The sequence below is a fragment of the Lycorma delicatula genome, chromosome 9, assembly GCF_047948215.1.
Source record: "Lycorma delicatula isolate Av1 chromosome 9, ASM4794821v1, whole genome shotgun sequence".
Taxonomy (NCBI): Eukaryota; Metazoa; Arthropoda; class Insecta; order Hemiptera; family Fulgoridae; genus Lycorma; species Lycorma delicatula.
Genome location: NC_134463.1, coordinates 54,450,909 through 55,604,341, shown reverse-complemented (window position 1 = coordinate 55,604,341; position 1,153,433 = coordinate 54,450,909). Strand labels below are relative to the sequence as shown.

The 1,153,433-nt window shown below is 29.6% G+C and overlaps 5 protein-coding genes across 16 annotated transcripts in view; 2 read left to right on the top strand and 3 right to left on the bottom strand.

Moving 5' to 3' along the window:
- Positions 1-596,112: 596,112 nt before the first annotated feature.
- LOC142330468 (G protein-activated inward rectifier potassium channel 3-like) lies at positions 596,113-716,043 on the top strand. Of its 3 annotated transcripts, none has more exons than XM_075375713.1 (8): positions 596,113-596,263; positions 664,799-664,913; positions 673,814-674,048; positions 681,307-681,581; positions 684,518-684,710; positions 687,055-687,279; positions 699,117-699,294; positions 715,906-716,043. In XM_075375713.1, exons 1-7 carry the CDS (start codon positions 596,226-596,228, stop codon positions 699,281-699,283), a joined length of 1,248 nt encoding a protein of 415 aa, XP_075231828.1. In that variant the 5' UTR covers positions 596,113-596,225; the 3' UTR covers positions 699,284-699,294; positions 715,906-716,043. The 3 variants fall into 3 exon arrangements, 2 of the variants coding, with proteins under 2 accessions (XP_075231828.1, XP_075231827.1); XR_012757773.1 differs by lacking the exons at positions 596,113-596,263; positions 715,906-716,043 and adding exons at positions 657,256-657,563; positions 691,520-691,804 and having other exon boundaries at positions 699,117-699,253; XM_075375712.1 differs by lacking the exon at positions 596,113-596,263 and adding an exon at positions 657,256-657,563.
- Positions 716,044-716,521: 478 nt separating this feature from the next.
- On the top strand, positions 716,522-828,285 carry LOC142330467 (G protein-activated inward rectifier potassium channel 3-like). Of its 2 annotated transcripts, XM_075375711.1 has the most exons (8): positions 733,132-733,261; positions 765,914-766,061; positions 793,958-794,078; positions 800,931-801,248; positions 803,458-803,697; positions 808,206-808,562; positions 827,903-828,137; positions 828,238-828,285. In XM_075375711.1, the coding sequence occupies exons 1-7, from the start codon at positions 733,231-733,233 to the stop codon at positions 827,969-827,971; spliced, it is 1,284 nt and encodes a 427-aa protein (XP_075231826.1). In that variant the 5' UTR covers positions 733,132-733,230; the 3' UTR covers positions 827,972-828,137; positions 828,238-828,285. The 2 variants fall into 2 exon arrangements, with proteins under 2 accessions (XP_075231823.1, XP_075231826.1); XM_075375708.1 differs by lacking the exons at positions 733,132-733,261; positions 765,914-766,061; positions 827,903-828,137; positions 828,238-828,285 and adding exons at positions 716,522-717,007; positions 811,622-811,924.
- Positions 828,286-828,623: 338 nt separating this feature from the next.
- LOC142329778 (voltage-dependent calcium channel gamma-1 subunit-like) lies at positions 828,624-1,073,489 on the bottom strand. Of its 7 annotated transcripts, none has more exons than XM_075374560.1 (8): positions 1,073,251-1,073,489; positions 924,637-924,886; positions 879,676-879,818; positions 853,796-853,873; positions 851,090-851,227; positions 845,670-845,858; positions 833,848-833,919; positions 828,624-830,404 (listed from the first exon to the last, which is right to left on the bottom strand). In XM_075374560.1, the coding sequence occupies exons 2-8, from the start codon at positions 924,870-924,872 to the stop codon at positions 830,322-830,324; spliced, it is 939 nt and encodes a 312-aa protein (XP_075230675.1). In that variant the 5' UTR covers positions 924,873-924,886; positions 1,073,251-1,073,489; the 3' UTR covers positions 828,624-830,321. The 7 variants fall into 7 exon arrangements, with proteins under 7 accessions (XP_075230675.1, XP_075230677.1, XP_075230676.1 ...); XM_075374562.1 differs by having other exon boundaries at positions 828,624-830,400; XM_075374561.1 differs by having other exon boundaries at positions 924,637-924,883.
- Positions 1,073,490-1,092,855: 19,366 nt separating this feature from the next.
- Positions 1,092,856-1,112,487, bottom strand: LOC142330459 (uncharacterized). Its single transcript, XM_075375701.1, has 3 exons — positions 1,112,194-1,112,487; positions 1,097,247-1,097,431; positions 1,092,856-1,093,074 (listed from the first exon to the last, which is right to left on the bottom strand). The coding sequence occupies exons 2-3, from the start codon at positions 1,097,325-1,097,327 to the stop codon at positions 1,092,868-1,092,870; spliced, it is 288 nt and encodes a 95-aa protein (XP_075231816.1). The 5' UTR covers positions 1,097,328-1,097,431; positions 1,112,194-1,112,487; the 3' UTR covers positions 1,092,856-1,092,867.
- A 24,541-nt stretch (positions 1,112,488-1,137,028) lies between these two features.
- The window catches only part of LOC142329855 (uncharacterized), a 349,453-nt gene continuing 333,048 nt past the window's right edge, over positions 1,137,029-1,153,433 (bottom strand). For all 3 annotated transcript variants that reach the window (XM_075374727.1, XM_075374726.1, XM_075374725.1), the window contains 3 exons: positions 1,142,675-1,142,892; positions 1,140,363-1,140,499; positions 1,137,029-1,137,294 (listed from right to left, as the gene is read on the bottom strand). In XM_075374727.1, the coding sequence (XP_075230842.1) occupies positions 1,137,189-1,137,294; positions 1,140,363-1,140,499; positions 1,142,675-1,142,892 (461 nt within the window). In that variant the 3' untranslated portion in view covers positions 1,137,029-1,137,188. The remainder of the gene's footprint in view (positions 1,137,295-1,140,362; positions 1,140,500-1,142,674; positions 1,142,893-1,153,433) is intronic.

The following is a 1,153,433-nucleotide window of genomic DNA, read 5'->3' as shown; positions in this document are numbered from 1 at the left end:
TTTAAAAGATACAGGAAATACATTACGTAAAAATATGTAATGGCTTTTAAAAAATGTAATTATTTTTGTTGATTTCAAACAGTAGTACATACACGCGCGCGCACGTTCAGAATTAAATTCTCTACAAGTTTTGTTTAAAAGTTTTATGTGTTCCCCGTTTAACAAAGTATTTAAATCGTAAAAACAGGTTTTTACCCCAATTTATTGGTTTTCACTTAGATTTCTCAAAAACTATTTCTGATGCGGTTTTGAGTCCTATTTTATTCGATTTTTTAGGTCAATAACTATAAGAAATCACTAATTCTACTCCTTAATTAACGTCCTAAACTTTTCAGTACGAACACATTTCACCGGGGTAGCTGAAATCCGAGCGAAATCTTTCACTACCCGTAACTTACCATGTAACTACCGAAACATTTGAGGACATGTTCATATAAACTTTTTCCATTATTTTCACGAGTAGAATAGGTTATGAAAGTCCCGGGAGACTTCGTGATATACCCATATATATATATATAACGAGAAATTTTAGATGGTTTTCCTCTTTTTATAATATTCTTTTTATCTTGTATCTATGATTCTAGGTTCTTGTTTATTTTTTATAATTTAGTCTACCGAACTATGCTGCCAACACACGGGCTGTTTTTACCAAATGAAATTAGACATTTTTTACAATGAATATGCAATTATGATGTAAAAAATTTGTTTCTTTAATTTTTTATTTATTTTTTTATTCTTTAGTTATAACAATTTTATAACTTAAGTATAACAGGAAGCTTAAGTGTTGCTGTTTGTAATGCACCGGTATATAAAAGTTTGTATAATTTTGTTTAATTACATATATATATATATATATATATATATATATATATATATAAATGTAACCTAAAATTTAAAATTGAAACAAATTTAGATTTATTTTTTTATATTTTAGTAAGGAAATATAGAAAAAATATTTTTCACTTCTTAAATTTTATTAATGTAAATTCATCCTAAGTTTTAAATTAGAAAAAAAATTCTGTTTGAGCCTCATAAAAATTGTTTCAATTGGGGGCATCCTAAGGACAAGCATTTCAAGTTAAGGAATAAATAATATTAATAGTTTAAAAAAAAAAGTCTCAAGTTCATTTATTAAGTTTCATTAATTTTCTTGTATCATGCAAAAACCTTTTTTATGAACACTAAAACAAATACGAAAAGAGATAATTTACGAAGACATGAAGCAAAAGCTCTTTTGCTTTGCATTTGGGGAATGCAAAGTTGGCAGGAGTTTATTACACCCTACTTTATCGCAGAACCTGGACAGAGTCCCTTGCTGCTGGATGATTCTAATCGGGCTTGGTTTTTAAAAGGGTTATTTTATATCTCGGATCTAATTTTTCAAGTTTTGTGTGTTATTTTAGTGAATTTAAGACGGATTTAATTGCATTCCAATCCGTTGTTGAACCAGCGTTATCGAACCCATTTCATGGGCCGACCGCGGAAGGCTAGGCTTATAAAGCCTGTCCTCCCGACGTAATTCCCCTTCAGACCGTCCACTGAAGTCCTTTCGGTGCTAACTCTTAATAGGTAGCAGGAATACGCCACAACGGGGCACTAGCTATAAGGAAAGAGCAATGCGTCCCCTTTTCCGGAGGAGTCGCAATTGCTGGGTTATTCGCTTTGCATTTGAAGACAAATATAACATTAAAGTTTATAACTGATCTTAGCAATGATTATTTACAGATGTAGGTTTAATTATATATACGATAATAGGTAGCACCAATTACGAAAAATTACGTCGCTCGGCTACTTAGAAAGAATTACGGTATTATACAATTTCTACATAATTCTTGGTATCTCAAGAAAAAATTTCTTGATTTTAATAACTAATACCGAAACAAAATTAAATCATTTTTCTAAATTTAATTTTTAGGGAACAAGTTGGTTAAGTTATCGAATCAAAATACTACTGTATGAAAAATTAGCTATTAAATAAAAGTTAAAATTTTAAATTTTACTAGTGGCCCAGTGTTGGTGTTATCTCATTAATTTACAAGTAAATCCTTCCTAATTTCAATAAAAAAGAATTCATTCAGATTAGTTTAGTAATAATTAAGTTTTAAGCGTACGTTCGAAAATATTTATATATATATAATAGAAAGATTCAGGCAATGGGAAAAAAACCGTGAAACGATTGTGTTATTGTTATAATTTTTTGAGTCATTTTGTTAATTTTTTTTGAGAGGTTTGTTTTTGGTCTTTTAAGAGATTTTTTTCAGTTTATTCCTAGGTCATTTAAAATAGGCTGATTGTAATTTTCTTATACAAGTATCTTTAGGTCGTGAAGTAATAGTTGTTCATTCAGTAAGTGGTGGTTGAATAGGTCCTATAGAATTATTTAAGAACGGTATTTTTTTCGCAAAATAATGAAAAATACACATACTCACTCAGCACGCGCGCACACAAAGAGAGATTATCATTGTCTATATCAAATATTAAGTTACAAACTGTTGTTTGTAAATAAGCAAATTTTTTATTTATTTTCTAATTTACATAAGATTACAACTAAATGTCCATTTCGATAGTTAAACTATCATGATTAGTAAATATTGAAAAAAAATGTATAAAAAAATAATGTAAATTCATTAACATATAATATGTTTATTATTATCGACTTTCGAAGAAAAGTACGGTTTACTTTCGGACGTATGGTGTAAGTGCGGGGGGAAAATGAATTTCCTTTACGTTATGAGGTACAAGGAGTACGAAAATACCACTCACTTCAACTGGGGTTTCCTTATATATTTATAGGCGTACGTATAAAATTTTGTGGCTCGAAAGTCTTCAAAACTACTTGATCAATTTCATTCAAATTTTGTTATGCTTTATTAGTGTGTATGAAGTTGTGCATATGAAAATTTTATGAAGAATGATTGAGTCGTTCTAGAGTTACGCTCAGTTTAGGGCGCAAATTACGTAGTTCGAAAATCTCCAAAAGCTACCTGATCAATTTTATTGAAATTTTGATCTGTAGAAGTGTATCTGAAGTTGTGCATATGAAAATGTGATGAAGATTGGTTGAGTCATACTTCAGTTACTTTCAATATTTAAGTCGAAAAAATTTGAGCGGGACAAGTTAGACGCTTCTAACTTACCCAGCTCTTTTTAAATATAAAACCGGAATTTTTAGAATATTAAAACCAGATATAATCAACAAAAGATCGGGTTTCTTGCGCAGAACTGAGCAAGATTTTTTTTTTTGTTATGACCATCATTATGAATAATTTTCTTTTGAATGAAACTAATAATTTTCTTATTATAACATCTATCTCCAACCCTTTTCAACATAACGTTTTTTTTTCAAATTAAATATATATTTTTTTTACATTTAAATTAAATATACATTAAGCCGGCCTCCGTGGCGCAAGTGGTAGCGTCTCGGCCTTTCATCCGGAGGTCGGGGTTTGAATCCCGGTCAGGTATGGCATTTTCACACACGCTACAAATCATTCATCTTATCCTCTGAAGCAATACCTAACGGTCGCCCGGAGGTAAAAAAAAATATTCATTAAAAATTATTGTTTTCTTTCCGCTACTGAAATTTTTCAGGACGTTTTGATAAATTTTGTTGCTGAAATTCCATTTATCATTTTTGGTTCTAAAATTGTTCGGAGAATTTTTTTTATTTCCTAATTATTAATCTCGGTTCTTATGAAATTTCTTTTTTAATTTTAAGTTTTAAATTGTTTGTTATTATCCATTAAATTGCAGTTTATTTTCTATAGAATTTATTTTGTTTTAAAATAACTGTAACTGACTTCTCTGAAATCTTATCGTCATCTGTGGCGTAATGGTAGAGTCTCGGCCTTTCATCCGTAGGTCCCAGCTTCAAATCCCGATCAGACATGGTATTTTTTGTACACTACAAAATTTCATTTCCATATTCCCATGTACAAGCTTAAAATTTCTTTGGGGAAGAAAAAAAATACATAGATTTTAACAGCTTATTTAAATGTGATTTTTAAAAAAGTCACCTTCATTTCATGGAATTTAAGTTGTTTTATTTTCATAAACCTTAAAAGACTGTCAATTACAACAATTACAACACCAAGAATAAATCGCGTTTCATTAGCCAGAATACTGTTATATTTGTGTCCCTTGCCAGTGTCCACGCTTCACAGCTATACAGTAACGAAGGTCGGATTATAATTTTGTTACACTTCCGAGTAAATGATTTATTAAAACATTTATAGTTTACAAATGTTTCTCAAAAAAGAATTATAAAAGTATATAATTAATATGTAATAACTGCGTATTAATCCTAAAATATTTCTTTTAAATTTGAAAACCTTTTTATTAATTAATATTACCAGTATATAAGTAGTAATTAGTATTATACAAAAAAGTCTATTGGTTATAGTATTTATTAAATGTAATTCTCGATTATCCTAGATTTTCAGAACCACCTTCAGTTTTGTCAGACAATTAAAGTTTTTTACTTTTACGAAGTCGATAACTTCGTAAAGTTATCTTTTAACCGATATCTTTGGCTGAATGTCAACCTCCATGAGATAGAAGTAATATCTATCATCTTTCGTCCGTTAGGTGGGTTTGAGCCCGATCATGCTTGAACATGTTTCATACGACATAAAATTCATGTAACATCAAGAGAAATACAAAATTTTAGATATCAGGCTGTTTGTGAAGTAAATAAATAAGTGAAATATTATTTACTAAAAAAATGAATAAATAAAAAAAAGTAAAAGTAAATAAAAAAAAAGGTAAAAAGTGAAAATAAATAGTAAAAAAGTAAAATCAGTAAATATTATTTACTGATTAATCCGGTGATTATGCATAATTACCGGTGAATTTGGTTAATAGCCTCCGATGTTTGAGAATAACATATATGATTTGTATATTTTACGTTAATTAGCCGAGGTTAGCAAGCGCAGGTTATGCTGGTTAGATTATGTTGATATAAGTACGATTCGTCAGTTCACGGAATCAACGTAATCTAACCTAACATAACCTACCCTAGCTTGGCTCGCTAACCTCGACTAACAGAAATGTTTTGATGATTTAAATAATAAATTCAGCTGGCCTCCGTGACGCGAGTGGTAACGCCTCAACCTTTCATCCGGAGGTCCCGGGTTCGAATCCCTCGTTCAGGCTTGGCATTTTCACACGCTACCAAAAATTATCGTTCATCTCATCCTCTGAAGAAATACCTAACGGTGGTCCTAAAGGTTGAAAAAAAAGCGCTGATAGTCAGCTGATGTTACCGTAGCATTATTTTTTTTAATCAGGCAGACACATTAAGATTGTGGTCCATAAGTTAGTAAGTGTGTGTGTTGCAAAAGTTAAAATTTTTACATTTTATATCCTTGCCAACCGTGTCATGGAAAAGGAAGTAAAAAAAAATTATTTCTTATATGTAGCATGTATATTAATTTTTAATGAAATAGTTTTTATTTGCAATAAATTGTTATACGATCTGTCAACTGAAGATAATGCTAGCGTTGAAAAAATTGTATTTATCAAGCATTTTTTAAATCTCCTTTTAGTTTTATAAAAAATTAAATATGCTCTTTACGTATTATAATATTTAAATTTTGGAATTATACAATAACATAATGAAAATACCAATGTGAATTGAATCGTATTCGATTCAGGAACTAGACTTGTATAAATCCTATACTACATACATGTTTTTCCCAGTGCGTCACTGAAATTAACCCTTACATACTAACCTCCCTTCTCTTACACATATAATATTCCTGTAAAATACGTAGGGTATGATAAACCGTGATTACCCTTTTCATGATTCAAAATTATTTATTCACAATCTTACTTTAAACACGCAAAAAAGATATACCATAATTAAATATTTAAACTGATTTAAAAAAAAATTAAATGATTTAATTTCTTTTTCCATAAAAAAATTCTTTCGTTTTTTATAATTACTATTATGTTTATTATTTTTTAATTACAAGTTAAATATTTTGTTTATTTTATATTAACTACTTTACTATTTTGAAGCACACAACCTCTTCTCTTTTTCTGTTCTGCATAATGTTTAATCCTTTTACGTAGAATACATTCATCTTGCTTTACGTATTTTATTCTTTGTTATTTTATCTTCTGTTTGTATATCCTACACTCACTTACATTGCAAAATTAAATAGCATTTAATACTTTTAATATATTACCTACCAGTTTAGTTCTGGTTAATATTTTTTCTTGTTTACTGAATTTTCAAAAAAAGTACGATATTACTTTGAGTCGCACGGTGGGATTGGGGGTGAAATTGAATTTTCTTTATCTTTTGAGGTAAGAGACATACGAAAATACAATTCACTTAAAATGTAATTTCCTTTTATATATATTTATAAAATTTGTGGCTCCAAAATCTCCAAAACTGCTCGATCAATTTCATTGAAGTTTAGATATGCTATAATAGTGTATCTGAAGTTGGGCATGTTAGAATTTGATGAAGATTGCTTGAGTCGTTCTTTAGTTACGCTCAATTTAAGATCGACAACAGGCAACATAACCTCAATTTGAGGTTATGCTAACTTGTGTATTTTTCATACGCGCTAGTGCAGTGAATCACAGTGGTGATTGTGTTTAAACTTGGTACTTGTATGTAGGATCTACTCGTTCATTTTTAATTGTTTAATTAAATTATGGTTGTAATAATTTAATTTTTTTAAAAATAGAAAATAATTTTAATATTAAATTTAAAAAAAAGAAATTATATCTTTTTCAGTTTTCTCATTTAATTTGTTATGGACATTTCTTGCGCAAAAAATTATACAAAATAAAATAACGAAAAGTTGGTCTTCTTGTGAAGAACTGCGCAAGAATATTTTTTCATTATTATATAACACATTCAAAAAGTTTCTATGAAGTAAACTGTTAGCCTAGAACGTATCTTTTAAGAGTATAATGCAGTAAAGACCTTATATCTTTCTTAACAACTAACTTTTCTTGAAGTATTTTAATGTGAATCTACTTTATACTAATATACGTTCCACATTTTAATACATATAAATTTTCATTTTCATTTACAATCATTCTTAATCCGTTTTAAATTAAAATGATAAAATTTTGGTATTGTTAAAAGGTATAGTTCGATGTAAAAAAAGGTTTTACTGGGCATCATATAGAAACCGACTATTAGATAAAAAAAAACTTTTTTACGGTAATATAGAGCTGTCTCAGTCGTACCGTAATCCCAACTCCCCATACATTCTGTTTTCCATATTAGACTTGTCGAGTCCTCATGTATTCATTACTTAGCAAACTTCACTTTACCATAACTCTGATGGTCTTCCCTTGTCTCCATTTCCTCTGAGGCACCCAATTCCATTATCTAATGGGACTATCGTTCCTTATTCGTCCATATCATACCCTCGCACGTACTATTTTAACAATTTTTAAATTTTATCTTTTCCTCGTTTACTCTTAACTCTATTTTTAAATATTGATTTTTAAAATATTACTTGAATGAATTTTTGTTATATTAAACGATCTTACTACTGGGGAAAAATAGGTGAAAAAGGAGTATTTTTTATGAAAAAAAATTCCATAATTGTTATAGATTTCTTTAAAATAAATATTTATTGTCGACCTCGGTAGTCGAGTCGGTATCGCCTCGGCATTTTGTGCGGAGGTCCCGGGTTTGATACCCGGTCAAGCATGGCAACTTTTCATATCAATTTCCACCGGACTAATGACTAAAGCTGTTGATGCCCGCTCTTTCATAATAATAAAAAAAATATTTATTTAAACAATTAGTCATAATTACTAATGAAAGATGAATTTCTTACCGTGTGAAAAATTCAAAGCTCGATTAGGATTCGAACCTAGTTATATAATGAAAACAAAACTACAAAAAAAGTACACGGTTAATTGGTTCCATAGAAACTTTGCGTTGTACGAGCTCGCATAGAAAAAAAAGTTATGTTCTGAAGCCTTTTTTTTGTTTTTAATTACAAAAACAAAATAAAAAAAAAGCAATAAGAACATTTTTTTATTTAAATCGTATAATTCATGTAACTTTAGAAAATGTAAAGTTAATATTACAAAAATTAAAAATTGTACTTTAATTTCATGTCACATACATACACTAAGTGAGCTGAAGGTTTGCACCTGTCTTTATCGACCGAACTGTAGACTGGTTTTGGCGGAACGGGTGAGCGGGGTTTGTTGTACTATCTAACCAGATTACATCATCCAGTTATTAAAATATGACATATTTGTATATAAATTACAAACAACCTACTGGTACAATACAATGACTAGTACACTAGACACAGCAATTGGCGAGGGGCAAACTTTCAGCTCGCGTATTGTACTACAGATAGAATAGAAAGCATTTATAATCTTCATCGCTATCTTCTGGAATAAATTTTGTAATTCGTCTTTATTTAGCAGTGGCCAGATGTCTTCGTCACTTGAAATCTCTTAGTCATCATTTGTAGGGTTATTATGACATATTTTGGTTGGTTTACTTATCACGAAATCAATAATAAGACTTTACTTACCGCTTTGCTACAAATATATTTCATAATATGTTGTTAAACAAATATCCAATTGCTTTGTAAATTTTCCAGAGCGTTCTGTTGAGACATCAATTTCTGTAAAAAAAGCTTGCTATTTTTGTTGCTAAACTTGACTTGTTAATTTTTTGCAACAAAAGTTTTTCACCGGCTCATCACACTGAGAATCTTCGGTATTATCACAGTCATTTGTATTTGGACCAGCATCATTTATTAATTGCACCAGTTCTTTCTCATTTAAACAGATTGGTTCATTTTTAATTAAATCAACAATTTCGTCTTCAACCATATCTCAAAGCCCTCTTCATACAAAATATGTATAACATTTATTTTATGATTTAGTTTGTCGTCGATGGGATTTACGAAACTTTGATTAAAAACGGATTAAGGCCGTAACTAAATATTGTATGGCCTATATATTATTGTAACCCGCCGGGTTAGTCTAGTGATTAAACTCGTCATTGCAAAATCAATTGATTTTCCAAGTTGAGAGTTTTAAGATTTGAGTCTTTGTAAATGCATTTGCTTTTATATGAATTTCAAAACTAGACTGTGGATACCGGTGTTTTTTGGTGGTTGGGTTTCAATTAACCGCATTGGGAAGGCAATGACAAACTAGCTGTAAAACCTGCCAGGAAAATTCCAATGGCAAAAACATCAACGCCTATGGAATCGCCAAGTATCGGACACGACTGAACGGCTAAATTTGTTTTTTTATTTTATTGTATTATCTTAATTGTGAGTTAAACTTGATTATTGCTTAAATTTTTGGTCTGTCGGGTCCGAAATGCTTGCGAGTGCAAAGGGTTAATGCTATATAAAAAAAAAGAATATATAAATATATTAACAGGAGTGAGGGGGTGAGAGTGAGAGAGAGGATAAAAATTAAATCTCCTTAAAAATTCGTAGATTTAAAAAAATTTCTACACCGCGTTGAGTACCGCGTTAAACGAGGGATTACTGCACAATATTTATTACAATAGAATATGCAAATTTTTTCATATAGTGGTTCGTAAAGTTTAATTTTTCAAAAATAAGCTTTTCTTATGTTACCCGTATTGTATTTCATAGTTAAGGGGCTTTTTCGAGTGTATTTATGATTATTATTATTTTATTTATTATAACCTTCGTTTATTGTAAGGGTGTGATATTAGGAAAAAATTAAAGAAAATATTTATTTATTTTTTTAATAGTTATCTGTCTATAATTAAATCTTTTTCTTTATGTTGATCCTGTGAAAATAATCGGATATTTTCTTGTGATAAATATCTTATATATATTTGTATAATTTATCTTTTTTCCCCTCCATAAAACAAGGACTTGATTTACGAAGTATAAATGGAATTTATTTTATGATAGTTAAGACCGATAAATAAAAGTTATTTTTATTTTTTAAATATTTAAAATTTATTGATTATTATATTTTCTTTTATAAGGAAGTATATATTTTTTTCAGAATCCACGCTTTGAATTTAAACTTCGAATTTTATATTTATTTATATATATATATATAAATATAAATAATAAAATAAATATATATATATATCATCAGTATAGTAAGGGACTAAGTGGCCAACTACGAGTTTCCTTTTTTTAACTAATCCTTCTCTTGAACATTTATTCTCTTTTAATCACTTCAGTCAGCTTTATTCTTTAAAATTCAAATTATTTAATTAAAAAAAAAAAAAACAACTAGAAGATTTGATCAAAATTTTAAATTATTTCTAAAGAAATTTACAATCTTAGTTTTTAGTTAATAAAATTTGTACAATTTTAAGTTATGAAACGTGAGTAATTTATGGCAAACTAAGTAAAGCTACTTTCATTTTTTATTCAGTTATTTAAATACTAGGATTCAGGAGTTGTTACTGTATTGAGGTTGAAAATGGGTATATTAATATAATTTTATCTGTTTGTAACAGTTTTTCTTATGGCTCTGACGGATGTAAAATACCCGAGGTAAAACAACCCCAATCAAGCTTGATCGAGCTGGCTTCCGTGGCGCGAGTGGTAGCGTCTTGGCCTTTCATCTGGAGGTCCCGGTTCGATCCCGGTCAGGCATGGCATTTTCACACACGCTACAAATCAATCATCTCATCCTCTGATGCAATACTAACGGTAGACCCGGAGGTTAAAAAAAAAAAACTTGATCTTAGAATGTTGATGTTTGCCTTATAAGTCTTTATAATAAACATGATTGATTGTAGATTCCGCAGTACTGAATGTGATATTTGCACTCCTGTTTTGTATTCTAATTTTGAATAATACTCTTATATTCAGCTCAATGAGAAAACGACTCTTTCCATACTCAATTATTTACTTGGCATAACCTTTTTTTTTGTTTTTAAGAAAAATTGAGTTTATGTTATTAGCAAATAGTACGTAGTTTACAGTTTTACTACTGATATTCTTGTTTGATTTAACCGAAGTGGTTTGAAAATAATATGACTTGTGTAAATTTGAAAAATTAATTAGATAATAATTACACATATAGTAATGTCATTTGACTTTGTTTCAGATTCTCCATGCCCAAATTTTCCTTAAATTCTTAACCGAATAATCTAATCTTGATTTTAATGTTATAAATAAGCATATGAGTTGTTATAGAATGACTTTTTAACGACTGCCCAAAAAGGAGTATTATGTAGTTAGGGTGTATGTGTGTATTGTTTGCCACTGTAGCATCTCAATGGCTGAACCAATTTAGATGTATGACCCCCGTTTCGGGAGTGTCATAGGCTCTATGTGTGTGTGTGTGTGTGTGTGTGTGAAAGAAAGAGAGAGAGGTAGATAGCGTGAGACAGCGTTGTAGTAGCAGTAGTGGAGATTTGCCGGTTGAAGCAAAAACTCTAATGAACTGTGAACTGAGTCTCTTATCACTGTGAGTTGGGTTTGAACTGATTGATCTGAATCAATCGAATGAATAATATTAAAAAGTAATTTAATTAAATTTACGTTTAATAAAATAAAATAACATTAAATAAATGGAAAAAAAAATTGTCTAATAATAATGGGCTTCCCGTGGACTGCGTATAATCCCTAGAGTGATGAGGTATGCAAGGACTTTGTGCGGGGCTAGACCAATTATCACTATCAACTGGTACCAAACAAGGTACGCCTGTGGTGCTGTTTTGGGTGGTGTAGTGGGGGTGTTTTTATAATATCTGCAAACAATCGTCCGATTTTCAAAATTCAATCTGAGTATTTGTTAGTAGATTGAAGGCTAATTTTTGCATGCATCAGGTACGCTATCGACCTAACAGATCACGGTTATTCGGAAATGTTATATCTTCGCAACCAATCTTTCGATTTTGAAAATTCAAACAGGGTATTTGCTAGTAAAATTTAAAATCACGATGGAACCAAACCAGAACAAAAATTAACAAATATACTCAGAAATGGATCTTATTATTACACGACTGCCCAAAAAGGAGTACTAAAATATATTTTGGTTGTGTGTATGTATATTTTTTTCTACCGTAGCAGCTCAACGACTGAACTGATTAGATGTATGACCCCGCGACGGAATCCTTATGTTACCGGAAGTGTAATAGGCTATATATATATATATATATATATATATATATATATATATATATATATTTAAAAGGTTTGAAAAAATTATACTGTATACAAAATTGTCACTCTTAAGTGCTCTTTAAATATTCTATATTAGTAATTATTTTGGTTAATACGAGTTTAAATATGTAATATATAATTTTATGCGAAAGTAATTTGTCATCACATTTATCTTTATCAAAAAAAAAAAAAATTGATATCTCAAAACAGTCGAAATTGAGATCAAGTCACATTCTTTACCTACCAGACTTTCATATATCTGTATGTCGGATTTAACAATATTGTTTTTAAATACTTTTTAGCAATTAAAAAAATAAAAAAATAATTAAATCTAGCATATGTTCCTAACTCGAAACTATTTAATTTCGGTATGAGACCGCACTCAAAATACTGAAAGTTTCGGACAGTTTTAAATAGCTTAAAAAAATAAAAGATTTCGGGTTACGACAACGGTAACCAAAATTAAGGCTATTCAGTTAGGTTCAAAAGTGGTCTAACGATGTAAGGTTACCATGATTTGTTTACACTCAGTTTATATATATGGCTATTTAAAGAGGATATATGACAATTTGAAATAAAAAGAACGGAAAAATTACTGTGTAATTCACTGAGATTTAACAAGTGATGAATCAAATAAGAAAAGTTCTTGGGAAAATATGAAAGAAGCTTGTAATATTATTATGTCGACTGATATTTTTATTATGCTTGGAAATAAATAATATGAAGAAATCCAATTTAGTTAAAAGTATACTGTGAACTGCTACATATTTGTGGTGATTAGAAAAGTAAAAAAATAATTTTTTAAATAAAATGTTCCTATTTATCGAATGACTTTCTATTTCTGTTTTTTTCCCGGAATATGGTTAATAAACAAATTAATTTCATTTTTTGCGAAGGTAAAAAAAAAGATTAAAATATGAATTTCGTTTATTTTTCCTTTTTTTTCTTTAAAGAATTAATGGTAATTAGATTTAATCTTATTTTAAATTAAATGTTCGTTTAGTATTTACATTTATTGAATCACTGTCAAATTTTTTCTTAATATTTTAATGATTATTTTCTTAATTTTTAGGTAGATTTCATAAAAAAGCTACCGTTTGTAATGTGTACAATGATTCGACTTCCGGAAAATTTCGACATATCTTCGCATTTCACATATCTCAGACCCCAAAACCACCGTCAGTTCAAAAGTTTATTTATATGTTACGGTAAAACCTCGAATACCGGTAAATCTTAAGTTTTACCAGTAAATTCTAACATTTACCAAGTTACTTGGTAAAAGTCCGAAAAAATCTTGAAAACACATTTAATTCAGACTTTTAACAAATCGTTTTGTTCATTGTTGACAATTACCATATTCGGTTGGTAAAAGTTGACAATTCTGTAACGAAATCACTTCTAAATTGGAAAGAGCATGAATTTAAAAATGCTTTTCTCAATTTCGGGATTTCAGTTCAAAAATTGCATTAAAATTAATCATTTTCAAACGTGAGAATAATCAATTAATAGTTAACTCTTAAATACACAGTCTGGGTCTAACACCCGGATTGTTTTTTAACCCAATTTATTTTCAATTTTTGCTGCGGGAAAAAAGTTTTGAATCCCAACTGAACGTTTTTCATTAAATACAGTCATTTTGTTCGTTCAAACCATTTTAAAACTTAAGGAAACATATAAAAACCTAAAAAAATATAACTAAAAATTCTGTTTTTAAAATATAGCCTTCCAGTTTTCTGTTTTATCGTAAAGTTTGTCTTTCCTTTTACAAAACACCATGATTAAAAAAACATGCTGCTAAGAAAATGTGATTGAATTTTATTTAATATTATTAAGAATAATTTTCACACAAAAAAGTTAATCGATTATTCTTAATGGTAATTGTACTCTACAGGTTTTATCCTTTGAAAAGGATAACAAAATTTTTCATTCAAAAAGTAATTAATATGAGTTTTTTTGTAATTTGTAGTCTCGAAAGGATTCATTTAATTGCAACAACGAACATATTGCTATTTACCATTGTAGAAGTTTGCTGAAAATGATTCATTCCTGAATATTAGTGTATATGAATTAATTACTTGTTAATTTTTTTAAATGTCTTAGTATTATATAGTAAAATAAAGTTTCTTTGTAATCTTTTGAAAGTAATATTGTCTTATTTTTCACCCGCAGTGCACTGAAATTCCGAAATTGGGAAGAGCATTTTTAAATTCATACTTTTGAGTGATTTCATTACAGAATTGTCAACTTTTACAACAGTCTATGGTTAATGTCAATAATGACCAAAAATATTTGGTAAAAGTCCGAAATAAATGTGTTTTCAAGATTTTTCGGACTTTTACCAAGTGGCTTGGTAAATGTTAGAATTACCGGCAAAACTTAAGATTTACCGGTATTCGGGGTTTTACCGTAACATATACATTTATATATATATATATATATATATATTTATATATATATATATATATATTTCACTTTCTTGTGGACACGATAACTGCCATAATTTTGCCCCAATCATTTTCAAATTTATACATAAAATACAACGACCGAAAATCTTGATTGAATTTGTTAATGGGCAAACTCGGATCATGGGGGTGGAAATGGGGGGCTTTTCAAAAAAACAAAATATCGCAAAACTTTCTTATTAAGTAAAATATCGAATTCGTTTAAAGTTCCTACTGTTCTTTGGATATGGGCCTAAAACCTAGTAAAGCTTTTTGATATCGCCAACCATTGGCCCGGGGAGTGGAAAAAATGGGGTTTCGAAGACAAAGAAAAATCATACCTCCCTTAATAGGCACAGAATCGAATCGATTTAAAGTGGTCATTAGTCCTCTAAACATTACATAAAACTTTTGTCTGCAACAATTTTTGATTTGACCAACCCTTACGGCAAGGGATAATTAAAATATTGCTGGAATTGTAAGATGGGGCTTGTATGCTATACATGTGAAAATTTTTCATATACAACCATTATTGTATTGAGTACATTTGAAGTTCTTCTTAACTTTAAGGTGGAAAATTTTTTTATCTCCTACTTAGCACCGGTGAAATCTGCCTTCCGCCGTGCCGAAAGGGATTTTTTTATACCGAGTGTCCGATAAAGAACTCCGGTGTTTCAAGAACGAATATATATTTTATTTTGTAGTACTCATTAGTATTTAATAAGTAGCTTTAAAACGATAAACAATTAATTTTTAGTTCGGTTATACTTCGTCTGATAGCCTGTGCGTTATACTGTTGCGCAAGCCAAACTGTTTTGATCCTGGGCTTCAGTACTTCACAAGCGAAAATGCAGTGCGTGTACCGGTTTCTTGAAACAAAATCAGTGACTGTCGTACAAAGAAATTATACGCGAGTCTATCGTAGAGATTCCCCGAGTGACAAGCATACGTAAATGGTGTGAATACGTAAGAATTTTGAAAGGACACTAATCGCGTAGACCTAAAAAAGTTCCGAAAACATAAAAGAATTCCACTGTCTTTTCAACATTCGAAAACGTTTAGGTCATGGTATTAATCAAACATTTCTAAAAACACTGTCATGATGTTCGCAAGCGATTGAAACTTCGTGTTTAAAATGTCAGCTGATCCGTGAAATTAAATCCAATGGTAAGCAACAAAGAGTTCAATTTATAACGACCATATTAGATTTCATTTTTGTTGTTGAAAACAGCATTGTATTTTTCGTTGAAGCAACATTTCATGTTCATGGAGTGGTGGATCCCCATAATTATTGAGTATGGGGCTCAGAAAATCCATAAAAATCGGTGGAATTCGTCCACAAATGACCGAAAGTAAATGTTTGGTGTAGTATCATATTTAATGCAATTTTGGGCAATTTTTTCCATGAGCAGATTATTAAGGGCATAGTGTACTAAAAAACGTTAGAGAAATTTGTTTCAGCAGATTAAAACTATGGAGGGCCTAATTTTCCAACAGGTTGGAGCTCCTCCACGTCATGCAGAAGTTATGCGGACTGCGCTCAACGACTGGTTCCTAGAAGGCCGGATAGGCACATAAGGTCTCATTGCTTGGGTATCTGAAGTCCTGATTAGATGCCGATGGATTTATTCTTTTGGGGCTACGTATAAGAAGAAATGGTATACCATTAAAAAATCTTATCGTTTGACCACCTGCGACAAAAACTAAATAGTAGTCGTAAAAGTGATTCCTGTAGACATGCTCGCTAAAGTGTGAAACAATGTAGATTATTGATTTGACTTCTGCAGGACTTTAAACGGTGTTCATATTGAGTTACATTAAGAGGTAAAAAAAAAACTTTAGACTTTGTAATTTTATGAAAAAAAAGAAACACCCATTTGTATTTCTAAATAAAGTAAATTTCATTTAAAATCGCAGAATACTTTTTCGAACACCCAGTAATTTTTTATATTGTACAGTAACTACTAATTTATAACTACGTAATTTTTTAAAAGAATTTATTGTAACCTTAATATAAAATTCCATTGTTTCATAAAAAAATTGTTAAAGCCTATCTCTCTTCATCCCAGATGAAATCACTAGTTTAAAATAATTAAAATTACTTGTTTGAAAATGTTTTAAAAACTATTTTGAAATTGATCATATTAAAAAAAGAATCGTGTGTTATAAATTTATTTTTAATTACTAAATATTCGGGTTTTTTACTAATAAGAAGTAAAGGATAAAGGATGAAGTTCGAAGTAAAGGGATATATATATATATATATATATAAAACCTTAATATAACCTGTAACAACCTATAACCTATATATATATATATATATATAAATGGAAGTAATTTATGGATTTTTAATGCTAAATTAATTGAAAAATAATAAAAAAAACGTATTTAAAAATTATACCCCTTGTAACAGAAAGTCAAAAAACAGTTAGATTAAATAAATAGATATAATCGTTCAGAAAATTAACAATTATAAATGAATTAAAGAGCAGCTTATCTGATAATAATTTAGTGCTCGATGTTGGTAGCAAGAGTGACGCTAAAATCATATTTTATCGAATAATTATTTTTTTAGAATTTTCAATAAAGTGTGAACTCTCGTGTTAATCATTTTATTTACTCACGTTAAATAGATTTTCTCCATCACGCCGTTGCAAATTATTGAAAAAAAAAGTAATATTATAAATAAAAATATTAAACGGAAAAATAAATGCTTAATGGTTTATACTAATTTTTTTTTTTAAGAAACTTAAAATAATTTACTAAGAAAATGATTGTACTAAAATATTAAATTTAAAAAAAAAATAATAATTCTTATTTTGTTTCGTTGGCAATCATCAGTAACCAGTAACATGCTACTTCGCTTGGTAACCTCAAACTATTTGAGAACATCTAAATACATATTTTACTAGTATATAAAGATAACCAGAGACCGGATTATATGCAACATAAAAAGCTTGAAATATGCATGAAAAGTGTCAAAATATTCAACTTCAAATAATAAAAAAAAAAGTAATTTTTAGTTCTTTTTTTTATTTCAAAATCAGCATACAATTAGTAAGTACTTAATAACATATCGATAAATTTGATAATTAACAATTATTTAACATTTTGTTACTTTTGTAAACATAAACAATCAGAGGTACTGTTCCGCGGCTGCTAAGTGCGCTCTAAGAGCCGTGCAGCTAATAAGGTTTGGCCGGCTACTACGTAAGATTTCATTTATTAACAAGGTACCGAAAAATATTGTAAATATAGCGAAAATATGCATCATTACTAGATTTTAAGGAAAATATGCAATAACTGGTGAGAATGGGCTTAATATGCAAATGCATATAATCCGGTCTCTAATAATGAATAAGCCAATAAAACAGACGATTTTAAAGATTTTTTATTTATATAGTGTACGTGCATTTAAAAAATATACTACAGCTTGGCGGTATATAATAGCAGTTAACTGTACCTTAAAAAAAACTAACTTCTGAACATTACATCCTTAAGGTGTGAATCGATTAATTTGATAGTTAAGGGTAAGTTATGGTAGATTCTAGTGTTGGAAAAGGCCATACAAAAACTAGTAAGTTATGTAAATACAATGATGGAAATGTATGCCGAGGCATTTGCATCTGTGGCATCCTGACAGAGGCCATACTGATGACTGTTTTATGTTATCAAGTTTAGAGGTTTTAAAAGACGATTTCCGGTAAAGCCCATCAGGGCTAGGAGCGGAAGGGGTGGTGTGACGATCGGGATCGTCACAAGGCGGGTTCTTCCTCTACGGCGGTCAGGATGATCGTTAAAGTGTGACCGCTGTTTCGGTTCATACATTTCTCAATTCGAGGTTTTATATTTTCTGTCCTTACAGCGTAATATGTCAGAAACCACAGTAAATTCGTGATGAAATTCATCTTTGTGTTCTTCAAAGTTTTGCAGGGGTTGATCATTGGAATATTTTACCTTCAAGTTGCTCCACAAAAAAAAAGATGCTTTATGTGAAATCCAGCGTGACTGGAATTAACTAGTCTGGAAACATCGTTATCGGGATTTATTGATCGTAATCGTCCTAAATTATTGAAACCGCATATCCACATTGATTTCCGGTTTCTACGCTATTTGAAGGGATAAAAAATTATTAATCATTTTGATATATTGCTCTGACGTGTGGTCAGAGAAATTTTCTCCGACCATCACCGATTATTCCACAGGTACTATCGCACATCACGCATTGATGTTAGTACTGTACAGTAGTTTTTGATGCGTTTCATTAGGGTTGTTTGTAGATCGATACCGAAAATTTTCATTATTCGTATCAACATAAAGTGGAAATGTGATTGATTCATCATTCATTTTAGCGTTTTGTGAGTAATATTTTCCTTAACGTTTCTAAGATTAAAAGTTCGGCGGAAAAAGTCATACAATTAACTTGACCAAGTCATTTATTGCTTGCACTACTTAAATTTTGTGTGTTTGCATTTTAAATATTTATGTAGAATTCTTCGAACACTACTGTAAGTGAAACGGAATTATGTCAGACCGACCGTTTGTGGGTATGTTACAATACAGCTTCTACGGTGTCTATATTTTAACATTTCTTTGTTTACCTACAAAACTACATTACTTTGTTTAGTTACAATTATTTCACCGCCAGCACAAATGTGACTCCTTCCGGAAAGGGGAGCGCATTGAATCCTCTAAACAGTAGGGCATCAGAAAGGCGCATTCCTGCTAAGTCGGAAGGCTCTAACACCGAAAGGACTTCAGAGGATAGACTGAAGGAAAATCACGCCGGGAGAACAAATTTTCCTTAAATTCTTGATAAAAATTATCTAATCTTGATTTTTAATGATATAAATAAGCATATGAATTGATATAGAATGACTTTTTAACGACTGCCCAAAAAGGAGTATTATGTATTTAGGGTGTATGTATGTTTGTTCCACTGTAACAGCTCATCGGCTGAACCAATCTAGATGTATTACCCCGCGTTTCGGGAGTGTCATAGGCTATATTTATGTGTGTGTGAACACAAACTTTAATGAATTGAATTAATGAACTGCTGTGAGTTGGGTTTAAACTGAATGATTTGAATCAATCGTATGAATAATATTAAATAATAATTTATTTAAATTTACGTTTAATAAAATAAAATAATATTAAATACGCGACTAGCCTCCCAAGGTCAAATCAGGTCAAATAATTTTCTTCCCGGTCTAAAGGTTTGGAACGCAACAAATAATTCCGTTCATAAATAATACAAAATAAATATAACTGCCACTAATTAAATAATAATCCGCCCGTTAAAGTAAAAGATACAGTAGCAAGGGACTTTTGTCCTGGTCTTGCGATTAGTAGAGAGATACATAATAATTATCCCGGTATCCTTGCGTTCCGTTCCGTTCTTTTGTTTATGAGAAGCTTCTTCAAAATCTACATCCAGACATTAGTTGTATGGACTGAATGCACCGCATCACTTCGATGAATATTGACGTGTCTAAAAAAAAGTTATGAAATCGTAAAACTATCGCCATTTTTGTAGAAAAATGACTATTATTTTTAATTGCAAATACATGCTTTTCACCTGTCCAATGTTTTATCGTAACTAAATGTATAATGAAAGAAGGATTTATTACTGAAAAAAAAAACTATGTTTATATAAGCCGTTTGGCTTCACTCATTATAACGTAAATAATTTAAAAATTAAAAGATAATATTGTAAAGTTACAAATTATAAGATATTTTCATGAAAATATCAGACTGTTTTAATTAATCTTGTTTATTCGTGGATATGAATCTTTTAAAAAAAGATTTATTTTCAATTTCCTTTCAGAAAATCAACTTTCTTAATTTTGTTCGAACTAGCAAACTTTAACTTGTAACTAGCAACGCTTTGTTCTCAGGATATGTGGAGGAATATCTATTCTTCACCGTACTTTAAATTTCGTTAAAATATATATATATTGATATTTTCTTCTGAGTAAGAATGGATCTGGCCCTATTCCTTTTATCTGGTGCTTTTCTAAAATGCAATCTATGTTTTGTTCTTCGTGTAGAAGCTATTTGTGGTTTGCTAGAAATCAAGAGGACCTTCGGGCACTCAAAATGTGGAATCGCTATTATGTGTAACGGTAAATATTTATTTAAATAACTTTTTAAATGAAAAATCTAATCATTAAAATAATACTTGCATTAACAGAATATAAAATTAAAAATGACTTAAGTTCCTTTTCTTTTTTCTTCCTTGTACGAAGTAAAAGAAGTATTGTGATCGCGAAAAAATTCGGTTTTCAGATTTCAACGGAAATATCCATTTTTACCGTCCCTAAATCCATTTTGACTAGTTTCGGCGTGACGTCTGTACGTACGTTTGTATCTCGCATAACTCAAAAACGATTAGCCGTGGAATGTTGAAATTTTGGATTTAGGACTGTTGTAACATCTAGTTGCGCACCTCCCCTTTTGATTGAAATCGACTGGACCAAAAGTTTCCAACAAAAGCCCAAAATCCAATTTTTTTGGATTTTGGACTTTTTTTAACTGTAATAACAATCCCTCATTGAGAGCTTTTCAACCATATATCATAAGTGGTACTTAATTTCATTGGTTCCAGAATTATAGCCAAATTAAATTTTAATTAATGAAATATTTGGATCTTACAAGGGGAAGGTGCATCGATTCAAATCCGACTTCACCTCCTTTTTTTTACATTTAAAAAAAAAAATTAATTATATTGATTTATTAATAATTATTTACCTCCGATTGTGTAAAAATTTTTACAATAAATAATAATAACAATAAAAAACATATGAAAAAATATCAGAAGTTATTAATGAAACATAATTTTATGTGCTTTTCATTAAAAAATATATCTGTATGTAATGAAATAGGCGTACAAAGAAGTCATGTGATGTCCACATTACATTTTTTTTTTTTTAAAGTAATCAGACTGGATTTTTTTGTTTTACATATAGAATTAAAATTTAAGTATCGATTCTAATAAAATATTTTAATTGAGTAGTCATTGTCTTCACATAGATTGGTTCGAATCAACCCTGTAAGCTGAGTAGAGGTCGGTAAACTAAGGCTGGACGGCCAGATCCGGCTTGAAGTCTGTTATTGTATGTGCGGCCCGCTAACTAAAGATGGGTTTTAAATTAATTTCGTGACAGAATCATGAAACTGCTGTTTCATTATAATGATAATAATGTTACATAACCTTATCCGTTCGTCTATGTATTATCTGTGACCGCTTTCGATACTCATTTTTAAATAGTTAAATGTGGCGATTGTAGGTTGCTCTTTTATTGTAGTTGTTTTGTAAACGATGTTATACAAATTCATAACTTAAATTCATAGTTTAACTTAAATAATTGAAGTATTTAATTGTTTTATCGCTTTTAGAGGTAATTAATAAAAAGTAGATGAAAGATTACATAAATTATAAATAAATAATACTTAGATAAAATATTGTAAGATTTATGAAATTCCTTTCAGATGTTTATTAAATTTTCTATTAATAGATTAGATTAAGAAAGATATTTATTTGGATTATTTGGCTTTATTGCTGACTAAACATGGATGGTAAGAAAACAGAAATCCAGGGACATTTCAAATAATTCACCGGGTTGGTCTAGTGGTGAACGCGTCTTCCCAAGTCAGCTGATTTGGAAGTCGAGAGTTCCAGCGTTCTAGTTCTTGTAAAGGAAGTTTTATACAGATTTGAATACTAGATTGTGGATACCGGTGTTCTTTGGTGATTGGGGTTCAATTAACCACACATCTTAGGAATAGTCGAACTTCATTTCCACTCCTACATATCATCCTCTGAAGTATTATCTGAACGGTAATTACCGGAGGCTAAGCAGGAAAAAGAAGAAGAAGAAGGGACCTTTGATTGTTACAGGAGGATGTTTAAGATTAGGTGGATTGATAAAATAACGAAATGAAATAGTCTTCGGACAAATTGAATAAGATAAAAAGTATTATAATGATATTCTGTTAGGATACAAAACTATATTGATGGTTCTTATATTAAGATATAAATTTAAGTAATTTAATAATAATAACAATAGAGAAATATGTAGAAAGTAAAAACTGTAGAGAAAACCAATGATTGTAATGAATAAACAGGTATTGTAGGATGGATTTCAGGTGTAATGCAAGGAGAACGAGTCCATGACTATTTTTACAGGTGTCTCGGTAGGTATTTTTTTTTTGTAGAGTTGGGGAATCCATTTTACAGACGCCAAAGCAGTGTCGGGTCGCTAACAGGTCCCGCAAGGTTATAGAAAGAGCGTATGTATACCTGCGCAGTACCGACTAAACCTCCACCATCCCTGGCATAGCTAATAACGCATTCCATCAGGTAGGGGGAGATCGCCCACGCACACACAGTCATACGTGATATCATACTGCAAGTACAGATGTTAAGTTAAAAACACAATATAGATTCTTACATGTGACCACTAAATAGTCACTACAAAACACAATACAAATTGTACATAATGCATGTAATAATACAGCTAACCATATACAACAAACAATGTAATACCTAAAACTAAACATTATGTAAGTACTAGAAGATATAAACAAAAATACAGAGTATGTCTCACCAGAAGCGCTACCCACAGAAGCTGCACACAGATGTTACTCATTTCAGAGATACAGTACCTACCTAAAATACCAAGCCATCCAGGCTCTGCCATCCAACACCTGTGCAAAGTGCCCGCAGCTTCATCGCGCCAAGGCGACCCCCACGCACCCGGGGGGCCCTCTAGGCGCTCGGTCGAGGGCCTGTCCGCCTACGTGTCCTCCTAGTGACACCTAGCTCTTATGCGGTTCTCTCCCAGGTAATTAGGTCCCGCAGGACTGTCCTGGTATAGTCAGCGACAGCCTTCCAGTTCGTCTCCGAATGCAGTAATATATCTTGCACTTCTTCTGGTGTGAACATATCCTCTTTATGTATAACATCTAATAGATATTTTATCTCACGATCGTATCTTACGCACTTAAAAAACTCATGGTAGGCGGTTTCCTCCTCGTGGCAGACAGGACATTCATCGGGATGGTTCAGGCAGAACCTGAACAGGTAGGACCTAAACCCTCCATGCCCCGTCAGGAACTGCGTTAAGTAATAATCTAGGGAGCCGTGGCGTCTGCCGCTCCATCGCTTGATATCACTAATCATCCGATGCGTCCACCGTCCCTTCTCGCACCGGTCTCATCTCCGCTGCCATATGTTGTTCATCTCGACCGTTATGTTATTATTTTGCTTCCTTCTCTCTTCTGGTGAGAGAGCCCTTATCTCCCACATCCTTCTCCGTTGCTCAACCACCAGGTCGATAGGAAGAAGTTCCGCTAGAACCTCTGCAGCCGCTCCTGAGACAGTCCGGTATTCGGATATGACCCGTAGACAGCACCATCTGTGATATGTCGCCAGTATTCCCTTGTATTTGGCGTATACCATGGCTCCCGCCCACACATCTACACCGTACAGTAGTGTGGAGTGGGCCACGCTTACCAGGATTTTTCTTCGGTGTTGCTTTGGTCCGTTGCAGTTAGGCAGCAAGGCAGCAACTAGCCGCATAACCCTGTCCGGTCCCGGTAGGTGTTGAACAAACTTAATGGACTGATTCAGGATATCAAAATAAACAAAAAGATTCTTACGGACAAATGGTCTATCTCGTTACATTTCCCCTCTGTCCGCCTTTTTGTGTTTTCTCAATAAAAAGTTACGTCTCGAACGGATCGAGATATTTTAATGAAATTTGATGTACGTGTACCCAAGAACATTTTTTACAAAATAAATAAGTTTAACAATTTTATCTTTGAAAAAATGGCGGCCATTTAATTTTTTTAATAAGTAAATATAAGTTTTATTTAATTATATTATTAAGCCTTTTATTGTGAACACAATGATAACTTCATTTGTTGAAATTGGTTGATAAAAATTTAGATATAGCTACCATTTTTAAAATAGAAAGATTCCCTTCTTGACCCGGGTTCGAATCCCGGTCAGTTTATACATTTTTTTACGCTTCAAAATTCCTTTTCCATATCATATCCACGCATAAGTTTAAGTGGCGATATCATCAAGCAAAAAAAAAGGAAAAAACATGCAGTTTAAAAGTTTTTGTGCCTGTCTTCACTTCCTTCAATAATTGAATTAATAATTTCTATTATTAATTCTATTATTGGCGGTCAATTTATTGGATAACACGATCAGTGATTTTTCAATACTGCTAAGGAACAATATTCTTGGTTTGCCTTAGCGTTTCAATTGGGTGACTTTATGGTCTGGTTGTACGGAGTGGTGCTCTTCTATTTCATTTCTTTTAGTATTTTAGTATTACGACTTTTAAACCTTATATATTTATTTCTGCAAGAAAGATGAGGTATATGAAATGCCAGAACCTTGGCAGTATTTGTTTCCAAGATTAACTGATATAAAAGCCTGCTTAACCTATAAACCGACTGGCCGGCCTTGGTTTTAACGTAGAAAAACGATAAAGTAAAAATTTCAGATTAGAATAAAATGTATAATAGAAGAAATAGTATAGATTTAAAAAAAACTATCTTTTATCACATTATTGTAATTACCTTTCTTAAGGTAGTACCTTCATATTTTCCCTAATAGCCGCTCCAGTTCTCTCCGGGGACAGAAATACCAATGAATAAAGGGCAGGTCAAGAACAGTAAACGCACCTTATTTTTACAATGCTAAGCTCGTCATAAATGAAGAAAAGAACCGGAAAGAACCGTCATTCATAATACAAAAAGGAAGAAAAACATACAAAAAGGTTTATTTTATTTTATCTCACTAACCAAAACTGCTTACTAAGAAGAAGGGTTGGAAATAAGGCAGACAATATAAAAGTATATACCAGTAAAAACAGTACAATAAAAAAAGAGCTGTTGTAATCCAGGTAACCTAATATCAGTCATCCTCAAGAACTCTTTCCAAATTTTTTCTCATACAGAAAGAAATCGATTCTGTTAAATATCTGTTATTCATCTCAATACACCGTACAATCGATGATTCGAAATGGGTCTCCAAATTAATACATCTGGACATCTTATTCGCTTATAATTATAATAGAAATATAAATTAATTCAATCAGTTATAATGCAATAGATTTTATTAAGCACGGCCCGTTGATATGAATATATATAATTGTAGTTAATATATAAAAAACCGCTTACCAACAGTTGAATTTGAAACGTTCAAGCGCTTTCGGAATTAATTTCCATCCTCAGGAACTCATGTTAATTCGTTAAACGTTTACGTTGACTTAATTTTAAATCTATGACGACCAACTGTTATAATTACATAAATATTAAAAATGAAAAAAAAAATTAACAAGTGAAGTTTTGATTATGGTTACAAATATCAAGAATCACATGAATTTCTGAGGATGGAAATTAATTCCGAAAGCGCTTTTCAAATTCAATTGTTTGTAAGAGGTTTTTTTATATATTAACTATAATTATTATTAAAGTACTTTCTATTTTAAATTTATTATTTTAAGTATAAATAAAATGATATTAAATTAAAACAAAACAATTTTGATATATTTGGCTAATCATGATCTAAAAATAGATGATTTAAAAAAATAATAAAAATTAACATAATAAAGGAACTAAAGTTATTACTACGGATGGTTTGAATTAATTTGTTAACTTATTTATTACTGGTCAAAGTTTCGAAAGCTTAGTTTGACGGGCAAAGTGAGGGATGGTTTGCTGGTCCGGCGACTAGCCTCTTGCTACATACGACATCCTATTGTGGTACTTTATCTCTTCCACTGTACTCGTATTAACAGTATCAAGATTAATCCTCTGGAGATCTCAGGAACTACTGACGCTTAATGCTTTCTAAACTTTGATTGATTAATATTTATGTGTTTTGTTTGCTGAAAATCCATTAATGTTGAAATAATAAAAATAAATATTCATTAATTGTATCATAAAATAGTTATATTATTATCATAAATGATATTTATAATTATTACTAGTTTGTAATACTTATTTACAATAGTTTTAAGTTTTTCTTATTTTTTTTTTTTGGTTAGTTTTTTCAGTTTTGTCATTAACTAGAAACTGTTTTTAATTGGTCAAACTGATGAAATTTGATTATCCGTCAGTTATTTATTTTATTTTTTTTTGTACAAAAAAATTTCAGTATGAAAAATGAAAATATATGATTATATGTACAAATATAAAAAGTAAAGATTTTACTTTTCAAAAAATAATAAATAACATTTTTAAAAGTACCCTGAATAATTTTAAAACATCAAAAATATTTTGTCTTTCAATATGCTTGTAACAATATCAAAGACCAGATTGATACGTATGACTAATATATCAGATACGATTATAATTATAGAGGAGATTGGAACATGATAAATAATTCTAAGACCGACCAATCAAAACCCGTTATAACAAATCATAATACACTTTAATATTCTAGCTAATACCATTAACCCTTCTAGCTAATAAGATTAGAGAAGGAATTAAAATTATTAGGAATGTAACTCATTAATTTTTTTCATCCCAGTAAAAATTTCCGGGAATTCTGACCAATCCAATGTTGAAGTATTTAACCTATTAAAATATACCACATTACAACCGAGCATAATACCACATTTTTTCACACCAATCACAAGATTATATATATATCTGTATCTGTAAAACAAGATGTCCTGACTGACTCATAATAAACTCCCAGTAAAAAATACAGAAGAAAATTGATGAAAATTTATATATGTTCTTATGTTGTAAATGCACACTTAGATAGGATTTTTTGAAATTCCGAGTTTAAAGAGTTAAAATGGGAGTAATATTACATTTTACAATTTTTTTAATTACTCTGTAACAAATGAAGATATATCAGCTTGATTTTTGGTGTGTAATCTTCAAGTGAATATGTGAAAATTAATGTAGATTTTCGAAAATCGACCTTGAAAGGTATGAAGATTTTAAAGAATGATTGCAAATTTTCCCCATTTCCGACTTTACTAAACAAGATATTCACTCGATTTGGGCTTGCAAATACTCTTCAGTTAAATATCTTAAAACTATTTTCGGGTTTATTGAATTTTGATTTTTTAAGGGGAGGACGGTGTTCGGCGCGGCGGTTTAATCAACACAGCCACTGCCACTGTTATTGTATGTGCGACGCGACTGGCTGCACTTGCCTCCAGTTACTTGATTAAAAAACATAAAATTAAAAAAGAAGATAAAAAATGTGACATAAATTACGGTCATTTTCTATTGTTGTTTATCGGGTAACGCTAAGAACCGGGCGAAATTTATTTTTACATTTACGAAGAACGGGTAACCTAGCTTTATTTAACGACTATTTTAAGATGGAGGCAGACTATTTTCAAACCCGGATTCTTAAAATTACTCAAGTTTCGGGCCCTGCACTGACCAACCTGTAGCTATGAACAAATTACAATGCACTGATAGTTTTATAAATTTAAAGACTTTAAACATTATTTATTACTTTTATTTATCATTATTATTCCCTCAAGCATGAGCTTAATGAAAACAGAGAGGTCCCCCTGGCTAGACGGGATGGGCGTAAATGAAGCGAGCCCTGATCGGCTAGTATGTATATATATATATATAATTGTTTTTCTCCAACCAGTTTTCCAGCTACTGCCGGGTCTGGATCTCCCCCCCTCAGTCTCTCTCTCTCTCTCTCTCTCTCTCTCTGTGTGTGTGTGTGTGTGTGTACAGGCAAATAAAAGTACTGCTACCGGCTTGCCAGGCCTGACGTGGTACAATGCAAGTATAAATGTATCTGGAACAGACTCAGGTCTACCACTCCTGAGACGTGAAGTTAATTGAAACCCAACCATCAAAGAACACCGGTATCCACTGTCTAGCATTCAAATTCATATAAAAACAACTGTCATTACAAAGATTCGAATTCGATTTTTACGATGAAAAATATCTTCAATAATTTTAGTACGAGCTTATTTCAACTATGTATTAAAATCCATCACATCTTTTGCTTTCATAATGTAATATTTCACCAATGGGGATTTGCCAGTATCGTTTACGTCTTTATTGCTGCAACGTTCGCATCAGATTAATCAGTAGTCGGTGTTCACGTTAACACAAAGACAGGCGGCATTGTAATCGTCGATAGCAAAGTTAGCATTTATTAATCTTGATGATGTAGCGTCCAACGAATTTTTTACTGCTTTTCGATACGTCTTTATTGCTGCAGTGTCAGATCAGCTTCATCAGTAGTCGGTTTTTACGCAAACACAAAGACAGGCGGCATTATAATCGTTGTTAGCAGAGTTAGCATTTTTTAATCTGGGTGATGTAGCGTCCAACGAATTTTTTACTGCTTTTTGGTACGTCTTTATTGGTTCAACGTTCGGATCAGAATCATCAGTAGTCGGTTTTAATTTAAACAAAGACAGGCGGCATTGCAATCGTTGTTAGCAGAGTCGAATTTATTATTCTTGATGATGTAGCGTCTAACGAATTTTTTACTGCTTTTCTTATTCGGATCAAGGTTCTCTTTCCTTTTATTGTTATTCATCTGTGTTTCTTTATAATTATTTTGACAAATTATAAAAAGCGGAATGAGAGAACAAAAAAGCTTATCTTTAATTAAACAGTCTATTAAAATGAATGCACTACCAATTAACACGTTGGAAGCGACTTATAGAAAGTTATTTATGAAGAGATAGCTTCATAAATCGCGTTATTCATCGGAAAATACTGTTAATACTCCGGTTTCAACTGATTGTTGTCCGGTTGTACGGGTCTAGTGAAGTGACATACATTTACAAACATTATAGTAACATTGCGTTGCATTTTCGAACCTTGTTGTATGTACGCGTCTTTGTATGTACGTTTGTTGTATGTACGATCCTTTGGGGGCTCGGACCAACTTTTCCCGAATTCATTTAAACGTTTATTCATAAACCCTGCCAAATAAAAATAAATATCCAGCCCAAAATCACAACAAACAGCTATATGTTCGCGCCTTCTTCATATAACTTTGATCTAAATAAAGCCAAACTTAATATAATAACTTTATTCTCGATATTAAACTATATCTACTGATGGCTGAAAACAACTTTGCCATGATACCTAATTACAAAAAAAAAAATTAACCCCAAAAAGTTATTACATATCTGAAATCTTAACTCTGACAATCAACTCAGAATCTTTACTATAATGTGGACCATGAAATAATGTAATACAATGAGTTTAGTCTTTATATTTGTCACGAACCGGAAGATGAATCTTTATAAGTAAATTTTAATTTAAAATTTAGCAAATTGATTAATATTTTTCTTTTTATTGCGTTAAGTTTCAACAGTAAAATTTAACTTCGTTTTTTTTTTCTTGTACGTTTGTTGATTGATATTTACATTTTTCCCTTGCTTTTGATAATAATATATAAAGTACATGAGGTTATATATTTTTCTTTTAATTACAAACTTTTATTTATAATGTTCAGATCCATTTATAATTTATTACTACAGTCAATTTAAAAGAATTTACCTTTGAAAGAGTTTAGATTTTATAATGTTCTTTTCTAAAATAAATGTTTTATTTCCAATGTTCTAACTGAAATAAAGACTTATAAAATTAATAACTGTTAATGAAAAAAAAAAGAAAAAAGAGCGTGCAGGTGACAATTTTGTGTGTAGTATAATTTTTTAAATTAATTTAAATATATATGAAACCTGCGATACTCCCGGTAACAAGAATTCCAACGCGGGGTTTTACATCTAAATCGGCCCAGCCGTTGAGCTGATACAATGAAACAAACATACATACACCCTAAATACATTACACTCCTTTCTGGGCAGTTGTGTAGTTAGTGTTGATTAAAATATTGTCATATTTGCTCAGTTAATGTTAGTCTCAGATGGTTAAAATCCCATCTGGGAAACTACCTCATTAGTTTTTAAACGCTCAATCCTATCTTCTGTTTAGCCCCTGGAATCACCGTATTTATTACTTCAACGGATGATTTGTATGAATGTAAATGGAATGTAGTCTTGTTCAGTCGCAGGTCGACCATTGCTAACCCACCGGGTTGGTCTAGTGGTGAACTCGTCATCGCAAATCAGCTAATTGAAATCGAGAATTCTAAGGTTCAAATCCTAGTAAAGGCAGTTACTTTTATATGGATTTGAATAGAAGATCGTGGGTACCGGTGTTCTTCGGTGGTTGGATTTTAATTAACCACAAATTTCAGGAATGGTAAATCCGAAACAGAAAGAAAGAGAGATCGACCATCTTTGAGATGTGTCGTTAGTTGAAACCCAACCACCAAAGAACACCAGTATCCATATTCTAATATTCAAATCTGTGTAATACGATGAAAACCGCATATGCCCAGATTGGTCTGATTACCATACTTTCCCTTCTATAACTATAGCTCTGCTGTACCGCTAGGCGGAAAAGTAAAAGATTTTTTTTTATTATTGTCGTTAAAAAAATAAAGGAGATTTTTTCCCTTTTTTCGTTTTATTATGTTCAATAAGCCCATTCGTATATTGATTTTTAAAGCCCTTTTTTTTATAACCAGCTGTTGATGCTCGCTTTTCATAAAAATCTGATGTGGATATTACATGACTTCCTTCTACGCCTATTAAATTACATATACATATTTTTAAAAGTACATAAAATTTTATTTCATTAATAACTTCTGATATTTTTTCATATATATTTCTTTTTATTGTTATTATTGAATTATTTATCGTAAAAACTTATTAAAATCAGAGGTTAATAATTAATAAAAAATAATGTATTTAAATAAAAAAAATAAAAAATAAAATAAAGATGATTCGAGCCGATGTGCCTTCCCCTTGTAAGATTCAATTATTTAATTAATTAAAATTTTTTTTGGCTGTAACTCTGAAACCAATGCAAATAAGTACTACTTATGATAAATCGTTTAAAATTTATCAATGACAGTTAATAAAAGTCTAAAATCCATATTGTTTTGGATTTTGGGCTTTTTTTGGACACTTTTGGTTCAGCCGATTGCAACCGAAAGGAAACGTGCACAACTAGATATTACAACAGTCCTAAATCCAAAATTTCAACATCCTACGGCTAATCGTTTTTGAGTTATGAAGTCTGTATGTACGAGATATATACGTACATACAGACGTCACGCTGAAACTAGTTAAAATGGATTCAGGGAAGGTAAAAATAGATATTTCCGTTGAAATCTGAAAACAGAAATTTTTCGCGATCGCAATACATCCTTTACCTGCAAGGAAGTAAAAAAAATTATAAAAAAATATTTAAGTTTTAATGTGAATTTCCTTTTATATATATATGATTTCATAAGTGATGTAATTTATAATAAAAAAATCTAACGATATGAATTAAAGAAAGCATCATATTACGAAGATAATAAGGTAAGAAAAAATAATTACCTGAATAAACGTTTGCAAATAAATTGTTGATAAATACTTGGCCGCTTAGATTACGTAATTTTTAATAGTACCATATATGTTAATTCTAAATTACTGTGAAAGGTTGAAGGTGTTTGGAAAGTTCTGTCGCTGTTGTTTCAGCACTATAATGTTGGTTTGAAACTTTGAATACAACTTTATTTCTTAAAGTGAAGTTTTTGAGTTGGAACATAAGTTAGTTATTTCGACTCGGTTAATGGATAAGATATAGAACATTTCTGCTTTTGTTCCCTTTAATTTATTTAGCCTATTTATTCATGTAAATACACTGATGCCGAATTGTATTTCTTATTTAATTTTTTAATTCTTTCGTGATGAATAAGAAATTAATTTTTGTAGCATAATTTTTACTAAGTCGATCTAATAAAAATAAATTAAATTATTTTTTAAAAGTTTATTTCAATATAAATTTTAATTTAAAGAAATAGTTATTATTTATTATTCAAGCAAATAAATTAATAAGCTTACTACAATGTTATACTTTTCTGGCATTGGTTATTTATTCTTATATAATGGAAAAATAATGATACGTGAAAAAGTTTAAAAAATCGATTTTTTCACTTTCTTGCTCCCCTACCTTCTAAATCACCTCCCATTATAATTTGTTTGTTTGTCTACGTTTACTCTGCATAATGGAAGAAAGTAAAAATAATTTCACAAAAAAATGTACAACCGATAAAGAGTTCCTAAAATTTCTTTTTTGGGGATTGGGGGACGAATTATGATAAACTTTTATTGTAATGTTATTATTTTCAAGTTAAATAAACCAAAAACGTTTTAAAAATTCCAAAAATCGATATTTTTAAAATTTGATCCGTTCCTCTACCTCCAATATTGCCCCAAAAGTATTTGGGATCGTTTGCAATTCTACTATGCCTCCCTTTTTTTGTCTGTTTAGCCTCCGGAACTACCGTAAGGTATTACTTCAAAGGATGATATGTATGAATGTAAATGAAGTATAGTCTTGTACAGTCTCAGGTCGACCATTCCTGAGATGTGTGATTAATTAAAATCCGACCACCAAAGAACACCGGTCTATGATCTAGTATATAAATATATCGTCTGCAGTTCTATCGATCATTTTCATACAAAAATGCATCCGAACAACCTTCTTGTCCTCTATAATTTGTTGAACCATGGTTTGTTTGTATGGCTTCAAGTACAATCGTTTACGTAATACGCGCTAAATAGTCGTTTGTAGAATGCCAGTCTCACAGCGCACGTTAAGTTGATTTCTTCAGAATACATGTAAAGCTCTCTCTGAGTTGTTCCTCAGCAGCTTTAGGGACCCGTGGGTGTTTTGTATGTTTAACAGAACAACCTTTTCTTTCCTTTTTCTGTTTAGCCTCTGAAACCACCGTAAGAAGAATGAGAATGATATGTATGAGTATAATGAGGTGTAGTTTTGTACAGTCTCAGGTCGACCACTCCTGAGATGTGTAGTTAATTAAAACCCACCATCAAAAAACACCAGTATCTATGATCTAGTATTAAAATCCATATAAAAGTAACTGCCTTTACTAGGATTTGAACCTTAGAACTTTTGATTTCGAAAATGACGAGAAGGCAAATAAAAAAAAAGATTGATAACGAGTTTACCACTAGACCACTAGGTGGTTGCACTTCTACTATGCTTAGGGAGACATAAAAAAAAATCGGTTAAAAAATATGCAATTGATAAAAAGATAGTTTTTTTCCGATTTTGGTGGAAAGGGGAATATTTGGGAGACTCTTTTTAAACGGTAAGATCAGAATGTACGCATATTATGAGTTTAATGAAAACTATCTACCGCACGCCGTTGAGATATTGACCTCAAAATAGTAGCAACACATTTGCTACTATTTCATCAAAATCAGTTTATCCAGTCAATTGTTATTAAGTTTTAAATACGCCAGCACACGTACGTATGAATATTACTCCCCCCCATTTTTTTTTGGGTCCCTTTATTTGTTCATGAAACGTCGAGAAATGATAAAAACTCATACCCCATTTATTGACTGATTACCGTACTTTTATTCTTCAGCTGTTGAGCTATGATGCCTGGAATATATTATATAAAATCTCTATAGAATAAAATCTTATAGAAAAAAATTGTTCATTAAACATAATTTTTGGATATTATTTTAAAATAAAAATGTTAAAACTGGTAGAGTAAAATAATCTTTACATATTATTATGGTCAGATACGGGAAATATTGTAAAAGATTTAATTAAATAGTGGGACGAGAAGAAATAATGATGGGGTTTATCAGAACGAAGGGAAAAAATGGGGAGAGAATCGCGTGGATTAATGGTCAGCTGTGCAGCAGGCCGAACAACTTCAAAAGAAAAAATAACTTTTTATCTTTATATTTAGAATAAAAATTACTTTTAGAAAAAAAAGAAGAAAATAGATCGCAGATTTCTCTAAGTTTTACATAACAGTATGTGGATTCGACTTTTTTTTAATAACTGATGGTTTAGAAATTTTAAGTCAAAATTAAATTATACTTTCCAATATCGTTTTGAATTTATTCTGCTACGGTTTTGACCTAAGGTAAAAAAAAAATATATGATTTTACTTTTCTCAGAATTAGTATTGCTTTGAAATATTTGCACGATTTAAATTTAGTCGTCTGTGATGTATATTAATATTTGTGTTACACAACTTCTTAATTAGAAACATAAAGCGCCTATCATAAATTAGAAATAACTAAACATATAAAACGGCGTAGTAGAAGACACCAATTAAAGTTACTTTCTCTGAAGTTATAATGTTTAATATTCAGACAGTAGTAAGTAGTACTAGTGATGAACAGAATAAAAATGTTAGGCCTACTTCATTCCTGTGGACTTCTATCTTTTTTCCTGTTTAGCCTCCGGTAACTACCGTTTAGATAATACTTCAAAGGATGAATGAGGATGATATGTATGAGTGTAAATGAAGTGTAGTCTTGTACATTCTCAGTTCGACCAATCCTGAGATGTGTGGTTAATTGAAACCCATCCACCAAAGAACACCGGTATCCACGATCTAGCATTGAAATCCATGTAAAAATAACTGGCTTTAATAGGACTTGAATGCTGGAACTCTCGGCTTCCAAATCAGCTGATTTGGGAAGACGCGTTCAACACTAGACCAACCCGGTGGGTTCATTCCTGTGGACTTGGCACACTGAAACGCAACTATCCATTTGGCTTACTGTAGAAACCAATAGAAAACCACTTCTCATTTTCCTAATAAGCTTGGTATTACATGGTCATGTCTCCTACATGGACGGTTCATTCATTTAATATTCACAATTCAAATGACTAACCTAGTGGTAAACGTCATGAGATGAACGATTTGGTTTTGTTACTATAATTTACAATTCCTAGTGTTAATTAAGTAATTTTTTTAGAGTTTTGGAAACCAGTTCTGGAGGAAATCCTACGTGAAATAAATAAATAAATTATTTCTTATCGATAAGAAATAGAAACACATTTGGTTTCCCTATCAAATTAATTCTCTTATGTGAACTTATTATTTATTATTTTTTTTATTTTTATCTTCTTTGAAGTGATTTATATAACTACAAGAAATGGATATATAATATAATATAGTGATTCACAAATAATGAAACGCACTTTCAGACAAATTTTACTGATGAGAAAATAAAGAAAGAAAGTTCATCTTACCATAGGTTCGGAAACGCTTCGTTTACTAATGTCGGCTATCGAAAGATTTCGCCTTGTTTTCTGCGGCTTCAGTAAAGTTAAGCAAGACATCAATTCTTGGGATCTAAATTAAGGGATAAATTTAGTGATGTTGTACGAAATCTGACCTGAAAAAATAAAATAGGTCCTAGAACTGTATTTTTCGAGAAATCTGCGGTGATGTACAAAAGACTGGCGGTCGAAAAAAAACACTATTTTATGTTTAGCGTAAAATAAATTTGTTAAATTGATAATAAATATAGCATAAAGGTTTTTAACAAAACTTGTAGCTAGTCTGATTCTGATTAAAGTGATATATGAATAAAGTTCACAGAAACAAAAATACACACAAGAATTTCGAAATTTATTAAAAACAAAACATATCAAAATGTAGCAAAATTTTAACTAGGTTTTAAACAAAATAAAATTCAGTATTATAATACAAAATAAGTATTTTAGAAAAATAATAAATATAAACGCAAACAATAAAACCAAATTATAAACAATTGCAACTGCTGAAAATACTTTCCGTCTCACTCGGACACAGTGGATACAGGACTTTGCGGGCGAAAAATGTTTTTGGTAGTGTCCATAACTGCCGCTATTGAGGTAGTTTATGGGGAACATTATGTTTTGCTGGGTAAACATACTCTTTCCAATTTCATTGTCATATTGGAACCGCTGATTACCAATAAATGATATCGTGTACACGAATCTCGTGCGTATAGTTAGTTATTCAAATCCTCAAAAGTGTTGCGATTGATTTTTATTTTATGTTAACAAAACTTGACTGATTCTAAGGCCGTTTGCCCAAGCATAAATGAAGATTACTGTTTTCCGAAATGGTAATTAACCGGTCAAAAGTGTATTTTGGCGTAACCATTTCAATTTTTTTCACTTCTCTTTGGAGCACGTCCACCTGTCCCGCGCACCTGTTCAGATCTAAGCGGATTGTGTAGAATGTCGTGTTCCTGGAAAAACAAAACAGCATCATTTTCATTTGTAATAAGTTCAATTAAACGCGCGAAATGCAATCAGCTGATTTCGAAGTCAAGAGTTCCGACGTTCAAATCTTAGTAAAGGCTTGGACGGATTTGAGTACTAGATCGTAGAGACCGGTGTTTTTTGGTGGTTGAGTTTCAATTAACCACACATCAGAAATGGCAGACCTAAAACTATATAAGCAGAAATGGTTGACCTTAGACTATACAAGACTACACTTCATTTACACTCATACTTATCATCCTCTGAATGAGGATGTATGTGATACCTGACGGAGATTCCCGGAGGCTAAACAGGGAAAACCCACAAAATTCATAATAAACGATAGAAAACATAAATAAGACTGCACGATGTTTTTTAATTGATAATTAACAACCAGCTAGATACGGACCTGTATGAATGCGCGCAGTAAGAACGAATACGAACATGCATGGTATGTATAGATCAACTTTTCTTGATACACCACGGAATAGTACCGAATTTTTATTCCTTGGACAAAAGTTTTATTTATTTTTTTTTAACCTCCGTATTTGTATTTATTATATTTTATTTATTTTCAAATTAAATAAATAAAATTATTTATTTAAAATCTATTTTTTAAGTGATAGTTGAGGTATTCGTTTCAAGGTATTTGAAGTTCTTTTTTAACCAATTATGCAATCGTTCGTTAATGCTGAACTATTAATTAAATAATAAAATTATACGTTATAATAAATAGTATGTATAAATAATAATCATTTAATATAATGACTTTCCACTTAAACAAGATTATCAGTTACCTAAACATATGCTATGAGTATAAATGATTTTGAAGTGTGCATTTGTACGGAATGATGCTCTATTCCTTATAACCGAATGACGTCACATTCTAAATAGTTTCCCTCTGCTTAGTGTGAGCTCCACCGCTATACTACCTATTGCTTAACAGCTGTTACTATTATTTATCCTTACCATGCAGTCTCTACACACCGTACAATGATTTTTGCGTAATAAAACCAAACTTATTATTTTATTTTCTATATTTTTGTATTATTTTATAATTATTCGTATTCTTTATGTAAATCAAAATTTTAATAGTTTTAGTTAGATCCTATTACTTGGTATAGATTTTTGTTCGATCCAAATATTAGATTTATACAATTTCTATAACATATGTTTATAATCAAAGTAAAAATGTATTTTCGATATAACTGTTAAAATTCTTTTTTACAATCTTTATTTCATCTGTATAAATCGTTGAAAAAAGACAGCACTGAAAATTGCATAATATCCCGACTTCACCAATCAAGTTATGCAATTCATTTTTGAAAAAAACTTGCAATTCAATCATTTTAAGTTCTAATTGTTTTCCTGCCTCCGTGGCGCGAGTGGTAGAGTCTCGGTTTTTTATCGGGACGTCCTGGGTTCGAATCCCGATTAGGTTTGGCATTTTCACACGATACAAAAATTGTCATTCCTCTCATCCTCTGAAGTAATACATAACGATGGTCCTGGAGGTTCTAATTGAAATTTTAATTGCATCTTTATGGTAAAATAATTCCTTTTTATTGAAGAACAATAACCAAAATCAAGAATTGTTTTTTATTTTACGTTTTCATATAAAAATATTTATAATATTATAATACATAATTAAATAAATAAATAACGAACGCGGCTTTAGCCGCGTGACGGGGAAAGTCAAGCGTCACCCAGCTAAGGCCACGTTCCGGGAAAGTCCTACAACTGTAGGTTGTTTCTGATGCACAACTTTCACACACATGCACATAACTTAATTTCATTTCATTCAGTGATTCTAACTAAAGCACGCGCGCATACTGTATTTAATTCGCGCGGATGTGGCGGTAACTAGTAGCGATGGTCGGCTCTAACTAAACCAGTATATTTTCACAACTTACATAGAACAAATTCGATTGTATGGTCGGCAGACTGGTGTAACCGCGAGCCTTAACGCACCAGGCACCGAGTCAACCGGGTCCAATTGGAGTTCGAGACCCAGCCAGACCGAGTTTTTTACAATTTAAATATTATTCATTCATTTAATTCTACCGCTCCACCTGTGACGTCACAACATAGCAGAAGACTACAATAGCGTTTTTGGGGTGGAGCGCGATTTTAAAAAAAATCACGCCCACGAGCGAGTAAACTTTGCTCTACAGCCTCACCCCCTTGAGCTTTTAAGTTGAAAATGTAATGACATCAATGCCCCGTATTTAGAAGTAATCTGAACAAGTTTGGTCAAAATAGGTTCAGTAGTTCCGGAGATATAAGGTTATTTAAAGGCCAACACCGAACACATGTACATACGAACATTTAACGTCAGGCAAATTTACCGGTTTTTGGGTTCCTAAGGTGTCAAAATGTTATGATTTGTTGAAAACCACGTATCAAACATCCGGTGAAAACCGCATATCCTTAAATTGGACCGATTACAATCCAGTCTAGATGACGTTATAGTAGAGCTACGACTCTAGAAAGGAAAGTTATCATGATTACATCTGTACTTGTGGTGGACTACTGTCCACTATCTGTTTACTATCTGTAAAGTTAGACTACTGTGTCGTGTTCTTGAAAAAAATCCATTTTGGGGGCTCCCATGCTCAAAGGGAAGCATTCGGATAAAATTAGTTTTTAAGAAAATAATCCCTTAGTGGTGATAATGAGTCTAAAAAAAAAGCTTTCTAAAATTTAAGAAAAAATTCTAAGATACATCTATAAAACTAAATAAAGTTGTAATTTTCTAGGAAGGGGTGAACATTTTTGGCTAATTTTTTTTCCTTAAGAAATACAAAAGAAAAAAGATTTCCAAAAAATTAAGATTTTTATATTTCAAATGTAATATAAAAATCATAATTTTCTAATATCCATCTCTCAAAGAGTAACTTGGGAGATGAATTTAAGTTTTAAAAAATTGTTTAAAAATTTAAAAAAAATTTGTTTGTATCACAGACCATTGAAGTGGGATGAGCAACAGTGTTATAGAGATTTGAAGTGTCCTGTTGATGTAGAAAAATATAGATGTAATAAACTCCTTTACCTCCTTTTCTCAACCAAGATGTAGCTAAAAAATCTGATGTGGACGCCGCACGACTTCCTTGTACGCCTATTAAAATACATATACACATTTTTTTTTAATTGAAAAGTACATACAATTTTATTTCATTAATAACTTCTGATACATTTTCATTTTTTTAATTTTTATTGCCATTATTTAATTATTATTTATCGTAATTTTTTTTACAATCAGAGGTTAATAATTATTAATAAATCAATATATTTAAATTAAAAAAAAAAAAGTTAAAAAAAAGTAGATGAAGTTAACCGATGTGCCCTTCTCCCTGTAAGATCCAAATATTTCATTAATTAAAATTTTATTTGGCTATAATTCTGTAACCAATGAATCCCACTTTATGATATATTGTTGAAAAAGCACTTAATGAGGACTTATTACTGCAGTTAAGAAAAAATCCAAAATCGAATTTTTGGATTTTGAGCTTTTTTTGGACACTTTTGGTCCAGTCAATTGCAATCAAAAGGAGAGGTGCAGAACTAGATGTTACTACAGTCCTAAAACCAAAATTTCAACACCCTACGGCTAATCGTTTTTGAGTTACGCTAGATACAGACGTCACGCCGAAATTAGTCAAAATGGATTCACAGATGGTCAAAATGGATATTTCCGTTGAAATATGAAAACCGAAATTTTTTGCGATCACAATACTTCCTTTACTTCATACAAGGAAATAAAACAGAATAACATATAAAGTCATTTTTTGAGGATCGGGTAGTATTAAATAAAATTTTCTGGTAATTTGTGAACTTGATAAAATAAACTTCGATGTACGAAATATTTTTTGTTACAGTATCGCAATAAAGATGTAAAATTTTATTTGTCAAAATACCCTCACCCCTTTTTTCAATTTTTACAAAAAAAATCAATACATTTCTCTCCTCTCCAAAGTACCTGTCTACCAAGAGAAGAAAATCGATAAACCGGGTCCAGAGTTAAAGGTCAAGTACAAGTCAACACGTATACGATAAAACGTACGACAAAAATAAATTTTCTGGGCTTGGATGTATTGGAATAGCAAATTTTTTGCAGATTATTTACAATTTATTTAAATCTATTTTTAGGTAGTTTTCATAAGAAAGCTACCTATTGTAATGGTAGCATGATTCGACTTACGGAAAATTTCGACATATCTTCGCGTTTTACATTCCCTAGACCCCAAAATCACCGCCAGCTCAAAAGTTTATATTTCACTTTCTTGTGGACACGATAACTGCCGTAATTTTGCGCCTATCACTTTAAAAATAACTTGTCCCGAACTCGGTCGACTTCGTTAACGGCCAAAATCGGACCACGGGGGTTGAAATGGAGGGGCTTTTTCGAAAAAACAAATATTGCTATAACTTTCTTATTAAGTAGAATATCAAATTCGTTTAAAGTTCCTACTATTCTTTTTGATAAGGGCATAAAACTTATGTAAGTAAAGTTTTTTGATATCACCAACTATTAGCCCAGGAAGTGGAAAAAATGAGGTTTTGAATACAAAAAAATCATATCTCTCTTAATAGGCACAGCATCGAATCGGTTTAAAGTGTTCGTTAGACCTTTAAACATTACCTAAAAGTTTTGTCTGAAACAATTTTTTGTATGACCAACCGTTACGGCCAGGGATGACCAAAATGTTGCTGGAATTGTAAGAAGATTTGGTTTGTATGCTAAACATATGAAAACCATTTTTCATATGCAGCCATTGTCGTGTTGAGTAAATTTGAAGTTTTTCTTAACTTTAGGTGGAAATATTTTTTCTCCCCTACTGTGAAATCCCCTGGTGAAATCTACTTCCGCCTTCCGGCATGCCGAAAGGGATTTTTTTTATTTATATATCTTCTTAAAACAGAACTTAAAATAGACCAATTTTTTTAGATGCTGTTGCAGTATACAGCTATACCGCTATAGCCGGGAAAGTAAAAATTAAATTTTGTGATGTTATTTAATCTCAAAAAAATATTTTTTATTATATTTAATGAGTTAAACAATTACTTATATGAATTAAGAAAACGAAATTTACATTGCTGTATACAATACACTTGTCGATTTAAAAAATATAATAATAAAGAAAAATGATTATTAGAAAGCCAGGAAGAAAGGGAATAGGTAGAGATTTAAACTATAATGGGTATAAGTTTTTTTTATGACAAAAAATAGGATTGTGAAGTTGAATATATATATATATATATATATATGTTTAAGATTAATTAAAAAAGATAGGAATATGTTGTGCTAGAATCTTGAAAGAAATAGATTGTTAGTGGGTAATCCACATAATTATTGTTATTATGCATTCAGGTTAGTTATTTTTTCAATAGAACGAAGTATAGATAGCAATTGTGATAATAAAATGTAAACATCAGAATATATAAAGCAGATAATTGAGGATACAGGATTTACTAAATATATGGTTAACATATCTTTTTTTTTCATAAAAAAAAGAATTTGAAAATTTTATGAAATAGTAATTTTGTTTCGTTTTTTTTATGGTGGGGGGGGGGGGAATTTAGATGAAAGATATAGGTATAATGACCGTTTATGTTTTTCTTTTTTTCTTTACATGGAAAAGCAAACATATTTTTTTAATTGTGATGCTGAGCTCTTGTTTTTATTTTAAAAGCAGATTTTGTTATGTATAATAATTTAAGTGAATTTTAGCGTACTAGAATATTCAATTAAAGTAGTTATCTAACCTAACTAAGATTAAGATACATTATCGCAAGGAAGTGGTTTACTCTACGAACATAATGATTTTGTTATTTACATACATGATTTTTTTTTTAGAATGTGTTATTATGAACATGTTTTTTCCATTGAATACAGGATGTATTTAATAAATAATTTATGAAGAATAAATTAACGATTAAACTTATCGCAGTAATTTATTTTTTCCTAAATTTTTTAATTACACAAGTAAAATCCTTGTAGAATCTTAAACTATAAAGTATAACACTGGAAGATAAAAAAAAAAATTGTTCTTTAATTGCAGGAGTAAGGATGGACTGTTGTCCTTGTAAATTGTATTGCATTTGTGTACTAATGAATTGATTATTCATCGCTAAATATGGGTGATTAAAAAAATAACTTTAAGAGAATATAAAAATTTACTGAAATAACTTAGAGATCTGATTGAGGTCTTGTCTCATAGAAAAACACATCAAGTTTGTCACCCAACATTCACTTTGGTTCGATATGGCTTCCATTGTAATGCAATGGAAATTGTAATACATCCTGCCTGAAATCGATTTCATTCCAGATTGTACCCAGCAAATCAGACGTTACTTCTGCAGCTGCGGAGTTAATTCGAAGTCTTATCTCAACAACATCAGCAGACAAAGAAGCTATATAAACCCAATGTTTAATGAAACCCCACAAGAGAAAATCTAGCGGGGTCAAATTTGGAGAGCGAAATGGCAATGCGATTGGGCCTTCACGACCGATCCACCGACCTGGGAATCTAGTATCAAGAAAATCTCAGACCTCTAGGCGGTAGTGAGATGGTGGCCCGTCTTGCTGATAGTAATGCGTCCACCTTGGTCACCATCATATAACTAAGGAATTAGAAAATTTTAAAGCATATCCAGATAAACTATTCCATTTACGCCTGCTCCTTAGAAGAACAGTCAGGCCGTACAGTCTTTGTTTGTTTAGGGCACAAGAAACATTAACCTTAGAGCTATCACGAATGTGCTGCAAAGTTTCATGTGGGTTTTCACTACCCCATATTCGGCAATTATGAGTTTTCACCTTGCCGTTGATGTGAAATATTGACTCATCACAAAAAATTACGTTGTCTAAAAATATATCGTTGTCTACAATTCTATCCATCATTTCCACATTTCCACACAAAAACTGCATCCGTGCAACTTTGTCATCCTCTGTAATCTGTTAAACCATGGTTAGTTGGTATGGTTTCAAGTGGAATCGTTTACGTAATACGAGCCAAATAGTCGTTTGTGGTACGCCAATCTCACGGTAGGTCGAGTTGATTTCTTCAGAATACATGTAACGTTTTTTCAGTTGTTCCACCGCAACTTTAGGGTCTCATGGGTGTTCTGGGGATTTTTTATGTTTAACAGAACAACCTTTTGTTACCTTTTTCCGTTTAGCCTCCGGGACCACCGTAAGGTATTACTTCAGAGGTTGAATGAGGATGATATGTATGATTGTATGATTGTAAATGAAGTATAGTCTTATACAGTTTCAGGTCGACCACTCTTGAGATGTGTGGTTAATTGTAACCCAACCACCAAAGAACACCGGTATCCATAATCTAGTATTCAAACCCGTATACATTTAACTGCCTTTACTAGGATTTGAACCTTACAACTCACGACTTCGAAGTCAGCTGATTTGCGATGACAAGTTCACCACTATACCAACCTGGTTGGTTATAACAGAACAGTCTGTTTCAACGAAGGTTTGGTGCCGTACTATCTACGAAAATTACGTTGAACTGCTGTTTCTGACTGCAAATCGTGAAACCAAAACACAGCGACAACGTTCGCATCAGTAATGTATTTATTTTTAATACTGGTGACAGCGCTGGTGGCCGAATTCGTTACTAATGAACTACTTAGTAAAAACTTGATGTGTTTTGCTATGAAGTGAGACTTCAACCAAATCCATAATAAATTAATATACGCTTTTGTATTTCTGAAGTCCTTTTCGATTCAGCCGAGTATACGATGTAGCCAATCGTGATACTGCGTTGTTTTCCAGGTTATCTGAAATTTGATATTTTTCTTTTATCTTTTGTAATCAACAAATAAGGTATTAATTTTTTGCTCGTAGTATAAGAAAAAAAGGAAACTAAGAGAAGGTTGTAACCGTTTTTCGATTACAAGAACCATAAAAATACAGTAATGAAGAGATTACGTTCAAAACGTTAAATGCACTACAAGGAAGAATGTGTACGGATGGTTTTTATTTTTTTCTTCCTGTTTAGCCTCCGGGAATCACCGTCAGGTATTATTTCAGAGGATGAATGAGAATGAGTGTAAATGAAGTGAAGTCTTGTACAGTCTCAGGTCGACGACCAATCTTGAGATGTGTGGTTAATTAAAACCCAACCACCAAAGAACACCGGTATCCATGTTTTAGTATTCAAATCCGTATTAAAGTAACTGCCTTAACTAGGATTTGAAAGTTGGAACTCTCGACTCTGAAATCAGCTGATTTGCGAAGACGCGTTTACCAATAGACCAAGTAGGTGTACAGATTGATTAATAGAGTAATTGTATCAACATAAAAACAGAAAATTAGCTTCTGTCGCTTAACTTTTCAGACTCGAGGCTCCCGAGAGTTTTTGGCAACCAGTTGGAGATCCCCTGTCTACATATCAAAATATATACAGAATGATTTTCGAAACATTTAACAGATTTTTAAGACATGTTCTACTGGTGAAAATTAAGAAGAAATTTCTTATAAATTTAGGTTCAGAAACAGTTAGTTAACGCGTATCGGTTAGGGAAAGATTTCGCCCTGATTTTTGTGTCTTCGGTAAAATCTGGCCAGATTCCAATTCTTGGAATTCAAATTAAAGTATAATTTTATTGATTTTATATGAAATCTGATCCGAATTTTTGAAAATTTATTGTAAATTAATACAGTATATACCAGAATACGTATTTTTTTAAAAGTAAATTAAAATTATTTTAATTTTTCTAAGTCTAAATTTATTGTACTAAAAATACCTATAGATAACAAATAATTTACAATAAATAATCGAAAATTCCATAATTGACGTCATTGCACTTTTCAACATGTTTCCTTTACAGTTTCTGTCCCCAAACCTAATGATATCTTCGTTCTTTGATGAGGGCAGCAGTATTGAGAATGTGAGCGATCAGTTCATCACGTGTATACTTATGCTTGTACCCCTCGCATTTTATCTATCCCCATAAACATCTCGGAGAATAAAATCCGGTGATTTAGGTGGGAAATTTACCGGGCGTCTATGTCCAATCCATTTATCAGTAAATGTTTCTTCTACGAATTGTTTTACTTCATTCGTGAAGTGTTTTGGTGCTCCATCAAGTTGATAGTATAATCCACCGGCTTGGTCTAGTGGTGAACGCGTCTTCCCAAATCAGCTGATTTGGTAGTCGAGAGTTCCAGCGTTCATGTCCTAGTAAAGTCAGTTATTTTTACACGGATTTGAATACTAGATCGTGGATAGCGGTGTTCTTTGGTGGTTGGGTTTCAATTAACCATACATCTCAGGAGTGATTGAACTGAGACTGTACAAGACTACACTTCATTTACACTCATACATATCATCCTCATTCATCCTCTGAAGTATTATCTAAAGGTAATTACCGAAGGTTAAACAGGAAAAAGAAAAGAAAAAAGTTGATAGTATATTTCGTTTCGCCAATGAGAAAGTTTCAAGCACTGTTTGAAATTCATTGTTTAAAATTTCCAGATTATATCTCACCGTGGCACATTCATTGTTCGAGTATGAAAGGGCCTATTAAATTGCAGCTGTTTTTCATATAGCATTTTATGTTTTTAATTTCTATTTTTTTTTTTTAATAATAAAGTTAATTTTTTTTTGTTTTCATAGATTTTATTATATCAATTTTCTTGGAATTAAATTCTCTTCAAGGTTTGATAATAAAATTAACTTTTCTCATTTATTTATCATTTAACAATGTTACTGTACTTCAAATCTAAAATATCGTGTTTTTCGTCACCGAATTTTCTTTTTTACGTTGGATATCATGAAAACTATGGGATATAAAGTTCTGAACATGTTATATTCGATTTTTGAAATCAAACCATCAAGTTTACCTCTTATATAACGCCTTACAAATTTTATTAGGCCTCATTTAACTGGGCGAAATTTTTTCGCTAATCGTAACTCGATAACAAAGCGTTTTTTTTTTGGACGTAGTTTGTATGAAATTTTTCCAATTTTAAGCTCTAGAATCAGTCTCCAAATTATTTTCCTTTCCACCTGAATCATTTCTGTATATATACTCATACCGGGGGAGGGTGAAAAAGAAAGAGTGAGAGAGAGAGAGAGAGAGAGAGAGAGACTATGTATGTATGTAGTTTTGGATACAGATATTATAGTGTGTTCATAAAGATAAGCTGTCCCGATCTTACTCTAATAAGAAAGAATACAGAGTTATAGAATTTCTTGCGAGGGAGATATTTTGTTGAGGCTGTACTAGACAAGGTCAAAACCCGTAGATCACGTGATTTACCGTCCCTCCGTCTGTGCCAATATTCTGACGTACATTTATTCATCTTGGAGAATCATGGAGATCAAATCAGATTCAGATTTGTATATTAAATATTTTGATATTTTTTCGAAATTTTACTCTAAATATTGCATAATAAGTCATTATTATTTAAAAACTGTGTGGCGTGTTTGAAATAAAAATTTGTGTCTTTTGGTCAGTTTTTTTCTTATAAATCATACATTTCCACTTAAATTACAATTTAAAAAAGTTGTACTAAAAAATCACAATAAATATTTAATTTATAAAAATATTATAATTGATTCAATTTTAAAAGATTTGTTTTATTTCTGTAAGAATGATAGGAATAATATAAAATTGTATTTTATAAATTTATTTTTATTTAATTAGATATGCGGGCATCGACTACTATGATTATTTAGCTGTAATGGAAATTTGTAGCATATGAGAAATACCATGCCTGACCGGGATTCAAACCCAGGACCTTTTCCGGGTGAAAGGCTGGATGCTACGGCTAGCGCCACGGACAGTCTTAAAATATTGTTAAATTAATAATTAAAAAAATGTATTTAACATATAAAAATAACTAAAATTATAGTTTTTACTTCATTGTACGAAGTAAAAGGAAGTATTGTGATAGCAAAAAATTTCGGTTATCAGATTTCAACGGAAATATCCATTTTGACCATCCCTGAATCCATTTTGACTAGTTTCGGCGTGACATCTGTACTTACGTATGCATCTAACTCAAAAACAATTAGTTGTAGGAAGTTGAAATTTTGGATTTAGGACTCTTATAACGTCTAGATGTACACCTCCCCTTTTGATTGCAATCGACTAAACCTAAAGTTTCTAAAAAAGCCCAAAATCCAAAAAATTCGGAATTTAGATCTTTTCTTAACTGCTCTCATTGAGAGCTTTTCAACTATATTTATGTGGTACTTATTTTCATTGGTTCCAGAGTTTTATAGCCAAATAAAATTTTAAGTAATGAAATATTTGGATCTTACAAGAGGAAGGCACATCGGTTCGAATCAGATTTCATCTCCTTTTTTTATTTTTAATTGAAATATATTGATTTATTAATAATTATTAACCTCTGATTGTAAAAAAAATTTACGATAAATAATTTAATAATAACAACATATATATGAAAAAATATCAGAAGTTATTAATGAAATAAAATTTTTTTGTACTTTTCATTTAAAAAAAAATGTGTATATGTAATTAAATAGGCATACAAGGAAGTCACATAGGCATACAAGGAAGTGGTTTCCACATAATTTTTTTTTAATTTTGTCGGCTAGCATTTTTTACTAATATCCGCTGCGTCTGTCTTTCTTCACGATCCCGGATTTGAAATGTAATGTGGATTGACATTTTCATACCCTAGTAAACTTACATACCATATTCCCATTCAAAAGCTGGAAACTTAGTTGGTCGATTTGCCATTAAAAAATTAAAAAAAAAAAAACTATTTTACCCCGTTGTCAAATGGGGGAGTACTTAATTACTTTATAAATCAAAGTAACTAAGTAATGTTTAGTTTACTGAAAAAGAAATAACATTAATTTAATATTTGATGTACTGTCACGTTAAGGAAAAATTGTCTTAAAGAAATTCTTTAAAACAATCCAGATGTAACTGGTGTAGTTTTTAAGGACTCGACGATATTTGCCCTTCAAAACTATATAAAAATTTGGATGTCTTAAGGATTAAGAAGTGTAATATTTCTTGGTGTATCATTTATAAATTTTATCTTCAATGATTTTTAATATAGAGATGCGATTTGTAATGTGCAATTTTAATCTAAACGCTTGAATTATAAATTGGCGTCATTGGAATTTGCCAACACGATTAATTAAAGGCAACTAACTCTACCCAATAGATTTATTAACAAATATTTATAAGCAATTAATAATGTTGGATAATAAACAACTTCATCTATTCTTTAATTCTTTCAACAAAGTGTTATTACTGAACATATTAATACGTAGTTTAATTTATGACAGTTCTTTTTATAAACAGAAAGTAATAAATATTTTTTATTACATTATTAATTCCCTTTGAAGGTTGAAAGTGATCAAATTAATTCAAGATAGAGATTTTATCCGATTGTAAAATGACACAAACCTCAAAAATTACTTATTAGTAAAAATTACTAATAGTAACACGTAATTTGAAGTGTAGTATATTAATCAAAAGGTTGAAAAAAACTTCATTTTATACTTTCCCAACTGTTAAAGAAAATCCGTACTGGATCTCATATGGAAAACAATCGCGTTATAAAAAACCTGACAACAAAGTTGTAATATACTTTCCTGGCATTGGTTATTTATTCTTAATATAGTGAAAAAATAATTACACCTGAAAAAAGGTTACCAAAGATCTCTTTTTTAGGGTGGGAGTAATTTATGATCTATAGTTTTACTGTAAAATTATCATTATATTTAAATAAACCAAACATTTTTTTAAAAATTGGTGTTTTATTATTCTTTCTGCTCCTCCATTTCCAAAAACACCTTCCAAGAAGATCTTTTGATCTTTTGATCTTTCTACCTTTACTGTGTTAAATGGAAGAGACGGTAAAAAAAATTCCACTTTAACAATGTACACAATCAATAAAAAGTCCCTAAGATTTCTTTTTTTGGAGGGTGTGGGTGAATTATGATGAAATTTTATTGTAATATTATTACTAACAGTTTATTATATATACTTTTAATACTATTAAAAGTTTAAATAAACCAAAAAAAAATTTGAAAAACTCAAAAGATCAAACTGAAAAGATATTTTTAAACTGTCCGGCCTCCCCAACCACAAGATAGCTTCCAAAGTATTTTTTTAGGGATCGCTTGCACTACTAGTTTTCCTAGGAAGATATTTTTAAAAAAATTGTTAAAAATTATAAATAAATGAAATACAGCTCCATTTAAGTATACATAAAATATTAAGCTAAATTATTTTAAAATGTATATAAAAAAAAAATGTATGCAATACACACAAAAAACACTGAATAATTTATCTTAATATTTAAAACGAAAAAAAAGTAGTAAAAATTATTTTAGAAAAGGCTTTGGTAAAGTGTACTTTCAGTAAAACTGTGCTATGATCTAGCGTATTTGATTTATAATAAAATGGAACTGTAGTTTTCATGAAAGTATTAGTTTAAGTGCATGATTTAATTAAGTGGTGACAGATCCAAATATAAAAATTAAGTGTGTAGTTGGAAATCTTAAAATAATATTTCTTTTTTAAACAATTTTTTGTTTTGTTCTTATTTAAATATAAAATTCTACAACTAAACATTACGTATCATTTTGGGATCTTCTAAAATTTAACGGAGTTACACATGATCACATACGAGAGAAGCGTCTATAAAATGATAATTTTATGTTTATGTAGTTTATAAATAATTCCTATCGTATCTTTTATACCGTCTTCATCCGATCAAGCTTGTATCGCGATGCTATATTAATACATCGAAAGGAAAAGTCAGATGTCATCGTTAGGTTATTACATACTATTAACGAATAGGTGAAGTTAGGCGCTGATTATTAATAATTAAAGTCATAGGTTGATGTTATTATCAATTTTTTATTATATTTGAAAATACTTTTGAATATTTAATATACTTGAAATATTAAATTAATTATTTATATGTTATTAAATGTTTATTATAATTGAATTATGAACTTAGTCAGTTAATGCGCAAGAATAATGCAGTTGCAATTTGTAGGCGACTGGCTGGAACTGAACAAGAGTAACGACTGAAGAACGAATAATGAATGATTACAAGAATGATGATGGACTTCCTTAAATAATGTTGCTGGAGCCGTGTGGACTTTCTTTTTCTTATTTAGCCTCCGGTAATTACTGTTCAGATAATACTTCAGAGGATGAATGAGGATATGTATGAGTGTAAATGAAGTATAGTCTTGTACAGTCTCAGTTCAACCATTTCTGAGGTGTGTGGTTAATTGAAACCCAACCACCAAAGAACACCAGTATCCACGATCTAGTATTCAAATCCGTGTAAAAATTACTTTACTAGGACGCTGGAACTCTCGACTTCCAAATCAGCTGATTTGGGAAGACGCGTTCACCACTAGACCAACCCGGTGGATTAGCCGTGTGAACTGTCAGGAGCTGAGTTATGGGTTCAGGAGCCGAGTAACGTGTAATGAGCCGCTGAATCGTCAGCAGCCGAATGCATACGACGTGAGCTTAGTGTATTGTAAATATCCGAATGAATCCGACCGAAGCCGAAGATATTTAAATTTAATAATCCTATTAAATACATTAAACTCCAACATTTAAACGATAATAACAGAGTATAAATTTGTAGAGTATTTTAAAATTAAAAAAAATCTAAGTCGGAACACATACTATCTCCGTGTCAGTTATTGAGCCGTATAATTAGTGTGTGACGTCATACATTTCACACTGCCGGAGATCGAAATACTCCGGTTATACTATTAATTTAAAAACCGTTTAGACTTGGTATTATTTCCACCTAAATGTAACTGTGCCTTGTCTTAAGGTATTTAATTCGTTTTTTACAGTTTTTCAAATTACTATGTAGTATGAATTAAACATAAAATATTCTATAGTTTATGTAGTTAAAATTTGTAGACTGTTTATTATGCTTGAAAAATATAAACTTATATCCCTTTCCCCGGAGTATTTAAAAGTTGCTCACAGTAAATCCATGAACGTTTTTTTTTATTTCTTTGCGGCTCATTTTTAACTATACATTCATGTGATAACACACATCAGATTGAATTATTTTTTATTCTTGTGAGAATTCATTTTAAATTAAAATTCGAATAAAAAAATAATTAAAATTTAAAACAATAATGGTAGTTGAAAAAAATATTTTCGTCTTAAATAATAATGAACGGTAGATTACGGCACAAATCAATACATCACCACGCACGCGCTTCAAATAATAAGTAATAAATACTGCCGAATTGCTGATGACTAATATTTTCAGGAAGTGAGGTACGATAAATCATTACCAAGTGTGCGAGTCAACAACATATTTATATTCCCTTACCACAGCTTCGTTAGTACGTATTTCTTGATACAGTTGTAAGTAATTGACAAGTGTTTTAATAAGTTTTGCAACATGGAGGTCATAAATAACGCGATAAGGGTCATATATGTTTATATACACTGATGTGTTTTAAGTATATTTAAGTATTCCAGACTTTAAATTATAAACATCTGTTTCTGCGAGCGTGTTAGTAGGTAAATTGTTTATTTATTTATTACCTTAATACGAGTAAATACAGTAAGTTCGGAAAGTTGCTGTGCACTGGAATTATGAAAGTTTAATGACGAACTTAATTATTACTTGTAATTTTATTTCATTATTTTATAGAAACGGATATTACAACAACTGGAGTAGTTTATAAAGAGTGTTAAAAAAGACCCCTCCTCCAACATCAGTACAATACTACACACGTTTCAATTTCTTTTTAAACACTGTAATCAGCTGAAATATTGGAATTTTTCGTATATATGCCGTTATTGTGGTTTTTAGTTGGTCAATCGTGCGTGATCTGTTGCAGTACACTGCTTGTTTCGCAGCCCTCCATAACAGTAACCTTGGGAGTATCAGACGGGCGATCGGTGTAGGCCACAAACCCCTTGAAATGATTCGTTCATCAAAGACATTTTGTGAAAAAGTCATTGACTTAGTTGTGTGCGCTGTAGCGCCATTTGGTTGGAACCAACTGTGATTGATTTCCACTTATATTAAGTGATGAAGTTTGTTAAAACAGCACATTTAAGATCTCTATTAACTGTATTTTCAAAAAAAGATTGGATCCACAATGCGCGTTCTACTCGCGCAGACCCAGGCTCCAATTTTCACTTCGTGTAAAGATTGTTTGTGTAATTCATGGTGGGGGGGAGGGGTATTTGTCGACCACAAACGTGTATTTTGTGAATTAATATACCCTCTCAGATGAAACCACGCTTCATCTGTAAAAAAAAAAAAAAAAACATAATGTCGAGGACACCTACGGAATTTTGATCAATAAAACGTGTAAACTATTGACAATAATTTAGTCTTTTGGCATGATCTGTAGGTTTCAGTTCTTGAACACAAATTACTTGTTAGGGAAAAGTTTCAGTTCTTTTCTTACAGCTTTATGTGCGGTAGCATGTCCCATATCTTGCTACTGTGCTAACTTACGCATTGACTTTGATGGACTTCCAGCCGTAGTTTCCGAAATATGTAGCAGCTTCTGTTCGTTTAGTTTAGGTGGTCTTCCACTTCGATCAGCGTCTTTAATACAGCTTGTTACTCGTAATTTTTGGATAAGAGTTTGAACTGTATTGCGGTGAGGAACAGAAGTATTTGGAAACTTTTCTGAAGACGTGTGCTTCACTAAATCAGTATACTTGCCTAGGTGAAGGTAGTACCTTCAAGAAAGACGTGTTCAACGTGAAAAATGCGTTCTACCGAAAGAACCATTACGTTTGTCGCAACTATTGATTCTGACAGATGGAACGAAGCATGTTCAATCGCAAGTCAACAACTGAACCCGAGCAACGTCCAACGAACCTACAAGGCAACCAACCTAATGTCTAAAGAATAGAATAAACCATATAATTCTAAAGCATACTGCACAGCGACTATCCGAATGTACTGTAGTACAGTTGGGGTTCGTTAAATATCATACATATATGATTTAAAATTATTAAATAAAAAATAAAATACTATTGTAAGATAAAAGCTCCTATACGCGATTCACTTTAACTTTTCCTTTTTCTTCCTTTTTTTCCTTTTCTTCCTTGTTCCTTTTTTAACTTCTTTTGAACTTCTTCCTTTTTTTCCTTTTTAGCCTCCGGGAATCACCGTCAGGTATTATTTCAGAGGATGAATGAGAATAATATGTATGGGTGTAAGTGAAGTGTAGTCTTGTACACTCCCATTGTACACTTGTCAACCATTTCTGAGATGTGTGGTTAATTGAAACCCAACCACCAAAGAACACCGGTATCCTTGATCTAGTTTTCAAATCCGTATAAAATTAACTACCTTTACTAGAACTTGAACGCTGAAACTCTCGACTTCGAAATCATCTGATTTGCGAAGACGCGTTCACCACTAGACCAACCCGACGGGTTCATTTTAAGAACTATCCTGTTATAAACAAACCGCATGGCACTGTAATAGACTGTCTCGAAAGTTACGCATACAAATTATGTGTTTTAAGGTTTGCTACCGACTGAATCGAATTATATACGAATTAATTACATGGCAACTATATTTAAAGTTATGTCACTGTTTACAAAAACACGATAAACGATAAAATATATAGAAACAGGTAGGACTAATCCAATGATTCCCAAACTGTGCGCCGCGGCTTCTTCTCAGGGGCGCCGCGAATTTTTGTAAAAGCTTCATAATTAATTGAACGAAGACATTTATAATTATTAATTTAATGTTAATAAAATAAAAATTAATGAAAACACGAGTTTTATTTATTTTTATCTCTTACTTACTAGTAGTAAGTAAATTTTTTTCAAAATTCGTTAAGGGGTGGAGGATATCGCGATAAACGAATTTCGATTTCTTCGGAGGAATTTTTAAAGAAAATTTTGTTAAAGTAAATTTGTTATCTACAGTAATGCACTTATAAATAAACCAAAAGTTTTTAAAAAAATCAACTCCCACCTCTTAAAACTGGAATATTTTTTTTTTTTTATTGTTTCTTCTAGCTCACTTCGGTTTAAATATTTTTCAAAACGTTTATACTTCATATAGAGCTACCAAGATATGTTTACAATTCTTTAAAATTACAGACCCTTTTTTTTAAAGAGTTAAGGAATCTATTTTACAGATGCCATATGGTAGTGACGGAGTCGCTAACAGGTTTCACAATATATTTTTAAATGCGTATGTGTACCTGCGCACTACCCCTGGCTACCCGCCCTTCCTGGTTTAAAAAAAAAAAATGAAGTAATTCCTTAAAGAAGCGTTACTTCATGAAAGGGGGAAGTGGTGATGCGTCCATTCGCACATTCATAATCACAATGCAATACATCACCGACCAAACGATACACAGTAACAATATTACGCCAAGAAAACGCATCCAACGAAAGAGAATAGAAATCATGATAAAACAAAACATATATACAACAAATCTAACAAAGAAAAACTCAGACTAGTTCACATCAAACACCACATGACCAAAGAACATAATTGCAGACAGTACATCAACACGTATTAAATCAGCTCCTTTCAGAGGTCATCATTTGTACAAAGTCCCACAATCATCCAGACAGATCACAACAAGGTTCCGGAACAAAGAAAAATAGATAATATAATACATCAAAGTAACATAATACATCAATATTATTGTACATCAACATAAATACATCAAAGAGGCATGTCAATCAGATGAATCATATATACAACAGAGATAGGAAAATTATACAGAAGATATATCAGTCATAAAACAAAGCACAATAAGATCATAAGACCATCGGGGACTTAAAAAAGCACAAAGCTTTTTGAAAATTTTATTTTTTTAAATTTAATCTTTATTGAATGGAGTGTTAAAATTAGAAAAAAACGTTACTTAAACATTTTTTTAAGCTTAATCTGTATATATATAAGTATTTTTAGAAATCATTTTCCTACGATTAATTCCCTAATTCTGTTTTCATTTGTTTTTTTTTTTAGCTCTAACTCTTCTAATTGTTATTAAAATTTATTTTTTTTTTTGTATTTTTCTTTGTAATTTTTTGTAATTTGGCAATTTTGATGCTTAAATTTTATTTTGGTAATTATAATCAATAAAAAAAACAACCTTGGTAAATGGGCTCCTAATTTCTAAAAAAATTGGGAAAAATCTTTCTAGTTTTATCATCTTAAAGTTTATAAAATAATTATTGTGAATATTAGCGTTATTACTGGTAAAAAAGTTTAAAAAGGGAAAAAATTGTGCATGAATAAAAATTCTTTAAGGCTATTTAATTTTATGGTTTCGTAGAATGCTTAACGATTTAATTTTTTTTTTACAATTTTTTTTGAATTATTTACTTTTTTACAGTATTACTTTTTGATCGGCGAAGCCGGGAAAGTCGTTGCAATACTGTACCAGCTTTTTTAACTTACAAATTCACCTTTTATTTCAGATCATACGGAGATTATACGTTTGAAAAAGAAAATGAAATCACTTATTTTGAAAGAACAGGTGTGCTCTGTTATTACAAAAATAATATGTAACTTAGAGGTCTTTCGGCCTCCGTGGCGCGATTGGTAGCTTCTTGGCCTTTCATCCGGAGGTCTCGGGTTCAAATCCTGGTCAGGCATCACATTTTCACACACGCTACAAATAATTCATCTCATCCTCTGAAATATTACCTAACGGTGGACTCGGAGGTTAAAAATGAAATAAATAAATAAAATATTTATATATAGATTTGTGGCATTGAAATGTATAAAAAAATATTTAAGTAATTATTTATGTAACAAAATGATGATTTATTTTTATTGCTAATAAAAGTAAACAAAAAATTTAATGTTTATTTTTAATTATAATATTGTCCTAATGACAAATGTTTATTTATTAAACAGTTATTAATAATAATAAATTTATTATTTAAAATAAAATTTCCTGGAAAACAATCAGTAGTTATAATAGGACACGCTTAGTTTCAATATATATATATATTATACACGCGCGGAGATATACGTGCACGCGCAAAATTATCTTCTAATTTAGAGAGTATACTGTTAACATGTTTGCATATATGCTCATTCATCTATAGATTTCAACATATTTAAATAAATATTTTGATTTATAATCGTTCATTCATTTGTATGTTTGTTTGCTGTTATTATAAATCTGCGTAATAATAGCGTAAGTTATCAAAGTTCATAACATTACGGATTAATATACTACATTCTAGAGTATTTATCAACTGAAAATGATAGTTTGTGTAAAATGATCTAAGTAAAGGTCAATGAATAAAAAAGAGATAATTTAAATTATGTCATGCAGCCTATTCCGTGTAAACAAAAGTATATTCTAAACGGAAATGAATTACTAATAATAACATTTATAAAATTTAGTTATGTAATAATTAATTTTTATTTTTGTTATTAAAATCTCAGTCAAGCCATAAGCATATTTTAACGAGAAAGATGAAATTATAAAATGATAAGTAAAAGTTGACTGTCCCCGGAATCGATTTATAGATTATTTTAAATTATCGATAATGTAGTTTTATTATTAAAAAAAATAAAATCAAATAAAAACTGAGGATAAACTAAAACAATTCTGATATGGACACCACATGACTTCCTTGTACCCCTAGTAAATTACATATACACTTTTTTTTTTTTAAATGAAAAGTATTTAAAATTTTATTTCTTTAATAACTTCTGATGTTTGTCGTATATATATACATATCATAAATTCATAAATTGTTATTTATCATAACATTTTTTTTTACAGAGGTTAATAATTATTAATAAATTAATATATTTAAATTAACAAAAAAAATTGAAGATGAAGTCTAATTCGAACCGATGTGCCTTCCCTTCCCCTTATAAGATTCATTTGGCTATAACTTTGGAATCAATGAAAATAAGTACCACTTATGATGTATCGTTGAAAAGATCTCTATGTGGGCTTATTACTGCAGTTAAGAAAAAGTCCAAAATCCAATTTTTTGGAGATTTTGGACAACAGGTGAAAGAAACAAATTTTCAAGTAACTTTAGTAAAAGAAGTTAACAACAAAACTGGTTCCAAGAAATAAAAAATAGAAAAAAACGACATAAAAGAGGCTGAAATAACAGAAAAAGATGTGCTTCGTAAGAAAATGCGATTATTAGTTTTTATTAACATCAAATATTTATACAAATATTAATTCAAAAATCTTACCTGAAATGTTAGGATAGAGTAAAAGTCCCTTTATTACACTTTAAATAAATGTAAGTCTTATATCTACCTAATACGATGTTTTTTTTAAAAAAAAAAAATTATGATGTAACCATCAACAAAATGAAAATAAAAACGAATAATCGGATGTTTCACCAAATCTGATGTGGACACCACATGACTTACTTGTTCGCCTATTAAATTACATATACACATTTTTTTTTAAAATGAAAAGTACGAAAAATTTTATTTCATTAATAACTTCAGATATTTTTTCTTTTTTTTTATTATTGTAATTTTTTTTACAATCAGAGGTAAATAATTATTAATAAATCAATATATTCAAATAAAAAAAAGGAGATGAACTCTCATTCGAACCGATTTGCCTTCCCACTTATAAGTTCCAAATATTTCATTAATTAAAATTTAACTATAACTTTGGAACCAATGAAAATAAGTACCACTTAAGAAAAAGTCCAAAATTCAAATTTTTTTTGTCATCTTTGGTTCTGTCGATTGCAATCAACAGGGGAGGTGCGCAACTAGATGTTACAACAGTCATAAATCCAAAATTTCAACATCCTACGGCTAATCGTTTTTGAGTTATGTGAGATACATACGTACGTATAGACGTCACGCCGAAACTAGTCAAAATGGATTTAGGGACGGTCAAAATGGATATTTCCGTTGAAATCTGAAAACCGAAATTTTTCGAGATGATAATACTTCTTTTACTTCGTACAAGGAAGTAAAAAGCCGAAAACATATAGTCAGCTTTTTTTGGTATTTTACTTTTTTTTTACCGTGCATCAGAAACAACCCGCAGTTGTTTCTGATGCACGGCTTATACACACACCTTAATTTGAAATATTTATAATTTTATTTAAATATACGTAATATTTTTTCGTTTATTTAATTCAATGATTCTAATTACAGCGTGCGCACATACCGTATTTAATTTGCATGAGTCTGGCGATACTAGCGGTAACTGTAGGCACTAACTAAACTAATTTAATTTATTAAAATACGTACAAAATATTTCACTTGTATGGTCGGCAGCTGGTTTAGCCTCGAGGCTTAACGCACCAAGTACCGAATCAACCTGGCCGGGCAGTCGAGTTCGAGACCCAGCCAGACCGAATTACTTTTTTACACTATAAATATTATTCATTTATTTAATTTTACCGCTCATCTGTGACGTTACAACATAGCAGACGATTACAAAAAACCTACCGGGTTGGTCTAGTGGTGAACGCGTCTTCCCAAAGAAAGTTTGGAAGTCGAGAGTTCCAGTGTTCAAGTCTAGTAAAGTCAGTTATTTTTTACACGCATTTGAAAACTAGATCGTGAATACCGGTGTTCTTTGGTGGTTGGGCTTCAATTAACCACAGATTTCAGGAATGGTCGAACTGCGGCTGTATGAGACTACAGTTCATTTACTTTCATACATATCATCCTCATTCATCCTCTGAAGTATTATCTGAACGGTAATTACCGGAGGCTAAACAGGAAAAAGAAAAGACGACTACAAATAGTAGACGATTACAATTTTGGGGTGGGAGTTTGGAAAAGTTTTTCTTTAGTATGTTAAGCAAAATCACTTTCTAGAGTTTGGCCTCACCTTTAAAGGACACATGTATAATATGTCAGATATGCGCGCATATGTAATGGAGCATTATACATGTAAAACAAATGGGCTTCAAAAAAGGGAGAACTTCCGTGGATGCTGTTTTCACTTTGAAATGGTTAATTAAAAAATAAAATGAATTAAAGCTTGATTCTCATATGGCTTTCGTTGATATTGAAAAAGCGTTTGATGATGTTAATAGATTTAAGATATGGGAGATTTTATGGTTAAAAGTTAATACATTTCATTTTATTAATGTCATTAGAGGATATATAAGATCACAATTGTAAGAATTAGCATGAAAGGTAAATAATTTAATGATATCAAGACAAATAAGAATATGCGATAGGGTTATTTTTTCTCCTATATTATTTAATATGGATGACGTTTTTTATAAATGGAAAGAAAATAATAGTTTAGGAATCAGATTGAATGAAAAGTTATACAGACAACAGAAATGAAATTCCTCCGATCGGTAAAGAGGTGCCATCGATTTGATCGATTCTGAAATAAGGATATTTGAGTAGAGTTGCAGATATTTTTCTCGATGAAAGAATTAAGGAATAAAATAGACGTAAGTGAAGTCAACATCTTAAAAGTATTACAGAAGAATGTTTATTGGTCCTAGTAAGAAAGTGCAGATCGCCAGGGTAAGAAGTGATATTGGAAGGCCAAAGAAGAGAGAGATGGTGTCTTAACAGGTAGTACTGCCTAGAATACTAATTCGTGGATACCGGTGTTGCTTTGGTGGTTAGGTTTCAATTAACCACACATCTTAGGAATCATCGAACTGAGACTGTACAAGACTACATTTCATTTATACTCATACATATCATCCTCATTCATCCTCTGAAGTAATACCTAAATGGTAATTCCCAGAGGCTAAACAGGAAAAAGAAAGAAAAAGAGATAGTACTGCCTAATCCGTGAAGGCAGAAGAATATGTACAGTTCATACTTCTGAATTGTAGCGGTATGTGTTTTAGTAATGTACAGTATGATTTCATAAGTTTATTTTTAATTTTGAAAATAACATAACCTAATTTATCCCGTAGAAGTTCATTTTCTTATATAATTAAAAGTTAAACCTCAATTTTATACAAATCAATAAATATTTATTTATTATTGTTATTCTATTAATTAAAATTTTCATTTTAATTAAAATGTGATTTTAAAAAAATCCGATTTTAATTAAAATGCGATTTTAAAAAAATGTGATTGAAATATTATTATTTTATCTTTTTAGGTCGATCATTGTAAAGGATGCATATCAGTATCCGTGAAACGTGTCATTTTGTTATTATTTACGGGGAGTTTTGTTAATATATACAGAACTACCAATGATTATCTATGTCATATAAATAAAGACCTTCATAAATTAATTCCACAACCAAATTTTCATTTATTTGTATTTTCAGATTATTATTTTACTAAAAGATTTAATATTACTAAAAAAAAAAAAAAAAGTTGGATAATATTTAAGTAAGCACGATTATTTTAATGAAAGAGTGTAAAGATAGTAATTTACTAAATGATTAACATAGGTAATTTTTTTTAATGGTTTTCATAAGCTTTTTAATGCCATGAAATTGTAAATGAGGTTTCTTTTTAATTGACCTCAATTGCATTTAGTTAGTAAAAATTGCATTTCAACCTTGTTATTCCGTGACGTACATTTGAAATTCTTTTAAAAATAGATGTCACAGAAAAGAAAAAAAAGGATATGTGTACTTAGTTAACTTTTTTATGTGACTTAATCCTGGGTTAAATATAAATGAAATTTTAATTTAAAAAAAAAGTGTTTATTTACTTCAGTAATCACATACTAACGTCCAATTATTGTTACGTGATATAAATCTATTTTAATGCACATGAAACGATTTTATGCGTGAATTGGATTTGAATTAAGTGCCTACCGGATGAATGGCTAAAAGTTTGAACTAATACATGAATTTCGTTTGTATTGAGAAAGGTCTTCTTTCAAAGAAGAATCATTAAAAGGAATGTCTTCCTTTTTATGATACTTATTTTTGGCAATTTACCAAAGAAGAAGATGCAGAAAATATTTTAAAATCAGTTTACGCTTTCTACTGGGATTGCCTAAAACAACAAAAGTTGTATTTTAATAATACAATTTTTTAATAAGTGTTATTTATTTTAATAACCTAATAAAAGGTTATTCAGAGTGATGCAGGAGGAAAAGGAAATAATTTGGGACTGGGTCTAAAGCTCACAATAAGGAAAAAGTTCATACAAACATATATCCGAAAACGCTTTGTTATCGAGTTATGGCTAGCGAAAAGTTTGGCTCGGATTTTAGTTATTCCAGTGAAATGAATTCATACTGAAATTTTTAAGGCTTTATACAAGGGGTAAATTTAATGGTTTTTTATATTTTTAAATGTATTAAACGAACAAAATGATGTAATAAGTATATAAAAAAACCAGCTATTATTATTAAAAAAAAAAATGAACTTGTATATGAACTTTTTTCCTTATTTCACACTAGAATCTGTTCCAAATTATTTCCTTTTCCTCCTGAATCACTGTATATATTTTTGAAATATTCATTTTTTTGAACTTAAGTTTATTGTTGACGTAGTGTTTATATAAATTTTATGCCTCTTTAAAGCTGCTGATGTAATCTAAAACTTATAGTTTGCTGTCACAAAAGATTTGTGTTTACGTCGTAATGATGTAAGTTAGGTTAACCGTAAACGTTCTTAAGTAACCTAACTATAATTACTTATTAATAATTTTACTGTGTTAATAACTAAATTTTACAACGTGGACATTGTTAGTAGTTTAAATAATTTTAATCATGATTTATTTTAAATCTAATCTAATTTTTCAAATTTATTTTTATATTAAATATAAGTTTGTTTTTGTACACAACTATTACTTGGGTGAAAATTGAAATTAATAAATTAATTTAAAAAAAAAAATTAATTACTATATTCGGACTGTTTGGTAATCAGAGAATTAATAAAAATTATTCTTAAAATTAGATTCTGATACATAAATTAATTATTTTTTACAATTTTTTAATATTTTCTATCGATTGATTTTGAACATCATAGATTTTCACTTCCTTGTACGAAGTAAAGGAAATATTGTGATATTTAAAGGAAATATTGCGAAGTAAAGGAAAACTTTCGGTTTTCAGATTTCAACGGTAATATCCATTTTGACCATCCCTGAATCCATTTTGACTAGTTTCGGCGTGATGTCTGTACGTACGTATGTACCTATATATCTCTATATAGGTAAATATATACCTATATATTTTTGTTTCCTTGTTCGAAGAAACAAAGTATTGTGATCACGAACAATTTTTGTTTTCACATTTCAACGGAAATATCCATTTTGACCATCCTTGAATCCATTTAGACTACTTTCGGCGTGATATATGTACGTATGTATCTCGCATAACTCAAAAACGATTAGCCGTAGGATATTGACATTTTGCATTTAGGACTGTTATAACATACAGTTTTGCACCACCCCTTTTGATTGGAATCGACTGGACCAAAAGTGTACAAAAAAGCCCATAATTAAAAACGGTTTGGACCTTTGCGTTACTGCATTAATAAACCTTCATTGAGAGCTTTTCAACGATATATCATAAGTGGTACTTATTTTCATTGGTTCCTGAGTTATAGCCGAATAAAATTTTAATTAATGAAATATTTGGATCTTACAAGGCACATCGGTTCGAATCAGACATCTCATTTTTTTTAAAGTTTTTTTTTTAATTTAAATATATATTTGATTTATACATAATTATTAACCTGCGATTGTAAAAAATAAATTACAACAAATAATGATTCAATAGTAACAATAAAAAAAAGGAAGAAAAAAGTTATTTGTGAAATACAGTTTTATGTACTTTTAAAAATGTGTATATGTTATTAAGTAGGTGCACAAGGAAGTCATGTAGTATCCACATCAGATTTTTTTTGTTTGTATGTACTCTTTTATTTTAATGTTATATTTTTTTAAGATCACCTGCAGACCCAGATTAATAATCTTTTTCTGTTTCAAAACTTTGTCATTTTTGTAGTTCAGTTTTTATTTTTTTTCTGTCCTTTGGTTTTTGGATAATTTTCTTTTTTTCTGGAATTTCTTGACATTATTTTAAACTTCTTTATTTGATTTTTATCTTATATATCGCTTTCATTTATATTTTTTAGAACTTCACTAATAAATTGGTTTTCATTTCACTTGTTTAGTTACCTTTTAAAAACTTTATGAATTCCATTCTAACATCTCAACATTGTATTTTATTTACTTTTTCTTATCTAAAGTTTTCGAGAGCTTTTATAAATTTTGATTTAATTATATATATTCTGTGTTTATCATTTTTAATTCTAAAACTAGAAAAAAGTCCGACCTTCGGCCCATCGCGAAAATGTTACATGGTTTATGTTTCATTACACATGATGATTTTGTTAAATGTTTTTGCCAACAACTAAATAATCTGCATGAATTTAGCATGCTAACAACAACAAAAACATTTACAACGAAAATTTCAAAATCCTGAACATTTTTAGTTGTTTCTTGGGTTGTGATTTTTTAACTCTAACATAATTTTAGCTTTAACCCCAATGTTTTCCTTTTTTATCCCCAAAACATAAATATAATTTTCGATAAATCGTTCGAACAAATGAATTGTTCGCGTGCTATGTGCAGCCGCCCGGCACACCACCATTGTTCCGCTCTGCACCAATGGCAGCTAATATAAGAATGTGAGCACATTCAACAAACACACAAACCCATGCATCATCCTTTTTTATGGAGAGTGATTTTAAGGAGAAATCGTCATTGGTTTAAAATTTTTTATTTAAGCTCTTAAGAAATAAATGTACTATGATGCGTGTAAACTTTCCAGTAAAATTACCTTGTATTGTCTTAAGTGCAAATTTTAGGTGTTTTTTTTTAGTTGTATGCTTTTTATCAAAGTCTGTTGGCTGACTCCATTTTCGTTTTTCATGGGATGATTTTTTTGTGCAGGTATTTATTTATCTTTTTAAATTTATGATATATTTCGTAATTTTGTTTCCATCAAGGGGGTCGTTTTTTATATATTTTTTTCAAATTCTATTTTTCTTTCTTCAAAGGATATCTGTTACCATGTTTTCTCGGTAATTTCTTTTTTATTTGTTAACGTAATCCGTTGCCATTTCCAGATTGTTTTGAAGAAAAAATTTCCAAACCGTTGGCGAATGCTAAAACAATTAATTTAGATTATGTTGTTTTTTGTTCCAAATTTAAATGTCTATTATTATTATTATTGGTTTGCATTATTAAAATGTCGTAATTAAGAGTCTGATAAAAAAAAGAATGTTGTACAACCTCAGTGAAAATAAATCGTAATGCCGGAAATTTTGTAATCGAAAAGAATTGCGAAGTAGATTAATAGGTGATAAATTTATGAAAAATTATTAAGACTAAAATTTATTATTGTAATATAATTCAATGAAAATTTATTACTATTTTAATCTTACTGTATGTTATTAAAGTAATTGGTTACAAGAATTAATCAGAAGTTTATATTAAATTAAAGTGATTTATTTGTACGAGATGATTAAAGACAGTGGAATATAGAACTGTTTAATTAATGAAATATAATAACGCGGCTTATAATTCACATTATGAACAGCTTACAGCATCTTATACACAACATTTTAATTGATAATAGAGATTTCATTAAAAATTACTTAATAATTTAGAGCACAGAAGAAAAGTAAGTATTGATAACAAAGATACAATAACATAATCTCTCCAAGCGGAGATGATACTAATTACCAACATCACTAGAAGCGGCTTTTATCTTTTGTTAAAAAAAACTAAAAACTAAAAACTAAAAAAAAAAGTAACAAATAAGTTATAATTTGTACAGAAAATTATCTGAATTTATTTATACTCGTATTTTAAAATTTGTATTCTTTAGGAGTACTGATTTGTAATGAATCTAATAGAAATCTGTAATTTTACAATAATTAATATAACGTAAATATTATATATGATGTAATGAGCCAACTTTAGTTATTAATTACTAGAATAATTTATTTAAAATTAATATTTTCGTCCAATTATAGAAATTATCAACCGTTTGAAAGTACCTTTAATTAAAAATAGAATACGGTAAAAAAAAATTTAAAAAGCTACATGCAGCAAATCTCTTTTAGATACATTTTATAAAAATGAATTGATAAATCGAAGAGCTTTGTACTGAGTTATTTAATGAAAAAAAAAAAAAGAATTAAATTCAGGTTTAAAGAATCTGTTGTTCAAAAATACAATTGTTAAAAAATTAATCAAGAAATAAAAAAAAAAAAAAGAAATGTTAATAAATTTGTACAATTAGGCTAGTATAATTATAAAAACATTATTTCTTATGTTAAGGAAAGTTATTTTAAAAAAGTCAGGTATTGGAAAATTTGTATAGTTTTAGATTTTTAATTTCATGTAATATATTATTTTAACAAGCAATTTCTCCGAGCTCAGATTGTATGGAGTTATGTAAAACTAGAATAAATATTTATTGGTGAAAAAATAACCAATAAAATACAGTCATTAGATTATTACGTTTCATTGAAATCAAGTCTGTTTTACATTTCATTTTTATAAAAATTGGGTAGATGTCTGTAAAGTTGTGTTGTAATATGTAGTCTTTTGAGATATAACAGTTGATGTGGAGGATATAGAATATGTCATGGGGTAATAATCAAATGTCATGTGATTGGAATAGTTTCGATGAAGTTTATTTCATCAAATAATGCATATAGATTTGTGAGGTATTCACTTGTATAATGAATACATTATTTATTAAGAAAAATGAATAGCAAATATTACTTATAAGTTCTCAAAAGACATTATTAGATTTTTTAAAAAGTCTTACTAAAAACTTTAAGCATTTTACTGCAATCTGAATTAAAGTAATATTTGCATCTAAACAAAAGTTTCATTTTCTGTATTTTTGACTTTCAACTACTCTGTCATCCTGCAGATTCACATACAGCACCAGTTCAATATTGATGTTTATATTATCTTTGTCCATTCTCGAATTTTACTTTATCTGAAAAAGGATAATACAATTTTTAAATATATGCGAGTTAAAATTAAATGTTATTAACTTAATTTATCACAAACCTTTTATTTCCATAACAAGTATTTCACATTTTATTATTAAATTAATGTATAATAATAATTATATTAAATGAAATCTAAATATTTATATCTCGGAAACGTACAGTAAATTGTTTATACGAATGCTATCTATCTCTCTCTGACTGCCTGTCTGTTTGTTTCTCTTTTATTTATAAATAAAAAAAGATATTACTCATATTTTGAATGATAGGTATAATCTTTGCTTTCTAACCGATATTGAAAAAGGATTGGACCGATTATATAAGAGGATTAGTTAGACCTATATATATATATATATATATATATATATATATAAGCTCCAACCATCAAATGGAGTCATATCAATATTATTTTATGTTATAGAAATAGATTTTTCTGTTTGTTCCTTTGCAGGTTTTTCATACAATTTCAATGTAATAATTTTCAAACTAAAAATACATTCTATGTCTCTATATCATTGCACTCAAATTTTTTCGCCCACCGCCTACATTGAGAATCAAAATTCTTCTAGCGCCTCACAAAATTTTTAAAGTTACCATCTGTTAAAAATAATAATTTCAATTGCTGTTTTTAAGATGCGTTCTAAAAAAGCATTTGCAGTTATTGTTTTTAAACGTGGCATATCCTATTTCTGAGTTGAAACTTACATTTTAAATGAGAGCAATTAAAACGCATATTTAATCATATTTTGAAGTATTCTTATTAAAATTGCTTTCAAAAAAATTACAATTATATTATATAGTTAAATAACAACAATAGTGATAGCATATTCAATATAACAGTACAATAATTAAAACAAAGCTTTCAATTGAAAAATTACGCTTACATTAATGTGACGGATGAATCTGATGTGCTTTTTCCCTAATTTTGTATGGGTTTTCTACCGCTTTCCTGAAGGCCTCCAGCGCCCGCAAGGAGACATTATCGCCCATTTTGAGAACGAATGGTTTATATAAACGATGTGTAGATTTTTCATCATTATTACTTAGTGTATTTAATTTCGGGCAAATGAAATACATAACTTAATGGCATATAGTATTCTGATATTAAGTTATTTTTATTTGAAAATTCATAAAAAATAAGTATATGTATATATTAATGAGAGAGAGAGAGAGAGAGTGAGAGTGAGTGAGTGAGTTAGAGAGCACACACACACATACATACATTAAAGAACGCTAATTAGCCTTAACTCTCGCTTATTAATAGACTGTTAACTTTTGTTTTTCTACATTTCTACATTTTCTTATTTTTATGAAGACGCAATATCTTCATTTTCCATTTCATGTATAAACGTGTTTCGTTTTTTAGGTAGATTTCATAAGAAATCTACCTACTGCTGCTACGATAACTACCATAATTTTGCGTCAATCATTTTGAAATTGATACATAAAATATAACGTCCCAAAATCTCGGTTGAGTTCGTTAATGGGCAAAATCGGACTATCGGGGTAGAAAAGGGGGGTTTTTCAAAAAAACAATATATCACTATAACTTTTTTTTAAGTAAAATATCGAATTTGTTTAAAGTTCCTACTATTCTTTGGATAAAGACCTAAAAATTTAAAGTTTTTTGATATCACCAACCATTGGCCCAGGGGGTGGAAAAAATCGGGTTTCAAAGACAAAAAAATCACATACCTCCCTTAATAAGCACAGTATCGAATCGGTTTGAAGTGATCGTTAGTCCTTTAAACATTACCTAAAACTTTTGTCTGTAACAAATTTTGATATGACTAACCCTTACGGCAAGCAATGACCAAAATGTTGCTGGAATTGTAAGATGATGGGGCTTGTCGTATATTAAACACATCAGATTTTTTAAGCTTGTTTTTCTATCATGAATATTTTCTTATTATTAATTAAATTGATCTCAATATATTTCTATAAGAATCTCCATTCATTGCGTAATTTGAGTTCTTCATAGAAAATCAGGGGAATAATTAATAAAATAAAATACCTTTTTGTTCTTTAAATAAATTGAAAGTATATAGAACTGAATGTCATCTGTATTCTTTGAGTATCCTTGCCATGGTACTTTTTACTCTTGAAAATTACTATTATTTTTTTGTGTGACTTGTGATTTACGTAATGTCTCATATAATTATTACAGTTATGGCATTTAAAATGAATTACCTTCTAATTATTTTCTATTTAAAATTTGTTTCTTATTAGTTTACACAATTAGTGAATATATATATATATATATAATCTATTTTTAACTCAATGGAAACGATTCGTGAAATATGAGATATTTTAAGTATTATTTAGTAAAAATAATCATTTAGAGTTTCGAGCCAATTAAAATAATGGTATCCATATTTTTGGCACATATAACCATATATTTTCTTTTTTTATTTTGGAAAGAAAGATTGAAATATGTTGAGAAACTAAAAGACAAAAAGAAGAAGAATAAAATCTTGTTTGTGCAACATGAGACGATGGTTTGAGTTAAATTATATACCATTATATACGTTCATTTTGCTCTAGACCAAGTGTATATTATATATATATATATATATATATATATATTCTTGTCACAAACCTGTGTGTGTGTGTGTGTGTGTGTTTGTGTTTGTGAAGGTCAATAACCTTGGATTAGAGAAGGCTTTGGAGATAAACAAGAGTAGAAGAGGGTAATAACAATTTATTTCGTACTTTACAGTCACACTATATATCTTTGTAGCAGCTATTTAAATTAATTAAAAACTACAATTTAAAAAAATTAAAAACTCTGGTTTTGCTGATTTATTAAATTAAGAAAATTAATATAATTACGGGGGAAAATCATGAACCATATTAAATGATATTTATAAATATAAATATCACTAAATATTTCGCGCACATTAACGTCCAAGAAGCTTTTTCTGGGTTTATTATATTACGAGCAGCTGTCAATAATAGCAGCTATTTAAGCAATGTTATTACTTGATTGTTACATCTTCTGCTTTTAAATGTAGAAGTTAATTTTAAACGATATTTTTCAAATTTTACTTCAGAGCATCTATTAATTAACTGTTTTAGATATACAATTTTTTTATCCACCCACATATCAAAACAAACACATTAATATTTTTCTTTATCAGCTATTCGATCGCACAGTGGTAGAGGGGGTAGAAAATTAATTTTCATTACGTTTTGAGGGTTGAGAAGTACGAAAATACCATTCACTTAAATTACGGTTTCCTTATATATATTTATTTCTAAACCTATGTATTAAATTTTCCGACTCGAAAATTTCCAAAACTGCTTGATCAAATTCATAAAAATTTCGATATGCTGTAGCAGTGTATCTGAAGTTGTGTTTGTGAAAATTTGATGAAGATTTGTTGAGTCGTTATTGAGTTACTCTCAATTTAAAGTTGAAAAAATTTGAGTGGGACAAATTAGATTCGTTTAGAGTTTGCTAGTTGGAGTGTTGATGTTTCTTCATTTGCGGTATATACGGTTTGCAATATTAAACCGAATTGAAAAACCTGACAACACAGTTGTAGAACTTTCTACAACTGTGGGTTGTTTATGATGCGTGGCTTATACACACAACTTAATTAAAAATATTTATCATTAAATATAATATTTTTCGTTTACTTAATTCAATGATTCTAACTAAAGTGCGCGCACATACCGTATTTAATTCGCGCGGGTGTGGCGGTACTAGCGGCGACGGTCGGCATTAACTAAACTAATGTAATTTCACAACTTACGTAAAACAAATTTCGCTTGTACGGTCGGCAGACTGGTGTAGCCGCGAGGCTTAACACCAAATACCGAGTCAACCGGGCGATCGAGTTACTTTTTTCACTTAAAATATTATTAATTTATTTAATTTTAACGCTCCCCTATGACGTCACAATATAGTAGATGACTACAACAGCATTTTTTGTGGTGGGGTTGAAATTTTACAAAATGTTTTTGTAGATTGTTATATTTTAATTTTAACAAATGTGCCTAAGAAAAATATGAACTTAATTAGGCAAAATATCGAGATACTGAGGGTGACCTTGTTCTACAGCCTTACCACCTTGCCGTTTTAAGTGGAAAATTTAAAGGCATCAATGTCCTATATATAGATGCAGTCTGACCAAGTTTAATCAAAATCGGTCGATTAGTTCTAGAGATATAAAGTGATTTAGAGGCCAACACCGAACACACATAGACGTACATACGAACATTACATCCGGAAAATTTCCATTCGATTTTTTGGCTTTTTAAGTTCTTCAGTTGTCAAACATCAATATCCGCTGAAAACCGCATATGTCGAAATTGGACCGATTACAATACTTTCCCTTCTAGAGCTATAGTTCTGCTATAGCGCTATCTAGACGGGAAAGTAGATGTTAAAATCAAAATAAGTTTACTAAAAAGTCGCTGAATGCAAAGCTGCACAAGATTTTTGAAATAATCATTTCAATCGTGAATAATTAAAAAAATCATTCACGATTGAAATGATTATTATTTGAATACTGCCCGAATACCGAATAATTTTTTTTTTTTGTTCAAATACACCCATACTTAAACGAGGACAATGAGAAAATATTAATTATTAATAGCATTTAATACTATTTTCAATATTTTTTTCTAACGTGGTTGTATATTTTTGTTAGAAAATAATAAAAGAAGAAAGAGTATTACTTGGATTTTTTCCTTTATTCTTTTTAAAGATTATTTCAATAACGAAATAAAAATTAAATCTTTAACACAAAAAGTGGAATATAAAAAAAGACAACCTTTTTTTATTATGATCTGAGTTATTAAGCTTTAAACTCATCAGCATATATGGAACACGAGTAGTATAAAATCAGATTTTCCTGGATTTATTACGGAAACGTCTACATATTAAATAAATAATACCTATATATTTAAATAACAATGGAATAATTAGAATATCTAGTAAAATTAAACAAAATTACAAAACAACTGTAATAATTTACCGTACTTATATCAGTGAACTAAACATTTAAATATGTATATTATTATATTTGTTCAGAAATCCTTTCACTTAACAAAGTTTATATTTCATCGTAGTAATTTATCCTTTCACTCAAGTTCCGGTGATAAAAATGACTTGTGAAATAATTTTATTTTTAAGCAATGTTTTATTATATAATTTTGTATTGTTTAATATTTTAAAATTTTCTACAATTATGATCAATTAAATTTCTCTTGTCAGTAATAAATATTTATCATAAATTTAAATTACTTGTATAATCTATTTCATTTCCAGATGTCCTGTTCTTACAGGCAAAAAACTCACTTATAAAAATTTGAATTTTGGCAATCATTTTAATCAAATTAGATAAAAAAATATATTGTTTGATTTTTTTTTTTTAATTGGATATCCGAATAATGATAGGGGTTATCAATTTAAAAAGTTTTTTACAAATTAAGGGTTTTTCTTGAAAAAGTATAAAATTCTATTTATATATATAGAGTGTATCACGAAGTTCTCCCGGGATTCTACTCGTGAAAATAATGTAAAAAGTTCATATAAACGTATCACCTAAAATGCTTCGTTTGCGAGTTACGGCTAGTCAAAACTTTCGTTCGGATTTCAGCTACCCCGGTGAAATGAGTTTGTACTGAAATTTTAGGACGTTAATTAAGGGACAATTAATGATTTCTTATGATTTTTGACCTGAAAAATCGAATAAAATAGGTCCCAGAACTGTATCTGTAGTAACGTTTGAGAAATCTGGGGTGAAAACGTATCAACGAAATCTCCAATTAGGAAAACGTATTTCATAATTTACTGCAGCAGTTACCCACACCCAAAATGAATACCAAATCAGTGTATTTCTCTGTTGTAAATAAGTACGGCGGCATTACTTCAATGCCAAACTGATCACATTCAAACAAAAATTCACAGAAAACCATCGCTAACGACAGCACAGTTTACAGTTCCTGATATAGTTAATGTACCTTACAGAATGATTTCATCACTAACATTATTGCGCATTGTTGATCAGCTGTAGTTATATTATTGCCAACTTTGAAATAGTAATTTTTGTATTTTAGTCATTAAAAAAAAGAAGATATTATTAAGTAATTTTTATTTTACAATTGTGTAATTTCGTTAAAAAAAAAATTAACAGTAAATTTTGTTTTTTACAAATTTTTTACATCAAAAAAAGGAATTTGTTTTTTTTTTTACTTTAAGTTTGTACTTTGCTGATAAATGTAGTAATGTACTGTTTCTAAATAAAATTCAAATTTTTCTAACTTCTCTTTGTTTTATTCAACGTATTTTACACCATTTTGTTCAGAATAAAATTTTCTACAAGTTTTTTTAAAAAAATTGTATGTATTTACTACTTATTTATTAGTTATTGTAAGTCAAACATAAAAAACATGTTTTTTACGCCAATTTATTGATTTTCACCCCAGATTGTTCAAAAGTTAAAGCGAAATCGTATACTTGCCTAACTAACAAACGAAACATTTTAGGATATATTTTTATATAAACTTTTTCTATTATTTTCACAAGTAGAATAGATTATGAAAGTTTCGGGGGAACTTAGTGATATATTCTGTATCCAATAAAAGCAAAAAAGTCGGTAAAGAAATAATTAAAAATGTAGGAACGTTTAAAAAAATTTAGGACTCCGAAAATAACTGTTAAGTTAAAAAAAAAGCTGACAACAAAGTTTTAATATCTTTCTGGCATTTAAAAAAAAATAATTACTCATGAAAATAAACCAAAAAATTAAAAAATCGATATTTTTAAACATTGATCGGCTTGTTAAGATACATATCTTAACATGATCAAACATTATAAAATATATAAAACGTACATCCAAAAAAAAAGCAGAATGCTTTATAAAGAATTTTATAATACAAAGAGAATATCAAAGATTTTAAATTTTCGACATTACGCCACAATAGTTCTTTCTTTTTCCTGTTTAGCCTCCGTTAATTACCTTTCAGATAATACTGCAGAGGATGAATGAGGATGATATGTATGAGTGTAGTCTTGTACAATCTCAGTTCGACCATTCCTGAGATTTGTGGTTAATTGAAACCCAACCACCAAAGAACACCGGTATCCACGATCTAGTATTCAAATCCGTGTAAAAATAATTGACTTTACTAGGACTTGAACGCTGGAACCCTTGACTTCCAAATCAGCTGATTTGGGAAGATGCGTTCACCACTCGACCAACCCGGTGGGTTTACGGCACAATAGTTAGGTTGGCGGTGCTGAATGCTACCGTGTGTGAACTCTAAACTGAAATTTTGAACTCTAAAATTTGCTTTTGTTTGTTTAACTCATTTTTTCTCAAAGTGGGTGATAACGCTTCCTTGTGGGCGCTGGAGGCCTTCAGTGGGGGGGGGGGGCGATAGAAGGACCACAGAAATTTGGGGGCGTTCAGCGGTCTAGGAAGGCTATAGCTGATTTAAAAAAAGGCAAAAATTATGTTTTCCTGATATTTCAAATTAGAATTAAATACCTACTACTATTAACTATTACTTACATTAACTATTAATTAACTAGTAATAACAGCAATAATTGCAGTTGCTGTTTTTAGGAGCGCATCTTAAAAACAGCAATTTCTATTATATTTTTAACAGACGGTAAGTTACAAAATTTTAGGGGACGCTAGAAAATGTTTGATTCTCAATGTGGGCGGTGGGCACAAAAGTTTGAGATGCAATGGTTTAACTAATAAAACAAACGTTATTTAAGTTAATTACTCATATATCATTTTATAGTATGATTGGATGGAATCAATTCTATTAATCAATCATTAATGACAGTGTAATTGATTAATTGATATGAAATGTTATTGATACAACGTAACTAGTTTCTCGTCGGTGGGTGGTATCTGCTTAAGAATTTAGTGGGGTGAATGATATCGAAATTTTATTAATTCGTGGAAAAAAGTTTCCTTTTCGAGAAGCAATTGGATGGAAAGTTTATTACTGGTTTCATTTAGAGTTAATTTGAAAAAGTATTGAAAACCAATTGAAACATATCGTGCATTCTTTTCAATATCCTGTACTAAACGCACGATTTTTCAGTTTGTTCTGAATTTTTTAAGATTTTGATATGAATATTGAGTTTATTATTTTAAATATGCTTATTATTTTGAAAGTATAATTCACTTTTCTTATATCTTATTTAACTATGAAATTATGTTTACGTATAGTCTATTTTCTTTAACCTTAGCCTACTTCCTATAAAAAAAGAAAGAAAAAAGCCATTACTGAATTAGAATTTTAAATCTTAGGCTTATAGAGCTCCCGGCGGTTGTTGAGTAGCCAGTTCAACACTGATTACATAATACGAATTATTGTTACATGTGAGCCAGTGCGTGTTAAGGAATTCGGTAATGAAGCCCGTGGTGATATATAATTACGTAGGTACTTGAAAGACAAACATCTATGTAATGTTTATAATGTATCTATGAACTAGTGAAACTGTAGCATGATTCGAAGTGTTATAATTTTACTAACAAAGATGTTTTAAACAGTATACTTAAAATATTTTTGATAATTCTAACATACGCGTAATATCAAAAATTTAAATAAAATAAATGTAATTTAAATTTTATTATTATCTTCGGGATCAGTTAACACGGATTTATAAAAAAAATTATATATGACTCGCTCAAAATGTATGTTTGTATGTACCGATATTTACTTAAAACTCAAGAATTGGTCGGTTGATTTGAATGTTTCTTTTATCAAACGTTTTAAAATGAAATTTTAGAATGGTTTTAGACCGAAATTTATTCAGATAGTTACATACATAATTAATTGATAAGTAAGATTTAAACAGATACCTTATTCTATTTTACAGTATCATTTTCATGTAGTTACAGTGTAATTATTTTATGCCTCTGATTAAATCGAGTTCTGTACAAGATACAAAATGGTTCCAACAACTGATATTAAAAAAAAAAACTGAATTTAAGATTATGTAAACTTTTCTCGAGATATCAGAAATTTAACCGAAAATAATAAAAAATTACGTGACGTATTTTTTTCATTCCAGGTGCTATTTATTAAAGTTACGTCTGTTAACAGTTGGTAAGATGCGTTTTGTTTTGATGTTATATTTGCGTTTCTAACAAAATTACAGTAAGAGGAATTTTTATTTTTACAATTTGATTATTTTCTAGATGTGTATGTTTTTATTGGGATTACTTAAGAACGATATGGTTTGTTTTAACAAAACTTTAAAAAATGAACTTATTTTAATTTAACATCTGTTTATACTAATGAAATCTTAGCAACACGTGTATGATATTTTTACTTTCCCGTCTATATAGCAGCTATAGGGAAGCTATAGCTATATAGAATGGAAAGTATGGTGATCGGTCAAAATTGGGCATACCCGGTTTTCACCGAACCTTGACGAATTGACCGCTAAAGACCCTAGAAAACTGAAATAATGGCATCGAAATTTCCGTGACAAAATGTTCGTACGTAGGTAAATCGCCTTGTACTTCCAAAACTAATTGACCGATTTTCACCAAACTTGGCAATATATTTCTAAAATATTCACAAAAAAATATAAATATTATTATATAATATAATATAAATATAATATGCAAGTGTAAACTTTGCATAATTAAGGTTATATATTTTTTTGTTGATAATTTTGTGATTAATAATAAAGTAAACACTTTTGTAAAAAAAATGTTTTGCTAAATTTCACCCCACTCCTAAAAATGGTTTTACTTTTGAAGAGTACAAGGGGTGATTTTCGTTTCATTTTTAAAAAAAATATTTTTGTGAACAATTAATAAAAAAAAAAATTTTTTTGTAAAACTTTTTTTGCTAAATTGCACCCCCACTTTAAAAAATAGTAATAATTTTGAAATTTTATAGAAGGCAGTACAGTAGGTCTTTTTCGTTGCAGTTTTTCTGTTAGCATCTCGTTGGATCCATAAATTTGTTTCCCATCAAAGTGAGGTCTTAACCCTGCCATCCTCCCTTACCCACTGCACATCCCACTTAGCGGCCGGACTACTGCTGTAGTCGTTTGCATTGTTGTGTCCGTCACATGTGAGCGATATAATTAAATAAATGAATATATTTATTATATTATTATATATTAATAAATATATTGTAAAAATGTATTTAAAGTGGTCGCTAGTATCGCCACACCCGTGCGAATGAAATACGGTATGCGCGCGCGCATTAGTTAGAATCAGAGAATTAAATAAATAAAAAATATATTTATAAAGCTATATAAATAAAAATGTAAATGTTCGTTTGTTCAAAATCTTAAATCTCCGAAAAGTTCTTCACCGATTACTTTGAAATTTTGACACAACGTTGCATTGAAAAGGGGAAGGGAGTATGTATAAATGAAAAAGGGCAATGGGGAAAAGGGAAAGATTAAATTTTGTGAAGTTTGTAATGTTCATTTTGTTTATGTTTTATCAAATTTTCAGTTGTGTTCATCTAATCTATATATATATATATATATACTCAAATCTAGCAGTAGCGAAGCATTGCCGGATCTGCTAGTGATAAATATTTTAAATAAAGTTGTGCATGTATGTGTGTCAGCCCTTCATCAGAAAGGAGCTGCGTGACGGAAAAGTCCTACAACTGTGTTGTCAGCTTTTTTAAGTTGAAATTTATATGGTTGGGTTATTCGATCTTGACGAAAATAAATTTTTGAAATTTAGTTGCTCATGGTTTACGTAAAAAAAAGAAAAATAAATAGCGGGGGAATTAATTGCGTTTTCCGCTTGGTTTTTCTTTTTCTTTACCTGTGCATTTTAGCAAAATATTATAAGCAAAGAACATTAAAACAAATAGTATAGAATACAAATTCGGCAGAAATTTTTTTGAGATTTCAGACGAGGATTTGTTGCCCACAGTTTGTAATATTCTGGAGAGAAAAACTGTTCCTACATTATTTTGTGTAGATTTCAAAAATATGTTTTTAACATAGTGAATAAGTTTTAGTAAAAAAATTTCAGGGCCCAAGAATTAGAATAGCTAAAATAATACTAAAAGAGTTTGTTACGTATAAATCTATGGACGTATTTTGTTTTATAAATAAAAAACGGTTAATAAAAACACAAATTTAGTTTAGTTTAGTTAACAAGCATTTTAATATTTTGGGGAGGGGATAGCAAATTAAGAGGAGGGATTGATTATATTAAATTTTATAAAAATCTGGTATGGTTGGGAAGATATAAAGGGGAGCTAAAATTCAAAGAGATTTAAAATATAAATATTTTACTCGTGTATCTTTTTTTAGTCTGTCAAAAAAATAATATTGAACAACTTTGGAAAAAAATTGTTTATTTACCCTTACCACTAGAATTGAACTTTTATTATTTTTTAAAACTTTTAAACATGTAAATCATATATCTTTAAACATTAATTTCCTCAAAATTGGGCTTTAATAAGGGTTGAATTGATACAGCTGATCTCAAAAAAATATTAATTATTTATTATTGTTTCAATATAGCGCCTTGAAATCTTTATTTATTTATTTATTTATTTTCTAAATGAAAATTACTTGAAATAGTACAGTTCTGAACCTTTTCAAGATACTAGGGGGTGATATTTAAAAAAAAAATGTCAATTTAGGAAGATAAAATACAATATTTTGGGTAAATCACAAAAATATTATTTAAACATAATGAATGAATTTCAAAAAAAAAAAAATTTGGGTCCAAGAATTATTGACTAAAGAAATACTGAAAGAGCTTGGTTACATAATTCTGTAAATATCTATGGATGTATTTATGTTTGATACTTCAGGGAAGTGTACGTTAGCATATTGGGTGAAGTTTGTATCTAAATGTTCCTGATATTAAAATCCGTCTTGAATATTCTTTAAATAATTTTCTTCAGGTAAAATATGAAAAAAAAAACAAGTTAGAAAAGTTTTAGAGGTTAAAAGTAATTTTAAACTTCATACCTGTAGGAGCGGTTAAATTTAAAGAAGTACTCAGATGCACGGAAAGTTCTTTATTCCCGTTTGCTATGATAAAATACTGCGTTAAATAAAAAATATTGCTTTCAACGAATGTAATTTTATCCAGTTTTTTGATTTTGTTATCAATTAAATATGCATTTAAAAAAAAAAAAATCTTAAAATTAAATTAATTTATATGTCATTGATTATTTAATAATGACATATATTTAATAGAATGTTCTGAAAATACAAAAATTCTGATAACCAAATAAAAGGGTAAAAGAAACGCTGGAGACATTTGAAATGTGAACGTGGAGGAGATTGGAAAAGATTAAATATTGTAAACTCTCTACAAGTAAATGGAAGCTAACTCAAAAGTCTATATATATCGTAGAGAAACATTGAATGTGTGTGTGTTAGAAAAATCGTGAAAAGCTGCATATTGAAAGAGTGAATGTAACAACTAAACGATAGAAACAGATGTAGGTTTTAACACCGTATAAAAACAATATATTTTACAAATACTTCTAATATTATGTTCGTTGTCATCTTGAATCCAACTAAGTTTTACGAAAAACACATTACAATCATTTAATGTAAGATTTTCTTGTTACATTTGTCATGAAAAAAACAATGAAATCCGTTTTCAAATAACTATTCTTGTTTTTGAGATGTAGCAACCATAATTTTAAAAATACAAGCATGGGGTAAGAAATGAAGGAGAAAATGTGTACGAATTTTTTTTGTTGCGTTTTGCCCTCATGTTAAATTTCGTAATAATAAAAATTTAAGAGTTATTATTTTTTGAAGAACTTAAACATTATGAAACCTATGCTATATTTTATTAAATAACCTAGCAACAACGTACACAATTATAGTAAAGGGCATGAATCTTTGAAGTTTAGCGCATCCACTGATTCTGTTCCAGCTGACATTCTATTACCCATTTAGCGTAACATATGGTTCGCTACGGAACCGTCTGTATATTACTATATTATATTAATATATTAATGCATATATTATATTACTATATATTATTATTTCTTCTTCTTATATATTATTATTATTATCTTTATTATTTTATTGATGTTAATATTAATCATGTCAAGAATTAATATTAAATAATATTATTATTAATACGGTATTTGTATTTTATAAATGGCATATTTTTAATGGATACGGTATTTGGTTTGCTTGGTATTTCTCCCGCCACCACCCCATTCGGTCGCTCTAAAGCATAAGACCGAATGTCTGCGCCACAAACGGCTACTGAGCCTCGAAACAGTATAGCATGAATACGATATATCTATTTATATTGAAGATCCAACGGAATAATACCTTGCTAGTGACCAAACATAAAGAATTTGCTTGCAGAACGCAAATTAATCCTAGCATTATTTGATTTCAGTCCATTACGCGGGTAGTTAAATCTTGCGATCTAGGCGGTCAAATTCTACGAGAAATTCCTCCAAAAAACTCATCAATTATCATTGTGCTGTTCGCTTTGTGCGCCGTTACATCGTCTTGCTGCAGCCAGCAGTCTCTTTCATCAGTCTCTAACAGTCCCACAAATTGCATAATGATATCCGGTTAACGTTCACTTGTTATTGTTACCGTGAGAAAGATTGGGCCTACAATTCTTTTCCACGAAATCGGACACCAAACTGGAACTTTCTGTGAATGTAATGGGGTTTCATGGAAAATATTAGGTTTTCTGAACTCCAGTATCTGTCATTTTGGCTGTTTGTGTAGCCACTTAGGTGAAACAATACCTCATCAGAGTAGAAAACAGAATCCAACATCCGAACACTGCTACGAATAAAATGCAAAAACCATTGATAGTAATTTAGTCTTTTTCCCGTATCAGGTTCTCGAAGCTCGTGCACAACGTGAATGCGATACGGACCTAGTTTCAGCTTGTTTGTGGCTGTGCGAACACTCTCGTAAGGCATTCCGGTTTGTTGACGCAGTTTTTGTATCGACTTTCTTGGTGAACTGGGATACGTGGATACTTTCCAAGGATGTATTGCTTTTCGGCTCGACCATTTACATTAATCTATACTACCGGTTTTTCTAAAACTAGCGACTTCGCGTAAAATCATTGATTTATTAGGCACCCGCGATTAAGGAAAAGTTACCCTAAAGTCTTCCTGACATTTTAAGAATGACTGCATTTTAAAGTAACTTTGAACAATGAACGTGCGTTGAGCCTGGGAGAAACGCATGTTTGTCGGTTAACAGCTTACTCACCACTGTCATCAAAAATGAGGGAAATTGCTTGGCTATTGTGTGCTATTTTGTACCACAAAATCACCCGTCGCCAAGACACACATTCTATTCCCACAGGCAAAAAACCTAATTTCCTCCAACAATATATTTTCGAATTTAGGGTTGTGTTTGGCTCACACTTTAGGTATTTGGTGTATCTTATTTTTTTTTTACATTGTAGTTGAAAATACGGCTTCAGTAACTGTACTTCAGTTTCAGTTTATCTATATTTTTTTTTACACGTCTCTATATAAGCGTATATATGTTTTGTATTCTATGGATTCTTCTTTTTTTTTTAATATGTTTTTTCCTTTAAATTATTTCGTCCCATTCTTTACTTGTCTATTTTTTTAACCATTCTTTTCTTGTAAATTAGTAGTTTTCATCTTTTGATGAAAACATTTACGAAAAATTTGACATTATTTGAACTGGATTATACTAATGAACAATAATATTCCGATAAATTATACGGATGATAAAGATTTTTTTTTTTTTAACTGGTTGGAAAGTTTTCGGGTTCAGTTTTTCCGGTCGTAATTCTTATTTACTGTTTGTATGAAAATCTTACTTATATCGATTTTTGCGAACGCTAGTTGAATATTTTTAAGGGTCGATTGGAATATTGGAAGGGTCGATTGGACAGATGTCGATTGGAATATGTATTTGCGGAATATATGAGCCTACATTACCACTATAATAGGATACGCGAAAATTGGCGACCCCGGATGCGTTACTCGAAATTGTCCGTCCATTCACTCGCCGAAAATCAAATGTAGACAGAGTAATATACGAATAGTGAATTTTCGGATGAATATCTAATGAAAAAAACGAATTGTTCTTTATTGAGTTCGCTAACCAATCGCTCTATACCTTACTTAACATGCCAAAGAATGGATTAAGAGGGTTCTACAATTTATTCCCATGGTGGAAGGCGTACAAATCCGGAGAATAGGAGGCGATAGGTTTCATGCATGAGTTAGCCAACCACACTTATTTATTTATTCGTTTGGCATACATGCAGAGTGATTCAAGAAATACATTTACAGTACAGACAACGTAAAAACAAAACGAGAAAGATAAGAAGAAATGCAAATAAAAACTAAGGTTTAATATCTAGGTTTCCAATCCATGCGAGCAATGTAGCGTCAGCTTTCATGAAGTCGCTTCAACTACCTTGGAAAGACCTGAGAACGCATTCGCCACTAATACGCCAAATTGTCTGGTTTGGAGCTTCGTAATTACATCCCGATGACTTCGCAATGCCCCATTTGTGTAGTGAATCTGCTCATCAGCCATATCCAGTGCGGATTCCACACACAGAATTTTATATACCCCGATAGCTGAGCACACACGTAGCATATAAAACTTATGGGGATCCATTATATGCCGGAATAAAATAAATACTTGGCACAGCACGGCACCATATTGAATCGTATCTAGCCAAGCTCGTGTTTCTTGCTCAATATTACAAGGATGTATATTTGAAAGCATCATATATTATTACATTGGTGAATTTTCACCTCCTCATGGCACGGTAAGAGAATTTGTACATTTATTTCTGAATTTTTTTGTAGAAAGTTTACGAGTTTGTAAATAAATTTATGTCTAAATTAAGGACGATAAAGTTGTTTTATCAGATTAAATAAACAGTTTCGAGATAATAGTTGTACGTAAGGCATCGTGTCTATTATCTCGTTCGCCCCCTCCCCCTACTGGATTACATTGTCGAATAAAATTTAATTGTTATTCTTAATAGAGTACTAAAACCATTATCTTTAATTACTAATTAATTCGAATAAAAAGAATCACGATTTTCCATTAGTGGTAATGAAATCACGAAAATTATTTTTTTTTTTTACGAGAACAGAGGGGAGAATTGAAATTTGTAAACAAGTATTTTTATTTTTTTTTTTAATTTGTTACGTAATCGTGATGTATGTATTTTTACTTCCTTGTAGAAGTAAAAAGGAAGTGTGCGAAATATTTCGGTTTTCAGACATAACGGAAATATCCATTTTGACCATTCCTGAATCCATTTTTCGGCGTGACGTATGTATCTCGCATAACTCAAAAACGATTAGCCGTCTATTGAAATTTTGGATTTAGGACTGTTGTAACATCTAGTTGTGCACCTCTCCTTTTGATTGCAATCGACTGAACCAAAAGTGCATAAAATCCAAAAAAAAAAATGATTAATGATTTTGGACTTTTTGTTAACTGCAGTAATAAGCCCACTGAGAGGTTTTCAACGTTATATCATATGTGGTATTTATTTTCATTGGTTCCAGAGTTATAGCCAACTAAAATTTTAATTAATGAAATATTTGGATCTTACAAGGAAAAGGTACATGGTTCGAATCAGACCTCCTTTTTTTAATTTTTTTTTCTTTTCTTTAAATATATTGATTTGTTAATAATTATTAACCTCCGATTGTGAAAAAAATTACGATAAATAATAATTCAATAATAACAATAAAAGAAATATAGAAAAAAATATCAGAAGTTATTAATGAAATAAAATCGTTTGTACTTTTAAATATGTGTGTATGTAATTTAATAGGCATACAAGGAAGTCGTATACACATCAAATTTTTTAATAAGTGTTATTGTTTTAAATAAACAGCGATACCTAATCTGTAACAGTACATTGTTTTTATATAATTTCATTATAATGTCGCAAAAATATCTGCAATAGTATTTTTAGTAATTAACTTACTGAATAAAATACGTAATGATGTTTGAGTTGTGTTATAACAACTATTGTTACAAGTAAGTTTTTGAATACTATTTGAACGTAATAGAAAAAATTATCAGATTATTTTTTATTTCTTGTACTAAATTTTTATTGCTGAAACTTTGGTTATTGATATTTTAAAAAAAACTGGATTAGTCATTGAAAAAAGTGATTTTACAATCGTGTTTCATTCAAATATTATATGAAAATTCTTACATTACATAATCAGCTTCCTATTTAAAAAATTAAATTTGGTTAAAAGATGGCAAATACAAATTTAAAACTTTTGTAAATAGTATTTTTATAGCAGTAGACTATACAACTGGATCTCTTTCTATTGCCTGATCACTCATTTTTGTAATGTAAAGTTGTTTCAAAGACTTTTTTAACGTTTTATATATTTTTATCTTTGTATTTTATCTCTATTTAACTATCCAATGGGATTCTGTCTGAACGGTTAATATAGTTTAACAAGATATTTTTGTATACCATTCAATTCAGGGATAAGCGAGAATATTCCTTTGGAATTCTGAGTCTAACCTCTGGTTGCTTTTCACAACTGGAGGAAAACAAATTCATCTGGACTACGCAAAATCTTTGTTTTTTATAACCTTGGAGGAAGTACCCTGTCTCCACCCTTATTGTGGATGAAATGGATGTCTAGTGCGTGGAAGAGGCCTGAGATACTTCTTTGGGCGAGAGATTCCTTTGTTTGTCTAGTTTTTCAGTCTCTGTATGGGTAAGTGGTTTGTTTATAAACTTACAGATCATTTTTTCTGTGCTCTTCTATTAGTTTTTACTAGACGTTTATTAGATCTATAATAAGGATGTGAGGACTTTTTTGAGTTACTGCATACTTATTGTTCGTTAATTTAATGGTAGCATTTCTGTCTACACTTGTCTGGGACTTTACCTTCTATACGTGGTTATCAAAAAGTCCAACCAATGGCTGCAGTTGTTATCAAGTGCTACTAAGTACTAATTTATCCTCTAATAAATACGAGTACAATAAAATTTATCTTCGTTTAATTCTAACGTTTCGTTCTTCCGTACAGTTTTTATAATTTTCTTTGCTACGACATGTTTCTCCAAGAGGAGATCAGAATCGTTTTCTGTTATTGAAAATATTCCCTGTGAAGTTAAAAGGTTTAATTTTTGTAAAGATGATTTAATTCATCACAAAAACTTGAAATAATATGATAACTTTATGTGAGTGATAATGACAGCCCGACTAGAATTTAAACTCGGAAGCTTTCGGATGAAATGTATGTAACCTACCATTCCCATCATCCCTTTATTTTCTTCTCTCGTTATGTCCGCCTAAGGACACGTAACAATTTAATTTTCTTCTTTGTTGTTTCTATTTATTCCTGTGTTCTTTCAGTTTTTCGTTGTACGTTTTTTTACTTCCTTGTACAAAGTAAAGGAAGTATTGTGATCGCGAAAAATGTCATTTTTCAGATTTCAACGGAAATATCCATTTTGACCATCCCTGAATAGATTTTGATTAGTTTCGGCGTGACTTCTGTACTTGGCATAACTCAAAAACGATATGTAGGATGTTGAAAGTTTGAATTCATGACTTTTGTAACATCTAGTTGTTCACCTCCCCTTTTAATTGCAATCGACTGAAGAAAAAGTGCCCAAAAAAGCCCAAAATCCTAAAAAATTTGATTTTTGACTTCTTCTTAACTGTAGTAATAAGCCCTCATTGAAGCTTTTCAGCGATGTATATCTATCATAAGTGGTACTTGTAACTTAATTGCTACTTATAATTGTGTACTTATAACTTATATCATAATTGGCTATAACTTTGGAACCTTATAGCCAAATGAAATTTTAATTAATGAAACATTTGGATCTTATAAGGGGGAAGGCACATCGGTTAGAATCAGACTTCATTTCCCTATTTTTATAACTTTTTTTTATTTAAATTTATTGATTTATTAATAATTATTAACCTCTGATTATAAAAAAAAGTTTTTCAATACATAATAATTTAATAATAACAATAAAAAAAGTTATAAAAAATATCTGAAGTTATTAATGAAATAAAATTTTATGTACTATTCATTTAAAAAAAATGTATATATGTAATTTAATAGGCGTACAAGTAAGTCATGTGGTGTCCACATCAGATTTGGTAAAACATCTGATTATTCGTTTTTATTTTCACTTTGTTGATGGTTACATCATAATAATTTAAAAAAAAAAACATAGTATTAGATGGATATAATAAGACTTGCATTTATTTAAAGTGTAATAAAGGGACTTTTACTCTATCCTAACATTTCAGGTAAGATTGTTGAATTAATAAATGTATAACTATTTGATGTTAATACGAGTAAAAACTAATATTTTAGCAATTGTATAACTGTCTACTTTTTTAGAGAATTGAAGTATCGTATGTCACTTTCAAATGAAATAGTTTTAATAAAAGTGCAGCAAAAACTGTGTGTCTGTAATTTAATAGGCGTACAAGAAGTCATGCAGTGTTCACATCAGATTTTTTTCTTTTCCTTGGACCACTTTGTTCTAGTTCTCTTATCTCTCCTACATTGGAATCCTATTTTTCGCATTTTCTTACGAAACGCATCTTTTTCTATTATTTCATTCTCTTTTATGTTGTTTTTTGTAGATTTTTTTATTTCTTGGAACCAGCTTGTTAACTTGTTTTACCAAAGTTACTTTAAAATCTGTTTTGTTAACCTGTTATCATTCATTCTATATTAGTGTCCAAAGAAAGTAAGTCTTTTTCTCATTGTTTCTCATCCTTTTATTATTATTATTATTATTTATTTATTGTTAATGTTCATCTGAGGAACTAAATATTAAAAATATTCAATTTAGAGGGAGTGGAGTCTTCCTAAAATATTTTAATTAAAATTACAACTTAATTAAAAATTACAATTTTTAACGATGTTATATGTCTAATACAACTCATTCGGCAAATTTTATTAAAATCAAATCATACATTTATAAATTGTATACTAACGGACAGCTTGGAATAATAGGTTAATTTGTTTCACTTCTACAAATAATACAGCTTCCTTCGTAATGGAGTGAAAATGTCTCTACCATTCATCCAAATGATTCCGGGTTTAAATCTAGATCAGGCTTGGAGTTTTTCACCCGCCATAATGTAATATTCACCTGACATAAACTGAATTTGATTTGACATTAGCCTATTGTAACTTAGAGAATAAATAATTACAAAAATAAATCTAAACATTTTTGGAACCATTTTAATCAGGATTCATTGGACCGTAATTCGTATTGAAATGATTATATTGACTAAAAAATTATTCAAAATGTATATTATTTTAAGTAATAAATTAATACAAACATTCGTATATAATCAGCTATCACATGCATGATGAATAATAATCAGTTAATACAACATTTTTAAGTTAAAAGATTAATTTTAAGTTAAATTTGAAATTTTTTGCAATAACGCCCTTAAGTATGTTCGGGCAGTGAGTTAAATGAATTTCCTGAGTTTGTGGTAGTATATTCCTACCCCATAAAATTTTAAATTGAAAATTATGCCAATTTTTAGCTCAAATATAGAAAACGTTACCAAATTTACATTTTTTATATAAGCGGAACTTCAGAATTTTGAGTAATAACTGAAATTCATTACCTTTTTCATACCTTTTAAAATTTTCGTCACATTAAGACTTAAGCGTCGATAATTAACTATTAAATTACAATATAATTAGTGAAATCTGGCTGTGACTGTAATTCCTATTTTCAAAATATTGGAAGAAAGGGATGGTTTCATAAAAACGTATTCTTTCGATGAGGCAATAAATTAAACATGAATAACTATTAAATGACAGTAAAATCAGTAAAAATTAGGTTTGATTGAAATTTGTATATCTGATATATTTAATTAATATAATAATTTTCTTTTGGAAAAAAAGAGTTATTTTTGTAAATATTATTTGTATTTAAAAGGTTATGATAAAAAGGCAACAAAAAATCTTTGGAGAATTTTATCGAGATATGATACCTCCACCTCCCTCTTTCATCACTACCAGGATAGATTAAAAAATATATATATAAAATCAATACCCAATATATGGAACTCATCCTTTCAAATTTAAAGTTTCTACTTCATCCCGTTTCTGAGACATTAAGTCAAATAGAGACCGAACGTATAAATATAATAATAATATTTTTAAGTAAAAAAGCTTATTTGTTGAAGACCATTTATATCTTTATTATTAATTTTTTATTTTGATATTTTTAGGTTTTTTTTATTTTTTGTGAATAAATTTTATTTGGGATTCTTTTTTACATTAATTTATGATTTCTGATGCATTTTTTTGATTATGAGATTAAGATTCATTTGGGATAATAGCATTATAAGTCTGGATAGTTTTTTATTCATAGATTTGGTGAATTAAAAATTGCACACATACTAGGGTTTTTTAATAATTAAATAAGCAAATGACTACAGCGGAAAAATTAATTTATTGAATATATTGGAATTGTTTGACGTTCAAATTGGTACAGTTGACAGGAAATATCAACTTTTCAAAAATAATTTTTCTGTTATTATAACAACATTATTTGTTTATTTCAAAACGTCGTATCCGTTGAAACGTTTGCTGTGGAAGAACAGTTTGCTGTAATAAGATTTTAATTTTTTGTTGGTCTAAAACAGATTGAAATTCAGTCCGGATGTTAAAGTAGTGTGGTATAAGATGTATTAATTATCCAAATTTTTATAAGTGAATTGAACAGTTTAAATCGGACAGAACATGTATTTCACCCTCTGGTGAAATTGTCATCGCAAGTCAGCTGATTTAGAAGTCGGAAGTTCTAAGGTTCAAATCCTAGTAAAGGCACTTACTTTTATACAGTTTTTAATACTAGATTGTGGATACCGGTATTCTTTGGTGGTTGGGTTTCAATTACTATATATCTCAGGAATGGTCGACCTTTCTTTCTTTCTTTTTCCTGTTTAGCCTCCGGTAATTACCTTTCAGAGGTTGGTATGTATGAGTGTAAATATAGTCTTGTACAGTCTCAGTTCGACCATTCCTGAGATGTGTGGTTAATTGAAACGCAACCACCAAACAGCACCGGTATCCACGATCTAGTACTTAAATCCGTGTAAAAATAACTAACTTTACTAGGACTTGAGCGCTGGAACTCTCGTCTTCCAAATCAGTTGATTTGGGAAGACGCATTCACCAGTAGACCAACCCGGAGGGTTAGTAATGGTCGACCTGAGACAGTACAAGACTACACATTTAATTTACATTCATACATATTCTCTGAAGTATTACCACACGATGGTTTCGGAGGCTAAACAGAGAATAAAACATGTTTTACTGATTTTTATCGTAGCGGAAGACTGGTGGAAGTTTCGACTGACGTTTTACAAAATCAAATTGAAGATCTTATTCGAGTGGGTAAAAATTTCGGAAATTGATGAAATTTGTAACGAGAGAACGGAACCATCCATTCCATTATGCATGATAAACTTAATTACCGAAAAACCTACTTAAGATTGATTCCAAGACATTTGACTCAAAATCACAGACAAATTCAAATTTGTTCGGAACGTAAAAAGATGGTTTTAGCGGAAGGTAGTGAAAATTTCTATATACGCATAACTCGTGATGAAAGTTGGATTCATCAGTTTAAGCTGGAATCCGAACGTTAGAGTATGGAATGGAAACTTCCTAGTTCGCCCGGTAGGAAAAAATTAAAAACCTGTGCACCATCCTGAAAAGTGATGCTAATTCTGTTTTAGGGAAAAAATCAGTTTTGGAGGTGTTTGATCCACTTTACAGTCCTTGCCTCGCATCATCAGATTTATTTTTGTCCGCTTAAAGAGATTGTATGTGGCACTGAGATCGGCAAAATGATCAGGACAAGAATGACTTGGACGCCAAAGTGAACAATTCTTTACTACTGGAATAAAAAAACTTGCAGAAAGATGGGACAAATTCCTAAATGTAACCGGATTATTTTAAAAGGTAGCGTTACTTTCTTTGTCATTGAATAATTTTCTCTACAGTTATTTATCTATAATTATTGAACGACCCTCGTGTATGTTCTCTTATTTAAAAAGAAATTAGTTTCAAATTTCAAGTTTAAATTAATTAACTCTTTAATGTAAAAAAAATCTGATTTGATAAAAAAATTAAATCTGACCTTGTATGCCTATTAAATTCTATATACACATTTTTTTTAAATGAAAAGAACATAAAATTTTATTTCATTAATAATTTCTGATACTTTTCCATTTTGTTTTTAACATTGAATATTATTCATCGTAAATTTTGTTTTACAATGAGAGGTTAATAAGTATTAATAAATCAATATATTTAAATTAAAAAAAAGGAGATGAAGGATTCGAACTGATATGCCTTCCCCTAAGATCCAAATATTTAATTTATTAAATTGTTATTTGTCTGTAACTCTGGAACCAATGAAAATAAGTACGACTTATTATATATCGTTGAAAAGCTCTCGATGAGGGTTTATTACTGCAGTTAAGAAAACGTCCAAAATTTACATTTTTGGGGATTTTGACCTTTCTTGGACACTTTTGGTTCAGTCGATTGCAATAAAAAGGGGAGGTGGACAACGAGATGTTTCAACAGTTTTAAATCCAAAATTTCAACATCCTACGGCTAATAATTTATAGTTATTCGAGTTACGTACGTACGTACAGACATCACGCCGAAATTAATCAAAATGATTATTTCCGTTGAAATCTGAAAATCGAAATTTTTCCTGATCACAATACTTCTTTTACTTTATATAAAGAATTTAAAAAAAACTCAACGGGTTCAACAATCGATTAAATTAAAATCTTATACTAATTTATTATAATATTAAATTTATTTTTATCATAATTGTACATAATTAGATTTTTAATTTAAATTTGGTATTTTACGGGATCTCATGAATTCATGGTCCCCCCTCAGTTAGAATATGTAAATAATTGATCATTTTTGACATGTTAAAAACATTTTCCTTCTTATTAAATTGAAGTAAAAATGTAAGACGATTAAAATATAGCTAATTTTTCGAATTTTTGTAGAAAAGTAGGGTATAATTTTTGGTCGTATGGTTGAAGCGGAGATGTAAAATAATTTCCTTTACGTTTTGACTTATGAGGAGTACGAAAATATCATTCATTTAAATTGGGGATCTCTTTATATATATAAAAGAACATTTCCCGATTGACTGATAATCAACGCCGAGCAAAAACTACTGAAGATAAGTTGATAAAAATTTGTATTTATTTTCTTTTTAAGGTGTAAGTGCACACTAAGAAAGGATTTTTAGAAATTCCAAGGTGAAGTGTTAAAATAACGTAAAAATGTAATTTACTATTTTCTTATATCATATGAAGATATCAAACTGATTTTTGTTATGTGTAATGTAAATATCTAAAACCGATTGTAGAATTTCTTTTGAAATTCGACTTTGAAAGGAGTGAAAAAACTTTGAACAATGACTGCAAATTTTCCTCATTTGCGACTATACTAAACGAGATATTCAACAAATTTTGGGTTGCTATTACTCTTCAGATAAATATCTGAAAAAAATTTTCGGGTTTTCTGAATTTTAATATTTTAAGGGGTAAAAGAACATCAAATGTTTTTTTTTTTTTTTAATTTTTGCCGTTTTGTGCTATTGAGTCAATATGGATTTGGTAAAATTGTGATGGTAATTTATGTTTGCAATTCTGATTGTGTTTACTTCACGAGCGAAGCCGCGACAGGAAATTTAAATACCAATTAGTTGGTACTGCACTGACCAAACTGTTGCTAGGAAAAAATTATAATACACTGATTATTTTTACAAATTGAACAGGGATAATTTTTATTTGTTATTATTATTCTCACAAGTATGAATTCCCTGGGTATCCCCTGACGTCAACGGGAAACGCAAGTAACCTTAAACGAGATCGAAGCCGTGACAAGGATGTTAATTTACATGTAGATCTACGTATAAAATTTTGTGGCTCGAAAATCTTCAAAATTATTAATAAATTTAATTGAAATTTAGGTATGCTGTTATAGTTTATCTGAAATTATGAATGTGAAAATTTGATAAAGATTAGTTGAGTCGTTCTTGAGTTACGCTCAATTTAAAGTCGAAAAAATTTAAACGGGCCAAGGTGGAAGCGTGGATCGTTATAATCCTATAGGTTGCAACTTTGATGTACCTTTCGCTGCGGCATTTATTGTTAATATTAAATCAAATTAAAAAAAATAATAAATAAAAAAAACAAATTAAATTACGAATATTCGGCCTTCTCGCGCAGAACTGCGCAAAAGTTGTTTTTCAAATTAATTATATGGTCACAAATAAAGATATATAAATATGCTGAATAAAAATATTATTTACGTTATCTAAAATATTAACATTCACGTAATTTATACATAAGAAACAAATCTATATATGCGTACATTTATAGACGTCGTAAAACGTTTATATTGTAAAATTAAAATAATTAACGTTTAATCCATCGATCATAATAGCAATTTTATTATAATTGTCGATGTTTTGTTTACTGTAATAGGTGGTTGCGTAGATGTATGAGGTAGAAAGCTCTACCTGTTTGAGAGAGGTTAGTCAACGTCGTGCCGTCGATTGGTGTGGGTCGTTAACGAGCGATATGACTGATTGAAATTTATGATAAACTGTATAATCTGTTTTAATGCGTTATTATTATGTTGAATTTACATAAGTATTAATTGTTAATGTGAATAAGCATGATCGTAAAACTGATTTTTTTAAAAAGTGTTATTGGTTTCAATAATGAGTGTGCAATATTCCAGTTAACTTCAACGATAATTTTTAGTTTGAAATATTACTGGTATGTATTAGTTACTATTTACTCTATTTAACTATGATTATTAATTAAGGCACTACAGAAAACAGTGAGTACGTAACTTATTTTTGTAGTTTAAATCACGATTACTTTGAATCGAGAGCGAAATTAAATTTACAGTTTTAATTTCGTGATATTTATCTCATTACTTTATCGTTCCAGATCATAACATAGACCTTGTTATTATAAAATATCTAACTTTGAATAAATAATAGAATTTTAATAAATAGATTATAATTATATTTTTTTTGTAATTCTGCTATAACTAATGAAAGAGTAGATTTCAAAATTTTGTTTCATTATAAAATATGTTTGAAATACGTGCTATCTTAGGGTTAAATTGTAATATAAAGTATTGATTCTCAAACTTTTTTGCCCACGTAGAGAATCAAGAATTTTCTAGTGCCCCCAAAATTTTTAATCTTATCATCTGTTAAAAATGATAATTGCAATTGCTGTTTTTAAACGTGGCATATCGTATTTATGAGTTAAAACTTACATTTTAAATGAGAGCAATTAAAACGCATATTTAATTATATTTGGAAGTATTTTTATTAAAATTACTTTCAAAAAATTACAATTGTATCTATATAGTTATATAACAACAATAGTGAGAGCATATTCAATATAACAATACAATAATTAAAACAAATCTTTCAATTGAAAAATTATACTTTCATTATCAACGTGAAGGATGAATCTGATTTGTTTTTTCTTCAGTTTTCTATGTGCCGTCTACCGCCCCGCTGAAGACCTCCAGCGACCATTAGGGGGCATTATCGCCCACTTTGAGAACGAATGATATAAAGCCTATAATTGAAGAATTAAATTGAGTGAATTGATTAATCTTTGATTGGGAGTTTTGATTCTTGTCGATTTCTTAATTATATGAAGGGTTTTTTTTTGGCTTAATATCATCACATAAGCTTGAAGCTTGTATGTGGGCTATGCAATTTTGTAGCTTATGAAAAATTCCATGCCTGACCGGGATTTCAACCCGGGACCTCCTGATGAATGACCGAGACGCTACCATTCGCCTCGGAGATCGGCATATTTTAATCTTTATTTTTCTGTTTAGCCTCCAGTATCACCGTTCAGATAATACATCAGACGATGATATGTATGAGTATAAATGAAGTGTAATCTTGTGCAGTCTTAGTTCGACCATTCCCGAGACTTGTGGTTAATTTGAAACCCAACTACCAAAGAACACCAGTATCCACGATCTAGTATTCAAATCCGTGTAAAAACAACTGATTTTAGTAGGACTAGGCATATTTTAATTTAAATAAACTAAAGCTTACTTAAACATCCATTGATTTAAAACTGAATTACTTAGTTTTTTCTTGTCTTCCTCATTTTTAATTAGATGTGTTATTTGAAAGTCTAGAATGGTATTGTAATTTTTTTGTGTAATCGCGACAAAATTATTAAAATTTTGTTTGTGTAAGAAGGTTTTTTTAATTTGTATGAATCACAGTCAAAATGGTATTTAATTAATAACAATATTATAATAGAACGTATCGTATGTGGATTATTTTTGTCGTAATAGTAATAATAATAATAATCAATTTATATCATTTTAGAGGATAAAAAAAAAGTTACATACATCGTTATATATTTCTTTATCTATTAAATGTATAAATTAGTTTCTAGGTAAAGAATCTAATTTTGTAATAATTATTTTTAAATGTTTCGCTCTACTTAGAATGAAAAGCAGGGCATGTTTAAAAATATTTACTTATATTAAAATAAAAAATATTATCTACATTCTTTTGTGTAATATTTTTATTTCTCTTATAAAATAATGAAATTATTTTAATTGCGATATTTATTAAAATTTTAGTATTTTGTTTGGTTTCTGTAGTTAGATTAAAATTTGATCGAGTAATATTCAAGCTGATTTCGAAAAAGGAAGAAGTTTTCACAATTCGACCCCAATTATTATTTTTATTTATTTATTAACATAATAATAACAGGCTTACGCCCTCTATCAATTACTAGATGAATGATAAATTCATTCATCTAGTAATTCATTTTTATTTTCTGAATAACTAATATCGTTATTTATATTATTTATTTTTAAATAATAATTCACGCTGGGGTCTCGGTAACAATTGATGACCTCTCCCTGAAATCGTCATACGGAGAAAGTGGCGCCTCTGCTGGCTTATCAGTTGGTGAAGGTTGGGCGAATCCGCATCGGTTAGGTGTCCTGTCAAGTGTCGAAGAGCGATGTTACCGGTGTTGGGGGATAGGGCACCGGGCTAGGTCCTGCAGCGGTCCCGACAAAAGAAGTCATTGCTTTAATTGTAAATCTGAGGGCATCTTTGGCAAGACTGTCAATCTGAGGCTAAATGCTCCTTATGTAAAGTTCGAGGGCATTCAATTGGTGGTTGTGTTTGTAGGACAAGCAATGAGACCCATCCGCCTTTACTTTTGGGAACGACCTAGGGGACAGCTTCGTCCAGGAGGGGTGGGATGCTCAGGTATCCTATTTTTGGTGATTGGACGGGGACCCCCTTTGGAACTTCATGACGGGGTGTAAAGTAAGACCGTAGTCCCCCGGTGCGGGATCCCTCTGGGGTTCCCCATTAGAGGCGTGGCGTCAAGACCGGAGTTCCGGGGGGGACTCTCATGGATCCTCTCATTAGAGGCATGGCGAATGATTAAAGACGGAGTCTCGGCTACCTGGGAGGAGCCATAGTTCCTGCCGAGGTAGTTTGAGGCGATGGCACCCCCCTGGTGCTGTGTACAAGCTTAGTGTTGCGGATCCGGTTCCAGAGGGGGAGGGGGTAAACAAAGGGGAACGATAAAAAAAAGATATTAAAATATAGCGAGCGATATAACCAGATCGCTGGTTACATAAATAACAACAGGCTTACGCCTTATATCAGTTACTAGATGAATGATAAAATAATTTTTTAACATGTGAAAAATGTCATGTCTGCCGGGGATTCGAACCCGGGACCTCCCGATGAAAGGCCTAACGACCTGAACTGCGAGTGCGGTGAGATTCAGGACTCTGAACATCTCCTAAAATGCACCCTCTGCCCAACGAAATGCACGCTAGAAGATCTGTGGCAAGGAAATGCTTCTGGTGTTTCGGTGGCACAATACTGGTCGCAAAGGTTTTAATGTCTCATCGCTCGGACACGAAAAAGTAAAGTAAGTAATTAATCTCACTTATACATTCTAATCTCAAAAGTTTTTACTTTTATATTTTACAGTATTTAAGAGACGGGAGAAAAGGAATGTTTATCATTTTTAGTTTGTATTTAAAATAAAAATATTTTATTTACTTTCTTTGCTAACCTAATTGGGCTCGTATTACTAGAAACTCGAGTTGCTGAGAGTACAGTGTATTTAATTACTGCACGGTAATAACAACAATGAAACATTTTATATTTCATTAAATATAAAAATTTTCCTCCTCGTACTCTATATAACAAGTAACGGCTTTATTTCTGACATTTTAGATCATCTAAACTATTGTGTAGTTTTGTAAAATACACGTTCATTTCATAATGGATTTGACAAATCGTGCTTTGGTGTTGAATACAGAACGGAATTATGATCGACGGTAATTGATTGAGGTAGATTTACCCAATATCAAATCTGTTGAATGATAATTTATTATCTTAATGTCGCAATTAATCTTGAATCTAACAATTTATTTTTAATAAAAAATAGATTTGAAATATTATTATAAATTGTATCCTTCACACTCTGTGATATTCTAAACACCAATCAATTAATCTTTCTTATTACTCAGCATCTTCTAAACAAAGAAGTTGTAAATATATTCTTAACTGATTTAAAAAAAAAAAAAAACATTTTATTTATTTTTCAATAAATAATTTTAAAAAAAATTGAATTGAACCACTTAATTTTGTGTTGGTACACAATATAAGATTAATTGTCACAAAAAATTTTAAGTAAGATTTTAAAAGAAAAATTTGTTTCATTTAAAAGCAAGGAACCTTATTGCAAAATTTCATAAAATTTGGACAAACACGTATAGTCGTAATTGCATCATGAACACAAATAAATAAAGATAAAACAGGATTTCCCTTTTTTGGATCAATGAACTATGTTGATATGTCTATAAATTGTATCTGGAGATAGTTATTTTTTTTCAATTATGCAACTATTTTCAATATCCAAAAGTAAAAATATTGAGAGTTTAAGAGTTTAGACTGAATAATGGTCTTTTCTTTTTCTTTTAACCTTCGGGATCACTGTTAGGTATTACATCAGAGGATGAGATGGATGACAATGCAGCGTATGAAAATGCCATGTCTGACCGGGATTCGAACCTGGGACCTCCAGATGAAAAGCCGAGACGTTACGACTTGCGCCACGGAGGCCGGCAATTTTCTCATAGGTAGGTAGACATAAAATAACGGAAAAAAGATAAACGGTGTTAATAAAATATGGAAACTATTAAATTTCAACCGTTAAAGACGAAAAAATGAAATTTACCAAACGTTTCCTACCTTAAAACTGTCTCATTTCAATGAGATCTAGCATTTATATGAAAGACTTATCCTATCAGGAATGTTCATGAAGTGCAACTAAAAATTTTAAATGGAAGAAATAGGTGTGAGTGGACTGGTGCGACTTATCATTTTAAAGGACATTAAAAAAGATTTAGCTTAATTTCGGACTATCAGAGCCCTAACCAAAATGGGAAGCATTTAATGTTTTTACAGCTAGTATCAAAAACAGTCTACAGTATCTTTTAAATAACTTCACATCAGTGAAGCACTAAAGAAAAAAAATTACCAAGTGTTTCTATCCCATAATGATCTATTATAAAATATAATACCACTGCTTGGGCTTTATTGTAAACCAGTTTTGAAACTAGTTTGAAAGATAATAAATTCTCTCAATTTTGGTTAAGGTTTGCATACCCTGAAAGTATTACGTCAAAATTTATGTTTTTAAATAACCTTTAAAATGATGTATTACAATCTTATCTTTTTCTGTTAACAATTTTTTAGTTGTCCCCCTTGGGGGGGGGGGGATCTGAATGATTGGGGTATAGTGGTCTTAATTTGAAAAATAGATCGTTTCGAAATGGAAACAACATTTGCTAAATCTCATTTTTCTACGTTTAACTGCTGAAAAGTTATTTACGGGTTCCCATACTTTATATATATTTATTTATTATTTTCGATTATTCCCCTTTAGGAGAGCGCGTGAACTTCCTTCCCTTCAATTTTCTTTTCTTCCCAAAACTCTTCATCCGCTCACTATGTTTCTTCTTCCTCTCCTCCGTCCATCTTCCTACCGTTTCTCTTTTTCGCTCTTGTTTAATTTTCTTAATTCTAATTTCATCCCTAAATTTCCTTCTGTCCATGATTTCTTCTACTGTGATGTTCAATCGTTCCAGGTCGTCTTGTGTTGACTTACCGGGTTGGTCTAGTGGTTAACGCGTCTTTCCAAATCAGCTGATTTGGAAGTCGAGAGTTACAGCGTTCAAGTCCTAGTAAAGCCAGATATTTTTACACGGATTTGAATACTAGATCGTGGATACCGGTGTTCTTTGGTGGTTGGGTTTCAATTACCCACACATCTCAGGACTGGTCGAACTGAGGATGTACAAGACTACACTTCATTTACACTCATACATATCATCCTCTGAAGAATTATCTAAACGGTAGTTACCGAAGGCTAAACAAGAAAAAAGAAGAAGAGGAGGTCGTCTTGTGTTTCTTTCATCCAAATAGAAATTAACTTACTTGCCTTGACGATGTTGAAAATTTTCTTAGCGAATATATCTTCACCCATCCTGCATAAGTATATATAGATTCGTAGATTTGTCGGTAATGGATTCTGTATTTTCATATAATTCCTTTGTGGGTCATTTGATCCAGTTTCCGTCTCTTAGGACCGGACCGTGGGTTTTCCTGAAGATTTTCCGTTTTTGCTTCTCAATTTAAAGAATTTTGGTCATTACTGTGCTGTCTGCGGCATACAAGGCTTCCGGCAAGACAACTATGCTGTGATGTTGTAGTTTCACATTGCGAGACGTTGCTTTTTTTTTATAATGATTCCATGTAAGGTTGTATACCTTTTGCAGTTTGAGGCGTATATATATATATATAAAATGTGTTAATAAAATACACTATTATGTGTACAAAATGTATCCACTTTTTTATTACTATTGTATGTGTTAATAAAGTACATACACATAGTTTTATGAATGTGTAACCTTCTTTTTCTATATTTTGTTCTACATTAGAATGATCAGTTTTATATGAATTTAATAGAAGTTAAAAAATACTTTGAGATTTTTTTCTAAAAAAAAATATTATTTAAGAGTTTTCACCAGAAATATAAAAAAAATATATATAGGAGGTCTGTAAATAAAGTAATGAGACTGGTTCAGAAAAATCTTTTATTTACAATCCAGTTATACATGGACTGTATCACTTTCGAAATAGTTCCCTTGGGAAGCTACGCAACGCTTCAAACGGTTTTCCCACTCTTCATAGCAGTGTTGGAATTCAGAAGCCGGAATATCCTTCAGATGGTGGGTTACATTTCTTTCTGTTTTCTACTGTTCCAAAACGGTCTCCTTTGATGTGTTTTTTTAAAGTCAGGAACATGAAAACATTCCAGGTTTCAAGTCAGCTGAATAAGGTGGTTGAGGAACTGTAGGAATGTTTTTCTTTTTTTCAAAAACTCATTAATTGAGATTGCAGTGTGAGCGACATCCCCATACGCCCTTTTTAATTTTGAGAAAGTTTCAGTAGCATTCTCACCGAGTTTAAACAAAACTTGATTGCACAACGTTGCTCATAATTAGTATCACTTATTTTTGTAACGCACAACAAAAACTCGTTTCACGAAACGGTTGTTTACGTTTCACGAGGCAACAATATACTAAAAATAATAATACATAATATAAATCAGCTATTCATATAACCATATGTTTACTAGTACCTTTACAATATTGCCACTTTTGGCTTCCGAAAAAAAAACTAGTTTCATTATTTTATTTGCAGACCTCATATCACGGATGAATGATACTAAAAAAAATAAAATTGCACAGTTCTGCACAAGAAAATCGACTTTTCGTTAATTTACTTTGTTTTAAATATTTTTTTTGAATTAGCATCAATGTTGTTAATAATAGAACAATATAGCAGATAAAAAAACGAAGACGTTCCAACTTGCAGCATCATAATGAACCAAGCTTCTAACTTGCTCCGCTCAAATTTGTTCTACCTTATATTAAGCGTATCTCAAGAACGACTCAACTAACCTTCATTAAATTTTCATATGCACAAATTCAGATGATAACAATATTACAGCATATATAAATTTCAATTAAATTGATGTAGTAGTTTTGGAGATTTTCCAGCCACAACATTTTATACTTTGCCTATATATAAATATATAAGGAAACTGCAGTTTAAGTGAATGATATTTTCTTACTCTTTCTATCTCAAAACGAGAAGAAAATTCATTTTCACCCCAGCACTGACACCATGCGACCGTAATACATTTCTTCGAAAAGTCGGGAAAAAATAAAACTGCTTTATTAAACCAGTATGTAGATGTACAGAATCATAGATATATCATTAAAAAAAATGGTTAACGGATGCTTAGTTTATGAGCAACAATCTAAAATAGCAACCACGAAATCATATTTATTATTTGGTTAAAATATTTCCTTTCTACATTTTTTTTAGATTTCATGAATGTAACAGGTACTTTGAACGGTTTTCTTTGTTTCTTAATATATATATATATATATATATATATATATATATACCTCTTCTTCGTAATATTTGTTATTTTAATTAGCTTACGATGATAATTTTCTTATTCAGTTCATCAAAAGGACAAGTTTCTTCATTTTAGTTCCTTGCACGAAGTAAAGGAAGTACTGTGATCGCGAAAAATTTCCATTTTCAAATTTTAACGGAAATATCCATTTTGACCATCCCTGAATCCATTTTGACCATCCCTGAATCCATTTTGACTAGTTTCGGCTTGACGTCTTTATCTCGCATAACTCAAAAACGATTAGCCGTAGGTTGTTGAAATTTTGTATTTAGGACTGCTAACATGTAGGTGTAACATCTAGTTACACCTACCCTTTTGATTGCAATCGACTGAACCAAAAGTGTCCAAAAAAGCCCAGAATCCAAAAAATGAGATATAAGTGGTACTTATTTTGATTGATTCCATAGTTATAGCCAAATAAGATTCTAATTAATGAAATATTTGTCTCTAACAAGGGGAAGGCACACAGTTCGAATCAGACTTCATCTCTTTTTTTTTTAACTTTTTTAATTTAAATATTGTGATTTATTAATAATTATTAATCGCTGATGTTAAAAAAAATTACGATAAATAATAATTCAAAAATAACAATTGAAAAAGAGAAATAAGAAAAAAATATCAGACGTTATTAATGAAATACAATTTTATGTACTTTTCATTTTAAAAAATGCGTATGTAATTTAATAAGTGTACAAGGAAGTCACGTGCTGTACACATCAGATTTTTTAAGCAATCGTTATTGATTGAAATAGTTATCATTTGAATACTGTACAGTAATCGGGTAATATTTTGTTTTGAAACACTCAAATTTGGTGATTTTATGAAAAAATAATTATTACTCAGTTAACAAGATTTTTTTACACGTGTATAAATTCAGGCTAAGTTACAAAGTAATGTCAAAATTTTACTACAAAAAAAATCAAAGTAATGAAAGTGAAATATCGATTGTTAAAGGAAAAAAAAAAGAATGAGAAATGAATGACTCATTCATTTTTTTACTGTTATTAGAAGTTAATCTTCAAACTCATCGGAAAAGATGTAATATAACTATTATAATTTCATTAATATTAATCCTTAAGGATTATAACTTAAAGGGTAAAAAATAATTCTACGGTGTATTTATTAATAATTTTATAATATTTTTCATCGATTATTGATGTATCCATCATTTTATTTTAAACCAATTGTTCAGGATCCGTTATTGTTGAACATTACGAAGGTAAAAAGAATATAACCCTTGGGCAAATTGGGTGTAATCATAGTTATTTATCAACTTTAATATTACCCTAATATTTAGGTTAGGTTGGATAAGGTTTGAACGATATTGGGTCAATTAGTCTAGGCTGGTTTGAAAATTCGTCAGTGCTTCTAAATGGTGTTCTTTCTAATAAGCTAATAATAATAGTTGAGATGTGATTATAGATTGATGTTCAACTTATTATTTTAACTTCATAAAAAAAAGTATATATAAAAATAATAATAAATTGCTCTATTTCAGTTATTATGTGTATTAGTACACATATTTTTAAATAAATAGTGATTTTATAAAATATTTTGCAGGAAAATAGTTTTGAAAGTTATATTTAAGTTTTCTACTGATAGTGAGATTGTCTGTTGATTGCAATTGAGTTCTTGTTATTATAGTAAAGGAGATGTGGTGGTTCATATATATATATATATATATATATGTTGTCGTGAAACACTGAAATTACAGAATGCCAATATTCTTACTTACCAAATACGTCTGTGAAAGACCGAAATATTTGCTTATTCGGACCTTCGCCGGTTTATGTCTAAAGACATATTCCGGCTCGAACACAGATAAGCTCTGGTGGGGGTCGAAACGATAACTGGAGATTAAAAAAAAATTCCCAAATACCAATCTGTAAGGTAAATAGATTACGAGAAAACCTAGTAAAAATGGAAGTTTAAATTTAAGCCAAACATAACCTATGCTAGCTAACCACGTGTAATTAACGTTAAATGTACAAATCATAAATGTTATTTTGCAACATTGGAGACGATTAATCAAATTGATTACATTTATAAAAAAATTTAATCAAATTTTCAGCGTTTTTTAAATTGAAAGGGCCAATCAGGATATCTGAATAAGCAAATATCTGAGTCTTTTACTGAAATATTTGGTATGTTTCGATATTGAACAGAGAATATTGTTGACATCCTCTAAGTTCGATCTTTCACAGTTACATTTGTATATATATATATATATATATATATATATATATATATATATATATATATATATATAAAGAATAAATAAAAACAAAGTTTTAATACTTTCCTGGCTTTAGTTATGTATTTTTTTAGTGGAAAAATAATTTGTGAAAATGAACGAAAAAGTTAAAAAAATCGATATTTTTAAACTTTGATCAGCTACCTTACCCCTCTCTATTGCTTCCCAAAAGTATTTTTTGGGCCATTTGCACTACTACTCTGCTTAGGAAGACATAACAACATCTTTTAAAAAATATGAAATTCTTAAAAAGATATCTTTTTTCGATTTGTCTGAGAGGGGAAAATTTTGAGGCAAATTTTTTTTTTTCATGGTACGTTAAGTATGCACGGATGTACTGAGCTAATATAAAATGGTGTTATGTTAGGAAAATTTTATGAAAATTGACTCCCAATAAACGTTTTACCCCAACCCCCTGGAGATATTCACCCCAAAAGTTTTTCCAAGAATTCCCCCATATACACCTGTCTGAACAAAATTTTATAAAAATCGGTTAATCTAGTCAAACGTTTATAAACATCAAGACACGTACATACGTTAGTACGTACGAACATTACCCGCCACTCTTCTTTTTTTTTGGGGGGGGGGGATCCCTGGGTCATGATACATTGGGAAATGTTAAGAAACCCATACCCCATTTTTTGACTGATTTCCATACCTTTCTTCTTGCAGAATAGCTCTGGAGCTTTTCAAGTAAAAATACTGTCGTCAAAAATTGATAACTGATTTATTGTGTAACTCGAAATCCTTGTTTTTTAAATTTTAGGCTTAGACATGTCTTAAATTATTTTTACATACATAATCGCTTTTCAAATCAGAAGACATTAGTTTTAAATTCAGCAGAGGAACTTGTCCCCCTCGTTGAAAACTCACATTTTCTTTGAATCAATCGATAACAGCTTGATAGACGACGTCGTCGTTCTGTATACGTTTATCACTCAAATATTCTTTTAATTTCATGCTTAAATTTTAAATTAAATAAATGGACGGGATGAAATAAAACAATAATCATGGATAAATCGGAAATAGAAATAATAATGAAACTAATATAAAGTAAATAATTTAACATTATACATATATTTTACATTCGAAGTAAATTTTGAAAAAGTAATAAAACTTTGATTAGCTTTTCTTATATTTAGTAAGAAGTAAAAATAAAACTGAAAGTAAGAAATGATGAAATAGACCACACAGATAAAATAAATAATTGGTCAATATTTCATGTAATTTACCTCCCATTGAGATGCAGGATAATTCTACTTCATCTCTGTTATATTATAGATATTACTTGAAGACTGTATGAAACAAAGAATACAGACCACAACAGAAAAATTAAATAAATAAAAGAAATAAACTGTTGAATTTATTAATTGCTTTTGTTCAGTTTTTTGCAGCTATCTTTAGATTAAGTTAATACTAAAATAAACATTAAAATTTAGTTAAAGATTTGTTTATTGTATGTTAAATGTTAGATTCGTAGTTTATTTATATTTAATTAATTAAAAAAAAAAAAACTTGAAACTTAACTATTTGTACGTCAAGTGGCCATTTTTCAGTTATTAAAATTGCGTAATCATCTGGATATCTGCCCTGAATATGACCCCTTTGCACTGTGTCCGAAATTTTCATTCCCCCTTCTGTTCCCGGCTAAAATTTCAACGAATTGGTAGTTCCCATTAGCTTTTAAATCGTCTTATCATGTAAATATTTTCTAGCCTCTCTTATCGCACTTTCTACTAATCCTTTCATCACTATTTTAAAATGTTTTCTCTTTTTACGATATTTTGAACTTATTTATTTTTAATAATAAAATTTAAGAATTTATTAGTCTTTTAACAAAGTTATTCTACTTCAAACCTAAAAAAAAACAAAAACAAAATAAATTCTACTTCATTCCTGAAATGTTTGGTCCTCCATCAAGTTGCTAGTACATTTCTATTCGTTTCGCCTGTGATAAATTTTCATAAATAATAATATTTATGTATTTTTTAGTTTTAACAAAGGTATTGTATATCAAACCTAAACGGTGTTTTTTGTCACCGAATTTTTCTGTTTTAAGTTGAATATCATGAGAATTGCGGGAGATAAAGTTCTGGGTTCTGTTTTATTCGATTTTTCAGCTCAAAAGATTTCAGAAAACAAAGTTTGCTCTTTCTATAACGCCTTAAAATTTTCAATATAACTTTATTTATCCGGGGGCATTGAAATCAGAGCGAAATCTTTTGGTAGCTGTGACTTTATAAAAAGCGTTTCGGATATATATTTGGATGAAATTATCTCTTATTTCAAGCTCTGAAATCAGTTCGCAAATTATTTCCCTTTCCTCCTGAATCACCTGTACACACACACACACACACACACACACACACATGTGTGTGTGTGTATATATATATATATATATATATATATATATAGTGTTTCTAAAATGGTGGGCTGGCTATACTTTTTCGGATTCTACTTTTAAACTAAACAAAAAATATCCTTAGGAAAAATGGCAATTTCTCCTTCGTTCTCCACCTGTTCACTATTTCGTTATTTTTTATATAAATATTTATATCTCAAGTTCGCATCGAGGAATCGCATTAATATTTGGTAAGCGACTTGGAAATGAAGTTTTAAAATTAGCCTAAAATCAGGGCTTAAATACCTTCGCAAATTACAAAACGGAGGCCATATTTATTTTTCAATCCGTCTTTCTCCATAAATATTAGTTTTTACAAAATGTATGTTTACTAAAGTATTAAGCCTTTTATATTGAACAAAATGACATTTTATATTTTTAAATCAGTTAACAAATAGTCTAGTTATGGCAGAAAATTGGTGTAATAATTACGTGTCTGTTTTCATGTCCTCCACTTTACGTTCAGTTTGATTAAATATTGTTCTTATTTATTCTTACATTTAGTATTGTAAATTAGTATCAAATTAATAATTTTCTCACACTAATAGACCTAATAATTAAAAAAAATAAATAAAAAAAAATAAAATAAACTTCTTGTGTTAATATTACGTTAATTGTTGTAGAACGTTAGGTATTAACAGTTGTTAAAAGTTACACGAGATATTCAGAGTGTCTACCATTAGATACTATACAGGTCTTCAGTCTTTTTCGGAGTGATTGTCTTAACAGTTCAGAATTCCGGGAGTATTCCTAATTTCTTGAAATCCATTTTGGATCCTTTGTTGAAGATTCTTAATGTTGAGTATTTGAGTTGAATTAACAATATGTTTCAAATGGCCCCACAGGTAGCAGTCAAGAGGGTTTAAGTGAGGTGATCGAGCAGTCCAGGGCGCTGGCCCTCCGCGGCCTATTCATTTTTCATGGAAGATTTCATGCAGAAAATCTGCTACTAACCGACTGAAATATGCTGGAGCTCCATCGTGGTGAAACCACATATTTCCTATTAATTGTAGAGGTAGGTAGATTTCAACAAATATGGAAGATTTTTGGTCAAATGAGCAAGATAATTTTCTTCATTTAAACGATTCGGTAGAATGACAGGACCCAAAAGATAGTCATTAAAAATAACTGTCAATATGTTTCTTTGTTGATGGCTACTTTGGAAGGTACCATGAGGATTCTCGTCGCTCCAGATATGCTGGTTGTGAAAGTTTTGAACACCATTCCTGCTGAAAGAAGCTTCGTCTGTGAACAGAATCCTTGCCGAAAATAAGGATCTGCAATTAATGTTCTTTGAAATCAGTTGCAGAATGCCAATCTACGCGGAAAATCTTCGGAAATACTAATTTAAATATATATGCAGGGTGAGTCACGAGGAGTATAACAAACTTTCAGGATATGTTTTACGGAAAAATTAAGAGAAAAAATTTGGTATAAACCTAGGTTCAGGTATTTTCGTTAGCGATTATCGGTTGGTGAAAGATTTCGCCTTTGGAAAAATTAAGCCAACCTGTAATTCTTGGGACTCAAATTAAGGAGTAAATTTAGTTTATATGAAATTTGACCTTAAGAATTAAAGAAAGAAAAAAGGTCTCAGTGGTGTATTTTTAGTCGTTTTCAAGAAATCTGAGGTGAAAGAAAAAAAATTGGAGTCGAAAACGCACTATTTTAGTGTTTGGCGTAAATTAACTTTGTTAAATGGGTAATAAACACATAAAAATTTTAAATAAAACTTGCAAAGAATTTGATTCCGAGTAAAATAGTATGAATAATGTCCACAGAAACTAAACACAAACGTAAAAAGAACATTCAAGTTTATTTAAAACTAAACTTATCAAAATATAACCTTCCGGGTTGGTCTAGTGGTGAACGCGTCTTCCCAAATCAGCTGATTTGGAAGTCGAGAGTTCCCCAGCGTTCAACTCCTAGTAAAGTCAGTTATTTTCACACGGATTTGAATAGTAGATCGTGGATACCGGTGTTCTTTGGTGGTTGGGTTTCAATTAGCGACACATCTCAGGAATGGTCGAACTGAGAATGTATAATCACTACACTTCATTAAGACGTGTGTACGCGATTTCTAATTGAATTTTAACTAGAAGATTACATTTTTAAATTCCTTTCTCATTGTTTTTATTATTTTCTTTAGAAATCAGTTTAATATTTTATTTATAGTAAAATAATATAATTTTTATTGTATAATTAAGTTTCTTAAAAGTAAATTACGAATAAGTTTAATTTAATGAATTTTGGATTTTTTACGAAAAAATTATTAATTAAAAAATGATTATATGAGAAAAACAGCATTATTTAATGTATAATATTAATTATAATTTTGCTAAACAATTTAGAAAACTGATTTCTCATAAGGTTCTAACATGGAGAAAGTTCTATGGTGAGTTAAAAACATAAATTACTATTTAATTTTTTTAATTTAGGTAACTTATTATATTAATCTTATTTAATAGCAACTGTAAATTTACACTTAATACAAAAGTAGGCTTTATATTATATAACTAACGTGTAACTTAGTCCATAATAACCGTAATATTATGTTCCCATAAAACTAGTAAAAACCACAATGCAATTGAAATAGGCTATCTACAGCCCTCTAAACCATTATTGTTGTTACTGATTGTCCTGTAATTTTGAAATACTGTACCGCTTAGTGAGTTAGTTGTTTTATTTAGGTCAAATTAATTTTCTGGAAATGTGTTTGCTTTGTAAATAAATCTAGGGTGTTTAGATTTATAAACTCTTTTACTGTATATTATTTAACAATCATAATATGAGTTTATGAAAAAATAACTAATCCATTTAAAAAAAAAAACAAAAAAACTACCACTAGCAGCCAGGGTCGGCACTGCGGGGGCGACAGTGGTGTCCACCCCTCGTAGCCTCGGATGCATCTTCCTTTGTGCGCATGCGCACAACAGCCAAACACCACGCCGCTGAAACTGTGAAGTGCACAGTTCCATACAAAGATTTTTGTATGTTTTTCATAAATTGGGGGATGGCTACCGACATTAAGCTTAAGGATTATTTGTTGTACAAGTATAATGAAAGAATTAAAGAAAAAAGTACTCATACTAATTGTTATAGATAATATCAAGTGGAAATAGGGAGGGCTGCAGTTCCGCAGTGCCTGTACGCGAGCCGCCACTGCAGTATGCGTTACAATTGGTAGAAAATAAAATGAAGAGCATATTCTATAATCCTTTTAGAGCTCATGATATAGTGGATATAAATGTGTATTTAAAAAATATATGTTCATAAAAGATCCCGTTACAATATTACAGAAGTAAAATAATAATAATAATTTTTTTTTTTAAAGAGTTACTTGGAAAATGTATAAGTTTTGTTACTTGTGTAAAAAGTATTTCTACTGTAAGCATGAAAATGATTTTCGGTTTCCTCGATAGGTTTATTTCCGGCCGTGATGTCGTAGCAACAACTTCCTTTATCCTTTCACATAAATGGTCTTAATCATAAAGTTTCATACAATAACGATGTTTTTTTATATAAAAAGAAATTCAACTATTTCAGATAGTAACTTAATGTTAAATTGTATATGTGGACCTTTCTTTACTATTATACCGATTAAAATACTTCTCATTGCGCACACTTGTACCTTGAAAATTAAAGTTCAATCCTGAGGGAACTTATATGTTGTACTATCTGTAGATAGTTTTTGGCTGTTCCAGTTTTCTCTACGAAGAAAGTTGGATCTATAACGTTTCTGTAATTGGTGTACACTAAAGTTGTAATAGTACAGATAAATTTAACCATCTCATTGTTTGTTGTGGTATTTTAATTATGTAGAAATGTAGATTCACACAAGTATTGACATAAAAAGTTGCGTTATTTATGAAAATAACACCTTTTAAGAAATTTTTATTATCTGGTTTGCCTCACATGACAGTACCATCGATTTAGGAAAATCAAGCTTCAAATTACTATTTGATTTACATTTTCCTAAACTGTTCATTTTTGAAACCATTAACCGATACGATGTTGTCGATAAATTTCAAATGAGTTAATGAATTTTTACATTATCGATCGCAACTTCCAATCGATATCTTTATTGAAATTCTATTGAAAAATAACATCCGATACATTCGAGAGGTTGTAGATAACTGACAACGTTACAGACAAGTTAACGAAACAAATTTGCATTCTAATGTATCGGTTTTGTTGTTATGGTAATACATAGTAGTTGGGGTTATTGTAACTCAATAGGGAATAGAGTTTATGAAAATTTTACCTTTTTCTTTTCTATTCGTTATGTTTGCCTAAATTTACGCTTAACAGTAAATTTCAGAAAATGTAAAATATTTTCCGGTGATATTTGCATAAACGCAAAGTTACCAATAAATTACATAAATGTTAGCAAAAACGTTATGTAGATTTTATTTCACTATTGTCAACATAACTTGATAATTTCCCTTAATTGTAACTATTTCTTTTATCCATTGATTAGAGACTAGACTGTTGAGTGAGGCTATTATCTTTCAGAAACGCTGTATATAATTTATTAAAAGTATTCATAAAAAAAAAATAATAATAAAGAAAGGAAAATTCAATAATTATTTTGTCTTAAACTGCTAGTTAAATAAACAACTAATTAAATTCATATGCGTCTAGAATTATTCATTGAATATGTCAATGCACTTTAATATTATTATTATTATTATTATTTTATGTGTTTGGATAATAATTACAAAAATAAACTTTTATAAGTATTAATTTCCTACATTAAAGTACATTTTTAAATTAGCATACTTAAACACACACACACATATATATTTATATATATATAAAATCCCAGTTATTAATTTATTTTTTGTCCACGAGAAAATCATGATATTTTACTAATTAACTGTCAGTTAACGTTCTACTATAACAGTTTGTTGTAACATTTTAGGAAATAGAACTTGTTTTCTGGAAAAAAAATGTTTGTGCGCACGCGAGCGTGCGCGTTGTATATTTATTACTTTGTCGATTATCTCTACTTTTTAATTCATTGATGTTAATTAAGTAGAGTGCATTTTTCTCAGCGATTTGCTTTTTCTGGATCAAATAAAAAATTTTTAATTTAATTTTCAACAATTTTAAATATATATATTTTAATATTTTCATAAAATATATATATATATATATATATATATATATATATATATATATATATTGTATATTTTCTGGAATAAGCGATTTCAACCTGTTGCTATTGAATTCTAATGTGTACTATACATTGTTTTTCACTTAAAAATAGAAACGTGTGTTTATTTTTGCTTATGTGATCAGCGAAAATGTTATGTGGTTTATGTTTCATTTCGCATGATGTTTTTTAATGTTTTTGCCAATTGTAACTAAATAAAGTTTATGAATTTAGCGTACTAACAACGAAAAACAAAAAATCCTGAACATTTTTAGCTGTTACTTGAGTTGTGATTTTCTAACCCCAAGTGAAGGACAGCCTCCTGCGGAATCGTCATTCGTCCGCGCTTGCGTGGATGGGCGTCGGCAATGAAACACGGGGACTCTGGAACCCCTGTGCTCGAAGGCAGCTCCCGAGGCTAAGTAATACTTGATTGCGGGTGCGGTCCCGGGAGGGGAGGTGATGAGATAGGAGTTTTAGTCGGTAGGGCGGAGGTACACATACGCACATAAACATCTCTCGGAATCTGTTGCGAATCCGACTCTCTGCCCGTAAATGGGGTACCTCCGACTCACTAAAAAGAGAAAAAAAATGTTTTAACCCCAAAACACAAATATAATTTTAGATAAATCGTTCGTATCAAGTAGTATAAATCGTTCGAACGAATGAATGGTTCGTGTGCTGTGCGCAGCCGCCCGGTGCACCACCATTGATCCGCTGTGCGCCAATAGAGCTAAAATAAAAAAAAATGTGCGAGCATATATTCTCTCTTTTCTGTTTAGTCTTCGGATCCGAAACCACCGCAAGATATTACTTCAGAAGATGAATGAGGATGATGTATATGAATATAAATGAAGTGTAATCTTGTACGGTCTCAGATCGACCATTCCGAGATGTGTAGTTAATTGAAACCCAACGACCAAAGAACACCGGTATCCATTATCTAGTATTTAAATCCGTGTAAAAGTAACTGCCTTTACTAGGATTTGAACCTTAGAGCTCTCAACATCGAAATCAGTTGATTTGCGATGACGAGTTAACCAGTAAATCTGCCCGGTTGCCTACTAGGTAGAGATAAAATAAAAATGTGAGCACATACTACAAAAAAATCCACGCACCTTTTTTATGGGAAAGAAAAGCTAAATGTTCTTGAAAGATTTTTTTTTTAAATTTCTTTCTGTTTGTAACTTGTTGAACTGGTTACCTTGTAGAAATTTAATTTTCTTCCCCACAATTTTGCTTTTTGCATTTAATTTTATAAGTTTCTTTTATATATATATATATATATATATTGTGTGTGTGTGTGTGTGTGTGTGTGTGTGTGTGTGTGTGTGTGTGTGCGCGTGCTAGTGTGTATGTATGTGTAATTAAAAAAATAAAATATTCAACTTTTAAATGAAATAACTCTTCATTTAAAAAAACTATATTCTCTTCAACAAACGAATAGCTCTTTATTGAATTCAATACATACGTGTGATTTTTTATTTGTCTCTGACTTTAATTTCGGATTCTAGTTAAGCATCATTGGCGAATTACAAAAATACACAAATGGGCGCGGTCAACCGTCCTATTTACCTCAGAATGGCCGCCAAAATCGATACTTTGAAATAATTATGCAATAACAGTATAAGCTACCAAGTTGGTTAAAACACATTAATGTAAGGTTTATTAATATACAAAAAATATATAAGTATCAAATTTGTAAATCAAATAACGATTTACAAAATTTGATACTTAATTTACAAATTTAATTTGATACTTGATTTACAGATTTGATACTTAGATTTCCAAAATGGCGGAAAAACTAACTTTTGAAAAAAAATGGTATTAATGCCATAAAACTGTCACAATACGAGATAAATAAAATATATTAACTTAGCGTATGTAGCGTAAGTAGAAGTTTGTGATAATAAATATTAGAAATAAATTAATAATTGAGAGAACAGTAGTAGTAATAATAATAATAACAATAAGAATGTTCGTTTGGGAGTCTTTTACTAAATTTTTCATTGATAACTGGTGATATTTTTAAAAAAATTCTAAAAACGGAAAATAAACACCCTTTTTCGATCGTAGAAAACATACGAAGCAGTAAATTAAAATTTTATATTCTCGATAAATTGTACACAATAAAAAAGTCATATTAATATTTTATGATTATAAAAATTTAAACATAATATCTGGGTTATGGAAATAAATCCATTTAAAGTTATTTATTTAAAAAAATATATTCAAATAATGTTGACTAAATCATGTTTTATGTACTAATAGATTGTAAAAAAAATTCAAAATAAAAGACGAATTTCTAAAAAAAAAAACGATTCGTACATATTGATAATGTTATTTTTTTTTTTGTGTTAATTTTCAGTATGCACCGGAAGTTTCAGATAGTTTTTGGATTTTTTATAAACATATTCCTTTCATCACAAAATAATGAAAAATTTTCATATGATCATAAACGTTTTTTGTTTTCATGTTACAGAGATAGGAAAAAAATCTCAACCAAATTTCTGTGTTAAAAGATCAGATATTGTTATATTAAAACTACGGATACAAATAATTAAGTAAAATAACTGTCTTTATATGGAATACGAGTATTGTATGATAATTTGAAGAATAAAAAATGGGTGCCAAAACGGTATCTCCAATAGTTTTCGAGAAATTATTTGTAAACCCAAAAAATTAAAGTAAAAATCACTCTTTTTTAGTTTTGGCGCACATTTACTTAGTTATAGTACCAATAACAAAATAAAATTAAAAAAAAAAATTGTAGAGAATTTAATACTGAGAAAATTGATCTAAATAAAGTCAATAATAATTGAATAAAATTTTTGAAGTCATTATTTTTAGAGATACGTCTATGGCAAAAACTACCTTAAACACACACACACTCTCTCTCTCTCTCTCTCTCTCTCTGTGTGTGTGTGTGTGTGTGTGTGTGTGTGTGTGTGTGTGTGTGTGTGTGTGAGAGAGAGAGAATGAGGGGGGGGTGTTTTATATGTAAGAGCCATTTTCATAAAAGGTTTAAAAAATATTTTATTTTTTTACACGACATTTCAATTTAAATATACTAATATAAAATACTATATATTATAAATACTGAATACTATACAAATACTAAACTAAATACTATATATACTATTACTATACTGTATATATATATATATATATTACTACTACTGTATACTATATTATAATACTATAAATACTATATGCACTATTTATTTAAATACTAATTTATATACTAAATTTAAATTTGATAAAATGCTAATTTGTTTTTTGTTGTCGCATATTTCAAAACTTGTAAAAAAGTTTCGTAAAATTATTAAAAAGTAAAAAAAGGTGGAAAAGTTTTGTTTTACATTTCGGGCTATTAATAATAAAAATTAAAACTGTTGAGGCAAAAAAAAAAAACAAAAAAAAACAGAATGTATATATTTAGACGTGGGGAACAAATTTTAAGAATTATTTTTCTTAAAATATTCGATTATAGGTTAAGCTAAACAAATTTGCTTAAATAAAGTTTTCTCTATATCTAATACCTCCTTCAATAAAGGCTAAAATAACAAAAAGAATTTTCAAAAACTTATCTGCAATTTAGTTTTGGGGGTCTGTAATTTAAAAACACTCTGCAGACATTTCTTGATACTTCTATATATGAAGTATAAACTTTCAAAAAATGTTTAAAAAATATTTAAATCGAATAAAAATTGTGCAAAAGGACAAAAAACATATTTCAAGTAAGAGGAGGGATTTAAACAAATTTTTTTTATATGCATTGTAGGTAACAAATTTACTTTAATAACATTTTCTCTAAATTGCCTTTGAATAAAATCGAAACTGTTTTTTTCGCGATATACTCCCACTTCCTTAATTGAAAAAAATTAATTTCGTCAATTTTCCATATGTAGAAATATTTGAGCAAATTTGAAGAAAATCGGTTTGGTCAACTGAGATTTAAGGCCAGTAGAAAAAAAATGCGATACACATATGTATATACATACATGTTTTATTTTGGTTTAGATGAGCTGGTTAGTCCCTAAAATGTAACGATTTGCAAAAAACCCGAAAACTCATTTTGACATGATCACTTTCCTCTTTGATATAGCTACTCTATCTATGTAAAGAGGAAAGTAAAAGAATTTAACTAAAAATTTTAAATGTTTCATATTATGTTTGTTGTTTCAGAAATATTTATCACATTGCGAGTTTTTTTTTTACAACTATTAATACATAAAAGAAAAAAAAGAAAAACGAAAGTTACCTTATAGGAAATTCCTTTATTTAATAGTAAAAAGGATTTTTTAAATCAATACTTTTTTCGTTATGAACTTTTTTTTATCGGTTATTATTTAATTATTATTTCAAATGAAAAAGTATTCGTTAACAAAAATTTAAATATTTTTAATACACGAAATAATTTTAATGATAAAGAATTTTATATTATAAAAATCATTTACTTTTAAATCTCTTATTGCTGCTTTTTTTGGGTCAAGAGCAATCTGTCCGTGACCCAAATTTGTTTTGGTTGGTCTAATTTCAACTTTGTAGAGCATCGACTAGTGTCCTTTAACTCGTACGCGGGGACAGAGAGAAAATGACCTGGTAATTATACGTTCGTAATGGCTTACGTCTGGCATGGACTCCAGCTCATCAGCATTTTTGGCATCTGTCCAATACAACTATAATATTTTTTGAGGGTTTAAGATTTGTATCTATTTCTCGGAAGTGTTGGGGAATGATATTTATTATTCATATAAGATAGGCAGTTCTTGAAACAAAAAGGTACTTTTGGAGGAAGCTTCTCTCTACACACACACACACACACACACACACACACACACACACACACACACACACACACACACACACACACACAGAGAGAGAGAGAGAGAGAGAGAGAGAGAGAGAGAGAGAGAGAGAGAGAGAGAGAGAGAGAGAGAGAGAGAGAGAGAGAGTGAGAGGGGGGGGGAGAGAGATTTTTATAAGTATTGTTCAAATAATATCTAGTAAGCAATTAACTAACTTGACTACCTTGTGTAATTTTTACACTCTAGACATGTTCGTCATCAGAAAACCGATAAATAAAAAAAATAACAGTAAAAAAAGAATATTTTTAACACTATTTCGATTGATTATTCCAGATTACTTGCAGTGTGATGAATTGCTTACTGTAATTATTGTGAGACATCTGGTGATACGTAATGTGCTTTGTATGATTTAATTAAATAGAAATAATTATTATTTATTAAAAAGTACTATTTAAAAAATAAATCTGTTGTGGACAACAGATTTATTTTTGTTGTGGATTCTGTTGTGGACAACAGAAGAAAAACACATAACTTCCTAGTACGCCTATTGAATTACATATACAAATTTTTTGCTGCACTTCATTTAAACTTTTCATTTGAAAGTGAGATACAATCCTCCAATTCTATAATAAAGTGGACAGTTACACAATTGCATTGTGATGGACACCACATTGCATCACATTTTTTCTGTGGTGTTCGTATCAGCATTTTATATTACTTCTTATATTAATTTTGTCTCACTTATGTGGTGTAAGTGAGAACGTGTCGGATCCGTAACCATGGACACATCGGTTGGAATCCGACTTCATATACATTTTTTTTTTAATTTAGATATATTGATTTATTAATAATTATTAACCTTTTGAAAATTTTTGAATTAAAATGAAAAGTATATAAAATTTTATTTCTCTAATAACTTCTGATTTTTTTTATTGTTATTATTGAATTACTTTTTATTGTAATTTTTGTTTTACCATCAGAGGATAATAATTGTTAATAAATCAATATATTTAAATTATAAAAAAAAAGTTAAAAAAAATTTATGTATATGATGTCAGATTTGAACCGATGTGCCCTTCCCCTTATAAGATCCAAATATTTCATTAAAAAATTCATTTTCACCCACAATTCCTCCATACAATCGAAACGAAAACCTCAAATTGAGGTTACGTTGTCTATTATCGACTTAAGTTGAGGGTAACTAAGGATCGACTAGACCAATCTAAATCAAATTTCGAAATACATAACTTCAGATACACTATTACACAATATGTAAATTTCAAAGAAATTGATTGGTGATTTTGGAGATTTTCGAATAATAAATTTTATACATAGGTCTATGCATATGCATCCCGTCGCGGCTTAGCTTGAGCGGTGTGGATACTTGCGTCAGGGGATTTTAGCCGGTCAGGGGGCCCCGTGGACTCCCCTGTGTTCATTCAACTCATTCTTCTGAGAATAATAATGATAAATAAAATTTAAAGCCTTTTTAATTTATAAAAAATCTAATGCGGACAACACATGACTTCCTTGTATGCCTATTAAATCACATTTACACATTTAAAAAAAATGAAAATTACATAAAAATTTATTTCATTAAAAACTTTTGATTTTTTTTATTATTGAATTATAATTCATCGTAAACATTGTTAACAATGAGAAGTTAATAATTATTAATAAATCAAAACATTTAAATTAAAAAAAAAAGGAGACGAAGTCTGATATGAACCGATGCGCCTTCCCCTAAGATCCAAATATTTCATTAATTAAAATTTCATTTGGCTATAATTCTGGAATAAATTCAGCACAAGAAGATTATGGACAATCGAAACCTACCAATACATGAGGACATTGAGGATGCCAATCATGGTCGCCTCCGATCTAGAAAGCCACCTATCAAAACGGCAATTGCTGCCACAGAGGAAGGATTTAACCTAACTGACGCCTGGCATCAAGAATGGACCACAAAGCAGAATAACAAAATTCCATGTATTACTCAAAAACCGCCGGTGTTTGACTTGCAATGTAAGACATGGTAAACGTTAAACAGAATACGAACTCACCATGGTAGGTGCGCCTATTTCCTGTATAAATGGGATAAAACACCTACGCCCTTTGCGAGTTTGGTGAATATCAAACTGTTAAACACATCACAGAAATTTGCCCTAGGACAGCTTATGTAGGGATTCCTGAAGATTTCCTGATGGCGACTCCAGAATCAATAGCTTATGTTAATTTGTTAGATGTTTGTTTGTAATTTTTGACTGTAATTGGTGTTGTGTCTTGCTGCCATACGCTAAGAAATAAATAAATTTGGAATCAATGAAAATAAGTACCATTTATGATATATCGTTGAAAAGCTCTCAATGAGGACTTATTACTCCAGTTAAGTCCAAAATTCGAACGTTTTGGATTTTGGGCTTATTTTGGACATTTTGATCAAGTTGATTGCAATCAAATTGGGAGGTTCACAACTAGATTTTAAAACAGTCCTAAATCCAAAATTTCAACATTTTTGAAAAGCCTAAATTTATTGAATTAAAAATAAATTTTTTTAATTTTTACAAATGCGTAACATTTTTCTGTTACTTTTTGTTCCGTTTGTTTTTAATAATAAAAAGTTGATCCCCTCTTTTGCTTTTTTTTTAGACTTTATTACATCAATTTTCTCATAATTAAGTTCTCTAGAAGTTTTTATAATAAAATTTACGCATTTATTAATCATTAACAAAAAAAGTGTTAGGTCATTTACGAATTGAAGTAGTCAATTCTAAAAAAAAAAGTGTTTTCGTTACCAAATTTTTCTATTTTACGTTGGATATCATGTAAACTATGTGTTACAGTTTTTGGACCTTTTACCCTTATAATAATGCCTAAAAAGTTTTAGTATAACCTCATTTCACCGGGGAAACTGAAATCCGGATGAAATTTTTCGCTAGTCGTAGTTCAAATACAAAGCGTTTTCGGGCATATATTTGAATCTATTTTTTTTTTTCGTTTATTTCAAGCTCTAGAATCAATTCTCAAATTATTTTCTTTTCCTCCTCAATCATCCTGTATAATATATTTAGTTGATATTATTTATACTTTTTAAGTTTTCTTTGAAGTAAATTTTAACCAAACCGTAACTTAATATTTCTTTCTCTAACTGTCAAAAGTATGTTATTTTTAATTTTATCCACGAGAATTTCTTTTCCTTTTTTTTAAAGATTTGTATTTTTATGATATTTGTTTAAAAAGTATATTAAGACTTAAAGTATATTTAAGACTTAATCCAGAAATAATATTTTAAAAAGTATTAAAAATAGCATCCAGTATATTAGTAGAAAAAAAAAAAACTAAAGAAATTTTTAGTTATTAATATGCAATTTTAAGCTATTATTAAATTCTGGTATACTTAATGCAACCTTGATCACTTCCAGTTCAAAATTAGTAAAGTGAAATTATATTCTTATTTTATGTTTTTGGGAGTCAGCTCTGTGAATTTCTAAGGTTTTATGAATTTTTTTATCCGATTTTTTTTCGGAAAATATTGTAAAATAATTTTAACGAATAGAAAGAAGTCTTTCTTCTGACTATCTCTATAACCTTATAGGCAGTAATTAGTTTATCAACTCTAACAAAATGTATTGAGTTTATTCTGGAAAAATTTCAGAGGATAGTCTTAGTATAAATGGATGGGAACTCTTTAACCTCGAATGAATCCTGTAAGTTCGATAAGAAGATATTTTTAACATTTTATACGTATTTCCTCTTGATTGATGAATTATTAAATTATAATATTTTTTATTTTTGACTTTCCTTCCATGTTTTTAGGATAAGCAGATGGGATTTAATAGTTGGTGTACGACCAATTTCCTGTAAAATTAAATAATAATAAATAAACAGGATGTTACTTTCTTGTTTAACTTTTCCTAAGTTCAACTTTCGAGAATAGTACACTAGTTTAGTTTATAAATAAATCAATAAAACAAATAAATAATTAATAGTATTATTGGAAATATTTTTATTACACTGTATTTGTAAGCTTGACTTAATTCGATGTGCCTTAGGTTGGGTTTTATTCAGCCAATTGACAGGAGTGCCTAGTCAGGTCAATCCCTTATTAAAGCAGATAAAACTCGCCGGCCTCCGTAGCGCAAATAGTAGCGTCTCGGCTTTCATCCGGAGGTCCTGGGTTCGAATCCCGGTCAGGCACGGCATTTTTCATACGGTACATTTCCATATTCCACGCATAAGCTTCAAGCTTATGTGGCGATATCTTCGAGCAAAAAAAAAAAAAAAATTAAGATGGGTGCAGTAACTTAACAGAGTTTCCAACAATTTTAATAGGAATCCACGGATATCTCACAGAATCACATAAGACAACCGTGTGGAAGGTCTGAATTAAGGATGCGAAAGAAGGACTTGTTTATAAAATGACGATTTACCCATAGAGGAACCTTGTACAAAGACAGGAACCTTGTACGAGACAAACGGCTAAACTTAAACTTCTCCATTTTGTAAGTAAAATCTGTTATGCCCAATTTTTCCTGAAAAGATACGAGGAATTTTTACAGATGATAGGAACTCCAAATTTATTGATGATTAATGATTATTCAGTATATTTTTTTTTTCGAAAATATTGACCTATTTATATAACATCCAGTTTAAATTGATCCTGGAAATAAACTGCTTTTCCTCAAGATACTGAAAGTCTTTTAGGGATTCCGGTTTCTTGTAGGAAATTTTTCATCCATCGCTACACTAATTGACGTGTGGAAGTATCTAACTGAACGGTATAAACTGTTTAATCGTATCTCCATTGGATATTTATTGGAGTTATAACAGTAATCAAATTGAGAAATTTTGTGCTGATGTTGAAAAAGAGAAATTAACTTTGTGAACAGAGAAAAAAGTTGTTATTATTTATTCAGTTTGCTATTTCATTACCTATCGCGTAGTCGGATTATCTCCATGTGATTTTCAGTCGTATTAAACGTTTAGTTAATACGCCAACTTAGTCTTCCTTATTCTACGGAAAATAACTAGTTCTTCTTTCTTTTCACTCGGGCAGTTCACCTTCTACTTTGTGCATTTCTCCTTTTCATAAAAAATTCTCTTCTGGATGACATTATTTATGCTGAGGAATGAAGAAATCAAGACTTAAACAAGCTGTGACATTGACATCACCCGTTACGTTATGTAACGGCTCGTTAATCCTTTCTTGCTCCAGACTTGGAGCTTACTTGGAATTAATATGCTGTTGGATTTTGCTTGTTCCTATATGATTTTTCTTCATGGCATCAGTTAGGTAGCAATATTTTTATTTTGTTGCATATTTTATATGCACTTTTTTTCCTTGTTTAACCGCTGGGACCACCGTTAGGTATTCCTTCTGAGGATGAGACGAATGATTTGTAACGTGTGTGAAAAATGCCATGCCTGACTGGGATTCGAACCCGGGACTTCCGGATGAAAGGCCGGAGGTCCCGGGTTCGAATCCCGGTCAGGCGTGGCATTTTTGTAGGTGAATATTTTATATGCACTTGTACGCATACAAGTATAAGTTCATGGTTATAAACTATTATGAAGTTTAGAAGTGATATTCATTTTAGTTCATTATGTAAAATCACATTCTCCTGGTTCCTTGGTTACATTAAACGTAATTCCAGCTTACGTATAAAATATAATTTTAGGCCATTTAACAAATCACAGGTTAATTATTATTAAGAAATCAATATATTTAAATTAAAAAAAAAGAAATGAAGTCGAATTCGAACCGATGTGCCTTCTCCTTGTAAGATCCAAATATTTCATTAATTGAAATTTCATTTGGCTATAACTATTGAACTAATGAGAACAAGTACCACCTATGATATATCATTGAAAAGCTCCTAATTAGGGCTTATTACTGCAGTTAATAAAAAGTCCAAAATCCATTTTTTTTAAATTTTGGTCTTGACATTTTTGGTCAAATCAAAAGTTTTGCAATCAAAAGGGGAGGTGCACAACTAGTTGTTACAACAGTTCTAAGTCCAAAATTTCAACATCCTATGTCTAATCGGTTTTGAGTTATGAGAGGTGCATACGTACGTACAGACGTCATGTCGAAGCTAGTCAAAATGGATTCAGTTATAGTCTAAATGGATATTTTCGTTGAAATATGAAAACCGAAATTTTTTGCGATCACAATACTCTTTTTACTTCGTACAAGGAAGTAACAATTTATGTTTTTAGCCCTTAAAATATTAAAATTCAAAAAACCCGAAAATTGTTTTTTTTTTAGATATTTATCTGAAGAGTATTTGCAAGCCCAAATCGAGAGAATATCTCATTCAGTATATTCGGAAACTGGGAAAGTTTTCTATAACCGAAGATTTTTATCTTTCTTCACCCCTTTTAAGTCGAATTACAAAAAATCTACAAATTGATTTTTAGATATTCACATGAAGGATTACACACACCAAAGATGAAGTTAATATCTTTATTTGTTTGCGAGAAATTAAAAAAAGTAGTAAATTTCATTTTTACTCCACATTTTAACCCTTTAAATTCGGAATTTCAAATATGACTTCTTAGTATTCATCTATGCTGTAAACAGAACGTGTTTACAATACGTGTTTCATCAATTTATCTTTAGCAGTTTTTTCTGGGGGCATTGATTACAAATTTCTCACATGAGCTTTATATATATATATTTTTTTTTTTCTTTCTTCTAAAGTCAGTACTTTAGAGAGAGACCCATATTCCTCTGCACTTATATTTTTATTCCCCTTGTATTTTTATAATTAAAAACTAACTTGAACAATCCAGGTACAGAATTACAAAGTAAATGAAATGACACATACCTTATTTTTTTTTATTCCAAAACACTCGGGTGCCGTATCATCAGTTGTATATAAGATAAATTTACATATTATTAAATAATTTTAATTTGTTTTTGTATATATGATGGTTATTTTAATCTTTTAATTTCAATTTAAAAATTTTTATGTTTGATATCTAATTTTATATAAATATATCTTACATTCACCTGATGTTGCGGAATCCCGCGAAGGTGCTTTTGGAATAAAAAATAAGGTAAGTGTCATTTCATTTAATTTGTAATTTTGTACTTGGGTTCAAGTTGGTGTTTGGTTATAAAAATACAATATATCTTTATAAATAAAAATGTAATTATTTGTTTGTTCAATATCTTAAATCTCCGAAAGTTTTTCACAGATTGCTTTGAAATTTTGGCACAACGTTGCATTCGAATCAGCGCGTTTTTTATATACCTAATATGGTACACCTATGACAGGTAAAAACATGTTTTTTTTTTTTAAAACAGCACTATGGATTGGACGTAAACACACGCTATACTAAATATTTTACAATTCCATCTCAATGTTTTCGATATGTGTGTCCGCTATAGACTAAAAAACTACTGGACTGAATTACGCCCGTGAAAAAAGTGAGAAAGAGAAAAATCGGAAAAGGGAAGTAGGGAAAAATCGAAAAAGGTAAAAGGGAAGAAGGGACAAAAGAAAAAAGGCGAATACGGGGAAAAGAAAAAACAGGTAAAGGAAATAGAGAGGGGAAAGAGAAATGGGGGAGAAATATGGAGGAAGGGGAAGATTAAATTGGGGAAAAGGAAAGAGAATATCATAGAAAAGAAAATGTGAAAAAGAAAAATGGAGAAAAAGGAAGATTAAATTTTGTGAAGTTTCATAATATCCATTTTGTTAATGTTTTATCAAACTTTCAGTTGTGTTCATTTAATCTATATATACTCAAATTTAGCAATAGCGAAGCGTTGCCGGGTCTGCTAGTATATATATATATATATATATATATATATATATATATATATATTTTTTTTTTATAGAGGGCACAACAAAATGCTCTCTAACATATGGGACTAACAAGATGTAAACACTCCGGGAAAAATAATAAATTGTGAAATTTTCTACGAAATCGGTTAAATAGTTTTTGAGTTACAGCACACACAAAACGAAGATTATCTTTTATTTATGTAGGTTATTATAAAGACACTGTCATCCATTTTACCATATGTAAAGTACATGACGTATGTGATTTGTTGCCGTAGCGATTAGTCCGAAGAAGAAAAAAATAATGGGATGTTAAAATCCCGTATTTTTCAGAGTGGATAGCTAGATTTGTATGGTAGTGAATCTTCTTCATAAGCATTGGTTGTTAATCATAGTAAGAATAGTTAGTAAATAACTAACTACAAGCCGTCTCTCTCTACTACTAAACCTGGGCGCAACATGTCAAATCGGCCCGAACAGGCAATTTTTATTTAACACAGTGTAAGAGCTTGGAAGAGGTCAGACATGCTGCTCTGTTGTATGAGCGAGTGAACGAGGTAATATAGTTTGGCAACTACGTTTTAAGCAAGCTCTTCCTCCCTCTCTCTCTCATCGTTTAACTCTGAAAAATATAGAAGTTTATCTCATTTACTTGTCTTTTCTTTCCATTTTCAATTATTAGTTTTTTTTTACTTAAAAATACGTCTCTTATTTTAGTTTGCTCGTATAATTGTTATAAGAGATGTTTTATGTTTCAGGTACACTATTCATCTGGCTTTTCTAGAAATTATTATGGCTGTTTTGGGTGAGTTCCAATTCAAAATACAGTAGCTAAAATTTATTACGCATGGATTTATACATATTAAATCTTATGAATTTATTTGATTTTATATTATCAAATATATTTTCAATACGATATTGAAATTGAAATTTAAAATAAAACTGTATTTTCACGATCAAAATTATTTATGTGCTCTAAAAATGATTTTTTAGGTAGATATTATATATATATATATGTATATATATATATATATATATATATATATATATATATATATATATATATATATATATATATATATAATGTGTAGTTTCGATATCGTTTGAAATATATATTATTTCTTTTTCATGTAAAAATAATAAAACCTCATTCGTCTAATGGATTGATTTTGAGTATTCGAATTCAAAATGTTCATTTAAATTCGAAGTGGAGGAGGGGTTCAATAACTTTCATATTTGATAACCGTTTAGAATTCAAAATTATATAAATTTTATTAAGTTAACTTTAAATTGTTATTATATAAGTTTGCAACGTTCTTTAATTTTAGAAAATAAATCTCAAGTATTATTCCATAGATTTACATTATGTCAATATGTATTATAATAAATAATTTTTTTTTTTAAATACCAAGAGGATCGAGCAAAAAGGTTTGACAGAACTGTGAGTTATTTTATTTGGTGAGTAGATTTCGCTTACTATGTTATTTTTTTTTAATATTCAATTTTACAGTACTTAGAGTAATAAGATGCGTTATAAAAGTTTGAAAATATAAGTATTATTGAAAAAACAAATTTTAAATACAGAAAAAATTTATTTATTTAAAAAGTTTGTTTACCGAAATGGAAAAATTCTAATGGTCTAATGGAAAGTGATTCGAGCCAATCAATTTTACTGTTGTCAACCCTTTCACTTGTCTTTTTTCTCCTCCAATCGTTAAATATTTATTTTACATTACTGTAAACGTTATATTCAGACATTTAAATTCCTGTATTTCTATCGTTAAGATATATCCCTTCTAATTGTGTATTAATTAGCAAAAAGCCGGTAATTAATAGCGTAACTTTTCCGCTTATGACGGCTAAGTTATGCAATTAATTTTTTAATTTAATACATTTAAATAATTTTAAGCCCTGTCTGTATCTCTACGATAAAATAATTCCGTTTTATTATAAAATAATAAAATTATGATTTTTTTTCCACATTTTTTATATAAAAGTAGTTATTATTAATTTTATGATTTATAGTTAAATAAATAAACACAAAAAGTTATACTTGAGGAGGATTAATGAAAGTTGAACGTTGGGAATATTATTTTGTGTTCTTATTCTTTTCCAAACGTATACAGTATAATAACTATAAGCGAAGCAAGTGAATGCAGAATCAAGAATTCAACAACCAGCTTCAGTTATTTCTTCATCGATGTATCATAAAAATTTTAATGTTATTTTTTTTAAATTTTTTTTATTAATCGTAAAATTACTTTTGCATTATTTATAGACAGTAATTATTTTACTGTCTCATCATCGATAATAGTCATTAGCTACTTAAAACTAAACGATCATAAATAATTAGACAATAAAGATCAAACATTGGATAACAAACAGCAGCATGAATAGCAAATATTGGAACAACACTACTTGAGTATTTTCACTACGCACACACAGTGGTCCGTAAGGAAATTCTTACGTAAGCAGAACCGCTAAATTAAGCTCTGCATCTCACTATCACAAAGAAACCGCAACACTCTTTTGATGTATTTCTTCCGGTTGAGTAAAGCTTTCACATCTGAACCCAGTTTTAATTGTCGTCGAATAGAGTCGAACATTGGGCAATCTACGAAAGGTTATCTCTAAAGTAAAAACAGTTTCATTTAAAAAAAATTTATTCTGAAAACTTTATAAATATTTTTTATTTCTCTTAAACTACATACCTTATACTACTTCCCTATATAATCACCATACCACATGAATTAAGATATTTATCGTAGCGATTCATCAGCTTTTCAATATATCCTCGTCATATTCTTCTGCCGCCAGGCCATTTAACCGCTAATTAATAACAGTTATAAGTTCATTGTCATCCGCGAATTGCTTACCACTAAAAATTCTTTCAATTTCCCAAACAAATTGTAATTAGAAGGAGCTAAGTCAGGACTATATGGTGGGTGATCGCAAATTTCCCACCTAAATGTTCTCAGTAAATCACGTGTCGGACCCGAAAAATGTGGACGTACATTATCGTGCAGCAGGACGACGCCGTCGATCAGCTGCCCACGTCGCCGATTTGAATGGCGCGCCGTAACCTCTGCAGAGTTTCGCTGTAGGCTGCATTTATAGTCGTTCCATGTGGCATGAAATCAATCAGCAGTATGCCAAACCGATCCGAAAGACTTTCTTTCTTTTCCTGTTTAGCCTCCGGTAACTACCGTTTAGATAATACTTCAGAGGATGAATGAGGATGATATGTATGAGTGTGAATGAAGTCTTGTACATTCTCAGTTCGACCATTCCTGAGATGTGTGGTTAATTGAAACCCAACCACCAAAGAACACCGGTATCCACGAACGATCTAGTATTCAAATCCGTGTAAAAATAACTGGCTTTACTAGGACTTTAACGCTGTAACTCTCGACTTCCAAATCAGCAGATTTGGAAAGGCGCGCTAACCACTAGACCAACCCGGTGGGTTTGTCAGGAGTGACCTGTGATTCATAATTATTACGGCTATAAGTTATAGCATTTTATTCATATATATTATATAAAAAATCAGGAACACAAAATATTCAGATTCCAAATAAGTCACCACTAGACCAACCCGGTGGGTTCGATCCAAAAACTGTGGGCATCAGTTTGCGCCCAAATGGCTGTGCTTGACCTTTATCGGTCTGGTTGGTGATTGAGAATCCCGCCGTTTACTTGACGCCGTTTTCTCTCTGGCGTGTAATACGAAATCCATGTTTCATCTTCGGCAACGATTGAATTAAGGAACTCATCATTTTTTTTAGTGTAACGCATCAAAAGTTCCAAAGCAGATCCCATTCGGATTTTTTTATGACGTTCCGTTTAGACGTGCGTCACCCAACGTGCACAAACCTTCTGAAGCCTAAATAGTCATGAACAATGCGACTGATAACAGCTCTTGAAAGATCAGGAAAAAGAAGGGCCAGGTCGGAAATCGTTGAGCTACAATCTTTTCCGATTTCATCATCGACGCGTTTCAACAATTCTTGGTGATTATCGAGGGCCTCCCCGAACGTTATTCATCATGCACATTAATTCTGTTATTTCTAAACCTTTTACATCATTTTCGGACGTTTTTTCATTCATTACATTGTCACCGTACAGCAACCAACTGCTGCTAATTTAAAATAAATTTAAAAATTTGGTTTGTAACCATAGACCACTTTAGGGGGATGGAAAAGAATTTTTATAGTGGTTTGAAGGCCTTTCGATTAGAAAATGTAGATGCAAAAAACTTCCAGTAACTTATTTTCTGTAAGATATAGCTAAAAAAAAAGTATATAGTCATTTTTAGGGGATGGGTAAATATTAAATAAACATTTTTTTAATTTATCTTGATAAAAGAAACTTTAACTTTGTAAGAAAGTGTTTACTATTGCTCCAGTAAAGATTTGAAATTTTATTTCTGTAAAAACACCCACACCCCTTTTGCTAATGTTTGCAAAGAATTAATACATCGTTTCCCTCTTCCTCCGAAAGTTTTTTTTTAGGTGGAGGAACCCCATTTAAGGGCACCGAAGCAGTGTCGGACTCGCTAACAAGTTCGATTAACCACACATCTCAGGAATGGTCGAACTGAGACTGTACAAGACTACACTTCATTTACACTCATACATATGATCCTCATTCATCCTCTGAAGTATTATTTGAAAGATAATTACCGGAGTCTAAACAGGAAAACGAAAGAAAAAAGGTACAAGACGTACCACGCACATTTATACATTCATACAATCAAGCCAACACAACACAAGCGCACAACAATCAAGAAGATATGGCCATAAGACATAACTTATCCACTAAAGCACACTCAACAGTTAATTTCCACAATCTCTCTCCCTCCTCCGAAACTAGAACCTGTCTACCAAGTTTCAAAAGAGTGGGTCAACGGGGTCCAGAATTATAAGATGAAATGTAGGCCAACATACATCCGCACAAATCGTCTGTCTGACAAGAATTTATATTTTGGAACAAAAAATGTTTTTCACAAATTATTTGCAATCTATTGAAATCAATTTTTTTTAAATATCTTCTTAAGATACAAAAGTTAAAAGAAAGACCAATTTTTTAGATTTTTTTTTTTAACTATCTATATACTTATTCGTTATAGCTATAGCAGCATATCACTGTAGACGTAGGATAATGTCTATGAGTGTCATATTGTTTATTTTCGTACTACATGTTTTTTTACTTCCATTTTTTATTATTATTTTATTGATTTTAACTAAATTTATTTGGTTTTTAGTTTTGCTAAGTTTATATTAATCGCTTTGTATCTTTGCCAATTAATTTGAACTTTATTAACTTTCTTTATATTAAAAGAAAAAAATGAGGGATTTCTTTTGTTTTAATTAGCTTTTTATTTTATTCTATTATTGGTTTTTTTGTTTTAAATTTTGTTTAATAAATTCCATTTCATTAGTAAAATTTTAAGTTTAAAAGCAAAAAAATTCTCGTATGTATAACGTTTTAAATGAAGTTAGATACCTTCATTTAACTTTATGTCAATCTCAAAAACGTATACGTTTTTGCAGAAAACCGATTTCCCGATTTTCGTTAATTTAACTTAGAAATGGCTATTTAAAAAAAAAATTAAACAATTTGTGCGTAAATATTTAAGAGAAGATAATTTTATTTGCATTATGTAATAAATACACTATTTGCTGTTATAGATTTCTTTTTAAAATTAATTCAGTTCAATTATACCATCGTGAAATATTAAATCATAGGAAGGCATGCTTTTTAAGTTTTTACAAAAATAATGAAAGAAAAACCTTTTTGGTACAAATCGTTTTATTGTTTCCTAAACTATTCGCCTTTTAAGATTTATTCACTTTTGTATGCGTTCAAACCAATTCTCGAAACACTTTCTCCACTCTGAAGTTGGTACCTCAAACACATAGTTTTGGATGGATTCAACTCCAGCTTCAGCTTCAGCTTCTTTAAATGATGAAAATCGCTGTCCACGCATTTTTTGTTTGACATTCGGGAACAAAAAGAAGTCGTTAGGTGATAAATTAGGTGAATACGGGCAATGAGAGATTAATTCAGAGTATTTCTCCGTTAAGTAATCAATTGCTTGACGTGCCGTGTAATCATTGTCATGATTAAGAATGATACGACGATTTCGGTTGTTTTTCCTGATTTCATTGATGACTTTAGGCAAATAAATTGTTGTCTACCATTCAGTATTAACTGTTCTTCAATCCTCTAAAGCAATGGTTGCTACATGTCCAGTACAATCGAAGAAACAAGCGATCATTTTCTTGGAAGTGCTTCGCGAACGAACCATTTTTATTGGATTCGGTTCATCTTAGAACACCCAAATAGTTGATTGTTGCTTAGTTTCCGACTCGTACGAATATATCAGATTTCGGTCGAATTTTTTGAGCATTTCCTTACACAAATTGACACGAACCTTTTATTGAGCTTCGGTCAAATTATGCGGAATCCATCGGGAACAGATCTTTTTTCACAGCTAAATATTCATGCAAAATCGAATGTACTGCAGTCTTCTGCTGTATATGCCTTTCTTTTTCTGTTTAGCCTCCGGAACCACCGTAAGGTATTACTTCAGAGGATAAATGAGGATGATATATATGAATGTAAATGAAGTGTAGTCTTGTACAATCTCAGGTCGACCGTTCCTGAAATGTGTGGTTAATTGAAACCCAACCCTCAAAGAGCACCGGTATCCACGATCTAGTTAGTATTCAAATCCGCGTAAAAATAACTGCCTTTATTAGGATTGAACCTTAGAACTCAGCTTAGACTTAGACTTAGAACTTAGACTTAGAACTTAGACTTAGACTTAGACTTAGAACTTAGACTTGGAAATCAGCTGATTAGCTATGAAGAGTTAACCACTTGACTAGATGGGCTTGCTGTATATGCCTAAGGATGATTATCTCACGGTAAGTCACATATGATTCTCTTCAATCATGTTGCGCATAACATTGATTGTTTTTTAACCGATTTTGGTCAACCTACACAAAATTAATCGCTGACGTAAACATGACTACGACGAAATTTTGCAAACCAAATGTAAATAGTGTTTTCTGATCATGATTTATTACCAAAAGTTGAACGAAGCGATTGGAGGCATTGATATTGAGTTAGGCTTTTACTAAAATCGTAAAAATTCATCCAACGAAACAAAACCGTACGTAAAATTTCCATTTTTTCACAAAACCGTTTTTTATAAACGTTCACCTTAAACAAAATTCTCGGCCGATTTCTGAGCTGTCACTGATGTAACAATAAAAAAAAAGTCTAATTATGCAACAATAATGTCACATTTTAATAGCACTTTCGGTGTAGTCGTTTGTAAAAACTTAAAAGGCAACCTCCGTATTTCTATATTTAAAATAATTAAATTTATCCTTGAAGTGATGTTAATTTTTTTCGTTAGGTTATAGTTTTACATTTTGTCATTTCACACAGATTTAAGGTAGCACATTTGGATTTTATTCATTTTTCTTAAATAAATGATTTACTCCATTAATTTAAGAAAAACATTAAATAAAACCAATTTTATTAGATCTGGGCTAAATGAATTATTTATTTTGTAATGAGAAAGCGCTAAATTCGTAACCGGTATTCGTAACTGGTTATAAATTTTATTTTTTGTTTAAAGATTTGTTTTGAATGAACAATAAATTTGCCTTTGGTACTGTAAAAGTATTATGTATTTGTTGATTACAAAAAGCTTCTTTGAATCTCTTTTTCGTAATATAGGTTATAAAAAGGTGCCGACTGTATATTCTATGAATGGGATTTATTTGAACATAGAAGAAAAAAATATTGTTTGATAATGAATTAAAAAAATGTTTTTTTTTCTCTTAAGACACTTGAAAATAAATTTATTTCTAATCATCGAGAAAAACTATAAATATTTAATACTATTTTATATTTTATAAATTACATAACTATTGAGTTATGATACACTAAGGAATTTAGGTTAAAATTTATTTATTTTTATTAATATAAAAATTAATAATTAGTCTCCATAAAGTATTGTTTAATTAATAGGCATTATTAAGACTAATAATCTTCTCATCCCACGCTTAATAGACCATATAAGGAATGAATTAATTCTCCATTGAATTCTTTATTTATCCGGTAATATTGTAACTTTTCTGCAAGTCCAGCCCATTGAAATATAGCGAATTTTTAATTCTATAAATTAAATTTTCATTTTTTTTATTTTAGAGATTTTTTATAACTCATAATCATTACTTGTAAAGAAAGTAAATTTAATTTTTGCCTCTTCAGGTGTTTTAGAACTATGAAAACTATAAGAAAAAAGCTGGCAACACAGTTATAGGACTTTCCCATCACACGGCTAAAGCCACGTTCCGGGAAAGTTCTACTACTGTGGGTTGTTTCTGATGCACGGGTTACACACACAACTTAATTTAAAATATTTAACATTTTATTTAAGTATAATATTTTTCCGTTTATTTAATTCAATGATTCTAACTAAAGCGCTCGCACATACCGTATTTAATTCGCGTGGGTGTGGCGGTACTTGCAGCGACGCTCGGTACTATTTAAACTAATGTAAGTTAGAAAAAATTTCGCTTGTACGGTCGATAAACTGGTGTAGCCGCGACACTTAACGTACCAGATGCCGAGTCGACCGGGTGTTCCCGCCTGACCGAGTTACTTTCTTACACTTCTAATATTCATTTATTTAATTCTACCGCCCACCTGTGATGTCACAACATAGCAAACTACTACAACAGAATTTTTTGGGTGGGGTGTTATTTATCAAAAAGGTTTTTTCTTTGCAAATATTGTATATCTTTTAATCGTTAACATTAAAAAATATTTTATTTAATCATTTGTACTGTTAATATTGCTATTTTTTAATATGTCTCTAAGAAAATAAGACCTTAATTAGGTGAAATCTCGAGATACTGAGGGTGACCTTGCTGTACATCCTCTCCCCCTGACCTGTTAAGTTGAAAATTTAAGGGTATCAATGCCTCATATATAGAAGAAATCTGCCCAAGTTTGGTCAAAATCGGTCCAGTAGTTCTGGAAATATAAGATGGTTTAGAGGCCAAAACCGAACACACACGTAGATACGAACATTAACATCTGGAAAATTTCCATATGGTTTGTTTCGATTTCTTAGTTGGCATAACGTCAAGATCCGGTGAAAACCGTTTATGCCCTAATTGGACCGATTTCAATACTTTCCTTCTACAGCTATAGCGTTGTGGTGACGAGAAAGTAAAAGCTAGTGTAATTGTAGTGTTGATTGAAAAATTAATTTTACCTTATATGTTAGGAGACAGTTTGTTATATATATATACATTGCTTCTATTTAGTCGAAAAGAATTTAAAGTTATCTATAAATAAATAAAAATAATTTTATCTGCTAAATCTTTGAACATGCAGTCATATTTTATCGAAATTTATTATTTGTCTGAAAAATTTATATTTACATATTTTAGTAGAAGAAAAATTTGGCAGAAGTTTATTTAGCGATTAGTTTTGGCTTCTTTTTAAAAGATTTTATCTTTTATTTTATTTTTATTTATTTTTTTAATGCACATCCGTATTATCAATCTTTTAATTTATATATTTCATCTGTTTCTTACATAATTTTAAACGTATTTTTCTTACTGGTATAACATTATAACTTAATACATTCCAAAGAATTATATTTTGGCCAACTGTAAATAATTATTATGGTTTAACTCAAGTATTTACTGTATCTTTTTAAAATAGCTTGTCAGTAGGGTACGTGACGATAACCAAGTTATAACTAAGAAATTGAAAAGCTATTTTAATCTAGTGTGCGTGCGTAATTTGAGAGATTAAAAATTTCTATTGGTATTGGGTAGGGGGGTGAAAAACAGTAAATGTTTCATTGATTATGTGTTTCATTAGATTTGTAGCGCGCGCATACACTTAAATATACACAGAAAGAGAGAGTGCATAGAGTCTCTACATTAAAGGTATTTTTTTTTTGGGGGGGGAGGAATAGTTGGTCTCATACGAAGTATGCGGGTGTCTAATTTATAACTGTTTAATATTATCACCAATATTTTTTATACCTTATGTAACTTTTGTTTCGTAATACAAAAATTTTTGTATTATTTGATAATTTAAATTTTTACTTTCTTAGTATCATAGTTCTAGAGCTATGCTGGATTAACGGGTTTTGATGAAATTTTTGTATTGAGACTTGTTGTATGGGGCAATTTGTTAGTAAAATTTTTGGATTAATATCTGGGAGGGGGGAGCTTTTTGGAGTAAATTTCTCAAAGTTTTGCAACCATAATCCCACTTTATATTATTAATATTACTACATGTGTCAATGAACTGCATGGAATGAAATTTCCCCTTTTTTGCATCACAGAGATTTGTTAGTAAGTTAGTAATTTTCATTACTTGTAAAGAAAGTAACTTTAATTTATATTCAGGCGATTTAGAAATACGAAAGCCATATGGCTTACCATAAGCCATAATGAAAAGTGGTAAATTATGGTAAAATGGTAAACCACATCTTAACATTTCTAAAAAACGTTTGTTCTAAAATTTCCCCTTCCCCAAAAAGAAAAAAAAACTATCTTTTGTTTATTATATATTTTTAAGCGAACTTTTTTTTATGTATTCCTAGCCAAAGTAGTAGTGCAAGTGGCCCCAAAAAATATTTTGAGGAATTTTAGGTGGGGGAGCCGATCAAAGTTTAAAAATTTCGATTGTTATTGGGTAGGGGGGGTGAAAAACAGTAAATGTTTCATTGATTATGTGTTTCATTTTTTTAAATATTAATTTGGCGGTTGCACTGAAGCTTATTTTTTTATTTTTAACTATTATATTAATTACGGAATTCCATTGCGTGAAATATCTCTGCATATTTACGTTTAATTATCAGTAGTTGATTGACGAGTCAGTAATTAGGAGAATTATTGATTCGTAGTCTAAAGGCAATATTAGAACGTTGGGTTTGTAGAATAGTAGATTCTTAATACTAACAAACCTTAATTTTATTCTTTGATTCCTTTCTAAAATCCGATAAAGGTTGGATACGATCGTCATTACCAAAGCGGAATTTTTGTCGCCTTCTACCTCCTTTTCGTTATTTATCAATCCTTTCTGTTCTGTATTAATTTCGAAATATTTGTTTCTTTTTACATTTTCAGTTACCTGTTTTATGTATTCAAATCATTGTCGTAAATAAAGTAAATCTGTCTTCATACGATGTCTTAACCCAACTGTCCCGTCAACTAAGTTCGTCATGTAAGATGCTGACAGAACTTTTATATTTTTTTCGATTTACATAAAAACTGCTTCATTTTGATCTTTACAAACCTGTTGTAACAAACCTGACGAGACCTGACTGGTCTCGTCAGTTGAAGTTGAAAGCCTTCTTGGTCGAGAGTCATTTACAATTGACTGACGACCACTTTTAAATCGTGAAAACCATTCGAAGCACTGCATACGTTTTAACGCATCATCTCCATAAGCTTGATTCAAAACTTGAAAACATTCTGTGAAACAATTCCCCAGTTTCATGAAAACTTCTACGTTGTATCGTTGCTTCCGAAAACCGTACATTAAAAAAATCTCTACTAACACTTAAACACGTTGCATTCAAATAACAATAACACGAAAACTAAACGAGATATCAACAATCCATGAACATGTGGTTACAAAGGAGGTTATGCGGAACACACTGCTGCCAACCGTACGTCACTAAATATCTCCGTTGGCGCGTGATTAAAAAAGTTCGGTTATTTTTTGAAAAAAAAAAACTTGTATTGTGTTTCATTACATGAAACCAGTTTTATAATCGGTAGATATATCATATGTAAGATATTATTTTTTATTTAGAAGTAGATATCTTTTTTTTTATTAAGAATAAGTGAAAATTCTTTTGAGCAAAAATTGTACTCGGCTGGATTATTGACTTCGCATTTCATTTTTAATTCTTTGCTGCGTTTAATTTGATTAAAAAATATTACGTTTGTTTAGAATAATATATTACTTGAAGTCAAACAAAATATTGGTAGTAATATTAATAGCATATAATACGTTAAAAAAAATTCGTGGATATAAAAAAAATTGCTGTATTGTAGAAATAAAATTCTACAGAGATAGTAATTCAATTAAGAATTAATATTTGAACTAATAAATTATTATTATATTTAAAAATTTTGTTAATTAAATTTGATTAAAAAAAAATATTTGATCTAATAAATGATATTAGACAATCAATTACTATATAGACAGTAATCTAAAATTGTAAGCAATTCTATTATTGATCTTAAAATAAGCAATTGGAAATTGTGTTTCTATTTATATCTCTACATTGGGTACAATATGGTCTTTATTTGTGTGCAGACTTATTATTGCTCGAGTATCAATTACTTCACTTCCTTTACGATGCTAGTTTCCTGTTAGATTTCGCGGTATTATTAAAAATAATTTTTAACTGTTTTATTTATTGAAACTTTAAATTTTCAATTTTTACACATCTGGTTTGTTTATATGCTTATATGCTTATATAATTAAATTGTAAACTATTTTATCCAATTTTTAACCGATAGTAAATAGTACTTGTCAGATTATTTAGATTTATATTCATTTGTTAAATGTATGTTCAGATACGTAAATTTTCACGAAACCGATTCATTGGATTTTAAGAAAATTTATGATTAGTCACTTCTCTTTTTCAGTTCTTGCGCTGTACTTGGCATGTATTTCCATGTTACCTATCATATCTACGAATTATCTGTTGAGAACAATTGATATAATTGATGGAAACAACTTAAATTTATTGAATGAGTTAACAGCAATAATTTATAAAAATTAAACGCCTGTCGTGAAGTCTGTATTAATTGGAACCGTTGAAAGAGAAAGTCGTTGGACTAACAATTTTTTTTATTTTTTCTTACTGTTGACATTTTATTACTTGCCAAAAAAAAAAAAAAATAAATAACCGGACATTTTGTGAACTAACTTTAAATCCAGTTTTAAATTTCATTTTAATTAGAGAAAATTAAAAATAAGTACAAATCGGAATTGTCAATCGTAACTACAGTGAAACCGTGTTGATCTTCGCAAGACCGAATGTGGCAAATCAGAAATCCGGATAATTGTAAAATTAAAAAAGCTGACAATACAGTTCTAAGATTTTCCCGCCACGCGGCTTTTTTTCTGATTTTAGTTGTGTGTGTAAGCACGGCTTACACACACAACTTAATTAAAAATATTTATAATTTTATTTAAATATAATATGCTTTGTTTATTTAATTCAATGATTCTTAAAGCGCACGCGCATACCGTATTTCATTCGCGCGGGTGTGGCGGTACTAGCGGCCACTTTAAATATTATTCATTTATTTAAATCTACCGCTCACCTGTGGCTAGCTGCCGGAGGCTAAACAGAAAAAGAAAGAAAGACGACTACAACGTATGTACATCAGTACTACACTAGCGCTCCTTGTGGTGATAGGGGTACTAATGACACACTGTACCTACTTAGACACTAGCTTATTAAGAGCATTTTTTGGGGTAGGGTTGCTATTTTGCAAAAACGTTTTTTGGAAATATTATTATTTTTTAATTGTTAACAAATGTGCCTAAGAAAAATAAGACCTTATTTAGGTGAAATCTCGGGATACCGAGAGTGACCTTGCTCTACAGCCTCACTCCGTTGACCTTTTAAGTTGAAAATTTAAGGGCATCAATGCCCCATATATAGAAGTAATCGGACCAATTTTGGTCATAATCGGTTCAATAGTTCTGGAAATATAAGATGGTTTAGAGGCCAAAACAGAACACACACACACACACGTACATACGAACATTAACGTCTGGAAAATTTCCATCCGGTTTGTTTGGGTTTTTTAAGTGGCATAACGTCAAGATCCGGTGAAAACCGCATATGCCCAAATTTGACCGATTTCAATACTTCCCTCCTTTTGCTATAGCTTTTTGGATACTGGAAAGTAAAAGCTATATAAAAAGTATTAAGTGAAAAATTAATTTTACCTTATATGTTAGGAGACAGTGTGTTATGTATACATTGCTTCTATTTAGTCGAAAAGAATTTAAAGTTATCTATAAATAAATAAAAATAATTTTATCTGCTAAATCTTTGAACATGCAATCATATTTTATCGAAATTTATATTTTGTCTGCAAAATTTGTATTTATATATTTTAGTAGAAGAAAAATTTGGCAGAAGTTTATTTAGCGATTAGTTTTGGCTTCTTTTTTAACTAACACACGTACATAAGAATCTTAACATCTCTAAAATTTCCATGCAGTTTTTGGGTTTGGGTTCCTTAGGTGTCAAAACGTAAAGAACCGGTGGAAACCGCATTACCCAAATTGGTTCGATTACCATACTTATCCTTCTATAATTACAGCTCTACTATAGCACTATGCGGGACAATAAAGAGGATTAACATACATCCTGGACTTATCACTCTTATTTTTAATGGGTATTATAATAAAATAGTCGACAAAAAAAATGAATTTCAATAAAATTACTAAGATACTCAGAATATATGTAGCACTATGTAATGAAAAATAGTTACAGTATTACGTTACAAAAAATCCAACGGGTAGAAATTTACTTATAAAAGAATCGGAATATACAAAAATTATTTGGAGAAAAATTAAATTTACTACACTTCTGTTTTATAGAAAATATCATTTAAAAATCGTAAGAAAATTTATCGAATAGCTCAATTTCTGTGTGAAAAAATCGAAAAAATTAGAAAACATTTAATAGAATAAAATTTAGTGTGTCAGTAATCAAAATATACACCATTAAAAAGACTATTTCTTCTTTAAAAAATTTATATTTGCTTTAATGTCGAGCTTTGTTTATGAGCTGCACCATCACGTAATCGTTTAAACAAAGAATGTATAAAATCGCATTCTTTTTGTCACTCCCAACTAATTCATAGCGGTGGACAAGTATTCATGAGCTTTTTCGTGTGACAGCCCCGGATCAATACATTACATTATACCATAGTTTTTACTTGAGCAATCAAAGTTTTTTCATCAATCCTTTTCTTTTCGTGTTTTCATCAAACGTATAGTATAAAATATAGGTAAATTTAGGTCTGTGTTAAATTTATTATAAATTTAACGGAGACTTAAATTTACCTGTTTTATCCTATACGAATTACAAAAGATCTGATGTGGACACCACATGACTTCCTTCTACGCCTATTAAATTACATATACACATATTTAAAAAATGAAAGTACATAAAATTTTATTTCATAATAATTTCTGATACTTTTTCATATTTTTTTTATTTTTTTATTGTTATTGAATTAATATTTATCGTACAAATTATTTTACAATCAGAGTTTAATAATTATTATTAAATCAATATATTTAAAAAAAAAAATTAAAAAAATGGAGATGAAGACTGATTCGAACCAATATGCCTTCCCGTTGTATCCAAATATTTCATCAATTAAAGTTTCATTTAGGTATTACTCTGGAACCAATGAAAATAAATACCACTTATGATATATCGTTGAAAAGCTCTCAATGAGGGCTTATTATGCAGTTAATAAAAAGTTCAAAATCCAATATGTTTGGATTTTGGGTTATTTTTGGGCACTTTTGGTCCAGTCGATTGCAATCAAAAAGAGAGGTGCAGAACTAGATGTTACAGCAGTCCTAAATACAAAATTTCAACTTCCTACAGTTAACCGTTTTTTAGTTATGCATGATACATACGTACGTACGTGCAGACGCCACGCCGAAACTAGTCAAAATTGATTGAGGGATGGCCAAAATTGATATTTAAAAAAAACATTAAAAACATTGATTGATAAAAATCCATTTCGTGTTGATGGAAACCTTTACGTTAAATTTGTTTAAATAGTATAAATTTTTTTAAATTATTATAGTGCGGATGTAAGCAGTCCGGATAGTTGGATATACGGAAAATCGGCCTCTTCATTTTTTTTTTAGATTTAGCCATTGGGAAAAGTAATCTTACTGTATTAACAGTGGAGTAAACACTATTTCCAGAGACACCGGTTTAATCATTGACTGATGGCAGTCAAAAGATATTTCCTCTTTATTAAATTTAAAAATCTTTCTTAACGAAAATATATTCAACAAAGGTAATATTTACAAAGCAATGTGTACTAAGAGCTCCCACGTCAGATGTGTTTTAGCATACATAACGTGCCATATAACTTGGCGGAGAACTTTCCCTGGTTACAAAAAAAATTACATCGCTAGCAAAGAAATTATTTTCTGCAAAAATTGTACAAAAAAACTTGGGTATCATTGTCTGTTTTATTTTTAAAATAAAATAGAAAAAGACAGTTTTTTAGGAGATTTTCCGAAAAGTAAAATCTTGGTAGCTATAAAAAAATAATAACTAACGGTGATAGAAATGTGATATTCTACCACGTCTTTATCTAACCCTTAATTATTACTCGACCGAATATCAGTTTTATTAAACTATTTTTAAAACGCTAGTATTTTTTTTCTAATAGAAAGCACATATAAGATTTGACAGCCGATTTGTGACAAATACGGTGGCGTTGGAATCATCAGTGTATGCGTATGAAAAACTTGTTCGAATATAAAATTTAACAAATTTTATATTTCACTGTCGGTTTTTTAAAACTTGTCTAAATTTTATTTTTCCGACAAACTCCTAAAATATTTTTGTCTTTTTTATTTTTCCGCTAATGAAAAGAAAACAGAAAACGATCAAGTTGTATACAATTTTCATAAAAAGAAAGTTCATTATTTTTATGGTGAAATTAAATTAATTCACTATGTTTTGGACAGCTCAGGAACCAGGCAAAGTCACTGTCTAAGTAGTATATGATGACGCTTAGTGTAATAAAAATGAACCACATTGCAAAAATTCGTGAAAATCTGAAATCGCGTTTGTTCATAACTGTTTGAAATACAAAATGAGACACGATTGTAATGTCAGGAGTTTGCACGGCACGTCAAAAGAATTACACTGCTGCTTCTTGAAGGCGCTCGTCCATGAGATTAGGAGCCACTACAAGAACAGGCGAATACGTTCGTAGTAGCGAGTCTGATCCCAATGCAGACTGCTACGGATTTGCGTTCATTACAAGCGACCTTGAGCGGCGATGCCACAGCTAACAACAAGTGACAGATCCCCTCGGATTCTGATGTCCCTCTCGTAGTCGCTAATACACTACGATTCGTTCAAATTGTTTTTAATCGTTCGCCTGTCGTCATAAAAAAATTTCGCTATTTAAACCATATTATTTTTACGTATTTGACATGGATTTTGGTAGTGAAAAATTGTTCACTGAAGTTTGTGAAAAATCTCCTTTATTGAATATGATAGACACGGGATATACAAGGCAAACTATGGACGGTCACACATTGGCGGGTCAATAACTTTTTCTATACCTTGAAAAAAACTACAATCTAAAAAAACTCCTGCAATATTATTAACTAATATTAGCTAAAGTAACCTAAAAAAATACAGAACCAATACTATAAGTACTGTGTTAGCTTTGTACAAGCGCCAACTAATAGCCGAGCAAATTAGCCTATGATGGACGACCCAAGACTTTCATAGTCGTTCAAATCATAGTCGTCTGTATTCGCTGCCAGTGGATGAGCAGCCTAAATGGCAAATCATTTTTTGAATGTTCTAGTCCAATCTATTGTAGAAAATTTTGTTTTAAAGTTTCACATCCGTTTTACATGTCTCAGCACCGTTTTAGTATCCTCATCATTGCTACGATCTTTTTTCAGTCTGCTAAATAGTTTCTTAGAATCAATATATTCAAATCTTTATATGTGTGATAAATAGACCGCTATAAACATTTCTTGTAGGTGACGTTTTAAGATCGTTATTTCTTGTTTAATTATCTATTAAGCGACGTTTATTGTTACATTCAGAAGTAATACATATTAATTTTAATTGTTTATGTTCGTATGTGTATATGTTTTAAGTTTAAACAATTTATTTGTTTAAAGTTATTATTAAAAAATTATTAATATGATACAACTGCATATTACAATGTGTTAATATTCATTAATTTTTTTCTAAAATATTGTTAATCTATAAATGTATTTTAAGAATAAAAATATGGGTTTTTTTAAAAATAATTTTAGTAGTCTGTAATGCATTAAAAAAAACAACGTAATCGTATACATCCAATAAAAGTGACTGTACTGCTTCTCCAGCACTATGTAACTAAAGCTGAATCTTCATCTGGATAAACATTTCATTCTGTCGAATTGTACTGTATTCTTTTGTAATTTAGTCGTTCTGAATAATTTCTACTTAAAATGTTTTGTAAAATATATATAACATAAATGTATACAGTAAAATTTCTTTACTCGCCCGGGTTAGAGACCGTAAAAATGCCGCAAATATAGAATGGAACTAATACTCATTTAAGGAAGAATGGTGGTTAGGTTCTACGTAAAATTAAAAAAAAAATTATGCGTACTTACTTAGGGCGATGTTATTGATGAATTAAGACAACATTAATTATAAGCATTGGTTTAGTACAGTATATAGGTATACTACTCAAAAAATATTTAATAAAGTAGTGTATATCTCCTAATGTACTCGTAAGCACTTACCGAACTGTTTGATTTAAAAAATCACTATAGTATGTACTGTATTAGAAAACAGTATTACATGTTCAAATCGTACTCGGTAATCGCCTTAAAAAGCAAGAAAACAGTACTACGTACATTCAAACTGTAATTGCTGTAAAGGAAATTTACAAAACTAACCTACAGTATTTTGGATTTCATTTACAAAAATTTGTAATTTTTCCTCGTTTCGCTCTTGTTTTGAAATCCCTGTGAAGTTTCTATGCATTCTTGCATGGCATCTTCAATTTTGGGCTTAATGATTAAGCTTCAGTTCAAAGATGGATCAACATCAATAAAAAACTGGATAAGATGATGGGATAGTTTAATGCCTTCGGTAAGCGTTTTGACATTTAACTCTTTTCCAAGGATCATATTATGGAATTTAAATTTCTACGTAAGAACATTTTTGTTGAAATGCATCTTAAGTGATAATAGTCAGTAAATTTTCAACAATAGAATAAGTTCAGTATAAATAGTAAATGCATTAAAATTTTTTTCCACGTGTTTCAAAATTCAGTATTTTATCTGTCCGTTTTTATATAAATTAATCTATTTATGTTTTTTGTAACTATTTTTTATTTGTCTTATTGTTAATTATTATGCTTAACCGATTTTAATAAAGCTTCAAAAATTATAATTTATATTTCCATTTTGTGATATTTTAATTTAAAATAATTACAGGGGAGAGTGCAATCTATCTTTTGAAGGAAAATTATGATTCCTATTTATAAATTAAGATTCATTTCAACGAAAAAATTCTTAGCGAATGAATTAACTTCCTAAAAAAATAAATATAGGGAATAATTTTTATTTGCGTTCTTCTTACAGTGAAGAAGTGTTTGTGATCTATAAACTTATGATATTTTCCAATACCTTTCGAAGTAAAAATCATCAAAGAATACTTATGGTATAAATTATATTTTTGTCGGAATGATAAAGTAAACAAGATTATCATGCAGTAATGGTTTGGCTGAACAATTTGTGATTTATTATGATACTTCAAAAGGCCACAAAATCACAGGAGATGGATAAATATTTTCTTTATTTTTTTTAAGAACCCCATACATGTTCTTTGGATTTATTTCTGGAGAAGAAAATTATATTTAAAAAAAAATCATCTATGTCCACTCTATTTAACTTTTAAAAATAAAATTAGGTATCTGCCTTGTTTTTTCATTAACAGATTTTTATAGTTTGGGGGGGTGGCGTGGCGGAGAGGAGATTTATACATTTTTAATTAAAGTTAGACTATAGAATCTTTAAAAATCCATAATATGTGAAATAAATTTTGGATGAAACTTCCTTATGCGAAGTAAAGGAAGTATTGTAGACTAAAGAATCTTTAAAAATCCATAATATGTGAAATAAATTTTGGATGAAACTTCCTTATGCGAAGTAAAGGAAGTATTGTGATTGCGAAAACTTTCAGTTTTCAGATTTTAACGGAAATATCCATTATGACCATTCTTGAATCCATTTTGATTAGTTTCGGCGTGACGTATGTATCGCATAACTCAAAAACGATTAGTCGTAGGATATTGAAATCTTGGATTCAGGACTGTTGTAACATATAGTTGTGCACCTCCCCTTTTGATTGCAATCGACTTGACCAAAAATGTCCAAAAAAGCCCAAAATCCGAAAAATTTGGATTTTTGATTTTTTCTTAATTGCAGTAATAAGCCTTCATTGAGAGCATTTCAACGATATATCATAAATGGTACTTATTTTCGTTGGTTCCAGAGTTGTAGCCAAATGAAATTTTAATTAATGAAATACTTGGATCTTGCAAAGGGAAAGGTACATTGGTTCGAATTCGTCTTCATTTCCCTTTTTTTTTCACTTTTTTTAATTTAAATATATTGATTTTTTAATAATTATTAATTAATTTTTGATTGTAAAATAAAAAATTACAATAAATAATAATTCAGTAACAATAAAAAAAATATATGTATATATAAAAAAATCAGAAGTTATTAGTGAAATAAAATTTTATGTACTTTTAAAAATGTGTATATATAATTTAATACGAATAGAAGAAAGTCATGTAGTGTCCACGTCAGATTTTTTTTTGTTTTTTAAATTTTAATCTAAAGTTCAATTTTTGCCTCGAAGAATCTTAATTAGTTTAGCAATAAATAAATAAATAGACTATTAAATAATTAGATTGTTATAACAAACAATAAAAATTAATTTATATTCAACTTTCCTGACTGATTGGTAGTTAAATCTTTTTTATTTTTTTACCTAGAAGATTTCCGGTTTGAATTCCGATTATTTATAGCAATGTTTCACTTCATACCACATCTTTTCTTTAAGTATGTTGATTTGAGGAGAAGAATCCGGTTAAAAAACCTCATCAATCCCTTTTCTCTCGCTTAACTTATATATATAACATTAATTAATTATACTGTTTTACAATGTATATTATTCGTAGGTAAAAACTGTAGTACTGATCATTTGTTAACATTACCTAAATATTAGACTAACAGCCGGATTTACAGCGTTGTATGAGATTCAGCTGAATTAGGTCCACTGGAAAAATTCACTGTACGTTGGTATTTCCATGTACTCGTATGTATATATATATATATATATATATATATGGAAATTACTACTTGCGCTTAATAATAGGGAAGCAGCGTTATCATTATTATTATTATTGATGTCTATTTTATCTAAAATGATTTACATACTAGTCCCTCTGTAATACATGCATAGAGTTCTCGTACATCAAATAATGATGATGTATGATTGCTGTGATGTATTGAATTACGTACATACATACAGAAATTTATATACATAGTTTGAGGGATTGGTATCAGTATTGTAACTTTTAAATTATTTATTTAATTTATTTTTATATTAAGCCGGCAATGAATTCAATATGCATTTTAATTATTTTGGTTACATGTAATATTTTAATTTTGGAAACCAAGATGCTGAAAAAAAACAATAACCAAAGTTTTTGATATGTGTTTAGCATTTCAGTTTCGAAAACTCTGTTTTCGACTTTTTGTAAATGTGTACTCGTACATCAAGTTGGCTTTATTAATGATTAAAATATTTCCTAAAATTGATTTTAAATAGATTAAAATCGTAATTTAAAAAAAGTTTAGATTTTTTGAAAACTTGGTAGCTCCCCCGCTAGGAAAGGGATATTAAGTTATTTTAGTGACGTTATTGTTTAAGTAAATACGTTTTTAGAATTAAAAAATTGAAATTGCGAAGAAGTATTCATTTTGGGGGTTCCCATACTCAAGGAGAAGCATCCAGGTAAATTAATTTTTAAGAAAATAATTTCTAGGTGGGATAATAAATTTAAAAAAAAAACCTTTCTTAATTGATTAAAAAAAACCTTTTTAGTTGTTTAAAAAGTATAAACCTATAGCTACTATTAAAGTTAAAATTTGCTAAGAAGGGGTTAAAGTTCTTAATTAATTTTTTCCCCCCAAGAAATACTAAAGAATAAGGGTATAAAAGAATTAAGATTTTTACTTTTTAAATCCAATGCATAGCTTACGAGATGGATTTAAATTTAGAATCGTTTTTGAAAAATTTTATGTGGACAACACAGGACTTGGTTTGCCTATTAAATTACATTTACACATTTTTTTAAAATGGAAAATATATAAAATTTTATTTCATTAAAAACTTCTAATATCTTTCCATTTTTTTTGTTTTGTTATTATTGAATTATTATTCATCGTAAAACTTTTTTTTCAATGAGGTTAATAATTATTAATAAATCAATATATTAAAAAAAAAGAAGTTATTACCCAATGAAAATAAGTACCACTTCTGATATATCGTTGAAAAGCTCTCAACGAGGGCTTATTACTGCCGTTATGAAAAAGTCCAAAATCCTTATTTTTTTGGATTTTGGGCTTTTTTGGACACTTTTCGTTCAATCGATTGTAATCAAAAGAGAAGGTGCACAACTAGATGTTACAACAGTCCTAAATTCAAAATTTCAACTTTCTACGTTTAATTGATTTTGAGTTATGCTATATACATACATATGTACAGATGTCACGCCGGATGTAGTCAAAATGGATTCAGGGATGGTCAAAATTGATATTTCCTTGAAATCTGGAAACCAGAAATTTTTCGCGATCACAATATTTCCTTTACCTATATTTTCCTTCGTACAAGGAAGTAAAAAATTAATAAAAGTTTTTTGTTCAATTGACCAGGGGAGTGGGATAAGGAATAATTTGTGTAGTGATTTGAAGGCTTAGTTATGTAGAAAATTTTGATGCATAAACTTCCATTAGCTCCTTTCTGAAGCAAGATATAACTTAAAAAATAAAAATATATAAACTCATTTTTGTGCGAGAGTGATTAATATTAAATAAACTTTTCTGGTAATTTATGATTTTTATAACATAAACCTCAACTTTAGTAAGAAAAATGTTTTGGTAAATTTCCCAATAAAGATTTAAGCTTTTTTCGGTCAAAATAACCCTATCCTTTTTCCATTTTTAATAAAAATTGAATATATTATTTCCCCTCGAAGGTTCTGTCTATCAAGTTTGAAAAAATCGGTTATCGGGGTCCAGAGTTATAAGACCGAATACAGTTCAACATACATACGAAATATGCACAAACGTCCGTCTGGCAAAAATAGATTTTTTGGATTTGAGGACATTGGAATAAAATAAAATTGTCACAATTTATTTAAATAATTTTTTTTTGTTATAATACATATATAAATTGCTTACCAACAATTATATACGTAATACGTCCAAGTACTTTCAGAAAGTAATTTCCATCATGTAATAATAAACATATATATATATATAGTTATTGTGTGAAGTTTTATTTTTTATTGGTTACATAATAACTTAGCGTTTTCCTGATGACGGAAATTACATTCTGAAAGCACTTGGACGTGTTACGAATATATAATTGTTTGTTAGCGGTTTATTTATTAATTATAATTCTATATTGTCCCAACGGGCCATAAAATCAAAATTAATTTTTTTTTTTCAAAATGTCTCCTTAAACCACAATCTTAAAAACGATCAATTTTTTACCAGTGAATATAATTTACTTTCCCGTTATAACTACAGTTGTTTTAGCAACATATATTGGTATAGCCGGGAAAGTTAAACTTAATCAATCATAATAAAAAAAAGTTTTTTAATTGTAATTTATTTTGATTTATTGTCTTCCTTCCTAATTATTGGACTGTTATTAGATTAACATTAACCACCAAAGTATGTTCAGGATTAAAGGAGTGGATCTCTAATTTTATTTTTTCAAAGATTTTATTCCTAGATATGAATGAATATAAACAAAGTTTTGATATGGAAAGTGGCAATATATATATATATTTAATACTTTTATTTATAGTCGCATGAACAATTAAATTCATTAGCGACTTAAGTGTAATGTACCGGTAAATTTGTAGTCCTGAACAAACTCAGGTCGACGTGTGGTTAATTGAAACCCAACCACCAACCTTTCTTTTTCCTGTTTAGCCTTCGGTAATTACATTTCAGATAATACTTCAGAGGATAATATGTATGAGTGTAAATGAAGTGTAAGTCTTGTACAGTCTCGGTTCGACCGTTCCTGAGATGTGTGGTTAATTTAAACCCAACCACCAAAGAACACAGGTATCCACGATCTAGTATTCAATTCCGAATAAAAGTTAAGCTTCAAATCTTTATTTGGAATTAAAGCTGAGAACTTCGACTTCGAAATCAGCTGATTTACGATGATGATTTTACTTCTAGACCACCCCGGTGGGTTAGTGGTAATATTAATTTTGGAAAAAATCTCAGTATTTTTATTTAATAAAGTTAATTTATTTTCGGTTTTTACATTGTTAAAATATTAATATTTTATGCTAAAATACGACTTTTTAGACTTTTATGACTATTTCCGTTACTCTATTAATGTTTTGTCCTCTGTTAATTCTATTCTAAACTGTTTATATCAAATCAATTTTTTTAATATTTCTTTCAATTTGAAATAAGAGTAATCTATAACTTTAATAAAAAAAACATACCTTTCAGTATTGTATTTTTCTGAAAAGATTGGGACGTGCTGGCTTTACTATTTTACATATTAGACATGCATTACAACATCAAAAGCGAAATGAAAAACTGTATTTCAAAAAATATTTTACATATAAAGGTTTATGAATAATGAATAAAAAACATTTAATAATGAAATTATTTTATAAAAAAAAAGAAGAAATTTTATATTTAAAAACAAACACTTCTTGTAATTTGTTTTTTAGATTTAAAAAATTAGTTTAATTTAATTTCATTTGCTTTTTAACGGCCAATTTATTTGTAATGATACTTTCATTTTAAGAAGCGGCTGGAAACAACATGTTTTTTTTAATACTATAATAATATTTTTCTTTCATTGAATGCTTTAATAAGAGAGGAGGAATTTTATAAATGGCAAAAAATATCTCGTCCAGACTTCAAGCAATGCCAATAACCGTAGGGTTGCTAGAGGTCAAAGGTCAACCTCTTTAGTAGCTATTAGAAAAGGTTTGTTTAATAGTGTATATGTTGGGGGTGGTCTGGAGTTTACTTGATACAGGTTTCTATATCTTCTGTATCCTTAAAATAGAATTTTAGTCAGGATATGAAGAGTGTGGGGGTAAGCTTTAATGGAAAATAGTGGACAGTACAGTGTTATTCTGTTTGCCAAGATTACTTACTAATTTCTACCCACTTATTTTTACTTCCGTAATGTTCCATGTTGTGAAAATTTTTAAGACTACATCGTAGTGTAATTGTTTCTCATAATTATTACAATTTCTTGATTCTTATGTGAATGAACTTTAAATATTGGTACTTCGCCCGAGCGTGCGTGTGTATATGTGTGTAAAAGAGAGCGAATCGTTCTTATTGATTTGTATATAAGAGTTCAGATAATATTTTGTTTACGAGAAATACATTTCTTCTCAATTAGTTGCCTGTTAAGTTAGCATGCACTTCTTTTATTATATTTGAAAACACAAAGATTATCATTTATAAACAAAAAAGTCTTTAATAATTTTGAATTCTTCTGAAAAGAAAGAGATGTACAACGTAATTTTTTTCATGACCTTAATACATAATATATTAAAAAACCGGGTCTAAAGTCAGTAAAAATTAGCTAAAATTAATTTTCTCAACGATTAAAAAAGAAAAGCGTTCATTATTAAAAACAATAATTAGATAACATAGAATATCCCGGTATCTCAGTTGACGTACTAAAAAAAAATCAGTAAATCTTAAAAGAACTAGCGGATGTTTAAACTCGCTTGATGATAACATTGTGTAGATCAGGCACGTTAAACTTATAGCTTGAGGGCTGCATTCATTCACGTCTCCTCTCTCTGAAGATTTATTTCTTTTATATTTCAAATAATTTTTTATTAGATATTTAAAGAATTTTCTTCATTTTTATACTTTTGAAAAACAAAATTCACATTTTTAAAATTCAAGATAAATCTTCTTGAACGTCTTATTTATCTTCTCGTCTGATTATTCGTACTTTTAATTGTTAAAAAAAATATTTAAAATCATTTCAGCATGAATTAAATTGAAACTCCTGAACGTTGAACATTAACCAATGTTAATGATGTGCATATTAATATTTTTGTAATTTAAAAATGATTAGGAGACTGTCCGTGTGGATATCCATTTTTTGAGCTATCCATTTTAATATTTGGAAAATCAGCCAGTAAGCCGATTTTGTAGCTATCGGGACAGAAAACAGAAACTTAGATTAATGAATATTTTTTCATCTCCCGCTTAATCTCATTAAGATGCAATGGCTACTAAGGCCTCGGAATCTTCAGCATGACAGTCAATATTCAAACAAAAATACAAATGAAATGAACGGTCGATCTGTCCGAAGAGGAACCGCATTATGAGACAAATAACTCTACTAAGAGGAAGCTTCAAGGCCAGCCTCGAGGCCACGGACACTCATTCCGTCCATAATCCCTCAGGTGATCGAATCATTTTTACCTAAATGGGATTAGTACATTACTAATCAACAATTTTGTTTACAATAGCTTTAAAATGCACTTCAGAAAAAAATTAATTTTACCTCAGACAGTACAGAACCAACCGATTATTGAAGTTTCATTCGAGCTGGCATAATTAGTTAATTTTATTTTCAGTTTGTTTAAATTTATTAATAATAATAATTATTATTACCACTTACCAACAACTTTTTTATATGTGTTCAAGTACTTTCGGATACAAAACCCATCTTCAGGAACTCAAACAAATTTATATTATTCTTAAAATAAAAAAATAAAACTCTAAAAATACAAAACTAAAAATAGAAGTTTCCACCGTTATGCAATAACTGTGGAAACCTTTATTGTAACTGGACGCTAAATCGACATAATTTGTTTAAAAACATGAGGACCACTGTTGTACATCTTACATACGATGGATGAGGTGTATTTTTTTTTATATTTTAAGAATAATATAAAAGTTTTTTGAGTTCCTGAAGATAGATTTGGTAACCGAAACTACTTGAACACATATAAAAAAGTTTTTGGTAAGTGGTTTTTATACATTATTGCCAACGGGCTATGTTTGATAAAATTATTAAATTTATTATTTGTAACAGACCTAAAAAAAAGAATGGTTTACAGTATATGATTTTTTGTAATGTTATTTCCAGTGTTACTAGAGGAACCGACTCGATATTATTTTTATTTTGTAAAAGAATTCTTTTTTGCAGTTCCGTTGTAAGTTTTTACTACATAGCTTAATGGGAAATTTTTAAACGATTACATTTTTAAAAAATACAATCATATATTTTTATATGACATTTTTCAAAGGATGATATTTTTCATTGGAAATTTTTCTTAGAAAATGAAGGATATAAATAACGTAAAACGTTGATGACCAACGTTCCATATTCAATAAACCGGTTTCTGTAAATCACCGAATTTAAATAAATTTGAGTGGAAGTTCCACTGCATGTTTTTGCGGTTTATTTCTATGGTCTAATGACCGTAGTAATTAATTAAAAGTTTTTGAAAAAAAAAAGGCAGTTGCGGGATTGGCCGACAGAAGTGAAAACTTCAAATAATGAATACTGATTAATGGTTTATATTTGATTATATTACTATTTCTAGCTTGTGCTAATTTTATTAAAATATATATTATATTTAAATAATTGTATAATGAATTGAAAAATATTAACAACAAAATTTTAATTAAATTTAGATTAAATTTATTTATTAATTATTGATAACAATAACAAAATATTTACATGTTAACAATGATGTGTTTTATAGTTAACAATGATACATTTTATTCTATTTCTGAATTGTTTATGTTATTTGTATCATCATCGTGTTCTAAAAATGAATCAATTGGTTTCTGGTAACTGAAGTATGAAATAAATACTCTCGAATGAAATGTATCCAAATATCTTGTAAATACTCCGTCTATTTTGTGTCATGTCTTGTAAAGTACTACAATCGTTTGACATTGTTATATAATTTGATGTATATATATATATACATATATATATACATACATATACATACCTATATACATACATACATAATACAAATATTATGCCGTATATGCTTTTTGAATGTGTCACGTGCATACGCTAAAATAAAAAAATAGAAAATATAAATAAATATGAAGTACATTTTTGATGTACTCACTTTTTTATCCAGTATTCTTCACAAATATATGTTACACTTATACTGAATTTAAACAATTACTTTTTTTATTATTATGAGTACGTATTGAAATATTTCATATAAACAAACATTTCAATGTATATGGGTATACAAGCACAACCGAGAAACAACGTGGTACGGCTAACTACAATTCACAGTCTATCTTTACCGTATACTAATCTAATTCGTACACGCGTGTATGGGCATGTACCCATCTCCCCATCCTCTGCTACTACATATTATACTATACACTCATATATGCGTATATATATTTTCGCTCTATGCCTTTTTCTCTTTCATATATACATGCTTAGCGTCTTGCGTTACGTTACCGATTTTGATTACGAGTCAGCGTTTTTTTTTGTGCATGTTCCCATGTAATTTGTATGTACAAAAAAATTCTGACAACGCGCCTAAACAAGTTTTCACTTCAAACAAAAAATGGTTTCTCGCGGTTAAGGAATCAAGATTCCTTATTTAACAATATTCTGACAAATTTGGTCACTCTTCTGACTCTTCCAAGATATAAACAGGATTTGATTGATTAATTTGTATGAGATTTCGGAGTCTTCACACATTATTGCATATTTCTTGATTTGTGGTACATCTTCTTGCCTTGATTGTGCACTAGGTGTTCCTATATCGTGTAATACCTCTGACTGGATTGTGTTGTTAATTAGCACCGTGTAGGAGAATGGTAGTCGAGAGATAGTATCAAGGAGCCGTTAATGTTAATATATTTTTAGTTCGGTGTTGAACTGTCTAGCTTCCATACGGAAAAGCAAATGCTATCCTTCTGCGCTTTCTGAGATACAGCAATGAGATAATGGGCGTTTCATTTTAGTTTGATGAAATATTAAAAATTTTTCGTGTAAATTTTTGAAAAATTTTTCTTTAATATAATAAGTACATACCTAAATTGGTGTTAATTAAATCATTTGTAAACAGTTTATAGTACTTTAAGTTTTTCGAAGAGTAGTTTGTGGCTTAAAATATCGAAACATCCCACTATATTCGGAAAACAATCGGAACAAAGTTGGAACTTCTTATGTTACATAATATTGAAATATAAATCTAATAATAATAATTTTACTAACAACAGAAACGATATTTTAAGATCACTAATAGTCGCTGAAGAGATTATTTTTGTCATAGATGAAGAGGTAATTGTAATTTTAGCTTGCAGATTGCCAGATGTTAAGTACCTATTAGATGTAAAACAGATGTTGAAATATTATATTCTATTTTATAAATGAATATTATAATATTTATATTTCTTTCATTTCATCAAATCGTATGTATAAATACAAATATTTTATTTAAAAATTAATAAGAGGAATTTTTCCGGGGTAACATTCTTTTATTAAATGATACAGGAAATTTATCTAAGATTTATTGTATTTTTTTTCGTTAATGTTTAGCTAGAAATACTTTTATGATTCTGGTACATTTAACAAAAACTATCATTAAATTACGTGAAAATAATTCCCAAGTTTTAAAAAAATTTCGAATTTCTGGTTTTTTTTTTTTTTTGTTGTTGACATTTCCATTAATTTAAGTTCCTTTTCTTTGATTGAATTAAAAGACCTGGCTTTATATGATAACCAACTCAGTTGGATATCTTTACGATCATTGGTTAGTAATTTAGATCCCTGCCAGATATTTATATATACCGGATGATTGTTAAATATGGAAACAGCTTTATACTGCATATCTTGAGAGGTATTTGGAGGTAGAAAGAAATGGGGTTCTATATAGTAAAAAAAAACTTGTATTATATTGGGTATTTAATTTTTGTCTGCCAACTTGGATCTGTCGTATTGAATTAAACCTAATTTTTACTTCCTTGTACGAAGTAAAGGAAATATTGCATTCGCGAAAAATTTCGGTTTTCAGATTTCAACGGAATTATCGATTTTGACCATCTCTGAATTCATTTTGACTCGGAAGTTCCGGCATGACGTACATACTTAAGTACGTATGTATCTAGGATAACTCAAAAACGATTAGCCGTAGAATGTTGAAAATTTGAATTTAGGATTGTTGTAACATCTAGTTGTGCACCTCACCTTTTGATTGCAGTCGACTTGATCCAAAACTCCCAAAATCCGAGAAATTTGGAATTTTGAATTTTTCTTAACTGCAGTAATAAGCCTTCATTGAGAGCTTTTCAATGATATATCATAAGTGTTACTTATTTTCATTCATTCCAGAGCTATAGCCGAATAAAAGTTTTATTAATGAAATATTTGGATCTTATAAGAGGAAGGAGCCTAAGAAAATATTTCTCAGATTTTATAAACAAGTAGCTGACCAGGCAATGCTTCGCTATTGCTAGATTAGAATATATAGAGTGTTTCTAAAATGGACGACTGGCTACACTTTTTCGGATTCTACTTGTAAAATTAAACAAAAATATCCGTAGGAAAAATAGTAGCTATTTCTCCTCGTTCTCTCCCTTTCCAACATATTGATATTTTTTTATAAAACTTTATATCAAGTTTGAATAAACGAATCACATTAATATTTGATAAGCGTCTTGGTAATAAAGTTTTAAAATTAGCAAAAAATCGGGGCTTAAATACCTTTGCAAATTACTAAATGGCGGCCATTATTATTTTTCAATCTATTATATCTTCATAAACATTAGTCTTATCAAAATTTATGTTATTTACTAAAACATTATACCTTTTATTTTGAATAAAATGACTATTTATTTTTTTTAAAAATCAGTTAACAAATAACCAAATTATGGCAGGAAACTGATGTAATTTTGCGTCATAATTATTAGGTCTATTATTGTCAGAAAATGATTACTTAATCTGATACTAATTTAAAATACTAAAATTAACAATAAATAAAAATAATTAATCGAATTGAACGTAAAGTGGTGGACATGAAAACATACACAAAATTCAACATCAATTTTCTGCCATAACTAGGCTAATTTGTTAACCGATTAAAAATAATAAAATGTCCTTTTGTTGAAAATAAAAGGGTTAATATTTTATTAAATAATATAACTTCTGATAAAACTAATATTTATGGAAATATAACAGATTGAAAAATAAACATGGCCACCATTTTGTAATTTGCGAACGTATTTAAGCCCTGATTTTTTCCTAATTTTACGACTTTATTAACAAGACGTTCACCAAATATTAATGTAATTCGTCTATCCGAACTTGAGATATAAATTTTTATATAAAAATAACAATAGTGAAAGGGGGAGAACTAAGGAGAAATTGCTATAACTCCTAACGATATTGTTTGTTTAGTTTTACAAGAAGAATCTGAAAAAGTGTAGCCAGTTCACCATTTCAGAAACACTCCGTATATATTTATATCTAGCAATAGCGAAGGATTGTCGGGTCAGCTAGTTGTTTATAAAATCTGAGAAATTTTTTCTTAGGTGTACAAGGTGCCTGCCTCCGTGGCGCGATTGGTAGCTTCTCGGCCTTTCATCCAGAGGTCTCGGGTTCGAATTCCGGTCAGGCGTGGCAATTTCACAGGCCTCAAATCGTTCTTATTCTTTGAAGCAATACATAATGGTTGTCCTGGAGGTGAAAAAACCAACTGATTCAGGACATAAAAAAAACGATTTTTCGTTATTTCATTTTGTTCCTTTTTGTTCCGCTCAAATACATACATAGTAATAATGATGCTCAGAATAGGTATCGCTACCTGAACATGCCGAACAATAGATACCGCAGATAAAGAAAGGTCAGCCTTCCAACTTGCAGCATCATAACTAACTACGCTTCTAACATTCCCCGCTCAAATTTTCCCACCTTAAGATGAGCGTATTTCAAGAACGACTCCACCAATGTTCATCTAATTTTACACGCACAACTTCAGGTACACTACTGTAGCGTATGTAAATTTCAATGAAATTGATGTAATAGTTTTGAAAATTTTCGAGCCACAATATTTTATGCGTAGGCGTATATATATATATATATATAAGGAAACTACATTTTATGTGGATTCCTACTCATACCTCAAAACGTAAAAAGAAATCTTTTTCATCCCCCATTTTCTGTCATGCGACGGTAAGTAATACCATATTTCTTCGAAAATTCGGTAAAATCTGAATAAATTATATTTTGGTGAAAACATTTCCCTAAGGTAAAAGTTTTATGGAAAAATACAAAATGGCTGACAGAGGGAAAATGAAGCGAGTTAAGGGAATATGTTCATATTAAATTTTTTTTTCTTTATTTTGATAAACTGAATCACTGTCTCAAGTTTCATAAACACTCATCACTTTTGGACACTGTATATAATTCATGCGCTTATGTTAGTTTTACCGTAAAATAATACTATAGGTGTGATATCTAATTTTTGTTTGCTTCCATCCATTTTATACGTTATTAAAAAAAAAAAATTACTATATTTGTTTGAATAGTTATAGACTTCCGAAAATTATTATATAATTTGTTTTTTGTTTTTGATGATTTTACTCGTATTTTTTCATGTTTATTTCTTTGAAAAAGTGTAACTTAATCAGATTTGGTCGTTTTAAATGTGTAACACATTTAAAAATCATGGCCTACTATGGTCATTTAAAACTATGGCCTACTCATTGTAGACCATAAATGTTTAATCCATAGTGTGCATATAAAATTTTTTTATCCACCTTGCTTATTGAGTTAAAAAATTGCGTTATTTTTGCATTAAACATAGTTAATTTAGGTAAAGTCATCCTCATAAAATGTATATATATATATATATATACATTATATAGATGGTAATTTACTGCTGCTAACAATAATTACCAGTCGTTTATTTCATATTCGAAGCTCTATTCTAATAGTTATGTTTATTTTTTGTTCCCGTTTAGGAATTAGATTTTTTCGAATTACCAATTGACAATTGTAATAATACATAAATGGAACAATTAATCCAATAAACTATTAAACTACCTTTGAATACCTTAAATTAAGATAACGTTCTTTGAAACAGGCCATAATTTACGTCAAATCCATTAAAATATGATTTTGATGTATATTAGATTCTCTTTCAGCGTTATGTATTTCAGAAAATGAATAGCGATTGATTTTTTGAAAACTGTGTACAAACTTTAAAGATTTTATTATTTTATTTTCATCGGGTCTACCGTTACGTATTACTTCAGAGAATGAGATGAATGATTTGTAGCGTGTATGAAAATGCCATGCCTGACCGGGATTCGAACCTGTAACCTCCGGATGAAGGGCTGAGACCTACCACTCGCGCCACGGAGGCTAGCTATCTATATACATATGTATATAATGCTTAGAAATAAATTATGAAGGAATGGTGTTGGAGTAAATTATTTTACATTGTGAAACATTTCTAATGTACAGAATGTAGACCTTCATTAATTTCTATGTGCTGTATTTATAGATTTTACCTTACGTTAAAATAAAAGTATGAAATCGAATCAAAGGAATTGAAATAAAAATATTACTAAAATTTATTTATTATTTAAAACAGAATTTTACAAAAAAACGAATTATACCATATTCAGTTAGCTTGTAGTACGAAGAATAAACAAACGTTGCGTTTGTTTGCGAGTTCGTCATAATTCTGCTGTCACGTCTCTTGTATCAGTGCCGATTCACAACATGGCCATATCTGTGTACAGCACTATAATCATTATTCATTTATTAGTCACAGTATAATTAATTTGTCTCAGTCAATATAATCAAAAGTTTATATAACTTTATGTCTTCTCAGTTCTATTAAAACCCTTATCTTTTCATGTGATCACTCTTTTGTTCTTGTGTTTAATTTTGTGTTACAATTACTTATTTATTTACTCTAATATTATTTAAAGTTAATATAATGTAATTTTTTTGTTTTTACTGGAACGTGAATGTAGTGTATTCCTAGATTTGTGTCTGTAAGATTTGAATTATACAATTATTTTGACACCATCGATTCAGCTGATAATAGTGCACGATTCATTGATATCCCCTCCGAACCAAAGGCCGCGAAAAAAGCGCTTAAATTTGGGGAAAAACACGTCATTTTTAATGGGTTTACAAAAGCGAATTACAGAATAATTTAACGGCGTTGATCTCGGATGTCGTTAATAAACTGCTAATGTAAGTGGAAGTTCTGCTGCTTCAGTGTACAATGTGATTCGCGAGTATGAATCTGCTAATGAATTACGGTTTTCTAAAAAATAAAATCCCCTCAGGTAAATTGAAGAAAAATGACGTTTTCTATAAAAACACGATTCATAAAGATGTACATGAGTTTTATTTATTGAGAGATGGTTTAGCGATGTGTTACGTCCTCTGGAAGATAATTCGGTTGTTGTGTTAGACAACGCCCCTTGTCCTACATGTAAAAAGGAAAAATTTCAGTCGTGTCTTGGAAAAAAAATTTCAAATTGTGGCTTAGTTCAAAAGGAATGATTTTTGAAAAGGATAAACTTAAGGTCCAATTATTGCAAGGGGCTTAGCGGATTAAATTGTTGTGTATAAAATTGATGGGTTTGTAAGATCCAGTGGAAAAATCGTGCTTCGATTATTTCCCTATCATTTTGTACTCAACCCTGTTGAATAAATCAAAAGTTACGTAGCGTCACAAAATACGTCTTTTACAATATCGGACGTTAAACATTTATGCTTAAATGCCATCCATAAAACAGGCCAACAGCAATGGAAAACCTGTATTAAACACGTAACAGATACTATTGAACTAAATTTTTGAATTGCATAATGTAAAACAAAATTGAGCCTCCCCTTGCATCTTTTAATACGGATTTCTCGCAGTTAGATGACAAAAACTGAATTGAATTTATTATCATTTTATTACATAGAGATTTAATCTAAGATCTTAGTGAAATTTTACTGTTTGTAGACATTTGACAATTTCATAAATTAAAAGTATAATAGCGCGTGGTTACTGGAATATTAACGTCACATAGTTTCTTTTATATGCGTAAGGATTTACAGGAGATACTTGCGAAACGGTCATTTAAAAAATCGTACGCGCAGTCTGTTTACTTAAATTCTGTGTAACTGAATAAGGTAAAGGTTGATTATTAGATAATGTATAGTACTGGCCGGCCTCCGTGGCGCGAATGGTAGCGTCTTGGACTTTCATCTGGAGGTCCCGGGTTCGAATCCCGGTCAGGTATGGCGTTTTCACACGCTACAAAGATTTCATTCATTTCATCCTTTGAAGTAATACCTAACGGTAGTGTCCCGGAGATTAAAAAAAATGTATAGTAGTGGATTTAAGACAGTATTATATTATACCTAGATTAAGTCATCCAGGTTTAGTAGATAATTTTTTTTAATCGAGGGATATGTACGATAGGACTATGAAGGAGGACAAAGGTTGGAATTAATATTGCAGATAAATGAGGATGTCTGCCAACGTTCAAATCCTAATGAAGGTAGTTACTTTTATATGGAATTGAATACTAGATCGTGGATATCGGTATTCTTTAGTATTTGGGTTTCAATTAACCACACATCTTAGGAACAGTCGACCTGAGTCTGTACAAGACTACACTTCACTTGCACTCATACATATCCTCATTCATCCTCTGATGTAATACCTGACGGTAGTTCCCGAAGGCTAAACAGGAAAAAAATTAGGATGTCCGATGTAATTATTGTGATAAGATTAAAATATTAGCACAGAACAAAAAAAAAAAAACGAAAGTAGGAAACATCAAATCAAACATCAAATTGACTGATGTCTCCAAAATGTAAAAAAAATAGTTTAAAAAAGTTTTTGAGAAAAGATCTCTTAAAAATGAAAAAGTGGCAGTTAAGAAAAAAATAGAAAAATTGCAAAAAATATCTGTAAAGTTAAATTAAGACACTATAACACATTGGTAAAACCACAAGCTTTTTGTGTCTCAGAAACATTACTTTTGATGGGATATAAAAGTATATTAGAAGATTTACAAAAAAAAAAAGGAAGAATAAGTCTTAAGGAAAATATTGGGTACAATTATTAAAGAATATGGGAATTACGGGACAAGATAACTTTTTGGCGGTATAACTTACAGGCTGTATAACGTTTTTCTAAAAATAATAACTGATGAGATTAGAAAAAGAGTTACTTTTTATGGTTTTCTTCAGAGAATAGATGAAACAAAAAAATGCATAACTTTTTTGAAAATAGAGAAACTAACCATTGATAAATGTTGAAAAGGATTTAAATAGAAAAAGATCGAGAAGAAATATTAATTAAACAAAATTTAATATTTGACAGAAAAATTACATCAGAAAGTAAATTAAAGCATTTAAAGGTTTCAAAGAAGATTTAAAAAGAATAAATGATTGGAAGAAAGGAAAAGGGTTTCCGAATGTATGAGAAAAATTAAACATAACAAAAACAAATCTTTTCGTGGTCCATAGCTGGCTGGTAACGAAAAAAAATTATTAATTATTAATGTAATATGTTATAACAAAAATCTAACTAGAGCGTATTTTAATTTTAGAAAATTATAATTTATTACAATGCATAAATTTTGAAAACCTGGAAATCTATATAGAGAACTTACTGTATACAAACATTAAAGTTTAAAAATATTACTAGTTGTATATGTTTCAATAAACTTATATGTTGAAATTAGAACGGTATTGGTCTGTTCTGGTCAAACGTGACATTATATTACTTCCTTGTACTTATAGAGTTTAACTTTCAAGAAAATATTTTTTTTCTGGGTCACTTTGTACTTATAAAAAAAAATTGTTTAGTCCCAAATATATTTATTTATACTAACTCTTTTATTTATTGATTGCTTATATTTATGTAGTTTTTCTTTTTTTTTTACATTTATCGCTTTTACAAATCTCTATTTCGTCAAAACGGATGAATATGGAAATTAAAATTAAAAGCAGTAACAAAAAAGAAGTTAAAAAATAAAAACAGATGTTAAAAAGTTTGTAATACGGAGAGATATGTTTATTTTCTCAGTTACTGTGATAAAATAAACTATTCTGCAAGTTGCAGTCGGTTTCAGATAACAGAATTATTGTTTATTACCATAAATTGAATCAAATAAAAGCAATTGTATCAAAAAGAACGACACGATTTCAAATACATATATTTCATAATATAAATGTATTAAAACTACAAGACAGATTAAAACTATTAAAAAATAATTAACATTTCACTTGCCAAGTTATAAGTGTTCTATATGACCATCTGCTGCACGGATAATATCAAGGTAATAACTGAATTCGTCCGCAGCTTATAGACAGTATTCTGTTATCGAAGTTTCTGCAGCTATAATCTTGGTTTTCAGTTAATCCAAATCAGCAGATAATGGTGGGACACAAATACTTTGTTTCACATATATCCGCAAAATTAAAGTCATAAGGTGTAATATCTGGAAAACTTGGATCCCGTACGCTCTATCTAGTGTTGAGGAAATATTTCATTTAGAAACCGACGAACTCGGTCTACGCAGTACCGGAGCTACATCTTGCTGAAAAATGAATTCTTCATAGTAATCATTTAGTCGTGGAAAAAGCCGGCTCTGCAGCATCTCAAAATAATTATGCTCTGTTACGTTTTCCAAAAAAGAAAGTGCCATAAATTTTTGTAACGAAATCGCGCAAAAAACATTACATGAATCTTGTTTCTGCTGTACAATCTCGTGCAGATTCTTAAATCTCCATATGCCAACAACATAATTACGTGAAACTACCGCTTAAATGAAATTTTGCTTCATAACTAAATAAAGTGTCCCAAAATGAACTGACATTTTAATTTTTTAAGAAAGCACATCTTTTATTTGGTGATGATATTTTTGCTTTTTTAGAAAGTAGTGATATGGAGGTTATGTGTGATACAAAATATCTGAAAAATGAGAGCCCCGCCCTTGGCTGCGCATGTTCACTCTTTTGACTAACTTTTCCAAAACAAGTTGATATAATTGCTGGGGAAATGTCGGAAATCTTGTGTCGAATCTCTTTTCTGATGTCCTCAATTGTTTGTAGTTTATTGATTTACACTTTATCCTTTGATAACCCCCGAAGAAAAAAGTCAACGGTGTCAAGCGACATGATCCTGGTGGCCAATTCACATCAGCTCGCTGCGAGATAATACGACCATTAAATTTATCTTGCAATAAATGCTTGGCTTCATTCGCGATGTGATATGTTGCATCGTCTTGTTAAAATCACTTGTCTTCCACATCCATATCATTAATTTTAGGTCATAAAAAGTTTGAAATTTTCTCACGATATCAAACTTTATTGACGGTAACGGCATCTCCATTTTCATTTTCGAAAAGGTAAGCTCCAATCCCCCAGCCCGAAATCCTAACCAAACCGAGACCCGTCGAGGATATATAGGAAATTCTTCAATCTTTTTTTGATTTTTCTCATCCCAACATTCTATAATTTTATTTATTGACAAAACCGGTAAGAAGAAAATGTGCCTCGTCGCTGAAGATGATTTTTTTTCTCGAAAACTCATATTGTTTTTTTCCAGTTTCTACGCGTTGTTCATATTTCTACTTCTTTTTAATTTAACCTCAATGTTTACTGCATATAAAAATCTCTATTTTGGTTTTACTGCGAAAAAAATGGCGGCTAATTTAAAATATCAGTTCATTTTGGGACACCTTTATTAACCACGGTAAGTACTTGTCGTCTTCCATACCAACTAAGAGCATATCACAGAAATCTTTACGTTTTCTTTTCTCACTTACACGAAGAGCTTGTACCATTTGTACTTGATTCGGCCGGAAATTTAAGCCTCGTCTTAACACACGCCAAATTATCATATGAGGGATCGCATGTTCTCGGCTACCACGGTAAGTGAATTTTTTCGGGTTTCGCTGAAAAACCACGGTTGCACATTTTCCCATGAAGTGCAAAATCGTCCTTCCTATTACGTAACACCCTGATTTTCAAAATTGTTTATACCAGCTACGAAATGTTCTTAATCGACGGTGGATCGATTCTGAAACGATGTCGAAGCGGATGCTGAACCGTTATTATAGTTTCTGTATTCCTAAATTCTAGTCTTCTGTTTCATCGACGCTATGTTTACGACTGAGGTTAGCGTACGTGTGAGCGCTATTATTGCAGTCGAAACTCTAGGACGCGCACTTTCAAATCGTGCAAATTTTATTCACTGAGCATGCATGGTTGCATATTGTATATATTTTGAAATCGAGTTTTTTTGATACACGTTGTATTTGTAAATCTAAATTCTAATAATTTAAATTAAATTTACGGTTTTCTTATTCCAGTCATCGTATTAAATGTATACTTTTTCATTAATGTCTATTTTCGTTTTTTATAAGTAATTTACTTTCCCGCCTAGAGCTATAGCTATAGAAAGGAAAGTATGGTAATCGATCCAATTTGGGCATATGCAGTTTTCACCGGATCTTTATGTTTTGATACGTAAGGGACGCATCCAAACCATAAAAACCGGATGGAAATTTTCCAGATGTTCGTATGTGTGTGTGTGTGTGTGTGTGTGTGTGTGTGTGTGTGTGTGTGTTCGGTGTTAGGTACCTTGAATCACTTTATATCTCCAGAACTAGTCAACCGATTTTGAACAATCTTGGGCAGATTTCTTCTGTATATGGAGCATTGATGCTATTAAATTTTTTAATTAAAAGATCAAGGGGCTGAGGCTGTCGAGCAAGGTCCCCTCAGTATCTGGAGATTTCGCCTAATAAAGATCTTATTTCTTAGGCATTTAAAAATTAATATTTCCAAATTTTTTTGCAAAATTGCAACCACACCCCAAAAAAATCTATACCACCTCTTGCTACAAGGAGCCCTAGTGTAGCACTGACGTACAGCTCCTGTAGCCGTCTTCTATGTAGTCACGTCACCGGTGAGCGGTAGAATTAAATAATTGAATAATGTTTAAAGCGTAAAAAAGTACTTAAGTGGTCGGCTAGTACTGCCACACTTATGCGAATGAAATAAATAAATGCGGTATGCCCGCGCGCTTTAATTAGAATCATTGAATTGAATAAACAGAAAATATTATATTTAAATAAAACTAAATAAATATTTTAAATTAAGTTTTTTGCGTATATGTGTGAACTCGTGCATCAGAAAAAAGCCGCGAGGCGGGAAAGTCCTACAATTGTGTTGTCAGCTCTTTTTTTTTGAGTGTAAGGAATATAAATGTTTTGTTTATTTTTAATGTTTGCATGTTATCTATACTTTAATTTGAATGTTTATTATCTCTAATGTGATGAGCATTATTATATTTCTTTTTATTTGTTATAGAATAAATTTATTTCTATTTTACTATATTTATTTACTGTAAATAACCCTGAAAGCGGTTTTCTTTTAATTTCTTGTTTATTATTCCTGTATAGAATTATTTACAATTTATTGTAAATAAAATGTAAATAGAATTGTTTGCAGCTGTGAATAGAATTATTTCCAATATATTGTAAATAATTAAATTTTTTTCTTATTTTTTTTTTCTACTCTATTTTTACATGTTAGTGGGTGGGGGGGTTTAATATAGCTATAATTTATTGGAATATACAGGTGGTGCACGAAAGGATCCAACATTTGGTTTTGTTGAAAAATATTTATTTGAATCGCAGTACAGAAAAGTAAAATACAACGTGTTTATGCCTGGAGATTATGACCACCATCACGTCTAGCAATTTCTTCAACACGAACTCCTATGTTGTTAATAACTCGACGACACATATCCTCGGTTATCTCGTTGCACGCCACAATGATCAGCATTCGCAGTTCCATCACTGTACGAGGATGATTAGGGAAAATCTTTTCCTTTAAAAATCCCCAAGAAAATAATCAAACGGATTTAGAGTTCGGCGGCCAGTTTTGTTCACCCGCCAAACGATTAGGAAATCGGTTTGAAATGATATTTGCGTTAAAAGTTTCATGCAGAAAGTCTAAAACAACATTAGCTGTGTGCCGACTGGCTCCATCCTGCATGAATCACTCGTTTTCTCATTGAAACCTTTTAGTAAGAAGCTGAGGTAAAAAAATTATTACGCATTATGGTTAGTTAACGTTCACTGTTAACTGTCCAAAAGAATTAACCCCATTACTCCATGACTTGAGATAGCGGGCCGTAGTGTAATTCTTGGAGCATGATGTACCTTTTCATGAAGCACGTGTGAATTTTCGGAAGCTCAAAAACGCACATTTTATTTACAAAAATTCTAACTAGGTGAAAATGTGCTTCATGTGAAAACCAAATATTGTTAAACTATACGTCTTCATTCACAGCCCGTTAAGCAAATGCCATTCCTTGATGTTTGTTGTCAATCCTTAACTTAAGCAACACTTATTTTGTATGGATACAAATGCAAATTAATTTTTTTAAATTCCCTACACAGATCGCCTAAAAATCACAAGTTGTGCTACTGTTGTTTTTCTTGTTGATTTGCCCTGGCTCTTCAGCAACTCTGCTCTAACAGCTTTGACATTCTGTGGAGAACGAACATCGGCAGGCAAACGGCTTGCCGATGTTTGATGGTTAAAATACTGAACCATTACTATTAAACTTTTCGTAAAATCTCTACGTATCATTTTAAATGAGGGCCGCCACCACTAAGTTTGAAAATGAGCACGAAACCGTCTTTGTGTAAGCACCACACTTTTCGTTTCATTAAAAAACAACACGGTCTTTACGAGCTGTTCAACATTCAGTCTTCTCCTTAGTCAACCATCTTGGAACGATACACAACAGCCGCACTCGGAAAGAGAAGAAACTAATATTCATGAACTGCTGTTACTTCTGCCAACATAAAACACATTAATAATTATTAACCTAAATAGTTAGTTATTGCCAAAACAAATGTTGGATCATTTCGTCCGCCATTCTGTGAGTTTACATTTATTGTAAATAATGCGATTTTGTGTGTATATTTTTACTTTTGGATTTCTCAATTTTGGATTTTTTTGGACTGTCCCGGCCCTGTTTGTCCTGGGTTTATTTCATCCAGCTTGGATGTCCTGCCAATGGTCTACTTGAATGAAGGATTTTTTTTCCTTTTGACATATATCAGAAGAATATTTATTTCCATTTATGTTATTTTTACGTTTGATTTTATATATAATAATTTGGAAAGTTTGTTATAAATTATTGAAGCAACTTCTTATATTTTTTCTTTTTCTTTCCACCAACTTTTCTCATTTCAGAGAGCACACTAAACTTGTTTGCAGACTGTTGCAGGATTATATTCTTTGCTCTTTTCTTTATCGGTGATTCAATGCTGAGATCAGGACGTCTACATGATTAAATATATAAGCATTTCCCTGTAACGTTAAAAAAAAAAAAAAACTAAAGAAATCATTTATAAACAATTCAATTTTTTTGTAGAGAATATAGAGAAATTTATTTTTAGAGAAAGGCAGTTTTGATAACATATTATATAAATTACCTAAAATCAAAAATTATTAAACTATTATTTGTCGCTTAAAGATTAGTTGAAATTAATTCTTATTGACGAATTGATGAAAATTTCTTTAAAGAAAAAAATTAATCTTATTATGCAATTTGATATGGTTTATTTTTGTTTTCAGTATTGTAGTTAGCAGTTGATTCACTCTTTGATAACATAATTATTGTATTTGTCGTATCGTAATTATTATTACATTAGTTTGTACAGCGGTTTACAGCGATTAATTATCAATTTATACTCAGTTTTACGGTGATTGGACGTACTATATAAAGATGATATTATTTTTTTTTTACTTTCTAGGTTGGTATAACATTTCTATTCAAAAAGCTAGTATTATTATATTAACCTACCGGTTAGTCTAGTGGTGAACGCGTCTTCCCAAATCAGCTGATTTGGAAGTCAAGAGTTCCAGCGTTCAAGTCTCAGTAAACTCAGTTATTTTTCCATGGATTTGAATACTAGATCTGGATATCGTTGTTCTTTGCTAGTTGGGTTTCAATTAACCACACACCTTAGGAATGGTCGAACTAAGACTGTACAAGTCTATAATTCATTTACACTCATACATATCATCCTCATTCATCCTCTGAAGTATTATCTAAACGTTAATTACCGGAGGCTAAATAGGAAAAAGAAAGAAAAGTATTATTATATTATCGGATTTATTGATAATTAATTTATTATAATTTAGTTTAAGTTAGGTTTTTAACATTCATTACCTTAAATGACGTATTGTTGACCTTCAGTGGAACAATATGTATACATTATAATAATACTTATAACGGAAAAGAGAAATTTAATTAAACATATATATAATAATAATAATAATAATAATAATAAGTGATAACTTTTCGGTTAGATGTTAAAATTAATAACAGGAACTCAAAAATATTCAGATCCCAAATAAATCACTACGCAAATAGTAGATATAGATCTAAATACGCAGATAAAGTAATATTTGGATCAGAAATATTCCACTTTATAATTATTCAGCCATTTTACAATATTATGATCAATTAAAATAAAACAAATTCCAAAATAATAATGCAACGTTTCGCCCTCAATAGACAGGCTTTAATTAAGTGGATTATTTAATTAAGTGGAACTTAATCAAACATATGAGGTAATATTTTAATATTGTAAAATGATTGTTTTTACCTGAAGAAATATAATAATATGGTTATCTAAATATTTTACCTGCGTATTTATGTTTATTACTATTATTTGCGTAGTGACTTACTTGAAATCTGAATATTTTGTGTTCCTGTTTTTTTATATAATATATATGAATAAAATGCTATAACTTATAGCCGTAATAATTATGAATCACAGGTCACTCCTGACAAACCCACCGGGTTGGTCTAGTGGCTAACTCGTCTTTCCAAATCAGCTGATTTGGAAGTCGAGAGTTACAGCGTTCAAGTCCTAGTAAAGCCAGTTATTTTTACACGGATTTGAATACTAGATCGTGGATACCGGTGTTCTTTGGTGGTTGGGTTTCAATTAACCACACATCTCAGGAATGGTCGAACTGGGAATGTACAAGACTACACTTCATTTACACTCATACATATCATCCTCTGAAAAATTATCTAAACGGTAGTTACCGGAGGCTAAACAAGAAAAAAGAAAGAAAAGGTCACTCCTGACAATGATACACCCATTTTCAAAAGTAATAACATCCTATTGTTTATTAAGGAGATTGTGGAAACTTTTATTTACAGTGCTAAAATACGGTGTTACTCATCTATGCAAGTGATTACTCCTTCATCCTGTCTACCAGAGTAGTTTAATGATTAGTGAACATTATTACTTTCAAAAAAAGCAACTCTTAACTGATGACAAGACCATAAACAAATGAAGATGTATTAAGGAGAATCGGCGAGAACAGGAAATGCTAAATGTTTTTATTATTGGATGCGATAAAATATTTGGTGAATGAAAGGAAAGGAAGAGGAAAGAAGAGATTTCAAACGATGGGAAAAAAGGAAAATATGCGGAAAGGAAATATGCGAAGAGATTAGGAAATGATAGAAAAAGGTGGCGCAGAGCTGCAGTCGTGACAGGACCTGGCCTAATAGTGTGATTTAATATATAGGTTAACCTTAATAAATTTGCTTAAGTGAAGTTTTATCTAAATCTAACGCTGCCTGCAATAAAGGCCAAAATAGGAAAAGGAAAAATTTCCAAAACGTTTTCTGAATTTTAGATCCCTAGGTGTATAACTTAAAAAAAAAGTTGTAGTTATTTCTTGATAGTTCTATATAAATGTTGGAAAATATTTAAACCTGAGGAAGTTAAAGAAAAAGGACCAAAAACATATATTTCAATTTGAAGTGGAGTGGGTTAGTTTTTTGAAAACTTTTTTGATTATTTATATTTGCATTGGAGGTATAAAATTTGTTTTAATAAATTTCTCTCTAAAATGCCTGCAGAAAATCGAAATTGGAATTTTCGCGATATCCTCCCCTCTCTCTTAACGACGTTTGAAAAAAATTAATGTGTCAATGCCTCAGAAATATTTGAGCGAAATATTAATGAAAATTGGTCTGGTCAATTCTAGATATAAGGCCAATATCAATGCGATTCATACAAATTTTACTTTGGTCTAGATGAACTAGTTGTACCCTAAAATGAAAAGGATTGTAAAAAACCCGATACCCCATTTTTGACACGATCATCATACTTCCAGTTTAATATAACTGTATTAGCTGGGAAGGTGAAAGTGTATGGGCCATTGTTTCAGTTTTTTTGAAATGTAAAACGTACATAGTATTAAACACATCATAGAAATTTGTACAGATTGTATTACAAAATTCTCCCGGGACCTTCATAATCTATTCTACTCGTGAAAATAATGGAAAAAGTTCATTATACATATGATCTAAAATGCTTTGTTTACCAATTACGGGTACTGAAAGATTTAGCTCGGATTTCAGCCACCTCGGTGAAATTAAGTCATACCGAAATTTTTAGGATTATAATTAAGGGCAGAATTATGATTTCTTATGGTTTTTGACTTGAAAAATCGTATAAAATAGAGCTCAGAAGCGTATATCAGTAGCTTTTGAAAAATATGATGTGAAAATCAATAAATTGGGATAAATAACCTTTTCTTTATGTTTGACGTACAGAAACTCTGTTTAAACGGGTAATAATCTCTTATAACTTGAAAAAAGAAACTTGTAGAAAATTTAATTCTGAACAAAATAGTGTTAGATAAGTTGAATAAATCAAGAAAAGTTAAACAAATTTGAATTTCATTTAGAAACTGTACATTACTACTTTCGTCAGAAAACTACGTATTCAAGTACTGTGAATATGAAAGTACCCACTTGTATTTTTTTGATAGCACTTTCAACGAAATATTACGTCATTTTTAACATAAAATATTAAATCGCAGATATCTTGAGAGCAGTTTATGTAATTAAATGAAATATAAAAATTAAGCCTATTTTATAAATTATAATTTTGGAGATGATTTAGCTATCTCGGATATAAACGTGATTTAATGAACGAGTCGAAATATTAATAAAATAAATGACTCCGATAAGATCGTATATTTTTCTTAGTTTAAGCAGTTTTGTTTACCCAGTAATTAATTATTAAGGTGTCTTTTTCTCAGTATAGTTCAATGAAGTTGCCGGCCTCTGTGGCGCGTGTGGTAGCGTCTCGGGCTTTCATCCGGAGGTCTCGGGTTTGAATCCCAATCAGACATGGCATTTTCACGCGGTAAAAAATTATCATTCATCTCATCCTCTGAAGTAATACCCGGAGGTTAATAAAAAAGAAAGGAAAAAATTTTCTTTGAAGTCAGTCCCGAAAGAATCATTCATATCAACTTGCGTCTCTTGAGTTTTAAACGATTACCGTTACAGATATTTAAAGCACAAGATCATTCTAATTTAATATCTGAATATTAATTAAATTTTACTACTCATATTTAATACATCTGATTAATTTAAACAGGAATGAGTAGCTTTTGTATTTGTTTAATCTTGTTGGTAAATATTAATAGATTATAGTAATAATACAAATTTATTTTCCAAACTAGTAATTCACTTTTTAAAACAAACAATACAATATAATTTACTATTTACAACAGAGTTACAAATTAGACCTATCTTATGAATTTTATAAATACTTCTGTTGACCAACAACAGTTTGTAGCCGTAGCTTCTAATTGAACTCTCGTACAACAGTTTCACAAGAGTAACTACAGTAAAATCTCCTTATACGCGATTTCGTTATTTGCGGTGCAATATTTTGCGATGTCTTTTCTATATTCGCGGCTAAAATTTTTCGTATTCGCGTACATTACAGTATGTACTGACATTAAAAAATAATGGCGCTGGTAGAGTATGAACGTGAAGAGGTAGAATTACGATCCTTGGAAAACAGTTACATATCAAAATGCATACCGAAGGCATTAAACTATCCCATGATCTTATCCAGTTTTTTATTGATGCTGATCCATCTTTGAACAGAAGCTTAATCATTAAGCGCAAAATTAAAGATGCCATGCAAGAATGCATAGAACTTCACACGGATTTAAAAACAAGAACGAAACGAGGAAAAATTACAAATTTTTGTAAATGAAATCCAAAATACTGTAGGTTAGTTTTGTAAATTTCCTTTACAGCAATTACAGTTTTAATGTACGTAGTACTGTAGTGCTGATTCTTGTTTTTTTAAGGCGATTACCAAGTACGATTTGAACATGTAATACCGTTTTGTAATACAGTACATACTATAGTGAGTTTTTTTAATCAAATAGTTCGGTAAGCGCTTACGAATAAATTAGGGATTGTACCGTATTTTATTAAATATTTTTTTTGGGTAGTACACCTCTATACTGTACTAAACCAGTGCTTATAATTAATGTTGTCTGTAATTCATCAATAACAACGTCCTAACTAAGTACGCATGATTTTTTATTTATTTTACATAGAATCTAACCATTCTTCCTTAAATGAGTATTAGTTCCGTTCTACATTCGCGGCATTTTTATGGTCTGTAATCCCCGCTAATTCCGGAATTTTACTGTATAGTTTTCTAATTTAAAACTGACAATTTTTGCGATTGAATAATACAAATAATTTTTGTGATTATATAAAATTTCGGAAAATTATGTTATCCTTGTGAATAAGGGGTCCTGGTTTAGGAGTTACTTAGTACAAGAATTCTGTTTTACGATGAATGATTAAAACATTGAATATTAAAGATATATAAATGAGGAAAGAAGTGGTCGAGTAGAAATTTAACAATTACTATAAATTATAGAAATATTAAGGAGAGGGAAAATCATTCAATTTATCATTAGAAGTCAAAAGGTTGTTCATGAAAGCCATAAGCTTTATGCCTCCCTAGGACAACTTGCCAATTTTAGTCACCATTGATTCAGAAAAGAACTCAATGTTTTCATATTGAAAACATATTGTCTTCTTGCTCAGAACTGCGCAAGACTTTTTATATTTAAAATCGGTTTTTATCTGAATTTAAAACAATAATTATTACAATATTTGACAGTGAGATGAACTTAATATTATTTAATTGTAACCTAATATTGTACGAATTTAAGTAGAAACAAATATATTTGGAATATGTCCAAATCATTATATAAATAAATAAAAATAATATAAAACAAGAGACAGTAGCTGGGGATAGATTGATAAAACAGCTGTCACTTTTTTTGTCGTAAATAGGGTAACAAAAAAAAAAAAACGGGAACATATGAATGTTACTGCTTAATTTAACTATATAACAGATTTTATTGTACCTATTAAACGGTTGATTTTCTTAACTAACATAAAAATAAAAAATAATACGTTTAAATGACGTCACGTTATTTGTATATTTTTAAATAAAATGATAATAAAATCATTCATGATATAGAAATAAGGCTAATGGCGTCATCTTGAAACAATATTATACGCTACAATATTTTTCTATTACTATATCTAATTTTATTTACTAATTATATTAGCATATTTATATAAATTGAAAGTATTACATACATAAAATCTTATTTGTTATAATACTAACTCCTATTCGCGGTTTCGCAAGCGTAATTACAAAAATGTAGCTTAGAAGTTTTTTCTATTAAACAAATCTTTCTCGTCACGCGGCTAAAGCCGCTTTCCGGGAAAATCATGCAACGGAGTATATGTGTTTCATCCGGTATTTTTTGTTTTTTTAGTTTTTTCAGGAACTTAAAAAACAAAAAAAAAAAACAGGTGTCAAAACATGAAGATCCGATAAAAACCGCGTATGCCCAAATTGGACCTATTATCTGTAGCTCTACTACACCGCTATCTCGACGGGAAAGTAAAAGAAGAAAGAAAATAAAAGAATATTCATCGAATTTGATAGAGAAGTAATCCCGGAATTTACACGTTTCACAAACCGATTAATTTTTTAAAAATAGCTGATTTTTTTTTCGTAAAACCTATTTTTTTTAGCCTATTTATTTCTCTACCAAAATAAAAGAAAAAATATCGAAATAGGTGCAGTAGTTTTAGCGTGATTAAGAAAAAAAAGCTTTCAGATTTATGTATTACTATGTTGTGATATAACATTATTTTCCAGTATTATTATTTTGCCATTTCTAGTTGGCTTACTGCATTCATTGAAAAATAATTTTAAAAAATCATCGTTTCTATGGTAACGACTTTATTTCCTTGCTATATTTTGGTAAAACTTAATCACAAAATATGAGATAGGTTAGATTTTAAAATGAGCGAGTTAAAAGGGGTGGTTAAGGTACTTTATTTAAAATGAAATGTAGATAACGGTTTCCTCTTGTTTGGAACTGTTAGCGTGCAAAATTTCATCATGATCGTAATAAAACTTTTAGATCTGAATAAAATATAAAAGGACAAAACCATACTTCTTTTATATGATTGGGTTATTTGTGTAACTTTTTCTATCCAAGTCCTTTAAAGATTTAAAAGATGATTCATTATTGCTCTTATTGACTCTTTATGATTCATTATTGCTTTTATTTCAAAGCAGAAATTTACTCTTTCATTATTTACGGTTTATGGATAGAAAAAATAACGTTTACTAATGCCTGGTGGATATACAATGATCATAAAATCCAACGATAAAAAAATAACAATCTCATAAGAAGTTAAAATACTTTCAAATTAAGAGAAAGATAAATAAAATTTCTTATAATTAACAATCTAGCAAAATCTTCAGAGAACAACAAATAGATTCACGGAATAAAATTTACAAAAATTATTTATTTAAGCAATCTCTGTGAAAGAAAAAACTTATCTTTGAAGAGATATTTTAAGATTCATTTTATTGAATAAATTTGTTTTATTAAATCTTATTATCTTTTACTTGAGAGTTTTAATTTAATAAGAAAAAAAATGGGAATAATTTCGTTTATTTTTTTTATGGTTTTTTTTTTGTCAGTGCCGATGCAACAATCAATAAATTATATTAAAATAACGATTATTCTAAATATAATTGTACACCTAAATAAAAGCATCTTTGTCTGGAAGTACTTGTTTTTTAATTATATTTTCACTATAGAAACTAACAGCTGATTTTCAAGTTTCCTTGTTGACAATACAAACATATCCATTGAAACTTTTATTTACTCTTGTTACCAGTGTATGAAAATGGTTTTCTTTACACTTGAAACTCTTTATTGGTTTTTTTTTTTGGTTGAAAATGTATTTTATTGTGGTACTAAATATATAGAATACGTTAAGAAAATGTTTCATAAAAGTTTTCCAGATACAGCTTCTTTGTTCCACATCGTAATGCTGTGCAAAACTTGATCAATAAGTTCCAAGAAATTTTTTTTTATTAACCTCCGGGTCCGCAGTTAAGCAGTTTTTTTCCGCAGAGGATGATATGAATGGTTTGTAGCGTGTGTGAAAAATTCAATGCCTGACTGGGATTCGAACCCAGGACCTCCAAGTGAAAGGCCGAGACGCTACCACTCGCGCCACGAAGACCGGCTAAGTTCCAAGAAACTGGATCTATCAAAGACGCGCTGGAGTTCAGAAGATCATCTATTCTTAGGTAGGAAAAGTTAAATGATATTTCTGATCGTATGTACAAAGTCCAAAACAAATCTATTGGAAAATTGGCACAACAGAAAGAAATGTCAAGGAGTTGTACGTACAGAGCACCAGCTAAATATTTAAAACTATATAAGAATCAGTGGCGGCTCGCGTATAGGCACTGTGGAACTGCAGCACCACCTATTTCCACGTAATATATCGATAACATTTATTATAATGAGTACTTTTTTCTGTAATTCTTTCTTTATACTTGTACAATATATAATGCATAACCTTAATTATTACTGGGGGATGTCAGTAGCCATTCCCCAGTTAATAAAAAAGATACAAAACTCTTTGTATGGAATTGTGCGTTCCACAGTTCCAGCGGCGTGCTGTTTGGCTGTTGTACGGATGTGCACATAGAAAAAGCTGCACGCGAGGCTGCGAGGGAGAGAGAGAACTGTCGCTGTTACAGTGCCGACCCTGGCTTGCTGGTGAAGTAGGTTTTTTTTTACACCGCATGTGTATGGAATGGTCTTTATTCGTTCACTTTTCTAGTGTAGTGGTGGAAGGATATGAAAGCGGTTTAGTTTTTTTTAGTTGTGATCAGAAGATAGTAGAAAGCAAGGGCTCTTTGATTGTTAAATCTGTCCAGTAACACGCTGGAAGGGCGAAAATGAAGGTAATTAATAAAAACTAATTATGTATTTGTTTCTGTGTACATAGAAATTTAAATTAATTTAGTTGTAGAGAAATTAAAAATTGATATGTACATAACTATACGGAAGTGTGAAGAGAGAGAACTGCAGCTGCAAGTGGAATTTCCTGGATTCGATTCAAAGCCTAAGAAAATAAGAAATAGAACTCTTCGATGGAAGGGGCCAGAATGTTTGTTCATCACCCCGAAAAAGAAACGTTCTAAACCAGTTACCGAATTAGATGAGTTTGACAAAAGGGTGTGGTTAGGCGAACTGTGAATGAATTTTACTCAAAGATAGTAGAGCTGCTAACCGTTAATAAATTCTGTAAAAAAATTGAAAATTAAAATTAATTTTAACGGTAGTGAAATTAGTTTAAGAATAATTTTATAAGGATTAAGTTTTAAGTGGTGGAAAACAGAAAACAAAAGAAAAATTGTAGTTGAATAACATGATATTAAGCAGAAAAGGATTTCATATTTGAAGGCAGACTTGAGATTTTAGAAAATGTTACCGGGCGATCGTATACTCAGGTGAACACTATGTTTTATTATCTCATTCAACGGCAAAATCATGGGCTGACGATAGCGGTACAGGACTTCATTTACCAATAAATAAAGGTGAACGCTTAATTATAATTCACGCCGGAGGTGAAATAAGCTTTATTCCTAAAGCAATGTTATTTTAACTTGGAGAGCCAAATCAAAAAATCGCGATTACCATGTTAGCATGAATACTAAAAATTATTTGAAATGAGCTGAAGAAAAATTAATTCCTAATCTTCCTCTTGAGTCTGTAGTAGTTATTGTCAATTCTCCGTATCATAATACCTTTTCTGGAAAACTTACAATGTAATCTAGCAAAAAACACGACATGATTGTTTGGCGATAGAAACATTATATTCCATTTTCACCTCAAATACTTAAACCACAATTGTATGAACTAATTAAGTTGAACAAAAGTAACAGAAAACTACACCAGTTTGACGAATTGTTGGAATGAAGTAAGCATCGAGTTCTGCGGCTTCCATCCTGATTTAAATCCAATCGAAATAGTAAGGTCAGACGTAAAACGTGTTGCGAGCCACAACACAACGTTTAAAATGTCAGTAGTGCAGAAACTGTGTGAAGATAAAATGAATTCCATGAGCGACGAACATTGGAAACCTTACTGTGAAAAGATTTTTAAAAAATCAAGGGTGAATATTGTAACCAAGAATCATTAATAGATTCTCTGACAGAATCTTTCATTGTCTCTTTATGTAATGACAATGATAATAGTGAAAATTACACTGAAGATAGTGATGACAGCGAGGAGAGCGTTCTAGCTGACGAATTAAACGGAATTAATGGATAATTTTCCAGTAAGTAATTAATTTTACAGTAATAACAATCTGTCGCAATATTTACCGTGTAATTAATAATAGATAATATTTTGTCATCCGTTATTACATTTTACAATGTACAGTACAGAATTAGCCGACTGTATTTCATTTCAAAATTGTTGCATTCATTTGTTAAAAACAGAACAGTTATTTGGTAAGTGGGATTACTATGAGGAACATGTTTTTACGCTGGGGAGTAATCGTCGATACTCCAAGCTCGCCATTACTTGGCGGCGACTGTACCTTAAATGTATTTATGAAATGAATTTTTATCTATGGTTAAAAAAAACTTTTTTCCTATTGTCGGTTTCGATGTAGCAGCCATTTTATATAAAGCTGCAAATTTGCGGATTCAGATTAACATTATAAAATGTTATTTTATTGCAGTAAACAAGTAAACATATTCACGGCGGTAGATTCATACAAATATTAACATGTTTATTACGGTATATATATACAAAGTGATAATTTACAATGGAGTGGAAAAAGAAGTTGTAAAGGAAAGAGAAATTTTCATTAAAATATCATGGAAATTCCTTTGATTGTTATGAAAATGTACATTTACGTTAGGTGGGTACTATACTTGTCTCATGAGTTGTTTCATCGTAGAACAAGTATGAGTGACTATTTTTTTCTTAACAGAAAGCTGAGGTACCAGTAATTATAATGGAAATTTTCCTTTTAATTATAACCCCTTTTTTCCATCCCGTTGTTAATTTAAATTAGAAGAGAAAACGAAAATAAAATAAAAAAATTCTATCTTTATTCAAAGGCGAAATAGCATTTAAAAAATGTTAAATATAGAAAAGATTTTTTAAACACAAAAATATTGTATTAATATGTAATACATATGCATTCCATGAATTAAGAATGTTATGAAGGAATGCAATTTTTAAATAAATGTAAATATGACGAAGTTTATTCCGTTTTGTGGGAACAATTAAGTTTAAAATTGTCCTTGTTGAATGCGGTGTTCATTATAAATTTTTCCATATTTAATTTCCTGAAATCTCAAGTATAATATCAGTCATAAGCTATAGAAGTTTAATTATTTCTGTGTTGCAATTAAAAGTACATCGAAAGGTAAATTCAAAAAACAAATATTTAATTTGCCGATCTCCGTGGTGGAGTGGTAGCGTCTCGGCATTTCATCTGGAGGTTCCGGGTTCGAATCCCGGTCAGGTATGGCATTTTTCATACGCTACAAAATGTCCGTTTCATATCTCCAGTCACAAGCTTCAAGCTTATATGTTGAATTCATCATCCAAAAAATAAAAAAAAAATAATTTACGAATGGGAAATCTCACTTAAGTAATTTTGAAGCGACACCTTTTTTTAAACATGTGTGGAATAATTCAATGCATGAACGTGTAACTCAGCGTTTCTCAAACTTTCAGTATTTGTGACCCAATTTTCAATCATAATTTTCATCGCGACTCCGTTCTCATACAATAACAGTGTATTTTGACGCTAAAACTACACTACGACTTTAATTACAAACCTTACAAATTACCAAGAATAAGTAACTTTATTGATATTTGACAACACCGACCGCTGCTTTGACAAAACCAGAATCGATGACTCTATATTGATCTTTGTCTTAGGTCCACCATATCGGACATTCTCGCAGCTTCGCGAGAAATTCCAATTTGTCTCGAACATTCTGGAACGTTTGCGCAAACGTGTTTAAATGCTGCACCTCGTTCAATACCAGCCAGTTTCAGTCGATTCGCTATCAAATCTATTGTGAATGTGTATGATGTAATTTGCGTGTTAATTGCAATTCACGGTATTAAATATTCACGACAGTAGATTCGTAAAACATCATGGATACATTTTTAAGTGAGCGTAAGCGAATATTAGACAAGCGTGATTCTGATTAATCAAGAAAGTAATCTCAAGAATACTTAAATTTTGGGTTTACCAGCACTGAAGCATATGACCCTTTGTGTCATATGCTCCAAATTTTTGGCAGCAGACAGCATGAAACCTAATAAACTTAAACGAAATTCGGAAACGCTTCATAGTGAGTACGTTAACAAACCCCGAGAATTCTACGAATTAAAATTAAAATCGTATGAAAAGCAAACTTCTTTTTAAAACAAAAAAAAAGTGTGAATGAAAAGCTTTATATGCCTCTTACAAAGTTTCATATAAAATAGCCAGATGTAAAATTCTCACACCATTGGTGAAGTGCTTATTTTGCCAGCTGCAATTGAGATTGTAGAAATAATGTTTGGAGATAATTTTGCCAAACAATTGCAGTCTATACCTCTATCAAATGATACTGCTGCCCATTGAATTGGTGATATATCTGAAGATGTACAGCATCAGCTTTTCGGGAAGTTGCGTGAAAAATTGTTTTCAATTCGGCTTGATGAGACAACAGATAACACAATAAAGATGCTCCTCATTTCTTTGTTTATGTTCGATTTTGTGATGGTATATCAGGAGTAAAAGAACTACTTTTCTGAAAACCAATAGGACTCAAAGCAACAGCACTCGTATTATTTGCTATCTTAAATGATTTTATAAACGAGGCAAACGTAAAGTGGTAAAATTGGGTCGGAATATGCACCGATGGTGCTCGTTCAATGTCTGGAAGATTCCAAAGTATACAAGCACTTGCGAAATAAAACTCTTCACAGTGTGAAGATTTACATTGCACGATCCATAGAGAAGCTCTGGCTTCCGAAGAAATGAGTCCTTGTCTGAATATTGTGCTAACGACGGTTGTAACCGTAGTAAATTATATGAAAATGAGACCCCTAAAATCAAGAATCTTTTCTGCACTTTGTAAAGGCAGAAAGACCAATCAGGTTAATGCAAGATGGCCGCTGCCAAACACAGCGACCAATCACAAAGAACCAATATGGCCGTTGCCAATGTAAACAAAATCACAACTTATTAATTAAAATGTTGAATTATATTAAATTCAAATAAACAGGTAAACAATTGTATTTTATCACAGAATATACCAAAAGAATAGAAAAGCTGTTCAGAAGGGTGGTTGAAATAAATTAAACCACCCAACTATGTTATAGCCCAGATAGACAAAAATTCGAATCAACAAATTACACAGAAAATAATATCCCAAAATATGATCAAAGAAAAAATTACACCCTTATTAACAAATAAAGAACAAAATTCACAGCAGTAATATTGATACCGCACAAATAAATATATTCCTTCGGAGCCGACTGAAGGTTATTCATGGTTAATCAAAGAAATTTATGGTTTTTTTTTTAACTTAGTTAAAAGGTGTAACTTTATTAATACCTAACTATTTATATATCTGAGTTTTTAAAAAAACTATTTTTAAAGATCGACCACGTGGAGTTAATTATATTCTTAGCGTCATTAAAAATTCATTAAGTAAGTAAAAAATAAAAATTAATAAATAACCAAGAAATTTTTTGTTTGTTTTATGGATAATTTTTCTTGCTAGATCTATTTTGATAAGTATGTTTATATATTTTTTTTATTAATATTATTTTTTGTCAGTGGGTTGTTGAAGTATGAACCTGACATTGGTTATATCTGAAATCCTTTCGACCAGTAGAATTGGCCTCAGGCCAATTTCTACGGTGGCAATCAATATTGTAAAGCATTATAATCGAAAAAAATGTCGTTTGCTTATTCAAAAATTTTTTGAAGGATTTTAAGAATGTAAACAAAAAAATAAATTTATGACATTTTCTTATTAACTCATATTCGAAATTATATCATTTATATTACAATAATAATTAGTTTTAATCTCTAGAGTTATCGTTGCGAGAAGGAAAGTATGGTAATTAGTCAAAAAATGAGTTATGGGTCGGTTTTTCTTGCATGTTTCGTGATCCAGGGACCTTAAAAAAATAAAAAAAGTGGGGGATAATGTTCGTACGTGTGTACATGTGTTGGCGTGTTTGAAGCTTAATAAATTTTGATTGGGTAAACGTTGGATGAAATTTTGTACATTCGTGTATATGGGGAAATTTATTGATAACATTTTAGGGTCAATATCTGCAGGGAGTGGGGTAAATAGATCTTTGGGTTAAATTTCCTCAAAATTTTGCAAAGATAACCCTACTTTATATTAAGCTCCAGTGGGTGCATGCTTATCTTACTGTTTTTAAAACATTTTGCTCCAAAATTCTCCCTTCTCCCAAAATCGAAAAAACTTTTTTTTTATGGCATATTTTTAATAGATTTTTTTTTGTTTTCATAGGCATAGTGGTAGTGCAAATGACCAAAAAAACTTTCTGGGTGGGGTAGCCGATCAGAGTTTAAAAATACAGATTTTTTTGAATTAAAAGAAAAAATTTTAGTCTGAATAATAAATGATAGTACAATAAAATTTCATCATAATTCACACCCCCCACGACTACCAAAAAAAAAACTTAGGTAAATTTTTATAGGTTTTACATTTTTCAGTTGAATTTTTTTTTGGTTTCTTCCTTTTAACGTAATAAACGTAGAAAAATCAATCAATTTTCTTGGTAGGTGATTTTGGAGGTGTAGGAGCAGAAAAGAATAAAAAATATCTATTTTTTAAATTAAAACAATTTTTTTTTTGTTTATTTAAATATATAATGATAATTTTACAATGAAACTTCATAAATTACACTCACCCCACCAGCCTCCATGGCGTGAGTGGTAGCGTCTTGGCCTTTCATCCGGAGGTCCCGGATTCGGATCCCGGTCAGGCACTGTATTTTCATACACGCTATAAATCATTCATCTTAATTAAAAACAAAAATTAATTTAAAAAAACAAATTACACTCGCCCCAAAAAAATAAATCTTGGGTGACTCTCAACATTTATCGTTATTTTTCCACTACATAGGAATAAAAAAACCAGAAAAGTATTACAATTTTATTGACAGCATTTTTTTTTTTTTAAATTTATTATCGTTGTAAAAGTACTTGATTTTAAACATGAATAAACATATTGAAATTAAGGTTTTATGGTAAGTTCAATTTTTTCAAAGGTAAATAAAAGAGCATAAACTTTCTTTTTTTATCGTTTGTGGACGCAAAGCTCATTTTTTGTACTATCGGCAATTTCACTCAGAGGTGAGAGATAATAAGCCTTTATTTTTTTTCATCAGTTTTTGTTTTGCTTGATTTTTCAAATTGGATCAAGAAATTAAAAAAAAAAAAATTTGTTTGATGATGACTTCTGAATATGGGTCAATCATGTTCTTTAATTTTAGTTAAAATTGGTTAAGAAGTGGGCAGGTACATTCGCTATTGGTCTAATATTGCAGAATTCTATTCATAGAACATTTTTTTACATGATTATTTACTTGCATTCTTTTAATGTTTCTTTTACTTTTTTTCATTATTAGTAGTCTGTCAAGGGCGAATCCTTAATAGACAAGAATTGTATAATTTAACCAGTTTCTCTAGGAAAGTTATGCAACTTTTTGCTAGTTATTTACTTCTTACTTTTTATTTGTTAGGCTTTGAAAAATTTTAACTCTTCTTATTTTTTTTTACCCGACTAAGTTCATAGGAGGAGAGGTATTGTATCTAACTCTAATATCTGTTCATTTGTTTCCTTCTCTAGGTTCACAGATCCATCCCAATTACAACCAATTTTTGGGTTATAACTGGTTTTCGGTCTGGAAGTAACATAGACTATCTTCAGTTATCTTATCTAGAAAGGGGGCGCTACATTGAGGGATAAAATTTAAAAATTTAAGTTTTAAATCAAATTTAATTTGAAAATTAAAAATTATTAAAATAATTAAATTAAAAAAGTTACATGGAAAAATCGTACGAGAGGAAAGAGGAAACAATTAAATATCAAGCTTAGACGGTTGAAATGGTTATTAGGAAGAGGGTCCGTGTTATCCTTAATTAACAAACTCTGATTGTACAAGGCGTTTTTAGCCAATATTGGGCCTACGGGATACAACTTTGGGGTACGGCATCCAATAACAATATCACCCACCATCCAAAAGTTCCAGAACAAAGTACTGAGGAACATTTCGTAGGCGCCATGGTTTGCGAAGAACAAAAAGATCCACGATTACCTGGAATGTCATCTATTCCTGAAGAAATTCACCGGCTAAGTCAAAAGTATGTACTTAATCTTAACGCGCATGTAAATCATTTGGCTGTTAACCTTTTGGATAATGGTGAAGATGTGAAACGTCTGAAGAAGCTGTTGTGTGTTGAATATCATCATTTTATTATTAAAATTTGGCTGATACTATTTGTAAATTATTTTAATTTAATAATATGAATTCTTTTGTTTTTTTTATGAATTGTTTAAGTTTCGTGGTTTTGACTTGGTTTCTTATATGTGACCTGTATTAATTTGTTATGTCTTCTTTTTTACTCATATATGACTTGTGACAATTGTTTACTCAACTGCTTGTTCTGTTATCTTACCAATTAACGTTTTTTGTTCTTAACCGTTAATTTTAGAATTTTTTGTACTGTATTACGCTTAGGTATATTTTTATTCGTTATATTTTTTATTGTACTATTTAGTTTAAATCTTTATATTCTCCACTGGATGCCTCCATTTCATTGATTATTACACTATACAATTTAATTTTAGTTTTACTGTTCAGGAAACTGTTTGTAAATAAAGCAATACAAAAAAAGTAGAAATTTAAACATTCTAATATTGGTATTCAAAACGAAAAAAAGAAACACTTTTGGCCTCTTGTAATTTTTTCGAAAAATTCATTGTGCTTGAGTATTAAGCGAAAAATATGCTCAGCAAAAGGAGGCAGAAATGCATTACTAGCAAAGTTAGCACATACATGCGTTATACTCATGTACATTATCATTAATTAAATTTCAAATTTCTATTTAAAGTAAAATGCCCAACGTAATACAATCAAATTTGAAGAAAAAAGCGGTAAATAAAATAATTATTAAAAAACCAAAAAAAAAACTGACTTTTAAACAAGTCTTTCTTTTCTTACAAGCATTTTTACTTCCTTGTACGAAGTAAGGAAGTATTCTAATCGCGAAAAATTTCAGATTTCAACGGAAATATCCATTTTGACCAACTTGAATCCATTTTGACTAGTTTTGGCTTGACGTCTGTACGTACGTATGTATCTCGCATAAGTAAAAAAACGATTAGCCGTAGGAAGTTGAAATTTTGAATTAGGATTGTTGTAACATCTAGTTGTGCACCTCCCCTTTTGATTACAATCAACTGAACCTCTAAAAAAGCCCAAAATTCAAAAAAATTGGATTTTGGACTTTTTCTTAACTGTAGTAATAAACTCTCATTGAGAGCTTTTCAACAATATATCATAAGTGATATTTATTTTCATTGGTTCCAGAGTTATAGTCAAATAAAATTTTAATTAATGAAATATTTGGATCTTACAATGCGAAGACACATCGGTTGGAATCCGACATCTTATTTTTTTTTAACTTTTTTTAAAATTTAAATATATTGATTTATTAACAATTATTAACCTCTGATGTAAATACAAAAATACAATAAATAGTAATTCAATAATAACAATAAGAATATGAAAAAGGTATCGGAAATTATTAATGAAACATAAAATTAATTAATTAATGTGTAATTAATTGATGAAGTACATAAAATTTTATATACTTTTAATTTAAAAAAAAAAACCTGTAATTAATTTAATAGTCGTACAAGCAAGTCATGTGGTGTCCATATCAGATTTTTTCAGGATACAGTAAGGTAGTGATCGGTATGAAATTTAATATTACTTCTACATTTTATGTTGTATTCGGATGCCTGTTAGTCTTAACAAAGTGAAGGCTGTTAAAATCACCACCTCATGTAGTTTACATTGGCACTTTGCTACAACATAAAATGTCGAAGTAATATTAAATTTCACATCACTGACTAACTTGTGTATCCTTAATAAATGACCGTAAGAAAAGCAAGAAAAATTTAATTATTTTTGGTTTCGTTTTTTATAATTATTCTAGGTAGATGTGTTTAATTAGTCGGTTTTTTAAAAAAAATATTTTATTTAATAGTCAATTAAGATCACAGAAATAGTTTAATTTTAAGCGGTTATAACAAAAAGTTTTGTTTTTAATCTCGCTTCAAACGATGTATTATTATTACAAATTTAATTAGTTATTTTCTTATTAAGAAACTTATCTATTTATTTTAGAACTATATTATTATTACGTTATTCAAGGAACGATTTCTTATTATCGTGGAAAAACATTTGCTTATGATGGTAGCGATCTAATTTTAGATATGCAAATAAAAACAAATATGGAAATGACTGTTGGAGCGCATTAAGATTAGGTGTAAGGGAGAGAAAATTAAATTTTAATTTGGGAAATTTTACAAAAATTTCTAAATTTGTTATGAGTTCAAAAAAGGTACGCAATTGATGCATGCAGTTATTTATTAAAAGTTACATTACAATTATTGAGGAATTTTTTTTAAAATAAACCTTTGGAGATTACATTTATTTTCAGGAATTTAGTGTAAATGTATTTTTAATTACCGTATAATTATTTGTATATAATTACATATAAAAATATACATTAAGTTATTTAAAGAAATGATTATTATACCTGTTATATTATTAGTACCATAAAATTATAAAAAAACGTGTACTATGCATACATGAATCAAGGTGAAACTTAGAAAATGGTAATAATACTAAAGAATACTGTACGTGCAAAGAACAATGATTAGTTTATTATAACAACATAATCTTGTTATATTCTTATTTAAATAATGTATGTAATTAAGTAGAAGAAAAAAATACAGTTTTATTGTCTAATTATTTATCTTATATTTATAAATTGCATTGTGGTTCTAATAATAAAACTGGATTAAAATAATTACAGTTATCTGATTCATAAAAATATTGCAAGTAATAAAGAAAGTTGTTTTTTTTTTTTTTTTTTAATTATATTTAATCATATAACGTGTTGATTTTAAGGAGGTTCCTTGTAATTATTTTCTCTGTTTGAAATTTATCTATCGCTGTTTTATTTATTTCCTGATAACTTTCTTTGTATTTTTTTTTACCGACTTTTCTAAGAAAAGTACGGTATTGTACTTTAAAATTATTAGAAAATTTAAAGTACGGCATTCGGTAGCGCGGTGTAATTTGGGGGGGGGGATGAAATTAAATCTTTACTTTGAGGTATGAGAACTACGAAAATACTATTATTATAAATACTGTAATACCATTCACTTTAAATGTAATTTCCTTTTATATGTAGGCCTTTGTATAAACTTTGTGGCTCGAAAATCTCCAAACTTCTTGATCAATCTCATCGAGATAAAATTATGCTGTACTAGTTAATCTGAAGTTTTGCATGTGAGAATTAGATGATGATTGGTTTAGTCGTTCTTAAGTTATGCTCAGTTTAATGTAGACAGTAGACAACATAATGTCCTAACATAACCTCCTCTAGCATAACCTTCTCAATTTGAGGTTAACTTGACTTTGTGTTTGTGTATTTTTCATATGCACTAATGCAGCGATGAGCGAGTTTTAACTTGTTCCTTGTGTGTAAGGTCTATTCCTTATTTTCGATTATTTAATCGAATTACGGTTACAATAATTTGATTTTCTTATGAACAAAGAATATATATTTAACATTAACATTAAGATTTAACAGAGAACATTTTAACATTAAATAAAAAAAAATTATACCTCTGTTTTTCATTTAATTTATATTTTGTGTAGAACTGGGCAAGAATTTTTTCATTTGTTTATTTATATCATTAATTAGTATTTTAATATTTAATTACGGTTATCTTTAATTTTTTCTTTTGCACTAAATAAGATGTTTACTATAAAAAATCTATGCTTAATCTCTTTGCACATTATCTATGTCTATAGTGAAGAAAGAAAAATAAGGAGACGTTTAGAATCGTTGGTGTTATTTAAGACACTGTTATTTTAACTATTAAATTTTTTCGCGGGAAAGACGGATTAATTAATTAAAAAAATATATGTATTTTTAAAGTTTATTTGTAGTTTTTAGTTGATGATTTCTGTAATATATTTTTTTTAATTTCCTGTCTAGGCAGTGAGGCAAAAAAAAAAAAAAAAACGGCAACCTGCATTAAAATTCTTCCAACTTTAAAGGTAATATCCCCACCACCACGTTAAAAATTATTTTTAAATTTATTGACGTCAGTGTTCCATAGATAAAAGTCGGGTTACCAAATTTTAAGTTTTTATATTTCGGGAATTTTAAGAATTGACCAATAACTAAAAAATTCGTTTGTATTTGTGAAATATCAGATTAAGATTTTTTTTTCTTCCATAAATCATATTTTTTACTGATAATTAATTATTAATTTACTATACAACAAGCGCTCCCTTGCTGCCGCACAGCGTTATTATTACAAAGTAATGTTATATATATTTTAAAAATATATATAAACGGCTAAAAACCTATCCCATTTACAGCACGTTTCAACATCAGCCCCCTTGCTTTTCTCTTTCCTTTCCAACTACAAGAAAAATTCGTGCTCAGTCTATTTTCAATCCGTCCAGACGTTGTGTACTTAACGGATCGGGCATATTTCATTTTTATTCTGTTCCTAATGAACCGTAGTTATGTCATCAAGAGTGACCGACCTTCAAAGTGGTTTTTTCTATGAGTTTTAACCTCCAAAATTTCTTCAGTTGATGAATAAATGAAGATTTTTGAAGTTATCTCGTAGTATATTCTATTTTGGGGTCCGATGACTTTTGATGACATATTTGTGAGTCATTCCGAGCAGAATAAAATAAAATCAGCCTGATCAACCAGTAGAACGTCCACTTGAACTGGAAATAGGTTTCAGCCCAGTTTTTTTAATATATGAGTGAAAAACAGAATTGATTGAAATTCGTGTATTTGAAGTTGGGAGAGGTTCTCTGAAAAATTTCTTTCTTTTTTGCAAATATCGAATAGGTATTTTTGGTAAATAAATAAGGAAAAGAATTTATCTATGACATTTTTATCGGGACGTACGGCAGCGTTTAGCAGTATAAAGCGTCTCATAAATAGTAGTAATTTTACCAAATTTCAAGTATTTACCGTAACAAATTTCGGAGATAAGAAATATTACCGAATTTTATAATCTTCCTTTTAAAAAATCGTCAAATTAGACTTAAACCTATATTATAAATATATGTATTATACATATATTTAACTATTAAATCAAATAGAATTGTGTTAAAAATAAACATAGATTGAAATTTTTATATTTGAAATATTTAAGGAAATATTAATTTAAAATAATTGGTATTTTTTCTATAACATTATTAAGAAGGCTTTTAAAAGTTAAGTAAAAGATTAATTATTGGATTAATTTTAATTGAGATATGACAATCCATCCCTCCATGACGTCTCACCTGTTTAATGATATTCTTGAAAAATTTAATAGAAATATTATTCTCTTTACACAAATCACCTTACCGAATTTCAAGATTCTACGTCAGTGATTCTCACCTTTTTTTAGCTTCACGGTTCCCAAAAAGTAAAAAATATATAATGGGTATTTTCCAACCCCCCAAACCCCAACCCAATGAAACCTAGCTAAAACTATTTAGCTGAATTAATAGCTACGGATATGAACATGCATGTATGAATTGTGTATGAGAAATTTACAGTTTCCAACTTGATTTGTTCTGTGCTCCTTGTAGTTTGGTCTGCTTGCATAATATTCGCTGTGAGAGCGCCATTAACATGGGTATGATACGTTTCAACACTATGTGCTTTCAGCAGTATAAAAGAGGGGTATGGGATTGCCGAATTTCAGTTTAGTTTTGAACGCGAGGCGTGCGTCTGGTGCCTTTATTTAAGTTTTTAAAAGCGTAATTTAATTGAAAATAATAATAATTGACGTTTTGGTTTAAATTTTACGGTCAAACGGTGTAACTGATTTTTTTCTCAATTAGATTATGTAAAATAGATAAATTTGTTGAAAATTCAAGTGAGCCATCTACATCCAGTAAATCGACTGGTAAAAATATAAGATTGTGCAAAAGACAGTTATTTAAATTATGGTTTAACCTCACTGGATAGAAAACTACAGTGCGGTGCTTGTTTTCAAGTTCTCTCAGATGAAAGAATGAAGCCATCAAAATTAATTCAATACTTGGAAACTAAACATCCGGATCATAAAGGAAAAATCTTGGATTTTTTTTATTGAAAATTATATACTTTGAGAAATCAACAATTTTCTACATATAAATCAAAATATACTGATATTAGTACACTAGAAATATCTTATCTCGAAGCATTAAGACTAAGATGCTCAAACCCCGTACAATCGCAGAAAATCTTATATGCCTGCTGCAATTGATATGATCAGCGTTTTAATAGGAAAACGCAAAAAAAAATCCGCTTTCTAACAACAATATCAGCGAATTGATGAGATGGCTGCCGATGTTCAAGATCAGTAATTCATCTAGTGAGTTCAGGATCAGTAATTCAGCTAGTGAGTTCAGGATCAGTAATTCAGCTAGTGAGTTCAAGTGAATTTTTTAGTATTGAATTTCATGAATCAACAAATGTGGCAAACATTTCTCAGCTCTTTTGGTTTGTTAGATATGAATGTGATAGGAACAGATCAATCAAAGAAAATATGTTGTTTTGCAAATCAATACTTGGTCATGCAACAGGACAAGTTATTTTTAATGATTTTTATGAAGCTACTAAAAATTATAACATATATTGGGTAAAATGTATTGCAGTATGTAGTGATGATGCAAAGGCGATAACAGGAAAGAATATATTTCGGAAAAATATTAAAAGATTGCCTTATACCAAGGGCGAAGTGCTTCCATCACAGACATGCTCTTGCCGGAAAATCTTAAACAAATCCTTTGTAAAGCTGTAAAAATGGTCCATTTTATTAACTATTACAGGATAGGCTGTTAGCTAAACTATGCGGCCAAATGGGTGAAAAGAGGAAATCTCTTCTTCTTTTCATACAGAAGTCGGATGGTTATTGCGGGGGAAAATGTTAACCCGAGTATTGGAATTGTAGGATGAATTAATAATATTTTTTCCAGGATAAACAAACGCCTTTCGCAATGATTTTACAGAATAATGAGTATAGTTCGCTTCCTTAGCTGATGTATTTTCGCATTTAAACGACTTGTATGTGAATTTATACCGACGTGATAAATACAGTTTATAAATGAGGAACAAAGTTCATGTTATCATTAAGAACTTCGGTATCCAGATTATTCGTCTTCAAAGCAAAGATTTTGGTATTTTTCCACTCACTTCCGATTATATTGAGAAAAATTTAGATGAAGAAGGAACTATTATTCACCACAGTTTGGATAGTATGAAGATACATTTGCGTAAGCTAAAAATTCAATAGGCGGAATATTTCTCGGAAGATAAAAATGATATATCGAAAAGATGGATACCGAATCCCTTTAGTGATAACTTTTTTTCAGCTGCTAAAGTTACCAGTTGAGATTCACGACCAGTTCATCGAAATTTCTGCCGATAAAACATTATAACTACAATTCACATCTGAAGATTTAGATACAATTTAGCCTGATCGACGAAGTGAATATAGATATTTAATCACAGAAGTATTGAAAATATTAATTCCTCTTCGCTACGTCTTACCTCTGTGAAAAGGGTTTGTCGACTGTGATTTCGCTAAAAACTAAATATAAGGGTCGTCTTTTATAATTTGAAAACAATTTACTTTTGTGTATTTCTAACATAGATCTACGTATGGAGAATCTTTTTAATCAAAAACAAACGCAACCATCTCATTAATTTATTTTTCTTTACGTATGTACTTATAAATGTAACTAAAATGTTTAACAATAAATGATTTTTTTTTTCATAAAATCATTTCATTATTGTGAAATAATGAAATTTACGAGTAAAGCTGTAGGCTAATATTACAATCCCCAGGTTGAGAAATATTGTTCTACGTTAATCCGATTGTGAAGAGATATTGCTTAATGTAGATTCCAACACGCACGCACCTGTATTATACGAGTATATCTATCTGTTTTTCCCTCGGTATGTTTCATGGCCCTCTTTCAAAAAGAATGGTTACTTCTAGCTGTCTGATTGGGTCATTTTTAATTCCTTCCTTCTGTTATATATTAAGATAATCAGGGATGAAAAAATGTAGCAGTTACATATCGGGTATCAAACCAGAACCTTTGATCTATCGATCAAATTGAATCTCTCTTCTATTCTATTGAATCTTTGATCTATCGTTTTATTAAATATGAATTCAATGCAACTCATTCAAAGACGGTTTTATTTCATAATTCTTTTTTGTACGTCCGGAGTGGAATTTATTTTAAAAATTGTAATAAAAAAAAATGTTAACTGAAAAAATGAAAGTGTTGAAAACTTTTTTATCCTTGTAATAGAAAAGATACAAAGTTTTATTTTTGGGAAATGTCTGTTATTTTCTAAGGCTTTTTTTAAATGTTATTCGACTTTTTAAATTAATTACTATATTGACTTAAATTGTCAGTTTTGAATTTATTGCGAATGAAGGAAATTTTTGTTTTACATTTTACTTTGTGGAAATTGATGTTTACATTACATTGTGTTCATTATTTTATTCTTATACGTAGTGTTAAAATGGATTTTGTCGTTTTTTTTTTCTTTTGCAACACTTTGAGTTTGTGTGTTTGTATGCGTATGCTTTTAAATTAAATAATAATTACTACAACATTAGTTTTTTTGCTTCTTCGGTGTAATATTTCAAATAGCTGTCACTGCTTAATGTTTACTTAACGGTTGGGAGTATTTTTAAAAAATCCGACAGTAAATTCCTACTCATGTAATCATATTTTTTTTTAGATTATTATTTCTTTTAGATGAAAAATTCCAATAATATTCTTATTAAAGTAAAAAAAATAAGAAAATTCCGTATGGTGATTTTAAAATTAGAATTTTATTACACTTTCATCTCTTATTCAAGTAACAAAACGGTTGAAATGAAAATATTTGAATTAATATCCATAATTCATTTTAACAGAAACTTTTATTTGTTTGTGTGTGTGGGTGTGTGTAGGAGTAAATTTATAATTTTATGATTTATACGGTTTCTGGAAAAACCTTATTGCAAAACCTATAAACGCAAATCCGATATTATCTATTGGGACCGATTTTAGGCGAGGTCAAAGTGTTACATTTATTTCTTTTTTATAAAGTAGAATTAAACAAAATAAAAAAAAAATTGAATGTCTTTAAAATCATATCTTTTTTATAATGTTTTTAAAATCAAAATATAAATTAAAAAAAAAAAATCTTGCGCAGTTCTTCGCAAGAAAATTGACCATTTGTTAATTTAATTTTGTTTTAATATTTTTTTTTTTTAAATTTGGTTTATTATTGATAACAATAGATATCGCAAATAAAGGAAGTCAACGTTCTAACTGGCAGCATCATAACGAACCACGCTTTAACTTGCCCCGTTCAACTTTTTTCTACCTTAAATTAAAGTAACTTAAGATGGACTCATTCAGGCTTCATCAAATTTTCATAAGCACAACTTTAAATACACTACAACAGCATGATCTAAATTTCAATGTAATTGGTGTAGTAGTTTTGGAGTTTTTGAGCAACAGCATTTTATACATAGGTCTAAAAATATATGTGTATAAATATATAAGGAAACCCTAATTTATGTGAATGGTATTTCGTACTCCTCATACCTCAAAACGAAAAGAAAATCCTTCCCCCCCCCCTTCCCACTCAATCCAATGGAAAGTTATACCGTACTTTTCTTCCAAAAGTTGGTAAAAAAATGATGTAATGGTAGAAATTGGCAAAACATCACAAAAATTTAGCAAAACACAATTTTATATTTTTTGTTATTTAGTCAAGAATTTGATTTTTCACAATGAGATTTACAATGTAGGATATGCATGAAGACTTTTATGCATTTTGCAAATGGTGATATTGTTATTTGTGGGACTGTGATAAAACTTATATTTATAAATATGAACATTCAAGAATTTCCAAATAAAAAAAAATACCTTTCGGCACGCTGGAAGACGGAGGTAGATTTCACCGGTGCTAAGTAGGGGATAAAAAAGATTTCCTCCTTAGAGTTAAGAAAAACTTCAAATTTACTCAATACGACAATGGTTGCATGTGAAAAAAAGTTTCACATGTTTACCATAAGACAAGCTCCATCTTACAATTCCAGCAACATTTTGGTCATCCCTTGTTGTAAGGGTTGGTCATATATAAAATTGTTTCAGACAAACATTTTAGGTAATGTTTAGACTAACCATAATTTAAACTGATTCGATACTGTGCCTATTAAGAGAAGTATGATTTTTTTTTGTCTTGAAAACTCCAGTTTTCCCACCCCCTGGGCCAATGGTTGGTGATATCAAAAACTTTACTTAGATAACTTTTAGGCCCTTGTCCAAAGAATAGTAGGAACTTTAATCGAATTCAATATTTTGCTTAATAGGAAAGTTATAGCAATGTTTTCTTTTTTCGAAAAAGCCTCCCCATTTTCAACATTATGGTCCGGATTTTGCCCATTGACGAACTCGACTGAAATTTTGGATCGTTATATTTCATGTATCAATCTGAAAGTGATTGGCGCAAAATTACGGCAGTAATCGTGTACACAAAAAAGTGAAATATATTTATATATATAAAATTTTTAACTGACGGTAGTTTTGGGGTCTGGTGGATGTGAAACGCGAAGATATTTCGAAATTCTCGGGAAGTCGAATCGTGGTATCCATCACAATAGGTAGTTTTCTTAAGAAATCTCCTAATATATGCTGTAAAAAGTATTCAAGATTGTTAAACAAATTATTATTCTACCTCAAACAGGAAATAAATAAAATTATGTACATTTTTATTCGATTGTTCACAGATATATATGTTTTTGTATGCCGAACGTCATTTTCTGAAAAAAGTCCCCTCTCTGTAACTTCACCTAGTTTTTATATATTTTTTTATTTTAACTTTAGCCCAAAATTTTGTATTTTGTGGCATATTTATTTTATTTCGGCCATTTACACCTGTTAATTGTTATATTTATATCGTCTTTATCGAACTCTTTTGTGTCTACTGCTGGATTCAGGCCACCTACATTTACTATTCCAGGCTTCTCAATTGCAACTTTCTATATCATTCTTTTCGAAGATTTGATTGGTGTCTGATTCTTGACATCATTATTCCCACTGCTTATTCTCATTGTATTTTTTGTAAACGTTATTAACGATGCGCGCCCGCGCGCATACACAAATTTTATTTCATTTTCAATACAACGACTATATTGAAGTATAAGAAAAATATTCTATTTTTGTTGCAGGTTTTGAAACTTAATATTTCGCTTAATGACGTTAAAAATACGGTCATAGTTTAATCCCTTTCTATTGATCCATTTAATTACACTAATGTAATTTTCGAAAAAAATTAAAACTTTTATCTTTTTGACACATTCTGTTTTTTACTGTGTAAAACAATGAAAAAAAAATTACGTAATAAGTAATATTTGTACACATACTCGTATATATTTAAACTAATATATATATATATATATATATATATATATATATATATATATATATATATATATATTAACGAAATTATCGAGAACAATTGAATTATTCAGAACGATTTATACTTAACTAACGATTTATCTAAAATTAAATTTGTGTTTTGGGGTAAAAAAGAAAATCATTGGGGTTACAGTTGTGTTAAAAAATCACAACCAAAAAAACTTATACATATTAATGCAAAAGTTTATCTCTTTGCAATAGCATCACGCGAGAACCACCCTACTGATTTTATTCAAATTTTCAGGACACATTTGTGTTATCCTAGGGAAGGTTTTAAGTCGCAGATCGAGGTCCTAATCCCCTAGGAAGAGAATTTGTGAATTAAAATATTCATTAATGAAAAAAATCTTATCTGGACACCAAATTACTTCCTTGTACGCCTATTAAATTACGTATACAAATTTTTTTTAAATGAAAAGTACGTAAAATTTTATTTCATTAGTAACTTTTGATATTTGTTTTTATTTTTTATTGTTTTTATTGACTTATTATTTATTGTGGATTTATTTTACAACCGGAGGTTAATAATTATTAACAGATCAATATAGTTAAATTAAAAAAAAGAGATGAAGTTGGGTTGAACCGATGTACTTACCCCCGTGTAAGATTCAAATATTTCATTAATTAAAATATCATTTGGTTATAACTTCTCTGGAACCAATGAAAATAAGTACGATTTACGATCTATCGTTGAAAAGCCCTGAATGTGAGTTTATTATTGCAGTTAAGAAAAAGTTCAAAATCAAAATTCTTTTGGATCCAGTCGATTGCAATAAAAAGGGGAGGTGCAGAACTAGATTTTGCAACAGTCTTAAATCCAAAATTTCAACATCCTACAGCTAATCGTTTTTGAGTTATGGGAGATACATACGTACTTATAGACGTCATGCCAAAACTAGTCAAAATGGATTCAGGGATGGTCAAAATGGATACTTACGTTGAAATCTGAAAACCGAATTTTTTTGCTATTACAATACTTATTTTGTACAAGAAAGTAAAAACTATGCTTTTACTTCATTTTTGTATTTCTGTTACCATGGCAACAGAAATATAACGGATTAAAATGATTAATCTTTTTTTATTTAATTAATTTCTGTAAAATATTTAATATTCTGACAACCATGAGGATAACGAATGCGTCGCGATCTAGGGGGCGAAGCCCCATATCTAGACGGTCGGGGAAGCGAAACAAGCCGTGATCGGCTAGTTTTTTTTATTAAAACATTATTTTTTAATAATTTACGTGACAAATTATTAAAAAATGAAGTATTTTTATGCTTTAAGCAAAAAAAGAATTACAACTACAATTCATATCTGAAGATTTAGATACGTTTTGGCTTGCTCGTTATGGAAATTAATCCCTTTAGCCATGTTTTACCTGTTTGATAAAGATTTTTGTCTATGGTTGCTTTAAAAACTAAATATATACAAATTGTCTTTTATCACTGGAAAACAATTTGCTTCTGTGTATTTTTAACATAGATCGACGTATGGTGAAACTTTTAAATGAAAAACAAACGCAACTATCTCATTAATTTATTCTTTTTACATGTGCACTTAAAATTGTTTATAATGAATGATTTTTTCCTGATAAAGTGCTTTTCATTAGAATTTACCTGTAGTTTTAGGATAAATTCGCGACTTCGCTTTCATATCACGGCGATCCCCAGGTTGTTGATCTAGACAAAAAACATGTGTACGGTATTTGTATTTCACTGCATTTGCCCTATATCTCTGGATTGAATAAACCTATTTTCAACAAATTTGACTCAAATATGTCTTTTATATACATTCATTTTTTCTAACATCGTAAAGGGATGGAGGGATAACGTGAAAAAATCAATTTTAATTTTCTAAAGACGAGTTTTAGAAAAAACGTTATGAAAGCAGATTTGTTAGTTACAATGCAAATAAAAATAATCAAAAAACTTTTTTAGCCAAAAATCAACCGTTATTTTTTGTATTTCTAATATTCTCAATATTTCCTTTGCTTAAGATACTTTTTAAAACTATTTTGAAGGTTTATTATTCATTTATACGAGAGGTGGATAGAAAATAAGGTACACCCTGGCGTGTTCTTGAACTGAAAGGGATATATTAATGTCTTGTGATGGCAACACTGGTTGTGTTGTCTTCACGCTCCCCCAGCAGCCATTCTGTACGACATACAGTACGTGTGTAGTATCGTTATCAATATGGCGTGTTCTCTAGAGGTTTCATCCAGCATAGAAGTGCGTTCAATAGTCCGATTTTTGTGGACAAAAGATTAAAATTGTGAAATCATCGCCAAATTGTAGAGTATACGGTTAGAATGCAGTGTCACTCCCATGATCACAAAATGGTGCATTAAAATGAGAGAGATTGCAAGTGAACTTAACATCAGTTATGGTAGTGTGTTTTCGATTATTCACGATCAGCTTGGTTACCGTAAGATGTGTGCCACATCTGTTGACCGATAACTACAAAGACCAACGTTTAGCGTCTGCTCTTTCTTTTCTTCAACTTTATTCCAGGACTGGTTCACAGTTCTTTAAAAAAAAAATCATCACAGAGGATGAGAGATGAATGCTTCATTACATTCTTGAGATTAAACGAGCATCACATGAATAGAGACATAAAAATTTGCTGCTGCTACAAAAAGTGAAAACATCCCCATATGTTCGAAAGGGTTTGCTGACAATCTTTTTCGATTCTGAGGGAGTTGTTTGCAGTGAATTTATGTCCCGAGAAACAACAATCAACGCCGAATCTTACTGTGAGACTTGAAAAATATTGCGTAAAGCCATTAAAGATCGAAGACCCGGTAGATTGAGCGATAAGGTCGTTTTTCTTCACGACAACGCTACTCTTCCGTTCAGCTCACGTGACATAGGAGTTACTGTAAAAATTCAAGTGTGGTCTCATCCGCCTTACAGTTTTAACCTAACACCCTGCGACTACCACCTGTTTGGTCCTCTCAAGCGAGACCTGGGAGGGGAGCGTTTCGCTAATGATGACGAACTGAAGGAAGCGGTCCTTAAATGGTTGAAGGAAATTGGACGAAATTTTTATGAGAGTAAAATAGAAAAACTTATCACAAGGTATGAAAAGTGCTTAGAAAAACGTGGTGATTACGTCGAAAAATCGATAAAAATATGTAGTTTTTTGTTCAATTAAAAAAAATTGTGTTATAAATATATGTTTTTTTTTCATAGAGGGGGTGTAACTTACTTTCTGATCGCCCGTCGTAGAACTATCAAGAAATGTTTACATTTTCTTCTTCTTTTTTTAATTATCGATACCGAACTTAAAATGCAGAAAGGGTTTTGGGAAATTTTCTTTTCCTTATTTTAGCCTTTTTTGAAGTGGATGTTAGATTTAGAGAAAACTTTGCTGAGCAAATTTTTTAAACTTAGTATATATATATATATATATATATATATATATATATATATATATATATACTTTTAGAAAAATGGTTTTTTATATTTCTTCCCCATTTAAAAAAGAAAAAAATTATATTCTATTATTTTTATCTCTTTTAATTTTTATTATATAAATATTTTGTTTGTTTTTTCTTCATTATGTACTGAAATTCATAGTTAATTTAAGGTACCTTTTTAAATCTCGATGCAACTATATTATATTCCGAATCCAAAATGGAAAGCAATTTTTTTCATTTTCATTACTCTCATTAAAGGTTTTACTTTTATGAAGTTATATTTGACTGGCGTAGCCAGGAAAGTCGTGTAATAATTCACCAGCTTGTTTTTAATTTTATGAAACTAGTTCATTAGGCTTTAATTGATTGGCAAAGATATAAGTAGTATATAACGGGATAACAAGTTTTAAAAAGTCACCTTATATTTTACAGTATTTTTAATTTTTGCTAATTAAGTTTATTATTTTTTTCGAAACCAACTTATATTTAAAAAGCGGAATTTAATTTCTATTTTATTTGAAATTCATCAATTAGTTGAAACCTGTTATTTTTGTTTTCATGGATGTATTCGTATGATACGTAATTTGATTATATTGTTTTTTTTTTTTGTTTTTTAAACTTGTTTTATTTATTTATTTTCATAACTCTTTTTTTTATAGTCGCATCAACAATTAAAGTCATTAGCGACTTATCAGTGTAATGTAACTGTACCGGTAAATTTGTAGTCTTGACCAAACTCAGTTCGACTACTCCTGAGACGTGTGTTTAATTGAAACCCAACCACCCAAGAACAGCAGCGAGAGTGGGTGGAAAGAGAAAAGGGCGAGAAGGCTCATACCAAATATCGACCCGTGGATCCGGAGGGGGTTTGGTGAGACCAATTACTATCTCACGTAGCTCCTATCCGGGCACGGGGAGTTCGGATCCTATCTCACCAGGTTCCGTAGAAGGGAAGACCCTAGGTGCCTTTATTGTGATGAAGAAGACACCCCGGAGCATGTCTTCTTTCGCTGCAGACGGTGGGTGGCGATGAGGAGGCTATCCGGGCTGGAGTGATTGACGCCGGATAGCATCATCGGATACATGCTCCGGGGTCGGAGGCAATGGGATTAGGTCTCGGGACTGGCTGCGAGGATCCTCCAAACCAAATAACGGAAGGCTGAGGAACTAGGAGCGGGGTAGGTGGACACCGAGAGCAGCGGCGGTAGAATTAAGAAACATAAATATTAGAATATAGACTGTTTTCATGAATTTATTTACTCTGGATTTGGATTAATTGTTAGGCTAAGTTACTAAATAAGTGTTGCTACAAATAGCAAACGGACATACAGTGTGGAAGGATGGTAAGGTTTTATTGTAATAAGAGTATGTAATAGTTGAGGGCTAATTCATACTCAAGTGGCTATCGGTAGTCGGCATGCTGGCTCCGGAGCAGGGAAGTAAGGGTGGCGCAACCACGTGACCCTAAGGATTTTGTTTATATTGTATATTGTTTATTTTTTGTATTGCTTATGTTTGAATTGATTATGTAGTAAGATATGTTGATTTTTATTTGTGTAATGTGACTATGTATTGTACCTGACTCATGCAGGTATTAGGGCAAGTTTTCAGTGTTGGGGGTCACATATGTGGATGCCACGTCTGGCAACTGGATGGTGGTCAAGACGGGCGGACAGACCGTGAAGAGGAGGACGTACTTATACTAGGGGGAAAAAAAAAAAATTACGAATTGTGGTGACGATTAGGGACAGGCAGGCAGCCATCTTGCCTAAAACAGCCGGGCTCACTAGCACGCAAGAGCAGGAGGGTCGGGCTGCTTCTGATGATGGCATGATGGACCCTGAAGGTATGATAGGGCGTGGGAAGGGAAAGGGCACGCGGAATGCGTGTCCGGACCCTGATTGGTAGCGACGGGGTGGGTAGCTTCCCTGCAGAGAGGCATTGGGACCATCCAGAAGCGGAAGGTTCGGATGTCTCGAGGACGCACGGAAGACCCCGATGTGGCCGAATGATATGGCTAAGCTAGAGTGGGGCAATCTGCTTCCACATCACTACGGGTGTAACTTGAGGTAATGCCGTTAGGTGATGCCAGTTACCCCCGGGTAGTTAATAAGGTTAAAAAAAAAAACACCCAAGAACGGCCTCCGTGGCGCGAGTGGTAAAGTCTCGGCCTTTAATCCGGAGGTCCCGGGTTCGAATCCCGGTTAGTTGTAGCGTTTTCACACGCTACATATCATTCATCTTATCATCTGAAGCAATACCTAACGGTGGTTCCGGAGGTTAAAAAAAACCACCGAAGAACACCGGCATTCGCGATCTGGTTTTCAAATCCTAATAAAAGTTTATCTACCTTCATTACGCTTTAAACGTAACAAATTTACTTCGAAATCAGTTGATTTACGACGAGTTTAGCAGTAGACTAACCCGGTTGGTCTATATTTTGTTGAACGTATGATTAGTTTGTTTTAAACAGATATGTTAATTTTATAACTCGAAGAGAAAATAATAGTGTGCTTTCTTTTCAGTTAAGACATGGTTGGTGAAGTTGGGTATATATTCAAGTAACAGTTACTTTTTTTTGTTTTGTTTTATGTATTGGTTTAATATTATTTTTCTTTCTTAACATGAAGGTTAGGTGTACGTAGTGTATATATATATCTGTATTCTCTCGAACGAATATACAAACATAAACATATGAAAAGAAATCTTTACGTAATCTAACATATGAATATAACGCAGAACGAAATTTATTTTGCGTTAAAGAAGTAATTATTGTTATCGTTATAATTAAAAGATAAACTACTATGAATTCTTATAAGTGTAGCTAAATATATTTATGCACAATTACTTGTCTGTAACAATACACAGGAAACGCTGCATTTGTTATATCTGTTTCATTCTTTTATTTATATTTTTCATGCCGTTGCATACGAATAAACATAATTGTTTAAAATAAACATAAAATTGTTATCGTATCATATATCTTTTTTACATTGATTTAAATTTTCTACATCAATTAAAATAGTTATTTTCATAATTTATTTTATATTCTGTATTATTTGAAATATAATTTTATTACCTTTTTTAAATGTTCAAAGTATACTATTCTAGTTATTATTGCGTTTAATAAATAAAAAAAACTATGTCGGAGTAACTGCGTCAGAAGGGTGGATTCCCAGTTTTTACTTCAGAAAGAAAGGAAATTGCACTTTTGTAATGATTTTTGAAAAGATTATTGCTTTCGGTATTTTAGTTAGTTTTAGGTGTTTTTTTCTTGTAATTCATGCTATGTTAGTATCACGTATTCTTTTTTAATACTGCTAGTTACTGTGTATTATTCCAGTAAATACGTTATATTTGTTTTACTCTTCCTCCTCTTCACAAAGTTGTTGAGTTGTGAAACCACAAATTTTTTCACACTCCTACTTACCAACAACCCACTTTGATACTTTTCCTACAAAAATGATGATTTGTGTGGTTTTAGAGCCATGCTCCCAATAAAAAAAGAAAAAAAAGTTCAGGTTGGCCCAAAATGACCCAAACAATTAAAATCATTTCCGGTAGGTTTTACATTATACTACCAATTTTCATCAAGATCGGATAAAAATTGCGCCCAGTGGAACGAAGAAAGCTGAAGATTTACCCAAAAACATTGTTGTTTTTTTTTTTAGCTCTATTTCTGATTCCTGTGAACCGATACATTAGAAAATGAATAGGGCTCTGTTCTAAATAGATTTACGTCACCCCACCAATTTTTGTTAAATCGATTAAGATTTCCGTCCGGTAGAATGGACAAAAACGTTTTATAAAAATATGTGTATATAAACATTGCAGAATCGTGTTCAGGACATTTCAAAACGTAAAGAAAAGTTGGTCCCCCTCCCTTCAACACCGCCGTAGAAAACATCTGCACCACAAAACTTCCTTGTAAGCTTATTTATATACATGTACACATTTTTTTTTTTTTTTAATGAGAAGTTCATAAAATTTTATTTCATTAATAACTTCTGCTATTTTTTCATATTTTTTATTTTTATTGTTATTATTGAATTATTATTTATTTTAAAAGATTTTTTACACAAGAGGTTAATAATTATTAATAAATCAATATATTTAAATTAAAAAAACATGTTTTAAAAAAGGAGAACTCAGATTTGAACCTATGTGCCTCCTTCCCCTTGTAAAATCCAAATAATTCATTAATTAAAATTTTATTTTACCATAACACTGGAACCAGTGAAAATAAGTACCACTTATGATATATTGTTGAAAAGCCTTCAACGAGGGCTTATTACTGCAGTTAAGAAAAACTCCAGAATCCATTTTGGGGTTTTTTGGACATTTTAGTGTAGTTGATTGCATCAAAAGGGGAGGTGCCCAACTAGACGTTACAATAGTCCTAAATCCTAAATTTCAATATCCTACAGCTAATCGTTTTCAAGTTTAAGATACGTATGTACGTACGTACAGCCATCACGCCGAAAGTAGTCAAAATGGATTCAGGGATGGGCAAAATGGATATTTCCGTTGAAATCTGAAAAATGGAAATTTTTCGCATCACAATACTTCCTTTACTTCGTACAAGGAAGTAAAAATGGCTGGGTGTAGTAGCGATTCCTAAATTTTTATTTAGAAATCCGCTAAAAAATATTACAATAGCATTTAATTAATTCATTTTTCTTTAATTTATTTATGTTTACGTTATTTAACAGATGACCTATTTCAAATGTCAGCCCACCGGGCTGTTCTAGTGTTTAACTTGTCATCGCAAATCAGCTAGTAAAGGGAGTAATCCTAGTAAAGGGAGTTACTTTTATATGGATTTGAATACTAGATCACGGCGGGTACCGGTGTTCTTTGGTGGTTGGGTTTCAATTAACCACAAATATCAGGAATGGTCGACCTGAGACTTTACAAGAGTACACTTCATTTACATTCATACATATCATCCTCATTCATCCTCTGAAGTAATACTTTACGGTGGTTCCTGAGACTGAACAGAAAAATAATTGATTGAGCTTTAAAAAAAAATTCAAAGTTGTCAAAACAAGGATCAAAGTTGTCAAAATAAGGATCGTTAATTAATTAATTAATTTTTTTTTTGCTTGAAATTTGAAGATGGTAGTCTTATCTTATTCTGTCTTATCTAATTTTTTAAGTTCATATTATTTACTTTTATAAAGCCGTATACGATTCTTGATTAAGAAAAACTCACCAACAGTAATCATTTTTTTTCTTGTTCTATTTCTTTAATAATAAATATTTTATTTATTCTTTCATTTAATTTGTTAAACAAAAATAAAAATCGTTGCAACGTACATAATATTTATCCTTAGTCATTTCTAATTTTGTTAATTCAGAGTTTTATTTATTTTTTTATTTTGTTGTAAAAAAAACCAGAAAATTACAGATAAAATTATTTTTTTTATTGTAATTTGTTATAGAAAATTATTCAAGGATTTTAAATATTAACCGGAATTTTGTTTTTAATATTTATTAATAAAAAAAAAAAAAAATAGAAAACATATTATTTCTTTTCTACGTAATCTCTCTGAAGCTTGTGGATCCTTCATAAAAATTTTGTGGACTTGCCAAGGGCCAATTGCGCACAAATGCTACTTCGTTGCAACATTGGATTCAATATCCTACCTGCAGTGACTCCTTCAATGTCCTTAACAAAAAAAAGTAACTGGGGATAAAGCTGAACTGTAAGAGGGATGTTCTTAAGTTTCCCAATAAATTTTTCCAGTTTATCCCTGGTGCTAACAACTTTGTAAGTTCAGGAAAATCACATATCTGATCGGCTGTCGAGCCTTTTATTTCTGTAGGCAGCTTTCACTTTATCTAACAGCTGATAGTAGTACCCAGAATTCACAGTGCGATGTTTTTGGAGAAAAACGATAAGCATTATGCCGTTTCAGTCCCAAAACAGCTGCAGAATTTTCCAGGTGACGAACCCGTTTTCGTCTTTAGAAGACAAAGCTCTCTATTCGTATGCCATTCAAAACTCGCCGATTTCGACTTGCGAATGCAGTGATAGATCCATGTGTCGTCACTATTCGATATAAAAAATTATTTCCTTTTCTTCGAAATCGATTCAGGAGCCTTTGTCAAAGTTCCTGTCAAGCTTGTTTCTGATTTCGTCTTTGAACCTTGCATTTTGTGGAACCCAAAGTGCATTGTAATAATGCAAAGGACATTTTCGTGACTTATGAGTATACCCAGTTTCAAATCGGTTTTATTAACCGTAAGATACCGATAATTGCGATGACGGCACGGATCGATCGAATGATTTCATCCGTCCCCCGGTACTCTTGAATACCAACTTTGATTTATTTTCTACAGCTTCACGCCCTCTTTTAAATTTGTTGGCCCAGTTGCAGATTTTGGTACGGACGGCATCATATTTCAAATTGTGTAAGCAATATAGTCAAAAGTTTGTGAGTTTTACGCCCTTATTTGTGGGAAACCTTTCCATAATGTTGCGTAACCTACGATTTCGCTAATAATTAGAAGCACACGAATACCGATGCGTCTGGAGCGACCATCCCCTACTCGTACCTTCACCGCCAATAACTCTTTGCGCTAGCTCACTTTCGTACGATAGTTCTAAAGACAGTTTTAATTTGATTGATCTTCATACCTAATTTTTGTTCAATTTTTACACTTGTTACTAATATTTTCAAGTAATTTTGTCAGATAACTAATGTTGTAGATGTCATTACGTCGTGAAGATGTACTAATTCTTTTGTACACCTAGCTAATTTTTGCTGATGTAAAAATCTAGCTGAAGTAAAAAATCGTTATAGATGCTTTGAGAGGGAAAGCAATCTGCCTACCTGTAAATTTAGGCTAACTACACGTCTCTGATGTATAAAGTTTTGTATGGATGTTTATCAAAACGAAGTGGCATTTTAAAACATCTTGAACGAACGAACAAATAAGGAACAGAAATGAAATAAGGAAAATTTGAAATTGTTTGAACATTTTAGGATTTATGCGAAATTAAATTTCCGGCCTTCGTGTCGCGGGTAGTAGTGTCTCGGCCATTCATCCAGAGATCCTGGGTTCGAGTTCCGGTCAGGCATAGCATTATTCATACGCTTCATTTTTATATTCCACGCACAAACTTTAAGTTATTGTGCTGATATCAAGAAAAAAAAATGGGAATAAAACAACGAACTTATAGAAGAAGATTTATATTTGGGTTTTTTATTTAGCGTAGTCTCAAGTATGTCGGAGTCTTATTGTACAAGACTTATGTAAATTATATAAAATTCTAGCTATGCATCTAAATTGTATCATATGATATAAAAGTTTTTTTTTTTTGCTTGAAGTGAAACTCACATTCTTATTGCTGCGATTTGTCATATTATTTTCAGAACACGTTCTCCTTTTTTATACGAGCTAAACAAATAAATATAATGACTATTTTCTTTAAGTAAAACTATGCAGTATTCAATCCCTGCAGTCAATTTAATAAAGAAAAAATCAATTTTAATATTTTTATGAGGTGAAATTTTATGATAAATTTATTCTTTTATTAATAGTCGTATTTATTTATTTTATGAATATAAGATGTATTTTGCTATTTTATTTACTCTTCGCTCGTTCTGACGAACATGAAAATTTCTCACGCGAGATAAAATTTTAATTCACAATATCGTATTTATTCAAATAATCAATATTCCCCAAACTGACCTCCATCAAAGTTTGTTATACTTACAAAAATACCATATCCGTTTTCAAGACTAACATGCATCCTATGCTAAACTTATTATGATAGAAGAAAACTGAATTGCTTTAAAGTTATCATCTTTTTTATACTCTACTATTACACCGTCTTTAGTAAACCAAGTTCATTGAAATTCAGGTGTTATTCAGTTCAAAAAACTGACAACTTCGTTTTGTTAACCTTAAGGACTGGTTGAACAGTGAACATCATTACTCTCAGAGAAAACAAATCGTAATTAGTACTTCTGGTGTTTTACTATTTTTTTTTATAGTAATTAAAAAAGTCTGATGTGGACACTACATAACTTCCTTGTACGCCTCTTAAATTACACATATACATTTTTTAAGATGAAAAGTGCATAAAGTTTTATTTCATTAATAACTTATGTTATTTTTTTCTTTTTTTCTTTTATTACTATGAATTATTATTTTTCGTAAAAGTTTTTTACAATCATATCATAATAATAATTAATAAATCAAAAATTTTAATTAAAAAAAAGTTTAAAAAAAGGAGATGAAGTCGGATTCGAACCGATGTGCCTTTTCTTGTAAGATCCAAATATTTCATTAATTACAATTTTATTTCGCTATAATTCAGGAATCAATGAAAATAATTACCATTTATGATATATCGTTGAAAAGCGCTCAATGAGGGCACATTACAACAGTTAAGAAAAGGTCTAAAATCCAAATATTTTGGATTTTGGGGTTTTTTTGGACACTTGGTCTAGTCGATTGCATTCTAAAGGGCTCTTCCATAAGGGGCGTAATTCCCCTTCATAAGTCAAAAACGATTAGTCGTTAAAATCGTTTTAAGATAAAACGTTAATCATTTTTGAGTTATGAGATACATATGTACGTACATGCAGACGTCACGCCGAACCTAGTCAAAATGGATTCAGGGATGGTCAAAATGGATACTTCCCTTGAAATCTGAAAACCGAAGTTTTCTTCGGTTTAACTTAAACGGGTTTTTTACAACCTACATTCTCAATTATCTGTTTCATTTATTAGTTATTTTTACTCTGTACATTTCTTTCTAGGATTCGCTGAAAGTTAAATAACGTATTCGCTTATGTTAAATAACGTAATTATACTCGCATAGTCTACAATATAGTTTCCATTTCAATTGAGTTTCATTTAATAATGATATTTTGTGGTAAAGAGAATACGATACATCTAATGGAGTGTAGTGAAATTATAACTATGAGAACGTACGTAATTTAACTGCAATATTTCAACCGACTTCTATAATCATACGTTTAATAATAGGCATTGACAATAATTTAATAAAGCTGGCAATTATCGATATGCAAAAATTTTTATTTTTAATGTACGGATTTTTTTATTGTATACCGAACTGAGTAATACGGAATATTCCAGCTATACATTCAATTGGAATATTATAACCAAATTATTTGTTGGAATAATGTAAATTATTATTTATAAATTTTAATTATGTTTACTTTCCTGATATCATAGCTCTAGAAATATGCTGCAAAAAGAAAATCATGGTTTTTTTCTCGACTTTTATGATGCAGGACTCCCAAAAAAAAAGAAAGGGAATGGTAATATTCATACGTACTTACATATGTATATACGTGTGTTGGTTTGTTTGAATAACTTTTGACTGGATATACCGATTATCATGAGATTTTGTACATATACTCATATGGGGCAATTTGTTGGTAAAGGTTTGGGGGTCAATATCTTCAAGGAGTAGAGGAAAGGGTCTTTTGGGAGTCAATTTTCTCAAATTCTGCAAAGTTAACCCTCTCTCTCTTTTTCCTGTTTAGCCTCCGGTAATTGCCGTTCAGATAATACTTCAGCGGATGAATAAGGATGATATGTATGAGTGTAAATGAAGTGTAGCCTTGCACAGTCTCAGTTCGACCATTCCTGAGATGTGTGGTTAATTGAAACCTAACCACTAAAGAATCCACGATCTAGTATTCAAATCCGTGTAAAAATAACTGAATTTACTAGGAGTTGAACTCTGGAACTCTGGAATACCACATCATCTAATTTGGGAAGACGCGATCACCACTAGTCCACCACTAGGGTTATGCAAAGTTAACCCTATTTTATATTAAGTTACTCAGTACATGCGTACATTCTTATCTTACCATTTTTACTTCCTTGTACAAAGTAAAGGATGTATTGCGATCGCTAAAAATTTCGGTTTCCAGATTTCAACGGAAATATCCATTTTGACCATCCCTGAATCCATTTTGACTCGTTTCGGCGTGACGTCTGTACGTACGTATGTATCTCGCTTAACTCAAAAACGATTAGTCGTAGGATGTTGAAATTTTGGATTTAGGAATGTTGCAACATCTAGTTGTGTACCTCCCCTTTTGATTACAATCGATTGAACCAAAAGTGTGTAAAAAACCCAAAATTAAAAAAAAATTATTTTTAGACTTTTTCTTTACTGGAGTATAAACTCTCATTGTGAAATTTTCGACAATATATCATAAGTGGTACTTATTTTCATTGGTTCATAGCCAAATAAAATTTTAATTAATGAAATATTTACTTACAAGAGGAGGCATAGCGTTTCAAATCAGTCTTCATCTCTTTTTTTAAATTTAAATGTATTGATTTATTGTATAACCTCTGATTGTAGAAAAATGTTTACGATAAATAATAATTCAATAACAATAAAAAAAAAAAAAATATCAGAAGTTAGTAATGAAACAAAATTTTATGTGGCTTTCATTTAAAAAAAAAATGTGTATATTTAATTTAATAGGCGTACAATGAAGTCATGTGGTGTGCACATCACATTTTTAAAAAGATCTTGCTCCAATATTCCCTCTTCCCCAAAACTCGAAAAAAGCAATCTTCTTAATTATTGCATATTATTTTATCGAATTTTTTTAACGTCATCCTAGGCATAGTAATAGTGCAAGTGACCCAAAATAATACCTTTTGTCTATATTTGCGGTGGGGGAGTCGATTAAAGTTTAAAAATTTCGAATTTTGTTTTTTGAGCTTTTCGAAATATTTTTTGTTTATTTAAACTTTTAATAATAATAATTTTAAATGATGAATTTTTAGTGATAATATTATTACAAAATTTCATCGTAATTCCACCACCAAAAAAAAATAATTAGGTAACTTTTTATTTGTTGCACATTTTTTAGTAGAATATTTTTTACTTTCTTCTATTTAACATAGTAAACGTATAGAAATTAAAAAATGTTTCCTGAAACGTGATTTTGGAGACGGGGGACCAGAAATAAAAAAAAAATACAGATTTTTTTTTTTTTTTTTTAGTTTTAAACCCTTTTTTAGTTTATTTAAACATACAATGATAATTTTAGTTTGAGAATGGTTAAAGCATGAATGAAGCATGAAAAATTAATTCATAAATTTCAATAAAACTTCATAATAAATTACCCCAACACAAAAAAAATCTTTGGTAATTTTTTTTACGTATGAATTCTTTTTTCACTATACAAGAATAAATAACCGAGCAATACGAGGAAAGTATTACAACTTCATTGCCAAATCTTTTTTTTTAATTCAACTGAATAATACGGAATATTCCAGCGATATTTTTAAAATTGGAATATTTTAGCCAATAATTTATTGGGTTATATAAATAATTATTTATAAGTTGTAACTATTTTTAATTGGTTTTCTACACTTAAGAATGGGTACGTCCATTACATGAATAATTACGAAAAAAAGGTTCTTCAAAATGTATTGGTTACCATATGAAACATTCTTCAGGTTTATTTTTTTTTAAGAATGAGCGAGAATTTTACGTATTTCCGGTACTTATTAATTATTATACCCCGAAATTCATTTATAATTACATTTCATGCGTAGAACGTTATGTTACTCGCATTATAAAATCAATAGAAAAACCTTTTATAGTGGCGCCCGTATGATTTATATGACCTGGTTATGTATAATTGGTATTCTTTTATAAAAGAAGTTTTATAATTACTTTATTCGCGATTTGGGTTTTAAAAATGTTAATAGTAAGACTTATACAGCTGAATTATTCCCATTTGTAATATATTTATTATTTTTTTTTAAAATAATGAATTGTAAGTAGTATTACAATATTCTACAGTAGAATTCTACAAATAATATTCTCTCAGTTCGTTTTTTTTTCTTTTAAGACAACATGTTTTGTTTTATTTCAGAATTTTTTTGTTATTTTAGCCATTTTTTTTTTTTTTTTTGTTATTTTGACCGTCTAGCCAGACTGTCAGACGCCCTGGATCAACGAGCTATTCGTTAAACCTCATGGTTGTGAGAAACTGTCGGATTTATATGATCGTTCAACCTCCAGGCGCTAATTTCTTTCCTCTTTGGTTTCTTGTTCTCGTGAAATACGGCTACGCTTAGCGGCACTTGATCGTCCTAGATTCGATCTATTTTTAGAAGGCTTAATGAGAAAAATTGAAAAACTACATGGAAGGAAGAAGAAGAAGAAAAATGAATAGTGAAGAGGACGTTACGTATAAATAAAAAAAGTGAAGAGGAAACGACGAAGAAGAGCAGACTTCACTAAATTACAAAAGACAGAATTTTAGTAACTATAATAGTGTGAATATAAGGGGGGAAATCTACACAAAAAAGTTTTTCTTTAGAACTGGGAATAGGAAATTTATACCTGGTCAGTTTATTTAGCTTATAATGAAGAGTACTTTTATACATTTTCAGATACTTACATTTTCCCAAATCAGCTGATTTGGAAGTCGAGGGTTACAGCGTTCAAGTCCTAGTAAAGCCAGATATTTTTACATGGATTTGAATACTAGATCGTGGATACCGGTGTTCTTTGGTGGTTGGGTTTTCAATTAACCACACATCTCAGGTACGGTCGAACTGAGAATGTACAAGACTACACTTCATTTACACTCATACATATCATCCTCATTCATCCTCTGAAGAATTATCTAAACGGTAGTTACCGGAAGCTAAACAGGAAAAAGAAAGAAAAGAAAGAAAGATACTTACATTCACTACAACCCCTAAAATAGGAGTTGGGGTGAAAAATCAGTTCCTGACAAGATATCTCATTGGTTACTGAAGATAAAAACTTAGGAAAAACCAAAATGAAGAGGAAATAAATGTCTTGTGCCTTGTGTATACACAAAAAAATACATCTTGTCAGGAATTTTTTAAACAAAAAATCATCACCATTTTAATTTCAACCCCCTCTTATAATTTTGTATATACAAGAGGATTATCACTTGCATACACAATCTAGAGAAATATTTTCTGAACAATGTAAAAAAGAAATCATCCAGTTATCTCAATCACAACTAAAGTTATGATTTTTTTTAGGGTTAAAACGGAGAAATTAAAGTTTTGGGAAAAGAGAACTTAAACACTGATACTACTATAACACATGCTGATTGGATCGCGTGGTTTTACCACTGTCGTATGATATTCAAAGTGGCGTAACCTGTTGGTTGAAATGCGAACTAATTTAAATTAAGAACGAAGTTTGAAATAGCGAAATATTCATATTTCTATTATTTTTCATTCGTGAGATACAAGATATTGAATTTCATATTTTACACGGATGAAATATAAACATATTAGCCATGAAATATAACATATAAGCCGTGGAAACAGACTTATATTTTATTTTATTTAAATTTTTCTGTGATCAATAGAGAAAGGAGATAATTACACAGTTAAAAAGAACACATTCCATAGAATAAAAATCAATAAAAAAAAATTCTACAATTTTTTTTTCTGTATCAAGGATGGACTATTCCGTTTTTACAGATCTTCATTAAAAAAATGATTCAGTCATTTTACTTCATTATATATCTGTTGCCATGGTGATAGAAATATAATAGAGTAAATGTGTAATTTTGTTTCTTTAACTTCATCTCCGAGTGGGCTAGGGCCTTGATTTGTAACTTAAAACCTTCCCTGAGGTAACACGAATATATCCTGAAAATATGAAAGCAATCGGTCGGTCGGTTCTTGCGTGATGCTGTTGGAAATAAACAGACAGCCAGACAAAAAACTTTTGCATTTACATATCCGATAATAAGGAAGAAGATTACCCAGTAGTAATTCAATGCTTGAGCGATATTAACTTCAAATAGTGGTATAATATTATTTTACTGAACTTTTTTTTTCCGTTCAGGCCATTTTTTTACCACATTTACATAATTTCGTTTTCTTTCTTTTCTCAAAACTTCCTCATTATCTCTGCTTGTGTTTTTCTTCTTTCTTCGCTCCACTTGAGATTTTTTTTTTCGTTTTATATTTTTTTTCTTGAAAGGTTTTATCAACAAATTTTCTAAATGTATCTCTTTCATAAATAAAATTTTTGTTTATCTAGTTCCTCGAGGTCTTTTTAGATCTGTTTGTAACAATTTTTTTTTTGTCTTTTTTCATTACAAAAATTAAAAATGTTCTTTTTCTGTTTTTATTGTTCACTTTATATAAATGCCAATAGAATTTTATCCTTTTTTTTACCAATAGAATTTTATCCTTTTTCTGATTGTTATTTCATATATTTTCTTTCTTTTGATGTACCTCATTCGCTTTTCGTAGTCAATATATTCCATCCTTATATTTCGGTATATTTTTTCTAAGGATTCTTTTTTCAACTATGCTTGTGTTTTTGATACTGAACGATTGTGTGTTTCTAACCCATATAAGGTCTCTGGAAGGATTTTTTTTTGTTAATATACGAATTTGGCTTTTCTTGATATGAATGTTCTGTGTACAAGTTTTCAATTAAATGATACGCTCTTTCCATTTTCTGTTCTCTATCTAGCTTTCCTTCCTCTTCTTAATCCAACTGGGGGTTATTACTTCATGTAAATATCTGAGTTTATTTATCCTTTTGATTTTTTAATTTTCTAACACTTTAATTTTTTTTGTTTTTAATTTGAATGTTTAATTCTGGTTTTAATGTTAAATGTGAGCATGTCTTATTTTATTTTTCGTGTTTATTTTATTTGCGTGTTTTCTAAGATATATAGTTTTTGTTTTGATTCTTCTTCTTGTTTTGCTAGAAGTACTATATCATTTGCAAAAGTCAAAATATCAATTCCTGTAGATTTTGATCCTAGTTTTACTGATTTTGTAATTTTTCGGGTTTTAATTTCTTTTGTCCATTTCTTTATTTCTTTTTCAAGAGTAAAATTGAATAGTATTGGGGAAAATCCATCGCCTTGTCTTACATAGGTTTTTATTTCAAATGAATCTGATAATTCACCTTGATGTTTGACTTTTGAAATGACTTTTCAATATTTATTAAATTATATTTATTGTTTTATTAACAATTTAAAAATTTTCAAGGACTTTTATGAGGGTCTTTTATACTAGAAATAAGTTTTCAGCCCAATTATTTTAATATTATGTAAGACTGTAGTAATATATTAATAAGAATTATTGTCAAAGTAAAATAAATATTAATTTAACGTCATTTTATATAAATCATTTCTTTCACTAAATTTGTGGATGAAATGTTGGGTGTAATTTACGATTTTTATCTAGTTTTAGATAGTAACAATATGATTCTCATAATTTTCCCTCATGCTGTGTAACACAAGTGAGCTGAATTATAACTGTGTTCATCTTATCGTGCATTGTTATCATGTTATATGTGTATATTTAATGCATTACTGTTTAAATTTCTTTAAACATAATTCATTTTTACTACATTATGTAACATTTATTAGCTTGAATTTTCCTGAATAAAATAAACATATAATTCGAGGTTTTAAATTAGAAATTAAAAAATTATCATCGTGTAAAACTTTTCATAAAATTTATTTATTTATTTATTTTGTGATTGGAAACTCTTTAATTAAAATTAATCCCTCGTTATCATTTCATTAAAAGTTTACAAATTAGTCTAGGATATTTGACAGAGTTATAAATAAACATTAGTATGTACTTTTTGAATACTAAGTTACTAAGTAATATAAAAAATAATTTTTTAAACGTTCTTTTCTTTGAAAAGTCGGTAAAAAAGTAATTATTCTCCTACCAATGACTCTATTGGCTTAAAAAGATTAATTTACCCCGTTGTGTGATTGGCCGGGAGTTGAACCCGGGATTTCACTTAAGATAGTGATGCTACTGACTGAGCCATCGATATAATATTGTTAAAATTCTGTAAAGTAACATTAATTCCTGGTTTTCTGTTTAATTTGGAAACGTGTAATGCATTACGAAGCAGATTAAAGAAATATCCAATTATGAAAAATTTGGTTTATTAATGTATTTTGGGTGAAGAAGAAGAAAATAAATTTTGAAATTATAAATATGATGTGGACATCATATGACTTCCTTGTTCCCCTATTTAATTACACATGCACATTTTTGCTGCAATTCATTTAAACTTACTTCATTTAAATGTAAGATACGATCCTCCAATTCTTTAATAAAAGTGGACAGTTACACAATTGCTAAAATATTAATTTTTATTAATATCAAATATACAATTATTGATTCAATAATCTTACCTGAAATATTAAGTTAGAGCAAAAGTCCCTTTATTACTCTTTAAATAAATGTAAGTATTATGTGTATCTAATACTATGTTTTTTAAATTATTATGATGTAACCATCAACAAAATGAAAACCAAAACGAAACAGGAGAGGTTACTAAATTTTATAGCGATATTTATTATCAGGTTGACTGAAACAGATTCATAAATAAAAATAATACGATTCTAAATTATATTATTAAATTAATGTTAAATAATCCATGTTTCACCAAATCTGATGTGGACACCACATTACTTCCTTGTACGCCTATTAAACTATGTATACACATTTTTAAAAGTACATAAAACTTTAATTCATTAATAACTTCTGATATTTTCTCGTAATTTTTTTTTTGTTGCTATTATTGAATTATTTCTTATACTAATTTTTTTTTTACAATCAGAGGTTATTGATCATTAATAAAATCAATATATTTAAATTTAAAAAAAAAAGTAGATGAAGTTTGATTCGAACCGATGTGTCTTCCCCTTCTAAGATCCAAATATTTCATTAATTAAAATTTCATTTGGTTATAACTCAGGAACGAATGAAAATTAGTACCACTGATGGTTTATGTTGAAAAGCTATTGAAGAGGGCTTATTACTGCAGTAAATCCAAATTTCTTTGGAGCTTTGGTTTTTTTGGAAATTTACAGTCCAGTCGATTGCAATCAAAAGGGGAGGTGCACAACTAGATGTTACAATAGTCCAAATCCGAAATTTCAACATCCTACAGCTAATCGTTTTTTGAGTTATGCGAGATACATACCCTACCCATGTTCATGCGTAAAGACGTCACGCCGAAACTAGTCAAATTGGATATTTCCGTTGAAATTTGAAAACCTAAATTTTTGCGATCACAATACTTCCTCTACTTTGTACAAGGAAGGAAAAATGAGCTTAATATATTTAAATTTGAATGAATGAATTAAAAGGCTACGGAATAGTAAGAAAATTACGCAAATACGTTAACAGATTAATGGGCGAGAGGTTACAATGTTTTCAGTATAAATCTGGGGCCGAAAAATTTTGGGCCGCCTTATGAAGTAGCAAAATAGATTGAGAACATTAATCAAATTTTATGTACAATTTTTATGTTTGTATTTATCATAAGGGGCTAATGTTTAATATTTGCAGAAAACGAAGTAATTTCCTATTGCCAAAATAACACCTTTAAATTTGAAAATGATAAACCCTCAGAAATTATTTAAAATCTAAAACGACGTTAATTTCATATCTTACAACAATCATCATGAACAGATAATGAAAAATTAATTGAAAAACAATTAAACACTAAATAAAAATAAATAATATACCCATTATCTAATTAAATCGCGTTTTAAAATGCACTAAAATAAGGATGTTTCTAGTTAGGTTAATTAAACGTAATAAAAATTAGAATAAATTTTCACTAAAATGTATGAAATATTATTTCAAACGATCCTAGTGAAAAGCGGAAAGTTAACAATGAAAACCATTGAAACCTGCTACTGATTACCTACTATGAGTACTGCCTTTATATAGAATTGGATGAGATAAATTTCCCTATATATTTCCCTATTAGAATAATAGAGATAATATAGCCAACCCATCAAAAAATTTATTAGACATCTTTAAAGCTAATCTTATCTGAATTTCTTTGAAATAATTTATTGTTGGCAATACTAATAGCTGAACCAACAATGAATTTTTCTTGATGCATTGTTAAACATTTAATAAAGTGCTGGTATGTCATTATCCAACAATGCCTTATAAAAGTGTTTTTTTTCCACTCTTGTTTTTTCTCAAAAAATTATTTTTGTCTAGAAAAAACATTCCACTTATGTTTAAATTTAAGTATTATATCTTGAGAAATTGCTGTTTGTACTATTTCACCATTTTAAATGGTACTGAAATAAAAAAGTTTTATTTATTAGTTGTAAGTACAACATATATATATATATTATGCGACTCTTATATATAATAGTATTATACTTGAATATATATGAAATACTATATATATTTTCTCGTAGGATTTCTTAACATGAAATAGAAAAAAAGATCGTTCATTAACATCGCTGGTTGGTTAATCAACATTTTTTTATTGAAATTATTCATTTATCAAAATTTTTAATTTTATTTATAACATTTAAGAAAAAATGAATCATTGAAATGAATAATATATAAAATTTAATTAAATAGTAGATCTGCAGGTTTATGTGCTGTTAAAACTTATTTACGCCAACGTTTATAGCATTGTTTAAATTTTATTAGAGTACAATCATACTTGAAAACAAATAAATATAAATAACGTTAAATTAAATAATTTAACGATATTTATGATAGATAAATTCTGTAGTCGCATGCTCCAAATAATTTCGCGGCTGCTACAGACAGTAATTTTTAGTATTGGATTACGACAGGCGGCTAATTCTGTCAAAACAGCAATAGGTCGTAGGCGACCTTACACGAGACGTAAGACAGATCCGAATATGGAAAACTTAAAACTTGTATTTCTCATGTTATTAATGTAATACATATTATAAACTATTTAAAATAAAATTATTTACGCTCTTTATCTTCTTGTACAAAGTAATGGAAGTATTGTGAACGCGAAAAATTTAGGTTTTCAGATTTCAACGGAAATATCCATTTTGACCATCCCTGAATCCATTTTGAATAGTTTGGGCGTGTACGCACGTATGTGTCTCACGTAACTCAAAAACGATTAGCCGTAGGATGTTGAAATGTTGTATTTAGGACTGGTGTAACATCTAGTTGTTCACCTCCCCTTTTAATTGCAATCAGTTGAATCAAAAGTGTTCAAAAAGCCCAAAATCCAAACAATTTGGATTTTTGAATTTTCTTAAGTGCAGTAAGCCCTCATTGAGAGCTTTTCAGCGATATATCATAAGTGGTAATTATTTTCATTGGTTCCAGATTTGTAGCCAAATAAAATTCTAATTAATGAAATATTTGGATCTTACAAGGGGAAGACACATTTTAAATCGTACTTCATCTTCTCTTTTTCTTTGTAATTTTTTTTAATTTTAAATATATTGATTTATTAAAAATTATTAACCTCTGATTGTAAAAACCTTTTACAATAAATAATAATGCTATAGTAATAATATTAATACTAATAATAATAAAAAAATATATATATAAAAAAATATCAGAAATTAATAATGAAATAAAATTTTATGAACGTTTCATTAAAAAAAAAAAAATTATGTATTTAATAGCGTACATGGAAGTAATGTGGTGTTAACATCAGATTTTTTTATTTAAATTTATTATTAAAAATTTATTTAAAAATAATATTAATGTGGTGACTGTGTTGGTTTAATCATCAAATTATTATTTAACTGGTGAATAAAGGGATTATACCTGACCGAGTTCGCTCACTTGATTTAAACTTTCGTTCCATTTATAAATTTTTGCTTGGATAGCACACGTTTTTCAGTACTGTTTTAACATCGGCGATTGAATTTAAGCCGTTTTAAACTTGCTTAGTAAATAAAAATCTTATTCCAGCACTGTATAGTTCCACCGTACACGTTTTAAGTGGAAACGATTTTATTATACATATATAAAAGATGTTACAAGAATGACAACTTTTTCCGAAAAACTTATGTTTCTATGTCATGGTACCAACTTAAAATTTATACATTACCATTTTTTCTATTAAATAACTTTTTCGCTGTTACTATTTAAGTCTTTAAGTATTGCACAACCCTCGTTGATCTGTATTGTTATTAATATGCCAAAAATAAATATATATAATTTTTAACATTGCTTATTACTTTGATAATATGTAAAGTTTAAGTATTATCAGCAGAAATCTTATACGTGATGGTGGTAAAAGTAGTATTAAATATCTAACCCACCGGATTGGTCTAGTGGTTAACGCGTCTTCCCAAATCAGCTGATTTGGAAGTCGAGAGTTACAGCGTTCAAGTCCTAGTAAAGCCAGATATTTTTACATGGATTTGAATACTAGATCATGGATACCGGTGTTCTTTGGTGGTTGGGTTTCAATTAACCACACATCTCAGGAATGGTCGAACTGAGAATGTACAAGACTACACTTCATTTACACAAAAACGGTACCGGAGGCTAAACAGGAAAAGAAAGAAAGTATTAAAAATCTGATGTGGACCTCCACATCAGATGTGGACATGACCTACTTGTACGCCTAATAAATTACATATACATATAATTTTAAAATGATAAATACATAAAATTTTATTTCACTAATAGCGTCTGATATTTTTCATATTTTTTTTTATTGTTATTGAATTATTATTTATCATAAAAATCTTTTTACAATCGTAGGTTAATTATTATTAATAAATCAATATATTTAAATTAAAAAAAAAAAGTTAAAAAAGTAGATGAAATCTGTTTCGAAATCAGATGAGATCCAAATATTTCATTGATTAAAATTTCATTTGGCTATAAGTCCGGAACCAATGAAAATAAGTACTACTTATGATATATCGTTGAAAGACCTTCAGTGAGCGCTTATTACTGTAGTTAACGAAAAAGTCCTAATTCCAAATTTTTTTGGATTTTTTGGACATTTTTGGTACAGTCTATTGCACAAAAGAGGAGGTGCACAAGTAGATGTTACAACAGTCCTAAATACAAAATTTCAACATTCAACGGCTAATCGTTTTTGAGTTATGCGAGATACAGACGTTTAAACTTCACGCCGGAACTAGTCAAAATGGATCCAGGGATTGTCAAAATGGATATTTCCGTTGAAATCTGAAAATCGAAATTTTTCGCCTCACAATACTTCCTTTACTTCGTACTATAAGGAAGTAAAAAGATGATAAAAATGGGCTATAACAAGATAATCATTTGTTAACGTAATCGAAAATTCCATTAACTAAATAATAAACCATAAATATAAAAAATACGCGTAATTAAAAAATCTTGCGCAGTTCTGTGTAAGAAGAACGACTTTTAGTTTCTGACGTTTTCACTATTTCGCGGTCAGAAACGCACTGATTTTCTGAGTACAACTCTGTACACCACATAATTTTGATTAACCAGTGGACCCTATCATATTCATCAAGTTTCGAATTTATTACCACTGGACTCGTTGCATAATCGCGTATGTAAAATACACCACTACACATTCAACATAATCTCAATTGTTTTTTTGGCTTTAAATTGAGCGTCCCTCCAGAACGATTCAACCAATCTTCATAAAATTTTCACATACAGAAATTCAGATAGACTACTACAGCATACCTAAATTTTAATGAAATTAATCTTGTAGTTTCGAATATTATCGAGCCACAAACCTTTATACATAAATAGTATTTCGTAATCCTCATCCCTCAGAACGTAAAGAAAATTGATTTTCATCGCTCCCTTATTATGACATCATGCGACCTATAAAAATAACTCAGAGGTTATGTTACCCTTGAGGTTATGTTGTCAGTTGTCGACCTTAAATTAAGCGTGTCTTAAGAACCACTCAACCAAATGTGATCAAAGTTTCACATGCACAACTTCTGATACACTACTGATGCATATCTAAATTTCAAAGAAATTTATCTGATCGTTTTGGAGATTTTTGAATCACAAAATATTTATTTATTTATATGAAAATCCCAATTTAAATGAATGATATTTCCATACTTCTTATACCTCAAGAGGTAAAGAAAATTCATTTTCACCCCTCCCAATCACACCATTGGACCTAAAGTAATACCGTATTTTCTTCGAAAAATCATTAAATCTTCATAAATATTACATCATTTTTTATAAATAATTTACAACTATTCTAATTCATTACACGTAACAAATCAAAATACAAAAAAAATTATAAAAAATTAATATATTATGGTGTAGTTAGATACTTTTATCCTTCTCTAAATATATAATTCATTATGGATGAATATTATGACTATAAATTAATATCATTTTTAAAAACTTATACAATTATCTTTTTTTCAAAAGTATTGGCTTTTTAATTAAAGGGAGAGAGACTCGCTGAATTTGCTTTAGACTAGCTGGAATTTGCAAACCTAATTGGTTATTCTCTAGCCAACTCAGTTGTTAATTGCACGTCATCTTCATTGATGAGGTAAGTTAAATGTGAATGGATGGGGGGATGGTAGTGCTCATCACTCCACCCTCACACCCTCTTGTGTATGTGTACCTTTGACTCTGAAATGAGATGGCTATTTCAACCTTAATCTTCAATCCTAGATTTATGTATATTCTTCATATACATTTAGTCTATGAGATATTTTTATCCTTATTTTATTTTCTTATGACCAAAGTTCAAAAATAGTATTAGTATTTCAAATTGTTATTAATATAAAAGCAAAATTTTTTTTTTGTATTTTAAAAACCCAGTTGTTGGTTTTATTTCAATCAAATAAATCACCACTTCATTATGTATTAATAAATCTATCTCGATTTTAGATTATATTAATATAATCTATGTAAATAAAAGACAATTTTCGTTTTGTGTGTACACTAATAACTCAGAAAGTACTTAACCGATTTAACTGAAAATTTCACGATTTATTATAATTTTTTAAAAAAGTATTTAGATGTTATTAGTTCTATATATTTGTTAGCCTGGCATGAGATGTTTGTTATATATAGGAATCACCGAAAACATCGTATATCTCAGAGCATTGCAGTGATTTGATTTATTTAATTAAAATACATGTAATATTGAATTGATATTATACATTTTATGATTTTTGCAATTTAATTTATCAAATATAATACAAAATTTATTTAGTTAGTACACTCAAATTTAGTAGTAGCGAAGCATTGCCAGGTCCACTAGTTTATTATAAAAGATAATTCGAGGAAAAGGATACTTTAAAACAAAAACGTTTTGATTTTAAACATTTTTTCTTTCTTTCTAATCATGTCTATTTCTATACTTATTTATTCCTGCTATACGGAAAGTTCCTTAATTACATTTTTCAGAGATTCTTCTCTTTGAAGTAATGCTTCCGTATTTAATTTGTGATTAATATACAGGATTTTCTCTCCCCCCCCAAAAAAAAAAATAATTTAATTAATTATAGCATATCATCCCCGTAATACCACTACGAACGATCTCGTAACTATCAAAGAAACATTTTTTAATAACATAAAATTTTATCTTCAAGCCTACGATATTTACGTCGCCGTTTCTAGATAAATATTTTGTTATGCGACTATAACAAGCGACTAAGATGACAAAATATCAATGTAAATTATGATAGTAAAAATATATACATAAAATAATTTTTCCTTATTTGTTACTTCTTTGTACGAAGGGAGTATTATAATCTTGAAAAATTTCGGTTTTCAGATTTCAACGGAAATATCATTTTGACCATCCCTCAGTCCATTTTGACTAGATTTGGCGTGACGTCTGTACGTACGTACGTTCCTATGTACATATGTATCTCTGATAACTCAAAAACGATTATCCGTAGAATGTTGAAATTATTGATTTAGGGCTGTTGCAACATCTAGTTGTGCACCTCCTCTTTAGATTGCTATCGACTGGACCTAAAGTGTCCAAAAAAGCCCAAAATCCAAATTTTTTGGATTTTAGACTTTTTCTTAACTGCAGTAATAAGCCCATTGAGAACTTTTTAGCGATATGTCGTAAGTGACACTTATTTTAGTTCCAGAATTACAGCCAAATAGAATTTTAATTAATGAAATATTAGGACCTTACAAGAAGGCACATCGGTTCGAATTAGACTTCATCTCCAGTTCTTTTTTAACTTTCTTTTTTTAATTTAAATATATTGATTTATTAATAATTATTAACCTCTGATTGTAAAAAAAGTTTTACGATGAATAATAATTCAATAATAATAATGATAAAAAATATGTGATGTGGACTAGGCATGGCTTCTTTGTACGCCTATTAAATTACATACTCATTTTTTTAAAACGAAAAGTATATACAGTTTTATTTTACTAATAACTTCTTATTTTTTTTATTGTTAATTTAAATTATTATTTATTGTATATTTTTTTTGCAGTCGGAGGTTAATAATTATTAATAAAACAATCTATTTAAATTAAAAAAAAAAATTAAAAAAAGGAAATGATGTCTGATTCGAACCGATCTGAAAGAGCCTTCTCTTTGTAAGATCAAAATATTTCATTAATTATAATTTGGTTTTCTATACTCTGGAACCAGTGAAAATAAGTACCACTTATGATATATCGTTGAAAAGCTGACAATCAGGGCAAATTACTGCGGTTAACAAAGTCCAAAATCCAAATTTCTTTGGGTTTAGGTCTGTTTTGGACATTTTTGATCAATTTGATTGCAATCAAAAGAGGGGCCCAACTAGATGTTAAAACCGTCGTAAATACAAAATTTCAACATTCTACGGCTAATCGTTTTTAGTTATGCTAGATTCGTTCGTACGCACATACGTACAGATGTCACGCCGTAACTAATCAAAATGGATTCAGGGATGGTCAAAATGAATATTTCTGTTGAAATCTGTAAATCGAAATTTTTCGCGATTACTAGAATTCCTTGTACTCAGTAAAAAAATATGAAAAAAACTATCAGAAGTTATTAATGAAATAAAATTTTATCTACTTTTAAAATTGTGTATTTGTAATTTAAAATTAAACAAGTAAATAGATAATACATAAATAAATGATATCAAATTAAATTAAACGAGTCTAGTCAGTGAATAACACAATTAACATGAAAAATTCAGTAAATAACGTAAATTTTAATAATGATAAACGTTTTTTTTCTTTTTTCATGCAGCTCGAAGATTCCCTATCTAGTGCTAGTCGTTTCATTTCAGTATACCCCCTACATCCTACATCGCTAACAATTTGTTTTACATATTCCAAACGTTTGTCTGCATGCACAATTTTTCCCTTCTACCTGTACCTCCAGTATTAAAGCGACTTTTCCCGGATGTCTTAATATGTGGCCTATAAGTCTATCTTTTCTTTTAATTACATTTTTCAAATTCTTCTTTTTTCATCAATTTACCGTAACACCTCTTCATTTATCACTTTATCCACTCATCAGATTTTTAACATTCTCCTATAGCACCACATTTCAAAAGCTTCCAATATTTTCTTCTCAGGTTCTCCGATCGTCTAAATTTCACTTCCATATAAAGCTATACTCCAAACATATACTTTTCATAAATCTTTTCCTGACGTGATAAACTGTAAAATACATTAAGAAAACTCAATCTCCGATATGCATATCTTCCTCGCTCCTAGTAACCACAACTCGCCACAATCAGATGCCTCCCAGTTAAATGAAGTGAATCATGGAGAAACAGAAGACCATAACTAAGAATAATAACAATAAAAACGATTATTTTATTAGGAGTTCATGTGACGCCATTAAATTAAAATATTAAATAAACTTTGTTTTTCAATTTTTCTTAAACATTTAAATTTATTTAAATCTCTGTGAATAGATTTGATTAGTACATTTTCTTACTTTTCTTAACGTCTGTACTGGATCTTATAAAATTTTACGTTGAGGTATGAATATTGTTGATTTTATTTTAAAGCATTTCGTTAGTAAAATATTTTCAACTATATCTAATAGTACGAGATCAATAATTATTTTAATTTAGCAATAATTTTACAATTATAAATTTATTATTCAACTTTCTATTTATTTCACAAGGTGTAATCATTGTATTTTATTATTTTTTTTTTAAATTGATGTTTTGCGACTGCAAACTTACTTTAACATAAAATTAAATAGTAAAGTTTGTTGTTTTGCCAACTCAGTTATCACCTGTGGGTTGTATTCATGTAACTTTTGCTATAGTATAATTACGTCGGTTACAAAATTTATAACAGTGAGGCTACGACTGCATAGTGTAATCTAATGTCTTTGTTTTTTTTACCAAAATGTTGTTTTTTTATTGAACAGGATTTTGCTAACACTTACCTAACACAAAATTATTTTGTATTTTTAGTTTAAAATATAAAAAAATAGCTTTAATTTCTTTAAATGTATTTTTCCCTTCTCCCCCGGGCCGGACTCACATTTAAGTATAACACAGCTCGGGAGATTGTCCAAAATACTCTAACGAGCCTCCCCGTCTACCGGCTGTACGACAGGACAGGTCGGCTCGCCGGTAGAATCGTGTCTTTTTTTTTGCTCTTCCTCTAACTTCTGGAGCGGAGTTACCAGGCCCGACTATGTTATCCTGTTCCCTCCACTGGGCATGGGATACCATGCAGCCGTGAGGTGTAGCGGCATCTCGACGATGGTTTATTGAGGTGAATTTCACGCGGGACTCTGCGGTGGAGCCGAGTGGGAGTAGGAGGTCTGTCCTCCTCTCCCTAGTGGACCAGACCGGAGTCCATTATTTAACTTAAGTCTGGAGTTTGAACTAAGTGTTAGTTCAGTAAGGGAAACTAGGACTAAATTTCGTTGTTGCAGTCAACATCTTTGGTGGTATGTTGTGTTTAATTTGTTTCAGATTACGAGACATTCACGAAATTGGCTCATAATAAGTAGAACTAGGCGCGGTTCGTGCTTCCGCGAGCTCGGTTGGGTAGTTCAGAGGGCAACGATGTAGGACATTCAAGACGTCCGGACAAGGCCTACAGCGAAGGCAAAAGTTGAGTTTAAAAATCACCGATGTAAATGTCTACCGAGGCATTTACATCGGTGGCATCCAACGAGTCCTGGCTTATTACTATGAGATGTAGGATTACTCATATTACTCTGTCCACGTGATGCACTCTGGATAACGCTAAATGAGCTAGCAGATACTGGCAGTCAGCTAAACCAAGAAGATAGGTTCTCCTGACTACGCAAACACAAGCCTACAGCATTACTATGAAATGTAAAAATTTAGAGGGCGAAAAACGACTCCGTTAAAGCCCATGGGGTAGGAACGGGGTGGGGGTGGCGACCGAAAGCGTCACAAGGCGGATGTATTTCCCTACGGGGATTGGGATGTATCCCCCACTCCAGAACCAGGGAATCAGTCTTTATGCCTTCGCCTCTAGAGGAGACACCCCAGAAGGGGGTGTCCTCACCAATGCTGGGGTCTTTTAGTGCTCTCATAGCCACTGTCCATCCGTTCAAGCACCGGCGAACAGCAGTTCTACAGGTGGCTGCCCGTCACCCTGTCGCTTCCCTCTCTTTTCCCGCATCGTTTTTGTTATGAATCCTGTTAATGTGCCGTACTTCTGTTCTCCTTGAAGCATTTTCTGCTCCACGTTATCAGCGTTGAGCATGCCTACCGCCTCGACGGTCAGTCTCTCATCTCCTGCACTCGGACACTACATGCTCGGGGGTGTCCAGCTCACCGCAGTACGGCCAATCATCGTCTTCAACTCTTCGCATCCTGCAAAGATACACTCAGAATCCACCATGGGCGGTCAGGAACTGGAAAAGCTAAAAATTCAGCTCCCCAAATCCCTTTCCGACCCCACGGTGCAAGTTCCTTAATCAATCTGTCTGTCCACCGCCCTTTATTCGACGCATTCTACTGGGTCTGCCATTTCCCGATCATATCTTCCCACGCAGTGTCCTTCCTGATCCCCTCCATAACTCTTGTGCGATCCATCTCTGTGCCATCCGTCTCTGTACATCCACCAACCAGCGTCTCTTCAATCCAACTTCAAGCTCCGGACACTTTCCACAGACCGGGACACCATACAAGAATACTGATTTTACATCTGCGAACAACCTACGCTTCGAAGAGCGAGGGTACGTTTTATTTGCCAGCAATCTACTTATTTATTTTATTTAGCATATAAAATAACCACTTTTTAAATTGAAGTTTGCTTTATTAATTTTTTTAAGGTGAAACGTGTTTAAGTTTAAAATCACACCGAAACATACGGGTACTAGAACATAAATTTGTAGTGTAACGAAAAGGTCTATATCGTCCTGTCTCAATAACTCCATAATTATTAGTCTCAAAAGCATAAATGCGGTGTCATTTTATAATTTACATGGCTAGCTCGCTGATACAATTTTGTGTTTATATAATAAACAAAAAATTTGTGTTCATTGTTTCTTCTTTTGTAAATATAAAGCAATGTTCGTATGTATGTCCGCTATAGATTAAAAAACTGCTGGACTGATTTACGCGCGGGAAAAAGAGAAAGGTTAAATTTTGTGAAGTTCCATAATGTTCAGTTTTTTAATGTTTTATCAAACTTTCAATTGTTCGTTTAATCTATGTTTGTACTCAAATCTACCAATAGCGAAGCATTGTCGGATCTGCTAGTATATAATAATTATTAAAAAAACAAAAACCTGACTATTAATTGTAAATATCTAGAATAATTATGAGATACGAACAAAAATAGTTGAACAAGTTTACCTTGCTTTTTTTTTTACAGGCATTTCTTCAGGATGCAGTAAGTTAGTTTTGATGTGAAATTTAATATTAATTTTACGTTTTACGTAGTATTCGGATGCCTGTTTTAACAAAGTGGATGCCATTAAAATAACCACTTTATATAGTACATACACATTGGCACTTTACTGCAACATAAAATGTAGAATTAATATTAAATTTCATTTCGCTGACTTACTTAACTGTATCCTGGCAAAATTTCTGTAAGAAAAGGAAGAAAAACTTGTTCAACATTTATTTTTTTTCGTTTTTAATAATTATTCTTGGGAAATGTGTATAATTAGTTTTCGGGTTTTTTTGTTTTTTAATAATTATTTTATTTAGCGCTTTTTTGTTGAAAACGTACTTACTGAATGAATTCAGTAACTTATTACTGATTTTTGAATTTAACTTATGAATTCAGTCTAACTTGACTGAATTACTACTGAATGGTAATTCAGTATGGCTATTCATTTAGTTTTGATACTGATATATATATATATATATAAATATTTTTTTTTAAAACGTTGTGCTATTTGAATTTTAATGAATAAATTCATATACGCAATGCGTTCATGTGTGTAAGAAAGACATTTATTTAATAGCTGTGCAATCCTGCTCCTTTTTTCTGAGCATATTTTTTTCTTATATCTCGAGAACGATGAAATTGTCGAAAAAATCACACGACGAAAAATATTTCTTTTTTATCATTCTATGAAATAACACCATTGAAAGTACTATGAAGTAAATAATGTAATTTTTAAATCTTGTTCCCAGTATAGTGCTTCCCCTTCTGGATAAGACAATTTACACTCAGTTCTAGATAAGAATTTAGATCCAGACTGAAGACATGTTATTACCTAAAAGTTGGTTATAATTGGTTGGTTCTGTGAAGCTACAGAAGGGAACAAACAAAAAATAAATTACGACTAAATACTATATCACTCCTATGTACGAAGTCGCGTAAAAAAATAGTAATTGTGCGAATATTCTAACTTCTAAATTTATTTTTTAAAAACTATTTGAATCCTTAACTTCCAGGACCTAGATTAAAATCCAGTTAAAATTGCTTATCTCCGTGGTAGAGTGGTATTGCATGTGATTTTCATCTGATAGATTCTATGTTCAAATGCCAGTAAGACTTGGCATTATTTTTCATAATGTATATATATATATATATATATATATATATATGCATTATTTTTCATAATGTATATATATTTTAACATCCTATAAGTGTACATCTATTTTTTCACACCAGCAACAACAAATTAACGTCAAAATTACTTCCGGGTTTTATTTTTATGAATTTAATATAAATTTTAAATATGTATATAAGATAAACCAAGAAAATTCCGGATAAAAGACTAATGCTCTTGACATAGATGTCGGAGTACTTTAAATGAACTACTAATGTTAGGTTCAATAAATTGCTCTGTGACAAGTTGAGGTTGAAAAACTATTGACGAATTGTTTTTCAGCTTAGCATTGCAGTGTAGAAGTAATTAGTAAATAGAAAAAGTGTTTTGAACTACGTCTAATTTATTTTGTTCATAAAAGGGTAATTGGGAGGAAATATAGTCCTTTTTAAACAAGTAAAATTCAATATTGTAAATAAACTTAAAGAAAATTGAAAATGAATAAAGCAATATGAAGTTGAAAATAATACGAGTTGATAAAGTTTAAAATAAAGAAGTTTGGAAATTATTTGTTTAAAAAAATAAAGTTTAAAAAGTTAGATTAAATTTGTGGAGCATATTTTAACGTTATATTTAGTTTATTTTCTAATTATTAAGTTGAATAATAAATAAACGTTTTGAGAAAAAAGTAAACTAATTTAAGATTTTTGATAAGTAATTGATATAATGCGTTGAGTGTTAAGATTGGAGTGTAACTGAAAAGATAAAAAAAAATTCTTAAATTAATGCATTAATGAACAAAGAAGAACAAATTAAAAAAATAAGATTACGCTTATAGACGTTTTACAAAAATTTTGCATAAAATCTGAACTCTAAACTTAGACAAAAATTACAGTTGTAAAACAAATATCACGATTAACACTATCAAAAACAATATGTATAAAAAATTAAGTAAATAAATAAATTAAAAAAGAAGAAAAAATGAATTGATAAATGAACAGTACTTACGAAATACTGTTAAACGAGCATTTTTAGAGTAGGTTATAAAAGGGTCCAGGAAATCTCAGTAGAAAGCGGAAATTTAAATTTTAACTCCCCAAATTTCTTAAACCTCCATTCAGATTTCTTATCAAAAATTAATGAACCGCTCTTATTTTAGTTTGATAAAACTTATCTGAAGAAAATTAAAGACAGCATAAACTTTAAACCAATCAAAGCGATATCCCCACCCATTATAAAAAAAAAGGCGGGGTTTAATATCTTAAGCCACGAACAGACTGAACAGTATTCGCCGGTAGCCGGCCTCCGTGATGCGAGTGGTAGCGTCTCGGTCTTTCATCTGAAGGTCCCGGGTTCGAATCCCGTACAGGCATGTCATTTTCACACACGCTACAAATCGTTCATCTCATCCGTTTAAGCAGTACCTAACGGTGGTCCTGGAGGTAAAAAAAAAGTATTCGCCGATAAATGACCGGCCTATTTTCCCCGGTAACATTTTTAGGTTTCGGGGTAAAAGGAGTTAATCGCTTCTGGCCAGGGCGCTCAATGGCAAACGATGTTTCTTGTATCCATATGTCTTTTCACGAGTGGGAAACATTGGACGTTATGGTCGTGTCAGTAAACGAAACTTAAAAAAAAACCGCACACAATTTATCTGTAGGCCTCATGGAGTGTATGTTTTATAATAAATTCAATTCATGTTTAATGTAATGAGATTTAATCCAATTATTTATTATTATTTACATCACATAAATATGTAACTACATTAAACTAATTAAATATACATTTTTAATTATACAGCGGAACCCTGATTTTCCGGATTTTGGCCTTGCAAAGGCCAATATACAAATAACTGGTGAATTAAAGACTTAACTGGACATATCATTCTGATATTTATTAGATCAATCTCACTTAAAAAATGAGAAAATAAAAAATAATTATTTCAGTAAAATTAAAAGGTCCTCAGAGCATACGTGCAATATTGACAAAAAAACAAAAAAAAAAAAAAACAAAAACAAATACAGTTTTAATCTTACAATAAAAAAATTCAATGAGTAAAAATTTGCTAATAAAAGAATCAGAATTTTCAAAAATTATTTGAAAAAAATTAAAATTTACTACCTTAAGTTTAAAAAAATGCTATTGAAAAAAATTATTAAAAAACTCCCAAAAAAAGTTTTGAAGTGAAATTCAGTTTAATTTCTGTTGTAAAAATTTCTTAATAAAATTATTTTAAAAATAAAAAAAATACGTTTAATAGGGACAGCAACAAAAATTTTTGGGGGTTAGTTAACTTAGTAAAAGCCAATAATTAAAGCATATGTTTTAAAATTCTAAAATTGTACTTCACATGCAACCATTGTCGTATTGAATAAATTTGAAGTTTTTCTTAACTTTAAGATGGAAATCTTTTTATCCTCTACTTTTAGCACCGGTGAAGTCTACTTCCGCCTTCCGGAGTGCCGAAAGGGATGTTTTTTTTTGTAATTCGTAAAGCACAAAACATGCATAAATTTAGATCTGTGTTAATGTAATTAAAAAATTAATTCCGTCTACTTGCCTACCATTACAGCTACAGTGGTCGAACCGTAGAAGTGCAAATCAGCAACCGTGTCAGCAGTGAATAGAGAAACGCTTGGACAAATGCTTGTACGTATGCCGTGCATCTCAAGGGGAGCATATTGAGTACTTATGACTATTTGAAAAAAAATTCGTAAATAAACCTTTAATATAAAATTAATCTTAATTTTTTTTTTTTATTCAATATTTTTCAAAATATAAAAAATGAAATTCCGATGTATCTTATTGGAACACGCTGTGTGTAATGTACAGTTCAAAATCTAGTAACTGGCGCAAAACAGTGTTTAGTGACTAATTTCAACACAAACGTATTGAAATCAGTTATATTGCAGTATTTCTGGTCGTTCAGTACTAGAAGTACGTGCTTTATTTCTTTGAACTGCCGGGCGGAAACTGATTTGTTTTTCTGAATTTTTGAGCAACTAGTTCAAGATGTTCTTGGAAATCCTATTTAGTTGTTCATAGTAAAATATAATGAACTTCCTCGTTAATACATATAAATATCCGGGTGCAACGTTATCTCCCACATTATCATTGGAAATATATTTTAAAGAAAGATCTTCAACTGCGAAATTTGCGTTAAATATTTTTAATAATATAAATTTGAATAAGGTTATTCCGGTTGTGAGGAAATTAAAGTATTTAACGCTGTTTGTAGGTCTAATATCTGTTATGCGGCTCTAGTCTGGGCTTATAAAATGAATGGTACATTAGAAAGCGTGCAACGGTTTTTCATTAAGAGAGTATTAGGTCTACCTAATTACACTCCTGAATATAATATGAATATATAATATCTTGATTGTATATTATTAAATAATTAAGGCTCCAAGCGCTTTAATATGATGGACAGGTACTTGCTGGCATTCAGCGACATAGAATTGCTATCTAGACGAAGTAAATTTTAATTTATGGATGTCATATATATTTTAGTAGTTGTCGGGGTGCACCTACCCATTTTAGTAAATATATGTCAAGTGAGCGGTTGGTAGACGTAAGCCGGTGGTGTATGGCAACTCGCTTAGTACACTCACGGTGTTAGGTAAGCTCTAGGAGCTATTTAGGACACTGGTCGCTAAACTGTTTCGAGGCTCAGTGGTCGTTTGTGGCACAGACATTCGGTCTTTTGCTTTAGGGCGACCGAATAGGGTAGTGGTGGGAGAAATGCCAAGCAAACCAACCATACACTCCTTGAATATAGTTTATATCTTGATTCTAAATTACACCCTTTATTTTTGTATACATTAAAACTACACTTGAAGTTTATATTAAATGATGTATTCACTTACCATCAATGAGATACCCTAAAATGTTACAGAATTATTTAATAGAAACATTTATTTGCATAATGAGTAGGAAATTTTGCGTAAAAGTTACGATGTTCCTATTACTTTAATTATGATTGAAGATTTGAAAGTGGACGACATTTTTTTTGATTGCAGTTAAAAGTAAGATTGAATGTAGGTATTCGGAAATGTTATCCGGCAGTCAAAGATTTGTGCTGTACAAGGAGCTGAGGTTCAATTACACATTTAGCGATCGAAAGTCAACTAAAATTAACTGTTTTTTTAAAGCGAGATGTGAATTAATTTATCTGAATAAATATTCGTTCACCAGAAATTCTAAATTGTGTTCATTATGTAATAAGGGCGAAGAGGAAGATGTCTTCCATTTTATTGCTGCGTGTCCAATAATAAAAGAATTTAAGTTGAATTATTTCAAGGAAAGTACTTCGTGAATTAAAGGACTACTTAAATGGTAATAACTGGACACTTGTGTGAAAGTTTATTAATATGCTTGGGCTTATCGTTTCTGTTGGATTCAGGATATTAATTTCTAATATTCTTTTCTTTTTAGTGTCTCTGTTATTAAATTTGATTGTAACTGATTGATTTATATATAAATTATTATTATTAAAAAGTACAAATCCAACTTACCAGGAATTAATTTCTAACCTCTCAAGATCGTTCAGTCCGTAGACCGTCGTCAGGAGATTAAAATGTTATCAGTATACTCAGAGTATACTGATAACTAGCAATCACTCATAACTGTTTAATATTTTAATTTTTTAACTTTATTTTATTATAATACCAGCAGACCAGCAATGCTTCGCTGTTGCTAGATTTTGGTATATATATATATATTAAATGAACACAATTGAAAGTTTGATAAAACATTAACCAAATCAACATTACGGAACTCCACAAAATTTAACCTTTCCCTTTTCCATTTTCCTTTTTCTCCTTTACACATTTTAATTTCCCCCATTTTAGTTTTTCAGTTTCCTTCCCCCATTCCCCCGTTCATATTTTCACCCCCCTTTCCATTCCTTCTACATTTTCCCCTTCCCTCTTTCCCCATTCCCCTTTTTTATTCTTTCACTTTTCCATTACCTTTTCCCGTTCTACTTTTCCCTTTTTTCCATTTTCCCTTTTTCCCTTTCTTCCTTTTTTGCCGTCTTTCCTTTTACCTTTTCCGATTTCTACCTTTTCCCCACGCGTAAATCGGTCCAGTTGTATTTTAGTCTATAGCGGAGACACATATTGGAAACACTGAAATGGAATCGTAAAATATTTGGTATAGCGGGTGTTGCTTTTACGTCCAACAGATAGCGCTGTTTTTCCCAAAAAGCATGTTTTTACCTTTCACAGGTGTGACATCTTAGGTATATAAAAACAAGCGCGTATTCAAATGCAACGTTGTATCAAAATTTCAAAGCGATCTGTGAAGAATTTTCGGAGATTTAAGATTTTGAACAAACGAACATTTACATATTTCTTTATACAGACTTTGATCTCCTGACGATGGTCTAAGACTGAAACATTTTGAGAAGTTCAAAATTAATTACTGGTAAGGGGATGTGTACTTTTTAATAATATTTAATAATTTATTAATATATCAATGGTAACCATTTTGAGAAATTTATATATATATATATATATATATATATATATATATATATATATATTTACTTTTAATTCTGTTTTCTATTTATTTATTTATTTTTTTATTATCATACTATTCGTGTAGTGATATTTTTATTAATGTTTAGTCAACCCCTCAAGACGGTCCAAAGATCATGAGTATTGTCTAATTGCATGTGTAATGTTAATCTGTTTTACTGTAATGCATTTTACTTGTGAGATCAATAAAGACAATTGTTATTATATTATATTATTACGGCAACATAACTTCTCTCATTAAGTTACTGAAATAGTTGGAAATGTTACTGCTGGTGTAGACGCGAAACATCGGTGTTACCGTCTATCTAAATACATGTCGCTTTAACTTTATCAAATAGTGTTAAATTGTGTTAAACGTGGTCCTGATAGTTATCGTTCAGTATATATTGAGATTTATAATTGAAAATTTTCAACAAAAAATTTTATAAATTTCAAAATTCAAGAAAGGTATTAATGACTAATCTACTTTTACTCAAAAATGACGTTTCAGAATAAGAATTGATAAAATAATGTACAAATTATCTGATTCCTGTTTATTTAGTACATTTATCTTTAAATTATTGTTTTTAATATACTTTGTAAGTAATTACAGCTAGGAAATAATTATTTATACATTTTTTCTTCTCTTTTATTTTATTTTATTTTTTATACGTGTTCTTTTTTGGATTATGATCGTATAACAACTGGAATAGTCATGTAGAGTTAGAAAGTAAAATTTTTTAACTGTTTTTGATCGTAATCTAGCTTTTTATTTACAAAAGGAAAACCAAAATTAAAATCAACCCACCACCGGGTTGGTCTAGTTGCAAACTCGTCGTCGTAAATCAGCTGATTTCGAAGTCGAAGTTCTCAGGTTCAAATCCTACTAAAGGTAGTTACTCTTATTTGGATTTAAAAGCTTGGTCGTGGATACCGGTGTTCTTTGGTGGTTGGATTTTCAATTCACACGTCTTAGGAGTAGTCGACCTGAGTTTGTTCAAGACGTTACCGGTACAGTTATATTACACTGAAGTCGTTAATGACTAATTTTTGATGCAACTATAAACTAAAAGCATTAAAAAAAATCACTTATTTATAAAAATATATATATATATTTTTTTAATTGTTTATTTTTTAAAATAAAATATTAAAATTATGTTTTATTTATTGATTTAACCAAATAATCAAGAAATTATTATTTTTTTTTATATAAAAACATAAGTAAGGTTAATTTATAGTAAGATTTTTCAACTTCATTTGTGGCGAGAGTTTAAATAAAGTTTATGTTCGGTTTAAACGTTCGGAATTTTGGCAACATCGTTGTCATGTTTTCTAGAAGTGCTTACATTACAACATATTTGAGTTTCTTATATTTATATTATTTTCAGTCCCGTTTAACATTACTACTTTCATTACTCAAGTTTCTTCTAAGCTCAAATTATTTTTCTAGATAATCTAAGACTGAAATTTGTAAAAAAAATCATCGTCGTACTTTACTGGTATATAATGTTCTGTTATTGCGTTATCTAAAGGTGTGTAATGTAGAAATCATTTCCTTAAAATCTTTTTCTTATGACATTATTTGAATTCACAGATAAAACTATTTGGTTTAAATGAATCATATTAATTAAAAGAAAAAAATCAAATTTCTATCATGTAAACTTCGGAAACAGATGTGATTTTTAATAATGTAAACTACAGATGTCTTCTTTTTACTTTCTGATGTAAAGACTATATATATATATATATATATATATATATATATATATATATATATATATATATATGTGTGTATGTGTATATATATTGTGTCTGTTATATTATGTTATATTGCTTGCTTGCGTGAATGTATGTGCGTTTCTATTTTATATTTATACATGCTCGTCTGCAGTTTGACAGGAAACATTAACACACATAAGTTATTATGATTTTTAACATACAATGTATAGATTTAAATCATGCATTAACTTTGTAAAAAAAAAAAAATAAATACAGATAGAAAGAAAGAAAGGAAAAAAATTCAGAATTGTCAACGATAAAAAAAAACAACAAAACAGTCCGTTGAGATGAGATTGTTGAAGGTTGTTCCTTTTTAAATACACGCACGATTTAATCGTGTAGAACGATTCACTTCTAGTGACGTCATAATAGTTACGGCTTCTTCACTTCCTTTGCCCTCTTTCTTTATTTAAGTCTCTACTATTTATCTATATTTGTTTGTTCTTAGTATCTGAGTCGAATAATTATTTTAATAAAACATTTATTTTTTTTTAATGTTTTGTAAAAATTATTTTAAGCACGTTCTTTTAGATAGTTAATAAAAATTAATTAACTCTTAATATTGTACTTTTTTTTAGTTGTCTTTGAAATAAAGCGATAACATATTTAGCTTAGTAAGAAAAAAAATAGAATACCATGGTATTCTATTTTTTTAAGAATATTAAAAAAAATATTTTTTACCTTAAGTATATTAAAAGCTTAAGTACCGAAATATTAAAAATATAAGTTTTTTCTTCAAAATTATATTTACAGTTATTTTGATATACAAAAAAAAAAAACTATAAGTAAACTGAATGAGAAATTAATCACGTGAAATAGAAAGTTTTTCATTGAAACCTCTCAAAAGAATACATAGCAATTGTATACGTTACTAGATATCACGCATTATCTCCTAGATCCAAGACATGGTATCATTTTAGACCCTAAAATCCTCACTATTATCTAGTAAAGATAATAACCTTGTTTTCACGGTTGTTAAGCCGTAATTTATATTAGAGACTGAATTATTGAATCTTCTCGTGAACGTATGTCAACCCGAGATATTCATGGCTTTCGCTGTTCCTAACAAACCAAGGCTCTTCTTTATGATCTTAATTAATTTATTCTGAAAAAAGTGGATAATTTCATCGATGCTTTTGAATGTTTTTCCCTAAAGCTGGATACCATAGATCCGTACCGGTTTCAGAAGTACTTTGTACAACAACTGTTTGTTAGTCAATGACATCTGAGACCTCCTGCCTAGCAACCAGTACATCTGTTTAAAATTAATGTTTAACTGCTTCCTTTTTTCTCTCAGATGATGTTTGCAAATCAGACGCCGGTCCAGATGTAAATATAGGTACTGTACCGTGGTTAGCATACGGGATAAAATGCTATCCAGGAGGTCTCGTGGGTAGTCCTCTTTCCTCATTGTAAACGTTACATGACTTGATTACGCAGGATTAAATTTTATTTTCCAGCTAGCCAGCAACTCGTTGATTAGATCCAACTCAGATGTAATTTTCCAGAGTTAATGTTGGAAGACGAAAATTGATTATTTTTCCACTTCTTTCCGTTAGAAATTTCTGCAAGTTATATCAGGAGATTTAAAATTGAAAGATTAGGTATATTTATTCGCAATCATTTCGGATAAAAAAAAGTAATAAAATATATTAAAAACTTAAAACTAAAAAAGTTAAAAGTAAAAAAAAGGTGTTGAAGGATAAATTAAAGAGATGAGTGATGAAGGAAAATAAGTTTATAATCCACTGTGGAGTGGGGGGGGGGAATATAAGGAATATCTGCACCGTTAAACAGAAAGAGAAGAAAAACTGAATAAAAAAAGAAGATTTTCAATAATTCTACTTGCTACGTTATAAAAAATTATTTTTCCCTAATCGTTAAAAAAATTCCATTCTCTATCTTATTATCCCTGTTAATCTGCCTACCTTTTTTTTTGTACAGGTTTAATATTTCCTTTTTATTTTGTAATTTATTTTATTAGTAATTTTATTTTTAATTAAATTTCCAGTTATGCTTTTACATTTCTTTTTTTTAAATAAAAGGATAACGTAGACTAGAATAAAATGTTCAGCATTTAATAAAAATTAGGGTTCAAATACAGAGATAGAAAAACAATTGCTAACATGTACAGGAACCAAACAGCAACAGTAACAATTGAAGAACATAAGAAAGAAGCCGTAATAAGAAAGGGAGTCCGACAAGGATGTTCCCTATCTCCGTTACTTTTTAATCTTTACATGGAACTAGCAGTTAATGATATTAAAGAACAATTTAGATTCGGAGTAACAGTACAAGGTGAAAAGATAAAGATGCTACGATTTGCTGATGATATAGTAATTCTAGCCGAGAGTAAAAAGGATTTAAAAGAAACAATGAACGGCATAGATGAAGTCCTACGCAAGAACTATCGCATGAAAATAAACAAGAACAAAACAAAAGTAATGAAATGTAGTAGAAATAACAAAGATGGACCACTGAATGTGAAAATAGGAGGAGAAAAGATTATGGATGTAGAAGAATTTTGTTATTTGGGAAGTAGAATTACTAAAGACGGACGAAGCAGGAGCGATATAAAATGCCGAATAGCACAAGCGAAACGAGCCTTCAGTAAGAAATATCATTTGTTTACATCAAAAAATTTAAATGTCAGGAAAAGATTTTTGAAAGTATATGTTTGGAGTGTCGCTTTATATGGAAGTGAAACTTGGACAATCGGAGTATCTGAGAAGAAAAGATTAGAAGCCTTTGAAATGTGGTGCTATAGGAGAATGTTAAAAATCAGATGGGTGGATAAAGTGACAAATGAAGAGGTATTGCGGCAAATAGATGAAGAAAGAAGCATTTGGAAAAATATAGTTAAAAGAAGAGACAGACTTATAGGCCACGTTTGGAATATGTAAAACAAATTGTTAGGGATGTAGGATGTAGAGGGTATACTGAAATGAGACGACTAGCACTAGATAGGGAATCTTGGAGAGTTGCATCAAACCAGTCAAATGACTGAAGACAAAAAAAAACAATAAAAGGATTTTCAAAAATAAATTATTTGTTTTTTCTTTTTACTAAATGTTCAGATTTTTTTAATTGGTCATCTCTTCACCGCGTGAACAAACGTTTTGTTTTCCTTTAAGGCTTTAATCTTTTGCCATCTGTCATCATATTTCTTAATCTTTTTGTATGTTCTGTGATTTTCTATTGTTGTTTCCTCTTTCCTCTTCATTCACTTTAAATATTTTAAACTCTGTACTTTTTTGTTGAAAATTTCCCCGTCTAAAATCTGATCTTTTATTCCGATCTCTTGCAGACCCTTTTCTTTCTCTAAAAGCTAATCTTTTTAGCGGATTTCCAAAATATTATACAAATTGCTATTGCGCCCAGTCAAATTTTCTAAGTGAATCGGACGGAGGGGGACCAACTTTACGTTATGGGGTCTTTTGAATAAAATTCTGCTATGTTTATTTAAATATGTATGTACGTAGAAGATTCTTTTGTTCGCTCTGCCGGACACAAATCAATTTTGACGAAACTTGGTGGGGTGATGTAAATCTTTTGGACCCTATTGATTTTCAAAAAATCGTTTTTCAGGAACCGGAGTTAGAGCCAAAAAACTAGGTTTTTGGGACGTTTTCAAGGTTTACATCTTGTAACTTAAAGAGTGACGTTAAAAAGTCAAAAATAGATTTTTTCGAGCACCGCCAGGTTCGAGCTAGTTTCTCTACAGTACTTAAGTTTCGCAATAATCCAATATATGATCTGGAATAAAGGAAAGAAGTTGGTGGCAAAAAAATTCAGGTTTGAAGTTATATTCGTTTTGGGTCAATTTCAACCATCTATTTTTTATGAGCACGGCTCCAAAATTGCACTACTGTATGGGTAACAGTAACAAAGTGGGTTGTTGGCCAGTAGCATTGTTAAGCAATTGATGCAGTCACAACTCAACAACTATGTAAAAAGAAGGAACAAGAAAAAATCAAATGTACCAGTATAATGTATTTATCGGAATAATACGCACGCAGCATTATAAAACAAATTCACGATACTAACATAACATGAGATACAAAAAAAAAAAACACCGGAAGAAGTATTAGTTTCAAGGAATCATTACAGCAGTGTAACATCCTTTCTTTATTAACTAAAACCGGTAATCCACCCTCCTGACGCACTTTATTCGACATAGTTTTTACTTTTTTTGAGATTGCCAAAGAAGTTGAAAAACTTTCTTCATTCATTCTCTTTAAATGACCGTTAAATATTCTTCGTTTTTAATTGTCATTTATGTTATGACATTTTCTACAGTTTGATCTTAAAACATTTTTATTATTATCACACTTCGAGCCTAATATATTTCTTAGAATTTTTCTTTCTTTTATTAAATATTCTCTAGCCTTCCTTAATTATATATAAAGTTAAAATTTATACCGCTTAAAGATTTACAGGATTTGTAACCCTGCTGTGTAATGTCTGAATTTCGCATTTTACAATTTTTTATTGTAAAAATCTGTGGTTGATTGGATAGGCATTTCCATTTTTTTTACCTGATTTTCTGAACACGTTTTGTTTAGTCGTTTGTTTTTTTTTTTTGGATTACTTCGCCTTGATACTTATTCCATTTTTTCCGTTTCTCATGGGTGTTCTTTTAGATTTATCATTTTTTATGATTTTTACTTCCTTCCACGAAGTATATGAAATGAAATCGCGAGAAATTTCGGTTTTCTGATTTCAACAGAAATGACTATTTTGATCATCCCTAAATTCATTTTGAATAGATTCGGCGTGACTTCTGTACGTACGTGCGTACGTATATGTATCTCGCATAACCTAAAAACGATTGGCTGTATGATGTTGAAATTTTGGATTTAGGACTGTCGTAAGATCTAGTCGTGCATTTCCCCTTTTGATTGCAATCTACTTGACCAAAAAAGGCCAAAAAGCCCAAAATCCAAAAAAAAAAATTGTATTTTGGATTTTTCTTAATTGCAGCAATAAGCCCTCATTGAGTGAGAGATTTTCAACGATGTAATTAATGAAATATTTGTGTCTTACAAGGGGAAGGCACATCGGTTCGAAATCGACTTATTTACTCATCGCCTTTTTTCTTTTTTAACTTTTTTTTTAAATTTAAATATATTGATTTATTAATAATTATTAACCTTTGATTGTAAAGAGATTTTTACAATAAGTAATAATTCAATAATAACAATAATAAAAAATTAAAAAAAAATCAGAAATTATTCGTGAAATAAAATTTTGTACCTTTAGAAATGGGTATATGTAATTTAATAGGTGTAAAACGAAGTCATGTAGTGTCTACATCAGATTTTATTTTTTAATGAAATTTACAGTCCATTTCTTTCGGGAATTTCCTTAAAAATTTCGAATTGTTTTCTGGTTGTGTTTAACCGAAAACACGAAGATGCTTTTGTAGAACATCTACAAAAGAAAAATTAGCCGTTGCTAATCCTTTGTGTTTTATTCCCATTCATATGATTGAAGTTTAACTTCTTCTTTTGCCTTTCACAAATACTTCATCTAAAATACAGGCAGATAGTAGTGGTGAGATATCAACGCCTTGTCTCATACCGGTTTCAATTTTGAAAGTTTTTGAAATTTCTCTCTTTAATTTTATTTAAGAGAATGTGTTGTTTACAAAAGTTAAGAAGTATTTTCCATAACTATCATTTTATATCATATGACTGATTTTAAACTAAAGATTTTATTATGAGCAAGATCTGCTCTTCCTGAAACCAGCTAAATATTCACAAAGTTATTTATCTGCAAACTCTTTTATTCTGTTTAATAATTTTTGAAAGAATTCTATAAGTTTTATAATTATCTAATTTAATATATAATTATTATTATCTTCGACTATTCCCCTTTAGGAGAGCGCGTAAACTTGAGCCAATCATAGCTTTACTTCCTTCTCTTTTCTTTCCTTTTCTTCCTAAAACCTCTTCATCCGTTCACTATATTTCTTCTTCCACCCCTCCGTTTATCTTCTTCCTATCGCTTCTGTTTTTTGCTCTTGTTGAATTTTCTTATTTTTAAGTCCATCCCTAAATTTCCTTTTGTCCTATTTCTTCTACTGTTATGTTCAGTCGTTTCAGGTCGTCTTGTGTTAACCCACCTGGTTGGTCTAGTGGTGAACGTGTTTTTCCAAATCAGCTGATTTGGAAGTCGAGAGTTCCAGCGTTCAAGTCCTAGTAAAGCCAGCTATTTTTACACGGACTTGAATACTAGATTGTAGATACCGGTGTTCTTTGGTGGTTGGGTTTCAATTAACCACACATTTCAGGAATGGTCGATCTGAGACGGTACAAGACTACACTTCAGTTACACTTATACATATCAGACCTCCTCCTAATCGCATTCCAGACCTCCTACCGAACCCACCGGGTTGGTCTAGTGGTGAACGCGTCTTCCCAAATCAGCTGATTTTGAAGTCGAGAGTTCCAACGTTCAAATCTTAGTAAAGGCAGTTACTGTAATACGGATTTGAATACTAGATCGTGTATACCGATGTTCTTTGGTGGTTGGGTTTCAATTAACCACACACTTCAGAAATGGTCGATCTGAGGCGGTACAATACTACACTTCAGTTACACTTATACATATAATCCTCTGAGGTAATACCTGACGGTGATTCCCGGCGGTTAAACAGGTAAAAAAGAAGCTATTCCATTAAATGAATCCTTTTTCTTGGATGTCAAAGGATATTTTAATAAAATTAGAATTAAAACACGTATTTTAAGAAAAAAATCTGATGTTGACACCACATGACTTCCTTGTACGCCTATTAAATTACATATATACACTTTTAAAAGTATATAAAATTTTATTTCACTAATAATTTCTGTTTCTTTTTTCAATTTTTTTCTTGTTATTAAATTATTATTTATTGTAAAACTTTTTTACAATCAACGGTTAATAATTGTTAATTAATCAATATATTTAAATTAAAAAAAAAAAGTTAAAAATAAAAAAAGGAAATGAAGTCTGATTAGCACCATCTGCCCCCTTCTAACATTCAAATGTTTCATTAAAAAATTTTATTTGGCTCTAACTCTGGAACCAATAATAATAAGTACCAATTATGATATATCGTTAAAAACTCTCAATGAGGGCTTATTATTGCAGTTAAGAAAAAATCCAAAATCCAAACTTTTTTGATTTTCTGCTTTAACTAATTGGGTTTTAGTCTTTTAAATAAATTGGAATTAGACCATAGTCTCTCCTTTTTTGTATGTCAATCATAATCCATGTATTTCAATGATGAGATAATGAATCGTAAAAATAATCAAGTTATTGTTAAGTAAATTAAGCTTAGTTCTGTAGATCCCTTTTTCGATGATTTAGGTCTACTCCGTGTAGGAAGCAGACTTCAACCCTCTTACAATACCATGTTAAATAACCGATTATTTTACACCCAAGTGCGAACATTACGAAACTAATTAATTAATTAATTCTGAACACTTACGACTCTTACATTCTGGTTTGCAATTAAAACATTCTCTCCATCAGAAGTACTGGATAATAAATGCAAAAAGAATCATTTCGCCAAGCATTCATAAATGTTTGTCTTGTTTTAGGTTTAATGCAAAAACTGAATCCCAACAACTTGGTCAGCTTCCATCTGTTAAAGATGGAGTGATTCCTTCTCGAACATTCTCTTCTTGCGCAGTAGATTATAGTGGCCCAATTATGATTCATCATGGCGCACAGAGATCTAAAACATCGTGTAAAGCTTATTTAGCTATCTTTATGTCTAGTTACTAAGAATATTCATTTAGAGTTACTTTCTGATTTGCCTTCACTGTCGTTTACTTCCGCCCTCAAAAGATTCATTTCACGCAAGGGTATACCTGCTCAAATCTTTCCTGACAACAGTGCTAAAATTCATTCTGTTTAAAATATTCTGTTCAACTTGTACCGACTTTTAAATTCAGACAAATTTAAAACAAACATTCAAGGTTTTTCAACTACTCAAGGTATTACTTGGTCATTTATTTCTCCTTCTTTTCCCCATTTTAAAGGTTTATGGGAAAGCGCAATCAAAGGTGTGAAATATCATGTACATCGCGTAATAGGAAAAACATTCCAAAAGTTTGAGCAATTGTATACAGTGTTGACACAAATTGAGGCGTGTCTTAACTCTCGTCCTATTTTTGCTATTTCTATAGACCGATCCACTACCACTTTCACTAGGACACTTTCTTATTGGATGTCCTCTTACGTCTTTGCCTGAACCAAGTTATCAAGAGGTTGAAATTATGCGCTTAGGCCTTTGGCAACTACTCCTACAATTTATACAATTCATTTGGAGACAATGGTTAAAGGACTATCTAAATTATCTACCACAACGCAACTAATGGTGTTTCTCTTCACGTAACCTTTCTGTTGGAACCCACCGGGTTGGTCTAGTGGTGAACGCGTCTTCCCAAATCAGCTGATTTGGAAGTCGAGAGTTCCAGCGTTCAAATCCTAGTAAAGGCAAAATACTTTGATACGGTTTTGAATGTTAGATCGTGGATCCCGGTGTTCTTTGGTGGTTAGGTTTCAATTAACCACACGTCTCAGGAATGGTCGAACTGAGACTGTACAAGACTACACTTCATTTACACTCATACATATTATCCTCATTTATCCTCTGAAGTAATATCTGAACGGTAATTTCCGGAGGCTAAACAGGAGAAAAACGCTTTCTGTTGGAGATTTAGTTCTGATCACCACCGAAAATGCTTCACCCATGCAATGCAAACATGGAGTTGTAAATCAGGTAAAACCGGGTCCTGACAATCTAGTCAGAGTTGTTGATGTACACACTGCTAATGGTTCACTAAACAGACCTGTACATAAATTATGTTTTTTACCGGTTTCTAAAGATTAACATAAATTATATTATTTAAACAAATAATTAGATAATTTAAATGATGATATTTTTTAAAGATATCTTTGATTAATTTTATATTTATTAGTATTGTAATTTTATTTATAATTATAATTAAATTTATCATTTATAATTGTAATCTCATGATATGATTCTTACTCTGTTGAGAATTGTATTATTGTTACAAGCTAAAATGCACGTTAAAGTAATTATTACATCACGTAACAACACTACACTCTAAACGATTTACAGACTAGCTATTATACTACATACATTTACCAACACGCACAACATACATACAGCAGAAACATGTACATATACAACATATACATCGTTTGTCATGTTGCGGATTAGATATTGTAAGCCCGATGTTCACTAAATCTTTATTGGAATGAGATGCTCGCCAATGAATACAACCATAGGTCATAAAGACTCACAAATAACATTTTTAAAGAAATCATAAATCTATATGATTCTATGTACAATAATCAAGCAGTATAGGTTATCCGATTTATTATTAAAGACTATTGTTAATTTATGCATGCACTTACATGTAACAAGAAAATATGGTTGATAAAGCAACTTAATATATATTTGAGCTCTATGATTATTATTTATTAATACTTATTATTATTATTTTAATTCAAACTAGTGTGAATATAATTTGACCTACATATAGATTCAATAATTCAACTATAAGCGGTATGTACACTTGTTTAATATTCACGTTATACTGTATAATATACTCGTATATTTATAATTATATTATAAGTTTATTGAGATTACGAAATAAAGATTCTTTATATTATTTTCATGCTATTAGCTGTAACCTTTGTTTCTTATATATGTTACCATACAACATCATAGATTATATTTATTATAGATTCATCTTTTAATTGTATAATTCATATTTACAATTATTGTTATATAGCCTATTGAGATTATAAAGATTATTTATATTATTTCATGTAATATTTTATTGCAATATTATAAAGGAAAAAATCCTTGGATTTTTTGACGGGTAGTTATGTTCAGTACCATGTTTTGCTTCTTCCTTATTATATGGTGAACAACATAACTGTCTGTCTCTTCTTATCTCATAAAAACATATAAATCTCTTATTTCAGTTGACGAGTTCAACAACTGATTTTTATTATGTATTTACCTTTTTTTATTTGTATTATAGGTTGAAACATCTAACTTCTAAATAAATGTAAATATGTTAATAATGATTTTCATAATAAACACATAATGAATTAACATGTACGCTATTTAAACGTAACATATTCTGATGTAAACGTAAAGGATATCCTATGTAAATAATATAATAATATTTATAATCAATATAAATATGTGTTAAACTATTTAAAAAGTAAACAGATTAACAATGAAATAATAATAATTTATAATTTACAATAATTTATTTAAAAGATATAATTGATCCAGCGACGTAAATTCAGAATAATGAAATGTGCTTTAAGGCATAGTTATTCGTACGTAGGCATAGTTATTCGTTTTATATATATATATATTTTTTTTGTAATTTGGAGATATCGATTTTTAATTTATCTCATTTAGGTTATTTGACTAAAAGACGATCATCTCCAAATTATTACAACAATGTAAATAATGATTTTTTCCCCCTTTTTCAGTCATTAGACTGGTTTGATGCAGATCTCCAAGATTCCCTATCTAGTGCTAGTCGTTCCATTTCGGATACCCCCTACATCTTACCTCCCTAACAATTTATTTTACATATTTCAAACGTTGCCTGCCTGCACAATTTTTTCCTTCTACCTGTCCCTCCAGTATTAAAGCGACTATTCCAGCATGCCTTAATATGTGGTCTATATATCTGTCTCTTCTTTTAACTACATTTTCCAAATGCTTCTTTCTTCATCTGTTTGCCGCAACACCTCTTCATTTGTCACTTTATCCTCCCATCTGATTTTTAACACTCTCCTATAGCACCACATTTCAAAAGCTTCTAATCTTTTCTTTTCAGGTACTCCGATCGTCCAAGTTTCATATAAAACTACGCTCCAAACATATACTTTCAAACATCTTTTTCTGACGTTTAAATTAATTATTTGATGTAAACAAATTATATTTCTGACTGAAGGCTTGTTTCGCTTGTGCTATTCGGCATTTATATTGCTCCTTCTCCGTTCATCTTTAGTAATTCTACTTCCAAAATAACAAAATTCCTCTACTTCCAAAATCTTTTGTCTGCCTATTTTTACATTCAGTGGTATATCTTCGTTATTTCTACTACATTTCATTACTTTCGTTTTATTCTTTATTTTCATGCGGTAGTTCTTGCATAGGACTTCATTCATGCCGTTCATTGTTTCTTCTAGATCTTTTTTTACTCTCAGCTAGAATTACTATATCATCAGCGAATCGTAGCATCTTTATCTTTTGACCTTGTACCGTTACTCCGGATCAAAATTGTTCTTTAACATCATTAATTGCTAGTTCTCTGTAAAGATTAAAAAGTAGCGGCGGTAGGGGGAATATCCTTATCGGACTCCCTTTCTTATTACGGATTCTTTCTTTAAATAATGATTAGAATTACAAATTAAACATTACTTATAATTAAATGTAATTGATTATACAATGAAAGCTGTTGTATTACTAAAGGTTTTGGTAATATTTCGTCCCAATCAATTTTGAGTTGTCATAATGATTGTATGAACTGTTTATGCAAAAATACAGCAGTTCTGTATGAATCTTTAGGACTTATTGACCCTGTTATATTTTTATACAAATAGTTTATGCAGTCATTATGACAACTCAAAATTGATTGGGACGATATCACCAAATTATTACAATACATTGCTTAACAGATTAAGAATAATACCATGAGATTGGTAAATTTTTAATAATAGTATGGTTTTTTTAAAATTACTTAAATGCTTTCTATTATGTATTAAATCGTTAAATAAACTATAATTAGGTTTTTTCTTTTTCCTGTTTAGCCTCCGGTAATTACCTTTCAGATAATACTTCAGAGAATGAATGAGAATATGTATGAGTGTAAATGAAGTGTAATCTTGTACAGTCTCAGTTCGACGACCATTCCTGAAATGTGTGGTTAATTGAAACCCAACCACTTAAGAACACCGGTATCCACGATCTAGCATTCAAATCCGTGTAAAAATAATTTACTTTGCTATGACATGTAAGCTGTAACTCTCGACTTTGAAATCAGCTGATTTGGAAAGACGCGTTCACCATTAGACCAAGCCGGTGGGTTAACTATAATTATGTTGCCAGGCAAGAACATTACCTCTGAAAAATGGTTAATTAATTGCTCGTAGTTCAGTTTGCTTAGTTGCTGTGAATACATTGACTTCTTGAGAAATTGCCGTTTGCTTGGTATTGTCTATCAAACACTGCAACTTGCATTCAAAACTGAATAAATCGTCTTCAACTTGTACACGATCTGAACAAATATCCTCATCATCTTTCATTCAAATTACGTTTGAATGGCATCATATTTTCCTTGTAACTCAAGAAGGTTTCTTAGTTTAATTCGTAAGACATGACTATCAACTTTAGAGACATTTAATTTTTCAGTGAATGTACAAATTCGTGATATAGAGCAGTGGTTTCTAAATTTTTAAGAGTCGCTGCGCCCTTTTTCAATTAAAATTTTTCCATGGCGCCCTACCCGAAGTAAAAGTAGGCCACTTGTTAGTAGGAGATAAAAATAAATAAAATTCGTGTATCTTCATTATTGAACTTTTTTTTTTTTTTTTTTACGTTGTTAACATTAAATTAATAATTACAAATATCTTGGTTCAATTAATTATGAATGAAGCTTTTACAATATTTCACGGCGCCCCTGTGAAGAGGCCGCGCCTTCCCGGGCCGCCACGGCGCACAGTTTGGGAATCTCTGTTATAGAGGATTTAATTGATCTTCTCTGTTCAAAAAATAGTACTAAACAGTTACAACAGTCCTAAATCCAAAATTTAAACATTCTACGGCTAATTGTTTTTGTGCTTGAGATACATACGTACGTATGTATAGACGTCACACTGAAATTAGTCAAAATGGATATTTCCGTTGAAATATGAAAACTGAAATTTTTCGCGATTACAATTCTTTCTTTACTTCGTACAAGGAAGTAAAAAATTATAAGAAGTAATTTTTTTAAATTAAATTTACTAATTCGTATCAAAAGTTTTGTCTACTTACAAAAAATTCCTTTGCAATTTATTTCAGGTAGTCTAATTCATACATTTTTTATATTAAAACTAATATTAGGATTTATTTTATTAATTTAGTTCCTGAAATTCTGATTTTTTTTTTACTAGCATATATTTATGGAATATAAATTTTTCTCCATTATTTTATAGAATCGAAGATAATTCCATAAATTATTTTTCTATGTAAAATTTATCAAAATTATTTGCTATACTTTTAAAATAATAATTGTTAAAAAAAAAAAACAATTGTGTTGTAAAATTAATCTTTTTATACACTGGCATCTGGATGGGATATTTTTATGCAGTTGATTTATAATAGTTACAGGATGTTAAAAATAAACTTTTTGATTACTTTCATATAAAACACTTGATTTTGTTTAATACTCTTTTTTTATTATTATTTTTTAGTAATCACTTCATTAAATTTATTATTGAAACATATCAATTTTCAAAACTGACTACATGAAAGCTTGATTACATTATTAATATGGATAATACCATCATAATGCTTTAATTAGAACATATTCAAATGAAAGTGCACGTGTAGATAATTCAATTAAACATATCGAGTTTATTTACTCCTGATTTATAATTAACATTTACTTAGTTTGATTAATAAATGATTGTTTAAATATACATGTACTATATTTATTTGTATGATTATATGCTACACACGGTAACCGATAATTTTATTACCAAATAAAAATTTTATAATAAGTAATTAAATATTGTAGTTATAATCTTCTTAGCGGTTATATTTTGTATTAATAATAATATTTGTAAAATATATATATATATATAGCAGAAATAAGATGAAATGGCCAGTCGTGACCGTTATAAATTGCCTTCATGGCTCCTCCGCTTTTACAGCGGGATCATTTTATTTTGCACATCATGATACTATACATTATAATTCCTTTATAGACTATAATACAAAGATACTCATATTTGATTTGATTCGAAGAATGTGGTTATCCGCAACTGGTAATATCTTACAAGTGTTGGAAATATTCACCATTTTCCTGAAAGCAGGTCCGAATCCTTCGGACCATATTTTTTGACACCCTTGGTAGGAAATCGGGGCTAAAGGAATTTATCTCTGGATTAATGGTACGCTTTAGGTCTTCTAGGCTACGTGGGTTTGCTCGATATAAACGTCCTTTCACTAGAGAAAGAAGTCTTTTGACGGTAAGTCAGGGAAATGAGCGCGCCGCAGACCTTTTGAGGTCATGGGACCAACTAACAGACTTTTTTTCGAAAAATTCGATGAATTTTTGGATGTATGGCACGTTACTTTGTTTTTTTACCGGTTACAATAGCGTTCACCAGGCTGGAGAAGAGTTGAACTGACCGGTGGGCCGACCTGCCATGCCGGACATACAGCCGGTAGGTGGTAAGGCCCATTTGAGTACAATAGGCACTCTCCTGGGTGGCACAATACCAACCAGTCGGACCGGCCCAGAGGAGGAGAGTAAAAAAAAAATAAAAAATAAAAAGGCTGGAGAAGAGCTACAAATTGCATAATTATATCCTGGTACGTCGGACTTTCAAGAGTTTCGTTAAAAAAAAAATCGTGCCCACTATTCGTCGTAAAGTAATCGAATTCCAGACCTCCTACCGAACGGGTTGGTCTAGTGGTGAACGCGTCTTCCCAAATCAGCTTATTTGGAAGGCGAGAGTTCCAGCGTTCAAGTCCTAGTAAAGCCAGTTATTTTTACACGGATTTGAATACTAGATTGTAGATACCGGTGTTCTTTGGTGGTTGGGTTTCAATTAACCACACATTTCAGGAATGGTCGAACTGAGAATGTACAAGACTACACTTCATTTACACTCATACATATCATCCTCATTCATCCTCTAAAGTATTATCTGAACGGTAGTTACCGGAGGCTGTCAGCCTCCGGTGTGTGCACCGGTGATTCATACAAGATGTGTGGATTTTTTGTTAATATCTGTTGTTCTGATTATTGATGTAACCGTTAAGGTGGAAATGCCCCTTATCACTAAAAAACATGTTATTCAGTATGCCCATCCCATTACTTTCTTCTTGGTTGATAAACCACTGGCAGCTCCTTATTCTTTTAACAGTCTCTATTGGTTTCAGTTCCTATTCGCAATGTATTCGGTATGCTGTAGACCTAATTTCTTTTTGGTTTTTTGTGCACTCCCGTACGTTATTCCTGTCTGCTATAATAATTTACGCAAACGTTTTCTTGGAGACTATTCAAGTAATTCATGTAATGTGCGATAAAATGTTCGCTCTGTTTAATACAAAACAACAGACATCAGGCCAAGAGAAATTATTTAATTTCTGTTTTATTTTATTCAAATGTTACATTCGCAGAATAAATGATACTTATTTTATAAACAATATTTTTTTTGTTTATACGATGTTTTTACTATCAATGATTTATTTAAAATATATTTAAAAATTCTAGGTTTTTCTTAAAAAAAAAAAATTATCATTATTCTTAATGAATGCACATCGATTCCCATAAAATAGCTAAAAAATTTGATTCATCTTCTATCAAAGAAAAAGCCAGACAGGAGGAGCTGAGAACACCTTAGCTCAAATTTAAATTTAAAAAATCAGGATTGATTCTTCATCAGAATTGTTGTGACAATTTAAAAAAAAATTGGTTGTTAAATCCTCTCCCTCCAGCGGTTACAGTACATGAACAGGTAGCTGATTTCTACAGCTATCTGTTGTTTTTTTTTTTTAATGAAACTATTAAACTATTTTATTATTTTAAATAATTAATTTAATACATTACTGCCAGGTTACGTAGCAAACATTAGCCGCAATAATCTTTAATTAAATATTTTGTGAATAATTTTTTTAACGAATTGCAAATATATATTTTTTTAAAGTGAATTAAACGTCATTTGAAAGAAAATGATGTGAAAATGTAAAAAAAAAAAAAAATACTTGCTAGCTCTCAGTCAGCCGCAACCTCCAAGTTGCAAGATGTAAACAGGTATTTTATTGTTAATTATTTACGCTCATCGTGTTTTTCAAAAAAAATTATATACTAATAATTTTTTCTGTACACGATAACACACGGTTGCCTGTAAAGAAATTCACAGTAGTGGTTATCATTACATGAACTAATTACTTTCAGTCTGGATAAATGTGAACGAAAGAGAAGGCATGCGCGTGCTGCTTCATGTTGTAAACAAGAACGCAGCACGACTATCGTGTACAGAAAAAATTAAAATACGATTTTTTTGAAAAACACTATGAGCGTAAATAATTAACAATAACATACCTGTTTAAAATTAATTTAAATGTCAGGAAAAGATTTTTGAAAGTATATGTTTGGAGTGTCGCTTTATATGGAAGTGAAACTTGGACAATCGGAGTATCTGAGAAGTAAAGATTAGAAGCTTTTGAAATGTGGTGCTATAGGAGAATGTTAAAAACCAGATGGGTGGATAAAGTGACAAATGAAGATGTATTGCGGCAAATAGATGAAGAAAGAAGCATTTGGAAAAATATAGTTAAAAGAAGAGACATACTTATAAGCCACATACTAAGGCATCCTGGAATAGTCGCTTTAATATTGGAAGGACAGGTAGAAGGAAAAAATTGTGTAGGCAGGCCACGTTTGGAATATGTAAAACAAATTGTTAGGGATGTAGGATGTAGAGGGTATACTGAAATGAAACGACTAGCACTAGATAGGGAATCTTGGAGAGCTGCATCAAACCAGTCAAATGACTGAAGACAAAAAAAAAAATACCTCTTTACACTTGGCAACTTGGAGGTTGCGGCTGACTGAGAGCTGGCAACCGTTTATTTGTACATTGTTCACATCATTTTCTTTCAAATGATATTTATAATTCACTTTAAAAAAATATAGTTGCAATTCGTTAAAATAAATTAATTACAATATATTTAATAAAACGTATTTGCAGCTAATTCTTGCTAGGCAACCCGGAAATAATGTATTAAATTATCACTAATCAGTCATCTAAATAGAGTTTCATTAAAAACAACGGATGCCTGGAGAAATCAGTAGCCGGATCTTAGACTATTAAGAAAATTCAAAATTGATAAGCACAAATATGGATTAATTTCTTTTTTTTGCTTGATGAATTAATTCACTCCGGAAGCTTACAGAAAAGCTTATTTTATACTGGGAATATGGAAGTGGAATTTTATTGCATTTAAAAAATAAAAACTGCTGTAGCTGATTGGGATTCGAACCGGGAACCCCCGAATGAAAGGCCAAGACCATACCGCTCCGTCATAGAAATTGGCATTAGTTTTCGTTACATTTCTTTCCTCTCGGCAGCAATTAATATAGCATTTAATCAATTTTTTTTTTTACCTTTTTTATACATACATAGGGCCAGACCCCTGACCGCTTCGCTGTCTTTTTAGTTTAGTTAGGTCTTGAGTTATTGCAATTTTCGTGTTTTCAGCATTTTTCTTACCTTTATAATAATGGGCGAAGCAATGTTCGCTCATATCTCGACTCAGTGTTGAGGAAAAATTTTGGGTGAGGCTTTATTAGATGTTATTTGATTCTCCTAGTGTTTTAAGCCATTGTCCGTACCAGTAGATCGATTAGGTATCGAGTTGTAATTGCAATTTTCATATTTTAAGTGCTTTTCTTACCATTTTTTAACATAGGGAGGGATTTTCGTTTTCAGTTTATTGTTAAAATTATCAATTTCTGACAAAAAATTATCATTAAAAAAATGACTGCTGGAAAAATTGTATCTAATAATACCCACATTCAGTAATGATACTATTTAATAAGCAGTTTAAAGAAATCTATTTTTTTATAATTATTTTTTTTTATTTTCCATACAGCGTGTTTAACAATTATGAGTTATTAAAATTAAAATGATATTAAGTAAAGTTAAATTAAAAAGTTGTTAAAAAACCTTTCTTCAATTTTCTAACGAAAAAGTTTAGTAAATTATATGATATTTTCATAGATTGTCAGAAAGGTGTTAGTGAAATAAATACAATCATCATCAATTTTTTTGTTGATTTATTTAATCGAATTATTAAGTTACATACCAGTAAATTTTTTACAAGATTAGTGTATTAAATAAAAAAATAAGAATTGAAGTTCCCTTACTAAACTGTTTTTTTCTTATCAGAAGAAAAATTTTCCAAATCTTCTATTGACACACTAAGTTAGCTGAAGGTTTTCCCCCTGTCATGTCAACGGAACTTTCTACTGGCTTAGACGGGACGGGCGAACGGGGTTTGTTGTACTATCTAACCAGATATTATCCGATTACTAAAAACATGACAAATTTGTGTATAAATGCAAATACAGCAGATTAATACAACACAATGACTAGTACTCTGGACACAACAGTTGGTGAGGGAAAACTTTCAGTTCACGTATTGTATACAAATTAAAAATATCTAAAAAATGTAATACAGTGGATTCCGGTTAATCAGAAGAGATCGGGACCATATAGCCCTATTAAACGGCTGACCCTGTTAAGCGATATTAACAAAAAATGAGGAAATATTCCTAACACAGTATACTAGTTACAGTAATACTAATTATTAAACACGTTTTAACGTCCTTTTATTCAGAATTTTATTTCTAATACAGTATTAATGTCACACAAACATTATTAAATTAAACAAATTATTAAGTTGTTAATTTATTCTTACATCATTAATAAAAATGATCTTAATAAAATTACAGGTACAAGTGTCAAAATAATATATTTTATTGTTGTAAAATCCAAAATTATCTGCTTTAATGTCTCTTATTTGGTTAAACTTCTTGAAAAGATTATTCTGCTCAGCCATCCCTCTCTCAGTACCTTGCGTTCTACAAATTTGACTGAGACTCGCAGTTCTGCTAACAGACCTTTGCTAAAAGTCCATCAATTAATTTTTTTGAATTTTTTATACATGCGTGTTTTAATTTTGGGTTCGTTTTCATCATCTTTAAATTCGTCCAGGTTTAGAGTTAACGTTTTAATTATTTCGTCATCCCTCCCACATAACTTAAAAGAATTACGTATCTGCATACCAGTTCTTAACAAACGTTTCTTCTAGTGGTTAAGGAGTGGTTGCCTCCCTCCCTATATCGTTTAAACAATATTAATAAAATATTGCTATTTTACGAGTAAAATATAGAAACATACGAACTGGTGGATGTTATAAGTGGAATTCAATGTCTTATTGATTTAAAAAATTTTTCAGTTAATTGTAATAATTAAATGGGCCAAACAATTTTTTTTTCGTCTTTAATCTCTCAGCCCTCCGAAGCTGAATCTGCAATTAAAAATGAACTCAGCTCTGAGGGGTACCTTTGACTCAAACTACTTCGGTAGGACGCTAGGCCCCACCCAAGTTGCGGGGACTCAGTGTTGTGTTACTTTCCATGTCTCTTGCGGGGGAAACCTAAGGGATCCTACGTCTGTACTCCGGTGTTGACGCCTAGCCTCTAATGTAGAACCCCCGAAGGGATCCCCCACCGGGACCACGGCCTTCATTTGCCCCCCCCCCCCCCCAATGGCGTGTGCAAGGGAGTCCCTCCCCTATCATTGGTAGTGGGACGCCGGAGCTTCCCACCCTTCCCGGATGAGACTGTCCACTACAGAAAACACAGCTTAGTTGTGCAAACTCCAGCGGATTCATGACGTTTGTTCCTTATATTCACAGGCTTTAGGCGCATGTCCATGCAATTTTCATGTGAGACACTGATGCTCCTGCATACTGTCTTTGAGCCGTCCAATTGATTTAATCGATTTAAACGAGATTAATGAAATTTTTGGTGTAAAAAATTATAAGCGAACTTAATAAAATTCAAACCCTACCATATGGAAATAGTAAATAAACCTAAAATATGGTAATTAAACTTGAAAAAATTGAGAAAACTTTATAAAAAAATATTTTTTTTCCTTCCATCGTTTATTTATAGTTGCATCGACGTTTATAGACATTAACAACTTAAATATACCTACATAATTAAACAATATACACAAACTAGAATAATAAATGGGTAATAAATATTGGAACATCATCACAAGTTTATTTTCACTATGTATACAGTATTCCGTTACGGGATCTCACGTTAGCAAAACCGCTAAATTTAGTTCTTAATTCCACTATCAGAGAGAAACCATAACGGTCTTTTTACGCATTCTTTCTAGTTTAATAAACACTTAACATCTAAATCCAGGTTTCATTATTGTCGAATAGACCCGAACATCGGACAATCTATAAATAAATGGTTTACGGACCATTTTACATTGCACGCCTCACAATTTTGCTGAGGAGAGCCATATAGATGGGCGTGGGTCAGCTTTATGTGTCCAATCCTCAGCCGAGTTAGGATGACTTGGTCTCTTCTATTGTTTGGGATAAAAGGTTTCTCGAACACATTTTCCCAGATGCCATGTAAGACCGTGGGAGCACTTAGCAGCCAGAACTTATTCCACTGAGAACGTAGTTTAACATGAAGTCGTTCTCACATGTTAATTCTAATCGGAGGCCATTTGTTGCCGCTCTTTTGGCAGCCTCATCAACCCGTTCGTTCCCGAGGATGTAATGGCTGGGGACCCATACGAATTTGTTTATTCTTATCCTATTTATTTTTAATTTTTTTTATTTCATAATTAATTTTTAAGTAGAACAGTTAGAATATAATGATCTGTTTTGCTTTACATTATCCCGTCATGGCTGTGACGCAAATAAACATCTTAAGTATAAGACATGATTTTTCAGAGAAATCATGCTCATTTTACAACTGTCCTTTTGTTGAACAAAGTGAAATAATCTCACTTGTACGGACCAACTTTTCTGCATTTTTATTAGACTCGGTATACTGATATACAGCAATTTATTTTGATTCAATGAAAAATTGAAACGGGAAACCACTTCACTCCTCACGTTGATTAATAAAGAGGTTATGATATATTTGTTATTCCTGGTAATAGCTTATGTCAGTTTCTCGAATAGCTTCAATCTTGCATCAGGTTTCCTACGACTGTTTTTCGTTGTGATAATTAACACATCACATTATTTCCATTACTTTCGTTTTCAAATTTTCACCAGATTTTCGAAGCTAATAAAGGATCATTTTGATTGTAATAACGTTAAAATTCGTTTATTATTTTTCGAAAATCGTGAATGGTTTATTTTCAGGGTGGTGCTTCCTTACACACACACGCGCGCGCGCGCGCACTTATAAAATATTTTTCCTTTTTTTTCAAAATTTACTGAAATAGATTGTGAAATATTATAAATAAATCATCTAATCGTGATCACGGGTATTTCATTCGATTAAAGTATTTATTACTCCGTAGGGCATTGAAATAAAAACCATAAAATACATTTGTTGTTAACATAAACTAATAACTCTTTAATAAATAATAAAAAAAAAATTAAAATTTATTAAAGATAGCAGTATAATTCAATTTTTAATTTTTTGCACATAAAAATGTTTATGTATCATATAACATTGTGTTCGTAATCCATAAAATCTGAAAGCATTTTAAAAACCTCTCTGTTATCACACTGTATGTAAACTTCATCCCTTGATCATTTTAGGCTATAAATATATATCCCCAATCTCATAAATCAACAGTAAAAAATACGAATATAATACTAGCTCTAGTGTTTTCATTAAAAAAAGAAAAAAGTATAAAACAATAAAACTTTCACTAATAATAATAAAAACTTTCTTATTTCTAATGAAAAATAATTGTTAACCAATTGTAATAAGTTATTTGTAAAAGATTTCAAGTATTATTTACAACGTAAAGATTAAACATAAACAACAAACGTTTTAGTTAAATTAATACGGTTAGTTTAAAATTGTTGTTAACAAATTTCTTTGTATTAATTTTTTTTTTTTTTCATTTTATTTTTTATACTCTGATGTAATAATCAGGCAATTGATTGCTTTGTACTTAAACAATCTTTCCTCACATATATCTTTATTATCAAATCAAATCATGGTTGTCTTAACTTAATAAACCAGCCAACTTAATCGTTTCTTTAAAAAATTTTGTCAAAAAATTTTCACCTCTTGCATTTATATTAAGATCTTGTCGTTTCAAATTTTATCGTCCATACTAAGTTTTAATATCCTCTTGAAAACATCAAATTTTAAAAACCTTTATATTTTTTTTATTGTTTATTTTTATTAGATACTTCTTCGGAATTTCACATCAAAATTTTTTCATATTTTTTTTTTTCACGAATCATTATACTAATCTTTATGCATATTATTTGGATGTATACAGAGTGAGGCAAAAGTATGGAAACCACCCATCGGCAACTTTAAAACCAGTCCAGATAGAATACTGTAAATTTCAGGATAAGGTATCACTCAACTACTTTGACGAGAAATAGAATTTCAAACCTTCTTCGGTTTGGCTCAGGGGTTGTAACTTAAATATTTTAAATGGTAACATTTTAATATTCAATATTTTAAAAGATCTTTTGATACATGATTTTGAAGGTCTCTTTAAGACAAGAAAAGTTTCATAAAATAAGTCTCTACGATGTCTGTACTCAAAATGGCGGCGGGATAAACTTTGAATTTTGAAAGTTACTAAATCTGATAAGTTCAAATAATAAAATTAAATTAAAAAAAAAATGAAGTAGATTAAATTAACATTTTAAACGTTAAATTTAAATTTAAAAAAAATATATTTTTTAATGCAGAAAATTATTTTTATTCTAAAAATTTAATGAGTAAATAATTAGAAATATTGTTCCCTACTCATACGGATCTGCTGATCATTGATGCTTTCTTTACCATTGTTGCAAAAATGAAGCAATTTCATTACTTTTATTTTATTACACAACGCAATTTATTTCATAAATTTTATTACACAACTTCATTGTTGCGTAATATTCCATTTAGAGTGTTTCATTACTACACTGTTTCCTATGAGAGTTAATTGTGATGGGTTGGCTAACTGAATTTTGTCTACCTTTACCAGTTTTGTAAGCCACTTTTGTTGGTTTTAAACCAGAACATTTGATTTTAACAACAAAATGGTACTCCGTCATTTTGATCTTCAGTTACCTGGAAGATGGATTGGCCGATGGGATCAAATAGAATAAGCAGCGAAATTGCCCGACTTGTCACCATTGGATTATTTTTTATGGGGCCACTTAAAAAGTGCTGTTTATTATAATATGTCCCAAGGTATCGATGATATACTAAATAGAATTTGAAAATCAGCACAAAATATCACTAGGGAATCATTGAAAAATGCAGTATCATCCGTTTACAACCGGGGATTAGATGAGGGAGCGAGGTGGTCACGCAATTGGATCTTCACGGCCAATCCACCGACCTGGGAATCAAGTATCAAGAAAACTTCGAACTTCTAGGCGGTAGTGAGGTGTTGATCTGTTTTCCTGATAGGAATGGCATCCATCATGGTCATCATCGCCAAACTGAAGAGTTTTGAGGCATGTCCAGATAAAAGAAAATAAATAACGATTGTCTCCTGGAAGAAGGACAACCTGTCTCAGCGAAGGTTTGGTGCCAAGAATAAATTGTATGCGTACTTGGACACTCCCTATCGTACAATCTACGAAAGTTACGTTGAACTGCATTTGCTGACTGCAAATCATGAAACCAAAATATACAGTGAGTACGTTTCGCACCAGTGAATGTATCCATTTTAACAAACTGGTCGCCTAATTCGGTAATAATGGACTACGTGAGTCAAAACTTGTGTTTTGCTTTGAAATGACATCTCAACCGAATCTATAAATTTTTATGTGGTTTTGAAATGGGTATTAAATACTTTTTTATTCACCGTATACTTTAAATACAGTATAATTTTTTTATGATAAAGACATAGTTTGATCAAGGGGAACAAATCGGACCCAAATATTTTTTACTAAAGATTTTTTCGAAATTGCACTTTAAATATTGTATAATTAAGTCATTTATATTTAAAAACCCTATTTGAAACTAAAATCTGCTAAATTGTAAAACCAGAAAAGTTGTTTAAATTTTTGGCGGGTATTTAAAAAAAAAAAAAAATCAATTTGTTGATTAGTTTTCAACAATATAAAAATTATTCTCTAACCGTAAAACTAATTAAAATAAATCTGACTATAAATACTGGTATAAAAATAATTTTTTTTTATGGAATAAAAGTTTTTATTATTTATTTTATTTACAGAAATTAGAGTCACTACGATATTAAAAATATGAATCATGATAATATGAGTAAAATGATAATTCTTCATTAGGTATCAAATAAACGACTAGCTAAGGACTTAGCTTTTAATTGATTTACATTCTATTTGATATATTTAATTTACTTAATTATCTATGAGTATTTTTTATTTACATCGTTTTTTTATTTATGATTACATATAATATTCATAATAGATAGAATATTAAAGGAAAATTATTTGTTTATAAATACTACTCACTCTCATAATTCAATCAATCAGAAAATTGAAACAAACTAATGGTCTAATCGTGATTTAAAATGAAGTAACGCATCTCATCGATCAGTTTTGAAATATTTTGACTAATGAAAACAGTTTAGTTAATTCATTTATTTTTGGTTTAATTACGGTACTGCTTTTAGTAAATTATTAGATTTCATTTTAAATTAAGCCGTTGGAAATTACGAGGAAGTAGGTTTTGGGTAATTTACATTACACGGGTACTTATTACTACATAATTTGGTGACGATATCAGTTCGAAATCAAATCCTTCCGGATTCGTTAATGCGTCCGAATATTCTCCGGTAAAATTATATTATTATCAATTACTACACAAAAAAGCTTACGCTTTACTAGTTGTTATCTTTTCATAATCGATGTATATAAACTTTCATTATCTTCTTTCAAAAAATATCGATAGTGGTGATTTTTATTAGAGTGATAGAACTTCGATAGGGTTAACTGTCATTGTTTTGTTTTATCATATCAGATCGTCAGCATTGGCAAATGATAGGAAGACTGCCGCCTCAACAACGTTTACAAATTGTGGAAATGTATTTCCGAAATCAATATTATGTTCGGTAAACTTATTATGTTCGTAATTTTTTGGTGCAGATATTCCTTCATCAGAGCAACTTATTCATCGAACTATTGATAAATGTTGAACAACATTTATTTATTCGATGAAAAACTAACGACAACAAGACAAAAAATTGTACGTACAGAAAAAAATATCGGTGTGTCAGTGACAGTGTTGAAGAAGATATGAGTCGCCGTTCTCAACAATTTGAACTTTGTCCAACTACATGGAAAGGTTTACTTAAAGTAGTTTGTTTACAACCATACAAGATGCAACTGGTGCAAGAACTGAAGCAACAAAGCCATAATAAGTGTTGTTTGTTTGTTTGTTGAATGGTGCCTAAATAAAATTGGAAACTGATCCACTTTTTTATTGAAAAATTATGTTTAGTGACGAAGCTCATTTCTGGTTAAATGGTTATCTCAACAAGCACAATTGCTGTATATGAAGTAAGACCAATCCTCAGGAAATTCACGAAGCTCCATTGCATCCTGAAAAATGCACTGTATGATTTGGGTTACATGCTGAAGGCATCGTCGGTCTTTATTTCTTAAAAAATGAGGTCGGAGCGCTTGTTACTGTCAATGGTGATCGATACAAATCAGTGATTATTTGTTTGAAAATTTGAATGACATCGACCTGCAACAGTTTTTTTTTCAACAAAATGGTGCCAAATCTCATACTGTTACCGAAACAATCGATTTATTGAAAGAACAATGTAGCGACAAAATTTTAGACCATTTCACGAAATGATCTAGTGAACTTGTCTCCAAGATCATGTGACCTAACGTAACTGGATTATTTTCTTTGGGGATCTGTAAATTCTCTTGTTTATACTAATAAACCAGCAACAATTGGCGCTTTGGAAGCTAACATAACTCATGTTATTAACGAAATACGATCCCAATTATTTGAAAAACTGGTTCAAAATTGGACTGATCGAATCCGGTTCATTAAAACTAGTCGTGGTGAACATATGCCCGGAAATTATTTAAAAAAATTAAATGTCAAAGTTATATTTCAAATAAAAACAAAATTAGCTTCAGAATTACTCTTTTCTATGTTTTATTTCAGTTCAAAATACTATCACTAAAAAAAGAACACCTTTAGTTTTAAAAATGTAATACGAAATTTAATTCTAAATATAAGTGAACATGCTATAACAGTATATTAGTAAACTTATGTAATAGTATTTAAACTATAGAAGTTGTTTATTACATCCTCTTAAGAACAAATACGTGATTACCAGTGATGTAAATAAGTTCAGAACAAGCGGTTTTTTTTTTATCGTAGGTTTTCCTAAGTGCTGCTTATTGTGCAATCATTGTTAAAGGATTACTCTTAAGTTAACTCATTGAATTATATCGGTATATACGCATTTTACTCATAACAATTGCTTTTTTTTAGTATTTACTTATTTCTTTAATTTTTTTCATAATATTTTATTCCAAGATCTTCACCAGGGTTTTTTAAAAAAATATTTATGAATTAATCTGACCACATTTTAAATTTCTTTAACATATTGTAATTAGTCCCCCTAACCTAACTTTTCTGGGGTTAGGTGGAGAATTTATGAAGTTCTGTTGTATAGTTATATGTTTAAAAAAAAATCAAAAAAATCTTTAATTATAAAAAATCGATATTTTTTATTTTTTCCTGCTTCCCCATCTCCAAAATTACCTTCCAAGAATTTTTTTTTGATTTTCCATTTAATATATTAAATGGAAGAAAATAAATAAAATTCCACTAAAAAATCTACAACCAAGATAGATTTGTAGCATGTGTGAAAATGCCATCCTTGATTGGGATTCGAACCCGGGACCTCGGATGAAAGGCCAAGACGCTACCACTCGCGCCACGGAGGCTTACAATCTGGAAGGTTTTTTTTACCTTGCCTCTCGGAACCAGACCACCAATTAAGCATGAACACGGTTCCGGGAGGTGCCTTCGCCTATAGTCGCCAGATGAAGGAAACGCCAGGCCCGGTTATGCCGTTTCCGGCCTCCATCACCCAGCAATCGGTCCTTTACGCTTTGCCTCTAACGGGGACAACCCGAAGGGACGGCTCCGCTGGAACTCAGTCTTTTAGCTCAGGGGCTCGAGAGTCATCGCACTTCATCACCACTACCTACCCGTACAAGCACGGGCGAACGGCAGCTCCGTACGGAGCTCTCCCTTAAACCCCTCGCTTCCCGATATTTCATTTGAAGTATTACCGACACAAAACGCGTCATAGCGTCGAAGTCCACCGGACTGCTTAACATCGTTCCAATGATGGTACCTGCCTCGAGATGCCAAGTTACGGTAGCATAGTCGCGGGGTTCCTCGTCCCACCGCGGGCGAGGAATATCACGTGCTCCGGCGTGACTAAGTCCCGACAGTAGGGGCAGAAGGGGTTTTCAGCTTTTTTTCGTCCACAGAAGATTCTAGAAGGTTAGTAGCTAAATAGTTCACGTAGTTGCTTAGCCGCAATTTATATTTTGTACCGAATCACTGTATTTCATCTCGAACATATGGTGAACTAAATCCACGAATATCTGCGGACTTCACCGTTTCTTACGAACCAAGGCGCCTCTGTGATAATCCTGAGTAATTTATTTTGGAATCGCTTTATACTCTCGACGTATAAAACAATGTATGTATTAAAAGTTTATCAAAATCGAGCAAAACAAATTTTAAGAAATCCAAATTTAAAAATTCGTAAAACGGTAGGTAGAACCTTCGTACAAAATTTATTTTCCATTCGACTTAGTATGGTAGTCAAATTTAATTTTTCATGGGTGTAGGAGAGTATTGTAGGATTTTGTGCTAATATAATACACTACTTATGATTTTTTAATCCATTTTTAATTTTAATTTTTTTATTTTAATTCAGCTGTTTAATTATTATCATATCATCCTTATAAAATGTAAAATGTGTAATATATAATTGAAAAATTAAATTTATTTTTGTAACGTTATTTTTTTTTATAATGGCGTATTTCACCATAGAGTACATCAGAATGCAAAACATAGTACCATCATCCTTTATTGTATAGATTACTACACTGAAACTAAATGGATGTCCCTCAAACTACGTAACACCCGTGACCGCAGACACATTCATCATTTAGCCACGCTAACCGTTTGCTATATAGGTATAATATATATCTTCAAATCTGTAGAGTAACAGCCTCCTGTATTCTATTTTATAACCTATTGACCATCCTTTTACCTTCGTATGATGTAAATTCTTTTGCTTCATGTTTAAAAAATAAAATAAAAAATGAAAATAAATATTAATACTGTTGTTCATTTATAAGTAAATAATCAAAAATTAAAAAATAAATGATAATCACATCTTATATTTTATAGATTATTTAAGAAAAAAATTAATTAGTAGTTCCAAAATACATAGGATTGTTTCAATCCTGTAACTGTAACTGTATAAAATATTAATGCATTCACAACCAGGTCGTGAAATAATTTGGAAAATTGCCGGAAAGATTAATATTAATAAATAATGCGACTGTACAGTATTTTTAACTACATGAAGCAACAATTTATTATTTTTTTTCTTATACATTAATCTTTTATTTTTTTACTATTGAAAATAGTTAATAACAAAATAAATAAAAAAAGTGTGAACACTATATGACTTCCTTGTACGCATATAAAATTACATATACAAATTTTTTTTAAAATGAAAAGTACATAAAATTTTATTTAATTAATAACTTCTGATATATTTTTACTTCCTTGTACGAAGTAAAGGAAGTGTTGTGATCGCAAAAAGTATTCAGATTTCAACGGAAGTATCCATTTTGATCAATCCTGAATCCATTTTGACTAGTTTTGGCGTGACGTCTGTACGTACGTATCTTGCATAAAACGATTAGCCGTAGGATGTTGAAATTTTGAATTTAGGATTGTTGTAACATCTAGTTGTACACTACCTCCTTTGATTGCAACCACTTTACCACAAATAATATTCAAAAAAACCTAAAATGCAAAAAATTTGGATTTTTTATTAGTTTCAGAGTTACAGCCAAATAAAATTTAATTAATGAAATATTTTGGCCTTACAAGGGGGCACATCGATTCGAATTCGACTTCATTTCCTATTTTTTTTAGTTTAAATATATATTGATTTATTACTAATTATTAACACGTGATTGTAAAAAAAATTACAATATATAATAATTTATTAATAACTATTAAAAAATAAAAATTGAAAAAAATCAGAAATTATTTGTGAAATAAAATTTTATGTTTTTTACAAATGTGTATATTTAATTTAATAGGCATACAAGGAAGTCATGTGGTGTCCACATCAGATTTTATTTTATTATTATCGAATTATTATTTATTGTAAAATTATTTTAATCAGAGGATAATAATTAAAATCAATATAAGGTTAAAAATAAAGCACTTGAAGTCTGATTCGAACCGATGTGCCTTCCCCTTATAAGATCTAAATATTTCTTTAATTAAAATTTTATTTGGGTATAATTCTAGAACCAATGAAAATAAGTACCACTGATATATCGTTAAAAAGCTATCGATGAGTCTTTATTACTTCAATTAAGAAAAAGCCCAAAATTGAACTGAAAGCGAGAGGACCGTTTGTTACCTGCACATTTGAGTATATCCAGTCTGAATCGATCATTGGCTTTTGAACAAGGTTGCGTAATTGAAGAACGTATATTCATGATGGAAACTTATTTAGAGACGAAATCTCATGTGTATGTGTCGGCGAAAGTTCAGGAGAAATTTGAAAAGAAAGCGCCAATGAATAGTGTTATTCAAAAGTTAGTTAAAAAATTTCGTAAAACAGGCTCCGTGTTAGAAAGTCGGTGTTAGTCATCATAACAAGATGACAAGGCGAACAAGATCAAGCACATGAAGCTTTTTTGACCTCGTAATGTCCTCGCTGTTCACCAGATTCAAAGCGAGATGATTAATATGCTTATCCAATCTGGACACATACCTCGAAACTAGACGTCCAACTTTCTCTCGAACGAATGGAATGTTGGATCTCAGCATTCCTTGCGAATCACAGCGCGAGGGTTATGTTCCGTAGAAGTTTCTTGTGAAACCATTGAAGGACTTCCACGTTGCTGGAGAACTGGCTGTTCTCCAGAGTTCAACCCCGTACGTCCATATCGGTTTCAAGAAAGCCTTGTAGAGTAGAATCTTGTTGGACAAAGAAAGTTGAGATCTCTTATCCAGCACATCTTCTTAAGCTTAATTTCAAGCGGGCAATCTTCCCTCCTCATCGTAAACGTCACATGGCTGGACTTCGCCCAATTAATCTTTATCCATTTTTTTTTTGAAAAAATTATTAGTTTTTACGAGCTTTTCGAAGAAAAGTACGGTACTACGGTCACACGGTGGGATTCGGAGTAAAATTGAATTTTCTTTTATGTTTTGAAGTATGAAGAGTACGAAAATACCTTTCACTTAAAATACAGTTTTTATATATATATATATATACACACACATACAGGCCTATGTATAAAAGTGTTTTTAGCTCGAAAATCTCCAAAACTACTAGATCAGTTTCACTGAAAGTTAGATATGCTATAGTAGTATATAAAGTTTTGTCCATGTGAAAATTTGATGAAATTTCACCGAGTCGTCTTCAGTAACGCTCAATTCAAGGTCGACAAAAGAATTCACGGTCGTTCTGCTCAATTCCAGGGCAAAATAACCTCAATTTGAGGTTATATTTGTATGTGTTTTTCATTCACGCTCGTGCAATGAGTCACAGTGGTGAGTGAGTTGAAACTTGATGCTTGTGACTACTCGTTAATCGAACGTATGCTAGATTAACGATTTCTCTGAAAATCAGAGAGTATCGATTATACGTTGAAAATCAGTGCGTTTCTGATTTTGAAATAGTGAGGGCGTCGGAAACCAAAAGTTTGTCTTCTTGCGCTGTTCTGCGCAAGAGTTTTTCTTGTAATAATGCAGGATCATCTGTTCTAAATGTGGCCATAAAGTTTGAGCCTGCTTTTTCTAATTACATGGTCGGTTTACTTTTTCAAAATTTATGTAAATTTTTTATGATTTCCGTAATTTATAATTATTTTTTTCCAAGTTTTAGGCCGTGGAATTTTTTTTTTAAATTGTTTTTTCCACTTTTACTAGGTTACTCCTTGATAAATTTTGTATGCCTTAACCACTAGATAATGCTTTCCGTAAAAGTACAGTTTTTATAGTGTCTTAATTTTGCGTTTCGCGATAGGAATGTTTTTATTGTAAATGCCTCTTATAAGGTGATAACCACTTCCATTTTTTGTTTTGGTTCTTACTCCTTTTTTTTAAAACTTTCGGAGTAATAAATTCACTTAAATATTTAAACTTTTGAATTCTTTTTATTTATTAAAAAAAAAAGAAGATTAATATCTTCTTTTTTTCATTTATTTATTCCTTTTGTTTAATTATTTTTTTACAAATATTTTTACCACAATATCTAATGATGAAGATAGTTTAATAATCAAAATGGAAATTTAGTTTTAGATTATAAGTAACATTTTTTATAAAGGTTTTCTTGTTCTCCAGTTTATCTCAACAATAGTTATCGTAGTTCTTCATTTCAATTAATTTATAGTTAGATTTTCCCTTCATTTATTTTATACAGATTATTCTAAATTTTTTACTATGCAAAATCTCGGGTGTGGGACTTAGATTATGTTAAGGGGTGAGTCTGTGTGAGTTAATACGATATTTACCCTAATATTTACCTGATAATTGGGAACAGTAAATTATCAAACAAGTTAAATTTCACTCAGTTTTCCCAAGTTAATGATACTAATTTGGTTCGACTTGTTTTGTAAAAGCACAGAAATAGCGTTTACGTAGCAGTGTTCATTAAACATAATTATAATAGCGGTTAGGATAGATTTATTTTATTACGACGCAGCAGCTATTTTAGGACATTCTCGGTACATATGTTACAAAACAAACATAGTCATGTAATAATGAGAAAACATTTTTTCATTAATTTTTATAGTAATTTTGAAAATATGGACTTTTATAAAGTGATCTGAGCTATTTGTAGAGATTACATAAAACAAAGCTCACAACAAATTTTAATTACTTTCATGGTATTAGTAATTATTTTTGTAGAGTGGAAAAATAATTATTCACGAAAAAAGTTACCTGAGATTTCTTTTTTGGGGTGGGAGCAATTTTTGATGAATTCTTATTGTAAAATTATCATTATGTGGTAAAATAAACAAAATAAGTTTAAACATTGAAAGAAATGTGTGATCTAAAGCCCTTTTCAGTCCGTACAGACGTTCTGCTGGACGGGTAGAGCAAATTTTTTTTATTACGCACAGAATGGCCAACAGATATGTCATTAAGCATTGACGGACATTCAACGTGACTTTTCCGTGAGCTATAATCCCGGAAAGTTCCTCAATTAAGGAATAGATCAGGATTTCTCAGAAAAGACTCAAGTTTGGGTGATGCCTTCTGATAACATATCTGTGGGTCATTCTGAGTAGAATAAAAAAAAAAAAAATCAGTCCGATCCTTCATCGAGAACGTCTGGATGGACTGGAAGTAGGTTTAGAGCAAGAAATATGAAAATACTGATTTCTCAAAACAATTCCCTCTGAGAAATCTTCAAAAAATCCTGATTTATTTATTCCTTAATTGATAAAGATTTTGGTGTTATTACTAACAGGAAAGTCACTTTGAAGATCTGTCAATGCTGATGACATATCTCTTATCCAATCCGCGCATAATAAAAAAATCAGCGCGATCCGTCCAACTGAATGCATGTTGCTGGAAATAGCTTTTGAACACGCATTTTACCTGTGGTAGGAAAGGAGAGAGAAAATCAGGTGAGTTGGAGGTGAAACTATTAAGCGGAATTAATTTTAGCCCAATTTTTAAAATGTACACAGTATATCTGAAAAGTTTCCGAACTAAATTAAATAAAGATACAGATATAAAGATAAACAAATTTACTCACATCAGAACTTTTCTCCAGTTATACACTCGTTGTAGTTCTGGTAGAACCCATTAAACGCTCTGGAGAAATAACTTTGTGGGCTCGCCTTCAACTGCTCGGTGCAAGTCCTTTGGATGGCCGGAATTTCGTCGAAAAAGCGGCCTTTCATCTTCAACTTGAGTTTCTGAAACAAAAAATAGTTTGCTGGAGCCAAGTCGGGTGATAAGACGAGTGATATTGCTGGGCGGGTGTGATACGACGTGATTTGATTTGCGACGTAATAACGTGTTAAAACGCTTGACATTTGTGCGGAGGCAAATTCGTGCAAGAGTCCAACTGGTCGGATCCCGGTACTCGGGACGGATTCGATGAATGCGAGCCATCAGGCGTTTAGTTTTTTATATTGTTATTTTTTTTATCGTTAATTTCTTTTACATCCTTAGGGAACTTTATTTCATAATTTTTCTTTTTAAAAAAAATAATTCTCCTTCGCTCTCTCTTTCTATTCTAGTGATTTAAAAAGGACTTCACAAATTAAAAAGCATATAAAAATTTATTGAGTTAACTTATAGATTTGGTTGAGGTCTCATTTCATAGAATAACACATCAAGTTTTGTCACCCAACATTTACTTTTGTTAGATATGGCTTTTATTTGTAATACGACATACATCCCACCTAAAGTTGATTTCATTCCACATTGTAGCCAGCAAGTTGGGCATTAACTTAGCAGCGCAGCATTAATTCAGAATCTTAGCTTAACAAGATCAGCAGGGAAAGGTTGTACATAAACCTGAACTTTAATGAAAGTCTACAAGAAAAAATCTAGCGGGGTCAAATTTTGGAGCAAGGTGGCTGTACAATTGGACCTTCAAAACCAATCCACCGACCTGGGAATCGGGTATCTATGCATCTAGTGGCATACATGTTGGTCATTACCTAACAGAAATTAGAAAATTTTGAAGCATGTTCAGATAAATAATATGATTTACAGTTACCTCCTGGAAGAAGATGGGTTGTTCTTCTGGAAGAAGAATAACTTGTCTCAATGAAGGTTTGTTTCCAGGAGTAAATTGTGTTCCTACTATTTACTCTTTACTAGAATTACATTGAACTGCAGTTGCTGACTGCAAATCGTGAAACCAAAACACACAGCAAGCACATTCTGCACCAGTAAATGTATCTGTTTTTAATAACATGGCTATAGTCTGGAACGAAATCAACTTCAGTTGGGATATATGTTGCATTGCAAATGGAATCCATATCGAACCAAAGTGGATGTTGGCTTACAAACTTGATATGTATTTCTATGAAATGAAACCTCAATCAAATCTGTAATTTATCTCAACAATTTTTTATATGGTTTGTAAGTTGAGAAACGATTTTTGAATCGCCTAGTATATATGTAATTATACATTTAATTATAGTATATGTGTACATTGAAAGATTATAATAGTAATTGATATTAAAATCCGTATTAAAAGTAGTATCATTATGAGATTAGTTTTTTGATCAATATGTTTTATTTTAAAATAAATAGTTTTATTTTAAAAAAATAAAAATTAGTTTTAATCCAGTAATAGTGTTTTTCATGGAAAATATATGGAGGAAATTTATTATGAAACTCTATTTGAGCAAAAAAACCAATTAATCACCAAGACCATTACAAAAACATTTTTATTCCAAATGGACCAAGAAGTAATATTCAAATTTAACATTTACATCTCTATTATACGAAGTTTATAATACTTGGAGTCGCAGAATCTACAGTTTTAAACTATTTTCAAAACAATATATGTATATAAACATAAATTTATTTTGTAAACAATAATTTAACTTTAATTTTCATTCTACAACTTAAATAATAAAATAATTACATTACTCCTACAGAAATTGTGTAACTTATTCTTGAGTCAATACCATTAAATCACTGAGACTAAAAGCTCGAGGCAGCTCCTCTCTCTCTTTCTTTTTCTGTTTAGCCTCCGGAATCACCGTATTTCTTCAGAGGATGAATGAGGATGATATGTATGAATGTAAATGAAGTGTAGTCTTGTAGAGGTAGCTCCTACTGACATTATTACCTCACCACTTTCAGTCATATTTTCAAACAGTGATATGAGTTTACAACGTTCAACTTGTCTTAAAATCCATCCATCTCTTTATCCGTCTGTCTTATATTCTCCATCCTTCTCCATATTCGTATCTCAAAGCCTTAGTCCAATTCCTCTCGCTTTTCCTCATCATCCATGTTTCATTCTCATACAAGACACTCCATATATAGCTCTTGGCTAACAAACACTTTCTTATTTAAGTCCAAACTTTTACTACGTTGTAATTCTCTTGTCTTACTGAAGGCTTCCATTGCCTTCCTTTTACCATTATCCTTCCTCTTATTTCCATTGCCCTCTTCCAATCCTCAGTGTTCATAGTACACAAATATCTGTATTATTTTCTACTTTTTCTATTCTTTCTTTATTTCTCATTACCTCTGAATCCTCCTTGCTTATTTCTATTACTTCAGTTTTTTTTCTACATATATTTTCAGTCCATACTCTTTCATTCCTTCCTCCAGGGTTGTTAACAATCTTTGAAGAGTGTGCATGCTATCAGCTAGAATTATCTTATCAGCAAACCTTACGCAACTTATTTTTCATAATCCTATACTTATTCCGGTTTAGTCTCTGGGAATTACCGTTCAGGTATTACCTTAGAGGATGAATGAAGATGATAAATGTATCAGTGTAAATGAAGTGTATTCTTGTACAGTCTCAGTTTGACCATTCCTGAGATGTGTGGTTATTTGAAACCCTACCACCGAAGAACACCAGTATCCATGATCTAGTATTCAAATCCATATAAAACTAACTGCCTTTTCTAGGCCTGAACACTGGAACTCTCGACTTCTAAATCAGCTGATTTAGGAAGACACATTCATCACTAGACCAACCTGGTGGGTTAGGAAATGGGATACTACTTTTACATTTCCTTACATTTCTTATGTTCAAACACTCTGAATCCTGGTTGCTCTATAATGCCTTGCCTTACTGAGATTTGAAGGGAGGACCTTTCAAATAATAGGTGAGGTACTACTACTTCACCAACAATGTATCTAAATTATACCTCAACATGTTTAAGTGTTTACCCAAGACAGGAACCTTTTTTATACCAATTCAAAAAATGTTTATGTGTATTTATATACGTATTATTTTGAATGTTATTTTGTAAAAACCTTTTTTTTTAAATATTCACCTATTTTTATATTTGTCACTAACTATATGAAATGAAATAATATATTCTTTATGCTATTTTGATTTGCCATAGTGTTATCAGAAATTCCCATGGATGAAATGGGATTTTCTTCAGCCTTTTATTTCTATTTCATCCAGCACTTACTTTTTTTCATGTATTTAAACGGTTGTTGAGGATTTTTTTTTCTTAGAAAAATCTGAGAAACGTCTGTAAGTTTTATTTATCGGATCGAGTAGCAGTGGTAGCTCATAGCTAAAATTAGTGGAAGGTGGTGCTCCAGAAAATTTTCAGCATTTGTTTTAAAATTTTGTAAAAGGAAACAAACATATAAAAATAAAATTGATTCAGAAACTTGATAAAATCCTAAAGGAACAAAATCAAACTATTTTTACTTACTTTAACTTAACTCGTTACAGTTCAAGTTTGAACTATTCATTTAAAATTAAATCCATTCTTCTTCTTCTTTAAAAAAAAAATGAATTAAATAGAATAACTGGAAACAGGATAATAATCTAATTCTACAGTTTATCACAGTAAAGAATATGGTACATGGTTTTTGAGCACAACACATGTGGAGTAAAAAAAAAACTGCTTTCACCATCATGCGACACTATGGAAGAACAGTTCTCTCTCACTCTCTCTCTCTCTCTCTTTTGTGTGCAGCTTCCTATGTGTACATGAGCACAGCAGCCAAACACCATTCTGTTAGAACTGTGAAGTGCACACTTCCATACAATGATTTTTGAATTTTTTTTTAAACTGAGGGATGGTTACTGACATTAAGCTTAAGGATAATATATTGTACAAGTATAAAGAATCAATAAAAGAAAAAAGGACTCGTTATATTAAATGTTATCGATAATATCAAGTGTAAATAAGGGGTGCTGCAGTTCGACAGTGCCTATATGTGAGCCACCACTGCTGCATAGTCTAAATGAAAAATAATTATATGGCTACACATAGTTATACTACACTATATGTATCAGGATGAAGAGAGTCTGTTTGTATAGAGATCAGTTAATACAGGATCTAATCTTTCTTGAACCATTATGCCAAAGATTTTATGATGAAAAACTCATTAGTAGATAATGATCACAGGATTGTATATACGTAGAATTTATCAAAAGATAAAAAAAAGAGAGGATTCTCTTTTTATACTTTTTTTATTTTTAATTTCTCAAATGTTTATATGTATAAAAATATTATTTCATTATATACTCTGTGTGTGTGGGCACGCGTGCATGTGTATAATATATATATATTTATTTATTAATTCTATTTTACATTGTATTTTTAGCGTGTGTATGCAGGCTTATTTATACTTGTTTAACTAAGCAGCCAAGGTTCTTCAACAGCTTTCTGTGTAAAAATCAAACAACATTTTATTTATATTTTGTCAAATTAAAATATATGCATTGTATACTTTTTGTTTTTAATATATTTTTAAGAAAATACACATTTCATTAAATGTATATGTTTATTTGACAAAAAAAGTAATTAAAATGAGATTAAAAAACCCACACGTGATATCTAACATCCAACCATATGTGTGTACACATTGAATTTTTTAGGCAGTTGTGATTTGCTATATTTTTCGAGTTGGGTACGTTGAAAGGAGGAGTTTATGTTTCATTTACCAGATTGAATAGTTATAATGAATGATAATTATAAGGGAGTTATAATGGGCTATATATATATATATATATATATATATATATATATATTATACATAGTTACAATATGCTATATGTACTGTAGTGAGGAGATTCCACTCATAGAGATCAGTTAATACAAGACCTAATCTTTCTTTATTATTTTCTTTACCTTTAATCTGAGAGAAGGTCATCATTTTATCTATTAATCTGCCTTTTCAACTGACTGTTTTTTTTTTTAATTTAATGTTATATTTTAATTATTTGATGAACTGGTTAAATGTTATTTTAAATTATAAATTGCTAAATTATTTGATATTACCGTTAAAAATTACACCACACATAATTTTTTATTTTGACTACTGTACTTTATTTACAGTGGGTTTCTATATACATTGAAACCATAAATAAATGGATTGACAAATAATAATATGACGAAACGTACCCAGAGATACTCCTTATAAAATCTGACACTTACATTACTTTTTTACAATACATAATGAGTATTTACCAACCCAACCTTAATAACAAAACATACAAATTATCACAGTAAATAAAAATAATAAATTACAAGAGGAAACAAATTATTAGAGATTAACAAACAATTGTGTTAAAGCTGTTATAGTCAACACAAAAAAACAGGACAATAGAATGATTTATAATTCAATAATTTCTGACGGGAGTATGACTGAGCGTACCACAATCATTAATTCTCAGTACATCAATAAAGGTCTAAAAGTTTCAATCGGTGGCTGTATTTCCACTCCTGTTAAATACATAAAAGCAATATAAAATTGTAAATCTAATACAACAAACTAGGTTGTCATCAATAATTATTATCCTAGTTATCATTCCAAACAGGGGGGGATCTTAGTTATCAATCCAGTCCTGGAACGTAAAATCTATCATTACATCATAATCCAACACATGTCTCCTTTTTAGGCATGTAGGATCTCCATTATTGTCCACACGGGGTTGGTGGTTCACTTGCTCATTTAATTCAGATACCTATTTCACACTTATACATTGAATTTCCTCACCAGTGTACAGGATCCTTAAATAGTCTCTTATTGCTTCTTACAAACCACAGCTTAAATTCCATGAAGATGCTGAGTACTACTTTTTCCTGGAACTTCTGGATGATCTCAATGTTGCTGTTACATGATGTTTCCCATATCTGTATGCCATTGCACCATGTTGGTTTCATGAATACCTTATATAGTAGTAATTTATTTGATAAAGATAAAGAAGAATTTCCATCCAGCAACCAGTACATTTGCTTAAACTTATTGTCTAATTGATTTTTCTTCTCTCTTATGTGCTCTCCACGTTAAATAATGATGATCCAGGTGCAATCCCAGATGTTGTACATTGTTCGTACCTGTATTGTAAACATTATCTAGTTGGACATGTGGACAATAATCTCTCTTCATTGTAAACAAAAATTTCATTTTATCGCGGTATGTTTATAAGATCCAATAAAGATTGTAGTTTACCTGAGGCCAAAGTTGCATCATCATCAACCGCCATGTCATCCGCAAATAATGTGATTGTTATATAGTTTGGACTGGGAAGGTTTGCATTGTAGATCAGATATAAAATTGGATCCAAAACTGAACCTTGTTGGATACCTAACTGAATATCGAAAAAGTTAGTTAACTCCTGATTATACTAACTAGCGAAAAGAAACCTTCTAGTTAGTACCGAATAAAATGGTTGACATTAACATTAATAAGACTCGATTTTAATTTAGACCATCTAGTCAAACTTTGTCAAAGGCCTATTGGATATCTAGGAAATGCCTGCTGCCATACAAAATTCCTTCCTTTTCAGACATACATAGATAACTAACAATTATATGAATCTGTTCAATAGTTGAATGGCAGCTCCCAAAGCCAAACTGATCTGGAATAATGTCATTGCTTATCAGAATTGGCCAGAGCCTTAATAGGAAGAACCTCTAAAAGACCTTGGAAAGGATAAGTAGCAAATAAACATTGTGCGTAGAATCTCATAAAAATGATGAATTATACAGAGTACTGTCAACAGTGGCAATGTGAATAACATTCTCCATGTGATTAAGTCAAAGTCCAGAACCTTTTTTGAGTTCCTCATTATTTTAAATTTCTCTGATACCTACAGAAAAAGAAAGGTTTCAGTAGAAATACAGTAAAATAGGACTATTTAAGAATCTAATAATTTCTCCCTTGTCACACTCTCTCATCTCATGATATTTAAAAATTTGCATAGGTAAGCAGCAAACAACTCAGCGTTTTGGTTGTCACTACAAGGTCACCCTTTGATGACCTCAGTGGTCGAGATGATAGAAGAGGTCGTTTGAACATTCTTGTGGCTTTCCAGAAGAAATAGTCATCTAACCCTTAAATGTTTCTTTTTTTGTCGATCTCATTAGTAACTTCAATCTGCATGGACCTCGTTCAGAGCCAATTGATCTTTGGGACTCCTGTATTGCCACCACCAAATTCTCCTTTTGTTGGCAATAAGTTCCATCACTACCTCTGTGTCTTCACTTATTTCTCCTTCAGTGTGGTGTCATGGCGCCATGCCTCCTCCTGCATGATCGAAGTCAAATCATTTTCATTGATTGTACAGTTTTATGGAAGAGCCGCCGGTGCTCTATCCTCAATAAAGCTCCAGTAAGAATCCCAGTTGATCCTATTATTGTGAATGTTTGGGGAATTCCTCTTCTTTAGGACCATTGTGCTTGCAGTCGACACTACAGGTAGTGATCGATTGTAGAATCAAAGTTGTGTCCTACCTCAATATAGAAGGAAGAAACTACCATAGTTGTCACATGCATTAGTCGCATCTGAAGGCAAATAACTTTGTTCCAATCCAGAGATAACATTGCGCTGTGGCTTCATGTTACATTCCTTAAAGATCCTATCGCAAGTGGTCATGAGTCTAGAAGCCTGGTCTAGATGTTTCGCATTCCAGTCACTCCCACTAACAATGCGTCAACTTAATGTATGAAGTACTCAGAATATATGTCATCAATGATCGTGTGATGAAGGGACCAATAAATTGCTGAAATATCACAAAAATACTACAGTACAAATTTGCTTTAAATTTTGAGGTCTTAATATGCTTCGTTTACTCTTTAAATGAAATTACTTTAAAACGAAGACTTAGATAATATCGTCATTGTTGTTCATAGAGATAGTTGTGCTGTAGATAAATAGTAAAAGTTTTTTTTTTATAAAATCTTTGATGATCCACTAAATATTCTTTACTACTGATGTTACGAATATTATTAAATTCCTTGTGGATGTTGTGGAGTAAAAATTATATGTAGTTTAAAGAATAAAATATCAGATTTTGGGAGCTTTGATTTACGGATTATTTTTGGCAAACATTTTGAATTTCATACAACAAATGCTTTAAATGATAAATATCTGTTTGTATATTATGTTATTTAGAAGGTAATTTCAAAGGTAGTTACAGTTAATTTAAGAATAAATCAATTAAATTAATTTGTGAGTATATTACATTTGAGAAACATTAATGAAATTTTCAACAAAGTGTATTCATGTATTTAGAAAATGAATAAGATTAAAATAAGCAAAACTGAGTTTACTGTTTTTTACTTCATTCATGAGTTTATATGTGTATTTGTCTGTCTGTTAACTTTCCTCTTTCTGACAATGTGTGTATGTTTTTTTTTTTTTGCTATTTATAATTCATGAATCAGATTTTTATTGGTTTAATACTTTTTTCTTCAGTATTTTTAGATTAAGATTATTCACTTATTTATTTTAACATATTTTTTAATATTTAGTATAACTTTATAGGGAAATATTTATTTCCCTATTCAAATAGATTTTATGTAAACCGTAAACATTTATTTTAGTTAAAATGTGTTATGTAGTTTTATTATTAGTAATAAAAATAGATATTAAGCCGTGTTAAAAAACAAAAATTGGGTGGTTAATGATAAGAATTTTGAACAATGAGGAAAAATTTACTTCCTTTTTTCAGTTATAAGATACAGTGTTTTTCATTCAGAATTTTTAACTTTTCATTGTGGAAATTTTTCTTTCATTTTTAATAATTCCTTTTGATAATTCATGTTTAAGTGTGATAATGAATATATCAAAGTTGGAAACGGACCATAATCATACTTTATGAACCACTGACTTTTATACGTTTATTCTTATCTTTTTTTTGTTTTATAGGAAAAATATTCTATAAAAAAAATAATATATTTATATGTATGAAAATTAAATCCTCCATAAAGAAATTATCTTCAATTTTTTACTTCCTTGTATGAAAAAAAAGGAAGTATTGTGTTCGAAAAATTTTCGGATTTCAGATTTCAACGTTAATATCCATTTTGACCATACCTGAATCCATTTTGACTAGTTTCGGCGTGACATCTATACGTATGTATGTATCTCGTTTCACTTAAAACAAAATTAGTCGTAGGATGTTGAAATTTTGGGTTTAGGACTATTGTAACATGTAGTTTTGGACCTCGCCTTTTGATTGCAATTGACTGAACCAAAAGTGTTCAAAAAAGCCCAAAATAAATAAAAATTGGATTTTGGACTTTTTTTTAACTGCATTAATAAGCCCTCATTGAGAGATTTCATAATAGATATATCATAAGTGGTACTTATTTTCTTTGGTTTCATAGTTATAGTCAAATAAATCTTTAATGAAATATTTGGATCTTAGGGGAAGGTACGTCGGTTTGAATCAAGACTTCATCTCCTTTTCTTTTTGTTATAAATGAAAGAAAATTTTATGTACTATTAGAAATGTGTAAATGGAATTTAATAGGCGTAAAAGGAAGTCATTTGTTGTCCACATCAGATTTTTTCAGGGAGTTATTAAAGGTTCTTATCAGGAAGAGAAATTTTGTACGTATAGAAACGTGAAAAATAACAATTTTCGGGAGAAAGGGCGTTATTATATTACCTTATTTTTAACAGATTACCGTAGAATACAAAAATTCTTCCCTTCAGTTTATTAAAAATAATTAATTATATCTACAGTGTGTCGAACCAAAATACAATGTCGGCTGTGAGAGGCAGGCGCTTGTAATAAAAATTATGCTACACTTGTAACTACACTGTAACATAATACTCGTACATCGACCGTGTGTTTTTCATTAAATTGTTTTTATTAATAAACAAAAATATTTGAATAAATCAAGGAAATTTTTTTTATTCAGCTTTTTATTGTTTCATTAGTGAATAAACAATTTTATCTCAAATTTGTTGTAGTTTTATTTTATTAATATATTTTTACATATTTATTTTGAATAATAGTAATTAAAAGCATTTATTTAAAAAGTTATCGTAACAAATGCAATTAATTCATTAGTGCAGTTTTATAATTTTCTTTAAATATTTTTTGTGTTTACTGGTTTTTATATCTTTAAACTAAAAAATTAATATTATTGTGAGGGTTACGTCCACTCCTTCCTGCTAATACACACTTGGTATCTACATTTATTTGACAGGCAAGCCCCTACATGTGTGTTCCTACTTGTGTATTATTGTATTTTACCATTGAAGTGTAAGTTTTCTACGATACTCGCCCGTCTCGCGACCCTGTGTTCGTGTATACATGGAAACCTGAATGAAAATGAGAAAATGAAATATTGATGAAAAAAAGGAGAAAAAAAAGAAGTAAAATTCCCACCCGTCTTCGTGATCCTAACTTGTTTGTGTTATGTTTCTGGAAGGGAGGTAACCCTCTATAAAATCAACTTAAAATTCATTCCAAAAACAAAATCAGTTGTATGTGTAACATCTGTAACTCCTATTAGAGAAATGAGAATTTATTAAAAACGTTTCTGTAGCAACAAAATTAATGTATTTTTATTGTTCTATTGTTGAGAAATTTTTTAATTACTCTTATTTCTTTGAGTTATATAAGAATTAAAATTTAGTAATTAATCAGTCTTATACGTATGTTCGAGGCATGTTATATCTGGAGGGTCGAAATAGGAGAACAAATTTACCCAAGCATGCGACAAAATGGAAAGGGTTGCTAAAAGTGTGTATATAAACGTATGAAACTCTTTATAAAAATATTCTGTTGCTATTTCTTTTACTTTCCCGCCTAGCGCTATAGCAGAACTACATCTCTAAAAGAGAAAATGTTGTAATCCAATTTGGGCATATGCGGTTTTCACTGGATCTTTACATTTTGACACCTAAGGAACGTAAAATACACAAAAACCGGATGGAAATGTTTGCGTGTACGCGCGCGCGCGCTCGCGTGTGTGTGTGTGTGTGTTCGGTGTTCGGCTTATATCTCCAGAACTAGCCGACCGATTTTGACCAAACTTTGTCAGATTACTTTTATATATGGTGCATTGATGTAATTAAATTTTCAACTTAAAAGGTGAAGGGGATGTAGTTGTACAGCAAGGTCACCCTAAGTATCTCGATATTTTACCTAATTAAGGTATTATTTTTCTTAGACACGTTTGTTAACAATTAAAAAATAATATTTCCAAGAAAGATTTTTTGCAAAATCACATTCCCACCCCTCCAAAAATACTATAAATAAAATTGTGGCTAAGTGGGTATAGTGCGTCATTAGTACCCCCTCTCACCACAAGGAGAGCTATTGTAGCACTGACGTACAACTGCTGTAGACGTCTTTGTTCTTTTTCTGTTTAGCTTCCGGAACCACCGTAAGGTATTACTTCAGAGGATAAGTGAGGATGATAAGTATGAATGTAAATAAAGTGTAGTCTTGTGCAGTCTCAGGTCGACTATTCCTGAGATGTGTGGTTAATTGAAACCCAATCATCAAAGAACACCGGTATCCACGATCTAGTATTCAAACCCGTATAAATGTAATTGCCTTTACTGATGTAGTCGTCTGGTATGTTGTAACGTTAGAAGTGAGCGGTATAATTAAATAAATGAATAATATTTAAAGTGTATAAAAGTAATAAAGGTGACCGCTAGGTACCGCCAAACCCGGGCAAATGAAATACGGTATGCGCGTACGCTTTAGTTAGAATTATTAATTGAAATAAACCGAAAATATTGTATTTAAATAAAATTATTTAAAATTTAAGTTAATTTGTGCGCATCAGAAAAAATCCGTGTGGCGGGAAAGTCCTACAACTCTGTTGTCAACTTTTTTGTTAACAAATTATTGTAAAATAAATAGTTTTTTCAGTTTTCTTTCGGATTTCTTTAATACATCAGTTATTATTTAAAATAAAGAAAAGCTGCTGGTACCTCGGAAAGCTGAGAAAAGTTTAAACAATTTTGCTAGTTAGCATTTTTATCTACGAACAGTAGATTCGGCAGTTTATACGACAGTGAAATTACAATAATGATTTTTACTTCCTTGTACAAAGTAATGGAAATACTGTGACCGCGAAAAATTTCGGTTTTCACATTTCAACGGAAATATCCATTTTGACTATTCCTGAATCCATTTTGACTGGTTTCGACGTGAGGTCTGTTCGTACATACGTACGTATGTATCTCGGATAAATAAAAACCGATTAGGCGTAGGATGTTGAAATTTTGGATTTAGGACTGTTGGAACATCTAATTGTGCACCTCCACTTTTGATTGCAATTGACTGAACCAAAAGTGACCAAAAAACCCCAAATCAAAAAAAAATTGGATTTTGGATTTTTTCTTAACTGCCGTAATAAGCCCTTATCGAGAACTCAGATGTACTTATTTTGATGGGTTCCAGAGTTATAGCCAAATAAAAGTTTAATTACTGTAATATTTGGATCTTAAAGGGGAAGGCACATCGCTTCGAATTAGATGGGGGTGGAAATGGGGGAGCTTTTTCGAAAAAAAAATATATCGCTATAACTTTCTTATCAAGTTAAATAGCGAAATCGTTTAAAGTTCCTACTATTCTGTGGATAACCTAAAACTTATCTAAGTAAATTGTTTTTATATCACTAACCATTGGCCCAGGGGGTTGAAAAAAATGGGGTTTCGAAGACAAAACAGAATCATACTTCCCTTAATAGGCGCAGTATCGAATCTGTTGAAAGTGGTCGTTAGTCCTCTAACCATTTCCTGAAACCTTTGTTTCAGGTACAATTTTTGATATGATTAACCGTTACGGCAAGGGATGACCAAAATGTTGCTGGAATTGTTAGAAGGGGCTTGTCGTATGCTAAACTTGTGAAATGTTTTTCTCATGCAACCATTGTCGTATTGAATAAATTTGAAATTTTTCTTAACTTTAAGGTGGAAATCTCTTTTATCCCCTAATTAGCACCGGTGAAATCTACCTATGCCTTCCGGCGTGTCGAAAGGGTTTTTTTTATATATAGTAATATAATTAATTTAATTCTCTTTAAGAAAATAAAAAGAAATAATCACATAAAAATATGCGCGAGCGCGCGTGTGTGTGTATGATTAATTTGTGTAATTGAAGAAATTTGCGTATTTATTTATTTAAATTTTAAAAGTATTTTTCAAGTAATTTGATTTTAATTATATGTAAAGCAGACATTTAAACTTTAAACGATTTCTCTTTTACGGGTACATAGACGTTTTTTAAATTTTTTAAAAACGTTTTTCTGCATTATTATTATAAATATTTAATTTTTAAAAGTATTTTCAACTAATTTATTTCGGTTTTTTATTAAATGTAAAGCATTACATTTAAACTTTAAACCATTTCTCTTTTACAGATACATAGGTGACATTTAAATTTTAAAAATCAACATTTTTCTCCATTATCATTAAATTTATTTAATGTTTAAAAGTATTTTAAACTGATTTATTTCCGTTTTTCATTATACGTACAGCAATACATATAACATTAAAACATTTCTGTTTTTCAACTAACAAGACATTTTTAGGTTAATGGTACAGAATAAATTTTCATTTCAGAGAATTTAATTGTAAATTTCTGTTTCTGGTTTTCATACACTATACTTGTACATGTATTACTATGTTCTATTATGTTAATTTACAGGTGTTCAAGTTAAAATATTGGTAAACTATTGGGTTTATGAATTAATGTAAGAGAAAAAAAAATCTGATGTGGACACCACATGATTTCCTTGTACGCCTATTACATTACATATATACATTTTTTTTTTTTTTAAATAAAACTGACATAACATTTTATTTTCTTAATAACTTTTGATATATATTCTTTTTTTATTGTTATTTAATTATTATTTATCGTAAAAGTTTTTTTTACAATCGGAGGTTAATAAATTAGTATATTAAAATTAAAAAAACCGAAGATGAAGTTGGATTCGAAGCGATGTGCCTACCCCTTGTAAGATCCAAATATTTCATTAATTACAATTTCATTTGGCTATAACTCTGGAACCAATAAAAATAATTACCACGTATAGTATATCGTTGAAAAGCTCTCAGTGAGGGGTTATTACTGCAGTTAAGAAAATATCCAAATTTTTTTTGGTTTTTAGGCTTTTTTTTGGATACTTTTTGTTCAGTCGATTGCAATCGAAAAGGGAGGTGCACAACTAAATTCTTTTCCGTGCAGAAGTCAGATGGTTATTCCAGCGGAAGTGTTAACCCGGTTACTGGAATTGCGAGATGAATTAATAATATTCTCAATGTTTTTTTTTTTTTTACAGAATAATCAGTATATCTTCCTATTGAATTATTTAGCTAATGTATTTTCGCATTTTTACGATTTGAATGTGAATTTACAAGGACGTGATAAAAACATACGACAGTCCTAAATTCAAAATTTCAACATTCTACGGTTAACCATTTTTGAGTTATGCGAGATACGTAAGTACATACAGACGTCACACCGAGACTAGTCAAAATGGATATTTCCGTTGAAATCTGAAAACCGAAATATTTCGTTATTAGATTACTTCCTTAACTTCGTACAAGGAAGTAAAAACATCAAGTTAAAACAACCCGAATAGAATGGCAACTATTATATATTTTTCATAGCTGTTTCAATACCGGCTTTCAGCACTCCAATTTGCGGTTTTATAGATGTCTTATGTAAAGAACCCATTCCATTTTGTGTACGAACATTTTCTTAATTTTGTTTTCAGTATTTCATTGTTAAGCAGTTATTTAAGAATACTGTATACCTTTTTTTGAAACTACCTATGAAAACGTTAAATGATTGCCATTTTGGTTAGGTCATCAAAACCTTTTACGTCGCAATTTTTTATTTTATTGCCCCTTAAAATGTTTTCACAACCTTGCCGTTTCTATTTAAAAGTTTTGAGTTCCTCCTGTGGGATCTCCTGGGTCACTTAGAAGGTGTGATGATTTCATACAGAATATATAAATCATTTATATCAGGAACTATATATATATAATATTGTGTGTGTCTGTTTAGGTATCTATTAATCCATTAAATTCCATGGGATGTACGTACTCTACATATAAAATAAAATTCTATATATGCTAATTTTTAAGATGTTAGTTAATAACTGCTGAATGAATTTGATTTATTAATTTGTTTGTCACGATCAATGTAATAACTCCACAAGTTACAAATCTATAGCATCTATAATTTTCTCTTAGTAAATTATAAAAATTTGCTTCAGTAATCTTCTTTTAATTGGAATCCTCTTCTTAAACAGCTATAAAATAACGATAGAAATAATCCAAAATAATATTTTGCGTTTTTCCGAATGTTATTTTCATTAGTGGTGAGAAATGAAAGTAGATTTTTCCTTAATGCTTAAGTGTTATGTATCATTTCAATTCAATTACGGATATATTACCTATGTATTAATTTATATGAAACCTAGTTAATTATTAATCATAATTAATATTTGCAATTTTTCGTGAAAAAGATTGAACTTCAGCGAAAACATTTAGGCCCTATTTTATCATTTTGTGCAAATGAGGTTTTTATTGTTTGCAGTAGTAAAAATTCAGTAAAATCAAAATTCGTAGTAAAAACATTTGGGTCTTAGTTGACCCCCCCTTAATCAAATAATATTTTATCATCAAAATTATATTGTATTAAAATTATAACTGCTAAAAAAAATTTCAGTAAAACAATTTGATTCCAATGTGCCAATATAGTTTCTTAAAACTATACTCTAAGTATTGCATAATTAAGTCAGTAATATTTAAATACCCAATGGCGAATATGAAATAAAAATCGGTCAGGGATAAAACCGGTAAAGCTATGCAACTGTCTGCCGGCCCTTTTTTTAAATACAGTGATTAGAAAGGAAGAAAATAGTTGTTAAATCAAAGTTAATGTGAGTCTAGGAATTATAAAAATAAATATAAATTATTACCTGTTTTTGTTTGTATTTTTAGATAATGATGTTCTATATTAATTTTTAAATAAAGTCTTAATATTTTAATCTCATAGCTTTATTACAAATGTAGAATATTATGAGATACTTTGTTAAGTTAAATTCAAAACTTGAACTTCTTAACTCGTACAAGTTAATTCATTAACATCTCTTCCTGTATTGTAAATTAGTTAATAAATTAAATATTAAACTTTTCTAGTTTACAATTTTATTTATTCTTAATAACATATAGTAATATATGATAAATTTTTTTTGTCTGTTACAGGTAACAGAATCAGTTCCAGCTTAATTCATTAAATACCACTTTGGAAATTCTTATCCGATTAATGTTACTCTGATGTTGTTGAAGGTATTTTATTTTAATAAAGCAATTAAATTTAATTTTAAATTTATAATAATATTAAAAATAAATATATTACAATTATGTAAATTAACAGATGGTAGCGTTCTTCCATGCTACATCGAATATTGCAAATTGATTACGGTTAGGTCTGGAAAATTTATCACGAGTCAGTTACTATCTAATCGATAATAATTTTAGTAATTGATGCAAATTTAGAATTACTATTTGTATTGAAATTTATAATATTTACAAAATTTTTATTATACTAATTTTAAATATTACTTTAATATTAAAATAAATATTTAATTTCTTCGTAAACAGAATCACAAAGACAACATAATTTAAAGAAATAGATAAAAAATAGAAAGAAATATATTTCTAAGGATCTGTTTAAAGACAGAGGTAGATTTAGAAAAGTGATTCGAGAATCTAATTCTCCAGACAGAAAGAAAAGCAAGTGTATAAACCTGAATAAATGGACGGAAGAAAGGTGACAACAGCAGAGCAAAAGAAAAATAATTCAACTATGCAAACGTGATCCTAGTGGTCTTTTTCGAAAAGAAATCTTTTACATATTATCGTGTGTTTTTCGTAATAAATATTAGATTATGTTAATTCGATATAGTTGCTCTCCTATTGTCGTTGGCTGTTACATAGAAGCAACATATCACCACGCCCTTCCTAGTGCTTTTCTTTCTTTTCCTGTTTAGCCTCCGGTAACTACCGTTTTTAGGTAATACTTCAGAGGATGAATGAGGATGATATGTATGAGTGTAAATGAAGTGTAGTCTTGTACATTCTCAGTTCGACCACTCCTGAGATGTGTGGTTAATTGAAACCCAACCACCAAAGAACGATCTATCCACGATCTAGTATTTAAATCCGTGTAAAAATAGCTGGATTTACTAGGACTTGAACGCTGGAACGTTCGCCTTACAAATCAGCTGATTTGGGAAGACGCGTTCACCACTAGACCAACCCGGTGGGTTGCCCTTCCTAGTGCTGCATCGCCGGATCGCCACGCAGATATTATTCAAGGCGTGTTAATGTTAAAATGTTTTGCCTCTCTGCATCAATCTTATGAAGGTTGTTTTTTAGAAGGGGTCTATGCCGTGAATGAACTGGTTATTCACCATTGAAGCTTGCCTTCTTTTATCATTTTCGTTCATTCATTCTTCAACAACGAGTATCTATATACTATCAGATTACAGTGCCAAATTTCCTAAAAATTAGTATCGGTCGCAGCTCGCGTATAGGAACTGTGGAACTGCAGCACCCCTTACTTCCACTTGATATTATCAATAACATTTAATATATTGAATCATTTTTTCTTTAATTCTTTCTTTATACTTATACAATATATAATCCTTAAGATTAATGCAGTAGCCATCCCCCAGTTTATGAAAAAGGTACATAAATCTTTGTATGGAACTGTTCGCTTCACAGTTCAGCGGCCTGGTGTTTGGCTGTTGTGCGCATGCATACGCACACAGGAAGCTGCACGCATAGCTGTGAGGGAGAGAGATAGTACTGTCGATCCCGCAGTGCCGACCCTGGCGTACCGATGGAAGGTAGTTTTTTTTACTCTGCGTGTGTATGGAACGTTCCCTGTTCGTTTTCTTTTTTAGTGTAGTAGGTGGAAGGAATATGAAAGTGGTTTATTTGTTTTTTCAGTAGTGATCAGAAAATGGCTGAAAGCAAGTCCTCTTTGATTGTCAAATGTGTCCAGACACGCTGGAAGAGCGAAAGAGAACGTAATTAGTAAAGAAAAATTATGTATTTGTCTCTGTGTACATAGAAATTTAAATTAGGCACCATCAAATTATAGTGATTTTAATGGACATTTTATTAAGTTATCTATTACTAAAAAATATTATCTGTATTGCCATTTTATTATGTATTCGGTTAAACCGAACGACGGTTTTTAAGCACAATGTGCTTAAAAACCGTGTATCATATTTTTGAATGTGATAAAGTGTAGAATTGATTATCATCCTGCTTGCAGCTATTCTATTTGATTCATTTTTTCGGTTCTTTTATTTTACAGAAAATTTTAATCATGGCCTTGAAAAGGCCTAGAGAAAAGTTTTCTGGAGCGGCACCCCCACTAATTTTCGCTACGAGCCGTCACTGATTATTGTTATAATTTTTCACTGAAAATCCGGACTTGAATAATCTGGCAACACTGTCCATAGGAATATTGATATATTTCGAAATCTTCGTTATAGGATACAAATTAATATATAAATATTCTCTAGTTCATAACAAATTTAATGATTTTATAACCTGTTGTATATTCAAGTGCTGAAATAATATGAAAAATAATCTCAGGGGTAATTTAGCTCTACACAACGATATACAAGAGGACTCTTCAGTATGTGCTTTTAGTAGTTAAATATTGATGCGAAATCGTCTTGAATATTAAACATGTACAATATTAAACTCTTCAGTTTTAGAAAATATATCTATAACATATACTCTTATTTATATTAGCTACCAGAAAATTAAATAAACTTGTAATTATGAAGTATATAATAGTTTCTTATCTGCTGTATTGTTAATAATAACTTATTTATTATTTCTGTAGATGATTTAAATTTATAAGAGAATGTAAATCATCCGTCAGTCGTAGTAGTCTATTTTTTTTACAGATTTATTTATTTATTTTACTTTTATTATAAGACATCATAAGGTAAGTAATCGTTTATATACATACACGTCTGTGTATCATACAGAACTTATGTAATTGTATATTATACTTAGCAACTAAAATGACTGATTGATTTTCTTTGAAGTGAAGCCAAACGTTTTGCAATATTTCTGTGAGTGTTGTTAGGTATTTATCTTCACGATGGTGCTGAAAAGTGAAAGAAAAAACAAAATAGAAGTCGTTGAAATTTTTTTGACGTTTAATATTAATATCATATTTCGATCTTTATGTACGTTGTCGATGTTGCAGAAAAAGGTCGTTAGATGCAGGTCGTGTGATATTTTGAATAATGTATGTTCACTGATTTTGATTAAAATTGATTCTTCATTCATTTTAAAAGTTTCATAATGTGACACAAGATTTGTTCAAAATTTTTATATTAGAATTATTATTAATATATATATATATATATATATATATATATATATATATATATATATATATATAATTTTGGTCGCTTTGTTTGTAGTTTTATTGCAATTTTATTCTTGGATAATGGATTTATTCTACTTATTCTTAGATTTTTACATTAAATAACATTCTACTGGCTGACAATATGTGTAGAAATTTGATTGTAGAACAAATTCTAATAATATAACCAAATTAATCAATTTTAATAAATACTTTGTATTTATTAAATACTTTGTATTTATTAAAATTTTGTATAAGCTGTCTATCTATATAAATAAAAGACAATCTTCGTTTTGTGTGTGCCCTAAACTCGAAAATACTTGACTGATTTCGCTGAAAATTTCACAGTTAATTATTATTTGTCCCCCGAGAGTGTTTTAGATGTTATAAGTTCCATTTTATTAGTTTACGTATTTAAATAACAGTGCGTAATGAGGAAGTCGATATTGACGTAGGCAACGATCGATATAGACGACATCTCTCGATATATATACAACGACATTAAATTTAGTAAAATAAGTTTTAAGTTATTTATACGTTTTTAGTTCCTTGTACGAAGTAAGGAATGTATTGTGATCGCAAAAAGTTTTCAATTTTCAACGGATATATCCATTTTCACCATCCCTAAATCCATTTTGACTAGTTTCAGCGGGACGTATCTATACGTACGTACGTATGTATCTCGCATAATTAACAAACAATTAGCCGTAGGATGTTGAAATTTTGGAACTAGGACTCTTGTAACATCTAATTGTGCAGCTCCCCTTTTGATTGTAATCGACTTGACCAAAAAAAATACAAAAAAGCCCAAAATCCACAAAAAATTTGGATTTTGGACTTTTTCTTTACTGCAGTAATAAGCTCTCATTGAGAGCGTTTCAACGATAGTACCACTTACGCGGTGATGTTTAGATCCCAGAGTTATAGCCAAATAAATTTTAATTAATGAAATATTTGCGTCTTAGAGGAAGGCACATCGGTTCGAATCAGACTTCACCTCCTTTTCTTTTTTTAAATTTAAATATCTAAATTTATTAATGTTATTAACCTCTGATTATAAAAAAAAACTTTTACAGTAAATAATAATTTAATAACAATAAAAAAATTAAAAAAATGAAAAGTTATCAGAAGCTAATAACGAAATAAAATTTTACGTACTTTTCATTTTAAAAACCTGTATATATAATTTACTAGGCGTACAAGGAAGTCATGTAGTGTCCACATCAGATTTTTTCTCTTTTTGCTTTTTTTTTTATATTTCCGTTTAAACTCTTTTATTAGTATCACGCTCCCCCCTTTCCTGACAGAACTTTTTAAGTCTCTCCCTGGCTTTTATCATAAATTCTTCTGTTCCTACTTTTTGTTTACTTTGGAGTTTCTTCGTAGAAAATCGTCCTTTTCAAAATTCTTTTGATTAATTAAGTCCTGTCAAATGTAATCTACTTTCATGCATTATCTTGTCATTTTTTAAGTTTCTGATATAATATTTTGTTTAGTGGAACATACACACACACATATATATGTGTATATATATATATATATATATACATAAGCTACAGGTCGTGCCGTAGGCACGCCTCCGTAGCTAGGCCCTCTGGGCGAGTTTGCCCTGGCGGGCGGCGTCTCGGAATGGGTTTATTAAGTGTCCAAAATTGACTATGATGAGATGATCAATTGAGAATGATGAGAATTGATCAAGTAAAAGCGAAGAAAGCGGGAGAAATGCCAACCAAACCAAATATGAATATCAAAAGGAAAAGCGAAAAAATATTAGCAAATCTTCCCAATTAAATTTGGTTTAGATCGGTTTAGGGATTTTTTAAAGATTGCACACTCAACATTTTCATCAAGATCCATAATATCCATATGCAAATTGACTCAATACGAGAGTTGGAAGTTTAAATATAAATTAAATTAATTTAACTATTATCTATACGTTATATTCAGTTTACGAAACTAATTATCATAATACGAAACTAACCTTCGTTGACACACTAAAAAAAGAGAAGTTGGCTTCAAAATCAATAAATCGCTATTATTTTTTCTAATTTATTTAAAACCTTTTTTGTTTATCATTTGATTTCACCCTAGTGTTTTGCTTATATGTGTGTTTAATTGTAACTACAAGGCCAAAAAAGAAATTATATATAGGATTTTAAATGGATAAACGATATATTTTCAGTATCGATTTATTTGTATCGAAAATAGTAGTGTTTTAAGATGTGCAACTATATTGAATTGAATGATGTATGGTAGTAAAATTATTAATTTATTTTATAAAATTTTTTTATTATTACTGTTATTATCTATAGTTTAGAAATATTTAAGAAAAAATCTTATGATTTTTTGACGGGCAGTATGTTCAATCAGGAAAAGATTTTTGAAAGTATATGTTTGGAGTGTCGCTTTATATGGAAGTGAAACTTGGACAATCGGAGTATCTGAGAAGAAAAGATTAGAAGCTTTTGAAATGTGGTGCTATAGGAGAATGTTAAAAATCAGATGGGTAGATAAAGTGACAAATGAAGAGGTATTGCGACAAATAGATGAAGAAAGAAGCATTTGGAAAAATATAGTTAAAAGAAGAGACAGACTTATAGGCCACATACTAAGGCATCCTGGAATAGACGCTTTAATATTGGAAGGACAGGTAGAAGGAAAAAATTGTGTAGGCAGGCCACGATGTAGAGGGTATACTGAAATGAAACGATTAGCACTAGATAGGGAATCTTGGAGAGCTGCATCAAACCAGTCAAATGACTGAAGACAAAAAAAAAAAATGTTCAATCATGTTAGTATGTTCTTTCTTTTGTTCTTATTTGTTGGTGTTGCTTCTCACTTATTGTTTATAAACATTTAAGAAGAAAAAAAATTATTTTTTAACGGGCAGAATGTTCGATGATGTAAGCATGTTCTCAGCCAAGGGGGACGGATAGACACGCACGCACGCACACACGCGCGCGCGCCCTTTGTTCTCCTGGGACTTTCATAACCTATTTTAGTGGTAAAATTAATGGGAAAAAAATTATGTAAACATACTTCTATGTCCTAAAATGATATTCACTATATTTGTGTTTGTAAACTATATATACTTTTAATTCGGTTATTAATGCATACTTTTCAAATAAATATCTAAAAAAACTTTTTCGGTTTTTTTTTAATTTCGATTTTGTAAGGGGTGCAACGATGTATGAAGGGGTGGGACGCCAACGCAGCCACTGTTCCTGTACGTGCGACACGACTGGCTGCACCTGCCTCCAGTTACTTGACTAAAAACATGAAATTAAAAAAAAAACTTCACAGCGACGGGAAACGCAAGTAACCATATACTACGGGCGAAGCCGCGACGGAGATGCTAAATATATATATATATATATATATATATATATATATATATAATACAAATTAATTAATTATCCTTAATAGCTACAAGTATTTTCATTAAAATCCTGTTTTCTTTCCATTAGATTTATTTTAAAAAGGTCCATAATTATTATTGTCGAGTTTTTTTTAGCGTATAACGTTTCTGAACGAATCACCGTATTAAATGTCTTAATTTTGCAATTATAAAATAAATTCTCTGTAGTGCACGTTTTATGTTAGATGGTAGGACGATTCCATTTTTTCGGCCGTTTTTGTTAGGTGTATTTTTTCTTGCCCATTTCATTCTATAGTTTCTCGGAGGTATTTTAACTGTTTTACTATTTCTATTTTTCATACATTAAAAAAATTTATTTATGTGGTGCTTTTTCAAAAGATAATTTGCAGAACTGTTTTTTTTTTTTTTTGCTGTTTCCTGTGATATGTTTATTTGTTTAGTTGCTATTTTCGGATCTTCCGACAAGATAACCAAATCGTTTGCGATGGCGTGACAGTTAATAACCGTACGACATCTTCCTATGCCAATTTCAAAGCGAGCACTGCTCTTCCCTTTTGTTTATTTTAAAGCTATCATTATTATATCATTGATTTTTGAATGAGGAAAATGATTTGTGCATTTAGAATAATTAATTTACAGATTTAATAATTGTGACAATATACATTATATTATTGTAGTTGTCTTCGTTCGTAATGTGTTTGTTTCGATCCTGCTTTGTAATGAAATATTATATTGTATGTATTCTTATTTTATTTACTGGGTGACTGTGGATGCCTGTCGTTGTGGGCGATTTACATAATATATAAACGACTAGAATTATTATTATTATTCATAGATTTCATAATTCTACTTATAGAAACGTTAATCTGCTTACTTTGCTTTGTTTATTATCATAAAAATATATTTCCAATTTAATTAGCTAATGATTTTTTTTTATATTAAAGAAATAAAACGTTTGTAATCAATTCTTTTTACTGACTTTTTTAAAGTCGGTAAAGCCGAAAGTATTACTTTTGGTCGCATGGTGGGAGTGGAGGGGTGAAATTGAATTTTCTCTACATTTCGAATACGAAAATACCATCCTTACGTATACATTTATTTTTTGGTATATGTATAAATGTGTTTGACTTGAAAATCTCAAAAACTACGTGATAAATTTAATTAGAATTGAGGTGTGCTGTAGTACGTTGTCTGAAGTTATGTAGTTAAAAATTTTATGAAGATTGCTTGAGTATTTCTTGAGTTAGGTTCAATTTAAAGTCAAAAAACTTTGAGCGAGGCAAGTTAGAGTTCGTTATGATGCTGCAAGTTGGAACGTTGACATTTCTTTATCTACGGTAATTATTGTTAGCAATATGAAACCAAATTAAAAATATATATATTAAAATATTAAAACCAAATTAAATTAACGAAAAATCAGTCTTCTTACGCAGAACTGCGCAAGATTTTCTTATTATGCTATGAAATTTTTTTTGTATTTAAAAATTATGTTTAACATCGATTTCGTAAGTTAGAAATCATAAGTAAATTTTATCACAATAATCAAGTTATAAAGTAGTTTCCTTTGAAACATCTTAATTACATTCTAGACATAAATAGTAAATCAAAGGTAGCAGAAGCATTGATAAAGTCTAATCATTAATGAACTAGAAATCATACTACTTATTACTACGAATAAAACCGCAAAATATAAAGAAAAAAAATCCCTTTCGGCACGTCGGAAGGCGGAGATAGATTTCACCGGATTTATCCCCTTATTCGCAGGATAAAAAAGATTTCCACCTTAAAGATACTAAAAACTTCAAATTTACTCAATATGATAATGGTTGTATGTGAAAAAAGTTTCACATGTTTAGCATAGGACAAGCCCCATCGTACAATTCCGACAACATTTTGGTCATCCCTTGCGGTAAGGGTTGGTCGTATCAGACGTTAATTCAGACAAAAGTTTTAGATAATGTATAGAAGACTAACGACCATTTTAAACCGATTCGATACTGTGGTTATTAAGGGACGTATGATTATTTTTTTCTTCGAAACCCCATTTTTTTCACCCCTGGGCCAATAGTTGCTGATATGAAAAACTTTACTTATTTAAATTTTAGGCCCTTATCCAAAGAATAATAGGAACTTTAAACGAATTCGATGTTTTACTTAATAAGAACGTTATAGAAATATTTTTCTTTTGTCGAAAAAGCCCCCCATTTCCACTCCCGTAGTCTGATTTTTCCCATTAATGAATTCGAACAAGATTTTTGGTCGTTATATTTTATGTATCAATTTGAAAATGATTTTTGAAAAATTACGACTGCCGTAATTTTGCAAAATGACACGATAACTGCTATCGTGTCCATAAGAAAGTGAAATATATATATATTTTTTTTTTTTTTTTGAACTGACGGTGGTTTTGGGGTCTGGGGGATGTGAAACGCGAAGATATGTCGAAATTTTCCGGAAGTCGAATCATGGTACTCATTACAATAGGTAGCTTTCTTATGAAATCTACCTAATAGTAAGATTATGTTATGATTTAAAAATTATCTTATGTTATTCTATGATGATAATTATTCGTTAGTTTACGAGTATTAAATTTTTAAAATTGTCTATTTCTTTATATTTAACTTGATTACGTAAAATCACTGTATAAAATCTGATAAGTTATATACATTGTAATATTCTTAAGAAAAAACAGGCTTTAAACTAACTTTTTAAAGCCTTTTAGAGTATATTGAGTATTTTTTTGTTTCTGTAGTTTGTGACACCTTTCCTTTTTATAAAATTAATCCCATCTTTTTTTCACCAAGTACTGAGCTTCCTGTATAAAACTATCCTTTACTGTCAGAATCTGTCATTCTGACTTTATCCTTTGAAAGTAATCACTAACTTATTTTTTTGCATTAAAAAAAAAAAAATCACTTGAAAGGAATTTTACAGAGCTTGTAAAGAGTAAGAACGTAGTTGTATGTACGTATAAAAATAAATGAAACTCAAGATACTTGTTTTCCGACTTTTTTTTTAATCTTATTTCTTTAGGATATAGACTATATAACTTTACTTCTTATAAACAGAGGAAAAATCTATTTTAATTCAATTCTGGTGTTGGTGAGATTTAAAAAAAAAATTCTATCCACATTAAATAAAAAAATTCCCCAAATGAATTTGTGTTCCTGGCGTGATAGTTACTTTCTTATACGAAGTAAAGGAAGTATTGCGATCGCGAAAAGTTTCGGTTTCAGATTTCTATTGAAATATTCGTTTTGACCATCCCTGAATCCGTTTTGACTAGTTTAGTCCATGTATCTCGTATAACTCAAAAACGATTAGTCGTATGTTAAAATTTTGGATTTAGGACTGTTGTAACATCCATTTGTGCACCTTCCCTTTTGATTACAATCGACAGGACTAAAAATTTCCAAAAAAGCCCAAAATTAAAAAAAAAATTGGATTTTGGACTTTTTCTTAACTGGAGTAAAACGCCCTCATTGAGAAATTTTTAACGATATATCACAAGTGGTACTTACTTTCATTGATTCCAGAGTTGTAGCCAAATAAAATTTCAATTAATGATATATTTGTATCTTTCAAGGGAAAGGCACATCGGTTCGAATTCGACTTCATCTCCTTTTTTCTTTTTTAACATTTTTTTAAAATGAAATATATTGATTTATTAATAATTCTATAATAAAAAATAAAATTAATAAAAAATGTCAGAAGTTATTAATGAAATAAAATTTTATATACTTTTCATTTAAAAAAAAAATTGTATTTGTAATTTAATAGGAGTACAAGGAACTCATGTGGTATCCACATCAGATTTTTTAAAATTGTTATTTAGAATATTTGAAATTGTAACCAGGTACAGCTATTTTGTTTTTTAATTATTGTACATTAGCGTTTTAAAAGTTGGAATATGAAGGATGAAGTTAGTACTTTTTCGCGTAATGTCGTTAGACATTAGTTGGTAAATATCTAATTATCAGAAGAGATTACGTTGGAAAATTATATCTATATAAATATTCTATGTCAAAAAATTATATTAGAATAAAGGCTTTTGAGGTAAAACTTAACCCGTATTGGAATTTAATAGTTTATTCCACTTTTAGTACCTCGAAGAAATAATTTTATATTTAATTTAAAAAAGAACTTCACCTATCACCTAAACGGAAGAAGGCAGTAAAAAGAATGTGAATTAGTCATTATATAGTTAAAATAAAACAGTTTTTTATGTGATAACAAACCTATTTTTACTTTCCTGCATCATAGATCTAAAGCTATGCTGCAAGAAGGAAAGTATCGTACAGCCGAAAAATGGGCTATGATTTTTTTTTTGTATTTATCGTCGTTTCATATCACAGGGACCCCAAAAAGCAAAAAAAAGAGGTGGGGGTAATGATTATATGTATGTGGGTTAGTGTGTTTGAAACTTAATAACTTTTGACTGGATAAACCGATTTTGATGAAACTTTGCACAGATAAGTTTGTATATGGGGTGATTTGTTGGTAAAATTCTGGGGTTTCTTATCGCTACAGGTGGGATAGTTTTTAGAGTCAATTTTCTCCAAATTTTGAAAACATAACGTTACTTTACATTAAATTCAGTACCACTGTTTTAATTTTCAAAAAGAAATTAAAAAAACTTGCTTTTTTTTATTTAAATGTGTTCCAAAATGTTCCTTTTCTCCAAAAATCGAAAAAGTTATTTTTTTTATTTAAATGCTTATTTTTTAACCAAATTTTTTAAATGTCTTCCTAGGCGTAGTAGTTAGTATTAGTCGTGCAAGTTATACAAAGATTTTTTTGGGTGCAATATTGGGAGTAGGGGAACCGATCAAAGTTTAAAAATATAAATTTTTTTTAATTTTTCAAAACGTTTTTGGGTTTATTTAAGCTTTTAATAAACTTTGGGTTAATAAACTTTTAGTAATAATATTATAAAATTTCATCATAATTTACCCCCACCCGAAAAAATAAATCTTAGGTAATTTTTTATTGGTTGTACATTTTTCATTGGATTATTTTTTTTAGTTTCTTCCTTTTAACATAGTAAGTATAGAAAAATTAAAAAACGTTTCTTCAAAAATGATTTTGGAGGTGGGATGTTTGCGATGCCAGGAATCTCATGTACTTTTAATTTCTAATCATTTAATACGACATTATGGATTTTTGACGATTTCTAAATCAAGCTATTTAGGGAGACCCGATCTTTCATCATCTTCAGTGGATGCACAGCCACATTTAAATGAATCAGCCCACTTTTTTACTGTCATTGGAATTAAATTTAAAAAAAAAACTTTTTAACAGTTTGAATTTCAAAAATAACCATTTTTCAGCAAATATCAAAACTTGTTTGGTATACTCGATCGCTACAAACAAGCAACTAAACCCACGGATCTGAAATTTCACAGCGCTGCATCTAAAGTATCCTTATTTTTTTTCTTGATGATATCGCCACTTATGCTTGAATTTTGTGCGTGGGATATGGAAATGTAACGTATGAAAACATTCCGTACCTGACCGGAATTTGAATTCAGGATCATATTTGAAAAATATTGTTATCCTTTTGTCATACTTGCATCATCTTTTTTCAGGCCGAATACTTTCCGAACGGCCGTAGCATTTCAGGGTAAATAGATCCTATTTATCTAATGATTGATTCTATTTCAGGACAATTAGCATCATATAATGGTGACGAAATTAAGCAAAGTATAATACACAAAATATTCATAAAACTTTTATAAAACATAAAATGTTTTTTTTTTTTTTATGTTATTAGATGTATTTAGAAACAAAACTGTTTATATTTAGGGTGCAGATAGGAGATTCTTTTAAATAAAATAGTATACATACGCAACTTAAGACAAATTTATTTTAAACGCATAACATAAAATAGATTTATGTATTTATTTATGATATTTGTGTCGTTCTAAAATCATGAAAATGGAATTTAGATATTTGTTAGATAATACATTTATTTTGAGGAACATAAAATTTTACCGAGATATATTGAAATAAAAAAAATAAACTGAAGATATTATTTTTTTTATTGTGTTATGCAGTGACACTTTGAAATATTTTGGTTTAGAATCACATTACTTAAAATACGGTATACTAATATATATATATATATATATATATATATATATATATATATATATATATATATATATATATATAATTTTACAATGATGCTTAAATTCTTGAATATTCATTTTAGATTTATTACATTTTTCAAATGTTACAATAAATAATTACAAATTAAACATATTTTAAATGATTTCACCACTGCAATATGATTTTTATTTAAAACAAAAAAAAAATAATTGATTATTAAATCATGCATTCAATATTTAAGTTAATACGGTGGGTGTCGGATGATCTGGCATCCATTGCATAACTGTTAGCAAGAGGGGAAAATGAAAAATAAGACTTGACAAACTGCCAGACAGGTTATTGTGGAGTACTTCTTGACGTCATAGGTCTATTTCTTTCTCTGTTTCTCTTTATACTATTTCTGTCTTTATTTTCTTCTTCTTTCAATATATATATGACAACCGTCGCGGTCGCAAGCGAATCTAAAAGTTGCAGACATAAGGTATTACCCTGAATCATTTGACACAAGAATAGTTACTTACTGTATATTTTTTCAATGTTAAAATTAAAAAAATAAATTGGAATTTACAGAAATGAAAATTAAAATGTTTAAGTGTTGTTATTTATGTATGTTAATTACGTTTATATGTTTCTATTAAAATACCGATTTAAGTTATTACTTCTAATTTTTTTAAATTTAGTGGTTTAAAATAATGATAATAATTTGAAAATTAGTACGTAATTATACATTTATTTTTTTAATTCAAAAAAAGGATTTCAACGAACGAACAGTTCGTTACTGAATTCAATATGTAAGTGTGTATCTGGGATTTTGTCTCGGATTTAGAATTCGGATTTAGGAACATTAGAGTATTACAAAAATACAGGAACTGACGCGATCGGCGGTCTGGTACACCTCAAAATGATTGCCAAAATAAAACTTTTGTAATAATCATTATCCAATAACGGTATACGCTATCAAGTTGGTTCAAACGCACTAATGAAACGTTTATTAAAATGCATAAAATATATAAATATCAATTTTTTAAATCAATTGTAAGTCCCTAAAATGGCGGAAAAACAAACTTTTTAATATTTGAAAAAATATATATACGCCAATAAACCGTCAAAACACGATATAAATAAATTATATTAATTTAGCGTACGTAGAACCCCAATAAAGATTTATTAAAACCATAACAAATTCATTTGCGCCACCTGCAGATTTTTTAAAAAAATTTTAAATTATAAAAATGGGAAACCTTTTAATTGTGGGATATTAAAAAAGATCCAGCATCGTATAAGTCTATAAATTATGATTAACATAATATGTACTAATTTGAACGGCCACCAAATAATAGTCACGTGACTTAAGGAAACTATAAAACATAAAAGTAATCCCTTAAAGACTTATATAATCTTAATATACAATAATTAGCTTATAAAGTATAGAAAATTATTAAGTATAGTGAAAATCCTGTTCAAATATCTTTAATAGCTTAGGAAATATATTACATTTATTTATAATATAAAATTATATTACAACCAAATTCACCCCCCCCCCCCCCTCCTGACAAACACTATTATTATGTTAGTTTTTTATTTTTTTATTTTTTTTTTTTTTGAGGAGGGGGAATACCAGTTATGTACACCCCATACGGGCCGTGTCTGACTCGCCACAGGTTCCGCAAGGTGTTAATTAAAGTTCGTATGTGTTCCTGCGCCTTACTGACTAAACCTTTAAACCCCCCCCCCCCAACAATTACCCCGTCAGAGGCCAGACTGGCATAGAAGCATTACCACGGCCTCGGCGGAAGCCTTCGGAATCAGGGGATTCGGAGTACCCGTACGTCATCACCGTAGCTGATCCACGCAAGCGCGGACCAGCGGACAGCTCAGCAGGGAGCTGTCCCTCACCCCTTCGTCTTCCAGCCGTTCTGTTCTGCGTCTCTCAGAGGACATTTCCCAGAAACTATCATTCCGCTGGCGGCACTGTAGAAATCCTACCGAGTTCCCAGCTCAGCCAGCCAGTATTCCAGTTCTCTGTTCTATTTCCTTTGTACTGAGAATATTTTCTAACATTCTTGATACCAGTTCCCATTGTCTAGAATCTTTTAACATAAATTCTATTACATTTTCTGGTGTCAATCTGGCTAATTCAGGTGAAACCCTAAAAGTATTCCACCTGCCAGAAACAAGGAACACATGTTTTGGAGTATAGTACTCAAATTTATTATACAAACATATATTATGTAATAATCTGAGGTAACTAGAATTTACAAATAATAACTTTGTTGAAAATGAATTAATAAAATTGTGAGTACAGTATTATTAATAATAGTAAGAATGTTCATCTTACTAGACTTTTCATTGATAACTGATTTCAGTTTGAATCATATATAAATGTTTTTAATTTACGGCAAATGGACAGATTTCTTCGATTATTTCTTACAGTATTTTCAAAAGTCACTGTTTATTTCATTTTATACATATACTGATTGATGATCGATTACAAATTGTATTCATTTCAGATTTTAAATTATTAGAACTGAAAAAAAAGTGAAACCTTTATATCTCCTTATATAGATATAAAATTCAGGACAAAATTCGGTTTCTTTTTGGCACATTTTGGAATCCGTTGTATCTGAGGAATGTTTTTGGTTCTAATTAATTTGAATCGCTTAGTCAGTTGACCGAAAAGACAAACCAACGCACATAGAAAAATAAATCTTTCCTATTAGTTACGGCGATATGTGGCGCTAATTTTTAAAAATAAAACTTAACTGAATTTCCTTTTTGTGAATTAATCGATGAATTTAATTACAGATCCATAGTTCAGATCCATATTCCATACTTCTTTCAACTAAAGTTTTATAAATATTATGTTTATTTTTCATTTAGATGTGGTTATTCTACAAAGCCGAATGCAACCGTTTTACAATTAAAAAAATGATGAACTATGATGATGGGCCATGTGTTCGGTGTTCGGATTTAGATAATTTAGTTATAGAGATACCTGTTTTAGGTTAAACATTTTGTGACAAAGTTTGGAACATTTTAAACAGAAACTGTACGATTAATAAAAACATATGAAGTAAACGAATTAGCATTGAAGAAAATGGAATGGAGATTAGCATCAAATCAGTCGATTGATAGCAAAAAAATAAATTAAATTAATAAAAAGACGATATACAGAGTGTATCATAAACTTCTCCCGGGATTTTCATAACCTGTTCTACCCGCGAACATAATGAAAAAGGTTCATGTAAACATATATCCTAAGATGCTTCATTTGAATTTCGAATTATTGTAATTTTTTATTGTTTTATTCAACTTATCTTACACGAGTTTAAACGTTTTGTTTAAACTTCTTTTGTGTTTATTACCCGTTTAACAAAGTTATTGACGTCAGAAATAAAAAACAGATTTTTTCACCCTACATTTTTAAAAGACTACAGCAGATACGGTTCTTAATCCTATTTTATTCGATTTTTTAAATAAAAAATCATAAGAAATCACTAATCCTGCCCCTTAATTAATGTCCAATACATTTCAGTATGATCTATTTCACCAGGCTAGCAAGAAATCTGAGCGAAATCTTTCACTAATCTTAACTCGCAAACGAATTATTTTAGGACATATGTTTATTTTTGAACTTTTTTCCACTATTATTACGAGTAGAGTAAGTAGGTTATGAAAGTCCCAGAAAAACTTTTTGATACATTCTGTATACCCAGAATATACCAAGGTGTTAACCTTGATATTCGAAGAATTTACGCGAAAAACTCATGAATGTTACTTGAAAAGTTAGGTAAACTTAGGGTTAAAAAGTTTTGTTTCATTACTTTCTTACGACTTTTCTATATTATGTTGATTTTACTTTTTTGTAACTGCGAAATTACAAAAAAGTAATTTATAATGAAATTATTATATATTTATTTTATTTATTAAAATTGAAATTTGTTTGAAATTGAAATTTTTTTTTTCTTATAATAAATTGTAACAAATTTTATTATGACATTTTTTTTCAAATTGAATGAATTTATAGATATGCGGATTTTTGTCTTTTAAAATGAATTTATTAATAACGTCAATACAATCTTCATTCAATCTTACCATTACATAAGCGGTTTATTACTGATTTTAAAATTTTAATTGATACGGTATGAAAAATCAGAGAATTTTTTTAATTGTCGGTACGTTTAAGTCTTAATGGATAATTAAGAAATATACTGTTGCCCATTTTTTAATTATCGAATACTTCACTAGCCCACAAGTTAATGAGGTAGCTTTGATTGGAATTCTTTATTTTCAATGTTTATATCGCTTGTTGTTGTAATTGCGTTGACAGACATATTATAATGTTTATTAAAACAAAAAAAAAAACTTAAGGGAGAGGTTAGAAAATAAGTAAAAGGTGTTAGGTTAGAGGTTTAAGAAAGAGGAAATGCTAAGGAGGAAAGTAAGACGGACGGATAGTTAGGAATAAGGAAGTAATCAGGATCAGGATAAAAGAAGAAAACCACTTAGGAAGTAAAAAAAAAGGAATGTTAGGACATGTGGTTAGTGGAAGTTGAATCTTGAGAAATGTGTTGAAGAAGGGTCAGTAGAAGGAAAACTCGAGGAAGAAGGATGAAGTTAATAGATAAGGTGAAGATTGGATACTGGAATGGGATGAAGGGAAAAGCTTGGGACAGAAATGGGTAGAGTCAGTGGTAGAGTAAGAAACCGCCTGCCACGAAACCGTATGATAAAAATCATACCAACTGTCTTCACAATTTAGCTTTAAAAGTTTTTCAAAATTGAATTATATTTATCAGAAAAAAGTGTAAAAATATATTTTACACGAATGCCCAAAAAGGACTGTAATGTATTTGTGTGTGTATGTGATGTTGTATGTGTATGTGTGTTGTTCCATCGTAGCAGCTCAATGGCTGAACCGATTTAGAGAATGACCCCGCATTGAAATCCTTCCGTTATCGGGAGTGTCAGAGGCTATATAAATATGCATGTGTATATGTATATATATATATATATATATATATATATGCAGGTGGTTCAAAAGGAAAGGAAAATAATCTGGAAACTGATTCTAAAACTTTAAATAAGGAAAAAGTTCATACAAACATGTTTGAAAACTCTTTATCAAGTTACGGCTAGCGAAAAATTTGTGCGGATTTCAGTTCCCCCAGTGAGATTTCAGTATATTAGGGGTAAATTTCGGTTTCTAATGTTTTTTGACCCGAAAAATGGAATAAATCAGGTCCCGTAGAACTGTATTTTCCGTAGTTTTCATGATATCCAACGTAAAACAGAAAAATTTTGGTGATAAAACATTTTTTTTAGGTTTGAAGTACAAATAACTTTGTTTAATGACTAATAAATGCGTAAATTTTATTATCAAAACGTGTAGAAAATTTCATTCTGAGAAAATTGATTTAATAAAGTTTATAAAAACAAAAAAAATCAAGTTTTATTAATAACAAACGTAAAAATGAAAAAATCTTATGAATTTGTAAAAATTAAAAACAGCTATTTTTAGTCCAATAAATTTAGACCTATGAAATAATTTAAATTTATTTTTAAAAAAATACTCACTGTGGTTTATACTCTATAATTTATTGCACGACTACCCAAGAAGGAGTGTAATATATTTAGGATGTACATATGTACTGCCGTAGCAGCTCAATATCTGAAAATAAAATCAATTACTTTAGTGACGGGAAAATTATATATATTTTTTTTTAATTTGAAAAATAAAAATTAGTTTTTAAGAAAAAATATTGGTACAAGAAGAAAAATTGAAATATTTAAATAAAAAATAAAATAAAATATTAAAATTAAATATTGAAATAAATATTAAATAATTGAAATTGAATTGATTGTTAATATATCTAATGTAGAGAAGGAATGTAAATTAACATATTTTTGGAATGGATGTGTTATTCTTGAATGCAGATTGCGTAATAAATTTTCTTTTAACTACCATACCGTCTGATCAACTTAATTCACTTTTCTCTTTATAAAACTTTTTAATTTAGGTTAACGAGAATTTCTGAAGAAGAATATTAATTTATGCTATGAAAATAAATAAGTGAAAGCAAAATTATTGTTTTTATTAATTGACACTTTTTTATTTGCGAGTACAAAAATTACTTTTAAGTTTCTGAGGATTTTTATGAAAGTTAAAAAAAAATTACTTATTAATCTTAAATTTCATTTGACAACTATTTTATAATATATCTCGATTGCTTAATATTTTTTTTATTACTATTCTTTCATTTTATTATCTTTTTTTTCCGCGGGAGGAGGAAAATCTGCTGTTAGATACCCAGCAGAACGTACTACTGGGTATGTAAGGTTTTCCACTAAGCGGGGATTCACTAAAAAACCTTCCCCTAAACACAACATAACCCGGTACCAGTCATGAAGGCATTACCCGGACATGCAGATTTCATCACGGGACAGTAATAGACCCATCCCAACCCTGTAGGGGAAGAACCCGCCTTGTGACGCTTCCGGTCACCACTACCCCTCCTCCGATCCTAGCCCTGATGGGCTTTAACGGGAGTTATCTTTCGCCCTCTTACTTTTTACATCTCATAGTAATAAGCCAGGCCTCGTTGGGATGCCACCGATGTAAATGCCTGGGTAGACATTTACATCGGTTGTGGGCCCGCAGAAGGGCCGCCTAGCGCAGATCTTAAGGAGTCCCGCACGCCTCATCACCGAATGAACAACAACTCGCAAGTGCGGACTGCCGCCGGCTCCTCTCCGCGTACGAGCGGTCCACCAACTTGCGTCTCCGACGCCTTGTGACGGATAATTTTGCCCACAAGGCGGGAGATGACGTTTCATGTCCGCTCATCCCCTAACATCCTCGAAATGATGTTCTCAGGCGTCAAGAGGTCGAACTGAGCGTCGTCCCTCCGCACGTCCTCCCATTTATGGCAGTGGAACACCCTACCATAAATGCTCTGTGTTGCTATGTCACACATGCTCTGTATTATCAAGCTCCCCGCAGTATGGACACAATCTGTCGTCCGCTCTTCTGCAGCAAAACAAGTACTGAGCAGAAGAATACGTTCTTCTGCTCATAGTGCATACCCAAAATATCATTAACAATTTTTTTAAACAAGTCGTAAGGTATTCCCAGCTCTTCACCAAACTTCACCAATAGGATTGCTCGATTATTGATCGCAGCGCCATTCAATTTATCGACATTTTCATCGCTTGTTAATGTGTTAGGACAGTATTGGTTTGTTTGGCATTTCTCCCGCTACCCTCTCATTTTTTTCCTACATCCCTGGGCCGGACATCCAGTTAAGTATACCCGGCCCAGTGACGTGTCTTTGACTCTAAGGCGGTCTTCCCACCCGCCGGTTTTACACCCGGTACGGCAGGTCAAATCAGACTTCATCTCCTTTTTTTAATTAAAATTTTTTTTTAAAGTAAAATATATTTATTTAATTATAATTATTAACCTCTAATTGTAAAAAAAAAGTGACGATAAATAATATTCAATAATAACAATAAAAATAAAATGAAAATATATCAGAAGTTATTAATGAAATAAAATTTTATATACTTTTCATTTTAAAAAAATGTGAGTTATGTACTTTAGATTCTCAGATTTTTTTCATTACGTGATTCATAAAACTTTTCAAAGAGAAGTTCTTTCTTCGATGATGTTTATATAGTGTTAAATTTTAAAACTGGTATAATTAGGATTTTATATTTTCTTAAATTAATATTAGTTTAAAAAATTGATAGTCTTTTCCGTTGTATTTATTTTATTTTTTTCTATTACTTAAATAATTATAATTGACAGTACTTTCTTAGGATTTGTTTGCTAGAAATAGTGACAGTGACGACAAATTCAAACTACATCACCTTTGAACATGTAGCCTATATACACTCACTCGTAAATTCTATTTCTATTTGTAGACTATGCAAAATAAAGATCACCGGATATGAGAGGGATAAGGACAGAAAATAAAAGAAGGAAACTGACAATAATTTATTTTTAAATTACAACCTGAAAGTGTTATTTTTTAAGTAAAACAGAAGTTTATTTAAATATTTCTTATGTATATTTTTTTCTAAGAAAACGGACTTAAAAAAATATTACGGGACTTAATGGAATCATGATTTGTCTAGATAAAGAATTCGCTTGTAGAGACGTGCTTATAATACAAGAATATCTGACTGGTTACGAACGTAAAATAATAGAATTTGTAGATTTATTAAGTTTATTAAAAAAAAAAAATTATCAACATTCAATTTATGTTCTCAGATAACGAAAACTAATGTAATAATAAAAGGCCTTTTGAACGAACCATTATTATTCAAAGCCCGTTTCTTGATATATCGTTTTACTCCATACATTCAACATAATTTTATTGTATTGTTCATGACGTCATTGGACAGTATTATATTCATTTTTACTTCCTTTTACGAAGTAAAGGAAGTACTGTGATCGCGTAAAATTTCGGTTTTCAGATTTCAACGGAAATCTCAATTTTCACCATCTCTGAATCCCTTTTGACTAGTTTCGGTGTGACATCTGTCCGAATGTTCGTACATAGTTATGAATCTCGCATAACTCAAAAACGATTAGCCGTAGAATGTTGAAATTTTGGATTTAGGACTGTTGTAACATCTAGTTGTGCACCTCCCTTTTTTTGCCAGGTCGACCCTGGCATGCTGGTGGAAGGTAGTTTTTTTTAATTTCGTGTGTGTATGGGACGTTCCTTGTTCGTTCCCTTTTCTAATTTAGTCAGTGAAAGCAATATGAAAGTGGTTTAGTTGTTTTTTCAATAGTGATCAGAAGATGAAGGAAAGCAAGGGTTTTTTGATTGCCAAATCTGTCCAAAAACACGCTGGAAGGCCGAAAAAGAAGGTAATTTAGTAAAAAATTAATTATGTAATTGTTTCTGTGTACATAGAAATTTAAGTTAAACACCATTGGTCTATAGCGTTTTTAAGCGGACATTATGTTAACTTATTATCTAATAATATTAAAAATATTATCTGTGTTGACATTTTATTATTTATTCGGTTAAACTAAATACGGGTTTTAAGCACAATATGCTTAATGAACATATTCTTGAATGTGATAAGGTGTAGAATTAGATTATTATCCTGCTTCTAGCTACTCTGTTTCATTCATTTATTTTTCGGTTCTTTCCCTTACAAAAAAAACTTTAACCATGGTCTTTAAGAGGCCCAGAAAAAAAATTTGTGGAGTAGCACCCACACTAATTTTAGCTAAGAGCAGCCATTGCACAGAAGCATTGAAAATATTAATCTCTTTCGCCATGTCTTACCTGTGAAAAAGGGGCTTTCTTCTATGTTTCCACTAAAATCTAAATATAGAAATCGTTTTTTATAATTTGAAACAATTTGCTTTTGCGTGTTTCTAACACAGATCCACGTATGGAGAAACTTTTAAATGAAAAACAAAGGAAACAATCTCGTTAAGTTATCTTCTTTACGTGTGTATTTATAAATGTAAGTAAAATATTTATAATAAATGATTTTTTTCTCATAAAATGATTTCACTATTGTTTATTTATAAAGTTGTAAGTAAATTTCGGGACCCTCCTTTTATATCACCGCCATCCCTAGGTTGAGAAACGCTGTATAGACAATAATATATTAGTGTGTAACGTTATAAACTATATTTAAGATGTTATTCGTTTTCCAATGAGTTATAGAATGATTATTCGCTTTACCGTTGCGTTAAAAAATTAAGAATAATATTTTTTCTTTGTAAATGTTCCAATTTATTAAGTAATTTTAAGTATAATACATATAAAATAAATTAAAATCTTGAAAAAAAAACTTTTATGTTTGTTTTATATCTGATTGTTGCCAAGAATTTACTGTTATGATTGTAATTTAAAATTTTTGCTTAAATTTTAACTTCATTACACAACATTAGTGTTGATATAGTTTAACTGATGAGATTTTCTTTCGCAATTTAACTATTATGCCATAAATATTTTTTCTTTATTGTTATTATTACCATTTATTCATCATAAAATCAGAAAATAACATTTTTAAATTCAAAACTGTAAATTTATTATTCACAGTAAAAATACCTCTTTGTTAGATCGCTATACATATTATATTAATTTTCTCACTTTCTGTCGTTTAAAGCGATGAAATCAGTTGTTCTCTTTTGTCTCGTGTAAATATTTGTAGTCAGATATAATTTTTTAGCGAATTTTCTCTTTAAAACTTTTTTTTTAATTTTCGATCATTAAAAAGTTATAATGTTTATTACATTCTTTAAGTAGTATCCAGAATAAATATTTATAATAATTATTGGATATTGTGCCGCTGTCTTCATTTAAAACCCGTAGGTTTTATTAGGTCAAGAGACCTAAGAGAGTCTAGCCAAGAGAGTCTCTTGATTTGTATAATTAATTATAATAACTTTAGTTTATTACATTCGCTGATCGCCAGGCCAAAATGTGTTGTTAAAACTCAACTGTAGAGATATAATTGGTAGCTGAGTATTCGAGGAGTGTTATAACTACCCCACTTTTCTGCATGAAAAGGCTAATTCTATAAGTTAGTTACAACATAGTTTGTTTTATGTAAGGGTATTATATTATTCATTATATAGCCAGTACCTGTAGTAAAAAAAAATAAAAATAAAGTGGGGTTGTCATGGTATTACCCAGTAGTATATTTATAATCTGACTCCGCCTAAAGATTGGAATGAGAAACTAATTTATTTCTAATTGTTCCCAATAAATATGACTAACTTGCTTGTTATTCTTGTAAATGATATCTCACTTTTTATAAGCAATTTTTGCCTTACGTCCTATTGTCTACAACATTTCGATTTTGGAATATAGTTTATTCATAATTTTAAATATTCATATTTTATAAAGTAGGTTGGCAATCCGGAGAATTTCATAGAATTTAACGAGAAAAAATATATTTATATTTATAAATAGTGTTTTCATTTTATATAAAATTGTCATGTCTTTAGTTATCTAATATCATCTGGTTAGATAGTACAACAAACCCCGCTCGCCCGTCCCGCCAATGCCAGCCGACATTTCAGTTGACAAAGGCAGAAACAAACTTTCAGCTTCTTAGTGTATCAATAAGCAAAGTTATTAAGTATAAGAATATATCCGCGTTCACTTCTTGGTTCATAAGAATAAATAATCAATAAAAAAAAAATAAATTTAGAAAAAATACGTACATAAGTAAGCTCAACAAAAGCCGTTAATGAGACGATAGACACATAACAATGTAGACAGTAACAATTTACATACCAGTAAAGAAGTAAATAAAAATAATAATAGTATCGGTGATATTAATTGTAATCTGTCATCTAGTATTCCTCAAGCCTAGCACGTGGAGACATTTCAACCTTCGGACGTCTTCTCTGTTATCAAATAGTTTGATTGCTAGTTCATTTTCGTTCATTTTTCACTACTTGAATAAATAAGTCAACAAATTTATAATTTTCTCTTAATATCTTCAATCCAGGTATGACAATTAAAAATTAACTCGGTGAATTAATAAAATAATATATATTTATAGCCCCAGTGAAGTTATTAAATAGAAAAAGTTATATCAATACTGTTTCATTCAATAATAATTATGTTTCTAAAAATCTTGAGTTTTTGATACAGTTATGCTTAGTAAGCGGCTTTTATATTTTAAAGAAAGTTAAAATTTGAATTTGCTTTGTTGTGACAGTTTCAGATAATAATTTCTATTTTAATACTTGAAAGTAAAAACTTTTAACTTACATATTTTAAAGTAAAAATTAAATAAATTGAAAATCTTTAGTTATACCTCAATTTTACATGAAAATTATTTATTTTCGTTTAGGTACATATTAAAAAATGTGATTGGAACATTACATGGCTTCCTTGTACGCCTATTAAATTACATATATACGTTTTTTTAAACTGAAAAGTACATAAAATTTTATTTCATTAATAACTTCTGATATTTTTTCAAATTTCTTTGTTGTTTATTGAATTAATATTTATCGTTTTTTATTACAATCAGAGGTTAATAATATATATATAAATGAATGTTTGTCTGTCTGTATGTCTCTTATGCCTTCCTAAACCGTTCATCCGATTGCGATGAAACATCGGTAAGTTGTGCGCACGCTCCCGAAGGTTTCCGAGTTAGTTTGGACTCGCTAGGTGGCGCTGTGGTCGAGATATTTAAAAAATTGTATTTAATGTCCGATTTGGGTCATATTTAGAATATATATTAGTTACGTGAAAAGAAATATTTTTACAAAAAATGGACCCGCTAGGTGGCGCTGCAGTTGAGATATTGGAAAAATTGTATTTATCGACCTATCTGGCTCATATTCGTTCGCTCATATTAGTTATGCGAAAAGAGAAATTTTTTCAAAAACTATACCCGCTAGGTGGCGCCGGTGTCGAGATATATATGAAACAAAGAAAGAAATTTACAGACTTTCTTCTTCTATAAATATAAAAGGCAATGTTCGTATGTGAGTCCGCTACAGATTAAAAAACTACTAGACCGATTTACGCTACTGGTCCGATTTAAAATGAAAGAGGAGAAATGGGGAAAAGAAAAAAAGAACAGGGAAAAAGAGAAGAAGGGAAAATGTAAAAAGAGAAGAAAGTAGAAAAGGAAGAAGGGAAATAGGGAAAAAGAGATAAAGTGAAAGGTTAAATTTTATGAAGTTCCGTAATGTTAATCTTTTTAATGTTTTACCAAACTTTCAATTGTATTCATTTAATATATATGTATATACACTCAAATCTAACAATAGCGCAGCGTTGCCGGGTCTGCGTTATTAATAAATCGATATATTTAAGTTAAAAAAAAAAAGGTAAAAAGGAGATGAACTCGGATTCGAACCGATGTTCCTTCCCCTTTTAAGATCCAAATATTTCATTAATTAAAATTTTATTTGGCTATAACTATGGAACCAATGAGAATAAGTACCACTTATGATATAACGTTGAAAAGCTCTCAATGGGGGCTTATTATTGCAGTTAAGAAATAGTCCAAAATCCATTTTTTTTTTTTGATTTTGGGCTCTTTTGGACACTCTTGATCCAGTCGATTGCAATCAAAAGGGGAGGTGTACAAGTAGATGTTACAATAGTCCTAAATCCAAAATTTCAACATTCTTTGCTTAATCGTTTTTGAGTTATGCGAGATACATACGTACGCACAGACGTCACGACGAAACTATCAATATGAATTCAGGGATGGTGAAAATGGATATTTTCGTTGAAATCTGAAAACCGAAATTTTTCGCGATTCCAATATTTCATTTAGTTCGTACAAGGCAGTAAAAATGTTGCATTATTAAAGGCAAGTTCTTGGGCGAACTTTCCGACCTTTTGAAATCAAAACAGGAGTGACGTGGAGTAGGACCTTCCTCAATCTTGTTCAATTGTGCACTGGAAAAAGTGATCAGAGAATGGACCGAAGAACTTGAGAGACTAAACATCGCAAACACTCTATTAGAAACAAAGGAGCTAAAATAAACACACTACTGCTAGCATTTGCAGATTATATTGTCGTGCTCGCTAACAACAATCACGAATCACAAACTAAAATACAAAAAGTAAACGAATGTGCAAATAAAATAGGAGTACAGATCTTCTTTGAAAAACCGCAATGGTTCACAAACTATAAAGAAAAAAATCCAAAATCAAAATAGACGAAAATAAAATTAAAAAAAGTTCCAAAATTTAAATACCTCGGTGAAATCATAACCCCTATCGTTTTATCAAAAAAATCGATGAGAGAAAAATTGAAGAAAATAAATCTCGCCGTTAACTTTACAAGAAACATCTACAATAAAAAATTACTATCTTATAACACTAAATTAAAATATTACAACAGTCATTTTATCTATCCGAAGCCTATGCAGCTGATGCCTCCAAAAATTTTCAGATAAAGAAATTTTCAAAATGGAAAAAAGAATCTTGAGAAACATGTATGGCATAAACTTTAAAAACGGAATCCATTAACTCAAAAGCGAAAACGAAATTTGCATAAACATTGATAAAATCTGCAACACAATAAGAAAAAGAAGTTTACCATTTTACGCCCACTTGTACAGAAAGGATCCACTAAGATTTATAAAACTATAAAACTAAAATTTAAAAAACTAAAAAACTAAATCTAAAATTTAAAAAACTATAAAAATCTTTGATAGATTTAATAGCGCAAACACTAAACTCACATAGTTCTCCCAATTCGATGAAGACATTAAAAAATTAATCATCAATGAAAATACTGTACAAGACCGAGATAAATTTAGAAAACTTATAAAAAACGGTACTCCCAGAGAAAGCCAAAAGACGTGGCATAAAATGGACTGAAGAAAGAAAACGGGAACAAAGGAGCAGAATGAGAGAATACTGAAAGAATAATTTAATTTTTGATTTTATGTGTGCATGGTACCTAGAGGCATAATTGAAAAAAAAAAACTAATCGTTAATATTTATTTTTCAAATTAATGAAAAACTCATAAAATACGAGGGTCAATCAATAAAGAGAAAAATTATTATCGCATTTAAGTGAGCCTTGGCTAGCACGAAGGTTTTGAATTTTCCTGGCGGGTAAATTCGGATATTTCCGTCTATACCCTTACGTTTGGGTTCCACCTCAAAATGATATGTCGAAATATAAATAGTAAAATTCGATGTTCCTTTATTTTAAACTTTTAAACTGTGAGTTTAAAAATCCTTCTTCTTGCACCATAAGAAGAACTTAATTTTCATCAATTTGTCTTTAATAGTTTTTGCTGAGCATTGATTATGAGTCAGCCACGACATCTTGTTTTATAGGTATGAATATATACATCCGGAGGAAGTTTCTGACGTACCTTTGTAAGTGTATTCCTCTCATCTAAATAATAAATGTTGATATAAACATGGAACATGACTTATGTTTAGATGAACCATTCAAATTACATTTTTGGGTTTTTCAACGGTTTTCTACGAAATTATTGCACGTAGAGTTCTGGGACCATTTTTAAAAGATTTTCTTATAATAGCGCAGTGATTTCCAAACTGTGCGCCGCGGCTTCTTCACAGGGGAACCGCCAAATATTGTAAAAGCTTCATAATTAATTGAACCAAGACATTTATAATTATTAATTTAATGTTAATAAATTTTAAAAAAAAGTAAAGTAATGAAAATACACGATTTTTATTTATTTTTATCTCTTACTGAGTAGTCATACATTTACTTAGGGTAGGGCGCCATGGAAAAATTTTAATTGAAAAAGGGTGCCGCGATTTGGAAACGTTTGGGAACCACTGACGTTGCGTACAATTGATTTTACTCAATAATTTGTGTCCGTAGAGTTTTAGTATAATATTATTCGATTTTTAGGGAAGAAATCTAGACGGTAATTTCAGTAGCCGTTATTAAAAAACATAGTGTTTCTAGATTTAAATTTATGTAAAATCTTTTTTTTATCATTTTCATAAAGTCTTTAAAATATGGAAGAAACTTTCTGAAACACTTTGTTTGTAAATTTATAACATAAATATATAAAAAGAAAAAAAGACAAGACTTTTCATGAATATGATATAAAACCCGTCGGGTTTGTCTAGTGGTGAACGCGTCTTCCCAAATCAGCTGATTTGGAAATTGAGACCAGAGATTTGGAAGTCTTTTCCAGCGTTAAAGTCCTAGTAAAAGTCAGTTATTTTTATACGGATTTGAATACCAGATCGTGGATACCAGTGTTCTTTGGTGGTCATCCTCATTCATCCTCTGAAGTTATCTGAACGGTGATTCCCGAAGGCTAAAAAGACAAAAAGGAGTATGTTATAAAACGCTTCGTAAATTCCGATAGCGATAGAGTATATGCTGCCTGAAAAAATTACAAATTTCAAAATATTTTGCGATATTTGTTTAACTCTTCCTTTTCCCCAAGAATTATGGAGTACAAAATTTCGGCATCATAATCTTTATTTTCATTTTCTTTCGTAATGAAAAATAATTCATATACGTTAATTTTACCTTGCGTTGAAATAACATAAAAAACCCTGTTAAATTCATAAAAAAGGTGGTCTTATTATTATTTTTTTTTAATTTTTAGTTTACTCTTTAAAAATTTATCTAAAATTATATTTAATTAAAAATTTTGTTTTAGGTAAGGGTTTCATGTGTTATTTATTCTTGTTTTGTTTTATTTTTGAAATGTATGTAATACGTAAAAATTATTTTGTTAGATAAAATTTTGTTTCTATCTTATATTTTCATACGGAACAGATAGATGTATTTTCAAAATCCAATTTACATATGATGAAAATTGTATAGAATCTGAGATTCTTGGGAAAATAACAGATGGTAAAAAATAAAAATAAATTATACCTCTTATTTAAACCTTTGTGTTCATTCCTTATATTATACGTAAATAATAAAAATAAATAAATAAATGAAAAAATAAGTTTTTTCTTTTTGGAAATATTTTCCTTACATTAAACTTTTTTTTTTCTAATCGTAAGAAAACCGTTTTTCAACATAATATCAGTAAAATTCTATTTAATTCAATGAAAATTTCTATAACTTTATAAATATTTCATTTATAAAACTCTGAGTTTAAGGATTTACTTTTAGTGCTTTACGTTTTGAAAAGAAAACAGTAATAATAATAATAATAATAATAATAATAATAATAATAATAATAATAATAATAGTAATAATAATAATAATAATAATAATAATAATAATAATAATAATAATTTATTGAATCATTTTTAGGACAATAAAAATAATTGTGCAAGACACCTAAAAGGAAATTCTTTAAACACAATATTTTCTTTAAAAATAATTTTTGTTTTCTTTAGGTAGGATTTAAGTAATTTAATCAATAGTTAATTTCTTTTTTTCATTTTTAGCGCCATGATTAATTGTACAATAAACTTCTCCCCGCCTAGTATATTTTGTACTAATACAGACGTGGTATCGGCTTCATTGGCGCGAGTGGTAGCGTCTCTGTCTTTCTTCCGGAGGTCCCGGGTTCGAATCCCGGTCAGGCACGGCTTTTTCACACCCTACAAAAAAATCGCCATTTAATCTCATCCTCGGTGATATCGGAGACTACAGAGACTAAAGGAAAAACAACAGTCGTGCTAACAAATTAACGCATGACTATTGAGTTACTGCTTACTAGTAATGATAGTAAGTTTAGTAATTCCCGTATACGTAATATATATATATATATATATATATATATATATATATATACGTATTGTATTATAAATAAATGTAACTCCTTCAAATTAGGATCATACAAGATCATTACAGGAAAAAAACTAAATTCATTTAAATTAATCACGCCCGAATTCGTGCAGTAGTTATTAATAAATAATATATTAAATATAAACAAATTTATAGTGTACATTGTAATGTATTGCGCATCAAAGTTTGAAAAGCTCAATTTTCGCGCAGACTGGGAATGAATCGAGGTACCGGTGACTAGTTTCACGTTGCTTATTATTTCCTGTCGCGGTACACTATCTGTTCCACTGAATAGCAATCCCAATGCTACAACAGTATTCAGACTTCCCAGGTACCTATGTGTTTACGGTTTCTAAACTTTGACGAGTAATATTAATATTATAATGCATAATTATTTCCTATTTTTAGTTACGTCTTGTATATTTCTATGCATACATGTGATACAGTGACTTTTTTTAATACAAAACAGAGTGTCAATACCTATCTTCAACTGCATCCTAAGCGGTATGGATATATATTTTACATGTATTTGGTCATCGAAGCTTAAGGATACTTACTACCAGTGCAAATAATCCCCCTTAGAATTCAAAATAAGCACTAGTACACTTGAATACACTTCAATACTTGTCAATACACCGCTATAAACGTTTTGGTAAATTATCCAGGGCTATTATTAAGAAATTTTGGGCTGTTGCGTTCAGTATATCACGGATTCTTTTTTCAAGTTCATTAAGAGTTCTTGTATACGCGTCTTGTAAACTTCTTTTTTGGTCCAACCCCACAAGAAAAGTCACAAGGTGACAGGTCAGGGTTTGTAGCAGGTCACTGTTTTTATTCACGATGGCCTTTCATCTTCCTGGAAACTGGATATCCAGCCAATCGCGTACAAAAAAAGCAAAATGTGGATGTCCACTGTCCTGCATAAATATGAGCTCTGCAGTAATATCCCAATGAGTAATGGTAGGCAATACAAAGTTCATAAGCTAATCAAATTGGCGTTCACTAATCATTGTGTTCCATAAAAGATAAGGAACACAGGATTGGTCGATCTCAATCCACGCCGCGTTTTTACTTTTGGACGTGACCGCATTTTTTCTATAGTAGTATTAGCATTACTCAAGTAATGAGAGTTATGCTTATCCACCAAACCACCGAAAATGAAAAATTGCCTCACAGTCTATAAAATGTTATCAGATTGATTAGGATTATCTTCCTTCCACCCTAACCTGATTTCTGAAAATTCCATACGGTGGAAGTAATACATTACCTGGAAGTAATGACTTCCAGGACAGGAAATTAAGATTTTTATTTAAAATAATGTCAATAGTATAGGGTTTACCCGATTTTTGTGGATGCTTGATGGTTGGACTTTTTTAGGGCTTCTTTCAAATGTAGCTTCTACTTGTTTAACATTTTCTTTAGGCTGTGAAGTTGATAGTTGACCAGAAATTACTGGCAAATCCAATACAAAACCGGTTGTCATTAATTTGTAGCGGCAGGTTCTAATGGTTTTTGGATTAAGTATCGCATTTCTACTATTCTCAACTCTCCAGCAACGTTGGACTTTAACCACCGATTTCCATACTTCGTATCTTGCTGCGATTTTTGCTCTTTTTTCTTTGCTAAGAACTGGAGGCATTTTCAGTTAACCTGAAACATAAATGGTACGAAATAAGCTTGCTTTCTGTTTGAAGTTACCCTTAAAATGACGTTCCAATATTAGGTATTATCAATTTAAATACCCTTAAAATGACGTTCCAATATTAGGTATTATCAATTTAAATATAGGTTTTTTGAATTTTCAGTCTTCTATATATGGGTAGAAATTTTGTAATTCATTTTAAATATAAATTACATGGAATTTTTTTATTTTGTCATCGTCAAAATTATCAATCATACTGTCAAACCATGTTCTAATTCATCTAATTTATTACATGATATTCCCGGTGTTGCACTATTATAATTCAGTATTTTATAGTGTTTGTAATATCTTAAAGGCGTGTCCATAGTACTCTATGGCATCCCCCTCCATTACTGTTAACATCATTCTGAGACTTTTCCCACCAGCATCCAAAGTAGTGCATTCCAAAAGTCAGATCATTTAATTTGCACCGTATATAATTATGACAACTGTTATAGTGACGAAATGTGTTTCTGGTAATTTGTTATTACAAATAAAATTTATTTATTTATTTGTTACAATTAAACAGTAACAGTGGCATAATACAAAAGCATACGAAATGAGTTATTTATTTATTATAGGCTATACTGTTATGATTTTCTTTTGACATGGCATAGTTATTTACGAAAATTAATTTAAATAGCATGTACGCTTTACTTTTGTAGCAATCAGTAGCACGTGTTCCCCATGCCGGGGTATAGGAGTCGGGTTGATGAGGCAAGTGGAGGTAACTTATAGGGAGGACTCGCCTTTAGATTTTACATATACTATAGTAAGTTGTAATATCTTCTACATTGTTATCATTGGGTTTAGCAGAATAATAAGTATTACAGCACTAAGAAAAACAGAATAAAATTAATATTTACATTATAATCCATATCGGAAAAAACATATAGATTATCTTGAAAAAATCACAACTATCCGTCATTTTAATTTAATCACCTTTTAATTAATTAAAACTATTGTTCTAACATTTTCATCATAATAAATATACTAATAAAATGTACACCTATTAAATTAATTAAAATGTATATCAACACACTTGATAAATAACAAGAGCCAAAATCTTAAAAGTATTTTTAATACGAAAGGGAATATTTTTGAAATACGCGTGTATATGCAATTCAAAGGAAACTAGTATGCATGTTATCTTGTAAAATGACTGTTCAAATTATTAAGGTTTAAATTTGCTGTTAAATTTTTAAATACTATATTGCAATAGTATTTTGGTTATTTTGCGGTAGATATCAATAAATACGTAACTGAAAAGAGTTAAAATTATACATATTAAATATACTTTTTTTTAGCGTTATATATTCTATTTAAAGAGCAAAAGTAACATTTATTATTGATACTTACGTAATAAATTCAGTGGCAAGAACCGTGATTTTAATATAATATATAAAATAATGTGAAAGATTTATAGAGTGAAAAAGTGTCATTTCAAACAGCACAAAAAAAATAATATTCAGGAAACTCCCTGAGTATGTTAAATATGCTTACGTGACATATTATTAAAAAGTAGTTTGAAAGGGTCGACACTTAGTTTAGTTACCAGAATTTCTCATTTTCAAACAGTATATTTTCTCATTTAAACTCTATACAAGTTAAGTTATATAAATGCAACGCGCAGTGAAGAAATTCTGTTTCCATCTTCATCTTAGAGTCTAGTTTTATTTTTTTATTTAATCTTTACATCGTTTCGTGTAGTACTAGCTAAAATCGTTGCCAAATATCCCTTCTTCACCTTTTTGTATAACATAGTGTTCTATCTCTTTACGACGCTATATATTTTTTTTCTTGTCACAGGTGTCTGGCTAGACATCGACCCTGTTATATTTATTTTTTCACAAAGTTCTTTATTTATACACTATTACGTATTTCGCAATATAAGATGATTTACTATGTTCTATAATACAACGTGTATATTTGTCCATTCGCAATTACTAGCATTTTCTCTATTAAAATGTATTTATACTTTAGCTATGTCAGTGTAGTCTATATTCTCTTTCTCTGAATTGCTTTCATGAGCTAATCTCTAAATCTATACGACAGATTTGTATTTATGATCCACGTGTAATTCTTTTTTCGAATATAATTACTCTTTTTTATATTTTTACGAGTATATTGGGTTATGAAGTCGTTATTTGTCACTAAAATAACCCAGTTTAAAAAAACCAACACATTATTTTAATGAAAGACCTGTAGTCGTGTGTATTTCTCTTTGAATTATTCTATTACCAAGCTCTACTTGTCTGCCAATTCACGCATGCGCAGTTCTTCACTATGTTGCCTTTTCACCCACTCACCATAATTAAGTATTGTCAACTAGTGAGAATCATAAAAATGTTTACTTATGTAAAGTTATGTAGATTAACTGATGATATCATAAAGTAGGAAGAAATGATTGAATGGGGTGGACTACGGAACGGAATAATCCAACCAAATTACACTTAAAAAAGAAAATTATTACCTGGTTTTTTATAAGTGGAAACGGTAAAGGGGCTTACAATAAATGTAAAAAAAAATAAATGCGTGAGCGGAGTTGGTTGAGAGGTGATTTCGGGGGATTGGGGGTTGAAAAAAAATTTCCTTTAAAAAGTTGTAATCATGCAAAAATCTACAAATTTTGTAGAGGTCACTTTTCAACATAAAATCAAAATTTCCGAGTAAAATCTTTTCTTTTTTCGTTTTTCTTTTTCATTTCCACAAAAATAATTTAATTTTGACGAAACTTGGTGAAAGTATACCTTTCTGTGTCTTAACCACAAATTTTTTTGAAGTTAACTTTCGCCGGAAATCGTAATAATACAATTTTTCACCTCTTTTCAACCCCCCAAATCAACCCTCTAACACTCCCGGTTACGCATTCATTTTTTTTTTTTTACGTTTATTATAAGTCCCTTTTACATTTCCACATAAAAGTTCAGGTAACAATTGTTCCCCCCTCTAAATGAGTTATTTCGATCGGTCTAGAACGCAAGGATAGCGGGAGATTTATGTATTTCGCTACTAATCGCAGAGCCGGGACAACAAAAGTCCCTTGCTGCTGCTGTGTCATTTTTTTTTATCGGGCGGGTAGTTGTTTATTTGGCGATTATATTTTTGATTATTTATTTATTTATTGATAGACAGAGTTGTGTATTGCGTTCCGATCCTTTAGACCAGATTGAAAAGATTAACTATGGCTAACCTTGGTAGACTAGCCGCGTACGTACTTCGTTCTCCGGGCGTGATTCCCCTTTTCAGTCCGTCCGCTGAACTCCTTTCGGTGCTAACGCCTTCCGGCTTAGCAAGAATACGCCTCTTGGGGATCCCAGTTGTAAGTTGCAATGCGCTCTCCTTGCCGGAGGGAGTCCCATGTTCTGATAGTAACCTAAATTGTAAGAGTTACTAAAGGAGGATGGTTGATTGACGAAACAAAGTTAGGAAGGTTTTTTCTTCTCGCGCTGTCGTCATCATCCAGCTTCGACCGGATTCAGGCTGGGCTGGGTGGTTGTACGATGTTTTGTCGTTAATAGCTTGCTCTTCAAGGAAGACAAGTGGTAGAGATGAACCGTCTGAGCAATTCAATCAGATTTATCATTAGTTCTTTAATATCGCTAATCTTCTTTGTTGTTTCCTGATATATATATCTTTTCCTCTTCATGATATCTTCAAAAGTTTTTTTTTTTAATAGTCCTTATTCACCAACTTGGCTTACGATTTACTCCTAAAAACCTTTAGTATATCTATATTTCTATTTACTTTTTACTTCATTGTACGAAGTAAAGGAGTTTTATGATTGCGAAAAATTTCGGTTTTCAGATTTCAACGGAAATATCCATTTTGACTAGTTTCGGTGTGACGTCTGTACGTACGTATTTATCTCGCATAACTCAAAAACGGTTAGCTGTAGGATGTTGAAATTTTGTATGTAGGATTGTTGTAACATTTTTAGTTGTGCATCTCCCTTTTTTATTGCAATTGCCATCGACTGAACCAGAAGTGTCCAAAAAAGCCCAAAATCCAAAAAACGGATTTTGGACTTATTTTCATTACTGGTACTTATTTTCATTGGTTCTAGAGTTATACCGAAATAAAATTTTAATTAATAAAATATTTGGATCTTACAAGGGAAGGGCATATCGGTTAGAATCAGATTTCTTATTTTTTTAAATTTAAATATATTAATTTATTAATAATTATTAACCTCTGATTGTAAAAAATATTTGAGATAAATTATAATTCAATAACAATAAAAAAAGTATCACAAGTTATTAATGAAATAAAATTTTATGTATTTTTCATTTAAAAAAAAAGTGTATAGAAATTTAATAGTAGGAGAAGGAACTCATATGGTGTCTACATCAGATTTTTTATAATCATAATAAATATATTGTATTTTTTTGCAATTTATGCGTTCGATTCTTAAGAAAATTAAGAAGTGAAATGATCCCAAAGTTTTATAAATCACTGATGGTATCTATAATAATTTATGCAAGTCAAACTTGTTTATAAGGATATTTTTTGAACCCAAACGTTCTTTCGACTCTCGTTACAGCCTTCTAGCTTAGAAACAAGTTACATTAACTATACTTGTCACAAGATATAATCCTTTATGAGAATTATGTCAGAGGTTATATCTCAGATGGTGATCTGAAAGAAATCCTGTTTTTTTTTAAAATCCTTTTCTATTAAATTATATATTTATTTCATTTGGACCAAACCTACTTTTTTCCTTTATTTTGATCTTTATCTAAAGATTTTACACATTTTTTAACTATTTAATACACGGAATTTATGCTTGGAATATTTTTTTCGTACATACCTGAAAGTGACCTTCAACCTCGCTTTCTGTGACTAATATACATTATTTTTATACATGAATTTTTTTTCTTAATGAACTTTTTTTTTCATATTACTTTGATATGATTTATTAAAATGAATATGTAAGCGTCTTTCTAACTTTAACAGTTTAACTGTGATTTCTTCTGCGGATGTCATTTATTATCTTATTGTGTTATAATAATATTATTGTCAGTGACAGTCATTGTTAAAAATTATACAATCCTATCAAGTGTTCTATGAGAAATAGATCCAAGTCTAAAATTAAGCAACTTTTTCTTTAATTACATCAAAGAGTATCTAATCTCTCTTGTAATCTTCCTCCTAATTTATTTGTTTTACAAAATTTATGTCATAATGACTATTTATGTTTACACTTTTCATTAAAAAAATAAAATCTATACATCTTTAAATTTTGAAAATCATCAAATATACTCTTAATTTTTCCCATAGTAAAATTACAAGTAATATTTTTTGTTTTACTGAATACAATATTAAGTTTTTTCTTTCTTTCTTTTTGTAAAAAAATTGCCTTTCTATGCTTCAAAAATTATTTGGTAGATATTCATTGATAGAATTTCTGTTTCGTCGGCCTCCGTGGCGCGAGTGGTAGCGTCTCGGCTTTCATCCGCAGATCCCGGGTTCGAATCCCGGTCAGGCATGGCATTTTCACAGACGCTACAAATCATTCATCTCATCCTCTGAAGCAATACCTACCGGTGGCCTTGGAGGTTAAAAGAAAAGAAAAGAAAGGATTTCTGTTTCTTCTAAGATCAATATAAATACATGGCCAGTTTTTTTTAATGTTTTAAAAATGAGTAACTTGAATGAAAAACACAATATGTTTTTTTTTTTTTTAGATTAGAAATATCGATATTATTATTGGTCTAAATGTAATTTTTATTTTAGTTCATAATTATTATTTTTATACAAAATGCCGTTAGTATTAACTGTATTAATTTATAAATAAATAATTTTAATAATTAAATATTCGATTATAGTACCAAAATGTAATTAAACTAGAAGTACACGTGACAATTGTACTATAAAAATAAATTATTGCTTTGTTTGCTCACAAAAGCATCTATGGTAGACATTAATAGAATCAGACGCGATTAAAAAAGTAAATTAATGTTGGGGAATTTTTTATGAGTCATTGACTTTGCTAGGATATGTATAAAGAAGTAATTTTATGTTCATTGTAGGCAATATTACATTTAGGCAATGACGTATTCAACTTATTGCAATACATTATTTTTTTAGTATAACAATGTATGCGTATATTATTGTGTGTTTATGTAAGATATTCTACTGGTCAGCATCTCTTCCGTCTAACCGTTATGGCGTTTGTTTCCTTATTTATTTATCTATTATAATTATCGAACATATTCTATACATAATTTATACATTAGACAATTTAAATTTTAATTACTTAAATTTTTTATTAAAATTTTAATAAAATAAAACAACTGTATGTTTATATCAATAAAAAAAATAACTAATTTTTTTTTTCTATATATTACAAAGAATTTTTTTTTATAGTTAGTAGAAGATACGGTTTATATAATTTGTTATCTCTATCACTTTCGTGAAATATTCCAATATTTTTAAAAGCATTAATATCATATTTTTGTAGTTCAACACCACACACTAATCTATAGCAATCACCTCGATACTACGGTTTAGAAGTTGAAAACCAGAAATAATCAGGTACCTAGTGGATATGAGTGTAGTTCTTGTGCCGATCTGCTTCGGAAGTCCTCAATTGCTCATTATTTCCTCTTTAAACACTTTTCTTCTCTCTTGTACCGAAGAATTCACCCACCTGGTTGATCTGGTGGTGAACTCGTCATCCGGAAATCAGCTGATTTCGAAGTCGAGAATTCTAAGGTACAAATGATAGTAAAGTTACTTTTATATGGATTTGAATAATAGATATTGGATACCGGTTTTCTTTGGTGTTTGGGTTTCAATTAACCCCACGTCTAAGGAATGGTCAACCTGAGACTGTACAAGACTACACTTCATGCATATCCTCTTAAGTAATGCCTTAAGGTTATTCCGTAGGCTGAACTGAAAAAGAAAAAACTGATTAATAGAAAGTACAATTATTGTTACTGTGTTTTCAACCCTTAAAATTGATACAAATAATGAAAAATATCATAGTTTTGTTATATATTTCAATTTTTAAGAAGTTGAAACAAGGTTCGTAATAATATTAGATAATTCCAAACGTTTTATCGTTTGGCTGTAAGATCTGCAATCACAGGCCGACCAAAAAAATAAAAATTTTGGTTTTTTGAAATCCAGCCACCAGAGAACACCATAATCCATGATTTAATATTCAAGTTCGTGTAAAAGTAACCGCCTTTACTAGAATTTGAATCTTAGAACTCTCGACTTCGAAATCAGCTGATTTGCGATGACGAGTTCACCACTAGACCAAACCTTGATAGATGGTAGTATCTGTTTTTTTTTCCATCTTTTAACATACAGAGGCAACCAGGAATGGCCGTTAGGCATCTCGTTAGTCGACCCTGCATGTAATGGCAGATGATTACCCCCACCCATCCTGTCTTCGTCCACTGTGGGACTCACCCATTGGGGTCTCCTACATATCTTCGAGATAACCGAACCTCCCATTCGGGAAAGCCCAGATACCCCTCAATGTAGGAGCTGCTCTTCCCGGCCCTATCCTGATGTCCGGAACATCAGGATAGGGCAGCTCCCTATCCTGATGTCGCTAGATGGTAGTATCTAGCGTTAAATAACCCTTCATAACCTTCTCTATAATAGCTGTATAGTTGAAAAATTTCAGTGAAGATTTTGTGTAAACGAGTTTGGTGGTAGGAATATTTAATTTTCAAGATAAATTTAACCGGTCGAGATACTTTCATGCTATTAGTTTTCAATGTATGTGTGTGATTGACTGTAAGATAAAGGAAACGTAACATATTTAGGTAATTATATGAACGCCAATGACTGATTATTGTGGTGCCAACCCGAATATAATCTTTGGTATAAGTAGCAACTCGATGCCTCGATTCGATCCCGGTTCTAAAAAAAAATGACTTCGCGTTTTTCCTGTGAACACCCATTCATTCTGAATTATTCATCTCCAATTATACTTTCTTTTTCCAAATTTTGTCTCATCGATCTCACATATCTCACCGGAGTACCCAATTTTACACTATTTTTCAAATGTCGCTGTGGATGCAAACTTTACATAGATAAAAGTTCAAATACATATACGCCCTATTCTATATATTTAAATCTCTGCACGGAAAATTCTGTCGAGGTGATCTTAACAGGATTCAGAATGTGACAAACGGATTTTTATTTGCGTCGTATGTTGTGGTTTTCAGTCCTATTATTTTTAATTTGTGTACTTGTAAAATTACAATTTTTTTAAAACTTATTACGTCCCGCATTTCTCATAGCCGTTTACTCCATTCAGATAACCGAATTTTGCGAAATTAAATATCCGAATTGTATGCATGGATTCCCAACTGTATCCGTGGAATGTATAAAATTCTCACGGAACTCTATGTGAACGTCATATAGTTCGAGTTATAACTTGATTCGAAATTAGAAATGCTTTAGTTTCGGTTATTCTTGCAAAATCACTTAAAGTAAGCTTTGAATCTCCAGATGCAGAAACAACGGTACATAAACAAAGATGAGTCGACAAAGAATAGAAATTTCAGTTGTACCGGGTGGAGGTCTGATTAGAATGGCCTTGTTGATAATGTACGTACATACTAATAACGGAGAAAAACTGAGTTATTTTTACTTTCCGACCTTGAATTGATAAAGAATATAAATTTTATATCGATTGATAAGAGATATTTTAATTTGAAAAGTATCAGAACTAGGTATTTATAGTATTAATTGTTTATTATTTTTATTGTTTATTTATTAATTGGTTAAATAGTTTTCGAACATTTCATTTAAGGATTGCACTGGGATTTTGATGGTTCAGTCGAGGATCTTTTTGTTATGTTTTATAGTATGTAAGAGATTTTATATCAATAAATTATTATTCAACACGTTTTTAAATAGTTGCTTTTAAAAATACATTGCAATAGACTGTGCTGAATAGAACACAGATTCTTTTTCAATATAAATTAGAATTTCGAATTTATATTGAAAATATAAATTGTATTATAATTAATAAGATTTTTTCGATTGGTAAATTTTTTTTGTTGATAATCTTAACTTTTCGTGTTAATTTTTAAATTGTGGTTACGTTTTCGAATATAAACAATTCAGTTTAGCGCTGTTAAAAACAAGAAAAAATATTGCTGCAGGAAACAAAATAAACATTTTATTTTAAATGCTAAATAAAAAAAAAATCTTATTTTTATATTTTCAGTTATCTGATCTACTATTAGAATGTAAAATTAATATTTATTTTCATATTAAATTTAAGAAATTAGTAAAAGCTTAATTGAATCCTGAATATTTATTAAGGTTTAAGTAGAGCTCGCACTTATAATAAAGGAATTATACGTAGAAAATTTGTATTATCTTTATTGAATAGTAAAATTACCTACTATATTAAAAAAAAATCTATGGTAAAAGTAACCTTACAGGTTATCTAGCAAGACTTGAATAATCAAAAGAAGACGCAGTTTACCTAATTAACAACCGAAAAAAAAACAAACAGAAAAAACAAGCATCCGAATTTCCTTCTCAAAGACAGGTAAACATAAACCGCAAAGATTATTCCCAAAAATCAATAGAGACCGAGTATGGAAAAATAATCATCACAACTCAGTTTAAAAAATTAAATCTCCTAACCAAAGAAATATACAAAAAAATATATATATTATAAACGCAAAATTTTGGTATACATTACTTTTGAACCAGCGATCTATAATTGAAACTGCAGAACTGCGATCTAGAAAATCTCCTCAAAACCAAAATGGAAATTCTACGGAGAATCTATGGCCTCAGAAATTCAAGAAGGGTACAGACTTAAATCAAAAAATCTGTGTGGATACCACATGACTTCCTTGTACGACTACTTAATTATATATACACATTTTTAAAAGTACATAAAGTTTCATTTCATTAATAAATTCTGATCTTTCTTCGTACTTTTTTTTTATTGTTATTGTTCAATTATTTATTGTAATTTTTTTTACAATCAGAGGTTAATAAAATCAAAATTAATAAATATAAATATTTAAGTAAAAGAAATAGAGAAGTCGGATTCGAACCGACCTGCCTTCCTCTTGTAAGATCTAAATATTTCATTAATTAAAATTTCATTTGGCATGTAACTCTGGAACCAATGAAAATAAGTACCACTTATAGTAGTTACATCGTTGAAACGTTCTCAATGAGAGCTTATTACTGCAGTTATGTACAAATTCCAGACTTTTTGGATTTTGGGCTTTTTTGGACACTTTTGAACCAGTCGATTGCAATTAAGAAGGGGAGTTGCGCATCTAGCTGTTACAACAGTGCTGCATCCAAAACTCCAACATCCTACGGCTAATGGTTTTTTATTTATGCGATTTACGTACAGACGTCACGCCGAAACTATTCAGAATGGATTCACGGATGGTCAAAATGGATATTTCCGTTGAAATATGAAAACCGAAATTTTTCGCGATCGCAATTCTTCCTTTACTTCGTACAAAGAAGTAAAAAGGAAATGTATTTAATCTAAGAAGATTTCAAAAACAATTAGAAAAAAATATTAAAATTCCTCTAACACATGATTGAGTAAAAATAAATAAACACTTTTTTTAAGAACTTAGGAAAGTTAAAAAACCAGACAGGATCAGATAAAAGAGGAACTTCAGAATGTAAGAATAAAAAAGGAGGACTGTTTGGATAGAATGGAATTTTGAGATATAATTTATAATGTAAAGGTCCTTGCGGATGAAGAAAGTAATAGGAAAATGGATCGAAGAAGAAAAACGTTTGGATTCGGAAACAAACAAAAGAAAATGAAGGAAATACGGAAAAGAAGAAAAAATAATTACAATGGTTTCTAGTTGGCCACTTCGAAATAAAAACTATACCTGCAATGCATTTTATTTACAGTATTAAAAATTTTTAAATACAGCAAAAGTTTAGAATCAAAACTAAACATTTTGTGCAGAGTTTAAATGTATTTTTAATTCGTCAATATATGTGGTTATTAACCTTTCGAATTATATAAATATATAGATAAATTTCATTATATGATTATAATCAAGAAAATTTAATATATTTTACAATTATATATTTTACCTACATTAGATAATGTCGGTCAAATTAGTCAGTTACCAAAAATAGGTTTTAAATTTCCGTAATATTGTGGAAAAAGTAATTATAAACTCGTTTAAAAGGAAATGAACCGGAGAAAAGGGAAGTTTATGACTTTATAATTTTCTACCCTTTAGACAATCACTTTTAAAATTTGGTACCAGCAAACTAGGAATTACCTATCACATGATTGAACAATTGATTTATTTTATGAAGCGCATAACCGTGATATTACCGTCATCACCAACGCTCGCACAACCACTCGTGTATTCCACGTGGCGTCTTAATAGATAGGGATAATACTCAATCTTTTATTCTTTTACGTATTGTTATACTGTTTAAGATTATTAATTACATAACTGTTATGCTTTAATAATTGAAGTTTTTTCTAATTTTATACTTGTAATCTTTAAACTTCTTAATGATTTATTTCTTCATAAATCTACAATATTTATTTTATTTTTTATTTTTTGTATTTTTTCGGTTTTCCACTTCACTTCGATTATTCTAATATGTTATTACAAAAAAAATACTTTCTTACATGAATATTAACAGTAAAAATATGCTCGTATTCAAAATTATTTGTCGTAAAAATTAATTATAATTTCATACGTTAGTTGGATATTATGCACACTTTTTCCTTTTCATCATTTTCTTAATCTTTTATTATTACCTTCTTGTACTACAAAGGAAGTATTATGATATTATGATCGCGAAAAATTTCGGTTTTCATATTTGAACGGAAAGTTTTGACCACCCTGAATCCAGATTGACCAGTTTCGGCGTGACTTCTTTACGTACGTACGTATGTATCCCGCATAACTCAAAAACGATAAGCCGTAGGATGTTGAAATTTTGTATTTAGGATTGTTGTAACATCTAGTTGTGCACCTCCCCTTTTGATTGCAATCGACTAGACTAAAAATGTTCAAAAAGCCCAAAATCCAAAAAGAATTAGATTTAGAACTCTTTCTTAACTGGAGTAATAAGTCCTCATTGAGAACGATATTACTTAAGCTATATATCTTAAATGGTACTTATTTTCATTGGTTCCAGAGTTATAGCCAAATACAATTTTAATTAATTAAATATTTGCATCTTACAAGGGGAAGGCACATCGGTTGGAATCCGACTTATTTTCTTTCTTTTTTTTTAACTTAAATATATTGATTTATTAATTATTAACCTCTGATGTAAAAAAAAATTTTTTACGATAAGTAATAATACAATAAAAAAAAATCATAATTATTAATAGGTCAATATATTTAAGTTAAAAAAAATAAAAAAATAAGTTAAAAATTATACTACTGTATATGATCTCAGATTCGAACCGAGTATGCATGGTAAGGATCCGACACGTCCTCATTTTCACCACATATCTACTTGAGCGACGTGAAACAAAATTAAATATAATCTTACATAAAATGCTGATATGGACATCACAAAAAATATGATGCAATGTGGTATCCACCACAATGCAGTTGTGTAGCTGTCCACTTTATTAATGAATTGGAGAATCATATCTCACTTTCACATGAAATATGTTGAAATGATGTACAGCAAAATATATGTATATGTAATTTAATAGGTATACAGGAAAGTCATGTGGGTTCCACATCAGATTTTTTTATAACACATGAAATTGTATTATAAACTACATATATCTTTTTTTTACTTTTTAATGCTTAAATATGAAATAATTTTGAAGTCTAAGAATGATATATTTGTATATATATATATATATATATGCATGAATTATACTTAGAAAAATTATACATTCAAAATTAAATTGATTCAATATTGGCTACCTACCATATTAAAAAAAAAAATACCTTGCGGGCGATCTAGCATTTCTCGCTATACATATATATTTATTTGTTTTCTTTTCAACCAGTTTTCCGCCGGGTCTCGACCTGTCTGCACATGTACTCCACGGTACGCCGTAGAATCTGCCCAAGCCGACCCAAGGGCCCACAAAAGCAGATTAGTCGATCTTGCATCACTTGAGGTATGAACCTGCTAATGACCGAGGTCACCTCGCAGTCCCCAACTGCCGAATCAATTACTAAAGCATAGTCGACATCAATATTGTCCCCCCTGGATAGATCACGTGCAGGGGACGGCTTCACAAAAACCATGCCCGCTCGGGCCATGTCTCGAATCCATGGAGTCTTTCGAAACACGGTGAGTGTTGTGATTGTTCTACTCACAACGCCTTGTAGTATTAGTTTCATGTGTTATTTTAAAATCGTCTTTTATATTACATAAATGTACAGAAAAATTTAACTTAATATTTTAACTGCTGTCAGGAATTCGTAGTCTGCAGTTTATTGAATGAATATATTTTTTTTTCTCAAATTTATTTTTTTAAGATTCATATTATATTTATATTTTTTATTCATATTGTATTAGGTGTTCTATTAGAATTTAAATATATATATATATATATATATATATATATATATATATATATATGATATACTAAAAATAAAAATAATGTAACGTTAGGCAGAAAAACGCGGCCTAATGCTGTATTATCCATTGATTTTAAGTTCTATAAGTAACTACTATTAAAGTTTTTATGTATTTCAACTACTCAAATTATTAAAAAAAAATTACTGGAACAGACGTAATGTATGCTAAATTTAACTTAAAAATTTTAAAATGTCTTTTAGATACGGTAATAAATTTTTATTGTTTGTAATTTTTATGAATGTATTTTTACTAAAAAAAATCCTTCAAATTTATTACAAAAATTTATTTTTGTATCACGTTTGACGTATACAACGAAAATTATTTACTTCCATGTCTATATTTCCTAGATATTTATATTATTTCTAACTTGAAAATAATTAGCAAAAGTATGTTTGCTAATAATAAATTAATTTTTATATCTATATTGTTCTATATATATATATATATATTATATTTAAATTCTAATAGAACAGCTTATATATATATATATATATATATATATATGTATGTATGTATACTTCCAGCTTCGAAATATAAAACCATTAGGTATTGATTCTCAACCTTTTTAGCTCCACGACCCCCAAAAAGTAAAAAAAAAATATACAATGAATATTTCGCGACCCCACCCCACTAACACCAACGTATTGAAACCTAGTTAAAACTATTTAGCTGCATTTGTTAGCGGCGGTTAGGAACATACATGTGTCAAATAACAAACTTGAGCAATTTACAGGTTCCAACTTAATGTGTACGTGCTCCTTGTAATTAGATCTATTTGTATAATATTCGCTGTGGGAGCGTCATGTTTGAACATGAATATGATACACGTTTGAACACGTTCTGCAATAAAAAACTAAAAATATTCTCAGTTTCCATTAAACTCCTCAAAGAACTAATTATACATATCTTATACAGTGTACATAAATATATAATAATAACAAAAAAAGTACATACAATGATGAGTCCAAAGAACATTGATAAATTTCAAAGCCCGATTCACAACATCCTAGGCTAGCTGAATCACCTCAAATCTCGGAAAAATTAGATCTAATATAGGAAGTCGCTTTGTGCACCTAACATCCTCGTAGTTATCCAGGAGCAGTGGCGGCTCGTAACTAAAATTAGTGGAGTTGCTGCTCCAGAAATTTTTTTCTTGGCCTTTTCAAGACCATGGTTAAATTTTCCTGTAAAATAAAAGAATCGAAAAATAAATGAATTAAATAGAACAGCTGGAAGCAGGATAATAATCTAATTCTACACTTTATCACATTCAAAAATATGGTACACGCCAAATTTTTTTTCTTTCGTAAAATTTCTTCATTTTGTTTCGCTACTTACTTTTGTTGGGTCTTTGATTTGTATTACTGTTTCTTTGTTTGATTAGTTATTCTTTGTGCGATTGATAAGATTATTTCTTAACGTTTACTTTGCTTTTTATGCTTCGAAATTTATCAATGTTCCTTGGACTCATCATTGTATGTACTTATTTGTGATTATTATATATTTATGTACACTGTATATATATATAGTTCTTTGAGGGTTTCAAAATATGGAATTCAGTTTAAGCGAATAAATAATGAAATGACAATACAGATAATATTTTTTATTATTATTAAATAATAACTTAATAAAATGCCAGCTTATAAACACTATAGTTCAGTAATGCTTAATTTAAAGCACCTAAACTACTTTCGTATTCCTTCCACCACGAAACTAGAAAAAAGAACTAATAAGGAACGTATCGTACACTTTCTGAATAAAAAACAAAACTACCTTCCACCAGCACGCCAGGGTCGGCACTGCGGGAGCGGCAGTGTTGTCTCTCTCTCTCGCAGACTCGCGTGCAGCTTCCCATGTGCGCATGTGCACAACAGCCAAACACCACGCCGCTGGTACTTCAATACAAAGATTTTTGTATCTTTTTAATAAACTGGGGGATGGCTACTGACATTTAACTTAAGGATTATATATTGTAGAAGTATAAAGAAAGAGAAAAGGACTCATTATATTAAATTTTATCGATAATATCATATGGAAATAGGGGGTGCTGCAGTTCCCCTGGATTATACTCGAGCCGCCACTGAGCAGGAGGTTCTCCGCAAGCCAGTGACATGTTTCTCAGTCTCATTTTGTGTCTCGTATCGAATTGCCGTATCTCCTCTCGAACGGTTGACATTAATGAAATTAAAGTAGAGACCAGTATTAAAGTAAAGTTTATTATAAAAATAATTATTTGTCATGTCAAAAAAAAATTGTCAATATATTTCAGTGTAGTGAAATTTTGAAAATTATTTGTGAAGTATATTTTTAGAAAATTAAGATTATATAAATTTTTCTATGTTAAAAGAAAAAAAAACAACAGTTAATTTAACTTGATTTATAAAAAAATAACCTGAAATATTTGGTTAACTGTAACCTAGATTTTAATTTTGAATTCTCGATATCAGTAGCGTTGTTAAAATTATTTACATACTGTACCGTATAGGAAATAGAATAATACGTAAATTTCTTCCTTTTATTACTGTACTCGGGTGGTAAAGGTATATCAGCCTTCAGCTAGAAATTCCATTATCGGAAGATACAACCAAATAAAAAGAATATTAAAAAAAATTCACTCTACTGTGTACCAATAAAATTGCTGAAACAAGAGCGTATTCCTTGCATGTACTTTTAAAAACAAGATTTTCCCGTAGGTATTCCAGAATAAATTAATTATTATGCATAAACTTGGTAATAACTTCTAGTTTATATACTGAAACAAGATTCAATCTTTTTTATTCAATGAAAATTATATTATGGCACGGTGGTGAGTTTTATTTTAATTAGCTTTTGATTTTCTCCTACTAATTTTAATTATTGAGAGAGTACATATTTATATATGTACGGAGTGACTTACGAAGTAGAAATTTTCAGAGCATTTTCTACAATTGAAAATAAAGAAAAAAGTACGTGTAAACACAGGTCCGGAAACGCTTAGTTTTTTAATTGTAGCTTGCTATAAATTTCGCCAAATTTCTACTACGAGGATAAAGTGAAGCCATACTAAAATTCTTGTATTTAAGGGGTAAATTTGATTTTTTAGTAGCTGAAAAATTGAATTAAACTGATACTAAAACTTTATTTCCTGTAATTTTTCAGAAAATTAATATAAAACGCAAAATGAACTGTTATTATTATTATTATTATTACAAGGAACAATTTTTTTAGGTTTTACGTACAGTTACCGCATTAAATTGCCTCTAAGCTATAACATTTTGCAAAATTTGTAGAGATTGTAATTCTAAGAAAATCTATATAAGTAATATTAGTTGAGCATGAAAATTAATTTTAAAAGTTTGACTTTTATAGAACAGACCGAAATATGACAGAAAAATTACTGTATTAAAATTTTAAATCATAAATCTTGTTTCAATATGAGCCTTCTACCTGTGTTGTACTGTTTGTCACTTATGAAACTACTTGTGAAAAATATTAAATGGCTTCTAGTATGAATTAATAAATGAATGAACTATTAAACACAGAAAAATGAAATTTAGATAATGCTTCCTGCAGACTATCAATTTTTTCGATACGAACTCGCCACACACCTCAAGTATTCGGGGATGGCCCATGAGAGGTGATTCAAAAATTAAAAGAACGTAAAAATAATAGTCCATAATATTTCCATAGGTAGGGAATCCTTTATTTAGTGGTTCTGCTTAGGCTTAAGATTATTTTATTCTGTCTATTTGGTCCTTTTCTTTTCTTTATGGAAATATCTTTATGGGAATATATGTGGAAACAAAGAGGTTAGCAGCCATAACAGGACCTGCCCTAATGGCACTATGAAGACTCCACACAGCAGTCTTCCCTTCTTATTAAATGTCTGCTTACTTCATATTCTTGTTTTAATTTTTACCGTACAAGTTAGTTCCATCAGTTATAAAGCTTCCTAAGTACTGAATTTTCTTTTTTCTACCTTTTTTTCTTTCCCTCCGCCGGAGAGGAGCGATACAGGGATTTACGTAGGAAGAGATCTTGGATAAGACCTCCCGTGTCGCAGGACGTGTCGGATTTCTACCGACTAACCCCCCCCCCCCCGTTATACTTTGGGAATTGCCTTTGGGCATAATATCAGGGAGCGCAGGCACCAATACATGACAGAACAAACTCACTCAACAAATTAACACTCAAACAACAAAATAACACACCAACTCACCCGGATAGTGCAACGAACACTCGCCGCACAGCCTCGCCTCACGAGCATGGAATCCCCGTGTCGTGCTATCGCACACGGCACCGTGCCGCGTAATGTCCAACACAGGTTTGCGTCCGCGCGGACGCAAACCTGAGGCCCGAACACGGGGTGACGATGGGGACAGGCGATAAGCAACCTGGAGCAATACTGCGACCACACACACACACACACACACACACTCACACTCACACTCACTCACTCACTCACAGCCACAACTCACGCCACACAACGACAAAACCCCCAAAAACAACCCGAGGTCACAACCACTACACAAAACGATTTTTTTCCTTAAGTTTTTTTTCATGATATTCGTTCACCGCTCGTTATTAAACGGACGACGTTATCTGCCATAATCAGGTCAACCTCCGAGACCAGGCTCCTCCTACTCCTACTCCTAATTTTCCACCTAATACCATACATTTTGTTTTCTTATTGTTTATCCGCACACCCTGACTTTCACAAGCTTCATTTAAGTTATCAAGGATTTCAGTTAGTTTACTTGGACTCTCCGCCATGACCGCCAAAAAAAATATGTTTTATTCTTCCTGTCCCGATCTTTATTCCTCTTTTCTCATTCAAACAGCATTTAATTATTTCTTATATATATATATATATATATATATACTTAACAGTATTGGTGACATGCAGCAACCCTGACTCACTTCCCTTCCAATCTCTATTCTTCGTCTCATTTCGTCTTCTACCCTCAGTTTTATTCTCTAGTTATAATACTTACAATATAATAATTTTACAATATTTATATATTTTACTTATATTTTTACAATATTTTTATTTATTACAATACTTTTATTAATCACCTCTCTTTCCAGTCAGTTCTCTTCTTTTCCTAAATTAGTAGTAATTTATCCCATAAAACTCTGTCAATGCCTTTTCTAGGTCGACAAATGCAACATATACTCTCCGCCTCCTTTCCATGTATCTCATACCTATTACTCTTAGCAGGACTGTAGCGTCCCTTGTTCCAACATCTCTTCTAAACCCATTCTGTTCTTTCTCAATACTGCCACCCAATTTATTGTATATCCTCTCACTTGGAATCTTTAATACTACCTTAGCTACATGTGATATTAGGCTATACTTTTTATGTTCTTCTCACCTCATTTTATTCTTTTCTTTTCTATTGGCACCATTACTGTTCTCTGGTCACTTTCCTTTTTCAAGTATTCCATTGCATAGATCTATCTAGTAATAACAATTCTCCTGTCTCTCCTCGCGCTTTGAACAGTTCAATCGGTATTTAATTTCACCCCTCGGTTTTTCTTTTTCTCATCATTTTAATTGCCTCATTTATTACACTTTTTAATATACTGTACGCTTTTGTTGTTCATGAACTTTGTAGTTTTCTTCCACTCCCATATATATTTCTCTTGGTTTTTCTCCTAATTTATATTAATACGCAATGTATTCTTACCAAGTCCTTTTAATTAAGTGTTTCCTCGTGCTTTGCCTCTATTTGATACATTTTCTTTCCTGTTTTTCTTTAAAATCTATTTTTAATGCTTCTTTATACTTTAGTTCATATCTCCCTTCTTTTTCCAAAATATTCTATCACTGTATATTTTTTCTCGAACCACTTTTCCTTAGCTTTTTCAGTTTCCCTTCTTAATTTATTACTCGCCCTTCTATATTTCCTTCATCACTTTCTCCTTTCATTCATCTTATCTATCTAACATTTCACTTACAACCCATTCTTAAACATTTAAAATATTATTTGAGGGTTCTCATATGAACTTATGAAATTTTATATTTACACGCGCGCGCGCACACACACACACATACATATATACATCATAAAATCATCTCATTTTCATCGTCGAGAAATCTTTCTCGAAAGAGTAGAGACAAAATCAAAACTTTTATCATACGTTCTTTAAATTTAAAAATATTTTTATTTATTATGCGTTCTTGTTTTGTAATTCACTTTTTCTCTGAAAAAATTGAGAACAATTCTGCTGCCTCACTGATAAATGAATGAACTAATCAGAATTTCTCATGATTAGTGTTTAAGTAACCTTTTATATGTTATGCTCTACGAGTTTGTCTCAGAAACCAATTGAAACCGTTTGACAATATCAATAATTAAACATATATTAGTTTAAGGAGTTTTAATCAAAATTAAAAGGTTAATCATACAAACGTTTTGTGTATTCTCAGGATTTCATGATTTTTTTAAATTAAAATAAAAATGAATTATTGCTTGAACATGATTAAATTACACAAAAAACTTTGTGTTTTAAATACGTCATTAGATTTCTGATTTTATTATTTATATAACGTAATTTTATCTCTAATTCCTTAAATATCCTATCGTTTTTTATAAATAAGTACAATGAGAAAATAATGAGTTATTACTAGTATAATAATTTTATCGTAGAATATTAAAGAGAATTAACAATTAAGATTGGTTTATCGTTGTTAAGTAGTTTACTCCTTTGATGTATATTTCTCGTTTGTACGGCCGTATGATATTTCTATGATTGATTTAGAAGGGAGAAGATAAGTGGCTGCAGGAATCACAGCCGGTAAACAATGCATATTGTCAATATCAATCTGTTTCCTTATTTGAACGAACAGATTGAAATTATGAAAACTTCAAAAAAACACATTATAAAACAAATTAAATGAACATTTTTATTATAATCTAAAGAAAATGTGATTATTAAAACTTAACAACCTAGGCTCCGTATGTGCTAAATTGTAATGTAAAATATTCTGAGTATAAATTTTTTTTTCATCTACAATAATGTTACAAACATTTTTCAAAATTTTTAAAAACTTGCTTTATACTTTTTAGTCATACTTAAATCAAATTATTATCATACATTGCATGAGTTTATTAATTGGTAGATTAATTTCAATTTCATGAGATAACATCATATATTGAAATTTCTGATATATTATAAAATACCAAACACATTTTCAGTCAAACATTTACTATACAAACTAGCAAAATAGTGAAGCGTTTACGTAGCGAAGTTTTTATTTCATCTACTTAATAACTGTCACAATTTTTGACACACGTTTTTATGAGTTTTTATAAAAGATTTCTCATTGATGATAATGCATCATTATTGCAAGGTTTTCTTCCTGTGTTAATTTGTAGTAACCGTGCAAATTTTATAAATCGGCAATGTTAGGAAGTATGTTAAACTAAGGATGCAAGATTTGAGGACACACATGAAACCACCAGGAGCTGTGTGAATCATACGGAGCCGAGTGAACCGCCAGAAGCTGTATGCGGTACGGAGCCGAGTGAATCGTCAGGAGCTATGTGAATCATACTGAGCCAAGCGAACCGCCAAGAACTGTATGAATGGTACGGAGCCAAGTGAATTATGCGGAGTCGAGTGAATCGGCAGGAGCTGTGTCCCAACATACTGCACATCAAAAATCATCTGTATATATAAGAATGATGACGAATTGTTGTTAAATTCGAAACTATAAAAACTCCAGTACTAGGTTTTTGTAATTTTTTTTTGTATCAGACGGCTATCGGATTTGTCATCTGCGATCTCATAAACCCCGTATAGTAGTTTTGCAATTTTTACACCCGCAGCCTTAATTTATCCCGTACGGGAGGATTTTTGCAAAAGTAATGGTGGAATATTGTTTTGTCACCCGACGTTAGTAACTGTGCAAAATTTCATTAATAGCCAATGTTAGGAAGTATGTTAAAGATGCAAGACAAATCTTGCATCTTGTTTGTCCTCAAAAGGACAAACATGAAAAAAACATTGTGAGTTAAAGAAAAGACATTAATAATTTAGTTTCCTTCATCATATCCAAAATTTTAGAAAGTACATATCGCTTTTCAATATTGTTTTAATTATTTTAATGGGAAGGATTATTTAAAATAAAACTTGGTCTGGAGCATTGTAAAAATGCAAGCTGTATAATTTCAATTCACTTTTTATTAATTTAACGAATTTATTATTAATACACTTATCTGTAATTGTAAACCCATCTTTGGATTAATAACTAAATGAATTTTCTGTTGTAAATGAATAAATCTTTTTTGAGAGAGAGAAAGAGGTATTATACAGTTTTTTAAAATGAAGTTAATTTAAATCAATGAAAGTAGATATATATATATGATGGGGTTTTTTTTCACTGATAAAACTTTTTAGTTAACTTTTTTTTTGTTATTAAATGAATACATCTGTCATTTTCAGAGTGCAGTTAAAATTGTCTGCCACGTGGTTGATTAATTTGAAGTTAAAATATGTTTTATTGTGTTTGTAAAAATCATTTAAAATAGCATTTCCTCTATAACACGTGAAAATAGGAACAAAAACATTTATTTTGATATCTATTATTTCTGAAGATTTTAAGCTGACTTAAAACAATTATTACTATTTATATCACAGGATAAGTAAGAAGCTTACAGTAGTATATGAAGATGGAAAACCTGAAAATAACATATTCCATCTATGTTTACAAATCGTATTACGTGTTATGTTAATAATTTTTACTTTATATTACTATTTTTCTGCTTTTATTTTACATTTTTTAATTTATTTTTGAGTAAAATTTGATTTTTAAATGGTTATCTAAGTTAAATAAATTAACATTTTTTTTTTTTATAAATGTAAGTCACTTGAAATATTTTTATTTAGGACTGTACAAATATTAATGAAATACGAAGAAAAACTAATTTTATTAAATAATTTAGGCTCCAAAAGATAAATACACAATTATAAAATGACGACAATGAAATTGAATGTACATTTAAATCCATTTTGATTAAATTTTAATTTTTAAACCCAAGATGGTCAACAAAATAAAGTAGCAACAAATACTTTTAATATTAGCATCACAATTTTGGAAAAATATTTTTTTGACTTATTCCCTCCAGATAAAGGAGCCGTTCCTTCTGTACCTGCCTTCACACTCCAGCAGATGCTTCAGCAGAGCACCAGGCCTAACAGCAGGCGACTCATAAAGATAAAGAGCTTCCACTCCCATGTCGTGAGCTTCCATATGCACCTAAAACACGTAGCTACCATGCATGCCATCGACATCTCTAGAGCCACAACGATCATGTAGGTCGTGCTCCCTACATCGATCTCGTTATCACAAAAAACACTTCTAGTCCCGTAACTGTCGAGCAATAGTTGACCACTCTTTAGTTGATTCATATCAGCCAGCCTCCTGGCACTCGGGGCCAACCTGTGTGCCCTGTTCCTGGATCCACGGTCAGCAATCCCCAGATCAAGCACCTGTATCACAGCTCTATTATCCTTCTCGGGAAAAGGACCGTCCACCACACACACCATCTTAAAAACATCCTCAGCTCAATGAGTAGTGACCAATGATCTCCTCATCAGTCATGCCCTCATCCAACTTTTTTTTCAACTTCGCTGTCTCCACCTGACTGGGAGTTGGGTGTAGCCACAGAAATATCTATTGCAGGTCCAGCACCACACACGCTGTAAACCGTTGTAAACGCCGGCACCCTAGCCGGCATTTCCGACCCCATTGACTGCCCCGGCAGCCCCATGCTCAACGGGTCCACTTTAAGTTTGACCATCTCAGTCACCAGTTTGACCATATCCTGTTGAAGATGTTTTAAGTTCCGCTTGGTATTTCTATCTACGGTGTTGCTAAATCTACCGCTTATACCTTAGAGCTATTCATTCTTCTGGACCTTCTCTTCATCACACGGAGTTCTTTTCCCGCCTAAAAATGTATAGATTTGTATTATATAGTTATATTTTTACAGAGATTATCTTTATAAGATTTTTATAGATATATTTGTATAGATTTGTAAAAATGTGTCGATTTTTTAATAAGACACAATGCTGTACATTAATTATCCTCTGTTCAAGGGAGGCAAACATCTGAATATTATGTGAGTGTGATTAGATTTCGAAAATTTACTTCATTAAAAATATAAATCGAAAAAGTTATTTATAAAATTATTCGTAATAATAAATATATTAACAATATCTGAAATATTTAAAATATTTCTTTCTTATCAGTCGCACTTATAATTTGTTTATTTAATATGGTTTTTATTTTTACGTTAGGGGAGACATAGATAATAAATATTTTAGCACCACGAGACTGTTCTTTACCGAACAACATTAATTGGGTGATTATTAGTAATTATAATTCATGATACAACAGTAATAGAATATGTCAAATATTCTAGTATGTGATACTATAGCCTGATTAATAGTAATTAGAATATGTATTATAACTGGAATTACGATTGCTTTCCCATTCTAGGGAGGTAGATGTTCGAAGGCAGACCTAATTAGTTATTGAGGGTCTTAATAAAAGGATGGTGGGGTTTTGAACATGGATTAAATGAAAACAAAAATACTTACAGTTGTTTATTTATCTAATTTGTCATCTCAAACACGTTTTTTCTACAACTAATGAACTTCAATATGTCCACCATTAGACGCTCGGTAAATGTCCAATCGATAATCCGTTTCTGCCTATATCCTAATTAACATATCTTCTGTTATGGTTACAATTTCTTCATTAATCCTTTTCTTTAAGGAACGTAGGTCGCGTATTTTTACTAATAAACGTTTTTTTATATACCTCTTCAAGAAAAAAATCTTAAGATGTTAGGACTGGACTGGTGGCCAAGGTATAGGTCCTTCCCGGTCTAATCCATCTACGTTCAAATTTTTCGTTCAAAGCGTGGCTGACGAATGTATTAAAATGCGGGTATGCGCCACTTTGCTGGAAATGAATTCGTTGTATATTTTCGAGTTCATCCAGTTGAGGAAAACAGTAATTGTTTAAGATATCGAGATAAATATTTCTATTAATAGTATTTTCAGAGAAGAAAAAAGGCCCGATTACACGATTTTTTTTATCACAACACACCAAACTTTGGCGTGTCGCGTCGTTTCTCAAAAATTACCTGTTGGTTTTCAGATTTCCATATTCGTGAATTGTGTCTGTTAACACACCCATTAATATGGAATGTAGCTTCACCGTAAAAATTATATCGTCTAAAAGGATTCGTTTTTATTAATTCTGTGGAAAATTTCAACAGCGAAATTGAAACGTTTTTCTCTATCATCAGGTTTCAGTTTCTGCAGTAGTTGGAATTTTTTGTGTAAAACTTTGTGAATTGTTTTCAGAATATCTAACTTGAGGCTTCGACGAGAGATGGATTTGTTAGGACTTCTGACTGCAGATTGTCTAATTCGTTCAACAATTTCGTCTGATACTCGTGATCTGCCAGTTGATTTTTCCTTGAGAACAAATAAGCTTCTTCGAATTGTTTGTATCATCCTAATCCTCATAGGGGAAGACACCTTCTGACAACCCTTCCGTTCCGAGCCCTTATGGGCATTACCGGAGGTCATCTTCGAAACCTCGGCTTTTGACATATTCCAGCCCGCTTTGGCCAGAATCCCACCGATGCGAGTGCCACGATGTCATTCCCATTGGTGTAGTGTACTACTATTTAATAAACTGAAAAGAAAACACATCTCATCGAGTCTTAAGTAAGACTGAAAGGACCTAACTAAAGAAAGGAATTGAACTGCCTAACCGTAGAAGGTAAAAGTGAGTTCAATATACAATACGAAACATAAAAATATTACACGGAACAATAACAACACAGTAAAACTGGAAAAAAACAAAACAAAGGACAAGAACAACAACAAAAACATAATTTATAAAACAAAACATCAACAAAAACAGAATACAAGGGAAATCCAAGCAGAGCTCTAGATCCCTTTAGCAATCCTTTCCTTTGCTAAGCACACTATAAAACTCTCCATTATTGCCCCTCGACTGTTTTAATCACCGTCGTATATGATTTTCATGTGGTGGATTTTTTCCATATTAACGTCGAAATGCAGGTTGAACTAAAATTATTGACTTTAATTGAGCCTGCCACAAAACATACTTTGCTTTTTCTTGAACAGTGAACGTAGTAACAAACTAAGCACACCTCAGCAACAATACCAAAAATTGGTGTGGTGGTTTGAATTGCTGTTACACTAACTTTTGGGTTAGGGGCTATCAGGGCTACCAATATAACTTCTCAAAATTTCCCTACTGCCTTATCTGAATTGCAGAAACCCCACTATTATTTTATGAAAACTATGTGTTTCAGTGCTAATAACTTATTTTATACGATACATCATTTTTTAAATTTCTTTATAATAAACAATCCTGGCGATTAAGAGATGTAACAATTTACAGGTTCGCTTTTTTATAATTTAAAAAAGAAATGATATCCTCATAACGCTTACTGAGTAGAATTCTCCAAACATATTTAATAATTTCATCCATCGATAGTAAAATTCCAAAAAAATCATATTTTTTGTTTCTAGTTCTTTATCCGAAATTCTTATCCAGTCTTTGCTTTATTTAATTGAATGGTTTTTTATCCTGTGTGGGTTATTGATCGTATGCTATTGATGAGTTGTTTTCTAAGAACATAGGAACATAAACAAGAGCTTGTTTATCAAAGATCCACCTAAGCCCGCAACCAACAAATCTGTTCTTTGACTTATTTTTCCGCCGAGATTAATTGCCCAGACTTCCACTAGGTTTTTCGCTTAGTAGAGGTATTCCTTATTGTAGAATTGTTAGAATTATGAGTGATATAGGCAGGATAAATTATTTTGAATGAATTCTTGTATTATTGGTGAAAATATCAAGCATCATAACATATAACTTTCATTAATTAGAGCTGAATCTACCTCCATGGCCAATAGATAAACTCACTATACAAAAAGAGACATAAAAATCTACGGATTCCGAATAAATAAAATCGCATGAATAATAAAAATCTTATGATATATCTTACGAATTAATCAGATTACTTAGTTGTGGTGGAAATTTGTAACTTCACTGTTCATTTATATATCTTCACCTGAATACTTCCCCTGCTGAATGATACTATCTAATTCAAAAGTTCTGGTTTAATCTGTTGTATTTGTTGAAAGCGAATTGAAACACAGGCTTATTGCAATGCGCCCGCCTAATTAGAAAATGAAATGTATGTGCATTATTGCTTATAATTATAAATGTAATCTAACTAAACCTACTCTACGCTCGCTAACATAACTACCGAGCGAAACGAGGATAGGTTAAGTTTGGTTAGATTATACTTATGATTTCCAATTAGCCGGGCGCATTGCAATAAATTTGATTTTTAAATTCGCCTACGAGATATGTTAAAAATCGAAGAATTTTTTAAAGAATTTATTAAGTATACTTTGTAAAATACAGTGCTTTTTAACTCGACCCACCGGGTTGGTCTAGTGGTGAACGCGTCTTCCCAAATCAGCTGATTTGGAAGTCGAGAGTTCCAGCGTTGAAGTCCTAGTAAAGCCAGTTATTTTTACATGGATTTGAATGCTAGATCGTGGATACCGGTGTTCTTTGGTGGTTGGGTTTCAATTAACCACACATCTCAGGTATGGTCGAACTGAGAATGTACAAGACTACACTTCATTCACTCATACATATCATCCTCTGAAGTATTATCTAAACGGTAGTTACCGGAGGTTAAACAGGAAAAAGAAAGAAAAGTGCTTTCTAACTCAAGCTGACTGAAGTTGATAAAAATTTTACTTCGAATTATGAAGGAAGTGAAAGTGGTATAACATAAAACAATGAAATTGCAAAAAAAAATTCTAAAGCTATAAATTTAAAGAAATTAATTTTAATTCATCCAGCATGTTTATCCATATATGTTTTACATCAGATATTTTATGAAAGAAGCAATATTTTTGCTCCTGTAAAATATCTCAAGACCTGGTAAGGTTACTGTGGGGTAAAATTAAATTGATTCTCGGTTATCACTTTTTAATAGTTTTCAAGAGAAAGAAAAAATTTGTTTACGTAATTCTGCGCGAGAAGACTGACTTCTCGTTATTTTATTTTATATAATATTTTTTGTAAATTTTTTTACGTAAGAAATATAAAAAACAAATTAAATGAGAAACCAAAAGAGGTATATTTAAAAAAAAATAATAAAAAAATATATTTTCTGTTTATAAGAAAATTAAATTATTATAACCGTAATTTGACGAAATAATTAAAAATTATGAGTTGACCCTACACACAAGCATCAAATAAATTTAAACTCGCTCACCACTGTGACTGACTGCATAAGCAGGCATGAAAAATAGACTAAGTGAATATAAATTTAAACTGAATTTATGTTGTCTGTTGCCGAACTTTTTTTGAGCGTAACTGAAGAACGACTCAACAAGCTTCATATAAATTTTTCCATGCACTACTTCAGGTACACTACTACAGCATATATAAATTTAAATGAAATTAGTCGTAATTTTGCAGAATTCCGAGCCCAAAAAGTTTTTACATAAATCGTATTTCCGTAATTCTCATCCCTCAAAACGTAAAGAAAATTCATTTTCACCCCCTAAATCCCACCAAACGACTGAAAAAATACCTCAAATTGAGGTTATGTTGTCAGTTTTGTTTTCCTTTTAAACCTCCGGGACCATCGTTAGTTATTGCTTCAGAGGATGAGATGAATGACAAGTAGCGTGTGAAAATGCCATGCCTGACTGGGATTCGAACCTGGGACCACAGGTGAAAGGCCGATACGCTACCACTCGCGCCACGGATGTTGTCTGTTTTCCGAACCTAAACTGAGCGTAATTCTGGAACGACTCAATCAATTTTCACATGTACAACTTCAGAAAAACTACTATAACATAATCTAAATTTTCATAAAATTGATCGAGTAGTTTCTGAAATTTTCGAGCCATAGATTTTATTCATAGGCCTATATACAAAGAAAATTATATCTTAAGTGAATGATATTTTCGTACTTTTTATTTTAAAAATGTAAAGGAAATTCAAATTCTTCCCGCATCCCAACCGAGCAACCAAAAGTAATACTGTACTTTTTTTCGGAAAGTCAGTAAAAAGAATTGTTATTTATGTTAAAAATCCTTGGGGTCGGGACAATAGTTAAGAAATACGTTATTAATTAAATTATAAATAAAATTTTTTATTAAAAATTAAGGATTTATGTGATAATTTCTAAAAGATCAAATATATCTTCTTTTAATATATTTAAAAAACTAATGAATTTCATTTCCATAAGTACAATATTATATACATATTTGTATATTTTATTTAATACGGTGATATTTTAATATTTACACCAGAATATAATAAAAATATCTGCTGGTATATGTATACCAGCAGATGCGTATAAAATATAAAAACTAAACGTTTGAAAAAAAAACTTTCTACAGCTTTTAAAAGTATCTTCAATAAAAGAACTTTACTACAGTTGAAGGTCATTAGAAGAAATGAAAATTATTAAGTATTCTGTTTTATGATTTTTAAATAAGAAATTTTCGCTTTTCCATGTTAAAACTTTATAATTTTGAAATGATTGATTTATGAAACTTAGTTCTGATCAATATTTCGACATAAATTTTGAAATGAATATTAGACTATACATCGTTTTGTGGTTACCATGAGCTAACTGTTATTTCTAGAGTTCGTAGTTGATACGTTGGGCTTAAATTTCTTGTAACACGGCATTAAATGCGAGCAGTAAAGATGAAAATATCAATAACCTTAGATGTTACTCCGTTTGGCTCAATAACTAGATATCTTTTATTACCACATATTCTTTACTAACTTTCACCAGGTGTTAAGAATCTGTTTTTCTATTGATAAAAATCAAGTAATGCTTGTGGTTGTATAATAAAGTTATACTAGAACTCAATGCAGAACGGTATAAGTTTATAAGTTCTTGAAATTAAACTTCTTGTGGTTAATACTTAAAACAACGAAAAAGCAAACATTGCTTTAGAACTTCTTATTCATTTCTGTAAAGTTTTATACAAAGCTGTTATTTTACAAATCTATTTAAATAAAATACGGTTAATAAAAATTCCTTGTAAACTTAAGCAGTTAATGAAAGAATAAATAATCTGATTTCTTAGTTAATCGGAAACAAGAAAATGATTAAAAATCATTTACAAAGAAATATACGTAAAATCTAAGAAGTCTCCAGACCATGCAACAGTTTATAGAGCAAAACCGGTTGCTGTTTGATCTGTAGTCTTACAAAAGAGAAATGAATTTCTTAAAATTACAGTTGTCTTCAATGGCTTTGTAGAAAATAATCTCTAACAAGTTTAGTTAATACTTCAACTACTTTTTTCTCAGAACAAGTATCGAAGAAACGTGGATAAAATTCCGTATTGTTTTTGGTATAGCATTTAATATAAAAGATATTTATAAAACATAATTGTAACGTTACAGTGGGCCTAGTAAATTTGTTTTTGTCCTCGGAAACGCTAATAATAAAAATAAATACGCCATATATAAAAATATACATACATAAAACAAAAATTTGCCCCAGGATTTCCCTTTTCCCAAAAATCGAGAAAAAACTTTAAATACTAAATTTAAGAACAGGCTACGATTTTTTAATTACTTAACTTTTTTGTTCAATTATCATTTTAAACTGATTATTAATTTACATTACCGGATAATTAAAGCCGGTTATTAGAATATTGTTTATTTGAACTTCATATTGATTACAATTTAAAATTTTTACGATAAAAATTCAGTAAAAAATTGAAAATTATTATCCAAATTGGAATCAAAATTTATATTACTTTTATTTATTTTCATTGACCTTCAGCAGAGAATCTAAGAGAGATTTTGAATTAATTTGGTAATCTTCATAGATTTCCTCAAATTTACTACGTAAGACAATATTAGGCTAGTGAAGGATTTTGCACCGGAAATGTTTAGGAGCACAGTTGCGGTCGGCAGCAGATCCAATCATAGGGTTACTTGATTAGATAGTGTCGTAATAGATCTTTATAACTCTTATTCATATGCCACCCTTCGTAACGCTATGGTAGCGTCTCGGCCTTTCATTCGGAGGTAGCGGATTCGAATCTCGGTCAGTCATGGCATTTTCACAATCTATAGTCATTCATCTCATCTGAAGCAACACCTAACGATGGTCCCGGAGATTTAAAAAAAAAATTATTATGTGAAACTTCTCTTAAGCGGGCTATATACCTGACTCGCTGAACGTCGATCAGCGAACTGTGGTTGTGTGCTATTTTCTCCATATACAGTAATATAAAACGTTTTCCATGAAAATTCGATTTTTACTTCCTTGTACGAAGTAAATAAAGTTTAGTGATCGCGAAAAATTTCGGTTTTCAGATTTCAACGGAAATATCCATTTTGACCATCTCTAAATCCATTTTAATTACCTTCGGCGTGACTTCTGTACGTACGTACGTATGTATCTCCCATAACTCAAAAACGATTAACCGTAGGATGTTGAAATTTTGGATTTAGGACTGTTATAACATCTAGTTGTGCACCCCCCTTTTGATTGCAATCGACTGGACCAAAAGTGTCCAAAATAGTGAATTTTTTCTTAACTGCAGTAATAAGCTTTTTTTGATAGCTTTTCAACAATATATCATTAGTAGCACTTTTTTTCATTGGTTCCAGAGTTATAGCCAAATAAAACTTTAATTAATGCAATATTTGGATCTTACAAGGGGAAGGCACATAGGTTCGAATTTAAAAAAAAAAATATATTGATTTATTAATAATTTATTAATTTCTGATTGCAAAAAAAATTACAATAAATAATTCAATAAAAAAAAAAATATGAGCTTTTTATGAAAAAATACCAGAAGTTATTAATGAAATAAAATTTTGTATACTTCTCATTTAAAAAAAAAATGTGTACATATAATTTAATAGCCGTACAAGGAAGTTATGTGGTGTTCACATCACATTTTTTTCTTAAAAATGATTCGATATGTATGCCTTCTAATAACACCACATCTTCAGTTTATATTCGCTTTCCTCACATGCACTAAATTTAAAGATGGACTTCATCTTTCTTGATCCTCTACGAAAACTATTTTACAGTCCTAAAATTCAAGAAATTCAAATCTGCATTTGTGATTTTTCCCCGAATAATGATAAAAGAAAGTTTAATGTCTAGTCGAACCTTGTAGCTAACCACAGATATGAGTATTACCGATAGGCTTTGATAAAATCTATGAGAAAAGATATTTTTACGTGAATTGTGTTGTCAGACAATGTGAAATATCCCGTTCAAGAGGGCAGAAATGATTGACTAGTAATTAACTACGGTTTGTTCCCTTTATAAGCACGGCGAATGTGGTGCACCTACGGAGAAACGAACAAAAATTAATCTAACTTACTGGAAAACAAATCTGCCAAAAATTTTGATTGCTAGCGTGCATACAAGTGGAAACAAATTAAATTTGGTTTGAACGGACAAAATTCGACGAACCACATTTATGTGTGTATTCTGTTTTAATCTTTTCTCAATAACATTTCTGATCTTACTAAATTCATGAAAACTATATTTGGACTAATCTTAGGGGAATTAATATACATTTACATGCAAAAAATCGGCAGACTCATTACACTATTATCCTGCCGTGAGAAAGAACCTGTTGTAAATATATTTTCCTGTTGAACAATAGTAAATACTTTTCTACATACTCTTGAATTCATATTTGTTCTGTAATTATTGACTGTATTGACGTATTTGAACCGCAAAGCATAAGAGTTTTTTAAAATAAATTACTAAAACAGTTTTATGCAGTTTTTTTTTTGCAATAACTCTCCTTTAAAATTGATTATTTTATCTCTACCATGTAAGTAGAACGAGAAAAGATTGCACGCCCTTCTTATTCCAACAGAATCAAAGTCGCACAAAAAAAACATACCTGTATTGATTTGCGGCTAGTTGTTTTTTTTTCTTTCTAAAAATGATAAAGCCTTTCTAAGGATAGAAATTTTAAAATGGCTTGGTTATAATTTATTTTCTTGACTATAATAGATAACTGTTTATATTGAAAAAATTCAAGAGAATTTGATTTATCATTATGAATTCTCTTTTTCTTGGTATATGAAGTAAAGACTTTTATAAGATTAAATTAAAAAAGCAAAACATATAAAACTAATTTTTTTTCTATAACATGAAAGTGTGATCTAAATACGCGTAATATGTAAGTGAAAATACAAAAAGAAATACATATGTAATAATAAAAAAATAAAAAAACATTTTAGTTGTGTTCAACAAATTTTAATAAAATTTCATTTAATCATTATATAGGTCGATTATTTTTTACTAGAGAAAAGATTTATAAATATTTTAAGTATGAATTGTTTATAGTTAGTGGGTGAAATTTATACGTTGAATTTCTTTATAAATTTGTTTAGTTTAAGATCAGAATAAAGCGCGCGAGTGTGTATGAATTAGTCATCACCTCTTTCTAATCCTAAAATAAAAAAAGCCCATTTTTAATACTTATCATGGATCTCTCTCTCTCTCTCTCTCTCTCTCTCTCTCTCTCTCTCTCTCTCTCTCTGTGTGTGTGTGTGTGTGTGTGTGTGTGTGTGTGTGTGTGTGTGTGTGTGTGTGTGTGTGTGTGTGTGTGTGTGTGTGTTTATGCTTCACATGTGTCTACTGGGTATTTATATTGAGAGCAGATTGTAGGATTACTGAGAATTTTAATGGATGTCAGTAAATCAATATAATATACGCATTGCATTGTTCTGGTATACTCGTACAGTATAGGCTTGATGGAAAACTCATTTTGTTAGTGATTTATCGAAGCATCCTACTGACTTGTTTAAAACATCCATATACGCCTTATCTTTCCTTTAGGACTGTGTATCTTGCGAGTAGTACGATAACTCTAGACTGATAGAATGTACTTATTTATTTATTTATTTTAATGTTATTTTTACACATTAAACTTTCGATTATCTGGGGCAACAATTGCGAAGGTCAAGTTATATTCTTTCTCTTTGAAGCTTCAAAAAGAAACGTTGTGTCATTGTTAAATATTTGTTATGCCTGTGACATATTACTGTTCAAAATATTGTACATATTTTGGAACTACTAGAAGCGATTTAAACTTGTCATCATAATTAAATATTTTGGTTTTCTTTATTCCCGTCTTTCTTTCTTTTTCATGTTTAGCCCCCGGGAATTACCGTTCAGGTATTACTTCAGAGGATAAATGATAATGATATGTATGAGTGTACTCTTGTACAGTCTCAGTTCGGTCATTCATGAGATGTATGGGTAATTGAAAAATCCAACCACCAAAGAACACCGGTATCCACGATCTAGTATTCAAATCCGTATTAAAGTAACTGCTGCTTTTTACTAGGATTTGAACGCTGGAATTTTCTGTTTTTTATTTTTCCCATTAATGTGTACGTAAGTATGTGCTCAAACAATTTTCACTAGCGTCAGCTGATTTGGAAAGACGCGTTCACCACTAGACCAACCCGGTAGTTTGTTTATTCCCTTCTGAAGTACATAATATCTTGTACAGGGGCTCCCTCAAAAAGTACAATGAGTTTTCAAGAAAAAAAACGGACTGTCAGATCTCGTGTTGTCAAGATAAATATTGATCATGTAGACCAGTATTTTGATAATTTAAATGGTCACTTACGCTTTATGAATGTGCAGTCTTCGGTATAAAGAATACTTGGTTATACTTAAAAGATGTAAATACCCACTGCTACCAAACTCGACAACTAATGTTTTTGTTGCGAGATGCTTCGGCATAGGAGAAAGAGTATTATTATGTTTCTGTTGCTATATTTAAAAAAGAAGCGTTTAAAAAATTATTCCACTAATTAATTTTAAAAAATTAAAAGATTCTCTGTGAAGATTCTTCTATAAAGAACATTAGTTGTCAATAAACTGTTAATACTAATTAAAAAATAAAAAAACAGAATTTTCTGTTCTTTATTTTTCCCATTAATGTGTACGTAAATATGTGCTCAAACAATTTTCATTAACGTCTTCTGAATTATTAATTATTTTGTATTTTTTTAATATGTAATATCTTTATGTATTTTACCATAACATAATTTTACGTGTTAATATAAAGAGTGATTCAGGATAAAGGGAAGTAATTTGGAAACTGATTCACGAGTTTTAAATAAGGAAAAAAGTTCATACAAACGTATATCCGAAAACGCTTTGTTATCGAGTTACGGCTAGCAAAAAGTTTTGGCAGGATTTTATTTCCTACTGTGAAATGAGGTTATACTGATCTGTATAAGGCGTTAAATAAGGGGTAAACTTGATTCTTACTTATGTTTTAGACCTGAAAATCAAATAAAACAGATCGCAGAACTTTATCTCCCGTAGTTTTCATGACATCCATAGTAAAACATAAAAATTCGTTGACGGAAAGCTTTTTTTTTTAGGTTTGAACAACAATAACTTTGTTAAATGACTAATAAATGTGTAAATTTTATTATCAAAACTTGTGAAGAATTTATTTATTAGATAATTGATGTAATAAGGTCTATGAAAAACAAAAATAAATCAACTGTTATTACTAAAAACAAAACAGCATAAAACTTAACAGAAAAATGTTTATAATAACAGCTGTAATTAACAGACCTTTTCATACTAGATCGATGTATGTCGGGGAGAAATTATCTGTAAATTTTAAACAAGGAATTTCTTATACTGCTTGAAAATTTTTGATTAGCAAAATGAATTAAATGTTTTTTCAGTCATCGAGCTATGTTGCAAGACGAAAGTAAGGTAATCAGTCAGAAAATGAGTTATGATTTTTTTTTCCATTTCTCGACGTTTCATGACCCAGGGACGCCCCCAAAAAAAAATGGGTGGTAATGTTTGTACGTACGTATTTATGTTGTTTGAAGCTGAATGACTTGATTGGATAAACCTATTTGGTTGAAATTCTGTAGGACACTCTTGTACATGGGACAATTTTTTTCAAAATTTTGAAAACATAGCCCCCAATTTATATTAAGCTCAGTACATGTATGCATGCTTATCTTACTATTAAAAAAAAAAATTATCTCAAAATTCCCCCGTCCCCAAAAATCGAAAAATGCTATCTTTTTATTTATTGCATATTTTTGAACCGAGAATATTTTAAGTCATCCCAGGCAGTAGTGTAAGTGACCCAAAAGAAATACTTGGGATAATATTGAGGGCGGGTAAACTGCAGCCGGATAGCGTAGCCACCAGCCTGGAGATGTTGCACTTTCTGGATATGAAAAGGATGCAATCCATTATTATTTAATATCCTCCATGCTCTACTTTGTGAAATATTGAGCCGTGTTGCAATTAATCGTGTACTCGTTGCCGGACTACGTTGAACCATCTGCTGATGTTTTCATCTTCATCAGCATGATTTGCTTGTCGTTCAGATGAAATATGAGCGCTGGGAAGTGTACCATTCTCACGAAGAATGTTAAAAATTCTAATAAATATTTTACGATTTGGTACAACACGACCAGGTTACCTATGTCAATATTCCGTAACCGCTGCCGCAGCACTTCCATTGCAAAATTCATAGATGGAAATCATGTCGGCATATTTGGCATTAGTGAAGATACGTGGCATTTTTCAAAGCAAAACTAAACAGAATTTCACTTTAACAGACTTGATTTTTATGCACTGTAATATGAATACAAAATTAACTTCTTAACAGTTTTCTGAAATTTTTACTATAAAAATTCGACGTAATACTGCAAACACGATTGACCAGCGAAAGGTTATTTAACACATTACCACAATTAACTGACAACAATGAGTAGTATTTAAACAAAATTCTGATGAGAAAAATCAGTGTTGCCAACTTGTTTTCCGTAGGTCTAAAATTATTGTACCTACTAGACACATCTTTTTTTTTTGTAACATTTTCTTCTAAGTTTTCGTCGGTTTTGATGTTAATAAAAGTCGACATGTTTAAAATTTTATTTCTTTTTTGGTGACATTATTTACATCAATCTTCTTATAATTAAATTCTCTACAATTTATGTTTAAAAAATGTATGATTTATTGCCAATTTAACAACGTATTGTACGTCAAACGTAAAATAATGTGTTTTTTGACCCTATGTTTGGCGTTCTACATAGGATATCTTAGAAACTAAGAGAGATACAGTTCTGGGTCCTATTATCTTCGATTTCCCAGCTCAAAAACCATAAGAATCAATTGAATTTGCCCTTTAATTGACTTTCCCAGAATTTCAGAAAGCATTAATTTACCCGGAGGAACTGAAACTCGGGCGAATATTTCATCCTGTATAACTCGCTAACGAAGCATTTTCGGACCTATGTTTATCTGAACTTTTTTCTTATTTTTATACTCTAGAATGAGTTGTCGAAGTATTGCCCTATCCTCCTGAATCAACCTGCATATAAAAATGAATGTTTTTCTGTCTGTATGTCTGTTATGCTTTCCTAAACCGTTCATCCGATAGCGATGAAACTTTGGGGAATGGTTGGACGCATGCCAGGGAAGGTTTCTGAATTAGTTTGGACCCGCTAGGTGGCGCTGGCGTCGAGATATTTCGAAAAATTGTATTTATGATCCGATTTGGTTCATATTCAGAATATGAATATTAGTTACGTGAAAAGAAATATTTTTGCAAAAACTATACCTGCTAGGTGGGGCCGGTGTCGAGATATTTACGAAACAAACAAACAAATATACAAACAAACTTTTTTATTTTATATATATATAAGTCATGTTCGTATGTATGTCCGCTAAAGACCAAAAATCTAATGGACCGATTTACCCGCGGGAAAAAGGGTAAAATTGAAAACAAGGAAAAGGTGGAAAGAGAAAAGGGGAAAACGGGAAAGGGTAAAAAGGAAACGTGGAAAGGTACGAGTGAGAAGGGCGAAAGGGAGAAGTTGGAAAAGGAAAAGGGGAAGGAGAATAAATGAAAGGTAAAATTTGTGAAGTTCAGTTTTTTAATTTTTTTTCAAATTTTCAATTGTGTTCATTTAAACTCTTTCTCTCTCTCTCTCTCTCTCTCTCTCTCTGTGTCTATATATATATATATATATATATATATATATATCGAAGCATTGCAGGGTCTTCTAGTTCTTTAAAAAAATATTAACTTTTGTAGTCTAAATAAATATATCTTTTGTTCTGATTGTTATGTAATTTTGCGATTATAAAACAGATCATTATAAGATAAATTATTATAGATTAAATAATAAATAGATGTGATTGAAGTCAATATTAATTATATGATAGAATCCTATGAAATAATATTTAAAGGTTAATACATCAGATATAAAAATTACGATAAAATAATTCACAATACAGAAATTACTGAAATTATTTGGAGAAAATATTTATATACACATTTTATGTCGGACGGGCGTATAATTGTACAAATTGTGTACGAGAGAGGTAGACTAATAAGACGGGTGGAACAGTTAGATAGTCATTGTTTTACGAGAACATCTTGTATAGCTCCGTATACTTACATAATATGTCGTTGTTACAACTTATATATTTTAGTCAATAGCGCGGTAAGCCAGCCGGCAGCCTGTGTGCACAGCAGTATCCCGCCCGCTACACGGGATGAAGATAAATCAGGTTATGTATAAAAAATTTTTTAAATTCATCCGAATAATTTTTTACCGTAAAAGAACATCTTTTATTGTATTCTAAATTAATTAATGGAAATATTTTTCAATTTTTTTGATAATCTGTTAAAAATGTCGTAATACGAGTCTTTTCGTAAACCGAAGTATTATGTTGAGTTATATGAATATAACAGTTTCATTATCTGCCATTTTTTTGTATTTTTTTTTTTTTTGTTATCCTGTAGAATTTTAGTTCTATCATGACCGGTTAGACTTCAAAAAAGTATAATACCTAGAACATACTAAGTATGTTCGTACTAGAAAGTACACGCAGGCAGTACTCGCCCACGAGGGTACTGCCTGGGAAACAATGTATGTATAAATAAGTGTATTATATGGAGAAAAAGAAAAAGGGGAAAAAAGGAACTGGCGAAAAAAAACACGGTCGCCAGGGGTTGAATCGTGGACACGTAGCTTAAATGCTACCTCCCTTGTCCTTGTCTTAGACGTTTTTAGTCCATCCACATGCAAGAGTGGTTGGATTGGGGCGCTCCGATGAAGCACTGACGACCCTCAAGGTATGTGAGGTGGGCGGACTATGCGTAGGGTGCATACCCAGACTCTGATTAGGGTATAGCGACGGGAAGTGTAGCCTTTCTATGGAGGGGCTTCGTGGCAACCAGAAGTGGTGGTCATGATGTTTCAATGAAACTCAATGTCTCAGAGGAGGGACCCGAACGGGTAAGACAGCGATGTTAGCAGCATGCACAGGGTGGGTTAATCTGCACCCACGTCACTCAGGGCCGACTGAGGCAGCGTCTTCTAGGCGATTACAGGTTTCCCCTGAGTGGTTAAAAATGGTCCGAAAAAGAAAAGTTCCATTGTCTGGTTTGGTAAAGATGGATATTGTTAAATTTTAAAAATAAGTGACTTCTTTTTAATGTAGATAGGACATTTATAAAATATAAACGCAACGATAAGTTAACGTATTTAATTTTTAAATATCGGTCTATACAATTCATATTTACCAGCACCATAAGTATAAATTTAGTAGATCGATTCATTAAATAATCAACTAATAATTATTTAATGATAACGCATTCTTCCAGTCTATCCTTTTAATTTTTACTGTTTCCATTTTATTTTTTCTTATTTGAAACTATCGAGTTATTTTTCCATACTTATTAAACAAACACCTATTTCTTTACTTCTTCTAATATATCTTTCATGAATATACTCGATTTTTACTTAATCTTCTGTTCAAAATTCTGAAAAGAATATTTGTTGAATATGAAATTCAATTTTCCTATGATCTTCATAATGTACCGCACCGTTTTTTTTTTTTTTACTTTCCTGTCTAGCGCTATAGCTCTAGACATAGCTCGGTTCTTGACGTTTTGGCACACAAGGAGCCCAAAACACCGGAAGGAAATTTTCCGGATATTAATGCTCGTATGTACGTTCTATGTGTTCGGTATTAGTCTTTAATCACCTTATATCTACAAAACTGCTGGACCGATTTTGACCAAACTTGATCAGATTACTTCTATATATGGGGCATTGATTTCATTAAATTTTCAACTTAAAAGGTCCAAGGGGTTGAGGCTGTAGAGCAAGGTCACCCTTGTTATCTCCAGATTTCGCCTAATTAAGGTCATATTTTTCATAGGCACATTTGTTAACAATTAAAAAATAACAATATTTGCAAAATCGCGCCCCATCCCAAAAAATGCTGTCGTAGTCGTCCGCTTTGTTGTAAAATCACAATTGCGCAGTAGAATTAAAGAAATGAATAATATTTAAAGTGTAAAAAAGTAATTCAGTCTAACTGGGTCTCGAACTCGATTGCCTGGTTGAATCGGTGGTACCTGGTGCGTTAAGCCTTGCGGCTACACCAGTCTGCTGACCGTACAAGTGAAATTTGTTCTATGTAAGTTGTGAAATTACATTAGTTTAGTTAGCGCTGACTGTCACCGTTAGTATCGCCAAACCCGCGCGCATTAAATACGGTATGCGTGCGCGCTTTAGTTAGAATCATTGAATTAAGTAAACGAAAAAATATTGTGTTTAAATAAAATTATAAATATTTTTAAGTTAAGTTGTGTGCGGCTTTAACCGCGTTGCAGGAAAGTTCTACAACTGTGATGTCTTTTTTTTTTACAGTGGGAGTCATGATTATTTTAAGAAAATCTTCTGATTGTATACATCATATTATTGTAGATCATATAATACAGTCTAAATCACCTTCTATAATTATTTTTAATTAAAATAAGTTAAAAAATAAAATAACTACTTTTTAGGATTGTTCCTATTAGTAGTAAAACATTTATGAATTTATGAGCTACCTAAAGAAAAAATTTGCTTGAACTGCAACTTGACAAGCATAACTTGAGCTGCCGATCTTCCATGGTGGAAGCCGTGGTTGTGTCTCGGGATTTCTTCCGGAGGTCCCGGGTTTGAATCTCGGTCAGGCATGGCATTTTTCATACACTACAAATTTCCTTCGGCACTTGATGCCTTTAAACTATAAAAAATTTTTTTTATAAATTAATAGAAAGGAGAATTTTCTGAACAGTGTTGTTAAGTATTCCCATTAGAGATGCGCGACTCAAATTTTCTTGGATAAATATTAAAGTGTGAGTATTAATATTGAAGAATAGAATATAAAAAAAACGATTTCCTATTAGAATTATAAGTAATATAAAGTAGAAGTAATATTATAAGTATTGAAAATTTTATATATATGATGCGTTATTTCATTTTAAAATCGATATCAACGAAGAAAAAAAACTTCATTATGGTACACAGATGTCGACTTTCTGTAGCAGTATCGATTCCTTAGAAAGTCTCAAAAGGCCTTTTCAATGTTTTTTTTTTCAGGAAGCGATGATGATGGATGCGTAATAATATTAATTTTAAATGAAATGTAAATTTTATATATCTTATCCGACATAATTTATACATGAATGTGTTCTTTATAAAATATTAAAAATTATATTTATATAGATACGGTAATATAAATTTTAACTACAAATATAATTTTATGGGGGAATTAATAATGCAATTACTCGTTTGTTTGTTTTCTCCAACCAGTTTATCAGCTACTGCCGGGTCTGGATTTATGTTTATAGGCAAAATTAATTACGGCTACTGACTTGCCTGACATACCTGTAGATGTAGTGCAATGTAAGTGTAAATGTACTGGTAAATATATAGTCTGGAACAAACTCACGTCGACCACACGTGAGACGTGTGGTTAATTAAAACCCAACCACCAAAGAGCACAGGTATCCACAGTAGTCTAGCATTCAAATCCGTATAAAAGCAACTGTCTTTACAAGGATCGAAACTTAGAACTCTCGACTTCGAAAATCAGTTGATTTTGCGATGACAAATCTACCCGGCGGGTTAATATAAATATAAATCAAATATTTTGTGGACGAGTGATTAGAGGCAGGAAAAGCATAATAAATTTGAACCAAATAATTGTTAAAATAATGACAAATAAATAAAAGTGAAATAATTTTAAATAAGTTTATCTTTGAACAAACTGAACCAAATCTATTTACATAAAAGAACATGTCGTGAGTCATTTATAATCAACGTCCAGCAAAAAAAACTACTGAAGATAAATTGATGAAAATTGGTATACGCGTTTTCCATACGATATAAGTGCACACTAAGATACAATTTTTTTTGAAATTCCAACTTTAAAGGGTTAAAATGGAATAATAATAAAATTTACTATTTTTTTATATTTTTTTGTAACAAATTAAGATATTAACTTGATTACTGGTGTGTGTGTGTGTGTGTGTGTGTGTGTGTGTGTGTGTGTGTGTGTGTGTGTGTGTGTGTGAGTGTGAGTGAGTATAATCTTCTAATCTTCATGTAAATATGTAAAAACAAATTTCTACGTTTTTTGAAATTCCGAGTGTAACTTTTTTTGAATGGAGTAACATTAGATTTTACTATTCTTTTTTAATTTTCCTGTTAACAAACGAAGATATTAATTTGATTATTGATTTTTCATGTGAATATTTAAAAACCAATTGATAGATTTTTTGAAATTCGTCTTTGTAAAGTATGATAAAAAAAATTTAAAAGAATGATTGCACATTTTCCACATTTCTAAATATACTAATCTGAGTTATTCAATCCATTTGGGCTTGTAAATACTCTTCAGATAGTTATCTAAATATCATTTTCAGGTTTTTTGAATTTTATTATTTTATGTGGTAATATAACAATAGTTTTTTTTTTCTTACATATTTTGCCGTTTTACACTACTGCCATTGAATCAATCCTTATGAGATTTGATAACATTGTGATATTAATTTATGTTTGGAATTGAAATTCGCGAACGAAAATGCGACAGGAAATCTAAAAACCAATTATTGAATCCTGCACTGACTAACCTGTGGCTCTGAAGAAATTACAGTACACTGATAGTTTTTACTTTCTTATATGAAGTAAAGAAAGTATTGTGATCGGAAAAATGATTGGTTTCCAGATTTCAACGGAAATATCCATTTTGACCATCCTTGAATCCATTTTCACTAGTTTCGGCGTGAAGTCTGTACGTACGTATGTATCTAACATAACTCAAAAACTATTAGGCATAGGATGTTGAAATATTGGATTTAGGAATGTTGTAAAATCAAGTTGTGCATCTCCTCTTTTGATTGCAATCGAAGCAAAAGTGTCCAAAAAAACCCAAAATCCGAAAAAAGTTGGATTTTTTATTCTTTCTTAACTGCACTAATAAGCCCTCAAGGAGAGCTTTTCAACGATATATGATAAGTGGTAATTTTTCATTGGTTCCAGAGTTATAGCCAAATAAAAGTTTGGTTAATGAAATATTTAGATCTTAGGGGAAGGCTCATCGGTTCGAATCAGACTTCATCTCCTTTTTTTAAACTTTTTTCTTTTAATTTAAATATATTGATTTATTAATAATTATTAACCTCTCATTATTAAAAAAAAAAAAAAACGATTAATAAAAATCCAATAACAAAAGAAAAATATGAAAATATATCAGAATTTTTTAATGAAATAAAATTTTATGTACTTTTCATTTAAAAAAAAAAATTAATTGTAATTTAATAGGCGTACAAGGAAGTAATGTGTTGTCCACATTTGACTTTTTATAAATTGATCAGGCTTTAAATTTTATTTATCATTGTTATTCTCATAAGCATGAGTTTAATGAACGTAGGGGATGCACGGGGCAGGGCCCTGTGACCGGCTAAAATCCCCTGACGCAAGTAACCATATAGCGCGGGCTATGCCGCGACTGAGATGTATAATATACATAGATATTGAATTCGCCATTGTTTATCAGCATCTACTCGTATTTTTATCAAAGGTTCCAAAGCGAACCTTTTAATTATATTAAGAAATAAATTGTATGAGATAATACAGTAAACTTATCAACAATACGGAGAAGATAGACGACAGATTTTTTATTTAAAACCTCCTACTATTCAGATAGAGGAAAACAAATTTGTAGAGGAAAGAATTTTTTTTTTTTGTCAACAGAACAAGTTAGTAGTATTAGTATTTTTTAACTGAGAGCTCATCAATAACTGAGAGCTCATCATCATTTATTACTTTTTTTAAAAATCCCATTATTTTCCAAAAACTTCTTTCCAGATAGTGTCAACTTTCTAGAGAAACCTTTATTTAACTCGTCCAGTGTTTAATCTATTTGAAAACCGTCATTTGTTACCAGCTATCCATTTTCCTTATTCTTGTTCACTTAATTTTTTTCTTCTTCTTCTTAGCAGATCCACTAATGAGTATTTTCAACCATATACTCCATTTCCAACCGATCTCTTGCCGTATGTAACTATCCCACCATGCTCTTCTGGGAGATATTGGAGGTCAGTTTCCCGTTGATGTTTTCCATTTGCCTGAGAACTGGCGTTGCCTTGATATTTATTTTTCTCAGTACGTGTGTGTGATCTATTAATTTATTTACTGGGGACCGTACTCGCCATGTCACTGAACCCTTTTCAGCTTGTTGGATTTTGTAAGAGCATTGTTTATCCGCTTCACAATACACTACCACGCCTCTGACATTGCTGATGCTTGTCCTTGACTACTTATTCAGAATATTCGTAGTCCGGGTTCACACCCTGATACTTGCAACTGAACTTCCAATTCTTAAAATTGTGTTGGTAAAAATTTCACTAGATCCATTTTCAGGTTGCTGTGCTGTATGGAATTGGTTCATTTTTGAAAATCTGATTGGGGTGGCTGTCGTGGATCATTTAAAGAAATTTGCTTTCTTTCCATGACTATGCAAAAAATATTTTTTTACCTGTTCTGCAAGATATAGAAGAAACATTTTACGTCAAGGAAGTGTAAGTTGCAGAAAGTTTATGATTTTATCTAAGCTGAACTTACGCATCTGGAAAATAAATATAAGTTAAATTAATTTGGTAAATTTTTATGTTAATTATTAAAAAAAAAATCATTATTTAGTAACTCGACTTGAGTTAATGAAATTTTTCTAACTTTTATTTTTTTGACTCTATAATAATTTATTTTGAAGACGACCTCGTCTTCAAAGAAGAGGTGGTTATCTCTTCTTCAAAATAAACTTCAAAAATAACTCGACGAGTTGAAAATTAATTTAATAATCTTTATAATTATTTAACTATAAAGTAGCAAATCATGTAGTTAATTAAAAGACGTATTTTATACAATAATTTATAAATGTTTTTTTTTTTTTTTTTTTTTACTCAGGTACTTGAAATCTCAACATTATACTTTTGTTTTTTGTTGGTATTTAGTAGGAGATGAATTTAGGTGGGTTGTTAATGATGCAAGTTTCTTATCATTTGAAGTTTCTCTTTCCTTCAGTAATTCATCAGTAAACAATAGAAACCTCTTCGTCTGCTTGTTGCACATGTTGACCTATTGAATACTGTTTCCTTTGGAACATTTTCTTTCCTTTATTGTTCCTGGAAATTAATATCCTGTTACAGATAATAACCTGTTTGCGAATAATTCAGTTTGGAAAACAAAAGAAAATATCTAAGTTTTATCTTTTATTTTGTAAAAAAAAAAAAAATGTTATAAACAATCATATATCTACATGAAGACCATTCTCATCTACATCATTTAAACAAAAAATCTGATATGCACACTATATGACTTCTTTGTACGTCTATTAAATTACATACACACATTTTTTCTTAAATGAAAAGTACATAAACTTTTATTTCATCCATAACTTCTGATATTTTATCACATATTTTTGTTATTGTTACTATTGAATTATTATTTATTGTATTTTTTTCTCACAATCATAGGTTAATAATTTTTAATAAATCAGTATATTTAAATTTAAAAAAAGTTAAGAAAAAAGGAGATGGTCTGATTCGAACTGATGTGCCTTTCCTTAAGATGTAAATATTTCATTAACTAAAGTTTTATTTGGCTATAACTCTGAAACCAATGAAAATGGTATATCTATATATCATATATAGTTGAAAAGCTCTCAATGAGGGATTATTAGTGCAGGTTAAGAAAAAGTAAAAAATTCAATATTTTTAGATTTCGAGCTTTTTTGGACACTTTTGGTCCAGCCGATTGCAATCAAAAGGGGAGGTTCACAACTAGATTTTACAGCAGTCCTAAATCCAAAATTTCAAAATCCGACGTCTAATCGTTTTTTAGTTATCCGAGATACGTACGTACGTACTAATATTACGCCGAAAATAGAAAAAAATGGATTCAGGGATAGTGAAACGAATATTTCCGTTGAAATATGAAAACCAGAATTTTCGCGTGCACAATACTTCCTTTTCTTCGTACAAGAAAATAAAAAACAAAAAAAAATGTGTTCATATTATTATAAAAATTCAGAAAATGTTTTTACAAACCTATGGTTTTTGCTAAAAAAAAAAAAAAAAAAAAAAATACGTAAAATTATTTTAAAACTGGTTTATATATATTTAAATATGAAATAAATCCGTATTATCATTAAAGAAAAGGTTCCCAGTTACCTAATCGAAATGAATTCTGAAAGTTCAGTAAATACAGCCATAGCAGTTTAGTGCCTCCTGTTTAGTACAAGAGTGCTATGCAAATGATGAAGATATTAGGGTTTGATTATAGAGATGCATTTAAAGTGTCATATAAAGTCGTTATATATGGGGAGTCTGAAAGGGATGTATAATGTGGTGTGAAAAAATTCAGACATGTGGTATGCAGTTTAATATTGACATGAGTAAACTGATTGTGCAAAACAAAAGAGGGAAATTCAATGTACACAACTATGAATGGTAGAAAAATAGAAAGGGTAAAAGAGTTCATTTATGTGGGAACAGTTTTTTCTGAGGTTGAGATAATGGTAGAGAAATAAGTACTACAGAAGACAAGTGGATTTTGTCAGCGTGTAAATAGCCTGTTCTGAAACAAGGAGGTACTTTTGCAATTAAAGAGTTATTTATAAAGCTTATTTTGTGCCAATTCTTACCTATGCGGCAGAAACCTGGGTAGGTGGCAGAAAGATGGAGTACCTCAAGTCGAGTACAGGCAGCTTAAATGAAATTCAAGAGAAGCGTGTGACGGAAGGTAAGAAGGGATAGGATAAGGATCAGTATGATTAGAGAAGAACTGTAATCGGGTAGCCTTGTCTGGCCACTTGTAAGATCAAAGTTCAGGTGGTTTTTACATATTAAAAGGATGGATAAAGACTTCCAAACACAGTGAAGCATACAGAGGAAACAGGTCGAAGACCAGGTGTAAACCAAGAATGAAATGGATAAATACGGTGATTGAGGAAGTGCGCAATAGAGGAAATGTAGTGAGTAATGGTAGAGAGATGGTTCATGGATCAAGGAAAAAAGAAAAATTTTGTAGAGTAGTTTCACTTCCATATAAAGCGACACTCCAAACATATACTTTCAAAAATCTTTTCCTGACATTTAAATTAATTTTTGATGTAAACAAATTATATTTCTTATTGAAGGCTCGTTTTGCTTGTGCTATTCGGCATTTTATATCGCTCCTGCTTCGTCCATCTTTAGTAATTCTACTTCCCAAATAACAAAATTCTTCTACCTCCATAATCTTTTCTCCTCCTATTTTCACATTCAGTGATCCATCTTTGTTATTTCTACTACATTTCATTACTTTTGTTTTGTTCTTGTTTATTTTCATGCGATAGTTCTTGCGCATAGACTTCATCTACGCCGTTCATTGTTTCTTCTAAATCCTTTTTACTCTCGGCTAGAATTACTATATCATCAGCAAATCATAGTATCTTTATCTTTTCACTTTGTACTGTTACTCCGAATCTAAATTGTTCTTTAACATCATTAACTGCTAGTTCCATGTAAAGATTAAAAAGTAACGGAGATAGGGAGCATCCTTGTCGGACTCCCTTTCTTATTACGGCTTCTTTCTTATGTTCTTCAATTATTACTGTTGCTGTTTGGTTCCGGTACATGTTAGCAATTGTTCTTCTATCCCTGTATTTGAACCCTAATTTTTTTAAAATGCTGAATATTTTATTCCAGTCTACGTTATCGAATGCCTTTTCTAGGTCTATAAACGCCAAGTATGTTGGTTTGTTTTTCTTTAATCTTCCTTCTACTATTAATCTGAGGCCTAAAGTTGCTTCCCTTGTCCCTATACTTTTCCTGAAACCAAATTGGTCTTCTCCTAACACTTCTTCCACTCTCCTCTCAATTCTTCTGTATAGAATTCTAGTCAAGATTTTTGATGCATGGCTAGTTAAACTAATTATATGTGTTTATATGAGCTTTTTTTTTATTTATTTTCAATAGTAGATATATCCTGAAATTCTTTCTTCGTGAGACATTCAGTACTATGTAAACGTGTACAGCCTCAATATTTAAAACTGCAAGCTACCGCCTAGTTTTCTCGGCGATTCCGGGACCGCTCAGTGTGGAGAACATCATCGCCACCATTTTGCGGTGGCCCAAGAGTTTTAATACCAATGCAGGGTTCGTGGCGAGGGTTCTTCAGGAGAAGGGTCCGGGATGAGGGAAAGCCCTCTGGGGAGCTGCCGTTGGCTCGTGCTTGTACGATTGAGCGGTAGCGATGAAGCACGGTGACTCTCGCACCCCCGAGCGAAAAAGTCCGAGTCCCGGCCCCCGAAATGGGGATCCAGGGACGTCATAGCCGGGCCTGGTGGATCGTGGACTGGGGGTTTGAGGCGGGCGCAAAGCGAGATCCGAAGGCGGACCGAGACGTGGAGTCCCGTTAAAGTAAAGGACACTCCCCTGAGCTGTGTAATACTTAACTGCAGGATCCGGCCCGGGGAGAAGAAGAAAAACGGAAAAGAAAATTTAACTGATGTAGGGTACAACTGTCTATCTTCGTTATATTTTAGCTTAGAGAATGAGGAAAAGATTAACAATAAATTAAAATTCCCTACCAGGCACTATATAAATTTTCATTGAATAATGAGGCGATACTTGTAGTAAACAATCTAAGAGTTATGAATAAGTTTATGCATAATAATTAATTTATTCTGGAATAACTTCGGGAAAATCTTGCATTTAAAAGTACATGAGAGGAAAATTCTCTTGTTTTAGTAATTTTATTGCTACACAGTATAGTGATTTTTTATTTCCAATATTCTTTTTATTTCGTTGTGTCATCCGATAATGGAATTTTTAGTTGAAGGCAGATATATCTTTACCAAATCTTTAAATTCTCTATAAGTTTTGTTTAAAAGTTTTATATACTTATTACCCATTTAACAAAGTTTTCTACAAGTTAAGTTATTATATATTCACCATTTATTAGTCATTTAACAAAGCTATTATACTTCAAACGTAAAAAAAAACTTGTTTTTTGACACAGATTACGTCGGATATTTTAACTGTAGCTATAGTTCTGGAACCTGCTTTATCCTATTTCGCAGCTCAAAGTATATTAGAAACCACCAATTTTAATCTTTAATTTGGGTTCAAGAAATTACAGTAGTGTTTTTTACTTCCTTGTACGAAGTACTGTGATCGTGAAAAATTTCAGTTATCAGATTTCAACGGAAATATCCATTTTGACCATTCATGAATCCATTTTGACTAGTTTCGGCGTGACGTATGTACGTACGTACGTACGTATGTACATACGTACGTACATACATACGTATGTACGTACGTACGTACGTATGTATCTAGCATAACTGTATCTATATTATCATAAAAGATTGCAACGCTATTTTCATACTATTTCTAATTGTAATTAGAAAAACTCCTGAAAAACTATCCTACCTACAACATTATATCGTAAATACAACATTATTTATTGTAATAATCATAGAAATAATAAACTTTTATCGTTTATCATCGCCAGTGTTGTTGACGGAATGGTAGAATATCTGAAATTCATCTTTTAGGATCATATCCTGATAAGGAAAGGCATTTTTCACGTTTAAAAAAAATTCATCTCTCATAATTAATGGTAAATGTAAGTCGGTTCTTTCACGTAATCTTCGGGCCTAGAACATAATAATTATATCAAATTAGAAATTATATAACAAAATTTATGAAAAGAAATTTTTTTATTATTTATTAAAAATAAAAATATTTTTAAAAGATAATGTAAACTGAAAAAACAAAAATAACAAAAACGATATGTAATGAATATTTGATCAAACCCTTGCACGATTACTAATTTTATACTATATACGTATTTAATTAAACGGGAATCCAATGATCCTACCCGCTACACCGTTTTATTTATTTCTCTTCAATAGCAGTAAATCCTATTTTACCATTGAAAAGTTGAATATATGAAGTAATACTCATAATCAAAATTCTGTTTATTTCACTTTTATTGGTTTTTTACGTAAAGTATCTAATATGTATTCTGATGACAAATAAATATTTTGAGGTTATGAGAAAGAAATGATGAAAGGATTGAAAACGATGGTATCCAATAACACGCCCAATTTAACAATTGAGTGTACTGAATAACTTTTAGGTTTCATAAAATAGGTCGAGTTTCTTGATGTTACATTTTTCAAATAGACAGACACTTTTTCTCATTTTTCTTAACACTTTTTATAATTTTTAAAACTTTTCTTGTTTTGCTGTTTTATTAAAAAACCGCTCTACATAAAGATTAAATCTGTGATCATTGAAGAATAATAATAATAATTAAAGTAACAGTTAAAAAAGACTAAAACAAAATTAAAAATAGGTATAAATAATTATATACAAAGTAGGATAATAAACAAGAGGTGCCAGTTCAGACGGTGAGTGTGAGTTGTTCAGACTATCCTGCAATATAAGTTTTTTTTGTTACTTCCTTCTTGGAGTGATTAATTTAAAATTGCGTTAATTCTTTGTCAAAAAAGCTGTATTATATTGTAATAAGTTTTGAATTTTTGTTTTTCAATTTTTCTTTATTTATTTATTTTTTGAATCGATACCCTAATCTGTAAGACTAATATAAACAGTTTCATATATTGGATTCACTCTTCTTTTGTTCTCAGTACGTTTTCATTTTGCATGAATGATTTTCTCATCTCGTTGGATCTATTCTGTTCTTATACTTTTCTTTTGAAATCCTTTACGTGTTTTGAGTTTTTGTCTGAACGTCTTTGATTTCGTGTGTTTCTATTTATCATTCTTTTAGGTTTCCGTGGTTTGTTATAACTAGTTTGTAGTTTTCTTTCTGTTGTTTCCCTTATTAAAAAACTTCGTTGATTAGTCTCTTTTAGTTTATTCTTATCAAGTGCTCGTAGAAAAAAGTCCGCATTTTCTAATCGCATCTGATAATTTGTTTACCTTGCGGTAAAGTTCATAGCTTTTCTTTCGTAGTTTCTAATCATCTTCTGCTTCTTCTGGACCCTTGTATTTTCTTCTTTGTGATTTCAAGTTTGTTTATTTCTCGCTGGTCTAAAGTTATACATTCAGCCTCGGGTCTTTCTACTATTGTGTAATGCCTCGGTTTCACTATCTTTGAAAGTCATTTCCTATTATATATATTCTTGGCCATTAGCTTTTTACTTTTACAAAATAAAATAAAACAAATAAAATCAACAATTAAAATGCGTAATATCACAATGAAAAATTTTCCCTCGTTAAATAGAGCACAGATGTAAAGTGCTTATTCCGTATGTTCAAGACGAAATAAAACCACAGTGAAGTACAATATTAAAAAATGTGACTTAAAAGAGCAAAATTACCATCTGGTACAGCTAAATGACATAAAACATTATAGAATAAAAAAAAACAACATAATATCACATGAAAATAGTCAAAACCTAAACACATTTTAAAGCATTAAAAATACACTACAAAAATGATTAAAAATTCGAATACAGACGCACGGCCTTAAAAAATAATACATACGATAACTCGTCATATTCTTCTCTAATATATTTCGGATGTTAGCCTCAAATTTTAATATCCGACGCATTTCTGCATAACAGAGATGGTCCACAAGGATTTGCTGTACCGTTAGTTGGCCTGTGCATCGGGTGCATCGGTCTGAATCAAGAGATGGCTATAAGTGAGTCCACTGTGCTCTATTCGTAAACGGCAAATAAGCATCTTGACCTTTTATCCGAGGGTCCTGGGTTCGAATCCACGCTAACCATAACATTTTTTTCATACGTTACAAAATTTTATTTGCATGTAGAAGCTACTGTGATGAATTATATCATTAAAAAAAAAAAAATTAAGGCTAATACATAGAATGTATCAAGAAGTTTTCTCAGGACTTTCTTTTCTAGTCGTGAAAATAATTGAAAAATTTCTTATAAACATATGTCCTAAAATGTTTTATTCGTTTGCGAGTTATGACTAGTGAAAGATTTCGCTCAGATTTTAGCTACCCCAGTGAAATGAGGTCGTATTGAAATTTTTACCACGTTAATTAAGCGGCAGAATCAGTGATTTCGAATGGTTTTTGACCTGAAAAATCGTACAAAATAGATCCCAGAACCGCATCTGCAGTAGATTTATAGAAATATGGGATGAAAATCAATAAATTGGGGTAAAAAATCCCCAATAGTTCAGTCCAATTAGTGTTTAGGTCCCATAAGTAGAAAATTAAAGTATTTATTTTAAACAAATAACTGATAATTTCTATAAAAAACATTTATTATAACTGTAGCATAAATCTCTTGAGAGATTTCATTTCGCACAGATTTAGAACGAAGATAAGATGATCTGTCTTAACCTGATGATAAGAACGTGTATCTTTTTTCATTTAGAAAATTCGAGGTTCAAATACCGGTCATGCTTGGCATCTTTTACACGCTATATATTTTTCTGTGTTTTGCCATAAAAAAAAGAAATTCTAGAATTGGGTGTCAGCTTTTTTTTTTATTACTGAATAAATAAATAAACAAACAACTAGATTTTGTATTAGGAAAGAATGCGTTGGATTATGGTATGTGGTTGTTTTAATGTAATATTTTTCATGTGGCTAATGTTTAATAGATAGTATCTTATGTGGTTGTTGGCACACGTTTGGTTTATTTCTATATTTAATGATTTGTTAGTAACCAGTTGTACAAACGTAAGTAGGCGAAACAAGCTTTGTTGTGTAGGTGATATATAAAAATTTCTGTAAAGCAAAAAACAAACTTTCCAGTTATCACGTATCTTTAAATGTATCACGTTCTCTTTAAATTAAAGAAAATTCATATAATTGTCCCGCTAAGGCTTAATGTAAATATATATATTTCTTCCTCTAACGTGTAGGTTGCAATCTGTTTAACTAGTAAACAACAAGCAACCTTACCCGCTGTTAATGAATAATTCTGTTTTATAATATAAAAAAATAGTTTCTGTCTTAGAAATTTATGATTTAAAAATTATTATTTTATTGACTTATGTGGGAATAAGTTGAAATAAATTTTAATTAAGAAATTTCTTCGTAGTTTAAAAAATTATTTTAAGAACAAAAAAATTATGCATATCGTTGTCCATCTTTGCCAATTTTCTTATTATTATTACCTTTTTTTATGATTATACCTTTTATTATAAAACATGATATAAAATATTTTTTAAAATTCTCTTTCGGCACGCTGGAAGGCGAAGGTTGATATCACCGGCGCTAAATAGAGGACAAAATAGTTTCCACCTTAAAGTTAAGAAAAACTTCAATTTACTCAATACAATGGTTGCATGTAAAATAAAGTTTCACGTACTTAGCATTCGACAAACCCCATCTTCTTGCAATTCCAGCAACATCTTGGTCATCCCTTGCCGTAGGGTAATATCATAAATCATACTAAAAATTATTTCAGACAAACGTTTTAGGTAATGTTTAGAGGACTAATGACCACTTTAAACAGATTCGATACTGTGCCTATTAAAGAGGTATGATTTGCCCCATTTGTTCCACTCCCTGGGCCAATGGTTGGTGATATAAAAAAACTTTATTAGGTAAGTGTTAGGCCCTTATCCAAAAAATAGTAGGAACTTTAAATGAATTCGATATTTTACTTAATAAGAAAGTCATAGTGATTTTTTGTTTTTTAAGAAAAAGCACCCCCATTTCCAACTCCATAGACCGATTTTATGGTCCATTAACAAACTCGACTGAGATTTTGGGTCATTATATTTTAGTATTTATTTGATAGTGATTGGATCAAAATTACGGCGGTTGTCGTGCCCACAAGAAAGTGAAATATATAAATGTATGTATAAACTTTTCAATTGACGGTGGTTTTGGGGTCCGGTCTGGGGATGTGAAACGTTAGTAACTGGATGGCTATACTAGTTGAAGAGATCGTTATTGGGTATCTACGAAAGTGTTGGTGTCGCACTAGGATATGTGTCTGAATCTAAAGTATAATAATGGTACTGAATTTTATTTAATATTATTATTAAAATTAACGAATTAACTCATATATATGGAGTAAATTACAAAGAAGATATCAGAAATCATTTCTAATAAAAATAAAAATAAATGTGAGTGTCAAAACAACGAATTTATAATTACTCTAAGCAGAAAATATGTAAACGAATTTAATTAACACGAAGAAACAACACCTCAAGTATAGGAATGAAAAATATTGATGTAATTTTCTGTCTGTTTTCATGTCCTCCACTTTACGTTCAATTCTATTAAATATTAATTGTTTTTATTTATTGTTAATTCTAGTATCGTAAATTAGTATCAAATTAAGTAATAATTTTATCACAATAATAGACCTAATAATTATGACACAAAATTACATCAAATTACTGCCATAAATCGGTTATTTTTAAACCGATTTAAAAAAATATAATGTCATTTTGTTCAAAATAAAACGCATAATATTTTAGCAAATAACATAAATTTTGATAAAATTAATAGTTATGGAGATATAATTGATTGAAAAATAAACATGGCTGCCATTTTGTAATTTGCGAAGATATTTAAGTCCTGATTTTTTGCTAATTTTAAAACTTTATTACCAAGTTGCTTATGAAATGTTAATGTGATTTGTCTATCCGAACTTGAGATATAAATTTTTATATAAAAATAAAATGGCGGACAGTGGGAAAACGAAGAAGAAATTGCCATTTTCCTAAAGATATTTTTTGTTTAGTTTTACAAGTAGAATTCGGAAAAGTATAGCCACCCTACCATTTTAGAAACATTCTGTGAGTGTGTGTATATATATATATATATATATACAGTGATTTTAAGTGTGGGGATTATTGCAAATCTCGACATTTCATGATCCCCTCTAATCGAAAAACATAAAACACCCATGGAAAATTCTAGAAGGATGCATGTATTACCTACGTATGCATGTTGGTCTGTATTTTGATAAATGTCTCATTTTTAAAATTTGAAATTTAGCTTAAATATTTCTACGTATGCCAGTTAAACTTTATACTTAATCAGACAGGACAGGGGTATTACCGCAATTTAAAATTTACACTTTTTGTGCGGGCATCATAGGAATTTGAAATTCAATACACTGTTACTGCTATACGAGTTGTTTACATTATTGGAATCTTAAATTAATCGGGCTTAAGGTTGAGATATAATTATCTTAATAGTTTTAATTTTTTTGTTATATATTTTCAAAAACTGGATTACTATAAACTCATGCAGTTTGGAAAAAATATTGGTTCACCAAATTATAATTTCTGTTAATTGGCCTCGATTCAACAAGGGGTTGTGACGCGAAATAATTGTTCTTTATTTAGATTTTGATAATATTTTTAAAAAATTAGGCATTAAGCTCCAAAATTCAGCAAATTATTTCTGTGGATGAGAAAGATTTAACTGTTTTGGCTTTTAGTCTTTAACGACAACAGGGTTAGACGGTACAGAGTTTCACATTTTATTCGTTCTTTGTTTTTTTTATTATCATTAAACAAATCTTATATTAAAGGAAAAATATTTTCTTTTAAGGAAATCATGCTACGGAATATTAACTTTTACATTAGAAAAATGTTGTTACATTCTTCTTAACACGTAGTGTAACAACGTAACTCTTTGTAGAAATCGATTTCGAAAGTCGTTTTTTAAGATCCTTTACTAATGTAAGATCATTTTCATTTTGCAATTGATTATATGATTTAAAGTAAGAATAACAGAGGCATTAGTTTTTAAAAATCCGATGGATTGTTTGAAATAAAAATCTGTCAAAGATGAAGCCGGAAAAGATATGCAAAACTGTTTTTGATTAATTCGTTAAATAGGATATATGTATATTTAAACAGTTTTTTCCATTTTCATTTTATCGGCCAAACGTTAATTTTGGAATAGCCTTCGTAGATTTAGTTTGCACGCATATAGATTTAACGATAATAAAATGACGTATTGACTAAGGCCATTCATTACCTTATCTTATTATCTACTGGAAAGTTGATATGTACACTTGCGGTAAAAACGGTAGTTCGCTGCCTAAGCATATATGTTGTTACTCTGAGTTTACAGCTAATTACAATTTTTTTAGCTTCCAAAATAGGTGACTTTCTGTAAGGTTTTAACATTGTGAACAGCTACTTCATCTTTGTAAAAGGACAATTTCTTGATCGGCACGAATGCTGTCCTTTACAGTATACGCAGGCAGGAGGATTCCTTGCCTAGTTCCCTTGCGCACTTTCTCCGGCGGAAAGCACTTATTAAACGTGAGGAAATCAGAGGTAGAAGGTAAAACTTTGACATTTCTTCTATTTTCAGCCATTGACACTTCTTGCGGTGACAATTTCTTTTACAACTGCCTGCTCAGACCAGTTGAGTAGATCTCACAAACCAAAACACCCTTTGAGGTATTGTGCTGTGAGGATCTACGGGTACAGCAAACTCATCTGTTTTGTGTAATCCAAGAATCTTCTGCGACTGAATATCGTTGATCATTTCGACGTAAAGATCGTTGAAAACGTTTTCGTATTTCCTTTATTAGGTTTCCAGTGTAATTAGTTATTTCACGAGCGGTAAGAAAAGTATACTTATCCTCGCGAAATTGTCATCTCCCTTCGTCATTCCAAGATATTTTGTCTGGATGAACTGTTCTTGAAGGTAGTTCTCTGCAGACTTCTCACCTCATGTCAGATTCTTCCTGATTTAGCACTTTTCTTTTGTTTCGCTTCTTGCGATACCACTGGTTCTAAACGAGGGTGTTTACGTGAACCCTCTGCCAGGATAGATTGTTCAACTTGCATGATCAATTAATTACTTCTGTAGCAAGCCTACCCGCTGGAGTGGGGGTACACCCCCAATCCAGAGCTGTCAACACTGGAGGTCCGGCCCGGTATGCCGGTGGAACCGACATATCTACTGACAAAGAGTGGATCGCCATCTCTGACTCCAGGCCTCTACTCACTGAAGCTTTCAGGGTTCCCATGCACCGACATACATGGGCAAGGACTATACAGGCATGCCAGCACGTGGGCATATACAGGACAGAAGCGTCTCTATTACACCTGCAATCTCATCGCCATCTGTAAAGATAGTGTAAGCCGCATCCAAAATCGTTTTCAAGTGTGGATGATCTAGAGGTCGCCGAAATGTTCAGTTTTTATCGTGACCTGCAGATGGAAATCTGGTCATTTATTTTTATTTATTCCTTTCCAGTAAAATAATGTTTTATGTCAACTCAAATAGTTAACAAATTTTTATAAATTAAACTTGTGTGTGGTTGATATAAATAAGGTGATTATTACACGTAAGTATTGCGGAGAAAATTAATGGAGGTAAATTTTTAGGTTTTCTATGGTGTCAAAAGATACAAATGTGATTTTCTTGATATAATAAATTATATCTTACTGGAAGTGAGATTTTGTCGATAGATAAAACTGAATATGAGGTGTAGCCCTGAACGGTTACGTTTAGGGTGTCTTTTTCGTGAAATACAAATTTCTTAGAATTACGTTTTATAAACGAAAATATTATTTCGGGATTTTTATTTTTTTTAAATGTTTGACACCGTATAGGAAAAATAATGGCATAGATTCCAAACATGTCAAAGTAGTAATTTTAATGTACTCAAAAATTTAACATTTTCATGATTAAAGGAGCTTTCTTGTTAATGAAATCCCAGTGGTGGTACATTTAAAATGGTGCACTCTGTACAACCTGAATCTGAATCAAACTAACTAATCTTAAGATTTATTATGAAGGTATAACAAGCTTAATGGATTGACCCCTTATACAGATAGACAGGTTATTAAGTAGATTATAGATAATTTTTTTTTTTTAAGACTACATTTGTTAATGAGATATGTTTTCCGGTTGTCAAAAGTTACGGCATTATTTATTTTCTTCTTTTCATAATTATTATTTGTATGATTCATGATTAAAACCTATACAACGATTGACGCAACAAAATATTTTCTTCATCTCGTGCCAAAAATTTTCTAAGAATTCAGTTAGATTTGCGTAAGCACTTTCTCCGGTAGAAGGAATTGAGGTGTAGACGGAAATCAGACAGAAATATCTTTTTATACAGAGAAATAAGAGGTGATTGAATCATTGGTTATATAAGTTATCCTTGATTAAAAACTTTTTATATTCTGAATTATTTTTCTTTAATTATGTTTATTATTATTATAAATTATTCATTCTTTACTATTACAAATAATAAGCTAAATGAATTTCTAAGGATGCATACCTAGGTACTTATTACATTGCAGTAATTACTTTACGTACTTAATTATTGGGAAAATTTCACTGAATTTTGTTGTTTGATAAAATTATTAAATAAAAAAAAAATTGACATTCTATTTAAAGTGGTTGAATTCATTTTCAATAAAATATCGAGAATAGTAGTTTTTTGTTTAGTTAGCTGATTTCACATGCGAAATTTTATAATTTGTGCTATAGTTTTCCTTAAATAGTCCTGATTTTATTTTTGGGTCTCAATAATTTCTGAAGAAAAATCAATTTTTATTTGAATTTTTACTCAAACTAGTCAACATAAAACGTTTGATCTGAAAACTGCCCGATTTCAGGAAGAATTATAGGTATAATGGAGTCCCATTTGGATGGAATTACGTGTTGTATTTGAGTTCTTTGATTGGTAATTAATCTCTTTTTGTCATCCATCTCTTTTGTTGCTTGTCGTGATATCGTCTTTTCCTACTATGTGATCTGTGGGAATTAATCGGAACCTGTAAAGCTTACTGCAACTTCCGTGACATTTTGTGAGGGCGGGTCTTATGGATTAATCCGTGGGGTTGGTCTAGTGATCAACGCGTCTTCCCAAATCAGCTCATTTGGAAGTTGAGAGTTCCAACGTTCAATTCCTAGTAAAGCCAGTTATTTTTATACGGATTTGAATACTAGATCTTGGATACCGGTATTCTTTGATGGTTGGGTTTCAATTAACCACACATCTCAGAAATGGTCAAACTGAGACTGTACAAGATTATACTTCATTTACACTCATCCTCTGAAATAATACCTGAACGGTAATTCCCGGAAGCTAAACAGGAAAAAGAAAGAAAAGAGTTTTATGGAGTGATCCAAAGACTATGTTTCTTATTTAGTAGCTGCATAAGAAGCCTATTTTGTGAATGAGTATCGTACAAAATCGAGTGCGACCTTTCTTTTTTACGCCATTCAGTACGATTTCACATAATTTTTAAAAAGGTTTTTCATAGAACGGCCGGGTTTTGAAAGTACGGTGTACGTTGTGCTAGTTGAGTACGGTACCATGTGGACATATCGATCTCTTTCCTGAAGGGTAAAAACGTTTACTGAGATACATACTATTAAAAAACCGGCTATGTGTGGTTTCAGTAATTGCTACATCCAATATAACCGCTTGTTTATACAAAATCCTCGGCCGACAACATAATTATTGTTTTGGTCGGCTTCAGTTTCTCCCAGCTCCCTCTTATAAGCCACCTTAATCTAAATTACATAAACTAAAAATTAAATTACCAACAAGATAGCATATACGCTACTTCCGAGAACAAAGGGTTTTTAGTTAATCAACCTTACAACTTGAATTATACAACCTGAGACCAAAATATAATCCTCACTGAGATATACGATATTCAAATATTTACTTCTATTTATAACTATAAATAGAAGTAACCACTTGAACTCGTACAAATAGCAATCAAACTGACGTGCCATTTTGTGATGTTTTTTATTTTAGCTTTTGCAAATTGCCATAATTTTGATATGCGCAGCAGACTCAGTATTATTAAAATTAAATAATTGATTTTCTTTAAAGCGAGTGTGCCCCTCAATATCCAGTCTCTAATAGATTTCCCACTCGTACGGAGGAATTGTGGTCCATTGCTTAATAATCCACTTTATAACTGGCACTTGAGTAGCAACATCCCTTACTATCACCAGTACAAGAAAGCATTTTTTCACGTTCTTGGAAGTACTTTGAAAAGCTCAATCTAGCTGATCAACTTATTATCCACTCTTGTACTTCCATTTGAAATACAAAAATCACTACAATTTTCAAATCTCCAATAACTGTTAAATTTTACAAAAAGATACGATCATACATTTTACCAGATAATCGTTGAAATCTATAACCATGTTCTTACTAATTTTTAATTCCCTTCCAAAAAAAATAAATCATGGAAGCGATAACCTGGAACTCATAAGCCAAGTTCCAATCCCCGCTTATTTTTCACACTGAGGTTTGTTTCTCAATTAAGCTATCTCCTACACAACCAATCAAATTCAACATAAGTTCATGATTAGATTCCCGCTTCTTCTGTTGAAATATTTTTATTAGCAGTCCCAGGAAGGGGGAAGCCATGGATGGAGGTTTAGTCGGTAGTGCGCAGGTATACATACGCCCTTGGTTATAACTGGCGGAACCTGTTAGCGAGCCCGACACTGCTTAGGCGCCCGTAAATTGGGTTCCTCCACCTCTTGATTAGAATGTTCATGATTAGAATAAAAAAAACCCACGGATTGTGTGAATAGAGTATTACTGCAAAAAAAAAATCTGTTACAGTTGTAGAATATTAACAGCAGTTATAAGACGATTCATAATTCAACAAAACTGAAAAGCACAAGAAAATGACAAGAGTAGACCAAATGATCCAAAAGAAAATTAGTAAAATACAAACATAAATAGGAAATTTATAGCCACACAGATAACAAAGTATTGCATAATAATAATAGATACTACCATTATATAACGAAAGAATAGATAAAATTATCGTAAAACTATTTCGTATTAAATAAAGTTGAACAAAAATAACGTAGTACATGCAAATAACAAGAAAAAACAAACTAAATTGAATGGTAGTAAAATGGTAGGTGGGTAGGAAGAAAAAAGGTGAAAAAATGAGTAATGAAGTATGAGAAAAAGGAAGATAAAAAATTACGAGTCAATAATAATGATGGAATCGGAAGCAAGAATTGCGAAATTTCTATATTTAAGATGAAATTACAAAGGTAAATTCATACATTACAAAGAAAGATATCAGTAAAAGACTGTTCTTATTTAACAGAAAAAAATCAAGCAGGTTTAAAATAGAAATCAGGAAGGTATTTTTATTACTGATTATATAGATATAGGTACAAATTTTGTTAAAAATGTTTAAAAAAAATATAGTATACGTTGTTAAAAATATTTATTGTGATGTATGGTTGAGAAAACTGGACAATAAAAAAGGGAAAACCAGAATAAAAAAATTCTAGACGTATTTGAAATCTGCTGTTAAAAGAGATTAATATAAATAAAATACAAAATGAACAAGTTTAACGAAATAGAAGAAATAACGAAATACAAGTTTGACGAATAGAAGAAGAAATAAAACATCCTATAGAATCTTTAAAACGAATAAAGTTGATTGATGATATATTAAGACATCTAAAAAAAGTTGCTTTCAGATATGTAAAAGTTTCAAAAAGAAAAATTTGTAAACTTTGATTTTATTGGTAATTAATTCACCACATAAGCTCAAAGATTTTGTCTAAAAAAATGGAATGGAAGTTCTTCCAGGTTATAAAAAATGTCATGTCTGTCTAGGATTCGAACCATCAGGATCGTGAGACGATACCATTGCGTTAAGCTGGCCGGAGTATCAAAGTTATGATTGTAAAAAATGTTTGTTGAAATTAATAGTCAAAAATGGTTTTTGAAAAACAACAATTAGTTCAAAGATTCATAGTACACAATACTTGCAGTACTGTTCATATAGCATGGCAGTTAACAATAGATATAGAAGTATAGCCAGTACATGAAATATATTCATTACTGACAATGTTGAATACTTCATTCTATTTCTGTGTAATTATCAGCCAAAAGGAGTGTTACTGAAGATTCTTAAATAATTTTATTGAAGTGCATGAATTCTTTTCTATTTGATTTAGATTTAGATTGTAGAACGTTATTTATATTTTAATTTCTTTATCTCTTTATGTGTATGTATATATAAAAAAAAAACTAAAGGAAAAACAACGAGCTGTCTGTCATAACTGAAAATTAATTTTTTAATTTAATATGATCGTAGTTCGATCCATCCAAATAAATTTCATATTTTAAGTATATTTGCGTTATTAAACAAAAAGATTTAATTTTTTACTCACTTATACGAAGTAAAGGAAGTATTGTGATCGCGAAAAATTTCGGTTTTCAGATTTCAACGGAAATATCCATTTCGATCATCCCTGAATCCAATTTGACTAGTTTGGCGTGCGTCGTCTGTACATACTTATCTCACACAACTCAAAAATGAATAGTCGTATGATGTTGAAATTTTGGATTTAGGACTGTTGTAACATCTTGTTGTGCATTTCCCCTTTTGATTGCAATCGACTGGACCAAAAGTGTTCAAAATAGCCCAAAGTCCAAAAAATTTGGACTTTTTCTTAACTGCAGTAATAAGCCCTCATTGAGAGCTTTTCATCGATATATCATAAATGGTACTTATTTTCATTGGTTTCAGAGTCATAGCCTAATGTAATATTTGGATCTTACAAGGGAAGGCACATCTGTTCAAATCAGACATCATCATTAACCTCTGATAGTAAAAAAATCTACAATAAATAATAATTCAATAATGAAAAAAATATGAAATATGAGAAGTTATTAATGAAATAAAATTGTATGCACTTTTCATTTAAAAAAAAAATGTATATGTAATTTACTAGGCGTAAAAGAAGTCATATGGTGTCCACATCAGATTTTTTTATTATTTATAATTGTACATTATACCATAAATACAATATAACATATAAGATAATATATTTATATCAGGGTTATAAAACTTCAAGATAATGTATCTCCCGTAGGAACGGGTAAAGAATTTTATTATCGGGAAAGTAATATATTTTTATTTATTTTAACAGCAACAAGAGATTTACGACCAATTATTGATGGATGCATGATGAATTTTGTAGCATGTGAAAAATGTCATACCTGATTGGAACTCGTAGTCATGAAGATTAGCATTAAATCTTTAGTTACTTTTAAACCTACATGCAAAACAAGGTTTGGAATACATTTATCGAACAATCTTGTCAAACAGCTAGGACATTGTTTCGTTATTATTTATATCAACATGTATGCATTTGAATTCTACTTAAGCATTTTATGCGTTTACAATAAATTACAATAATCGCATTATTAAGTCAAAAGAAATGCAAGGATGTGAGAAGACGACAGTAAAATATTAATATGAAGACACATCACATCAACCCTACATTTATCATACTTGTTTATCTTTACAACATACTAATTTGATTTATTCATACAGAATTATAAAACTTCTAAGAAACATTAATTTTGCTATTGTTATCATGAACAGGATGTTGCGATTTGTTTTGGATGTGATTTATTATTTAGTTATCCTAAGACCTAAGATTACGTTAATATATACTTTTTTAAATATTTGTGCCTTGTTTTTACTTCCTTGTACGAAATAAAGGAAGTATTGTTATCGCGAAAAATTTCAGTTTTCAGATTGCAACGAAAATATCCATTTTGACCATCCCTGAATCCGTTTTAACTAGTTTCGGTGTGACGTCTGTACGTCGTATGTATCTACGAGTATACATACTCGTATATACGTGTGTATCTCGCATAACTCAAAAACGATTAGCCTTATAGTATGTTGAAATTTTCGATTTAGGACTGTTGTAACATCTAGTTATGCGCCTCCCCTTTTGCTTTCAATACAGTGAACCAAAAATGCCCAAAATAAAAAAAAAAATTGGATTTTGAACTTTTTCTTAACTACAGTAATAAGCCCTCATTGAGAGCTTTTCAACCATATATATAATAAGTGGTACTTATTTTCATTGTTTTCAGAGTTATAGCGAAATAAAATTTTAATTAATAAAATAGTTGGATCTTACAATGGTTGGCATATCGGTTAGAAATCAGACTTCATTTCCTTTTTTTTTAAATTTAAATATATTGATTTATTGATAATTATTAACCTCTTATTGTAAAAGACATTTTACAATAAATAATAATTCAATAATAATAATATGAAAAAATATCAGAAGTTATTAATGAAATAAAATTTTTCGTACTTTTCATTGTAAAAAAAATGTGTATATGAAATTTAATAGGCGTACAAGGAAGTCATATGGTATCCACGTCAGGTTTGGTGAAACATCTGTTTTTTTTTTAATTTTGTTGATGGTTACATCATAATAACTTAAAAAAAAAAAAACATAGCATTAGACAGTTATAAGAGTTACATTTATTTAAAGAGTAATAAAGCGACTTTTACTCTATTCTAATATTTCAGGTAAGATTGTTGATTTAATAATTGTATAAATATTTGGTGTTAATAAAAACTAATATTTTAGCAATTGCGTAAATATCCTCTTTATTAAAGAACTGTAGGATTGCATCTCACTTTTAAATGAATGTTTAAATGAAGTTCAGCAAAATATGTGTATATGTAATTTAATAGGCGTAGAAAGAAATCATGTGGTGTCCACATCAGATTTTTTTACCGATTTTTTGAAAAATAAAATTACGGTATTTCTTTCGGTCGCACGTTGGGATTGAGGAATAAGGAATGAAATTAAATTTTCTTTACGTTTTGAGCTATGAGGAGTAGGATAATATCTTTCACTTATTTATATATATATATATATATGTCTTTGCATAAAATTTGTGGCTCGATAATCTACAAAACTACTTGATCAATTTCATTGAAATTTAGATATGCTGTAATAATGTATCTGAAGTTGTGCATGTGACAATTTGTTGAAGATGGATTGAATTATTCTTGAGTCAAGCTCAATTTAACATCGACAACAGAAAACATATCTCAATTTGAGATTATGTTGACTGTTTGGTGGCACATGAACTATGTAGCATATGAACTTATGCAGCGAGTCGGAATGCAAGGAAAGTGGGCAATATATCCCTACTAATCGCATCTTTTATTATTTTACTGGGCGGGTTATTATTTATTGGACAGGTATTTTTAATTAGTTTAATTATTTATTTCTGGACGGAATTATGTATTGCGTTCCGATCCTTTAGACCAGATTAAAAAGACTGCCGGCCTCAGTGGCGCGATTGGTAGCATCTCGGGCCTTTCATCCGGAGGTCCCGGGTTCTAATCCCCGCCAGGCATGGCATTTTCACACACGCTACAAATCATTCTCGAAGCAATACCTAACGGTGGTCCTGGAGGTTAAAAAAAAAGATTGAAAAGATTTACCGGAGCTGACCTTGGAAAACTAGTCGCATATGTGCCTTGTTCTCCAGATGTAATTCCCCTTCAATCCGTCCGCTGAAATCATTCGATGCTAACGCATTCCGGCCTAGCAGGAATGCGGCGCCTCTTGGGGTCCGTAATGCACTCCTCTTGCCGGTAGGAGTTGCACGTGCAAGTAGTGAAATAATTGTAAGAGTTAGAAAAAAAGTTTATTGGTGTTGAAATAAGGTTGGGAAGCTTTTGTTCATTCGAGCTATCTTCAACATTACGCCTCCACTCGATTCAGGCTGGGCCGGATTCGATCCCTAGTAGTGAGTCGTTTTTCGTTCTTCTTGATTTGAAACTTGTTTGTGTGTATGTTATACTCGTTAATCGAACGTATGTAGTACGTTCGATTAACTCTGAAAATGTGTGAAAAGTGTGTTTCTGACTGGGAAATAGTTAGGGCACTGGACGAACGAAACGAAAAGTCGGTTTCTTATGTAGAACTGCAGAAGAGATTTTTTTTAAATTTATTTAAAGGGTAATTGCAGGACATATTTTAATATTTTCAATTCAATCGTTCGTTTTTGTACGCATAAATATCATTTGCAGCATTGGAGAAATTTACTTAATCAAGAATTAAATGAAGTAATCTTTGACTTTAAGATTCATAGAAAATTAATAAAAGTGAAATAATCATGGTTTCTTTTGATATTTACTTCGTGGATTTTTCTTGTTTTTAAAATTAAAGTGCGCGTCTTATTTGTAAGACATTTTTTTTTAATGGAAATAAATATAAAATTTGATTTTTCTTTAAAAAAACAAAAAATATCTGTCATCGTACTTCTATTCCTTTTGGTTTTTTTTTTTAAGTTTTTCTTTGTTGAATAATGATAAGTGAAGAATCTCTCTCTTTTTCTCTCTCTCTTTTAAGTATATAAAAGAAAGCAATTTCTACAGAACTGGAGGTCACTAGACGGCTGTTAAAATATCAACGAACATTTAAATTGTCAGTTTGGTGCCAAGAACATAATTTAAGTTTTGATATTTTAAAAATAAATCAAGAAGTTTTTTACCTAAATTTGTTTTTTTATAAATTATCATTATTATTACTTTTTTTATTATTTTTAAAATAAATATTGATGATCAATTATGGTTGTTTATATTATTATTAATCGGTCATAATATTTAAGCTTAATTGACAAGCTTATTATTAACAAGTTTATAAAATAATTTTAAATTTCATCTGGTCATTATTTTTTATTATTATTATTGTAAAATATCGATTTGATTTTATTTACAGTCAACAGTCACTTTATTTTAAATAAAATCTTATTTGTTTGATTTATATATATATTTTTTTCTAATTTACAACCAAAAAATATCTCCTCCTTCATATTATCTAATTTATCTCCATAATAGGTATTATCTAATACCTCCTTCATATTTAAAAAATAAAAAAATATCAGATACTGAATATCTCTCTTAAAATTAATTATTTTTTAGTGTCACGTCCACGAATTTTTAATTTTATTTTCTTTTAATAAAAGATGAACTTTTTTTAAAGGAATTTCATTTTTTTAATTTGTTAATTGAGATATAATATTTTATTGATTTTTCATAATATTTTATATTATATTTAATAATATATTTACTATGACTTATTTTTTAAATGTTAGAAAATTATTTTATTTTTTTTATTGTTATAGATATTTAATAGAGACGAAAATTTATGTAAATGTATGTAAATTTATTACATACTTAATTTATTATATACTTCTTCCATATGATATAAAGCTGTAATAAGTAATCTATAAAAAAAAATGTTAATACAGTGGATTCCTGATAATCGAACCACTTTGGGACTGGGATCATATGCCTCTATTAAACGACTGCACCTATTTTACGTAGATTTCATAAGCTACCTATTGTAATGGGTACCATGATTCGACTTCCGGAAAATTTCGATATATCTTCGCTTTTCACATCCCTCAAACCACAAAACCAAAGCTCAAGGGTTTATATATACTTCACTTTCTTGTGGACACGATAACTGCTATAATTTTGCACCAATCACTTTAAAATTGGTCCCAAAAAATAACTTGACCCAAAATCTCGATCGAGTTTGTTAAAGGCGAAAATAGGATTATGGGGTTGGAAATGGGGTGGCTTTTTCGAAAAAAAAATATTGCTATAACTGTCTTATTAAGTAAAATATTGAATTCGTTTAAAATTTCTACTATTCTTTGGGTAAGGGCCTAAAACGTATGTAAGTAAAAGTTTTTTATATCACCAATCATTGGCCCAAGGGGGAGGTTGAAAAAATGGGGTATCGAAGACAAAAAGAATCATACCTCCCTTAATAGGCACAGTATCGAATCGGTTTAAAGTGGTCGTTAGTCCTCTAAGCATTAGCTAAAACTGTTACGTGAAACAATTTCTTATATGACCTGCCATTACAGCTAGGAATGACCATGGAATTATTGTAAGAAAAGGGGGCTTGTCGTATGCTAAACATGTGACATTTTTTTTCACATCCAACCATTGTCGTATTGAGTAAATTTGAAGTTTTTTTTAACTTTAAGGTGGAAATTGCTTTTATCCTCTTCTTAGCACCAGTGAAATCTACTTCCGTCTTACGGCGTGCCGAAAGGGATTTCTTTTTTGTTTCTCCGGGACCACCGGTATTGCTTCAGAGGATGAGATGAATGATTTGTAGCGTGTCTGAAAATGCTATGCCTGTCTGGGATTCAAACTGGGGACCTCCGGATGAAAGGCTGAGACTACCACTCGCGCCACGGAGGCCGGCGGGTGCACCTATTAGGCGAAATTAACGAAAAATGAGATGTACATAAATACAGAACAGAATATTCTAATTTTTAACTCAGTTTGTTTTATTAATTGGAATTTTATTTCTAATTCAGTACTAAAATTACCACTTTGTTAAATTACAAAATTAAATTGTTTTTTCTGTCTTACATAATTATTAAAAAACTGGATGTGAACACCACATGACTTCCTTGTACGCCTATTAAATTACATATATACATTTTTTTTAAATGAAAAGTACGTAAAATTTTGTTTCATTAATAACTTCTGATTTTTTTTTTTGAATTATTATTTACCGTAAATGTTTTTTTACCATCAGAGGTTAATAATTATCAAAATTCAATATATTTAAATTAAAAAAATAGTTAAAAAAATTATATATATATATTTTTTTCATATATATATATATATATATATATATATATATGTTTTTTATTTTTTTCATATATACATATGAACTCGGATTCGAACCGACGTGTGCATGGTTACGGATCCGACACGTTCTCACTTACACCACATAACTATTTGAGCAACGTGAAACAAAATTATTATATAAACTGCTGATACGGATACCACAAAAAAATGTGATGCAATGTGGTATCCGCTACAATGCAATTGTGTAACTGTCCACTTTATTAAATAATTGGAGGATAATTGGATTAAATAATTGGAGGACTTTCAAATGAAATAAGTTTAAATGAAGTGCATAAAAAAATGTGTTTATGTAATTTAATAGGCGTACAAGGAAGTTATGTGGTATCCACATCAAATTTTGTTTAATTAGGATTTTATAGGTATTAAAAAATATTAATTTCTTTCTTATGGGTCATATTGTTGTATACAATAATTTTCGAAGATATATTAGTACCACTTGCATTAATGCACCATAAATTTAAAAAAAAACACAAGCTGTAAAACTGCAAATACGTTTATTATAATTTTATGCTAAATATAATACTTTAAAACGATATAATTAAACAGAAAAGTAAAATCTTTTCCACTATTTAAATTTATCATGCGTAGAGAATGAGTTAGTGTTGTTATTTCTGTTTTACTGGTAGATTATTGTTTTTTTTTATTGTTGTCTATTATTTTAACTGTTCAATTTTATTACCAATTTATGAGCAGCCTATGCTCATAACGTAAACGAAACTAATTTCTTAAAATAAATTTATTTTTGTCGACTTTTCTTAATATTTAAAAAAAAATTACCAAATATTAGTCTACATCAGAAGCATAATAAAACATTCATAAATTATTTATCGGATGTTAAACAATTTATGGCAAAACTTAAATAACTTTTCATCAATTAAACGAAGAAAAATGTTCCTACCTTAAAACTATCTTTTTTTTGGCAGGAGATCACACCACCCCAAGCATGCAGGGGTGCGTCAAGGAAGAGCAACTCAAAACGTTTAAATGGAAAAGATAGGGTCATGACACATCATTTTAAAGGGAAATGAAAAATAAATATTTTGACGTAAAAAACTTCGGGCTGTCACTACCATAATGTCGGCAAATTAATATTTTTCAGTGCTGGTTTTTAAAATTTACTTAAAAATTGATCATTTTTGTTATAGGAACAGCTATTAAAATACGTTTTTGTATGTTCAACTGTAGAAAAATTAAAAAAATAGTAAGGGTTGTTATACTTTGTTAACAATCTGTATATTAAGTATATAAAGTGTACAATTCTTGGTGGTTTGATTATGGATTTTTATCTCGTAAAAATACCAGCATATTTGGTAGATTTCATAAGAAAGCTGCCTATTGTAATGAATACCAGGATTCGACTTTCAGAAATTTCGACATATCTTTGTGTTTCACATCCCCCAGGCCCCAAAAGCACAGTCAGCTGAAAAATTTATTTAATTTTCTCGTGGACACGATAACTGCCGTAATTTTGCGCCAATAACTTTCAAATTGTTCCCTAAAAATAACTCGACCTAAAATCTCGGTCATCTTTGTTAAAGGCCAAAATCGGATTATGGGGATGGAAATGGGGGGGGAGCTTTTTCGAAAAAAAATATCGCTATAACTATCGTATTAAGTTAAATATACAATTCGTTTAAAATTTCTACTGTTCTTGGGATAAGAACCTAAAAACTATCTAAGCAAAGTTTTTTGATATCGCCATCCATTAGCCCAGAGGGTGGAAAAAATGGGATTTTGAATACAAAAAATGATTATGTCTTCCCGAATTTGTTTTCAGTCCAATGATAGGACATCTTGAAAATTTATTTCAAGCTTAGATTGAATAGAATCATATTTGTCTTGTAGATGTAACAGGTTGTGTAACTTGATTTGTAAAGCATGACTATAATGATCTAGCAGATCAAATTTATCAGTGAATGTGCTAATCCTTGCTATGGAGGTCTTTATAGACACTATGTATTAGTAACTTTTTCTTATTCATAATATTAATAATGTAAATTATTGATCATAAAATTAAATATAAAATAAAAGTGAAATGATATTACTTTAGTTATGTGAAAATATCCATTTTTCAAATCCTCATCCATTATATGACATCTGATTGCCCACGGATCCTCTATCATAATAGTAGATTAATTCCTTTTGAATATGAAGAGAGTAGAAAATTTAATATCCGGCCCGCAGGACCGAAATGTTGAAATGTTTTGCTGACTGGTGTCACTGATTAATGTTTCACTACTTAAATAAAAACTTATGAATTACATGTATATTGTATTTTATATCATATTGTACATAGAGGAACTATGAAAAAGTACATGTTTACATGTTATTAAAATGTAATTAACAGTAGAAAGTAATAAAAAAGATTATACCTCCCGTAATAGGCATAGAATCGAATCGGTTTAAAGTGGTCGTAAGTCCTCTAAACATTACCTAAAACGTTTGGCTCTAATATTTTTGATATGACCAACCCTTACTGCAAGGCATGACGAAAATTTTGCTGGAATTGTAATAAGGGTTACATTTTGCTGGGAATTGTAATATGCTAAACATAGGAAACATTTTTTCACATTCACCCATTGTCATATTGAGTAAATTTATATTTTTCATAATTTTAAGATGGAAAATTTTTTTTTTATTCCCCTACTTAGCACCGGTGAAATCTACCTCCACCTTCCGGCATGACGAAAGGTTTTTTTTTAATTTTATTAAATTAAAATTCTCAAGCAAATTTTTAATAATATCTGACAATTTATTAGCTGTAAAATGCAAAACAAAATCAAAGAAATCGTTTTAGAAAGTGTTTATATATACTTTAACTTGTTTAAATTTTACTTCTTGAAGTTAGTGATAATTTATAAACATGTACCATTCAGATAAATGGCTATGTTTTGTAGCTTTTTATTTAATGATGTCTTCAAAGATTTGAAATTTAAACTAGAAATAAAAATATATTTAAAAAATTTTTAACTCTCGAACAGTTCGTTATTGAATGCAATATGCATGTGTGAATCCTTTTTGTCTAAGATTTTAATTTTCGATTTGGATTAAGTACTGTTAGAAGATTACAAAAAAATTCGAATTGCCGCAATCGGCCTTCGGGTACACCTCAAAGTAGCCGCAAAAATTAAAATTTTGTAATATTTGCGCAATAATGATGTAAGCTATCAAGTTTTTTCAAACGCACTTAAGTGTAAGGTTTACTAAAATGCATAAAATTTATAAATATAAATTTTGTAAATCAAGTGTAAGATCACATAATGGCAGAAAAAATGACTTTATTTATTGAAAAAAAAAAAATTGTTAAACCTCCAAAATATGAAATAAATAAATCATATTAACTTAGCGTATGTAATGTAAGTAGAATGTAGAGGTAATAACTTTGTTAAAAATGCAATAATAAATGAGAAAACAGTAATAATAATAAGAATATTCGTCCGGGAAAATTTTACTAGAATATTCATAGATAATTGGTTTTGGGAGAACTAAATTTAGGGGGGCTATTGGTGGTAAGGGGTCACATTTTCCTACTCCCTTCTAATTGAATACATACTATATTCTGAACTATTTTTAGAAACGAAAAATCGTTTAACCAATCATTATTAGTATTGCTGTATAAATAGCAAAAATGAACGGTTTCAACAAAACCAAAAAATTGCTTCTTAAGTTTCTTTAATTTTATTTCTATTTATAAAAACTAAGCTCTAAGTTATTTGCAGTGACCCTCGCGCGGATTCCAGAAGCTAAATTAACTTTAAGGTTGGGTAGTACATTCCTAACAACTTTAATCAAATTTGCCATGCAAATTGTCAAACTAATATAAGACGAGATAAAAAAATAGTAAGATGAAGGTTTAAGTTATTTATCTGTTCATTCATTTCAATACCTAATCCATTAAAGTCCAAAAATTTACATATTTTATTTCATACAATTATAGTACAATAATTTATTTACAAAAAATTTTCATCTCGATGATTACGCATCTAACATAACGATCGACAACGCGATCTACATCAATTTGCATGTCGTTATGAATATGCATTAGAGCAAGTGACGTCAGCCTCTCTTAATTACCTATTAAGAAAAAAATATTCATGTTAATTACAGATTTGCAACTGGTTATTTTGGCAATACGGTATTGGTAAAAAGTTTCAATTCTTTTCAACTGGGTTTCCAAATTCCAAGGCCTTTAGGGGACCATGGTCCCCTCCCTGGATCCACTCCTGTGTTGAGTTACACGTAAATAGTAGAATAAAAAACGCAGTTCGTATTAAAAAACAAAAAAAAAACTGTTTCCAACAAACCTTAAAGATGAGATACTTAGATCTTGATAAAGATAAAAAAAAAACATGTGGACACCACATGACTTCCTTGTACGCTTATTAAATTACATATACACATTTTTAAAGTACATAAAATTTTATTTCATAAATAACTTCTGATATTTCTTCCTATTTTATTTTTGTTATTGTTATTATTGAATTATTATTTATTGTAAAACTTTTTTCTACAAGCAGTGGTTAATAATCATTAATAAATCAATATATTCAAATTAAATTAAAAAAAAGTTAAAAAAAAAGGAGATGAAGTCTGATTTGAACCTTGTGTCTTCCCCTAAGATCCAAATATTTCATTAATTAAAATATTATTTGGCTATAACTCTGGAACTAATGAAAATAATGATCACTTATGATATATATTGTTGAAAAGCTCTCAATGAGGTCTTATTACTGTTGTTAAGAAAAAGTCCAAAATCCAATTTTTTTTTTAATTTTGGACCTTTTTGGACACTTTTTGTCCAGTCAATTGCAATCAAAAGGGGGGATGCACAACTAGATGTTACAGTAGTCCTAAATCCAACATTTTAACATCCTACGGCTAATCGTTTTTGAGTTATGCGAGTTACGCACGTACGTACGTACAGACGTCACGCCGAAACTAGCCAAAGTAGATATTTCCGTTGAAATCTGAAAAACTGAATTTTTTCTTGATCACAATACTTCCTTTACTTACTACAAAGAGGTAAAAATAATAGAGATAATATGAAAAACCACACGGTTGAACTAAGGAAAGCTCCTTGGAGTACAGTTATGTGAATTATTATAACTTCCAGTTTTCAGAAAAAAAACATTTTACATGAAAGAATAGTTTCAAGAGTAAAATTACATCAGAATTACAACATTATTGTATAAAAATCCAATAAACGACAGATAACAAATACATCCAAATCGTCTATTGAATCATGTAATTCTTTCATTTAAAAAAAAATGATTTCCTTTTAATTGTCTGATAACAGTGATAGAAATTTCTGTATTTGAACAGTAGTTAGCTTAATTCCGTTAATAAAAAAGGAAAAACGCATTTCACCTGAATTAATAAACTTTCCTTATTTGAAGTTAGTTAAAAAAAAAAGAAAAAAATATTAATAAATGCGTTATAAATATTAATAAATGCTCTATATTAATAAATGCGTTATAATTAAACAAAAATCAATTGTTTGATATCAAATTAATATACTAATATAATAAATGAAAATTTAATTATTCATTTTATTGTACTATTGTATTGATATACGGTACTTCATTTGTATAGTTTTTTTTTTGGCAAACTGGTTTTTTTTTGTTGTAATAAAATTTGAATGATACTTCTTAGATGAGAATAGTGTCCTGTTTTTAATTAAAAAAAACCCATTAAAAAACCGGTTTTGAAAGAGTTCCAAAAGGAATTCATATTGCTAGCTATTTCTACAGGTCAATAAACTATCAGTTTATATTTCTTCGTGATAAAAAATTTTGCTAATTTTACTTTTATTCCAAATTTTGAAATTTGTAAAACGTAGCTTTTTTTTAATGAAAAATAATTGGATTAAATAACTGATTTACGCTTAATAAAAATATGATTATATAGTTTAACCGTAGAATACTAACGTTATTTCCTAAAACGTTAAAACTAAATATACGTATATTACATTTGTATATGTTGAGTGGGTAAATTTAACATATCTGATTGTTTTTTTTTTTACTCCTTGTACGAAGTAAGGAAAGTATTGTGATCGAAAAAAATTTAGGTTTCCAGATTTTAACAGAAATATCCATTTTCACCATCCTGAATCCATTTTGACTAGTATCGGCGTGATGTCTGTACATACGTACGTATGTATCTCACATAACTCAAAAACGATTAGCCGAAGGCTGTTGACATTTTGGATTTAGGACTGTTGCAACTCCTACTTGTGCACCTCCCCTTTTGATTGCAATGGACTGAACCAGAAATGTCCAAAAATGCTTTTTTCTTAACTGTAGTATGAAGCTGTCATTGAGAGCTTTTTAACGATATGTCATAAGTGGTACTTATTTTCAATGTTTTCAGAGTTATAGGCAAATAAATTTTTATTAATGAAATATGGATCTTAGAGGGAAAGCATTCCGGTTCGAATCAGACTTCATCTTTTCTTTTACTTTTTTTTAATTTAAATATATCGATTTATTAATAATTATTAACCCCTGATTATAAAAAAAAAGAAATAAACGATAAATAAAAATTCAATAACAAAAAAAAGAAAAGAAAAAATATCAGAGGTTTTTAATGATTTAAAATTTTTGTACTTTATTTTTTTAAAATTGTGTATATGTAATTTAATAGGCATCAGATTTAAACAGACGTATATTTTGTTGAAGTTAATTATTCTAATACAGCCGGCCTCCGTGGCGCGAGTAGTAGCCTCTCGGCCTTTCATCCGGAGGTCCCGGGTTCGAATCCCAGTCAGGCATGGCATTTTACCACACGCTACATATCACATATAATACAAATGATTATCTACAAAGTAAAACAAAGATTATTTAAAAGTAGATTAATCACAAAACAAATAATACTTACCTAGTAATTTTAAGAATTAGGTTTGATGTTCTCATTCGGGTTGTTGACATTTCGCGCCGTTAGTTGTCTTCTTTTCAGTTTGTAGTCGCAAAGATGGCGATATTTTCGTGGCTTGTTTTTATCTTAATAATATTGGTTCTGGATTTTTTCGTTAGTTAACGTTTTGGATTACTAATTTTAATTCTCGATTAAGCTGAGGAATGTTAAATTCTTTGCACTTACTATGGCCGAGTAAGTCTTTCATGTAAATCCAGCATGAATTGAGATCTTTTTACTTTTTATGTTTAGCCTCCGGAACCACCGACAGGATTCTTAAGAGAATGAATGAGGATGATATGTATCAGTCTTAAGTGAAGTGTAGTCTTATACAGCCTCAGGTTGACTATTTCTGAGATGTGTTGTTAATAGAAACCCAACCACCAACGAACACCGGTATCCACGATCTAGTTTTCAAATCCGTATAAAAGTAACTGTCTTTGCTAGGATTTGAACGCTGGAAATCTCGAGTTCGAAAGCAGCTGATTTGCGTAGACGCGTTCATCACACTAGACCAACCCAGTGGGTCAATAACTAAATTTTTATTTAATTCATTAAAATGAATTGAGATCTATTCATTGATTGTCTAACACAATTTTTCTGTCGTAAGAACTGATGACTATATTATTATTTATCTTCGAATATATTTTGTGTTTGTAGAACTGAAACTACTGAAGAATCAGTTTATTGTCGCTTCTTTCTTTGAACGGTTTCAGCGCGCTTTTCAAGAGATTGAATTTTTAAAATACTCCTGGTACTGGGGTCGCAGTCAACTTCATACTCTGATGGAATAAACGTTGAGTCTATTTCGCTATCGTCAGAATCCCACACACAGTTTTCATCTTCTAAACTATCTTCTTCGCCAGTCTTATCGTTAACAAATTCTACAAGAATTTGTACGGAATTTGCATACAAGTTTTCCATATTCTGTAAAACGAATACAGCCTATTTTAGGCTCTGTAATCAATAATTTACGTAAAGAGAAATATTTTTTATAATACACTTTAAGCAAAATTATCTTCTAAATATATCTAATTATATCGCCTAAATATTGCTTGATTAGGAGATCTACACTTAAAACTGACGTATGAATTATTTTCTATAAATACTAATGATACGTAATGTAGACATTTACTGAATTTGACGAAAATCATTCCGTCTAAAAGAAAAACGCATACGTTTACACATGCACTCTCTAAGATAATGTAATTCATAATGACGGATTAAACCATAACTAAAGAAGAGAAAGAAAATGGCGGGTCCACAACTGGCGGTAAAGTTAATTCCGCACAAATTTTACGTACTTAAGGAAATTTTTCGAACGTTTTAAGTTTTTATTGTAGGGTTAAGCTTATTCAAAATATAAGAATACAAAATAAAAATTAAAACAGACCTAGGTATTGCTGTTTATTGACATTTTTTTTTTTTTTGTTTGGATTACTGTGTTTCCTTTTGTGCCAGTATTGTCTAATTTTTTAACTAACTTCACCTCTAGTTTTAGGAAAATTTTATTTACCTTTTTCCTCTTTTTACGTGTAATTTTTTATTTTATTTCTAAGTCTTTCATCCAAAACGTTTCTTCTTTAATATTTAATTCCTTAGATCTTTTATTATTTTCGAATTTTTAATTTAGAAAGATAATTAAGGATTCCTTTTAAGTGTCCATAAAAGCCTTATTTTTTCCTTATACTGTCGTTGAATTTTTAAAATTTCTGGTACATTTCTTCGTTAAAGTATTTTTTTAGTTATTTTACATTAGGTCCTAAAGTCTTAAGATTTTCCTTTCTTTTTAATTACTTTTTTCATTATCGATCCTTTGACTGTCTTTATATTTTTGTAAATATATCTTTTATTAGTTGATATTATTATTTTTAAATATTGCTTTACAATTGACTGCAGAGTTCACCTACTTCCAGTTGCCAATTACACGTATATCCAATTAATTGTGTCGTTCGATATTTATAATAAACTAATTATGTAAAGAGAACTCAAAATTTTAATTAATTAAACAAAATTTCAACAGCACTACTTAAGCAGGCAACCTGTTTTTCAATGATATTTAAAAATTAAATAAGTTATTTCAGACCTTTATACAGTTTCCTATTTTACAATTCTACATATTTCTTTGTAGTTGAATCGATGCATTTTTTAATGGTTTATTATTTGTAATTATTTAATGTAATATTTACACGTATATACGTAATATGTATACACTATATATATATATTTTTTTTAATATTTTTTTTTTTGTTAAATATATACATTCTGTTTGATATTTTTATACACCATTCTTGTAACAAAAAACGAATTAAAAGATTTTTATTTTTGTTGAAAAAATAAATATAATTGTTTGTTGTATATACTGGCATAAGTTTTTTTTCAAATGTATAAACAATAACTTCCTTGTAGTCTTTATTTCTTAAAATTCTATGGAACGAATAGTATAAAAGTAATGAAATGAATATCGACTTTATGGGTCCTATAACTCAAAATTGTATTCAAAAGGTAGGTAAATTTTTTCACCAAATTTAATGCCCTTAAAATACCTAAAATACTTTCTGATGGTGTTAAGTCTTATTCAAAATCCCCTCCCCAAAAAGTGATGGAGACTGTCGAGATAATATCCGCCTTGGTGTAGTATCTTGGTTAGGGTAATTACTCTATGTATTTTCCACTGGTTAAATTAATAAATAAATATAGACCAAAATTAGATATGATCCTTTAATATTTGAATGGATAATACAAATAATATAGTGTATATAAATGCTTTTAATGTTTCTATAAATGATACATTGTTGAAGAATATATATTTTGTAAGATTGTACGTTGAGTCCATGAAGGTTAATAGAAGAAGGTTGGAAGAAGACTGATTGTAATGCGGAGCTGAGTGCATCTGAATGCAGCTGTATGAACTGTACAGACCCGGTGAATCGTCAGGAGCTGTGTTTCAACAGAAGCATAAAACCTTTTTTTTTATTTCTGGACTAAAAGTTATATTCTTGTATTAATTAGATGATTCCATTACATTAATATGTGACTGGTTGTGTATTTGGGTAATTTCATTCAGAGGTGGAAACAATTTTGAATTTTTGTCTATTTTCTGCCAGTTGTCGTTTTACTAATATTTTCATACTGGATTAGTCGGTTTTTTTATTAAATTTTATACGGTAACTTCTGAATACGAGTCACTGATACCATCTAATTTTGGTTACGATTGATCAAAGGGATTAGAAGATACGGTCACCATGGGTCCCGTATTTAAAAATTTTAAAGAATAAAATAATTTTTTAACTTGATTCTTTACTCGTATATTTATATATTTTAAATCCCTCGGTAGTCAGAGTATATTTTCCAGCCAATTATGATAGCGATAAAATTTCTTTTTAGGCCGCTCGTCTACTGGACGAGACTACAAACGGGTTCATGAACTCGTAAGTACGTACATAGTAGCTCATCTGATCCCAGTGCAAAGAATACAAGGGAACCGCGTCCATTGCGAGCGACCTTGATCCTCGGGTTAGGATTTGTCTCGTAGTCGCTACTACGCTGCGCTTCGTTCATCCTGTTTTAATCATCCGCCTCTCGTTATAAACAAATTGTACTATTTAAACCAAATTATTTTTACGTATTTGACATGAATAGTGAAAAATTGCTCAGTGTAGTTTATGGAAAATCACCTCTATGGAATATGTTAGATAAATGTTATCATTCTCGGGATTTACAACGCAAACTATGGGGGAGGGTCAATAACTTTTTTAATCGCCTTAAAAACTACAAGAATGAAAAAACGCTTTGCGCAGTTCTCCACAAGAATACCGACTTATCGTTATTTTATTTTGTTTCCATGACGAAGCATTTTGTATCATAACGAACTTTCTTTCTTTTTCCTGTTTAGCCTCCGGTAACTACCGTTTAGATAATTCTTCAGAGGATGAATGAGGATGATATGTATGAGTGTAAATGAAGTGTAGTCTTGTACATTCTCAGTTCGACTATTCCTGAGATGTGTGGTTAATTGAAACCCAACCACCAAAGAACACCGGTATCCACGATCTAGTATTCAAATCCGTGTAAAAATAACTGGCTTTACTAGGACTTGAACGCTGTAACTCTCGACTTCCTAATCATAACGAACTACTCTTCCAATTTGTTACGCCTAATTATTTTCAACCTTAAATTGAGCGTAAATCAAGAACGACTCCACCAATCTTCATCAAAATTTTACATGCATAACTTCAGACACACTACTAGAGTGCATCAAAATTTCAATGAAATTGATCAATTAGTGTTGGAAATTTTTGAGGCACGAAATTTTAACGTATGCCTGTAAATATATATATATATATATATAATAAATAATGATTCTCCAATTTAAGTTAATGGTATTTCGAACTTCTTATACTTCAAAATCTGAAGAAAATCCATTTTCACTCCCACCAGGCGACCTAAGGTAATACCGTACTTTCCTTCGAAAAGCGGCAAAGAAAAAAAAGATAAGACACCGATACTATAAGAACTACGTAAGCTTTGTTCAAAGCCAACTGACAATCGCATGAACTACCTATCGTGGGCAATCCCAGTTTATGAACGTCGGCTGTAGTCGTGTAATCTTATGTAGTAGAGTTATTCGTTATTCTCTTACCATAGACGAGCAGCCTAAATGTTAAAATTTGTCAACTGAATTTTGTTGTTGACATCTAATTTTTAAATTGTTAATTTTTATCAGAATGGTGTTAATAGTTAAACTGGTATATAAATCTTAATATGTTAGTAGAATTCATAACATAATTATGCTATTTATTTATTTTGAATTTTATCAAGTTCCTTAAATCTTAAAATAACATTTTTATTTAATTATGGATTACTTTTAACTAGATATATCTTACTTTTATACATTAAAATTAATTTAACGTAAATAAATTTGAGGGGCAAATGGAAACTAATTAGATATCCATATTATAATTTAATTAAATTTTATAAATTTAAATCGTATGCTAATTACAGATTGATATTGGATTTTCAAGTGGTTTAATTTATTTTTGGCATGTTGACACGAGTGCTTTCAGTATGCATGTTAAGTGTCAGTAAATTTATATCCAAAATAACTTTAGCAATATTTTGATTAACGTAAAACCTTGATGATTTAGAAGAAAAATTTTTTTAAATTTTCCAAGGTTGGTCTATGGTCCAGTTTACATTAAGATACGCTATTATTACGTAACTATATTTGTATTTCTTTCTTTCTTCACGCCACTTTTTTTTAATAAAAGGTTCACATTTCCGTCTCTGTAAAATTGTCTGAAATAATTTTGTTTTTTTTTTTCAAACCAATTTTAGCCAGAAAGGAAGCTAATGCATTAGTAGAAAAGAAATAAATACGCTGACGGTTTTTATTAAAATTGTACTCGTATAATCAAACTTTAATGTACCGTAGAAATAGAAGAATAAAAATGGTAGTTTTTACGTGGGTGTTCGTAATAAAATCACAGATTTTACTTAGTAACAATTTTTTTTTTTTACTAGTTTTATTGTTGAAACAGTATATAGGCTATAAAGTCGCTAATTCAAAAGACATGATTTGTTTATTTTATTCTTTATTCATTGTACTGGTTGTTACATCCCAAAGGTTGTAAAATGGACGTCCTTAATCAATTTCAGTCCTCTCAATGATCAACAATAAGAAGTTTCATTCAGTTTTATAAAAGTTTATTAATTGATCTTTTTTATTTTTATATTATATTGCATCATAAAATTAATAAATTACGTTGCAGTATGGATGTTGATATTAGCAATAAGTTTTGGGTTGGCCTTTTTAAGATAATCCTGTAAATAATTAAACTATAATTAAATACATAATTAATTTTATTTTTTTTATAAATTTCCATAATATTGTATTTTATATTTCAGGTACTTAGGGTATTATATGTCAGATGTGCTTTACCATTATGTTTTTACGGTTTTTTTTTTTGAGAGGGGTAGATCTTCTATATAAATTTGATCAGAGTAGTACCGCAAAATTTTATTAATTTTTGTTTTTTCTGATACAAATTATAAAAATAAACAATAAAATAATCTTTAAAAATAACACACAAAAAAGTAAAAAAAATGTCTCATTCAACTATTTTATTTTTATCTTGAAAGTTCCAAGTAGTTTTTTTATCAGTTCCAGATTAAAAATAAATAACTTACATTTTATTAATCTTGAATTTTAAATGGGATTTGTGTTTTCGATTTCACTACTATAGACCGCGTTAAAATTTTTTAATTTTTTTATATTACTTCAGTGGTATCGTTCCTTTCCTTCTGACCAAAGTATCTTAATTGTGGTTTTATTATTTTGGATTTGGAACTTTCCAGTTATTTTGATTATTTTTTCTTAAAGAATTACCTATACTGAATTTCCTTTTCAGATATTCGTTTTTTCAGGTCTTTTCTGACTTGCGAAATCCGTTAGAGTAGTTTTATCTAAATTATGAATGTATTGTAATGTACTTATAACAATAAAAAATTTATTTATTAAAGTTTTTACAAATTTTCCAAGAAAATTATAGTATTACTTTCGGTCACATGAGGGAGTGGAAGGATGAAATGAATTTTCTGTACGTTGTTTTTTCTTTTTTTTTTTGTTTGGGGCGAAAAACGCCTTGCGTTATCATAATTTTCTTTAATAAAAAGGTAAAATAACTCTAAAATAATAAAACTTATAAGGTTTAAAATTAATATAAATCATATAAGAAAAATTTATTAAAACAAAAGTCAAAAAAGTGAAATGAAACTCATAACCAATATCGCAGACGGAGTTTTTAAAATATAAAATAATAGAAAAAAGAAACTATATAAAACTTACCTAATTCCGATAGGTTGTGCAAAAGGCTCCCTTCTCAGATAATAAAATTAAAGACATAGAGCCCAAAAAATCAAAACTGAAAGTAAAGGAAAAAATATCAAAAATTCTTTTAGCATAAAAATATATACGATAATATAACATTTTTTTGCAGTAACCTGGTACTACGCAAAAACAGAAACATCCGGTTCAAAATTTCGTTATTATTGCACAAGATACCACGGATGTTTCTGGGTAGATTAAATTTACGACGCCATGTTGTGAGGTGTGAGGAGTACAGAAATACCATTCATCTAAATTGGGGTTTCTTTATATATTTATACAATAAAATATATATATATATATATATATATATATATATATTCATACATACATACAGGCCTATGTATAACATTTTGTGGCTCGGAAATCTCCAAAACGATTTCATCAATTTCGTTGAAATTTAGATATGCTGGTAGAAGTATATCTGAAATTTTGCATGTAATTATTTGATGAAAATTGGTTGAGTCGTTCTTGAGTTACGCTCAATATTATATCGAGAAAATTTGAGCGAGGCAAGTTAGAAGCGTGGTTTGTTATGATATTTGGAAGGTTAAGATTTCCTTAGCTTCGTTATTTATTGTTAGCAATTACAAAAAAAAAAATTGAAAATATTAAGACCAAATCAAATAAACGAGAAGTAGATCTTTTGCGCAGAACTGCACAAGAGTTTTAATCTCGTGTTTTTCATTAGATACTCTTGAAGTTTCCAGTTTTCAAGAATTTAAGCCTTTTTCTATAATTTAATTTTCCACTTATTTAACCGCATTAAATTTCTATGGTACTATCAGAGGAACTTTCAAAAAAAAAATTGTAATATAGCGTGAATTGGAACCTCCCCCGTTTTTAAATACAGAATTGTGTCTAGTTGTTAAACAATATATTTTTTGAATATTGTTGTAACTTTTTATTTTATTCTTATTAAAAAAGAAACCAATAGGTGGAATTGTCATGTTTCAACCTTCCGGTCCTTTTAAACTATTTTTTTTCTTTTTATATATTTCTGAAACATTTAAAAAAATTAAAAAAAGATTCGTCTTACTGTTGCAAAGCCATAATACATAATGCATACCAAAATATTGATTTTAAGTAAAATCCAAAAAAATTACAATGAAATTGTAAACCGTACGGTAAGAGTCTCGCAAATATCATTTGTTCCGCCAAAAAAAAAAAAAATTCTGTAATAAAAAAGGTAAAACACCACATTTTTATAATCAAAATTCGTTATTAATGTAGGATTTTGTTTAAAAAAAATACATGATAAATATTTATGCATAAAGAAGCATTATATGATTCTAAATTATTATTATTAATAAACACAAAATCCGATGTGGCGACTACATGACTTCCTTGTCGCCTATTAAATTACATATACACATTTATAAAAGTACATAAAGTTTTATTTCACTAATATCTGATTTAATGACATCAGACGGTAATTATTAATAAATCAATATATTTAAATTAAAAAAAAGAAAAAAATATATATATGTATATAAGTCGGATACGAACCGATGAACCTTCCCCTTGTAAAATCCTAATATTTCATTAATTAAAATTTTATTTGGCTATAACTCTGGAACCAATGAAAATAAGTAAAACTTATGATATGTCGTTGTAAAGCTCTCAATAAGGGGTTATTACTGTAGTTAGAAAAATACTAAAATCCAAAGTTTTTGGATTTTGGGCTCTTGAACATTTTTGGTCAAATCGATTGCAATCAAAAGGGAAGGTGCACAACTAGATGTTACAACAGTCCTAAATCCAAACTTTCAACATCCTGCGGCTAATCGTATTTGAGTTATGCGTGATACATACGTCCGTACAGACTTCATGCCGACAGTTATTTTTACACGAATTTAATACTAGATCGTGGATACCGGTGTTCTTTGGTGGTTGGGTTTCAATTAACAACATATCTCAGGAATGGTCGAACTAGACTATACAAGACTTCACTTTATTTACACTCATAAATATCATCCTCATTAATCCTCTGAAGTATTACCTGAACGGTAATTACCGGAGAATAAACAGGAAAAAGAAAGAAAAGACTTCATGCTGAAACTATTGAAAATGGATTCAGGGAAGATCAAAATGGATATTTCCGTTGAAATATGAAAACCGAAATTTTTCACGATCATAATAATTCCCAAAAAATGTTAATAGAATTTATTTTATTATTTATTAAATAATTAACAATTATAAATTTTAATTATTTCCTTGTAGTATTTTACATTGCTGAAAGATGAAATTATGTCTCTCTGATAATAATTACCTTGCAATAATTACATTTTTTACAATAACTCGTTTATTAGACGATCGATTTAAAAAATAAGGTAATTTTGCTTGTAACAAAAGGCTTAACGGTTTACCGTATAAAATTCATTTTAATGAAATTTACGTTACCTATTTATGATGGTTGTTTAATAATTGAAAAAAAAAAACAAGTGGCTGTAGAAGAATTATTATTTATTCAATTGCATTTATTCAACTAACGCTTCTCTTAACGTAATTCCTTCACTGTTCTTTTGAGAGATATGGGAGTGGGTGTTTTGATGCAGAACGCTTCAAAACACCTACGCCTTTTGAGAGAAAAGTAGAACTTTTCCCCCTTATTGTGGGGTTCTTTTTATTTACTAGCATGTTACAATAGTACTTGCTGTGGATCGTCCATTATTCAAATAATCGCAGTAAATTGGGCCTTTTTAGTCTTTAAAACATAGTTACTTGAACCCGTTAACCTGCTGACGTGTAGGTTTTGAATTTTTTTTCAACATTCGAACTCGGATGTTTTTTGTCTGTATTCTTAACGTTTGGATTTTGCTTCAAAATGATGAATTCTAATTTCATTAAGTTTTATTATAGGATCTGAAAAAGCATTGCCTTCCACTAAAAATCGTTGCTTAAGTTACGTATAAATATGAATTCGGGTGTCTTTTGTTTTTGAGTTGACCGTCTTTTTTTCTTGTTTAACCTCCGGGATCACCGTTAGGTATTGCTTCAGAGTATGGGATGAATGATTTGTAGCGTGTGTGAAAATACCATGCCTGACCGGGATTCGAACCCGGGACCTCCTGATGAAAGGCCGAGACGCTACCACTCGCGCCACAGAGGCCGGCGTATCTTAGAACCCACCTTCTACACGTTTTGCGGTAACAGTGGCGATACTCTGAATACAAATTTCTACATTTTTTCAAATATTTACGCATACTTTTTTGCGAATAAGATCATTAATGCGAATATGCAAAGCGTTAGTGAAAACGTCCCCGATCTTCCATTACGGTGAAAATCGGAGACCCTTATTTTGCCCGATTTAAACTTTTCAATTGTCTTAAAACGATTTTCACAATTAATACATTTTTCACATACACGAGCGAATTTTAGCCGGTTTAAGATAAGAAAACTCTTATCACACCACGCTGTTCTTCCACGGTAAAAGTACAACGAGGTGCCGATATTTTGAAATAAAAGTGGTTTTAATAATGGAAATTATTTTCGAACAGCTGATATTTTGTTTTTCAGGATGCCAACACGACGTCGGACAGGTTTCCAAGCTTGAACCCTATGCGTGGGATATGGAAATGTAGCTTATAAAAAATGCCGTGACTCTGACACAGTTATAGGACTTTACCAATAATAGTTCGATGTTCCTGCCGTGTTTTCTGACACACACACACACACACACGTTAATTAAACATATTCCTCATTTGTATAAATGTAATATTTTTTCGTTTATATAATTCAGTGATTATAAATAAAGCGCGCGCGCTATTCTATTTAATTCCCACAGGTGTAGCGGTACTAGCAGAGACGGTCGACACTAACTAAACTAATAATTTAATAACTTACATAAAACAAATTTCGTTTGCACAGTCGGCAGATTGGTGTGCCTGTAAAGCTTAATGCACAAGGTTCCGAGTCAACGCACCAGGGCGATCAGGTTCGAGACCCAGCCAGACCGAGTTAGTTTTTACACTTTAAATATTATTTATTTATTTAATTCTATCACTCACCTGTAACGTTACAAAATAGCACACAGCAGCATTTTTTTGATGGCGGGGGGACGAGGTGCAAATGTTATTTTTTTAATTTTAACAAACGTGCCTAAGATAACCAAATGACTAGCACTAGGTAGGGAATCTTTGTGAGCTGCATCAAACCAGTCAAATGACTGAAGACAAAAAAATCGCGCCGAAGAAGAATATAACCTCAATTAGGCGAAATCTCGTGATACTGAGGGTGACCTTGCTCTACATCCTCATCCGCTTGACTTTTAAGTTGAACATTTAGTAACATCAATGCCCCAAATACAGAAGTAATCTGACAAAGTTTGGTCAAAATCGGTCCAATAGTTCTGGAGATTTAGAAGTCAGCATTCAGGACACGTACATACGAACACATTAACATCCAGAGAATTTCCATCCAATTTTTATTTGGGTTGCTTAGGTGTCAAAAAGTTAAGATCCGATAAAAACCGCATATACCCAAATTGGGCCGATTACAATACTTTTCCTTCTAGAACTAAAGTAAAAAATATGCAATAGATAAAAAATAGCTTGCAACGATTTTTGGGAAATTTCTGGGTCAAAAGCTTTTTAAAAATGGTAAGATAATGTACGCAAGAAGCTTAATAATAAAGTGAGGTTATGTTTGCAAACTTTTGAGAAAATTGATCCCGAAAACTATCCACCTTTTCTGGAGATATTTACCCCAGAATTTTACGAACAAATTGCCTCAATACACTTGTCTGAACAAAATTTCATCAAAATCGGTTTATCCAGTCAAAAATGATTAAGCTTCAAACACGCCAACACATTTACTTATTTATGCACGTGCATTATTTTTTTCGTACTTGCATACGTACGAACATTACATTTTTTTTTTGTCTTTGGGTCATAAAATGTCCGGAAATGTAAAAGACAAAACCATACCCCATTTTTTTATTGATTACCATACTTTTTTCTTGTAGCGTGTTCAGGAAACCCCCCGGGTTGGTATAGTGGTGAACGCATCTTACCAAATTAGCTGATTTGGAGAGTTCCAGCGTTAAAGTCCTAGTAAAAGTTTTATACGGATTTGAATACTAGATCATCAATACCGGTGTTCTTTGGTGGTTGGGTTTCAATTAACCACACATCAGGAATGGTCAAACGGAGACTGTAAAAAACTACACTTCATTAACAGGAAAAAGAAAGAAAGTGGTATGCTCAGGAAAATAAAAATTATGAAAATAAATAAACTGTTACAGAAAATAAATAAACTTATTGTAGACTTGTAATAACCTATATTTCTTTTTTTTTACAAGTTATAAAATTTAATTAATTATTCAAATAAAAATGTACTGACTAATTATAAGTCATGAATTTTATTTTATGAATAAAATTCTAAATGATTGAATTAATTTAATTATAAATTTTGTTTTTTAAAAACATAAAATTGATATTGAAATTATATTTTTAAATTAAATCTTTTTATTTGTCTCTTTATTTTAATTATAAATTCCTATTAGATATAAATTATATATTAATTATAATAATATAAAATGAATATTATCGACTTAATTTTTAATAAAATAATAATAATAAATGTTTTATTGTAATTAAAACCAGAAAAATAAAGTAAATAAAATCCGAAGTTTACTTATCGATTCATTTGATATTTTAAAGTAATAATATAATAATTAGATACTGCATTATTATAACTGGAGCACTTGCAACAACATGGTATGCGTATTTTAAGATCTCCTTGGTTTTTGACTTCTCAAATGAAACGTAACTTATTCAGTACTATGTACACGCCTATTTCATAATATATTTGTAGTTGCTTAATTTAAAAATAATAAAATAAATGCTTTATTGGCTATTATTTTAAAAGTTAATTTTCACGGTTTTTATATTTATTTTTTTTCTAAATAACCTAAATCTTAAATAAAATAATATAATTTTAAGTCTATTTTTATGTTTAAGTAATTAACTAATTTTATTACTGAAATAAGCCTTGTGTTCTCAAATATTTCCAGCATTACCTATTTAATTACACTGAAAACCTATTTTTTACTTTTCGTAGTATATTACGATATTACTTTCGGTCGCAAGGTAGGATTGGATGGTGAAACTGAATTATCTTTACTATTGAAGTATGAGGAGTATGAAAATACCGTTCACTTAAAATCGGGTTTTCTTTTATATATACTGGATATATATAGGCCTCTATGTATAAAATTTGTGGCTCGGAAAAACTCCAAAACGTTTTAAAAAAGAAAAAAAAATTGAAAATTTAGGATTTCTAAGATTTACTATACTACAGCATAGGATATGCTGTAGTATAGTAATCCTAGAAAAGGCAAGTTACTTTTGTACGGATTTGAATACTAAATCGTAGATACTGGTGTTCTTTGCTGGATGGTTTCAATTAACCACACATTTCAGGAATGATCGACCTGAGACTGTAAAAAAGTACACTTCATTTACATTTCATACGTATCACCCTCTGAGGTAATACCTTAGGGTGGTTGTGGAGGCTAAATAGGAAAAGAAAGAAAGATATACTGTTGTAATGTATGTGAAGTTGTAAATGCAAAACTCTGATGAAAATTGGTTGAATATTTTATATTTTTTATTTGTTCTCTAGTCCTTCAATTGTGGAAAAAGTTTTTTTTATTAATTTAAAAGCTGTACCACGTTTTTTTCTAACGTTTATTTTCATACTTCATACACGACTGCTATACATTACATTTTTTAAGTGTATATATATATTAAAAAAATTCCTTTCGGCACAACGGAAGCCGTAGGTAGATTTCACCGGTGCAAAGTAGGGGATAAAAATGATTTCCACCTTAAAGTTAAGAAAAACTTCAAATTTATTCAATACGACAAAATAAGTTTCACATGTTTTGACGATAAGCTCCCATCTTCTTACAATTCCAGCAATTCCACGTTTTGATCTCTTGCTCTAATGGTTGTTCATATTAAAAATGGTTTCAGACAAAAGTTTTAGGTAACGTTTAGAGGACTAACGACTAATTAAACTGATTCGATACTGTGCCTATTAAGAGAGGTGTGATTTTTTTTTGTCTTCGAAACCCCATTTTTCCACCCCCTCGGCCAGTGGTTGGTGATATCAAAAGACTTTACTTAGATACGTCTTAGTCCCTATTCCAAAGAACAGTAGGAACTTTAAACGTATTCGATATTTTACGTAATAAGAAAGTTATACCGATATATTTCTTTTCATAAAAGCCCCTCATTTCCACCCCCATGGTCCGATTTTATCCATTATTGAACGCAACGGAGATTTTTGGGTATATCTTATGTATCAATTTGAAAGTGATTGGCGCAAAATTACGGCAGTTATCGCCTTTGAGCTGACGGTGGTTTTGGGGTCTGAGGGATTTGATACACGAAGATATTTTGAAATTTTCGGGAAGTCGAATCATGGTACCCATTACAACAGGTAGCTTTTTTTAATGAAATCTACTTAATACAACCGTCTTTAATAAAGTATACAAATATGTATATAATATTTTTCTTATGCAAATGAAAATCATTAGTTTTTTCTAATATATTAAAATTAAGATATTTTTGATTTTTAGGAGTTATCACTTAAATCACTGATTTTAATAAAAAATTGAATTCATAGTCTAATTAATAAGGCATTTCTTAACTATTGCCCCCAAAGTACATTTAACATAAATAAAAATAACAATACATCTGTAGTTTCCCCTCCCCCTCGTGGAGCCGGACACGTAATTAAAGCATAAACTCAGCTCCAGGGGTGACTTCGCCTTAAACTACCTAGGAAGGAAGCAAGACACTGGGCAGGAAGCCTGGACTCTGTCTTTTTGCATGTCATGTCTCAAATGAGGAGTTTCCAAAAGGAAACTCCTGACCGGGACTCCGATCTTGACGCTTCACTTCTAGTAGGTACCCCCTAAAGGGATCCCCCACCGGCAATACGGTCTTACATTTCCCCCATTACATCTCAAAGGAGTCCCCACAGATCATTGAAGGTGGAAGACCGAAGTCTCCCACCCCCCGGGCGGAGCTGTCTCTCAAAGACACCATGACGTTACTGTGAAGGCACAACTCCTGACCCAGATGGACCCGTCTTGCATTCTCGACCTCCGGGCGCATGACCATACACTTGCAAGATGTACATTGAGGCTGCTGCTTACAACCTTTACGTATATGGCCGATCTTACCACACGTACAACACTTCGCCCTGTGGCCTGGAATCCTCCATCTAAAGCAGAGTTCGACGGAAGCATACCGCATCACCCGACAGGCCACTCACCCAATGCGAATACGCCTATCAGCCAGCAGTTTTATGTTAAATTGGTGTTGGTGGGTTAAACTGAATTTTCTTTACGTATTAAAGTATGAAGAGTACAAAAATACCATTCACTTAAATTGGGGTTTTCTTATATATATATAAATATATATATTAGGTCTATGCATAAAATTTGTGGCTCGAAAATTTCCAAAACTACTTGATCAACTTCATTAAAATTTAGGTTGGCTGTAATAGTTTATCTGATGTTGCGCATGTGAAAGTCTGATGAAAATTGATAAAGAGTCCTTCCAGAGTTACGCTCAATTCAAAGTGGGAAACAGATAACATATCCTCAATATGATGCTATGTTGGGTTTTTTATTGATGTATTTCTCATACGCGCTTACGCAGTGAGTCACAAGGTGGCTGAATTAAAATTTTATGGTTGTGTGTAGGTTCTGCTCATTTTTTAATTATTTCATTAAATTACGGTTATAATAATTTAATTTTCTTATAAATAGAAAATATATTATATTATTTATTATTATTAATATATTATATTTTATTTTTTTTGTCTTCAGTCATTTGACTGGTTTGATGCAGCTCTCCAAGATTCCCTATCTAGTGCTAGTCGTTTCATTTCAGTTTACCCTCTACATCCTACATCCCTAACAATTTGTTTTACATATTCCAAACGTGGCCTGCCTACACAATTTTTTCCTTCTACTGTCCTTCCAATATTAAAGTGACTATTCCAGGATGCCTAGTATGTGGCCTATAAGTCTGTCTCTTCTTTTAAGTATATTTTTCCAAATGCTTCTTTCTTCATCTATTTGTCGCAATACCTCTTCATTTGTCACTTTATGTTACTTATGTACCCCAAAATTTTCCTGAACTTTCCTGTATGCTCCGTCTATTTTACCAATGTTCATTTCTCTTTCCACTTCTGAACACTTTTCTTTAATCCACTCTTCTTTCGCCAGTTTGCACTTCCTATTTATAGCATTTCTTAATTGCCGATAGTTCCTTTTACTTTCTTCATCACTAGCATTCTTATATTTTCTACGTTCATCCATCAGCTGCAATATATCGTCTGAAACCCAAGGTTTTCTACTAGTTCTCTTTATTCCGCCTAAGTTTGCTTTTGCTGATTTAAGAATTTCCTTTTTTAATATTCTCCCATTCTTCTTCTACATTTTCTACCTTATCTTTTTACTCAGACCTCTTGCGATGTCCTCCTCAAAAATCTTCTTTACTTCCTCTTCCTCAAGCTTCTCTAAATTCCACCGATTCATCTGACACCTTTTCTTCAGGTTTTTAAACCCCAATCTACATTTCATTATCACCAAATTATGGTCGCTATCAATGTCTGCTTCAGGGTAAGTTTTGCAGTGAACGAGTTGATTTCTAAATCTTTGCTTAACCATGATATAACCTATCTGATACCTTGCAGTATCGCCGGGCTTTTTCCAAGTGTATATTCTTCTATTATGATTTTTAAATTGGGTGTTGGCAATTACTAAATTATACTTCGTGCAAAACTCTATAGGTTGGTCCCCTCTTTCATTCCTTTTGCCCAGCCCGTATTCACCCACTATATTTCCTTCCTTGCCTTTTCCAATGCTTGCATTCCAATCTCCAACTATTATTAAATTTTCATCTCCTTTTACGTGTTTAATTGCTTCATCAATCTCTTCGTATACACACTCTACCTCATCATTATCATGGGCGCTTGTAGGCATATAGACGTTAACAATCGTTGTCGGTTTAGGTTTTGATTTTATCCTTATTACAATATATTTTAGTATTAAATTTAAAAAGAAATTATTCTTCTTTTTAGTTTCCTTTAATTTATGTTTTGTATGTATATTTCTTTTGCAAAAAATTACACAAAATAATTATGTAAAAAATATAAAATAAAATAACGAAAATCGATCTTCTTGCGCAAAACTGCGAAAGAAATTTTTTTTTTGCAAATATTTAATGCATAATTCAATCATTAGATTATATTATATATTCTACACATTGTATATTATTAAAACTAACAATGTAAACTAAAATTTATCTTTAGTCATTTGATAAAGTGTATGTTATTAAGTTTATGGTTCAATTTAAAGTAAAAGTTAGCAACTGTTACACTTAGTAATTACAACTTTCAATATGCTTTTTATTAAAACTTATAGGATAATCTATAAAATCATTCAACTTTTCGCTTTCGAATTTTTTTTGTACATTATATTTTTAAATTTTTTGTGTGATATAAACTAGATCAAACTTTTTATGTTTTCATTATACATTGAATTTTTTAAAGTTTTCCACTATTACACGACTGCCCAAAAAGGAGTGTAATGTATTTAGGATGTGTGTGTATGTATTATGTATGTACATTTGTTTAATTTATTGTAATCGGACTACGCATTCATTCACCATACTTGTTTGAAATCCAAGCATAACTTTAAAAGCACTTGGGGGTTGGTGTAGTGGAGAAGTGGGAGATACGAAATTATTTTTGCAAAAATAATACATCCATTATCTTTAAAAAAATATAAATTTCTCTTTGTGGAAAACTTTATTCTTATCTTAGATTCGGGACACAAATCTATTATGATTTCGTTTCATCAACGTGCACCTATAAACTGTTTGTTCATAAGGAAAAAAACTGATTTTGATTAAAAAAGGTTGATTTTTACTTTTTACTTTATTATTACTGATACAGATATATAGAAAAGTGGTAAAATATCTTGTTTTCATTCCCTACACGTCGTTCGTGTTATTGTAATTAATAAATACAGATTTTCAATTAAACATTTGAGATCCTACAGAATTTTCTATACAAAATTAGTTTATCTTGTAATTTTAAAGTTATGATTTTTTTCTAGTATTGTAAAATCGGAAAAGAATTTAAACCACTTTAGATGCTCTTTTGTAGTAGGAGAAATGGTTAGACATCTTGGATCTCAATAATCTTTGTAGTGTGTTGCCAGATTTTTTTTTTATATTATGAAAAATTATTAATAAATGTGTAAAAAATAATATTTTTCCTAAACTGTAGGATTGTTTCCTAAAAAAAAAATTTCGAGACTATTTTACAATAGTTACTATTGGAATTTTATTTAATTTTATTCGCTTTAATGGGTATTTAATAGTGATTTTTAGGTTGATAAAATAATTTGAAATAAAAAAGAAAAAAGTTAATTCATTACTAAACGTTTGAATGCTCTTCACAAAGTTTCTTCTTTCCTTAGACAAATAGAATTTTGTGAGAAATAGCAAATGTAAGTTACTAAGATAGAAATAATAATGCTGCTCCAGAAAATTTTTTTCTGGGCCTTTTCAAGACTATGGTTAAAAAGTTTTCTGTAAATAAAAAAAAAAAAACTGAAAAAAAAATGAATCAAATAAAGTAGCTGGAAGCAGGATAATAATCTAATTCTACACTTTATCACAATCAAGAACATGGTACACCGAACATATTAAACCGAATACGGCTTTTAGTGCTTACAAACCGTATTCAGTTTAACCGAATAAATAAAATGTCCGCTAAACTTAATAAAATATCCGCTTAAAAACACTATACGTCCAGTGGTGCTTAATTTAAATCTCTATACGCACAGAGACAAATACAAATACAAGTACACAGAAACAAATACATAATTAGTTTTTACTAATTACCTTCTCTTTCTCCCTTCCAGCATGTTTTTGGGCAGATTTAGCAATCAAAGAGCCCTTGTATTCCGGTATTCCGCCATCTCTGATCACTACTGAAAAAACAACTAAACCACTTTCATATTCTACAGACTAAACCCAAAAAGGGAACGATCAATGAACGTTCCATACACATGCGGAGTAAAAAAAAAACTACCTTCCACTTACACTCCAGGGTCGGCACTGTGGGAGAAATAGTTCTCTCTCTCTAGCAGGCTCACGGGTAGCCTGCTATTTGCGCATGCGCACAACAGCCAAACACCTCGCCGCTGGAACTGTTATGCGTACAGTTCCATAGAAAGATCTTTGTAACTTTTTCATTACTGGAGAATGGCTACTGACATTAAGCTTAACGATTATTATAAAGAAAAAAAGCTGTCATTATATTAAATTTTTTTGATAATATCAAGTGGAAATAGGGGGTGCCGCCACTGCTGAACTCGTTTTCTGTCTGCCTTTTTCACTGTCCATGTTTTATCTCCATAAACCAGCATCACACTCCAAATAAAAGATTTCATTAATCTTTTCCTTAACGCTAAGTTTAACTTTACACACAGCAGTCTTCCCTTCTTATTTAATGCCAGCTTCTTCATATTCTTGTTTTAATTTCTACCGTGCACGTCAGATCATCAGTTATAAAGCTCCCTAAGTACTAAAATTTCTTCACCTGCTATAAAATTTCATTTCCTATCTTAATCTCAATTCTCTCCTCTTTACATAATGTGTAAGAGGACTTACACATTGTGTAAGTCCTCTAAGTTCATAGTATGATTTCTTTCTAGTAAAGAAATCACAATACCATAAAGTAGTAATTTATAGACATGCATTAGAAATTTCAGTTCAGTTTTAAATAATACTGTGGTTGTTTTTTCTGATGAGTGTGAAAATTGGAATAGATTAAGAAAACTAAGAGGGGTTTCTGTTATCTGGAAACAATATAATTTTTCTTAGAGTCTATCAGACGTAATATTAAGTTTTGAATTAATTCAGTTGTAATATTTTGATTCCAAATCAAAATTTTATTAAAATTAAATTACAGTGATTTGAATTTTTTTTTTGTTACAGGTAATCATTGGGATTTGTGTTCTAATGTAATGAAGTAATCTGTAAGTTGATTTATTTGTTTGTATTCTATTCATATGTTATTTGTTAAGTTTTTTTGCATATGTTCCTTAACGTTATTTCATTAAAACTTTTTGGGTTATGTTTTATTTTATAACTGTGAACTTTTTTTTTATGAAAGAGCGAACATTAACAGCTATGGACATAAGCTCGGTGAAATTGGTGGCGTATGAAAATAGCTATGCTTGATCGGGATTCGAACCCGGCACCTCCGTATGATAAACCGAGACGCTACCTACTCAGCCATGGAGATCAGCATCGATGAATATATATTTCTTGGTAACTTGCGTATAATTTATTATTTTTTATATCGCACTAAACTAAACTAAACTAAAACTTATCTGATTAACTTATCTAAACTAAATATTATCTGATTATGTTTAATTATTTTCAAATATAATTTTCCTAACGGGTCCTTTGCAATCTTTTCAACTTCTTTTTTCTTGTTTGAAGTTTTTTTGAGTGTAAATGAAGTGTAGACTTGTACAGTCTCAGTTCGACCATTACTGAGATGTGTGGTTAATTGAAACCCAACCACCAAAGAACAGCGGTATCAACGATCTAGTATTCAAATCCGTGTAAAAATAACTGACTTTACTAGGGCTGGAACGCTAGAACTCTCGACTTCCAAATCAGCTGACTTGCGTAGACGCGTTCACCACTAGCCCAACCCGGTGGGTGCAATCTGTTCAACTACTGAACTATTAGCAAACCCCTCCTAGGCCCAGTGAGATGAATATGATACATATGTCATGTAAATTCAGTGTAGTCTTGTAGTGGGTGGAATTCTCTTTACTCTGTAATAAATCCAGCTTTAAAGGTCTCTACTGCCATTTCTCACCAGTAATATCGTTCATTGTTGCTGGAAAAGGTGGGGAGGATAAGCCGTGGTGGGGTTCATTTGTTGCGAGATGACCGTAGTCGTAGTCGCGTGTGGAACGACGGCGGATATATTTGTGTTGACTATCGAAGAACGTTTGTAAGCTTGTGTGTCTATCCACGAACATCCAAACACTGGTAAATCATTGGAGAACATTATGAATCACTTCCTTATGCGTTTTGGGAAATTGTCACTATCACGGCAAAAGTTACTGATTTGAGAGAATAAGATTTTTGGAACGGAAAGTGTCCTAGATGCGCCACGTAGTGGGAGGCCGAGCGTTTGACCTGATCCGTGTGCTGCTGTGGAGGTATCGATGATTCAGCGATCACCCATGAAATCAGAGCGCAAACGTTCTTAAGAGTTAGGTAAAGTTCAGAGTTCAGTTAACGAGTTGAGAGACAAATGACCTTGATCGAGTTTATGCACTTCAGTTATTACTTGAACGCTTTTCGAGAGCGAACGATAAGTCACGTTGTCAGACAAGTGTGCGATTGGTAACCGATATGTTTTATCAGGAAATCTAAAACCATCCGCCTCATGTTATGATTTGGGCTGGGATGATAGTTGAACGTTTCTTTGGTGCTTATTTGTTCGATGGCGCAGTTAATTAACACAGTTATCCGAGAATGATCGACGAGTGATTGCTTCTAGAATTAACCGCAGAAGGGATCGCGTACTTCATTATGTTTCAGCACGACGGTGCTCCAGCGTATTTGGCTTTAAATGTCTTCAGACACCTCAATGAAATTTTCCAGAATCGCTGGATCGGACTTGAGTAAGAAGAGTTACCGGCTCCATTGTCTTGGCCACCAAGAAGCTCTGACCTCACCAAAACTAACAAAGCACTACAGTTCTGTAAAAGAAGAAATCCGAAAACGGAGATACGTCAACAATGATCAACTCCAAGATGCTGTTCGGTCAGCATTTGAAATGATCTCCCCTGATATGATGTAGCAAATGAACAACCCCACATGGAGGCGCATAGAGCTTTGTTTGAACATGGTGAAACCCACAAAGACGTTGTCTTTGAAGATTCATAGAAGGTAAGCTGCCCGTATCCTAATTTCATAACTTGTGTAAAGGGACTTCCCATCCACTCCGTAAAGACTAAGGCTGATCATTCCTGAGAAGTATGGTTAATTGAACACCAATCACGAAAGTACACCAGTATCCACTGTCTTATATTCAAATCCGTACAAAGCACTAGCATTTACGAGGATTTGAACCTCAGAACTTTCGACTTCGAAAATCGGCTTTCAAGCAACTGATTTGCGACGACGAATCCAGTGGGTAAAATATGTTGATGAGAAATTTTTGTTTTGTATGGAATTTTTGTTGTTGTTATTTGGCTGTTTATAATCATTTACTTAGGTTTATAAAAATCTTTTTACTTTAAAAAAAAAGAAAAAAGATAAACTAATCCGTAATAGTAAAATTGATCTGTCAATCCCAATGACAATAGAAATTATACTTTTAATGTCATTGGTTTTAGAGTTATAATTTTTAAAAAAATATTTTAGTTTTAAAATGAAATTACCAGATACTGCACGTGGTTAATACGTAGTATAGTGATTGACTTCCTTTATAAATTCATCCTTTTTAAAAAAAAATAAAAATGTAAAATTTTAAAACGGACTACCATAGCAACATCTAACTGTAGATTTTCCCTGAAGAAGATCTTCGTGGCGGTGTGGAAGTGTCTTAGCCTTTCATTCAGAGGTTTCGGGTTTGAATCTCGGTCAGGCATGGCATTTCACAAGTTGGAAGCTTATATGGCTATATATAAACAAAAAAACCTTTATTATTAATTGTGAAGTTAAAGTTTTAATTTTTTCCTCTAGTTTGATTAATAATAAGTAAATTATTGAATTTATTTTAAACAGATCTGAATTATGAATGATTTATGTAACATTCATTTAATTAATTTTTCTACATATTTCATGTTAATTACTTGTCCTACTGTTATTATTTAATACCTTTTACTTTTAATATATAGGAAAAAAAAAGTAAAATTACTAAAAGTTTTGTCAGTAGCAGTGATTGGAAAGGATTAAAAAGGAATTTACAAACCAAAGGTTTTTAAAAATAGAACATATTTGATCTTTCAGAAAAACAAATTGCGTTCGCTCAAATTTTGATTTTGTTTGATATTCATTTTACGTAACAACTAAAAATAAAAAAATTCACTAAAAAAATTTCTAATCGATATCAATCACAAGAAATCCTCTAGTTTTTGTTTGTAGTTACAAATAATCATTTTAGTGTGTAAGGGGTCATTACTTTGTATCCGCTTCGTTCAAGAAGACTCCTTTAGAAAAAAATTCAATTTAAACGTTCAAAAACAACCAGTATTTGTATGAACAGTATTTTATTGAATTTAATATCTATCTCTACTGCGAAATTGAATTAAGTGAAAATTAAACTTAGGTATAAAATCAAATTGTCTATAATAGTATTGATTGCGGAAGGTTTAACTGCATAAAAATAGTCTTTACGTGTTAGTTTATCGTAAAAGCTGTTTTAAAATACATCGCTGATTGATCGCTGTCGCTGAGGTGCTTTCACTATATTCAATTTTTTTTAAATATTTTAAGTTTTTTTTGAAATACATTATTTTATACACAGCAAATAAATAACAAAAATCTCTCCACTAGTCCCAGATACATCGCATAATAACGGACCTTTTTGGTGAAGGTAGTTTCTCTACCTTTCATCCGGAAAGTTCCTAGTTCAAATCCGGATCAGACTTTGATTTCTTTTTTCACTGGCTACAAAATTTATTTCTTATCATTAAAAAATCCCTTTCGACACGCCGAAAAGCGGAGGTAGATTTCACCGGTGCTAAGTAGGGGATAAAAAGGTTTTCACCTTAAAGTTAAGAAAAACTTCAAATTTATTCAATACAATGGTTGCATGTGAAAAAAGTTTCACATGTTTAGCATACGACAAGCCCGTTTTCTTACAATTCCAGCAAAAGTTTGGTCATCTTTTGCCGTAAGGGTTGGTCATATAAAAAATTGTTTCTGAAATAAGTTTTAAGTAATGTTTAGAGGACTAACGACCTCCTTAAACCGATTCGATACTGTGCCTATCAAGGGAGGTATGATGTTTTGTCTTTTTCATTTTTTCCACGCCGTGGGCCTGTGGTTGGTGACAAACTTTACTTAGATAACTTTTAAGCCCTTATCTAAAGAATACTAGAAACTTTAAACGAATTCTATATTTTACTTAATAAGAATGTTATAGTGATATTTTGTTTTTTTCGAAAAGGCCTTCATTTCCACCACCATGGTCCGATTTTTTCCATTAACGAACTCGACCGAGATTTTGGGTCGTTATATTTTATCTATCACGTTGAAAGTGATTGGGGCATAATTTCGGCAGTTATCATGTCCACAAGAAGGTGGATATATATATATATATATATATATTATTCTGACGGTGGTTTTGGGGCCTGGGATGTGAAACACGAAGATATGACGAAATTTTCCGGTAGTCGAATCGACTACCATCAGAAAGCTATTGTAATTAACATTACAATAGGTAGCTTTCTGATGAAATCTACTTAAAAAGGAAAGGAATAAGGTAATTGTAATTCACCGTAGACCCATTGTTTATGGAGAATTAGAGAGTGTCTGGTAATTAAAAAGATGTTATTGTTTGTTTGTTGTACCGAACTTAACTGATCTGATCATGAATATAAAAACAATACCGGGAACTTTCGTGGGAGTAGATATATTTATATATTTAATTATACATAAATAATGTATAGTTCATTAGTAATGCATAATTGTTAATGTATATTTATTTTTTTTAATGTAGAGTTATACATAAATAATGTATAATCATAAAAAATAAATTAAAGAAACATAAATTTCGCTTTAAATTTGGATTAACAGTAGAAAAAATAAATTAAGATATGTCTGATGGTTATATTAAAGAAGCGGGTGAAGAGATGGTAATTAAAAAAATAAAATTAAAATCTAGTTTTTTAAATACTTGTTTTTATACAGAATCTAAATAATTTATCATTAACTAAGTTACAGGTTGGCAACCGCCTACAACAACCAATGCGGCTCTCTACTCAAAGGAAGTGCCTTATATCCAACAATAAACTAGGACCCCCAACAGGCAAATTCCTGCTGAACAGAAAGGCATTATCACCCAAAGATCTTCAGAAGTTGTACGGTAGGAAATCGCTCCGGGAAAAAGATGCATATGTAGCAACGCTCCCGAGTAGAGTAAATTTAATTCTAAGGTCTCACGATCTAGAAAGGACCGTACGTAATGCAATTCCAAACTCCATCCATATAAAACATAATCTATACCTGTCAGTAAAAACAAATTACTGGCCACTCAATTAGAAAGACATAGCAACAAGAGAAAGATGTCTAGGTTTTGCGATAATTGGAGAATAAAAACTTGTATTCCGTTCCTTTTACAATCATCTGTCATAGAATTTGAACTACCTATCAGGCCAGGCAAAAACAAAGTAACTAGAAATTTACAAAAAAATGCACGTTATTAAAGCGCGCTAAAAATTTGCATAGCAATACATTGTTCAAAGATTATGGCAACAGTTAAATAACATTTTAAGCTGTAAATACAGATGAATGAAATTTAGGAATTAGATATGCTGTATCTAAGGTTGTGGTTGTATATATAAAAATTTAATGAAAATTATTTGATTCGCTCTTGAGTTACGTTCAATTTAAGATCGAAAAGATTTGAGCTAGGCAAATTAGAACGTGCTTCATTATGATGCTGCAAGTTTAAACAATGACGTTTCTTTATCTGCAGTATCTATTATTAGCAATATTAAACCAAACTAATATATATATATATATATATATATATATATATATATATATAAAACAATATTAAAACCAATTTAAATTAACGAAAGTCGGTATTTTTGAACAAAACTGCGCAAGAGTTTTTTATCTCTAGTTTTCCATCCAATTTTCATTTTCTATCCATCCAGAATTTTTTTTAAATTTAGAATCTGATAATGTAATAAAGGTATCGTGAACAATGTCGAGTACTTATTTGCTTTAAAAGATAATTGTCCGGTCAAGTATCGAGTTATCAATACAATAGATTGATTAATCTCTCTGAAAAAAAATTATTTATTAAAAATTGAAAAAAGGAAATAAAAAGGATTGCGTCGGTTTGTTAAGGTTAATTTTATTTTATATTATTAGGTTACTAATGTCAATGTATTCTGAAATATTTTATTTATTTATTTAAAAATGTTATCTTTATTAGGTCTACTTTTCGTTTTATTTTATTATGAAGATTATTCATTTACTACATTTTTTTATTTCTTGTGTGGTATGTATAAAAAATATATTTTGAATCTATAAATGTAGATTTTACTTTCAAAGAGTAGAATTGGGACCGATATACAATGAATTCTATCTTTGATCCATTTCAGTCTAGGTTATAGAATATATGAACAAATTAACTCCTTTAATCAATCATTCTTGAAAAGAAACAACTGTAACTTTCCCAAGAGGAAAAGTGTTGTGTTTCTGTTCAGTTTCATAATCTTTTTAAATTATTTAACTTTGTTGTCAGATAATGGGTATTATTATTTATTTAACTATTTACATTAATGAAAGTGTTTCATTTATTTTAATTTTTATAAGAGAATTCAATTTTGATTATTATTATTCACGATGAAAGTAGGCTTAACTTATTGATTTATTTTATTTAATTTATTGTTTACTGAAAATAAATTTTGACTGGCTATTAATAAATAAAAATATACCTTATATATAAATGCAAATTTTGGTTCTTCTGCATGTTACGAATAGCATCCCACAAAAACCAACCGACCGATTGCTGCCAAATTTTCAGGATATATTTGTGCTTATCCAAAGAAGGTTTAACCCGTCGACCGATTCCCTAGCCCTCTTGAGAATTAAAATATTCATTAAAGAAACAAAAATATATTCTTTTTACTTTATTATACCCGTGTGTCTAAAAATAAATTTCGGGGTTTTAAAGTTATATAATATTTACTAAGTTTTACTAACATTGATAAATTTACATGGAATGAAGAGCAACTCAAATAATTTTTCCTCCAAGTGTTCAATGTGAGCACCATTCCTCAAATGCCACACATCCAACCGATAGGGGAGTTCATCCCATACTTTAATCAACAAGTCTGGAGTAATTGACACGACAGTTGCTTCAATCCTGTGTCTTAAGTCGGGTTGGTCAGCTGGTAACGGTGGCACATACTCTTGATCCTTTATAAACCCTCAAAGAAAAACTCACACGGGGTCAGATCGGGTAAACTTGGTGGCCGTGTATTTGGTCCCGGCGACCGACCCAGCGGTCGAGGAGAATTTCATTCAACCGATCACATACGACGTTATGCCAGTGAGAAGGCGCACCATTTTTTTGCCAAGTAAAGTTCTATGGTTCATATTGCAGTTGAGGAAAGAGCGATAGTTGTAGCATACAATGATAGTTCATTTCATTTCAGACACACTTGCTTCCGTGAAAAAGAATGTCCCGTAAACTTGTCGTCGTGATACGGTACAAAAAACATAACATTCAGTTTTGGGGATTCTCGTTCACACTGCAGTATTTATTGAGGATTTTCTGATTCCCAAATACGCACATTATGAATGTTTACTTTTCTATTAAAATGGAAAGTCGTCATCGTCTCATTGCATCATTTCATTTGTGAAGTTAGCATGCAAACCATAATCTGTAGCTTTAGAGCTTGTAAAGATGTAAACGATTAACCCTTCACACAGACGTCCCGGAATTGCTAATTTACAGATAGAGTTTCTAGCACTACGCATAAAAGACTCTTACACGTTCATTATTGTCTTCGGACACACGCGGTCATCCTGTACTCTTTCCTTTGCAAATACAGTCAGTGGTTTCAAATTGTTTATACCATCTACGAATGTTATTGTCAGTCGGGGATCACAACGGAACTTAAAGGGAAGCACGTTGAACGGTAATTACAGATTCACACTTTGCAAACTGCAAAACACAGAACGCTTTCTGTTGGGGGGGTTGTCATCGTTGTTACTAGCGCTTACAAGCGGATAGTCCAGAAAACAGCGTATGAGCTTGTACACAGCTAACATTTATGTGATTAGCTCTTTGATTTCATGTATAATTAATCCAATGTACGTGAAACTTGAGAAATATTACAAAGCTTTACAACTCTGATATTCATTTTCAAACGCTTTGTCTTTTCCCCATGACAACAGAAATGTAATGAAGTAAAAAGACTAATGCCTTTTACTTTAATGAATCCTTGTAAGATAATAAATATTCTCACAACCATGAGAATAATGAACTCATCAGGGTTCGAGGAGGAGGAGCCCTTTGGCTAGTAAATGTACAATTTCATTTAACAACGTTACAATTATACTTTTTATCTTTGAAGGATAGATAAACAGCTTTAAGAAGCCTAGTTTATCCAAATATGTATTTTGCATAACATAACATACACGTTTATATATTTCTAATAGATTCCAGTGAATTTCAATAAAAAAATTATTATTTTATTTGATCTATTCATAGTAAACCTTTATTCCGTCAGGAATGCGTAGAGTATACTACTGTACAGATAAAAAAGTAACTGCTCCATCATTTGCCTTGATGGATCAAGAAGAACCATCGTAAAACTTTAATCAGAACAACATCAAAATGTACACAATTAATTATGAAATTAAAAAAAATAGATGTGCCCTTAAAGTGTAAATACATGAAATAATGTTAAGTAAATACAAGGCGACACAAAAAAAAAAAAAATGGAAACAAACGCGTAGTGGCAGCCATAGTTGGCAGCAGTGCTTTATGCATATCCAAGAGGAAGTGTTTTAGGAAATAATTACGCTCTGTATAAATTTTAACAACAAGATTGAAAAATAAATAATGATTCACTTCTAAATTGTAATCGTTTTTATTCATACTTAAAGAGCTTTATGTAATTTTGGGTTGTCCTTTTTTTTTAAACAAAAAATCTTACAAAAAATATTTTATGCATTATGTACAGTTATGATCGGGAAAAGTAATATTGTATTTTGTGAGGTAATATTTATGATGGTCATACAGGTTGCAATTCATTAATCAAAAATACGAGTATTTGTAACAAAGGTGATGTTCAGTTGAAACATTATTTAAATAATTCGGGATATTACAAGCCGTAAATCATAAATCCTTATTACACAAAGCTGTGTATTTATTCATAAATGTAGAAGAGCGTTATTCAAAAGTTACAAATATGTTTCAGGTGCAAAGCTTTTAATTTAATATAAATATCATAATTTTTAATTATCCATGCTTTTAAATAATATTTATAGTCGTATGACTTTAGACACTTGCGAAATAATTAATTATACTCTCATGTTTTATACTTTAGTAATAAACTATAGCGACAAAACGAGATAATAAATACATTAATTAATTAATTTTTCTTTATTAAACGTTTTTTATTAAATAATATTTATAATTTTAAATATGATATACACAATTATGATACACATCCATGCTTTTAAATAATATTTTAATACTGCTGTTAATTATGTTTGGTAATTTATCTAATATATTTTTGTTGATGTTATATTAACAATTATGAATACATAATTATAAAGGTATATAGTTAGTTATAAAGGTATTATTCGAATCAGATTTTTTACCTGACTCCAGCTAACCAGCACTTATAAAGTCATATGACTGTAGGCACGTGCGAAATAATTAACATTTTCATGTTTTATACTTTAGTAATAAACTATAGCGACAAAACGAGGGAATATTTAATTAATTAAAGTTTTTTTATTAATTTAATAATATTTCTTATTTTAAATATGATACACACATTACTATTAAATGTGTTGAATTTAAATTAATAATTTTTTATTCAACTCGCAAGTAAAGTTAAAAATTATTTGTGGTACACGGGAAAGCGCATTAATCAGTCACAATTCTACAAATTCGTGGAACGCTTCACATAAATGAAACTTAATTATATTATTTTATAAAAGCCCGAATTTCAGGTTACATTAATATTTTTATTAAAAAAATATTTTCCGCCCATATCTTTAATTTCCCAGTTACTGGACAAGGATTTTGTATATTGTATAGACTTTTCGCAATTCTCATCTATAACAACCAACCTCTTAGATTAATAATCCGGTAAAATATATACCTATAAAACAACTTGTTCTGACTAACTGATTTCATTAACACCCAGGAAAAATTATTGAAGATTAATTGATGAAAATTTGTGTACATGTTCTTACGGTTTAGTGCTCATTAAGAAAGGAATCTTTTTAAATTCCGAATTTAAGTGTCAAAGACGTTTCTGTTTCTATATACAATTCATTTTTTAATTTATACATGAATAAATAAATAAAAATTTAAAGGAAATTACTTTTTGCTTAATTCTTTTTTAGATTTCTGTAGTATTTACTTTAAATTTGTGAAATAAGAAGTTAAGATATTTTTGTTACGGTATTGTTATAAAACAAGAGCGTTAATTAATGGTTATTAAATTAATAATTAAATAAAATTTAAATTTGTTACTTCATGTTTTAATCTATTTTGTAAAAATTAGTTAAATAAATAAGGTGGGTGGTTTATATAGTAGTTGATTGTTTTTACAAATATTTTGTAATAATTAAAATAAGTACTTAGTAAAAGGAAAAAAGAATAAACTTGAAGCATCGGTCCTTCACTTATCATTAACTAACTTAGCAACCAACTCCTACTGCCACATGCAACTCCCTTCGCAAAGGAAGTGCATTACACCCACCAGTAAATGTATAGATATTTAGGCAAGTATATACAAAGCGTTCGGAAAGCTGCTGTTCATTGGAATAATGGAAGTTTAATGACGGAACTTTCATGATTTCAATGTATTTTTATTTTATTATTTTATAGAAATGAATATTACAATAACTGGAATAGTTTATAAAAGGTGTTGAAAATGACCTCCTCCACATCAATACAACACTGTATACGTTTCCATTTGTTTTCAAACACTTTAACCGGCTTATGTACTGGAATGTCATTCGTACGTGTGGTTATTGCGGTTTTTAGTTCGTCAGTCTGCATGACCTATTGCGATACACTGCTTGTTTAGGCTGCCCTCCGTAGAAAGTAATCTGGGAGAGTCAGATCGGGCAATCGTGAAGGCCAAAAACCCCTCGAAATGATTCGTTCACTAAAGACATTTAGTAAAAAGGTCACTAATATGTGTGCCCTGCGGCGCCATCTTGTTAGAACCAACCGTGATTGGTTTTCACTTAATATGTTAATTGACTAATGAAGTTTGTTAAAACAGTACTTTCGTTTTCCTGTTTAGCCTCTGGTAATTACATTTCGGATTTCAGAGAAAGAATGAGGATGATATGTATGAGTGTAAATGAAGTGTACTCTTGTTCAGTCTCAGTTCGACCATTCCTGAGATGTGTGGTTAATTGTAACCCAACCACCAAAGAACACGATATAGTATTCAAATCCGTGTAAAAATAACTGACTACTAAGGCTTGAACGCTAGAACTCTCAACTTCCAAATCAGCTGATTTGGGAACATGCGTTCACCACTAGACCAACCCGGTGGATTGTGTTAAAACAGTACTATAACGATTACTCTTAACTGTATTATGAAAAAAAAATGGACCGACAGTGCACGTTCTACTCGCACAAACCTACACTCCAACTTTTGCTTCGCGTAAAGATAGTTCGTATAATTCATGGGGGTTAGTTGTCGACCACAGTCTTGTATTTTGTGAATTAATATACTCTTCCAGATGAAACCACGATTTATCTGTAAAAAACGTAAGTCGAGAATACCTAAGAAATTTTGGTTAATAAAACGTTTAAATCATTAACGATAATTTAGTGTTTTGCATGATCTGTTGGTGTCAGTCCTTGAACACACTTTACTTTGCAGAGGGAAAAGTATCAGTTTTTTTTTTATAACTGTATGTGCAGTAGCAAGTTCGATATCTTGCTGCTGTGCTAATTTACGCGTTGACTTTGATGGACTTTCGCCCATAGCAACCAAAATATCAAGCAGCAGTTCGTTTAAATTAGGTTGTCTTCCACTTCGATCAGCGTCTTCAACAGAGCCTTTTGCCTGAAATTCTTCGATAAGAGTTCGAACTGCATTGTGGTGAGGAACAGAAGTATTTGGAAAAATTTTCAGACAACTTATGCTTCACTAAATCCATTATATTTGTCACCTTCACGAAAGATGTTTTCAACGAGAAAAATGCGTTCCTAAACCGTATTAAATTTTACGTTGCTCGCAACTATTGGTTCCAATAAATGAAATAACACGAAACGAAACGATGCGCGTTCCAATCATAACTTAACAACTGATGCTTGGTTTATTACTGAGTAACGCCCAACGAACTTTTTTTTTTTTTTTATATTCCCCCCTACTCCTCTGGAACGGATCTACAATCAAGTTTGACTCGCGCGGAGGAGTGTCCTTTACTCTAGCTCGCCTCCCCGCCCGCCGGCTGTATGTCCGGCACGGCAGGTAAGTTCACCGGTTAGCTCTTTTATTTATTTTATAGATATTCATCATACACTGATTACTGAGAGTCCACCACCCTTGTTCTCTCAGCAACAGTCACCCCTATTCTTTAATCTCTCTCTTTTTTTATATGATATCATACCAACCCAACCAATTAGTTTAAAACTTAAGCCACGGAGTCCTCAGGTTTCTTCACCTCTCTGCCCATCCACGCAAGCACGAACGAGCATGAGCTTCACCTTCGGCTGTCCGTCATCACAATCGAGCAAGAGCACCACCTTAAATTACCCGTCAACAACAAACAGTTACCTTATTGCAGTTTTCAGTATCTTTTAACAAATTTTTATAAACTTATAATATAAGAAACACAAAGTTTAAGAATCTATAAGTTCCTTCACCACTTATCCGATAAAACCTACAAACCAGAGCTCCATCATCAGCTTCCCCTCAACAACAAACAATTTCCTCTTGTAAGTTTTCAGTATATTAATACATTTTTATACATATTTTATAATTTTTTTTTTTTTTTATGTGTGCAAACCACACTCAAAGCTATATCTCAATATTGCCCATTCTCTCAAATATTGACAAACGGAAATTCCACCTACGACAAGCCGTCATCAGCGAGCGGTTTCTTCTTGACGAGCTTCCTCATCTTTCTTTTTATTAATTGCGGTTATAAACGACGAGATCACATTAAAGTTATCCTCGTTAAGTAGCATTTTATCCACCACATTCTCCGTAGATAATGGTCCTATACGTCTTACACAGGATTTGCCTGCTTTCAGTCCAACGGTTACATTCAAATACTACATGTTCAGGGGAATCATATGCCCCACAGTAAGGACAGTTGTTGTTATCTACCCTTAGTCTTGCACATAAATATTTTTTTTTACCTCAATAAAACTAAATACTGTTTTACAAAATAAATTAAAAAAAAAAAAAAAATAGGTATAGAAACGATTATTAAACTTACAGAAACAAAAAACTATTTTAAATTATTTTATTTCTACATCTTACATTTTTTAAGTCAACGCCAAAGAAGAAATTTGAAGATATTTTCTTTCTTTGTAAACGATTGATTTATTATATGTGTTAAGTACGGTTGGTGCATTTAGAAATGGAATAGACCATTTTTTTTAGTCATATAGTGGGAATAATGCCATATTCCCATATATATACATATATATATATATATATATATAGTTTTTTTGTAGCTGCAGCACTCAGTTTTAAGTTTTCATATATATGTTATATATTATATCATGGAATATTGCGTATAATTTTTAACGTCAAGTTTGTTGGAGTCTTTCAAGCATTTAGATATTCAAATTACTGAATGTTTACATAGTTTTATACTCTATATCCATGCCGATTTAATATCGTCTTGCATAGTCCCAGTTTGTTGATATGGAATTTTTTTGAACTACGTTCGCGTAGAAACATTATTCACTTTCTTTATTTTAATTACTATATTATGTATCTTATCAGAGATGAAATTTTATATTTCATGATTAAATTTTATTGGAAAAATTTTTTTTCCTAATTATCATAAGTTAAAAGTACATGAAAAATATTATAATTAAAATCGATATAATTTAAAGTTGGCTGTTTAGTATGCTGTTCATTTTTAACTGTGTATTTGTAGCTGTTCGGCATTCTATTGTATATATCTTATCTATATTTTTGTTTTAAAGTATTACTAATGTAAATGAATAAAATAAAGTAAAGAAATGAAATGGATATTTATATTAAAACTGATTAATCATTATTTTCACTGAAATTAAGTGAGCAACTCTTAATTTAAATTTTTATTAGATTTTTAAATATTTTTCGAATATTGATTTTTTTATTAAGAAGAAAAGTATACACAATTTTTTATATAATACACAAGCCATCTTCAGAATTATATAAACTCAATAGTAATAGCAGTATATAAAATAATAATTCTATATGGAAAGGAATCTAAAAATTATATGATATATGTTGCTAACATTTTTTAGATTATTTTGTATGTGATTGGTTATCATTAACACTAAAAATTTTAATGTTTTCTTTTATAATGTAGGTAAAATCAGTGTAACACATAAGATTGAGTAAAATGTTAACAATTTATTCGTAAAAAAATTCAACATTATTTAAACCACATTGTTTGGTTTATATATATATATATATTTTTTTTTTCTCTCTTTTGTTTCAAAGTAAATTTACTATCAGTTTCATTTACATAAATTGGATCATATACCAAATGACGAGGAACTAAGATAAAGGAAGAAAATTTAAACCAGATTAACAATTACATAGCGACAACTGTAATAAAACTGTCAGAATAGAGAATAGATTCACAAAAATAGTATAATTTGAAAATGTACGAGCAGAGGAAACTCCTTCAAACCCACTTATAAAAGAAATAAAATTAATTCAACAACTGAAAAAGCTACTCCGAAAAAAAATTAAAAAAAAGATTTCAAATGGAATCATCCTGACCCCGTACGGGAAGACACCTTCCATGTGGCAGTTTTGGTCCCCACGCCACCCCCTCAGTACCTAGTCCTTATGGGCTTTACCGGAGGTCATCTTTAGTACCCCGACAAAAGCCATCTCTTAGTATTGTTCTTGCCTCAGTCAGGAAGCCACCGATGCGGATGCGAATAGCACATGTGGTTTTTCCATCGGTGTACTATTAGGAAATGAACTCTGTAAAATGAAACCATCTATGTCGAATCTTTAACAAGACTGAGTGACATGAAGGAACAGAAATTAAAAACGCAACTACCTACCCGGTAGGTTAGAAGTTGAGTTCAACGCGCAACTATAACAACACAATACAGTAAATAATAACAAACTTTAAAATATAACAAAATAAACAAAACAGTACAAAAACATCAAACCTTATAACAAAGAACAAGAAAACCAAGAACACAGGAAAACCAGGCGGAATCCTAAATTCCCTCGGCTATCCGTTCTCTTGCCAGGTATCCGATGAAATTTTTGAACGATTACCCATTCGGTCTTTCTTTCTTTTACCTGTTTAGCCTTCGGTAATTACCGTTCAAGTAATACTTCAGAGGATGATATGTATGAGTGTAAATGAAATGAGTCTCAGTACGACCATTCCTGAGATGTGTGGTTAATTGAAATCCAACCGCCAAAGAACACCGTTATCCACGATCTAGTATTCAAATCCGTGTAAAAATAACTGACTTTGCTAAGACTTGAACGCTGGAACTCTCGACTTCCAAATCAGGTGATTTGGGAAGATGCGTTCACCACTAGACCAACTCGGTGGGTTTACCCATTCGGCCTGGTTTTTCCATTTCTTACGCAAATCAAATGTCGAGCCGACAAATAGTCTCCGCGCGCAAAATTTCATATTTTGCGCATTCGTAAATTACATGGTATGTGTCATCTAGTTTTCCACAATCTGGACACACCTGAATCCACAAGGCCAAATCGCTGGAGTCTGTCTCAGAAGGCGCCATACCCAGAAATACACTGCGTCACATACTTATTAGGGTGAACCCAAGGGGCGCTCCACAAACCAACAACGCCTAGGAAGAAATCATGTTTGTATCGCCCACTCACTACCTCACCACATCTAGCTTGCCACAAAGCGTTATCATGCCGTTCTACCTCGCGAATTTTTATGAAGTCAATTCGCTTTACATTAGCAATATAACGCTGCTGATTTTCTGGTAGGACGATGATACATCATTTTAAAGGGCATTAAAAAACAAACATTTTGACGTAAAACACTTTGAGCTACAACAAAAAACTGTAGTCAAAATGGCACCTATTTAATTTTTTTTTATCCCAGCTAGTTTCAAAGGTGGTTTACAGTACCTATTAAATTTTAATTACGCAATAGTGAGGCAGTGAAGAAAAAAAATTTATCAACCAGGTCAATTTATCAGGTTTTTTAATCTTAATTTTGAGGAGTCTTCAGCGAAACTGCTCTAAAATTACACACTAGCATAATAAAAACGTTTATGCGAAGCACATGTACATTACGAAGTATAAATGACTCTAATTAACACCACTAGAGCAACAGAAAGAGAGATAAGATAAAGAAAAAAAATCATGAACCAGTGAAAAAAGTATTTATAACAATTTGATTTAAAAGTCGAGACTTTTAAATCTAATTGTTATAAATACGGACACTTACATTTTGTTTGTGCAGCTGATGTGGATTTTCCGCACACATAACGCGTGGAATTCTGTGCATTCGCGTATCCGTCAAGGTGAAACCATGCCTTGTCAGATCAGAACCAATCATCGAGTTCTTCCCCATCTGGAGTTACAGATGACATGAACCACTCACAGAAAGCTACACGTTTTCCAGTATTTCAAGGTAACAACACGAATTCTGTATGATTGCATCTTTAAACACGCGCGATGCTGTATGGGCAATACCAACGGTGTGGCCACAGCGGCGTCACACAAATTTCTTGGGACTAACAGAATATGCAGCTTGCACATCGATTAACTTTTTTGGTGTTAGTATTTTCGGTCGACTACTTTTACATACATCTGTCACATTCCCTGTATCTTGTAACTTGTTATAAAGTCGCTTGATGAAGGACTTGTTTGTCACCGTACATTTCGGTGAAGGCATTTTGGGTCAGGGAATAACTGGCACTTCTAATATATATTGGGAGACAATGAATATTCTTTGCTGCATTGTGTAACCGATTTTTCCTAAATTAAACCAGCAACAAAAGAAGGAAACATTCTTCCATAAGGTTTTTGAATACTCTTTTAGGTGCCATTTTGGTTAGGGTTTTTGTAACTCAAAAGTGTTTTAACGTCAAATTTTTTTTTCATTACCCTTTAAAATGATTTGTCACAGTCGTACTGATTTCATTCGAAATTTTTTTTCAAAAGGTTTTTTTCAGAGCAGATTTTTTAGTTATTGTATTTCTTTTTCATTATTGGGTTTGAAGTTGTCTCCTCCTTACTTGTGAATTTTCTAATTATATTTTTTCCGAGGGGCTCACAAATAAATTCTTTGAAATATTTTGACATCTTTTTTGTTTTTGTTTTTACAATTTTCGCTGTATTTGTGAATCAGGTTTAGGTGTTCTTCCTTAAAACTATTTTTTTTTTATTAAGACAAAAATTAAAGTATTATATTTAATTATAATAATTATGTGTCAATGTATGCTGATATTAAAGTTCAGTTACCTTATAAATTAGTAATCAATCATTATTCAGAGATTTTTATCTAGTAATTACGAGTATATAATAATAATAATTATAATTTTATTATTGTTATTAATTTTACGGTACTACTGCTACTGTTACTTCAATTGGTTTTTTTTTAGAATATTTTCTCGTAAGCTAGTTAATCTGATTATTATGTAATATTACGTAACAGTAAGACTAATTCCTTTAATACTGTTTACAAATATTTCAGAATTGTTGAGTGTGAGTGTGTGTGTCTATTTTCAAATAATTGTAACCGAATGTTGCTAAAAGATAGTTTATTTTTAAATATTGACTTATTTTTCTTTTTTAATAATTACGTTTTATTTTATTAAGATTATTACAGTTGTGAGGATTTTTTATTTATTTAAAATTTTGCTTTCTTTTTTATTTTACTTTTTATTTTATTCACATGAAATAATTATGTTCGATATGTATACAAGTATTGGTGTAAATTTAACTATAAAATTGTTTGTAAAATATAATTTAAACGTAATAATTATTCCATTTTACAAAAAATTTAAATCAATTGTAAAAATAAACCGTTGAATTTCATAATTTATAGTTTGCCCTGAGAGAGGGTAGAGATATCTGATTGGTTTAATACAGTCTTATCTTTCTTCAGATAATTATATTTGAGGCGTGCATTTAGTCGTAGTGCGCTGACTGAGTTGGGAGGTTTAAGTTTTTAAATTTTTTAAAGCTATTTTTACATTTTTTATGATTATTTTAAACATCAGCAGTGATTTGTAGTACAACGGTTGTTTTATAGTGCTTTGTAAGTAGAGTCTGCTTTATCAGTTAATAATTTTTACTATTATTATTTCTTTTTTGATTTATTTCTTAATTTATCGCAGTATTTAGTGATGATTATTATTAAAATGTCAAAATATCCACCTCGTTTTAAGTTTTAACATTTTGTAAACTGGTTTTAGGTCTTAATGTTTACTTCTATCCATGTACATTACTGTTTAGAAATTTTGACCAAATTCATATTAATTTAACTTGTTACAATTGAAACAAATATACTATGTTAATTGTAGAACTCAATAAAAAGTTTGAGTTCTATTAAACAATTATTTGAATAAATTCAAAAATAGAAAACCCGTACAAAACCGTTTAGAAAATTATAAAAAGTAAATCCGTATTTCGATCGATAAATATTCATCATAAATAAGTACAGTAGAATTAACAAAGGCAAATAAAAAAAAAAATTATTAAAAAAATAAATTACGAAACGCTGCAGTAAAAAATATCTGTATTTACTAAACTAATTCGATTTCATAAATGCAACAAATAATGTTTATTTTACCAATGCTTTCTTTATTTATAAATATCAAGGTTTATAATTTATTTTCTTTTAAAAATATAATTAACCTTTGTTTTTAAAATAAATTTTAAGGCAATAAATTGTCTGCAATTTAAATTGGATGCAATTAACAAATTGCATCCTGGCAATAAAAACTATAAAGAACAATTATCGTGTAAACTACTGATTATCTTTTCTATTTTTATCATGCTTAGCGCTTTCGTAAAGAAAAGCTGTCTGAAAAAAACATATATTTGATATACAGATGATAAAAATCTTGTAAAATTTTACCGCATTTTGACATGTTTAGTTTTAATAAACATCGAAATTCTTACGATTGTGTTTATTTTAGTTCTGTAAAATTTACCATACTATTTTACTTAGAATCAAATTCTATACAAGTGTTTCTAAAATGTTGGGCTGGTTAAATTTTTTCGGATTCTACTTGTAAAAATAAACAAAAAATATCCTTAGAAAAAATTGCCATTTTTTTCCTTTGTTCTCCCATCTCAAGTTCGTATAGACGAATCACATTAATATTTGGTAAGAGTTTTACTTATTAAGTTTTAAAATTAGCAAAAAATTCAGACTTGTTTAAAAAATGGCGGCCATGTTTATTTTTCATCCCGTTATATCTCCATAAATATTAGTTTTATTAAAATTTATGTTATTTACTAAAATATTAAGACTCTTATTGTGAACAAAATGACATTTTATTTTTGAAAATCTGTCAACAAATAGGCGAGTTAATGGCAGGAAATTGATGTTGTAATTGTGTATTTTCATGTCCACCACTTTACGTTCGAAGAAATATTAATTGTTTTTATTTATTGTTAATTCTAGTATAATAAATTAGTGTCAAATTAAGTAATAATTTTCTCAAAATTACAACATCAATTTAGTGCCATAACTTTGTTATATGTAGATTTAAAAAATAAAATTTGCTCGTTTCGCCTGCGTTATTCAGTATTTTATATCTCTCTTGCTTCGTCCATGTTTAGTGAATTCTACTTCTTAAAAATTCTTCTACTCCTTAGTCTTCTCTTGTCCTATTTTTATATTCAGTGGTCCATCTACTTTATTTCTGCTTATTTACTTTAGTTTGGTTCTTGTTTTTTTTTCATGCGGTAGTTCTTGCGAAGGACTTCATCCATACCATTCATTCTTTCTCCTAAATCCTTTTTACTCTCAGCTAGAATTACTATATCTTCAGCAAATCGTAGTATCTTTATCTTTTAACCTTGTACTGTTACTCCGGATCTAAATTGTTCTTTAACATCATTAACTGCTAGTTCTGTGTAAAAATTTAAAAGTAACGGGGATAGGGAGCATCCTTGTCGGACTCCCGTTTTTATTACAACTTCTGCCTTATGCTCTTCGATTATTATTGTTGCTGTTTGGTTCCTGTAAATGTTAGCAATTGTTCTTCTATCTCTATACTTGAACCCTAAACTTTTTAAAATGCTGGACATTTTATTCCAGTCTACGTTATGAAATGCCTTTTCTAAGTCTATAAGTGCCTTGTATGTCGGTTTGTTTTTCTTTAATCTTCCTTGTACTAATATGAGAGCTAAAATTGCTTCCCTTTCCCTATACTTTTCGGGAAACCAATATATACTTTTATAACCTGACATATATATATATATATATATATATATATATATATATATATATATATATATATATATGTAGACTTTAATGTCAGGTTATAAAAGTCTCAGGTTATAAAAGTTTTCTTAGGTTATAAGGATTAAATAGAAAACAAACTTCGTATTATTTATTTTTCAGTAATTTCAATAACCCTAGAAATTATATTCTTAATTATTATTATTGTTTTATAAAGATTCAATAAAAATAATAATTAAATATTAGAAGTAATATTTAAAAATTCAATGAATTATCGTTAATAAAATTTCATAATTATTTTTTATTTAATTATGAAATTTTTGTTACAAAAAAGTAATTAATGAAAAATTTAACATATAGGCCTGTACTTAAAATAAGTAGTAAGCCGCTATGTTAACAATGAAAGTTAGAAATAATCATTGGATATATGCCAAAAAGAAACCATCAATATATGTTAAGAAAAACCCGATTTTAGTCTTTCGCTTTATGTCACTTAATGTCTTGAATCGATGAGACTAAATTTCTGGTTGAACAATACTCAAGAAAAAGATAAAAGCAATTTTAGAGAAAAAGAACTTCTGTTTAAAAGAGTGTGAATTGAAGATTAAAGTCGAATATACAGTTTCTGTTTTACTATTTCAAACTATAGTAAATCGTTTTTAAACTTTTTTTTAACATTTAATCATTAATTCTTCTTTCTCTTTAAACATTTTATACAGAATAAGTAATTTTTTAATAAATCTATCTATTTATTTAAATATAATTTATTTATTTTAAACAAATATATAAAAAATGTATATTATTTAAAGTGAATCCACCTGTCACTTGATATTTCTTTAAAAATCAAGGAAAGAAGCTTTTTAATTCCTTTTTCCAAGTAAAGGAAGTATTCTGATCACGAAAAATGTGGGTTTCAGATTTCAACGGAAATATCCATTTCGATCATCTCTGAGTCCATTTTGACTAGTTTCGGCGTGACGTCTGTATCTCGCATAATTCAAAAATGATTAGTCGTAGGATGTTGAAATTTTGGACTCAGAACTGTTGTAACTACTACTCTTTCCCTCCGTTTTTGATTTCAATCGACTGAACCAATAATGTCAAAAAAAGCTAAAAATCTCCCCCCCAAAAAAAATGAATTTTTGACTTTTTTAATTGCAGTAATAAGCCCTCTCATTGGTAACTTTTCAACGATACATCATAAGTGGTAGTTATTTTCATTGGTTCCAAAGTTATAACCAAATAAAATTTTAGTTAATGAAATATTTGGATCTTACAAGGGGAAGGCACATCGGTTCGAATTCAACTTATTTTTTTAATTATATTGATTTACTAATAATTATTAGTCTCCGATTGTAAAAAAAAAATGTGATAAATAATAATTCAATAATAACAATATAAAAAAATGAAAAATATCCGAAGTTATTAATGAAATTTTATGTACTTTGCATTTAAAAAAAATATGTATATGTAATGTAATAAGCGTAAAGGGAAGTCACGTGGGGTCCTCGTTAGATTTTTTGCAGCTGTAACGCATTTTATACACTTCAAGTTGAGAAGATAAAAATGGAATGTTTTCTCTGAAAGTAATTATGTTCAATGCATATGCGATCCTTTTTATGACGATTAAGGGTTACAAGTATTTATATATGTTAAAAGAGATATAACAGTCTGTAAGTCAGAGCCAACATTCAACGGGCGTTTTTTATTAACCATCCAAAAAACCTGGATGGGAGAGAAATATTTTTATTTTTCGGTAATTATATTTAAATTGCTTTAAAAGTGATAAAAATGATATTATATGTAATTAATATTTTGTGATTTTTTTTTAAATTTATTACTATAATATGCCTTAAAACTATCATAATATAGTTAGCTAAGTCAGTTTACAATAAACGATTTTTCTATTAAATGTCTACAAACATACGTATAAATTTGAAATCTACTTGAAACTTTAAAAAAAAACTTTTAAATAATTGTTTAATTAAGTTCCATTATTTTTCTTTTGTTTTATCGTTATCTGCTTTGTTATGATTAAAGTTTATTTCTTGGAAACAAATCTTATTTAAAATTACTCGTATTTAATTACAACTTTTATTGTAAAAGTTTGCCTTCTTTGAAATGTTTTTATTTTCATTTTTTTTTTTTTTTCATTAGCTATGTTTTTCTTTCATTATTTTTTTTCGTGGACTTAGTGTAAAAAGGAAATATTATCCCTGGGTGATATTTTTTGAGTTAAAAATCATAATTAATAATAAAAAAAAAAAATAGTAAAGTTTTCATCGTTCTTGCTAGTACACAATCTTATCTCCTAAAAAAAAGCCAACATTTTCAATATTTATTTTTTTCGTTTATTATAATTTATGCCATGTATCATGATCCTTGAATTCTTTTCAATACGTTCTGGAATAATTGTCTGAAATATCTAATTTCCCTCGAGAAAAGTCGTAAGATTTAGGAAAAAGTAGAAGAAAAACTATATTACGCTCTACTTTATTTTTTTTAACAGGAAAACACAATTACAAGGAAGTTTTGATTTAGATTTTGGAATTATTTGTCAAATTTCTTTAAGTAAGTAGAAGTTGCATTTTGTATTGCAAAATGAAAGTACTTATCAGCATATAGGAGACCATTTAATTTGTTGCTTTTCATTAATTTTATTTATTTACCTGATGAACATAAGCAACTTAAGTATAAAAGGTACCAGCAATATTTACTTTTTCTTAGTGTAATGATATTTACTGCACATCCGTTCCTTGAATGGTATTTTTATGTTGAGCGGGAAAACATTACAAAATATTTTTAGGCCTACTAATGCAGTGCAGTATGTACTCGTATTTTTTTTAGCTTAATAATGGAAACCAGTTCCTTTTTACTTTCTTTAGTATTAAAAAATAATCAAAACATTTTATTAACCACCTTACCAGCAAACAAGATGTATTTTCTCAAAATATTTCGGTTTTTTCAAACCATCATCAAGAGATGAAAAATATTATAAGTCAAAAAATAAAAATTAAATTAATTGTTGCTGGTAAGGTGGTTAAAAAAATTTGTTATTAAAATATATCAGCGGAAATCATGTTTAAGGTACTATATCATTAGTTTAGTATTCTCCTTAGCTTTATCTACCCCTCTGCCCTCTTCCTCTTAAGCTATTCTCATTTCTTTTAATTCAACATTTTCAACGGTTTTTTCTTTCCCTAATCTTCTAATACGTATATTACCGTGAAAGACCGATATCTGACAAATTTCGATATTTTCCGGTGAATGTAGACACATACCAAATATGTCGGTGAGAGGCCAAAATATTTGCTTATTCGGACCTTCGCCGGTGTGTGTCGACAAACACATAACTAGAAATTAAAAAAAAAATCACCCAATACCAATCTCTAAAGTAAAAATATTACGTACGAGAAACCCTCGTAAAAAAAAAAAAAAAACGTTTAAATTTAAGCCAAACATAACCTAAGCTCACTTCGCAGAGAAAAGTTGGATAAAAATATTTTTATGAAAAAAATGAGCTAAGGACAAACCATCTGACTATTAGTATCGTTATCGTTTATCCATACAGTTAACGTATTCCGTCCGTATATCCTGACTGGCCCTTTCAACTTATAAAATGCTGAAAAATTGATTAATTTTTTTTTTTAATTGCGGTGAATTTGATTTATCACCTCTAGTGTTGGAGAATAACATATGTAATTTTTATATTTAATATTAATTACACGAGATTACCTTAGAGACTGGTATTTGGTGTGGTTTTTTTTATTTCTAGTTATCGTTAATTTCTAGTTATCTGTGTTTGTGGACAAATTCCGGTGAAGGTCTGAAAAAGCAAATACTTCGGTGTTTCACCAGCGTATTTGTTTATGAATCGACATTCACCGGAGAATATCAACATTTGCCAGATATCGGTCTTTCACGGTACCATCTACATAGCTTTTTATTTTTCAGTTTAACCTCAGCAATCAACGTAAGCTATTACTTCAGTGGATGATAGGTATGAATGTAAATGAAGTGTAGTCTTCTACAGTCTCAGCTCGACCATTCCTGAAATATGTGGTTAATTGAAACCCAACCACCAAAGAGCACCGGTACCCAACTACCATTACTAGGGTTTGTGAACCTTAGAACTCTTAAAAACGACTTAAAAATCAGTTGATTTACAATGACGTGTTTCTCACTAGACCCGGTGGGTTACCATGTACATACCTAATAGGATTCATGCTTTCTCATCACATTTTCTGTGTTGAAAACAAGAAATTATTTAAGTTAATTTATTTTTAATAAATTGTGGGACATTTTTTTATTTACTTTTCATTTACATTTATTCACCTAGAATCAAGGTAAAATTATGCTACTCTCCAATTGATTTAGGTAATTATTGTTTGCCAAATAGATACAAGATAATTACAAAAATACTTATAAATATAAATATCGGATATCTAAACTAATAAAAATGATCTTTTTCTTTTTTCAACATTTACAAAGTCGTATTTTGAGCGAAAAACGAGCAGCCTAAATCATTTTTCAATAAAGAAATATCATGAGAAGAACACAAATAATAAAAATCAAACATCAAAAGAAAAATTATATTAAAATGGATAAAAGAGGTGGAGGAATCTCATTTACTTGCGCCTAGGCAGTGTCGGGTTACCTAACAGGTGTTATTAAGTGTATGCATACCTGCGCACTACCGAATAAACCTCCACCCCTGGTTCCCCACTCTTCCAGGAACAGCTTAAGGAAGCATTTCATCAAGAAGGGGGAGGGTGATACGCCCTCACACACAGTCATACACCAATCGTGCACAAAGTATGAAAAACAATCACGCCACAAGCACACCAAACAAGCGCAACACATCAACAAATACGCATCGTACACATCAAGCACACAAGTCTTTCACACTACTTACCAGAGGCCGCCATCGAAATTAAACTAGAAAATCCAAATGTAATACGATTCTAAATTATAATTTTCAATTAATATTAAATAATCTAATGTTTTTCAAATCTATTACCCATCCACATATATAACAATGCCTATTAAATTATATATACACATATTTAAAAGTACATAACATTTTTTTTCACTAATAACTTCTCATTTTTTTTCATGTATATATATATATATTTTTTTTTATTGTTATTGAATTTTTAATTACTGTAAAACTTTTTTACAATCACGGTTTAATAATTATTAATAAATCAATATATTTCGATTAAAAAAAAAAAACGAAAGGAGATGAAATCTGATTCAAAACGATGTGTCTTCCATTTAAGATCCAAATATTTCATTAGTTAAAATTTAATTTTAATTTCGATTGCAATCAAAAAAGTAAGTGCACAACTAGATGTTACAACAGTGCTAAATACAAAATTTCAACACCCTACGGCTAATCGTTTTTGAATTACGCGAGATACATACGCATAAATAAATATATACGTACATACAGACGTCACGCCGAAACTAGTCAAAATGGATTCAGGAATGGTGAAAATGAATATTTCCGTTGAAATATGAAAACTGAAATGTTTCGCGATCACAATACTTTCATTACTTCGTACAATGAAGTAAAACGTATTGTGCGTGGGTGTGTATTGTACGTTCTCACATTTTTATTTTAGCTGCTACTTTCTTTTTTTTTTAATCCCTACATCCCTGGGCCGGACATCCAATTAAGTATACTCGTCCCAGGGACGTGTCTTCCGACTCTAAGGAGGTCCCCATCCACCGGCACGACAGGTCAACCCCCCCGGTTCTGGATCTTTTGTACCTGCCTCTAATCCCCGGCGGGGGAAACAGGGCCCGGCTATGGCGTTCCCTGCCCCCCACCAGGAACCGGGTCTCGGTCATTATGCCTTGCCTCAAACCAAAGGTGCCAGCACCAAGGGCGCAAGCACCCCCAGAAAACCAACACCCTCGGCCGGGTCTCGGTCTTAACTTAACCCCTCGCGAAGGCTTTCCCATGGAGTCCCCGTCCCCTCACAGGTACCCGTACACCTAAGCATACGGGTCCTCCGAGACCAGGCTGTCCATCCTTCCCTACACTTAGCACTCTAGTTACCCCGGCGTCGATATTCTTCCACCTTCGTACGGAGAACTGTTCTCGCGAAGTTTGCGAACCATTTCCAGTTATTTTCAGAGGCCAACATCCACTCCACAAGATTTCCCGTCAGAATGCGTTCATCTACTAATCGTTGGCGGTGTTGCGCCCACCTATGGCACTCGAACAGCGTATGTTCGGCGTCATCTACGCCCTGACCATATTCACAAACAGGCGACTCCTTCTTACCAATTCTATTCAGGTAGGTGCTGAAACAGCCATGGCCAGACATTAATTGGGTAATGTGGTAATCCATATCACCGTGACGCCGGTCTAGCCAGTTATCTAATTCATGTATTAGTCGCCTGGTCCACTCTGCTACTGATGACTCGGTCCAGACCGTCTTCCACTCATTCCTGACCACCTCTTCTGCTTCAGTTTTATTATGACCAGCCGCCCTTAGCCTCCTACCTTTGACTTGTAGGTAAATTGGCGGAACTGATGCCAAAATACATAACGCGTAACATTAACATAACATAACAATAACATTTGTTTGGACGATTTATACTTCTTTATACGAACGATTTATATAAAATTATTATTGTGTTCTGGAGGGAAAAAGAAAAACACGAGTTAGAGCTGTGAAAAAAATCACAAATTCAAGAAACAGCTAAAAATTTTCAGGGTTTTGAAGCTTTCGTTGTAAACATTTTTGTTGTTACTACGCTAAATTCATGAACGTTATTTAGTTACAGTTGGCAAAAAATTTAACAAAATCATACGTAATGAAACATAAACCATGTAAAATTTTTGCGGGGGGGGGACATAATCCCGCCTTTTTTCAAGTTTTTATTAAATAGTCTTTTTATTTAGAGGTTGCACTTGATAAAGCTTCGCATTGAAAGCGAAACTGTGTCATATTGTGTCATATCATAATATTGTAAAATGTTTGTTTTTACCTGTAAATTTAGAATATGGAATATTCTGATTATTTATTGATTTGTAAATATGAATATTTATTTCCGTATTTATATTTATTTATATTATTTGCGGAATGACTTATTTGGGTCTGAGTATTTTGTGTTGCTGTTGTTTTAACATCGAACTGAGAAGTTATCATTGATTATTATATATACGAGTAATTCCATTTACTTTCTATTTTTAAATTTAATATTTCCTGAAAATTTGAAATCCACTAAGGTTTTTGAATTCGACTAAGAAAATATATTAAGAAATTTTGTGCCCAACATGTAAAAATAGGAGATTGAAAGTATTTAGCAATTTTTAATTTTTTGGCTACAGCTCTATTTCTACTGCTAGTTAGAATATATATATCGGCCAACATTTTTGGTATTGATGGTTTTTGGAAATGTCGACGTTTCAAGACGTCATTATTCCAAAAAACCAAAAAAAGTCGTAGAAATTTCCGGAAAAGTTCGTACGAACGTACCTATATATTTTCCAGAATCATTAACAAGTGACTGAATGGAATTGAATTTTTTTACCATTTCTGGTTTTATCTGTTTTTCACGTTTTGGTTTTTATTAGAAATGTTACTTGAGGTAGCTGTCGAGCAAGACGGTATATTTTACACCGCCAATCTCCGTGGTGTAGTGGTAGCGTCTCGGCCTTTCATCCGGTGGTCCCGGGTTCGAATCCTGGTCATGCATGGCATTTTTCACATGCTAAAAAATTCCATTTCCATATTCCACGCACAAGCTTCAAGCTTATATGGCGATATCTTGCAAAACCTAAAGTTTTGTGCTAAAAAGTTTTAATTTTTCTTTTAATTCAATGATAAACCATTATTCCGTCTAGATGTTTAATTGGAATCCAATACATTTTACTAAGAATTTTCATTAGTTTTTCAATTTTATTTTTAATATTGACTAAACTTTAGATAAAACGTCGTTTAATAAATGATGAAATCAGACAGGACACAGAAATTATATTTTCTCTTCCCACAGTCTTATGAAATGAAAAAAATTGATTGAAATGTTATAATAATGTAACCGTATTGTTTTTTAAAACGAGCCAAATTTGTTAAAATCTAATCATTTAATTTTGTATTTTTCCCATAATAATTAGTTGTCACATTTATTAATATTTAATATAATAAAATGGTTGGAGACGTTTCTGGTATAAAATTCCTTGGTGAAGTGAAAGCATCTCACGTTTCATTCGATATGTTCTGGGTTGGAACCCAAATGGCTTATTCAATACCAGATTTATCTATAACTTCATCGTAAAACAATAAATAAATTGTAATTTGATGTATTAAGTTACATTTATCAGTTGAATAAAATACGGAATAAAAGTTGAAATTGAAAAACATGTTTTTTTTTAAGTTTGATGTAAATTTACTTTGTTAAATTATTACCAATAACCAAATAAAAGTTCGTGATAAAGTTTGCACAAAATTTAATTTAAAAAAAAACTGATGTAATCAAAACAAATATAAACCAATAACATTTTTAAATTCCATTTTTATTGAAAAACAAATAATAAATATCTGATCTTTTAGAATAAAACGCTGGGCGAAATGTTTTATTTGTCATAACTTGAAAACAAAGCAAACAAAGATAATTAAAAAAAAATATTTTTTGATGTTTGGAATACGCCTATAAATGAAAGCAAAAACATGCGTATAGTACAGTTGCAAATTACGATGATACATCCTATTTTAGCTCTTTATATGTATATTGCATATATATAAATTTATATATATATATTTTCTGTTTATAGAATCTAATAATGGAGAAATTATTGTTATCTTTAGCAAAAATGATATTTCACTTTCTATATATATATATATATATATATATATATATATATATATATATGTATGACTTTTTTCTGTCTCATGTGGTCATAAAACGTTAAGATCTGGTAAAAATACCGCTTATACAAGGAAGTAAAAATGATAGAAGGTTTTCAGTTTGATTTCTGTAATCCTTTTCTCATTTTTATCAAGATACGGATTTCTTTCAATTTGCAATTATTGCAAACTTATTTACTTTAAGCAAAAAAAAAAAAGAAAAGTACTTAAAATACAGTAATAATAAGTAATATTATTACTAATTCTTCGTTACTTTTGATTTTTTTATGTCAATTTCTAAAGTTATAGATTGATATGTTTTTGATTAAAACATGATTATTTTTAAATTTTAACTGGATGTTTGAAACATTTTTAAAGTTTTTTATTGATAAATTATAATTAATTTAATAAAATAAATAAATTTTTCAACTGTTTTCTTAGTTTTATAAAATTAAAATTCCGAACCGTAAACGAATACCTTTCTAATTGCAAACGTCTTTTGTCATTTACTGTAGGTATATATTTTTTCTGAATTATTTCAACATTCCAAAATAAAAGTGAAGAAAAATGAATTCATACATTTTGACAAAATACGAAAAACTTTTTTAGTAGAATTAATTAAAATGATGAAATAAATAAATATAATAAATTAAAATGAAGTTGGCACCCCTGACGTACAACATATCAGCTGTTTGAAAGAATTACCACTACAATAACTTCTATTTTTATCTCAAGATATCGGCTTCTTTAGAAATGTGTACCGTGAATAACACCGTGCTGTGATAAATCTTAATTTTCAGAGAGTGTAAAACCACTGAAATCACTCGCGGATGTTGAAAAGTCTAATAACCGTGGACATTTTAATTAATAGATCGATAGTTTAAATAGTACGAGCATGTGTCACCAATTTCATCACAGAAAAAGATCGGTGAAAGTTTGACTGATGCTTTAGAAACTAGCATTAATGATTTTATTCTGAAGGACAGAGGCATTAAAATTTTGGTAATTGCAGAGATTAGTAATGCGAATATCTGTATTGATCATTACATTATCGATGATAAGCTGAATTACCAATGTTCAACGTGTGGGTTGCGAGACAATCGATCAAAATCACAAAGACATATGAATTCAAATTTGTACCATACATAAAAAATGGTTTTACTGGAAGGTAATGCTTTCTCAGATCGCATAATAACTCGTGATGAAAGTGGGATTCATCATTTTTAGCCGGAATTCAAATATTTTGAGTACGGAACGGAAACATCAAAGTTTGCCTGTTCAAAAAAAAATTCAAAACCTACGCGCTAGCCGTTAAAAGGATTGCTAACGATGATTTAAGACTATATACTGCAATATACTGCGATATTTGGAAGAATATCGGACGATCCACAGCGAGTCTGTTATACGCAGTGCTAGAAAATAAAGTGAAACCCGTAATAACAAGGAAACAATCCGGTTCTCTCTCAAAAGGTGTAATTCTTCCTCATGAAAAACCCATTCCCATACCTCTCAGAATATACGGGAAGCTATTCAAAAGTCGGGTCAGAAAGTGTTGCCAAATCCACCTTGCATTTCCGATCAAATTTTTTTTTTTTGGTCCACAACAGTGGCGGATCGTAGCAAAAATTAGTGGGGGTGCTGCTCCAGAATATTTTTTTCTGGACCTTTTCAAGATCATGGTTAAAGTTTTTTATAAAATAAAAGAAACGAACAAAAATTAATCAAATAGAATAGCTGGAAGCAGGATAATAATCTAATTTTACACTTAATTAAGCACATTTTGCTTAAAACCCGTATCCGGTTTAACGGAATAAATAAAATGTCAATATAGATAATATTTTTTTGTATTATTAGATAATAACTTAATAAAACGTTCGCTTCAAAACACTATAGTCCAACGGTGCTTAATTTAAATTTCTATGTACACAGAAATAAATACATAATTAGTTTGCTAATTACCTTCTCTTTCGTATTTTATCCAACAATTGGTCCAACGCAATTAAAAACGTCAAACAGGTCGTTTTTTGTCAAAAGTATATTATTCAACTTAAAATTGTTGAATATTAAAGTTTTTATTTCAGTAAATCATAAATTATTTATGATTTTTCGTGTTAATATTCATTACAGATTAAGTTTTTATTTTAATAAATTTTCTGACGTTACATTTTTCGTTCGTTACTCGTTTAAAAAAAAAAATAATAATATCGTAAAGGAAGTTTTGTGTGTATAAGAAGTCTGCACCCTAGTGCACAACTTCACTGAATCGTGGGATATGTTGATAAACAATTTATCTAATACTCAGCCATATTATATTTTAACGTTAAAATTCATTTAAATTTTAAATGGAAAATAGTTTTTCTTTAGTATAAAAATTGAACATTATATGAAGCGGGTGGAAAACACAATTACGAGTATTTTATGATTAATTGTTATTATTTTTTTACCGTAGAATAAAAATAATATTTTCATATTTTTATTATATAATTGAATGTAATTAGAGTGATTAAACGATAAAACAAATTGAATAAATTTAAATAAATTATGTTGGTAAAACTGACTGTTTGATTCAGTTGTTTTGATATGCATTATGTTGGTACTATTTATTGCTATTAGATAAGAGTACACAACGTTATTTTAGTTAAAGCTTTAGATTGAATTTAATAGTCTGGATACAGCAATGAATTGTTATTATACATTATTTTATTGTATTATTTTACAAATAATTTTGGTGTTATTATTGTGTATTATATCAATTATTATTATTATAATATTAATAATATTTAATTATTCTTGACATATATATTTTATAAATATATATTAAATTTTTATTTTAAAATGGCAGTTACGATGACTTTGGATAAAAAAAATCATCTTTCAACCAGGTAATTATGATCTTAAGTATAATAATATACATTACATAATAAAATCAGTTATTTTATTTTTTAATAAATTAATTTTAACATTATGATTAAATTATCGGAACTTTTAAATAGTATATTACCCTGGTATTGCAATTGAACTGTAAAAAAAATAAAATTTGTTACTAAAATAATGAGGTTATTTAAATAAATACATAATTGAATTATTAAAGATTTAAATTTAATTATCAGTTTATTTTCTTACAGTATTCTCAAAATTTATTTATTTAAAAATTGAAAAAATTCCTGAATTCAGAATAAATACGAATATTTTAACAATTAGTATAAAATTGCGGTTTTCTTTTAACTATTTTGGATATAGTTTAGTAGAGAATGTAAAATTTTAATTTTGAAGTTTATATTTGATTGAGATTACAAAGGGCTTTAAATCATCTACCTGGTCCAGCTATTAGAAATTTATTGAACAAAGATTCATGATTTAAAAATATCTTTAAATAAGATTAATTTCGAATTATCTTTTTGTATTATTTACAGATTTCAGAAAATTAATACATCAAAATATAGAAATAAAATTTTTTATTTATCTGCAGGCTTATCTTTTGAGTAAGTCATAAATTATTTATGATTTTTCGTTTTAATGTACTTTATTACAGGTTAAATTTTTATTTTAGTAAATGATTTGTCAATAAACTTGTATATCATGACTGACTTTATAAAAAAAGTAGTAAATTTACCATTAATTTAAATTGTAATTAAATAACACTTTAATATTTTTTTTTTATGACCATGTAATTTATTTATTATTATTAATGTTACAGGCTATTAACGCTTTATTTAATTAAAATTAAAATTAAAATTCTTTATTATTTCAGCTAATGATTAGTTATAATTAAATTAGTTTTGTAAAAATTCGGTTTATTTTTGTTTGGAAATTCAGTTGAATGTGTTTTTTTTAGTTTATTATTATATGTTAAGTGTCTTTATACTATGACCTGAGTCACAGATTACTTCCGAAACTTGTTAATCCATTTTTACGAATAATCAACACCTCATGCCAGCATGTCAGTGAATGTTAATAAGTGATACAGTTTTTTATTGGCTTCGTTAATGAACTGATTATCCTGTTATATATCTGCATATTAAGCCAAAACACTATAATGAATGTAATATTTACCTCTAGTAAAAAAATTGTATTGGTTGTATTATAAACCATCATTACTCTCAGAGAAAACACCTTTTGTACCTCAAAGTTTTTTTACAATGTATTACAGTCATTAGAAAAATTGGGATAAATGATATTTTGTAACAAATAATAATTATTATTATTTTGAGATACAGCCTTGGGTCAATGTTGTATGATGTGTTTAATAATTAGAATTTATTATTAGTCCCCTTGCACAAACCCATCGGGTTGGTCTACTGCTGAAGTCGCTATCACAAATCAGCTGATTTAGAAATCGAGAGTTCTAAGGTTCAAATTCTAATAAAGACAGTTACTTTTATACGGATTTGAATATTAGATCGTGGATACCGGTGTTGCTTGTTGGTGTTGGGTCTCAATTAACCACACATCTCAGAAATGGTCGGCCTGAGACTGTAGAAGACTACACTTCACTTACATACATACATATCATCCTCATTCATCCTACTTTACGGTGGTTCCAGAGGATAAAACAGAGAAAGAGTCCTCTTGTATAATCTCAAAGGAATATTCTTGACACTTCTACTAATTGAAATCTAAAAGTTTATATATCATGATATCCGAGGCATTTTAAAATCCTTTAAATTAATTTCATCTTATTTGTTTTTAATTAATTTCAACATTTATCTTGCTATATTAAATTAAAGCCCACGGGGCTGGTCTAATAATTAACTCGCCTCAGTCTATACAAGACTAAACTTCATTATATGTTTTATATATCATCCTCATCTCATTGGGCCGTGGAGGGGTTGCATATTGTTCACCAGTTAAACGGATTGTAAAGTACAATGAAGGAGAATAAAAAATAAAAATATAAAATAATAGCTGATCATTAAATAATTCAAATCACTTAATTCATTCTAAAAAATTGTTTTTCAAAAATATAATTTATAAAAAGTTATGATAATCTAAAGCACAATACAAAAATAAGGATTTTAGTATTCATACCAAAACGAATGCTTTGATAAAAAAAGCGTTTTATTTGTCGTAATTTACAATGTGTAATTAATTTTTTATAACAGTCATCTACATTAAATAAGGAAAATAATATACCCGTGTACGTGAGAGATCTTTTGATACAATGTTACGTATGTTTTCATTTTTATGTTGTTATTTATATTTTACGAGTAATTTTTATTTTTAATTTGGATTTTACTTCTTTTTTTAATTTGGATATGTGTAGTATCGTTCTTAATAAAGAATGAACATGGAATTTTAATTAAAATTAATGATACAAAATTTGACGTTATGGTTTAATTAAAAAATTTTTATTTTTGTATATATTTGGCAATGTTATGTAGTTTTTCAAAGTTTTATTTTTTAATTATCCCTAAGAAGGCATTTTACTAATAATATTAAATCTATTGCTAGTAAAATTTTTATTAATACCTTAATAGGAGGTAATATCTGTAAAGTCTAATAATATTTGTGGTTTTAAGAATATTCTGATGTATGGAGTACTCAATGATTAATTATTGTATTATAAAGAAAAGCTAATATGTTTTATAATCTTTAAAAAAAGAAATGTTGTATAACTTTAAATGAATATCAAATTCTATTATAATTGTTTAGTTATACGATCTTTTACCAGAGATATTATACAAAATTATTATCGAATGAAATGAATGCTTTTTTATCGAATCAGATTGCTGTTAATTATTCTTTCTCTAAATCAAATCATTGATTTTATTCATATCTATATACTTAAGGAAAATTAAATTTTTATTTATTCTTAAATAATTTTAACTAAATTATTATGATGACCACTGATAATAAAATCTATATCTTCTTTAGATTTTTCTTTCAGCGTTGAAAGTTGGCAATCTTGCACATAATTTTCACGAATGTTTGTCTCCAAATTACACAATCTTCTCCTATTGTGTTGGTAAAATAACTATTATACCCAATTTTAAGAACACCTCACCAAAATTCCAATTGAGTTCCTCTAGCGCTTTCGGCTACTCTGCCATCTTCAGGAGGAATTTATAATTAAAATATATAAAAATGTAAAATTCTCGTAATAAAATATTAAAAACATAACAATTGATCGTCGTATTGTAACGTTAAATTCATAAGTTAACTATCTCCATCCGTTTTATAAGAGTATTACAGTTGTTATCTAGAGTAGATATCAATTCATATAAGAGTACAACGATTGTGATACTCTTAGAAAACGGACGTAACTCATGACTTACGTCCGACAAACGAGTAAAACATTACAAAATGACGATCAGTTGTTATGTATTTAATTTTATTATGTGAATGTTACATTTTTATATATTTTTATTTTAATTGTAAATTCCTCCTGAAGATGGCAGAATAGCCGAAAGCGCTTGAGGAAGTCAAATGGAATATTGGTAAGCTGTTCTTAAAATTGTGTATAGTATATATATTGTTATACAATGGATATGGATGAAATTGAATTTTAATAACAACCTAAAATTACGAGTAATTTATCTTATGAGATATACTGTTGAAATATTAAATATACTGTTTAGAAATTTACTTAGTCAAACAATAGAGTAGGTTCAGGGTTGTTGAACTTAATGGATCTTTGATAAATTTCGTGTTACTCCATGAGATAATTAGTTTACATACATTATGAAACTGTGTGTTAGTAAAAGGTTGTACTTATTACTTACGCCTTAAGTATGTAGCTTAATAGATACTTTATTTTTAACTATTAAAAGAAACAAGGGCGTACACAGCAACGCCTGTTTTAAATTGATGGAGAATATTTTTTCTAATCAAGCTTCATTTCCGGCATTGAAGATTGCAGTTTTAATAGATATTAAAATTATATATTCTGTAGAAGTAAAATACTTCGGTTGAATTTTCGTTACACTTAAACTCACAATTATTAAGTTTTCAAACTTAATCTATAGATAGAAAAAAATTTAAATTTTGTATTATGATGCAAAAATTACATGAAATATTATTTCATACAGTAATTATTGTATTACAAAAATATTACTTTCTAGTGGTATTGTTACGAAGGATGTTGTTTTTTATCTCAAAATTAGTAAATTATTGTACCTCATTAGTTTTAAGTGTAACAAGGTTTGCATATAAATATAAAAATTTAAGTTGTTGGAGCAAAAGCGTGGTGGACAGTGTTCAGAATACATCTACCATATACAAATACAAACATACAGAAATTGCTTGATGATAGAAAAAGGTTTGTAAATCTGATCTATTTACAAAAATAATATTTACTAGTCGACAAGACGAGGTGCATATTCGGAGAGTTTACGAAATACTGCAGTGTACAGTCACGTTCTTCTGCTAGAGTTCGGCTGTTAATTTTTGGCAACTTAAGATAGCTGTGTAAATCGTAAAATTACCCCCTCCAAAACGAGGAATACGCATGCGTTTTCACCAAGGACAAAACTCAGTCAACTACAGAGATGGTACAATCGGCACATTTATTGATAAGAGCTTCTTCAATTGCATTCACTAAGGGCTTTTTATATCCTGCAACGTAAAAAATTATGCTATTCCTTTGAGTAGAAAGTAAAAATACTTTTTTGTTGGTAAGATACATAATATAAATACTTAATATAAAATACACAATTACGCGGTAATTCGCGCCTCACTTTTCTGCTGACTGTACAAACACTGACGTTGACAGTGAAAACCCAGTTACGGAATGAAATGCGCACTCGTTACTATTGCTAGTCTCTAACGAACGCCTTAAAGCAAACTGTCCGTAGCCTTGCTCCTGATGTTGGTCTAAAGTCGCCAATAAGTAATGGCCGGACTCTATTAGTAAAGTAAGTGCGCGACTTCTGCCGTGAGATTAAATTGCTATTTTAAACATAGTGTGTATGGACGCCTATGCATATCAAGATTGTTTTTTATGATATTATATTACTCATTAGGCTTTATTTATATTAATGAATTAATTGATCTCATTTTAATTTCGATGTTTAATAATAAAACATCTTTTCGGGTATTTTTGTGTAAATAATGAATTTGACAACCAGCTTTGAATATGATACCGTTTTTTGAAAGCCTCTATTTAATTAAATTATTGTAATTAATTGCAAGATAATCTTATTTCAGTTATAAATATAGTAATATAAATTATTTTTAATTGCGTTGTTACTGTAATAAGAAAGCAACTAAATTTTCAAAAAATAAAGTAACCTATTTTAAACGGACAACATTTATTGTTTAGAACGGATATACAAGCATGGATGTTGAGTAGGACTAAGCCTAGATTGTACTGTTGCGTTATATTTCCATCTCTGTCTATAGCAAAACAAAACTCAGTGCTGCGGTCCTCCAAATATATGAACTTGGCCTTGTCGACTTGTGTTAGGTTTTATAACATATAGGGCACCTTTAATCAATATGGAAGGTATCTACTTGTAGTAGCGTCTCAGGCTTTTATTCGGATGTACCGGGTTCGAATCCCGGTCAGGCATGGCATTTTCACACACGCTACAAATAATTCATCTCATCCTCTGAAGCGGTACCTAACGGTATTCACGGAGGTTAAACAAAAAATAAAGAAAAGTTATCTGTTTGGAAAATTTTGTAATATGGAGGGAAATTTAGCTGAGCAATTTACGGTTTAGTTGGATACTTTCAATGTAGCGGCATTCATCTGAATCACAGTTTAGGAAGGGCCTCAAATTAGCCTTTGGGTAAGGCTAATTTGGGTAAGCCTTTGGGTAGGTAGCCTTTTAATTAAATGCTGCATAACTACGTTTACTCCTTTATTTCCATACCTTATTTTTAGTTCAGTTTATTTATTTTTTGCAGTCGAGTTTTTTAATTTTTATAATTGCATTTATTATTTGGACATTTTTACAGGTCCTGTTAAGAATTTGTTCTTATAAACATCTATTATTGCGGATTAATAAGACAAATATATAAAAAAATCAGTATGGTGTTTATATAACCTAATATTAAAAATATAGAACAATTTTCCAGGTTAAAAAAATAAAAATAAAATTATTATTATTACATCAGTATGAACCATTATTAAAATTTAAATATTGAATAAAAATAGTCCGATATGTAAGAATTGATGTATCAAAAATACAGCTAATGTTATTCTTGTACTCAACTGAAGTTTAAAAATCATTAATTCCTTGTAATTGATATACCTTAGAAATAATTATCTGGAAAATTTATTGACAGAAGGTTGTTAAAATTAACTTGAAATTAATAACAAAGTTTCTTTTTTATAAATTTTCATTTATAAAATAAGTTTGAAAAAAAAATTGCCTTAATTCTACAAAAGTTAAAAAAAATCTATATAACTTCTACAGTAGTATAATGACGTGATATTTTTTTGTGAAATGAAGAAAAAAAAACTGCCAATAGAGAGGCATTTAAAGTAAGATAACTGTGCCATGATTTCTGAATCTACAACTGCACTATTCAAAACTGGTTGGAAACAACTCTCCCAAGTAATAACTTTGTAATGAGTTTTCCTTCAATTCCTTACAGCAGTGGTTCCTAAACCATTCTGAATCGCGGCGCCCTTTTTCAATTAAAATTTTTCCAAGACGCCCAACCCCCAGTAAAAGTATGATTACTCGTAAAAGTTAAAAAAAAAACAATAAATTCGAGTATCTTCATTATTTATTTTTTTTTACTTTATTGACATTAAATTAATAATTATAAATGTCTTGGTTCAATTAATTATGAAGCTTTAACAATATTTCGCGACGCCTCTGTGAAGAGGCCGCGGCGCGCAGTTTGGGAATCACTGCCTTACAGCATTCTAAGTTTCATAATTTGTTGTATTATTTGTTAAAAACTTGAAAAAGCTGGGAAAGTATAACAAGACTTTCCCGGTTATGCCGGTCAAGCCAAACAATACTTTGCACAACTTTTTCATTGCGTTCCGATTTCGCCGGAAGGGTTTTGCAATATAAGAACAAATAAATATAAGGTACAAAAAAAAATTGTAAATATTAAAAAATATTGGGGCTCCCACATCAGTGCGGTTTTTTTAATTAATTATAATGATTACTAAAATAAGCATCAAGATTTCCAAATTTAAAATAAAAAGTTTGATTTTGGGGGCTCTCTTACTCTGTGGAGACAATAAAGATTTTCTTTAAAAAAGTGATCCTTTACCAAAAAGTAATAAATAAAAAAAAAATATTGAAAAAATAAAGTATAAATTATAATAACAAAAAAAAAAACTGCTTCTTATTTTGGTTCCGGGGTATATCTTAGGTGCCAAAACTATTTAAATTTTACTTACTCTAAACGTGGCAAAAATAAAGTTAATAAAAATTAAAAGGGTTAAAGACAAATAAAAAAAAAAAAACAATGTATTTTTTTAGTGATGAGGAAAAAACTTAAAATTTTTAAAAATCCTCATATATAGGTTAAGTGTAACAAATTTGGTTAAGTGAAGTTTCGTCTAAATCTAACACGCCCTCTAATAAAAACTAAAAAAAAACGTAAAACCTTTCTGTATTTAAGGTATGAGGTTCATAATATTGGAAAATTTTAGCCATTTCTTAATAGTCCAATACATGACGTATAGAATACGAACAAATGTTTAAAAAATATTGAAACCGAAGGAAGATAGAGTAAAAACCAAAAACATATATTCCAGTTTTAAGATGTGGGGGTTGAAAAATATTTTTTGGATTATTATATATATATATATGCATAGTAGTTAAATTGTCCAAAGTGCAGGTTTTTCTAAAGTGTCTATGAAGAAAATCGAAATTTGTGTTTTTTATTTTCTTGTTTCTTAAAAACAGCAATTTCAATTACTGTTTTTAAACGTGGCATATCCTATGTATCATATTTGGAAGTATTTATTAAAATTCCTTTCAAAAAAATTACAGTTGTATATCTATATAGTTTTATATATATACTAACAACAATAGTGATAAAATATATAATATAACAATACTAATGATATCTTTGTTTTAATAATTAAAACCAAGCTTTCTATTGAATGATTACACGTACATTAATGTGAAGGATGAATCTGATGTGCTTTAACGAGTTATTAGGCTCGAATTTACTTAAAAACAGCCGTCAGTCGCCGCGTTCGGTAACATGCAGCCGATTTCTTTTTTTGATTAGCAACGTTGCTACAGTACTAAATCCACGTTCGGACAATTACGACGATGAGAGTGCTATCAGAAATCAGTGAACAATCTGTCATAATCAAGGGCAGGTTGTGGGATTGGCTTTTGCAGCCCAAAATTCTTGATAGCTGTTCTTGAATTTTATTTTTATTTCTCAGTTTGCTGTCAGTTCTAAGAGTTGTTCTTCTAACTGGGGTCATCCTGCTGTGTTGACATTTGAAAAAGTATCCAACATCCAATCTGGTACGTCCATATTTAAAAAGGTCTGGAATCATTCCTTAAATCAAGTGTCCGTTTAATTTGTTGTATTAGTTTAATTTTAGTTTAAGATATATAGAAAACATAATCTTTGCCTTTTTTTTATTCTTGTCAGTCATCGCCTTTCTAAACCGCCTGAACATTCCCAATTTTCTGTAGGGTTTTTACCGCCCTCCCTAAAGGCCTGCAGTGCTCATAAGGGAGCGTTATCGCCCACTTTGAGAACTAATGGTCTTGATGAACTAGTTATCTAAAACGTAAAGATTTACAAAAAAAAATCGTTATCCCATTTTTAACATTAACTTATTTAATATAGCAGCTATTCTAACTCTATTCGCTGGGAAAGTAAAACCGTAAAGACTTAAATTCGCCGTACTTCTATCTGGTATGCTTGAAGCAGTATTGGCACTACTAAAAAGTACAGTAGAGAGAAGTTTACCGCGACAGGACTTCGTACGTAGCAACAAAACAATCTGAATCCATCCCCCCACTCAGTTTAACTGAGCTTTTTAAATTTCCCTTAACTTTCTTTAATTTCTCTGTCCCATTCTTTACGGAACAGAATTAATAATTTTATTATACCATACTTCTATAACACCATATTTTAAGACACCAACCTTGTTGTTTCTCGCTTGCATAAAGAGCAATTCTCCAAACATATAATTTCATTGAAATTTAGATATGCTTTATTAGTGTATCTGAAGTTCTGCATTTGAGAATTTGATGAAGGTTGATGAATTCGTTCTTAGTTACTCTCATTTTAAGATGGGAAAAATTTGAGCAGGACAAGTTAGAAGCGTGGTTCGTTATAATGCTACTAGCTGGAATGTTTACGTTTCTTTATTTGTGGTATCTATTAAGGATACGACATGACTTCCTTGTACTTCTACTAAATTACATTACACATTTTTTACTGCTTTTCATGTAAAGTTATTTCATTTGAAAGTGAGATACGATCCTCCAATTCCTTAATAAAGTGAACAGTTACACAATTGCATTGTGATGTACAACACATTGAATCACATTTTTTTGTGGTGTCCGTATCAGCATTTTATATTAGTTTATATATTAATTTTGTTTCACGTTGCTCAAGTGATGAGGTGTAAGTGAGAATGTGTCAGATCAATAAGCATTGTGGTGAACACCACATTGCATCACCTTTTTTTTGTGGTGTCCGTATCAGCATTTTTATATTAGTTTATATATTAATATTGTTAACACGTCGCTCAAGTACTGAGGTGTAAGTAAGAACGTGTCGGATACATAACCATGCACATATCGGTTAGAATCCGACTTCATATACACATACATTTTTTAATATAAATATATTGATTTATTAATAATTATTAATCTGCCATTGTAAAAAAAATACAATAAATAATAATTCAATAACAGTAATAAAAAAAAATGAAAAACTCAGAAGTTATTAGTGAAACAAAATTTTATGTATTATTAAAAATGTGTGTATGTAATTTAATAAACGTACAAGGAAGTCACGTGGTGTTCACATAATATTTTTTTAAAGTGAAAAGTACATAAAAATTTGATTCATAACTTATTGAATTATTTTTATTATTGAATTATCATTTATCGTAAAACTTTTTTCATAATCAGCGGTTAATAATTATTAATAAATCAATATATTTAAATTGAAAAAAAGGAAGATTAAGTCTAATTCGATTCGATGTCCTTCCCCTTGTGCGATCCAAATATTTCATTAATTAAAATTTTATTTGCCTATAACTCAGCAACCAATGAATGTAGTACCACTTATGATAGACATATCGTTGAAAAGTTTCAACATCCTACGGCTAATCGTTTTTGAGTATGCGAGATATATAGGTTCATACGTACGTACAGACGTCACGCCGAAACTAGTCAAAATGGATATTTCCCTCGAAATCTGAAAACCAAAATTTTTCGCGATTACAATAATTTTTTTATTTCGTCGGGGTCTTAAATTAATTATTAGTCGGTCTTCTTTAGAAAAATAAAAAGATTTTTTTCTAACACTGGTAATTTCTCTTTGAAATTAAGTAAGTTCCTTTTGTTTCTTAATTTTTTTTAATTTACTGGATATTTTAGTTTTCATTTTTTCCTGTGAAACCATAAAATGAGGGTATACCATAATTTTATTACGGTAACATTATTATCACCATAAATCTATGCAATATGAATAAATATTTTTGCAATATTTTTCCTTTCTTTTGAAAATTATTTTATTTTTATATTTAAATTCTTTGTGTTTTGTGATGAATGATAACTTTAAAAAATATTTGTCTGAAGTTATTAAATTGTTGACCTAATTTTATAATAGAACAAAAGAGATTATTTAATTTTATAAACGAAAGATTTATAAATAAAAATAACTTTTTGTTATGTGTTAATAAAATGAAATGTAAAATTTCTTGTAGCTATAGATTGATGAATGAGCTATATATGTTAGCTTAATCGTCCCCCACGTGGTAGAACTAAATATAGAACGGGGTCGCAAAAATGGTTGTATATCAGTCTGCGTGTGTGTGTCTAGATCCTGGTTATTCACTCCTTTTAATCTGATATATTAATGCATACGTATAGTGAATGAGCCTTGATGTCTATGGTTATCGTCCGTGTCGAATAAATACTATATTGCCAACTTTTATACGTAGGGCAAGAAGTATTTGGTACTTGGGTACAGGAAAATTGCAATTACGAATACTTTTATTATTATTACTTTTATTATAGTTAGAGCACTAGTATTAAAGAGCTAAATTAAATTAAATCAATCTAAATATGACTACACAGGATGTTATATCACTTTCTGTATGATAAAAAATTATATACAGTGTTTAATATATTAAAACAATATCATTTAAATTAGGTTTGATAATCACGTTTAAATTTTAAGATATTCAGTAACAAAAATAAGTTTTTAAGTATTAAACGTAATTCTCAATAAATCCATACTTTATAAGCTATATTAGATAATTAAGTTTATATTATTATTCAAGCTATAACTTAAATTCAGATAGGCATATATGTAATTCATATATGTTGTTAAAATTAATTTCAAAATAAAATTTACCATTATTGAAATTAGCATATTGATTTTTATTGGTGTAAGACCGTTTTCGTTCTACTTTTTTACATATCGTCAATAAAAAGCTGCAATTATTTGTAACCACCTTACCATTAACATCATAATAAATCTACTAATGATAGTATGTAATTTTTATGTAAAAATTAATTAACTTTAATATTGGAAAAATTTTTCTTTATTTTCACATATTTATGTGAAATTATTTTTTTATACTATAAAGGTTTTGTTGAAATAAAATAACGTTTAACAATCGTTAATAAAAATAAGAAAATTTAAAACAGTTTTTCGTACTTCCTAATTGATGTTTACACATAAAGCTCATAATATTAACCTCAATTCGATCCACTTTTTTTTACATATTTCATAGAAAACATGAACTAAACATGTGTAAAAACATTATTTTTTTATCAAATTGACTGATTTTGATGATTTCTTTTACCGACTGCATGGTCGCATGGTGGGTATGTATATTCAGGCCTATGTATAAACATTCTGTGGCTCGAAAATTTTTAAAACTATTTGATCACTTTCATTAGATATGCTATATATATTAGTCTATCTGAAGTTATACATGTGAACATTTTATGGTGATTGGTTAAGTCGTTTCTCAGTTACGTTCAAGTTAAGGTCAATAGCAGGCAACGTAACCTCATTTTGAGGTATTACTTTTGGTTGCATGTTGGGATTCGAGCTGAAAATGAGTTTACGTTTTGAAATATGAGGAGGATGGCTTGAAAATCCTCAAAATAAGTATAAAACTTTGTGGCTGGAAAATTTCCAAAACTACTTCGATAAAGTAAATTTCATTTGTTGTACTACAAAAAAAGTGCTGCAATGTGGTGTCCACCACAATACAATTGTGTAACAGTTCACTTTTTTAAAGAATTGGAGGATCGTATCTCACTTTCAAATGAAATAAGTTTAAATGAAGTGCAGCAAAAAATGTGTAATGTTATCTGATATTATGACTACCTAACCTATACAATATAAATAAATATTGTAACTAAATTAATATAATACAGAAAAAAAACCAAAATAACGCTTGTTTTGTTATAGTTACAAGGAAGTCATGTGGTGTCCACATCAATTTTTTTCATCGTTTTTTGTTGTTAAATGAAATTTAACTGCTGATTAATTTGTTAAAATCATTACTTCACCTCTGAAGACTTTCGGTTCTTCAGAGGATGAGGTGAATGATTTGTAGCGTGTGAGAAAATGCCATTCCTGACCGGGTTTCGAACCCGGAACCTTCAAATGAAAGGCCGAGACGCTACCGCTTGCGCTAGCGCCATGGAGGCCGGCACTTCACCTCCATTTAAGTTTTCACTTTACCATTTACTCACCATTAAATTGAAGTAGTAAAAATCATTACTTCACCATTTAACTTAATAAACTTAAATTTTTTAAGTTGAATTATGAAATAGATGTTTTTTAGCGTTTAAAAACTGCCAACCCTGGTCGGGATTTGTACCCTTAACTTTGCGCATGGGATATGATAAGACGCGGTACAGTTTCCTCGCAAAGGTCAAAAGTAAAATTATCTAATTAAGAATTATATATAACTAGCTCGGTTGCTAGGATTTACGAATAGTACAGTAATGATAATTTAAATATTTCTATTTCTTGTGTGTGTATAAGCGTTGAAGGGGAGGAGCTTTAGAAGATGGCATAGCGATAATAATTTCATTTATCTCAAAGCTTGAAGATACACTATAGTTTTCATTTTTCCGTCCGGAAAACAGACAATTTATTTGGCGTGCCGACTCTCGAGCAAGCTACATGAAACTGGCCGTACCAAAAAAAAAGACTTTCCGAGTTAATGCCTGCCACCCAAAGTGATTCCCGGTTTGCCTTGTTGACACGCATAACGAATGCAAGCTAGATGGGGAACTGCAAACGTATTTGTGTCACTGGGTGTCAACGGAATGAGAGGGTTTTTCAAAGAGTTTTTTCAAAATAAAATTTAGATAGTTTTCCTCTTTTTTGTAAATGTTAGTACGCAAAATTTCATCACGATCAGAATAAAACTACAGATCTGTATAAGATAAACGGACACAAACATTGTCTTTAAATATACAGAGAAAATTCATAGATTGTTAGATGTTTAACACGCTTTGTTTTGTTTTTAGGTTTTAAGAGCAAAAGAAATTGTTAACTATTGCTTCTTAATTTTACAGTTAACCTTGTCACGACGTTCAGGTCTTGTGATCTTAAAATATTGTTCATCGTATGTGAATTATTTGTTAACGTAACATTGCTAATATGGTCTCTATTTATATAACTAAATGTCGCCACTGTAAATCTCACCATATAGATAACGTATGCCTACCTTATGTTTATTTTTAGATTTAATATTTTTTCAAGATGAATAACAAATATTGTTTAATAGTAATAATAAATAAAGTAATACAAAAAAATATATTATTAATTTTTTATTATTCTACTTATTAAAAATAAATAAATAAATGAGGAAAAAAATAGTTAAATAAAATTTAATAAAAATTGTGGAATTTTTGTTATGTAACATTTCATTGTACTCTAATTATAATGAGTAATTTGATTTAATCTCGATTTTCAACCATGCCTTTAGTTCATAAAACGATTTATTATAAATTACGTACTGAGTATCTATTTTAACTGTGCCATAATTGGAATGTTTTAAACAAGAAATGATACAAAGAATTTTAAATAGGGAACTTTTCCTCTGTTTTTGAGTACATTAAAAATACCTTTTTGGCAAATTTTAAATTGCCATTTTTCCAATTTTTGGATGCAACATCTAAGAAATTTTTATTTTTTTAGATTTCCTGTATATGTAACCATTCAGTAGCTACACCAGATCTTCAGTGGTACCTATCGATTATATGTACCCTGTAATTTAAGTTAACTTAAACCATAATATTTTAGGTAACTTTAAAAAAATTGTACACTTTTTCCGCTTAACACAGTTTTTCTGTATTTTAAGTCGGTGGCCGAAGTTCTCTACTAATCTCATTATTCTAGTAAATGGATGAAAAAAATTCCAACATTAACAAAATAGTTGTGTTTTATTTAAATTAAAAAAAAAAAAAAAATTATTAATGAAATTGGAAAATTATTTTTCTTTACAGTATTATGAAAACGGATATTATTATTACGTTAGACAACATTAAAGAAAAATCTGTTTAAGTGTTGCGTGAGTTTCCTGGAAATTAATTAAAATTAGCCGGCCTCCATGGCGCGAGTGGTATAGTCTCGGCCTTTCATCCGGAGGTCCCAGGTTCGAATCCCGGTCAGGCATGGCATTTTCACGCACGCTACAAATCATTCATCTCATCCTCTGAAACAATACCTAATGGTGGTCCCAGAAGTTAAATAAAAAAATTAAAAGATTTAAAAATTAAAAACAAACAGAATAATATATTGTTTAAAGATGGAGAATAAAGATTAAGAAAGATTTGTTCTAAAAATATTCATATGCAGGTTAAGCTTAACAAATTTGCTTATAAACTTTCTTCTAAATATAATATCCTTTCAAAAAGACTAAAATAATAAAAAGAGAATTTAAAAAAACTCTTCGGCATTTCCGGTTTAGGATCTATAATTTAAAAAGTTGTAGCCTTTCTTGATAACTCTATTTATGAAGTATGCTTTATAATGTTTTAATAAAGTTCTGTAAAACTTGACTTATAACTTTATGTTTGTTTTTATTTTTTCTTGCATTACGTGAGAACTAAAACTGACAGATTCCTTTCAAATTCGTAGGATACATTCGTTTTCTCCCAGGGAAGGTTTTATGCCTTAGATCGAGGTTCTAGCCTCCGTGGAGGTGAAGTTGTCAATTAAGATTTTTATTAAAGAAAAAAATTAACCCTTTTACTCTATTGTTATATTTCAGTCACCATGGCAGCAGAAATAAGTTATGAAGTTTTCGTTGTCAAAGGTCTGCATAGTTTAGTTACCATGTTTACTACTGCGTATTTATAATGACTTTTGTAATTTAGTCTCTTTTTCAGATTTTTAAAAAGTCTGAATACTCTTAATTGTTATTTATCAGTATTATTCTCACAACCATGAGGATAAGAACACTGCGGGGATCTGGTTAGACGGTAATGGCGAGCGAAGCGAGCTTTGGAGGGTCTAGGGGCTCTTTGGGAGCTCCTGGGCTGGGCCGGGGGGATTCAGGGGTGGAGCTTTGAAAGGCTAGTGTATATATATATATATATATATATATATATATATATATATGTATATATATATATATATATATATATATATATATATATACATATATATATATATATATATATATATATATATATATATATATATACATACAATTTTTCCCTTGAACGCTAATTGCCAGGGTGGCTCGGTCTCTGACCCCCGCCAAGGGCAGGGCAATAAAACATCATGTATGTGTGGTGTATATATATATATATACACACATATAAACACTAGCCAGAGGGCTCTTCCCTGGGACCCGCTGTTTCATTAAACTCATGCTTGTGAGAATAATAATGATAAATAAAAAATAAAGCGTGCCAAATTTATAAAAATATATAAGTGTTTTGTAATTCCTTCAAAGCAATAGTTTCGTCAGTACAGGACTCGAAACTTTGAGTGATCTAAGGATGTGGGTTTCAAAACAGTCGGCCTCCATCTAAGAATTAGTTATAACTGTTACCCGTACTTACTTCGTACGGGTAAAAATGTAATTTGCTCGGTTCTTAGTTTTACCAACAAACACCATTAGTAGAGGACCATACTTCGTTTCTGTTTTTTTAATATTTGTTAATTACGATTATTTTATGTTTTTAGTCAATTAACCAGAGGCAGATACAACTAGTCGCGTCGCACATACAGTAACAGTGGGTGTGTTGTATCCCTTAAAAAATTGAAATTCAGAAAACCCGAAAATGGTGTTTAGATATTTATCTGAGGAGTATTTGTAAGCCCCAATCTAGTGAGTATTTTGTTTAATATAATAGGAAATTGAGAAAGTTCGGAATCATTGATCAAATATTTTTACCTTTTTTCACCCCTTTCAAGGTCCAATTTCGCAAAATCTAGCAATTACATTTTAGATATTCACATGAAGATTACACACACCAAAAATCAAGTTGATATCTTCATTTGTTACTGAGAAATTAAAGAAATAATTACTCAGTTTTAACTCTTTAAACTCGGAATTTCAAAAAACCCTTTCTTAATGTGCACTTAATGTACCACCGTAAGACATATATACAAATTTTCATCAATTTATTTTCGGTATTTTTTACTGGGCGTTGAATCGGTCACTCCGTCAGGACAAGTTGCTTTTTAGGTACAGATGTATACATTTAATTGTATGATTTGTTATTTTAAAAATTAATTAAAACAAAATTATTGTTTTTTTATCAGTAAATAATTGTTATTTTATCCATGCATGTAATTAATATGTACATAATTTAACGAAAAAAAACGTAATCTATTTAAAACTACTGGTATCATTTTTCAATTTTATAATTATTCTTTTCATTATAAAACACATTTTTATTATTATTATTAATTATTATATTACAGTGTTAGATTTGAATGAAAGTTTTATTGTTTAGTAAATATTTGTATTAATTATATAAAATGTATCTGCTAACTTACAGCAAACGTAATTATGTAGCATAGATAGGACGTTATCTTATCATTGTCATTCCCTTTCCAATATAATTTAAATGATTCTGCAAATTAAAATTTAATATTATGAAATTTAAATTATCATTAATATTGTAATAAATTTACTTATGTTTTCCCTGGGTTAGCAACTATATATTATACTGTTCATAAATACACACAACCTACGTTTAGAAAAACAAACTATATTTATTCAATGTCAAGAGGAATTTAATTATATGTTACAGGAAATTAAGTAGTTTATATTTTTGATTATGTCTTACTTGGGTGTCACAATAAATTTTCAAAATATCCAGCATTATAGTTGTTGCAATCGTGTAATTGTTTCTTTCGTGTTAAATCCTAATTTAGTGGAACCATAGAGTTGTTACAATGGTATTAAAAGTGCTATCTTCGATGTTTTCTTTCAGTTTATTCTGAATGTGGTGGTTGTTCTTGAAAACAGTATCATTTAATTGACCTCATTAATAAAAAATCTGTTTGTGAACGATCCGGGGACCATAGAAACCATAGTCCCCAGGTAATTACATGGTCATCGAAAGATTCCCGTAACAACTTCGTAGTCGAATTAGAAGTGTGACATTTTAATCCATTTTACGGTAACCAACTCTTTTGCTCTTCATTTTCAGGTGAGGTTATGTAATTTGTAATAATTTTCAATTAACGTTCTTCAGTTGTGTGTGTTTGTGTAATTTGTAACTATATTATAAGAAATTAAATTACACTAATTTTATGATTAATTTTTTTTTGTAATTTATACTGTTTTTGCTAAATTAAGTACTCAATTAATCAAGTCATTTCAGTGACTGAGGTTTTTTTAATTGATTTTTATGGGCATCATTATCCTAGAAATCAAAAAACTAGATAGCAATTGATATTATTAGCAGTGACTTATAGAGAAGACAGTTTTTTCTTCTCCAGAATCCAGATGACAGCATGCAGCTGCAATATACACAGTTTCACTCTGACATGTTTGTTAGGAACTGTAAACTTGTAATTTTTTTTGGATATCATTGCGTTTTGTTAGTTTCTTTTATTTTTTTTATTCATTACTGATTAAAATTTATTGCCTTAGAACAAACAAATGGAATTACACGGCCAATTTTTTTTGTTGATAGTCATATCATTCACTTCCTACCATATTTTTCCTTTTTTAATAAAACTTGTAATGATCTTTACGAATTGAAAATCTGTAATTTAATTGGTGTAATATTTCACTTATTACTTTAATTTATTGGTTTAACCAATCTAATTTATTTCTGTTTTATTTATTCATTTTTTAATAAAATTAGTGTATAATCTCTTGTAAGCTAATACTTTTTTTTTTTTAAAGAAGTGATGGGAATTTAAAAAATTGTTTCCTCTTCAGTACTTTCATTTACATAACAACATTTACTATTAAAACAAGCTGTAGTATATTTTCTTTTAAATTTTATTATTTCAAGTATATTATCAAGATTTTTACGCTAACTAGTACTACAAAGTACTGCTATCTAGCGGCGCGATTCTTAAAGGTACAGTAAAAAAATGAATAAAAAGACATAGTCGAGTTCCGCGGTTTATCAAATGGAAAAAAACGTTGTCTAACAAAATTCGAGGTATTTTTTGAAAGTGTTCTTTATTACTAATCTAAGTTAACTGAAATTTGTTTTCACGAGTATTTTTTCCCCATTTTCATTTCACTGTTAGGTTAGGTCATGTTTAGAACTGTAAACGTAGTTCGTTGACTTCGTCGCCTCTTACTGATGAAGTTCTAACAAACTCGGTGACAATATAGGTTGTTTAGCAACTAAATAATAAATAAAAAGAAAGATCTGTTTCTTCATAAAATTTTTATTTATTCGTGGTTGCTAGCTTCAACATTATGCAATTTTTTTAGTGTGTTCAATATTAATACATTTTTTTTTCGAACAGTATATGTTTCTTCACATTTTACCAACCCGGCGGGGAAGAAGTACAGCCATCTAGTAATATATGAATATCGATACCTTCCACATGTAATTTATTGTATTTTTACATCTTTCTCTAACATTTTTTCCGGAAATTATGTTCTTTTGGAAAAAATAGGTAAAACTTTCATCGTGAAATCGCGGACCAATCACCGACTTTTTGAAAACCGACCTTTCATGATACGTATGAGGATTCTTAAAACTCCAGATTCTATATTTTGAATCAATTCGACATTTTGAAACAACGCTGCATTCGAATACGAGCTTTTCACATTGTTTCACTGAATACGCGGTTTCAAAATGTCTGGTTTGGACTTTGTCTAGCACAGTCTCGCAAAATATCTATCACCAGAAATTCTGTAATAAACAAATTTACAAATACAGGATCAGCGTTTGTTTTTTGTTCGATGACTGTTAAAACGCTGTATTAATGAAGTGTATTTTTAATTTACAATGCGTTTTTTATTTAAGTAACTTTTGTCTGTTTTACTTACATATTTTGAATCAAATATAGAGTCCAGTACATTATATACCCACTGTTTTAAAATTTTGAATACATAGAGAACGATATTCGGTTCGACAATGTACTGTACGTTTAATAGATTTTTCAATTAAAATAAAAACAAAAAATATTAAACCTTTATCTTTTATTTTTCTGTTTACCCTCCGGAAACATCGACAGGATTATTTCAGAGGATGATATGTAATGAGTGTGAATGACGTGTAGTCTTGTACAGTCTCAGGTCGACCACTTCTGAGATGTGTGGTTAATTGAAACCCAACCACCAAAAACACCGGTGTCCACAATCTAGCATTTAAATCCGTATAAAAGTAACTGCGCCTTTACTAGGATTTGAACCTTAGAAATTTCGACAAAATCAGCTGATTTGCGAAGACGCGTTCACCAGCAGACCAATCCGATGGGTTATTAACCTTTACCTAAAGCGAATTACTGTTCGGGTGGTGAACATAATGTCTCGAAGAATTTCATCTAATTTTTGATTAGTCGAAGGTGAATTTCTAGCACGCTGCATAAACTCACAAATATAGGTTTCGTACAATGATGTTGATGTTTTGTGAAGAAACTTTTTGAAATTGTCTACGTGCTTTTCATTAGTGCATGCTTTTGTGTTCGAATCTACCAAAGTTTTTCAAATTTTCACTGTCTTACGAGTAGAATTCATTTCCGATGTTCTTATACCATTGTAAGCCTTACATTTGTCGAAAATAATTCTAGTGCCGGGAGTTATTCAATTGCTGGGGTTATTCAATTAATATTTGTAGGCATGAGTGCAGTATGTTTTACATTCATAACAGGTACCAGAAAAGGTTTTTTTTTTTGTTTCATGTAGTACTCCTGAAAACCCTCTACTGTTTCGATATTCAGCCTAAATTATACTTTCTTCGCGTAAATATAGATTCATGAATTTCAACTCTGACTCGACTCCCTTATTACTTCTTGTTCATTTAACAATTTCCACGCATAAACCTCACTAAAATAATATTCCAATCAATCGTAGTGTTGTGATTTAAGCCGAGTTCGCGTTCGAAAAATGGTATAAAATGGTAACGGCCCAACTGTATATGAACAAATGCAATTTGTTGACCGTGATTCGAGGTGGATGAAGCCACGAATTTTGGCGAACATCAATCTAAAAATAATTACACTGTTGGTGCTGCTCTTCTTTTAGAAAATGTTTTCACCATGTTTTAGTTTTGTGGACACGATCTTGCGCAATGTATGATATTATAATGTTGTAATAGATGTATTATGTTCTGTTTACTTTTAAAAAAATTATAGACTTCAAAAATATTTTTGAAATTATCCCAATTAAAAATAAAGAACCCCACAATAATTAATACAATCACCGGACTAGAAAGAATGAGTAATTGGAATTTATTGTACACGTTTTTTTTTACTTTAGATAACAGACAAAAGTCGATTAATTACGCCGTATGTAGTAAAACTCATAACCGCTATTTCATTCAAGTAACGGGGATATTACGGGAATGAACTCTAAATGTGTAACTATTGTTGGTATTTGGAAATATAGTTGAGTGAGGAAATGACCTGCTCTCATTTCTTTATTTGACAATAAAATACTTGATTTGTAGCAATGGTTCCTAAATTTTTTTCTAATTTAAAAATTTAAATTTGGATTAATCTTAATAAAATTCTTAATGGTTGGGATAAATTTAAGTAGCATTAATCAGAATTGCTTTCCCTAGAAGTAGCGATGCTTTCTGTTCGCTATCTATGGTAACAGTTAAAGGAATATTACGCCGGCTTGTCGTTAACAACATTAATCTGGCATGAGGTCTTGTTCGCTAAACAAGTTTTAAAATCGACGCGGAGGTTAGGATCGATTGAATTGCTGGACCGGTGACTGGCTTATTGCTACCTTCGTCATCCTGTCGCTTTTCCCCTCTATTGTACTATTAGCAATGCCAACATCCCTATAGTTCAAACATCCGTATACTCATTACCATTTGTATCCGAGGTTTTCCTCACCGCCTGTTGATAACATCTACGTACGAGTCACGTACTTATGACTCGACTCTCCTACTACGCATAACCGTATGCAAGTTACCGCGTAAAAAGTGCTATGATTTCGCCGTGCTGTGTACGTTTACGCTGTGAACTGTACAGAAATTTCTGAGTGACTAAACACTGCTTACAGTTTTAAACAGCCTTGTGTGAGAGAGAGTATGTGTATATGAACTGAGATCTTACGGTGGGGGCTGTATGCTACACATGCAACCCGCCTATATTAATGATAACAAGTACAGTAAATCTAATCCGAATCAGCGTGTTAGTAAAACAAAGTACGTACGTGCATTACTCAGATAATATATTTTTATTGATAACAAAAATTGTTCGGATATTCAGTGTTTTTATTACGGAACACTATATGAATATTTTATTACATTCTTTCGCCCTTTACTGTTAGAATACACGTGGTGGTCTATATTTTCATCATGCTAAATACAATGAAAGAAAGCTACAACAATATTTTACTCCTGTCCCATTGTTTGTTGTGTTTAGTAGTAACCTAATATATAAGTTACTCTATTCATTTCTCTTCAGATTTCTTGCGCATTCTTTTTCTGTTCTATTACATTGATAAAACGTTCTAAATTATAGTTAAAAGTTACTTTTATATCGTACTATTAAAACGAAAAGAAATCTTTTCGTTGAAAACCATACGTCGTAGTATAAATTTACATACTGCAATGCTTTTTTAAAAAGGGTAATATTCTACAATCAAAACAGTTTTTTTTTTTGTTATCTTTTGAGGGTTAGGTTATAAAGATTAATGATTTTCATAATAGCAATATTTATCAAGGTACACATTAAATGTTGGTTGTTAGTTTTTATTCGTACGTTAATTTTTATTTTATTTTCTTTCTTTTTTTTTACGCAAGTTAAGTACGAGTGATGTTTTTTCCATAACAAGACAAAAATAAAATGTTGAGTTTATAAAACGTTCCATGTTAAGATATATTTAACAAATTTTTAAGTTACCTTTTATTTCGCTCAGATATTTAACTTTGGCATTATGCCTGTAAATGTTATATTTATAGAAAATACTTTTAAATATTTCGCTTTTAACGCTTTCATTTGATTAACAACCCTCATAAAATTAACTTCCTTATTGCTTTTAACAAACCTATTGCACAAGCTTTGAACCTATTTTATACCCATTTTTCAAATTTAATTCATATATTGTCCCTTAAAAAAAAATAAAAGTTGGTATATATATGAGACCAAACTGTCCCAAGCACGGGAGGACAACTCAAAAATGTTAAATGAGGACTGTGACATTTTAAAGAGCATTAACCAAAAAATTGACTTACACAACGTGTTACATGTAATCTCTAATCAAAATGTGGTCCGTTTAAAAATCTATAAATATATAGGTGTTAATAAAATATAGAAACCATTAAATAACTTTTTAACTGCTCCTATCTCAGTACAACTTATTTTTTGGTATGAAATCACCGTACTTACATGGGAAAAGTACTTTTTGGCTCACTATCATATTAAAGGGCATTAAGAAACAAATAAAAATTGATGTAACAGTTCGGATCATCAAAATGGCGTCCTCTTAAATATCATATAATACCTAATATTTACATATAGTTTCGTGATTTAAAAGTTAAATAACTATTCAACAGTGAAACACTATATAAAAAACAAAAATGATAACTGTGGGCTTTTTCTGATGCACGGTTTACACACATAAGCACACAACTTGGTTTAAATTGTTTTGTAATTTTATTTAAATATAATATTTTTTCGTTTACTGAATTCAATGATTCTAATTAGAGCGCGCGCGTGCATATCGTATTTAATTCGCGCGTGTGTGGTAATACTAGCGGTGACAGTCGGCACTAACTAAACTAATGTAGTTTTACAACTTACATAGAACAAGCTTTGGTTGTACGGTCGGCAGACTGGTGTAGCCGTGAGGCTTAAAGCACGAGGTAACGAGCCAACTGGGCGATCGAGTTACTTTTTTACACTTAAAATATTATTTATTTTTTTTTTATTCTACCGCTCACCTAATGTTTGACTTCACAACGTAGCAGACAACAGCATTTTTAAGGGTGGGGATGTGATTTTGTAAAACTTTCTTATTGCAAATATTGTTATTTTTTAATTATTAACAAATGCGCCTAAGAAAAATATGACCTTAATTAGGAGAAATCTCGAGATATTGAGAGTGACCTTGCTGTACAGCCTCACTCCGTTTACCTTTTAAATTGAAAATTTAATGGCATCAATGCCCCATATATAGAAGTAATCTGACCAAGTTTGGTCAAAATCGGTCCAGTAGTTGGGAGGTATAAGATGATTTAGAAGCAACATTAACATCCGGAAAATTTCAATCCGGTTTTTTGGGGTTCTTCGTTGTCAAAATGTCAAGATCTGGTAAAAATCGCATATACACAAATTGGACCAGTTACAATTAAATAGTAATACCAAATACATAGCTCTCTGTTGTAGCACTATCTAAACGGAAAAGTAAAACAAGAATGAAATTTAGCAAAAGCTCCTACCTCAAAATGAAATATTTCAGTATAACATAATGAAAGGCCACTTTTGAAGTTTGCTGTGAAAAATATAAAATGGCATCCATTTTGGTTAGGCATCTTGTAATTTCAAATTTTTTAGTAAAAAAATTTTTTTTTCAATGCCCTTTAAAATTGCGTTTTACAATCCAACCGTTTTTATTTAAAAGTTTTGGTTTGGCAGATCTGGTGGTTTAAGGTAGGATCATTTGCTAATTTCATTTTTTTAAAGTATTTAATGTTGAAAAGTTATTTAAGGTTTTCTATATTTTAATATACTATTTATATTCATAGCTTACTCGTATTTTGTAAAATTAAGATATTATGCTAACAGAATGTAAATAGAGATGCATTTGAGATCTGTCTTATGGCGTAAAGTAAAACTAAATTTACTAATACGACAATCGTTTACGACAATGTTTATAATACGAAAGTACATCTAACAATTTAAGAAACATTTTGGTCATTCCTTGCTGTACGGGTCATATCAAAAATTGTTTCAGACAAAGGTTTTAGGTAATATTTAGAAGACTAACGACCACTTTAAACAGATTCGATAATGTGCCTATTAAGGGAGGTATGATTTATGTTTGTCTTCAAAACCCCATTTTTTCCACCCTCCAGGCCAATGGTTGGTGATATCAAAAAACTTTATTTACACAAGTTTTAGGCCCTTATCCAAAAAATAGTGGTAACTTTAAACCAATTCGATATTTTACTTAATAAGAAAATTATCCGATTTTGGCCCTTATCGAATTCGGCCGAGATTTTGGGACGAGTTATTTTTAAGAAACAATTTCAAAGTGATTGCCGCAAAATTACGGTAGTTATCGTTTTCACAAGATATATAAATGTAAATATAAACCTTTGAGCTGATGGTGGTTTTGGAGTTTGGCGGATGTGAAACTCGAATATATGTCGAAACGTTCTGGCCATCGAATCATGCTATCCATTACAATAGATAGCTTTCTTTTGAAATCTACCTAAAAATTTAATTAAAGGATAATGAAATTTTATTTATTATCGTAATACACGTAGAAAGTGAGCAACAATAACTCAATAATTCTTCATTCCTTTTTTTTTTAACTCACTTTAAAACATTTAATCTTGTATTCGTATGTTTTTCGTTTAAAATTTTATTTGATTATTTTTAATTAAAATTCATTTTAAATAATTGAATACTGTATGGAATGCATAATTTCAGTAGTTTTTTCAGATAAAAATTAAATAATTATCCTGTAACCTTTAAAAATGTAAATAAATTTAAAAAAACAATGAAAATTGAAATGATCAGATTAGTTCAAAGTTAATATAATTTCATTTAGATGTTTTTTGATGTACTGTAATAATATATTTCAATTATTTTTAATATTTAATTACTGAAAATAGCGGAAGTACTTTTATAATTTAATGTACTGTAAATTAATTATACTGAAATTATTTATTTATTTTTATACTAACACCTGTATTTTTTTTTTTGTAAACGTGCGCGCGCTTGTGTGGATTCTAATCCAATATTAAATTTACAATTTGCTTCAAAAGCATTTTTATTATTATTATTATTGTTTGTATCCGCAGTTACTTCAGATAATTGTTTTTAATAGGTTTAATTTATTTTTAACAGTCATTTTCTTAATCTAATTTTTGTTTTTTTTTTTAATTAAGATCATAATTCTCTAATTTTTTTTTTATATTCAAGTTTTATCAACAATCGAAGTCATTAGTGTAATGTAATTGTATTGGTAAATGTGTATTCTTGAACAAACTCAGGCCGACCATTCCTGTGATTGAAACCCAACCACCAAAGAACAACGGTTTCCACGATTTTAATATTCAAATCCGAATAAATGCAACTACATTTATTAGGATTTGAACCTGAGAATTTCGACTTCAAAACTAGCTGATTTACGACGACAAATTTATCATTAGATCTACCCCTCGGGTTTAGACGACTTATTAATATTAGTATCTAAAATATAAACATAATATAAAGACAAAAAATGTGTTGTGGGTATTATTTACCTAACATTCGCTGTAATAATAAAAATGCTAAATATTTTATTAATTTATAATAACGAATGAGAGGAAAAACAACGAATAATAAATCTAAGAATAATAAGGATTACTACAAAGAGATAATCTTTATGCTACTTTTTTTAATTGGTTAATTATATAAGAAGTGGGGATATACGGACTTGCGATTGGTAACACTAAAGCCAATCAGATATCGTGATAGAAAAATTGTTGATATTGTGACTCATATAAAGAGAGATTTCTTATATTTATTTGTATTTTTAAAAAATAAATTATATATTTAATAAATTAAAGAACAAATTATTGATTTCGTTCAGATCACGTTTACATAGTTTTCACTTCTTTTTATTTTACCAAAAGGTTTTCATTCTTTTGTTTTGTTGTCGTCGCCTTCCTTCAGTCATCTATCAGGTTTATATATTTATTTTTCTTTCTCTCTGGATGATTAGATTCTCGAATCACTTTTCTAATGTTATCTGTTTTTACGTAGATCCTTAGAAATGTTTTATGTTTTTGCATCTGTTTCTATTTATTTATTTAAACTAGCTGGTCTTTGGGGCTCTGTTTATGTACAAATAAAATATTTTTTTGCCAATATTTGGTTGTTCATTCTTCATAAATGTTCGTAAAACATTGATATTGTTTTGTCAATGCATTGTCAATCTTCTTTTCCGGATAAAGTCTTCAATTTTTCTGTGTTTGTAAATTTTTTTTCCACTTTTCAGTTTGTAAATATCATCTTCTATTTTGGTCCAAATTTTTATTTAAATTCTTTTTTCTACTTGTTATTTCTTGTTCTGAAATAAACAGCAGACATTCTGCCCATACAGAACTTTTGGTTGGTCTACAGTTTTGTAGTGTCATTTGGATATAAGGATTTTTTATTTTTTATTTGATTTTTCATTTTGTATGTTTTTCTTCATCCAATTTTTTTCAGTTATATTCGATGTTATTATTTTTCTAAAATATTTAAATTTTTGAACTATAATTAATTCTTTGTTGTCGGAAATTGTAAGGGTTTGAGTTCTATTCTCTTTGTCATTGGAAAACTAGTTAGGTTAAATATAGATTTTTTTAGTATATAATAATTATTAAAATCTATTGTTTATTAAGTATTAAATCATTCATTTCGTTATTTACCTCATTTACTTCGTTTATTGTTTAATTCGGTTATTTTAATATAAAAAAAGAAATATATTTACACAAGAAGCATCAAATGTATTTATCTTTGTTTTTAAATTAAAAAAAAAAAGAAGAAATTAAATATATGGGACTATAGTGAAACAAAACTGGAAGAGCTTAATGAAATACAAGAACGGATAATAATTCCTTTGCAGTAGCAAAGGATACCTTCATTAAGGAAAGGAAATATTACTATGTAATAGAAGTCTTAAAAGTTTGAGTTAAGTAAAGGGTTAAAAAAATACTATATATGAATTGCTTTGTTGTATGGAAATGAATTGTAGACAAATAGGAAGAGGATCTGGATTGAAGTTTATGAGGATATGGAGAAAGTAAGATGGACGGATAAAGTGAGGAATGAGGAATTAATGAACAGGTTTAAAGAAGAAATATCACTTATGGGGAAGTACAAAAAAAAGGGGACTAGTTAGAACATTTGGTTAGGAGTGGGATCTTGGTTAGTAGAACATAGAAGAAGAAAGGAAGCGATGAAGAAGGATGAAGTTTATTAGATGAGATAAAGATTGGAAACTAGAAGGGGACGAAGGGTAGAAGGCATGGGACAGAAATGAATGAAGACAGCAGTGGACATAAAGGCCCTGCCCTTTGGCAGAACACCAAATAATGATGTCGAAATTTAAAAAAAATGTTTAAAAATGTAATTTTTTTGAATTGTATTCTACTGATTCTTTCGTTTGTATTGAAAAAGGGAGGGCAAAATAGGATTTGCGATAAAATCATTAGTTTATTTTACTATTACATTAGTAAATGTTAACTAATACAACAGGATTAGTTTTTTTTTTACTATTTTAGGAAAGCATATAATATAATACTATAACATTTATCTTGAGGGTTTTTTAAACTGAGTTATCATTCGGTATTTAATGTTTTTTTTATTCTGATTTATAATTTGCTGAGGTCAATTTTCTGTTTGGTTAGCCTTGGGGACTTTAGACTTTTTTATTTTTTATACGTTCTTAACTCATAATATTGTCATAAATATTATTACTGCTATTATTATTTTCCCCTATTTAATCTTTTCCTCACTTTATCATTCTTTTTTATTCAACAGTTTTTCGGCCGTATTTACTTAATAAATTAACCAACCATACCTCATTCCTGTGCGTGCTCATTTTGAAATATTGTTTTCTAAGCTTTTCATTTTAAATTAAAATGTATATTATAGTAATTAAGTTTTACTGAATAATTAAAAAAACAAAATTAGTTATTCATTTTTAATTTCCTTAACATTACAACTACGTTTTTATAAATTTTTTGAAATTATTATTAAAATCACAATTTACTTACGAAAATAAATTATGCTTCTATAAAAGCTCTCAAGACAATATTCCAGTCGTTTCCTTTGTAATCCTTTGTAATATTGCAGTTAGTATCAGTGAATGGTAGTAAAACATTTATTATTTCACAAATTTGTAACATAATCCTTTTATTTCATATCTTTGAAAAGATATGAGTAATATTATTGTTAACATTCATTTTAAAATATGCTGTTCTTTCATTTCTCATCCTTTTTTACATCTACCAACCAAATTCATTTTCTTTTTCTTATTCCAACGAACAATAAATTTTCTGTAGTTTTATTACTTTCCGTATGGTTTTATTACATCATATCTCTACTTGTCATTTTTAAAAATTAATATGATTTTTATGTTATAATTTGTTTGAAAGTTTTAAAATCATATTGGCTAAGGAGAAAATATACAGTATTTTGTTCTAAAGAAAGAAAAAAACTTCACCGTAAAGAAATTAATTAACTATAACTCGAAAGTTGGACTTAGGTAGATATAAGCATAAATATTTACGATTTTTTAATCCCGAAATGGTTTATTAATTAATTATACATTAAAAAATTTTTTTTTCTCCCAATTTTTTTACTGTATCAGTATTTAACTCTTTTCCTATTATATTGTATTACTTGCTTTTCTTTAACTCGCAATGTTATTTTCATGTTTGTCTTCAAATCCTGCATCTTTAATTTTACATACTACCTAACATTGCCGATTGATGAAATTTTGCACAGTTCTAAGGACGGGTGATTATACAATATTCCACCATTACCTTTGCAAGCATCCTTCTGTATGGGGGTAAATTAAGGGTAGAAATTAAGGTGCGGTTGTAAAAATTGCAAAACGGCTGTGCTTGGTTTTTGCGGTCGCAGATTATAAATCCGATAGCAGTTTGACATAAAAAATTGAAAAAAAAACTTGGTACGGCAGTTTTTGTGGTTTCGAATTTGACTACATTTCATCATCACTCATATATTATATGTGTATATATGTCTTTGGCGGGTAGTATGTTGATAACAACTTATTACCACACACACACACACACACACACACACACACACACACACACACACTCACACACACACACACACACACACACACACACACACACATATATATATATATATATATATATATACACACACACAAATAAACATTTTGCTATTTCGTTACTTTGTATAGTAAATGTTTGATTGCAAATTTGTTTGATATTTTATAAATATATTAGAAATTTCAATGTGATATCTTTTGAAATCCAAATTAAACTGATGCAATGTATAATAATAATTTGATTAATGACTAAAAAGTATAAAGCAAGTTTCTCAAAATTTTGAAAAACTTTATTAACAGTAATTTAAATGTAGAAATTTTATACCTTTAGTTTTATCTTTTTTTTTTTTTTTCCATCTTTTAACATACAGTGGCAACCAGGAATCGCCGTTAGGCATCGGGGTCTCCTACATATCTCCGAGATAACCGAACCTCCCATTCGGAAAAGCCCAGATACCCCTCAATGTAGGAGCTGCCCTTCCCGGCCCTATCCTGATGTTCCGGACATATATTCCATATGGCCTTCACAGCGCGCCCTCCCGCTCATACCTTGAGGGTCTCCCTTGACATCATCGTAAATACACAGACATGGCCATTCTTGTGGGTGAGCATGCCCAGGCATCCTAGTCATGGGAGCTGCCTCCCTGTCCCTAGACGCCGCCATAATTCGTAACCCCCTTTTTTTAAGGGGTTCCCTGTTCAAATTTTTCCTTCAAAATCTCACCAACCATATTTGCTACTTCCATCCACATATCTTCATTCGTCAACATGCTATTGATTACAGTCTCTGGTGTTGTTGCTGTATACCTGTCTCTTATATCATCCCACTTATGGCATCTAAACACAGTGTGTTCAACACTATCAGTCTCTTGGCAATCCCTGCAAACAGCAGATCTTCGGAGCTTAAACCGATGTAAGTACTCACCGAAATCACCATGTCCTGATGAGAACTGAGTGAGACCGTAACTAATCTCGCCATGGCGCCGTCCCACCCAGCATCCTATATCTGGGATAAGTCTCCTCGTCCAAGTTTTATTATCTTAAGTCTATTATTCGGTTAATATGTTAATCTTTAGAGTTGACTAATGATGCTAACTGTGAGGTTAGTTGATAAATCTGATACAATTCAGGCTGATTATTTATGAAAAGAATTCTAAATAAATGAAAGCAAGCAGGAGTGTTTATATACGTATATCAATTTAGGATATACTAGCCGGCTAGGGCTCTGCCTCCTGTACCCTCGAACCGTTCGTATTATGTTTGTTAGAATATTATTTTACTGAAATATTCAAGAAAGATATTAGCATTTCGCCGCAATGAACTGTAGTGATATTCTAGCTTCGCCGGGCTTCACAACCAGGCATCCTTTCGTTCTGCTCTTTGGGGTGTAAAAGCAGATTCAGTTTTTGAAAAATGATTTATTTATCATAACGTGTAAATATACATAATTTTTAAATTAGTTCTAAAATTCACTAAAAGACACTATTCAGTTTTGCGTGCCTCACATTAACTGCGTATTACGAAAAATTACTGTAATTAAAAGATTTTTATATTTCTTTTCCGGTTTTTTAATTCTTCATTTCGATTTCTTATTTCTATTTCATAATTTTATGTAAATCTTCGCGATTGGCAATATTTTTTGTTTTTCTGTTTTCTTTGGTAAAAATATACAATCCTGTAGAACTAACTTCCTACACTAGAGCGTCCAACGTAGAGTTGTCCATGAGAAAAGCACGGTTCTTCTAAATCCAGATACACAACATTCAAAGTTTGTGTCCTTGGACTTTGTTTATTTTCATCGCATATAATAATCGAATAAGAGATTGAGTTCTTTTAAATTCAAATGGAGGATTGAAGTTATTGGAAATAATAGTTATTCTAACCAATAACTTTAAATAACGATCGACAATACGAGTATTTATTTTTTATCTGGCACATCGACAAATAATTAAAAAATTAATCTTTCGGCTATTTCAGAAAAAAACGATGTGTAGCCGTATTTGTGCAATAGAAATGTGCGGTTTAATGCCTCATGAGCAGTCGTATCGAAAAAATAAAAACCACCCTTGCAATTAATAGAAACTTTCTGCCGAATTAGATTTTTTTTTTACACCTAAGGGAGTCCTTGATGTTCCATTTCAAAGAAACTGACTCCATTTTTACTTCCTTCTACGAAGTAAAGGAAGTATTTTTATCGCGCAAAATCTCGGTTTTCAGATTTCAACGGAAATATCCATTTTGACTATTTTCGGCGTGACGTCTGTACGCACGTATATATCTCGCATAACTCAAAAGCGATTAGCCGTAGAATGTTGAGATTTTGGATTTACGACTGTTGGAACATCTAGTTGTACACCTCCCCTTCTGATTGCAATCGACTGGACCATAAGTGTCCAAAAAAGCTCAAAACCAAAAAATTTGGTTTTAGACCTTTTTTTTAATTGCAGTAATAAGCTCTCATCGTGACCCTTTAAACGATGTATTATAAATGATATTTATTTTCATTGGTTCCAGAGATATAGCCAAATAAATTTTAATTAATGAAATGTTTGGATCTGACAAGGAGAAGGCACATCGGTTTGAATCACATTTATCTCATTTTTTTCTTTTTTTAATTTTTTTTTCATTTAACTATATTGATTTATTAATAATTATCAAACTCTTATTGTAAAAAAATTGTACGATAAATAATAATTTAATAATAACAATACAAAATAAATGAAAATATTTAGTTAGATAAATGCGTGGCGCAGTTTTTATAATTTATTTAAAACAACACAACATTTATTTTTACAACAATTAATTTTCATTTTCAATAACGACGCGAGGAGGCGGAAAGGTCCGCTGGAACCTCTCCAGTTGAGACTGACTACCCGGAAGTAAAAATTTGGGAAAATGCACTTGCTTTCTTTGTACGTGTTCTCCTCACATAATTGAAGTTCATCTTCGAATTCTGCTTGTAATGTAAGCCAAATTGAACGCACTCTTTCCGCTAAAAGTTACATTTTAATTAATTATGAATTTTTATTTAATGAATTCATAATTACAATTACAATTATAATAATTAATAATTTTTCAGATTACCGTCAAAATGTAATAACTTTGTGCAAGATTTCTAAATTTAATTTTTATTTTTAATCTTATTAACCTTTAAAGGTCATCTCGGTGCAAATTTGAACCATCAAAGAATTAAAACTAGAGTTATTTTTTTCCAGATAAATAAAGTATATACATATACTAAACAACCTCATTAAACAGAAAATATTTTTTAAAATATAGCAAATGTCTATAAATACTTATTCGAAAAGATTGTAATAAAAACTGCGCCACGCTTTTATTTAACTAAATATTTTCATTACTTTTAATTTTAAAATTTAATAATTATTACATTTATTTATTGGTTATTTATTAGATATTTATATAATTTATTTTTTACTTTTCAGTGAATTTTTATATTTGTTAAAATATTATATTTTTTCGTTTAAAATTCTCAATTTGATTTAATTTTTATTTTTTACTTTTTAAACAGTATTTCTAATTTGTTTCCTTTTTTTATTAATGTTAATACTAGTTAAATAATATTAATAAAATTAATATTAGTTAAATAAAAGCATTTTTTTAAAATAATTTTTTATATGTAATCAAATATATTTTTGTAATTTTTTTTGTATTTCTTTTTAGTCTTAATGAACAATAAACGTTTTACATCCAAAAAAAAAAAATTCTTAATAATATTTATATCTGAATATTATTGTTTGTTCAAGTTTGTTTGTTTATTAAGACTAAAAAGTAAAAATATTTATTTTTACACATCGAAGTTACATACGAGTACCAAATTTCAATCATTTTCATACGATAAGAAATATTTTCAACTAAATGCATGAATTTAGCGTAGGGGTAGCGCGTGGGGGCGTGGGGGTAGGTCATATCAAATTCCGACACCGTAATTCTGTATTGTCATCGATGTTACATACGTGCACCAAATTTCATTGATTTTCATACGATAGATCAAAAGATATAGCAGTTGCAAGATTTGATTATTCCTAAAGCGAGTTAAATAAAAGCTTTGCTTGTTTATTAAGACTAAAAAAAAAGTAAGAATATTTGTTTTTACACATCGAAGTTACATAGGTGTATCAAGTTTCATTGATTTTCATACGATAGATCAAAAGATATACCAGTTGCAAGATTTGATTATAACTAAAGCAAGTTAAATAAAAGCTTATAATAATAAAATATCAGACGTTATTAATGAAATAAAATTTTATTTACTTTTCATTTTAAAAATATGTGCATATTTTAGTAATGTAGTAGGCGTACAAGGAAGTCATGTGGTTCCACATCAGATTTTTTATATATATAGATAGAGATTCAAAGATTTGACTAAAAAATTTGGAAAAAAATCGTATAAATTTATCTAATTTTTTTTTTTAATACGAATATATTAAACTTTTCAGTGATTCAATCACAATCATCCATTTTCTAAGTATGTGAAATTTATACAGAATCTTTATACTGTTCATACAAGGATAATACTTTTCATAAAAGTAATATCACGAAGTTCTCCCAGGACTTTCATAAAATATTTTACTCGGGAATATAATCGAAAAAGTTTATATAAACACATGTCCTAAAATGCTTCGTTTGCGAGTTACGGCTAGTGAAAGATTTCGCTCGGATTTCAACTACCCAGTAAAATAAGACGGTACTGAAAGTTTTATGAATTTTAATTACTGAGCATAATTAGTTATTTATTATGGATTGATGTACTATAAATTTATATAGTTTAAAAAAAAAACAAAGAAAACAAAAGTTAGTAAAATTCGAATTTTTTTTTTAAATAGTGCATTACTACATTTGGCAGTAAAGTACAAATATAGCAGTAGTAACTGCTATATTTGCAGTTACTACTGCTATATTTGTACTTAATGTACCTTACAGAATGATTTAAACACTAATACATACATTATTACGCATTGTTGATGTACTGTTATTTTATTTTGAAATAATAAATTTTCAAATAATTTATTTGATTATATAATTTATACAATAATCAAATAATTTCTTCCATTAATAAAGAAATTATTATCTAAGTAATTTTTATTTATTTATGTTTATTTTTCAATTTTGTAATTTCCAGTTTTTATTTTAATCTTTTAACGGTTAATTCAAAACACCATAAAACAGTTTTGTTTTTGTTTACATTAGTACTTTTCTGACAAATGTATCAATCTACTTTTTCTAATTAAAATTTGAATTTTTATAACTTTTCTTTGTTTTATTCAACTTATCTTTAACCATTTTGTACAGAATTAAATTCTCTATAGTTTTATTTATTGTACGTCAAACATATATACAGGGTTTTATCCAATTTATTATCTTTTTCACCCCAGATTCCTCAAAAACTACTACAGTACGGTTTTGGGATCGGTTTTATTTGATTTTTCAGGTCAAAGACCATAAGAAATCACTAATTCTGCTCCTTAATTAACTCCTAAAAATTTCAGTACGACCTCATTTCACCGGGATAGTTGAAATCCCAGCGAAATCTTTAACTAGCCGTAATTCGTAAACGAAGCATTTTAAGTATGTTTATATGAAGTCTTTTCATTATTTTTACGAGTAAAATAGGTTATGAAAATCCGGGAGGACTTCGTGATGTATTTTGTATATATGCCCACCGGGCTTGTCTAGTAGTTAATTCGTTGTCGCAAATCAGTTGTTTTAACAGTTGATTTTCGTACTCGTACATGTCAATCAGCATTTTCATTTCATTTTTTTGCGTTTGCTTGTAGTTAACTAATTGAGCAACTTGCATTGTACATAAAAAAAAAAATGTGTTATGTATAGAAATAATGATATTTTTAAAAATATCTTCGTATCTTTGGTTCATTGATCAAAGGCGCGCGCGCGCGCGCACACACACACACACACACACACAATGTAGGAAAAAGATATTTGGAGAGTAGAGAAATTATTTTTTTTTAAAAATGTATTTATGAATTAGATTAAATTTTATTTTGGTGTTCTTTGTTGGTTGGGTTTTATTTAACCACACGTCTTTCAGGGGTAGTAGACCTGAGTTTGTTCAAGACTACAAATTTACGGTACAGTTACATTACACTGATAAGTCGCTAATGACTAATTATTTATACGACTATAAATTAAAAAAAAATTTCATTTTTGACTAAATGAGTTATAAGATTTTACGAAAAAAAATTATTCAATTTCGTAAAATAAATAGTTTATTTAAAACAAATGATTAATGTACAATTGCCTTTTTTATGGGTGATTGACATTTGAATTATTTAAAAGTAATTTAGGTTGCTCACTAATTATCTACGTAAAATGAAAAATTCAGTTGTTAAAAAAAAGAAAAATATTTCTAATATTAAAATATTTTTATTTAAACAAGTTATATTTAACGTATACGTGAAAGGTTTTTCTTGTGTTTTTTCCTGATCGTTGTTTATTTTATAAATATTTTTTTATTTATTTGTAGAGGATCGATAAATTGTTTTTACAACTACACAATTTCAAGACAACTTCAAGGTTTTTCATAATCATTAACATTTTACATATAAACGTAAATATAAAAAATATAAAATTATCACTTTTTAAATATAAATAAATCTAAAGTAAGAGAAATTCTGTCATATCTTAAAAAATTTACTTAACTACAAATGTTATGAATACATATGCCATTATCTATGTAGATATTATTTCTCTATTTTAAACTATTTTTGTATTTTAAAACAACTTTTTTAAGTTATGAACTTTGAAGGCTATTTCAATAAATAAGTAAAAAGATTAAGATCATGTTTTAGTTTGCCTAATAATTAACTTTAAAAGTTATATAATTACGCAAGAAGGTCGTAAATAATTCGTCAAACATTTTTTATAAAGAAGCACATAGATTATTACATATACACACACACACACACATATATATATATATATATATATACACACACACAACACATACTGTCGACATCTGAAAGAGATTAATGAGATCAGTCCGTGTAAAATTGCGGGCTCAGTGGAGTAGGCTCTGGGTGCTTAGTCCTCCCATGGCATTACATAACATCCGGAAGAATGTGATTGAGAAACCTCTTTTCCCGAGCAACAGAAGAGACCAAGTCATCTTAACTCGGCTATGGATTGGAGACACCAGGCTTACTCACGCTCATCTATTTCGCTCTCTTCAGAAGATCTGTGAGGCTTCCAAGGTCAAATGGTCCGTGCACCATCTGCTCTTTGATTGCCCAAACTTTGGAATCATCCGACAAAACTTACACTTGGGTTCAGATAAGAAATTTCTACTAATCCGGAAAGAAGGTGTAAAACGTCTGTTGCGGGTCCTCTCCTACAGTAGAATGAAGAATACAATTTAGTGGTTTTTGTCTGATTTATGTATTTTAGTTTGTTTTTTTGTTGTTGTTACTTGCGTATTTGTTTATTTCTTATTTTTCCTGTTTCTTTGTTGTTTATGATCATGTAGTGTTACTTTAGTCGCTAATGACTGTAATTGTAGATGCGACTGTAAATAAAAACAATATACTAAGCTATATTTTGTTGCTAAATTACACGTTACTACAATAATTCTTACTCCTGATAATAAAAGCCTAAAATTTTAGAATTTTTTTTATACTTATATAAAAAGCTAAAAATTATTGTTATTATTTTTTAAAATCGATTTCATAAATAAGTATACTCGAGTTTGAAAACTGTTCCCTGGGTAACGACTTTCCAATTATTAATAATGTACGATTATATTAAATAAAATTTTCCTTTGTATTTGGTTCTACGATGAATATTCAAACAATTATTTTTTTAGAAATTTTGTGTAAACATGTATTATTGTGACTAAAATGAAAATTTTCGTATTTTTTGTACCTGAATTGCAAATACCTTAAAGTGGTTCCTAAACTCAAAACTTAATTATTCAGTTATAGAAACATAATAAATTGTCCAATTAAAGAAAAAAAAAATTAACTATTAAATTGTATGAAATAAATTTTTCTCCTAAAATTAAGTGGTTCAAGAAGAGTATTACTTGCCTATTTTTAATTTTTAAATGCAACTCTAGTGAAATTATTTCACCGTTCGACTGGAAGGTAGCGCGACAGTAGGAATCCTGATATTCTATCATGTATGCGTCATGTTAGATGTTATATTGTCTTCTGTATGACAGATAATGTAAATTTCAGCACAATATATGTAACACCGCTAATAAAAATCATAAAAATTCAAGATATCTCGTCTTAAAACTTTCATATCCAATAACATTATACATATAATACTCAACATCGGTTGGTACTGGGGGAATCTTATAATTCTATATATTCATGAATCATATTTTGATGTTGATGTCGGTTCCATTTTGTTTTAAAATAATTATTAATTTTTTTATGTAATTCCAGTATGTTTTTCTAAACTGTAAATTACTGTTTTGTTGTTTATATCAATTACAGTTTTGTTGATATAAAAATACATCCATGTACGAAGTAAAGTAGAGATAGATATAAAAAGTATTTTTTTTTTTTTTTGTCTTCAGTCATTTGACTGGTTTGATGCAGCTCTCCAAGATTCCCTATCTAGTGCTAGTCGTTTCATTTCAGTATACCCTCTACATCCTACATCCCTAACAATTTGTTTTACATATTCCAAACGTGGCCTGCCTACACAATTTTTCCCTTCTACCTGTCCTTCCAAAATTAAAGCGACTATTCCAGGATGCCTTAGTATGTGGCCTATAAGTCTGTCTCTTCTTTTAACGGTCTTCTTTAAAAAGTATTGTGATCGCGAAAAATTTCGGATTTTATATTTCAACAGAAATATCCATTTTTACCATCCCTGAATCATACAATTATAGTAAAATAAAAAATACATAAGTAAACCCTACTGATTTACTGATCGATATAGATAAATTATTATTAATTATGTAAGAAATTTGAAAATTCTTTTGCGCTTATTCTAGTGTCATAAGAAAGAAGAAACATCATCCCGGTAAGAATGAATTCCCTGATCACTTTCAAAAAACCTGATCATATTGACCATTTTTATAATATTTAAAGATAGAAGATAGAATTAAATATCTAATACAATTTTTTATAAATCAATCTAGATCTACGTATAAATAAATTTATCCAACACAGTCCTTAATATTTGAGTTCTTTCTCTTTCATTTCTGCGTTATTTACTACTTATACATATTCTAACTGATTATAAAATTGCCCCAAAATGAACTATCGTTTTAATTTTTTAATAAAACACTTCTTTTTATTTGTAAATTGATATTATTTCTTTATTAGAAAGTAGAGATATGGAGATAATGTGTAATACAAAACATCTGAGAAACGAGCGCCCCGGCCTTGGCTGCACATGTTCATTTTTGACAAAATTTTCCAGAACATGTTGATATAATTGCTGGCAAATGGCCATGTTGTGTTGAATGTCTTCTTTAGCTCTTCAATTGTTTTTGGTTTATTGATGTACACTTTTTCCTTAGTGTGACATGTTCATGTCATTAATTTTAGGCCGTAAACAGTTTTAAATTATCTCATGATATCGAACTCCATTGACTGTAAGGCAACTCAATTTTCATCTTCGAACAAGTAAGTTCCAATCGATTCCCCAACCCAAAATCCGCACCAAACCGTGACTCGTCGAGGATGCATAGGACGTTCTTCAATCGTTTTTGGATTTTCTGATCTCCCAATTTGACGATTTTGTTTATTAAAAAGCCGGTTGGAAGAAAATCTGCCTCATCGCTAAAGAAATTTTTTAACTCTCGTTATCAACTTGTTGATTTTCCACTTCACAATTTGCGAACGCCCGATAACTTGAATGATCTTGTGATTTCAGTGCTTGTGTTAACTGAACCTTGTAATCGAAAAAACGCAAATCTTTCATAAAAATTCGTTAAAGCTTCTGAAAATGCTTAATTGTTCTCTCCGTTGACGGATTGATGTGGAAGAACTTTCTTCAACACTTTAACATAGTTAATGATTTTATTCGAACGAGCTGTACGAAGACGGTCACTGTGTTTTTTTTTTCTTTAGAACCAGTTTACTCAAATTTATTGATTAAATTTACCACGGTGTTACTAGAAGGTGAGTTATGATGCCAGAAATATGTGCGGCATTTGCGAACAGTTTCCGTAAAATTTTCAATTTTAAGGTGAATCTTTATAGTTTCTACGTGTTGTTCAGGTGTGTACTTTTCTATAGTTAACTTCAATGTTAACTCAAAACAGCATGTTAGTGTCTCTACTGTGGTTTTATCGCGGAAAATAATGGCGGAAAATTAAAATTATCAGTCAGTTTAGGACACCTAATAGTTTATCACTATTTCATTAATTAGCTTTAACAGATATATTTAAGGGCTTATTTTTAGTTACGATTTTAAATTATTTTTTATTACGTGCTAATCTTTGACTTCAATATGTTTTTTGCATCTTAATTTTTAATTGTTTATTTTTATATATTTGTTTTTTATCTTCTACAAACAGGTTTTTTCATTATTAAATTATGTAAATTACGGTACCTTAAAATTGTTCTATTAAAAAAGCTCATTTTAGACAGGGATTTTATTTTTTTTTAATAATAAATACTCTTAAATGTTAATAACGTAATAAATGAAAATTAATGGAAACCCTAATAATTTTATAAAATTTAATAATTGTTTAAGAATTACGATAAATTATAGCAAGAGTAAATTCTTTCCAAAAAAACAGCCACAAATTTATTTTCCATGATATAACGACAGATTATCTAAAACTTATCTGATAAGGCCATAATTTATTTTTAAGGAGCTTGAAAATGATTTTATTCTTCAACTTTCATCGGTCGGTATTATCTCCATTTTAGTCGTATGTTTGTTCTCCACCTTATTTAATAGGTTGAACTCAGTCGGGTAAGGAAAATTTAAATGAAGAGAAAGGTAGGGATTTCGAAATTCTATGGCCGCTTGAATTTGAGATCTAATAACATGTAATAAATCCCTTACAGACATAACCAAAGAAAAAAACTTCAATCTTTGATTGAGTAATGTTGATGAAATGAGATTTCAAGAGATTGTTTTTCATTTTTTAACATGAAAGATTATATCTAAAATGTACCTGGGGATTGATAAAATTATGAGCAGTAAGTAATGCATTTATTGATGCGTATATAGATAAAATTTAAAGTAAATTTTATGTGTAAAAATATAATAAACAAATAACCAAAAATTAGAGCTTATCTTTTTTATGCGGAAAGGAATTGTGAAGCCACTCTGTATAGAAGTTTGTAAAAAAATCATTTATAATCCTTTCATATAAAAAAATTGTTTTGATTGTAAAATTATGAATTATTTATAAGGTGAAACTTGTGCGATGTTAAGTCGCGCTGATGTCTAGACTAAAAAAAAGTTATATATGTATTTTTATTACTACAAGTAAAAATTAATTTCCTTTTTTTGTAATTAGGCTACTCGTCACCATTAGTATGATGTCTGTGGAAGATCTTTTAGCAGTAGTGCAATAAATTATTGTTTTTGTAAGATTTAGATCATTTAGAAATTTATTTTAAACAAACTCATTTGTTTTAAAATGCATGCATACATACATACACACACATACAGTGTGTTGACACATACATATATCATTCAGTGTAATAAAAACCTATCCACAACTAGCAGCGTATATGTTATCTCTATTTCCTATGTCGCAATATTAAGTGCCAAAAGTAATTTTTTATGTTCACTAAGTATGAGATTCAAGAATTTTTTTGATTTAATTCTTAAATCATATTTGAGAATTTTAAATTTAACTGTATATACAATTTAATGTATGTAAAATTAATTTGTGTAAGCCAAAACATAAATTCCACTAACCAAAAATAAGAGTTCTTTAATTTTAATATTCTTATAAAAAGCTTAATTAAAATATATCATTTTAGATTTTTATTAAATTTGCCTTTTAATTGAATCACATGTTTTCGATGTATTCGTATGCTTTCGTTTATGGTGAATTGGTAACAATTTTCTTTCATCTGAAAGGTTCTATTTAACCCACTGATTCGTAGTACAGGAAATTCAAAATGATGTACTCCATTTCGTTACTCTGTATTCAAAATTAAAAATAATGACAAATGTGGAATGAATTAATCTGATAATACTCGCAATAAAGTTTATAGATGCGATTTATAAATGTTCAATGTGGCTCCCTCCGGCTTCACGGCACACATCTTAGTGGTACCAGAACTCGTCCTACACGCGACGAAGCATATCCTTTGTTACTGAGTACACCGCAGGTATGATTACGCCGGTCGGCCAGATTTGTTGGTATAGGTGGTAGGTACATAAACTGCATCTTTCAAACCCCCCCCCCCCCACAGAAATAACTTCATGGAGATTGAGGCCAGAACTGAAGAGCCACGTCTTCATTCCCGATGTATCCTGTTCATCGTTGAGTTAGAGATTCATTGAGATAGCGTCGAAAATCCAATGGGACGGAGCTCCTTCCTGTTGAAAAATACTGTCTTGTGAATCTTCGTTGAGGAAAGCCAGTTTTCCAGGACTTCGTGGTACGTTATACCAGTAACAGTCTGTTCCGTAAAAAAGAACGGTTCATAAACCTTTATTTGTGATAGGGCGCAAAACACATTAACTTTGGGGAAATATCTATCATGTTGCAGTATGTCATGGGGATTCTGTAGACCCCATATGCGAACATTGTTTTTTTTTTTTTTCCCACTGAAATGGAACGTCGCTTCAATCGCTAAAAATGAAACGTGGAAGATCACAAAACTCAACACGCTTTGATTTGTCACCTCCGCGAAGAGCCTGTAAAAATTGTTCGGTATGCCTTGAAAAGTAAACGACGCCTCAAAACACGCCAAACCGTTGGTTGAGGTATTCCAAGTTGCTGTTTCTCTTTATGGGTTGACTTTCTTGAGCTTCGTAAAAAACTTTCTTCAATTTATCTTACGTTATCCTCTGCCACGCGCGGTCGGCCCTGCTCATGCATTTACAGACACCTTGTTTGAAACTGGTTAAACCAACGACATCGAAGAAACGCACGTTGCATTACAGTTGCCGACTGAGATTTGCCGTACCCAAGAACATAGAAAATCTTGTTTTGCACTGAAGCCATCTTACAACTGACAGTAATGGCGGCGCAAGCACCCTAGCTGTCGTTTATGCAACTACTTGGGCTCTAGCGGTATTATTCGAAACATTCGGATCTACTCTTTTAACTACACTGATCTCTGATCCTTATGGCATAAAATACAATTAAGTGTTCAATATTCAAGAAGCATATTCCAGCACCGCATAATTAATGGCTGGGATACCACTGTATTGTTGCATGACTATAATGGTGATGGTAGGAATGATTATTTTGCTCAAGTCAGATAACCAAAAGAACTGTCATTTTCGCAACACTAGCAGAAATTTACGGATAGTAGTAGAAAATTTATATAGAAATCATATAATAGTTATGTAGAGATCAGTGTTCAAAATAGAAAATCAAACACTTCCACTGCATCGGTTTAAAACGTGGTTTTATCGCTACTCTTACACTTAACTCTGCGCATGCGCAATTTCATTTTATTTAGTTCTAGCCACTTCCAATATATGTGATCCTCTATGCAGTTATATAGAGATAAGTGCTCAACTTCTATGTAGCTCAGTCAGATAAAATGTGTATGACTAATTCAGTTAACTTATAGAATTCAAGTAGACTGCGCGTATGAGAGTTCAGATGGCCGATTCACAGCATCTTATGTAAATTCTGGTGCATATAAAAGAAATTACGCGACAATATAATTCAGTAACCATATTTTAAATTTAAATAAATTAAAACACGTTAAATGCTAATTTCCTTCAGTTTTGAGATGAATTTGTCAATTATCCACTAAGAGTAAAAGTTCACTATTATTTTAGATTAACTTTCTATGCTAATAAATAAATAATAAATTTAATTCCGTTTTCAACATCTGATTCCGATAAATCCATAGTGCTTGTACAGCCACTCCCAGCCGCTGTATAATACGTTGGTTGTGGTAATTGTATACTAATTGCCGAATGAACTATTGATAATTTACACTTCTTTATTCACTTTTAAATTTATATTGAAATTATTCATTACATTAAATCGCAATAATTTCATACTTTAATTAAATACACATTTTAAAATATATATCAAATATATCCACATAGAACTGATATACAATTAGTAATGTTGTTTAGTTCACATTTTAAAGGAAAGTGAAGTCATAAGTTAATAATTGATTAAATAATCTTAAGCTGAGCTGGTTCATTATTAAAAAATAAGAAATAAGAAAATGACAGGATATGTTTACATTTATTAAAAGTATGAAGAAAACACATGAAAATGAAGTGGTCTCAATATTAACAGATACAATGAGTAGCACAATTCTGTTTTCTGTTATACGAGTATTATACAATTCCCAATAATTTGGTTCAACATTACCCGTTATATATTTTTTGCAGTTTTTCCATTCCGGTTGGCCCGTTTTATCGATGACCCATTAGGTCAATTAAAGCAACTTTCCCGGTTCCATTTTTCGTATTTAAAATTTATAATTTTATTTAATTATAACAATTTTAAACAAACTTTTATAACAATTTATAAAAAGTTGTTCGGAAATCTGGTGGATCGTTATCGTCATTTACAACTCTTAACACTCTTTTGTTAGCAGTTCGTTTCGTAAATAAAATTCGTGTTCTCTCTTAGAAATCGCGTTTTTATTGAAATCTTCAACTTTTTCATCAATTGACCTGCGGGGATTTGTTTTCTTAGGAGATCCGTAATTCATTAGTAGAATTATATTCGCAAATCGGATTGTACACTATAGCAGTACAACTTACACTTATATTAGTTTACAACTTACGACTATATTAGTTTTATTAACGACACTCGGAACGAAATTAACGCAATTGAATTACTCTGTAATTCAATTTTGTAAGCATTTAAAATGTGTTTTTCCTCATGACTTATGGGCTTTTTTCACTGACTTTTTTCGGATGGTATATCACTAATCGTGCACTATCAGCTGATTCAGTATCAGATATGACGTTATTTAAACTTTATAGTTAAACGTTTAACTAATTATATATTATGTATAGACATGACCGCGTTGTGAATCGGCACTGATACAAGAAAATTTTATTTAATCTAAATTTAAATTAGAAGTTTCATACTGTTATGTTTTGGTTTGCTGCACGCTTTCGTGAAATAAATTACAGTTACTCTGCTCATCTTGTATATTGTGCATGCATCTAACAGTTTAGAAAAGTGTGTCTAATCATATCCATTTAAAAAATTTGGATTAGAACCTAGACTGCTTCTCGTATGTGACATAATGCTACGTGAGAATGTTTAAAAAAGTTATATTTTGTCAAAAAGTATTGGGCTGTGAGGAATAAAATGGCAGAAATATCTACTCTGGCGTAGAAAAAAATTAATTTACACTTGATGGTATTTTTTGTTGAACAGATTATATTATAAATTATTTTATTTTATTTCTCATATTTTAAAAGTTTTTATACATAATAATCTTTGGTGGTACAGTTTCTGTTGTATATATATTAACATTCAATTTTTTTTTTGTTCTAGTTTATTATAATTTCTTTATTTAAAAGAATTTCATATCTTTAAATCTATTCGTAAAATGTTTATTTTCTTATGGATTGTAAAAGTAATGTCTTCTTTTAAGTATTATTACGGTTACTACACTGAATTAATAAAATAAGTTGTTATAAAACGGATTTTCAAGTAAAGATAAGCGTGTTTATAAACAGAAGAAAAAATCTGTAAGAAGAAATCTGTACAAAGAAAAAGAAAAGATAGAAAGGGAGATCTTTATAACAGAAAAGCAAATTGCAAAGAGTGGTTTTTACTTGAAGCAGTGTTGGAATTATTTTTAAAAGATTAAATTTTCAAACATTTTAAAAGTTTTATCAAAAAGGATTGCTTATAAACTCACTTTTAATTTAAATCATAGTTTAACAACTTAAAGAAGTATTCGAAACTTCTTTATTCATTTTATTGTTATGAAATAGAATTTAAGTGAATGGATTTATTTCTTAGAAGTTAATTAATTTTATAAATTGCCTCATTATTCCAGCGATACTGAAATAAAAACATTTATTTGGAAATATTATGAATAATATGATTTGATAATAAAACCTTTGTCAATAAAAATGTTAATATTTATTGAACATAAGAGTAATATGAAGAAAAAATGTATAACTACCCTTGTGTGTTCCGAGTTGAACGCGATATGAACGGGTCACGGAGGAGGATTGCCTGAAACGTAGTTGCCAGACTGCAATACGTAATATCCCCCCCCTTTGATTCGTTCAATCTCAACACAGTGAATAGGATGCAGCAAATTTCATACTAGTTATGCGGTGGGAAATCTGTTACAAATAATAATTATGTGTGCTCGATATTTTGGGATGGTTGCATCAATTAAGTGTTAGTAAATAATAAAAATAATTTATATTTATTTACATTCAAAGTGGTACGCCAATTTTCCGGATGTTCAACTATCCGAACTGCTTACATCTGCACTAGGCAATTTAAAAAAAAAAATACCTTATGTAAAAATTCTAAAATATACACTTCAATTAAAGCTTAGCTTCAACAGGAAATGTTTTTTTATCGATATGTTTTACTGGGTTTTTTAATTTTTTTGTTTATTAATTCGTATAGTATAAAACATACGTAAATTTACGTAGCAATGTATTAAACTAATTAAAAAATCAACATCTGAAAATATTGATAGAAACACATTAATGTTAACGTAAACGGTTTTTGCAAGTTTTTTTAAGTTAATTTTTTTAAAATAAAATATTAGGATAATCAATTTTCATTGCTTTCAATAATTATTCTAAATTCTGATTCTTTTATTAGTAAATTTCTTCTATTCGTTAGATTTTATGTTACGTATTACTTTATCAATTTCGTTTTAATTTTTTTTTTTAATTTTATTTATTGATAAATCTACAGAAGCTTACAAACAAAGAAGGTTTTACGTGGTAATGTGGAAATGGAATTTTGTAGCGTATGAAAAACACCATACCTGACAGAGAATCGAACCGAGGACCCCCAGATGATAGGCCGGTACGCTACTACTCCGCCACGCAGATCGGTAGAATTTTTGAAAGATTTTACTGAAATTAATTTTATTGTTTTATTCTCGTTTTTTAGGTAGATTTCATAAGAAAGCGACCTATTGTAATTGGTACCATGATTCAACTTCCTGAAAATTTCGACATATCTTCGCGTTTCACATATCTCAGACCGCAAAACCATGTCACTTCAAAAGTTATATATTTCACTTTCTTGTGGACACGATAGCTACTGTAATTTTGCAGCAATCACTTTCAAATTGATATTGAATGCGAAAAGCGATCACTTGATGTACCTCTTCGTATTATAAAACAATGTTAAGAAACTATAATGAATGTAAAATTTATAATCAAGATATTTGTATTCTTTCATAATCCAAGAATACTTAGTTTCATATTTAGTTTACGTTTAATTGATACTTTTTATCTTTTGGTTAAATTAACAAACATGAAATTTAATGAGGTAATTTGTGTATTAAGGTAGAAGGGGTGGTTATTCCAGTGTGGCCTCCATCAATTTCAAGTGTTCTTCGAAGAGCGCACTGCTTTAACCTTCCGTTTCTGCCAGGACACTTTTTTAAACGGTCAGATCTTTGTTTTCGCATTTCGTCTGTAACCTCCACTGTGCGTCTTTAGGTCTTTCTATAGAGAATCTATGTGCTTTAAGAGTGTTTATTTCTGTTTATTGAGTGTTTATTTCTATTTGTCGAAAACGTCCTCGATCGTCACTCAAATTTTTTGAAGTTTGTAATTTCTTTGGCGTATTTTCCACTAGTTTTCTTTTTAAAATTCCTGAGAACCAGTTGTTTCAGAATTCGGCCTTCAGACTTTTTTAAGATGTGAAAAAATGTGAAATCCTTCTCTTCTTCATCGTACTGATAAAATTGGGTCGATTTCTTTGTATACGGATTTGTTAGTGAGAATTCGCCAGACCCAATTCTTCTGGTAATTTTTGTTTAAACAGGTTCTGATGGACCTGGGTTCTATTACAATTACTTTTAGTTTCATTTTTAATTTGAAAAATAGTTTTATAGGCGTACAGTGCCTCTGGTAGAACCACCATTTTGTAGTGGTGAGTAGCATTTTTTGTAAAAAAAAAAAGAACTGGCCAAGTATTGTATGACCTTCCCGGTTATCGTGGTCAAAAATTGGTATTGTAATATAGTAAAAAAACAAAAACAAATAGTGAAATAAAAAAATTATAGTGAAGTTGTAAAAAAATAAAATTGTAAAACATTTCACAAAATTGTAAAATATAACCATAAAAAGTCAAAGTTTTTGGACAATTCTGCAGTAATAAAAAGTATTTTAATAACCCTAATATTTACCAAAATTAGTTTTATGAACGTTTAGATCAAATAAACTAAAAAACATTTTTTAAATTTTATAAAATTTGGCAGCCCAAGTATCAAGGGGAATTTTGTTTATTTGATAATTACTAAAATAAGATTTAAGCTTCAAAATTCACAAATTTAAAATTAAAAGTTTTTGATATAGGGGCTTTCTTTATGAGGAAAATTTAGGAAAAATTTACTTAAGACGGTAACCTTAACCAAAAGAAATTAATTTAAAAAGAAAATGTTCAAAAAATATTGAAAAGGAAAGTAAAATTTTTATGAAAAAAAAAAAATTATTTCTCATTTTTAATCCGGTATATATAATAAGTGCGAAAACTACTTTAATTGTTGTAGTAGCCCTTTAAGTAATTTAAAAAAAAATACAAAAAAAAAAATTAACAATAAAAATTAAAGGAGTTAGAATCAAAAAACAAAAAAAGAATATTTTTTGAGATGGGGAATAAATTTGGGAATAAATTTTAAGAAATTTAAAATATATATTTATATATAAAATTAGCAGACCCGGAAATGTTTCGCTATTGCTAGATTTAAGTATATATATGGATTAAATGAACAAAATTGAAAGTTTGATAAAACAATAACAAAATGAACATTACGAAACTTCTCAAAATTTAACCTTTTCCTTTTTCTCTTTTTCCCTTTCCCCGCTTTCATTTTCCCCCTTCCCATTTTCCTTTTTCCCATTGTCATTCTTACCATATTCCCTTTCCTTCTCCATTTTTTCTCCCTTATTTCCCTTCCCCCTTTTCATCTTTCCCTTTCTTTTTCCCCGTTTCCCCCTTTTCTTTTTTACATTCTCCCCTTATTCCCTTTTTCCCCGCGCGTAAATCGATCAAGTAATTTTTTAGTTTATAGCGGACACACTTATCGGAAACATTGAAATGGAATCATAAAATATTTAGTATAGCGTGTGTTGCTTTTAAGTCTAACAGATAGCGCTGTTTTTCAAGAAAAAGCTTGTTTTTGCCTGTCCTAGGTGTGACATCTTAGATATATAAATAGTTGTTATATAAAAACACGCGCGTATTCGAATGCAACGTTGTGTAAAATTTTCAAAGCAATCGGTTAAGAAATTTCGGAGATTTAAGATTTTTTCAAACGAATATTTACTTTTTTATTTATATAGATATTCTTTATATTTGGGTTAAGTACAAATTTGCTTAAGTAATGTTTTCTCTAAATTCAACACCAATAAAAGCTAACATAAGCGAAAAAAAAACGTGTTTGCATTTTAGGTTCGGGGGTTGTAATTTAAAAAAAAATTACAGACATTTCTGATAGTTATATGAAGTATAATCTTTCAAAAACGTTTTTAAAAATATTTAAACCAGAAAAGAGATGAGGGTATATATTTTGAATAAAAAACATTTCCGGATAATTTATAAATGCATTTAACAATTTGCTTTAATAATTTAAGATAATAAGAAAATCTAAATCGGATTTTTCGTGATATCCGGCCATCCCCTTAACGAATATGGAAAAAAAGTACTATTAATGCTCATTATATAAAAATGTTTTCAGTCAAATTTGAAGAAAATTGGTTTGGTCAATCCTGAAATATAAGGCCAAAGCCGTGCGACACATACATACGTACTTACATAACGCACATACAGACCCAAAAAAGTAGAAATTATCAAAAAACCTTTTACCTAATTTTTGACTTTATTATCATACTTTCTCTTTTAATATAACTGTTCTAGTTATATTCTCCGGGAAAATAAAAATATGACTGGATTATTAATGGACTAATATTAATGGATTATTAAATCTTAAAACAGTTTATCAATTCCATTCGTGCTTCTTTTTAACTTATTAAAGAAATAAAAATAAAATAGCATTAATATTTGAAATACAAAAAGAGGATGGGATAAAAATTATAAATTGAAAAAATTAAAATTTTTAAAAATGCTGTTTTTTATAAATAATTAAACCTTGAAATTTAGTTGATTTTTTTTTTAACCAATCAGGAATCTTGAATAGTAGAATTTATTGTAATATTTAAATTGTGGCTCACCTAGATAGAATTTAGCGATTAACTATAACATCGGCAAGATGTCACATTTTGCTGATAGTCTAACGGTGGGAGGTTTTGTTATTACAGTAACCTGAGAGAAGCTATCACATGTAATAACAACCTCAGGTTATGCTATTATATAGATTATTATTGAATTTTCCATAATTTAATTGTTTTAACTGTAATTATTAATAATATAAGCAATTATTTCATTAATTAATTTTAGTTATTTATTCTGTTTATTGATTAGTCGTTATAAATTTTTTAATAAAATTAATTACACTAAAATAAATAAATGAAATTTATCTCCTTATTTATAAATTACAATTGAGTAAGATTAAAAAAAAAAAATCATTGAAAGAGATAAATTCAAAAGTTTAAGTATAACTAATTAGGGACATTTTTCTCTAATTCTACTCGTATAAACGGGAAAGCATTTCATATAATCTTTTCTTTAACAAAAGAATTTTACATAAGTTTTGTATTGCACCTTTCTTATTAATTCAATGTAAAATTAATGGCAACAATGCATGGACGTGAAGGTGACGTCTGTATTTATTAATTAACCCCCCCCCCCCATCACGGAATGTTGGGAACCTCGTTCTTATCAGAACAATAAAAATATGAATGATATAGTAATATAATTAAAAATCATAAAGTATTCTTTTAATTCCCCTGGTTTTAATAACAGTTAGAAAAAAATAATATTAAAATTTAATAACCCATATAATTTATTGCATTAGACTAAATTATCATTTTTCATTGTTGGGTTAAATCGGCCGGGTGATTTTGACCTCTACCTGTAAATTGAAAATATTCAATTCTGTATTGCGTAAATACCATTATTAAGAAATATATATTTTTTAATTTAGGAACACAATTTCAACTCAACTGTATTCATTCTTTAAAAAAAAAAATTAAAAAAAAAATACGAATATAAAATTAAATATAGGTTCCTTATCCTAATATATATTCCCAACAGTTTTACATTAATTTTAACGGTGTTGAAAATTTCTAAACATAACTTTATAAATTATATTTAATGATAAGACAAAAACTATTGCCGATATTTCTTAAATTTTGAAATTCTGTGATTAATTATCTATATATATATATATATATTAAAATAAAATAAAATGTTGTGAGTGATTCATAATCAACGGCCTAGCAAAATCTATTGAAGATAAATTGATAAAAATTTGTATACACTTTCTTCTTAAAATGTAAGTGCATACTAAGAAAGGATTTTTTGAAATTCCGAGTTTAAAGAATTAAAATTAATTTCTTAATTTTTTTGAAACCCAGGCTATGTTTTGAATTTTTTTTGTCACAAATGAAGATATTAACTTAATTTTTATGTGTGTAATTTACATGTTAATATCGAAAAATCTTTTTTTTTTTACATTTCAAATTTAAAGGATAATAACGGAATTTTGATTTTTTAAAACCGGTTTATTTTTTAATTTATCGGGTACAAATAAAGATATCAACTTGATTTGGAGTGTGAATATCTAAAAAATAAAGTTCTAGATTTTTGGAAATTCTACCTTGATAGAGGCGAAGATAAACAAATTTTTAATAATGATTGCAAACAAACTTTTCCCAATTTTTGACTATTCTAAACGAGATATTTACTCTATTAGGGCTTGTAAATACTTCAGATAAACACCTAAAATTCTTATTCGATTTTTCAGGTCAAAGACTATAAGAAATCTAATTAGAAATCTAAACTAATTCTGCACCTTATTTAACGTCTTAAAAATTTCAGTACGACCTCATTTCCCCGGGGTAGAAATCCGAGCGAAATTTTTCACTAACCGTAACTCGCAAACGAAACATTTTAGAACTTATGTTCGTATGAACATTTTCCATTATTTTCACGAGTAAAATATGTTATGAAAGTCCCAGGAGAACTTCTTGATACATTCTGTATAATTTTGCTATTAAAACTCTCAATTTTCTTCATCCCAATCAATATGTACATAAATGTATGTTCAAATAATTTCCATTACTGTCTTTTGATTACTGATTTACATTTTATATTTTGTATCTTCACGTATTTACCGTAGTATATATTTTAATAATAAATGTGGGCTTTAATTTATTTTGTAATGCTGTTCTGATCATGATTTTACTTCCGTTTTTTTCTTGATCCTTCCAGACTAATACTGGGGCAGTTCCTTTTTATATTGATGGAGTATCCGTTATTGATTTATGCAATTTATTATTATGCACCGTTTAAAATAATTTTTTTTTTCTTCGCGGATAGGCCTGTAAAGAATACGGAAATATATATTTATTTGGTTTCTTTCTTTTTCTTCCAGGAGTTCTCTTTAATCTTTCAATCTGTTTAGCTCTTCTTTGTTTTGTCCATTTCTTTTTTCTTTTCCACTGCTAAATCTTTAATTCAAAAATCTTTCTTCCATATTACTTTCGATCCGGACAATTTCTTTCTGTAATATTGAATCTTTTGAGCTCTTATTTCATCTGTTTTAACCTTTTTGATCTTTATACAATCATTTATTTAAAAAAAAAAATTACAAATATTTTATTGGTATAAAAATGCAGTATCAGATGTTTTTCTTCTGTGCTAGTAAACATAATTCATGTAGATCATTTTATTTGGTTTATTAATAATTTTAACATCTCTATGAACTTGTATTTACGAATATTCATTTGTTAAAATGATAAAAACATCATAGGAAAGTTTGGTCTCCCTTGATCCATCCAGCCAACTGTTGGGACTATTCCTTTTTTCTTTGGAGTAGTATATCTATCTATATCTGATTTGATCTGTATTATGTACTCGTATATATTTATTATGTATTGATCAGAATAAAATATTTATTTATAACAGTAGTGGTTTTAGATTTGACACGATTCATAAGTAATATAGCCAGCTTGAAGAGTGAACAAAATTTCATATCTATCCTATTAAGAAAAAGTAGGAGTGAAGTGGTTTCCTGTTTTATTTTTAAATTAGTCAAATGCAGGTGACATTAAGGCCTAAATGCGATAAGTTCACGAATTCACCTTGAGATTAGCTGTCTACCAAACACCACTTCTCCTTAAGAAAGTAACTCTTGCCTGGTAAATATTGTACTTCAGATACTTTACATTTATTTATATATAAATAAATGAAATTTAACCTTACCAACAATTCGTCCGCGTTCTATTTTCTAATAAATCAATTGTCTGACAAAAACTACGACTTTCTTATATAACAGACATGACTAACTTTATACTATGACGACCAGTTATGGTTTTAACATTTTATAAATTTGCATTTTACGTAATTTAATTTGAATGATCTGAAATTGAAGAATAACTTTTCTTGAGGATGGTCGAATGACCGAAAGTGCAAGAAAAGAGAACTCGGAAGAATTGTTGATAAGTTTTTAATTTATTTATTTATATATAAATAATATTATATACAAACTGTGCAATGTCTAAAAAACTATTGTCAGCCAAAAGTATACACAGAAGCAACAGATTAATTTTCTTTCTGTTGTAAAAAAAGACGATGTTACATACATAAGCTAACAGGGAAAGCAAAAGAAGTATGATTCTTTTTTATGGTGTAAGTGGTCATTTCTTGATTTTTAAAAATCACGTTTTATTTCTTTTTTTCAGATAGATAACAAATCCGTTGTTCATATTGCGCTTATGAGTTATTTATTAATAAAATAACAAATACCGTAATGCTTATTAATTTTAAGTTGATTTTTTTTTATCCATTTATAATTGGATTTTTATGAGCATAATAATGATTGGTATTTAGCATGTTCAGTAATCGGTTTAACACATTTGAATACTATCGTTTTTATTATAGTTAAATGACTCGAATATCAAATATTGTAATTGTACAAAATTTTCATCATGGAATTTATTTAAAGTTTTAACGATAATAAAAAAAATATTTGAAGTACTTTTATGTAAAAAATACAAGTGTATTTACAAAGTGGCGTACAATAATTTGACACATTTGAATTTTGGATTACATATTTATTTTTAGATTCAATATGATTCAACTTTACATTCCAAATAAAGTGATTTGGGGGAAGTTCTTTTACTGGATGAAATGTTCAATATGGCCGCTGTTACACCTAACAACCTCATCAAGTCGAGTGTATACGTTTCTGACGATTCTGCAACACGAGTTCTCTTGAATTTCCTCACATAACTAAACTAACCGCGTACGAAATTCCATAAGATCTGCAGTTTTTAACGGGAAAAGTTTGTTTTAAATATCCCCATAATCAGAAGTCATAGATGTATATCCGGGCTCAAAAGTGGCCAAAATAAACCTCCATTGTGGCGGGCCGGATAGATATTTGAAATTACGTGATTACCAAAAACTGAATTTAAAAGTCAAAACATGTCAGCGATGTGAGGGATTACACAATCTTGCATAACTATTGATTATCTATAGACAACTCAGTCGTAAGCAGTTTGGGTAGAACATCATTCCTTAACATCTCGAATCAGCGTTGAGAATTAATTGTATCATTGAAATACACTGGCCCTACCAATCCGTGACTGGATAAAGCTACCCAAACGGTTACTTTAGGTCCATTTTTTTGTTTTTCATGGACGATTTGTGATACTGCTGTCGCTCAACAGCGGACATTTTTTTCGTTAACAGTCCTATTAATATGAAAATGTCCGTGTCTGAGAAAAACCAACTGTTGAATAGAACACCACCTTTCCCTTCCGATTACTGTACAAACTCCAATATTTTTTCTTGCTAGGTTGTGTTAACTTTTGCAGAACACTCAGTTTGTATGAAAACATCTTGAGATCACTGCGTAAAATTCTTTGCACTGTACGACGAGATATTCCCATTTCTAGTAAGGCTCGCCGTGTTGACCTTCCCAGACCATGTTACATGGCAACTCGTAACTGCTTCAATATTTCCTGAAGAACGTACGAGAGCTGCTTTAGGTCATTTCTCTTTTGTGTCTCCTTCGTCCTCAAATTTACGGTATAAACGTGGAATGGTGTTTCTTGCTGGATTGTCGCCGAGTCACTGTAATACTTTTTGATGTAGCATAAAGAGGCACAACTTTAGCGCGCCGTTAATTAGACAATCGTCCGAGACCGGCCATAGCTCAGTAATGAGTGATGTGTTGCGGAATCAGAAGCGAATACAAAGACTAGGCGACATCTACCGGTATTACCAACAAATTGGGATTATGTATGACAATATTAAACACCAAATAGAAAACATTTATTTATAATCGACTTTAAAAATGTGTCAGCTTATCGTACGTCACTCCGTATAACTAGTTGCGTACCTGACCCCGGTTGTATCTCACTTTCATATCAAATATTGCTAAAAGTGGCCTGAAAAATATTTCTCAACGTAATTACGATAAACACCAGTTGCCCAATTTGTAGCTCATAGAGTTTGATTTGTTCAAGGATTCAGTTTAGGTTGTAATTAATACACCTAAATATACTAAAAATAAGAAAAATCGGTACAATATTTTTCGAATTTTAAGGGAGGAAAAAATTCCCCTTCCTTTTTAGAGCTCCCGAGGATCTAAAATCCAACTGATGATAAGATAGAACTATCTCGCGAGTTTTATTAAATTCAGTTGATATGTGATACTCTAAGAGACAGAATTTTATTTTTATTAACATGCAGTGTTCATAAAATTTGGCAACCGTTAAATAACTTTTTCAAACGTTAAAGATAGAAAAATTAAATTTGTGTTGCACTGTTTTTGGCTTTACATCTCTGGGTTGACGGAACCGATTTTCTTCAAATTTGACTCAAATATTTCTATATATGGGTTTATATTTACTTTTTCAAAATTCCTTCAGGGTGTGGGGGATATCCCGAAAATACTAATTTCGATTTCTTCAGATGCACTTTAGAAAAAACTTTATTTTTACAACTTTTTACATACATTGCATATGTAAGTAATCCAAAAGTTTTTTTCAAAAAATCAATCTCGAAAATGTAAAATTAAAATATCTTTTTTTGTTCTTTAACTCTAACACCCTTCGGTTCTACTATTTATCAAAGATTTTATAGTATTTTATACATCATATATAACACTGTAAAATGTTTAGTTTTGTAAACCCCGGACCTTAAACACAGAAAAGCTTTTTAGAAAACCTCTACGTTCTTGTTTTAGCCGTCTTTTTTGCCGGTGGGGGGGGGGGGGTATTAGATTTAGAAAAAAAACTTTAATTAAGAAAATTTGATAAGCTATTTTATATATGAGTATTTTTGGAACATTTTTTTTCTAAACTTATTCCCTACCTCTAAAATATGTAGTGCAATATTCTGTTTTAATGTTTTTTAGCTCTTAACTCGGATCATTATTAATTTTTTTTTTTTTTCACTTTAAGGGCAGTTAAAATTTAAATAGTTTTGAACTTTATAATATAGCCCTGATACAAAATAAGAAGGAACTTTTTCATTACTGTCATAAAAGATATTCTTTATTCATTAATTATTTTTAAATAATTTTGTTTTAAAATTACTTTTTTATTTGTATTTCTGTTAAGGATTTATGAAAAATAATTGTTTACTAAATTGTTCCCATAGAGAAAGAAGGCCCCAAAATCAAAATCTTTTTTATTTAAGATTTTATTGCTTAAATCCTATTTCGGTAATCATTTAACCCAATGAAAAAGCCTAACTGCTAATACGAGGGCCCCAAAATTTAAAAAAAATCGGAATAAATCTTTTTTTTACTTATGTTTAAACGTTTATTATGAAAATAAAAATAAGACTTTTAATGACTGAATTGTAAAAACTTTCCGGTGGTTTTGCAATGAAAAACCTTTGCAAGGTATTAATATTCTCCCGTTTTCACGGCTTGATTTGGATATTGAGAGTTTGACAATTGAAAATGTTTATATAATTACAATCTATTAGTTAAAGAACATAAGTAAAACAAGATAAATTAATAATAATGACAATTATAATAATAGGTGACAAAAATAAACAACTCACAATAATAATAATAATAATAATAATGACAATAGTGGCAACAGCAAACAATAACAATAATTAATAATAAACTACAATAATAAAACCAATAATAATCATAGTAATCACAACCACAATAATAATAATAATAATAAACAGTAATTACATACAAAACAGAGTTTAAAGTAATCGTCAGGATTTATTCACAGATAGATAAATAATAAAAAACAAAATTCAGTCCCATTTATTAATCACATTAGAATGACCGCTAGTCTTACACTTTTAATCACTAGTTTTGTATTAACAACCATAGTACAATTGATAAGATAAGTGTAAAATTCTTTTACTACGAATACCTATGCTGCTCACAAATAAAATTCTTCTAACAATCTTTGAATGAAATTTAGTACAATATCTCTTTCACTTTTAGTCTTACACTAACTCACCGAACCATTTCTTGTTTTCGTGTACTGGAATTACTTGTGACGTCTTCTTAATCTCGTCAAACTCGCATAGTAACTCTTCTATCGTAGCACTTTCCCAGACTCTTGTCGCAGATCTCGCATCATAACGTCTCGCGTAGACTGATATCTCGCAGAACTCGCATCATAACGTCTCGTTTAGGTTGATTTCAACTGGTCTTTCCCGGAGTATTTTTACTCCTATTTTCTTTAACTGTCAGACCGGGCCCAACTCGAAGCGTGAGAATAAGAGCGTCGACCCTCACATTTTTCCATGAAATTCCATACCTGGGTCCGGTAACTATTCTTACGGAAGAACATTTATTTTGGTATGTTAGTGGGCAGTATTACAAAAGACGATTGTTAAACGGACCTGATAGCTTTACTAAAAGGGTTTCTTTTAGTCCCTTTCTGGATTCCTTCCATTATTATATTTTCTATTACTTTCTTCTTAATTGGCAGGAATCCGTTACTCAGGTCCGTTATACCGGTCTTGTTATAATATAACTTGACCGGCGTAACCGGTAGTCATGAAATAGTCTCCCGGTATTTTATTTGCTTTCCCTTATGGACCCTCCTGAGCGCTTGGATTATGATGATCTCATACTGAAATTTTTTTTGTGTCAGGAGCGTTTATTTATTAAATTTTGTTTATTAAGTTTTTGTTTTACGGTTGAAAAATGATTTAAGGATTCCCATATTTTATGAACATTTTATGATGACTATATTATAAAATATTTAATTCGTAATGTAGTTGTTGGTTATGACAATTATAAAATTTAAAAATAAAACTTTTTCACTATCATTATAAGTTAGAACTGCTTAAAATCGTTGTTTTTTTTTAAAGATAAATTTCTTGTAATTTCTCGTATCTACAGGAAATAGTATTTTTTTAACTGTAATTACGTACTGAAATGCAGGTTTTTCTTTTCACGTAACAACGAAGTTATATTCTAGTATAAGTATTAATTAGTCTATTGTAATTTTAATTATATTTTAAATACAATAATTATTTTAAATTATACTTTCTGACTTATTTATTGTAATTGTCAATTAAAATTTATATTAGTCATGCTTTTCCTTTTTATTTATTGTTTTATGAAAAGGAGGGGGTTATCGTATTGTAAAGTTACCTGAATGTTTAAGGAAAATATTTAGTTCATTTCGTGTCTTTAAATATATATGAGTGTACATTATAACAGTTATTTAATTTATTTAATACAGTCTTGTTATATAAAAATAAAATATTACTATAATATTTTATTATCTAATAAAAATAAAATAAATATACAATCATTGTATATTAAATTAGGTCGTGTTATAATATAAAATTCTTGTGATAACATTATGTCTTATATTATGAGACAGAATGAATTGATGGAAAACTGTTGGCGTGAAGAAGAAGATGACACCATGTTGAACATGAATGAGAGGGAACACATGTTTTATTGTCCACCATTTTTGAAAAATTTTGATATAGAAACGGATGAAAATTCTGATGAGACACTAGAGTCTGGTGATGGGTAAGTGCTTCATCTAATAATTACAGACAAAATTTTTACTGTTATCTCTTTTAAGATAATATTTCAAAGATATTATTAAAAAATTAACAAACTTTTAATTTTGACTCCGACGTTATTTAAAATGTATCTTCGTATTTTTTGCATCTTATCCTAATAAAAACTTTATAAATTATTTTTATGATTGATTTGAAAACAAAGTAGTAATACCAAATATATTACTTAATAAAAAGTCATAAAATAGAACGTGATATCTGCCTTTGGATGTTCTGGAATTATTTAGAATCTATAATATTATATTAAGAGAAACAGGGTTTTTGTTTGTTCGAGGCGAACAAAAAAAACTACTCGATGAATCGCAACCAAACTTTTGAATGAATAATATTACAAAAATAATAGAATTAGTTTTACGTTATATAAAATAATATTAAATAAATGTAAAAAAAATATTTTTAACGTTAGTCTAGTGGTGAACGCGTCTTCGCAAATAAACTGATTTCGAAGTCGATAGTTGTAAGGTTCAAATCCTATTAAAGGGAGTTAAATTTATTCAGATTTGAATACTAGATTGTGGATACCGGTATCCTTTGGTGGCTGGGTTTCAATTAACAACAAATCTCTGGAACGGTCGACCTGAGACTGTACACTTCATTTACACACTCATACATATCATTCTCATTCGTCCTCTGAAGTAATACCTGACGGTGATTCCAAGGGGCTAAACAGGAAAAATAAGAAATAAAAAAGTTATTATTATTCTAGTAATTTGTAGTTTGATTATACATTATAATAAAATTTTTTTTTCTATTTTTTAGTGAAAACGAACTGTTTCGGAATTATTTTGTAGTTTTCTTCTTGTAATCAAAGTTTCCTTATTACAGTTAATTTCAACATTGCAAATAAGCTGTTGCTGTTAAAATCTAATCGATAAGTTTTAATTGGTAGTTTGAAATAATCGCTCCTTTCGTATTAAGTTTCTTAACTTAAATAAAAATGTAAGAAGATTCGATCTAAAAAAGGGTTTCTGATGCACGGCTTACACACACACACATATACGCACAACTTAATTTAAAAAAATATTTATCATTTCATTTAAATATAATATATTTTCGTTTATTTAATTCAATAATTCTAACTAAAGCTCGCAACTGTAATTACTTCGCGCAGGTGTGGGAGTACGTTCTCTTTCCTTTTTAGCCTCCTGGAATTACCGTTCAGGTATTACTTCAGAGGATGATATGTATAAGTGTAAATGTATTGTAGTCTTGTACAGTCTCAGTTTGACGATTTCTGAGATGTGTGGTTAATTGAAATCCAACCTCCCGGTATCCATTTCCTTTTTCATTAAATCTAGACATTAAACTAAAAGTAGTCGATAATTTGCTACTCATATCTGGAAAATTAGCCATTTGACATTCAGAAAGAAACCGTGTGATTAAATAAGGTTCTACAATAAATATACGCTGGGCTTCTGAAAACGATACGCTTGTTGTACTGCTGTGGAAGACCTTTTCTAGTTCAGTCACAGAAAAATATCTGTTTCGTCAGCAATAATAATCCTGAAAATGTAGGATCATCGTGAGTTTAGGTTCAATGACTTTATGAACACTTAGTATAACAAATATTTTATGATAAATTTTATTTAAAATTGCAGGTAATTTTCTTTCTTCAATTCAAATTCTTCGACCGCTTTCGGTAATTATCATCAGGAATTTATTTATTCATTCCTCAATTCGTATGAAAAAATGTTATTTGTTATTTTTTTTTTAAATTACTGCCTCTGTAGCAGTTATTCAATATAGGTCATCGATGTATTATGATTAATCATATATGATCTCGTACATTACACTTTCTGGGTCAGTTCTGTACGTGGTTAAACAACTGATCATAGTAATAAGTAAAACACATTATTATTTGTTGTTTTGCTTTATCTTCTTCTATTCATTAATTAAATTATTATTATCTTTATTTACTCTATAATTACAACATTTACATAGAATCTATTTTCTTTCTTTTTTCTATGTGTTGGAATTTACGTGCACTTGTTAGTTTAATATAATATAAATGATCTAGTACTTGAATTAAAAAAAATTCTAAAAAAGTGCAATTAAAAAAATAATTAATTACTGCATTTTCTTTTTCATAATTTTAAATGATTATTTTCACAAGAATCTCTCGTTCTTAAAAACTGTTGTTTTATTTTTAATTAAAATGCAATTAAAATTTTATTTCATAAAGATAATTGTTTACTGTCTTTAATCATGAAATAACAAAAGTTATTCTGTTATTAATTTAATCTGAAAGTAGATATCTAAGTAATGAAAATATTGTTTTTATTCCAATTTAAATATATATCTACCTACGACGGAACGGAGATAGTATATACGTTCGGAGTAAGGGGTTGTCTACGTGTTTGATTGTTACCATTTTCCTCAAAAACTATTGGACCGATACGGTGTTTTGCATTACATAGATATCACTTTACAGCAGGTTGTTAGATTAGTTTTACGGTTATAAGCCGCTAGGGGCACTGCAGTAGCTATGTTTCATCAAAATGGCTTCGTGGGTTTTTACAATTTTTAATTTTATCATTTTTTGAATTATGTATTTAATATATAAATATAAATTTTATATTAAATTTTAAATGTAAATTATGAAATTTTAAATTAATTAAATTTATTATTTCCCTATACCGGTCATAGCTTTTAAATTTTACTGGTTGTTAGTTATTTTACCTCTGTTTTTTTTGTTGTTTTTTTTCAGGTGAAGGATTTAAATTTGTCACTTTTAATCTTTAAAGTATGCATTTTTCTATAATATATATGTCTATTTTTTTCTAATATGATCAACGTAATTTGATTTTTGTTTGTTATATTTTTATGCTTGTAAATGTTATTGAGTGTAGTATTCCTATGTTGTTATTTTGCATTTGTTTGTAAAATCTTTTACTTTTCTCTCTCCACATTCTTTCTTTTTTGTTTTTTCCTGTTTAGCCTCCGGGAATTACCGTTCAGGTATTACTTCAGATGATGAATGAGGATGATATGCATTCATATCACTCATAAGTATAAATTAAGTGTAGTCTTGTACAATCTCAGTTCGACCATTCCTGCGTTGTTAATTGAAACCCAACTACCAAAGAACATGGCTATCCACGATTTAGTATTCAAATCTCTCCACATTCTATTGAATAAAAACTTGCTTTATTATAAATATTACAGTTAGATTTATTATTAAATTTTTTTATAGTCGCATCAGCAGTGTTGTTATTGAATCTTTTTTTTTTTTTTTTTTTTTTTTGTTATAAAAATAACGGACACATTTTTAATTCTGAACACTGTCTTTTCGTCTCTGTTCATCTTTTTTCCCATGCGATGACAGCACTACTTATAATGTATATCAATATTTTCAGCCATTTCTGAAGCGTAGTTCAAATTTGGCAGCCGAACAATTAGGTCGTACTTTTTTATCAGTGGCGATGTATTTTGTTTGAAAATGATGGAAGAAAGGGTTTAATTTTATCGAGCATGGCCTGTTGGTAACAATATATAAATATTTATATAATTATAATTTCCACTTAACAACATTCATTAATAAAAAATATATTCAAGCGCTTTCGGAGATTACTACTTCATCCTCAGGAACATTGATATAATATACTTTTTAAATATTTACTTCACATATCAATAAGGAACAACTATTGATATGTGAAGTAAACATTTATAAAGTACATTATATCAATGTTCCTGAGGATGAAATAGTAATCTCCGAAAGCTTTTGAACATAGTTTTTATTAATGAATGTTGGTAAGTGGAAATTATAATTATATAAATATTTAAACAAAGTGTTTGTATTATATTTTGCGTTAAAAATTGAATAAAGTTCAATGAAGCGGTGAAAATAAATGTTTTTCTAGGATCTTCGTCGATACCAAGAGTTTATGAGATGAACAGATGGGTTTTAAGAAGGCCGTGAAGACGAAAAAAGGTTGTACATCGTAAAACAACAATCGATAAAATAAAGGAGATTATGATCGATAATCATAGAATCACTTTTAAAAAAAGTAACGAAGAGGTGGGAATTCCTTACGTGAAACAATTTTGATGATATAATAGGAGAAACATTTGTTCCAAAACTATTCAGCAAAAGCAACATAAAACAATCTTTAGTTGACAATTAGCTGATGACTCAGAATTACTCAAACGTGTCATAACAGATGACCAAACGTAAATGTACGATTACGGTATTGAAACGAAGGCTTCAATACCGTAATCGTAAATGGTATTGGTACTTTTTTGGGGTTTCAACCCCGAAAAAGTAAAATGTACGTATAATATATTTACTTGTACTGGTTTGTTTGAAGCTTAATAACTTTTGACTGAATAAACTCATTTTGATGAAATCTTGTCCAGAGATTTGTGTATATGGGGCAATTTGTTCCTAAACTTTTTGTAGTCAGCATCACCAGGGGTGGAGTTTTTTTGGGGATCAATTTGCTCAAAATCTAGCAAACATAATCTCACTTTATATTAAGCTACATGCATGCGTTCTTAAAATGCCACTTTAAAAAAGAAATTCCTCCCCTATTTCTTTAAAAAAAAAACTACGTTATTTATTGTATATTTTTTTAGTGAACTCTTTTTTAATGTCTTCCTAGGCATACTATTAACTATGCCTAGGAAGAAATGAAGTTTTCCTAGACGTAGTAATGGTGCAAGTGACCCAAAACAATACTTTAGGGACAATATTGGCTGTGGAAGTGCCGATTAAAGTTTAAAAATATTGATATTTTTAATATTTCAAAACGTCTTTTAGTTTTTTTATATTGATAAAAATTATTAAAAGTATAAATAATAAACTTTTACTAATAATATTATAATAAAATTTTATCATAATTTCCCCCCTCCCATCCAAAGCATAAAATAAATCTTTATTGGTTGAATATTTTTCAATGGAACGTTTTTTTAAATTTCTTTTATTTAACGTAGTAAACGTAGAAAAATCAGAAAAATTCCTGGAAGATGATTTTGGAAATGAAGGAGCAGAAAAATAACGATTTTTTTTTTAATATGTAAAAGGTTTTTTGGTTTATGTTTAAACATTTAATATAATTTTACAAAAACATTTCATCATAAATTACCCCCATCTCAAGAAAGAAACCTTCGGAAACTTTATTCACGTGTAATTATTTTTCAACTATATAAGAATAAATAACCAATGCCAAGAAAGTATTAAAACTTTATCAGCATTTATTTTTGGTTGACGTCGACTATTATGAATTCTTTCCACAAGATATTCGGTTAAACAAACTGCATTAATCACCGTTTGCATGAGGCAATCCGAAGAATACAACCAAAAATCTGTGAACGATAACTTTCCATACTTCGCTAATAATTCGTGATTATTTAGTCAAAAATAATTATCATACTGATATTGCAGGCTCCGTATTCTCAATATATGGCACCTTGCGAATTTTTCTTGTTCCCTTATACTAAGAGAACATTATAAGGAAACGATTTATTACGATAGATAAATAAAGAAAAATAACCCCCGGATTGGTCTAGTGGTAAACTCGTCGTCGTAAATCAGACAATTTCGAAGTCGAAGTTCTTAGTTGTAAATCCTAATAAAGGTATTTACTCTTTTTATTCGGATTTGAATACTAGATCACCGGTGTTCTTTGGAGGTTGGGTTTCAATTAACAACACGTCTCAGGAGTAGTCGACCTGAGTTTGTTCAAGACTACAAATTTACCGGTATAGTTACATTACATTGATAAGTTGCTAATGACTTTAATTGTTGATGCCACTATAAATAAAAGTATTAAAAAAAAAATAAATCAATAAACAAAAAATCGCTAAATGAGTACAAGGTTAAACCACAAATGTTTTCTACAAATATTAAAAGGTGTCTTGGAAGAGTGTTAATCAATTTTTTATCATATTTTATAAAATTTAAATAACCTTTTTGTATAACTATAATTCAGTTTTTAAATTTCTTCATTTCAGTTATTAAGTTGCATAAACGTAACAATAATGTGAATGTATTTCTGTTATTTTAGGGATAACAGTAGTCTACATTGTGCTAATCTAATCCTATTTTACTACACATCATGTTTCTAAATATATACTTCTAACAATAATAATAATAGTAGTAGTAGTAGCTACAAACTTTATAACTGAAATTAGAACGAACTTTTGTTTACATTCTTTTTTTTGTGGAATTCTGTTTTTAACTTCTTTAATATATGAATGAAACATGTTGACAGTCTAGTTTTGCAGTAATTTAATAACAAAAATAAAGTTATCTTTAACATTTTTGATTTTTGTTTAAATGCTAAATTCCACAGTATAACATTTTTTTTTTTAGAACTTAAAGATTAAATTAAAAAAAAAAGATTTAATATAGTTTTGTTTACCAATTAATACATTTTTGTAGTATTATTATTGAGATTTCTATTTTAATATATGATTACCATTTGTGCATATTTCATATTTATTTATGTGATAGTAGAGCAGTACATTTTTATCAGATTTTTAACTGGAATTTGCGTGATAATTCATTCGTTCTATAGTTACTTGAAGGAATTATTTTCCTCTAAATGTTTCATGAAAGTTCTAATAAAATTTAAGTACATTCATTTATTTGAAATTAATATAGAATATGGGAATCTTCTAGACCAGTGATTTCCAAACTTTTCCGAGTGGCGGCGCCCTTTTTCAATTAAAATTTTTCCATGACGTCCTACCATAAGTAAAATTATGACTACTTGTAAGTAAGAGATAAAAATAAATAAAACTCGTGTATCTTCATTATTTGTTTCACTTTATTAACATTAAATTAATAATTATAAATGTTTTGTTTCAATTAATTATGAAGCTTTTACAATATTTCGCTGCGCTTCTGTGAAGAGGCCGCGGCTAACCGGAGCACCGCGGCGAACAGTTTGGGAATTACTATTTAGACGAAGAGATTTTAAGATAAATTGCATTAAAAAATATTAATGCAATAAAAATATTAATATTAATATTTCTTTACAAAAAGAAATACATCGTAAATCAATTAATTGCTTTGATTTTAAAAGATTGGTTAACTATAGGAAAAAGCATGCAACAAAGTTGTTTTACTTTCCTGACATTGGTTATTCTTATGTATATATTTTTCCAGCTACTACTGGTCTCTCTCTCTCTGTGTGTGTGTGTGTGTGTGTGTGTGTGTGTGTGTGTGTGTAGTAGTAGTAGTAGTAATAGTAGTAATAGTAGTAAGCAAATGCAATTATAGTTCAGGTGGTATCTATTTTAAAATGTGTTTAATTGAAATGTTCTATATTATCGCTAATTTTTGCTTTAATGTCCCCCGAATATCATCAGAAATGATTATTTCGTTATGCGCCAATTGAAAAAGGTTGCTTAAATTTTTATTAAACAAAATGTAAAAAAACATATCAATTTTTTTCATGTATTTCCCTAGATAATTCGATAACTGTTCATTTTATAGATAGATCGGGTTAAAAAAAAAAAAACGTTTTATTATTAAATTTTACACACAATATCATCGGTTGCAAATCGAATAATGCGTTATTATAAATGCAAAAATAGCAATAACCATCAAAAAATGGAAAAAAACAAACTTTTTGGAAATTTACGGTACGCTCGATCAAAATGTGTTGTAGTTCCATTTTAATCAGAGACATCCTATAGAAGCTGAAGAAGCTCATTTAAATAATTTAGATGGGCATCTTTCCGACAATTAAGAATATGAGACTCGATCAGAACATTTCCTATTACACCGCACCTTACATTTATTGAGCAGTGACATTGTTAAGTGTGATTCAGAGGTTAAGTGAGGATTACCGTCTTATGTTGTTAATACCATTACGTATTGCAATATGTACTTCTCAGTGTATATGTCATTTTTTCAATGATTTTTTTCAATCCCTCTGAAGTTAACTTTAATGTAGATAAAATAAAAAATAAATTCCAAAATAATTAAATAAAATTAAACTAGCAAAGCCAAAAATAATATGGTTCTAAATTATAATTTTCATTTAATATTAAGAAATCAGATGTTTCACCTAATCTATTACATAAACACATATGTAATGCCAATTAAATTACATTTATACATTTTTAAAAGTACATAAGATTTGATTTCACTAATACTTTTTTTCATTTTTTTTTACTGTGTTTGAATTATTATTTATTGTAAATAATTTTTTACAATCGCAGGTTAATAATTATTACATTAATATATTTAAATTTAAAAAAAAGTTGAAAAAATAAATTAAAAAAAAGATGATGAAGTCCGATTCAAACCGATATGCCTTCCCTTTAAGATCAAAATATTTCTTTAATTAAAATCTTTATTTTAATTTCAATTGCAATCAAAAAAGGAGATGCACAGCTAGATGTTAGAACAGTCCTAAATCCAAAATTTCAAAATCCTACAGCTAATCTTTTTTGAGTTATGTGAGGTACATACGCACATACAAACGTTCGTACAGACGTCACGCCAAAACTAGGCAAAATGGATATTTTCGTTGAAATCTGAAAACCGAAATTTTTCGGGATCACAATACTTCCTTCGTACAAGGAAGTAAAAAAAAGTTAAAAAAAATAAAAAAGGAAATGAAATCTGAAGACCGGTATTTTTCGCGATCACAATACTTTCTTTACTTCGTACAAGAAAGTAATTATCAATTTTGATAATTTGATTATAAATTTTGATTTTGAGAACAAGGATTTAACGTATCGCATAATTTTAACAAGGAAGTAAAACGTAGGTTAAAATTCCTACTCCCAAGTAATCATCAATATATTATAAAAACTTTCCAAAACATGTCAAGTTATATTTTTTTTAAATAAATAAACATTACATTTTTTTTTTACATCTAATAGAAGTTATTTTGATTTTAAGAACAAATTAGAGAAATATGTTTAAAAAATTCTTTAACCTACACATATTAAAAAAATATTATTTTATAATAAAAATTGATTAATTTACTGTTAACTTGAAAATGAATGTACATTCTTATACTAAAAGTTTTATATGTTATTTTAGTGCATTGTGCAACGACTCTATAATAATACCCATTAATGCACGCATGCGAAATAAGTTACGACATGAGCCTTGGCGAGTGTCGTAAACTTCGCAACAATGCATTATTGGCCATTATGGTGAGTTTCATGCATTATTTTTTCTACGATTGAGAAAATACTGGAATTATTGATTTCAACCAGTGATACAGTACGTTGCTTACGTAATATTTCTTTTTAATTTTCAAAAAAATACATTAAACAATGCATTTCTGTGTCAATAAGTTATTAGTCGTAAGTTCTGCCTTTTCTTTAATACTGAACGGTATTAAAGATATTTCTTCCTTAGAATCCGAAATAATTAACAAAAAGATATTATAATGTAGAAACTACTTACCTATTAGTGTACTTTCAAATTAACTTCTTTGATTTTAATCGGCTTAAAATCAAAGCAAAAATACATTTGTTACATAAAACAATATCCGCATCTGATTGGTCAGTGATTATAAAGAGTAGGATTTTGATTGGTTTAATACCTTTTTCATATTGACCTTCGTTATGATACAGGTTCTGGCCCCGTAATTCAAACGTTATAATACCATAGAAATTTTTTTTTTAACTTATATGACCAGTCAAACGTAAAAATACTTATGAAATCATTGATTTAAAAAAAATTTAATACTTTAACCTGATGATGTGGTTTGAAAACTGCGAAACGCGTTGTTTTTTTAAATGTTACTTTTTTACGCGTTAACCGTAAATGTTATTATACTTTTCTCAAATTATTCTTACTATAATTATAGTTAACTCGACCAGATTATCTTTTTTTATTTAAAAAATATTTTTTATGAAAATTATTTATGAATTTAGATATTATTATCTAAAATTGAATATATTTTATTTATTGAAAATTAGATATATAAATTTAAGTTTATACGTCTAGTAAAACTATACCTGTCCAATTTGTTGTACGTTAGATTGTAAAAGTTATTTAAAACACATAATTTGTAACTTCTCTCTTGTTTGTATGCCTTCATTCTATTAATTACTTGTTATAACTCTCTTTTTTTTTAGTCTTTGTTAAAAGACATCATCAATAAATTGTGACATCTTTATTTTCTCTCTTTGTATTGTTACTACGTTCTCAAAGTTTTTCTTCAATAATCCTGTTTCTTTTACGTAAACAACTTGATGTGTGTCACTTAGATAAACTACGTACTTATCTCAATATTATACTACTTTAACTTGTATCATATTTTTCCTGGTTTTTATCTACGAAGTTTTAGAAAATAAAAAAAAAATAATTAAAAAGTGTGATTGAAGTAATGAGAATTTCTTATGATGGAAACTAATTTTTTCCCCCTTCGACCCATAAAAAATCTACGGAGGTAAAAAACTTATGAAAAAATATATGAAATTTTTGCAAAACCGTGTGATTTTTTGGCAACCATTCTTTATGATATATTTATAAATTCTCATTAGGAATATGCGTTTTAATTTAACTTTTACGCTAAATTAATTATAATGTTATATTAAAAGTTCTTGCTATGTAATTTAATATTAGAAACTTCTAAAATTATTTAAATTATAATTATATAAAATTTAGGCAATGTATGTTTACTTTTATGTCTAATGTAAATAAATAAACAGACAAATAAAAGGGGGAAAACCAGTAAATAAAAACTAATACTATAATGATAATCATCTATCATAGAACAGTAGCCAAAAAAACAAGGGTACGTCGTTACAGTTATAGAGTGGGCGAATCTGACAGATGCAAGACTACCCGCCAAATAAGTTGAATGCCAAAATCTTAAAAAACCTACTAAATAAAAGAACTTTAGAAATAATATTAGGTTTTGTTTATTAATATTAAATATTGTCGAGCTTAAAAATTCAATTGATACAAGCTTATCTTAGTTTTTACCTCTAAATATTTTGCTTTTATATATCTATATATATATATATATATATATATGTATGGATGTCTGTATATGTATATGTATAAGAGTATATGTATAAGAGATGTATACGTGTAGGAGTACATCAGGAACAGATATAATTTGGTAACTGATTTTAGAGGTTGAAACAAAGAAAAAAGCTCATACAATGTCCGAAAACGCTTTGTTGTTGATTTACAGCTAGCGAAAAATTTTGCCCTGATTGTTATTGAATTATTATATATCGTAATTTTTTTTTAATAATAAAAAGAGTTTAATAATTATAAATAAATTTATATATATAAATTTAAAAAAAAAGAGTTAAAAAAAGGAGATGAAGTCTGATTCGAACCGATGTCTTACACTTATAAGATCCAAATATTTTATTAATTAAAATTTTATTTGGTTATAACTCTGGAACCAATGAAAATAGTACCACTTATGATTTATCGTTGAAAAACTTTCAATGAGGGCTTGTTGTAGTTAAAATGGCCAAAATCCAATTTTTTTTTATATTGGCTTATTTGGACACTTTTTTTCAGTCGATTGTAGTCAAAAGAGGTGGTGCACAACTAGATGTTACAATAGTCCTAAATTAAAAATTTCAACGTGCTACAGCTAATCGTTTTTGAGTTGCGTGAGATACATACGTACGTACAGACATCACGTCGAAACTAGTCAAAATGGATTCAGGAACGATCAAAATGTATATTTCCGTTGAAATCTGTAAACCGAAATTTTTCGTGATCACAATACTTCCTTTACTTCTTACAAAGAAGTAAAAATCGAATAAAGCAGGTCCAGAACTGTGTTGGCTTCCGTGACGCGAGTGGAAGCGTCTCTGCCTTTCATATGGAGGGTCCCAGGTTTGAATCCCGGTTAGTCATGGCATTTTTACATGCTACTTAACATTCGTCTCATCTTCTGAAGCAGTACCTAACGGTGGTTCCTGGGGTTAAAAAAAAATAAAAGGTCCCAGAACTATATCTGCCATAGTTTTCATGACAGCCAACGTTAAACAGAAAACTTTGGTGACGAAAAACACGTTTTTTTAGTTTTGATGTACGGGTACAACAGCTTTGTTAAATAAATAATAAATGAGTAAATTTTATTATCAAAACTTATAGAAAATTTAGTTCTCAAAAAATTTATGTATAAAGTTTATGAAAAAACTACCTTTTTTATTATTAAAAACAATACAGACCACAACTTTATAGAAAGATATAAAAATTAAAAGCAGCTGTTTTTAGTGCAATAAATTTAAACAATAATCATATCAGCATGTTCCGGGTGGGTAAAGAGTCGCGGCATTTTTCATAGCAAAGAATTCGAAACAAAATTTCACGTTTTTAAATTCAGATTAAATACAAAAATGTAGGTGCAATTTAAAGTACAGTAAACACAAAAGTACTACGTATAAGTTGATTCTCAAAATAATTAAACACAATCAAAATTATGTCATTTATTTAACAAATTAGTTGTTATTTAACAAAGTTATTGTCCTTCAAACCTAAAAAAAACGTGATTTTCGTCACAACATTTTTCTGTTTTACGTTGGATGTTACGAAAAATTCGGGAAATACAGTTCTGGGAGCTATTTTATTCAATCTTTCAGATCAAAAACCCTAAGAAACAATCACGTTTACCCCTTATATAACGTCTTGAAAATTTTAGTATGATCTCACTTCACCGAGAGAACTGATATCCGGGGAAATTTTTTGCTAGCCGTAACTCAACAAAGCGCTTTCGAACATATTTGTAAGACTTTTTTCCCTTATTTCAAGGTATAGTTCCCAAATTATTTCCCTTTACTCCTGAATAATTTTATATAATATGGTTTTTTTTTATGAAATAATTTTAATAATTTCTTCATACTATGAAACCTGATAAAAAAAATGAAATTTTTTTTTATGGCCAAATTTTTTTTAAAATTAATCTTTCAGTCCTGTGTAATATTTTAAGGAAAACATATTCATAAAGGGAGCGTCAAATAGGACCCAAATGTTTGTTTCTGAACATTTTGATAATTTTCGCGGTTATACTCTAAATCAGCGGTCGGCAATGCGGCGCCCGCGGGTTCCATTGCGCCCTCGATGAGATTTATTTACGCCCTCACTGTATTATACACCTACTAAGCTCAATAACCGTATCTGCGTACTGTGATGTATAAGATAATATAATTGCGCAAACTCAGTGTTAGCAAATAGCAATCAAGGTCATACATTGACACACTTGTTACTTAGCACGTAGGAATATGCTCGCTTTTGATAAAATTGGTAGTATGTTACCGTATTTTGAGTGTTATTATTATTGACTATATTTTGTTATTTATGTAATATTAGTAACCATATCACGTAAGATATATTTTCACTATCAATTACGTATCGTACTGGTTAAACGGATTTTATAAATAACTCATCATGAGTAATTGTAAAAGAAAAATAATTTATTGTTTTAATGTTGACTGGGAATAAGAATTTCGTTTTATTGACTTTAAAGGCAAATGTATCTGCTAATAATAGCGTGGCAACCCCAATAACTTTTGAATTTATTTTGGGCTCTTACTGACAAAAGGATTGCCGACCTCTGCTCTAAATGTTGCATTAATAAATAACTAATTAATATTGAAAAAAAAAATCAATCAATATAAAAATCAATCAATATAAAAATCAATCAAGTGGTATGCCAAACCTTTGTTGGATTTTTTTTAAATAATAAAAAAATTTCTTTATAATTTAAAACTTTTAAAAAATTACAAAATTTTTAAATAAATTGATCCTGTAATTTTTCACATATCGTAATATTCACTTAGTTATTTATTTTACGTTACGTCTAAATATTATTATTTCAACATCTGTTGAAGTAATTTCATTGAAATTCTTCTTAAAAAGATAAGCTGTGAATATAATATAATAGAAATGCTATATTTTATAAAATATATCATTATAGATTTGTTTTAGTAGAATAAATATCCTTGAAAAGAATCATTAATTTGTGCATGCGCTGACATTTAAAGGAGGATCTCTGATCCCTACTGCTAGTTTTAATACCACTACAGATAGTCTCGTCTGCTGCTTGCTCTAGAGATTGGGAGGGGGAGATAGATCATTTAACATTTTATCGAATTGTTCATATCAACTGGGTCAGAGTAAACACTGGAAAAATCTAGTTTTATACTTTTTTTTAACATTTAACTTTCTATTTTGAATTATTGTTTTGATATAATCGTAGTTTCTCCTTTGTTATTAATTCTCATTTTGTAATCTGTGCACATATGTGTAAATGTACCTGAATTCTAGGTAATAAACGACTGTTGAAAAAATATCCGTCTTAAAAAACTGGTAGAAATATAGTTAATAAAATTATAATTGTAACTTTTTTTATGTATTGCTTGTTTACAATCAGTTTTCCCTGAACAATACAATGCTGTCATAATGTCATGAAAGGGATGCATCCAGTGGCACCTTCCGAGACAATATAAAGGTTTAAACACAGTATAGAACAATAAAAAAAATAGCGTAAAAAAGTACAAACAATTCGAAAATTAACTGTTGAGGACGAAAAAAATTTGTAACAAAACTTAACATAGGTATTGAGAACAATAAAATTAAATGGTTTACAAAACAGACAAGCAACTGAATATAAAAAAATGGTCACAAGTCATACATGAGAAAAAAAAGAAGACATAAATTAACATTGGTTACATATAAGAAACAAAGTCAAACCCTTGAAACGTAAACAATTCTTAAACAACAAAACAAAGAATTCTTATTATTTAATTAAAATAATTTATAAATAGTATCCAGCTAAGATTTCAGTAACATGATGATATTTAATATATGCAGCCTCTTCAGTCGTCTTACACCTTCACTATTTTCCAAACAATAATAGCCAGATTATTTTCGTGCGCGTTAAACTTAAGTATATATTTTGTACTTAGCCGGTGGATTTATTCACGAATAGATGGCATCCTTAGGTAACCGTGGATCTCCGTTATTCTTCGCAAACCATAGCACCTCCGAAATATTTCTCAGCACTTTGTTTTGGAACCTATCAATGATGTCGATATTGCTATTGCTTGCCTTACCCCAAAGTTGTATCCCGTAGTCTCATATTGATTTTAAAAATACCTTCTACAACAACATTTTGTTATTTAACGATAACACGTATCTTCTTCTTAATAACCAGTTCAACCGTTTAAGCTTGATATTTGTTTCCTCTTTTCTCTCACTTGATTTTCCATGTTATTTGGAGGTGGTCCAAATGAGTATCGTACGTTGTCCGAATGACGGATGTAAACTCCATGTAGGCATACTCGTGGGTAAACTCCTCTCCTCATTGCAAACGTTACAGTATTAACTTGTACTTTCCACTTGACTAGCCATTCGCTGAGAAGGTCTAACTCCGATTGCAGTTTCTTCGATGCTACTGTTGGGTTAACGTCAACCGCCATAATCGCCATGTCATCAGCAAAGGACGTCAGACTGATATTTTCCGTGCTAGTAAGATCAGCAGAGTAGATTGAATATAAAACCTGGCTCAAAATTGCCTGTTAATGTACTTAGCACACTATTTTGATAGTCTGATTAAGTGATTTATTAACAAAGGTAAAAAAAAATCTGGCAATGAATTGCATCAAATTATGCAATTTTTTCTTTTATTTTGTTTTTCAGTTCATTTTAAGCTCTTTATGATTATATAATTCCTTTTTATTACAAAAACTAACTTTTTTTTTTTTTTTTGTCTTCAGTCATTTGACTGGTTTGATGCAGCTCTCCAAGATTCCCTATCTAGTGCTAGTCGTTTCATTTCAGTATACCCTCTACATCCTACATCCCCAACAATTTGTTTTACATACTCCAAACGTGGCCTGCCTACACAGTTTTTCCCTTCTACCTGGTCTTCCAATATTAAAGCGACTATTCCAGGATGCCTTAATATGTGGCCTATAAGTCTGTCTCTTCTTTTAACTATATTTTTCCAAATGCTTCTTTCTTCATCTATTTGCCGCAATACCTCTTCATTTGTCACTTTATCCACCCATCTGATTTTTAACATTCTCCTATAGCACCACATTTCAAAAGCTTCTAATCTTTTCTTCTCAGATACTCCGATTGTCCAAGTTTCACTTCCATATAAAGCGACACTCCAAACATACACTTTCAAAAATCTTTTCCTGACATTTAAATTAATTTTTGATGTAAACAAATTATATTTCTTACTGAAGGCTCGTTTAGCTTGTGCTATTCGGCATTTTATATCGCTCCTGCTTCGTCCATCTTTAGTAATTTTACTTCCCAAATAACAAAATTCTTCTACCTCCATAATCTTTTCTCCTCCTATTTTCACATTCAGCGGTCCATCTTTGTTATTTCTACTACATTTCATTACTTTTGTTTTGTTCTTGTTTATTTTCATGCGATACAAAAACTAACAAAAAATATTAATTCTTATTTTCATATTTAAATTTTATAAGTTTTATGACTAATTAAAAAGATGTAAAATGTATAAAAATTATCTTTTTATTTCAAATAAAGTTTGATATTTAATTGTTTCCTCTTTTCTTTAGCATGATTTTTCCTTGTTAAGCGGCAGTCCAAATGTAGTCCTAGATATCGTACTTTGTCCGAATGAGTTAACGTACTTTACTTTTCAGATAAAGTTTGAACTTTGAATTGAATAATTATAGCAGAGAAAAATTTTAAATTTATTTCAGAAAGAAAATTTTCAGTAAGACAAAGAGATTTGAAGAATTTTTTGAATATGTTTTTTAAACAACACTTGTTTTTTAAACGTAATTTTAAAATTTTAAATGCATAAAACCTGAAAAAATTATAGTTTATTATAATAAAATTAATTGCTTTAAACAATTTAAAATAATATTACATTTCAGGATGATCATAAAATTGTTGGTTTTAAGTTTCATAATTTATGTTAAAATCGGAAGTTTAAACGATAACGCATCCCAATATTATGAACGATTTGTAAAATGAGATTATCAAATCATCACTGGAAAATGATAATAAACATAAATTTGAACAAAACGTTAATCCAAAATGCGTAGTTAAAACTACTTAACTATGAGTTTGAATATTTTAAACGTTTTAAAATATTGATTAAAACTGAATATAAATAAATTGAAATTGAAGTTTAAAAAAATATTTGCAATTTATTTAATTTTAAAACTCCCCCATCGAAAGAGATATCAAAGTTATTTTAATGAATTTATTGTTCAGAAAAATACGTTATGATCATTAAAAATTTGAAATTGTGAAAAACTTCTTTTATATTTTGGGAGCTCCTAAACTCAAGGGGAAGATTTCAGGTAAAATTAATTTCAGAAAATTAATTAATTAAAATTAAATAATTAACTTCACAAAATAATCTCTAGTACTGATAATAAATTAAAAAAAAGACTTTAAAAATGTTTAAAAAGTATAAAGATACAACCATATATCTAAATAAACAAAGTTGTAATTTTCATGGAAGGAGAGAAAATTTTTTATTTACATTTTTTTTCCAAGAAATATTAAACTGTAAAGACTATCAAAAAATTAATTTTTTTTACAATTTGCATGCAATGGGTATCTTGAATTATGGATTTAGATTTAAAATAAATTTTTTTTTTTAATTAAAAAAAGGATTTTTTGTTACCACAGACCATTGGAACGGGACGGGCAAAAAAAGAATTTATTGTGATTTGAATTCGTATTGATGTAGAAAATATTGATTCAAAACATATACATTAACTCCTTTTCTGAAGCAAAATTTAGTTAAACTATATTAAATACTAGTAGACCCATCGCGGCTTCGCCCGCGCTATATGGTTTCCCGTCGCGATCAGGGATGTTTAGCCAGTAAGGCTCGCTTCACTTAACCTTCCCGTCTAACCAGGGGCTATGCACCTTGGGCCCCTCTGTATTTCATTAATCTCATAAAAAAACTATAACTCATAAAAAATTGAAATCATAAAAAATCATATAAAGAAATAACCTAAAACTTATTTTATTAAATTTAAAATGTATTTATGTATATCGTCTACATTGATTGTATTTTTCTATATCGATCTTTGTCTATGTCAGTATAGACTTCCTCAGACAGTTATGTGATTAAATGTTTCTAAATATCTCAAGCCCCAGCGCCACCTAGTGGATCAAGTTTTCGCTAAAATACTTCTTTTCATGTAACTATATTCTGAACTAGCAGACCCGGCAATGCATCGCTATTGCCGAAGAGTGGGAGAAAGAGATTATAAATGAACACAATTTAAAATTTGATAAAAAAATTAAAAAACTGAACTTCACAAATTTTATCTTTCACATATTCTCCTTCCCCCTTTCCCTTTCCAACTTCTCCCTTTCACCCTTCTCCCTCACCTAACAGTTTCCTTTTACCCTTTCACGTTCTCCCCTTTTTTCTTTCCACCTTTTCTCCGTCTTCCATTTTTCGCTTTTGCCCGCGCGTGAATCAGTCCATTAGTTTTTTGGTCTTTAGCGGACACACATACGAACATGCCTTTTATATATATATATATATAATAAAAAAGTCTGTTTGTATATTTGTTTTTTTGATTTGTAAATATCTCGACACCGGCCTCACTTAGCGGGTATAGTTTTTGCAAAAATATTTCTTTTCACGTAACTAATATTCATATTCTGAATGTGAACCAAATCGGTCCATAAATATAATTTTTCTAAATATCTCAACCCCAGCGCCAATAAATAAAGCTATGGTAATAAAGTTATCAGTAAAGATTATATCTACTTAGATCAGAGGATATATATATATTAGAATGGAAGGAATAAAGGAAGAAGTGAAGCTGAGATGGGTTGCATTTGGAAAATTGAATATAATATTAACTACCAATATTAGTAAGGAAAACAGTGAAACTTTTTAATGTGTGTATTACTCCAGTAATAATGTACGGTTCAAAGATTTGACTGTTAACGAATGACATAACAGATAAGGTACAGAAAACTCAGAGAGCTACGGAAAGGTTATTGTTGAATGACATAAATGATAAGAAAAATAATACTTGGATAAGATCTCAGACTGGAGTAAGGGATATCAGAAAAATAATAGTTAAAATGGGCAGGCCATATTGTAAGAATGGAATTGAGGAGATGTATTAGGAGAATTCTTGAAAGGCGACCATATGAAGGGTGTGAGTGAGTGGGTGACCAGCGAGGAGATGGGTAATGGACAAGAGGTGAGTGGAAAGGAGGACTGGTGAGGGTGACACAAAATCGCGAGGAATGGAATAATCATGAAAAGGCCTACGTTGCTAATACTAGCGATGTAAAAAGTGCTAAAAAGAAGAGAGATAAAAAAAATTACTCAACTTTTTAAAAACGCAAATCTTTAAATTTTGGGTTTTGAAATCGGCGTCAAAATAAAAATTAAATTGTTTATGTTTTATTATTTTCTAACAAAGTTAAAATTATGTGATACGTTAAATCCTTGTTCTCAAAATCAATATTTATAATCAAATTATCAAAAATAAAATTATCAAAATTGATAATTACTTTCTTGGACGAAGTAATGGAAGTATTGTGATTGCGAAAAATTTCTGTTTTCAGATTTCAACGGAAATATTCATTTTGATTAGTTTCGCTGTGACTCTTTACGTACGTGTACGTACGTATGTATCTCGCATAACTCAAAAACGATTAACCGTAGGATGTTGCATTTAGGACTATTGTAACATGTAGTTGTGCAACTCCCCTTTCGATTGCAATCGAATTGACCAAAAAAGCTCAAAATCTAAAAAAGGTTTGGATTTTGGAGTTTTTCTTAACTGCAATAATAAGCCCTCATTGACAGCATTTCAACGTCATAAGTGGTGCTTATTTTCACTGGTTGCAGAATTATAGCCAAATAAAATTTTAATTAATGAAATATTTTGATCATACAAAGGGAAGGCACATCGGTTCGAATTCGATTTCATTTCCTTTTCTCTTTTTTTGAACTTTTTTTAATTGAAATATATTAATTTATTAATAATTATTAACGTAGATTGTAAAAAAAATTTACAGTAAATAATATTCAATAATAACAATGAAAAATAAATATTAAAAAAAAAACAGAAGTTAGTGAAATGAAATTTTATGTACTTTTAAAAATGTGTGTATGTATTTTAATAGGCGTACAAGGAAGTCATGTGATGTCCTCATGAGATTATTTTATTTTATAATTACAGTTATTATTTTTGGGTTAAAATATTTTTTGGAAAGTTATAGATTAACTTATCTTCATATTAAATTCTCCTGTAGAGGATTTATTCCTCTTAATAATAAAAAAACAAATTTTAACAAATACTTACGATATTTGTTTTTAAATTATCTTAATTTAATGCGCTCTAAGTTTTATTATAAGTTGAAAGTTTTTTATATATATATATATATTCTGTGGAAAACGTAAAACTTTAATTATAATGATCTAGAATAAATCGAGTGTCAAATGCATAAATACGTTTAAAGTTAACATTAAAATCTTTCATAACTAAAATTATCTGATGTTCAGTGTAAAATATAAAGTTGGTTAACAACAAAAAGACTTATATTTTTGTAAATTTTTATTTTAGAAAAAATTTAATTTTCAACTTCAATGAACGCAAATCTTGTTTAAATTTTGATTTTACTTATTTTCCGTGAGACAGGTCTGTCTACTTTTGTGCTTCGCTACTTCCAGCTAAACATTAAACATCCTGATACCTCCTCCCATTTACTTTTACATCGTTTTTAATGTTGGTTCTTATAATGTAATTAATCCTCTTCCTTTCTTGTTAAGTCCCAGCCAACGAAGGAGAAATGCCATTTTTTCTAAGGATATTTTCTGTTTAGTTTTACAAGTAGAATCCGAAAAAGTATAGCCAGCACTCCATTTTAGAAACACTCTCTATAGTATTATATATTGTATCTAATATTATTCATTTTGCTTTAGTAAGTATTAAGTATACTTTAAAAATAACTTCCTTTGATGTTTCTAGAAGAAAATTGCTATGGCGTGGCTGGAGAAATCTACTGTGATGTTAACAAAATAAAAAAAGAATAGTCAAAATTAAAATACCTTCATTTGGTTCTTAAGGCTTAAAAATGATGATTAAAAAATATTAAGGATGAGAATTGCGATCTTTCTTTATTTGAAGTTTGTTAAAAAATTTTAAATAAAATAATAGAATATTACTTGGCGTAACAATAATTGTAAGTAATTTTCTGTTTCCTTTTTTGTAATAATATTAAAGAATAACCTATTGCTTCGAGGCTCTATAGGGACAGATACAAACTTGTCTTATTTTGTACGATACGGAAGCAGTCTATTATTTCCTGAGGGATTGTTCAAACATTTGAAAATTCTTTTTACAATATATGTTATTTCCCAATAACATATTATTTTTTTGTTATATTTTTCGTATATTGACTGATTAAATTTTCAATAACCAAGTGTTAAAGTTTGTAAAAGAATATTATAAAAGATATTATATTTTTTTAATTCATTCTCTTAAGATAAATTATAATTTTTCCATCGCGAAATTTGTTAACTAAAAGTTTTCTTAAGATTTATACAAAAGGAAATATTTATTACCAATTGGGGTATTCTATTTCATAGTAAGTATATTATTTTTCTTAAACTTAGTTTAATGAAGTAAATTGGTTGCGTACTTATAAATGTTTTACTTTTCCTTAAACTTTCTAAAAAAAACATCATTACATATCCGGGAAAATAAAACTGTTTGGTGTAGACACCATCATTCGATATAAATTCATGCATACCATTACAGAATATTCACTTTTCCGTAGAAACTTTAAAAATTAACAGGAATTTTTCAAATTTAAAATCCTTTGAAAATTTTTATTTAGCCATTCAAATTTTGATTAAAACAATTATTTATTTAATGCAATTTTCAAATGAAAAATGATAACCAGAAAACACCGTACAGGATCTAAAGATTGTACTCTTTTGTCTTTTTATTTATATTTCGAAAGTTTCAAACAGTTTTAACTCAGAAACAATAAATAATAAGAAAATTAAAACTACCCTCTAGAAAAAATAAATTTCGGAGAGAAATGGTAAAAATTGTAGCTCTTTAAAAGGCTTATTCATCTTGTAAATTGCTGTTGAATGTAAATTCAAAAATTTCTAGTGAAATTTTACAATAGATTGATTAAGAAAGATCATTCTTTCTGAAAAAAGAAGCATTATAGTTGTAATTTAAGCCTAAATTTGCTTCGAGATCGGGTGAAATTGTATCAATTTTGTCCTGCTTTACTTGTGAAAGCTAGGATCCTGACAGATGGTTAAAATCCAGGCGAGTAAACAACATAAGATCTTTCTTTGACTTTAGGGCGAAATGAATTCACATAAATATGTAAACATTTTTTAATGATTAGTATCAGTATTACTTTTTTTTTTATTAATTTGAATTTTAATCACTACTAGCAAAGAATTGTTGAGATCAATTATAATTTTAAATATTGTTTAATTGGGATACATTTGAAAAGGCGTAAATACAACTTACATTGATATGACAGGATAAAAAGAGGAAAAAGCAAGTTAAAAGACGTATATCATTACTCAAAAAATTTGATAATTTGGTGAAACTTTTACTAGTGGCAGTTGACAGTTCTTAGCCGCGTAAACAGGGCTATCTTCCATTGGGTATGCTGTGGGAACAGGATTATTTTTGGGCGTAGTGGGCGGATTTGCGCCCCTGTATCTAATAGTACGATAGAGGGTGGAGAGGTACAGCAGGTCCGAGGAGAAATGGGTTCAGTCGAGGAAAGACAGAAGAACTTGTAAACAGATTCCTGATTTCAAAGATGACTATACCGAAAACACGGACTACTGGAATACAAGTTATCCCAATTCCTTTCCGGTGTAGGGTGTTTCAATGCGTAACACCCTACGCTCGTTGAGGCCTTCCGCGTATTGTCATTATTGCGGTTAAAGGAATACCAAAAAACATACGGTGTTCATGTCTCATTGGTTCCTGCAGCGTAGGGAAGCATGCTGGAAAGAATTCGGCTTGCTTACCCCCGGAGAACATCTTTGGGATTATGTTGCAGACCGAACGTTCTTGGACATTATCTACAATGTTGGTTGAAATCATCCGAAAAAAAATGACGAAAGAAAAAGTGAATAATTCTTTCTAAATCTTCTTTGAGACTATGTTCATATTAAGCTGGTCTTACCCCAAAATTGAGATAATAAAAGGGTTTTATTATTAAAAGTAAATAAAAAACCCTTAAGACTTTGATGGATTTGAGGCTTGTGACCAATAGTGGGATTGTGGAGGATACAAGATACATAGGATGCTATGGTAATACCGTAAGTTGGGCCCGGCATCCCATTTTTTTTTTTAAGGGGAGGAATTTTAGTGAATAGGCCCGCAAGGGAGAGTCCCACACACTATGGCGTTTAGACCACATGGTTTCTTTAAAAGGTTTCCTCTCTGATGTTGAAAAAAAAGTTGACAAGTAACCCTAACTTTGATGATTACCTGAATTTACCGAGCGGTTATAATATCCTGAAAAGCAAAAAGAAGAAGCAGAAGATATCCTGTTCGAGCCCCATTTTCTTCTCAATAGTAAGAAGGCCTAGTTTTTCGTTAGGAAAACAAGGGGTTGAAAAACAGATAGGTAGCTGCTTTAATTCGTTTACTAGGGGAGATTGTGAGAAAAATTATATAGTGGAATAATATAGGCTGGTAGATAGATGACATAATATGTGGAAATCTTAATTTCGTAACTTTGGAAGACTTTACTTTTGTATAGAGCAGTACATTTTATTTTATTTTATTTCAGTCAAAGAATTGTACAAAGAATAATATCGACTGAAATAATAAGTGTGCTTGAAAATAATGTTTATTTTAATTTTTTTTTTTTTTTTGCTTTACATGTAGAACCACTAGTTTATTGGCTGTTAGTAACGATTATGACTCTTTAATTTATAATGGAATAATCTGTCTGTAATGGGCATGTGAAAGGTAAACAGTCATAAACTAGCCTTTATTGGAGCTTTGCATACACATGCCAATGTAAAAACTGTATTGATAGATATTTAATAGGTTCATCCCGTAAAAGAAATTTTTTTATTTAAAAAAACATAATTCCATACAAAAACAAGTCTTTTTCTAAAATAGAAATCCGAAAATGGAATTTTTTATAATTAAGAATAATAAAATAATCCTTTAAAACTTTACAATAGAAAATAATAACGGAAGATAATCAATTAAAACTTAATCAATTTTTAAAACACCAAAAATTAAAATCTAAATCAGAATTTCAAATAAATAAAAATTCCATCGTAAAATTAATTAATTATCAAGTAAGATTTCAAATATTTTATATATATTTATACATATATATACATACACACACACGTAAATATTATAAATAAGGCTTACTATTTCAGCAAATAACTTACACTTTGATAAAAATAATATTTATGGAGGTATAACAAATTGAAAAATAAACATGGCCGCCATTTTATAATTTGCGAAGGTATTTAAGACCTCATTTTTTCTAATTTTAAAAATTTATTACAAAGACGCTTACTAAATATTAATGCGATTCCTCTATCCGAACTTGTGGTGTAAATTTTTGTATACAAATAACAAAATGGCGGACAGTGGGAGAACAAATGAGAAATTGTCATTTTTCCTAAGGATATTTTTTGTTTAGTTTTACAAATAAAATCCGAAAAAGTATTGCCATCCCACAATTTTAGAAGCACCATTTTTAAAACCCCAAAATAAAAATTTAAATTAGAATGTAAAATAAAAATTCATAGTAGATTAAATAATTATTAAGTGAGATTTCACATATTATATATGTATATTTACAAGTATGATGTTTTATTTGATTGAAAGACGAGCATAATTAATTTCAGAATTGAATATACATTAACAAGTTAATATTGCAAATTATTTTCGTAATAATTAATGTTTTGTAATATACCATTCTTTATATTACTACATATATATATATATATATATATATATATATTGAAACTCGCACTGTATTCAGTGAAGCTCTAGGGTTTACTAGGGTTTTATGATATAAATTTCTATACCTCTGAAATTTCCAATCTCTCCCTACTGGTTTTGAATAACAGATCATTAGTTCCAGACTCTCACTCCAAACCTCTCTGTTCACATTTATATCATTACCTATTTTAACTGTGGTTAAATTACGAGAAATATATTATACAAATTTTAGATATTGGAAGGGGTACTATTTTAGAAGTCTAATAAATTTACCCATAAAATTACGCAATAAAATCTATGTAAACTTGATTATCAGTCGAATTTAAGCTTAAAAAAACAGTTCATTAAATTTGTTAAGTTAATTTTTTTATTGTATATATAATGTGTGTGTTTTTATGCGCGCCTCATTTGAGTGCGTAAATATATATAAAAATATTTTGAAGATATCGAAGTAAAAGTGATTTAAATCGATCAAAACCAGAACGATTAAAGATGTGCATGTTGTATTATATGAATTTGTCTTCATTAGTGATATTTCTCAACCTTATTTTATATTAAAATCGCTTTTAATATGTATTGGATGAATTTTCATAATTCTTATTATTTATTTAGCTTAAAAGTTTATTTAAGATTGCCCGATTTAAAAAACAAAAATCTCGTAGAAGTTCACCACATCTTTATTATTTGGAATTTAACATTATTTATAACTAAACAAAATAATATACGATAGAAAAGTTAATGTGTAAATAAAATTTGTTTTCTGGTGTGTAGAAGATTTAAAATGTAATCTTCTCATAAACTACTTTACAATATTCGAGATAAAGTTTATTTTTACCAATTTATTCATTTTTTTTTTTTTTTTTTTTTTTGGTAATTTTACGTGAAAACAATCAATTTGCACAAAAAAAAAAATTAACACTATCTATCTTCAAAATTTTAAGTATTAAGTATCTTAAGTATTTCAAGGTCACGGGAATATAAAAAAATATATAATAAAAAATTATCGGAATTATGAAAAATATATTTCCTTTTTACTCATCCAACATCTTCTGTGGTGAACTCGTCAACAAAAACCAGCTGATTTCGAAGCCGAGAATTCTCAGGTTCTCAAAAACTAGCAAAGGCAGTTAGTTTTATATGGATTTAAATACTAGAGCATGGATACCTGTATTTTTTTTTTTACTTCCGGGACCATTGTTTGGTATTGCTTCAGAGGATTAAATGAATGGTCTTTAGCGTATGTAAAAATGCCATGCCTGACCGGAATTCGAACCCGAGACCTTCGGATGATAAGCCGAGACGCTTCCACTCGCCCCACAGAGGCCGGCACAAAAAATGGTTCTTTCGTGGTTGGGTTTCAATTAACCACACGTCTCAGGAATGGTCGGCCTGAGACTATAAAAGACTAAGCTTCATTTACATTCATACATATCATCCTCTGAAGTAATACCTTACGGTGGTTCCCGAGGCTAAACAGAAAAAAAAAATTATACAGAGATATCAATCCTCCAAAAATATACGAAGAATAATTCATTTCAGCGTTTCGTATTAATGAAAATGACAAAACAGTAAAATTCCAGAAAGTAAAATACGTAATTAACATTAACGTAAAAAGTTGAAACGACTATAACGTATAAATTTATTTCCATAATAACAACTTCACAATCATTAAATTGATACTAATGAGTATCCTATCGATCAAAATAATAAAAATTTGATTTTTTTATTTATTTTTCTAGAAACAGGTAGTGGATTCATTACACTATCAAAAAAATAAGAATGATCTTCATGTTTTGTTTTTAACTTTTATCTTAAGCATATAGTATTAATAATAAAGAAAGATATATTTAAATAAATCGTTATCTGTTAAATCAGTATAACAATATTAAACCTACGTAAATTTATCTGTAATTTAAATTAGCGTACGTTCTTTCTAAAGCCTATATTTTAGGCACAAATTTTTCATACAGATAGCAAATCGAAGTCGACCAGGTATAGATTTTACTTTCCCTTTAACATAACTACAATATATTTATTTAAGGGGAACGAGTAGTGATCATATAAAAAATAAGGTATCGGGGGTTTTTTTTGCAAATCTTTGCGTTTTATGGTTCAGTTAAGTTAGTTTATCTTTTCCTGTTTAGCCTTCGGGAATCACCATCAGTATTACTTGAGAGGATGAATGAGGGTGATATGTACGAGTGTAAGTGAATTGTAGTCTTGTACAGTCTCAGGTCGACTATTTCTGAGATGTGTGGTTAATTGAAACCCAACCACCAAAGAAAACCGGTATCCACTTTCTAGTATCAATTAGTTTATCTAAACAAATATATGTACACACGCGCGCGCGCGCGCGTGTAGTCACTTTTTTGGCCTTATATCTCAAGATTGGCCAAACCGATTTTCTTCAAATTTGACTCAAATATTTCTATATTTGGAACATTGATCATATTCATCTCTTTTTAAAAATTAAAAAGAGGGGAAGATACAAAAACAAAATCTAATATTTTTTTTTATCGCAAATACAAATTTTGATTTTTTTGGAGGCATTTTAGAGAACATTTTATTAAAGAAAATTTGTTACCTGCAATGTATATATAAATAAGAAGAATTCTTTAAAATCAACCTGCACCTCTTAAGATTGATATATGCTTTTTCCGTCTTTTGCTCTACTTCCGTTGGGTTTATATATTTTTAAAAAATTGTTTGAAAGTTAATCTTGATTTATAGAGCGTTTATACTTTATATATAGAGCTATAAAGAAATTTCTACAGTTTTTTTAAATGGTCGACCCCGGACTTCAATGCAGAAACGTTTTTACTTGTTTTTCTTATTTCAGCCTTTAGAAGGGAGTGTTTGATTTTCAGAAAACTTTGCTTAACGCAACTTTGTTAAGCTAGAGCTATCTATGTATGAATATTTTTAGAAAAATCTTTCTTAAAATTTATTCCCCACTTACAAGAAAATATATATTCTGTTTTTTTTGGCTCTAACTCTTTTAAGTTTTGTTATTAAAAGGTTTTTTTCTGTTTTTCATCACTTAAAGAGCTATTCAAATTAAAGTAGCTTTGGCATCTATATTATATTCCGGACCTAAAATAAGATGCAATATTTTTTCATTACTTTCATAAATTACTCTTTTATTTATAAAATGTATACTTTTATCAAGTAGTAGTTATCGGGCGTAGTCGGAAAGTCATGCGATATTTGGCCAATTTTTTTTTAATGTATCAGAATTTTTTTAATTCAAAAAATTGTAAAAAAAAAAGCCTTTCGATAAAATATTAAGTAAGTTTTTATTCTATTTTACTGAATTTAAAAAAAAAAAAGAAGTGTATTCTGGTTAATCTTCAGTCCTCATCTTCACTCTGAAAAATTCGTATTAAATGAAATGAATATTTTAAATAGAAAATTATAAAATAAATTAAAACATTCCAAACTTTTGTTAATCTTTTGCCTAAGATATAAATTATTATATTTTAATCATAACCGTTCATAGATATAACAAATCGAGGCCTATTATCTCTAAAGATTTCGTACATCGATTTTATTTTGTTAGAAAATAAAAACAATTCCATTTCGGCACGCCGGAAGGCGGATGAGATAGATTTCACCGGTACTAAGTAGGGGTTTCCATGAAACACTTTACTCAATACGACAATGGTTGCACGTGAACAACGAGAAGCTCCATCTTCTTACAATTCCAGCAATATTTTCGTCATCCCTTGCCCAAACGGTTGGTCATATCAAAAGATTTTTCAGACAAAAATTTTAGGTAACGTTTAGAGGACAAACGACCACCTTAAACCGATTCGTTACTGTGCCGATTAAGGGAAGTATGATTCTTTTGTCTTCGCAACCCCATTTTTTTACCTCTTGGGCCAATGGTTGGTGATATCAAAAAACTTTACTTACGTAAGTTTTAGGCAATTATCCAAAGAATAGTAGGAACTTGAAACGAATTCGATATTTTACTTAATAGGAACGTTATAGCGATATTTTTTTTTTCAAACAAAAACCCTTACTTCCACCCCTCATTAACGAATTTTTTGCTCATTAACGAACTTGATGAATAGCAGATCATGGATACCGTTGTACTTTAGTGGTTGGTTTTCAATTAACTACATGTCTCAGGAATGGTCGGCCTGAGTTTGTTCAAGACTACACATTTACCAGTACAGTAACATTATACTGATAAGTCGATAAGTTTAATTGTTGATGCGACTATAAATAAAAGTATTAAAAAAAGAAGAAAATACTTTTTTTAGGTTTTATTATTTAATGACGATTTAATAATTTACTGATAAAAATAGTTCAGTTAATTTTTAACAAGAAAATAAAGAAATAAAATTGAGGAAAAATAGTTGTTACTTTTTAAAATGAATGATTTTTATGCTTTAGTTTTGCAACTTGTTTTTACTTTCTTATATATTGAAAGTTTTGCTTATTCCTAGAAATTCATTTTTGCGTTATGCAAAAACCAAGTAAACTAAAATAGAAAAAAAAACCTTACTTGTACATATGAGCAATTTAAACTGTACTGAAACATGTATTTTATAAACGCCTGATATTTTTCAGTTTATTATACATAACTGTTATGCGGGAAGAGTAGTATATCCAGGCGCTAAACTTCTGAGAATAACAATTAGTTTTATGAACAATACATTTATTTTTCATCTATTTCACAGTTTTATACATTTAAAAAAATTTTACTGTTGTTTAGATTTTGTTTAAATGTGTGTTCATAACAGGTTTTAAAAAGGATATAAATAAAGTAAGAATACATTTTTTAATTTTCTAAAATTTCACCGCAGTATTTAATATAGCTTTGTTTGAATAAACATAAAAAAAAAAAAAAAAAAAAAACATTTGTCATATTCATATGTAAAACGAGACTTTTAATTGAAAAATCACAAAATGTTTTGAATTACCATTATTGTAGTCGAATCATTGTTTTCTTAATAAACATTTTGTAATAAAACAAATTAAATTAAAAATATTTAATTTATCTTGTTTGTCTTATTCTTGATTTGGGTTATTATTTTATTTTGTTTTTGTTTGAACTACCTGAAAAATTCTAATAACAAATTTTTAGAAGATTTCTTACAGGATAATTTTATTTAGCATTTCCTTAATAGAATTAACGAGTAAATGAATTAATAATACTTAATTTAAAAAGTTAGATTTATATATTATATATATATATATATATATATATATATATATATATATATATATATATATAATATATAATATATATATAATATATATAATAGTGAGTGAGAGAGAGCGGTTTCATCACAAACGTCTCGCAGGATAACTTATTCTACTCGTGAAAATAATGGATGTCCTCAAATGTTTGTGAGTTACCGTTACTGAAAGATTTTGCTCGGATTTCAGCTACGCCGGTAAAAAGAGGTCATACTAAAATTTTTATGACATTAATTAAGGAGCAGAATTAGTGATTTCCAAGCGAAGCGGGTCGTCTACTGGATTCAGATGTTGAACTGGCCCTTTATGATAAAGATAAAACTTATCTTATTTGAATGTCTTCCAAAACATCGAATGTGAAACTTCGATCCGCTTAGAAAGGCCTTGTGTACTGATGCCTAGACTGCGCTGAATTGCATCGATAATAATTTCATCAATAACGGCGTCATGTTGGACAGATCGTTCGTAGTTGTTACGAATACTAAGTAGTTAACCTGTTTCCTCTCTCTCTTTTATCCTGTTTAGCCTGCGGTAACTACCGCTTAGATAATTCTTCAGAGGATGAATGAGGATGATATGTATGAGTGTAAATGAAGTGTAGTCTTGTACATTCTCAGTTCGACCATTCCTAAGATGTGTGGTTAGTTGAAACCCAACCACGAAAGAACACCGGTATCCACGATCTAGTATTCAAACCCGTGTAAAAATAACTGGCTTTACTAGGACTTGAACGCTGTAACTCTCGACTTTCCAAATCAGCTGATTTGGGAAGACGCGTTAACTACTAGACCAACCCGGTGGGTTAACCTGTTTCCTGAAGATTGCGAAAACTCACGCTAATTGTTTTGCGATATGGAATCCTGGAATTCCATATCGCAAAACTACAGCAACTGTAGCATTACCCACACCCAAAATGATACCACATTAGCGTACTCTATTATAAATAATTACGGTTTTACTTCAATGGCAAATCGACCACGTTCAAACTAAAATTCACAGAAAACCTTCGCTAACGACAGCACAGTTCACAGTATCCGATAACGTTAATGTACATTACGAAATGATTTAAACACGAATACAGTATTGCGTATTGTTCTTCAGCTGTAGTTATTTTATTGCTAACTTTAAAATAATAATTTTTTAAATAATTTATTGTATTTCTGTCATTAATTATTATCTTAAGTAATTTTATTTATTTATTTATTTATATTTTGCAGTTATTATGTAATTTCCATTTTTTTAAATCTTTGAATACCAATTTTTAATAGTAAATTTTTGTTTTGAAAATTTTTTTACACGCCCAAAAAAGAATTTGATTTTTGTTTACATTAAACGTTTCTGACAAATATAGTAACGTACTGTTTCTAAATAAAATTCGAATTTTCCTAACTTTCCTTTGTTTTGTTAAACTTATCTTACACCATTTTTAAGTCATGTTTAAATGTTTTACCCATTTAACAAAGTTATTTTACGTCAAACAAAAAAATAACCAGGGTTATATCCACAATTTATTGGTTTTCACCACAGATTTCTCAAAACCTACTGAATATTAAAATATACTAATAATCGTTATGTGGGTGTTTTATCTATTTTTTAACATTTACAATTACAAATAATATAATAATTGTAACATTAATATCGCTTGCACCTATCTATATTATTACTTCATAATACGCATTTTAACTGTAAAACTTTTTCTGTTGATTTTTAAGTAAAATTATAAGTTTTTGTTATGAAATACACTCGTTCCTAGCAGTTTTATACATGTTTTTACTTTTTACACCCTGTAAGCAGTTTTCTATATATTATTTTTAGTCGTAAAGGAACAAATTAGTTGCTGCAATTGTTTAATTACTCTGAGGATGTTTAAATTTATTGCTGCAATAAATATTAGTTCTTAAAGCAATTAAAATATAATAATTGATAAATAAATCTACTTATAAAATAATTGATATTGGAATTAATAGCTAAACACATCCGCACAAACACAAAAACGGTTTCATAGTAAAAAGTGAGATTCTCTGTAACGATCCATTGTTTTTTTTTGTTTCTACTTGAGTGGAATACAGTTAGAAACTTTTAAATAATATTTTCTTATCAAATTCTTTACTGATTGTAATAATCTATTACATTTCACGATATAAAACAGTTTCTATAATTGTGATCCTTTAAATTATGTTCATAATTTACAAATAAAACCATCTAAAGAATCCGTTTTAATAATTAGAATGATAATTTTCATAGATTTTAAGAATATCGATTGGTTAAACCTCTTAACTTATTACAGCGTAATGAAGATATGTTTTAAAATTTAACTGGGTATTTGAATTTTATTATAACCAATCATTTTCTATATATTTCCATTGAAATATTAAAAATTGAAGTTTTTATGTCAGAATTTGGATGTTGTGTTCCATTTATCTATTGAATTATATACAGCTTATTATATTTTAATCATAAATTTCATATATCCATCAGTATGTTTAAACATTTTAAAAAATAACGATGTATTCTGTCCTTTTTTTTGTTAGGAATGAGCGGCTATTAACAGCTATGATCATTAGCCCGGTGGAAATTTAAAGCGTATGAAAAAAATACCATGCCTAACCGGGATTCAAATCTGTGTCCTCCGCAAGAAATGCCGAGACTATTTATTCCCCCTCGGAGGTCGGCATTTGGTTTTTTTTTCTAATAAATGATTTCATACTCTTATTTTCTGCATTAAATATCGATAATTAAAATATAAACTGAAATGCGTAACTGAAAGTCCAAAATCCCGATTAATCGATACAAGTAATTTTCTTTTTAATGATGTTATGAATGAAGTAACTTGAGAATGAAGATAGGAACGGAACCCAAGAATGGCGGGAGTTTCAATATTTCTCCCTACAAATCTCAGAGCCTGGACAATGTCCCTTGCTGCTGTATCTTTCTATTAACGGGCGGATTTCATCGGTTATTTAGTGGCGGTTATAAATTTTAAGTTTTATTTATGGACGGATTTGGTAATTTGCGTTCCTATCCGTATGGACCAGCGTGAAATTTATTTACTGGTTCTGACCGTGAGAGACTAAGCTTTTGAGCCTAGTAATCCCAGCGTGATTCCCCTTCAGTCCATCCGCTGAAGTCCTTTCGGTACCAGCACCTATGGGCTAGCAGGAGTGCTCTGACGGAGCCCTAGGTATTTGAAGGGAGAAATGCGCCCCGTTCTCCGGAGGGAGTCGCATATGCTGAGTAAATGAAATTGTGGTCTCTTCGTGGGACGTTGTGTGGTGTTATCTAGCTTTTTATAGTTTTAACGAAATTTAATTGCGAAAACGGTCACTTTCTCGGCCGGAATTTTCGTGCGGTTCCATTTATAGGTTACGCGATATAGATGCTTCTAAGCCGGGTTTGTCATTTTTTGACTTTCGTACCGTCTCTTCACGGTGGTTCATTTAATACGGCATGAGGCCGTTTTCTTATACTCTGTGGAGTACGGTCCTTTCGGCAGATGTCCCGGAGATGGCCGTGTTCGGACACGGCCGCTCTCCCAAGATGATAAATGTAGTATTAAAATGAAACTTGTTAATTGAATTTTCTATTAGGTAATATATGTTATACATATTTTAAAAACTTAATTATATGTTTTTACAACAAAATTCAGATGTCATCATTTCGTGTAGTCGTCGCATCGTCAACAACGTTAATTATTAATTTCAATAATTTCTAATAATGAATTAATCTATAAATATAAACTTCTGGGTTTATTTGTTATATCAACTTTTATAAATTGGTTACATTTCATGTGATCTGATTTTCTAAGTAAAATCAAAGAATAGTATAATATATGAAATAATATATCGAAGTATGTGATCGCTAATTCTTACTGGTCGACACAAATAAACTTGCATATAAGCGACGAAAATGATTGAAGCATATTAGTTATTTCTATTTAACCACAGCTAATCTTATTTTATATAATACACACACACACACACACACACACACACACACACACACACACACACACACACACACTAGTCAGCCATGACTGCTTAATATTTTAATTCAACTTTATTTTGTAATGATGTTTTAATCTCCTTACAGTGGTCTAAGAACTCAAAGATCTCGAGAATTCAAAACTAATTGCTGGTAAGGTGGATTTGCACTTTTAAAAAATTTTAAATAATTTATTAATATATCAGCGGTAACGATGTTTAAGAAACTGATGTGTGTGTATATATATACTTTTTTAATATATGCTTTTAAAAGGGGTTTCAGAAAAAGTCATATATACTTGAAAACAGGATCTTCCACCGCGTTTGTTTTGCAGTCATAAATTTCATTTAATCATTTTACAAGAGAATATCTTGAACGAGTATAGAAAAAAATTCCTGTTTGATATTTTCCAATAGTTCTTATTAGTAAATAATAAATCATATTTCTTGTTTTCTAAATTTTATATACATAAAAAATGAAAAATTAAAATATCTGTTTATGATATCGCGATTATATATTAGTCTGTATAAGTATTATAAACCACTTTTAATGAATAATAATATCGAAAATAAATCCTGTTGGTGAGATCAAATTTATCACTTTGATCGTTTTTTTTTTATAAGTTTCTAGTGCAAGTGTTAGTTATATTTTCTGTGGTAGTTAAGAAAGTTATCTATAGTTACAATCAATCATCCTGATACCTTAAATAAAAATCTGATGTGAACACCACATGACTTCGTTGTACGTCATTAAATTATAATACACATCTTTTTAAAATTAAAAGTATATAAAATTTTATTTCATCAAAAATTTCTGATATTTTTTCATAATTTTTTTTTCTTTTTTAATTTTTATTATTGAATTATTTATTATAATTTTTTTTACAATCAGATGTTAATAATTATTAATAAATCAATATATTTAAATTAAAAAACAAGGTAGTGATGTCTGATTCGAACCGATGTGCCGTCCCAAATATCCAAATATTTCATTAATTAAAATTTTATTTGTCTATAATTCTGGAACCAATGAAAATAAGTACCACGTATGATATATCGTTGAGAGCTCTTAATAAGGGCTTATTACTGCAGTTCAGAAAAAGTTCAAAATCTGATTTTTCTGGATTTTGGGCTTTTTTGGACACTTTTGGTCGAGTCGATTGCAATCAAAAGAGAAGGTTCACAATTAGATGTTACAACAGTCCTAAATCCAAAATTTCAACATCCTACGGCTGATTGTTTTTGAGTTATGCGAGATATATACGCACATAAGTACGTACGTACAGTCGTCACGCCGAAACTAGTCAAAATGCATATTTCCGTTGAAATTTGAAAACCGAGATTTTTCGCGATCACAATACTTCTTTTACTTCGGACAAGAAAGTAATAAATATTATTTAGCAATGAAAATATTGAAACAATATTGGGGAAAAACGTTTTAGATGTAATGTATTCTATTAATTTATGTAAATAATTTTTTTTCATATAATGGGTTATTTTATATAATTCATAAGTAATGAAAAATTAAATAAAACTTTTAAGATGGTGAATACTGACTGGTTTGTGATGTAATCTGGGGTTCGTCATGAAGGTGAATGATATAATTTAAAAGTGTAACTTTTTTATCCAATTCCGTTATAGTCAGTCACATTTTAGTAGTATTGTTCAACAAGATGTATGATTTTTCGACAGGATTCGTTTGTAGTCATCTATTCTAGTAATCGAGGTGTGTTATATCAGATTATCTTAGATTTAATTTATGTAATAATATTTTTAATGAATCTAGGCAAAACATTCTATTATTGTAAAAATTAAATTATTATACATTCTTATAGTCTGGATGAGTTGAAATACGTAATTTCGATACGATACCGGTTTATCTGTCAACTATTCATGTATCATAATTATGAACGATCGTTGTCGAATTCCAATTGGTTTATTGAATTTCATTGTAGCCAATCATATTTCATAAAGCTTGTTGAATAACCTGCTCTTATCAATTGATGCGGTCGGCGTCTTATTCTGTATATTACGTTATCTAAAACTTCACTTATTCATCGATATATTGAAATAAATGTCTAAAATTTTATAAGTTAATTTGTACGTTCTTAATAAAATAAAAAATAAAATTAAAGAATCAAAATAAATATGGGAATATGCTACCATGATGTGGTGAATGCCAGTTGGCCAGTAATTTAAATTAATACTACGTTAGAAAAATGAAGGATTATTTTCTTAAAGATCTATTGGTTTGGTTAAATTTATTGTTACCAATCATATTTTGTGACGTTTGTGGATAAACTGTATTTTTATACAACAGGATTCAGGTAATATTTTTATTATAATAATCTGGGTCTGCTATCCAGTATTACAATTTAATTTAATTTCTTAGTTGAATTAAAAATCAAATTTTTTAAATTTCATTTTTTTAAAATTAAAGTGTAACGAATTTTATGTATTGTTAGGATTTTGTTTCAATTCTACTTAACTGTATAAAAAAATGAAATATACCCGTTGTGATAATTTTAATATTTTATGAAAATTTACTGTTGACATTAATAATAATAAATAAAATAACATATGAATAAAAGTTGACAAATAACCAAGTTTTAAGAAATTTACTTAAAAGAACATTAAAAAATTTCTCAAAATTTATTTGAGGGATTTTTTACGACAAACAATTTTTCACGAATATATTTGTGAGTAATAAAATACTTTTTAAATGTTATTTTTTCGGTTATACATCATACAGTTTAAAGTTGTTTAAACATTTTTTAAATGTCATATATTTTATTGAACTAACAAGAATAAGAGATAAAAAATATTGTAAATTGCTAAACAGATCCAGTATGTTGAATGTATACGAAAATAGATGAATGAATGAGTTGCTATGAATTATAGTAAATTTTTAATGTTAAGTCTGCTATTTCTTAAAATCAGTCATATATTCATTTTAAAGTGTACATCTGTATTACCGGTAAAATTGTTATTGAAAGTTTATTTAAATATTAAATAATTTATAATCTTTTAGAAGTTTAAAAAATTTCAAATATTAAAATAATAAAATTAATATCAATTCCATCTATAAAAAATGAATTCAAACTGTATAATGTGATGTGTAGACCAGATGAATTCCTTGTATTCTTATTATATTACATATACACGTTGTTATCTTAAAATGAAAAGTACATAAAATGTTATTTCATTAATAACTTCTGATATTTTATAATTTTTTTTATTGTTATTATTGAATTATTATTCATCATAATTTTTCTTTTGCAATCAGAGGTTAATTATTATTAATAAAATAATATATTTAAATTAACAAAAAAGTTAAAAAAAAAGTCTGATTCAAACCGATGTGTCTTCCCACATATATAAAAATTTCATTTGGCTATAACTATGGAACCAGTGAAAAAATAAGTACCACTTATTATATATCGTTAAAAAGCTCTCAACGAGAGCTTATTACTGCAGTTAAGATAAAATCCTAAATCCAAGCGATTTGGATTTTGTGCTTTTATGGAGACTTTTGGTTTAATCGATGGCAATCAAAATGAGAGGTGCACAACTAGATATTCCAGCAGTCCTAATTCCATAATTTCAACATCCTACGACTAATCGTTTTTAAGTTACGCGAGATATATACGTATGTACATACATACGTACGTACAGACGTCACGCCGAAACTAGTCAAAGCGGATTCAGGAATGGTCAAAATGGATATTTCCGTTGAAATTTGAAAACCTAAATTTTTCGCGATCACAATACTTCCTTTACTTTATACAAAGGAGTAAAAGATGAAATATTTGGTATCACCATTTTCCAATTTTATGAAAATTTACTGTAGAAAATAATAAAAATAATAAATAAATAAAATTCGAATAATTTTCTTTAAAAAGAAGTTATTTTATGCTTTGTAAATTCGTATTTAAAAAAAAAAGTATTTATTACTGTGATCTAAAACAGGAGTATCTTCCTGTAAAAACCGTTGTCTAAATTCCGTATAAATTTAAATTCGGGAATTTGTGTGATTCTGAGTCTACTGCCTCAGATCCTACTTCAAATCCGTTTTGTTTTAATTCAGCTTATCATTCATAACAAAATGATGGACAGTTCTGATACTCGTAATACAAATTTTAAAAAATCTTTATGTATCTATTCTCTTCTAGAATAAGATCATAAATGAGATTTAACAAAGTATCAATCGAAATTTTCACCGGTGTTTCGTTACGCCAAAAATTGGTGACACTTTTTCTTTTCTTTTCTGTTTAGTCTCCGGAACCATTGTAAGGTACTACTTCAGAAGATGAATGATGTGTGAATGTAAATGAAGTGTAGTCGTGTACATTCTCAGTTCAACCATTCCTGAGATGTGTGGTTAATTGAAACTCAACCACCAAAGAACACCGGTATCCACGATCTAGTATTCAGATCCTTATAAAAGTAATTGCCTTTATTAGGATTTGAACTTTGGAATTCTTAACTTTGTAAATAGTTGATTTGCGATTACGTTTTAATTTATCACTTGATCCCTAAATTTTTCTAAGTTAGAAGACTGGATTAAAAAATAGTTCTTAATTATATCTATGAACTGAATTTTTACCAAATTTTTAAATTATTTTTAAGAAAAATTTGTCTGCTAATTGGTTTTAATACGGCAACCAACCATTTGTTAAAATATTTCTATTTCTGCTTTTAGTTTATTTTAGCTTTTTTTTAGTAAAAAAGGAGGGTTCTTTGTTTACTGAATTATGCATTTTAATTACATTATTAAGATTTATATAATTTCATAATTGAACTATATTTTTAGGATGCAAAAAAGTTGCTTCAAATAAGTTTAAAAAGCACAAACTTTGTTCTTGTCTTTACATTTGTTTCTGTATACTCTCCCTTTTGCTGGTTTTATGATAAATATTTTGTTAGTTTCGATTGTACGTAATAACGATCTAGTTGCATACATGAACTAAAACCGGACTGTACCGCTTCATATAAGATCACATTCTAGTGAAAGATAAACAAAATAGTACTGGTCCCTTGTTAGTTAAACAGTTCATTTTGTCAAGTAATAATTACCCCAATCTTATTACTGAATTATAACAATTAATTTCCATAATGGTAGGTTAATAATAAATAATGTTATATCTTGATATGTAGTTATTAGTGTATATTTTACAATAGAACGGTTCCAGTGTTTGTATATAAAAAGTTATCACATAAAATTTATCTTCTTTTCGTGTTATTCTTCCTCATTTTCCTTGCTGAATATTTTCTTTCATAAGTGCGATATCTTCTTCATTAAAGGACGTTGTCCTATTTTCCTCTTTATTCACTTGTTTTCCTTTACCCTCCTTCTCCATCAATCCTTTTCGTTTTTTCTTTCCGTTTTTCTCTTCAACTCTTTTTTTATTTCTTTTCTCTATTATTCGTTTTATTTTTTATTTTTAATCTTTTTTCTTACTGTATTATGAAAAGACGAATCACTGACAACGCATTAGTATAATTTGCAATAGAAGGAAAGAAGTTATGATTTTGGCCGCTTATGATTCCATCATGAAAATCTTTTCGTAAAGACGCTTATTTGGAGTTTTATACTAGATAAAATTTTAGTTTCGTCTTGTATCAACAAAAACTTTTTCGTTTCTATATTTACAATAAGAAAACGAAAACTTGTAATCAAAATTCTTTTGATTACAAGTTTTAGTATGAAGTATAAAAATCTTTATTTTTATAAAATAAAGTAGTTTCTCAGTAAAATTGTTTCGTGTAATTATTGCTTATTAGCGTTTTAGTAAAATTATTGTATGGTACTTACTAAAAGCTTAAAAGTGGTTTATATTTTTAATTCAAAGAAATTTTATTTGTTCATTAAATTTTCTACTGTAACAGCATTATTAAAAGAAAAATTGATTATTTAATGTAGTAAATGTTCAAATTTGAATCCTTGTAGGTATTTCTTTTTTTATTCAAAATAAAAAAAGGGTTAATATATATATATTTTTTTTAATTGTACTAAAAAAGGTCCGATTTCACTATCGTGAAGCAGTCCGCGCCAGACATTAATTTTGACCTGAAACGTCTAAAATCACACCTAAACATACGGGTACCAGAACATAAATTTATAGCGTAAAGAACAGGTCTAATATCGTCCTTCATTAATAACTCCCTAACTATTAGTCTCAGAGATGTAAATGCGATGTCGTTTTATGACTTACATGGTCAGCTCGCCGATACGACTTAGAGTTTGCGTCACTGGGGAGCGGATTGGCGGAGAGGGGGCACAGCGCAGATCGGCCAAAACTGGCGCTTTCGCTCATTTCCATTCAGTGTAGCTCACGACTTAGACGTGATAGCGCGATGATTCCTGTGTTTGTGTTTAGAGTTTGTTGAAATAGATGGATTTAAGTAAGAATAAGTGTATTTTGGACAATATTTATGTGTAAAAAATGAAAGTAAACATGTAAGAAAGTATAAAAATTTAGTATGTCAGCCTCAACCCGCGAAAAAGCCAGCCGGAAGTATAAATTACGCATATCTTTGGAATAGGGAGGTAATGGGTCACGGTGCCGGTCGACCCAATTTCCGGAGCCTAGCGAGCGAGATTGTTTCAGGAGCGTCGCAAAGCTGGCTCGGAGCTCTCGGTGAACGAAGCAGAAGGCGCCAACACCTCTACACCACTGCTTATTATGCTTTATGTCTCTTACTTCTTATAACACAGACCGTTGAACAAAATTGTCGTCGAATATTAGCAGAAATAAATATCATGTACCATTTTATTGTCTGTTTTATGTTAAAATTAAATTTACTACGCAGTCAGTGTCTCTTTTTTATTTCACTCCTGTAAACTAGAAGTGACTCGCTGACATACAGACCGACCAGTTTATCTGTAGAATTGTTCAAATGAAGGGAATAAAATTTTCCATTGGAGACATTCCATTTTGTTTAAAAAAAAGATGGTGGCTCTACCATTTAACTCTGTTTGGAAAATGTAGAAAATTGTCTTAATTAATTTCATATTTTTAACAGCAGTTGAGGATTAATAATCTCATTCTTTTATATAGCAAGAATTGCATCAAACGGTAAATTTAAACCAAACATAAAAGCAATAACAGTATAAATTGTATTAACAATTCAAATTGTTATTGTTAATTAGATTTTTATTTAATCTAATTGATTTGTATTTGTTTTATTTTATTCATCAGCTAGTTGCGGTTTGATGCTATTTTCCATTTTATTTTCTGCTTTTCTTATCGTTTAATTTTAACAGATTTACGTCGTTCTGCGTCCGTAATTATCTGTTCTATATATTATAATCCTTGTCTTCCTGTATAAGGTTTGACTTATACGTCCTTCTGTAACCAGATTAATTAAAGCTGGATATCTTAATACATTAATACATAGTCCACAAACGTAGCCCCTTCTTTTACAAGATCTTCAACATCTTAATTTCTCTTCATTTCTTACTTTATTTACCCACCTAATTTTCAACATCCTCTCTTTTTACTTCATTTCAAAAAACTATATTAGTTTCCCCTCTTCTTTGTTCATGATTTACTACTATAAAACATTACATTCTACTTTTCAAATAATTTAAAGAATATCTTTCTAATTCTTTGATTTATATTTGGTACATGTAGACTTTTGTTCTGGGTCGGTGAAAGCTCTTCTTGCTTGTATCTATCAATTTTGACTTTTACCTTACTTGGTTCATCCTGTTTTATACCGATTACCAATGTAAATAGTATTCCCAATTTCTGATATATTGGGTCACCTTGTTTTAGTATTTAATTACTTTTGTTTTGATCTTACTTTCAGACTAAATATCTCTTTTGGCAATAATTCCATACTACTTAGCATTTCTTCAAACTTATTTTTGGTTTCCTTTAAAAGAAAATTATTATTATTAGGGAATATCTTTAACTCTTCTTCTTAAATAATTTCTTTAATCATTTTCCTTCAGTTTCTTAATTTTTCTTCTGCAACTAAGTTAATAAACAATAAGGGATTGTTACATTTATGAAGGGGCTCAACCAATCACTTAATCACGTATCTATACGTTACGTGAAATTCAAATTTAAAGATTTTAAATTTGAATTTCTTCTAAAAAAACACATAGCTTTACTTTTTTTTTATGACCATATGTATTCGAGCGGCTTAGGAACTCGCGCGCGAACCCATAATACCTGTACTTCAAATCAAGCAATATAAAATTGTATTGTTAATAATGCAACAGATATTTTTGTACAAATGTTCCATTTGAAATGTGCTATTTTTATTAAACTTCATCTCCCAAAATATTACACATATTGACACGAAACAAAAATTACATTAAAGCTTGCCTTTTCAAGTTACAACGAAAAATCACATCACTTCCACATGTGCCTCACCAGTCAAACGAAGAATACCCATCCGATAGCCGACTTCTTATCATGTTCATTGAGGTATTTCTGTGTGATGGTTGAAATGGCATTCCGAACGCTCTCACGCAGCTCTTGGATGTATACCTCTTTTCTATACGAAAAAAGAGTTGTCTGTTATTGACGTAACCCCAGAAGAAGAAGTCCAGAAGGATTATGTCTGGCGATCTGGGTAGCCATCTTTATTAAACCATCTCTTCAAATCTATCTACCAGGAAACATGTCACCCAGTCTTTCCCTTACCTCAAGGACCCAGTGTGAGGTAGACCTGACGTGTTAGAAGAGGATATTAGAGGATCATCCAGTGGCTGCTCGCGTTTAGGCACTGTGGAACTGCAGCACCCCCTATTTCCACTTGCTATTATCGATAACATTTAATACAATGTGTTCTTTTCTCCTTAATTCTTTCTTTATATTTGTACAATATTTAATCCTTAAGCTTAATGTCAATAACCATCACCCAGTTTACGAAAAAGAAACAAAAATCTTCATTTGGAACTGTGAAGCGCATACAGTTCCAGCGGCGTGGTGTTTGGCTGTTGTGCGCATGCGTACATAGGAAGCTGTACGCAAAGCTGCGAGATAGAGAACACTGTCGCTCCCGCAGTGTCGACCCTGGCGTGCTGGTGGAAGTAAATTTTTTTTACTCTGCGTGTGTTGTGCTTAAAATCCTTGTACCATATTCTTGAATGTGAGAAAATGTAGAATTACATGATTATTATTATCCTGCTTCCAACTATTCTATTTGATTCATTTTTTCAAAACAAGGAAATGAATTTCATTTTTAAACGAATAGATCAAGCTTGAACTGTAATATTTTAGATTAAAGTAAGTAAAAAATGTTTGATTTTGTTCTTTTAGGATTTTATTAAGTTTCTGAATAAATTTTCTTCTTATAAATCTTTCTTTTCTTTTATGTAATTTTAAAACAAAGGCTAAAAATTTTCTGGAGCAGTACCCTCATTAATTTTAGCTACGAGCTGCCACTGTTAGGATGCCTCTGTTCAATTTGTGGGTACGCTAAATGCTCTATGTCAAGATTCTTGGTAGGTAGATTCCTAAATAGTAGGTTGATTCCTAAGAGCTGTACAATTCCCTGGCCTATATTATTTATCAATATCAATTTATATTATTTCACCTATCAATTTTAGTTTTACGTTATAAAAATATAAACTTTTTTTCAGTAGGGAAAATATGTTTTATTTATGACAAAATAATATATGTAAATTTATTTCCATCGAAACTTAAATTTAAATTATATCCAATACAAAAATAGTTAAATTTTCAGATTTATACTGTACATAACAATTAAATATAATATTATTTCCTTAGAATAGTTTAATATTCCAAATATTATTTTAACGAAATGTTTATTGGAAATTGGAAATAATAATTTCTCTCCTATACGATTAGTTTGTTTAAATTATTGTTTTAATCCAGATAGTTAATCAAATATTTAATCAGGTATTAGTTACCGTTACTTTTCCAAATATTTAAGATTTATTTCTGTAGCAAGATTCACTGTACATTTTCGGAATTTACCCTTAAAATTTTTTTAATTTTTTTTTTAAACGATATATACTTGTAATATTGTGTGCAATATCATAATTCATTAAAAATGCTTTTATTTTAATGATTAAATAAAATTATTTTGAAGAAACGAAAATATAATTAAAAATTCATGTAATATATTCTTAAATATAACATTTATGTAAATCGTAATTACAATTACTTTTATTAACACAATATAATACTTATTTTAACTAAACAATAATTATACTACTGAATGAAACTCACTAATATGATAAAAATCAAATTGAACAAATTTTCTTAATCCTTATATCGGTGACACCATAAAAATTCACATAAATAAGAATCCAACAAACTCTATTGTAGCGTGATTCATTGTTGTATATATTTTGTTATTTATTATTTAACTTAATTAGACGAGGTTAGCAAGCTTAGGTTATGTTGATATATGTACGATTCATCATATATCCTTAAAAAAAAAAAATTGGGGGGAGGGAAATTCCGAAAGAGTACCAAATTCAAATTATCACTAAATATATTCAGTTAATAATTAATTAAAATAATTTTTATTTAGATCTTCACCTATATATATTATTACGTGTTTCTACAGCGGTAGATATTTGAATGACATACATATATGTACTTCATTCATATAGGAGAGTGTAAGGGAATTCATGGTAAGATGTAAATGATAATATAATACGTGAACTTAGTGTCTAGTTCTGCATCATCGTTCTATGCGGAGAACTCTCTCCAATCTTGTTTCCCCACCACGGCCCTCCGTTTATATCTGCAGTAATAATAATTTTCATAACTCATGATAAATCCCAATGGGCTTATACTGGATTTTCATTCATATTGATGAAATATATGTAGTCTTAAAATATTATATTTAATTAATATCTAGCTTAAAACGTGAGTAGTCCCTGAACAATTAAATATATATAATTATTAAAATTAAATCATATCAACATAATACTAGATCGATTCTGAAAATTATAATCCAGGAAATTTAGTTCCATATTTTTCAAGAAATAATTTTAAGGTGGCAAAATCTAGGATAACAAAGGCGTGATCTTATCATCGATTTATGGAAATAAAGTGATAAACTACATAGTGAAACGTGGGATCCACGGTAACTGAATAAAAATACCTATCGGACATCTATTCTTTAGCTTTATTGGTTGACGCAGAAATTCACACTTGTTACTGTCCAACAAACCTTTAATACACAAGGTGATATCAAAACTGATTTGGACGTATGACATAGCACTATGGGGTATGACGAGCAAGATTATCGTTGAGATTATACAATGTTTCCAGAATAAGTTGGCGAGATCCATTGCTGAGTACACCAGCAGTGCATAGTCGTGAATTGCCTGTTTTTGCAAAGAGGTCAAACGGTTTGGTTCAAAATACAGACAGCGGTTAGACAATCATGTGAACTTTCTAGGTAAACTTTACCTAGACGACAGCGGAAGATTTCCGGCGACTTAGTGCCTACATGTACTGGACTTGGGGGAATCTGTGACTCTTAAACTGGTTCAATATCAGATATATGATAAGCATCATTCTATGCCTTGATGAAGTGCCTAGCCTCTTTCCATGAGCTTGTTATATTGTAATTCGTTTGTCTATTGTTTAGTGATATACACATTTTGTTTGTTTGTTTTTCATTAGACCTTTGTGAACTCTTGTACGTATGTGGTCTCATTCATCGCGAGTGGTCTTTATATATATATATATATATATATATATATATATATATATATATATATATATATATATATATATATATACATGTGCATCATAAAGTTCTTCCGGAACTTTCATACTTGTGAAAATAATGTGGAAAACATTTTTATGAACATGTCCTAAAATGCTTCGTTTGCGAGTTACGGCTAATGAAAAATTTCGCACTGAAATGAGGACGTACTGAAATTTTTAGAACGTTAAATTAAGGGACAGATGTAGTGATTTTTTATGGTTTTGACCTGAAAAAATCGAATAAGATAAGACCCAGAACCGTATGTGCAGTATTTTTGAGAAATATGGGGTGAAAACCAATAAATTGGTGTAAAACACCCTACAATAATGTGTAAAACACATACAATATTTACATATTACAATATATGTATACAATATATTACACATATTTATTAAATATGTTTAAAACACATAGAATAATTTTGTTAAATGTGTAATAAATACATAAAAAATTTTAAAAAAAATTGTAGAGAATTTAATTCTGAAAAAAAATGTTATAAGATAAGTTGAGTAAAACAAAGAAAAGTTAGAAAAATTCGAATTTTATTTAGAAAGAGTACACTAAACAAAAATTCATTTTACGTAACAATTTATAATAATGTTCAAAAATGAAAATATTCATAACACATTTCTTGGCAAGCTACTGTATTGCTTTTGTTGCTGTTTTTAATAAATTATCCAAACAGCTGATTATGAAGTAAGCCGCACCATACATTGACGGTAAATCGGTGTTGGAAAATTACCCTCCGCCGTTTCATGAGGATTTACTTCTGCCCATGTATGCTCATTACATAAGTTGTTGACGCCCTCATTATGTTTCAAAATTTTGAGAAATTTAACCCCAAAAAAATTCCCTTACTCCTTGAAGATATTGACCTTAAAATTTTACCAATTTATTGACCCATATACATGAGTCTTGGTACAAAATTACATCAAAATAGTTTTATTAAGTTAAAAGATATTAAGTTTCAAACGCACCAATACACGAACATTACCATACTTTTTTTGTTTTTTGGGGGTGCTGGGTCATGAATCGTCGAGAAATGAAAAACCCATACCCCGTTTTTTAACTGATTATTATAGTAAGTATTATTATCTAGAGCAGCGTAGCTCTAGAGCTATGAAACTATTTTATTTATTTATTTATTTTTACTTAAAGGGTTATAAAGAATTAATAAATAATAATTTTATGATAACTTTTTTTACAAGTACTAGAATTATTTGTAAAAATTTTGAACATTGTACAACAGTGAATATATTAAAATTTTATCAATATTTTAGAAATTTTTTTTGTTGAGAAATTGGGATTAACCTTTGTAATATAAGATTGTATATTATCTGTTACGTAATAATGTTTAATTAATTTACATTCTGCTTAGTCTGATTAATAATATCATGAAACACATGAAGGAATCGTAATAAACTTTTCTACAGTAATGCAACAAATATTTTTGAACGTAAATCATAAAATTTGTTAATAATTTTGCGCTTTATTTTTAGAATTTCAAACACGTATATAAAGTTAAGATAGTAACTATATGAGGGTAGGATCTTTTAACTTAAGAACTTTTTATAAGAGATCAAGAATAATATAGATTTATGGTGTTAAGAATTCTAAACTAGAATTTTACTTTGTTTCGTATTTATTTATCGATAACTTTTAATCCAAGGGTTAGACCCTGAAAGGTTATTTTATAGAAGCTATATTATATGCTATTATAATTGAATGTGTATGACTAATAAAACTTAATTATATGTGATAATAGTTACATATATCTCCGTACATAAGGTTGGCTGTAAAATTACGTTATTATATATATTTCACCTTTATATTATATTTTTTCATGTTGATAACACCTTTAAAATTTAAAGGATCATTTTAATTTATAATATACTATTTAGGCTGAGTAATTAATAATAGCATTATATACTAAATTCAAACAAACTTGCAATTTGTTTAAATTTTATAATCATTTAATTGCTTCATGTAACTATTTTATATAATTATATCTTTATCTGTGGTAGACAATGATGCAATAAAAACATTTTATTAAAAAATGATACAAATAAGGGGATTAATGAAACATTTCTACCTATATTGTCGTGTAATGAATGAATCGTGTGAGAATAAAGTATATGAGTCATTCTGTAAATCAGAATATAACATGTTTTATATACGTTACTCGTAAATATAAAATTATTTCAAATGTTAATGTTTTTATAACTGTTTTTATTTAAAGATAAATTCTCTACGAGTATTAAAACCTTATCAAATATACTTTTACTTTTATAAGTCGTTCTGTTATTTTTTCATATATACATATTTCATTTATTACAGTTATTGTATTTTTCATTGGTGTAATATTATGCTTATCGCTTTACCTTTATTAATATTCATTACTCAGATGTATTTAAAACGTAATTCTTATTTTCACTTTTACTGAATAATTTATATTTTATATTTTTAATTATGGTGGATAACTATAAAAAAAAAATGATAAGTAATTATATCATCATAAATTATAATTATGAAAGGAATTAATTACTATTTTATAATTAAAATTTCTAAAAAAAATATATTAAATTATTTGTACAAAGGTCATTTTATAATTAAAGAGACAAATTATTATTATTTTTTCAAAGCAATGAACTAACGTTACAACATAATCTTCGGTGCTTATTGCAGTTATTTTTTAAGTTTTTTTATCTCTATAGGAATAGTTTTGTAAATCATTGTTCTCCTCGGTGTTCGAACTCTTGCTCCATAATTTTGACCCGCTTATTATTGCTGATTTAGTTACCACGTAAAAAGTTTGGATTTTTACCTGGCAAACAGAACCAAAGAAATAAAAAATCTCATGGTGCTAGATCGTGACTATTAGGTGAATTTGACTATATCTCTCAACCCGACTGGGGTTTTGAATAAGTTAATTCGATAAGGTTTTAATATTTATTCTGAATCTATATCTTTAAAAGAAAATTATAAAAAAATTAAAATTTAAAATAATTTTATGTTTATCAGTAACGCATGTAAAACATGTTACTTCTGATTTATATAATGATTCATGTATCTTATTTTTGTATGATTCATTCGTTATATGACAATATACGGAGAAAAGTTACAATAATTCAGTTATTTATTAATTATTTTAATATAACTTTTTATTACGTCATTTTCTATTAGATAAAAGATAAATTGCATAAAATATTTACATGTTGCATTTAAAGTATTATAAAATGTTAAACCAATTAGATGTTTGTTTGAACATAGTATATAATGCTAATATTATTTACTTAGCCTAAATAGTACATTATAAATTAAAATGATTCTTTAAATTTTAAAGGTGTTATGAAGAAATATCGTACAAGGTTAAAGTAATGACAGCAACGTAATTATACAACCAAACTTACGTACGGAAATATTCGGCGGCTATTATTTTATGTTTTATTAGGAATGGGGTACATTACGGTTTTTTTTTGTATAACTTCTCATTTTTTTTAAGCGGTGTGGTGGCGGTCAGTATTATGCATAAGAATTACGCCTTTTGAAAAAGAACCGGGAAGTTTGTTTCAACATTGGGATTTCTCTTTTATTTTATACTCATAGTAGTGTGGTTAATTATAACCGTTGTTCTTCCAGTCGAAATAAATTGGGCATTTTCTATAATCCTAAAACGCTTATTTGCCCATTAGAAACAATGTATCCCAAAAAAAAACACGGGAACATGGGGCTCTGGAGTAGGCCCTATGTCTCCGGCATCGGCATCGGGATTTCTCAAAATATTCTACTAATTTATGATATGAAAATCGTTGAAATTGTTCTACCTGATTTAAATTGTTCGAATTATTTATAAAAATTGTCTGGGTTAATACCTTTTGGCCGGTTTTATACCTTTTTTAAAAACTTTTTGTCACAGCACGTTGTTTTTCCACTGTAGAGGTTTGAAGCGAAATGGGCATTTTTAAATAAAAAAATATACATATATACAATACTTCGGCTTACGAGAAAAATCTTATGTGGACAACACATGACTTCCTCGTATGCCTATTAAATTACATTTACAATTTTTTTTAAAATGAAAAGTAGATAAAATTTTATTTCATTTAAAATTCTGATTTTTTCATATTTTTAAATTAAAGTTTTTTCATATTTGGTTTGATTAATTCAGGCTTGTGTTCAGAGTGTAGGACCACTGATGATATGCGCCATGTCTTATATGTCTGCCCTAGGTACGAAGCTGAACGTACCAAATTAGATAGAGAGCTTGTGAGGATCAGTTCTGATTTTAATCTTCAAGTTAATTGGAAAACCGAAATGGAATGGACCATAGTTTCCGGCTTCCTTAGAATCTTAGCCCTGTGGAGGATGGTTAAGGGGATCTGATGCTGTTATAGATGTATAGATAGAATAGCAACCCGGGTGACTAGAGGTCCGCCGGATCCTCCATCCGCCGGGTTCATGGAAGATGATCTTTCCGATTACAAACTTGAATTACTCGCGTTTAATAACACTCAGATACATGAAAGTAGTATCAACGGAAAGAAAACTCAGACGTTTTCAGTGGTTGGTACAGATGTCATGTAGTTATTGATTTCGTCACTAGGGCGATGGGAGAGAAATAGCTGTCAACGAAGACAGGAAGGCTTTTTATATTCTGGATTTTCACGTATGTCAGTCTTTTATCACTGTACTGCATAATTTTATAAGGAACTTTGGTGAAGACGCACTCGGTGGGCCCAGGTGTTCGTAATAAATATATATATATATATATTTGTTTCACTTTCTTGTGGACATGATAACTGCCTTAATTTTGCGGCAATCACTTTCAAATTGTTCCTTAAAAATAACTCGTTAAAAAATCTCGGTTGAGTTCATTAACGGTCAGGAGGGTTTTTCGGAAAAACGAAATATCGCTATAACTTAATTAAGTGAAATATCGAATTTATTTAAAGTTCTTACTATTCTATGGATAAGGGCCTAAAACTTATAAGTAAAGTTTTTTAATATCACCAACCATTGGCCCAGGGTGTGGAAAAAATTGGGTTTTGAAGACAAAACAATCATATCTTCCTTAGGCACAGTATCGAATCGGTTTAAAGTAGTTGTTAATCCTCCAAACATTACCTAAAACTTTTGTCTGAAACAATTTTTGATATGACCTACCCTAGCGCAAAGGATGACCAAAATGTTCCTAGAGTTATAAGAACATGGGGCTTGTTGTATGTTAAACATGTAAATTTTTTTTCACATGCAACCATTGTCGTATTGAGTAAGTTTGAAGTTTTTCTTAACTATTAGGTGAAAATCTTTTTTTATTCCCTACTTAGCACAGGTGAAATCTACCTCCGCCATTCGGCATGCGGACGGGATTTTTTTTATTCAAATATGTATTGAATCCTTCAGATTTTTATTTAAACACTATAAATGGTCTGATATTTTACATTTTTCATCTGTGTTAAACACCGCTGTATATGTGAAACATGTGAGATATTTACATGTGTAGTATTCATTCAACCCAGATGTAAGGTTTTTGAAAACAGTTTTTTTTTTCAGATGGCGTAGGATTTTTTTCAGAAGTATGCAGGTTGTTAGGTGGATTTTCCCCAATCAGTATATTACAAATCTGTTTCTGGACATGGTGCTTTACAAGTTGGGTTAACAGATTTGGTTATTAATTCAGCTTGTGTCTGGAGTGTAGGACCATTGATGATGTGCGCCATGTCTGCTCCAGATACGAAGCTGAACATACCAAAGTAGTTAAAAATTTGTGAGAATCAATTCTGGTTTTGATCAGCAAGTAAATTGGAAGACCAAAAGGTAGTGAAACATAGTTGATGGCTTCCTTAGATTCATAGCTGCGGATGATGGCTGAGAGGTCTGATGCTATTATAGAATATCAACCTGGGTAGGTAGGGGCCCGCCTAGGTGCTTACTTCACCAAGGAAGGTGTTTTGGCATAAAGTCTCGTGCAGCTTAGATATATGCTGTTAGGATGAGAATGGATCTTTAGAGAAATGTGTGATGCAGCTACGATGTGGGAGGGTGCATTTACCTTGCTTCTGAAAGCAGACCAGAATAGAGAGAAATTGGGTAAATTTTCATAATAATTGCTACAAATATGACTGAACTGACAAAAAACACTTCTAGTTGTTGGGAAAAGTGCTAAACCGCGATGTTTTAAAAATTTGAAATCTCTTCCTGTTATGTACTAAAGTAACAAGAAAGCTTGGATGACGAGTGATATCTTTACGTCTTATTTACGAAAATGGGACCTTGGATTAAAGATAGAAAATGTCAAAATACTTCTGCTCATTGACAACATTCCGGCTCATTTACACGTTCGAAATCTTTCGTGTATAAAGTTAAGTTTTCTTACCACCGAAAACAACAGCCGTCTTACAGCTCTTAGATCAACTCGGTAAAAGTTCACTACAAAAAACGTTAATTTTATAAATGATACAGGATTTAGATTAAAGAAAGGAAACACAGATAACTATTCTGGATGCTATATATACGTTAGAAAGATCATGGAATGAGGTTTCTCCGCTGACTGTAAAAAATTGCATTCGACATGCAGGATTTTTACCACAGGCTGGCGAAGTTATTGACTTCGGATGCGAAGAAGAATCTTTAGCGGAGTGGGGCAATAGTCTGCAAAACCAATCGTTGTCAAATGCATTGGTTGAAGATTATCAAGAGGTTGACAAAGATTTAGAAACGCATGAAACTGTAACAGTTGATGTACTGGCTTCAGTACTAGCAGAAATAGACGGGGACGTAGGTAATGACAACAGGCATCAACCTGCCAAATTTTAGGAAGTTTTAGGGCAATGAAAACCGTTTGCCTGTTTCTCAGTTTTACAAAAATTGCTTATGAAGAAACAAAGAATGTTGATTTTGATTTAGAAAAGAATATTCAAAAACTGTATTACAAAACGAAATTTTCTAAATAAAACAAAATAACCGAGTTTTTGCAGAAAAAGTAATTTTTACAATTTTTCTCTCTCTTTTACTCTACCGTATTTGTATTTATTATTGCTTATTTTTGTTTTTTTATATTATTTTATTACGTAAATAAATTATTATTTTAGTGTATACATCTATAATAATGTAGATGGCATATTAAACTAGTATCACTAAGCTACTTAAACATCGGTTATTATGACCTAAAATCATCGGTTCTTGGAGGTTACTTTAAACGATATTTACTTTGTATACAACTTTTTTAATATATCAATTCGAAACTGAAATAAATTAGTTTGTTATCTTAATGCGTACCGTTTCATCGTAAGTTTATTCGCAGCAAAGTGTGAAAAATCTAGTAATTGAAATAATATTTGCTTGATGAATTTACTCACAAACAGCTTCACGCAGTTTAAAACTGGTATTTGTTGCATTTACTGGGTCTGGATGAATTTAGATTTTTTTTTTTTTTTTTTTGAACGTTGATTTTTTTAACGAAGATAATTTATTTTGACAAAATTTTTAGGAGCAATTTTTTTTTTATTCGGAAAAATGTCTTCCTTATAATTAAAAAATTATAACAGAAAAGGTTTTTTTTTTTTTGAAAGCTGGTTGTAATTATTATTATTATAGTTTAATAATAATAATATAGTTTTTATCTGCCGACTTCCGTGGATGAATAGGCAGCGTCTCGTCATTTTGTATGGAGTTCTCGGGTTCGAATTCCGGTGAGGCATGGCATTTTTTCATACGCCCCACCAATTTAACATGGACTTATGACGGTAGCTGTTGATCCCGCTCTTTCATTATATATATATATATATATATATATATATATATATATATATATATATATTTTATATATATATATATTTTATATATATATATATTTTATATATATATATTGATTAATATTGTTTATTGTACAAAATAGTATGGGTTCACGATAGAAATTTGATTATAGCCATTCTTGGTTGCGAGTCAAATCTAAATAGAAATACAAATTTATAGTGTTGAATTAACAGTTAATATCGTAGTACTATTGAGTGTCCTAATGCTCTACATTCAATCAGGAAATTATAAATGATTCATTTTAAAAGATAACAGTATGCTGAAATATTGTGAAACCATAATAAATTTAATTTTATTATATAAAAACAGTTAAAAAGTATATAAAAAAAGTTAGTAGGACTAACTCGTCATGCGGCTTTTTTCTGATGCACGGCTTACACACTCAATTTAAAATATTTATTGCTTTATTTAAATATAATATTTTTTCGTTTATTTAATTCAGTGATTCTAACTAAAGCACACGCGCATACCGTATTTAATTCGCGCCGGTGTTGAGGTACTAGCGGCCACATTAAATACTTTTTTACACTTTAAATTTCATTCATTTATTTAATTCTACGCTCACCTGTGACATCACAACGTACAGACGACTACAATAGTTGCACGTCAGTGCTACCCTGCACTAATCCTCGTACTATCGATAAACTGAAGGCGAACATTCAAGAAACGTAAGGCGAATATAAGAAGAAATAACGGCATTGATACCAATGCTTAAGGTGTCTCTTAATATGATCACTCGAGGACAAAAATTCATTGCTGTGTAAGGCAATCATTTCGAAAATATTTTTTTTAAATATATAAATTTTTGCTAATGTAAATAATGAATTGAATTTAATTAACTTTTTCATTTCATTTATATATGTTATACAATGTAACTGTGTTTTGTCTGTAGTGTTTCGGTTTTAAGTTGTTCACCTCAATAACTTCATTACATTAGTGCCGAGAAACTTTTCAGTCTTATATAAAATCATCTAATATTGTGTTACGTTATTGTTGTATGTTTGCATTTTAATAATGTCTTTTTTACCGTTTTTCAATAAAAATTTTACTTGTCCTGCAGACTCCGATTCCTTATTGCTGAATTGAGCAGTGTATTATATGTAATATTAGATAACTAAAACATATTTTGTGTATTAAAGTATTTAACTTTATTAACTTACTCTAGGTTGTGTTAAGTTTATTGTTAATTGTAGAATTTATATGTTATATTTTGCTTTGGTAAATAAATATTTTGAAAATTATTTATTTTTGTGATGCCACACAGACAGAATAGTGTAATGATATTCAAACATTTTAATCCTACGATAATCTTCACTCAGTTTTCCCTGAATTTAATATATTGATTTTTGCTACAAAACTGAATTAATAAAGTAACAATTGGAAGTACAAAATTGTCAATAGTAATTGATTGTGGAACCTTTAGGAGTGCCAAAAATAACCTTACTTTATTAATGATAAATATCATTGTGGATTAATTCTGTAAAGGATTCCATTTTATCTTCTTTGTTTTTTCAATATTTTTTTTGTAAATAAATGTTTGACAGTAAAACGATAAAAAATAAATTTGCTTAGACCGATCTAAGTTTAAATATTTAGTAGTGTTTTGACAAGGACGTAATGCTACACAGCATTAGAATAACAATCTACAATAAATATAAAAGCATAATCTGCTTTTTTCACCGCCGAGACACACTGGAAATGGAATTTGTCTTCAGAAGTAGTGGGAAGACACATATTTAGTTTGTCAGCATCGGTTATTTGGCAACGGAAACTTCGCCTCCATCTCGTACTTCCTTCTGTCGACGGATGATATGAACCATCATTTTCAAACAAAATATATTGTTAATATTTTTACACTTAAATACGTCGATGAGATATTTTATCTTAGTTCAAAATTTTATGAAAATCGGAATACGAGTTTGGTCGTAACTTCACAATCTACATATATATAATGCTCTAAATCATTTTGCTCTGCGACGTTAGTATTAGTATATTTTTAAACTTAAATTTAGATTTAATGATTATCAAAAGTAGAAATAAGTTTAGTTATTAGTACTGGATGAGGCGAGGTAGCAGTCCTTTGCCTAACTGTTCTTCGATTTTGTTACATTCTGGGATATTTTTTGTTCAAAACGGTTTTCTATTGTTGAATTTTTCATTTTACAAATCTTTTTCAAGAGATAGTTTGAAGTCATATCTTATATGATTAACCATTTCACCATTCTTAGCGTAAGATTTATATTTAGGTATACTCCTACACAATATGCTACTAGATCATTCCTAGGTTATTAACTGGTCATATTTAGTCCCTGGGCATCTTTTCATGAAACTGTGGCATTAATTGTAACCTACTGAAGAAGTTAAATTATCATTCTAATGCAGTTAAAAGTAACTATTCACGTAACTACGAATAAATTTGTTCATTAATCTTACCTATCTCCATGTAGATTGTTTCCATAGTTTTTGCCTTTCATCCGAAAGGTTTTGGGTTCAAATACCGGTCATTATGGCATCTTTCATACGCTACTAAATTTATCTACTATAAAATGACTATATTTTTGGAGGTAAGCATGATTTTTGATTTGATATTTGATCAAATAAATAATTTGAACCACTAAAAACACTGAAAAATGAAATATTTGTTAATTTTTCAGTAATTAATATCAGATTTCTACGAAAATGGTTAGAATCGTGGTAATGATGGAAAGTTTCTGTTAACTTTATACTTCTGTCAGGAAAATAATACACTTATTTTCCCTTTTCACAGGGAGGGAAAACCGTTATCGTTGATGCTTTATTATTCTCAAATTCCAGCATTCATTAGTACTATGAAATATGATCCAGAACTCTACGGTTGGCATTGATTATTCAAATTATTTTTGTCATTATTATTATTTTTTTCAAAGTATCACATTAAATAAAGTCTTGCATATTTAATAATAATGAACATCCTAATATTATGAGAATCTTTTTCTACTATTTCCACGATTTAGCCAATTTTTAAAAAAAAGTCTTTATAAAAAAACGGGCATCAATAGCTATGCTCATTAGTCCGGTGGAAGTTGATAGCGTATGAAAAGATATCATGTCTGACCGGAATTCGAACCCAGTCCTCCACATGAAATGCTGAGACGCTATCTACTCGGCCACGGAGTTTGAAGTTCGGCATAAAAACGTTTTATGTATTTATATTTTTCAAAATATCATGTAATTTTATTTATGAATTATATTTAAGCCATATATATATATTAACATTAATTAATATAAATTAGAATAAAATAAAGAATTTAATGAAATGTGACTTAAATTTTGATTAAATATATTGATTTTAGATTTAAAAAACAAATAACATAGCTACTAACCCTTATCACGCCGTTCATGAAAGCTGCTTATGCATTCTACTTTTCTTTTTTTTCTAGAACCAGAAGAGAATATTGGAAAAGGTAGGATCTACTGGTAATTGTTAACGCTTTGCATTCATCCTACCTTAATAGTGTTTTTGCGTTTCAAGTCCTAAAATGTTTGTTGTATAAATTTTACCAGTACAGTAAATTACTTTAGAGTGTGTGTTTGAATACTTTTAAATAAATAAATAAATGTTATGTATATTAACAAGGGCTGTTTAAAAATTAAAGAGACAAATAGTAACAGCGGAAAAACTATTTAATTTAATAAATAAACTGAAACTGTTTTAACTTCAAGTTGGTACCCCTGATATAGAAAATATCAGTTGTTCGAAAAGAATTTCCATTATTTTAACATATTTTGTTTATTTCAAAATATCGGCCACACTCTTAAAACGTGTACAGTGGAAAAACAGCTTGTTGTAATAGTATTTCAATTTTCTGAATGTTTACAATTGGCCAAAATTAATTCGCGGATACTAAAAAAATACGGTAAAAAGTGTATTAAACATACAACTTTTTATAAGTGTTTGGAATAGTTCATTTTTTTTTTTTTTTTTTTTTTTTGTCTTCAGTCATTTGACTGGTTTGATGCAGCTCTCCAAGATTCCCTATCTAGTGCTAGTCGTTTCATTTCAGTATACCCTCTACATCCTACATCCCTAAAAATTTGTTTTACATATTCCAAACGTGGCCTGCCTACACAATTTTTCCCTTCTACCTGTCCTTCCAAAATTAAAGCGACTATTCCAGGATGCCTTAGTATGTGGCCTATAAGTCTGTCTCTTCTTTTAACTATATTTTTCCAAATGCTTCTTTCTTCATCTATTTGCCGCAATACCTCCTCATTTGTCACTTTATCCACCCATCTGATTTTTAACATTCTCCTATAGCACCACATTTCAAAAGCTTCTAACCTTTTCTTCTCAGATACTCCGATTGTCCAAGTTTCACTTCCATATAAAGCGACACTCCAAACATACACTTTCAAAAATCTTTTCCTGACATTTAAATTAATTTTTGATGTAAACAACTTATATTTCTTACTGAAGGCTCGTTTAGCTTGTGCTATTCGGCATTTTATATCGCTCCTGCTTCGTCCATCTTTAGTAATTCTACTTCCCAAATAACAAAATTCTTCTACCTCCATAATCTTTTCTCCTCCTATTTTCACATTCAGCGGTCCATCTTTGTTATTTCTACTACATTTCATTACTTTTGTTTTGTTCTTGTTTATTTTCATGCGATAGTTCTTGCGTAGGACTTCATCTATGCCGTTCATTGTTTCTTCTAAATCCTTTTTATTCTCGGCTAGAATTACTATATCATCAGCAAATCGTAGCATCTTTATCTTTTCACCTTGTACTGTTACTCCGAATCTAAATTGTTCTTTCACATCATTAACTGCTAGTTCCATGTAAAGATTAAAAAGTAACGGAGATAGGGAACATCCTTGTCGGACTCCCTTTCTTATTAGGGCTTCTTTCTTATGTTCTTCAATTGTTATTGTTGCTGTTTGGTTCCTGTACATGTTAGCAATTGTTCTTCTATCTCTGTATTTGAACCCTAATTTTTTTAAAATGCTGAACATTTTATTCCAGTCTACGTTATCGTTCATTCAAGTAAAGCAGAAAAAGTTTCACTTTTCTTGAGTCTTGCTTTACATTGTGGCGGAAGAGCAATGAAAGTTTTCACTGACGTTTTGCAAAGTCGCATTAATGGTCTTATTCACAAGAACAAACGCATAATTCATTTTTAAAATCGGTTAACCAATAGTCGAGTTTTGGGGAAAAATAGATGTTATAATTTTATGTCATATTTATTAGAGCTATTAATGTGAAAAAATTAATACCTAATTTGATAATAGAATTAAAAATAATATTTCATCAAATTGAACGTAAAGTGGAGGATATGAAAACAGACACATTATTACAACACCAATTTTCTGCCATAACTCGGCTATTTGTTTACCGATTTTCAAAAATAAAATGTCTTTGTTCAAAATAAAAGGCTTAATATTTATCAATAACATACATCTTGATGAAACCAATATTTATGGACATGGCCACCATTTTGTAATTTGCAAAGGTACTTAAGTCCTGATTTTTTGCTAATTCTATTACCAAGCCGCTTACTAAATAGTAATGTGATTTGTCTATCCGAACTTTAGATATACATTTTTATATAAAAATAACAAAATGGCGGACAGAGGGTGAACGAAGGAGAAATTGCAATTTTTCCTAAGGATATTTTTTGTTGAGTTTTACAAATATAATCCGACAAAGTATAGTCAGCCCACCATTTTAGAAACACTTTGTGTATATATACATATATATATAAAAGCTGACAACGCACATGTAGGACTTCCCCATCACGCGGCTAAATCTGTTTTCCGGGAAAGTTCTATAATACTGTGTATATACAATACAGTACATACTGTAAATTGTTTCTGATGCACAGCTTATACACGTACATACACAACTTAATATAAATATTTCTCATTTTAATTAAATTTTTTTTCGTTTATTTAATTCAATATTTGTAACTAAATCGCGGGGCAATACCGTATTTAATTCCGGCAGGTGTGGTGGTACTAGTGGCGACCGTCGGCCCCAACTAAACTAATGTAATTTGACAACTTACATAGAACAAATTTCGCTTGTATGGTCGGTAGACTGATGTGGCCGCGAGGTTTAACGCACCAGGTATCGAGTCAACCGGGTGATCTAGTTCTTTGCCTGACCGAGCTACTTTTTAAACTTCAAATATTATTCATTTATTTAATTCTACCGCTCATCTTTGACTTCAGAAACATAGCAGTCGACTACAACAGCTTTTTTTGTGGTTGGAATGCGATTTTTCAAAAAATTTTCTTTTGCAAATATTGTTATTTCTTGTTTGTTGCCTAAGAAAAATATTAACTTAATTAGGTGAAATATTGAGACACTTAGAGTGACTTTGCTCTACAGTCTCTCCCCTTTAACCTTTTAAGTTGAAAATTTAATGGCATCAATGACCGTGATATATAGAAGTAATCTGACCAAGTTTGGTCAAAATCGGTTCATTAGTTTTGTAGATATAAGGTAATGTAGAGCCCAACACTGAACACACGTACATACGAACAAATACATTCGGAAAATTTTCATCCGGTTTTTTTTTTGGGGTTCATTAGGGGGTCAAAACATCAAGATCCGGTGAAAATCGAATTCGTCCTAATTGGACCGATTACAATACTTTTCCTTCTAGAGCTGTAGCATTGCTATAACGTTAGACGGGAAAGTAATATCATATACAGGTATAGATGATCTTTAAATAATTTAAAATGTTTTAATAATTATGATTTCATTATTGATTTTTAAAAAAAATAATTAATTATTAATGAACTCGCTTACTAACAATTGTTTTATATATACGTTCAAGCGCTTTCAGAATGAAATTCTATCATCAGGAACTTAAAAATTTTATGTTATGATCTTAATAAAAATAAAACTTCTTCATGTATATTTGTTTATGCTACGTCATATAATATAACAGTGGTCATCATATATTTATAATTATGTCGACTTAACGTCCTGTCATTATTAATGTCTCCACCGTTATTCTCCGTTACCGATAACAGTGTGGACATTCATAATGACTGGACGTTAAGTCGACATAATTTTAAACATTTGACTACCACTGTTATATTATATGACGTAACATAAACAGATTTACATGACGAAGAAGTTTTACTTTTATTAAGATTATAACATAAAATTTTTAAGTTCCTGATGATGGAATGTTATTTTGAAAGTGCTTGAACGTACATGTAAAAGAATCGGGTTCTTTAATTATTAATTATATAATCATACCAACGGGCCATGTTTGATAAAATTATTTTTTTTTAATACCGGGAAAATTTTACTGCTGTAGTTAAATTTCTGTGTTGTAAAATATTTGTTGTGTAATATAACGGTATAGCGTTTCATTTTATGTGAAGACGTATGTGTGCGCGCGTATGGGGGTTAGTTTAGTTCTATCCTTCACGAAGGGTTATGATATTGCGGGTAACGAATTGTAACTTAATTTAGCCGTAACTTAATTATTTACGTTTAACCTGTTCCTTCTTGTTTGCCTCTCATAAGTCAGCACCAGAGTTGGGTAGTGCAAAGTGCGGAGAAAGTAGCAGTACAATTAAGGGTTAAATTATGTACAACCTAATTATATGAAAACATATATGTTTTTCAAAATTTTATTTAGTGAAAATATCTGAAGGCAATCTTATTTAAATAATAATCCAAAAGTGAAAAATAAAACTTTATAAAGGGTTAATTAGTAACTAACAATCACAGGATTATCCATCTATCAGAAATTAAAAAAAAAAATTACTTAAAAAGATTTTCATTTTTAAAAACATGTTATGAAGAATGAGAAGATATTGAAAAGATGGTTATTAATTAAATTTAATTGGGTAGAATGTTATAAATTATTAATTAAAACTACATTCAAGTGTGTTTTTTTAATACAAAAACCACAGAAAAGTGTGTGTATTATAAAAAAAATAATAAAATTCGATAAAGAATTACTGAACAAAAAAGTTTCATTAAATTAATCTTTTCTGACTATTGACTGTTCTAATGCATTAACTTATTTTTTGTATGATGGTTTGAAAAAACCGAAAGCTCTCGAGGACTTAACAGTTATTTGCTGGTAAGGTGGATATATTGACTTATTAATTATTGATTATTATTGACTTATTGACTTTAAATAGTTTCAATTATATTATTTATATATCTATTTTTTTTCTCTATTCCTAATATGCACGTTGTAATATGTTCAACTTATGAACAGTAAGCCATCCCACGGTCCAATGAAATGCGGATGTCATGTAAATGAGATGTGTAGTCTTCTACAGAATAAGCCAAATCATACCCGAGATTTGTAGTTGATTGAACCGCAATCATCAAATTACATCGGTATCAACTGTATTCTATTTAATCCGAAAAAAGTAACTTACCATTGCTAGGATTTGAACCTCAGAACCTTCGACTTCAAAATTGATTTACGACGACGATTTTATACTAGACCGATCCGGTGAGTTTTTAAAAAAAATTAAATACCAAAATTCGTAATATTGGGGAATGCATTGTTTCATCGTCCCCCGTGAAACAAGCACATAAAAATGAAAAGGAAGCACAATTTGACGGTAAAGTACGTATTGGTTAACATTGAAATGTTCTCACCACTTAAGGTAAATCTAAAATGGCTGAAAACGAGTCAATTTTAAATCCTCTTTGGACATATTAAACTTTGTGGTACAAAGATTAAATCTAATATTGGTAATTTTATAAAGTTTCCGAATGAAATATCTAAAAAAAATACTAAGGATACTGGAAAAATTTAAAAATTGCATATATAAATCGTAAATTTTCCAGTACCGAAACGTTTTTACTGAATTTTAGATAGATTTCATAAGAAAGCTACATATTGTAATGGGTACCATGAATCGACTTCCAGAAAATTTGCACAAATCTTCCCGTTTCATACCCCCCAGAACAAGTGGTGGAACAACTGGGGGTACCCCAGACCCCAAAACAACCGTCAGTTCAAAAGTTTATATATATATATATTTCACTTTCTTTTGGACACGATAACTGCCGTAATTTTGCGCCAATCACTTTCAAATTGATACATGAAATATAAATACCCAAAATCTTGGTAGAGTTCGTTAATGGGTAAAATTAGACCATGGAGGTGGAAATGGGGCTTTTTCGAAAAAAATATCGCTATAACTTTCATATTAAGTAAAATATCGAATTCGTTTAAAATTCCTACTATTTTTTAGATAATGGCTTAAAACTTATGTAAGTAACGTTTTTGATATCACCAACTACTAGCCCAGGGGGAGGAAAAATGGGGTATCGAAAATAAAATAAAAATTGTACCTCCCTTAATAGGCACAGTATCGAATCGGTTTAAAGTGGTCGGCAGTAATAAATCGGACTAGCAGATCCGGGACAATGGTTCGTTCACTATTGCTAAATTTGAGTGTATGTATAATTTAAATGAGCACAGTTAGAAGTTTGATAAAACCTTAAGAAAATGAACATTACGGAACATCACAAAATTTAACCTTTCCCTTCTACCCATTCTTCCTTTTCCCTTTTTCCCATTTCCTTTTCCCATTTTCATTTTATCATATTACCTTTCCCTTCCCTACATTTCCCCCTTTCCATTTCCCTTTCCTTACCCCATTTCTCTTTCCCTTGTTTCTTCTTTACCCTTTTTTTTTCTTTTTCCCCTCTCTATTTCCTTTTCCTATTTTCCCCATTTTTCCATTTTCCTGTTATTCCCTTTTACCTTTTTCGATTTTTCCCTTTCTCCCTTTTCCTCGCGCGTAAATCGGTCAAGTAGTTTTTTAGTCTATAGGGAGACATATACTGGAAATATTGAAATGGAATCGTCAAATATTTACTATAGCGTGTGCTGCTTTTACGTTCAACAGATAACGATGTTTTAAAAAAAACGCATGTTTTTATCTGTCACAGGTGTTACGTCTTAGGTATATAAATAGTAGGTATATAAAACCACGCGCGTATTCGAATGCAACGTTGTGTCAAAATTTCAAAGTAACCTTTGAAGAACTTTAGGAGATTTAAGATTTTGAATAAACGAACATCTTCATTTTTATTTATATAGATTAATTGGGGGATAGGTGGTTAGCTATTGTTGCATGCTAAAAAAACCCGTTTTAACCTTAATTTTAAGTTGCAATTAATCTCTCTCTTTGTTTATTAACTTTTATTTATTTGTGCCTATTAATTATTTATTTTTGCTGAATTATGTAATTAATTTACTAGTATTTATTAATTTTTTTTTCTTTATTTCTTTCTTTTTTTACTAGATCAGCAGCTGACTTATATTAGTCTTATGATTGTTTTTCTTCATGTAGTATTATTTTTTTTTTATGTTTTGTTTTTTCCCCGTTTGATTGCTAGTTGTTTTGAAATGTGTGATGTTTGTATTAAATTACCAGTTCAATGTAATACGAAGTTCATTGTGTTTCTTCATAGGTCTAACATTCATCTGATACTAATAAAGTAAGTTTTCTGTTTAGTTTTATTAAATATTATTAATTTTTTATTAAAATAAAATATCTATTTTTTATTTTTATTTTTTTGTAAAGTATTTTTCTTTTGATTTAAGAAAAAAATATACCAGAATATTCATAGATTATTGAAAATTATTGTATTGTATTGCTGTAGGTATTCAAAATTTATTTTAATTATTCAATTGTAACAGTCTGATTCTCTTCAGTGTAATAAGCCTAGACCAAAGCTCAGTGGCGGCTCGTTGCTAAAATGAGTCGAGTTGCTGCTTCAGAAAATTCTTTTCTGGATCTTCTCAAAGTCATGATTAAAGTTTTATGTAAACTAAAAGAACCGAAAAAAATGATTCAAATAGAATAGTTGGAAGCAGGATAATAATGTAATTCTACACTTTATCACATTCAAGAATATGGTACACGTTTTTAAGCACATTGTGCTTAATAACCGTATTCGATTTAATCGAATAAATAATAAAATGTCAATACAGATATTATTTTTTAGTATTATTAGATAATAACTTAATAAAATGTCCGCTCAAAAACACTATAGTCCAATGGTGCTTAATTTAAATTTCTACGTACACAAAAACTAATACATAATTAGTTTTTACTTTTACCTTCTCTTTCGCCCTTTCAGCGTGTTTTTGACAGATTTGACGATCAAAGAGCCCTTGCTCTCCGCCATTTTCTGATCACTATTGAAAAAAACAACTAAACCACTTTCATATTCCTTCCACTGACTAAACTAGAAAAGAGAACGAACAAGGAACATTCAATACACACTCGGAGTAAAAAAAAAAAACTACCTTCCACCAGCACATCAAGGTCGGCACTGCGGCAGCGATAGTGCTCTAGAGCTATGATGCAAGAAGGAAAATATGGTAATCAGTCAAAAAATTTGGTATATTTTTTTTTGCATTTCTCGGCATTTTATGACCCAGGAACTCCAATAAACAAAAAAATAAATAAATAAATAAAATTGGGAGTAATGTTCGTATTTACGTATGTACGTGTGTTGGTATAATTGATGGTTAATAAATTTTGACTGGATTAACCGGTTTTGATGAAATTTTATACAAAGAATATATGGAGCAATTTATTGGTAAAATTTTGGGTTCAATAACTACAGTGGATGGTGATAGGTAGTTTTTCGCTGTCAATTTTCTCAAAACATTTCTAAACATAACTCCCGGATTATATTAATCTCAGTACATGCTTACCATACGATTAAAAAAAAAAACATTTGCCCCAAAATTTCTCCCCTTTTTCAAATATCGAAAAAACTGTCTGTTAATTTAGTGCACACTTTTAACCGAATTTTATTTTTTATGTTTTCTTTGGCATAGTAGTAGGTACAAAAAAAAAAAGAAGATTTTGGGTGTCATGTTGGAGTGGGGGAGTAGATTGAAATTTTAAAATATCGATCTTTCTGAAGTTTTTAAAACATTATTAGGTTATTTAAATGTTTAATAATATTAAATGTTTAAATAATACATTTTTTAAATAATATTATGATAGAATTTCATGCAAATTCACCATAACCCTCCAAAATCAAATTAAATAATTTTTTTTATACATTTTTCAGTGGAATCTTTTTTTTTGCTTTCTTCCATTTTACATATATACGTAGGAAAATCAAAAACGTTTCTTGGATGGTGATTTTAGAGCTGGGGAGCAGAAAAATATTGCGGTCATTTTACAAAAAATTACTGATTAAAATTTTTTTTTGTTTATTTAAAAATATAAATAAATTTTATTTAATATATTTAATATAATTAATATATAAATAATAATTTATTTAATATAAATATAGATAAATTTTACAATAAACTTCATCGTAAATTACCCTTTATCCTAAAAAATAAATCTTAGATAACTTTTTTCGTGTATCATTTTTCCATTACATAAGAATAAATAAATATCAGATAGTAGGAAAGTATTACAACATTGATTTCAACTTTTTTTTGAGGTGGATGACTATTTATTTTTGAAAATTTCAGTACTGAGTTTCTCAATAACGGATCGATTTGTTTTTTTTTTATTCTATTATTTTTTTTTAAATTTATATATATATATATATATACGGAATGGAACGTAAGGATAGCGAGAGAGTTTGTATCTCCCTACTTATCGCAGACCCTGGACAAATGTCCCTTGCTGCTGTGTCTTTCATTTATCGGGAGGGTTATTATTTATTTAGTGGTGGTTATAATTATTATTTTTTATTTATGGACGGAATTGTTACTTGCGTTCCGATCCTTTAGACTGGTGAACATTTTTTGAACGGGGCTGATCGTGGGAGACTAGGAGACGTATATGAGATAGAGCGGCGTGATTTCACTTCAGTCTGTCACTTGATGTCCTTTCGGTGTTATCGTCTTCCGGCCTTGCAGGAATACCGCTTTCGAGGGCCCTAGTGTTTGAAGGAGGCAATGCGCTCCTAATAATATATATATTGTTTTATTTCATATATTTAAAAAAAAATTGTTAAGCACCATAAGTTTAATAATGATTTTAAGCGATTTGACATTAGGAGTAACAAATCGTTACTTAAATATGATCTTACGAGTTTTAAAGAATAATAAGCAACCATTTCTGAGAATAATAAGCAAATTATTCTCAGAAAAAGTAACTCTGTCTTGCGCCACTTTCACCGCAGATGATTTACATTTCTTACAACAATTTTACTTGAGGACTTGAGGTATGATGATGTCGTACCGAAAATGTGTTTTGCATTAGAACCATTTGCTAAAATTCATTTTTGTATGTTGCTGAAAATTTATTTTAGGACTCCTATCCTTCATTAACAGTTAATGTATTATTATTCCGCAATTAAATCTTTAAATTACAGACTATAATTACATAAATATTGATTTGGTTTTGTTAAATTTTGAATTTTCTGCTTTAAAAATCAATTTAATAAAAATGACTGAAATTGATGTAAAAATATTTTATACACATTTGGTTTATACATTCAGGCACGTGGATACTGATAATAATCTTCCAAGGAAACTTCCAGATATCTTAAAATTATTTTTCTTTTTAATAATTATATCCATTTTCATAAAAATTTCCGTTATTTGTGATCTCAAGGTTAACAAATTTATCTTATTTTGTTATAAATATTAAAATATTATAATTTACTAATGCGTTGTATAATTAACATAAAAATTTTCTAAAAATAATATATCTGGTTTTGATTGGATAGGAAGAGAAAAAAATACTATTTCAAATTAATTGTTCTTGATTTTTATTTATTTTATTTTCGATTTTGACTTTAAGAATACGTTTAAAAGTGCTTTACTTTTTTCTCTCTTCCCAGTACCTTTTCATCGCTCGTTCTTCTATTCTTCTGACTATTTCATTTTTGGTTTATTTTTAGTCTTTTGTTCTTGGAAATCCTCTAACATAATTTTCGTTTTAATGGCCTCTAATTTTAATATTTTTTTCTGTTATATTATAAAATTTTAATTCTTTTTTTACTTCATTAATCCAATTTATTTCTGTTTTCCAATTTTAGAATTAATCAGAGATTTCCATATATTGGCAAAATGATCAAAGAATATTAATCTTCGTTTTTTTTTTTTTATTGTGTCCGTTACTTTTTCTACATTTTTATGCAATTGTTTGTTGCTTCCAAGTTTAAATGCGTTTCTATGCTTTACAAAACATGATATTCTTGTGATTATTTTTCTTTCTATATTTTCAATATTTGCGTTAATATTTAAGCGTGTGCTCACAGTATACAAATTCTCTGGTTTTATTTCGTATTTTATTGTACTGCCTGATATTCAAATTTTTTATACCAATTTTTCTTCTTTTTCGTTTCATCGAATTAGAGGTACGTTGGATCAATCACATTTTTGTTCATTCTTTTTTTATCCATTATTATTTCTCTCCGCTCTTACTTTTCGGAAAATCAGGTCTTACGTTTGGTTTTGGTTTTGATTTGGAACTTCGTTTTCTTGTCTTAGGTGATTGTTTTGGTGGTTTCATCCAGAAGTATGTTTTCTATGATTTGTATTGCTATTAGATCTTTTTCTACTTGGTTGAAACAATTTGGGTTGCTTTTCGTTGTGAAAATAATCAAAGATTTGTTTGGTTAGTCTGTTTGCGCTAATTATGTGAATGTGTACGTAGAATTTGATTCTTCTTTTTCTTATTGGTCAGAATTTTTTTTTTTATGTGTTTTGGAATTTGGGATCTAGGATTTTTCTTGAGATTTTTCATTCTTTGTTCTCCAGTCTTTCTATTGTTTCGGCTGTGTACAGGGATTCCGGTTTGATTATTATGCTGTAGGGTTGTATTTTTACATTCCAGGATAGATATTTTTTGTTTTAGGTGTTTTTGGTGAGTTAAAAGGCTAGTACGAGTTTGTTTCTTCTGATTTCCCTTGCCTTTTTCTTGAGGACGTTTCCAATGATCCATTTTCCGATATTTATATTTATTTGAATTTTTACTACATATATTTTTTATTATTCTGTAAAAATGTTCTATTTTTGAAACTATGTTATATTGCTGATTTTTCTATTTATAGTCTTCTCGATTGATTTTTTATCCTGTTATATTAGCTATTTATGTATTTATTTTAAAAAAATAAATAAAGATTTGACCCAAATTTGATCTTCGTCTTGCTAAATTTTCACAACTTACTGTTTTTATTTATTCATTAAATATTTTACATATCCTATTTATTACGTTATTGTTTAAATTAACTAAACTTTGTATCTAACTATATTTTTAACATAAGGTAATAATAGTATGTACAAATTATCCAGCTCTGTATAGGGATTTATCGTCAAACCCATTTCATAATCTTTTTTTATGACATCATTATTAATTATTGATTTGAGCTAAGATTTTACATGTTTTTCTAAAATAATATTTTATTACTTTAGAATAATTTAATTATTTTATGTAATCACCTAAATAAATGTACAATTTATAGTATTTATAATTGTTAGAAAAAAAAATGTCGAATCATTTTCAGAATATTATTTTAAATAATATTTTTTTTTTAAAATATATAGTTATATATTGTTGATTATCTTTCTTAGGTACATTAGTGAAAGGTGAATGACTCTTATTCTTTAATGCTAAAGTTTAAATACTGTACAGTAGCAGTGGGTAGTAGTGGGTAAATTCCCTAGGCAGTGTTACAGCTAACGACCCCTAACGGAATGAGGAGAAGGAGAATCGAGGTGGCGGCAGTTGGGTAGGACGGTGTAACAGGCAGAATATTAACCGCTGACTACTGCATCCGGCTCTCTCTCATCGTCTACATTTCGAAATATATATAATCAAATATAATGAAGTATTTCTTCTTTACAACATATCCTTTTCAACATGTACTAGACCACCCATAAAAAATTTATTAAGTTTCTTAAACAAGAAAAAAACCTTTTTTACTATGGAAAAGTATGAAATATTTACTAAATTTATTAACTTTTGCAACAAAATAGATGATTTGAATTATTTTGTAATCATTCACACCTGAAAAATTGGTAGAAATCTTATCATTACATAACGGGTGATTCCAGAAGGACTTCATAATTTTAAAAGCGTATAAAGATTTATTGAGATAACTTATAAATTTAGTTGAGGTCTCATGTCATAGAAAAACACATGAGGTTTGTCATTGAATATTCACCTTGATTCGATATGACTTTCATTTGTAATGCGGCATACATTCCACCTGGAGTCGGTTTCATTCCAGACTGTAGCCAGCAAGTCGGGCTTTACCTCTGCTACTGCAACTTTAATTCGAACTCATAGCTCAACTTGATCAGCCGGCAAAGGCAGTAAACCGATCTTTAATGAAACCTCACAAGAAACAATCTAGTAGGTAGTAATATGTAATTTATTGAGCGTACAAGGAAGTCGTGTGGTGTTCACATCAGATTTTTTTTTTTAGGTTTGAATTACAATAACTTGATAAAATGATTAATAAAAAAAGTAATTTTTATTATCAAACTTCGAAGAGAATTTAATTCTGAAAAAATTGATGTAATAAAAGCTTACAAAAAACATATACTTTTATTGTAAAAAAAAAAAGAAAAACTAATAAAACACATTTTATGTTTGTAGGAACCTTTTTCTTTAATTCAAGTTTTACAAAAAGTTCACAAATTATTTTCCTTTCCTTCTGAAACACTACTGTACTATTAAGGGATAATTTAATACTAATTTGTTTTCGTAATTTAAATTTATTACTGATTTATTTCAGTTTTTTCATCTACAAGTACATATTTCCATTAAATAAATAGTAAATTCTACAAGTAAAATAATTAATTTGTTTTAGTAGTTTTGTATAATTCATAAATTAAGAATAGATTTTATCTCAAAATTATGTTATCTATATATTATATTTATGAGATGCACTAACAGATAGCTTTCTTCTTTTTTTTTTCATTTTCTTTTTTTTTATTGATCTGTTCTTTTCATGTGCGCTCGATTTCACGTTTATCTGTGTTTTTAAATGACTATGTATTCTATATAATAGTTGGATCGTCGCCAGTAAGTTCTTTATATGTATAAAGAACTTCTGTTATGCTATTACATGCAGTAGATTCAATAGAACAACAATCTTTTTTTTTTTCAGTTGATGTGTTTCGTAATACGCTATGAAATTACTTAACACGAAAAGGTGCAGTGTGGATTTAACATAAATTTTTAATTAATTAATAATACAATAATTTTAGAAAATTGTATTTCTATAGCAAATGTTGTAATTAAAATTTAATAATAAAAACTATTTCATTTACATATTTGTAATTTTATACTTCAACATCGATCTGTCTGAATAATTTATACTTGGTTTGAATATTTCCATTTAATTATAGGGATTGGCAAAGGTGGGTTATTTTTTCTTTTTATAAATCCTAGTCCGGAGGTCCCGGATTCGAATCCCAGATAAGCATGGCATTTTCACACACGCTACAAGTCATTTATCTCATGCTCTGAAGTAATACCTAACGATGGTTCTGGAGGTTAAACAAGAAATAAAAGCCTAGCCTGTTTGTAAGTTTTAGTTTTTTAGAAAAAATGCTAATTATATTTAATTAAGATAATCTTCGTTAAATCTTAGGTCGGATATGCGTTACTCTCATCATAGCTGAACATTTCTTTAATTCGTAGGGTTATAGGATGTATGAACGTTCTCTGTCTATAGAAGACCTTGAATTTCTGTATAACTCTTTATCCAAAAAAATTTCAATGTAATTGTAAACCATGCGATAAGAATCTCGCAGATATCATTTCTTCCGCTCAAAAAACAAAGATTTTTGTAATATAAAAAAAATGTTTTTACAAAATGATATCGATATCAAAAAAAGGTAAGACACTACATTTCTATTATCAAAATCTGCTATTAATTTAGAATTTTGTTTAAAAAAAATTGATGTGTAATATATTAAAAGACAATAAATGATAATAAACAATATTTAAGTATTCCATATAATAGGCAAAAAATAGAAACAATTGTTACAAAAATCTTACCGGCCCAATTTCATTTATATGTAATACGTATCACATTTACACATAATGCAATTCTTATGATTATTCGTTGTTTAATAAATGAAATCGGGCCGGTAAGTGCTTTGTAACAAATTTTTCTATTTTTTTCTTATATGGAACGCTTAAACATTGTTTATTATCTATTACATATATGTAACATGTATTTGTTTTTAAACAAGTTTCAAAATTAATAACAGATTTTGATAATAGAAATGTAGTGTCTTACCTTTTTTTGATATCAGTATCATTACGTTAAAAAGTTTTATTTATATTATAGAATTTTTTTTTTGCGCGGAATAAGTGATATCTGCGAGACTCTTATCGTACGGTTTACAATTTTATTGTAATTTTTTTTGATATAACGGCGTTTTGTAAAGATTATTTTATTTTTTTTTTGGTTGATAGTCATTTCGCTTCATACCATATTTTTCCTTTTGTAATAAAACTGGTATAAAGAGCTTCACAAATCGAAGATCCGTGAAGTAATGTTGCACTTATTACTTTGTAAGTGTAATTTTTGTCAATTTTTATCGTATCCGTGGACACACTTTTTATATTATTACTAAATGAACTTTATTTTATTTCTCCATCAGTTAGTTCATGTAGTTCTAATTGTAGAGTAACAATTTTACCAATCGAATTTAATTATATGCAACAAATCTTTGTTGTCACATTTGGAACACTTTCCTACTGTTCGTGTTTTTTGTGTTTCATTAGCACCTTCTGTAAACTAATACTTTTTTTTTAATGAAGTGATGGTAATTTAAGAAACTGTTTCATCTTCAGTACTGTCATTTACATAAGAGCATTTTTTAATATTAAAACAAGCTGTAGTACATTTTTCTTTTAAATTTTATTATTTCAAATATATTGTCAACTTTTTGTTCGAGATCATTCGTAAATTCAAAGGCGTCGTTAAGTACTGCTACCTAGCGGCGCGATTTTTAAACCCACCTTTTTGAGGAAGTACTGCTACCTAGCGGCGCGATTCGTAAACCTACCTTTTTGAGGAAGAGGTAACATATTCGAGTCCCGCTGTCATCAAATGGAAAAATAACGTTGTCTAACAAACTTCGAGGTATTTTTTTGAAAGTATTTTTTATTAAAAATCTAATTGAACTGAAATATAATGTTTTCATGGTTATTTTTTAATTTCTTTCCCATTTTCATTCCACTTTTAGGTTAGGTCATGTTTAGAACTGTAAACATAGTTCGTTGACTTCGTCGTGCCGTCTAGTTCTGCGAACTCTTACCGGCGAAGTTCTAACGTCCTTCTTGATTTTGTAGTGTATTTCCACGTAAATCACTAAAAGTTTCATATTCTGCAATATCGTTCATACTTTTACTTTTACCTTATCTTATTTATTTCCTGGTTTTGACTTTGTACGTCGGAATCAAATTTTGATTAGCGTACGAAAATGTGTGGAATTTGAGGTAACATTGATGAAAAATGGAGGGAAGTTATTCCTTTGAATCTTTTTGTTGAGTTTTTAACGTATTAATAAAATAATTTAATAAAATTGTGTCGGTTATTAAATGTACCTAATTGGGACAATTTGAATAGCAATTTTAAATAAATATATGAAACTTGAGAACAATATCTAGCTTTAGAAAACTTGACCACTAAATGTTTTCGTTCAACTCAACATAATACTTTGGCTATAGAGAAATACCTTATCATGCTTTCTTTATCTTTTTTAATAAATTATGTAATAATTTTATAAAATATTTCAACCAATTAATTTAAATACAATTAAAAGATTATTTGCACAAATACATTACGGTCGATGAATTTTTAAATAATATTTTTAAAAAATAAAAAAGCCCTGAATTTTCTGATCCCGTTCAACGTTTACGATAAATATTGTGCTTAAAATATTTTCATTAATGTCTTGTTAATTGCGGTTTTTTATGTTTAATATCTGCATCTATTAACCTTAACATTATTTCATGTATTTATTTTTTAAATAATTAATATGGACTTAAATCAAGTCGTTCATTTTATGTTATTATTAATTATACACTTGGTGATATTTCTCTGATTTTACCACGTTTTCCCTTGATCCATTTAGGCAAATGCTGAGATAGTTTTTTTATTCGTAGTGTAGCATCTAACCATTTTTAACTTGATCTTTATGTAATTGTTTAATTTACTATATAACGTTTTTCATTGTAATATTTTTTTTCTGTTGATGATTGTTTATAAATTAAATTACCATTTAATTTTAAATTTGAATAATTTTTTTTTTATTACATACCGATTTGAATAATAAAAGATTTATTTATCAACCAACGAACATTTCGTTATTGAAATCAGTATGTATGTGTGCGAAGACTTTTTGTTTTTGATTTTGATTTCGGATTCGGTTTAAACATCGTTAGAAGATTACATCATTACCCAAACGGTCGCAATCGATTGTTGGGTCCAGCTTAAAATGGCCGCCAAAAATTTTGCAATCATTACGCAATAATGGTGTAACTGTCAAGTTGGTTCAAACGCACTAATGAAAGGTTTACAAAATTCATATTATATCAATTTTGTAAATCAACTGTAAGACTCCAAAATGGCGGAGAAACTAATTTTTTTATAATTGAAAAAATAAATTATGCCATAAAATCGCCAAAAAAGAGATAAATAAATTATATTATTTTGGCTTATGTGGCGTAAGTAGAAGATAGATAACTTTGTTAGTAATCGATTAATAATTAAGAGAACATTAAAAGTAATAAGAATGTTCGTTCGGGAAAGTCTTACTAGACTTTTCATTGATAACTCGTTTTATTTTATATTTTTAATTAAGATTTTCAACGTTAATGAAACATTTTAATGAACATTTTTTTATTCTACAAAAGAGAGATAAGTACATTTTTACTCGCTTACCTTTACCTCAAAATGTTTTTTTTTTTTTTTTTTTTTTTTTTTTTTTTTTTTTTTTTTTTTTTATTTATACAATTGTTCTCAAATCTTGCATTCTTAATTTAATATACTTCCTGACATTGCCGATTGATGAAATTTTGCATAGTATTGAGGTCAGGTAACAATACAATATTCCACCATCACATATGCAAACATTCTCCTGTACGGGGGTAAATTAAGGGTGGGGGTGTAATAATTTAACGTACTTCCTGACATTACAATATTCCACCATTACGTTTGCATGCATCCCCTCGTACAGGGGTAAATTAAGGGTGCGGGTGTAAAGATTTGTAAAATCTGCAAAACGGCTTTGCGGGGTTTTTAGGGTCGCCGATGACAAATCTGATAGCCGTTTAACATAAAAAAATGACAAAAACTTGGTTACGGGAGTTTTTGTGGTTTCGAACTTGACAACCTTTCGTCATTATATATATATATATATATATATATATATATATATATATATATATTCGATGGACTTAGGGATCGATGAATCAAAGAATTGGATCCAAATTAACAGAAAGAATACTTTGCAATAATGGTACATAATCAGAGATGGATCGAATGAGAAATTTTTTTATAAAATAAAAACGTTTGTCGAGAATTGTGATAGTTAATTAAGTAAATGAATTAAAAACTTCACTGTTTCTTTACTTTATATAGTAAATGTGTGATTGAAAATGTGTTTGATATTTTATAAATATATTAGAAATTTCAGTATATGATGTTATCCTTTTGAAATCCAAATTAACCTAATAATTAAACTCATGGAATGTATGATAATAATTTGAGTAAAGTATGACTAAGCAGTATAAAGAATTTTTGAAAAGTTTTGAAAAATGTTTGTAATATTGTTTGGTAGTGTTTCCTAGATTCTTTTTACAATCTACCTGTTCCCTCGGAACAATAGGAATGTTGAATGTCTATAATTGACTTGAAGAAGAGAAAAACCTAACAGCAATTAACTCTGTTCTATATCCGTCTTATTGTGGCTGACATCCTGTAACAGCTGTTGATTGATGATATGAAATGAATTTTTTTTGTAGCGTGTGGTACTATGCATGATTGGTACTTGAAACTATAACCTCCGGATGAAAGGCAGAGATGCTACCACTCTGCCACGGAGATCGGCTTGAAGTTATCTATTATTGTTTTATCATTATAATTCGTATTTTCTTTTATATTGATAATTATTTAATAATTAAATGATGATTACGATTGAATAAATTTAAATTTTAAGAATGAATAAAATTTGTGTTTAACCTTTTGTATATTTCATGAAAATAACTGATATTATTTATTTAAGTTGGAAATAATGTTTATCTATATTTTTTGGTGACACTTTGTCTTTAATCATTGGCGGACCACCTACTAATGGCAGAGTTTACACACTTAATAATAATTGGAAAAATGTTGCGCTAATGTGATAAAACGATTTGTAAAATAAACTGTATATAAGCTTCATCATTTATATATATTGCTCAAAATTCTCCTTTTGTTTTTATTTAAAAATTTATTATTAATCTTTTTTTTTTACAAGCTACCTAAATGATCGTTCCTTTATTATTGTATTTTTTTATACTTATTTATTAATTAAAACTATGTTGTATTTATTGATAATATATATTAATATATTTTATAAAATTATTATTATTTTTTAATAATTTTTGTATTATAAAACAAAATTGTTTTTATATATAATTTACTATTCAGGAATTATTTATTATGTTTAGTATGGAATTCTGGAAATCATCTCGTATTTAAAACCTCGAGATTCAGTGTCTAATAAGAAAGAAGATAAGAAAAAAAGATGATTAATAGTTATTAATCTAATTAAATTGGAAAATAACACGAAATTGAATTATTAATTAGAAAATGCCAGCACAGTGGCTTCATAACGGACTAACTGCAACTGGGTTTGCTGAGAAAACTTCGACAGGGATCAGAAGGAAATCATTGGAATTACTTCGTGATTTATCCAAGTAGGCGTCAAATAATATATTCTTCTTTTTATATGTTATAATAATAATTTTAAATATATTTCATTTTTAATTATAATGAAGCTGTAATAATATTACTTAATAATTTTATTATAAAATAGAAAAAAGGGTGTTATTAATAAACAAGGATTGACTTCAAGAAATTGGTTTAAAAATCTAAAAAAAAGAGAAATTTTCTGGTGAATACACGATTTATGAAGTACTTTTTTTCTATTTTTCCAGTTTTTTTTCGGTTAGATATTTCGACCATTATGCATTCACTTCCCATCATCAATAATTACAAAAATGTTTATGATACTGGAAGAAAATTATTTTTAGTCATTATGAAGGAAAATATGTTTGTTTATAAAGTCCTATTTTTATTTTATGACGAATGAATAAAGAGATTATTCAAAAAAAAGAAATACAAACTACCGAAAATAAACCAAAATAGATATCTACTCAAGAAGAAAATTTGTATAATTTTACAAAACTATTTTTATTTTTTGCAAAACTAATGCTGTTAATCAATTATGGAGTATAATTAATAAAATTTAATATTATTGCGATTATTTTCCCCCTCCTTCTCCCCCCAGAGTTGGATTCACAACTCAACATAAACTCGGCTCCGAGAGGTGCCATAGCCTTTAAATACCTTGCCGGGAACGAAGTTCCGGCCGGATAGCCGGGACTCGACTTTTAGGCGCCATGTCTGTAATGAGGGGACCCCAAAGATCTCCCCACCAGGACTCGATCTTTATCCCTTGCCTTTAATGGGGAACCCCCGAAGGGACCTTCCACCGGGACTAGGTCTTACTTTCCCCCCAACAGTACTGCAAGGAAGTCCCCACCCAATCACCGCAGGCGGCAGACCGAAGCTTCCCACCCCCTCCAAGGTGAGGTTGTCCCTCGGTGATACCATGATGCCCCTACGAAGAAGCAGGTCTCATTACTACGTTTATTAAATAACTGATTAATCATTCATAATACTTAACATGACATGGTAACATCTAACACATTTTTTTTGACAATGAAATATAATGTCGTTGAAAACGGCTGCAACAATTTAAAAAAATTGTGTCAGAAATTACTAGAGATAATCAAACGAGTATTTTTTTTTTACATTAAAATATTTCAATGTGAGCTCCATTGGTCGCTCTGCAAACATCCAGCCGATACTCGACTTCTAACCAGGTCCGTTGGCAGAAGCGGATATGGAAAGCGACTTTCCGTGTCAGTGGTTGTATCAACCGGCGTAATTATAGGATATCGGCAATCCAACGATATTATTAAGTATGTCAGAGATTTCCCAAAAATAAATGTGCAGTTTGATGTTCGATCGTATGATCAGCCCATTCTTTTTTCATGAGCCGACTGTCATAGGGCATCTTTATTTAGACTTGCTGCAACTTTACATTTTCCCGCAAGTTGACCAAATTGAATAAGAAAGTAACATTGCTGTAATGTTTCAACAAGATGGTGCACCCACACACTTAGGTTCGACGGGCGCTCAATTAAATATTCTCTAATCGTTGGATTGGTAGGGCACCGGTCCTGTACTTTGGTCTCCGAGAATCCAAATTTGACATCATTAGACCTTTATCTGCGGGGATATGTAAATTGTGTACCGTGAAAAAAATCAGGAATCAACATTATAAACAATGACAACGGATCACCACTGCTACAGTTACGCTTGAGATGATCCAACGGACCTGGGCAGAAGTTGAATATCAACTGACTATTTGCAAAGCGACCAACAGAGCAAATATTGAAACATTCTAAGATATGTAAAACAACTTTTTGAGTTGGTTAATTTAAAAAAAAAATACTCGTTTGATTATCTCTGAGCAGAATACCATTCTCGATGATGCTGTAAATTATCTGTTCCCTCCGAACAATGAATAAATGTGTTGAATGTTTATAATTGACTTTATATACTATTTTATTTTGGCTAGCAGCCTATAACAGCCGCCGATGGGTGATAAACATAAATACATTTTATTTGTAGCTTATCGAAAAATATCATACCTGACCGGGACTCGAACACAGAACGGCCGCATGAAATGCTGGTTAAGTTACCATTCCTTGGAAATCGCTAATACAAAAATAAAGATAATTTTTGTGCGCTATTTGAAGTAAATCATTTTCATAAGAAATCTGAAAATTAATTTTAAAAATTATTTAAGCTATTCTAAATAGTGTGAAGTATTTGAAATTGTTGAATAACTTTCAAATTATAGGCAAAATACTTTTCAACGATCCATTTTTAAAAATTTTTAGATTTGTGCCATTAGTAGTAATATTATTGTTGACTACACTGAAACAGGCATCATAAAATTAGGTTCGAAATATCTTCTCTGATAGAGTAATTTTCATATTATTTGAATATTTCTCGTTTATAACATCGAAATTTAATTTTTATTATGAAATAAATATCGCTAAATATCTTAATAAAGAATGAAGTTGGGTACATAATAAAATTTCATGGCTGTTATATCGATTCATGCGCGCACACGAGTAGATATCCTGCCGCAACTTTTATTATGATGGGACTGAAAGATAAATTGGATTTAGGATATTATTAGGTAATACGTAGTTAAAGAATATTTATAGGGTACGCTGTAGTAATCATTTAAAAAATCCGACAAAGGATTGCAAAACATTCCTGGGCTGGCCTTATGTTCAAAAAATATTTTTAGGTGAGAATAATGCAATAAGATTAGGATATTAAGTAAATTTATTAAATTTTAAATAAAAATTGTAAATAATGTTATTATTTTTATTATTCTGCTTTTAAGGATACAAAAAGCAAATAATTTTTAATACCTAAAATTAATAATTTTATTAAATAAAATTAAAAAATAAAAATAAAAATTGTGAACATTACTGATAAATATGTCATTAATGAATATAATTAATGTAATTGTTAATTATTAATAGTGAAAATAGTATTTTTATTGGTTTGGTTGACCTAGTATAGTACCGTTAATTCGATTTGACTCATAATTGCAAAAAATATCAAAATATTCAATAAAAACATTTATTCTTCATCAAGTTTTTAAGTAAAAAATTATGCAGTATTAAAAGTATAATCGAGAAAATATCAAAATTTTTGCTAAACATTTTTAGGGTCCTAGCTGATCATCATCTTGACCGAATGATTTTTTTTATCATCAAAAATTATACTGTACTTAGATAACTTGTATATTATTTATTAAAAATAAAATTTGGCTCCATTTGACCCAGTTGCTCGACAGTTACTTCATATAACATTTTTAATTTCAACCACGACTTATAAAAAATGAAGTAATAGACGTTATTAAAAAAATAAATTATTCTTAAATCGGGTCCTGCAGGATTACCATTTTTTTAAAATTCCCATGTCGTCTGCATTAATACTAGATGCAGATTGATTTTCAATCTTGAAAATTAATGTTTAAACAAACTGATGTTTTAAGTGTTTTTCATTCAGCCCACGCTTGTATTAGGTTAAAATTTGTTTATTGGAATATTATTTACTTCAATAATCGGCGCAGATTAATGCAGTGTTATTCAACAAAGTTAAAAAAAAAAAAATTGTATTTTACTAAAAATAAAAAATTATGGGTACTGCGATGTTTACTTGTCCGATGGGATCGAAAATCAGGTGTACAAGTAAGTCATGTGGTGTCCACATCAAATTTGCTGAAACATCTAATTATTCGTTTCTGTGTTCATTTTGTTGATGGTTGCATCATAATAATTTAAAAACATAGTATTAGATAGATATAAGAATTATATTTATTTAAAGTATTTATTTTTATTAATAAAGACTTTTAATCTATCATAATATTTCAGGTAAAATTGTTGAATTAATAATTGTATAAATATTTGATGTTAATAACTAATATTTTAGCAAATGTGTAACTGTCCACTTCATTAAAGAATTGGAGGATTGTATCTCTTTCAAAAATAAGTTTAAATGAATTGCAGCAAAAAATGTGTATATGTAATTTAATAGGCATATAAGGAAGTCATGTAGTGTCCACATCATATTTTTTGTATTTTGTAATATTGTCATGTAACTTAGGTTGTTCATGTATTTTCAATTACTTGTTTTTTCTTAACATGGAATTAACATTTTTCAGTTACTAAAAGATACTTGTTACAATAATTAAACAAAAAATGCTATTAGGTAATCTACAAGTTACAATAAAAAAATACCTAATTTATTATTTACCGTGTTATTGTTTCAATTAATAAGCATTAATAAATATAAAAATAAATTATATAATATAAATTTTCTGTAACTGTATATAAAAATTTATCTACTTTAAAATTTTCCAAAAAAATAATAGCTTTATTTTACTTTTTTAAATTTTTATACTAAATTTTATTTTAGTTTCTTTATTTTGAATCCTTTAATTTTTCTTTCTTAATATTTATGCACGCAAATTGAAAATCTACAGCCCTGCGTGTAATTCACCCTATTTGACAATTGATGCTGAAAATCACCCGTGATAAATTACTATAAACTTTTATTTGGGAAAATATTGATACTAATGTTGAAAATATAGATTCAAATGTGTGATTTTGAATTTTTTGTGCGCCCACTAGCGGAGGAAGAGAGAGAAAAATAAATGAAATGATCGATTTACATGCGTTTCAAGTAAATATTGTAATACTGAGAGTACGTGTCAAAATTACGTCATCCTTACCGGGAGAAGTAAACAAGTTGATGCAGCAGTTCGATGAAAATTTAACCTTCGTATTAAATATTATCCAGCTACATAATTTTTCTTATAAAAAGAATAAATAGCAGTTCACTTTATAAGAAAAAAAATTTTTCTCTGTTTTTTTTTTTTTTTTTTTGTAATAGTTTCATTGAAAGTTTTTCCATATCTTAAAAGTTTGACTTAAAGAAAATACTTTTCCTTTCCACTCTTGATAGGAGAGTACGGCTGTGTTGATTCCCATTGAAAGGAACGTACATTAATTTATTATTTTACACTTTTAAGTTCCAGTCATTCGTATGGCTACATTTTATATTAAGCATTATTGCTTTCTTTGAGAGTAATGGTATTAATTACACAATCAATCACTTTGATGAACAAATATATTACTTTTAGAGCTGAATATCACCTGTTTTTGATATTGTGTTATGTAAAAGGATTTCTGGTTCTGTGAAAAAGGAAATTGGAAACCACTTCATTCACAAATGCCTTTCGTGCGCTTAGTATTGACTGATATATTCTTGTAACCATTAAGGCTATGATATTTAATATAAATTAATTAGTACCGTAACATTATACATATTAAACAGATTTTTATGCATAGGTTAGACTAAATAAATTTTTTAGAATGCTCATGTTGTTCGGTGCTACACTGCTGGTTTAAATTTTTTAAATATAAAAACCAATACCTTTTTATTGTTTTTATCTCTTTTAAACGTATTAGTTTTCTGGCGTAAAATTATGCGTGTGAAAGGATAAATTACACTATGTAATGTGGTTGCAGTTGGCCAACTGAACTGTTCACTGCGACAGGTTAATAGCCATCAACAACCTTGTTGGAGAAAATTAATTAGTGTTAACCCGCCACCAAATCATTCTCTTATCTGTCGGACCAGCAATCCGCAGTGTGTAAACACACTTTAATTTAAAATTTTTTTGTTACGTCAGGACAAATCTAGTGTGTTGGTATGTTTTCATGAGCATACCATGTTATTGTATGTATGGAAAAAAGGGATTTAATAACGGTTTAATAATATTAATTTAGTACCAAAAAAAACTATGTGAAAGAATACAAATTTTAAGTCCTTTAAAACCATAAGGCAATTATTAATTTTTTACTTCCCTGACTATAGTGATATATGTTGTTGTAGCAGTTAAAACTATAACGGGAAAGTATATAGATTGGTAAAAACAAAAAAAATAATAATAATGATAATTAAATTGCTCTTTTTTTAAGTTTTGTTTCTTAGAAGAAATTAAAAAAGAAAATTAATTTAAAAAATTTATTTAAATAAACTGTGAAAAAAATGGATTCTAATTCTCCCAAGTTCAAAAAATGTATTTTTGTAGACGACATTTTGTGTGTCTGTATGTAAGATGTACCTGTATGTTGGCTTGTATTTGGTGTTATAACTTCGGACCTCATCGACCAATTTTTTTCAAACTTGGTAGACAAGTACTACCTTCGAGGAAAAAAAATGTATTCAATTTTTGCAAAAAATTGGTAATAGGGGTATTCAAAGATACCAAATTTTTATTGGATTATTTTAGCAAAAGGTTTTTCTTACAAAAATCAAAAATTACCAAAAGTTTTTATTTAATATTCACCTCCCCAAAAATGAATCTATTCGTTTTTCTTTACATCTTACGTCAGAAACGGAGCTAACGGGAAGTTTGGCATTATATTTTATAACATCAATTGGCCTTCAAACCGCTTTACAGATTTTTTGCCCTTTCAACTCCAACGATCTGTGGTAATAAAAAACTTTTTTTTTTAATTAAAAAAATTAGTTTTTAAATTTATTTTAAATTTAAATCAATCTCGCAAGTTACCCATTGCATTTAAAATATAAAATATTTATTTTTTGATAGCCTTTGGTATTAATTGAAGAAGAAAAAGATAGACAACACGTTTCACTCACGTCTTAGAAAATTACAACTTTGTTTATTTAAAATTATGGCTGTACCTTTGTATTTTTTTAACGATTTTAAAAAGTTTTTTTTTTAAAATTAATTATCACCTCTGTAGGATTATTTTCTTAAGAATTTAATGTGACCCGAATACTTCCCCTGGAGTATGGGAACACGAAAATTAAAACATTTTTTCGCAGTTTCAAATTTTTATTGCTTAAAACCAATTTTTTTAAACAGTAAATTTACTGAAATGGTTTAATACTCCTCCTCTGATAGAGGAGCTAACAGATGTTTTATAAAATCGAAAAACTTTAATTTATTTAAAATAAATTTTGGTAGATATTTAATAATTAAAAAGAGCCCCAGATGCATGAGCCCTCAAATTTTTAAAAAGTCGGAAAACATATTTTTTAAAAGATTGATACTAATGCACTAATATTTTAGACCATTTCTTCAAGAGTTGATACAAGTAGATATCAAGAATAGGGCACAACTGATAGACGTCTACTATACAGAATCCCATTCTGTATTCACTTACCATACTACAGAGTGTTCAAAAAGTGACGCAACATTTTAGAAAAATATTTTCTTCTTTTGTTGAAGGTTTAATTGAGGAAAATGGGTTACACAATGCAGCAGAGAATACATTATCTCCCAATACATTAGATATGCCGGTTATGCTCCGACCCAGAATGCCTTCACAGAAACGTACGGGGTGAATGCACCAAACAAGGTCTTCGTCAAGCGGCTGTACTACATGTTCCAAGAGACAGGGAAACTGTCAGATACAGCCAAAAGTGGTCGACCAAAACTACTAACACCAGAAACTGTGATCGAAGTGCAAGATAGTCCCAAGAAGTCTTTTGCGACGCCTAACTAGCCAGTCTGGTTTCTCTGTGAGTAGTGCCCGCACAGCATTGCGCAAATGTTTAAAAATGCATCCATACAGAATTCATGTTATGCACGAATTGTTACCTGCAGATATTGGAAAACGTGTAGCTTTCTGTCGGTTGTTCATTTCATCTTTAACGCCAGATGGGAAAGAACTCGATGAATGGTTTTGATCTGACCAGGCGTGGTTCTACCTTGATGGATACGTGAATGCTCAGAATTCACGCATTTAGTGTACGGAAAATCCACATCAGCTGCACGAGTCTCTTTTTCATGGACAAGAAGTGGATGTTCGGTTAGTAATTTCACGTAGCCGAATCTGCATTACATTCTCTCATGGCACAGTGACCAGTGAGCAATGTATACAGATTGTGCAACAATTTGTGAACACTAGATCGGCTAGAGTACACGTGTTTTCAGCAGGACATTGCTACGGCTCATACAGCTAACAATATTTCGACTTTATTGGATCAGTTTTTTCATGGACAAGTGATTTCGAAAGGGCTGTGGCCTCCTTGGTCTCCTGATTTATTCCCCTCTAACTTTTTCTTGTAGGGATACTTTAAGGATGCTGCTTACAAAACTCAACCACACACCATTCCTGTATTGCAGAGCGAAATTGAACGATGTGTCGCTGCAATTTCTCAACAAACGTTACAGAATGTGATTAAGAGCATGCAAAGTCGTATTCAACTATGTAAATCAGATAATGGAAGTCACTTTCAACAATTATTTAACTTACTCATCTTCCCATAAGGTTGCATCACTTTTTGAACACCATTAGTTATTGTATATGTTTGGAAAAGAACAAGAACACAAAATATAGTCACACCGTCCAACTTTCATTATGTCCTCCACAAGTATAGAAATAAACAATGTTTTTGTATTTAATTTTATATCACACAGTTAAAAATAAATATTTTTACTCGTGCATAAAAATGTGAATAGATAAATCATAATTTTTGTTATTGTTTTACAATAAAAAGGAATTATTTTATCATAAAGATATAAATAAGAGCTTAAAATGATTAAATCCATGAACTGTATAACACGACCGGCGTAGCTGGAAAACTTATAGAATTCATTAATTTTTTTTTTTTTAATATTGTAATAAATGAATTTTTGTTAATGGTATTAATATTTTTCCACAGATAATTAAATCCCACGCAAAATTCAAATAATGTAAAGTGTAGTTGAAGTATATTTCCATCTGAATGTACATGTTTATTATATTTTCCTAATATTTATCTTTATGTAAGCGTAAATTCTGTTTCCATTTCGTCTTATCTGTTAACATTATCCTTCTAGCTTAAGTGAAAATCCAGCTTAATAAACGAAGAAAAATAATATTCAATTTTTCCCTTTCTTTTTTTAGAATTTGTTTACTTTCTTTTTATAACGTAAATTCCAATTTCATGCTTATATAAACACAGATATTATTTTCCCTTTAAGGAAAGAAATAAATAAGAAAAATGATAGAATGTGCTACGTAAAAATAACTACTTTTTTCTTATCTGTTATATATCTAAACGATTTTGGGTTTTGTACAAACCAAAATATAATTGTTTTTCTTTCTCTTTTAATATCAAATTTAACTAATTAATAAACTCTAAAATCAAGCTTTTTTCAGTTTAAAACATATTTTAACGTAATTTATATTAAATTCTTTTAAATTTTTGTAATTATTTAATTTATTTTATTAAGGGGAATAAATTCAGTAAAAAAAATTACAACCAAATCGAAAGTGTTATAGTCTAGTATAAATTGTTGAAAAGATTACGTTACCACATCATATAAATTTTACCTTTTTCCTTTGTTGGCATCATAGTTCTAGAACAGGGATTGTCAACCTTTTTAGCTCCACGACCCCAAAAAGCTAAAAAAAAAGAAAATTAATATTTCGCAACACCCCCTCCCTCCAATCACAACCCAATGAAACCTAGTTAAAACTATTTAGCTGCGTTGATAGCGACGTATGAACATTTGTATTAAATTTACAAATATGAGCAATTTACACGTTCCAACTTCAGGTGTACGTGTTGTTTGTAATTGGGTCTGCTTGCGTAATATTCACTATGAGAGTGTTATGTTCGAACGTGCATATGATACGTTTGAACACGTCGTGCTCTCAGCAGCATAAAAGAGGAGTAAGGGATTGCCGAATTTAGTTTCGAATGCGAAGTTTCATTGAAAATAATATTAATTGAGGTTTCGGTTTTTTTGAGTGTGCGGTCAAACGGTGTAACTGTGTTTTTGTTTTTTCAATTAGATTCTAAATGGATAAATTTGAAAAAAAAATTGGTAAAACGAAAATGCCATCTACATCCAGTGACTGGATTGGTAAAAAGACAGGCTGTACAATTACAGTTATTTAAATTATGGTTTTACTTCATTGTATGAAAAGGAACAGTACATTGTTTGCTTTCAAATCCTCTCCGATGATAACATGAAGCCATAAAAATTAATTCTACATTTGGAAACTAAATATCCGGATCATAAAAGCAAACCCTTTGAATGTTTCGAAAGAATATTTCTTTTGAAATACTTTGAGAAATCAACAAACTATTATTTGTAAATCAAGTCATACTGATAAATATAAATTTGAAGTATCTTAACTCGTAGCATTAAGAGTAGCGAAGATGTCCAAACCCCGTACAATTGCAGAAAACCTCATATTGCCTGTTACATTTTAAATGGTCAGTGAAAGAAGTTACATTTTAAATAGGTATGAAAAAAGTAAAAACTAAAAAAAAAAGTCTATTTTCTAACGACACATCAAGGACGTTTCGTTTATAGTTGTTCTAAAAATCTTCTTTTATAGCTTGAAAACAATTTGTTTTTTGGTGTTTCTAATATAGAACCACATACGGAGAAACTTTTAAATGAAAAACAAAAGCAGTCATCTCATTAATTTATTTTCATTATATGTGTAACTAAAATAAATGTAACTAAAATGCCTGTAATAAATTATTTTGTTTCTCCTAAAATGATTTTATTATTGTTTACGTGTGAAGTTGTAGGCTAATTTCGTGATTCCGTTTCATATCACCGTGATCCCTAGATTGAGAAACGCTAATCTAGAGCTATGCTATGAGAATGAAATCAATAAAAAAATGGGGTACGGTTTTTTTTCATTTCTCGACGTTTCGTGATCCAGGGACCCCAAAAAACAAAATAAAGTGGGGAATAATATCTGTACGTATTTTTGATGGCGTAAACTTAGTAAAGGTTTTGGGGTCAGTATCTCCCGGAATGGAGTAGATAGCTTTTTTGTTTCAATTTTCTCAAAATTCTGTAAATATAACCCCACTTTAAATATATATATATATATATATATTATACATAGAACAGCACATTGTTATACATATATTTATGTCAGGGGAGGAATATATATATATTTTCCTCCCCTGACATCCCTGGACACGATCTGCAGTCAAGCATGACTCAGTCTAGGGGCGTATCTTTGCGTATGGCAGGTCGGCCAGCCGGTTCGGACCTTCTTATTTTAATTTGCCTGCCTCTAATTCTAGAGACGGGGGTAGCCGGGCCCGGCTGTGCCGTTCCCGGGACCCTGCCCCATTCGCCGGAACTCAGTCTTTTCACAATTTTTTTTTTTTGACTCGGGGGGGTTGGGAGTTCCCGTGACTCCTCACTGTCGCCTTCTGTGCAAGGATGGATGAACGGCAGCTCAGCAAGGGTTTGTTCTTCCCCCCACGTCTTCCACCCGGGTTCCCATTCTCTGTAATCCTTTTCTTTCCTCTTTAGGATGTCAGCAATCAGCTTCTTCATGTTTAGCAATTCCCTTAAATCCTTTAATATGAACTGGACAGTAGTTTCAGGTGTTATCCATTCGACATTACAGTTTAACTTGGCCCCACCCCACCGAGGACATTCAAAGAAGGTATGGTAGGGGTTGTCCTGTAGCCCGAAATATTTGCAATTCTGGGACATCCGTCTACCAAACAGGAAGAGATATTTCCAAATTTCCACTTTATATTAAGCTCAATGTATTTATACATGCTTATTTTACTATTTAAAAAAAATAATTTGCCTTCAAATTCTCGCCTTTACCAAAAACCGATTTTTTAAATTATTATTATTATCGTTTATTAATATCGATTTTTTTAATTTTAAAACTATTTTTCATGTACATTTATTTTGTCACTATATAAGAATAAATAACCGATGCCAAGAAAGTGAAACAGCTGTATTGTCAGCTTTTTTCTTTTTTAAAAGTTAAGTGGTTAACAATGGAATTAAATGTAGAATACTGATTTCTAGCATGTTCTCATATATAACTGAGTTAACAGATAATCGATTTCATTGGTGACACTGACAGAAACGAATACCCGATCCTTTCTTTTGTTAATTTAATTGATAATCTCAACTCATTTTATTTTGCAATTTGTGGAAGATAATTGGAACAATTGTCTTCTGTTTTTAATTTAATAATGATAATTATATTATTTTAATTAAAATAATATATCTAAAAATAATAATAGTAATATTTTAATTAAAAGAATACAGTAAAATAATAGATTACACACTTTAATATTTACAGAAATTAAATTCAAGCAGCGTTGATTTTCTTCTGGTAGATATTTTTAATTCCTTGTACGAAGTAAAGGAAGTATTGTGATCGCAAAAAATTTCGGTTTTCAGATTTTAACGGAAATATCCATTTTGACTAGTTTGAGCGTGATGTCTATATGTACGTACGTATCTTGCGTAACTCAAAAACGATTAGCCGTAGAATGTTGCAATTTTGGATTTAGGACTGTTGTAACATCTAGATTTGCACCTCCTTTTTTGATTGCAATCGACTCGACCAAAAGTGTCCAAAAAAGCTTAAAATCCAAACAAATTTGGATCATAATTGGTACTTATTTTCATTGGTTCCAGAATTATAGCCAAATAAAATTCTAAATAATGAAATATTTGGATCGTACAAGAGAAAGCCACATCGGTTCGAATCCGACTTCATTTCCTTTTATTTAACTTTTTTTTTTAAATTTAAATATATTTATTTAGGAAGTCATGTGGTGTCCACATCATCTTTTTAAAGGTATTTTCATTATTCTCGAATTTTAGGAGATATGTTTATATAAATGTTTTCCATTATTTTCACAAGCAGAATAGGTTATGAAAGTCCCGGGAGAACTACGTTATACACTTTATACAGATTGATTCACGAAGAATATAACAAACGGTTTGGAAATGCTTCGTTAGCGAGGATCGGTTGGCGAAAGATTTCAGCCTGATTTTTGCCCCTTCCGTAAAATTTAGCCAGATTAATTCTCGGGACACAAATTAAGGGATAAATGTTGTGGTTTTGTATGAAATCTGACCTAAAAAATTGAAATAAAAAAAAATACGATCCTAGAACTATATTATTAGTAGTTTTCGAGAAATCAGGAGTATAAGACAACAAATTGGGGTCGGAAAACACACAATTTTATTTTTGGCGTAATGGATAATAAACAAATAAAACTTTTAATCAAATTTTTATACCATTGTGAAACCAATGTGTACAGTCGTAGAACCCGTGTTTGTATCCAGTTTCGACGGTGGTATGTAGATTTTTATGACTTCATATGTGAATCTTTTTGAATTAAGAATTCCACTTCGAATAAATTTAGCATAATGGGTAAACCAAAAAAAATCCACATTATTAACGTTGTTAGAATCCAGTGCAAATTATTTGAACGTACAGGAAGATCTCTTTAAATATTTTCCATTCATTATTTTATGTAAAATTACTGCGGTAACATATTCAGAGCAGATGACCGGGATACGTTCATCGTGCTGAATTACGTTTTCTTCTTCCGCCGCAGGATGTTGTTATTGCCGTTGTGCAATATATGGAGGCGGCAGTGACCCAGTGTTATATAAGCATCGAAATAACGAAGCAAATGTTCCGTACCTGGAATCCTTCTATTCGTAAGTGTTTGATGATAATCATGCGACTACGCAGCTCGTGCGTTTCCATCTCTGTACCCATTAACAAAAATGATGTCGCATATTCTTCTATAGGAGATTTATAGGTGTTGTTAGATAATAACATAGTCCACTATTCCAATCGCTTACTTAAATTTTATTGTTATTCAGATGCAATAAAAAAAGCTTAATTGTTGGGACCAGCAGCTGGTTCCAACCTATGAAATAAATATAGTACTACTAAATAGTAGTACCATCTAGTTATATATCTACTGCCTACCTATGAAAAAAAATTTCAATAAGTTTAGATAAAATTAGTTTTGAATGACCTTTAAAAATGTATAATAAATTGTGGTACTTCCGTATTAGCCCGTCGACTAAAAAAATAGAAACATTTGAGTTATTGTTAATCTTACTCAAAATAACCATTTATATTTATTTATTTTATAAATATAATTTAACCAAACTTAACCTACGCGCTTTGCTCGCTAACCGTGACTAATTAATAGAGTAATTTTTTTCCCTACCTCCCGGAACCAGACCCCCCATTAAGCATGAACACGGTTCCGGGAGGTGTTTCTGCCTCTAGGCCAGATTAGGGAAACGCCAGGCCCGGCTATGCCGTTCCCGGCCTCCATCACCCAGCAACCGGGACTCGGTCCTTTGTGGTTCGCCTCTAACGGGGACACCCCCACAGGGACGGCCCCACCAGGACTCAGACTTTTAGCTCAGGGCCTCGAGAGTCCCCGCACTTCATCATCACCGATCACCCGTGCAAGCACGGGCGAACGGCCGTTCCGTACGGAACTGTCCCTCACGCTCTCGCTTCCCGATATTTCAGTTGCAATATTCCCGACAATATAGTAATGTTTCCGTATTTAAATAATAACTTAAGTAATTATTGCAATTATTTATTATTTAAATAGTCAAAACATTACTGTTAATTAGTTGAGGTTTGCGAGCGAAGCGAACGTAGGTTAAGTTTGGTTAATTAATATGTATAATTATAAGTAATAATGCTTATATTAGGTAGATTTCATAAGAAAGCTACCTTTTGTAATGGGTACCGTGATTCGACTTCCGGAAAATTTCGACATATCCTCTAGTTTCACATCCCCCAGGCACCAAAACCACCGTCAGCTCAAAACTTAATATATATATATATATATATATCATATATATTTCACTTTTTGTGGACACAATAACTGCCGTAATTTTGCGCCAATTACTTTCAAATTGTTCCTTAAAAATAATTCATCCCAAAATCTTCGTCGAGTTCGTTAACGATCAAAATCAGATAATGTGAATGGTAATGGGGGAATGGTTTCGATAAAACAAAATATCGCTGTAACATTTTTATTAAGTAAAATATTGAATTCGTTTAAAGTTCCTACTATTATTTGGATAAAGGCCTAAAACTTACGTAAGTAAAGTTTTTTGATGTCACCAACCATTGGTGATATCAGAGGGTGGAAAAAATGGGGTTTCAAAGACAAAAATCAAATCATATTCCCTTAATAGGCACAGTATCGAATCGGATTAAAGTGGTCGTTAGTCCTCTAAACATTACCTAAATATTTTTTCTGAAACAATTTTTGATATGACCAACCCTTACGGCAAGGGATGATTAAAAGTTGCTGGAATTGTAGGAAGATGGGACTTGTAGTCTGCTAAACTTGTGAAACTTCTTTCACATGCAGACATTGTCGTATTGAGTAAATTTAAAGTTTTTCTTAATTTTAAGGGAAAATCTTCTTTATCCCCTACTTAGCACCGGTGAAATCGGTGCGCCCTTAGCTCCGCCTTCCGGCGTGCCAAAAGGGATTTTTTTTTAATATGCAAAATATGTTAATGTAACTTTGAAGTATTTTCAAAGTTACGGGAGCATTATGGTTGTAGTCGACGGGATAATAAGTAAGTACCTAAATTGTTTTATTGATGTGCTGTTTTATTTCTTTTATGATATTGATTGTTTATTCTTTTAAAATATTTAATTCTTCTGTGTTGTAATTTTGAAAATTTTGTTTTGTTTAACGGTTAGTTAAAATCTGCTACTTATTGATTTGTTTTGAATAACTTCCAAATTGTAACGTGTATATTTAATTTCTGTGGACTTTATTCATATACCATTATACTCAGAATCAAATTTTCTATAAGGTTTATTTAATGTTTATGCGTTTATTACCCATTTAACAAACTTATTTACGTAAAAATAAAATACCAATTTTTTAACCCACATTTCTGGAAAAAATACACTTCTGAGAGTTATTCGTTCAATTATATCAGGTAAAATTTCATGTAAAACGATTAAATTTAACTTTAATTTGGGCCCCAAGAATTATGGTCTGGATTATTTACCGAAAGCCCAGAATTCAGGGCCAGCCAACACTTTCTAACGAAACGTTCCGAACGTAAGTTTTTATGAACTCTTTATTTTTACCACTAGTGAATGTCCTGACAATTTGTTACATTCTTTGTAAATCATCCTATATATCTTTAAATTTTACAGTTAAACTCATGAAATTTTACAAACATAGTAAATATAATGAAAGCTATCTGAAAAAGTACCTCTTTTATTAATTATGATCGATTAATTAAACTTATGGTTATTTAATTGCAATAAATTGTAATTGTATAGTAAATATCTATTTATTTTGATAGTAATGCTTAAATATTTATATTCTTTTGATATATTTCTGAACAATTTTCAGGGTTGATGTTGATTTCCTTCTTTTTCATACTCTTTATCCTGGAATAACCTAGATAAAATCGATCTTGGTAGAAAAATTGATTAATTTTAGTCTTTTTCTAAAGAGATAAATTAAAAAAATGATCTTTTATACAAATAATGTAACTTCATTCGTAAATTGTTAATACCACGTTTTCGCTAAAATTCAGGGTAAGTCGATAATATTTTGTCTGTTATTCGTAAACTTAAATAAAATTTAATTATAATTTTTTTATCTTGTTAAAAATACTGACCTCCATGATGTAACGGTACTTTCTCCTCCTTTCATTTGCACAGTCCGGCTACGGATCCCCTGGTAAGTCATCGTATATTTTTTTAAGCTAAAAAAACTCCATTCCATATTCCTACGGACAGGATTATTAGAGGTTATGTAGTGATTTCTTATAATCAGTCAAAATATTCGAATTTTTCAAGAGCTTAAATTTACTTTAAATGTAAATTTTTAGCGGATTTCCGAAGAACTTGGAAATCGCTAATGCACTCGGTTATGCTTATATTAATCTTATTAAGCATGGCCTATTGGTATTAATGTATAAATTATTTCTATAATAGTTTCTACTTACCAACAATCTTTAATAGTAATGTTCGAGCGCTTTTGGATTTTTAATCCATCCTCAGGAACAATGATGTGTTATACATTATAATTATTTACTTCACATATCATTATTTATACTTATCTTAACAAGATAACAATTTAGAATTGCATGCTGACATGACGGATAACGTTAAATTTATTTTACTTTTTGACGATCAATTGTTATATTTATATTTTTATAGAATTTAGTTTAGTATAATTAATGATATGTGAAGTAAATAATTATAATGTATAACACATCATTGTTCCTGAGGATGAATTTATAATCCGAAAGCTCTTGAACATTGTTGCTATTAAAGATTATTGGTAAGTGAAAACTGTTATAAAATAATTTACATGTATGTAAAAGATTTCTAATAAAAAATTGAACTTAATTGATAAACAACATACCAAGTTAATCCATTTTGTATAATTTTGTATTTTAGTTAGGTTTTTATGTTTGGTGTTGTAATGAAATTAAATATCTAAAAATTTTCAAAATTAAATCATATAAAATGTTATATTTCCTAAAAGTTATATACTACATTTGATAATAGAATGTATATTATTTAGGCATAACTTTTTCATCACATTCCTTTAATTTTTTGATACTTTTTCGTAGAGATTACAGTTATTAGTTGCTTACTAAATTCTTTACCCATAGTTGGTACAACTGAATAAATTATTTTCACGTCAAAGGCTAACACGATTATTTAAATATGCGATTTATTATTTTTTTTCAAAAGAAAAGAATTAAACTAAAAATAATACTTTGAACTGAAATAGCGGGAGGCCAAATCTTTTTGTAAGTTTAAAATAAACTGAAACATTAATTTAAATGTTCTTATATAAGGTTTACACCCTTATTTAAAAAAAAAAAATAATAATTAGCGAAATTACAAACTATTGTGTAAATGTGGGTTAATAAATATTTTTAATGAGTTGGAAACGGCATCAAAGTAAATTATATTAACTGTGGCGTCGATATTAAATATTGTTTTTTTTTGGTTTTTTTTTTTTTTTTAATTTAATATTTTTACAGTACGGCGAATTCAAAACAGTTCTTACGTTAAGTGGCAGAGGGAGATAGCGGGCGATCCACTGTATTTGGCAGTGGATTGGAACCCTGTCTGTAAATATAGTTTCTAATTGGCGACCCATTGGTTACTTTAGGTAAACCTCGTCATGTCTAGCCTGGTTCTTTCTTAACTGGCACAGTCTTTCTTTTAAGTGAACACAGTACTGATCTATTGTGTATATGATATGTGTATTTTGTGTCTATTTTGTTTGGAACATAACTGTCTTAAGTGTGTAAAAAAAGTTTATATTTCAGTTATGATTCGTTATGTGTTTTAAACATTTCTTCTTCAACTGTCGTTCAGTGTTTGTTTTTTTTCATGTTTATTGTTTATTTATAGTATTTTTTAAACTTTTTTTAAATAGATAGTATTTTTTTTTTGCTTTTTTTGAAATTGTAGATTTTTTTTAAATTAATTTATTTAGCTTCTCAGTTATTGGCTACTAACTGTGCAAAAGCCCTTAGATTTGCACTATATTCGCCAGTAAAGAAGTGTAATGCATTTTACGTTAAATATATATATAATATTACAATATGAGTTGATAGTTTGCCTCCGTACATTTATTTTGTAGGAAAAATTGTGTCTACTATTAAAATGAAATCTCGCTTAAAATAATTTCATAACCTAAAAAATAATCTGCTTTTAGGAATATTCTATAAGTTTCGTAAATTAATAAAATAATTTATAATCTTTTGGTTTAAACTAAAGAATAAATAGTAATATTGCAAATATCCCGTAAATTTATAATCTTAATAATTTAATCTTTATCCCGTAAATGTTAATAATTTTAATAATATAAACTCTTTCACCTTTGTGATTCGAAGTATAGCAACTGGAAGAACGTTTTTGTAAGTTGAATTTTTAAAAGTTATTTTATCAGCCTATTTTTTTTGCGACCTGATTAATAGGATTATGAATTTAAAATTTGATATGCTTTAATTTAAAGCAAAAATATAAACCTCGAAGTTCTTAAACGTACACCGCAATATTTTTAGCACTCTGGCACCGATTCAGTGTAAATAAAAACAACTTTTTTTTTTATTATTAGTAAACAAATAATTAATATTATTAAACTTATTAGTTAAAGTAATTAATTTTAATTTTTTTATATATGAAAAGTAATATTTTTTTATTGATTTTAAAGTTAATAAGGATATCGATTATAAAATTAAAAAAAAAGAATATAAACGTTATTTCTTTACCGGTATATCGTAATTTATTTTGTATTTATAATTACGTTACGTAAAATAATTAATTTTCTGATATTTCTTGAACTGATGCGTTAGACATTTATATGTAATTAATTAAGACTTGTACCATATTTTCCTGGCGTTGTATTCAGCTCTAAAAATTAAAACCTTTCACCGAGTGATAAAATAAAAATGATTACTTATAAAACTATAGTTTTTTATTTCCTAAATAAAAATAAAAATTTTTATTCAAAGCAAAAATACAGTCCACGATGAAGATACTATAATTTACGAATCATTAAACAATTTTTAAAAAGAAAATTTAGTTTTAAATGATTGCGTCTTGAAACGACGCCGAATTAAAAAAAATATGTATACATATTTAATAGTTCTTGGGTTATTTTAAACAATAATTTATTCACAGCGTTCGGCCATTAGGGCAGGTCCTGCCACGGCTACTGCTGTCCATCTTGTTCTATTCTTTGATAACCTCTTTGTTTCCGCATATTTTCCCTTTTCCATTACCTATCCATCATTTGAAATATCTTCCTTTCCTTTTATTAACTAAGCCTTCTATCGCATCCTCTAATAAATACCTTCTTCTCAAACAGTATCCTAGGCAGTTCCTTTTCCTATATTCAATCACATTTAGCATTTTCCTGTTCTCTTCGATTCTCCTTATTACTTTTTCATTTGTTACATGGTCTTACCATCTGGAATTTATCATTGTGCGACACACCCACATCTTAAAAGCCTCAATTCGTTTTCTGTTTGCCTTTCTCATCGTCCACGTCAGCTCCATGGAGGATAACACTCCAAATAAAACATTTCATTAACCTCAGCCTTAACGCTGAGTTTAACTTTCCAGACAGCAGTCTTCCTTTTTATTAAATGCCTGCTTTCTTCATGATATTTTTATTTTATTCTCTACTGCGCAAGTCAATTCAACAGTTATAAAGATCCCCAAGTGCTGAAATTTTTTCACCTACTCTAAAACTTCATTTCCTATCTTAATCTCAATCCTCCCTTCTTTTCCATCTAATACCATACACTTTGTCTTCTTTTTGTTGATCCTTATACCCGAATTTTTCAAGCTTCATTTAAGTAATCAAGGATTTTATTTCTCTTTTCCCATTTAACCGATAATATGTTAAAAAAAGATAGATGAAAGTAAAATTTGTAACATACGTCAGTGATTTTATAAAATTTAAACTATTTTATATTATTGACGTAAAGCCTAACCACTTGGAGATGTATTAGGCATCCTTTTGATATCTCTTCTACGTAAAATCGATATTTTCGAAATTGTATTTGGTAAGTTCTTTTAATACACAAACTACCACACCAAATTTTAATCATAATTGTTCGTTAATATTATTTTAACCAATATATTATTAATATTTTGAATTTCGGAATATCATCCCTAATTTGTCAAGAAGTACAAAAATAAAAGATTTGTGGATAGTGGTTATTATATGCTGATATTTATATTTGTTAATGTTTACGCTACTGTACATTTTAAATGTAAAGGAGCGTTCACAGAAGAATACCATTTATTTTTGCACAAATATAATAAATACATTATTTGCTGTTTAAAATGCTGTTATAAAAATTTGCTGTTTATGAACTGGTTAAGTGAAATAGTAATAGAGGAATATTTACGGTAATGTACTAGCATGAAATTTTGTACACATATTAAGAAGTTTAGGACGGAAAAAAATTTAGATACCATACTGGTAATTTTATATACTCTGAAATGAGAAATTAAAAAAAAAATACAATTAAATATCTTTGAATTGAAGAGGGGAATTTTTTACGATTAGAAAATAAAGTTTACCATTTTACGTTATATGTATGTGTAAATTTTTATTTATCAAAAAACTAAAAGCCATTTCATAACAATGTAATTTGGATAAATCCCAAATATGTGCTTTTTTTTTTTCTTTTAACCTCCGGGGCCGCAGTTAAGCATTACTGTACAGAGGATGAGATGAATGATTTGTAGCGTGTGTGAAAAATGCCATGTCTGACCGGGATTCGAACCAGGGACCCCCAAATATGTGCTATTTGTAATTAATATATGTAAGGTCTTTTATTTTAATAAACATTGCTACCATATTTAAAAAAAAAAATTATACCGGGAAAGGTTAGTAAATATATAATCTTTTTTACAAAAATTATTTCTTTAAAATTTTGAAAAAATTAATACTAGATTTAAATAATATACCTACTTAATTAATGTTTTGATGAATTCGCAAATAAATAATCCTTGATGTTGTATTTAGAGTCGAATTGACTTAATCTTCTTACCTCCATTTTGCAATATGACGCCATCTTATGTTTCCTTTTCGAGGAGTGCTTGTTTAAAGCTAATCAATAGAATGTTATGATAAAAAAAATGATTATAAGATACTAATTTATTTTTAAATTTTCGAATGTGTGCAAAACTTAACAAAATGTTATCTTTTATGTAAAAAAATTAATAAGAAGTAACTCTTTTCAAAAAAAATCTTTTTTTTTAATTTAAGTGGTATTTCAAAAAAATATGGAAAGAAAATTGTGTTGAAAAATTTTAGCAAGAAAAGGGTTTAATTCACCAATTGCAAATAGTGTCTATTTTTACGTATAAACAACTTTATATGATATCAAAATATTGTGAATCTATTATTATTATTATTATTGTAATACACATTTAAAAACATACACAAGTGTAACCACTCCATTTTAAATACTTCTCTGACACAGTTTACTAAAAATTAATTCTTTTTTTCGATTTATTCAATTTTTATTTGTCGTTTTACTGATTCCAGTTAATAATAACACGTACATTATTGGAAAAAAATCTTATCAGATTTCAGAAAGAACTGACACACATTTTACATGTATTTTATAATGCCGGATTGCAAATCTCATATGAAAAGATCGAAATACTGCCCATCACCAAGAAACCGAATCACATCACCCATAACAACCGACAAGTAATTAAAACCAAAGATAAATCTAAATACTTCGGTTAAATAATATCAACAAACATAAATGATAAACTAAAAATTATAATATCCATTATTAATCAAACAATTAAAACAGTAAAAAATCCAAAATAGAATCGATAAACTTCGAATTGCATAGAGATTAAATGACACACATACAAAAAGAAATCTCTCTCAATAAAGACAAAAATCAGACATTACAACACAGTAACTCGACCAGAAGTGTCTTGTGCATGTAAAGTACTATTCAATCTTAGAAGCAAAAATAAAACAGATGAACTTCAGAAAACAAAGAAAGTGGAAAGAAGAATTAACAAAAAATCTGATGTGGACATCACATGACTTCCTTGTACGCCTATTAAATTACATATACACATTTTTTGCTGCACTTTATTTCAACTTATTTCATTTGAAAGTGAGATACGATCCTCCAATTCTTTAATAAAGTGGTCAGTTACACAATTGTTGAAATATTAGTTTTTATTAACATCAAATAATTTATACAATTATTAATTCAACAATCTTACGTGAAATATTAGAGTAGCGTAAAAGTCCCTTTATAACTCGTATTACTAGATCAATATTATTCATATCTTTGTGAGTTTCTGATTAACAAAAGTTTTAGAATTCTGGTATGTCGTATAAATAAAAGTTAATAATAAACTATTACGTTTAGTGAGTTCTGTATACTGGTTACAAATGTTAATTTCGACCTTATGGTGTAAAATACTCAGTTTTTATTATTGGATTATTTGGTGAATAATCAAAAATTAAAAAGAAACCATGATACAGGAAAAAGAAAGATAATGTGAATATATCCCAAAAAACTACAAGTTGAATATGAAGGGGAAGAAAAAGTTAAGAACAAGAGAAGAATAAAAAAAAGTTAACAGAAGATGATAAATATAAAGAGGAAGAAATGTTAAAATCAAACAAAGAATAAAAATATTAAGAGAATATGATAAATATAAAGAGGCAGAAAAGACCAAGGAAAGAATAAAAAGATTAAGAGAGGAAATGCGGGGAATTGAGAGGAAAAGGAAATGCGGTTATGTGTCAATCATATGCTCGTGAAATCGAGCATAAAGATACAAAGATTTCTATCATAACTATAGATCTTATTCTTGATTTACAAAATTGATATTTCTTTTTGCAGTTTAGTAAACCTTACATTAGTGAATATGAACCAAATTGGTAGCTTAAATCATTATACTATAATGATTATTACAAAATTTTAATTTAGGCGGCCATTTCGAAGTAAATTCGACGCTCAGTCACGGCCATTCGTGAATTTTTGTAATATTTTAACGATGCTTAATCCGAATCTTAAATTAAAATCAAAATCTACCACAAGACGTGTTCATATACGTTTTGAATATCTGAATTCAATGATGAACTGTTTGAAAGCATTCCGAACGAAGCATAAGTGGAAATTGAATAGTGAAGTACATAGTTTACCATCGTATTCGAATTCGTTTCACGTATACGAATAATCTATTGGAAATTAACATTGCAATGGAATACAGGTAATGTTTAATAGTACAAGAAACACTTATTTGTTCGCTATAGCAACTCATATGCATCGGTTGTGTGATGCAGTAATGCAAATGGTTAGCGCTAATCTTGTGCGGGAGTTTAAATTATATATAATGAATTATATGATATATTTTGAGTTTAGAATCCGTGAATTAATCGGTTACAGTTGCCTCAAACATTTCGTTAATAAGGGACTTTGTGCCTTATCATCGAATCAACGAAGTTACATCACGTATCTTATAAATTTTCAGAATACCATACGTATCAATCAAATATAATATCACAGAAATAGTGCAGAATAACAAATTAATCCATAACTGTCTGTTGTGAAACAATGGATTTATTTATTCAGTGTTTATTAGATAAATCTAAACAATTAAAAGCATTATAATCATGTTACCACATCGAATCCTCTGTTCTTCGTCAGAAGTCGTAACGCTTATTAAAGAGGTCATAGGGAATATTAATGTTTGGCAGATACAAATATTCAACCTTATTTAAATGGATTCATTAATAAGAAATTTCTAGCGATTTTGCAATAGGAACCCAGTTTTTTTTTTAAATTTAGATACTTTAATCACTGTATATACATATATATATATATATATATATATATATTATATCTCACTGTGGTATATTTCTTGAAGAAGATTAAAAATCATAAATATATTTACATTTATGTATATAAGGAATAGATAGATGTTAATGTTAAATTAAACAAATATTTGCACATTGGACCCCAATTTAGTCATCCATATTTTACTTCCTCTTGGATTTCTGTATCAGTCTGGCCCTTCGATTTTCCCAGTATTTCTTCATTCTATCGGATCATTGCTTCATGATCTCGTCTGTGACCTCTACTTTGTTATGCCTTTCTAATTTTTTAACGTTGAATCTATTGTTTTGAAGTGCGTAGTTAATTTTCATTTTATCAGAGGCGTCCTCAACCCTCAATCCAATTTCTTGAAGATCTCTTTGGATTTTTCCAGCATATTTTCCACAGGTTTTTTTTGTTAATATTCCTTGAGACCAGTGTTTTTAGAATTCGGTTCTCAGGCATTCTTAATAAGTGGAAAAAATGGGAAATACTTCCTTCGTTTTTTTTCATTGTACTGAGAATCGGGTCGACTTGTTTGTAAACTGTTTCATTTCTTAAAATTGTATTTATAAAATTTACTATTTTATGAATACAATTTTAAAGATGTTTTATATATTTTAATTTATTTTAATTTTTTTATTAGATCTCTATAAATAAACCAAACAAACGTGATTATTACTTAAATTGAATCAATTTACAAAGTAGTTAAAACTGATTATATCTTGTTGGTTAAAAAAAAAAGGAAGAAAATTTAAAAGTAGCTTTTTTCATGTACACAATCGTTAAATAATTAGTAGATTTCAGTAAAAGAAAGAGGTTTTCAATTTCAATCGTATTGCTTTTTTTACTTTTTTAATACTGTTTCCTGCTGATAAATACTTTTGTAACTTTTCTCCGTATGATTTTAAATAAAAAAACTTTTTTTAAAATGAAATTATCTATAAACATGATTTGGAATTTTTTTAAACTTTATTCTTTTTATCGTCAATAATATATTTTATCATCCCACCGGGTTGGTCTAATGGTTAAATTCGTCGAGTTTAAACAATCACGTCCATAAATTAATTTTTTTTTACCTTCGGGAGTATCGTTAGGTATTGCTTCAGTAGGGGAGATGGATGACAATGTTGCGTGTGAAAATGCCATGTCTGACCGGTATTCGAATCCGGGACCTCCGGATGAAAGGCCGAGACGCGCCATAGAGTCGGCATTATTAAATTCCTAAAAATAATTTAAGGGAACGTTAATTAAATTAACCAATAATAAATCACGTACATATGCTCTTTGATTGGTTTAACGGACTGAGAAATGACATACAAACTATAACACTTTAAATGTAACATTGTATACGTAAATGTACATGTAATACGAAGTTTGAACGGTAATCGATGTATATATATATTGTCGCGTGTTCGCGGCTCGATCAGGATGTTCAGAAATTGACAGTTGAAAATGTTTATATAATTGAAATTTATTATTTTAAGAACATAAATAAAATAAGACAAATAATAATAATAAATGACAATAATAAAACCAATAATAAAAGTAGTAATCGCACCACAATAATAATCATAATAATAAATATCAATAATAAATAAATAATAATCAAAGTAATCACAACAAGAAAAATAATAATAATAAATGCCAGTAATAATAAATAGTAATCATAGTAATCACATCCACAACAATATTAATATTAATAATAGACAGTGATTACCTGCAAAACCGAATTTAAGGTAATCGTCAGGATTTATTCACAGATAGTTAAATATAATTCAGTCCCATTGACGAAAGACATCAGCATGACCGCTAGACTTAACACTTTTAACCACTAGTCTTGTATTATCAACAATAGTAAAATAGATAAGACAAGTATAAAGTTCCTTTTCTGCAAATACCTTTGCTGTTCACAAATAAAACTACTCATTTTTTAAAAAAATTTTTTTTATAAACTACAGTTTATGAATGAAATTTAGTCCATTACCTCTTTCACATATAGTCTAACAGTAACTTACCGAACTACTTCCTGTTTTCATGTATTGGAATTACTTGTAATCTCACCGTAATCGCGTCGAACTTAATACACTACAAATTTGCTCCTTCACTGACCTCCTCTCAGAATACTCTGACACAGAATCTCCTCGCAGAACTCTCTCTCAGACTCACATCTCGCAGACATGATAACGTCTCGCTTAGACTGATTTCAACTGGTCTTCTCCAGAGTATTTATACTCTATAAATACAGGACCAGACCCCAGTTGAGCGTGAGAACGATCGACCGAGTCCTTTCATTTCCATGCATTCCTAACCTGAGTTCGGTAAACTGTTCTCAAGGAACAAGATCTGTTTAGGTGTTCAGTGGGCAGTATTGCAAAGGATGATTTTTAAGCGGACCTTTTACCTTTACTAAAAGGGTTTCTTTTAGTCCCTTTCTCTGGATTTCTCCCATTATTATATTTTCTAATACCTTCTTCTTAATTGGCAGGATTCCGTTAATTACGTCTGTTATACCGGTCTTGTTACAGCAGTATATATATATATAGAAATCGGTTATTGAAGAAATGCGGACTGTTGTTATTTATCATTTAGGCATTTACCGTTAACTTTATTTACTTATCGGCCTTTTTGACTCGAGTAGTAGTGTCTCGGCCTTTCTTCCAGAGGTCTCGGGTTTGAATCCCGGTCAGGTATGGCATTTTCACTCGTTACAAATTTGCCATTTCATCTCATCCTCTGAATAAATATCTAACGGTAGTCCCAGAGGCTAAAAATAAATTTACTGATTCTGCGCAGCACCGCGGGCTCCTAGTTTTCTATGAAATGTAAAGATATTATGAAAAAAAAAATAGATCGCAATGTGCAAGCTAAAATTAAAATTTATATGCCTAATGGAAAGTTTAATTGTGGAAGGGAAGGCTAAATGAAAACTAGTCAAATAAGTCAATAACCGTTTTTATTTTCTCTATTTAAAAATTTTTTAAATTTATTTATATTTTTAATTTTTGCAGTACTTTGTCATAATAGCCTACGAGTAGTGTTTAAACCCGAGCTTAATAAACTAAATGAAATATGGTGTGTGAGGGAGAGCATTTTATAATTTTAAAGATAATGAAAGTCGTATAGTTAAGTTGACACACTGTGGTATTCTTCTCGCATGAACTGTCACTCCTACTATGATATTATCCTTCCCAAAGAAAAACCACAGTAAATAGCTCAGTTGACACTTACAGTGGAGATGAATTGCTGGACCGGCAATTGGCTTCTTACTGTCTACGACGTCACGGTACATTATTCCTTCTACTTCTCCAGTACAAACACTCCTCCTACATAGAACTACTGCGCATCTAATCGTAAGTGTAATCCGAAGTGGCTCTTTTTAAACTCTGACTAGTAATTGTATAGGTCTAGCCAGAATTCCTTTTCTTTTGAGCTGCTTATTCCGTTGAACTGATTTTTGCCTATTATGTACTCTTTCAACCCTTGTCAAGACCGTTAAATCTTCTTTAGATTTTTTTTAAATATCCAATGAAGTAAAATAATAATTGTTATATTCAAATTAAAAAAGTCCCTTTCGACACGCCGGAAGGTGGAGGTAGATTTCACCGGTGCTAAGTAGAGGATAAAAAAGATTCCCATCTTAAATTTAAGAAAAACTTTAAATTTACTCAATAAGACAATGGTTACATGTGAAAAATGTTTCACATGTTTAGCATACGACAAGCCCCATCTTCTTACAATTCTACCAGCATTTTGCCCATCCCTTGCCGTAAGGGTTGGGTCATATCAAAGATTGTTTCAGACAAAAGTTTTAGGTAATGTTTAGAAGACTAACGGCCACTTTAAACCGATTCGATACTGTGCCTATTAAGGGAGGTATGATTTTCTTTGTCCCCATTTTTCCAAATTGTTTTTTTTTTAAAACCCAATTTTTTCATCCCCTGGACCAATGGTTGGTGATATCAAAAAACATTACTTACATAAGTTTTAGGCCCTTATCTAAATAATGGTAGGAACTTTAAACGAATTCGATATTTTACTTAATAAGAAAGTTATAGCGATATTTTGTTTTTTTTTTCGAAAAAGCCTTCTTATTTCCTACCCCATGGTCCGATTTTGCCCATTAACGAATTCAAACGAGATTTTGTATAGTTATATTTTATATATGAATTTGAAAGTGATTGGCGCAAAATTACGGCAGATATCGTGTCCACAAGAAAGTGAAATATATATATATATATATATATATATATATATATAAACTTTTGAACTGACCGTAGTTTTGGGTTCTGGAGGATGTAAAACGCGAAGATATGTCAAAATTTTCCGGAAGTCGAATCGTGGTACCCATTACAGTAGGTAGCTTTCTTATGAAATCTACCTCATAAATCAGTTTTCATAAACATATATTAAAAAAAATGAATTTTTTTAGTATACAATGTACTGATAAAAAAAACATTATCTTGGTATGTTTTCTAAATTGAAATATTAGAAAAGTGACGTCAATATAACTTCTGATGGTGGGAGAATGCTTTATATACAGCTGCTGGCAGGGTTTCGAACTTTTTCCTCCTACAGTAGTTGCGGGAAGAAAAAAGATTATAACTGGGCTACGGCCTATGAGTTGCCAATCCCCGTATTGTCAAAAATAAGAGCCACGAGGTCTTGACCTTTCATTAGAAAAAATTTTATTACATGTTATATCGTGTTCAAATAGTTGACCCAGTGATGAAGTTTTTTTTTGTCATTAACTTATTACAATATATTTGTAATTGTAACAAGTATTACTTCTTGTTTCTTTAAAGTTTTTTTTAAATCTCTTTTATCTTTGTGTTACTTTGTAAGACTCGTATAAAATAGTTTTAAATAAATATTGATATAAAATTCCCTTTATATATTGTAAAGTTTACTTTTGCATGAAATATGATTCGCGTTTGGCGGGCGAAGCACGTGAGACTCGGCGCCGTCATTTATATATATATATATATATATATATATAAATTCTTAACCAAGTATCATTTGCGTTAACGACGCGCTAAAAGAATGTATATATCAAATTATCCTTGGATTAGGCTTATAACTGCTGCCAAATTAGATCAGGCAAATCAGGTTTAAAGCAGTATTACACTACTGTGTTTGTTATATTGCTAGCTAAACGTGAATTAAATTGAACTAATATCGTTCCTGACAATAATCTATATCTTTATTTATTTTTGTTTTTACATTTTTTTTAAACACATTTATTTATTTTGTATTTGTTCCAATTTATATATATATATATATATATATATATATATATATATATATATATATATATATATATATATATATATAATTGCTTGCTAATATTACTATTATAACTTTTTAATTAAATTAAAAAAATAGATTATTTAATCTGTAATTATAATATATATATATTTTACGTGCTTAAAAGTAAATAATTACTATTAATTAAATTTAGGTCAAGAAAAGGATTTTAAAATTAAATTTTTATTCTTTCGGCGAATATAACTAGGATAGTTAGTTATATTTAAGGGGAAAGTATGGTGATCTTGTCAAAAATGGGGTATCGGGCGTTTGCAAATTTTTACGATTTAGTGTTCAGCTAGCTCATCTAGATCATTCGATCTCAAATTAGTTGATAACGACTCTTTGTGGGCGCTGGAGGCCTTCATGGGGGGGCGGTAGAAGGCCCCACAGAAAATTTTGAATGTTCAGGCGGTCTAGAAAGGCGATGCTGGTAAAAAAAAATGCAAAGATTTTGCATGGCTACCAAGAATTTTGGCTGCAAAGCTTATCTCGCAACTGTACCTTGGATTATGATCGATTGATCAACGATTTCTGATAGCATTTCTGTCATCGTATTTGTCTGAACGTGGATTTAGTGCTTTAGCGACGTTGCTAACAAAAAAGAATAATCGGCTGCATGTTACCGAACGCAGCGACGCTGTTTGAAGTAAATTCGAGCCTGATATTAACAAACTCGTTAAAGTACATCAGATTCTTCCTTCACATTAATGTAAGTGTAATTTTTCAATTGAAAGCTTTGTTTTAATTATTGTATTTTTATATTGAATATGCTATCACTATCGTTGTTATACAACTATGTAGATACCATTGTAATTTTTTTTAAAGCAATTTTAATAAAAATACTTCTAAATAGATTAAATGTGCGTTTTAATTGTCCTCATTTAAAGTGTAAATTTCGACTCAGAAAAAGGATATACCTAGTTTAAAAACAATAATTGCAATTTCTTTTTTTAAGAGCGCATTATAAAAACAGATATTGCAATTATTATTTTTTAATAGATGCTAAGTTAAAAGATTTTGGGGGTGCTAGAAAATGTCTAATTCTCAATTCGGACAGTGGGCGAAAAAGTCTGAGAATCAGTAATCTAGATAAAAATAAAAACAATGTGTGCATATATTTGGATACGTGTCACTGGTTTTGGCCTTATATCTCTTGAATGACCAAAACGATTTTTGGCTCAAATAAACCGATTTTTCAAATTTGAATACGGGATATTAATTTTTTTTTTTTTTTCAGTTTCTTAAAGAGGTGGAGGGATATCGCGTAAACCTCCAATTTTAATTCTCTTGAGAGACATTTTAGAGAAAACTTTATTAAAACAAATTTGTTACCTATTTTTGATAAATGCATATTCAAAAAGAAAAGATGTTCGGTCCGGTTTTTGCGATACCTTTTGGCTATAGCTGGATCTGCTAGCGGGGGCCATCTCTGCAATAAGTACGTTCGCCCGTTTAAGTTGGAGAATGCTGAGGAAATCAAATACCCAGGTTAGAAAAAACCAGAGAACCCGCTCAATGACTTCAGGGATGGATGGATAAGAAATTTTCACCGGGTGTGATGGCGGAAAAATCTACAGTGACATCTCGAACAAATTGTCCTGCATGCCTGAAGGCAGTAACGTGGCAACCCCACAGCCAAGATTACTCATCGCAGGGCTCGAACCCAGTCTGAGGAAAATAAAATTGCTGGCAAGCGTTCAAGTGTAAGGATATGGATCAGGATTTACGGATAAATAAAAATGGAAAAAAGAATTATTGGAAATCGGAGATTTTAAATAGTAACGCGGAATGTAAGGGGTCTTAAGTCGTAAAGAAGGCGAATTAGTGAACACCTTAAAAGAAAATAATATAATATAACGGTCGCAGTAATAACGGAAACTAAAAGGAAATTTAAAAAAAACTTACCAGAAAATAATACAGCTATTACATTAAAAAATCGAATTCTAAGAACACAACACATATCAGATTTTATTTAAAATATCACAACACTGCATCTTCTTCGCTTGCCTTCTATCGAAGGTTGGTTATCATCTGATAACTATACTTTTATGATTTGCTACTTTAAATAAGTTTATGTTGATTAAAATTACCGACCTCGCAAATTACTGACCCGTTACATCCTTCTTCTCTTGATATTTCCTTTACAACTTCCCCTTAATTATTAAATGAAGTAAAAAATATCATTCCAATCGCAAAATATTTGTTAAATAATTTTTTGTTTCTTTACTCTGTTGATAACTTCTATAAACTTATACAAAACTTCTTTCTTAAAACATTTTTATGGCACACTTTCTAACCAAATTACTTTTACTATATACGTCATTATGTCTACATTTAAAAAGCTTTCAACTGTATAATTTTCTGTTCTTTTATTGTTCAGCTTATCCAAAGGTAATAGGGGAAAGCTGACAACAAAGTTGTAATACTTTCCTAGCATTGGTTATTTATTCTTAATATAGTGAAAAAATAATGATACGTGAAAATAAACTAAAAACAAATTTTAAAAAGAAAATTGGTTTTTCTGCTCCCCAACTTCCAGAATCACCTTGAAAGAAATGTTTTTGATTTTTCTACACTTATTATGTTAACTTAAACAATTAACACAAATCCACTAAACAACCAATAAAAAGTTACCTAAGATTTCATTGTTGTTGGTGGGAAGTGAATTATGATGAAATTTTAATGTTATATTATTATTAAAAGTTTAAATAATCCAAAAAAAGTTTTTAAAAATTAAAAAAATCGATATTTTAAAAATTTGATCGGTTTCCTTATCCCCAATATTGTCCTGAAAGTTTTTGATCGGTACATAATAATAGATAAATCACGTCAGGAAAGGATAGATTTGCTACTCCACGGATTAAAAAAGGAACTACCCCAGCATTTCTGTAGACCTTTCGTTCTCAACGTGGGCGATAACGCCTCCTTATGAGCACTGGAGACCTTCAGGGGGGCGGTAGAAGGCTCACAGAAAATTTTAGTTGTTCAGGCGGTCTAGGAAGGCGATGGATGATGAAGGTAAAAATTATGTTTTCCTGATATTTCAAACTAAAATGTAAGTTTCAACTCAGAAATAGGGTATGCCACGTTGAAAAACAATAATTATAATTTCTGTTTTTAAGAGCGTATCTTAAAAACAGCAATTATTTTTAACAGATGTTAAGTTTAAAAATTTTGGGGGGCGTTAGAAAATGTTTGATACTCAATGTGGGCGGTGGGCGAAAAGGTTTGAGAATCAATGGTCTAAACGGATTAAGTGAAACCGCGCTATATCCTTGATCGGAACAGGATCATGAAAATATATTCGTAAAATTAATTATAAAATAAAAAATAAACGTCATTAAATTTTATATTAATTATTTTAAAACTAGACGGTCAGGACTCCGTCCCCTGGACCCCGATGTATTCGTTATTTTCATGGGTGTGAGAATAATACTAATAAATAACAATCAAAACCTGAAAAGCTCTCTATTTTCTAATATTTCCCTCGTTTTTGACGAAAAAACTCTGCTACGTTCGTACTGTAGACTAAGCTATAGCTCGAGTCTGGACTTAGCGCTCTTGGTCAGCAGCTAATCGAGAATCACACACTTCAGTTGTTTCAGTGGACCGAAATACTATCATTATTTTAGCAGACTGATTAATTAAAAAGGTTATTTCTCTTCTTGAAGATACATTTTTTTAACTTTTAACAGTCCAATATCGTCTTTCAAATTAAACAATCAAAACCCATAAAAGTTCGCTAAGTGTGCCTTTATTAAGCTAATTACTATAATAAAATATTAAAAAAAAAAATTAATTATAAGGATAAATTTTTTCCTTAAATGAATATCTTTAATATCTTAACGTCTATTAAGAATATAATTTTAATTGGAAATATTGATGAAACAATTAAAGTAAGGGATAAATCTTCAACATTTTATTAAAATCTGTCCAGTAGTTTCTGCGTGATTCGCGCACACAGACGACTCTAGTTGTCATTGTGTTATATGTATAATGGAATATATATAATAAACATGAAATAATATTAAGGTAAATACCGGTTGGACGAAAAAGAACTCCGGTGTTTCATGATCGATGATAGTTTTTATTATGCAGCACAGTAATATTTTATGATTTTGAAGCGACTGCAGTTAAATTTAATTTACAAATTAAATTTTCTACCCAGTTTTACTTGGAAGGCAGTGATTTTTAATATTTTTAGATTATAATTTTTATTTTAGTATTCCAAAGGTTATAGAATTGACACGTAACTTGATGAGGTTCCGTCAGTTTTAGATAATCAGCAATTCAAAAACGGTTAGATTTTTTTCAGTTTATATCACTACTTCAATTTATTATTTTTATATATATTTTTTTTTTACTGTGAATAATACAATTTATTTTTTGTAAAAAGGTCTTTGTAATGAAATAACCTTATTAAAGGTTTAAATATTACTTTTTTTTGTGTTTTTTTTTTTTAATTACACGATCTGATTTTTGGAAATGTTTCAAAAATTCTGCTGAACCTTTTATTGCTTAAAATGGTGTTGTCTTGCTATATAAAGCACCTTTGATAATTAAACAAATAATTTTTATACAGTTTTAAATTTTTTGTTTAAAATATCTTTTGCAATGATATCTAATATTAAAAATAATTATATATTAAATCTCATAGCCATAATGACTGTACTTTTCATAAAGCAATCCAAAATTTATATACTCATTATCAAGAATAATAAACATCATATGCCAAACTTACTAAGAAAAATAAGGAGTGAAGTGGTTTCCCGTTGTCTTCTTTATTGCCGGAAAATAATATTCCATATCAGTATCTACCGAAATGTAGGTAATATTTAGTTCTACAAGTGTCACTTTCACTGTGTAGTAAATTATTTACGTCAAAATTATATTCAAACTGGGATATAAATAGTATAAAGCATCAAATATACCCTTTTTTTCCTTGTGAAACAATTATTTATTTACAACAGTTCAACTTAACGATGGTGTATAAACTATTTTGTTTTAACTACTCAAAAAGTTAATTAACTTTAAAATTGGTATTTGTATCTATTCGAACGTTAATACAGAAATTTTAGGACATATCTAATCATGGTGAAATTTTCATCAATATATCGATGTCTTCGTCGAGTTTAAAGCTTGACGTTTAGGTTTTTTCTGCTGTTATTTGCTTAGGTTTTTCTGTTTTAACATAAAATATAAAATAACTTAAAATTTATTTTTTATAAATAATGTAATTCTCTTTTGATTTAGTGTAAAATAATGTCATTAGTGTTTTTGAGGTCAAATGGAAACATTATTTTAATCAAATATTTTATGTTCTATGCAACGTACGTAATCATTTATTATTTTTCTTAATTAATGATAAATAATTTTACATTTTATTGTAATAACAATTGTTTATAGAAAAATTTATTACTATCGTCGGTGTCATTCACGTTGTCCTTTTGATAAAGGAGCGCCAGGCAGCCTATTGGAGGCGGCGTGCAGATGTTCGGGAGACCGTTGCCGGAGGAACGGGCCTGGTAAGAGGCCTGGGACCAGAGCACGATTAGAGCATCTCTCTAATCAGACCGTAGACAAAGTGGTGGAGTTTAATAGGTGAGCTAGTTTTTAACTGGTCACGGGTACGTACTTCCTCGCTTATCTTCATACCATAGGGAAAGCGTCGTCCTCCAACTACCTCTATTATTGCGGTATACGAAACGACGCCGAGGAAATTTTTTCGCGTATGCTCGATGAATGGCAGATCGAAGACCTTAGAGGCGGATCTCAGAACACAGACTTCACAAATGGTTACGGTGATGCTCCGGGATTTGAGCAGTTGGGAGAGAGTAGTCCCCCAACCCCCGAACCGAGGGGCATCCCCAGGACCAAGAAGGTGACGTGGATCGCCTTGAGCCAGGTGAACTAAGGATTTAGCTGGATTTAAGGATTTAGCTTTAAGGGGGATAGTTGCCCCGAACCGTTCGGGGCATCCTCAGGACCAAGAAGGTGACGTGGATCGCCTTGAGCCAGGTGAACTAAGGATTTAGCTGCCGCCTTCTCAGGCTAGGATACGAAATCTTGGCCCAAAGTAACGTGTAAAATTGTTTCTGGTTTTAACCTAGTCTGCTGATTTGGTAAGACCGCCAGCGAGAGTCAGGCACTCCTTCCATAAATTGAATTTCCATCTACCTCCCAAAAGCAACAAAAATGACCATTATTATTTTACACTTTTTTTATAAATTTATAATACTGTGGTGTTACTAATAAGTTTGCATACTTTAAAATGAATTCATGATTATATAGTGGATTTCTAGTTTTTAGAAATATTTTGTCATTTATTTTATTATATGTATTATTATGATTAGATGTTACACTTTTAAAAACTTATTCTTTGATACATTTATTTCATAAGAAATCATAAGAAAAATATATAATGGGTACCATAATTCGACTTCCAGAAAATTTCGACATATCTTAGCGTTTCACATCCCCCAGACCCCACTAATCACCATTAGTTCAAAAGTTTTTATATAGTATATATTTCACTTCTTCTGGACACGATAACTGCCGTATTTTTCCGCCAATCATTTGTAAATTTATACATAAAATATAACGATCCAAAATCTCGGTCCAGTTCGTTAATGGACAAAATCGGACCATGGGAGTGGAAATGGGAGGGCTTTTTCCAAAAAATATATCACTATAATCTTCCTTTTAAGTAAAATATCGAATTCTTTTAAAGTTCCTACTATTCTTTGGATAAGGACCTAAAACTTATCTAAGTAAACTTTTTTGATATCACCAACCATTGGCCCAGGGATGGAAAAAATAGGGTTTTGAAGACAAAAAATCATACCTCCCTTAATAGGCACAGTTTCAAATCGGTTTAAAGTGGTCATTAGTCCTCTAATCATTACCTAAAATTTTTGTCTGAAACAATTTTTAATTTGACGAACCCTTACGGCAAGGGATGATCAAAATATTGGTGGAACTGTAAGAAGATGGAGCTTGTTGTATGCTAACCATCGGAAACATTTTTTTCACATGCAACCATGTCGTATTGAGTAAATTTGAAGGTTTTCTTAACTTTAAAGTGGAAGTATTCTTATCCCCTACTTAGTACCGGAGAAATTTACCTCTGCCTTCCGGCGTGCCGAAACGGAGTTTTTAAAATATATTATTTAAAAAAATTAATAAGTCAACTTTAATTAATACTTTTAAAAATGTTTCGTTTTGATTTATTTGTTTTATAAGAAATATATTTCATCATTTTACAAATCAGTTTTTAATAACCATAATGGAATTATTGAAGATTAGAATATTTATTAAATAGAAGATTCTACATGGGGTTTTTCCGTCGTGCTTGTAATAATAATTATGGGATTTATCCGTTTATGCAGAACACAACACACAGAAATACACACCCACCCAGATTCATGTAAATCTACATGTTTGAGATACATATATGATCAAAATGTTCGGTTATGTTATCTACCCATTCCGAATATTCATATTTAAATGTTGTGAAGCTCTTTAAACAAATTCACTGACAACTTTTTTTTTTTTACTTTACTCTAAGTTTAAATTTATTGACGTATATACTAGGTGCTATATCCTAACGATTGTATAAAATCTGATATTACATACAAGTTACATTAAAATACTAATAGTGTTACTATTTCTAAAGAAGATTCCATTTAAGTAAATAAATTAAAAAATTCCACTTTTTTTTATTAATAATATTACTTGACTAAAATAGTTATTACTTGGAAGAAGAGATATTATTAAAAGAAAAAAAAAATCGTTGTTCGAACGACTAAACTGGGCGAGAACAACGAGAAAAAGTTTGTTTTTGGGTAGGTGATATCACGTTTCACATTATCAAAAATTTATGTTAAATTAAAATTAATATAAAGAAAAATAATAATTCTCTATTTTATGAAAAAGTTACATCTATTCAAAAGAAAAGAGTATTTTTGTGTAGTTTGTATGAAGTTAAACTTCATTAATGAAATGAAATTTTCTAGGTTAACAGAAAAAAAGTATGGTACCATTTTTAAGATTTTACGGTCTTATATGATCTACGTTTGGATGCGTTTATTCTTAAAATAAAATCTAAAAAAGTTGCAGTTATTGAGATATATCTTTCTGAAATTGTATCCAGCTAGGTATATTTGAAATTCATTTGTTTTCAAAAACGATAGAATTTGTTAATATTTAACGCTTCTCCAGGTTGAACTTAATTAAAGTTGCTTACATCCTCGATTTGGAAATATATCTGCTAAAGCCACCGTAGAAAAATCTGTTATTTGTTTTAAATTTTTAAGAAATTATAAACGATTATAAAAATTGTATGAAGGGTTAAATTTATTTTTCAAGAATAGATTTTCGGAATGTCTATTCACACTACACCATATTTAATTTGAACTACACTCGTTACCTCTCTATTTATTCGGAGTAAATTGTATGTATATGCATTATCTCATTTTGAATGTAATATAATACATTTTTGAATTCTCTTTTAATTTTTATAAACCTCTTCATTTCATTTTTGAGTAGTTATGTCTCATCGGCTTGTGTGACCAAATATAACATTTCTATATAATATTTTTTTAATAATGAATTAATTCACCACAGAAAAGAAGCTAATACGCGAGAATATGAAAATAGAAATTTGAAGCGTAAGAAAATATCATGCCTGACCGGGATTATTAATTCAATCCATTAAAGTTTTTGCTTCAACCCGCAAGTCTCTACCACACACACACACACACACACACACACACACACACACACACGCGCGCGCGCGCGTGCACACACACACACACACACACGCGCACACGCACACACACACACACACACACACACACACACACACACACACACACACACATACTTTTTTTACGAGATGAATTATATCTAAAAATCTTCTTAGTAATGCCAAGACACATGCGTGGTTGCGATTGATCGAGTAGTTTTTTTTATTTATCCCGAACAAACAACAACTTCCTCTTTATATAGTAGTACAGAAATATGGATATTTGAATGTAAGTTGCATTTATCAAATGATCAGTACCTTAACATTTAAAATTAATACAATAACATACGTTTTAAAGTCTATAATTTTCTTGTTATTAATAAAGCTTAAAGGTTTATCTCTTTTCATTTCAACTAGATATTATGTTAATATGTTTTTAATTATTAGTATTTATTACATTGAGTTTTTTTATATTGTTTATTAGATTAATTTTTACTTAGTTCTCAACAAAACATTAGTTTTAACTATTTACGTTTTCTGGATTAAAAAATTAATATAAATATATATTACCGATGAATAAAATTAATTATTAATGATTTAACTAATTTGACTTATTATAACTTGCTTTTATAAATATTAGAATTAGTTGAATTTTCAAGCGTTCTTTTATTTTTTAAAAAATATTTTTATTTATTGTCGCATGAACAATTTAAGTCATTATCGGCTCATCAACAATCATCAACATTTGGTGACTCTTACATTAAACCATCACTATATAATTTCCAAAGAAAAAGAAATAATGTTTTTATGGTTCATTAATTAATATGGGATTCTAGACTCAAAAAATTAATTAAAATTTTTTTTAATATAATATAGATTTAAATATACATATATATAATAGTTGGACGGGGCCTAGATCGACCCAGGCGAATCCCGAAACGGATCCTTTGGACATGGGGCCTACTCTAGGACCGCAGAGCTCGCTTCGTTCGCCATTTCTGTCCAGGCAGAGGGCTCCGCTCCCTGGTCCCTCGGAGTGCTCGGTACCCTTATAGTTACCAGAATAATACTATTAAATAACAATTAAATTATACAGGTTTTATAGAAATCTGAAAAAACTGAATTACAAAAGATAAAATAGTAGTAACTATGGTAAATTAAATATGAACACCTTTGACGAGGAAAAATTCATAACTTATTTTTTTGCCATGGTGACAGATTTATAACAATGAAGTAAAAGGATTAATCTTTCTTTTCTTTAAAGAATGTCTTTAATTCACAACTTCACCTACCAAGGAGGCTAGGGTCTTGGTCTATAGCTTAAAATCTTCCCTGGGATAACAAGACACTATCCTGCATATTTGAATGCAATCGGTCTGTTGGTTCTCGCTTGGTGCCAGAACAGACTGACAAACAAACAAACTTTTGGATTTATATATAAGAAGATATATTAGTCTTAAACTATGAAAACCCTTAAATAACTTTTCAACATTTAAATATACAAAAATGAGATTTAGAAAATACTATCCTACCTTTCCTATCACAAAACATCTACTTTTTGATATGAGACCCAAGCTTCTATTGGAGACTAACTAAAAAATTCTAAGTGGAAAGGGTAATTGTGACACATCATTTTTTAAAGAGTATTGAAAAACAAAAGTTTTGATATAAACCATAAACCTTCAGGCTTCGACAACGCTAACGAAAATAATAGGCATTTAACATTTTTCACAGCTTATTTCAAAAATGGTGTACTGTTTACTCCAAGCTGTAGTCTCGTATTTAAAAATAGACTATTTTGAGGTGAGAGCATTCGTTTTCTATTGTTGAAATGTTATTTAAAGGTTTACATACTTGTTTAACACCCAATCGTATGTGTGTGTGTACATTAATATAATTTTTTGCTTTTCTTTGAAAAAGTGATCTTTTAAATATGGAATAAGATTTTGATGATTTTCATTTTTATTATAGCTTTTCTGCAATTTTTTTTGCATTAGTATAATCTTTAAGAGTAATATATAATTTAAAACATGGCGTTTCCAATTGATGGCTGTACTTGATCCCATTTTTAACACACATTTTGTAGGACAAAAAAATGTCATGGCTCGTAAATGTGTTAGGATTTATTTAAATTTACAGTTCTGGTCAGTGGCAGCTCTTAGCTAAAATTAGTAGGGGGTGCTGCTCCAGGAATTATTTTTCTGGGCCTTTTCAATGCCATGATTAAAGTTTTCTATAAAATAAAAGAACCGAAAGAAAATGAATGAAATAGAATATCTGGAAGCAGGATAATAATCTAATTCTACACTTTATCACATTCAAGAATATCGTACACGGTTTTGAAGTAAATTGTGCTTAAAAACCGTATTCGATTTAACCGAATAAATAATAAAATATCAATACAGATAATATTTTTTAGTATAATTAGATAATAACCTAATAAAATCTCCGCTTAAAAACACTATAGTACAGTGGTGCTTAATTTAAATTTCTACGTACACAGAAACAAATATATAATAAGTTTTTACTATTACCTTCTCTTTCGCCCTTCCAGCGTGTTTTTGGATAGATTTAGCAATCAAAGAGCCCTTGCTTTTCGCCATCTTTTGATCACTACTGAAAAAACAACTTAACAGCTTTCTCCCTCGCAGCCTCGCGTGCAGCTTCCTATGTGCGCATGCGCACAACAGCCAAACACCACGCCGCTGGAACTGTAAGGCGCACAGTTCCATACAAAAGTTTTGTATATTTTTTATAAACTGGGAAATGGTTAGTGATATTAATATACGAGTATTGTACAAGTAAACGAGTAAAGAAAGGATTAAAGAAAAAAGGACTTATTCTATTAAATGTTATCGATAATATTAATTGGAAATATGGAGTGATGCAGTTCCAGAGTGTCTATACGCGAGCCGCCACTGGTTCTGTCGTTTATATTTGTAGAATACTACGAATATAATAATAACTTTTTTTAATTAAAATCTTATTTTATTGGTTAAGAATATTTATTTTTTAAATTATTTTTTACCAGTTTGACATTTAATTGCTGTATTTTTATCGTGATAACGAAAATAAAATATAAATCTATTTCGTTATAAAAAACGTCAAACCTTGTCAACGAATTCGAAACCACAACGTTTTAAATGGTTAACAAGATATTATAATTCTACCAAAGGTCGGCTTTTTTTATTATAATTATACTGTAAAGCTACAAGATCCCAATTTTAAACCCCAGAAAATATGTGTATAAGATAATTATTTTAATTTGATTAGATATGTAAATAGAGTAGTTGGATTTTTGGGATTATATAAACGCTGAATTTTTTTAGAAATATCTGATAGAGAACTAAATAAGACCAACTGGTAAATTATTATTAGCATTGCCTTCTCTAATTTTAAAACTAAAATAAAAAAAAAAATAAATAAATAAACGTTTACTCTAAGAAGATATTTTATTTTTACTTTCTTTTAGTTTCCCGTCTAGCGCTATAGCAGAGCTATAGATTTTGAAAGGAAAGTATTGTAATCGGTCCAATTTGGGCAAATGCAGTTTTCACCGGATCTTTACGTTCCGGAACACAAAACCCGGCTGGAAATTTTGTGGGTGTTCCTATGTACGTGTGTGTGTTTGATGTCGCATTCTAAATCACCTTTTATCTTCAGAACTACTTCTATTTTGACCAAACTTGTTCATATTACTTCTACATATGGGGCATTGGTACCATTCAATTTTTCAATTTAAAAGGTCAATGAGGTGAAGCTGTATAGCAGTCACCCTCAGTATCTCGAGATTTCCCTTAATTAAGGTATTTTTCTTAGGCACATTAGTTAACAATTAAAAAAATAGTATTAAAAAAAAATTGCAAAATCGGACCTTCACCCCAAAAATGCCCTAAATAAACTAGTGGCTTAAGTGGGTAAATTGTATCATTAATACCTCCACTCCTCACAAGGAGCGCTAGTGTTGCACTAACGTACAGCTTCTGTAGTCGACTGCTATGTTGTGGCATCACAGATGACTCTTAAAATTAAATAAATGAATAATATAGTAAAGCCCCGCTATAACGCGGCTCGATATACCAGGAATACGGATATAACGCGGATTATAACCTGTCTCCCAAAAAATATCTGGTTAATCGAAAAATATATTTTCTTCCGCACTTATATTTCTGTGTAATTACACATTATACTGTATTGGCTTTTTCTATCAAACCATTATTGCTTGATTTTTGCCTATTCTTTTTTGTAATTGATCCCTTTGTGATTTAAATGTTTCTTCTCGAAATAATACGGTTAGCCTATAACGCGGGTATTACGTAAGTTCCCCCGATAACCACGTTATAGCGGGGTTACACTGTATGTAAAGTGTAATAAAGTAATTAAAGTGGCCGCTAGTATCGCCACAACCGCGCGAATGAAATACGGTATGCAGACGCGCTTTAGTTAGAATCATTGAATTAAACGAAAAATATTATATTTAAATATATTATAAATATTTTTAATTAAGTTGTATATGTATGTGTGTGTAAGCCGTGCTTCAGAAAAAAGCCGCGTGGTAGAAAAATCCTACAACTGTATCAGCTTTTTTCATAAAACTTAACAAATAGTGAATTTTTAGTTAAGTTTTATCTAAATATATAATATAAAACTTGAATCTGAGATTCGATATAATTAAACATATTTTTTTAGAAATCCCATATTCAAAAGTGCATTCTATATTATTAGTTCTAGTTTATTTTATTCTGCAGTAATCTGGAAAATATTAAAGATATTTTTGCTGGTTCAAATCCAAAATCTGTAACAGCAGCATTGATCCTTCATGGAATGTTTTGTCTCTGATTTAATGCAGTATGACTTGATGGACTATTGTCTATGTCCTTGATGTGTGATTTTTTGGAAGGATGCCTCAGTGTTTTACGCTGTCTGCCAATAATCTGGGATACTCGCAGAAGTATAAAAATAATTAGAAAATATTTAATTCAAATTTATCCTAGAATTTAATTCATGTAAGCTTTCCTCTTTGTTTAAATGTTCCCCTCCCTCTTCTCTTCCTGCTAGATTATAAATTTAATTATGTATTTATTTTTAATATTTTCCAGTGAAAAATAAAAAAAAATAATGTTTTTGTAATAGCTTTTCTTGAAAGACAGTATTGTGTAATACATCACTTACTATCATTATTATTTTAAGGAGGACGTTTAGTGGTTTTCGGCGAAACATGTTAATAATAATAATAATTGTAGTAATAATATAATTACAGTAACAACGATAATAAATAACTATTATATAAAAAAATAATAATGATGTGGGTCACCACATGACTTCTTTGTACCCCTATTAAATTGCATATATTATTACTGGGATTCCTATTAAATTTAAAATAAATGGGGTTATTGATTCCTTTTTTTATTTTAATTGATTTATTCACATTTTTTAAATGTGTGTATTTTTTTACTTAACTTACTTAATTTAACTTTTTTACTTAAAATCTTTAAGTATTTTGAAATTTTACTTTTTTTAAATTTGAAAAATTCTTAAGTTTTCTTAAACAATTCAGCACCTCCTACTACATGTGAACAAATTTAAAAAAATAAAAAGATTAATGGGAGTTTGATATAATAAGCCTGTTATAGAACCGTCTATTCCTTTGTTGTTTCTCTGTTCAATAGATAAAGTAAAAACAGAGTTTATTGTTTAAGATATATAAGTTTATTTTTTCGGCAAGATACAAATAATATTTAATTTTTCTTTCACCTCATTTATTTATTTGCCAACAACAAAATACATTAAAATACAAAATTTTACAATACAAGCATTATACATTTTTAAAAGAAATACAGTTTTGTTGAATTCACTTAAATAAAAAAGTAAATACAGTTTTTAGAAGATTTTGTTAAGAAAATCCAAAAATAATATGAATCTAAATTATAATTTTCAATTAATAATAAATAATTAGATGTTTCACCCAATCTGATGTGAACACCATATGACTTCCATGTAAGGCTGTTAAATTACATAAACACTTTTTTTTTTTTAAATGAAAAGTACTAAAATTTAATTTAAATTAATAACTTATGATATTTTTTCATTTTTGTTTTTATTGTTATTATTGAATTCTTATTATTTATTATGTGAATTATTATTATTGAATTTATTTTTTATTTATCTCTTTTACAATCAGGGGTTAATAATTATTAATAAATTAATATAATTAAATTAAAAAACAATTTAAAAAAAGAAAAGAATATGAAGTTGATTCGAACCGATGATGTGCCTTCCCCTTTCAAGATCCAAATATTTTAATAATTAAAATTTTATTTGGCTATAACTCTGAAACCGATGAAAATAAGTACCACTTATGATATATCGTTGAAAAGTTTTCAATGAGGGCTTATTACTGCAGTTACCTCAACTAGCTGAAAAAAATTTAATTTCCGCCATTTTAGTTAGGGTTGTCGTAGCCCGAATTTGTAATCGTTTAAAATATGTCGCAACTGTATCTTTTTTATATAAAATGTTTTAAGTTTACGTTATTGGGGTCTCGTGAGGCTTTGTGGTGTAATTGTCTATTACCGAAAAATAGGTTTTTTCGATATAGGTGCATTTCCTAATTTTAATGTTTCTTTGATTCACTATTTAAAGTTATTTAAGGATTCCCATATTTTAATAATACACTGATTATATACTATTTTAGACAAGAGATGATATAAAAAATAAATTATTATTTTTTAACGATGGATTAGGTGATATTTTTTATTTTACACTCTAAAATAAATACAGATTTACACTCAATTACAGCTAACCACCTGGTCGTATTTAATAATGAGAAATTAGTTTTGAGGTGTGTGAAAAATTCTTAGTCTGATTGGGATTACGATATTTTTTTGATGAAAGACAGAAACGCAGCGACTTCGCCAAGCAGATCGGAAATTATGAAAATCATTTCAAACAAAGAAAAAAAAACAATAGTTTTAATAAAGTTGAACACTGGCTTTACTATTGTAAAAATTAAAACAAAATAATTTTGAAATATCAAAAAATTTGATAATTAAAGGACATAATTTGTCTGTTTGCCATTAGAGACTTTAGTATAACTTCTTAAGAATGTGGAATATCACATATTTGTACGTAGTTGATTCCCTCTTGCCTTCTCTTTTAATACTTGGCAGTCTTTCTACCCCTACTCAAGGTTTTCAGCTGACTTTTACATTAATAGTTTTCAAATTGATCTGAAAGGCTGTAGTTTCTTTATTTAGCCAGATTTTTAAACGAACTTGCATAATAAAAACGAGAACAACTCCACTTAGAAGTTATTTTTTTAAATTTATATGTAAATACAGTTTTGTTGAGATGAATTTTATTTTTTATTTCTAAGAAAACTTTCTTATTACTATATTAAAATTTATTTTTATCGCTTAAAAAGAAACGTTGTAATTTAATAATTATTAGAATGAAATTTTCTAGGTTTGACGGTCTGTCCACAGACAGAATCAATTGGATTGTATTCTTCTAGCAGTTTTACCATCTGACTTAATTTTTGTACGTTTGAATACTCTTGTATTAGACATTTCGAATATGATTTAATTTAGAAATTTGAACCTTTTTCTACCTTTTTATTCTTCATATGTAAAAAAAAATATATATTCTTTTTATAACGTATTAATTTATTTATTTTACTCTCTAAAATAAATACAGATTTACACTCAATTACAGCTAACCACTATTTTGTTATTTTTTTCTTGTCTTCAGTCATTTGACTGGTTTGAAGCAGCTCTCCAAGATTCCCTATCTAGTGCTAGTCGTTTCATTTCGGTTTTCCCCCTACATCCTTTGTAGGGGGCATACCGAAATGTATCCCAAACAATTGTTTTACATATTTCAAACGTTGCCTGCCTGTACAACTTTTCCCTTCTACCTATCCCTCCAATATTAAAGTGACTATTCCAGGATGCCTTAATATGTGGCCTATATGTCTTTCTCTTCTTTGAAGTATATTTTGTTATTAAAATTTCCCATATTTTCTCGTCGACATATTTTTAGGTAGATTTCACAAGAAAGCTATCTATTGTAATGGGTTCCATGATTCGACTTCCGTAAAATTTCGACATATCTTTGTTTTACATCCCCCAGACCCCCAATATGTATGTATAAATATACCAATATAATACCCCAATATAATATTGTAGTATATATACCCCAATATAATATATATATATTTAACTTTCTTGACCGTATAGTTGCCGTAATTTTCCTCCAATCACTTTCAAATTGATACATAAAATGTAACTACACAAAAACTCAATCGCTTTTCTTAATGGGAAAAATCGGATCATGGGGGTGGAAATGGGGGGGACTTTTTCGAAAAAACAAAATATCGCTATAACTTTCTTATTAAGTAAAATATCGGTTTAGTTTAAAGTTCCTACTAATCTTTGAATAAGGGCCTAAAACTTACCTAAATAAAGTTTTTTGCTATCACCAACCATTGGCCCAGGAGTTGTGGGAAAAGTATGGGTTTCGAAGACAAAAAAAAATCATAACGCCTTTGTTTGAAAAAATTTTTGATATGACCAATTCTTAAGGCAAGGGATGACAAATATTTTACTGGAATTGTAAGGAGATGGGACTTGACGTATCCTAATCATATGAAACTTTTTTCACATGCAACCATTGTCGTATTGAATGAATTTGAAGTTTTTCTTAACTTTAAGGTGAAAATCTTTTTTATCCCCTACTTAGCACGGGTGAAATCTACCTCCACCTTCCGGCGTGCCGAAAGGGATTTTTTTTTATATCCCCTTACAGACGTAGGTCTTAAAAGCTTCCTGCTTTCCTTTCATCTTTTCTTTTTAAAGTATACGTGTCGGTACAATAGTAACAGTTCTTTTATTAGTGGGCAAAACAGTTATTTCTCTTGACATATTCCTAAGAGATACCGGATTTTATTTTTAACATTTTTTTTTTTTATTATACTATTTTTATATAAATATTTTTATTAATTTTATTTTAATTATGTTTTTTTAAATATTTTTTTAAGTAGGAGTTTTGGTGACAATTGATTCAAATTTATGTAGTTTAAGATATTATATTGCATTGATAAATCCCATATATTTTATTTCATACAGAGTGAATTACGAATAATATAACAAACTTTCCGAATATTTCAACTATACTGTATTCAGTTGGCTTATGAAGTGAAGAATAAACAAACATTGCGTTTGTGTGAGTGAGTTCGTCATGATTCTGCTGAGTAACGTCCCTTTGCATCAGTATCTACTTACAACGCGGCCATATCTATATACAATATTATAATCATTACTCATACATAGCCACCGTATAAATAATTTGTCATATAGTAGTTAATGTAATCGAAAGTTTATATAACGTTATGTCTTTTCAGTTTTATTAAAACCCTTGATCTTTTCATATGATCATTCTTTCGTTCTCGTGTTCAATTTTTGTGTTTCTGTTATTACAGTTATTACTGTTATAACAGTAGAATTTATTTATTCTACTATTATTTAAAATTAATATGATGTAACTCTTTCAAGTTTATTGGAACGTGAGTGTAATGTATTCCTAGATTTGTGTCTCTGCGACTTGGGTTATACTGTTACTTTTACACCTTGTTTGATACCGATTCAACTGATAACAGTGCCAGTTACTGATATCCCTTCAGAAAAAAAAGCCGCGGATAAAGCTCTTAAGTCGTGCGGAATAACACATAATTTTAAATGCTTACAAAAGCGAATTATAGAGTAATCCAACGGCGTTGATTTCGGATGTCGTTAATAAACTGCTAACATAAGTGAAAGTTCTGCTGCTTCAGTGAACAATGTGAGTCTCGAGTATGAATCTACTAATTAATTATGGTTTCGTAAAAAAAAATCAAGAAGATCAATTGAACAATTTCGATAAAAAAGTACATGAATTTTATTTATTGAAAAATGTTTAGGGATGTGTTTCTTCCTCTGAAAAATAATTTGGTTATTGTGTTAGACAACGCCTCTTATCATTCATGCAAAAAGGAAAGAATTCCAGCCTTGTTTTAAAAAAAGAATGTGATTAAAAGTAAGTAATTTTAATATGCTTAAAATGATGAGTTGATAAGATCCAGTGGCAAAACCGTGCTTCCATTACCATTACCATTTTACTATGCGATACGAAGGCTTTATTTGTAAGTCCAGAAGATATATGTTAAAAAAGTTTATTAGTTGACTTACATTACATAATAAGTTTATATATTTATATATATATATATACACGAGGTCTGTAAATAAAATAATGAGACTGGTTCAGAAAAACATTTTATTTACAATCCAATTATACACGGTCTCTATCACCTTCGAAATACTTCCCTTGGGATTACAATCAAAACAGAAAGATAATGTACTATAAAAAAAGAAAAATATCGTATGACTTTCCCAAACTTTATGATTATCAACATCATGGTACCATCACGAAAAACAGCTTCGTCGATTGCAACAAATATATTTAAATTGGATTAACAAGAAAAAATGTTATGCGCGAACAAACATAAATATATATATTTATATATTCGGGTCAAGTACATAACCTCCTTTTTACTTCCTTGAACGAAATATACGAAGTATGTGATCGCGAAAATTTCGGTTTTCAGATTTCAACGAAAATATCCATTTTGACTATCCGTGAATCCATTTTCACTAGTTTTGGCGTGACGTCTGTACGTATGTATTTCGCATAACTTGAAAACGATTAGCCGTAGGATGTTGAAATTCTAGAAATTCTAGACAAATAAAATTTGTCGAACCAATGAAATGTGGTTCTAGACAAATAAAATCTTAATAATGAAATATTTGGATCTTACAAGGGAAGGCACATCGGGTCGAATCAAACCTTATCTCCTTTTTTTGTAACTTTTTTTTTTAAATTTACATCTATTAATTTATTAATAATTTTTAGCCCATGATTGTAAAAAAAAATTACAATCAATAATTATTCAATAATAATAATAAAAATTTGTGAAAAAAATCAGAAGTTAATGAAATAAAATGTACTTTTAAAAATGTGTATATGTAATTTATTAGGTATTATTACATACGTGTAGACGTAGATTTGGTGAAACATCTGTTTATTTAATATTAATTGAAAATTGTAATTCAGAATCGTTTTATTTTCGGGTTTTCTAGTTTAATTTCTGTTTAATTTCTTTTAATTATTCTGGAATTTCTGTGTAATTTTATCTATATTAAAGTTAACTACAAAGTGTCTGAAGAATAGACCCTCACTTGAACATATACACTACTGCATACATGCCAGATCTTTAATAAAGTGCAAAAAGTTTTATCTTTTATTTCATTATTCTTCTTCTGATATGTCGGACAATATTCTCCCTAAGTCGGAGTTGATCATTTTGTTGCCAATCATTAATTCGCTCTTTGGTTTGATATAATTTTTGTGATCTTAATTTGTGTACATTCGCTAGTTTTCAAATTTTTTCTCTCTTTTTATTCAACATCCTCTCTTAATCTTTCCTTGGTCTTAAAGCTTTCTTCCTCTTTATATTTATCATCTTCTCTTAATCTTTTTATTATTGCTTTGATTTTAACATTTTCTTCCTCTTTATCATCTTCTCTTAACTTTTATTTAATGTTCCCTTGTTCTTAGCATTTTCTTTCCCTTCATATTCATCTTCTTGTAGTTTTTTTTTAATATATTTCTTCATGTTATCTTTCTTTTTCTGTATGATTGTTTCGTTTTCATTTTTGGTTATTCACCAAATAATCCAATAATAAAAACTGAATATTTTATTCCGTAAGCTCGAAATTACAATTTGTAATTAGTATACAGGAGTTCACTAAACTGAATACTATATATTATTAATTTTTATTTATACGACACACCAGAAATCTGAAACTATTGTTAATCAGCAACTCACGAATATACGAATAATACTGATCTAGTAATACGAGTAGTAAAGGAACTTTTACTCTATCCTAATATTTCATGTAAGATTGTTGAATTAATAATTTTATAAATATATGATGTTAATAAAAACTAATATTTCAGCAATTGTGTAACTGTCCCCTTAAATAATTGGAGAACCGTATCTCACTTTCAAATGAAATAAATTTAAATGAAGTGCAGCAAAAAATTTGTATATGTAATTTTAGGTGTACAAGAAAGTTATGTGGTGTCCCATCAGATTTTTTTTATTATTAATAGCTGATTTTATTTTTTTAAATAGGAATTTTCATATTATTATTCCAGTCAATTAATTTTTCCTTATAAATTTCCGTCAGATATAAATGACGTACCATTTTTGTATGAATATATTGTTTATTTTTATACGGAGTATTTGATCTAATACAGAATTTTATTCGATATAGGTCTTTCAAAATTTGGGACATCCACACGTAATCAAAGAAAAAAGTTGAGAGTTTCCTTTAAGAGTTTCAGTTAAATTCAAAGAAATAACTTTTAACTTTATTTACCACGCTGTTATTGATTTTTTGGTTACTTTGAAATGCTTTTTTTTGTAAGTTTTCCGCTATTCTACTTTTATGTCCTATAAAAAAGTTTAACTTACTTTTGTTAGAAAATTAGTTATTTCAGCTTTCATATTCGTGAATCAGAATTGACTGATTACAATTAATCAAAACGAATTATTAATTAATCAGTTTTTAGGTCAAATTTAACAATTTTCAAAGGAAAAGTACAGCTATTTAGTGATTTTTTTTGTAAAACTTTTTTTTAGTCATCAGTTAGGTGACTGGTTTGGTGCTACTCAATTCTGTTTTGTGCTAATCTTTAACTTCATCATATTTATTGTATCCTACATCTTCAGTTATCTGTTTTTTTTTAATGTTTTCCAATATTTGTTTATTTTCTTTTACAGTTAGTGCCTTCTACATATCCCCACTCTTACCTGAATAAATACACTTGATTGTTTTAATATAAACGAGCATGTCTTTCTACAAGAATCTGCCACAAATTTATTTCCCTTCTATTCATCTTAAGAATTTTTATTTTAGTATTATATCAACACATCTAATTTTAAAAATCTTCCTATTAAACCTTTAGATTGCAATCGAATCGAATCGAATTTATTATGAAAATAATAAATCATTTTCATAATCAATAAGCAGCTATTGTAAACAAATTTACAGTTTATTGGATATAAATCTCTTACATCGATATACATTTTTTGGATAGGGATTTGCTGTTTTTTTTTTTCTGTAGATGAAGGAATTATTTTACCTGCTTGTCGAAAAATTGTTTAAACCATGCTAGGCGATAAAGCAGAAGTCGATATTTCTATGAAATCGATAGTCCAGTGATATAGTACACCGAACAACTGTTGATATGGTTCATGTAACATTGAAGAAAATACTATGTCAATGGTTTTTACGAAATGAAACATCACTAACTATCCAGGGAATTGAAATACAATTCTACCGCACGTAAACATCAGCCACAGTCCTTACTGTTGACTGACCTTTAATCTTTGAGTTACCTTTTACAGTTAACGCAGGATGGAGCCTCGGCTTTCTGCGGACAGTCCTCACGCTTTTGACCTTCCTGCCACAATGCGCGCAGACTGACGAATACTTACAGAATTTAGCCCTATGGCTAAAACGACAAGGGCTTATATTCGTTTCCTTTCTGTTCTTCATGTTTTACGGTAATAAACACGCTTTAGAATGTCTATCTAATTCTTAGATCAGTATTTGCTTCTAATGGACTTTTTCTATCCTAAACGCTCCACTTCTTTGCTATATTAGTCTATTTTTTTATTATTTTTTTTTATCTAGCTTAGTTAGTCCACCCTTCATAATCTTACTATCTATGTAACAAAATTGGTAATTTGTGGTTCAATTTGTTTAAAAGATTTCTGAGAATGAACACTTTTTACTGATAAATAATTTTCGTAATCAATAAGCAGCTGTTGTAAACAGATTTACAGTTTATTGGATATAAATATCTTCCATCGATATACACTTTTTGGATAGGGATTTGCTATTTTTTTTTCTGTTGATGATTATCGGATAAACCGTGGGAATATGAACAAAAATATTGTATAAAATATGTAAGCTTCACTGATATAAACTTGAAACGTTCCAGATGAAAAGACAGAAATTATATATTTTTTTTTATCATGTAGGTCTTCTTCTACACGGGCTATTTATTTATAAGTAAAAAAGTAGGATGTCTGGCCAGTGCAGATTATTACACGACAGGGTAATGTAGAAATGCGGAGCCGCTGAATTTCTGACCATTGGCATTAGATCCGTGTAGGCTTTATGCCAGTATGACGTGGTTCAAATATTTAACTTGGTTAAAATGTTCAAGTACTATAAACTTCCCGTTGCCTATATCTTGGAAATTACATTCTTCATTTCGTTCGACGTATTGATTTTGCCGCGTTATTTATATATAGTATGAGTATAATTTTTTAAAATTTATTTAAACATATATATACTGCCTGTGACAGTCCCGGTAACGTAAGGATTCTAGCGGGGGGTCATACATCTAAATCGGTTCAACCGTTGAGCTGCTATGGTGGAACAAACATACATACACTCTAAATATATTACACTCCTTTTTGGGCAATCGTATAAAAAGTAAGTTTGTTATTATTCTTTTTATGTAATTTTCTGTTTTTTATCAATTTTATATGATTTAATTATTATTTTTTGTATGCAAATTAAAGTAAGGTAAAGAAAAAATCTTATTAAAGTATATGTAACAGTACGAAAACTATTGCAATTCAAGGATAAATTAACGGTTCACCTAAGTATATTTTTATTGTTAATTTAGTTAAATAATTACATAATTTACAGATTAATTCATAAATACAATTGCAAACTATGGTTATACAATATTCAATAAAATTAAAAAATAGTCTAATGAATTATATAATATTTAATACATTAATTAGCCACTGTTAGATCTAATCACAATTAAACGATTTCCCATCGGATATAAGAGTATTAAGTATTTTAACTCTACTGCATGCATTTGATTTACGAGAATATTGATTTTATAGTGGCTTAACCGCTTTTCCTACTTATTTGCATGATTGATTGGTTTTCTTAATTATTAGAAATTAAATAGTTTTCCGAATATTCTTGTGTCCTAAATTAAAAAAATATATTAATTGTGTCCTAAATGTTTGTAAATCTCCTCACAAAAACATTTTTAATATTAGCAGATGTAGAAATAGTGAATATAAATTATATTAAAGTATAAATAGATAGTCTAACTTCTGTGACGTGAGGTATTCGTTTTAACATATATTTAATTTTTTTTCACGAAACATATTTTTTTTAAATCTGCTATTAATAAGTTACTGTAAAATCATACCATTTACTTAAAGTGGTTTCCTTATATATATAAAACTTATGTCTAGTTTTGTGGCTCGATAATCCCCAAAACTACTATATCGTGATTCTCAACCACTGTGTCGCGGCACATTAGTATGCTGCCAAACCTTTGATGGTCTGCCGTGAAAAATGTAGATGGCGACAAAGACATACAATTTGATTGGCCTGCGCTTCAAAGCGGCGATGGTAGAGTTTATTATCCGTGGAAAGCGTTGCATACTGAAAGAACCGCCAATTGTCGATATCTACACTAGTTTAGTTTGTTTTTATAAAGATACTCAGTTCTCATCCTGGTGTTCGTTCCGTTTTAAATACCAATGTTTTTTTCAAACCTTTACATTTTTGAATTTAATACAATTTAAGGTACGTATTCATATTTATATATTTGTATTTTTTGAATTACTAATTTTTAAGACGTTAAAATTTACAAATTTGTAATTAAAAAACGAAAAAATTACGACGATGAAGAAAATACAACAAAAGAACAGAACCAGTTAAATCCAGATGACATAAGAAAACCTTGTACAAGTAATAAAAAGTATAAATGTTATGTCAATACAAAGAAGATTATTTGAATTTCGGATTCACGTGGACTGGAGAAGAAAGTCATCCTATTCCTCTTTGTGTCATATGCGAAAAATATTATCAAACAGTGCAATGACATCAAGTAACTTAAAACGTCAATTTAACATTAAACATCCAAATCTTTTATCAAAAGATAAAAATTACTTTTAAATATTATTATCAACACAACAAGCCAAATTTTCTGAAAGAAAGTTAGGTGTTTCAGAAAAGGCTCAGGTTGCTCCTTATGAAATGATTGAATTGATCGCTTTAAATTGAATTATTGCCAAAGAAATTATTTTACCTGCTTGTCGAAAAATTTTTAAAACCATGCTAGGCGATAAAGCAGAAGTCGATATTTCTAAGAAGTCGATAGTCCAGTGATATAGTACATCGAAGAATTGTTGATGGTTAATGGTTAATGGTTAACATTGAAGAAAATATTATGTCAATGGTTTTTACGAAATGAAACATCGCTAACTATCGAGGGAATTGAAATACAATTCTACCGCACGTAAACAACAGCCACAGTCCTTACTGTTGACTGACCTTTGATCTTTGATCTTTGACCTTTTACAGTTAACGCAGGATGGAGCCTCGGCTTTCTGCGGATAGTCCTCACGCTTTTGATTGATTTCCACTTTTATTAAGTCATGAAGTTTGTTAAAACAACACATTTACGATCTCTATTAACTGTATTTTCAAAAAAGATTGGATGGCCAAAACGACAACACTTGAAGCATCTTTGCACGTCAATGTATTCCTTGACACGACAAGGCGTTAGATCGACTTACAACCTACCTTCAGACACAAACTTCTTAAAGAGACCAGCACCAGGAAACTCTGTGACATCGCTGACTGTTGACATCTTACTGTCAGTCAACATCTTACTGTTGACTGACCTTTGATCTTTGATCTTTGACCTTTTACAGTTAACGCAGGATGGAGCCTCGGCTTTCTGCGGATAGTCCTCACGCTTTTGATTGATTTCCACTTTTATTAAGTCATGAAGTTTGTTAAAACAACACATTTACGATCTCTATTAACTGTATTTTCAAAAAAGATTGGATGGCCAAAACGACAACACTTGAAGCATCTTTGCACGTCAATGTATTCCTTGACACGACAAGGCGTTAGATCGACTTACAACCTACCTTCAGACACAAACTTCTTAAAGAGACCAGCACCAGGAAACTCTGTGACATCGCTGGGCATCACGCTTTCCAGCCTTGAAGAGTAGATTCCAGTGCACAACCTGACCCTCGCAGGGTAATACGCTCTCCGCCATCCCCTCCGCTCGTAGCCCTCATGGGCTTTACCAGAGGTTATCTTCGAAACCTCGGCTTTTGACATATTCCAGTTCGCCTCGGCCAGGATGCCACCGATGCGAATGCCACAACTGACATTACTATCGGTTTACTACTATTTAATTAACTTAAAACAAAACACATCTTACCGAGTCTTAAGTAAGACTGAAAGGACTTAACGAAACAAAGGAACTGAACTACTACGTAGAAGGTAAAAGTGAATTCAACACACAACACGAAACATAAAAATGAAACGTAAAGATATTACACGGAAAAATAACAGCACAGTAACATTGAAACAAAACAAAGGAAAAAAACAAAAACATATTTTTTAAAACAAAACCCCAACAAAAACAGAACCAACCAGTGCTCTAGATCCCCTCAGCAATTCTTTCCTTTGCCAAATACACTATAAAACTTTCCACTATTGCCCATTCGGCCTGGCTTCTCCAGTTTACGATGGAGATCCAACGCTGACCCGATAAGATCAACAGATGGTCTCCGTCCACATTACTCGTACCTTTAGCACTCATAAACAAAAACATGGTGGTGTCATCCAATTGACACATCCCAGAATCTACCAGCCCGAATTTCTGCAGTCTGTTCCTAAAAACACCAAGGCCGGAAAGAAATTGCGTCACTTTTATTAGGGTGCATCCAAGAGGCGACAACATTTTGAAAGAGATCAGCGTATAACGCCCACCTTCTCTCATCCCACCTGGTGTGCCACAAGGCATTGCCGTGTTCAATTGCACATCCATCCCAACCCCCGTAGGGGAAGACACCCACCTTTTGACGATTCCCGTCGTCACACACCACCCGTTCTAAGTTCTGATGGGCTTTAACAGGAGTCGTCTTCAGACCCTCTAACTGATTACATCTCACTGTAATAAGCCAGGCCTCGGTTGGGATGCCACCTATGTAAATACCTCGGTAGACACATACATCATTGATTTTTAACTCAGCTTTAGCCTTCGCTGCAGGCCTCTTCCGGACATCTTGACTGTCCTACAACGTTGCCCTATGAACTATCTAACCGAGTTCGCGAAAGCATGAACTCCGCGCCTAGTTTTACATATAAATAGCTGCTTGTCATTGTAGATGTTTCATATCGTACAAGTCTGGTAAATACAATGCATAACACCAGCAATGTTGATCGCAGCAACGGAATTTATTCCTATTTCCCTTAATGTTCTCATCTCTTGATCTAAGACTTCAATTAGATTACAACTACGGAGTCCGGTTTGGTCTACTAGGGAGAGGTGGACAGACCGCCGGCTCCCACTCAGCTCCATCGCAGAGTCCCACGTGACATTTACTTCATCACCTAAAACAACCATCGTCGAAACACCCCACGGCTGCATGGATAGCCTCGGTAGTGCAGTCACCAACCCGCCGACAGCTATATTGTTACTCGTTTATTAACCACCCTCGTCAAGACGGCGCTACACCTCACGGCTGCATGGCGCTAACCATGGCCTCGGCAGTGCAGTCGTCGTCCTTGTTCAATTGTACATCCCAACCCCGTAGGGGAAGATACCCGCCTTTTGACCCCACTTCCGGTCGGCACACCAACCCCCCGTTCATAGCCCCGATGGACTTTAATATTCAACTGCACAGAAATTTCCGGAACGTTTTGTATTATACTTTGGTTTGTTGGATTATATCGGCCTACTGACCAATCTGGTCTCTGTAAAAAATCCAGCTGCTTATCGAGTAAAGCAGAGCTTCTCAAACTTATTTTTCTTATAGACCACTTTCAAAATTTTGCTGGTTCCGGTGGACCCCCTGCAGCTACATTTCGTTGTACTGAATATGGAATATGCAAGTTTTTACAAGTAACAGTCGCTGAGCTTCTCAAAACATTATCTGCCTAGATTGATACTCAAAGTCAAGCCAACATTTTAGTTCTTCACTATCGAAACCAGATGAATTTTCGTGGACCCCCGCTTACGAATTGTGAACCCCCATTTTTTTGTCACGCCAACGTAGACCCCCATCGAGTCTCCCGTGGACCCCTGGGGGTCCACCTGGACCACTTTGGGAATCAATGCAGTAAAGTCAGACTTCGTTATTTTTAATAATAAGTACACATGGTTCAGCGCTTGACTGTGTTCTTTTATTGTTGCTTTTTATTGAGATAATTTTTTCGGAGATAAAATTTAAATCCGGTAAAATTTGTTTATTTTTTTTCTTCTAAAATTCTTGTGCAATTTATACTATGATCTCGCCTATTTTTTAAGTTTGATATTTTTTCTGATAAATGCCTTAAAAAAAATCAAGGTAAAACCAATAAAATTTATAATGGAAATTTTAATCAACCACGCACTCGGGAACAAAGGAAGCTTATAAAATTTAAATTTGATATAAGTTTATCCATGATTATTCAACAAAATTAAATTACTAACTAGAAAAAGTAAACTTTCTTTATAGACCTTAGAAATTTTTTATGAACAAAGACGCTTTATTCTGACCTTAAGAATTCACAATGTACTTTTATATTAATGAAATTTAGTTTGAAATAGTCAGTTTAAAATAATCAATTTTAGTTTTGAAATAGGTCAGGGAATAAGGTAGGTGGAAGGTATATTTTTTGGTATACCTTGCTGCACGTAATAAAACATTAAGTTTTATAAAATAAACTTTATTTTTATTAGTTTGACTTTTTTAAATTTCTAAATTAATACTTCTCATAAAAAAAGTTGTTTATACTATCATTGTTTTGTAGATGGGTTTAGTCGTGTTCATTCTTGTAATGCTGATATGTAGTTTTCTTTCTTCATCTTTTTTACTTTACTTTTCATTTTAAAATTAACTTAATTTATTCATATCGGAAATGTTTTTATTAAATTATACTTAAAGGTTCTGCCTGTGTATTCATATAAATAAATAACATTACAAATATGATAAGTCGTGTTCGTTTAGATACCCGCGCTCTCTAGAGAGAAAATCAAAGATTATTTCTTCGCGCCATAGTCTGTTACCTATTTATGGGTTCCATTCACTACATTGTACCGGCTACGCATAGAAAAAAAATCATCAGGTTATTGTCTGACGTCATGATACTTGCATTCCTGATTAGCACAGCGGGGAAAAGTCACTGAACTGTACATTTAGCGTGACCTTCGCCGTACTCTTAATTTTTTTCTTTTTTATAAATATTGGAATGTTTACAAAGCTGTATTTTGTTTTTAAAAAAATCTTATTTGTTTATCTACTACATTGATTGTACATCAATCTTGATGTACAAAGAGTTTATTATAAATTTATTTAATTGAATGGTAGGCTTTATGTATTTCATCCAGAAGTTTCTTGGTTCAAACGTTGTTAATACTTTTTTCATCTAGTTTTTTATACGCTACAAAATTCATCTTTCATTAAAAAAAAAATATGTAAGGATAACCATAGTAAATGGCTTCCATTAACCTTTGTTACCAGTATGAATAAATAAATTTATTCATTTAAAACAATTAACGTATAAAAACAAAAAAAATAATTTTATGTTAAAATAGAAGATATATTCCTACTTAAATATTTATAAGTTTTGATAGTGCCAATATTTTTTTTACCAACTTTTCGAAGAAAAGTACATGCAGTATTACTTACGGTAACATAGTATGAGGGGGGGGGGGTAAAAGTGAATTTTCTTTACGTTTTGAGATATGAAGAGTACGAAAATACCACTTACTGAAATTGGGGTTTCTTATATATTTATAGGCCTACGTATAACATTTTGTGGCTAGTAAATTTCCAAAAGTACTTGATCAATGTCATTGAAATTTAAATATGCTGTAGTAGTATATCTAAAGTTATGCGTATAAAAATTTGATGTAGATTGGTTGAGTTGTTCTTGAGTTACGCTCAATTTAATGTTGAAAAAGTTTTGAGCGGGGCAAGTTAGAAGCGTGGTTTGTTATGAAGCTGTAATTTGGAACGTTAACGTTTCTTTATCTGTTGTTAGAAATATTAAACCAAATTAAATTAACGAAAAAAGTCGGACTCTTGCGCAGAACAGAGCAAGACTTTTTACATTTTTTTCAATGAACTGAGTGTATTGTTTACTTTTCCCCCAAAAAAAAATTGTTTAAGCATTGAAGCTTGTTAATAAAACGCGCAACTTGTAATCATTATCATCATCATCATCCAATTGTCTTTTTATAGTGAAATTGTAGCTTATCCTTAGGTTCCGAGTTCGAATCCCGTTCAAGCATGGAATTTTTCACGAAGATTTATTAACATCCATAAATAATTGTTATTGAAAATAAGCCTGTTTGTTTCTGTTTATTATAAATACAGAAAATATTTATTATATAAATATATTATCAAATAAAGTCAAATTTTGTTATTTGGTTCAGTGCTAACTGTTTTCTTTTATTGAGTTAATTTTTTCTTAAATCCGAAAAAATTTTCTATAATTTGTTTTCTGAAACGTCTTGTGAAATTTACGCTTAGATTTCTTCTTCCCTTTTTTTAAGCTTGATATTTTTTCTGATAAATACCTTTAAAAAAAACTCAAGGTGAATCCAATAAAATATAATGGAAACTTTAATAAAGAAGCTTTCTTTTAAAAATGTTAATTTTAATAAGTATAAAGTGCTTATTCAACAAAATTAAATTACGAACTAGTAAAAATAAATTTTCATTGTAAAACAGAAATTTTTTGATTGGGGGGAGATATTTATTCATCGTATTTTAATGCAAAAGTAAAGCAAACATTTTTATATTTAAAATAAAATTTATTAAACCAAACATGTGCCGTTTTGATGGACCACCTTTTGCCATTTTTGAGGTAAAATCTTAATCTATCTCTGTAAATCGAACTTCTGTGTTTCTGGGCGAAAATCTATGATAAGTGATTTTTGCATGTTTCTTTTGATGCCGACTTTATATTGTTAAAAGTGTTCTGTATAGATCGAAACAAATTGTAGTCTGACGGTGCAAGGTCAGCACTCTTCCTTGCATGCATCAAAACTTCCTACCTAAGCTATTAAAAGGCTATTGTTTTTATACGGATTTGAATACTAGATCGCGGGTACTGGTGTTCTTTGGTGGTTGGGTTTCAATTAACTACATATCTCAGGAATGGTCGACCTGTGCTGTACAAGAATACACTTCATTTACATTCGTACATATTCTAATTCATCCTCTGAAATAATACCATTGGTTCCGGCGGCTAAACAGAAAAAGATAGAAAGACAGTGGAGGTTAGAATTAATAATTTGCTCGGGAAACAGAAGCTCTTCGTGAATAATTCTTTTTCGACCTACTACATATATCATTTTTCTTGCATCGGTCTTGGCTTTGCCACCGTTTCACCTCACCCCTTGCTTTGATCTTTTCCGATATTATTGCCGTACGTGATCCATTTTTCATCGCCCTTAATTAACTGTTTTAAAAAGGGTTCGATTTCATTCCGTTTTATCAGTGATTCGAAGATAAAAATTCGTACCATTAAATTTTTCATTGTTAAATTGTGTGGCACCCAAACATTATTTTTTTGTATTCCAACTTTCTTCAAAGGGTTTAAAACTGTTTTGTGATCGATGTTTAGTTTATTAATTATATCATGACTGCTAGTATGCTGGTCTTGCTCAATTTTTACCTTGAATTTTACCATCGAATTTTTCAGTAATTGGCCGACTACAGCGAGCTGCATCATTAACATCAAAATTTCCAGATTGAACATGCTTGAATTAGCTTTGTGCCACACATACTGATATCGCATCGTGACCATACATGTCATAATTTTTTCCAGCAGCCTGATTCCCATCCTTCGGATGGGAATCCTTTTTTTGTAATAAAATTGTAAAATGTATTCTTTATTTTCACTCATTTTCAATATTCAGTAACTTTTAATAAATTATCTAATACAATATTATATTTACCTAATATAATATTTCATATTTTTACCTTTCTAAAAATATTCAATGATGTTACCTTTCAAAAAAAAAAATCAAGTGTTGCCAGATTTGATTAATTTTACTGGAGTTATGCGATCCTAAAGACATTTACCGTAAGAATAAGAAAGAAATATTTTTCCCAATATATTCCTCATATGTGTTAAATTTTCATGGTAGATAAAACTGTCGATCAGTGGAGGCTCGTAGCTAAAATTAGTGGTTTGCTGCTCCTGAAATCATTTTCCTGGGCCTTTTCAAGGTCATGGTTAAAGTCTGGTGTAAAATAAAAGAACCGAAAAAATGAATCAAATAAAGTAACTGAAAGCTGGATAATAATCTAATTCTACATTTTATCATATTACAGAATATGGTACAGGTTTTTAATCACATTGTGCTTAAAAACTGTATTTGGTTTAACCGAATAAACAGTAAAAATGTCAATACAGATAATATTTTTTAGTATTATTAGATAATAACTTAATAAAATGTCCACTAATAAAAAAGACTATCGTCCAACGGTGCTTAATTTAAATTTATATGTACACAGAAACAAATAGATAATTAGTTTTTACTAATTACCTTCTCTTTTGCCTTTCCAGTGTGTTTTTGGACAGATTTGCAATCAAAGAAGCCTTGCTTTCCGCCATCTTTTGATCATTACTGAAAAAACAACTAAACCACTTTCAAATTCCTTCCGACTAAACTAGAGAATGGAAAGAACAAGGAACGTTCCATACACACGCGGAGTAAAAAAAATCCATTCCTCCAGCACGTTAGGGTCGGCATTGCGGGAGCGACATTGCTCTCTCTTCCTCGTAGCTTTCTATGTGCCGCATTTCTACTACGCCGCTGGAACTGTGAAGCTCACAGTTCCATACAAACATTTTTGTATGTTTTTCATAAACTGGGGGGGGGGGGGGTTAGCTATTGATATTAAACTTAAGGATATTGTACAAGTATAAAGAAAGAATTAAAAGAAAAGGGACTCATTATATTAAATGTTATCGATAATGTGGAAATAGGGGGTTCTGCAGTTCCACAGTGTTTATACGCAAGCCGCCACTGCTCTCCATCAAAGCATTCAGTTGGATGTTTTTAGATAGATTAGTAAACTATTCGACGCATTCGCATTATGTCATTATAACTTTCCCGTACTTTACCTAATTTACAATTCATCAGGTAAACATTTCTGACATGATAAGAGTAGTTGTTTTGCTCCTAGTAAGATGCTATTTATTTATTTATTTGCTTAACAATGAAGTTATACAAAAAAAAAATCATAGGATTAAATAATAACAATTCAAAGTAATTTTAGTATTATTATCAAAAAAAAGAAATAAAAAGAAAACTCAAAATATTTCAACTTCAAAATATTTCTGATTTAAGGTAATATATCTGTGTCATGGTGTAATTATTTATTATGAAGTGACACCGACTGATTTACATAAAAATAAGTAATTATTATAGAAATGTGAGATTTAAAAAAAATTTATTGATTGTGAATAAATAAATAAACTGTTAATAGCTATACAAAAAAATGAAATATTTAACATTCATTTGATGAGTTAGCAAATGAATAATTAATATGGGGCCGATACCTGTTTTAAAATCAAAACCAAATTCTTCAATGGATCCAACTTGGAGACATCATGTGCAAAAATTGGCTCACAGGTGATTACAAAAAAGATCTTCGTTACAAACATTAGTAAAATGGTATTGTTGTATAACAAAAATCTTAAGTAGTTGTTTTTGTTTTAATTTGTAATATTTGTAGAAACTTAATTTAGCATGTCTAACGTTTTATTAATTTATTTTACTGATCATTTATATTTATCTTGATATTTTAGTGTGATCAGTTAATAAAATTAACATTGTTTTATTATACTATATGGTTTTAAGTAAATTGTGAAGGCTGTCTTTAAATAAAGGAATTTAATTATTTCAACCGATCTCTGTGGAAAAGTGGTAGCATCTCTGATTTTCATCCTGTGATTCTGGATTCAAATCTCGGTGAAACATAACCTTTTTCATTCACAACAAAGATTTTTTGACTCGACAAAAACTTATCTATTATCAATCGATAGCTGTTATAGGCTACCAACCAGAATAAAAGAAATAGAGGAATTAATTGCCGTTGGGCTTTCTCTCCTATCAGTTATAGACATTTAACATCTATTCATTGCTAAGAAGGAACAGAGCGTAGATTTAATTGCTTAATAAAACAAGAAAAAAATTACCTCTGGCATTACTACAAAATTCAAGGCTTTGTTGAATTGTTCAGTGTGATTTACTAGTTTCCGGGCTTCCTTCCATATTGTGAGATTTGTAAATTTGTTAACTGATTCAAGTAACGTTGCATCCAAGTGTGAAATTCGGACAACTGGTATGTTTTTAGGCTTTCAAAATGTGATACCCGGCTGAAATTCATAAGTAACTTCGTGAAACTCATAAGTAAATTGATGAATGAAGAAATATATGAAATAGGAATTTTAGTAAAAATCTGTGATGAAAAGGGTTTCGGATGTTCCTTAATCATAACTAATGACTTGAAGAAGTGCGTTGACAGGGAAATCTAAAGTTACGATTCGATTGGAACTATTTTTCCATATTTCTTAAGAGCCGTTTTTTGATAAAATGTTGTACTCTGATGTAATATTAATTTAAAATATGATCTGTGCGTGATAAAATTATCAAACAGTTGCTTAATAGACTGGAAGCAAAGGAATATAAATGCAGCGCTTAAAGGTCGTGGATAATTATTCCTTAATGTAGACAGTTATGTACAAAAGTAGACTTTTATAATTTGAATGAATTTTAATATTAAATCAAAAAGTTTTTCTTTAGCTTTTAAGGTAGCCCTTTAGTAAATTTTTTGAAACTAAAATTCAGTAGAGCAATTGTTAAAATTTACGGTTAAATGATCTTTTCTATTTTCTCTTTCTCCTGTTTAGCCTCCGGTAATTACCTTTCAGATAATACTTCAGAGGATATGATGAGGATGATATGTATGAGTGTAAATGAAGTGTAGTCTTGTACAGTCTCAGTTCGACCATTCCTGAGATGTGTGGTTAATTGAAACCCAACCACCAAAGAACACCGGTATCCACGATCTTGTATTCAAATCCGTGTAAAAATAACTGACTTTAGTAGTAGTTAAGTGATCCTGTAGTCGCTCGTAGTCACTTCTAGTGGACCAGCAGCCTTAATTTTGTATTTGAAATGGCTATATATGCAGGCTACTCTTTCCCGGCTATTTAGTTATTTATTTTGATGATCCCTGGATATTTATTACAGGAAAATCCTCTAGAGATGCTGTAGTAAGATTTTCTGATAACTTTGATGGAAGATTTTTTTAAAAATAAATTATATGACGATGATTTGAAAATTAAAAAAAAAAATCCTTATAGTCATCATTACTTAGTTACATATTGCATAAAACAATTACAAAGTAAGTGTACTACGCAAAATTTTAAATTTATAATTTGGAAAAAATAATAAATTTGTTTGCAATTTGTCAAGGGGTAGTGGGGTTCACAATAGGTCTTTTATCTCAAAATTTTATTCAAAGTAGAAGAATTTTTACTTCGAAAAATACTACGAAATAAAGGAAGTATTGTGATCGCGAAAAATTTCGGTTATCAGATTTCATCGGTAATATCCATTTTGACTAGTTTCGGCATGACGTCTGTTCGTACGTACGTAAGTACGTATTTAGCTTGCATAATTAAAAAACGATTAGCCGTAGGATGCTGAAATTTTGGATTTAGGACTGTTGTAATATCTGGTTGTGCACCTCCCCTTTTGATTGCAATCGACTGAACCAGAAGTGTCCAAAAAAGCCCAAAATCCAAAACAATTAGGATTTTGGACTTTTTCTTAACTGCAGTAATAAGCCCTCATTGAGAGATTTTCAACGATATATGATAAGTTGTACTTATTTTCATTGGTTCGAGAGTTATAGCCAAATTAAATTTTAATTAATGATATATTTGTATCTTATAAGGGGAAGGCACATCGGTTCCAATCAAGCTTCATCTCCTTATTTTTATTTTTTTATTTAAATATACTGATTTATTAATCTCTGATTGTAAAAAAAACTTATACGATAAATAATAATTCAATAATATCCATAAAAAAAATATTGGAAGTTAATGAAATAACATTTTATGTACTTTCCATTTTAAAATAATGTCTATTCCATTTTAAAATAATGTCTATATGTAATTTAATAGGCGTACAAGGAGATCTAGTGGTGAACTCGCCATCGCAAATCAGCTGATTTCGTAATCGACATTTCTAAGGTTCAAATCCTAGTGAACGCAGTTACTTTTACACGGATTTGAATACTAGATCGCGGATACTGGTGTTCCTTGGTGGTTGGGTTTCAATTAACCACACTTCTCAGGAATGGTCGACCTGAGACTGTACAAGTCTACACTTCATTTACATTCATACCTATCATCTTCATTCATCCTGTGAAGTAATACTTTAGTGTGATTCCGGAGGCTATAGAGAAAAGAAAGGCGTACAAGAAAGTCATGTGGTGTCAACATTAGATTTTTTAATATAATTACATATTTTAATGTTCCAATTACTAAGTAATATTCTCTTGGCGGTGAAACCCTAGGTATCTAGAGTTACATAATATCCGTCACGAGTTGTTTACTTCCTGGCAATACCGAGAAAATTGTATATCTCTTTGCCAACTTTTCTTTGCACACTTCTTTAGTGTTAAATAAATAAACAAATATTTTTCAATAAATATCTTCAAAACTCTTGTTGCATTCTTTACCAATTTAATTATCTTGACATAGTTACACCACTGTATGAAGCAACTATCACTTCTCATGTTGTTATAGTTTTTTTTTTATTTATTAATTTTGCAATGTGCTCTATCAACTGTTCACTACTTCCTTTAAAGACAAATTTTGGAGCAGTTCCGTTTTTATTTTTACTTGTTTAATACATTCTAATCTGTACTTTCTTACATTTTATTTTCCGGAACATTTTCTCTATACCTCAGGTACTGATTCAGGACACCAAAATGAGCAAAAAAGTTCATATCGACAGAAGTCCTATTTTTCTTTGCTTTCCTTCTGGACGCCATTTTGTGATTTTCAACAAAAACATTGTTTCTCAGGAATGGGTAAACCTATATTAATTAAATTTGCAAATCTAAGACTAGTTTTGTATTCTACAAAATAAAAAAGTTTGAAAATGACACCTCCTAAAATCTTAAAATGGCGGCTATCTAAAATTTTCAATCTTCGCTATCTTTGTAATTATTTGTTTGATAAAATTTTTACTTATTACAAAATTTATTAAGCATTTTATTTTGAACAAAATGACGCTTAATTTTTTTTAAAAATCCGTTGACAAACAATCGCGAGTTGTTGTAGACAATTAACCCGGGAATATGCTTACGTACCATAAAGTAAGCTGATCATTTTTATTAATTTACTATTATTAATTCGTACTACATTTAGTGGAGGAAAAAAATAGGCAAAAAATTATCAGCTTTCAGTACGGCGCGCAAGCGTATTTTCGGGTTAATTCTCTGCAATAACTCGATTGTTTGTCAACGAATTTTTACAAATTAGACGTTATTTTTTTCAAAATAAAATGCTTAATAAATTTTATAATAGTAAAAATTTTATCATATAAATAATTACAAAGATATTGAACATTGAAAAATTAAGATGGCCGCCACATTGAAACTTTGTATGGTAACGTTTTAAAACTTTTTTATCTTGTAGAATAAGATATTAGTCTTATATTTGCCAAATTTAATTAAAATAGGTTTACCCGTTCCTGAGAAATAATTTTTTTGTTGAAACTCCAGAAGGAAATCATAGCTAAATAGGACTTACGATGTCTATATAAACTTTTTTTCACATTTTGGTGTCCTGAATTAGTACATGAAGTTCGGGGAATACTTCCTGGAACACTCTGTACATAAAATATAAAAACTGTGTGTTGAACTGAATGAGTTATTCACTGATTAAATAATTATTTGAAATTATTTTTTTACCCACATTTTCTTATTCTGTTATTTGGATTAATTAAATTGTAAAATAATAAAAATGTAAATTGTTGTTGGCTATATATATATTAAAGTAAACTAAATAGATTTTATACCGAATATTTTTAAAGATATAAATTAATATTTTATTCAAAATTTTATAATTAATTTACCAATAATTTAAATTAAATCTATTTATAAACAAAGGATAGAGAAGATAGAAACTAAAATAGTACAGTATTTTAGTTTGATGTTGCTGATAGAGTTAACAAAAAAAAGGATGTATTATCAAATTTCCAACGTGCACAGAAATACTGAAATGACTGCTATATTATTTAATAAAGTTACAAGACTTCACTACTGAATTTGTTGCACGTGAGGTTTTTTCTAGCTACTCTGCGCAAAAACATACGTGTATACTTTCAACAAACACACTGTTATTTTATATTTGTTTGTGTATATATATATATTTTTTTTGAGCTTGTGGACTTTACTGTTCATGACATTGGCTTTGACACATCATATATTTTTTTTTTCCATTGAGAACATATAGAGATAGCCCATATTACAAGCTTGATGTAATAATTTTACATTTCAAAGTACTGTGACCTATAAATTATCTTATTTAAGTTTTACTCGTGTAAAATTTAACACGATTATTATAGATTATGTAAAAACAACTTGTACTATAGTAATATATAAATTTTGTTTTATTTTTAATTTAAATAAAATTTATACTGATAAAAAATATATAATATAATAATAATTTTATATAAATATATATTATATTTTATATAAAATATAATTCTATTTTATTTAAAAATAAAACAAAATTTATACTGATAAAAAATGTATATTTTATAAAAATATAAACATTAAAAAAAATTGTATTGATATTTTAAGTTAAATTTAGATTAGAATTGAAATGAGTTTTTCCATAGCATTTTTACTAAAATACCCATGAAGCTTTAGGCAAGTATTTTATTATGATCGATCATTTTTAAGACTTCCGAAAACACCGCAATGTATTTTAGATTTATATAATATGAGGGGTGGCTGAAATTTAATGCACACTGGAACGTAACGGGAGAATAAAATGTTCAAAAGGGCAGGTGCTACCATCTTGTAGTATAGCGGACGGCGTGTAGTTACGCACATTGCGTACGAGAGAGATAGACAGGTAGGATGGATGGAACAGTTTTCTTTTCCTGTTTAGCCTCCGGTAATTACCGTTCAGATAATACTTCAGAGGATGATATGTGCGAGTGTAAATGAAGTGTAAGTCTTGTACAGTTTCAGTTCGACTATTCCTGAGATGTGTGGTTAATTGAAACCCAGCCACCAAAGAACACCGGTATCCACGATCTAGTATTCAAATCCGTGTAAAAATAATTGACTTTACTAGGACTTGAACGCTGGTACTCTCGACTTTTAAATCAGCTGATTTAGGAAGACGCGTTCACCACTAGATCAACCCGGTGGGTTACGGATGGAACAGTTAGATTATCGTTCCTTTACGTAAACATTTCTTATAGCTCTGTATATTTATGTAGTATGGAGTACATTGTCAGAGTTGTTCAGGATACTTTTTTTTTTTTCCCCCTACTCCCTCGGGCCGGTTATCCATTTAAGTATACGCAGCCCGAGGAAGTGTCCTTTTACTCAAAGGAGGCCTCCCCACCCACCGGCACGTATGTCCGGCACGGTAGGTTAGCGCCCCCGGTCGGATCTTTTCTTTTTGTTTTCTCTACATTGCCTGCCTCAAATCCCAGGGCAGGAACCGAGTCCGACTATGCCGTCCCCAGCCCCAGCCCCGGGAACTGGGTCTCGGTCTTTTGGTGTTGCCTCCCTCTAACCCCGCAGAAGGTAGGCCAGGCCCGACTATGTCGTTCCCAACCACCAACTACGAAGCAGGGTCTCGGTCTTTACATTCCCAGTCCGATCTCGTAACGCCTACTCGCGGTCGTAGGTTCCTAGGGTCCTAGTTCTACAATTACTTCAGTCTTTATTAGTACCCCATACGTCTTTCAGTATCATTTTTCTCTTTTAAAACTAAAAAGAATTTTTCAAAATTATTCCAATTTTGTCTAGAACTCAATATGAAGCCGATTAGTTCCTCGGGTGTGAGATTCTGTATTCCCGTGCGAAACCTATGTGTTGTCCATTTATCGCATTCAAATATTGTATGCTCAGCTGTGTCATCGCGTTCACAGTACCGACAACGTGGAGAGCTTCTTTTGCCAAAGCGGTATAAATATTGCTCGAAATTACCATGTCCAGAGAACATCTGAGAGACATAGTAGCTGACCTCGCCATGCTTTTGTTTGACCCATTGGCTAATGTCTGAGATCAACCTTTTTTTCCACATAGCCCCCTCATGTTGACTCAATCTACGCTGCCATGCCTGCATAACCACTTCAGAAGCATCATCCCGTTCCATGCCCTGAAAGCGAAGCCAGCGTTCCAAGACCTGGAGTTCTATGGGTTTTGTGGACGCCAGAACGCACGCCGTCTCATAAGATATTGTGCGGTATTCGAACATCACCCCAACTAGAGCCTGACTGTGTAGACTCCTCAATCGTTTAGCATTCCTTTGTGTGAATATGGCTCTATACCAAACAGATGCAGCATACAATAAAGCCGAGGTGCATGCGGAGACTAAACCCCTACGTTTAGATGATCTTGGGGCATCTCGGCCAGCTAATAGCCTTATGAGGGCTTGTAGTAATCCTTCGACTCTCTCGCATATATATACTATATGAGCACTAAAACTCAAGGTTTTATCAATTATCACTCCCAGATATTTAGCCTGATTGACACGTTCAAGCCTATGTTCCCCTATCTTAAGTTCAAGATCTCGCAGCCGTCTCCTTCCCGCCAACATAATATATTGACTTTTATCTACTGAAAGTGTTAATCCTTTGTCGGTTAGCCAGTTATTTACGATCTCTAGAGTATCATTGCTCCTTTGTTCGAGGACATCTTCTGATCTCGCAGAGGTGAGTATCGCTAAATCATCAGCATAGGCCACTATTTCCGTCTCTTCAGGTAGCTGTAGTCGTAATACATCATCAATGACCAGTAGCCAAAGTAACGGTCCCAGTACTGACCCCTGGGGGACACCACCATGAACTTGGTATCGTATGTCACCATCAAGCGTGCTAACCGTAGTCCATCTTTCAGACAGGTATTCGGAGATCTGTCTCCTAATGTAAGGGCTTATTCGCCTTCTGACTAAAGCCGCCATGTTGGAGTCCCACTGGACGGTCCCAAAAGCATTTCTAATGTCGAGCATAACCAGTAAAGGAATCTTCCTGGTGCGCCATGTTCCAGCCTTGACTGTTATAGCCCAGCTAGTTATCTTTTCAATCGCCTGAAGCGTCGATTTGCCACGCCTGAACCCATACTGGTTGTTATGAATACCCCCGCCTGTCTCTAACTCAAACAGTAACCTTTCTGCGATCAATCTCTCAGCCACTTTCCCCATATTGTTTATGAGGCTCAACGGGCGGTAACCAACCACTTCTGCATTAGCAGTCTTCTTGGGCAAGAACACAGTGCGCGACTCCCTCCAACAATTAGGGAAAGTCCTGTTCTGCAAGCAATAACTTGCCACATCTGTCATTTCCCAAGGGGCTTTCATCATAAGTCCCTTGAGGATCGCAGCAGGAATACAGTCTGGACCCGGATTCTTTTTGTTCCTGAGTCTAGATACCGCCAAGGTGACTTCATATTGTGTGAATCGACCTGCATCGCATTCAACCAGCTCCGATAGACCCGATTCAGCCACCGGAAAAAGTGTTCTCAATTGTATACCAGCAGACTCAGCTGTAAGGACAGGCAAACGTCTACCCAGTCTTCCCATGACGATCTGAAAAGGACGTCCCCACGGGTCCGAGTCCAGCTCCAAGCATAACTCCTTCCAACGTGCTCACTTACTAGATTTTATTAGGTAATTTAGTAACCGCCTGGCATCAGCAAACATATTTACAGCATGCTCATACACAGCACCGCCTCTTCTACGGAGTCTAAATTTTCTCCTTCGCCAGTACTGCAGAATCCGTCTTTGGTCCGCAATCTCCGCAGTCCACCAGTAAGCGGGTTGATACCCCCTGATATTTTGGGGAATCCTCGCCATCTCCGTGACTATTAATTCCTGCAGATCAAAAGGCGTAACCTCTCTGCCATCCATGAGCTTGCGAGCAACTTTGTCAACCACTACTTCTACCTGTCTTTTAGTCAATCTCAGCGGCTTTGATGTTCTCCCGATCACCGGTCGTATACCGTCAAAAGAAAATAACGTGGCAAAGTGATCACTACCAGTTTCTGACCTCAAAACTCTCCATTGATAGAGCGAAGGATCCCAACTATTGTCAACCAATGTCAGGTCTAATACAGATCTATGACCTCTGGCTTCAAATGTATAAGAGTCGTCATTTAGACAGATCGTATCAGTCGCCATCATCATTTCTGTAAAGATTTGCCCTCTGTTAGTATAACTGCTACCAGCAATCGTGGGCTTGCAGTTAAAATCACCCATAACCATGGCTCTTTTCGGTGACTGTAAGATGACTCGTTGTATTTTGTCAATGTAAAGTTCATATTCAGCAATTCCAATATTAGGACTCACGTATCCAGCCACAAGGACAAAATTCGGCAAAATAATCGCTAAAATCGCCTCTCCTCTATGATGCAACTGCCATCCGATCCTATTACTGATGTTTGTTATAGCGACATCACCAACAGCATCAGCCAGCCAGTCATGACGAGCAGCAGTACCCAAGTTCGGCTCAGTAGTAATCACGATGTCAACATTCAATTACCTGGCAGTCTCTCCCATGTTCAGGATACTTAATAGCGCGTAAGCCAACCGTCAGCGTATGTGCAGCAAACGCCGCCCGCTATATCATTCCCTTACTATTAACAATTCAAATTAATTGACCCGTGTCCTCTTATTTCCTATCGGTCAACATTTGTATGGAGTCGAGTATGCATAATATGTCAATTGTATTTAAAACAACGTGCCGGGATTGAATTTTTAATTCTGGAAAAAGTAAATGTTAGTGATATTTATCTACATCTAAAAGGATTTTATTTTGATGAAACTGTCCTTGGTCGAAATACTGTGGGTAGGTCGGAAATAAAATTTCTTACATCAGTATTCGGTAAAGCGAATATTGACGATGAACCTCACTGTTTTCCACCGGTTTTTGTAACCTATAACAAGCACATACTAAAAAACCGTTGGAGACTATATGTCGTGTTCAGTAATACTGGAAAACCTAATTCTGGAGCATGATAATGCTGTTCATCACAACCGCTGATTAATCCTCATTTTGAACGCTCTGTGATTATGACTTGTTTCCTCAATTAAGGGTATTCATTTCACCACAGATGATGAACTGAAGGCCGTAGTGAGGTAGTGGATCAAGGAAAGACTATCAACATAAAATAAATAAGTTGACAATTGCGTTGTCAACTTTTGTCGTATTCGAGACCCAGTTAGTTTTTTATACTTTAAATGTTATTCATTTATTTAATTCTACCGACTCATTTGTGACGTTACAACATAACAGTAGTTTAGATCATTTTTTTTGTGGTGGGGATACGATTTTGCAAAGATTTTTATTTGCAGATATTGTTATTTTTTAATTATTAACAAATGTGTCTTAAGTTTGGTCAAAATCGGTCTTGTAGTTCTGGAGATGTAAGGTGATTGAGAGGCTGACATCGAATGTTAACATCTGGAAAATTTTCATTCGGTTTTTTGGGTTCCTTAGTTGTCAAAACGTCAAGATCCGGTAAAAACCACGTACGCCCAAATTAAACCAATTACAATACTTTTCTTTCTAGAACTGTAGCTGTGCTGTAGTGCTAGATGGGAGCTGGCCTCCGTGGCGCGAGTTGTAGCGTCTCGGCCTTTCATCCGGAGGTCCCGAGTTCGAATCCCGGTCAGGCATGGCATTTTTCACACACGCTACAAATCATTCATCTCACCCTCTGAAGCAATACCTAACGGTAGTCCCGAGGTTAAAAAAGTGCTAGATGGGAAAGTAAAAATAAATATAAATTTTTGTAGGAAAAAATGTTTTCCTGCTGTGTTTGTTTCATTGATTACTTTCTTTTTCATTTGCGAGTTATGAATGATGGTGCATTATATTTCAGCCACCCCTCGTATATAAAAACGTAAAATTGGAAATTATACTGGATAGGTCAACAACCTTTATATACTATTTTTATAACAGGATGGTTTGATAAATGAGATAAATAAAAAAAAAAGCTATTCGGGTTGAATTATGTTTATTTTTTCATAATAATTACCTTCTAATGCGCATAGTTAAACCAATGATGTTCGAGAACCATTACAGTAATTTTATAGAATTATTTAAACAATTCAAAATTAGCTATTTACATATTCGATCATCTCATTGTAACCAGAAAATGTCATACTTTCAAACCATAACACTGATAGATAAAAAAAAATTATATTTTTCCAAGTGTGATAACATTTCTTGAATTGGTTATTTTTCTATTACCCTTAGTTTTAAAAAATTACGCTTCAAAAATAAAATTAAGGGAAAATATAGTTAAAATCTGTAAAATTTATAATTTTGCATGGACATACCTGATTTAGAATGACTTCGCTGATGCTTTTATTTTATCAATAGCCTCAGGTACATCCCAAATTAATGTCCAACAGTAATCGGCAAGCGTGTTAGTATTCCATTTCCCTTTTTATCTCCGAAATGTCTTGATGGAAACGTTCACAGTGTTCATCACTTACATCTCCGAGGTTGTCCGGGAAAAATCCAAATGTGAGTGGAGGCATTTCCTCCACTCATATTTGGATGTAATATGTAAAGACATATTACAGCCCATAGCTCTGTATGAAGTAAGAAGTTAATTAACAATATCGTGGTAATTGTCGGATTTTTATTTTCCGAGAAAATTTTTGCAAACGTCTTTAAATGAAGCCCAAGCTGCACTTTCTACATTATTTAACATTGATTTAAATACATCATCGTTGACCAACTCTTATTTGAGGATCAGCAAATATTCCTTCTTTAATTTTTCCTTCACTTACATTCAGAATTTTCTGCCTGATGTACAAAAATCCGGGACTATCTTTCTTCATTGCTTTTACAAAATCTTTCATTAGTTCTAGCTTGATATGGAGAGGGGATTAAAATATTTTTGGGGTTCAATTCAGAGCTCATGAAAAATATTTTTCCCATTTGGAGTTGCTGTCTTATTTCTTCTACTCTTTGGTAACATAATGTTTATTCCTAGCTCGGCTGTCCCATTCACAAAGAAAACACATGCACTTAGTAAAGTCTAACTGCATGCCTAACAAAATAGCTATAACTTTCAAATCACCACATATGTTCCAGCTATGTTTTTTTATAATTTACTTTTTCCAGAACGTCTTTCATCACATCGTATGTCTCTTTCAAATTAATAACATAAGCGATTGATATCAAAGGATATTTGTTACTGTTATGTAGTAGGATCACTTTTAAACTGTACTTGAACAAATCTATGAAACAGCATCAGTTCTCAGGTTTATGAACTTCTCCTAAGTGCAATATAAGCTAATCAATATTTGAGCAATAAACCAAATTATTTTCATCAATAATGTACTGAGAAAGTTCTTTTTGTCGGCTTCAAAAGCCTGAAATTTTTGTATTGTTTTGAAGTAAATTCCAACGTTTCAGTCTTGATCCTAACAGTTCAGCTTGATTTTTTGGTAAATTTCAATCCCTAACCAAGTCATTTAATTCACCTTGTGATATAAGATGTGGCTTATTGGAAGATAATTCAAAATCAGAATCATTGTCTTCTTCAGCACTGCCTGATTCTTCATCGCTGCTTTCAAAACATGCAATCATAGGTGGCTCAGGAACTGGAATAATTTCACTGTGAGGTACATGCCTGATTGCAGATTGCTATAAAGGATATTTTAGGGTATGTTTAGAATTTTTAGAAATTCCAGACACACTTGTTAAATAAAAGTAACAGTTGGTTACATGATCCTTTGGTTCACGCCAAACCATAGGTACACCAAATGGCAAAGCCTTCTGTGCACCTTTCAGCCATCCTATTATGTATACAGAACAATTAGTGCATACTATATGAGGAGCCCATATCTTATCCTGATCACCAATTTTACACTGAAAGTACAAATGATGCTTTTTTAATCAAAGGTATAATGTTTTTTTCTGTTTGATTTTACGGTAAACTCAGCACATACATAACAAAAGACATTCACATCATTTACACAATTTCAAGGCATTATGACACTATACTGTTAACAAACTTAAGACATCAATAAGAGAAACAAAATTAATTCATAGTGGATGCATAGGACTCAAATGAAGCTCAAAGGAGTTATTAAAATGAATAAGCAAGTCATATGTTATATTTGTAAGTAATTAATCTTATCAACTCTATTACTGTATTTTACCTAAAATTTTCTGTATAATAAACTTTATCATTATTGGTTTTATATATATCTGTATATAATATAAGAGGAAGAGGGTTTTTTTCAGGATAAACAAGAAACTACCCGATCTATCGCTACCAAATTTTTACCCATGTTTCTTGGCATAACTGGGAAGGTTTTTGGATATATTTCATCTCTAAAATAATGTAATAGTGGAGATTTGCTGGTTGAAGCACAAACTTAAATAAATTGATTTAATGAACAGTGATCTGTGAGTGTCTATCACTGTGTGAGCTGGCTTTGAACTGATTGATTATGATCATCTAAAAACCAATTTCTAGACTTTTTGAGTTTCATTCAGAGTTTCAAAGGTTAACATTGATTTTTGTGAGTGTAATCTTTTTGTCAATAAACCAATTTCTATATTTTTGAAATTCAACCTTGAAAGGCAGGATGAAGAAAGGTAAAAAAATTTTTAACAATGATTGTAGATTTTCTCATTATCTCAGTAAATGAGATATTCAGAAGAATTTTGCCAATAAGTACTCTTCAAATAAATATTTAAAAACCATTTTCGGTTTTTTTTTAATTCTGATTTTTTTAAGGAGTGTGAAGGTATACAGCTGTATATGTGGCTCAACCAACACAGCCACTGCTACCATTACTGTATGTGTGACTAGCTGTACCTGCCTCCGATTACTTGACTTATAAATATAAAATAAAAAGATTGACTGCTATGGGAACACAAGTAAAGCTGTGATGGGGAGCTAATATATAAAACTGGACTACAGAACATGAATTTTTGGACTACTTTATTGAGATCTAGTTATAAAATTTGATTATTTTATTATAAGAGAAATGATCTTTTTTTAATTTATATCTTATCTTTAAACAAATATCATAATTTTTGTTATGGATTACTTTTTTTGCAACATACTAGACCGAAAAATTCTAGCTGTGTTTTTTTTTACATATTAACAGTTACAAATATTAAATTTTAATTATTAATGAATATTATTTTAATTGATAAAATATCAGAGAATTTATTTTATTCTACAAACAAATTTTTTTTTTATGTAATAAAATTGAATCTTAAATTATAGTTATGACCATTTACTTACAGGTAAAATTATGCAATTTATTTTTAGATAAATTAAAAAAATTATTATAATTATACAATTTTTAATACCCCTGCTTTATGTATTAAAAGAAATCATAAATTTGTATCACAAAGTTTTTTAATTTGGTGTTTTATTTTTTAAATATCTGTTTTTAATGGATTGTTTATTTTTTTTAAATATGTATATATTATATAACTGAATGTATTAGTCATAATTATTTTATCACTTTAATGGATTTTTCAAAGTAATTTTTTTGAATTTAATCTTTTTAATTTATTCCATTAAAGGCATATACAAAATACATTGTTTCCTTTTTAAAAGGATCTTAAAGATATCTAACTATATAAACAAGTGATTATGATTTTTCTAAATTGTAAAACTACATGCAAGTTAGTATATAATTGTTCTTTTGCTGTTATAATTGTTGCCAGCCTCCGTGGCATGAATGGTAGCATCTCAGCCTTTCATCCAGGGGTCCCGGGTTCAAATCCCCCGGTCAAGCATGGGATTTTCACACGCTACTTATCATTCATCTCATCCTCTGAAGCAATACCTAATGGTGGTCCTAAGAAAAAAAAGTATTTAATTGTTATTTATGTTGTTACAAAACAATCTTCTGTGTTATTCATCTACAAAATATTTTATAATGTTTAAAAAGTTTCTTTATTTTATCTAATTCTTTTGAGAGTAATTTTTTTATAAAACATTATGCAATAAAGCTACCAAAATGGAAATCATTATATTTTGGAATGAAAAATTTCTAATTTATTTAATAAAAGATCTATAATAGCTTAAATATATAACCGAATTGTTTATTCTAATTATAAAATTATATCTGTTTAATTGAAGCTAGGTTATTATGAACTTTTAAGTTAATTGATAGAATTAAGGTTAAATATTTGCTTTTCACTTTAGTAGATCAATAGATCAAGGCCTAAGAATTTAAATTTTAATGGTTATTTCTGACTCTCTTACATCATTTGTTGTCGGTTATATTTAACAAGAACCAATACATCGTGGCCTGGCAAATCTAGTGTGTAATAAAACTAAATAGTTACTGCATCATTTGATTATCAGATAATGCAACTATATATCATTCTTAAATCAATAGAGCCGAATAAAATTACCTACAAACTTCCATATTATCATAATAGTCACTTACAGACAATAATGTAAAATAAAAAACGCGTTAGGTTCTGTAACAGTAAATTACTTATAAATAAAATAACTTCTGTTTATTGTGATTAGAAGTTGTAGTATTTTTAAAATTATTAATGAATGATTTTTTTTAGAACTGCATTTCTATTGAAAAGAGGGACAACTTTTTGTATATTTTTTTTTTTTTTTTTTTAGTATTTTTAAATGTAAATTTAACAGTTTTCTGTCAATTTTACAAAAAATTAAATATTAGATGGGTTGAAAAGTATAAAATGAAGAGATATAAGGTGAACAGGTTGCATGAAAAATTTGTGATAGAATCTTTTAAAGAGTTATACTAAATTGATAGATAATGTATTAAGACATCCAGGTTTATTTAATTTGGTCACCGAGGGAAATATAAGAAGTTAAAACTGTAGAAGAATAAAAAGTTTCGAATTTGTAAAACAGTAAATAAGAATGTAAAATGTAATAATTATGTTGAAATTAAAAAGATTTGCACTGAACAGAAAAAAGTGAGAAAAATAACAAACCAATCAAATTACTAGTTAACTAAAAAAAAAAAATCTATAAATACTTGAAGCAAATCAACTTATGTAAAAAAATGTTTAAATATAACTTTAAAAACTTAATTGATGAAAAACATTGTCATCAAATCAAGTGAGACTTAGGAAACAATTGAAAATTCTATAAATTTTGAATTAATCCATGAAAAGTCTGTTGAGTCTTAATTAATCTCATAGAGGGTTATTATTATAAACAAAAATGTACATGGCATCATTATATATTTGTTGACTTTTATCAATAATGTAGTGTCTTGAACTGGATATAATCAGCTAGCAACATAAATTAGCTAATTATCACAATAAGACTAATTTTGACTGATTAATAAATACAAATTAATAATAAGTACAAATATAGATAACTCAGTTTGTTAAAAAAATTAAAAATTTTATATAAGTAATGTTCAAAATAATGCTTTTTATTTTTTTTGTTTTTCTTATAAGTTTATTTTTATTTGTTTTGGTATGTAATGCGTATAGTATAAAAAACAGTAATTACATTGTAAAATGGAGTTATAATTGAAAAAGTATTTTGTGAGTGTTACACCTAGATTACATCTTTTCCATGATGTAGGTTATGTGAAACATGAATACTAAAAAAAAGAAAAAAAATGAGAAACCAAAGAGGAAGACTTAAAATGATAGATAATTTAACAGGAAATGAAGCTATCAGGATCTTCAGACTTTAACTACCAATAGAAGAGAATTGAGATGGAGATGGACATGATACAAGGGACCTTCGTCAGAGCAGATAACCGTACAATGAGGAATATATTTCAAGAAATTTTAGGGTATGTTTAACTAAACCCGAAATAAAATTTATGAGGTGTATATATATATTAACTTTAAATTTTTAAGTAAAGTAAGCTCATGTTTTTCAGAGAAAAACTTTTGAAATTTTGGAATAAGGATCTTTTCCCATTTTTGAAGAAAAACGAGCACTATTCAAATTACACTGTTTGGATGAATTTTTTTGGAAAAAGTTCAAGGGACAGCAATTTTTAAAAAAATGAAATTTTAACAACTTTTGTAGAAGATTTCTCATATTTTTGAATGACAAAATTGTTTTTTTTTTTATTGTACGTAATAGCTCAGGAAAAATATTAGTAAAAGATTTTAAGTGAAAAATCATAAAAGTAAATAAATTAAAACATTTTTTTGTTGAATTTTTTCTTCTGCTAGATAAAAATTGCTTATTAGAATAACACCAATAAGTTATTAATATTTTTTAAATTGCTAAACACACCTAAACTTTTAAAAAGATTCCCAGTACGAGTATTTAGTAGTTGCAGTTTTAAAAAACTTGGCACCGTTCGACTTATTTGTTTGAGTAGTTAGTTAACACTTAACTATTGTCTGCTAAATTTGCTTCCGTCAGCTTTTTGTTAGTAATGTGTACAGTACCAAAAATAACATGAAGGATATGTATGTATATTTTTGTTTATGTTCTCTAATGAATGTTTAATTATATGACATTAAAACCAATACATCATGGTTTATCTGATTGGATCGTATTCTGATTATTTTATTATAATGTGATGTAATGTGTACATATGTCATACGTTGGCTAAGAATACATCTTTTATTTTTAGTTAACTCAAAATTACCCATCTAGTTTGTAATTACGGATGGAAATATAAAAATCCATAATTAAACATCTAATTGACCGTGCAAAACATCTCATTGAAAACTTGGCAACTTCAATATTCTCTGTTAATTTAATTTCTTTGTCTGTGGTTTTTTTATGGCTTGCTTGACAGTAAAGTCTAACAACTTAATGTATTATTTCTGCAAAACCTTTTGAATTTTTTTTTTGTATCAGTGATTATAGTGTTACTCAAAAGACTATAGGATTGAAGAAAATCAAATCCTGAAACTGAGCAGTTAATTGTATCTCAAATTCAAAATTATTTATTTGCATTTTTTGTTTGATTTTGAACCAGGATTCTATACCTCATCGTAAGGTGCTTTAAAGAGATGATAAAAATCATCAACTTCTCTGGTCGATTAATAAAATAATAACTGATATAGTTTACTGATTTCCTTTCAACCTAATTTTCTACTACACCCAAATATCTTGTAGATCTAACATCTTGTAATGTTGGATCTTGTTTTGGAGATCACAAAAGGATAAATATACACAGCCAAAACCACATTTAATAATTTCCATAGATTATCAAAATTAAACTATAACTTTTACAGAGAGCTGTTGATGTTTATAAATGGCTAATGATTATAGCTGTCTTCAGTCAAGGAAGAATAAGTAAAACCTTTCACCATTTACAAAGACATCTAAAGTTAAATTAACAACATTGCTAGTTATTACTTATGGAAATAAAGCTTTGGTGATAAGAAACAGGAGTAAAATGCTACTCAGGCAACACAAAATTATTGTATGCTGAAAAAGAATCAGTTAGGTTGGACCACATTACAGTTACTGCCAAGTAATGCTGAGCTTGGAGTGGCGATGATTACTATCTAATGTATCATGCATCATGTTTATGCCACTAAGAGGTGATTAATCATGGTATGCCAATGTTTCAGAGAACAATATTATAGCAGTGATGTGCGGGCTGATCATCCAAGGTTGCCATTACGTGCCAGCTACTGTACATAAAAATTTCATGTTTTCTAGGAATTAAGAATTTTATAAATAAATAAAAAATAAATAGTGTTTAAAATAAATATATGGTGTAGATGAAAACAACAAGGAAAGCTTGTTGAAAAGATGAGCATGGAACATATTTTAAGAACTTAACTATAAAAGTGAAGAGAAAAGAGAAGGAAAAAGGAGAAAATGGAAAATTTTCTGTAAAATATTCACAAAGTTTCTTTATTCAAAATTATTCTAAAATATTACAATTAGTTATTAGGTTGCAATTACACTTTTAGGGATTATTAATTTATATATTACTTGTTTAAATATATGGGGAAATAGCAAATAAGGTTGTTACTCTACATTCTTCCACGAAAAATTGTAATGTTTTCATTTTTCATTCAGGTTTTAGGTTGAATCTCTTGGTGTTTTTGACATGCTGCAAAAAAGCCATTCCCTTTATTAGGGTGGTATAACCAGCAATAAAAATTCTCCTCCTTCCAAAAAAAAAATAAATATATATATATATTCATATTTTAATATTATTTTATTAGAATAATTTTAGATTTATTTTGTCTATGTCAAAGTTTATTATTACTATTTAATAAAAAATTTTGCTTCTTTTAAAAACTTGTATTCCTTTAATTTGTCTACAAGGGTTTTATGTTATATCCTTCTAGTCTTTTTTTAATCTTCTCATTTTTAATCATGATTTTAGTTTAGAAGATATTTTGTGTTTTCTGTTTTTAAATAAAATTCTGGTTGTAGACATTTACAACTTTCTTTTTTTAAAAAAAATCATTTTAAGAATATACCGTGTTAAAAGAGAAAAAAAAATACAATTATTTAAATCTCTCATCCGTGGTAATTTATTATTTAAAGGGCAGAAGTTCACATAAAATGGGAATTGTTCTATAATCTGAAAATATATCTAATGACATATGACAGTTATGACATAACAAACTAGAAAATTATATTAACCTATATCTCAAAAACATTGCAAATGGAAAATGTAACTTTTGAAATTATAAAAGACACTATTAATTAATATCTATTGTCCAATAAATATATTGGTGACATTTGTAATAAAGTAGCATCTGATGTATATTTATTTAAGAAAATTGCTAAATTGTATGATAAAAAAATCTGATGTGTACACGACATAGCTTCCTTGTACACCTATTAAATCACATATACACATTTAAAAAAAATGTAAAGTACATAAAATTTTATTTCATTAATATCTTCTGATATTTTTTTATTATTTATTTAATGTTATTATTGTATTATTATTTATTGTTAAACCTTTTTTTTACAATCAGAGGTAATAATTATTAATAAATCAATATATTTAAATTAAAAAAAAGTTAAAAAAAAGGAGATGAAGACGAATTCGAACCAGTGTGTCTTCCCCTTGTGAGATCCAAATATTTCATTAATTGAAATTTTATATGGCTATAACTCTGGAACTAATGAAAATAAGTCCCACTTATGATATATCATTAAAAAGCTCTCAATGATGGCTTATTACTGCAGTTAAGAAAAAGTCCAAAATTCAAATTTTTGGGGATTTTGGGCTTTTTTGGACACTTTGGCCCAGTTAGTTGCATTCAAAAGAGAGGGTGTACAACTAGATGTTACAATAGTCATAAATCCAAAATTTCAACATCCTAGGGCTAATTGGTTTTGAGTTATGCAAGATACATCGGTATCTATGTATGATGTCATGTCGAAACTAGTCAAAATGGATTTGATTTTTTTTATCATCAGGGATGATCGAAATGGATATTTCCGTTGAAATCTGAAAATGAAATTTTTCACGATCATAATTCTACCTTTACTATGTACAAGGAAGAAAATCAAAACATTTTAAATTAACAAAACCAATCATCATGAAAAAAGATATCTACAGTTTGAACATACACCTGAATGAATAAAATAAATTAAAAAATCTTTTCTGAAATTACAATTCCATGTACTGTAATTAGAAAATGGGTTTGCTGTTTTATCCATTATTGTCGGTAATGAAAATCATTTAAAACCAGACATTTCTGATCTTAATATAAACTTATACTAAAGATAAATGTAAGAGTAATGGAAAAAGTTTTAAAATGTTTTAATAAAAATATGTTTCTAATAAATTTGACTCAAGTCATTTCAAAAGTTTATAGTTTAATCCTTTTTTTAAAAAGAACAAACAATGGTTAAAACTTCCACTTCTGATTTATCTTCTTCATTAGAATGAATTACTAAAAAGACCTTCTCAGAAAATTGTTATGTTTTACTATTGGATTCTCATTTGTAAAAACTTTCTACTATTAAAAAATGTGGAATTATAGTAATTAAATAGTAAATAAATGTATAAAATAAATAATCAGTTTTTGTCAATATCAGGAATTTGTTCAATCTTCTGTAAAGGAGAATCAGATTTTTTCTTATTTGTGGTTCAAAATTTACGCTGCCAAAAGCACAACACGCGCAATAAAAATCAATACCACCAATGAATTCCAGATAAGGGGATATCCAGGAAATTTTTTACCCCAAAAATACTTGTTATGTGATCATCTGTATAATCTCACCATCTACCAAAAATGACCACCTTTTTTATTTTGACTGAATAGATAGAGTATTTCATGCTTACTATTGTTAGGTGATTTAACTTTTCTTTTATATGTTTAATATTTATGGTATTAATGAAGCACAATCTAAACTACAAATCATAGAGCTATGAGAACAGTACAAATAAGGATTTTGCTTTAGTAATGGTGTTTTATATGTATATATATATATATATTGTATATTTTCTATATAAAGCTCACCTATCTACTTGTAAATTGGTCACTTTTTTTTGTCCTAACAGCAGTCATTATTGATAGATTTCGTTGTATCTTCTGTGAGATATTTCTAACGTATTTTTAAAATATTCCTTCATTTTTCTTATAGATTCCTTATTGTAATTTGGAACAATAATGTTATTAAGCAGTTTCAGCAATAAAAACTTTTTATAATGAAAGTTAACATCATTCAATATAATAAATACAGTATTGGTTATATTGATATATTATAAAGTATGAATATCTTCTATTATGTAATTATTAAAATAAATTTAATTATTACTTATTGATGTATAAATCAAAGACTTAAATTATTTATAGTTGAAGATGGTAGGAAGTTCAAAGACTTATAACTTGTTACTCTATCTAATTATCTAACGAATAACAAATATTTATTAAATATGAATTACTAAAGAAGCTAAGTGTAGAATTGTGTTTGGATATATGTGAGTGTGAGAAAGTAAGTATATGCGTGTTTTTTGTACAATGCTAGTACAAGAAGAGGAGAATAGAAATAAGAAGAAGAGATTGAGAGAGAGAAAGATATGAATAAAGAGTAAAAACTGTATCTTAAGATATATATATATATCTTCTATGCAAATATAGTAACTGAATTTAACAAGTCAAATATATTTCTTCTTTAGATCTAATCATAATATATAGTAATAACCATTCCCTTTCACAGAAAATTCATTCATCCGTTTCTTACTCATTCCATTCATTCTAAAATTCCTTTCTAAAGGCGGTTTATTATCATTCGTTTTTCTTTCTCTTTCCACATCCCACCTTTGCATTTGTCTTAACATAAACTCTTAGAGTAATCATTTCTTATATATAGTTTTTTTACTCTCTTTTTTTTAAAGAGTCCTTTTTGTCAACCTTTTTACAGCTCTTGTTTTTTTTTTCTTTCTGCATCTACTGCTTACACATTGAAAGACTAATATTTTAGGTAGAACTGTAGCTATAAACAATAATTTTTGTTAATAATACATACCCTAACAAAAAATCCATAACCTGAAGATCTATCCAAAAAGTCTCAGAACTACATAGTATCTAAACCAAATATAACCGTAGTGCAAAAACTATGCATGACTGATTGATGTTCACTTACGATTAAGACAAACTAATTTTCTGATCTTGCTTAATTTGTTTGTTTCAGTTTTTTATTAAATTGAATATGTTAGTATATAAAAATATAAATATCTTTTATTATTCATTTAACTAGTGTTATGCTACTCTCATTTCCTTTTTGTTCCGTATTAATCTTTTAACCTTAATTATAGCATTTTACATGCTTTTTTTAATTTAGAATCCAATCTCTTTATCTTCTTTTATAGTTTTTATCATCTAAACACATCTCTATTACCTGATTAACTAAACCTGGATAGCTTTATATATGGCTTACTAAGTTAATCCAGTTTTTTACAAAATTCTGAAATAATTTTTTATCTCATATGTTAATTTGAAGACTGTTTTGTTTCATACTTCATTAATCTATCTAATTTTCAACATCTTCCATTTACACCAAATTTCTATTCTTTTCTTTTCTGTTTTTCCTATTGTTCACGTTTCGCTATGATAAAGAAATAATATTTCAAAGAATATTTTGCTAATTTTTAGATCCATATTTGATGCTAGCAGAGTGTTTCTTTCCATGAGACTCTTCTTGATTGTTTCAATGTTTTTTTTTTATCTGTACCTACACCCATCAATTTTGTTCCTTAATTAGAAAAATTCTATAACTTCTGGTATTTAATTCCCTTATAGTCATTCTTTATATTACATTTCATTACTGCCTTTTGTTTTAATCATTTAAAAGAACTTAATGCTGTACTTTCTTTTTATATTTTCTCAGGGTTTCTTTAATAATGTTATACACATCTAAGATTGAAAATATTGTTTTTAGTTGTGTGTAAAAAAAATTACATAGGTCATTTATAAGTTTGATTGCTGAGAGATGTTTCAAATAATAATTTTAAGCGAATTGTCCTCTAGAAAGTGCAAATCATATTAAGAATTAGAAAATGAAGTTATACTTAACTGTTTTGTATAATATATGCAGAATTAGGGTTTATAAATATAGGAGCAAATTCTGATGTTATTTTATCAATAAAATTAATAGTACTCAAGTATTTTATGCACTCTTTTCTTTAATTTTATCATAACTTATTCATCATTAAAATACATTTTTACATGAATCCCCTTGTTAATAATAATAAAAATAAATTAATAAAAATAAAAATTGTATGTTTTATTATGATTTTGACATGTCATATAAATAATTTTGTTTGATTGATTATAAATACCTGCCTTCGGTAAATTTTTATTCAATACTGTTAACAATAATATTAGCTATTATCTATTTATTCAAGCTAGCAATTACAGGGTGATGACCTATTACTGTTATTTTGTTTTTTGGTTGAGAAATTCAATTCTTAGCATATGAAAAAATACCATCCTGATCAGGATTCAAACCTACCACAAGGCAGAGTGCTAGAAACACTATCACTCTGAAGTCTGAGTGATAATAATTACTGTAATTTTATTAATATTATTAATAGTAATAATATTAGTATATGCTTTATTTTTGTTTCAGGTACAGACAGACTAGATTTAGTTCAAGACGTGTTCGTAGAAGAGTTGTTTTTAAACACGGAGACTGCAATGTTGTACAAGGAAATGTTGCCAAGAGAAGACGAAGGTACTTGCAGGTACACATTCATTATTATATTAAATGTTGGCTTTGTTAGAAGTACATAATTTTATTTACATAATAATTTCTCTTTAAGATTTGAATATTATTTTACTTTGTATTTTTAATGATAAAATCCCTTAATTAGATTTTATTCATTCTTTCACATACCTGTGAAAAAAAAAAATATTAATTTTAGTTTAAGTTGGAAATAATTTAGTTTATTGTTACTAAGAATTTTAATTTTAAATTTTAGTCTATTTTACTTTTTACAGATTATCAAAATTATTGTGTGATATATATAGAATACTGTGAGGAAAATACATATCTTAAGAAAGCATCTTATAGGTTTAGGGTAAAAAAAAGAAAATTCATATAAATTTAGATTGGAAAATATTTTGTTTCTGGTTATTAATGCCTAATGATTTTTTCCAAAATTTCAATTTAACTTTAAATTAAAAAAAAATTACAAATTTATTTCATCAATATGAAATAAATTTTGTAATTTCAAGTATACTTTATTTGAATTCCAAAACTGATCTCCATAATAATTTGACTTTTTTTCTTAAAAAACTCACTAAATGTCACTGTCTATAAATTGCCTATAACTTAACTCAGAAAAAAATAAAAAAATTATATAGAATTTAATTAAGTGTAAATTATGTAAATAAAATAAAAATAAAAAGTTTTTAAAGTTAGTCTATATTAAAAATAAGAAGGAAGCAAAACTAAGTGTGAAAAGATTATTCAGTCAACATTGGTAATGTATATTGCTGACAATTTAATTATTAAATCAGTGGTTTCCAAACTTTTCCGAGTCGCGGCCCCCTTTCTCAATTAAAATTTTTCTACAGCGGCCAACCCTAAATAAAAGTATGACTACTCATAAGTAAGAGATAAAAAAAGTAAGCCGGCCTTCATGGCGCGATTGGTAGCGTCTTGGCCTTTCATCCAGAGGTTCTGGGTTTGAATCCCAGTCAATAATGGCATTTTCACACACATTTATGACAAATCATTCATCTCATCCTAGCGGTGGTTCCGGAGGTTAAAACTAGGGTGGTGGTTGTGAGTTGTTATTGTTTTTAAATGGCTGTCTAATTGTAAAAAAATATTTTGATAATGTAGTGGAATAATTTTGTTTACTGCAGTTTGGGTAATTTTCTTTATTTATTTTAATTCACTGATGTTATTTACATATTAATGATCAAATAGTTAAATGAAAATTGACTGAAAAATAAGATTACACATTATAAAATGACAAAAAAAAATTATCTAAATGAATAAAATTATATACATTCGTTCAAAGATAATATTAAAAACAATTCACTGGATAAATGTTCACATTTTTTTTTAAATTACATGAATATTAGTAAAGATTGTATTAAAAATTAGCACTAAAGAAAAATAAATTTCTTCTGAATGTTAAGATGGACCTTTATATTTCAGAATGTCATTAATTTAAACAATATACCTTATACAATGCCTGGGGAATCATTAAATATTATTAATTATTTTATAAAATAATATAATCAATAAAATAATGGAATTAAACATATTAAAAATAGCATACATACAAAAGGCACTAGGAAAGTTTTGCAGTGTGACTTTACTTTCTGTAATTTTTCAAAATAATTTTCACCACACATTATTCTCTTCATCATTATTTGAAACCAGTCTTAAAAAAAACCATGCCATGTTATATCAGAAATCTGGGCGCACTCATTCCCCAAGCCCATAGAAAGTCAACATTGCTCATAAACCTTTACTTCAGTCTGTTCTTCACCTGAGGCAATAGTGTGAAGTCACGTGGAGTGAGGTCAGGACTGTAGGGAGGATGCTCTAACCATTTTATTTCAGTGCTGGCCTGGACCAAACTGGAGTGGTGTGTTGGAGCGTTATCTTGAGGAAGAAACTGTTCCATCCATTAGTTTAGTTGCATCTTGAAAGTTCATCAACTTTAGGCAGTGATTGCTCGATATGCCACTTCCCTGTAATTGTTCTCTGTGTTTCCAACACAACTTGCTCTAAAATTCCTCTTACATTAAAAAATATGGCCACCTCCATTTTTCACTGATCTGGATTTTCAAACATCTACACTTTATTCTGAGCCTTTATTGGGACATCATAATAATATAGCCAAGTTTTATCACCTCTGTTACAATTCTTTTCGCATAGGGAGATTTCTCATTTTCAAACTTTTTCATTATTTCACAGCACCATGAAACACAACGTGCCATCTGATGGGAAATCAAGTTATGCGGCATCCAGAGGTTACAAAGCTTTCTAACTTGAAAGTGATCTTGTAGAATAGCTTGAACTGCTGGTGCATCCCTAAGAACACATCTACCACTTTGTGTGTTCAAGCATTTTTATTACTTAAGCAATGTTTCGCTCAGTAGACCTGATGAAAACAGTAGACCTGATCTTGGAGCATTCTCAAGGCCAAAATTTCCTTTTTCAAACCTTTGTACTGCTTAAAAATTATTGTACAATCCTCTTCAAGCTTAAGAGTCATTTTCTCTAAACACTGATCAATGTTTAACCCATGTGCAAAATTGCCTGATATAAAGTTTTAGACACCGACATTTCTACTTTTTTTCAGTAATACAGCTGAAGAGCAGATGACACGGAGACAGTAACTAGAGCAGCTACAGTGCAGGTTGAGAACTTTGTAAACATATGCAACTTGTAACCATCTGATGATTCATTCCGTCATATTACAGAACTTCCCTAGTGCCCGTTGTATGTTTTAAAATACAATTATAATTTGAGTAAACTAATTTTCTTTATGGATACTCTGCCCATGAAGTAAGTTTGCTTAGTTTTTTCTCTTACTTATTGGCACTAAAATCATTTCAGTTGATAATTATTATTATTATATTCAATCATTTGGAATTACATTTTGTTGTCCTTATTTATGTAAAATTCTAACCCGTGAATGAAAATTATTTGTTTTAAGTAACTGTGATAAATTTATAAATAAAATTAATAGTTCTGATTGATAGTTCTGTAATTTAATCTCTTAACACAGATTGAAACATATAAAAAATATTAAAAAAAAAAAATTGCATCAGTTAGAAGATAAAACATAATGACGGGGACAATAACAAACATAAAATTTATTAAAGAAAAGTCTTTTGATTATAATTTTTTGTTATTATGAAAGTGGATGGACAATTATTATTTTATTTGATAATCTATAAAAATTAGACCACTTTTAATAATATTTCAATAATAAAGCTATTTGCTTTCTCTCACAGGAATTTACATATATTTGCAAGCACGTGCGCGCGCACACACACAAACACACACTTTTTTTTCTCAGTTCTAGAAAAATCAACACTATTACTGTACATATATTTAGCTGAACAAAAGGAAAATTCTCATATTTTTGTAAGAGATAAGTATAATATATCTTTCTTATTTACAAAATATTCTGTACACTAGTCTGTAATTTCAGTTTCAAAGACATTATTTCAGCATCTACTTTTTATTTTATTATTTTTATTTCATATTCAAGATGTGAAAATGAGGTCAGTTTAATTTTCAAAATAGTGATAACATATTTGTGACCTACATTGTATTATTATTTTTGTTATTGTAACATTTAAAAGTCTAATTGCCTTATTTATTATTTATGATATTTTTATTTTACTTTTGTTTGATTTTCAATTTTTTATACTTTTAAATTTATATCTTCTGCGAATACACACGTCCTAGTAATTTTATTATAATTTTTCTTCTTTTGTAAAAATGATCAAAACCTTTGTTTTAATAACAGTCTAATTTTTTCTTTTCTTTTAAAAAATTATTTGTAAAAAAATTGAAATAGTGAAATCACGAAAAATAAAAGAAAAAAACCAAATTAGTTTTATTAGTCTTTTATTTAATACATCTGACTATCCATCTACTGAGTTGAGATCTCATACATAATTCCATTGTTTTGCAACAATATTATGTAAAGCAGTTAAGATAAAAAAGGCTTTAATTACAGTTGCTTTCTCTAAGAGTAATGTTAATATATAGCCAACCCTAGTGATTAACTAACTCAATAGGCCATTTGTAGACAGAATATTTTGGTCAGTTTGGCATGCTAATTTTAGCATTAAATAATAATAATAAGTGTGAGTGTAAATAATCAAATTACTCTGAACAATATTTAATCGAAGAATTTTGGTGATTAATCAGCCCTACAAGTGACATTTTTACTGTGTTTGCCATAGGGACTGACTAAATCATTATCATTTTCAGAGAAAGTGACTCTGACAAATGTCATTTGTACCACAGATGCTTTAAATTTGTCAAACTACAAGAAAGATTGGAACATTGTGAAAAAAAATACATTTATAAGTAGAAGCAAATTTGATTTGAAAGTATTAAAATTTTATTTTAGTTTCTTACTTCTGCTACATTATTTCTATATTTTTCATTCTTATTTGATTTCATATAATTCTCATTCTATCCATTATATTCTATTCACTAATGTAGGGACATATCTTAAAGATTCCCTCGAAATGATTATATTTGTAAAGTTTAAAATTTTTTTTAGTTATCCCTTCTTGCTTCCAGTTTATTCTCAGAATTTTATTATTTGGTAAGAAAATTTCCCAACATTTCTCGCAGTTAATGCATGAGGATAAAAGTTATATATAACACTGATCACATAAAAACTAAAAAAATGAATTAAAAAACAATGAGAAATTTCAAATTTATGGTTATTTTTCTTGAAAACTGATAGATGTATGGAAAAAAAGAAAATGGAAGCTGATTTTATTAAAGCTGATTCATATTTGTTAATCTAATTTTTAGGTTGTAAGTACTACTCTGCAATTAAATTATTTTTCCATTTACAAAGTTTTTCCAAAAATGGTAACCATTTGTATTTCTAGATAAATACATTTTTGAGGAATTTAGTAAAATTGTACATGATAAAAGAAGTGCAGTTTGTAATCGCTGAGATAAAAAATAAATTAGTCTTTACTGAATTGGGTCCCATGAAGGCACCTCCACTTTCACTCTCTCTCTCTCTCTTTCTCTCTCTATCTCTCTCTCTCTCTCTCTCTCTCTATATATATATATTTTTTTTTTTTTTCATAAGAATAAAGATAAGCTCCACAGGGGATGGTTGGTACCCTAAAGGTCCTAGCAGGGACCTGGAAAATCATGAGAATTTTGCTTCTCATTTACTTTGCAATCCTTCATAAGATTATTCACATGAATTAAATTTGTTGGAATATGTAATTTAACATATCTTCTTTTTTTAAACTATAACAAAATTTCAAGTTAGAATCCATCTTTATATATATTTTTTTTTTCAGAATTTTAATAATTTCATTTTCGTATTGTATGTATCAGAAATCAGTATATTTATATGACACTGTAAATATTTACTCGGCAACAACATCTAACCTTTTTTTTTTGTGGAGGGAGTTGCCTAAAAGAGATCTAAAAATAAGTTTCTTGGGTGACTGATGTTGCTCGGAGAGAGATTTCTTGAAAATAACTTAGATTATTATAAACTTCCTAAACATCAAAATTGTGTAGTTTCTTCAGTCAAAGTGATTTCTCATAAACTATATAACTGGTAAAATGATAAAATAGCTCCTTATCTATCATTATTGTAATAAATTACATGGGATTTCAGTAGGTTTTATTAAGCGCTCAAACTTCATGTATCGAAGGTGCTTACTCAAAAGTTAATTACTTTTATATGAATTTGAATACTAGATCGTGGATACCAGTGTACTTTGGTAGTTGGGGTTCAATTAACCACACATCCCAGGAATGGTCAGCCCGAGTCTGTACAAGACTACAACTTATTTACATGTTGTACATTTCACCCTCATCTTATTAGGCTAGGGGGGCATAATGGTTGATTATTGTTCATTGCACTTGTTGAACACATTACAACAATCACATTATGATTAAAAAAAAAAGAAAAAAGAAAACAATGTGCCTGTATTTGAAAACTAAGTAATTCTATTATCTACATATAATTTTGGTTTTAAGTTTATTGTAACACCTACTGAAGTAAGCAAAGAAAATAAATTATAAGTATTCTTAAAAATATTTTATTAAGAATCATTTTTCACAACCGTAGACTAAGTAATTTAAAATTAGGGAATGTTTTCATTAAAAAAATAGATTACCCTTCAAAATAGGGTCTAATTAGTTGACCAATCTCATACTTGAATAAATTATTAAATGATTTTTAGGTTGAAAACAATTTTATAAAAATAATAAAAAATAAACTGTCTAACTTGTTTGTTATCATTTCCAAACCCTTCCTCAAGTTAATTAAAAAATGGTAAATAAATAAACATTATATGAATTGTTATTGAATTAAGTTATAAACAATTGAAGCGGAGTACTTAATGTAAAACTTTTATGGACATAATCTTTCATATAATTTATTATTTATTCTTACAATACTTCCTTCTAGGGTATTGTTAGATAATGTTATCTTCATGACAGCATTGATCTTTATACATCATTAGTGTTGATATATTATTGAGGCAGCTGAAGATTTATTTATCATTTTGTGCTTTATAGTTCATGATTTATGGTTTATTTCTTTACAGTACTATAAAATACCAACTATCTTTTGATCAATTAACTGACTTTATCTTTTCACAAATCAACTTCAAAATTTTCTTCAAATCTACATTTTTAAAGTGGATTTAACAATAAAAATTCAAAATTTGAATTAGTATCACTTGAAGAATAATTGTAATATCAATGTACAATCACATTATTAAACAGTATTTTAAATATATTTTGGCATAAGTGTTTATAACATAATTAATTTTTTGTTACTGTCTACTATTACAACAGCCAGCAGCTACTAAATTGTATATTAGATAAATATATTTAATATTTTTGACAGCTATAATTTGTAAAAAATTAGCTAAAGAAAATAAAAAATTTAAGGTGAAAATTATAATTAAAAACGAATTTTGTAGTTTAACATTTTTGAGATAAGTTTTGCTTAAGTTAAACTTCTTCAGTGAATCAAGGTAGTTTTCCATTACTACAATAAGTTGATCTTTAAACTTGAGAATTAAAAATCTAAACTTAGCCTTATGTTTTTTTTTTTTTGTGAATAAGAAAAAAGAAACTGTCAATTTTAAAAAATAATCTTGTATCATCCACTGTTACCAAACCAAACCGAACTATTTCAATGTAGCTAAACACATTAAATCAGTTTACAAGATTTCATTATATTTTTAATAAATTTCCAAACTACTTAAAAAAAATTCCACAAATTATTTTGATTAAATACATTTAAATGATTTTCTCCTACTGAAACATTATTACCCTGTTGATGAATTTTTAAATAATACTAATTAAAAAAAAAACCTTGAATTTTCTGTGTTCTGATGATCTATGTATATGTTATGGAAAATTTGATTAATCCAATGATTATGCATAATTACCGGTTAATATGCATACTCGCCCCCAATGCTGGAGAATTTAATAAATATTTAGCTATTTATTAAATATTTCTGTCATTTTACATATTAAAATAACACTTCAACTATATGCAGTAATTATTGACTTTATTATTTAAGTAATCAAAACATTACTGTTAACTAGTCTATGTTAGCTAGCGAAGCGAGTATAGGTTATTTTTGGTTAGATTATTTTGACTCCTTGTACTGATGAATCTTATGTATACCGACATAACCTCTCTCTTTTTCTGTCTAACCTCAGGAACCACCGTAAGGTATTACTTCAGAGGGTGAATGAGAATGATACATATGAATGTAAATGAAGTGTAGTGTTGTACAATCTCAGGTCGATCATTCCAGAGATGTGTAGTTAATTGAAACCCAACCACGATCAGTGTTAATCCGTGGATTAACACTGAGGATATCAATGGTTAATCTGTGGATATCAGTGTTAATTGAAAACACTGATATCCACGATCTAATATTCAAATCCATATAAAAGTAACTGACTACTGGCATTTAAACGTAGTAAATATCGACATAACCTACGCTCGCTAACCTCATCTAATTAACGTTAAATGTTCAAATTATACATGTTACGAGCAATTATACATATTAACCGGTAATTATGCATAACCACCTGGTTAATCAAATTTATTGTAACATATGCATAATTATGTATTCAAATCATTTTTATTAATGCATTCTGATTTGTGAATTATTTTGTATTTAATATCTTTATATATTTATCTTAACGTTATTTCATGTGTTTATATTTTAAGTAATTAATATGAACTTTAATCACTTTTATAATTACTTATGTAATCTGGATACTGATCTGATAAATGTTTTACCAAGGTTTCCCTTAATCCATGCAGATACTGAGGCACTTCCTTTAATTATCCATAGAACAGCATTTCCATCTACTCTTCACATGATCTATGTAATGTGTAATTTTATACAGTTCAGAATAAAAAGAAGTGTTTTTTTTTTGTTGTATAAAACCAAGTAGGTTGGTCCCTTAAAATAATGTTTTTAGCTGAATTGAAAAAAATGTGATTTTTAAAATATGTTAAAGTCATGGGTAACAAAATTCAAGTTTTGTAATTTATAGTATATTAATAGGATTTGATTTCAAATCAAATTTCTTTTATAAATTAATCATAAATTATTTTATGTTTTTCTTTTAAAAAAAATATAATCATTATAATTCCTTTGTTTCTTAATTGTCTAAGAATGCTTTATTTTAATAATACGGAATTTCTTAGAAATCAATGACCAGTGATTGCATATATTTTTAAACAGTTAAGTTTAACTGTACTGCTTCACACTTATCAACAAAAAAATTGAATTATTTTATTTCATAAAAGACTTTTCATAAATTTGTATATATTTGTTTATTAATAATAGTAATTTTATTTATAGTATAATAAATGAATATATTTGTAAAACATTTTAATTTAAACAGGACATATTCACTACCCTTGTAGATGCACAGTGGAGGTGGACATTGCTTGTATTTGCTCTCAACTTCCTCTTAAGTTGGCTCGGTTTTGCAGTCATATGGTGGTTAATTGTTTATACACATGGAGATCTGGAGCCTATGGCGCAACAACCTAATAGCAGCTGGGTACCATGCGTTAATAATCTCAAAACATTCACATCATGCTTCCTTTTCAGTGTTGAAACGCAACATACTATTGGTTAGTAAAATTATGTGGTATATATATTTCTTTCATCTTTGTAAATATTGTATTTTTAATCATTTTTGCATCTGTTAACAATACTAACTCATCACAGCCCACTTTATAAGCCTACTAGCATGTGTGTATATATATATATATATATATATATATATATATATATATATATAAAATAATAAATAATAATAATAAAGCTGGTGATTGATAAACTGCACTAATATCGATCAGTAATAGGAATGATGCTTTTATAATTTAACAATTATGAAGAAGGATCAACAAATAGAAATTAAATCATTTTCATCGAAAATCATAGACAAGATCAGCAAGAGCATAGTACATTTTTAAAAAAAATTAATCCGTTTTAAATAGTTAATCAGTTTTGTTTAAATACTTATGAGTAGTTTTAAATACTTCTATTTCTAAAAAGGAATTTACAGTGAAGTGTTCTTTTTGACTTAATTTAATAAAAAATTAACCTAATCAACTATTTACAAAATATATTACATTGTACTTCTAAAAGGGGTAGATAAAATTAATAGAACATGCAGTTTTCTTTCTCTTTTTGGTCAACTGTTTTTAACTATGGTTGTATTCAAAGTAAAATTAAATTGTAGCAAGTGATCCTTCCCTGAAATAACCTTTTTGGTTTGCTTCCAACTTTCATGAGGGAAGGCAGTAACTCAAAAATGTTAAATGTAAAGGATAGGATTATTGTGACATCTTTTTAAAGAGAATTGAAAACAAAAATTTTTATGTAAAACACTTTAGGGTACAACAATCTCAGGCTTAAGGTATCTGGGGTCTCATACAGAAACAGATTGTTTTGAAGTAGGAGGATCATATGTTAAATCTTATTTATTATTTTTTTTTTTTTTTAGTGCTTCTCTTCGAGCTGTTATTTAATTAGTACTGTAAACACTTTTGAAACTTGCTGTGCTACAGAATGGCGGCCATTTTGGTTAGAGTTACCATAGCCTGAAGTTTTTTATACTAAAATATATCATTTTGAGGTAGAAACACTTCCCGAATAAATTTTTCTATGGTTAGCTATTAAAAAGGTTTAATAAGGGTACGCTATATATCTTTTACCACTTTAAAAGAAAAATTTTATTTACACTTATTATTTAGCTGGAACTCTAACATTCATTTTAATGATAACCAAACTTGTTATCAGTAAAATGTGAATCATTGGAAATATTATAATTTCATTTTCAGTACACTGGCTTATTGTCATTAATTAAAATATTTTTAGTGAATTTAAATATTTTTAATTTGTTTAAAATGTTAAAATAATATAAATTGTGATAGAAATAATCTAATACTCAAAATTAACTAATCTAAAACTGTTTAACTTAAGAATATTGTAGTCTTATAGTTAAATTTGTCCTTTTAACTAAAAATGTGTTATAAAAAAAAAATATGGTGTTGACACCACTTGACTTCCTTGTACGCCTATTAAATTACTCGTATCTATACAAATTTAAAAAAATGAAAATTACATAAAATTTTATTTTACTAATAACTTTTGATTTTTTTAATTCCTTTTTTTATTGTTATAATTGAATTATTATTTATTATAAAAATTTTTGTAATAATTTTTAATAAATATTTAAATTTATTACTAATAAATCAATGTACGTAAATTAAAAAAAAAAAAAAAAAAAGTTAAAAAAGAAAGGAAATGAAGTCGGATTTGAACCGATGTGCCCCTTCCCCTTGTAAGATCCAAATATTTCATTAATTAAAACTTCATTTACTTATAACTCTAGAATTAATGAAAATAAGTACGGCTAAAGATAAATTGTTGAAACGCTCTCAATGAGTACTTATTACTGCAGTTAACAAAAAGCCAAAATTAAAAAAAAATGGATTTTGGGCTTTTTTTACTTCGTACAAGAAAGTAAAAAGGAGAAAAGCTGAAAAGTGTAAAGAAAAAATTAAATAATAATGAGGTGAATTATACAAAAATTTAAACTATGAAACAGATGAGTGGAATACAATAATTTTCAAAAGCAAATGTTAAATAATTGTAATAAACACTGTTTATTAGAATTTGATTAATTGTACCCATAATCTCTAAGTCAATCTCTTAATCTCTAAGTCAAAACACATTCATAAAGAAAGAGAAACTGTTAAAGAAAACACCCAAAAATTAAAATAAGTGAATAACAACTAATAATTGATTTCTTAAGTGGCGGAAGTTCATTGTTCAAAATCCATTAGTGAATTCATAACCATACATAACCACCTTTTCTCATTTCAATTGTATGTGTTTGAGTGTCATAATGAGAAGATTATAGAGAACTTGAAATTACACAGCAATCATTTATACAAGTTGCATAGTCATTTTCAAGAATAACAAGAATTCCAAGCTTAGTTTACTAACAGAAGTGAGGAATGAAGCGATTCTCATTAATTTTTTTTAATTAGCTGAATTTTATTTGTGAAACCCTCTAAAATTTGGAGTAATGACTATATAATGAACATCATTACTGCCGGCCTCCATGACACGAGTGCTAGTGTCTCGGCCTTTCAGTCTGAGGTCCTGGGTTTGAATCCTGGTCAGGCCTACAAATTTTCACTTGCGCTGAAAGATCACAGCAGTCAATACCCGTACATCTTATTAAAAAAAAAATCATTACTATCAGGGAAAACTAATATGATTAGCCATCCTTGTACCTCAGATGCTTTTTCATGCATCACATCCATAGAAAAAACTGCAGCTGATAACCTAGAGCAAAAAATTATATATCTTTTTCTGAGGAAACGATAAAAAATATATGTATATATTTTCTTCAATCAATAGGGGAGTTCATACAAATGGATTCCTTAACAGATGTAGCGTTCTCACAAATCACTGAACAAATGCCAACATGAGAATTATGCTATAAAAATATGCAGAGTTTAATTCCACTCTATCTTAAATAATTTGTAGAATAGTTTAATCAGTTTGATTTCATTTCATAGCGTTATAGGTTAGGTTACTGCTTTTTGATTTTCATAATAATAATATGTTAACATTTTTTTATATGACTTCAATTGTAATAAAGTTAAAAACTCATTAAGATTTAAATTTTATGAAATACTAAGAAGTCTTTTTTTTAATTCATTTTACAAAATTAATATACTCATATATGTTTAATTTAAGTGTGGCACTATTGGGTTTTGTAAACAAGAAAGCTACGAAGAACTTTAAATGGGAAAATTTTCTTCCATTTTTGAGTACATTAGAAATATTCTACTGAAATGTTTGAAATCTCTGCTGTTTCCTCCAGTATACTGTCCAGCTTTTTTTTTTCAATTGAGACCCCCAATTCTTATAACATTTACAGACACAAAACTTAATTCCAAGACATTGTTATTTTCAGCATTTATAAAAATTGTAGGTTTGCAATTTAAAGAATAAGTTGGGCATAATATTGGAAAAATGGCAGGATTTCAAATATGTCAATGGGGTATTTTTAATGTACTTAAAAACTTTCATAAAAAAGCCCCCTGTTTAAATCTTATCATAGATTTTCTAGTTTACAAGATCCTAACGTTGGCAGACTATAAATGAATGCTCTACATACGGGCATTATTATAATTATAATTGTTCTCATTATTTTTTTTTAATTACCTGAATTTTATTTGTGAAGCCCTTTAAAATTTGGAGTAATGACTATATAATGAACATCATTACTGCCGGCCTCCATGACATGAGTGCTAGTGTCTCGGCTTTTCACTCTGAGGTCCTGGGTTTGAATCCTGGTCAGGCATGCCATTTTTCAGACCCTACAAAAAAAAAATGATTATATTTAAGAATGTGGCATCTTTGTCAAAAGCTTATCCTTAATAAAAAATATGTTCCTCTACCAAACCAGACAACAGAACTCTTTTTGTGTAAGTCAATAAAATACTTGGCTTAAAAGAAAGGGTCCTATTATGATTTTAATGTCATTTTTAATCAGTTATGTAAACATTTATAAAATCTTTTCATTGATTTAAAATACAATTAAAAGATTTTCTTTTATAAAAACAAAAAATGTCAATTAATTTTTAAAAAAATGCCAAATAAAGGATTTAAAAAAAAACTGTATATTTTCCACATCCTGTTCAACTTATAAATAAATATGTGCTCAAATAATTTTCAATAATGCCTTCTGAATTTTGAATTAATTTTTAGTAATTTTTTTATATTTAATATCTTGATGTATTTAATGTAACAGCATTTCATATGTTTGTATTTTAAATGATTAATAAAACTTTATACTGCCTATTTTTTATTTTATGACTAATATATCATATTCCTTATAAGATCTATTATAGTGTATTACATACCAATCACAATAAAAAATTTATTTATTTACACTATTTCAAATAGAACCATAACTATAAATAGTAAATTCTCCCTCTGTTATACATTATTGTATATTCCTATCAATAGAAGTCCATAAAAAAACATGTTGGAACTGTGATGTATGGTATCAAATATAAATTAAGCATAGTTTTAATTTTTAAAGATTAAGAAAAAATTACAAAATAATTACTTAATTTTTATAAACTTGAAAGTACAATGTATTGTAAGATTATCTATTTACATAAAAACTGAATAACTTATAATGTATGCTCTAAAAGAAGACTTGAAACTTTTATAAGAACAATTAAAATGCAAATTTCAATACAATAGGGTACTGAATGAATTAACAATTGTATGTAATTAAAACAACTGAGTTGTTGAATGTAGGATTATCTCAAGAATCTGATAATTTGGAGGAAGTGTAATTTGCATATCCTTTATTATAATTAGAAAATATTAGCTACGCATATTGCTTTTGCAAAATAGAAGATTATTTAAAACAAAAAAGAAAGAAAATCATATCATTACAATGTTTACTTCAAGATTATTTTTCTGAGATTGTATCATAAAATCTTGTTTATCTAGATTTCTTTTTAATGTGGATCAAGTTCTATTCCTTCATAATGCATAAATTGTTGTTTTAAGAAAGTTAATTATATATTTATTTAATTCTCAGATATTTGATAGACATTAGTTTCCAAGTTCCCAACCATCTGCACATCAAACATATTTTTCAAACTTTTTTTTAGGAGTTCTCCATTCACAATGGTGTCTTCTTGTTTACGTGTTACACATATTGGATTGGGATAAATATCAATTTTAAACAGAGTTTGTGATGATGGCCGGTAGATTGTTTTAAAATGCTTCTTTGATTTTAGTAACTGTTTAATTAACACAATTCATTGTTAAAGAAAGTTAGCAATGTTTTGATTAGCATTCATAATTTTCCTATGATATGAAATTATGTCTTATTTATAATTTTTATTAGATTTTCTGTTATTAATCCTGTTAGTGTCATAAATAATATAAATTACCCTGAAAATAATGCCACAAATAAACTAACTCTTGCAGTTGTTTATTGTGCTAAACATATTCTGCCACAGTTATAGATAGCAAGAGAAAATTTACAGAAAAATTATTTTTAAGTTTTTATATTGATTTTTAAAAAAAATATATAATTAAACATTTTAGATTTGAAGATAAACTTGAAGCCTAAATATTAATGTATAAGATTTTTAATAATAAAATATTAAAACTTATGCACGTAACAGACAATGCACAGCTGTACATCTGGATATGAATCATGGATCAGCATACTATATTATCATGATATTTTGCAGTTCAATAAAATGTCAGAAAAGTGGGTACCATGCCAGTTGACTGCAGTATTGAGTTAATAATAATCTATTGTTGATGTCAGTGAAGAATTCTTGTAGAGCTTTAAAGCAGATTGTACTGGTTTCGTTGTAGAATTTTACTGTGAGGATAAAAACTGGATTCACTACAATCAACCAGAAATCATGAAAGTGAGCAAGGAATGGCATCATAGCTCTTCTTTGGCATGTGTTGCAAGTGAAAATACAATCTTTATACTATTGCTGCACAATTGTGTTGCACTCTGATGTTATGTTGTTATCTTTTGGCCATTTTTCAAACTATAATTGTTTCAAACTAAAGGAATGATAGTTTACATATTTGGAACAATTTTAAACTTTTAATTTGACTTTTCCTCTCATATATATGTATATAAAATACATATTTATCGAAGGGAGAGGAAAAATGTAATTTGAAGTATATATATGTATATGTTGCATGTGCATATTTATATATAAATGAAAGTATATCTATGTACAATGTTTTTGGATACCACACCTAAATAGCTTGTCTTTGTTAACAATATTTACAGGTTAATAAAGTTAGTTTCTGTAGCACTTAAAAATTATGCTGGTATCATTTCTCCCTCTGAACCACAAACAAGACTTTACCATTTTTCACCTTATAATTTTACTTAAAAGTTAATAATAAGATGTGAATCTTTTCAGAAAAATCTTCAAAGAATATCATACATAATATAAGTAAAATTTGTGTAAAACGGTTTTTAGTACTTTATTGTTCAAATTTTTTCCATTGGAGCTCTATGGCTGAGAGTGCACGCAGATCTATACTGGGTTTGTACAATATGTTTGTGGTATGACAAACATATTGTAATATTGTATCCTGAAATTTGTTCAGTATACTTTAATAAACTTTTAACTAAAATAATCAAGAACCCAGACTATCATGACTATAAAGAAAAGGCATAAGGATAACTTTCTTTGAAACTCTGCATTAAGATAATAAAATAAATTGAGTTTCATTACCAATTCAAACAATACATTTAGCAATTAGCTCACAAAACTCTTGATAACTAACTAAATATAACAACTACTAAATCCTAAACCAAATCTTTGATATACCAAAGTATAACAATGTATATATACCAACAAGATGTCTGAGAAGACTTCACCTTCCTCCAACACAAAGACCTGCTTTTGCAGGAAAAGAGAATTAAAACATTTCATAATACTGTATTTGTAATTTTAAAAGGAATATATTACATTATTATTATTATAATTAAATTTTATTATATTATAAATTATGAAGTTATTAGAGAAAATAGAAAACTATTTCTGATGACTGAATTCTTTAAACCATTAATAATTATAGAAACTGTAAAAATACCACATTATACCCAATAAATTTGCAATTAGGTTTGATTTGTTATTTTGTAAATAATTTCTATTTTTCATGGGCAAAGATGTATCAAGTTTGCCAAATTTCAGTGGTATTTAAAACTATTGGTCTCATTACTATCTTATATATCCTGCCCTTTAACATTCTTAATTTTTTGTAATCCGTTTTTTTCTTTTAATTTTATAGGTTACGGTTCAAAATATACAACAGAAGAGTGTCCAGAAGCAATATTTGTCATGTGTCTTCAAAGTATAACAGGTGTAATGATCCAAGCATTCATGGTAGGAATAGTATTTGCTAAATTGTCACGCCCTAAAAAGCGGACACAAACTCTTCTATTTTCACGTAATGCAGTAATATGTCAGAGAGATGGACAGTTATGTCTTATGTTCAGGGTCGGTGACATGCGTAAATCTCATATTATTGAAGCTCATGTCCGTGCACAACTTATTAAAAAAAAGGTATATCAGTATTTCCTTGAGTTTTAATTTTAATTTTGATCTGCTTTTAGTATTATCTGTTATTTTAACTTAACTCATACTTGATTGACATTTCTTTATAAATATATTAGTCATGTTGGCAATTATAATGCCATTGTAAATGTTTGTAATAATTATAAGAGGCTTATTATATACTTAACCCAATTAAATCCTGAATCAGATATTTACTTCAGTGATTAAATTAAACAAAAAATAATAAATAAATAAATTAGTTCTGATTATCTAGGAATGAAAAATTAATATATTTTGGTTAGTAACTTAACTTTATTGCATACTTAAAATCTACATCTTAACTAGTTTATTGTGCAATCTTATCCTTTAGTACTTATGTATATATATATATTATTTTTCTAAAATCAATCCTTTCGAGAATCACATTCCTCTGCATTCTACAAATTATATTAATCCGATCAACCCAAGTACAGTATAATAAAATAAATTATAACAGGGTGCCACCTACCTTATTCCATAATTTAAGCAAGATTGCTTTCATCTGTCCTTCACTCATCAGTTGCTCTACATAATTTTTCAAATCATTAGAACCAAATTACACATTAAAATTAAAATTAAAAATCCTGTACTATACATAAAATCAAAAATTTAAAATTGTTAAAATCTTTTACCAAATTAAAATCAAAACAGAAATTAAAACTAACATTTTTAAATTCAAAAATTGTTTTAAATTAAAATTAAAATTGTATATATATATATATATATATATATACATAAAAATAAGAAGTCATTTATTAAAATTAAATTAAAAAGTCTAAATTAAAATCAATAATAAAAACAATACATTGACACTCGCATAACTTTGGTCAGCTAATCTACATGGATTTCTATTGTTTTTATTATTGATTTTAATTTAATTTTATTGAATGACTTCATATTTCTATGTATATATATATATATATATATATATATATATATATATATGTATGTAATTTTAATTTAAATTTAAAACAGTTTTTGAAATTAAAAATTTTTAGTTTTAATTTCTGTTTTGATTTTAATTTGGTAAAGGATGTTTTAACAATTTTAAATTTTAGATCTTATGTGTAGTATAGGATTTTTAATTTCAACTTTAATGTGTAATTTGGTTCGAATGATTTGAAAAATTATTTAGAGTAACTGATGATGCGAAGGGCTCGCGAAAGTACTCTTGTTTAAATTATGGAGTAAGGTAGGTGTCATCCTATTTTATTTTATTTTATTATTCTGTACTTGGGTTGATCGGATTAATGTAATATGTATACAATTCTATTATTTTTCACCAATGAGAAAGCTTTCTTGAACAGTAAACTACAAAACGAAATGGCAATTATAGTAGAGTAACATGCAATTCATTTCACTAAAATTGAATACTAATAAGTGGCAATGTGGCTACATCATAAAAAATACGTCAAATAAGAATGAATCAAAAGTACCTTTTTCAATTTTTTTCATTTTACTTATTTAATTTTCACTTATGAAGTCCTCACATTTTGCCTGGAAAGGTCTGTAATCGATTGATTCACAAAGTAGTATGAAATTCTCTTAATATATAGCATAGCTTTGTTGATTCAGTAATGATAGACATCCATATCTCATATTCGTCTATGAGTAGCTAGTTACACACCTGAATCACCAGGCCAAGATCTGGTGTCAATTAGAATCCAACCACAGAATGTTGTGCTAAAAGAGCATCAAGGTTCTACTTTTATTAAATATAATTGATGCATCTTTTTTTAGGTCAGATCTTGAACTGCCTATATATTTCTACAGGTTGACAAGAACTAACCTTCTGCTTTTTTAGAAGGTAAAAGTTTCCTGGAAATAACAATTTGGGAGCAATTAATCTAAGCAAAGTTACTCTAATAAAGTGATTATCAAATTGTGGAATATCATAAGCCTGTTTGATATACAGTGTTTTGGTTACCAGGCACCAAAGATTTTTCTGTAATATATATTGAATTAAGGATGTAATATAAAATTTTATATTTATAGAAAAAAAGTAATTGTTTTTTATTTAAAAAATTAACTCCTTTATAGTATTTTCTTCCTGAACACATTTGCATGGATCTTTGATTCATGAGAATATATTATGAACTAATTTAATTAAAAATATAATTTAAAGAAATAAAATTACATAGAGATATGTTAATCATTTTGGGCACAGATATGAAATGTATTAAATCTATTCTGGTATTAAATATACAGATATTAGTAATATTATGAGAATTTATTTATTTATTTTTTTTTTAGAAAGTTCATATTTGTATCATAAAACTGAAGTTATGTTAAAATAAACTTTTAAATTATACATATATATTAAATTAAACTTGATGTCTTTCCATCTATATGTATGTACATATAACTTTTCATATATTATAGTTTATTAAAAAATATAAAGTAAATTTCTTAAATGTATGGAATTTTGTCTTTTGTTTGCTTAGTTGTTCTTGCGTATACAAAGAATATATAAATGAATCAGTTTTTTAAGGAAATTTAGTTGATGAATTTATTTTAACCTGATTAAATATGACTGTCATGATTTAAGTTCCTCACAAGTAAAAATTGTTAAATTAAAAAAAATCATAATTTAAAACAAGTTGCATTTAAATGCTTGGAAGTTTACTTCCAGAAGAATTTTTTAGAGATGTTCTTATAACCAAATAATTGGTTATTTGTTGTATTTTTGATTATTTTATCGTGTAAAATCTTTTGATCATATCAAGCTAACAGAAAAGTTTTATTGAAATCAGTGAGCAGCACCTGGGTAAAGCCGTTTATTGATGTTAATTTGAAATAAATATTGTAATGATCTGTGTACCTTATTAACAAGGAAAATAAAAATGTTAAATTAATGTTCTATTTAAATAAAAAAATAGTAAGAGATTATTTTGTTTTTATTTTAGGTTACAAGAGAGGGTGAAATTTTACCATTTTATCAGCAAGAGCTCAAAGTAGGCGGTGATGGCGAAGAAGATAAAATATTTTTTATTTGGCCTACAACAATTGTACATAAAATTACACCATCTAGTCCTTTATATCATCTTTCAGCATCAGATATGCTTAGAGAAAGATTTGAAATTGTTGTCATCCTTGAAGGTATTTTAAACTATTTCTGTTATTAATAAATTTCAATTAAATGTGGTAACTGACATTTTAAATCTTTTTTACATTCATTGTACATTTTCAACATAACAAAATTTTAATAATATCAGGAATAGAATGTTTATATTTCAGTATGTATGCATTTTAAAACAAAGATAGAAGGTAACATGAACATGGACCATGATATATTTAAATTCATATTCATTGACTCTTTATTTGTTTTATTTTGAGGTTATAATGTTTCACAACTGCAATGTCAATCTTTCTAACTAAATTAATCACTGTAAACATTGTTATTACTTGTGATAAATGTTAAATTCTAAATACAAACTCTTTTCCATTGCATGGATAGCTAGATGAAGAAATAAATATTTCACATTTTTTCCTATATAATCTTTTTTAATAGATCACTTCCTTTGATCTACATTTTATTTTTAACTATAATTTTCATAACCTTTTAATACCTCATAGCTTTCTACTGTATGTATTTTCTGACAATGTACTTTAAATTCTATATACAATATTAATTATACTTAAATTTACTCTAAATAGTTAATTCATCCTATAGATGATAAATACAATAAGTAAAAATAATAGAAGCCTAGCAGTGAATTTCAAAGTGTATTAAGCAGTTATTAGGTCTGAACAGGTATACTAATATGGTAATTGTTAACATGAGGTAGGTAGAGTTGGTTTGACACACCGGGTTGGTCTAGTGGTGAATGCATCTTCCCAAATCAGCTGATATGGAAGTCGAGAGTTCCAGCGTTCAAGTCCTAGTAAAGTCACTTATATTTATACGGATTTGAATACTAGATCGTGGATACCAGTGTTGGTGGTTGGGTTTCAATTAACCACACATCTCAGGAATGGTCGAACTGAGATTGTTTAAGACTGCACTTAATTTACACTCATACATATCATCATCTGAAGTAATATCTGAACTGTAGTTCCCAGAGGCTAAACATGAAAAAGAAAGAAAGAAAGAAGGTAAAGCTGGTTTAAATTTATACTAATTTTTGTAAGGAATGTTTGACCAAAACAAGATATCCTCTCTTTTAGGATATAGATATGATCTAGGAAAAGCTGAATATATAAGTAATTACACAACTAGCAAAATTAATTTATGTTTATTTTGCTGATTGACATTCGATCAAGTTTCAAAAAATAATCTTATATCTTAATAAAACTATTTTTATAAATTAGATTGTACACTGAAAAATGTATTTGAAAATATTGTATATTTTAAAAGAGGAATTTCTAGTCTAGAAATTCAGAATATTAAGAAAATTAAATACTGAGAATTAACATATTTCTGGTATTTCTTCAAGTAAAATCACCACAATCATCAACATTTTTTTTTTCAATTGTACTTATGCTCTTGAAAAATAGGATCAATTCTATTCTAAAAATAGAACAAATTTATAATTTTTCTTTCTTTTTATATATTTTGAAAAAGAGCGTTCTGACAAACTGGATGTACCCTCTGGTTACATCCCACTCTCCTTTAATTCTAAAACTTTGTATTGTAGTCTAGATTTATAGAAATTGGTATTTAAACAAATTAATCATTCCTTCAATTCATTCCTTAAGTGCTTTAGAGATACGATAAGTCAACTTTGGCTATGTTCTCTTGTCTTCAAGTTTCTTCGTACCTTCATTTTTTCATCCTATGAGAATATTGTTCCTTCTTTTCTAGTGTCCAGTTTCATCTATTGATAGATTTTTTCCCAGAAAATCTACTTTTTGAGTTGCTTCTTTAAAAAGTGATCTGTCCCTTTGTGCATCATCTGCATTGATTCCAGCATTTTTCTTGACTTAGCCTTTTTCCTGGGTACCATGTTGGTTTTGATTTGTAACTGCTTATCAAATCAAAGATCTGCTTGGTTAGTCTCTTATTACTCAGCATAAGTGTCCATAGAATTGTATTCTTTCTTTTTATTAAGATATTAATTTATTACTATTACTTTTACTTCTTGCTGTATCATAACAAAAGTGATTATGTATGTTCAATGTGGATCATGAAAACAATACCTACTTGTTATCTTCCATTTCAATTTGTTCTGACATAAAGAATAAAAAAAAAAAATGTGAAAGTCATAAACATAATATTGTAAATATTAAGTAGATAATTCTAAAAGTTTATTTAAAAAAATTAATTAGATTAGATAAAAATAATTATAAATTATGTGTAATACAAAATGAACTGAGTTGGAGTCATTTATTTTCAAGTACATTTTTATTGTTTTTTTTTTTTTAAACTGTTTTTTATATTAAGAAATATTTATATTTCTTCATCTTAGATATCACAAAAGGTAATTATTTAATTTTTTTGTAGGTGTAATTGAATCAACTGGTATGACAACACAAGCAAGATCATCATATCTGCCTAGTGAAATTTTATGGGGTCATCGTTTTGAACCTCTTGTTTCATTTAAAAAAGAAACAGGAGAGCATGAAGTTGATTATAGCTTATTTAATAATACATATGAAGTTGATACACCTTTGTGCAGTGCGCAATCATTAGATCAAGTTATCGGATTACATCCAAATAATCGTCCAGGTATTTATAATCGCTATATATATATTAAAGTGGTTTATATGTTATTAAATTTCCTATAATAATTTTCACTTATATTATTACTTTTTATTATTAAATCATGTTATTCTTGTTTTGCTTTTTTTATAGTGAATATTTGATTATTAATATTTCAGTTTGCTTTTCTTCCCTATCTATACAGAGATAGATAAACATTATAGTTATGAACAGTGGTTCATAAAACTATTCAAAATTATTAATATATTATCAGTGTTGTTTCATCTCAGAAGATAATAGTAATGTTAAAATTATTTTAATATTTCATTTGGCAGGTAAAGGAAATTTAACTGGTAAACAAATGGTACAAATAAAATATAGAAAAATCTCTTTCTGATCTGCATGTTTTAAGGCAATTATTGCCTTTTATGTTGCTCAATTAAACATTATTCACAATCTGTTCTTTCAATCTCTTTTTTGATTGTCCTAAACTTCATCATCCCCTAGGTTGGTCCTCATACACCCTCTTTGTTATTAATGATGTATCCATTCTTTCCGAGTATTCTGTTTATTGCTTGCTATACAAGTTTATCATTCAGATATTATATGCCCATTTCCTTCCTAACTTTCTCATTCTTCTTCATTTCCTTCCTTTCCTCATTTTCCTTTCTTCTCATTTCTTTTTTTTTATACTGCTATTGATATCAGAAAATTCATTTCATAGCTTGCAGTCTAGATCAATGTCATTTTTCATGAATCACTTCCAAAAGACAAGTAGACACAAAGTATTATCAATTTCAAAAGACTATCCTCTTAAACTTCATACTTTAAATTCTTTTGATTGTACTATTCATTCTGTTAAATTTCTGTATTCTTATGAATAATGTTTTCCTTCAAGTATGATATATTGGAGAAGCTTAAAACAACATACAGCTCGTTAAAGTTTCAAAAGTAAAAGCACATGGATTTGCAGTAGTTCTACCTTTATCTGAAGTGTTGGCATTGCTAATAGAACAGTGGAAGGAATAGTGTACCATGACAGAATGTTGTAGATAGTAAGAAAACAGTCAAGCAACCCCTCTCCTGTGTGTCAACTGAGTTTTTTAAACTTTGATAAGTAATATCTGTAAAAAAATTTGTTTTGATCGAAACAAGATCACAGTATACACAAATGCATTTTTGAACCAATTCCTACTTTCAATGAAAGCTGCAACTTATAAAAACATTTCCAACTCTTGATTACTGATTATTCATAATTTGTTGCAGTGAAATAAATAGTCACTTCATAGATTAACCATACCATTAAATAAAATATTTTTTTCTTTATACTCTTATGATTCGTTTTCTGAAATAAAATTTTGATATTTAATTTTTTTTCAATATTGTTAATAAAAAATTAGGTCAAAAAAATTTTGTGATCTTTTACAGATTCATTCAGTTTATTACTTTACTAGTGGCCCGGCAATGTTGCGGTATAGTCAGAATGTTTACCACAGTTCAACCCTCGGTAGTATATATGTCATAAAAAGAACATATAAATAAATAAATAACCTAAAACTTCTTTTACTAAATTTAATGTCATATATATTGAGAGATATCGTGTATATAGATTGTTATTGTCTATATTGATTGTTGTCTATGTCAATATTGACTTCCTCAGATAGTTAAAATGTGATTAAATATTATGTTATTAAATTATAATATTATGGAGCTATTAACATATAAACACTCCCACGAAAAGTAATAATAAATTGTGAAATTTTATTATGAGATTTCAGCAAAATCAGTTAAGTAGTTTTTGAGTTATTAGGGCACACACAAAACAAAGATTGTTTTGATTTTTTTTGCTTGATGAAATTCACTAGAGAAACTTGAATATTGTGCGTAGCAATATGAAATATAATTTTGTAGAGAGATAAAAGTTACACTATATTGTTTTTGATTACAATTAAAAACTTTGAATAGAGAAGTAATGACTTTTGTTGGTAAATATTCTAGAAAATTTAAATTATTCATTTTTTCTATAATTCTCTTACAGTTCTACCATTTTAAATATGTTGAATACGGTTTAATTATGGACTTACAAAAGTTAAGAAAATTTCAATTGATATATGATGTAATCTATAGAAATTGTTTGGAATAAAACAAAAGTTAATGCAAAACTTTACTTTTATAGAACTCTAGTAGTACTTCATTTAACGAATGGGGTGGGGTTCTGAGTTATGCTGAAAAGAAGAGTACCATACAAAGTTCAGATGTAAAGTTGTTCAGGGCCACCAAGAACTAGATTATTTTATGACACTAGATAACAAAGATGTATAATAACTTTGAACTGGTGGGTGAAATTAAGTAAATTTTGAAAGATCATTAGAAAACATGGTGTGGCAATTGAAGAGAGCGCCCAGTAATAGATTCATTGTCAAGGTCATGTTATACAAACCTAGGATTTAGAGATCAAAGAAGATATCTTAGAGATTCATGGGTACAGAATTCCTTCAATAAAAAAGAAAAATAAGAAAAAAACATGCACAGAGATTCATCTTGGAGGGACCAAGATGATTTTTTTCAGTTCTATAGAGAACAAAATTAGGTTTAACAGTCTTTATTTTGTGTCTTTTGTCAGTTTTCAATATCTTACTTTTGGATTATGTCATAAAATATTTAAATAAAAAGCAAATGCATTGTTTATTAATTTCTGTTGTGTTAAATATTTCTTCATAGAGTAGGAACCACTGACAAATGAATCATATTCAGCAATATCAATCCTAATCAGAATTTTCAGTTTACAGTCAGTTAATTAAAATGAACTATTCTTATCTAATCTGGCCATATTGTTTGCCCCTGAATAAGTGACTGGATAATATTAAAGGCAGTGGCCAGAAAAATAAATAAAGAAAAAGTAACTAAAAATTGTTAAAGCCACACATTATTGTTATTTTTTATCCAAAATTTCAGTGTTTTGTCTCTTTAGAGAGATTCTTTACTCAAAAAGTCTCATATATGTAAAAAATCTAAGATGGTTGTTATCTAATATCATATGGTCTACATTACCTTTCACTAACTCTTTTGGTTTTATAGTTACTATTTAGTTATTTTCATTCTAGTAATCTGGCTTTTTTTATCTTGTCTGTTAATATACCATACTTTTTTGTTCTTCTATAATTTTGTTTATTAATTTATTATTGTTTTTATTTCTTACTATTTCTTAAATGTTTTTAGTATTCTCTTACAATTTTTACAAACTTGACATATATATTTCAGTTTATTACTGTTATTAGATTAATTTTTAAAGATCTATCTACTGTCCATTTTTTCTTCTGAAAATAATATTTTCTTTTAAGTATAAATTTCCTTTTCTATTTTTAATTCACATGTATGTGTGTTGGGATGACAGTTAGAGTTTATGCTTGTCTTCTTTTTATATGATTGGCCCCTTGATACCATCCCTGGGCAACATCCTGTTGTTGGATTTCTAATTAACATATCCTAGCTCAACAATCCAGGAATGTAACATGTTACAAGCATATTCATTAGCAAACTATAAATACAATACCCTTTACAATCTCATGTAACAAGCTACACTAGATATTTTGAGATTATCAGAATATTATACAAATCAATCAATCAGTTGTACTTCAATCATAAATATAATGTGTAATAATAATAATAATATTAGTTCACTTGGTAAGATATTATATTATCTATCTTTTATTGATTCATTTTCAAATTCATTTTAATTAATTTTTTCTATTCATAAAGCTATCATGCTGTTATCAGCATGAGAAAGTGTGGTTAACTTTTACGAATATTTTCTAAAAAACAATCAATCTATTTATACGATGTAAAGAGTTTTTAATATTCATTTAGTAATGCAGAAAGATTAAGCTAATTTTGTTTAAAAAAGAGATAGTTTAATATTCTTGATTGTAAAAATGATCTATTTATTTAAAATCAATTTATATAAAATTTACATTTTAAATTAAACAAAACTAAAAATCTTGTAGTTGAAGGCAGATTAACAACATACTGTTATATAAATATTATTTAGTTCCACTTTTATTGTTGTACCTATGGTGTTTTTTATAATATATTTTATACATTTTTTAATTTACTTTTTGGTAATAATTTTATTTTTTATTATTTTTTAAATACTTGTTTTGTTTTTCTTTTATATTGCTATCAATAGAAAAAATTAATATAAAAATATAAGTTGCATATAGATGGAAAGTATTGAATATTAAAAAGGGTTTTTTTCTTTGGATTACAGAAATATTCCTGTGAAACAAAAAGTATTTCTAGTGTGGCTTTACATCCATTCCTGTTTTTTGAAATTTCTTTATTTGGAAAGATTTCTGCTTTTTCTGTGTGAAGGATTATTGATTTTTGAGATTTTTTTAATAAAATATTTGATTCTTAGCTTGATAATAAAATTATTCAATTAATCTAATTCTTCGTTTGTGTCTTTAAACTGAGATCTACATTAAAACATACCAATTTGAAGTATCCAAACATTCTAATTCTACATTTTTCTGAATATTGTAGAGAATTTTAGGTAAGTTCTTGATAGTAAAAATAAATTTTATATTAACATGATTATTAAATATTTTTCTTCATTATCATTTGCCATATTTAAATTACTAAAATAAAACTCATTAACGTTTTCTTTAGAAATTTTGGTATTGTTTTACCAATCTTTATTGTTGTATTTGCTTATCTAACATCTTTCTTAATATTTTTGCTTTTATAACTGTTTTCATCTCTTTCTCTCCGTCTTCTCCTTCCTATCCAGAATTATTAATTGATTTATTTTTTTCTTTGATTATAACACCCATTTGTAATAACTCAGTATGCAGCATATACATTTTCACTGAACCTAAAAGTTAATTCGTAACTGAAATTCCTTTTCAGCTTATGTTCTCTAGTTCTGAACTATAACAAAAGAAAGATCAATAATGAACATGCATGTTCATATTTGTTATTGTTTTAATTACATTTTCTTATAATTTATATAATCTTATATGTATTATTTGTATCTGCTGTACATTTTCAAAATAAGATTTTCAGTTACATTTACAATAAAATAACATTGTTATATTGGTAAGTTTGTTGTGTTGCTAGATGGCAAAGCTAAGAAGAATACTGGCAGTTAGATGAACTAAACTTGTTTGTATGAATCTGACAACATTAATAAAATATTTAGTTGTAGTAAATTGGCCACTAAAAAATCTGTTCTGTCATATCTTTCAATAATATTCCATCATTTCCAATTCAAAAATTTATTATTCACTATTTGTGTATTTTTAGAAACACTACATATTAGTTTATTACAGTGGAATGCTGATTATCGGGACTGAATTTTGCAAGGCTGAATCCAGATTATTGAAAAATTAAAAATGGTTTATCATATAAACTGGATATCATTCTAATTTTTAATCTATCACTTAATAAAAAATTGAAAATATAAAAAATAAACATATTTATGTAAAATTAAAAAGCTACTTGGATCACATATACAATGTAATAAAAAAGGATACAGTAATTCATCGCAAAAAATCCACTGAATAGAAATTTGCTAATAGAGGAATTAGAATTTACAAAAATCATCTGAACGAAATTAAAATTTTACTGTTTTATAAAAAAAAAATATTATTTCTTGAAAATTACAAAAAAAATTTCATTTAATAAAAATAAAATTTAGTGAAAGTCAATAATCAAAATATATCTTTAAAAACAGTATTAATTTTCTTAAAAAATCTGTAATTTGAACTTTATTGTTGATCTTTATGAGCTGCAAGATCATGTAATTTTTTAAATAAAGAGTCTGTTAGAATCATATTCTTTTTGTCTTTCTAACCTTTTCATATTAATAAACAATCATGAACTTTTTTGTGTGGTGGCCGCTGATGCAAGTCATTACATCATAGTTCGTATTTGATCAATTAATATTTATCCATTGCCGAAGCTGTGTGATGCTTTAATGCGTATCCAGCTGTGGGAAGCAGGAGAAAAAAAATTTATCCATCAACATTTTCAGAAGTTAATTTTGTAATTATTTTAACACAGGCCTAAATTTGTGTATATTTTTTACTATACAAATTACAGAAAAGCCAATTAAAAATCCAGTAAAAAAAAAAGATTGATAAAAGTACATTTCCTGTTGAAGTTGAGCTTTATTAGAATAGTATTTTAGATTTTTTAAATAGTGCATTTATTTTTTTTAATTGCTTAGTGTTGGATGTAAGTGGTCCAGATAGTGTACATTCAGAAAATTGGCATCCCACTGTACAAATAATTTGATTTATTATTATTACTGTTTTTTTTTTTAATGTAAACACTTTTATGTTATTATAAATCATCCTGTTACATTTAGCTTGTAACATTACCTATTACAATGTAGTAATAGGTAATTGCAATCTATTAATCATTACTGAACTAAATAAAAAAACAACATCTGACTATATTATACTAATCATCGGCTTAACATGACCAATAAATGTTTTATTTATTACAATAATTTTGGCAGCTTGTGGTGAGTAATAACAGTTACAGCGTAATATAATTACTGTATGTAACAATGAGTTCACCAGTCTTTATAAGACTATCTCTGTCTAGTACACTGTTTACACTGTCAACAGAATAACAGCAGCATCCTTGTCTAGATAAACACTTCAGTTTGTCACACTCACACTCAGTAAAAGTGATTGTTCCAGTTTCTATTGGGCTCTCTCTAACACAGTGTAAACTAAATTAGTGTTGCCCTCTTGTTTGGATAAATATTTTGATTTGTCAGGATGTATAGATTTTAAGTGTTCAAACCTGTTCTGTTCTACATTAGGAGTAAATTGTCTGTACCTTATTAGAGAGATATCTTTATACAAATATTATATTCTTAATTAATTATTATAATTTATCTATTTAGAAATTATTTTTATTATATATTGAACTTACATTGTCAGTTATGTAATTAATTGTTTTCAGAAATAAACATTTTTTTTTGTTTTTGGTTGTCTCCTGTAATGGTTTTTTTTTATCTGAATACATTTTATATTAACGAAAACAAATCTTATCTCGTTCAGCTTCATAATCATTTACTAAAGATAATAATTGATTGATAATATTTACTAAAGATAATAGTTGTATGAAGTTAGATAATACTTGATTTGATATTGGGTATTAAAATCACTGCTTCATCATAATGATTCAACTAATTTCAATGTTTGAGTTTAACTTTAAGCGTTATATTCTTGTTTTCTTTTCTAATGTAGAATGCTTTTCTGGCAATTTTTTAATTGTAATTTTCTATTATTAATGTGAATTAATCTGTTAATAAAATTTAAGGATTAGTCTGATATCATTGTAATCATTGTGTGCTTTTTTGGCTGTATACATTGGAAGCAAGAATAAGAAAATTAATTATTTCTTAGAATCATAAAACATAAGTATGATTTTTAATAAATTACAGACTAATTTGATCCCATTATCATTAGCATTGCCATACAGCTAATTTGAATGAAAATGATACAATATTAATTTAGACTTTTTTAACAATTCATGAGTGATAATTCTGTTGTTTATAGAACAGCTTTTTGAGTTACTATGATTTTTCTTTGTTTGCTATTAACTTAGTTTGTATTCAACTTACTTTTAAGATTACTTTGTTTTTGGTGTTATTTATTTCTATATAAATATTACAATTTATAAGTTTTTAAACAGTCTTTACCAGGAGTGTGTGATTAAGATACTTTATTTATTTTTGAACAATGATGAAATATGATTAAACTTCAAAATTGTTCTTCCAAAGGACTTTTCAAACCTAATTAGCGAACCCACTTTAGTGGTATTATTGTTCAAATAGCTATTAGTGACAAAGTAAAGACCGCTGGGAAATTTCTCTCCTTCAGGTTAGTGAAAATGTGTCATTCATGGCCACGCTAGTAATGTACACTCTAACCCACCGGGTTGGTCTAGTGGTGAAAACGCATCTTCGAAAATCAGTTGATTTTGAAGTCGAGAGTATCAACATTCAAATCCTACTAAAGGCAATTACTATTATACGGATTTGAAAACTAAATTGTGGATACCGATGTTCTTTGTTGGTTGGGTTTCAAATTAACCACACATCTCAGAAATGGCCGACCTGAGACTGTACAAGACTCGTTCACTTACACTCATACATATCATCCTCTGAAGTATTACTTAACAGTGATTTCCAGAGGCTAAACAAAAAAAAAAAAATGTGATGTACACATTACACTGTTGTCTGTAAGTTGTCGCATTATAGTATCTTTGATTACGTGTGAGTTATTATGTTATAAAATGAATAGAAAAATTGATGTTGCCGCCAACTGTCATATGTTTTTTAAACCATCAAAACTTTAAGCCGGCTGAAATTCGCAGGCAGTTGGTTACTGTGTATGGTGGTAATGTAATGAATGAAAGAAACGTCTGAAAATGGTGTGAAAGGTTTAAAATAACAGAATTAATGAATATGATGAAGAACATTCAGGGAGGCTGGTGATAAACACCGAGGACTTGTTGAATCTTATCTATGATGAAATCAGAAAAGATCATAACTCATCAACTTCCGACCTGGCCGTTTGTTTTTCTGATGTTTCAAGAGCTGTTATTGGTCACATTGTTCATGACCATTTAGGCTTCAGAAAGGTTTGTACATGTTGAATGCTGTATGTCTTAACGGAATGTCACAAAAAAATCCGAATGGAATCTGTTTTGGAATTTTTGATGCGCTTCAAAGAAAAAAAAGAAAAAGAAAAGAATTTTTGTTGAGTTCCTTCATTCAATTGTTACCAGCAATGAAACATGGATTTCGTATTACATGCTAGAGAAATGGCAGTCAAATGAATACCTTCTTCACCTCTCAATCAGTAACCAAACCAACAAAGGTCAAGCCATAGCCATTTGGACGCAAACTGATGGCCACAGTCTTTGGGGATCAGTGTGGAATGACTATAAATGCAGAAGCCTACTGAAAAACTGTTTGTATGTTACAGTGCTTCATTCAGAATCGAAAATATGGGCAGTTGACCAGTGGCGTTGTTCTGCTGCACGATAATGCATGTCCACATGTTGTGGATCTGACAATTGCTTTACTAAGAACATTTGGATGGGAAATTTACGATCACTTACCATTTAGTCCCTACTTAGCTCCTTCTGATTACGATTTGTTTGGAAAATTAAAAGAATTTTTGAGTGGTTCGTAATTCGCGGGTGACAATGAACTTAAAAATGCTGTTAATCAGTGGCTTAATGGACTGGCATTAGAAGAATATGACGAGGGTACATTGAAGCTGGTCTATCAGTATGATAAATGTCTTAATTCATGTGGCGATTATATAGAGAAATAGTATAAGGAATGAAGTTTAAGAGAAATAAAAGATATTTATAAAGTTTTCAGAATAAATTTTTTTACAATGAAATGCTCTTTAGTTTAGAGTTAGCCTTTCATACTTTATGCAATTACATACTTATATACATATTAAGAAAAGAATTTTGTGAACTGTTGAAGACAGATGCAAATAACAACTGTATTACAAGTAACTTCACTGAAGATGTTGCTCGTTAGCTCTGAAAGATTAGAGAACAATTTCCATGTAATTTGAGTGTATGTCATTCATAAATCTAAAAACAAATTTTTTTTTCTTTAAGCTTTTTATACTTTAAGTTTATCATATTTTTTTTAAGTGATACAAAAGATAACATGATAATAATTGATAAAAATATTTATTTTGTACATTTTTAAAAGTTAAACTGGTATTAAAAGAATAATAATCTGTGATTTTATACTACCTGGAATAAAATATTAAAGAAATTAAAGAAAAATCAATAAAACTAATTATTCTTTCCTGTAAAGAATGGTTAATATGTAATCTATAAAATCATTCATTTGCTTGTACCAGAATAGTAACTGAAAAAATAAGCCAGTGTAATGTAATGAGAATTTAACTGAGAAGTTAACTGCAAATCTTGTATAATCTTTATTCTTTGTATAAAACAAAATTTACCTTTGATCATTTTTATTATTTTAATTAAAATGTTTTTGTTTTTATTTAATAGGTTTTGTTCCTGCAATACAGATTAATCTATTAATTAATCATAAACATAATTATTATAATTAAGAAGTACCACATTTTTTTGTTCTGATATAAAATTTTTAATAAATGTATACAATGTGTTATTAAAGAAGGGGTAAATTAATTTGTTACTTTATACAACCTTTCCCAGGTTTTCTTATGGCTGTGATGCGTTTAGAGAATTTCAGTCCTTCAGAGTTTTTTCCCTAAAAGAAATTATATATACTATTATGCAGCAGTACATTTATTTCAGTGAAGAAGGGAATTTATTTCCAGTGAACTGGAAAGCTTGAAGTTTCAGTGTCAATTAATCATCCCCTCTTCTTCTTTTACTTTCCTGGTATCATAGCTCTAAAGCTATACTGCAAAAAGAAAAGTATAGTTACGAGTCAAAAATTGGGGATGGGGTTTTTTGCTTTCTCAATATTTCATAACCCAGGGACCCAAGAAACAAAAAAAAAAGTGGGCGATAGTGTGTGTACTTATATATGTACATGCGAAAACAATAACATGTATGTATGTGTATTGGTGGGTTTGAAGCTTAATAACTATTGATTGGATAAACTGAATTTGAAAATATTTGGCAGATTGACATATATAGGGAATTTTATGGTAAACGTTTGGGTTCCGTATCTTCACAGATCAGGGTAGATAGTTTTTTGGGGTCAATTTTCTCAAAATTTTGCAAACATAAGCCCTCTTTATATTAAACTGTGTAGATGGTTATCTTACTATTTAAAAAAATAATAATTTGCCTTCAAATTCTCCCCCTTCTCCAAAATTTCAAAAAGCTCTCTTTATTGCATATTTTTTAACTGATTTGTTTTACGTCTTCTTAAGCATAGCAGTAGTGCAAGTGGCCAAAAAAATTATTTTGGAGGCAATATTAGAGGTGGAAGATCTGATCAAAGTTTAAAAATATTGAGTTTTAGAATTTTAAAACTTTTTTTAATTTATTTAACTTTTAAAACTGTTTTTTTTTCAAAATTTTAATAATAATATTACAGTAAAATTTTTATCATAATTCACCTTCACCCCAAAACAGAAGAAATCTTAGGTAATTATTTATTGGTTGTAACTTTCAGTGAAATTTTTTTCAGTTTCTTCCATTTAATATAGTAAATGTAGAGAAATCAAAAGACTTTCTTTGGAAGTGAAACTGGGGGAGTAGAAAAAAAGTAAAAAGATACTGATTTTTTGAATTTTTTATACTTTTTTATCTTCTGTATAATAATAAATAACAAGTGGCAGCAAAGTGTAACATTTTTGTTGTCAGCTTTTTTTATTGTCTGAATGTATTCCTTTAGGTGTCACCTATTGCAGCTACTTTCTTTTAATTAGGGTCGGCTATCTTTTCTTGGTATTCGATAAGTAATAGAGCAACTTCATTGATGGAATTCTTAAGATCTTTGCTAATGCCTTTGTCCTCTTGCTTCTGTATAGGGTTGCAGAAAAGTAGCTGAAATTATTGAATAAATTCAGGGCTATATTAATAAAAATAAAAAAGTACACCCTCTTTCTCCCATTCTTGTTAGTGGTAAAATTTCTATGGTTCAGTCTGATTATTTTCTATTGACACAGTCCTCTGTCAAAGAAACTGTATTTTGATAACTAGAAGATAAATAGCTGTAATATATTCTTACATGAATGAGAGTTTAAGGAATAACTTATAGACTTTTTATAAGTTAGTTGCTGATGTTGTTTAATATGATTTAGACATTGAATGACTTAATATTTTATTTTAATTTACTGTAATTTTTTTCCCTATTTCAGATTTGCATAAATTTCCAGTATCAACAACTACAGATACTCCAGATCTGACTAGTGTAGAATCAAATAGTGTTTCAGATAGAGGTGATAGTCATGATCACTGTGTAGTTGAAATGCAACATGTTATTTTAAATCCTAATGAATTACCAGGCCCAGAATCAAGGATCTGACACTTGCTTCGGTATGTATGTTAAAATTTTATATTTATATGAATATTATGCTCATATATATATATATATATATATATATATATATATATATGAGCATACCATATTATATATGGTATATATATAAAATGGTATATAAATGATAAAATATATATATGGTATATATATATAAAATGGTATATAAAATACCATTTTATATATATATATATATATATATATATATATATATATATATATATAAAATAGACATATTTTATATGTATAAAAAAAAAAGTAATATGTATAAGGTTTGCAGATGAAATGGTAATTCTAGCAGATGGTACACAACTGCTTCAAACATTGTTAATAGTCCTGGAGGAAGAAATGAAAGAGTATGCGATGAAAATAAATAGGAAAACTAAAGTAATGGAAATAAACAACAAGTTTCATTTAGTGGTAAGGTTAAGAGACGGAAGAATAGAAAACCTTTTTAAAGTTCCAGATTTTTGGGGGCTATGGTGACAGAAAATTGGAAGTGTGCAATGGAAATAAAAAGAAGAAAAGCAATGACAAAGGAGGCTGTCAGTAAGAGGAGAAGTTATTATGTAGTAAATGTCTGGAGTTTAAGGAAGAGTTTAGTGAAATGCTATGTATGGAAGTGTCCTGTTTTGTGGAAGGGGAGAAGGGAGTGGATTGAGGCTTTTGAGATGTGAATATGGAAATAGAAAGATGGACAGATAAAATGACAAATGAGGAGTAATTAACAGAATTAAAGACAAAAGGGCAGTTATGCAGGAAGTACACAAAAAAAAAATGGAAACTGATTAATGCATGTGAAAAAGGAATGTATCGGAGGTTCCGGTTAGAGGAAGTGGAATCTTGACAACAGCATTGAAAAGGTCAGTAGAAGGAGAAAGGAAGCGTGGAAGAAGAAGAATGAAATTAATAGATAAATTAATTCTTTCTGTTGCCACCTATCCTGCAATTTTCCATTGCATTCTCTTAGATCTCCTTCTCACTTATGTAAACTGTAAATTCCATTTTGAAACCTTATTTTCCCCAATATTAAGATCTTTTTTAATTCCAGTCTAGCACCACCTTTGAAATCTAATTTTCGTTTTTGATCTTGCTTTTTTTTTATTAAAAAATTCATTTCTTATGTTTTTGTTTTATCAATCTATCTTAAATCTAACAATCTTCATAGTCATTTAATAACAAAAATTAGACATCTCTTAGTTTCTTGCTAAACAAAATTTAAGCATATATTTTTTTATAATGATAAAGAAATTATTTTAAAAGAAAATATTTATGGTAGTGGCGTGATGAATCTATGAAAAATATTTGGCTGCTTTAATAAAAATAACTACTACAGCTATTATCTTCAAAAAGCATGCATTTATCTATTTGTAGGGGCATTGTATCCAGTAGAGTTTGGCCATTTATTATTGGCAATCTGTGTAAATCGTAAAATTTGCACATTTCAAAATGTTTTTTGAAATTTTTGTTATTTTTATTTTTTTTACGTAGTCTCCTTTTAGCTCTTGTATTTTTTTAATATTGTAAAAAAGGTAACATGATTGAACATTCAAAATGTGAGTTTGTTTCAACAATTACTTTTATTTTTTTATGAATTTCTCTTCCTAGCAAGTCATTTTTAATATTTTTTTTTGTAGTAATAAACAGCAAAAAGCCAAATTATACTAAATTTGGAGAATGCGAAAATCAATTTGTCGCATAACTTAATTGATTAATTTTGTTTATGCACTTGTTGCTATATTAGCTAGTGCATTGTCAAGATGAAAAGGTACAGCTTCTTTTTCAAATTTGTTGTTTTGCTTGATTTTATGTTGACTCGCAGCACTGTATGCTTCTATGGAATTTTTCTTCTAGATTAACACCTTGTGTAACCCAAAAACTGTTGCCATAACTTTTCACATTGTTGCATTTACTTTTGCCTTCTTTGGATTACTTCTGGCAACTTCTACCTATTGTTTCATATTTGATGTACAGTGATGAATCCATTTTTTATTGACCATCACAGTTCAATAGAAATTGATCTAGAATATGTTTAAACAGTGGTTTCAGAATTGTGTGTTTTATTGAATGTGAGCAAATGTGATACCTGCCTTGCTGATAGTTTTTTCATTTGCAAACTTATGTTAGAGATGTTCACAATGTTATCAATATTACACATATTTATTTTAAATTCTAAAATAATTTCATAGTTTTTTTTTTTGTTTTCCTGATGCATATGTTGCAATCTGTTCAACTAGTGAACAAATATCTGTTTAACTAGTGAACTGGTAACCCCCTCAAGGCCAATGAGATGAGGGTGATATGTATGACATGTAAGTTTTGTACAGACTCAGGCTGACTATTCCTGAGAGGAGAGGTTAATTGAACCCCAACCCCACAGTACATCGGTATCCACTGTCTAGTTTTCATATCTGTAAAAAACAGTTGTAGTAAATGTTAGTTAACTTTTACTAGGGTCTGAACCTCAGAACCTTTGACTTCAAGAATCAGCTGTTAAACTGATTTGCGATGACAAGTTAACTGGTGGGCTAATGATTTTTTTTTTAAATCTCACTTAACATCCAGTTTATGTCCTTGTTTGATGTATGAATTCACTGTATAAAAGTAAATGGTTGGTTTTGAATTATTAAAAAAACATTATTATCTGTGATAATTTCTTGAGCTGTTAGCATCTTAAAAAACAAATATTTAATTTCTGTTTGGTATAAGATTTTACATTTAAAGAAAAATCAAAAAGTCAATTACTTCAAATGATTGTAACAAATAAACTAATCAGTGAAATGTCATGAAACCGTAACAGGAGTCATTTCAAGGTTGATCAACTGTCATATCAGTTATTTAATAGTGCTACCATCTGTTGTAATTATAGGTAACTATCACACACACACACACGCACACACACACACACACACACACACACACACACCTTGTTAATATCATATAAATCCAATCGTTTCTTTAATTTTTTTTTCTTTTTTTTTTTCGTTTCTTTAATTAATTTTTTGTACAAGAAAATAAATGTAATTTGAAGAAATAAAGTAATTTTCAACTGCATCACACTAAGGATAAAGTTAAATCTTAAGGTGTACATAAATTTAAGACAATTTCCATAACATTGTCTTATGATTTATTTGTGGATTATAAAATGTTTTTTGCTGGTTAAAATAAGGGTGAGATTTTTTGTGTTTAATAAGTAAATGGCCATTTTTTTCTGTAAATAAGTGCATTGAATCGTGAAGGTATAAGGAAAAGTTTTTAAAAAATTTAAAACTACTCTTATATTGTTTTCATGTTAATAATTTATTGCAGAAAAAAAATATTATTTTGCATATTAAGGTGTGAATCACTTTGATAAAATGAATTATTTGATATTTTTATTAATACGTGACATGTAACTCAATTTACCGAATAAATAGTGAAAGTAAAATGTATTAAAATTATGTAATATATAGATTTATTTAAAGGAAACTAGATGTGATATGAATATTAAATTTAATAAATTCAAGGAAGTAAGTTAAGTTTCATATATATGTATTTAAAGTATTAATAATGTTGGCTAGAAGAATAAGCAGGTCACTACATCATTCTATGTTGTTAGCTGATAAAAATTGACGTTGACGACCATTACTGTTGGAATAGACATGTGGCAGTCTGCCCGTTTATATTGGTGACAATGAGGATGTTGTAGGTTGGAAATTGTTAGCACCTCCTCAGTGTTACTTCACTTTTACACTTGTTAATCTTCATGCTTTACTTACTGGTAGTAGTCTGTTGTAATTGTATGTTGTTTATTATTCTGGTATCCTTATTATGTTTTCTTCATCCTGCTACATTGTAAATTGAAACTTTCTGTCAGAATTGTATTTTTACATGCATATTGTATTGTTTATTTTTACTGTGGACTTTATTGATCAACATCCTCATTAGAGAATAGCGAGTGATAAAAAATAAATAAAAATTAACATAAGATATCATATTCTCACAAAAATATTCATAGATTATCTTGATTTTCTAGAATAAAATAAAATGTTGAAACTACGCTAATTTGGACTTGAAATGATAATCAAATTAGAATTATTTTGAATACTTTCCTGTAGATTTATCAGTGTAGAGGAATGAAGGTAATAAACTAAATATTAAAGACATAGATTATTTATTATTTTGTCTTTATTAACATAAAATCAAACTTACATGCTTCTTCAAAATTAATCTTACAATAATTATTTATTCTTTCTTTGGTAACTACAGGCCTTGCTCAGTTTATTCTTATTCTTCTCCTTTTTTATTATAAGAAATGAATTTTATATTATGTAAAAAATGGTAAGCCTAATGTTGGATTTGAACTCAGAACCTTTCGGATAAAAGGCAGAGACGCTACCCCTTATCACAGAGGTCAACGTTATAAAAAAGTTAAACTTTATCTGTTAATTTAATTGTTAAAGTAAAAAAAAATGATTTTAAGAAAATAAAAAGTAACCAGGCAGAAAAAACAGAATATATATAATTTATAATTAAATTAAATTGTTTTTGCAGTAGTTAATTTCTTGAGAATTATAGAATTTTAAATCTGAAAAAAACTTTTAAAATTTAATATCTATAAAAATTAAAAAAAAAAAAATGCATTATAAAAGATTAAAAATGAATAAATAAAACGTAAATAATAATATTAACAAAAAAAAAAATTAAGAAAATATAAATTTAATTCCAATAATAAAACAGTAGAAATAAAAAATTATTCGTTCAAAAATACTCATCTCAGAAAAAAGAACCAAAAAAAAGAAGGTGAATAAAATAATTCATCAGAAACTAATTAATGTTATTTTTTATTTCCTAAAATTACTATGGATGTTTTAATTAAGGAAAATTTCAAAGGCATAATGATACAACATCAGGTGGTCTAGTGGAAAAACTCATTGTCATGAATCAGCTGATTTCGAAGTTGAAAGTTCTTAGGTTTGAATTCTAATAAAAGTAGTTGCTTTTATTAGATTTGATATTAAATCGTGGATACCGGTGTTCTTTGGTAGTTGAATTTCAATTACCACACATATCAGCTTTGGTTGGCCTGAGTCTATACAAACTTGTATCACACATGAACAAGGGATGTGGCTATCTATGGGTCCCATGCAGAAAGCTGCATGGGATTTTTGGAATATTCATTAGAATAAATAAATAACAACACAGAAGCTCTTTCTGCCAAAAAAAATAAATTTTATAAAACAGATTTTGAAATTAGAAAGAATTTCTTGAAAATACCTATACATTTGTAAAGTATAGTATATTATTACAATATAACATGGGCGATAGGAAGGAAACCCAGAATGTTGAGAATAAATCCGTTTCTTTTTCAAAACTTTATTTTCCTAATGTGTACTTTGCAATCTGTTTAACTAGTGAACAATAAACTCCATGGCCAAATGAAATGATGATGATTTCTATGACGTAAATGAAGTGTAATCTTGTATAAACTCAAGCCGACCAATTCTAAGACACGTGGTTAATCAAACCCCAACCACCAAAGTACACTGTTATCTGCTGTTTAGTATTCAAATCCATATATAAGCAACTATCTTTTACTAGGATTTGAACTTCAGAATCTGACTTTGAAAATCAGCTGTTAAACAACTGATTTGTAACAATGAGTTAACCATTAGACCAATCCAGTGGGCTAAATATTTTTGAATATAATATTTTAGGAGAATATTGAAAATTGATTGCCAAGATAATATGAGGCGTTGGTGTTTTTTTTTTTTTATTGTTCTATATTTAGATATTTTAAGATGAATTATAAAATAAAGATATTTGTGGCAGAAATATGTATAAAGAACATTAAAACCACACTGTTTTGTTTTAAAGCACTTTAATGAAACACAAAACTTGACATCATAAATAAATATTTATTATCATAAGAATATTATTTCTTGGGGTACCCTCAGAAAAATTAAAATAAAATTTTCACGTATTTTATATTTCCGCTAGGATTATCATATTTGATTTGAGTGTTATTTTCTCTCTTCCTAGTATTGTCACTCTAACATTCATAGTTGATGCATTTTTATGTAATTATATTCTCCAAAACTATTTACTGTGAATGTTAGAATGACAATGCTAGGAATGGTAGAAAATATCATTCAAATCACATAAGTTTTCAAGATACAAAAATGATCAGATTTTTATTTAGCTACGTGATTCATAAATATGATGAATCATGTAGAGTGATATTTAGAAAATAAAAAAAATTTGTAAACCTTATAGTTGCAATGAATTTGCAAGTTTTGCTAAAAAGAATGGTGGACTTGTTCTTAAAAAATATATATATTCAACTTTATCAAACCAGATAAAAGAACTGTACTTCGGTTTAGAGGCGAGGACCTGATTATTTCTTTTGGCATTTTTAATAAATTACCAAACCACTTGAAAAATTTGCTGAACAATTTAGTTAAAATTAAAAGATTTTCTTTCATATAACCTTAGTAGTCTTTAGTGAGTTTTTAAATTGCATTAACCAAAAAAAAACTTAAATTATCTACGTTTAATGTATATAAATATATGCTCAAATAATTTTCAATAATGCTTTCTAAATTGTGTTAAGGAAAAGATTAATCTTTTACTACTGCATTCGTTACTACAGGATAACATTATTCCTTAGTAAATATTTAAAATAAAAATGTAAGATCATTAAAATGAATTTAATACTTAATTTATTTTAAATTTAAAAGTATATTATAAATTATATCATAAGTAAACATTTTTGTTCTATCAAAGATTAATATTTAACGTTTGAAAGATTTCATATATCAAAAGGCAAGTGTGTAGATATCTAACTCATTGTAATTCTACATAAGGATTTACAATGGATTTGTATTCAAAAGGTGTGTTCTATTCTACCCCAAAGAATTCATGTGCATTTATCTTAACTGCATAAAAATTCAGTATGGTTCATAAGAATCATGTACAAAGTTTTATAAATCATTACAGTGTTTGAATATTGTATATAAATTGTCTAATTTATTTACTGAATTCAAAATAGTAATTATTTTTAAACAAATTTTTTTGTGGTTCTACTAGACTGATTATAAAAATTTTGGCAAATATTTTTGTACTTTTATTATAATTTAAATAATGAAAAATGGTATTTTTGATTCATTTATTTTTATTAAAACATTTTTATAGAGATCCCCCCTCCCAACTCAATAATGTAATACACTAAATTGTAATCTATACTTAGCAACTGACATACTATAATTATTTATTACATTACCAAAATTAATATAATTCTGATGAGAAAAATAAACTAATTTTTTTTTATTTTACTATATCAGTAAAGAGAGAAGTTGATACAAAAATAAAAGATGATAGTTGGAAAAGAAGATCAAACAGATGGATAAAATAAAAAATGGTTAGGTAAAGAATAATTGTTCCATTTCAAATAAAAAATGCAACATTGGTTTTATTAAATGATGAAAATAAATTTCTAATAAAACCACTGTATGTATTTTTAATGAATGATTAAGAAGGAAAAATAAAATAATTTGCACCATTAAAATAATTGATATTCTCAAAGGAGATAAAAGTTTTCAAACAACAGATGAAATAATTAATATGAAAGGATTGAATAGCATTGATTGTTGGTGGAAAATTTCATTTTAAAATAAAACTATTAAACATTTTTGTTTATCCTTAGTATTAAATTTTATTAAGTGTTAAATATTATTTATGCTGTGTAAAATCTTACTTTGCCTGATTGTTCTAATATAATATTTCCTTTAATATTAGTAAAGAATAATTGACGCAAAAATTTTCAAACCATTTTTATTCAAGATATTCTGAAAAATAGCTGTGATAAATATAATAAAAAAAGTGAACTGTTTGCTTTTTCAGTTTAATATAGTTTTATGACCAACTAGAATCTGTTTTAAGCCTCCGGCAGAAATCATGATTAAATCCTCTTTATCTGTGTCTGAATTGCCAAAGGATTAATGTCACCTTAAATATAAAATAAAAAATAATTACAAAGAAAGAATTTTGATAAATGTTTTGATGTACATTTAAAGTTAAATTGTTCACAATTAAAGTATAAAATTAAATTCCCGACCTCATTTTGATTTTTAAAATAGTTATCAGTAGGTATTAAGGAGTTAAAAAACAAAATTAATAATCAGTAAAAAATAAAGGAAAAGTTGATAATGTAATTACTAATACACTGAAAGCCAGAACAGAACAGCATTTATTACAGTTATTTGTAAATAGTCGAAATACTTTCTGCGAAACTTATGCTCCTTATAATTTTACGAATAAGTTATGATAAATGTTTTGTTGAGGTAATTTGATTTTTACGTATGTCGCAGATTATACTTTTCAAATTATTCTTTTTTATTTACTGGAAAAAAAAAGATAAAAAATATTTCATATTTTATTGAATTCCATGAATATTTAAAAATAATGAATGAATGAATTAACATATATTTAACACATAAGTTAATTTTATGTGTTAAATATAACAATGGGATATATTAAATCAGAATTTAAAATATTGTTAACCTTTTAACCTCGACTGCTGATCGATTGGAATGATTTATCTCATTATTTGTAAACATGTTTGGTTAAATTTTTTTATATTCTTAATCATTGAATGTAGTTTATCAGATACTGCATTTACATAAATATTTTACTGAATATCTTATAAAATTGTTGGAACTATATCAAAATATACATACATACATATGTTTATACATATATAAACATTTATTAGAACGGTTACATTTCTTTTTTTTTTTTTAATTTAAGTATATTAATTTTCAAATTATAAAAAATTCGTAACGTTACTAAAAATTGTTGCTATTTTCTGGAACTTCTAACAATTTTTATATAAAAATAATTTATTATTTAGACATTTATAATAATAATATTACATCTAAAATGGATTAGAGTGAATTTATTAATGGATGTTATCATTTTTTTATCTTTTTTTCAAACCAGTATAAGTTAATTCATTATTCTATAAGCAGTATGAAACCTTTCCCAGTTGTAAAAAGTGTATTTTAACATGTAACTAATCTGTTGTAATATTAGAAGCTATTATTTTGATCGTACGCGCGCGTTGGTATGTATAAAAAGCACTAGCGCGTGTGTTTGCAACTGTTTAGTTAGGATTCGAAAGTTCTACGTGTTGTAGTTAGATAAATTTTGTCATCGTTTCGTGTCATTTTATTAAATAGAAAATGATTTCTCTTGTTTCATATTACCATACAAAATTATAATATAAAATAATTTTGGTCAAACATTTATTTAATTGATCTCTGTTAAACTTTCACATAACTATATTTACTGGTCTACTTTTCTAGAAGTGTCTTAACATGAGGATAAGAATATTCTAAATAATTAAACTCATCGGGTTGGTTTTTAATGGTAAACTCGTCGTCGTAATTCAGCTGATTTCGAAGTCGAAGTTCTCAGGTTCAAATCCTAATAAAGATAGTTACTTTTATTCGGATTCCAATACTAGATCGTGGATACCGGTGTTCTTTAGTGGTTGGGTTTCAATTAACCAATCAGGAGTAGTCGACCTGAGTTTGTTCAAGACTACAACTTTCCCGGTACAGTACATTACATTGATAATTCCCTAATGACTTTAATTTTTGATGCCATTATAATAAATAAAAGTATTAAAAAAAAATTAAAATTATGTATTTAGGGTGTATATATGTTTGTTCTACTGTAGCAGCTCAACGTCTGAACCGATTTAGAGACATGACACCGCGTTGAAATCAATTTTTTTTGGCTGTCGTGTTTTTTAATTTTTAACAGATTTAAAATTTCTTAATCTATTAAAGGCTAGCAATACTTTAAATACATTGAAATATGAAAATTAAATTTTAACACGTTTATAATTTCGCTTTAGTAGCAAAGTACGAGGGTCCTTTATTTATTAAAGAAACAATGACAATATCGGAAAAATTGTTTAGTAGAATAGTCTGAAACCATTTGTTGTTGAAGTTGGCACCCTGTACATAATAAATATCACTTGTTGAAAAATAATTTTCGTTACTATAACCTCTTTTGTTTATTTCAAATTATCGGCTGTTCTTGAAACTTGTACTGTGGAAGAAAAGCTGCTACGGAATTTATTTTAGACCTTTTTTGGTAAGCGGGTACCACTTTTTTCTTTTTTTTTTCAAAAAAAAATTATAAACGCGAATTTTTACATTTATACAACAATAACCAAATAAAATTTTTACCGTAAAATGACTTATTTTCCATATTGAAATCAATCTTGGATTATTCATCTATATGTTTTTATTTCTACTCTTCTATTTTATTCAAAAAAGGATCTTCCAAATGTACCTGAGAGCAGTGGCTGTTCGTAGCTAAAACTTCTGTTCTGGCAATTTCATAATTCCGCACTCATAAAACTTCTGATCCATTTTTTTCTTGTTTAGGCTCTGGGAATCACCGTCAGGTATTACTTCAGTGGATGAATGAGGATGATACGTACGAGTGTAAGTGAAGTGTAGTCTTGTACAGTCTCAGGTCGATTATTTCTGAGATGTGTGATTAATTGAAACCCAACCACCATAGAACACCGGTATCCGCGATCCGTCTTCAGATCCGTATAAAAGTAACTGCCTTTATTAGGATTTGAACGTTGGAACTCCCGACTTCGAATTCAGCTGATTTGCGAAGACGCGTTCACCACTAGACCAACCGGTGGGTTAGAACTTCTGGTTCTTATCAGCAAAAAACTGAACCTAGTGTGTGTTTAGAGTCGTCATCATTAGTGAAAGTTTTATCATTCAAAAAGTTTTGAAAATTTTGGAAAAAAAACGGTAATCTGTTGGTGCAAGGCTTTATGGGTGATGAGACATCTCGACGCAACCAAGCTTCAATAATTTTCCACTAGTTATCGAAAATGTGTGAGGCCTTGCATTGTCTTGGTGGAACACGATTTATTTTGCACTTACCCAGTTCTAGTCCGTTTTTCATTGATTGCATCCTCCATTTTCATTAGTTGTTGACAGTAAACATCTGAAATGATTGTTTGGTTCCTTGGAAGAGGCTTAAATTCACAATTGTAATCCCGCTGAATGGACAGCCTGACCGTTTTTGATGTGGCTCAGCTTTCGATGTGGCTTGTGCAGTTCCATCACGCTCGCACCATGATCGTTTTCAATTGTTATTATTGTAGACGATTCAGTTTTCTTCATAAGTAATGATTCGTTTCAAAAAAACAAAAAAAAAATCAACTTTTTTTTTTCTGGCTACGTATTTTGCATAGGATAGAATACATTTAAGGAAAAAATGATGGTTAAAAATTTATAAATCAGGGTTTTGGCAGATCTTGACTTTTATGATCCTCTCCAACCAAAAATACATAATCTTAACATTGAAAAATTCCGGAAGGATGTATGTATATCAGCTTGTTAATTTTTTTAATATCTCCAGACTGGATGACCGATTTGAATAAAATTTGGCACAATGATTTCTATATATAGTAAAGATATTGATGCCATTTTTATTTTGGCCACAATCGGTCAAGGAGTCAGGGAGAAATGGACCTCAAGGATCCCGTACTTCAAAATTTTACTAAAAGAAAAATATTTTTTCTCCTTTTTTAATTCCATAATCTTTTTTCTCCATAAAATTTTTTCAGATAATTTAATCCCCTTTAGGTAGCTAACTCAAACCCTCACAAAAGGGGTAAGAGTAAAACACATTTTTAAAAAATTAAAGTTTAAAATTTTTCAGTAATATTTTGTTTAGTTTCGAAGCAACAGGGCTGTTTGCATAGTTAAACTAGTTTACTAGACTTCTAGCGATCCCAGGAAAGTTATGCAACTTTTTTTTTATTTTTCCATTATAAGCTTTTTTTTATATTTTTTTTTTATCTTAAAATTTAAAAACAATGATATATTTTAAAACGCTTAATTTACTTATTATATATATTATTATTATTATTAAATTTTATTTTTACATAACTTTATAAATCTTTTGATATTTATTTCTCTTCATTTTAATCTACAGCCCTTCCTTCTACTAATGTCCTAAGCTAGGACCATTAAAATGAGTGAAGGATGAAGTTATTAATTTAATTGGCATAATTTGATTCAGTATCCTATTTATTTCGTAACATTTCATTACCAAATTATCTTTTATTTAATCTTTACTTATAATAATTAAAATTATTACATATTAAACTGAAAAGATTAGTGTTTAAATAAATTTAAAAAAAGTGAGTTACAAAATAAACTATGAAAAAAGTATTTATTTAAAAATGTATGTAGTAGGTTAGAATTCATAGTTAAATAATTTCATCATTAGTGGAAAATGTACGCTACAATAATTATATGAGGAAAAGTTTGTAACAAGTTGTAATAAGATTTGACCAGTGTTTGCCTCGTTACTGAGCCATAAAAAACTTTAAAAAAATCTAATTATACTAGAATTACCACTGTTTTGTGTAGAATATACTAGTTTAAAAAAAAACTAGCGCGTCTTTTTCCTCATTTTTAGGTAGATTTCATAAGAAAGCTACCTATTGTAATGGGTACCGTGATTCAACTTCCGGAAAATTTCGACATATCTTCACGTTTCACATCCCCCGGACCCCAAAACCACTGTCAGTTCAAAAGTTTATATATACACACACACATATATATTTCACTTTCTTGTCTCACGATAACTGCCGCAATTTTTCCCTAATCACTTTCAAATTGTTCCATAAAAATAACTCGTCCCAAAATCTCGGACGAGTTCGTTAACGGCAAAAATCGGACCAAGGGGGTGAAAATGGGGGGAGCTTTTTTGAAGAAAAACAAAATGTCGCTATAATTTTCTTATTAAGTAAAATATCGAATTCGTTTAAAGTTCCTACTATTCTTTGGATAAGCGCCTAAAACTTATGTAAGTAAAGTTTTTGATAGCACCAACCATTGGCTCAGGGGGTTGAAAAAAAGAGGTTTCGAAGACAAAAAAGAGTTATACCTCCTTTAATAGGCATAGTATCGAATCGGTTTAAAGTGATCGTAAGTTCTCTAAATATTACCTAAAATTTATGTCAATAACAAGTTTTGATATGGCCAACCCTTACGGCAAGGGTTAACCAAAATATTGCTGAAATTATAAGAAAATAGGGTTTTTCGTATGCTAAACATGTGAAACTTTTTTCATATGCAACCATTGTCGTATTTAGTAAATTTGAAGTTTTTCTTAAGTTTAAGGTGAAAATCTTTTTTATCACCTACTTAGCACCAGTGAAATCTACCTCCACCTTCTGGCGCGCCAAAAGGGATTTTTTTATTATTTATTATTACATTCATTTTTAAAGTCATTTTTTACAGTATATATTTAAAATTAGCCTATTTTTTGCGGTAAATTGTTTCAATAAGTTACACTGCGAAGCGCAAAAGAAATAACAATATTCAATATTAATAAGTTTCTTGTATAAAAATTTTTTGCAATTTTTCCTGATTTTTTTTTTAATTCCCAACTTTGCCTAAGTTTATATTTCCTGACTTTTCCTGCCTGTGGGAACCATGTAATGTGTAAAGCTGTAAATGATAAAAAAATTTAAATGGCCGTAAATTTGATATTTTCTTAGGTAAAATTTACAAATTTATTTATTTTTTAGAAGTTTTTAGGTATAAAAAAGTCGGGAATTTTTAGAGAAAAAATCAGGAAAAATTGCCAAACATTTTTGAGAACTGGATATTCAGAGGTGGCTTTTCCATTAAAAAATCTCTTGTGAAGAATTTACAAGAAGAGTCAATAATTTATAAACAAAGTATTTTTATGAATTGTAGATGCTATTGGCAAGGAGAATGTTTTCCTTATCAAAAAAATGCTCGCCTAATGAGAAGTTCTAGAAGACCATATGAAGAATGTCTTGTAGAAAAAAAAACTTCTCTCAAGAAGAACAAAATAAAACCCTGAAAAGGAAAATGCAAGCAGATATTAAAAACTTTTAAGGAAGAAAGGAAAAAGTTGAGAGCTACAGTCTTGGCAGAAGAAGAACAGATAGCCGCCAAAATTAAACATTTAGAAAAAAGGGGAAACCGGTAGGAACCTAAAGATAGTGAAGAAATTTACCCGAGTTTTACACGTACATATGCATGTAATGAGATCTCATATTATTATTTTTTGATATACGTTAAAATAATAAACATAAGATATATATCAAGTAAAGTTTAATATTGTTTGATTTCTCTACATAATAAAGTGTTCTAATTTTCTTATCTGTATTACTTTTAATCACAGTGATTTTAGTTTTCTTTTAAGTCGTGATCATACATATTCATTATTAAATTGAAATCTTTGTTTCGTAGCATTTTTATACAAATCAAGTTATTAAATATTATTTTTTGTTTACTTTGCAAAATAATGTAGGCTAGGTTTTGTGAAAACCTTTTAAGCAATCATAGGTGCGAGCCAATTATTTAAAAAAAATTGCTTTAGTTAGCAAAAATCGTTAACTAAAAATTATTTTTGGTTTTATTTCTCTCTCAGTGTTACTTTTAGTTACTATGATGTTCATTTTTATACAAGAAACTTATTAATATTGAATATTGTTTTTTTTTTGTGCTTCGCAGTGTAATTTACTCAAACAATTTATCACAAAAATTAGCCTAATTTTAAATTTATATTGTAAAAAATTCTAAAAAAAATGATTTTAAAAATGAATATAATAATAAATAATAAAAAAAATCCCTTTTGGCACGCCAGAAGACGGAGGTAGATTTTACCGGTGCTAAGTAGGGGATAAAAAATATTTCCACCTTAAAGGTAAGAAAAACTTCAAATTTACTCAATACGATAATGGTTGCATGTGAGTAAAGTTTCATAAAAAACATGTTTTAGAAAAACAAAGCTTCAGAAAAAGCATACGAAAAGCCCTATTTTCTTACAATTCCAACAAAATTTTGGTCATCCCTTGCGTAAGGGTTGATCTTATCAAAATTTGTTACACACAAAACCTTTAGGTAATGTTTAGAGGACTAACGACCACTTTAAAATGATTCGATACTGTGCCTATTAAAAAACGTATGATTCTTTTTTGTCTTTGAAACGCCATTTTTTCCACCCCCTCGGCCAATGGTTGGTGATATAAAAAAAAATTATTAAGGTAAATTTTAGGCCCTTATCCAAAGAATAGTAGATACTTTAAGCGAATTCGATATTTTACTTAATAAGAAAGTCATAGCGATATTTTGTTTTTTCGAAAAAGTCTCCCCATTTCCACCTCCATGGTCCGACTTTGGCCGTTAACGAACTCGACCGAGATTTTGGGACGAGTTATTTTTTTAAGGAACAATTTGAAAGCGATGGCGCAAAATTACGGCAGCTATCGTATCACAAGTGAAATGAATATATATAAATTTTTGACCTGACAGTGGTTTTAGGGTCTGGGGAATGTGAAACGCGAATATGTCGAAATTTTCCGGAAGTCGAATCATGGTACCCATTACAATAGATAGCTTTCTTATAACATTATCTAAAAAGGCGTAATTTCGTCAGCTATGGGGGTGGTAGAGGCTGTAAAAAATAAAATACGTATATATTTTGAAAAGTAAACGGCAGTAGAATAACATTATGGGAGTCAGGAAATTTTTACTAAATTGGTCAGGAAAATTCGGTAAAAGTCAGGAAAAATGAATCTTAAAATTCGGTGGAAACCCTTTATTAGTTTTATTAGATAAATTTTAAAACTTTTTGTTATGAACAAAATGATATTTAATTTATTGAACTCGATTGATAAACAGTTAAGATATGATTGAAATTATTAAGTAGGACGCAAATGTTTTTCGTGAAAACTTGCGTAAAATTATAAAGTTTCATAATTTTCACTCTGCACACATACATAATAGCGGATAAGGTTTTACATTTTCTTCTAATATCATTAAATAAATCTTTATATTAAAGGATGAAATTTAATTAACATGTTTTGTTATAAGGAAATCATATAACGGGTTGTTAATTTCTACATGAGGTAAACATTGTTACATTAGTACGAGCTTCTGAACTATCCCTTCTAGGAACACTTTAAAACCGATTTCTCAAATGGTTTGTTTGAAATCTTTTCTTGTTTATATTTCATAATTAATTTATCGATTTTAAGCAAAATTAATGAAATATTTAATATTTAAAAACCCAATGTTGGTGTATTTGAAATAAAGATCTCTCATGTGTGAACCGGAAAAGTTTTGCAACCCTTTGCCTGTTTTTTCTAAAAATTTCTATTAGTAATGAAGGTTATGGGTTGGTAGCTACATAAGTTATTGCAACTTATTTCTGAGTTATACTTCTTCCTTAACGAGATGGAAACTAAAGATTAAAAGACAAAGCTCTTCATAAGAGAATTCACAAAAGTGTTATGAGCTGGTTTTTAAATAGTTCGACGGGACTATTTAAAAATACTATTTAAATAGTTCTCGTGGATTATGCCAGTAAATATATTATTCTCCCTTACGTTGCTTATAACATGAATAATCCTCCCTTTCTAGATTATAATATTTTCTTAAATTTTTACAAATTATTCCAAAACTAAAAATTTATCATAAATGTTTAATATTTTCACATTGCATTTTGGTTGTTTATTTTTTTTTATGTATGTGCAGGTTGAGGTGATCTCACAAGTCATTAGATAAAGGAAAGTTAGATAAAGAATTAATTGAAGAACAAATAGATGAAGAAGAAGCTGAAGATGATGAAGAAGAAGAAGATGATGATGATGATGATGAGGAAGAAGAAGAAGACGAAGTAGAAGAAGAAGAGGATTATGAAGATGAGGAAATAGGTGATTATGATGATGAAGATATTGAACAACATATTGAAAGATTATGTGAAGTTACCAAAGATAATTAATTATTTATTTATGTATAATTTAAAGAAAACAAAAACATAAGACGAAAGAATTGTTTTAAAATAAACCATAAGTTATTTATATAAATCAATTATTTACTTAGGGATAAAAAAAATTAATTTTTAGTGAAGAAAAAGATTTTTTTTTACTACTTAATAAGTAAGTTTGTTATGTGAACAAAACGATAAAAAACAATCGATTATATTTTATAGACTACAGTAAGGCTTTACTTTGTTTTTTTTATTTTTTAATGTAGTGCGATCAAATCCGTCCTCGCGTCAAAATAAATTTAAAAAAAGTTAAAAAAATATTTTGTTCCTGCTCCGACTGATTAGGGTAGAACAATATGTATATATTTGTTGATTATTGTGTTTTGTGTATATTCATATACTGTGTATAATAATATTGTATTATAACAGTGCCGTTGAATAGTGCGTGTATATTCAGGTGTGTGCTGTTATTGTTGTTCTGTTTAGCGCATGCGCATCAGACTAGTTGTTTAAAAAAAAAAATTAAAAAAAATCACTGTATAGTAGTAGGCTTGTTTTGTTACGTTGTCTCTTGTGGACTACTAACTCGCTAGTCAGTCAGTTATGTGTTATGATGGCTCAAGACGTGGTAACCGAACGGGTTCCCCCGTTAGGTCATGCAAGCGATTGCCTCATGGTAACTGCACCAACAGCAACGATTGAAGAAGAAGATTTTCAATATTTTGATGCCGACCTTGAAGATACAGATCCTGAGGATATATCTCCGGTTACGTCTGACCTTATAAGTACTGGACCAACGTTAATACGAGTTGCTACGTTCTCGCATATATCTGATCATAGTCACGGCAAAAAGAATGATTTTGTAAGGTAAGAAATTTATTTTAATCTTATAATTTCGTAGTTTTTTTGCACGATAAATATTATTATTAGTAAATTATTTGTATCCTTGATTTAGAACGCCGGTATTATTTTGCGCATGGTGGCCCTGAATAAATCATATTCCTTATATATTAGGCGGGAAAGACGTACCAACTGCTAACATATTATGTATGTCGATTTCCTTCCGGCCCCTCCTCACTAATCTATTTGTATTCAGTGAACTAGTCCTTATCAAACATTTTATTCATCTGATATCTATCAATTGAAATTCTTCTTTATGTTACTTTTAATTTATTATTTTACTTCCATGAAATATTTCTTATATTTATTTATTTATTTTTTTTACATTTACGGTGACCGCTTTGATCTATTTATTTATAATTTTATGTTTTTAATTATAAGATAATGTTTTAACCTTTAATTAAAAGTCTATTAACGTAAAATTGTTTCATGAAAAATTAAAAAAGCCATAGCAGTGGTATTTAAAATTTAAAAAACTACATATGGAAACATCTTTAAAATGTTAAGTAAAAAATTAAAATAAATTTTCATATAAATGTACAAAAGAAAACCGTTATTATTTTTAATTAAATAAACTTTTTGAATTGCATTAAGAAAATTCAAGAAATTAAAAGTAGTTTTATTGATAAATTTTATCTATAAAAGTATATCAGCTGTTTTGATTTTAGTTTCCATGGAAACTAATTTGTTTACTTATAAAATCTGTTTTAATTAAAACGAATTGTAAAAAATTAAATTTTTAAATTGAGTTCAATTTAAAAAAAAAAGGAATTTAATATTTTTTTAAAACTTTTAACACAGATATCACAACCCATTTTTTTTTTAATTTGTACGTTGAAAATTAATTTAAAGTAAATTAAAAAAATATAATAAAAGTGCATAAGTATTAACCTGTTTTAGAACGATCTTCATTAATAATTATCAAAGTTTATAAATAAAACCGATAAGAAATACGAACTTAGTTCTTTATATTACATAGGTATTAACTTATACACTTTCTTGCTTTATAATGCATGCATAGTAAACTTAATTACGGTTATTAAAGTTGAATAACACATTTACGTAATGAAAAAATATTTTTTTTTTTAATTTATTTATATTTTATCTAAAAAAAATCTCTAAGCAAATGTATTTTTTCTCAATTTTTTAATTGGCTACCGAATTAAAACCAAAGATATAAAATAGTTAAAATAACAATTGATGAACTGATAATAAAATTGATATAAGTCGAGTAACAAAGAATTTTTGAAGGAATCCTTAGAAGAAAAAAAGATTAAGAATTATTGTTCATAATTCAAATTGAATTTAATTATTTAAAATGAAAAGAAAAATCATTTATAAAATAAATATATTTTATTACAAATAAAAAATTTCGAAAATATGGCAAATCTAACCGCGACTAGATCTACATTGAATTATTATTATTTTTTTTTGAAATATGAAAAAATGTTAATGTATACAGTTTTTCTCTTCTACTTTGGAGAGATGTAGATCTTTTTATAAACAGATGGTTAAGCCCAAAAATCTATCATCTAACACGATGCCAAAATATTTTATGTATTTTGGGCAACAAAAATATTGCTATCGTTATTTATAAATGGGAATCCTATCGACGCGATTAGCACTGGTGATACAAATAGTTAGAGGAAACAGCATTACTTCTGTATACATTTTTTAACTTTTACATACGATGATGTTTAAAATGATGTGATAAGTTTACCAAGTTATAAATTACAAATTATTTTTAATTTATAGGCCATAATTTGTACAAAAGAGATATTTAGAGATGAAAGAATTTTTTTTTCTCAATGGCTTCTGTATTGTAACAGCAATTAGATTTTTTTATGCATCGAAATATGCGAATAACATTAGTTTTGAAATATTTCTTTAGTTTTATGAAACATTGAAGTCATTGTGACAATTGGAATAAAAAAAAAAATTCCTTTCGGCACGCCGGAAAGCGGGAGGTAGATTTCACCGGTGTTAAGTAGGGGATAAAAATGATTTACACCTTAAAGTTAAGAAAAACTTCAAATTTACTCAATACGACAATAGTTGCATATCAAAAAAGCTTCTCATGTTTAGCATACGAGAAGCCCCATCTTCTTACAATTCCAGCAATATGGTCATCCCTTGTCGTAAGCGTTGATCATATCAAAAATTATTTCAGACAAACGTTTTAGGTAATGTTTAGAGGACTAACGACCACTTTAAACCGATTCTATACTGTGCCAATTAAGGGAGGTATGATTTTTTCTGTCTTCGAAACACCATTTTTCCACCCCCCTGGGCTAATGATTGGTGATATCAAAAAGCTTTTCTTAGATAAGTTTTAGGTCCTTATCGAAACAATAGTAGGAACTTTAAACGAATTCGATATTTAACTTAATAAGAAAGTTATAGCGATATTTTGTTTTTTTTTTCGAAAAAGCCCCCATTTCCACCTCCATGGTCCGATTTTACCCATTAACGAACTCGACCGATATTTTGGGCGTTATATTTTATGTATCAATTTGAAAGTGTTTGGCGCAAAATTACGGCAGTTATCGTGTCTACAAGAAAGTGAAATATATATATAAACTTTTGAACTGACAGTGGTTTTGGGGTCTGTGGGATGTGGGATGTGAAAGGCGAAGATATGTCGAAATTTTCCGGAAGTCGAATCATGTTACCCATTACAATAGGTAGCTTTCTTATGAAATCTACCTGATAGAGTTCTTTCTAAGCATATCTGTTTTTTTTTTTTACAGTTTTTTCCAAACCGTTTAAAAAAAAGCAATTATTTTATACAGAAAATAATTTTTAAAGTTTTGCTTATGTATTTTTCATCTGATAAAATTTTCACAATATTTTATATTTCCGTTAGGATTTTCATAATTCATTTTAATGTTATTTTCTGTTTTCCTAGCATTGTCGCTTTAAGATTCGTAGTTCATACATTTCGGTGTACCTCTATTCTCAAAGACTACTTTTAATACTCTAAACGTTTAGCGTGCTACACTTTAAACAACTTCTAGTTTCGAGAATGGAGGTACTCCGAGACGCATCTACTTCGAATGTTAAGAGTGACAATGCTAGGAAATGCAGAAAATAACACTGAAATCTTCTGTAATTTCTTTGGTAGTATATCGCACAAATATTTAATCTCGAGTAACATTCAACGTTAAGAGAAAAAACAAATTACAAAGCTCTTATGAAAGCGATGTTTTAAAATATTTTCCATTTCCTTACATGATCAGAAAATATTCGTGGGTTTTATACATGTTAAAATTTTATATTTTTATGCTTGAAAATTTTGTAATTTGCGTTAAAAAGACTAGCACCATTAAAGTAGGAAATTATCTTTTTTTTTTCTTAGAATCATATATATGTTACCATTAATAATTTTTTTGTATTTCTTATATTGTCAATATTGTTTAAATTTTATGGTTTAATTTTGTAACTTAAATATAAATAATTTTGCTTTCCCGGTGGATAAAGCTAGATTAGTTATATTATAGGGGAAAGTATGGTCATTTCAAAAAACGAGATAGGTCTCTGTTCATTTTTTGCAAATATTTACATTTTACGGTCCAATTAGTATATCTAGACCAAAAAGTACATACATATGAGTATGCGTACGTATGTGTCGCACTGGTTTTGGGCTTATATCTCAGGATTGACCAAACTGATTTTCTTCAAATTTGGCTCAAATATTTTTATATATGGGGCATTGATCGTATTACTTGTTTTTAAATTCGTTAACGGGGTAGGGGATATCGCGAAAAAAACAATTTCGATATTCTTCATAGGAATTTCAGAGAAAATTATATTAAATAAAATTTGTTACTTACAATTGCATTTATAAATTATACCTAACTTTTTAAAAAAAATCAACCCCTACCTTTTAAAATTGAAATATATGTTTTTTGTTCTTTTGCTCTATCTCTTTTGGTATAAGTTTTTTCTTTTAAATTTGTTAAAAATTATATTTTATATATAGAGTTATCAAGAATTTTTTTTATGTAGATTCCGGAGATAAACTACAGAGATTTTTTGGAAAATTTTCTTTTCTTTATTTTAGCATTTCTTGAAGCGGGTGTCAGATTTAGAGAAAAGTTTACTGAAGAAAATTTTTAATATGAATATTTAAAAAATATATATTTTTTTAGATTTATTCCCCACCTCAAAATATACATATTTTTTGGCTCTAAATCTTCTAAATTTTATTTTTAATAGCCGGGAAAGTCATGCAATATATTGCCAGGTTTTTTAATGCAATATAAAGAGGAATGAAGAATCCCTTATAAGAGAAAGATACTTCCGAAATTACAGGGCATTTCCAAACATATTGCTTGCGGAGCAGTGTAGTGTATGATTTATATATATATATATATATATGTATATCTGTATATATAAAAATGTTAAGTTCGTTTGTGTACGGCTTCAAAAACCCAAAATGTTCTGCACCGATTGAGGTCAAATTTTAGCACGATATATAACCTGTATCAAAGATTGTTTTCATCTATTTTTAATAAATCTATCTATCTACTTTTAATTTGGAAATGTAAACAAAGGAAAACCAACCAGATCAATGCAAGATGGCCGCTGTCAAACACAACGACCAAATATCTTTGAATTATATTTAACAGCTAAAACATCTGTATTTTATTAAAAAAAAAAAAATGATAAAAAAAAATTTTAGCACGATATATAACCCGCATCAAAGATTGTTTTCATCTATTTTTAATAAATCGATCTATCTATTTTTAATTTGTACATTTTTTTAATAAATAAGAGGCTAATAAATCAGATGGAAATGTAAACAAAGGAAAACCAATCAGATCAATGCAAGATGGACGCTGTCAAACATAACGACCAATCACAAAGAGCCCGTATGGCCGTTGCCAATCTAAACAAAATCACAACTGATTAAGTAACAAATATCTTTGAATTATATTTAACAGCTAAAACATCTGTATTTTATTTTTAAAAAAAAACACCAAAACAAAAAGAAAAGCCACCAAGAAGGATGACTTACAGTAAAGAAATTAAAACACCTAACTTTCTTATAGCCCAGATAGACTTAACACTATGCAAACAAAAAAAGTCGAAATAACCAAATACACAGAAAATAATATCCCTACATAATGACCAAAAAATCCTTTGTTAGGTTTTTTTTTACATATATATGACCAAACAATGGTTTTTTGGCCATTTAGCGTCCTTTGCTATGTAAATGCAAAGAAAAAAAATTCACAAATAGTAACACTGAAACCACACAACTAAATATTCGTTTTTTTCGTTTTTTCTAACCTCCGAAACCACCGTTATGCATTGCTTCAGATGATGATATGAATGATTTATAGCGTATGAAAATGCCATGCCTGACCGGAATTCCAACTCGGAACCACCGGATTAAAGTCCGAGACGTTACCACTCGCGCCACGGAGGCCGGCAAACATATTCGTTAGGAGCCGAATAAAAATACGACTTACCAATATGGCGTTGTGTGTCGAACCAATTTTATACGGACTATAATTACTTTTAATACGCGAAACCCTTTGCAATGATTGAACATTAACTTAAACCTCTTCAAAAATTATTCCTTTTGAACTAAGTCGCATTTTGATATCATTGTTTTTCTATAACACGGCTGGAATTCTTTTCGTTTAATGATAAGAAGCGTTGTCGAAGACAATAACCGAATTCTCTTCCAAAGGACATAATACACCGCTAAACTATTTCTAAATAATTCAAATTCGTGTAATTTTTTTACGAATCGCGTTTTTATCAAAATCTCACCTTTTTCTCAATTGACCTGCGGGGTTTTGTTTTCTTTGGAGACCGTAATTCATTAGTAGATTCATACTCGAGAATCACGTTGTACACTGAAGCAGCACAACTTCTACTTACGTTAGCAGTTTATTAACATCTGAAATCAACGCCGTTTGATTATTCTGTAATTTGTAAGCATTACTCTGCTTTTGTAAGCATTTAAATTATGTGTTTTTTCGCACGACTTAAGGGCTTTTTTTTACAGCCTTCAAATCTTTATGTATATAAATGTTAAGTTCGTTTGTGTACGCTTCAAAAACTCAAAATGTTCTGCACCGATTGAGCTCAAATTTTAGCACGATATATAACCCGCATCAAAGATTGTTTTTATCTATTTTTTGCATCAGTCACATACCTGCGACCGCGAGAAAACAGTTTTTTAACGGTCAGCTGTGTACCAGTGACCGCGCCATCTGCCGGAAGCGAGGGGAACACTCGCCATACTAGCTAACGACAACCGCAGTCACATGTGAAACAATACCTGTTCCCAATTACATTGTTTATTAATAAAAAAAAAAAAAAAAAAACGTATCCACTTGCATCTGATTCAGATTATTATACAATCTGAATTAAATATTCACTTTAATCGAGGTACTTTTGTGTGATCGTGTCGTGATTGAGCTGCGCCTTTCACCAAGCTCTGAATTTATTAGAAAACGACCAACAATGGGATATATGTATTAATGACGCGTGCAACATTGCACATCCAAACCAAATTCTCCCATTATTCGCAATTATATTGACCGCTTGCTTCCCTTCATCTCCCACAGAGTTATGGGGAAGATATCGATCGCGTATGGCTGAGGATATTTTGCATAGAGTACGCCTAGAAAATACCAATATGACGATGGAATTTACAGAAGGCATTACAACGAGGCATTGATAAATATTGAAGACAAGTACTTAGCTATTGCAAATAAAGTTCTTAGTCAATTGGGAATGCCAGCACCCACCCGAGCTGCGATTACTTCATTTGATGTGGATTTACGCCGTGAACAGAGTTACAACATTGGTGATCTTCAGTCATATGTCCAATCAAACATTCCCAAATTAACGCGTGAACAGAAAGGCATTTATGATCGCATAATGCAAATGATAAATTACGGAGTTGGGGGGGGACCTTCTTCTTGGATGCGCCAGGAGGAACTGGGAAAACATTCTTCATTGGATTGATTCTAGCAACGGTTCGATCAAAAAATGACAATTATCCTGTTGCGGAATATTAATCAGCCAAAACTGTGCAACGACACGCGACTTGCAGTTAAGAAATTGATGAATAACGTAGTGGAAGCTACGATTTTAACGGGGCCTTTCAAAGGTGAAGATGTTCCTCTTTCCTCGAATACCCATAATCCCGACCGATACACCATTTTAATTTAAAAGATTGCAATTCCCAATTCGATTGGCATTTGCAATCACAATCAATAAAGCTCAAGGTCAATCTTTAGAATTGTGTGGTTTAGATTTAGATGCGGATTCCTTCTCACATGGGCAACTGTATGTTGGGTGTTCCCGAGTCGGCAAACCAGATAGCATCTATGCAGACAGTGGAAAAACAAAAAATATTGTATATCCACAAGTATTGCAAAATTAAACTTCTATGAAACGTATGCTTTGTTTTGTTTCTCATTTCTCATCCATGCAAGCACAATGTGCCACAGCGAAGCTTGGCGGGTAGAGCTAGTATATATATAATTTAATTCATTTTTTAGCTATTAATCTATTAATTCCTATTCATCTATTAATTTCAATAGAATTTTAATGATCTTAATTCATTTTTTTAATAAAAATAACTAAAAAATATAAAATTTACAATATATTATTTAAAATGTTTAAATTAAATGCAAAAAATTTTATTTAAAAAAATATGTGATAAACCATACTATTCACGGATAGCTCTGTAATGATTACATAAAAAAACAGACTTCAATATTTTAGGAAGGAGTATAGCCGAATTAGTAAATATATATATATATTTTTTTTAATGAATTTTATATTAACAGAAAATTAACCGCTCACAGTACAATCGTTCTTGGATAATAATATATTAAATAGTTGTTCATATATCTATTTATTTATTTTTCTATAACCAAGAGTGTTTATAGGTTTTGTGTTTTAGTTTTGATTTCCACTATGTATCATTTTTAGGTAGATTTCATAAGAAAGCTACCATTATTTGACTTCTTGAAAATTTCGATATATCTTCGCGTTTCACATCTCCCAGATTCCAAAACCACCGTCAGTTCAAAGGTTTATATATATATATATATAAATGTATATATATATTCAGTTTCTTGTGGACACGATAACTGCTATAATTTCATGCCAATCACTTTCAAATTGATAGATAAAATATAACGACCCAAAATCTCGGTCGAGTTCGTTAATGGTCAAAATCGGACAATGAGGTTTGAAATGGGGGAGCTTTTTTGAAAAAAAACAGAATATCTCTATAACTTTTTTATTAAGTAAAATATAGAATTCGTTTAAAGTTCCTACTATTCTTTTGATAAGGGCCTAAAACCTATTAAGTTGGTGGGTGCTATCAAGTTTTTGATAGCACCAACAATTGGCCCAGATAGTGGACAAAATGGGGTTTCGAAGACAAAAAAAATCATCCCTCCCTTAATAGGCACAGTATCGATTCGTTTTAAAGTGCTCGTTAGTCCTCTAAACATTACCTAAAGGTTTTGTGTATAACAATTTTTGATAAGATCAATCCGTACGCCAAGGGATGACCAAAATTTTGTTGGATTTGTAAGAAGATGAAGCTTCTCGTATGCTAAGCATGTGAAAAATTTTCCTCATGCAACCATTGTCGTATTGAATAATATGAAGTTTTTCTTAACTTTAAGGTGGAAATCTTTTTTATCCTCTACTTAGCACCGGTAAAATCTACCTCCGTTTTCCGGCGTGCCGAAAGGGATCTTTTTAAATAGATCTTCTACATTAATTAAAAAAACAATTAGTCGATTTTATTTGTCTTTTCGTGATTAATATATACGAGTAAAGTACGAATTGTGAATGGTAGAGTTGTTTATTTAGCGCTTTAAGTTTTGATAGTTTTCTTCATTTTTTAATAAAAAAAAAAATAATAAAAGATTCTTAAAAAACGTTTTTTTTATACAGGAGATAAATATTAAAAACACGACTCCAAAAAAAAAACGTTGCTCTTTAATATAGGATAATTAAAGAGCCTGCGGATGAAAATTTTGTATATAGTACAATTTTTTATATTTATTTAAACATATATATCCTATGATACTCCCGATAACTTAAGGATTCCAACACGGGGCCATACATCAAAAATCAGTTCGATTGTTGAGCTACAAAGATGGAACAAACGTACACACTAAATATATACTTTTTTGGGTAGTCGTGTAATAAATTACTAGATTTTTTATGTTTTTTTAATAATAGAAGTTTTTTTTTTTATAAACTTTATTAAATCGCTTTTCTCAGAATTGAATTTTCTACACGTTTTGATAATAAAATTTGCGCATTTATTAGTCATTAAACGAAGTTATTGTCCTTTTAACTTAAAACAATGTTTTTCGTCGCCGAATATTTCTGTTTTACGTTGGATATCATGAAAACTACGGGAAATATAGTTCTGGTACCGGTTTTATTTGATTTTTCAGGTTAAAACACGTAAGAAACCATCAAGTTTACTCCTAATATACTGAAATTTCACCGGGGAAACTGAAATCCGCACGAAATTTTTCGCTATCTATAACTCGATAACAAAGACTTTTCGAACATATGTTTGTATAAACTTTTTTTCTTAATTCAACCTCTAGAATTAGTTTACAGATTATTTCACTTTCTTTTTGAATCACCTGCATATGTATATATATATAGCCTATGACATTCCCGGTAACGTAAGGATTCCAACGCGGGGTCATACATCTAAATCGGCTCAGCCGTTGAGCCGCTGCTACGTTGAAATACATTACCATTTGATACATTAGATTCATACACCATGAACGCATTAAACTCATTTTTGGGCAGTTGCGTAAAAAATAATTCACAGTAAAAAACTTAATGTACATTATTTTGTTTTTTCTAAAACAAAAAAAAATCGAATGATAAATATGTAGTGTTGTTATGGCTAATTTATAGCGGTATAGATTTGAGTTGCATGTTTAATATTTACTTATTTATAATTTCACACTCCTCTAGAGTGTGAACAACTGTACTGATTTTCATAAATACGGTTTTAATGACACACTTAAACGATGTAAAATATTGCCACAGGAAGCGATTAGCAACATAGTATTTAATAACTTTCTCTATACCAATTAATATATTTTCTTTCTATCGTTCATTTAACAGTATTATCCTTTTAGCGCTACTTCATTGCCTATATATTTGAAGCTTATAGCTTGATTCATAATAAAATATCGTCATCAGTTTTGCCTGGTGATAGGTCATTTACGCCATCCATTTCCTTTGTCCTCTTGTAGTTTGCAAATTTCACCTCATCTATTAACTATTATAAATTAATTAGTATTTTTCTGTCAAATGTAGTAATGTACTGTTTCTAAATAAAATTTGAATTTTTCTAACTTTTGTTTGTTTTATTCAACTTTACACCATTTTGTTCAGAATTAAATTCTCTACAAGTTTTGTTTAATACGTTTTCTGTGCTTATTTACTCATTTAACAAAGTTATTGTACGTCAAACATAAAAAAAAAGGCTTTTTTACCTCAGATTTCTCAAAACCTATTACAGATACGATTCAGGGATATATTTTATTCGATTTTTCAGGTCAAAAACCATAATAAATCACTAATTCTGCTGCTTAATTAAAGTCATAAATATTTCAGTACTACCTGATTTCACCGGGTTAGCTGATCCGAGCGAAATCTTTCACTATACGCAACTGGTAAACGAAGCATTTTAGGACTTATTTTTATATGAACTTTTCCATTTCTTTCTCGAGTAGAATAGGTTATGAAAGTGTCGGAAGAACTTTGTGCTATATCTTTTTTGGTAAGCTGAGTAAAATAATGAATAGTATTTATTACAATTCGGATGATGTAAAATTTTTTAATAAAAAATACAGGTATTTCGCCTCGTGGATAGTATACGATTACTTTTCCGTATGAAAATTATTAGTGTAGAGTAGTGCATAACGAAAAAGTTAAAACATTAAATACCATTTCCTCCTAGTGTTTGATTGTGGATAATCTTCTTTATTTTTCTGTTTAGCCTCCGGTAATTACCTTTCAGATAATACTTCACCTTTCAGATGAATGAGGGAGATATGTACGAGTGTAAATAAAGTGTACAGTCTCAGTTCGACTATTCCCGAGATGTGTGGTTAATTGAAAACCCAACTACCAAAGAACACCGGTATCCACGATCTAGCATTCAAATCCATGTAAAAATAACTGACTTTATTAGGACTTGAATGCTGGAACTCTCGACTTCCAAATCAGCTAATTTGGGAAGACGCGTTCACCACTAGACCAAGCCGGTGGGTTGATTGTGGGTAATCATTCTAGTGGATGATTACTTGAAACAGTGTACATGTTTACTTATTCAATTTATCAAAATTAAAATAAAATTTTTTTAAAATTATTAAAACGTAATGATTCCTGAGATACTTATTTTTTTTTTATTTTAACGGCAGATATTGAAAAACCTTTGGTTAAAAAAACACCCAAATCGGGCAAAGATAATAAAACATTACTTGTTATTCAGTTTACAAGGCATATTTTAAAAATATTTTTTTTGCTCGTTTCTTATAGTTGCTAAATCAAATTAAATTTAAAAAAAAATAGTAAGAAAAAAGCTAGTTTTGTTTAGAAATATTTTAATGAAGAATAATTCCTAAGTTAATAAGAACATGATTGAAGAATATAATTTATCTTCGATTTCTTTTGCCGTTATTATGAAGCCAATTATTAAACGTCAAAATTATTAAGGAAAAAATACCGCAAGAGTAAAAAAAAAAAAATTTCAGTTTTTTAACTAAAAAAAATGTTGCTCGTTTTTGATAAAACTTGACATTTTGACATGTATTCAAACATCACTTTAATCAAACATCAACTTTCATATAATCTTTTTTTCTGTTTATTATAAATATATTTCATATTGTATTTTATTTATGAATATCGTATAGGAAGTGATGCATATCCAATTCTTATCAGTGCAATATATTGTCAATTTTTAAATGATTATATTTTTCGTAGGATTCTTAGCTGTTAAAATTATGTATATCGGGGGAAAAAAATTAATAAAAAATTACAGGAAAAAGTGAAAATTACTTATTTTCTAATAAAAACATTTTTTCGTAACTATTGTGTAGTATCTTCATCGCTGAAAAATTGCTGTGAAATGATATCCCGGAATCGTGTTTCCATAATATTTATTAACTTAGTTTATTAAAAAGTTTTAATTCTTTATTTTTATTTAAACGTATTTTGTAACAATGAACAAGGAAAACTTTGAGACCTTTCCGCGGGTAATTAACAAAGTGAAAATGTTTGTAAGAAACAAATAATGCCAAAAAAGTATAAAAATCACGTTACATATCAGAATATACTGTTTGTTTACATTTTATACATAAATATAATAATATATCGATGTATAGCTTTTACCAGCTACTTTTTACGAATTTTTGCAATGCGACTTGTTAATTTGACATAACACTTTTATAAATGTTTTGTTAAAAGTTGCAACTTTGTAATATGCATGAAGTATTTTCCAACCACTAATACAGATAATAAAATTATTGCTTAACTGGTAACCTACGATTTTATTAGATTCATAACAAAAATATCATTTAATATTTATTTTTAAAAAAATTTCTCATATAATTTATTTAATTTGCAGTTTAGTGTATTTTAACGAACCTTTTTGGTAAACAAAAAAATATTTAAAAATGATTTTATTAAAAAATTACTTAAAATCTAACAATTATATGAACGGAACCCAAGGATATCGGGAGATGTTTTACACCCCCCCCCCCCAAGATTTATTGCAGAGCCTGGACATCCTTTAACCCACTGAGTTGATCCTAGAGGTGAACTCGTCATCGCAAATCAGCTGATTTCGTAGTCGAAAGTTCTAATGTTCAAATCCTAGTAAAAGCCGTATTCAAATCCGTATAAAAGTAAATACTTTTATTCAAATCCGTATAAAAGTAAATACTTTTATACGGATTTGAATACTAGATCATGGATACCGGTGTTCTTTGGTGGTTGGGTTTCAGTTAACCATATATCTCAGGAATGGCCGACCTGAGACTGTACAAGAACACACTACTTTATTTACATTAATACATATCATTCTTATTCATTAGCCGAAATAATACCTTGTTTTGGGGAAATTACTCTCAACCCTATTGCATTCCTTCTTTCTATCCCACTTCTAGATTTATAATCCTGTTCTATTGTTCTATTTAATTTTTTATTGTTCTTAAAAATACTTTGGCCGCGCAGGTTATCAGACTTAATGTTCTGTATTTACATTTTTTCTGAATTTTTTCTCGTAGCAATCGGTACCAGTATAAATTTTTTACAGTCCTTCGGCTATTTTCCCTTCCTGTATATTTTATTAAATAAATTTAACAAAACTCTCTTCTCTTCACCGTTTAATACTTACAAATATTTCAACCTTATTAAACCCTATTTCAGGCTTTTCTATTTTTCAACTCTATAGATTTCTCTGTCTTATTTACTACACCCATTATCATCATTATTATACTATTCCCTCTTTTTTCAGTGCCAATTCTTTTTTTCTCTTCCTGCACCCTTTCCTCTTTAAAGAGATGAACTATATAGTACCTTATTATAAATCATTTAGTGCATTATTCATTTTTTACTTTAATCATATATATATATATATATATATTTTTTTAACTATCATCCTCGTCGCAGCTTCATGCATTCTAGATTGTTACTTAGGTTTCCCGTCGTGGTCAATTTTTTTTTATTTTATGTTTTTTTTAGTCAAGTGAACCGAAGGTAGATGCAGCCAGTCGCGTCGCACATATAGTAACGGTGACAAGGGCTGTGTTGGTTGAGCCGGCGCGCCGTACACCGTCGCAGCCCTTAAAAAATCGAAATTAAAAAAAATTCGAAAGTGTTTTTTAGATATTTATCTGAAGAACAATTGCAAGTCCAAATGAACTGAGTATCTTGTTTATAAAGTCGTAAATGGGGAAAATTTGCAATCATTGTTCAAATTATTTTACCTCTTTCAACGTCGAATTTCAAAAAATTTAGAAATGTTATTTAGATATTCAATGAAGATTACACACACCAAAAATGAAGCTGATCTTCATTACAGAGATTCAAAAAATAGCAAATTTCATTGTTACTCCATTTTGACCCTTTAAACTCGAAATTAAAAAAAAAAAAAACTTTCTTAGTATGTTCTTACACAGTCAGAAGAACGCGTATAAAAATTTTCATCAATTTATCTTCAGTAATTTTTACTGGATGTGTTGATTATGAATCACTCACATATATATATGTGATATATATATATGTACAGAGTGTTTCTAAAGCAGTGGGCTGGCTATGCTTTTTCGGATTCTACTTGTAAAACTAAACAAAGTATATTCTTAGGAAAAATAGCAATTTCCTCTTCGTTCTCCCACTGTCCGCCATTTTGTTATTTTTATATAAAAATTTATCTCAAGTTCGGATTAATATTAATATTTGGTACTATTAATATCACATTAATATTTGGTAAGCGTCTTGGTAATAAAGTTTTAAAATTAGCAAAAAATCAGGACTTAAATACCTTCGAAAATTACAAAATGGCGGCCATGTTTATTTTACATTCCGTTATATCTCCATAAATATTAGTTTTATAAAAAATTAAGTTATTTGCTAAAATATTAAGCCTTTTATTTTGAACAAATTGACATTTTATTTTTAAACATCGGTTAACAAATTAGTCAAGTTATGGGAGAAAATTGATGTTGCAATTTTGTGTCATAATTATTTGGTCTATTATTGTTCCAAAATTATTACTTAATTTGATACTAATTTGCAATACTAGAATTAACAATAAATAAAAACAATTAATATTTCTTCGAATTGAACCTAAAGTAGAGGACATAAAAACAGACACATAATTAAAACATTTTAGAAACACTCTGTATACACATACACACACACACACACCCACACACACACACACACACACACACACACACACACACACACACGAAATACTAGCGAATCTGGCAATTACTATTACTAAACTCAATTACTCTCGATATTACTAAATTTGAGTGTATGAATTAAATAAATCTTGTATTATATTACGAAAATAATAAATTGTACAATTTCAATTCAATATTACATGCGTTTCAATTAAATAAGTAAAAATCATTGCAATGTTCTAGGATATGTTTTTGATGATTACATTTGGCACATATATAATCAAATCTAGGTTTTCCTACACGGGAGCATGCAACATATAATTGACCATGAGAAAAACATGAATCTCCTAATTAGGGTACACACAAATCCTTTATTTATATAAATTCCCAACCATCATAATCGATAGTACTTTAAAATTTTTAAGATATTATCTGTTTTAAGGGTAAATTTTTATCATAGTCAATCATCTCATCACATAATAAACTTATCTTATAAACTTATCACATAATAAACATCTCATGCCAGGCTAACAAATATATGGAACTAATAACATGTAAATGCTTCCGGGACAATTAATAAATTTTGAAATTTTCAACGAAATCGGTTAAATAGTTTTTAAATTATTAGGACACACACAAAATGATGATTTTCTTTTATTTATATGTATACGGTTATAGGTAGATAGACAGATTGTCTAAGCTTGAATTTTCATCAAATCCCAAATAAACTTTACAGTGTTACATTTCCCCAGTTCTTTACCTCTGATTAGTATTTCACTGAATGACAAAAAAGTATTATACTTAATTATGACTGGTAAAAAAAATATATTTATAATTAATGTTTTTATAAAACAAGTAATGAGTTAATTTTACTACTTTTTTATTATAATGTATTATCACCTGATAATCGTTGGTTATATGCGTGCGATTAGAACAATTAAATTTTAAGTGTAATTTTATATTGTATTGAAGTTGTTATCATTTATTTCTCCTCGTAAAAAGTGTTATTGAATTGTTATCAATCAGTTCATTTTAGTCTTTACAGTTGAAATGAAAGTAAATCTTATTAACGAGTTGTATATATTTAAAACTTATTGTATTCGTTAAGTTTGGGCAAATAATTTTAATTGAATTCATTGTGTTTATTTATTATTTTGTGTTTTTAATTTTTATTATAACAAGAAGTTATATAAATTGATATATCTTTTTAATTTATATATTTATAAATTTGATCAAATATTAATCATGGATTCTTCAGACAATATCCGTTTCATTAGTAAGTTTTTTTTTGTAAATAATCAATTAATTATATTTATTGTTTTTTATATACTTTTATGGATTTATAACAGGAATAAAAAAAAATATTATCTTTTATTAATTTATTAAATTTTAAGGTTTAACTTAGTTAATTCACTGATAGCTTCTCTATTTTGTCATAGTTATACATTTTTGTTAAGTTAATCTAAAGGGAACTTTTTTTTTGATTAGAAAAATCATTAAATATTATGTTAAGATGAAGCTAAGCAAATGTTACTCAAATTAGTATTTACTCATCGAAAAAATTTTTATTTATTTTTTTTACTATGAATAAAATAAAATATTTCTGCTCTGAGTTGAAATACCGTATTATATATTAAATACATACTCAGGTTGTTCATAAAATATGGCGACCAAGAACTTTTCAACCGTTAACATAGAAAAATAAAACTTAACAAATACTTTTACTTTTAAAAAAATTACTTTTTCGGTATAGGAACACCACACCATAATTATCCAGGAAGACTTCTACGTGAGGCAACTCTAAAATTTTAAATGTAAGGGATAGGATGAAAGCTATTGAAAAAATCATGTTTGGATTGCAAAAACACTAACCAAAATTGCCAAACATTACAAGATCACCATTTTATTGATTTGTCATATTGCATGTATTTTACGTCAAAATGTTTGTTTTTGAATTCCAGTTAAAAAAATGGTCTATGCAATCCTACTATTTCAATTAAAATTTTTTGGTTGCCATCCATGGAGTTCCCCGGCTGCTTGGAATGTAGTAGGTAGTTTCATATTAGAAAAATATATCTTTTTAAGGTAGGAGCATTTGCTAAATTTAATTTTTGATCTTTGTTGAAAAGTTATTTAAGGGTTGCCGTAATTTCTTAATACCTGGTAAAAAAATTTTGCGCAATTCTAAGAAAAAAGACCGGCTTTATGTTAATTTAATATGGTTTTAATATATTTTTAAAAAATTTGGTTTAATATTGTTAACCATAGATACCGTAGATAAAGAAACGTCAATGTTTCAACTTGCAGCATCATAATGAACCACGCTTTTAACTTGCCCCGCTCACATACTTCGATCTTAAATTGGTCGTAACTCAATAACTCAACCAATCTTCCTTAAATTTTTATATGCTCAATTTCAGGTACATTACTAGAGCATATCTAAATTTCTATGAAATTGATATAGTAGTATTGGGGATTTTTGGGCCACAAAGTTTTATACATAGGTCAATATATATATATATATATATATATATATATATATATATATATATATATATATATATAAGGAAAGCCCCTACTCAAGTGAATGTATTTTCCATACCTCAAAATGTAAATAAAATTTATTTTCATCCCCCACTTCCACCATGCGACCGAAAGTAAAGTCGGTAGAATGTATATATATATATATATATATATATATATATATATATATACATCAGTGCCTATATACAGTGCCATATACAACAGTGCCTATATATATATATATATATATATATATAGTCTATAATTCATTTTATTTTAAATATTTTTTAATAAATTTATATTATTCTGAATTGAACATTTCAGATGAATAATACAATGTATTATTCTGTTTATTAAAAAAATGGTTATTTTTATATTTATGGTGTCCCATATGTTTCCATACACAGGAAAAATTAACATTGTTTACGAAAACAATTTTTATTTATTTTTATGATTTTGTATTTATTATTATTATTATTTATTTTTATGTATTCTATGTATGAAAACTTATGGGACACTATATTTACTGGCTTGATCTTATCCTACTTTAATAAAGGGCATAGGTATGTGGGTCCGTGTGTGTGTGTCCCTTAGCTTAGCACCGGAATGTACCGATCACTAGCGGAAAATCCCGATTCGTTAGTGCATGTCTCGTGGTGGTCAGGTATATACTTATATTATTATATATCGTTATAAATGCGAAATATATTTTAAAAATATATTTTTACTTCCTGGTACGAAGTAAAGGAAGTATTGTGATCTCAAAAATTCGGTTTTCAGATTTCAACGGAAATCTTCATTTTGACCATCCCCTTATCCATTTTGACTAGTTTCGGCGTGACATCTGAACGTGCGTGTGTATCTCGCATAATTCAAAAACGATTAGTCGTAGGATGTAGAAATTTTGAATTTAGGATCGTTGTAACATCTAGTTGTGCCCTTCCCTTTTGATTGCAATCGAGTGAACCAAGTGTCTAAAAAAGCCCAAAATCCAAAACAATTTGGATTCTGGATTATTTCTTAACTGCAGCAAAAAGCCCTCATTGAGAGCTTTTCAACGATATTTCATAAGTGGTACTTATTTTTATTGGTTCTAGAGTTATAGCCAAATAAAATTTTAATTAATAAAATATTTGATTTTACAAGGGTAGGCACATCGGTCCGAATCAGACTTCATCTCCTTTTTTCCAACTTTTATTTTTAATTTAAATATATCGATTTATTAATAATTATTAATCTCTGATTTTAAAAACGTTTTTAAAAGAAATAATTATTCAATAATAACAATAAAAAAAAAATGTAATTATTTTTCTTTATAAAATAATGGACTATAACCAATAAGTGGGCACCATAATATACCGATTACTAGCAGGAAATTCCGATTCGTTAGTATCAATTTCTAGAGTTAAATTTCTGATTTAACTTTCGTTAAGTCAATTTTCGTCTTTCAAAAAATAAATATTTTTAGAGAAGACGTAATCAATTTTGGACACCTAATAATCCCATTCCGAGACGCCGCCCGCCAGAAGGGCCTAGCTGTGGAGGGCGTGCCTATATGGCACGCCTATGCAGCTAGTATAAATAATAAATTAAAAATTTTATTTAATAGGTGAATCAAAAAATTGAGTATTTTTATAAAACATTAGCAATCGATATCAAACTAATTTAGTCATTTTCAAGTCTAGATGCGCCGGCCTCCGTGGAGCGAGTGGTAGCTTCTCTCGGTCTTTCATTCGGAGGTCCAGGGTTCGACCTCCGAATCCTGGTCAGACATGGCATTTTCACACGCACAATATCATCCATCTCATTCTCTGAAATTTTACCTAACGGTGGTCTCGGAGATTAAAAACAAAAAAGTCTAGATACTAATATTAGGGCAGAAGAAATTATACCTAACGGTGGTCTCGGAGATTAAAAACAAAAACGTCTAGATACTAATGTTAGGGCAGAATATTTCAAATATTTTGTTTCTTTTCGATTTTGGTCAGTTTAGAACCATGATCCAACTTCTTTCAATAATTTTATTCTTTGCTGTTTTTTATCTTCCCATTACCTCTTCATTCTCTTCGCATATTATTCTTTGCGTTCCTCTGACGATTTCATTTTCAGATTTTGTTCCCTGTAAAGACAATCAACTAATAATAAACAAAAAAACCAACTGACAAAAAAATAATATAATACAAAAAGAAGTATATAAAAACGATTCCAAATTTTTAATTTTTTTTTTGTTCTTGATTTCTATTGGTTTATCAGTAAGATGGTTCTTCGAGTTCTAACATCATAATTTTGGTTTTAAAGATGTCTCTAATTTTAGTATCTTTTTCTGTTATATTTGTTAATTTTAAGCCTTTTTCAACTTGTTTAATCCAGTTTATTTTTGTTTTCCTGTTGTAGAGATTAAAGATTTGTTTAGTTAATTTATTTTACTCATTCTGACAAGTTAGCCATAGAACATCAATAATTTTTTTTTCATTGTTTCCGTTATATTTTTCTATAATTTTATGTAATTGATTGTTGCTTGTAAGCTTAAATGTGTTTCTACCTTTTAGAGGTTCTAATATTTTTCAAATTATTTCCCTTTCATTTTTTTTTTATATTTTCCATAATTTTTTTTTTCAAATGTAATGTGATTGGTAATTCTAAGGAAGACTATAGTTGTAATTACAGCTAAGGTAATTAAAGCTAAGCATTATGTTAAAGCATGATAAAATTTTAATAGATTTAAATATTTTTAAATAAATTTTGTTAAGCTTACTATGAATTAAAATGTTATTTAAAACTTACTCTAGTTTGAGATATTTACAAAAAAAAAAAATATTTTTGGATGTATTACATTTTTTTACTTTTTAATGTCCGTATTTCCTAGTTTTCTGGTATTATGCGAGTGGTAAGAATTTTTGCGATCCTTCACTTTCCTGTTGCTAATCTACAAAATGTAATGCAGTATAGAAATTAATAAAATATAAATAATGTTATGCCTGAACAGGAATCGAACCCGGAACGTTTAGATGAATGACAGGCAGATACTACCACTCCATCCACCACAGTGATCTATTTATATGTACACCTGAATAAGTATATCCAAGCTCTTTAGAACGCTTTCTTTTTATTAGATTCTTTTTTTTTCTGTATAAATATAACGGATAATACGCAGTGGTTTACGTCAGATCCGTTCAGTTGAAAAAAAAACAATGAATTTCAATGAATACCTACGAGTATAGTATTAGCCAGTATGCCAACAACCGGTTTTCTAATTTTAAATAAGCTCTACTTATTTACAATGATTTCTCAGTATTTTCTTCTTTTTATAAATTTATTGGAAGATAAGGAAAGGTATAAACTGTAAATTACAGAGATAGAAAAATTTATTTTTATATGTAGTCTAACAATACGTATAAAACGTATGGTATAAAAAAACCCATACGTTTTTACTTCCTTGTACGTACAAGGAAGTATTGCAATCGCAAAAATTTCGGTTTTCAGACTTCATCAAAAATATCCTTTTTGACCATCCCTGCATCCAATTTGGCTAGTTTCGGCGTGACCCTTGTACGTACGTACTTATGTATCTTGCATAACTCAAAATCGATTAGCCGTAGAATGTTGAAATTTTGGATTTAGGACTGTTGTAACATCTAGTTGCGTACCACCCATTTTGATTCCCATGAACTGGACCAAAATTGTCCAAAAACGCCCAAAATCAAGAACTCTGGATTTTGGACTTTTTCTTAACTTCAGTAATAAGCCCCCATTGTGAGCTTTTCAACGTTTTATCTTAAGTAGTACGTATTTTCATTTGTTCCAGAGGTATATTTAAAAGCTTATTAATTAAGTGTTTGGTTCTTACAAGAGAAAGGCATATCGGTTCGCATCAGATTTCATTTCCTTTTTTTTATTTTAAAAAAAATATATTTATTAATTAATAATTGTTAATCTGTTATTGTAAAAAAAAAACTTTTACACTAAATAATAATTCAATAATAATTTTAAAAAAAATTTAAAAAATCCCTTTCGGCACGTTGGAAGGCAGAGGTACATCTCACCGGTGCTAAGCAGGGAATAAAAAAGATTTCCACCTTGGAACTTAAAAAAAAATTCAAATTTACTCAATACGACAATGGTTACATGTGAAAGAAAATTTGATATGTTTAGCATACGACAAGCTCCATCTACTTATAATTCCAACAAATTTTGGTCTTCGCTTGCCGTAACGGTTGATCATATAAAAAATTGTTTCAGACAAAGGTTTTATGTAATGTTTAAGAGGATTAACAACCAGTTTAAACCGATTCAATATTGTGCCTATTAAGAAAGGTATGATTTTTTTTTATCTTCGAAATCCCATTTTTCCACCCCCTTGGTCAGTGGTTGGTGATATAAAAAATTTTACGTTGATAAGTTTTAGGCCCTTATTCAAAGAATAATAGAAACTTTAAGCGAATTCGATATTTTACTTAATAAGAAAGTTATAGCGATATTTTGTTTTTTTGGAAAAAGGCCTCTCATTTTCTCCCCCACGGTCCGATTTTGCCCATTAACGAACTGGACCGAGAATTTGGGTCGTTATATTTTATGTATCAATTTGAAAGTGATTGGCGCAAAGTGTGTGTATACATAACCTTTTGAACTGACGGTGGTTTTGGGGTCTGGGGGATGTGAAACGCGAAGATGCATGGAAATTTTCCGGAAGTCGAATCGTGGTACCCATTACAATAGGTAACTTTCTTATGAAATCTACCTAAAGTCAGACGTTAATAGTGAAATAAAAAATTTTATGTACTTTAAAATATGTGTATATGTAATTTAATTTGCGTACAAGGAAGTAGTGTCCACATCAGATTGTTTCCTAAAAAAAAAAAAGGTACTTAGCAAATTCTTCTACCTTAAAGAGATTTATTTTTTTTTGTATAATACAGCCACACTATAAATATCCAGGAAAGCTTGAAATGTAAGGGTAGGTTAAATGCTACTGAAAAAAATGTTTAGATTGCGACAACCCTAACGAAAATCGTCAAACATTAATTGGCCACCATTTTATTAGATTTGTCGTAGTTGATGTATTTTACATCAAAACTTTTGTTTTTCGAAGTCTTTTAAAATGGTCTTCGCAATTAAAAATTTTTGAGTTGCAACCCGTGGAGTTTCCTTAGTTGCTTTGGATGTAGTAGTTTCATATTAGAAAAATACATCTTTTCCTGTAGGAGTATTAGAAACCGATGAAACTGGAGGACACTTAAACAAAAGAAGTTTTATCCTTATCATAAACAGCCAATACAACATCTACACCAAGGAGACGGTCCACATCGCTTGAAGTTCTGCAACTGATGGAATACAAATCGACAACTCTGTATTTTGTTTACCGACCAGGCAAATTTCATTCGTGATAGCGTCAAAAACATACGCAATGAGCATACATGGTCAGAAGTAAATCCTCATGAAACGGTGGAAGACAAGTTTCAACTCGATTTATGTACTGTGTAGTCTTCACAATCAGCTGTTCGGGCTATTCGTATTATCTGGCCACTTAAATCCTGAGGTCTGTTTGTCTGTTTGCAGACCTACTACTACTTGCAGGTCTACTTTCTTCACAAAGAATTGCTGCTACTGCTTGAAGATGTTCCTCTAGTGCTGAGATGCAAAGTATACTTCCAGAATGGCGCGTTTTCCCACTTCTCTTGTACCGTTTCCATTCACTTAAATCATGATTTCCTTGAGGATTGGATCGGTTGTGATGGTCCACACCCCTGGCCACCAAGATTGCCTTATCTATCAAAAAGTTTTTGATTTTGGGGATGGATAAACATATTTTATATAAAAAAAATTCATTCTCGTGAGGAAAAATTACCAGCATTTTGGATGTGGCTGAGCAGCTTAAGGATAGCCGTCAAAAACTAAAAAGAGCAGCAAAAGTGTGCCAAGAAATGTGTTGAAAATGACGGGCTCATTTTTGAACATTTATTATACACCGGTAGGTATCACAATACAAAACAACACCAAAAGCTTTTGTATTTAAAAATCATTCTGGTGTTTTAACAGCAGAAAAACCAAAAAAAAAAAAAAAAAAAAATGTAGAAAAAGCAGGAAAACAGAAAATAGTTCAGTTTTTAAATAAAATTCTAACTTCTCTTTGTTTTAATAAATTTATCTTAAACCATTTTCTTTAGAATTAAATCCTATACAAGTTTTGTTTATAAGGTTTATATTTTTATTTCCAATTTAACAAGGTTATTGTTCGTCAAACATAAAAAAACAGGGTTTTTATCCCAGTTTATTGATTGATTTTCACCCCAAATTTCTGAAAAACTACTGAAAATACGGATCTGGATCCTAGTTTGTTCTATTTTTCAGGTCAATAATCATAAAAAATCACTAATTCTTTTTCTTAATAAAAGTCCTAGAAATTTCAGTACGACTTCATTTCATCGGGGTTGCTGAAATCCGAGCAAAATCTTTGACTAGCCGTAACTCGCATACGAAGAATTTTAGAACGTATACTTATATGAACTTGAAAGTTGTGAAAGTCCTGGGAGAACTTCGTGATACACTCTGTATGTATATATAAATTTTATATATATATATATATATATATATAAAATTATAAGGATTTATATAAAATTATTATTTATATATAAAATTAATATATACATAAATATGCGTAATATAAATATATATATATATATAAAAGTGCGTAATATAAAAGTATATATATATATATATATATTTTTTTTATTATTAATAAATTTTATGTTATCTAAGTACTTTTCTGAAAGAACTATCGTATATTTGGTGTGTGTGTGTGTGTGTGTGTGTGCACGCCCGTATGCATGTTTGTTATTAAATGTGCGCACATTCATAATTATTTTTATCGTTTATTCATTTATTATTTTTATTTCACCCAATAAAATAAAACAAAAGGTTATCAATGACATTTATATTTTCTCTTTCGTGTTTGTGTGTGTGCGTGTGTGTGCGCGCGCCCATGCAGTGTTTGCTTATATATTATTTTATTATTGCGGTACGATATATTTATACAGTTGTAAGGTATGTTGTACGATTGTTTTATTGTATGAATTATGCTTTATTTTATATTTTATTTCTGTTCTACATTAAACGACACACACCATTACTTTTATTCATTTTATAGAATATATGCGTAATATAATGATAATTTTTTGATTAAGATAAATTAATTAATGATTGAATTAAAGATCTATACATATTATTTATGTATTCGGTGGTGAGGGGAAATTATATGTATATATATATATATATATGCGTGTGTGTGTGTATGCGCGCGCGCGCGCGCGTGCGTACTAAAAACTTTTTCCGTAGTAGATTATGTAAACGCCAGGAGAAGATTCTTCAAGTTGTGTAAAGGTTCTTTGGGCTAATAAGAAAACTCGAGATTATTTCTTAAATTAAAAGAAAATAAATTCTTTTTAAAAAAAGATTTGTCAGAAACGTAGGAGCGAGTATAGATTGAATCTGATAAATCTCAATAAGAGAAGAGGATGTTGTTCACTTCAAAAACAAAAATACTTACGCGCAAAGTGTTTTTGACATCATATCCAAAACCAAACTAAGTTGTCGGTGTAAATACTAAGATATTAAATATTCGACTTAATCCAGATTGAAGGTGTACCTGATTCGTCAAAATCTTATACATTTTCAAAATTGGTGTATGATAAGCTTTTTTCTCTTCCTTCTTAAAAAATTCTTGTCAATAGGTTATCGGTGTTATCTCCTTGTTAATGAACCGGTTCCCGTTAAATTACTGAAGTTATGCACAATTTGTTAATAGATGTTATCATTCAATCTACATCACAGTTGCTAGCATCCTCTCTAGAGGGTTTGGTGTCAATAAGAATATCCGGTTGTAAAAATCGGCTAAATACTTTCCGCCTAAACCTAAAAGGATGTGGGAATAGAGTACAAAGAAAAGAAAAATGGATGTTTGTAATATACATAATAATTAGTTCATAATTTTGGAAGATAAAAACTACACAAAGAAATTCAGTGATCGTTTATCTAATTTAAAATACATTACAATAATTTTAATTTATAGTTAAATAATAGCAGTAACCGATATTTTACAACAAAATAAAAGTTATGGAACAGATGCAAAAACTACAACTTATGTTGTTACGAAATAACAGATTTAAATTATTGAAAACTAGTTAGTTTTATTCCACCTACTGTACTAAATTAAAAACCGGTTTTTGTTACGAAAATATTAACCAATGACTAGAAACGTCTTAAGTTTTGGGAACAGAAGTGTTTGTTTTTCTAACAATATTAACAGTGGGAGTATTTATTGAATTAATAATTAATTAGCTGAAACGTGTTAAAATCACGTACAGTTTAACTTAAGTTTAAATATTCATTTAATACTCTAGGGATAATTCAAAAATTTCTTTAAATTTTAAACTCATTAAAACTTTATACCTAAATCTAATTAAAAAATAAACGTAGAAAAATTCCTATAGCCTTGATTCTGAAAACGCTTCCTATAAATTATTGTAATGGATTCCTCTTTATAAATTATTCATATTTTACTATCTTAATGTAAAATTAAATAAAACTTAGATAATTTGAAAAGATGAAATTCCACTTGATCTGAGGTTAATAATGCTTCGATTAATGAATTTATAAAATTACAAATATTACAAAAAAAATCTGCTTCGAAATTATTTTAAGATAACTCGCAAATAAAAATAAATAACAGTATTTTTTAAATCGTTAAATAAACATTTCTTGTAATTATAAAACAATATAAATTTCCGATTTTAATTATTAACATAAGATGATTTAGGGAAATTTAGAAATTTATGTAGGTAGCCCTGAGCTAGTATCAGCACTGAAAAGCCAGCTCACGCTATCTTGGTATTTCGTTATCATGAATACTTGGAATGGTGCGCATCGTGCTGTTGCCATCAAAGTTTTATTTAAATTACAGGTTTGTGGCTGCGCATAGAAAATTTCGCTATGACTGCCAGTCACATTTAATTTAATTTATGTCGCCACGATTGTGTACTGTCATCGCATAGAATTAACATATAAATACGTAATTTTGAGGAAAAAGTTCGGTAACAAAAATGAGACTTTCAGGCCGTGTGCGGCGATGTGATAGATAATAACAAGACTGTTCGAGCTGCTATCATAAGAAGCTCACTTCGTTCAATTCGTTCTTATGCAGTGTCTACAGTCGCACAGTTCAGAAAGTTTAAAAGAAGGCGAAATGTCAACGGAATATCATGTGCAAAAATACCCCAGGAGACCAGAGAATCAGCTGCTGATTTACAATTGCAGACCAGTTGAGGTTTCTAGTAAGATTAAGGGAAGACATTTTTGCCTATGCCAAGTGCACTGTTAAACGAGAAAGGTATGAGGGCTTTATAGGACTACTGACAAAAGCGTTTTTTTTTGGAAGCAGCAGGGATTAAGGACTAACCCATCGGGTTGGTCTAATGGTGAACGCGTCTTTGCAAATCAGCTGATTTCGAAGTCGAGAGTTCCAACTTTCAAATCGTAGTGAAGGCAGACCTTTATACGGATTTGAATACCAGATCGTGGGTACCGGCATTCTTTGTTGGTTGGGTTTCAATTAACTACACATCTCAGAAATGATCGACCTGAGACAGTACAAGACTACCCTTCACTTACACTCACGCATATCATCCTCATTTATCCTCTGAAGTAATACCTGACGATTCCCGGAGGCTAAACAAGAAAAAAGGGGATGGAGGACTACCGAAATAGTTCTTGGTGGGAGTCTATATATATATCAAAGTTGCATAGTTCAAGGGTTCAAAGAGTACTGTTGTAGGACGTTTGTGCAAGTTCCAGTTCGTCCAAGAAATTAAATCAAACTATTACATAATGCGCAACAATTCTGTGAGTTATAATATAAACAGGTTAATGACTGTTAACAAACTGGATATCGAACGAAGCCCCTTTTCACCTCAACGAATTTATTGATAAATAAAACGTTCGGTTTTGGCCACAAGAGAATCCCACACAGCTACACTAGCGCCCTTTTTTTTCTTTTTTCTGTTTAGCCTCCGGGAATTACCGTTCAGGTATTATTCAGAGGATGAATGAGGATGATGAAAACACCGGTAACCACGATCTAGTATTCAAATCTGTATAAAAATAACTGACTTTACTAGAACTTGAACGCTGAAACTCACGACTTCCAAATCAGGTGATTTGGGAAGACACTTTCATCGCTAGACCAACCCGGTAAGTTACACGAGCGCTCCTGTACAGCAACAAGGTTACCGTGCGTTATGGTATTTTATTGTATATCATAATAGGCTTTATTTTTTTGAAAACGAGGATTTTCTCACGATTACAGTTTCATCTTACTGATACGTCGCCGTGCTGAAAAACTTTATTGCGCAAAAACTACAGACATTTCTACAAATTACATTGTTCATTTCTACAAATTATTGACAACGCTTGGTTTCAACAAGATGAATCGACATCACGTACAGAACTAATATCGATGACTGCTGTACGCCAATCGTACAATTTCGAGAAATGATGATATTCTATGGCCTCTCAGGTTTCCTAATTTATAGGTGTGCGATTTCTTATTGTGGGGACACCTTCAAAATGTTTCGTAGTCGACCTGTTACGAGAGAAGAACTAAAAGCCAAGATTTGAACAGCGTTTGATGAAATTCCTGTTGAGATGTTGCGTAGAACCATGCAGAGTTTCACTACAGAAACTGTAGGAATATCTACGTAAAGATGGAGTTCACCTGCAAGAGTGATCTTCTAAAAATAAATGTTGTGTATACATTTATAATCATTTGTTTTTTTTTTATTTGTACACGTATTAATAAAGTATGGAAATCCTTAAATAATCTTCTAACCGTTAAAAATAGAAAAAAGAAATGCAAACGCTCCTACCTCAAATCTTTTTTTCGGTATGAAATCGGTGCTTGGGGTTTACTGTAAGCCACTTTTGAAACTTATCTATGGAAAATACTAAATATTCACCATTTTAGTTAGGGTTATCATAGCCTAGTATTTACGTCAGCCAAAAACATCTTTCTTCTGAGAGCATAAAATTTCTTGAGTTACGGTGGAGTAAGTACTTAAGCCCAAGGAGCGGCGTATATTGAAAAAAAAGATAAGTTCTTTTATTTTTATTGAAGTTAAGTTTATAGCTTAAAAATAGCTGTGTTTTTAATTAGCTTAGTATTTTTTTTAGCTGTACAGCTAATAGTTGAATTTTATTGTTAATAATTATTATTGACTCCCTCTCGTATAAAATATGTATATATATTGCCATAAAATTGGTCCACTTAATTATATTTGACTGCTACGTGAGATTATTTGTGTAGGCTGGTTTTCTGTTTATATCAACTACCCACTAATATTATTTCCTTATTACCATTTCCCTTAGTCTCATTTCTCTTAGATTTAAAAACATTTATTCAAGTCCAAATTAATATTTATTTGTAACTTAGAGACAGGAAACTTTTGATATATAAACATATATACCCACGAATTTCAGTGCATTTACTTCTGTATTCTGATATTTACAGTTTACAATTTAAAAAAAATTTTGTTTAGCAATTAATTTATTTTATTTAATCCTTCATTTATGTGTTTACTTTTTATCAGTTTTACTACTTCATTCTTTCCTCTTTCAAGGACTTGAGTAACGTAATATCATTTAATAGTTTTTTCCCATTTGTAGCTCTAATTCTGCTAATTATAGTTCTGTGAAATTCAAATTAAAATTTGTTTTGTATTTCTGTTATAGTAAATTAATATATATATTTTTTAGTGGAATATATCTTTTTTTTTATTATCATTTATTTAACCACTCATCTTTTTTCCTTTAATTTTCAGTTCCTGATAACGATGATTTCAAGTACGTAACTTCCTCTTTCATTTTTTAACTGCTTTATTAATTCAATCTCGTTGTTTTCTCATAATGTTTTTAGCCCTTCCCAGTTTCTCTTTTATTACCAAACTAATTAAACCTTGATACTTAAAATTTCCCTAGAAATACTGATCTTTCGTCAAAAATTTCTTTGTTTTGTTTTTTATCAATGGTCTTTTTTTTAAAAACAATATTCAAAACCTTTGGTTCTCATCTTTACCCTATCTTTCTTAAAATCCATAATTGCTACCATACTATCATAAATTTCTGTATCTTTATTCATTTTATATCTTTGTCTTTCGCATTTGGTAACAGCTCCCAGAGTATATTGAAATTGGCTGGGAGGTTATAGGATACACTGATGACGTCTATATCACAATTTCCTTTTTTTGTTGTTGGTTTAATTCATAAAAATTGAGGAAAAATGGGTTATACAATGCAGCAGAAAATATTCATTGTCTCCCAATACATTAAATGCCCAGACCCAGAATGCCTTCACAGTAAAGTACGGTGTGGATACACCAAACAAGTCCTCCATCAAGCGGTTGTACAAGTTCCAAGAAATAGAGAATGTGGAAGATGCAGCCAAAAGTGGTCGACCGAAAGTATTAACACCAGAAAATTTGATCGATGTGCAAGCTGTATATTCTGTTAGTCATAAGAGGTCTGTTCGACGCCTATCTTGCCAGTTTGATCTCTCTGTTGGTAATGTCCGTACGGCTTTGCGCAAGTATTTAAAGATGCATCCATACGGAATTCGTGTTGTTCACGAGTTGTTACCTGCAGACACAGGAAAACATGTAGGTTTCTATCAGTGGTTTTTAGGTCATCTGTAACTCTAGATGGGGAAGAACGTGATGATTAGTTTCGGTCTGACGAGGTATGGTTTCCGCCTCGATAGATACGTGAGTGCACAAAATTTACGCATTTGGTATACAGAAAATCCACATAAGCTGCACAAGTTTCTTCTGCAGGAAACAAAAAGTGGGTGTTTGATTAGCAATTTCACCTAGACGAATCTTTATGACATTCTTTCACGGCATAGTGAACAGTGAGCGCTACATACAGATGATACAACAATTTGTAAACCTGTAACCGGCTAGAGTACACGTGGTTTCAGTAGAATAATCCTACGGCTCATACAGTCAACAACACTATGACTTTCTCGGAGCAGTGTTTTCATGGACAAGTGATTTTGAAGGGGATGTGGCTCCCTCGGTCTCCTGATTTATCCCTTCCTGACTTTTTCTTGTGAGGATACTTAAGGATTCTGTTTACAAAACTCATCTTCGTACCATTCCGGAATTGCAGAGCGTAATTGTACGATGAGTCGCTACAATTCCTTAACAAATCACAAAATATATTTAAGAGCATGCAACGTCTTATTTAATTGTATGAATCGCATAATGGAGGCCACTTTCAACGATTATTGTAACTTACTAATTTTCTCATAATGTGGTGTCACTTTTTGAACAATCTATTCCACTTATGTTTGGAACTGATGTAAAAATACCGTTCAACGTAAGATTGGGTTTAGTTTTTTTTTTTTTAACTGAATTTTTACGGGCATCGACTGCTAAGGTCATTAGCCCTCGTCACATTCTTTAAAAGAAATTATTATCTCCATCAGGATCGTCATATGTAAGGGTGTAAAGGGCCCTTACATTTTATTTAAAAACACAAACTTCACAATAAACATTAAAACATGAAAGACAAGGACAATCACAAACACTTACGGGGTGTAAAGGGCCCCAATATTAAAATTTGAGATAGGTTCTCAAAAGACCATGAACTTAAAATTAAAATTAAATTAATCAATACCATATCTTTCTTTCTTCTACGAAGTCTCATTTATAGTTTGCTTAAGCACCCTCGGGGCGACCAGAACCGCCGTTGAGCAGTATATCAGTCGTGCCAGGGTGCCGTGGCAGTTGAATCCTTCTTATATCAGGCCATAGGCATGCACGGCGTACACCCATAGCCTCGCGCCCTCAATCCACCCTTGAGGGTCCACCATGCCATCATCGGACACACCCCGACTCACTGCTCTTGAATGCAGGTGAGCCAAAATGGCCTAGGCAAGAGGGGGGCTACCTCCCGTCACTATACGTGCCACGCTTCGAGACTCCCTTATATGTATATATAAAACTACCGCTTAGAGTATCTTTTACCACAGCTTTAAACTTCCATTTTATAGACTTTTAAGAAGTCCACTGGCGTGTAAAAATGCAACTATATTTTCTTCATTTCCATTATCCAGATCAGCACTAATATTATTTGTAAGACGGAACCTTTTTCTGAGGTCCTCATATATGGTACACTCTTCTATTAGATGCTTGATTGTCAGTGTTTTATTACAATCACCGCACATTGGTCTCACTTCGCCGGTTAACAAATATAAATTTGTTAATCGCGTGTGACCGATTCTAAGTCTGGTCACCGCTACTTGTTCACGGCGAGTCAACTTAAAGTCGCTTTTCCATTTATAAGGAGAAGTTTTAACCGAGTTTAATTTTGTATTTAAACTCCTCCATTCAGCGTTCCACTTGTTTTTTACTATGTTGGTTAGACGGTTTTTAACATCTGCCACTCTTACAGGAAATGCATCCAAGTCATCGCAGACTGTTGTCTTTCTGGCAGCTTCATCTGCGATTTCATTACCTATAATACCAGCATGCCCTGGAGTCCATACAAATACGCATCGCTGTCCTCGTTGTTTTAATACGTATAAAATGGACAGGATGTTTGCAATTAGGACATCCTTAATGTTCTTGTTCCGAATTGCGACTAGTGCACTTAATGAATCGGAACATATTAGCACTCTCTCTTCGCAATAGTGTTCAGTGTAGCGAAGAGCTTGCTGAATTGCAGTGAGTTCTGCCGTGTAGACACTGGCCACATCTGGCAGTCTCCAAGAGTAGGCTTCTTCATTTATATATATCGAGCATCCAACACCATGTTCGGTTTTAGAACCGTCAGTATAAATTCTAATATGTTCTTCGTAACTACTGACGGTTGCTAAAAATTCCTGCTGGATGATCACTGCTGGTTTCTTTTTTATTTCTCCTTGAGAGAGATCCAAACTTGTATTTACCGCTGGCAAGAGCCATGGCGGTATTTCTCTAGTAGAAATTGCTAGTGTCTCTGGTATAGCAATTTCATATTTTCTTCTTAATTCGTGGTACCTAATTCCGGTTGGTCTGGAATAGGTAGCACGATGTTCATATACTGCAGCCATAGGATGATTCGTAAACAATTTATTATTTATATGAGCAGGGAAAGCCCATACATTTGCTGCATATCTTACAAAAGGATCTCTCTTCTTGGGTTTAGTAAAACCATTCCTATTGTCGGCTTATGCATCTATTATAGATTTCTTCTCGTCGAATAAGTTTAAAGAGAAATCAAAATGAAGTACTTTTGTTTAGTTTTACTTTATTGTTTTGAAGAAAATTTTAATAATTAATGAAATTGTGCTGTTAATTAGAAAAACGAGTCCATTAGAATTACTAATGGTTGATTAATATATGAAGAAATACGATTATTCTTTATTGTTATTATGAAGCGAATTATTAATCTTCAAACTCGTCGGCAGTGATAACAACGTGACTAATTTGAGTATGATTTATGTTTATTTTGTTTTTATTTAAGTATAATTGTGTTAATGTCTTAGCTGTATGGTGACAAGTGTTATAAAACATGTTCGTGGCTGGTAATAAAATATTTATTGTTGTATTTAATACGTATTTTTTTTGTAAAATAATTACTTTACGTTAGAGTATAAAGAAGTAGTGAATATTAGAACGTTTTAAATTCTTATATTTTATTTTAATGACAAAAAAAAAATATGGTTGCTATTTTACTAAACTAGTCTCAGTCACAATGTCGCACTCTGAAATATATTCGTAATATGGTCATGTAAATTTCATAATCTTTGTTTACATACTGTTATATATGATAAATATATCCGGTAAAACCAACCACCAATGGATTTAAAGCAAGCTGTCAACTTAGACATGGGTATGCACATGAATATTCATTGTGTTGATGATGATGAAGGGACCAATTCATTTTGTTGATATTTGTATTTATAGAGGTTGCCGCTTGTATCTTTTGTTACTGTTTTATTTCTCTATCAATCTACCTTGAAGCGTTGCCAGCATATTTATACAAATATGGTCGTGTCTGAATATTTATTTATTCATTTTGTGACGTAGATTCGTATATTAATAAAGTGTTATTACTGATATTGTAATTAAATAATAGTCGTGTGTAGAATGTATTGTTCTTCTTTTGTGTGTGTGTGTGTGTTTGTGCACGTGAACGGGCGCGTTTAGTACTGCATAGTATTATCAGTTATAAGTAATGTAAATATATTTAAACCAACCGTATGTTGATATTTTGTCTTGCCTAATATGATAGTCTCCCTTTTTTTAACATTACTATTTAAAATTAATAATTTATTTTTCTATAACACTGCAATTAATCATAGAAGGTAAATAATTAATTTGTTGAATGAATAACAGATATCAGATTGAAAGATAATATAGGCGAAAAAATGTATACTGGGCACTTTATTACAAAACATATACTTTATTAACGGAGAAAAGAACAAACTGTGGTGAAGAAGCAAAAATAATGAGGTAATGTTGTGGGAAACATTGAAAAAGGATTTAAAAAGTAATTTAGGCGGGCGAAATGTTGTATAAATCTATGTGGAACATTCAAAGATTGCTGCAGTGGCAAAAAAGTAGAAATTCAGGCTGGATAAGGTAAAATATGAATTCAAAATCACTTCAATGTGGCAGTGAAAAAATAATTAGGATTAACAGGAAGAATACTGTCATAAATCAATCAATTGCTTATCGTAGTTTTTGGGTTTTACAGTATATTTTATGTAGTAAACCCTATTTATCTACAATCTTGCAGTCTCATTACATAAAATTATCTTCCCTTTATAGATTCATCATGAATTAACATTTAAGCTATCTCAAATTGCAAATACAGCTTACACGGTAAAAGCATTATTGTAAATTGGACTGGTTTTTTTTGGGCTTACTAATCCTCAGTGTATTTAAGAAGCCCTATTTATATAGCAAATAAGCCTGAAAGATTATAGAATCTTTCAGGCTTATTTGCTCAAAAATTTGTTCCATTTATAGAACCACTGCCAACCAACATCAGTAAATCAGTGTCTTCAGTAAACTCAAACTGCTAACAATTTGCAGAATCGCAAATTCGTGTAAATAAAAACAATCTAAAACAAACACCTGAGCTTATATTCCTATGGACATCTTTTGAAGAAAAAATTTTACTCAGTGACGACTTAGTTTTGTAAGTTTATTTCTCTATCTCTGTAATAAGTTCTCAGTAAAGTAGTCTACTGGGTATGGTAGGATAATAGAAGATAAATGTATGAAAATGCCTGAAGGAGAAAAAAAAGGGTTGATTTTGATAGAATATAGAATCCTTAAAGTTGGAAGATTAATGAATGAAAAACTAAGAAAAGGATAAAGCAGATCCTACATATATGATTTTGTGGAAGTTAATTGAAGGTTCAATAACAAGAGACACCCAAAATTGACAAGTTGGGAAAAGCTCTGTTTCTCTCATAATTAGTATGTGAGAGGGACATTGAATATTGTTTTCATGATTTTGCCTTTATATATTTTCGACTTATCTTTTTCTGTTTAGCCTCCGGTACCACCGTAAGATATTACTTCAGAGGATGATATATATGAATGCAAATGAATTGCAGTCTTGTACCGTCTCAGGTCGACCATTCCTGAGATGTTTGGTTAATTGAAACCCAACCACCAAAAAACGCTGGTATCCACGATCTAGTATTCAAATCCGTATAAAGATAACTGACTTTACCAGGATTTAAATCTTAGAATCTCGACTTCGAAATCAGATGATTTGCGATGACGAGTTCACTAGTACACCAATCCGGTGGTCATATATTTTCGATTTCAGTCACTTTTAGAATTGTGTATATTGTCTGCCTTTTCTGTCTTTGATATGTTTTTTTTTTTTTTTTTTTTTTACTTAAGCACGGATAGCCAATTTAAATAAAACCTATGAAAAATCTCCATTTTAATTTAAACGATTCATCGCAACAAGAATTTATTCCGCGATCTCAGCCTTTCGAAGATCGTGAGTAACAGTACAAAAACGTTTTTTTTTAAATTCATTTTAGTTAAAAATATCAGAGAATAAACACTGAAGATTTTATAGTTACAAAACTTTTTTACCTAAAATGTTTTTTTTTAAATTTTCATTTTGTTTTCTAACTCTTTGTAAGAAATTTACTTTCTGTTAGATTTAACGCAGAGCAAATCTTACAAGCTTACACAAATCAACACTTATCCCTCTTCTATTTAATTTCCAAAAATTGAATAAACCATTATTAAATTTTCTGTCGTAATGGGATTGACATTTTTGCTTATGATGCAGTTTCCGTTCCTCTCATATTGATTAATGTGAAAACTCGAGTTAAAAAAAAAATCTATTCGATTCAATACTGTGAATTTTTTCTTTAGTGTAATATAATAGGAGTAAAGTCGTATGAAAACTCATCCTATGTAATCAGCAGAAAAGGATGCAGCTTCTGTTTGAAGTATCTTAGAAGCGAGTAATGCTATATACATTAAACTATTTTAAATGAAAGAAGCATTCCAGACAAGAGGTACTAATAGTTGCCATAGTAACGCGTACCTATTATGCTGCTGGTCGGGGCAATTGCCATAGTAACTACGTGTCAATGTTGCCAATGGTTACTAGACTGAATAGGTGGCTGACCTTCAACAGACGGCCGCATTTTAGTCTTCTTCACGGTTCTACATAAGATACTAGAGCTCATTGTCAACACCGCATCTCAAACATCGTTCATTGGTAGTCAAAATTTACGTCACAAGACGCTTCTTTCATTAGAAATACTTTAGTACAGTAGAATAATTCTTCTTCACTATTTGTAACGTCTTCAAACTTCTCAGGCTTCGTTTTCTTCTCCTTCTTTCATTTTTCTCCTTTAATTTAGGATCTCGAAAATTCCTTTTTTAATTACTTAGATCTCTATTATATATTAACTGCTTTACTAAAACCTTAACCCTTTAGGTTCTACTTTTTTCATTAAAAATCTTAAATTTTCTTATAAAAACCATTTATTTCTGAATACGTATCTCACATTATACGTACTTACTGCTATATTTATGTAATAATTTATATTGTGGATTCTTTTTGATTTAGTAACTTTATTTTACGAAGTAACTTATTTTGTTAAAAGTGTTGTAAATTCTTTTACTTTATGTGTTGTAAGTGTTTAATGCATAATCAGGCTCAAAAAAAAAAAAAGAACTAATATTAAAGTTGTAAATTGGATGTACCACAGTATATTAACCCTTAATTACTTACATAGTATTTCGTTTTATACTTTACAGCTAACGGAAATGTAAAAATAGAAGCGGAAAACTCACTTTTTTGTATTTTTAATGTCATGCGTGACGGGAAGTTACAAATAATGAACACAAGGTTGATAATGTTTGTTGTTTTCTAACTGAATTATTCTGGGTTCGAATTGCAGGATTTTTTTATTTAGTATGTAACAGGTTTTTTTTAAATTATGACAAACATTGTTGTGTTTTCATCAGTTTTACCTTTCACTGTGTATACATTCCTCGCAATTAATTCAGTGTCAGATTAACTATTTAACATAGTTCTGCTTCTGAATACCATCTCTTTTAGAAAAAAAAAACAAAACAGATTTACATATAAACATTACAGACTGTCAATTTTTGTGTTTATTTTCTTGGAAATATAAAGTAAAATTTCAAATAAATTTTTCTGTAGTTTGAAATATAATGTGAACAGTTTTATTCGGTTATCTATGTATCATTTGATTCTGAATTAAATATATGAAACAGAAATTCACCATTAATTTCATTGTACTTAGGCCACGCCAAATAACACAATTTTTTCATTAACTAAATTGCGTCATCGGATATTGACATAGTTATTTGTAATTAAATATCTTTTAATTATATTTTAAAACAATAGCGATACCTTGGTTTTTTTATTTTTATTTAACTTTAAGTAAAAATGATAACGCATATTTATTATTTTCCAGAGTTTAAGAAAAGAAATAACATTTATAATTAATTACACCGAGTACGGTTTATCGGAAGGCCGGTCTAGGAAATAAGTATCTTTTCTTTTTACAAATTGTTATATCTGTTGACATGTTTCTTTAGACGCAGCGTTTCTCAACCTGGGATTGCGGTGATATGAAAGGTGTGTTGCGAAATTGGTCTACGACTTCTCCCGGAAACAATAATGAAATCATTTTATGTGGAAAAAAATTATTTATTTTAAACATTTTACTTACGTTTATAAGTACACATATAAAGAAAATAAATTAATAAGATGGTTGAGTTTTTTTTTTCATTAAAAAGTTTCTCCATACGTGAATATGTTAAAAATATACGAAAGATAATTATTTTCAAGCAATAAAAGACGATTCCTATATTTAATTTTTAGCTCAACCACAAAGGAAAAATCCTTTTCACTGAGGTAAGACGTGGTAAAAGGGATTAATGTTTTCAATATTTTTATGACTAAATTTCCATAATCCCTTCGGTGAGAAATCTAAAACGTATCTAAATCTTCAGATGTAAATTTTAGTTTGAACGTTTCATCGGCAGATATTTAGATGAGTTGGTCGTGATTCTCAGCTGGTAACTTAGCAGCTACAACAATTTTCCACTAAATGGATTCAGTACACATCTCTTCAAGAAATAATTTTTATCTTCCAGGATATATTTCGTCCACTTGAACTTCCCGGTTAGCCCGGTGGAAATTGATAGCGTATGAAAAGTGAAAAGTATCTTTTCATACGCTATCAATTTCCACCGGGCTAATGAACGTAGCTGTTGATGCCCGCTCTTTCATAACCAACAAAAATTTCCACATTTTTATCTGTACATTTCAATTAGTCTATTATTTTCTTTTATTTGCAGTTTTCCATATGACAGAATTGCCTTTTAAATGAGACCTAACAAACGAGTAATATAAATTGACAATTGTCAAATTGGTTTAAAAACATCATTGTTTCTTATAATAAATCCCAAATTTTTATACGATTTGCTAACCACTGATCGTACGTGGGATTCTTGTAAATCTCACAAGGAGTAACTCCAGTTAAAATAATATTCAAAACGCGATCTTCAAAGATCTGGACGCAATCCTCAATTCCTTCCATCTTAAGATAAAAACAAATATATAGCCGCCATTAAAAATTAAATACCCGCCCGAAAATTTGAAAGATCCAGCAACAAAGGACCGATGTCAAGACTCTGCGATTAATATAGGGAAAACCGATACCCTTGCGTTCCTCTGTTTCGTTAGTCATCAGTATGCATATATGTATTTTTTATTTCACCTTCTCCCACAATCATGTTAGATTTTATTTTCTTCTAATGCAGTGATTTTCAGCCTTTTTAGCTCCACGACTTCCAAAAAGTAAAAAAAAAGTATATAATGAATATTTCGCGAATCCTCAACTCCAACCCAAAGAAACCTAGTTAAAACTATTTAGCTACGTTTTCTAGGAACGGGTACGAAGTGGACAGACATGGGGTATGAAGTGGAAATTTACAGATTCCAGTTTGATGTGTACTCCCTTAATTTGGTCTGCTGTATAATATTCGCTGTGAGAGCATCATGTTCGAACATAAAAAAAATTCAGTTGGCTGAGTGTTTGCCGGAAGATAAAAATGATTTCTAGAAGAGATGTGTACTGAATCCATTTTGTGAAAACGTTGTTTCAGCTGCTAAATTACCATTTGAGATTCACGACCTGTTCATCAAAATGTCTGCCGATAAAACGTTTACAACTACAATTCACATCTGAAGATTTACATACGTTTTGATTTGTTCGTCAAAGTGAATATGAAAATTTTGTGAAAGAAAAATTGAAAATATTAATCGCTTTCGCCACATCTTACCTCTGTGAAAAGGGTTTTCGTCTACGGTGTCGCTAAAAATAAATATAGGAATCGTCTTTTATCACTTGAGAACAGTTTGTTTTTGTGTGTTTCTAACATACATGTGTGTAGATCCACATGTGAAGAAACTTTTGAATGAAAAACAAACGCAACTTTCTCATTAATTTATTTTCTTTATATGTTTACTTACTGTTTAAGTATCAATAATATTCCTACTATTGTTTACTTATTGTTTATTATTTAAGTAAAATCTTTATAATAAATGAATTTTTTTTTATCATAAAATGATTTTATAATTCTGTATATGCAAAGTTATAGGCTAATTTCGCAACCCTCCCTTTCATATCATAGAGACGTCCAAGTTGAGAAACGCTGTTCTAATGGTATATTGTTATTTTAACCATGAATCTTTTGTTGTGAATTATTAATCATAAGCATCGTTTTTTGTTTTGTATACTTCTTCTCTTTATGATAGCCTTTGATGATTGTAAGATTTCTTTTAAGTACAAGGTTATATTAAGGAAAATTGGTGAAAAATCATATTATTACAGAAAACAGTATAATAATAATTTCAGAAAGCAATTTTAATAAAATTTCCTTGATTTTCCATTGTTTAAATAGACATTAATTATTAAGTGTACACAAATACGTGCTATATTAAATTTATTTATCAGATGTGCGTTAAAATATGTTATTTGATAATTATTTAATATTTCATTGAAAATTAGACGGCAGAGTAAATTCTTATAAATAAATATTTATTAATTTATATATCGGTTATTTATTTTTAATATATATTTATTTTATTTATTTTTTCCAATAGTTGTTAAAATTATGAGATCATAGTAATGAATTATGATAATTTTATTATTATAATGTATGTTAATTTAAATGTGTTTTTCGCTTGATGTTTGCTGTAATAATTTTTAATTTACTGAGTATGATAAACCAAGGTCAGGTTTCGCATATATTTGAAACTAACATATATCTGTCTATACTATAAATTGTCTACTTCGACAAGTTATAAGTTAGTTTGCTCAGTTGTTCAGTTCACTTTCTTTTGTCCTCTAATTGGAAGTAATTTTATTTAGCGAAGGCGTGTAACTTTTAAATAGTTTATATCCTCTGTGAAGTTTCAGAGGGCAGTTTAAGCGTTCCCTATTCAGTTTACACTCGTCTCCTACCAGAGTTATAAGTGTTTATTATTAAATACTGTGGGTTTGAAGTTTGATATGGTGTGATAAATGATAATGCGTTTTTTTTAGATTTTAATTTTTTTATGAGTAACTATTTTTTTTATTACTGAATGGTAATTATTATTTTTATTACATTTGTGTTTAGCATTTAATTATTGTTTTTTTCCAAAAAAATTACGCTAATATTTTAGTTTAATTTTCTTTGTTCTGAATATGTATTAGTTACTTAAGTATTGCTTAATTTTAATTCTCCCCCGTTACTTTTTAACTAAAATTTTTATTTTGTTTATTTATGTTTATATAATATTTATTTTTTTAAGTTATTTTTTTCTTGCTTTCATAGAAGATAAAGAAATGTTGATTTAATAGTATCGAAATTGATACGTGTGTCTTGATATTCTATTGATCTGTTTTTTAATGAGATATTCGTTTACCAAAATTTTTATAGTAAAAAGAGATTGATTAATTTATTCGTTTTGTAAAGAATTGTGATCATTATTTTTTTTAAAGAAGGCTAAACTTAAGTAAAAATTATGTGTAAAGATTCGATTTAAATTAATGCTACATATATCTTAATTTTTCATTGGCATCCTTTTAAATGCTAATACATAATTCCTCCTATGAAACATTGAAGTTAACTAATATTTGGTATTTCATGTAACTACTTGAATGATAACTATTCATTTATAACCATGTGCGCTAATAAATAAGGTGAAGTCAGGAGTTGGCATCTACAGTAAAAAACCCGCCAAATTTCTCCTGCTTAAGCATAGAATAGTTGGAGAAGAATGATGTAAAAAACGAAAGTATATTTTGTAAATATTTTTCCCCTATGATGTAGTTCTTTCAATTTTTCTAAATTTTACAAAGTTTTTTTACATGTTAAAAAATTTTATCGTATCTTTTTTAACTTTTAAAATTATTTCTATGTTGCCATAAATTTATATATATATAAAATAGGAAAATACTTTAAAACCAGAAATAAATATAAATTTTATTTATATTATATACTTATTTATATTTATACTTTATATATTATATACTACATACTCTATTTATATTTATATACTCGTGTGTGTGTGTGTGTGTGTGTGTGTGTGTGTGTGTGTGTATATATATATATATACACACACATATACACACATTATATATATATATAATATATATATAATATATATATCTGGATATATATCCAGATTTATATATATATATTTATATATTATATATATATATATATATATATATATATATATACACACACACGAGTATATATAGGTTGTTCAAAAGTCTGAATGTATGTTTCATCCCGGTTTTTAGTTAATACAGCGAAGTAATACGGCGTTGAGTTGAGGTACACTCAGGATTTGCTCAAAACACATTAAAATTCTAGCGTATTCCGAAAATTAACAAAATGTAATTTTGTTATTTTTATAACGAAAATGAGTTTTACACATTTTTATTTTCTCTTCTAACTCTGTTCAGATCCAACCCTCTAGAACTGTAATCCAGTATTTCTGCTACTCATCTTGTATTTTCGATCCATATAAAAAATAATCCTTTAAAAAAGGGTTTTAATATTTTAAAGTCTCTTTCTCAGTTTAATCATTTTGTGTTTGATCATTAACGCATAATGCTGTTAAAATAATAAATGTTATTTTTAACATATAATTTAATTATTTAAATAAATTGTTAAAAAAAAACAATTAAAAAATTAACTTGGTTTAACGTAAAATTCAATTAATTGGTATTAAACCGTGTATTATTAAAGTTAATTATAAAAGTAAATTTTAATTGGTTTGTTGAACATCCTTTTTGTGATGACTATATTTTATTTAACCTTATTAAATGATTAGGTAAGTAGCTGTTTAAATTTCGGTAGAGGAAAACAAGACAATGTATTAATTAAAATAAAAAAATACTTGTTATAATTAAAAAGACCGCTGTATTGACTATTTGAAATTACAAAAATATGCTTACATTTATAAAATCTGATGTAGACATGACTTCCTTGTACGACTATTAAATTACATTTACACATTTTCTTAAAATGAAAAGTACATAAAATTTTATTTCATTTAAAACTTCTGATTTTTTTTTTATTGAATTATTATTCATCGTAAAAATAGTTTTACATTGAGAGGTTAATAATTCATTATTAATAAATCAGTACATTTAAATTAAATTAAAAAAAAAGTTTTAAAAAAATGTAATGAAGTCTGATTCAAACCGAAGTGCCTTTCCCTAAGATTCAAATATTTCATTAATTAAAATTGTATTTGGCTATAATTTTGGAATGAATGAAAATAAGTACCACTTATGATATATCGCTTAAAAGCTCTCAATGAGGGCTTATTAGTGCAATTAAGAAAAAGTCCAAAATCCAAATAGTTTTGGGATTTTGGACTTTTTGGGACACTTTTGGTTCAGTCGATTGCAATCAAAAGGGGAAATACACAACTAGATGTTACAACAACCCTAAATCCAAAACTTCAACATCCTACAGCTAATCGTTTTTTAGTTATGCGACATACATACGTCTCGCTGAAACTAGTCAAAGTGGATTCAGGGATGGTAAAAATGGATAATTCCGTTGAAATCTGGAAACCAAAATTTTTCGCGATCACATTACTTACTTTACTTCGTACAAAAGTAAAAAGTAAAAAAAATACATTTGTTAATTTTTGGAATACTCTACATTTTTAATGCATTTTCAGCACATTTGAGTATTGTAAGATGAGCTTTCCAAATACCTTTCTGCATAAAATATAAGCCGAAATTAAACATAAACACTCGACGTTTGCCTTACCACGTATATATATATAATTTCATGTAATTATTTATTCGGGTGGGAGCGCTGAGAGCGAACGAAAAATGTTGGTATGGAAATAATTTAATTGGAATTGTGAATAAATACAATGATCGAGGATTCTACTTTCGTGTTGCCTATCATTCTCAGGCCATTTTAAAGAAAAATCAGTTGAAGCAAAGTCGCCATTAAAAATAATTTGTGAAAAAATCTCTCTTCCTTAGAAATAATGTCCCAATATCAGCAAAACTGAGAGTTTTTGACGCTGTCTGTGGGACGATAGTTTTATACACAGGGTCCAAGTTTAGGGGGTATAAAAGGGAAAAGAATTGGAATACCTTCCAAAAATTTTTCTTAAGAAGATATTTCTGCTTTCTAGTAATACTCCTAAATACATCATGCACTTTGAAACAATTTTTTTTTTTTTTTTTTTTTTCAATAACGTGGTTCACCGTTAGGTATCCCTTCAGAGGATAAGATAAAATGGCAATTTTGTAGCACGTGAAAATGCCCTGCCTGACCGGGATTCGAATTTGGGATCTCCGGATGATGAAAGGCCAAGACGCTACCATTCGCACCACGAAGATCGACTGAAACCATATGTCTCAACTTATCTATCTAAAGGCATTAAAAATTCATTTTAAGTAGCTATTGAATAGTTATTTTGAATAGGTATTAATGTTAATTCTTTCCGATAACATGTTATTAATCAAAAATTAACGGAAATTTTAGAAAACGGAAACTTGGAATGGCACACAGAGTGGATGGCTATTAGAAATGTAGAGTTAGGTGTGTCTGATACAAATGGTTGGAACAAATTTAAAGGTCAGTGTAGCGTTATTTTAGAGAAAATGATCAATAATCGCAAATAAGTGTGGTTTGAGAGAGCTTGGGCTAGTCGGACAACCCGACCGGGTTGGTCTAGCGGTGAACGCGTCTTCCAAAATCACCTGATTTGGAAGTCGAGAGTTCCAGCGTTCAAGTCCTAGTAAAGTCAGTTATTTTTACACGGATTTGATTGCTAGATCGTGGATACCGGTGTTCTTTGGTGGTTGGGTTTCAATTAACCACACATCTCAGGAATGGTCGAACTGAAACTGTACAAGACTACACTTCATTTACACTCATACATATCATCCTCATTCATCCTCTGAAGTTTTATCTAAACGGTAATTACCGGAGGTCAAACAGGAAAAAGAAAGGACTAGTCGGCGTGATACCGCGGGATTATTAATTAATTTAATTTATATTTTAGTAATAGACTCTATAAATGATTTAGATAACATAAATTTTATTTATACTGTTTTCAAGGCAAGATATGGGCTGTTATTTTTAAACAGTGTCCTTATTTGAAGGCCAAAAGATGCATATATTCCCTATATAATGCTCAAGATAAGAAAACCATTGAAAGATTTTCTAGGTACATGTGGGTTTCTCGGGAATATTAGGTTCTTCTGGTTCGGAAGAATGGTATTACAGTATACATTTTATATATTGAATGAAAACTGATCTAAATTATCTAATTATTTTCGATAAGCACTATAATTTAGAGGGCAGTGGTTACTGAAAATTTTATTTTAGTTAGGATAAGCCAATATTTTTTGCGGAGCTTCTGTATGATTTACGAGTTAATATAACGTTTTTAATTAAAAAATATTTAATATTTACAAAACACTATAAAACTATATTAAAAAATAATAATAATAATATCCTCTTGTTATTTTAGGCAATCCCAAACAAAAGCGTAAAATTAGCTTAAAAAGATCCAACTCAGTGAAACCCTTCTACTCAGATTACTCAAACAATTCTGACAAAGCAGATTAGAATAATTTAAACGTATGTGTTTAGATATAATTATTATTTTCCATTTTCCTTACAAATATGTATTTTTTTTTTCTTTGTGTCTGATCTGTTACTGGATGTTGGCAATCCACATGTCAGTTTTATATTGCACATGTAATATCCAATGTAGTGTGCAATTGCTCATCTAATTTTATTAAATGCACTACGAAATAGGTCTATAGTTGCAGCGTTAATCTGCAGAGTTTAAAAAGTATAAACACATAGACGCGCAGTAGTAACGCCTGAGTTCATGAAGTAACGCTGATACTGCTAATATTACAGTGGAGGGGGAAAATATACTATAAAGGTCTCGTAAGCAGGAAGAAGGCAGTCGAATTCCACCTCCACCATGCTTATTAAAGTTTTTTTAAACTTCTTTTTCAGATTTTTCAGTCAGAAATTTCAATGACTTTTAGGTCTACGACTACCATTTCCCTGAAGTATTACTGAAGGATCAAAATCTCTAAGAATGTCTCATTATTTGTCTCTGATATTTCTTTTTTTTAACTGTTTTATAATTTTTAAGTTTAAAACAGATCCCAAGATAATAATAAGCATTATAAAAGAAATATTAACAGACACAAAATCAAAAAGTGAAATTCTTAGAGAAACTTTCAGAACCATTCGAAATTAAAACAGGAGTAAGGGATGGAGATGGACTGACTTAATCCTGTTTAATTATGCTCTTGAGAAAGTTGTAAGAACTTAAAAAGTTAAATGTACACAAAAACATATAAGTGTGCATTAAAACTAAATTCATAAATACAAACATTCTGGCCTTCGCAGGCGATGTTGAAATTTTCGCAAGAGATATAAACGAGGCTAAAATCAAAATTCAAAATAACTAAGCGAATATGCAAGTAAAATTAGTCTTCAAATTTTTATAAACAAAATAACTGGTTTTCCAACGACAAAGATAACAGAACCCTTAAAAGTTTTCAACAACAAAAAAATTAGTAGAGTTAACAAATTTAAATATTTGGGAGAAATCACAACAGGGAATTTAACTGAAAAAAATGGGATGAAGAATAGAGTATGAAAAATTGAAATTACCTATCATCTCACGTAGAACATTTACTATAAAAATTTCCAGTCATATAAATCGAAATTGAGGCACTGTAAAATTGTAGACGAAGCACTGTATGGGACAGAATGTCCGCAGTTTTTTCAGAAAAAGAAAACAAAAGTAGAAAAAAAATTTAAGAAAATTTATGAACCAAATTATGAAGATGGAATTTACAAATAGAAAGAAGTGAAAAAGAAATTATAAATATTCATAAAAAATAGGGGACTTAATCTGAAAAAGATTACAGTTTTATGAAACAGTTTTACCCGAAATGAACAACCAAAGATTGATAAGTCAAATATTTAATTTCTACATAAATTAAGTAACAAATATCAATTGGTTTAAAGAAATAGAAACTGATCTGAAAACATTAAACATTTCTAAAGATCTGTGTAAAAACAGAGATAACTTTAGAAAAGTGATTCGAGAATTTTTGTCATTTTTTTTATTGTTATTTTTCAATTAGTTTTTATTATAAAACTTTTTACAATCACAAGTTAATAATTATTAATAAATCAGCGTATTTAAATTAAAAAAAGTTACAAAAAAAAGTTAAAAAAAAGGGAAATGAAGTCGAATTCGAACCGGTGTGTCTTCTCCTTGTAAGATCAAAGTATTTCATTAATTAAAATTTCATTTGGCTATAACTCTGAAAGCAATGAAAATAAGTACCACTTATGATATATCGTTGAAAAGCTCGTACCACTTATGATATATCGTTGAAATGCTCTCAATTAGGGCTTGTTACTGCAGTTAAGAAAAGACCAAAATTTAAATTTGTTTGGATATTGGGCTTTTTTGGACACTATTGGTCCAGTCGATTGCAATCAAAAAGGGGCGGTGCACAACTAGATGTTACAACAGTCCTAAATTCAAAATTTCAACATCCTTCGGTTAATCGTTCTTGAATTATGCGAGATACATACATACGTACAGACGTCACGCCGAAACTAGTCAAAAGGGATTCAGGGATGGTCAAAATGGATATTTCCGTTGAAATCTGAAAACTGAAATTTTTCGCGATCACAATACTTTCTTTACTTCATACAAGGAAGTAAAAAATTCTTCTATCAAAGTTATGAAGCTTAATAACTCATATGAACAAAGTAAGTTGAAAGACATAATTATGTTATATTTTTTTTTAAATAAGCGAAACGGTTTGTAAAAATATTGTTTAATTGTCTTCTCGGTGAAATAATGTAGAAAAGAACAGGCTTTAATTTATTATTAATATGATTTATTCAAACACTTTTTTTAAAATCTTGTTGACCTCTGTAAATCATATGTTTTCTTTCGTTATTCAGATAACTGGATTAAATCTTCCTTAACTTTTTATTGAATGAAATAAATCTAATTTACTTTCATTACACTGCTTATGTAAACTTTTCGTTGTTGATTATTATGCTTACGTGACAATTTAAAAAAAAAAATTAACGCTATACTTAACTACGAGTACTTGAATGAACGTGCCTGCTCAGGATTTTGTTTACGTAAAACTTAGTTTTTACGTAGCGATTAGGTTTTAGTAGCTTTATATATATATATATATATATATATATAACGGCGTATTTTCTTATTATGAAATAAAAATAACTAGTTTATTTTTCTTACTTTAAAAATCTAATATCTACTAACACGAATTGTGATATTGACAAAATAGTTATGTATTAAAAGAAATTTTATTTTTTTAACAATTTTGTCATATTCATGCGAATTTTATTACTTTCATATAAATTTACGGAGTACTAATCACATTTTAGAAACTTATTTATTTTTGGTTTTGTTATAATTTCGACTTTTTAAAGTTGATTTATATTATTTTAAAAATTACTTATTTTGTTATTAATTATTTATTTCTGAAAATTGGGGTTATATCATTTATGTTATGGTTTTCTATATCTAATGGAAAATATAGGAGTAATTCTTTTCACTTAAGACCTTCCTTTGTCCAGATTTATTTCTTAATATGGTTTTGTATCTGTAAAGAAAAATACAAGAGTAATTCTTTTCACTTAAGAGATCATTGCTTTTCCTTTCTTTTATTTTGTTCAGACCTATTTAAAATTAAAATTTTGTTCGTATTAAAAAACTGCATTTAACAAACAGTGGGTTGAAATAAATTTAAATTTGTCTTTCTTTGTTAATTGTCGGTTTTATTTAAATGTAATCATTTCAGAATAATTTTATTAACTTCTGGTAGTGGTCTCTTTTGTTTGCTTATCATATATTTTTACTTCTTTTTATTAAATAAAAATAAGGTTATTTGCTTTTATACGGATCTGAATACTAGACAGTAGATACCGGTGTACTCTGGGGGCTGGGGTTCAATTAACCACATGTCGCAGGAATGGTCGACCTGAATCTGTACTAGACTGTACCTGATTTACATGTCATACATATCATTCTCATCTCATTTGGCCGTGGGGAAGGGTTGCTTATTTCTCACTAGTTGTACAGATTGCAACGTACACATTAGAAAAACAATAAATTAGATATTTATCTGTTGCCCGTAATTTTTAAAATTTGTATTTCATGAATTGAAATAATTAGAAAGTATGTATGTATTTTTTTAATTTTTATTTTTTTAAACTAGGTAAATATACTAAAATTATTATAATGGATTCTATAAATATACCTGAGGAACAGAAAGCAAATGAAGACGCATTAATTTTACCAGTTGCTGTCAGTTCAAATCATAAATCGTTACTGGTTAAACAGGAAAGCAATTCATCATATAAAAGGTACGAAAGTGTGTAAAATTTTATTTCGTTGGGATTAATTTTTTTTATATACCTTAGATTTTTTGTATATGAATTTTTGTTATAAATATTACTATGTAATATTTATCCAAATTACAATGAATTTGTAAACCGTACGGTAAGTCTCGAAGATATAATTTCTTCCGCTCAAAAAACAAAATTTCCGTAATATAAATAAAATTGTTTTTAACAAAACTATACTGATATCAAAAAAGGTAAGACATTACATTACATGTACCATCCGTACTGTTTTATTACGATAAAATTTCAGAGGAACAAGTACGGTACAGCGATTAGAAAAATTTCTAATCTTTCTAGAAATTCTTTGTCTTTCTAGAAATCCGGCTGAATTTCACTGTTACATGAGAATACGTTTTCGATTATTCTTTCTCCTGCAAGACAAATTTTTGTCAATTTCCAGTGTTATCCCGGTTTTCCCAATTATCTCCGGGTTTTCTATCATTGAGATAGCACAAACTTCCCGAAGGCAACGACTCTGATCGACAGTGTTACTGGCTTCAATTTTTAACACGTATTTAGAAAGCAATACAGATATATAATCAGAACTCCATTATAGTAATTCCACAATCTTTATACAGGTGATTCAAAGAAACGGGAAATTTAAAAAATTAAATAACGTTAATGAAAAATTTTTTTTAGAAAATGAATTTTATTACATGTAATTGTACAAATGTTGCCATTTTAGGATACATACATTTTAGTTTATTTTTTAAAGATGACATCTTGCAGGTGACCTCCTCTTCTACGTAAACACTCACGAAGTCTCTTCGTTAAATTGTTCATGGTTTGACGTAACATCTCAACTGGAATTTCCGCAATTGCTTCTCGGATCTTCAGTTCTTCCGTTGTAGCAGGTCTACTGTGGAACACTTTGCTTTTAAGGTGACCCCACAAAAAGTAATCGCAAGCTGAGAGATCAAGCGATCTAATGTCACCATTTCGTGAAATGACACGTTGTCCAAACAATCGGCGTACAGCTGTCATCGATATTCGTGCAGTATCTGACGTTGCTCCGTCTTGTTGAAACCAGGCTGTGTTAAGAATCGGTGGAAATCTCTTTTATTGTTCCACAACAAAGGTTTCAAGCACGGCTACGTAACGAGTCTATGTCACTGTAATCGCAAGACCGTTGTCCTCAAAAAAATAAGGGCCTATAACACCGTAAGATGACATAGCACACCACACGGTCACTTTCTGGCTATGCAACGGACGCTGGTGTAGCTGCGTAGGATTTTCTTGTGCCCAGTATCTGAAATTTTACTTGTTAACAAATCCACTGAGGTGGAAATGCGCTTCGTCTGACATCCACAGTTCGTGAACAAACTCTTCGTTATCATTTAACTTCTGAAGCATTACATTACAGAATTGTGCTCGCACAACTGCATCGTTCGGTTTCAGTTCCTGGACGATCTGCAACTTGTATGGATGGTATTGCAAGTCCTTCACTAACATTCTTCGAACACTTGAACTATGCAATTGTAAAGATGCTGAGAGACGACGGATTGACCGATGTGGACTTCGTGTGACAGCATCTTGTAAAGCTTGAACATTCTGTGGTGTACGGACGGTTCGCTCACGGCCTGGAGGTTTCTTTTTCATTGCCGAACCAGTTTCCTCAAAATTAGATATCCATGTTTTAATTGCATGTGCTGATGGAACACGGTCGTGCCGTTCCAGATTAAAATGACGGCGAAATTCTCTACGCGCTCCCTCCACACTGTCATTGTTTTTGTAAAACGCTTTGATAGCAAATGCACGTTGCGCACCACTCCAAGGATCCATGACAACTAAATGGCAGGTTAGGTTAGAGAGGCTGGCGCCACTTATCAAGTGGTACCAATCGCCAACGGCTACCAACACAACTTTCAAAATGTCCCGTTTCTTTGAATCACACTATATATAAACAAATGAAATTCAACGTTACCAACAAGTCGTCCGCGTTCTCTTTTCTAGCACTTTCTGTCATTTGACCATCCTCAGGAAAAGTTATTCTTCAATTTCAGATCATTAAAATTAAATTATGTAGAATGTAAATTTATAAAATGTTAAAATCACAACTGGTCGTCTTAGTATAAAGTTAATCTTGTTTGTTATGTAAGAAGGTCGCAGTTGTTATGAATATTAGTGGTTGAAGGGAGACAGTTTAGGCATCCTGATAATTATTAATTATTTGTATAAATAAATTATCGTCCTCGAATCTGATTTGTTCATTGATTAATTTATTGTTATAATAGTGTATATTGAATTTTTCGAGGATAGTTGTTTTATAAAAGTCGTTCGAAATATCTAATATTTTAATAAAATTATCGGGATTGTAGTTGTATTTATTTTATAATATGTGTTTAGCGTAATTCGATTCATCCAAGTATCCTTTCTTTATATTATTAATATACTCTTTGGCACTAACAAAAAAAGAACGGTTGGTCATACCTGTATATTCTAAATGGCATTCTTCACATTTCAAACTATAGACTCCTTGTTTATCTAATATATTTATATTTTTGGAGTTTGCTATTTTGGTATGATCGTTATTGTTTATAAAATCTATTATTTATTGTTGGTGGTTTATGTTGTCTTTAGATTATAGGTTTTATATATATATAGTTATCATAATATTTATAAAATGGGTTAAATTCTATTTTTATATAAGATTTTTCTAAGCCATTATGTGATAATTTTATGTTGTCTTTTATTAGTCTTTTTAATTTTGAAGTATAACTTATTGATCAGTTTTTTATTGTAACCATTTAATACTGCTATATTCTTTATAATATTTATTTCGAAATTTATTTTTAAATTGTCGTCTCAAGATATTTAATTGCTCTTTAGATTAAAGAACTAAAAGCTGCCATTTTTTAACTCCATGGATGAGGTGAATTAGCTTGTATTATAGTGTTATGTCGTGTTGGTTTTCTATATATATCGATTTCTAAAGTATTATTATTAATTTTTTTTCAATGATCATTTATAAATAATTAATACTGTTATTGTTAATTTAATTATTTATTGTGAAATTGATATTGTGATTTATTGCATTAATTTTACTAAAAATTATATTTATATCATTATCTGTATTTTGATTAAAAATAATTAAAATATCATCTGCGTATTTTTTGAGTAAAAGGATTTGGTGATTTTTTTAAATTGTTAGGTAAAAATATATTTTCAAACTCATCCATGTACATACACATTTTTACCTAACATTTTTAAAAATCACTAAATTCTTTTATATAAAAAAGATACGTTGATATTTTAATTAACGATCATCGCGAGATATTTTAAGTTGCTGCATCGCTGTAAAATTTTATTGCCGTACGACAATCTCATGACATTATCGTCACCGCAGTTCCTTATAATATGAATGTTGAAAAAATTTCATAGTATTATTTTTAATAAAACGCTCAGAAATTAATCGATGGTAACTAAAGATATATTTTTTTTTAACCTCTGGGACCACCGTTAGGTATTACATCAGAGGATGAAATGAAATGACAATTTTTTAGCGTTTGAAAATGCCATGCCTGACCGGGATTCGAACTCGGGATCTCCGGATGAAAGGCCGAAACGCTACTACTCGCGCCACGGAGGCCTAAAATTAAACGTATCTGTTGTAGTTTAACCAGCCGAAATGAAAATACAAATGAACAGTGCAGAAATGTACAAATAACAACCTATTCTACGTCCTTGTGCAATGTTATTTAATTAAATTCGTATCTGTTGAATACGAATATTCTTATATTTTGATGCAATATGCAAATTAAACAATAATCACGATCAATTAAATTTGGTAAACAAATCAAATCCTAGTATACAAGTCGAAGTTTATATTCGTGGAGGCCGCAGCATTGTTGTTTTGTTTGTTTACAGACAGAGGTGGAGATATACAGAACAGTACAATCTGGGCTTAGTCCTTCTGAACAAAGTATATCTTATCAATCCGTTCTAAAGACAAAATGTTGTCCGTTTAAAATAGATTACTGTATTTAAGTTTAGCATTCTACTAACACGTTCCGTCGCTTTCACAAGAGGCACTAATAATCCATTTTTTCCTTGTCTATGAACTTAACGTTAAACGCGGTATGACGTACTTGACTATGAAAAGGTTTTCCGTGTTCAATTGACATCTTAACACGACTGCTTTTAAGTAACAACTGTTGCAATTTAAAATCCAAAGAACTGAGAATATTTCTTTTTATTAGTAATAACACGTCTACAAATTACGTAATGTTTATACACGCCTATTTTAAATTTTTAACCCATAATTCTATGACTAACGTGTCTCTTTTCGTCGTAAAATCATTACTTAAACCAATTGATGTAAGAAATTTATACTTTATGTACTTTTTTTTAGTAATATATTTTCATCATGCTTGTGTTATAAAGTACATTGACTAAGAAAACAATTGTTCTTATACAAAATAACAGAGAAAAAGATAAAATCCATTATTTATACAAAAATACCCGTAATTAAGCAGAAACAAAACTGATGTTGTATTATTAAACATTGAAATTAAAATGCCATCAATTAATTCATTAATATGAAATTAATATAAATAAAGGCTAATAAATAATATAATGTTATGTAACACTATCATGATATGCGTCTGCGTCCATACACACAGACAGTAATGTTTAAAACAGCAATCTAATCTCACGTTAGAAGTCGCAATTATTTTACTAGTACCACTGGAACGTGATTGTACACAGCAGTAAGTAGTACGTAAACTCTCCGAATATGCATCTCACCTTTTCGACTATGTAATATCTGAAGGCGGGTCAGTAGTGCGCTGTGATATCTCCTCCACTGTTCTTAACATCACTCAGCGATTTCTTCTCACACCAGCAGCTAAAGTAGTGTATTCTAAAAGTCAATTTCCGATGACTTGCATCGTATCGAATTATGATTTTACTATTAGTAATGAAATATATTCTGGTAATTTATTACAAATAAAATTATTTGTGTCTAATTTTTTTTTCAAGATGTATATGATGTTATTTATTTCTTTCTTTAAAGTATATTTATTTTTTCTTTCAAATTTGTTAAACCGAGGTTTTGCTATAAATAAACAGAAACAATGACTTAATGCATAAAATGTTTGAAATGAGTTGCTTATTTATTAGAGACTATAATTTGATGATTTTTTTTTGAGGTGGCATAATTATTTACGAAAATTATTTTTAAATATCATACAAGAATCACTTTTGTAGCAACCAATAGTAAGTGTTCCGCATGCCGGGTTATAGGAGGCAAGTAGAGGTAGCTTGTTGGGAGGACCGGCCTTTAGTTTTTTCATAGACTATAGTAAGTATCATAATCCTAAAACACATTAGAATCAACATTTAAGAAAGCAGTATTCTCTTATTTCGTTCTAACCATTAATGATCATTTTTACATAGGCCATACCTTTTTATTTTCTAAGAATTCTTCATCCTTTCATTCAAATTTCTTTTCATTTTTTCACTCCATTTACGATCTTTATTTTTCTTCTACTCTCCTAGATATTCAGATTCATCTGTCGTTTTTCAGAACGATCAGAGTTCTGCTTTTTGAAATATTGAATATTTTAAAATTATTTTCTGTTTTTCTAACAGCTTATTTTTGTTTTTCTTTTTTCAAAAAGATTAAACATTTTTCTAGTTATTTGTCCTCATTCATTTTATATATTGTCCGTAAAATTTTAATTTTCTTTTCCTCATTGCTTGTTTTATTTTTTCAAAATATTTATAAATTTCCTCTCTTTTTCTTAATTTATAAATATTGTTTTCATATTTTGAACCGTGTATTTTTCTTAAAAGTATTTTCTATTTTGTTGATTTCTTTTTTGGAAAAAGTTTTTTAACTCTCTGCATCATATAGAGCTCTGGAAATATTGTTGTCTTGTAATATCTCAGTTTTATATTTTTGGAAAGGAATTCTTTTTTCGCGAATAGTTCACCTTGGAACACGTTAGATCATTTATCTATTTGGGGTTGTTCGAGACTCCGCAAAATTGAATTTTTTCAATTTTTTTTTACCGTATCCCGACGGCAAGTTTATAAGCCGTTCTTTTTTACGGAAACAAGTGTATCTGTAATGAACTATCTTGATATGCTACAACTATGGCTCTTTTCTCAACTGCAATACGATTTCCAGAACTTTATTTGGCAACAAGGTGGTGCACCTTCTTACTGGCATAACACTTTTTTTTCTTCCCTGTTTAGCCTCCGGTAACTACCGTTTAGATAATTCTTCAGAGGATGAATGAGGATGATATGTATGAGTGTAAATGAAGTGTAGACTTGTACATTCTCAGTTCGCCCATTCCTGAGATGTGTGGTTAATTGAAACCCAGCCACCAAAGAACACCGGTATCCACGATCTAGTATTCAAATCCGTGTAAAAACAACTGGCTTTACTAGGACTTGAACGCTGTAACTCTCGACTTTCCAAATCAGCTGATTTGGGAAGACGCGTTAACCACTAGACCAACCCGGTGGGTTTACTGGCATAACACTGTACATGAATGAAATTCTCTCGACTGCTGGATCGGTCGCTAGAGACCAGATGATAGGGCTTGTTTACCGTGGCCTTCACGTTCGCCCGATCTGACCCTGTGGGATTTTTTTCTTTGGGGGTTTATAAAGGATCAACTGTATGTGCCGCCGTTACTAGTTGACCTACCCGATTTGAGACACAAGATTGAAGCAGCTGTTGCATCAATTACTCCTGACTTGCTGATTAAAATAAGGGATGAACTGTCCTATCGGCTGGATATCGACCATTGTGAGAAATGGTCCTCATATTGTAAACACTTTTACGAAAAACTGTTTGAGTTCCTCTTTAATTTTATGTATAATTTATCTATTTAATTAAAACTTACTAAATAATACGTAACTTTAAAAACCCGATATTCATTTTGAAACGCACTGTATAATCATTATTATATTGTACCCGACATACATACATTAACGAAAGTTTTTAAGATGATTACAATATATTTTTACGATAGTGAATTGCAGAGAATAAATAAAAAAAAATCACTTTCAGAATTCCTTAAAATAATTTACTAGTTCAGTCCGGTAATAATGCAATACCCTCTGGCAATAAATCCAGCTCTTTGATGATCATTACTCAGAAGTATGTTATACTTTAATTCTATTTCTTTTATCCATCAATCAATGCTTCTGAATTGAAAGGAGCAGGCCTGTATTATATTTTTACTTTATATGATCTAGCTTCAATAAATGTAACTTTTGATATTTGGGTCAACGTAAAAATCCACAGATATTCCTTTGCATCATGTGAAGGTTCTACTGATAAAAAATTCCTTAGCATACAGATTTATCTTACAAAAATCATAGATTAAACCAAACTGAACATAAATCAGACTCTTAGATTCCATCAAGGTTAATATGGGAAAGAATTATCTACGCATGTGAGAACTGTAAAAACACAGCTTATATAAAAGATAATTTAATTGTAAAAATGGCAAAAGTAGAATTAGAAGATTTGATTTGTGTGATGTCATCTATTTTTCGACGTAGTTATTTTAGTATTTTATTTTTTCAAAAGAGTGTATTTTCTTTTGCCTGTACAAATTTTTAATTAAAACGTATTCAGACCTACTGTCTGACCTCCACTGACGTGTGGCTGTTATATTCCGTTCGCTTCTATAATTTCTATTACGACGTTGTTAACCTACTTGTTTATACCTTGAGTAAACACACTATTTTGTGGTGTATTGCTATTATTTTGTAATATTTATTACTTTTATTTGTAAATTTTATTTTATCTTCAAGACATACTTTCGGTTTCAAGGACACATTTCAAGATTTTATTGATTGATACCGTACTTCTGATATCAAGTTATTGTTTATATATTTTAAATTTTCATCGAAATAAATACGAAATCGGTATTTATTTCGATGAAAATTTATATAAACAGATGTATGACTGTCATATATACGAGTGTCGTTCGAAATAATTAAACATAAAAATCGTAACAGCAGAAATATTATTAATTAGAATAAACTGAAACCATTCTATTGGAATAAACTGTCTTTAGTTCAAGTTGTCAGAAAATATCAGCTGTTCGAAAAGAATTTCCAATATTGTAACATCTTTTCTTTATTTAAAAATGTAGGCATGCTTGAAACGTCTATGATGCAAGAACAGCGTACCGTGATAAGATTTTAATTTTCTGAAGTAGTAAAACCGGTCGAAATTAACTCACGAATTTGAAAAAATTTTGATAAAAGTGTATGAATCGTGCAAATCTTTATAAATGGATCGGTGAGTTTAAATCTCAGAGATCAAATGTTACTGATTTTCATTGTAACAGAAGACCGGTAGAAGTTTGACATAGAAAAATTATATTAATTATCCTATTTACAAGGAAGGACGAATAAAAATTTGGAAAACTACTGAAATTTTGAATGACGTATGGATCGGCAATCGTCATTCCGTTAGTCCATATTAAGCTGAATTACCGCGAAACGTGTTCAAGTAATACTCTTTAGATCGCATAATATCTTGTGATGAAACTTGAATTTATCATTTTGAGCGGGAATCTAAACCGTCATAATGTAGAATGAAAAACTCCGACCGAGTTCACCCGCTAGGAATTCAAATCTACGTATCAGCCGCTAACTAATGTTAACGATGTTTTAAGATTATATAGGCCCAATTTATTGCAATTATTTTGAAGAAAAAACGTACAATTAACAGTGAATAATATTGTGTTATGCTAGAAATTAAAGTGATATTCTCATTAAAGAGTAAATGTTCTCTCTCGAAAGGCGTAATTATTCTGCATAATAATGCCCACCCACATACCGCTCAAAAGACACGGGAAGCTATTCAAAAGTCGGGTCGGAAGTTGTTGCCGCATCCAACTCATAGTCCTGATCTTGCACTATGATCAGTGGCGGCTCGCGTATAGGTACTGCAGAAGTGCAGGACCCCCTATTTTCACTTGATATTATCGATAACATTTAATATAATGAATTCTTTTTTCTTTAATCCTTTCTTTACTCGTATACTTGTGCAATACTCGTATATAATCCTTAAGCTTAATGTCAGTATCCATCCCCCAGTTTATGAAAAAGATACAAAAATTGTGTATGGAACTGTGCGCTTTACAGTTCCAGCGGCGTGGTGTTTGGCTGTTGTGCGCATGCGCACATAGGAAGCTGTACGCGAGGCTGCGAGGAAAGAGAGCACTGTCGCTCCCGCAGTGCCGATCCTGGCTTGCTGGTGGAAGGTAATTTTTTTATTCCTCGTGTGTATGGAACGTTTCTTGTTCGTTCTCTTTTCTAGTTTAGTTGGTGGAAGGAATATGAAAGCGGTTTAATTGGTTTTTCAGTAGTGATCAGAAGATGTCGGAAAGCAAGGGCTCTTTGATTGATAGCAAATGTGCTTAAAAATCGTGTACTGTGTTCCTGAATGTGACAAAGTGTAGAGTTAAATTATTATCCTGCTTCCAGCTATTCTATTTTATTAAATTTTTTTTAGATTCTTTTATTTTACAAAAAAATTAACCATGGCCTTGAAAAGGCCCAGAAAAAGATTTCTTGGAGCAGCACACCTACTAATTTTAACTACGAGCCGCCATTAACCAGTATTACTAACAATACTTTTTCAAATTAAATATTCCATATTTCGAGAAGAAAGAAAATAATTCTTTTTGAAGTATTACATTTTACGTAATATATTTTCCCCCTAATGTGTTCGTTGCAATCTATAAGCAACCCCCCCCCCCCTCCCAAGGCTTAATGAGATGAGGATGATAATGTATGACATATAAATGAGGTTTAGTCTTGTACAGACTCAGGCCGACCATTCTTTATGTTTGTTAATTGATTGCCAACCACCAAAGTACACCGGTATTCATCTTCTAGTATTTATATCTGTATATAAAAAGTTTTACCAGTACTAGAACCTTCGACTTCGAAAATCAGCTGTTATACAACTAATTGTGATGACGAGTTAACCACTAGACCAGCCCGGTGGGCTTACCATTTTATGAAAAAAATTAAGTTTTTTCTTTGTTATAATTTGTTCTACTTTCCACTACCGTCCTTCTCATGCAAAATTTTTTTACTCGTTTTTCGTGGGATTTCAATTTATTAGAAGAAAATATTTAGGAATTATAATAAATTCTTAAAAAGTACCGTATTTTCCGCCTGTTTTCCTGGTAATTTAATTTGAACGCTTCGGTAGAATTTTTTAATACAAATAATTAAATTTTTTGTAATTATATTTAATTTTGATTAATTATAAGACAGATTAAAATTAATTTATTAATATTGTTTAAGTCTAATAATTATTAGATATGTATTTCTAATAAGTGTAATTAATTATTATTTAAATAAATAATTAATTATTTTAATTATTATTTACGTGAAAACAAAGCTTTATTGGTTTCTTAAATATTTTTTCTTTCCGATGCTCGGTTTCAATTTGGCGGCCATTTAAAAATATCGGCTCTCAAGAAAGGCAACAATATTTTTTTAAGAGCTTTGTATTTTAACAAGACTCTACATATATATTTATCACTGCTTGATAGTATTAAACGTAATTAACCATTCTTGATATGTGTAATATGTTATTATATTCTGATCAGAATAAATACATTATTATATTAATATCCTTGCAATTAAATGTGATCTATATTCTCACGAACAAGCAGTGATTATGTATATTCGATAAAATGATTCTCTCTTTTTTTTAAAAATTTATTTTAAAAATGAAGGTTCTCACAAAAAGTAAAAACATTAATTTTTCTTTGTTTATAATATTGAAAAACGAGAAGTGATTCTTGGTACGTAAAGTGTGTTCTGAAGACAATTAGTTTGAGAACTATTATCATAAATAAAAAGATGTTTTTTCCCAAGTCTATGTTATTTATTTTTTTTATCTATGTTTGTATATCAAGTTTGGAATAGGCAGTATGAGAAAATGCACGTGAATGAATATATATAACAAGTTATACAAGGGTAAATTTTACAACCCAGTGCTCCCTTTTTGTTGTGTTGAGATCATATTACAGTAATTTATAATATATAATTTTATGTATGAAAGAATCTAGTGTCAAAACAATATTATTAAAGAAAACTTTATAAATATTTTATAATCTTAGTTCTGTAAATTTTTATATATTTAGTTTATACGTTATTCATAAAAATAATTAATTTAACGTATACGTCGCACCCAATAAATCGAAATTAAAAAAACCTAATACAGTTTTTAAATATTTTTCTGAAGATTTGCAAGCCCAAATCTAATCTCGTTTAGTATAGTCGGATATAATCGGGGGGGGGGGGGGGGATTTACAATCATTGTTCAAAAGTATTTTTCCTTTCTACACCCCTTTCAGGGTCGAATTTCCCAGGTTCGAATTGATTATGAGTGACTCACTTAATGTTATTTTATATACGCGTATATATAGATATACAGGTGTCTTATGAAATATTTTATTCTCGTTTTTATCCACTTGCGTATTATGCTTGCACATTTTTATAATAATAATAATAATATTTTAATTGTATTTTGTGATTTATTTTTTGAAATTAAAGTTAATAATATAAAAGCTGACAACACAATTGTAGGATCACAACTGTGGTCTGTTTATAGTGCACAGACATTACACACACACACACATACACACAACTTAATGTAAAAAAACATATGGTTTCGTTTATTTAATTCAATGGTTTTAACCAAAGCGCGCATATCATATTTAATTCGCGCTGGTGTGGCAGTACTAGCGGCAACAATCGGGTCTAACTAATGTAATTTCACAACTTACGAGATACATAGAACAGATTTCTCCTGTACGGTCGGCAGCTGGTGTTGCTGCGAGGTTTAACGCACCAAGTTCCGAGTCAACTGGGCGATCGAGTTCGAGACCCAGCTAGACCGAGTTACTCTTCTACATTTTAAATATTATTCATTTATTTAATTCTACCGCTCACCTGTGACTTTACAACATAGCAGTAGTTTAGAACATTTTTTGGCGTGGGATTGCGATTTTTCAAAAAAAAGCAAATAACGTTATTTTTTAATTGTCAACAAATGTGCCTAATAAATATATGACCTTAATTAGGCGAAATCTTGAAATACTGAGGATGACCTTGCTTTACAGCCTTACCTTCTTTACCTTTTAAGTTGAAAATTTAATGGCATCAATGCCCCATTTATAGACGTAATCTGACAAAGTTTGGTCAAAATCGGGCCAGTAGTTTTGGAGATATAAGGTGATTAGAGGCCAACCGATTACGTCTACATACGAACATTAACTTCCGGAAAATTTCTACCCGGTTTTTTGGGTTCCTTAGGTGTCAAAACGTCAAGTTCCGGTGAAAACCGCATATGCTTAAATTGAACCGATTACAATACTTTTCCTTCTAGAGCTATTGCTCTGCTATAGCGCTATCTAGACGGGAAAGTAAAATAATTTATTCACTTTAATAATTTAAATGGATGTAAAGAAAATAAAATTATCTATTTAAACCCATTTAAATTATTAAAGGGAATAAAAATAGTTTGAAAAATTCATTAAAAAATAAATTTTATTTGTAAAATAAAATTAAAATAATATTATTTTTATTATAATGTGTAAGTGTAATAAATAACACAAGTGGATGATAAAAAGGTGAAAAATATTTCTTAGAAATTAAAATATTTATAAGCTTAATGATTCATTTGTTCAATAACATAATATTTTAATTAATTAAATTTTAATAACAACTAATTATTACAATTAACTTATTAATAAATAACTGATACCAAGTTTTATAAATAATAAAATATAACATTTTTAATAAATTTAAAATTTAATGACATTCCAAATTTTTATTATTTGTAAAATTTTCAATTTTCTTAACTCGTAAAAGCTTATTAATGATTTATTTAAATTAATCTACATACAAAGTGATTCAAATTAAATGGAAATAATTTTATATTCAAGCTCTTCAAATAAGGAAAAATTTCATAAAAATATAGTCCAAAAACGCTTTTTTATCCAGTTATGGCTAACGAAAAATTTCGCTCGGATTCAGTTTCCCGATGAAATAAGGTAATACTGAAATTTTTAAGACATTATATAAGGGGTAAACTTGTTGATTTGTTTTTTTTTTTTGTTAACTGAAATATTGAATAAAACAGATTCCAGAGATGAATTTCCCGTATTTTCATAATATCCAACGTAAAACAGAAAAATTTGGTGATGAAAAACACGGTTTTTCAGGTTTGAAGTACAGTAACTTTGTTAAATGACTAATAAATAAGTAAATTTTACAGTAAATCTTCTAGAGAATTTTATTCTGGAAAAACTGATTTTATTGTGAACTGTAATAAAGTCTGTAAAACAAAAAAAAAAAACAACCTTTATTATGAAAAACAAAGCAGAACAAAACAACAGAAAAATGTTATGAATTTGAAAAAAAAATTAAAAACAGCTGTTTATAGTACCATATATTTAGACTACTGAAAAAATAAAATATTTTCAATTTACTTTTTTTACAAATTAATTAAATTTTTCTGTTAAGTTGTGTTCTGTTTTGTTTTTAATAATAAAAGTTGATTTTTTGTTTTTATGGACTTTATGTTTTGAAACATTGACACATGTGCACTCAGTGTTGTTGGTCAGTTGTAAATGTAGATAGGTATTTGACTCCTTCATTGTGAAAACATTTTTGATTTCTCTCAATCTTGTTGTACACACTCCATTATAGTAAAACACTGTTCCTGTATTGCGGTAAAAGTTTTCAGTAGATCTCAGCCCCTGATACACTTTGAGATTATATAAAACAAATTTGCAAATGCTGTTGTTCTTTAATGCAAAAGCAGAGCAAGAAAGCAAACAGCTATGGATAACATTACAGTTGTAATAGTATACTTGACTTATACCAAAGATTTATGCAAAGGTGATAAATTGGAAACATTGCATCTGTGCATGAAAACAGCATTTTTACCAACAGAACCACAGATGTAAACAATTATTGACCACTTTGTATTTGATTGCATATAATGTTTCATATAAATAATGTTATTGTACATAAAAGTTTAAGGTAAGGTTAAGTAAATATTTTAAGTTTCTTAAAAAAAACACTCCTTATTCTCTAGACTCTCTTAGGCATTTTCATAATACTTTTTTTAATACAAATTTTTTTGTTGTTTTTATATAGATTTTTCTGTTGTTTTTTTCTTTAGTTATGCTTCCCCAATCTGGGACCTGTATCTTAAATAAATTTCAGAATTACTGCAATACAAACTTAATATATCAATATGGAATTATTTCAGCTTGTTTCTTAACTAAATACATTACAGAAAAGAATTTCCTACAATAGTAGATTAGTTATTCAACCTAGTGCAACTCTTTACAAAAAAAAAAAAAAAAATGCTACTGGTGCATTGGTGCCCAAATGCAATTCCAGTACTGGTTTTTGCGGGAAATAAAAATCATCCTTTCTTGTAAATTTTTTTTTTGAAGCTGGCCTAAATTTTATTTTATACATTATTGTCATATTTTTTAATAAAAAATATTATCACTTCCTTAAATAGTCTGTGATGAACAACATTGATATAAATTATAAAAATTACTTTGCATGTAAATGGCCCTTACTTTTGGACATCTATAGGCAGATGGTGATAAAAAAGTGTAAAAAGTTAATTCATAAAAAAGATAGGTTTTGCTTCTTATCAATGTAAACATCAAATTAATATGCATTTTTCATAACATGTCATGTAACCAGGCATCTATAGCTGTGGACTACATAATGTAGCATGCAGTTTGCTATAATAGAAAAATCAAACATTTCGGTACTGGAAAATTTACAAGTGCATATCTAGAGAATGCCTAATTATTTTACTTTCTTCAGAATATATATACCTTTCCCTCTGGATGTCTTTTATACGAATAAATCATTTTATTATATGAATACTTATAATGAAGCACTTTTGTTTTCTTATTATTTATTTTTAATCTATTACTCTCTAGCCAACAGTTCAAGCAAACCAGTATTTGATTCTTCTTTGCAAAAAATTGATAATAAATATTTCCCTGAAATCATTTTACTTACTTAATACTGAAAGTAAAATTTTTAATAATATGAGGCAAGTTTGTATTTTTACGGTATGTTTTTTATAATAATTTCAGAATCACAAATCAGAAAATTATTTTGGTAATATAATAAATTATTTTAGATTAGATTTATTTTAGATATTATTACTCTGTTTTATGACAGGGTGCACACATAAATGCTTAAATTAGCATTGCTTTTTTTTTAATGTTTAAATTAGTTAGATTAGGGTGAGATTATAATTTTCAGAACATACTAATTTAAAAAAAAATAATATTTTACTTGACTTCTGTATATTAATTATAAATTAATATTAATTTTTAGTTTGTAAAGTATTTGTTCTTTTATGACTAAGGTACTACTACTCATATATAGATCTTCAAACTCCTCTCAAGTAATTTGGACAACAATTTTAAATTAACCTGATAAATATAAAATAATAAATGAAAAAATTCTTAGACTGATTGGAAATCAAATGTAGGACATGATATTTATTTAGACATTTTAACAGCTGAGCTACAGTGATTGTAAATTATTATCTTTTTAATAGAAGATAGACAAATAGTCTAAAAGTATAGTCTATTTATTTTATAATAAAAATGCCAGGGTTAAGTAAATTAAACAAAATGTTCATTTTTTTTGGAATAATACTGGTTAAAATTTGTTATGAATATAGTATGCATAATTTTTCTCTATTCTTTTTTTTTAAATTTTTTTATTGTAAGATCTTAAACCAAAATAACACAAATCGGATTGGTAACTTCATTGTCAATATTCTTTATCTGAAGAAATCATTGGTATTTTAAAGATGTAGAAAAAACAAACACTAAATAGTGACCTTGTTGAACTGTATTCATACATTATCTCGATGTTTATGTCCTTGACTCATACTTAAAAAGATTAACGTTAAGTACTAAAAAATAGAAAAAACAATCATTACCTAGAAATCTTTAATAATCATTTATATCTATACCTGATGCTTAAAGTTATTACTATTATTTCTGTATTTATTCATTGTAATTACTTGTTTATTTTTATACAACTAGAGAAAATTATATAATAATATAAAATAAATTATATAATTTTAATAATTTTCCCCCTTTATTAACTTTAAAAAGATAAAAGTTAGCATTAATAATTACTAGCATTTTGCATACATCAAGTGTGATACTAAGTTGCTTAAAAACATTAGTGAGAAGAAGATACACTGCAATTTTTACTAGTGCCTTGAAAATATCATTATTTTCAATCTCTTCATTGCATTATCTAATCTATATATGCTGTTATATCAACTTTAATATTAATATTTTTAATATTTTAAGTATTACATGAATGAATTATCAGAAGGATGAGTGATGAATGAGTCTTTTTCTTTTGGATCGGTTCATGACATGAGAAAGAACTAAGAAAATTCCAGGGAGGTTTCATACCCTGGTGGAGCTGTCCGGACCACCAGCCCCAGAATAAAATTCACAACTTAATGAAACCAGAGCTAATCAACTAAATTAATTAAGTATTATAATAATAGATTTATTTTTATTGGCTAAAATGTTGAATAACAAAATAATAAATGTAATTATGTTATTTAAATTAAACCTTAAAACAAGATTACCCATGAGAAAAGTCTATTGTGTCTCAAGCTAATAATGGATTACAGCAGGAAAAGAAACAGAGCCGTGGTGATAATATCTGTAGAATTCAAGAAATCTTATGACTACATCCACAGAGAATCCCTACTAAAAATCCTGAGACACATTGGACTACATACCAAAGTAATAAACATGATAAAACTGACTCTCAGAAATACAAAGTCAAAGGTAAAATTCAGAGATGAGCTCTAAGAACCATTTGGGATCAGAACAGGACTGCTCCAAGGTGATGGCTCTCATTGCTATTATTCAACTATGGTCTAGAAATGATAATGAGGGAATGGCCCAAAAATTTCCTCCAAAAATAAAAATAAACCAAAAAATCAAAACAAGTTATCTTGGTTATGTTGATGATTTGACACTGCTAGCAAACAACATCGATGAAACTAAATCACATATATTAGAACTTCAAAACATTGCAAATAAAATTGGCCACAAAATATCATTTGAAAAGACAGAAATTATGTCCCAAAAACCAACATGATTAAAAGAAGTAAACATAAATGGTAATAAAATCAAAATGCTAACCCAGTTTAAATACCTCAGAGAAATAATAACAAACAACCAAAACGATAAAACCTCGTTCCAAATAAGAAGAAACAAACTATAGCTAAAGCTCAGTTATTAACCTGGTATACTTACAATAAAAAATGCCTATCCATAATTGCAAAAATAATATAATAAATGCAACACAGTTATATAACCAGAAGCCACTTACGCAGCAGAAACACTCTTTTATCTGAACAAATAATCAAAGACAGACAGACTCCTGAAATTCAAGAGAAGAATTGGAAGAACCTGCATCAATAAAAAGTACCAGAAAGACAGGCAGTGGTGGATTGTGCCCAATTAAGTTCTGTACAAATAATTAGAACCCATCACTGATAACATGTGAAAGAGGAGACTAGGATTCTTTGGACATATCATAAGGATGCAAGATTCAAGACTTCTGAAACAGCAAGTACAGTACAATCTCGACTCAAAAAACACCAAGACAGGATGCAGAGGGATCAGAGAAATAAGAGAGGATCTGAAGAAAATTGGCCTTTCACCAGAAGACACCACAGATAAAATAAAATGAAACAAGAAAATCAAGAACAAAAATATGCTTTCAACATTAACAAGGGGACAAAGATTGAAATATGTGAAAAAGCAAGATGATTGCAAGGCCCCAACAGTCCCATTGAAGAGACGAGACGAGACTTTGATAATGGACTGAGTAAGGTGATCCTATGTGGTCATAATAGATACTAATAATATATATAAGTTCTTTCCAATACAAAGTTTATCATGGTGAATAAAATATAAACTTATATATAACTTATAAAAATTATTTATTTACTTTTACCACTTTAACAATGGACTAGCATCCTTTAACAGCTCTTGATGGTTGATAATGAATACAGTAACATGTAAGAAATCCAATGCCTAACTAAAACTTTAACCTGCCTCCAGATGAAATTGCACTGCTATGGAGATCAGCAATAAATAAAGCCAATTTTAAAACATGCAATAAAAAAATTAGTGCTGTTGGATTTCTTTAAATTAAAAACATTTGAAGTATCAAATTAAACAATTGTTTTAAAAAAGCATATTAAGCCTTAATTTGACAGCTAACCTTAAAAAGTCAAAACTTAAAGGTTATTTGAATTGTAGTAGTTTAATTTCAAGTAAAAAAGTAGGTAAAAACCTGCATCATGATAAAAACCAGAAAATAATACAGAGATATGATGTAAATTGACTACTATAAAGTATGACCTAACCTTTTCTTTAATATAGAAATATTTATTATTTCTCCTAACTTTACTCATAAATTAATTTTCCTGAAGTTTTATGTTTAAATATATTTGTTGTATATTAAAATTACATCAGGCTATTGAAACAATACAGTACTAAGTAATGATGACAAATACAAAAATATTTTCAAATCTTCTTTTTGACCTTGTAAAATCTTTTTAGTCATGTTAAAAAAATCTGCACATATTGGTATGTGAAAGAAACTTATAGAATCATCAGAGGAAGTTTCTTACAAAATAAAAAAAAAAAATGATCAAATAACTACATTTGATCATAACATAGATTTGAACATAAAAATATGTCAAACTTAGTAATACTTAAAAACTATGTTAAAAAAATTATATATGGATTGAGAATTTTCCCAGTTTTACTAGTCAAATAAGATATAATTTTAAATTTGTTGAACAGATATCAACTAATTCTCAGTACATGAAAAAGTACGTAAAGTACTTTGTTAAGCGGCTTTACTCCATGGAAATAAGAGGATTAAAGATATGCATTAGGTTACTATTAATGTAATGACTGGTATTAAAAATAAAATACGTTCTAAAAATGTTTGTAGCTTTGTGAAATTATAAAATATAATAAACATCTCTTAAAATTTCATAAATATTTTGTTTTATTTCACTTTATAATGATTTTAATACTAAAATTTTGAAATGAATAAACTTATTTTATAAATCTAAATACCTAATTTCGAGTTATAGTTTTAGTTTACAAATAGTCAACTAACATAAATAAAAAATTAATAGTGAACTTAACATATTTAACAATAAATTAATTAAGTCAATAGATTTTTTGTCATATTTATAACTTATTGATAGAGAGGCGTTGACAGTTTTTTACTGTGAAAATCCAAATTCATGTTAGGCCAACAACTTAGTCATCTTGGGAATTAGATTAAAAGTATTAAAACATCGTGTTCACCTTTTTACCTTTGAAAGCTGTCAAACTTGCCTTTCACAGTATAAGTGTCAGTTTCCATTTCTTGTATTTATTTTTATTTTTTTTGTTTTATAAACTGTAATAATTATTATAAATTATTTTTCATTTCTAGGGGTAAATATTACTTACTGTAAAGGGTTTGGTATGAAATTATTATAAGAATAATCATTTTCTTAATATTATGCTACCATAGACAAGTGATTATGATTGCATTTTTTAAAATCAACCTTCTGCTTTTTTTTAACATGACTTTTGATTGTTTTCAGTTTTCATTTCCATGATGCTACTTTCCCTGAGATGATAGTTGTTTCACAACCATTAGATTATAAGAGGATACAGTTTACTGTATTACCTAGGCCATGACAATCATTTTTTGAAATTAAATCCTTTTCTTACAAATATATTTGTGCTTATCTGCACAAGAGTTATTGAATTTTCCATGTTAAACTACCTTTTGATGTGCATGAATTTGAATTATTTAAATAAAATTTAAAAAAAATATTTTTTCTTGTAAAAAATTGATTAATTAATATGTTGAGATTTTGCTATAATAGCTAAAAAATGGTAACAGTATCAGTTACTTTTATATAACAATTTAATTATTTTTTTTTATCACTTATTTCATACTTAAAATATTCATTATATTCATTCATTCAGTTTTTGTATATTTTCTGTGTGGGTTTTTTTTTAAAGTAAGGATTTCAAAAGTAGTTGAGTAAATTGAAAAATAGGGAGTAAGAAGTTGTTTGATTTAAGGAAGTTTTTTGCATTTTCAGTGAAGTGTTGTTCGTTTTTTTGAAAGGTTTTTCTGAATTTAATAGATGCACTTTTCAAAATAACATTTTGAAGAGTAGTCTATTAGAATTAAGGATAGAATAACTTAGTATGTGATTCTGTAATTGTTTTGATTACATGTAAACATTATGGCAACCAAAGTTTAAAAAAAAAGAGTTTATTTGAAAAAAAAAAATGGAACAGCAATATGAAAATAGAAGTTCTTGAGGTCATTTCTCGTAAAAGGACTGCTTACAAAATTTGAACTGAATAAAACCTAACAGATCAAAATTAATTTAATGGATTTCTAATTATTTTCAGGGTGAAATAATCATTTCCTGTTAAACTTAAAACAAACAAAAAAAATGTTATATAACAGGGTCATTTGCAAATACGAAATAGACTTTACCAAATAGTAAGCAGGATTAAAAAGTATATATGAGGTCTGGTAAATAAAGCAATGAGACTGGTTCAGAAAAACATTTTATTTGCAATCCAATTATACATGGGCTATATCACCCTTGAAATAGTTCCCTTGGGATGCCATGCAATGCTTCAAACAGTCTTCCCACTTTTCATAGCAGTGTTGGAACTCAGAAACCGGGATATCCTTCAGATGGTCAGTTAAATTTTTTTGTATGTTTTCTACTGTTCCAAAATGGTGTGTCCTTTGAGATGTTTTTTTAAAGTCAGGAAAAGGAAAACATTATAGGGACTCAAGTGAGGTAAATAAGGTGGTTGAGGAACTGCAGGATTTTTTTTTGTTAAAAACTCATTAAATGAGAGTACAGTGTGACAAGGTGCATTGTCATAATGCAGCATTCAGTTGTCTTTGATGGCTGGTCTCATGCGAGCAACTCTTTTCCACCGTCTTTCAAGAATTTCTCTGTAAACAAATTGATTTACTGTCTGACCTGCAGATAAAAACTACTTATGGACAATGGCATTACTATTGAAGAAACAAATTAGCTTGGTTTTGATTTTTTATTTGCTCATTTTCTCTTTTCTGGAACGTGGTGAGTTTGAAGTATGCTGCTCCTTGTTCTGGTGTTTTGTTCCTGGGTCGTACTCAAATATCCAAGATTCATCGCCAGAATAACATTTTTTTGAAAATCAGGATCAGTTTCAATTCGCCCTAGAAGATTGCGGCACACTTTCACCCAGTTGTTTTTCTATTCAACAGTAAGTTTTTTTGGGACCAATGTTGCACAAACTTTCACGTCCAATTCGTTTGTGAAAATCTGGTGGACTGTGTGGTATGGTTCAAATTCAATTGTTCTGCAATCAATCTGACAGTTAATCACTAGTCATACAGTATCAAGTCTGATTCACTCAACATTGTCTTCACTTTTTGACGTTAACGGTCTTCTAGAGAGTGGATCGTCTGCAACTGATTCCCGGCCATCTGAAAATGCTTTAAATCACCTAAAAACTTGGGCTCATGACAGACATCATCTGCATACAACATTTTCAATTTTGAAAAAGTTTCAGTATTATTCTCACCAAGTTTAATACAAAACTTGATTTCACAACATTGCTCATAATTAGTATCACGCACTTCTTTTGTGACCTTATAGTTCTTTGTATCATGTATCTGTTTATTTATCTGTAAATAAAATAAGCTTATGAGAATGAAGTACTAGTAGCTGAGTGCTGGGATTTATTTTATTTTTAATTATTACTGCATTATTTTAATAAAACTTTAAAATAAACCATTACAATAGTAACAACATACAATTCTCCTTCATGTCCTGGAATAGGATAAGAGAATTTTCAGTTTTCTGAAGCTGTATTTTGTATTTGTTTTTTTTTTAATTACATTGAAGATTTGTTAAAAAATTAACCAATTTTACTTATTACTTGGGAAGCAGTTGGAGCCAGGAGTTTGGGCTTATCAGAGTGATATAATTTGCCGTGTAATGTATTTTTGTCTAGTGGTATTGATAATGTTAGACATTAATCTTTAGTATTGTGTTAATTACCTTCATTGTGCTCAATAACAAAATGTATTGAACAACCCTACTAAATCATGTTTTGCTCAATGTTCATAGTTAATCAATCTGAAAAATTATACAACTCAGCAGCAGTAGTAATTATAGAAATAGAAGTACGGTATAAAAATTAAAAAAATTGCTGAAATTTGATAGAAAGTGTCAACATTCCAGTAGACTTTTAACAAACCCAAATCTTAAATGTATGGAATTTAATTATGAAAGATCATTACTTGACTACCCGAGAAATTAATGATGTCATTGGTATTATTGAATGTTAAAAGCATGAAATTTTAATAGATGATTAGAATATCCATAGCATGACATGTCTTTTGTTCTGATGATGTACAGATCATGCTGGATTGTACTAAAAGCAACTTTTATATAACTTTATATATCAAAGCAACTTTGATATAATAGTACAATCCAGAAATGAAGTCTCAGTCATCATAGTGGTATGCTTTTAACTTTCTTAGATCAAAAAAGCAGGAGTGGCAAACAGAAGAGTCAAATTAATTTTCTTTTTTACTATTTTAGACTTGAACATCAAGGAATATACTCCAGAAGATAAAAATATAAAAATGTTTTTATCAACATTTCTCTAATTCTTTGTGATTTTGTTCACCATAAAAGAATGTGAGGAATTATGCAACTGGTAAACTGCATCATGAAATATCCTATCTATTTCTCACACCTAGTTCATATCTTTTTAAACCAAATTCATCAAACACTTCAGGTGTGACTCCCTGTGATTTCTATTTATTTCCGAAGTTTAAAATAATGTTATTTAAAGAATTGCAGTTTCAGAGCCAGAATGACGTGAAAAACGTAATAACACAATTAGATAATAAAGGTTATTCCAAAACAAGAGTTTCAGAAATGTTTTAATGACTGGAAAAGTGTTGAGTGTATTGAGTCACAAAAGTTATAGTTTGAGAAGATACATTTTGCAACTTAGTAGATTTAATTCTTTTATGAAAATCCCAAAAGCCACATACATTTTAAACTGACTTTATTTTTAATATTATTTTGAGTTTTCAGGTGCTTATTCTATATTTTTTACGGCACTTATCTCCCCCCTAATAAGTGCTAACAACCACATGTGAGGGCAGGTAGGTATCAAATCACTCTGTTCCTCTTGAGCAAAGGAATCATGTATGAAAGTGGAAGAATCATATTGTTGGTCGATATCATTAGGATGCAGAAGGCATTTATTTTAAAGTAGACAACACTGCTTTAAAATCCATATTGATCTTATCAGGAAATCACATGGCTTTGTTCCATGTGAAATCAATTTGGTAATTTTATTTCCTCATTTATTTAGTTTTCCAGCGGAAAGGAAGTCACACCATACCTTAAATGATACTGTGACTAATAGTAATTAAGATCTGACAGATTTGATACTCGATTTTGAACAGTTGTTAGCAAGATCATGATAATGAGGATAGTGTTCATTGTAATAATGATCACGCCCACAAAAATTAAATGTCCAATAAAAAATTGCCATAAACATATGGTTTCTGTATCTAAATTCAATTAGATCTTTTAAATATTTTACATTTTGAAAAAAATCACGTTAAATTTAATTAATTTTTGATAAATTATGATTGTCTGTATTTATTGACATTTCTATTTTAGAGATGTGTCCTTCAGACATACATACAGACATGCTATCATATTATAGACATATTTATAGATGAATTACTGTTAAATATTAATTACTCATATAAATTAAGTATTTTAATACGATGTAGTCAATATTAGATCATATCATGTATCAGTAGAACAGAATTTGTCATATATTATATATATACATATTTGATTAGATGTAATAAATATTTCAGATTTTTATTCAAAAAATGTTCAGTGGAATTTTTCCTTCAAAAATGAAAACAATTTTTTTTAATACATGTTTATTTATTTCTTTTGTGAGACTATTTATGTTGAACTACTGATTTTTATAACATATAATAATACAACTTTAGCTAAAATTATTGCAGTCTTCAGTGGGATTAACTGAACATAGAAAATTCTGTCAAAATTCTCTTTTTACCCATGATGTAACGAAGATAATATATGCGTTTGGGGTAAAAGGTTGTTTGTATATATCTCTGGTACCATTTTTCCTTAAAAACTACTGGACCAATTTTGATGCGGTTTTTTACATTACATTAGTATCACTTCAGTGCAGGTTCTTAGATGTTTTACGGTTATAGCCCACCAGGGAGCACTGCAGTAGATCTGTTTCTCTAAATCGGCAGTGGGTTTTTAAAAATTTTTAATTTTATTACATGTTCACTTTTATTGTTTACAAAAGAACTACCCTACGCTTTATGAATGAATAGAATACTGTCACTTTCACTCCTTGTTTTTCTTGTTTAGTCTCCGGGAATCACTATCAGGTATTACTTCAGAGGATGAATGAGGATGATATGTATGAGTGAGTGGCTGAGCTGATTTTGATGCGGTTTTTTACATTACATAGGTATCACTTCTGAGCAGGTTCTTATATTGGTTTTACGGTTATAGGCCACCAGGGTACACTGCAGTAGATATATTTCTCTAAAATGGTTGGGCTGATTTTGATACGGTTTTTACATTACATAGGTATCATTTCAGAACAGGTCCTTAGGTTGGTTTTACGGTTATAAGTTTCCGCGGGGTGCTGCTGTAGATATGTTTATTTGAAATGGCTTTTGAATGTTTTCTAAGTCTTTATAATTAATATTTTTTTTACTTTACTTTTATTTTATCATGGTTTTTTAAAGTTCTAATTTTACTTATTTGTTATACCCTACAATGAAAGTCCAAAAAAACTTTTCATTTATAAACGATATCGTTCTATGTTTACACATTTCCACATAGCAACTAAATAAAAGATTGTGAAATTACAATGTATTTTTTTTTTTCTTTATACAGGAATAGGTTTTATGATAATAGTTTTTGTCGAAGTTTAATTACAGAACTATCATACTGAATTTTCTTAAAAATGGATAAATTACTACAAAATTAAAAAATATTTTTTCAGTTTTCATTAATTAATGTCACTTATGATCATCTTCCATATTAGATGCACTTGTTACATAGAATCACTGTTTTTTTTATGATTACATATTTATTCCCTCTTATTAGCTAAATGTCTTGACCGATTTGGGTGAAAATATCATAAGAATTACAATTTTTTTTTTAAACAATAATAGATTTTATTGGAGATAACGTAGTTTTTCTTTTTTTACATTTGGATCATATGGATCACATTAAAAAACAAATCTACTTTTCATTTTGTTTCTTTTTCTGCCAGTACTCTTTCATTATTTTAATAACTTCATCTCTCTTATTTTGAAAAAAATTTTTCCCCTTTTACCTTTCAGCTTTTCTTGAAAACTTTTGAAATTTTTCTTTATTACTGAACGTGTTTCTATCCAAAATTTCTTCTTGTTTAGTATTAATTCCTTTAGATTTTTTTTTTTTATTTCATGAAACCAATTATTTTTAGTTTTTAATTATGAAAAGTAATTAAAGATTTTTTTTTGTTAATCTGTTTCTGCCATTCTTTTTAAATGTCTGTAAAAGCCTTCGTTTCTCATAGTCTCAATCATTTTTTTCAAATTTTTGTTAAATTTTCTTAACTGACATAAAGACATTGTGATTATTTTATTTTACAATTAGATTTTAAAATCTTTATTAAAATTATCCTTTATTTTTTAATTATATTTTCCAGTGTTGAGTCTACAGCATATAAGCATTCCCGGTTTCATGTGTTAAAAAAGTGATTTTTTATTACATAAATTTTTTGTTAATTGATAGTTCTGTTTTATTTGCTTTCTTAGTTCGATCATTCCAGGGTGTTATACTGTTATACTACGAGGATTATTTTTTTTTCAAGGTCCGATCGGTCACGAAATTAAAACCACAGTGAAAATAAAAAATATTTTATTTGTAACAAGTACTTTACACAAGTATAGTTACGCTATATCTCTCGCCACTCCGATTTAGACATTTGTCGTAGCGTGGTATCAACTTTCCAATACCCTCGTCATAGAAGGGAGCCGCCTGTGTTTTCACCCATGTTTCTACGCTGGTCTGCAGCTCGATATCTGTGCCAAAATGTTGTCCTCCTACCCAGCGTTTCATGTGAGCAAAGAGATGAAAATCGGTGGAGCCAATCCGGGCTGTATGGTGGGTGATCAAACACTTCCCAACGAAAACGCTGCAGGAGCTTCTTTTTCACAGCTGTAGTGTGCGGCCGAGGATTGTCATGGAGAAAGACAATGCTTGATGACAACATTCCTTTCCGCTTATTCTTATTCACCCACCATACAGCCCGGACTTGGCTCCATCCGATTCTCACCTCTTTTCTCACATGAAACGCTGGCTAGGAGGACAACATTTTGACACAGACATCGAGCTGCAGACCAGCGTAGAAACATGGCTAAAAATACAGGCGGCTCCGTTCTATGACGAGGGTATTGGAAAGTTAGTATCATGCTACGACAAATGCCTAAATCGGAGTGGCGACTATGTAGAGAAATAGCGTAACTATGTAAGTACGTGTTACAAATAAAACATTTTTACTTTCACTGGGGTTTTAATTTCGTGACCGATCGGACCTTGAAGAAAATAACCCTCGTATTTATACTATACAGAGTGTTATACTATTTTTATTTTACTGTTAACTTTTAGAGATTACAGTTTATTTTGTAGGAAAATGTAGTTGCGTCTTTTTTGCAGTTCTTTTTCTATGATCAATATAGAATTTTATTAAAAAAATTGATTGATAAAAATTTTTATGTTTTTTTTTTTTTTATCTTATATTATTTAAATGTTTATAAATTTATATTATTTTTAAAAAAATTTACTCTGAATATCTGATTAACATATATTTTTCTGAAGTTTGTCAAATATATACGCAACAAAAATTACTTAAATTTCATATCATTTATGATATCACAATACTTCTAATAGTTTCAGATAATAAAATTAAAAAAAAAACGTTTGTATATGCTCGTTAATTTTCTTAAACTGTGTGTAAAACGTTAAGTAGACAAAACTCGTGAAGATAAACATAATGTTTATCTTATTTAGTGTTAACATACGTAATTATTACCTGTCTATTACCTATTATAAAGTCTTTTAGTATCGTTAAAGTATTTTTTTTTCTGAATGTTATACATTTCAGTGCAAGTTAATGTCGTAATTTAAAATTTCATGAAAATAATTTTAAAAAAGTTTTCTTTAAATTAAGCACTAAGATTATTATATATTATTTACTGTAGAGAGAGTTTATGTGAGGTTTATTTGTACAGTTCTCTATTTACTTAAAATTTTATTTATGTAGGGCTCATTTGTAGAAACCAAATAATTACTTAGCAAGACAACAAAAAGACATTTGGATTATAATAATTATAAATTTGTTAAAATTTAGCCTAAGTTATTAAAATGTTAAAATATATTATACTAAATAGATAATATAGTTATCTTTACAACAGAAAAACATAACTGTCTTGACGTTATCTAACTTCATAATATCTCTTATGGTTTTACTTTATTTTTATTTGTTTTTTTAAATTTTTTTAGGAAATTTAATTTCAATGAATTAAAAATAATTTACCATTTTATGAACTTTTTTTATTTTTAGAAATCGATATCGAGGGCCAGGATGTTCATACAGGAAATTAAGAAGAAGAGCTGTTTTCAAAAACGGGGATTGTAATGTTGCTCAAGTGAACATATCAAAACGAAGACGCCGTTATCTTCAAGTAAGTAATAAATAGTATACATCAACTCTTGTATTGTAATATGCAGTCATTTGTTATCACTATTTTATGAATAATTTCTGTTATATTACAACATACGAGAGTCGTTGAATAATTAAATAGAGAAATGACTAGAAAAGTTATTATTTATTGAATGACAATGAAACTAACGCTACATTTCAAAATAATCCCCAGCTACATTGTAGTAATCGATTCAAATTTCTGTGAACTTTCTTATTCTAGTAGTAAAGAATTGTTCATCTCAGTGTCGTGCATTCTACTTTTCGTTCATTCTTGTCGTGCATTCTGCTTCCAATAACAAGAATCGAAACAAAACACAAAGTAATATCAATGGATTGTTTTGCTTTTGTAAATTATCTAGGGATTTTCGTTGATGACTTTAATTCATACCAAAAAAAACAAATCGAAATTTTGAAGGAAATCGCCGAAAGAACTGGACTGAAAATTTTATTTTAAAAATACAGAAATAGTGACAAATCTTAAAAGAAAACCCAAGAAAAATAGCAAAAAATCGAGAAAATTAAAGTTGTGGAAAAATTTAAATATTTGGACGAAGTTTACCAGAAAAATGGATTTGACAAAATTTGTTTATAAAATCGGGCAAATAAAATGGAAATGGTTTTCCGACTAATCAAAATTCTTTTCACAGAAGGAACATATCCTAACTACTAACAGGAGTACTTGGAAAACTTTCAGTAAACTTGCGGTTCACTAAATCAGAATACTTCTCACCTTCATGAAAGACGTACGTGTTCAACAAGAAAAATTCGTTCTTCTACCGAAAAAACCATTACGTTTCTCGTCTCTATTCATTCCGATAAACGAAACTGAGCGCGTTCAATCCAAACTCAACTGATGTCTTGGTTTATTTCTGAGCAACACCCAACGAACTCACAGGGCAACCAACCTAACGTCGAAAGAAGAGAATGCATCGCATAATTGTAAAGAATAATGCACAATGACTTTGGAACGCTGTGTATTAGTTAGTAGTCACTGACTGTACTGAGATCGGTGAGGAGCGAATAGCGAGGTTCCTTTGATACAAACCAGGACACCCCTAGTAGTGAATAGAGAACTTGTATATTAATTACTGCAGACAATAAAATGAATATGATAACTTTAGTTTTGATTTCCAAGATTTTTTAAAATTGTTATATAATTAGGTATAGAGACTTACTTTTGTAGGCAAGTATAAGAAAGAAAGAAAAAAATTGTTTCCTCAATTTTGTTTCTTTAATTTTAATGAAAAATCATATAAAGTGTCTACGATCCGGTTATAGATCGATTTAATCAAATTGAAAATCTTGTTATTTATTTCACAAAAACTGAAAGTAAATTATTTTTGATAAAGTTCCACAAACCAAAGAAATTTAACGAGAATATTATCCAAAATTTAGACGTAGTATTAAATTAATTTCGATCTACCCTAGCTATCAACTCGATTTTTTATTTTCCACGATTTTTAATTTTATTCATATCTAAATCATAATGGAAACATTATTTTTATATAGAATAAGGAAAACTAGAACGTTTATCTCAACTTTTTTTACTTTATGAAGTAAAAAATAAAATTAATCAATGCTGTTTTGCATATGTAGAGACCGAAAATGACCACATCTGTTTTGTTATGGGAAAACCTAATATTTATTCTACTTGATCAATAAAAAATTATTGGCTATAATAAATTATAATAAACCAACTTATACGGTTTATGAAACTGTTTTCTTATTCTTCTCAACCAGCTGTAGCATTCATCAAAATATATTCCTGATAATCTTATTTTTCACCATGTTTCTTTTTTATTTTTATTTCATTACTGAGTGGAAATGACATTATAATTTTTGAAATGAACTTGTTAAAAATCAATCAAAATTTTTCTCAGTTTCACCAAAATTGAAAGATTATATTTATGAATGGATATTATACAAACTGGTTTATTTAAAGGAATTCGTTTATTTAAGTAGACGTAAGTAGTATAGGGGAGCCGGCCTCCGTGGCGCGAATAGTGGCGTCTCGGCGTTTCATCCGGAGGTCACGGGTTCGAATCCCGGTCAGACATGGCATTTTCACACACGCTACAAATCATTCTTCTCATCATCTGAAGCAATACCTAACGGTGGTCCCGGAGGTTAAATTAATATAGGGAAAAGTGGTGATGTTCCTTGGGTCATTATGCATTGTGCTGCTATTTGAACAGGAAACAGAATTAGTGTCTTTAGTTATTTGATTTGCCTGTAGGAGCACTGTGAATATTATTTTACTATGTTGTGTAGTGCTTGCTTTTTATGAAAAATTAGTTTTTTGATTCAATTTCTTGATTTTTGGTGAGACTCATAAACAACAAGCTGAAAAAAATCATAAAGGTAATTAGTTTGTACTTTTCTTTATCTAATGGTGTATAATAATGTCTAAAAGCCTAACTTATAAATCGGCCATGGTTCGACTCAAGGTACAACCATTCCATTTACATTTACATTAAAGTAACATATATGGTCCTCTAACATTTTAGTTCTTTTCTAGGAAATGCCTTGAAGCAAAGTGGGTAATAAAAGGAAGCCAGTGAACGTAATAGTCCTTAAAAAATCAGCAAACAATGTGCTACAGAACCAAATGGATATTAAGGCAGCTGCCAAGAAATACAATGTTTCAATTACTACTTTGCAAAGAATTTGAATAAACTTAACTTTCTAGTTCTGTTGATGTATCATTTGTTTATACATCTAATATTGATGCTAATAAAGTGTTTTCAAAAGAATAAGAAACAGAATTGCTGATGTATTGAAGCATGCTGAGAGGTTTCACTATGGACTTACAAAAAAAGTCTCTACTTAAGTTAGCTTATGATTATGCAAAATCCAACAACCTAAAAGTCCCCGAAAATTGGGAGTTAGAACAATCAGCTGTGAATTTCTGGTATCAGCTATTTTGTAAATGATTTCCTGATTTGACATTATGGAACTCTGAAGCTACAAGCCTTTCCTGGGCTACGAGTTTCAATAAGGAAAATTTGGAGCTTTTTTACTAATCTAAAAACAGTAATAGAAAAATATAAATTTCCACCTAATATGATTTATAATTTGGATGAAACTGGAAATTCTACAGTTCACAAGCCTCCAAAGGTTATATGTGACAAAAAAACAAAATCAACTTGGTTTAGCAATATCAGCTGAGTGGGGCATCAATATCACAATGATAGCTGCCATAAATGCGATTGGAAACCATGTTCCTCCAATATTTATAATCCAGAGAATAAATTTCAGGGAACACATGCTCATAGGAGTGCCGATGGGCACTATTGGTGGGGTAAACCCTTCAGGATGTCCAGTGATATTTTGCTTTGTGCAACACCTCAGACACTTCATTCAGTATGTCAGACCATTTCTAAATAACCCATTCTCCTTATTACTGATAACCATGAGACGCATATCTCAATTGAAGCAATTACTATGGTCAAGGAAAATGGAGTTGTCATGTTGATGTTGCCCCACCGCATATGGCATAAACTCCAACCACACGAACATGGAGTTTTCGGACCATACAGGTCATTTTATAATTAGTGGGTGATCCAGCCCCCGAAAGACCAGTCATTATATATGAACTTGCTGGTTTGATCAATACAGACTTCAATAAGGCATTTACTACAGAACATATCAAGACTGAATTTCATGTGAGTGTCTTTCCTCTATATGAAAATATTTTTGGAGAGGAAGAATATTTATCTTCTTATGTGACAGATTGACCACTTGACAAAGATGGACTGGGAATTCAACCTCGTGCAGTAGCAGGACACAGCGCACTACAGCAAGACGTTCCTTTGAATGATAAAATCCCTGCAACTGTTAGTAATAATGGAAAATCTCAAGGGATTATTGTAGTATCTCCAGAATTGATTCGGCCTTTCCCAGAGGCTCCACCAAGAAAAAGTAATAAGGAAGAAAAAAGGAAAGGTGAAAGTAGTGACAAATACCTCAGAAACAAATGAAATCAAGCAGTCAAAAGCAAAGAAAGCAAAAAAAAACGAAGATGAAAAGATAGCTTTGAAGAAATCTTCAAAGAAAAAACTGATTATGGACGATGAAGATTCTGATGATCCTGACAGAACTGATAATCTAATAGAGAACTTGAGTGATGACAATTTAGATAATTTAATTGAAATGAATGACCAATTAGAATATTTAGTATTTGAAAGAAGCCTTGATTTGGAAATTGAAAATGAGGACTTTTGTTTTAATAAAAATTAGAGGCAAAGACAGAAGATTGTATTTTGTTGCAAGAACTGTGAAAAATTACCTAATGAGTAGTATGAAGTTCATTATTACAAAAGAGTGAATTTCAGCAATCATTTTTTCTACACAAGGAAGCTATTGATGTAAACTTCTTTATTCTCCTCCTCCTTGCAAAGACAAGGTACTGGGCAGTGGTGGCACTTCCAGTATCAACAGAACAGGTATATTTTTCCCTGTACAATGCACAATGAGCCAAGTTTTTTATTATTTACTGAGATAAACTATGATTTAACTGTATATTTTTCAGATAATTAAAAGACTTTAGATTAAATAAGTAGACTACTTTATTAATTTTCCAGATAGGTTGAATTTGCGTATTTTTAAAAGTTAATAATTGCTGTTAAGCATTTAATATGTAAAGATGTGTTAATAAATAAGTATGGTTTGTATACAGAAATGTTATGTTTTATTTCCTGGAAAGAAAAAACTTTTTATCATCCTATTGTTTATCATATGAACATAAGGTACATTGCATTGTTGTACCTTGGACCACCCTGCAGACCTTAAGAAGAAAAATATTTTCACATTAATATAGTTATTCAAATAGAATTAAAAAAAAGTAGATTAACAATATTATTAACTATGTTGTAAAATCATTAGCAATTGAAGATTACCACACAATTTGAAGTATAAAAAATAAAATTAAATATTTACCCAAGGTACAACAGTTTCCTCAACATTTATTAGCAGTTAATTTATTGTAGTGTAAGTAATAAAAATGCTTTAAAGATATTCTGTAGTAATAGTATCTAAATATTAACAAAAAAGATGGTCTGGTTACCTTAGACCATATCCAGTGTTAGATGTGGTTTGAGTATTTTTGATTTTAAAAAATGTTCAAGAATTGGTAATCCCTTTGTGATTAAATGCTTAAAACTAAACTTTTTATGATTTGGTTGCATTTTTAGGGTTAGTGCTCATGTCAGATTTTCTATCTACAAAACTTTTGTGTAGTTGATCATCAGATCAACCCTTCTCTTGCCTTTTTCTTCATTTTAATTAATTCAAACATGGATATGAAAGAATTGGATTTTATTATTTATGCTTTAAAGAATGAAAGTCTGTCTGCTTGTTTAGTAAAACATTATGTCTGAATCTCCCAACAGAATTTTATGAAATTCGGATATCTTAAGTCCAGTTTGATATTAGAATTTTAAAATTCAAAAATGTACTCAGCAGTCCAAAAAGAGGGGAAATTCAAAAACTACTGAAACAGTTGGTCTTATATTTGATGTAGCTTTTAAGTATGCGTTAAATCGTTGATATTTTGAAACCAATTAAACCTAACAACATTGAGGAGAGATTGTTTCAAAATTCAAAAATTGCTGGTTTTTTGATTCATTTTCTTGCATAAAATACGAGTACATTCAAATAAAATACTCCTCTTATTAAAATCGTAATCACCATTTAAATATTTCCTTTCTTGGCCTTTTAATTATCGAAGGATATTCAACTTTGTATTCCAATATGATTAAGGGCCTAAGTAAGGTTTTTATGATAGCAATCAACTTCATCCAATTTAACAAGAAAATTTGTTTGCATTCATAGCAATGTTTGGGGTAAAAAACAGGAACAACCTGGGGATACATTTTATACAATTTATGAAGATTTAAAAATCACACCCAGAAAAAAATAGTTCTGTTTGCTTGGGCGAGCTTTTCATTCCACTCATTATTGATGTCCCAATTCAATTATTTTTTTAAATATTTTTATATATATATATATATCATTTTGTATATATTTCAAATATTTTCATTACTTTAGTAGTAATGGTAAACGATTAAAACAAAATTCATTCGTACTTTTAAACAATAACAAAAACAGAAATCGCAATGCATTTTTCATTAGATGTATTTATTAATTGGATGTCAGGTGAATCAGACTTTCTTGTCTGCAGTACTAGTCAACATATTTAAATATGTGTCATGCTTCTAATTTGACAGAATATCTGGCTGAAGAAAATTGTCACATTACACAGACAAAAAGTTCGTCTGTAATAACTTTGAGTATTTGAGTATTCTGTAATAACATGATGTAATAACTGTAGCCCTATTACTGTGACTTTTCATTCTTGCAGAATGAAAGTCTGCCCTGCCCTCGTACACTTATCTAGGTTTTTTAATTTTAATTAATTGAATTTGATGAAGAGTCTTGTATTATTCAAACTTTTTATTTAACGGATAAGTAACTCAAATAAAATGTGTACATTTAAGATTTTTAGTTTAATGAATTATAAATTTTGCATATTCAGTTATTAATCTCAGGAGTGTTGTAATAAAGAAAAATTGCTAAGGTTATCTTCAATTTTGATTTTTTTCAAACAAGAGTGGAACTAACGTACAAGAGTGGTAGAACATTTTACATTATTTTTGCATCTCATTTTACTCAAAAACTTTTACACTTTTTGAGTAAAATGAGATGCAAAAGTAATGTAAAATGTTCTTTTATGTTAGAAACTACTTTTATAAAAATTCTGGAAAGACCAGAACCTTTGTATCATCATTTTAGCCTATTTAATTTAACATTAGATTTTGTTGTTTTTTTTCAGGATATCTTTACAACATTAGTTGATGTGCAGTGGAGATGGACACTACTGGTATTTATGCTAAGTTTTATGTTAAGTTGGTTAGGTTTTGGCTGTATATGGTGGTTAATTGCTTTTACACATGGTGATCTTGAACCAGAAAATCTTATTGATGAAAACTGGACACCATGTGTTGTAAACATCAACAGTTTCGCATCGTGTTTCTTATTCAGCATTGAAACACAGCATACGATTGGTTATGGTTCGAGATCAACTACTGAAGAATGTCCAGAAGCAATTATTGTTATGTGTTTACAAAGTATTACTGGCGTCATGATACAGGTGATTTTTTTTAAGATATACTTTTGTACTTTATTAGATATAAAAATAAATTTTTTTTTTTTTTTAATGAAAATATTTTTGACCATATTATTTCAGTTCCAGTATTTTAAATAATTAAATATCAGTTATAAGAATAAAGGATTTTATCCATGTTACTTCACTATGTTTAATAAGTCATAAAATTTCAATTTTTTCATTCTCTGAAATGTTTGCTTAAAGTTTTTTTGAAATTACAAGAAACTACATTACTATATTTTTTTTTGTATTAAGTTGGCATAAAATAAATTTTGATTTAACCTTTCCCCACATGCACCATTCTGCAGATCATCATTCAGCATATTGGTTTTTATGGCAAATACACAAAAAGTAAAATTTTTTTTTATTAAGATTGAGTGAGAAAAATAACCAAATTTCATGTTGCATTTATGCATTTTGTCACTGGACAAGAAAAGAGACACAATGAATGCGTGGATGTGAAAAGCCCTGACTGCTGAGGCAGCCAGACTCTAATAAGTTGGTTCTGATAAGAATTATATGGCTTGAGCTCTAGAGAATGGTGGTGACAGGACCAGCTCAGGAATCTAAATCTTGGGTGGTTCTTTCAAGAACCATTTAGGCTTAACTTTTGGCAACTAGAGTTAAGAGCCTGAAGGGATGGTTGATCTAGTGGGTAGTTGCACTTTTCTTCTTTGAATATCTTTTTCTTATCTCCAGGATGTTGTGTGGGTTTCTCTAGTTCAGATAGCCATGCTCTTTATGTAGCCACGTAATGGAAGTGATTGGGAGACTCTATCAGCACATATGGCATTTTTCATGAATATTGATCATTCTGACAGGTTGCCATGGTATGATCTTTGTATACCATTGGACAAAATAAGAGTCTCCCAGTTGGTTGCTTTATGTCAGACTTGTAATGTGGTAAAATAATGTGTACAACAATAACAACCACATGTTTATTTGTCATTAATATGATAATTTCTTTAATTTTTTTTATAAATAATTATAAAAAACTATTATTTTACCATTAAATTATTCAAAAAAATTAAAATTAGATAACCTAAAATTATCTTTATTAGTTTTCTATTGCTGTATAGATGTGTTTCGTGTGATGAATGGAGGCCATATTGAACATTTATGAAGGTATTACTGAAACTTTCTGTTTATGTTATTTTCATGTATCATTCATAATTTCATGTTTACTACTTTTTAAAATCCGATGAATCATCTCATCTGTAATCACCTGTATAATTATTTTGAGATTGATGTAGATCAAACACACGTGCCATTTTTTATGGCATAAACCGTAATTATCTAATGAAGAAAAAGAATAATTTAAATTAAACAAATTGAAGTGCAGTTAGTACAGTAATTCTTACTTTGAGCAGAACACGCATTTTGTACAAATGAACATGCATAAACATTACTCATAACAGAACCAATATTTTCAAATCAACCATTATTAATAGGGCAAAATATAAAGGTATAAACCACAATATGAATATAATTTTGTTACATTATATCAAAAAGCCTGTTGTTGAATAAATAAAATAGCATGTACAATATATTAAATATGAAATGTACATTTTTAACATATTCCATAAAAGCTACACATCCAATGTACTTGGTATTAAGTTGTTTTTCTCAAATTTGAAGGAAATAAACTGAAAAAAGAGATCCATTTACATACTTTTGTGACAGATCCAATATAATTTACAACTTCCTATTAAAAAGAATTGCTGATCACTTTAACTACCATAAACAGCGCAATCACTGATGGCTAGAACTGTGTAATAAAAAATTAATTTCTATGCATTCAAAAATGAGTTTTATGTTTATGATTTTTTTCAGATTTAATAATACGTGACATTATTATAAAGTATGAGACAGAATACTCATTTTCTTTTTAAAAGTTAATTTTGAAACAACTCCATTAGAATATTTTATTGTTGATTTTACAGTTAAAAAAAAATTTCATAAAAACCATGCTTTTTTATGAATTAGACATTATTTAATAATAGAAAATTTCAGAATCTTGTGTAACCACAACTACTCCTAACTCATATTAGCAAATACGAGTATAATGGAATAATAAATAACCACATTGTTAAATGTAATGTGTGATTTGTTGTATTAGTTGATACCAGTAAAAAAAAATTACATACTTATATTATTCATCTTAAAAGTATTTTCCATTATTTTTCTGTTTTAGGCATTTATGGTTGGTATAATATTTGCAAAGATGGCTAGACCTAAACAAAGAACACAGACATTATTATTCAGCCGTAATGCTGCTATATGTCAAAGAGATGGACAACTGTGTCTTATGTTTAGGGTTGGTGATATGCGTGAAAAATCCCACCTAATTAGTTCAAGTGTACGTGCACAAATAATTCGTCCACATAGCACAAAAGAAGGAGAATATCTTTCACCATTTTTGTGTGATCTTAAGGTAAGAAAATTGCATTGTTTATTTTAACATGCATGCATAATTTTGTTAACATAAAAAAAAAATCATGTGATTTTTTTAATAATTTTATGAGCTCCTTGAAGCTATATTTTTAGTTAACCATTAATCTTGCTTTCAGTACTTTATTTTTATTCCGCAAAGCTACATTTAATAAAGCTTCGAATTTAGGGAAAAATGTAGAATTAACTTAATGATCAGATAATCAGCAATATTATTTTAGGAGATAGTTTTCTTTGATCATTAGAGTCAATCTCTTTTCTTTTTATGTACATACATCAAGGACATAGTTTTAGGTAACCTTACAAGAATAAGCTCACTTCTGAAAACAACATAGCTATTCTCATGAAAATCAACCAACCCATGCAAGATATATTTAGAGTGCAGTGGTTTCTTGTGATCTTCTGTACTGAATGATATACAAAGCGAAAAAAAAAAAAACAAGATAACAAAATTTTTAATTCTGCACATTACATCTTTTCAGCTGAGTTCATTTTTTCCCCATATGATGGCAGTACTACCTAAAATGTATATCAGTATTTTCATGTGCAGTTAAAATTTGGCAACCATGTAATTAGGACAAATTTTATTGTAAATATTGATTTAGTTTGATTGAAATTGGACTTTTATTAAATTTTGAGTTAAAAAATATGGAAAAAGTACAGTATAATGGTGAAGATGGTAGCGAAGGATGAGGATGTTACATTGATACCAGGGTTTATGAGTGGTACAAATGGTTTCAAGAAAGTGGTGAAGACAACAGAAGGATTAGACATCATAAAGACCAACAACCGACAAAAATATTGACAAAATATAGGACAATGTGATCCATAATCATCAAATCACTTTTAGAGAAATTGCTAAGATGGTTATCTCTTATGGCTCATGTCAAAAAAGTTTGACTGATTTGGCTATAAAATGAGTAGTAACCATAACTAGTTACAAAACTATTGAATATTCAGCTAAAAGAACATCACAAAACAATTGTTAGCTGACATTGCTGATGACTCATAATTATTTTAAATATGTCATAACAGGTGATGAAACTGGTGTATAGTGATAAACTGAAATGGAACAGAGATCTAGTCTTCCCAGTAGAAGCTTCCTGAAGAACAAAGACTGAAAAACATGCCAAATTTGATCGAATGTAATGTTCCCCTTATTGTTTCTTTCGATTACAATGGTGTTGTCCATTATGAATTCTTACCACAACATATTGTACATTCGACAAACAATCTTAATTAGCAGTTTTACACTGTTTACATGATGCACTGTGAAGAAAATGACCACAAATATGGGTAAAACAGTTCTTGGATTTTGCATCACCATAACACTCTCACACTTCACTAATAATTCATGATTATTTAATAAAAATAACACCATAATGATGCCATAGCCTCCATATTATCAATTTTATGCCCTGGTGACTCTGCATGTTTCCATTGATTAAGAGAATATTGAAAGAATAAAGATTTGTAATGGTAGACAAAATTAAAAAAAATCACTAAGAGAACTTTAGGTTATACTAAAAATTTACAATTGTTTAGAGGAATGAAAGAAGTGTACTGCATCTGCATCCCTGGGGACTACTTTAAGGGGATAATATCATGTATTTAATGAAATGAAAGTAAATTATTTTTGATAAAAATTAAAACTATTGTTTTTTTTTTTATCACACTTGTTCACTGTTACATATCAGCATATCACTGAAATGATATTCGTATAACAGTGATATTCATTCAACCTTTCAAGTGACATCCAGTTCTGGTCCCTTCAAGTGCAAGTTCATCTAGTTAAGCAGTCCTTTTATATTCACCATAGTTCTTGCAGTACAGTGAACATCATTACTGTCAAATAAAACAAATCTGATTGATATCTCTTGTACCTCAGTTACAACGCTTTATACATGAAAAAAACCCTGTTTACACCTCCTTGTGACAATCATATTTATATGTTAAATTTTATCAGAGCTAAAGTATGACAAGTTAAAAGATGGAGAGCTGAAGATGGATAAATGAATTATGCCATTCTTAAAAGCAATGATAAACAATTTCATGACGAATCAAAAGTTGTCTGCACCTTTACAATGGTCATCATCATATGGTTATCTGCTGTGTAACAAATGTATTTCATCATGAAATGTATCCATTCTTTTGTTATTTTCAGTGAAACGTTTTAGTCCATTATAGGTCCCGTTTGACTGTAATTCTTTCTCTTTTTTGTCCTTTCTTCTTTGCACCTTCTACTAATAAATTCTTATTTAGACTTCTGTTTAATCCCTTATACTTCCATTTCATGTAACCTTTCAGCTTTATTGTTCTCCATAACTTTTACTACTTCAATAACCTCTGGATTTAAGGAAATGTATACAGAGTGTTCTGGGACATGCTAGCCAAACTTCAGAAACTGATTCAGGATACCAAAATGAGCAAAAAATTCATATCAACATAAGTTCTACTTTGTTTTGTTTTCCTTCTGGACATCATTTTGTGATTTTCAACAAAAGAGTTACATTCTAGGAATGGGTAAACCTACTTTAATTAAATTTGGCAAATCTAAGGCTAGTTTCTTGTTAAACAAAATAAAAAATTTTGAATGGGGGAAATAAAAACCGACAAAAAATTAAGGTTTAACTTAAAGAAGTAGAAATTTAAAGTAGGATTGAAAAATATTTACATTTTAGGTTTTAATACCATTTTTATTAAAAACAATTTAGTTTTAAAAGTAAAATTTATTTATTTTATTTTACATTTTTTTAAGTTTAAAAATGGATAGGCTTACAAAAATGGTGTTCATGTGAATAAAAAAATGCTCTAGGAACATAGGAAAGAAACTTATGACTTGATGAAAGTAAGAAAAGATAATTTAAAGAAACAATGTAAAGATTTGTTATTAAGTGTGAGCTAAAAGGCGACTTATTGTGATAATATTATTTTTAATGTTGATTTTTTTTTTTTTTTAATTCAGAATAATGACATGAGAAAGAATGTATGCTAAAGTCCTTTAGAGATGTAGAAATATATATATACAGTATCTGGATTTACCTTAGCAAGACCGAATCCAGATAATTAGAAAATTAAATGTATTTCAGTGAAATTAAACATACATTGCAATGAAAAACATAATAATTCATTATAAAAAAATTCAGTGAGCAGAAATTTACTAATAAAAGAATCAAAATTTACAAAAATGATCTGAAAGCAATTAAAATTTACTAGCCTTCTATTTTATAAAAACTATCAATTAAAGAAGATATAAAAAACTTGCAGAGAAAAACATTGAAGCAAAACTGAATTAAGTCAACTGAATTTTATAAAAATATCATTTCATAAAAATTACAAAATTAAAAAAAAAATTACAGTATGTTAAATAAAATAAACGTTAGTGACAGTCAGCAATGAAAACATACATTTAAAATCACTATTTTTTTCTTAAAATATTTATAATCTGTACTTGCTTTATTGTTGATCTTTGTTTATAAACTACAAGATCATATAATCATTTTAAACAAAAAATCTGTGAAGAATTATATTCTTTTTTTGCTCCAACCAGTCCAATGTAGCAATAGATAAATATTTGTGAGTTTTTTCATTCAATGGCCCTGGATGCAAGTCATTATACCATAGTTCATATTTTACCAGTAAGTGTGTTTTCATCAATCTTTTCAGAAATTAATTTTATAATAAGTTTAACACAGGCCTAACTTTACGTGTATTTTGTGCTATACAAATTGAAAAAAAATTCAATTAACAAAAACCAGTAAAAACAAAGACCATTAAAAATAAATTTTCGTTGAAGCAAATCTTTATTTAAGTAGTATTTTATATTTTTTAAATAATGTATTATTTTTTTTAAATTGCATATTGTGGATGTAAGCAGTCCAGATAGAATTGGATATCTAAAAAAATCATTGTTGGGATAATTTTCATTCCATCATATATTGAATTTTTGCATAAATATACTTTGAATGAGTTTAGGCTACACATCACTGCTATAATAATGCAACATTGATAATCCAATAATGATAAAAAAAAAATGATCGTAACTTGTCAGCACAGGAGTAAATTGGTAGTGTTGATAATGGTTTTTTTTTTTTTTTATATAAAAAAGTGAAAAAAAATGTTAAGAACAAATGTTAAGAATGTTAAGAAATGTTTATAATTAATTTTTTTACAAAAACAAAAGAAAAAATTAACATTGGCCCACTTGGTGAAGAGCGAGGCTTGAATGCACTTTTAAATAAAATCATACTGGTTAGTTTTTTAAAAATCTTTTGTTGTTTTTTATCGTTTATAATTTTTCAGATAAATTTCATTCAATAACTTCTTTTTCAGTGTATATTTAGTAACACAGAGTGCTTTTGTAAAAGATATCTTGAATTAATCCTGGTTATTAATGAAATAATAGCTTCCATCATTGTTTGCTGTAGTTAAATTGATTGTCTATTTTATCCAGTAATAATGAATAAAAAAATATTTTGTATTATGTTACAGGTTGAAACAGATGATTATGATTCGGATGTATTTTTGATCTGGCCAATGATTGTTTATCATAAAATTGATTCAACAAGTCCATTATATACATTAAGTGCTGCTGATATGATACACGAAAAATTTGAAATTATTGTCATTCTTGAAGGTACAACAGAATCAACAGGTCAAACTACACAAGCTCGTACATCATATTTGCCAAATGAAGTACTCTGGGGACATCGTTTTGAACCAATTGTATCATATAATAAAGAACGTTGTACTTATCAAGTTGATTATAGTTTATTTCATAATACTTATCAAGTTGATACACCTCTATGTAGTGCTCAAGAACTACAAAATTTAACAGAAGGAAGTATGGTCAGTGTTGTTGCATAATTTATTATTTTTTAAGTATTATCCTTTCAAATTTAAAAATTCCTAATTTCTTTCTTTTAAAGATTTAAAAAAAAATATGTTATATAAAATTTGTTTTATAAAATGAAAAAAAAATGTATATACTCAGGAAAAAAATTCTTACATAAAATACCCTTAAATAAATAGACATTAAAATGCATATACTCATTGTTTTAATGCTTTAGATTTATAAAATTTGAATAAAATATGTAACGATATATTTTTTTCAAAAGTTTTGTACAATATCTTGTTATTTTATATGAATTAATAAAGAAAAAATTTAAGAATTATACTTATTGTCTATTGTACGATTATGTCTAAAACATGAGTAAAACTTCAATTTTACAAACTTACATTTTGAGAATCATGTCTCGATGGGGCAGTCATTAAATAATCCAGCCTAAAATCTGATTAATTAACAGTTATATTCCATGGTTTAACCTTTAACTATCTGATCTCAAATTTTTAAAATTTTTTATCGATTCAAATAGGCTGACATCCAATTAATAGTTATTGTTTAGTTTAATTTTTATAGATAACTTAACCTGACCCACCGAGTTGATCTAGTGGTGTATGCGTCTTTGGAAATCAGCTGATTTTGAAGTCGAGAGTTCCAACATTCAAATCCTAGTAAAGCCAGTCACTTTTGTATGGATTTGTATATTAGATCATGGATACCAGTGTTGTTTGGTGTTTAGGTTTCAATTAACCACACATTTCAGAAATGGTCGACCTGAGACTGTACAAGATTACACTTCACTTGCACTCATACATATCAACCTCATTCATCCTCTGAGTGATGGAAAAAAGATAACTTAACCTATAAACAAAACAATGTCTTAAAAATCTTCTTATGACAATGATAATAAAAGAATTTCATATTTCTGTAAAATCCAAGCCTTACTGGGATTTGATTGAAGTAGACTTTATAATTAAGTTATACTTTCTAGGGGCATTGTTGTTATTGATGTAATCTATTTCAACAGCTAGTCACATTAGGTTTATCATAGCAGCTAAAGAAAACTAAACTAACTTAAATGAATAAGTAATAAATTCATTTGTAATACAAGAATACTCAGATATACTTTATTCCCATATAGTTTACACAGCTTTTTCATTTATATATATGTAATTTTGACAATATTTAAAATTTCTTAATTTATGTTATGATATAAGAATATATTAAAATCGGTCGGATAAATTATAATGTCTAAATTAATTTGAAATTTTATTTTTTTTATAATGACTAGTAAACCAAAAAGTTTAAATTTCAAATTAATATCAGCAGCTGTCATGGCAAGTTGATGGAAAAAAATAAAATATGTAAATTAAAGAAATCATCAAAGCAGAAAATGGGATTTTTGGTTACTCACAAAGTATCTTTCTTTGTTTTAAAATTTTTTTATGCAAACATCATCATCAGAGACAATTTAACTATTTTATATCATCTTAAAGAAACTATTTTTGTATTAACACACATGTATTTTTAAGAAAATAATCATGTTATACAATGATAAGATCTGATCATAACCAAAAGATCTGATCAGCCCTTTTATTCTTGGCAGTTTTTGTGTAACAGTATTATTTTTTTTAACTGATGTGTTAAATTAATATCAGTTCTGATAGCATATTGAAAACTATGAAGAAAAAAAAATGTTAAGTAAACCAACCATAGTAATAATTCACTTTCTGCTTTGGCCATTCATTGATCTTTGTTTTTAAAAATTCAACGCAGGAAAGGTATTCACGAAATTGTAATGAATTCTGAAGTTATAACTATCACATTATTCACAAATTCTGATTGTATGATTTTTAAATTGTATTTAATTCCAAATTTATTAATAAACTGGTAATATTTTTCCTAAGAACCTATTTATTTGTATAATTAGACTTTTGTTATTTATGTATTGCTGAGTATATATTTGATGGAATTAAAATTGTATATTTTCATCAAACTTTAATTCATTTCTGAAATCAATATATTTATTCAAACAATTTTCTTGTAATTTCAAAATGCTGACTTTAGATTCAAATAGAGCATCAAAAATAGTAAAAAGTGTTTTTAATTTTTATATACCTTATCAGAAAGTTGGTCAAAATGGTGATCAGAGTCCAAAAGTTTAATCAGTTGTTCAGAATTTTAAAATTTTGGCTTTGGATTGTAAATCATTAAAAAATAGAATAGGAATATCAGAAAAACCAACTTAACTATTTATTTAATTAACAGTACTCTACAAATTTAATTAAAGTTAAGTTCTAACAACGCAAGCTTAATCGTTCTCAACTGGTTTATAATGTGCTATGTTACATTTAAAATTTTACCACATTATTATTATTATTATTATTATTATTACATTTCTAATAGTTAGAGTTACTTTTGATCACCTTCCATTGAACAACTTTGTGGTTTTGGCTGAGCTTAACTATTATGTTTAATACTGAAATTTGATTGTTCTATTTATACGCCACAATTGTTTGTTTGTGTATGTGTGTGTGTGTGTGTGTATATATATATATATTAAAAATAATTCGGTAAATAAATTTCAAGCTTGGTACAGAAAACAGCTGATAGTAATTTTTGGGTTACTTTATAATATATATGTAATTTGATATCATCAGAGCAATGAAGTATTTCTTAAAAAGTAATAAAGTAGTAAAAGAAAGTTTTTGAAGGTATTTTCAATCATTGTTATTAAATTGGGTACTTTTATATGGATACCCAAATAAATTTTAAAATGTCATAATTTTGACAATAATTGGTATAATTTTCACATTAGCTGATATGATTTCTTAACTTGAGATGTGAATGTTTAATACCTCTAAAAAGTTGCTTCAGATCAATGTGACTGCATTAACTACAGAATTTCAATTTTTGAGTTATGTTAGGAGAATTTAATTATTGAAATGAGTGAATTGTATCTTTGTAATGGTTGATTTCATTATTAATTAGCATTAATTCAACCTATTTCACACTAGTATAATTTTAAGTTTATTTTTAATTTTGGTCATGGTTTGATTTTAAGAAATTTATGGGATACACTCTGGATGGATCTATGTAACGAGGCAACCCTCATGGAAAGACAGGAAGTATATGTTGGTAAATTAGTATAATTATTATCTACAGAAAATAACCAAAAATTATGATGAGAATTATTTTTATTGATTTAATATTATAATCAATCTTCAATTATTTCATTTTCTTAACATCAAATGAATTTATCATCTTTAGAAATAATAATACTTTCTAAATATTTTTATACTGATAAAAATTTTATTTTATCAGACAGGGAGTATTTTTTCTACTCATACTTCTTGCCTTAACCTAACAACTGTCTATTTTGCATAATTTTTTTCCTATTAGATTAACAATCTATTTTCAACATAAACAAAATTGTTAAAATTTTTAGAGTTATTTTAATTAATAATACATTTAGACTAAGCTATATTTTTTCAGATGATTGAAAAAAAGAAGAAAATGTAGATTTTGATATTATAGAATTGTTAGGTTAGATTAAATTTAGGTATGAACATAAAGTTATTTGTATTGTAAATATTTCACTTTAGTAAAGATATATAATAAGATGTAGTTTGTTATTCAAAATTGAATATAAAACAGATTATCATTAACTTATAATTGTATAATTCATTATTTTACATTTATAAATGTACTACTTCTAACACTGGATGGTCTCTTTAATTTGTAAATGTTCAGGTAATGTTCTACATAACCTGGAAAGGGGTTTATTTTTCTTCTGCATGAATTTAAAAAAATATTATTTAAAAATAATAATATTAATAACAGAGTAATTTTTATGTTTGATTTAGTATTTAAATTCTATTCATTGTAATGTTAATATTGTATGTGCTATTTTGTGTTTTTTTTTTAAAGATACCTTTAGATTATGTCAGTTTTAATAAGTAATTTAATAATTCTTTTTAATTATGTCTTTTTCACTGGATAATCTGTTTAAAATCATATTTAATTTTCCATGATAATGAAATTAATCTAATATGCTTTTAATACAACAGTTGATAGCATTTAATTGCACTTGTTACTACTATTTAAATCTCTACCAAAAATTTAATTAAATTTTTGTCTAGTTATATAAGTAGGTACTAATATAGTTGTAGATTTACTAGTGAAAATTTAAAAGAAATATGTTTGACAGAGGTTTGCTGACTTACTTAATAGTAGTGGCTTAATAGAGAGGAACAAGTGAAACTTCAACCTTCTTTTTTGCTCTAAATTTCTTTTTAATTATATACAACTAATTTTTTAATATATTCTCTTTTACATATTCTTTAAAAGATTCTCAAAAACTAAAAAAAAAAAAAAACATGTAGAATATTACGTAATTAATTTTTTCGCAATTCTTTCTTCTGATTGTAATAAACATAATATGGATGAATATCCTTGCTACAGAAAATTCATCCTTCTAATTACGGTAGTTCTATTTGCTGTTTGTAATATTTAGAAGTCAATTTTTTTCTATTTAAGAAATAAGCAAGAAATTGTTTTAATATTTTAATTTGAAAATACTGCTGTTACTCAAAGAATTTTAATAATGTCAATAGAGTATTTAAGTAATAAGTATAATAGGTTAGGTAAAATATATATATTTAAAATTAAACTGAATACTTTAAACAAATTTTCAGGTATGTTTCTCTATGTATTTTAAAATTTGTCACTTAAACTACAATAAAATTGTAAAATTATTATGGAGATATATCAGAAATATATTAAATTAATGATTTTTTTCACGATGGTCATATGCTTTGTAAAATATTAACTACACTGCTTTTATCATTCTAATAAAGTCATGCAATTAAATAAACCATATTACAAGTTATGAACTTATAAAAATATCATTAACAAATTTATTATTATTATTTAGTTTAAACTGTATATATTTTATTTGCACAAAATACAAATTTTTAGGTTTACTATCATTTCTTTGTATGACTACAGGTTTATTATTAATATTATTGTTATTTTAGCTTAGTCACTGCCATAAGATGTTATTTCTTAAAATAGCTGGGCTTCTATATTTAAAAAAAAGAAGTAAATCTGAAGTATTTTTACTTGACTACAAAAAGAAGAATAATAATGCATCTGACCAACTGTATTGTATGTGTGCATGTATTTAAATATGAGAGAGAGAGAGAGAGAGAGAGAGAGTGTGTGTGTGTGAGTGAGAGAATGTATGTGTGTTTAAGAAGCATTTGAACAGCTAACCCATTTTTTTTTTTAAGTGGTGCCAAATTAATTTTTTACAGTACATCTAAACTATACAGGTGCTCTACGCAGTAAGAAAAAAATCTAAAGAAAATTTTTAAAACTATTTGACAAATTAGTAAAATCATTTTATTTGATCTTAGATAGATGTTCTGGTACATGTTGTAGAATTCTAATAGAAAACAAATAATATATCTTGAATAATACTCTCTAGTTAAATTTTGGCCAAATGTAGAAAAATTAAATTATTTTGTTGGAGCGATATACAAGTATTAGTTACGGTAAAATATTTGTTACATTTTTTTTTTTTTTATGTAACTTCTTTTCTGAAGTCAGGTTTCTGGTTTTATTTTCTAATGTAAATATTCAATTTATTTATGTAACAAAAAAATGTTTATATGTAATTTCTGTGCCATAAAGTTTACCTCATTTTATAGCCCACACGTACAAAATCAAAACTTCATTAAGAAGGTCATTTTATTTTATTTCATAATGTAAGCATAACTTTATAATTCTTTTTTTATATAATTTTTTTTTTCTAATTACAAAAACTAATATTTATTCTATTTGAAATCTAATGATATTTTATAAAAAAAAAATTGTTTTTATTGTAATCAAAATGATATATAATACTTCAAAAAGTTGTCTTTTCATTATAAGAAAGTTATGAATTTTTTTTTATGTCATAATTTCATTCACTTACCAGTATTCTCAATTTTTGTCTAAATTTATAATATATGGACTAGAGAAATACAGTTAAGATTACTATCAGCATTATTAAGTAATTATTTTTTAATTGTGTTAAAAATATAAATAATTAAATTTAAATTGTTTTCCTGGCATTATTTTTTCTGTAGGATTAATTGAATAATAATTTTAACCAAACTATGCACAAAACACTTTTTAGTTATACATTTATTATGACTGTTTGACCTAAGTCAAAAATTACTTTAAGTACACAGTGTATAAAATAGAACAACAATGTAAAATTATCTTTTTGACCTGACAAACATTTATTGAGTGATTGAACATATAAATGTTGTGTCTAAATTATATTGTACATATTTTTTCTTTTGTTGTAAGTTTTACATATGACACATTTAGTTGAGAATACAGAGTAGCACACACCATGGCTTTTTTCGAGAGTTTATAACTACTATTTGCAATAAAAACATTCTATTAAGTTATTGGTATTTCATCACACAATCACAGTATATAACACTTAAAAAATATAAACATTAGGAGGTTTAAATGTAAAGGAAAATATTTCTGTTTGAATCAGAACATTATAATCTGTGATTAATCACAATTAATTGTCAAAATCTGCCGATTTGTTTATAAATACATACATATACAAAAGAATGATGTAATACGTGTTAATGATAAAAATAAATACACATGGAAACTTTAAACAATATACAATATCAAAAATAAATTTTTCCTTTCTTTTTCCTCGCAGCTGACCGTGAATTACAATCTCCATTTAAATAATAGTCGCAACTAAATGTGTCATTTAGTATACGTTTACATACTATATGGTATGCACATACTGGTTGTATGTACTGTAACTTGTCAATCTGAACAAGTTTTTCCAGCAGTGTTTGTCTTCAAAATTTATATAGTATTGGAGAAATGTTTAACCAACAGTTATACGGTAGGTTGGCTTAACTGAATGGCAATTAATCTGATATGATATAAAGTAATAACCATAGATAAGAATTGAAATTTATATCTATTTGGGCAACAGAGCCTAAAGATCTGTAACCAAAAAAATATATATTACCTGTTAATTTTAATTTTCATCACATAAGCCATTCATTGCCAAATATGTTTAATTAAATTGGACAATAATTTAATTGACAATACAAAACGTAAGTTTATTTACTTTGTCTGTATTCCTGTACTTATCTGATATGTTTTGATTAAAAAATTGGCTCAACATGTATGGTCTTCCTAATTCTAAAATCATTTGTAAAAATTGTGTAATTTTGCTTCTTTTTTAATTTGTGAAACTCGCTTTTGTTTTATTAATTCATTGACGCTCACTTCAGTATTTGAATAGGGATGATGCCAGTTCTTTAAATATATTTGACCGAATGAGCTGTATAACAAATTGTCTCCCACTAACTCAACAAGCTACCAAATTCAAAAGAAAATTTTTAAAGTGCTATTTATAAGGTCCCTGTAGTTTATTTGCATTTTCAAATTATTAAAAAAAAAAGTGTTACAAATTTGTTATTTTTAAGTATTATTAGTCTACTGTAGACAGTTTCAGTAGATTTTTGACTTGTAATTCAATCAGTTTTGACAGATTAATGTTATTTCTAGGTACCTACCAGCCTGATGTTTGGTGAAATTTGTAGTTTTTTTTAATACAAGTTACCTTACATTCTTATAAATAAATAATTCCGTATTTTATATATATTGGCATCATCTTTACTTCTTATGTAAATAAATTATCTGAATGTTAAGAATTATTTCATACATTTGTTGGTTTGCAACAGTATCCATTAATAAAAATTTGTAGTCAGCATAAAGATTAAAATGTATAATTCAATTTAAAATAAACAGATGAAAATTTTTTTTAAAACCTTTTGTTTTATTTTAGTATTAAAAAAAGATATAGAATAAATTATTTATGCTGTTGGTAAATTCTTAGTATAAATAATTCAAAAAGTGGAAAATAGATGCTTTTTTAAAAAAATAATACCTAAATATTAGTTTCTACCTGTTTTAAAGTTGAGTGCGTTAGTTTATTTTAAATATATATTATGAACAATAGACTAAAGAATGTTTTACTGTACCTATACATTGTATATTAGTAAATAAAAATCAAAATTAGTAAATGTAATATATACATGATGTGCTGTATTTTATAAATATACTTATAATTTTTTATTGCTATATATCTGAGGCCTTTTTTAATGTTAAAATATCAGTATGTTTATTTTATACTGTATAAAATTATTGTACTGTTAATTTTATTGTAAAATATATTTTCTTTGTTTTGTTTGTTGTTCTTTTAATAAAGAAGTAATGTCTATTATTATATGTTAAATGTTGTTTAATAGGTTTGTTGATTTACAAAATCAATTTTATTTTTAAATCATAAATGACATTTAAAAAAAAAAACGCTTTGTTCATTTTAGCTTAGCTGTTAAAAAAAAATAATTAGAAGATAGTTGTAGTATTGAATATGTTTTGTTGTAAGGGGAGATACTATAATTCTCTTAGTCAAATAGTACGTAAGTAAATTTTTATAGTTATTTTTTAAGTCTTGTAAATCAGATTATATTACATGTAGTATATAGGTTTTAATTTAGTGCCAAATATTTTTTTTTTTTTTTTTTTTTTATTATAGGTTGTAAGATAAGTTACATAATTGATTTTATGCATGTTATTAAAAGAAATATGTACACTTCCTTTTTTTTTACTGTGTTAATTTTTTTAAATTAAAAATATTTCAGGAAACTAGAGTGAAATTGCTGTAAAAATAAACTTTATATGATGTTTAATAAAAACAAAAATGTATGTAGAAAGAATTGCATAAAGAATTGTCTATGATTTTGTTATTTCTTTCATAAAAGAAATAAACTTTTGTAAATATAAAATAAAATTTAAAAAATAATAAATTATATATTTATATTTTTTTTAAATTTCTGTGATTAATTAATACATTAATTGAAAATTAATGTATGTTGAATTAATTTTAATGAGCTGTTATTTAAGAATTTAAAACAATACCGTATATAATTATCTAAAATAAGCAATATAATTGCTACTTTTAATTAATTAATGCAATTGTGATATTTTCAAGGCGTAATATCATAATGCCTTGATTTAATTATATTATTATAATGGGATGTAATCCAGTTTTGCTTTATTATAATTAAGGCACTTCAGTTATAATGTTGTATGTATATGATTATATTTTTCAGCGAGTTTTTGAAACTTTTGTAATAAAGTAATTTCCTACATAACCTTTGTCCTTTTTTTTGCTTTTCCTACACAGTAATATTTTATTTTTTAGTGTTAATCATATGAGAAGGTTGTTCAGTGACTTGTGTCAGCACATTTACTGATTTACTGAATTTATTATTAAATGTACAACGTTACTGAAATATAATATAATTTTGCAGTATTATATATTTCATAATAAATTTAAAATGTGTTACTGAAATGTAACATTATTTTGCAGTATTATACATTGTATAAGTGGAAAATTGTTTTATTATACGTTATACATATTATATTACATTTATTACTTGAGAGAAATTCTTAGGCTTTTCTCAAATTTGTGAGAAATTGTTTAGTTTTCGAAAATTTCCAACAGATTTTTTAGTTTTTCACAAATTTTGGAGAAATATTTTAGTTTTTCACAAATTTTGGAGAAATTTGTTAGTTTCTCTCAAATTTGTATGGATTGCAATGTGAATTCCAATGTGCTAAGCTAACTGCCTATCTAAAGCAATAATACTTATACTGTTAATTCCTGTTTATCTCTGTCAATATTTTGTTCTTAATTACCTGAGTTATTGACTTATTGACTTGTACCCTAAGCCCAGATTACATTTCGTAATTTAAGCCTACTACTGTAAAATAGATAATATTTCCTCCACTCATGATATGTGTTTCAGCTTTCTTATTTGAAACAAGTCCTTTATAAAAATGTAATATATTAGATTTTAAGATTTTATTTTTTTAAATTAAGATATTAACTGTTTTATTTTTATAATTATACAAAAATCTGATACGGATGAGGGAGCTATTGAAAGGTGGATGTGCAACATATGTGCTACAATCCCAAATAAAACAAACCATCAAAGGTGTATACATCAGGGTTCCATTATATGAATTAAAACATTTATGGAATCGCTTAGAATGGAAAATCAAGATATTGAACTGTTAAAATTCAAATTCGATCATTTAATCTTGACCTGGCATAAATACGATGAGGTCCAAACATTTTTAGAATATAATACTGAAAATGAAGAAGCAGACAGGAAGAAATGGAAGACATAATCCATAATCTTCATAAGAAAATGCAAAAAAATAGTAAATTCTAATCGTGAAGGGTCATTACCCGTGAAGGGGATTCTGGGCCGGAGAAGGACGGATAAATCCCAGGGGATTTTCATGTAGGATTGAAGGGAAAGGAGGTATGGATGAAAATACTTTCCCCCTTAAAATTCTTCTGAGAACCTGAGGTCTCCACTGTTAAATCTCCAACTCGACTACGACTAAGATTACAGAAAACATCATACATGTTAGAGAAGAATTCAGGAAAATAATCGCAGATTAAAGAACTTCAAAGACAAAGATCACAAACCAAGAATAGCCAGTAAGTGGACTGACCAACAAAAGGGGAAAAATAGTGAAAATATGAAAACGGTGGGAAACAAAGAAGAAAAAACTGAACATCAAGCAACGAGTTCCCGCGATCCAAGGAAGACCAAAACGAGTGTGAATGAATATTCTTACATATATATATAGGAGTTAACAAAATAGGCAACCCTAATATATATTTTAATACAGAAAAATGAAATTTAGCAAATGCTTCTATCCCCAACACCCAGTATTTTTCGGTATGTGACCACCCCAAGCTCTCAGAGAAGTTACTTAGAAAGTTTAAATGGAAAGAAAGGGTTATGACACAGCATTTTAAAGGACATTGAAAAACATTTAACGTAAAAACTTCAGACTACGACAACCCTAACAAAAATAATTATCATTTAAAGTTTTTCACAGGTAGTTTCAAAAGTATTTTACTGTACTTTTTAGATAACAATCCAACAGTGAAACAGTTTGATTCTACTTAAAAACCATTTATTTTTTAGACTGTTATTTAGAATGTACTGTAGGTGCACTTTTGAAACTAACTACGATAAAAAGTTTTGTTTTTCAATTCCCTTTATAACGATGCATCACAACCTTGTAGGGTCATTGATAATGAGTATCATGTCTTATGTCTGTCCCAAGTACGAAGCTACCAAAATATCTATAGAGTTTGCGAGGATCAATTTTGGATTTGATCTGCAAGTTAATTGGAAAACCGCAAGGGATAGAACAACGTTGCTAGCTCCTTAGATTGTTACCCCTGCGAAGGATGGCTGAAGGGGTCTGATGCTGTTATAGATGTATAGATAGATACCAACCCGGGTGACTAGGGACTTGGCTGGATGCTTACTTAGCCAAGACAGTCATTTTGGCATCGAATCCCGGTTAGATATTCGCTGTTAAAATGAGATGGAAGTACTCCCAGATGGAGCTGTGGTGTAGGAGGGTGTACACATTAAACTCGTTCCTGAAAGCGGAACAAAGCAGAGAGAGATAGGGTGTATTTTCATTAGAGGCTTATTAAATTTGTGAATCTGCTTCTTGATTTTTAAGTAAATCAAGAGGACTTTACTAAATTGAATCCAAAATTGTTGTTGCGATCAACATTTGTTTTGTTGAAATAAGGATAGTATTTTTGGTATTTAACATTCAATCAAGTCTTCAATCTGAGTGAATAATCTAATTGAAGTTAGATATAGTAAGAGTTTTTGTGTGAAACCTTCTGTGTTAGAGGAAGGGCCAGGAATCGTGCTTCTGCGAATAGGTTAATTTGATAGTTGATGGTTGTAATTTATGGTAGATGGCCGTGGCTGGAAGAGGCCATACGAAAACTATAGGAGGTTGTGTAAATATACTGGTGAAAATATCTGGCGAAGTATTTCAATCAGTGGCTCCTGACGGAGTCCAAACTGATGACTGTGATGTGTTATAAGTTTAGAGGATCTAAAAGAAACTTTTCATCTCTTTACTGAAAGTTGAATGTGTGTTGACATTGGTTTAAATTTTATCGCCTTCACTATTATGATTGGTTTAATAATATTGAGGGTGGTAAATGTCTGTAATGTACACTACTAAATGTGAACTTGTGTTGTCATTGGTTTAATTTTATTCTGATTGGTTATAGTCATGGAAGGCGGGTGACGTGAATGTAATCTTCGATACTGAAAGTGAGGCCGTGTTGTCTCTGGTTAAATTTTATCGGCTTTTTTTTCTGATTGGGTTACATATTCAAGGAGTCTGTTCAATAGTAAGTGTACTCATCGATACTGAAAGGTCTGTCATTGTTGTCGTTGGTTTATATTTTATCACCTTTAATATTTCTATTAGATAGTAGCAGAAGTAATCATTGGGGGTGGTCAGTGTTTTTTGTAATCTGTGATACTGTAAAGTAAATTTGCTTTTTCTTTCAGTAAATTTTTATTGCCTTTTTTATTCTGATTGTATTAAATAATCAATGTTGACGATCAATTCTATGTGTAATCTGCGATACTGAAATGTGTGTGTGTGTGTGTGTGTGTGCAGTCATTGGCTTAATTTTTCTAAGCAACCTATTTCTATTTGATAGTTACATGAGTAATCTTTGATGGGGGTGAAAGTTTAGTGTAATCTATGATGCTGAAGGTGTATGTGTTTTGTCATAGTTTAATTTTTATCGGCTTTCCTATTTCTTCGATAGTTACAAAAGTAATTATTACACATGATGAATGAATGTTACATGTAATCTCTGATACTGAGATTTGAATGTGTGTTCTCATTGGTTTACTTTTTGTCGGATTTCCTCTTTCTATATGATATACACAGAAGTAATTACTACGAAGGCTGATTGTGAAGTCTAAACTGCGCTACTGAAAAGTTAATGTGCTTCATGAGTTTAAATTTTATCGGCCTTCCTATTCTGATTGTTTTAAATAATCACTCAGTGTAGTCATTATTATGTGTAACCTGCGATACTAAATGGTGAATATTTGTTGTCACTGGTTTTATTTTTATCGGCTTTTTCATTTCTATTACTTACAGAAGTAATCATTGAGGGTGGTCAATTTCAGGGTGTATTCTCCTATACTGTAAATTGAATGTGTGTTTTCTTTGTGTAATTTTTATCAGCTTTTTTATTCTGATTGGATTAAATATTCAATTTTAGCGGTCAATTCTATGTGTAATCTGCGATACTGAAAGGTGAGTGTGTGTTGTCATTGGTTTAATTTTTCCCGGCATTCCTAATCTTTATGGTTATTAAGTAATATACGATGGCAGTATATTTTTAATGTAATTTTTGGTAGTGAAAAGGGTATATTTTTCACTATCAAAATTTTTTAATTTTTCACAAATTTTGGAGAAATTTTTTAGTTTCTCTCAAATTGGTATGGATTGCAATGTAAATTCCAATGTGCTAAGCTAACTGCCTATCTAAAGCAATAATACTTATACTGTTAATTCCTGTTTATCTCTGTCAATATTTTGTTCTTAATTACCTGAGTTATTGACTTATTGACTTGTACCCTAAGCCCAGATTACATTTCGTAATTTAAGCCCACTACTGTAAAATAGATAATATTTCCTCCACTCATGATATGTGTTTCAGCTTTCTTATTTGAAACAAGTCCTTTATAAAAATGTAATATATTAGATTTTAAGATTTTATTTTTTTTAATTAAGATATTAACTGTTTTATTTTTATAATTATACAAAAATCTGATACGGATGAGGGAGCTATTGAAAGGTGGATGTGCAACATATGTGCTACAATCCCAAATAAAACAAACCATCAAAGGTGTATACATCAGGGTTCCATTATATGAATTAAAACATTTATGGAATCGCTTAGAATGGAAAATCAAGATATTGAACTGTTAAAATTCAAATTCGATCATTTAATCTTGACCTGGCATAAATACGATGAGGTCCAAACATTTTTAGAATATAATACTGAAAATGAAGAAGCAGACAGGAAGAAATGGAAGACATAATCCATAATCTTCATAAGAAAATGCAAAAAAATAGTAAATTCTAATCGTGAAGGGTCATTACCCGTGAAGGGGATTCTGGGCCGGAGAAGGACGGATAAATCCCAGGGGGTTTTGATGTAGGATTGAAGGAAAAGGAGGTATGGATGAAAATACTTTGCCCCTTATAATTCTGCTGAGAACCTGAGGTCTCCACTGTGAAATCTCCAACTCGACTACGACTTAGATTACAGAAAACATCATACATGTTAGAGAAGAATTCAGGAAAATAATCGCAGATTAAAGAACTTCAAAGACAAAGATCACAAACCAAGAATAGCCAGTAAGTGGACTGACCAACAAAAGGGGAAAAATAGTGAAAATATGAAAACGGTGGGAAACAAAGAAGAAAAAACTGAACATCAAGCAACGAGTTCCCGCGGTCCAAGGAAGACCAAAACGAGTGTGAATGAATATGCTTACATATATATATATATAGGAGTTAACGAAATAGGCAACGCTATAATTATATTTTAATACAGAAAAATGAATTTTAGCAAATGCTACTATCCCCAAAACCCAGTATTTTTCGGTATGTGACCACCCCAAGCTCTCAGAGAAGTTACTTAGAAAGTTAAAATGGAAAGAAAGGGTTATGACACAGCATTTTAAAGGACATTGAAAACATTTAACGTAAAACCTTCAGACTACGACAACCCTAACAAAAATAATCATCATTTAAAGTTTTTCACAGGTAGTTTCAAAAGTGTTTTACTGTACTTTTTAGATAACAATCCAACAGTGAAACAGTTGGATTGTTGAAACTGTTCAAGCAGTTTAAACTAGTCCTGTTGTTAAAGTAGATAGGAATATAAATAGTCCAGGGATGATCAGTTGACATCATAACGTCATAAGTGAGACGTTATGAATTCAGCGAGATTGATGCTCTGCCAGGGGAGTGTCTACGAGATCACTCTTCAAGATGATATTTCGATGAATGTCTGCAATTTAGTGCTATGATAGAGTTGTAAGCTAGGAATTATTATGAGAGTTCGACGCTGTCATCAATATTATTAAGATTACAGTGATTGACAAAAAAACTTTTTAATGTTTCTCTTGTGATACTCTAGGTGAGAGCAATACTTTCTCTAAGTGTGAGAGTTTGACGTGATTAGGGTGATGTACAAGTAATTTTGTGTAACAAGTAATTGAATGTAACAAGTAATTCTAGTACATGAAAATAAAAAATTTTTCGGAGAGTTATATTAGACTATTAGTGGAAAAGATAATGTATTAATTTCATCTATAAATTTGTTAGAGTAGTTTTATTTGTGAACAGAAAAGGTATTTGCAGTAAAAGAACAATATGGTTTTCTTATTGTATTGTACTACTATTCTACCAAATACAAGACTAGTTAAAAGTGCTAAGAGTAGCGATCAAGCTAATGTATTTTGTCAATAGCACTGAATTACATGTAAATAAATCCTTACGATTACTACAAATTCTGTTTTGTATGTAATAACTGTTTATTATTACTATTGACATTTATTATTACTGCTCTTATTATTGTTGTGGTTGAAATTACTATGACTATAATTTTTGAATTATTGACATTTATTATTATCATTATTACTGTTTTCCTGTAAATACAATTTTTTTATCACCCTTAGTTTTAACTAAATTAAATTCAAAAAAATTAAGGGAAAATATAGTTAAAATCTGTAAAATTTATAATTCTGCAAGGCCATACCTGTGTTAGAATGATTTCAATGATGCTTTTCTTTTATAAATAGCCTCAGGCACATCACGAATTAATGTCCAACAGTAATCAGCTAGAATGTTAGTATTCCATTTCCCTTTATAGCAGCTTTCCATCACCAAAATGTCTTGGTGGAAATGTTCAGCGTGTTCATCACTTACGTCTGTGAGGTGTCCAGGAAAAAATTCAGATGTGAGTGGAGGATATGTATTAAGCCATTACATCCCATAGCTCTGTATGAAGTAAGAATTTTATTAAAAATATTGTGCTAATTTTCGGATTTTTGTTGCCGAGAAATTGTTTGCAAACGTCTTTAAATGAAGCCTAAGCTGCACTTTCTACTTTGTTTAAAATTGAGTTAAATACATCATCTTTGATCAGCTTTCTTATTTGAGGACCAACAAATATTCCTTCTTTAATTTATCCTTCACTTACATTTTGAAATTTCTGCCTGATTTAAAAAAAATCCAGAACTATCCTTCTTCATTGCTTTCACAAAATCTTTCATTAGTCCTAGCTTGATATGGAGAGGAGGGTTAAAATTTTTTTGGATTCAACTAAGGGCTCATGCACATATTTTTCCCATTTGTAATTACAAATGGGAAAAATATGTTGTCTCATTTCTTTCACTTTTTGGTAACATAATGTTTATCTCTACCACGGCTGTCCCATTCGCAAAGAAAACACATGTACTTATAGCTATTTTGATAGGCATAGCTTAAAGTTATGCCTATCAAAATAACAATATTTGTTAATAATTGTTAACAAATTTATTAATTTGTCAATAGTTTATAGCTATTTTTGTTATAGGCATGCAACTGCATGCCTATCAAAATAGGTATACTATAATACTAATACTAATATATTGCATACTATATGAGGAGCTCATGTCTTATCCTGATCACCAATTTTACACTGAAAGTACAAATGATAAGCTTTTTTAATTAAAGGTGTAATGTTTTTTCTATTTGATTTTATGGTAAACTCATCACATACATAACAAAAGGCATCCACATCATTTACACAATTTTGAGGCATTATGACACTGCACTGTTAACAAACATAAGATAGCAATAAGACTGAATAACATTAATTCATTCCTAAATCCAGTGCTTAATACAAACAACACAGGTTTGTTTTCAGCTACATGTTTTGACCTGCACAGTCATGATTAATCTTGTCCATTAAGGCTCACTCTTCAGTGTTAGATATGATATCATAATATGTGACTATGATATGATTTAATTCTTTGTGTAGTGTTGTTTATTTACAGTTTGCAATTTATGTTAGCAAATTTAAACAATAAAAAATGAGCTAACAAAATACAATAGAGGAGCTTAAAATACTAACTATATGTTGAAATATGAAAAATCCTTTAATTAAAATTGAAAAGTTTTTTTTAAAATGGTGGGTGATAGAAAGATTCTGAATTCATGTTCCTTTTCAGCATCAAAATCAGATTAAAATAATGTATCGCATGTTAGGAAACAAAAATTATGTTTATCAATGATGTGTATAATTAATAAACACCACCATTCAACTCTTAAAAATAACAAGCTTTAAATAGATTTAATTTTAAATAGCTTTTCAAAGTAATATTATAACTTATGATGAATCTATGAATTGAAAAAGCTTATGATATAATGATTGATAAATTTATAGTAAATTATTTTGGTGTTGATAAATGGTTTTTATTAATCAATAATTATAATACACTATTTATTCAGCAGCGAGGCCTGCTGAAATTAGGTGTATCTTTCTTGGACAAATTTGTGCAAACTTTGTTCACAAATTCCTCTGAAACGGGAGTTTACTATTCAAGTATTGCACAATTCAATTCTGGTATTACTAGTTACATTGATTACAGAGCTATATTGACTTTTATGAAATAATCGATTTATTAAATTACTTTCCAAATACATAAATTTAAAAAAAAATTATTTGGTTTTTTTTGTGGTCATTAGTTTAGTAATGATTTAAAAACATATGTTCAAGTTAATGTCATAATGTTATCAACAACTGATTTGAAGTTTGGATCCTTCTTATTGCTCAAAAAATTTGATTACTATGTCTTTAAAGGCTTTCCAGGTTTCTTTTTCTGCAACTTACATTTGTTCCTCAAAATTACCATCTTTGAGAAGTTTTCTTATATCAGGACCAGTAAAGAGATCCTCTTTTAATGTGGTGATTGATAAGACTGGAAATTTGTCACAGATGTATTTAAAACATTTACCTTCTTTTGGTAAGGCTTTGACAAAATCGCTTGATCATGTCTAACTTGATATGCAGAGGAAGAAAGAAAACATTATTTGGATCTTTGAGAGCTTTTTGGAGCACATTTTTGGTTTCAGGTTCTAATAACGCTCTTTTTGGCCAATCTTTCCTTATCCAATGGTTTTCTCTGTCTCTGCTATCACATTCACACAAAAGACAAGACAAATTTGTGTATCCTCCTTGCTGTCACAGGAGCAATGATATTATTTTGAGATCACTGCATCTAATCCACTTATGATTGACATTTAATTTTATCGACAACAAATTCAAAATTGTCGTAACCCTCTTTTAAATGGACAGAATGTCTGACAGGTATTCATGGTTACACATTCCCATTGTGAAGAAGGACAACTTTGAGGTTTCTCTTGGATGAATTTATGAAGTCTTCAATTGGTACTTTCATATGGAATGTTAAATCAGTCAAAAGTCCATGTACATCAGTACAGAAGACTAATTCTCCTTCTTCCAAAAAATATGGAACAAAATCCTTTTCTCTGTACCTGAACCATGAAAATGAGGTGCCAGCTGCTAGCAGGTTCCTCTCTTTAAGCCTTAAACCAAGCGATGTTTAATTTTCTTTTGTCAGATGTAAGTCTCAAACCAAATCATTTAGTTCAGACTGTGAATAAAGCTCTAGTCCACAGCTACCTCCGGCTTCGTACTCCTTGATGTTATCTTTATTTAAATCACTTCTGGAATCCGCCTATTTCAGGTAAATTTTCTGGTGGAATTTGCACTAGTATATCTGGATTATGCACTAGGAACCGAGCATAAAGCAGATGGCATATTTGGATAGTGATTCTTCTTTTACTTTTCAAATTGTAACTATGAACACCAGTTGAACAATCGCACCATGCATTGGTGTGATTTCATGGCTCTCGCCACACCATTGGAACTCCAAATCTGAACACTTCTTGTTCACCATCTAAATCCTTCAACAAATGTGAAGCAAAAGTAGTGGGTGCCCACGTTTTGTCTTGATCTCCTATTTTCACTCCGAAATATGTGAGGTACACTTGTCCATTGAAACTTGTTATAATATATTTTTTTTGCCTTTCCACCACAAATGTAAAAAAAAGAATCTGCAGATTTTTTGCGAACCTTTTGAAGCCATTCTGAAAACAGAAATTTTGATTTATGGCCTAAAAATATATTTTCCACTGACAAAAACGCATCTGATCACAGAGGACGGAAAAAACTCAATTTACCAGAAGACTTTTTATTTTTATTTTTTTTATTTATTTTTTTTTTTAGGAGATGATGGTTGAAAAGGCACTGCTAGTAGTAGCACGGTGCATGAGTGGTGCAGAAAGCTGCTGGTAAACATCATATATCTTGTTAAGTCTTATTACAACCTGTTGGCCAAGCTGTTGACTTCATGCATTCACTGAGCAAGGGAGATCCAACTCTCCACCGTCATTTTCAACCCAACCCACCCACCACCCATCTCATCAGACTACTCAGCTGTTTAGCTATAAGTATGCATAGTGTAAGTAAAAAAGTGAATATATTATATTAATTTATTATAAAAAAATGTTTTATATCTATTTTATAGTATTACATATTTGCAATATTTCAACTTTTTACAGCTTTTGAAATTCACAATTCGCAAAAAATCCTGATGTGATGGAAAAAAGTGAAGGTTTTTTCAGATTCAGCACTAAAAAATAAGTAGGAATCGATTATTAAAGTTAAAAAACATTCCACAACCCAAATTTTGCAGGCTTGTGTTATTAAATGTTACTAATATAATTTGAATATTATAATAAAAATTACATACATGAATCCAATTTGAAAATCTTATATATTTGTGATGTCTATAAATTTATGTATATTTTTCAAAAGTTTATCTTAAGTTGATCATTTCAATTCAAATTGAATACATAAATATCAAATGAATTAAAATCACTGGCACAGCCTGTTTATGGCATTAGACAACCCTAGTAGATAAATAAATAAAAACAAAATTAACAGGTAGTATATATAATGATATAAATTATAATTCTTTATTTTTTTTACAGCAATAATACAAACATACCTTTTACATTAATTTGGGTAATTACATAACATTAATTAAATGATAATTTTATAATAATGTCTTTTTTCGCACTTACAGCTTAGAATTCTTATCACCTAAAATTATTTATCTTACACATTATAATATTTATGTAATAAGAAGAAAATATACTATTTACAATCTGATATTTTGATATAAAGTAATATCATTTCAATAAACACTTCGGTTTTACATCTGCATTCTGTTATAATTTTTTGTTTTATTTTAAAGAGCACCAAATTCAATATAAAAAAATATATCTAATGGATATTTTAATGTTGTTTCAGAAGCATTATTTCTTATTTTTGAAATACAGTATGAGAAAAGGTTCTCTTTCTTTAAATTTGAAGTAAGTTGAAAAATTGTAATAACTTATGTTATTTTCTTTGTTATTCATTATGTAGGCATATTTTCATATTTTTGCATATTTTCATATTAATGCTTCTTCAAATTGTAATAATTTTTAAATGGACGACAAGGTATTTTCAGCCTTATATGGCAGATTGAGATATATTCTCTGTTTAATTGAATAATACACAAGTAATATTGATGATTTGATGATTGCCTAATCATAAAAAAATTTAAATATGGAGAACACAAAAGGTCCTTAGTTTGATAGTGGTAGTCTTCAAAAACCTTAAAAACTGGCATAGCTTTACTTTTATTTATTAGCAGTCATTTGTGATACAATTGTTGTCATGGACAACAACAACAGCTAATTTCATGTATAAAATGGTTTAAGCATAAACCATTAATATTATTAAGTTATGTAAATCAATGATTGTTACTCATGTAAAGGTGTAAAGTAAATAAATCACATTTTAATGTTTCTGATTTCAGCCAGATGAGGATTTTGAAGTACTACCAATTTTATTAGGAAGTTACATATTTTATGCTGTTTTATGATTACACAGTACCATATATTATTATTCTTTTTTTTGGATTTGTTTTATATTTGCTGAAATATATCAACAGCTACTGTGTATTTATGTGGAAAATACGAGTATCAACATTGTTAAGGTGATTATGATTCTGATGTTTATTAGTTTACATTATTGATTACTAGTGACATATTTAAATATGAATTTTTTTTTCCTAATGGTATTCTTTATTGTAAAAATATTTTTTTTTAAAATTTTATATAGCACATTATATTTAATGCTTCTGTAGCCATCCGAAATTTAATTATTTTCATATGAATTCATAGTTTTTAAAATTAAATCTGATATTCCTGTTTTGTATACGAGTGAGTATGTAGTGTATTTTTGAAGAATATTTTATGTACTTTTCTAATAAGTACCAAATTTTTTTAGAACAGAAAAATACTCATTTTCAGATATTTATATCATGTTTATAATCAAACCTAACTTATTCAATAAATGTGCCAGCATTTTAAAATGTTTCTGTGTAATATAAATGTGAAAGAAAATAAATTGTTTACTGTAATTTTAATTTCTTTTTATTTTACACAGAATTCACGTACTTTCCAAACATTATACTCCATATAAAATTAAAAATATGAGATATCAGATAAATTTTACCCTGGTACTTCTTAGTAATTAAAGTTTTGTTAGAGAAAGTGTAACATATTTACTTTGCTATTAAATAAGAAACTACTTAACATAATATTTTCAATAAAACTCTTTGTTCTTTTTGCGATTTTTGAATGCTCTGTAGATGATTACAAGACAGTATTCTACCTAGAAAAAAGAAGTGTTAGCAAGTATAAAAGTAAAAAAGCATGTTAATAATAAATAAAAAGTTACAAAAATAAATAATAAAATAGAATTATATGTTTACTTTTCTTTTATTATGATTGAATATTTAAAATATTGTGTTAATTTTTTTTTTTAGTCACAGAATAAAACTTCAGTTTCTGAGTAATTTAAAAAAAAAAATTGAATGTTTTATATTGTTTTCTTTTTTTTTGTGACAAGAATTTGTAATTATGTAAGGTAGATGGGTTCTAGACCTCAAACTTTAAAATTGTATGTAATTTGAGATTTTTTAATAAAAATTTGTATACATCAAAATAAGTTAAAATTAAATATCTAGATAAATAAGTTATACAGTTTTTTTAAATATAAAAATAGTACTGTAATATGAAAACAATAATGTTTAGAAAAGAATCTTTTTCTTAGTTCCTGATGTCTTTCAGCTCATGTGATATCCATTCTCATATATACTAGGGTTGGCAAGAAAGTAAAATCAGTTTTCACAAATAGTTAACTTTATGTTTGTTTTGAATGACTTCTGTCAATGCTATGATTTTTCTCTTTTGGTATTTTATAGCTGACAATTTTAGCTTAATTTAGAAGCAAATTGAGTGTAATTATGTTTAAACATTTGTTTAAACTAAACAAAATGTTTAGTTTATGGTCAATTATAGTATGGAGTGCAAAAATGGACATTTTAAATTTATTTTACTTTTTAAAGTAATCCATAAAGACTCACAAAGAGATATGTGAAGTTTATTGTGTTGATAGCCTAACAGAACACACATGTCAGAATTAGTTTAAAAAACTTCATTCTGGAAATTTTTAATTTAAAGATTCACTTTAAGATGATCAATGTTCTGGTCGATCTACAGAAGTCGATGAAAGCTAAATTAAGCCATATTTGAATCAGATTGTCATGTAACTGCGCAAGAGATTGCAGAGAGGTTAAATGTATCATACAAACTGAAAGTCACATCAAATGTCTTGGACTTAATAAGAATATCAATATTCGGGTTTCGTACGAATTAAAAGAGATTCATTTAACACAGTGAAAAATCAATGAACAAATCCAATGAAGTCGACCCCTTTTTTCTAATTAATTATGACCAGTGATAAAAATGGATCATCTACAATAACATAAATCAAAAACAATCATTGTCCAAGTATGATGAACCAGTTCAAGCCAAATTAAAAACTGAATTTCATTAAAAAATCATCATATCAATTCGTGGGATTACAAAGGTGTTGTGTATTTTGACTGCTTCCAAGGAACCAAACAATAATTTGAGATATTTACTGTCAAAAACTAATGAAACTAATGAAAGAAGCAATCAAAGAAAAATGGTTCTGAAAGTTTTAAAGAAAAATCAGTGCAACGCCTCAAACAGCTTTGATAACTCAAAGAAAGTTAATGGAGCTTGGTCAGGAAGTAATGTCTTATCCCTCGTATAGCCCTGAACTTGGACTATCAAATTACAATTTTTATTTTGAAGTTTGCAAAACTCTTTGAATGGTACAATTTTCACTAATAATGATGACCCTTAATTTCACTCGATTCAGTTTTTTGCTTATATGGACCAGAAATTTTAAGAGTGCAGAATCATGAAGTTGAAAGAAAGATAACAAAAGGTTATTGGGCAAAATAGAAACTATATAATTGATAAAAGTTCATTCATTCTTTGTTTAAAAAAAATTGAGTTTTATTTTGCACTACAAAACCGGAATTACTTCTTGCCAACCCAATATAAATTTTTTATGCGTTGCTCTAAGAATTTATATAAAAAAATTAGTGGTTTCAAAATCGTTGGATTAAGATTTAAAATTTTTTCAGGGTTAGTCGCGTATTCAGTAGCCTTTTTTATAGCATTATTTAGATTTTTTTTTGTTACTTAAAACTATCAGGCTATTTTTCTATGTTCATTATATTTCTGCATTTATTTATTTCCTTTTAGTTACCTTTCTATTTCTTTTATTTAATTTAATTTTTTTTGTCATATGTTCTTTCCTTTCTAAAAGGGTTTATTTGCTTTTCATTGCTCATTTTTTTCTTCTTTACTTTTGAGGTTTTACCACTCCACCTTTATATGTTATCCTTTAATTGCAGTATCTTTCTTAATATTACTTTTTTTTGTTTTAAAGTACTCAGTAATTCTGTTTTTATCTTTTGATTTTCTTAACTAGTATTGAATTTCTTCATTAGTGTCTATTGTCATGAAAAGCTATACTTTCTCAGTATTCTTTTATAATCTTTATTTAAAAAAAAAAACAAACTAAGCTTGTTACAAACAGTTGTATATGTTTCTAATTTTATAGGTCTGAGAAAATCATTTATATATATATATATATATATATATATTCTTTTATATTAAGAAAATAAAAAAGCTATCAAGTCTTGAAAGGATATTTTAAATGGTAATTTAACATAAAATTTGTAATTTCTATTTTTAGTATTTATGATTTTCAAATGAAGTCAATGATTGTAGGTTAAATAACAGAAAAAAATCATAACATTATCTTAAGAAACAATAATGAAAGAACAGTTTCATTGCAAAAAGTAACTGTTTGAGAATTAAAATCCCCAGTAGCAATACTGTCGATGAGAAATGGATTCAATTCATCAATATTGAAGAGACAAAGTCTTTAAATTAACAAACAGTGCAGCAATGGTATGAGGGACATTTTAAAGAATGACTTTCTTGTGACTGTCATAAGGTAATCAAAGACCAGTGATGTGGTGAATAAATCATTAGATCGTCAAAAATAATTGAAAATATATTAAATCAAAAGGATATCTTATGAGAGTCAGACAATTGAATGAGTAGTTTATTTGAGTGTATGTTATTTAAGGTATTCTACTATAAAATAGATAAGAATATTCATGTAAATTTGTGAGATAATGGCAAATGATTTAAATAATTTTATAAATAATTTAATGCAGGTTAACAGAGTAAATACTTGTTTATTAACCTCTATTGCAACCGACTTAATATTTTTATTTTTCTTTGGTCTATTTCAATTTTTTTTATTTCTTTTGTTTTTTCGTTATATTATCATTTTTTTTATTGTGCTTGGAACGTGTACTTTATGCTTCTTCATAAGTATTGTTATTTTGAAGTGGTATTATTATGTTATGTAATCAGCTTAGATACAAATAAAATTGTGTACACTCTTGAGAATTCTATCTTATAGAAAAACAACAGTATTCAACCGAATCCATTAAGACCAATCTTTGTTTTGTACAAAATATTATTATTGTTATTAAAAGTATTAAGATGTCCATTATTGCTGTTATGTTTGATTATATGATCTTTTTAAACTAAATCTAATTTATTTTAGCAATTTAATATTCTTTTAGATTAATAAACTAATATGATTTACATAAATAAATTATATTTTATAAAAAAAAATTAAAAAAAATTATTTACCCTCATCTGGAAAAAAAAATTTCATCCACCTATCTTCTTCAGTTTCTAATTCTATAAAGTTAAAGTCTTCATCTAAAACAGGTTAAATGATTTTTAATTAAACACTTTATTTAAAAAAATTATGTGTTTATAATTAATGTCATAAATTAAAATATAACTATAAGAATTAATATTACATTTAACAGAAAAAAATTATTAAAATCTGTTTTAATATGTTATTTTTAAATATCTTGTTAGCATAAAATATTATAATATGCATGTTTATATTAGCAATTCAACAACAGTCATTCTGTTTTCATTATTTATGTAATACGATTTTTAATCATATGATAGGCTTGAGTGGTTGAATCTCTATTATGATTTATTGTATAATACCTCTAATCATAAAATCACGCCATAAGTTCAACTCTACTCATATCATTTAATAATTATTGACTAAAACTTACAAAACTTCCCAACCAATTCTGTTTGAAGACTAAATAAAGGCTGAAGTGAGATTTCACTGGACAATGCATTCATTTATCTATCATTTATTTTAACCATTATTATTTTTTTTTTTTTTTTTGTTATTTTCATCATGTGAATACATTAATGGATTTTTTTAAGTGTATATCTGTTAATAAAATGTGCTGCAATGATTTAAGTAACATAAGTTTGTGCAATGCATAAAATAAATAAAAATAGTGATTGTTAGTAACAAAGAAAATTATAGTTAGAATATGAATTTTTAGATGAAATGTATCATGAAATTCTGTTATTTACCCAATACAACACAATAATTGCTTAGCTTTGCTTTTCTATTATCATGCAACTTAGAATAAAAATATGTGAAAATATTTTTTTTGTAAAAAGTAATTTAATGAACCAAAATTTAGTAAATTATTAATATTTTAAATATAATATTTATCTTAATTTCAAAATATATGATTAAACTCAAAAAAAAGTGTCAACATTAACAATTAAACATTTATTCAAATTTGAAATCAAGACTTACAGCTGGCACAGAAATATGATGTTGCTGTTTACTTTATAGCAAAATAATATTAAAAAATTGGCACATTTTTACTTTTACAAGGTTTAGACATAATGTATATTTTTAAAAATATATGGTTCAGATGACTTTGGGTTTTCCTGTTCGCAGTTCCTTATTTTTTAGTGGTGAGTCAGGAATTTTTACATCATTTTTGATGGGTGAACAAACATATAATCTACATCCAAGTAGCCCTAAAAGTTGAAGGCAGATTATTAATGGTTAAATTCAAGGATATTCATCCTCATCCTTTGTATTTTAATAATGTTACTGTTTTTGGGCAGTGATCACAAACTGTTAATGTTGAATCAAGTTGAAGCATCATTCAAACCAACTACACAAGGAATATAATACTTTAGAATTAACAGCTGTGTCTATCTCACCATCATTTAACATCAGCGATTATGTTCATTAAAATATCATGCTCTTTATCACTTATACTGCTCAGGCCATTAGATCAGCCTAAATGTAATATAATATAATATTAATATAATATTTAAAGTATTTAATTTATCTATTTTGACATTTAATTTGATTATCCAATCTTTAATTTATTTATCTTCCAGTTTTAGATATGCTGTTATATCATTATTGTAATATCTACATACTTTTATAAATTACATTTTTGTTTGATAAGTAGGGTTACTGTGTTTTACATAAAATAATACTGGACTTGTTGAATAATTGATTGGGTTTGTAAATTTCTTATAAAATAATGTACAATTTATTTTATTTTAAGTGATTTTACTGTCATGCCATTTTTTATTATTAGTTTTAAATTTTGTGATGCTGTTCTGATCAAGGTTTTCACTTGGTTTCCATTTTACAGGTAAGTTACAAGGCAGTTCCATTTTTTTTATTTCTGGAGTAGTATATGTATCAGTTTGTAACATCAAAGTAATATTTAACTGTTACATACTCGTTGGAGTAACATATTTATTTACCAAAATCTAATATAAAAACTGATCCTAAGCCATAATATTTTATGTGATTTAAACTACTTTTGTTTTAGTTAATTTAATTAATTTCTGAAAATATCATTTATAGCATATAATTTATTTTAAAAAAAGAGATGGAAATAATGAATTTAATGAAAAAAAGTTTAGAATCCAGAATTTTACTGAAATTAATCTTAAACTATGTCAACTTTTTTTTTTATGAAAGCATCTAGAAATACTAATATATTAATTAATACTTAAGAGTAATAATGAATTAATCTAAAAATATGATTAATCAGTGTCTATTGAATGTTTATAAAAATGCTGATAATGAAAGTCTCTGATGTACTTATTAAATTAATAGTAACAAAGATTGTATATTTATTTCATTCAAAAGATAAAGCATCCAGTAAACTGCCTTGATCTCAAGTGATAATATATTTATTATGTTAATTTTATTAATTCTAATTCATGTCTTTTTTGTTCAATTTAATAGTTTAATTAATGTAATTCATGTCTAAAGGTTGTTATCATTTATCTAGTGCTGGAAATGTGATTTTCCCTGACTTTTGGGATATATGTCAGATAAGAATGAATCTTAGTAACAAAATGCTCTTCTTTTAAATTCAATTTATGTGTTATCTTAATGTAGTAGGCAAAACTTTCATTGTAGTAAATTTAGTAATTTTACAATAATTCTTTTTCTGTTCAAATTCTGTGGCTTGAAGGTAATTGTGTATGTTGCAATCTATTCAACTGAACAATAAGAAATCCCTCTCCATGGCCCAATGAGATGAGGCTATATGTATGACAAGAAATAAGGTGTAATTTTGTACAGACTCAGGCTGACCAATTCTGAGATTTGTGGTTAATTGAACCCCAACCACCAAAGCACACTGGTATTTACTAACTAGTATTCAAATCCGTATAAACGCAACTAACTAAGTAGCATTTGAACTTCAGAACCTTTGACACCAAAAATCAGCTGCTAAACAACTGGTTTGCGATGAGTTAACCACTAGACCAGCTTGGTCTAATTGTAAATTAATTAAATGACACAAAATTAATTCTTCCTATGAAATTGAAAATTCTTACATTTACTAGACAAATTTAAGTTTGTAAATTATAAGTAATTTATAATAAATTTAATTTATAATAAAATATTAATTTAGTACATTTACATAAAATTTACACACACATACACATAATTTAACACTATAAAAGTACACAAGTAACACAAATACACTTAACATAAACATAAATTCATCAACATATATTACACTAATAAAATCTGTCTTTTTAGTTTACATTTGTTACTATTTTAATGTTTATATTATAATCTTACATATTATGTACATACCCTTATACACATACATGCATACATGCCAATATTTTACAATAACTTTAAACCTAAAAATATAACAATACAGCAAATGAAATACATATAGTGAAAAGTGAAAAAAGTGAACTCTTCATGTAGTGAAGAATTTTGTCAGAAAATATCTTTATACCTAAAATAAATAAAGTATCTAGAAACTTTAGTAATGTGGAAACACCCAATATTAAACTAATGTTTTGTTTTGCAACTATTTAATAGAAATAACATTTTTTCCCATTTTGATATAATAACACATTGTCATACAATTATTTCCCAAAATTCATAATCAGAATTCTCTTTAAATTAATTTTATATGAATATTACATCAAAATTTAATTTTTTAGAACATGGGAAATACATAAACTTAAATTTGTTATAAATTACAAAATAACAAAAATAGGTTGTGCTTAAAAATTATTAAAAAAATTCTGTTTAATGAGAATGATGGTTCTTCTTTACCGATATTAATGACTACTATGTGTCTACTTATCAGGCCCCCGAACCAGCTTTTTTGCTGCCCTGGGCAAAAATTATTTTCACCATCCTTTACATATTATTATTTTGAAACATAATTTTTGACAGCGAATTTTTGTAGATATTTTTAAAAAGTAAAAACATTATTTAAAATAAAATATATTTATATAAAAAATAATATCAAAAAATACAACACATATTTCAAATTTTCATTTCAATAAAGTATAACAGATAATATTCATAATTAAAATATGAAAGAAAATAAATTGGTTTTAAAAAATGTATGATTACAAATAATAATAAAAAAATCTTTTAATTGATTTGAATTCTAACACAATTTTCTCCTCACTTTTTTCCTACAAAATCTCTTATAAGTTCTTTAAAACAAAACTCATTTTTTTAAATCATCAAAATAAACAATGACGGATTTGTTGTAATTTTCTGAATGTCCTTATTTCAAATTACATTTCCACCCATCGGTCATAAAAATAATTGTTTTTCCTGAAACTACGTGCACGCAAAAAAATATATTTGCGAAATTGCACTTGAAAGCATCAATGTTTGTCGACAAAGACAGGTTTAAGCCCTTCAAATTTATTTATTACCAATTTCAGGGATTCTATTCAAGCTCTCAGAATGCATGCTGCTCCCAAGTGATTTCATTTAACACATTGAAGGATGGTCTGTCTAACTTCCTAAGCATCTGAAGTATGTTGAAAATGTACAACATGTTCATGTTTTATAGTTTTTTATTTAGCTTGTTTTTTCTCTACTACTATTTTTGCTATTATCTAAAATCTGCTGCTCTGGGCAAATGCCCAGTTTATCTACTATCTGATCTGGGCCTACTATTGATGTTGGCTGTTCAATGATCAGAATGATCATACAGTTTTAGATTGCAAGTAAACTTCAAACTGTTTTTGAGCATAACCTATTTTTTAAATTTATTTCAATAATTATTTTGCACATTTACTAATTTATATTTAAATTCATCACGCTAATGCTCAAATTTTAGTAAAATACTATTTTAATTTGTATTATTTAAAGAAAGAATTATTACATTTGAAATTTTATGAGTTTTTCTAATTAAATTTCTTCATTTGATGTTTAGATGAAGACGCTGAATTTAATGATAAATTGCCAGTCACTTAATGCCATTTAGTAAATAGGGAACAGTTTTCAAGTTCATATCATGTTATTCTGTGTTAAACCACTTTATAAAAATGATGACTCTGCAGTAACTATACATAGAAGGTTATTCTGCAATAGAATCTGTGTGAATTCTATGAATCAATAATCTGTGTCACAATTGGCGAGGACCATCTACCATCCACCTTTCAAGCATTATTTAAAAAAAATAAAATCTTATTTAAAAATCAGTATTTTTAAATTTCTTACTTCATTGATGTACCCTGCACTTTAAATATTACAATAAACTTATCTTTGTATACATAAACATTAAAATATTTTACAAAACTTTGACGTATTTTGCTTATACTAATTATATTAAGTATTAGATTAAAAGGCAATAACTTTTTTTTATAATTAATAAATATTTTGTGAAATACATGTAACTTTAAAAATTTATTTATTTTTTTTTTAATTTTCATGGTATTGTGGGTTGATATTTTGCATTATACTACTTACTTATTTATTCACAATTGGATAATCAAGAAGCTTCTACTACATTAGTTCTGTTTCATTTAGATAGAAATCAAGAAAAATGAGAATATTTATATGATGATAGTTAAAATTCATCCTTGAGTAGCTAAATAATTTTTTTTTTTACTTTTTATTTTTTTATTCCTACCAAAATATTTTATTTTTACTTAATGAGATGAATTCTATGTACCAGTCTGTATTTTTTATACACCAGCCTGCAGCTCTATTGAATGCGAAGTTGAGATGAGTAGTATCAATAATTAACAAATGATAAATAACAAATGATTGCTAGGTAGATTATTAACAAAATAGTAGTTTATAAAATTTATTTTTGTGTGAAAATGATAATATGTCCAATCATAAAGTAACTAGCTTTGTATGCATGCTTTATCTACACTTACTGAATTCAATCAGGCATGCATAAAAATCCCCCTCATCAAACCAAAATTTGTGAGAACTGCACTAAAATAACTTTGACATGTACAATTTTCACCAAATTACAATTGACTCCATCTTTTCTCCTTTTGTTCATTCATTCTCAATCATTGATTGAATTATTAAAGTTATGAAAATCATTAAAGATAATCTAAAATTCATTATGATCTAAAACTAACATTCATTATGTTTAGTTTTTTTAAATGTGTCTCTTATATAATTATGGCATGTAAAATTTTTTTTTTAGCATACATTTTTATTAAATATTGGTGGTGTAGAAAAAAAAACAGAAAGTGGTGAAGGGTAAAGAACTGAACATTAGTTAGCAGCATATGTTTCTGAGAAGAGAAACGAACTGGCCAAAACTTGTAGTACATTGGAAAATATCTTGCCATTTTATGAAAATATAAAAATGAAGAAAAGAACTGTCTATTAATTTTTGTATTTAATGAATAACAAACCTTTAACACTGACATCCAAAACACCATGTACAAGTATATAAATCAAATAATCATGCTTCAGCAAAACATTTACCCAACATAAAAAGTGAAGAATAAGAAATATGAAAAATAGTTTTAGGGTAAAAACACGATCAATTTATTTGGAGCAATAAAATATTATACAATACAGCAATTTATAAAATTATAAAATAAAACTATGTAATAAGAAATTATTTTTTCTTTAATTATCTTAATATAATTAAAAGATAAACCTAAAATATTAATAAGCTTTTTTAATATTATATCTTTTGAAAAGAAATAAATATTAAAATTAATTTCAATGTGTAAAATAATTTTTTGTCTGAAAAACTAAAAGAGAAAGTCCTTTTTATTTCCTCAGAAACATCTACTAAAGTTTTAAAATAAATATCACAAAAATTGCATAATTTTTAAGGTGTTATTAAAATTGATACATCAATATGGTGACACAACAAATAAGTAAATATTTATATACACATATATGATCATGTTTCTGGCAAAATGGAGTGGAGCTTGAACTAAGACAATGAAAGAAATAATAAAATGGTTTGAAATGATTACCATATAATTATAGCTGACTTTGTAAATTTATTTTATGTTAATTAATTAATTATGTGTTTCTGTCTCAAAAGACTGATGGCTCAAGTCTTGCTTATTAGTTACTGGGGCTTGTACGTTAACCTTTATTTTTTAAAAACCTAACCATTGAATCTTTCTGAAGTACATTTTTTAAAATCCTTCCCTTTTTTAAGTGGGTAAGAAACTTTTACTGCTGGAAGTGATATTTCAAATATCACTAGTGATGCAGTGAACAGTGAATACAGCTTCTTCCCATTGCTGATGCAATGAATATTAATATTAATATTGTTAAAATATATAAAACAATAAAATCATAGAAAGTATGATATCTATAATTAAGAGAGCCTGAAAAAGCTCTGTGTACAAATTCGTGTTTGCAAATATATATATTTGCAAATACATTCATTAGGTATCACTGGTCAGTAGTTATGTAACAAAAAATAAATACGCAATAACTGTATTTTGGCTTCTTAAAATTTCACAGTTTATTTTACTGAAAACTAATGGCATTAGTAAAGTATTAAGTGCCTTTACTTACAAACTTTATTCAGTTTTTATTACAGTGAAGGTTTTTCCATTATTGATATATTTTGAAATGATGGGTGAAAAACATTATATTGTTGCCAGGGTTTGAATCTGAGGTTAAATGAATTAGAGCCACCAGCATGTTCATCATACCAACATCTGGCTGGCTAGTTTGCATGCAGTCTGTCTGTAAACTGAGAGGATGAAACTGGCAACTATTTGTGATTTTACAAACAAAGATCATCAGGGGATTTCATATTTTAAAAACTTAACTTGACGAATTTATTTTGTCAGTGTGAAAAATTGAACTGAGTCTTCAAGTTCAATGTAAAATTTAATTTTAACTATTGACAGTTTTTTACTGTTATTTTGTTCAGTATAATTAAATTATTATGTATGTACTTTAGTTCTGCTAACTTATTTTATTTTATCTAATTTTATTGTTTTACACAAAAACAGGATTTATATATATATATATATATATATATATATATAATATATATATATATACAAATTCATACATGCAGTTAAATTATGACGATTAGATATAATGAATTTCATTGCTTTATGTAATTGTAGTATCATAAGTAGTTAATGCAGTACACAAAAAAGATAAGTAAAATGTTCATTGCATGTTCACTACCTTCATTGCATGTAAACATATAATTTTATTATATAAATGATTAAAACCCATGTATATAATATGCATGTTTAGCACTAAAAATATAATGATAACGGCTGATCATCAACCTGACCAGAATCAAAAATTAGTTCTGGCCATTCTTTAAAATGATGTACTATTTTCAAAAATAATAGCCTTACCATACCAGAATTACTGCTATGCCATGTAACAAGATACCATTGCCTTCTTGACCAAGCCAAATAAATGATTTTACATTAGTCCCATCAAGCTCACCAAAGTGCAAATGATATATATTCACCACAGAGAATTGCTGTTTAGTGGATTTCATTACTGTCAGAGAAAGAACTTATGACTATTACTATTGATTCCTTTTGATGCTTTACATACAATACAGCCTGAAGAAAGACTGAGACAAATAGTTTAACGCAACGAATTAATGTATTATCTTTCTGTTTTGAAATAGTATGTTTTATACACTTTTCAAATTAGCAGGGGGAGTAAAACCATATTACTCTGCAGTAATAAAATAGATAATAAAGAAATAGTTATAATCTTTGAACTGAGTAATGATGTTTATATAATTTATTTTACCCCTTAAAAAAATAAATAAAAAATAATCATACTATGTAACATTATTAATCTACTTTTGCTTATAGATCTTTGTTGTATAATTTAAAAAAATTAAAAACAAAAAGTATCACTGTATTACATTTTCAAGAAAAATAATTTCTGAAGTGTTCATTTCTTATGAATAAATATGTACATGCTCTACATTAAAATTATCATATGTATAAAAGTAATTAATGTCTTTTGAGATTTATAAAACTATACTTTAATCTTAACTGAAAAGCAAAATAAATATTTAAAATAAAAAACCATATATAATTGTATATATACATTTATGAATGAATATATTTTCTAAATCTATAATATTTTGTTACTTATGCATACATGAAGTATATGTAAATATAGATGAAAAATGGTTATAAAATCATAAAGAAAACTCTTATGCAAAAATATTTATAGATTAATCATAAAATAAATTATTAGATGTAATATTTTGTTCTAATTAATGTTAAAAAAAAATTAATTAAGAAATTAACTAACTAACTACCATATTTATTCATATATAAGACCCCTCATTTCTCTGAAATATTCAAATAAAAAAATTAAGCGTTATCTAATTCAGTGTGTTCAATGAAGAAGAGATTAATGTCTTTGGTTAGCTATAGCTATCTTATTTACCTACTGTTTTGGTTGAAGTTTTGTATCGACAACAAAATAAAACACTAAAAAAAACAACAAATAATCAAATAATATCAGTCTTTTTTTTTTTACAAAATACACAAAATAGTAACCTTTGAAAATAGAACTGTGGTAACTAAAATCATATATTTTATTGTGATGTAGTCAATATCTTAGATTGTAACCATTCAGCATATTGTTGAACTGCTATTTTATTTGGGAAAGTATATTAATAACAATATATATTTTAGTCTATGTGTGTATGTATATATAAGACTCATCGACAGAACATACTATTGGAAGTCAGGATGTTAAGCTTACTAAAATGCAGATAATAATGAATCTTACAAATTATAGCATCTTTCTGCCCACTACTGGAACTAATTTTATAATGAATATAATTACTCTTAAAGAAAGTAACACTGACATGTGCAATTTTAAATATTATTATTGCAGATAGTATTATATAACACAGACATAAGAAATATAACCCAGCAGGTTGGTCTAGTGGTGAACTCGTTATTGCATATCAATTGATTTTGAAGTCAAGCATTCTAAGATTCAAATCCTAGTAAGGCAGTCACTTTTATATAGATTTGAATACTAGATCGTGATACTGGTGTTCTTTGGGGTGGTTGGTTTCAATTAATCAGAGGCTGTACAAGATTACACTTCGTTTACATGTTTACATTCATACATATCATTCATTCATCATTCATCCTCTGAAGCAATACCGTACGGTGGTTTTGGAGGCTAAACAGAAAAAAGAGAGATGAAAGAAATATAAGGCAAACAGTGTAGAACAGACTGTGAGATGTTTCTAGTCCTCAATCAGGTGTCTCCCCTCCACATGGCAAATACTCTCCAGTTATGGTGGGGTTGGGGAAATAATATAGTCAGGGCTGATCCAAAGTGGTATGGCTGCCTTGTACATAAGAGTTGCTTCTCTGAAGGTTGGGGGGGAAAAACCTGTACATAAAATCAAGTGATCCTCAAGGTGTAATTTTGATGGGTCTAGACTGCAAAATACACTGCTGCTTTGTGCAGAATAAACAACAGGTTTAGAATGCATTGAATCTTAATTAAAGTCAAAATGTAATGAAAATGATTAAAAACAACCTTTATTGATGAACATCAGGCAGAGACATTCAAAGAAAGGTGAAGCCAGGGTCCTCTTTTTTCCTGTTTAGCCTCCAGAACCGCTGTAAGGTATTACTTCAGAGGATGATGTAAATGAACTGTCTTATACTGCCTTATACAGTCTCAGGTCGACCATTATTGATATATGTAGTTAATTAAAACCCAACCACCAAAGAACATCGGTATCCATGATGTAGTAGTAACTAGGATTTGAACCTTTGAACTCTTGATTATGAAATCAGCTGATCTGTGATGACGAGTTAAATACTAGAGCAGTCCAGTGGGCTCAGGCCAGGGCCCGCCCTGCATGGGCTGTGCACCTAAGATGTGACATGAATTAATTTGATATCCTTTCAAATATTTCAGCCAAATTGTTGGTAAATAAAGTAGCTGTGATCAGTCAGACATAAACATTTTTCATATGACGAATTATAGAGGATATATAAATTATCCTCTAATGCACATTTTCTATACACGCTGTATATAAAAACTATTCAACATTAATCTATATTCACTTAAGGCCATTATTTACATTAGAATTCTTGGTGATATAATATTTGATAGTAAAAAAGGATTACATTAGTTGTAGACTTGTAATGTCCAGCAATATGAACTTTGCTCAGTTTAAAAATAAATCAATGATTTATCCAGATATCAAAATCATTATAAAACTAATAACTGCATTAAAATAATTAATAAATAAACTTCAATGATTTCATTGGAAAAAATTTACTTTGAAAACTTTAAATTAAATTACTAATAATTACTTTTATAATAGTATTTTTATACAGAATACAAATTATATGCACACCTTTTCTTTTCTCAATTATTTTGCAATTACTTTTTTCATTTACCAGTCAAAGTCTGATTAAATACTAAGTAGAATAGCATAATTCATGTTAATTCTATACCTGAAACCTTCATTATTTTCAAATTGTGGACCTAGATAAAAATAGGGGGTCTTATAATTAGTAAAGATAGTTTCTTACATTTACATAATTATAGATATATTAAAAAGTTGAGGAAAAAAATAGAATTCTGAATTCTTAAATTATTATAAAAATTCTACACTACATAAACTTAATTAAAATCTGTGAAAGAGAAATGAACACACTGGGAATATTGAGGGACATCTGACAATTATATTATTAACATAGGTTTATAGTATCATGACAATAAATTTTTCTTTCTTTTTTTTTTAATGAGTGTATTAGTTATATTTAATATTAAATTTACCGACCAATTATGGTCGGTTCATCAGCCATGGCTATTTCATCTGTAGGTGCTTTATTACCTTTACGTTTCTTTGAATACCAAAAGAATACGATGCCAGCCAATAAATTGCAAATGAAAACTAAACATGCTAGGTAAAATGAGTAGCCATAATAATAATCAGCTTTCTTTGGGTGTACCACTGGAAGATGCTCTTTCTCATAGACAATTGAACTCATTAAAACTTCTATGACCACCATTACTGATAAACCTAAAAATAATTTTTGAATTATTAATAATCTTTCATGACATTAACAAAGATAGGTTAGGCTTAAGAACTATATATAACACTTTTTTTAAATTTATTTATTTACAAATTTTGATAATATTTACATATTAACAACCTCCATACAGGAATGGTTATGTCTATATGTCTACCTTTTATTCAGTAAGTTCCAGATTTGAATCTTGGTTAGCTTGGCATTTTTCATATGCTATAAATTTTATTTTTTACCTTAAAAAAGAAATTAGGAGATTATGTTTACCAGAAAGATAAATAAAATATGTTGGAAATCTTAATGTTTCATCATTACTTTCATTAAAATAATAGTTAATTTGTTGATACTACTAGTTAGTTAATTTGATATACCAGGTGAAGAATTTAAAACCGAACCAAATCGGCTCAAATTGCAGTTGTTTGAGTTACTACTCTTATCTATTATTGTCAGCTGTAAACTGTTCATGCATGTTCCATTCAATATAGTCTCTTTCTCTGCAGTTATCTTTTTTAAAATGCTTTATTTGATAGAGGAAAACAATGCTAATGAAAGCTTATGTGAATTCTGGATTCTTTCTAAAAACCCGTCAAAAATTATGGAAAAATTTCTAAATGCCAGTATCCCAGTAAAGATTAGCAGACATGATTTGGTTAAAAAATGCCATGTTGAGTTGGTTTCAAATGCAACAGAAAATAGGCAACCTTCCATCATGTTCCAGAGACTACAACAGATTCTATAACGGAAAAAGAATTTCTGTGGATCTGAAAAAAAATCATATATAAGTTATCATAACAGAGGTGTAAAATACACATCTTGTTGTAAAGATTCTTCATGATTTAAATTTGAAACAATATCGTGAGCAACTTTGCAGTAACTTAAGAGAACAAACAAACCAAAATGTCTTAATGCGACTGACTTCCCAAAAACATTGTTGAAGGACAGATAGACCTGATGCTGTATTTAATTCAGATGAGGCATGATTTCTTTTATCTGGGCATGTTAATTCACACAACACTAGGTATTTTATACCTGAAAATCTTCACCAGATGTTTGAGTGTCCAGTTCACGATGAGAAAATTGGTGTGTGATATTAAAAGTGTGCTGTGAAAAAGAATGTGATTTCTTCCTACAACATAGAGTAACAAGTCACAAACAAAGGTTTACTAGCATGCATTCATGCGGTTTTTACAAGAGAACAAACTGTCAGGAGAGTGCTTTGGCATCCATGTTCTCCAAATTTGTCTAGTTGCAATTCTTTCCTTTGGGACTGTTTGAAGGATAGAGTTTAGGAATCAAATTCCCACACTCTCAATGAAATGAAGGTAAACATTAAATAAAGAGATCTGTAGATTTTTTGTTGAAAGGGTATTGACAATATTTTGCATTAGCTGACTCTCAATATGAACACTTGAGCACATAAAATATATTGCTTACTTTGAATTTTTTTTTAAATATGGTAAATACGTAAACTTTTGTAGATGCAAATACAGAATTTAATTTATGTTTTCATTTTTTCATTTAATTCATAAAATGTTACATGCCTACAATTCTGTTTAGTCTGTAGTGGTTCAATTTTAAGTTTCTCACCTGGTAAATATATATCAAGATTTTTGTACAAGTAAGGTTTAACTAATCTAAAATATAGTGTAAATGAATGCTGTAATGCCTGCTTAATTAGTACTTGTGTGCTATCTATTTCCTGAAAAAAATAGAAACAGCTTTAAATATTTTGTTTAAAAGTTTCTTATAAGTGAATTGGAGAATAAACAAAAATTTAATTTAAGATATAATAATTATCTAAAAAGAGGATAGTTTTGGTGGGATAGTTAGTTAAGAAACATTTATGATTTACATTTAATTTGAAGTACAAACAAAAAATTCTAAAATCATCAATTAATTTACCAAATTTTATATTTTAATAAGTTGGTTACAAATATTTTTCACATTCTTCTCATTAAGCTACTTCTTCAACTTTCATTTATGGCATTAAAGAGTGGAAGACTGTATTATAACAGGAGTATTCATTAGCATGCAAATTAATCCGAACACAGATATTATTTAATAAAAGATAACTTTATTTAGAAAAAAATCATACCTGTAGAATTTGTGAATATCTAGTAATTAATATTTCCTCTTATATTCTTAATCACTTCGTGTACACAATTTGGCATCGAATCAACAAGCATACTACTCATTTTTTTTTAATTTCTTCATCATAAAATCTATCAATATTGTTGCTTAATGAGGGCAGTTTTTGTTGTACAATTCAGTTTTGAAAGACATTGTTTTTACTATTACTCAAAGATTTTCAATTTGGTTTATATCTGGCCAGTTGCCTGACATGGAAACACTTTAATTTTGTTCTTTGATAAATTTGTCCGCTTTTTTGGCAGTATGGTATGATCTTACTGAAACATTCTGTTACCTTGTGAGAGTTTCTTTTTTGAAGTTGTATCACAACCTTTTCAACATACCACCTACTGGAAGTAATGAACAAGGACAATCAAATGTGAAACAATTCCAAGACATTTTTTTTCTGGGGAGGTTTAAGTGAAAGTTGTGTATGAGCCAATAATGTATTTTCATCTGATGCTTTTCTAATGTATGGAACTCTTTGCTCCTAAACATATGAATGTAACTGCTTTTTAGCTAGCTGACAAGCTTTCCATCCAGCTGCAAAAGTCGTCATCTAACAGTTGTCATGTGTAAATCTGTTCCACTGGCTGCTAATTCTCAATTTGGTCTGCAGCAAATAATTTTGGGACACGTTTACTTTTTCTTGCTAATAACCAATCCTGTGTTGGGAATAGTTTTTCTTTTACAGCCACATTTACATTTCCTTTGAGGTGAAAAGAAACCAATGTCTTTAAATCATTTTAAGATACTATTCACTATTCCAAGTGCAACACTACACTCAGTAGTTATTTGTAGTTGTGTCATATAGAAAGAGTTGATATGCTCAGAAGAAAAACAATTTTTTACACTTTCTTGGAGTTATGTCCATTATTTTAGACACACAGGACAAAAGTTATGAAAATATGATTTTTTAATAAAAAGTGGAATAAACTTACACAAAACACTATTTATAACATGAAAATTACTACTCATAAATAACCAAAGAAAAATAACCACAAATTACGGAGACAACTTTCAGAATGGGTGTGGTCAAGAAATGTAGCCACAACATAGAAATAAACAAAAAAATTCCCCACTTTATATTTTTGTAACATTAATATTTAAGTATATATTCAGCATGACGTATGCCAATTCACTTCTGTCAAAAACAGATCTAATAGTATATTTCATGCTATCATATTTGATGATTCTAAATGGATTTAAAAACTGTGGATTCTTTTTGTATAAAAATGTTAAAAGATTATAAATACCCAGAACTTTAGTCATTAAGAATTAAGTGACCTATATATAAAGGAAAAAAATAGTCTCTAAAGTGTAAAACGATATATTTTGAAACTTTACACCCTCTTAGATCTGTTTTGTTACATGATTTGAAATGTTGGGCCTTAATTAATGGGTCAGAAAAATTGATATTTGAAGCAGTTGAAATAGAATTATTGAAATATCTGACAGGTACAGTTTATGGGCCGTAAAAAAAAAGAAGATTGTTCTTATTTGTAGTAAGGACACTTCCTGATACCCTATTTCTACTGTTTTTGATAATGAATAATAATAAACAATTTCTACAATTTTGTTATTCTACCAAGATACATTCATGAAATAGCTAATTATGACTATTTAATATGAAATTATTTAAGATATTATGACATTATTAAATATAAAAAAGATGGATATATAAAAACATGATATATACAATATAAAAACATGGAAATAATTTAAGACATTACAACAGCTCTATTATATTTATATTTGTCATACAGAGTCGGTATGGTCAGAAGAGAAACAATTAAAAATAATCTCAGATTAGACAGACAACTTGCATTATGGGTGTGTTCAAGCAGTGCAGCTACAACATAGAAATAAAAAATTCCTTGTATATGGATTAATTATTAGTACTGTATATTATTTATTATTATTATTATTTGTTAATTATTATTATGGATTTCCTGGCTGCTTTATTAGAAAACAGATTTAATTGGAATTCTCACATGATCAAATTGATTTCTTTTGGAACAACATCAAACTTCCTGTTTTCCTTTGAAGTGCTTTAATAAAATGTTAAACTTATCATTATTAAATATAATGAACATTATTTAATATTTATTATGTGAAGTCTAACATAAACTATTTGGGCTTCCTTAAAAAGTTTGAAGAAATTTTTAAGATACAAATATGGGCTGTCAGGTCATTATCTGGAGCCCATCAGTATGAATTACGTAAACCATATTTAGAAAATTAAAAATGTTTGTATTTATGGATGCGCAATCTTTGTTAAAAAGAATAGTCATTTAATCTTAAAATGTCAATCAAACCAGAGAAAATAAATTTTTTCATGTTAACTCAATATAATACTTCTGCTTATGAGAAAATGGCCTTATTCTGTTTCCATTACCATTTTTTAATAACTTACTTAACTACTTACAAAATTTTCCCACAAATATATTTAAAATATAATTAAAATATAATATAATATATATAATATAATTATGTTTCTTTTATAGAAACATAACACGTGGTCGATGAATTTTCAAATAATACTAAATAAAAAATATAAAAAACCTAAATCTGCATTCTGTTCAACTTGTAAATAAATATGAATCCAAATAATTTTCATAAATGACTTTTGAATTATGAAATATTTTATACTTATTTTTTTATATTGAGTACCTGCATGTATTTATGTTTAAATTTTTTCATGTGTTTAGATTTTAAATAATTAATATCTATTTTTATATTATAATTGTGTATTTTGTGAAGGGCTGCTGTGATCCAAGTTTTTATCTCTATTTCCTTTGATCCGGCCAGGTAAAGTCTTTGGCAGTTACTTTTTTTATCTATGGAATACTACACATATCTACCCATCTTAACATGATCTGTATAAAGTATTATGTACTGATCAAAATAAAAGATTTCTATTTATTTACTTAAGTAAGCGTATTACTGAGTAATTTTAAATTTTAAAATGATTATTATGCTAATTTTCATTTCACATTTAAAATATTATTCATTCATAAAATTTAAATGTAAAATTTTTATAAAAAGAGTTTTTTAGAATTATTAGTTTTAAACCGGTTGAAATAATACTTACAAGTTATAAAATGAATACCACCAGCTAGTCGTTTAAACATGTATCTTGGATTGCGAAATGTATAGAATGAAAAGAAAAATCCCATCATTATTAATAATAAACTTATTACAGAGAATATCATTTCTGTCCTTGTATAATCTGTAATTAGAATAAAGAAACATAAAAGATGAAAACAAAAACAACAATGCAACAATAATAGGAATAATAAATAATATTTTGCAAGTAGTGGATTGTGGTATATTGTTACAAGTATTGCATCAAAATATATTAATTGAAATAATCTTTTTAATCAATAAATTTATTTATGTATCATAAAGTAAGAACGGTAATCATAAATAAAGAATGTCGAGTAAGAAAGATTTTATGGTCACTTTTAACAAAACAGTTCTTAGTTAAATGACTGTGGATACAATTCCTATTTCATTGTTGAAATATTTACTTGACATTTTCTGGTTGAAGACTTCATTGTAGAATTGCCAATAAAGCAATTTTTTCTATATCTTATTCAATATCATTTATTAATTGAGAAAATCTGGACTGCTTAAAATGCATTTACTCCTTAGATTATTACTAACAATTTCTAGCAATATAAAGTTAACTACATAAGGCACACAATATTTTTCAACTTGAGTAATTTATATTGATAGATTTTTATGATATTCCATAAGTGTCCAGATAACTTTTTGGAAAAGAGTCCACTTGCACCTGCATCCAATTAGTAAGTGTACCTGTAGATTATTACATTCCATTATCACCAGGCAAGGAAGTATTGTTAATTAGAACTTAAAAATAAAATGGTAATAATAGGTTAATTAATGCTCAGTAATTAAACCTTCCCTGAGATACTCTAGGCTGGGATACTGATGGAAAAAGTTTACTACTTTGCCTGAGATCTTAAATCTGTTTATTATAATACATTTTTCTTTAACAAGAATTCCAATTTTTACTAGCATCTTCATGGTATAACATGTTTACTTTTTATTCAGATTTTTAATTAAAGGTAATTACCACATTAATTTCATCCGATGGATTAGTGTATCATTCATCTGTTATACTGAAGTTATACTTTTGATCCGAGATGTCAGCATTCGGAGTTAGATATATAGTACCTGTAATTGCTATCATATAAGTCCAACATCATTCTGTAGGAAAATTCATGTTGAATGAATAATTTTAAAATGAATCAATTTAATTTTTATAGTTTTAAGATTAACGTGAAAGTAACCATATTGGCTGGGTGATAATTTGGCCATATTATTGTATTAATTTTTCTTATTGCATACTTCTGTGTTGTTTCAGTAGCTACAGCACAACACCATAACTTTAAATTCACACTGTACATTTGAGTAATAATAGCGTTAGTAATAGATTAATGAAAAGTACTACATAATAACATTGCCTAATACAACTTTTGTTTGACTGTTGCTGTCAAGTAATATAATTGTTAATAAAAAGGTATTTAATTCCTATCTGTGCTATTTATTTCACTGTAAACTAGAGTTAACCTGTACTATATACAGGTTAAAGTGGTGTTTATATTTATTTACAAGTGGTGTTTACACCACCCATTGATTACCCATAATTCACAACCCACTGAATTACACATTTTTTCCAATAAGACTTCAGCCTTATTTTTAAAATAAATCAAGTGTTTCAGTTGAGATTATGAAGAGGTTCAGCCATTTGGATTTGAAGAAAATACCATGTCTATGAAAATTTCTCAGAGCAAAAAATCACATGAATGGTGTAGTCATTCATTAATTAATTGTTCCTTGGTATCCGGTCCAGTCAAGAAAAGGTTTGATTGAGGTAGTTTCTAAGTTGAAGAGCACAGTGAGGAGATGCCCTATTTTGCTGCCAAACATAGAGTAGTTAAATGGTTTGGGATAATGATGTATGTTTGTGATAACAATAACAATATCTTACTCATGTAAAATTTTAAGATGTAAATTCTGTTTCAGTTGAAGAAATAAGATCTCAACATTTATTTTTTGTAATTCCACATTAAGAGTGATTACTTGATCATTCAATCTTAAAATATGCTTCATCAGACTTTATCACTGAGCTTAAGAAATGATGATTTATTTTACAATGAATAATTAATTTAATTCCTCATAAAACTCCAGCTTCCTAACAAAATCATCTTCATGAAGTAATGATGTATCAGTTGATTGCTAAACCAATATTTTCTACCTGTCATAGAATTTACATTTGCATGTTGGGGAAACTGCCTTGTAGCTGGCTATGTTTATTATATTCTTCCTTCCAACTTTGTACGTATAAATTAATAATTTCAATCCATTTAGATGTTTAGTTTAGATGTTCTTATGTTGCTGGTATGATAAAAAAAGGTGGTTGATTTAGTTTTGATGGTATGCTGTTACCCTCTGCTTTATTTCTAGACTATGATATAACTAGGTTTTTTGACATCTTCATTGGATATTTGATGAAAATTTATTTTGATTAAAGACTAAATTCTCTGATTTTGTAACAATCTTTGTTTGAATCTTTTTTTTTTGTATATCCCTTCCAGATTTATTGGAAGCTATGTATACAATGTTAATGAGAATATGGATATTTTAAGGAGTTACTGTTGTTTCTTGTTCAAGGTATTTCTAAAAGGCAATTAAAATTTATAAATTCTGCACTACACCTATCTGTTTTGTTTTTTCTTGAGTCAAGAAATTAAACATAATACACACTTACGCAAAATTGTATTATCCAACATAGGATTGCTCTTAATTATAGCATCACTTGGAAACATTTCAAACAATTTACATCTCCCTGAAACAAATAACATATCTTTATTTTAATTTATTTTTGGAAAAGACACAGAATTTAATTTGTATAAGTAGATGATAATTATTATCTTGGTATATTGTATCTTGATTATAATTTTATTATTTATAATGAACATTGCTTTAGGAATTTTAAACTGAAAAATCTGATCAAATTTCTTCTCTGATCTGAGCATTTCTCCAAATATTTACTTTGTAATTATTAAATTTTTTTAAAGTAATATGAACAGTTTTCTATTACAGTTTAAAATATATGTCCAAATCATACTCATATAATTCTCAATAAGGCAAGTTGTAAAAGAAAAGGTGGAAAAAAGTTGGAAAGGAAAACTGTACTAGTTTTTATGGGTAGAATTCAGTTAAAATAAAAAAAAAATCTTTTATATAACTATGAAATTTGTTATAAAAATATATTTATAACATACATGTTGATTCTGCAATGTTCAAACAATTATAAAAGATTTGATAGAGTAAGCTGTAAAAACTAGCACTTGACAATGAATGAAAATAACATTTTTAATCACTCACCTAGGCTCTAATTTATTGAAATCTGATGGTAAAAATATTTTGTAATAACAAAAAATTCTTCCTGTGTGTTTTATTCTGCGAAGTAGAATGTTTTTAAGAGATTAAGCTTGATCATTGGAAGCAGTGCCTATATTTCCTATGTTTGGATGTACAATTTAAAATACAATTAAATGAATTGATAAGTTAAACAACTTTCTGTCACTTGAAAATATGCTTCCATAAGATTCTTTTAAGGAATATCTGATGATGCATGTTAAGAGATGGAAACTTATTCAGTATGTGGTCATATACTGTATTTTTTCTTTCTTATTTATGTTGTGTTCATTCATTCAGTATGTTGTTTCTGTCATACAACTTTGTTTATTTGTAAATCGTATATTGCTAAATCATGTTGAGTTTGTGACTTTTACATGTTATGGTAAATATTTTTATATAGACAGGTTATGTGTCCTGTTTCTATGAGTTGGGAAGGTTGGAAAATTCTGATGTTGAGTAGTGTGTGCATGTAATCTATGCACCTCTAGCTGAATGTGAAATTTGGTTTATTCAATTTTTTTTTTATTTAGCACAATACCTACAATTTAATTTTGATACAATTTTTTTCACTTTTCCGACTATAACTCTACTACTGATGAAGTAGCATAATATAAAGGGAATGAATAGCCAAATTTTTTACATCAAGGTTTTTGGTAAATGTTAATTTTTCAAGACTACCAAAAAGAAAACACAAAAAAATTGTAGAAATTTCTGTAACATGTATTTACATGGGTGTGTTGGCTTGTGATTTGATTAATATTTCCAGATTGGCTCGACAAAATTCTTCTAAAGACTCAAAAAAATTCTACTTGTGGGACATTGATGGCTAAATTGTGAAAAAATTAAAAAGAGGGAGGGGTAGTTTTTGACATTAATTTTGTATAGTGGTTGTAGAAAACCGAGCTTTGTTAAGATGAAAATACTTAATAAATTACTTAAAGTTCTAAAGTTTTAAGTTGATCAAATTTAGGGCTGGGGATATTCAATATTATTTCTATTTGCCAAATATTTTGAAAACTCATTGACTACAAATTTGAAATTTGCGTCAAATATTTGTGTATTATATCCCAACTATGGCCTAATTTCTGATCCCATAGAACAAGGAGTATCACAGTTCCTGTATTTTTTTAACTGGTAAGCTATAATTTTCTGTTAGCCTTGTTGAATATCATTACACCACATCAATTCTGATTTGGTAGTAAATAATTACTCCATTAAATAATCAACTTTTAAGCACCAGAAAACAACACTGTTGAATGGAACCCATGCTTAAAATAACAATTTTTATAATTAATATTCAAGATTGAAGAGCTTGCATTCATTTTAGGTCGACTTACTTCTTCTGGTAATGATGTAAACTTAAGGTGCTCTGATTGATAATCATTATAGGCTGTTTAATAATAATTGATTATTTTATTAAAATTATGTTGTATTGAAAGAAATTATTTCATGTTATTGTTTCTAAGTACACAATACTTTAGAGAATAGTAGAAAAGTTAAAATGTAACATAAACTGTCACAATGTTTGTATCAGTTTGTTTAAACAGTTCCATTTATAATGTTTGTATCCATCAATCAAGTCAACTGTTTCTAAATAGTTTTTCTTATTTTTTATTTAAAATTCAAACATTTTAATTTATAGTTACTCAGCTCCATTCTTAGATTTTATTTATTTTGTACTGCTTGTTCATTCTTTTGTTGCTTGTATCTTTAAATTATGGCCAAAAATAATTTTAAGATGTAATAAAAGTTATATTTCTAACATACATAAACTAGCTTATAAGTCAATATCAATGCAACTTATTCAGGCATATACTCTCATATTTAAAAAAAAGAAGAGAAATGTGACGTTAAAAAAAATTATGAAAAAATGAAATATAAAATTACTAGTAGTTAATTTTAGACTATATATGTTTGAATAAAAAATATAATTTATTTTAGAATCAAAAAGTATATTGTAATAAGTTGATGCTATTTTAAATAAGCTTTCTTTGGTTTTTGTTTAATATAAAACTAAGATTCCTCAGTTTTATGAATTCATAAAGTTGTATTAGATTGCTGTTGTAATAATTTAAGTTTTAATTGAAAACTGTTAATATAATTTATTGTGACAGATAATGAAATTTAAATAACAAAGAACTTGAAAAAGATTCATATTAACACAAAAATTAAATTTAACAGCATCTAATCTGAAATAGAATACATTTTATATAAAATTTATGTGTACTTATTCTCCATTATTTTCTTCTTTAGTATGTAACATTAAATGCTATGATCAAAATAGTCTGTAAATACCAGCAACATTTGATCTGAAAGGGCTCACCCATATAGAAATTGAATCCAACATTATTAAACTTTGAAATTTGGAAGAGTGAATCAAATAATGATTATAACGATTAATTAATTTATGTTCATATTTAATGATTTACCAGTATTAAAAATGATATTATTAAATTAATGATCATGATTACTTTATTATATAAATATATTTTTTTTAATTTAAATGATATTAGGTGTATTTTTTTTAAATTCAATGATTTAATTAATTAAAAATTTTCTGGCCATTGGCATTATCCTTTTTTCTCACCTTTCAATTTCCAGGATACTGTTTGTGGTCTTAGACTCTAAGTTTGAAAATCTAGAGTGTCTTGTATGTTACAGAACTATTATGTATATGAGTTATGTACAACAATCCTCAGGCCTTCATAGTATTAATGTTTTTATTAACATATATATATATATATATATATATATATATATATATATTTATTTATTTATTTATTAATAATGATTTATGAGGTTTGTCTCAAAAGTAAGTGTACTGATTTTCCTACAAACAGGTAATGTAAAACATTCTTCATGTAGCCTGGGTCTACATGTATAATTGTTTTAACTGGATTGGTTCAGTCAGTCGCGTATTACTGCTGTTCGTGTGTAGTCATGTTTCATAACCTCATCGTGGTTGCGATGGAGGAAACATTGAACAACACTATACTATCAATTTTTATGTGAAACTCAACAAGTCTGCTACAGAAATATTTGATTCTTTAACCAAAACTTATAGAGACGCCACTCTATCGAAAACTATGGTTTTTAAGTGGTACATAGCTTTCAAAGAGGGCGGAGAAAATATTGAAAACTACCCTCACTCTGGAAGATCAACCTTGCCAACAAACAATGAAAATATGGAAGTGATGTGAGCTGTGCATTATACACAAAGAATTTGCACCTTTAGGACAGATAGTTTGTAGTGTCTTTAACAAAGATGTCTTGAAAAGACTTTGAAAATGGGTCCAGCGAGTCTAAACAGACATTGCACATGATTCTAATTTTGCACAAGCACATAAGAAACTGAAAATAAACAGATGTTACCATTTTTTAATTTAAAATTAATTTCTAAAGATTATAAAAACACTTTTGATATTTACAGAAAAGGAATGTACACGGATTTACACATAAATATAAAAGCACACGTACACGCGCACGCACACACATAAAACTTCTTATTCTATTTCATCTACCAATCTTAATTTCAAATTCATAGTCTCATTTAGTCACCTCTGATGATCTGACCATATAAACCATGCATTTAAATTTTCAACATGTTTCTTGCAGTTAGTTTTCTTCCATTTTAATTTGATGTTCCTTGCATCAAATACAATATATAAAGAATACTACATTCATAAACATTCAAATAAATTTTTCAAAGTAAAAATACATACATTGTAATAGAATGGCTAGAATATTGAACAAAACTAAATTTGTTTTAAATATTTTATTACATGATTACTAATGTTAATTATGAAACTAAAAGAAATTAAAATTCATATCTCTGTGATAGCTGCAAGTTAATAAATTTTCATTGTAATGGCTCATAGCTTTCAAAAGACATGATTTGGCAATTTGGTTTAATTTTTTAATAAAATGTTTAGTGTGATAAGACATATAAATAACAAAAATATCATTTATGGAACTCAATCAAGTTCTTAAACAACTGAACAATGAGCAACCCCCTCACCAGGCCAATGAGATGAGGATGATATGTATGGCATGTAAATGAAGTGTAGTTTTGTATAGACTCAAGTCAATCACTCTTGAGACATGTGGTTAATTGAACCCCATCCATCAAAGTACACTGGTATCCACTGTCTAATATTCAAATCCGTATAAAAGTGACCAAATGTAAACTAGAATTTGAACTTCAAAACCTTCAACTTTGAAAATCAACTGTTAAACAATTGATTTGTGACAATAAGTTTACTAGTGGATCAGGTCAGTGGACAAATTATTATTTTAACTTTCATTTCTAAATAAACCGATGAAGATATTATAACTAAGAATCCAGACAGGGAATTATCTACTTTTGTCACATCATTTTGCTTATAAAATTCATTTAATTGAAAAGTGTTGTTTCATATATAACTTATATCTTATCATTATCTTATATCTTATACACTCCTCTACTTTACATGAACCAAGAACCTGGGTGATTAACCAGCTTTCAAAACCAACACTGTTTTCTTGCAGTATTTATTTTTCAATATAATCCCCATTTACACTGATAAACTTTTCTCAACGTGTGACAAGTTTTTGCATTCTTTCACAGAAAAATTCTGGTGGTCTTTCTCAGATCCAAGTGACCACAGCTTCCTTCACCTCATCGTCGGTGGTGTAATGATTACTTTTGAGATCCCTCTTGAGATGAGGGAAGAAGTAGAAGTAGCACAGAGTCAAATCCGCCGAGTATGGCGGATGGGAATAGGCTCAAATTTCAGCTTGCGGAGAGTCATCAGAGAGTTCGTGCATTACTCATTGTGCATAGATTTTACAGTAACCCAATTGCTCGATAATATGGCCTACTCGTTCTTTAGATATGCCTAACTGAATAGCGATGCATTGCTGGGTAACTCGCCAGTCACTTTGAAGGATTTGAAGTGCGTCGCCACACTTTAAATTGCCCACCTTCTTTCGATGTTTCTCGTCAGTCATAGACTGGTTGTCTGCTGCAAGGTGCATCCTCAATTGTCACTTTACCAGCTTCACTTTTGCTAAATTTCAACGCCCACCTATTCACAGTAGTACTCCTATCAACAGTTTCACTACTGTAAACTGCTTTTAAATGATGAAAAATATTCGATTCACATTTTCTGCCTTTAAAAATTTGATCACTGCACGCTGTTTTAACCATGTTGACATATTGGCTGTGCTTGACTCCATTTTAATTACTACTGAAAACAAACTGGTGAATGGATTTCAAGAGATTATCACAGGTTTGTAGAGGGGAATTTTAGTTATCATGTGCTGCTACACCCAACTCGATAGTACCTTTAGTCTCCGTGTAGCATACTAGTGTGCAAAATTTATCAGCTGAGCCTTGTATATTATATTTAAAACCACATATATTATATATCAACATCATTTATTTTCCTGTGCTATGTTAATTGACAATGTCCAACACAATAAGTTACAATGCAAAAGAGATGCCTCTTGGTTTGGAAATTTATAGCAGAAAAATGAATTTTATTAAAAAGTTGCAGCTGAGTTCAATGGCTTATTGCAGAAACCGTTGATAACATATAGAAAAAAAATACAAAAGTTTTTTAAATGTAGCAAAACAATTTTACTTTTGGATAACTGAGAACCAGCAAAAGGGAAAGCTTGGACAAGAATTCCATATTGGTTTCCACATAGGAGCAAGATAAAAAAAGTTTTTTAAAAAATCTCAATCTTAATGTTATTATGGCTATAGGAAATTAGCCTCTGTTCTAAGAAACACTAAATGTAAAGCTAATCCTACTGAAATAATGACATTTATAAATTGATTTGTAAAGACAATATATTTTATTTAGGATTTTAAGGAGATACTAAAAGAAATGCTGAAAATACAATAAAGGAGTGCTTGACCATTCACAAGATTATCAAAATTGACAATATTTCTACCATTACCTGAAATTGATAACATGTTTATTAAAAGCTTAAGTTTAAAAAAATATTTAACAATGATGCAGATACTTCAAAATTAGTACTACACGAAGCAGTATCTAATAGTTTTCTAGAATTTTCATTAAAAATATTTTTATGAAAATTTTTCATCATATGAACATTAAACACTTATCCTCTCCCTTAATTTCTTATTCACTGGAGAGGGTTGTTTAATTGATTTAAAGGTCAAGCTGTCTATATCTTAATTAGATAACTTTATGACTGCATATTAGACAGGGTTGGATATATCAATCCTATATATGTGCATTAGGTTGTGGTGAGCAGTACGAGTTAGAAGTTTCAATGGTTTAGATTGCTTTTAAATTAACTTTAAGTTTTCAAATGGGATTGCCTAAAGTGATAATTATTTCTATTATTTATTTTTATTCATATTCTTTAAAACAATAGAAGTTCTCTTCTTGTTTTTTTAAGTATCTTAATTTGATAATTAATATTTATTATTTATTTATTTAATTTTAAACAGTTAAATTTAACTGTGAGAGAAACATAGCTTATTTATTTATCTTGTTTTAAAATTAATGTATGCAAAATACTAACATTTCTACTTTATTTTAAGTAGATATGCAAACAAAAGAGGTGGTATAAAGGTCTGATATTAGAAGAACTAAATATAAATTTAATGTAATTGTAAAGTTTCTGTAGTGAAAGATTGATCGATAGGAGAGGTTTGTAAGTTCTATCTCGATTGTATTTACTTAGTTTGTTGAACATAACAACAAAATTAAGTTCATGATCAAAAAGTATTTTTAAAGTGTATTTTAAATTTTAAACATTTTAAGGTTTTGTTTGATTATGTCAACTAAATGTGTCTTTCAACATCTTTAAATTAACTAGGATTTTAAGGAACAGTACAGACAATAGTTATTTTATTAAATTTAATTAAATTGCTCTTTTCTTATTTTTTTAATTTGTCTATTTATATAACACCTAGCATATGCATGTATTTAATTGTTTTGAATTTAAACAAAAAATTAAAATGTTGATAAATCAAACAGTGACTGTTTAAGTTAAGTGCTTGAAATTGATTTTGGTCACATTATACATCAGTTATACTCTGGAGACTGATCTATACTTTTAAATATTTGTTTATGTTGTACATAATATTAAAATAACACATCCTGTAAATGTTTTCTATTTCTTTCTGTTTCGATCTTGATATGAAGATAGTACTACAGTTAAAAATCAGTGTTAACAGAAAAAATTTTACTTTCTAACACTCCAAAATTTAAAAAAAAAATTGATTTTCTTGTTTATATCTGTCAGTTATGAACAACTGCTGTTAAGTCATTTTAGCAGTACTATCTTTGTATAGAAAGGTTTCTGTTGAATTAACCATGATTGGTTTATTAAGTCAAAACCAAAATTTAACATAGCAGAATACTTTGGTCTACAAGAAATATCACAGATATGTTTATGTTGCCATTTTTTTCAGAACTTCTTTTCTACCAACTGATGGAAAAGTTAAAAAGTTCCACTAATTTAAAAAAAAAGATAAATTAAACAATTTTTTTTCCACTGATTAATAATCATATTAACTGTTAGCTTGCGCATGGGAATATGGAAATTTTGTAGTAAACTATTTCTGCATTCGTCAGACTGGATGGGATTTCATGTGGTCTGGATGAATGAATATGAAAATTTAATACAACCTATTGAAATAAAAATAAGAACAAAGTGTTGAATACAAAAAAAAAAATTTGAGAATTGTTTGTTACTTTTTAATGATAAATTCAAGCTAAACTTAACAGTAAGAGTATAGAAAGTAGGCCTGAAAAATAGAGAATAGGTCTTCAATTCAGTCACTGCCTCACTTATATTTCTTCATAGAAGTGATGGATGACTTTAATGTGGTACTGTGGCTTTAATAAGTTATATTTACATATAAATACATGAATCTACTGTGCTTAATTTGCTGATAAGTAAACATGAAAAAACTTAATCTTCCAATATAAAAAATAATGGTTAATGTGTTCAGTGGAGTATGCAGAATTTTGTTAAGAGGGGATCATTATTAAAATTGTTTACAACTGATATCAGTATTTTAAATTTTGTGTATTATTTTATTATTGTATGATGTTATGATATATTTATTTTACTATGTTCAAATATAACACATTCATAAATACTCTAATAAAATCTTCTATAACGTATTTTTTTCACAGCCTAAGGCTACAATTTTTCAAAAAACTTTTAACATTTATTTCATTTTGTATAATAAAAATGCTTGTGCCAGTGCCACATGTCATTATTAGGCAATTTGGTAAAGCCATTTAAACTGAAATTGCAGATTTCTCTTTCCTTTTTTTGGAAAAACCCTGGATTTGGCTCCCAGATATTGTCCAAGACAGCCTGATTTTCTTTTTTCATTAGACAAGTATTTTCCTATGTAAACACCAATCATAAGCGTCTGGTTCACTGGAACTTGATGTTGAAGCTTCTGGAACCAGAACAACACACTTTTCACATCTAAATGATTCAGTGGGCACATCAACATTATTGAGTGATGTCGATGTACGTTTAATACCAACCGAGTTTTCACAGGAGGGTGTGAAACTAGTTTCAGGAAGAATTCTTGCGATAGCATCGTCACATTGTGGCAGCAAAGAAATATTTGACAATGTGAAATTTTCACTAACGTTACAAGAATCACTACCGGCAAGCGACTTTTTGATAAAAAATTGTAAAATTGAACTTTGAAGATTGCTTAATACATATTAAAGAACATGTAATGATAATGTGAAGTGTCTATTTAAAAATATGAACTGCGAAATGCATAAAACGTTAAACAAACATTCCACAACAAAATCTGAACTCAGACTAACAAATGAATACCGCTCGACAATGTACAATATTTCATATGTGCACATATTTCATATGTGCAGAGCTATCTGACAATATTTTTCACAAGTAAGTTTATATGGTGTTGGCCTTATTTTATTACAAGGTTGGAATTATTTTCGTACCTTGTTAATAAGCGGCACGGCTTTGATGGTTTTTCCTGCTCTTTTTCAGTAGACGAGGAGCGGTATATGCTTTGACACCCACCGTGCCAGTGAGAGCACTGCCGCCTTCTCAGAATGCTGAATGCTTGTCGGCTATGCAGATGACGTTGTGGTACTGGTGGAAGATAGGGAAGTGGACTGTCTTGAAATTAAGGCAAATCAGGCCTTACAACTATTAGACGAATGGTTAGATAACAACCAACTTCAAGTAGCCCCAGCTAAGTCAAAATGCATTTTGCTCTCTGGTAGGAGAAGGGTCAGAGGAATAAATATAGAAATAAGGGGGGAAATTATTCGTGAAGTCAGTAACGTCAAATACTTGGGCGTATTCATAGATAAGAGTCTAAAGTACGGTTATCACATAGATATGATTTGTCAAAAGGTTGCCCCTACAATTAAGGCTCTAAGAGGTCTATTTAATAAACACTGTGCACCGAAATTGGTGGTCAGAAGGTTGATCACAACGGCAATGATGTCATCTATCTTATACGCGGCACCAGTCTGGGGCACTGCAATGAATGCACAACGCAAACTTAGAAGCGTGCACAGAGTAGCACTAATACGAGTTGTCTCAGGATATAGAACAATTTCTTATGATGCGTTATGTGTCTTAGCTGAAACACCTCCCATTGAATTACAGATAAAAGGCCGAAGCATGAGGGCGGCAGGTGTGCCAAGAGCCGAGGTAGAAGACACAGTCGTTAGCAACTGGCAAACCGCATGGTCATCCGCTCAAACAGGAGAGTGGACAAGGAGATTTATTCCCAATCTGAAAGACTGGTTGGGTAGGGAGAAAGGCGGATTAAATTTTCACACCACTCAGTTGATGACAGAACATGGGTCGTTCGGGAAATACCTTAATAGAATCGGGAAAAGGCAGACGTCAAGGTGTTCGTACTGTCAGGAAGAAGACGACACGGAACATAACGTGTTTAACTGCTATAGGTGGGAGGGATATGAAATAAGGCATATTAACCTGACACCTGACACCTGACAACCTGGTTAGCTGGCTAATGCAATCCAATAACAACTGGGATTGGTTTTCCAATTTTGCGAGCACCGTCTTCAAATCTAAAGAGGAAGAGGAGAGGCATCACAGACAATAGGCGCGAAGATAGGGCAGGGAGGACAGTCCCACCCCGGAGGGCCCGTATGCTTAGGTATGTGGGTTCCAGTGATGGGGTTGGAACTCCTGGGGTTACTTGAAAGGGATAAAGAAAAGACTGAGTCCCAGCCGGCGGTGTCGGTTCCTGGGGGTGCTTCGGTGCTTGCTGGGGCTGGCGCCGCCGGTTTGAGGCAGGCATAAAAGAGTAAAGACTGAGACCCGGTTCTCTGCGTGTAGGGGGGGGGACGGCATAGCCGCCCCTTCCCTTACGTGCGGAGGATTAGAGGCGGGCAGCAATAAGAAAAGATCCGGAACCGGGGGGGCTGATCTGCCGTGCCGGACGTACAGCCGGTGGGTGGGGAGGCCCCCTTAGAGTCACAAGGACACATCCCTGGGCCGTGTATACTTGAGTGGATGTCTGGCCCAGGGATGTAGGAAAAAAAAACAAAAAACAATAGGTCAGTATAAAACTAATGTTTCTTTAAGCATCTTAATAAAATTTTAAGTTTGTCACTTTATTAAATGTATATTACTTCTAAAATTATACATTAAAATTCTAAATTAAAAAAATTCTAAATTAAAATTCTAAAATGTACATTACTTCACATCTAAAATATAATATTACTGCAGTAATATTATTTGAATGAACTCATGCATGAGTTCATTCAAAAGCTTAAATGAGTTTTTAGGGTACAAAAGCTGATCAGATATTTTGGTATGTTCATGAATATGAGTCATGTAGACCAACAATTAGACCAAATAAATTTGATACTTAAAAAAAGTTGTTTATTAAAAAAAAAAAATACCAATATTCACTGGATCAAATCAGAAAATTATTGTTGGTTAACATAACGTTATAGTTTATCCTACAATTAAAGTTATGCTTCTGTTATCATTTCTAGTTAAATATGTATTTTTTAAATCTTCCTAAATTACTTAAAATTAAATTGTTTTCTTTTATAAATCTTACTACTAATTTTATTTATTTATTTATTATCTTGACTTATTTGTTTTACTATTATTTCATATTTTTACTTTCACATCTATTGCTAATGCAGAGTTATACCTATAGAAGGGTAAGTATTGTAATTGGTCCAATTTGGGCATATGCAGTTTTCAGCAGATCTTGATGCTTTGACACCTAAGGAACCCAAAAAACAAGAAAACCATATGGAAATTTTCCAGATGTTCATAAGTACGCATGCGTGTGTGTAAGCCGTGCATCAGATTTTCCTGACATGTGTCAGGAAAATCCTACAACTGTGTTGTCAGCTTTTTTACTATAAACTCTAAATTCTTATATGTTTTCAATTATTAATTCTTTATTTAAGGTTTTGTTCAAGGTTTTCCAATTGTTTCTTTTTGATCCTTCCAAGTAAATGTTAGAGTACTTGTATAAAAAAATTATTAACCTATTTATGTATTTTTTAAATAGTACATATAATTACAAATAAATGTTAAAATTTGTTTTTACATAAAAAACTGAAAAAAAACAACATAAATATATTAGTCAAATTTTTTTTTACGATTATTTCTATTAACTAGATAATTATCTTTTTAACTGGCCATGGTTAATATGGTAAACTGCACATTCTTCTTAAAACTGGATTCTCTGTATCACCTTGAATCTCTTAGGTAGTAACATTCCAATAGTTGAAGAGTGTGAATAAAGGTAAAATGCCAATAACCAAAATCGCAAAATTAAAGATGCTGGGAGCAGTTTCAGTGCATATAGATGGTATTTATTTGTAGCTAATGATCATATATTAGCCAATGCTAATTAAAATGCAATGTTTATTTATTAATCAATGAAGATATTAATCCATATTACAGATATAATTTATGATGAATGAATTTTTGGAATTAGTGAAAGAATGTCAGGCCTGTCTGTCTTCTAATCCCAGGATTTGAATCCTATCTGTATGAAGAAAAGAAACTTTTTTGAAAAAAAAAGTTAAATAACTGGAAAATATTATTGTAATTAAATAAATAAGATCTAAATTTATTATTACTAGATTAATGCTTTATCAAAAAGGGTATTAATTTTTTATTTAATAGAAATTACATTAAGGTGTTATAAACAGTGTAGAAGTTTTTATTATAAGGTGGTGAGATGTAGATTTGGGTGTTTGGGCAATATTCGTGAGTTATAAGTTGTTGCAGCTGTATTAAATAATGGCTTAATGCCAGTTTCTCCTTTTCTATTGTCAGTATCTTCATTTTGTTGTCGTCTCTTCATGCTGTTGTCTTATATTATTTGTTCTATAAGATAGTACTTGTTTATTTGTTTTCTTTTTCTTCCTCATTATAATGTTACTAATTTAAAATAAGCTTTTTTTCAATACGTAATTTATTATTTTTCATGTGCAATCATCTTGTTTCTGTTTTGATGTAACTTGTGTTTAATTTTTATTCACTAAAAATTAATCTTTCTTTCTTTTTTTTTGGTTTAGTGACTTTTTTTTACACTATCTCAAAACTGGCTGTAAGTTCAATAACATTTTTATAATTGGTATTGTTCCATTTTGTATCTTTTCTTAACTTATTTTAATTCTCTTTTTAACTTATTAAATCTTATATAAAAGAAGTCTAAGTAATTAGAGATATTAGTAATTAAAAAAAAAAAAGTGGTATTCAGTTCTTTTTATATGTAATTCTTTATTTTAATATACATTGAAGCCTTACTTTTAACTAAATGCAATAATTTTAATAATTCTTTTTTTATTTTATAGATGAAGTTTTTCCTGGTGGCATTAAAAATATTAATTTAAAGTTTAAAAAATATTTTGTCTTTGTGTTCTGTATGAATGGATTTGTATAAACTTAGTGTAAAAATACATATTACCATATTTCAATAATTTTTCTTCATTTTTTTACTTATTAAAACACATATCCATATCTTAAATAAAAACATGTTTTTTTAAAAATTGATTTCAAAACTGTACTAAAAAGTAAAAAGATATTTCCAATTCTATTTTAAATTTTGATGTTTTTAAGTCAGTAGCAAATTAAGGGTTGGTTAGTAATAGTTTTTTTTTGTTGATAATTTTATTAATTGCTTCAAACAGTGAACATTAAAAGGATGAAAAACATATTTAAAAAAAAATATTATTCCATCCTATCACAGGTAGGTAAAACTTACCCATATGAAAATTTGTGTTTTTTGTGTTGGCGAACCTGATTTTTGGGTGGGCAAAAAGCCCCCATGTAAATTTGTGCCTGGTCCTAGTGCTGAGGTGTTTACTTCCTGTCAACTTTCTTCGAAAGCCAGGTAAGCCATCTTTGTAAACACACCTGGAAAAATTACTCATATGTGACACAGAGCCCAGGAGATAGAAGGTAAATTTTTACCTACACGTGCCCCACAGTCCTGTAACCTTTGACTTACCCTTCTTTGCTGGTTCTGTTGCAATAATATTTAAATCAAGAGTTTGTTTCTATGACTATCACTTCATTATTAACATACATATTAGTTGTTTTTCTAAGTCTTTTCTCTTTTCTTTTCTAATATTAGATGGATCTAGTTCTTCTAAAAATATAAGGAAGAATATTTACTGCATGAGTTATCCCAAATTTGGAGAGATAGTGAGAAAGCTTTTAATGACGGTAGAAGATGAAAAAGAGAATGAGACTGAAGTTAATGATTGTGTAAGTTTAATTTTTATCTAGATACACTTATTTTTGAATAGCATTTTTTATTTTCCCCCACTTTTTTTGCACAAAAATAACTAAAACTTTTTTTTTTAATTTTTTTATTTTAGATGGCTGAGAGTCAACCAGAAACACCTATTCCTGATCCACTAACTTCTGATGACAGTGAAGAAGATCCAAATTATTCATCCCCTCTGTCCAAATTAGAAAATGAAGATTTAAGTGAAGACTACGAGCATTATGAAGAGGAGGCTGCAGCTCAGGAACATAATGCAGTGACCTTCCCAAGATGAAATCACATGGTTCAATGCGTCGTGTTTTTATGTTGGAGTACACAGTAAGGAGTGGTGTGCTGAAGAACCATCCAGGAGGTATAGGCCACCTGCTCAGAACATCATAAATCTTTGCTTGGTGCCAGGACTTACTAACAAGTAAGTCCTGTTAAAGAAGTTCTGGAAGATTTGCTTACAGAGCTAAAAGTTTGGGATCAATTTTTTTCTCTAAAAAATTATGGAAGAAATTTTGAAGAATAAAACCTCCATTTCACATTCATCAGAGCACGTTTGGGAGAAAAACATTTGAGATACCACAAGGACTTATCCCACTCAGAACTGAATGATTTTATGGGCATGCTGGTGCATTCGTCCATCATTAGGTCAAACTGTGAAAATAGCAAATCACTTTTCAGTAAAGATGTGATCTGCTCAGTTATGTCTGTTAATCGATTCACAGCTATAAAAGAGGCATTATGGTTTGATAATTTTTACACATGAACAACTCGAAAGGCTATGGATCTAGCTGCCCCAATATCTAATATTATTTCCATTCTGATAGGAAACTGTCAAAAAATGTACATTCCTAGTGAACATTGTACAGTTGATGAAATGATTTTACCATTTTGAGGAAAAAGACTTTTCACTGTCTATATGCCAAATAAGCCAGTGAAGTACAGCATCAAAGTAGTGAATGTAGCGGATGCAAAAACGTCCTACTTATACAACTCCTACATTTAAAAGGGGAGATGCTCAGATGGTGAAACTTGTCTCCTGAAGAGAAAACTCTCATGGTGCTTACTTCAAGCTTCAAAACCAGTCTACGGCACAAATAGAAACATAACTGCCAACAATTATTTCAGCTCCATTCAAGCTGTTCAAGGGCAAGCTTGAACAAGGGCTGAGAAAGTGAGGATTCACCTATGTTGACACCCTCAAAAAAACAAAAGAGATATACCCCCTCCCGAATTTCAGGATACAGCAGCCTTTGAATGATATGCTTTATGGTTTTTCTCATGGCAAGACACTTTTTTCTCGGAAAGTGAAGAGCAACTGAGTTGTCCTCCTTGTAATAAGTATGCACAGTAGCAGTGAAATTGATGAAGAAACAGGCAAACCAGAGATTATAGCCTTCTACAATAGAACAAAAGGAGGATACTTTGGATTTTCATGCAGTGTGTACTTCCTACAAAGAAAAGACATTCGCTGGCCATTGTGTGTACTGAATGGCATGATAGCCATAACTATGGTTAACTCTTTCATAGTACATCAGTGGTTTGTAGCCAATGATGTGCAAACAAGAAATATTTTCATAAAAAAACTACCCATGCAGATGATGCTTTCATTCCTCTTTGAGTGGCTCCAAAACCCAAAAATCTCTAATGGAGTTTGATTGAAAAATCTATTGCACTTGAGTGTACAGTAAAGAGGAACAGAAGATAGGGAAATTGCTGGTATTCATCTACAATCGCCAGTAATAAACTGGAAAAAAAAAATGTTCTTTATGTTCATATACAAAACACAGGAAAACTAACAGCATGTGCATACAGTCTAAACAGCCTGTGTGTATGGAATTCTCCAGAAAATTATGCATCGATTGTGTAAAAGATTTGTAGTTCTGAAACTTCAAAACTTCATAATTTGTATTACATAAAGAAATAATCAGAAAATGTCTTATAAAGTGGTTCTATTTTATTGAAGACAATATGTTATTTAGTTGTAAATACTGTTCTATATGAAATTAGAAAGTTCTTTTTTTATTCATTTATGTCTATTTTGAAATCTGATATGTAGTTCTAAGTATATGTGTTTCTAATTTTATTAAATGTAATTTGAACATACAATAGATTTTATTTTGAGCTATTTTAAAGGCTGTTAGAGTGTAATATACCAGAGATATTGTGCAAAATATATGTTTCATATTACTTTATTTTTATTTATGTGCAATACACAATGATAAAGACCTTTCCTAACAGTTTTAAATGAATATCTATATGTAACAACCACTTTACTAGAAAAGAAATTCAAAAACATGCATGTAAAAACGAGCATTTTTACTTACATGTGACCTAGGACCAAAAGTTTAACCTGTGACAGAACGGATTAATTAATTTTTAAACTTTTTAATTAACTTTTGGTCACATTTTTGTTTATAATGCTTTTTTTAATAAATTAATTTACATTCCAGGTTTCAAAAACTAAATGATGAAAGTAGTCATTAGTGTTACTGTAAATTGCACACACATACTAAAAAATAATCAGCTGTTCCAATTTTAATATTTTTAAACAGATTGCACGAAAAATCTTTTATTTGGCTAGTAAAAAAAAATTATAATGAGAAAGTACAAAATGATTGAAGCTATCTGTAAAATTAAATTCATTGATGACCTATTTCTCCATTAGTTCTTCCTTCTGTAGCTAAAAGATTATACTTGTTTCTTTTATTCTGATAATTTTGTTGACAGTCAACAATTACAACCAAAACTACTTTTTTTTTATTTTTAAGGTAATTGCCAAGATTCTTTTGAAAGACTAGGTGTTCTTTGCTATTTTCTTAATTTTATGTTTGTAATAATACTTCAAACAAGTGCAATATAAATTAAAAAAAACTCTTCTTGGCATTATTTACTGTAAAAAAGTTTTACCATGACAGCAACTAATATTAATCAGCTAAATATTTTTTTCAGTGTTATTAAACAGCTGTGGAACTGCTTTAATCACTTTTAAATATGCTGTGGTTATTTGTTAAAAATATATTCATAATTTATTTTATTAAAATGGGTCTATTGATATACATCTATTTAAAAATATTTTAAAAGTATAAAAATGCATGAAATGAGTAACTTATCTTCTACTTATCATTAGTTATTTATTTATATTTGTAAACTGATTTTCAAATTTTGACATTTTTTGGGCAGCTGTTCCAAGCATTTTATAACTGCTTTATTTGTTTTATTTGGAAATATTTATGCACATTTTTTATGAAATAAAAAATTGGATGTAAATTTATTAATATAAATTTGAATATCTGGTGGATCTTTCAATAATATCTGTTTAACTTTTGTGTTTATTCTACAAGGGTTATTATTTTTCAAGGTCTGATCGGTTACGAAATTAAAACCACAGTGAAAATTAAAAATTTTTTATTTGTAACAAGTACTTACATAGTTACGCTATTTCTGGACATAATCGCCACTCCAATTTAGACATTTGTCGTAGCATGGTACCAACTTTCCAATACCCTCGTCATAGAACGGATTCGCCTGTGTTTTCAGCCATGTTTCTACGCTGTCTGCAGCTCGATATCTGTGCCAAAATGTTTTCCTCCTAACCATCGTTTCATGTGAGCAAGGTGAAAATCGGATGGAGCCAAGTCCGGGCTGTGTGGTGGGTGATCAAACACTTCCCAACGAAAACGCTGCAGGAGCTTCTTTGTTACAGCTGCAGTGTGCGGCCGAGCATTGTCATGGAGAAAGACAACGCCTTATGACAACATTCCTCTCCGCTTATTCTGAATTGCCCTTCATAGACATTGAAGAGTCACGCAGTATGAGGCTGCAGTTATGGCCGTGCCACGTTCCATGAATTCCACCAAGAGAACTCCATTCCGGTCCCAGAACACAGTAGCCATACACTTTCTGTTGGAGAAGGTTCGCTTGAACTTCTTTGGTTTACTGGGAGAATGAGAATGCATCCACTGTTTCGATTGTTCTTTTGTTTCTTCAGTTTCGAAATGGACCCATGTCTCATCTCCTGTGACAATTTTGTTCAAAAAATCTTCTCCTTCATTGTGGTAGCGCTGGAGAAACGTTAGGGAGGCGTCCATTCTCATTGTTTTGTGATGGTCGGACAGCATCTTGGGAACCCATCTCGCACACAGTTTGTGGTACTGAAGTCTCTCAATCACAATGGTGTAGAGAGCTGACCTTGAAATTTCAGGAAACGAATCACTCAATACAGAAATTGTGAACCGACGATTTTCTCGAATTGCCTCATCCACTTGCTCAACGAGATCATCGGTTGACACTCGCTTCCTTCACTGACCGCCTGCATCATGAACATCTGCACGTCCTGCTTTAAAGTTCCTGCACCATTGTCGCACTTTGCTGTCACTCATTGAAGTTTCACTGTAAACATTACTTATTCGTCGATGAATTTCAGCTGCATTACACCCCTCAGCCTCAAGAAATCCAATTACCGCATGCACTTCACACTTTGCAGGAGATGCTATTGTTGTAGACATGTTTACGTGCTAGCTGAGTGTTCACAACTAAACGAAGTGACGCGGCATGATTGAAGGCCATACTAGAGATGCTGTGCAACACATATGCGCAAAGATTCATCCGATTTTTGCGCGGGTTTTTTTTCACGGCCGATCGGACCTTGAAAAAAAAATAACCCTTGTATTTAGTATGTTAAATCTTAGACCAGAGTAAATATTATTAAAAAGTGGATTTTCTTAGCTAATGAATATAATTTAGAAAAACCTTAAAATTATACAACAGTATTTTATTATAGACATTGAATGGTAAATTAAAAAAATTCATAGAGTATTCAATTCACCCCTCCCTTAAAGAAAAACTTTTTTTTAATATGCTGCTTAAATATTTATTCAAATACAAAAATTCATGTGATACAAAATTTGTTTGACTTTGAGGTAGAATTATTGTTGAAATATGATTTCATCTGGAAGGTTTTTATCTTTAATTGTGATCAGGCATTCTTTCAGTCTTCAACATTCAAGAAAATAAAAATGTTTTTGAAAGTATTTTCAAGTAATTTTTTTTTGATGTGGTTGGATTTGATAAGCTTGGATAGAAAGAAATTTTTTTTTTAAATAAATGAGTTGTGTTTACATGTGGCTTTTGTATATTTCTTCTTTTTCTTTAAATATTGAACCTTAGCCTGTTATGAGAATTACAAACTAACCTAACAATTTTTATTAAATACCTTCTAGCTGATCTCTTTATCATTTTCTAGGTTTCTATCTCTCTTTTTTTTTGTTTAGCCTCAGAACCACCATAAGGTATTACTTCAGAGGATGAATGACGACTATATGTATAAATGTAAATGAAGTGTAGTCTTTTACAGTCTCAGATCGACCATTCCTGAGATGTGTGGTTAATTGAAACCCAACCACTGGAGAACATCAGTATCAACAACCTAGTATTCAATTCTATATAAAAGTAAACAGCCTTTACTAGGATTTGAACCTTAGAACTCTTGACTTCGAAATCAGCTGATTTGTCATAACAAGTTAACCACTAGACCTGCCTGGTGGGCTAGGTTTTTATCACTACGCTGATATTAATAAAATCATTTTGGCAATTGTTCATTACTCATTCTGCTAATATTACTTCTCCACTTTTTATGGAGGGTTTTGATTTTTTCATTTACATTGAAAAATCAAACTCATTTTGGTTTGTAACTTTTTTCCTATATTTAGACAATATCCAGCTACATAACTGGGAGGAAAACACATTTCTGCAGTTGGATATGCTTTCCATATTACTTTGAAATATACTATGTTTCTGAATCATACACAAAAGCTGAACCTATTGTTATTTTGTAAAACTTCATTAATTGGCTGCATTTACTATAGTTTACCATTATAGAAGATAAACTTTTTTCATTTGAGCCAACATCTGATTCTCCAAGCAGTGAAATTTTACACTGTAAATATTGAATGGAACTAACTTGTTCCATTGTTTCTTTGCTTAAAATAGTTTTTGACGATAAAACATGTCCTTATCGGAAAAAACCTATTACTTTCGTCTTAATTGCAGACACTTCAGTGTTATAATAATTTGAATTGACTCATAAAAACTCAATTGCAGCTCTTTGTAGAGAACACTCATCTGTAATTATTAGATCATCAGTGAGCAGGATCAAAAACATAAAACTTGTAACATATAGTTTCCAACAGTGTTCAATACCTAAGAAGATCATTAACATAATATTACATGTAAATGTCATTTTCTGGAAGCCTCATTTCCAGCAATGTACATTCTTTTATTATTCTATGAATAATTTTATGTTAAGAGAAAGTTTGTTTGAGTATTTACAAACTGTTTATTAACTGAACAGTTAGATTGAAGACTTATAGTTCAGCTGAATACTTGGCTACCATAGAATTCTGAAGATGGGTAAATTTTCTTCAAAAACACTGTATCAGTTCTGGGTAGCTCTTTCTTGAGAAAAACAAAAAAGTATGTTGCATATAATTAGATAGCCAATGTACAAATGTTGAAAAATGGTGCTCTGTTCCCATCCAAGAGTTGTTACGGGTAGAGTTAAGAACTTGGAGCTATTCTCTGGATAAGGTGGTTTGTCTTAACCTGCAGCTTCTTTACAATCAGATTGTCTTTTTTCAGAATCGATCTGTTTTCCTTATGTCTGGTTATGTTTGGTTATTGCATGTTTAGGTCAGACAATGCTAGGTCCATGTTAAGGATGTTGAGACTAAGTTATGTAGGAAAAATGTTTCCTTATTATCAATTAGCTAGAAAAATACTGAGATTGTCATGTTGTCTGTAATCAAATTGTACTTCTTTTTTTAGAATAGAAAAATTTGTTCAATTTTATTAGGTTATGACAGATGTGTTAGTGTATCATTTAGCTACATTGAGAACTCGATCATAATTATTATTCAAAACACATGTTTCTTCTGCTAATTCATTCTTGTAATATGTTAATTATTAAGTAAAATGTTTATCCACTTTGTTGCACATGTTCTAATAAAACATTTTAAACCAACTAAAAATTGAATTAATTTCTTTTTATGTTATGATTACTTTTTTTTTTTGGTTACAAAATAAACAATTCCATTACACCTTAAAAATTGGAACATTTCCAAGTGGATGTTATTTTTAAGATTTTTTTTTTTAAACTCAGACGTTTTAAAAGAAAACTATTTTAGTGCTATTATTTTCTGAAGTTATTATTATTATTATTTCTACAATAGTTGATGCATATTTATCAATTTAATTTTGGAGAATTAAAATTGAAATAATACTGCACATAATTAAAATTTTAATTTGCGTTTTAGCATGTTTGAGGGTGAAATACTAAAATAACATTTAATGAAATTCTTTTCATATACTTATGTTTAACGTAAAAATTATATAATTATATAAATGTTAAAATTTATTATATTTCAATTTCTTGTTATTAAAGTATTATAATTTTATTCCACTGATAATTATTTTTTCACTTATCCTTTTAACCATTTTATATTTATCATTTCATTTTATCTTTATTATTTTATATTTTCATTTTATCATTTTATGATGCAGTTACATGAATTTTTTTAAAAGTATTGGACCAAAAGAAAACATGATTTGTTTCAATCAATTTTTCTGAATTTCATAATTAATTATCTATATATATATATATATATATAGAATTTTATCACAGGCTTTTAAAATTTGGTACATGTAAAAAGTGTTGTCAAATCTTATCCAGTTGTTTGATAAATGGCAAATAACTTTCATACGTGTATGAAATCTGCTTAATTTTATACCAAAAACAAATTTAACAACTTTCCCTACCCTGTCACACCCACCTTATAATAATAAGTAAAATATGTTATAATTCATAACTAACCCTGCACAATATCTGCTCAATTAGTTGTACTTGCATTCATTCATAAAAAACTTGTTTTATTATTGCCATAAATATATTGCCTGATTTGCTACTTGCAATCTACTCACTCCCTGTAACTATAACTAGTTATCTATAACTATTTTCAAGAATAACAAGCATCTCACACCAGACTTCTTAAGGAGATTGAAGATTGAAATAATTTCCTGTTTTCTTCTTCAATAAGCCAACTATTGGGTTTTAACTCAGCAAGCCTATAAAAGTACAGGTGATATTCACCCTTACAATTGACATTTTTACTCTGTTTTCTCTTGTACCTCAAGAGATTTATGTATGTGTTAAAGAATGAAACTATACTGTAAAGAAAAAAATTAATAAATTCCCTTTTTTTATAAAACAGTGTGTAATATATACTACTTAAACTGAGAAGGGGAAAAAATCATTAAAAATATGTTGGCTATTTATAAATTCATCTCTGGTTGAGGAATAAAAATAAACAAAATGAATTATAAAAAATTTACTGTATACAAAAGCTACAAACATACTCCCTGCCCAAATTACTTGTACTTATCGTATTGTGACACCAATTTGTCAATCCCTCCTTCAAAGATGGTGTAGCCATAGCAAACATTCATTGGCTCTATCCATGAGTTCTTTTGAAATGTTTTGTAGCCAGCCAATTATTCAATTTTGTGAAGAGATAAAAGTCAGACATTGCCAAATCAGGACTGTTAGGGAGATTGTCAAAATCTGCCACTTAAACTTGTTCAGTATACTTAGTGCTAGCAACACTGTAGAGCCAAGCATTGACATAAAAAAAACAATCCTCTTTGTTAACATCCCTCACTGTTTATTTGATATCACTTCCCTAAGATTTGTCAATGTTTCATAAATAATGTATGCCATTATTGTCATACCTAACTTTATAAATTCAACCATCAAAATTCTTTTGTGGTCCCAAAATAGAGTAGTCATCTATTTTTTTTGTTACAATTAGTTTTAAGTTTTTGAACTTGTTTGGCAAGTGTTTCTAGTATGTGTGTCCATTATTTGGACTGTTGTTTTGTCTTACTATTGATGAACTGAATACATGTCTTGTTCCCAGTAATAATACTACCTAGAAACTCATTTCCTTTATTCTGGTATTGCTAAAGGAAAAACAATGCTGCTCCCATTCTTTCTGTTTTATGGGCATCTGTAAGTTGTCTTGATACCTATCATGTACTTATGAAAACCCAATTTTTTGTAACAATTTTTTGAAGTGTGGGCTTTGAATTTTCAGGAAAATTTTCACTAAGTTCAGTAATTGTGAAGTGGCATTTACTACAATAGCATGTTGTGATATTTGAATGTCGTCTTCTTCCTTCGTCATCGTCCACGTTAGTTCACTCTTCCCTCAATTTGCTGTACCATTCTCTCACAAACTTTCACTCACTCATACCTCACTTATAATATTATTACCATAAACTATGCACAGCTGATAATGGATCTCAGCTGCTGATGTTTCTTCTGCTTGTAAAAAAACAAAGATGCTACATATTTTACAACTGCTGGGAGCCACAAAGATTGGCCACTTTCAAGTAGTACTTCACCATATACTACTTGAACGAAATGGTGGTTGACTATATAAGTGATAGTATTTAAGCTTTTGATGCACATTGAACATGAGCTATATTTGCCACATCAGTTACATGTTAAACTATACTAACTGGTTTTGTTCATAACACCCAACCAGATGTTAATTTATAAATAACCTACTTATAAAAAAGAATAGAAGGCAGGGTGAAAAAGGATGAGAAATAGCAAAGTATAAAAGTTATTCTTAATTCAGTAGATCCAGTTAAAACAATATAATATTTCAATATTTCGAAACAATTTTATCATGGATTCAGTGAGTTTAATTTTCCTGTAGAATCAGAGCTCTAAATATAGATTTAAGAAAGTGTATAAAAATTTGTTAATCAAGTTAATCAAGCAATATAAACCTGAACTGATTAAATCTTTATGCTTTATTAATAAATGACAGTCAGTTTTTGAGGTATTTATTTCTGAACTCTGAATTGTATACCTCAAATCAGAAGTATCACAAGCCAGGAGGTGTTTTCATGCAGAAAAGAAGTCTATTTAAAAAAAATAAAATCTATAAATTAAAAAGAAATTCTTAAAATGTGTTAGCAAGTTTATGAAATCTTGTATAATAATGACAATGAAACATGGACAATAAGAAAGACAGAAAAGAATACAATAAAGGATTTTGAAATTAGGTAAACAGGAGAATGTTAAAAATTACTTTGATTAATGTAGTATAAAATAACAGGTTTTAAAATTTGATGAATAGTAAAATTTTTGTAAGAAACAAGAACCAAGTTGGTAAACCAATATTTTAAAACCTAAACGCATAATTTTAATTCCAATAGCAGGCTGTTTAGATGTTAAAGATTATAGTGCATTAAAAATATTAGAATGAATTAAACAGTTAATTTAGGATATAGGTTGTAGTAAATGGTTTTAAAGAAAATTACTACAGAATAAAGAGTAATAGAGAATGGTATCAACCAAATCAATCAAAAAATAAAATACAAATTTTTTTTTAGCATCATGGAATCTATTTTAAAAATTTGTTCTCAAGTGTGCGTTTGTGTCTCTAAATTCATTTTCATGATGAGTCAAGTTGGATGAAATTTAAATTGAATTTAATTGACTAAGCATTATTTGATTTGTCTAGTTTTCGGATACCCAGACAGAAGAAGAATCAGTATATTAAAGAAATATTTGATGAGAAAAGAAGTTTTAATTTTTTTATAGCCTTAACTTGAAAACCAAATTCTTCCTTTTGCAAATACTTGAAAAAGAATTTCATGCACAGTAGAAAAAGCTGAGTTCATTCGGAGTATGTCTATATTTTCAAAACTAATTTAAGTTAATCTAGACAAATTTATTCTTTTTTTAAAATTTAATTCATCATATTAATTTTAAAAATAATGTATGGTATGGGAATTTTTATACATTTGAAAAATGCTAAGTCTGATCAAAATTTGGACCCAGGAACAGAAAGATCTTTCTTATTGAAAATAAAAAGAAGTATGTAGAACTCATGGTAATGTAAATATTTCATTTCCCATGTGTTATTATTACTTTTTTTTAATTAAAGGATCAGTCAGATCTAGCTGCAAAGAGATAGATCATCTTCTGATTGAGTTGGCTACAAAATAGTTTCAAATTTGACAGCTATGATATGTCACATTTAAAATAAATAATTCTTAAATATCTGCTTTTTTAATTTCAGATTTAATCCCTTTGATGTTTTAATCTCCTTTCCTTTTAAATTAACCTTTAATCTATGTTGTTATATTTTGTACTTCTTAATTTATTATTTTTTACTATAAAATTTAAATCTTTTAAATCCTACATAATATTGTTAATGTACATTTTATTATTATTACTTGCCTTTCAACTAGTCTCTTTCTTATTGTCTTAATTTTATATTTAAAATATAGTATTATTGTTTAATAATTCTTTACCAGCACGCACTTTTTGAAATTATTAAAATTACAATAATAATCAATTATTAAAGTATATTTTTACTTACTGATAACAGCTAACTTAGAACCACTTTGAAGTTTAAAGTTTGGATTTGTCATGTTATTAAGTATTTCTTGCGTTTCTGTATATCCACCGGTTACATTTGTGAAATATACTGAACCAGTTGCTGTTGTCACTCCAACTGCTTTCCTGGAAACCATTTAAAAATATATATATGTTATCTAATAAAACAAAGTTTTAATTAAACTACATGTGTCCAAGGTAATTAAAATATAGATTTCGGCTACATTGGATGACTACATTTTTTTTAAAATTTTCTGAATTTGAATAGGTGTCAAACATCAACAAGAATATTTTTACACATTTTATCATTATTCAATTTTAATGTATGTGATATGAAGATGACATTAAAATTTCAATAATTGGTCTTAGGTCTGAAAATTTATAACTTACCTCCCATGACTTACTCTGCGTTAAAATTTAAGTGTAAGCTTATAAGTATCTTAACTTATTTATATTTGAAGAAAGAAAATAATTTTTCAATGGATTAAAAAATATTTTTCAACAAAAAATTACTTTTACCTTTTTCATAAAAGTTTTTCTATCTTCATAATAACATTTTATTAAAGTAATTTTTCCATTAATTCTGAACTCTACATAAAATGGCTTACATTCAAATAATGTTGTACTGCTGATTTCACAAAAACTTTTTGTCCCTTTTCTTGTGTTGTAATTCTGGCCACTTATACTTTTATAAATCAATCTACGTAAATTTTATTATTGTTTCATAAATAAGCAATGAAAGAGTGGTCGTGTAATTGTAGGACTTTAAAAGATGTTATCAAAGATTCATATTCTACTTTTAATATGTGTCCAGTGGCATTTTTATAAACTATTATAATATTTCTGAAGTAAAGTTATTACTAGATTTTGTTTACATGAATCCTAAAACAGTTGACATTGTATACGAAAGATTATTTTTTTTATGAAAACTCTACTATGATCTGTTATCACCAAGCTTATGTAAAAAAAAAAAAATTCAGGGTGTTTTAAACATAATTTTTTTTTTCAAATGCCTATTTGATCATTTCAAAACAGGTTATGATCAATCATTACACCTAAGAACTTCATTAGTAATCACTGTTCTATATTATTATAGAACAAATTAAATGTCACGATAACATTGTTTAGCTAATGTGAATGTTAGCTAAAGCTACTTTTAAAGATAATAGAATTTTGTTTATTTTTATTTATCATTAACCACCACTGACTAATATATTGATGTCTAAATGGCTATCTATGAAAATATCTAGCTGTAATTTGTTTTATTAATAGTGGATTATATAAATATTTTACCATTTGCAAGAAATATTATTATCTGACATTTTTTAATCATTGATGGTGACTCCATTAATATTTATTAAAAACAAACCTGAACCTGAATCTAGTATCAAACTTTGGGATACTCAAGCTCTACAAATTGGGATAAATAATTTCTACCTACTACTGTTTTGTTTTGCTCTATACATTGTTTCATATTCATAAGATATTTTGATTATAAGATATGATCTTATTGTGTACATCTGTTTTCTTCATTTTTTTTTACCAGAGGAGTTGAAAATTCATATCAACAACAAAAGCATTACTTAGATCTAATGACTGATAACATATAATTTAACCACTCACATTTTGCAGAACAGGCCAAGGTTTATTGCTTCACTTTGAAGCATTCATTGAACTATATAACATATCTACATATAATCCTGTCTAAAATGTAATTTTACTTTTTGGTGGGGTTACTTCAAATATTCAAAACAAATTTTCAGGATTCAAAAGCAGCTGTAAGAATTTTATGACAGTAAACATAATCCATCAAATTTTATTAAATTCGTTTTGATTGAGTAAAAAAGTATCATGTATTCCTAAAAAAAAGAAAAAACATGTGTAACATGATAAAAATCAACCAACCATTTTCACATTACACAGTAAAATTCGTTCTGAGAAAGGACTTATTTATGCTTTGATTTCTGCTTTTAATAGATTACCTAATAATCTAAAAGATTTTTTTATCAGTTATTTACAGTTAAATTTCATTTTACAGATGCTGTATTATTATTATTCATCAAGTTTAGAAAGTGCAAACACAAATGTGTAGTAGTTCTAACTGGAATTTGTAAAGTAATAGTAATACTTCTTATAGTGCAGCAGTGGTAATAGTGACCTGCAACAGGATGTCATGGCTATCATTAAGGCAGTAGTCACTAGTTCAGCAGTCCATCTTCTCTCTCTGTATTAATTGAGCTTTCTACATTTTGACAACAATACTTAGCTGATGAGTTTTAAAATTATATTAATTGAATACATCTGGAATTTTTACATAATCATTAAACATTATTAACTCAATATATTAAACCCTTAAAATTTGTTTTTGTTGTGTTCAAATTTTATTTAATTATAATCTTCTCACAGTCTTTCAATATTATTTTGATGAATTTAATTAATATATACTTTTCTCTTTTTGTACTTTGTAATGCTGTTCTGATCAAGGTTTTTCCATGGTTTCCTGTGATCCTTCAGGAAGATGTCGATGCAATCCCTTTCAGTAATCATTAGAATACTGAATAAACAATTAGTGATATGGCCTGTTAATAATGTTACATTACAGTCTGAATAATGGTGATGAATATCCTACAGTCTGGTAGATCTATAATATATTCAGCTTTAAATCCAATTAATCTTCCTTCAACTATTTTGTTTACTCATACTTTCATTATCACATTTGTTTATGATATCAATTTAGTTTAAACTTTCTCCTGGGCATTAAATTATTTTATTTAATAAAATACATTTTTGTAAAGAGAATGAAATTTTAATTCCTTGGATCATGCTTAATGATAAGTTGTCGATCATACATTGTGTAAGTTCAGTTGTTTTACAGTAAATACATTGTCAATATGTTAATCATATTGAGATCAGCTTTTATCTTATTACAGTACTGCCTAGGTTTTATAAAACAGCTAACAGTATAACACTGGTGGGATAAACTATTATTAGCACACTTTATACACATTAAATTTAAAGTTTATTTTACATTATTGGGAAATTATTAATGGGTTTGTCATTATCTTAGACTGCGATACTTGTAGACTACTCTCTGAGAACATGAGGCTCAACTTGGTTAGTTTTCAGTTAATATGGTGTTCCTAACAAAAGTAATTAGGTAGATTCTCTATTAGCAATGTTATCTGTGATGCAATCCCCTATATGACTAAAATATGTGTACAAACAACCTTAAGTACAAGAGGCACCAATCAGAGTTGGTTTTTTTTTAACATTCTGGATATGTACTATATGGACAGCAACGTTTTACTTCATTGTACGTAGTAAAGGAAGTATTGTGATCGTGAAAATGTTTGGTTTTCAGATTTTAATGGAAATATTCATTTTCACCATCCCTGAATCCATTTTGACTAGTTTTTGGCATGATATCTATATGTATGTACATATGTAATTATGTGTCTCGCATAACTCAAAAACGATTAGTCGTAGGATGTTGAAATTTTGCATTTAGGACTGTTGTAACATCTAATTGTGAACCTCTCCTTTTGATTGCAATTGACTGGACCAAAAGTGTCTAAAAAAGCCAAAAATAAAAAAAAAAATTGGATTTTGGACTTTTTCTTAACTGCAATAATTAGCCCTCATTGAGAGCTTTTCAATGATATATCATAAGTGGTACTTACTTTCATTGGTACCAGAGTTACAGCCAAATAAAATGTTAATTAATGAAATATTTTGTCTTACAAGGGGAAGCACATCGGTTCAAATCTGTCTTCAACCCCATTTTTTTTATCTTTTTTTTTTTAAATTTAAATATATTGATTTATAAATAATTATTAACCTTTGATTGAATTTGAGGAGAAACCTTTTCCTTTGGATCTGTTTCTTGTCTGGTGGCTATATAAATGTCAAATTTTTTACTGAGATTGGATAAAGCTAAGTTTTTTTGATATGCAGATCATATTTTTACTTTTCCTAGAATGGTTTGTATGGAATGACTATTATACTAGTCGATGACAGTGCCATTTTGGGAGGGTCTTGCATATCAAGATATGTAATCTAAACTTTATTAGACCTAATTCTATAATTTTCATGAATGTAAACATAAAATAGAATGTTATATAATTTTGCCATAAGACATATTAGGAATCAACTTTTTAATTTTTTTATAGTCTAACTTATTTATGGATATATGCAATATATTGTTCTTCACAAAGTGCTAGTTTTGAAATGTATAAATGTATTCTTTGTTCCGTTGTATAAAAATAATAATATGAGTGTTTTAGTCATCATTTGGTTAACTGATGTACCACTCTACTTGTCAAAATGAAATATTAGACCTACTACATATCTTTAGTATGGTTTAATACTTTTGTTCTACGACACTCATCATTGTCAAAATGTTCACTTTGACATCTTCCTTTGAGGTTTACTTTTTGCTATTTTATTTTTAATATTTTTGATTACAATTTTTAAGTATTTGTTGTCAGGAATTATTTAATCTGCATCACTATCACAAGTAATTAGTTAAATGGTATTATTTTTATTTGTAAGATTTAAAAAAAAATTAAATATTTCAAAGGTAATCTATGTTTATATTAAGTTCATGAATTGGAATTTGTAGTTATTATTTGTTTTAGTACAGCTTATTTAAAATGTATTATTATTTGTTTCATTTATATTCAAGCCTGCTTCCATTCACATACTTTGGTGTCTTATAGCTGTAATAAATTTTCTGCCATGTTATGATATGGAATGACATGAATCATCATACTTTATTGCCTTAGCTAGAGATGGGTGACATAAAAGTTGTATAAAAATATCATGTTTTATTACTAGTTTAATAGGAAAATAAAGTTGTGAACTTATTTTACCTTTCATTAGTAATTAAAGGTAAGTTAAACTTTATTTTTACTTTCATTTGTAATTAAATTACAAATGAAAAACAAAAGTCTGAAAAATCATTAGTTGTATTAATTTTTATCATGTTTTGAATTTTATTACTATATGGGTAATAGTCGTGTTACATCTTTACTGGTGAATTTTTAGACCTCACCAACTAGTATTTTATACCAAATTTAACAAATTGAGTACTACAATGAAATTAAATTAATAAATAAAAATTAAGATTTAAAACTGAATTCCCAATTGTAATTGATAGCAGAAGGTTAAAAGATTTGTGAAAAAAAATTGCTTAACAATATCTTAAGCATTGTTTTCATGTCATTGGACATCAGTGAGCAAATGATGACTGTCATAGAGGCAATTCCTTTTTTATGCATAGCAAATCTACAGATTTCTAATATGATCTATAGATTGCACTTTTATGAACCAGAAAATTCTGGTTCTATTCTTTTATATTAGAATAAAAGATTTATTTATTTATAAATACTAGTGATTACTACAAGCTTATTTTTATTATTATATTATTCTATCTCTGATAATGACAGGACCTATACCCAACTACAGTTACTCTTTTTTCTTTTCTTTTTGGATGTCAAGAAATGAGTTTTGTAGCACACGAAAAAAAAATGGCAAGCCTGACTAAGATTTGAATCCAGAATATTATGGTTATGATGTAACTTGCCATTTACTTCTTTAAATATTATATTATTGATAGAATAAAATCTCCTTTTGTAGTTCTTCGCTGAATACCATCAAAGAATGCATTAACTTTTAAAATTAAATGTTAATATTTGATATCATCTGAATGAAACATAAAATGTTGGGGTTTGAAAGAAATCTCAAAAATTTATTTGATATGACAGAAATATTGGCTTTTTTGCACATTATTTTACTCTTTGAGAATCATTATGAGAAATCATTTTCTTCATCGCACCTCTTTATAAAAAATATAAACTTTGATGACAGAGAATTCACAGTATATGAAAGAAAACTTGAAAAGAACTAAATAATAAAAATAGAATATTCATATGAAAGAGAATTAATAATGATCAAAGGAAAGAAACACGTTAAATTAACTATTTGACAAGTGAAACAAAAGTTATATTTGTAGGTACTAATTTCACTTTTATATTTATAAGTTAGCTGTAGCTAAGATTTAAATCTCAACAAATAATAATTAATGTAACGTAGCATTATTAATAGTCCAAGTTATCTTTCATAGAGTAGAATATAAAAAAAGTATTCTTATGATTAAATTTAGGGCACCTTTTACATTTTAAATGATACTCTTCATGAATTTTTATATTTATTTTAGTTCTGATTAAGTTTTATGTGTTATATACGAGGGTCTTTAATAAGGAGAAAAACAACTGTAGAAAAATTATTTTTTCAGTGAAAATGAAAGCTACTTCCCAACGTAATCTCAGTCTACATTTCGGTACATTTCCCGCATTTCTGGAAGCTTCTTTATTGTAATTGTAAAGGATTGTTGACGTAAGTGTTCTAACCATTCTTAACCCACCCATTGTTACCCAACTTAATGCTAAGTAAAAAATTATTTTTAAAGGAAAAACAAAAAATAATATGGTGATGCGATAACGGGATTGTAAGGTCGATGATGCAGCAACTCATTTCGACCGATCTTTTGAATAGCTTACCCTGTTTTTTGAGTGGTATTGTGGTGGGTGTTATCGTGCATAAGAAATACCCCTTTGGAGAAAGAACCGGGACACGTTTCCTTCTTATTTTCACATTAGTAATCGCTGTTGATTGTACGTTGCTCTTCCAAATAATTACAATAAATCTGGCCTATATAAAACACAAAACACTGTCAGCATCACTTCATGGCTGATGGATTAGTTTTGAAATTTTTTCTGGTGTGAATTCGGGTGTCTTTGAGACTTTCAGTCGACCGACTCGGAACCCACCTCGAACACGATTGCGGTAATTAACTTATCATGGATAATAGATCGGCAATGCTGAAACTCACACTACAGATTCCAGTAATTTCCCTAGATTTTATGCATGTCTTCGCTAATAAGGCATTTACGGGCTTTTACATAGTCAGTCGAAAATTTCAACTTTCTTTTGCTACAATGAAAATTGGTGACACTTTTTAAGATTTGCAGACATCTTAACAAACTGTTTTAATATATGAGAATAAATTTCGACTTTCATAAAATATACATCTTCACACTTCGTTGTTCTTCCACGATACTCGTTTCAGGCAGAAAATAAAGAGGTTATACTACTTAACAGCTGATATTTTCTATGTCAGGAGTGCCAACTTGAACGTCAGGTGACAGTTACTTGTTTGTACTATTGAATAACTTTTACGTTGTTGATATTTACCTTTTTAATTATTGAACGACATTCGTATATATGAATAAATTAAATGATAAATAATTCAATGTACACACGCGCATACGCACACGCACACGCACACACACAAATATACATATATATATATATATATATATATATATATATATATATATATATATATATATATATATATATATATATATATATATATATATAAGTTCGTTAGCCTATTATAATAATATTTTCAGTACGAAATTTATATGTCTATACGAAATTAAAAGACTTTTAAAACCAAAGTATTTAAACTTTATATTTTTATTTTCATCTTATCTAAAATATTTTTGTTTAAAAAATATTAAACATTTTTGAACAGATTTGTCTTTTAAACTAATCACATAAATAATAGTATTATGTTGTCGATCTCCAATCCTTGCTTTGGTTCCTTTATCCCTTTCCAGATAGATATTACTTAGCCGGCCTCCGTGGCGCAAGTGGTAGCGTCTCGGCTTTTCCTCCGGAGAAGGTACCGTGTTCGAATCCCGGTCAGGCATGGCATTTTTACACACGCTACAAATCATCCTCTGAAGCAATACTTAACTGTGGACCCAGAGGTTAAAAAAAAAAGAAAAAAGTACTTGCTAATCGCGTGTGTAGTATTCCAAATACTGATACTTCAATTATGAAATAATAATGAGTACTTTTGTTGCTCCGTAAAGTGAAATTCTGAGCTTTTTATTACGTAGAAATTTCCTTGAGATGATCCAAAAAAACTTTTGTTCTAAGATCAAGCCGAACTGTTTCACTTCGAAGTGCCTAAATTGAAGTTTCACTTCGAAGTGTCGTAATTTTGTTATTGCTATTAAATACTTATTGTGCTTACGTAATTCAATTCTACTGAAAAATATATTCGTTTGGAGGACGTTCAAAAAATGAGAAAGAGTTTTTTAAAGATACAGAAATGGATTATCAAATCATTTTTTTTTTGGCGCCCGTTAAGTATGAAACTAGATTAATATTTAAAAAATAAAGAATATTAACTTATTCTTGTGTTTGTCTTTATGAACGTACAATCTACTAAAAAGAATAACCAGTTATTCTTAAAAATATAGTAATATTCAGCTCTATCAAACTGGATAGTTTCATGTTAAGTTAGCGAGATATTTCGGCTAACAAGAATGGTCCTTATAATTCCTCTATTGCCATTACTATACCAAATAAAAATCTTCCTACCAATTTATTTAAAATACAATTAAAAGATTCTCGTTTAGAAAAAAATGTCACTTGAATCAATTTTTAATAATATCGATTTAAAAATGTTTATATGTACTTTACATCTATTCAACTTGAGAACAAAAAGCACCCCCATGGTCCGATGAGATGAGGTGTACACACTCAGGCCGACCATTCTTCAAATGTGTAGTTAACTGAACCCCAACGACCAATTTACTCAGATAACCACGTCTTAATATTCAAATCGTATAAAAATAACTTACCAAGGTTTCTTTTTTCCATTCAGGTAAATGTTGGGGCAGTTCCATTTTTTATCCATTGAGAAGCATATTTACCAATTTCTAGCATGATTTATATCTTATATATTAAAAAGATTAGGGTGAATACCTATTTCGAGGTCGTATGAGCATTCTACTGGACGGATTAAGCTGATTTTGGTTTTGTTTTTTGATTCGGTTTGGAATATCCCACAGATATGTCATCCGATCCTAAACTTGAATCTCCTCTGAGAATTCCTCAAAAAATCCTCATTTAATTGTGGTTCACAGGAAAATCACTTGGAAAGTTTTTAGGTGATTAATGACAGTCTTCCGAGCAGAATAAAAGAAAATGAACCCGTTCCGTCTATTAGAACTCTGGACGAACTGGAAATAAATTTTTCAGCATGCATTTTACTTTTGGTAGGAAAGGAAAAAGAAAAACGAGAGAAATGCGCGGGTGAGACGTATTTTAAATGGAATAGCTTATTAGATGATTTTTTTAAAATACTTAAAATTACTTTGTAATAAAAAATTACTTGTAAAATTACTTTGTAGACCAGCAAACAGCCACTAGTAATAATGCTTTATTATGTGTTTATCAGAATAAAAAAAATATTTATGATAATAGTTTTTATTTATTATTATTTTTATAAGTCAAGAACTTCCCAATGGAAGACGTTAAGCATCCATGATTCATATTTATTTCGCTTGGCATTCTTCTTTTCCCTCCAAAATTGTTTCATTCTTTCAGAAAAGGCCTTCTTCCATTCTTCAGACCATTTCGGACGATGTTGTTTAGGCTTCGGCGCTTCTGGTTTAACTTGTCATCTCTCTATTTTGTTTCTGTCTATGATCCCCTCCAGCGTAATTCCGGCGTGTTCTAAATCTTTTCGTGTTTCTGCAAGCCAGGGAACTGCAACCTTTAATGATGTTAAGTACGCGATTATTCTTTTGGTCAGTCGGTTTTCCGGCAGTCTGCAAAGTTGTCCGAAGAATTTCATTCGTCTTTTCCTTATGTCAGTTTCGATATTAGAGTATGTTTCAACAATTTCATTCGGTTGTAATCCGTATCCTATCTCGGTCCCAATATTTTCCTTATAATCTTCCTTTCCTGTTTATTTATTTCTTCTATTTCGGTTTTCCTATTTAAGGTCAATATTTCACTGGCATATAATGCTGTGTTGTAATGCCGGATTTTCGTTTGGCGCGAGAGGGATTTCTTGTTGTAGAGATTTTGCCCTAAACCTACAGCTTTCCTGACCATCTGCAGACGGTCCAATTGACTTGGTTTCTCAAAGCTGTTCAGCGTAATAAATTCTTCAAGGTATTTAAAGTGACGGATTTTATTTATTACTCTATATTTTGTGTTCAAATTTGGGATTTCTATTCTGGAGCAGATGAACACTGTTTTTTCTGCACATAAAAGTCCCACTTTTTCTGCACATTCCTTGAGTGCAGAAACAAATTCTATTTGTGATATCGAGTCCTTTCGTCTTCCGCAAGGATTGCCAAATCGTTTGCAAATCCCAGGTAAGGATACTTAAATTTAATTTCTCGAATCCCAATGAAATCGGTTTCCAGTATTTTTGTTGTTTGAGAGTATCTTCCCACTCTTTTATCATTTTGTCTAATGTGATGTTAAATAGCAGGGGGGGAGAGTCCATCCCCTTGTCACTCCCCATCTTAATTTCAAAGGGTTTTGAGGTTTCGCACATAAATTTTATTTTAGATTTAGTACCAGTTAATGTTTGTTCTATTAATCTTAAAGTTTTCTGATCTAGTCCTGATAGTTTTTTCTGATCTAATAATTTTTTATATTATTTAATTTTTCTATTTTCAGTTATTAGGATTAGCTTTCGTATTTTTTATATTTTAGTCTTGATACCACTTTAATATTTTTATAAACTTTTAATATTGCTAAAAATGCCAATAAAGATTAGTTGCTTAAATAAAGATTTGTTTATTATATTTTTTCTCTGAATCGTATCTTTTGAAGCTCTATATATACGAGAAAAATGATGGATATAATATTTTACTCGGAATCCTGCTATATAGAAAAAAAACTAAAAAGAAGAACTTATTAGAAAAAAAAAATAAAAACCTCAAAGAAACAAAGAATTTTTTTTATCATATATATGATTGTTAGATATTTGAATAAGAATCATAAAAATAAAAAGGGAAAGGAACAATAAAATAGACCGAAAGAGTTTAAAATTTATTTAACGTATGATTGACTACAATAATTATTTGGAAAAATATATATTTTTCTTAAATAAAAGATTGTATGTTTAAATAAATAAATGTGTAAGTGTTTGAATCCTGGTCAAACGACATCGACGCGATGAAAATTTCAGTTTTATTTTTATATACTGGAGTATATATACATTTTTTTTTATATAAATAGGGAGACGTAGATAAAACTGGTTGTTCGCTATACTCTCTGGACTGAATAAATACATAAGAATGAATTTAAAATAAAATAATGGCTTTTATTCGGATAAAAAGTTCTTATCCATTTTTAAAACGTTGGTTAGTTTAAATGTGAATCTAATCTGGCTTTAGATCTCATTCCGCAATCAACCAACCATACACAGTTCTTATTATAATCAATATTTTAATAGGATTTATGTGTTTTTTGTTTTTATTCTAATTATCTAATATTTTAATTGAATATTAATATACAAATATATTTAATATTAAATTTAAATTAAGATAATAAAATAGTACGAATCTTATACAATTTTGTAAGAAAAATTGTTGAAAAAATTCATCTAGTTTATACGTTTACAAAGTGGTTTTTTTGTCAGATTATTTTATTAAAAACATCATCTAAAAAATCCGTATTTATTAAACTCGTTAGAATGAACAAAAAAATTTAAAGAAGCAGGGAAAAACATAAATAAATGAAAATAAAAAAATAAATCTTGCGCATATTATATATATATATATATATATGAATAAGGAAACCAAAATTTAAGTAAGTGGTGTTTTCATACTCTCTTCGTACCTTAGAACGTAAAGAAAATCCATTTTACCCTTTTCCCACTTCCACCGACCGAACGTAATACGTAAAAAATTGTAAGTTTATCATTTTCTTAATTTAATAAGAATAACTTAATAATTTACTAGCCGATCAGCACGACCGAAGCAAACTCTGATCCCGTCTAGCCAGAAGCCTCTTTATAGTTTTGAGAATAATATTGATAAATAATAATTCAAGCCTGAAAAGCTCTCTTTCCTCCAACGTTTTCCTCGTTTTTGACACAGAACCTCTGATATCATATTCATACTCCAAGGGGGGTGGGGTTTCGATCTATATATTAAAACCTTCCCTGGGATAACACGAATATATCCTGAAAATTTGAAAGCAATCGGTCGGTTGGTTCTCGCGTAATGCTCTGATACCCTCCTTATTAATTTCGAAAACTATCAAGTTTGGTGCAAAGTGCCAATTGGCGGTATCATCAGGTAATTTTTCTTTCTATATTAGAATATAAGATTTGTTTTGCTCGATTTTGAATTAGCGTTACGGACACCACATACACGACTCAATTTTATTTTAATTGTATATATAATTTATATCTAAGAAAAGTTGGTTATTAATTTAATTAGAAACATTCAAGGGTAGTTTAGTAATTAAATAGACTGTAAAAAAGGTATTATTTCTTCAATGCCAAAGAAAACTGAAGCTACGTTTCAACATAATTCTTGGATACATTTAGTCATCCCATATTTCTGTGACCTTTGTTATTCATGTAGGAAAGGTTTTTTCACCAAGGTCATGAATGCAAGGTCAGTTATAAAAACTCTTTGACAGGACCTAACGGAAAATAATGTGATAATGCAAGATGGGGATTAAGATCAATGCGGCAACCCCTCCTAATCCAACTTTTGAAATAACTTCTCGTCCCTTTTGAGCAGCATGATGGCATGAGTTCTTTATTGTTCAGAGAATTATACATTTTGAGAGATAACCGGGATGTTCCCACTTTCCTGTGAGTTTAAATTATTTTTACGTTGTTTTTCCAAATAATCGCAATAAATTGAGTCTTTGCACAGTCTGAAGTTCAGATTCCGGTTCAAAATACGGTTTAAAAGAGCATACCTTCATCTAAACAGAGTAGTTTATGTTCAGTACAAATTTGAATTTATATATCTTTGTGATTTTAAGCGAACTGTCTCGCAACCAAACTCGAACACGTTTTGTGATAATTCAGCTATCATGGATAAATGGTATAGACAGTGCTAACAATTTGAACATTTTTTATGGGTCTATTCTCTTAGATAAGTTCATTAATACGATTTTGCCAAACGTTAGTAGAAACTTCCATTAGTCTTTCGCAACGATGAAAATCTGTGATTCTTTTTCTATCCGGTTTAAGCTGTTCGATCCATTTATAAAAAAAATTTCACGATTAGTACACTTTTTTTAACATCCGCAAGTGAATTTCGGCCGGTTTTATATCTTAAGAAAATAAAAATCTTATCACATCACGGTGTATGTATCAAGCGGAGTCGAAATCTTGAAATAAATAGGTACTTTTTCCTTTTACGCCTCCCACTTTTATGCATTTTCACATAAAAAATTACTTAATATTTCTGTTTTTTAGTAATTGATGAATAAAACATTAGAGAAAACATACTAAAATGCTCTTTTGTATAAAAGAGCATTTTTGTATAAAAGCTTTTGCAATAAAGTTTTGTGAGCTTTTGTATAAAAGCATTACATAATATGTAAATGACCAGTATTGGTCCTAATTGACCAGTATTGGTACATAATATGTAAATGACCAGTATTGGTCATTTACATATTATGTCCAGTAAAGAGTAACGGATTGGAAAATGTACCTGAGAGAGGTGTTTCTGTGTGCTGATCATTTATTAAAACCCCAAAAAAGGTATAAGTGGTCCTGGAATGACTGTAGAAATAGACGAGTCCTCATTTTCAAAAAGAAAGTACAATAGAGGCAAAATTCTTCCAAATCAGAGGGAATTTGGGGGTATTTGCAGAGAAATTATAAATATAATCTAACCAAAGTTATCCTACGCTCGCTTCGCTCGCTAATGATAAACAAAATAAATGACAAAACAAAACAGTACTGTTCTGATTAATTAAATAATAAATTCAGTAATTATTTATTATTTAAATAATCAGAACATCACTGTTAATTAGTCAAGGTTAGCAAGCGAGTTAAGGTTGTGAAGGCAGTTACTTTTATACGGATTTGAATACTAGATCGTGGATACCGGTGTTCTTTGGTGGTTGGGTTTCAATTAACCACGCATCTCAGAACCTGAGACTGTACAAGACTACCGTTCATTTACACTCATATATATCATCCTCTGAAGTAATACCTGACTGTGATTCCTGGAGGCTAAACAGGGGAAAAACAGTCAAGGTTAGCGAGCGAAGCGAGCGTAGGTTAAATTTGATTAGAATATATTTATAATTATAAGCAATAATGGTTATATTTTTTTAATATGTAAAATATTTTAATATGGAGAATGTTTAAAATGACCGGTATAAAACTACATGTTAGTTTGTTTTCTCTAATGTATTATTGGGTTATTTTTAGTGAGTTACAGAGTTATTACGGTATTTCTCTCAAGTTTTATTCATAAATTATTATAAAACATGCTATATTAAGTAATTTTTTTGTGAAAAATGCGAAAAGTTTTTAGAAAACCAGATCTTTTTTTTCAGGGGTGCCAACGTCCCGTTTATTAAATAGAATATTTTTTCCGCACTTGCCATTTGTCTCATTGAACGATTCTCGTACTATTTTAATATTGGTTAAATTTATATATATATTTTTCCATTCTACACGACACATGATCTGTTTATTAGATTTGACGTCATGTTTGAGAATAATGTTTATAAATTAAATTTTTTTTACCTAAGAAAAAACTTTTTTATATTAATTTATTTCAACATAATGAATCGTGGTTTTTTAAAAGGGTGTAATTGTATCTCTGATTAGAATACGGCGAGGGGATTACATTGAAAGACCAATTCATTAAAAATAACGTGTTACGAAATACCCGTATAATATTTATATTCATTATAAATTCGTCACAGTTAGACGGATGAATTAAACAGTATACTTTTATATATTTCATTATAAATAATTAAATAATATAAAATCAACGTCAAACATTATGAATTATTTTATTGAAATTATACACCAAAAATTTTATGAAACATAAATTGATATAATACATGAAAAATTATTACTATTGTTACGAAGGCTGATATATTTGTTACGAATTAATACAATTATTCGTTTAGTTTTATCTGTTGCTCTCTGAATTTTTTTTATGTATGAAAAGTTAGGGAAGATTATTTTCGCATCCCAAAAAAATGTATATTCAAAATTTTTTCAGATCATTTTGCTGACAGGAGTTGTCATGGATACACCCATGTCATGGATATAGAAACAAAACCATACACTTTAGCGGAATTGGTACAATAAATTGAAAGATGCTAAAAATACATATATCCAGTATAACTCTCTGAAAAGGTAAGAATATACGATTTTCATTATTATGATGTTCTTTCCTTTACTGAAAGAGAGAGAAAATTCCTGACGTAGCCAGAAAATTTTCTAATATTAGGGAATAGAAATTTAATATATTATAGCAATAAATATTAATTTTCCTCCTTACTTTCTTTAATTATACATTACTGAAAGAGTATTTTCTCCTTGTAAATAATCGAAAAGACTGAAAAAATTACATATGCCAATTAAAATAATAATAGATTACATTATGACTACAAAAATCATAATGGTTAACTACACATTACCAATTTAAAATTATGTTACTAATTTTAAATTAAGTTCACTAATTATTCAAAGAGAAGGTAATACAATGAAATTTCGTCAATGTATTTATTTCAACCTGCATTAAAATCAATTCTGTCTTAAGGATTTCTTTTAATAAAAAAAAATAAAAATAGAGGACATAATTAAAGCCATAAAATTAAGTTCATAAAATAGTTTAAGTTAAGTAAGCATTAATTTAAGTTCATAAAATATTAAACTTTTTTTTTGTGGTTGACATTATTAATTTTTTTTTTTAACAGGGGCTTTAGGAAAAAATTTAATTCTTTAGAATCAATTTAATTCTATAAAATTTTATGTAAACAAATTATCATGACTACAGGTCGTATCGGTTATACGACAACCACTTCACGGTCATACATTTCTCGACCGACCTACCGACTGCCTTGTAGACATCAAATCGTTAATCCGTTTTATTCCAGGTGAGCGAGAACGTCTGCAGTAATCGCTTTGTTATTCTTTGGTGTAGGTGGTCAAGTAATTATTATTATTTATCAATTTAATAATTAACTGTGTATTTTTGCGTTGCTGCTCGCTCTAATCATTTCCCTTGTTCCTTCCAGGCAATTTTGGGGATAATCTAATTTTACACGACTGCCCAAGGAGTGTAATGTACACACACACACTATATATATATATATATATATTATATATACCTGCATACATACATACGCGCGCGCGCAAATTATTGGAGATTTGCCGGTTGAAGCACAAGCTTTAATGAACTGTGAACTGTGAACTGTGAGCTTCTATCACTGTGTGAGCTGGGTTTGAACTGAATAACTCGAATTAATCGAATAAATAATACATATTACAAAAATAATAAAATTATATTTATACTAAATAAAATGAAATAATATTAAATAAATTAAAAAAATTTCTGTTTAATAATAATGGTTTAATGAGAACTGCGAATGAGGCTAGAGTACTGAGGTGATGCAAGCACCTCGTGCGACGCTAGACCAATTATCAGCATTAACAAGTAATAAACGGGGTGCCCCTTGGGCGCTGTTTCGGGAGGTGCAATTGAGTGCTCTTATAATATCTCTGCAAACAATCGTCCGATTTTAAAAATTCAAAAGGAATATTTGTTAGGTTGAAGACTAACCTTTCAATGCAAAAAATTGAAAAAAAATTGCAAAAAATTAACCAAACTAAGTAAAATAACAAAAACAAAGTAAAAAAAGAAACCGTGACCTAATAGATCACGGTTATTCGGAAATTTTGTTATATATTCTCAACAAATCTTCCAATTTTCAAAATTCAAGCGGGACGTTTGCTAATATAATACAAAATCACCAAACCAGAACAAATATTAACTGATATACTCAGAAATGGACTTTATTTACACAACTACCAAAAAAGAGTGTAATGTATATAGGGTGTAGTATGTATGTTTGTTCCACCGTAGCAGTTCAACAGCTGAACCGATTTAGATTATGATCCCATAAGAGTTCTGTTAGAACTTTAACGTTACCGGGAGTGTCATAGGCTACATAAATTTAGACTACAAATATATATATATATATATATGTTTAAATAAATTTAAAAAAATCTGATATGGACACCACACGACTTACTTGTACGCCTATTAAATTACATATACACATTCTTTTGCTGCACTTTAAATTTATTTCATTTGAAAGTGAGACACGATCCTCCAATTCTTTAATGAAGTGGACCATTACACAATTGCGTTGAGGTGAACATCACATTTTTTTGTGGTGTCCGTATCAGTTATTTTATATTAGTTTATATATTATTAATTTTGTTTCACGTCGCTCAAGTAATTATGTGGTGCAAGTAAGAACGAATTGGATCCGTAATCACGCACACATCGGTTCGAATCCGACTTCATATACGTATGTTTTTTTTAATTTTTTGTTTTTTAATTTAAATATATTGATCTATTAATAATTATTAAACTCTTTAAAAATGTTTGAATTAAAATAAAAAGTTTCACTAATAACTTATGAATTTTTTCATACATTTTTTTTTATTGTTATGGAATTATTATTTATGTTGAAAGATTTTTTCCAATAATAGGTTAATAATTATTAATAAATCAATATATTTAAATTAAAAAAAAAAGTTAGAAAAATATATATTGTATATGAAGTCGGATTCGAACCGATGAAGCTTTAAGATCAAAATATTTCATTAATTAAAATTTTATTTGGCTATAACTCTAGAAGCAATGAAAATAAATACCACTCATGGTATATCGTTGAAAAGCTCTCGATGACGGCTTATTACTACAGTTAAGAAAACTCCAAAATCCAAATGTTTTGGATTTTGGGATTTTTTGGTCAAGTCGATTGCAATCAGAGGAGGTGCGCAATTAAATCTTACAACAGTCGTAAATTCAAAATTTCAACATTCTACGGCTAATCGTTTTTGAGTTATGCGAGATACATACACGTACAAACGTCACCCCTAAACTAGTCAAAATGGATTCAGGGATGGTCAAAATGTTTTCCTTTTAAATCTGAAAACCGATTACAATATTTCCTTTATTTTGTACAAGGAATAAAAATCGAAAAAAAAATTTACTACGAGTATATACAAATTCTGTTAACAAAATTGTCATCCGCAATCTCTTTAATTAGTAATTATCCTATATTAAGGCGCAATGTTTTTTTGGTACTCGTGTTTTTAATTTTTAATAATTACCTCTTGTTTATCCAATATTTATTAGTTGGCCCGATTGTATTAAGAAACAAAATACGAATACCTTGATGACCTCTTGTCAGATGGGATTGAAAGTCTGGTAGAAGATAGGATATATAGCCATGAGTTGATTTTTGTGCCAAATTTCAACTTTTTTGGTAAACAGATTATCGAGTTATGAGGCAAAACCCGTTTAGTAATAATTTTGAATATCCTTCCCTACTATAAACGATTATTTATTTGCTTTAGAATTTTAAATAGATTAATAAATACGTTCATCGTACTAAAAATCAGTTTACTAACAACAATGTACAAAAATTAAAAAATTCAGTGGCAAAATTTTATCCCTGCTCTTGTTTTAGTTTTTCCTAAACGTAATGATTTGCAAAAAATCCGATTCCCCATTTTTTACATGATTACCATGCATTCTCCTTATTACATATTTGAGCTACATTAGCCGGGAAAGTAATAAATGTAAATTTAATAACTGATCTTTATTCTGTAACGTGCTTCAATCAGTTCTCTTTATCCGTCCAAGTAATTTTTGGAGAAATTCATTTTTTTATATGCAGTCGATCTGAATATTATTATTATTTTTTAAATATTAATATCTGCGTTTAAAAATGAAAGTCTATCAGTTTCAGGCATCGTAGATTAGATTATCTACACGGACAATTTCATTTTTATTGTTAACTGACAAGTTTATTTGGGTTTTGTCCTAATTCAAATTTAAGTTATATGTGAACATTTATATAAAAGATTAAAATCTATTATGAAGTAATCAGATAAAAATGGATCTTTACCAGCCGGTAGTACGACGATTATAGAAGACCACAGGTGACTAAACCAATATACCTCATAATAAAAAGATGTATCCCCTTTTTTGATGAACTCTTCCAAAAACTGAGATATGACTAGTCCGTGTAAATATTTAAAGAATTAAAAAATAAATGTGTAAAAGAAAGACTGGAATACTATTTTTCGCTATTTATGAAATAACAGGATTTATAATACTCTTTATATTCAAATAAGCATTTCCTTGTTATACGGAGGTGAGCATTCTTTTATTACGTACGGTAGAAAACCACATTAATTTATTATTTAAACAGCGTGTCTTTCATCATAATTCTTATTTTAATGCAATAGCAACTCGAGAATTTAATGTTTCATTTATGACATAAAACCACTCTGCTGATATTTCTGCCTTGAATTATTTTTTATCGATTCGTTTTTATACATCCGGTTTTTATAATGATTTATTATAATATTTCATTTACGTTTATTTCTTAAGTCTTTTGTATTCGTTCTTGATTGATTTCTTTTTTTTTATAAGAAACTATTTTTTCCTTCTAATTTCCCATCTAGCGCTATAGCATAGTGTAGCACTTTGGATAGTTTTAATTTATGTTCACATTTTTACCTTTATTAATTCTCACAGAACACCTATTTCAATTCTTCAGTATTCTGTTACTTTATCTAATCCTTTAATTTACGTCCACATTTTTACCTTTATGGATTTTCACAGAACACCTATTCGAATTCTTCAGTATTATTTTACGAGCGTACAATGGTTTTCTTTTTAAAAACATTGAAAATTATTTTGATTATTTTATAATCACTGAAAAATTATTTTCTGTTTCTTAGATCAATTCTTTTATTTGCAGTCGCATCAACAATTAAAGTCATTAGCGACTAAAGTAACACTAACATGTAGTGTTACACAAAACAACAAAATCATAAACAATAAAGAATAAACGTAGACAAGTAACAACAACAAATATAAACTAAAATATATAAATTAGACAAAAATCATTACATCGTATTCTTCATTCCACTGTAGGAGAGGAACCGCAACAGAAGTTTTATACCTTCGTTGGGGTTTAATAGAAATTTCATACCTGAACCTAGGTCTAAGTTTTGTCAGATGGTTCCAAAGATTGGGCAATCAAAGAGCAGATGCTGCACGGACCATTTGACCTCGCAAGCCTCACTGATCTTCTGAGGAGAGCCAAATAGATGATGTGGGTAAGCCTGGTGTGTCCAATCCTTAGCCAAGTTAAGATTACTTGGTCTTTTCTGTTGCTCGGAGAAAGAGGTTTCTCGAGCACATTCTCCCGGATGTTATGTAATATCGTGGGAGGACTCAGCAGCCAGAACCTATTCCACTGAGCCCGCAATTTTACGCGGATTGATCTCATGAAGTCTCTCTCACATATCGATTGTATGATGCCGTTTATTTCAGCTCTCTTGGCAGCCTCATCGGCCTGTTCGTTCCCGAGAATGCCATAATGGCAAGGAACCCATACCAGTACCACAGTCTTATTTATCTTTGAAAGGATATCATGAATAATCTGGACGGTGGATCAGAACGTCTGCAGCTCAAGTTCTCAAGTATATTCCTAGAGTCGGTAATTACTAGGAAGCAATTTTGTTTTAAAAGAGAGCCGTTGTTTTAAACATTTTTTTAAAAATTGATTTATTTTTACTTTTTGGTCTACCGCCCGCACTTGTTTATTCAAATCTCATCAATTCATTCACATTGGTTTATAATTTTTCATTCACATTGATTTATAATTTTTCCTCACTGACTTTACTAGCGCTGCATTATTGCACGGTTTCACTGAAAATTATTTTACGGTATCAATTAAAAATTAGGATAGCATCGTTTTGTACAAAGGTTATATTAACAAATACATTTTATTAACGTAACAAAATCGTTTTGCTGCCACAACAAACCTTTAGTTACCGAAAAATATTTTTTATCCGTATGAAAACAAAGAAATATGTTTTCACAATGTACGCCATATTGGATTTAGAACGATATTAAATAACGTCTGCCAGACTGAATTTAAAACAATATTAAATATGCTATTATTATATTGTAATCAGAACCAAAGCTGTGTGCAAACTTTAGCTTTATTGATAACAGAAAGTGTGTCAAATTTCAATTACTAAATCTGATCTATACAGGATTTCGAACATAAAACCATTGAAAAATGAAGTATAAATATAAAGTATCAAGTTCTTCGTTTACGTCTACCAATTACGCGTCAAGCTATGAAACAATCATGAAAGATAATTCCGTAGAATTCTATTGGTGAGGTGATTTTATAATATCGTTCAATTTTTTGTTATCTATATACAGAGTGTCCTGGGAGATACTGACGAAATCTAAAGGACACATCAAGACATCAAACTAAATAAAAACGTTTGTTTGAATAAATTCCTTATCTCGCTTCGTTTTTACTCTGTCCGCCATTTTGTTTTTAAATAAAATATATATCTTAGGACGACTCAAGATATTTTAATTAAATTTTGTGAACACGTAACCAAAAATATCCTTCTACAAAATAAATACGTTTGAAAGTTTTACCACTGAAAATTAAAAAAATTGTATATATATTTAAATTGTTTAATCATTAAAAGTTCGTAAATATTAATTTTATCAAACTATGTTATATTAATAAAATATTACGACTTTTATTGTGAACAAAATGACACATCATTTGTTCAAATTAGTTGATGAACAACTGAGATATGGAGATACGGATGTAACTGTTGAAATAATTAAAAAGTTTATGCAGCGTGAAAATGTTGTAAATTTTCTATTGTTATTAATAATAGAATTACTATTTTTTTTTTTTTTTTTGGATGATTAACACTATAAGCTCGAAGCTTGTGCATAGAAAAATGAGATGGAAATTTTTTAGCGTATGAAAAATGCCATTCCCGACCGGGATTCGAACCCGGAACCTCCGGATAAAAGACCGAGACGCTACCACTCCGCTACGGAGATTAACTGTCTTAATTTGTGAAGAAAGTGAAAAAAATAAAAATGTTAAAAGTTAATGATTGTGATTTGAAGATTATTTTTTTGTAATTTTAAAAATTCCCTTCACTTTAAAGATTTAGAATTATTAGCGTTTTAAAAAGCTGTATAACAAAAATCTTTGGGCAAGAGAGGGAAAAAATCGTATTGCCTTCTTCCTTTTTTTTTGTAATAATTTTTTCCTCTACGGTTGGAGTTCTGAATAATTTAGTAAAGATCGATTGTTATATTGTTTTTTATGCAATCTTGACTTTTCTTTTTGTAACATTTAAATTGTTTAATTTTGCCCTAAAGTAAACCTTAAAGTAAACGGTCTCTAGTTGATTAAGTAGTGCTAACTTAACTTGTAACTTGTATTTTTTTTACTGAATTATTTTGACCTTTTAACAACATAAATTAGGGGGTACAACCAACTACAAATTGTACGCCAGAATAGAATAAATAATAAAATGGATTAGTTACAGCAGAACTAATATGTAAGTTTTAAATTAGACATTACATGTATTTTACTCATACTGTATTGTTCAGTCATAAAATATGAAGGATATTACTGTAACTTATTTCTTGACTTTCTCTTTTTAATACTAAGCGGAATAGTTAAACACACGAGACCTCTTATTATACTTTTATAGCTAACTCCCTCTGTACTTTTACAAAATGCATAACGCTGGTATAAAAAAAGAGTACGCTTTTTTATGGGTAACAATGGGCAGTATTATTTCCTTAAATAAATATAAAGAGGACTTTATATATATTTTACAATTATAAAATAGTTAATACGAATTACATTTATATAATTGTATTATTTATAAATTAATTGTTTTAATATTATTTGTAGATTAATCTGTATAAATAGAAGACAATTTTCGTTTTCTGTGTGCTCTCAAAAGCTTCTTAACCAATTTTTCTGCAAATTTCACAATTTATCATATTTTATATATTTGTATTATATTATATATATTTGTATATATTATATTTTATATATTTGTATTTATCATATTTATATATTTGTCCCGGGAGTGTTTACTAAGAAGGATTTTTTTTGAAATTTCGAATTAAAAGGGTTAAAATGGAGTAACAATGAAATCTACTATTCTTTTAATTTCTCGGTAACAAATGAAGATATTAACTTTATTTTTGGTATGTGTAATTTTCATGTGAATATTTCAAAACTAATTTCTGGGTTTTTCTATGTTCGATTTTAAAAAGGGTGAAGAAAGTTAAAAAAAAAACATTGAACAATGATTGCAAATATTCCCCATTTTCTAACTATATACTAAACGAGATATTAAATTGCAAATACTCTTCAGATAAATATCTAAAAAAACATTTTCGGTTTTTTTGAATTTCGAATTTTTAGGGGGCGTAACGGTGTAGGCACAATCAACACAGGCACTGTCACTGTTACTGTATGTGCAATGCGACTGACTGTTCATGTCTCTAGTTACTAAACTAAAAAATATAAACAAACGTATTGACTGCGACGGCAAACGCCAAACGCGGGCGAAGCCGCGACGGAATGCTAGTACAGTATAAACCACAGTGATCATTTTTAACTAAATTAAAAATCTTTCAGTTTTTCAAAGGTCAAAATTTATTGTACTAAAAACAACTAACTATAAATAATAAAAAAATTTACAATAAATATTCGAAACTTCCACCATTGACATCGATGCACTCTTCAACTGGTTTCCTTTCAATTTTTGTAACTAACTTTATGGTATCTTCACGATACTTGTACATCAACAATGGGAATGCGAGCGATCTTTTTATCCCTTGTGTCTACTTTTGCTTCTATACCTCTTATTTCATCCACCCTTATAAACCTGCCCTCTACGTTTAATCAATTTTACCAATCAGTTTTTCATCTAAGATTTGTCTTATTCATTCAAGAAATGCGTTGGTGCTCCATCAAGTTTATACATTTCAATTCGTTTCACCAATGAGAAATTTTCAAGCACTGTAAGACATTCATGGATTAAAAATTCTAGATATTTTCTCCCCATAACACGTTGTTCCAACATTGTAAGGGCATTGTAAGATTTTAATTACAGTTGTTTTTAATTTTTACAAATTCATAACGTATTTTTTCTTAATTCTGTTCTGTTTTGTTTTTAATAATAAAAATTGTTTTTATTTCTTTTGTTTTTTACATTCTTTTTTATAACAATTTTCTCAGAATTAAATCTTCTACTAGTTTTGGCAATAAAAGTTAGCATTTATTAAACATTTAACATAATTCTTGCACTCCAAATCTAAAAAAATAGCGGTGCTTTTTGTCACCGAATTGCCTGCTTTAATTGAATATTAAGTGAATTACAAGTGATATAATTCTGAGATCTGTTTTATTTGATTTTTTCAGGTAAAAAAACATAAGAAACCATCAAATTCACCTCCTTATAAAGAGCGTTCGAAAGGTCGCTGCGAAGTATGCTTTAGAATCATATGATGCATTCTGTTCTTTCGGCGTTAGGTTGGGTGCCCTGTGGTTTCGTTGGACGTTGCTCAGTAATAAACCAAGAAGTCAGTTGTTGAGTTGTGACTGAAGATATTTCGTTTACCGGAATCAATATTTTCGAGAACCGTAAAGGTTCTTTCGGTAGAAAAACGCATTTTTCTCGTTGAAAACATCTTTCGTGAAGGTAATAAGTTATACTGATTTAGTGAACCACAAGTTTTCTAAAAAGTTTGTAAATACTCCTGTTCCTCATCGCAACGCAGTTTGAACTTTTATCGCAAACCGGCTAGGGCAACAGGCTCTGTTGAAGACGCTGATCGAATTGGAAGACCACCTAAACTAAACGAACAGAAGCTGCTTGATATTTCGTATGCTATGGCCGAAAGTCCATCAAAGTCAATGCGAAGGTCAGCACACCAGGAAGATGTCGGAATTACTATCGCTGTGAGAAAAGAACTGAAACTTTTACCCTACAAAGTAATGTGTGTTCAAGAACTGACACCTACAGAAAAGACTAAATTATTGTAAAAGGTTTAATGTCGAGGATACCTCGACATTACCTTTTTTTTTTTTTTACAGATGAAGCGTGATTTCATCTGGAAGGGTATATTAATTTACAAAATAATAACCGGGTATAATAATTCACTGTGGTCGACAGCTAAAACTGTGGATAGAACACGTATCAAATCTTTTCCAATTCCAATCCAATCCAAAGGTACAATCTTTTTTTTTGAAAATATAGTTAATAGTGATCGTTATTGTGCTGTTTTAACAAACTTCATTAGTTAGTTAACATAACTGGAAACCATTCGAGGTGATTCCAACAAGATGGCTCCACAGCGTTCACAGCTAACAAGTAAATGACTTTTTTACGAATTGTGCCTTTGGTGAACGAAATCATTTCGAGGGGTTTTTGGCCTGCTAGATCACCCGCTCTGACTCCACTAGATTACTTTCTGTAGGGGGCAGCGAACTATTTTTTTTGTTTCTAATTACATATTATATTAACGATAAAATTCGGCATATTTTTATGTTGTGTGTAGCACAGAGGTTTTTCTTTAAATTTTAAATTAAAGAATGTTTTTTTTTTTTTTGAAAATCACCAAATAAAAGCAAAATAAACGTAATTTAAAAGTGTTGTAATAAAATGTGAATTAATTTTAGTCGTTTACTGACAAAGTTTAATTAGATTTTAATAACAAGTTTTCTTAAAAATATTAAATTCAAATTTTACTTGGAAAATCTCAATTAAAAGTGTAAAAAGTGGTTTTATTACTGAAGAGAGTGACTTTTATTAATTTACGTTAAAAAAAAGTATAGCGATTAATAAAAATAGTATTCAAACAATTCTGGAATCGTAAAATAAAAAATAAATACTATCAGTTGTTAGTAGGTAAAATATATCAATTAAAATATGTTAATCATTCTGATACATCAATTGGTGTCTCGTTATCCATGGTTACTATGAGACACAAATTGATGTCTCAACTTTATTTTTGAATATTTCAAAAAGTAAAGGTGCAAAGTGAAATTTGTATCAAATATAAGTAATTGGGTAATAAAACCTTTATTGAAATTGAAAAAAAAATGGCAGCACTGGTGGATATTATTAGCAAACTAAGTATAGCAGCCTTGGAAATTTTACATTTTTCAGTATGGCAGTCAAGCTTTTAAAATAATGAAAATCACTTCGACATTTATAAAAGTTTTCAAATGATTTTATTTTCGTGCATTTTCTTTCTTATGATCTTCAAAAATAATTTTTTTCCCTTTTCATGTTGTTTATGATTTTATATGTTTTTTTAAATTATAGTATAAAAAAGTTTATGTTCAGATTTGTTGGACTATTTATCTGATTTATTTAAAAGAAAACTCTTAACGAAATATTTTTAATTTAAAAAGAACCTTTTAGCAATAATTTAAATATCTTGAATACAATTTTAAAAGTTATGTTCAAAATACTATCGGTGTCGTTATTTTTTGCTTTTTAAGTTTATTGTACTACAGAATATACTTTGGCCGTTTTCCAGATATTTGCGGATGACTGTTTAGCACAACTGTTTCGTTTCAGTAATTTTTAACAATATTACCACTAACCTAGTGTCTTCTTTTTTAACTTATTCCGGATTCCATCCACGTTAGCTTGCAACTTTATTTCTAAAAATTCATCTCCTTGACCTCAAGTTACTATATATATATATATAAATGTAATAAATATAATCCTTATCTCAGTATTGTGTAAAGCTTACTACTTATCATCATGTTTTCCACGATAAATACGAAAGTTGTCTTATTAAGTATGAATTGGCTAAATTTTTAAGTAAACCGGTTTCTGCATCTCTAAATTCTCCTACCCTTATGTATACATTAAATATTCCGGATTTTTATACGTTGAAACAAACTCTATTACAAGTCCTCCATTAAAAATAAACTTATTTACACCATAATGGTACAATTCGTATTGTAGTTCAAAAACTTATTTGAAGTTCTCTTTAAAAACAAATACAAAGAGTGCGTTCCACATAAAACTATTCCTGACTGAAAGTTTAGAAAATAGATTTAATATGAAGAACCATTTACAACCATATAGATTGCTGTGCGATAAATATTTAAATTTTCATTTTTTACTATAAAATCTAAGTGGTAAAATGTTTGATTTTAATACAATTTTGTATGTTTAAAAAGTACGAAATAATTTATAAATTTTTTATGTTTGTTAAAAATATACTTTTAGATAATTTTTTTAAAGACTTATTTACCAGGCTACCATTTTAGAGATATTGATCGTAGTGTCTTCATTTTAAGTCAAGATTTTGCAATTATAATTCAACCGAAAAAAATGAATAATTGGTTCATGAAATTATTTATAAAGAGTCACCCTCCTTAAAATTTCTAGTTTTTTCTTTTCGTGGCGAATATACTCGTAGCTATAATAGTTATAATATATAATAGTTACAATATAGTTATAACATAATATAATAATAGTTATAATAAAGGGGAATGTTTGGTGATCATCTCAATGTTTGGTGGTCGGACGGGACAGAAAGGAAGCAACTCTATATGGCTTGGTGCGACAGATGGTGGGATTCGGACAAAGGAAGGTGGACCTATGAGCTCATAAGCAATGTCAGGAACTGGGTGGAGCGAAGCATAGTAATATAGACTACGAATTGACCCAGTTTTGTTTTGGGTATCGGGTTTTTTTCTTCATATCTTTATGTATTAGTCTATCTAGTGATCTAGACCAAAAAAAAAAAAAAACACATTTGTATGTATATGCGTACGTACTTGCGTCACTGCTTTTGGTCTTATATCTCAAGGTTGACCTAACATATTTTCATCAAATTTGGCTAAAATATTTCTGCATAAGGGGCACTGATCATATTAATTTTTTTCTATCAAAATTCGTTAACGGATTAAAGGGGATATCACGAAAAAAAATTCGATTTTCTTCAGAGCTATTCTTCAAAGAAAATTTCTTTAAAGCAAATTTGTTACCTACAATGTATAAATAAATAATCCAAATTTTTTTTCTTCAGAAAATCAACTGCCACCTCTTAAAAAGAAGAAATATTAGTTTTTTGTTCTTTTGTTCTATCTCCCTACGACTTTATCTCCCCCTCAAAAATTTTTTTATAGCTTATACTTCATATATATAGACTTATCAAAAAATATCTAAAATTTTTTTTTTAATTATCGACCCCGGATCTAAATTGCACAAATGTTTTTTTATTTATTTATTTTTCTTAGTTTAGTCTTTATTGAAGAGGATGTTTAGATTTAGGAAAAAATACTTTACTAAAGCGAATTTGTTAAATTTAACCGATATATATATATATATATGAATATTTTTTAGAAAAATGTTTCTTAAAGTTTTCCCAATCTCTAAAAAATGTATTTCTATTTTTTTCTCTAACTCTTTTAATTTTAATTATTTAGAGACGGAAATTTCATGTAATACCTTTTCCAGCTTTTTATTAAGATATCGGATAATGCAGAGCCTCGTTATTAACATTTATCAAGAATTTGAAATTTTTTTATACATATATGTAAACTGTTGTATCTAAATTTTATTTTTCTTTATTTGTTTTTATTGTTTAAGAATAAGAAATAAGTATAAATACCTTATTCCTTTTAATAAATGGGTGTCAAGGAGAGGTTTTTCTTTCTCTACTTATCCATTAATGGACGTTTCCAACCACATAATCCCATTTATAACAGATCCCTTGCTGTGGGTGTATTGCTTCCTGCACAGTAAGGAACCCAGTCCATTATCTTATCCTTGTCTTTCGTATCCTTGGTATTGGGTCAATATTTAATTTTAAAAACATTTTAATATTATTTTCTTAATATGATGCACATTGCAATATTCTTCCTTAATTTTTAAGAGGATAATTTTTGATAGTTGTATAAAAATAACTTCAATACTGCAAAAACTTCATTAAATAACTTCACTTACTATTATTATCTTAATATTTATCTCATGATGTGATTTGGAAATCGAGAAACGCATAAACTATTTTTTTATTTTTTACGCTTTTAATGTAAATAAGCTTTTATAGCGTAATTTAAAATATATTAAATATTTTATTCTCACCATTACATAACAATTCTTAAATAGATCACGTCAGAAAATGGATAGGTTTGCTACTACACAGATGAAAATAAAAAATTGTCTATTGCTTGGACGGATAAAACTTTAATAAAAAAAGCGTTACAAAACACATTTAAAGTATGTTTTTTCTTTTTGAGGTGGAAGGGGCTAATGACCATAGCAATTGATGCCCCTAAAACTTCAAAAAAAAATAAAAAATAAAAAAAAGTAAAAGACTGGCTGAGGTTATCCGAAATAATTATCTATTAGTATGCTGTTTATATTTATGATGCTAATTATAATTTATAATCATGCTGTTAGAGTTTATATAATTTGTAAAGCCAATTGATAATTTACAGTGCTTTGTCAGTGTTACCATTTGACTAAATATAAAATAAATAAATAAAGATATGTTAAAATAAATTAAAATAAGTTAAAATAAATAAATAAATAATTATTTTTATTTTTTTATTTATTTATAAATTAAGATAAATAATAAACAATAAACAATTAAACAAACAAACAAACACACAAACAAACAAATAAATAAATAGGTATGTTCGAAAAGTAAGGTTACAACGTATCTGTAGCTCCAAGGGAAATTTTCATTTCATAATTGGCACTCTTGCGTGAAAGAGGGAGGTCTAAGTAAAGAGAACAAGCCTGCGTGAGTCAGTAGCTTAATTGCTTACGTCAGATTCATGTCATCACATAAATCCTCAATTTCCAATCCTGCCAAGTGTGAATTGCGAGCCCTCATCCGATATCTCACTATCGCTAAAAATTAAAAGCTTGCCAACATCCATCACGAAATAGTTTCAGTTTACGGAGATTTGATGTCACGTGATAAAGTAACAAAGTGGTATAAAAATTAACACATGGTTTAATTAACATTCACGAAGAAGAGGAACGGAAAATCGTCGGTTATAACAAGATGGAGTTTGTTAATAAACTCGGGCGGTTTATTCGCGAACATCGCCATTTGACTGTAGACGAACTTCATGAAATGTGTCCAGAAGTCGGTTAGACTGTATTGTAAGAAACCAACAGTTTGAATTTTTTTTTAAATGTACGCGCAGTGGGTACCATAAAATGTTAACAGAAGAACACATAACAAATCAAGTACTCGGGAATTTCTTGCGAGTGAAGAATTCCTCGATTCTATTGTGACGGGATGAATCCTGGGTGGGTCACTATACACCGGAATCCAAAAGGCAATCTATGCGCAGTGGCGGCAAACTGGTTCACATCGGCAAAAAATATTCAAAACGCAATAGTCTGTGAAAAAATTTTTCTGGGTTCGAAAAGGAATTTTGCTTATCGATTTTTTGACTCCAGGTGAATCTATAAATGGTGAAAGATACTGCGAGACCATCCAAAAGCTTCTTCGGCCTATTAAAACAAAAGAAGTGGGCAGCTGATAAAGAGAGAGCGTCTGTTGCACGATAACGTTCGGCCCCACACCGTACGCAAAACGGTTGCTCTCCTCAAACAGTTTTGGTCGAGATATTCTGAACCATCCTGCCCATAATCTCGACTTGGCATCAACTGATTTCTTTCTTTTCACACTTTTGAAAGACCATTATGGGTGGAAAACGCTTTTCAACTGACGAAGAGATGAAGAATGACGTGTGTGAATGGTTAAAGGAGATGGTGGCAGAGACGTATGACAGGAATACTAAAGTTGATACCTAGGATGACCAAATGTACATGGAATTGAGTGGCGGATACGTAGACAAATAGCGGTATACTTATGTACGTTGTCATATAAGTTTCATTAAAATATATGAATTTTTTTTCAATTTTATAAAATGTTGTATTCTTACTTTCTGAATATCCTAAAATTTTGGTAATATGTATTCTCAGTTTTTATCAGATAGAGGTATTAGAAAAAAATAATTTTAAAGAATAAAACACATTTGAATTAGATCATGTTTTAATATTTTTTTAAAGTTAAAATTCCTGTAAATGAGCCAAAACATTTCTTGAGCAAATAAGAATTTATAACCCTCATTATGTAGGTTTGCTCTAAAAAATGAGGCTCAATATAATTATCGTCCCCCTCTCTCACGTTAAATTTATAATTCTCTCTATCCTAAACCTTCCCTATCTTTTAGCTCAGCACGAATTCTCTAATACGTAAGAGGATAGCAAAGTTAATATTTTATTACGTATGAAAGCCTTTCTATAAAGTTCTCTCCGATAGTCTTTCTATTTCCCAAACCGCTCTCTTTTAGTAATACAGGGTACGGTCAGCTTACCCGCAGCCCAGCTTTACCACTCTTCCGTAATATGATAATACATGATAAATGAGAATTTAAAATAGTATGGAGGTATGAGGAGATCTAAATAACCTGGTTTTAATTAAAAATTTCCGAAAGTCTCTCGAATTTAGATTATCCACGAAAAAAGTTTTATTTATTCTATTACCAAGGAATTTTTATTTTATCAAATTCATTTACTTCTTTTAAGTAAAAAATAATCAATAACAATAAATACATGATAATTTTTAAGAAAATTTGTAAAAAAAAATTAGAAGATGAAATTATTTCAGCACATATTTTTTACACATAATTTTTTTTTTAATTTAATTGAAGATGGAGAAAATTCAAGTTTTTATTTGTTTCTACTATTCAAAAGCTCATCGAAAGAGTAATTTTGGTTTATTAATGAAAAGCTTTTAATTTTATTTTAAATAAATAAGTGTGAAGATCTTTTTAATTTGATCGGTGACTGATTAAAAATGCCAATAATAACGTCATTTTTTCATACGCCAAAATATCAAGTAGTTACAAAAAAGAGTTTTCATCTGTTTTTACAGAGATGGATGTTTGTGGGTTTATCTTTTGAAGAAATAAGTGACTTTTTTATAACACAGAAAAGTCAACACATAATAAAATATAAAACACTACTGTTCATTTATGCAAATATTGTTATTTTGTTTAATAAAATACCTTAACAGGATTATTGATATTATTATTACCTTCAATCATTACAACTGTTTTATCACGTACTGCAGATAAAACAGAAACCATACGACTTAGTAAAAAGATTAAAAGTATTGTATATAAAATGTAAGGTACGGTTTTTAAATAACTACTTTTTAGTTTATCATGCTTATTTAAATTATGGCATCTAAAATTATATTAGGTTTTGCTTGCGGCATTACTTCATCATAAATTCGAAGGATACACGTTTCTACAAAGAATTATTATTAGACGAAATTAGTAAATTTCTTAAAATTATAAGAAAATAAATATTTTAAAAAATCTATAGAATATATAAATACAGGTCCAAATAGTTAAAATTTTATAAAAAGATTTAACATTAAAGGGAAAATAGTTTTTTCTATGCAAATATTTTATAAATTAATTTTTTTTTTTAAAAGGTTTTACTGAATGTTACAACTTTTTTTTTTAAATTATATCAACCGTACAAATGATCTAAAAGAGGTGGAAACCTCCCCCCCTCCCTATTTAGTATAACTTACACATTTCTATAAGCAAATAGTGTTAAAAATTAATGACGTTATATTTTTATAATTACAAAATTTTTGATAGAATAATACCTTAAAAATAACGACGAGAAAAATAATTTTTATACTTTCTTGGCATTGGTTAATCATTCTTATATATTGAAAAATTAATGACACATGAAAAAACTTAAAAAAATTACAATAATCGTTATGTTTTACTTTATTTGCTCCCCACCCCAAAATCACCTCCCAAGAAAATTTGTTTGGTTTGTCTACGATTACTACGTTAAATGGAAGAAACTAAAATAATCCACTTAACAATTTGCAACCGATAAAATGTTACCTAAGGTTTTCTTTTAGGGAAGTAGGGGTTTGAATTATGATGATATTTTATTGTATAATAGTAGAAGTTTAAATTAAAAAAACTTAAGAATTTAAAAAACCGATCTTTAAACTTTGATCGGGTCCTCTACTCCCAGTGGAGGGTTTTCCCTTAAAGTATTTTTTGGGTTTACTATTATGCCTCGGAAGACATAAAAAATATTCGGTTGAAAAACATACAATATATAAAAAGATAGCTTTTTCGATTTTGTTGAAGGGAAAATTATTGTTCAAATGCATTTTTAATGGTAAGATTAGCATGTACGCATGTACTAAAGTTAATATAAAGTGGGGTTATGTTTGCAAAAGTTTGAGAAAATTAACCCAAAAAAACTACCTATTCCCTGAAGATATTTTCCCTAAAATTTTACCAACAAATTGCTCCATATACACATATCTGTGCTAAATTTCATCAAAATCGGTTGATCCAGTCAAAGGTTATTAAGCTTCAAATACACAAACACACGTACGTACGAACATTACCCCCTGCCTTTTTGTTGTTCGAGTTTCTTGCGTCGTGAAACATCGAAATGAAAAAAACTCATACCTCCACTTTTTTGACTGATTACCATACTTCCCTTCTTGCAGCGTGCCTCTAGGGCTATGATGCCAGGAAAGTAAAAATTATAAAAAAATGAAACGATTTTTTTTTGAAGTCCTAGTTTAAACTTACATGGCATTTAATTTTTAAATATTAAGTAAACAATTCTCAGCTAATTAATTGAAAATATTTACTGTATTCGATTTTCTTATATGAACTAATTATGTAACTTTGCACTGAGCGCTCTCATTCTATATACATGTATTTGATTTTCACCATAACTTTTCGTTTAATTTCATACTAAATTAAAGCGAATAGCTTTTGCTTCAAACGCTTTGTTTGTATTAATTTATGCTCATTACCTCAAATTGTATGTTCTTGTTTGTATAAGACTACGCATGAACGACATAACATTTCAATTAAACTTCAGAAATTAATTGTAATTTAAATTAAACATTGCAATTTATACGATTGAAATTTTAACAAATTTATTTTTTTTTTATTAAAAATTTTTAGGATTCGTTTAACAAAAAAAATAAAAAATAAAAATAAATAACAGGATAAAAAATTAGTTTGCTCTTCTTATGGTAGACCTATTTTTTTAAATTTATATGCTGAGAATGGATTTTTACAAAAAACAATCCTTTAAGCAATAAAAATGAAAGAAAATTGAATTTTATACAACCACACAGAACTTTTATCGAAATACCAAACGGATGTTTTTCCCGAATCTGTCGGCGAATATCACCCGGCGACAGAAATTCGCGAATATTTCCCGGCGAATACAACTAGAATAGCTATATTAAAGATAAGTATAGTGGTCATGTAAAAAATAGGGTAACGTGTTTTTTGCAAATCTTTACGTTTTAGGGTCAAACTAGTTCATCTAAACCAAAAAAATCTGATGTGGACTACACATGACTTCCTTGTACGCCAATAAAATTACATTTACAGTTTTTTTTTTTAAATGAAAGATAAATAAAATTTTATTTTATTAAAAACTTCAGATATTTTTTCTTTTTTTTATTGTTGAATTTTTATTCGAGGTAATAATTATTAATAAATTAATATATTTAAATAAAAAAATTAAGAAAAAGGAGATGAAGTATGATTCGAACCGATGCACCTTCCCCTAAGATCTAAATGTTCCATTAATTAAAATTTTATTTGGTTATAATTATGGAACCAATGAAAATAAGTACCACTTATGGTGGGTGTATCGTTGAAAAGCTCTTAATAAGTGCTTATTACTACAGTTAAGAAAAAGTCCACAATTCAATTTTTTTTATTTTGGGCTTTTTTTTGGACACTTTTGGTTCAGTTGATTGCAATCAAAAGGAGAGGTGCAGAACCAGATGTTACAGTTATCCTAAATCCAAAATTTCAACATCCTACGGCTAATAGTTTTTGAGTTATGCGAGATACATACGTACATACATATATATAAATACAGTATATACATATATACATATATATATATATAAATACAGTACGTCATGCCGAAACTAGTCAAAATGGATTCAGGATGGTCAAAATGGATATTTCCGTCGAAATCTTGAAACCGCAATTTTTGGCGATCACAATACTTCCTTTACTTTGTACAAGGAAGTAAAAACATATATATGTGTGTACGTATGGGTGTCGCACTGCTTTTTGGATTTATATTTCAGGATTGTTCAAAACTGTTTTCATTAAATTTGGCTCAAATACGTCTATATGTGGGGCATTGATGATATAATTTTTTCTCATAATTCGTTAAGGGAAAGGGATCATATCACGATGAAACAATTTCGATTTTCTTCAGGAGCATATATTAGAGAAAACTATTAATGCTAATTTGTTACCAACAATGGATATATAAATAATAATCTAAAAATATTTTTCAAAAATCTACTCCCACCTCTTAAAAATGAAATATGTTTTTGTTCTACTTCATTCGGTTAAAATATTTTCAAAAATGTTTTTTCAAGTTTATTTATTTCATGTAATAGAACTCTCAAGATCCAAACTTTTTTTGGATTTTGGGCTTTTTTGGACACTTTTGGTTCAGTTGATTGTAATCAAAAGAAGAGGTGCAAAACTAGATATTACAACAGTCCTAAATCCAAAATTTCAACATCCTACGGCTAATCGTTTTTGAGTTATGAGAGATACATACGTACATACGTCACACCGAAACTAGTCAGAATGGATTCAGGGATGGCGAAAATGGATATTTCCGTTGAAATCTAAATACCTAAATTTTTCGTGATCACAATACTTCATCACAAGTAAAAATGGACGAATGCACGTTCAAATGGACGATTTTTCTTTTTTATTAGATCAAATAGGCGGGGATACAGCGTTTATTTATACAGTAAGTAATATTTAAGAACCACTGCGAGGGGGAAAGAATATTTCATTTACCATCTAATGATATGCATCATTTATTTTTGTATCTACAAAAAGCGCATATTCATAATCTTGAACTGTAGAATGAATGTAGTACAAATGTTTGGTAGCGCTAATGACCAGTCGATTGTAACGTGTTAATTTATTCTGTTCGTAATATATTACACCAAGAAAATAGTTATCGGTTACGGGCATCTCTTATTTAATCGGTTAGTGGGTGAGTGGGTGACTCGCCCACTTTTGTCAAAGTACGTCAGTCTAAGTGATAAACTACCACTCATTCGTATATTAGAATAATGAAGTAGAAAATCGATTGAATCTATGACTTCCTGACCTAGACTGATTCTTTGAGACTATGAAGTCCTTTTATTTTATTTAATATTATTATTATTATAGTTGTAAATAATTCTGTGATTTCATCACGTAGAGAATTAGTCAAGAAAGTTTCTGTTGATATCTTTTATAATGTGCTGGAAATGATTCGAATATTCATGACGTCTTTAAGTTTAATCCTTATTACATTTAATATATTCATACATAAAATCATTACCCAGTTGAACTCAAAATGGTAAAGTTATTTGTAATAATATTCTATCTTTATTTCTGATTAAATATTTCACTTTGTTAACATATAAATGTGTCTTGAAATGTAATCAAATAAGATGTTCAGCAAAAAAAATTCACAATAATTTTAAACTCTGTGTATATACTATATTTTCAAAGCAATGATTTTTCTTCCATTCTAGAAATACTATATTACTTAAAAATACCGTCTCATACGGATAATCCAAGACGTAATCTTTTACATAGATAGTACATTAAATGAAAAGTTTTTTCCTCTTTTTCTCCCACAATGAACTTTGTCGGTGAAAACATTTAAGTTCTGGTCTTAGATTAAATTTGATGAAGACCGCGACAATCTCAACTCTATTAAACGATACTCTCCATTAATAAAATGCGCTCCAGCATTAAGGAATTATAACTGATTAAACATGTAGTAATAAAGTTTATTATGTTAAAATAGCTTTTAGAATAAAATGACTTTTCTTAGAATAGGTTTTTATTCTTTAAATTGCAATTTTTTTACTTTTTCAGATTTTGGTTTTTTCTATTAACCTGAACCCACTCATTTAATAAAAAATCATGGTAAATAATTATCATCAGTGTCCTAATATTATTTTCCGTATAAAATATTAATCATGTAAAAAAAAATAAAAAAATACCAAGCTTGACTGCTTCAAATTCATAGCCTTTTAGATGAAAAGCAAAGACAGTATCATTGTCAAGGAAACTGATAAACGAAAAATAATATTAGAACACTGATGATAATTATTTACCATGAATTTTTATGAAATGAGTAACCTTCAGGTTGATAGAAAAAACCAAAATCTGAAGAAGGGAAAAAATTGCAATTCAAAGAATAAAAATCTATTCTAAGAAAAGCCATTTTATTTTAAAAGCTATTTTAACATAATAAACTTTGTTACTACATGATTAATCAGTTATAATTCCTTAATGCTGGAGTGCATTTTATTAACCTTGACGAATGATACTGTCTGCTTTTCGTCTAGAAGGCTATGAATTCGAAGCAGTCAAGCTTGGTTTTTTTTTAAAATGCATTACATGATTAATTTTTTATTATACAAAATGCACTATAGTTGTAATTGGATTTCAGCTTGTAAATATAAAAGAAAATATATAAATTTCAGTATATATTGCTTAAGTAAGATTAGATTTAAAACACATTAACCTAGATTAGTTACTCTACAATTTTTGAAGTAAAGTGGGTATATATAAATTAAGATAAATTTAACTACTTTTAGATTTAATTATCACAATAAAATAATAGATTTATTATTTTTTCTTGGTGTATAAGCTTTTTTATCTATCAGAAGTTGAAACTGTAGTGAAAATATTTACAGTTACCTGTTTATTAACTAAAAAAAATTGTTCCATAGAATCGAAAAAATTTAAATAATTTTTTCTTAATTAAAAATGGCACAGTAGTTTATTATTTTGGTTTTACAAATAGTGGAAAACAAAAACGATTAGAAATGAAGACAAAAAAACGAAGAAAGAGTTTATAGAAATACTTGTACATAATTTTTCTTTAAATCTAACATAATATTTTTTTAATTTAATTTTTACTGGCTCTTCATAGCATAGTTATACTGATTACAATACACTATGTTAATACACATACTACTGATTGCAATACACAATGTTCTACTAATTGCAAATACACTATGTCATACATGGAAAAATATTATATCATTGGGAAAAATTTTGGCGTCAAGAATTTTTGTATATCTTGATGTTCAATGACACCCTCTCATCCTAAAAAACACAATTTTAGCACTGAAATATTCAATTTCAACATTAAAAGGATGTATATACATACGATTTAGATGAAATGTGGCACGATCATTTCAACATTGATGTCACTTAATTTTGGTTACAATCATTCAATATAGCAGGAAACCTTATGGGTCCCGTACCACAAAACTTCAGCGACATTTCCCGAGAAAAGGTTTACGGAGGAAAATTTTTATGAAAAATAGTGTTGCGGAAATCTCATGTTTAGAAATGATGCAGAACTGGTCCCGCAGTTACAAGCACATTGTGATATATTCGTTTGCACTGGCTCTGCACGTTCGAGCATTCCTAAACAGGGTCTCCCCACAACGATGGGTGGGCCATAAGGGGCCTGCCCATTTGGCATTTCACTACTGGTTATCAAGATCGTCCGATCTCTTTGTCTGTGATTATTTTCTTTTGGGGATTTGTTAAAGACTTCATATATATGTCAGCAACTGTGGATGAATTGCAAAACTGCATTACAGCAATGTACTATCAGAAACATCATCCAAAGGAAGCGATATTGAGAACACTTGTGAAAATTTTATATGCATTATAGAGGTAATTCATCGCAAGGTAAATTGTTTATTTGTTTAAAAAATTGAAACCTTCTGAAATCTACTGTATCTTTTTGACTACAATGAATTAATAATATATATATATATGTATAGAAAGGACAAAATTCGTTGCCAGTTTTTTTTTGTTCGGTTTTTTTCTAAGCTTAAAACGCTTCAGCGTTATCATCACCCGAACATGATGAACATGCTTTAAAAAATTAAAGTTAAAAATTCACAATTAAAAATTGAATAAAAATGCTCGGAAAAAACAGAACAGGAAATATAAATACAAAAACCTAATTGAATAACAAAAATTAAAATATAATAAAAATTTAAAGTAAAAAATTAAAAAGAAAAACAGACCAAACTAAAATATTAAAAACAAAGAAAAAACAAAAAACTAAAATTTTAATACACAAAAACATACAACTTTTGTAAAAAAATCTAAAAACACCATTAAAAGTATGTAAAATATTAGCACCCCGGAGAAACAAAAACACCTGGTCCAAAACGTCTTTATTATTGCCCTGGATTTGACGAAAATCCGGAGCAATTTAAATTTACGACGCAAGGTCGCATTACGTATGCATTCCATAAGAATGTGGCGGACAGTCAAGCGGTAGTTGCATCGCATGCATACCGGTGTGCGTTTACTGCTGATATCAGATACCCGTGAGTAGCCCTCGTATGTCCTATCCGCAATTGGCAGAGCACCACTTCCTCACGATAAAGTTTCCTGTATGAGGAGTCCGATGATAACACACAAGCTTTAATGTGTCGGAGTTTATTATCTACTGTAACCGTCGATTCATTTTGCCTCTTTGCGCGAAGAGTGAGTGAGATTTACACAGTTAATGAAGTCGGATGTAATAACATGAGTAGTGAAGGATGGTTGAACACATGCGTCTTTAGCAACAGAATCTGCACGTTCATTACCCGGAATCCCCACATGGCTAGGGATCAAGCAGAAACTCACTCGTTGCTAGTGGGCAGTCCGGCAACCATTAAAATAATTTAATAAACTTTGGTCTCGACTAAAGAAGATTCAGAAGTTGATTTACATTACAATGTATTGGGTCAATTTATTTTACAATAATTGGTTTATAGATTATATTTAATAACTGATATCATTGTTGCCGATTTAGTAAATATATCGATAAAGCCGTATTATTTGATTATAAGGTTACTTACTCTGTAATTACTTGGAAAATTTATTTTTATTAACTAATATTTCAATAACTTAATATTTTTTAAACAAAAAAATAATTATTTTGAATTAAAGACGTTTTTAAATTATAATAGTTTCGTAAAGACCTACGTTTATTTTTTGTAATTAATTAGTTGTAATGAAGTGATAAGTTTAAATAAAATATTTAAGTATAAGCATTAGTAAACAATTGTACCGGTTCTGTTAAAATAATAGAATTAATACCGTGGGATATAATATATGAGAAACATTTGAGCGTAAAGTAGGTGAAAAGTATTTTTGTATACAGTGACAAATGTACACAATGACATTTAAGAACGCTTGGTTGTGCATATTTTTTGTAAAATGTTTACAACCAACTAATCTGCATTCATATTTATTTTTCCCCTCTCTCCGATTTTTTATAGATTCCATAGATCTAAGTTAATATTTTATTTCGTTTAAATATATTTATTTTGCATTACCTCTTAAAATAAAAAAAAATTTATTCGGTCCTATTTCATGCGTAAGGATTAAATTTTTTCCTATAATTTTACTATGTAATTATTATTTTATCTCTATTAAAGGCTATTTCTCGAAAATTCCTGGAAAGAATAGAAATAATGACATTTACAGTAATTTACGACTTTTAAAATAACTGGTTTTTTCAGATAATTAAATAATCGATAGTAATTAATATTGATGATAGTAAAAAAGGTGTTAACGTACACCTTAATATTGTATTTTTAAATACAATATATATTTAATGTTTTATGTTTTCAATCTGTTATTCCATCTCAACTTTTAATTCTATTGAAAGTTAGAACAGAAATTTCACACACAACTCAGGATTTTGTACAAGTCTTAACTCCACAGCAGATTTGTGAGGTATTTTTTTTAGAGTAATTTGTGTGATTGGTTGTATTTTTGTCCTTCAAAAAGTTTTAACTTGGAAGTCAAAAAATCATAATCATTTTAAAGGATTATAAAAACTGTTTACTTTCTCATCAAAATTGAAATTGGAGTCACGTAAACTGAAATGGAATGTGGTGTTTATTATTAGTACGTTAGAGAAAGGGATTTTACAATTATATTTGATATATTTCTATTTGAGGGGTTCATTTAGAGTAAAAAAAATCAATTTTTTTAACCAGTTAACATAGTAATGTTTTAAAAAAATATATATAATTAACCTTTTTTCCCATTAGATAAATACTGGGAGAGTAACTTAAAACTGAACCGAGATGTTTCGAGCTGCAGTTACTTAATTGTCACCTTTAATCCTGCTGCCGTTGATGCTACTACTAGCGCCATTATTGGACTCTCGTCTGTTGTCAGTTCTATGTATTCGTGCTTCATATATTGTAGTTTCGTTTTTAGCAGTTGTGTTTTTCTAAAATGTCATACTCGATCAAAGAAAGGGTTACTACAGATTATGTGTATTCTGGATCCTGTTAAGAAACGCGTCAAATATTAACGAAAACATTTTCGAATGCTAGTGTCCCAGTAAAAAGTAGAATACAAGATTTGATTAAAAGGTGGCACACCGCAAGGTCGGTTTTAAATTAAAAACGAAATCCTTCCGTTAAAACTCCAAGACTGTAACTGATATTCAAAAGAGAATTACTGCCGGTACGAAAAAATCTTTATCACAACAAATCTGTGTAAAATACAAATCTTACTGTAAGATTGTACATGATTTAAATTTGAAACCCTGTCGTTTCAGAACAGATAGACCGAAAGGTTTTAATTACTGCTTTCGAAAAACAATGGCTCGAAAACAATATCGATAGACAGGTACACTGGAGGATAAATTTCATGTCGGATGAGTCGGTAATACAAGTATCACCTTTTCTCTGTTGTACACAGCAGCTGGCTTTATGTACTAAACATGATTACTCGCAAAGAAAGCTACTTTGACTTGTTTTACTTATATCTCTATTACTTTAGAAGTCACAACTATAAGAAAAGCTGAGATGTCATGTAAAATAGCAAATTTAAGTACTAATTTCCGTAAGAAATACATGAGGCATTTATCAGGGAGAGTTTTTATAATAAAATTTAATACACATTGCTATATTTAATTTTTTTTTATTTTTAAAATAATATCAGGTGATTTAAAAAGAAACTAACGTCACGTGATCAATCGGTACAGAAAATAGTAATTTATTTATTTATTTTTATTATTCTAAACACGAACGTGGTTGTGTAGCAAATGGGTTAACCTAAACAACCGGATAATATACTTGTGCTGAAGCACTGAGTCTGCAGTTGTTAATCCATGCACTTTACAAGATTAGTGGTTGTGAATACTTAAATTAATACGGATTTATCCTGTTACCGCAGTTAAAAATCTCCAGGGAGTTTTATTTAATAGTAGTTTTCCGTCACTTTAATCAATAGAACAAATCTTGGAATTAAATTGTCTTTGTTTTTTTTTTTTACACACACTTTTCAAGAAAAGTACGATATTACTTCCAATCGCATTGTATAAGTGGCAGGGTGAAAATTAACTTTTTGAGGTATAAGAAGAACAAAAATACCATTCACTTAAAATCTAATTTCCTTATATATTTAAAGACCTGTGTATAAAATTTTGTGGCTCGAAAATCTCCAAACTTATTAGATTAATTTCATTAAAATTCAGATAAACTGTAGTAGTGTATATGAAGTTGAGCATGTGAAAATTTGAAGATGATTTGTTGAGTCTGAGAGGGGCAAGTTAAAAGTGTAGTTCTTTATGATGCTGCAAGTTTAAACGTTGACGTTTCTTTGTATAAATGTTTTTTTTAAGTATTTGACAGTAGATAGAAGATTTTTAATCTACTAAAACAAAGTTTTAAACATAATTATTTTAATAAACAGTTTTAAACATCGTATTTATTTTACATTGTTTATTAAAAAACAGAATATCTATATTTTTAATTATTTCATTTAATCACAATTATTTAATTTTGTTACAAACAGAAAATATTTTAATATTAAAAAAAATTACATTAGTTTTTCATTTTTTGTAAAATTTTAAATTTGAATGACCTTTTCAAACAAAATAAGATAATGGAAATTCGGTCTTCTTGCGTAGATCTGCGCAAAGATTTTTTTAAAAGTAATCAGTCCCTAGATGTAACGGCATTGCCAGCTATTTATGAAAGGCTCTCGCCTACCCGGATATCTCAGATTAATTGTTGAATAAGTTTTTCTATTGTGAAGTTTTGATATTCTTTTTGAAATATAATTGATTTATTTTTTATTTACCAGGTAAAACAGATATAAAACTTTTAGATTAATATTATGAACAGAAGGTGTAAAAATCTGTATTAAATTACCAAAAGCTTACAGTGTCAGGCATGATATGTTGGTAATTAATTAACAAAAGAATGTTGCTCATTCTGTTAACAGGTATTGAAGTTATTAAAATTGAAATGAAATGTATGTTTTATTTTCTTTATTAGTAAAATTCTGTAAATTGCTATTAAAGTGATCTGTATGAAATACATTCATTGAAAAAATTAAATTTTTATTATATATTACATTATTATTCTTAAATTTTTTTTTCATTTGAAAAATTAAATTTGAAGATCAAATTTATAATTTTTAATAACTAACCATGTTATCAGATATTTCAGAATCTATTCGGTCTAAGTAGAAAGAAATGCGATGTATTTTTACACATTTAATTTGAAATAATTAATAATTAACTACATTAAAATAAACTTATTACATTTACATTTAATACCTAATTTACATAAAATAAAAGAAAAAATCTTCTTTTTACATTATTTTTGTTAAAAAATAGTTTATTTTGCAAAACTTATATCATGAATGTATCGTAAAAAGACCGGTTTAGCGGACCTGAGTAACGGATTCCTACCGATTAAGAGAAAGTAGTAGAAATATAATGGGAGGAATCCAGAAAGGGGCTAAAAGAAACCCTTTTAGCAAAGGTAACAGATCCATTTAACAATTGTCTTTTGTAATATTTCTCACTGACATACTAAACAGATGTTCCGTTTCGTGAGAAGAGTTACCGGACCAAGATTAGGAATGCATGGGAACGAAAGAAGCTCGGTCGATCGTTTTCACGCTTTGAGTTGGGTCCGGTCCGGCAGGTAAAGAGGGTAGAAGTATAAATACTCTGGGGAAGGCCAGTTAAAAGTCAGTTCCTTGAGGAGAGTCTGCTAAATGAAATCTGCGAATCAGTCTGCGAGATGTCAGTCAGCGGAAGTATTCTGCGAGGAGGTCAGTGAAGGAGCATGTCGGAGCTTCATCCTGTTGACAAATGAAGTCTTGTGAATCTTCATTTAGTTTAGAGAAAAGTCAGATTTCCAGCATTCTTCTTTGTCTCATGTTTCCTCCGTCACACGTGGTCGGCCCGTGTCCTTGCTATTACAGAGACACCCTATTTGTTAAAACTGTTGAAACTAATGACATAATCTTCTTTGTGGAGGGTCAATGTTAAATCGGAGTCAAAACCAACGTTCCACTGCAGTTGCTGACTGAGATTTACTTTACTCAAGAAAACAGAAAACCTCGTGTTCACTGTAGCTATCTTAATCATAACTAAGACGTAAAGGCGGCCAAACACTCTAGCGGTCGTATACGCAATTAGATTTGCTCTAGGTTATTCGAAACACTTTCGGATCTACTCTTTCAACTACTACGTAGATCAGTCAGATGCAATGTATAGTTTAGGAAATTTAGAGTTATTAAATTAAGTCAATCATTTAGAATTATACTGTATTTAATATCTAATCATACAAAAACGAAACTTTGCAATCATGTTTTTCGCAACTTTCTCAGTTTTGTATTACAAAAGATTGATATCTTACCTCTTTTATTTTAAATAACATTTATTTTTAATTGAGAATACAAAAACTAGATTAATTATAAATAAAAAAATTAAATGAAATAAGTATAAAGCATAGGATATTGTTGGTCAACATACCTACATATTCTCCACAATCCGGAATTGCTCATTAGGAACATTCTTTTTGTTTCATTTATATATATTCCATTACCACCATCAACGATAAACCAATAATCAGTTGAAATTGAAATAAGCCAGATTACCACAGAAACTCCTACCAATCCAGTACAAAAGAATAAAAGACGTCGTTCAAACATAAGCTGTTGTTGTAAAGTTCGAACTCTGACTAAACTAGGTGTCGGTGTTTCAACCATCCTTAGTGGTTCTTCTGAAAGCAAATAATAAATATAAAGGAATATATTATAGTTAAATTATTATAGAATGTTTGATTATATATATATATATATATATATATACCGGGCTGTTCAAAAAAGATTTATACACAATTACAACAATACAAAGGGAAAAGTAACAAAATAAACATACAAGCAGTTTCTTCATGCTATTTCAATAAGTGCTTAAACTACAAACCACAAGCCTGCAAATACTTTTAAGCACGATACTTTACATTCCTGGTAACATCTTCTAGAATACCTACAGGGATTGCTTCACAAGCCATTTCAATTACATGGCGTAGTTCCACTAGTGATCATGGCTTCTTACGCTACACTATGTTCTTGACGGTCAATCACAAGTAAAAATTTAGAGGGGTTAATCAGGCGAACGGGGAGGGGTATTTAATCGAGCTCCTTCGTCCTATGTAATGTTTAGGTACAGTGTTGACTGCATAGGCGCGTACATCAGAATGAAAGTGTGGCGAGGCGCTATCTTGTTGAATAAGAAATGCATCGTCATCAAACAAAACCCTAATGGATGGTAAAATTTGTGTCCAGTATCACCAAATTAAGCCTGACCAATAACCGTACCTTGGAAAAAGAACGGTTCAGTTAGTCCCCTTGATTACAGCCCACACCAGACATTAACTCCTGGAGAATTGACATATCGCGCATGCGAGCAATCTTAGGCGTGTTGGTGGTTCTAGTTCCATATTCTTGCTTCCATTGTTCTTGCCTTCACAGACATCTCCCAACTTCCAGAACCACTTTAAAATGTTTTTTCGCTCCTCAAATGACAGCCATGTTTGTGCCATCGATGTACCTTTTCTACTAAATACAATGCATCGATTAACATCAGCGCCACTTGTTGCCGTTGCTAAACGATAGTATTACACAAATTTGTAACCAACGCGAATTGAAGCGTACTGTACATACGAAATGCTTTTAAAGTGTGAATATATTTTTTTGAACAGTCCGATGTATGTAAGAATGCATATATAATATGCATTTTTGAATCTAGTTAAAATTACTCAAACAATTGAATGTGATGAGAAGTCTCTAATATAGCAAAAACATATTTTAATTCAGGTTAAATCATTTTTAGTTAAACATTTTTCATAGTAGTTGAAGTACACACAATTAATGTATTTAATAATAAAAAAATAAGATTAAATTTTAATTTATAAAATAATAAATAATCATAATAATAATTTTTCTAAAGAATCTTTTGAATCTAATTAGCAACAACATTTTTAATGGCGTTATCAGTATGAAATCACGGTAATAATAAAATTAAAAAAAAAAAAAAAAACTAAAAAACAACCATCTAATAAAATATCGTTGAATCCCAAATTAAATGCTTTGTTTTCTTGTTGAATTTATTAGTAAAAATTTATTTAAAGACAAAGAAAAAGTAAAAAAATAAAATGAAATAGATAAAAGAATATTTTTTATAGGCTTCAATTACGTTTAATAGAATAAAGGTTTTTTTTTAAACAACTGTCCTTTTGTACGGTTCAGCCACAGCAATTAACTATTCGATCACGATATCACTTTTCTTTATTTCTTCAAATTTCAGGCCAGAAATTTATTTGGCAAATACTTTTTACTTCCTTGTATGCAGTAAAGGAAGTATTGTGTTTGAGAAAAATTTCGGTTTTCAGATTTTAACGGAAATATCCATTATGACCATTCCTAAAGTCTGAAATAATACAGTAATAAATAACATAAGATCACCAACAGTACTTTTCAAGGCTTTGCTATTAAATGGTAAAATATTTATTTAAATAGTTATAAAGCTTATTGAAATTTTTAATGGCAACATATGTAATACATTTATAAAAAAAAAATTTACAAACTGTCAGCAGAATAAGTATTAATTCCTAGTACTTTTGTTTTAATACTAAATCAAAAGTTTTAGTATTAAAAATTTTTCTTAATTTATGGAAAAAAATAAAAAACCTTTTGTTGTCTTTAGCAGCTCATTCATATGCATCCTCCATTTTGCAAAACAATCCATATATACACATAGATATTTAGAAATTTCAACACATTCTATTTCCTTATTCATAATGTTAATCGAAGAACCTCTATAAAAACCAAAATTCATGTAAAACGTTTTATCCATTTTCAAGGGCAATCAATTAGCCACCAAAAATACAAATCCCGCCCAAATAATCACATATTAGCTGTCTTACAAATGGCCAAGATCTTGCAAATACAGTTTTTCGATAATAAGGGCCCTAATATAACATCTGGTGGTATTCCAATTTGTTTTATAGCCAACAGTTCACTACTATAATTTTTAAATTTCATAGTTTGTGTTTTACGACTTAAATAATTACTAATTGTGTTACGTGCTGTACTCTTATTCCATTGATGTACAACTTAAGCCAATAGCTATGAATGATTGACCATATTCAAACATGTGCTTTTTTAGAAACATTTTAGTTTTAAATTTTGACTTAGTATTTCCTTCCAGGAACGAGAAAAACATTGATATCATGAAGAAAGCGTTTGATAGTCCAGAGAACTATTTAAAATTTTCATCTTATGTAATTTAATAAACAGTGTACAAAAAAGAATATCGGGTTTTAAAGCAATTTAATAATATTTCTTAACTTTGACTTAAAATACTGAAAATAAAATAAAATGGAATAGTAACTCTTATAGTTTTCCCTAAAATTGTTGAATGTACGCATCTTTCATTACGCGGCACACATCCAACCCGATTTAAGTTCATGTCTGGAGTAACAGAAGCTACAGCAGCTTCAATTCTCAAATGGGGTAGCGGAGGCGTATACACAAGATTCTTTATAAAATCCCAATGAAAAAGATCCCGTGGAATCAAATCGGATGACTTTGGAAGCCACCGGAAACAAGCTCTTTTCATTGAGTTAATGTCGATCGATCCAATAAATGGGGAAAATGTCATTCAACCAATCCCATACAGAGTTATACTTGTGAGGAAGTGCACCGTTTTATTGCTGATAAAATTCTCTGGTCCATCTTGAATTCAATGAAACAGCCAGGTGCAGCATATCCAAATAAACAATTACTGTTACGCCCAATTTCAATGAAAAAGAACGAACTGTAAATTTGCCGTCGGGATATCGCCCAAAAACGATTTAGTTTTGGGGGAAAACTTTTCGCATTGTAAGAGTTCATTGAGGTTTCCTAATCCTAAGATAAGGAAATTACGTATTTTAATTTTTTCACTAAAATGAAATGTCAACTAATCACCGAACACAGTACGATCAAAAAATTCATCTTCTTCATGCTGCAACATTTCGATTGCGAATTTGGCACACACAAAGAAGTCGGTAAGCTTTAAAACCTGTAACAGTTATAAATGGTATGGAGGCATATGTAACAGTTTCCGTAAAACATCCTAAACAGTCATCACTGGCACTGCTATTTCGCGGCAGGTCTTCCAAATAGATTTTTAAGACTGTGCAAAAAATCTGATGTGGATACCACATGACTTCCTTGTTCGCCTATTAAATTACATATACACATTTTTTTTAAATGAAAAGTAGATAAAATTTTATTTCACTGATCAGAGTTAAATAATTATTAATAAATCAATATATTTAACTCAAAAAAAAGTTAAAAAAAGAGAAGAAATGAAGTTGGATTCGAAACGATGTGCCTTCCCCTTGTAAGATCCAAATATTCAATTAAATAAAATTTAATTTGCTATAACTCTGGAAACAATGAATATAAGTACCACTTATGATATATCATTGAAAAGCTCTCAATTCGGGCTTATTACTATAGTAAAGAAAAAGTCCAAAATTCAAATGTTTTAAATTTTGGGCTTTTTTGGACACTTTGGTCCAGTCGATTGCAATCAAAAAGGGAGGTGCACAACTAGATGTTACAACGGTCCTAAATTAAGAATTTAAACGTTCTACGGCTAATCCTTTTTGAGTTATGCGAGATACATACACACGTACATAGATATGTACTTACATCACGCCGAAACTAGTCAAGATGGATTCAGGGATGGTTAAAATGAATATTTCCGTTAAAATCTGAAAACCGAAATTTTTCACGATTACAATACTTCCTTGTATTTTGTACACGTAAGTAAAAAGGCTCCCCGTGACCTTCAACATTTCCTTCAGCCACCCTCAGTCATCCAATACTCTTCCTTTTACGCATACATCTTTCATTTTATGTTTAGCCTCCGAAATTACCGTAAGGTATTACTTTAGAGGATGAATAAGGGTGATATGAATGAATGCAAATGAAATGTAGTTTTGTACAGTCTCATGTCGACGATTTCTGAGATGTGAGGTTAATTGAAACCCAAACACCAAAGAACACCTGTATCCACGATCTTGTATTCAAATTCGTATAAAATAATCTTCGTATAAGTATTCAAATCTAGTATTCTAGTAAATAATATAGTATTCAAATCCTATAAAAGTAACTAGTAACTGCCTTTACTAAGGTTTGAACCATAGAACTCGACTGCGAAATCAGCTGTTTGAGATGAAGAGTTCATTATTAGATCTATCCGGTAGTACAAAGATACCTGGTAGTTTTAAACCGATTTTACCACCCACGAATTTTATTGTCACTTGATGTATCATAATATTAAACTTTCTATGAAAATCACATTGATTGTAACTTTAAATTCACATATAGCAAACTACAAAACATAAAAAGCATTCTGTTTCCGAGTCGCCATCTTTGCTAATGGCGGTGTCAAACGAAAATGTACGGAATAAATCTACGCCCATGCCTATAACTAAAATTGTCCTTTATTTTCTTTGATTCTAGCATTAAATAAAAACTGTACACCTCATCCAAGAGATATAACAAATTTAAAAAAAACACGATATTCTTTTTTATACACCCGACAGAATACATTGCTATAATCAAGATGCTGAAAAATTAGAGAAATTTAAATTCTGATTACTTAAATTTAAAGACTGGTGTGATCATTATAGCAACAAATCGTTTAACAATTTTTATGTTTTACTACTGATTAAATTAACATATTATTTATTTACAAGACACATGTGGTCTCACCCTTGTTAGAAAAAAGAAGCAATAAGGCTGATCTTCATGGTGGAGTATTAGCTTCTCCGACTTTCATATGGTCCTGGGTTCAACTCTCGGTCAGCAACGGCATTACGTTAAAAAATGTTCCATATTTCAAGCACAAATATAATTCTAACGTAGTATCATTTTCAAAAAAAAAAAATTCATACACTGTTTTAATTTATTTTTTAATGCTAATTATGTTTTTTTTTATGTTTTATTAACTTATGTTAATTATGAACTGTATTTTGGTATCAAACTTTGTATATGAGGAATGGTTAACAGGTGATTTAGACTTTATACGGGCTATAGATATTGTTCATAATGTTATTCCATAGAGTATGGCTATATAACAAAGTTACAACAAAAAAGAATGCTGATTCTTTTATAAACTTAAACGGATGAACTATATAAAATGTCATCTGACGTCAGTGATGTTCGTATTTACTATTTGTTTAAAACGAAATGATAATTTTATTTGTTTAGAGGAAATACGTATATATTTTTTGCATATTGTTTTGACATTAGAAAATAAATATGTATTCTTAACATACATTTTTCAACTGAAATGAAATCTTCATTCATGACTCACTAGAACAAAGCGGTAGAGAGTGTCACATCCAGTCAACTTTTTCGCTTTTCGAATTGAATAACTCTTTTAATAAATTGCTAAGAGTTTTCATCATATTAACCATCTGTATTAATCGATTTCACCTGGTTGTTACGCCTACCTAATCCTGATATCTAAAAAGATACTACAGATTTCTCTTAGGCCTGGTAAGTATTATTAGGTGGTAAAAGGTTTAATAGTATCTAATCAGTCGTACATGTAATTTTCAATAAAATTTTATTGAAATATGTGTTGAAATATTAAGAATAAGAAAAATAAAATAAGAAATCAGTCACAACGGATGACCATAAATATTTCAAAATAAAATTAAAATAAAACAAATAAAATTACGATGAAAGGATTTAAAAAAAGGTAGTTAGAAACAAGGAAAGCTTTTACATAAAAAAAATTTTTACCTCAAACAAATTAAGGAATTTAAAAACATACTCGTATTTGTTTAAAATGTAGGTAGCGCTTTGTAGTACTGAAATGTAGACAGATAGACAAAGAATATTGATGTTTTAAAATAAATATCAAAGAAGAATCTGTGTAAAATAACTTAAAAAATAAATATTACCGACTTAAAAATAAAACCAATAAAAATAACAAATACTATCTTTAAAAGGTTTCGATTTTATGTATTCGGCTTCAAATATAAAACATTAACTCATAATTCTTTGTTTGATTTTTTATTAAAAAAAAAGATTTAATAAATTTGATAAAAAAAAAGCTGTTCAAAGTAACCCGAAAGATGATACACCTGAATCATGAAAAAAAGGAAAGTGTCCCATAAAAAAGATTGCTACTGAACGTGAGCTGAGGATTTCTGAAATTCGGGGATGTGTTATTTTTCATTTTCTTTTTACTTCCTTGTACAAAGTAAAGGAAGTATTGTGATCATGAAAAATTTCCGTTTTCAGATTTCAACGGAAATATCCATTTTGACCATCCCTGAATCCATTTTGACTATTTTCGGCGTGACGTCTGTACGTACGTATGTATCTCGCATAATCCAAAAACGTAGGATGGTGAAATTTTGGATTTAGGATTGTTGTAATATTTAATTGCGCACCTCACCTTTTGATTGCAATCGACAGGACCAAAAGTGTCCAGAAAGACCCAAAATCCAAAAGATTTGAACTTTTTCTTAATTGTAGTAATAAGCCCTCATTGAAAGTTTTTCAACGATATAAGTGGTACTTATTTTTATTGGTTCAAGAGTTATAACGAAATAAAATGTTAATAAATGAACTATCTGGATCTTACAAGGAGAAGGCACATCGGTTCGAATCGGATTTCATCTACTTTTTTTTTAATTTATATATATTGATTTATTAAAAATTATTAACCTCTGATTGTAAGAAAAATTTACAATAAATAATAATTCAATAATAACAATAAAAAAAGCAGAAGTTATTAGTGAAATAAACTTTTATGTACTTTTAAATATGTGTGTATATAATTTAATAGGCGTACAAGGAAGTCATAAGGTGTCCGTCCACATCGTATTTTTTATTTAACAAAAAAAACCTAAAAGTTGATAAAAAAATCTGTTTAAAAGTAACCTGAAAGATGGGACACCTATGTCATAAAAAAAAATAAAAGTGTCCCATCAAACAGATTGCTACTGAGCGTGAACTTAGGATTTCTGAAATTCGGGCTATCTTATTTTTTATTTTATTGATGATAAATTTTCCATATCAGCTTCAAATCTTGTGCTTGGGAATACAAAATGGAAATTTTGTAACATATGAAAAAGGCCATGTCTGACGGGGATTCAAACCCGAGATCTCCGGATGAAAGGCCGAGATGCTACCACTCCACCACGAAAACTGGGGTGGAAGTTTGGCGTGGGAGTACTTTATATATCAAAATAACACCAGGCTATACATTTACAGTGTACATCCTGTATATATATATATATATATATATATATATATATATATATATTAGTGTGTTTCTAACGGCGAACTAGTTAGAACGTCGGAAACGAAGTCGGTCTTCTTACGCAAAACTGTGCAAGAATTCTTTTTGTTAACATCGTAGCTTAGTGTTGGATCATTATATATATATATATATATATATATAGAGAGAGAGAGAGAGAGAGAAAGCAATAGAGATGGTAAACAATATTTCTTCAACAGTTAAACGTAGAAAAATTAAATTTTGAAAATCCTTCTACCTTGAAATAGTGTATTTTTTTCGGTATTAGACGCACTCCAACCACTTAGGGTGCACCTCAACGAGATCAATTTAAAAATTTTTAATTTATTGATTAGGGGTTGTGATATATGATTACTTCAAAGTGTATTGAAAAATAAAAGTCGTGGAATAAAAAATCTTAAGTTTCGACAATCCTAACCAGAATGGCGGTCATTTAATATTTTCAGAGCTAATTTCAAATTTTGCCTAAGATAAATTCCAGTAAAGTTGTCATATCAAAAAATAAATCGTTTTGTTGTTTGTGAGCATCTGAGAAAAATAAGGTTATCTGCTGCATTTAATTATTTTTAGCGTTTCGCTGTTGACCAATATATTTAATAACTGTAAACAGTTTTTTAAAAACATTAAACGACGGCCTCTATTGATTAAGATTGTCGTTATTCCAAAATGTTTGTTTGTCAATGCCCTTAAATATGATACGTCGCAATTCTCAGATGCTTGCGGGTGTTTTTTTTTTTACAAAAATTACTAATTTTCAGTGTACAATGCACTACATCGTTCTATTAACGAACGAGTAGACCTTACACACAAGTACAAAGTTTCAACTACTCACCACTGTGACTCACTGCACAAACTGGTAAGAAAAATGCACCACTACAGTCAACATAACCTCAATCTTAAATTGAGCGTAACCGAAGAACGACTCTACCAATCTTCATCGAATTCTCACATGTATAGCTTCAGATACACTACTATATCATATCTAAATTTCAATGAAATTGATCCAGTAGTTTTGGAAATTTTCGAGTCACAAAATTTAATAAATAAGCCTATTTCTTTATTATAAGGATACCATACCCCAACTCTAGTGAATGGTATTTTCGTACTCTTCATACCTGAAAAAGTAAAGAAAATTCAATTTCACCTCGCATCCATTCACAATATGCGACCGAAAGTAATACCGTATTTTTCTTTGAAAAGTCGGTAAAAGAAGTATATATATTTAATTTTTATACTTATATAATTAAATGTATAATTTAAATATCACCTACTTATGTAAAACTGGGAAAAAATTTTAATGGGATCAGAGGACCACCAAAATAAAAAAAAGCCTTGAAATCAACTCATTTTATAAAAAAAATGTTGACCTACTTAAAAATTTTGTTTTTATTTTAATCTATTAAAGTGTAAATGGGTTAATCATGTTTGAAATTTAGAAGTTTTAATAACAATAAGAGAATAAAATAAGCGTGGGTATATTTTCACTAAAAGAACTAGAATCTTAATTATGTACAGAATCCAGAATTAAGCAATTTAATGTCAGAAGGTAGACTAATAATTAAATTTTATTCCAGGAAATAACTTATAACATATATGGAAAATTAATGAAGGTGTTAAATGTAGGAAATATGTGGCAAATTAAAAAAAGATTAACCAAAACAGGATCACGTTATACATAAAAAAAATCTAATTCGCCATATTTCATTATACTAATATTATAACGGCCTTTCTTGAAGAAAAATAATGATAGGAGGAAAAGGTATTCCGCCTACATGCGCTTGCAACTAAATTAGGTGCAATTCTTTAGGGAAATACAGTCGACAGCAAAAAATTATTCATTGTGCAAAAAAACAAAAAACAAATAAATAGTTAACTAAAGCTCTGGAATTATTCGAAAAAAAATTTTTACAATGGGTCCATATTTTTCAACTTTTAATATTTATTTTCAAAATTTTAAACAAATATCTCTCTTCATAATTATAAAACGGGCCTTAAAAAATATTATTATATCCAAATATAAAAAAGTGCCGTATTATTCATGTTTACAAATTTTTAAACAGACTTTAAACAGTCGATCCAAACTTATACCACTTATAAATTGTTACTATTTATTTGATTATGCTTCTTTTTTTTCAAAATAACTAAATAAGGTACAGAATTTTCAAGAGGCTTGCTTTAGTCAACCCTTGTTAGTTTTGAGTTTTCTTCCCGGACATATTTTTAAGCTTATATTTTAAGCCATATTTACCAAACGTACAACCTGACGAAGTCTAAATTTGTGAGTTCTCATACACGTTGCGTCATGTGATGTATATGAATAAATAAATAAGTTATTTACCAATTATTTTTTAAATAATTGGTAATTGTTTAATGAAGGGGAAGCAACCATTCTCATCAATTTTAGTTTGGTTATTAATGGCTTCACATTAGATACTTCTCTCTTTCATGCTTTACTCTATTTAACCTTAACCTTTGCATATGAGACAGGTCTACGTATAATATTGTACAAAAACATACCTCTCTCAGAATACTTCTAAATACTTAATCTTAAGTCGATTTTCGATTAATTAATTATTAATTTTTTTTCAATTAATTCATTTCATCTTGTTTGTATTTATTAATAACAAAATATAAATGATATTTAAATCTAAAAACTTTATTTTTTTTAATCTTTAATATTTAGGCGTTACCAACAAAACACAAGGTTGAACATTAGCAAATAACTTATCAGAATTTAAAAATAAAATTATAAAGCGATTTGTTGACGTTTCAATGATTCATGTGTCATGTGTAACCTGAAAAGATATTTGAAAAAATAAGTTTCAGTAATGGATTAAAAAAACAATTTCCGGATATAACTTATTTATCTACTTATCGAATTAATGAAAATGATTTGTTATTAATGTATAGAAGTTATCTTTGAATATTGTCACAAATTCGATCGAGAAAAAGCATAACTGCTATAATATCTTAATTTTACGGGACAATTTGAGGGTTAAGAGGTATATATATATATAGTGTCCTTTAAAGGTGAGGCTAAACTCTAGCAAGTGATTCCTGTGTCCAGTGAACATAGGTCCGAAAACCCACATTTTTTTGTCTGTCCGCCATTTTGTGGTTTTTAGAAAAAAAATATTTTTCAAGAACGGTTGGAGATTTATTTATAAGAAAAAACATTTTTTAATAGAAAAAATATAACGATACTCTTTGTTGACAAATTTCAAAATGGCGGTCGTTTTAATTTTTCATTCTTAAACATCTTAGGAATTATTAGATTTATCAAATTGTGTTGTATTATAAAAAAAAATTATGAAGTATTTTTATGTGAACAAAATGATATCTTAGTCGTGAAGATCCGACGACAAACAGAGTTATGGCAAAACGTAGGCCTAAACCGATATGGTGGTCATCTTGTTTTTTTCATTATCGATTTATTATCGTGGTTTCTGATTAAAATTGCTAATTTTAGCAATTTTAATCAGAATTTGATTTGGTTATCAAGTGAGTCACGGTAATAAAAAAAATAAGATGGTCGCCACATTGGTTTAGGTCTACTTTTTGCAATAACTCTGTTGTTTGTCGTCGGATTTTTACGACTAAGGTGTAGTTTTGTTCACAAAAAAATGCTTCATAATTTTTATACACAATTTTATAAATCTAATAAATAATTTCTAAGATGTTTAAGATTGAACAAAAGAAACGACCGCCATTTTGAAATTTATCAACGAAGAGTATCATTATTCTTTTAAAATAAAATAAAATAAAATATTTTATTACGTTATCTTTAACCGTTCTTGAAAAATAATTTTTTTCTTAAGAAACACAAAATGGCAGACAGACAGAAAAATATGGGTTTTCGGATCTATGTTCACTGGTCATTTTTTCTTTAGTATGCTAAGTAGAATCACATTCTAGAGTTTGGCTTCACCTTTAAAGAACACTCTGTATATAGATTTTTATAAGTAATTGCCTAAAAGTCAAAACTGAATTCATCAAGTATATTACGTGGGTAACGTCTTCGCCTTCTAAGTGCAAAATTACTGTACTGACAAAGCAGTATGGGATGGCGCATTATCGTGATGCAGAATCCAATTATTAGCAATGTTGGCACGACACGAAGAACTCGTTTACGAAGTGTTTCTAAAATTTCTTTGTAAAAATATTGGTTAACTGTTTGTCCAGGAGGTACCCACTCTTTATGAAGAATTCCATTGGAATCGAAGAAACACAAAAGCATGCATTTCACTTTTGACTTTGACGTACGAGCTTTTTTTGGTCTGGGTGATCCATTTGAGCACCATTGCGAACTTTGTCGTTTTGTCTCTGGATCGTATTGAAAAAACCAACCTTCATCACCAGTGATAACACGGCTCAACAAATCTGGATTTATTTCCGTTTGCTCTAACAGATCGGCTGCCACATTTTTCCGTGTTTCTCGCTATTGTTGTGTGAGATTTTTGGGGACCATTTTTGCACAAATCTTTCTCATACCAAGATCTTCAGTTAATATTAGACGAACCGTTTCTCGATCGATGTTGAGTTCTTCTGCAATCATTTTCACGGATAATCTTCGATCAGATCGTACGATTTCACGGACCCTGATCAAGATGACATCTGTCCGTGAGGTTGATGGTCGTCCACTGCGGTCTTCATCTTCAACATTCGTTCTGCCTTCACTAAAAATTTTATGCCACCGAAAAACTTGAGCTCTTGACATAACCTCCTCTCCAAAAGCCTTCTGAAGCTTACCATAAGTTGTCGTCGCGTTTTCACCCGATTTAACGCAAAAAGAAATAGCATATCGTTGCGCAATATTTTGCGGTTTCATTTTTGTGACGAGAGACACAAACACGTGCTCACTTATTACAGCACAACTCCCCATCAATGTGCCGCTTGGACTAGAAGTAGCTTATAGACCAAGGTCAAAGATGGTGTGCCTACGCAAGCTGCAGGGTTGCCACATCTTGCAAAGAAAAATCAGTCTCATTACTTTATTGTCGCACCTCGTATATGTTTTTAGATTATATTTATTTTGTAAATGAGTTTAATGCTCCGTCCTATGCTCTTGATTTCATTTTGGAATATAGATTAGGCGTAAGCTGAGTATAAAATTTTGGTCTTACGGTATAAAATTTTGACAAAGTTACGAATATATTTTATGTTATGACAGAGGTATTTTTCTTTTCGTTCCGACCACTACGGATCATTTTTTGAAGCAAAACAGTAGAAAAATAGACAGAAAATCGTATTATTCTTCCTGTATCTAATAAACATTCTTTTTAAAATCAAAAATTCTAATTAATAAAAATAATTTTAAAAGAAATACAAAATTTATATTTATTTTTATATAATTTATATTTGTATAAACATTTAATAATAATTTCGAATAATGTAAATCTAAAATTTATAAAAAAGGCCATTTATATAAATAATGCAGTAAAATTAACGAAGTTTTATCTCTAAACATTTAGTATTATAAGTTCAACTGTTAATAAAATATTTAATTATTTTGTTTCATAATATTAAACATCTTGTTTCGTTTAAAATCCGCCATATTTTGATAATTTTTGTTTTTAATGAAATTCAAAATTCTTAAGTTTGTATTTAGTTTCTGTAGAAATTTATTCTTAACATTTAACTTAGAATTAAATTCTCTAAAATATTCATGTATTCATTATTTCACAAAATTATTTCACGAAGAACTTAAAAAGTTTGTTTTTAAACCACTATGGTTTACTTTTACTTCATATTTCTCGAAAACTACTAAAATTTCATATAAAACCACTAAATCTATTCCGTAATTTGGTTTCCAAGAATTAAAATCCTGCTTAATTTAACAGAAGGCGCAGAAATCAGCCGACACTAACGAAGCGTTTCCGAACCTATATTTATATAAACTTTTTTCGTTATTTCAACCAATAGAACTTGTTCTGAAAGTTTACTAAATTCTTTGTAAATTATCTTTTATATAATTACATTTACTAATAAATGGAGTGATACATCACTAGTAAGTGAATTATGACAAAAGGCTCTAATATTACAGTAAATTGCAAGTTTTGATGTAAGTTACTCTTTAGATGAGGCGATATCAACTTGTTAGTAATAAATTGCGACAGAAATAAACTAATTTAAAAATACTTAAATATGGATTATTATTTATTATACTTTAAAAGAGATATTCACGTAACTGAACTATTATTTTTACGTACGTGCTGAACTATTATTTTTTATACTCCTCTTACGAGCAGAAAATGTAATACACCAATAAATAATGTGTAAATTTATTGCAGTTCAAGTTACCTTTAGTGCATTGTATTACTAACTTCATAAAATAGAAGTTACAGTTTGTCAACGTACCTTATTTTAATTGTGTTTACATTTTACACGTAACCCATTTATTACGTAATAAAACTCTTATTTATTATATTATTAGCAGACCAGGCAATGCTTCGCTATTCCTGGATTTGAGTATATATATATATATAATATATATAAACCCAATTGAAAGTTTGGTAGAACATTAAAAACTGAACATTACCGAACTTCACAAAATTTAATCTTTTACTTTATAAAAGTCAGAATGTAAATAAATCCAATTGCCAAAATAGCACTATCTATTGGATTTAATTCAAACTACTCTCTAAACACAGCAGTCGGTTCAAAATACCCTTAACTTTCTTTCTACTAGTCAGATCGAGGATTTCAATAGCTTTAAACCTTATCCAGACAACGCGGACCATTTTGCAAAAACCCGCGCATAAATCGGTCCAGTAGTTTTTTAGTCTATAACGGACACACATACCAACATTGCCTTTATATATGTAGAAGAAGAAAATTTTTTTGTATATTTGTTTGTTTCGTAAATATCTCGACACCGGCGCTATCTACCGGGTGTAGTTTTTGCAAAAATCTTTCTTTCTACCTAATATATATTCTGAATATGAGCCAAATCGTCCATAAATAATTTTTTTTTTAAAATCTCGACCCCCAGCGCCACCTAGCGGATCCATACTAATTCAGAAACATTCGAGGGCGTGCCCACAATGGAACAATGGGCGTGGTCGATGGCAATGTGCGAGTGAGAAAGATGAAAAGGGTAATGAGAAAGAGGTCAGATGCGTACGTTTGGCAACATTCAACACCTCGCTTTCCTTCTGAGAGCCGCATGTGGCTACGATACATTAACCGCCAGAACCAAACTCTCAATAACATCAATATAACAGTTTTTAATATGTTTCCAAAAAATCTGCAACTTGTAATTCTGAGTTTACAATAGCTGTTATTAATTCCGATCGATAATTCAATTTAAAGGTTTGAATAATTCCTTAACCCGATGACTGGATTAATGAAATTTATTTTTAGGTAAAAACATAGCTGTTATTTTTTCATCTTTTGATTTTTAATAAGTCTGAAGGCGGATGGGCAAGTAGATATTAAAGTATTTTCTTTCAGCTTCCTGACGCGCAATTAATTCTTAACGGATGGCACATATTCCCTGTTAACTATTTAAAAAAGTAATTTTTTTTGCTTTTGTAAATGACCGTTAATGATTTCATTCATCGAGCACTTCCATATGTGTCAATAGACAATGGGTTTTAATTCATGGCTTCCAGATTTGTTTGTACACAATAGGAAAGTAATCCTTTTCCATACATGCCTTAAGTCCACACTTTATATCTAATGCTTTAGTAAGTACAGATTTGTAATAAGAAGCAGATTGATTGCAGTTGTAAATCTGTTCATCAGTATGAACTATTAATTTTTCGTTATTACCTTTTGAAAATTTTCAGAACCTTCAATAGCTGTTGGGGCATTAGCTAAACAAAATTTTCATTATTTGGGTTACGCCGTGACGGATTATCAATCGCAATAACCATCTAATATATACATTAAAATAATTAGCATTGTTGATTTATGAATGAAATTTTAGAAAATTTCTGCAAAATCCAAAGTTACAAAAATTCATGAACGGTTTAATATCACGAATCTATCAAAGTCCTACTTTTCATTTACAATATCAATAAAAGAACGAAGTTTATCATTCCCTTTCGTCCAGCTACTAATAATCCCTTCAGGTACACCGAATTACCTTGATAAGCTAACTTTATATTGGCCAGCTTTAACTTTTTTAATGATTTCCTGTTTCTCTTTAACAGAGTAGGTTTTTCATTTAGAAGACAATTCAGAATTACGAAAATATATAAAAATAAAAAAATTAAATACAGTAAGAAACAATCAGAACATAAACTAAACATTATAAAAACTATAATATACACGGTACTGTCACTTATACTACCTACTAAATTAATTTACTGTAAACAAAACCTTAAAAACGAAAACTTAAAAGAAAAAGCAAAAAAATTGGTCGAAGTTGTAAACGATTCACCAGTTTAAAAAAAAATCACATTTTTGGTTGTTTAACTACGACAATTTAATATAAAACGGGTTTTAATTAATGTATCCTCTATTTTTACCGGATATTATAAACGGACGAAACATTTCTAATGGAATAAAATCAAATTATAAAATATGAACTGTATTGAACGCTGTCGTGATGTGATGTAATTTAAAGTGTTGATAAGGAAAGATATTAAGTTTAACATAAATTTTTGATATCGATATTTTATATTTTTGTCTTCCTGTTTATATAGTTCAGTTACGTGTAATTTCGCAGAGCTAAATGTATTAACGTATTTATTTATTCTGTTCAATTTATTACAAAATATGTATGTAATTAAAATTCGTTTCTATATACTACTAAAAATTAAACATTTTTTTTTGTATCAGATAACATTTTTTTTTGGGGGGGGAACATTCTTCTATCCGAGTTATAACTGTATCCACGTTATTTTGTACCGATTTATAGAGGCGTCGGTACTGTATTAATGTTTTAAACAAATTCAGTTATATTTTGTTAAAATCTTACATACTTATTCTGAAGCGAAACCAAGCTATACTAATTAATTTTACTTTTTGTAGAACATGTTAACAATTTTAATTAAACCTTTTTTAATATGTTATTAAAATACTATTATATTTAAAATTATCATTATTTCTTCTATTACTTTTTACAAAAATTTCTTCCATTAGTCATTTGGCAATATCTGGATTTATCCAAAAAATTAACCATCTTCGTCAAATTTTTATAATGAAACTTATTGAGTTTTAAACCAAGATCACAATTCTAGGACGTTTTGTAAAAATCGGCTCAGCCGTTAATCATGTGGAAAGAAAATGCTACACAAACCGATTGACACATCAATGAGGGGATAAAAATTTATTCTAAGATTAAGCCTATTGTTATTTTTAGGGCTGAACGAATGGCCTCCAGTAGTCACATCTCGAAATACTAATATTTATTTTGGTTTGAGTAACAGTCTCGTATGTATATTTACTTTTAGCTCTATAACTTTTGATCGATAAGCCCAATTTAAACGAAATAATAACGATAAATTTTAATATCATGACTCGTATGTATTAAGTACATGAATTTGAAAAAAAAAATATAACACCTGAATAAAAAAAAAAACTAAATATCTTTAATAAATTCAGTGAAATCAATACAAGTATGGGATAAAAAATAAATAATTTTTCCATGAAAAAAGGAAATCAATCGATTTCTGAAGGCGGGAATATCTATCCTGTAAATGATTACAGGGCGTTTAAAAAAACGTTTCATAAAATTAAAAAAAAAAATAACATTATCATTACCAAAACGATAACGTTAATTAACTTTTTATGCGATATTAATAAATAAAAAATTTTTTTTATAGCAATAAATATATTTTCATAATAGCAAAAGATTTCTTAAAATTAAATTCTTATACTTTTTAGTTTTAGCTAGTTTTCTTATAAAAAAGTAAATGGCTTTATCAAAATTTTGGTTAAACTGTGGATATTTTTATGAAGTATTCTCTTTTAGAAACAATTTCCTATATGATAACTAAAACAAATACACGTAAATTGTTTGATTCAAAGTGTCTGAAGATGAATTTCCATTTTGAAGCCGCGAGAATTTCTTAAATTTAAATATATTTTCTTTCTTTTCAAGAATAATCAAGGAAATCAAGGATAATCCTTGATTTAAAATAAAATTTTTGTTTTATTTTGTAGATTTCTATCCTCTCTTCAAAATAAAAAAACAGTTAATAAATTAAAATTTCTGTAAAAGTCATCAGCTGAACAATCAAATCTATTAACTTTGGAGAGGGCAAAAAAGTGTTTTTGCGCTATCATCGCCCGGATAAAAACATAATACAACATTACAAAAAAATATAATTCAATAATTATTAAATTGTCGCATACAGATTCACAGCCTTACGTAACAACAATAAATTCGATAGTATCATTGTATTGTTTCCTAAAATATCTTAGATTTTAGCTCCTAATTTAAATTTACGACGCCATGACGCGTAGCACACACAATCCATAAAGAAGTGTTGTATCGTTATTTGACAGTAGCAGCAAACACAAACGAATGCATCTGCCTGATCTATTAGGTGTCCATGTGTAAGATTAGTATGCCCTATTTGCAAATGGCAAATAATAACCTCCTCTCGACGGTTATTCCGGATTGAAGATCTCAATGGCAATGGAAATGGCAAGTATCCTTGATGTACCGTGGTTTATTATTTACTATAACAGTCCAGTCACCTTGCCACCTTTTTCGAAGAGTACGTTAAATTGAATTAATAAAATCGGTAGTAATAACACAAGTGGTGAAAGGTTACATGCGTCTTTAGCAGCGGAATCCGCACGTTCGTTACCCAGAACAGTTTAGCGATCAGTGTCCTAAATAGCTTCTAGAGCTTATCTAACTGCGTGAGTGGACTAAGCCCGGTGACATACACCACCGGTTTACGCGTCCCAACTGCTCACTTGTCACATATTTACTAAAATGGGTAGGAGCACCCCGTCAACTACTAAAAATATATATGACATCCATAAATTAAAATTGACTTCGTCTAGACAGCAATTCGCTGATACGGCTAGGTCGCTGAATGCCAGCAAGTACCCGTCCTCCGTATTAAAATGCTTGGAGCCTTAATTGGCTGGTGGTCAGCCATATATATCTCTAGGTTAACTTCATACAACAGTGCGGTAGGAATCTTTTCCCTTAGGTGAACTACTGATGTCGGTTGAACAAAGCAGCTGCATCAAGGAACTTCCAGACGATCCGACAATGCGGCTCTTGCCACATTGACTGCCGCTTGTGAGTGGCCAATTGATTCGCCAGGGTGGCCCGGTCTCTGCCCCCCCCCCCCAAACAGCAGGGCAGTCAAACATTAGGTGTTCATTTGACTGGACCTACCCGCAGACGCACAGCTCATTAGCTGACAGGTCGGAACCGAAATAGATGTTGGTTTAAATTAAAAACGTTGGTGAACACCCGGGCACCCGTTACTCTTTAAAACGAGCTCGAGACAATCCATCCCCCCAGATCCTGTATAAACTTATACAAGAATCTTCTCTTAGTTGGGGTATCCCATTCCAGCTGCCATACTTCCATCGCGAGGCTCTGCAGCCTCTTCCACAAGTGGAAGATGGACAATTGAACAAAATCTAGATCCGGTGCATTGGAATCATCATTCCGCTCCGGTACTGGCCCGACTCGAAACCGCATCCCAAATACCTCGGCCTCTCGGTCTCTTCGCAATCTCCGCTTGGTTGCCCGAACTTTCACCACTAAATCGATTGGTGAGTCTTTCTCAATACGGTGGTAGCCTCGTAGGAGGTTGTTTTAAAAATATCAGTGCATATAATTAAGGCTCTGCACTGGGCATTCCTTAAATTTTGAAGAAGTGCTCTATTCATATCCTACCTATGCGCCCAAACGAGCGTCGCGTATGAGGTCATGTTTTCGAAGAAACCTTGTTACACTTTACATTTACATTTGACGGCTCGACCATTTTACGGTAGTGAAACTGTTGACAGGAGTACTGTGAATAGGTGGGCGTTGAAAGTTTGCGAATGTGAAGCTGGTAAAGCGGCAATTGAGGTCGCACCTCGCAGCGGACGACCAGTTTCTGTGTCTGACGAGAAACATTGATAGGAGTTGGACGATTTGCTTCAAAGTGGCCGGCGAATCACGCAGAAACACATCACTATTCAGTTAGGCATTTCTAAAGAACGAGTATGCCATATTGTCGAGCAATTGGGTTACCGTAAAATCTGTGCACGATGCGTACCGCCGCAAACTCGCTGATGGCTCTTCGCAAGCTGAGCATATTCCGCATCCGCCATACTCGCCGGAGTTGGCTCTGTGCGACTTCCACTTGGTTTAATTATTACACCACCTACGATGAGATGAAGGAAGTGGTGGTCACTTGGATCCGAGGAAGACCGCCAGAATTTTTCAGTGACTGAATGCAAAAACCTGTCACACGGAAAAAGTGTATCAGTGTAAACGGGGATTATATTAAAAACAAAATACTGCATTTTGTAGTTAAGGTATTTTACTTTTATTCATTTTTTATTTCATTCCAATATCTCTTTCCATTCCCGTACTACACATATATATATGCAAAATTTATCAGCCGAGCCTCGTACATTCAAAAAATTTAAATAAAAGAAAAAGGTAAAAGATTCCTAATTCCATAATTTTTGAAAACAATTCTACATTAGTTGGTGATATTATCTATGAAAGTTGATCATTTAATTTAAGTTTTGTCAGTTCGATATATAATGGACTGTTTTACATTAGTTCCAGGTAAACCAACGATATTTTAAAAATGTCTTTATTTTTTTGTAGTAAAACATTTCTTCTTTTCTTTCATAGCATTTTTACAATAAACATCAATTTATAATTACCTACTCGTTGTGGATATATCTTTTAATAAGATTTTAATAAAATGTTTATGTGTATAAAATGTTTATATTAATAATGAAAATACTTGATTACAGTTAATGTTTAATTATGTATTATACATTTGAACGCTTTTGTTCATGTCTGTTATCGTGCAAATTAATGCGTGTTGTATTATAAATGATGATCTACATGGAAGGTTTAACAACAGACCACCCACCTATCCATTAAGTTTGTATACTAAAGCGTTGTTGAATCTAGGTTTTAAGGTCATTCATTAAATTTTCTTTTTGTCTTACTAAATTAATAAAAATTCTTTCTAAGAAAACTTTTAAAAAAATTAGCTATAGAAATTTTAATAATAAATATTTTTGGAAATTTCAATTACGAAATATATCATCACAATCAAAAATATACTTTTTTAATCTCATGTAAAAGGAAGAATTAAAGTTTCTGTGTTTGTATATACGCGTGTGGGCGCACAAAACATAGCACTGCAATTAAACGGTGAATCGATTTGATTTGTATTTACCGATCTTAAAAATATAAACTGCATTTTTAATTAAAATGTACAACTGTTGTGTATTTCTATATTCTTATTTTACTTTTCCGGCTATAACGTTATATTCTGGTTTTCTCACTATAACGGGAAAGTGTATAATATACTGATGAAAAGAGATCTAAAAACATAGGTATCTTTTTTTTAAGCGCCTTCAGAAAAAAATTTAAAAAAATTAAAAAAAAAGTAGATTAAGTAATCTGTGTAAAAGATTATTTTTTTCAATGCCCTTAAGTCCAAAAAAATCTATTTTTTCGGACGGACATTTTGCGTATGTATGTATGTATGGTGATTTGTATTTCTTTTTATAATTCTGGAACCCGTTAACTGATTTCCTTCAAACTTGGTAGACGGGTATTTCTTGGTAGGAAAGAATGTATTAAATTTTTGCAAAAATTGGAAAAAGGAGGGGTGTTTTGATCGAAATAAAATTTCAAATCATTATTGGGGCACTTTAGTAACCTTAAATTTCAGGTGGCATAGTCCCACCAATGAGTGAGAAACCCCAATTGGTCCCGCCTAATAATCGCAACAGTTTTAATTAAACCGAAGCTATTCTATTTAAAGGACATGTAATCATGAAAGAATACAAAAATCCTACTTCTTATACATGACGGCCTAACCCATAAGAGCCGTAGACACCAAGTAATTCGCATCAATAGAGTGAGTACCCGTCATTTTAGAACTAATGTCGGTAACAGTCCTCAATCTATGTTTACTGATAACCGTTGAAACCATTCCTTTTCTCGAAGTTGGTTTTTTCTGCAGTTTTTCAGCCCTACAGGGCACAGTCGTTATCCAGATTGGCCGCATGTGGAAGAGAATTACTCTTCAAATGCAAGGATTGTTCAGCTAAACCTATAATTCTATATGGAGTACACACGTACCCAGCGTACATCAGATTTAAAGCTGCGAGCTTTCGCTCGTTTTATCTATTCACTTTTACTTGACTGCTCCTTAAGGACAAGGTTTTTCAAATTCTCATTTATGAATGCTAAAGATGATCCTTCTACAACCTTTATACTAGCCACATCCTCAGTGATGAACGTAACCTGGTGTGTGGAAGAGACCACCCAAAAAAATATATAAAATGTGATCAAACCATCCTTGGTTCCTTGACTATCCACTGGATAGTCAAATTATCAATCTTAAATGTAGAAACCGTATGGTTTTACAGTTTACCCACAACTTAAAGAAAATTAAACATGTATCTGTGTTTTGCTATTAATACTTCCTCATAATACGAATTATTAGAAATGTATATAAGTTAATTTTACTGGTATTCTCAATTCCTTTCTGTTTTACACTAATGTTTTAATTTTTACATAATTATTAAATTCTATCAAAAAACAAAACTACAATGAAATTGTAAACTGTACGGTAAGGGCTTCGCAGATATCACTTCTTCCGCTCAAAAAACAAAAATTTCTGTAATATAAATAAAACTGTTTTTAACAAAATGATACTGATATCAAAAAAGATAAGACACTACTACATTTTTCTATTATCAAAATCTGTTATTAATTTAGAATTTTGTTTAAAAAAAATACATGTTAAATATATGTAATAGACAATAGATATACAATAATATATAATAAACAATGTTTAAGCGTTCCATATGACAAGCAAAAAAAAAAAAAAATTGTTACAAAACTCTTACCGGCTCGATTTCATTTATTAACAACGAATAATCATAAGATATTATTTCTGTAAATGTGATATGTATTACATATAAATGAAGTCGGGCCGGTAAGAGTTTTGTAACAAATTTTTCTATTTTTTGCTGGTTATATACTTAAACGCTTTGTTTTTTGTAATGCTTAAACGTTTATTATTTGTTTAATGCTTAAACGTTGTTTATTATCTATTATTGTATATCTGTAGTCTATTACATATGTTTAACTGTATTTTTTTTTAACAAGATTCTAAATTAATAACAAATTTTGATAATAGAAAAAATTTTATCTTTTTTTGATATCAATATCATTTTGTTAAAAACAGTTTTATTGATATTTTTATTTTTTGTGCGCAAGAAGTGATATCTCCTCCTTTCTTTTTCCTGTTTAGCCTCCGGTAACTACAGTTTAGATAATTCTTCAGAGGATGAATGAGGATGATATGTATGAGTGTAAATGAAGTGTAGTCTTGTACATTCTCAGTTCGACCATTCCTGAGATGTGTGGTTAATTGAAACCCAACCACCAAAGAACACCGGTATCCACGATCTAGTATTCAAATCCGTGTAAAAATAACTGGCTTTACTAGGACTTGAACGCTGGAACTCTCGACTTCCAAATCAGCTGATTTGGGAAGACGCGTTAACCACTCGACCAACCCGGTGGGTTGCAAGAAGTGATATCTGCGACAACACCACTCTTACCGTACGGTTTACAATTTCATTGTAATTTTTACTGATATCACTGCGTTTTGTTAATTATTCTTTTATTTTTATTATGAATTTTATTACTAAAATTTATTGCCTTAATGGAACACACAAATATACAGTGTTTAAATTTCCCGTTTTTTTTTTTTTTTTTTTTTTTTTTTTATAGTCATATCATTCACTTGATATAATATTTTTCCTTTTTTAATAAAACTTCACGAATAGAAGATCCAAGATGTAATATTGCATTTATTGCTTTGTAAGTGTAACCCTAGATTTCTATATTTTCTAACTTTTTTTTTATTTATCCATCAATTAATTCAAATGGTTCTAATTGGAGAATAAATTTTTACCAATCGAATCTATTTCTTCAGTTTTATGTAACATATCTTTGTTGTCACATTTGCCACACTTTCCTAGTATTCGTGTTTTTTTTTGTGTTTTATTAGCAACACTCAATACTTATTGCATCTCTTCTAAAGTAATACTTTAATTTTTTTTTTTTTTAATGAAATTATTGTAATTAGAAAAATTGTTTCATCTTCAGTACTTTCATTTACATAAGAAAATTTACTATTAAAACAAGCTGTAGTATAATTTTATTATTTAAGTTCATTATTAAGTTTTTGTACGGTATATAGTACTGTCAAGTACTGTTACCTAGCAGGGCGATTCGTAAATCCACCTTTTTGAGGAAAAAGTGACATATTCGAGTCCTGCGATTCATCAGATAGAAGAAAAAATTGTTGTCTAACAAAATTCGAGGTATTTCATGAAAGTATTCTTTATTACAAATCTAACTGAACTGAAATATAATGTTTTCATGATTATTTTTTTTTACTTTTCTCCCCCATTTTCATTTCACTTTTAGGTTAGGTCATGTTTACAACTGAAAACATAAGTGTACTTTGCCGTGCCATCCAGTTCTGCGGATTGTTACCGGCGAAGTTCTAACGAATATTTTTATAATCTCAGTCAGGCAGTTGTTTATAAAATTCCAGTTTTTCTTTTCTCTGTTATTTAGTTTTACAGGTTGTAAGCATGTTGTTAAAAATAATATATCAAATGTGATTTATGTTATACAGAACCCTCTTGCTCGTATCTGTCACAAATCTTTACCCGTAGTGATGATTTGTGACAGATATTCTACCTCGTGTTATGGTGTAATTTCTCAATGGTCTCTGATGTGATTTTCTATTCCATTGTATTTAATTTTTTTTATATTTACACATTTTAAAATATGTGACTCTTTAATGACAAAAAATAATTATTAAATTCAAGATATACTAATAATAAAGAAACTTTATTTTAATACTAAGTTATTAATTTGTGAAATATAATCCTACCTGGCTTATAATTTGTATTAGATAGATTCATTTTTTCTGATTAAAGTAATAATTATAAAATAGGATAAAAATATTGTAATAAAATAAAAATTTAATTCGGTTTATTTAAGCTTAGCCTACCATCAAACCCGGAACAGGCATTTTGATTTCTTCATCATTGTGATTTTTACTGTTATCAGGACGTGAAGATTCAAACTGAACTATAAGATGTAACAAAATTAAATACGCGATTGCTGCGGCCCTTTTGAAGCTGTAATTTACGGTGAATAAACAAATTTATAACACTGAATAAGTTAATATAGCAATTTTTTACAAATGAAGTAAACTTTTCTTTCAATACGAATTATTTAACGAAACTAATAATTTGGTTATTTATGAAAAAGAATTTAAATGTAAAAAAAAAAAAATACAGTATTTAATTACGATTTATAACTATTAACCCACTAACCTTTAAATTAAGAGCTTTTTTTTTTATAAAATGTCACTTCTAAGACAACCAATTACCGCACACTCACTTTTAATAATAATTGATGTTTTTTTAACTGTACGTATTTAAAGAGCTTGTAATTTTTTTAACACATCCATTAATAATGACATCCATACAAACAGTTTTATTTTACTGTATTTATTTATTTATTAAATATATCTTCAGTTTTAATATTTACCACTAAAATTTACAAGAAAGAAAATGTAACGAAAATACTGAATTAATATATATGTTCATGATCAATCATTTAAAATTAAACGATTATTTGATAAGTGCTGTTACAAAATTTATTTTTCCTTTGTACATGTTTTACTCAAAATAAAATATTTTAAAGTGTTTTCTTTTCTTTTTTAATCAGCTGATTACTAAAAATACACTATTCTTCAAATTAATATTACTTATAAAAACCAAGTTTCACAAATTAAATATTAATGTAAATAATACAATTTTTAAACTAATTTCGATGTACAGTATATATTTATTAAAACTGTAAATAAATTATTATTACTTTTTAATCAGAATAGGTTAAAAAAATACTGGAAATAATTGTCCGTGTTTCAGAAGTACAAAGTAAAATTTAAAAAAATATTTTAACCCATTTAAAGAATTCTGTTTCAGGGTTTGACTATATAGTGAATATTATTATAAAAAAGTAATTAGTGTCTTGTAACTCAAGTGATTTCATCGTAGCCGTAACTGAGATCGATAGTGTAAATTAACAGATTATCATAAATTTTCCGGGAAAATATAACTAGATTACTTATTACTTCCTTGTACGAAGTAAAGGTTATTTAGAAGATTGCAACTTTAAATTCAAAAACGAGGAAAAAAGAAAAGGGCGTTTACTGCCCCATCCTTTTTTTTGGGATTTGCATAAAACGAGAAAGTATCTTAATTATATATAAGCATAAAATTATATAAAAAAATTTATCTAATCTTTGAGATATGAGACTCATAAAGTCAGTCTCTTCTGCATCCTTTACCAAATGTGACCAAAATTAAACGACATCAATGAACCGTATACAGAAATCGTCCAATCAAATGTCATTCAAATTTAACCATCCATTCTGGAGGTATAAGCAAAACAGGCCAGTGTATATTAAACCTTTCAGAATTTTTCAGTGTTAAAGTTGTGTTTTTTTGATAATAGGGGGGTCATAAAACGAAAAGATCCTCAAACACCTCGACATGCAAAATTAGACCCGATTAGCATGCTTTCTCTTATACTGTATATTGTACACCTATACATTATAACTATCGGTAAAGAAAAAAATTAGACTTTTGACCCTATACAAAAATCACTTTTATTAAAAAATACGAATTAAACCCTGTTTTACCGGGTGGTTTTTTACGGCGTGATTTTTTTGGACTAACATGTATATTTTGAATGTGGATTTCAATTCCATGTTGAGAAATACGTAAATTATTTTTGTAACATTTCTTATCAAACTGCGAACTAACTTCTAAATGACATTTGAAGTTGACCTGGTGCCAAAAATAAACTTCCGTCCTTGGCAACCCACTTCCGGTAAGTATCGAAAGTTGAAAATATTGTTATTTTGAAAGAACGATTTCTATTTAATGTTAGATGTCACTGCTGTTATCCTAAAAATTCGTTTTTCAAAGTTGAAAGAAGTTTTATCTTGAGTTGGCTCGAGGTCAACTAAATGAACTTGAGTTCATTTAGAGGTCAGAAATCGCATTTTGGTAAAAAATTTTTCAAACAAAACTTTCGTATTTTCAACGTAGAATCCAAATCCGTTGTTAGAATATACTCGTATATGTTCTATTTCAAAAAATGAACTTCCGGTCTGAATAACTCACTTCCCGTAGATGATGTTATTAACAATTAATAGAGCATACCCAATTTACTTAATATCCATCCATGAGTTTTTCGAAAAAAAACCTGGTTTTGAACATCCGATATAAAAATTATCAATTATATATTTTTTTTACGAGATCAGATTTAATTTTAAGTAAAACTACTGAAATATTAATTGCTAATTCCTGTGGCGGAATGGTAGCATCTCGGCCTTTTTCATCCGGAGGTCCAGGGTTTGAATCGCGGTCAGGCATGGCATTTTTCATACACTAAAAATTCCGTTTCCATATTCCACTTACAAACTTCAAAAATTCTTTGTAATTTCATGAAACAAAAAATAAATAAATAAAAAGAAAATCATTAATCCATATTCTGTAGTCCGATTTAAAAAAAAAAAAACAAAAAAAACTGTAAATAAAGTAAAATTGTAGTAAAACTATTTTATAAACTTAGAAAATTTTCTAAATTTAAATTTATATTATATAACACGAAGTAAATAGAATATTAACTTATACAACTAACACTACAAAGTAATTATCTCGGCATTCGTCGAGATTCGTGCGTCACTGTTACGAGAAAACACATACGTTACCTTCAACACATCACTATAATTCCTAAGGAAGAACTTCTGTACGGGTAGTTAAGAATAGATATGAATGTTTGGACGCTCATTCGAACTGAAGGAAAGCATACCTTGTATTTTACAACAGATTGTCTAGATTAAATCACCAGTACCAGCATGACTCGTCTGTATGATTTTTGTATTAAAAGAAGAAATCTATGGAAAAATCATTCCTTTTTTATTTGGAAAAAAAAATACACGTAATGTTTTCGAGATATGATGTGCAACATCCCAATTAGGCGCCGATATAAATTAAATTTAAATTTAAATAAATACGTATAACTGAAACACTTTCTAGTTGTTTATAAAGTTTAAAACAATTTTTTATGATTTTTTACTCCTTAACTACCTCATTAATTAAGCGTACACAAATGAATCACGCACCTTTTATAGGTTACGTAAATTTCAATTTTTAAAAAATTTCCAGAAAAAATGTAGAATATTTTTTTATGTACAGTTAAACACCGTTAATCCGAAATTCTGTATAATCCGAACACTTTAGTAATCGAAAGTTAAATAAACTTTTTTTTTCAACATCTCTAACTGAAACTGCTTAATAACTTTGAGTAATCACATACAGCTTAAGAAATTATTAATCTCATCTTAAATGAAATAAATAATAAAATTTTTTATTCAGATTAGTACATAATAATACATTATTTAGATCATAATAATACTTTATATAGATGGATAGATATGTCACCTCACGGATAAAAATGGCACTTCTATAACATTTCCTTGGACATATTAAGGGAAACTATGATAAAACCTTAATAAGACCAGCACAACAAAATATACAATTTTAATTATATATTTAAAACAAGATTGTTATGATTAAAGCCCATATTGCTAATTTAAAATAGAAAAAATGAAATAAATGGTAAAGGTAAATATCTGAAGATACTAAATAAAAAAAAACAAAAAAAAAACGAGAAAAACAAATCGCAATATAGAAGGCTTTAATGAAAATTATTTAAACACAAATTTACATATGTACACCTCGATCGTGATGCAGAAAATTAAGGACATAAAAAAATTTGTAATCAGTATAATTTAAAAATTCATCGACAAAATAATTTATTTTTAAAAGAAAATCCTTTAAATTTTATTTTTTATTATTTGTGGAAAAATCTTTTAATTAGGTCAATAATATTAAAAATGGTAACGGAAGCATAATATGTCTTTCTCTAGCAACGAAGTATTGTTTTAAATAAAACGAAACTGTTTTATTTTCTGATGGTATTGATGATGATATTGTTGTTTAACTTTCCCGTCTAAATAGTGCTATAGCTCTAGAAGGGAAAGTATTATAATCGGTCCAATTTGGGCATATGTGGTTATCACCGGATCTTCATGTTTTGACACCTAAGAAAAAACTAAAAAACCGGATGGAAATTTTCCGGATGTTAATGTTCGTATGTACGTGTATTCGGTGTTGGCCTCCACTTATATATTACTTATCTCAACTTATCTATCAGTTATATCTCCAGAACTACTGGACCGATTTTGACCAAACTTAGAAGATTATTTCTATATATGGGGCAATGATACCATTAAATTTTCAACTTAAAAGGGTGGAAGCTGAAGAGCAAGGTACCCCTTAGTATCTCGAGATTTCACCTAATTAAGGTTATATTTTTCTTAGGCACATTCGTTAACAATAAATTAATAACAATATTTGCAAAAAAACAAAGGTTTTTGCAAAATCGCACCTCCACCCCCCAAAAAATGTTCTAAACTACTGCTATGTAGTGACGTTACTGGTGAGCGGTAGAATTAAATAAATTAATAATATTTTTAGTGTAAAAAAGTAAAAGCGGTCTGGCTGGTTCTCGAAATCGATCACCTGTTGACTCGCTACCTGGTGCGTTAAGTCTCACGGCTACACCAGTGTACCGACCGTACAAGCGAAATTTACTCTATGTAAGTTGTGAAATTACATTAGTTTAGTTAGTCATACACGCGCGAATTTAATACGGTATGCGCGCGCGCTTTAGTTAGAATTATTGAGTTAGATAAACGAAAAAAATATTACATTTAAATAAAATGATAGATACTTTAAATTAAGTTGTGTGTGTATGAGGTGATGGGAAAGTCTACAACTGTGTTGTCAGCTTTTTTTTTAAGAATAAATTCCTGGTCTTCTTATTAAAGGTTACACATAGGAAATATTGTTTTGAAACAAATTTCAGTCTTATAGTAGTGAAATAATTAAGTTTTATTGGTTTATTTTAAATTAAAACTTGTTTAATACATAATCTACAAAAAAAGTAAATATGCATCATCTTTTTTAATTCAGTTAGTACTAATCCCATTTAAAGAAAAAAAATCAATCCTTTTTATAAACGAAACTAATCAATTCCATCTGTCGAAAAGGGCATTACAAGTAAGTAATTGCTATCTTTCGAGCGTGTCGTAAGTATAACGTTGTTAAGTGTGAGCTCTTTGCTTTTTGTTGATTTATGTACATCAAAGCTATTTCATGCATTACTGTCCCTTCGGTGATTGAAATCAACCTGCTGGTACATCAGCGTTATTTTTTTCAGTTTTACTTCCGATTTCCCTCTGTAAATCTAAATATTATTTCATTTCAGTGTAATTTTCATTACCATGGTCATTGCCATTTGTCCTAAATTCATTTATCATCGTTTCTTTTCATATACTTATAACCCGAAAATATTTTTCAAGATCCAGTACATCAAAAATATATTTATTAGATAGTTCGTGTGGATTAACGTTCATAATTTCCGGCTATAATTTTTTCCACAATTTTAGGTAGATTTCATCTAGAGCTGGTAGTGTAGAGACGGAAAGGGTAGCTTCTCAGCGGAGGGTATATCGGCTATCCGAAAGAGGGAGTCGGTGTGTCTCGATGAAGCTGAGGAAATCCCGACGGGAAAACCCCAGAAGGTGGCTGGGGAGAGACTGCTGCCACGACACTCCGAGTTGACTATGTTTTGCTTAACGGCGAGAACCGGTGGTGGTGTTTAATAAGTATAAAAAAAGGTAGATTTCATAAAGAAGCTACCTATTGTAAAGGGTACCATAATTTGACTTCCAGAAAATTTCGACATATCTTTGCGTTTCACACCCCCCCAAACTCCAAATCCACCGTTAGTGCAAAAGTTAAATTACAGTTACATATATATATATATATATATATAAAATTCACTTTCTTGTGGACACGATAACTGCCGTAATTTTGCGCCAATCACTTTCAAATTGATACATAAAATATAACGACCCAAAATCTCGGTCGAGTTTGTTAATGGGCAAAATCGGACCACGGGGATCCATGGGGCAAAAAATCATACCTTCTTTGATAGAGATATTATCGAATCAGTGTAAAGTCGTCATTAGTCCTCTAAGCATTACCTAAAACGCTTATCTAAAACAATCTTTGATATGACCAACCCTTAAGGCAAGGGATGACTACAATTTTGCTGGAATTGTAAGAAGATGGGGCTTGTCGTATGCTAAACATGTGAAACTTTTTTCACATGCAACCATTGTCCTACTGAGTAAATTTCAAATTTTTCTTAACTTTTGGTAGAAATCTTGTTTATCCTCTACTTAGCACTGTTGAAACCTACATCCATCTTCCACCGTGCCTAAAGGGATTTTTAAAATGTATTTTTTTTTTATACTATACCAAAATTTGACAACCAAGAAAATTCCATTCTTCATTATATTTCTTTTAAATAATTACGTAATATAATATTTTCCTCCCACTGTGAAATAAATTGTGTTGTCAAGTTGTATTTAACTATATTATAGCTATATTAAAAATTAATTTGGATTGGACACACCAGCCTTACCCACGCTCATCTATTTGGCTCCCCTCAGGAGATCTGCGAGACGTGCAAGGTTGAATGGTCCGTGCAGTACCTGCTCTTTGATTTCCCAATTTTTGGAGCCATCCGACAAAACGTAATCCTAGGTTAAGATATGAAATTTCTACTAAACCGGAAAGAGGGTGTAAAACGTTTGTTGCGGTCCCTCTCCTACAGTGGAATGAAAAATGCAATTTACTGGTTTTCGTCTTAGTTATGTAATTTTGTATTTGTTGTTTCTTGTCTATGTTTATTCTTTATTTTTCCTGTTTTTTTATTGTTTATTTTTGTTATTTAGGATGATGTAGTGTTATTTAGTCGCTAGTGATTGTAATTGTTGATGCGACTGTAAATAAATGCATTAAAAAAAAAAATAATTATAATATGTTTTAAATGACACACAAGTTGAAAATTATATACAGTTCAAATTACTTAATATTGAATAGTTTATTAGATTAAAAATAACGCATAAAAATAATTATTCGATTTATTAATCACGTATAAAATATAGTAATTAAATATAAAAAAATTACAAATTCTTCTGAAATATACGAGAGGTAAAGACCGATTCATTGTAAAAAAATTAGTCTGAGAATTTTATAAATATTTTTTATTTCTTTTAAACTACATACCTTACACTCATTTTCGATACAATCGCCATATGAATTAACACATTTATCGTAGCGGTACACAAGCTTCAATATACCCTCCTCGTATTCTTCTGCCGCCAGTCTATTTAGCCACTGATTAACAGCATTTTTAAGTTCATCGTCATCCACGAATCGTTTACCACTCAAAACGTCTTTCAATTTCCCAAAAAAATCGTAATGAGAAGGAGATAAGTCCGGACTATATAGTGGGTTATCGTAAATTTCCCATCCAAATTTTCTCAGTAAATCATGAGTCAGACCCGCAACATGTGGACATGCATTATCGTGCAGCAGGACGACGCCGTCGGTCAGCCGCCCACGTTGCCGATTTTGAATGCCGCGCCGTAACTTATGTAGAGTTTCGCAGTAGTCTTCTCCATTTATAGTCGTTCCACGTGGCATGAAATGAAATGAATCAGTATGCCAAACGGATTCCTAAAGACTGTGGCCATCAGTTTGCGTCCAAATGGCTATGGCTTGATCTTTGTTGGTCTGGATGGTGATTGAGGATGACGCCATTCACTTGACTGCCGTTTTCTCCCTTGCGTGTAATACGAAATCCATGTTTCATCGCCGGTAACGATTGAATTAAGGAACTCATCTCCTTTTTTCTGTGTAGCGCATTAAAAATTCCAAAGTATATCCCATTCGGATTTTTTTGTGTCGTTCCATTAAGATGTGCGGAACCCAACGTGCATAAACCTTTCTGAAACCTAACTGGTCATAAACAATGCGACCGATAACAGCTCTTGAAGCATCAGGAAAAAGAAGGGCCAAGTCGGATATCGTTGAGCGAAGATCTTTTCTGATTTCATTATCGACGCGTTTCAACACGTTCTCGGTGATTATCGACGGTCTCCCTGAACGTTCTTCATCGTGCACATTAATTCTGTTATTTCTAAACCTTTTTTTTTCATTTATTACATTATCACCGTACACAGCGAGCAACTGCCTATGAATTTCAGCCGGCTTAACGTTTTGATGGTTTAAAAAACGTATGAATCCGCGTATTTCACAGTCGGGGACAACATCGATTTTCCTATTCAATTTATAACGTATTAACTCACACGAAATCAAAGATACTACAACGCGACAACTTACGGACAACAATGCAGTTGTACATTATTAGCGTGGTCATGAACGACGCAGGTTGGCCAACCTTAAGGAGAGAAATTTTCCAGCGGTCTTTACTTTAGAGATATTTCTCGTAATCTGTACCCGTTTAATTCGAACAACCTCCAATAATTCGGATTATTGGTGGTTTTGCTGTTCAAAGAATGAAGCCACTACTGGCTAGGAACGGAGGGAGTAGTGTAGCGACCGGACATGCTACGAGGCGGGATCTTCTCACCTCGGGGGGAATCGAGATGTTCAAAGAATGAGCTGTGTTACACGGTTATTGAAAATTAAATTGAAAAACTTAATATCTAATTATTAATTAAATATAAAGGAATTTCTAATATAGATATAAAAACATAAGGATGAAACTTAGAATAAATTAAAATGAGGCCATACTAATAAAATATAAAAGTATTTACTAAACAGTTTTACAAAATGAATATTTTTAGCTGAATTTATTACAGAAATATATCAATATTTGTAGAAATACATTTAAAATAAAAACAATTTAGACTTTAGAAAGTCTAAATCGAAAGTGTAAAGTTAATCTAAATTTATTATTAAGTACTTAAACTCCCAACACTGGCTGGTCACCACGTCTTACTTTATCCTCCTTGTATAAATTAGAATAAGATAAAAATTTACCTCGTGACAAATATAATAAAAGGGTTATCGTCCTTCTGCTACGTTATAAACTTTAAAACAGATAAATAATTAATGACAATATGACAGACAATTAACAATATGTCAAAATGGTTACCGCTGATATATTAATAAATTATTAAAAAGAAAAAATTCACTTTACCAGCAACTAATAATTAATTAATTTTATTAATTGCATTGCCGGTAAGGTGGATTTATTCTTTTTAATAATATTTAATAATTGACAGACAATTATTGTATATAACAAATTGGCTCACAACACAATGTGGTACATTAATTTGTTACTTTATAAATATATGTTCCAGTCTTTCGAATGGTTGTAATGCATACAGGAAGGATTAATCTGAGTAGCATTTCCTGAGAGTAAGTATGATCATTAAAAACTCAATCTCTATAATCAAAAAAATGAAAAGTATCACGTGTAACTTTGAATACTATTCAACTGAATTTCGGTGTAAATTAACCAATAAAGGTTTAGCGAAGTGGGTAATGAAATAGCATTTAATTTCTCACTTTCCCTAGTAAGCCTGGTATGGGATATTTATTATTCCTTAGTATGACTGTGTAATTTTGTGTAACATTTTTATAATAAATTACTTAAAAATCAAGAAGGTTGTTAAGGTATCTTATCATTAATTAACAATGAAGTTTCACAGTTATTGTTAATAAAGTATGTATGTTACCCAGCTACCTATTTCCTGTTTATTCAGATTTTATTTATTTATTTTTTTAATTTCTTTTTTGTAATAAATTTTTTTATGTCAAGTTTCCAAGTAATGTTGGATCATGGCCAGTTTCTATAGTTTTATGTCCTTATAACAAGCCAAATACTCCTTCATTTATTTACAAATTGTATGTTAAGTATTTTTTATTTACATTAACTAATTCGTTTATATATTACTGATATATTTTAGCGATTGTAAAAGGTTTAAGATTTCAATTTTTTCTTTCAAGTTAATCTTGAGCTAAATTTTACATATTTTTTCAGAAATTTATATTTGTGGACGAAATCTTACCCCTTATTTAATTAATTATTTTTTTTTTATTACAAAGTGTTGAAAATTATTTTTATAAATTCTTTAAATAAGTTATTATTCTAAGATTGCACGCAACTACAGAATGTTCAACTTAAAAAGAGGACCCATAACTTAGTTTAGTCTATAAAAAATAGTTTGTTGGCAAACACTTACATAATAATTTAGAGAAGGTTTAGAAAATGATATCCATCCTCTTCTATGCACTTGTCAACACATTTCATCATGTTCCTGGTTATTCTTGTTAGCTGTACACAGTCTCTTTCCTGGATGGCATTAGTAATATTTGTCTTCAATTTCTAGAGGGACGTATAAACAATTTATTTTAACTAACCCCACAGAAAGAAGTCTGGACTGATCAGATCAAGGAATCTTGGTGGCAAATCTTAAAAAAGAATCTTCCACCGAAAAGATCCTTCCTTTAGCATCCCATAGCAGAGCGAGCTGCATGACAAGTGGTGCTGTCCTGTTGCAACCAGCAGTCACACATTCTGATTCTTCTATCCAGTAACCTCTTGCAATACGACTGAATTGTAGGATAATTTCTAGGTAGATGGCAGCAAACATAATTTAAAAAAAAAACAAGGGTCTTATTATTCAGCGCCTTGAAACACTATACGCATATTTTTTTTTGAGTGTAAGGGAGATTAAAAGAAAAAGGGGCAGGTTTTCAGAACCGCAGGTCCTGTAGTTCTGATCATCAACATACCCACCAAGAAGAAACTACGCTTCATCTGTGAAAAAACATTTGATCTAAAATACCAATGTGGATTCTAATGAAGCTTTTGGACCATTGACATTAGTAACCCCTTTTAGCATAATCAGTATTAGCTTATAAAAACCTGCACTTGATACCAATAAAATTTCAGTATTCCCCTCACTTCAGGTTCTGGACTGAACTTAGTGAAATGTTCCTTTCTCGGCTTATTCTCGATAAAGTTTATGAGAAGATCTTGTAACTGCCACTTTAATACCCTGTACGATCTGCGTCGTTAAAACCGATCTTTGTCCGGCACGTTTCTGGTCTAACACCGAACCTTTTTAACGAAGTTCTGAATAATACTTTTCACTGGTGCTTCCTTTTCAAAATTCTCCCTGAACTTTCGCTATCACACAACATGAAATGTTGTCTCTAAATAATTTTCCATCACGAATACAATACTTCAGCAGTTAACCACATTTTAACAATCATCATACGATTACGCAACCTTGTTCAAAAGTTAATGCTTGACACAAAATGATAAAACTCAAATGTGCAGGCAATAAACATTCTTAACCGCTCCAGCTCCTGTCGTACTCACATACTCCACACAGCATACTCTATCTATCTCATACCAATATATACATTTTAACAAAAAAAAAAAAAAAATCTATATATATAATATAAACTACTGAGTATTGGGGACTCTTTCAAATTGAACACTGTACATAAAATAGTTATTTTGTTTTTTTGCGGGGAGAGAAAGAGATAACAACTAAATATCTGTAATACCTAAACATAAAAAAAGTAATTCTAGTAAAATCCTTTTTTCTGTAATCTAAAAATGAAAAAAGAGTTAAACAAATGTATATATTCAATTTTTCTTAATATAAAATTAGTTATTAACAGAAGATCAAATCTATGGCTCCCTTGAAGAAATAAAAAGTTCGTGCAAAAATAATTATAAATAACGATTTAATAGAGCAGGTATCTCATTTCTGCTACCTCGGTTGCTAGATTATATATGATGTTGATTAGGACATTGATCTAATCTGAAAATGTTCCAGTCAATATGCAGAACAATCCGGCAAACATCGATGAAGTAAACTAGAATTTTACAAAAAATAGTAAAGATGTGAGTGCTCAGATCTAAGGCAGCTCTACTGTCATAAATCTGTCTAGGATAGTCCCTTGTATTTTACGCATCGTCACAGCCCAGCACAATATTAGTGGCAGTATACGACGTTTCACTTTGCCCTTTCCTCCTAAAGCATCAAATTCAATAATAATGGGTTCGATCCTCAATCCGATGACGACAGCATTACTTCTACTCGTACTGTCATCAAACTCTACAAAGACTGTTTGTGGGAGCTCGCCGGGCTCAAGCTGGTCTCAGAGTAGCGCAAATCACTCAATGTTTCAAGTATATCAGTTAATTTTTGTTCTGGTTTGGTTCCATCGTGATTTTGTATTATACTAGCAAACAACCCGTTTGAATTGTGAAAATCGGAAGATTGGTTGCAAAGATATAACAACATTTCCGAATAGTCGTGATCTTTTAGATCGAGAATGTTTCTGATGCATGCAAAAGTTAGCTCCAACCTACTAACAAATATCCCGTTTGAATTTTGAATATCGGACGATTGTTTGTGGAGATATTATAAGAGCACCCCATTGCACCTCCCAAAATTGTGCCTCCAGGAGCACGACCCTGGCGTGCTGGTGGATAGTAGTTTTTTTTTACTCCGCGTGTGTTCAGCTTAAAAACCGTGTAACGTATGCTTGAATGCGAAAAAGTGTATAATTAGATTATTATTCTGTTACCAACTATTCTATTTGATTCATTTTTTTCGGTTCTTTTATTTTACAGAAAACTTTTACATATGTTTGTTTCCTTTTACACAATTTTAAACAAAGGCTAAAAATTGTCTGGAGCAGCACCTCCATTAATTTTAGCTACGAGCCGCCACTGGTAATAAAGTATTTAAAGTTGCCGATAGTACCACCACACCCGCGTGAATGAAACACGGTATGCGCCCGCGCTTTAGTTAAAATCATTGAATTAAATAAATAAAAAAAATATTATATTTAAGTAAAATGATAAATATTTTAAAATAAGTTGTGCGTGTATGTGTGTAAGCCGTGCATCAGAAAAAAGCCGCATGGCGGGAAAGTCCTACAACTGTGTTGTCAGCCTTTTTTTATAATATTAATGGAAATGTGAAGTAAAATATTATTGTAGTTCAATTTTTTATTAATTTTTCTTTACTATATGCACATAAATAAAATTTTAGCACAATTAATTTAATAAGAAATTATAAAATCAATCTTTTATATTTCTTATAATCACTACTATTATACACCAAATTTCTGGAACTTTACCAACTTCTCCACGATATAACATAAATATGATTTTATTTTATTTTTTATTTAGAGTTTTATAACAACTAAAAGTGATTTATTAACAGTGATTTTAAATATAGAAACGACCTGTGCTCGTTAACAATAATAATAAGGCTAATTTCGTTCGCTTAAGTGTTCAACGATGTTTTTTATCTTGCCAGTCGGATATACTATTCTTTTTTTCAATTCATTTTTAATTACAATAGATATTTTTATACTATTTAATATTTTTGTCAAACCATATGGTTTTGCACAACTTTTTAATTGAATAAGCTTACGTAGAGATAATGAGAACAGTATAACATTTATTTTTTTTTTTTAATTTTAATTTATAACTTAATTTTGTAATAAAACTGTTTCGTTAGTCATCAGATCTATTTGATGAAAATATACGTACAGTAGTGTATTCATATATATATATATACGTATTGTAAATTAGAGAATAAGAGTATTCTTAAAAAATCAATTACAAAAAGTTATTTCAATTTATTTCTGACCCGTTAATCATCATAGTTCTTTATTAGTATAAAATATAATGTTATTTAATACTATTTTCTGCTTAAAAAAAATTCATTGACAGTTTAGTACAAATGATTAAATCCGTTATATTTAGTACAATTCTAAATAAATAGAAATTGAACGGTACTTTCAAAATACTAAAATAATTTCTTTAGAATAAAATTACGTAGACAATTTTTTTTAAAGTCTGTCTTGTGTAGAAAAAAATCTGATATGGACACCACACGACTTCCTTGTACGCCTATTAAATTACAGATACACATTTCTTTAAAATGAAAAGTACATAAAATTTTATCTCATTAATAACTTCTGACGAAACTCCTCCTCCCGAAAAGATATGACCGGAAGATCCCGTGCCCCGTTAAGAACTGGGTTAGCCAGAAATTGAGTTGGCCAAATTTGCGGTCAATCCATGGTGCAAACTGTTTGATTAAGCGGTGAGTCCAACTCCCCGTTGATAATTGATCCCACCTCCTCGCCACTCTCGTATCATGATCGCTTGAGCAGTCACTTTGTCTCCTCCCCTATTACACCGCATCATCACCAACTGTTGGAGAGGGGGAACTCCAGCAATTACCAAGGCAGCCTCTGTTGATACTGAGGAGTAGGCGACGCGATCCTGAGGGCTATTCTCCTTTGGACCTCTTCCAGGATGCACCTGTTCGAGTTCTTCTCCAGTAAAGTTTCCCAGATCGTGATTCCATAGAGGAGTACAGATTTACGACATGAGAATATATCCTCCTGCGAGATGACCTTGGACCAGACAAGCAGTCTGTGTAATGTCTTTACCAGTCTTTCGGCTTTTGCTGCGGCTTCCTTGGCGTGGAACTGTACTACCTTAGCTACTTAGTAGTGCACCTAATTCTTTGCTTGTATATTAAAGAGCATAGATAAATAAACAGGTTAAAACAAACTTTTATTTGTACCATTTTTTATACATAATTTTGTATTTAAATACGTACATTAACAAAATGAATTAAAATTGCTTTATCTATTTAAATTAAAATAATCGAAGAAATGATTTAGCTTGTCATCATGATAAATCTTAAGAATTACTGATCTTTCCTTTTGGAAACGACTCAAAATTAGTTTTTATCTCATTTTCTATTAGGTGGGAGAAAACTGGAATTTTCTACTAACTCGTCGTAAATTAACATGTTTATTATAATAATTTTTGTTTAAGTTATTATTAACAGAACGTGGAAGGAGAATTATTGAAATAATTTTAAATATTTATATTAATTATATACTTTTTTTAACCACACATTTCAGGAATGGTCGACCTGAGTATGTTCAAGACTACACATTTACCGGTATATTTACAAAGATATTGATGAGTCGCTAGTGAATTTAATTGTTGATGCGACTATAAATATAGATATTTAAAAAAATTATTAATGATAATTTTGGTAAGTATAGTATTTATAAATACATAATTTTGTGTTTTCTTAAAGTATTCTTCATTATGGAAAATGAGAAAAGAATCTAAATTTTATTAAAGTATTTTATAAATAAAGATGTTTTAAAACATAAATGTTATTTAATAGGTTACATTTATCATGTTTATCTAATGTCTTATAATGTCGTTTGATATCTTTATTAATGTAATGTAAGTGACATTAAACTTTGTTATTTTACAATTTTATTTATTTTCTATAGATATTAATCTGTAAGATTAGCTTATGTAGTTAAATATATATAGGGAGATATAAATATATATCAAAACTAATATATAAATCAGTTAATATGCGAGTCATACTATGTTTTTCCATTTGATTTTTAAGTTTAATAATTCACTTACTTCAAAAATAATAAAAAAATTGAGGTTGGTTTTCTTTGAATCTTAACATTTTTACTTGTTAATCTACATGATTTCATATTATTACTGTCTGTAATTTGTTTTCAAAAATTGAATTTTTTTTTCTATTAACTCATCTTCATGTCAATAAAACGTTTTTTCATGAAACTCCCTTAAACAATCAAATTTTAACTTCCTAATAATTTATTTTTAATCGAATTTAAAAAGCTGGTTATGTATTCGACCCGTATATATATATATTTTATGTTTGTTCGTGCATAAAGTTTTTCCTATTAATCCGATTGATGTGTAAATCTTGTTGCAATCGACGCAGCTGCTTTACGCGGTGGTACCATATGTAGAAAAACAATTTTAATACAAAAACATCGTTGAAAATTGACAAAAAATTTTTTTTCGCCGTTCGGTGGATAGGTAGGGTCCTGATAATCTATATGTATGCGTCACGTTAGATGACGTTATATCGTCTTCTATAGGGCAGGTAATGTGAGTTTCCGCACAAGATATGCAGCACCGTTAATAAAACAATAAAAAATGAATATATTTCGTCTTAAACCTTCCAGACCCAATAAACATTATATATAATATATAGAATCGGTAGGGACAATAGGAATCTTATAATTCTGTAGACGTGCATCACATTACATGGTCTTGATGTCGATTCCATTTTTTTTTTTCAATAATTACTGTAATTTTAATTGTTCAATACGGGATTTTTCAACAAACTGTTTTCCAGTTACTGGTCATTTTCTAAATAGTAGCTTTTACAGGCAAGAATAATTACTTTTATAAAATAAATTTCAAAATAATAATTAACGGATATTAAATAATAATAAATAAAATATGAAATAATATTAATAAAAGAAATTAAAACTTCAAAAGTAACAAATCCTCTTAGGATAAAAAAGAAAACAAAATTTAGGAATAAAATATTTTGCTAATACAAAAATATGATATAAGAATACTTTATGTACATGTATTATCACCAAGTATATATACCCTAGCGAACTCAAGATGAGGTTATGATCGTGAGAGACGCTCTCTCTTACACGCTCTTTGAGAACCTATTTTACACGTGGGAATCCTTTTTAGCCTTTTTTTTTTTTTTAAAGTCTTGCCTATCAGTCAATTGAGGTATTAACTTTAAGTATCTTTATGTTTAATTTGTGTTGGCTGACACTGACTTCAAAAACAGTTATTTGTTGTAAAAAAAGGTATTTGCAGAAAAAATTATTTTTTAAGTTGAAAAACATTTGTTGTACTTTGGTTAACAAATAAAAATATAATTATTTGTAATTTTTTAGTACTATTATTTGTTGAAGATTATCGTCGGAGATATTTCGTGACATCTACATTAAAAAAAAAAAAAAAATGCAATCGAATTATAACCTTCTTCTGTTTTGAAGTCGGTTAGAAAAAGGAATTTTGTTTATTTTTTATTGCGCAAATATTTATTTTTTCATCCCACTGAGTTCTTATTTTAATTTACAATAAGTTTTCAGGAGAAAATAATTTTTATATCAGAATCCAACACAAAAAGAAAAACAAATTGTTTAAGAAGGTAATTTAAAGTCTTGCCTGAAAAACTTTACCGAAGGTTACAAAGAAACTCGAAAATAAAACCCACTAATTGAACCTCTTCTATAAAACGAAAAAAAATTATCGAAATGATCTTCATCTGGTTACGATTTTTTTTTGTGCATATATACATAAAAAAAGAGTCATTCTAATTGTCAATCTGACCCTTTTTATATATGTGGGTTAAAAAAATTGCATTTATTTTGATAGGATAAATAAAAAAATAAATAAAATATTTAGAGTAATTCTTGATAATTAATACTATTTCGTGAACGAAATGGTTTTTGAAAACAAAAATTCTTTTAAAATAATTGTTGCTAAGAGGTAATTATTATAACAACCAAATAATTAATCACTCTTTTTTGTAACTGTTGCTCGTCAAAAAATGCACCGGTTTAAATAATTTGTTCGTGACAATTGCAGAACGTAACTCGTGTAAGAAAGAAATATTTAATCCATACATCATTTCATCCGTGACGTTATAATGTATATTTTTCATTATTATTAATACTACAATTTAATATACTCTCTAGACCATAAAATATCTATTTGACTTCTTGAGTAAATAATACTTTAGTTTTTTTTTTCAAATGATCTTGTTTTTTCCATAAAATTCTAAGTGTATCGATTGATACTGCTATTATTCACTAACAAATTTAATATTATGCATTGAAAATGAAAGTTAACGTTTTTTCACTTCGGTTATTTATAAAAATCTGTTATTAAATGTAGATTTTACAGTTGGAATTTTATTAGGTAGATTTCATAAGAAAGCTACTTATTATAACAGATACCATGATTTACTTCCGGAAAATTTCGACATATCTTCGCGTTTCACATCCCCCATCCTCAAAACCACCGTCCGTTTAAAAGTTTATATATAAAAAAAGAAAGTTCAAAAGTTATTAAAGAAAGTTCACTTTCTTGTGGACACGATAACTGCCGTAATTTTGCGCCAATCACTTTCAAATTGATACATAACAACCCAAAATCTTGGTCGAGGCCGTTAATGGAAATAATCGGACCATGGCGGTGGAAATGGGGAGCCTTTTTTGAAAAAAAGTCTCTATAACTATCTTATTAAGTAAAATATCGAATTCGTTTAAAGTTCCTACTATTTTTTTGATAAAGGCCTAAAACTTACAAGAGTAAAGTATTTTTATATCACCAACCATTGGCCCAGGGGGCGGAAAAAATGGTGTTTTGAAGACAAAAACAATCATACCTTCCTTAATAGGTACAGTATCGAATCGGTTTAAAGTGGTCATTAGTTCTCTAAACATTACCTAAAACTTTTGTCCGAAACAATTTTTGATATGACCAACCCTTACGGCAAGGAATAACCAAAATATTGCTAGAATTGTAAGAAGATGGGGCTTGTTGTATGCTAAACATGTGAAGTTTCTCTAAACTTTAAAGTGGAAATCTTTTTTATTTCCTACTTAGCACCGGTGAAATCTACCTCTGCTTTCCGGCGAGCAGAAAGTGATTTTTTTCTTGATTTCTTTAATTTTCTGGTTATTATTCCTGAAATATTCTAAGTGTTGCAACCTAAAACAAATTGTTGTTAGGAGATTTACTTTATCTTCTTGCGTCCGACATTCAATTTAAGTTCCTTTATTTTATTTAGTATGTGATAGATTATAGATAAAGATAATATATGAAGATATAGATGATGATATGTTATCTGGGAAAAATTCAAATTTTCTTAAGCCAATAGATAATATCAGTTAAATATATCTACTTTAAATCTACTTTAAAGCCTCATTGATTCACACTCTCACTAACTGCTCTGTGTCCCGATTAGCTAGAAACTGAATGTTTTTATAGTTATTCCTAAAGAAATTTCTAGGAAAAGTAAGATTATATATTGTTTTGTTTAATAATCGCTAAAGGGATAAATTAAATAGGAATTATAAAGGTGATGGGCCGACACCAAAAGAGTTGGAGTTCAGAGTTGGAGTTGGAGTTGATGTTTTTTGCATAGGAAATAAACTGCAAGAAATTCTCTTTGACTCATCTCTAAGGAAGTGAAAAAGAGTACAAACGATCTTATGAACTCGTCAATTATTTCTCTAGTGAGAAAGCTAAATTTGGAATTTATTCTGAATTAGAAGTTTAAAACAGTCATAGTTGAGTTTTTCATAATAATTTCCATATATGCTTATTATGGTAAAATATCCTGTAAAGCGTACAGCAAACAATTAATTACAGTATATTTATTCTCTACTTGAGTAGAGAATATCAAAACAATACTATTGTTGGAAATGAAACAACGAACACATTATTACACAATTGTAGTATAATTAACAGGTATTGTACACAACAACCACACAGAATAGACGTATGGTAGAAGAAAATCAGGCGGAAAGGAAGGGAAGATGTAGCGAATGATCAAACAAAGCGGTTTTGTATGTGATCATTCAGCACAGATTCTCTAATTTATATGTTATGTTTTTAACACATTGAATGGAAAATAATTACTTACGCATCAATATTCTACTTAAAACATACTTTAGAATTTCCCTTTAGACCATTCTTATGAGGATTAAACTGGAAAACAGAATATAAGGGTTAGACCAACCAAATTATACGTAGAGAAAAAAAGGTTACCTGAAGTTTTATAAGTGGAAATGGTAAAGGGGCTTATAATAAACGTAAAAAAATAAATGCGTGAGCGGATGTGGTGAACGGGTGATTTGGGGGGAGATTGAAAAAAAAATTTTCCAGCACAAAAGTTGTAGGTCATGCAAAAATCTACAACTTTTGTGAAGGTCACTTTTTAATATAACCTCAAAATTTCCGACAAAAATGCGGAAAACTTCTTTTTTTTTGGTTTTTACTTTTCATTTAAGCAAAAATAATTTAATTTTGACGAAACGTGATGACAGTATACCTTTTTGTGTCTTAAATAACCACTAATGTTTTTGACATCAACTTTCACCGGAAATCGCAACAATACCATTTTCACCTCTTTTGAACCACCCAAACTCAACCCTCCACCAACTCCACTTACGCATTTATTTTTTTTACGTTTATTTTAATTCCCTTTACCATTTCCACTTATAAAAGTCCAGGTAACAATTTGATTTTTTCCTCTAAATGAGTTATTTGATCTGTCTAGATTGGTATTTTCTTTTTGTATTTTGAAAGTGGCTGGAAACTTTTTAACAAAAGTATCGAGCAAAGGATACAAATCTTGAAATGAAATAAATTGCCATATATATATATATATATACCATATATCGTTCGCTAATCAAATTTTAACATGATTTTACTATAAACTGCGTATTACTGTCAAGTATAAATTCATTTTTGAGATTGAAAGGCCAGAAAAAAAATGAAACGTAAAATTCAGTATTTGGCCAAACGAAAAACGTTTACTAGTTAATCCAGTTTATACATAAATTACCTTGTTTCTATTGTTCTTGTAATATACCAATATTACACCATTTCTTGAAAGAATTTAACAATTCTTTGAGTTGATTAAATTTTAATTTATTTCAGATTACTTCATATAATAATATAACTTAATGTAAATATACAATAAGTTATATAAAATAAGAATTTTCTTAATAATACCTTAAGTTAGTTTTATTAATTTCTAAAAAAAACGATTACATTCATTTCAGTCTTTTCAGTTGAATTGAATCTTTTGATACAATTTCACTGGAATTGGTGGAGTTTTTATAGATTTACTTATGAAATGTTCATGTTTAGTTTCATTACGTATAGCCAAAACAAAAAAATCGTTCGCAACCAGAGAAAATTTAATTAAACCGGTGTTACTTTATGTTTACAATGAAATATTTGGACCCTCAGCTACAGATCAGATTCGATTAGTTGCTCTTTCAAATGATACAATTAATCGTCGAATTGAAACTCTATCTGAAAATATTGAATTCCAGTTAATAAAAAGTATTAAAGAATCACCAATGTTTGTCATCCAGATCGACGAATCATGTGATATTTTAGATTCAAATAAATAAAGGAACGTACGTGCCAATAATATAATCTCTTCTGGAGTATTCGGATAAAAATAATTACTACATCGGATGATTAAAAAAGAACTCCCAGGTTTCGAAAACGAATGTAGTTTTTAGTTTGCAGCAGTCAATAAGTGTTGGTAGATTTTATAAGAAAACTACTTATTGTAATGGGTACCATGATTCGACTTCCGGAAAGTTTCGACATATCTTCGCGTTTCACATCCCCCAGACCCCCAAAACCACCATCAGTTCAAAAGTTGATATATACATTTATAAATAAATAATAAATAAATAAATATATATATAGTAGAAAGTGATATATATATATGTTTTACTTTCTTGTGGACACGATAACTGCTATAATTTTCTGCCAATCACTTTCAAATTGATACATAAAATATAACGTTCCAGAATCTCGGTTGAGTTCGTTTACGAACAAAATCGAATTATGAGAGTGGAAATGGCAGGGAGTTTTTGAAAAAAACAAAAAATATCGTTATAACTTTTCTATTCAATATTTTCGAATGGTTTTAAGGTTCCTACCATTCTTTTGATAAGAGCCTAAAACTTACGTAAGTAAAGCTTTTTGATATCACCAATCGTTGGCCCAAGGGATGGAAAAAATGGGGTTTCAAAGACAAAAAAATCATACCTCCCGTAATAGGCACAGTATCGAATCGGTTTAAAGTGGTCGTTAGCCACTAAACATTAACTTAAAATTTCGTCTGCTACAATTTTTGATATGACCAACCCTTACGGCAAGGAATGACCAAAATGTTGCTGGAATTGTAAGAAGATGGGGCTTTTCGTATGCTAAACATGTGAAACTTTTTTCACATGCAACCATTGTCGTATTGAGTAAATTTGAAGTTTTCTTAACTTTAAGGTGGAAATCTTCGTTATCCCCTACTTAGCAACGGTGAAATCTATCTCCGCTTTCCGGTGTACCGAAAGGGATTTTTTTATACGTAATCTTGTAGTGACAACAGACTAAGTTTCAAGTTACACATTCTCCATCAGATAGCAGCAGGATTAGAATGTTGTACAGGTTATGACTGTACTATACTGTACTGTACTGTACAGGTTATGTACTATTATGAGCCTAGGCTTCACAATCATGGCGTAACCACAAGAGAAAGAACAGTCCGTGTATTGGTTTTCAGAAATAAAATCAATGTACAACGAAATTATACGCGATTCTATCTATAAACTTTCTGAGCGGCAAACGCAAACGTAAACGGCGTGAACAGTTTTTTGAGACCGGAAGCGTTTTGAAAGGACACTCACGAGGTAGGCCTAAAACAAGTGGCGAAAACACAGAAAGAATTCGACTGTCTTTCTAAAAGAGTCCGTAATGTTCAGTTCGTACTGTTAGTCATCGACTAAATATTCCATGATGTTGTTGGTAGGCGATTGAAATTTCGTGTTTATGAAGTACAGATGGTCCGTGAAATTAAACCTAATGATAAACCTCAAACAGTTTGCAATTTCTTTTTGTTAGACTTCATTTCGGCAGATGAAAACTTGTTCCAGCGCATTTTATTTTCTGTTAAAGTAATATTATATGTTCATGGAGTTGAAAATAGCCGTAACTATCGAGTATGAGGTTCATTAATTTTTTATGAGTTGGTGGAATTCGTCCGCACCGGTCTGAAAGTGAATGCTGGTGTAATATCATGTGTAATCAAATTTTTGGGCTAATTTGATCTGTACGAGTAGACTGCTACGAGCAAAGTGTAATCGGATATAAGAGAACTTTGTATTTTCACAGTTTGAAAATAAGAAGTTGTTTGATCTGCGCTAAACGACAGCCTAAAATGCCGGATAGGCAGTGAAGCTCCAACTACTCGGCCACCGCGAAGTCTTCCGTTTTGACACCGATGGATTTTTTCTTTTGATACTTCGTAAAAAACATCGTATACCAAGAAACCTTCAGTTACATGATCACCTGAGCCAAATAACAGCCGTGGAAGCGATTCCTGGAAACATGCTTGCCAGAGTGTGAAATAAGATGGATTATCGATTTTCAGTTCTCTTCAGGGGATTTTTAAGAGGTAAAACAAAATTTTAGACTGAACTTTCATGTTATAAAACAGTTGCATTTGTAATTCTAAATTTAATAAAATAAATTTAATTTAAAACAAAGGAGTTAGTTCTTTTTGAGACACCCAGTCGGTATATTCTAGTGTTGAATATTAAAGTTCCATCGCCGAACCAAATTTACAATCTTAGTCCAAGGATTTCAATATGGCCTGATCGATCTTATCCTTGAAACAAAAATCATAACGAAAATTTTCATAAGCTTTAACACGAGAACGAAGCCTTTCCGGACCCATAATTGTATGAACTTTTTTACCGACTTTTGGAAGAAAAGTTCGGTATTGTTTTTGGTCGTATGATGTGAACGGGGCGCTGAAGATCAATTTTCTTTACGCTTTGAGGTATGAGGAGTACGAAAATGCCAATTTACTTGAAATCGGTTTTCCCTATATGTATATATATATATACAGAGTATATATATATATACAGAGTGACCAACATAAAACCGAAACTACTGATTATTGTTGACGTTTGTCAGATGGTTACGTGTCAGTGCAATATAAGTTTTCTTGCAGTGCAGTACTGGGAGTGTAGTTGTTTGTGTTAAATGCCTTACTCAATCCAGGAGAGGATAGTACAGTTGAGGCCTACATTCGTTCAGGATCGTTTAAAGAATCACGTCAAGTATTCGTAGAAAAATTTTCGGATGCCTGCATCCCAGTGAAGAGTAGCATACACGATTTAGTTAAAAGATGTCGTAAAACAGGTTCGGTTTCAAAAGAAAAAAGAAATAGGTAACCTTCCGTTAGGACGGCTCCACAGGCCATTGTCGATATTGAAAGGAGAATTACGGACAGCCCAAAAAAATCATTACGCATGTTATCCCAACGATCTGGTGTTAAATATACATCTTGTCGTAAAATTCTTCACGAATTAAAATTGAAACTATACCGCTTTACAACTGTGCAATAACTGAAGGAGACAGACAAACCGAAACGACTTGATTATTGCGACTGGCTTCTCGCAAACATTGTTGGTGGACCCGATGTCGTATTTGATGTTAGACGAGGCACGGTTTCATTTATCCGGCCGTGTTGATTCGCAGAAAACCAGACATTGTCACCAGGCAAGGAATCCTCACGAGATATTCGAGCGTCCACTTGACGATGAGAAAATTGGTGTTTGGTGTGCCGTTTCCGGTAATCGTATGGTGGGACTAATATTTTGTGACTGTCAATACACAAGTTTACCTCACAATTTTCCAAAAATTCTATGCGCAATTAACTGACAATGAAAAAAAATACAGCGTCTTTCACTAAGATGGAGCAACGTGTCACACATCAAATGTTTTACTGAATCGCGTTCATGCAGCTTTCACAAAAGAACGAGCTATCAGCAGGGGACGGTGGCCTCCACCCTCAGAGTTGTCTACTTGTGATTTTTCCTTTGGGGCTACTTAAAGGAGAGAGTTTATGCATATAATCCCCACAATATCGATAAACTGAAAGTGAACATTCAAAGAGAAATCAACGCAATTGACAACAACGTTTAGCGTCAGACGACTCTCAATATGATCAGTCGAGCACAAAAGTGAATCGATGCCCAAAGTTGTTTTGAACTTCTTTTGTAAAAATAAGGTAAATAAATGCATCATTTAAATTATGTTTTATGTTTTCTTATTTAATTTATCCGTATCATTCATAAAGTTTCATTCCTACATAACTTACCGATTCTGCAGCGGATGCGTTATGGGTTCGGTTTTATGCTGCTCACCCCGTATAATCTTCAAAACTACTAGATCAATTAGATTTGCGCTTAGCATCTGAAGTATGAATGTGAAAATTTGATGTTGATTGGTTGAGTCGATCTTAATTTACGCACATTTAAGATAAAAAAAAAAGAGTTATTTTAACTATTTATTATGGTATATTTTACATACGTGCTTGTAGAGGGAGTCAATGTTGGGAGTGAGTTGAATTTTGTTTTTTTAATTTATTTATCAATTTTTTATTGTAGTGGTTTTTAGACAACTATTTTTTATGAATCAAAGGTTATTTTTTATAAAATTTTAAATTAGAATAAGTGGATACTTATTCAAAATCAAACGTAATAAAATATAAAAAATGTCGGTCTTCTTGCGTAGAACTGCGCATGAATTTTTTATTTTCACTTGTATAACTTGACCTAATATTATTTCCGATTTCTTCGTAAGATACTTTGTACATACATCGACTATTTCAAAGATTTTTCTTGCAAAGCTATACTCGTCTCATTAATTTATATATTAGATTAAATTTATTATTACATTCATTATTATATATCTTTTAATATTTACTCTAGATTCTTAATGTATATAAAATAATTTTATTTCATTTTATATATAAAATCAAATACACGAATCCATGACATATGGGAATCTGCCTTGATGCTATTAACATACCTGGAGCCACCATTCATAATTTTGTGTGCCTGTGGTTAGGGTATATTTGAAAAGTCTCCGTTACACATAAAATATCATAAAAATGACAAATGACATCGGCCAGGTTGAATAACTTGACCCATCGGGTTGGTCTAGTGGTTAACGCGTCTTCCCAAATCAGCTGATTTGGAAAGTCGAGAGTTACAGCGTTCAAGTCCTAGTAAAGCCAGTTATTTTTACACGGATTTGAATACTAGATCGTGGATACCGGTGTTCTTTGGTGGTTGGGTTTCAATTAACCACACATCTCAGGAACGGTCGAACTGAGAATGTACAAGACTACACTTCATTTACGTTCATACATATCATCCTCATTCATCCTCTGAAGAATTATCTAAACGGTAGTTACCGGAGGCTAAACAGGAAAAAGAGAGAGGTTGAATAAATTGATCTTTACTACTTCAGACTAGAATTCTCATAATGAATATCAATTTATCAACCTCATAACGTTTGACAGTATATCATGAACTCGAGGACACGACTTTAACAAAATTGTATGGGAATTTCAATAATAAAAATAAGTTTCTGAAATAGTACTTAAAATTAAACATGAAAAAAATTTGTAAAAATTTCTTCAAGGATTTCGTTAAAGCAATTTTTATAAAAATAAAAATTACCTCTTCATTTTTTTTAGTAGGAGTTATTACCAACTCTAACTGGATTTGACTAAAAGTCTTCTACAAAGTGTTTCATCTTTTTTTTCATGTGTAGAAATTGCAGGTGTATTATACTTGTAGCTCACCTTTAAATATTAAATCTCAGTATAACGAAAGAAAATATGTATGGCTACTTGCCTAATCTACCATTGCTGAATTTTATAAATGATTTTGAGGGATCGTGACTAATTTTAAACTTTCTTGGCAAATTAATTTTTGATTTACTTTTTTTTTTTAGCATCAAGTATCTTTTTTTAATTTATTTATTTTCTTAGCACAAAAAAAGAAGCTAATGCCAAATTCAGACGTTATTTGTTGAAATTAATTCTATAGCGAGTAAAAATGCATTTTTAATTGATACAGAATTGACCTGATTGCTACAGCCTTGATTTGGATTCAAACTAAGAACTTTTTCGATGAAAGAAAAGGAATTTATTCCTGATAGCGCTTTCGTTTAGCTGTGGAATTTAACTACTGTGAATATATTTCATATTTATTTATTACAGATCTTTATATTGTTTTAACATATTTTTAGACTATGCTTCAAATTATTTTTATGATCTGTTCTATGTTATTATTATTATTATTATATAAATGACTGTATTTTTATTTTTACAAATTTTTTTTATCAGATTTGCTACTTTTTGTTATTGTATCATACTATTTTTATATTATTATTTTATTTTTAATAAATTGCATATATTACGGCTATATTTACTGTTTCAGCTAACAGTAAATGCTCACTGTATATAGCTGTTACGGCTATATTTACTGTGTCATTATGACACATTAATTTTCAATTTTTTCAAATAACTGCTGTTGTAATCAACAGTATTCCTACCAAGTAGATTGTGCGGAAGATAATTCGACAGGTAAAAAACTGTTTGGCTATGGCCTGAATAAGGCAAAATGCCCAGGAGCTGAAGACTCATTAGTCACGTACTCTTGTCAAAAGTGATTTTACTCTGTTGCGAAATATGTAACTCTGTCGCTATTTCAGATTAACTGTTTAGACCAATAATCAGGTTAAACGCTCATATCTTTATTAATTATTTATATTCTGTATTTTTTGTGTTTTTTTTTTAATTTTATTTAATTTTTATACAGTATTTTTCTAATGTTGAGTTTCAACATTATTTATCATTTTTCTGTAATAATTTATTTTAGGTTTTCTCAAAGTATTAAAAAAAACTTAATTGATTTTAAGGTCAAAGTTTAGAAATTTAAAAATAGCTACTGTTAATTTGTATATTAACAAAAAAATATTTATTTAAAAAGATATTATCAAATGTAATATCTAATTTTATTCATTTTTAAACAATTTTTTATTTTATTATTGAATATTTTTAAATATGCTGTTCTATTCTGAACAAACTTTGTAAAAGTAGTTCAGTGCAAAAATGAGGGGAAGTTCATTAATAAGGGCGGAGATTCAGTCTATGTATTAGTATTGACAAATATTGATTCATTTAGTAACAATAGATATTGCGTTTGTATTTTAACCATTATCAATAAAAGCTATGATAATTTTATATCTAAACGTTTAATTACTTGTATATCTTTAGAAAAAAAAGTTGTCCTGTTCAATAAAAATTGATTTTTCTTTCTTTTTTTCATAAATCAAATATTCTGTTTATTTCGTTACACCAAATCATATAATATATATTTTAAATAGACTAACAATTGTAAAAATAAACCACGGCGTTGCTACCCTTTCTTGAAAAACTTGTGTATCAAGGTTTAACAAAAAACATTAAATCTAGAAAAATTGAAAACCGGTTAAAACTTATATTTTAGAATTTGAGATACATGCAGGATAAAATGTTATTAAATAAAATCTTCATATTTTGTAAGAGCTCCAAACTCTCGCATAATTCATTTATATTCAACAGCAGTCAAGAAATGCCCTTCCTGAACATCTGTCTAACATCTTTACCCCGTAGGAGAAGACACCTTCCTTGTGACGGTTTCGGTCACCACGTCCCCAACTCCTTACGGGCTTTACCGGAGGTAATCTTCGATTCCTCGGTAGACATCTTACAGTCTAGCCTCAACCAGGATGCCATGATGTGAGTGCCACAAGTGACACTTCCATCAGTGTACTAACAATTATCATGAAATCATTAAAAAAAAACACATCATGCCACGTTTTAAATAAGACTGAATGGACTACACGGTAACAAAGGAACTGAACTACCTACCCGAAATAGGTAAACGTGAGTTCAGCACATAAAACATAAAATAACAACTAACAAAAACACAATAACAGTAACAACACTAACACTAAATACAAAACAAAAACTGCAAAACATAAATAATGTTACACAACAACAAAACTTAAAGCGGGAAACCCCAAGCGGAACACTCTTCAGCAATCCTTTCCTTTGCTAGATAAGTTATAAAATTTTCCACAATAGTCCATTCGGCCCGGATTCTCCAATTAGCACGAAGATCTAACGTCAATCCGATGATATCGAACCGACAAAGTGTCCGTGCGCATCAACTAGTATTTAGCACATTGATATAACACATGGTAAGCGTTATCTAGTAGTCCACATTGCGGACGCATTCGGGAGACTACCAGGACGAATTTCTGCAGTCTGTCCCAAAAAGCGCTACGACCAAAAAGAAATTGCATCACATACTTATTAGGGTATACTCAACAGGCGTCCCACAAACCAACAACATTTTGGAAGAGATCATACGTATAACGTCCACCCTCTGCCTCATCAAATCTGACCTGCCATAAGGCATCGCCATGTTGTTTAATCTCTCGAATTTTCTTTGACGTCAGTTCACCGGACTTCTTTGCAAAATAACGCTGTTGCTTCTCTGATGCCATCAAATCTATCGGTTTCATGCCCTCCCCCCAACGGAAACAAGTTTTAATACCTCAGTGTTTCATATTTAGAAATCAGTATTCTAAATTTTAAGAATTTTAGCCCAGCCAATACAAAATTGCTAACCCAAAAATCATTCTCATCTATAAACGAGAACATAATTTACCAGTTTTTTTTGCATTTTTCTCAATCTTTAGGGGTTTTTATAAATCCCTGAACCAAAATGTAGAAAGATTACTTTTAGGCCGATTACCATACTGCGTCTCATATATATATTATACAAAGTAATCAAGAACAAAAAAATTGTACGGGAATATTTCCTGTAACGTACCCATTTGATTAAAGAAACCTCATAGAAATCGGTTAATAACTTTGCGAGAAACGGCCAGTTTGACCGATTTTAACATGGTAAATTTTGTATCATTTATTAAATATCAAGAGAAATTGTGTATTGATAGTAGAAATTGAACTGAAAGGAATGATATTAGAAGGTACGGTGAAAATTAACGAAATATCAAAAAGAATTTTGTGTTACACTGTATTATTTTAAGAAGGATTAAAACATCTAGCGTCATTTAATAAGTATCTCAGCCCCAGACTGGATTTTGGGTTTCATTTTACCATTTTCAACACTCCTTCCACATCTTTTGTATTTGAAACTCCATTAATTATGAAATAATCTTCCCCAGGGACATCTGTAACACCAGTTATCGTGACGGTATAATTTCATTTATCATTTCCTGTTCCAGTGGTTGGACTTGAAACTAAGTACCAGAGTTATCTATAGGCATACGGCCGTGGCTCCGTATGAATACCAAAAACCCAGTAACTCAAAGAAATTCTTAGTAACTGAAAGAAAGAAAAAATCAAGGATATAGTGAAAAGAAGAAAGGAAGCTATAATTACGTACAGAGGAACCCAGTTACTTAATGAGGTTACTGATAGAGAAAAAAATATTGAAGAGGAAAAGATTAAGGATATGACAAAGTTATCTTTAGTTTACTTACAGAGGGACTGGAAATCTAGGTGAGCAAATTCATCTAAAGGAATTCTTCAAGCTCCTACAGCACAGGATATCTATCCCTCATGCATTCTTTGGGGAGATTACGGTATCTTTATCTATTACGAAAACAACACATTAATTATCAATAATTTTGCATAAGCCAGTTTAAATATATGCTGCAACAAAATAATGCTTCCATCAGAAACAAAAGAGCCTTTTAAAAACAGCTCGAGCTTATCAACCAAAGATGTATGAAAGGATTTTATTGATAACTTCTAAATAACGAGACTACTTATGTAAATCATTGATTTAAAAAAAAAATGGAAGTAGTAGATATCTATTCTGTCGTTGATTAGACGCTTCAGCTGTTACGCAGTTATCAGAGAGGAAACAGTCCCGATATCGGTATACGGAAAAATCACCCTAGATCACGCCAAGGTTACACTAATTCTATAGATCCAGATATCATCAGAATAAATTATGGTCAAACCTAAATTACAGAATTACAAATGGGGACGAAGAGTTCAAGGAAAACATTACAAAGTTTCACCTTCGAAAATATCACAGTACGTGACAAACAATTTCTCCTAGAGAAAAGCTTAAGACTCTTTTCAGGTAATGGGGTTTCTTTCCACCTAAAATCAATCGGGGAATTTTTTTTCCTAGCACATTATTGATCAGCCATTTTCCGTTGGCTACGTTAAATGTATAATTCAACAAAAATTGCTTTTCCTCCAGAAATTTAAGGGGGAAATTCTTGAAGAATGATCTTCTTGTTGGGTGATACATGGTATTACCCAACTAAATTATAAATTATTCCCCCAGATCTTCAGTAGTAAACTGTATTACGAAACTATTAACGGGTTTTTGAAGAAACAACCTAGGTTATTTCTGGAATTATGTGGCATATGGAAGATTCAATTAAATTATACATTATTCCACCAGATCTTCAGTAGTAAGTTTGTATACAATTCGGGAAATCTTCTAATGAAAGTACAATGATTAAAGAATTTTCTGAAATTGCATTAAAAATATTATTATTTTAGCTATTTAATTTAGTTTCAGATCTTGCATAAATAACCTTAAATATTCAGAAATTAAAAACTATGTATCACAGCTATAAAGAAGCATTTGTTGTATTGTTTACGAAGTAGTTCTGCAGTAATGTTATCTATTATTAACACATTCATTTAAAATGCCTTAAATAAATAGAAATGTGTGAAAGCATACAACAGTATAAAATTGTCCCTTTCTTAAAATATCGGTTTGGTGGCAGTTAGTCAAATAGTTTTACAGTTGGTAAATTTATTAAAAACAAAAGAATTGAGAAGCAAATAGCGCTTTTATAACAGATTTGTTTTATAATCAGTGTTCTTTTAAATAATAGATTAGTCCAAGTATATTTCTAAAAGAACCATACTGTCAGGAAGAAAGCTTATTTCTATTTTGGGAATACTGAGGAAAAAATATATGTTCTATGTGTAGAAAAAAAAAAATAAACCGTTTAACCTAAATTTAAGCCTAAATTAGATGCCACAGTAAACAGAGCAGAATAGTTTTACTAGTTATTAATTGCAAAAATTAAAAAAGAATACATAAAATGAAGAGGACCTAGAAAAAAAAAATTTAATTATTGTAAAAATAAAAAATCATTACCATTTTAAATTTAAAGTAATTAAACTTTATTTTACAACATAAAACAATAAAAATATGAGCTACTGAGCTTTATAACTTACAAATTATCATAGATGGTTACACCGCTAGACCCTTTTGATCTATATTTATCAGCTTTTGCACTTCAAACAATATTTGATGTAATTAAAACCGATTTGATCATTTTGGACACATGTTCATTTATCTCAGTGCTTGGCAATCGAAATGAACTTGTCAGTTTTTAGCTAGCTGGTTTTGTAATTACTTAGGAATTCTTGGCAATTAACAAGCAAATTTAGGCGCCAAATAGATCATGTTCCCATCTGTATTTCGTAAACTATGCTATCTCTTGCCGATTACATTTGCTTTGTGAAATATAGATTATAGATGAAATAGAAAAGAAAGTGGTAGGTAATTTTTGACAATACGTAAGTTATTAAAAATAAAGTATGACTGTGAATTACTTGCGTTGATGATGATTTTCGGAGTACTGATTTTCCTCAGAAATATCACGCTGTTTTCCAACCTCCATTTCATGATGGTGTCAAATTTAGAATTGGCAAATTGCAGACATTTTTTGAGATTTACTTGGCTTATCTTACCACGTAGTCATATACCATATCAGAGCAGATTTGTATCTACTCATACTCTGTTATTAATTAATCACTCTCTTTGCCGAAATTAATTTTCAAATCTTTAATGGGGCACTTCAAAAAACAAAATTTCTTTTTACAAAACTTTTGTTTTATTAAAATCAAAATCACAAATTACCATAAAAATTTATTTAGTATTACCCTCCCCCCTCCCGAAAAAAAAATGACTATATATTTTTTCATTTTTACACTACTGCCTAAATTGGAATTAATGTTAAGATGTATAAATGCATATTTGTTCCATCATAGCAGCTCAACGGCTGAACCGATTTAGGTGTATGAATCCGCGTTGGAATTCTTACGTTACCAGGAATGTCGTAGGCTATATGTATATAGCCTATATTCAGCTGTATAATATATATATATATATACACGAGTACATACTTTAATGAACTGAATTAGTGAACTGTGGCCTCTATCACTGTGTGATTTGGGTTTGAACTGAATGATTGGAATCGATCGAATGAATAATATTAAAAAAAAAAATAGAATTAAATTTACCTTAAATAAATTAAAAAAATATTAAATAAATTTAAAAAAGCTGACAACACGGTTTTAGGACTTTTCTCTGATGCACGGCATACACACACAACTTAATTAAAAATATTTATCATTTTATTTAAAATATCTTTTGTTTATTTAATTTTATGATTCTAACTAAAGCGCGTGCGCATACTGTATTTCATTCGCGCGGGTGTAGAGGTACTAGCAGCCACTTTAAATAAATTTTTACATTTTAAATATTATTAATTATTTAATTCTACCTCTCATCTGTGACGTCACAACATAGCGGACGACTACAGCAGTAGTCCGGCGGCTAAGCGGGATGTGGAGTGTGTAAGGAGGGGAGAAAAAATCTTTACACAAAAGATTTTTTTTAATAATTTTTCACAAAAATATTTTTAAAAATGCAACGAAAAACACCCCCTAGTACTGCCTCCTATAACTCTTCAAAATTAAAATATTTTTTATGGGTGGGGTTAAATTTAGAAAAAAATGTTTTTACAAAACTTGTTTACTGTATTAATATTCAGAAAATTATTAAAAAAATTAAAACTTTAATTATGCAAAATTTAAAAATTTAATAGCATCAATGCCCCTACTATAGAAATATTATAGCCAATTTTGATGAAAATCGGTCAAATAGTTCTGGAGATGTAAGGCAATTTACACGCCAACATACACACACACACACACACACCCACACACACACACACACACACACACACACACACACACATATATATATATATATATATATATATATATATATATATATATACACGTGTGCAAATTTTGTTGCGGATATTTCAATGTCATTTTTTTGGTTTTCTGCCGTTGTTAGGAGTCAATTCATCAAGAGTGAAATCCCACATATGCCCAATTTTGACCGATCACCATACTTTCCCTTCTACATAGCTGCTACCTTTTTTTTAAATTTATTAATAATTATTAACTTCTCTTTGTAAAAAGAATTACGGTGAATAATAATTCAATAATATAATAAAAAGAAATATGAAAAAATATCAGAAGTTTTTAATGAAATAAAATTTTATGTACTTTTCATTTTATAAAAATGTGTAAATGTAATTTTATAGGCGAATAAGGAAGTCGTAATTTGTCCACATCAGATTTTTAATATTTATTTTATCGATATATTTCTTCAGAAAAAGAGTTAATGAGAGCATTTTATTTATATTTTCTACATCGATAGGCCTGTAAATCACTATAAAAAGATGTTTTCCATCTCACTCCAATGGTCTATGGTAACAAAAAATATTTATTTTTAATTTGAATCTATCAGGCAAGTTACCCATAGCATTTAAAATGTAAAAAAGTTCTTAATTTTTGGTAGCCATTACTCTTTAGTTGGTTTTTTCAAACAGTTTTCCAGCTACTGTCGAGTCTGGCTGTATGTGGATAGGCAAATTTAATTACTGCTACCGACTTGTCAGGCCTGAAGTAGCCACTCATGTAGTGCAATATAAATAAATGTACCGGTAAACAAGTAGTTTTGAACAAACTCAAGTCGACCAGTCCTGTGTGGATTAATTGAAACCCAACTACCAAAGAACACCGGTAGTCTAGCATTCAAATTCATATAAAAGGAACTGCCTTTACAAAGAGTTGAACCTTAGTACTCTCGAATTCGAAAATCAATTGATTTTGCGATGTGAGTTTAACCACTAGACTAACCCGGTGGGTTACTTTTTAGTAATTCTTAAAAAAAAAATTACTCAAAAGTTTTCACCTTTCCTAAAAAATTACATTTGTTAATTGAGATTATATTATCTTTGTATTTTTTTTTAAGAATTAGAATTTAAACAATTTTAAAAATCTGACGTGGACACCACATGACTTCCTTGTAGGCCGATTAAATTTCTTTAATTTTCTGTTTAGCTTCCGGAACCACCGTAACGTATTACTTCAGAGATGAATGAGGATGATATGTATGATTGAAAATGAAGTATATAGTCTTGTACAGCTTCAGATCAACCATTCCTAAGACGTGGTTAATTGAAACCCAACCACCAAAGAACAACGGTATCCACGATCTAGTATTCAAATCTGAATAAGCGTAACGCCTATTAAATTACATATATTTTTTATTACATTTTTATCATATCACTTTTGTTTCTTTTTGTTATTATTAAATTACTATTTATTATAAATTTTTTTTAAAATCACTGCTTAATAATTATTGCCGGTCTTGATGGCGCGAGTTAGCGTCTCGACCTTTCATCTGGAGTTCTCGGATTCGAATTCCGGTCAGGCACGGCATGGCATTTTCTCACACGCTACAAATAATTCATCTCATCCTCAGAAGCAATATCTAACGGTGGTAATTTGGATATAACTCTGGAACCAATGAAAATAAGTACCAATTATGATATATTGTTGAAAAGCTCTCAATGAGGGCTTATTACTGCGACTACGAAAAAGTCCAATTTCCACATTTTTTGGATGTTGGGCTTTTATGGACACTTTTATTCCAGCCAATTGCAATCAAAATGGGAGGTACACAACTAGATGTTACGACAATCCCAAATCCAAAATTTCAACAGTCTACGGCTAATTGTTTTTGAGCAATGCGAGATACACACGTACGCACATACGTACGTACAGATGTCACGCAGAAACTAGTCAAAATGGATTCAGGGATGGTCAAAATGGATATTTCCGTTGAAATCTGAAAACCGAAATTTTTCTGATTACAGTACTTTCTCGTACGAATACAAGGGATTAAAAAGTTATATTTTAATTTATTGTCACCACTTAAGGATTATTTTATTAAAAATTAATTTAACCCGCATACTTACCATTGAGTATGTGGGAGCTTCTAAAATTAGAAAAATTATTTTTTCGCAGTTTCAAATTTTTAATGTTTTTTTTTGTTAAACAATAAAGTCACTAAAATAACTTAATATGCCTTTCCTGATAAGGGAACTCAAAAAATTTGTTAAAAATTATAGAAAATAGAATTTGAAATTTTACTTACTTTTTTCAATAAAAAGGAATTATTCTATCATAAAGATATAAATAAAGCGTAAAATATTTGAATTGAAAAAAATTTCTTGCTACGCCAGAAAATTCATTTTTTCAAAAATTAATTGCATAAATTTCTGGATTACGCCTTTCAAGTTATGCTATTTATTACCGGTTTTTTTTATCTACAACGTATAATATAAATTATTGAAAAAAAATTTTGATGTTAATATAATATTATAAAAATATTTTAGCCTTTGTTTTGAATTTTCTATTGTTTAATAAACACAAAAAGCCAATTTGTTTCTCATATATTTTATTCATTGTTTTCATCTAATTTACCATGTATTTTATCAACCTATGTGGAACATTATTGAGTTAGTTCTACTGGGGATTTATATTAATAAAGAGTTCTCTTCAAAATCAAAAAAAAAAAAAAAATAATAATTTTCCTTTGTTTTCAGAGTTTAAATAACCTATATTTTCCTCTAAATCAAATTATTTGTTCGTTTGATCTTAATATAGATAAATTAATTACGTTAAACTTTATTTAAATTTATTATTCCTTTAGTTTTATTTTTAAACTGTTCTGAGAACCGGTTTGGTCTTGTTTTATTTTTATTTTTTTTTACTAAAATGATTTTAAATTAAACGGTTTTAATTTGAAAATAATGTGATCATACGGGTACATAAATACACCAAAACAAAAAACACATTATTGACCATACTGATTCCAATTTTACATTGTACATTCCATTTTAATTGCTGGAATCAAAGGGATTTCAGTGGAATTCCAGGAATTTTAAATAATTATCGGGGTCTTTTACATGTAGTAATGGAGAAGGATCGTTCTATAGTAGGAACTGGAATACACTTCAATGAAAAGCTGTTTTCTTGCAGTTGCTGGTTAATGAGTATAAAGCCTTTTATTCTCTTTGAGATTTTGCATGTTTCTTTCATTATTGATGTATTTATGTCAATAAAGGAAAACCTCTACTTTGTAACTTGATATTTATTATAATACTAACGGCGCTTTATTATTATTCTTTTTATTAGTTTTTAATGAGAAAATTTTCAGTTCCATTTTATAATTTATTTTTATTATTATTATTTTTTTTATAAACCTTCATGTTTAAAAGGCATAGCTGTCAATACGTGAAGTGGTAAAAGAAGATTACGAAAATAAAGGAATGAAGCACCCATGTAGGAGGTAAAGTTTGTTCTACGTTTGAAGTAGAATTTATATCGAAAATCTATAAACCTGAAGTGGGTAAAAGTAAGGAATTTATCAGTTAATACATCAATTAATGCTTGATTTCGTTTTTACTATTGAATTTATTTTACAAGAAAAAATAACAAATAAAAGTTCCCTTTACATACAAACATAACTTTTAAAGTGAGCGATTTCGTAATTATTTTATCAATATTGGAATAAATTTTTCAATCCGAATTAAAATATTTAATTTTTTTCTATTCTGTATGTATACGTTGCAATTAGTCAAATTTGTAAACAATAAGTAACCCAGATGAGGTTGATATGTATGACATGATACATTTATTATTCAAATATATAAAAACGTAATTTACCTTACCTCATAATCTTCGACTTCAAAATCAGCCGTTATTTGTAAATGATTTGAAATAAAATGTTTATTACTTCCTAATACAAAATAAAGGAAGTATTGTGATCGCAAAAATATTCGGTTTTCAGATTTTTACTAGTTTCGGCGTGACGTCTGTACGTACGTATATATCTCGCTCGCATAACCCAAAAACGATTAGCCGTAGGATGTTGAAATTTTGGATTTAGGACTATTTAACATCTAGTTGTGCACCTTCCCTTTTGACTACAATCGACTGGATCAAAAGTGCCTAGAAAAGTCCGAAATTCAAAATATTTGGATATTGGACTTTTTCTTAAATACAGTCCTTCAGAGAGAGCTTTTCAACGATATATCATAAATGGTTAAATGGTACTTATTTTTGTTGGTTCCAGAGTTATAGCCAAATAAAATTTTATTTTTTAATGAAATATTTGGATTTTAAAAGGGAAGGCACATCGATTAAAATTCGACTTCATATTCGTATTTTTTTTAACTTTATTTTTAATTTAAATATATTGATTTATTAATATTTATTAACCTCTGATTATAAACAAATTTTTACAATAAATTGTAATTCAGTAATAACAACAAAAATCAGAAGTTATTAGTGAAATAAAATTTTATGTACTTTTCATTTTAATTCAAAAATTTTTACAGAGGTTAATAATTATTAACAAATCAAGATATGTATATTAAATAAAAAAAAGTGAAAACAAAATATATATCTATGAAGTCGGATTCGAATTGATGTGTGCATGGTTACGCATCCGACACGTTCTTATTTACACCACATAAGTATTCACGTGAAACAAAATTAATATATAAAGTAATATAAAATGCTGATACGGGCACCACAAAAAAATGTGATGCAATGTGGTGTCCACCTCAACGCAATTGCGTAATTGTCTACTTTATTAAACAACTGGAGGATCGTATCTCACTTTCAAATGAAATACATTTAAATGAAGTGCAGCAAAAAATGTGTAATGTAATTAAATAGGCGTACAAGAAGGAAATATTATAAAAAAATTCTTCCTTGTGTTTTATTATTTTATTTGTCCGGACCACTAACGTATACGCTTGCATAACAGTTTGAAACTTTTTTTTGTTTTCCCAATATTTTTTCACTCTGTTGTTTTTCTTCCTCAGTTCACTTTCTTTCTATACTCCTGTTATCCTTCTTCAGTGGATAAGAGGAGATTTATTTATCTATTTATTTTTTCTCATAAAATAGCGGACATCAACAGCTCTGGTCATTATTCCAGTGGAAATTGGTAGTGAATGAAAAGATAACATACCTGACGGGGATTCAAATCCGAGACCTCCGTACGAAATGCCAAGACGTTACCTACTCAGCCACGGAGGTCGGCTCTTTACCATGTAATTTGTGTAAATATAAAAAAAAATATATGGAAAAACAAGCAGATTAAAAAAAAATTACATTTTTTGTCACAAATTCAAGCTGTTCACGTAATTGCAAGGAATTTTGATTTCGACCTGACATGAACAATAAAGATAAATTATTAAAATTTTCGTTTAGACTGAATTTTACTTTTTTCCCTTTTTTTTTAATATTCATTTCTGTTTGTGTTGAAGCTCTCTGTAAATTTCCTAATTAAATTTTTAAGATTTTTATTTTTGTCATAATAAAGTCCTTTTATTAACAAGACAATTACAAATAATTTTAAATGGTAAAGTTAAACAAAATCTTTTATACATTTTGAAATAATGTATTACTTCATATGTATACGAAATATATTATTAACTTGTTTCTACTGTTCTTTTTCGTTTTTACTTTATTGGCAAAGTTATATTTTTTGTCGGTAAGTAAGTAATATAGGAGATTAAATTTCCAACTTCTTGAGAAACTTTATAAAAGTTTGTTAAGTCAGGATAAGTTGTTAATGCTACTTGTGTACTGGTTTAATTTTCTTACTACATTTAAAATTCTATTATTAATAAATTTCATTACTATCTGAACTTATATTTTTGTTACTATAATCAAAGGTAAAAATTGAAAAAAACAATTTGTATATTTTAGAATTTAACTTAAGATTGGATATAATTGCTTTAAGAGTAATAGATATCGAAAATAAAAAATATTGATGTGGACACCACAGGACTTCCTTGTACGCCTATTAAATTATCTATACACATTTTTTTTTTAAAATGAAAAGTACATAAAATTTTATATATATACATTTTTTTGTTGTTATTATTGAATTACTATTCATCGTAAATCGGAGTACCTTTGAAGAAAAGATACAACCTTCTGAAATGTGGTGCTATAGGAGAATGTTGAAATCAGATGAGTGGATAAAGTGACTAATGAAGAGGTGTTGCAGCAAATTGATGAAGAAAGAAGTATTTGGAAAAATATAGTTAAAAGAAGAACAGACTTTTAGATCAAATACTAAGGCTCCCTGGAATAGTTGCTTTAATATTGGAGGGACAGGTAGAAGGGAAAAATTGTGCTGGAAGGCAACGTTTGGAATCTATAAAACAAATTGTTAGGGATGTAGGATGTAGGGGGAATACCGAATTGAAATGACTGGCATTAGATAGGGAATCTTGGAGAGCTGCATCAAACCAGTCAAACGACTGAAGACAAAAAAAATTCATCATATTTTTTTTTACAATGAAAGTTTAATAATTATTAATAAATCAATATTTAAATTTAAAAAAAAAAGTTAAAAAATACGTATATGAAGTCGAATTCAAATCGATGTGACTTCTCGTTTTAAAATCCAAAAATTTCATTGATTAAGCTTATTTGGCTAAAACTCTGGAATCAATGAAAATAAGTACCACTTATGACATATCGTTGAAAAGCTCTCAATGTGGGCTTATTATTGCAGTGAAGAAAAAGTCCAAAATCCAAATTGTGTTGGATTCTGGACTTTATTTAGATACTTTTGGTTCAACTGATTGCAATCAAAACAGGAGGTGACAACCATATGTTACAACAGTAGTAAATCTAAAATTTCAATCCTACGGCTAATCGTTTTTGAATTATGTGAGATACTTAATTATACACGTACGTACAGGCGTCAAGCCAAAACTAATCAAATTGGATTCAGGGATGGTAAAAATGGATATTTCCGTTGAAATTTGAAAACCGGAATTTTTCGCGGTCACAATACTTCTTTTACTTCGTACAAGGAAGTAAAAAGGAAGATTTTAGATTAAAAATTAAAACTACAAAACTTATGGGATATTATTCAAGCTTTTTGTACAATAGATATTATTGACTGACATGTTTCTTAAAGACACTCTTTATAACCCTCATTCTGTAAATAACCATCCCTCCAAAAAATATAGCTATATTTAATTTCAAAGTTTGGGCCTGAAATGTAGGAATATAAACTGTCCATCGATAGAAAAAATGTACAAAAAAGACTTAACAAAAGAAAATATTTTTAATAAATTTTTGACCATTAGGGGATATTTATGATAATCTTTACAATAATGAATTCTATAATCTCATTTTAACAATATAATTACGTCTCAATTAATTTAAAATTTTCCAAATGAGATAATCTCAATATGATTTATATTCCATATCTTTATTTATACGCTGAATACGAATTAAATCTAATTTTTGACTCCTAATAAAGTTATTAGCCCTTTTATAGTTTCTTCTACTGCTACATTAACTAAACCTTGCTACATAAATATTAATGGTATATCAATTCAATAATAATGATGATTTTTCTTAGGTACTGTTTTTCTCCGATTTGTGTTTAATTTTCCTAATCTTGAACTTTCCAACCCAAACAATTTTCAAAATTCTTTAATAAAAAATATCTCAAATTTTACTATACATTCCATTTTCCATTTCCTATTGTCCATTTTTTATTACAATAAGTAGCAAAATATTTTTATATCAGATATTTAATAAATAGAAAAAACTCTGACGCTGTAAGGGCGTCAGAAGGACGAGTTTCCGGTTTTATTTAAACCGGAAAACATACTTAAAAACCCAGTCTTTTGCCTCTAACTCCGGTTCCTGTGAACCGATTTGCTTGAAAATCAATAGCGTTATATTTATCCTAGGTTTACATTATCCCACCAAGTTTCATCAATATCTGATCAAAATTGCGCCTAGTAGATCGAAAAAAACGAAAAAATACTTCCTAAAAACCCCGTTTTTTTTACCTTTAACTCCGGTTCTTGTATACCAATTGACTTGAACATCGACAGAGTTCTATTCCCGATAGGTTTACATCATCCCACTAAGTTTTATCAAAATCGATTTGGATTTCTATTAGACGAAAAAATCTTATACATATGTACATACTTACGTATATAAAAATTATCGGGTGCAATAGCGATTTTCAAATTGTTTGGAAATTTGCTAAAAACTGATTTAACTATTCAAAGTTAAGTTGAAGACGTGAGAGGCTCTTTCTCTAAAATGTAGTAAAACTGTACGTATATAGTATCTTTTTTACTCACTTGTTCTTAAACAATGAGAAGAGAAAACAGATATCAGGTCCAAGAAACTGATTGTGGTAAATAATGATTGTGCAGTAAGGCTACAATTTATTAATTTTCGCTCAGTTGATTGGTGGCGGCGGCTTATTTTGATTTCAGCCAAAGGCTATGAGAAAATTACTTTCTCTCCCAGCAAAATCTAGCATTCAACTTTAAAAAAAATATAGTAATAGTTACTTTAGGTTTCCATGAATGATACTTACTACATTTTATACTCCGTCTATCAACGAAAATACGAGTATAACATTATTTCAACAAGAAACTGATATTATAAATAAGTTTTTAAAATCTTAACCATTATCTTAATCCTCTTTTATTTCTATTTATTAACATAGTTTTGATTAGTATAAGTATTTTAATTTTTGATAACATACAACATAATTTGTTTTAATTAAATGTAATTGATAGAGCACAAACTAGTTGGCGATGGCAGGATGGGTACTATTTTACAAAAATAATGTTATGATGATTTAAAGAAACGTTGATTGACCTAAATAATCATCTTAATTAGTATTACCGATAAGAAAAACGATTTAATACATATTTTATTTTATAATAAAATGACAAATGTGTTTCAGATGAATAATGTAATATTGATGTGCTTGTGAATATATTATTTATGTCACATCTACATTAAAATAAAATTAATAACAGAATCGTATAATGAAAATCCAACAAATTTATTTAATTAAATTTTGTTGTTTGATAATATGATAAATGTAAATTAAAAATTTTATTGATTGAAATTTTGTATAATATTCATAAATTAGTATTTGTGAGTAAAAAAACACAACATAACATGTCAGTTTTAATTTACTGGCTTGTTCATTATATTTAAAAATATATCTGTTCATAAGAGATGATAAAACCATATGAGCTTTCATTATATTATTATTATTATTATAGAATTATACATTACAGGCAATGCTGGAACAAGCTTTTCCATTATTTATTTGTTTATTATTATTTAATGACATAAACCTAATTCAATCTGCTTAACAAAAGGGTACACATATCAAATAACGGAAATTACATATCAGGTATAATGAACATTACAATAGAATTAACGATAAATATTATGTATCCTGATTATTGATTCTTCTTCAAATGGGGTAGAGATAAAATGAATCTGATATATTTAACTATAATGTATATCTAATCACTTAAAATATTTTTAAATTATTCAGAACTCAATACTTTGATTTTATATTATTTAGTTTTCTTCTTTTTTGTCCCTCTCTATTTCAGCCATTGTAGCATCGAGTTCATTATTTAGCATTCATTTGAAGGATGTAATGATAAGTATATTAATTGGAGAATTTATATCCTTCAGAAATTTTATCGATTCTGATATTTAAAGTAAAATTCTACGCGTTATTCACTCTTAATATAAATGTTAGTAAATTTTATCTGTTGTATAATATTATAAATGAGATGTGTATAATTGTCGTTTTACGTGAAAAGTGTGGTTCTAATATACAGTTTTAATGATGAGAAATGCTACAAGCATTGGTGATCTTAGCATCATTGATTCGGCATTCATAAAATGTATCCACGCCAGCATAATTTTGAGTAAATAAGTATTGTTTCTCTACACACAGAAAAAATGTACTTCATTAAATATATATTGTTAACAGACCAGTATAACGAACCAGGGTAACGGATTTCTTCCAGTTAAAAAGAAAAAATGAGAAAATAATAATGAAAAATTCAATCCAGAAAGAACTAAAAGGGATTCTTTTCTCAGTCGAACAGATCCGTTTACCATCTGTTCTTTGAAATACAAACAATGACACGTCCGGAATAACAATTTATGGGAAAACGGAAGGGTGCGGATTATAAATATTATTACGCCTCAATAGTTAAGGGATGAGGCGGATACTAGTTCTGCAGGCCAGGAAATATAAATACTGGTAGGACCAGCGGGAACAGTCAGTATTTCTGTGAGGCTTTGTTTGGGGTTGTCGTGATAACAGGCGATGATAGAGTAGTTTCACAAGCCCGAGTTCGACACGGTTGCGGTGACGGCGATATCAGTAAGCCTGAGGTATAAACGAGTGTAGAGTACGTCACGACCATTCCATTGTGTACAGTGGGTGAATGCAGGAAGTTATTCGGTGAATTATTGATAAAAAACAGTGAAATTGACAGTATTCATTCATAAAGTATACGGTAGTTCTGTTGTAGACAGTAAAAGTAATAACATTTGCAGAAAGGCAAATATGACAGACTGTTCTATTGTTATCTTGCTGTTAATGCAGTATTGGCGGTCATTATAAAGCATTATAATGTTAAATTACAATGTTTTTAGTAAATTGGACTGTATTCCGTTTTTTATAATTTAAATGTCTTTAAACAAATCTTGTCCTTATTTGAATTACTATTTTGTATGTTATATATGGATTATTTATTTTTTATTACGTCGTTTTTTCCCCCGCCCGCCGGAGCGATCAATCAAACATAAACTCAGCTCCGAGAGGTGAAATCGTTTCAAACTACCTCGGCGGAAACAAAGCCCTACTCAGGCAGCCGGGACTCGGACGTTTATTGTCATGTCATGCCTCTAATGAGAGGCCCCTACAGGGATCCGCCAACGGGGACACGGGTCTTTATGCCTCGTCTCTAATGAGGAACCCCCAAAGGGATCCCCCATCGGAACTACGGTCTTACCTTCCATCCCAAAGGTGCTGCAAGAGAGTATCCGCCCGATCATTGATAATGGGACGCCGGAACCTCCCGCCCCTCCCGGACGATGCTTCTTTCTTTTTCCTGTTTAGCCACCGGTAACTACCGTTCAGATAATACTTCACAGGATGAATGAGGATGATAAGTATGAATTTAAATGAAGTGTAGTCTTGTACATTCTCAGTTCGACCATTCCTGAGATGTGTGGTTAATTGAAACCCAACCGCCAAAGAACACCGGTATCCACGATCTAGTATTCAAATCCGTGTAAAAAAAGCTGGCTTTACTAGGACTTGAACGCTGGAACTCTCGACTTTCCAAATCAGCTGATTTGGGAAGACGCGTTCACCGCTAGACCAACCCGGTGGGTTTCCCGGACGAGGCTGTCCCCCGCAAACACCACGCCAGGACAGGATCCGCCGACTCATGACACGGGTACCTTACAACCTCAACCACTGGGTGTATGTCCATCAACTTGCAAGAGGGACAGCGAGCTCCCCGCCTGCAGTCCTTCAAGTGGCTGGCCTCACCACAGATAAAGTAGTGGTCACTCATGTCCGGGCCGCAACAAGACTGAGGCCTATGGCCCGGAAACACAGGTCATCTAAGCTGCGCCGTGTGACTCTACATCTAAGCTGCGCCGTGTGGGCGGATCCATGTTGGATCCGCCCATCTGACAACAATTTTTCCGCAAGGATGGGCGGCATCGCTACCATGACCACCTGCGTTGTCTCATAGGCTGGCCACATGGATATTATATCTATCGTAACCGAATCCCCCGTCACCTTGCGAAATTCTGCAATGAATTCTTCTTTTGTCGTCAGTACGCACAAGATCTGATGAGGTCACACCATCATCAACTGCTAGTCGGAGGTCATCGCCCAACCACGTTACCGCCCGCTGAAGGCCCCCATCTGGAGTCTATTAACAGACTCCATATTTTTGTTGTTGTAGTTATTATTTTTATTTATTTTCTACATTTTTAGAGTAATAAATTGTATTTATAAGAAACTTTTTGTTTATTAGTCTCAATATCCTAGTCGAGCCACGAATACGCGACAATATTTTCCTAATGTGTACGTCGCAATCTGTCCAATTACTGAATATTAAGCGAACCCCCTTTCCACAGACCAATGGATGAGGATGATACATATGACACGTAAATGAAGTGTAGATATGTTTGCGTTCAGGCCGACCATTCCTGAGATGTGTTGTTAATTAAATTCCAACCTCCAAAATATACCGATATCCTCCGTCTAGTTTTCAAATCCGTATAAAGGCAACGAACGTTTACTAGGATTCGAACCTGAGAGCCTTCGATTTCGACAATCAGCTGTTAATTTTCTACGATGAGTTTATCACTAGACCAGCTCGAAAGGCTTCCATTAAATATGTATATAAAAAAAGGAAATAAAAATAATAATAAATTCTCACTTCTTTTTTTATAGCATCTTAAAGAATTTTATTAATTTAACTACGAAAAATGTATATATAATATTCATGCGTTTGAAATTTTCTGATTATCTAAACTATACAGTAGTACCAATCACTTCTGATTCATACTTCTGTAAGAATCGGAAATTTGATCTTTAAAGTTAAATTTTTATTTATTTAATTTATTTATTAATTCCGTGTTTGCTAGTGAAAAGTGTGTTAACAAACAAAACCGGTTTTCAAAGCGTTTAAAGTTTCAGATTTTACTCTAAATTTGGTTTTTATATAAAAACAAGATTTTAAGATAACATTAAGTAATAACGTCTTAAAATTGAAGCTAGTTTCAGTACTTTTGCAAAAAAAGAATAGTTAAGTGAAGGTTGTTGAGAAAATGCCAGTTTACATACTTTTACTAGAAACACAGATTTTTCCATTCAATTTTCTTCAGTGAACTAAATTATCCAGTCAAATTTATTTACTTAACTCTCTTTTTTCTGTTTAGTCTTCGGAACAACCGTAAGGTATTACTTCAGAGGATGAATGAAGATGATATGTATGAATATAAATGAAGTGTAGTCTTGTACAGTCTCAGGTTTTACAGTCTCAGTTTCACCATTCCTGAGACGTGTGGCTAATTGAAACTGGCCCCCAAAGAACACCGTTATCCACCTTCTAGTATTCAAATCCGTATAAAAGTAAATGTCGTTACTAGGATTTGAACCTGAGAACTCTCGACTTCGAAATCAGCGGATTTACAATATTGAGTTAACTACTAGACCAGCCGGTTGAGCTTTGTTTACTTATCTCCATCGATCATTAGGCGGAGTTATCAGAAGGAGGAGGCGTCCTTCAAATTATTATCGAATTAATTTTTGCTGAGAATGTTTCTTGTACGATAAAGTTATAATCTACTTCCATTTTTTGTATTCTATCTTTTACTCCTTTTCTTCTAAAACATTATTAACCATATAATTACCGTATTTACAGTATATAGTCCGTAATTACGTGTATAAGCCCCACCCGGTTTCTGAGACGATCATTTCTGGAAAAAATAATTTTTGTCGAGAGATCAAAATAATGTCATTAGTATTGAGAAAACTGAAAAACGTTGCAAATGCCTAAGATCCGAGCTGTTCACATGATGTTACCCCTCCGAAAAAAGGGATGAATTTTGAAAAAATTCAACCGCTTGCCAAGTAACGGTACCGCATGTGATAGAGGAAGGTGGAGAGCACAGTATTGTGTTTACTTTTTCTTTAGTTGACTAAAGCATTTACTAAGCAATGAAACACGGTCCGCAGAAGAACAAATAACAGTTATAAATTTTAAGTTGCAATTAGTGCATTAGGCGCAAGAAAATGGAAACCCATCATTTTGGAGGAAGTTCGATGCGGGTGAGAAAAATATTCGAATAAATAAATATTCGATGAATTGGGATTAAAGATCCTCTTAAAAAACATCCAAACTCGACAATCATTTCTTGGCAAGAAGGCATATACCCGGCAGTAGAAACCAATCTACTGGAATATGTCAAGAAAATACGGGCAGATGGTTTTTCTATGTCCGTTGAAATATTACAGTTTGAAGCGCATCAATTATCGGACAGCATAGAAATTTCTCAAGAGTGAATTTACAGCCAATTATGGCTGGGCAAGGCGCTTTATGACCTCGTGATTCGACGCTGGACACCAATGAAAAAGCGACTTCCCGGCACCTACTAGGAGAAACTATTTGCGGAAAGGCATGTTCTGAAGTTACAGAAGACACACAAATGCAAGGGGGCAATTGAAATGCAAATGAAACTGGCGAACAAAGCTGGTGAAAAATCAGTGCACGTGCGAACTTCAGAAGCAGAAAAACAGCGGTATACTTTAATGGTAGGTATCACTAACTCCTGACGGACACAAACTCCCACCTTACGTCATTTTTATTACTTGCTTTACTTTAACTAACGGTGTTTTTTTTTCAATTTTTTTCATGTTTATCCTCAAATCTTGCATCCTTAAATTAACATGTTTCCTGACATTGTCTATAGATGAAATTTTGCACAGTTACTAAGGTCGGCTGACAATATAATATTCCACAGTTACTTTTGCAAACATCCCCCCGTACGGAGGTAAATTAAGGGTGCAGGTATAATAATTTAACATACTTCCTGGGGTGATTTATCAGATAGTTTGGGAAGCGAGGGAGTGAGAGATAGCCCTCTGTGGAATCGTCGTTCGTCTGGGCTTGCTCAGGGGTGAGGAAGCAGGAGGACTCCTGACCCCCCCCCCCAGTCCAAGCTGAAAAGATCGAATTGAATTCCGGCAGGGATGCTCCCCTGGGGGAGCCCCTGTTAGAAGCCAGAGATCAAAGGACCGAGTTCCGGCTACTGTGTTGGGGCGGTTGGGAATGATACAACCGGGCCTGGCGCTACTCTTTCCCTGTGGTTAGAGGCTAGAGGCGATGACGCCTCCCAGGGCTGTGTTTGTACTTAAATGTGGATCCGGCTCTGGGAGGCGGGAGGAAAAGAAAAAACATACTTCCTGACGTTGCCTATTTATGAAATTTTTCACGGTTACTAAGGTCGGGTGACAATACAATATTCCGCCATTATTTTTGCAAAAATCCCCCTCGTACGGAGGTAAATTAAGGGTAGAAATTAAGCGTGCGGGTGTAAAAAATTGCAAAAAAAAACGGCTATGCGGGGTTTTAAATCTAAATTAACCTGCTAACTCATACAATGTATGATAATAATTTGATTAATGCATGACTAAAAAGTATAAAACTAATTTTTTTAAATCTTTAAAAATGTTTGTAATACCATTGAACGTAAAACCATGTGGAAGGAGAAGCTATCACCTGAAATACTGGTAAGAGTGTAAGAGAACTAGGTGGACGACTGAAGAATTGAACATGGATTGGTTGAAGACAGTGTGGTTTCGGCGTCCAGGAGCACTATTACGTCACAGATCCATGCTAGTAATAGACAGTTTCCTAAGCCATCTAACAGAAAAAGTGAAGAAGTTGTGGCAAGAGAAGTGCGACATGGTTGTAATACCGAGAGGAATGAATAGCATGGTACAGCCACTGGACATTTCCATTAATAAGCCTTTTAAGGCTTGTTTGCGGTTTCTATCGCGAGTAGAGATACAGTTTGATGGAAGTAATTCCGACCGGGCGTTTGAAGAAATCTTCATTACCTCAATTCTGTGAGTGGATCGTGGCTGCATGGAAACTCTTACCACAGGAAATTATCAACAAGAGTTTCAAAGTTACCTCCATTTCAAACTCGATGGACATGACTGGAGACAACGCAATTTGGTATGTATCATCTAAAATCGAGGACTATAACGGAAGTGGTGAGGAAGAGTCAATTGACGAATAGGGATAATGTCAGTGCAAAATGGAGTCAGATATTGTTTTCACAAGATAGTTTCAAAATATTGTATAATTTTTAGGTCTAAATCTCGAACATAAGCCCCATCCTAATTTCCTCAGCAATTTCGGGTTAAAAAACAGAGGTATAACGTGAATATGTATCTATATATTATATAATAAAGGTTTTAGGTAAAAAAATAAAAAATCAGCTGAAAAACTTAATTCAATTTCAGATGAAATATCTATTTTCATCTGTTTGATTCTCAATTGTTTTCATATTTAAAATTTAATTTACTGGAATTAGCCCAATAATTATATTTTTTAAATGACTTCATTTTTATTTTATTATTAGAATCAGATTCAATACTGTTCTAATTTTATATTATAACTTATCATTTATTTAATTTTACGGCCGTAAAAGCTTTATTTAACATATTGTCAAAGATTATTTTTATTTTCATTTTACAACCAATAAATACTAACTCACCTGTTGGAATATGAACATAAATCTATTTATAAATAACAGACAAAGAAACAAAAATCTTTTACCAGCTGTACACAATATACGTGTTTTTTAATACCATACTCTAAAAATATTTGATCTCAATATAAAATATTTTCAAGGCTTTTGTTTAACTTTTACTCATTTTTCATATTGTTATTTTTCAATTAATTTTAGTATATTTTAACCAAAGATGATTAAGTTTTTGATTCAATATATTTATAACCTATTCCAATAAAACGAGGAAGGTCTAAATACGTCCCGTATACAATTTTTTAAATGTATTTTGAAGCGTTAACTCTACACAAAAAGGACTGATTTCAATGATAATGTGTTTAATTTACAGGAAACTTTCCACTGGTGATCCTATTATAAGTTTCTATTACATGTGTATGTTACATTGGAATATTTTTTAAACGAAAAAGTTTACATTGGTTATAGAGGGATTTAATGATGTAAACTATATATTTTTTAATATATCTCTGTAACCTATTACACCTCTCTTTAGAATTGGATTATTATAACGTAAAGCCTATATATTTTTAATATATATCTGTAGCCCATTACTCCTCTGTTTAGAATTGGATTATTATGGCGTAAATATTGATATATAGCGTTTGTCGTCAATCGGATATTCAATATATTGTAAATCGTTAATTAAAAATAATAATAAATTAAAAAACGCATGATGAAAATAAAAATTATTGCTACATTTAAGAGCACCTTAGATTACAATGGAAAATAGTAACTTAACGATGTTTCTCTTGGTTTCTTTTATTATTTTTATCAAATCACAAGTTTTTTTCTTAATTTCTTTCTACTTTTTTTTTTAATATGGGCAGCATTTTTAATACAAATTAAAAATTTTAAATAAATCTTTAAATATTATAAAAATGGCCTTAAAACACGTCTATAAAAAATATAGAATAAAATAAAATCCTTCCATAAATTTTAACTTTATGAAATTGGGGTGGCAAATTAGGGGTTAATTATTTGGTTTTATTTTTAATTCGATAACGACTTCAGAGATTGAAATTTGAAAAAAAATTGTTATTTTCAACAAACGAACTGTTCGTTATTGAATTCAATATGTATTGTGTAAACACTTTTTGACTCAAAGTTTGATTTTGGATTCGTATTAAACATCCCTGGAGGATTACAAAAATACACGAATGGCTGCGATCGGCTGTCGGGTTCATCTCAAAGCGGTAGCCAAAAGAAAATATTATAATAATTACTAGGCAACAACGGTGTAAGTTATCAAGTTGGTTCAAACCCACTAATGTAAGATTTACTAAAATATAAAAATATCAGTTTTATAAATCAAGTATGACTCCCAAAATTGCGGAAAAACTAACTTTTTAATAACTGAAGAAAAAAAATGCCAGAAAATCGTGAAAAACACGAGGTAATAAATTATATTAACTTAGTGTTTGTGGGACCGCAATGGAGATTTATTAAAATCATAACAAACTCATTTGCGTCATTTGCAGATTTAAAAAAATAAAATTTTATATTAGATAAATGTGTAACTTTTTAATTGAAACAAATACTGAAAAGGAACCATATAAGTCGTTGGTAATCATATAAATGATGATTAACATATTATTTTAGAACTGTCATCGAATAATGGTCATATGATCTATTTATAAGTGAATTTTAAAACATATAAATAATCCTTTAAAGGCTTAAATAATTAATATTATATTATATATGTATATATACTCAGATATAATATTCATATAAATAAGTGTAAATAACAATTGCGTTATATCAAACAATAGCACTCAAATATATTGTAACAGGATTAGTATAACGGATCGTAAAAAATTCTTCCAATTACGAAGAAAGAAAAAGAAAATAATAATGAAAAGAAGAATCTAGGAGGAACTAAAAGGGATTTTTTTCTTAGAGTAATCAGTTTATTTAGCAATTTGTTCTTTGTAATAAAACAATGGCACCTCCAAAAGTTCCTGTTTGACCAGAAGAATTACCGGGGCGTAATAATAATTTAAAGAAAGGCGCGGACAATGAAAATTATTACGCTTCAACAGTAAGAGAGACGAGTCGGGTACTGGTCTGCAGGCAGATATAAATAATGCCAGGGACTAGCGGAGAGAGTGAGTAGTTCGGCGAGGACGTGTTCGGCGTAGTCATGACAACAAACGATAACAATTAGTAGTTCTGCTAGGCCGTGTTAGGCGCATTCGTGGTAACGGCGATATCAGTAAGTGTGTGGTAACTGCAAGTGAAGAGTACGTCACAAGTATACCAGTGTGGACCTTGGGTGAATTCAAGAAGTTATTCGGTGAGTTATTAGTAAACAGTAGTGAAAGTGACAGTATTATATTAATTCATTACGTGTAGCGTAGTTCTTTTATAAACAAAATGTAATAATACTGGAAAAAATTGAATTGTATGAACTTTAGACTTATCTAGTGTTATCTTGTTAATCCACCAATATTAGTTTCGAGCGGTCATTATAAAATTCTTAGTAAATTAGATAGTATTAATATTAACAAACATGTCCCGCTGGTATAATTATAAAATTAATAATTAAAAAACCCACTTACCAACAATTCTTTTATATATAAGTTCAAGCGCTTTCAGAATAAAATTACATCATCAGGAACTTAAAAAATGTATGTTAAAATCTTAATAAAACTAAAAATTCTTCGTCATGTAAAGTTTTTTTTGTTATGTAACGTAACATAACATAACAGTGGTCGTCAAATGTTTAAAATTATGTCGACTTAACGTCCCGAAATAATGTCTCCACCGTTATGAAAAACGTGATAGGACGGTTAAGTCCTGTTTAATTATATTAAGACCACTCTTTTATTATATAACGTTATATAAACAAATTTACACGACGAAGAAGTTTTAGTTTTATTAAGATTATAAGATAAATTTTTTAAGTTGCAGATGATGGAATTTTATTTTGAAAGCGCTTAAACGTGTATATTATAGAATTGTTGGTAAGTGGATTTTTTAATTATTAATTAAATTGGATAGTATTTTTGTATTTATAAATTTAACTGTCTTTAAATACATCTAATAATTTTATTTTTCTGTTATATATACTTACTGTCATTATTATTATTATTTTCATTATTTATATGTATCTAGAGTAATAAATTATCATTAGAAGAAACTTTTATTTTGTTACTCTCAATATCCTGCTCAAACCCCGAACACGTGACAATTTTATACAAACATGTATATGTAATAATTTGAGTTAGTAGAAGTTAAACAGATAATAGCTTTGTTAAAAATTAATTAATAATTGAGAGAATTATAAGTAAATAAAAATAATAATAATAACGTTTGTTCGGGAACGTCTTCCCAATTTTTCTCTTTTTACTTTTTAAAGCGGATTTTTTGAATATCCTTTTTAATTAGTTTTATTATTATTTACTTAATAATTACTATTATATAAATATTATTTTACATAACTATTTTAAAAAAGGAGATTTATTTAATATCACAGTTTTCATGAGAAATTGTAACGAGTGATCATTATTACTTTAATGTTAATAACGTATATTTCTACAGCTGCAGTAATTTATTTGTCTGTTAATATATTATCGATTAACCTATCCTTCAACAACGAGACATACATTTTTTTAATTACGGTGAAGCAATTATGTTGAAATGGAAGGTTATAAAATTGCCTCGCCCTTACTCAGATTCTAATCCGGTATTAATTATTTATGCTAATATTAATGATTAAATTTGTTACAGTAATTACTTAAGTTATTTAAGTAATTTATTATACATTTATTGATCGCTTTGCTAGCTGTCATTAACAGGACTGGCTAAGTCATTACAAGATTTATCTAGTTTTTACACTAAAAGCCAATATAGTATAATATAGGTTTTATGAACTATTAGGAGCATCGGTCTGAGCATGCGCACCTTTTACTAAACTCAAATATTGACTCAATCCGTGGCACTGAAAACTTCAAACCGGTAAATTTTGTAAAACTTACAATTTAGTTTACGGAACTCTATGCATTTAACTGGGTAGAGAATCATAAGCAGGGACAGAAATCGTTGATATTTTTGTAAATTTTCCTCTAGAAACCATTTTTCGGCCCGTTACATTACATTTGTGAACCTGAAAAACTATTCCGTAAAAACTCAGTGGTCGTATTTTTACCGCACCGCAACTTTTCGGGGTAAAATTTATATCTTCCCTCTAGCTAGGAGTTCTGGATTTGGAAGACCTGGCAGAAGGTTTGTCGACAGCTTTCATTGACGTCGCTGAGTGTTCAGTTCCTCGTAGTTCCGGTCGAGAGAGGCTCGCTACATGGTGGAGTTGACTGTTATGAAACAGGATCCGTAGTTGTACTCTTATAACCGATCCAGAAGCGGCTAAGAGATACTAAGAGTGACAGGGGAATACAGAAGGTATTCCCGCCCTACGTGGCTCGCTGCGGACAGTAGTCACGTTTGTGGGTTTGCCCAATTTTTCATAGTAGGAGGAAGACGTATCTAAAACGAGCATATCTAAAACTCAGGGTGGCGAGGCTAGGGTAACTCTGGCCATGCTAGAGGATCAACTGTTAGTTAGGCCTGGGCGGAAGAGGAGAGCGGAACTTTCCCCGTTCTCCTCGAGTTCAGATGGTGAGTGCTCGGACATGGATGTAGAGACATCCACCCGATGAGTGAGAGGCGATCCTTTGGTCGAGGAATTCAAGGCAGTGCAGGGCAGACCTTGATATTATGGGGTCAACATTTGATCTCCGTATTAAAAGCCGGGCCAAATGGATGATCGCAGAAAGTTTTATCATTTATTTGGCAAAAGAAAAGATCGCTGAAGGAGTGCGATGTTCCGCTTGGACTTTACTTCTTTGTATTTATGTTTGGTTTTATTTTTATTTTATGGTTCGCTAAACTCTTGCTGTTTGGTTATAGATTTTTTTTTGTTTTTCGTTAGTTATGTTTCATGTTACTGTTACGTTACATTATTTATTGCTACTCTTATGTTTAGTTAATGTTTTTGTGTTGCGCTTTATGATTCGTTGTGTGCCGAACTCAATTTTACCTTTCGGATAGATAGAGTTCAGTTCTCCTTCGTTCTTAGAAAGTCATTCAGTCTTGTTTGAGACTTGGCTAGATGTGTTTTGTTTGGAGTTTATGTTAGTAGTACACTGATGGGAATTTGTCGCATTCGCATCGGTGGTGTCCTGGCTGAGGCTAGATTGAAAGATGTCATTGCCGAGGTACTGAAGATGACCTCCGGTAAAGCCCATAAGGGTTAGTACGCGGGGGGTGGCATGGCGACCGAAACCGTCACATGGAGGGTGTCTTCTACGGGATCAGAATATATAGCTATTCTGTATCACTATACAGCCGATAAGGTAAATATTTATTATTAGAAATTACATAACGATAAATCATAAGTATTACGATTAAAAATTTAATCGAATATCTTAATAAATAAGAGATTGTAACTCAGATTATAACTTAATAAAGTAAGAGTTAATTAACGTAATATAGATAATATAACTTTATCTTTTTAGACGTTTAATTTTCTTGTGCTATAAATTCGGTTGTCAGCACAATCTTTAGCAATATATAAACCTTGAAATTAGATTCTATTTTTAAATGTAATACTTTAGTTGCATCGCTACAAGACTATATCTGTTTAATATGTTTTATACCCTAGCGAACTCTATAAGGTAACTCGTTTAGCTAATAGTTTAAGATCTAGTAAACGTGTAATGTTGAACTTGGTTAAGTTATCGATTAACAACAGTGCGGTTCAGTATATAATATTTATTCATAACTCAAATACGATTCTTTACAGATCTGTCCTGTAGTTTGATATTTGATTACTTTATGAATCTTTTTTTTTTTTGTTTAACCTCCGGGTCCACCGTTAGGCATGCTTTAGAGGATGAGATGAATGCTTTTTATTGCATGTGAAAATGCCATGCCTGACCGGGATTCGAACCCGGGACCTCCGGATGAAAGGCCGAGACATTACCATTCGCGCCACGGAAGCCGACTGGAAAGAAATAGTAAATTAAGATATGATTACCTTAAATTACCTTATGTAGATATATTACCTTAAATCACGGTATGATTCTGGGATTTATGAAAGAAATTATTTTTGAGAAAGCCATTTTTAGTTTCTTTATCAACAATGAACTTTTTTCAGATATAACCACTGAAGTTGTTTTACTCATTTTGATGTTCGTTGGGCTTTTTTTTTTAAATAAAAGTAAAATTTATCTGACTTAAAAATTAAAATCCTCGAAATATATTATAATCAGCAGGGGTGGACTGGTACCGGAACGCCGTTCCAATCTTACTTTTTGGGAGAAAAAAAAATTGTTCTTTCATATAAAATTTATTTTAACTTAATTTCTGGCCTACGTTTTATTTTAACATTAAATATTTACTGTTATGATATAACGTTATGAAAGATATTATCACTTCCTTAAATGATCTGTGACGAAGGACAACACTGCTGTAAATTTATAAAAATCAAACCGCACGAAAATGGTCCTTGTTTTTAAATATAAAAAGGCAAACGGCAATGAAATAAAAATCTATTTCACGAAAAAGTTAAACATTTGAAATGAAAGAGATAAGTTTTTCTTGTTGTCAATATCAACATCAAGTGAATACGCATTTTTCAAAACACTTTCATATGGTCAACTGACTATGGCTGTTGACTATATTCTTGCGGTGTGGAATATTACAAAATGAAATGTTCCACTACTGGAAAATTTACGAATACATCCCTGACATCTCTCAAATTTAAAGCTTGTATACCATGATACCATCCTTCCTCAGTGTTTTGTATCCGCTTAGAGGTTTCTTAAGCAACCTCTTGAAAAAGACATAAAAGCATAAGAATATTCTTAGAAGTAACAGGGATATTTATCCCCGAGGAATATCAATGGGGTTTTTGTAGACCTTTAAACTACAGTGGTAATCATTTCCTATTCTATAATTTTAAATAACAGTTTTTAATTTCCTTTGGTTTTTTTACTCATTACTTTTATTTTAAACTTATTAAATGTTCACGTCTGCGATGACTAAAAACATATGAAAAATGTTTTTTTTTTATAATTTAAATATGCTCACAGAAGTCGTTTTAATATCAATTTAAAAAAAAGCTTCGTGTTAAAAAAGTCCATCTAATAGGTTTTCATACGTCTTACACGTGGTAGTCAATCAAAATAATAACAATTGAAGATCGTCTACATACAGTGATTAACTTTTCTTATTGAATATAAAATTAGATTTCTTCTATCAACTTTACTACTGCGGACGATGTAAGCGTCAATTTGTACAAAATAAGAGATTTATAGAGGCAAGTACAGATTTACAAATGATACACCGTTTGTACAGTATTCGTTGAGACAGAGGATCAAATACTTAATGTCTTATTACAGAAGTTAGTACGTTTGTTTTTTTCCAAAAGAGTCGGTATTTCGATGAACTATCAAAATTGTTGCCAACCTATTATGTAAAATGAGTTGTTTTTTCCTGTTCAGCTTCCGGGAATCACCGTCAGGTATTACTTCAGAGATAAATGAAAATGATATGTGTGAGTGTAAGTGAAATGTAGTCTTGTACAGTCTCAGGTCGACCATTTTTGAGATGTGTGGTTAATTGAAACCTACCAAAAAACACCGGTAACCACGATCTAGTATTAAAATCCGTATAATCCTAGTAACTGCCTTTACTAGGATTTGAACTTTGGAACTCTCGATTTCGAAATTAGCTGATTTGCGAAAACACGTTCAACACTAGATCAACCCGGTGGGTTTGTAAAATGAGTTTGCATCGTTTAGACGGCACGACGAACCGGATAGCGAACAGTACAGTCTTGTGAGTTGTAAGCAACCCTTCCTTAACGTCATGAATTTTTTCTATTTTAAGAGCCATTCATAATTAATTCAAAATAAGATGTTGACATTCTAGTGAAACCTTTTATGTTCTACACTGATTTCCTGAATTGATAAATCATTTAAAAAATTACTGTTAACGTTTTGCCACGCGCTTAATAAAATTGATAGGCACCATCGTATTCCTTTTTTCGTTTTTAACATGTTATATGTTAGTGGTACGAAAATGGATATTTATTTAAAAATTCTTACTAATAAAAATTTAATTTTCTAGAATAATTTACTAAATTTAAAATAAGTAAATTTTATCGCAAATACAATTCTGATTTTACTATGAACTTTACAATAGCTAATTCAAATTAAAAAAAAAAATTAAGTAGTGATCATGATAGTTAGATAACAGAAAATAAATAATTAACTAATACAAGAATAATTTACTTTTATAAAAGGAAAATAATATTTTTGTTAAGCATGGCCCGTTGGTATAAGAATATAATTGTAGGTAATATTCAAAAACCCTTACCAACAATTGCATTCGATGCGTTCAAGCGCTTTCGTAATCAAATTCTATCTTCAGGAACTCTCATATTCGTCCTATTTATAATATTAATTAAAACTTCACATGTAAAATTAAAAGTATAATTGTGATATTTTCTTAAAATATAACATTGGTTGGCATATGTTTTAAAATTATGTCAACGTAAACGTCCTGTCAATTGGGTGATCTTAACTGTTGTCAGTTGCTGGTAAGCGGTTTTTTGTATATTAACTATAAAAAGAAAATAGCTGACACTTTTATCGATGAATAATGTCACCCTGTCCCCTGTTCACTACACCGGTTCATACTTAACCACTGAAAGAACATTATTCCAAAAATGAATGGAATACTCTTGACGCACCTTTTGCTCATATGCTCGATTTTTACTGCAACATTTTTTCGAATTCACATTATCCTCTTATGTATCGCACAGTATTCTGAATTTCGATGTTCCTCAGCAGTATTTATACCTCCGGGGCCAGTCCTTCAATAAAACTGTTATCTATGAACCGTTCGTCGAAACTTTCAACGTATGGTTTGTCGAACGTGATTGCAAGTTTGTACCTATCTTAAAAAATATATAATTATATACAAAATAATAATTTGTATATAAGTCCATATTCTGTATCAAATATTCTTTTATCTAATTAAAAAAAGTTTTGCATCTTTGAGTTGACAATGAATTCTTTACGAAAGGGGGCTAAAAGTAAAGACTTCAGTGTTTAACCTCATTATAAAACAATTTTTTTTTTCTTTAATGTAATTAATATAATAAATTAAAATTATTTTCGAAACTTTTTTTTTATTGTAGTAGATATAATAATTATGCTAATACTGCTTGATTAAAAAATATTGAAAATTTTATAACAAAAAAAGGTTTCCATTTTAAAACTGAATTACAACATTGTAATGATTGTTCATTCTTTTAGCGCGTTTATTCAACAAATATGCTGCTAAGAATTCTGATTAAAAAACGTGAAGGCATTTCACAAGCACTTTATAAAATTACTAAACTATTCAGTCATCATGCAGAATTAAAGAATAAATTATAAAAAATAAAAATAAAGTAAAATTTTTAAATATTATGTTTTTGTAGAATATTTATTTTAATCACTAATATTTTATATTTATATAAATAAAATTAATTAACTTTGTAATATTTTATCAAGATACTACTCATTTCTATGACTATTCGCCATTTAGTTTTATCTATTTAATATTGCAGTTTAATTAAATACATAGTTTAATTAAATATTAATTAGTTAATATGTTTTTGAAGTTATAATAATTATTATCGTAATTAAAATTTACATTTAACTAGATTATTAGCTATAGAAGAAACTTTTTAAAAATTGCTTGGGTTGGATACTTGCTTCATAACAAAAAATGGAACTACTGTCGTACTTCCAAAAGAAAAAAACCCGTTTTTGTGAGTATTTCCAACACATGAAATACAAAATAATATTTCGACGAATAGAGAAGCTTCTTGAAATAGAAGAAGGAAGAACGAGAAAGAGAGAGGAAATTGAGAGGAACGAGAGAGAGAGAAAGGAAAGAGTGTAAGCAGACGAACAAATGTAAAAAGAAACGTAAACTAGGAAAAATAAATAAAATGGAAAAATTTTTTAAATAAAATAAATATTTCGAAATAAAGAGAATTCTGAAAAATAAAATAACAGTCAAGAAAATAGATATTTTGGAACTCATAATGCTTGAATAAACTAGCGGACTAATCGGCGGTTGTTGCATCAGGATAACCCTTCGGCCCGGAAGTATAGATACTGCCCAAGGGCCAGAAAGTAAAGTTTCAGTGCTCTTAGGATTTTTAAGATTAGCTATTGTAAATAATTACAACCAACAAACCCAAAAAGTTGGGTAGAAATAAGAGAAAAGAAGGAAGAAGACCGTCTCATGTAATCAAAGAGTGATGAAAATAACCTCCAAAATCGAAATTTTTCTTCCTTCATCTAATTACTATTAATTAATAGTAATATAATATATTATAATATAGTAATATAATAGTAATATAATTACTATATATGCTGGCAACTGTCTCCAAAAACATATGTAACTCTTCGCGAAGTAAGTGTATTCATTACAAACATCAAGCCCACACCATGGGCATAGCACTTTAAGGTCTTCAGAGAACAAACTGAAGAAGAATCACACCGGGAGGACCAAAAATTTCGAAATTCTGCCGAAAAATTACCCCAGTAAAAAATGTATGACTCAAGATCTAGAAAAAATGGGAACGCAATTCCCAAACTCCGTTCTTTAAAAACAAAATTTATACTCGTTATTAAAAACAAATTACCCGCAATCTAATTAGAAAGACCCATCAGCAAGGGACAAACGTCTAGGCTCTGGGATAATTAGGGATAAAGCATACTCCAACACACTTCCTTTCTGAGTGGGCTGTGATAACATTCAGAGTGTACGAGCGAAGAGTGCACTATGAGTGTATTGCATTTTACGATAAGAGAGCAATTGTGTTCTATTCTGCGGATAAGTGAGAGAAGTTGTTTTGCGAGATAGTTGTTAAAAGTATAACTAATGTTGTTTAGAAGGTACGAGAATGATGTTCTAGCTAGAAAACCTTTGCAAACTGATGATATTAGCGGAGATTTAAGAGAGTATGAAATACTTTTAGATCGAATTGTTATGGCGTGTGGAAAGTATGTCTTAAGTCTGAACATCATATAAATACATGGTCATTCCTAAGGATCGGATGAGTGGAATCATTTTACAGGCAGCGGGTATGAAGCTAGATAGAATGAAAAAGTATGTGTCCTTGGGGTATAACATTTATGAACGGTGGGATCACAGTACGTATCACGTTGATACGTACAGACGTCACGCCGAAAGTAGGCAAAATGGATATTTCTGTTGAAATGTGAGAACCGAAATTTTTCGCCGTCACAATACTTCCTTTACTTTGTAAAGGAAGTAAAAAATTCCTTTACGAATTAGATTCCTTTTTTACGAAGTAAAAAAGGAATCTAAAAATAACATTTTAGTCACTTTATACAGAGCGTTCGAATAGTTTCTGTGCATTGGAATTATGAAAGTGTAACAAGGAAACTTTCTTGATTATTACTATGTATTTTTATTTCATTATTTTATAGAAACGGATGTTACAATATCTGGAATAGTTTATAAAAGGTGTTGAAAATGACCTCCTCCAAAATCAATATAACACTGCACGTTTCAATTTGTTTTCTAACACTTTAACCAGCTGATGTACTGGAATATCTCATACGTATCCCATTGTTGCTCTTTTTAGTTCGTCAGTTGTGCGTGGTCTGTTGCGATACACTGGTTGTTTCGCTGCCCTCCAAAGAAAGTAAGTTTTAATTTTTATAAATTCATCAGATTTTTTTGTTAAGTTTGTTATCAATAAACGTTCATTTTTGTTTATTTTTTACAGATTTTATTAAATCAATTTTCTCAGAATAAAATTTTCTATACGTTTTGATAATAGAATTTACGCATCTATTAAACATTTAACAAAGTTATCTGTACTTCAAACCTAAAGAAGTGTTTTTTGTCTCCAAATTTTTCTGTTTTACGTTGGATATCATGAAAACTACAGAAAATACAGTTCTACGGGACCTCTTTTACTCGATTTTTCAGGTGAGAAAACATAAGCAACCATCAAATTTACCCCTAATGTATTGAAATTTCACCAGGGGAACTGAAATCCGCGCGAAATATTTTGCTGGCCGTAACTCGATAACAAAGCGTTTTGGGCATATGTTTACATGAAATTTTTTCCTTATTTCAAACTCTAAAATCAGTTTACAGATTATTTCCTCTTTCTTTCTTTCTTTTCTTTCTTTTTCCTGTTTAGCCTCCGGTAACTACCGTTTAGATAATTCTTCAGAGGATGAATGAGGATGATATGTATGAGTGTAAATGAAGTGTAGTCTTGTACAAGATTATTTCCTTTTACTTTTGAATAACCTGCATATATACACATATTTATATAGCTTATGATACTCCGTTAACGTAAGGATTCTAACTCGAGATCATACATCTTAATTGATTCAGCCGTTAAACTGCTATAATGAAACAATCATACATACATACACTCCTTTTTGGGTAGTTGTGTAATAAAATTATAAGAAATCTATGAGTGTTTATATAATTTAAAATTGAAGTAAAAATATTAATATAATTTTTTTATATCAGCATGAATATAGAATATATATATCTGAAGTTGTACATGTGAAAATTTGATGAAGACTGGTCCAGTCGTTCTTGAGTTACGCTTATATTTCTCCGACCAATTACCAGCTATTGCCGGGTGTTGGATGTGTATAAGTAAATGCAATTACTGCTACCGGGTTGCCAGTACATAAGATATAATGAACAGATTATAAAAAAAGAAGATTAAATCCGTAAGAAAATTTTATTTTATTCATTATTATCATTTGTAAAACTTTTTACTTTATTCTATTAAGCGTGGAAACAAGATGCTTTCTTTGTTTATACAACCTTGCAATGTTCACACGTGTGTGAAATATTTTTACTTTTTTGTTTTATGAAAAACTCTATATTACGGCTGTAAATGTTCCATTTTATTATGGGTTGGAAATTAGATAATGTATCCGGCTTGGCAGAATAATACATTTTTTTTTTACCTGCTATTAACCTGTCTTCTACGCTAAAAATACGCGTAAAGGATTTATTTCTAAATTTAAAGGAAAATATTCTACAACAATATATTTTCAGAAAATTTTCATAATTTTTACTTTCCCGGCTATAAAGTTATAAATGGCTTCCTCAAACATCAGTACAAACTGCACAAGTTTAAATTCTTTTTAACCACTTCAACCATCTGATATACTGGAATACGTATGCCGTTATTGCGGTTTTTTGTTCAATCATGCGTGATCTGTTGCGATCTTGTTTCGCTGCCCCTCATAGAAAGTAATCTGGGGAGTCAGATCGGGTGATCGTGCAGGCCACAAACTTCTCGAAATGATTCGTTCACCTAACACATTTCGTAAAATCTGTTAGCTGTACGCTCTGTGGCGCCATCTTGTTAGAACCAACGGTGATTAATTTCCACTTCTGATAACTAACTAAAGTATTTGTTAAAACAGCATAATAACGATCACTATTAACTGTATTTTCGGACCCACAATGCGCGTTCTACTCATACCTACCCAGACACCAATTTTCACTGCGTATAATTCATGGGGGTAACTTATCGACCACAGTTGTGTACTTTGTGAATTAATATACCTTCCAGATGAAACCGCGCTTCATCTGTAAAAAACGTAAAGGATACCTACAGAATTTTGGTCAATAACAAGTTTAAACCATTGATAATAATTTAGTCTTTTAGCTTGATGTGTAAGTTTCATTTCTTGAAATCATATTACTTTGTAGGGAAAGTTTTAGTTCTTTCTTACAGCTTTATGTGCTAACTACCTGCTGTGCTAACTTACGCATTGACTTTGATGGACTTTCAGCCATAGTGCCGAAATATGAACAGAAGCTGCTTAGCTTCTGTTCGTTTAGTTTAGGTGGTCTTCCACTTCGATCAGCGTATTCAACAGAGCGTGTGACCCGAAACTTTTCGATAAAACTTGTGCTCACTAAATCAGTCAGTATACGTGTCACTGTCACAAAAGACTTGTTCAACGAGAAAAATGCGTAATTCTATCGACAAACCATTACGTTTCTAACAACTATTGATTCAAATAAACGAAACGAAGCACATTCAATCAGAACTCAACAACTGACCTTTTTTTTATTACTGAGCAACGCTCAACTAACCCACAGGGGAACCAACCTAACGCCGAAAGAACAGAATGCACCACATAATTCTAAGGCATATTGCACAATGACTTTCCGAAGTTAAACGCATTCGAACGTGTGTAAGTTAGATTTATACTTGGTATCATTAATATAATAATAATACTAGAATAAATAACATCCACAAGAAATAAATTAAAATTATTTACATAGGTAATAAACGATTCGAGAGAACAGAAAAAAAAAAGTAGTTTTTGACAAAATATTGTGAAGAGAAGAGATGAACTTATTGGCCATATTGTGCGTCATGTGAGCTTATTAAAGACAATGATAGAAGTATACATTGAAGTAAAAAAAGGAAGAGGAAAACCAAAATTTTAGTATATGAAACAAATTGGTAATGATATTGGACGTAACTCCTATGATGAGATAAATCAAATAGAACAGTTATAAAAATTCAATATATCAGCCTCAGCCCGCGAAAAAGCCAGCCAGAAAAATAAATTACGCATATCATTGGAAAGGAGAGATTATGGACCACGCACAGGTACCCCAATGTCTGGTGCTGAGCAAGCGAGATGTCGCAAAGCTGGCACGGGGCGCTCAGTGAACGACGCCAACGGCGCGAGCACCTCTACTGCTGCTTATTATGACTTATGTCTCTTACTTCTCATATTACAGAACGATGTTGAACAAAATTTTCGTCGAATATTAGTCGAAATAAATATCATGTACCATTTAGTGTTTGTTTTATGTTAAGATTAAATTTAGTACGCAGTCAATGTCTCGTTTTTATTTCAATCCAATTTACTAAAAGTGACTCGCTGACATACAGAGCGACCAATTTATCTATAGAGTTGGCCAAATGAAGGAACTAAAATGTCTGATTGGAGACTTTCAGTTTTGTTAAAAAAAATACGATGGTGGCTCTCCCATTTAACTCTACAGATAAGCTGGTCAATCTGTAGCTTGGAGGAACTTCATCCAAGGTCTGTAACGTTTCGCGTTAAACAATGGTTGAATGCGATAAGTCAACCTGTGTGGGGGGGGGGGCCGTGCCCCCCCACACAGCCCTACCCGATTTTTTCTCTTTCTTTTTGGATTGTTACTCTATTTTCAAATTTCCCTTCCGTTCCTATAATCCTTCTTTTACAGCAGTAATAAACTTTATTCTTACTTTACTTCTTTCTGAGTCTGACTTTTTTCATCTTCTACTCTTGTACCACTTACATTATTCTTTCAAAGTAATTTGCTTCCCCTACATTTTTTTTTCAATATTAATTAAATATGTTTTTCAATATTCATTTAATAATTTATTCAAATATAAATTAAAGATTATATTGTTTATTAGACCACGTTATAACTGTAAATTATAACAATATTATCATATCATCATGTAATATAATTAAAAGATAATAGCACTTTCGTAGTATTACTTCATCATTAGGAATTACTGCAATAAATAAAAACGAATTGCGTCAACCAATTTAAATCTCTTTCTTTAAAGGGAAATAAAAAGTTATAACAAAGTATTAGGCTTAGATTTTTAATTTTTTAAATTTTTTATTTACTTTTACATTTTTTAATATATTATAGTAAATATTTTATTTTTAATTTTTTAATTATTAGAGTGATCACAGAACTACCTCTCTTTTATTCACTAACTACCCTTTATAAGGTTTCTTTTTTTTTTAAATGATCTGTTAGTTTTTATCTACACTAAGACAGAAAAGTACCCTTACCTCTTACTGAAATTAACATGTTACTACTACTATGAATGCCGTACGGTGTTCGGTTCCTAAAAAAAAAATTTACCAAGCTTGGTATTTTTCCTCTCTAGATAATCTTTGATCAACCTATGAAACTATTTTTACCAACGTTTCGTGAGTGACTTATCGGATGAAGATATGGAATAGCGTTTTGCACCCTCTCTCATTCTCTCTTTTTCTGTTTAGTCTCCGGAACCACCGTAAGGTATTGCTTCAGAGGATAATATGTATGAATGAAAATGAAGTGAAGTCTTGAACAGTCTCAGGTCGAATATTTTTGAGATGTATGGTTAATTGAAACCCAACCATCAAAGAACACCGGTATTCACGATCTAGTATTCAAATCCGTCTAAAAGAAACCCCCTTTACGAGGATTTGAACCTTAAAATTGAACCCTGCCGTAATTTATTAGCACAATTTGTCCCGCAGAAGAATGTTGTTTTCTGATCATAATGCAATTTATTCCAGTTAATAAATCAGGAAAGTGCTTTTCTAGGCTAAGGAGAATCCTCGTTTTGTGCATTAGTCGGAAAAGAATCCACCACAAGTCATGATGGGCCGGGATGACATTATGATTTCTTTTGAAAACTACGTCAGTGATAATTATTTTATTCGCAAATATTGAATAGTAGAGCAAGACGAGTCAACATAACACATACAACAAAAAACGTACTGGAGAGTATGTTTTATTCTTCGAGTGCGCGATTTTTAAAATAAAAAATTTCAGACTGTGGATCGGCTTTGGTTCATAAAAATTACCGGTATCATCGCAACGGTTGACGCGAACCACCGATCTTTCCACGCTTGATAAAACATTTCGAGGAATAGTGAAGAGCTTAACGTCAATATGAAACAAATAAATAATTGCGCAACAGTCTTGAAAATGCCTTTCTACCTACAACTTCGGAGATGTTTCGCAACATGGTAAGAAGGATGTAGAGACGCATAGCTCTGTACGTTTAGCACGACGGTCCATATACAGTTTAACTGGATATTCGTATAAATTTTTTAAATAAGTACTAATCTACAACGTTTATTTGTCTAAAAATACCGGGACTTCTCGAACACGCTATTTATATACATATATTTTTCTTATTTAATTTTATCTTAATTTATAAATACCATTTTCTATGAAATTCGGGTATATACGTGAAGTTTATTTTAACGTCTGTTTGGGAAGGATTAAGAAATGGAGATACATAATATATTAAAAGCTAATCTCAATTTTATATTTTCATTCATAACTCTTTTTATGACTTATCGAGCAATATAATGTTAAAAATAAGTCGTAGTAAAACATGTAAAATGCAAATCTTAATTTTAGTTATATATTAAGGGAAAGAAATACAAAAAAAACCAGTGAAGTGAGACTAAATAGGATGTTACGTCAAAACTTGTTTTTGATTAGTAGAAAATTTATGACGTAATTTAAAATACAACTCCTTCAAAATGTGCTGTGTGATCAGACAGAGAGTAGTAGTCTGAATTAGAGAAACATGTAGCAAATTGGGCCAAATCAACATCAAACAATAAAACAGACTGAGCGGCTACAATATTAAAAGTTACACAATTCCATTTGCCCAATGAATTGGAAGAGAAATACTTCAACACTAAAGATATTATTGAACGAATTTTTTTTGTCTATAGTACTAATTACAATAACATAAAACGATAAGCTATTCGTAAAATTATTAATTTACTGTTTCCCTGTTTATAATTTATATATATATAAATATGTGCATGAGAGTAAATCAATAATTTATTATCCGCAACACAGCTAAATATTTTATTTCAATAACAATAAAACAATAATAATATCGGTTTTTAAACAGATTCATTTTTCTTGCTTTTCAACGCATGTTTTTCATTGTTGCACAATTTTCTGGTATGCTCTCAGTAAAAATACTTTTGATTGAATAATAAGCTGTGCCACAAGCTGTGTGGGTTAGTAATAATCGAATATGTCATTTTATTCATATTTTTAACGTACCTTAACGGATTCGCGCCGCGAGATAGCAGTACTTAATAGTACTAATAGTGTACAAAAACTTGATAATGTACTTGAAATAATAAAATTTAAAAGAATATATACTACAGCTTGTTTTAATTGTAAATTCTCTTGTGTAAATGAAAATACTGAAGATGAAACAATTTTTTTAATTCCCATCACTTCTTTAAAAAAAAAATAAAAGTATTAGTTTACAAGAGATTATTATACTAGTTTTATTAAAAAAATAATAAATAAAACAGACGATAAAAATCGAGGATTACCCTTACAAAGTAATAAGTGAAATATTACATCACGGATCTTTGATTCGTACAGGTCCATTATATTAGTTTTATTAAAAAAGGAAAAATATGGTATGAAGTGAATGATATGACATCCACCAAAAAAAATTGGCCGTGAAATTCAATTTGTTTGTTCTAGAAAGGCGATAAATTGTAATAATAAATCCATAAGATAATTAGTAATTCATAAAAAAAATAATAAAAGAATAATCTAACAAAACGCAGTGATATCCAAAAAAATTACAATGAAGTTGTAAACCGTACGGTAAGAGTCTCGCAGATATCATTTCTTCCGCTCAAAAAACAATAATTTCTATAATGTAAATAAAACTGTTTTTAACAAAACGATACTGATATCAAAACATGTAAGACCATTCCTATTATCAAAATCTGTTATTAATTTAGAACTTTCTTTAAAAAAAAAATAATAATATAATTATAGATAATAGATAATAAACAATGTTCGTGCGTTCCATATAATAAGCAAAAAGTAAAAAATAAAATAAAAATTTGTTACAAAACTCTTACCGGCCCGATTTCATTTATATGTAATGCATATCACATTTACAGAAATAATGCAATTCTTATGATTATTAGTTGTTTAATAAATGAAATCATCGAGGCGGTAAGAGGTTTGTAATACATTTTTTTTTTCTTATTAAATGGAACGCTTAAACATTGTTTATCTATTATTGTATATCTATTGTCTATTACAAATTTTAAAATGTATTTTTTTTAAAGAAAATTCTAAATTAATAATAGATTTTGCTAATAGAAATGTCTTACCTTTTTTGATATCAGTATCGTTTTTTTAAAAACAGTTTTATTAATATTACAAACATTTTTGGTTTTTGAGCAGAAGAACTGTTATTACGTGACTCTTACCGTACGGTTTACAGTTTCATTGTACTTTTTTTTGATAATAGTAATACCTTCTTTAAGTCATCAAATTTTGATTCTGGTGTCCTTGGAACCAATATTACGATATTAAAATAAGATTATTTTTGGAAATGGTTAAACCTTCCCCAATCGTTTTATATTTATATTTTACTTTTAACTTTATTAATTCGTTTCAAATTATAAATTTAAATTATTAATTATTATTTCAAAATAATCGATGTTTGTTACTATTCAATATTTTGAATTTAAGAATTTTTTTTAATCCAAATATTTATTAACTCGTTAATTTTTAATATTTCTGTTAGAAAATAGATTAAGCTAAAGAAATATAATAAATAATTAGATTCTCCTTCCTCTGAAAATAATATTATTGAATATAATAAAGTTTTCATGAGCATTTATGTGTTAAAAAGAAAAAAAAACAAATAATACTAAGGAGAAACAATCGAAATATAAAGAGTTATAAACGTAGTAATTATATTTTACATTCCTCAATTTAATGATGTGAGCCAAGAAGAGGGCATAAAATAGTTTATATCAACAATTACAATGAGAAGATTAAGTTTTAAAGTTTGTAAGCTGATTTCAGCTTGTTTTATTTCGCTTTGTCCGGGACTTCAAACAGAGAATGATTGTTGCTCTTTTTTTAATATAAAAATTACAGAATGGTTATACTTCCAACTGTAATATTCTTTTTCTTTTTGTATTGACACTATTTTATTTTATTTTATTTATATCGTTTTTGCTTATTCAGCTTGTTTAAATCTTATACACTATATACATATTTTCATATTATATTCTATTTTTAGTTTTGAAAAAAAAAATCATAAACTGTTTTGTTATGGATTTTAAAATTTTTTTACTTATACGACAATCTTTAGAGAAAAAAAGCTTACTTAAAAATTATTTAATTTGAATTACTAGTCACGTAATTATTATTTTGAGTATGTCTGGATGAAAATTTTAGTTTTTTCACAACAAAAAAGAGTTCTAAGAGTTCAGTACTGCTTTCGGTTCATATTTTTATATAAAAAAATAAATAATAATAATAATAATAATAATAAATGAAAGCATGCAGAGTAAAGTTCCCTACGGTAAATAGTCTTAGAAATATAACGATTTAAAGTTCAGCTAAAACAAAACAAAAAAAAAGTAAAAAGACTTCTTTAAATTTTGTCTCGTTAATCTTCCCCCATTTCTTATCAAGAAAATATAAGAAACATCATTTATACTGAATTATATAAAGAATGATGAAAAAAGGAAAGCTCTCTACGATCAATGATACCAGAGATATGAAGTTAAGTAGCGTATAAAACGGTTATTTTTATAGATAGGAAACAAAGAAACTGTCTCATATAAGGTGAAAAATGGATGTCTTTTACAAATACAACGATTAATTCTACATTCCTATTGATTGTAGAAAATATTACTAGTAGAGGCATTTCATTTTTTCGGTTTATAATGTTGTTAAAAAAGTTCTGTTTTTTGTTTATTAATGTGAATGATTAACAAAATGTTAAAGTAAGGAAATTTTGTATGACTTTTTTTATATCAAGACAATTTAAAGCTAATTTTTTTAATTTTTGATTATACATTTAACGTTTTTTATTTCATGGATCTTGTAAAAATATGATTTTTAATAAAGAAAAAGGACAGATCAAGATGAAATATTGGAATACAAGTGAAATGATATAAATCTGAGATCTGACTTAATCTAGCCTATCTATAATAATTTTAAATTAACAAGTAGGTAACTTTTATTTGAAATAAATAAGTTTGTCTATATTACAGATAATGAAAATAAAACACCCTATTATAAAAGAAAATTTGAAAACAAATTTATAATACTATCCTAGCATTGGTCATTTATTCTTATATAGTTGAAAAATAATGATACATAAAAATAAACCAAAACGTTTTAAAAAATTCTAAAAAGTTCTCCCACCCCCAATATTGTCCCAAAAGTATTTATTATTACTATTTTTTTTTGTTTTGGTCACGTAAATTATTACCGTGCCTTTGAAGAATTAATAAAAATTCTGTTAAAATATATGCAATAAATAAAATAAGTTTTTTCGATTTTTGGGGAAGGGCGAATATTGGGGCAATTTGTTTTTTATTTTTTAATGGAAAGCATGCACACATATACTGAGCTTAATACAAAGTGGAGTTATATTTACTAAAAAAACTATCTACCCCCTCTGGAGATATTGACTCCAAAATTATACCAAAAAACTGCACCAAATATAAAATATCTCAAAAAAATTTAATCAAAATCTGTTTATCCATTCAAAAGTTATTACAACTTCAAACACGCCATCATAAAATTATCCCGCCCACTTTGTTTTTTTGAATCCCTGGTTCATGAAAGGTCGAGAAATATAAAAAATTATACTCCATTTATTGCCTGTTTATACTAAATTAACTGACGTTTACCCTGTCTTTTCAACCGAACTGTCGGCTGGCTTTTGGTGGGATGGGCAAGCGCGCTGGGTTTGTTGTAATATAACCTTCTTTCTTTTTCCTGTTTAGCCTCCGGTCATTACCTTTCAGATAATACTTCAGAGGATGATATGTATAAGTGTAAATGAAATGTAGTTTTGTATGTTCTCAGTTCGACCATTCCTGATATATGTGGTTAATTGAAACCCAACCACCAAAGAACACCGGTATCCACGATCCAGTATTCAAATCCGTGTAAAAATAACTGACTTTACTAGGACTTGAACGCTGGAACTCTCAACTTCCAAATCAGGTGATTTGGGAAGACGCGTTCACCACTAGACCGACCCGGTAGGTTGTTGTAATCTAACGGGATGATATTATCCGATTTCTAATAACATGACACATTTGTATATAAAATGCAAACACATTAAGAATCCTGTTGTTACAGTTTAATTGTGAAGTATTGCGTGCCGCGTAAAGTTAATTCGTTTTCACTTGTCTGTATTTTAGTTTTTATATGAGTGTATTAACCTGCGTATGTTACTTTTGTACTTCTATTTTAATATTTGTAAATATCTATTTTCTTGCGTATTTTTAGTGCTTTCCTAGAAATTATAGCGGATTTTACGTCAAAACTTCAAGGAGGGAAAACTCCATGATCAAGCTGGGGAAAATGGAACGGTAATCAGTTATGGAAAGAAAGATCAAACAGTTCCAAGCGTACCATTTATTATTTCTGTGAAAAATTGTACAGAGAGAACTACTGCTGCATGTGGGGTTTCGGCCAGAACTGTTAAAATGATTACAAAAGAAAAGAATGGGATGTCGGAGGGTGAATGTTCTTTCAAACTCCCCAAAAATATAAACAGGAAAGCAGAATTACTAATTTAAAGGGTTTCGATAAATGTGTCAGGTGAATCGTTTACGATTTCTGTTTGCAAGAAAAACTTCTTTCTACAGCTAAACGTATTTGTAATAAACTGAAAGAGGCTAGTAGTATGCAGGGTGGTGTATAGAGGGTCAGGGAAATTTTGAAATCGTTAGAATTTCGATGGAGAAAAACAAAGAAATAATAGAAATATTCTCACCGAAAATGATGAAATACGAGAATAAAGAATACGGTATTTAAGATCTATTAAACGTTACAGAGAAGAAAAAGTCCCATTGTTTATGTTGACGAAATGTACATTTTAGCTTCTTATATCTCAAACAAAACAAACGTGGTCGAACAATTCTGAACAGGCTATAATCGTTTCATGACGATTATGTCCCTGACATAATCGTCATAAAACGATTAAGTCCTGATATCAAGCGGTAATCGTGCACTATCGCGGTGAGATTGGATCTATAAACAACGCTCTACTGATATGGAAAAGTAGCACGTCAAGTGGGAATAATGAACAACATGAACTCCGAAAATTTCATGAAATAGGTGGAAAAAATTTTTTTTCCATTAGATCCCTGCAATCAGTTGTAGTGGAGGATAATGCTGCGTACCATAGTACGCAGCATTCAACACGATAAGGCTCCTACCAGAAAATCTAAGAACCCGTAAATGATATCTTGGTTATAGAAGAAGCAAATACCGTTTCGTCCTAAAATGCTTAGACTAGAACTTTACAAACTAGTTAAGCTGCATAAATCAAGGCATAAAACGTATAATTTGGATCACCTTCTGGAAGCTCAAAGTTACATAGCCATTCGCCTGCCACCATACCACCCGGATCTAAATGCCATCGAAATGATATGGACAAACATGGCTCAACGAAACGCCACGTTCAAGTTACATGCCGCTATTACGCTATGTGAAGAAAGAATTTATAATATAACAGGAAGACTGGTAGCTGAAATGCGAGAATGTGAAAAAACAAGACAAATATTTGGAGAAAGAATATTTAGTTGATAATGTTTAAGATGAATTTATCAATTTACGAGAAAGTAGTGATGAAGACAGTGATTATTCATCAACAAGTAAAGACGATTTCCGTGATGAAAATTTAGTAACACCTTTAGAGTAACACTTTCTCATTTACGTAAGTTAAAATAAATATTTTTAAGCTATTAACATTTATTGTTTTTAAAGTAAAATAAAAACTACGACAAAAATAAAATACATATAAATTAATACATGGAGTTAATAAATTTATATCGTGTATAATAAAGTATAAAACATTGGAAATAAAAAGAAAAGAATATGAGCAGGCGACGCGTGTTTTTCGCATGACTAGTTCACTAGACACAGCAGTTGGCGAGGGGCTAATTTTCAGCTCACATATTGTACCATACTTTCCTTTTCGTAGCCAAGCTCTAAATCTATGATGCCAGGAAACAAAAATAATAGCAGTATTTAAAATCCCTTGAATAAACTTCAAACAATTTAATAATGATAATTATCAATATTTATGACACTTTATCAGTGTTTATTTTACTTAGTTGTATCCAGCAGTAAAATTACATCTTTATTTCTCATGCTTTTTTTTTGTTTTCCTGTTTAGCCTTCGGGAATCACCGTCAGGTATTACTTCAGAGGATGAATGAGGATATGTATGAGTGTAAGTGAAGTGTAGTCTTGTACAGTCTCAGGTCGACCATTTCTGAGATGTGTAGTTAATTGAAACCCAACCACCAAAGAACACCGGTATCCACGATCTAGTATTCAAATCCGTATAAAAGTAACGGCCTTTACTAGGATTTGAACGTTGGAACCCTCGACTTTGAAATCAGCTGATTTGCTGAAGTGGTGAAGACGCGTTCACCGCTATACCAACCGGTGGGTTATTTCTCATGCCTACCAGTCCAAATCATTCCATGTTAAAAAAATATTTACAAGTCAATGAAAATACTGAGTTCAGAATTAAACAAAAAAATCTGGAACAAAAAATATTGGAAGAAATCATAGAAAAACTACAAATACGAAATTTAAGAGGGTTTTAGTTTAGAATGAAAACAGAAAATAATTAAATAAGACAAAAATTATAATATATAATTTAATTGAGGATACAGGAAGTATATCGATGCTAAGAGATTGCAAACTAGAAAGAAATGAAAATGTATATCAATCTAGTTAATTGATAATTAAATTGAATGAACAGAAAACGGAAATAAAGAATGAAACCTATCAACTTATAAAACCGATAGCTCTGAAAATTGGAAAATTCTTCTTTGTCAGACACTTTTCATACGCTAAAAAATTTCTTTCATATACCAACACACAAGTTTATGCCTTATACGATTATTTAATCGTAAAAAAGTCATCGTTTACATAAATGCAAAAATTTTAGTGTAAAGGCTGTCAAAATGTGCATCTATTTCCTATAAATTTCTATTACATTTTAATATTTAAATATAGTTAAATAAGCAAAATCACAATTTTAAAGGGACAAAAACTGAAAAAGAAGTGACAATTAACATTTATCCAAGCTAGAGTTTAATGGCTTCTACCGAATAGATAATTTTAAATTTTTTTATGTACAGTTAAAGAGGAAAATTAAAATACAGTATAAATTAAAAAGATATTAGAAAAGTAACACACAATTACAATTTTACATTAATTATATTTATTTTTTAAAGAATTTTTATATATGTCATTAGAATATACTTTTTATTCCAACACATAATCCCAGCACGAATCATAAATAACTCTCATATATAACATTAACATTTTTAGAATTGATGAACATCCCTAGCCAGATCTATAAAGGGATATGAGAAATGAGTTGTTCCCAGTTGCATTGTTCCTAAAACCTGCAAATTCTAATTTGTGAATTTAAACAAATAAATAGTGTAAATTCTATAATATTATAAGAATTTTTATAACAGTTTTTTTGTTTTGAAAATTGAAATTACCTTAGTTATATAACTTTTTTTTTAACTTCAGTCATTTGACAGGTTTTATGCAGTTCTCCAAGATTCCCTGTCTAGTGCTAGTCGTTTCATTTCAGTATAACCCTACATCTTACATCCCTAACAATTTGTTTTATATATTCCAAACGTTGCCTGCCTGCACAATTTTTTTCCTTCTACCTGTTCCTCCAATATTAAAGCAACTATTCCAGGATGCTTTAATATGTGGCCAATAAATCTGTCTCTTCTTTTAACTATATTTTTCCAAATGCTTCTTTCTTCATCAATTTGCCGCAACACCTCTTCATTTGTCACTTTATCCGCCCATCTGATTTTTAATATTCTCCTGCAGCACCACATTTCAAAAGCTTCTAATCTTTTCTTCTCAGGTACTACGATCGTTCAAGTTTTACTTCCATATAAAGCTACGCTCCAAACATATACTTTCAAAAATCTTTTCCTACGTTTAAATTAATTTTTTATGTAAACAAATTATATTATATTATATATATATTTGTAACTATATTATATATAAATACACGTTATATAATACATTTCCTTAACATTTTATACATTTATACCCGGGAAATTAAAAGTGATAGATTTTTTATTTTATTACGTAATCCAGAATTAAAGAAATTCATTCACATATTACTGTCCTGAACGAGATATTTGTGTAATATTTTTTTCCATAACTAGTTCAATTTTAAAGGTATAGTAAAAAAAAATCTGCATAAAATAATTTTTTTAAGTGGGAAAGAGGGATACAAACTATAGTGTTATAAATCGGTTTATTTTTATAAATAAAGTAAAATAAACACATAAATTGCTGGGAGTTGGAAAATTTTATGAATGTTTTAAATATTTTTGCTCAAATTAATAAATAGCCATAATTATTACTTACGTCTCTCAAACTATCTATAGATCAACCTATTTTCTAATATTTTAAATAATCTGAAAAAGTAAACATGTCAAAAGAAAATAGCCATTAACTTTTAATTATTTTTACTTTCAATATCTATTTTTACGCTTCTATTTACAAAATAAGTAAATTTAGTTTCAACTAGTAAAATATTAATAAAATACAATGAGTATATATTGCAACAGGACCAGTATAACGGACATCTTCCAATTAAAAAGAAAGAAAGAGAAAATAATGAAAAGAAGAATCCAGAAGGAACTAAACATGAGTAGCGGGTGTTTTGTTAAAGTAATGGGGGTTCGTTTAACAATCTGTTCTTTACAATACAAACAATTGCACCTCCAAAAACTGACGTTCGACCAGAAGGGTAATCGGACCGAAATAAAAATTTATAGGAAAACCTAAGGACGCGGATGATGAAAATTATTACGCCTCAACAATTAAAGGGATGAGGCGTGTACTGGTTCTACAGGCCAGAGGATATAATTACTGCCAGAGATCAGCGGAGACAGTGAGTAGTTCTGTGAGGCCGTGTTCGGCGCAGTCGTGATAACAAGCGATAACAGAGATAATAATACGCAAGCTTGAGTTCGATGGGGTTACGGTGACGGTGATTACGAGTGAAGAGTACGTTACGAGTATTCCATTTTGGTTGGACAGTGGATGAATGCAGGAAATCGTTCGGTGAGTTATTGGTGAACAGTAAAGAAAGAGGCAGTATTCTGCTCATTCATAATGTAGGATAATTCTATTGTAAACGTAAAAGTAATAATATTTTCAGAAATTGAATTGTATGATTTTTAGACTGATCTATTGTTATCTTGTTGAATCAATATTAATTTCAATCAGTCATTTTAACGTTTTTAGCGAATTGAACTGTATTCTGGTATATATAATTTAACTATCATTAAACAAATCTTCTCCTTTTTATTTGAATTACTATTTTGTACGTAATATATACGTATTATCCTAATTATTTTTTTTTTTGTTTATTCGTTTTTAGGGTAATAAATTGTATTTGTAAGAAATCTTTATGTCTCTCAATATTCCAGTGGAACCGCAATCACGCGACAATATAAAGCTCCTTCGCGCATGCACTTACAAATAATGTTATTAAAATGATCCTTTCTATATTGGTTACAGTAGACACTTTACCTTTCCCGTGTTGTAAACATATCTAAAACTCTATTCTGTTGTTAACTGATACCAGCTAATTAGGTTACGTCCTCTCGGGTATTATGATTCTTGTTTTAGAGTACCTATATTGTACAAACAAAAATGTTTACTACTCGACTGAATTTCTAAAATTCAATTAACCGTCAGCCACAATAATCTATTTCAAACATTTTTTTTTATACTTTTTTTTTAAGTAATAATTTAAAAACATGCTCCATTTATTATTATATTTTATTGGTGTCATTTTATTTGGCATAGAAATTGTTTAGCATTCTACAGGAGCCAAGTTAGCGAAAAAAACTAGGTTTTTGTTTCTCATCTATTATTTTCGTAAAATTTGTAGTATTATCTCATTGCACAATAATTTCGATTGATTTTATTTATTTTAAATTTACTTTGTTGATTTCATTTCGTCTTTATTAAAAAATATTCCACTTTTTATTAATGCATTTAATTTTTTATGGAAACCATCAGCCATTTATTTATCTGATTAATTTTTAAATCAAATACATTTTTTACTTTGATGTAGAACAAATTAAAAAAAATATTTTTATATTCCAGGCTATATAATTAATTATACGCCCTATAGTTTTTACAATATACTTCGTAACATAATATAGCTGTATAATCTACTAAACAGAGTGATTCACGAATAACGTAACAAAGTTTCAGGGCATATTCTTTTAGGACACATCTTAGGAATGGTCGACCTGAGACTGTACAAAACTACACCTCATTTATATTCATTCATATCATCCTTAAGTCTATTTTTTTGGTTTTTTTGTTAGATATCGCGTGATACCTTGATCACTTCAGCTATATTAACCGATTATTATAAAAATCTTTTCGATGACTTCTGAAAACAGTTTACTGATGCTATTTTATTTTAGTTGTAATTATTCAAGAGGATGAGGAAACAGGAATATAAAAATTTTAATGCGTATTTGTGTTACATATCCTTTCTCTGCAAAGCAGGAAAATTACGCTACTCTTTTCCAGCGTTTTTTCTTTATTATTTTAATGAATGATATGAAGACAAGAAAATTCAAGGGTATATCTGTTTTACTTCAATTTTTGATTGATTGAAATATATCTTCTTCTACAATAACATCCTTGATGGGATAAATTTCTTAAAATATTTATTGGTTAACTGATTAAGAATGGTTCTATTCCAAGGGAATCATTTAAATAAGAATCCTTATCAAGTTTTCCTGACTTTTCGAAGAAAAGTATGGTATTACTTTCGGTTGCACGGTATGATTGGGGGATGAAATTGAATTTTCTTTACGTTTTGAGGTATGCGGAGTATGAAAATACAAATCACTTAAAATGTAATTTCCTCATATATGTATTTATATATATATATATGTATATATATATATAAAGAGAAAGAGAGAGGCCTATGTATAATATTTGTGGCTCAAAAATCTTCAAAACTATTTGATTAATTTCATTGAAATTTAGATATGCTGTAGTAGTATAACTGAAATTGTGCATGTGAGAATTTGATGAAGATTGGTTGAGTCGTTCTTCAGTTACAATCAATTTAAGGTCGACAACAGGCTTTGTATTTGTATACGTTTTCATACGCGCTTATACAGTGAGTCACAGTGGTAAGTGAGTTTAAATTTGAGGCTTGTATGTAGGATCTACTAGTTATTTTTAATTATTTCATCAAATGACGGTTATAATAGTTCTTTATAAACGGAAAATATATTTTAATATTAAATAATAAAAAAAAGTTAAACTTCTTTAATTTTTCATTTAATTTATCTTTTGTATAGTTCTTCCGCAAAAAATTATACAAAGAATATTATAAAAAATAAAAAAAGTCTTGTCTTTTTGAGCAAAACTCCGGAAGAATTTTTTTAATCTAATTTCTGTATTGTTTTTATATTATGCTGTAATAATACGGATGCTTATATTAATAGATAAAAAGATTTTCTCGTGTATTGGACTGTTTTTTCTGAAAAGGAAAGATCTATTCTTAAGATAATAATTATAATTTTGGCGTAGAAAAAGTTAAATAAAATTTCCATTCATTTTCTGTTAATATTACGAAAAACTGAATTGGAATTAAAGCATTTTGAAACTGTTTAAAAAAACAAATTACAGAAGATTACTTACGTAATAATTCGGTAAAACTTTACGGGAACGATGTTATTTCAGATTTAAAGCTTAAGATTTATAGTTCAGGATCATCCCTAAGGAATATTAAATACGTTATAAAATGAAGACGTATCGCTACTTTTCCAAGTAGAATTCAATAACGATTGTTCAAGGAAAAGTTTGATACATAAATTTATTTCTAGGATTATATGGAATCTGCCCTAACTTTCTTTTTTGTAGATAAAATTTCAGTTTTAAAAGACAGCGCTAATTTCTAAATATAATTAACTTGGAAGTTTAACCTATCGATTACTTATCATTTTTTCTTTTTCATGAAAAGATACAATTTAATCAGGAGCCTGCTTACTAACTGAAGGAGGAAAAATCCTGTGAGTATTCATTGATTGAATCTACCGGACAACGCTTTTTTTCGTAGTAATTATTGATTTATGGATTACGGTACCATCTTTCAATAACTTTTTTTTTAGTATATAAAAATAATATTAATAATTCCATGACCGAGATAAATTTCTTATAAACTGTATTACCTAACTGTAAAAAATAAATTAGTTTTTAACATAAAAGCGATAAAATAATTATGTCTAAGGTTCTTGAATTATTCATGAACCCTTTTGAAAAAAGTGATGGTAATCGTGGCCTGAACTACGAATTTCAATATCATTCATTATTACTTCCCTTTGTCAGTTTAACGCAAAAGAGGTTTTTTATGATTAATTTCTTTATGAAAAACATATTTTATACCAAAATGTTTTTTAAATAATTTTTTTATGGACTTGCAGTATTAATAAAAAAATCAATAATCTTTAATCGTGATACGTTTAAATTTAAATATAATAAACAATAAAACTAATCTTTACAATATACGGATGAATTCAAATCTAATGATTCGATACTGTTTATAATATGATTCACCGTTTTTACTTCCTTGTACGAAGTAAAGGAAGTATTGTGATCGCGAAAAATTTCGGTATTCAGATTTCAACGGAAATATCCATTTTGACAATCCCTAAATCCACTTTGACTAGTTTCGGCGTGACGTCTGTATTTATGTGCCATCTCGGACAACTCAAAAACGATTAGCTGTAGGATGTTGAAATTTTGGATTTAAGGCTGTTGTACCATTTAGATGTGCACCTCCCCTTTTGATTGTAATCTACTGAATCAAAAATGTCCTAAAAATAAAAAAATTCGAAACAATTTGGTTTTTGGATTTTTTCTTAACTGCAGTAATAAAATCTCATTGACAGCTTTTCAACGATAGTGCTTATTTTCATTGGTTCCAGAGTTACATCCAAATAAAATTTTAATTAATGAAATATTTGGATGTTTCAGGGGGAAGGCACATCGGTTCGAATCGACTTAATCTTCTTTTTTTATTTAAATATATTGATTTATTAATAATTATTAACATCCGACTTTAAAAAACAAATACGATAAATGATATTTATTTATTTAGCGTATGGCACCAGGACACAAAACCAATTATAGTCAAAAATTACAAACAAACATGTAAAAATAAGCTACTGATTCTGGAGTCGCCATAAGGAACTCTTCAGGAGTCCCTTCAGCCTTCATAAGCTGTCCTAGGGAAAACTTCTGTGATGTGTTTAACAGTTTGATTTTCATAACACTCGCAAAGGGGCGTCAGTGTTTTACCCCAGTTATAAAGGAAATGGACACACCTACCATTCTGAGTTCGTATGCTGTTTAACGTTTACCATGTCTTACATTGCAAGTCAAACACCGGCGGCTTTTGAGTAATACATGGAATTTGATTATTCTGCTTTGTGGTACATTCTTGTCGCCAGGCGTCAGTTAGGTTAAATCCTTCCTCTGTGGCAGCAACTGCTGTTTTGATAGATAGCTTTCTAGATAAATGATAATTCAATAACAATAAAAAAAAGAAAAACTATCAAAAGTTAAATAATGAAATAAAATTTTATGGAATTTTCATTTAAAAAAAAAAAAAATGTGTATATGTAATTTAATAAACGTACGTGGAAGTCATGTGGTGTCCACATCAGATTTTTTAAAGAAGTTTTTTATGAAGTGTACTAACTTATTTATTTAACTGGAGAGAATCCTTTTTTTAAATCTTAATTTTTATTCTTTCATATCGTAAGGTTTCACTATTTTCTTAAAGAATTTCTTTTTAAAATTTTATTTCCCAGAATGTAGAAATAATTTGCTTAGGATTTTTTTGGTAAAAAAAATTTTACCTTTACATCAGGTTTTATCAAATATCATTTACAGATTAAAACTATTATTTTCATTCTTATCATTGTAAAAATTTATTCCCTTCTTATTTATTTATTTATTTTTTTAATTTTAGTGTACCCGTATTTACAGATAAAGAAACAATTAGAACAGATTTGTACTTTTAAATATCTTGAAAGCACAATAAAATTTGATGGAAGTTGCACTGAGGAAAAACAGAATTGCAAATGGTGAAACGGCTTTCAGCAAGGTTAGAATTCAGCTTACATCAAAAAGTAAACTTATTTATCTGAGAAAGGGATTTTCAAGATGAATACAAAGAATATATAAAAAAGTATAACAACTTTGTTGTCAACTTTGTCACTTATCATTATACAAGTTTTTACGTATTACTTCATATTTTTAGATTTTTGAAATCGCACGAATAATTTTGAATTACTCTGTACATTGATTACCAAATAATAATAATTACTTTGTCTACCTTCCTGGAAGTACATTACGTAACAGATTATGAATAGACCTGTTATTTTGTAATATCAAAATAATCCAAAGTTATTTAATTAAAACGGATATTTAATTTGTAAATCTATAATTTCATATGATGTTTATTTTAAATTATGAAATCGTTTCTTAAACAGATACCATCATTACAATAAAGTTTCTTATTTACGACACAAGGTAATAAAATAGAGACTATAATATGGTGAAGCATCTTTAATTTTATTTATTTTTAATAAATTTTACTTTATGTTTATCTGTTTCTACAGTATTGTTCATTTGTTTTCTTTATCATTTATCGGAAAGAAATTTCTCATGACCCCTAACGTCACCCCTTAGAAATTGATTTATTGAAAGATTGATATCAACCCCTTCCTTCCTTTCTTAGTCTTTCTTTGTATACGCTTTCTTTTCTTCCACACACCTTTATCTATCAATATATGTATCCTACTTAATAAATATTTCTTGTATAAAATATTGTTCACCTTCTCCCTTTGAATCAATAACTATTTTTTCTGTTAAGTCTTACGTAAATTCGTTAAAAAAACAATTTATTATGAATATAAGTGATGAGTGGTTTAAATTCAAGAAATTCGTGCAACAATTATTTTTGAACTTCAAATATCTATTCTTTAAGTATTTACATTTTTAAATTTAAAGAAAAATCTACAACAAGAACAATTTTATTACAAAAAAAAATCACAACAAAAAATATATTATTAGGTGCCACAACAATAACTTGATACGAGATAAAGCCACTCTCAAAAATGGGCATAAATATTCTCAAGAATAACAAGCACACCATACCAGGCTTCAGTTGTTATTCAAGATCTTAAAACGTTTCTGTGGGCATGTCGAAATGAAGATGATAATGTGACAAGTGACACTTTCACTCATCCCACGGACTTGATATAGTGACTGTGATAACTCTCAGAAAAGCAACTCTAGCTAATTACACTTTTACTTCAAATGATTTACATTCGTCATAATTGTAACAAAAGCTGTGACAGATAATGTTAAGTAACAGATTAATATCTATATTTTTGTGGGAACTAATGCTTTACATACACTGTTTTCGCTGAGTAGTAGAAAACTGTGAAATAATACGAGTAACATAATAAATACTATAAATAAATCAGTTTATTTAGTATTTAGCGGGTTTAGTATTATTAATATACAGAGTGTTCATAAACTAAGGAGAACATTAGATTCTTTCTCTACCATTAAATACGGAAAATGAAATTTGGTGCGAGGTAATCTTACGTAGAAGAATATATTGTTTTGAAATAAGAGTAATTTGTATTTCATTTTTCTTTGTTAAGCTATTGAAAATTTATTTAAAGATTCCTGTACTTTATTATCATTCCGAATATGTATATATATGTATATATATATATATATATATATATATATATATATATATACAGAGTGTTTCTAAAATGGTGAGCAGGCTAAACTTTTTCGGATTCTACTTGTAAAACTAAACAAAAAATATCGTTTGCGAAAATGGCAATTTTTCCTTCATTCTCCCCGTCAGTCATTTTTTTAATTTTATATAAAAATTTATATCACAAATTCGGAGAAATGAATCACATTAATATTTGGTAAGCGCCTTGGTAATAAACTTTTAAAATTATCAAAAAATCAGGACTTAAATACATTTGCAAATTACAAAATGGCGGCTATGTTTATTTTTCAATCCGTTATATCTCCATAAATATTAGTTTTATATGCTGTTATGCGGTTCAAAATGCATAACAGCAGTGTGGCTGCAGTAACGCCAGACATGATCGCTTCAGTATGGGACGAGTTTAACTGTCCCATACAAAAAAAAAATCAGTCAGTGTGAGACGAGTAAACAGAATATCCGGAGGGGATCATTTTAAGCATTGGTGAAAATTGTAAGATATCATATTCAAACATGTATTTTATAACTCACAGCCAGGTTATATGTTAATTTTTACTTCCTTGTACGAAGTAAAGGAAGTATTATGATCGCGAAAAATTTCGGTTTTCAGATTTCAACGGAAATATCCATTTTATCCATCCGTGAATCCGTTTTGATTAGTTTCGGTATGACGTCTGTACGTACTTATTTATCTCGCATAACTCAAAAATTATTAGCCGTAGGGTGTTGAAATTTTGGATTTAGGTCTGTTGTAACATCTAGTTGTGCACCTCCCCTTTTGATTGCAATCGACTGAACTAAAAGTGTCCAAAAAAGCCCAAAATCAAAAACAATTTGGATTTTGGACTTTTACTTAACTGAAGCAATAAGCCCTCATTGAGAGCTTTTCAACGATATATTATAAGTGGTAATTATTTAATTGGTTCCAGCGTTATAGCCAAATAAAATTTTAATTAATGAAATATTTGGTACTTACAAGGGAAGGCACATCGATTCGAATCACGCTTCATCTCCTTTTATTTTTTTTAAATTTATTTAATTTTTTTTTTTTTTAACTAAAATATATTCATTTAATAATGATTATTAACCCACGATTGTAAAAAAAATTACAGAATCTAATACTTCAATAATAACAATAAAAAAAAAAATCAGAAGTTATTAGTGAAATAAAATTTTATATACTTTTATAAATGTGTATATGTAATTTAATAGGCATTATTATACATGTGTATATGTAATAGATTTGGTGAAACATTTGATTATTTAATATTAATCTAAAATTATAATCTAGAATCGTATTATTTTTTGATTTTCTAGTTAAATTTCTGCTTATTTAATTATTCTGGAATTTGTTTAATTTTATCTACAATAAAGTTAATTACAGTGTCTGAAAAATAGACCCTCACAAGAACACATACACTGAGGCATACATGCCCGATGTTTAATAAACTGCAAAAAATTCTTATCTTTTAGTTCATTATTGTTTTGATATTGTCAGTCAATATACTCCCTAAGTCGGATTTGATCATCATTTCGTTTATTTGTTTTTTGTTGCCAATAGTTTAATCGCTCTTTCGTTTGATATAATTCTTCTCTTCTTAATTTGTGTACACGTTCTCTAGTTTTAGTAACTATGTAACTGTCCTTTATTAAAGAATTGGAGGATCATATCACACTTTCAAATGAAATAAGTTTAATGAAGTACAGAAAAAAAATGTGTATATATAATTTAATAGACTTACAAGGAAGTCATGTGGTGTCCACATCAAATTTAAAAAAAATAAAGACTTTTGAAACCACATAAATCATTTATGTGATTTCAAAAGAGATTTAACAACCTGTAAAATCTCTTTACTACTTAGTATCCTAATAAAGAAATTCAACACTAATTCAGATGTTAAATAAAGCGGACTGATTAAACGCTGGTTTCTAAGCAATTGTCGAGACTTCACTCATTTTACAATAAAATCCAAGTCATAGAACCAAAAATTTATCTCTTCTTGTTTTTTTAATACTCTTTAAATTTATTGTTTTAAAGCAGCGATTAACGAGAACAGCGATGCGTATTTCTATGGACTCCAGGGCATGCTGGTATTACAGGTAATGAGAGCGCAGACGAAGCTGCCAGAAAGGCAACAATCTGCGATGATTCGTATGCATTTCCTGTAAGAGTGGCAGATGTTAAAAATTGTCTAACTAACGTAGTAAAAAACAAGTGGGATACTGAATGGAGGAGTTTAAATACAAAATTAAACTCAGTAAAAACTTCTCCATATAAATGGAAAAGCGACTTTAAGTTGAATCGCCGTGAACAAGTAGCGGTGACCAGACTTAGAATCGGTTACACGCGATTGACAAATTCATATTTGTTAACCGGCGAAGAGAGACCAATGTGCGGTGTTTGTAATAAAACACTGACAATCAAGCATCTAATAGAAGAGTGTACCAGATATGAGGACCTCAGAAAGAGGTTCCGTCTTAGAAATCATATTACTGCTGATCTGGATAATGGAAATGAAGAAAAGATAGTTGCATTTTTACACGCTAGTGGACTTCTTAGAAGTCTGTAAAAGTGAAAAATTTATGTTAAAGAATCTCTAACAGGTAGTTTCATTTAAATGTGGAAGTCTCGAAGCGTGGCACGTGTAGTAACGGGAGGTAGCCCTCTTGCCTAGGCCATTTTGGCTCACCTGCATTCAAGAGCAGTGAGTCGGGGTGTCCGATGATGGCATGGGGGACCCTCAAGGGTGGATTGAGGGCGCGAGGCTATGGGTGTGCGCAGTGCATGCCTGTAGCCTGTTTATAAGAAGGAGTCAACTGCCACGGCACCCTGGCGCGACTGATATACTGCTCAACGGCGGTTCTGGTCGCCCCGAGGGTGCTTAAACAAACTATAAACGAAACTCATAGAAGAAAGAAAGAAAGATATAGTATTGATAAGTAGAATTTTTTAATTTCATGGTCTTTTGAGAACATTATCTCAAATTTTAATATCGGGGCCCCGTAAGTGTGTGTTGTACTTGTCTTTTGTGTCTTAATGTTTTGTGTAGTTTGTGCTTTTAAATAAAATGTAAGGGCCCTTTACACCCTTACATATAACGATCCAGATGGTGATACTAATTTCTTTTAAAGAATGTGACGAGGGCTAATGACCTTAGCAGTCGATGCCCGTAAAAATTCAAGAAATAAAAAGAAATAATAATAATAATAATATTAATTAACAATATATAACTTAACGAGTAAAGTAGTTATTTTACTTAAAGAAACAATATAATAGAGTATGAACACTGTTATTCATACATTATATGAATTTCAAGGAATTGACAATTTTTTCAGATTTTAAATTTTTAATGAAAACAATGCTCACCTGGTACACTAGAAGAAAATTTTATTGTTTTGCTAATGTCTAAAGAGAAAAAAACATACAACGATTGAGCAAATTATATAAGTATTTTATTGCACTAATTTAAAATTTAATAGATCGTATTAATACAAATTTCAGTCAGTAAAATAAATCTGAAATATTTAATTTTGGTTACTGGACTCGATATTTGTACTACAGAAATTTGTTAGAAAATTTATTGTTCAGTCTGTATAAAATGACTTTTACGACTCTCTGCATATTAAAATTTGAAAAATCAATCCTATTTAACGAACTTTGACGAAGCTAACACAACTTTCAAAGCGATAAATCTTAGTTTTTTCTTTTTTTTTTTAGTTGCAAATTTACTAAATTTTGCGAAAAAGGTTGAGAAAACTAGCCGTTTAGATAATTTAAATTTAGTTATAGTTGTTATAAATTTAATAATTTATACAAACGTTTAAATATACATTAAATTATAAAATGTAGATTATTTTAGCTAAATTTATTAAAATTTATGCATTTGATTAAAGACAGAATTCTATTTTTGAAATCAACAATTTGAGTGACTATATGTGAATCGTAGTTTTGAAAGTAGTTTAATGTGTGGGTGTTTATTGCCTCACAATATAACTTATTAACTTTTCTTACCAATATAAAAGTCTATAAATTATTATTTGACCTTAAATAAAACATTTATATAGCCTATTTGTTTATTGTACTAATCCCGTTTGATCGTCACTCATAAATTATGCAACAAAATTATTGACAGAAATATTTTTGCTGTCAAAGTAGTTATAATGTTTATAACGTCGTTATCTATCAATATTATAAAAAGTACGAAACCAGGCGACATTAAATTACATACCAGGAGACTATATGTAGCATGTCAAAACAATTGCTCTTTCTTCTTATCGGCAAAAACACATTTAAAAGTCTTAGACCGATTTTGTCCTAGAAACGTTTATCTTAAAGATTCTTTATACCAATATAATCCTCAATGAATCTCGGTGCCAGTCCACTGAACCGGTAACCGAATGATCTAACCTCAATACGACTGTGTCTATTTATATCTTTTAGTATTGTTATGTTTATTTTGTGTAGAAGTAAGAATTACAGTTATTTAAGAAGTAAATTTTTGTAAGGGTGGTACAGTCGCGTGTATTTAATGTACACGATTACAATATGCTTTAACCATTTTTATGTATCGTAGAGTACCAAACTTATTAATACAGACTTTATACAAAAGATAAAATATTATTTGTATAGTTGTACAATATTTTTATATTGCACAACTTATTTTATAATTGGTTAAATTGACATAAAGTAGCAAAGCAAAACATTTTTTTTTTCTTTACAAAAAAAACCCCTATAACTAGATGAAAATTTTATAGGTAAACTGTCTTCATCGATAAATATTAAAAATTAATTATAAATAATAAAACAGTCATAAAATGTAAGTAAAATTAAGGTAAGTTATTAAACGAAACGAGATTAACAGATATTTACGGACTATAAATTATTCGAATTTTATTTATGAAATAAATAACTGAAAATTAAAAAAAAAAAAAAAAAATTAAAGGAAAGAATTAATAATAATACAACTTTCCTTTGGGACAGTAAAAGTTGAAAAAGAAAGATTAGATAACAATATAGTCGACTTCAATTAAAGTTTCTACCTGTACTCACTTTTAGCTGTGTTCATTTTCTTTATATAAGTATAGCAAAACAAATTTTATCTCAAGCACAAGTAATAGGAAGGAAGTTTAAATGTTATAGAAATATCTTTTATCTTAAATAAATACATTTTAGGCAAGAAAAATATTTTATATTAAATCGTACAACTGTTAAAAATTTCTATTTAATTTTTAAAGAATTAAAAATCCATTTCACGATTTTAAAATATCATTAAAACATTCTAATTGGGTGAAATGTTAAAAAAAATATTACTTCACCTTGGTAAATAATATTTCATTAAATATTTTTTCTAGCATTTTATCAGTTATTTTCCAGAAATTTTTAGCAAAAATAATTTTACCAAGAGATTATATATAAACTTCACTATAGATATTTATTCAATTAGAATTTCCAATCTAATAAATTCATTTATTTTATCCCGGTTATTAAAATTATCTAAAAAAAATATTAACCAATATTTTTTATGTACCGGATGTATCAGAAAATTTCTATCATACTTTATCATCGTATTCCTTTCATCAAAATGAAAAAAGTTCATATAAATAATAGAGATATAGAAATTTTTTTTTTAATCACGTCAAGCGAAAAATTTCAACCGGATTTCTGGTCTAAACATCAAATTATTAAACAATTTTAATATCTTTTTATATGTTATCGTTCAGGAAAAATAGAAAAATAAATTCGTTCTAGAACTGTATCTTAGCTGTTTCTGAGAAAATTGTAAAACTGAAAAAAAATTGGAGTCGAAAAAAAATGCTTTTTGTATGTTTTGCGTTGTTTTTGCGAGTACTTTACCAATTCAGTTCAGGTGAATCCAGACTATTAGCTCTCCTGGTTTGAAACCCGAATCAGGTTTTCCATAAAAAATTAGGGAGGAGTTTTTCGGGAAATTTCGATTGAAACATTAGGGATCCTCCAGAGAGGATTGAATTTTTGAAAAATCCGTCCTACTGAATTGGTCAATTATTCCATCGCTGATCCACTTGATAAATTTCCAATAACCAAATAAAAATTTAAGACAGAATTTATAGAATATTCTATTCTTAAAATAAAAGTTAAATAAAGGGCTAATTTTTAAATTTAATATTTTAATCATTTTTAATATACACGATCATCAGAATCATTCTTTTTTTTTAAAGTTTAATTATTCTCTCTTTTTCTGTTTGGCCTTCGGAATCGTCGTAAGGTATACTTCAGAGGATGAATGAAGATGATATGTACTGAATATAAATGAAGTGTAATCTTGTACAATCTCAGATCGAACATTCCTCGGATGCAGTGGTCACTCTGGCTCCTTCATATGCAAGAATGAGGGTTAGTCGGGGTGCTCCGATGATGCATTCGGGACCCTCAGGTGTGAGAGGGGGGACGCGGAGGTTTGCTGGACCCGTGAAATGCGGGTTTAGCAACCTAGAGTAGGAAAGGGAAGCGCAGCCCACTAGTTGAAGGATGTAGTGGTCGTCCAGAAGGGATGGCTACTGCATCTTGATGAGGCTTGTGAGACTCCGATGGGAAGCCCTAGGAAAGGGCAAGAAAGGGGGGCAGACGACTGCCACGACAGCCTGAAGTGATTGTGTTAAAGCTTAACGGCGAGGACCGATCACTTCGGGGGTGTTAAAAGGATAAAAAAAATAAAAAAGATCGAACATTCCTGAGATGTATGGTATTAACCATACATCTTGGTTTGGGTTACAATTATGTAACCCAAACACCAAAGAATAATGGTATCCACGATCTAATATTCAAATCCATATAAAATTAGGATTTACTAGGATTTACCACCTTTACTAGGATTTGAACGTTGAAACTCTCGACTTCGAAATCAGCTGATTTACGATGACGAATTAACCACTAGACCATTAGGTGAGGTAAGTTCAATTATTCAATAACATTACAAAGTGTGGATGATGTAAAGAAGATATTAAAAGTAGATAAACGAGGATTTTTTTTTGTGAGAAGATGGACATCGAATACTTCGGTCCTTTTGCCCTATGAGAATTGAAATTTCTAGCGTATGAAAAATGCTATGTTTGACGGGGATTCAAACTCAGGAGGGTATTTATGCAGAAAATAAATTTATTGCTATCAAAATAGATTAAGAGATTAAAAAGGTATTTAGATGAAATCAATTGCTTGACTTTAACGTAACGAGACATACAAAACACTAACGAAATATTGGAAACAGTGGAGTCTGAAGCAAAATATAAATACTGTAACAAGACCGGCATAACGAATCTGGGTAACGGATTCCTGTCAATTAAGAAGAACGTAGTAGAAAATATAATAATGGGAGGACTCCAGAAAGGGACTAAAAGGAATGCTTTTTCTAAGGCTAACAGTCAGTTTAACAATCGTTCTTTGTAATAATCCCTGCTGACACGCCTCAACAGATGTTATTCAGTGAGAAGGAATACCGGACCAGGGAGAGAAATGTATGGGAAAATGTCTTGAAGATAATTCTCACGCTTAAACTTGGGTCTGGTTCTGCAGGTAAAGAAAGTAGGAGTATCAATACTCTAGGGAAGACGAGTTGAGTTCAGCTTATGATGAAGCGAGCATTACGCGAAGAGTTTAAGCTAGGAGTATGAAGCTAGACTGTACGAGTAGTAAAGCAGTTTTTACAACGTGTGAAGTGACTCACAGGCATTTCAGTGTGTGCGGTCAGTGGATGATTACAGAAAGTTGTTGGGTGAGTTATTACTGATTGACAATTAGATAAAGGGATAAAGTGTTAGATTCATTCATAAACTCTAGCGTAGTATTATTTATAAAAAGAAAATATATTTGCCGTGAAAGAACTTTAGACTAATTTTTTCTTTGTAGTAATACAATTCCAGTTGTTAGACGTTTAAATAATAGCGGTCATGATAATGTCTTTTGTCAGTGGAACTGAATACAGGTTTTTTAATATTTCACTACCTGAAATAAATCCTGACCTTACTTGAAATTATATCTTGTATGTAATCATTGTTTATTATTATTAGTAAGACAGTAATAATTGAAGAACATAAGAAAGAAGCTGTAATAAGAAAGGGAGTCCGACAAGGATATTCCCTATCGTTACTTTTTAATTTTTACATAGAACTAGCAGTTAATGATATTAAAGAACAATTTAGATCCAGAGTAACAGTACAAGGTGAAAAGATAAAGATGCTACGATTTGTTGATGATATAGTAATTCTAGCTGAGAGTAAAAAGGATTTAGAAGGAACAATGAACGGCATGGATGAATTCCTACGCAAGAAAATAAACAAGAACAAAATGAAAGTAATGAAACTTAGTAAAAATAACAAAGATGGACCATTGCATGTGAAAATAGGAGGAGAAAAGATTACGGAGGTAGAAGAATTTTGTTATTTGAGAAGTAGAATTACTAAAGATGGACGAAGCAGGAGCTATATAAAATGCCGAATAATACAGGCAGAACGAGCCTTCAGTCAGAAATATAATTTGGTTACATCAAAAATTAATTTAAACGTTAGGAAACGTTTTTTGAAAGTATATGTTTAGAGCGTTAAAAATCAGATGGATGGATAAAGTGACAAATGAAGAGGTGTTGCGGCAAATCGATGAAGAAAGAAGCATTTGGAAAAATATAGTTAAAAGAAAAGATAGACTTATAGGCACATATTAAGGCATCCTGGAATAGTCGCTTTAATATTGGAGGGACAGGTAGAAGGAAACAATTGTGCAGGCAGACAACGTTTGGAATATGTAAAACAAATTGTTAGGGATGTAGGATGTAGGAGGTATACCGAAATGAAACGACTAGCACTAGATAGGGATTCTTGGAGAGCTGCATAAAACCAGTCAAATGACTGAAGACAAAAAAAAAAATTATCGACATTTATTATTATTATTGTGATTGTGATCACTATTATTATCGTTAGTGTCGATTATTTTTTTAATTTACTGTTTGTTTACCACACCCCGCAATTAAGCATAAATACAGCTCCGGGGGGTGTCATCGCCTCAAACTACCTCGGCAGAATTCAAGGTCCCACCCAGGTAGCCGAGACCCTTTTTTTTTTTTGTTTATCCTTTTTTAAACACCCCCAACATCCCCGGCCACCGCCGTTAGGCTATGCGCATGAATGTCGGAGTGTCGTGGCAGTCGACTGCCCACTGATTTGCCTTCTTCTTGTGGCGTCCCATCGGGGTCCTCTCAGTTTCATCAAGATGCAGTAGCCCTCCCTTCTGGACGACCACTACATCCCTCCATTGAGAGGCTACCCTTCCCGACCCTACTCTTGCCGGCTACGCATTGCGTGCAGCCGGCAAACCACCGCGTCCCTCCTCTCATACCTTGAGGGTCCCAGTTTTCATCATCAGAGGTGCTCCGATCCGTGCACTCTTGAGTGAGCAAGGACCAAAGCATCCTACACGTCCAGGCTGCCTCCCTGTCCCTACACGGCGAAAAGGTAGCTGAGACCCGGTCTTTCGATTAGTCTCCGTCCACTCATCGGTGATGAGATGCCGTGGCGTTCCACTCCTCGTGGACGAGGCTACTCCGCACCGAAGCCAAAGCCACCATAAATCTATGCTCCACAGCGAGTACATTTCACTTCCGGTGTACATTTCTAAAACCTCGGTCCTCCAAAGTCAATTATTATTGTATTTTTATTATTACTGATTTGTCTTATTTTATTTATGTTCTATATTATTAAAATAATAAATTGTAATTATATAAGCATTTTTAATTGTTAATCTCTCAACATCCTGATCGAACCGCGAACACGCGAAAATACTTTTGAAATGGAAAAATTTATTATAGATTTTAATTATGTAACAAATATTATAGAAAAATTTCTTAAATTACTTAGGAAGATAAAGTTCCAATACTACACGTTTTAAGGTGAATTTAAAAAGAAAATAAGTCTATATTAAATTCTTAGCTGAATATAAATTAGGTTGATATGTGGGTATCGATGAATAAAGATACTAAGTATTGGTTAACTTAGCAATGCAAGTTAGTGAATACAAGAATTGTTGGGATAGAAAAAGATAATAATAATACGTAAAGCAGTATAATTCAAGATGTAGGATTGAATAAATATATTTTTTAAAGTTAGTATAAAACAAAGAAATAATGAAGTGAAAAAAAACCGCAAGGCTACTGGTATACTGTTAAAACTATTTTCTTATTTTTAATAATGAATGAATGATGAATTTAATGTATCATTCATTTTTTGTGTTTTAGAAAGTAACTTCAATTCAGTATTATTTAAATTCCACTGAATTTATGTCATCGTTGCGTGAAAATATTCCACATCGTCGACTGTTTATAGGGTTGTATATTTTATTATTCTTCATCCCGGTTGGACCAGAGACCTTGAATATTTAGTATTATTTTGAAATATTTATTCTAATTTTCGTTAACATTTACATATTATAGCTAAATAAAACTATAATTATTAAATTGTTTTTTAAAAATATATATAAAAATAAATTTTTGAAATCTTGCCCATGACCTTGAAAATGTTGAACATTAGGATTAGTACATTAGATCACAATTTTAATGATAAAAATTAAATTTTTGTGAAGGAGTTTACAATAGTTATTATTGCATGTTTGCAATAAAAAAACAGAAACATGTGTATACTGAAAATTTGCCAAAAAATTTTCAACTACAATTCACTCTTTCGTTTTTTATTTTTATGTCGTTCAGTGACTCTAAATGTTCTAATTTTAATTACTATTGTTATTATTTTTTTTGTGAACTAAATATAGAATAGTTTAATAACAATTTATTTTTTATTATTATTTTTTTAAATTATTTCTATCCACAGCTAACTAATTTAATTAACTATACACTGAAAGTGAGTGAAGAAATTATTACTTTTCTATTTGAAAACCTGAAACCGACATTTTAATTACGCGTAGTTATCTTAATACAGTAATTTTGATATGGATGTTCGTTAGATGTCTACATAACATTAATACGTACTTATGAGACGAGGACTTGGAAAAATGACAGCCGTAAACATCAATCCTCACGACAATATTGAGTAATAAATTCTCTTCTAGATTAAAAATGTACATTGAATATGTTTAAAAAATTAAAAAAATATATCCCTTTCGGCACGCCGGAAGGCGGAGGTAGATTTCACCGGTGGTAAATAGGGGTTAAAAAATATTTCAATCTTAAAATTAAGAAAAACTTCAAATTTACTCAATACGACAATGGCTGCATGTGAAAAAAGTTTCACGTTTTAAGCATACGACAAGTCCCATTTTCTTACAATTCCAGAAAAATTTTGGTTATCTCTTGCCGTAAGGATTGGTCATATAAAAATTTGTTTCAGACAAAAGTTATTGGTAATATTTACAGGACTAACGACCACAATGCTGTGCCTATTAAGAAAGGTATATTTTTTGTCTTCAAAACCCCATTTTTTCCACTCCCTGTGCCAATGGTTGGTAACATCAAACAATTTTAATTAGATAACTTTTAGGCCCTTATCAAAAAAATAGTAGGAACTTTAAATGAATTCGATATTTTACTTAATAAGAAAGTTATAGCGATATATATATTTTTTTTCAAAAAAGCACTCCCATTTCCATCCCCATAGTTCGATTTTCTCCATTAAAGAACTCGACCGAGATTTTAGGTCGTTATATTTTATGTAAAAATTTGAAAGTAATTTGGTGGAAAATTACAGTAGCTATCGTGTCGACAATAAAGTGAAATATATATATTTATAAATGTATACATGAACTTTCGAATAGACGGTGATTTTGGAGGCCCGAAGGATGTGAAACGCGAAGATATGTCGAAACTTTCCGAAAGTCGAATCATGGTACGCATTAGAATAGATAGCTTTCTTATGAAATCTAAAATAATAATAATTTTATGCTAAAATAATCCTTTCACTTCTTTTGATCGGTAAGCATAAAAAGGTTTGTAGGATATTTATTAAACTTTTTTTTTTGAGCCACGTTCTTTTTTTTTTAGTTAATACTAAGGAATTAAACAGTTTTAATTACGTAGGTTGACTACAATTTAGGATTTAAGTAAAACAATAAGATGTTTTTGCTGATAATGGTTGTTGATGTTAATTTTAAAATATGTACTCTGCTTTAGATTTACTAATGCTTTTAGCATTTAATTGTAGTAATTGAGTGTCTTACGACTGTAGCCCTGAAAAAACGCTGTTCGTTAATTTGATCGTGGTATTGTACATAATAGTTTGAGAGTCTTGTTTCAACTAGTTCAAGAAAATTGTAGAGTAGATTTAATCGCGTAAGAACTTGATACGATGGGTGTAATTACTTTATGAACAAATGAGGTATGTCACTTACGGCTGGTTGTGAGTGTGATGAGCCACTCAAAACTGTTCAACATATAATTAAGTACTCACCGCAACTAGCACAAAAGGGAAACCCACAACTTCCATATCGTCGAATGGTAGAAAAAACTGGATGTTAATTTGTAGCTGTACTTAAATTTGTAATCACACTTATGAAAATGTTATATATAATTTGGTATTATAATCATTTTTATGTTTAGTTTTAATATTTTGGACACGACATCTATTTACCGTACGATAAACAAAAATAAATAATAAATTTTAAAATATGGAAATATATTTCCATAAATATTAGTTTTATCAAAATTTATGTTATTTCCAAAAATATTAAGCCTTTTTTTTGTAATAAAATGGCATTTTACTTTTTTAAATCGGTTACAGATAGTCGAGAATGGAAGAAAATTGATGTTATAATTTTGTGTCATAATTATTAGGTCTATTATTGTGAGAAAATTATTACTTAATTTGATACTAATTTACAATACTAGAATTAACAATAAATAAAAACAACTAATATTTCATCGAATTAAACGTAAAGTGAAGGACATGAAAACAGACAAATTATTAAAACATCAATTTTCTGTCATAACTCGGCTATTCATTAACCGATTTAAAAACATAATATGTCATTTTATTCAAAATAAAAAGCTTAATATTTTATCATACCATTAATTTTGATAAAACTAATATTTTTGGAGATATAACAGATTTGAAAGTAACATGGCCGCCATTTTGTAATTTTCGAAGATATTGAAGTCCTGATTTTTTGCTAATTTTAAAACTTTATTACCAAGACACTCGCCAAATATCAATATGATTCGTCTATCCGAACTTGAGATATAAATTATTATATAAAAATAACAAAATGGCGGACAGCGGGAGAACGAAGGAGAAATTTCCATTATTTCTAAGTATATTTATTGTTTAATTTTACAAGTAGAATTCCAAAAATTATAGCCAGCCCACCATTTTAGAAACACTCTGTATATCACGTTACACGTGTGTTACGATGTCATTTTTTATATATATGTTGAGTGTCAAGGTTTTTGTTGATGTTAGTAGATATATGATTTACGTTTGTAACATGGTTAGTTCACTGTTCTCGTATTTTTGATATTGCATTGTTTGATCATTTCAAAATATTTACAGTTCAAGAATCCTTAAAAACACTACACATCTACATAGTAATAATATTTACTAACTATATCATAAACATAAATAATAGAGCCATTAAACTTCTTAACAAACTTAATGTTTTACAAAATCAGAGTGCACTTTAACACGAGAATTATGAAATATACCGTGAAACTCTGTACACGAAAAATCAGTTTTTCCAGTTTCGAATCAGACAAAATTTAATAAAAAAATGTCGAATATAAATTTTTATTATTATATATTTAAAACTCATCAGAAGTATTTATATCATTCTTCTGTTCTTATAGCATCTAACCGCTGAATTACACATTTTTCAAGTGAAGTTTTGTTTTGATTTATAAAATCAATTGAGTTTCTAATCGACAGTTTCAGATGATTCAGATCATTGGAAAATCAGCTGATTTTGAAGTCGAGAGTTCTAAGGTTCAAATCCTAGTAAAGGCAGTTACTTTTATACGGATTTGAATCCACTACGCAACCGAAATGTAGTACTGCACCTTTCCTCAAAAAGTCGGTAAAAATTAACTGAAAAACTCCTTAATTATAATTATATCAACTAATTATTACTAGTTGCAAAAAAGAAATTTTCCACCTATTTCAGAATGCTACAGAATTTAACTCTGCATACAAAAACAAACTGGCTTTTAGACCATCCCGTTATAAAAATATGTTTACACCATATTCTAAAAAAAAAACTGCCAGCTGTTCGAATAACCGTGCCTAAATGCATCTTCCAGTATTCAGAACTTATGCCGCTGGATCATTAATGTCTTTCAATAAATACCTTGTTAGTGTGATCAGTTATATCTTAATATTGTATTATTTGTAACTTATTTCATATTATTGAGGTTAATTATGATGTACATGTACGTTATTTATATTTTAAGAAGTATTATATTAAATTATTTTATATAGATGCACACTTAAGTTACATCTTTAACAGAACTGAATTAACTTTAAAAACATATTTTATTGAACTGATTTAACTCTAACTACATCTTTAACTGAATTGAATTAACTATTAATACATCTTTAACTAAAATGATTTAATTAGCAATAGTACAGGGCGATTTTTTAGTCCTGTTACCTAATTGTTAATGTCTGGTAATTTTTTTCTAAGAAAGGGAAATTTTGTTTTGTGACACAAAGTTGGTAGCGCTACTCAACCGGTATATATATGGCAGTGTGAGTTGATTCTCCTTTCACAAGCCTGGCAGTCACCTGCCCAGCATGGAAGAAAGAAGAAACCTGCACTTTCCCCCGTTCAGCCCTTCGGGGCCACGGGAATACTAAGGTTAACGGTATGTAACTTCGGTTACTGCCAATTCTCGGAAAGTGCAGGCCAAAGAAGAATGAAGAGGTCATCGGAAGAAGAAGAGGAAGAAGAAGGAAGACCCTCTACTCGTCCCAACATCACGGACAGGAGTCCGGAACAGAGCCCAGCAGAGATGCGTCATGAAAGGCAGCCATAACAGAAGTGGATGAAGAACTTCAACTTAACCTCTCCTTTAACACTTACATGTAAATTAAATTAAACCAGCAATTGCGACTCCTCCGGAGAAAGGGGCGCATTGCTCCCTCCATATAGTTAGTGCCCCGTTGTGGCGTATTCGTGCTAGCCTATGAAGCGTTAGCACCGAAAGGACTTCAGTGGACGGTCTGAAGGGGAATTACGTCGGGAGGACAGGTTGCATAAGCCTAGCCTTCCGCGGTCGGCCCATAAAATGGGTTCGATAACGCTGGTTTAACAACGGATTGGAATGCAATTAAATCCGACCTTAAAAATACTAAATATTAAATAAGACAAAACTTGAAAAATTAGACCCGTCACTTAAAATAAACCTTTAAAAACACGCCCGATTGAATCATCCAGCAGCAAGGGACTCTGTCCAGGTTCTGCGATCCGAAGGGAGAATCTATAAACTCCCGCTAACTTTGCATTCCATTCCATTCCCGATTCTCCTTGAGCTGTGTAAACTTTTGTGGCGTTTCCGGTCATGTTACGAACAGAATGTATTTTACCACAGAACAACGAGTTTTCATTCTTGAACAATATTTTGCTACGAAATCGTAAGCGAGTGCAAAAGAATCATTTCAAATTAAATTTTTTGATGTTCCTTCGCCAGAAAAAATGTCAGTTTCTAGGCTAGCAAACCGATTTCGAGGTACAGGTAGTGTTTGCGACAGAAAATGTAGTGGTCGACCAACTCGCTTGACAGATGACGTTTTAGAAAATGTGAAAACAAGATTGTTCAATTCTCCACGAAAAAGTTTACGAAAACTTCCCACGCAAGTTGGTTTGTCATATTCGAGTGTTCAGAAAGCCGCTAAAAAATTGAAATTGTATCCGTATCGCGTACGATTAGTCCAAGAGCTTCAGCCTCCAGATTTAAACAAGCGATTGCAATATTGCCGTTGGTTTAGAGGTCTCGTAAAAGATAACGAAATCGAATTTTTAAACACAGTGTTCTTTGGTGATGAAGCTTGGATCCATCTCGATGGTTATGTGAACAGTCAAAACTGTCGAATTTGGGCGGTTGAAAATCCTAACGCTTTACAAGACAAATCTTTGCATTCTGAAAAAATTGGTTTGTGGTGTGCGATATCTCGTCATCGTATAGTCGGACCCACATTCTTCGAACAGACAGTAAATGGTAAAGTACACAGGAATATTGTGCGCCAATTTGTGTCCCTCCTGGAACGGTATTGTTGGTTTCAGCAAGACGGCGCTACATGCCACACGTCTCGAGAAACCATGGATTTTTTGCAAGAGTTCTTTGATGATCGAATAATAAGCAAGGGCTTATGACTTCCAAGGTCCCCAGACCTCACATTTCCTGACTACTTTTTGTGAGGCTATATTAAGTCCGAGGCCTTCAAAAACAATCATCACACTATTGATGAACTTAAAGTCAATATTACAGACTTAATCACGAATATTTCCAATGCAACTCTTAAAAAGGTTTCTGCTAATATGCTGAAAAGAGTCCGTGCGTGTACAACCGCAACGGGTAGGCATTTTGAGCATATTCTTTAACAATTATGTAAGTAATAGCTTTTTTTTATTAAATCTCTTTTGTAAGTAACAAATACATTTTTTTTATTCCATCTAAATTTCTCTTTCTTAAATTACATTTAAAATTGGGTAACAGGACTAAAAAATCACTCTGTATTATAAAGACAAAATATATATTATAAAACAATTGTTGAACTCAACTAGATTAATAGCTTTATATGCCTTACATAAATGAGAAGAAAAGAGTTATGTAGTTTGTTTATCATTAATAAGGAGAATATGAAACTGAACACCAGCATTAACATTAGCTGATGCCACTATGAGAAAGCACCATTCACAGAACATGATCGCAGAGCTGAACTACTGAGTACGTTTTGAAGTAATTAATCTAAAACGTTTTATTATAAAATTTATTTCTATAATTAAATTTTTACTTAATAATAAATTCTGCCAATAGCCTTACTGTGCCGCCGTTGGACAGGAAAAAGCTTCCCCTGATCAGTTCATAGAAAACTTCCTATTTCCTTTGACTTACATTCTCCCAATTTGAGGATAATCTTGATATAAAACAGGTCGTGACATACTCAGAATATACCTAGCAGCGGTAAACACCCGTAAAACATCCCAAAACTTTGGAGTAGTACCTTTAAAACCAAAACTGGAGAAGAAGAAATAAAAGATAACATAAAGGGGTGATCCTGACTAAACAATTAAAGTGTGGGACAAACAGACCGTATCAAAAGGATAGCTCAGTGAACGACAGCAGTATATTTATCAATGAATTAAAACTAGTCAACTTAAATAGGCGCTGTAAGAAATCGGTTTTTAAGCTAGATATAAAAAATCAACCAGCAAGTTTTAGGAAGCTCAGGCTTCCTAAAGTAATATCCTAAAAAGAAATTCTTATCAGAGGAAGACTAGATTGGTTGGACATACATTACAGGATTTAGGGTTGGTTAATTTAGGATAGAAATGTATGTAATGATGAGCTATGGGGAAAATAAAAAATAGATTATACCAACCGCAGGTTGATAATCAAAATGTACCAAATAATTTGTCATTTAAATACCGGGTGAGCAACTTAAAACCGAACTGAACCAGCTCAAACTGCAGTTATTTGAATGTTACCTACAAAATTTAATTTATTTTTAGTTTTAACTTCTTTATTTCGTTATCTTTTCAACTGTGTTTAGTCTATAGTGGTTTGTTTAAGTTGTTCACTCGGTGTTGTTGCAAATTTGAAGGGAAGCAAATATGTATCAGATCAATCAAGTGGCTAATGTTAAAATAAAAAAAAAAAAAGAAAGGCTTATATCCCAATAATTCTGGACAATTAAATTTTTTATCAAGTAATTAATTTATCGATATATATTATTCTAGAAATTTATAAATAATAGAAAAATTGATTGATATATTAAAACACATTCAATGTTTAATTAATTTCTCAACTATACTGCATTTTTTAAATTTTTATTATTATTATTATTATAAAAATGTAAAATATTTAATCATATTCTTTTCTAAACATGTCATTCAATTTATTAAGGTAATCAATTTATCAAACGTGGCTTGTATTACAGATAGAATGACAAGCTATAAAGTAAAATTATCTAAAAATAGCACAACTCCTATAGCAAATCAATTCAATCTATGAGAGAGTGTTTCCGTTTTATTTTGTTATCAATATTTCATTTTATTTAAAGAACAAATTTCTAAAAACCAAACTGATTTTGATTAATTATTATTATAGGATATTTAATTTATTCTATTCACTCTCATTCGATTTTAATTATTATTTTGAAATATGATTTTGTTTGTTTTTTTAATAATTATTCCATAATTTTTTTTAAATTAATTAAAATGAATATTTAAAGGAAAAATATATAACATTATTCTGTTTCTTTAAACCAAATGTTAAAGAAACGATTTTAAACGCTTAGATAGTTAAAGAATTCATAATTCTGAGAAAAAAAATTTTTTACTTCTTTGTACGAAGTAAAGGAATATTGTGATCGCGAAAAATTTCGATTTTCAGATTTCAACGGAACTATACATTTTGTCTAGTTTCGGCGTGACGTCTGTACGTACATACATATATCACAGATAACTCAAAAACGATTAGCCGTAGGATGTTGAAATTTTGGATTTAGGAGTGTTGTAACATCTTGTGCACCTCCACTTTTGATTGCAATCGACTGGATCAAAAGTGGTCCAAAAAGTCCAAAATAAATTGGATTTTGAACTTTTTCTTAACTGCAGTACTAAGCCCTCATTGAGAAATTTGAACGATATATCATACGTGGTATTTATTTTCATTGGTTCAAAAGTTATAGTCAAATAAAATTTTAATTAATGAAATATTTGGATCTTACAAGGGGAAGACATATCGGTTCGAATTTTTTATCTCCTTCATCTCCTTTTTTTAAATTTAAATATATTGTGATTAGTTAATAATTATTACCTTCTGATTGTAAAAAAATACAGTAAATAATAATTCAGTAATAACAATAAAAAAGGAAAAAAATATCAAAGTTATTAGTGAAATAAAATTTTACGTACTTTTAATTTAAAAAAAAAGTGGAATATGTAATTTAATAGGCGTACTAGCAAGTCATGCGATGTCAACATCAGATTTTTAAAATTTCTTCTAACGGCAATTCAAATATGTGCTATAGTATATAGACTATTTTGAAAGTTAAAATTATGTAAAATATAAGAAAAAATAATAAAGTATAAAAAATTAAAATTAAACATATTTTTAATAAAACTACATTCCGCACGTAGACTATTTATTTACGTAATCATTGCCAATATTGTGACGTATTTTCTTGTAGCAATCATTAGCTTTAAAATATCTTTGTCGCCAATTTAATAATTGACAGCTTCTCTTTCAGTTCATCACCATTCCCAAACCACGTAAAACGTTTTCAGAATATACAGAAATCGGTAAGAGATAATTCTTATTTATATGATTATTAAAATGAAAACGTCCCCTCAGAATGATGATGTTCGATTTACCCTTCCGAAACATTTCACCATTTCTGGAAATATTTTTCAGAAATCACATTAATAATTTACAAAGCATTCAGGTGCCTAGGAATTTCAGTTTGTATCATTTACTGAAAGTCCAAAAAAATTTATTTATATATACACGAGGTCTGTTCAAAAAATAATCAAACTTTTTTAATTACGCGCCAACGGAGATATTAAGTGACATGTGGTTGGCAGCACTGTGTTCCGCATAATCTCATCTGTAACCACATGTTCTTGGATTGTTGATATCTCGTTTAGTTTTTGTGTTATTTGAGTACATGTTTTAGTGTTAGTAGCGATTTTTGTAATGTGCAAATTTTTGATGATTGAACTTTTGTCTCAATGTCGTAGCCGTAAACCCAGCTTTCGTCTCCCGTTACGATATTTTGTATGACTGCCTTATCGTCATCGGCTTGTTCAAGGAGTTGTGGCAATTGTCCACTTGATATTCTTTCTGCTGCTCGGTTATCAAACGAGGGACAAACTTTACTGCAACTTGATATATGTTCAATTTTTCAGTCAAAATGTCATGGCATGATCCAATCAAGATGATAACCCTTTTTTTAAAGTTCTCTGACAGTCAATCGACAATTTGCACGCACCAGATCGTGTATGTCATAAATTGAAGTCAAAGGCTTTCTTGGTCGAGGATTAGCTTCAATTGACTGACAAACACTTTTAAATCGTGAAAACGACTTGCAGCATTGTGCACGACCCAGAGCATTATCCCCGTAAGCTTGTTTCAAAACTTGAAAAGTTTCTGTATACGTTTTCCTCAGTTTCACGCAAAATTTTACGTTGTATCGTTGTTCCTGAAAAACGCACATTAAAAAACTTGCTACTAACACTTAAACACGTTGCACTCAAATAATAATAACACGAAAACTAAACGAGGTATCAATAATCCAAGAACATGAAGTTACAGAGGAGGTAATGCGAAACACAGTATGACCAACCGTACGTCACTAAATATCTCCGTTGGCACGTAATTACAAAAGTTCGCTTATTTTTTGAATAGACCTCGTACATATATATATTAATGCATGAATTATTACATAGTTACCGGCAATTACAGTGGTCTTATTAGTTTTAAAAGATTACAATTCCCCTCGTATACGATCAAACTTTGCCAGAGAAATTATTAAACGGTTGTTATTTTCAAGAGAATTCATCGAGACGAAAACACAGTGCTAGTTTTGTTTTTATCGTGCTAGAAAGAGACAGAAACCCTTTTAAAGAGCATTACAATCGCTTTTACTAAATGCATATTAATTGTATTCTGGGCCTTTAACAAACTGCATGACGTGGTTAAGTGTAACTCTTTATTACGCCGGAAGCAGCAGAGTCGAACAAAATATCACGTGATTCTTGTAAAAACACTTCTAGGGCATATTATACTTTGTGCACGCAACAATTTTATTTGAACTTTATTTTCACAGTAATATATTTATGTTTACGAGCGTTTAAATAAATTGTTATTTCTAATTAATGAACAGTTACTAATGAATAGTTATTAATTAACTGTAATAATGAATAGTTATTGTAAATAAAACGATGCTATTATTAATTTACTTTAAAAAAAAAAATAATTCATTTCCTAATTTAATTTAATTTTTTAAGATTTCAGATATTCATCGTTTTTGTAAATACTCATAAAAAATACAGTGTTTAACTTAAAATACGACCATCACTTAGTTTAGTCTAAAAATAATAGTTTATTGGTAAACGCTTACATAATAATTTACAGGTGTTGAAAATGATCTCTATCCACTTCTATGCACTTGTCAACATGTCTGACCATGTTCCTAGCTGCTCTTGTTAGCTGTTATCCTATTTTGTTTATTTGAAAAATATATATTTCAAAACAATTCATATCCATAATTTATACTCGTGTACCAAAATTATTATTTGCTACGTTACATGCTATGCTATCTGTTGAAGAATTCAGTAACTATAAAATCCTACGATAAAAGATAAATGTAGTCAATTTAATTTTGTGTAGTTGATTAAAATGTTTTTGGTTTTAGTTAATGAAACCGATAAAATGTAATCGTAAAATATCACAAGATTTGATTAACCTAATTAATTTAGTTTCTATATATCTTTATTATTATTATTATTATTAGTTAAAAAAAAGATAAAAAAAAACAACTTGATATGACCAAAGTAAATAGACCAATTTGTCCATTAAAACATCATCCTTTAAATTATGGTAAAATTTTAACAAAACTAATGTTTCTTTTGAAAACGTTTTCTTGGTAGAGGTCGGAAATACACTTGAGCATAGCCATGGCAACAGCTAGTAACTTCTACATTTTAAGAATAGATTTAAAATTTTTTGTACGGTGATATCTATTATTACATAATATAGAGAAACATCACTGTTTATCACAAGGAAGGATGAGAGCGGTATAAAATCGGTAAAAATTGCGTCACATAATTTGTGACTGGCCTCGATGTCTTACTAGTTATCGCACTACCAAATATTAAAATAAAATTGATGTGGACACCACATCACTTCCTTGAACGCCTATTAAATTACTAATACACATTTTTAAAAGTATATAAAATTTTATTTCTTGAATAATTTCTGATTTTTTTCATTTTTTGTTGTTGTTATTATTGAATTATTATTTATTGTGAAAATGTTTTTATAATCAAAAGTTAATAATTATAAATACATTAATATATTTAAATTAAAAAAAAAGGAAATAAAGTCGGATTCGAACCGATATGCCTTCCCCTTGTAAGATCCAATATTTCATAAATTAGAATATGAATTGGTTATAACTCTGGAACCAATGAAAATAAGTACCACTGATGATATATCTTTGAAAGGCTCTCAATGAGGGCTCATTACTGCAATTAAGAAAAAGTAAAAAATCCATATTTTTGGATTTTGGGCGTTTTGGACATTTTTGGTAAAGTCGATTGCAATCAAAAGGGGAGGTCTTGAACTAGATGTTACAGCAGTCTTAAATCCAAAATTTCAACATTCTACGGCTAATCGTTTTTGAGTTATATACGTACGTACAGACGTCACGCCGAAAACTAGTTAAAAAGAATTAAGGGATGTTCAAAGAGGATATTTCCGTTGAAATCTGAAAACGAAATTTTTCGCGATTACAATACTTCGTGTAATTATTGTGATAAAAAATATACAAAGGTTTTAAGCCACATTTTAAGGATTAGTGATAGAATTCCTGACAAAATCATCGCCTTTATCAAGAAAGAAAAACCCAAAGCGTATATTTTGATATAGTTAAGAAAGATTTAATCAAAGAAGTAGCTTCAAAACACAAACCTATTAAAGGAGCTATAATTTTTCTTGTCCTTGAGACCCCATTTTTTCCACCCCTTGGCCCATATCCAAAGAATAGTAGGAACTTTAAACGAATTCGATATTTTACTTAATAAGAAAGTTATGAAAGTGAAACTTGGACGATCGGAGTGAGTACCTGACAAGAAAAGATTAGAAGATTTTAAAATGTGGTGCTACAGGAGAATGTTAAAAATCAGATGGGTGGATAAAGTGACAAATGAAGATGTGTTGCGGCAAATTGGGGAAGAAAGAAGCATTTGGAAAAATATAGTTAAAACAAGAGACAGACTTACAGGCCACGTATTAAGGCATCCTGGAATAGTCGCTTTAATATTGGAGGGACGGGAAGAAGGAAAAAATTGTGCAGGCAGGCAACGTTTGGAATATGTAAAACAAATTGTTAGGGATGTAGGATGACGGGAGTATACTGAAATAAAACGACTAGCACTAGATAGGGAATCTTGGACAGCTGCATCAAACCAGTCAAATGACTGAAGACAAAAAAAAAGAAAGTTGTACGATATTTTGTTTTTTGAAAAAGCTCCCCCATTTTCACTCCCATGGCTTAATTTTCTCCATAAACGAACTCAACCGAGATTTTTGGTCGTTATATTTTATGTATAAATTTGAAAGTGATTGGCGCAAAATTACGGTAGTTATTTGTCTACAAGAAAGTGAAATATATATATGTGTGTATGTGTATAAACTTTTGACCTGACGGTGGTTTTGGGTTCTGGGCGATGTGAAACGCTAAGATATGTCAAAATTTTCCGGAAGTCGAATCACGGTACCCATTACAATAGGTAGCTTTCTTTTGAAATCTATCTAATTGAATGTCGCGGTCCTGTGAATACATACAAAACCAAGAAGCTACGAAGAAACTTAAAATTATATCATTGGAAAAAAAGAAAAAAAAGCAATGCTAAGAAACGAGGTCCATGTTTATACTGTATTTTTGAATCAATAACTATCAAAAGATTTATCATAGCTAAAAGGAACACCAGTTTAATCTATAAACTTTTTTTTTTTGCTGTTGAATTGATAATTAATAAATTGTAACTTGTTATTATATCATATAATTAATTTTGTATACGTTATATATAATACGATTACATAAAAAACGTTTTTTAATTGTTAATTAGAAAATATACTCCGCATAAATAATTAAATTATATGCAATACTATTAATTAGTAATATTTCTGGAAATAATAATAAATATTCTGAAATGAATAATTAAATTATAAAAATGATATATAATACTAAACGACGTCACATTAAAAAATATTTTTAGTGGTTTATTTAACACAAGAAAATATTATACTAGTATTATCAGATACAAATAAACAAGTACAGTTCACTTAACTGCTGGTTGCTAACTACTCTTGCAAACATAGTACATCAGTTTTAATATATTATAAGAAAACAGTAACAGATTGTACAAACAGTTCTAATTCTTTATTGAATGTTTGATAAGGTTTGAAGATAAAACTGATATTTATAATTAATAATAAATGCCATTCTTATCACGTTTCAGGCAATTTTAAAGTTCTTTTTTCAGTGAATTCAATAAATTGATATCCTCAGTATAATTTTATAAATAACTAGCATCCCCGTCGCAGATTCCATGTTCGGAAAAAGCTGAAAAAGTCAAAAATATTTGGCTTTTTCCGCTTCTAGAAAATCAAAAGATTAAATATTTTCTTGTGATTCCAATGAACTTTTTCTTTTTTCTGTTTAGCCTCCGGAACCAGCGTAAGGTATTACTTCAGAGGATAAATGAGGATGATATGTACGATTGTAGTCGTGTACAATCTGAAGTCGACCATTTCTGAAATGTGTGGTTAATTGAAACCCAACCACTAAAGAACATCGGTATCCACGAACTAGTATTCAAATCCGTGTAAAAGTAACGTTTACTAGGTTTTGAACGTTGGAACTCTCGACCTTCGAAATCAGCTGATTTACGAAGACGCGTTTACCACTAGACCAACCCGGTTGGTTACGCTCTATAGGGTTACTTGCGTTTCCCGTCGCGGTCAATATTTTTTTTTTATTTTATATATTTTAGTCAAGTAACCAACCGAAGGCAGGTACAGCCAGTTACATCGGATATACACTAACAGTGTTGGTTTATCCGCTGTGCCGTACAACCGTTGCATCTCTTAAAAAAACTGAAATGAAATTAAAAACTCAAAAATGGTTTTTATATATTTATGTGAAGAGTACTTGCGAGCCAAAATCTACTAAATATCTCGTTTAGTACAGTCGGTAATGGGGAAACTTACAATCATTGTTCAAATTTTTGTTTTTCCAGGTTGAATTTCGAAAAATTTAGAAATTGGTTTTTAAATATTTACATGAAAATTGCACAAACTGAAAATTAAGTTGATATCTTCATTTATTACTAAGAAATTAAAAAAATTACCGTGTTTCAAAAAAACATTTTTTTATTCCATTTAACCTTTTAAATTCGAAATTTCAAAAAAATTAGAAATTGGTATTTAGATATTCACACGTAAATTACACCCGTAAAAACCAAGTTATATCTTCATTTGTTACCGAGAAATTAAAAAAAAAGAAATAAATTTCATTGTTCTGCATTTTAACCCTTTAAACTTAGAATTTCAAAAAATCCTTTCTTAGTACTCACTTACAACGTAAGAGGAACGTGTATACAAATTTTCATCAATTTATCTTCAGTAGTTTTTCGTGGGCATTAATTATGAATCACTTACATGTTCTTTTGTATATAGATACTATATAGTGCTCTTAAAGTACAGCAACCGTTAAATAACTTTTCAACCGATATTTAAATAAAATGAAATTTAAAAAATACTCCTATCTCGAAATGATTTACTCTTCAGCATTAAATTGCATCCACAAAGAATCATGGGGATAATTAAAAAGATTTTAAATGAAAAGAATAGCATTTAACTTATTTTATAGGGTATTGGAGAACAAAACATTTGATTTCAAAAACATCCAGCTACGAATTGCTGGCATTTAATATTTTCCACGATTAGTTTCAAAGGTGGCCTACGGTATACTCCAAGTAGTAGTCTCATATCGTAAAATAGGTCGTTCTGAGATAGGATCATTTGCAAAACTTTTGTTGAATAGTAATTTAAGAGGTTTTGTAAACAATTTTTGAACCAGCTGTAAAAAATTTTAAATGGACCTCAAAATCTGATGCGGTTCATTTAAAATAATTTAAAACAATCCTAGCGTTCCCATTTAACATTTTTGAGTCGTTCCTTTACTACGGTGGCTCCTTGGGTGCTTGGGATGTGATTGTATTATATCAAAATATAAATCGTTAAGGTTGGAGACATTTGCTAAATTGAATTATTTATGTTTAATGGTAAAAGTCATTTAAGGGTTGCCGTATATTATATATTATGAACATCATACATACAGTGTTTCACGAGGAATCTGCAATACTTTACAGGCGTATTCCGACTATCAATGAAAAGAACAATGAAAAAACTACATATAAAAATGAAAAAATTACATATAAACATAGGTCTCGAAACGCTTCGTTAGCGAATTACTTTTTTTTTTGTCTTCAGTCATTTGACTGGTTTGATGCAGCTCTCCAAGATTCCCTATCTAGTGCTAGTCGCTTCATTTCGGTATACCCCCTACATCCTACATCCCTAACAATTTGTTTTACATATACCAAACGTGGCCTGCCAACACAATTTTTTCCTTCTGCCTGTCCCTCCAATATTAAAGCGACTATTCCAGGATGCCTTAATATGTGGCCTATAAGTCTGTCTCTTCGTTCAGCTATATTTTTCCAAATGCTTCTTTCTTCATCTATTTGCCGCAATACCTCTTCATTTGTCACTTTATCCACCCGTCTGATTTTTAACATTCTCCTATAGCACCACATTTCAAAAGCTTCTAATCTTTTCTTCTCAGATACTCACTCCGATCGTCCAAGTTTCACTTCCATATAAAGCTACACTCCAAACAAATACTTTCAAAAGCGAATTACAGCTAGCGAAAAATTTCGCCTGGATCTCAGCTCCCCCAGTAAAATAAGGTCGTACTGGAATTTTTTGGACGTTAATCTAGAGGAAAAATTAATGGTTTTCAATGATTTTTGAACTGAAAAATTCAATAAAATATGTCCCACAACTGTATATTCTTTAGATTTTAAGATGTTTGATTTAAAACCCAAAATTAGGGATCTAAAAAACACTTTTAATGTTTCTTAAATAAGTAATAAATGTATAAAGGTTTCTACACACACAACTTGTGGAGAATTTAATTCTTAAAAAGGTGATGTAAATAATATTAATGAATACTGAACACAATATTTTCAAATTCGTTTCTATTAAAAACCAAACACAACTAGCAGGTAAAAACAACTCAAGAAAGTATCATATTTGGAATGACACCAATCTGCACGCCACCTCAGAATCAAACTATTAATGTCGGCTTTCGATAAATGTCTGATGCTGTGTAGTAGGAAATATTCTGATCGGATATTACGTCCTTAATCGTCGACTGTGTGGGGAGGCCTATCTAAATTTTCTTCAAAATGAATTTCGTGTACTTTTAGAGGATTTTCCACTGGAAACGCGAAGAGTTATGTATTTTCCACATGACGGAACCCCAGCACATTTTGATCGCCGTGTAACTCAGCATCTTAATGAACCATTCCCAAGTAGGTGGATTGGCCGAGGAGGACCAATAGCGTGGCCAGCCAGATCTACTGATTTGAACCCGTTAAATTTCTTAGTATGAGGACACATGAACTAATTAGTGTATGCTCAAAAATTCAACAATGAACGTGAACTTTTACAATGAATCATGGTTGCCGCCCAAGAAATAAAAAAAACAGTCCACGAATGTGGGAGGAAGCAGCGAGGTCCTTAAATCGTCGCACTGATGTGTGTATTGCCAATGGAGGTGGACATTTTGAGCAGCTAATGTACTACTCACTGTAAGTTTATCAAATTAAATAATTTAAATGAAAAATACTGTCGAATATTTAAATGAACGTTTGATTAAAATTATTTCGAGAGAAATAGGACTATAATTTAAATTTTCGTTTGCAGTGTTCAATGTTTATAACTGTTTAGTTGTGTTTGGTTTTCAATAAAAACAAATTTGAAAACATTGTGTTCAATGTTCATAGACTTAGATACATCACTTTTTTAAAAATTTGATTCTCCACAAGTTTTATAGAAAACGTTTTTGCATTTATTACTTATTTAAGAAAGTTATTTTAAGCTAAACATTAAAAAGTTGTTTTTTAGACGCTTAATTTTGGGTTTTAAGTCAGATATCATAAAACCTAAGAAAAAATAGTTGTGGGACCTATTGAATTTTTCAGGTCAAAAACCATAGAAAACCATTAATTTTGCTTCTAGCTTAACGTCCAAAAAATTTCAGTACGACCTCATTTCACTGGGGGAGCTGAAATCCAGGCGAAATCTTTCGCCAGCCGTAACTCGCTAACGAAGCGTTCTCAGACCTATGTTTATATGCACTTTTTTTCATTGTTTTGATAAGCGAAATACGCCTGTAAAGTATTGGAGATTCCTCGTGAAACTCTCTATCTATCTCTCTCTCTCTCTCTCTCTCTCTCTCTCTCTCTCTCTGTGTGTGTGTGTGTGTGTGTATATATATATGTGTGTAATTTTTTTGAGCGGGCAAGAACATATTTAGTACCTATAGTATACTGTTAACATGATCAGTAAATCATATCTACACTTCTACAGAACACTGGAGTTAAATAACGTTAATCACAGTAAAACTATTGCAATTAACAGTATTTTATATGGAATTTATTGATCAATGGAAACTACCTTATCAATTGCTTTTGCCATTAACCTTTCATTGTTACTTCAAGCATTTAAAAATTTAGAATTCAACTACTCTATATGAGATTTCTAAGAGATGCTCACTGTGAGATTTTAGGAAATGAAAAAAAAAAACAAACTTAAATTACATTTGAATTAAAATAATAATAATAAAAACATGTAATACGATGAATTCATTCAAGAATTTAAAATTCTTCCAACGAACGAAGTGAGAAATAAAATATATTAGTGATATAAACGTGACTTGAAAATTTTAATTTCATTCCCCATAATAAATATAATCATACAATTCGGATTATAGAATGAAAAATCTATTTAGCATTTTTAAGTACAATCTATTTAAAACAAATTTTTTTATTATTTTTTATGTACTTTTCGAAGAATGTACGGTATTACTTTTGTCATATGGTGGGAGTAGGAGGTGAAAATGAATTCTCAATAACGTTTTAAGACATTCACTTAAATTGGGATGTCCTTATATATATAAGGAAAAAAAGAAAGTTAAGTTAAAAAAAGTTAAGTTAATTTTATATATAAAATTTTGTGGCTCGAAAATCTCCAAAACTAATTCATCAATTTAATTGAAATTTAGTGTAATAGTTTAGTAAGTAGTGTATCTGAAGTGTGCATATGAAAATTTGATGAAGATTGATTGAGTCGTTCTTGAGTTACGCTCAATTTAAGGTCGAAAAAATTTGAGCGGGGCAAATTAGAAGCGAGCGAGGTTCATTATGATGTTGCAACTTGGAACGTTGACGAATCTTTATCTGAGATATCTATTTTAGCGATATTAAACCAAATTAAAAAAAATAATTGTAATATTAAAACTAGATTAAATTAACGAAAATTCAGTTTTCTTACGCAGAACTACGCAAGAATTCTATTTTAAAACAATTATTTTACTACATAAGCTGTCAAATATTTCATCAGGGAATACAATATTGAAATAAGGTATGAATAATGCCAACTTTGACCAAGATTCGAGCCTGAGATTTTCTGGCTGAAATTTATTATTACTTATTCACGAAGATCTTTAGCATTTTATCTTGGCATTATTAATTGAATAAATAAATCAAATTAAAAAAAAAAATTAGAGAATATTTCTTGTATTCTCATTTTTCTTCGTTCTGCATAATGCGTAACTGAATCATAGAATATAACAAAAAGTTATGTATGTAGTTTGTAACTTTATCAGCGGTGGCTCGTAGCTAAAATTAGTGGGGGGGTGCTGCTCCAGAAAATATTTTTCTGGGCCTTTTCAAGGTCACGGTTAAAGTTTTCTGTAAAATAAAAGAACTGAAAAAAGACTGAATGGAATAGAATAGCTGGAAGCAGGATAATAATCTAATTCTACATTTTATCACATTTAAGAATATAGTATACGGTTTAACCGAATAAATAATAAGATGCCAATACAGATAACATTTTTTTAGTATTATTGGATAATAACTTAATAAAATGTCCGCTTAAAAATACTATAGTCCAGTGGCGCTTAATTTAGATTTCTATGTACACAGAAACAAATACATAATTAGTTTTTAGTAATTACCTTCTCTTTTGCCCTTCCAGCGTGTTTTTGGACAGATTTGGCAATCAAAGAGCCCTAATTTTCCGCCATTTTCTGATCACTACTGGAAAAACAACTAAACCACTTCATATTCCTTCCACCAACTAAACTAGAAAATGGAACAACAAGGAACGCTCCGTACACACGCTTTCCATACACCAGCACGCTAGAGTCGGCACTGCAGGAGCAACAGTGCTTTTTCTCCCTCGCAGCCTTGCGTGCAGCTTCCTATGTGCGCATGCGCACAACAGCCAAACGCTACACCGCTAGAACAGTGAAGCGCACAGTTCCATACAATGATTTTTGTATATTTTTCATAAATTGGGGGATGGCTACTGACATTAAGCTTAAGGATTAAATATTGTACAAATATAAAGAAAGAATTAAAGAAAAAAGGACTCACTATATTAAATGTTATCGATAATATCAAGAGGAAATAGCGGATGTTACAGTTCTACAGTGCCTGTACGCGAGCCGCCACTGAATTATATATATTTAGATATACTAGGATTGAATTATAGAATTCATCTGTAAGTAATAGTAATCATTTATAAACTATTTGAAATTGAAAGTAAATAAAAAAAAAATACAATTTTTTTTTTTAATCTTTAAATCGCAATTTTATTTTTACTTTTATTATTTTTTTTCCTATCTATCCCAATTTTTTGATACGACTAATCATATTCAGCTTTACTTTTATAATATTCAGCTGTATATGTATAATAATTATAAAAAGTCACTGCCTCTAAGTATCCCATCTCGTAAAATGACTTTGCACCTGTTTAAGTACGAGAAGTGCTTTCATTTCAAGTGACCTACACAGCTTTCATATGTGTTAGAAAGTCCTCCTCTGCATCATTTAATTCTGGATTAAAGATTATAAAAAATTCTAAATTTTAATTCCGAATGAATTGTAATAAAATAATATTTTTTAATAATTTTTATTAACTAATTAATTAATATCTAAGAATAATTAAAATAAAAATCTACATTAAATAACCTAAACTTGTAATGTAATAATTTAAAACTATCGAAAGTGATTAAAAATAATACGATTTATTTAAAATTATCTCTGGTTAGTAAATTATTAAAAGTAAAACGAATTCTTTTTTATTTTAATGAAATCGTAATCTTGATATTATCATTTAACTGTATTATCATATGTGAACTTACCCCCCCCCTATTTTTTATTAACTTAATCATATAATTTTAAATAGTGACATTAATAAGTCTTCAAACTCTAAAAACAAAATTTCGGTCAAAAAATCACAAAAATTCAAATCTGCTGAATCTTTGCATGTCGATATCATTTTATTATACAGAAAAAAAAATATTTTGCCTTATGCGTTAAAAAAAAATGGAAAAAAATTATTTTTGGTTCTCCTAAATTAAAAAAAAAAAATTAAATAAATTTATACAAACCGAGATCATAAAGCAAAAGAGAATAAAATACTTACACAAAAAAAAAAATCTTTGTTATTTTTTAAACAGAATTATTTTTATATAATATGAAATTAAAAATAAGATCTTTTAATAAAGGATAGGTAAAGCAAGAAAAATTTGAATTTTTGTGATCCTTTTGTAGCCTTATTTAAAATTTGGTGTATAGAAAATAAAAAAAAATACAGTTTTAAGCAGGTAAACTATGGCTTACAATCTCGTAGAACATTCCAATATTTATTTTACGAATTTTCTTTTATTTGAAGAAAAACTTCCAAAAACGTTTTGTTTAGCCGTGCATCCTTTTTGATTTTTCATAAGTATATCATCAGTATGATATATCTTAAATAAAATGCATTAACCATAGTTACCTCAATATATATTATAAAATTTAAATAAATATATTTTTTTTAATTTTACCCCACAATTACATACGTTTGAAAAGTACAATTAAGATTACAATGAATAACCTACAAAATTTAATGAATTTTTTAAATTTTTAAAATCGTTTTTATAAAAATCAGAATATTATATATCATTTTCTGTAAATGATAAAGTAATATATAGAAAACATTATGGAAGAATTTTTTATTTTAAAACACTTCTTGTAAATATATTTTTGGAAATAAAAAATTGAAAGAGGTTAATGCCCCAAGCATTATATATATATATATAAAAAAAAATAAAATGGATAAAAATATAACAGTAAGTAATAATAATTTAATATTCACCTTATGTTTTAAAATAACGCTCAGCAACGCCTATGCTTTGGGAAGCTAATACCACATGAATTTGCGTATAAAACCAACATGCTTTCTTTGTACCACAATGTTTATTTAAAAGTACAGTTACCGCATGTCGCCAACTACATTAGAAACCTTGTGTATAGATGAAAATTTAAAGGGACAAGATAAAAATTTAAAGATTAACATTTAAATTAAAAGAAATTAAATTTGAAAAATAAAAATTTAAAGAGTGACTCACTGTAAAATTATTGTAGTTTTACACTAAATTCTGAATTCCATTATAATGCTAGGCATTCACCTGATAACATTTTTGAACTGGGAAGAATAAGTTAAATTGAATTATCGGTAATTAGTTCAAATTTCTACATTTTACTGCTTCGTAAAACGTGATTTATTTCACGAAAATAATAACCATTTTGATAAAATACAGCCAAGACGATAAAAAAACGAAGGTTTTATTACGTTATCCATTATAACCTGTTAATTGTAAGTTATCTTACTTATTTGTTATATAATAGATAATTGTTGCTTTGGGTGAAATTTTATTCATAAAATAATCAAATTTACTTCCTACAAATTATTTGGAATTTGTTTACTCTTCAATTAATATATATTAATTATTTGTATTATTTTTATTAGGCCTAATAATTAAATTACATTATTGACATTAAAAAAAAAATGTAATAAGTATTTATTTATTCTACACCAGCAACTACAGGCTAATAACCAATTACCGTTTCTTTTCTATAAGTGAAATGAATTTTGTAGTACGTAAAAAAAAAAAACAAACTTGACCGGAATTTGAACACGGAACCTTCAGGAAGAAAATAAAGATAATGTTTTCACGAATGTCGAAGGATTAGAATAACAAAAATAATATTAATAATACGAATATATCGATATTATGTATTTTACAGTTATGTTTAAATAACAATTAATTCATTTTGAAAATTTTTTTTTAGTTTTGCTGATAATTTATTGTTTAATTTTTCGTTAGCAGTACGAAAAAATTTGATGTGGATACCACATGACTTCTTTATTGGACTATTAAATTACACGTACACGCTTTTTTAAAATGAAAAGTACTTAAAACTTTTTTTTGTTAATAACTTCTGATATATTTTCTTTCTTTGTTTTCGTTATTATTGAATTATTATTCATCGTAAATTTTTTTTACATATTAAATCAGTATATTTTAAAAAAAAATTAAAAAAAGAAGATGAAGTCTGATTCACTGTGCCTTCCGCTTGTAAGATCAAAATGTTTCATTAATTGAAATATTATTTGGCTATAATTCTGGAACCAATGAAAATAACTACCACTTATGATACAACACTGAAAATCTCTCAATGAGGAGGATTACTACTGTTAAGAAAAAGTCAAAAATTAAAATTTTTTTTGAATTTGGGCTTTTTTGGACACTTTTGGTTCAGTCGATTGCAATTAAAATGGGAAGTACAAAACTAGATGTCACAACAGTCCTAAATCCAAAATTTCAACATCCTATGGCTAATCGTTTTTGAGTTATGCGATATACAAACATACACAAATCACGCTAAAACTAGTCAAAATGGATTCAAGGATGGTGAAAATGGATATTTCCGTTGAAATCTGAAAACCGAAATTTTTCGCGAATACAATCTTCCTTGTACGATATACAAGAAAATAAAAACTAACCTCGTATTATATTATTATCATCATTTTTTTGCTTGGCGATATCGCCACAGAAACTTGAAGTTTGCGCGTGGATATAGGAAATGGAATTTTGTAGCGTATGAAAAAATGCCATGCCTGACCGAGATTTGAACCCGAGACCTCCGGATGAAAATCTGAGACGCTATCATTCGCGCCACAGAGGCCGGCAATACATATATTTATATATAATTTTCTTTCCTTAATTTCTACCATTTTCCGATTTCAGTAATAGATTTTGTACATTAAAAAAAAATCATAAAAGTCCAGCAAGACTGGAATTTACGCTCTCATCTTTCTTATAAATTAAAAAATTTACTATTTAATTTTTTTTTCTTTTGCTTTTTGCTTACGTGGATTTAGCTATAAGTATGGTGATCAATTAAAATTTTCGTATGGGGCTTTTTACAAATCTCAACGTTTCATAATTCCCAATAACAGAAAAACGCACAAAAAAATACTGAAAATTCCAGAAGAATATTATGTATATACCTATATAATACTCGTATTTATTACAGTCTGCATTTTGATACATATCTACTATATAAATATTTAATCTTTAAATCTAGGTCAAATATTTTGTACATTCTAAATTATTCTAATTTATATATATTATATATATATTTGTAAATGAAATTACACAGAGGTTAAAGTTTGTACGTGAAATATGGAAATAAACTTTTTAGAGTATGAAAAATGACATGCCCGACTGGTATTCTACTTCGGGACACCCGGATAAAAGGCCGAAGGCGCTAACACTTCACCACGAAGATCGGCGGAAATTTTAAACCTAATCAGATAAGGAACGGAGTATTTACTGCCATTTTAATGTTTCAACTTTTTTGAAAATATCGTTGGAACTTAAAATTTGCTACAATGGAAGTATTACACAATTTTTTCACAGTACTGATATATTAAGTTAACCTAACTTAGGGGTAGGAACATAAGTTATCTGAATTTAGTTTTTGTTATTTATTTTTAAAAAAACGGATTACTAAACCTCATGAAACTTTGAAAAAAATTTCGTAAATAATTTGTTCCCGATCCAAAAAAGGGAGAAAATTTAAATTATGCTTAAAAAGTCTTATTTATTTACTATAAATTTATTTTTGATTGCATTTTAATAATCTTAAACCTGCTTTATCGTTTAGTACCGCATTAGCAAAAATATTTTCTGTTTGAAATCTTAATTGTAGTAAATTTTAGGTCCCTAAACATAAATGAATATTCTTCAAGTTTTATTCTAATATTATTAAAGAGATTTTATATTAGTTTTAAGGATTCTAGAACCCCCATCTGACAAAAGTGGTAAAACGAGACCAAGATGTAAAAAACGTTTTTTTTTTTTTTAGAAATAAATTTTTTAATTTAAAATTTATTTCTAAAAGTATTCTCCATATTGTATTTTATAACTGATTTAGTAATAATGTATTTAATATTTAAAAATCCTATAGCATTTTTAAAATAAAAGTTTATCATGGATGAAACCGGGAAGATATGCAGCTGTTATGTTTCTTTTAAAATTGTATACTATATTCGAAAAAGTAAGATGTAATTCATCATAAACAATAACATTTAATTTTATTTAGGACTACTTCATTTACTTTTATTTTAAACAATTTACTTTCACTTTAATTTTATATACTACTGGTAGAAGAAAGAATATACCTTTTCAGATTAAAAAGCGGTCGCATCTTTTTATTTTATTAAAAAAAAAAAAATTCTTCTTTGGGTTTCTTCCATAAAGAAGAGAGATAAACTAAAGAAAGAAGAATTTAGAAGTAACCAAAAGTGATTTTTTTCCAGAAAAGGACTTATAGAAAAGCGTAGAAGACTTAAAAGGACAAGGAAGCGTAAAAGGACAAAAAAGCTTATTACGCTTGAATAATCAAAATGTGAGTCGGGTACTGCTTCTGCAGGCCAGGAGGTATAAATATTGCCGGGAATCAGCATAAAGATTCGGTAGTTCTGCAAGTCTGAGTTCAGTGATCGTGCGATGATTTTAAAAGTCATACGTACTTTTTAAATCAACGGTATAACGTTTATCTAAGCGTTGCGGATTATTACTGGTTATATGTTTCGATAAAATAGCCCATTTAAAGCAGTAAACATCATTATTGTTAACATTAGTCACAGTCTTTTTTTGTTTTATTTTATCGGGTAAATCTATATATGAAGAACCACGTAACGGGTTAAATTTATTTATACGCAACATTAAACCGTCGATAATGATTAAAGACCAACAGCTGCCTTTACCTTTAAATTTGGATTCTTCGGCTAATAGTTGTTCAAACGCCTCGTTTATAACTTGATCTAAATCATTACAATTATATATGGGTGTATTTTTAATTTTAAAATTAATGTCTTGATTATCGATTTGGTCGTCCCGACTTTTTTCATATGTACATTCTAACAATATATTAAATTTTACAGCATCTGTTGATACCTGTGATTTTAAGATGTTAAAATAATTACTGAATATATTAAATAAATACTCAACAAAATTACGGTGTTAATTAGTAGGTTGTTTGGTTAAATTATATTTATAAAATAAATAAATATAAATAACCATTTATTAAAATTAATAAAAAGACTCTTCATTTTCCACCGAAATCCGATTGACTACTTTGTTTTTAAATAAAGCTGTAGCTGCAGTGGCGTTAATACGTAAGTACCAAAATCTCTGTTTTCAGATTTCAATGGAACTATCAATTTTGATCATCCCAGATCCATTGTGACTTATTTCGGCGTGACGTCTGTACATACATGGGTATTTGTCTCGAAAAAACTTTGGATTTAGGACTGTTGTAACATCTAGTTGCGTATTTCCCCTTTTGATTGCAATCGACTGAACAAAAAGTGTCCAAAAAAAGTCCAAAATCTAAAAAAATTGAATTTTGGACTTTTTCCTAACTGCAGTAATAAGCCCTCCTTGAAAGCTTTTCAACGATATATCATAAGTGGTACTTATTTTCATTGGTCCAGAGTTATAGCCAAATGAAGTTTGAATTAATGAAATATTTAGATCTTACAAGGTGAAAGCACATTGGTTCGAATCAAGATTTCATCTACTTTTTTTAATTTAAATATATTGATTTGATAAATCCAATAATAAAAAAATATTAAGAAAAAATTCAAAAGTTTTTATTGAAATAAATTTTATGTACTTTTCATTTAAAAAAAAATGTAAATATGTAATTTTACATGCGTAAAAGGAAGTTATTTCGTGTCCACATGAGATTTTTTATTTTTATAGAAATATATGACTGCTTTCATAATTTGCATAATTGAATTGTTTTCTCATACTTATGTTACTTGTTGGTTGATAATGACCAAAAATATTTAATAACGCAGAAGAATTCTATTAAAAAGGCTGTCCATGCGTGACATGCATCCGGCAAGTTTTCAAATTATAAATCCAAATAGAACCTGCAAGCATCTAATCTAATTTAATTGGTACTAGATTAAATTTCCTTAATATGATATGGTATAAAAAGCAGGATGAAACATATTAATTTTAAATTATTATAAATTAAAGATTATGTTAAATGATTTATAATAATGACAAATAGATAATAGATAAATCGGAAAATGAAAAATAATAGAATAAAACTTTGTAATATTGTATGTATTATACAATTTAAACCTTAATCTCAGTTGTTTTTCCGTTGAGTATGGTTTTTATGTTGATTAATGACACGTATTTTATAGTTCAGTCAGTAATTGACTTGTTAGAAAATGCTAAATAAAAATTACTAAATTACTGAATTATAAAACTGTCTGCTACATAAAAATTGTAAAAAAAAGCACTAATGGGCTCCTCTGTAATACAAAAGTAGTATTTATTTTTTAGTTAACGGATTTAACTTCTCTAATATTCTTGGAATTTTATATTAATTATTTTTTATTTATAAAATCTACAAATAACTTTTTACTTTGAAGGTAAAATGTAAAAATATTTAATTTTTATTCCCTATTTATTTTTATAAATTTTTGGTATTTATGTATTAACGCCACCGCAGCTACAGCTTTTTTTAAAAACAAAGTAGTCAACCGGATTTCGGAGAAAAATGAGCCGATATAGAGTTTAACATAGATTCAAAAGTCTCTATTAATTTTAATAAATGGTTATTTATATTTATTTATTTTAGAAATATAATTTAACCAAACTTAACCTACGCTCGCTTCGCTAGCTAATCATGACTAATTAACAGGAGTGTTTTAATTATTTAAATAATTAATAATTACAATAATTACTGAATTTAAATAAATACTCAAAATATTACGGTGTTAATTAGTCAAGGTTAGCGAGCGTAGGTTAAGTTTGGTTAAATTATATTTATAAAATAAATAAATATAAATTACCATTTATTAAAATTAATAAAGAGACTGTTCATTTTCCTCTGAAATCCGATTGACTACTTTGTTTTTAAATAAAGCTGTAGCTGCGGTGGCGTTAATACGTAAGTACCAAATTTTTCATTAAAGATTCTGAAATTTATTGTTATTCCTTCAGCGATAGTTCGAGGTTTGAAAACATAGAAAAACTGATGTGAACAACAACACATAACTTCCTTCTACGCCTATTAACATTGTGTAAATTTGTGTATTACATTTATACAAATTTTTTAAATGAAATGTACGTAAAACTTTATTCCATTAAAATCTTGATATTTTTTTTTTTTAATTGAATGATTATTCATCGTAAAACTTTCTGTGCAAGGGGAGGTTAATAATTAATAAATCAATACATTTAAATTTAAAAAAAAAACAGTTAAAAAAAGAGATTAAATCTGATTCGAACCGAAGTGGCTTCCTCTAAGGTCCAAATATTTCATTAATTAAAATGTTATTTGGCTATAACTCTAGAACCAATGAAAATAAATACCACTTATGATATATCTTTGAAAAGCTTTAAATGAGGGCTTATTGCTGCAGTTAAGAAAAACTTTGTTGACACTTTTGACTCATCGATTGCAATCAAAAGTGAGGTACATAACTAGATGTACAACAGTCCTAAATCCAAAATTTCAACATCCTACGGCTAATCGTTTTTGAGTTATACGATATACATACGTACTTACAGACGTCACGCCGATAGTAATCAAATTGGATTCAGAGATGGTCTAAATGGATATATCCATTGAAATCTGGAAACCGAAATTTTTCGCGATCAGAATATTTCCTTTACTTCGTACATGGAAATAATTAATCTAAAAACTATTAAAATCAAATGAGATAGAAAAAGATAAAAATAACGTAATAGGTTTTTGTTTTCTAGTTGAAAATAGAAATTTTTCCATAAAAATAAAACGAGAAACAATCATTATTATCTACATCCAGTTATACTTTTAGATACAAAAATACTTTAAAAATATATTCCAAACAAACAGTTGAAATGAATTTACGATAATATTTGGAAAAGATAACATTGTTAAATGATTAGATTCGTTATTAAAGCCTTAACTAGTTTGTTAATTGTTTGCCTTTGTTTTCTCATGTATAAGTTTACATGTATAAGTTATTATTATTATTTTATTATGTAATAAAACAATATGAAATATTTCATGCTTACCTAAGAAAAGTATTTACGATATTTATTTTTTAAATCACAAATAGAAATGAAACTATTATCGCATTTTAAATAATAAATAAATTTAGATTATTTTTATAACTAATTAAAAATTATTTCACAAATTTTAAGAGAAGATTAACGAACACAATATTAAAACTTCACTCACGATCTACAACCACCAGATGCCAGACGCATCACTCGACTACTTGTTGAGTAGATGTACATCATGCGTTGTTAGGGTGAGCTAAAACAAGACGGAGATACACAGTTTGTAACGTAGTGGGGAGGACGTTTGCGTTGAGAAAGAGCGGTACTTTTGTGCGCATGCTTCCTCTTGAGTTAATAACAGCAAACAATTTTATACGTTACGTTGTTGTAAAGTTTTATGTTTTTTACGTGTTAACGAGTAATTGGGAAAGTAATGCAGGTTTTTTTTTTTAAATAGGAATGATTACTTAGGTTTGGTACGTTAATAAAATATTAATTAAATAATATACAAATTAAGTTATATCAAAGGTTTACGCTACTTAATGAGCTCGATAAACTGTGTTTCACAAGGAAATTGTTTTTACCTCTCCTTCCCAGAAGCTGTCTCTTTCTCCTTTTTAATGTTGTTTTTCTCTCAACTCCTTGTTCGATTTTCCGTTAAATTCAGATCAATCAGGTAGTCACCTATAAATATTGTTGTTTATTCTTTTCAATATTTTTTATATGACTCGCATGCATACTCTGACAAGTTCATGTACACACATTGTATTTCGTCAGTAAACAGCGACACATAATCTTTCATTAAAAAAGCATCTGATTTAAAGTATAACAAATCTTAAATAGAATGAATTCTACTTATTTAATATAAACGTAATAAAAATATTTAAAATAATTTTCGCATTCAAAATTTTATAATTTTTTAAAAATAACTTTTATTTAAAACATAACAAAGTGTCATTAGCAACTTGTAAGTGAAATGTAACTTTACCGGTAAATTTATAGTCTAAAACAAACTCAGGTCTACTACTCCCGATATTTGTGGTTACTTGAAATTCAACTACCAAAGAAGATCCACGATCTAATATCCAAATCCCGAATAAAAGTAACTATTTTTACTAAGACTTGAACCTGAGAACATAGAATTCGAAATCAGCTGATTTACGATGACGAAGTTACCAGTAGACCAACCCAGTGGGTTTTATTATTATTAATTTCACATATATACAAAACAAAAAACAAAAAATTATTATTATTATTAATTTCACGTAAAAAAATTTAAACTTGATATACTATGAATAAATTGTCACCCATAAATAATAGAAATCAACAGAAAAAAATCTGACGTGTACACCACGTGACTTACTTGCACCCTATTAAATTACATATACTCATTTTTTTTAAATGAAAAATGCATAAAATTTTAATACGATTCTAAATTAAATTTTTCAATTAATATTAAACAGTAAGATGTTTCATCAAAAAATCTTATGTGGACACCTTATGACTTCCTTGTACGCCTATTAAATTACATATGCATATTTTTAAAAGTACATAAAATTTTATCTCACTAATAACTTGCGATTTTTTTAAATTGTTATTATTGAATAATTATTTATTGTATTTTTTTTTTACAATCAGAGGTTAATAATTATTAATATATTAACATATTTACATTTAAAAAAGTTAAAAATAAAGGAAATGAAGTTAAATTCGAACCGATGTGCCTTCCTCTTGTAAGACCAAATATTTCATTAATTATACTTTTATTTGATTATAACTCTGGAAACATTGAAAATAAGTACCACTTATGATATATCGTTGAAAAGCTCTCAATAAAGGCTTATTACTGCATTTAAGAGAAAGTCCAAATTCCAAATGTTTTTAGATTTTGGGCTTTTTGGTCAAGTCGATTGCAATCAAAAGAGAAGGTGCACAATAAGATGTTATAACAGTCCTAAATATAAAATTTCAACATTCTACGGCTAATTGTTTTTGAGTTATGCGAGATACATACGTACAGACGTCACGCAGAAACTAGTCAAAATGGATTCAGGGATGGTCAAAATGGATATTTCCGTTGAAATCTAGAAACCGAAATTTTTTGCGATCACAATACTTCCTTTACTTCGTAGAACGAAGTAAAAATTACTTGATGGGTGAAACTTACAACGTTAAAAAATCTTTTCCACAATTTTATTCATAAGATTGTGTTTTCGACCGATTTGTGTGTTCAAGCCATATTCGCTACAAAATGTATTAATATCCTTGACTTATTTTATTTCGTACAGAAAGTTTCTTTGCTAGTTCTTCCTTGTACGAAGTAAAGAAATGATGGTGAACGCAAAAATTTTGGTTTCCAGATTTCAACGTTAATATCCATTTTGACCATCCATGAATCCATTTTGACTAGTTTTGGCGTGACGTCTGAACGTATTTATGTATGCATGTATTTAAAGTATGCATGTATAAAATATGTATGTACGTATGTATCTCGCATAACTCAAAAACGATTAGCCGTAGGATGTTAAAATTTTGAATTTAGGACTGTTGTATTATCTAGTTGTGCATCTTCTCCAGTTACAGTCAAATAAAATTGTAATTAATGAAATATTTGGATCTTACGGAAAGGTACATCGGTTCGAATCAGACTTCATCTCCTTTTTTTACTTTTTTTTTAATTTAAATATATTGATTTATTAATAATTATTAACCTCTCATTGTAAAAAAAGTTTTACGATAAATAATAATTCAATAACAAAAAATAAAAAATGAAAAAATATCAGAAGTTTTTAATGAAGTAATATTTTATATACTTTTACATATTCTACATATTTTTCATTTAAAAAAAAATGAAAAATAGAGGAAATATTGACGGGGAAATATAGTGGGTGGGGGAGCCGATCAAATTTTAAAAATATTGTTTTTTTTTAATTTTTTAAACTTTTTTACGTATCATTATTACTTTTCCAGTATATAAGAATAAATAAACAATACAAGGAAAATATAGAAACTTAATTTCAGCTTTTTAAAATATTAAAAAACGAAAATTCATTATTTGGAAATAGTTTTGATAAAATAATTAAGATTTTTTATTTATTTCATAAGTTACTTTTACTAGTAGTAGTATTAACAACTGATCAACAATTATGTTGATATAATAACAAAGTTAATGTACATTAAACCTAAAAAATTATAACAGATTTAGCGTTTTATAATCATTTTCTCAAAAATTGACAGAGGTACTCTCTGGGATTTGTTTTATTCAATCTTTCAAATCATGTGCAACCATATAATTTACTATCTAATTTAAGTTTTAATCATTTTATTTTACCTTTGGAACAAAAATTAGAATGACATTTTTCGTAAGCTATATTTCGGAAACGAAGCTTTTCCAGATTCATGTTTATGAACCTTTTTCTTTATTTTCACTTATATAACATTTTTTGAAGTTTTTCCTGTTTTCCCGTTTTATATATATATATATATATATATATATATATATATATATATAAAAAAAAATATATATATATATATATATATATATATATATATATATATATATGAAATTACAAGTAAAAATATAAAGGTAAACAAATAGTGATTAATTAATTTTTTTTATAAATTTTTCCATTAGTTTTTTAAATGTTAATCTACGCAAAAAAGGAATATTGCTGTAAAAACAGAGTTAATATGATTGTAATAGGATATATTCTTTAAAGTGATATTAAAATATGTAACGAAGCTGATAATCTAAGAGAATTAGTAGTAGAAGAATCAAAAATAATTTAGATTTTAAATTCAATTTTGTGGTTTAAGGAGGAAATTCAATGAAACTGAAAGAATTGTGAATTCCATTCAAATGGATGTTCGCAAATGATCTGCGATATAAGAGTTAACAGAAATAAATAAGATAAAACCAAGATTTTAGTTAACTAAATGGATGTCTTGAAAATAAAATCTCATGTGGTCAGATTAGACCATCCTGACACCCTTACGGGAAGACCTTGTGTCACCTTGTGACACTCTCGGGCATCACACCACCTCCTCCGTTCCTAATCCTGATGGATTTTACCGGAGGTCATCTTTTAGACACTCTAAAGTTGATAATACAACTATCATCTCTATGGCTTACTATCGTCTTACTATGGGCTCTTGCAACCACGACCACTTAGCATAACCTAAAATCCTCAACTATCAAATAAACTGTTTGCGGAAGTTTGGTTCCCACGCCTTCCTCTAACATCGAAGATTTCACGCAAAACGCTTCCTATATTTAACCTCAGTTAGTCTCTGTACTTGTATCATTACTTGATTGGGTCTTTAAACACCAAAAATATTATCTTCACATCAATAAAACAATTGTTGATCAATATTCCAATCCGGTAGGAGGAAGACACCTTGTGACGTTACCGATCGCCACACCACCCCTGCGTTCCGAGCCTTGAAGGGCTTTACCGGAGGTCGTCTTTATACCCTCTAATTGATTACATCTCACAGTCATCAGCCAGGCCTCTTTCGGGATACCACCTATGTAAAAGCCTTGGCAGAGATTTGCATCAGTAAAATGCAAATCAAATTTTGCCTTCACGTAGGCCTCAAACGGACATCTTCACATGCTAAAATAATTCCCTCAAACTAACTAACCGAGACCGTGGAAGCGCGGACCCACACGCCTAGTCTAAATTTGACAACACCGTTCGTGGCTGAGAATGCCTCAGAAAACGAACGAGTTGTAAGTTAAATCAGTGCTACAGTAATACCAATCAAGAGTATGTTTTACGCAACATGTAAATTCAGACCTGTACTCAAATAAGTCGACCAAATTAGGTCAAGAGGAACGTAACCTCATTGCGGTCCGCGCAAGAGGCGGGGACAAACCCCATACTACCACCCAGACCCATCATGGAGTCTCACGCGGCATTACAAAGTCACAATCAGGACCGCCACCGGTGTAACGAAGCCACGTCTCCGGTCGCACGGGCTACTATACACCGGCAGCGCAGCCACCTCCGCCAGCGGGAGCCCCAAATCGAATCACAAACAATACCAATTTAACCGTGGCACGTTGCCAATGCGCCTACCTCCAACCAATCCAATGCCTAGACCGGAACCCTAGCCACCCAGGATCCTACCACGATCAAATACCTCGATTAAACTCGCTCTACAGACCTATACACCGCAAGGGCGCGAAGAAAACTGGTTACTATAGACCACTCCACGCGGATCATCCAGTTAATACGGAAATCCACAAAGGAATGTGTTTTCTCAAGTTTTCTAACAGCTCGTGAACGTTCGACCTCATATCGGGGACAGACATAGAGGACGTGGTCCACTGTAACATCAGTCCCATAATCCGGGCATTGACTGGAATCCACCAAACGAAACCTAGCCAAATTCGCTCGAAAGATACCATGCCCGGAGAAAAACTGTGTGATATATCGATTGAGGAAAACTCATCTAATCGCACCTAAATCAGACACTGTAGGGTATATACCGTGCCTGTACCGACCTGTGGGGGATTCGTCCCACCTGACCTTCTTTCTTTTCGCTGTTTAGCCTCCGGTAACTACCGTTCAGATAATACTTCAGAGGATGAATGAGAATGATATGTACGAGTGTAAATGAAGTGTAGTCTTGTACATTCTCAGTTCGACCATTCCTGAGATGTGTGGTTAATTGAAACCCAACCACCAAAGAACACCGGTATCCGGTATCTAGTATTCAAATCCGTGTAAAAATAACTGGCTTTACTAGGACTTGAACGCTGGAACTCTCGACTTCCAAATCAGCTGATTTGGGAAGACGCGTTCACCACTAGACCAACCCGGTGGGTGTCGTTCCACCTTACCTACCAAGACTCAAGGCCCCGGTCTTCAATTCCTGCTTTCGTTCTGACGTTAACAGGTTATCAACAACAACAATTTAATCCTATAATACAATTTATTCAGTCCTCATGATTTACACAAAAATCAAGGAACAAATTCAAAAATTTAATAAGCTTCTAATGAAAAAATACCCTATCTCTTTTTGCTCTTGTCCGATTTCGTAAGCGAGGTCACCTTCCCATACCGCACCCCAATCATAGAGTTCTCCATACATCAATTCTCATCCTAAAAGCGAATATATCAGCTAACCGGAGCTCGATACCTAAACGCCTAATCAGATTAGAGCATAAAAGGAACGAAGAGATTATATGAAGGATAGGTGGAAAAAGGAATACATATTGTAGAAAGGAGGGTAAAATGGTATGACAATTTATGAAGTATTGATGTAGGTAGATGGAAAGAAGAATACGAGAGATTATTAAACGGCGGATGAATGGTGTTGTAGAATAAACTGGAAGACTAGGTTTAGAGAAAATAATTACTGGAAAGATGAAAAGAAAATGCTATTAAATAGGGAGAAACAATAGGATTGAGCTGTAAATAAATAAAAAAGTCAGTTAATATTAGAACTACTTAAATAACTGTATTCGGTTACACAATATAATATTTTTTCCTATTATAGGTATTTAATTTTAGTATGGCGTCATGATATAATGTTAAAAATATTTGTTTTCGAATTATTTTTAATATATTGCGCACATTTAACTCTAAGAAAAGAATAATTTTAAAAACATAAACATTTATTTACATACCTTGAATATCTATTCAATTAGCCATTAATAATTAGAAATTAGCTATTTATTTTATTTTTTTGCTAGACCAATTAGCTCATATAGACAAAAAAAAAACATACAAAATGTTTGTAAAATGGTGAGCTGGCTATACTTTTCGGATTCTACTTGTAACTAAACAAAAAAAAATCCTTAGGAAAAATGGCAATTTCTCCTTTGTTCTCCCCCTGTCCGCCATTTTGTTATTTTTATATAATAATTTATATCTCAAGTTCGGATAGACGAATCACATTAATATTTGGTGAACGTCTTGGTAATAAAGTTTTAAAATGAGAAAAAAATCAGGACTTAATTACCTTCGCAAATAACAAAATAGCGGCCATGTTTATTTTTCAATCCGTTATATCTCCGTAAATTTTGAACAAAATGACATTTTACTTTTTTAATCGATTCATAAATAGCCGAATTATAGTAGAAAACTGATGTAATTTTGTGTCTGTTTTCATATCTTCCACTTTACGTTCAATGCGATTAAATATTAACTATTTTTATTTATTTTTAATTCTAGTATTGTAAATTAGTATCAAATTAAGTAATAATTTTCTCACAATAATAGACCGAATAATTATGACATAAAATTACAACATCAATTTTCTCCCATAACTCGGCTATTTGTGAATCGATTTTAAAAAGTAAAATTCCATTTTGTTAAAAATAAAAGGCTTAATATTTTATCAAAAACTTAAATTTTGATAAAACTAATATTTATGGAGGTATAACAGATTGAAAAATAAACATGGCCGCCACTTTGTAATCTGCGGAGGTATTTAAGTCCTGGTTTTTTGCTCATTTTAAAATTTTATTACCAAACCGTTCACCAAATATTAATGTGATTCGCAAAATGATGGACAAGGGGAGAACGAATGAAAAATTGCCATTTTTTCTAAGGATATTTTTTGTTTAGTTTTACAAGTAGAACCCGAAAAAGTATAGCCAGCCAGTTTTAGAAACACTGTGTACATCTACATGCGTACGTATATGTGACGCACTCTTTTTGGACTTAAATCTTAGGTTTGACCAAACCGATTTTCTTCAAATTTTGCTCAAATATTGCTATACATGGGGCATAGATCAAATTAATATTTAAAAAAAAAATTCTTTAAGGGAGTGAAGAAAGATATTTCGAAAAATTTATTTTCGATTTTCTTTAGCAGCATTTTAGAGAAAATTTTATTATAGCAAATTTATTACCTGCAGTGTGTGTATAAATAATACCCAAACAATTTCAAAAAATCAATTCCCACCTTTTAAAACTGAAATGTATATTTTTTCTTCTTTTACTCTAATTTTCCTTTAGTTTAAATATTTATCAAACATTCTTTGTAAGTCATGTATAGTGCTATAAAGAAATGTCTACAATCTTTTTTTAAAAAGACCCCGGAACTAAAAGACAGAAAGCTTTTTTTAAATTGTTACTTTCTTGTTCGAAGTAAATGAAGTATTGTGATCGCGAAAAATTTCGGTTTTCAGGCCTCAACGTATATCCATTTTGACCATCCCTGAATCCACTTTGACTAGATTCGGTGTGACGTCTGTACGTACGTAGGTATCTCGCATAACTCAAAAACGATTAGCCATAGAATGTTGAAATTTTGGATTTAAACTATTGTAACATCTAGTTCTGCACCTCAAATTTTGATTGCAATCGAATGGATATAAACATCCAAAAAAGCCCAAAAACAAAAAAAAGTAGATTTTAGACTTTTTCTCAACTGCACTATTAAGCCCTCATTGAGAGCTTTCAACGATATATCATATGTGGTACTTATTTTCATTGGTTCCAGAGTTATAGCCAAATAAAATTTTAATTAATGAAATATTTGGATCTTAGGGAAATGCACATCGATTCAAATCACACTTTTTTTTAATTTAAATTAAATAATTTGTTTATTTTTTTTTAAATTTAAATATATTGATTTATTAATAATTATTAAACTTTAATTTTAAAAAACGTTTTACGATAAATAATAATTCAATAAAAATATAAAAAATGACAAAATATCAGAAGTTTTTAATGAAATAATATTTATGAACTTTTCATTTTAATTAAAAATTTTTTTACAAAGGTTAATAATTATTAACAAATCAATATATTTAAATTAAGAAAAATTAAAAAAAAATATATGTATATGAAGTCAGATTCGAACCAATGTGTACATGTTTACCAATCTGACACGTTCTCACTTGCACCACAGAACTACTTGAGCGACGTGAAACAAAATTAATACATAAACTAATTTATTTAGCATATGGCACTAAAACATAATATCAATTACAGTCAAAGTTATAAACAAAGATTTAACAAACTAATATATGCTATCGATTCTGGAGTCGCCATCAGGAAATCTTCAGGATTCCCTTAATAAGCTGTCCTAGGACAAACTTCTGTGATGTGTCTGATAGTTTGATTTTCACCACACTCACAAAGGGGCGTCGGGGCTTTACCCAATTTATATAGGAAATAAGCACACACCATGCTGAGTCCGTATTCTGTATTTATATATTATATTCTGTATTCCGTATTATGTATTTATATTATACATAAACTAATAAATGCTGATATCGACACCACAAAAAATTGTGATGCAATGTGATGTCCACCACAATGCAATTGTGTAACAGTCCACTTTATTAAAGAATTGAGTATCATATCTCACTTTCAAGTGAAATAAGCTTAAATGAAGTGTAGAAAAAATGTGTATATGTAATTTAATAGACGTACAAGGAAGCCATATGGTACCCACATCATATATTTTTTTTAGTATATTTTAACCGACTTCAAAAAAAGAGGAGGTTCTCAATTCGTATCAAATATTTTTGCCCTCGATAACTTTTTACCGATTTGACTAAACGTTTTTTTTTCTTTAATATTAGAGGATAACCCTCTGGTGGTCCCATTATATTGCTGAATAATATTGAACCACTAAAAAAAGTACTGGTTAAAATCTCTTTTCTGCCGAATAGCATACGATCTCGTACAAATCTTTTACATACCATCTATGAAAGACAACGTGTAAAATATTACGACATCACGCCGCAGTGGTTAGATCTGTGGTGCTGTATGCTACAGAGTATGTAAATCTAAACTGAAGAGATTGATAAATTGGAATTGGCTGAAAAGTATATACTAAGAAAGATACTCGGACCACGGAAAAATGAAGAAGGTTGGAAGTTACGGAAGAATAAAGAAACTCCGTATAGATATACTCATAGATACCATTAAAAAAACAAGATGGTCTTCTACGTGCACTTGGCTAGAATCAAGATTAATGAAGAGGATTTTCGAGAATTTTTTTTTTCCGGGGAGCTCAATGAAGTGTTATCAGCGCCCGGACACTGTATCTATATAGTACGTAAAGAAATATCAATAATTAAATTAAAAACTAAAAAAATATTCAGCAATATATCCCAAACTTTTTTTGGGGGGGATTTTGGGCTTTTTTGGACACTTTTGGTTCATTTGATTGCAATCAAATGGGGAGGTGCACAACTAGAGGTTACAGCAGTCCTAAAACCAAAATTTCAAAACACTACGGCTAATCGTTTTGGAGCTATGCGAGATACAGACGTCATGCCGAAACTATTCAAAATTGATATTTCCGTTGAAATCTGAATACCGAAATTTTTTGCGATCACAATACTTCCTTTATTTTGTACAAGGAATAAAAAAAAATGGTAAAATAAAATATAAAGAAATTTTTATTTTCATTAAAAGATTTGAATAAAAATAAATAAATACGGAACACAGATTAAACGGTTTAATTTCTCAATAAGATAAAGATTTCTTGAAGATAAAATAAGTGTGCAATGCTATATAAAGATTACATGATGCCGTTTAATTACGGGATTTAAGTGAAGGGGCTGACTGATCTGTTAGTTCATTTAATGGTTATAATTGTTTGATAACAGTGAAGAAGCAAGAATGTATTCAGTGTGATCAAGAGTATGAGGAGATAGTTACAAGAGTGAAAATAAATAAAAGATAGGTTTTATACAATACAAGTACTGGTTCGCATTGTGTCAATGCCAAGGAATTTAGTTGCGACAACCCCCAGAACAAAGCTCGGCCCGGTACGTACAGTCACTGTAGTGCGACATGAGCTTGCTTTATAACAGTAATCGGGTTCAGAGACATGCCACGAGCCCCTGACAAGTTAGCTCTATTCATAGACATTTGGATGACTTCTGTACTGGGGGATAAAATAAATAACTTACCAGACTAAATAACACCTGCACATGAGCGTCTATTTTTTTCTATTATGAAGGTTATTAACCCCGATTTAATTTCAATTTAAATTAAAAATAATATTGAACAATGTTGTTTACTAAAAACTGATTAAGTCCGCCAATTTTTTATTTACCAGAGTTAATTATATGTTAAAAATCGGGGAATACGAATGTTATATCACTTTTACTTTTCTTTAACAGTGTAAACTAATTCGGAATGTAATTTCATATGAACAAATAGGTCCAGCTGAAGAGATTTAAAAAGCTTGTAAATTACTGCTCGAATTCATTAACTGTTAATAATAAAAATTAAAAGAGAGAAAAAAAATAGAATATGTTTTCTGAGGGGGAATAAATATTAAAAGAAGTTTCTAATAATATTTAAATATAAATTAAAGTTTTCTCTAAATCTGACAAACTCTTCAACAAAGATTAAAATAAGAGATATATTAAAAATTAAAAAAACACGACTGCCGAAAAAACAATGCCGACAAACGTTGCTCTTTTTGTTCAGGTTTGTCGTGATTTTGTATTTTACTATCAAATACCCGGTTTCATTTATAAAATAGTTAAGATTGATTGCGAAGTTGTAACATTTCCGAATAACCATCTGTTAATTAAGAGTGTACCTAATATTTAAAAACAAAACCTAAAACTCACTTTATCATCCCATTCAACATGTATATAAATTTGCGCCCAAAATAATTTTCAATATTGGTTTCTGAATTGCGAATTATTTGGTAGTAATATTTTATATTTATATTTACCTTAATATTATTTCAAAGTGTTAATATATAAGAAAAAATACGGAATATACATCTATTTTTTATCTTTGTTTTTAAATAATTTAACTTATCTGTATGAGTTTTTATGTGCCTATCAGAATAAAAATCTTTATTTATCGATAGAAATTCATTATCTCTTTAGTTTTATGCAATGCTGATGCTTTCACAATCTTTGATGTTGTAAACGAGTTCTCTTGAGTTATTTTGTCGAAGTGAATTATTTTTTAAATGGTCATTTTTTCACTCATTGATTAATATTAAGTGCAGTCTTTGTTAGAACTAGATATTTGACAAAGATCTTCACACATTCAGTAAACTATTACTAAGAATAATTTGCTTTTTATTATAAGAGAAATTCTTTTTTTTCCGTTCAAGTTATCCTTACTCCAAACATTCAGTGGCAAACAAACCCTTTAGTAGACTATTATGTAGGAGGAAAATTAACAGATACATTAAATTATTTATATATACAGTTAAAGAAATGTGTAAAAACGTTTTCTACCCTCTGAGGAAAAAGAAATTTGGGACACACAGTGACTATATTTTCCAAAGAAATCAACACATAAAATCCTATAAAAATTGGTTTATCCCTGTATGAACGTATTAAGCAAAACAATAATATATATATATATATATATATATGTCGGAGAATAAAGTACAGTGGAGTATCTTCCGACAAAACGATGAGAATATTCTTTAGAATATCTGTATTTTTAGTAGTTTTAAGAAATGTACTATTACTAGTAATATTTTGTAAAATAAGGTTTAAATTGTTTTATTGCGGTAGGCTGAGGCCTAGGTAGGCACATGGTTGTCAACGTAGTCGGGATCCCAGGACGATAGGGGTATCATAAAATTAATAAGGAAAAGGAAATATGCAGTAGGTATATTATTTGAGAATATGGAGAAAGGGTAGTCTTGCTTTGGAACCCAGATCGAACAGACGTCCTGGTGATCGCGAATTCGTTATTTCCCTGAGCCTCGGTCTATCGCAAGTTGTTTTAATATTATTTGAATTCTAAATTGAATTAATCTTATATTGTAATTCGTGTGCTACTGAGTTATTGATAAGTGATAATTATCATTTGTAATTATTTCATTGTACGAGTTATCTACTCATTTTTATTAATTGAACTTTATTGTAATCTGATATATTCTCCATTTGTAATGGTGGGAATGAGTGAAGCACAAAACGTTGAATCCCTGACAAATCTCCTCGCCTCTCCGACATCAGAAGTGGGATCGTCTCCATCTGGTCCATCACCTGATCAGTGGAATACATTGTTTGAGTTTATGAAGTGTTGTATGCAAAAGCTATTATCGACAAAGAAAAGTGTTGCGTTACCACGATTTAATCCAGAGAGTGCGGGATCGGATTCTGTTGCTTGGTGCTCTGCAGCAGAATTGAGTCTATTAGAAAATCCTCTTCAAGGCAGTGAATTGATATCTGCGCTTAGCAAAGCTTTGGAAGGTTCAGCAGCCGTAGCGGTCCAGGGAACAACAAGGAGAATGGTAGCGTCGAACACCGTGTGAATCTTTGCACAGTTGCAGCCCCTACTGGTATTCTAAACCATCTTGGTGAGTCGCTTCCATATTGTTTTGATTCAGGAGCGGAATGCTCATTAATAAAGGAATCGATAGCGATTAAGTTTTCTGGACGTAGAATTAATGAATTAATAATTTTGAAAGGCATCGGAAATGTTGTAGTAAATTGTAGCATGCAAATTTTATCTATTGTGATTATGGATTTGTTTACATTAGAGATTCTTTTTCGCGTTGTCCCAGATGAATATTTGAGTTATAATATTTTAATTGGTCGAGAAATTTTGAGCTTGGGTTTTGAAGTAAATATTTCTCAAAATAATTTTAAAATCTGTAAATCTAAAGTAGTAAATGAATGTAGTAAATTCGAAATTATAAATTTTTATAATTGCAGATACGATAGAAGAAGTGTTTGAAAGACTTCGAGTGGTATTTAAAATTCTTATAGATGCGGGATTCTCATTTAATTTTTCAAAATGTTCTTTTCTCAAAACATCTGTTTCATACCTTGGGTATGAGATTCAAGAAGGACAAGTTCGTCCAAACCCTCGTAAAATAAACTCTTTGACAATGTTACCCGCTCGAAGGACCGTTACTCAGCTTAGACAGTTTATTGGCCTTGCATCTTATTTCCGACGGTTTGTCCCTAAGTTTTCACAAATCATGAAACCATTATATGCTCTTACCTCAGGTAAAAAATATATTGAGTGGACTGAGACACATGAAAACGCCCGACAAAAAGTAATTCATACTTTGACCAACGAACCCGTCTTAATTATCTTTGACCCGGATTACCCTATAGAACTGCATACCGATGGGTACGGAGCAATACTCATGCATAAAGTAGACGGTAAAAATAAAGTTATTGAATACTTTAGTAAAAGGCCAAGCCCAGCCGAGTCCAGGTATCATTCTTACGAACTCGAAACTATGGCCGTTGTTAAATCTATTAAACATTTTCGGCATTACTTGCATGGACGACAATTTACTGTTGTAATTGATTGTAATTCATTGAAATCTTCTCAAAATAAGATTGATCTTAATGATAGAGTCCATAGGTGGTGGGCTTATTTACAGGCTTTTCAGTTCGATATAGTTTATAGAGAAGGCAAACGTATGTCGCACGCGGATTTCTTCTCTCGAAACCCTTTGTCCGATTTACCAAAACAGGTTAATAAGTTTAAAATAGGAGATCACGTTTTGATTAAGAACGAAGAACGTAATCAAACGAAACTCGATAGGAAATTTAGAGGTCCATTCGTAGTAACAGAATTACTTGGTACCGACAGGTACGCACTAAAATCTTTAAGTAGTAGTAGAAGTTATAAGTATAGTCATGATAAGTTGAGAGAAATGCCTGAGAATTATATTCCTAATGAGTTGGATGTTTCCTCGGACAATGAAAGTTGTGCCGAGGAGACTGTTGATGTTGGTCCTGAAACAGGGACTATGGTTTAAAAAGAGACCACCAATGACGCAATGCACTAATGGCTGGCAGCAGGTCGTGGACCTGGAATTTTTATTTTTCGCACATGCATCAGTGTGTAGTCGTAACTGCAAACTAAATTAGTGGCTAATGTTAGTTTGATCAGGGCGCGATGGGCACCTGATGATGTGTCGGGCAGGTAGTTGTGGCAACTACAGAATATGTATGATACTGTATGTGGCATACAGGGTAGCCTAGAGATAGTGCAGAGGTCTATTGGTGGAGGAAATAAAATCTTATTTGACAGTTAACTGATAAGGAATAATGATTGATGGCTTTTCGATCTCTTGAGTACTGTACGATGACTATTTAGGATAATGAATAATTAATGGATTTCTGTTACTCGAGAGGACTTCTGAATCTATCTTTTGTACTTTAACTATTGTAAAACGCTTTATAATGACCGAGGTCAGTTGAAAAAAAAAATTAAAATACCACTGTAACTCAATGTTTTAGATACACCCGAGGGCGTGTGATTGTCAGAATGGCCGTGTCGGAGAATAAAGTACAGTGGAGTATCTTCCGACAAAACGATGAGAATATTCTTTAGAATATCTGTATTTTTAGTAGTTTTAAGAAATGTACTATTACTAGTAATATTTTGTAAAATAAGGTTTAAATTGTTTTATTGCGGTAGGCTGAGGCCTAGGTAGGCACATGGTTGTCAACGTAGTCGGGATCCCAGGACGATAGGGGTATCATAAAATTAATAAGGAAAAGGAAATATGCAGTAGGTATATTATTTGAGAATATGGAGAAAGGGTAGTCTTGCTTTGGAACCCAGATCGAACAGACGTCCTGGTGATCGCGAATTCGTTATTTCCCTGAGCCACGGTCTATCGCAAGTTGTTTTAATATTATTTGAATTCTAAATTGAATTAATCTTATATTGTAATTCGTGTGCTACTGAGTTATTGATAAGTGATAATTATCATTTGTAATTATTTCATTGTACGAGTTATCTACTCATTTTTATTAATTGAACTTTATTGTAATCTGATATATTCTCCATTTGTAATGGTGGGAATGAGTGAAGCACAAAACGTTGAATCCCTGACAAATCTCCTCGCCTCTCCGACATATATATATATATATATATATATATATATATATATATATATCCATGATAATGAACAGTTTGATACGAACTTATGTTTTTATATTCATATACTTAACTTAGGCTTTCATTTTAATTTACTTCACCCTCAAAATGTACTAAAATCTCAAAATAATATTTTGATATTCTAACATTGTAAATATAATTAACACAATAACAATATACATCATATGGTAAACTATAAAATGTTATTTATTTTCATAATGAAATTATTATATTTATTTTTAATATAAATAGAATAGGTGACTCACTATTTGTCTTCATTTGATGTATTATCTAACTAAGGAGTATGTTTACAATCAGTTTATTATTTGTTATTAATTTTAGTGTGTTCATTTAGTATACTGATAAAGATTTACTGGCTTTTATCTTTGCATTATATAATAGTGTTTTCTTATCAGTAAAATCTAAATCACTGTAAACATTATGAAAATGTATGAATCATTGTTTTTAATGAGTTCAGGAAATAAATTGACTATCAAATAATAATAATTTTCAATATTCCCAGATACGCTGAGGCACAGCATTCAATAAAATCTTTTAGTTAATATATGTCTGTTTTTTGCATATTTAATTATTTTAATTAGTTATAAAGCAAGTTTTGCTAAGTTTAATACTTGTAAACAGTAAAATAATATTAACTATCATAACATGATTTTATAAATTAAAAATAAATATTTGTGAATAAACTGAAATTAGTACTGTACAAAAAAAATTTAGATTCCAGGTAAAGATATTGTAGACTAATAATTGCTTATTACAATTAATCTGTTTATTGTGAATAAGCAATCAGGATAATGACTGGCTGGTACCACAGGGTTTTTTCTGCTGTTGCATATTAAATGCAAGCTATTAGCATAAATATATTTCTATAAACATAAATGTAGTAATTTATTATTTTATTAAAAATAAAATATTAAATAGATTTAAAAAATCTCTGTTTAATAATAATGGGCTTCCCATTGGGACTGTAAGAGTCTAGAGTGATGAGGTGGTGATGCGAGCACCTTGTGCAAGGCTAGACAACCATCACCATCAACTGGTAACAGACTGAGTGCCCCTTGTGTACTGTTCTGGGATGTCAGATTTTCAAAATTAAAACAACAGTTATTTGTTAGCAGGATGAAGGATAACTTTTGCATGCATCACGTACAATCTTGATTTAGTGATAACAAAAAAGATGTAATTCAGAAAATTATAATAATAATTATATTTATACAGATTTAAATGATGTTCTTTGATCATGCCACATGGTAGCTCATATTAATAGAAATTCTTACAAATATAAAACTCATAATAATAAAATAAAAATCTCCGAATTATTATTATTATTAACGAAAATAAATTTTCAAGTACATAAGGTATGATTTACTTTATCAATTTTTTAAATTGTCACATCTTTTATTAAGGTGTCATTTATTAATATGATCTGTATATTTTTATTTATGTTAGTGACATTAATAAAACTGCATGTGTTCTTAAAATATTTTTTTTTCCAAAAAGGAGGAATGTATTTAGAGAGGAGGAATGTATTATATGTTTGTTCCACCATAGCAGCTCAATGGTTGAACTGATTTAAATGGCATTGGAATCCTTATGTTACCAAAAATGTCAGGCAATATGTACATGTATATATGTTTAAATAATTTTTAAAAATTTGAAAAAATTATACCATATACAAAATTGTCACTTATCCTACATTAGTAATTATCCTTCGTTAAAGAGCAATGTTTGTCAATGATGTTTTTTTTGGCAGTCATGTTTTTAAATTTTTAATATTTATCTGTTCTTGAATAATTCTGTAAAGCAAAACTTTTTTACCTGTTAAGAGACACAATCAAAATTTATATATATCATAGGTTTTTTGTTTGTTTGGGTGAAACTTTTTGTATCGCCCACGTCAAAATAACACAAGAGGCTTCTTCTCAGATATTAAAATATTAGTAAAATAGGGTTTAAACTATGATGAAAACTAAGATAATGTTAGGAATAAAAGAGAAATAGTAAAAGAAACAATTAGAATAATATATGTTAAAGCGAATAACAAAATATAAAAATTTATGAAGGTTAAATCTTAATTCAGGTTAAGTATAATAATTCTTCTTAGAAGTAACAATACCCGGTCTAGTACATTGTCATTTCCTAGTATGTCATTTCCATATGTCCCTCAGCAATTTAAATTTACGATATAAGGCTACATAACATATGCATTTCACAAGGATGTGGTGTACAATCAAGCAAGTGGCAATCGCATCAAATTGGTGTGCTCTCCGCTGACATCAGGTATCTGTGAGTAGCTGTGGTACATCCTAATCACAATCTGCATAGGACCACTTTCTCCAACCACATCTTTGATTTAGCCTGCTATAGCAGTCATCATTTTGCCACCTTCTTTGAAGTGTTTGTTAAATGAAATTAATAAAATCGGTGGTTGTAACACGATGGTAAAGATGGTTGGCTACACACATCTTTAGCAGCGAAATCTACAGTTTCATTACCTAGGACTCCCACGTTGCTAAGAATCCAACAGAAATTCACCTGTGTGTTGTGAGAATTTAATTCAGTGATTGTATTATGTACTTTGGTGACAATAAGATGTCTGAAATACAAATCCTCTAAAGCTTGGAGAGTACTATACAAATCGCTACAGATAAGGATGTGACGATATTTTGATTTAATGATAATAAAGGCCATTTTGGTGGCATACAGTTTAGCATTGTAGACACTTTACCAGGTACACCAAATAAAAGTTCTAACAAACGCACATCCAATGGTATCATTATGCTTTGACCCATCTGTGTATACTACCACATCTGGGTTTGTTTTTGATACAAAATAGTAATATATTTGCTGAAAGATGAGGTGGCGGCTGAAAGACAAAGAAATGATGTATAATTATGTTACAATAAAAAGGTATTCTAAATTTTCTACATTTAGTATTGCCTACCTTTCTTAACTTCAAAACTTATTGTACTAAGTGCAATTGTACTTTATTGTACTATTACAATAAGTACAATTTGTACTTAGTACAATAAATTTTGACAATGGAGTGGTTCCAAAATGCATCAAGTGATAAATAAATGAAGCTAAGAAAGGAAGGCAGAGCTAAACATAGAAACTTTAGAGCACCTTTTTATTGTAACATTATTATACATCACCTGTTAGGCACAAAACCATATGATAACCATTGCAACATTTTTTTGGAATCTGCACAACCTGCTAATTTTATTGAAACTGAATCCTTTTCACAAACAGCAACATTCCACTTATTACTATAAATCTGTTGGAAAATTAACTGTAATATATCTCCCGTAATATATCACATAAGATGTGGTTGTTTTATTACTACAATTAAAGATAGTGGTTTAATGTTAAATATAATCAATGGGAGTAATTATCATAGTAGAAACATGAAATAACACAGGAGCAATAAAAAAATAATTGTGAACAAACTTAACAAAAAAAAAATTAAAATACCGAAGGGAGTGATTATCTTAAGCGTATCCAAATCACTTTATCACATAAGTAAATAGTAAACAACACATTTAAATTAAGATTTTTTTTTGATACACCTAAATCGTAGTAAATTAGTTTAATACAACAGGATATTGGGAATGCAAAATTTGTAAAATTTTTTATATAATTAAAAAAACCATGTTAAAAAATAAATAAAAAATGTGTTAAAAAATAATTTTTTTATAAAAATTATATAAAAAAAAATTTTATTAAATAGATTTCATTTATTCTAGAGAATTTTCCATAATAAACATTATAAACAGCTGAAGATTTCTAAAAATTAATGACCTCCCTCATCTGGCTTCTTTCTTTGTGCACTAGCCTCAAATGAAATATCCGGGGTAACTGCCATATAGCAAAATATTCCACGCTCAGGAATCCTTTTAATTGAGACATATGCTCTACCATCTGGTGATTGCTGAGCTAAATACGGTGATATTGGGCCAACAGGCGGTAAATCAGGAATACTTTTAGTAATGTTTGCACCCTGAAACAACATAGTAAAAATATAATTTTTGCTATGTGAAATTATTGTATTATAAAATTTTACTCTGTATATTAGAATTTTAATTTGTTTTTTTAACTCAGTACAAGTACAATGTTATAATCCACAGGATCTTGAAATAAAACCCTAAATTACTTTCCTGCACAGTCTTAAAAATGATACCTTTTACATTGATACTGTCAATATTTTAGGTATTTTAGTTTAAATATATTTTACTTTTTAAGCTCAATTTACATAGAAACAAAACCTTTATTTCATTATTAAATAAGCTACAATGGCTCACTAAGATGTAGAAAGCATTAAGTGTAACTGTTTCTTCTGAAGAGAGGACCCACTGAATTTAAGGCAACCTTATTTATTCAAGCTCATGATTTTGTCCACCATCCTTCCTGTGGTAATATTTTGCTTCCTTTATTCCTTAACTACCCTCTTCTTTATATTTTTCTGGCCAATGTCCTGCGAGGTGAAAGTGAAGACATTAAAGTGTCTTCAAGTGACTTTTTTTTTGTTCTGGGTAAAAAATGCTTTGACATTATCATCGCCTGGGCACAACGTATGTGTTGTAATAAACAAACAAATTACATCTTATATCTCAATTACAACAATAAAATGTCCAACGTGCCATGCAATGTATTGTATGTATGTATATATATATATATATATATATATAAAATATATTGGTATGTATTGTATGTTACACCAATTGCTGTGTAATTGACATTAACTGATTCAAACTATAGTAATTTAAATTATTGAGTATAAACAGACTCTAAGAAACTGTAAAACGTAGTAAAAAAGTTTTAAAATAGTAAAACATATGTAAAAACATTTCGTTATCCCCTAGCACAGTTCAAATGCTATGAGACCTCAAATGATGTCTCAGTATAACATTACACTTAAGAAGAATATTATCATTTATTTTTTATTTTTTCATACCAAATTATATATTATTTTAAAGATAAAATTCTGTACATCTTTGAGTGGTATGTAGCACAGACAATTTTCTTTAAATTTGAAATTAAAGTATATTTTTTTGAAAATCACCAAATAAAAGCAAAATAAACATAATTGAAAAGTGTTGTAATAAAATGTGAATTAATTTTAGTTGTTTACTAACAAAGTTTAGTTAGATTTTAATATAAAGTTCTCTTAAAAATATTAAATTCAAATTTTACTTAAAAAATCTCCATTCAAAGTATAATATTCAATAAAAGTATATCATTTCAATAAAATGATTTTATTACAGAAGAGTGTGACTTAGTAATTTATTTTTAAAAAACCAGTATAGCAATTAACAAAAATAGTATTCAAACAATTCTAGAGTTGGAAAATTAAAAATAAATACAATCTGTTGCTAGTAAGTAAAAGATTACTTTGTCTCAGTCACATTCTGAGCCATAAATTGATGTCTCAACTTTATTTTTAAAAATACAAAAAGTAAAGTTATAAAGTGAAATTTGTTATCAAGAATTACTAATAGGGTAACAAAACCTTTATTGAGATTAAAAATCTCAATAAAGCACTGGTGGATATTTTTAGCAAAATAAGAATACCAACCTTGAAAATGTTGGCATTTTTCAGTGTGGCAGTCAACTTGTTAAACTTGTGATGCAATGCCGCATAACAAATACAATCCACAAGAATGTGGTGCACTGTCATTCAGCAATTACAGCAAGCACAAACTGGTGCATCAGTTTGAGTCATCAGCTAGCCATGAGTGAGCCTAGTGTAAATAGCAGATAATAACCTCTTCTTGACGGGTTTTTCTGCATGAGGAGCTCGACAGTGAAACAGTGTTTTTAATTAGGTGAAGTTTGTTGTTTATGGTAGCATCCCAGTACATCTATAAATTTAACTGTTGTATGTTAGTAACCATTAACTGCTGTCAAGCTAGTCCAATGTAACATTTGTAATGCAGACTTTCTAGAGTCTAGCAAATGTCAAATTACATTTATTAAATGTCAGATTATTAGGTTTTTCAAAACCTAATAAGAGTGTAAAAGTTTTGATATGATAAAAATTTACACAGTGATAATGGGTAATGAATTAAGTAAGATAAGTAAACGAAAGGTATCACTTGTTTTATGGATTTAAATGAATGGAAAAATTATAAAAAATTAAATAGTTGATGAGAGTTTTCACAAGGATCATGCGAAATCCATGATTTCTGTTAAATTGGGCAAGCTGTAAATGAAAAATAAATAAAAAATACCTAAAATAACTGAAAAACATGTAGAAAATACCTTCAACAAAATGTTAACCATTATGCTTAATTGCTATAACTTGGTAGCCCTACCATCAAGCTTGCCTATTGCAGCAAAAACTGCATCAAAAATTACCTACAACAAAACTTTAGTATAGCTGAAGGGGAACTAAAGTAAAGGAAAAATAAAAGATTCTCAACCACAAGTTCAACTGGGATAATTTCATTAACTGTATTAAAAAGAATATTGTTATATCGCAGACAATTTTTTGCATAAAATGTTATGAGATATTTGTTGTATTGATGTTTAAGAACATAACTAAGAACAAATAAATGCTATTTCAGGGGTAGAATTCATACGACATTAGAGAAATTAACAATAAAATTTAAAAAAGATATTGATTTTACTTGTCATAAAGTCAAATAACTTCAAAATAAAGAGGTATATATCTGTTTTGCAAAAAATTCAATTTGTGGTATAGATTCCTATATAACTGCAATAATTAATTCTCCTTCCTATTCTAAGTAAACTGTTGATTGTTGTAATTAAATATTTTTTGAATTTGATTTATTAAAGATTTTTGAAACTGTAAAAAAACAGCCAAGCTATACTAGTCTTAAGTTGCAAAATATAATCCAAATCTCAATTCAGAGCAAACTATAGAAAATTAAGATATTAATTTTCAAATTAAAAGATATATAACCAAATTTAGCTAGTTTGATGTAGTTTATCCTGAAATAAATTTTGGCATGTTACATTTGTATTAGTAGATTTCAAGTAATACAAGGATGTAATCTATCTCCATTGTTTTTTAATTTGAATGTTGAAGTAATAATGTCATTTTCAAGAATAACTAACAATCTAGTAAGAGAAAATTTAATAACTTGTTGCATTATTTGTTTTTGTGATTTAAACCTAAAAATAGATTACAATTAGAACCAAAATGGTAAAAGTTAATTATTAATTCTGTTATATACATTTTATAAAGCAGTTATCTGTTACAATCACACGGAAAAAAATTGTAAATTTTCAGAAAGTAAAAGCAATTAGTTATTTTGTTTCACAATTCTAGACAAAGTACACTTTTGAAATTTTTAACACAAAGTACTCTACTTATTTATCATGTTCTTATTGTTCTTAACATGTGCATGATTTTAGTGCATACGGTATTTATAAAAGACAATAAATTATTTTTTTCTTATATAAAGAAGCCATTTCAGGTGTTTTTGGAGCTTCATAGATGTATTTGGAGCTTCATTCTTCACACCAGTGTTGGTCTTTTGATATAACTTGATTAAGTTGAAGTTAGGATTTTTTTTTACAAAGATTCAGTTTTTCTTTAATATTTTCTTTATATATATTATTCAACCTAACACGTGTTAGATTGTGGTACAAACCCATATTAAAGAAAAACTGAATCTTTGTAAAAAAAAATCCTAACTTCAACTTAATCAAGATATATCAATAGACCAACACTGGTGTGAAGAATGAAGCTCCAAAAACACCTGAAATGGCTTCTTTATATAAGAAAAAAATCATTTATTGTCTTTTATAAATATTGAAACTGAACTATATTATAATTTAGTTTCTATACATGCCTCTCTGTTTAAATTCAAAAAAGGGAAAATTGAAAATGTAGTAGAACATTATATCAAATATCATTAAGTCAGTTTAGATGGGCAATTTATATTTCTAAAATACTCTCCTACTTTAGGTATTTATTATTCCTACCAATTTGTAATATATTTATTATTACTTTGGCATAAAATATTCATTTTATACCTACTAACAATATAAAAATAATTATGGCCAAACTAATTTTTTTACTAAAAAAGCAAAATTAAAAATGAAAATAAGTACAGATATCAGTTGCAGTTATTTATCTAATGTAAATTAGTTTAGGATACCTGTTTAGAAATCTTTTAAATATAAAATTTAATTAATACTCACAAGATTTTCTGCTAATGGTCGTATTTCTCCTTCCGGTGGCGCTTTTAAAAATATCCCGTGAAGAAATCCAAACCGTACCATTATTCTTAAATACTGTGCATACTCATTTCTAAGTTTCGCCGAATCTAAATTATCATCAGGAAGTGCAACAAGTTTACGCACCCATTCGCTACATCTTACCCGATCTAGAAAAAACATATTAATATTTAATATTAGGTTATTTTTCAAGTGGTCCAGTTTAACTCTTTAAATTCATTTTTTTACTTCTACGTTCCACATGATTATAGGGGTGAGTAAAGATTTAATAGAGGAAACCTATATGTGTTATCAGTTAGCTGTTGAGAACTGGAGAAAAAAGTTCATTGCAGCATACATATCAGCTGGTCAACACAAAACCAGTCATCAAAAACTTTAATTTAAGCAGATTCTGGTTACATCTTGGGTAAAGAAACTCTTACTTCATTGTAGGCTGGATAGATATTGATACCTTTTCGTTTTATGCCCACCACATTTTTGCATTTTTTTTTTACATAAAAATTACTTAATGTAGCATGTTTTATAATAATTGATGATAAAACATTAGAGAAATACCATAGTTTTCCTACAACTCAATAAAAATAACCCAATAATACATTAAAGAAAATACACTTACATGCTGTTTTCTAATGGTCATTATAAAAATTCTCCACATTAACATATTTTACATATTAAAAAAAAATTACTGCATTTATTTATTTAATTAATCAAAACATTACTGTTAATTAGTCAAGGTTAGCGAGCGTGGGTTAAGTTTGGTTAAATTATAATTTTCTGCAAATACCTCCAAATACTCACTGATTTGGAAGAATTCTGCCTCTATTTTTACTTTCTCTTTGAAAATGAGAGCTCTTCTGTTTCTACTGACATTCCTGGACCACCTACTATTTTTGGGGTTTTAATAAATGATCAGCACACACCTCTCCCAGGTAAATTTTCCAATCTGTTATTGCTTGACATTAACTTATGCTCTCTTCACTCTCTAACCTTGAGTAATATGTTAATATGTTAAAATGATCAGTGTAAAACAGCATGTTAACGTGCCTTCTCTAATGTTTTATTCATCAATTATTATAAAACATACTATATTAATTTGAAAATAGTGAGGGGGCATAAAACAAAAAAGTACCTAGATGTCTTCTTTCTCTTTCAATTTATGTTATTTGTCTCATTTCATAACCCCTTTCTGGGAAGATTTCTTTTTCGTTCCTCCCTCCCCTGTTGATTTTGATTAGACACTTATTGGAAATTAGCTAAAGTTGTAGAAGCATCACAGTTATACTTGATTTTTTTTTATTTTATGAGGTAAGCCTACTTAGGGACTTATTTAATTAAGCCTTCTGCCTTATTTTTTGTAACTTACTTACATATTGACATTAAAAATTAGATGTAATAAGTTTTTAACAAAACAATTTTGTTTTGAGTTTATGCGATATATCCTGTGGTACTTTTTTGGAGTCAACCACTTTTTTCAATTTTTTCTTTCAAATCAGTGGGTATTTGGAGATATTACAGAGAAATTATAAAGTATAATCTAACCAAACTTAACCTATGCTCACTGCACGAGCAAGGTTAAGTTTGGCTGAGAGAGGTTCAACATAAGCAACCCACTGGGTTGGTCTAGTGGTTAACACGTCTTCCCAAATCAGCTGATTTGGAAGTCGAGAGTTACAGCGTTCAAGTCCTAGTAAAGCCAGTTATTTTTACACAGATTTGAATACTAGATCGTGGATACTGGTGTTCTTTGGTGGTTGGGTTTCAATTAACCACACATCTCAGGTTATGGTCGAACTGAGAATGTACAAGACTAGACTTCATTTACACTCATACATATCATCCTCATTCATCCTCTGAAGAATTATCTAAACGGTAGTTACCGGAGGCTAAACAGGAAAAAGAAAAAAGGTTCAACATAAGCATAATGCTTATATTGAACCTCTGTCAATTACATTTGGAAGACCCATGTTTGAATAAAATCAACAAGCAGAAATAAAAAAATTGACAGTGAAGCAAGTGTAAGTTAGGTTTGGTTAGATTATATTTATAATTTCTCTACAAATACCTACTGATATGGAAGAAAAAATGTAAAATATAGTATGTAATACACAACATGAAAAAAAATCATTGTGGGGGAAAAATAGAAAAGATCCAATATCAACACAGTTTGAGACTTATCTCACTTACACAAAATTGTTGAATTTCTATTTTCTCATACTTATTTCTTATTATGCTGTTATTTTGTAGAATAAATTTTACAAGCAGTAGTGTTTTATATAAATTAATCAGTTTATACGCAGCCTCAAAATCTTTTAAAATTCTAAAACTAAGAATAATCTGAATTTTTTTAATAGTGTTCATTTATGGCTTCTAAGTTTTATGTTATGGCTTGTATTCTTTTCAAAGATCTTATGTTTTCATACATCATTTTATTTAGCTTATCTTCATTGAATAATGTATTATCAAGATTTTAATACAAAAAAATATAAATAAAGATTTATGAGACTTCAGAAGGTTGTAGGATCACTAATATTTAGTTTTACTCATCTAAATACAGCGTGTTCGCAAAGTTACTGTGCAGTATGCTTTAGAATTATGTGGTGTATTCTGTTTTTTTGGTATTAGATTGGTTGCCCTGTGAGTTCATTATAAGAGCAAGATATCAGACTTGCTACCACACAAAGTTGTAAGAAAAGAACTGAAAACTTTTCCCCTACAAAGTAATGTGTGTTCAACAACTGAAACCTACAGATCATGCCAAGATACTAGATTATTATGTCAAAGTTGAAATGGTTTTATTGTCCAAAATTCCACAGATATCCTTGACATTATGTTTTTGAAGTGTGGTTTCATCTGGGAGGGTATATTAATTCACAAAATACACAACTGCATTTGACAAATAACCCCTGTGAATTCTACAAACAATCTTAACAAAAAGCAAAAATTGGAGTCTGGGTTGTTGTCCAAGTAGAACATGCACTGTGAGTCCAACTTTTTTTAAAAATATAGTTAAGAGTGATCATTATTCTGCTGCTTTAAGAAACTTCATTAGTCAGTTAACAGAAGTGGAAATCAATTGCGATTGGTTCCAACAAGATAGTCCCACAGTACCATCGCTTGCCGGATCTGACTCTCCCAAATTACTTTCAATAGGGGCAGCTATACAAGCAAAGTATCGCAACAGACCCACACATTAATGACAAACTAAAAATGGCAATAACAGAAAATATATGAGACACTCAAGTATATCAGCTCATTTAAGTGTTTGAAAACAAATTGAAATGTGTGCAATGATTTACTGATGTTGGAGGAGGTCATTTTCAACTCCTTGAAACTATTCCAGTTATTGTTATATCCATTTCTGTAAAATAATGAAATAAAAATTCAAAGTAATAATTAAGAAAGTTTTGTCATTACATTTCCATAATTCTTCTGCACAGCAACTTTACAAACATACTGTATAATAACAGGTCCATGCTTCTCTCAAAAATTTTTTCCCATGTTGAAAAACCAGTAGTTTTATTATGTTTACTTCAAAAAATTTCACACAAATTTGTGCACATGATGAAAAGACTATTTGTTAGAGAAAAGAATATTCTGTTGAAACAAAAGAGGATCATTCTTTTCTATCTGCTCTTTTCTAATGGTTTACTACAATTAGGCAATGGAATGAGACCACTACTAGCTATCAATCTATTGTTAAAAAAAAACAAAAAACAACAGTGGCTGGTCAAACATAAAACAAAATATAAAGGTCGAATAATATCTTCCTCTTTTTGAAGTTGGTTGAAAATTATGGAAGTTGTGTACTACAAGCTGATTGTATAATGATGTATAAACCAATGTATGTTTTTTATTTATTTGAATATTAACTCAACCACAAATAAATAAACATAAGCACACCCTTTGACCTTAAGCATGATCAGAACCTACAACAAATATTTTTAGCTGAATTTCTAAAAAAGTATTGAACCAATTTTAATGAAATTTACATTGGATTACTAAAAAAATTCTCTTTCAAACAAAAGAATAATGGTTCAAATGTTTTGCAGTTGCAAAATTATTCCTGAACATTGCCAAAAAATATAAACATAGATATGCGTCATTGAAAACCTCCTCCTTTTTTGTCAGTTAAAAATCGTCCGATATTTAATTCCTGTTATTTATTTTTTAATAGCGCTCTATAATATTCTGACAGTATCTTGAAATCAATCAATTGATAATCCAGTTCTGATAATCGACAAGTTAATTGGTTTGAAGCTATTCTCTATTCTTTAGTTTTATATAATGGGCTAACTGATATACTTATCAGACAATTATATAAATCAGGAGTTGATAAAATGTTTTATAGCTAACAAACCATCAAAATTGTAAAAAAATCTTTATTTCATTTGTTCAAGTTGTCACATTTTATGTGACAACTTTTGAAAAAAATTGTACTCTCTTAAAATCATATACATCCTAACCATCTTAAATCCATCCTCAGGATTTTATCTTATTTTAATATTTTTATCTATTTTTAGTAGTAACCATTACCCTAATATACAATTACATTTTTTTTAATTACCTCGTGAAGAAATATCAGCGCATTATGCTAAATTATTCATTTTTCTAATGAGTTTTTCAGTGGATCTAAAGGAAATTATACTTCAATAAAAACAAATATGTTTGGTATTAGGAATTTTTAATCCTTTAGACAAGCATTGTTTAATACATTTCTAGTTATAAGTACTAGTTGAGTAGCTAGTGATTCAAAGTAGAATAAAAATCATATATTTATGTTAAGTTTTTCTCCATTCTCATTCATCTATTGCAATACCTTTTAAGGTATGGTTTTAAAACTATTATTAGTTAAAAAATAATGTTTCTTATTGATTTATCTTACCTGCTGGTGAATCCAGTTTCAGGGCATCAAAAGAGATATCTGTTAATGCATCTTTAAATTCTTTGTTTTCTATATGGGTCATATTTATTTGTACTGATGATTTAGTTTTATTTATAAAATTAACACTGAGGCATTACAAATAAATTTTTTTTTATTTTTATGTTAGTGTATCAATTCATATCGGGATGTTATTACAGCTGTTTACAAAATTCAAATATTTCGCGCATTGTTGATGCGTTAAACTACATACTGCTTAATAACGGCCGGTACTTACAGTTTTTAGAATAAGAAAAATATCGTACTTTGATGTTAATTTTTTTTTAATCATGTATGTTATTCAGTTGGTACACCAATCATATTCTTAATTGTTATTTTATGTTTAGGTCAATTATGTTGCCGACAAAAAAAAAGGTTTTAAATTTCTTTGGATGATGGTAATGATAGGTTGGCATTTATACACAGCCAAAATCGAGGTTAAGGTGAAACGGTTGACGATTTTCCAACAGAACGTCAATGTTAGCTGAAAATAATGTTTTTTAATCAATAATATAAAATTATCGATTGACTGTTCGATTTTTTTGTTTTAATTTTATGTAATATCATTTTGTAGTAATTTAATATTTTACTATTCTAGCTATGCTATCTTAAATCGTAAATTTTTTAACAGTTATTTCTGTAATTAATTTGCGTTATACTAAGCTTACACCACCATCCGTTAATTTCGATTGCGTTAATATTTATTTTTCAAAAATATTTGCTTTTAATGTTCGTTCTGTTTCACAAAAACCATTCAGAATTTCCTAACCTTACTTAAATCTATGCATTATTAATCTAGTGATCAGGTACTGAAATAAGTAACTTCGGTGCCTGATCACTGGAAAGGCGAATGAAAACATTGACATTTAAGAAAAAAATATATTTCATTAATTTGCAGTCTGAAGTAAAAAGTTCAGTAGTTTTACGTAATAACTATCCATGGGCAAAAATATCGCAAAAAAAATGACAGCAGTCGATGCCACCTGGCTGACAATATCATCTTGAGTCAAGGGGATTTGGGAAAGTGGAGAAGGAGATTATTGCATGTAATTTTCAATCCTGCATTTCCTGATAATCTAGGAAGAGCGCAGGAGGTTCTGTTTCTATTATTAACATACATGCACATGTCGTTATGCCCGTTAAATTAACGGGATTCCGTATCGTTTTCGTATTGAATTACTATGTTCACGACTACCACTCAACCTTATAAGTATACAAATGTATTGAGAGCACAGACATAATCTGTGCTGTCGTTGATTTATTCGGTGAAAATAAGGCAAAACAAAAAGATTTAATGTAGAATTTATTTTCAGCAGAGTAGGTTTTTGATATTTTATTATTTAAAAAAGCTATCTTGTTTTTGCTAGTGTTTAAAATGGTTTTTTTTACTGTTTAGAAAAAAAAATCGCTATTCACTGTTTAGATTTTAAGTGCAAAGTGAATAAAACCTGAACCTATAATAACCCAGAGTAACAACTTAAATATGGATGTGTAATTTTTGAATTGTAGGAGAAAAAAGTTTTTTCAGATTTAAGTGATTACTATTGGGTTCAAAGTGATGGAAACATGTTTTGTCAGTGGTCATGAACCCATTCAGAAATTATTCTTCTTCATCTTCATAATGTTTCAAAAACTGGAGGAAACAGTCAACATATAAAACAGCAAATACAAAATTTACAGAAATTTAAAGTATGTTAGATGATTGAAAATACTGAGCCATCAGTTATACTTAACTTACTTGCCATATCAACTTTATAATTCTTCGATTGTTGTGAATAATTTGTTTAACTGCTTCAATATTTTCATTATTCTTTGAAGTGGGAGGGTCTACTGTTGTTCATCACAAAGAGAAGTCTTTGTGATGAACATTTTTTAAAACAATCAATTCATTCTTAGAGCTTGCTTCCACTCAAATTACTCTTTCTGTAGTGCTGTCTTATTTTGTGAGTAATCGCTGGTTTCACCCCTTTTTAATTTAGAAAATGTATCACTGCTAACATTTTTAAATTCCAAGCACTTATAAATGCAACTACAAATATTCAACAATAAAATAATACTTCCAAAGAATAGACTACACAAGATTATTATTTACAGCAGAGCAGTCCGTGTTAAAAGAATGTGAATGGAAGAGAAATAATAATCTCTTTATTTTGACCTTCTCTCCTACATATTTTTTCTGATAAATTTTAAAACTAAAATGCATTCATCTGTATTGTGAATTGTCTTATATAATAGTAACAGAATGGAAAAGATTAGCAATAAACTAAGTGAAGTAAGTTGTTATTTAAAATATTATAACATATAAGTTATATTTTGTGTTAATGGCACATTACTTTTAGTAATCATCTCTAAAAACAAATATTGGTGAAAGAGAGAAAAATTCAATATTCTATTTAGCTTGTATGCACTTTTTTTTGGTATCCTACCATTAGACACTCTATAGAGGAAATGTTAAGAGAGTAGATATTTCATTCCTGACTAGGTATTGAGTCTACATTTATCACTTACTGGGAACACAGTACTTGATTAAAATGGATGCATTGATTGCTGAACTATTTTTAATAATTGAACTTGCCTAATAAAGGATGACTGATGAATTTATGATAAATGGCTAGTGGCTAACCTGTACCATTATTTTTGGATATGGAACATTATATGGTATTGTGTTAATTAAATAAAAGGTTCACTTTCTTTTCAAATGACATAATCTTGTTTTTACTTCACTGATTTAAGAATAGAATTTAATTTTTGACATTTGGACTAATGAATAATCATTTAACCATGATATGGAATAAAAAACCAAATAATAGCTTTAAGTTTGTAAACAATATATAAACTAATTGCTGCGATAGCCAAGATCATTATGCTATATTACAAAAAAGGGATGAATGTGATCAAAGTTAATTGCCTGTATGTTAACAAATAACTTATTTATTAATATTCATTTTTCCAATTACAAAATGTAATTATTTTTAAAATTTTGTTTGTTACTGTTCTGTTATCTGAGTAGTTACTAAATTTTTATTTGATTTAATTAACTAAATTTTTTCTTTAAGAAATAAATATGTTAAAGGAACAGAACACAAATTTCACTGAAGTTACTTCATAAGCAATACAATAAAATAGGTAATTATTTATCAATTTTTAAAATATGCAGTAGTATACAATGATGTGTGTATATTATATTTATTCTTAAATGATCTGGGAGCTTTGTAACAACAGAAATGCTGTTCATAAACACTGTTCCTGTTTTATTATGGCTTTCAAAATCATATATTTTTAACAATCAAAGGATCCTTAAAAGATTACCACAGCACAGAAAGGAATAGAGAATAATACCAAGTAATTCAACTGATAGATGACTTGGAAAAAGTATTTAAGCTTACTTAACTGGTTAAGTAAGAGGATCTCTTGGTGAAGTCGATTTCTCTTTGGCTTGGGAGTGTGGACTGAGATAAAATGATCTACATATTTTTGTGTTACATTACTTTAAATGTAATTTGTGGCCCCGAGTTAGGCATAGTCATTCCAGGCTAGTATAGGCAAACCCACGGGGTTGGTCTAGTGGTGAACGCGTCTTCCCAAATCAGCTGATTTGGAAGTCGAGAGTTCCAGCGTTCAAGTCCTAGTAAAGCCAGCTATTTTTGTACGGACTTGAATACTAGATCGTGGATACTGGTGTTCTTTGGTGGTTGGGTTTCAATTAACCACACATCTCAGGTATGGTCGAACTGAGAATGTATAAGACTACACTTCTTTCACACTCATACATATCATCCTCATTCATCCTCTGAAGTATTATCTAAACAGTAGTTACCGGGAAAAAGAAAGAAAGGAAAGGCTAGTATAGGCAGGGTCAACCTTTTGGCTCAGGATATTCACAAAAGTTTAGAATTAACATATTTTTTAAGATTTATTATAAATATTCAAATTAGAGGAAAAATTAAAAAAAATATATACTTGCTCAATTGTGTACTGATTTATTACCTACCACCTGTTGTTACATATCATGTCCTTTCTGTTGTTTTCATTTTTTTTAAATAATTAAAAATATAATTTTTTAGTTTTAAATTATGAATTTTATTATTTTTTTGTAAAAAAAATTTAATGAAACAGAGGTCTCTATGAAATGAAGATAAAAAGATAAATAAAATCAATTATGTATTGAATTTGAAATTATGAAATGAAACACAATTTGTATAGAAATTTAATTTTGTTATACATTGCTTTTAATTATACTTATTTTTTTACAAATTCTCTCATATAGTAAAACTTTTATCGATAAACTTTTTTTTATAAATTTAACAGTAACATAAAAGAATCATTAGAATGGAAAAATTTTATAAGTTAAACTTGAAATTTATAAGATATGTTTATTATTTTTAATAGAATTATTCTTCAGTAAATTTTGTAAAGATTTTAGTCATATATTTTCATCCAGCAATTTCAACATTGAGTCAAACAATTACAGTGTTAATTTTAAGGGATCATTTAACCATTCCTAAAAAAAAAATTATCTATCTAGAAAGTTTGGTTCCTCATTTAATGAAAGGTTCTCATTTGAATTAAGTCAGTTGGCTTCTGAATTTATTGCAACATATTCTGATTGTTAACATAAATTTCCTTTTTTTGGGAAATTGAATTTCTTTGATGAATGGGTCTTTTATTAAAAAAACATAAGTTTTCTAAAATCTTTGGTTTCGAAAATCAAAACTCAAATAGTTGAGTACTTTAATTATTTAAGTATATAATACGTAATAATTATATTTGCTTAAATTAAACTTGAAAAGGGTTTTATTAGTATGCAAGTTGAAACGAAGATTGTAAGAAATATGTTCAACTTAAATAGTATGGTTCTTGTAGATGAAATATAATTTGATTTATTATTTTATTGGTTAAATTATTGAGCTATTTTTACAAAATTGATCAGTTGTTCATCTACTTAACAAAGTCCAAAACAATAATCTGCCCTTTGCTAAAAAAAATATGCCTTTTGTTCAAGAAGTATTAAATTAATATTAATTACTAAATTATTTTAAGAATCTGTATAGAAATTCATTCTCAAACTACTGAAAGATTACTTGGTCAAGAATTTTATACTCCTTAGAGAATTATATTATTATTTTACTTGGTAATGAAATATAAATATTTAGAGACAGCGACTTAAAAATCAAGGATTAAGAGTTTAACACATTAAAACATATTTATAAACATAAATAATGAATGATCAAGGAAGCAAAGTTACAGAATTCAGTAGCTTTTAAAAAAAAGTATTTTTTTTACAACTGAAATTAGAAAAAATCTGTTAAATTTTTCCCCTACCGAGTTAAAGAAGTCTGATGCATTTTCTCATTACAGAAAAATGTGTATTTAAATTTATTGCTTTACACTACCTGTCCCATTCTTTTTTATGGCTGTAAAATATGTAAAACACCTAAGGTACATGAGCCACCAATTAGATTTTCTTTTTCCAAGATTAATGATGCTCACTCTAAAGCCAGTCATTTAGAGTGAGAATAACAGAATAAATGTGTCACTTGTAAGGCTGAATGTCACCTGTATTTCAGTGTGCTTGCCATGTTAATATGTATCCGTGGATCCATACATTGTCAAATAAATAGTATTTTGCAACACTATAAAATTAATATTTTTAAATAGTTTTTAGAATAAGAATAAAATAACTGTTGTTGTGTCATTCAACAATTGAAATGGAAAGCTGTTAAAAATAGTTGCATCATAAGTACTTATTTACTATACACAAATTAACAATAAACAAATTACTTCATAGGAAGTAATTTATTTACTTCCTACATTATTATACATTTTATTGACTACCTATGATGATGATTTTTTTAACAAAAAAAACGTTAGTATAATATTTTAAATTCATTTTTTGTGAACAGGTTTTGAGTACAATCTAGTTTACTAAATTACAGCAGAACTAATACAACTCTTCGTAATGAGTTAATTATTCCCAACAACTCTCTCACTGAATTTGGAAGTTATAAGATGCTTCCATAATGAGATGAAGAAAAGGCCCGCCCAGATATTATGTTATAAGACTTTGCAGACATTATTGCAAAGTCTTGTTAGAATAATAACTAGTGCATGATTAAGGTGGAGTTGTGTTCACTTTGTGTCAATGATGATCTTTAAAAACACTTTGAAATGTCTTAAAGATTGTAATCTATAAGCAAAAGAACTGCAGCATGTTCAACTTACAAGAGGTCCCATCACTCCGCAGTTTACACTAAATTCATATTTTTGTTAAAATGCATGTATTGGTGTGAAGTGAGTAAATAACATGGATGATGTTTGTTCAGCAGCTGGAGTAGAGTGTTTATTACCTACATATTTGAGTACTGTCAGTTTGTTGAGCATTGACTTTTGAACAAGGCTGCATAATAGTGTTGTTTGTTAAAATATGGTTTACTGTTGAAAAATGTGTATTCATGATGAAACTTACTTAGAGATGAAATCTCAGTTTGTGTGTCAGCAAAAATTGCGAGAGAAATTTGAAAAGAAAGCACCAGTGAAACCTGCTCTTCAGAAATTAGTTAAAATATCTTGTGAAACAGGTTAGGTGTTGGACTACAAACATGTCCAACACAGATCAGTTTTAACAATACAGGTTGTACAGGACATTAAAGTGGCAGTTACAAGATGTCCTCATAAACCTTTACAGAGACTAAGCTGGGGAAAGAATATTTCACTAGGTTCAGCCCACACTACAGTGAGGAGAATGCTGAAATGTTATCTGTATCGAATGGAGGATTTCCATGAGCTAACCTCATCATGCTGATTATTCTAAAAGGGTTCGATACTGTCAATGATTCAAGAACTTCATTAGAGTCAACAATGGCATTTAAGATTAAATGCTTTTTACAGACGAAGCATTGTTTCACCTTGGTGGATATGTTAATAGACAGTACCACACCTGGGGTACTAAAAACCTGCATATTTTCATAGTTTTCCATAAACTCGTAAGAAATAAGTGTATGGTGTGAGATTTCAAGGTGACAAATAATAAAACCTTTGTTTTTTAAAAAAACTGGATGCTAACGTCTTTTTTTCTTTTTCCTGTTTAGCCTCCGGTAACTACCGTTTAGATAATACTTCAGAGGATGATATGTATGAGTGTGAATGAAGTGTAGTCTTGTACATTTTCAGTTCGACCATACCTGAGATGTGTGGTTAATTGAAACCCAACCACCAAAGAACACCGGTATCCACGATCTAGTATTCAAGCCCATGTAAAAATAGCTGGCTTTACTAGGACTTGAACGCTGGAACTCTCGACTTCCAAATTAGATGATTTGGGAAGACGCGTTCACCACTAGACCAACCCGGTGGGTTGGATGCTAACATCTACCAAGAAATTATCCAACAGTTCATGACCTTACTGCAAGAGGATGACTGCTGGTTGTAACAAGATAGTACCACTTTCCATACAGCTTGTTTTACTATGGAGGTGCTACAGGATTTTTTTGGCAGAATCATCATTTCTAGAAACTTTTGGCGACCAAAATCCCCTTATCTGACTAGTCTAGACTTCTTTATGTGGGGTTACTTAAAAAAATTGTGTATTGGAACAATCTACACACCCTGCATGAATTGAATACAACATTATCAATACCATCCAGGAAATAGGCAGGGTACAGCTAACAAGAGTACCAGGAACATGGTAAAACATGTTGCTAAGTGTGTAAAAGTGGACTGACATAATTTTTAACATCTGTAAATTATTATGTAAGTGTTACCTAAGTGGTGGGTTCTCTTTTAAGCTGAACACCTATATATAACTGATATATGGTGATTGATATTAATGTACTGAATTTCATCAATGATTTAATAAAAGAGTCACATTTCAATGAGATTAAATTCAACATAAGCTGATGGATAATATTACTGGTGGGTGATAAATTAGTTCACATGGATTAAAGCATTTTAATAAAAAATGAATTAATGTATAAAATTTTCAAGGCAAAAAAATAAAAAGTAATTATTGCTTTATTACTAGTAAAAAAATCCCCTTGTACCATTTTAGTCAATAATGTTACATTATAAAAGATTTTGTTGGATAAGGATCTAAAAACTTTCAACCGTCAATGTTTTTTTCTTAAATTAGAAAACAATTCCTAATTTTGTAATAAACAGAAACTCTCCTGAAAAGTTTACTTGTTTGATGTAAATGTACCAGACACTAAAATTACTTAATTTCAAATTACAAAACATAATATTCAATACAGGAAATAAATTTATATACATTTAACTTTACCTAGCCTTCATTTAAATTAATCTATTGACTAGTAATTAAGAGACTAGTTATTTTACTTCAAATTACAGTTAAAAAATAAACAAATTAAAAAAAATATATAGTGTATAATCACAAAAACATTATTATTACAAAAATACTTAAAACAGAAATAAAAAAATGATTACGAACATGTGTTTTATTCAGGTCTTAAAAATTGTGAACTATAATTTTAAATCAATAGGATAATTAATTACTATCATCTTCTTTATCTGTTTCTGGTACAATCAGCTTGATTAATTTTAAATGAATCCACAATATTCTTAATGATAAATTTCAACAATAATTTTGTTCTTACATATTTCATAGTCTTTGTATTTTGCTTCACTATTTTCACTCTGCCTCATTAAAAGCTGATAAATTGTTGTTTTTTTTTTAATTTTGAAACTTTATTAGACTGCAAATAGTGATAATCAATACTGGCTTGGGTTTGGAAAATGCTATGTTTCTTACTTCAGATACTTACAAAGAATACTTTATCAGTTATTACAGAATTAAAGTTTTTATTTTCTTATTCAGTCAAAATATTCTTTCATTTCTATTACTAGTTCAATGGTAAAGCTCTAAGATTACTTCTTATTGAACTAACTGCCAATAAATGCAGCATGAATAGCTTTGTTTTTAGTAAGGTTTCTATCATTAAAAGAATGGAGTAAGCAACCATAAATAAGTGTGTGACAAGCAAATAAACACAAATAAACAGTTGTAGAAATGTTAAAAAATTGATCAATCAATAATAAAAGAGATTTGTTCTTATTCTACCCAGAGCAGTGATCACACTCCAAGCAGCTAGTTTTAATCACTCTAACATCAACAATCAAAAAATACTTTCATAGAGCCAGCTGTATGTATCTTGTTGGCTCCCTTTTAACATTGGGTTTTATTTCATACATAACAAAATCTATTGCAAGTTTTCCAATGACAAATTATAGACTCATATTTTTCTACTACAACATACTTTTTGAGAGGAAGATGATCAAAGGAAGCACATAAAAAGTTATTTTCCTGATGTAAATTTTATTTTCCCATATTGAGAATTTTTTGGCTTTTTTAATTTCAATTTTTTTAATTTTCTGGTAGATTATTCCCTCTTAATTTGGAAAAATACAAACACAAATTTGGTTTCTTTTAGAACATGAAATTCAAGGCTGAACTGATTAATTGACTAAAACATTATTATTAATAATAATAGTAGATAAGCAAATTATGGTCTATTTACAACAGAAAACTCCATACTATAAATACACTCCAGAATCAGTGTTGGAGAATAAAACTTCAAAACTATATTAGGATATCACCAATAAAACTGTTACTGGGAATGGACCAGAGATTATGTTCATATATAAAATGATTAACAAAAGGAAACAAAACAATTTCACAATATTATACATAAACTTAAATGAAGAAATAAAGGGACTTTGAAAACAAAATCACATCACTATATTACCAATAGTTATATATGCAACAGGAATCACAACAAGAAACTTTAAAGGCTACCTAAATAAACAGAAAATTCTAGAAAAAACTTATTACAATTCAAAATGTTATAGCGTTAAAAACATGAGATAGTTGGGCTGTTTCTAAACAACCAGTTTACAAATCATGACTTGGCTACTGCTGTCATGGTAAATACCTTCTGGGTATGACAAAAAGAATGCAAGATAATGATAATAATTTACCTTTTTTGGTATTTGTTTGTTACCGCATTACCACATTTGTTGATGCAACTTCTTCAGATTTCATGAGAAAATGAATAATAACGTTTACTTAAGGTGGATAAAGTACATTTTTTTAATGAAAAATAAGAATTACAAACACTTCCGATTATGTTGACTTCGATAGTGACGAATCGTACGTATAGCAGCATAACTTTTGCTCGCTAACCTTCTACTAATCGTAAATAGCGTTATAATATGCAGTATTTAACGTTAATTAGACGAGTTACAGTTTAGATTATGTTTGGCTAGGTTATGTTGATATACGTTCGATTCGTCAGCACATGAAGTAAATAAAATCTAAACAAATACATAACCTACGCTTGCTAACGAACAAATTTTTGGTTTAATACATTGTAATAATATGTTGTTTTTTGACAAAAAAGTTCTATCAGAAAAATTGGCGGTGCTATAACAAACAAGTACAATTTTTTTTAAACAACAGTATAATTTGAAAAAACCGTGGTTTGCTGCGGGCTCACTGAAACGTAAATATTAATTGACTGGGAGATAATGCCGCAAAACAGCAAATCTATAAAGTTTTTTTTTATTTATTAAAAACAGAGATGCATGATTCTACTTCACATGAAATTCTTAAATTGTTTGACATTATACGAGGGCGGTTTGGAAAGTAAGCTCCATTTGGATATAAATAAAAAATATGCACTGATAAAAATATTTAATTATATACATCTTAAAATTACAGCCTTTAATAAATTTTCTAAATTCAAGGATTTGTCATAGTGTTTCACTAATTTAAAATACCTTTATCATAAAATTCAGACACCTGGGTAGCTAGCCAACCTTTCGCGGCATTTTGAAGTTCGTCGTTGTCATCGAAATGCTGCGACGCAAGCCATTTTCATGTAAGTGAAGAGATGAAAATCCCCAGGCACCAAGCCCGAGCTGTAAGGGGATGATAAAAAATGTCCTATTGGAACTGATTCGGAAGTTGTCATTAAAAAAAAACCGGTTGGCAGCATACCGCGACGTTTTTTCTAAATAAGCTTCACAGTAGACTGCTGAAGTAATCGTCGCACCATGTAAAATCGACTAGAAGAACTCCCTTGGCATCCCAAAATCCCTTAGCCATAACTTTCCTCACTGAAATAGTTTGGCGAGCTTTCTTTGGCTTAAATGGAAAACTGGTATGGCCCTAGGCCACCAAGTGTTGATTCGTTTCGGCGTTCACGTAGGCCACCCAAGTTTAATCTCCAGTCACAATTCTCTTCAAAAATTTTGTTCTTCCCCGCCGTAGCGTGAAAGGAAGTCTAAGACGAAGCCCATTCGTTTGGTTCGATGGATCTATATGACCATTTTTGGAACCTACCGAACATAGAATTTCCGGTAGCCTAATTTATCGGTGACAGTCTCATACAAAAACTTACGATAATTGTTCGGAAAGTTCAGAAATGGTGAATCTTCGATTTTCACCCACGTTTTCGTCAACATCGTCATTTCACCGACATCATCATCAGTCACAGTGGAAGGCCACTGTGACTGATGATGTCACAGTGGCCTTTTTTCTTCTTCATGGATGTTTGTCCTTCCATTTTTTTTTTAAAATCGGATCCGTTGCCGCACTAAACCGTCACTCGTTACATTTGGGCCATAAACAGGACATAACTGTCGATGGATGTCTGCTACCTATTTTGTGCCCAAAGAAATCTTATGACAGCACGCACCTCACTTTACGCGGGATTTTCTATTGCATTGTTCATGTTTTTAAGTTATAATAAGCAAACGGGCTAAAGTACGCGACTCACACTGACACAGCTGGAAGCATGATTCAGAGAGTATGCTGATGGATGTGTCAAATTAACACTACTACTAGTGCAATGTTATAAAGGAGGTTATTTTCTGAACCGCCCCCGTACCTCTCAAAGTCCAACACTTCATAGTAATTATTGTCAACCCCTTTATGTCAACCGGCTATCATGAAAATTCTGTAATGAATAAGAAAGCTGTTAGAACATTTCTAGATCATGTCAACAATTATATTTCCTATTTACGTATCGATTCTATTAGACCATTAAATTCAATAAAATTCAGTATTCCACTAGACTATCTGTAAAAACAGAAAACCTAATAATGAGAAAGTTAGAAGATAAACAACATAAAATGGTGAACTGATTGAATACAAATGGGATGAGAGCTGTAGAATTAGGGTAGATATACCGATATTTCTCGAGAGCATAAAAGGTAACGTGTCCGAAATGATAGTAAGGAATCGGAAAAATTTTAATGCAATGTAAAATAGTATATTTACCTATTCTTTGAAATAAAGAAAGACAAAAAAGAATGTGAAGCTTTAGATATCTCGAATCAAAGTAGAAATCGGTTCGTGCTAGACGTAGCTATAAACAAAATTGAGCTTTTTAAATAGTACGAAGGACATGTGATAAAATTAACGAATTGTTTGGTAAATTCCTACAAAAAGGAAGCAGTTGGGTGATGAGCAAGGTTATGAGATTATATTATAAAGTAGCTCACTTTAACCCCCCCTATAGATTCCTATACAACTATAGCGTACATAGCGCTATCAAAAACCTGATCAACAAACATGCTGTGATTAACATAAAAAATACTAATCAAAAATGCTTCTTTTAGTTTGTCTCAGACTATCTGTTCGATAAGTCTGGTAGAAATCAATTTTGTTGGTATAAAAGTATGGAATTTTGTCTGAATATGAAAGAAACTGAATACCACTGGACGTAAAAGATTGATAGGTTTGAGAAACAGAATTCAGATATTAATATGTAGAATTATACTGTTATGATATTACGGATGTTTAATTTAAATAAAAAACATTTACAAAAACCGTCTAATCGACGCGAGCGAAAACACATTGTCTACTTGTTACGCCCCCCGATCTGGATAGTCTCATCTAATTACACAAGAATCAGTACGAAAAAGGCTATGACGGACTGTCTGGTTAAAAAATAAAATGAACAAGGTGAACAGCTTAGAACAATTTTTGGACAACTCCGATAAAATAAAAACAAAGTTCCCATTGGTGACTAATTGCTTTCAAAATAAAAATCTCGAGTTGTTGCTGTTAATAAGAAAAAGCGTTTATCCATTTACATACATAACGGAAATGTTAGTGTTCAATTAGACAAAACATTCGCCTAAAGATGATTCGCCATTTTATGATGATTTAAATAAAAACATTACCGGTTCGGAATAAGAGCATGCGAAATTGGTATGGAATAATTACCTTTGGTGAGAATCGGAATTTTTACACGAGGTTGGATGAAGTGTTCCAAAGCCTGCGCAACAACTGATGGATTTGACTGATATAGATCCATTTCATTTATTTTCAGCGTCTCACTTCTTGTGGTTGCTCTGAAGAAAACCGGAGTCGAGTCAGATCTGATAACTTTTCCGATTATATCCAAAAAAATATTCGAACGTGTCTCGATGATTCACAACCGATATGGCACAGTCAGAGATCCTAAGATTAGCAATTACGATCCGACAAAAGTAGTACAACTCATTGAAAGTTATGATATGAAACGCCTTTACGAAAAATGTATGACAGAACCGCTATCAATGAGCGATTTTCAATAAATGAGCAAACGTTTTCTTCCGTGGTTTCGAAAAGAATTTATGTACTGGTAAAACGGAGGACCTGACACAAGAATGATATTATTGGTTACATGTTTAAGGTAGATCTGGAATAACCGAATGAGTTACATGATCTCTAGCGCGATTTTCCAATGGCTCCAGAAAATACAGAATGAGCAACATAAAACCGAACCCATAATGAAACCGCTACCCAACACTATTTATGAAAGACTCTCACACAACTAGCGCGATTAATGGATGTATTTGTTGCTGCCGTTTGTCAGGTGGTTACATATCAGTGCAGTATACGTTTTGTTGCAGTGTACTATTTTGAGTGTTTTGTGTTTGTGTAAAACTCCATATTCAATCCAGGAAAGGATAGCTATAGTTGAGGCCTATATTCGTTCTGGATCGTTTGAAGAATCACATGAAGTATTCGTAAAAAAATTTCCGTATGCCTGTATCCCAGCAAAGAGTAGGATACACGATTTAGTTAAAAAAAATGGCATACAACAGGTTCGGTTTCAAATGCAAAACGAAATAGGCAACCTTCCGTTAGGACTCCACAGGCCATTGCCGATATTGAAAGGAGAATTACTGCCAGTCCAAAAAAAAGAAACTACGCAAGTTATCCCAACAATCTGGTGTTAAGTAAACATTTTATCGTAAAATTCTTCATGAATTGAAATTGAAACCATACTGTGTTACAACTGTGCAACAACTGAAGGAGACAGACAAACCGAAACGACTTGATTATTGCAACTTGTTTCTCGAAAACATCGTTGGTGGACAGATAAACCCGATGTCGTATTTCATGTCAGACGAGGCATGTTTTCATTTATCCGGCCACGTTAATTCACAGAACAGCAGGTATTGGATGGTGAGGAATCCTTAAGAGATGTTCGAGCTTCCACTTCACGATAAGAAATCTGGTGTTTGGTGTGCTGTTTCCGGTATTCGTATAGTGGAACCAATATTTTTTATTCAAAGGTTAATAGTAATGTGGGATTATCAGCTGTCATTGTCATCTGTAGTCATACATACAGATCAGTGGGAGAATCAAATAAGTAATATTTAAAATGTAAAAAAAAGTAACTGGTCCTGGTAGGTCTCGAACTTGGTCGCTCGGTAGTTGGTATTTGATGCGTTAACCCAGGCTACACCAGTCCGCATATTGGCGAATGCTAAATTCGTTCTATATAAGCCTCACTGTTTTTATTATTACCGATTACAAGGAAATAATTTATTTAATTTGGTAAAGCAATTATATTTAAAACTTGTGTATGTATGTGTGTGTAGCTGTTAGAACTAGATCCTCGCAATTATAGAAATTAAAAAAAAAAATTAAATTTAATTTAAAGATCGTTAGATAAAACAATCTTGTGTGTGTGTGTGTGTGTAAATAGAGTATAGACATATCCCAAGGACAATTTTAGTCATCATGGCTGACGCACCGGGAAGCAGACGAGGTCCTCATTATCGCTTATGCACCGGGAATCAATGTCGACAGCAATTTAGTACCTCCGAGGTTTGCCGCGTGAGTGGAAGACCTTTCCGTCATGCACCGTGATCTATCACTTGCGCCTACGCATTCTTCACAAGTTTAAACAAAATCTAAGATGAAAAAAAATTGCAATTTCCTCATCATTCGTAATGTAATTTGATAGCGGAAGGATCCGTCATCAGATTATATTATGGGCCTTGGAACCTTTTCATCCACCAGTGAGAATAATTATTATTGAATCATCCGTAGTAGTCGCATATTACTGAATGGGGGTTTGAAGTGTTTTTGTTTTGAGTAAGGTAAAACATTTCCCATCTGTTTTTACAAGTTCTTGAAAAAGTCAGTTTTTGAAACGTTAAAGTCGCAAGCGGATCAAGACTCAACCCGATTCCACTGATCGTTAAACTTTCCTTCGTCATAGGTAGGCGCTTTGATTTCCCCCATGAATTGTAATATAAAATTGATATTCTCACTTATTTCTCACAACCTACCAACACCCATTCGACAATCTTTAAATATTCTATAAAATTTACCGCTAGATGGTGACTGAAATATGAAAATGTTCACTCTCTTCGCGACTTACTTCTTAATTTATCGAACAAATAATCGTACGTACCGTAACACATCATATAACACGGATATAGCTGAAAAGTATTCTATTGACTCAGTGTAAATCAAATAACCTCTTCATGGCGTAGTGCTTCTGCTAATGAGACAGTAATTTTTCTACGTACGTACAGAATGTTTACAAAAGAACTTCTCACTTTCAAATATTACTTAAACAGTAACAGTTAAAGTATTACTTACACGAGTATATATTCTGAAAGGGTAAATTCTGAAGTTTTTTTTTGGTATTTAATACACTTTGATATGTGCACTTCACTCGTCCATATAGCAATCCAGCTCTTCCCACGTATTCGCCGGCATAAACAATGTTTTTCACATGCACCCACAAAGAGAAATCTAGTGGGATCATGTCTGGGCTCCTTGGTGGCCATGCTATCGGCCCTCCTTTTCCAATCCACCTGTTTATAACCGAATTTTTAATAGACTGACACGGTTGCTGTAATGCGGGGGAGCGCCGTCTAGCTGATAGAAAATTAATCCTTTTTCTTCTTCATTACCGTCAATCTGTGGAAAGATAAAGTTCAAGCGTATCACAAAAATTGTGCTTTCTGCAAAAATGAACAGGTCCACAATACGGTCCTTCATCAGTTCACACAAAACACTGACTTTTGACTCATGCTTTGAACCAAAAATCTGCAATTGTGTCGATTTACTGACCCACTAATGTAAAATGTTATCTCATCTGAAAAAATGACTTTTTTTCAGTAGTTCTCATTTTCATCAATACTGTTAAGCACTAAATTTGGAAACTCCTATCTTTTCACTTTGTCACTGGGTTTGTTTTCATGTAAAAGTTGTATCTTATACGCACGTAGTCTAAGCCAAGTATGGACCACTTTGTATGCTATAGATTAAGATATTCCTAACTCTAAACTATGTCTTGCTAATGACGTTTTTGAGCAATGTGTACAAGATGGTTGGATCTATTCCACATTCTGTTCAGAGACAGACAGTCTCCTCAGTGTCTTCCCCTTTAAGACACTGCCTGTTTCCTTAAATTGATTAAACTACTAGAGTATTGTTTTATTTGTAGGCGCGACACCACCCTATTCACGTCGATACTTACGCTGAACTGTGATAACCGATCTTGTTTCGATGAACCAAATCACAACTGAGCTTTTCATTGCGGTGTCGTCATGACAGAGTAGACTACCGATCGGATACCGACCTTCAACGCAGGTTGAAGGTCGGTGACCTTCAACCTTCAACCGCGACGTATATTTCCTATGAAAACTTAATAATATAACAAACATAAATAGAAAAACCAGATACTTTTAACTCATTCCATTATTTCATTACGATTTTTTTGAACTAAGGAATTCTTTTATAAACACTCTGTATATTAAAAAAAGTATAATTATCAATAGGAAATCACAGTTAAATGCGACTATTCTTAAATAAAATATTTAATTCTTTTCTTATTAAAAAACTAATTAAGTAAAAGATATTTGTGTGTAAAAGGTTTCACACTTAAATGAGAAGTTTCGTCAAATGTAATCATTCTCTTCAATGAATTTAACAACTGATGAACCTTTTGTTTTATACATTATTAAATACGCATTAAGAAGAATTTAACCCCTAATATATATGGGAAATTGGTGACTATATTTAAACGTTTTCGTAATAAATTATGATAAAGAGTACGTTTACATAATTATTTAGTTATTCCATCTAAAGAACCTTTCATAGAGGTACGTTAACGTCATGAGAGATTCAGAAAGAAAGAGGATCTTTTCTATCGTAGAAACCTTTGCCACTAAAAAGATTTCTTTTAACGAGTGAAATCTCTTGCCGAGAGGCTTATTGTAAAACACTCGTGGCCTGGTAAAGAGTATTAGCAGGTAAATTGATCGACGCAGTCTAAAAAATGTTTTTCTTGGTAAGAGTTTCACGATCGAAATTATTCTTGTACATGATGTAATAAAGAGAATCGATCAGTCTTCCCCTTCCATAATTATCGGTTTCACGATAATTAATATCCAACCGAATCTTCTTTGAGATCGTATGCGACGAGCAGCGAAAATTGTCTGTTACAGTCGGAAACACGATTTAATGACACGATTTCCAAACGTCAGTTGCTATATGAGAGGTACATTTTTTCTCGTTAGCAGTATATACGTTTACTAAGAGTACATTATTTCTTAGACGAGCTGTAGTAAGTGTGTATACCATCGGTGCATCCAACGTCATGTGCATTGAATTGTTTAATTTTGTTACCCCATATATGCCTAATTTAATATCGGCGGACGACAACGGTAGCAGCTCAGATGTCAGCTGGAGCACAGCATTCGTACGTGTTGGTACAAGTGTCACTCCCGCCGCGCAGTTCTCTTATTGTAGCGGCGCTGCAGCCCCACATTCTCAGGCTCCAATAAAAGAGCGTGCCCGAAAGTGAATTTTTAATTTATTATCGACCACCACTTGGAGAAGACCAAGAAGAAGAAGATTGAAGAAGTTCCCTGGCCGACTCAACGTGGTACCACCTGGCGAATGCCAATATCGCCGCCGGAGCAGCAGGCCTGGGCGACCCGCCGAGGGAGCCGCTGGACGCAGATGCTACCTTCCGCTTCAGCCGGGCTTCAATCGCCCTGACCGGCGGACTCAGCAGTAGGAGCCGGCTCAGCGAGGGCTCGAGGAGAACTGCTTCGGCCGCGCCGGCGAAAGACGATTGACGCCAACCCGGGCTCTGTCGCCGACGCCGACGACAGACAATTGTCGGCGACAATCAGAAGATGATTGTCGCCGACGCCGACTGCGGGCTCTGGGGGGGCCACCACTGCCACGCTGTAGTGGGGACCCAACTGCCGCTGAGGGGAAGCCCTGTCTGATTTCAATGGACGAGCCACAACTCCCCGACTTCGTTGGAGACCAAATTCCGGACCCATCCACTCTTCTCAGAGCTAATGAAAAAAACGGTCCTTTTCATGGCTACCACAAAGCCGTCGAAGCCATTCGACGACAACACCCCTTCCACTACCATAAGATTAGCATAACAACGAGCTGTCAAAGTCAATAGTCGACAACAACAGCCATTCTCATGGCTATTTCAAGGGTATTAAGTGCCATGTGCCGTCGAAGCCATTCGGCGACAATTTAAAGGCTTTCACTCTACCATCCTCACCGTGTAAACCATAAAATATTATTTTCAGCTTTGAATTAGATTTTGGTGATGATAGGATGTATAGAATACAAATCTTCTAAAGCTTGGAATGTACTGCATGAGTCACTACAAATAAGGATATGACGGTATTTTGGGTTTATGATATTTAAAGTCTTATTGATTGCATACAGTTAGCAGTTTTAACATACTTGTAATACTAGTTAAACCAAACATATAGGTTTTGTCATTCTGTCAAATCTGCATCCAACGGTCATTCTGATTTGATCCATCTGTGTATACTACTGTGTCTGGATTTGTCTAGGAAAGAAATTGGTAAAACATTTTCTGAAACACAAAAGAAGTTGCTGATTTTTTATTGTTTATGGTAAGGTCAAAATTAAAATTTATGGGATTACTAAGAGGTTACTTAGATTAGTTTACTTAGATGGCTTACTTAGGTTACTTACTTTAGATTAAACAGGGTTTAATCTAAAGGCACCTGTAGCAAGACTAAGGAAAGCATGATGTACAGCATCCAACATCTAAAGCATGGTCTAACGCACTGTAGAATAGGTGATACAAACATAATCTAAATGGGAACTAACTGAGGAATAATAAAAACGCAACATACATGATTGATTGGCTCCCAGTTGGTTTTGCTAAGGACTCGTAGCATATTTAGAAGTTTGGAACATTTTGTATTTAATTGTTTGATGTATTTAACCACAAAAGATGGCTATCAAAAAACAAACCTAAAAATGTAACATCAGGAGGAATAGCGATTGGCTCTCTGTTGGGAAAGATTCAGTTCAGAGATAAAAGGGTCTTGCAGGCGAGAAAAGACTACACATTTTGTTTTCTCAGATAAAAAGGTGAAAACAGTGACCTTGGACCAATCTTCAAGGCTCAGATATAATATTCTACAGTAGTGTCTCAGCTGTAGCTGTTGAACAGGACGTGATATATACAAAAAAATCATCAACAAATTCTCATTCTTGGGAAAGAATATGAAGCAGGTGGCTGCACACATTTATTAATACTGTTGATGGCTATTGCAAACAAGTGGCACTTAATACATTTCCTTGAGGCACTTCATTCTCCAAGGTGACGCTACCTGACAAAGAATCTCAAACATGAACATAGAAAGTTTAGTCATTTAAGAAACCCTTAATAAAGGTAACCATATTGCCCTTGATTCCCCATTCTTTAAGGGTGTTTAAAATACATTGCCAGGCTGTGTCGTACATCTACCTGATATCAAGGAACATAGCAACGAGTCACTGGCGGAGCAGGAAAGCGTATTGAGATTGTTTAGAAGGTGTGGTGCGAGATTGCAGATGCATGTGTTTAGGTATATATATATATATATATGTAGATTACATGAACACAATTGAAAGTTTGATAAACATTAACAAAATGAACATTACAGAACTTTACAAAATTTAACCTTTCTCTTTTTCTCCCTTTTCCCCTGTTCCCTTTCCCCCTTTCCTCTTTGTCCTTTTACCCATATTCATTTTACCATATTCCACTTCCTTATTTCCCCCCTTTCCTCATCTTTCCATTTCCTTTCGCCATTTATTTTCCCCTTATTTTCCTTTTCCCCTTCCCCTCTCAACAGTTCCTTTTCATTTTTCTCCTTTCCTCTTTCCATTTCCTATTCTTGTTTTTCCTTTTCCCCATTTCCTTTTTTCTTTTTCCCCATCTTCCCTCTTACCTTTTCTGATTTTTCTCTCTTTTTCCCTGCGTGTAAATTGATCCAGTAGTTTTTTAGTTTATAGCAGACACACATATCGGAAACATTGAAATAGAATTGTAAAACATTTAGTATAGCATGTGTTGCTTTTACATCCATAGATAGCACTGTTTTTAAAAAAAGGCACTTGTAACAGGTGTTACATCTTAGGTATATAAATAGTAGGTATGTAAAAACACACGCACATTCGAGTGCAATGTTGTGTCAAAATTTCAAAGCAATCGTTGAAGAACTTTTGGAGATTTAAGATTTTGAACAAATGAACATTTATATTTTTATTTATATAGATTTATAATTTAGCTGTAGAAAAAGTTGACAAATATTTTATTTCAGAGATTAAACCAAAAGCTAAGGTTTGTAAAATGTTTAAAAATCAAAGAATAGTAGAATGTTTGAAGGGTAGGTAGTTATTTTATAATGCAGTTTTATTTACTATTGTGACATGTTTAATATAACTCTTAAAAAGACAATTTTAATCTATGATTCATCCAATAGCTAATTTTCTCTTGAAAGAAAGAAACTTAGATAGTTTTATTTTTCAAAGATTTACACTTTCAAAAAGTAGTAAGTAATTTTAACATTTTATCTTCGAACAAACAAAAGATGACCAGATCATCATATATTATCAAATAACAGAGTAAGATGAAGAAAAAAAACGTTTATTTATCTTGCATAATACATTTACTTTCATAGCAATCCCATACATTGGCTATTTTGTTTTTACTAATAATAATAATATATGTAAGACACTGAAATTTATGGTAACAATATAAGTACACAATACTTAAGTAAATAAAATACAATAAAAGCTTATTGACTAATTAACTATAACATCATCACAACAGTGATATTTTTATCTTAATCTAGAAACATTAAAGAAATAATAATAGTAATAAAAAAATACAATATTAATTAAATTTTATCTTAGAATAGGTAAATTTATTTATAGGCTTTCTTATAAGTAAAAAATTATCACATTACAAATAAAATAAATATGCTATATAAATTTTTCTTTAAGAAATTCTAAAATAAATTAATGGAAAAACCTTAATAGTGTTTTTTTTAAAATTAGTACAAATAAATTTTTAAGAATGCACATATAATGTCTGCTATATTATTTGTGCACAATTGCTAATGAATAACATCAGATTACAATTTGAAATTAAAATTCTTAAAAATAAAAAGAATCAGATATATCATGCAAAACATCTGTATGTAATTGTGAATCATGCTGGACAAAGCTACTGGTTCAAGTTTTTCCAAAAGCTTGATGATACTCAAAGTGAAATAATTCATAAAATTCAAAAGTCTTTCAGTAATGATCCCATGAGAGTTGTACTAATTGAAAAATGGTATAATAACCAGTTTAAAAATGAAGATAGTGACCAACAAACCAGTAAGCCATGTTTTTTTTTTTGTACTATGATGCAGAATTGTTTATCTGAAGGGAAAAACTGTCAACACATAGTATTATCAAAAGGTTGACCATCCTCTCAATCATGTGGTTCAACACAAGAAACTGTAAATGTAAGTCTCTTGGACAAGAACATTGGACCATGACAATATCCTCTCCATACTTTGGATCTGATCAAAACGTTTAGCCAGTAACAGCATTCTCCAGATTCATTACACTCATGACTTTCCAGACATAGTTCCTTGTGATTTCATAGAACTGAGAGGATATAAAAAAAATGTAACAGCACAGCTGATAGCTATACTTTCTAGACACGTTTCAAACAATGGAAGAACTGCTGGGTTGGGGAGGAGTAACAGAATGTAACTGTGTAGAGTAACTTTGAAATCAACTATAAGCTAGTCTGTTTTTTTAGCCTGTGTTCAGAAACGTTTTAACAGACCTCTTCTTTGTGTGTATATATATATCCTTATTATTGCTACTCTTGACAAAACATAACAATATACCTGATAATAAAAAAAGAAATGGCCAATATGAAAATACTGGCCATGAAATATTATTTGGTCTTAAATATTCTAATTAATGTTTATATATCACTATAAGATGTCATGGTACAACAGTTTTATTATTAAAAAATAATAAACAAGAAATTCAATGGTAGTACTTAAAATGAAATAAATGGATTATATTGAAAACACAACAGGCTTAATTTCATAGATTTCCTCAATCACCTACATATTAGGAATAAGATGTTACTATATTTTGTACTAAATAATAAATCCAGACAATCTATATTCATCATACTAGAGCAAGATTAAGGTCAAACTTCTTTTTTTAGCAGTTTTATTTATACAAAATAAATCTTTGAAGAAAATGTTGATAATTAGTGATAAATCTGAATATTAATTACTTTTAAATGATTTAGTAGTGTTTAAGAAGGGTTCTTATTAATTGTAAGAATAATAATTATTAATATAAATTAATTTTTAGATTAACTATCATTACAAGTATGTAAATGTTAAAATTTTTCTGATGATTGACTTACTTTATTTTGGCACCAGTTAATATTATTAGTATTAACTTTTTTTTAAATGTTAATTGACAAAATTTTTAAAGTTAAAGAAAAACAATCAAAAGAAACATAATTCATATTTATTACATAACCATCAACATATTATCCATAACATCACATAATATGACATCATTATTTGGGTGAATGGTTTTATGTTATCATAGAATTCTTATTCTATCCTTTCTGTGATGCTGCCGGATTTAGGTTCAAATCTAATTTAAGGTGAGATTACTAAAGAAAAGTTAAAAATTTTAACTGGACTTGAGTGCCTGTGCTATCAATTTTCTTTATTCATTAGGATTCAATTAATTGGGTGCATCTAAGGAATGGATGACAGTTCTTGCAAACTTTAATTAGGCTATTGTCTTATTGTCATTATAGGTTACTGTCTTTTAATTGTGCTATTTGAGTATTAATATTTATTTTATTTTATTAAAATAACCATATCTATTGTTGTAAATGAAGGTCTTTGATGAAATAATTATCCTGAGTTAACATTATTGTTCTAATAAAGCATGAATTGTTTTTATTGACAGAAATAAGATAACAGAAAATTTAGAATTGAATATTTTAAGGTAAATTTAGGGTAAAGGGTAATTTTTGTTGCTAAAAAATAGGAGGGTTACTCTCTTCCTTTCAAGGTTTTTTCTAAGAAGGATTAAAAATTAAGTAAATAAGAATTAGAAAGGAAACAAAGAAAGTACAGATAAAATAATTTGGAAACAAAGAAGGAAAGTGAAATCTTTTGTTAATGAAAATAAAGAATTTAAACAAACAGTTTTGTTCTGATTAAGGAAATAACTGATGTTATTAAAAAGTATAAAAAGAAATATATGTGTCATGTTGCAAACTACTAAATGGATGCTATAAATAATATGGATGTATCAAAATTAAATCAATCAAGACCAAGTTGTGCATTATTACTAATTTACAAATCCTTACTTACTCTATCTTGATAAAATAAAATACTAGAAAATATTAGAGTAATAAATTCTTTTATCATTATAATCTTTTAACTATAAGTAACTACATTCTTATTTTATAGTTGTCTTCAGGAATGAAGGTTTCATGGATTACCAGAAAGATAATTGCAAAAATGGAAAATGCAACAAGCAGGTAGAAGATGCAAGGTGTTTAATGGTAAGTATAAAAGGCTCTACAGATTATTTGGGAATGAAACAGAGAAAACAAAGAATAAATGGTTACAGACAATTACTGAAAAAAATTCAGAAAGAAAAAAATAAATGAGTAGAAAAAGAAAAGATAGAGGAATGTATAAAAAATTAATAATAGCAATAGTAATAATAACATGGAATCAGTAGAGATACAGACAGTTAAGATATTGCCAAGAAAATTGGCTGAAGATATAAGTAGGAACTATGCCACTTCAAGAAAGTCAAATGATAATCCCATTGAAGATCAGGAGAAACAGAAGAGGCTGATGCTAGACCAATAATTCTAAAATTGGAAATTAAACAAACAGTAAAAGAAATGAAGAATAGAAAAACAGTAGGAGAATAGAGTGCCAATAAAAGTGATTTGGTGAAGAAGTATTAAAAGAAATGATAAAATTGTACGATATGGCCCCATTTATTTCTAATCAACTATGATTTCTGTAGTGAAGAAACATGTACAGTAAAGTCAAGACAATTAGTTAAATTTTCGGTCAACAGAAATTCTTCTTTGATTTCTAAATGTAAGTCTTGTGTAAAAAAAGATGGAGAAAATGATTACATATGAATTATTGGTAAAAGGTATACAGGAAGAGATAAAGAAATAACTTATGTTTTGCAGACAGGGGAAAGCATTCAATTGTGTGCATTCAACAGGATTATATAATGAAAATACTAAAATGTCTAATGTTAGATCACAAAAATAGGAGATTAATTTAAGAATTATATCTGAATAAGAATATAGCTATAAAATTAAAAGGTGAATAAACTGAATAGTTTGACCTAGAAGTGGTACAGATTTTGGATTTATTGCCTACCTACAATCTTGTTTAATACATTGCAGATATGATTTAAAAAAAGTTCTCTAGAAGAAGATTAAGGGATCAGCAATGATGGAAGAAAAATAAATTATGTAAGATTTAGAGATGGCATGGATTACCATGTCTCAACATTAGTTGAGATAAAGCACAAGATATTCAACGAATTATTTCAAAATAAGAAGAAAAAGCAAAGCATATTTTTGTCTATGCACTAAATCATTGAATATAACTTTTGCATAGACAAAATTCAATGTATAGGAAAAATCCAACAAGTAAAGAGCTTCATTTTAGCTACGTGGCACAAGTGGTAGCATCTTGAGAGTAATGAGTGTGAAAAAATATAACAATTCAAAATAGGAAATCTAATTGGTTGGAAGATATCATTTGTACATTCTAGTATCTTATAATATAAACTCTATTTCCCTACGATTTATTTTTAAAAGTTAAATATAAAAATAGCATTTTAGTAAATATGTATTTAGAATCATATATATTAGTAACTACTAAAGAAAAGTCCCACAAACTCAACTTTTATTAACTTAATCCATAAAACGTAACATGATAGATGATCAAGTTACGTTTTATGCTAATAAAAGTTATGTTACGTCATTAGCTAATAAAAACTAGTTTTTTCCTCAAGTCCTGTTGATGGTGAGTTAGTTTATCTTTGGTGATGCTTTGTCGGCTGGACTACACAATATTACTCAGTATTGTCTTTTTTAAAATTACTCATTTCTTCTCAAATGGAAAAATGAACATAACAGATTAGATTTTCTTTACAATTGATTTGAAAGGTAAAATACATTATTTTAAAGTACAAAACAGATTTTAGATTTCGTTATAATTACACAATTATTAATTTTTATCTCAAATATTTTTTTTATACTCATAATTAGACCTAGAACATTTTTTTTTTTTTAAATTGGTTTATGAAATTATTAATCAAAAAAACATTTAATATATAATACTTTATTTTTATATACATTTTTGTAAAAAGTATTTTGAAATAATAATTATTGTTTTTATTCAGCTACTTTATTCATTAAATAAGCATCTTTCTGTTAAACTCAACATCAGGTTTGCGAGACTTTACGTATCAGTATTTTTTAAATATATATTTTATATTTGCTATATTTTTTAAAAAAGAATTTCAATCAATAGATTGTGCGGTTTTACTGATGTTAAAAAATATTACTTTTAATTAAAGTATTACATTATTTTCTTTAAATAATAATTTATATAGAATACTTTATTTCTTTAAATGCCTTAATACTACCTATATTTTTTTATCAGCATTATAAAAAATATAAACTTTTTTCAAAACTAATTACAGTATATATGTACAAATTTTTTTTTCATGTTAAAAATTATTGATAAAAAATACTTCAAATTCTATTTTTTTATATAAAAATATATAATTTTTATTTTAACTAAAGAAAGCCTAAAATTATAAAGTATAATTAAACATAATAAATTTTTCATTATAATACATTATTATAACTAACTCTTTCTTAAATTAATAAAATTATTAATTAAAAATTTAATTTGTTACTAAGTATAACACAATAAAATCATAATATAATTAATGCAATTAATTAACTTAAAAAACAATTCATAAATGGTAATTAATGATATGTAATATTCTGTCTTTAAAATACTTTATGTAATAACATAAATATATTTATATTTTAAATTAACACAATGGTTTTTTTCTTAATAAATGCACGCACAATGTACAAAAATTATTTTAGATTACGATTGACTGGGTGAATCAGAAACTTTAGTAAAATAATTTTATAATTTGTGTTAACTAATTTCATTAAAAAAATTAGGAATTTATGTGACAGTATAATTCACATATAAAATACATTAAAGCAATTCTCAAATAAAATCCTGTAAAAACAGTACTAAGGAAGTATTGGTTACAGAAGCAATTAATACAAAGTTACAGAAAGTTGGAAAAAGTTACGTAGTAAGATGGTATTAGATTTGAAGTTTCTTGTAAAAGATTATTGTATTTAGAATATAATTCTATATGGATGTGAATGAAGCATGGACATAAAGAAAAAGGGGAAAGAAAGGATGTAGACATATGGAAGAGATTGGAAAAAATTAGGCAAAGGATTTAGAGAGAGAAAAATGAAGTATGAACTAGAAGATTAACAGAATAATGAGAGTGAACAAGAAAGAAAGCTTAATCAAAACAATTCAAATAGCAAATATGACTGGCTGGTTTGAAGATAAGGACTTAAACAGTGATTGAAGGATCAGTAGAGGTGAAAAGAAAAAGGCTGAAAAAGCAGATTATAGATAATGGAGAGAAAAATGGGCCAAAAATGGTGCAGGGATCAACTTCAGGACAAATAAATACACTATGATGGTATGATGAAACAGAATGGTTATCTTAAAATAAAGAAGAAAAACATTAATACATTTGAAATTTAAAATAATATCAAAGAAACTTTATTCTGTATTTTCATGAAAACAATGTGAAAATTTATAAAATTTTAAATAGATCATTAGTATGAAAAGGTGGTCATATTGTTTAATGATATGACCATGGCCAACAAATCAATTGTTTAAAAAGGAACTTCAGATTAAATAATACAGAACATGAGTATAATAATCTTTTAGAAACATAATTTTGATAAATTACTTAACTTAAATTTATAATTTATTTCAATCTTGTAATATAAATAACAAGCAGCCTTGTTATGAAAAGAGAAGGAAAGAACAAATAAAGTTGCCAACTTCTTATATATTTCATTTAAAGTTTACACTTTCTAATTGTTCCATGAGGGGATTTTGGAAGAACAGTAGAAATATAAGCTTGATTTTAGCAGGAAATGATTTAAAGAACATCCTGTTGGCTGGCAATCAAAACTTGCTAAGTCTTTTCACTAAAATTTTCCAGGAGAGCTAAAAGTTTTTTTCTAATGCACTATAAGAAGGAGATTTAGCCAATAAAAGATCATAATTGCAGTAAAATTGTTTATTGTTAAAAATTACAAGTTGTGTAAAGAAGAAAATTGAATACTAGTATAATAACTTTTTAAACATTTTTGCTTAACTTTTTTTTTTTTTTTGTTTAACCTCCAGGTCCACCGTTAGGTATTAGATATTTATTTATTAGTTAGGTATTAGGATGAGATGAATGATTTGTAGCGTGTGTGAAAATGCCATGCCTGAAATTATCATGTTCTTTCTCTTTTCTAGCATCCTTTTTATTTTTTATGTGGTTTTTATAATTCTCTTCAGTTGTGTTTCCTAATTTATGACAGGTACACAGATCACACTGATCCTTTCTTGGTAGATACACATCAAATCTAAGCTTTTTCAACATTTGTCCAGATGTCTTGAATCTGAAAGGTGTTCTTTCTTGTGACTGGTACATTGCTTTATAATATTTGAACAGTTCCATCTTTGAGTTACAAATTGTTTCAAAGTACAGTTTCCCAGTATCATGATGGCAATAATGGGATTCTGTTTTGGGTAAGTCTTTCAAAAATTCTTTGAGACGATTCTTTTGTTCTATAAGTTTCTTATCTGACACAAGATGACTTCTTTTAGATTTTTCAGACAAACAAGAGGGTTCAGCTTGATGAACCTTCTTGTTTGATCATCTGAGTTGCATCAGAAACCTCCTGGTTTGTAGGCAAATTTTTGTTATTTTGAATCCATGATGAGGCTGACCATCTTCCCAGCCCTAAAGTGTTTAAAAACATAGTTTTACAAACTCTTATTTTTATTCTTCTTACTCTGTTCAGTTGTAAGTGAAAATTGTAGCTGTATGTTCTTCGAGAAACTTCATTCCATTTATTTTTCTTATCTTTTGCCATGTATAAACTTACTAAAGTGGCAACACTCATTTTCATTACACTCCAGTCAAGATTTTTCCAAAATCGTTTGAAAATTATTTTTCTATCACATTTTCCAATACTTCTACACTTCAGTTTTGTATTTACAAATTTCCTAAACTCAATTTACATTTGTAAGATTGTTTTAGTTTTCTTGGTTCTTTTTTTTTTTTTTACTATACTCCCATTTTCCTGAAACATTATCTTTTTTTAAATCTTTTAAGTCCTTTCTCTCTACTACTTTTTTATGTATATTTCTTTTCCAAGACCGTGGTTGTATGAACAATTGCTTAGAACAGAATTCTTTGATTGTTCCAGTGATTCTGAACCATCTTTAAGGTCCAATTTTTCAATATTATTTACAGGTGGCTGATCTTGAACTTCTTGGATATTTGAGACTAAATTTTCAATTTCTATATTCTCTTCTAACTGGTTTGTAATTGGTATTTCAAAGCAATCCATATCTTAAAAATTTGTTATCAGAGAAAGTGGTATTATTTTTTGCATAAGTATGATCAAAGACAGTTGTAGAAATATTTAAATCTTCAGAGATTTCTATATTGCATTCGTCGGTCAATACTGGATTGTTTACGCAAGTCAACGTTTTGTTACAATCATTATTAGTAACAGTGACATAAGCTAAATAAGCAGTAGCTGGGTGAAGATTATCATTTGATTCAGGTAATATTTCATCTACCACACTTTTACTTGGGTTTGTCATGCTAGCTGAAATATCTAGAAAATTTTCCCTATCCACAGCAATGCAAATAGATATGTTACTTATATCTAAATTTTCAATATTTTCTGTTCCTATTATTTCACTGCAATTTGTTTTTTCTATTTCAACTAGTTTTTTACATCAGTCACTCACATTTAATGGATGATCCATCCTGTAATAGAAGAACAAAATAAACTGATAACTGCACTGGCAATTTATCTTTAAAATACAAAAGAAAGGAAAGACAATTTTACGGAATATAACAAATATTGGAAAAAGCCCTCTGTGTCTTGTAAAATAATAAGCTTTTAAATCAGTTCCTGTAACTACAGATTTCATATTATTTGATAGTACTTGTGAAACTGACTGATGGATAATTTGTGAGGACTTTACAATTTATTACTTTAGACTATGAAACTGTAGCTACAATATTACTTTATTATATTCTCAGCAATAAAGTAAAGATTCAGAAAAAAATATTGAAAATTCTTAAGATTTAATTCTAAGTAAGTTAAAACCTGCCTTTAAAGGGAAGTCTTTAAAGGTAACCAAGAGAACATTCAAACCCTGCTATATCGAAACACATTTACAGTATACTATTTTAATGCAAAATATAATTAAATAATGCAAAATATCTTTTAATAATGTTGTATATTTGTTTGAGCTTGTTTGATGATACCAAAATAAACTGTAAGAATAATGAAATTTCTTAATTAGGAAAAATATTAACCACCACGTAAAGAACAGTATACCATATACCAAACTTAGCAGTATTATACAATCTTATAAAAGATGGTAGGACATAACAGTTTTTTTAAACTTACCATAGAATGAGCTACTGATTAGAAAAAAAGTTACTATCATTATACAGCATAGAACCAAAGAGAAAGGAATCAAAAGATGCAAAAATCTCATTTTCAATCAAATTCAGACGTAGCAGGTTTTGACTGTCAACTAACAATCCATTCATTAAAAAAAAAATAACTGTTTTTTTTGCTATTTTTATGACATTTTTCTCTTCTTATGAAAATATGAAGCAAAAGACACAAAAAGAAATGTGGTGGTACAACAATTTATCTATTGAAGAGTAAAAAAAGTAAGTTAATTATTTTTTAAATTTGTGAAGACAAGCTTACAGAAAAGTGATATTCCAACATTAAGAAGTGAAATGCATTACAATGTTAAAAAGATCTAACTGAAATTTGTCTCCTTGTAAGACAGATAATTTCAAATTGTAGAAAAAGAAAAACATTTTTGGATAACTTGACTCTTAAATATTAAAATATTAATTAAAATGATTATTAATCTTTTAAAAACATACAATGTAATAATTACCATGTTAAATAATGTGACTTATTTATGTAGACAGTGAATTTCAAATAAAAATTTATTTAGTCTTGAAGTTATGTTTAGTATTAAACATAGGTATCTCTTTGATGTGCTAGTATTATTTAGAATATTCATATTTTTTTACATATGAAAGAAGAAGGTAAATCTTATATAAATGGGATAAATAAAAAGTTGTTTTAGTAGATAGGTGTCATGGATAGGTAATAAACAACAGAGGAGAAAGTGAGAGTGAAACATGAATAGAATATGCACAGGGTAATGTTAATTAAAACTAAATAATAATTTTCTGAATTTGATCTATAAAGAAATAAAGTAATGTAAAGAATCCCTATGAACAGTACTGAAATTATATTCTGGGAACAGAAGAACTGACGGAAGATGAAGATATCCATTTTCAAAATGGATATGTGACAAAAGACCTACTGCAAAAAGAGGAAAGAAATTTAATTACAAGTAATAGGGAAACAAAATTAATAACTATTGTCCATATTTCATCATAATTTATCTTTTTTTCTTAATTGAAAATTACCAGATATTTTTCAAAACATTGAAATTTTAAAACAGGAAAAAACCTTTCTGCTAAATAACATCATATTGAATTCAATTTTTTGCTTTTTATTAAACAAAACAGAACTGATTGTGACATTCAAACGTAGTAAAAGTCGGGTAAAAATAATTAAAACTACTACAAATAATACTCAATAATTACTGAAAGTTTTTTCCTTCATGTACTGGAACCATGTAAACACTTTCATTTTCAGAAAATGATATTTATAATAAAGAAAATAACATCTTTTTCTTTTTGCTAAATATCTTTTATACCTGTACTATAATAATTATTTAAATTTTGTTTTTGTTTTCAATAAAAAACATCTTTCAATAAGCATCTTGCCTAATAGTCATATTTCCCAATCTAAATATTATGACTGCCATATAAATTACTGATACTTAAAATTAAATAACTGGATTGAAACCATTCATACTGGCAACCTTTGATTCACAAGTTTTATCAATTGTAATGGATCAATCAAACATTTTTAATAGAATAAAGTAATATACACTAATTACAAATTAAATCATATTTAAGAAAATGATTGTACAAGTCTTCAAGAAAGTAATATATTTATTACAATAAAGAAATTATTGATTTAAATCTACAAGAATATTGTGTTAATGAATATTTTAGAACAAAACATGACACTAGAACAAAAGTTAATATTTATCTAAATGTTTTTAACACAAAACATTTTTTCTTTTATTTGTTAAATGATTTGAGTGTACTGGTGCCAACTCTTAAAACTGAGGAGAATAAGACTACTATTAACTTAATAAATTCAAAATTGATATTTACAGAACTTTCTTGCTTCATGTTAATTATATATATTTTTAATTTTGTATTGTGTTATACAAAGCCAAGTGGAAAGTAGATACCATTTTCAAATATGGCCACTAGCGCATTTCAGTTATGAGTGAATGTGTGCTCAACTACTTCATACATATATATTTTTTTTTCTGTTTAGCATATGGAACCAACGCAAGATATTACTTCAGAAGATGAATGAGGATGATATGTAGTGTGATGATGTAGTGTAGGATAATGTAGTGTGATGAATGTGAATGAAGTGTAGTCTTGTACAGTTTCAGGTCGATCTTTCCTGAGATGTGTGGTATCCATGATCAATTCCTTTGTACATTACCTTGCTATAATTTTACAGAAAACAACATTTTTTGTTTATTTTTTAGTTCGTTTCACACTTTGTTTTGTTTGTTTCACATGTTTAAAATAACTGAAGGGCCTACTGACTAGAGAAATATAGTCTGTTACTTAATTTTTAAATGCAAGAAATGAGAATGAAATAATAATTCATCACTGTTAGTGAAGTAATGAAAGACAAGAAATGTGAATATTAAAGCATAAAAATGGGTGGCCATCTGCCATTAATGATGATATGGTGGAACTTAAAAATGAGAAAATTCATAACAATAAATGGTGCAACCTACTGTGAGCCCTTAAAGAAATCATCATGAGGGTCTAAAAAAAAGGTAAGACATATTCAGTCATGGAGTTCTGTTGCTTCACAGTAATGCTTTACCATATGGTATGCAAGTATATACTTGCACCAAAGAGCTCATCTTGTCATTTAATGGCAATAAATGAATTTTGTTCTCTCCTTGCAACCCAGACTTATCATTAAGCAACTTTTGCTTTTACTTGTATTTAAAGTGGTTCTCTACTAGTATAACAATATTAAAAAGAGCTGTGCAATATTAGCTCTTTTCACACACAAAAAGGAAGGTACTCAGACATTTTTTCCATAGTTTGACAAATATCTTACTGATGGAAATTATGTAGAAAAGCAGTTTAAGATTAATAATGAAACTTTTAAAAATGTAATCTTATTATTCTCTTATAGCCTAACAATTATGACTTTCTGTATTTTTCTTGTAAATTTAGTTATTTTCTAAAAAAAATTTATTTTTTTCTTTTCAATACTCAAACATCTCAAAACCTGACCTTCCCATCTTTTTTTTTAAAACAAGCTTGAAGAGTTTAACAAAAGGCTAGTGACTACTTATTCCAGTACACGTACGTAATGATCTATCTATTACTCAGAAACTAGTTCATAACAACTTTGTTTCCTAATAAATAATTCCTTACAGACTACATAAGCTTTTAACATAATTTTATTTATTTATTCTTCAAGTAACAATACAGGTACTAAACCCAATTATACAATTGATTACTGTAATAAGAAATTACTTTTTTAACTTGTAAAAAAATTCCAAGCCTGACTGGGATTAAAATCCAAATCAAAAATAGTTGTTTGTTTGCTTGAGTATTTGTTTTTTTTTTTACAAACAAATGAAATTAAGAGTTTTATTTTAGAGTTTAATTAAACTTATTTCATTTTTAGTGAAATTATGATAATACATGAAAATAACAAACTTCAGAATCAATTAATTAATAAAAAAAGCAGTTCTACTACTGCTAATATATCACAGCCAAAGTGCATTCACTCAAATAGTGATAATACTGCTTACTTTTTGAAAAAAATTGCATTATTTTCTGGTAAGAGGAGTACATACAGTATTTAACAGTGTGTTTATGTGTGATTAACTTTTTTTTTAATATGCATAAAGCCAATATAATGAAAAATAAACTTAATTAATTTACTTATTAAATTTATAATGAAATTAAAACTTACTTTATAGTATTGTAAATGTAACTTCTTAAAAAATAAGTTTTTTGGGTAATTTTCTTATGATTAATATATTTTAATATTTGATTAATATCAAAATATAATAATATAAAAGGATTGGTAAGTTTAATAACATCAAGGTCAAATTATAATATTATATTTTAATTAATCTATTACTGAGCACATAATATTTTTTAATAAATCATTATCTCAATTGACTATTTTCCTAGGAAAGAATGTATAGGATAATTCTAGTACTTAAAAGAACAAGTTCTTTACAAAAGTCAATAAGTTCATGAAAATGAATAATTCTTCAAAAATACTGGAGAATAAAGATTATATATATATTTTATTTATTAATATAAATACATAAGATTATTGTCTTCAATACATTATCTATAGTAGTAACTCTACAGAAATATAAAGAAAGTTTCCTCTTAGACAGAAAGAGAAGGCACATATTGATTTACCTGTGCACTGTAAAAATATTTTGGCTGAGGTCAAATATTTATTTCACTCTGTTTTCTGATCCACCCATATATGAAATACTTAAAACATACATTTTAATGTAAATCAATAAAATAAAAATTACCTACTTAACATTAAAGAAAAAACAAAATAAAATAAACTGCTTGAAATAATAGCGACAGAAGCAGAAGAAGGCAGAGCTAATAACTAAATTGGTGCTAACGTAATAATCTGAATGGTATATATTTATAGCGGATTTGGTGTGCCGTGGCTAGTCGTTGTCAATAACTTTATTCTTAATAATTTTTCTTCTTTTTTTCGGTTATTTTGCTACGTTAGACTTGCCGTTGAATGTTCAAGATTTTCTTGATATAATGAATTATTGTTCTGTTCTAAATCATCACCACCACTGCTGCCACAATCAACATCAAGAAACCTGCAACAAATTTTTATTATATATTAAAAGATATGAAGATGTATAAATTATATTTAGTTATATTTATTTAATTGATAAACATAGACAAAGTAGGTAACAAAAAAAACAGTTATAAAAAGTTACTAATTTTGTAAACATGTTGAAATGACAACAGTTATTAGTCATTATAAATAACTTTTATTCAATCTTTTTGTAAGTAGTGTTAAAGGCATGGTTGTTGATATAAACTCTAATTTTAAAACTAGACAAGGTCAAAAACTTTACACAGTATATCTAAAATTAGGTGTTCATTTGATTGCTAAATAATCATTGTTAATAGATTATATATTTTTTAATATAAATACCCGTTTTATAGTGTTTCATAAATACTGTTTTTTATTAATCAATACTTTTGATTAATAAATAATTATAATTAATTACAATAAATAATTAATAATTGTAATTAATTCTATTTTTGTCAATCTTTATTTATTTATTTTCTTCCGTATATTTTTTGTCAGTGTATACTGATGATGCATTGTTTAACAATCACAATGGGCATCTGATTTTTAATTGTAAGAAACATTTTGTGAAAAGTTATTGTCTGTAATCTAGTTTTGCCATTTATTTCAATAACAACTTTTCAAAGTTCTTTATATTTATTGTTATTGATGATTCCCATTTTTATGTAATTAGGAAACCTATATATGCTCAATAGCAGCAATGTATTATTGGTCTGTATTGTGTTTAGCAAGGCAAAGCATATATAAAATTATAAGCAGACAAAAAACTAACTTTAAAATCTACAAAAAACAAACTTTAAAGTCTTCAGAAAATCCGCTATAATTTACATATTTATCGACATCATATCTAATTAATAAAAGATGCAGAACTTTTTCAAACACTTTACATAATCTATAATGAACACCAGGAGAGATGGTAGGTTCAAACATTGCATCTTTAACAAAGATGATATAAAAAAAACCACATAGTGAAATTTTTAATTATTTCTGCATAAAATCAAATTTCAATGAATATATTGCTTTCAAAGTGATAAACAAAATCTACCCAATATAACAGTAAACTGCACATCAAAAACCTCCAAAAACCCAGAAATAAACAAATTAAAATTCAATGACTGCCAAAAGTTAATAAATGAACTAGATTCAAAGCCCATTCAACCACAGTTACAATGAATCACCTCTATCTGAATACAATTTCTGGTAAATGTACTGAATACAAGTTCCAAAAAATTCAAAATGTATACAATATATTTAATAAACATAAATTATATATAATATATTTGTAAATCTATTAATACAAATATATATAATATACTTGTATAAAGCATATGATACCAAATCTGGTGAATATGGAGGGTTCAAATTTCAATTTCACAAGAGCATCCACCACAAACAGATTTTACAATAACCCAGCTCTGCAAATAATATGTCTGACTTGTTTTTTTTTAAATACCTAAGTGGATGATGTATTGTTGTGTAATGCAACGCTCATTTTGAACAAGATGTTTTTGCCCATATACTCACAGTACTTTGATCAACAATTTCATCGCTGTAAGTGGCTTTTAGACAAGAATGGATGCCACTAACATTCCCTTTTTCCACTGTAAAAATTTAAATCGCTGTTCATTGTTTTACAACCGTTGACATAGCAGGCATACTCAACTTCGTAATAATGGCGACTGACAAAAAATAGACTGCATGGGTCAACGAGTTTTGGAATGTTAGTAGTAGGGGAATGAAATTACAAGTTGGTAGAACTTGTCACTTTGGACAAAATTTTGGTCCTCTGGTATGTTCCAGTGTCCATTACATTTCTGCTGAAATGTAATAAATATTGATGCATAAAGTTATCAAATTTTAATGACAAATCGAACCATATTACATTAAAGTAATGTTTTTTAATCTATCATAATTTCTGTTTTTCAGAGCAACTGAAATGAAATGACTGATTTCAGTTACTTTTGTCGCAATCTTCAGAGATATATATGCTGTTTTCATTGTGGTACCAATTAATGCATTGTTGATGGTTTCTTTTATTAAGAAATACGTGTGTACAGCAACTGGCCAAAAGTTATTTCATAATGATCATATATGTTAAGAAAAGGATTTGTTTTATGTCCATACATCATTTCTAAGTTTTTATTATTATGTATAAATCACTTGTTTCAATGAAATGGTAAGTAAATCTTTTCTGTACATTGTTATTAAATTCTTTGAAGTGTTTATTGCAAGTTTAAAGCTAAACTATGTCTTATCTGTTCAATACACAACATTATGCAGTTGAAGCAATTTAATTCAATCATTCCAGACACATTGTGCTTGAATAGTTATAGCTTTGTCAGACCTTAGTTTCTTAATACATGATTAATAAATTATAGAGAATAATGGTATACTGTACTCATTTTTTCTCCACAACTATCACTGTAAATTAGGCATGATATTTGACCCTAGGCTAGAGAAGTAAAACGAATGTTTGAAAAATGTTTGATATAAAATATTTAAAACAATTCTTTTTTCTTTATTTTTCTGATCTACTTTGTAGTGATAGAATATTTCCTTATTATGTCTCTGTAGTGTTTCTTGGTTTGGAGGATAGAGATTTTTCTATTAATTAATTAATGTAAAATAATTGCACATTGATGTTCAATTATAATAGCTGTCCTTTCTTTTTAATAAACATAAGAGATGAAATTTATAACTCATGAAAAATACCAAATCTAAATAGGATTTGAATCTAGAATCTTCTAGATGAAAGGCAGAGATTTGGTGGCTATAACTGAAATTATACATCTTACCTATCCGTTATGAAACTTATTTTATTTATAATTATTTATATTTTTTACCGATGAATAAATAACAAAAATAAGATTTGCACATTATATGAGCAAAAGGAAATCCATAAAAAAAATTTTTTAATTTTTTATTCTCTGGAATATACAAAATGTTTTTTTTTTTTTTATACAAGTTATTTTGTATTTTTTTTGTGTACAATAACATGTTAAAACAACAAAATTATTTCATTTAATAATCTATCTATCATATCAAAAAGAAATAAATAAAACTTACGTATATGGTTTCTCATCTCCTCTCATTTCACATATTACATTGGTGAGAGCCATTATATAATTTTTTGCTAATGTCAAAGTTTCAATTTTTGAGAGCTTCCTTTCCATTTTTACATGTGGTATAACTTCCCGTAATTGCTGAAACATTTTTTTCTAATTAGTTATTCAAAAATCTAATCTGGTAATTATTTTACTATACGTTATCCTGTATTAAAATTTAATGAAGTATTTAAAAAAAAATATTTTTTTACCATCAATCTAGTTAAAATAAATTTATTTTATTTTACACTTTAGTTTCATTTTTATTTAAAATATGTGGAGACTTAAAGAATACACTGTCTGAACAAAAACATTTACAAGTAACAAAATCGTGAGAAACCTGTATCTTAAATCAACATATTTTATTTAAATTTCTAATTTACTTAAAATTTCATATGGAATACTTTTTAATTTTATACTAACATCAGGTTGGGTAGCATCAATACTTTATAGAAATCCAATACTAAAACAATAATCAATACATTTTCAAATCACTTCTGTAAATAATTTTAAAAGTCATCAAAGAAAATTATCTGAAAAAATGTTAAAACAAGGCTACTAGAGGAATCTCCTCTACTTTTTTGAAGTTAAAAATGAAGTTCAAAGAATTTTTAAAAGCCTTTATCTTGAATATTTTAAAAAATATTTCTTTTTTATTAATTAATCAAGGGCTGTGACCTTCCCTTGGTGACATGTTTTCTCTACTGACATTTAGCTTATTAGTTTCATAATTTTTTCCTAACAGTATTAGTATTTGTGAAGAAATAATTATTCAAACTGGATTTTGAACAGCCTTTTTTTACAGGAAAAATACAAACCTGAACTCAAATAACCAGAGAAATACTTTACTGATAATTCAGGTAGAATTTGCATATTTATGTAATTTCAACAAATTTCTTTTATAAATAAAAAAAAATTATTCGAATTGGAGTATAATAATATACATTTTACAAACCATTTTATCAACGGCAGGTATGCTATTCCATCAATTAAAATAAGGATCTGCCCCAGATGTCTGACTGGATCAAGGGAAACCAGAGATTTGGAAAAACCAATCCCTAGGTTTGACTTTGACAATAAAACTTTGATCAGAGCAGCATTACAAAATACACAATTTAATTAAAAAACAAGACGAGTAAAGTCTTGAATAAAATTTAATTTAAAATCTAGAATAATTAAAAATATAAATACATAAAATAATTAAATAAGTGATAATACTAAATAAAATTAAATAATTACAAAATAAGTAATTAATCCAGAAGACATTAATGAAAATTATTTGAGCACATGTAACAGTAAGCATACATATTTTATATGTCATATATAAGGAGGTACAAAACAATTAGGATATTTTATTTATTTTAATCTTAATTAGTATTATTCAAAAATAGTTTGTTATCTGGTTTAATAAAGGTGGATATAATGTTATTTATTACTTTTTTTTATGAGTATAGTTTTCAGTATTAGTTGCAGTTTAATAAATATAAAGATAAGTATTTATAAGTTAATAGTTTTAATTTACTAAATATGGATATATATATATATATATATATTTAATATTTGAAATATCAAACAAAGATCTGACAGCCCATTTTGTATCTTGACATAACCTGTACAATTACTCTGATGATTGTAACAATAGTGAATAATTCTACTTACATGATTCAGTAAGGAAAGACATCACTGAATCACTGATTGCTAATTCTTCCATCAGCTTTGCTAACTTTAGTTAGAAAGCTGAAATATGACAAGATGTTCATAGTAAAACTAAGTAAAAATGATTTTAATAATTCCTAAATAGTTAAATTAAACATGGGTGAAAAGAGGTATGACCTCAGGAGTGCTGTAAACATGAAACTCTCCTTAAGAGTAATTGGAAGTTTAAAATTTTGTATCATTCCAAATGGTTTCTTTAGGTAAAAGTAAGCAAAAATTAATTTCCTAACAATTCCTATATAATTAAAATTGGATCTATAACCTATGAATTTGTTTTTTATTTTTATAAAAAAAGATACTTCAACTAAAAATTAAATAACTAACCGAATCTTTAATATATTGATAGAATATATTGTGTTGCTTTATCAACAAAACACCATATTATATTATTCACGAACCACGTTTCAGGATATTATTTTTATTACATGACCTTCAATATAATAATAATTACATAGAATTATAAGGTTGTAAATTATAATGTAAATTATTAAACTACCTGAGTGACAAGTTTTTTAAATTTATTTATATTAATTACTATCAATAAGAATTTATTGTTACCTCAAATGCATCATTTAAAGAATGCATTCTCATTCTTTCACGTTCATTACTTTCCAATCTTCTTAAATTACGCTCTCTAGCAGTAAGACCAGATTTACGTCTTCGTGCATTACTTGCTCCCAAAAGGCATTTTCTTTTGGCTCTTGAACATTTCCTAGAAGCAGATGAGGTTGGTCCTTCACTACCAGAACTATCAGAGCAGTCAGCATCTACTCGTCCTTAAAAAAAGAAAAAGTAAATAAAATGGATTTCCTTTGTATGCATTGTTAAAAACAATAATTACTATTAATAACATCAATAACTTAAGCAATTTAATCATTTTTGTCAAAAAATTAGGATGGAAAACCAATTTTGGAGTGTATAAATGTACTGATGAGAAGGAACAGCACTCAAATGAGAAAAAATTATTAAATTGATAAGATGAAAGGAGAATGAAAAGAAACTGACAAAGCAGTGAATTATTTAATCTGGCATAATGTGGCAGTAGGGAGGGATTAAATATTATCTTACCAATTATTATGGTGGTTAGGTGAGGTAGGTTTGAATAAGGGTGTTTAGGTTAGGTTGGTTCACCCACCGGGTTGGTCTAGTGGTGAACGCGTCTTCCCAAATCAGCTGTTTTGGAAGCTGAGAGTTCCAGCTTTCAAGTCCTAGTAAAGCCAGTTATTTTTACACGGATTTGAATACTAGATCATGGATACCGGTGTTCTTTGGTGGTTGGGTTTCAATTAACCACACATCTCAGGAATAGTCGAACTGAGAATGTACAAGACTATACTTCATTTACACTCATACATATCATCCTCATTCATCCTCTGAAGTATTATCTAAACGGTAGGTACCGGAGGCTAAACAGGAAAAGAGAGAGAGAGAGAGAGAGAGGTTAGGTTGGTTTAAATAGTAGGCAAATATAATTTCATATTTTCTATTAAAAAGTAAGAGTACTTTTTATAGTGCATTAAAAGACGTGTTTGCAGTTTAATATTGTAAATTGTCTAAAATACTAAGTACAAATGAATAAAACAGTTGGTGGAAGGTTTGCTAAATGAAACTGATTTGATTTAAGAAAAAGCATAAAAATAATTTTAAATTATTAGCAAACAGAATAATTTTACATCAGAATAAAATATTAAAATGATATTAAATATAGCATTGAAATGTAGTTAAAGAATACTTATGGATGGCCTGTGCGTGAATACTTTATAAAGAAGAGGCGAAAAAATAAAAGAGAGAGAAAAATAGCATAGAGTACTCTCTTTGCTTTTAAATTTGTTTATGGCAGCAGCAAAGAGTTTAACAAAAGTGTTGATATCAAAACATTGACCCCAGGAGAAAAAAAATTAAAGTACAATTTTTTATTTTAAACTAAACATCAGTTGCAAAAATAGCAAATAAATTGTGTTAATATGAAAAAAAGAAACTAAAATTGAATAAAAGAAATAAAGAAGGAGTAAAACAAACTATGAAATGCAGCATAAAGGGAAAATAATGAGATAAATACCAAGCTGAAGTACAACTCAGCGTAAGAGAAAAAATTGGGAAATAAAATTAAAACGAGATAAAATGGGTAAACAGTGTGACCTCTGCACATAACAATTTGCAGAGATCAGAATAGAAGAGTTAGTTAATAATCTTTTTTTGGGCAGTCCTACTGACAGTTATGTAAAATCTATGGTACTTTAATTTATAATGTTAAACTGGCCACATCGGATGAACAGAGGGACATTTAATTTCTCATTTATGTAAATAAAAACTGATTATAAGATTTGCATTATATTCAAAACACTGTTTAAATTACAGTGCTACATACACAACTTGTTGCTTTTAATGTATAAATGTATTAGCCTGAGTGAATTATAACTGGTTTTTTATATTACAGTACATTTTTTCCATTATGTTAAAATAGCATAAGTTATCTTATACCTTAAGCCAACTTCTGTCATAAAACTTGTAATTAAATAAAAGAAAAGATATTACAATTATTCCTTACTTAGATTTTGAAAAAGTGTCAGAGTGTTTTAAAATTAATCAGTTCAGTGAATAGAGATTTAAAAAGTTTAAATTCATTCTGCAGTAACACTGAAAGGAGTGGGATAATTTCTTTTTTTGAAGATTACAAACTAATTGCAGAAGATTAAGTGAGAGTGACTCTCACTTTTGCTAGGAATGATATGTTGTTAAAATAAAATAATAAATGAATTGAATTTTACTTTAGAAACGTTTTGTGTTGATTTATACCTATTTCTATTAATATACTTTTTTAATAAATAATTTAATCTTGAATTATATGATTTAAGTTTAATTACAAAAAAATTGTTTTACAGTAAAGGAATCAAAATGATATAAATATCTTAAAATAATTTCAATCTACTTTAATACTGTTGAAATAAAATTTTTATGAGGTCTTGTACCCATTTAACAACAGATAAGTGGACACGGAGATTATATATATATATATATTGCCTTTCAACAGTACTAATCAAAAAGAATTAACTAATTCGTAAGTCCAATTTCCTACAACGTTTTACTTGTGTGCATGATAAGGGGATGATTCAGCCACAGAAAAAGTAAGGAAAACATCAAAGGTATGTTAGCAAATAAGGGGTTAGTGTTGATAGAGGAAAGAAATCTGCTGGTATCAAATAGAGGTTAAGAATAATAAAAATAAAAAAACTTTTAAAAACATATATATAGAAAGCTGAGTTCTATAGCTAGAAAACAAACAGAATTAGAACAATATGAATTCACATATGTGAGATTCTGAAATGAGGCATTTTAGAATAAACGCCTCTTTTATTCTACATAAAAGAGACTTTTATTAAGAATAAGAATAGTAATGGAAGGAAGTAAAACTGCAGGGGAAAAATTTGGAATAAATAAACTTTTTTTTAATGAAGTTATGATGAGGTTAAATGATTATTACAGAAGAGAAAGTGAATTGCATCAAACCAGTCAAGTCACTGACATCACAATATACTGAAACAATGATACCATTTGATGATTCTAGTTGTTGCTTCTTACCCAAAGAGCTTTATCAATAGCTGGAAAATTCTCCTGCAAACAGTGTATCATAATTTAATTCAAAATAAAAATTAAAATGCAGGCATCAATTTTTAACTATTTTAATTATGATTTTTTCTCTCTAATGACTTAAACTAAATTGCTACCTTTCCTCACACAATATTGTATCATTATATAACATTCACCTTATTATTATTTGAAATATATATAATTCATTTTATCACATATATATATTTCTCAATCCCAAATTTTTGGTTACACATTTCCTTCTAACATTCAGTATGACTTCTAAAATCAGTCAACTAATTTTCTCTTTACATATTTTATAACTTCTCTAATTCTAAACTACCACTAAATTTATTTAACTCCCTAGTACTTTTAAGGTAATATGAAGCTCAGTAACATGAGATTTTCATATTTGATCTTAAATCTCAAATTAATTCTGTTTTGTTTTTGTTACATATCCTTTTTACTGTAAAAATAAAAATATTAATACCAAGGCCTACATTAAATTATAGACATATGTTAGGTGTGTATAACAAAGAATTGAATGAAATGATATAAATTAAATTTTTCAGTTATTCTATGTTCAGTTTAGTTGTAAAAAAGTTCACAATTTATTGCATTTCAAGTTATGTAATTCATTATTGTAACAGACATTTTTTTCAAGTGATTCATTTTAAGCATTGTTTGTATTTTTATGATAAAATAATTAAAAAATGTTCAGTTAGACAGCTTCAGTTATTTCTTCATTGAATATTAAAACAAAAAAATAATGTGTTATAATACATTTTAATGTTACTGATTAAACATTTTTTTAAAATTAAATTATATATTTAAATCATTTAATTTAAATTTTTGAAACCGTGATTTTTTTTGTCTTCAGTCACTTGACTGGTTTGATGTAGCTCACCAAGATTCCCTATCTAGTGCTAGTCGTTTCATTTCAGTATACACTCCCTACATCCTATATGCGTAACAATTTGTTTTACATATTCCAAACATTGCCTGCCTGCACAATTTTTCCCATCTACATGTGCCTCCTATATTAAAGCGACTATCTAGGATGCCTTAATATGTGGGCTATAAGTCTGTCTCTTCTTTTGTTAACACATTTAAGATTTAAAGTACACTATCACTTTTTTTTACACTATCTATGAAAACAATTTACTTACATTGTTCATGTAATGAACAAAAGTTTCTGCAACATACATATAGTTAGTTGAAAAAATAACTATATTTTTCCAAATGCTTCTTTCTTCATCAATTTGCTGCTATACCTCTTTATTTGTCACTTTATCAACCCATCTGATTTTTAAAATTCTCCTATAGCACCTCATTTCAAAAGCTTCTAATCTTTTCTTCTCAGGTATTCCAGTCGTCCAAGTTTCATTTCCATATAAAGCTACACTCCAAACATATACTTTAAAAAATGTTTTCCTGACGTTTAAATAAATTTTTTATGTAAGCAAATTATATTTCTGCTTGAAAGCTTGTTTCATCTGTGTTATTTGGCATTTTATATCGCTTCTGCTTCGTCAGTCTTTAGTAATTCTACTACCCAAATAACAAAATTCTTCTACCTTTGTAATATTTTCTCTTCCTATTTTTATATTCAGTGGTCCGTCTACATTATTTTTACTACATTTCATTACTTTCATTTTGTTCTTGTTTATTTTCATGCAGTAGTTCTTGTGTAGGACTTCATCTATGCCATTCACTGTTTCTTCTTTTTTACTCTTGGTTAGAATTACTACACATCAGAAATCGTAGCATCTTTATCTTTTCATCTTGCATTGTTACTCTGGATCTAAATTATTCTTAAAATCATTAATTGCTGGTTCTATGTAAAGAATAAAATGTAACAGGGATAGGGAACATCCTTGTTAGACTCCCTTTTTATTACGGCTTCTTTCTTATGTTTTTTGATTATTACTGTTGGAGTTTGGTTCTTGTAAATGTTAGAATTTGTTCTTCTATCTCTATACTTTGAAGTGATGCTAGTCAACAAAATAAGGAAATAACTAAAATGTTTAATATTCGTATGTTAACATCACAATTTCAAAGAAATATATTTTCAATTTTTTGAAAATTTAGAGTTTATGCATCAGGAAGCTTTTTTAATTAATAGACCTAAATTATGCACTAAAATTGATTTTAAATAAATTAACATTGAAATTTTAACATTGAAACTTCCCTATCAGGTGAGGGGGATTAAGTTATTTTAATGACTTTATTGTTTATCAAGATATGTTTTGAGCATCAAAAATTTGAAAATGCAAAAATAATTTTTTTCATTTTGGGGTCCCATACTCAAAGGGAAGCATTCGGGTAAAATTATTTATTAATATTTAAAAAATATAAAGATATAATTCTAAATATACAAAGTTGCAATTTTCTATGAAGATGGTAAAACAAAAATACTAAAAATAAGGGTTATCAAAAGATTAAGATACATTTTAAATGCAATGGGCTCATTGGACCATGTAGGGAGGGTTGCTTTACTGTTCACTAGTTAAACTTATTGCAATGTACTCAGTAGGAAAAATAAATAAAAAATAGAATGCAATGGATATCTTACAAGATGATTTAAAACTAAAACAAATTTAAAAAAATTCTTTTTATAATTAAAAAAAATATTTTTTATTACTCCTGATCATTGAAATGAGATGAGCAAAAGATTTTTATATTGGTTTGAAAGCCTATTGATAAAAAAAAAATTAAGCTCAAAAAACTCTCGCTAACTTATTTTCTGAAGCAAGGTATAGGTAAAAAAATAAAAATATTTAAAATCATTTTTTGGGGAAGTGGTGATTTTTAAATAAAGCTTTTTAGTAATAATTTGTGATCTTGATAAAAAAAATCTCAACTGTTGTAAGAAAGGTTTTTGCTAAAATGCCCCAGTAAAAGTTAGAAATTTTATTTCGACTGAACTACCTTCACACCTTTCGCCAATTTTTGCAAAAAGTTTAATTCATTCTTTTCCAGAAGGTACTACCCATCTATCAAGTTTGAAGAAAATCAATTTATTGGGTCCAGAGTTCTAAGACCAAATACATGTCAACATATATATTTATGTACATAGGCATAGGTACAAATGCACAAATGTCCATCTGACAAAAAAAAGATTTTTTGTACTTGGGAGCATAGGAATAAAAAAGTTTTGTGATTATTTATTGTTTATTAAAATCTATTTTTTAAAAATATCCCCTATAGGGATAAAATTTAAAAATACTAATTTAAAAAAAAAATTTAATCGTTTTTAGTACTTTCCCATTATAGCTACAGCTGCTACAGCCGGGAAAGTAAAAATTGATTGCTGGTATATTTTTATTTTAAAGATTGAGACAATTTATTTATTTTTGATTTATGATAATAAGAAAAATATAAAATTCACCAATTAAAAACCAATAAAACCATAAAATCCTAATTTTTGAAAGCACGGAATGCGGCTTTCCAAATAAACTCTAATCCGTAAAAAAAATGAACATGAATTTGATATCAAGGAAAATACTATTTGTTATAAATAAAATTAAATTATATAAAAAATTACAGTTGGAATAAATTCCATGAAAATTCTTTTACAACATAAATCAAAAAAGTCTTACAGGTTATTCAAAATTGTATTTTTACTTTATTTTAAGTCTTATTTTTAAATTATAAAAATGTAAATAAAATAAATCGTGATGAATTATAAAATTGGCTCTCAGCCAAAAACTTAAAAGGTTACTTGACTAGTTTATTATATCCTGTCCAATAAAATTTGCTCCTAAATGTGATTAAACTATATTGTATATCGTATTATAATAAAGTACAATCGATATAAATTAAAAATAGTCCATAGTTTATATGTGATTTAATGCCATTACTACTTCAAGGATACTATAATTGCTGAAATAAGCAAATAATTAAAATTATATCATATAATTAATTGTATTTATCTTTCAAAATATCAAAATTCAATTTTATTACTAAACACAATAATTAAGATAAGGTTTTATTTTCCAGTTACACGATTTTCTAATATGTATTTAAATTATTTAGTAAGGTCAAAGTATAAATCTGCTTAAAATACATCATGGTGTATCAAGTTCACTGCCTTGACTTAAGTAACTTGTATATAAAGTGGTAATAACTAATATGTACAATACTATAATTGTTAGAAACTGCATTGATATTTAACTAAATTGGTAGTTTGCGGTACAAAACAAAATTATATTTCATTTAAATAAAATTAAATTATATATGTGTATAAAAGCTATATCAACTTGAAATGGTAAGTCAATATTTTATTCTAATCAATACAAAATATCTTATGCACATTATATTTGCAATGGGTAGATGCTTGACTTGATGGATGGAAGAAGGGTCTGCTTCTGCATTTGTCCAAACAGATCAAACACAGGAAAAAATAGTAAACTTTGGTCACAATAGCTTGCAAAATAAATAAATTATAAAATACAAAAATAGAAGTGGTTTAATTATACATCAACACTTGAATAAATATATAAAATTGTAACTTTGAATATTAGGTAGATGGTAAAGGCACTAAATATATATAAAATAAACACAAAATTGTAATAATGTAGATGTTGTTAATGAAAACAATTAAAAATGCAGGAAATTCAGGTTTATTATTACTATTTTTTGAAAGTGAAATATTAATATTGTTTTTGTAAAAGAAAAATATTTTATTTTAATTAATTAGTGGGAAGATCATTTAAATTATTTTAAAATCAAGTAATTTGTTACAAAATGCAGTTAAAGCATAAAGGTTCTTTCTTTTATGGTGAATTATTAAGAGGAGTTACATAAAATCTATTTTGTTTTCTAGTTTGATTGAGGAAGATTTTTTATGTTTAACAAATAAGTGACTGTTTAGCAGAGATTGACATCTAAATATTAATGCACGGTATGTTGTAATTTTTAATTTACTATACTGTTCTACATGATTCATGTATATAAACTACAAACAATGGTGCACAATCTTTAGCATTATTTATAAACAGTTATGACTACTGACAACTACTCTGTTCATGCTTCCAATTCAATGCTGGTTTTACTAAAACTGGATTCTAATATCAATGATTTTATGTCTGAATACTCATAATTTAGACTAATGTCTGGAAACTAGTCTGGAGTCGTGATTGGTCATCTCTGAGCAGGATCAACTACCAAACTATGATTGGGTCTTGCTAAAAATAAATTTGTTAATAATTAATTATTGTTATTCAAATCAAAAAATATATAGATTCAATATGTATATGAAAAGTAATAATGTATATGATTTACACAGTTGAGGAAGAAATAAGTATTTCAATGGATATGACATAAGGGTTTTAGTACAGATATTTCTATGTAAAACAATATGAGTGAGGTTCAAAGCCAATTGTGCATTATTTAATGCATAATTTAATTTTTTTTTTTAAATTCAGCGTTGGCATACATATCCTATAATTATTAAACTTAATTATCATACATGCATATATTGTCTATTGATTGTTTAGAGCAGTATTTCCCAACCATGGGGGGGGGGGGTCACAAGATTAGCCTACAACTTTCAAGCAAACAATAATGAAGTCTTTATTATAAACATTTTACTAACATTTATAAGTATATACATATAAAGAAAATAAATTAATGAGGTGGTTGTTTGTTTTTCATTTGAAAATTTCTCCGTACGTGAATCTATGTTAGATACTTACAAGAGTAAATTGTTTTCAAAAGACGATTCCAATATTTAGTTTTTAACGCAAACATGGACAACCGTTTTCACAGAGGTAAGACCTTTTCACAGAAGAAAGGATTAATATTTTCATGTTTCTGTGACTAAATTTCCATATTTATTTCAATGAGCAAGCCAAAATGTATCTAAACTTTCAGATGTGAATTGTAATTGTAACGGGTTATTGGCAGACATTTTGATGAGCTGGTTATGAATCTCAACTGGTAACTTAACAGCTGCAACAATGTCTTCACTAAATGGTTTCAGTAACCATCTCTTTCAGAGATCGTTTTTATCTTTCGGGAAATACTCCGCCAACTAAAATTTCATTAAAATTTTTAATTTTTATGCATCTTTATACTATACAAACTGTGGTGAATAATAGTATCTTTTTCATGAAAATTTTTCTCAATATAATTGAAAGTGAGTGGAAACAAATCAAAATTTTTGCTCTGAATCCTCATACAAGTATCAAGCTTCTTATTGAAAGCATGAACATTGTCATTAATAAAATGTTTCTATCATTTCCTTGTAAATTCACATTCAAGTCATTTAAATGCAAAAATACATCAGTTAAGTAAGCCAACAGCAACATTTTGTCCAATCTATGCAATAGTTTTTAGTAGCTTCATAAAAAAAACATAAAAAAAATTGTCCTGTTGCATGACTAGATATTGATTCTCAAAACAACATATTTTCTTTAATTGATCTGTCCCTACTGCATTCATATTTCACAAAACAAAAGAACTGAGAAATGTCTGCCACATGTGTCAATTCATCAAACTAAATACTGAAATATTTTCTTGAACTCACTTGCTGAATTATCTGATCGCCAACATCGGCAGCTATTTCATCGATTCACCTTAATACTAACGACACAGTATCACAAAGTTAGACACAGTTAGAAAGTGGAATTTTTTTGCTTCTTCCAAGCCTATTAAAACACTGACCATAATGAATTGAAGCAGGCAATATGAGGTTTTCTGTGATTGTATGAGGTTAGGGCATCTTAGTATTCTTAATGCTACGTGAATAGTTTGATTTAAAAATAGAAACGTGTTGATTTCTCAAAGTAATTTTCTTTCAAAAAATTATAAGGATTTGCTTTTATGATCTGAATGTTTAGTTTCCAAGTGTTGAATTAATTTTGATGGCTTTTCATGCTTTCATCGGTGAGGACTTGAAAGCAAACAATGCACTGTGGCTTTCCATACAGTGAGGTAAAACAATAATTTAAATAACTGTCATTGTACAATAAGTTCAACATGCAACATGAGTAGGAAAGGTTGAGTTTGTGTTTAGGCTCCGCTACTTGGATAATTATTTGGTATAACTTTGTTATATTATGGTTTGTTAGTTGATTGTGTTCACTATGACTTGGTCTATCGTTTTGTACTTGTTTTAGGGCTTCTGGAGTATTTTATTAGTCTTGTTTGATGTTTATTTGTGTAGATAGCGTGACAGGCTATCTAGGCTAGTTTGGTTTGTAGTTTAAATTCCCTTTGAACTGCACACCCAGGGGTGAAACCAACATTTCTACTATGTTTTGCTTATTTTTGTTTGCTTTTATTGTTTAGTGTTACTTCAGTTTCTGACATTTATTTATTATTAAGTTAGCTGTTATTTTCTTTTCAACAGCTATTGATGAAAGCAACTATCTTTATTTGTACGTAGTCTGCTGTTAGTCAATGTCATCAGTGTATGTGGTTGTTATTAACCAATTGCTTTTATGTGTTTATGTTTGTACTTTGTAAGCAAACATTGTTTTTGTTTATTTTGTGTTTAGTGTTAATTAATTACCAATGTTTAGTTTACTGTTTTTGTTGCATTTATTATTTCGGAAATGTCTGAAACTGAAGTAAAAAAGGATAAGTCCAAGCCGGCTAAACCTCGCGAAGAGATTATGGAGACGATTGAGGTTAGGCTCTACAATTCTTTATCCGCTTCTGAGGATGAGGGGTTGTGAGCAAGTGGTTCTGGTTCTTCACGGGCTAGGAAGTGTACTGGTCAGTT

Coding starts and splice junctions, on each gene's coding strand:
- LOC142330467 (XM_075375708.1), top strand. CDS start 716,751: ATGATGGCTCAAGACGTGGTAACCGAACGGGTTCCCCCGTTAGGTCAT. Junction 801,249..803,457: donor TTACTGGCGTCATGATACAG/GTGATTTTTTTT, acceptor TTTCTGTTTTAG/GCATTTATGGTTGGTATAAT. Junction 808,563..811,621: donor ATTTAACAGAAGGAAGTATG/GTCAGTGTTGTT, acceptor TTTGATTTTAAG/AAATTTATGGGATACACTCT.
- LOC142330459 (XM_075375701.1), bottom strand. CDS start 1,097,327: ATGGTACGGTTTGGATTTCTTCACGGGATATTTTTAAAAGCGCCACCG. Junction 1,093,075..1,097,246: donor GACCATTAGCAGAAAATCTT/GTGAGTATTAAT, acceptor ATGTTGTTTCAG/GGTGCAAACATTACTAAAAG.
- LOC142330468 (XM_075375712.1), top strand. CDS start 657,484: ATGGAGATGGACATGATACAAGGGACCTTCGTCAGAGCAGATAACCGT. Junction 657,564..664,798: donor ATATTTCAAGAAATTTTAGG/GTATGTTTAACT, acceptor TTTTTGTTTCAG/GTACAGACAGACTAGATTTA. Junction 664,914..673,813: donor GAAGACGAAGGTACTTGCAG/GTACACATTCAT, acceptor TAATTTAAACAG/GACATATTCACTACCCTTGT.
- LOC142329778 (XM_075374560.1), bottom strand. CDS start 924,872: ATGGTTGAAACACCGACACCTAGTTTAGTCAGAGTTCGAACTTTACAA. Junction 833,920..845,669: donor GTATTCAAAGAAACGTAAAG/GTAATAAAGCAC, acceptor AACCTGTTTTAG/ATGAAGACTTTAACTTTATA. Junction 830,405..833,847: donor ATTTTTTTTTCCAGATGAGG/GTAAATAATTTT, acceptor TCTTTTTTCTAG/GTAGAATACTGTCTTGTAAT.